The following is a 1,153,433-nucleotide window of genomic DNA, read 5'->3' as shown; positions in this document are numbered from 1 at the left end:
GAGATATTATGTGGTTGCTGGAAGTAGAACTTGGGCCTTCTGAAAGAGTAGCCACTACTCTTAACTGCTGATCTATCTCTCCAAGCCTCACATGATAATTTTATGAGTATTTATAAAGAATTTATTGGAGCTTTTTACTTTGTCAAGACATGTAAAAGGGGTCAGTTTTGTTTATTATCTCTTAATCTGTATGCAACAGTTCTTCAACTTATGGATCTTATAGCCTTTCCTCCCCCCTCCTGTAATTGTCTGTGAGTCTTGGGGTAAGATGGTGATATAAATCACCTCTTTAGGGATAGGGACTCCAATGTCATCAATTCTTTACAGTTTTATCAGTTGTTTCTTTATTACTCATCATCCATAGCCAAAACAAGCCCCTTTGATGAAGGCTGAGAGCAGACTAATACACAAGTACAAAGATAAGTATTTTAAAACCATTTGATACTATGTCCATTTAGCAAAATAATAATAGTAAATTCTCCCTTGTCTTGAATTTTTATCTCTATCCACCCAGTGATGTCCGAATAGTTACATAACCTCAAAAACTGAAATAACCCAGTGTTGCTCAGTTGAAGGAATGGATGTATAAATTATGGTAGGTCAATATAACTCAGTATGTTCTAATACAAAGTAATAAACTACCATTCATATAATAGTAATGATGAATCTCAAGTACCTTACTCCTCATTTCTTTAATCATAAAAGGATATTTATACCACCCCATTTTGATGATATCTGTAATAAGTATATTATAGGACAAGAAATCAGATCAAAGGCTGAAAGTGGATTAGATCATTAATTTCAAAGTAGGATGAAGGGAATTTAGAGAATAATAAAAATGATTTCCTAACTTATTTGAATTAAGGTTACATGGTTACCATGCTCTATATGAACAACAAACATAGTTATATATACTCTAAATAGAATACTATTGTAATTACACCTTAATAAAACTAAGTTTTTAAAGTATATGACTACTTAAAGCATTCCATTTAATGTTAAGAAAATTTATTGATAGTTTTTTTCATTGTTATGTTTTGAGGTTTTTGCATTTATCATGACAAACATCATAAAATGATTTTCCTTTTTTACCTATAATATATTTAATATAATCTTTAAAGTCAGTATTAATATGACAAATATTATTTTAATATATTTTATCTTATTGTTTAGGAAATAATTGGCAAATATTACAATCAATGGTTTTGAAAATCTATTTTAGAAAATTCCATGGAAAAACTACTTATATTATTAGAAAAAAAATGTTAAATTATAACACTGTCAAGCATCAAGAATTACTTCTCACAAATTGTTCTGTTTTGGCTTAATATACATTCCACAATGTCTTGGGACATCTATGTTTTTATCTATACAGAAAGTAAAAACTCACATTGGAATCTGTAGTTTCCTAATAGTTAAAATTATAGCTGTCAAATTATGTACTGACATTCTAGGGTACTAAAATTTATATATTTTAAATTTTTAAATTAAAATATAGTTATATCATTTTTTCCCTCCTCTTTCTTCCCTCACCCCTTCCAATGTTCTCTCTCCTCTCAGATTCCTGGGCTCTTTTTCTTTAATTGTTATTTTATATGGACACACACACACACACACACACACACACACACACTACTAACTGAATATGATCAGTATTTTTCGTACATATATGATTTCAAAGCTGACTGCTTGGTATCGGAAATCTACCCCTCTCTCAGAAGTCATTATGTGCCTATAGTTCTTTGACTAAAATTTGTACCCCATGAGATTAGAGATTTCCCCTTTCTACATTAAATGTCTATTTGCATTGTCTTTGTCCAGATCTTGTGTACAAAAACATATAGTTGAGGTATTATGGGTGAAGCTTCTCTATAATATCTAGGAAAAACATCTCAAAACAGACTTTCTGGTTCTCTGGCTCTTATAGATTTTCAATCCCCTCTTCTATGATGTTCTCTGAGCCTTAGATACAGGAATTGTGTTGTAGATGTGTCTGATGAAGCCAGACAACCCACAATCATTTCTTCACTGCATTTTAACCAGTTGTGGCTTTCTGCAATGGTCTCCATCTGATGCAAAGAGAAGTGTCTTTGATGAAGGATGAGAGCTATACTTGCCTATGGGTATAAGGCTAAGTATTTGAATACAGTTAGAAATAATATTGATAGGAAAAGTGGCAGTGTAGTCAGAGGTTTCTCTAGTCCTGCTTGGCCCTGCATTCTACAGTGGTTTGGCCCCAAATAAATACACAGAGGCTTGTATTATTTACAAACTGTATGGTCTATGGCGGGCTTCTTGAGAGCTAATTCTTTTATCTTAAATTAGCCCACTTCTATTAACTTATGTTTTGCCACATGGTCCATGGCTTTATTGACAGCTGGCATCTCCCTAGACTTTGCCTTTCTCTTTCCTGTCTCTATCCTTGGATTTCCTGCCTCTTTCTAAGCTACCTTGCCATAGGCCAAAGCAGCTTATTTATTAACCAATGAGAACAACATATATTCACAGAGTACAGAAAGACATCCCCCAGCACTTCCCCTTTTTATCTAATCAAAAAGGAAGGTTTAACTTTAATGAAGTAAAATTATATATAACAAACAATTATCAAGCAAGAATTACAGTTACAATATCTATTCTATTTGTATTTGGCAAAATTAAAGAAAATATTTTATCATCTAACCTGTATTTGTGAGTTTAAATTTTCATATCTAATTTATCTTTTGTCATAACCAAGGAAAATTATAATTATAACTCTCTAGTCTTCAACTACATCAAAGACTTCAGAAGGATATAATATTACCTAAGTAAACAGGAAGCGCATTTTAAGCAACTTCCAAACATCTAGAATGACAGAGTGAGCTGGCTGCTGGGACAATCACTCAAAGTTCCTCTGCAACATTGGGGCATCTCTCTTCAGCCTATAGGCCTAGAGTCTCTCAGTCATGTTGCCTTGTGTCTTGTAGAATGTCTGGCAGTCTTCTCTGCGAAACAGGAATGTGAAGGACCATTTTGCCTTGTTTTGACAAAATTTAGTGGTCATTTTTTCATGGGTCCTGCATGTATAGTCAGTACAACATTTTGTCAAGCAGTCCAGACAATAACAGTTTCTTTCCCAAATGGCTAACTTTTGCCATTAGGAAATCAAACTCCAAATGGAGTTTCTTTGATGCCCATCATCTTCTCTGAAGTAGGTTGGTGCTGCCGGGAGCAGACATGTCTCAATATCTAGAAAAGTCAAAGTTCTTAAAACATTTTAAATGCCATATTCTGTAGATCTTTGAAGAGTTTGAAGATGACCTAGGTAATTGAAATACATATAGTAGGTTCTTCTCAAAGTTTCACTACCTCATTAACCTGGGCTAGCATGTTTTGTTTTCAGTACAAGGTTAGGATTTCCCTCCTGATGAGCAGGCCTTAAATCCAATCAGGTGGCTGTTACTAATTGCCAAGTTTTGAGTACAACTAATGCACCATAGGAATATCTTGCCATGCTGGTCATTGATGTGGTTCACCGGCATCATAGCTAGATAGGGCTTCCTTCCCTTTGCAGTTTGCCTAGCATCGTTGTTTGACCTCAGTGAGTAGGCTTTCAGGTTCTATCCAGTTTCAATCCTCTGAGGCCTATGTACAAAATGAATGGTGTCTTCAATAATACTAAGTTACTTTCAACTTCTGTGAGGCAACCAAGGGTAACTGCAATCACCTGTATAGTTTTGGGAGTCTCTTAGTCTTCCCTAACCAACAATTTGAAAAGGATTTTTTTTATGATTGGTACTGGGACTTTTGTTAGATAATCTATGGTTTTTGGGGAGAGCACTGCCAGTTCAAGTGACATAACTTAAATTAAATTATATGTTTATGTATATACATACACTTATATGTATTATATATAATTTTAGGTACATAAAATAATACTGCCAGGCATAAGGGTGCAGGCCTTTAATCCCAGAACTTGGGAGGTGGAGACAGAAGAATCTCTGTAATTTTGAGGCCAGACTGGTCTACATAGTTCCAGGACAGGCAGAGCTCCATAGTGAGGCCCTGTCTTGAAAACAAAAAGATTTTTCATGGCTTTTTCAAATATCTTTAGTGTAACAGAAAAGAGAACTCTCATTTTGAATTGTCATTTGTTTAAGAAGTAGGCACTTGTACATCAGATCACGACAAATGATGTTCTAGCATAGACATTTGAAAGACTCATAAAGTTTTCCCTACTGAGGAGCTATTGGCAATTGATGACTGCTTGTGAGGGAATAGTAAGTTTCCTTTGGGAATGTGGTCACTGAGAGGCTACTGACAATCCCGTAGATGATCCTACACCTGTGTGTATATAAAAATACTCTATGGGTTAAAAAAATAGGATAGGAAATTTAGAGAGGGTATGGTACGGACATTGCAGAAAGTAGGAGGGCAGACTGGGGATGGATGCATTCCAGATACATTGTATGCAGGTGGCCTAGGTCAAACCCATGCAGAATCCCTGATTGTAGCTCTAGTTGCTGCAAGAACCTATGATCCCAGGTTAGCTGATTTTGTGGGTTTTCTTGTGTTTCCTTGACCCTTCTGGCTTCCACAATCCTTTTTCCTCCTTTTCTACAGGATTCCCCCAGCTCCTGTGGGTCTCTGCATCTGCTCCCAGGAGTTGCTGGATGAAGCTTCTCTGATGAGGATTAGGCTTTGGTCTATGAGTTCATCAGTACCATTAGGAATCATTTCATTGATTTTTTTCTGGAAGTGTTTGGTTCTGTCCTTGCGGGACTCCTAACAGTGGGAGCAGAGGCTGTCTCTGACTCTTTTGTTTTCAGTTTCCCTCATACATTCAGCCTTGATATGAGGGAAGGTGCCTATTCTTATTGCAAATTGATATCTCTTGTTTAGTTGCTATCCTTCAGAGGCCTTCCCTTGTCTGAAGGGAAATGGAGGAGGAGTGGATCTTGGGGAGAGGGAAGGGACTAGGAGGACAGGAGGAAGGGAAAACTGTGATATGAGAGAAGACTAAAAATACATTGCATACAGGTACAAAATTCTCAAATAAAAATGAGTTTTAAAAGAAGAAATCTCCATTGGAAGTGAAAACAAATGACTTCTTAAAGAAACAAAATCATCTATTCTCTTTCTAACAGGACTCAATTGACTAAATGGAAAACAATAGGACCAGAAATAAGCTTGATCTCCAAGAGTAAATATTTGGTACTAATTAAGCATCAAATTAAGAATCCTCCACAAATTTTTCTAATAAATGCATCTTTATTTTATGCTGTTAAGAAAATCATAATTGTAAACTATAAATAATCTTGACTAATATCATGATTTTGTTCATTTTTTAATTTATTAAGGTTTAGTTTTATATCTTATATACTTACTTCATTTGATTCCAAATGAATGATGGAAAGATAAAGCAACTTGTATATCATTCTCTGAACTTCTATCATGGGACAACAGCAAAAACAATCAATACAGTGCTGTGGGATGGTCTGTATGTCAAATTGCTCTGATTGGTCAGAGCAATTACCTTTAAAATGTATATTTTAAAGGTACATTGACTTCAAAATTTGGCTATAAGGATATGTTGCTTTGGAAAAGAGGCTCTGCTTTTGTTTCTACAGAAAGCCAGAGGCTATGGATTTGTTCCAGATTAAGATACATCAGGTTTGACCAGCCAAGACCACCTGAAAGGTCTCCGATGACACCATGGCCCAGATGATCCAACATCCAGAATCGTTTCAAGGCAACTGGCTCAGACGATACAGTCTCACGGACTACTCCATGATCCTAAAATTTTCTTTGTGTCCCCATAAGATACAGCGCCCCCCCTCCAGTAGGAAGTAGTAAGAGAAGCTACGCCCAAATTCCCAAATATACCAAGCTGGCTTTGGAGATGTGTAAAAGTTAAAACCTTCCTTTTAAAAAAAAAGTAAAGGGGAAGTGCTGTGGGATGGTCTGTATGTTAAATTGCTCTGATTGGTCAATAAATAAAACACTGATTGGCCAGTGGCCAGGCAGGAAGTAGGTGGGACAAGGAGAGAGGAGAATTCTGGGAAGTGGAAGGCTGAGGCAGAGAGACACTGCCAGCCGCCATGACCAGCAGCATGTGAAGATGCCGGTAAGTCACCAGCCACGTGGCAAGGTATAGATTTATGGAAATGGATTAATTTAAGCTATAAGAACAGTTAGCAAGAAGCCTGCCACGGCCATACAGTTTGTAAGCAATATAAGTCTCTGTGTTTACTTGGTTGGGTCTGAGCGGCTGTGGGACTGGCGGGTGACAGAGATTTGTCCTGACTGTGGGCAAGGCAGGAAAACTCTAGCTACAATACAGGGTCGTTTGCTACTATCTATAATACTGCAATCTGGGTAAACAATTATGGCCTGGTTTTCTAATACACACACACACACACACACACACACACACACACACACACACATGGAAGTAATACATGGTATTCATTGAGAACCAAGTTTTTATACATTGTGCTCACAGAGTAAGGAATTTCAAGTCTGTCTTTATTCTAAGTTATTTCAGGCTTATAAAAATTCATATATTGGAACAAGTCATACATTCTTTAATCAATGAATAGTTATTACAATTGTTTTTTCTTTTACTCTGTTCAATGTTTCAATGTTACCTAGATATAGCACATTATTGTGTTTTTTCCATGGTTCTTACTTAAATATGTAATTGAATTATAAGTCTAGAAAGGATACCAAGGGCCTTTTATCAGCATTATTGGATTACATGCAAGGCATATGCTATTAAAATAATTTCTAATGATTTGTAGATATGGATATCACTAACTCCTAATAAATTGTCTTGAGGTAATTGGAGCATAATATTATTTCAATCAGTTATTTGAACTTCATGTTAAATTTTTACATTCAGTATACATGGATATTGAGTCTTGGCAACTGAATATTATAACTAGTTACTGTAATAAGAATCTTGCCATTTTATTTTAATTTTTAAAATATTTTAAAACTTACTTGTAAAACTCAAGTAGGATTGGAGAGGTGGGTCCTTGTTTAAGAGCTCTTGTTGCTCCTGCAGAGGATCTGGGTTCCAGAACCCATAGGGTAACTCATAACCATCTATAGCCCCACTTTCAGGATATTCATCACTCTCTTATGGCCTTCATAGGCAACAGACATATACATAGTACACTTATATACATAGAGGACAAATACTCATACACATAAAATTAAAAACAAATAAATATTTTAAAAGCATGGATAAAATATTATTTATTTCACAGTTAACAAATAAATCTAAGATTTAATTCCTACTGCACAGAATATCAGTTAGGGGCAAATAATAGGTTGTCCTAAAAGTTTATACTAAAAACACTGTCATACCAAGGTCATGTTAAGAAAATGTAAAAGGGGAAAATATATTGTCAGATCTATCAGGTGAATATACTAGCTTGTCTAGGAGGAAAACATGCTATTTCAAGGTGATACTAGTGAAACAAACAGAGTAAATAAACCTCTACAAAATCTATCTCAAAACAACCAATGAGATACTTGGCAAAACATTGTCATATTACATGTCTCAGGTCTCTGAAAATCAATCAAACATTTAAGGCTATTCTAGTCACTAGAATCTAGTACTTATTCTAGAAAAATAATCAGCTAGAATCTCAGCAACAATAGAAAAGATGTGTGGTATTTGAACTTACTCTATCATAATCTACTCATTTCCAGATTGGCAATAATACCAATATAATCATGCTGAACATAACAGCAGCCTGGAAGGTGTGTGGAAGAACTAGTATTAAGTTGGAGATCCTTCTAAAGTTCATCCCATCCCAAATTATCCTTATTTTGCCCCTTTTCTTCAAAGATGGGACATACAACACACCTTTATGTTAGGAGCACTGTAGGGAAAAGGGGATGGCTAAAGAAACCCACCCTGACCCTGGAGCCCAGAATTAGGGAAGGATGGCTCAGATGAGGCCAGTGAGAGAAACAAGTTAAGCTCAGATCAGAGCCATCTCTGCCCCTGTCCAACTGACTTGTGAAACCAAACAATCATAGAGCAGGATAGTAGAACCCTAGGCCCAGGGTTGACTCCACCCACTAGACTTCCTATAAAAACCCTGCCCTGCCTAGTCAGTTAGAAAAAGGAAGGCTATTCTCTCCACCCTGGTAGAGGCAGCTACTCTCCTGGACTCTTCCTTCCCAAATAAACCTCTTCCTCAAAAGAGTTTTTGGGGTGTGAAGATCTTCATTCACTGGTGTAGAGAAGATCCTTGCTGAGATATCCCCCAGTGGATAAAACAAGAGAGAGAGAGCTGAAAGAGTGCTGCAAGGAGGAGCTGAACAGAAGATCTTTGCTAAGATGTCCCTCAGTGGACAGAGAGAACACTAAGTAACACTTTTCTCCTAGCTGGAGGAGATTGCTACATTTCTGCAGGGGTTTCCTATAGCTGGAGAGTTTTCTCTCCAGGTCCTGCCAAGCCCCGGCAGTCTGACAGCCCACTTATAAAATAAACACACAGACGCTTATATTATTTAAACTGTTCAGCCTAATGGCTCAGGCTTTTTGTTAACCATTTTTATATCTTAAATTAACCCATTTCTATAAATCTGTACCTTTCCACGTGGCTCGTGGCTTGCTGGCATCTTTCAAGAGTCTTGCAGAATAGAGAGAGACAGCAGTCAGCCTGGACAGTCATCCAAAGTTTTTTGTAAAGTTGGGGAATCTGTATTTAGCCCATAGGCCTAGAGTCTCTCTGTCTTTTTTTTTTTTTTTTGTGCAGTCACTTTTTTTTAGTGTCCTCTAGAATGTCTGGCAGTTTCCTTTGAAGGACCATTTTGCCAAGCAAAGTTCAGTGGTTACCTTCTTATGGGTCCTACATGTCTAGTTGATCAAGCAGTCCAGGCAAGAACAGTTTTTTGCCCAAATGGCTATTTTTGCCAAGAAGAAGATAAACTCCATACAGAGTGTCTTCGATGCCCATCCTCCTCTCTGAAGTAAATCTGGTGTTACCAGGAACAGACATGTCTCACTGTTCAGAAAGTCTAAATTTTTAAAACATTTTAAATGCCATATTCTGTAGGTCTTTGAAGTGTTTGAAGACTACCTATCTGAAGTATATCTATGTATATCTAGAAAACTTAACTAACATGGCTACAATTTGACTATCATAGAAGACTAATTATTAATCTGTATTTTTAAATTATCCATTACAATTTAAATGAATTACATAAACATAATATCTCAAACGAGAATAGAAATATATACAGTATAATAAAATTAAATTTAAATTGTATCAATAAACTAAAGCCCAAACCAATGTAAAACATTTAAAATAAGTTGTTCTTTAAAAGTAGGTTCATTAATCTACCCTTTTATCCTATTATATCTATATCATATATATATATATATATATATATATATCATATCCCCCCTTTTTTTAGAAAGAGATTGCATTTATAATCAACCTGTTTTAAATAAAAATATTGATTTTTCTCTGTCCCATACTAGAGGGCTCTTTTGATATGGGATACAATAATCTCTTAACCTTTTATTTTAGCAATATGCCTAGGATTAGAGCAGGAATGAGCCAATTCCATCTCTAAAGCCAGCTTAGTATATTTGGGAATTTGTGCATAGCTTCTCTTACTACTTCCTGTTGGAAGGGGTTGCTGTATCTTATGGGGACACAAAGAAAATTTTAGGATTATGGGGTAGTCTGTGAGGGTGTATTGTCTGAGCCAGTTGCCTTGAAACGGTTCTGGATATTGTATCATCTGGGCCATGGTGTCACTGGAGACCTTTCAGGTGGTCTTGGCTGGTCAAACCTGATGTATCTTAATCCATAGCCTCTGGCTTTCTGTGGAAACAAAAGCAGAGCCTCTTTTCCAAAGTAACATATCCTTAAATTCAAATTTTGAAGTCAAGGTACCTTTAAAGTATTCATTTTGGCATAACTCAACAGCTTTTACAATGAAATATTTTTCTTCAGTTATGAATATCAAAGACAACGTTATCCAGATTCTCTGTGTGGTAGCCATCTTTACGTGGCTTATTAACTTTACTGTTTTTTAAAGACTTTATTTTTAAAAACTATTTGTTTATATAACTGTATATATATATATATTTTTCTCTCTCTCTTTTAAGCCTACATTCATTTTTACATACATTGTTTACTATTCCATCTGAATCAGTCTTATTGTGAACCGATTGCTTTAATGCAGCATTCTAAGACAAAAAAGGCACTGTGGGTGCTGACTCTGCCCATCTCAGCTTCCCAACACGGTGGTGGTACATCTTCCACCAGCTCTAGGAGCCATCAACTCTCAGAAATAGTGGGTCTATGCTTGTATCAAAGCAGCGTGTAGCCCAGAAACTTCTTTTTGTTTTGTACTAGCAAAGGCTAAGTCCACAACACAGCTTAATGTGCCATTTGTAGTGGCCTCAATCCTGTCATACTATAGGTCCAACGCACATGCCAGGAACCCACCACAGTAGATAGCAGCCCAAACACACAAGCTGCCACCAACTTGAAAGAGACAACCAGGAATTGTTCTTAGCTTTGTTCTAGAATCTTTTCACTCAGATTTTAAGTGGAAACTCTTGCCCCACCTTGGGCACCATTTGTAGCTGGAGAGTTTTCTCTCCAGGTCCCACCAAGCCCTGGCAGTCCAACAGCCCACTTACAAAATAAACACACAGACACTTATGTTATTTAAACTGTTTGGTTTAATGGCTCAGGCTTTGTTAACTGTTTTTGTATCTTAAATTAACCCATTTCTATAAATCTGTACCTTGCCACTTGGCTCATGGCTTACTGGCATCTTCACATGCTGCTTGCCATGGCAGCAGCTGGCAGTGTCTCCCTCCTCAGCCTTTCACTTCCCAGAATTCTCCTCTCTCCTTGTCCTGCCTATACTTCCTGCCTGGCCACTGGCCAATCAGTGTTTTATTTATATAGAGTGATATCCACAGCAGTTTCCCCATTAGCAGAGTGAAGCAAAAGAAGCAACATCTTAGGCCAAAGAAGCAGAGCTCTGCTAGGAAGCCCCCTTAAGTGGGGGCTGAGCAAAACTCAGCTATAGAGGCTCTCCAGGAGAAGAGCTAGATTGCTATATCCGATGGGGAGACCATGCCCCATCATACCAGGTATACCTTAAATTTCCCAAAGAGTCAGGATACCCTTCCCTGCTGAAGCAATTCCAGGCCTGACTCCCCTGAGAAGTCAGAAAAATTTCCTTTCTGACATTGGTCTGTTTCTTTGCAGTCCCAGTTGTCAGAGCTGTGCTACACAGCTCCAGGTGTCCCAGACACTTTCAGGGCAGAGCTCTTGTTGTGAGCAGCTTGAGGTGTAGGGGATACTATCTCCTTGCAGTTCAGCCATCAGAGCTATGCTACACAACTCCAGGTGTCTGGGACACCTCACCTTCAGGGCTGAACTGTCTCCTTGCAGTTTCAGCCATCAATTTACTAACATTTTGGTGCTGAAACCTGGACACCAAGCCCAGAGTTTTTGCAGTTTACTAACAAGCACAAACTTATATGAAACAGATTTCCCTGGGGTCTGTGGTCAAAGCAATTGAAGGAATTGTTTGCTGTTGTTACTTCCTAATGCAAAAGATACAACATTATATCAAACACCAGGCTGTCAGAAACAGCCTTAAAATGGCAAGCTTTCAAATGACCTACACATAGTAACTTATAAAGTTTTAATACATTCTTGAGACTGTAGAACACATTTGCTTATGGGTTTGTGTGTGTGTTTTCAGGCCTGTGTGCTCATTCAAGAAAGGTCTCAGAAGGCCCTCATTTCTCAACATTGACTGGAATTGAGGCTATGAACAAGGAAGTAATAAATAGGAAAGAGTTTTCAAAACATGCTTGAGTGTTGATGGTATGTCTCAGTAAAGATTCAGAACGATTTGGCAAATACCAAGGAACTTAAAAGAAGGGACATTTAAGGGACTCCTCATACAATCAGTAATTTGCATAATACTAAGCTGCACTAGATGTAATTTCAATGACCACAAAAAATTTATTTGGAAAAGTCACCAAACAGGCAATTGGAAACAGCCAAAATATTATCTATGAAGAACATTGAAGAGCTGTCATATTGAACTGTTATATTATTTAAAAAGCCCAATTTTCAATAGAAACCACAAACATACAAGGAAATAAGAATTCAAGATTAATGTTCATAACAAAAGCCATTCATAATAACTGTCTTTGTGAAAGCTGAGGCATTGGAGTCATTCAGATAATTAAATATTTTCAATTAACTAAAAGTAACCCACATAAGACTAAAGATGAGACATCATTCTCAGCAAAATGATAATTTACATAATTAGATAGTTAAAAGGAGCCAAATAGAAATTTAAATCCAATAAATGTAATATGTACAATGGAAAATTCACCATAGAAGGCAGAGGAATCAGAAATGTGAAAATAGGCCATGGGACAAGAAGAGTAAAGAAAAATGAAGCTTGCCTGAGAGACCTAAGAAGTACCATCAAGAACACAAACAAAAAGGTGAAGAAAGTCAAAGAAGAGGAGTGTGGAAAAAAACGGAAAAACAATACCGTAAAATTTCCCAATTATGAGGGATAATATGAATTTAATATCAAAAAGTCAAACAAATTCCACGTGGAATAATCTGAAAGAATCCAAACCTAGACCCAAAATATAAGAGTCTAAACACAAAGACAAAATCTTGAGAGAAGAAATAAGGAACTGTTTTATCATATAAGGAATATTCATCATGCTTATCTTATCACATATGAGGTATAGTTGTAACCTGAATCTTTTTGTTTGTTTGTTTGTTTGTCGAGACAGGGTTTCCCTGTGTAGCTTTGCACCTTTCCTGGAACTCACTTGGTAGTCCAGGTTGGCCTTGAACTTATGGAGATCCGTCTGACTCTGCCTCCTGAGTGCTGGCATTAAAGGTGTGTGCCACCACTGTCCGGCCTGTAACATGAATCTTAAAAGGTGTTATAATAATAAATAAAAAAAAACAGAGCCGGATATCAGCGTGAAAGCTGAAAGATGAGAGAATCAGCCAGCCACTAACTTACCTCGAGAAATCCTTAGCCTCAAGAGAGTGAGTTCCCATTTACTTACAACTTATATACCTTTCTGTGTCCTGACATATTACTTCCTGGGATTAAAGGCATGTGTCACCACTTCCTGGTTCTGTTTCTCTCATGTAGCCCAGTGTGGCCTAGAACTCACAGAGATCCAGAGAGATGTCTGCCTCCTGAGTGATAGGATTAAAGGTGTGTGCCACCATTGCCTGACCTCTATATCTAATTTAGTGGGTGGCTCTGTCCTCTGATCACCAGGTAAGCTTTATTGGGGTACAAAATATATCACCATTTATATTCACTATGCTTACAGTCAGTTTATCTTTGGAAATCATAAACATCAAATAGAAATAAAAATTTTACATCCATCAAAACTATACTTCACAAAGGAATAAATATGTAAGATGTTCCTAAACAGATAAAAACTATGAAAAACCATTACCAGAAAACTTGCTGTATAAATAGTACTAAATGGAATGTGTTTAGCAGAAAAGGTAAAACATTGAAAAATTAAATCAAAACAAAATTAAAAGATAAATGTCACTGGAAGCATTAATTCCATTGACCAATATAAAAGTTTATATAAATGGGGGCTGGTGAGATATCTCAGTGTTTAAGAACACTGGCTGTTTTTGCCTAGAACTCAGATTCAATTGTCAGCATTCAAATGCTGCCCCCAACTCCCAGTAGCTTCCCTTGCAGTGAATCCCACATCCTCTTCTGGTCTCTGTAGGCATGGCATGCACGTGGTATAAGAAATACATTCAAACAAGTAAGACGTACATATAAAATAAAAATAAAGAAATATTTTAAATATGATACAAATAGAAATTTGTTTATAATAATTGTTTTGATCTAAGTAGATAGCTTCAAAAATTACAAATATGTTGAAAAGATCCAAAATATCTCTATAGTCTGTATAACAAGACCACAGAAGAGCAGGAATTTAAGTGAGTCAATATAAGAACAATGTTTTGTATAGTACTTATAGTAATTTGATATTAATATGAAATAGACTAGAATAATTTAAAAAGTTAATTTCATTGCATATGGAAACCATTACTAAACATGTGTTATAAGAAATGAAAAGGGAATTAACATAGTAGACTACAAAAGAGTAAAATATAAATGATCAATATTGCAGTTTCTATCAGATGTAGAATCTGGGGTATAGGATATAAAGTAGAAGTAATACTATTTCGGAGATGGAAAATTAGTAGTATGAAGAGAAAAAAGTAAAAGAAAATATAATGGTGAATTGAATATGAGAACATAAATTTTCATGTTGAAACCTGTATTTTGTATGGTTGTTTTTAAAAATAGTATACTAAAACAGAATTTAGATTAAAATATAATTTACTAGAAAAATGTAACGTGTTAATAATAGCCCTAGAATACTAAAGTGGCTTAGTTACATAAATAAACTTTAATAACAACTGGCTAATATAGATTATGAATAAAATTTTTGGTCTATGAGGAAAACAAAAAATTATAAACATCTTTATTCATAACAACAGAACATAAAATAAATAAAGTAAAACCTGACATAACCTAATGAAAAAACAAAACTAATCAGAAATTTTAACATCCCTTATTTATAATTGACAAAACAACTATAGAGATGAGGAAAGATATAATTCATATAGATAAATCACTTTACAAAAATAGCATATAAAGTCAATTTTATGAAGAACATTATCAAGGATAAATCATATATGAGGCAAGAAGGCAAAGCTCAGTAAGTTTAAAAGTACTGAAATTATATGAAGTACATTCTCTGGGAACAGTACAATATGGTTATGATTATTCTTCCTCACACTGTGAGAAAATGGTGCTGGTAAAGATGGTCTTTCAGAAAAGTAGATTATAATACAAAATAGTATATGATTACCCTAGCAAGCATAATATTTGTATATCAATCACAAACTATAATAATTTCTGGCATGAGTGTCAGGTCTCTCCAAGAAATCACAAACCATTGTCATCAAAATAAGTCATTCATTCCTAAATCACATTCTCCATAATACTAGCTCCTTTGTATATTAAAGTATATTATAAATTTATTTATTTATTTTATATCCCAACTGCAATTCCCCTTCCTCCCCATATCCCAGTCCTTCACCCCACCTCCCCGTGCACCTCCCCCACCCCACATTCCCAATCCACTCCTCTTCTGCTTCTGTTCAGAAAGGGGCAAACCTCCCATGGGTATCAACAAAACATGGCATATCCAGTTGTACTAAGACTAAGCACCTCCCCTTGTATTAAGGCTGGGCCAGGCAACCCAGTATAAGGAATAGGGTTACCAGCTATTTTACCAACTATAGGGAACTGGCTAAATAAATTAAAGTAAATATATGAGATGGAAGATGCTACAATTTTAAAATAACAATGAAGAAGTATTTTACACAGTAACATAATATAGTCATGAAATAATGTCAAATTAAAAACCAGCTAAGTAAAGCCCTGCTTGGTGGTACAAAGGTTTAATTCCAGAATTGAAGAGGCTGCAATAAGAAGTCAAGAGTTTGAGGCCAGTGTGAGCCACATACCAATTTCCAGGTTGTCTCAATCTATAGAAAAACAAAATAAAACAAAAGGGGGTATTTTAATTTCCAATTGTATTTCAAATTATTCAAAGTTAAATAGACTGCTTTAAGGTAAGACTTCTTGTAAAACATTAATGGATAGTAGATGCAATGGAGATATAGTTTGTAGAGTTTTCAACAGAAATTTAAACATAGAAAAGGGTTTTCAAATGTTATTCCATAAATCTGACGTTCTACTTAAATACTTTTTAAGGTTCATTAAATTAAAACTCTATAACATGAAACAATAAACTCATTGCCCTTTTGTGATTCACAATTCGAAGTGTTAAAATGAGTTTTGATAGTATTCTCAGAGTTTGAGAAGCAAATTTATTTCAATGTTTTAGGAAAAAGTAATGGCTTTGTTTTATTTATGAGCTTTTGTTTACTTAAGTAATGTATTGGAAAAGAAGATTGGAACCAAGTAAGTTTTGAGTAAAAGAATAGAAAATATAAACTTAGGAATTTGAATCTGATAGAAAAACTAGCTTTTATAAGCTTGAGACATTGGTCAAGTTACATAACACAGCTGTATATATTTTATCATCTCTGAAATGAAATGTAATAATAATGCCCAGTATACCTAGGAGTAATTTTATGGCATCTGACACATAATAAGCACACAAGGATTGTTGATATCAGATTCTCTAAACACCATGAGTAATATATTAAAAGTGATTAAAGAAATGTTTTCTTTAGAATAATCTCAGAGTTATCAGGCATCATTCTCAAAGCATTCTGATTCTTCTTTTCATTGAACTTTCGTGAACTTACTATTAAAATAAGATTACATCAATCATTGAAAATTAAACAACTACTATATAAATAATTGTCTCATATGGATGTTGTGATTTGAGGTCATTCTATCATACTGGAAAGCATAACAGTTGAGCAGAAGTGTCTGAATAGTGATAGGTATTGGGAAAATACAATGTCATGTACAGGCTTACCATGTAAGCATCTACCAAATGCTATGGTCTGAGACTTATATGTCTTCAATATTCATATTTTAAAATCCTAACCCAAAACTGAAGCTATTAGGAGGCAGGGCCTTTGAGAGGATATTGGGCTATTGTGGTGATATTTTATTTGTACTTTAATAAAATTTTCCTGGAGATCAGAGGAAATAAAAAGCCCATTTTTAAGTAAACTTTTAAGTAAATATAGAAGTCAGGCAGTGGTAGCACATGCCCTTAATCCTATCACTTAACAGACAGGGTCTCTGTGTGTTCAAGGCCATACTAGGGAACAGAGCCAAGCCTCGTGACATATGCCTTTAATCCCAGTACCAACCATAGAGACCTGGAGGTCTGTACAGAAAGACAGAAAGTGAAAGAGCTATGTAGGAATAAGAAGTGAGGTAGCTGGGCTAAGATAGCCAAAGAGAGGGAAGAAAAGCAAGGCAATAAAGGCATGGGTAGACAGGAAGGAACTCCCATTTGGAAGCTGCAGAGTTGGCTTTCCCTATTTCCCTGATCTAAGGCTTTCACCCCTATATTTGGCTTCGTGTTTTTTATTTAATAAGACCTTTTAGAAATTTGTCTACAGGGTATGGGTATGGATGCTTTACAGATGCAATTAGGTCCTTAAGGAAAAAGAAGAGTAATAATCTTTAAGACCTCTTTCATATAAGAAGATAGGCAGGCCATGATTCTCTTGAAGAAGTGAGCACTCTTCAAACACCAAATGTTCTGATATCTTCATTTTGGACTATGTAGGCTCCAGAACTCTGAGAAATAAATGTGCACTCTTTATGTGATTTTGCTTCAGCAACCCAAATAGTCTAATACGCCCAGGGAGAATAATCCATGGAATGAAATGATAGCTACGATTTATTGAGAATGTGCCATGTAGTCAAGCTTTACATTACCCAAATCATATTTTATGATCTCATTAGCTTTGTGAGATTTCAAAACTATCTCAACTCTATAGAGTGAATACCAATATCTCTTTCCTACTAATGGTGATATAGAACCTTGGAGAGGGCAATTGCCCTATTGTTCGAGAAATGTATTTAGCAGTTATAAGTATTACACAGAAGTGCATGAAAACTCTTAGAATAATTTTTAGCACATAACAAGTCCTTAATATATGTCAGCTATATTATTTTAAATATAGGGTCATGTGACTATATATACCAATAAAAGTTTTTCTCATATGTGGGAAAGGAATAATTACCCCCATAGAAATGTTGTAAAGATTAAATAAGATTATACATGGATTGGACAGGCACATATAAGTGCTTAATAAATGTTGGCTATTATTTCTCTCCATTCCAAATATAGAAATGAATCCACAAAAACTGCAAGTTGTCTAATGTCATATGAACAATAATAGATCCAGATCTATATCCAATAGCTTCAAAACACAAGCTGGACGATGTCTAACCAGTGAGCAGCACTCATTCCTCATCTGATTAGCAAAATTGGAGAAAGTGTTCTGCAAAATAGAAATGGAAAGGGAAGAGGTCCTGTTTTCTTTTCTCTTTGTCAGATTGGAATGCAAAGAGGGTTGATATAATCAAATCAGTTTTTAAATTAAGTAATCATTCTCTCAAGAGACCCAGAAATACTGTAAGAAGAAAAAAGATGGAATTGTACCATTTAATGAGCGGTAAATGGGAGTAATCAACAGCAGCTATACAGAATGCAAGCACTGTGTCAAGGAAAGAAAGGGGTATCCAGATAAGTGGATACTAAAATTTAATTACTTTGTAGATCAGTTCACTAATTCATTATTTCTGTTAGATGAAGTACTGGACTCATTAATTTATTTTTCAGTTTTGGGACAGAATGCTATATTTATGAGCACTCCCAATCAAAGATTCTACAGTTAGATCAAGGAGAAGATGTCAGTTGTATCCACCTTCACAAATAAACCAGTCATGTCTGGATGGAAAGAGAAAAGTATAGGTAATACCTAAAAGAGTATTATTGTGTGAGGGATTTCAATTGCCCACCAAGTCAACACTTTCATCAAAAACTTCTTACATTTATTAAAATTTTTCTCTTTCTAGTGCCCAATTGTATTTTTTTTCTCCCTTTTCGTATAAGGATTAAATTTATGGGTTGGCATAATGTTCTGCTCTGGCATATATTTGAAATGGTCTGGTCTGACTTCAAGTTTCCCTCCCTAATCATTCACTAAGTTAGGCATTAAAGCTAATCAATCCTTTTTGTCAAAAAACAAAACAAAGCAAAGCAAAACAAAAGAAAACAACAACAAGTATAAGTTCCTGCTTTAGCCCTGAGAAATCAGATCCATTTTGATGACAGACCACAGAACTACTCAAATAAGCGAATCACATTTTCCTGTACAATGGGTCATTTCACCATCTTAATATAAATCTCTATTTCCACAGCCTGTGTTTGTCTAGCCAATTCCCATGAGCAAAGACATGGTATCTCTGAACAGCATGCTATGTTGTCTTCTCTGTGGCCTACTTATGACACCACTGAACTGTCATACAAACCCTTCTGCATAGCTCTGTATATTTGACAATTCAGAAATGCTAGACAGACACAGAAATCTGTTTCTTAAAGAAATAACTAGAAGACAGTTGAAACAATTTTACTCATGAACAAAATGGCCCAAACATGCCCAGAGACACTTATTAAGGACTATTTGATTTTGCAAGTTACCTGACTCTAAAACATGGTGAACACTACCTGCAATGAACCTAACCATTGCTTATGAACTTATATTTTCAAGTGAATGAGTCTGTTGTCTTTGTTGAATGCTGTTGTCTCTTTCTAAACAAAAACGCTTTTATCACAAAATACATTTTACAAGTAACCCAAAAGGACACATGATGTCTTCTACTTTACAATGGACTGGCACAGTCCCCATTGTCATCATGTCTCTGTCACCATTACCATTACCAAAAGGATATTGCATGGAATTATGTACCTCTTAGAGTTACCTAACAAAGACTATCTGTGAGGTTTGTAGAAAACTAGGACCTAATTACTACAAGAGAGAAATAAAAGTGGTATCCAATATGCTCAAAAGAAACTTATTCAGGCAATGTAGGGTAGCCTTCTTAAAGAATTAAGGTACATATTCATGGTAGCCCATGACCAAGTGTTAATTAGAAAGGAGAAAAAGGATAATTAGTTTTCCACAGGTTGATAACTTAATTCTCTTAGTGTGAAACCCCTTGTTGTGGTGGATGGGAGTTCTGAATTGTGCTGGTTAGTTTCATGTCAAATTGACACAAGCTATAGTCATTTGAGAGGAAGGAACCTCAATTGAAAAAAAACGCTGTGTTTTGAGGTAGATCAATTCCCAATTTTCTGAGAAACTGCCATATTGATTCCATAGTGGATGTACAAGTTTGCATTCCTACCAGGAATGGAGGAGTGTTCACTATACTTCTCTTGGGCATATACCCAGAGGATATTCCATCTTACCACAAGGACACTTGTTCAGTTACGTTCATTGTGGCTTTATTTATAATAGCCAAAAACTAGAAACAACCTAGATATCCTTCTACCAAAGAATGGATAAAGAAAAGGTGGTTTATTTACACAATTGAATTGTACTCAGCTTTTAAAAAAATGATACTATGAAATTTGTAAGCAAATGGATGCAACTAAAAAAATCATTCATAGTGAGATAACCAAGACCCCAAAAGACAAATATGATATGTATTGACTTGTAAGCATATTAGCTGTTAAGTAAATGATAATCAAGTCACAATCCATAGACCCAGAGAGGTTAGGCAAAGAGGAGGACTATAGGAAGGACATATGATTCTCCTTGGGAAGGGGAAATAGAATAAATTTTGCAGGAGGACTGGGAGCAGATGGAGCTGGGAGTGGGAGAGATCAGGTGGGGGTGAATAGAGAGAGTGCAGAGAGAGACAGGTGAAATTGGGGGACATTTGGGGGTCAATATGGAAACAGTACAGTGGAAACTTCCTGGAATCTGTGAGAGAGACTCTAGTGAGGATTCCTGTTAAAGGAAAAAACAGAGTTTGAACTGGCCATCTTTTATACCTAGGTAAGACTTCCATTTGTGGAACTGTGCTGCATTCCACTGAGTTGTTGGCCCAGGGGGTCCTGTGGAGATCCCTAAACAACCTAGGGTAATGCTAGGGAAGAGGATCACTTTCCTCAGCTGACAACAGGGTCCTATGGCCAAGGACAACATCCACACAGCCCATTCAACATAGAGAGGTGGGGCTGGGCCTGTAAGGAGCCTTCATTTCTGTATTCCAGTCTCCCTGGTGCAAGAAAGAGAAACCTGGACACCAACCCAGCCACAAAATCTCTAACATACCGTCTGTCCCAACTGCAAAATATGCTGGAGCAATGGTGGTGCAGAACTTGAAGAAGTGGCCAGCCAATATCTGATTTAACTTGAGGTTTACCCCACAAGAAGGAACCCATGTTCTATACTGCCTGGATGGTCAGGAACTAGTATTAGATATACCAGAGACCTAAATAGAACCAGTCATGGCTGGTAAAAGAAAAAAAAATGAAATGATTCCTAATAATATTCTGCTATACTCAGAAATTTTTGCCTTGTCTGGTCATCATCAGAGAGGTTTCCTCCAGCAGCATATAGGAGCAGGTACAGAGAGGCACAGAGACAGGAATTATGCAGAGAAAGAGTCTAAATTAGACGTCTCCATTGGGTCGCTCCCCTCAGAGATCAGGAAACCCTGTGGAAGAGGGGGAGAAATAATTGTAGGAGACACAGGGGATGGAGGACACCAGGAGAACATGGCCCACTGAGTCAAATTAACAGGCCTCATATGGGCTTACAGAGGTTGAAGAGTCAAGTATGGGGGCCTGCATGGGTCTGTACTAGGTCCCCTGCATATCTGTAATGATTGTGAAGCTTGGTGTTTTGTTTTGTGGGACTCCTGACAGTGGGAACAATTGTGTCTCTGACTCTTGTCTGCTCTTGGAACTCTTCCTCCTATATGAGGGCCTTTGCCTTGTCTTACTTTATCTTGTTTGGTCCTGTTTGTTTGTTGTCTCTTGGAGGTCTCCTCTTTTGTTTAAGAGAAATGGAGGGGGAATGAATCTGGGGGAGATGTGAGGTGGGTGGCTACCTGTAAAACAGGACCCCAAGAAAGACACGGGGATCACCCAATGACAGAGAAATGGATGAGATCTACATGAACAGCCTGGACATGAGTGGGAACAATGAAGGGTGAGGGTTGAGGGAAAGAGAGCAGGAGATCCCACCTGGATCAAGAACAGAGAGGGAGAACAAGGAATAGGAGACCATGGTAAATGAAGACCACATGAGAAAAGGAAGAAACAAAGTGCTAAAGAGGCCCACAGAAATCCACAAAGATACCCCCACAAAAGACTGCTGGCAATGGCCAAGAGACAGCCGGGACTGACCTACTCTGGTGATGGGATGGCCAAACACCCTAATAGCTGTGCCAGAAACCCCATCCAAGGACTGAGGAATCTGGATGCAGACATCCACAACTAGACCCCCAGGTGGAGCGCTGGGAGTCTAATTAGCGAGAAAGAGGAGGGTTTATATGAGCGAGAATTGTTGAAACCAAGGTTGGATAAAGCACAGGGACAAATAGCCAATTTAGAGAGTATTGGTATTAACTCTTCTTTGAAGATCTGGTAGAATTCTGCGCTGAAACCATCTGGTCCTGGGCTTTTTTTGGTTGGGAGACTTTTAATGACTATTTCTATTTCCTTAGGGGTTATTAGACTATTTAAATAGTTCATCTGGTCTTGATTTAACTTAGGTATGTGGTACCTATCCAGAAAATTATCCATTTCTTTTAGCTTTTCCAGTTTTGTGGAGTAGAGGTTTTTGAAATATGACCTGATAATTCTCTGGATTTCCTCAGGATTATGTGTTGACTCACCCCAATATCCACTCCAACTGTGATCTGATGGACCACGGGGTTGGGGTTGGTCCTGTGGACCCAGGGCTACAGGATTTCCACCACACAGGGCAGCAAAAAGATGTCCAGAAGAGTTCCAGTGAGGGCCCACCTTTGATGTTGTAGCAGAGACCAGGGTCCTTGAACCAGACCAATGATTCTTTGCAATGAATGCCAGCATGTAAAAATATATGAATAAAGGAGTTCACTGGGTGACACACTGTGTCACACTGCAGCTTCCACGATGAGATTTTCCCCTTTCCCCTCTTTTTTCTCTAAATTTTGTTTTTCATGGTGGTGGGAGGGAGATGGGTGGGATTGGGAGGCATGATGTGAAAGACACAAAGAATAAATACAGAGAAAGTGAAAAACTCAAAAAGTAAAATGATGCTAGTTTGCTTTTCCACCTGTGCAACAAAGAGTTTGCAATATCTTTAGATCTATCCAAATTAATCAATTAGCAAGGTTTCTTAGCCAGAATCAATATTGAGACTCAGAAGATGGACCTTGCTAAATTTAACTCTTACATACCTAAATTTCTGATATTCATGGTGCCCGCTACCCTGCTTTCAGAGAATATTTATAACGGGCATAAATATTTTGACACAATATGCAACATGTTTGCTGCTGCCATCTTTCTCTGACATTTGGCATGGTGTCAATGGATGTGGGGAGATCCCCACTGCCTGTGATGTAGTGTATTTAATTTCATGGCAATATCCTGCTCTACTGGGCATTTTTACCTGCGGATTATTAGGAAGATGATTTCTTCTTAAGCTGTACTATTTAACTGATAATAATAATGTTAGTTTATACAACGTTTTGATGAATAAAAATATATGCAAGGAAATGTCACACAGCTAGGGCACAGGAATTTCACCTAAGGAGCTGCATAGATCACAGTCCAGGTTAATGATTAAAGAAAACAATTGAGTCCCAGGAGCCAGGCTGGCCCAAATTCTTTTAATCTTAATGTTGGGAGATATGTTCACAGGTTTTGGGGTGCATCATAGCTGAATTGAAGTTTTGAAAATAACTTAAAGTTAGACTAAGATGTTCTTGTTAAGTAGCTTTGAGGTTAAAAACCCAAGATGACAATCTAAACTTTTAGAAAGACACATAGTTGAATGAAGAACTTATTAAGGTCAGGGAACAAGAACAAAGCCTAATTATCGTTAGCTGAAATGCCAATCTTGCTAGGGTTGGCTAATGATTAAAGTTGATGATCAATTCCTTGTACCCATTTCTGCCCTCAATGTCCTGATATAAAAAACTACTGATGAGTGGGCATGTACCCTGAAAATTTAAAGTAGAGCTGACTGATTCTTTTTCATATATAAGAGTTTAGATTTGTGATTCCTTATAAGATTATCTTTCAAGATTACTAATAAAGTTATTGGTCCTTTCTTTGTAACTGCAAAATGCAACTTGCTTGCTTACACACTGTTAATCTATAACCAGTTGCTTGGGTATGAATGTACATGGCTTCTTGGGATAATTTGTTTTACACCTATAATATGTAAAATCGTGTACATGTTATGAAAAACAACCTATTGTTTACTTGTATTAATTGTAATAATTCACTTAAAAAACAGAATGTAACCACATTGTAATTTTTATGTTGCCTGAAAGGTTTTGCTGGGGTATATAAGCTCTAAGGGAAAGAATAAAGATAGAGTTAAAATGAGTTAGAAGGAAAACATCAAGAATGAGAGAGAAGGAAAACATCAAAAATGAGAGAAAGAAATCACCAAGAAAATAAAGACTAGAGAATGAAAAAGAAGAATAAAGAAACGATCTAAAGGAAAGCATCAAGAGAGTGTGTGAGTGTCTTTTTCCCTAACCCCTTCAGATAAAAAGTCATAGTACACCCCAAATCTTTGGATTCCCGTTGAGCCCTGCGCTTCTGGAGGCTCACATCCTAGGCAACAGTATCATACAATATTCAAAGGCAGTGTCTTAACCATATTCACTTACCATTCTTGAAGGACACATACATGACATAACATGGATGCCATGCTTTGAGAAGAAAAAAATCCTTTGACAGCCCTATTCAGACTTACGATACAAAAGCACTCAAAGTAGGTGGACCATGGTTCCATATTTAATGTGTGGGTGATCTCTTCCTGGCTAAATACATAAAAATCACTTCACAGACCAAAAGCTACTACTTCTTTATCACTCACAACACACAATTACTAACAATTTTAGCACCACAATATGAAACCAGTCAAGTCAAACATCTTTGCTGCTTATTTGATGGTTCTTGTAAGCAATATATTTCTCTCTTTCAGTCTCATTTATGTTTTTTTTTTTTACTGGTAATTAGTTCAAGGGCAATGACACTTCCTCTAATAAACACATAATAATATGTTAAAATTGCTATTCATTAGGCACTTCTACTAAGGCCCCTAAACCTATTCCATCTATAAAGTTTTAGTGATCTTTCATGCATTCGAAAATCTCTAGACCTGCTGTGATATATGAAAGTTATGAATACTATTTTTCATAAATAATAGAAATATATTTCTCAAAAACGAGGTTAAGAGGAAGAATCATGGCACTGACTTTGTCTATAGCTGGTAAATTTCTTTTTATTTTCTATGTATAGATTCTAAATTCTGTATCAATTTATGGTGATATGTAGTGACATTTTATTTGTGCTCAAACAAATAAAGCTTGCCTGAAAATCAGAAGGGGGAATTAGCCACTAGTTAACCATAAAGGTCTGGAGGTCTGTACAGCAGACAGGAAGTGATAGAGCTGGGCAGAGAGAGGAAGTGATAAGGCAGAGTGGAGAGAGGAGCTTGCTTATTTTCAGCAGAGGATTTCGTAGAGGTAAGAACTAGTGGATGGCTGCTCTGCCTCTCTGATCTTTCAGCTTTTACCCCAATATCTGGCTTTGTTTTTTTTTTAACTAATAAGACCATTTAGCAATTCATGTTACAGTGATAGGAGGGCATAAAGGAGAAACAATTCAACCTCTTTCATGATGTCATACATTTCATTCCTGAAAGTTCTTTTCTAATAGTTTAATAATTAACTGAAGATGAAGTTTTCAAATTTTAACATTTAAGATTTTTATTAATATGTATTAATTATACATAATAATGAGATTTATTGTGATGATGTCTTACAAGAATATAATATATTTTGATGATATTCATTCCCCATTGTCTTCTCTTATCAATTTCCCTGTTTCTGATCTGCTTCTTCTTAGTAACTAGACCCCTTTCTCTCTCTCTCTCTCTCTCTCTCTCTCTCTCTCTCTCTCTCTCTCTCTCTTTCTCTCTCTCTGTGTGTGTGTGTGTGTGTGTGTGTGTGTGTATACCAATGAATGATTTAATGAGGGTTAATTACATGAACATGGATAAAGAAATCAGTTATTTATAGGACCATAGACAACTTGCTAGAGGCCACAATACTGAACAAAATGTTTCCCCTTACTCAAAAATCATTAACTGCATGTAGATCCTCAGAGAGTAATAGGGTGTGTGAATATCGCCTCTTGCAACTATTAACTCAACTATATAACAGAATGCGCACATACCTGGATAAATGGATGTAGATGCAATTTATGAAGAACTGTTTTTTTAATCACTTAATCAGAATATTTCTACAGATGTACCAGGTCCTTAACTATGTTCTCTTGGCTATTAACAAAACTTCATTCAATCACTTTCTCACCAGATGCCTCAGTTTGGGAATAAATAAGTAGTAATCTTGCTGGCTAATAATGCCTTTTGATCATATCCATTCCGCACCATCCTCTCTTATCAGCCTCTTCCTCTTTGTGCTTATCGTTAATTAATGTTATTACTTATTAGTATTACTAATGAGACCTCTTTTGATGCACATGCAATTAATACCTTTAGAGGTTAAGGAAAAGGAGAATCAGAGCTAGTAATTATATTCACATATACATTTTTATATTCTTGGACTATTGTCTAAAAGTTATTATTTCTTACTATGTAAATAAACATGGGAACTTCTTCACATGTGGTTTATATATATATCAATGTAACAGGCATTTCTATGTAAAGTAAGGCCATGATATAAAACCTTAACAGAACATTCTTCTTTACACAGAGATCCAGGAATGGAAATAATGTTCGAGGTATTCATATCAGCTATTGCAACATACAGTGTTTACTTTTGTATAAGGTATTTTTAGTTCAATTCACATTTCCCTTATAGGCCCTCAGCAACAGATTTAATTGTGAAATACATTATTTCTTAAATAATTCCTATTTAAATTACAAAGCGGCAAATGTACAAAATTCTGGGTGTTACTATAGCCATAGGCATTTGTTAGTGTAAATGCATGCCATTTGTGGATATGCATGTTCTTTACCAGTTCTGCACATGTTAACTTCATTAGCCACAGGACAGTACATAATTAAGGTTCACTAGGTTCACTGTCTTTATGGCCATATCATAATTTCATCCTCTCCCTATTTGTTAATGGCATCATTTTCTTGAAAGGAGTCATGCCTTCTACTCTTTTTGTTTTGTCTTGTTTTGTTGTTTGTTGCTTTTTCAAAATAGGGTTTCTCTGTAACTTTGGAGCCTGTCCTGGAACTCTCTTTGTAGACTGGGCTGGCCTCAAACTCATAGAAACCTGTCTCTGCCTTCTGCGTGCTAGAATTAAAGGCGTGTGCCACCACCTCCTAGCATCTCCTACTCTTTGTAAGTCCATCATATTGCCAAGGTTTAAGTTGATGTAAAGGCATCAGTGGCTCTATTTTAATTACATATGCTGTACTTCTTTGATATGTGGGAAAAATGATAAGATAATAGTTTTAATGCAAGTGCTTCTTCCACAGTCTTTCTTGGGTTACTTAGCCAAACAATTCTACTTACTTAGGAGACCAGACATTGTTCTTTATTTTTGAGATTATAAAATACATACATACATATGTATTCTTAAATATAACATGCTCAGTTTGTATAATGTCACTTGCATATATGTTTTTAGGACTGATCATTTGGTATTGGATAACCAATGAATGTGCTTTTCCCTGAGGAAGAATATTTTGATTGTCTCTGAATATCAGGATTTGGTTCCCTATCAACAATGCAGAGCAATTCAATCACCTTCTACAACAGAGATGCCTCATCTTTTTAATACTACAAAACTCATGAATATCCATTCTTTTCTCAACTGCAAAGTTAACATAGTTTTGTATGATGATAACTCACAGGCTATTGGTGTCTATGAATAATTATTGTTTTCATTCTTTTCTGTCCAGTGCTGGGTATTCTGTGTTTGCCCATGTTCATAACAATACTGTAAGAATCATTCCCCACCACAGTGCAAACAAGTAATTAAACACCCTGTTTCATTTAGTCACCAATAAGCCCTAATGAATAACCACCACCTGTCTTTCTAGAAAAGTCTGTTCTCTACCAGACATGAAAAGCAAAAGGGAACAAGAGACACATTTTATTTTAGAAGTACAAGTTGTGTCAGAGTAAATATGGAATATGTAAGGAAATCATGTACAAAAAATGAGTCACATTTAAGAATTGTAGCCTAGATTCTTTTTCTCGTCCCAGACTGAAGTTGTGAGTCATGAGACTTAAAGGCAGTGAAGTAAAAGCAAAGCAAAGTAGGTGAGTTTAAATACCACTTCCCAAAATGTTCCAAAGGAACTTGTGAGACAGGAGGTGAATGATTTAAAAGAGCAAGAAAGCAGGTGGATCATGTACAAACACATTTAAATAGAAATCAACATTTTATTTAAACACAAGGAAGTGTGCATTTATAAGAATGGATCAAGTGAGGAAAAACCCATGACAGGAACCATATCTCTATTATTTTTTACTACACATTCTCAGACTCTGATGGGCAGTCAATACTAGGACTCAGTAAAAGATGCTATAATGAATCTAGGCTATTATCTCTTTGCCTCATTTGTAAATCCATGATTATTTTGTTATTTTTCTCTCCTATGATACTGTAATTAATGTACTTTTCTGTAAATGATTAACCTTCCAGAAAGGAAGGATCTTTACTCACAACTTTAAATCAGGTATTAACTGTATCTACAGACACAGCAATGCTTAGATTTGTCAACTTGACAAGCTGTAATCACCTGGGAATAGATTCTCAATTAAGGTTATCTGTATCAGGTTGGCCAGTGGGAATATCTGTGGGGGATTTTCTTGGTTACATCAATTCAGGTGGGAAGGTTCTCCCACTGTGAATGGCATCATTCTCTAAGCAAGGGATCCTGAATTCTGTTAAGAATGAACAAAGCAATCTGGGAGAAAGGGTGCATTTATTCCCTTTGACTCTTCTCTTTACTGTGAGTGTAATGTCACCAGTTCCTCTGCTACTCCTCCTATAATTCTGAATTTTAACCTGGAACTATGAATCAGGGGATCTTTCCCCGTGGTTTGTACTTGTAACAACACTTGATTACAGCAATATAAACAAAACTAAAGTAGAGTGCAACATCACAATTTTATATTAGGTGAACATGTTTAAGCCTGGATGGAAAAAATAAAAAATATTCATGCAACTCATAAAAACATCACCACATAAAGAAAATAAGATGAGAACTTTTGTGTATTTTTCTGTATATGCTTTCCTGACTTAAATATAACTATTTTGTGCTACTAATACAGACTGAGTATTCTCCAAGGATCTCTCCTAATGAACTAATGATGTTGGATGAGGCTTCCATTGATTTTGCCTACATCTAAGATATATTCACATTGCTTTTATTTGTTCATAGGACTCACACAATCTTGGGCATTTTTAAAAATAACTGTAGGAGAAATATTGGCATCCCATAATAAACAAATGAACAGTGTTATTTTATTTTTTGAATGTAGAATTGAGGGGTCAATAAATATAGGGTCTTGGATTTAATTTGGTTATTTCTTGCTTCTCCTGAAGCAGCTACAGGAAGTCTGAGCCTACTTATTATTTATTATGCACAGTAAATTCCTAATGCTTTCTATTTTTCTATTATTGTACAAATTCAAAACTAAAAAAATTCCCCTATAAATAGGAAAATTTGTTCTTGTTCAGAAACATCTATATCTAATCAGAAAATACATTCTGATGCTGGGGAGCAAATACCTTGGAAAATTCATCTAATTTATCTTCTTAATCTTATTTATAGCATTAATTAATTTTCCTTTGTATTTCCTGTAAAAATGAAGGCTGGTTCTGGTAAATGATTCATGGGATATCCTACTAAACATTTGATTGCAAACCTACAAACTGTAGGCATCTATTTTGGAATGGTTTTATTTTAAATAGTGTTCATCCATAAGTAAAGTTTATTCCCTTGTCTAGATTAAAAATAGTAGAAAATCTGACATGATTCCTTTAACAATTAGTTATAAAACAGATGTCTTAATAATAATTTTTGCTATTTCTTTCTCAATTTCATGCATTTATACATTGTACTTTGATATTTTCCACTTCACCTTCCTTCCTTCCAATTTCCCTGGGACTCCCTAATCCATCTCTATCCTGACTTCATGTCCTCTTTTTATTATTTTATTTATATTACTATTTATTAATAATCATTCATTACTTATTACTATTAATAGCAATAGTAGTAGTTGTTGTTGTAGTAGGTTGTTTGTAAAAGACCTACACAAGATCTGATAGTCACAATGTCAGTATGGATGGGGGAGAAGCTACCAAGACCCTATATCTGGAGGACTTAATGGAAGTTATTTGCTGCTGTAGAAGAGAAGGAGTGATTTCTTTTCTTGGTTGTCACCGTGACTACATCTGGTATTAACTAAAACTCAAATGGCTGGGCACACCTCTGAAGAAAATTTTCTTTATTGAATCAGTTGAAGTGGAAAGGCCTACTTCTAATGTGGATCTTTCAGTGGGAAAATACACCTTTAATCCATATCTTTTGATGTAGGAAATTCCATCTTTTATCTAGACCATAACCTTCTGCTGACAGCCTATATAAAGGACTTGGAACATGGAAGCTTGCTGTCTCTTTGCCAGCTTGCTCTCAATCTAGTTAGCAAGGCCATTGTTTCCCTGTCATTAGAGAGCCTACTTCTTTAAGATTCTGACAAATACTGAAAACCAGCTAAGACATCCAGTTTCCTGTACTGAACAGCTACTAGATTCTTGGAATTTCCGCTGGTTGACAGCTAATGTTGAACTAGTTGGATCACAGTCTGTAGGCCATTCTAATAAATCACCCCCCTCTCTCTCTGTATCTCTGTCTCTCTGTCTCTCTGTCTCCTGTCTCTCTCTCTCTCTCTCTCTCTCTCTATATATATATATATATATATATATATATATATATATATATTTCTATATACATATTCATTCTATAAGTTCTGTTCTTCTAGAGAATCCTGACCAATACAAAGGCTCACTTCCCTTTGGGATTATAGACACTACTAGGTTGTCTATGTGCCAGTCAATGGCACTACACCGATGTGCATATGGCTTGCACTAATTGAACTCAGGAGTTCCTAATAAAATGAATATTGTTTTATAACCTGGAAAAATTCATTTCCAAATCTTAGCTTCTGACAACTTAATCCTTGAAGTTGATTCTTTCTCTAAGTCTCATCCTTTATACTATAATACCATATATAATTAAATCTCAAATTCTATAGATGTTAATGGTGTCTTAAATTTCATTTAAAAATATGGGTAAATGAAAAACAATATACAACATTTTGTATGGATTTTAATTTGACTGTATTGAAGAAGCAGACTGCAGGAAAAAATGCAAGATTATAGATTATTAATATTTTCTTCTTTATTCATTTTTATAATTCCAAAGTTTTTATTCAAGCACAAACATAATTTCAGCAATAATCAAATGTTTTGTAAGGAGTTTTTTGAGAAAAGAATCAAGCAGAATAATATTGTGAAAGTTCTAAAAGGTTTGAAAGTCTCTGTTTTCTCTACTAGGATATACAGCTTTTCTAAAATAACATTTAAGTTTTCCCCCTGGTGTTTAATTTATTTTTTGTTAATATAAGTCAAGAAGAATGGAAAAGCTAAAGTTACCAGAAAGCTTTAAGGAATTATGCATTTGCATCTATTATCTTCTGCTCACATGGGGAAAGTGAAAAGGATTATTGAAGCAGAGTCTGCTGCAAACGTACAAAAACTTTATCAAATCAATTCAATACTTCTCCACAGGATCCCTGAGAACAATATTGGTATCAATTCTACCAAATTCTCTCTATCGGAATCAAGTTTTAATACTTTGTGCTTATGTCTAAGTCTAGCACATTTAACATTCAAGAGTCACATGGTTTCCACTGACTCACCCTGTTTAGTGTCCAGTGACATTCTAAACATTCAACAACAATAAAAGTAAATAGGGAAAAAGTTGAAAATAACATGTCACTGTAGTTTTTGTGTGAATGATGTATTCAATTGACTATTTAAATGATTTATTCTTTTTGGTTTCCAAATTCTTTATTCTTTTTATAATTTTTATAATGTTCATTTATGAAATTAAAATATAATTACAGTATCTCTCCTTCCATTTTTTCTCCCTCCAAGCTATATACTCTTCCTTGCTTTCTTTCAAATCTATGGCCTCTTGTCTCATTAACTGTTACTGTGTGCATGTATGTATATGTACAAACATTCTTCTATTTTTTAACTCTTTATTCTTTGTGGTTTTTTACATCATGCATACCAATCCAACTCATTTCCCCATCCCCTCACCTCTATCCTCTGCCCTTGTGACCACACCCCAAAACAAAATAAAATTTAAAAGTATAGCATAAAACCAAATAAAACATAAACAAAAAGAAAACATAAAAATGAAAGAAAGAAAGAGAGAAAGAAAGAAAGAAAGAAAGAAAGAAAGAAAGAAAGAAAGAAAGAAAGAAAGAAAGAAAGAAAAAAAAAAAAAAGAAAGAAAGAAAGAAAGAAGAGAAAGAAAAATTGGTGTGGAGGCTGTAATGTGGCCCACTAAGTCACATACAAATAGTATACCCCTTAGTCCATACATCTGTTCTTGTAAGTATTCTTTGCAATGGATAATTTGTCTGGCTCTGGCTTCTGCTATTCTATGGATACTGAGACTCCTCCTGGATAACCTGTTGTTGTCCTGTTTCATGGGGATCCTGTAGGCTCAGGAGTTACGAGCATCTATTGCTCTTTCAAAGGTCCTGAGTTCGATTCCCAGCAAACATGTGGTGGCTCACAACCATCTATAGTGACAGCTGATGTCCTCTTCTGGCATAAAGCTGTGTTCTTTTTTTTTCTGAGACAGGTTTTGGGTGTGTGTGTCCTGGAACTAACTCTTTAAATCAGGTTGACCTTTAACTCACAGAGATCCATTTGCCTCTGCCTCCTAAGTACTGGGATTAAAGTAGTATGCCACCACCATCCAACCATGCACTATTCTTTTGAGCACATTGAGAAGAATCAAAATTACTCAAACTTGTGTGAAGTAGAACTCCACAATTTCCTTATTATAGATCTTCAATTTAATTGGAAAGCAGCCAATCTCTTCAACGATATTTCTTTTTAATTCACATCTTTTCAGTCACTAAATATTTGATTTATTATGCATTACAAGACCATTTCTATGTGGAAAAACTTATAAAAGAATTGAATATCATGTATTTACATGTTATCTATTCATTGTATGCATTAGGATTGACTTCAGATATTTTTGTGGCTTATTTCTCACTAGTCCATGATTTTGATGTGCATTTCATAGTGACTAGTGATAATATGCATCTTTTTTTTTTTTTTTTGGTATTTTCGAGACAGGGTTTCTCTGTGTAGCTTTGCACCTCTCCTGGAACTCACTTTGTAGCCCAGGCTGACCTCGAACTCACAGAGATCCTCCTGGCTCTGCCTCCCTGAGTGCTGGGATTAAAGGCTTGCGCCACCACTGCCTGGCGATCATATGCATCTTAATGCACTTGTAATTCATTTGTGTATCTTTGAGAATAAGACTGTACATGTCATTTCACATTACTAAAGTTGAAACTTTTAACTTTTTCTTGTTAAAGTTTTAGTTCATGACATGTTCTAAATACTAGATCTTATAGTTTATGTTTTGCAGTTTTTCTACCATTTTTCACTATCATAATGTTACCTTTTTAAAACAGAAACATTTATATTAGATGAAATCAAATCTGGGATTATTCACACTAGGGCCTCCAGCCCCCAGCAGCTCTATAGGAAGCCAGAGCAGTCCTAAGGACCCAAGGGAAAACACTACCCACCACCCACTAAATTCCTTTAAGCCTGTCCAACAACTCCAGACTGCACCCCCACTCCTGGGCCCCATATCCTGACCTACTCCTTTGGGAGAAGGTTTTGGCTTTACCAGAGACCAGGCAGGATCAAGGAACCCCATGTCTACAACTTCAGTAGAATTCAGCCTTACTAGAGCACAGGACAGATCTAGGGATACCAGCTATCACAGCTGTACTGAAGGCCAGACTGGTCCTAGGGATCCCAGAGGCCAGACTAGATCTAGGGACCCTAGTCTGCATCCTTTCCCCTGGTCTCCATATCCTGACCTATAAATTTGGAAGGGGACTTTGACCTTAGCAAAAGCCAGGTCAAACCTATGGACTCTTAACCCCTAAAAACCCAGAGGGTACACCCTACTGAACGTGAAGACATACTAGTCCCCAGAACCCTTGAACATTTAGGCCAGAACACCAGAGAGGAAAGAGAAACCAAAAACAAAACACCCACCCAACAAAGACAAATGCAAGATTCAACACATAGCCCTAAAATCATCCCAAATGTTGACATCTAAATGCCAGTGTGAGAACACAGTCAGTAACAGAAACAGCAATATGTCATCAGTGGAGCCCAGGTATCCTACAACAACAAGACTTGAACAATCCAACATAGCTGAAGCACAAGAAAATCACCTTAAAAATACTTCATGAAGATAATAGAGGTCCTTAAAGAGGATATGAACAAATCTCTTAAAGATATTGAGGAAAAGACAAATAAAAAATAGTAAGAAATCAATAAATCCCTCAAAGAAAATCAAGGGAAAAAAACAGATAAAAGAAACTGCTCAAGACCTGAAAATGGAAATAAAATCAGTAAAGAAAACACAAATGAAAGTAACCCCAGAGATTACTGGGTAAGCAAACAGAAACTACAGACATAGGTATCACCAAAAGAATACAAGACATGGAAGAGAGAATCTCAGGTGTTGAAGACACAATAGAGGAAACAGACTCATCAGTCATAGAAAATGCTAAATACAAAAAATTCCTAACACAAAACATCCAGAAAATCTGGGAAAATATGAAAAGACAAAATATAAGAATAATGGGAATAGAAAAAGGAAAAGAAACCCAACTAAAACACCCAGATAATATGTTTAACAAAATGATAGAAGAAAAATTTCCCAACCTAAATAAAGATATGCCTATAAAAGTACATGAAGCTTAGAGAACACAAAACAGACTGGATCAGAAAAGGAAGAACCTTGGCCACATAATAATCAAAACAAAATATACATAACAAAGGAAAAATTAAAGGTGGCATTGGGAAAGGGCTAAGTAACACATAAAGTCATACCTATTAGAATCACACCCAACTTCTCACTGGAGACACTAAAATCCAGAAGGGCCTGGACTGTCTTGCAGACTCTAAGAGACCATGGATGCCAGCCCAGACTACTATATCTAGCAAAATTATCAATCATCATAGATGGAGAAAAGAAGATATATCATAGCAAAGTCAAATTTAAATAATATATATCCATAAGCCCAGCACTATGGAAGGCACTAGAAGGAAATCTCCAACCCAAGGAAAGCAACTACACCCACAAAAACAGAAGCAATAGACAATCTCATATCAGCAACCCCAAAGAAGGGATACACAAAGACACACACACACACACACTACCAACACTAACAACAAAATAACAAGAACTAACAATCATTGGTCATTAACATCCCTCAATATCAGTGGACTCAATTTACCAGTAAAAAGACACAGGCTATTGGGTTGGATACAAAAACAGGATCTAATATTTTGCGGCATACAAGAAACCCACCTCAGCATCAAAGATAGATATTACCTCAGAGTAAAAGTTTGGGAAAAGATTTTCCAATAAAATGAACCTAAGAAGCAAGATGGTATAGCCATCCTAATTCTAAAAAATAGACTTCTAACCAGAATTAATCAAAAGAGATGGAGAAGGGCATTATTCATCAAAGGAAAGCTCCACCAAGATGATGTTTCAATTCTGAACATCTATGCCCCAAATGTAAGGGCACCCACATTTGTAAAAGAAACATTACTAAAGTTTAAATTATACCTAGAACCCCACACAATAATAGTGGGAAATTCATCCCACTCTCACTAATGAACAGAACATCCAGACAGAAACTAAACAGAGAAATAATGGAACTAACATCTAACATGTTATGACTCAAATGGACCTGACAAATATCTGCAGAACATTTTACCCTATAGCTAGAAGTTTTCCTGTGTCCCAGCTGACCATCAGTTGGGACAAATCTCTCCTACTCGAGTCCCCCAAGCAAACACACAGAGGCTTATATTAATTATAACTGTTCAGCCATTAGCTCAGGCTTATTACTGACTAGCTCTTACACTTAAATTAACCCATAATTCTTATCTTTGTTTAGCCACATGGCTTGGTTCCTTTTCTCAGTTCTGACTTGTCATCTTGCTTCTTCTGTGTTTGGCTGGCGACTCCTGACTTCCTCTTCCTCAAATTCTCCTTGTCTGTTTGCCCCGCCTATACTTCCTGTCTGGCTAATGGCCAATCAGCACTTAATTAAACCAGTGTACAAGGGCATTATCCCACAGCACAGGGAGGACCCCATCATAGACTCCTAGCATTAGTGGATAAGTAGCCTGATCTGGCCATCTCCTGTGAACACATTGGTGCCTGGCCCAGTTGTCATCAGAGAGGTATCATCCAGCAACTGATAGAGGCAGATGCAGAGACCCACAGCCAAACATTAGGTAGGCAGAACTCAGGAGTCCTGCAGAGGAGGAGGAGAAAGGAGTGTAGGAACCAGAGGAGTCAAGAACACCATGGGAATGCTTACACAAAGAACTAACCTGTGCTCATAGGGACTCACAGATACTGAACCAAAAACCAGGGAGCCTACATGAGACTGACCTAGGCACTCTGCATATATGTTACAGTTGTATGGCTTAATCCTTTTATGGGACTCCTAACAGCAGGAACAGAGTATGGTGATATATTCTGTACCTTAATAAACGTTGCCTGAAGATCAGAGAAGCAGAGCAAGCCACAGCCACCACCTCTTACCTCACCAAATCCTCAGCCTAAAATTGCCTCAGCCAGGGGCCCCCAACTGGATCAGGCCCTCTGAATAGGTGAGACAGTTGATTGGCTTGATCTGTTTGGGAGGCATCTAGGCAGTGGTACCAGGTCCTGGGCTCGCTGCATGAGATAGCTGTTTGAAATCTGGGACTTATACAGGGACGCTTGGCTCAATCTGGGAGGAGGGGACTGGACCTGCCTGGACTGAGTCTATCAGGTCGATCTCAGTCCTCGGGAGTGGCCTTGATCTGGAAGTGATGGGAATGGGGGTGGGCTGGGGGGAAGGGGAGGGGGAAGGAAGGAGGAGAACAAGGGAATCTGTGGCTGTTATGTAGAACTGAATAGTAATGTAGAACTGAATAGTATTGTAAAATAAAAGAAAAAAAATTCTCTAAAAAAAAATTGCCTCAGCCAATAGGAATCTAGACAAATGAGCTTCCTCAGCTGAAAAGGCTTCTAGTTCCTATCTCCTCATGTGTTATATACCGTTCTCTGCCCACCATATCATTTCCTGTCTCAACTCTCTAGTACTGGGAATAAAGGCATGAGACCTCAAGTGCCACCACTACCTGGCTCTGTTTCTCTCCTAGACTGAATCAATCTCATATAGTGCAAGGTGGCTTTTGCCTCCCGAGTCCTAGGATTAAAATGTGTGTCACTCCTGTCTAGCCTCTATGTTTAATCTAGTGGCTTGTTCTGTTCTCTGATCTTCAGCTAAATTTTATTAGGGTACACAATATATCACCACATTTCCCTTTTTTGTCTAAAATAATAAAAGAAGGCTATAACTAATATAAGTAAAACTATATATAATAAGTACAATAAGTATATATAATATATACAGTCAAAAATTACATGAACAATGTCTAGTCCATTAACATTTGACAAATAGAGAAAAAACACTCCATTGTCTATCTTATTTTGGTGAATGCAAAATGTGGTACCTAATTCATTTTCTATCCTAACTTGTATTACCAACTGAAAATTATCTTTTGATGTCTTTCAAGCTTACACACTTTACACCTCTTTAGTGAGCTTCTTTTCTGAATTTGTTAACAAGGAAAACTATAACTACCTAAGCTTCAACTCCCATAGAGACCCAAGAAGGAAATAATATTAGCTGAGTGAGCAGGAAATGCAAACAAGTGACTTCCAAAAATGTGAGAAATGACAGAAACAGCTGGCTGCCTGGACACAAGGTTCTTCTGCAATGTTGAGGCATCCATCTTTGGCCTATAGGCTTAGCATATCTAACAGACTTTTCTGTGAAGCGGGATTTTCTAAAGGGCTATCCTATTTTGTCTTGACAAGGATTGGCAGTCCTTTCTTTTGTGTCCTGCTTGTCAATTTGTACAGCATACTGTAAGCAGTTGAGACAAAGGCACTTTCTTGCCTTTGTGCCACAAAGAAGGTAAACTCCATATGGAGTTTCTTTGATGCCCATCATCTTCTCTGAAATAGATTGGTGTTCCCAGAAGCAGATATGTCTCCCATCCATCAAAAAAGAATCTGTTATTAAAACAGTTTAATTGGCATATTCTGTAGATCTCTGAAGTGTTTGAAGATGATCAAAAATGATTTAGATAGACAGGTGTCTATCTAAAATATATTTCTGTTTGACCTTGAAAACATACCTAATATGACTACAAGTTTGATTGTAATAACAAACTACTTTCATTTCTTTCTATTCTAATTAGTAGTAATAAAAACTTTCAAAGACTAGCAATGTACATTACATTGTTAAATGAACTGTATAGGTACAATATATTGAACAACAATAGAAATACATGTACATTGTGTTCCAACAAAAATAATCTCAACTCTGTGTCAATATACACAATTTGTATACAATATACAAAAATCCAATCCAATATAAAATATTTAAAACTAGTAGTTGCTTTTTAAAAATAGTCAGTAATCTATCTTTTATCTTATCATATCCATATTCTCTCTTTTTTCAGAGTAGATTCAATAATCTACCCTATTATCCTATCATATATATATATATATATTCATATTCAATAATTTTCCTCTATATCACCACAACAGGGACTGTCTATGACTCTTCTACTGGCTTGTGGGACCCGGCTTTTCATACTGGATCACCTTGCCCAGCATTAATACATGGCGAGGTGCTTAGTCTTATTGCAACTTGATATGCCATGTTTTGTTGATACTCGTAAAAGAAGTGGCCTTTCTGGATAGAGACAGAAGAGGGGGGAATTGGGGGATGGGAAGAGTCAATGGTGGAGAGAGCCTAGGAGGGGAGGATGGGGGTGCTGCAGCTGATATATAAAATAAATAAATGAATAAAACTTTTGTGTCATAAATATGCCCAAATGAAAATAGCAAAGATAAATATCTATTTTCTTCTAAAGCCTTTATAGTTTCAGCACTTATATTTAGGCTTTTAATTCATTTCTAATTAATCATCTGATATATGGAAGATAGCCATACGTTTCTCTTTTACATGTAACTATCCTGTTAACAAAGTAGTCTTGTTGTAGATGATATATTTTTCAATATACATTCTTTGATAATTATTTTTAAAAGGGGGGATTTAAATATGTCTCTACTTCTAGACTTTCAATATCTCATTCATGTATGTGTCTACACTTGTGAAAGTATCACTGTTTATTACTGTAGTATTTTTAAAAACTGTAAATGGGAATATGCTGTGAGCTTCATTTAGAGTGTTGTTTTGTTTTTTATCCATCTTTTGACATTACATACCAATTTTAAGATCAAGCTTTCTATTTTGGCTTAAAAATGTAGATACCACATTCATAATTGTATAGGATCATTATAACACTAAGGAATCTATTTCCATCTTCACCACACTGCCTTACATTTATGAACATATGTTGTGTGGCACTATTCCTGGGGAGACATGAACAAAAGTCTACTTACCCAACATGGGGAGCCATGGCAGAATTCAACACAGACACTACAAAATCCAACTTGGTGAACCAATGAGTTTTGTTTCAGTTACGGAAAAAACAGTGAGGGTTTACATAGAGGAACAGGAATTACTCAAAGATGGCTGCATTACCAAAGTCCATCCCAGCATGGGTGACAGATCCCAAGAGCTAGAAACTTGGAGAACACTGCACAATGTGAAGGCAGTTCAACAGGTTGAAGAGTATACTCTACAGACAGTTGTTTCTGTCTGAACATCTTCCAGGTGTCTTACTTTCTCTGAACGTGACTCTCATCAGTCTTTACTGCTATATATGCTGGGGAGTGAGATACCTAGTGAATATGCTCAGGTTCAGGTACTTCTTGAAGCTATTTTAAGATGTTTACTTCCTGAGCTAAAGGAGCTTTTCTATAGGAGTGTTTCACCTGCTCTTAGGACATCATGTTGTTTCACCAACCTGTAAAAATCCTGTATGTTGATATATCATGTTGTTTAACCTCCTCTTTAACATCCCGTGTCATAGAGAATTTCCTTCCAAGATGGTAGGTTTTAGTCTTGGAGGAAAGTGCTACACAACAATATAGGGTGCCTTTCCACTTATTTTTGTCGATATTCCAATAGTCCCTTGCAGCTTTTTGAGACATCTACTTTTCATGGTATAAAATTGCTTAAATTTGTTGCTTAAAATGTCCCTTTTTCTGTCCAATATCAATGTGTGTTCGAGAAACTCTAATTGGACTCAGAGGAGGAGGAAAATGAGTAGTAGGAGGAGGAGAAGGAGGAGGAATAGGAGGAAGGGAGGAGGATGAGGAGAGGGGGAGGAGAAGGAGGGGGAGAAGGAACAGAAACTGTGAAGTTTGGAGGTGACTGGGGAAGTGATCCAGTTTGGATAGAGGAGTTTGTAGGGAGTGTTACAGGGCAAGACAGTGCAGAGGTTCCTCCATCTTGTATTTTTCCTGAGGCCAAACCAGGTTTAAATAGAATTTTATCTCCTCCAAGTTGAATCCTATGAAAAATTACCAAATTCTATCCTAGGACCTGAAGCCAAGATGCCCCAGCTAATTTATTGTAACTTATATTAAACTCCCCCCTTGTACAAACCTGCTTCTGCAGCTGCTAAGCAAGATAAACGCCCCTTGGTCTAAATGCTTGGGGATACATTTAGGTTTGAATACCTGAGTCTATACTCAGCTGGCTGAAATAAAGACTTTCAGTTGACTATAACACATGTCTGAGTAGTCACTTCTGGTGGGCCCCCTGTAACAATCAGGGATGCGTATGATCAAAATATGTTATATGTATTTATGAACTTCTCAAATAAGTATTTTTAAAGTTTACTTTTTGAATTCTATTGTGAATTGAATTGTCTTCTGAAATTTCGTAGGGTTCATTTCTCACGGATATGTTTAAACCTGGCTGTTGTGTATTGTTCTGTCCTTCAGCCTTGTAGAAATCATGTGGAATTTATTCATGAAATATTGTGATTTTCTGCTGGGTGGTAGTGGTGCATGCCTTTAATCCCAGCACTTGGGAGGCAGAGGCAGGCTGATCTCTGTGAGTTTGAGCCCAGCCTGGGAAATAGAGTGAGTTCTAGGAAAGGTGCAAAACTACACAGAGAAACCCTGTCTCAAAAAAAAAGAAAGAAAAGAAATATTGTGATTTTCCATATGTACAATTACAAAACTTGTTTATAGGGAGTTTTATCTCTTTGTTTTCTTTTTGCAGATTATGTTAGCCTGTATTTATTGTACACCATTGTGTATTTCATTAAGATATTTTCATTTGTGCCGGGCAAAAAGGCTCATGCATGTAATTTTGCCACTTAGGAGCTTGAGACAAGATTATTACTATAAGTTCTGTAAATCTAAATACAGTCTCGACTACATGGTGAGTTCCAAGACTTCCTGGGGTAAAAGGTCAGATGTTGTTCAATTAAATAAAACAAAAAAGATAGACATTTCATTCATGTAAAGTGTATTATATAATTTGATCATACCTCTATTGCCATCTCTGTCTCCCCATCCTGCTTCTGAGTTTTATCTTGTCTTGATTTCCCAAATATTATCAAATATCAAATAGTTACACTATTTTCATACATACATAGATACATACATACCACACACCTCTAATTTTCAAGGATCTCTATATGAGAACAAATGTGATATTTTTCCTTCTGCATCTTACATATTTAATACAATATCTAATTGCATACATTTCCTTCAAATGATGATAGAAGTTTATTTTTTATTATGGTTAAATAAAACTTCATTGTATATATGTAACACATTTGTTCATATGCTGATGGCACTCAGGCTTTTTCTATAACTTGGTTATTGGAAATAGTGCTGCAATAAACATGGGTATGCCAGTGTCTCTTGACTTGCAATCATTTTTTCATTTATTTTATCCTTCAAAATTGACGACACTGGAACTTGTCAGTCCAATGTTGAATAGAACTCATGGAAGTAAACATACTTTGGCTTATGACACTTTCTGTAAATTGTCCATTTTTAAATTACTGTTAACTTAGCCTTATAGATATATGAATATTGGTTTTCTATATTCTATATTCTATATTGGATTATTGATATACTTAGAGGTTGAATTGATCAGATTATCAATATATAAAAAAGTTTTGTCTCACTTTTCTAGCTTGAGCTTACAGAAGATTTTGGAGTATGCTCTTGCTGCTTTTTTTGGTTTTACTCCCGTGCAATCTTTTCCAGTTCCTTTATACTTACAGTCTATATATTTATCTTTTAATTTTTATGCTTATTGAAAATTTCATAAATAATATTGTGTTTGAATCATAACTATACTATCCTTTCTCCCTAACCCCTCATACTCCATACTCCCTCTCAAATTTCATGACCTTTTCTTCTTTAATTATAATTGTTACACACACATGCACACACACACAAACACACACACACACACACACACACACACACACACACACACGCACACGCACACACACGTTTGTTTGTATAACCTATCAGAGTGTTCCTCCCTGGAGGAGTTGGATCATCCTTGTCCTAGAAGCAAGCAAATACCTATCTTCATCTATAGGTAGGTCCTTATGAGATTTCCTCTAGCCAAGTTGACATGTCAGCCAGTGTTTACATGATGCAGGTCTTTTTATGTATGTCTATTATATTGGAAAGCATTATCTCATAGAAAATGTTTTGGTACTCATTTTTTTTTACAATCTTTCTGTTCCACTTTTCTTGGAATTTCATGACCCTTAGCTATGGAATAGTGTATCAGTTAGAGATGCTACCTGCTACCAATTTTTCTCTGGTTTGATCAGTTGTGGCTTTCTGATATGACCTCCATCTGTTGCAAAATGAAGCTCCTTTGATGTTGGATGAAAACTACACATATCTGTAGATATAAAGATAGGTATTTAGAATACATTTAGGAAATATACTGCTTTAGGGAAGTACCAGCAGTCACTTCTCTAGGATCCACGACCTCAGCAGCCATGGAGAGTGGATGAGTCTCTTGAAGGAGGTCTTCTGTAACATATATTTGGCCCCTTTCAAACTTAATTCAACCATTCTTTGCTTTGTAAATGGAGAATTTTATTCGTATACATCTATTATCATTATTAATACAGTGGTTTATTTTTATATTTTATTGCCTTTTCTCTATTGGTTTTTGCTTGTTCCTTCTTCTTATCTTCCATTTGCATTTCTGAAAAAATGTTATGTAGCAATGTGTTTTAGTTTTTGTTGTTGTATCTGTCACAGGATTTTTCTTTGTGGTTACCATGAGTCTTCTACGATGCATAATTATATTGATTAAAATTGAAAGCAACATTACACTGATTACAAATGGAAACAGTTCTAAATATTTGTTTAAATCCTCTTCCTTAATTTTGTGTTTATATACTCTAATGTACTCATTTTATGTTGTAAAGATCTTAGTCAATTACCACAGCTATTATAATAAAAATAAAAAAACCCCAATACATCATGGTTACAATGTTTAGGGTATTCTTACCTTTACAATACATTTCATTTACTGTAAATTTTTTTGCCTTCATATGCTTATACATTGCCCATTAATATGCTTTTCTTTATTCCTGAAGAGTTCCCTTCAGCATTTTTATAAAATAGATCTGGTTAACAGAAAGGGAATGGATCCTGATGGGAAGGGATGTGGGAAGGAAATGGGAGGAGCAGATGGAGGGGAAAATATAATCAGGATGTAGTGTATGTGAAAATAATCTATTTTCAATAAAAAGGAAAAAAAATCCTAAAATGAAAAAAAAAATCCCACAGCTTTTATTTCTATAGGAAAGTGTTAGCCTGTCCTTTATTTCTAGGAGATTTCAAAGGTTCTGAATGTGGTAATATTGGGTGTCATTTTATTCCCTTCAGGACTCTGAAAATGTCATTATACTCCATTCTTTAATATATATTTTTCTGTGAAGTGATTTTTCCAGGAATATTATAGCTTAAATATATGTTAAACATTCCATTTTCTTTCTTCATTTAGGATCCCCTCTTTGTGTTGGACCTCTGAAAATTTGGTTATAATAATCTGGGAATCAACAAATTTTTGATGAATGTGATTTGTAAACTTTGACCATTTTTTTAATTGTTACTGTTTTTTGTGAGCCAGTAGGTTTTTTTAATTGTTTCCACTAGTTTAGTTTAGTTTTAACCAAAAGTAAACCAAAGAATACAATAATCACAATTAATTATAATAATATTAAAATTAATGCTAGTTTAGCCTAACTTCAAAGAACTAACATTCTGTAGTCAAGCTTCCTAACTTTCACTCCTTGGTCTGTCTTAAACAGGCTCTGTAAACTGGGTAAATTTACTTTATCTATCTCAAGTTTCCCTTTTGAAAAAGGAGGTAATATAAAATACATTTCCATAGGATAAGTGTGAGGTTTGAAGGAGCAAGGGCATGTAGACTATAGTACTCAACACAAAACAAGTGGTCAGTGCTTATTGTCACTTATTCAGTACTGAACTAATGCTGTTTGACAACAATGCGTGTTTATTATTTATTATATCTACAAGTAGTTTTAGAAAACTATTTGACATTAAAAATAATAGACACAATGTAATTCCAACCCACAGAAAATTTTAAAAAATGTAAGTAAGAAGAAATAATTCAAAGCCACCTGGGATTTCTGATGCTTTTAATTGCCTACAATGATTACCAAAAAAAAAATCTAAACATACATCATCTCTGTACCTTTGACCATATAATAATTACATATTTTGGTATTTCTCCAGGTTTGAAAAATCTTCTGCAATCATTTTGTTAAGTAAGTTTTGTGATTTTTTCTCTTTTTCTGGTCTCTTGAATGCTAATGGCCCAAATATTTGGCCGTTTTATGTTCCATAAATTTCAGGATCTTTCTTATCAATTTCCATTATTTTTCACTTTTATTCTCTGCCAATATACTTTCAAATAACTGGTATCCAAGCTCATTGTTTGCTATTGGTTCTTAATGTTTTGATTAACATTCTCTATTACATATTTTATTTTGTTATCAGTTGAAGAATGTTAGTATCATTTTTAAGTATTTATTTTTACTATTTTAAGTGTGAGTGTGTGTGTGTGTGTGTGTGTGTGTGTGTGTGTATGTGTGTGTGTGAACAAGTGTCCACCAAGACATTGTAACTGGAATCACATAAAGTTATGAGCTGCCTGATGTAGTTGCTGGGAATAGAATATTTGTATTTTAGAAACACAGTACATGATTTTTGAAGTATTATTTCAATATTTTAAATTTCTCTATACATTTCTAAATTGCTTCTCTGTATTTCCTTAATGTGTGTTCTTAGCTTACTTAAAATAATCAACTTCTTTGTCGCCAATTGCTCCTATATTCTTCTCTGTGATTGATTATCCCAATATTCCTACAAATCAATTTAATCTGTGGGTTCAAAAATCTTGGAGTGGAACTGTTCCCCCATTTTGATGGTATCACTCATACAAGTATGCTTTATGGTGTCTCCTCTTGTATTCCTTTTCCTACATTTTGCATAGCCGACTTTGTTCATTAGAGACCTTCTCAGTAGAATATTTGTATTATGCATTTCAGCTCCCAAATTATTTCTCCTTGACTATTTTGGGAAAGTTTTGACATTAGAAAATATCCTTTGGTGAGAAATCATTCTGCTAGTCTCTCTCTCTCTCTCTCTCTCTCTCTCTCTCTCTCTCTCTTCTCTCTCTCTCTCTCTCTCTCTCTTTGGTTTTGTTGAGACAGGATTTCTCCGTGTAGTTTTGGTGCCTGTCTTGGATCTCAATCTGTAGACCAGGCTGGCCTTGAACTCACAGAGGTCTGCCTGGCTCTGCCTCCCAAGTGCTGGGATTCAAGTCCTGCACCACCGCTGCCTGGCTCTGCTAGTCTCTTGTAGTACTTTGCCCATGGTTTTCTTTGACTCACTGAGCATATTTGACATAGCTGCTTCAAAGTTCTTCTTCAGTGAATTCAACTTCTGTGCTTCCTTAGGGACAGTTTTTATTAATTTGCTTTTCTTCCCTGGACATAAGCCAAATATATTTTTTTCTTCACATGTTTTGTAATATTTCACTTAAAACTGGACAATTTTATAAAGGACTAACTGTGAAAATCAGATTCTTCACCCCTTCTAGATTTACTGTTGATGGTTACCATGGATTGTTTATTTAGTGACTTTCCTTATCACTTTTAAGGACTGTTTGTTATTCTGTTTTGTTAGGTTATTGTGAACTAGGAATTTTACAGCGATTTATTTAAACACATGGGGAATAGAAACAGAAGGAACTGAGGCAGGAAGAGAGGGAGGGAAGGAAGGAAAGAAGTTCTCTGGTTATTTTCAGGTTAGTTTGGATTGAACACTCACACAAGGAACCCACCACTTTAAACATTCTACCTTAGTTTTTCCTCTTTAGTAGTTTTGACCCTAAATAGTATTCTTAGATAAAAACTTACTGCCTTCATGGGTCCTCTCAGAATACCTGTCTCGACTTGTATCTATCATGCACATACTGCTTTATATCCTCTGCCATTGTTTTATTTTCAGTGGCCTCATTCCTCAAACTAACTCTCTTATTAGATAATCCCCAAACTATAGTGGAGTCATCGGCAGGTCTGTTTCAATTGAATGTCAATGTTTTGGGCAAATGCCTTAAGCTTCATGCCTTCCCCTGCCCCACTGTGAGAGATTCTGAGTTGGGGAAAACAAAGACAAACACCTTATGCCAGTCCTTCAAGGAAGCCCCAGATAGGATGAAAGGCTAAGCATTGCTTCTCAGCTATGTGGACCCAGACCAAGAACATAGATACCACCTTCAACATAGATACCACTTTCAAGACAGCCATTTCACCAGGGAAGAGAAGACAAGAATTAAATTAAAAACTTCAGAAAATTATCCTTTTATGTCTTTTTTTTTTCAACTCTAAGTATAATGTTATTCATATGGCTATGATTTCAGGGATGATCACTTGATATTGGATAACCAATCTGGAGCTCTCTGGGGGAACACTGCATTTCTTTCAGAAATTATATACATAAGTATATTATAAGACTGTTAACACTAACTGAAGAAATAGAGACCAGGAATTTGAGAAAAGGCAGGGGGCTGCATGGAAAGTTATGGATAGACGAAAAGGAATGGGGGAAATGATGTATTATATGTTATTTTCAAAACACTCAAATATATTAAAATGCATTGACATGTCTAACAGGCATTCATACCTGTTAGAGTAGCTATTGTTAAAGACACAAGAGGTTACAGGTGTTAACAAGAATGTGAAAAAAGGGAAGTATTTTCTGAATCTTTCTTTCAGTTTCTTTGGCATCACTGCCCCATTATCATTTTATGAGGGTAGCACACAGTTGATGGAATTTACTTGCAAAGAAAGATACAGGGAATAATCAAAGACTTGATGAGTAGGTCCCACCTAGAAATTTTTGAATAATTACATAATATTCTAGCCATAGTGTATGTTTCTATAATCTGGTGTGACTTTGCCGTATGTGGTGCCCATGCTTGTTCATGTTATTGAACAGTAAGTAAAATCTAATAATGAAGCATTATTAAATGCCAGTGAGAAGTTCACACTTATATCCTTGGGAATGTAAACATGTACAAAATATTATTGCAGGTTGAAAGTCTTTAGAGATAGGCAGTAAGAATTAGAAAGGAGAGGGAAGCAGGTTTGCTACATGGTGAGGTAATACAAGAAGATGTAACAGAATTTAACAATTTTTAAAAATCAATTAATTCTCCCACTAATTTTGTAACTTATGTGTCCCATCAGACTCACCTCATAATATATTAAAATGTTTGTAGTTGTATACCACACCTAATTTATTAATTGTATAGTAACAACCCTTCAGAAAAAATGACCTTGAGTAAGGTTATTTTCTATTGTTGAGGCACTATGTAGAAGAACTGATGTCTAGGAAAGCATGTCCTTCTTTAAAGAGCTTTATTGATAATTGTTTAAGTCAATCATATGTATTGAATTTCTGTTCTGTATATGGGTACATACAGTGTCTAATACGACTGACACTGTTTCACACAGAGACAGAATTCTTAAGAAAATAAGTAATGCATAGTTTAGATTGATTGTCAAATATTGACCAGGACATACACTATTAAAGACATTGTCATTTCAGAATCCTTCACTAACACTTCTTATGAAAACTGATTTAAGTCAAGTCATGCTTCAGAGGAAAACAAACAAACTAGGTAATGGAAGGATCTAAAATGGAACAAACAAACATATTATTTAGCAACAGTTGCTTTACTTAAAAATTCTTTAGTATTCACACTAGGAGGATGTAGACAAATTTACCTTCATTGTCTTAATTCATAACCCCTTTAAATAATAAAACTATACATTTTTTCTGTTCCCCTGTTAGCCATATGAAATGCCATTAAGAGCATGTAATCTAGATGAAATACTTGAAAGATGGATATTTTTATCTTAATTACTAAGTCAAATCCTATTCTAAATCACAACATATGTTATTTTATTTTCCTGAAATGTCAAAACTCTGATCAGGAGGTTAGAAGAGCATCATATCATAAACATAATGCCTCATCTTCCTGACATGCTATGGAAAAGGTAAAGAAAGATTAATTACGTTACACAGATAATATGCCAGGTTATCAATGAAGTCTAACTTTAAAGTTAGTAGTTCCTTATATGTTTTTCATTTGTTTGTCTTCCAAACTAGTGTTATAATAGTGTGTGTATACTTCATAATTTGGAGATTTACCCTTAGCAAAACATAGAAAACAAGCAAGTTCTCATTTCTAAGATAAAGTGCACCTGAAATCTTTCAGTTTTGAAATAATTAGTATATTGATATATTGCTTTTATAGTTGAAAAAAATAAGAAGGCTTGCAACAATGGTTAATTAACCATTTTTTTCTGATAACTTGAAAAACACACAACAGATTTTTTTCCATCAGTTTGAGTTCTTTATTCATAGTCTTTGTTATGTCCTGTTGGGAGAGTATAAAATTAACCTTTTATATAAGTCATTCAGCTCTATGTCATCCACATTTTGTAATTTGGGAGTCAACTGGTCTTTATTTAACTATATTGTGTGTACCAAAACCTAGATAAAGAATTGGACATAAAAACAAAATGAAATAGTATCTACATAATACTAATCATTATATTCAAACACGAACACCAGGGATGGCAAAAGCATTTCAAGGCTTTGTATAAGAAAATTCCTTTTCCATAGACATGATGCTATCCATAACATATACAAAAACAAAAATTCTTCATATAGGTGGAAAATGAGAACATTTTCTGGCTTTTAAAAGCTTATCAATAAAAGAAGGTGATTCACTTTCACTTAGAGTTTTATAAAAGTCTCCTCTTTCAATATAACTTTGCTCCATATCTAGAAATGCATACTTAAGTACGCATCAAAGAAATGGGGAAGACCTATTGAGTCACTCAGTCAGTCATTCAAAATACTGTTTACTGTATGTGCTATAAAAAGAATATAGAAAAACACATATTTTGCTTAAGAAACTAAAATATTTGTGAACGATATGGAGAAAAATACAACAAGGAAATAGTAATTCGTGTGGAGGGGATTGGTAAGTAGTTTCATAGGTCACAGACCCTCAATAGAAATTGCAGTCAATAGAATCTAAGTTTCAGAACCTTCCCTTCGCTCCTGTTAATGATGTCTTAGGAAGAGAATAATCTTGACTTATTCTCACATATATCTGGGCTCTCTCTTGACTGTTCTTAAATGAGATGTTGAGGACTCTACATGCTAAAATAAATCATATGTTTTAATGCTTTAAGTATATAACAAACTGCTAAGTGAAAATCAAAGTAAACATTTTTACAACTGTGAGTTAAATATCCTCACAAATATTTGAGAGATTGTAGAGGTTTATGGCCTTTTCACAGGTTGTTGATAAACTCGTGTTTTTCTTGCAAAACTAGGCAGACTCACGGGGCAGCAAATGGCCAGGTAAAATTTATTTTGTGTCTTACAGATATTTTGTTAGGTAGAACATCAAGAAAAATACAATCATGTTTGATTCATATTTATTCTTCAGTACCCACAATATTTTACTGTATACCAACCTAAAAAAAGTAACCTGATACATTGGAAAGATTTTATTGTGTCATTCTCCAGTAACTTTTATATACTGTTTCCTTTCATAATTTGAGAAGCAATAATGATTTTTGTTATAAATTTCTTCATAAATATTCTTACTGATGGATGATGCATTTATTTAAGCATCAGTGGACAAATAAAGTTATCCATGGGTGACTAACAACCTTGAATAAATACCCCTTCACTCAGTTGCTATCCATAGCACCTAAGAAATGCAATTACATGCTGGGACCTATTATCCCAATTAATGGACTGTTTTATATTCAATGTGCATTATACTTGAAACACTTTAGAGGCCTGGCCTTCACTTAGCTATGGGCAGAGGAAAAATTTATAACAAATAACCAAGAAAAGCCTTTCATTTACTTACCAAGATATGTAGCGTGTAATTATACTTTAAGCATAACTAGGCAGGGCTCAAAATACCCTTTGATTTAAACCACAATAAAATTATATTTCTTAAAATATAACAAATATAACTTTGTAATGAACAAGTCCTTGTGGATTGCTGCAATACCGGAGGCTTCGTTATCAATTATGTCTAGCTCTCCTTTCTTTTAATGATCTGGTCAAAGGTTATACTTGATTATTATTTATTACATTCAGAGAGATTTTCATTATTCCAAGCATATGAACAAAAAGAGCAGCAATACACAGAGGTCTTTGACTAGCTAGATGCATGAACAAATAAAATAGTCTGCTGAGAAGTACACAGCCCCTTGTTGTGTTGCTACTTTGTAAAATGTCAGCCTGGGGCTATGTTTTATGGCATTGGAATTTGACCACTGAAGTTTAACTTTACTCCCTCTGGTGGTTTCCAAAGCTGTATCACCAAAGCTATAAAATAAAACACAGTTGTAATTCTTCTCCTTATTGTAAGAAGCATTGATTGCCTCTGATTGTATATTATAGCAAAGGGGCAGTCTATTACATAAATTTATTGCATCTTATTCCTGATAATTACTGGAAGTTATTGAACAAGGCAGGGAGTTATAGCCAGCAAGTTCCTGCTCTAGCTGAGGAAGCAAATATACAGATATTTACTGGATCTAAACAGCTGTAAACAACACATCCTACTTTCAGTCTGCTACAAATGTATAATTTACAGTTTGAGTGAGCTTGTTTTAAGAATCATACTCTGACTTCCATGATATTAAATTTGAAATATGAACAATGTCAAAATGCTGTGATAAGAACAACACCTTCGTTTCTTGTAACCTTATCTGACAGCACATAAAATGTCAAAAAAAAAAATCAGACCACATGGGGTTACTACTTACTTTAATAGAATTGTGTGTTTGAGGATTTCAATTTAAATGCTTCATCTATAGTGCAAATGACATCTTTAATCATATTTAATTTTACACTTAAGATTATAATTACTTTATTGATTTAAACTCATTTTTAGTTTAAAAAAAGGCTTCACTAAGCAGAAATATAATGAAGATTAAAACATTACTACTAGTAACTTCTTTTTCTATAAAAATCATAACAAAATAGGAAAAATGCGAGAATTTAGCTTTACTTAAAGTACATGTATGTATTTATATTTTTACAGTTTGTTCTACCTAAAGTCTGGAATAATGTTATATTGGCAAAATAGTCAAGAAAGCACAGCTAGTACCATTCACTATCTTATTTATAGATCATAAAAATCACTTCATTTGAATGCTCTCTGTCTGGTAATGTAAAATTCCTTCTTAGCTTATCAATATCCAAAGAGGCCACAAATCTGGGGAAATGGAGCAATTCAGATCAAGCAGAAGGAAGCAGTTGTTTTATGGAAATTACATTTAAATATAAACAACTATGGCTGGTTTGCATATGTTAGAGCTTTTTGCCTGAGGCAATCTATAATCAATGCAAAATGAGCTTGATAAAACTGAGTAGAAATGGTGAAACCATAATGATCTGAAGAAACATGTAATAGAATTAGGGGCAAGAATATATGTGGCAAAATGGGAAATTATGTCTGGCCTAGCAGAGCTATTGGCCCCATCAACTCACAGCCATTATGTTTATTTACACAAGACCAGCATAAGATGAAGCCTGTAAAAATTCAAGTATGGGGAGGGGAAGGGCCCCTGAGATTCCACCTCTAGTAAAAGAGGAGGAGCTATTAGAAGGGGGCTGAAGGAGGAAGAATCACTCCTTTAGCAGCATGGTCACCTGTTTGTTGCTTATTTCTCAATGGATGGCCCTTATATCACATGGGCAGCATTAATTGCCCTCAATGAATTATTAATAATAAAAAAAGAAGACATGGAATTAGCAGTACAACAGGGTGAGGGTACTACAGAGAAGTAGTGAAGGACAGACATGAAAAAATACATAATATATGTCTGAAAAGTTCAAACAATAATTAAAATATTATTTAAACAACAGAATTCTTTCTTTTTTTTTTTTTTTTTTTTTGGTTTTTTGAGACAGGGTTTCTCTTGTGTAGCTTTGCGCCTTTCCTGGAACTCACTTGGTAGCCCAGGCTGGCCTCGAACTCACAGAGATCCGCCTGCCTCTGCCTCCCGAGTGCTGGGATTAAAGGCGTGTGCCACCACCGCCCGGCAAACAACAGAGTTCTTTAATGTGTGACAAATCCTCCAACATAAATAATGAGCTTTTATACACCAATAATGAACACCAAGAAAAGAATCAGGAAAGCAATTCTTTTCACAACAGCCTAAACAAATAATAATGATAAATTAGGAAGAAACCAAGCTAAGGAAGTATATACCTTCTCCAATCAGAACTTAAAAAATTGTTTTAAAACTACAATTTCATTCAAGATATATCAATAACAACAATATATTAATAAATGAATGTAACAAAATACATTCAAAAGTCTGTAATCTTAATTGCAAATAATTTTGTGAAGAAACTGGAATTTTTAATTTTATTAAAAATATTAGGATGTACCATTTACATGGACTATACCTCATGTCTTTAGTATGCAAATCCCTCCAAGGAGTATTGTGCAGTGTGTGTGTGTGTGTGTGTGTGTGCGCGCGCGTGCTACATGCACGTGTGCACACACGCATACACACAGATTATTGTATACTTCTATGGGCAGACTTAAGAATGTATGTGAAAAGGCAAGTTGACTCAACGTATCTAAAAGAATATTGTAACAGAAAACTATATTTTGAAGATTAGTACTGCAGGATTTTAACTTACTATAAAACCACTAGAATCAAGAAAATATGGCCATGGCTTAAAACTTTAAAATAAATTAAGAAATCTAAGTAGAGAGTCTAGGTAACTTTAAATGATGAGTTGACTATTGAAAAAGTCATCAAAGTTTATAGGGAAAAATAATTTTTCCAATGAATGAAAATGGAAAAGCTGACTACCTTTGTTGGAAAAATAATACTTAACATCTATTTTGTATCATGATTGAAAATAGCTTAAGATAATTCATATTCACAAAATAATACATAAAAGCATGATACATATAAAAGAAACACACAAGAATAATTTTATTAATTGAGGTTGCAATGGGGATTTTATACAAGAAACAAAAAGCAATACTGATGACAGAAAGCTTCTACTTATCCAAAGAACAGATAAATGATTGGATAAACAGAAAATGAAAAATATTTTTAAATTAGAACCAGACTAAATTCATACCCAAGATGTCTAAAGATCGCCTATCGATCAACAATTAAAAAAAAAATGATTACACAGTGAAAAAGACTTTAGCAGTTTTTAAAATGCAGAAAATGAATAGCCAATAAGCCCATTAAAAAAAACACCTTTTACATCATTGCCTGTTAAGAGACTTCAACTTAAAACCACAGTGGAATAGCATACTATTATTACATGTGCTCTGAAATAGCTACAAGTATTAAACTTATAATTGCAAATATTGGCAACGATGTAATAAAATTAGACCCTTCACATGTTTTAACAAATGTAAAATTGCTTATCTACTTTTACAAACATCCATCTGAATGGAAAGATCTTAAAAACAGTTGAGAATTTATAGCACATTTAATATGAATTCCTAGACGAGGCCAAAATATAGCAAAAGACAAATCAGGAAAAAAAGTCCTTCTTGGGGTGCAAGATAGTTATTGAGCTAGAAGTGTAATGAAGAAAATTTCTGGAATCAAACCAATTTTCTATGTCTTCATGTAGTTTTGGATTACACAGGTATATGAGTTTTTCAAATCTCAGCAAATGGTCACTAAAATGTAGATTTTTATTGAATGCAAATTTTTTTTTTAAATATTTATTTATTTATTATGGATACACTGTTCTGCTAGCACGCATGTCTACAGCACAGGAGAGTGTGCCAGATCTTTTTTTTTTTTTTTGTGTGTGTGTGTGTGTTTTTTTTTTAAGTAAATTTATTTTACAACATCATTTAGTTCAACATAATAGCCACAGATTCCCCTGTTCTCCCACTCTCGCCCCCCTCCCCCTCCCCCATCCCACCCCCCATTCCCACCTCCTCCAGATCAAGGTCTCCCCCGAGGACCGGGATCGACCTGGTAGACTCAGTCCAGCCAGGACCAGTCCCCCCCTCCCAGACCGAGCCAAGTGTCCCTGCATATGTCCCAGGATTCAAACAGCCAACTCATGCAACAAGCCCAGGACCCGGCACCAACACACGGCTGCCTCCCAAACAGATCAAGCCAAATGACTGTCTCACCCGTTCAGGGGGCCTGATGCAGTTGGGGGCCCCTCAGCCTTTGGTTCATAGATCCTGTGCTTCCATTCGTTTGGCTATTTGTCCCTGTGCTTTATCCAACCCTGGCTTCCACAATTCTCGCTCATATAAACCCTCTTCTTTCTCACTAATTAGACTCCCAGTGCTCCACCAGGGGCCCAGCCGTGGATGTCTGCATCCAGATTCCTCAGACCTTCCTTGGATGGGGTTTATGGCACAACTAACAGGGTGTCTGGCCATCCCATCACCGGGGTAGGTCAGTTCCTGCCGTCTCTCGACCATTGCCAGCAGTCTTTTCTGGGGTATCTTTGTGGATCTCCGTGGGCCTCCCTAGCTCTCTGCTTCTTCCCCTTCTCATGTGGTCTTCATTTATCATGGTCTCCTATTTGTTGTTCTCCCTCTCTTTTCTTGATCCAGCTAGGATCTCCCACTCTCTTTCCCTCGACCATCGCTCTTCATTGTTCCCACTCATGACCAGGCTGTTCATGTAGATCTCATCCATTTCTCCATGTCTTTTTTGGGGTCCCGTTTTCCAGGTAGCCTCACTGGTGATGTGAGTAGCAGTTCAGTCATCCTTGTTCCACATCTAGTATCTTCCTATGAGTGGGTACATACCATATTTGTCTTTCTGAGTCTGGGTCACCTCACTCAGGATGATTTTTTCTAGATCCATCCATTTGTCTGCAAACCGTATGATGTCATTGTTTTTCTCTGCTGAGTAGTATTCCATTGTGTATATGTGCCACAATTTATTTATCCATTCTTCAGTTGAAGGGCATCTAGGTTGTTTCCAGGTTTTGGCTATTACAAACAATGCTGATATGAACATAGCTGAGCAAGTGCTCTTGTGATATGATTGAGCATTTCTTGGGTATATGCCCAAAAGTGGTATAGCTGGATCTTGGGGGAGATTGATTCCCAATTTTCTAAGAAAGTGCCATATTGATTTCCAAAGTGGTTGTACAAGCTTGCATTCCCACCAGCAGTGGAGGAGAGTTCCTCTAGCTCCACAACCTCTCCAGCATAAAGTGTCTTCAGTGTTTTTGATCTTAGCCATTCTGACAGGCGTAAGGTGGTATCTCAGAGTTGTTTTGATTTGCATTTCCCTGATGATTAGGGATGTTGAGCAATTCCTTAAATGTTTCAGCCATTTGGGTTTCCTCTGTTGAGAATTCTCTGTTTAATTCTAAAGCCCATTTCTCAATTGGACTGTTGGTCGTTTTGATGTCTAATTTCTTGAGTTCCTTATATATTCTGGATATCAGTCCTCTGTCACCTGTGGGGTTGGTGAAGATCTTTTCCCATTCAGTAGGCTGTCGCTTTGCCTTGTTGACTGTATCCTTTGCTCTACAAAAGCTTCTCAGTTTCAGGAGGTCCCATTGATTGATTGATTGTCTCAGTGTCTGCGCTACTGGTGTTATATTTAGGAAGTGATCTCCTATGCCAATGCGTTCAAGATTACTTCCTACTTTCTCTTCTAGCAGGTTTAGAGTAGCTGGATTTATGTTGAGGTCTTTGATCCACTTGGACTTAAGTTTTGTGCACGGTGACAGATATGGATCTATTTGCAGCCTTCTACACGTTGATATCCAGTTATGCCAGCACCATTTGTTGAAGATGCTTTCTTTTTTCCATTGTACAGTTTTGGCTTCTTTGTCAAAAATTATATGTCCATAGGTGTGTGGGTTAATGTCAGGGTCTTCAATTTGATTCCATTGGTCCACATGTCGGTTTTTATGCCAATACCAAGCTGTTTTTATTACTGTAGCTCTATAGTAGAGCTTGAAGTTAGGGATTGTGATGCCTCCAGAAGTTGTTTTATTGTACAGGTTTCTTTTAGCTATTCTGGGTTTTTTGTTTTTCCATATGAAGTTGAGTATTATTCTTTCCAGGTCTGTGAAGAATTGTGTTGGTATTTTGATGGGGATTGCATTGAATCTGTATATTGCTTTTGGTAAGATTGCCATTTTTACTATGTTAACCCAATGCATGTATAATCATAGTCAACTCTAATTAAGGATATCTATGCTGAAGTGTTTTATGAATAAAGTATATTGATGTCAACTTATTTTGAAATAGACCAAAACAAGATTTTTGATAGATCAGCAGAGGGTTGGTCTAATACATAAACATGTGATGAATAAATATGAAAAGGATTAAATTGCAGGTTTAAACAATGAATAAGTTGTTTTACCATATATATATATATATATATATATATATATATATATATATATATAAATGTATTTCTTTTCTTCATTTTATTTTTTCTTACATAATGGTAGAATTTTATATGGTTCTGAAACTTAATTTTAAGCTCTTTCCAATTAATAAACTTTTTTTTTTTTTTTTTTTTGGTTTTTCGAGACAGGGTTTCTCTGTGTAGCTTTGCGCCTCTCATGAAACTCACTTGGTAGTCCAGGCTGACCTCGAACTCACAGAGATCCGCCAGGCTCTGCCTCCCAAGTGCTGGGATTAAAGGTGTGCGCCACCACCACCCGGCTTAATAAACTATTTTTAAAATGTATTACTTAAACAATAGCCACTTTATTTGATATTGTGAGGTTTATTTTCATGAATACAGAGAACATTTTACTTGATAACTCTTTTACTTGATGAATTCATGTTTTCTTACTCAATTAACACTTGTACTAAATGTAGAATAAAGAATAATTTCATTTGTGTCTGATTTCTTGGTAGGGTTGGCTTGAAGGCTGAACATATCTACACCTTTTTATGTTGTTTCAAATCCTCTGTAGTCATGTAGACTTAAAGAACAGTTCAGAGTTTTAAAAGTCCATCACAGAATGTGTTTAAAAGTCAGGTCATCATCGTCTATTAGGTAAGAACATAATAGACAAATCCAAATTAAAGAGATGGATGTAATGTAAGTTGTAACATAATTTGTAGCTCAATTTAAGCTGCCATTATTATTTTTATTTTAAACATTTCAAATGAATCAGTCTTGCTACTGAAATGTTCCATATTGAGTGCATATATGCTGACTCTATATTACCTATGGTTAGATGAGTGACATGTGATTTTAAACATTTCCATCAATGACCTTATAGTTTGTCTTGGTAGGGGGTGACAGCTAATCACACGGGTGTGATAATTACTTGATTGAAAGTACACACAAAGATAGCTAAGGCCAGAGAAGATACAGCAGGGAAGAGTGATGACTTTTTTTTTTTCTGAGAGAAAGAAAAGAAAAGAACTCAAGTGCTGGAATTTCCCCCCACACATGGAGTGACATTTTATCATTTACAGAGAAAGTGGAGAGAAACTCCTCTAATTGGAAATTATGTGCTGTTTCCTCTTTCTCCCAAATAAATGACACATTATATTTCGTTGTGCTCTTTTACATCACCATGTATTTCTCTCATAACAGCATGCATTTTATCTATAATAATGTAGGAAATCTGTTAATATTAGAGATTACTGAGAAAATATATTATCTTAATGAATTTTTTTTATGAAGGAGATAAAGCAAAACAATTTCCTTCCCATACTTCTGAGCTGTAAAGAAATGCCCAATAAGCTAAGAGGAAATGACCTTAGCAAAAAAAGAGTCATTCAAAGACTATATGAACCTTTCAAAGTCTCCTAGTGATTTAATTCCAAGAACAGTGACGTCTTGAAAGAATCTGATTAGATGATTTCATGTTAGCCTTTTCAGATGAATAGGAACAGTCTCATCCACAGTCCAGACAAGTAGGACATTAAAATCCTAGTCTCAGACAACAACCTCTAATGTTTCTTCACATCTACTGACTGATCACAAGTAATTGATGCAAAAAAAATGGAAAAAGTAGAAAAGCAAGAGCAGGAGGAGGAGAAGGAGCAGAAGGAGGAGAAGGAGAAGAAGGAGGAGGAGGCAGAAGAGAAGGAGGAAGAGGAGAAGGAGGAAGAGGAGGAGGAAGAAGAGGAGGAAACAAGTGTACTGGACAAGTAAATATATAAGTGAACCAAAAGGAAAGGAAAGGAAACACAATCAAACCATGTGTCAATAACTACCATCTCTTTTATGAGGGGCCTCAAGTTTTTCTTTAACTTTGAATATTCCATGATTCTCTCCTGAGTGTATAATTTACATGTATATAGCCTCATTTTGAATATTTTTATCATATTAACACATTTTATTTTCATTTTAATGAAGGCATATCTTCTTGGCACACATACTCAGTGACTGCAACTGGAAAGAACAGAAGTGAATATTTATGTTTTTTAAACATCTTTTGCTTCTAACTCAAATGATTAAAACTAATTTTTATTATGCATGGTAATTTTCCCAAAAGGTGTTGGCTAACCAATTATGTTTGTGACTTTTAGTTTTTGTATATTGGTACATCACATTACTTTAGAGATTCATTATTTAACCTTATGACTAAACTACTACTTCCATAATATTTCACAACTGGCTTTCCAATTTCCTTCATTATGATAAAATTCAAATTATCACTGATGTTTATCCAAGTCAGAAGTAAAGACAGAATAAAAGCAATCATACTAAAGAAAAAATTGAAACCATTCATCCTTATCATCATCATCATCATCCAATTTTTGTGTGTATATATCCTACTGACTCCATTTAGTGTTTTTGATATATGTTTAGGACTGACCATTTGAAGTTAGATGACCCATAACCTATTACACAGCTTGTCCCTGGAGAAAACTGATTCTCACTCTCTCAGCAGCTATTATCTAGTTCACACTCTTTAGTCTGGGCTTTACATGATTTCCCCCATCCAGGCTGGCATGTCAACTGGTACTGTATATTTGCAAGTCTATTTTATGGGATGACATTTTGGGGATTTCATGAGGGAAGCTTCCTTGATGTACATAGAAGACACTATCTCACAGTAGATGTCTTGGTCCTCTGCCTCTACAAGCTTTCCAGCTCCTTTTTTTTTTTTTTTTTTTTTCGATATTCCCTCAGCTTTAGGTGTAGAAGTTGTGTTGTAGATGTATCAGTTGGGGCTGGGTACCCCATGCTCAGTTGTTTGCATTTTGACAAGATGTGATTTCTATAATGGTCTCTGTCTGCTGCAAAATGAAGCTTCTTTGATGAGGTGTGAGCACTAGGCTTATCTTTGGGGGTAAGGATAATTACTTGGAATGCATTTAGAAATTATACTGATTTAGTAAAGTGGTAGTAGTAGGTTCTCTTCTTTGATTCATGACTTTACCAGCCATAGGTATTCTGTAAGTCTAAAGTACAAGAAATGAATTCTCTCCTATATAATTCAAGATGGATTAAAATTCAGTTCAATTTTCTTCTACAGCCTCCAAAGCACTAGAATTACAGATGTTTGCAATTGCATATAGAGAGCTACCTGTTCATATGAAGGTTTTTGTACAGATTCCATTGTAAATTCTCCTAGTGAGAAAATTGGTTGGTACATAGATTAAATACTTCTGGACTATGTTGTGTTAAAAGTTCTAAAGGACTTTTGTCTCTCTTTCTTGAAAATTAAGCTCCTGTCACTCATTAAGTCAATACTAAAATGTTATTGAATAAATGAAAAACATCTATATAATGCATTTTGAGGCTAAATACCAAATGTGCTGTGCGTGTATTTTACTGATGAACTGCTGCAAAAGATCTGAGCTTAATTCTCAACACCACCAAAAGTTGCATGAGCAAAGATTGGTTTCTAGAAGTTTGCCATGGCTTCCTTTAAAGTCTACTGCCAATCTCTAATTTCAGAGTGTTTGTTAGTCATCTGTTTCTTAAATAAATCAGGATTCTGGTTATAACAGGGAGTTAACAAAAGAAACACATTGATATATATGTCATGTCAAAAAAATGAAGTGTCACAATGAATGCTGTAATTAAGATGAAAATGGCAACTAAACTATAAGCCTTTTCTTCCTAAGTGAAAAATTAGGGGAGGTAAAAGAAAAATAAAATAAAATTTTCATTGTTCTTCTTTGCCTAACTTCCCACTTTGTTCAGAAAGTTTTGGAAAAATGAGTCACTGTTTCATAGTTAATTTGGCCTAAAATCCATTTCTTCCTCATGCTGAAATTATTTATAGGCTTTTATCTACTGCTGAATGACTAAAAATAATTTGGTTTTAAAATGTCAAGCTTGTCATGTTTATAATACTGAATGGTGAAATATGACGTTGCCATAATAAAGTCAATTTGATTTTCAATTAAAAAAATATGGAAATTTAAGATAGCATATTTGAAATGTTTTTCTTTATGTTGTACCAACATTTGCACACTATAAACATTATTATTCAACATGAAGAATAAGAAAAAATAAAGATCTGTTTCTGTAATTAGTACATTCAAGACAAAATTTGTTTTATTTTGGTAAAAACACATGCCATGAGATTTATCCTCAGTAAATTATAAGTGTACAGTGCAAGAGTGTTAACGATATTCTTATACCAAATGTGTAGAACATTTTATAGTCCGTGACCCATTTGTTAGACATGCCCCCTTACCCCCTTTCTTTACCCATTGGAAATAGCCATTTCTTTTGTTTCTACAAGTATCCCAGATACTCCGTATTACTTGAAAAATGCAATATTTGACACTCTATAACTTTTATATTTCAAGTCTCTTATATGCTCAAGATTCATATATACTGAACATGTGACACACATGACTTTTATTTATTTGTTATATATATATATATCATACTTTTTGGATCCATTTATCACTGATAGATATTTAGTTTGTATTTCTTGATTGCATTGAATAATGTTTTAATAAACATGCTATAAATAATAAGAAAGCATACTCAGGAATGATCACCAAGTATATGGCCAAAATTTTTGATGAGTTAACCTTCATAGAAGAAATTAGCAACTGTTTATTAAGATAGTAAATATATTCATCTAAATAGAATTCAGTATGTGTGGGTAAAATAGTGAAAGACTGACAGTAACATCATTTTAGAAATCTACAGAATTAATCAATCTACTGTCGTAGCCCCAAAGTACGAAAGTCTGGGGTAATGATGGCTTCAACGGAGTCATGGCTGCCCAGCAAGGCTGCACATGCACTCTGTTTTCCCAACTCTGTTACCATGCTGTTGAACATCTCCAGATGTGCCTCCAAAGAATCATCTGCTCAATAAACTTGAGAGGTGTGTCTGACCTCATATATTTTTTTATGGCTACTCCAGAGATCTGTGAGGTCCAGACAAACAGTATCTGGAGGAGGAATGGGGCTGCTGCACAGAGATCCTATTAGAATGGTGTATTCCAGATTTGTATGGGTCCTCTTAACTCCCAAATGTAGACTATTAACATTATTAGCATCCAACACTGGGACAGAGTCAGTCAGACAACTCTAACCTGTAAGAGCGCTGCATGGGCTATGCCTAGCAAAGAAAGCCATTAGAATAATAGCAACCAGAGCCTTAGAGCTCAGCACTTACACAACGAAAGTGCAAGGTGAAGTCCTGGTGTGTCCATTTGCAAGTCTTGTTTAGGGGACGGCAGTTTTAGGATTTCATGAAGGCAGCTTCCTTGTCATATATGAATTGAACTATATTATGAAAATCTTGGGTCTCATTTTTGTAAAATGCCAGATAATCCTTTTGTAGCAGAAATAGAACATGGAACACATTCTTCTGCTGAATTTCAAAGAGCTTCTTTTAGCAATACCCAGAAAGTATGGATTTGGTGTGACAGAAGAAAAGCTTCAAAGAAAAAAATTTATCTTAAAAACTAGTAATTGACTGACTTTTTTTCCTGTATGAGGAGACAATGACCATGGCACCTCTTACAGAGGAAAATATTTTCTTGGAGCTTTCACACAGGTTCAGAACTTGGGGTCCATTATCATCATGGTGGGAAGCATGGCTGCATGCAGGCAGATGTAGTGCTAGAGAAGAAGCTAAGAGTTCTGCATCTGGATCAGCAGGCAGCAGGAAGAGAGAGATAACCTGGTCCTGGTTTGAGTATCTGAAACTTCAAAGCCCACCCCTAGTGACACACTTCCTTAAACAAGGCCACACTTTCTAATAGTGCCACTCCCTATGAGCCTATTATGAGAATTTTCATTCAAATCACCACATTGACTTTTATAAGCCCATTGTACCTTTTACTGTGATAAAGTACTAAGACCAAAGCAACTTTGTAGAAGGAAGTTTATTTGACATTACAATTTGAGAGGGATAAAAGTCCATCTTGAAGCAGAGGCCTGGCAGTAAGTGTCAGACTTGAAAACAGGAGCAAGAAGCTTTAATCGAAAGCATGAAATAGAGAGAACTGGAAGTGAGGCGAAACTATTTACTTTCAAAGCCTGTCTCCAGGGACATGCTTTGTCAAGCAAGATCACATCCCCTAAACCTCCATAAACCATGCCACCAGCTGGGAAACAAGTGCTCAAATATGTGAATCTATATAAACCCCCACATGCACTGTTAAAAGAAAAAGAAAAAAACCTTAATATCTGAAAATAAGTTATATATAGAAGTAACATGTATGAAAACATGGGACTGTTAATCATGGCAATTCAAAAGTAATAGAATGTATGGTGTTCATTTAATTCTTAATTGTGATTATCCTTTATTTTCTTATTCTAGTACTTCAAAAATTTTCAGTTTGAATAGCATGTTACTCAAACTATTCCATGGATACATTTATTATACTATATACATATATATGTGTGTGTATGTGTATTTTATGAGTGACTACAAACAAAAATCCCATTTTTAGTGTATATTTTTCTCCAGAGCTTCAAAAAAACTTCTTGCAGTTGTATTATATTCTTCTTTTAATTCATTTCTGGAAGTGCAGTCATTTTACATAAAGAAACATTTATAAGTAGTAAAATAAAATTTAATCAGTCATGTGTACATTATAAATAGAAGAAATAATATCAATAACCAAAGCAAAATGCTTTTCAAAACTTACTGTAGTGGGAATCATTTGACATGTTTCTCTTTTCCATTTTATGGTTCTCTAGTTAAAAATGTGAGAAAAATGAATTTAATGCTTCTCAAACATTATAAACCGTTTTAGATTTAAAAATAAATATCCAACATTTTAGCTAGAAAGCTAATCATTTTTATTTTTGCTATAATTAATTAGCTCAAAGAATGACTTTGCTTCCATTATTAAAAAATCATAAGTACTGTTAAAAATGGAAAATAAGTATGACACCATTTCAAAATGATGGTCATAATCAATAATCTCCATATCTTATGTATAGTATTTGTGAGCCTGTTCCTTTTACTAAATATAGCTTTTCATGGTGCATTTATAATACACCAATGTTTTAACACCAATATTTTATTACACACGGAACATGCTTGCTACAAAAAATGAGTTTTCTTTTTAAAGATTATTTGTATAGGAGGGGGTTGCTTAAATAAAATTTCTGGCTGCCAATCTTCTCATTTCTCTAGTTACATCAAGGCAACTAGCAGATTCAAGTGATTGTAGGAGTCATTTATATTAAAAATAAAGCTATTTTCATGTTAAATAGTCTGCATGCCTCAGCAGTGATTCTTTTGGAGAGACCAGAAATAGAAATCCTCTGAGGTCATACGTATTTTGCTTCTATTGATTTTAGCTGATTCAGATGTTACATACACAAGTGTTTCCAAACCTGAGTGTATAAAAACTGCTTAACTAACTGGCATGAGAGTAAGGCAAATATGAACTTCTCTCTTTCAATTATTTTAACAAGCCAAGCCTCATTAATCTACCTTAATTGAATTTAACCCATCAAGAAATATTGAAGAAGTATGCTATCTGACACTGTAAAAGAAACTGTACAGATAACATATAAAGATAAAGCAATATGTATTGTTACTGAACTTCAACTTTAGAAAATGTTAAAGAAAAATGTCTAAATAGCTTTAATATAAGATAAGCCATACTACCCTATCATTTGAATGGCAAAGAGTAAAGGAATGTTGTATTGGATTTTAAGTATAACCAAATTGTTATAGAACTAAATATTTAATGTATTTTTTACCTCAGAAAACACTGTTTTGCCCCATGTTTCTTTGAGTTTAAATAATTTAAACATTTCAATGAAGTGAATAATGCACTATTTTTTTATGGTTTGTTGCAGTAGTATTGATGTACTTTGCAAAAAGTTTCTCAAGGTCCCACCCAAGTTTTATACATAGCAGAGTCACCTTCCTGTTCAAGGCTGTTAATTGCCCATTTTTAGCCTATCTACCTCATTTGCTTTATTCAGTCTAGTCAATGGGATTGGAGCTGCTTTTGACCTTGGACTACAGTGGAAAATGCTGCTATGAACATGAATAAACAAGTTTCTCTTTATATCACATTTTCAAATTTTGCTTGTATAACCACGATGGAATTTCTATATTTTTATTGAAATACAAGATTTCTAGAGAAGAAGGCAGAGTAGAAAAGAAGGACTCAAATAAATTTTCATCCCAGTAAATTCATGCAGAAAATTCTGCATCTTCCCAAGCATCATTTTATATTTATCTGAGTTGGATCACATTTTGAAAACAAGAAATCATGTGGCTCAGGGAGGTTTTAATCTCTCCATGTACGTGATGATAATCTTGAAATCTTACTCCAACTTCTTTGACTTCCCAAGTGATGGAATTACAGTCATGTACTACAATGTTTGATCCATTAACCACTTTTTCATTTCAAGCTGCCATAGCTCATTTTTAAAAATAATGTTTTGTTTTGTTTTGTTTTTTTGAGAATTTTTTTTTTTTTGAGACAGGGTTTCTGTGTGTAGCTTTGCGCCTTTCCTGGATCTCGCTCTCGAACTCACAGTGATCCACCTGCCTCTGCCTCCCGAGTGCTGGGATTAAAGGCGTGCGCCACCACCGCCCGGCTCATTTTTGAGAATTTCATGAAACAAATTTTGATCATATAAATCATCTTCTCTCAGTTCTTCCAAGATATTCCTATACCTCTATAACCACCTAAACTCATGTTCTCTCTCCCAAATTAAGTCCAGTTTGTGTTAGCCAACTACCCTTGGGTGTAGGACATGCCCTGGAGTGTGGTTGATATACCAGGTGTCATTCCATTAAAGAAAATTGCCTTCTTTTCCCCCAGCAGCAGTCAAATGCCAATAGCTCCTTAGTAGTGAGACTTTGTATGTACTGGCCCTCCACCATGCTGGGATTTTGTCTGGATTGAGTTTGTACAGATAGAAAGAGACCTTGTAATGGCCAGCCTTAAATGGTGTATATACAATATCCCTCACTGCAAAGCACAAAGATCAATGCGAAAGAGGAGGCAGAAAGATTATAAGAGTTAAATATATGATGGAAAACTTCTACAAATGGTATTTTTCCAGATACAATGGGTCAGACACACATATGAACTCACAATTGTAGTAATAGCATGCAGTAGTTCGTAAATGAAAGCTCGGAACCTTTTATGCAAGAGTTCAACTAAGATATATTGTTTCATGTTTCCTGTACCTCAATCACAAATATACACGCAAAAGTTACCCTTTTGGTTACATGCAGCTTTGAGTCATTCATTTGCTTTACTGTGTATCATTTATTATGTGAATATATAGCACAATCCCTTCCTCCTTTTCTTCCTTGCTTTTTTCTCTCTCCCTCTCTCTCCTTTTCCCCTCCCTCCATTCCTTCCTTCCTTCCTATCTGTCATTTGTAGTTTAGCCATAGTCCTTCCTTCCTTCCTTCCTTCCTTCCTTCCTTCCTTCCTTCCTTCCTTCCTTCCTTCCTTCCTTCCTTCCTTCCTTCCTTCCTTCCTTTCTCCTTTTCTCCTTTCTTCCTTCCTCCCTTTCTTTCCTTCTTCTATGAGATAGGATATTGTTATGTAGTCTGTTCTGAATTTGAACTCATGATCCTCATTTCAGTTTTGAGCCTTGCATCACATATATAGCTCTAATGCAATTTCATTTCATAAATAGAATGTATATTAACATTTACTAATAACTAGTACATAATAAGCAGCCATTTGGCTGTTTTTAATAAAATTATACTCTATGTTTAACTTATGAGTGTTTGTGTAGATGTTCACCTCTCCAAGCATATGTGTATATGTACATATCTCAGAAGTTGACATCTGGTACAATATCTCTATCACTCTACACCTTTAAAAATTTTTTTTGAGAATTTCATACATAAGTCCTATGTTTTCAATTTCACTATTGATAAATGTTTGGATTATTTTGAGTTTGAAGATGTTCCAATTCATGCTGCCATGGATACCTTTGAATAGGCCTACTGGTCCAAATGCACACATAGCATAGGCTAATTTTGTTTTGATTTTCTTTCTTTCATTGAAAATATATTTTTATACAATATATTCTGATGAATTTTTGTTTCTCCAAACTCCTCTGAGATTCTCCTCACTTTCCCCCACCATCAGAATCTACACTCCTTTTGTCTCTTGTTAGAAAACAAACATTATCTAAAAAACAATAACAAAACAAAATAAAACCAAACAGGAATAAGACAAAACAAACAAACATAATAAGAAGATCCAAAGGAAAAGCATGAGATACACATGTAGATGCAGAGACACACGTGTTCACATACACAGTAATCCCTTAAAAATCACAAAACCAGAAGCCATAATATATGTGCAAAAAATGCTCTGTCAAAACCTTATAAGACAAAGAATCTCCCCAAAGATGCCACTGAGTACAATTTGTGTTAGCAATCTATTGCTGGGCATAGGGCCTTGCCTTAAGAGTGGTTTATGCCCCCAATGAGAGAACATATTTTTCATTTAAAAGTGGTTATCAATAGTACATAGTTACTGGATTAGGGAGAGGGGCTTGTGTCCACTTCTCTCAGGGTTAGAACCTTGTGTGGCAGTATGTGAGTGTTAGCTGTTAAGTCTTCAACAAGCAAACTATAATCCATATAACCACTAAGGTTATGTATAGAGTAAGAGACTTGGGGTAGTGGTAGATCTCCCTAGGAAGGGGAAATAAAATAGTTATAAATGCTTCTGCTAAAAGAACAGCCATAAAAGGACTTCTAACAACATTCTGCTGTGCTCATATATTAGTTTTTGCTTAGCCATAATCAAAGCATCCCCCTACAGTAGATGAGAGACCCATAGGAAAACAATGTGCAGAAAATGAGAGACCTTGAAATACTCAGTCCTAAACAGGATGCCTCCATCAAAACCCTCTGCTCAAGACTCAGGAAATCTTGCTGAAGACTAGCCAGGAAGGTTGTAAGATGCAGAAGGGTCCTGGGTGGTGGTGGCGCATGCCTTTAATCCCAGCACTGAAAAGGCAGAGGCAGGCAGATATTTATGAGTTCAAGGCCAGCCTGGTCTACAGAGTGGGATCCAGGAAAGGCACAAAGCTACACAAAGAAACCCTGTCTCAAAAAAAAAAAAAGATGAAGAAGGGATAGGGAACAAGACCCTCTAAACACAGCAGTACCAACACACACAGGAATTCACAAACATTGTGGCAGCATGAACAGTTTAGGGTGCTTTTAAACAAGGAAAGAGCTTGAGTTATTTCAATAATTTTAAACTCATACACACTGCCTAACCTTTTCCAAAGAGTTTGTATCAGTTTACAGTATCATAAGCAGAGTGATAGGTACTCTATATTCCTGACAATATATGACCTTTTTTTCTCTTTAAATTTTAGTTTACTCGTGAAAAATACCTGATTGACCTTAAATTTGCATCTTTTTTGAGGGCCATATCTTTATTGAACATTTGAATATCATTTTGTGATGTTTCAGTTTAAAAGCCATCCTATTTTACTATATTGTCTGCCATTTTATTCCTTTGCACTAATTTTTTGCATATTAGATAAACACATATCTATATGTATATATCATTAGCCTTTTATAGTTATATATAGTAAAAATGATTTCTTCCCTCTGTGTCTTACAGAGATATTCTATGAATGGCATCTATTTTCAAACATTTATTTGTAGGCAGAAGTTTCTCTGTCCCACCTAGCCCCATGGTTCAGATAAATCTTTCCCACCCAAGCTCTCATTGCTGCTTATAAAATAATCAGTCAGAGGTTTATATTAATTACCAACTTGTGGGCTATGGCTCAGGCTTCTTGCTAGCTAGCTCTTTCATTTTAATTAACTCATTTCTATTAATCTATATGTTTCCACATAGCTGGCATCTTGTTGCTCCTTGGCAGGCTGGAGGGTGTCTCTCTGATTCCACCCTTCTTCATCTCTGTCTTCAGTTTGAATGTACCACCTGAATTTATTCTGCATCACCATTGGCCAAACAACTTTATTTATCAACCAACGAGAGCCAAACATATTCACAGCATGCAGAAAGGTCTCCCATGGCATTTATTTTGTTTCTGTTCTTTTTAGTAAACATATTATTACCTGAAAGACATGAGTTTATGGAACCAGTGATTAGAGTTACCTGTGGAGACTTTCATTGATTTGTTTTTGTTATTTTGATGGGTAGTTTCATCCTATTCTGGCTCACTTCTCTATTTATCTAATATAAAATGAAAACTAAACTGTGTTCACTTAAAAATGATACTAACATCCATAATTCAAGTTTAAATACTATTTTATAGTTTGATATTTTTTATTCTTCTCTCTTACAATGAGTTTCAATGTGAAATTTTAGAACTGGGTTTTTCAAGTTCCATTAAAAAGTCTCTTTGTGTTCAATTGAAATTGCATTCACTCATTTTTAATTGCATTTTTATTGAGACATAACTGACATTACATAAAATTTACCCTTTAAATGTGCCCAGTTTTTGATTATTCACAATGTTAATCAACCTTCACCACTATGTAATTTAAGACCATTTCCTTCATCTCAAAGAAAAAAATTCACACTATTAGTAGCCATTTCAAGTGTTCTTTACCTTATTTTTCTTACAATACAAACTTTACTTTGGGAATTTCTAGATTTTCCTATTGTGGAAACTTCATACAAGTGAACCAAAACAATAAGCAATTTGTGTGTCAGGCTTCTTGCACATTGAGTCATAATATGATATAACTCTTTTCTACTTGAGGAACTTCCAGACTGTTTTTCAGAGCACAAATAATATTTCCCTCTTGCATCAACTAATTTGTGCTATGAATCAAATTCTCTTACAATTTTGCCAGTACTTCTTATTTTCCTGTTTTGTTTGTTCTAACATGTTATAGGAATCATAACAGACATGAAGTGGCATTTCATCTGTTTTTGTTTGTGTATTCCTAATGAGTAATGATTTTGTACACTTTAAAATCATTATTGCTAATTTGCACATCTTCACTGGAGAAATATTAACTGGATTCTTCCATTGTTAATTGGGTTGACTATATTTTGTGGTCAGTTGTATGGTTTTCATATTCTGGACACTAATTTTTTTTAGGTAAATATTAAAGACATAAATTCCTTTCAGGTAAATGATAAGTAATGTTCTCTACTGTTCTATAGATTGTCCTTACTTTTTTAAAATCCTCTCATACATTACATCCCAACCACAGTTTCTCTTCTCTCCATTCCTCTAAGTCCCACCACTATCTTCTCTATCTCCCAGATCCACTCCTCCTGTTTTCTTTCAAAAAAAGAAAGAAAGAAAGAAAGAAAGGAAGGAAGGAAGGAAGGAAGGAAGGAAGAAAGAAAGAAAGAAAGAAAGAAAGAAAGAAAGAAAGAAAGAAAGAAAGAAAGAAAGAAAGAAAGAAAGAAAGAAAGCGAGCAGGCCTCCCCAGGATATCAACCAAATATATAACAAATTACAATAAGAGCAGGCACAAACCCTCATATCAAGGTTGGATGAGGCAATCTACTAGGAGGAAATGGGTCCCAAGAGCAAGCAAAAGAGTCAGAGACATCCCCCACTACCACTCTTAAGAGTTCCACAAGAGCACACAGCTACACAACTATAACATCATATATGCAGAGGACCTAGGTCAGACCCATACAGCATCCGTGATTGTCACTTCAGTCTCTGTGATCCCCTATGAACCTTGCTTAGTTGAATCTGTGAACAGTGTTCTCATTGTGTCCTTGACCCCATAGGCTCCTACAATCTTTCCTCCTCCACTTCTGTGGAGTTTCACTGTCTCTACCTATTGTTGGCTGTGGGTCTCTGCATCTGCTCCCTTCAGATGTTGGATGATACTTCTCTGATAAGAATTGGGCTAGGCACTGATCTATAAGTATAACAGAATTTCATTAGGTATCATTACATTGATTTTTTTTTCATTCATGTTTGATTCTATCCTGGGTCTTTGGGCTCTCCAGCCTCTGGTTCCTGGCCATGCAAGCATTGTCAGGTATGAACTCCCTCTCGTGGCATGGGTCTCCAGTTGAACCATTCATTGATTGACTCAAAAGTTCTATGCTACCATTATCCCAGCACATGTTAAAGGCAGGACAGGTTGTAGGTTGATGGTTTTGTGCACGAGTTGGTATCCCAGTTCCACTGTAGGAGCCTTCACTAGGGCCACTCTAATACATTCCAGGGAGTTTCTACTGCACTAGTTTTACACTGTATGAAGCACTGCATGGTAAAAGAGCTATGTAAATGAGATGTATAGATGTGGCTGTGTGGAGATTTGTAACTGTGTAGAGACAAGGAAGATGAAGCTGCATAGAAAAGAGAAGTAGAAGAGAAATAATACATAAAAGAAAGATGTGTAGCCATATGAAAATTGATGTAATGAAAAAGGGGAAATGAAGAACCAAAGCAACCCCATTTCAAACAAGCCCCTCACCCCAGCTTGAAACAGGCCTGAGTTTCAAACTTCTCAGAGCTGCTGACATAAGTCCCAGGACACAGTCAGGATGTTTGAAGAGCCATCTGGTAGCAAGTGATTAACCATAGAATGCCCCAATGCTGGAAATGGTCAAAGTACAAAGTCAAGATGTTTGAAAGACTATCTGGTAACAATTGATTAACCACAGAATGCCTCAATGCCAGAGGTAGTCTATAAAGTTTAACAAACAACCAATTAAAACTACAAAGTAAGATAACACAGAAATTCTGAAAAGCCCCTAAAACTTGAGCCAATCAGAATTGTACCCATACTAGCACCCCTAAATGATGTAACCTTATGGTTTTTGCCTTTAAAACCTGAGCTTGCAGAGGGGTGGGGCACCTCCTCTAGCCTCTGATGTGTCTGGGTGCTCAACCGAGGTTCCTTCCTCAGCTTGAATTGAAATAAACATTGCTTTTGCAAAAAAAGAAAGAAAGAAAGAAAGAAAGAAAGAAAGAAAGAAAGAAAGAAAAAGAAAGAAAGAAAGAAAGAGAGAAAATAGATGTAACTATGTATAGAGATGTATGGCTGTGTTGGAGAGACATGTATGTATGTAAAGATATATATATAGCTGTATGTAAAGACTGTAACTGTGTGAAGACCGAGCTTTTCAGAGAGAAGAATTTTTCATGATGCCATATAAAGTTGTATGCGTTTGTTTGTTTTTTTTTTTTTCTAAAGACCTTTAGACAGGTAAGAGTTTTCTCTAAACCTGGCTATGCTTTTTCTACCTTGGAGCAGTTCTGGGAGCTGGCCTCTGAGGCTGTGTTAGGCTATGTAAGGGGAGCAAGAGATTAATAGGATGTGGAGAATTCTACAATCTACAATACCAAGCTGACAGGCAAGATGGGCCCACTGTTGCTATGGAAGCATGGTTGTTGTGGAGATACCATTAGCTTCTGGATTCTATTTCAGTACCATTCCACAAGAGGGGATTCATACCTGGTATAGTAATCCCAGTCCAAAACCCTTGCTTGAGACCTTGGGCCCAAGAGAAAAACTTTATATTGTTCTTTAGATATTCATCATGGCAACAAGCTGACTTCTAAATATTTGTGCTTATATATATAGACAAATGTGGTATTGTATTTCCCCAAATATTGTGCATGCTTATCTGGGGTCAGAGACAGAACAGCCACAATATTAAACATAAAGGATAGGCAGTGGTAGCACACGTCTTTAATCCTAGCATTCCAGAGGCAGAAATCCTCATGTTCAAGGATACAGCCAGGCATGGTGACACATCACACCTTTAATCCCAGAAAGCAAGCCTTTAATCCCAGGGAGTGGTGGTAGAAAGCAGAACGGTATATAAGGCATGAAGACCAGAAACTAGTGCATTTGGCCTGGTTAAGCATTTGGTTGGTTAAGTTTTCAGGCTTCTAGCAGTATAGTTCAGCTGAGAGCCATTCAGATATGAGGACACAGAGGCTTCCAGTCTGAGGAAACAAGACCAGCTGAGGATCCGTCGAGGTAGCTGTGGCTTGTTCTGGTTCTCTGATCTTCCAGTTCACCCCAATACCTGGCTCAGGTTTGATTTTATTAATAAGACTTTCTAAGATTCATGCTACAGACAAATGTTAGCCCCAGCCTTAATCAGAGAAATCTCTCTTTACAATGACATGCAGAAATTTACGGTTTCTCAATGAGCTGAGAAAAGGTTACTGTTGTGTGTTCAGCGTCAAACAGGACATTCAAACAACCTTCTTTGTTGCTCAAGGAACATAGCAGAAGTGGAAGTAGAAAAAATATAAAAGCCAGAATTTTGGGAGAAAGACTATTAAATGCTTTATACTGGGCATAGTATAGTCAATGGAGTCATAATCTCATAGCCTGCAATAGGCCAGCATTCTACTGGACCTATCAACAGTCATCATGGGTTGAGGAGGTGCTTAATGGGCCCTACCACTCTCTACTGAATTATTGGCTACTGATAGATTCTGGCAGTGGGGAGTCATTGTGTTCATTTGTTTATATATTCTGGAAACCAACAGGCTCAATTAATAGTTACAAACCACAAGCCAAGACCCCAGTTAAAATCATTGAATCAAAAAATACAAACTAAAAACAAACCAAACAACAGCAATGCCAAAAATTTACAAATGTGGGAAAGAAACATGTAAAAATAATGTAGATTACCATGTGTAGGAGAACTAAGAAGGTGGGAGTTTAAAATAATGAGTTTCACTGTATATGTACATGGAGAACAAACTGAATAAAAGTTATGAAAAATCAGGTAGACAAAGAAAATATAATTATCTTATATATGAACTCTGAGAAAGCTAATCTCACAGCAGATGAGAGTAAAATGATGGTTATCAAAAGCCTACTGAGTACTTAAAAGTAAATTTTAAACATCTCGGCAACAGCTTCTAAAAACTTATATTAACACTTTAGTAGGAGAATATAATGAGTATTCCTTAAATGCCAGTTCCTTTGTCTTAACTTATGAGAGTTCTATAGAGCATACAAGGAAAAAGAAATGAAAATATAAATCAGAAATAAACAAAATCAATTCTAGGTGTATATTCAGACCAAATACTAAAACGTATTATCAACATGGCTGACCTTAGGTCATTGTTTTCAGAAAAATAGTAGTCATTTTACACATGAGTCACAAAATATTAAAACCAACTGAAATTCAAAATATCATATTCTTACAAAAATTTAAGGTGAATACTAACAAATAATAACAAATCCAAATAGAGATCTGTAACAACTATTTGGAGGAATTATTTTTACATTTTTATTGAATAACAAAAATAGTGCAGGTTAAGATAAATAAAACATATATAATGGTATAATGCAAAGATTCAATATTGTCTTAATATCAAAGCTTTTCTAGTTTACTTATAAATTGAGTTAAATTTAATTTAAAAAATTTACTGCAAAATGATAAGATTTCCACAGAGCTAATATATGTTATTGGTGTGGAATTATCAAAATGATTTGAAAAGAAAGGACCCATTTTAGCTAATCATTTCCAAAGCATATTATAAATATACAATAAAAACTGTATGATACAAAGGAGAGGGAGAAAAAAAGAAATGAACTAATGGAGTAAAATTGCATACAATGTCTAGATTGAAGTGGATAAAAAATGTAAAACACTGCCTTAGTTAAGGTTACTATTGAAGGGATGAAACACCATGGCTAACCAAAAGCAAATTGGGGAGGAAAGAGCATGTTTGGCTTATACTTCAACCATTACAGTTTATCATTGAAGGAAGCCAGGGAAGGAACTCAAACAGGGCAGGAACGTGGAAGCAGAAGCTGATGCAGAGGTCATGGAGGGGTGCTATTTAATAGCTTGCTTCTAATGACTTCCTCAGCTTTATTATAGAACCCAGAAACACTACCCAGGGTCGTAGCACCCACAATGAGATGGGTCCTCCCACATCAATTGCTAACTAATAGAATGTTCTACAGGTTTGCCTGCCTACAGTAGGATCTTGTGGAGTCATTTCTTAATTGAAATTCCTTTTTTTTTTTCAGATGACTCTGGCATGTGTTAAGCTAACATAAAATTAGCCTACACAAACACACATACAAATAAAGAACATTGGTAAAAAGAAGGAAAACATAACACTTTTGAATATAGTCTCATGCCAATAAGAAATAAAATGAAGCAGAAACTTATGATATGTTCAGAAAGAGTTAATGTTTGAGTACAAAAACAATTAAGTTATTAAAGGCATTTCCCTAAGAAAACATTTAAAAAGTGTGTGTGGCTCCCTCATTAGTCACTGTGACAGTGAATTGCTACAGAAAATCAAGTGGGTCTTGCCATCTACTTGATAGCTTCCATTCTTGCAATGTAGTCTCTCTTTTCCATATGCACTTCCACTTATTGCCTCACCTGCTGTTACATGACAAAACAAGGAGGCACTTGCAATATCAACATTGTGTTATTTGGACTTCTTTACCTTCTAAAGCTATGATCTAATATCCTTTCATATTTATTTTTACATTTAAGTATTTTATCAGTTCTTTCAGAATTTCATGAAACATATTTTAACCATAGTTATTCTTAATCCCACAACTCTTGCTAGATCTAATACCCTTCCTTACCCATCTACATTTGTATCTTTTAAAAATAAAAAGACATCAAGACCAATGTGTGTTGCCCAAATATTCTTGCATGTGTAGCCTTCAACTGAAGCATAGTTGACCTACCTGCCTCTTCCAGTAGCTAAACATTGCAAATATCTCTTTCACTACTTGTGGGACTGTGAGGTTTTTTTTTCTCTTGCTTTGCTGGAAATTGGTCTGGTTTGGCCTTGAACAGGTTTTGTGCATCATTTTCCAACAGCTATAATTTCATATGTGCAGCTGCCATTCGACATCCACAAGATTCTGTTTACTTGTAGTCATCAACTGTTACCGGCTCTTACACTATTTCTATGCCCTCTTCCACAATAATTTTTAACTTTGATGAGAACAGAGTATTGTACATATGTTCCAGCTAGGGCTGTGAATTCTATAGTCTCTTATTCTCTGTGTTAATCACCATCTACTGCAAACAGAATATTTTGATTAGGGTTGAGAGATTCATTAATCTATAAGTATACTGATAAGTCATTAAGAGTTGTTTTAATGTAGAAGAGTGGATGTAGGTTCCTCCCTAGTGGCAATGACATGCCAAGGCATAGGATCTCAGCCTAATAATGGTGCTTGGTATGGACTGCTGTGGCTATCACTCTGTATAAATAAAACACTGATTGGCCAGTAGCCAGACAGGAAGTATAGGTGGGACTAGGAGAGAGGAGAGAGGAAAAGGAGAAGAAGGTAGAGGGAGGAGAGATCTGCTAGCTGCCGTTCAGGGAGCATCATGTAGAGGCAACAGGTAAAGCCATGGAATACATGGCAAAATATAGATTAACAGAAATGGGCTTAGTATAAGAGTAAGAGCTAGACAATGGTAGGCCTGAGCTAATGACTGAGCAGTTTAAGTAATATAAGCATCTGAGTGATTATTTTAAACGTGGGTTGTGGGACTGTGGGGGCTTGGTGGGACCTGGAGAGAAGCTCTCCAGCTACAATGGACTGCATCTTGTGGAGCAGGACTTAAGCCAAACCAGAAAGTGGTTGGTTACTCCTATGATGTTAATTCTACTGTTGGATCAGTGAGCATATCTTGTTAGGACAATTATTACTGTTGCTTTCAGTTTTCACAGACAGGAAAAATTGACAAACACTTTTATCATCCATTAGCATGTGTAACACCTTCTAGTGCTCTGAGAGTTAGAACATATGTTTTGATCATCAAATTTAATACCAACTTGATTTTTCCATGTTCTATGATTTAATTTATAGTGTCTTCAACAATAGGATCTTACTGGAAAGTCCTAGAGGGTAACCAATAGCATTGCCAACAGCATGTATTGTTTGAGAGTCTATAAGACCACACTGGCCAACAACTCCAAAAGAGTTAGCTCTCCTTAGTATTGAACTTTCTATTTGTTAGCCTCCCTACACACAAAAATGGCAGTGCTGATTATGAGATCCTAAACAGAAGCCTAAATGTGGGTTTCTGTTTACCAGGAAAATGACTATCTTCATTAATTTGCCCCTGAATGTCAACCACCTTTTAAAAGAGCATCTAGTTCTTGGTCAATCTGATGAGCCTATATCAACTCAAAGATTCCAACCTGCTGACTGTCATATAAACTCCATTTGCTTTTCTGTAATTTTGCTTCTCTGCTCCTCCTCCTCAAAGAGATATCCTTGACAGTTTGATTCCCTAGCAACCTTTCTTTCTACCCAGGGAGTGGACCAGTTCAGTGGATTCAATGTACCTTTACTTACAACAGAAACACATCAAAACATTATTTAGAAATTAAGTCAAGGCCATAATGCTGTAGTTTATTCACATTTCCTTCCTTACAGTGCTACATAATATTAATCCTGAGTATTATCAGAGATGTAGTTAATAGTATATTAGTACACTGAAATTCCATTGTCATTAGTGTTTCCTCTTGTGAAGAAGTCAAACTCTTACATGAAATGCAACAGTGAATCAGTAGATTAATTTAAATTCACTTATAGTAATGGTGGATCATCTCAGTGTGTGTTTTAATGAGTGTAAATAATTTTTGTTTGTACCATAACAAGTTCATCATAAGAAGATTTTGTGTGTGTGTGTGTGTGTGTGTGTGTGTGTGTGTATAATGGAATGTGTTTGGATGATTTGATTTTTATCATTATTGTGTTGAAATTTAATCAAATTTGTTAATAAAGAACATTTACCATGCAATCATCACTATCTCATGTGACCAAGCCTTAAATAGCTCAGTATACATAAACGTACTTATTTAAATATTTACTCATGCTTTAAAATTGAAATGGTGAATGCTTACAAATGGCTCCTTTTTATTGTTATTGTTCTTATTTTTATTTGAATTGTTAGATTTTAAAATTGAAAATCATCAAATTGATCCCATTCCCCATTCCCTTCCCTATAATTCTTCCATAGTACAACCACATCTATATACCACTATTCCCTCCCAACTTCATGTGCTCTTTCTTTTAAATCACTGAGTCCATTTATTACTGACAGTATGTGAATATATGTAGAACCATCTACTAGGACATAGGTAGCCTCTCAGGGAACACATCCCTGTAGAAAACTTACTTTTCCTTCCCTGGAAGTCAATTGCCAATAGCTCCTCCACTAGCAGTGGGACTTCCTAAGCTACCTCTTCCATCCTTGCTCAGATTTTGGTTGGCTTGTTCTCATTGAGCTCTTCTGTACACCGTGACTGTGGCTGCGAGTTCACATGCGCAGAAGTTTTCTCATGTCTAGAAAACATTGCTTTGTTGCATCCATCCACTTCTGGCTCTTGTAATCTTTCTGCTCTCTCTTCAGTGAAGATCCCTGATCCCTGAGAAGAAGGGATGCACCTTACTTACTTTTATATCACTGTGATAAGACACCATGACCAAGGCAACTTAAAGAAGGAAGATTTTATTTAGGTTTATGTTCCCAGAAGGGTAAGATCTATCACTACTACAGTAAGGAACATGGCACCAAAAGACAGACATGGTACCAGAGCAGCAGGTAAGAGCCTAAATATTTATTCATAAACAGGCCACAGAAAGAGTGCACTGGGGATGGCAAGAGGATTTTGAAAACATCAATCTGCAACCAGTCACACACCTCATCCAACAAGGTCATAGCTCCTAATCCTTGCCAAACAGCAACCAACTGGGGGCCAATTATTTAAACCCCTGATACTTACAGTGGACATTTCATTCAATCCCTGACCCAAATATTCTCTTGAACGTATTGTAATACTAAATCCATTCAGTCTAACTTTGAAAGTCTCCACAGCATTTCACAGTTTCAATACTTCTGAGACTGATAGCAGTATATTAACTGTAACTCTAGTAAAAATAATAAATAGAGCCGGGCGGTGGTGGCACACGCCTTTAATCCCAGCACTTGGGAGGCAGAGCCAGGCGATCTCTGTGAGTTCGAGGCCAGCCTGGGCTACCAAGTGAGTTCCAGGAAAGGCGCAAAGCTACACAGAGAAACCCTGTCTCGAAAAACCAAAAAATAAATAAATAAATAATAATAATAAATAGATAGATAGATAGATAGATAGATAAATAAATAAATAAATAACATGCTTCCAATATACAATGACAGGTAATATATACTACCATTCTGGAAGGACAGAATCAGGGCATAGTGTTGCTGGAGAATTTCTCTCCAGCTCCTGCCAGTCCCGGAGCCCACTTATAAAATAAACACACAGACGCTTAAATTATTTAAACTGCTTGGCCATTAGCTCGGTCCTATCATTGTCTAGCTCTTACTCTTATATTTAGCCCATTTTTATTAATCTTTGCTTTGCCACGTGGCTCGTGGCTTACCGGTACTTTACATCTTCCTTGTCCTGGTGGCGGCTCCAGGCGGTCTCTCTTTCCTTCCTCCTTCCTCAATTCTCTCTCCTTGTCCCACCTATACTTCCTGCCTGGTCACTGGCCAATCAGTGCTTTATTTATATAGAGTGATATCCACTGCAGCATAGTGAGGAAATCTGGACCGAACAAGACTGAAACACATCATGGGAAATTCCAAGTCTTGCAGATTCATGTCCCTTGTCAAAGAGTTTAGATGGTTCTGCCCTTTCAGCCTCACTGTCTACAAGTTACATCTCTCTCATTCTTGGGCTGTTTCCCCTGCCTATATGTATGTCTCCATGACAGCTATCGCATTTCTCTGACTTGTCCAAAACTTATGGTTTCCAATGCAATCCATGATTCACTTTCACAGATATACACAGTGGCCTTTCAGAGCCTCTTGACCACTCAGGGCCTTCATGTATAGACTTCCCTGATATACACTGCCTGGCTTCAGTGGCATCCTTAACCATGGAAGAAAATTCCATAATCCCTTCATTCATATGTATGTTAGGATTCTAAAGCTAGAACCACAAGGATGACACTGCCAAGTTTAGCTGTCTTCTTGGAATGGAGACAGCATCCCTTGAATCACATTAGCTACAGTTCTCACTTATTGTATTTTATGAACAGAAAATTTCTTAGGCCCTTTCCTTTCACAAACTGAAAGTTTAGTTGGGTGGTAACTTGTCCTGATAGCCATACTCCTTTTATTCTATTTTAGATCAGGCCCTTCTCTTAGTCTCCTTATCTTTTTCAACACAAGCCTTGATTCCAGTGATAAATTTTCTGATGCTCTTCAGACAATATATTTTGTATTTATTTCTCCCTCAAGTACTTTTTTCGTTACAGAAATGCATAAAAGTAATTACTAATAACCACATGACAGAATCAAGTTAGCCTGCATTGAAATGGTCTACTAAAGTTATTAGTCAATTACTTTTTTGTAGCATAGTTATCCTTTATTTTACAGCTAATATCCACTTATGAGTGAGTATATACCATGTTGTCTATCTTAGTCTGGGTTACTTCACCCAGGATTATTTTTTTCCTAATTCTATACATTTGCCTTCAAATTTCCTGGTGTCCTTGTTTTTAACAGCTGAGTAATACTCTACTGTGTAAATGTGCCACACTTTATCCATTCTTCAGTTGAGGGGCATCTAGGTTGTTTCCAGGTTCTGGCTATTACAAATAAAGCTGCTATGAATATAGTTGAGCAGGTGTCCTTGTGGTAATTGAGCATCCTTTAGGTATATGACCAAGAGTGGTATGGTTGTGTTTTGTGGGAGATTGATTCCCAGTTCTCTGAGGAACTGACACACTGACTTCCAAAGTGTCTGTACAAATTTGTGCTCCCATCAGCAATGGAGAAGTGTTTCCCATACTCCACATCCTCTCTGCATGAGCTGTCCTTTGTGTTTTTGATGTGAGTCATTCTCACAGCTATAGAATGGAATCTCCGAGGCCTTTTGATTTGCATTTCCCTGCTGGCTAAGTGCCATGGATAATGCTCTTGTACACTGTAAAGATTTGCCATTCCTATTGGTTTAATAAAAGGTTGATTGGCCAGTAGCCAGGCTGGAAGCGTAGGCAGGGTGATCAGACTAGGAGAGGTCTGGGGAGAGGAAAGACAGAGAGGGAGTCACCAGCCAGATGCAGAGGAAGTAAGATGAGAATGTTAGACTGAGAAAAGGTACCAGAGGGCAGGGAGGGGTGAAGAAGTGTAGAATGGGAGGAGGGAGAAGAGGGGAATCTGTGGTTGGTATGTAAAATGAATACAAAAAATTTAAAAAAGAGAGAAAAGGTACCAAGCCATGTGGCTAAACATAGACAAGAATTACGGGTTAGTTTAAGCATAAAAGTTAGATAGCTATAAGCCAGTGCAATATGCCAAACAGTTATATTTAATATAAGTCTCTGTGTGTTTATTTGGGACTGAACGGCTGGTGAACCAGGTGAGACAAAAACTTCCACCTATAGCTAATAACGTTGAACATTTCTTCAGAGTTTCTCTGCCATTTGAGATTCTTCTGTTGAGAATTCTCTGTTTCGATCTTTACCTCATTTTTAATTGGATTATTTGGTTTGTTGCTATCTAGTTTCTCAAGTTCTTTATATGTTTGGAAATCAGTCCTCAGTCAGATGTCAGGTTGGTAAAGATCTTTTCCCATTATGTACACTGCTGTTTTGTCCTATTAATGGTGTCCTTTGCCTTACAGAAACTTCAATTCCAAATGGTCCCATTTATTAATTGTTGATCTTAGTGCCTGTGTTATTGTTATTCTGCTCAGGAAGTTGTGCCCTGTGCCAGTGTGTTCAAGATTATTTCTAATTTTCTCTTCTATCAGGTTCAGTGTAACTGGATTTGTGTTGAGGTTTTTGATCCACTTGGACTTGAGTTTTATGTAGTGTGAGAAATATGGATCAATTTGAATTCTGCTACAAGCTGACACACTGTTATACCAGCACCATTTGTTGAAGGTGCTTTTATCCATTAAATAATTTTGGCATCTTTGTCAAAAATCAGGTGTCCATAGGTGTGTAGACTTACATCCAGGTCTTCTATTTGATTTCAGTGATCCACCTGTCTGTTTTTATGCCAAGGTGATGTGGTTCTTACTACTATAGCTCTCTAGTAGAGCTTAAAATCAGGGATGATGGTAACCTCTGGAGGTTCTTTTATTGTACAGAATTGTTTTAGCTATCCTGGGTTTTTTGTTTTTCCATACAAAGTTGAGTATTGTTCTTTCAAGATCTGTAAAGAACTGCATTGGGATTTTAATGGGGATTGCATTGAATCTGTAGATTGATTTTAGTAAGATGGCTGTTTTATTGTTAATCCTACCTTTTCAAGTGCATGGGAGATCTTTTCAACTTCTGGTATCTTCTTCAATTTCTTTCTGGAAAGATTTGAAGTTCTTATCATACAAGACTTTCATTTGCTTGCCTAGAGCTATGTGAAGATATTTTATATTATTTGAAGCTGTTGTAAAGGTTAATGATTTTTTTATTTCCTTCTCAGCCCATTTATTGTTTGCATATAGGAGGGATACTGAATTTTTAAAGTTAATCTTGTGTCCACGCACCTGACTAAAAGTGTTTATCACCTGTAGGAGTTCCCTGGCAGAGTTTTTGAGGTCCCGTATGTATACTATCATATCATCTATGAATAATGATACTTTGACTTCTTCCTCTCCAATTTGTAACACCTCAATTTCCTTTAGTTGTCTTATTGCTCTAGCTATAACTTCAAGTACTATATTGAATAGGTATGGGGAAAGTGGACAACTGTTTCTTGTGCCTGATTTTAGTGGAATTGCTTTGAGTTTCTCTCCATTTAATTTGATGTTGGCTATAGGCTTGCTGTATATTGTTTTATTATGTTTGGGTAACTCCCCTATATCCTGGACCTCTCCAAGACTTTTATCATGAAGAGTTATTAGATTTTTTCACCATCTAATGAGATGATCATGTGGTTTTTCTCTATTTGTTTATATGGTAGATTACATTGACAAATTTTTGTATGGTGAACCATACCTGCATCTCTGGGATGAACCTACTTGGTTATGGTGTATGATCTTTTTGATGTGTTCTTGGATTTGGTTTGCCAGTATTGTATTGTATTGTGTGTATATATATATACACACACATAATAATTAACTTAATTTCACATATCACCCATTCTCCCTCCTCCATTCCCCCAGCCCTTGCCCCCAATCCACCCCCCAATTCCCACCTCCTTCAAGGTAAGGTCTCCCCTGGGGAGTCAGCCCAGGCTGGAAGAGTCAGCCTAGGCAGGTTCAGTCCCCTCCTCCCTACACCAGGGCTGAGCAAAGTGTCCCAGCATAGGCCTCAGGCTCCAAAAAGCCAGCCCATGCACCAAGGACAGGTCCAGGCTCCACTGCCTGGGGGCCTCCCAAACAGTTCAAGCTAATCAACTGTCCCACTTATGCAGAGAGCCTGGTCCAGTTCCATGGGGGATCTTCAGCTATTGGTTCACAGTTCATGTGTTTCTGCTAGTTTGGCTATTTGTCCCTGTGCTTTTTCAATCATGGTCTTAATATCTTTCACTCATACAATCCCTCCTTTCTCGTGCCGAGCTCCTGGAGCTCCACCTGGGATTCGGCCGTGAATCTCTGCATCTGCTTCCATCAGACACTGGATGAGAATTCTATCATGACAGCCAGGGTAGGGGTGGAATTGTGGATAGATGTTTAAATCTGACTTTGCCATGAAATATCTTGTTTTCTCAATCTGTGGTGAATGATAGCTTTACTGGATATAGTAGTCTGGGATGGCATCCATGGTCTCTTTGAGTCTGAAAGATGTCAGCTGAGGCCCTTCTTGATTTTCACGTTTTCATTGAGAAGTTGGCTGTGAGTCAAATAGGTCTGCCTTTATATGTTACCTGGTCTTTTTCTCTTTCCACTTTTAATATTCTTTTTTTGTTTTATGTGTTTAGTGTTTTAATTATTATATGGCAAGGGATTTTCTTTTCTGATCCAATCTGTTTGGTGTTTTCTAAGCTGCTTATACCTTTATAAACATGTCCTTCTTTAGGTTGTTAAAGTTTTCTTCTATTATTTTGTTAAATATATTCTCTGGGGTTTTGAGATGGATTCCTTCTATCTATTCCTATTATTTTTACGTTTGGACTTTTCACGTTGTTGCAGATTTACAGTATGTTTTCTGTTAGAAATGTTTTTTTTTTTTTAATATTTAACATTTTCTTTGTCTGATGAATCTATTTCCTGAGTTTCTGCCCTCCATATTTTTTATTCTTTTGCTAATGCTTGCATATGTAGTTCCTGTTTCCTTACCCAGATTTTCCATTTCCAGGATTACCACCATTTGTGTTTTCTTTATTGCTTCTATTTCCATTTTCAGGTCTTGAACAGTTTTCTTTATCTGTTTGTTTTTTCTGGGCCTACTTTTGGGGATTTATTGATTTCTTCTAGTTTTTTGTTTGTCTTTCCCTCAATTTCTTTAAGAGATTTATTCATATCCTCTTTAAGGACCTCGATCATCTTTAAATTGATTTTAAGGTCATTTTTTTGTGCTCTTGTGCTTTCAGCTGTGTTAGATTGTTCAGGTCATGCTGTTGTAGGATAGCTGGGCACTGGTAGTTCCATATTGCCCTTTCTTTTACTGATCGAATTCTTATACTGGTACTTGGGCACCTAAATTTGGGATAATTATAGGTCTAGGTGTTGATTCTTGCATTTGTCTTTGTTGGGTTGGTGTATTGTTCCATGGTTTCTCTCTCCTCTCTTATTTTCTGGCTTAAATGGCCAAGGGTTCTTGTGACTAGCTTGCTTTCAGGTCTAATATGGTGTCTGCTCTAGGGCTTTTGGGACTGTCTTTAGGGATCCTACTAGGATCTGATATTCTCTTCTGACCTATGCTGGTACCCGCATTCATACTTGCTTGATACCCCCCCACAGGTGTGTATATATATATATATTATATATATATAGAGAGAGAGAGAGTTAAGTTTTGAAACAGAGGTTTTTGGTGTTATTTATTTATTACTATACTCCTTCCTCTACCCTGCCCTCCTATGCCACTCTTAACCTCTTCCTGTTTTGTTATTCCCCCATTCTTCCTTCTTATTACCTATGGGCTCTATCTATCCTTTGAGTTCTCATGGCCCCTCATTACTTTTCTGACTTATATAGGTACTCTAATTTTAATACACACATACATATTCAAAACTAACATTTACATATGATAAAATAAATTGCCTTTGTCTTTCTGGGTATGGATTACTTCAGTGTGAATGATTACTTCCAGTTCTATTCATTTTGATGAATAATTTAATTTACTTAAAGATTAATAAAATCACACTGTGTATTTGTACTAGATTTTCATTGCACGTTCATCAACTGATGAATATATAGACTATTTCCATTTCCTGGCTACAGTGACTAAGGCAGTGATGATCACAGATGAGGAAGTATCTGTGTGGTAAAGTATGGGGTTATTTGAATGTATTTACAGGAATGGTTCAGCTGGGTCATATAGTAGATATGTATCTGGCTTCTTAAGGAAACTCTACACTGATTTTCACAGTGACTGCATCAGTTTTCTCTCCCATCAAAATGAATAAGTGTTCCTATTTCCAACATTTATGTCATCATTTACAGTCATTAGTTAAAATGTCTCAGTCATTTTGATTTGGGTAAGATAAAAATCTCAAATTTGTTTTATTTCCCATGTCCCCATTAGCTTAGGATGATGAATATTTAAAAAAAATATTTCTCAGTCATTTGTGTTACTTCTGAGGATTCTCTATTTAGTTCTATACCTCAAATTTTAGCTAGATTGTTTTATTTCTTTGTGTTTATGACATTTTAGGTTTTTTGAATATTCTAGATACCAAACTTTTATTGTCTAACTGGTATAAAATTTTCCCTATTCTGCTGCTTCTTCACTTGAATGATGGTGCTCTTTGCTTTATAGAACCTTTTTTTTAAATTTTATTTTACAACACCATTCAGTTCAACATAATAGCCACAGATTCCCCTGTTCTCCCCCTCTCGCCCCCCTTCCCCTCCCCCCAGCCCACCCCCCATTCCCATCTCCTCCAGATCAAGGTCTCCCCCGAGGACCGGGATCGACCTTTTAGACTCAGTCCAGGCAGGTCCAGTCGCCACCTCCCAGACCGAGCCAAGCGTCCCTGCATAAGTCCCAGGATTCAAACAGCCAACTCATGCAACGAGCCCCTGACCCGGCACCAACGCACAGCTGCCTCCCAAAAAGATCAAGCCAAATGACTGTCTCACCCATTCAGGGGGCCTGATCCAGTTGGGGGCCCCTCAGCCTTTGGTTCATAGATCCTGTGCTTCCATTCATTTGGTTATTTGTCCCTGTGCTTTATCCAACCTTGGCTTCAACAATTCTCGCTCATATAAACCCTCTTCTTTCTCACTAAATAGACTCCCAGTGCTCCACCAGGGGCCCAGCCGTGGATGTCTACATCCAGATTCCTCAGTCCTTGGATGGGGTTTATGGCACAACTATCAGGGTGTCTGGCCATCCCATCACCAGAGTAGGTCAGTTCCTGCCGTCTCTCGACCATTGCCAGCAGTCTTTTGCGGGGGTATCTTTGTGGATCTCCGTGGGCCTCCCTAACTCTCTGCTTCCTCCCCTTCTCATGTGGTCTTCATTTACCATGGTCTCCTATTCCTTGTTCTCCCTCTCTTTTCTTGATCCAGCTAGGATCTCCCACTCTCTTTCCCTCGACTGTCGCCCTTCATTGTTCCCACTCATGACCAGGCTGTTCATGTAGATCTCATCCATTTCTCCGTGTCTTTTTTGGGGCCCCGTTTTCCAGGTAGCCTCACTGGTGATGTGAGTAGCAGTCCAGTCATCCTTGTTCCACATCTAGCATCTTCCTATGAGTGAGTACATACCATATTTGTCTTTCTGAGTCTGGGTTACCTCACTCAGGATGATTTTTTCTAGATCCATCCATTTGCCTGCAAACTGTATGATGTCATTGTTTTTCTCTGCTGAGTAGTATTCCATTGTGTATATGTGCCACAATTTATATATCCATTCTTCAGTTGAAGGGCATCTAGGTTGTTTCCAGGATTTGGCTATTACAAACAATGCTGATATGAACATAGCTGAGCAAGTGCTCTTGTGGTATGATTGAGCATTTCTTGGGTATATGCCCAGGAGTGGTATAGCTGGATCTTGGGGGAGATTGATTCCCAATTTTCTAAGAAAGTGCCATATTGATTTCCAAAGTGGTTGTACAAGCTTGCATTCCCACCAGCAGTGGAGGAGAGTTCCCCTAGTTCCACATCCTCTCCAGCATAAAGTGTCTTCAGTGTTTTTGATCTTAGCCACTCTGACAGGCGTAAGGTGGTATCTCAGAGTTGTTTTGATTTGCATTTCCCTGATGATTAGGGATGTTGAACAATTCCTTAAATGTCTTTCAGCCATTTGGGTTTTCTCTGTTGAGAATTCTCTGTTTAGTTCTAAAGCCCATTTCTCAATTGGACTGTTGGTCGTTTTGATGTCTAATTTCTTGAGTTCCTTATATATTCTGGATATCAGTCCTCTGTCAGATGTGGGGTTGGTGGAGATCTTTTCCCATTCTGTAGGCTGTCGCTTTGCCTTGTTGACTGTATCCTTTGCTCTACAAAAGCTTCTCAGTTTCAAGAGGTCCCATTGATTGATTGTTTCTCTCAGTGCCTGTGCTACTGGTGTTATATTTAGGAAGTGATCTCCTATGCCAATGCGTTCAAGACTACTTCCTACTTTCTCTTCTAGCAGGTTCAGAGCAGCTGGATTTATGTTGAGGTCTTTGATCCACTTGGACTTAAGTTTTGTGCACGGTGACAGATATGGATCTAGTTGCAGCCTTCTACACGTTGATATCCAGTTATGCCAGCACCATTTGTTGAAGATGCTTTCTTTTCTATAGAACCATTTTTGTTTCATGAAGTTCAATTTGTAATAAGACCATACTACTATTATTTTGTTCAGGAATCTCTTTTCTGGTCTTATGCTTTCACGTTTTTCTTACAGGTTCAAACACATTTTCCTCTTCAATGATTGCTTTTTAAAAATGATTACATTTTTAAAGCTTATTTTGGTTTCATACAAAAAACCCCTGACTACACACTAAACACAAAACATGTATATGCAGATATGAGAAAAGCAAACAAATTTTCTGTGAAAGATGAAGATTTAAAAAAAATTGTAATATGCACCATTCAAAGTAAGTTATGCTAATAAACTGTCAATCTCGGAGCATATAGATCATCTGTAGCTCAAGTACTTCATAGGAGTCATGTTGATTTTATAGAATAAGTTATTCTCTTACTTTGTTAATCCTCTTTTATTTCTTCCTGTACAAAATATTCCACAAGAGCCGGGCGGTGGTGGCGCACGCCTTTAATCCCAGCACTCGGGAGGCAGAGCCAGGTGGATCTCTGTGAGTTTGAGGCCAGCCTGGGCTACCAAGTGAGTCCCAGGAAAGGCGCAAAGCTACACAGAGAAACCCTGTCTCGAAAAACCAAAAAAAAAAAAAATATTCCACAAGAAATAACACTGATAACCAGACAACAACATTTTGTAAGTGTCTCTGCCATTAATCAACATGCTTGAAACCAAGGATCTATTATTTTAACCACATTTAAATCCTGATTGCATTTTATTCTGCCTTGGCAATGTTCACAATGTAATCTTCATTAGAATGTATTTTAAGCTTTCTCATGCTGACATGGCCATTATTTGTACCCTGCACTGTGAGCAGTAAATCATGTGGAATATGGCTAGATGTAGTGTTCCAGGATCCAAAATTCCCTTCCTTTTGTTTTCATTTTGTTCTTTAGTGTTTCTCAAGGACTGAAAAGAAATTTATAACATGACTACCTCTGGAAAATAAACATATTACCGTGAGAATCCCACATTCATCTATCACTTTCAAGTACATCTAGTGATATCATCCCAGTTCCTTTTACTCCGGTGAGTCACCATAAAGTAGATTGTGTATGTACAGATAGCTTGGTAGAGGTCAGGAGTAAATCTGGAAAATAGTAAAGGAATTTAAAGAAAATAGTAAGTTTATTACTTGTGTCCCATCTCTGGAAGCTCTTATCATTTGCTTATGAAATGGCCTTGATCACTTGTACTTAATGCCTGTCCCTTAGTAGTGTGAAGCACTATTAAAAGTAATCATTTTTAAAATTTCTTTTCCAGTAAAAAAAAAAAAATTAGCAATTTCTGTTGTTTAACATCAAAACATAGGAATGATAGCATGTTCCCTTATCTTCTCCTTGCCAGCCAGAGGCTATGACATATTCTACAGTGCCACATAACATCGAAACTATGTGATTCTAAATCAGATAGGCATGGTTTCAATTCTAGCTTCCCAACTATAGACTTATAGCCTTAGGCAGTGTTTTCAACAGGGACCAGTGTGTTTCTTGTACCATCTTGGAAATATCTGAGATATTTTCAGTTATATTGGCAGGTGAGTACCAGTATTTCTGCAGAGCAGCGTTAGAATTAGTGTAGATCCTACAGGTAGCATGGCACCAGGGCCCTTAAGCTTTGGGGCTTCCAAAGCTGAGATCAAGAACCTTGATGGAGCTTGCACTGAGCCCCTGGGAGTGCTTGCTGATAGACAGGGTATATGTCTATATTGTCTGCAGGGTGTGATCTGGCTGTGATTGAAGTTTCACAGTAATCCATTCAAGTCCAATTTTTCAGTGCCCATACCACAAGGTGTTCTGTAGGATGGAGCCTGAGATGAACTGTTGGGGTACAGGATACAGCACTTCTGGCTGTTTTGCATGTATATCTTCTTAGAATTCCTGGCTATATTAAGGGCCTCAATGACACCCTTCACTATCAGCTCCCAGATTTGTGAGGTTCAATCAGGACCTCTTCTGTCCCTTGGAGAAAGTACAAAGCAATAAAGAAGCATTGCCATGAAGGCCAAAGGGTCCTAGGAACAAGTGGCAGTATAATCACTGCTTCCCTTAGGACTTGGAGGTCCTAGGAATCTTTGATAAAGGGGAATTATGACCTTGGGCAGATTGCTGTGATCCTCACACTTTTTGAAACTAAAATTATCAAATTTGCAAAACTCTTTATCCTTTGAAGTCATACTGATAAAGACAGAATGATACTGATACAAAGGCAGAGATGTAGACCAATCAAATGGAAAAAAATACCTAGAATAAAATCTACACACTTTGGATAATTAGCTGATTTTTATCAAACGTGTTAGTAACAAATATTTTTAAAGAAATACAAATGTCTAGCAAACATAAAGTGCTCAATATCATTAGTCATGAGAGAAATGCAAATGAAAACTATGGTGAGATACTGTTTATTCCACTTATAATGAGGATTATAAAATTTTAAAAATAACACATGCTATCAAAGAAGAGGAGTGAGCAAGAAGAACCCCTGTACAATGTTGGTGATAGTATATCTGTTTGGCTGTAATGGAGAAGTATGAGAAGTTTCCTTCAACTCTAACCTATAACTGGAACTTCTATATGACCCAGATACTTTATCTCAGGCATCTACTTAAAGGAAATTAAAACTGAATACAAAAGAGGCTGTACATTGTCATGTTTATTTCACTATTATTCACAGTAACTGAGGTATGAAACCAGCCTAGATGCCCATTGTCAGATGAACAGATGACATAAATGAGGTAAACATATGATAATGAATTGTTATTTAGCTATAAAGAATGAAAATCCTGTCATTATCTTACATTCTCATTCAATTCACTGGCAAATATAGTGTTGGCCAACTGAGTCTTCATCACATCTGCATTACTCTCAAGCTGACTCTGCTGTCCCCTAGCTCTACTTTAAATATACCTTGTGCTGACAATAGCCCCACTTTGATAAGATAAAGTAATCTCTTTGCTTAAAAATGGTTTTGGTTTGCAATTTAAATCCATCCATAATAATTTTTTGCCATATAGCAACAAATCTACATGTCTATGTACTAGAATATAGATATTTGCAGGGACAGTTACTATTACTACTGCATCTTCTTCTAGTAATCATGTAAGTGACATTGAAAGTTTATCTTTCCAGAGTAGATTCAGATGAACTACCATCATTTGGTAACAAATTCATTTTATAAATATTTTTTAAGGATTTATTAGAATTATTTTTGTTATATGCATGTCAGTGGGCATAAGAGCATGTAACTGTGAATTCCCAAGGAGGGCAGAGGCATTAGATCTTGTAAAGCTGGAATTACAGTCAACTGTGAACCATCAATTATGGGTCTTGGGAACCCCATTTAGAACTTTTGACAGAGCAGTGTACAGTTAACTGCAGAGACTTCTCTGCAGTTTCCAAAATAACAAAGTTCATGTAGTTATATGAAAGAACATCAGACAGAAAAGAACGATCTCAGCCATACTCAGATTTCTGAGCCACTGAACTTGTGCACTGAACTTAAGATATTGTTCATATCTCCCAACTGCTGAATTATGGACAATTTGGTATACAGTAATAGATAACTAATATAGTACTTGAAATTATTGTCCTTATTTAAATTTTTTCCCAAGGTTTCATTTTTTGTATCCATTTCATTAAAAACAGGCACTCTATGGATTTGAAGTCATTCAAATTGCAGATTATGTTCAAGTTATTGAAACCAATAGCTAAAGTAAACTTTTGATAGCTTTTATAATGAAAAACTCTAATGGACTACATTCACAGTATTCCTACTCTTCAACAATATAAAGCCTCTCTTTTTTGAACTATAAACTGATCCTCAAAATAGGATTACAGTATATAAAATTTATTACTCAGAAGAAAAGACATGGTAGTCCAGCTACACCATAATGATTGTGATATATAGAAATTGTGGACATTGAACTGAAATTTTAGTTCTTGGAATCAAATTAATGTGTTGTTGGTTATATTTCTATTTCTTAAAAACTAAGGGAGCTTATTTTGTTTGAAACATGGAATGGCAAGAGATGAAATCACTATAATAAATTAAGAGTTGATTTATCACTTAATGCTTTTGATATAGTCAATGAGATAGTATACATATACATATAATGTATACATATATATATATATACACTAATTGATGTGTATCTCAATTAATTAATTGGTTAAACTGTACAGATAATGAGTGAAGCCAATTGCCCTGGCTAAAACTGAAATCAAGTCTATGAGAACTGTATGTGTATCAACTGAATGAACAGCTTTATACAAACCATTATATATATTAACAGAAGCTTTGTCATTTAATGCTAAAGAATTTGAAATATGTACACTTCAATAAACCTGTATTTTATTCAATGACTCTTCAGGCTAACTTCTTTTTAAATGTTATTCATGTTTTTGTTGTTATATTTGAGGAGAAAATGCTTTGATTAACAAATGGAGACTTAGCCAGGCAGTGGTGGCACATGCCTTTAACCCCAGCACTAGGGAGGCAGAGGCAGGTGGATCTCTGTGAGTTCGAGGCCAGCCTGGTCTCCAAAGCAAGTTCCAGGAAAGGCGAAAAGCTACACAGAGAAACCCTTTCTTGAAAAAAAAAAAAAAAGAAAGAAAAAAATTAAAAAAAAACAAACAAAACAAAACAACAACAACATAAAAACAAATGGAGACTTGTATTCTTTGAGGTGTGTTTTTTTTTTTTTTTTTTTTTTTTTTTTTTTTTTTTTTTTTTTGGTTTTTCGAGACAGGGTTTCTCTGTGTAGCTTTGCGCCTTTCCTGGAACTCACTTGGTAGACCAGGCTGGCCTCGAACTCACAGAGATCCGCCTGCCTCTGCCTCCCGAGTGCTGGGATTAAAGGCGTGCGCCACCACCGCCCGGCATCTTTGAGGTGTGTTTAAACATATTCTTCCATGTAATACTCATAGCATCTATATACCTATACTTTGTATTACTATTGCCACTTTGTAGAAGGAAAAGAGACAAACATTTGGTTATGTAAGACTTCCAGTAATCTCCAGTCCTAGGAATCAAATCCTTTTAGATAAATTTTACAAAGTTTGGTAGTCTTAAATATCCAAAGATTTGCGGGGGTATCTTTGTGGATGTCCGTGGGCCTCTCTAGCACTTTGTTTCTTCCTTTTCTCATGTGGTTTTCATTTACCCTGATTTCCTATTTCTTGTTCTCCCTCTCTGTTCTTGATCCAACTGGAATCTCCCGCTCCCACAGGCTCTCTTTCCCTCAACCCTCGCCCTTCATTACTCCCACTCATGTCCAGGTTGTTCATGTAGATCTCAGCCATTTCTCTGGTCGAGAGACAGCCAGAACTGACCTACTCTGGTGATGGGATGGCCAAACACCCTAATAATCATGCCAGAAACCCCATCCAAAGACTGAGAAATCTGGATGCAGAGATCCACCACTAGGCCCCAGGCGGAGCTCTGGGAGTCCAATTAGCAAGAAAGAGAAGTGTTTATATGAGCGAAAATTGTTGAAACCAAGGTTGGATAAAGCACAGGGACAAATAGTCAAATGAATGGAAACACATGAACTATGAACCAAAGGCTGAGGGGCCCCCAACTGGATCAGGCCCTCTGAATAGATCTCTGAAGTATTCGAAGGCCACCTGGCCAAACATCATAATTATCATGCTAGAAACTCCATCCAATGACTGAGGGAACCGGATGCAGAGATCCACGGAGTCCAATTGGTGAGAAAGAGGAGGGTTTGTATGAGTGAGAATTTTTGAGACCAAGGTTGGAAAAAGCCCAGGGACAAATATACAAACAAAAGAAAACACATGAACTATTAACCAATAGCTGAGGAGCCCCCAACTGGATCAGGCCCTCCGGATAAATAAGACAGTTGATTAGCTTGATCTGCTTGGGAGGCATCCAGACAGTGGGACCAGGTCCTGTCCTCAGTGCATGAACTGGCAGTTTGGAACCTGGGCCTTATACAGGGACACTTGGCCTAGCCTGGTAGGAGGGGACTGGACCTGCCTGTACTGAATCTACCAAGTTGAACTCAATCCTCGGGAAAGTCTTTGCCCTGGAGGTGATGGGAATGGGAGGTGGGATGGGGGGAAGGCAGTTGGTGGGGGGTGGGAGGGGGGAGAACAAGGGAATCTGTGACTGATTTGTAAAATTAAATTTAATAAATAAATTTAAAAAATGAAAAAAAAATCCAAAGATTTAGCGGTCCAAGTAGCAAGTGATAGATAGATAGATAGATAGATAGATAGATAGATAGATAGATGATAGATAGATTGACATACAGATAGATAGGTGATAAATAGATAGAGATGTACATAAATAGATAGACAGGTAGAGAGAGATATACATGGTAGATAAAGATACTTATGAGTGTTACGTGTTGAATTATGTATATATTTTCACCTTAAAGTCCAGAATTCTACTAGATCTGAATTGGATTTTAATTGATTTGTTAGTTATATTTCTCATCTCTGCAACAAAATACATAAAAGAAGCAGTTTAAGAGACACAGGATTCATTTCAGTTTATAATTTGAGAATGCATAGTGTGTCATGGCAGGCAATGAAGAGTGGAGATCATGACAGAACTTTCATCTGTGACTTCTCACATCTCAGTGGGCCATAAGGAACAGAGCTTGGGCCAGAACCATGATAGATTATAACCCCAAAGCTCTCTCCCCATGATAATACCTCTACCACTTAAGCCATACCTCCCTAATGTAGACAATCTTAAAAAACAACACTAACACCTATGGACCAACTATTAAAACAAAAAACCTGTGGGGAATATTTTATGTTGAAACTATAACATCTGGAAGCAGTTATTTCTGGTGTTGCTCATTAGGATGAAGTCATTAGTATGAGTTGAAGTCCAATATCACTGCTGTACTTATAAAGATAGAAAATTCAAAGACAGAAACATAAACCCAGAGAAAAAAATTATGTCAATAAACACAGCAAAAAACAATTATCTGAAAGCCTAAGAAAAAGATCTGGAACAGGTACCTTCCTCTTAGTCACTAGAAAAATAACAGCTCTTCCGACATCTTGATCTTGGACATCAATTCCCGAAAAATACACTAAACTTAAATTATAAAGGTTTTGACCTAATCAGTGATTTGATCCATTTGATAGAATGAAAATTTGAAGAGGCTGATAGGTGCATATATTCAATTCTTCCAGCATCACCCTTCCATTTCTTTACTGCTATAAAGTAAATATCTCTGAGTTATCATGATGTTTGGCCTTATCGTAAACCCAGAACAGTGGTGCCAGCTGAGCATGACCTTAAACAGTTACCACAATAAAGCTTTAAACCTTTGCATTGGTTTTCTCAATACTTTGTCACAAACATATGTGAGAAAAATTAACACAACTGTTTTCCACAGCATAAGAAGAATTAATGGTTCTTAGCATTGCTTATCAAATCCAACGAAAAAGTAATTTAAGTATGCAAATGATTATGCAGTATCTATGTAAACTTGCTCAGATTCAATGAATTTTTCTGACTCAGCATACAAACAAATGCAAAGCAGAAAGTATTACTTCAGAAGAAAATATAAAGGTAATACTAGAGGACCTCCAACATAGTCACACTTATCAAATGTTCTACCCTTTCCTTGATTTATAAACTCATCATTTGAAAATATCTTATAAAGTTATACATATTACAACAGAAGTTTACTTCTATAGTTGCTATTATCACAAACTCATTGGATCTCAAGTATCCATGTGGTGGTATTGTGTTCCCCAAAATATTGTGCACGCTAATCAACTTATCTGGGGTCACAGAAGAGAACAGCCACAATATTAAACATAGAGGATAGGCAGTGGTAGCACATGCCTTTAATCCTAGTATTCCAGAGGCCGAAATTTGTCTGGATCTCTGTGAGTTCAAAGCCACAAGGATACAGCTAAGCATGGTGACACGCCTTTAATCCCAGGGAGTGATGGCAGAAAGCAGAAAGGTATATATAAGGTGTGAAAACCAGGAACTAGAAGCTTTTAGCCTGGTTAAGCTTTTAGGCTCTGAGCAACAGTTCAGCTGAGACCCATTCTGGATGAGGACTGAGAGGCTTCCAGTCTGAGGAAACAGGATCAGCTAAGGAACTGGCAAGATGAGGTGGCTGCGGCTTGTTCTGCTTCTCTGATCTTCTAGCATTCACCCCAATAACTGGCCACAGGTTTGATTTCATTAAGATCTTTTAAGATTCCTGCTACATATCCATTCCAAAGATTCATTTCCTTATTGAGAAAAACCAATTCACCAATGACAATAGCCTTCCACTTTCCACTCTTTGCCCCCTACAGTCTCAGAAAACGATACAACCATCCAGTTTAACATACATTCTTTAATCCATTATTTTTATAATTCTCACGTTTTTGGTTACCCAAGGTGTAGTTGATTCTTTTTTTTTTTTTAACTCTTTGAGGGGCCCAACACCCAGTTCCCAAATGATTACATGGAGATAAATTCTTACTTATGAATGCCCAACCTTAGGTTGGCTTGTTTCTAGCCAGCTTTTCTTAAATTATCCCATCTACCTTTGCCTCTGGGCTTTTACCTTTCTATATGTCTGTATATCTTTTCTTTCTTATTCCATGTCTGGCTGTATGGCTGCGGGGGAGCTGGTCCGTGGAATCCTCCTCCTCTTCTCTGTTTCTCACTCCTCCCTCTTCTCCTTTTCCCTTCTATTTATTCTTTCTGCCTGCCAGGCCCTCCTATCCTTCCCCTGCATAGCTATTGGCCGTTTAGCTCTTTATTAGACCAATCAGATATTTTATACATTGAAAGTAGCACAAATTCACAGAGTTAAACAAATGCAACATAAAAGAATGCAACACATCTTTGCATCATTAAACAAACATTCCACAGTATAAACAAATGTAACACATCTTTAATATTCCATAACACCAAGGTTATCTTCCATCTTTACTGTCTACCTCTTCCTATTGTAATAAATGATCCTATTTAATTTAAAAGCTCAAATATTTTCCAGCCTGAGAGAAAATTCACTTGATTACATATATTTCCTTTTTAGTACAATTGAACTTAACTTCCTACTGTAATCAAATATTTTAGAAATACTTCATATTCAAAGTATGCAACTTCATGTTTCTTATGCTTACTTATTATAGAGTTTAGGTGTTAACTGGGAATAGACATATAAAAACTAAGATATATAGTCTTTTTAGTATTCTACTACTTTCTAGTATTTTGCTGAATTTGGCACTGCCAATCAATACCATTTCCTCCAAAATCTCTACTTTGATATACAGTACAAAGAAAAGTAGGAATTGTCATATTCCAGTGGTGAAAGAAGAAAAATATAAAAACAATTCAAATTTCCATGAGTAGGTATTTGATTGAATAAATATAATTCCCATTGTATAGGGAAAACTAATCATTAGAAGAGAAGCCACGTGTAGCAGAAATAGCACAGTGAAGTTTTGTGCACACCAATATACACAAAAGGCTTTGATTGGCTACCAAAGAGAGAAATCAGAGATGTTTCTTCTACATTGGTGCTGGGATAATTGAAGCTCCTTTTAAATTCACTATTTATTTCAAATTTATCACCCAAGCATTTTCCTAGAAACATATAACATTTGGCCATTTTCTTATGTACATTCCTATAGTGTCTCTCTTTCTGAGAAGATATTAAATTTGATTGTTCTACTTGAACAAATAAATGCTTCTACAATCTTCCCAACTCCTGATGGAGAAGAACACAAAGTCTAGTTTCCAGCACAAGACTGATAGTCAGGTTGGTATAAACAATGCACAGGTCAGAGGAGTCACAAGGCACCTGTCAATGTAAACCAGTTACTCATGTAAAGGATCTCCTCGGGTCAGACTAAATATCCATCTGGGCCATGAATAAGGTACACAGTAAACATGCTCATTTGGGCAGTATTGCTAGTCACAAGGTTGGTGAATCACATTTCAGCTGAAGGTTCTCAAAATATTATGTCCTTAAATAATATTTAAGAATCTAACATATTATTTCAATATGTTAATTAACAATATAGCCACACATAAAACTTGAATAATGTCAGATGACAGAGTTCTAGATATTTGCTGTACATTATGTTTATATTTAGTTATACTGAACTGTGAACTCAAATTTTTTTAAGAGAGTAGTGCTAATGAGTAGTTGAGGTTGTAAAAGATGCAACATTCTATGTAAAGGATACTTGGGAAAGCTACAACACCCTGAAAGTCAAATACTGGTTGTTTTCTCTCATTGAGAAAAATCTACATTTTTAAAACATAGAGAGATGAAAGTATAAAGGGACCAATGAGATGAGGATAAGATAGATAAAGGGGAGAGTGAATATAATCAGTGTACATTATATATACAAGTAATATCATAATGAAATCCATTATTTTTGTATAATTAATATACTAATAAAGTTTTAAAAGTGTGATATTAAAATTATATGCATTATCTGTGCTTATATAAATATATGCATATTATTTAGGAGATAATTTATTCCAAGATGGTAAAAAATGTCATCAGACAATGCTTTATGCATTCATTGTATATATTTCATATATATATATATATATATATATATATATATATATATATATTTCAAATATATCACCCAGGCATTTTCCTAGAAACATATAACACTTGGCCATTTTCTTATGTGTATATATATATATATATATACATACATACATATATATATATATGGATTTAAATGCATGGGAATATAAACAATAGCATTTCTTAAAATTTTGGAAACTCTTACTTATCTTTTACTGTGTTTTCAATTTTTTCTGAAGTAAAATTAAGTCACATTCAAAATAAAAAACAAAATTAATTTCACATCAGAATTTGCACCAGTTCACCTTTATTCTAATGTATATGAAATAAAAAAGACAGTCCTCATCAAAAGACAAAACTTTTACTCCATTTGAGAATCAGACTTTCTTTAAAGCATGGATTTATCAAAAAACTGCACATATTTTAAAACTACTGCCAGTATTATTTCCCATGTTTTTTAAGCACAATTTTCTTGTCTTTAAGGGACTTCAAAGCACAAAGAGCTTTATGTTCTCTGATTTTTGCTCAAAGGCTACTGAGAAATATTTTCCACACCCCATACTTAACAACATGCTAGCTACAGATACTCCACAAAAATGCTCTTATTAATGATGCCTCCTTTGATACTGGTCTTGCTAGAAGTTGAAGTGTAATTAGAAATTATATATTAATGGTTGTAATGGTTGTCAACTTGATAGAATTTAAAAATCAATATGTAAACAAATGTTTGTGCATGTCTGTGAGAGATTATCTCTCTATCTAGGTTAGGTTAATTTCTATGCAAAGAGAATTCTAAATTTGGTTTATGCCATTATACAGGCTAGAGTTCCAATCTAAATCAAAGGGAGAATGTTATTTAAGCACAAGCATTTATCACATTCTGCTTCCTGCTTATAAGTGTACTATAGGCTGACAATTCCTGGTTCTACTTCCATGTCTTCTTTGCCAGGATGGACTGTATCCCTAAAACTGTTATCAAAAGTAGATCTTTAATTACATATTACTTTTATCAGGTATTTTGTCACAGCAATGAGAAAAGCAACTTATGTAAAACATTAACATACCCTTGTTTTGCTAAACCTGACCATGTGATTCTCAGGCGTTTAGAACTGGTTTTCAGCAGAATGTAGAGGAGTTTAAAACATTGGTGTACTAGCTATGGTTAATACTGTTGTGATTAGCTATTGTACCCCAAATCAACTAGGGGAGCCAAGTGTTTATTCTGCTTACACTTGCAGGTAGTACTCCGTCTTAGTTAAAGTTTTCTATTGCTATGAATAGACACCATGACCATGGTAACTCTTTCAAAGTAAAATATCTAATTGGGGCTAACTTACAATTCAGAAGTTTAGTCCGTTATTGTCATGATGGAGAGCACAGTGGCATGTAGGGAGAGATGGTGCTGGAGAGTAGCTGAGAGTTCTGTAGCCCAATCTTCAAGCAGCAAGAAGAGAGATTGAGCCACTGGGCCTGGGTTGAGCTTCTGTAGCCTCAAAGCCCACTTACATTGACACACTTCCTCTAACATGGCCACACCTACTCTAACAAGGTCACATACCCTAATCTTTTCAAATAAGACCACTGTCTATGAGCCTATGGGGGCCATTTTCATTCAACCTATCATCATTGAAGGAAGTTGTGATAGGAACTCAAATAGGGTAGAAATATAAAGGCGGGAGCTGATGTAGAGACCAAGGAGGAATGTTACTTATTGACTTGCTCTCCATGGATTGCTCATTCTGCTTTTTTATAGAACCCAGGACCACTAGCCCATGGGTGGCACCACTCACCTTGGACTAGGCCAACCAACATTAATTACTAATTAAGAAAATGACCTATAGTTTTGCCTAAAGATCCATTTTATGGAGGCATTTTCTCAATTGAGGTTCCCTTCTCTCAGATGATTCTAGCTTGTGTCAAATTGACATTAAAAAATAGCCAGAACCCTCTCTTTATTAAAATCCTAGCATGGTGGAAGCTTATTGGTCTCTTGTGGTGGGAGCTTGGAAAATAGGAATGCTGAAAGAATACCATCAATGAAGCTCAACTCAAGAGGGTTCAGTGAGGAACATGCATTTTTTTTATAACTGGTACAGAAGCCATGTACGTGATATTAGGGCAAACAACCTGGCTACACTCTACCCATGTCCATAGAATTTAAGTGGGGCTGAATATAGGGCAATGGACCTATTTTTGCTATCATAATTTCAAAACAGGATACCACTCCAATTATGGCATGGCTACTGCTTGCTGCTTTCATTTGGATCTACAATAAAAGAAACCAAAATAAGTGAAATAATGGTATTAAAGGTGTTTTGTGTGGTAAAGAAAAGAATGTGAGTGAATGTAAACTAATAGACAAGACCTATATGAAAGCAGTTCCAATTGTAAAACAGACTAATATCATTGAAAACAAGTGCTTTGTGCTGAAAGAAGAGGGAAGGTGTCCTGGGGGGAAGACTGTCTACTTCAGGCTCCATCATATAAAGATGAAAGGAGAGAGCTTAAACAGAGAATGCCACTGCTCCTTAATTCCCGGTTTCTTGAAAGTAACTTAATGAGTAAGTCTTTCCCTGGGATCAGCACCCAGAAACCAATGCAACTGCATCCAAGTGTTGTTCCAACTTAGCAACAAACCCTAGCAGCACATTCTAAATGGTATTAGTTTTGTAGAAAGATGTAGGATTGAATGACTCATGGAATCTTGCCCAATGGTTCCAGAGAGCTTTTAAGGCCAGGCAACAAGTGGTGGGTCAGAGTCCCTGCAATTAGGTCCTGAGATGCCACTATATAAAGTAATGAATGAGATGTCTGTGTTATGATGGAGACTGTAAGATGTGAGAAGTTCTAGAACCATGGTTCATCTTACATGAGAAAAGTTTCAGGAAAGGAGTAGTGCTTTGGGAAAATTTTCTGTATGTTGTGAATATATGTGGCTCCCACTGAATAATAAATAAAGCTGTTTTGATGTATAGCAAGAAAGCTTACAGCCAGGTGGGAAATGCAAGATAGGTACAGAGAGAAGAAGGGCGGGATCGGGAGAGATGTGAGCTGCTGCCCAAGGAGCAACAAGATGTCAGCAGACCGATAATGCCACGACCACGGGGTAACATGTAGATTAATATGGTTTGAAATGTTTTACACTGCTATGGATTTTAGTTTATTGATACAAACTTTGTTATGCTTTATATATATTTCTACTCTTGTTTAAGGTATTATGTTTATGCAATTCATTTAAAATTGTAAAGCATGATTAAGAAATACAAATTAATAGTCACCTATGATAATCAAACTTATAATCCTGTTAGTTAAGTTTTCTAGGTATACATAGATACATTTCAATTAGGTAGGTAATCTTCAAACACTTCAAAGACCTACAAAATATGACATTTAAAATGTTTTAAGAATTTAAACTTTTCTGGACAGTGAGACACATCTGCTCCTGACAGCACCAATTACTTCAAAGAGGGTGATGGGCATAGATGAAACTCATTATGGAGTTTGCTTTATTTGTGGCAAAAGTTAACCACTGGGCAAAAAAAGTACCCTTGCCTCAGCTGATTGACAAGATGCTGTATAAACTGGACATGCAGAAACCATAGGAAGGTGACCACTGAACTTTGCTTGACAAAATGGTCCTTCAGGATCCTGCTTTGCAGAAGATACTGCCAGACATTCTACAGGATATGAAGAGAAGCTACTGACAAATTTTGCCAGAATGAGCAGAACATTCCTTAATATTTTCCTGCTTCACTGAAAGCTATGCCAGAGACTCTAGGCCTGTAGGCTGAAGGTAGATGCCCCAACGTTACAGAACTTTGGATGATTGTCCAGGAAGCCAAATGTCTCTGTCATTTCTAGAATCTTGGAAGTTGCTTACAATGCACTCCTTGTTTACTTAGGTAATATTATATCCTTCTGGGATCTTTGATGGATTTGAAGACTAGATATTTATAATTATAGTTTCCTTAGTTATGATAAAAGATAAATTAGTTATATGATTTTACGCTCACAAAAATAGAATAGATGATAGAGTATTTTCTTTAATTTTGCCAAATACAAATAGACTAGATATTGTAACCATAATTATTGCTTGATAACTGTTTTGTTATACATAATTTTACTATGTTAAAGTTAAAACCTTCCTTTTTGATTAGAAAAAGGGGAAGTGTGGTGATGTTTTTATTCATGCACCCCCAATAAAGCTTTTCTGAGGATTAGAGGAAAAAGCCAGCCACTATACTAAACATAGAAGTCAGACAATGGTACCACATGCCTTTAATCCTAGTATTTGGGAGGCAGAGATTCAGCCAGATCTCTGTGAGTTCAAGGCCACACTGGGAACAGGGCTATGTGTGGTGGCACACACCTTTAATCCTAGCACTAACCATAGAGGTCTGGAGGTCTGTATAGACAGACAGGAAGTGATGTAACTGGGCAGAGAGAGGAAGTAATGGGACCAAACAGAAAGGCAAATAGGCATGGGTATACAGAAAGTAGGTCTCTCTGGATGCTGAGGAGTTGGTGAGGTGAGGTTAGCTCTGGCTTGTCCTGTTCCTCTGATCTCTTGGCTTTCACCCCAATATCTGGCTCTGTTTTTTTTTATTAATAATACCATCTAGCAATTTGTCTTCTAGGGAAGTGCTGTGGGATGCCTTTCTGTATGCTGTGAATATATGTGGTTCCCATTGGATAATAAATAAAACTGTTTTGATCTGTGGCAAGAGAGCTTACAGCCAGGCAGGAAATCTAAGCAGAGATACAGAGAGAAGAAGGTCAAAGTCAGGAGATATGTGAGCCCACTGCCAACGAAGCAGCAAGATGCTAGCAAACTGGTAATGTCAAGGCCACATGGCAACATATACTTTAGTAGAAATGGGTTAATTTAAGATGAGTTATCTAGCCAGAAGCTGAAGCCATAGAACATGTAGTTTGTAATTAATATAAGCCTCTGAGTGATTATTTTATAAGCATCTGTCTGTGGTACCATGGGTGGGAGAGATTTATCTGGACAGCAGAGCTGGACCAGAGTGAGAAACACTCCCTTATAGTGGAGTTGGCTGAAGAAAGAGGCTGCATGTATTATAGGCAGCAGAGCTACAGGGATGGTGTTACCTAAGCTCTTTGCAACCAGATGATTCTATTATTGCTCTGAGGTACTGAACATACAGTTACAAGATTTCATGTTTTCCACACTGTGCTTTGGTCTTGATTTAGTCAAATATTTCCTTGTTCTGGCCTGATTCTTCTTCTTTGGAATAGTAAAGTTACTTGCATCATTGTATAATAGATGTATGTAACTAGCTTTTTGAAGTTATAGTAGATCACAGTTAGGAGATCACCCAAGTCTCAGAAGCTGCTCTATACATACACATTTAACAGTGTCAGAACTGTTAAAGACCATGGGAATTTTTTAAATTGGAGTGAATATGTTTTGTACTATGATATGACAATAAAACTCTGGGTATAAGGGGTGTTAAAATGTTTTGTCTTAAAGATGATTATATTTTCTGTGTCAAGTTGATAGGTGGTGGCATTGTCATGATTAATCTCAGTAGTTAATGTAGCAATATCTAGAATCACCTAGGTGGTGGGTCTTTGGGCATGATTGAGGTAGGATTATTATGATTAGATTAATTTATATGGGAAGAACAGCCCAGTGTGGGTAGTACCATGTCATAAGTTGTGGTCCATACTGAAAAAAAGAAAAGTGAGAAGATCAGCTTAACATGAATAGTAGCATATAGAGAGAATGAAGTCCTCTTGCTCATAGATAGCACTAGAGAAAACAGGAATCATAAACATGCATGCTTTTCTCTTCAATGGAAGGGGTTTATACCTGTTTCTGCCTGGAAAGCTGGGAATGAATGTAGTTAATAACTTTGTTATCTTTGCTACTCACAGGGCCAGGCCTCACCTGAACCCCCTAGCCTGTTCTGTTTGTCTCAGACTCTTCCCAGACTCCTGATCATTGTTTCTCAGTCAACAGAACCCATTCTTAAAGAAGAAGTCATAGGAACTTTGAAAAAGACATGTACATTGCAAAGGAGTTTTGATGTAGTCACTCCTTAAGCTTTATTGTGATAATAGTCACAAGAAACTTTTTTATGATGTTTCATTTTGAAATATGTCAAAAAATAAACTGCTCAGGGCAGACTCTAGAATTTGAACCAAGACCAGCTAACAAAGTCATGTTGAACTGGATTTCCTTCTTGCCTCATGAGGATTATTACTTTGCCAGTGGTGGTGTTTGCAGGGATGCCCTTCCCCAACACAAACACACACACACACACACACACACACACACACAGACACAGAGAGAGAGAGAGAGAGAGAGAGAGACAGAGAGACAGAGAGACAGAGAGACAGAGAGACAGAGAGACAGAGACAGAGACAGAACCATTTCATGAGTTATAGTCGCAGACTGTAAAAAGAAAATAGAAAAAGGAAGAAAACAAGCTGTGTGAAAGACAAGTCACTTGCTGTTTGGGTCACCATGCCTTCCCAAGTATATGTGCTGGAACTGTAGTCTCCTTAGGTTGCTTTGATCAGTTTTTCTTAATCACAGCAATGAGACAAATAGCTAATGTTAAAGGTGGAAATGTAAATGAGAGTTTTAAAGCAATGCTCCCCCTGCCTAGACTGTAGTAGAAGATATTTAGGTGACATGAAAAAGTAAAGAAATGAGTATGAGGGTAGAATAGGGGTGAATGTTGTTCATTTTCTCTATTTTTACCCAGCACAGAATTTTACCTCATTTTTTTCTGAAGCTGCCAAAACTCTCCAACTTGTTTCTGCTCTCTTCTCCCTTACTATCTATCCCTGTCATCTTTCTAAGTGCCTTCAGAGCAACAGTTCCAATTCCTCTCCTGCTGGCAATGATCACTGCCAGAACTAATTCTTCTTCATCTTCCTCTACCACAATTTCTACCCTCTAATCTCCATTTAAATTCGTCAAACTATTATCATATTTAAAAACAATAAAATATGTGCATATGTGGAAATTCAGGAGACATAAATGTGTAAGATATGACAGTATCTACAGCATTGCTTGTTTGTTTCCCATTATACCCTCTCCTTTTCCTCATATTCTTGCCTCAGATGTTAGACATATCTCTGAGAAAACTTAAATTTTTAATCTGACAGGATCATTTTCATTGTTTCTCATCTCATTATACTTATTGGAAGAAGGTAAGTAAATGTTTCCTTTGTGTGGAGTGAGATCTATGCTATCAGCTTACATTTGGCTTTCCATAGTTTTGAAACTATTGAAAGAATGATTATGGAAGTGGAATAGCTTGAGAGAACAGGACAAAAAGATAAATTACTGATCATGATACTTAATATACCCAATACTCCATGCCAGAAACCTAGGAAAAGGCAAGTCTAAGAGATGAATGGCTATTTGACACATATAGGGATGACATCAAGGAAGTCCAGTATTAGCAGGCACTCCCATCTTCCTCTGGCCCAGAAGCAGCAGAGTTTCCCACCTCCAAGTTACTATGATTTGGACAGTGAGACATATCAGGGAAAATAGTTGTCAATTATATTTAAGCATCACAACTCCTCTGATTCTTATGTTACCAAGATAAAGAAGGACTCTCTAATAGTGAGTAAGATTGAAACTAAGCAACTATGAATACCATTTATTAGTAGTTAGCATCAGAAGAATACTTGACAGTAGATCTTAGTAAACTTTGTGGAATCTTTCAGGGAACTCAGGGATACCATTGTTTTAGACTTGGAAATATAAACTCCCATGACCAACTTCATTCTGACTTGAAGTTGCCTGGAAGCCTTTGTCTTGTGGGAGCTAAGAATCTGCAGATGGGACCCAGGAATAATAGTTCTCCACACACCAGTTCTATTTTTCATTCAGTCAATCCTGACCAGAGAGGCACCATCCATGTACAGCACCATGGTGGTCCGATGATGCTTTTCATCCACTGTTAACAGGAGGGAGATTTAAGACAGGGGCAGTCAGGTAACGAGGGCCAGAGTGTATGTCTAAGTACTTTCTTCAGGACAACCCATGCAAACAGGCAAATGAGTAGCCAGGAAAGTATCTATGACTCAAGAGAGGAGAAATGGGCAGAGGGCCAAAAAAGCCCTATCTGCATTTTCATGAGGCCATGTTTCTGATCATGTCCCTGATCATTTGCCCACTTGGGACCAAGAAGAGGAACAGTTAGGTCAAGTAAGTCCATTCATTAAAGATGCCTAAATTTTGCCCCAAGAAATGACTGCAAATATGAATCTGGGCTTTTTTCTATGCAAGAAATAGATGGCAGTCTATTTTTCTAAATACTGCTCTCACCTGTCATCTAAGTAGCTCACCAAAAATTATCTTGATGTACTGACCAGAAAATACCATAAAGTTCCACTTCCTAGCAAACACTAAATGATAGAAAGTGTTTCATGAATTGCATGACAATTATCAAATTTGCTATTAGTAGTATATCTCTGCCACCCATTCCAAGTTAATTCCTTGTCCTAGAAAAATTATTTCATTCTCCAGCACCCCACTCCAATAAGTACCAATGAATTTCCTCTTTCCCAATTGATCATGCTTCTGGACTCAAGTCAATGTGAGTCACATTCCATTATAGTGAAGGTTTTTGGTTTGTTTGCTTGTTTTCTTAGGGATTATTCTAATGGACTATATTCACCTTCATAAGCAACACCAACTTTAGTGGGGCTGAGATCTATTAAACAGGACCTTCCCATTAAATATAGAATGCAAGGATAGGTACTGCAACAGTTTCAAATAACTCCATTTTCAAGGACAAGTGGTGTTGCAAATTTTGTTTTTAATTGTAATATCATGTGGCTGCTTCCAATTAAATGGATGCTTTTAGGAGAAGGAAATTAAGAAGAGAAAAGGAATGAATAGTTTATTAAAAAGCTTCATAACTTGAGCTTCTCAGGGATGTCATACAATTGGGAACAGCCGTACCAACTCCACCATCTGCAAAATAGGGATAAAATGATTAGAAATTCACAATTTAAAAAGTGGATGTGACACTTCAAAATAGTTCTTCTTAGTACAAGTAAGTTAATAAAGTAAGAACATAAACTTTGGCATTTTTGCATGTATGTGTGCCTTCCCACAATGAGGAAAAGTTCATTTGGAAAATAGGAAAATGGGCTTTTGATTTTTCTCTATACATTTCTGCATTTAATTTTTCTGTGAAGTTACTGTTGGAGCGGAAGAGGGGATGAACCTTAAGAAATAGGTTTTCTTTTCGGAGTGTTTCCATTACTTACCTTCCTGAAATCAATAAGTTGGTTTGGGGTCAAAATATTTCCTCTGAAATTGAGCACCTGCTTTTGCACATTTATAGCAGCCTCTGGACCATGACCGATTCACAGCTTTACATGATGGGCACACCCAATTCATTTGGCTACGGTGTGAGAAGGCTTTCTCCTGTTTGGCTTCAGAGAATTTTGCCCTTTGAGGTGGCTTGGATTCGAAGGCCCCTTGAGATGGCTTGGATTCGAAGGCCTTTACCCGTTGAGGTGGCTTGGATTCGAAGGCCTTTACCCCTTGAGGTGGCTTGGATTCGAAGGCCTTTACCCCTTGAGATGACTTGGATTCGAAGGCTTTTACCCCTTGAGGTGACTTGGATTCAAAGGCCTTTAGTCCTTGAGGTGGCTTGGATTCGAAGGCTTTTACCCCTTGAGATGACTTGGATTCTAAGGCCTTTATCCCTTGAGGTGGCTTGGATTCAAAGGTCTTTAGCTCTTGAGGTGAGTTGGATTCAAAGGCCATTACCACTTGAGGTGGCTTGGATTCGAAGGCCTTTACCCCTTGAGGTGGCTTGGATTCAAAGGCCTTCAGCCCTTGAGGTGGCTTGGATTCAAAGGCCTTTACCCCTTGAGGTGGCTTGGATTCAAAGGCCTTTACCCCTTGAGGTGGCTTGGATTCAAAGGCCTTTATCCCTTGAGGTGGTTTAGATTCAAAGGCCTTTGCCTCTTGAGGTGGCTTGCTCTTTTGCTTTGGAGGCAGGTGTTTTGGGGGACATTTATTCACACAATAACTTTTACTTTTTCCTAGAGGGCTTGCTTGGAATCTGTTTGGCTCTTCCTTCTGGTTCTGGCTCTTGCCAGCCACCTGTGGCATCACCTGATCTTTCCTCTCACTAGGGCTTCCACCAGTAGCCTGGGGTATCATCTGCTGAAAAGTGATCATGTCCTCCTGTTTGCAATTTCTGTTATCTTCTCTCAGGGCAGCTGTCTCCTGGGATATCTTTGGATCCTCTTTCTGTTTATAACTAAGGCTGCTTTCCAGGCCAGGCCTCCTCAGGAGAATCCCTGGATATTTTTTCAGGATGGGGCTAGTTTTATTCACCTGGGTAGCTGTTTCCTGGGGAGATACTGAATCTTCTTTGGTGTTATGATTGATGCTATCTCGTGGGCCAACCACCTTCCTGGGAATCCCTGGATATTTCTTCTGGGTGCAGCTGGGATTGTTCTCCTGGGAAGACATCCCTTGGGGCATTACTGATTCTTCCTTTATGCTGTGGTTACTGTCCACCTCCAGTGCAGCTGTTACCTGGTCCTTCCCTGGATTTTTCTTCTCAGTGGCAGCCATCACCTGGGGTATGACATGACTTTCCTTGTGGTTGTTGTTGCTGCTGTCCCCATGGGGAGGTGTTCCTTGGGGTTTCTGTGGACCTTCTTCTTCACTGTGGCTTACACTGTCTCCCAGGTGACTTACATGCTGGAGGAACTCAGAACATTCATTCTGCCTGTGGCAGACTTGGTCGCAAGCAGAAGCCATTGTTTCCTGGGACCCCAACGTAACCCACAAGCCAGGTGGGCAGATTGCTGCAGGAGCCATCTGAGGTATAACTGCAGTCATGGCTGCTGTTGTTGCTCCTGATTCCATCACTACTGGACATGGTACAGGTGTTGAATATGGTAATCCCAAGGGAAGTTGCGAACTGAGCGGTAGTGGATGTGGCACAGGCATTCGAAGAAAGGGATGCACTGCTTGTACCCAAGGACCTGGAAGTCCTGGCAAATAAGACAAAATTGGTGAGATTGGCATCTGGCCTGCCAAATTGGCTATGTTCTGGGCCTCTCTGGATCCTATCTCTTCCTCAAGGGACCACACTGCTGCCCTACACTGTCGCATTCTAGGTTCAGGTACATCAGCCAACGCAGACCTCTCTGCTTGGAGCAGCCTCCCTCGAAGTACTTCACGCTCATCCATTGCCTCTTGTAGGGCAGTCTGTGTAGACACAAGTTGAGCTGCTGCCTGGTCCCTCTCCTCTCGCAACCGCTGTAGTTCAGAGGCTAGAGTCCAGGAAGCTGTCTCACGCTCTCCCACCTGGTCCTGTAACCTCCCAACTCTACGTGTCTGCTGCTCACGCTGCCTGGCGGCCACTCTCACACTCAAAGCCAAAGCGCTCCAGGTACAAGCCCTCTTGAGGGAGCGTGGCACTTTGGGGTCAACAAGAATGGTATGAAGCTGGTCTTCTATCTCATTCCAAGACCGAGAGCGGAAGGTCATATAGAATTCTGGACCCCCTCCATTCATAAGGACTTCATTGTTAATGAATCTGATTACTTCAATATGGCGAAAGCCACTAGAATGGTCCCCAAATTCAACTGCCATGGCTGTTGTAGCTTAGCCAAGTAATACTCTCATAGACCTCCACTAAGGTCACTAACACAGCTGCCACAGAAGTGACCAAATTGTTACCCCCAACCCCTCCAGCCTCAGTCCTACTTCAGTCCTTGTCGAATCCTTGTTTCCTCCTCTACTTCTGTCCTCCTCTCTTTCCTTCTCCAGACAAAAGACAAGCTGATCCTCTCACCAAGCCCTCCATCCTCAACTGTGACTTTGGGGGTAGTTAACCTCACAGGACGAGTCACAAAGGGAAACAATTGAGTCATGCCACAAGGCATGCTGGGAACAACTGTATTCATCCTTAAACTCTCTAAAAGAGGCGCAGGAAAGGTAGATACTGGGTACTGCAGTAAACACAGAAAAGGGTACGTGAAAGAAGGTCATCTTGAAGACTATAAGCTAGGGGATAAAATGAGGTCTTCAACAACATACCTGTCTCTGATGAGCAAGACAGAATTTCTGGGCTGGGTAATGGAGGTGGGAGGAGCAAGAGAAACTGGGCTGCAGACCTAGTTAGGTGAAGGGAAATAGGGTTTCATGGAGATGAAAAGGATTCAAAACCACTTTTCCCTTTCCTTTCCTTTTTTTTTTTTCTTATTTTGTTGTTGTTGTTTTGTTAAACCAAAATTGGGAGAGGAGAGAAGGTGCAGGTGTGCATTGTCAGAGATGTGAAACAGAGAGCTGGGTTTGCAAAGCAGGCATCAAGAAGACTAGAAATTGCAGTAGTAGTGGGAACCAGACTGTTATGTACCTGTACATAAGTAGAATGAGAAGTGAGCAGTTTGGGGACGTTACAAATCCCAAACAAGAGGTAAAACTTTTTAAAGGAAATGATGGTGAACACCATTTCACTGACTGAGTAGGTGAGGAAGAGAAAGCCAGGAGGAGGTCGTCTGGGAAGACTGAAGACCGAAGGCCACAACGCATGCCTCCATTCAGTGAAAGGGGGACAGGAAATTTCAGAACCTCCCCCTCCATATTAGAATTTTCTGATGTAACATTTGCAGCAAAAGTGAAGATTATTGGATGTCAGGGTCTTCTGGGACCTTTTGTGTGCTACTATAAACTGTAGACAAGAGCATTTCCATTTTTTTGAGTGGAAGGATGGAGTCACTCTTCATTCAACTCTTGTATAGTTTATACCTCAGTCCCTTTCACAGACACAAAAAAAGAATCTTCTGTTTTCCAATTTCATACTAATTTCTTCACCTGTTATTTTAATACCAGGCTTTCCCATTTCTTGAGCTCAAACCAGACATTATATCTCTACTGACATATTTTTCAGTTTTTTTCCTTACACCACCTTCTTTCCCAATAACATTTGATCATATTTAAGTTTCTCCCATACTGCATAATAATCTAGGGGTTCATTTTCTGTTCCTTAATTTCCACCTATATGACTAAAGAAAATATCAAAAGGGTAATGTTAGTGTCTCTCCCTGAACAATAATCCAATTCTTCCAATGTAACCTTTCTGTTTTTTTTTTCTAGACTGTTTCCATCTGTAACATTGATAAAGAGAAAGAAAAAAAAGACTAAAAATGAGCTACCAGAAAAAATGAAAATCAATAGATCCTACCACTCACTTATTAAAATCAATGTTCCCTGCTTTTTTCTAAAGCACAGACTCTATTAATTAAAATAAGGGTCATTTGAGCAAATTATTTGATTACTGGACAACTACTAAGTAACTATTAGTCAGATAATATATATTCTGTGCACACTTTAGACAAAGGAATGATTCATGTCCCCAGTAGAATGCAGCAGAGTGGGGTGAGATTTCATCATATTGTTCAGAACAAAATGTAAATTTAATCTTACATTTACAAATTCCCACTTACTTATTTTCAGACCATATGATACTGAAGGAAGTGAAACTACGGAGAGAAAGAGAATATTGTAAAAGTAATTATCATTTTCATATCACCTTGTAACTACCAAGGAAGCCTGTTTTTAGAACTGGAATTTAAGCTGAGATTTAAATGATGTGTAAGATTTACACAAAGAAGTTGCGGAGGAAAGCAAATCTAAAGTTGGTAAATTGGTATTTCTATGTTATTTGCCAAGTGGCTGTTTGAGCAAGATCTGCAATTGGTCATACTGTTCTGTCATATCCAGTTAAATCATTGTACTCCATTTATAGGACAAATATTTCTTTCGTTTTCATACCACTATGTTTTTAGAAGCTTGAATCTGGTCTCCCACCTACCTGCCTTGTGTATTCCAGCTATTTCCATGGATGCTCTTTGCTAGAGATACAAATCTGATACCACCAGGAAGGAACCATGTGTGTACTAGCATTTGTGATATTTTCAGGATCTACATGCCTTCTGGGTATTGAAGGCATCATCTGCTTCTGATCAGAAACAAAACATATTTTGTATATGAAAGCAGAAACAAGAGTCTGCTTTACAAGTGGAATTAGTCTGTAGCATGGAATGTTTAGAAATGTGAAGACCAATATTAAAGGAAATACAGAGTAATATTAAAAACATCATACAAAATTTTTGTATGTTTGCCATGAAAATATAAAAATAAATTGAATATATTAAATATGACCCTTCAATACTACTAATGTAATGTAGTTATCTGTGAAAATGAACATGTATATCTTACCAAAATAAAGACACTTTACTGATTCTACCAGTTTTGAATAACTATTATGAGAACCATTAAAAAACTTCAAATAACTATTATGAGAACCATTAAAAGTGTGTTGCCATACATATTAAAAGGCAGGTGTAAGAGGAACATTTCCCATCTCTTATCATGTATTAGTTATGCAAAACTGTTGAAATTATAAATTATAAATAGTAGCATTTGCAGATTGTCAAAAAATGTCAAGTTACATTGTATATTTCTGGTGACATTACGCTAAAATCTATCATGATAGTCTACTTGAAGAATTCTTTGGGTTTATGTAGTAAATGTTATATCTAATGCTATAGCTAGTGGATTACTACTGCCTTAAAGCCACCTATTTTAATGACCATTGTTCATAGTTCTAGTGTATTGTATTTCCCAAAGAGTCATTTTATAATCTACTTCTTATTCTGTTGTCTCTCAATATTCATTATTAATGAGCTAGAAATATCACAGTCTCCTTCATTAATATGCTTTAATTGACACAAAATTAGGATGCAGTCATGGTTCCTATCTATGGTCTTCTACTTTTTCTTCAGTATGATAAAAATGATGGGTTATGTTGATGCATTTAATTAAATAATATTTTTATTTTGTTATTGATTGATTATTTTAATATTAGTCCATTAATCAACATAGACCATTTTACAAATGGTCATATGAGTGACCATTGGTATAATTACAATGGAAATTATATTCTGTCTGTCTGTCCATTTTATAAATTAGTAATGCCCATAAGAAATCTTCAATTAATAAATGTTACGTATTTACAATTTAAAAAATTATCTAAAAAGTGTTAGTTTTTTTTTCAATTAGGATCAAGTATCAAACTTAGAAATTCTAATGTTCTTCATTCTTCATTCATGCCTTATTACCTCTTGAATTGCTACTCAGTGTTTAGTTTACTGAGTTCTAGATACTTTATCCACTAGTCTATCCTAATTAATTTTGCTACATTCACACAACAGTGCTAATTGTAAGTTCCAAGGAGGATTGTCAACATTTACTACTGGACCTATACACTGCACTTGGTATTGACAATCACACTCCCTTCCCTCAAACTCCCTACTTTTTACTTTCTGATCATTAAATAACTTGACCTCAAGCTTATCTAGTTAATATGTATGCCTCCAACTATTATTTTTGTATTTAAATATGAGCTACATTTCTCGAATTTCTTAAATAGATACTGGTGTTCCCTGGATTTGACATTGTTCAGCTTTTTATTTTACATCTTTTATCAGGTGATCAAATTTACACTAATGCTTCCAAATATTACTCCTGTGATGCTCACTGCTATTCTGTCTCTAAGCACAGTCTCTTATTCAAGTTTAAGACTTGTACTATATAATGAATTTCCTGAATGCCTCACATAAACCTTAATGAGTAAACCTGAACTTACCACATCCTCCTCTGTTCCTGGAGTTATTTATTATCCCTTGTCATCACCTTCTCAGTTATTCAAACTAGAATTTTTAGTCAATGGGATTCCTCTCTCCTTCCTTTCCCCTCTATCACCTTGGGCACAATGTCATTTGTCAGTCTTATTATCCCCTTGACCTTTCATTGATTTTACATTTATTCTACCATTTCCCAAAAGTAACTGTCATAATTTCTTAGTACAATGACTTCATGATTATTCTACTAACTTCATATATTTCCCTTTGAATTTATTTTTCAGACAATGTCTAGAACAATCCGTTGTCAAATTTTTATATAAATACTGTGCTTAAAATATCCATTGCTCCTTATGGAATAATGTCTACACTCTTTACTCTCCTAGGATTTCCTAGTAGTCTTGACAATCTCATTTTTATCCATTCACCTACCTTCATTCAAGGAATACAGAACTATTTCTAGCCCCTCTCACATGTTTTATTGTCTCTAATTTACTTAGCGACCTTTCCACTGTCTCCTTTGCCTGGATCTGAGCACTCTTCACTGAGTTATATTTTAAAGATTTTTTTTTATACACAAAACAAGAGATTTGAAGCTAAGATCTAAATAGGAAAGAGAACATAAGGTGTTTGTCTTGCTGGGCATGAGTTATTTCACTCAGTATAAAGTTTTTCTACTTCCATCCATTTACCTGAAAATGTCATGATTTCATTTTCCTTTAGAACTGAGTAATATTCTATTATGCATATATGCTACGTTTTTCTTATCTCTACATCTTTTGATAGGTATCTAGACAGATTCCATTTTCTAGCTATTATGAATCAAGCAACACTGAACATAGATGTACAAGTGGCTCAGTAGAAGGATGTCAATTCCATTGTGTATATATATACCCAGGAGTGGTCTAGGTGGATCACACAGCAATTCTAATTCTAGTGTTTTGAGAAATACAGACTGATTTTCAAAGTTATTGAGAGTCACTGGTGGTGAAAGTCCATGGGAGAATACAGCAGTGACAACTAGTGTTCAGAAGGTCAACCTATCAGAACTAAGGATTCTGTTAGAGGAAACCATCATGTAAGGCGTTATGGAATTACTGCCTTTTGAATGAACTGGCTGTCTGTTGTTGTAAACTTCTTGTGCAATAACAGCTATGATTCTCCCCACTTACCGTGCATTTCCATGTTATGTGTACATGTAATCTCACGATTGCTTCTCAATCTTGGGCATAACTTTCCCTATACATTTGGGGTAAGTGGACAACTGTCCCCAGCTGCGTTTATTTTTCATTAATATATATCTGACTAGGGCCATTCTCCGGACAAAAGTAATTCAGCAAAGGTAACTTTTTCCAAGGACAAAACTGCACATAGATAAACATTAGCTCATCTCACTCACAGATAGAGAAAAGAACCACTAAAAATTAAATCCTCAACCCCTTACCTTCACCCGGGGTTATTTACACAAGACCCTAATTTAAGAGATTTACTGCTCCCATTCCTGGGTTGAAGTTTTAGCCATTTCTTAGATACTGAGTTAAGGCAGTTACTTCCCACTGACCCAAGGAGATTGCCTACAAGGCCAGACAGGCAATAGGTGCCAAGCTTCTTTCTTGTGCAAATTAAGTTTTTTGTTCCTCCTCAGCCAGGTGCTATTTGTAGCTAGAGTTTTTCTGCCTTGCCCACAGTTAGGACAAATCTCTGTCACCCGCCAGTCCCACAGCTGCTCAGACCCAACCTAGTAAACACAGAGACTTATATTGCTTACAAACTGTATGGCCATGGCAGGCTTCTTGCTAACTGTTCTTTTTTTTTAAAAAAAAGATTTATTTATGTATTATATATACAACATTCTGCCTCCATGTATGCTTGCACACCAGAAGAGGGCACCAGATCTCGTTATAGGTGGTTGTGAGCCACCACCAAGTGGTTGCTGGGAATTGAACTCAGGACTTCTGGAAGAGCAGTCAGTGTTCTTAAACTCTGAGCCATCTCTCCAGTCTCTGCTAACTGTTCTTATAGCTTAAATCAATCCATTTCCATACATCTATATCTTGCCACGTGGCTGGTGGCTTACCGGCGTCTTCACATGCTGCTGGTCATGGCAACGGCTGGCAGTGTCTCTCCTGCCTCAGCCTTCTGCTTCCCAGAATTCTCCTCTCTCCTTGTCCCACCTACTTCCTGCCTGGCCACTGGCCAATCAGTGTTTTATTTATTGACCAATCAGAGCAATTTGACATACAGACTATCCTACAGCACTTCCCCTTTTCTTTTTTTAAAAAAGGAAGGTTTTAACTTTTACACATCTCCAAAGCCAGCTTGGTATATTTGGGAATTTGGGCATAGCTTCTCTTACTACTTCCTGCTGGAGGGGGGCCCTGTATCTTATGGGGACACAAAGAAAAATTTAAGATCATGGAGTAGTCCGTGAGACTGTATCATCTGAGCCAGTTGCCTTGAAACAATTCTGGATGTTGGATCATCTGGGCCATGGTGTCATCAGAGACCTTTCAGGCGGTCTTGGCTGGTCAAATCTGATGTATCTTAATCTGGAACAAATCCATTGTCTCTGGCTTTCTGTAGAAACAAAAGCAGAGTCTCTTTTCCAAAGCAACATATCCTTACAGCCAAATTTTGAAGTCAAGGTACCCTTAAAATATACATTTTGGCATAACTCAATAGCTTTTGCAATCAAATGTTTTTCTTCAGTTATGAATATCAAAGAGAACATAATCCAGATTCTCTGTGTGATAGCCATCTTTATGTGGCTTTTTTTATATTACTTTGAGCCTATTGCTTTAAACTGCAGCCTTTTAAGCCTGAAACAGCGCTGTGGCTGCTGGCTCCACCCACTTCAGCTTCCCAACATGGCGGTGGTACGTTTTCTACCAGCTCTGGGAGCCATCAATTCTCAGAAATAGTGGGTGTATGCTTCTTATCAAAGCAGTATGTAGCCCAGAAACCTCTTTTTGTTTTGTAATAGCAAAGGCTAAATCCACCATGCAGCTTAATGTGCCACTTGCAGAGGCCTCATTCCCGCCATACTGCAGACCGAGCTTGCACGCTAGGAACCCGCCAGTAGCTCAAACCAGCAGGCTGCCGCTCATTTGAGAGAGACAATTAGGAAGCTGTTTTTAGTTCCGTTTTAGAATCTTTTCTCAGGAAACTCTTTCCCCACGTTGGGCGCCATTTGTAGCTAGAGTTTTCCTGCCTTGTCCATCAGAGCAATTTGACATACAGACTATCCCACAGCAGCTATTCCTAGATTTTCTCCTCAGCAATTACTCTGAGAAAAAGTGCTTTTACTAACCAAATACAAATATTACATGCTCTGACAGAGGTTGCTTAGCCGCCTAACACATGTCCCCCTTCCTATCAGAAAGCAGCTGCAGCTAGGACAAGCGTGGAGAGGGGAGTGGCACCAAAGACAGTTTACTTTCTTGTGACTTACTGACCCCTAACATTCTACCTAGCCATTTCTAGATTATAGTTTGAGCACATAAATTCCTTAATTGATCTTAGTCTTTAGTTGACCCTACCAGAGAACTACCCTTTAGTCAGTCCCCTTTTGGGTTGTAATTGGAAGCTGACAATTACCTGCTTTATGAGTGGGTCCTTATCACCTCTCTCTCTCTCTCTCTCTCTCTCTCTCTCTCTCTCTCTCTCTCTCTCTCTCTCTCTCTCTCAGAACCTGAAAACGCCAAGCCTTACATTGCTTTACTAAAAAATTACTGTGTGGGTATATATACTGGTTCTCTGAGAGCACTAGAAGAAGAGGATTGATGAAGAAGAACAAAGATGAGGACAGAGATGGAAAGAACTAGGTAGAATGATGAGAGAACAGCAGAAGGAACTGAGAGCAGGAGGGACTGAGAGCGGGAGGGACTGAGAGGAGCTAAGTAAGAGAGCAGAAAAGAAACTGTGTAGATGGAATTGCCATAGAAGAATATAGTGAATGGACTAAAGAACTCAGTCAGTGTGCTTAGATTCATTGACTATCCCTCAGGTTAGAATCCTCAGCTGGTTGGTAGACTCTTCCACGGACCCTGGGAGCAAGCAATATAGGCAATATAGGCTGGACCTATTATTGTTTGTGTTACAAAGTGACTTATCTACTTTACATTCCAGTAAACAATGCATATATGAGTTCCCTTTCCCCCAATGTCAGCATTTGTGTTATTTGTATTGTTGATTATAGCCATTCTGACTGGAGGGGAGTAGAATCTTAAAGTAGTTTTAGTTTGCATTTTCCTGATAGCTAAGGATATTGAACTCTTTTTAAAGTGTTTCCTAACCATATGCATTTCTTCTTTTGAGAATTTTCCGTCCCATTCTATAACTCAATTTTTAATTTACTTGTATATTTTTTCACTTTTACTAAAAATAGATTGTTCTCTCATATAATATACCATGATTATAGTTTCCCCTCTCTCTAATGCTCTCACTTCCTTCTCACCTTTCTTCCCACCCAGATTCACTCACTTTCTTTCTCTTAGAAAAAAACAAGCTTCTAAGTGATAGCAATCACATATAACAAAATAAAATATAAAATAAAACAAAACCATTACATCGAATTTGGACAAAGTAGACCAACAGAAAGAAAAGAGCCCAAGAGCAGGCACCTGAATCAGAGGCCCACACATTCATACATTCAGGAGTCCCATAAAAATACTAAACTGAAAGCTATTATATATATATATATATATATATATATATATATATATATATAGAGAGAGAGAGAGAGAGAGAGAGAGAGATAGATATAGATATAGATATAGATATAGATATATAGATATAGATATAGTGGACCTGGTGCAGACATGTGTCAGCCCTGTGCTTGCTGCTTCAGTCTCTGTGAGTTCATATGATCCTTGCTTAGTTAATACAGAGGGCATTGTTCTTTTAGTGTCCCCCATCCCCTATGGTTCTTACACTCTTCCTTCCTCCTCTTCAGCAGGGTTCCCTGAGCACTGATGGGACAGATTTGATGGAGACATCTTGCTTAGAGCTGTGTGTTCCAAGTTATCTCTCTCTGCTCAATGTCTGCCTGTGTGTCTCTGTATATGCTCTGCTACAGGAGGAGCTTCTCTAAAGCTGTCTGAGTAAGGCACAGATCTATGAGTATAGCAGTATTTCATTAGGAGTCATTTCTTGTTACTTTTTTTAGACCAGACTTGGTTTTTACCCTAGGTGTCTGGGCTGTTTGGTCTCTGGTTCTTGGTCATCCAAGCAGTATTAAGTATATGTTCCATCTTGTGGAGTGATTCTTAAGTCAAGTTATACATTGGTTGGTTACATCTACAACTTTTCTTCTTCCAATGCCCTAGCATATTTTACAAGCAGGACAGATTATAGATCAAAGGTTTTGCAGTTGGCTTGGAGTTTATATTTCTCTTTTGGTAGCCTGAAGAGTAACTTCCCATACCAAAGACACTAGAACATAGAAGTGAAGGTTCTCTATAGGCACCAGCTTGCCCTCTCCATATTCAATGAGTTGTGTGGATGTTGTCTTCAGAATGGCTAAGATCAATAACACAATTGACAGTTTTTGATGGTGAGGATATGGAATAAGGGAACACTCCTCCATTGCTGGTGGGAGTACAAACTTGTACAGTCAGTATGGAAATGAATATGGCAGTCCTTGGAAAATTGAGAATCAGTCTACCTCAAGACACAGCTATACCTCTCTTGGGCTTATGCCCAAAGGACACTTCATCCTACCACATGTACACTTGCTTGCTCAACCATGTTTATTGCTGTTCTATTCATAATAGCTAGAAACTAGAAATAACCTAGATGTCCCTCAACAGAAGAATAGATGGAAAAAATGTGATACATTTATACAATGGAGTATTAAGCCCCCAAAAATGACCTCATCAAATTCTCAGGCAAATGGATAAAACTAGAACAAAGCAATACTGAATGAGGTAACTCAGACCCTGAGAGGTATATAGTATATATCTGATTATATGTAGATATTACCCATTAAATAAATGATAGCCAAGTTACAATATATAGCCCTAAAGAGGTTAGGTATAGAGGAAAGGACTAACGGGGACACATGGATCTCCCTGGGAGAGGGAAATAGAATAGAGTTTATGGGTGAAATGGGAGTTGGAGGGACACTGGAACCAGAGGATCATGTGGGTAAAGGGAGGGGATATGGGGTTGAGAGAGGGAATGTGTGGTAATTGCAGGGTATTTGAGGTGTGGTGAGGAAACCTAGTTCAGTGTAAACTTGCTGTGGGATGGTCTATATGTCAAATTGCTCTGATTGGTCAATAAATAAAACACTGATTGGCCAGTGGCCAGGCAGGAAGTAGGTGGGACAAGGAGAGAGGAGAATTCTGGAAAGCAGAAGGCTGAGGTAGAGAGACACTGCTAGCTGCCGCCATGATCAGCAGCATGTGAAGACGCTGGTAAGCCACCAGCCACGTGGCAAGGTATAGATTTATAAAGAATGGATTAATTTAAGCTATAAGAACAGTTAGCAAAAAGCCTGCCACGGCCATACAGTTTGTAAGCAATATAAGTGTGTTTACTTGTTTGGGTCTGAGCAGCTGTGGGACTGGCGGGTGACAAAGATTTGTCCTGACTGTGGGCAAGGCAGGAAAACTCTAGCTACATAAACTTCCTAAAATATATGAAGGTGATCCTAATGAAGTCTCCAAATAATGAGGAAAAGAGAGTCCCAACTGGCCTTCTCTTGTCACCAAGTGAAGCTTCCAATACCAGGACTGGGTTATATTCAATTGAGTTGTTGGCCAAAGGGGTCCCATGGAAATGCCCAAACAACCCAAGCTGTTACCAAGACAATAGGTTGTTCTCTGTAAGCTGACTGCAAGGCCCCATTGCTGGAGAGTTGTTTATTTTCTTAAAGATTAGTGTTTTGAGTTCTTTGTTTATTCTAGACACTCTTCTGTCAGGTGAATAGATGATAAAGATTTCCCTCCTCTTCTGTGAACTTTTTACATAATTTAAAAAAAGTAAGTGGAGGTATAGTAGAACACAAATGAAAAGAAAGGAAGGTAGAATACTGAAGGTTAGTGAATTAAGCATGGATGGAGGAGGAGGATGGGGGAGAGGAGGGGGTACTGGCTGGGTTAAACAAAAGTAAGGGTGCATGAAAAAAGACTTATGAAAAATCCACTAGTTTGTCAGCAGATTTCAAAATTTAAAAAAAAAAAAAACTTTAAAAGCTAGAGTTTAAACCGAATTACATTGCACGGATAAACAATGTTATTCACAGGAGACATGAATAATTAAATGAAAAATCACAGTATAAGGCATGTGGTATATCCCTGTGAATTATTGGTCAGGGAGGTTCTAGAATCCTCCAAAATAGCACAAGTTACTGCCTTTGCCCTTGGTTATCCACCATGACTACATGGTAAGTCCCTATTGCTAGAAATATCAAATGCACAGGCTCCAAGACATGGCAAAAACAGTCTCACACCAACCTGGAAATATCATGCCTGCTACTTAACTTTCACAGTTTTGGAAGGTGCTAAGTAGGATACTTGGGTAAAAAAGACATCAATGGGCTTATCTAGTCCTGGATTTTATATGATGTAATATAGATCTTCCTGGAAAAATATACCTAATATAGCAATTGTGGCACAACTCTTATGCACTAAATTACCATTTTCTGATTGGATTTGAGGAACTTCCTGCCTGGTACTGTATACAATCTTGGTCAAAAGCCCTAGGATAATTTCATATATTGCATCTTATTAGATGGTCATGGTATCAAGTTATCTAATGATTTTTTGTTTATGATAATGTTTGTACTCATAGACCTAGAATGACCTAAACCTTGATAAGAGAAGCATCATTTTGCAATAGAAAGCAGTCAATGAAGAGATGCTGCTGAGGATGTCTTTCTGTATGCTGTGAGTATATGTTGTTCCCATTGGTTAATAAATAAGCTGCTTTGCCCTATGGCAAGGCAGCTCAGAGGCAGGTGGGAAATCCAAGGAGAGAGACAGGAAAGAGAAAAGCAGAGTCTAGAGAGAAACAAGCTGCTGCCAAAGTAACAAGATACCAGCAGACTGGTAAAGCCACAGAACATGTGGCAAAACATAGGTTAATAGAAATAGGTTAATTGAAGATATAAGAGCTAGCTAGCAAGAGGGCTGCTATAAGCCATACAGTTTGTAAATAATATTAAGCCTCTGAGTGATTATTCATAAATGGCCATGGTACTTCTGGGCCACACAGACTGGAGAAAACTTCTGGCTACAAGATGCACTACTGGTCAAGTGCTAAGAATAAGAGAAAGAGCTGGGCAGTGGTGGCACATGCCTTTAATCCCAGCACTTAGGAGGCAGAGCATGAGTGGCCATCTCTCTGATCTCTGTGAGTTCGAAGCCATCCTGGTCTACAGAGTAAGTTCCAGGACAGATACCAAAACTACACAGAGAAACCCTGTCTCAAAAAAATAAATAAATAAAGAGAAAGAGTGCTTAGCCCTAAACAGGACAACTATATTAACACCACCAGCAGCAATAACCCACTGAAAATGTCATGTAAGAATAAGCAGAAAGAATGTAAGAGACAGAAATGGTAAGGAATGATGTTTAATATTTAACTCATCTCCCCACATTATAGAAAATTAGGGTGATCATTTTTTTTGTGGCATTGTTCCTTAGTACTTTTAATTTGGCATTTTACTATCATAAAGACTTTAGTATTAACAGCCAACTTGAAAGATGAATCATAAGCTAAATACACTGAACAAATATTTAGCAAACATTCTATGTCAGAGACAATTATTCCCAGTGTTTATCTGTGTGATACACCAAAATTTTCATATGTCTATCCAGAGAAATTTATACTTAACATCAGGATTTTTTCACACGTCCCTCAGAATTCATGTGTTCAAGAATCATTTTGGAAATAACAAAACTTTGATTTCCTTGTGTATTAAAAATTATCCAAAATATATTGCTAGTGTCAGTGAAGCAAAGGAAGAAAGAATGGGAATATACAAGAAAATGATGACTCCTAGACAGTACTATTTATGGTATTCAGAATTTCTATGGTCTCTGGATATATACTTTTTGACATTTAATATTTCTAAAATTGATTAATATGTGACCACATGGTTAGACACACAAAATATAAATTTCCTGGATATCCCATTTGGACAACTATAGTTCAGAGAGTGAAATGAGGCAGGATATCTTTTTTAATTACCATTTTCTTATATGAATATAAAGATATCTTGGAGCTTAGGAAATACTAGTCTATACTACTTTTGTCATAGGATGTAGTACATGTAAAATAGATGATAAAGAGTACCACAAATAAATGGTACTCAATAATACCCTCATTCCTTTACTCAAATTCTGATATCGAATTAGGTTTATGTATATTATTTCTAAAACCCTTCTGTCTATGTGAAATAACATAAATGTTATACCATGATTGTGATCTTATTCCACAAATTTTCTCAGATAATCCTAACACATGAGTCAATTTCTCATGCTGTAGTAACTATGGTACCAAATATTCTTCAAAACTGATTTTTCTTTAGACATTTGGTTTCAGTCCTTCATCAGTATTATTTGGCACTTATCGGTTTTTGTTTCTGATGTCAGGGACAGAACACAGGGATTTGCTCTTGTAAGGGAAAATTTGCACCACACAGCTAAATCTGCACCCCTACCATTTATTTTCCATTTAAGGAGGTTTCAATCTCAAAATTTTTCATAATTAAATAATGAATCTTTTATTCATTTATCCTTTGGTCAGTATAGGTCAATATTTACAGAACAATACTTTCATCTTTGGAGTCATAAAACTAATTAGAGGTAGGAGTAAATGGGGGAAAATCTTATCATTCAGCCTAGAACTTATTTTTTTTATTTATTTTACATAACCATCAGTTTCCCCTCCCTCCCTTCCTCCCATTTTCAACTCCCACCTCCCATCTACCCTCTCCCCATCCAGTCTTCCTCAGTCTCCATTCAGAAAGGGGAAGGCCTCACCAATGCATGGCACATCAAGTTGAGGCAGAAACCACCTCCTCCCCCTGCATCAAGGCTGGGCAAGACAACCCAGCATGAGGAATAGATTCCCCAAAGTCAGCTCAAGGGCCAGGGACAGGTCCTAATCCCGCTGCTAGGAGCCCCACAAACAGACCAAGCTACATAACTGTCACACACATGCAGAGGTCCTAGGTCAGTCTCATTAAGGCTTCCTAGCTATGGGTCCAGAGTCCATGAGCTCCTGGGAGTCCAGGCCAGCTGTCTCTATGGGTTCCTCCTTCATGATCTTGTCCCCCTTGGCTGGTACAGACCCTCCTCCCTTTCTTTAACAGGACTCCCAGAGCTCGGCTCATTTCTTGGCTGTGGATCTCTGCATCTTCTTCCATCAATCACCAGATGAAGGCTCTCCGATGAAAATTAGTGTAGTCACCAATCTGATTATGGGAGAAAGCCAGTCCAGGCACCCTCCCCAATATTTCTAGGAGTCTTAGCTGGGGTCTTTATTGTGGATTCCTGGGAGTTTGACTGGAACCAGCTTTCTCCCTAACTGTGAAATGCACCACCTACCAAAACATCTCTTTCATTACTCTCCTTCTCCATCCAGCCTCCAACCCGACCAACTCAATCCCTCATGTTCCCATGCCTCTCACCCCAGGGAGATCTCTTATATTTCCCATTCCCAGTGAAATCCGTGCATCCTTCTTTGGGCCTCTCTTGTTAACCTCTTATCCTTTACTTTAAACCTAATATCACTTATGAGTGAGTACATACCATATTTGTCTTTCTGGATCTGGGTTACCTCAGTCACCATTCCTTCTCACTTTACATTGAAATAAGCTATTTTAAATGCTGCAGAGCAGTAAACAAATTGCTAGGTGTTGTACCTTTTTTGTTTTGCTGAACATATAAACCATTTGTTCTCAAATGGAATAATATTTAGAATAAATGTTGAGTTTTAGAATTATCAAATCTAATTAGTGGCACTATTATTAATTTTTAAATATTTTATCTCTGATCACCATAGTTGGAGATATTTCAAGTTTAACTGTAAGTGAATATAAGGGAATCTATTCAAAAATTCATTTATTCCCGTGGACTTGAGTTTCTCAGAAGTGAGGTCATTAGGGAATGAATTTCCAGGAACACACCAATTTTTTAAACATGGTACAGTAGTTAACACAACTCAAGAGAAGTTTATGAACTAATCACAAGATAACTATTCTTAGAATATCCTTTATATTTTAATTTTCTCATCTTTGTGTTACTTTCTCCAAATATAGGTAGGCAGTACTCAGAGAGCAGAAACTACACGTTAAATATCCTGTTTTCTGCACATCATTTTATAAATAGCCATTAAATGCTATTTCATTGATTACATTCTCTAAGAATCATGAGATACTGCAGTGCTTCATAGTAGTACTTCAGTGAATGAGACCTTTTCCCAGAATCAGGCAGAAAAGTAAACTACACTTCACAGAAATTGAGCACCCAGGCTGAATCTGCCCTTCAGAAAGGATTTTTTTTTTTTGTCACAGTGTCTATGCAGCATGAATGTGTATTGTCCATGGAGGCCAGAAGATGGCACTAGGTACCCTGGGGCTGGAGATACAGATGTTTGTGAGTTCCCATGTTGGTACTGAGAATTGAACTTACGTCCTCTGAAAGAGCAGTAAGTGCTCTTAACTGTTTAGCCAAACTCTTCAGCCCCATATGCTAAATATTTTTATCATGTAGAATACATAAAATAGAATTAGGGAATACATTACTTTTCTTCTTTTAGTATTCATGATTCTTCTCAATGATAGTTTCTACATTCCTATAATATTAACATTGTATAGAAACAAGATTATCACATCTTTATTTTTCTTCCAACATATATTTCTGATACTAAATTTCTAAACAACTAATGAACATTTCCATCTCAGTGTTCTACAATCATACCAAAGTCAGATTATATTTAAACCAAGGATTAGTTCCTCTCTCTCCAAATTATTATTTTTCTATTTCCTGTTTTTATTGATTACCCAACTTTATAATTTAATTGATTCCTGCTACATTGCCTTCAAACATATATTTCATATTCTATGCTTCTATAGCTTTATTTGAAGCGCTAAAATTATGACAAAATTGCAAGTCTCATAACCAGTTTCTACATATACAATTTTATTTATCTACTATTCATCCTTCAGTCTACTGCCAAAAAATAATTCTAATTGCAAATTAGGTCATGTCATATGTTCTTCTTAAATCTGCCATTTACCACTTAACCCAAGATAAATGGAATGCCTAGGAAATACAGAAACTCCTTGATAAAAACACAACCCTAGCTATCTCTCCACAGACAAAATAGAGACACTTGCTTGCTACTTTGTGTCTCAAGTTTTTGTTTCTAAGTGTTTGTATTTATATTGCTTTGCTTAAAATATCTTTTAGGGATTTTTTGCAAAAGTCAATTCACATTATAATTCCTCTAAAAATCTTTTGATAATAGAAATTTCCTGCAAATTGGTTTGATTACTTGTTAGTTGTTTGCAGAACTTCATGTCCTCTGTTATTTGGATGTAGAGTGTGGTTAGTTATAATATTTGAGTGAACGTATTTGTGTCTGAAGATATGTTCTCAAAAGTCTCCACATTATATAAATTTTATTAGTATTCCAAAGGATGAACTTTGTGTTTTAAGGTTATTTGCACAGAGTATTGTTCAAAAATGCTGCTTTGGTTTTGCATTATGGAGTCTAAGGGTCTATAAATATCAAATAACCACTGAAATTACTTAGTTTCACTACAATTTAAAAAAATTAAGTCTCATAGTTTACATAGTTACCCAAACTAAATAATAATTAGTAGCCCAAGAGGAAATCTAATCAATTACTTCTTTCTCACTTCATATTAAGCTTTTCCTATTACACTAGAAGTTATTAACATATTTTTTGTACCTGGTTTTCAAAAATCATACTTATTAAAGAAAGAAATACTGTTACTTGAGAGATAGCTTAGCAGTTAAAAACATGGATTGCTCTTGCAGAGAAACTGTATTTGTTTACCATTAGACATATTAGGCAAACTCACAACTACTTTTATCTCCAGCTCTAGGGGACTCTCGTGCCCTGTTATGGCCTCTGCAGGCACCTGCTCACACATGCACACATAGACACACACATACACATAAATACAAATTTTAAAAATCTTTAATAATTTTAAAAAACAAAGTACATAGTATTACAAAGAAATTTAAAGGTACTGAAATAATTTCAACAACATATTTTAAAATTATAATAGAGAACAATGTATGTTCACAAAACACTAACTAACTAGAGCTATTGGCACATTAATAACTACTGTAATTTTGAAGTACTGCTGAGCATAAGTGATCTCTTGGGATCTCTACAATGAATATGTGATTTCTCTATTTAAAAAGTTACAGTCACTATTAAATACTCAGCTCCTTTAAGTTTACATGTGATCACTGAACAAACAATAAATTTCAGTTATAGAATAGCATAAATAAAATAAATTATTCATAAAAATTCATAGACTTAATTTATATAAACATACACATCAAAAATTATATAAAAGAAATATACATGTATAAATGTAAATAGAAAATTTAAGTTATCCCTATCTTAAAAGGATCAAAATTATACAGATGCATCATAATTCTGGTAGTATTATTTTGGAGGCTTCCATAAACTCCTATATTTTAATGCTGGATCCCTAGTTGGCTGAACTGCTAGTGGGAGAATAAGGATGTACGGCTTTGTTGGAAGAAGGTATGTCACTGGGAGTTTAGTGAGCTATATCAAATTGAAAACAAATCTGTCATCAAATAAAGCAAAAGCAAAATTTTAAATTATAATGTTTTACAGAATGAAGTAAACAACTTAAAAAAATAGAAAAAAATTAATTATACAAATATATTCACCGTGTCTTTACTCACAAGCACACATATACTCACATTTGAAGAAATTGATACAGGCTTTTTAAATGCTCCTTTTTTATTTTTAAACATTTTTACTAACTATTTGAAAATTTGACACAATGTATGCTAATCATATTCACCTCCTACCCCTGACTCCTCCAGAGTCAACCCCACCTCATTACCCATCCAACTTCATATTTTCTTTCATTCTCTTAAATAGTTTGTGTTGTGCAAATGTGCTAGGTTATAAGGCCTGCCATGGATAGTGCTTTTGCTGTCCAACATTTTGTCAATTCCATACAAGCTGATATCATTTGATACGAAGTAAATTCAGTTGAGAATATCTTTCCATAATATTGAATGATAAGCAAACAAGAGGTGAGGGTGCCATGACCCTTCTATTCCTCTTTCTGTGATGGAACATAAATATCAACAAGCCCAGATGTAAGGGTCTTCAACAAGCAAGCAGAGGTAATGAAAGTGATGGCTGCTTGACTCAGAGAATTATGCTGTGCCACACTAATGACTTGTGAAGTTCTCAGGAAAAAAGACACACACGTTAAAACCTCTACAAAATTTGTTGACATCAACAAACTCAACTCATACAGACATCAGCATGCTTAAACACATTGGGTAAATACGTGATATTCATACAAAAATATTGAATTTTCTGTAACACTAAAGTTCTGTAGTTGTGTACTGTGATATTGAAATCTCTTATCAAATCAAACTAAGGCTACTTGGTTTGTTGAGCATAATGGTTCTCCTGTATCTACCTTAGAGAAAACACATCTGTTAAGTAAATGGTTCGAATAAAATAAGGAACTTACTAAATAAGGAACTAGTTGAATTGACCACCAACATTTAGAAAGCAGTTCAATTTGTGTAGTGTTTCAGAAGGAAGCTAAGGCTATCCAATGTGATTTTCTATCAAAGTGAAGGATTATAGACCATTGGTGCTTAGCTCATTTTTCCAATTCTCATGACAAAAAGTAGTTGTAGATTTAGTGCTTCATTCATCTCTATAATAAATGCTATTGATTACTCATTACATACCTAGCACTGTGTTAGGCACTAAAGGGAAACAGACATAATAAAACACACTGATGTTCCCAAGGGGCTCTTGCCTAATGGGAGAAATAACCTCAGAAGCAGATAATTAAAATACAATGTACTAAATTCTGTACAAGTGATGTCCTTAATATTCTATTGGAGCAGAGATGTAGGATTACTTAATTCTACTCAAGAGTGTCATAAAAAGATTAATGGAGGAAAAATACTAAGCCAGGTTTTCAAAAGTCTCTTAAGACAAAGAAGGGACCCTGTAAGCACAGAATGGATAAGTGAAAATGGGGTCCCTCCCACTTTTCATGAAGTTACTAACTTCCCTGTGTCACAACACTTGACATTAAAAATAAGAAATTAATGTGGAAACAAATCATTGTGTATTTCCTTAAGGAGTTCTAGACCCAGCATTCAGCATTCATATTTCTCTCTCTCTCTCTCTCTCTCTCTCTCTCTCTCTCTCTCTCTCTCTCTCTCTCTCTCTCTCTCTCTCCATTTGTCCCTCCTCATCATCTGTCTCCCTCTGTCCCAATTCCTTCTTTCCCTATCCTTCTCTCCCATTCAAAAGTGCTGGGATACAACCCATACAACCCAAGGTCATGCAAATGCTGAGAAAGTGCTCTGCCACTAGGTTATGTCCCCAACCTGATGCATCATTCCTTAAAAATTATTATTTGTTCCAATTATGCAGACTGGGTGTATATAACTACATACAAATGAAAGATAAATTGAGAAATTTCTCTGGTATGAATTCAACATTCAACGTTTTTGTTGTTGTTTTTTTGTTTTCTTGCTTTTTAACAAATACTTCTTCAAAGAAGAAATAGGGATCTTTTATCCTAAGTGAATATAACTTTTAAATATGACATACTTCAAGGAATTGCTTTACTTCTTGTTCAGTTCTATAAAAAGCCTTTTCATTGTGTTTCTTTAATATTTTTTAATTTAATGATTTTTGCATACAATATATTTTGACCATATTCTTTTTCCTCCTGAAACTATTCAAGTTTGAACCTGCCTGATGCAAGAGTACTTATTTGCTCAAATAAACTCTATAAAATTGTGTTCTTCAGTTTATATTTTTTTCATTCTTGATTTTTTAAAAATGTGGTTTCTTTAATTGCCATACATAGTAACAAGTTTCATTGTGTTGTAGTTGATCATCCTCTCCAGCTCATTTCCCCATGTCCCTGTTGCTACTTCCCTTCACCCTGCCCCTAGTACTACTTCTGCTTTCTAGTCACATGAATTCGCTTTTTAATTGTTCCCATCTCCCTCCTCAACATTCTCCAAAAACATAATTTTCTCCCTTAATAGTCTTTTTTCTAGTTTTATTAATACCCACATACACATATATATGTACATATGTGCATATACATATATATATATATGTATATGAGTAAATGTGTATACACACACACACACACACACACACACACACACACACACAAACAAAAATTAACATCTCAGCTCTGCATTTGAGAGAAAATGTGGTATTTATCCTTTTGAGTTTAGGATGACCTAACTTACTGTTGCCCAGTTCTCTCCATTTTCATAAAAGTACAATGATTTTCTTTTTCTTCAAGGTTATATAAAGTATCATTCATTGTGCATATGCAGTTCATTTCTCTTATCAATTCATAGACATGTAGTCTAGTTCCATGTCTTTGCTTTTTTTTTTTTTTTTTTTTTTTTTTTTTTTTTTTTTTTTTTTTTTTTTGCTTTGTTTGGTTTGGTTTGGTTTGGTTGTTCGAGACAGGGTTTCTCTGTGTAGCTTTTCACCTTTCGTGGAACTCCCTTTGTAGACCAGGTTGGCCTTGAACTCACAGAGATCCACCTGGCTCTGCCTCCCGAGTGCTGGGATTAAAGGTGTGTGCCACCACTGCCGACATGTCTTTGCTTTTGTGAATACTGTAGCCTTAAACAAAGATATCCAAGTATCTCTGTGGCAATATTTAGAATCCTTCAAGTATTCACTCCAGAATGATTTATCTGGATCATCTAGTAAATCTATTTTTAGTTGTTGATTTTTTTTATATGGCTCTTTTATTGAGTTGCAGAGTGGCTGAATCATTTGTGCCAGCAATGAATAAGACTCCAATTTTCTCTATTTCCTTGGCAGAATTTGTTACCTCTTGTTTCCATCTCCTTTGTTAGGACATCAGTTCTAAGTGTAAGGAGATTAAATATCCAAGTAATTTAAATTTAATTTTTTCAGATGGCAAAGGATGTTGTACATTTTTTACAATTGTTTGTTGGACAGTTTTTTTCTTTTAAAAATTTTCTATTCACATCATTAGTTCACTTACCATCTTTTAGATTTGGGGTATTTCATTTTTATTTTTACTTTATTTCGGAGAATTTTGTACTTGCCAATGACAGCTACATCATTTGCACTCTGCACTCTTCCTTCTCCCACCCCAAGTCCTCCATCATCTCCCAATCCCTCTTTAATTAATGAGCCATAAATCTGCATGTAGGACTGACCACTTAGGATTGGGTAATTTATTAGAGGGTTCATCTCTGGAGAAGATTGGTATCCAGTCACTCTTCATCTAGGAGTGGGGACATGTGAAATGTCCTTACTACATGTTGGTAAGCCAACTGGTGTCATCTTTATGCAGGTCTTTATTAGGCAACCATATTGTTGAATTTCATGGATACAGCTTTCCCGTCATGTCTAAGAGACACTATCTTGAAGGAAATCCTCATTATTATCCTCTTGCATTCTTTGTGTCCTCTTCCACAAATTTCCCTGAGCCTTGCATGTAGTGGTTGCATTGTAGAACCATCAATTGAGATTATACACACTACAGGAATCAACAGCTGCACCTCATCAATATGACTTTTTATAAAATAAAATACTGGTATGTCATTTTGATCACTCAGAGCACCATATCATTTTTCTAATATATTGAATATGTATTATTCCAAAGGAAGGAAGTGTCACAAGCTTAATTTTGAATTGATTTTCCATGTTATATTTATTTAGATTTATTACAGATATATTGGCAACAATTAATAACCAAATATCTACTCCATATCTTTCTGTACTCCTTGAGAATACAGAAAACTTCTCTTAAACAATTTTTTATTTTATAATTTAATTTTACATATCAGCCACAGATTCCCCTGTTCTCCCTCCTCCTGCCCCCCTCCCCCCAATCTACCCCCCCATTCCCATCTCCTCCAGGGCAAGGTCTCCCCTGGGGATTCAGCTCAGCCTGGTAGATTCAGTCAGGGCAGGTCCAGTCCCCTCCTCCCTACACCCAGGCTGAGCAACGTGTCCCAGCATAGGCTCCAGGCTCCAAAAAGCCAGCCCATGCACCAAGGACAGGTCCTGGTCCCACTGCCTGGGGGCCTCCCAAACAGTTCAAGCTAATTGACTGTCTCACTTATCCAGAAGGCCTGATCCAGTTGGGGGCTCCTCAGCTATTGGTTCATAGTTCATGTGTTTCCACTAGTTTGGCTATTTATCCCTGTGTTTTTTCCAATCATGGTCGCAACATCTCTCACTCATACAATCCCTCCTCTTTCTCGCTGATTGGACTCCCAGAGATCCAGCCCCAGAAAAGAGAGACCATGATGAATGAAGACCTGATGGGAATAGGAAGAAGCAAAGGGCTAGAGAGGTCCCTAAGATCCACAAAGATACCTCTACAATAGACTACAGGCAATGGTTGAGAGAAAGCCCAAACTGACCTACTATGGTGATGGGATGACCAAACACCCTAAATGTCGTGGTAGAACTCTTAAACAAATTTAAGAATCTCTTAATATTATTTACTCAAAACTTTTCACGCATGAAATCATGGTCACAGATTAAGAAAGAAAATGTCCTTTTTCATTTCATGACTGTGAGATACAATAACATCAGGCTGTTTTTTGAGATGGATCTTTTTCTTTCTTTCTTGATTGTACTCCTTGGCTGTACTCTAGTTGTATATTCATTCACAGATACTTAACTTATTTTCTTCAATGTAACTATCACTTCTGTGACTTCACTCTAAGAAAACACTACCAAATTAACCTGTTGATCAACTAAATCTAGACACATTACTTGAGAGAATGGTGCTAGATAGTGATGCAGTTTGTGGGTTTACTTTAAGAAATGTCTTTAGGGGTTGGGAATTTAGCTCAGTGGTAGAGCGCTTGCCTAGCAAGTGTAAGGCCCTGGGTTTAGTCCTCAGCTCTGAAAAAAAAAAAAGTCTTTAATGCATGCATGTACCTATATGGACATATAAGAGATACACTTGATTTTTATACTGGTGAACATGCTAGGACTATTTTTAATTTGATAAGCAACCAGTTTGTCTACAAGGTGACCCATGATCCTGAACATAAGAATAGTTACACTATTAGTAACTTCTTACCTTTAGAAATACAGCTAGTTGCCGGGCAGTGGTGGCACATGCCTTTAATCCCACCCAGCACTCGGGAGGCAGAGCCAGGTGGATCATTGTGAGTTCAAGGCCAAGTGAGTTCCAGGAAAAGCTCAAAGCTACACAGAGAAACCTTGTCTCGAAAAAACAAAAAAGAAAAGAAATACAGCTAGTTGAGCAGTATATTGTGCAGATAAATAATAATTTTTTTGTAACTTTATTTCCCTAAAAAAGAATTTCCTGGAATAGTAATACTAATAATGACAGTATTAATTCCTGGTCTTTTAAAGCAATTTTCTTAATGTAAAATTGTCCTCACTTAAATTCAAAGAACTTTCACTACCTATTATATACTTTCTTATCATCAATTTATTTTATTAGTACTATTAATATATTTTAGCGATCGGTACCCATGGCAATACTGCTAACTCCTCTTTCAATATGATTCCTTATATCCAGCTAGACTTAGTTACTACCTGTTTGTAAATGACTAAACCTCCCAAAATTGTTAGATTTAATTAAGGAAGACATAATCAAGTAGTAAGGATTATGTTTGAACTTACTGAAGCAAAAGGTCCTGAATAAATGGATACTTGTGAGAATTAAAATAATGGAATAGTTATTTGTTTAGACATAATTCTCAAAAGTACAATATAGAAAGAAAATTTTAAATTGTAAAACAAATAAAGGAAAAGTGAAATAAGAAAACCACTTGAGAGAAGACTGTGGTAAGATGTATTATGTGAGAGAAGAATAAATAAATAAAATACAACACATTAAAATAAATAAAACCACTAATAAAACTTAAATTGAAATCTCCAATAATATGGAATACCATAATTATAATCTGCAACCAGTGTGATATCTTTACAAAGTCAATTTCAACAAGGCAATAGAGTTAAATCATACTTAGGTTAATTGACAAACATCCCCAGTCAGAAAGGATAAATACTGGTTGATTTGAAATGAACACTCATCAATTTTGTGAAACAATGAGGCCAAAGTATTATTGTACAATGAGTCCCTCCAAAGGAAATGCACATAAAAATCATATCCTATCTAATCAAACTCTCTTAATAACATTACATTCATCCTTATTTTTTACTTTCCAACATTTTGGTCATAATTTGCTGTTTGAGAAATCATTGATTCCACATTCCCTTTAGCAATGTATTCCCTATACTAGAAAGATGTCTGTGCAATTTTGATAATTCTTATGTCAGTTTCTTCTGATGGAACAATTATTACCAAGGGTTCTGGAGAGATTGCTGTTGTGAAATGTCATGGCACAGGTATGTGCCTTCACGTGAATCTGTGGAAAGAAAACTCAGAGGCACCTTAAGAATTAATCTAGCCTTTGTGGCTTCAGGAGGATCTGATCTCTATTTTATTAACATTTAGAAAAATGTTAATTTTAATTGTTAAAATTAAATTAAAAATTAAAAAAAGTTAAAGTCAATAAGGCATTATCAGTCTATCTCTGGGGGTCCTCATATCCACCAAGCATCTCTTTTAGGGTGCAGTTAGATAGTTCAGCAATTGCTTGTTCTGCAGGACTGTATGGTATGCCGGTAACATGTTTTATGTTGTATCACGCAAAAAAAAAAAAAAAAAAAAAAAAAAAAATTGTTTCATTTTACTGGAAACATAAGCTGGAGCATTATCAGCCTTAATTTGTGCTTCTATTTCCATTACAGCCATTATTTCTAATAAATGTGTAATTATAGAATCTGCCTTTTCAGAACTTAAGGCAGATGCCCATTGGAAGCCAGAATAAATGTCAATGGTATGATGAATATATTTTAATTTTCCAAAATCTACTAAATTAAATACACCCATTTGCCAAATTTCATTCCTTCATATACCTTTAGGATTATTTCCTGCAGGTAAAGGAACTTGATTATAAAAAGAACAAACAAGGCCAGGCAGTGGTGGCACACACCTTTAATCCCAGCACTTGGGAGGCAGAGGCAGGCGGATCTTGTGAGTTCGAGGCTAGCCTGGTCTACAGAGTGAGATCCAAGAAAGGCACAAAGCTACACAGAGAAACCCTGAAACCCTGTCTCAAAAAAAACAAAACAAAACAAAAGAACAACAGGACAGGTTTTTTTTTTTAAATTATGATTTCCTTAGCCTGTGACTTTAGCTTTTAATTCTTTCCAAAATCTTCCCCTAGGAACATACAACATTTTAAACATTATTTTACAAGCTTTTTTTTTAAAAAAAATGTAGTAATATTAATTTGAGCTCCTCGTTGTTGTAACAAATCTCTCCCCCAATAAATTCATAGCTATATCAGCCACAGATTGCTAAACAAGTAAAGCCTTTTCATCCATGCATGAGAGCCTGGTTTTATATGCCTCACATCTACTTCAAAAGCTGAGGATAGCTGTAGTCTATGTTGCCTGTAATCCCAGTAATGGGCAAGTGGATCTAGGAGGACCCCTGGAACTCATGGGTCAGTCAGGCTCCAAATTCAGTTAGTGACTCTGTCACAATAAATACATAGATAGATAGATAAATAAATAAGGAACAATTGAGGAAGACATGCAGTTTCTGCCTCTGCCTACACAAACACAAAGAGTCACACAAATGCACACATACACATGGAAACACACGCACACACACAGAGGGAGAGAGAGAGAGAGAGAGAGAGAGAGAGAGAGAGAGAGAGAGAGAGAGAGAGAGAGAAGCCTATGATGATCAGAAAACAAATGGATGCTATCTTAAATCCCCAAACTTGACTATCCAGTGAAAATTGTCAAAAAAAAATGACTCATACTGTGAATATTCTCAGTATTTCATTTTTGGATAATGTTCCTCTATAGCACTCAAGCCCAACTTTCATGACATACTCTGCAAAACTTCAACTTTATTTTTCTACACTAAATATCAGGATATGAAAGTCATATAGTCTTATAAATCAATAGAATTCCTAATAAAATGATGGAGAGGCTCAACATGCTGCAAGACTACAAGTGTATTTAGGACACAGATTTCTATGGTTTGCAGATTCTCAAAATCCCTTTCATGTAAAAAGTTGGTCTTCTTGTACTATTCAAAAAATTAAATACTAATATTTTCAGTTAAAACTATTATCATTAATTGTGTAAATTGGAAAACCCTAATGTGATAGTTTCATACAAGATGCCTTACCTGTTAATTATCTAGTTGCTTCAGAGAGACACATTCTATGCTAATTATTAACCCACAAAATTTTAATTAAAATTAGATCATTTCATATTTATCACACCCCTTATTTACAGATTCAAAATGTTTTAAAGTAAATTTCCAAGTAAATTCTCAGCAAGTCTGGTAAGTCCATCACAAAAATCCTCCTCATTCTGTATAATGTGGAAGGAAGAATGTAGGAGACAAGTGGTACAAGAACAACTCTGCTCCTTCATGGGCAAGTGAGTACGTATATGTCTGTTGATCCTACTAGAATTCCAGATACGAAAGAAAGCCTTGTTCTCTTCTCTTGTAATTCTAACTTCGTTTTTTAGATATATTATTAAACTGATGAGGGTAAGGTCCCCTGTGACTTGGTTACTGTCCTATTCATGGCTGACAGAATAGTTACTGATGAATGATAGAATAAATGAATGTATATGTTAATGAATAAAATGAGTCATCCCAGGCTATTATTTAAATCTCAAGGCCCCTAAAATTTCCTTATGTAAAAATGAGAATAATATATACTTCACATTACTAATTTGACATCCTTATCTCAAGTGTACTTTACATGGTGCTACCACATTAATTTTCTAAAGCACACTTTATACAACCCTATCACTGACTACATTTACTTCACTTTTGTATAATTATCTCTTTCCTTGTCTGATTTTTCTCAGTGGATTATGGATTTGTAGAAGGCTGACACTTAACATTTAAATTCTATCCACAGAACAAGTAATGTGAAAAACACATAGCAGGCCTCAGTGAATGCTTAGTGAATGAGTAAATCTCCCTGAGTCATTGAAATAGTTAAAATGAAAGTGGCCATTATTGCTATTAAGTATCTAAGTACCAAATTTGTTATCCTTATGTTCAAGGTTGGCCCACTGAGAAGGTTTCTATTCTATTATTAAACCACATCATGTTAAAAGTTAGCTTTTCATAGGAAATTAATTCTTCAGAGTATGTTAACTGAGCCAGTTGATTTGTGGCTGTGTGTACAAAAGCACATGAAATAAAAAGCTAAGTAACTGCCCTGTCAATTCAGTCAATATTGACAGCTACTCTAGAGCACCCATGCAGTTTACATTTTACTTAAATTGTATAGATAATTGTCTCAAATCTATAAAGAAATAAGGGACCTGCATTTGTTCCCCACGTGACATAAAATTGTTTGTTGTGACATGGAAAATTAGAGCTTATATAAAATACTAGCTCCAAAGTACTAGTTTTTTAAGCATCATAAGGACCTATTTATAAGTCATTTTGCCTATTTAAAAGCTGCATGGCATGAAGCTTGAAGGGAATACTATTGATGGCTATAGATATCAATGAAGGACACTAAAGATTCTAAACTTTATTTTCACCAGTAAACATAATTGACAGGTGCACATCAACAAATAAAAACCCTTTCTGGGTCACATTTATCTTACTAATAAAAAGCCAAAATTATTAGAGCCACCATGTTTACAGTTATTCTGTCATAACTGTAAAGTCTGCAAATAACTATAAATTCAAAATATAAAAAAAATATAAAAGATAAACAAAGTCATTGGGAACAAGCAATATTTCTCATTCTTCCTAGTTCAAGTCAATTTTCTCTATTATTCATGTGTATGTGTTACAGTGTAGATGTGTGTGTAGATGTGCTTATATAATGTGTATGCATGGGTATGAAGGACAGAGGTTGACATAAGGTACTATCTTCAGTAGTCCTTCAATATAATATTTTTTTTTTTTGAGACAGGATTTCTCACTTGACTGGGAGCTCACTTACTCAGCTAGACTGGTTAACCATATCCCAAGTCACCATTTTTTTGTCTATTCTTATCTTCATAATGTTGATATTTAAAATGTAAAAATGATTCCAATGTGGATAACATAGTTTAGCTCATTTTAACTTATGATTGATTGACAATACTGACATTGATTAACTTTAGTTGAATTAGCATAAATATTAAAACATATATGTAGATCACACCATTTCTTAGTAAAAACTAAAATTTTCCAAGAGGACAATGTTTATCTAGTCACAGTTGAGGTATAATTAAATGATAATGTTTATGGAATTAATGGAAAATGGGAAATATGGAGTTATTGTTTCTGTTTTTGTGATGATGAAGATCCAGTGAATTTTCCAGTCTGTCTAAGCACTCTACTACCATAATACATGCCCAGAACTTTCACACTTTCTTTTTTTACATTTATTTTGCATATTAATTTGTGAGTGTATGTTTGTGTTCACATGGCAGAGTGTGAGGTCAGTGCATAATGTTCAGGAGTCAATTCATTTCTATAGCATGGGTTCTTAGGCTCATACTCAGGTCTTTAAACTTAACGTAAAGCACCTTTATCCATTGAGCAATCTTACCTGCCTCCCACCCTAAGTTTTTCAGGAGAATCTCATTATATACCTTTAAGTTGACTAGAGCTCTCTGTATAGCTTGGGTTGAACTTGAATTCATAATCAACTTACATTAGCATTCTGAGTGTTGGAATTACAGATAAGTGACAACATATCTAGATGGTGTCATGCTTTATTTTTAAAACATTTTACTCATTTATTTCACTCTATGAAAAGTTCATAACAGTATACATTGCATCTTGGTCATATTCACTCCTACTCCTTCCCTCCAACTCTTCCTGTCCCTAACACATCTAGCTCCAAATTCATGTCTTCTTTCTTAATAATTAATGGGTTCAGTTAGTGCTTTTCATATTGTTGTGGGTGTGGAGTCATCTACTAAGGCAAGGATAACCTAACAATAGCCACCTTCCAAAAGAAAAGTGTCATTCTTCCTCAGAAGTTACATTCAATAGCTTCTCAGTACAGGATAAAACTTCAAGAGCCCATCCTCCTTCCATGATGGAATTTTAAACTGGCTAGATCTTGTACAGGCAGCAACAGCTCCTGTGACTTCTTATGTACAACAGTCATGTTACATACAAAAGACAGCATTTCACAGTATTCCTCTTTATCTTCTGGCTCTTACATTGTTTACACTCCTTCTTCAGAAATGTTCCCTGAAACTTGGAGCAAGGAGAGTTTGTTTGATACAGATGTTCCATGTATGGCTGAGAACTAAAAGCCTCATTATCTCAGCATTTTTGAACAGTTGTGAGAATATACATTAACCACTATCTTCTGCAAAAAGAAATGTCTCTGACCAAGTTTGGGAGCAGCACACATCTATTATTGTAAACATAAATATATAGACTGCAGTTTAAGAACCTAACTAGCAAAACAACATCAATAAGCTTTCTCCTAGACCCTATGATTTCTATAGCCACGGATTTTAACCATGTTTAAAGGACTAGGCATGCATTTTTCCTGTTGATCTTACCTCAAATACAATAAGAAAGAAATGAGTTGTCCCCATAAACAACCTTGACACTATTGCATCAGTACATACACTTTGCCTAGCAGATCCTTACTGTATCATGCTAGGTCTATCTTAGGGTAAGCTCACTTAAGACTTTTTTTTTTTTTCACCAACAGTCTGCATAGCACTTCTCAGCACTACAAAAGTTAGTCATCAGGGAAGAAGCTTCTAGCTTAGTTCCAGATTGATTTTCTAAGTTCTGCTATTAAAATGTGTGATGCATTTAGGGTCTTATCATATATTTATGGTGGAAACCAAGAGCAATACCAATAGCTTGTATTGTTTCAGGTGTCTCTATGGACAGCTTGGCTAGTAACTAGTCAAGAGGTTACCTGTATTTAACTAAGACTTTTACTTAATAATCTGTATCGGAAAGCAGCATTGTTCAACCACATGAGACACCTCTGTTCAAAGTCTTTTTTAAAAAGGATTTTTTTAAATCACCTTAAAATTAATAAGTTCTCATAATCCTTCTTTATACATCTTTAATTTTGTTTAAGTCAACCTTTACCTTTTTCTTTCTACATCCCTGTAGTGGGTAGCCATTTCAGGTTTGACCTGGAAGTTCCAACCCCCATTGAGGCTTTGGTAATGGTCATGCATACAAGGCGGGGCTGAGGGAGGATGCTGAAGACTTGAGATCAGGATGCGCGGGCTTTCTTGGTTCCTGGACCCTGGACGCTGGAGCTAGACTGAGCAGAGTTCTCCAGAGAACACCGCTGGACTGTGCCACACCTTTCCCAGACCCTGTAGCCTATCCGTTCACTTGTAAGTTACCCCACAAAATAAATCTCCCTTTTACCTATGTGGAGTGACCTTAAGAGTTTCACCAACACATCCTTGTGCTTCCTACCCCACTCAAATTTTTAGATCCCAGTATTCCACTGTTATTTCATGTTATATGGTGTGTTCTACTATCCTTTTATTATATTTTTACTGGGGTTGCAAGCTCATAAGTTCTTTTTTCTTTTTGAGACAGGGTTTCTCTGTGTAGCTTTGCTCCTTTCCTGGGACTCACTTGGTAGTCCAGGCTGGCCTCGAACTCATAGAGATCCACCTGCCTCTGCCTCCCGAGTGCTGGGATTAAAGGCATGCTCCACCACCGCCCGGCCAAGCTCATAAGTTCTTATGTAGCTTCTTCATGGATACTTCCTTGTGATTATGATGGAGCACACTGATAAGATATTCTGAATAGGCAGAGACAAAATAATCAGGAGATTATTTTTTAATCTGATGAAAGGAAAAGAAGTATTTGCTAGTATACACCAATTTTGCCATTGTTAAAATGTTGTATGAGTGCTTTGAGGAACATAAAATAGAGCCTTGAGGAATATGATAGTTATTGACTCCATTCTTTCACAAATGTGGTCATTATGTGTGGCAAAGTTTACAGGTAAAGACTCAAAAGTAAAATTTAGTGGTATGACAGAAAGTTTTGATACAGTAAAGGTATTGCTATTAGGACAAAAATAAAATTGAAAGTTTTCCTCTGTCTCTTAGCCGCTCAGTCTCAAGTAAACACATAGAGGCTTATATTCATTACAAACTGTTTTGTCTATGGTTCAGGCTTCTTGCTAGCTAGTTTTTTCCATCTTAAATTAACCCATTTCTATCAGCCTATACTTTGCCATATGGCTGTGGCATTACCTTTCTGCTGGCATCTTGTTGCTCCTTGAATGGTGGGTTGGCGTCTGCCCCAACTCTGCTCTTTTTCCCTGTATCTTTCTTGGATTTCCCACCTGGCTCTCATCCCACCTTACCATAGGCTAAATAGGCCAAAACAGCTTCCTTATTAACCAATGGTAGCAACATACATTCACATCATACAGAAAGATCATCACATAGCAAAAGTCCATTAGAGAATTTCAATCTCCTTCTGGGATTTAACTGACTACTCAGTAACAACTGATCTATTACATTCTTCTTCAGCCTACAAAGGATGGCAAGATGAGAAGAATGAAACCATCTTTAAAGTTGTTTTCATCATACACTTTTTGTCTTGAACCATTTGAAATAAATTTAATTTGGAGTAGAAGAAAACTACTGGAGTATGATTTGCAAAAAGAAATACCTATTAGGTTTCAGACAACTCTAATGGAAATATACTACTTTGTCAGAAGTGAACATATGTCCCTAGAATTTTATTCATGGTCTGACAATAAGGAGCTTAGAGGTATTCATTCTGTCTTAACAAGTAAAAAATGTCAATAAACTAAAAAATCAATTATTGTTTCACTTGTGAGAAAAGTGGGATCACAGAGGAAATGGAAAATATAAGTAAAAAAATGGAAATCTAGGAAAGAATGAAAAATAAACTACAGATCACAAAGGAAAGAAAAGAAGCATGTTTTTGGTGTGTTCTTTGAATTAACAAGTATCTGAATTTGAGTAATGATGGCAGAGAGTCCTCCTTTTTTAGATAGTCTTACTGTTACCTAGGCTAGCTTTGGATTTCTAGATCAACCAATACCCCTGTCATAGCCCTCCAATAAGAGGGGACACTAAAGAGATACCATGATCCAAGCTGAAGATAGAAACTTCTAAGTCTGAAGAATAAGAAAAATATTATTAGAAAATATAGCTATAAAAAGAAAAAAAAACACTCACATAGTGGAAATACAGAAAAATGAACAAGAAAAAAAGCAGTATTTAAAACAAAAATGAGAGATAATTTTTTCCATTAATATCAGGCATCAAGCTACGGGTGAAGGAAGCAGAGAATATGTCAAGTATTATAAATGGAAAATCTTAAAATACTTTGTATATAATATTCAATTTTCTGAATAGTAAAAGTAATGAAAAATGGATTGAAAGATGCCAGGAGGGAAAATCATCATACTTTTATAGATATAATATTAATAATAATAATTTGATGTCCTTTCTCAGAAACATGCAAACTAGGGGAGGAAAGAAATATTCAAAATGCCAATAGAAGCTTGGCATGGTGGTACACACCTTTAATCCCAGCACTCTGGAGGCAGAAGCAGGTAGATCTCTGTAAGCTCAAGGTCAGCATGGTCTACAGAGAGAGTTCCAGGAAAGCTAGGGTTACACAGGAAAAACCCTGTCTCAAAAACCAAAAGGCAATTAAATAGTTAAAATGCTGATAGGAAAAGTCTACCATATTGGATTTCTATTTGCTTACAAATTATCCCTCATGTGATAAAGACCTCTTAACAAATAAGAACCAGTGACCAGTCTTGTAATAAATGGTTAAAAATACTTCAGAAATAAAGAAATTTATATTTCAAAAACAGTAATAGCAACTGTGTACCCAAACCTTATATACATATAAATTTAACATGACTTTAATCCCAGCACTTGGGAGGCAAAAGTAAGTCGATCTCTGAGTTCAAAGCCATCCTGATCTACAAAGTGAGTTCCAGGTCAGCCAGGGCTACTCAGAGAAACCCTGTATGAAATACTGAAAAAAAATTATACATATATATGTATGTATGTATATATATATATATGTGTGTGTGTGTGTGTGTGTGTGTGTGTGTAAACGATAAAATCATTCAATGACAAGTAAGAACAAGTAAGAAGGACTGAGAAATATTTTGGTATTATATATTGTTTATATTCCTGTGGAAAAGATACCAATATTTGAATGTGTAGTTTTCCTAGATATCTGTATATACTTTCAAACTCTAAGGCAATCACAAGAAGAAAAACAGCAAGATTAAGAGTAGATACACTAAGTAAGGAGAAAAATAAAATCATTGAAATAATCTATTAAATCACAAATGACAAAAGAAGGCAAAATGGAAGAATAGAAGCACTTAGAACCCTTCCTCCTGAACAGATAGAAAATAAGCATCAATTTATGTAGCTCCATGTGAGGGTAGTATCTGACACACAGTAATTTAAATCTACAGCAGATAGATATATCTGTGAGATAATGCCACAGCAAGCAAACTGTCACCTCGATACCCTGACTGAAGGAGGGGAACTGTCCATTCTGAGAGGGTCAAGGTGGAAGAGATAGAATCCAAACATGCTTTATTAGCACAAAATATCTCTGCATGTATTCTATGTTGACTCATTCTGGTGAACCATGACTTATTCCTGCCTAGTCTATTACAAATGAAAAACAAAACAAAAAAGTCAGGTATAAAAGTCCCTGGCCAATGCTCTATCACCAGGGTCATATAGAGCATAGAAAGTGAAGCTCAGTTCAACCATGACCATCAACTCCTGTTGACTCAATCATCAAAGCATATTAGGTGGCAATAATTATAGTCTATTTTTAAATATTTACATTGTATTTCATTTAATTACTTCTTTCCTTTCTTTTTTTTTTTCTCTCCCCCCGCCCCCCTCCCCCTCCCCCCAGCTCACCCCCCATTCCCACCTCCTCCAGATCAAGGTTTCCCCCGAGGACCGGGATTGACCTGATAGACTCAGTCCAGGCAGGTCCAGTCCCCACCTCCCAGATTGAGCCAAGCGTCCCTGCATAAGTCCCAGGATTCAAATAGCCAACTCATGCAACAATGAGCCCAGGACCAGGCACCACTGCCCAGCTGCCTCCCAAACAGATCAAGCCAAATGACTGTCTCACCCATTCAGAGGGCCTGACCCAGTTGGGGGCCCCTCAGCCTTTGGTTCATAGTTCATGTGCTTCCATTCATTTGGTTATTTGTCCCTGTGCTTTATCCAACCTTGGCTTCAACAATTCTCGCTCATATAAACTCTCCTCTTTCTCACTAATTAGACTCCCAGCGCTCCACCAGGGGCCCAGCCGTGGATGTCTGCATCCAGATTCCTCAGTCCTTGGATGGGGTTTTTTCTTCTATAGCATTTTAATCTTTTCTTTTTTGCTTCATTAGTTTCTGTTACGTTAAATAAATTTATTTAAACCAACAAAATCTCTAACAACAGTAAATACTTGTCCTTATACTCACAGATAAGTATAGTCTTCACTCCTCATCAAGGAAACTTCTCTTTGCAGCAGACAGAGACCACTACAGAAAACCACAACCAATCACTATGCTGAGTTGTAGATACCAATTCCAATGGCTATGGATATGTGTATAATACTATATATACAGTAATTACATATATATATATATTATGTATATACACATATATTTAATATACATACATATATATACATACATGCACACATACATACATACATATGTACGTACATAGATACATACATACAAAAAAAAACATACATAAATCTAGGGAACATTGCAGACAGGGTAGAAAGACTGTAAGAGCCAGGGGATTGGGGACTTTGCTGTGAAACTGTGTCTCCTAGTAATGCCAGAAACTACATCCACAGTCACTCCAACATGACTGCCTAACTGTGATCTGAACAAAGAAGACACTAAAGAACATGCCAAAATGGATGGAGAAAAACCCATGAAGCCTCAACCATACATAAAACACTACAGGCAATGGAATAAAGCTCAGAGCAGGGATAGTGACCCTCCCCAGGGGAAAGCACACCAATTGCTTGTCCAGTGCAAAATGATCAGCCCTGAAAATACATATACAAGTAACACTATATAGGCACAATAGGTTGTATTTAGGAATAAATATGTATATGCAAATACATATATGCATTCAATACCAATTGTTAAAAAAAGGTCATGAATTTGAAGGAGGGTAGGAAGGTGTATATGGGAGAGGTTGGAAGGAAAAATGTTTAATTAAAATACAATCTTGGTTTGCTGTAGATTACTTTTATTATATTTAGGTTTGTTTTTGTATCCCTGATCTCAATACTTTTATCATGAAGGGATGTTGGATTTTGTCAAAGGCCTTTTTAGCATCTAATGAGATGATCATGTGATTTTTCTTCTTTCAGACTGATTATATGGTGGGTTACATTGACAGACTTTCATATGTTAAACCATCCCTGCATCCCTGGAACAAAGCCTACTTGATCATGGTGGATGATCTTTTAGATGTGTTCTCGGATTCAGTTTGCCAATATTTTATTGAGTATTTTTGCCTCAATGTTCATGAGGGAAATTAGTCTATAATTCTCTTTCTTTGTTGAATCTTTGTGTGGTTTGGGTATCAGGGTAGCTGTGGCCACATAAAAAGAATTTGGGAATGTTCCTTCCATTTCTATCTTGTACAATAATTTGAGGAGTACTGCCATTAGCTCTTCTTTGAAAGTCTAGTATAATTTTGTGCTGAAACAACTGGGCTCTCAGTTTCCTTGGGGGTTATAAGTCTGTTTAAATTGTTTATCTGATCTTGGTTTAATTTTGGTATGTGGTATCTAAATATAAAAAAAGCAATATACAGCAAGCTGACAAACAATGTCAAATTAAATGTAGAGAAACTCAAAGCAATTGCACTAAAATCAGGAACAAGATAAAGCTGTCCACTCTCTCCTTATCTATTCAATATAGTACTCAAAGTTTTAACCAGAGCAATAAGTAAAAAAATAGAGATCAAGGTGATTCAAATTGGAAAAGAAGAAGACAACATATCACTATTTGCAGACGACATGATAGTATATATAAATGACCCCAAAAATTCTACCTGGAAACTCCTACAACTGATAAACACTTTTAGTAAAGTGGCGAGATATAAGATTAACTAAAAAAAAAAAAAGTAAGTAGCCCTATTAAATACAAAAGATAAAATGGCTGAGGAAAAAAAATCATGGAAACAACACCCTTCACAATAGCCACAAGCAATATAAAATATCTTGGGGTAACAAACCAAGCAAGTGAAAGATCTGTATGACAAGAGCTTCAAGTCTTTGAAGAAATAAATTTGAGTCGATATCAGAAGATGGAAAGATCATCCATGCTCATGAATCAGTAGGATTAACATAGTAAAAATGGCCATCTTACCCTATCAACCTACAGATTCGATGCAATCCGCCAAATTCCAATACAATTCTTTATAGATCTTGAAAGAACAATACTCAACCTCATATGAAAAAAAAAAAAAACAAAAAAACAAAAACAAAAACAGAAAAAACAGGATAGCTAAAACAATCCCGTACAACAAAAGAACTTCTGGTGTATCACCATCTCTGATCTCAAGCTCTATTACAGAGCTATAGTAATAAAAAAATAGCGTGTTATTGGCATAAAAACAGACAAGTGGATCAATGGAATCAAATTAAAGACCCAGACACAAATCCACACACCTATGGACACTTGAGTTTTTACAAAGAAGCCAAAAATATACAATGAAAACAAGCATCTTCAACAAATGGTGCTGTCTAACTGGATGTTAGCATGAGGAAGAATGCAAATAGATCCATATAAATCATACTGCACAAAACTCAAATCCAAATGGGTCAAAGACCTCAACATAAATCTACGTATACTGAACTGGATAGAAGAGAAAGTGGGAAATAATCTCGAACACTTTGGCACAGAGGGGCAACTTCTTGAACAGAACACTGGTAGCACAGACACTAACATAGACAATTAAATAATGGGACCTCGTGGAACTAAAAGGCTTCTGTAAGGCAAAGGACACTGTCAATAGGACAAAATCGAGCCTACAGAATGGTAAAAGTTCTTCATCAACCCCCCACATCCAAGAAAGGACTGATGTATGAAATATGAAAAGAACTCAACAAACTAGACATCAAAGAACCAAGCAATGTAATTAAAAATGAGGTACAAGTCTAAACAGAAAATTCTCAACAGAGTAACCTCAAATGGCTGTGAAGCATTTAAAAAATGTTCAATATCCTTAGCCATCATGGAAATGCAAATCAAAATGATTCTAAGATTCCATCTTACACCTGTCATAATGGCTAGATCAAAAACACAAATGACAGCTTATGCTGGAGATGTGGAATAAGGGGAACACTCCTACACTGTTGGTGGGAATGCAAACTTGTACAGTCACTTTGGAAATCAATATGACAGTTTCTCAGAAAACTGGGAATCTCTCTACCTCAAGACCCAGCAATACTGCTCTAGGGCATATACCCAAAGGATGCTCAATCATATCAAAAGGGCACTTGTTCAACTATGTTCATATCACCTTTATTTGTAAAAGCCAGAGCCTGGAAACAACCTAGATGCTTCTCAGCTGAAGAATGAATAAATAAAATATAGTAAATTTACACAGTGGAGTATTACTCAGCTCCCAAAAATAATGATATAAGAAATTTTGAAGGCAAATGGATGAAATAAAAAAAAAGAAAAGAAAAAAGCCTGAGTGAGGTAACTCAGACCCAGAAAGACAAACATGGTGTATACTCACTCATAATTGGATACTAAAAAATTAAAGGATAGCCATACTACAATTTACAGACCGAGAAAGGCTATATAACAAGGAGGGCCCAAGGGGAGGTAGGCGAAAACACATGAATCTCCCTGGAAAGGGGAAATAGAAAATATCTCCTGGGTGGCTAGGGGTTGGTGGGGATGAGACCTTGAGAGATTGGGGTGGAGGTGGGTGCAGGGGAAGAGTACTGAAAGAGATGACTGGAAAGGAGGGCTTTTCGGGGTCAGGTAGAAGCCTGATGCAAGAGAAACTTCCACAAATCTACAAGGATGATTCAAGATAAGACTCCTAGCAATGCTGGATATGTAGCCTGAACTGGCCATCTCCTGTGAACAGATTGGTGACCACATCAATTGCTATCAAAGAGCCTTCATCCAGTAACTGATGGAACCAGATGCAGAGACACATAACCAAATATTAGGTCTACCTTGGGGAATCCTGCTGAAGAGAGGGAGGAAGGATTGTAGGATCCAGAGTTGTCAAGAACATCACAAGAATACACACAGAAACAACTAACATGGCTCTCTTAGGAACTTAAAGAGTTTTAACCAACAACCAGCCTGCATGGGACTGACCTAAGCACTTACATATATTTGACAGTTGTATAGCTTGATCTATTGGTGGTACTCCTAACAATGGGAGCAGGGGCTGCCCCTAATGTTTTGGCAGACTCTTGAGAACTTATTCCTCATACTGGATTGCCTTGCCCAGTCTAAATAAAAGGGGAGATGCTTAGTCTTACTGCAACTTGATATGCCATGCCTCTTTCTGAACAGAAACAAAGGAGGAGTAGATGGTGATCACAGGGGAGGTAGAGGGAGGGAATGGGAGGAAAGGAGGAAAGGTAAGCTGTGGTCATGATGTAAAATAAACAAAATAATTAAATTAAAAATACAATCTCAAAAATAAACAGTGTTTTCCTTTTTTATGTGGGTCATTTCCTTAGATTTGGACTTATAGGATAGAATAATTGTGATTAATTGTGTCACCAATTTTTTCTCAGACTTCCTTTAGTTGTTGTGGAAGTGGAAGTAGATTTTTAATTCAGACTTTTCTCAAATGATAATGATGGCTTCTAGCTAAATTGATGTAAACATATGATTCAAATAATCATCTACATGAAATTTTGCACCATAAATTATGTATTCTACAATTAAGGAACTCATTATTCTGAAGTTTGAGATACATGTTGTCATTATGTCCCTGAACTTAGGTAAGTGGTTGATTTTTTAAGGCATTGTCTATTCTGAATTGTTCCAAACCAGGTTTTAAATTGTTATGGAGAAGACTGTAACAAAGTAGTGACCTGTCTGTCTGTGAACCTGTGCAGAAACTCTACCAATAATTAAGAAAAAAAATATCATACTTAACTCTTAGAATAGTTCCCTTGTAATAGTCAAAATCATGAGATTATTTTTAACAAAACCATTTTTTCAGATGGAAAAGAGAACAGGTGGCTTAAGGAGAAAAGTTAACTTATGAAAGTGACTAAGTCCCTCTACATCCATAAATAGCATCTTGTCTTCTAGTTGTTCATTTCTGAAAATTTAAACACTTTAAGCTATAAAAATATTATACTTAATAATTTTGAAGTATGTTTTCAGTAATGTATATTTGATTTTAAAATGCCTTAACAATGAGGATATCATTGTGAATCATAAGACTTTTCTATATTTAATTTCATTTGGTGCTGTGGGCTATGAAGAAAAGATTTTAGTGAAATGAAGGTTAATAATAACTTCAATTTAACCTTAATTATTTTTCTTTCCTTTTTCCTTTTACTCATTTTTAAACTGGCTAATTGTACTTGAATGCCCTTTAAATCAGGACACCAATGACACTTTCTTTCCAATTAACAGTAAAAACCTTTTTTGATCCTTTGACTTTTTATGAGATGAATTTATATTTTCCAGACTAACATGCATGACAACATAATTCTCTATACTTATTAATATTCAACTTTGCTGCTTTAATGAGATGAACCAGAAGAGGTGTAATGTCATCTGCTTATCTAAGGCATTAATAACTTTCACTAATATAAAGAGTCCAAAAATAGCTTTGAGACATATACTGGACTCATTACCATTAAATGAGCACTTACTATATGCTTGGCACTTTCAAGTATCAAATATGTATTAATTCATTTAATACTAAAAACAGTTCCATGGTTTGAAAATTATGTATGCAACAATTATTTAAATTATTGATTATTAACAAAAACTTGGGAGTAAGATATGGGGTTAAAACCTAATTGATCAGAGAACCAGTGGAGAAGCAAGCAGTGACATCCCCTCTCTCTCTCTCCTTCCTCCATACAAACTGACAACAAATCTTTCTAACCCCTCCTTACTACTTTGTGTGTTTCTTTACACATGCCCTAGGTACTCTAAGACCTCTATGGCTGCGTCTCATCAGCTAGTAGCTAGCTCTGCCCTCTGATTCAAGGTGTGCTTTCTTAGAAGTCTCAGGAGGGTCAGAATGTGATCAGAATTTCCCACAACATTTCCTCCTTTTTGTCTAAATAAAACATCAAAGTTTTAACTCTAACACAGTAAAACTATTCATGATAAGAACTATTATCAGGTAAGAATTCCAGTCTACCATGTCCAGGCCAAATTAAGAGTAAATATTCCATTATCTATCCTATCTTGATGGATCAAAAGATTTATATCTAATCTACTTTCTATCCTAACTTGTATTACCAAGTCAAAACTATCTTTTTAGACATCAAGACATTTTCTTAGATAAACAACTTAAGCTTTTATATCTCTCACCCTTATACACTTTACACCTCTTTTGTGAGTTTCTTTTTTGAATTTAGTAATAAGGAAAACTGTAATTATAACTATCTAGTCTTCAACCCCATCAGAGACCTGGGAAGGCTATATTACCCAAGTAAACAGGAAGTGCAAAGCAAACAACTTCCAAAACTATAGAAACAACAGAGATATCTGGCTGTCTGGACAGTTATACCAAGGTACCTCTGTAATGTCTGGGTATCTATCCTTGGTCTATAGGCCTAGAACATCTCCCAGATCTTTCTATGAGACAGGGATATTGAAGGACTGTTATGCCTTGTCCTGACAATGTTTGGCAGTCACTTTCCTCCTTTGTGTCTTGCATGTCCTGTTTGGACAGTATACTGTCAGCAGTTGAGGAAAAGGACAGTTTTTTAATGAAATGGCCAGCTTTGAAACAATAACAGCAAACTCCATATGGATGTTTCTCAATGTTCATCATCTTTTTATGAAGTTGATTGGTGCTGCCATGAGCAGACGTGTATCACTGTCATAAAAATTGTATGTTATTAAAGCATTCTTGTGGAGGGCGTGTGAAGAGGGAGACAAAGCTGATCACAGTGGTGGCTGCAAAAAGGTGGCAGGTTAACTGCCTTGGTGTGCTTTAATAATGTCATGTGTTAGACGCCAGAGGTCATGATCATTTAAATTATTCTATTATTAGTAAAAACTCAGGAGTCAAATACAGGGTGAAGAGAGGAGAGCGTGTTTCCCTTACCCATGCCACCACATGGCAGACAAGAGGGGTTCCACCTGTTCTCTCATTTTCACACCCTCAGTACCAGCTCAGCCATGCCCCAAAAAAGGGTCAGCTCTATTGTGCTGTCTCAGCAAGTTGTAGAACCCTCTCTCCTGAGTCCTTCAGCTGGCTCTCCCTAGTTTTGTAGTCAGTAAAGGGCAGGGCCAAATCTGTATAGCCCTATCCTCTCAGCCTTCAGTGGTATCAGGAGCCATGGACATCAATACAGACCTTGGCTGCACCAGGGCCATGAACCCAGACATGGTCCCAGGTAGTGACCCAGGCCCAGATATCACCATAGCCCTGGGTAGCAATCCAACCACCCAGCTTAGCCTGCTTCTCACCGCTTTCACCTCTTCAGATATGCCTCTGTCCACAGGAAGTAAACTGTTCTGTCCATCTCTCTCCCTACCACATCATACATTTGTTCACCATAATAGTACCCTCTGAATGGCACTGCAAGGCACCAGGCTGGACTGTATTTTTTCATCGAGCTCAGGTCAGTCTGCACCAGGTCTGGGTGTGTGTCTCTTTGCACTGCTCAGTCCATCATGGCACTGGGCAGGAACATGCTTTAGCTCATTGTCAAATGTCTAGGAGATAAGTCAAATTTTCTTTTCTTTGAATGAGGCAAATGAGCAGATACACACTCCACTCTTGTTCATTTCTACTCTTTTAAAATAAGTCTGAAATAGTCAAACCAAGTATACAAAAATAGAATCTAACAGCTCTTTTTTACTTTGTCCTACATAAGTCCAAAGATTTTCAATGAATTTTAGTCCATAAGTAAAATAATTTAAATGAATTCAAATGAACTTGAAAAGACATTGTCTCTTAGACAAGATTCATTGAACATATTAATTTAAAATATGATCGTATGTAATAAACAGTGTTTTTAACTTTCATCCTTCTCTCATAGATTACATCCTGATCTCAGTTTCCTCTTCCTTCACTCCTCAAAGACCCTTCCCCACCTCTACTCTCCCCCAGACCCACTCTTCCTCTGTTTCCCTTCTAAAAAAAGAGCAGGTCTTCCAGTGATATCCATAGAACATGGCCTAACAAGATACAATAATACTAGGCACATATAACTTCATGTCAAGGCTCAATGAGGCAACCCAGTAGGAGGAAAATGTCCCAAGCTCAGGTAAAAGAGTCAGAGAGACCACCCACTTCCATTGTTGGGAGTTCCTTGTAATACAAAAAGTATTTTAAATAAAGAAACCCAACAAGGTAATCAAAATCTTCAGGAGCAAGACAATGTACATAATTTTTTTTAACAAGCATTACAGTGATTCTAATTACTGTACTAGCAATAAGATTTGGTCTCTTATGGGTTATATTTCCAATAACACACTCACAGGATATGACTTGAACTAAGTACAGAATTATCTCAGGAGAACAAAGGATATGCCTTTATACATTTTATAGTAACATAGAATAGTGAATTTCAAATGTTTGAATTTCTGAATAAATAAATAAATAAATTCTTTTTATCTTCAGTGTGTATTATTTGTATAAAATAGTGGGCTTCACTGTAAAATTTGTGTGTATAAAATATGTTCTGAACGTGGTCAAACACAGCATTAATTGAACCCCCCATATATCATCTACTAAATCAGAACCTCTGAAGATAGTTTCAAATCTTTTTAAAAGTAATTTCTAAGTGATTCTGATGATCACCAGTGTCAAAACTACTGGTCTAGAGTGCCTGGTAGTTCAAGGGGTTCACTAAGAGCCAGTTATCCCTTTTTAAAAGAAATATTTCTTTTACTTTTTGAAATTATAATATAATTATAACATTTTCCTGTTGCTGGAGGGCTTCTCTCCAGGTTCCCCAAGCCCTGCAGTCCCACAATCCACTTATAAAATAATCACTCAGACGCTTATATCACTTATAAACTGTATGGCCGTGGCAGGCTTCTTGCTAACTGCTCTTTTATCTTAAATTAACCCATTTCTATAAATCTATACCTTGCCACGTGGCTGGTGGCTTACCAGAGTCTCTACATGCTGCTTGTCCTGGCGGTGGCTGCAGTCTCTCCCCTCCTTCTTCCTGTTTCCCCAATTCTCCTCTCTCTTTGTCCCGCCTATACTTCCTGCCTGGTCATTAGCCATCAGTGTTTTATTTATATAGAGTGATATCCACAGCACTTCCCCTTTCTTCTTTTTTTAAAAAGGAAGGTTTTAACTTTAACATGGTAAAATTACATATAACAAAACAATTACCGAGCAAGAATTATAGTTACAATATTAAAGAAGATGTCTTATCTATCTTATATTTGTGAGTTTAAGGTTTTATAGCTAACTTATCTTTTATCATAACTGAGGAAATTACGACTATCTAGTCTTCAACCACATCAAAGACCTGAGAAGGAACATAATGGTACCTGAGAAATGGTAGATGGATGCAAGCAACTTTCGGGAATCTTGCAAGAGTAGACCAAGACAGCTGGCAGCCTGGACAGTCACCTAATGTTTCTCAGCATTGTTGGTGCATTCAAATTGGCTACAGGCCTAGAGTATCTGACAGACCATTTTTAGAAGCAGGAATTTTAAGAGACCATCTTACCCTGTCTTGGCAGAGTACAGTAGTCGCTTTCCTTGTGTCCCGCTTGTCCAGAAAGGACAGCATTGCATTTGTACTGTCAGCCATCAAGGCAAGGGCAGTTCTTTGCCCAGTAGGCCATTTTGTGCCAAAAAGACAAACTTCCAAATGGAAATGTCTTAGAAGCCCAACATTCTCTCGGGATCAAATTGGTGCAGCCAGGAGCAATTGTGTCTCACGTCAACAGAATTCTAAGTTATTTAAATGCCATATTCTCCAGGTCTATGAAGTGTTTGAAGATTACCTATCTATCTGAAATATATCTATGTATACCTAGAAGACTTAACTAACATGGCTACAGATATGATTATCATAGATGACTAATTATTAATCTATTTTTTAATTATCCATTACAATTTTAAATGAGTTATATAAACATAATACCTCAAACAAGAATAGAAATATATATATATATACATATATATATATATATACAGTATAACAAAATTAACTTCAAGTTTGTATCAATGAACTAAAATTTATACCAATGTAAAACATTTTAAACATAAACTAAAATCTATACCAATGTAAAACATTTTTAAACAAGTTGTTCTTTAAAAGTAGGTTCATTAATCTACCCTTTTATCTTATCATCTCCATATCCTCCTATATATCATATCCCCTTTTCTTTTTTAGAAAGAGATCACATTTATAATCAACCTGTTTTAAATAAAAATATTGTTTTTTTTTCTGTCCCACACCAGAGGGCTCTTCTGATTTGGGACACAAGAATCCCTTAATCATTTTTTTTTTTAAAGCAATATGTCTGGGTTTAGAGGGGGAGTGAGCCAATTCCACCTCTAAAGCCAGCTTGGTATATTTGGGAATTTGGGCGTAGCATCTCTTACTACTTCCTGCTGGAGGGGGTCGCTGTATCTTATGGGACGCAAAAAAAATTTTAGACCTATGGGGTAGTCCGTGAGGCTGTATTGTGTGAACCAGTTGCCTTGAAACCGATCTGGATGTTGGATCATCTGGGCCATGGTGTCATCGGAGTCCTTTCAGGGGGTCTTGGCTGGTGAAACCTGATGTATCTTAATCTGGAACAAGTCCACAGCCTCTGGCTTTCTGTGGAAACAAAAGCAGAACCTCTTTTCCAAAGTAACATATCCTTATATCCAAATTTTGAAGTCAAGGTACCTTTAAAATATACATTTTGGCATAACTCAACAGCTTTTGTAATCAAATGTTTTTCTTTAGTTATGAATATCAAAGAGAACATAATCCAGATTCTCTGTGTGGTAGCCATCTTTATGTGGCTTATGTTTTATATTACCTTGAGCCTTGAGCCTATTGCTTTAAACTGCACCATTGTAAGCCTGAAACGGCGCTGTGGCTGCTGGCTCCACCCACTTTAGCTTCCCAACATGGCAGTGGTACGTTTTCCGCCAGCTCTGAGAGTCATCAAGTCTCAGAAATAGTGGGTCTAAGCTTTTATCAAAGCAGCATGTAGCCCAGAAACCTTTTTTTTTTTTTTTTAAATAATAGTAAAGACTAAATCTACCACACAGCTTAATGTGCCGCTGGCAGACGCCTCATTTCCACCATACTGTGGGTCAAACACACGCCAGGAACCCGCCAGTGTTTAAACCCGCGTTTTGCAGCGTCTAGCTGCCCGTATGAGACAAGAAGCAGGAACCTGGTTTTGGCTCTGTTTATAATTGGTTATTAAATATTCTCAGGTTTAAGGTGGAAACTCAAGCCGTTGGGCGCCATTTGTTGCTGGAGGGCTTCTCTCCAGGTTCCCCAAGCCCTGCAGTCCCACAATCCACTTATAAAATAATCACTCAGATGCTTATATCACTTATAAACTGTATGGCCGTGGCAGGCTTCTTGCTAACTGCTCTTTTATCTTAAATTAACCCATTTCTATAAATCTATACCTTGCCACGTGACTGGTGGCTTACCAGAGTCTCTACATGCTGCTTGTCCTGGCGGTGGCTGCAGTCTCTCCCCTCCTTCTTCCTGTTTCCCCAATTCTCCTCTCTCTTTGTCCCGCCTATACTTCCTGCCTGGTCATTAGCCATCAGTGTTTTATTTATATAGAGTGATATCCACAGCATTTTCCCCTTCCCTTTCCCACTCACCCAGCCCTACCCATATGCCACTTGTTACTCTTTCAAAATTATGGTTGATTTTTTTCATTAAGTGTGGCTATATAATATGTGATAGATAGATAGATGATAGAAGATAGACAGATATAAACATGCATATATACATATATTCATATCTGTATATGCAAATACATAAATGAAACCTTCTCCATGTGTATAATTTATAATATACATAATGCATATAATTTAAAATATATATGTATGGTTTTAGAGCTTACCATTTGGTGTTGGATAACCAATTGGTGTGCTCTTCCCTAAGAAAGACTGTTTCTCCTATGCTCAGTATTTATTATTTGCCTATAGTCTTTGTGTGGTGTTGAGGCCTTGTGGTCTTCCCTTGTCCACTTTGGCATGCCTACTGTTGTTGTCCTTGTTGAGCTCATGTTTAGGCAGTCATGTTGATGTTACTTTATGGGATTAGCTTTTGAAAGGAACATAAGTTCACAGCCAAACTCCCTGATACTTATATTATTTGCCAATTAAAATGAAAGATTATAAGAGCCAAAGGATCAGGGTGCTTTGCTGTGAAATTATGTCTTTTAATAAATTCACCTAAATTCTATCCAGTTTTTGTAGAGATTCCAATTTTTTGACAGTTTCATACGTGTGTAATAATGAATTTTAGTTATGTTTCATATCCACTTTCTTACACTGAAACCTTTCATTTAGGTGATTCCCCCATTATATTTTGATTGCTTTTTGTATGTAGTTTCTAAAAACCAGTTAATATTAAAGTGGATCATATTATCTAGGAATATTAAAGAAGTCTGTATAGTAATTTTTAAAAATATGTGATTGATACAATGAAATGAAGCCTTCTGTTTTCCTCTACTGTGTGATGTTACCTCCTTTAAAAGAACCTACTTGTGGTGGCACACACCTTTAATCCCAGCACTAGGTAGGCAGGGGCAGGTGGATCTTTGTGTGAGGCCAGCCTGGTCTACAGAGTGAGTTCCAGGACTGGCAAAGTGGTTATACAGAGAAACTCTGCCTTGAAAAACAAAAACAAAACAAAATAAAAACACACTGAGGTGGACAAACTAAACAGGTTTTATCTGAAGCTAATATGAATGCTGAGCAGTAGCCATGGCACAGCCTGGATGATGTGTTGTCTTGAAATTCCCTCTACCATAGAGATTAGTCCATTAGTCCTGTATTCAGTCTTATTAAAGTTTAGAGGACATGTGATGCATGCAAATTATTGTAATAATAAGCACATAGAAGTGAACTTACTGAAGCATGCATCTTACTCAAAAGTAGCATCATAAAAAATATGAAAACAAAGCTAGATTTCTCTTACAATTTTTTTTCCTGAATTCTTCTCAGTGAAGGATGTCGTAATGTAGCAACTGATTTTCAGAAGACTTTTTACTCTATCCTGTTTACAAATCACCCAAACTAAAATTAAAGGACACAGAATTTTTGTAGTTGCATATTCAGAGTATTAAAATACAGACAATAATAATATTTATATTGGTTATCAATTTGACAAGATCTAGAATCGGCTAGTAGATATACAACTGGACATTCTTTTGTGGTATTATCTAGCATAGGTTAATAGATGTGAGAAGATCACATCCTAACTGCCAGAACAAAGAAAAAGGCAAAAGGGAGCTGAGCAATAGCATTTATCTCCCACTCTTTGAATGGAATCCCGTTGCTCAGTCCGATGCTTGGCTGTGGATCTCTGCATCTACTTCCATCAGTTACTGGCTGAAGGATCTATGATGACAACTAGGGTATTCACCAATCTGATTACAGGGGAAGGCCAGTTCAGGCACCTTCTCCACTATTGCTTAGGGTCTTAGCTGGGGTCATCCTTGTGGATTCTGGGGAATTTCCCTAGCATCAGGTTTCTCCCTAGCTCCATAATGGCTCCCTCTATTGAGATATCTCATATGAGCAAGGGGGATCAAGATCATGATGGGGAAACCCACAGAGACAGAAGACCTGAACTTGTGGGAGCACACAGACAATAGACTGACAGCTGTGGAGCCTGCATGGGACCGATCTGTGACCTCTGTATATGGGCGACAGTTTTGTTGCCTGGTCTGTTAGTGGGACCCCTGGCAGTGGACCAGGATCTATCTCTGGTGCGTGAGCTGGCTTTTTGAAGCCCATTCCTATGGTGGGATGCCTTGCTCAACATTTATGTGGAAGGAGGAGCCTGATCCTGCCTCAACTGAACATGCCAGGCATTGTTGACTCCCCATTGGAGGCCTTATCCTTTCTGAGGAGTGGATGGTGGTGGGTTGAGGAAAGGAGGGAGCAGGAGGAGGGGAGGGAAGGGGAACTGTGGTTGGTATGTAAAATGAATTTTAAAAAATTAAAAAAATAGCATTTATCTCTCATTGCTCCATGACTTGGATACAATGGAACTAGCTGCCTCAAGCTGTTCCCACTGGTATTTCCTTATCATGTTGGAAATATGAAACCCTTCAACTGTAAGCCCAAATAATCATACCTTCCTTAGTTTCTTTTGTCACGTATTTTGACATTGTAGAGGTACAAGTAATTAATACAAGAGCAGATCCAGAAATGGTTGTGCATACCTCCAATTTAGACACTTGGTTTCTAAAGGCCATAGAATCATGAAGACTTCAAGGTTACAGAGTTAATTCAAGGCCAGCTCAAGCTACATATGACTCTGTCAAAAACATAAACAAGTCCATAGATCATAATCTTTTTAAGCAGAGTTTTAGGTAATAATTCGTTTCTCCACCCTAGTTATTCACATTCAAAGACATTTTAAAAAATAGGGCAACCAAACTACCATGATAGTAGTAATCACACAGCAATTCAAAGAACAAAACATCAACCATCAGGGTGGACAAGCTGAAGACAAAGGAAGATCACAATAATGTAAATAAGATGTTCATTCTACTCTCAAGAAGATAGGAGTTTTTTTTTTTTTAACTTCCCAAATGTGGAGGATTTTGGAAAAAAAAAATTGATACTGCCTACTGCATATTTTGTGACACATTTCATGCCACCGCAGACTTATAAACAAGATCAACCTTTCTGTCCCAACAAGGATCCTACTAATAGCATAGGGAGAGGTGCATTGGTAGAATTTGGAAAAGTTCATTCTATTCAAATAAAAGACATATTGGACATTAAAAAATCACTTTAATTATTGAAGAACAAGCAAGACCTTTATCTCATTCTGTTATTATCATTTCTTGCCTCATAATTGTGCAGTAGAGGTTTCCAAATAGAAGGGCTAGATCTTAACAAGAGTTATAAGTGATTTTTAAACTTATCAGCAAATCTTTTCTTGACCAAAGCTGACTTTGTCCAAACCAGATTTTGTTTAGTATTTATGTGTGCCTAGAGGGTAATAAGCACTATAAGTGCAATGAATAAAATAAAATGTACTTGGCCATATACTCTGATGCCTAAGTCTTTCCCAGGAAAGTGAAAAAAAGTTGTTAAGGAGGCGCTTTGATGTTTTCAGTCTACTAACTGCGTAACTGTTAAAACAGGTTAGTACCTTAGTGGGCTCCCTAAGACTCTAATGTACTCAGAAGGAGAAACTTCTTGGGAATATTAACCTCTAAATCACACACAAAGTCTGATCCAGTAGTAAAGAAATAGTAAGATATCATGCTAGAGATAGAATGAATGGTGTAATGTAAAAAATATACCGAGAAACTAGACTAAGCCACATTTCCAAAAACAAGGCACGGAATGCAAGGTATATAAAATAATTAAGGCTATTTTCTTCACAGTAAAAATTAATAGATATAATAAAAATGCATCTCTCTTGCTTTGTTGTATGTCATATGATATCATTGCAGATCAATATTTTTGTTAGGTTTTACATTTACTCATGTTATATGTTTACAGCATTATCACACAATTTTATTTTAAGGGAAATAATAAATTTTTAGATTTTGTTCACTTGCTTTTTGCCATTTTTTTTTTTTTTTGGTTTTTCGAGACAGGGTTTCTCTGCGTAGCTTTGTGCCTTTCCTGGAGCTCACTTGGTAGCCCAGGCTGGCCTCGAACTCACAGAGATCCGCCTGGCTCTGCCTCCCGAGTGCTGGGATTAAAGGCGTGCGCCACCACCGCCTGGCACCAATTTTTATTCTTATAGCAACATGTCTTCTATTTAGTAAAACAAGAGGGAAAATCAACAATTTTGCCAGGTAAAATAATAACCACTGTTGACATTTAATTCAATTCCAGTTCTAGTTAGTTATCAGTATAGAAATTTTCTATTTCAATGCAGGTTTTATTGTTATTAACAAGCATTGATTGGGATGTATTATGATATTTGATACAGACTGTTCCATTTAATAGTTTCACATATTCACCTGTACTCATGTACAAACAAATAATCTCTCTATAGGCATGCATGGAAATCTGCTAATATAAATTTTCCAGTGGATGCTAAAGTATATTTCTCTTCCTGCTGTTGTAAAATCTGGAGTGTGTATTTAAAACTTCTATTAGTTAATAAAGGAATGAACACTAATACACACTCATCTTGTTCAAAATGCATTAGTGTTTAAATTGGGTTTTCATAAGAAATTATTCATTGCTCATCTTCCATAGGCCATTGAGTCAGAATTTTTATTCCCAATGTTTAAATAATTGAATGCTTTATTTAGGGAATAATAAATAGATAAAGGTAAAAGAAAGAAGGAAAGAGGGAAGTGAAGGGAGGGAAGTTTGTTTTATTTTTAACATTAGGAAACATTTATTATTTCTAATTTATTAAAATATTTGTTTCCAACTATACTCTGATTTACTGTGCAAAGATAGTGCGAGAAACAGTCATGACACGTCAGATCAGTGGGGCATTAAAAATATATTTGAGTGGAACTGGCTTTTAATTAAAGGAAGAGCATTGATATTCAGCAGAAAGTACACTTTCAGCTTTGTATTCTATAAATCAAATTTGGGCTATGGTTTAATATGCAGAATTATAGTTTATTTACTATTTTTTTAAAAAATTCTGAAAAATCTATTCTTTCATTGACACATGAGGAAATTATATAGGGACAAAACTCTCAAATGAATCAATGAAAGACCAGGGTATTTAGCATTTCACAGCACTCTTTATTCAGCCATTCCATTTCCCTAATGAATACAGCCCAAACCTCAGAACCAGAATCTATAATAATACAACCTATGATATTTTGTACTTTTCCAGGAAAGGGTTATGTGTGAGCACTTTGTGCATCTAGATCTACTTATCTTTGTGATTTTGGAATTTTAAAAATCCATTATCTTTATGAACTATCCGTTTTGAAATACCCACATTGAAAACTTTTTAAACAATATTTGCACCACAATCTACATTCTTCAGTTATAGGACACACTCTTCTTCCCCAAAGCATTTTTCAGGGCTTTTACTGGCAAAGAATTTCTCACTGCTTTCCTACTTTAGATAGCAATTTACAGGAAATTCATACACCATCAGAATATTCTGGGAAAGAGCAATGCCAATTTATTCAAATGTTTTTGTATGTTACACACACACGCACACACACATACACACATACACACACACACACACACACACACACACACACACACACACATATATATAATGCAATTCTGGATTAACATAAAATATTATATTTCCCAATATATTTTTCTAGCATACTTAGTGTTCTTTATACCCCTACCCTCCCTTGCCTTCTGTTTTATCCTTACTTCTTCTTCCCCAATTTAAACTTTCCCTCTGTTTTTCCCATTTCTCTCCTCCCCCTCATGATCCCTTTTTCCCCCTTGGTTTCTTCATTTATTGCAGATGATATAGTCACATCTTTAGAGCCACAAATGAGAGAAAAAATATTGTGTATGTCTTTCTAGGTGTGGATTACCTCATTCAGTGTAGTATTTTTTACTTCCAGCCATGTACTTTAAAAATTCATAATTTAGTTTTTCTTTACTGATGAATAAAATGTCATTGTGTATACGTACTACATTTTCATTATCTACTCAACAGGTGACATATATTTATTTTCTTTCCTTTTCCTAACTATTATTAGTAGAATAGAAATGAACATGGTTGAGCAAGTATTTGTGGAGCAGCATGCCAAGTCATTTGTGCATATGCCAAAGAATAGTATAGTTGGGTCATGTAGTGGGTAGCCATTCTAGCTTGGATCTGGAAGTTCCAACCCCCATTGAGACTCTGGCAACTGTAACGCCTACGAGGCGGGGCGAGGGGAGGCGCCAGGGGACCCGAGAGCTGGATGGGCCAGCGCTCTCTCTGGGCGCTCTCTCGGTGCCCGGAAGCTGACCGGTGCAGTTTGACTGGGCCCCAACAACAACAACTCTACCCAATCCAGAATGATGCCATGGTAATCATCATCATACTACACTTCTTGCCAGAATTTCAGACAATCTTACCCATTACTCTAAAACTTGCTTCAGAACCTACAGTTAGTCTAACTGAGATTTAACTATCTGAGCTTTCTCACAGTACCCAACAGAGATAACATCACCCCCTAAACGGCAGGAAGCAATTCTAAGAAAACGACGCCCCTTCTCCCTTAGGTTTCATAATTCTCAGGGTTATGGATGACGGTTATAGGGTTGGGGGTGGAAGAAAATATTAACTCAGGATTGTGAAAAAAAAAAGGGGGGGGGGGGGGGGGAAGAAATGGAACGGATAGGTATAAGATATGATGGTAAATCATTGTATATACTAGTAAACAAACTTAGTAAAATAGCAACCTTAGATAATTTGCACTGTAATTTGTACTGTTATAGAATCTTATATGTTGATACAAATGTAAACTATTTTTATACTCCTGTTTAAGATAATTTGTATATTGATACAAATACAGAACTATATTTGTTATAATGTACATATATTTCTACTCTTATTTGGAACATTTTTATATTGATACAAATGTAAATTTATATCTGTCATACTTTATATATGTTCTACTTCTGTTTAGGATATTCGGTATATTGATATATATTTAATATTATTGTCATATTGCATATCGCACTATATATTCATACCTCTGTTATAAATATCTTGTGTATTGTCACAATTTTGAAGTCATCGTTCTTCACCATACATTTGCTTATAGACTGTTTACCTTATTTATGTGAAGCCTTAGTCCTTAGGTTATTTCGATAGATAAGATTTATAGATTTATAGTCGCCTATGCCTGTCATCTCTATAGTTACATTAGTTAGGTTATCCAGATTTACAGATACATAGGTCAGATGGGCAGGTAATCTTAAAACACTTCATAGACCTGGAGAATATGGCATTTAAATAACTTAGAATTCTGTTGACGTGAGACACAATTGCTCCTGGCTGCACCAATTGATCCCGAGAGAATGTTGGGCTTCTAAGACATTTCCATTTGGAAGTTTGTCTTTTGGCACAAAATGGCCTACTGGGCAAAGAACTGCCCTTGCCTTGATGGCTGACAGTACAAATGCAATGCTGTCCTTTCTGGACAAGCGGGACACAAGGAAAGCGACCACTGTACTCTGCCAAGACAGGGTAAGATGGTCTTTCAGAAATCCTGCTTCTGAAAATGGTCTGTCAGATACTCTAGGCCTGTAGCCAATTTGAATGCACCAACAATGCTGAGAAACATTAGGTGACTGTCCAGGCTGCCAGCTGTCTTGGTCTACTCTTGCAAGATTCCCGAAAGTTGCTTGCATCCATCTACCATTTCTCAGGTACCATTATGTTCCTTCTCAGGTCTTTGATGGGATTGAAGACTAGCAGTTATAGTTACAACTTGGTATATATAATATCTTAGATAGAACATATTAAGTATTAGATTCAGGTTCTTTAGGATAGGACACCTTTGAATGATCTTTATAACATGCTGTTTACCTATGCTCTATACTTCTCTGGATTTTAGTATGTGTTTCTTGCTTGATATTGTTTGCATTGGTTGTAGTTACATCTTATCTAGGTCATTATCTCTCATTATTTCTGGACAATATTTGATAACCATTCCTTTGTATATAGTCTTGTATTAGTTTAGAACCTTCTTATTTAGACAAAAAGGGGGAGATGTAGTGGGTAGCCATTCTAGCTTGGATCTGGAAGTTCCAACCCCCATTGAGACTCTGGCAACTGTAACGCCTACGAGGCGGGGCGAGGGGAGGCGCCGGGGGGACCCGAGAGCTGGATGGGCCAGCGCTCTCTCTGGGCGCTCTCTCGGTGCCCGGAAGCTGACCGGTGCAGTTTGACTGGGCAGAGCTCCGGAGAACACCGCTGGACTGCATTACACCTTCCCCAGACCCTGCGACCTATCCATTACTTAATTTGTGAGTTACGCCATTAAATAAATATCCTTTTAACTACGTGGAGTGGCCAAAATAATTTCTCCAATAGGGTCACATATGTTAAATGTGCTTTTGGATTTTTTGAGAATTCTCCATGCTGATTTCTGAAGTAGTTAAACCAGTTTACAATCCTACCATATCTTTGTCAGCATTGTTTTCAGTTGTTTTGTTTAAATATACATAGAAGATTCCTACTACATACAACATAATTTTTATTCAGTATTTTGTTTCTGAGATATCTCAAAAGCTTACCCTTCCGTAAGTGAATCAATAAGATTCTGTTAAAATTATATCAAGGATTTATTAAGGTATAAAATGGGGGGAAATGTACTCACAGATACAGAATAAATTAAACAGCCACTCTAGTCCTCCATTCTGCCTGGGGTAAATGGAACCAGCAGTATTATCTCCAACCACCTCAAGAGAGAGCAAGCACACACTCTCTCTTCAGTTTGAAGCAGTCATGTACCCAGAGAAAAGCATATCTCTATCAAGCCACATGCCTCTAGGTCATTGGCGAAGTGAATGCCCCTAAATTTTTGTTTAAATAGGAAGGTTCTAAACCTAATACAGAACTATATACAATAAAAATGATTATCAAGTATTGTCCAGGAGAAAGAAAAGGTAATAACATAGACCAAAATAGGACTACAACCAACAAGAACAACATCAAGCAAGAAATACATACTAAATGTCCAGACGATAGGTAAATGACAAATTACAAAGATTACTCCAACAGCTGTCCTATCCTGAAGAATCTAAATCAAGAACCTGATATTCTCTTTGCTAAGATGTGAGAGGAAAGTAACTGTAATTATCAAGTCTTCAACACCATCAAAGACCTGAGAAGGATAATATTACCTGCGTGAACAGGAAGAACAAGCAAGCAACTTTCCAAAAAATGCAAGAAATGATTGAGACAGCTGGCTGCCTGGATAGTCACCTGATGTTTCTCTGCAAGGTTGGGGCATCCACTTTTGGCTACAGGCCTATATCTGACAGACAATTTTCAAAAGCAGGAAATTTTGAAAGACTGTCCTACCCTGCCTTGGCATGGATCAACAGTAGCTTTTCCTTGTGTCCTGCTTGTCCAGAAAGGACAGTGTGATTATTTTCAGCAGCAAGGCAAGGGCAGTTCTGTACCCAAAAAGCTATGTTTGCCAAGAAGACAAATTTCATATGGTGTGTCTTCAATGGCCAACATCCTCTTGGGAGTAGATAAGTGCTACCAGGTGCAATCATGTCTCACATCAACAGAATTCTAAGTTATTAAAACATTTAAATATCATATTCTCTAGGTCTATGAAGTGTTTGAATTTTACCTGTGCACCTGACATATGTTCCTATATATCTAGAAAACCTAACTAATATAAGTATGACAAGCATAGGTGACTATTGATTTGTAATTCTTATCAACCTATATAGCTTAAAGACTGTAGTCTCACATTATACAGTAAATAATCTGTAGACAGATGTACAGTACAAGGAAAATGATCTCGAATTTGTGACAATATATAAAATATCTTAGAGGTGGAAATGTATAGTGCAATATGACAATAACATCCTTAATATGTATCAATATACAAAATATCCTAAACAGAAGTATAATATACATGTAGTATGACAAATGCAATTTTACATTTTTATCAGTCTACAAAAATATTTTAAACAGGAGTAGGAACATATGTACAATATGACAAATATAGTTTTGTATTTTTATCAACATACAATTTATATTTAACAAGAATAGAAATATAATTTTACATTTGTATCAATATACAAGAATCCATACCAATGCAAACTATCTAAAGCTGATAGGTGCTAAATGAGTTTACAAGTATATACAATAATCTACCTTATTATTCTATCCTATCTATTCCCCTTTTTCCTTTTCCAAAAGAGATTCCTGAGTCTAAACTTCATTGTTCCACCCTCAACCCTATTCAACTTATAACCTACCCTTTACAGATGACAATTATCCATAGCCCTGAGAAGATAAAAACCTCTAGGGACTGTTTTCTTAGAATTGCTTCCTGCTGTCTAGGGGCAATGGTATCTCTATGAGGTCCTGTAAAAAGCTAAAACAATAGTTAAGTCTCATTAAGACTAGCTGTAGCACTTGTAGTCGGTCTCAGAGTAATGCATAAAACTTGTCTGAAGTTCTGGATAGAGGTGTAAGATGGTATACCATCTCACCTAGCCACTTTGGAACTGTCCTGAATAGATGGTAGTCCAATGTCAATCTTTGAGTGATGTTTATCAACTCAATGGCATCATTATGAACCAGGTAGAATCATTGTTGTGGGGCCCCACCTTCCTACAGGAGACTTCATAGATTGCTGTTAGGAAAATTTATTGTTCATTGTAGAACACTTAAACATTATTAACATCAAAATGGAAGTTTAAATTTTAGGATAGCACTATTCCAAAGAGTCAAGAATAAGAATTGGGAGAGAGATAATTTTGACAACAATAGTTCCTAGATTTTTGATGGTTTTTTTTGTTCCACACCAGGTGGCTCTTTTGATATGAGACAGAAACTTTGTGAAGGGCAACATGATATGCTCTTCTATTTTGCTGAGTATTTATTGGAATACATTCAGTATACACAATAATTCTACAGAAATGTTCATGTGAGATTTCAGTGTTTAATAATTACTCTTAATGAAAATTTAGTGAATTCTTATGAAAGTTTTTCTTTTCCCACTCTCTTAGTGAGTATTATCGTAACAGGCATGATAATGATCCTACAAAGATATCCATATTGTAATTCTTAGAGGCTGTGAATGTATTGCTTTATCTGAAGAACTTTACTGATATAGAAATGTAGGATATAGATAGGATAGGATAAAAGGGTAGATTATTGAATATAACTTTAAAGAGCAGCAACTTGTTTATTATGTTTTACATGGCTATGTATTTTAGTTTCTTGATACAAATTTAAGCTTAATTTTGTTATACTGTATGTATATTTCTACTTTTGTTTAAGGTATTATGTTTGTGCAGCTCCTTTGAAATTGTGATGTATAATTAAGAAACACAAATTAATAATTAGTCCTCCATGATAATTAATCTTATAACCATGTTAGTTAAGTTTTCTAGGTATATGTAGATATATTTCAATTAGGTATATTTCAATCTTCAAACACTTCAAAGATCTACAGAATATGGCATTTAAAATGTTTTAAGAACTTTGACTTTTCTGGACATTGAAATATATCTGCTTCTGGCAGCACCAATCTACTTCAGAGAAGATGATGGGAATCAAAGAAACTCTGTATGGAGTTTGCTTTCCTAATAGCAAAAGTTAGGCATTTGGGAAAGATACTTTTTTTGTCTGGACAGCTTGACAAAATGTTGTGTCAATAAGACATGCAGGACCCATGGAAAAATTACCACTAAATTTTGCCAAAGTTGAGCAAGATGGTCATTCAGATTCCTGCTTCTCAGGGGAGACTGCCAGATATTCTACAAGACACAGAGAGAAGCAACAGAAAAACTGTAGACCTATAGGCTGAAGATGAATGCCCCAACATTGCAGAGGAACTTTGGGTGACTGTTCAGGCAGCCAGTTGTCTCCGTCATTCTAGATTTTTGGAAGTTGCTTACAATGCTCTTTCTATTTACTCAGGTAATATTACATCCTTCTAAAGTCTTTAAGGTACTTGAAGACTATTTAGTTATAATTATAATTTTCCTTGGTTATGATAAAAGATAAATTAGATACGAAAATTCAGACTCACAAATATAGGATAGATGATAAAATATTTTCTTTAATTTTGTCAAATATAAATAGACTAGATATTGTAACTGTAATTCTTACTTAATAACTGTTATATATAATTTTACTATATTAAAGCTAAAACCTTCCTTTTTGATTAGATAGAAAAGAGGAAGTGCTGGGCGATGTCTTTCTATATGCTGTGAAAATCTATTGTTCCCACTAGTTAATAAATAAGCTGCTTTGGCCTATGCCAAGACAGCTTAGAGTCAGGCAAGAAATCCATGGAGAGAGACAGGAAAGAGAAAGGTGGCTGCCAGGAGAAGCAAGATGTGAAAGTTCTGAAGATGAGAAACTCAGGTCTCTGAGGGAGTTGAAGATTAGATAGTTATACTTTTCCTTGTTAACAAATTCAGAAAAGAAACTCACTAAGAGGTGTAAATTGTATAAATTTGAAAGACATCAAAAGATAATTTTGGTAATGCAAATTAGGATAGAAGGTAAATTAGGTACAATCCTTTGGATTCACAAAGAGAGGACAGATAATGAATTTTTTCTGAATTTGTCAAATGCAAATGGACTAGACATTATTAATGTATTTATTGCCTGTGATTATTATATATAATTATTGTACTTATTGTATAATAGTTTTTTATATTAGTTATAATTTTTTAATTTTAGACAAAAAGGGGGAAATGTGATATTTTATTTGTGTACCCTAATAAAGCTTCTCTGGGGATCAAAGGAAAAAGCCACTCATTATATTAAGTATAGTGGTCAGGCAGTGGTAGTACATGCCCTTAATCCTAGCATTTGGGAGGCAGAGATTCATTCAGATCTCTGTGAATTCAAGGCCACAATGGGAACAGAGCCATGTGTGGTGGTACACACCTTTAATCCCAGCATTAGTTAGCCATAGAGGTCTGGAGGTCTGTACAGATAGACAGGAAATGATAGAGCTGGGCAGAAAGAGGAAGTGATGTAGCTGGGCAGAGAGAGAAAGTAAAATGGCAGGGCACAGAAAGTATATAGTCATAAGTATACAAGAAGTAGCTCTCTCTGGACGCTGAGGAGTTGGTAAGGTGAGGTTGGCTGTGGCCTGTTCTAGTCCTCTGATTTCTCAGTTTTCATCCCAATGTCTGGCTCCAGGTTTTTTTATTCATAAGAGAGTTTAGCAATTCGTCTTACAGGAGGATAGAACAAAACAGTGACTTCTAGACTTGATAGCACTGTTAAACTTGTAAACTCACAGCAGTTGTGGTTGTCTGCACAAGACCTGTATGTGATCAAGACAATAATCACTCCAACATTGAAGAAGTGAGAGGATCACAGCCCCTCACAGCTCACTGGAGAGTTAGTGACAATTAATGGTTTGTTGGAGAAAGTCATTTGTCCTTAGGTTGTGACCTCTGGTTGTGGCCATCATGCTCCAGTAGATGCACCCACATCCATGAGTAACACAGATTGGATTCAGTGAGTTAGGGTTATTAATTTAAAAAAAAATGAGTGGGACTGGTGAGATGGCTCAGTGGTTAAGAGCACTGATTGCTCTTCTAGACAACCCAGGTTTGATTCCCAACAGCTACATAGTGGCTCACAAACAATGAGTAACTCCAATTCCACAGAATAGATGTCATCTTCTTATCTCCTTTGGCACTGTATACATGGTGTTCATAGATGTATATGCAAGCAAAGCACTCATACACAAAATTTTAAAATTTAAAATAAAAAAATCTTTTACAAATTTTAAAAGGAGGACGCTGGGTTAGGAGAGACAATGGGAGATGCTTTGGTGTGGAGTTAGCAGAAGTAGGGGTGAATTTATTTTAAAAACATTGTTATGTTCTCTAATAATTAATAGTAATATTAGATGAATCACAGAAAAGGGATTAACCTGGATGATCTCAGCAGACCATTAGCTAGATATGGCACGGTTAATTTTGAAGAGTGAAAAATAGACCATGTGCTCGGGAAAGTAAGTAGTCTCTAGAAGAAACTGTAAATGGAAAGGAAATTGATTCCCCCCAGAACTTTCAGGAAGGAATGTAAATATTACAGTAATTTTAAGTTTAGCACAGAATTACAGGATGACAATGAAGTGTTATGAAAGGATCTTATGTAGAAGATTTATTCCCCCAATGCAGAGTTCAAGGCTAAAGCTTTTGAGAAATTATTAGAAGTTGAGACCTCAAATCTTAATGAATTTAATAAGTGGTTGATACACTAGGGGAATGCCTTTTCACTTTTGAACAGCCTAGCTTGACCTGTAACTTAAGAATCATGGCAATCCTCAAGCTTCAGCCTCCCAAGTACTGGTACTGTAGGAGCCACTATGGCCAGCTTTAGGTAGTTAGATTTGAACAGTATAATTTTTTCTGTATCCTGCTTGCCTGTCTCTTTGATTCCTGTCCACCATAAGTGGAGTACTTTTGTTCAATCTTATGCTTTCTCCGTGATATTCTTCTTCACCTGGGGCCCAAAGTGCCTAATCATTCTAGCCATAAGCCAAAATAGATATTTTCTTATTTTGTATACTGAGGCATTTTGTTAGCTCAGCTCAGCAAAAAAGCTACCTAACACATTTGTTTAAGATCTGTGTTTGACTTCTCTTCTACAAGTCTGTTTAAGTTTTTGTTGCTGTTGTTGTTCAAGCCATTGCCAAAATCTATTATAGCATCTGATATAGCAGCAGTAGGAAACTAATTCTGTTAATCTATTTCTAAATTGTTTATTTCTCTATTGTCTGATTTTTCACTCAAGGACTAAAGTAACACAGAAGCATACAAATTATAAAACAGAAAAATATTAACTAAATATAGATATACTAGGAGAAAAAATCAAGAATAGGAATAGATAATGAAATATAATGGTGAGAGTGATTCAAGCATGCATCCTGTTAGTGTATATGCTACAGTGTGTGTTTAGCTTTCAAGGCCCCAATAAGAAAATGAAATCTCATCACTTATATAATCCATCTGATCATTACTTTCAATGTCTCACAATGCTTTACTTTCTTGGAAGAAATTAAATTTCACTTGAGACTCCCACAACTTGAGAATCGCTCAAAAAAAGTTTATATTATGGAATAACATCCACAGGAAAAGTCCAAAGTGTACACTAAATTATATGATTTGTGCTATATTTCAATGAATGTAGCTTTCTTTATGACTCTCAAAATCAATATACCTGTGACCTAAGTTATAGACCTTCATAAGTACTTTTGAACCATAGGAAACCCACAGATCTTACGTTTGGCATCTTCAAAGCTGACAGTGTTAACTGCGGAATAAAATTTGTTCTTTTAGTAGATTTATGATCTTCCCATAAATAGCTAGATTCTTTTAGTCTCCACAGAATAAATTATTTTCTTCCTGTGTACTATTAGAGGTAGAAAATTCTTCATAGTGCTGTAAAGGAGATTCTAGGTAAGGGAAAATAAAGGTGTGATTAAAACCAAAGAAACTTTATCTACCCATTGCTCATAGACTCCTCCTCTATCTCTTCAATTAGACTCCTGAAGCTCGGACCAGTGCTTGGCTGTGGATCTCTGCATCTGCTCCCGTCAGTTACTGGACGAAGGCTCTGTGAGGACAGTTAGGGTATTCACCGATCTGATTTCTGGGGAACAAGGGGCATCAAGATCATGATGGGGAAACCTACAGAGACAACCAAACCAAACTGGTGGGAACTCATGAACTTTAGACCAACAGCTGTGGAGCCTCCGTGGAACTGAACTAGGCCCTCTGCACACAGGAGACAGTTGTGTAGCTTGATCTGCTTAAGCAGACCCCTGGCAGTAGGATCAGGATCCATCCCTGGTACATGAGCTGGCTATTTGGATCCCACTACCCATGGTGGGACACCTTGCATAGCCCTGATGCAGGGGGAAGGGCTTGGACCTGCCCCAACTGAATGTACCAGGCTCTGCTGACTCCCCATGGGAGGCCTTAAGTTGTCTGAGGAAAGAATGGGAGGTGAGTTGGGGGAGGGGGAGGCTAGGGGGCGGGAGGAGGAAAGAGAGAGGGATCTGTGGTTGGTATGTAAAATGAATAAAAAAATTCCTTAAAGAAAATAAGAAAAAGAAATGTTGTCTGTTTACCATTTACTGGAAAAACTGTTTTTTAGGTCTGAAGAATCATACTGTGTTCTCAGTCAGGTACATAATTATATTTTAAAGTCTTCTATTAAAAGAGTGACAGCAGATTTGATTCAACCAGAATTCAGAAAGATCTTTGACTCTGTCTCACATTTATCTCCCTTTTGAACATGCAAATCCTTACAAAAATAAGATATTAAAACATAGCAGAATAGAAATGCATGATAGTGCAACTGAAAATGATTTAAGTGTTTTCCTTTAATTTATATTACTGGATGTCATTCCTTTGTTTTGATTGTACTGTTTGATGGAAGAAAATGCATCAACTTTATTGAACACTTAAATTGTAGTGGTAGATTGTCTGTTTCAATACTGTAAACCATTTGATATATTTAAATGCTGGAAACTGATAAATGAAAGTTATAAGTAAGTTATTATCTTTTAGAATGTGAAGTTAAAATTTCATACTTACGGAGTTTCTTTTCTCTCTAATTAAACAATATGTTCTATTGTTTAATATTCTGGATGAGAAATTGCTAGGATTTACAATGAGATTTTAAAAGAAAAATCATTTACCAAAGAGCCAAAGGAATGAAGTCACACAGAAGTGACAAAAACTTGCCAGATAAAAATTGAAAGATTGCTAAAATAAAGCTGAACAACAATAATAAAGCAATGTTCATCTTCAATCTTTTTTCAAGTCATATTTGTATTAATAGACAGTGACATGTTTTACATATAATATATATATATATATATATATATATATATATTTCTTCAATTTCTAAGCACATTACATGCCAAGCAATATAGAGAAGTAGAGTTTCATATAGGTTGACCAAGTAAATCCATAGACAAGAAGGGCACTTTGAAAAATTTGAAGATGTCCCATCCACAGCGATGATTTTAGGGGAAAAATTGAAAGAAAAAGCACCATGCAGATTTTGGTAGCCCTGTAGCCTAAGTCTATGCCCTCCACCTTCTAAGGATGCCCTGGGTTGTTTCCACCAGATACAGCAGAATTATTCTACTTCTTTTTGTTTCTAGTCAGTGTTTTTAGTCCTGCCTTAGTAGAATCACATTCTTTTGGTTTGTTTAATATATAAGGAAATTTATATGAGACCTGGAGATTGAAAAAATACATGGTTTGTTTTAAAAGTATGATTCTTAAATTTCCTGAAATGCTCTATAAACATAGGCGACTCTACATTTCTCTTAGTTATTCTTCAAATTTTTTTTATGAATGGATACTTTGTACGGCAATAATATCCACCTCAGCTACACCCATAAAAGTTTTCCCAGAACACCCAGAATATCTCTATCCCAAATTCATTATCTATCTATCTATCTATCTATCTATCTATCTATCTATCTATCTATCTATCTATCATCTATCCATCTATATCTAATGGTTTAAATTAGTCACGACCATACGTGCAAAGCATGTGTGGGGTCATTTACTGCAGAATATGCAACCTACCAGTGGCCATCTACCCCAAGAAAACTGACTCCCTCTCCCCCAGGAGCCCTTCCCTCATCTGTACTGGATATTTGAACTGGCTTGATCATGTGCAGGGCTTAAGCCAGTGATCACAGCTACAATGAGTTCATGTGTGCAAAAGTAATACCATGCCCAGGGTACAGCATTTCAATGCACTCCTCCCCATTCTCTGACTCCTACATTCTTTCTACCCTGCTTTCCCTGTGTTCTCTGAGCCTTAGGTAGGAGATGGGGAGCAGGTTGATAAATACGTTACTTATAATGCTAATTACTCAGAGTCAGTTATTCTCAGAATTTTGAACAGTTACGAGTCTCTGTATTAACCACTACCAACTGCTTTAAGAAGTTTCTCTAACCAAGGTTGAGAGTAGTAAAAAATTATAGATATAAACATAAATATTTAGAAAGCAGTATGACAACACAGCCATTTAGAATATCAACATTAAGTTCCTTCCCTAGCACCTAGGACCTCTGTAGCAATGGGTTTTAAACATGCTTACAGAAATGTGCATCCATTTATTTCTATGGAACAAGCTGTAATCTAATCAAGATTGAAGTGACATTATTTTTACCCCCATAAAGAGTACTGCCAGTATTACCCCAGTGGGCACACCTCACTTATCAGGTCTATACTGTAGCATGTAGTTCCAGTGCTGAATCAAACAATTGGCCTTTTCTACCATCACATTCCGCATAACACCTTCTAGCACTATGAAAGCTGGCCAATAGGGAGAAAGTTTCTTGGTAAGTTCAAGATAGATTTCTCTATGTCCTGCAAGCAAAGTGTGTGATGTTTTCAGAAACAGCTACCATCTTCTTAAAATGAGCAACCCAGAGCAATGTCATTGTCAATGATTTGCTTCAGGTGCCTCAAATGCCTCCCTGACCGATTACAGGTAAGGAGGTTAAACCATTTCCAGCACTGAATTTTTCATTTAATACGTCATGTTTTCTGAGAGCAGCATCATTCATCCATGTGAAGTACCTTTGTTCAAAAACCCTTCTTGAAAATGTATTTTAATTACCTTATAAACTAGTGCGTTTTTGTAGGGATTTTATATATCCATAGTTGTGATTAACCTGTTCCCCTCCTCTTTCTCCCATTCCTGGTCACTGTCTCTCCTAAAACCTTTTACAACCCAATATTCTTCCAGATTCTTTCATATTACAAGGGATCCACTACTCATGTTATTTTGTTATTACTTAAGTAGTAAGATCAAAGGTTTCCACATGGCTTTTCAAACACATGTCAGTGTTCTCTCCTTTCACTTCTCCTATTATCTTCTACTTCCCCTTCCTTAATGCACATCCTCAATGGTCCATTTCTGATTTTGATTAGCTTCTACATGTTACTCCAGATTAAATACACAAAACATTAAATTTTGAACCCACATACAAATGGGGGTATTTGGAATTTATATTTGGTATATTTGGGGGCCTGGGTGACTTCACTAGGTATAACTTTTTAAGTTCCAGACATTCACCCAAAATTTTCATCGTGTTTCAACCCCATTCAAAGTACCAGGACTTTTCTTCAGAGTTAGCAAAAGCAATCTCAAATTTTGTTTTTTATTTAAATTTTTTATTCATTTTACATACCAACCACAGATCTTCCTCTCATCCCTCCTCCAGCTCCCCCTCCATATCTAACCCTGGCCCCTCCCCCGACCAACCCCTCATTTCCTCCTCCCAAAGGGTAAGTTCTCCCATGGGGGGACAGCAAAGCCTGGTACATTCAGTTGAGGCAGGACCCAGGCCCTCACCCCTGCCTCAAGGGTTATCAAGGTGTTCCAAAATAGGTAATGGGATCCAGAAAGCCAGCTCATGCACCAGGGATAGATCCTGATCCCACTATCAGGTGCCCCTCAAACAGACCCAACTACACAATTGTCTCCCATATGCAGAGGGTCTAGTCTGGTACCATGCAGGTTCCACAGCTGTTGGTGTAAAGTTCATGAGTTCCTTTGAGCTTGATTCTGTTGTCTCTGTAGATTTCCCAATCACGATCTTGACCTCTCTTGCTCATATAATCCCTCTTCACTCTCTTTGACTGAACTCCTGGAGCTTGGCCTGGTGCATGGTTGTGGATCTCTGCATCTGATTCCATCAGTTACTGGATGAAGGATCTATTATGATTGTTATGGTCTTCTATTGGAGAAATTATTTTGGCCACTCCACGTAGTTAAAAGGATATTTATTTAATGGCGTAACTCACAAATTAAGTAATGGGTAGGTCGCAGGGTCTGGGGAAGGTGTAATGCAGTCCAGCGGTGTTCTCCGGAGCTCTGCACAGTCAATCTGCACCGGTCAGCGTTCCGGCACCGAGAGAGCGCCCAGCGCGAGCGCTGGCCCATCCAGCTCTCGGGTCCCCAGGCGCCTCCCCTCGCCCCGCCTCGTAGGCGTGACAGTTGCCAGAGTCTCAATGGGGGTTGGAACTTCCAGAACCAAGCTGGAATGGCTACCCACTACAGTCTTCACCTATCTGATTGCCAGGATAGGCCAGTTCAGGCACCCTCACCATTATTGTTGGTAGTCTAATCTGGGGTCATCCTTGTGGATTCCTGGGAATTTTCCTAGCACCAGCTTTCTCCCTTACCCCATAATGTCTTTCTCTATCAAGATATCTCTTTCATTGCTCTCCTACTCTATCACTCCCCCAGCTGGACTATCCTGTTCCCTCATGTTGGGTTCAAATGACCAAGGACAGCCTAAGCAACACTGAACAAAAAGAATGCTGAAGGAGATAACACCATAGAAGATTTTCAAAAGACACTATCATGCTTTAGTAAAAATAACATAGTATGAGTTCAAAACAGACAAAGAGATTAGTGAAATAGAATAGAGGACCTAGATATAACTGTATAACTACTTCTACCTAATCTTTGACAAGTATGCCAAGAGTATACATTGGAGAGAAGACAGCATCTTTCACAAATAGATCTTGGATTTTCACAAACAGAAGCATGGAATTCAGCATGCAGAAAAAAAAACTGGGAAACTAGATCATTGTCTCTCACATAAGATCTAATAATCTCACACTGCTAGAGGAAAATCTAATGAGTACACTTCAATTTATACTTATGAATAAGTACTTTCTGAGTAAGATTCCAATAACACAGAAAATAGGACCAATAATCCACAAACAGGATCTCATAAAGCTAAAAGGCTTCTGTACACAAAGGAAACTGTCAATTGTATGAAGAGACAACTCAAAAAAAATAAATACTAGAAAATAGACCAATTTACGAAAAATGGGCTATGGAACTTAGCAGAAAATTCTCAAAACAAAAAAAAATATATAAATACCTAGTAAACACTTTAAAAAGTTCAATATTCTTAGCTATCAGGGAAATTCAAGTTGAAACAACTTTGAGATTTAACCTTATCCTTGTCAAGAGTCAAGAAAACAGCCAACAACACAAGCTGACAAGGATGTGGAGAAAAGGAAACCCTCATTCCCTGTTGATGGAATTGCAAGCTGGTTGAGGCACTCTAGAAATCAGTGTAGAAAATTCTGGAAAACCTAAAAATAATTCTGCCATATGACCCAGAAAGCCTACTCCTTGATATGTGACCAAAGGACTCACTCTACATCCTACTTCACAGGTACTTGCTCAGCCATGTCTGTTACTACTCTTCTAATATTAACTAGGTAATGGGAACAACCTTAATGTCCATTAGCTGAAGAACAGATAATGAAAATGTGACATATAGACAATGCAATATTACTCAGCTGTCAAGAAATGTGGATACATTTCTAGAATTAAGAGACATACTTCTTTTTTATATTCCTGAAAGAATATGTTACTCTACAATCTTTAGTATTATTAAATACCATATATCCATGAATTTCATTTGGCTTTGACATAGAATGATTATGATTGTGGTACTGGCAAAAAATTGCATGTCATCATTATATATATATATATATATATATATATATATATATATATATATATGCATCTATCCTTGAAAAGTTTACAATTCTCTTGAGACCAAAATACATATAAAAATTATTTATTGAATATTAAGTTTCCACTAAATGAAATGCCTCTTCTACCTACTTGAAATACATAGTAAACAAAACAAGTATCTCTGCCTCCAAAGCTCATCTAACCAAAATGTCAAATGTGAGAACTGGACAACCGTTTAAAGTTATATATGGTAAAAAGTAAACTGACTATAGGCTAGAAAGAAAAAGATTTTCATTTTTACCTTTATTTAAAATGTCAGTCTACACGTGGTGGCACACTCCTTTAATCACAACACTCTTGAGGCAGAGCAGGTAGAAGGCCGCCTGGTCTACAGAGTTTGTTCTAGGATTGCCAGGGCTATATAAAGAGACCGTGTCTCAAAAACAATGACAACAACAACAAACCATCATCATTAACAACAACAATAAACAAAGAAAGAATAATAATACTGGGGAGATGAATATGTGGGTAATAGATGTTGTGCAATCCTTAGGGCCAGAGTTTGGATCCCCAGCACCTAAATGAAAAGCTGGGCATAGCTTCATGTGCCTATAATCCCAACATTAGGAAGGGAAAATGAGTGGATGAAAGCATGATGGCCAAGCTTACATTTCAATGAGAGACTCTGTCTCAAGAAAATAAGGAAGATGAGGAAGGAGGAAGATGCCTAATGCCCTCCTTTGTCTTCTACTTATACATATAGAATATAATACAACACACACACACACACACACACACACACATGCACGCACACACACACGCACACACACACACATTCACATACACACACACACACACATTCACATACACACCTGCATACACACACACTCAGTACTTGAGAGGCAGGCAAGAAAACCTTGAATTCTGTTCAACCTAAGCTACATAGCAAGAGACTGCATTAAAAACATATTAACTTTGATTTTAGTATAGACCCAGTGTCTTCCAAGTTCTTTCTTGGAATCCTTCTCAGCCTTTGCTTTTAGCACATCTCTATTCTTTTGATACATCACCTAACCTGCAGAAATACTCTCTACAAGGTAAATCACAGCTTGAATAAGAATCAGAGCATGCAACAGAAACCAAAGAATGGAACACCCACCCAACAAAAACAAAAGTTATCTATGCCAAGAGACATAGCAAACATCCCAACTCCAGATGCCTGGATCCCATCACAAAACCCAAATTTGAACATCCAAGACAATATGCCTCCTCCAGAAGTCAGAAACCCTGCTATAATAGATCTTGAAAAAAGGAAGTTAAATGAAGCACAAGAAAAGGATTTCAAAACAGCAACCGTGAATATGCTTAAGGATTTTAATGCAGATATGAATAAATGCCTTAATGAAGACAAACAGTTGAATGGAAATACTGCAAACAATCTAAGATGTGAAAGTAGAATTTAACAACAAAATAAAATCGTTAAAGAAAATCCAAAATGAAACAAAACTGAAAATAGAAAAACTAAGATATAATACAAAAACCCCAGAAGTAAACCTCTAAAATCAATTAAAAGACATGGAAGAGAAAAACATACATCCTAAAAACTAGGTAGAAGAAATGGATAGCTCATTTTTTTTCAAAGTTAAGTCTAATTTTTTTTTAATCCAGGCAAAAAAAATAGCCCAGAAAATATGGAACACTAAGAAAATATCAAACCTATGAAGAATAGAGTCAAAGGAAAGAGAAGAAACCCTTCGTATGCACAGATAATAATTTTAACAATATCATACAAGAAAATTCCCCCAATCTAAAGAAAAATATTTGTATCAAGGTACAAGAAGCATACAGAACACCAAATAGAAAGGACTACAAAAGAAAGTCTCCATGTCACATACTATTCAAAATATCAAATGTACAGAACAAAGACATTAAAAAAACTGTAATGGAAAATGACCAAGTCACATATAAAAGCAGACCTTTAGAGTAACACCTGTGTTTTCAATGAAGTCTCTAAAAGCCAGAATGGCCTAAGTGTATGTTCTACTAGAATCACAGATGCCAGCCCAGGTTACTATATGTAGTAGAAACATCAATGACAATCGACAGAAAAAGAAAACTATTCCATGATAAAGCCAAATTTAAGCAATTTCTGTCTACCAATCCAACTCAGAAGAACATACTAGAAGCACAATTTCAGTCTGAAGAGTAGTTTAACACCCCTAAGTGGACACAAGGAATAAATAATCTCAGAAAAACACGTCCAAAGAGAGGAAAACCCACAGCATGACAGCAAAATAACAGCAATTAATAAACACTTGACATTAATAACTATTGAGGTTAATGGTCTCAATTTCCCCAATAAAAAAGATACAGTCTAACAGTTTAGATGATGAGACAGGATCCACCTTTCTGCTGAATCTGAGAAACACACTTTACCATCGAGGACAGATATCACGCTATGGTAAAAGAATAGATAAATGTATTCCAAGCAAATGGACCAAAGAAGCAAGCAGGTATAGCCATTTTTAATACCTGACAAAATAGATTTCAAACCAAAACTAATCAGAACAGAAATGGAAAGGACACTATATACTCATCCAATAAAAAAAAAGGACATCGCAATTCTAAATATTTATGCACCAAAGGCCATCCAAATTCATAAAAGAAACTGTTACAGCTAAAATTGCATATTGACCCTCACACAGTGATAATGGTGCAGTCAGTTGCCACAAAACAAACTTCACATTTTTAGTTTTCTGTGGGCTTTTTGTTTCATTTTGATATTTTCTGTAGTATTGTTTGTTTTGATTTTTCATTTCTTTGTTTTTGGAGAGATAGTGTGAGGGGGAACATGAAGTTGAGTAGATAGGGAGGTGGGATGGATCTTAGAGAATTTGTAAGAAGGGAAAAACAAGATCAAAATTCACTGTTAAAAAAACTGAAATAAAGATTAGTCAATTCATTATTAATCTATAACTGCCTATATAGAAATATGCTTTTAACTTTCAAATAATGATATAAAATGGTATTTGAAACTTGCCTGACCTTGAAACCAGGATTCTTTTTTTTCTAATTTTGTTTTTTTTTTCCTTTTATTTAATGTGTATGGGTGTTTTGCCTGAAGGTATATCTGTGAACCTATTACATCTTTTGTGTTGCAGAGGCCAGAAGAGAGTGTTGGGTCTCCTGGAACTGGAACTACAGACAATTGTGAGCTGCCAAGTAGGTGCCAGGAATGGAACCCAGTCCACACTGACTCATCTATCCATATTCAAGGCATCGATTAGTCTTTTTTTTTTTTTTGTTGTTGTTGTTGTTTTGTTTTGTTTGCTTGTTTGTTTGGTTTTTGTTTTGTTTTTGTTTTTGTTTTTTGAGACAGGGTTTCTCTGTGTAGCTTTGCGCCTTTCCTGGAACTCACTTTGGAGACTAGGTTGGCCTCGAAATCACAGAGATCCGCCTGCCTCTGCCTCCCAAGTGCTGGGATTAAAGGCAAGAACCACCACCGCCCGGCGATTAGTCTTCTTTTGAAAAAAAATATTATCAAATAGAGGTCTTCCTCACTGTAGAAACAACTTGCTCTATTTCAACACGAAAACCTATAGGTTAAATTGATTGTTGACTTTTCTTACTCATCTTTTAAAATATTAGTAGTATAAATATGTCACATGTATGATGCCTACCCTTTCTGCTTTGATTTTATGACTTACTGGCAATGTGTTTCATATAATTAGAAAACAACACACCATCATTTTACTTTCCAAATAAGAATATTAATAACAATCCATTTTCAATAAAAGAAGCAAGAAATGAAATATGAAAATACATAGCAATTTATATTTAGGAGCAATATATATATACATATATATATATATATATTCATATTTATTTGAGTTGTCAATAATACCAAGAAAAAAATCAACATCAAAACCTAAGAAATTTGGATGATGATATATATTAAGCAAAGTATATGTGATTTTAGTCAAACATGTTAAAGTATGTTAGAAAGGACAAAACTTGATAAATTTGATAAATTGAAATTTTATGATGATGTCTAATTATAATTATGTATAAATACATATTCTTTCTGACAGACAGTTAATATTTAAGTCTGGATTTTTCACTGCAACTTATGCAAAGTTTAAAACAAACTGACAGTTTATATCTTTACCAGCCCATTGATAATCATAAAGAAAGTCTTTTGTCCCTTTGCTCAAGCAATACCAGCATGCAAACATAGGTACTTACCAGATTGTGGTGAGTTCAGAGCACAGTATCCTCTGTTCTAAGAGAGAAATAACAGTATGAATAATTAGCATGAGTGACATCTTCACATTAAAAAGGCAGTACACATTTTCTATGGATCATACTCATGCCTTTGGGATTGGCAGAACTTTTCCAGTTTTATTCTTCCTGCCACTCCTCTTGTATATAGAAGATGTAGCCATTTATCTCTTTATTCTTAATTCTTGATATCATGTAAGGTGTTAATCTTTTCTCAAGGGTCAGAATAGTTTCTGGTAAATCATAAAACTGATGTTCTGGGAAGAATTGCTGTAATTGCTGTTCTAACAGATTTCTTTGTGCCTTTGTATCTATGGAGTAAAGAAAGAGAAATTTCCCTTTACTAATTGTCTTTCCTTCTCCTTTGAGTGCCAATTTCATTTTGTGGAACTATTTAAAAACTATTCTTTAGAAAATGATTTCTGCCATTCTTTATAATATCTAATTCTAGTGGGATTCATTATACAGGATTTCTACTGCTGCCTTTTTTATTTGACACACAAATGTTTTCTTTCCCAGTTTTTACATATTTGCAGTGTTTCTACTCTACTGCAGAATACATCTACTTATCTTTTAATCCTCAGTTCTTTATAAACTCACTTTAAATCCAATAAATAAAAACTAATTTTAAACATGCTCCATACTCAGAGAAATGCTATTACTGGGGAGTAGCTATTAGTACCCACCTAACATGACCTTGAGGCACCTCAGCCATCCTACACCAGAAGAGCTAGAGGTAAAAGCACTCCCCCCAACTGAGCACTTGAGATGAGATCACCATCATAATCAATTATGACTTTGGCTCCTCTCCAACTGCTTAGGCTCATGGATTGCGGGCTTATAGTAGTCCCTTCCACTGCCATAACAATATACCACAGACTGGATGGCTTCAGCAGCTTACCTCTTTTTTTTTTTTTTTTTTACATTTCTATAAACTGGAAGTTGAAGTTGAAGGTGCAAATTCTGCTTTGTGATGACAGATTTCTAACACACCAATGATTTTCCTTATATAGTGTCGTTACATAGCTATCCCTCAGCAAAGAGAGAGAGAGAGAGAGAGGGAGAGGGAGAGGAGAGGGAGAGGAGAGGGAGAGGGAGAGGGAGAGGAGAGGGAGAGGGAGAGGGAGAGGGAGAGGGAGAGGGAAGATATTGAGAGAAGAACAATAACAGTGGAAAGCTCTTATCAAAAAGACGCCAGTCAGCCAGTCAAGAGGAGTTGAGGGATGTGAAAAGCATGACCAGAATATTTTGTTATTAATATTTTCTATAAAAATAAATAGGAAAAAATGAAAACAACATCAATAATGTCAGATTATAAGCTTACTCTTATGACCTCTTTTAACCTTTATAACATTGTTCATTGTAAGATTTATTTCTTTTGCCGGGCGGTGGTGGCGCACGCCTTTAATCCCAGCACTCGGAGGCAGAGCCAGGTGGATCTCTGTGAGTTCGAGGCCAGCCTGGACTACCAAGTGAGTCCCAGGAAAGGCGCAAATCTACACAGAGAAACCCTGTCTCGAAAAAAAAAAAAGATTTATTTCTTTTTATTTATGTATATATGTAATATATATGTATATATATATATATATATATAATATATATATATATATATATATATATATATTGTGTGTGTGTGTGTGTTAGTATGGGATATGGATGTCCACAGAGTCCAGAACATGGTACCAGATCTGGTGCTGGAGTTCCAGGGCTTGTTAGCTGCCACATATGCTGGACATTTGAACTCTGGTCCTTGCTGTAAGAGCAGCAAGTACTTTTAACTGCTGAGTCATCTCCCAAGCCACTTTAAAACTCCCTTAAAGCCCATATCTCCAAATTCATTCATTTTAGGGGTTATAACTTGAACATATGAATTTGGGGAAAACTTCATTCAGTCCATAGTAAATAAGTACATTCTAATCCCCACTTCTCTCTACAACCTAATTTATTTATTATGGCTAATGATGGCTATTCATAATTGTCAACTTGATGAGATTTATAAACACCATGGTAACTGTGGTGGTCTAAATGAAAATGGCTCCCATGGGTTCAAAGGAAGTGGCACTATTAAGAAATATTGCCTTGTTGGAGGAAGTGTGTCACTTGGGGTGGGCTTTGAGGTTTCAAGAGCTTAAGCAAGGCCCAGTCTCTGTGTCTCTGTCTTTTCTCTCTCTCTCTCTCTCTCTCTCTCTCTCTCTCTCTCTCTCTCTCTCTCTCTCTCTCTCTCTCTCTCTCTCTCTCCCTGTTGTCTGCCTATGCAGACATAGAACTCTCAGCTCTTTCTCCAGCACCATATCTGCATGGGGGCCACTGATGATGCTTCCTGCCATGACAAGGAACTAAACCTCTGAACCTGTAAGCCATCCTCAATGAAATGTTTTCCTTTATAAGAGATGCCATGGTCACAATCTCTTCACAGGGATAGGAACCCTAACTAAGACAGTAACAAGCTTGTAGACATACCTGTTAGAAATTTCATACTGAGTTGAGGTAGGAAGATCAATCCAAAAAATGAGTGTTACCATTCACAGTGGCATGGGACCCTGAAGTAACAAAACAAAGAGGTGACAAGTTATTGTTACTTTTACATGTGAACTGCTCCCATAGGACCATATTTTGAGCACTTAATCGTGTCTACTAGTGCTTTATGGGGGAAGTAACGGAAACTTTGAGATGCATGACATAACTAGAGGAAATTGAAAGTTATGCCCAGACTTTGGTCCCTTTATCTCTCTGTCTATTTCATGTCTGCCATTAAGTGAGCAGTAACTACCACATGGGCACACTACCACAATGTATTGAGTTCACTACAGGCATAGAAAGATGAATTCAAGTAACCATGGACTGAACCTTCCCAAACCATGAGCTGACTAAATCCTTCCTCCGTTGAAATAATTCTATGAGTTATTATATACCACCACAATGAAAACAATGGCTAAACTTTTATCATTGAAAGTGGGTTAACATGAATCACTCACAAAGTCATCACCAGATTTCTAAAAATTAATTTTCATGACTCTCACTGTTTTAATACATTATTGTTCTAAAGCCATAGCTTAGATTACTTTTAAGGGAACCACATATGTCAGATGGTACATCTTCATGCATTAAACTTTTGTGTAACAAAATAAGCATCTCCCTGGTTTTATGATATACTTTCTTCCATGCTAATATTTGAATTGCTTTAACTATAAAGTTTTATGAAAATTCTAGGTAAATGGCTTAGAATTTTTTTTTAATTTTTTAATTCATTTTACATGCCAACCATAGATCCCCCATCATCCCTCCTCTCATCCCCTCCTCCAACAGGGTAAGTTCTCCAATGAGGCAACAGCTAAGCCTGATACATTCAGTTGAAGCAGGACCAAGCCCCTCCTTGCTGTATCAGGGGTGAGCAAGGTGTCCCACCATAAGTAATGGGATCCAGAAAGCCAGCTCATGCACCAGGATTAGATCCTGATCCCACTGCCAGGGGCAACTCAAACAGACCCAGCTACACAATTGTCTCCCATATGCAGAGGGTCTAGTCCGGTCCCATGCAGGTTCCACAGCTGTTGTTCTAAAGTTCGTGAGTTCCTTTGAGCTTGGTTCAGTTGTCTCTGGCTTAGACTTTTCGAGGGAGAGTGTGTATGTAGACTATGTAAAAAAGAGAATCTATTTGTAGTAGGGATGAAAGAACCCTCCAAAGAATGCTGTATACCAGTGAATACCACAGAGAAATGAAATTGATATCTCTGGGGCAGAACAGCCCACATACCCATAGGCAAAATTCTGTGGATCTATCTGAGCAGATCTGTTTGATGAGCGTGGATGTTGCCTGAGATTTGTCTTTACTTTCAATTGTGCCTAATTTAGATTTCCTTTGTGTTTTCAGTGGAAATTCTCCAGAAATAATAGCAATGATTTAAAAATATATACTGGTCACATTCTGCTTTCCATATTTTGTGGCAATTTACTGTAATTAATAGAAGAACTCAAGTTCCCAAGCATCCTACATTTATATTCAAAACAAACTAAAATCCTTTAGTTTTGTTAGTTTATAACTAATGCACACCTCTTGAAACCCAGAATTTTCTGTCTGTCACAAAATCCGAAGTGAAGTGTTATTGCTGAGTGCTGCAGTCAAATGGTTGTCTAATACTGAAGGATGAAAAGCAATTAATTGCTTTCCAGATATTGTTTCTCATTCTGGACAATTTATTCTGAGACAGGGTCTCAAACATTCCAGACTAGCCCTAGAAACACTATGTAACAGCTGATAACTTTAAACTTCTCATCTTTTTATCTCCTCCCTCCTGGTTTTGGGCTGAGAATTATATGACATTTACATCCAGTTCATGTTATACAGAAAATGGAACTTAAGGCCTTGTGCATACTAAGTGAGCTCTTAACCAACCAATCAAGCTAAATCTCCAGGCCCTGAATCCTTTATTTTATACCTCATTTTTGCATCAAATATATAATTTGTATATGAGATATATATATTATATGTCCATATGTAAAGACTATTATACCAAATGTTTAATATATAAGGTTTTTTCACTTGAATATTTTCAATATTTATTATAAAAATAATGTATATTATAATATTTGTAAAAATTGAAGAAGTAGAAGAAATCATCCCTTCTTAATCCTAAAATTTTAAGATGATTGCTGTTAATATTTTAGGAATTATCTTTTCAAATATTTTGATAAAGTTTATGTAGTTGAAATTATATTTATATGATTTTTTATAATTTTATTTATATACTATAATCACTACTTGTGCTTTTTTAAATGTTTCAAAACAATATCAGATGTCTAAATAATGTCTTATAAACATTATATAAGTTTCTAGTATAGCTTTAGAATTAACTTGGTGTTGGGTCTGTTTAATGTTGATGTGCGATATATAAAATTTTAAGAGAAATAAATAAATTTCAAAAACGAACACCGTTTTTATTTATTACTATAGATAACACTAATAATCATCTTTCTTTGAAAAATAGATACTGTTGATTTTTATATGTAGAAGTGTTTTTCTCACATGTATGTAAGCACACAATGTATGTGCCTGGTATTCTCGAGGTCAAAAAAGGATTTGTGAACCTCCTGAAATTGGAGATACAAATAGTTGTGAGCTATTATGTGGGTACTGGAAACCAAACCTGGGTACTCTGGAAAAGCAACAAGTACTCTGAACCAGTGAGTCATCTTTCCAGCCCCTGGACATCTTTATTTTTAAATTACTGAGCAAATTCCTCATCACTTTAATATACTAGGTTTATGTATGTATAATTTTAGGAGTAATAAATTATTTTCAAAAACAAGAAAACATCCTATGGCACTGGGCAGTGATCTACCATTGAAGTATATCCACAGCTTGCAAACAACAAATTTGTTGGTAAGGCTATTAAATCATCTTGGGTTTGAGAATTTGATACATATTTTCACTTTCAAAACTGGTAATTGTATTTGTCCCTAATATGAGTATAAGATAAAATGTTATTTTTTTAAATGCACTCAAATTGTGGAAATGTCTCCAGAAAGAGAAATTGCAAAAACGATGCACTTTTGAACACTTACAATTTTATATAGTCATGAAATCACATGACTTTTGATGGACACAAATCCAGAAAATGCTCTAAAACATTGAATCTGCACTTCTATAGCTTTGTCAGATAAACTTGTGCCACAGACTTTTCCAATTTTCTTCCAACTGAAATCATGTCACAACATAAATAAAACTATCCTGTCGCAAAATTTCCAGTGCTTCCACTTCAAAATCATGTGAGCAAAAGGAATTCCTTAAAATAACCTAAGTTTCTCTCTGTACAAAAGTGAAATTTTATATATACTTCTTTAGTAATCTGAGAAGTTTATCTAAATTTTGAAAAGTATATTGAGTTGTCATTCTTTATTCTCCTATTCCAAAAAATAAGGTGGGAAAAAAAAACTTTAGTTATATGCCATGCAAGCTTCCAACTAAGAGAAACTCCTACACATCCTAATGACTATGAACTACAACCAAGACCAGCATGGCATAATAGCTCTAAGGATAGAGTAATGACACACATACCTTAGCAGCACTCTAATTGGATTGAAGATGATTCAACAAGAGGGAAAACATGACTAGGACTGGAAACCTAGCCAAATACTCTGTTCTAGTAAAGTCATGGATCTTAGAGGAGAATCTACACATTACTAAACTAGTACAACTCCTAACAACGATCTAAACATGCACCCTTATATCCACAGATAAGTGGAGTCTACTCCTTATAGAAGAAATTTCATTTTGAAGCAGATGGAGACTGTTACAGAAAACCATAACCAAACAAAAGGAGGAGTTGTGGGCCCCAGTCTCAATTGATGCATCTACAAAACACCCCTACACCTACAGCTCAGGGAAGGAACATTGCAGAAAAGGGGAAGGAAAGATTCAAGAGCCACAGGATGAAGGAAGTTTGCTCTGAGAATGTGTCTCCTATGAATATTGGAGACTATGCCCATAAAGTCTCACTAACCTGACTGTCTAAACATGACCTGAACAAAGGTGGCACCTGATAGATATAGCAAACTGGATGGAGAAAAGCCCATGAGGCCTCAGCCTTACACATAGAACTATGGGAAACTAATAAATGCTGGGAGTGGGAGAAATAGTCTTCTCCATGGAAGAGCAAGGCAACTGGTTATCCAATATCAAGTAGGCAACTCTGAAAACATACATAAAAGTAACATTACACAGACTGATCAGGTTGTATTTTGGGATATATGTGAATGTACATATGTATACATATATATATATATGTATATATATAGTACATCTTAAGTATTTCAGTGCATTACCTTTTATTTATATTACTTTCCAACTTATCCTTGAGTAGAAAAGTATAGAATATAACACATTTTAAGCTATCTCTCATTTGAACCTGTTATATACTATATGAAAACTCATAGCAATTTGATATTACTCAATATTAATATTTTATTTTGCCCCTCAGTTAATTAAAGAATCGGGATAAAATATTTTATATTTTATTTTGAAAAATTATCAAAATAAAGAGAAATACTGAGTATATATAATGTACATAAAGTTGTCCAAGCTTATATGTATCTACATTTATATTATACCACATTATATTTGGTCATATTACTTAATATGTTTTCTATATTCAAAGTAGTAGGAAAAGTTTTGAAGCATTGTATATATTGATATTTATGTATATGTAGACATGATATAAGTTTAATAATAATAATTAATAAATATTATATATTTTAATATAACCTATTAGCATGACTATAACAGGTAATATATCATGAGTTTTCATAATGGCAATGAGGACCTAGACTCATTACCAGAATCATAGTTACATTCACAGGATGACTCTATGAACCTATAAAGTCTGGGAATGAGTAATCATTATAAATGATTCCATCTAAAGGAAAGTAATTTTCAAAATGTACAGATCGGTTCCTCCAACTTCCATTAACAGGAACCCTGTCTCATTAAATGTGCCACAGTGTTCATATTAAGTCATGTGCAGTAGTGAAAGGAAATCAATGGATACTTAGACATTACCATGCTTTCTTTCTTTTGAAGTTTTGTAGCTTAACCTCATTCTTATTGTAAATAAAGGGCATTACCCATGGGAAAATGATAGATTTTTATAATATGACAATAAGGGTCACGAATGAAGGTAGAAACAGCCATGTCTTAGTAGATAAAAACAATAGTTTTAATTTTAATGACAAAAACATCTAATATATCTATCTCAAATCTGTAGAATATTTTCCTCTACATAATTAGATTTATGTCATACTTAGAGTAGATTCCTGCAACTGTCTCAATCATCTTAACACAGACTTACACATATGTCAAAGAAAAGACAGATGATCTGAAGAATGTCATAAGTATTGTGGGCAGAGAAGATATAGACCTTATCTGTTCAAACTTTTGTTGAGAAAGAGATGTGTGGCTAAACCTACATGTTAGGGAGACGAAAAGTATAACGTAACAGTTATAAATAAAAGGGAACTTGCGGTTAATTAGAAACAGTATCTACTAAACCATCCTAAACTTAGGATGAAGCAATGCCTTAAAGTTTTCAAAGAAAAGAGAAGGAAATTAAATTCACCAAGGGGTCAATTACTATATTTGTCAAGAGCTCTTGCTTATATTCTGAAAGTTATCTTTTGCTCAGCTGATTCTAGTAAGAAGAATACAATGATTTAACATGAATATTTTGTTCAGCCTTCAGCTCTCCCATTTGATAATTTGGACTAGTGACTTAATCTCTTGGATATTTGATTGCCTCTTCCTTAGAAGAAAAATAATAATGCCAACTTCTATGGTAATATAAAAGAGTAAATTAAATGACCTAAAATTAAAAATACACTTATAAGATAATACCAACATTCATTTTTGGTCCTTAAATGTAGTCTAGACTGGTTTTCAACATGTAATTTTCTGCTTCAATTTGTTGGGATTTTGGCAATACCACAACGTCCAGTTCCACTAGTTTTTTAATAAATAATAGTTCCCTTATTGGTCTCTTCTTTGCTTTTCACACTTCCTTTTACCTTTCTAAGTACTGACACATTCCAGGGAAATTAAACAAACAAACAAAAAAAAAACGTTTTGGAGATTGAGAGATTGAATTCATCCATGAGGGGGATTAATACTGAATTTTCAGATTAGTTCAGTCACTTGCAAGCATGTAATATTTGGAAAATTAATTAAATTGCCCTGAGCTTCAGTGTTCACATTTGTATAATGAGGGTCAAATCATGCCTACCCCATAGGATTTTTAGGAGAATTTGGTTGAATTGCATGTGTTTAATATAATTACCACATTTCTCAAAAAAATGCTAACAATTACTGTTTTCAACAATTCATCTTGCTCATATTTTCAATAATACATCATGCTCATACTTTTATGTTAGAAGTTTGATCTGCTTAATGTAAGCTTTGGAGAATATTTTAATAACTACTGAAAATATGGACCAGCAGAATTGGCATAATCTAGGAACACAATAGAAACAGAGACTCTTATGATGTTGTTTCAAATCTACATAAGTCAGAATCTCTATTTAAAAAATAAATGTATTTATTTACTTTTATCATACATATGTATATGGTGCTGAGTCCATTTAGTATTGTTTGTATTCATATATTTGGGGGGGTTGTAAAACTTGATATTGAATAACCCAAGTAGTGGATTCATCCATGAGGGAGATTGAGTCTCCCTCTCTTAGGAGTCATCTTCCATAACTCTAGGGGTGAGGCCTTGTGAGATTTCCCCCATTGATGCTTATATGTCAGCTGCTCCGATCTTGTTTAGAAAATCATATGGTTCAGCATTCACTTATGCAGCTTTCCTGTCATATCAAGAAGATAGAGACTCAAAGGAGACTTCTATGGTGATATTTTATTTGTGCTGAAATGTGATTTTATTTATATGTTAATAAAACATATGGGAATCAGAGCTAATAGAAAGCCATTTAGCAGAATTCTGGCAGTGGTAGCACATGCCCTTAATCCTATCACATGGCAGGCAGAGTCTCTGTGCTCAAGGACACAGCTAGCATGGTGACACGCCTTTAATCCCAGTAACAAACATAGAGACCTGGATGTCTGTATAGACAGGCAATGACGAGAAAGTCATGTGGTTGGGTTTAGAGCCAATAAGAAGGCAGAACAGAAAGGCAATTAAAAACACAGGACACTGGAAGAAGGTCTGTCTCTCAGGGGAAGGACAGATAAGGTGGTCTTAGCTCTTGGCAACTGCTCTGATCTCTGGACTTTTAACTCTTTATTTGGCTCTGTGTTTCTTATTTAAAAAGACCATTTAGAATTGAATCTACAGACTTCCTGGTCATCCAATTCTTAAATAGTTCTTCCCCTGCTGTGGTGTTTCCTGAGTCTTATGTGTGTTGGATCTTTGTCATAGATGTATCAACTGGAGTTGGGCACCCCATGGTCAATTTTATACTCCATTTTGACCACTTACAGTTTTCTGTAATGGTCTCTCTAGGTTGCAAAAAGAAGCTTCTTTTGTGACAGTTGGGAGCTTGTCTCAGTTATGGTTTCTATTGCTATGATAAAACACTATGACCATAATCATTTGGGAGAGGAAAGGATTTATTTTGCTTATAATTCCACATTATAGTGTGTGATCAAAGGACTCCATGGCAGGAAGTCAGAGGTGGGAGGCATGGAGCAGGAACTGCTCCAGAAGCCATCGGACAATGCTGATTACAAGTTTGTCCCTCATGGCTTGATGGTTTTCTTTTCCCCAATACTACTTACCCAGCACTAGCACCACCTACAATGGTTTTGATTCTCACACATTAATCACTAATTAAGAAAAGACCCCACAGTTTTGCCCACCGGTCAATCTTATAAATGCATTTCACAATTCTGGGTATCTTGTCTTTAGTAACTCTAGCTTGTATTAAGTTGACAAAAACCAAACAAACAAAACAACAACAACAAAAACATTAAAAACAAACAAAGTTATACCTGTCTGTGTATATAAGTCTATTTAGAATACAGTTAGGAATTATGAAGGTTTAGAAAAGTTGCAATAATCGTTTCTCCACTCTTGTCATGCCAGCTAGGCATGATAGCACCTAAGGAGAAGGCCTGAGTACAATTAAGCAGCTGTTGGTTACTACCAAGATATGAGAGCCTCCATTATAGTAGGACTTGATTCAAATTAGACACCTGTATATATGTAAGTACCATGACTGCACCTTTGGCAAAATATTTGTGTGCTGGTCATTATTGTTTTGTGTATATTTTACAGCTGATAAGATTATTGATCAATTTTCTCCCTTGGAAACTTACATAGCACATTTCAGTGCCAAGAAAATTAGTCTTCAGGTAAGGGGCTTCCAGGTGACATTCAGCTTGATTTCACCAAGTCCTGTGCTCAAAATGCCTGGTGTCTTCAGCACTAAGGATTTGCTTTAAACTACCAGGATAAAAACAAGGGCAAAAACAGTAGCTTTTATGGGAGGTACGGCTTAAAGAAAGCATTGGAGGAATCACACTTGTTAAACACAAGGGCCCACTTTTCTAAAAGGATGGGAAAATGATGCCAGGTCACCCGGAAAGCTGGAGTGAAAGTGGTCAAATAACTTGGTGATGCTTTGCTATTCTATTAGGAGTCAGAATTATTTAGGCCCTAATCCTTGGCTTTGTCTCTCAGTGAACAGAACTCATCCTTGTGAAAGAGGCCCCACAACTTTGTGTCCTCCATCAATAGAATCCATTCTTCTGCTCATTACAAATTCTTCCTCTCTAGGCCCCAGGCTAAGCTCTGTTTCCCAGTCAATAGAACTCTTTCTTATGATAAAGGCCTTAGGTACTTTGCTACAGTGATATATTTTGCCAGGAAATTTCAATAAAGCCTTCCCTGGAGCTTTGTTATAAGAATTGTCACTTGGAGATTTTTTTGTCCCCAAAGTTGTACTATGTTTATATGTGTAATAAAATTAAACATGGGATCATCCTTTCTAGAAGTTTTCATCCAGTCTGACTGGCCAAGTCCAGCTGTATCCAGTTTTCACTCTCACATATTTGCAGTTTGTTTCCCTGCTGACTGTAATAACTGCAGGAATGCCCCCCACCCCCAACAAGATTATAGAGCCACAGGGAATTATATTATTTTATGGTTACCTAAATTTAAATTAACCTATGACAGTTGAAGTGATACACCCCAAGAGCTATACACAATTTAACAAAACCCCAGTTTTTCTCATGTACCTCATTAAAACCATCCTTTTGAGACTATTTTTAAAAGTTCATATAACTATTAAAGCTTTCATATAACTATTAAAGCTTTTAAAATCTAAGAAGTTATAGTACATGGAGTGGTTGAGTGTTTTCACTTGATATGCTTACATTATCAAATGCTAAAAATTTAGATAACAATAAAATAGAACAATAATGTGAAAAGATATGGAGTCAATAAATCAGCATTTTGGTGGTATTGTGTTCCCCAAAATATTGTGTAGCCTAATAAACTTATCTGGGGTCAAAGAACAGAACAGCCACTAAATACAAAGGCTAGAAAATGGTGGCATTCACACTTTTAATCCTAGCATTCCAGAGGCAGAAATCCCTCTGGGTCTCTGTGAGTTCAAGGCCACATTGGAAACTGTCAGGCATGGTGATACACGCCTTTAATCCCAAGTGAGCCTTTAATCCCAGGGAGTGATGGCAGAAAGCAGAAAAATATATAAGGCTTGAAGACCAGAAACTAGAAGCTTTTGGCTGGTTAAGCTTGGAAGCTTTTTTTTTTTCTTTTTTGAGTTGGAAAATTATTTTTTTTTAATTTTAAATTTAATATAATTTTCACATATCAGCCACGGATTCCCTTATTCTTCTCCCTCCCTCCCCCTCCCCCCTTTCCCCTTCTCCCAAGCCATCCCCCATTCCCATCTCCTCCAGGGCAAAGAGTCCCCTGAGGATTGAGTTCAACCTGGTAGATTCAGTCCAGGCAGGTCCAGTCCCTTCATCCCAGGATGAGCCAAGTGTCCCTGTATAAGCCCCAGGTTCCAAACAGCCAGCTCATGCACTGAGAACAGGTCCCGGTCCCAGTGCCTGGATGCCTCCCAAGCAGATCAAGCTAATCAGCTGTCTGACCTATTCATCACTGATCCAGTTGGGGGGCCCTCAGCCTTTGGCTAATAGTTCATGTGTTTCCATTCTTTTGGCTATTTGTCCCTGTGCTTTTTCCAATCTTGGTCTCAACAATTCTCATTCATACAAACCCTCCTCTTTCTCGCCAATTGGACTCCTGGAGCTCCACCTGGGGCCTGGCCATGGAGCTCTGCATCTGGTTCCCTGGAAGCTTTTAGCAGCAGTTCAGCTAAGATCCATTTGGATAAGGACTCAGAAGCTTTCAGTCTGAAGAAACAGCATCAGCTGAGGAATTGGCAAGGTGAGGTAGCTGTGGCTTGTTCTGCTTCTGTGATCTTCCAGCATTCACCCCAATAACTGGCCCCGGATTTGTTTTTTATTAATAAGTACCTTTAAGATTCCAGCAACACAGCATTTAAATTCTAATTAACCTCTGACAAGCTAGTGAATTTTATATATATATATATATATATATATATACTTTCATTTCAATCCTTTTCCTCACGCACTGAACAAAATTTTCAAGGTCAATCCAATGAATTTTAGATGGGAAATACAAGTCAAAATGACTAGAGTGATGTTTTGGAAAATATTCTGTCCAGTTTGAGACCTACCCATGATGGCTCTTATTCACCAAGTTCTATGAGAATCAAAACAAGAGGTACTGCCATTTGAAAATCTTTACATGTGGGAGGAATGGTAACCTGGAGAATGGCCATCAGTAAGGTATCTTAAGAATCAAGCATAGAGTGGGCACAGATAATGACAACTGTTCTGGTGGACGGACCCAAACTCCTTGAAATGGCAGGCTACACAACTTCTTAACTCAATATTACTCTGAAATAAATCTCATGTAAATAATCAAATTTTCCCATATTACTCCTTCAGAAAATGATTAAATTCAGAAGAATCTGTTATGAATTATGCACAAGTGGGGAACCCCCAGCTGGCTAAGCCAGGGTCTCCCTCACATGAGCGAAAATTTGCTGGCATGCTGGGCAGATGCAGTGGCAAGCTTCTGTATTCTTGATTTGGCTTGCTATTCCCCCAAGCTCCTGGAACATCACTGCTGCAACCTGCCTTCTTAGCTCCCTCAAGGAACAGATTTCCCGCTGTGTATGACCCCAACTCCTAACTTCCCCCTCCCCACTTCACCCTTCATCAGTATGAAGCAGTCTTAAGGATTCAGCGTCCTCATCTCCCCCTCCACCGCCACTATCAATAACTCACCTTTTTATAATAGTTAAAAGGGAGGAATGTTAGTATTCTGACCTGCCACTTGGAGACTCACCCAGTGACCTGATGTAAAATCCCCTTTTTCTCTCTATTCCCATAAGGTGTTCTCTCTCTCTCTCTCTCTCTCTCTCTCTCTCTCTCTCTCTCTCTCTCTCTCTCTCTCTCCCTCTCCCTCTCCCTCTCCCTCTGCCTCTCCCTCTCCCTCTCCCTCTGCCTCTCCCTCTCCCTCTCCCTCTCTCTCTTTCTCCCTCCCTCCCTCTCCCTCCCTTTCCCTCTCTCCCTCTCCCTCTCTCTCTCTCTTTGCCTCTTTCTATCTCTCTCCCCTTTCTCTCTCAAATAAAAGTTTTCACTGAGCGCTGTCTGCATGGCATCTCTGTCTCTCACCCTCTGCAAGGCGCCTTGGCTCCACCTGCCAGGGCCTCTCATGTGCTGTATTATAACACTAACTGATCTCAAAGTGGCACATCATGCTACAATTCATTTAAATCCAACAAACTTGATGATTTTTAAAGGCAACAAAAGCCTCTGGTAACTAATCCACACACACACACCAAAAAAAAAATCCTAGTAAGTGCAATATATATATATATATATATATATATATATATATATATATATATATATATTTCTCTTTGTGAAGAAATGGAGTTTTTACACGATAATATGAAGACTCCAGAGCAGAAGCATAATTTTCAGAACACCATGAAAAAGAAAGCTATGTAGCCCCTTTTATTAAGGTTAAAATAAGAGCATATGATAGGACATTTCTTGAAAAAGAGGTACAAATGACAATCAAGTATATGAAAACTTTAGAAGAGAGGTTACTAGAAGAAAGTATAAGGTGATGACAAATTCTGCAAATAGGTATAAAGGGTATCAAAATGCAAACATAAGAAAGAATGCAATTCTAATATTTGATAGTACAAGTGGGGTAACTATGGTCTTCAACAGTTAATCACACTTTTCTAACAATTGGAGAAAGCATATGAAATTTTCCTACACACAGAAAAAACATTTGAGTAAATAAAAATGTTATTTATCTTGATTTGTTCATTACACTTTATATTCATGCATTGTATTATCAGACTCTATCCCATCAATAAGTTTGCCTGTTAATTCAAATTATAATTAAAATGTAGACTAAACTATCACATTTTGAAAGGGTGATAGTATAAGTACTTTCCCAGTATGAACTAGGATCTAGGTTCAATTTCCAGTATGAGAAAGAAAGGAGAGAGTGAGAGAGAGAGAGAGAGAGGGGGGGGGGAGAAGCTATATGCAGACACACATATTCACAGACAGACAGACAGACACACAGAGGGGTAGTTGCTTCAAGATAAAATCAAGGCATTAAAAAGAAGTATGTATCTCTTCTGTGCACTGAATCCTATTTGAATGCTTTCACATGTCATGTAATGCTAAAGAAACATTAAACTGGAAACCTGAATGCGTAGATAATATGGCAACATACTAGATCTAAATTCAACCACCTGCCACCTATTTCTCTGTGTCTTAATTTCACAACTGAAAGAAAGAACACTGGCATTCTAAGATTGACCGGCAAATCTCTTAGTTTCTCTGGAACTATGGTGTTTAAATTTTCAAGTCAATGTCGTATTTTGCAGGACATTGATTCCATGAAACAAATTAATTCCGATTCTTGTTTCTTAGTCTCACTTGCCTTTTTTCATGGTTACTATTCATCATAGAAGCAAGGAATGCAAGGCTAGTAAAACTAATAAAATTTTGAAGTATTTTGTACAATATCTAAATTCAGAGAATCCAGGTTTTCAGGTACACATGAGAACAGTCAGAGGTCCCAGGTCTCCACTTAGGGGAGGTGCACAGTTAGATGGAGAAACAGCACAAACACCGTGGTCTGATGATAACAGGTATACAGTTTGGGACTCTCCACATGACATATTTGTTCTCATTAACAGAAATAGCTTATTTCCCATTATATTCAATCCACCATCTATTACAACATGGGTCACTTCAAAGATACAAAGTGATGTGAATGTATCTCTTCTTCCTCATTGTTAAAGACCTCCACTCAACAAACTAATCAAAGAAGGAAGTTTGGAAAAGCACCATTGAGGCACAAGCTTAGCATGTATGGACAAAATTTACTCAAAATTACTACCAGGGAGGCAGGAAAGAAGTAAATTAATCTGTACCCCCTGCAAGAGATAAAAAAAAATGAGCAAAAGGATTGATTACAAAAAGACTATTTGAACAAAAGCAGCACTTGAACAAGATGAAACAGAATACCCCAGGCAGAATAGAAATGCTGATGTTCCCCAAAGAAGGAAACTCCCAAGAAATGTAGAATGAAGATAAAGGCATAAAAATCAAAGTGAACATTAAGAATATTAAATTCTACTAAATGAACAAAGTGTTTGATTCATAAACACGCACAATAAGAAAGCTCTCTATCAAGCAGAGTATTTTCCCTGAAAACACTGGCAATGAGTGCAGTCAAAGAAGCACACATGCCCACTCAGAACTCAACATTTTCCTGTTATGTTATTATTTGGCTATATGTCATGGGACTACATTGCATGCACACACACAATACTGGGATATAGTGGGATGTATTTGAATATTTGTATACAAATATATAATGTATTTTGCATTGGATACCACATACTCATGTCAATATATACATATCTGACTTTATATCTCCTAAACTTCATTACCAATAAAACCCCTACAAATAAATAAAAGCACTACATGCCAAAATTAATCAGATTAAAACTGTATACAATTCAAAGAATTTTTTTTATTCAAGACAGGGTTTCTCTGTGTAGCTTTGTGAATTTCCTGGAATTCACTTTGTAGCCTAGGCTGGCCTTGAACTCACAGAGATCCACCTGCCTCTGCCTCACAAGTGCTGGGATTAAAGGTGTGCACCACCACCGCCTGGCAAAAGAACTTCTATAAAGTTAAAATAGACATTCAGACTAGAAGCTGTGGAGTTTTTATAATTTTCCATGACTATAAAATCAGGCAAACACAAAGGTGATAAAAATATATTACATTGTCTTTCTGACATTGTTTTAATTCACTTGCTATGATTATCTCCATTTGTATTGATTTTCTTGAAATGCCATAACTTTTTTCATTAAGGTAGAATACATACATAATTTTCTTCATTAATTTCTCTATTCCTCTGTCCTCTGTTGCTGGAAACCTAGAGTTTTTTATATGACTCAGCTACTACAAATAGTGATGTAATAAGCAGTGATATGCAAGTATCTTTGCCATATTTTGACATGGAGGTTTTTTTTTTTTTTTTTTTTTGGTTTTTCGAGACAGGGTTTCTCTGTGTAGCTTTGCGCCTTTCCTGGAGCTCACTTGGTAGCCCAGGCTGACCTCGAACTCACAGAGATCTGCCTGGCTCTGCCTCCCGAGTGCTGGGATTAAAGGCATGTGCCACCAACGCCCGGCCTGACATGGAGTTTTTGAAGGAAACATTCAAAAGTGGTAGAGCTAGACCTTGTGGAAGGTCCCTTGTGAATGTTTTAAAGAAACTCCACATTGATTTTCATAGTGACAGGGTAAATTTATATGCAATAAGTGATATATAAAGGCTACCTTTTCTATATATCCCCAAGCTTTTTGTTGTTGGTTTTGTAATGATGTCCAATCTGACCAGTGTGAGATGGAATGTCAATGTGATTTTAATTTGTGTTTCTTGCATGACTGGTAAAGTTGAACATTTTTTTTAACATTTTTTATTAATCACTTGTATTTCATCTTTTGAAACTGTCCATTTTATTAGCCCATTTAGTCATTGGATTGTTTTATTTTTTTCAGTTTATGAGTTATCAATGCATCTATGTATGTATTCTCTACAGGATGTTTGATAAAATCTCCAAACAACCTGGGAATAGAAAGAAAATATGTTTATATATTAAAATGTATATTAAACAAACATTTCACCACCATTATATTATTAAATGGGAAATATGCAAAGCATTTTCACTAAAATCAGGAATAAGGGTGTCCACTAACTCCATTATTATTCAGTAAAGTACTTGGAGTTTTCACAAAAGCAATAAGACAAGAGAAGGAAATAAAATGAATTTAAATACTGAATGAGAAATTAAAAGAATGCTTATTTTCTAGTGATGTGGTCATGTTACATTATGTAAAGCCTAACAGAAAATGCTTGGATTTGATAAGTGTTTTGAGCAAAGTAGTAGAATACAAAATTAACATATAAACATTAGTAATTTTTTGTGTAAAAATAACAAAAAATGTTGAAAAAGAAATTAGATAAACAATGCCACTCACAATTACCTCAAAAAAGAAAAAGTACTTGGATTAAACCTAACAGTATGAAAGATCTTTAAAATAAAAACTTTAAGACACTGAAGAAATACTGAAAAAGATATTTGAAAATGGAAAGAACTCCTATTCCCAAGAACTAGAGAATTAATATTGTGAAAATACCCATTTTCACCTGAAGAAAGATACATATTCGATGTAATTTCAGTCAAAATCCTTGTATCATTATTATAAAATTGAATATATATAGAATATATATTGTATTACTCAGATTCTCTAAGGGGACAAAACTGATTGAATATATATGTATATAATTGGTTAGGAGAAGGAGATGTCAGCAGCAGACAGATTGCAGCAATCAGAATATACTATCATGTATAAAATTTCCAAGAGGAAAAATTCAATAAAACTTATTGTTTAAGATGTAAAATATGCACAAGACAAGCACATACACCAGTAAAATAGAGTAGCCAGATACAAAGCTACACTGGTACAACCACCTGATAGCCAACCAAGATGCCAAAATTTGTGTTACAGAAAATAGCCTCTTCTGCAAATGGTTTTGAGAGAACTGGATATCAGCACATGAAAAAAACAAAATAAAAATTTGTATCTTTCACCCTGTATAAAATCAAATTAATGGTCAAATACATTTATGTAAGACATGAAACTGAATTTGTTAAAGAACTAGTATGGGGAATCACTTCAAAGTATTAACAGAAGAAAAGGATTCCTGAATAGGACTCCAGTCCCTCAAGAAATAATGCTACCAATTGGTAATTGTGATTTCACAAAATTTAAAAAGCTTATATACAACAATGTAAATATTTATTTGAATGATGAGACAAAAATGATTATTTTATTATTCTCAGAAATAACATTTCTCCCAAAGCTGCTATAAAGATATATCTCCAAATTGTGAAGTATGTGTCATATGAGATTCATATATATTAATGAAAAAATTCCTCGAAGATAAATACTCAAATACAATCATGACCATCTCTGGGACACTATGAATCATTGTACTTTTCTAATTTTTAATTATCTTCATTTTTCAGCTTTTCTGCAGTGGATAGATTATTTAATACTTTTAATCGTTTGTTCAAAATTCACATAAATCATATTTTTTAAGAATCATGCTTATGCTTTAAAAATAGATCTAACTTAAGGTAGATTTCTGTAATGTTGGTCTATACCCAAAGGACTCTAAATCTTACTACAGAGAGATTTGCTTACTCATGTTCATTGATACTCTATTTCCAACAGTCAGAAAACAGAAACAACCTAAGTGTTTATCAACAGATGAATAAATAATAAAAACATGGTACATTTCCACAATAGAATGTTATTCAGCTGCTGAAAAATGAAAATATAAAAATTTCAGGTAAATGAATGGAGCTAGCAACAATCATCCTGAGTCAGGTAACCCAGACCCCTTCCCCCCAAAAAGGCAAATATGTCGTGGTATTTGCTCTGCCCATGACCTTGAGCTGGTGCTTCCTGCCATTGTGACCTCTTATAAGTAGTTGCAGAAGGGTCACATGCCCCTTCTCCCTGCTCCTGCCTGCCAGGTAGATTAGCTCCTGGTCAGATCAGAGGATGACTTCTACTGTCTACTCTGTTCTGTATTCGTGAGTGTATTTCCTCAATTTATACCTTAATAAATTCTGTTACCCATTCAATAGACCCGTGGATTGATCATAATACAAACATTGCCTGTTTTGTTTTATATGTGGATTTTAGCTTTTAAGTTTTAGATATGTGTATTTTGATATAAATAACCATAGAGGCTAAGTAGTTAGCAAGTGAACATAGGAAAGGGACCCTCCAAGGAAGGGGAAATAGAACATTGCATTGCAAAGAAAACATAAAGGGGACACTAGAATAGTAGGATTAAATGGGAAGGGGGTGGGGAGAACAGGGTAAAAGAGGGAATATGAGGAGGGACAACTAACACTAAGGCCTTTTGAAAGGAACATAAAAACCTAAGATATGTACATATTTGAAAAGATTTTAAATGGAGTTACCACATAAAGGGTGACACAATGTCCCATTTAGACATCTTTGCAACCAAGTAAAACTTCCAGTGCCATGAATGGGTTACATCTTGTTGAGTCATTAATCAGAAGGGTTCCAAGACACACCCCCAATCATCATAGGCTATTACCAAGGCTATTTATTACTTTCCACAGCTGAAAACAAGGACATATTCCTGAAAAGAATATTGACTGATATCATCAAATATGGAGACATCAAATTGGTACTCAACCAGAGGCTTCACCCTTACTGACAAGCATTCATAGTGCTGAAGGTACTGGAAGAGAAAAGTAATCATCAATTACGCACAAGTACAAACTCTGCAACCTACAACAATATCCTGCCTACAAGATATACTGTTGTAATAATGGCACAAATCTTTGGGAATAGTCAATTACTCTCTAATTCAATGAGATGGAACCCATACCTGACACTGCTAACATGGCCTATGGCCCTAGGATAAACCTGTTTCCGTTATTCTCCTAAAAGTTTATAAAAAAAATGACTCTTAATGACATATCACTATTCACACAGATCAGTATGATTCAACCTTCATCCAAGAAGATTCTTCTTGCAGTAGGTAGGAATTAACACAGAGACTCCAAACTTGACAATGTACTGAGAGTGAAAGACTTTGGAGCACTCAGCCCCAAATTATATGTCTTTGTCCAACCCTTCTCCATAAGGTTCAAGGAAATACACAGAAAAAGAGGTAGGAAGATTTTAAGAGCCAGAAGGTAATGACTCAAAGGAAAGAGTGTCTTTAAGACACAACAGTGGTGATGCACATATGAACTGACAGAAAATATAGCAACATGTACAAGAATTACGAAAATTTAACCAAACTCCCAGTACAGAGAACCAAAGTGGGTACAAGTTCCCACCCCTAACCAAAAAGTTATTTGCAGTTTATGCCTGCTTGAAAAGCCAAAATCAATTTTCTCCAGTGGAGTGGCAACCACACTCCAGGGCAGGCCTGAGGACAGGGGTAGTTAGACAACACTAGATACATGTTATGGTCTTTGTGAATTTGTTTTATTTTGGTATGGGAGGGTGTTTGTTTGGTGTGGTTTACTTTTGTTATTTAGAACTTTGATGTTTTACGTTTTTCTAAAAGGATGGGACAGATGGAAAGAGAGACAGGCAGAGACAGACAGACAGAGAGGCAGACAGACAGACAGAGAACATGAAGTTGTATGGGTATGGAGATGGGGAGGAACTGGAAGGAGTTAGGTCTTGGAAAGAATATGATTTTTTTTTTATTTTTTGAGATATTTTTATGTGTTCTGATTTTGGTTCTCCATATCCCAGATCCTCCCCAATTCCAAACCCACATAAGTCAACATTCTTTCTTGCTCCCTCTCATTAAAAAAAACAAGCAGACATCTTTAAAAAACAGAAAGAAAAGAAGATTAAAATACTGAGTAAGACAAAACAATCATAAAAAAAAGAGCAAAAGAAAAAGAACAAGAAACACTTAAAGACAGACAGACATACACACACACACACAGAAATACTATAAAGACATAAAATGAAAAACCACAGTATACAAGCAAAAGACCTGTAGGGTTAAAAAATGCCCAGACACAGCATTATGGAACCAAAAATAAAAGTTTGTATATCCAGTGAGACTATGTTGGAGAAAACTAAATTTTCACTTGCAAGTGGTTATCAATTAGAGACAGTTATGGGTGAGGGATGGGGGTTTGTGCCCACTTGTCCTTTCAGAAGCCTATCTAGTGCAGACCCACGCAGGCCCTGTGTATGCTGACACAGTCACTGTGAGTTCATATGTGCACCAGTCCTGCTATTTTCAGGACTTGTTTCTTTCATGTTCTCCACCCCCTATGGCTCTTATAATCAATCTTTCCACTATCTTTCTGAAGGGTTTAATGAGCCTAGAGGGCAGGGGATTAATAGAGAAATCCTATTTAGGACCAAGCGTTCTAAGGTCTCTCACACTCTGCACATTGTCCAGTTTGGGTCTGTTGTGGGATATTTGTACACTGTATGAACATGTACTGCTGTGATTGGTGTAATGAAAAGCTGAACGGACAATAGCTAGGCAGGAGGGTATATGTGGGACTTCCAGGCAGAGAGAACTCTGCAAAGAAAAGTAGAATTGCCAGCCCGACATGGAGGAAGCAGGATGAACAGTATGGAGATGAGGTAATGAGTCTCGTGGAAGAACATAGATTAAAAATTATGAATTAATTTAAATTATAAGAACTAGTTAGGAGCAAGTCTAAGCTAAGGGCAAGCTTTTATATTTAATAATAAATCTCCATGATGACATAATAATATTTGCAGGCTTGCAATCCCAATGAGTAAGTACTGCTACGTATGGTGACCAATGTGGGGCTCAAATATCCAAACATAGGGCCTGAGAAACCTATGAGAAGTTCTGGACAAGGAGCCAGATGTGGCGTACAAGTCCCACAGGAAATGAAAACAAACAAATTCCTTCAAAACTAATACAGATCAGATTTGATGAGGGGAGATGTCCTGAAAATCTTAGCCACAAACAAGAAGAAAAAGAAAAAAGAAAAACTAAAAGACAGATGATGTAAATGCTGATCCCTTTACTTGGGAACAGCTCTGAGAGTGGATGAGACTAGATGATAAATTTTGTTGACAATAGAGTCCTCATGACAATTTGGTTATACAATCCAAACAGACTTATAAAGTTGACAGATGCCATTTATCTGCTCAAACATAAAATTATCTTTAACTGACTTGTGCACACTGCATGTTCCATACTTGTGTTAGCGCGAGCACACACACACACACACACACACACACACACACACACACACACACACACACACATTACTGTTAAAAGTTTGTGTGTTTTCAGAATGAAGAAAAAGGACCAAATGCCAATGAAGACAAGGAGCCCAGGTGATCCAGCCTCTCAGAATGTCTGTTTCAGTTTCCTTAAAATTCTGCAACAGAACAACTTCAAAGGTGCTAGCTGAGATGGCCAATCTCACAGACTACTCCAGTCAAGCCTTCAGATAAGCTCTACCCTTTCCCATCACAAGAGACTAAACAAAAAACAACACAACTAGCTCTCCCAGAGTTGACTATTATCTCAAGGTCCCCTAAGAAATGTCATTTCCCCAAGAAAACATGAAGCAGTCTAGAGAACACAATTCCCAAAAGGAAGATGAGTGGATTTTGGTCCTTCAGTGAGTTATGAATATTTTCATCTTTTATGGGGGTTGTTTGCAAGTTGTTACTGGTCATGATCAGGGAAAAAACTAAGCAAAGGAGATTGGATTCAGCAATCTTGTTCAGAAAAGAAAAAGGGGGGCATAGAAAGAATAAGAAAAGGTATAACATTGAACCTACTTTTAGACTAAAAAGCAACTACTAGTCTCAAATATTTTATATTCGTATGGATTTTTGTATATTGACACAAAAATTAAGGTTATTTTTATTATGCATCCTGTATATATGTTTCTTCTCTTGTTTAAAGTATTATACCTATGTAGTTCATTATAAAATGTAGTATAAAATTTTAGTCCTTGCCGGGCTGTGGTGGCACACGCCTTTAATCCCAGCATTCGGGAGGCAGAGCCAGGCGGATCTCTGTGAGTTCAAGGCCAGCCTGGGCTACCAAGTGAGCTCCAGGAAAGGCGCCGCAAAGCTATGCAGAGAAATCCTGTCTCGAAAAACCAAAAAAAAAAAAAAAAAAAAAAAAAAAAAAAAAAAACATTAGTCCTTAAAAGCTTACAAACTGTTTAGGATAATGAAGAAATGTAGGTTTGTAGTCATCTATAACAATCAAACTTGTAGTCATGTTAGGTGTGTTTTCAAGGTGAACAGATATACTTTAGGTAGATATATGGTCTTCAAACACTTCAGCGAGCTACAGAATATGGTATTTAAGATGTTTTTAGTAACATAAGACTTTTCATGACAGCAAGCCACATCTACTCCAGGCAGTGCCAATTTAATTGGTTTCAAAGAATCTCCATATGGAGTTTGCTTTCAATCTGGCAAAACTAGCCATCTAGGCAAGAAACTGCCGTTGCCTTGACTGCTGACAGTATGTTGTCCAAATTGGACTAGCAGGACGTGAAAGAAAGCAACTGTTGAACTTTGCCAAAACTAGGTAGAACAGTCCTTCAAAATTTTCTGCTTCACAAAATGTCTGTCAGATATTCTAGTCCTATAGGCCAAGATAGATGCCCCAGTGTTGCAGAGGATCCTTGGGGTGACTGTCAGACAGACAGATGTCTTTGTCATTTCTTTAGTTGTGGAAGTTGCTTGTTCTGCACTTTATGTTTACTCGGGTAATATATTCTTCTCAGGTCTCTGATGGATGCTAAAAAATAGTTATACCATTTTTTGTTTGAAAATTCAAAAAAGAAACTTACAAAAGAGATATAAAGTTTGTAAGGTTGTGAGACATAAAAGCTTAAGTTGTTTATATAAGACGTTTTAGACATAAAAGATATTCTTAAGATAGTAATACAAGTTACAATAAAAAGTTGTTTAGGTATTTTAGATTCATCAAGATAGAATAGATAATAGAGTATTTTCTCTGAATATGCCAAATACAAATGGACTGGATATTGTAAGTGTAATTCTTACCTCATAATTGTACTTATCATATGTAGTTTTACTATGTTAGAGTTAAAACCTTTCCTTTTTATTTAGACAAAAAAGGGGAAATGCTGTGGGATATTTGTATACCATGAGAAGATGTATTACTGTGATTGGTGTAATAAAAAGCTAAATGGCCAATAGCTAGACAGAACAGTGTATGCGGGACTTCTGGACATGTCTAGAAGTCCAACATTCTCTCAGGATCAGATTGGTGCTGCCAGGAGCAATTGTGTCTCATGTCAACAGAATTCTAAGTTATTAAAACATTTAAATACCATATTCTCTAGGCCTATGAAGTCACCAGCCAGATGTGGAGGAATCAGGATGAACAGTATGGCAATGAAGTAATAAGCCCATGGAAGAATGTAGATTAAAATATATGAGTTACATTATAAGAAGTAGTAAGGAACAAGCCCATGCTAAGCCAGAGCTTATATAATTAATAATAAGTCTCTATGCCATTATTTGCAGGCTGGCAGTCCAAACAAGAAAGTACTACTACCTGGATCTGTATATTTATTCCCATCTACTGCTGAAAAATGCTTCTCTAATGATGGCTGAGCAAGACACTGATATATGAGTATAGCAGAATGTTGTTAGGAGTCATTTTAATGTTATCTTTGTTTAGCAGAATAGTAGTAGCTGGTTTTCCCATAGGTTCACGGCATGTCTAGTCTCAGGTTTGTGGTCACAAGAGCAGTGTCAGAAATGTGTTCCATTTCATGAAGTGGGCCTGAAGTTCAATCAGATACTGGTTGGTTATTCCCACATGCTTTGTGCCACTATTGCACTTACATATCTTGCATGCAAGTCAAAAATGTAGATGGAAAGGATATGTAATTTGCTTGTTTATTTTTCACTTTTGGCAGTATACAGAGTATTCTTCAGTACCCTGAACACTAGTAAGTAGGGATAAAGGCTTGGGAGTTCATCAGCTTGACTTCTATGTTCAATGAGTTGTGTCGTTGTTATCTTTGGCAATAGGGCATTACCATCAGTGTGTAGAGAACAACCAATAGCCTTAGTGATTGCCTGGGTTGTTTAGGGGTTCCATGGGGATCTCTCTGGCCAACAGCTTGATTGGATGTAACACATTCACAGAACTGGAGTTTTCATTTGACAACTAAACTAGAGATGTCCAGGTAGGGCTCTGTCTCTCACATAATTTGGCAATTCTTTTTAGATCATTGTGTGTGTGTGTGTGTGTGTGTTTGTGTCTGTGTGTGTGTGTGTGTGTGTGTGTGTGTTATTTTAGGTTTCAATATCATCCCATGACCTTTAGTTTTAACTGTTTATTCCCATATTGTCTCCTTCATCCCTCTCTTTCATACCCCTTCATGTGTGATCATCCATTTCCAGTCCTCACCCACACACATCTGAAATGTCTATTCTATTTTCCCTTCCTAGGGAGAGCCAATCCTCCACCCATTCATTTAATCTATACCTAACCTCTCTGTTTATATAGATTGCAGCACGCTTATTGAAGACTTAGCAGCTAACATCCACATAAAATTGAACACATAGCATACTTGTATTTTGTGGTCCAAGTTACCTATTCAGATGGGTGTATTCTAGCTCCATCCATTTGTGTGAAATTTTCATGATTTTGTGTTTTTAGCAGCAGAGTAATATTTCAATATGCAAATGTGCGGCGCGCTCCTCGGCCAGCGAGGAAGAACGACCACCATGCGAGGATCCTTCTCAGATCACACTTTATTGGAGCGCCTCTTGATTAAGGGAGAGCGGGAGGTGAGGGGCCCCGAGGACTAAACTGCAGCTGCTTATATAGGGAATCAGGCAAACGTGACGTACTGTGATTGGGTCCCGCCAGAATGCTAGCACGGGGAGCCACGGGATAGGCTGAGGACATAAGGACAATTACCATACTCGTGCATCATAGCCAAATATGGAGTTGTTTACAGCTAGGCTACCAGGAAGCCAGCGCCATCTTTGAATAGCGGCTCCCTACACAAATGTACCATATCTTCTTTATCCATGTATCTGCTGATGGGTATTTAGTCTTTTTTCAACTTCTGGCTATTGAAAATAGAGCATTAATGCACATCACTGAGCAAGTATCTTTGTAGTAGGTTGTAGAGTCTTTTTGGTATATGATCCAGAGTGGTATAGCTGTATCTTGACATAAATTTATTCTCAGTTTATTAAGAAACTGCCACACTTATTTCCACTGTGGCTGTGCAAGTTTGCACTTCCACCGGCAATGGATGAATGTTCCCTTTACTCTACATTCTCACAAGTGTTAGATGTCATTATTTTTGATAGCTAACACTAATATTCCTTTGAAAAACCCACACAGAAAAACTAATATAGAAGTATCCTAAAATAAATAAATAAATAAATAAAATAAAAAGATGCATAATGTAAATACCCTACAATAATGCAGCTAAACAACTTATTCTATCAAATTAAATACCCAGTACCAAAAATGGATTGCCTCTTTTCATGTTTTGGCCATTGAGGTCAAATAGACACGCCAAGCATTAGAGGCTATTCCCAATTCTCTTTGCTGCAATCTAGAACCTTATTGTAGGATTCTATTTTTGAAGAAACTACATAGTTGAGTCATAGAACATGGAGAAATCAAGTTGGTACTCATTTGGAAATTTCCTCCTATTGGAAAGCTTTCATGGTGCTACAATGTGCTTTGAATGCTACCAAAGGAGAAAGGTAATCTACAATCTCACTAAGGTATGAGCCATGCAAGCTACAATAAAAATTTTACTACTGGTGTGTTGTGGGATATTTTTACACTGTGTGAAAATGCATTGCTGTGATTGATGTAATAAAAAGCTGAACATCCAACAGCTAGGCAGCAGGTATAGGTGGTTCTTCCTGGCATAGAGAGAACTCGAAGAAGAAGAAGAAGAAGAAGAAGAAGAAGAAGAAGAAGAAGAAGAAGAAGAAGAAGAAGAAGAAGAAGAAGAAGAAGAACAACAACAACAACAACAACAACAACAACAACAACAACAACAACAAGAAAGGCAGAGTCACCAGCTGGATGAACAGGAAGCCGTATGAGCAGTATGGAGAGATGAGGTAATGACCCATAGTACAAAACTTAGATAAAAAATAAGTGGGTTAGTTTAAGTTATAAGGTCTGGTGGGACAAGCCTAAGCTAAAGCCAAGCTTTCATAATCAAAAATAAGTCTCTGTGTTATTATTTGGGGGCTGGAAGTACAGAGATAGGCTCATTACATTGGTGTGATATGAGCATGAATGTTATGTGACTAACAAACCACTTTCTGAGTTGATCTAAGTCCCCTTTCATGACACAGAATCCATTCCTGCCACTGTGAAGGGAACCAAGAATCTGTGATATGACAGGTTATAGGTTCTAGGGATAAAGACAATCCTATTATTCTACTAAAGGGATTTAGTATTTTAAAGATTCCTAATGATTAATTGTTATACATATAGATCAGAACATTTCTCAACCCTAATCAGAGAAGTTTCTTCTTATAGCAGATTGTAATTAACACAGACACCCTTAGTAGTTCAATATTCATATAATAAGGGACTCAAGATTGCTTATCCTTAATGGGGACATGTATATCAAACATGTTCTCTCTCTCTCTCTCCTCTCTCTCTCTCTCTCTCTCTCTCTCTCTCTCTCTCTCTCTCTCCTCTCTCTCTCTCTCTCTCCTCTCTCTCTCTCTCTCTCTCTCTCTCTCTCTCTCTCCTCTCTCTCTCTCTCTCTCTCTCTCTCTCTCTCTCTCTCTCTCTCTTGTCTTTTGAGACAGGGTTTCTCTGTGTAGCTTTGCGCCTTTCCTGGAACTCACTCTGTAGCCCAGGCTGGCCTCGAACTCACAGAGATCCACCTGCCTCTGCCTCCCGAGTGCTGGAATTAAAGGCGTGCGCCACCACCACCCAGCCAAACCTGTTCTCTTAAGACTAGGAATCTTCAGAAAATATGGAGCAGGATGTAAGAGCTAGAAGTGGTCAATAACATCAAGTAAGCAGTGCCTTCAAGCTATTACACAGAAGTTACAAATATTAACTCACAGTGATTATGGCAGCATATTCAAGATCTGTGTTAGCTATATCCAGATGAAATCCTAGCATGTGGGGCCAGGCACAAAATCCTACCATGTAGCAGAAATCTTAGATGGTCTTACTAATAAAATCAATCCTGAGGCCAGTTATTGGGGTGAAGCTGGAAGATCAGAGAACCAGAACAAGCCACAGCTAGCTCACCTTACCAGATCCTCAGCTGGTCTTGTTTCCTCAGACTGGAAGCTTCTGTGTCCTCATCCCAAAGGCTTTCAGCTGAACTGCTGCTAGAAACCTGAAAGCTTAACCAGCCAAATGCTTAACCAGGCCAAATGCTGCTAGTTTCTGGTCCTCACGCCTTATATACCTTTTCTGCTTTCTACCATCACTCTCTAGGATTAAAGGCTTGCTTCCTGGGATTAAAGGCTTGTATCCTTTAATCCCATCACCATGCCTGTCTGTATCCTTGAACACATGGATTTCTGCCTCTGAAATACTAGGATTAAAGGCGTGTGCTACCACTGCCTATCCTTTATGTTTAATATTGTGGCTGCTCTGTCTCTGACCCCAGATAAGTTTATTAGCATGCACAATATTTGGGGGAATACAATACCACACTACCACTCTCTGAGAAGCAATTAGCATTTGATAATTGGTGGGAGGAGAGTCCATTTTCTTTGACGATAATGACACTTAATAAGTTGATGACACATTGAGACAGTCCCTACTCCCAAGACTAGCTTGACAACAAAAACTGGAGTTAATGAAGAAAGAAAAAAATTAAATATAAAAAAGAAATATAAAGTATGGATGTGAAGGGATGGGAGAGGGGAGGGGATGGTTATTGCAGAAAGGGGAGAGGTGAATATGCTTAAATATATTTTATGTAATTCTCAAAGATGAATAAAAAATTGCCAAAATGAATAAATCACTCATCCTTATTTTTAAATACCTATAAAATTTATGTCCCTATGTCCATTTATATAATTTACATCATTTATGCATGTACATATATTGAACCATCCCTGCATCTCTGGTAAAAGAAAATGCAAATAAATAAAGAAAGAAAAAAATATGGCAATCAAAATGAATAAATTAGATATGTCCCCATAAAGGAATTTAAAATCCAGTCAAAGAGCAACACTATTGCAGTGCAAACATTATGACAGGTGCTTAATATGAGTAACTGAGGTATAAAATCTAACCCCCCAGTTATTCAGATATAACCTCTTCATTTCTGTTAACAGTTTAAATCCTTTAATGTTGGTGATTGTCAGCCTTTCTATGCCATGGCAAAATACCTAATAAGGCCAACTTAAAAGAGGAAAGATTTATTTTGGCTCTGGATTCCAGATGATTCAATGTATGAGTATTCAAGCTCATATCTTTGATTCTGATACAAGGCCAAACATCACTATAAAAACTGAGTAATTGAGCAAAATGTTTTCCTTTTTACCAGCTTGAATGGCTTCCTTATATACCAGCTGGGAAGCTGTGAGAGGAAGGAGCTGAAAACAAGACATGCATCCCCAGAAGACATACCCCCAGTTACTTATTCCTTCTAATCACTTCCATTGGTGAATTTAGTACTTTCAAGAACAAATCATCTTCAATGATTGGCTCCACCAGCAAGGGACCAACCCTTTAATGCCTTGAGCTTTTGAGGGATGTACTTAATATTAAACAACAACTATCTTACCTATGCATAGCTTTTCCTCATGTACCAAGTTTATTCATTGAGTGAACCATCCTGTCTATTTAAACATGAGATATGAATGTGTGTGTATGTGTATGTGTGTGTGTGTGTGTGTGTGTGTGTGTGTGTGTGTGTGTGTTTCCAAAACTGACAACCAAGAAAAGTTACTTAGTTGGTGAAGGTAATAAAATATTGACATTTTGATTAACAGATGGCTATTAATAGATATGCTTGACATCAGGTAATATTCCAAGCCAGTGAAATTTCCTTTAGCACCTTCTTTCTGTTTTAAAATTTGCCCTCTGAGGCTTCCAATGGACATTTGCAGAGCAAAATATTTCTCCAAGAGTAGCCATGTTTTCCTTACCCTGTACTTTTTATAAACAAATACTTTCAGGTGACTGGTAGAGTGATACTTTGAGCTGCTATTTACTGATCCATTAAATATATTAGCATGCTTGACTTTTATATAGTATGTCACTTAATTTTCATACTCTTGAAAAATTGTATTTCCTTCCACCTTTTCAGATAAGGAATATAAAACTCAATGTGATGAACCTGACTAACATGCCTCAGCATGTAAAGGGGAAAGTCTGAATCCAACTCACATTTATCTAATCTTAGATTATGGTAAATCTCAAAGATACTGAGTTCATAGAAAAAAACATCTTGTCATTGTGTACTTAAGAGGGCTTTTGTCTTGTCTAATTCTATCTTGTTTTGTCATGTTTGGCTGTTGCCTCTTGGAGGCATACTCTTTTCAGAAGAGGAAATGGAATGGTAGTGGACCTAGGGGACAGGACAGGGGTGTTGTAGGGGAGCTGGGAGGAGTGGAAGGAGGGAAAACTGTGGTCAGGATATGTGAGAGAAGAATATTTTCAATAAAAAATAAAAAGAGTAAAGTGTTATAAAACATGTTGGCATTTACTTTTTATAGTGGATCACTGGAAAATGTGTACATTTATTCTATTTGTTGGATTGCTAACACTAAAGATGAGTGAGTAGATGCCATTTTCAGGAACATGGAACTTTTAAAAATTATTCTAAAATCACCTTGAGTGGATGACTGTTGTCACTTTCTGTATGTGTATAAAGGATGATGTCCAGATTTCTACTTGTCATAATTTTCACTACAATGTTCTGTTTCTATTATGGTATAGTTGTTGATTGGCTAGTATATTTACTCATTCATATATATTCTTGGACTCAAGAAATATTAAAAGCCAAATTCTATGTAATACACTGGAATGAAATAGTCTAAAAAATATTTTTGACCTTAGTGTTAGAAGACATTTAGAAATGATTTCTCTCAGTCTGAGACAGTAACTGGAAAATACAGAAACAGCTATTCCTTTCACATATAATTATATACAAATCTAGTCATAGCATCTTGCTATAAAAATAATTTAAATCATGTGAGAATCATGCTTTGTTTTCATGAAGACAAATAAACTGATTTTTTTAAAGTCTACAAACAAAGACTGAATTAGAATGTATTCTTCTAGCCGGGCGGTGGTGGCGCACGCTGTATTCTTCGGCAAAGACATGTATTTGGAACTGCAGAAAATGTTCATATCAATATGGTTTATTGGGTTCTGAGCATTTGGAAATAAAAATTGACTAGATTGTATTAGCAAAATAAGGGAACAATTCCCTCACTTCTTCATAAACTCTAAAAGACACATCTCTTTATTTAAAGATGAGCAAAGGGGCAGGTACTTTCCAAGCCATTCACCCTTTAAACAAATCAGTCTCACTGAAAACCATTGAGACTCAAAGATATTGAATGTTAAAACAAAGATAACATTGAATACAGAGTTTACAGTAACAGATTTGCAGCAACACATTAAGATTATTCTTTTGACATGTCACTTTTAGTAAATGCTCTTTTCAGATGATCACTTAACTCTGCCCATTTAGCAATCCATTCCTTGTCTTTGCATTTGAAAGGGCATTGACATCTGCCCTTCTTATTTCTGTAAGCGGTGTCATAAAGCTTCATTTCAATCACAAGGTTCAGCAGCTCAGAAAATTTGTACCCTTTCAATCCTGTAGTGATTAAAAGAAATTTACATATATATATGAATATATTTCCTAACATAGAAAGGGGTGATGAGGTAAGGGTTTATGTACATAATTGTGATTGGTTTGCAAGGTTAATCATCTTTTAAAAATAAGTTGTTTTGGTTACATGTTGTAGGTATAATAGATGGCACAAAACATTTTATATTTTATGTTAATTTTTTATATATATAATCCTGTTATTAGACATTGGCAACATATAAGTTATATACATTCAAGCATAATTCACCTTTATTTCAAGAATAATTTGATATTTTGCTCTCTTTAAATATTATAGTGCTTTAATAGATCCTCAATATACACTATCTAGACCTATAATTTATTTTTAAGTGTAAGCCAGAAAATTATCTTTCATTAACATGACACTCAACTGTGAATACTCTTTGTATTAGGTTAATACGGTGCTATAACAAAATACCACAAGCACATTGACATCAAACAATAAGCTTTTATTTTCTTACAATTCTAGAGAATATTCTGAGATTATCTTCATGGAATTTAAATAAGATTGCTGGAATGGCATGCTCCTTTCAGATTTAAAGCAGAGAATAAATTCCTTGCCTCTTACATCTTTTCCTGGACTCGAATCTTCATTACCCTGATCCCTGTCATTTGCATCTCTGTCTCCATGGTCACAATGGCTTCTGATGATCCATGTGTCAAGTTTTCTTCCTTAACTATTTTAACAACTATGCAGGATTATATTTGGTGCCTCCTCAGGTAAACTCCCATCTCAGGATTTCTTAAGGAAGATAGTCTTTTATTGCCATATTAGGTGATATTCACAGGCACCAGAGACTAGGGCATGAATATCTTTTGACTCCATCATTCAGCCTGACCTACCTTTCTAAGGTACATAGAAGGCTAAATTATGACTTCTGTAAGCCATAAGCACTGTTGCTTTTGTGTCTCTTCCATAAAAATGAATTTACAACTATATTGTATGGGTTGTATAAAAGGTTCAGCAGTTAAGAGCATATATTGCTCTTTTTATTGAATTTTTACTTAAAATACATTCTAATTAGAGTTTCCCTCATTCATCAGCTCTCACATCCTTCTCACCCCCACCACAGTTTCTTTTTCTATCTCTTTATTAAACAAATAGGCTAACAAAACAAAAAAAATGAAATAAAATCCAAGAAACATACACACACACACACAACCATAAAATACATACATACACACACACACACACACACACACACACACACAAACCCATAAAACAAAAAAATTAGAAAACATAATATATAAGCCCAAGACCAATAATGTAAAAAATTGCCCAAACAAAGCATTATGAGGAAAATCATCTTCAAAAACTGTAAGATTAAGTTCATTGTGTGTTGGCCATGTATTGCTGGACAAGGGACCTGCCCTTAAGTGTGGTTTGCATACCCAATGAGATTCCACTGGAGAAAACTGATTTTTCCTTTGTGAGCAGTTGACAGTTGGAGATAACTTCTGAGTTAACGTTAGGTGCTTATGTCTACTTCCCTTTTCAGTGCTGAGACCTGCATCTTGTTCAGGCCCTTTGCATACTGCTACCTTCTCTGTGATTTAATATATGCTTCTTCAGTCCTTTTGTATCTAGAAGGCACACACACACACACACACACACACACACACACACACACACACACAGCTCTTTCAGAGGACATTAGTTCAATTCCCAGGACCTACATTTGTGGACTCAGAACTGCCTATTACTGCATGGCCAGAAGATCCATCATTTTCTTCTGGACTATACAGGTATCTGCATTCGTAATCAATTATCCCCACACAGATCATGTGTTTTTCCCCACACAGACACACATGCATATGCATAACTCAAAAGATAAACCTTTGATTAGAGGTGGGAGCCCATATCCACTTCTCCTTTTCAGTGCTGGCATTTCATTTGCCTTTAGCCTGTGCTGGTTTTGCATGTGACATAATAATCTCTATGAGTTCATATGTGTACAATTCCTTTTTTGTCAGGAAAAGAGTTTCCTTGTAGTCATCTGTGGTAGTTTGGATGTAATTGCCCCCCATAGGTAGTGGTACTATTAGGAGCTGTAGCTTTGTTAGAGTGGGTATGTCCTTGTTGGAAGAAGTGTGTCACTATGGAGGCAGGCTTTGGGGCTTCCTATGCTCAGGGGACATCCTATTACCCAATGTCGCAGTCAACTTCCTATTGCCTGCAAGACATAGGACTCTTAGCTATTCCGCTACCACCTTCATGCTGCCATTCTCCCTGCCTTGATGATAATGGACTGAACCTCTGAAGCTGTAAGTGACTCCCCCCAATTAAATGTTTTCATTTAGAAGAGTTGCCATGATCATGGTATCTTTTCACAGCAATAGAAACCTTCACTAAGACAGAAGTTGGTACTGTGATAGGCCTGTCCATGTTTTTGTTTGGAGTATTATGAACTTTAGGAGTTTGGGTTAGGAAAGCAGTGGAATGCTTTAAGTGCTGTTTAATGGGCCATAAGAATGGAATGTGCATGGAAGACAGTGGTGCTGAATGTGATTTGATGAACTGTGGGACTCAACATGTTTGAGAGAACATTAGTATGTGGCCTAGAGACTGGTCTGGTGACATTTTGGTGAAGAAAGTGGCTGCTTTTTTGCCTTTGTCAGAAGTCTCTGCCTGAGGCTAAAGTGAAGACTTTTGGACTAATTCCTTTGGCGGAAGACATCTCAAAACAGCCTAGTATAGATTCTGGTGTGTAATTATTAGTGTTAACACTAATGAGGATTTATAAAAAAAAAAAAAAAAAAGGAGCAAGCTAAGAAACTAAAAACACTAAGCATATAATTTGAGGAGAAAAAGAGCATCAGGAAGTGGAATGGAACTAAGTCCTGTGTTCAAGGAGATAAACAGATTAAGAAATGAAGTAAAGAGAGTGGTGATCTTAGGGCAAGATCCCACCCAGCTAAGTTTCCAACTTGTGAAAAGGGACAAAAAGAAAGGTTAGAGCCGAGTGTGGTGGTGAATATTTTTAATTCCAGCACTGGGAAGGCAGAGGCCGAAAGGTCTTTGAGTTTGAGATCTGAAGAGTGTTTTAACATCAGATATGGATATGTAGAGTTTGGAGTTTGCCCAACTAGTTTTAAGTCTTGATTTGTCCACTATTTCCTCACTATGCTTGCTTTCCTATGCTTTGGAATGGTAATGTATATCCTGTGCCACTATATGTTGGAAATATGTGAGATATAAATATATAAGTTTTGAATTCACAGGGGATTACAGTTAAGACAATACATAAATCTCAGAAGAGATTTTGTATTTTGGACTTTTAACATTGTGGAGAGTGTTATAGACTACTTTTGAAGTTGGAGTAAATGAACTTTGGATTATGATATTATTACAAGCTTATTGGTGCCAGATAGTGGAATGTGGTAGTTTAAATGTAATTTGCTCCCATAATCTTATAGGGAGTGGTAATATTAGGAAGTGTGGTTTTGTTGGAGTAGGTATGGCCTTGTTGAAGGAAGTATATCACTGTGGGGGCAGGCTTTGAGGTTTCCTGTGCTCAGGATACTGCCCAGTATCTCAGTCGACTTCCTCTTGCTGGCAAAATACAAGACTCTCAGCTACTCTTCCACCACCATGTCTGTCTGTATACCACCATGCTCCCTGCCATGATGATAATGGACTGAACCTCTGAAACTGTAAGTGAGTCCATCCCCCAATTAAATGTTTTCTTTAATGATGTCTTTGCACAACAATAGAAACCCTAAGACATCATTCATCACCTCTGGCTCTTACAATCTTTCTGCCTCCTCTTCTACATAGATCCCCTTAAGCCTTGAAGGAGGGATTTGATGAAAACACCCCATTTAGGACTGAGTGCTTCAAAAGTCTTTTTCTGCACATTGTCTAGTTGTGGATCTCTGTGTTAGTTCCATTCTACATCACGAAGTAGCTTCTCTGATGAGGTTTGAGAAAGATACTGATCTGTGAGTAGGTAAGTACATCATTAGGAGCCATTTTATTGCTGTTATTTTAGCAGAATGGTAGTAATAGATTTTTTCCTAGACCTATGTCCTATCTTGTGTTCTCAGCTCCATGAACAGTATCAGGTATGAGTTCCACCTCACTGAATGAGCCTTAAGTCTAATCTTTTAAAATGTAGTTGATTATACTTCCATAACATTTCTGCCACTATTTCACTCATATATATTTCAGGCAAGTTGCTGTTGTAGGCCAAAGAGTTTGTAGCTTGGTGATATTAATTACCTATCTTTCTACCCTGGCAGTGTGCAGATTACCTTCCAGGACCATGAATCAGTTCTCTCTAGTAGAATATCACTGGATTTATCAACCACACCCCATGGCAGGCCTCCTGCCCAAGAGTATTTGGCCAACACAAAACAAACCCAATGATATTTTTGTGGAGGTTTTGTTTCTTTACTTTATTTTGGCATATTTTGTCTTGTTGATATTTTCCCTATTTTAATTTTCATTTTTGAGGTTTTATGAATTTTTTGTTTCCTGTTTTGTTTGGTTTCTTCTTGTGAGAGAGCAGAGAGAGAGAATATGAAGTTGGGTAGGTAGGGAGGTGTGAAAGATATGAGAAGAATTGGGGGAATAGTAAAAATAAAGTATATGTAAAAAATGTTAAATAAAAATGTAATGAAATTTTTATAAAACTTATATAAAAATAATGAAATGTAAAAAATAAAATCTTAATAATGTGTATCTTTTACTTGCATTTATATCAAATGAATTAGGATATATTCCTTATTATCTGGAATATTTATTCATTGTTATCACATTCATTATTCTTTTGTTTTTAAAATGAAAACACTTTCATGAACTGCAAATTATAGACAACAGCCATTGTGTTTAAGGGATAAGTTAGCCTGTAGCTGGAGAGTTTTCTCCCTGGGTCCCGCCAAGCCCCAGCAGTCTGACAGTCCATTTATAAAATAAACACACAGATGCTTATATTATTTAAACTGTTTGGCCTAATGTCTCAGGCTTCTAGCTATCTAGTTCTTACATCTTAAAATAATCCATTTCTATAAATTTATACCTTGCCACGTGGCTCATGGCTTACTGGCATCTTCACATGCTGCTTGTCATGGCGGGGGCTGTCAGTGTCTCCCTCTGCCTTGCTGTTCTCTCCATTCTCCTCTCTGTTAGTCCCGCCTATACATTCTGCCTAGCCACTGGCCAATCAGTGTTTTATTTATTGACCAATCAGAGCAACACATTTGACATACAGACCATCCCACAGCATTAGTCCTACATACAAAAAATGAATAAAGATTAGGATAAAAGCAGTGGATAAAATTTTGAAATTACACAAGCACAAGAGAGAATTTTAATTTCTACGTGTATTTCTTAATTGCCCTTAGATTTTCAAAATTCTGGGCTTTATGTTTTCCTATACTGGGGCCTTTAAAATTGGAAAGACAAAAATATCTTAAAGATGGTTTATGTCTTCCAAACTTCCTAAAGGATAAATAATTTGCAAGATCCTTTGAAATGTTCTAAAATGGTTGCATTATGTCATTCCCCTGAAGATTCTGTGAGTAGTAATTCACAGTTCATTGTGCACATTTTCTTTTTACTTTTAAAGGTTGGGGCTAAGACATAAGTAACAGTAATAATGTTGAACTAAATCACACAGCTTCTGTGTGGCCTGGTTGGGCATCAATTTATGTATTTCAAATTAAGTTTCTGAACAATAATGTAATTCTACTGTCGAACAGCTTATAATTGTTAGCACAGTCCATTTGCGGTTTATAGAACTATATTTCCGTTGGCAATAGGAGGAGATTGAGAAATCATACAAATTTTTATTGTCAGTGTTATGAAAGATTATAGTAATCGAAAATAAATCACAGCTAGGGTAGCTAAGTGCAAATCAAAGTTTGGTTTTTCTCCTTTAGTAAGAAAATTGTTTTATATTTGTTTACTGCTTTCCAACTAGGTTCTATAGCCATCCATTTTCTGACATGTAAACTTTGTTTCATAAACTCAATTTAATTGTTTTAATAATTTATATTATACAACAGACATTTTGTGTAGCATTTTATTAACTTCAGGACAGTTTTACATGTACATAGACTGAAATGTTTATTTTTATATCATTTTATTTATTTCTCTGAAAGATCAGAATGTGTAACTTTTGAAATGTACAATTAAACAAATGTATTTTAAAGTGTACATAAGATTATTAATATATTATTTTGGAAGTTGAATTAAATGATTCAGTGTTTTAAGATTCACATATTTATGAAACCACAACAACAGTGGTTAAACTATTGAACTTAAATGCATTATTTCATTGATTGCTCATGAGAAAACACTAACATAGGTATTTTTATTATTCCATCTTACAGCTGAAGACACTGATACACACACCATTTGAAATTTTTCTCCATTATAGCAGAGCTAATAATTAATAACCACAATTTAAATCTAAATTGGTTCTATCTAATCAGAGTCCATTTGTGTAAATATTACACAATCTACTCCTCTGTTCTCACATCTACTCTAAAAAGGTTATTTTGAAGGAAATACAAACAAAAGTACAATGCATTTGATGATTGAAATCTATTACTCAAATTCAATTCTTGACAGAAAGGTGGGACATGAATTAAGAACATACAGAAAACACTGGCCAAATTAACTAGTTTTCAGTGTGGGTTCATTTCAGTGGACTGAAGAACATGGTGTAAAATTGTCAATGTGTTGATATCTTTGTGGATAAATCCAGTAGTTTTACTTGGTATGAATCCATACACTTAGCCATTGACCTTAGTTACCTTAAAAATTCATGAAGACATCAGGAGTAGTTGGGTAGAAAGAATGAATAACCTGTAGCAAAACCATTGTGTATACTATGAAGAGAACCAAACATTCTACCTCACTAAAGAGGGGAGAGTGGTGGCCCATTGTAGTCAAAGGATAATATTAACAGGCAAATGAGCTATAATAATTGTAAGCAGCGTGATTTGTGTTGTTTTAAAGAAGCAGATTTATGTTACTACGTCCTGCCTGAACAGCAAATTACCACTGATATTATATCAAAATTAATAATATGTCCGTGGATATTTGAAAAAAGTCAGACATTCATTGACTCACCCTCTTCCACTCTTTAACTGTGCCCAAACTCACAAGTCATATCCATATCTGCTCTGTAAAATCTAGGAATTTGGCTTTGTCCCATTCACAGAAAGAGATGGTTCAGAGAATGCAAGCTCAGGTCCTAGCACCAATGTTGGATGATTGATTGCCCTCTGTAACTGTAGGGGATTCAAAAGCCTCTGGCCTCCATGGCTTTGGCATGTTCACACACACAAACCACATAATTAAAAATAAAATAAATCTTTAAAACAAAAAGAAAGTGGAAAGTGGGCTATTAAACGTGATGATGAAGCCTAAAGAGTGAGAGAAGAGCAATGAAGACAGAGAAATAAAGTACAATGATGAAAATTCCACAATAAAGCCTACTGTTTTCTACACTAAGCAAAAATTAATACTGAAAATAATCTCAGAGTTGGAAGGGACCAAATACAGCTTACAAAGAACCACAGAGGTTTCCTCTACATTAGACCTGGCAGGAGAATAAACAGTATTTGTTTAATGCTCTAGTAACATGTAGCACACACTACTGAATGAAAAGTACTTTATTTCTATTATTATAATATCTTTTACTTGGTTGTCCTTCCAAATTATATGCATACTTATTAGGTTGAGTAAAGAGAAAAATAAGCATAATCCTTTCAACTCATGAGAAAATTGTAAGGTAACAATTATATGTTTTCTCCCTTTTTTTAGGTGGATAATCTCAAGTTCTCCAAAGCAGTCAACATATAAAATTATGTTACTCAGTTTCCATTAATATGATAGAATACCTGAGACAAGTGAGTTTAGGAGAAAAGGTTCTTCTGTTGAAGTTTCAGTTCATTGTCAGTTGGGGTCTCCTAACAAGGCAGTTTAACATAGTGAGGACATGTGGGAGAGAAAACTGCTTATCTAATCTTATCTAGCAGGCAAAGAATAAAGGCTTAGGAACCCAGTAATCATTTCAAAGACATTGGCTCTGTGGCCCAATATTTTCCACTAGCCTCCATCTCCTGGTAGCTTCATCTCCTAGTAGATTTCAGACCAAGCCTGAATTTAACACACGATCTTTGAGCTACACTTAAAAATAATAGCATAAAAGTTTTGTGAAAAGAATAGAAAACCTCTTGCTGGATGTCTTGATACGTGCCTCTGTAATTCTAGCAATCATGAAGCAGAGGTAGTTCACGAGCAGAGCAGTGAGTTCTGTGGTAATCTGGGATATATAGTAAAATTCTATTTAACAGAAAGAGGGGTTGAGTGACAAGTCTGCAGTAAAGCAGTTGCAACAGAAGTTTGAGGACCAGAACTCATATAAACACTATGCAGAGAAAAGCTAGGTGGGCCTGCCATCTCATCCGGAATCCTACTGTACACTAGGTAGAAAAAGGGAATCAATGATCTACCTATTTATCCTATTATTTCTTTATCTTTTTTCTCAGAGTAAATTCAATGATCTATCTCATATCTTTTTTTCCTTACATACTCAAATGAAGGATATCTTTTTTTTATTATTTTATTTTACAATACTATTCAGTTCTACATAACAGCCACAGATTCCCTTGTTCATCCCCTTCCTGCCCCCTCCCCTTCCCCCCAGCCCACCTCCCATTCCCACCTCCTCCAGAACAAGGCCTCCCCCGAGGACTGAGATCGACCTGATAGACTCAGTCCAGGCAGGTCTAGTCCCCTCCTCCCAGATTGAGCCAAGCGTCCCTGCATAAGTCCCAGGTTTCAAACAGCTAACTCATGCAACGAGTCCAGGACCTGGTACCACTGCCTAGATGCCTCCCAAACAGATCAAGCCAATCGACTGTCTCACCTATTCAGAGGGCCTGATCCAGTTGGGGGCCCCTCAGCCTTTGGTTCATAGTTCATGTGTTTCCATTTGTTTGGTTGTTTGTCCCTATGCTTTATCCAACCTTGGTTTCAACAATTCTCACTCATATAAACCCTCCTCTTTCTTACTAATTAGACTCCCAGCACTCCACCAGGGGCCTAGCTGTGGAAGTCTGCATCCAGATTCCTCAGTCCTTGGATGGGGTTTCTGGCACAACTATTAGGGTGTTTGGCCATCCCATCACCAGAGTAGGTCAGTCCCAGCTGTCTCCCAGCCATTGCCAGCAGTCTTTTGTGGAGGTATTTTTGTGGATTTCTGTGGGCCTCTTTAGCACTTTGTTTCTTCCTTTTCTCATGTGGTCTTCATTTACCATGGTCTCCTATTCCTTGTTCTCCCTCTCTGTTCTTGATCCAGCTGGGATCTCCTGCTCTCTTTCCCTCGACCCTCACCCTTCATTGCTCCTACTCATGTCCAAGTTGTTCATGTAGATCTCAGCCATTTCTCCATCATTGGGCTGAATCTACACTGAACAAAAAGGGGAAGATATAAAAATGACAAAAGGTAGACTACTGAATGAATGTATTATGAAAAGAAAAAAGAGAGAATATGGATATGATAAGATAAAAAGGGAGATTATGGAATCTACTTTTAAAAAAGGAACTGCTTGTTTTAAATAAAATAAGTAATAAAAATTTTTTGGTCTGAGTTTATCAGATGTTACTGGACTGGACATTGTTAATATATATAATAGAGTTTTTATCTGAACCTATCAAATGTTAATGGACTAGACATCATTAATATAATCTTGACTGTGTATATTGTATATACTTACAGGATATAACTTTTCTTGTATTAGTTATAAGCTTTTTTAAATTTTAGACAAAAAGAAAGGAAATGTGGTATTGTGTTCCCCCAAATACTGTGCATGCTAATAAACTTATCTGGGGTCAAAGACAAAGCAGCCACAATATTAAACATAAAGGATAGGCAGTGGTAGCACATGCCTTTAATCCTAGCATTCCAGAGGCAGAAATCCATGTATTCAAGGATACAGACAGGCATGGTGATTCATCATGCCTTTAATCCCAAAAAGCAAGCCTTTAATTCCAGGGAGTGGTGGTAGAAAGCAGAAAGGTATATAAGGCGTGAGGACCAGAAACTAGAATCATTTGGCTGGTTAATCATTTGGCTGGTTAAGCATTTTGGCTGGTTAAGCTTTCAGGCTTCTAGCAGCAAGTTCAGGTGAGAGCCATTCGGATATGAGGACACAGAAGCATCCAGTCTGAGAAAATAGGACCAGCTGAGAAGTTGGCCAGGTGAGGTTAGCTGTGGCTTGTTCTGTCTCTCTGATCTTCCAGTATTCACCCCAATAACCGGCCCCGGGTTTGATCTTATTAATAAGAACTGTTAAGATGCATGCATGCTACAGGGAGACAAATAGATCACAGATAAAAGATAGTGTCCAAAGACACAGTCATAAGGACCCAGACCCTACAACTAGATTGTACTTCTTTAGCTCCTATCACTTCTAGTAATGTCTATGATATCAACCAATGAACAGTTTAGTACAATGATGAGATCAGAGATCTCATGAATTGATCTCTGAACACTGATGTACTGGGACTAAGCCTTCAATGCATGAACTTTTAGATGATGTGTAAGGTCTAGGCCATAACAGAAAAATAAAGTTAATAGTGAAAAATAAAAAAGAAAAGAAAAAGGGAATCAAAAAAAAGGGAAGAAGCTGGTTAGCTAGATTAGCCAAGAAGCTAGAATAGCCAATTTGACAACTGCCAGAAATAAGTGAGAGACCTTGCTTCTTCCATCCCCCCATCCCCAGTCTTATCAGAAAAATTTACTCTATTTCCCCTTCTCAGAGACGTCCATACATACCCCCAAGAGCCCTCTTATTTAACTTCTCTGGATCTGTGGATTGTAGCTTAATTATCATTTACTTAATAGCTAATATCCACTTACAAGTGAATACATACCATATTTGTCTTTCTGGGTCTGGGTTACCTCACTGGTTTTTCTAATTCTATTCATTTGCATGAGAGTTTCATGGTGTCATTTTTTTGTTTTATTTTTATTAATTAAATTGTTCCATTTATTTTACACCCTGAATGCAGTTTCCCTTCCCTCCTCTCCTACCATTCCCATCCCCCTCTCCCTACCCCCAATCCACTCCTCCTCTGTTTCTGCTCAGAAAGGGGCAGGCCTCCCATGGGTGTCAACAAAGCATGGCATATCAAGTTGAGGTAGGATTAAGCTTTTCCCTTTGTATTAAGTCTGAACAAGGCAACCCTGTATAAGGACTAGGTTCCTGGAAGCCAGCCAAAACCATGAGGGGCAGGTCCTGCTTCCACCACTAAGAGTCCCACAGGAAGATAAAGTACACAAATGTGTAGAGGACCTAGGTTGGTCCCACACAGGCTCCCTAGTTGTCCATCCCAGGTTAGTTGCTTCTGTGAGTTCCCTTGTGATGACCTTAGCCCCCTGGCTCCTACAGTCCTTCCTCCCTCTCTTAAACAGGAATCCCTGAGCTCAGCTTGGTCAAGTACTTGGCTGTGGCTCTCTTCATCTGCTTCCATCAGTCACTAGATGAAGGCTCTCTGATGGGGTAGTTACCAATCTGATTACAGGAGATTGCCAGTTCAGGCTACCAATCTTTGCTAGGAATCTTAACTTTGGTCATCCTTGTATATTCTTAGGAGTTTCCCTTGCATAGGGTTTCTACCTGTCATAATGTCATTTTTTTAAATAGATGATTAATACTCCATTCTGTAAATTTTTTCCCACATTTTATTTATCCATTCTTCAGTTAAGGGACATCTAGATTGTTTCCAGTTTCTGGCTATTATGAATAAAGACAAAATGAACATAGTTCAGAAACTGTCTTTGTGGTAAGATGGAATGTCTTTGGGTATATGCATTTCCCAATTTTCCGAGGATCTGCCATATTGATGTCCATAGTGGCTGTACAAGTCTTCACTCTCACTAGCAATGGAGGAGTGTTCCCCTTTCCCCACAACCTCACCATCATGAACTGTCACTTGTGTTATTGATCTTAGCCATTTTGACAGCTGTAAGACAGAATTTCAGATTAGTTTTGATTTGCATTTCCCCAATGGTTAAGGATGTTGAACATTTCTGCAATTGTTTCTCAGCCACTGGAAATTACTCTATTTAGAATTCTGTTTTGATCAGTACCCCATTTTTAATAGAAGTAACCATTCTATTAAATAAGAAACACAGAGCCAATGTAAAGATAAAAACCCAAGAGGTCAGAGCTAAGAGCCTTACCCTTCCTGCTTCAGCAATCCTCTTCAGCCAAGAGAGACCTAATTCCTGTGTGTTTGTCTTTATATAGACTTTCTGTTCTGCCTTCTCATTGTTTGTAAACCCAACCACATGACTGCCTTGTCACTGCCTGTCTATACAGACCTCCAGGTCTTCTATGGTTGGTATTGAGATTAAAGGCATGTGTCTCCAATGATGGCTGTATCCTTGACCACACAGAGATCTACCTAGCTCTGCCTACCAAATGCTGGGATTAAAGGTGTGCACCACGAATGCCCAGGTCGACTATGGCTTACTATTAGCTCTGACCCCCAGGCAACTTTATTTATTAACATACAAATAAAATCACATTTCAGTACAAATAGAATATCACCATAGATTATTTTTTTCTAATATTTAATTCCTTGAGTTCTTTATATATTTTTGATATTAGAACTCTATTGGATGTGAAGTCCTTAAAAATATTTTCCCATTCTGTAGGCTGCCATTTTGTGCAATTGACAGTGTCCTTTGCCTTACAGAAGCATTTCAGTTTCATAAGGTCCATTTATCAACTGTCTATCTTAGTGCCTATGCTACCAGTGTTCTGTTCAAATGCTGTGTCCTGTATCAATACATTCAAGGTTGTTTCTCACTCTTCTATCAGGTTCAGTATGTCTGGTTTTATGTTTAGGTCTTTGATCTACTTAGACTTGAGTTTTGTGCAGGGTTTTAAACATGGATCTATTCGCATTCTTCTACGTTCTTCACACATTCATTTTGACAAGCATGATTTCTCAAAGATGAATTATTATTTTTCAGAGGGTATTTCTGACTTATTTATCAAAAATCATATGTCCATAGGTGTGTGGATTTATGTGTGAGTCTTCAATTAGATTCTTGATCAATGTGTCTGTTTCTATGCCAATACAATTCAGTTTTTATTACTATAGCTCTGCAGTATGACTTTAAATCAGGGATGGTGAGACCTCCTTCAGTTCTTTTATTGTTCAGAATTGTTTTAGCCATCCTGTGTTTTTTGTTTGTTTGCTCATTTTTTTCCAGATGAAATTGAGTGTAATGCACCATATAAATAAACAGGAAGAAAAAAAGAACATGATCATCTTATTAGATGCTGAGAGAGCCTTTGACAAATTCCCACACCCCTTTATAATATATAAATATATAAAGTTTATAAACAACAACTCTATAATAATAATTCTGGAGAGACTGGGGGTTTGAGGGACATACTTAAAAATAATAAAGACAATTTACAGTAAGCTGATTACCAACATCAAATTAAATGGAGAGAAGCTCAAAGCAATTCCACTAAGATCAGGAACAAGACAAGGTTGTCCACTCTCTCCATATCTATTCAATATAGTAATCAAAGTTTTACCTAGAGCAACAAGACAACAAAAGGAGATCAAAGGAATACAAACTTGAAAGGGAGAAGTCAAAGTATTGTTATTTACAAATGATAATATACATAAGTGACCCCAAAAATTCTACCAAGTAACTCCTACAACTGATAAACAACTTCCATAATGTGGCAGGATACAAGATTAACTCGAAAATATCAATAACCCTCCTATCTACAAATGACAAATGAATTGAAATAGTAATCAAGGAAATAATACTTTTCAAATGACATCAAATAATATAAACTATCTTGGATTAACTCTAATCAAAGAAGTGAAAGACTTGTATGATTAAAAACTTCAAGTCTTTGAAGAAAGAAATTGAAGAAGATATCAGAAGATGGAAAGATCTGCCATGCTCATGGATTGGTAGGATTAACAGAAAAAGTGGCCATTTTACCAAAAGCAATCTACAGATTCAATACAATCTCCATCAAAATTCCAACACAATTCCTTACAGACCTTGAAAGGACAGATGGGATTTCATTAAATCAAATTTGCCCAACATTATAATTAGCCAACAGAACAAAAAGAAAAAAAAATATTTGTCAACTGTTCATCTGACAGACAGGGGATCAATATCCATAGCATAAAATGTCAGATTATCTCAATTTTTCCTCAATCACAATAGTCAAATGGAAAGAAATGGAAAATTCAGCCTGGGCCTCAATTCCTTATATTTCATATGGAAAATTTCAGAACGAGTAGTGATTTTTCTATTATCCAGTTCTATTAATAAAACATGATCTTCAGTACATCACCATATTTTAATAGCCTTCTCTGTGGACCTTTGTTGAGAGGGGGACTTTAGAATTGTGTGCCTGATTGAAGGAGCATGAATGAGTGGCTACTGATAAAAGCATGAATGACATAAAGGCAGCTACAGCACTGGAAAGTTAACCCTAGTCTGTGGCTGACATATGAACTTGCATCCCTGGAAGTTCTCTAACCTTGAGAGAGTCTCTTGTAGGCAAGTCAAGTGGGGTCTGGGAGAATCTTTTCTTCCCAGCAGTTGTTTATTGCTTATATAACCTTGATGAGAGATCTTATGAATTTTGTAAATTTCAGCTTTCTGGATTCCTACATAACTGCATTGATTTCTTAATAAAATATCAAAATTATAAAATAATCCATGGGAAAAATATTAAAATATCATGAAGTTAGTTTAAGTTTGTTTTAAAGGTAATTAATTTTAAATGCACATGTCATCTAGAAACTTTGTTTTAAAGTCACAAATATCTTCAATTTTTTTCAATTCTAAATGTCCTGTGACATTTGCTGCCTGAGAGAGGATATTTTCTTGCCAAGCCTCTATAGCCTTGAGAGCTGTCCTTGAGTTAATCTGTAGTGATAGAAGCTGCTTACACCTGTCCTGATCTCTTCATCTTCAGGCCTTTTCCCTCCCCCACTTTCTTCCTTACTAATGTTTCAAGTTAATGAAATTGTAGGAGAGAATTCAGCTGAAGGTTTTGAAAAAATAAGTAAGGTAACATCTTTTTATATCAAAATTCTTATGGCTTAGAATCACGATATGGTTTATGATGAAAGTATTAAGAGCTGCAGAACCTCATGGGATGCATATACTTCTAAGGCATCGTTGACAGTAATCTGGGGAGTAGTCTAATCAAAATTATCATATTGAGGGTTAAGAACAGTTTTAAAGTTCTACCCCTACTAAGGAATTCTTCAATATTAGAGATTTTCCATTTTATAAACTTCCTCAATACATGTAAACTTTACTTGCTATATGATTATAGTCTGTATTTATAGTTCATAAAAAGGAGCAAAAAGTTATCTATCTGAGACTCGGGGACATTGTTATTGCTTGGTTTGTGTTTCTATTCTTAGGAAAATAAAATAACAGGACTAGGGCATCATATTTACAAGTAAGGAAAAAACAACGAAATGAAAACCCTTAACTCCAGTGAGGTGAACTTCAAACCTCAGGGTGTGCAGTAATATGAAGCATCATGTATGTCAATGTAATTATTGCAAATGTGAAACATGATCTAGTTTAAATCACATTTAATCAGAATGGGCAATGGTGCAAAAATGTAAAGTTTCCACTTTAACGATGTTAAAATTCATTACTATATTAGATTCATGTTTTTAAAACTTTTTGGACATTGAGTTTAGGCCCAGAGGAATTTTGAAAATCAAAATTGACAGTACATATTTAACTATCATAACCACTCTGCAATTATGCTTAGCTGCTACATTCTCATCCAATAACTCCACAATCTAGGAACTTGTGTGCGTATTGAGATTCCTTATGGAAGTTATAGCATTAATGAAATTGGTTTTTAAATTTCCCTAGGCTCAACCTAGACATTAAGAATATAAATGTAAATTAACAGAGAAGAACTAGCAGCTCTGAATGCTAACACTCAAATCACATCCATATTCATTTACATTTTACATAGACATCAGGGAAACAATTTCTCTTCCTTTCCTCCAAAGAAATTATGTTGATAATTTTGGCATGCTCCCTGTGATGAAACAACATGGAATGCAGTATCCGTACATTACTTAGAGTACAAGTATATTGAAAGTTAATGCTTTATAGTTTGTTTACATGGCAATTTTATAAAATGAACGTAAGTTGTGTATTTCTGAGTTTAAGAAGATTTGAAGGTTTGTATTTATGTATGAACAATCACTTGTTAGTGATACATATGTGCATATCATGTATAACAATGGCTTCAGAAAGTATATAGCTAAAGTATTAACAGTAACTACACATAGTAATGTAGCTAGCAGAGCCCCTGCCATACCAACACTATTCTAGGTTATTCTGCCATGACAAGAAAGAAGGGTTTTGCCCTGCATGGGACCAGACTAGACCCTCTGCGTACGGGAGACAGTTGTGTAGCTGGGTCTGTTTGAGGGGGCCCTGGCAGTGGGATCAGGATCTATCCCTGGTGCATGAGCTGGATTTCTGGATTCCATTACCTCTGATGGTACACCTTGCTCACCCTTGATGCAGAGGGAGGGGCTTGGTCCATCTTCAGCTGAATGTACCAGGCTTTGCTGTCCTTCCATTGGAGGACTTACCCTTTTGGAGGAGGGGATGGGGTGGTGGGTAGGAGGGAAGGTAGCAGGGTTCAGGGGACAAGAGGAGGGATGAGAGGGGGATCTATGGTTGGTATGTAAAATGAATACATTTTTTAAAAAAATAATTGCATAGCCTTGATGCAGGGAGGAGGGGCTTGGATCTGCCTCTACTGAATGTACCAGACTTTGCTGACTCCCCATGGGAGGCCTTACCTTGTTCAAAGAGGGAATGGGGGATTTTTTTTTGCGGGGGGAGAGGTTGGAGAGATGGGAGGAGGGAAGAGGGCGATATGTAATTGGTTTGTAATGAACAAAAAAATTCTTAATAATAAAAAAAGAAAAAGAGAGAGAAAAAAGAATAGAAAACATTAAAAAAAGAAAGGTTATTCATTTCTTACGTGAGCTTACTGTTTTCCTTCCTTCCTTCCTTCCTTCCTTCCTTCCTTCCTTCCTTCCTTCCTTCCTTCCTTCCTTCCTTTCTTTCTTGTGAGTTTCAGAGAAGAAATAATAACAAACTGCCAACTACTTAGTTTGTTATACATACAAACTTTTAAACAAAATATTCCAGTTAACCCCCCCACTACCCCCTTCTTCTCCCTTATCTTCCTACCTCCATCTGTTCTAACCCCTGAAACCTTCATATTTTTCTTATTTTCCTTTCACTTGTGTTCTACTGTCCCTGAATTCTCTTTTTAAAGTTGGGGTGTTAGATAGTAGGTTTCCATAAAAATTTTCGTATTGCCTTTCTTTGGGTTAGCCTTCTCCATCCTCCCTGATTTTCCCCATATCCCCACACCCCTCCCTAATGAAGCACTTTTGCTCTATGTATTCTGCTTCGCTATTTTTATTTTACCTCTAATCTATTATTGCCTCCACACTATTGTGTACTCCATCACCTTCTTTACTGTTTCCCAATTATGTTCTAAGTTAAATAACAAAACAATAGTTTTGAAGCTAGAATCCAAATATGAGATAAAGAGAAAAAATTGTTTTCTTATTTTAATATTAAAATAAGGGATGGAGTTATCTTAGGATCATTTTCCCCATTCTATCATATACCTGCAAATAAGTTTTTTTCTTTCTTTACAGATAGCTAATATTCCATTTTGCATATGTACCATGTATTTTATCCATTTATTAACTGATGGGTATCTAGACAGATTACATTTCCTTGCTATATTGAGTAGAGTTACAACATGAATGAATGAGCAAGTGTATTAGGATATAAATCCTGGTGGCTATGTGCCCATGTGAAAAAGCCTTATTAAAATCCACTAGTTGGTAAGCTAATACCAAAATTCAACCTTTACAAAATAGTTCTAATGTGATTACCCTGTATAGGTAGGCAATATGGCTCGCAGAAGACAAAAGTTGTTAAATGAAATTCACAATAAAAGGTATAGCTCCCAAAAGTTATTGGTCAGGGAAGTCTCTGAAGTTTACTGATCCACACGAAATACTGGCTTTGCCCTTGGCTAACCATCATGACTACACTGTAAGATCTTATTGTTGAAGATATCACTCAATTTGTCTGCAGAGCATTGAAATATCAATCTCAAATCAACTGAGAAATTCCTTCCTGTTAGCTAGTGCTAGAAGGAACTATGTAGGCTGGTAGAGAAGAAATGATATAAATTGTCTTACCCAGAACTGGACCATGCATACTTTAATCCTAACCTACTAGGCAGTAGTGGCATAACTGTTATAAGGTGAGAGCTGTTTACTTATCAGATTTGGTACTTGCTGCTGTGACCCTGATCAAAAGTCCATGGCTAAGGAGATTATAGGAACTAATGTGGAACCTGCTAGTGATTTTGGCTTTTGTTCTAAATGCTCATGCTATAAAATTATGTTTATAGCCATAGAACTCGTTTGTTCTCAATCATGCTCAGAAAAGGTTTTTGCAGTGGATAGCAATCAGTAGAGAAATGCATAACTTGTCAAAATGCTGAGACATGGTGCTCAGCCCTAAATGAAACTAATACTTTAACTTCCACACTACCAATGTTTGGGGAACATCAAGGAAAACAAGGTGGAGAACCTGAGAGTTGGAGGATGGGTAGGACTGCTGTTGAATATTGTCTTCTGGACATGTCTTGGCTAATGAAATCATAAACTCACAGCAGCTCTGGTTATTTGCACAAAACCTACACAAGACCAAACCAGTCAAATCCTGGCAGAGATGATGTATATGATCTCCAGGCCCTAGCCCATACCAAGGAGATATTTAGAGTTGATATATGGGGAGGGAGAATCATCCTTATTGAGGATGTGGCAGGCAATTGGTTTCCAGTGGATGGCCCCACACCTATGCACACATAAGTAGCAATAACTTGAGTTAGTAGTTATCAAAAAGACTGGAAGTTGGGAGTACTTGGAGGGTAAATTACAGCTTGATATGATCATGCTTCATTTTATATATATGTGTGTGTGTGTGTGTGTGTGTGTGTGTGTGTGTGTGTGTGTGTGTGTGTGTATGTATATATGTAATCCCCCCAAATAAGTAAAATTTTTCTATAAAGTGGAAATATTGACTAGAGTACTTTGGGGCTCTTTGGTCAAGAAGAAGGTAATCTGTAGTTGGTTTTTTTTCCCCTATTTGCTCTTTAGGGGCCCACCACCTAGCTCCCAAATAAATACACAGAGACTTATTCTTACTTAAAATGCCTGGCCTTTGCTTGGCTTTTTTCTAGCCAGCTTTTCTTAAATTATCCTATCTACCTTTTGCCTCTGGGCTTTTATCTTTCTTTATTCTATATACCTTTCTTCCCTTCTTACTGCATGTGACTGGGTGACTTACCCCTGGTGTCCTCTTCTCTGTTTCCTTTTCTTCCTCCTCTTTCTTCTCTCCTTTGTTCTCTCTGCATACCAGTCCCATCTATTTCTGTCTCCTGACCCATTATTGGCTGTGCAGTTCTTTATTAGACCAATCAGGTGTTTTAGGCAGGCACAGTAACATGGCTTCACAGAGTTAAACAAACGCAACATAAAAGAATGCAGCACATTTTTGCATCATTAAACAAATATCCATACCATAATCAAATATAACACAATTTAAACTAATATTCCAAAACAGTAATCATTGTATAACTCTAGTGAAAATGAAAGTAAAATTTATCTAGCAATTTATTCATTTGGAAAAGGTTGTGTATGGCAATGAGGAGTAGCATATCACATTTGTCTTAGTTTGTGTTCCTTCACTCAAAATAAGGATATTATTTCCTCATTTACCACATAAAAGTTTCCTACCTAATTTTGCTGTGACATTCCCTTATAGACTCTCTTGCTGCACATAAATTTTAACCCCTGGTATTACACACACACACACACACACACACACACACACACACACACACATCACTTTACTCCGTTAAATGCAAGTGCATTCCCAAATTTTAATTCTCTCATAAAAAACAATCTAAATTCATAAATCATTTTTCTATAGCAGTTTTGAAAGCAAAGCAGAGGCCATTATAAACACTCTAAATGCTAAGACAATTTCATATAAGGTTCATATAGGTAAAAGAATAGCTAAAATATCCTTTTCGATTTTTTTTTAAATGGGAGTGAGAGAAAGAAATCATACCTGAGAAATACAAAAAAAAAAAAAAACCTTATGAATTCTGGTGTTTTATCTTACATCTGCAATCCTAGCACATGAGAAAAGAGGACTTCTGAGAGTCCGTGACCAACCTGGGTTACATAGAAAAATACCATCTCAAAAAGTAACAAGGGTAGGACAATGGGAATCAAAATCATGAAACAATATTATATGGCTTTGTATTACTTCAGAGAAACTCACCCAAAAGAATATAACAGAACTGAGAATATTCTGAACAACAAGATGCATAAAATTATGCTAACTTGGTTCATGAAAATGTGCATGTAACAGAGGAAAGTATGGACTTATCATAAAATAAAATAAGCCAATCAAATGTAGGAAAAAGTAGTCTGAACAGGAAATTGATACAATGAAGAGAAATAGACATTTAGTTATGATTTCCAATATTATTAAAGACAATGGAAGAAACTTAATAATGTAAAGAAATTATGGGGTAGGGAATTATCACTATACAAATTACCAAACCTGTTTTCCATGAAGGAGAACTGCAGCACAAAAGAAGGAGTAATATACCAAACATCAAACTTCTGTGAAATCCATGAAAAAATGATACAATAGTTCCTTAAGTAAAGAAATACTTTAACTATATGAAACATTTCAAAATTATTGGCAATCAAGCAAATGTATACTAAGGCACAAATGAGATTTTTTGTCAGTTCAATTTAGAATGTCTGATGTACTATGTTGTATACGGAGTAAGTAGACAGTTGGATAGCCTCTTAATAAAGTTTATTTGAAGGAATATTTAATAATATGTAGTGGATATTATTTAATCTATGAAATCAAATCTGAAAATGTATTATAAAACTATTCAAATAAATTCAAAAAGATTTATATTGAAAATATTTTTTTTTACTATTTCAAGTTTATTTATGTCACCATTATCTTTAATAGAAATTAAATGAAAATAACTTTTATCTGAAAATACAGTAATTTTAATACAGCCATAGAGTGAATTACTATGCAGCTATAAAGTTATTGGTGTATTATTTTTGTATATATTTAAGTAGAAAAGTAGGGTTTTGAAGTCATATATATATATATCATATATATATCATGATCCATTTTAAACAAGGACATTTGTGAGACTACAACCTACAATAAGTGCATAAAACTGAATTTAAAGAAATATATACTACACTGTTATAAGGACAAAAAACTGAGAATTGTGCCACTATAGGAAAGAGCATGACTAACTATTCTGTTTCCTTTTTTGTCTGAAAAATGGAGGTGATATTACTTCTTTCAAAAACTTATTGTGAGGAATTAATAAAGTAATGAGTGTAAAACACTTAGAATGTAACCTGTCAGGAAGTCTGAGATTACTATGTAACAACTTATTTACAACTTATTTATTGTTATTTCTTTAAATACTTTAATAAGAATGTATTCATTGAATTTCTGTGTAGTAAACAAGAAAAGGGTGAGAAATTAAAATAAGTGGGGAACAAACATGCATCAAAATACAAAATGATGAAAAGGAGGAAAATTTGACTACAGTAGAATTTATATTAAAAGCCACTTAAACAGTAGTTCACAATACACAAATTGTGGCATTGGTAGAAAGGAAAACAACATTGTATTCTTTTGCTGTCCTTCTTACCAAGTATTAAAATAATTTTCTCTTTCTTTTAAATCAGAGTAAGTCCTGTAATTATCTTTCACCAATAAAATGTGGCAGAAGAAACACTGTATTATGAAGCTTAGGCCTCGGAGGCCTTGCAGCTTCTGTATTTGCTCCTTTGTTATGATACCCTGGTGACTCCACATAGGGCAATTTTATGTAACTTACAAAAGAATAAGGGACCATGTGGAGGATAACTCCAAACAAAGAGAACTAATAACTAAAACCTACTTCCAGGCATGACTGCAAGGACACCATGTATCTTCCAATCAGGCTAACCATATAGCATGAATAACTGTATCAAGGAAATAGTGGAATAAATGCTAGGGTGACCCACACAGGCATGAAAACTAATTAAACTGGCATTGTATAAGTCAGGAATGTTCAGAGTTGTTTTATATGTAACGATCAATAACTGATGCAGAGGATATGCAACCTCATGGATAAAGACCACAAGGAGAGAACAGTCTAAGACCTCAGTGTTACAACCACTGCATTTGACACATTGGATACTGTGAGGCTCTGGCAGGAGAGAGAATGCAGATCTGCTTGACCAATAAGCTGAATGTAACTACTTTTGTGAGCCCAGCCAAGAGTCATAGAACGTATTTCCATGTAACCCATAATAATTTGAGAAATGGCAGAATTCTGGTTGAAGCAGCTCACTCATGGAGAAATGTGTTGAGTAGCAGCACATAAATGGTACCACATAAAACAATCCTAGAGACATAAATAAAATCTTGTATGTGGTTTGTACTTCAAAGGTTCATGAATTGTAATCTTGATCTGCAGGGTAGTACTGTTGGGAAGTAATTAGGAACCTTTGTCCAGTGAAATTTAATACATGTATTTAGGTCATTGAGTATATTGCTTTTGGAAGGAAATGCTGCAGTCATCTTGGAACGCTGGTTAGTTCTCAAGCAAGAATGTAATAAAAGAGCAACTCTGCTCTGTGAATGGAATTCAGTTCTCCTGTATTGCCGTTAGATCTCCCCTCTCTTGTATGCACTTCCATTATGATACCATGAGGTTTTCAATGCATATGTTTTTAATGTCCAAAACTGTGGGTCAAGCAAACTTCTTTTCTAAATAATATACTCAACTTTGGGTACTATATTGTTTTTGTAACAATGGTAAAACTGAGTGATACAAAGAGTCTTTTTAAAATTCAGTCTTAACTATTACATAGATTTACCCATGACATTGACTAATACTGTTAAATCAAGGCATACTATTTTAGAGAAAAATTTGCAATGTAGTGCAGGTGTAGCTAGAGTTTTCCTGCCTTGCCCACAGTCAGGACAAATCTTTGTCACCTGCCAGTCCCACAGCTGCTCAGACCCAACCAAATAAACACAGAGACTTATATTGCTTACAAACTGTATGGCCGTGGCAGGCTTCTTACTAACTGTTCTTATAGCTTAAATTAATCCATTTCCATAAATCTATACCTTGCCACGTGGCTTGTGGCTTACTGGCACCTTCACATGCTGCTTGTCCTGGCAGCGGCTGGCAGTAACTCTGACTCAGCCTTCCACTTCCTAGAATTCTTCTACTCCTTGTTCCGCCTATGCTTCCTCCTGCCTGACTACTGGCCAGTGTTTTATTTACTAACCAATCAGTTTTTTTTTTTTTGGTTTTTCGAGACAGGGTTTCTCTGTGTAGCTTTGCGCCTTTCCTGGAGCTCACTTGGTAGCCCAGGCTGGCCTCAAACTCACAGAGATCCACCTGCCTCTGCCTCCCGAGTGCTAGGATTAAAGGCGTGCGCCACCAACGCCCAGCCAATCAGAGTTTTATTTGCTAACCATTCAGAGCAACACATTTGCCATACAGAACATCCCACAGCATGCAGGAGACATGATAAGTTTATTCAATTATAATTAACTCAACTATATATTCATATACATACATGTGTACATATATTACCCAATTCTCATCATTGTTTGCATTATTTGACCTTTTATCTATTAAATAAAGTGCTCCATCAAAAATTTGTCCTCAACAATTTCTACATGGGGCTACCATGTATAACCACAACAGTTATAAGCACATATCTCTGACTTGGTAATAAGGAGAAACAAAGAACTAAGTATGTCACAAAGCAGAATGGAAAATTGCTTTAGCAGTTCAGAGGAGAGTGATTATTTAGATTTAGAGACACCTAAAGGGACTCTAAAAGAGTCTGAAAGATCATATTTTGAGACCACAAAGAGAGGTTGTGAACAAGGATTATAGAAAATATTGTATTGAAATTGAGTATGATTTGATTGACTTGTGGAAAGATAATATCATGCCTACCCTTATTCCCTATTATCATTTGGAAAACTCAAAAATCTTTTTCATAGTCTCCAAAGCTTTAAGTGGGTTACTGTCTTTCTGACTTGCTTGCCTTGTGTTATGTCATTTGTTCTTGTATACTACTTACCCTCATTACACACTAGATATCCAAGCTGTTATTGTAATCCATGGAGTGTCCAAGTATTTTTATATGAATTAAAACTGATTTTACTGTTTCTTTCCAGAATAATTACAATGCATTCTCCAGTTGTCAGATTAATAGCACTGCCTCAGTGAAGTTTAACAATCTCACAATTCCACTGTAAAATGATTCTTCTCTGTTCTCTTGTAGTTATTTTTTTCTATTCTTTCAGGGGAACAACAGTTTAGAATTTACTATGCTGTAGGATTACTTATACCTACCTGTTGCCAGTTGACAACAATATCAACACATGTAGGGGCATATCTGCTTGATTACTACCATCCCTTTCCTAGTACATAGTAATCAATAGGTCCACACTAGGTTTTCTGCTTGGTAAAGATATCAATGAGAGAATGAAGACACATAGGAGACGTCTATTTTCTTAATATGAAAAGGAATTACTCATGTTTATTGTGTTTGTGTGGAAATAGTAAGGGCATAGTTCCAAATTTTCATATAAAATGCCTTTTACATTGCTGGGATTGAATTTAGGGTTCCATATATGTTAGGCAAATGTTCTACACTTGAGTTGTATTTCCAGCCCTAAAATGCCTTTTAAAATTGTGTTTATAATAGGCTATTCCAATAATTGTTAGCATGCAATACCAACTATTAATGTGTATGACTGTAAAATCTTCTTATGGCCAAGATTAAGAATGTGTTTCCGAAGCAGTAAATGCATTAGATACTTCAATATAAATTAATAGTTACCTGTAAGTCAATCATGGTAATAATTTACTTAAAAGGTTATGATGACGAGGTCACAAAGTTAGAGAGAAGTTCAAGTGCATTTAAATGCCAAGAGAACAATCCTAATTGTTCTAAACTCTTTTAACATTCTTTATTTAAGCGTAATTTCATCTCTCGAACAGAAATCATGGTACATTTTGAAATAATTTTTCCCTTTTTCAACAACTATGATAGTTAAAAAGTGCCAGAAAGTAATATTCTTAAAAGTTTTTTCAATATAAAGACAAACACTAGCAGTTCTGCAAGGGAAGGCACTACATTATCTTTATGAGGGAACAAATTACTGTTATTGCCAAATTTGTTTATGTATATCAATATCAAATGCAAGTGAATTTCATATAAAATAAAGACCAGAGAAAATTCTCTCAGCTGTCTATAATTTTTAATTTAAGCTGTTATTTGAATCCATTATAGTAATAATACAAATGAATTGCTATTGCACCCTGTTGGGAAGACTTGGCATCTGAAAGTTATGATTAATTTGCATTAGGGCTACATTTTATTTTGAGAATAAGGTGCAGTGGTATTGATAGATCTCTTCTAATGAATGTTATTTTATATGAATATATACTTCATTGAGAAAGGCTTGTTATGTGGAATATGAAGTAACTTTCCACAGCCCCCTGCTTTTCATGCATTTTGCTTCTCATTGCCATACTGACCAGAAAAGTGGCTACATAGGATCCATTTAGATACTAAGTGGAAATAGGTATGGAGAAGACATTAATTGACTTTCCAATTGTTTTCCTGATACTTCCTACAGTGTGTGAAAAATATTTGACTGATGTGAACAGTTGGATCCAGAATTCTGGCTACCAACTGCAAACTCTACGAACTTCAGACTCTACTGAACTTCCTCCAACCTAGAATGTGGCTGCTTTTCCCAGCAGATATCACACCTGGCCAGAAATGGGCACTCCCTAGCAACAAGCTAGTGCCTTCCAGTTTTACAGACCTGTTTATGGAAGCTGTTTGAGAGAAGCATTAAGTTACCATTTCTGTTTCCAGCCATTTCAGTCATAAGTTAAAATGCTAGCAGCACTCATAACCTCTGGAAACTGATCTGTGCATGGCATGGTTATCACCAGCAGTAGGAAATAATGGTTCACCACAACAAGTATATATTGAAAATATACCTTTGAAAATATCCTCCCATTATCCAAGCAACCAAACAAAACTACTTCATTTCAGATGGCACACATTGATTTTCTTTATGTAATTGTTATTGACTTAAGTCTTCTAATATTATTGTACTTATACTCTTACTTATGAGGGTACTTAGAAACAAGATTGAAATAAGTGAAATTTCCATTGTGCATTCTTTTCACAGAATAAAACCTATGGATTAAATGTACATTTTAAAAATCAAAGCCAGTAGATCCATATATTTTTCTCAAGTACACAATTCTTCTAGGTATATGATAATAGCCACTGAAATATGCTTGTTGATTAGTGAATTGTTTACTTATCTATGAACATCTCTTAGCTTCTTTAAGTCTCAGTGTCTTTGCTATGCATAGTGCTGGCACAGTCCCTGAATTATAGTACATGCTCCATAATCACTAGTTGAATTAAATTTATGTAATTACAATAGTCTCAGGAATAAACAAAAAGGTGAATGAGTGCATGTGTATGTGTCTTTGTTAAAGCTATGAATTTTTTCTTTTAATGAAAATAGACTCTTTTCTCATACAATATATTCTGAATATAGTTTCCCCTCACTCTACACCTCCCAGTTCCTTCCAACCTCCCCTCTCCTCTGAATCTACACAGAAAACCTATATGCCCTTTGATTGCTACTTCAGTTTCTGTGAGCTCATATGCATCTTGCTTAGCTGATTCAGACAGCCTGTGTCCTCCATCCCCTCTGGTTTTTACATTCTGCCTCCCTGCGGTATTCCCTGAGTTCTGAGGGGAGGAATTTGATGGAGACATCCAATTTAGACTCTCTCTGCATAATGTGTGGTGGTGGTTCTCTGCATTTGTTCCCATCTGCTGCAGGAGGAAGCCTCTCTGATGATGACTGGATAAGGCACTAATCTATAAGTAGATCGGACTATCATTAGGAATCTTTTTTTTTAATTATTATTATTTTCAGACAAGTAGTGTTTGGTTTTACCCTAGGTCTCTGGGATATCTAGTCTCTGTCATGTCTAGTGTCATGTATGGGTGCCTTCTCCTGGAGTCAAATAAGGCATTGGTTGGCTACTACCACAAGTTTTGTGCCAACATTGCCTTCACATATTTCACAGAAAGGACAGATTGTAGGTCAAAGGCTTTGTGACTGGATTAGTATTTCTGTTTCTCTTTCAGTAGCCTATAGAGTACCTTCCCACACCAAAGAGACTAAAACAAAGGCGAAGGTTTTGTTTAGGCACCAGCTTGACTTCTCCATGTTCAATGTGTTGTATGGGTATTGTCCTTGGCAATGGGGCTCTGATGTCAGTGTGTGGAGAGCAACCTTTGGCTTAGGCACAGCCTGGGTTCTTCAGGGATTTCCATGAGAGACCCCCAGCCAACAACTGTTGTAGACTATTATTTTAACTATGTGAAGATGTGTTATATTTGTTTATGCTGCAGGATATTACTTTAACTGTGTAAAGGTGTATTACATTTGTTTTTGCTTCATTTGTTTAATGATGTAAAAATGTGTGTTTAATTATGTAAAGATATTTTGCATTTGTTTCACCTTGCCTGCCTAAGACACCTGGTTGATCTAACAAAGAGCTGAATGGTCAATAGCTAGGCAGGAGAAAGGATAGGTGGGGCTGGTAGTGAGAGAGAATGAATAGGAAAAGAAGACAGAACAAGAGAAGAAGGAGGAGGACAGAAAGAGGGAGACGCCTGCAGCCAGAAGTCAGGCAGGTGCCACCAGCCAGAGATAAGGAGCAATGAAAATAAGATATCTAGAAGTAAGAGAAGTAATAAGCTCAAGGTAGATAAAGAGAAACAGATTAATTTAAGTTATAAGAGCTAGCCAGAAATGTACCTAAGCTAGGCTGAACATTCAAAACTATTAAGTTTCTGTGTCATGATTTGGGAGTTTCTTGGTGGCTCAAAAGAAATAGCCTGGTACAAACAACCTAGTCCCACCATGGAAAGCCTTGCCAGGCTACAAAATATAGCAAGTTGGGATTCCATATCCCGCATTACTAGGAGTCCTCATTAGGATCACCTTCATAGATTCCAGGAAGTTTCCACCGCACTAGCTTTCAATAACAAATCCAAATGCTCCTACACACACAATTCCAGCCATCTCTCTCTGCACTCTCTCCTTCTCCCTAACTTGAACCCCAACTTAAGTCCCTGCCTTTCACCAGTCTGACCATAAAATACATTCTATTTCCCTCCTGGGCACCTCTTCTTTACCTAACCTGTCTGGGTCTATGAATTGTATGTTGGTTATCATTTACTTAACGGCTAATATCCCTTTATAAATGAATAGATACCATATTTATCTTTCTGAGTCTGTGTTATCTCACTCAGGATGAATTTTTCTAGTGCCATTGAATGGCGTGCAAATTCCATAATGTCTTTGTTTTTTTTTTTTTTTTTTTGTTTTTTTTGTTTTTTTTTGAACAGCTGAGTAATACCCCATTGTGTACGTGTACCACAATTTGTTTATCCCTTCTGTTGAGGGACATCTAGGTTGTTTCCAGGTTCTGGATATTATGAATCAAGCAACTATGAACATAAATGAGCAACTGTCCTTTTGGTAGGATGAAGAGTCCTTTGGAACCCCCAACAGTGATATGTCTGTGTCTTGAGGTAGGTTGAGTCTCACCTTTCTGAGGAACCACCATCATGATTTCCATAGTGGCTGTACAAGTTTTTTCTCCCACCATCAATGGAGGAGTGTTTCTCTTGCTCTACATCCTCACCAGCATGAGCTGTCACTTGTGTTTTTTATCTTAGCCATTTTGACAGTTATAAGATGGAATTTCAAAATAGTTTTGATTTGCATTTCCCTGATGACCAAGGATGCTGAACATTTCTGTGTTTCTCAGCCAATGGAGATCCCTCTATTAAGAATTTTCTGTTTAGATCTGTACCCTGTTTTTTAATTGGAATATTTGTTTTTCTTATATCTAATATCTTGAGTTATATATATTATATATATATATTTGTTTTTTTGAGACAGGGTTTCTCTGTGTAGCTTTGGAGCTTAGCCTGGATCTCCTCGCTCTGTAGACCAGGCTGGCCTCGAACTCACAGAGATCAGCCCACCTCTGCCTCCCTAGTGCTGGGATTAAAGGTGTGTACCACCACACTCGGCTGAGTTCTTTATATATTTTGGATATAAAACCTCTATTGGGTGCAGAGTTGATAAAATCTTTTCCCATTCTGTAGGCTGCCACTTTGTCTGATTAACAGTGTCCTTTTTCTTACAGAACCTTTTTAGTTTCATGAGGTTCCATTTATTAATTATTGATCTTAGTCTCTACTCTGTCAGTGTTCTGTTCAGAAAGTTGCCTCCTGTGCCAAGGTGGTCAAGGCTGTTTCTCACTATCTCTCATGTCAGGTTCAGTGTATCTAGTTTTATGTTGAGGTCTTTGATCCACTTGAACTTCAGTTTTGTGAGGGTGATAGATATGGACCTATTTGCATTCTTCCACATGCTGAAATACAGTTATACCAGCACAATTTGTTGAAGATGCTTTTTTAAAAATTTCATTTAATTATTTCAGTGTGCATTTCTAGCTTCTTTATCAAAAATCAGGTGTTCATAGGTGTGTGGATTTAAGTCTAGGTCTTCAGTACAATTACATTGATCAACACATCTGTTTTTATGCCAATCCATGCAGGTTTTATTATTATAGCTCTGTAGTATGACTTGAAATTGGGAATGGTAAGACCTTCTGCAATTCTTTTATTGTTCAAGATTGTTTTAGCTATCGGGGTTTTTTTGTTCCTCTATATAAGATTAAGAATTGTCCTTTCAAGGTCTGTTAAGAGTTATGTTGTAAATTTGATGGGGATTGTATTGAATCTGTGGATTGCTTTTGGTAGGATGGCCATTTTTTTCTATGTCAATCCTGTCAATCCATGAGCATGGGTAATCTTTCCATCTTCTGATATCTTCTTCAATTTTTTTTTTCAAAGACTTGAAGTTGTTTTTGTTGTAGTAGACTTTCACTTGCTTGGTTAGAGTTACCCCAAAATATTTTATATTATTTGAGGGTGTTGTGAAGGGTGTTGTTTCTCTGATTTCTTTCTAGGTCCAATTATCATTTGCATATAGGAAGGCTACTGTTTTTTTTTTGTTTGTTTGTTTGTTTGTTTGTTTGTTTGTTTTTAGTTAATCTTGTATCCAGCCATTTTGCTGAAATCGTTTTCAGCTGTAGGAGTTCCCTGGTGGGATTTCTAGGGTCACATATGTATATGATCATATCATCTGAAAATAACAATACTTTCACTTCTCCCTTTCCAATTTGTATCCCCTCAATCTTCTTCATTTGTTGTGTTGTTCTAGCTAAAACTTCGAGTACTATATTGAGAGAGTAGACAACCTTACCTTGTTCCTGATTTTAGTGGAATTGCTTTGAGTTTTTCTCCATTTAATTTGATGTTGGCTATAGGCTTGCTGTAAATTGCCTTTATTATGTTTAGGTATATCCTTTCCATCCTTAAATTTTCCAGGAATTTTATCATGAAAGGGGTGTTGTATTTTGTCAAAGACCTTTTCTGCATATAATGAAATGATCGTGTGTGTGTGTGTGTGTGTGTGTGTGTGTGTGTGTGTGTGTGTGTTCTCTCTGTTTGTTTTAATGGTGCCTTACATTACCGATTTTCATATAATGGGCCATCCCTGAATCTCTGGGATAAAGTTTACTTGATCTTGGTGGATGATCTTTTTAATATTTTCTTGGATTCAGTTTACAAATATTTCATTGAGTATTTTTGCAGTTGTGATCATAAAGTAAATTGGTCTGTAATCCTCTTACTTTGTTGAGTATGTAGTTTAGGTGTCAAGGTAACTGTGGCCTCATAAAATGTATTGAACAATGTTCCTTCTGCTTCTATTTTGTGGAATAATTTGAGGAGTATTGATGTTAACTCTTTTTTACATTTATTTTATTATATTTTATAATTTAATTTTACATATCAGCCATGGATTCCCTTGTTCTCCCCCCTCCCGCTCCCCTGCCTTCCTTCCAGCCCACCCCCAATTCCCATCTCCTCCAGGGCAAAGACTTCCCTGAGGATTGAGTTCAACCTGGTAGACTCAGTCCCCTCCTCCCAGGATGAGTCAAGTGTCCCTGTGTAAGACCCAGGTTTCAAACAGGCAACTCATGCACTGAGTACAGGACCTGGTCCCACTGCCTGGATGCCTCCCAAACAGATCAAGCTAATCAACTGCCTCACTTATCCAGAGGGCCTGATCCAGTTGGGGGCTCCTCAGCTATTGGTTCATAGTTCACGTGTTTCCATTCGTTTGGCTATTTGTCCCTGTGCTTTATCCAACCTTGGTCTCAACAATTCTCACTCATACAAACCCTCTTCTTTGAAACTCTGGTAGAAATCTTCACTAAAACCATCTGACCCTGAGCTCTTTTTAGTTGGAAGACTTAATGACTGTTTCTATTTCGCTAGGGGTTATAGGTCTATTTAAATTGTTTATCTCATCTTGATTTAACTTTGGTAAGTGGTACCTATTGCAAAAATGATCTCTTTCCATTACATTTTACAATTCTATGGAGTACAGACTTTTTAATTTATTTTTTAAATTTACTCTCTCATACAATACATCCGGACCACAGCTTCCCTTCCTTCTATTGCTCCCAAGCCCTGCTTTCCCTCCCTCCCATAGTCACCCTCCACCCCAATCTCTCTGAGAAAATTGTGGGCTTCCCAGCAACATCAACCAAACATGGTATGACAAGGTACAATAAAACAAGGAACAAACCCTCACATCATGGCTAGGCAACCCCATAGGAGTAAAAGGGTCCCAAGACCAGGCAAAAAGCCAGAGACCACCATACTCTCACTGTCAGGAGTTTCCACAAAACACCAATCTAACAACCATATATACGCAGAGGACCTAGTGAAGACCCATGTAGGCTCTGTGGTTGGAATTACCTTTTCGGTCTCTGTGAACCTCCATGAGCCCTGCTTAGTTGATTCTGAGGTTCCTGCTCTCCTGGTGTCCTTGACCCCTCTGGCTCTCATAATTCTTCTTATCCTCTTCTAGTGGGGTTCCCTGAGCTCCAAGGGGACCCAAAGGAGACCTCCACCCTGGGCTCTCTCTCCATCTAATGTTTGTCTGTGGATCTCTGCATCTGCTTCCATCTGCTGCTGGAGAAACCTTCTGTGATGATGACTGGATAAGGCACCAATCTATGAGTAGAGAAGAACATCGTTAGAAATTATTTCATTGATTATTTTCTTTTCTTAAAACTGGTCAGGTTTTGGTTCTACCTAGCCTCTCTGGGCTATCCAGCCTCCTGTTTCTGGTCATCCAGGGTCTAGCATGGGTTCCCTCTTGTGTTGTGGGCCTCAAATTAGACCAGTCATTTGTTGGCTACTTCCACAAGTTCTGTACCACTATTACAGCACATCTTGCAAGCAAGATAGTTTGTAGGTCAGACTACAGTTCACAACCTATGGGTCATGACCCCTTAGGTAAATTTCTTTCTCCAAAAATATTTGCATTATCTTTCATAACAGTAGAAAAATTAAAGTCATGAAGCAGAAAACAAAATAATTTTATGGTTGGGGGGTCACCACAGCATGAGGAAACTGTATTATAGGGTCACAACATTCGGTAGAGTGAGAACCATTGTTGTTCTAAGGTTTTGTGGCTGGGTTGGTTTCCCAGTCTCATCACTGGAAATTGTTTTGGGATATTCCTTTACACTGTGTGAAGATGTGTCACTGTGATTGGTTTAATTAAAGCTAAATGGCCAGTAACTAGGCAGTAGCTATAGCAGGGACTTCTGGACAGAGAGAGGTCCTGGAAGAAGAAAGGCAGAGTAACCAGCCAAGAAGGAGAGGACGCAGGATGGAAGTACAGAGCAAAGGTAACCGAGCCACATAAAAGAATGTAGATGAAAAGATATTGGCTAATTTAAGTTATAAGAACTAGTTAGGAACAAGTCTGAACTATCAGCTGAACTATCATAGTTAATAATAGAACTCCATATCGGTGTGTGTGTGTGTGTGTGTGTGTGTGTGTGTGTGTGTGTCTGTGTGTGTGTGTCTGTGTGTGTGTGAACTGGCAGCCCAAAGAAAAATCTGTTTACAGGAAGTCTTGCTTGGTTACAGAAGATGGGTGGGCACTTCAGACTCCATATCCACCATTACTATGAGTCTTCACTGGGGCCAACCTCATAGATTCCAGAGAGTTTTCACTGCACTGTTTCCACATAGCCCACCCCCAAATGCCCTCTAATTCCAATCATCTCTTGCTATACTTTCTTCCACTATCCCCCTCTCACCTGTTCCCTCCTCTTCTCATTCCAACATGTCTGCAGCCCATCTGCAAAATCTATTCTATTTCCTCTTCCAAGGGAGATCCCTGAATCGAATCTCCCCTTAAGCTCTCCTTACTATTTAGCCTCTCTGGTTCTATGCATTGTAGCATGATTATCCTTTACTTTATGGCTAATATCCATTTGTGAGTACATGCCAGGTTTGTCTTACTTGTTCTCAGTTACCTCACTCAGGATGATGTTTTCTAGTTCCATCCATTTGCCTGAAAATTTATGGTGTTGTTTTTTTAAACTGTTAAGTAATACTCCATTGCATATATATATATCAGATTTCCTTTATCCATTCTTTGGTTGAGGGGCATCTAGGTTGTTTCTAGTTTCTGGATATTATGAATAAAGCCACTATGAACATAGCTGAACAAGTGTCCTGGTGGTAGGATGGATTGTCCTTTGGGTATATGCCCAAGAGTAGTCTCAGTTTTCTGAGAAAGCACCATATTGATTTCCATAGTAGCTGTACAGGTTTGTGCTCCCACCAGCAATGGAGGAGTGTTCCTCTTGTTCTGCATCCTTACCACTAAGAGCCATTACTTGCATTGCTGATCTGAGCCATTCTGGTAGGTATAAGTTAGAATCTCAAAGTAGTTTTGATTTGGGTTTCCTGATAACTAAGGATGTTGAACAATTCTGTAAATGTTTATCAGCCATTGGGGATCCCTGTATTGAGAATTCCTTGTTTATATCTATACTCATATTTAATTCAATTATTTTGTCAGGTATTGTAGTCTGGGCTGCCATCTATGGTCTCTTAGAGTCTGCTCCACATCTCCCCAGACCCCTCTGGCTTTTAGGGTCTCCACTGAGAAATCAAATGCAATTCTAATAGATCTGTCTTTATATGTTACTTGGTCTTTTCCTTTTGCAGCCTTTAATATTCTTTATTCTGTATGTTTAGTGTTTTGATTATTTTGTAAAGCCATGTATTTTTTAAAAATTTCTAGCAAGTTATTTGAATAATACAAACTAAGCAAATAGAGATTATGTGCTTTATTGTGATTGCTTATGTTTACCTTTAGATCGGCTATTCTAAAACTACCCATTTAGTGCTTCCTTATCATGATTTCCACATTTGAAATGAGAATGAATGGTCTTATGTGCAAAACTACATGTATATTCTATAATTTCTTGTGGTATAAATGTATCTAGGGGATCTCTACCATGGAAGAAATGCCTTGTGAAATACACCCACAATATCAAGATATTGAACTATGTAATCAATGTATCAGTTCTTGGGAAAAGGGAGAATTGGGGCACAGCCCTTCATACTCTGTTAGGATAGAAAACAATGCTTTGAAGATACTAAAGGAAGAGACGTATGCACCAAATAAAGGAACAAACTACAATAATGAGAGGAAAATGTGAGAGAGAAAGCAGTAGAGATGAAATACTTTATTGATTAAATACACAGCTGAAAGCCCGGGAACTTGAGTCTTCTTGTATTAAATCTTTAGGTATCCACTGGCTCCTCTTCCATTGTCTTGAAAAAATTAACAGCAGAGAGAGAGTGAGATATTAATGGTTTCAAATCCTATATTCCATTCCCATGGCTAGCAGGGGTTGCCAATTTTCTATTTTGCCATCATTTCCTCTCTGTTAATGGGAAACTCTTTCAAAACTTAATCACTGATTACAGAATTTCTTTAGAATCAAGAATATTTCCAGTCAATAAATTCACTGGCTAGATGTTTCTCTTACCTCTTTCAGAAACACACACATACACACACACACCACACACACACACACACACACACACACACACACACACACCCCAACTCTAATGTGAGGATTGAGCATGTTATCTTATAAGTTTTATGAGAGTTGTTTTCCCCTCCATAGTTATGGGTTTGGGTAGCTCTTAATGTAGAATCTTTACTTTTCTAAGTTTTATAAAATAATTGGTTTTTGTATGAAGAACTTGTTTGTTTTGAAGTAAAGTAGTGGTTTTAAGAAGTACCATTTATTTATTGATGGCAAGACAGGCTTTATATTCACTCTTCCTTAGGTTTTAAACAGCCCAACAGAGAGACCACAGATAAAGCAGTTGCCTCCTGGTTTTGATCTTTTGTTTCTTTGTTGGCAGGGTGATAGGGCGGGACTGGGGGTGCCTGTGTTTTGAGCAGCAAAGATCGAAATGATTGTCTGAAGCTGAAGGTAGCTTTGGAAAGTGGACGATGGGAATAAGTGTGGTCTTGATTCGTTACTCTCCCTATCTCAAAGTGTTCACATGCCTATACTACCTCCCCTCACTGGTGTGATGAGCCTGCAGTGCTCCCTCTTTGCAAATACCTGTATCAAAAGCAGGAAAGATGGTAAGATATGGTGCTAAGATCTCCCCCTGGCGTCACGCTATACTATCTCTTTTTTGGAAACTGAAAGCTGTCCCTTTGCTTTAGAGTGCAAGGATCATACATTCCGGAAGCTGTCCGCTAGCAGCTGTTGCCACCCTGGGAGGAAAACAGCTGGAAGCTTTGATGCGCTGCAAGATCAACTCTTCCGGTTAATTAGCGCCAGTCACAGCTCCAAATGTGCCTTACTGCAACCCCTAGTGGGCTCCCAAGGCAGCAATAGCTTGTCTTTCTGCCAGTGTGTTCTTGCAGAGGAAAATCAAAAAGTATGCGAGCACACAAGCATATTTACACACAACCTTCTTTTGCACTCAAGAAAACCATCAATAAACGCCTTTAGGTCAAAGACATCTCGACTCCTCGCGATAATCTTTTCTTTAGCTAGAGGGTGGAAGTCTCCAGGAACACAGACCTGGCATGCTAGCCCTGATGCCCGCCTAGTGCCTCGATGTTGCTGGGGTTGAGCTGTAGGCTTGGAAGTCTACAAAGACTCGTGTTCTTTTTTCAGTTGATGCTGCTCCCCTGGCTAAGCATTTGGTATTTCCCATGGTCTCTTGCTTTTCGCTTGGAAGCTGGAAGAAGGCAGCTATGGGCGTCGCCAGCGTCCTTCCCGGAACAGTAAAGGCTCCTTGGAGCCGGCGCCAAAGCCTCCCCACTTCAGCCACATCTGGTCCAGCCATGCAGATGTTAGCGGTTGGAGAGTGCCTCCTTGTGAGGCGCCCCAAAGTCTCGAGCATGCCCAGTCAGACTCCTAAAGCTCCCCAAGCGAGTTTCTGGGCGTGCAGATTCCACTTCTCCGCTTTTTCGAGGAAGCTGAGGTGGGTGGGAAGGGAGGGATCCCGGGCTTGGGGCAGTGGAGTAAGGTTCGCTTGGGTTAATGCCCTCTTGCCCAGCTGAGTGAGGGATAGAGCTGTTTGGGGAACCCTGGGTCCAGAGTAGCCAAGCACAGTAGGATTAAGAGCTTTCTCCCACCCCCACCCCCTCTCCCTTGAGGATTTTTTTAGTGCTGACCTGTCCTGTGACCCTTTGGCGCGCTGGGGTCATACTGTCAATGGAAGACAGTTTGGAGTTGCTCTCTGCTCACCCACGAGAGCTTTTGGGAACCCCAGTGCCATATTCACCTGCTTGGCTTTCCTGAAGGGCAGGGAAGAATAGAACATTAAGAGGAACCCATAAACACCCCCTTGGAGTTTATCCCCTCATACACTAAAGTTATACTGGCAAGAGACTTCTCATTTTTTTTTTCTAAGTTGGTCCTGAAGCTTTACACATTGAAGCAGTGATGGAGAGTTTTAGCGCATGTTCATGCGTGTGTGTGTGTGTGTGTGTGTGTGTGTGTGTGTGTGTGTGCACGAGCGCGCGCACGCGCTTGTCTACTTATGCATATCATGAATGGGAAACACTGTCCCGGGTTGATTCTGACATTAACAAATACACCTTCGAAGTCTCCATTCCACCTCATCCTCGAGAGAAAATAATGATAAATGCTGGTCATGTGAGATGAGAAACCGTCCTAGTGTGGTATGAAATCAAAATTTTGTTTTTCCATATTGCCTTTTTCTCTGGTACTGAGCTTTCTCCTGCCCTCTCTCCACCCCTCAAACACTCCTGATCATTCTCAGTTCCACTTCCCTTCCTCAGCTTGTTACCTGCTCCTTTAGCCCTCCTCCTCCTCCAGCTCCTCCCAGCTCAACCCCCCCCTCCCTGGGCTCAGCTGCGGCTAAAACCTGGAGTCTTGGGGAAAAGAAAAAAGAAAAAAAAAAAAAAAAGCCTAGGCTGTGAAGCTGTCAAACCGGGCATGCTCAGTAGACAGGGCAGGTTTTTTGGTCTCGAGTAGCGGAGAAACATTTTTTGCACAACCGCGACCAGCCTTAGAGCGCGGCGGCGGCGGCCACAGCAACATCAGCACAGCCATCCGCGGTGCAGACGCCCGGCACCGGGGGCGCGGCGAGCTCCGGCTCAGCCTGGAGTTCACCTCCCAGTGCCCCGAGGCTTAGCTTACCCCTTCTGATCTCTCTCTCTCTCTCTCTCTCTCTCTCTCTCTCTCTCTCTCTCTCTCTCTCTCTCTCTCTCTCTCTCTCTCTCTCTCACACACACACACACACACACACACAATTTCACGCACACATATGTATACACACTAGCTTGAAGAAAACAATAACAACAAAAATAACAGAAAAAAAACAAACAAACAACAACAACAACAAAAAAAAAAACCCGACTCGGGAGCAAACACCCTCCTGGCAGCGATCGTCCGCTGGCACGATAGTAGCCAGGTTCGGTTCCTGCCCCCAAGCGACCGCGGGCTGAGAGCGCCGCCGCCGCCAGCTGGAGGAGAGCGATGCGGGGGCCCGAGCGGCAGCTCGAACAGTAATGTGGATTTACAGTCATTTCCCGCAGGAACCAGCAAAGACGCCCGAAGTCCAGGGCACTTGCAGCACCCGGCGGAGCTGAGCACCTGGCGAGGAGGCGGGGGACCGCACCTGAGGACACCACTGAAACTTGCGCCTGGACTAGGTAGGTCCGTTTCTTTTGGCTCTTACTTCCTTCCCTCTTGATCCTGCCTACCTTCCGCCCCAAGGACTCTGGGCGAACTTCCCCCCTAGGATGTGGTTGCGGATGGTGACTCCTGGTCGTGAGAAGCTGGTTGCACCCGTTCTGGGACTCCTGATGGAGGAAACGGAGCCTTTGCAACCTTTTCTCCAGATCTCCTTCTGCCCCAGGGATCTGGACCACTCAGGAGAGATGGGAGATTGGCCTTGTTGTCAGTTCAGGCTTCCAGCAGGCCCTAGGGACACTGTCCTTCCAAGGTTTGGTGGGTTTCCTAGGTGGCACTTTTGCCAACCAACTCCTTCAGTACTGTTAAGAGGGCTGTTCTCCTCCGCTTTCGCGCAGACCAAGGCACTCTAACAAGTGGACCAAGATGCTTGGAGTGGCAGGTGGGGAGGCTCTATCCAAAAATAAAGGAGACAATTACCTCCTGCATTCCTTCCACCTGGAGAATCCACCAGCGTTCTTCCACTCCGGGTCACCTCCTACCATCTCTCTAAGAGAAGATAGCCATGGGCTAGAATGTACTATAGAACCTGTTTGCTTCTGAATTGGTATTCCAACCTCACTCAGGGAGTTCGAGTTCTAGGGGAATGCCAGGACCCTCATTGAGGCCCCACCCAATGTGTACTCTTATACCCCAATCTGTGTCAAAGGAAATAATCATTACTGGCCACTCAGTGCTTCAGTAGCCGTCGGTGTTGGCTTTGACCATGCGCTCATCTGTGCGGGATTGTGTGTTTTTGCGTTTCATCCTGAAAACGTGGTGTCTGGAATCCAGCAATGGCCAGTACATCTGCCGAGAGCCAAGCACCCGCTAGGCATGCCTGGGGAAATGTAACCTCAGCTTCTCCCATTCCGGGAACAGGCATATTGCCAATTCAGTTTTAAGACGCTTTGCCTAGAGGTGTAGAAGGGAGCCTTAGCGCTACTTGGTGAGTGGATGAGCTCACAGTCGGTAGCCTATTTAAACATTTCAGCAAACCCGGTGCCTCTGATTGTTTACAATTGCAGAGACAGCCGATCTCACTCAGCTAGTAGATGTCCTCTCCACGTCTGTTTCACCACTGGGAGAGTAGGGGCGGGGGCCTGAGCTGGCTTGCAGCTAGCACTTGCAGCTTTGGGTTTAGCAGATCTGCATCACTGTTACTGGAAATATGCTAATATGGGTAGAAAAACTCTTCCCCTTCTGTACAAAGCAATTGGTCAGAATATGCCTCAAACTTCACAGGCTTTTCTGAGCACAATAATCCAGTTGTGCATTTATAATGGTCCTAAGAAACACGAAGAGAAGTTCCCTGTGTCACAGGAGAGAAATTAGATGTCATTTGAGTGTAGAGACCAAAAGGAAACGAAATGGCCCAGCGAACTTTAATAGGTATTGTTAGATAAGCATTTAATTGATCGTATTTGCAGTAAGGATTATAGGCAGCTTCCTTGAATTTGAGATTGTTATTCTATGATTATAATTAGCAAGCCAGGTATTCTGCACTGAAAGCATCAATTGCTACTTTAGTCTGGTCCATGAAGACATTGCAAATGTCTGCTCTATTGTACCTTTGGCTGAAAGAAAAATCCTATCTACCTTCCTCCTCTGAAATCTTCTGACCTGTATCAGAGGGTACTGGTACATTGTCGAGCAATAGCACAACCTGAAAGGGGAAAGCTCCTTTTTAATGAAAAGACTATCCACAGCATTAACTTCTGCTCAGTAATTATCCTGCACTTGTTTACTTGCTTACATCTGCCCTGTCCATCTCCAAATGTACAGGGGTGGGGATGAGTTTGCATAGGGCTTCATATGACACTTAAAGTTGGTCCTGGAATAGCAAAATCCCAGTTTTGACATTTTTATCCAAATTGTAAGACCTTTAAAATGTTATGTTGAATAATTTACTATTGCAAAGTTCTTAAAGGGTAGTTAAATGGTTTCATGTATGCTAAAATAAGGTTACAAACTTTTGATGCTAATAAAATAAAGTCAAGGTATGCATTTGTAAAGGAGTTCAGGTCATTTCTAACATGAACCCATGGCTCTTAATATTAATTAAAACTTTGCAGGTTGCCCATCATAATTTTAAAAAACAGATATTTCTGCAAAACAACTATATAAAGGAATAATTGACAGTTTTATAATGACAATAACAAAATTCACTTTTTAGAACAATGACATAAATTTGGAAAAAAACATGGGATTAGATGATATGGTGTTTGTTATTACATCTAGATCTCAATTATGGATTAAGAATAGATAAGCATATCATTTGATAATTATAGAGACAGGCTTAAAGGAAAACATTGTTTTGTAGAATCATGGTGCTATAATGATGGTTAACTGTCCAAATATTTAAACATATAGGTGTACTAAAAAGGAAAATTATAGTGTATGGAATTATCAACTCCCTCAGGGACCTAATTCAAAGTTTGGATGTCCTAAAAGTCTCAATGTTTGAGTTCAGTTATCATATGTGTAAATAGCATTGACCTGATCACAGCCTCCCTTGTGGCTCATTTTGTCTTTCTCCTGCCCTTTATACAGCTTCTTGCTGAAACAGAACTATATAGCCGGCACATTTACTCTGTATGATACTATCTTAAATGATCAAACCGAACATTATTATTTGATGTTACTTTTGAAAACAAAAGCCTAATGGAAATTTATTTTCTGTGACAATCTTAAAAACTTGCAAGTGAGAAATTTTAGTGACAATTAAGATAACATTTTTTTTTTTTTACATTCTACATTGGAGATATGCTTTCAGATTTCAGGTGAGAAATTTTAGTGACAATTAACAAAACATTTTTTTTTATATATTCTATATTGAAGATAGGCTTACAGAATTCATGTGATGTTTTCCTGAAGCTCACTTTTGCTGAAAGTCTGTCAGTTTCAGATTTAAGTAAAGCTATTATATCCTCAGCATACATCATGATTGATAATTCCCTAAGGTTTTCTAAACATGATAATCTACTAGTTATTAATATATTTACTTATGGATGACTCGAGGTCAAGATAAGACTGGTACTTTGAGTACTTGACTCAAATATAGTTCTTTTTTATTAAAATATTTTATCATACTGCTCATATTTGTTCCCTACACACACACACACACACACACACACACACACACACACACACACACCACTACAAAAGATGTATACACACACACACACACACACACACACACACACACAGTTCTTTGGAAGGAATCTTGTGTGAACATCATTCACTGGATATAAAATATAGGCTAATTTTATTTAACTTATATGTATATAATTCTTAGTTTTCTGTCAATTTTAAACCCAAGCAATCATTTGTGACTACTTTACAAAGCTTCTCATCATCATTTACCATCCAGAAGAAAATCTGAATTGGATTAGTAGGACAACTACAGGCAGATGAAATGATAAAATCTAATGCATTATGAAGAATTTTACAATTCTGATTACCAGCATATATCCATAACTTCAAATGTGAATGCTACTATAAAAATTAAAATCATTCAGATTTCAGAATTGTTCACATAAACAATAACTGATTTCAATTACCTGCCAATTCTACTAGATTAGATCATTCTTTTTAATGGAGATTGAAAATTTTCCTTCCTTTAAAAAAATAAAATATCCTTTTAACCGAATATAATACTTTGTCATTGTTAATAACATTAAATTAATGCATGAATCACCTGACTTAATGTGTTATTTATATTTCTTTTGTTTCTTTTTTTCTGTTGAATCCTGTTAAAGCTGCAGAAAGTAAATACAACCTGCACTATGCACAGTTAGAATAGGTGGATGCTATTAAAGGCTTTGCATAGCTTTTGGTTATTGTGGACAATCTTGATGGCTCAACCACAGCTGTCTCTTCAGTACCAGTGTTCTATTATGCAGCTTATATTGTGTGTAGTAATATTGTAGTTTGCTGCACATGATGGTAGGATTAAGCAAAGCCAAAGATATTGCTTACATTTAAAACTCGTGGAAAATAGAACTGAATAAATTGGAATATGACGGTATAAACTGAAAATTATTGTAAAACATTCGTGTTAATTTATCTGCTACTATTTCTGCATATAATTTAAACAAACTAGTTTTATTTAGTGAAAGCAAACAAATTTTCAGTTGATGATGATCACTGATATTTTAAAAATACTAACATTTAAGAAAAATTAATACTATTAAATTCTTATGTAACTTCAATACTTATTTCTAGACCAGAAAGTATAATCTTGGATAATTTACAACCTTAAAAATCATTCTGAATTGTACTTCCTGCCCAAGCATTTACTTTTAGTAAACAATAGCATATGGTAAAATGTGCATATATGCCAAATAACCACTACCTCCCGGATGATGTTTTTAATATGATGTAATGATTCTGAAATATTGGGTTTTTCTCTCCTACCCTAGTCTAACTGTAAGAGTGAAGTTAATTAGAAAATCAACACATCAGTATGTGTTTAGAATTTTTTTTTCAGGTTAGTGGATCATCTTTGTGAAGCTATATTTCTGGAGTTTTCTTACTTTTGTTTCTCTGAGGTTTATAACAAAATTAACATGTTTTCTGGATACTTATGGTTTTTATATGGTCCTCTGTGATTGTATCTATGCAACATCCAAACAGTCAACTGTTTGGGACAATTTAAAATAACCTCTGGTTGATTGAGACTGCTTTACTCGGTGTCTGAGTGTTTTGGGATGCATTTAACATGATGATGACCATTAATATTTTTGTAGGAAAAGTAAACAAGTAAAACTAGAAAAAATGTGTAAAATATCTTTAACACCTTTGAATTTCTATAAAATACATAATAAATCAAATTTCATCCTAGAGCCTTCTATGAATTTTATGAGATACCACTGGCATTCCCAAACTATTACAAAATCAAAAATATACCAACTGACCTTTACAAGAAGCCAGAAAATGCAAAACTTTTTCAATCTGCAATTCTTTACTTCCCCCAACTCCAGTGATTTATCAATTTAAAAGTTAACAGGTTTGATATGTTAGCTTCTTATGATTGCCTATACGTCGTTTCCCAACAGTCCTTCTACTGCCAAGAAAACTAGATGGGACAGACAACTGGGAGTCACTCATTCAGGGCAGGAACCTCCTTTTTACTTCATGTCAGCCTGTTGGTCCCTGAAATGACTGTAAATGTTGGAGAATTGAATATGTCAGAAATAAATGATTAAGCAGGACAAAACATCAGCCATTTTTCTTAAGATTTTACTTGCAAACCTCTTCTATCCCTACTCAAGCAGTTCTTTTAAAATAGTCACAGAAATAGAGGTTTGATTTGTACATTCTTTTTGGTATTTATGTAGTTTACAAAGCATTTTTCTTCTAATAGAACATTCACAGCTGTAAAATAGTTTTGTATTAGCTATTATACTGAAAAAAAATGTTCTTTCAAATTATGATTCTGTAGACTTTGAAGAACCCTACTTAGTGATCACGGTAAAACTAAATACAAGTGGTGTTTGAATTTTCCAGTACAATTGGTTATTTTTCCTTTTTAAATAGAAACACAATTCTGTTAAAATATCTATGCCCCACTTTCCTTTATATTAGAGACCAAATGTATTTGAATGCATTTATTTGAGATTTGTAAAGGAGTCATTTTACCCATCACTATAAAGCATACTGATTGTTTTAATTTTAATCAACTAAGTTGTCACTTGATAAGTAGTCAACAATGAGGAAATTGCTTTTTAATGGTTCTCATATTTCGTTGTAGCATTTTTGTGCCTGATTACGACTTATAGAATTTGGAATCACAGTCTCTAATATGAGCTGAACTGAAAGCATGCTGTCTTTTCCAATGCCAGCTATAGTGTATGATAATCTAATGGATTTTCTTGTGAATTATTGTTTCAAACAAATTTTTTTATATTATGACTAAGAAAAAGCAATTTTTACTTGAGGATTTTTGTAATGAAAAGGGAATGTTTGTTTGTCAGAAGTTCTTTTATGTTTTAAATGAAGCTATTTAAAAATATAAATATCCTAGACAAAATTATGAATGATAGAATGGGGCATTTATTTAAAATTTAGAAAAATTTTACATTTCTATATTATAGAGAATATTAGGGATATTAGTGTCCTGTTACTAAATTTTTGAATTGTATGTATTTTGTTACCTGTTTTGTTAGTGTTTGCTTGAGCTACAGCTATATAATTACAAAAATAAAAATTAGATCACTTGTCACTGATGAACATGCAGAGTACCTAACACCTGAATCTTTTGTATCATGTTGATTTCCTCTTACTTTATGTAAACACTTGACATTTAAAGGAATAATGAAATAGTCAGGTATATTGGCTGTTTGACTCAAAATATCTGGTAAGTCACACTTTGTTGTATAGCCAGATGCTCAGGTTTGAAGGACTTATAGCCTTCATTTCTCTTTTCAAAGTATAATCTACTTACTATTCAATTGTTTTCCTATTTAGATGAAATATATTATAAATATTTAGCATGCTAATAAAGATGTAGTCACTCTCAGTAGAATTCAAATATGGTTATATTAAAGGAACTCCATTTTCATTTTTTGGAATTAGTTTAGTGTTTTTAGCTGCCTGTATGAATGAGGATTTGTATATTGGCCAAAAGAAAAGTAAATGATTCTCCATTTGCATACTTCAGAGAAAATCTTATTACTGACTAAGGTCAAAGAGAAAAATTCCCAGTTGCATGGTTTTACATAATTGGTGGATTCTAAGTGTGTCTATTACATCTAATGTCTCTATCTGCTTTAGACACCTGTCAAAGAGATAGTGCCAGATTAGATGGACAATTGGTTTATTAGCTATCACCATCCCTGAATCCCAGCTGCATGCAGACATTTAAAGAAAACTCTTCAGTTGTTCAGCTAATATAGATAAAAGATACTACAGATGGCCCACCTCAATAATCCAGATTTTTTTCAGGTACATTTAAAATTAAATGTCCTAAGAGATGATTAATTCAGGAAAGTTATTGATAATGAACTCATCTTATGCTACACATCCTTTGCACCTATGATGATGCCTTATTAAAGGTGTCTTAATCTTGCTAATTACCACCTGTGTTTAAATATAGAGGTGTATAAATACACTACAACCACACAGTGGCTGGACGCATTCTAAACCTGAAATTTTGCCTCTATTCCTAGCTAACTTAGTACCTAACAACAAAATGTTTCTGATCAACATCTTCAATTTATAGTCTGTGTATTATATCCCCTACTTTTAATGCTAATAATTTCCTTTTCTAGAGTTGCTTTGCTTAATTGCAAATGTTTGAGAGATATTGATGTCAGATGTGCCCTGTTAAGTAGCCCAAAATTGTGTGTGCATTTGTGCATGTATGCATGTATATTGATGTGTAAAGATGAGATTGTTTTCTGTAGAGAATATTTATTAAACATATGTACATTTTCACACCAACTTTGAAAGCATTGTGTACAGACACATATCTTCTCTGTTTGTTTACTGTACACTTTAAATGAATATGCTTCTGTGACTGAGCCTCATTGCATATGTAAAAATTTAAACAACATAGGACAACATTGGAAGAATTGCTAGGCAAGTCAAATAAAGTAATTCATTTTGAGAAAATAGTTTTAATTTTACTAATGATAACTAGTGACCTCTAAGAATGAGGGCTATGCAGTTGGCTAGGAGGAGTTGTAATGACACATAAATTCTTTGGATTCATAATTTTCTTCTTATATTTATTTATATTTATGTATGTGTGGAGATATGAACCAGGAGGCAGGACAAAGAACACAGGAACAGAATCAAAAGCCAGGGAGGAAGGCTTCTTACGGCTTGCTCCCTGGTTCATGATTATGTAGGCTTTTATACAACCCAAGCTTACCTGCACAGGAAATGTGCCAGCCATAGTGGGCTGGGCCCCCTTATACCTATTAGAAATCAAGAAAATGCCACACAGACATTGCCACAAACTAAAATGATTAAAGTATTCTCCCAGTTGGAGTAGCCTCTTCCCAGGTGATTTTTTAAAAAAAGATAATTCCAGTATGGAGGACAGGTTGAATTGGGTTAAGAGTGAGATATTTGAAGAGTCTATATTTCAAGTGTAAAAGGTTATCAGGGTACAGACCAAATGGTCACAGTGACAATAGAGAGAGGAGAAATATATGAAACTTACCCTAAGCCTCATTATGCATTATAAGGACTACAAAAGAAAAAAAAAAATTTGAGTGGATAATGAGATCAGGTTTGCACTTATTTAATGTGCAGTAGCAATTAAAGACACAATAAAGACATACAGATGGAGTTCGATCTTTAAATGATTCAAATTGCAGACTTGAATATCCTTTCTGAAGGTATATATTTGGGAGCCATCAGTCAATCAATGTAGTCATTAAACTTACAAGAATGGGTAGTTAGGATCTCCTACAAACTATAGAGAAAATACAAAGAGAAGTGTGACATTTACCAAAACACTGCACTTCAGAGGTTAGAGATGTAAGAAGAACTATTCCATAGGAAGTTATGACAAGAGTTGAGTTAGGAGAAAAAACCAATAATGTAATAAAAGCTAAGGACAAAAGGTCTCGTAACACCACTCAGGGAAAAGGCATCAAAAATACGATTCACAAGAGAAAGCATGAATGCAAATAAGTGTTCTTTAAAAAAATCTCAAATTTCAACAATCAAAAGAAATTCTATTAATTAGGTATAAATTTTTTAGTTGTGCAAAGTGAAGAATTTCTAACGATCTTCTATATATCACGCCCATTGATGATAGAAACAATACAGAAAATATATGAGGAATTTTTGATAAGATAGTTTAACTGTGAAAGTCCCAATTCTTAGAGTTATACCTGGCAGGTAAAACCTACAATGAAACCAATTAACAAATGGTTAACTCAGTTGATTCCATATGCAAATTCTATTCTTTACCTAAGTCTTTTCTCCCCACTGATCATTAACACTCTAGACCAAGCTATCATTGTTCTTTTTATTGGGACTTGGTAATAGTATTCACAGAGATTGTTATATTGTATGATTTCTAAATTTCAATAAGATCTGTGCTTTGTCTCATCCTTGCCTGTTAGTCAAAGAGCAACCAAATATATCACATATAAATATAATTTAAAGATGGAAGGAAAAATTATCAAGGCCTACAAGACCCTGCATGATTTGAGTATCAGACTATGTACTGTATTTCTTATCCAACCTTGCTCAAATTTTTGTGTACACTTTGACTTCTGCTTTGTTGCTTAAACATACTGTGATGTTTTGTCTCTCAGGACCTTTGTGCATACATTTTCCTCTATTTGTTTGAAGTAATTTTTTTCAGATATGTATTGGTCGATTTTCCTCATTTTATTCATATGTTTAAATAACTATTCTTTCATCAAAGCTACCGACTCTATCTTTTGCATTGATTTCTATTATACTCCTTCATTTTCCTCTCCTCTTTTCTGCTTCTATTTTCTTTCATATTAATTAGAATTATTTGGTATCATACTGTGTTTTTGTTTAGACTTTATCAACTCCTCTAGTGTATGAGCACCATGAGGCCATTAACTACTTGTCTTTTTGTTCAACACTATATCCATATAATCTAGAAAGGTGCTCAACATGTAGTGCTTAATACATATCAGTTTAATAAACAAAGAGTTAATAAAGACCTGCGTTATACACTGTTAATTTGTAGAGATTTGGCATTTTTCACCAAAATCATTAAGAATTCTGTACCCAGTGGTTATGGTTTTAGATTAGTGGTGGAGCATTTGTCTAGCATATAAGACCCTGTGTTTTACCCCTAGTACTACAAAGCCTCATTTATATCATTTGTCCAAGTACCTCTGCTTTCAAGAATTTGTTCTAAGGAAATCACATGAAATGTAAAAGAAAATTCGTTTGCAAAGTTTTTTCACCAATTTTTTTTAATGATAGGACATATGTTCAACAAGGGGATTGCTAAATGATTTGTGATATGTTGAGTAAATAAAATCTCATATGATTACTAAATATGATATTTACAAATAGTTTATGTGAAAGGAAAACATGTATATTATACTGGCAGGTAACTAAGTTAGATAAGAAACTTTATGTACCCCACATACATGCAAGAAAAAACATTGGAAATGGTTGTGCAAAATTACTAAAAGAGAAAAGACCTGTGTGCTGAAGAGGTGGATAGGGGTGGCATTTTTTTCCTTTTTCTTTGCTGTGCTTTTAGATGTTCTCTAATAGATTATATAACTTTCATTATCAGAGTATATACACAAAAGAAAGGAAATAGAGCGCTATACAAAATAATCATTGATACATTATAGTAAGGTTTAGATGACAGATTAGAATAAATCATTCTTGAGAGGTAGAGGTACAGGGAGGTAAATAAATCAGATAGAACTCTTCTCTGCCTGTTTTGAGGTCCACAGGCAAGTGGAATTACTGAAAGTCACTAATGCAATTTAGTCTTCACTCATTAGAGAACCAGGGAGGGCTGGGTTTACCATGTCTGTATTTGAACAGGGTGTTAATGGGACATTAGGCAAGTTAAGACTTCTTCATATTGCTGTGGAAAACACTAGCAATTTGCTTCATGTAAAATAGAAGTGATTACTCACTGTATTTCTTCATGTCATGTAGTAAAAACAATTAAGTAAAGTTAGACTGCAGATTACTTGGCAATTCAGCCACAGTCACCTCTAATGGAAAAGAAGAAAAATAGCATTGACAACTTTTGGCAGTTCTCATCATTAGAAATGTCCATATTGCCAGAAAGAAAAGAAGCTGCAGCCAATATTGTAAACCTAAAAGTTCTTTAGGCCCAGAGGAGAAAAGTGACAATACAGAGTGGAATAGCATTAATTGTCTAAAACACTGATCATTGTAATGGAGAAACTGTCTCTGTTATTAACACAATTATTTTCTACAAGGCCTTTGAGTTAATGTTCCATTAGAAAAATGGAATTTGGGTTTTCAAAGCATAGGAAGCAACACGGAAAGATACAGTCAATAGTAAAAGAAAGTATAGTGACTTATGTGCAACCTGGGGGCCTTGAAAATAGAAATGGTGTTAATATAGCTATTGTAGCTAAATTATTAAGTAATTGAATAATTATTGAAAATAAATAAAAATTGACCATTTCCTAATTTAATAGGAATTACCCTTTTGAAATCCATTGAAGATAGCAATTCTATACACACATCTATATTTCATGTATGCATATCTATATATTCATATTTTATATTCACATTTTGAATCAAACTTTTAAAGTCTCATCTGCTTATCATCAATTCACTCATTTCCTCTCCAATCATGGCTGACAATTATTTAGAGATACTAATTACTACTTTATGATGGTAGTAGAATATTATTCTTTCATAAAATCAAGCAATAGGTACTAGCAGTATGTGAAGTCTGTACTAAATGGTCTCTTAATGAGCTATCTAGATTTGGATTTAGGACTTGGCTGTTGAGATGTAGCCCATTCTTAAAGCATAAGTCAGTTATGTGGGTTGTCTTTTTAATTTTTTTATTAATTAAACAATTAATTTTTCAAACTCAATTACAGTTTCCCCTCCCTCCCTCCTCTCCTCCCATTCACTTTTCTCAATCCCCCTGCTCCATCTCCTTCCTCTTCCTCCACTTCAGAAAAGTGCAGGTCTTTCAAGCACATCAGACAGCCATGGGATATCAAGTTGTAGCAAGACTAGGCACCTTCTTTCCTATTAAGGTTAAATGAGGCAACCTCATAGCAGGAAAGGGTCCCAAGAGCAGGCAACAGAGTCAGAGACAGCCCCCACTCCCTCTGCCAGGCAGGTGGGCTGTCTTTCTGATGTTTATGGCTTCTGGCGTTTTGCCTCTGGTATACAATATATGTCTCATTCCAATGATAATAATCTCAGCATTCTGTCTTCTTTTTGTTAAATGTTGGTTCCCATATAACAGTTTCTTCTGTTTGTAAATGAACTCTTAGGTAAGGTAGAGAGTTGTAAAAGGTAAGGGGAGTGGAACATGTTGGGAGTTGGTAAGCAATGGAAAGTAACCTGGGTTATCTAACATAGATCAACCTATACACTGGCCCTCTATAATCTTAAATGGGGCTATACACTTCTAAAGGCTAAAGCAGGAAAGCAATTCAGAAGTGAGCAGAGAAGAGCTATATCTTTTTAAAGCCAGTTTGCTTCCCATTTCTCTGTGTACCTCACCAAGCCAAAATGCTACATATAGGACAGTTTATTTTTTAAAGTACATTTTTTTGCTAGCTTCCTTGCAGAATCAGCCTTATGGGTATGAAGCCAATTTCTACAGACTTGCTCTGGTGTGTTCAGCAGAAGAGACAGGAATAATTTTTGTAGTCTAGATGTCAGTACTTCTGAAGTGTCTTCCCTTGAAAGATTCTAACTTAGCACTATTATGGAACCACATCAACACTTGAGCAGAACTATGTCTTTTTTGAGCAGCATTAACAGTGTTGAAAATGCACATCCAGCAATTAGATTGCAACTAATCAAGAGCACTACTTCAGTCTATTATGAATGATTTATATATAGTACATTGGGCATGGAAATCATTAGTAATAATATCATACTTTATTATCATTACAAGGTCATTTTAGTGATTTTTTTCCAAAGGTGACGATGTTATTGGCCTACATTTTTTTAAAAAAAAAAATGTATTTAAATATTGTCTTTTGTTTTGATATACTCACAGCATTTTTCTTTATTAAGTAAGCTTTTATTCATTTTACATACCAACCACAGATCTCCCTCTCATCCCTCCTCCTGCTCTCCTCCAGCCTCCCCTGCCCCCAACACACTCTCCCCATCCCCTCCTCTGAAAAGGTTAGGGCTTCCATGGGAAGTCAGCAAAGCCTGATACATTCAGTTAAGGCAGCTCCAAGACCCTCCCTGCTGCATCAAGGCTGTGCAAGGTGTCCCACCATAGGTAATGGGCTCCAAAATACCAGCTCATGCACCAGGGAGGAATCCTAATCCCACTGTCAGGGGCCCCTTAAACAGACACAACTACACAACTGTCTCACTTATGCAAAGGGCCTAGTACAGTCCTCAAAAGACTTTTTTTCACTATTAAGAATTTCCTCCAAATGTAAAAGCATTAGATTTGTGAATTAGTTGATTGATAAATTGGTGCCACAAGATTAATTAAATGTCAATCATAAAATATCAAAATGTTAAAGTTGACATTTTCTTTTTCTTCTGCTTTGATTCACAATACTACCTTTTCTATAATGGGGTTTTGAAGGGATTAAATATATATCTCTTACTACATGACTATATATTCATTACAGAAAAGTTGGTTAATGTAATATGCACAAATGAGAATCACATATTTTAAAGTTTTCTATACTGTTTGCATTATAATTACTTTATCATGTGGTTTTTATTTACCAATATTTTGAGAAAACTTTCTATTAGTAAAATACATCATTCATATAAATACATACACATATATAGAGAGAGAGATGAAATCAATAAAAATATAAAGAAAAATTAATAGTTTCCCCTCTCCCATCTCTTCAGAGCATTATTTAGAAGCATAGGTAAAAATTAGATGGAGAAACAAGTGGATGTCTTAATTGTCCCTATACCATACTTTTGGTCTATTTAGTAATTCATCATGTAATTATGACTTTATCTACTTAACCAAATTCTAATTATTAGATTTTAGGTAGTTTCTATTACTTACCATGAAAATTATTATATGTAGCTCTTTGTAGACAATTCCTATTATTTCTTTATAAATATAAAATTTAGAAAAAATTCAAAAGAACTGAATGTCTTAAAAGGTTAACTTCTATTGAAAAGTTGCTTTCCATAAATCTATCAATTTATATTATTTGTTTTTTAAGTTCATATGTTAACCATCATTATATTATATATTGCATATGATATGAATCACGGGAAGATGTGTATCTTTCAAGTAGAGTATGTTAGTGTGATTTATTTTATTATAGCAAAGCTTTTGTCCTAGTACTAAGCACAGTAATCATTACACACATTTTATGTTCATTTTTATATGTGTTATATAATGATAGCATTGTGAGGCATCAAATCAAAGAATGAAACAAAAAGGAAAAGACATGTATCATGATGCTGGCTGTGTCACGTGTCACAGATGTGACTCAGTGCACTAGTGCTAACCATTGAAACACTCTGAGCTTCAGTTTTCCAAACTTATAACAATTATTTGGAGAAATATATATATATATATATATATATATATATATATATATATATATAGGCTTTTAGTATAGTAAAGTGACTATTATACCTTAATAAACTACAGTTACTATAAACTTTATGTTTTTAATGACTTTGTGATATCATATCATCTCAAAATGTTGAATGGAAATTACAAGAACTCCATACTTTGCTATGTATATACTCTGCAATTAAAAGTCTTCATCCTGGAGTGTGACTCAGTGGTAAAGTATTTGCCTACATGCTTAAGAAGTAAAGTTCCATGCAATGCACAGGAAAACAATAAAAACATAACTCCTTCTATTAGCAGTCTAGTTAATGTAATTGAAGTTTCAGGCAGACCTTTAAACAAGAAAACCACTTCCTTTGTGAATGAGAAAATAAATTGTGCTGTACATATAGTCCCACCTCCAGACTTACCTCTCAGCCTGTAAATATCAACCCTTCTTCCTCATAGTAGTACTACATTGGACCTGTTTGTACATATACCTGAAAGATAATTTGGCCTAATTTATTTACAGGAATTACAAGGGTGACCTTTATTCTGCTTAACTTCTCTTCTGGATCTAATAAGGTATGTTGAATCTCATTTAAAATTTTTGATATAATAGAGTATATTTTTGAACATCTTTTAATTGAAATGTATACTCTAAAAATTTTGCAATATATTTGTTCATTTTATGCATAAACATGTTAATGTACTCTATTGGTGTAAGAATATCTGCAAAATAAAATGTTCAAACTGTTCTACATGTTTGAATTAATTATGTGACCATTTTTTTATACACAGAAACTAAAGCCAGGAGTTTCTATGACTAATCAGACCCTCTGTAGAGTAGGTGGGAATAGTACTTGCCAATGAGGATATTTGCAAAATCATTTAATATTTCTCATGGATTACAATAAATATGTCATTTCTCCCTATCAATGGAACAAATATTTCCATTCAGAATATGTACTACAAAATAAAATTTACCCCCTGAAATACATGTTATGATTCTTTTAAAAGTCACAAGTGAAATATTTAAATATAAATTTTTGAATATAGACTAAATTATTGCATTAATTTGTTTACTTTTCCATTTTTATTCTTTTCATCATCTATCCATCCACATGTCCAATGAACATTCACTAAGAAACTGCCATGAAAAGTCTTAAGTAACTAATGAAGCTATTATTCAACAAGAGTACTAAGTGCTTTTAGAGTCAGTCCTCTGTTTGCTAGAATATATAAGAAAATATGGAAAGATTTGTAGCATACTTTATGGTTCTTAATTTTATTAAAATGTTAGTCATTATTCAGTTCTTAGTAACTGGGGAATAGATACCACTGTTTTGTTTTGTTTTTGTTTGTTTGTTTGTTTTTTTGGTCCCTATCTGCGGCAGTGCTATACACCATTAATCAAATATGAATTCTTAGTCCAAGTGGGAAAAAAAAAGAAAGGATGATCTGAATTTGTGGTTAGCTGGTAAGTTTTTGATATCACTTGATACTTTTAAAACTACATAAATCTAGAAGTATACTAAAAAAAAGAAATCTTCAAAATCTTAGAATTTGTAGTATGCTTTGAAAAATATGCTAAAACTAAAAATATTGTATTAAATATATCATTAATTGGACCTGAACTAGTTATAACAAGCCTATAACATGAACTTAAAATATATTGATCAACTGTGATAATATTACACATAATTCTATTTATCATTTTTCTAGATGTACTATCTTTAGGAGAATAATAATATGAAAAGATTAAGATAATTATACAACAAAAATTATGATCAGAAAATCAAGTGAAAAATATACAAGAAAATTTCCATAGGGAAGAAGTCAAGATTTTCACATATTACATCATTTGTGAAAGTAATTCTCTTAATTTGGAAGGTGCATATGTACCTAATGTGTGATGTTAACATATCTTCCATACTAAGAAAGCTTTATAGTTAATGTGAATAAATAGAGCGTAATTAAGGGAAAATATCCTTGACAGACCTAAAGGATGCACACTTACAAAAAACAATGGCACAGAATAGATGGTTCAGAGAGCATCTACGTTTTTCTTCTTTAGAGAGAAAACATAGCATAGTAGAAAGGTCCTTGCTGTTGACCAGAAAACCTGGACTCTACTTTAGTCTACCATTAATTATACATTTCTACTTGGGTTATTCTCTTTTGTTTTCTCATCTGTGCTAAAAACTTTGAGACAAATAATAACAACTTTCACCCAGCTCAAAAAGCAGGGTGGTGGTGACGCACACCTTTAATCCCAACACTCTAGAGGCAGAAGCAGGTGGATCTCTGTGAGTTTGAGGCCAGCCTGGGCTACAGGGTGAGTTCCACGAAAGGCTCCAAAGCTACACAGAGAAACCCTGTCTCACAAAACCAAAAAAAAAAAAAATCCTATAGTTCAAAGTTGGGATGGGTTGTTGGGTCTAGAGAGATTGATTGGTACCTTTGTAAATTTCTTGTAGCTTAGTTATGAGGTTCTGGGTTTGAATTTCTAAACCCACTTTTAAAAAGCATGGTATATTGTAGTACTTAGAAAGATACTTAGGCCTTGATGGATAATAGATTCACATTGAATCAGTAGGGTTGGAGGAGGTTCAGTGAGTGATCCTATCTGAAAAATTAAGGTTGAAAGTGATTGAGGAAGTGTTGTTTGCATGAGAACGGCCCCCATAGACTCATGTATTTGAATGTTCGATCCCCAGTTGGTAGAACTATGTGTGAAGGATTCGGAGATTTGCTTTGTTGGAGGAGATGAGGCACTGGGCATGGGCTTTGAGGTTTCAAAAAGTCATTCCATTCCCAGTTAGCTCTCTCTCTCTGCCTCTTGCTTGTGGGTCAAATATAAGGTCGCAGCTATTATTCTAGCACCATGCATACTTGCCTGCTACCATACTCATTGCAAGGATGATCATGGACTCACCCTCAGAAACAATAAGCCTTCAAATTAAATGCTTTGTTTTATAAGTTGCACTAGTTTGTCCCAGCAATATAAAAATCATTAAGAGAGGAAGACTCCTGACCTTGACTTTCCCATGCAAATGTGCACACAAGCACATACACTCATCACCAGATACATCCCCACCCCCACAAACATATGCACACACAAAAATAAGCAATCTTCTCAGGTATCCACATGGAATCAAGATTGGTGGTTAAATTTGAAAATATACATACAAAGTAGCTGCCTAAAAACTTTCTTTTAAGTGGTTCAAATGAATTGGTAATAGGATATTTGTTTCTCTTTGAAATAAAGCAGTTGTCTATTCTTAAACCACTAGTACTCACTCACCCTACCCCATACTTGCACTGGTATTATACTAATTAAATGGAGGTCTAAGTTTAGCTAGTAGTTTCAAGTTTTCCTTCTTGATAAAAGGCTTAAATGTGGGATATTTCCATGCTGATTCTCTCTCTGTCTCTTAAAGTTCAGCAAACTATATTTCTTCCCTTTTGCTAGGTGGTCATTCAAGGTCAAGCATTTCTCTGTACCTTGAAATCAGCCGAGTGCATAACCCAATGACTTCAAACTCCAATGCTTTCAATCTGGCACCTTTCATGAGCATTGTGTTCACATTAAAGCATTCAAAATATATTCTCCTTCATCTACATATCATAGCAATAACATCCTGGGCACAGGACAGTGCCTAGGAGCAAATAACCACTTGGAGTTAATGATCTGAGGGGCAGCTGAAGGTCCATTGACTCTTCCTAGTCATTCTTTCATCCCTATAAAATGTCTATTCCTGAGGTGCCAAGCCTTCAATAATATTTTCTGTCTCACATCAGATTAAGTAGTGGCTATAAATAATAGTATTTAATACATAATAATGAGATGTGGCAATGCAATAAAATACCAACAATTCTGGTACTATATAAAGATGGCTATCTGATCAATCCAAAAGAAGGAGCAGTAAATGAAGTTCATGAATCATAATGTTTTAGAAGTGACTTTCACCTTATTGATTTTGAATGAAATACAAGTAAGAATTCATATAGTTTAAAGAAGTAGTCCATTTTCTTTTGTTAAAATAATTTAAAATTGCCTCTGACATCTAGTTTAAATGGATTTTAAGTAGTATATATTTATTTCCCCCATTTAGCACTAGATTAATTTTTTTGAAATAGGTATAGCTGTGACCTAAGTAACAAACACAACTTTACAACTATTCTTTTCCAAAAGGACTTCTATTTATTTATGTATTACTATGACACACATGAAGTTTCCAAAATGTTCTGAGCATTTTGCTAAGTTCTAGTCAAATAAGAATCAGCAAGTGGCATGTTCTATACTCAGAATCACATGGTGTGTAGTTGAGGGCTGATACATATATACATACATATATACATACACATAAATGTATATATCTCAACTATACAAAATAGTCAGTGTTTTGGCATGTGTTATATAAGTGTAAGTTTTGGACATTTTTCTTACACGTGAAAAGAATTCATATATCAAAACCCACAAAGCAATAATATATGTAATATAAAATAGCTCCACATTCAAAAAATTTTCAGGAGTCATAGCTTATGTTAGGCAGAATTACCTGTCCAAATTTATCTTCTAGTCTGTATAGTTTATGATAATTCCATGTTATATGACAGGACAAATTCAGATTGCATACAGAATTAAAGATGCTAATCACATGACTGTAAGTCACACAGATTATCTGGATTATCTGTCTGGAATCAATATAACTACATGCTCCTTAAAAGTAGAAAAAAGGTGACAGAATAGAGACCTAGAAAGGATTGCAGCATGAGAAGAACTTGACCTGACATTAGCACCTTTAAAGACAGAGGAAAAGACCAAGGAATATTGAACAGCCTCTGGAAGATAAAAGAGGCAAGGATGCATATTATACTCTGAAGCCTCAAGGAAGAAATTCACCCTGCTGTTAAACTAATTTTAGCCTATCAAGAACCATTTAAGACTTTTGACTGCAAGGACTCTAAGATAGTTCTGGGTTCTTTCATATCATCAAAATTTCACTAATTTATTAGACTACAGTGAAGTTCTTGAGAAAGCTTGCAAGTGTCTCGTTGTAATCCAGTCATCATTGCTGATAGACACAGTTCATGTTACTTCTGAGATATCTTGTCCAGTGATCATCTCCTACCCCCACCCAAGCCCCAGATATCCTTTAGGACAGTCCTTCAGAACTGTTGTTTTGTTAGGTCTTTGCAAACCCTGACAATTTATATCATTCTCATTCTTAGGTCAATTTAGACCTCTCCCCACTCCTTCCACGTATCATTTGAGAACATTCTTTCCATTTTCTTGCCCTATAATCCTCTCCTTTCATGCTTAGCATACAAGAATTACGGTTCAATGAGAAGTAGTCATTTTTCTTACTCTTTCTGGGGACACCTACAGCAGTGAAAAGGGTGGAGCTAGTTGTTCTGACATGTAGTTTCTGAGAAGGAAAAGGTGGAAATTTGAACATAATGTGAAAAAATTAGTCTTATGTTTTTGGCCTGCTGCTTCCAACAAGGGTTCAGAAATGTGTTTGTAGCCAAGGATCATTCCTCCCCTTCCTGAACTCGGTCTTGCCCCATCCCTTTCGTTTCCTTCCCACCTTTTGAACACTACTGGTAGTTTGAGTGTGTCAGCCTTAATATCATAGTGTTTTCAATACCTATTTTCTTATGCCATATTTATTTTTGGTGTAGAGATTAAGTCTATATGCTTAGGATTTAAGTACAAGCAGTAAATCAATACTGTCATATACTTCACTGTTCAACCTGGGAAAGTAGGTAAAAGAGAAAGTCTCTAAGACTTTGTCTCTTTAGCTCTACAATAAAGGCAATAATTATGCCTAATAAGTCACAGATGTGTGAGATTTATAGTGAAATACACATAGCATATAAAGTAATTTGCACAACAGTGTAGCATATAAAATAGTATATTTCATGCTCAGTGACTATTGGCTATGATTCACACAATTAATATTGATACAGTAAGGAAACAAATTGGAGACAATTTAATCTGTTGGTGAAATCAGCAGCAACTGATTAGAAAGCATTGGAAAGTCTTTACAAATGAGATAATGCTGGCAATAGTAGATCTGTAAATATGGGTGGTTAGAGTATTGAAAGACAATTTAATGTTACCATAAGAACATAATGGTAGGGCTGGGAAAATGTTTAAGTAAAAAAATGACCACAACCCCAAAACACGGTCTTTTTAAAAAACTGCAATAGTTGTATACTACTAAAGTTTATTGTAAAATATGGACACTGGGCAATATAAAGGCCTTTGCTTCAGACAGTTACATAAGTACATATGTAGCATGTTTCCTACTAAGGAACACCTCATTTTGCTAAGGGGCAAATGTTCTAATGTTTGTGAGATTTGAAAAATTGTTTATTAACATTGATCTTTTGTCTTGCAATAAGGTAGCCTTTAAAATAGGCATGCCTGGAAACATAATTTAACATTGATAAGGAGTAACTAGGGCAAGATTATAATAACCACTTTTAGGATATAGAGTTCACCTTTCTGGTAGTATATCATAGAGGAGTCAAAACCAGTCAGAAGACTATTTCCAAACACAAGAAAAAAATGACAAAAATGCAATTAGCTATGTGGATAATGACAGAAGGACATACTTCATCAATGGTTCTCAAACTTGAGTATGCATTACAGTTATTTGGAAGACATGTTAATACAAAATTTTCTGATCCACACATCTGAGTTTCTACTTAATTTGGTCTGAGTAATTGCTAGGATTTTCTATTTCTAACATGTTCTCAGGGGATACTAATGACACAGGTCCATGGAATACATTTTGAAGATGGTGGGCTTTTAAATATGCTATGTGGAACTGACCATCATAGGTCACTTAATAGATACAGGCTTTAAAAGAAAGACTTAAAAGAACTTACAGATGATGCTTATACCCAGTATTTCTAAGAGGCAGTTTAGGCATAAATTAAAGAAAAAAATGTTCATATCCTTAGCAACAAAGGGGCAGGTGAAAATCTTTAAACAGGATTTATGATCAGGTTGTAGTCTGTATTTGTAGACAATTTGGCAATGTATTCTGTGCGGGCTTCTGCTGTTACCACCTGCATTGGTGCTATTCAAAGGCAAGATGGGAGATTGCAGATTTTGTGAATACAAGAAGGATAATGGGCCCCATTTTATATCTGTTGAATTTGGGGAACCTGAGAAACATTTAAGTGAGAGAACTTGAAAAGAGAAATTAGGCTTTAGAATTTTACTTAAAATAAGCTTATCACCTTGTGTCCGTTTGGTCATTAGCTTTTTAGCAAAACTGAAAAGACTGTGTGGAGGTGGGGCAGGGCTTCTCCTAGCTCCATACTGTGTGAAATTGTTGTTACTACTGCTTACTTTCTGAATCCTTTGTTATGCATGATACATACATATGTATCATTAACAAATGATTGCTCTATAAGTATATTAAACTAATACTGTATGTGTGTGTGCATGCATGCTCACACGTGTGTGACAAATGTAGTCAGATTGCGCTATAATCTTCTGACTTTCTGCACATTTACAGTCAAACCATTTATAAGGTTTCCTGAGCACTAAATTTGCTCATAGCTGACAATCATCTTTAATAGTGTAGATCAGTGACAACAAAACATGTTCACTTTTAAGTTCCCCTTGAGTGTTCCTCATAACAATCATATGACCTACCTTTCTCTACACTAATTTTTTTTTTTTAAAAAAAGGAAAATCAAAGAATATACATGCATTAAGGAGAAAATAAGGGAGTTCCATATACGTTGCCCTTTTCATTTTTTTCTTTTTCTATTGTGGCTTATTTTAATAATGGTCAGATTTTTCATAATCTATAAACTGTCTCTTCAAGGTTGAAGATAGTTTGAGAAGAAACTGTCTTAAAACAGGGTAGAACACCTAAGTGTTAAGGGAAATGTTTAAATTAATAGAATTGATTTTGTTGCAAAGGAAAGTTATTATTGGTTAGTTGGTTGCTCATGTATTATTGCCTTTCATGTGTATATGGATAGGCACATTCTGATATACTATATGTCTCAATTCTCTTATAGTTCATTGAATCTATAGAATTTTCTCAATTGGAAGTGGAGGGCAGAAATATTATAATGACAGCTAATTACAACATTTTTATCAAAATTTCAATGAAAAATAATGAACTGTGCCACTTATTCTTTTGTTTCGAGACAGCTCTGATTAGCATATTCTGTAATCACTTTGGCTGGAATCAGATCCGCCTGCTAGAGATACTCGCATGCCACTTTTCAATGATACATCGTAAGGATAGGCATCCACTCATGCATAATGAACCTAACTTGTAGATTGAATTCAGTTTCTTGTAACATTTAGCTATGACCTTTCAAGGAAAATAGAAACATCGCTCAGTTGGTACTCCTCTAGCCCAGAAAACAAAAAGGTAGAAAGACAGAAACACTGGAAAAGCACCCATAAGATTAAATACAAAGCTTGGGGGATTTAATAAATTCCTACAGATAAACTATAATCTGAAAGGCATGCATGTTTACCAACAGGATGCTTAAGTAATGGGGTGAGAGTTGGTGGAGATGAAGCTTTTGGTTTCTAGAAAATCTATCTGAGCAGAAGTTCTTCCATGAAACTATTATTATTTCAACTCCTTGATATTGCTAATCTGACAGATTAATATAACTATGTGCCTTTTCTGTAAACCAAAGACTGTTTCATAGTTCTCCATCTTACCATAATAAATTTAAAACTGTTTCACTATCCTAAACCACTTCCAAGAATTATTGAGAATTGAAGTATTTTCCCTTTAGAAAGAAAGAAAACTAATGACAAAAATTCTGAAATAAGTACAAAAGGGAAATGTAGTCCTATAACATGATACATAATCTGAAGAAGTGATACCATTTTCTACAGAATAGGTGTTAAATTCGAGACCTTCAAATAGCATCCTGTTTCCACTAGGGATGTGACAAATATCAACTGAAACAATATAACTTGGATAATTAAATGATGTTTTCTGAAAACATACCAGCTACGTATTTTTGTTCCAGTTTTATTTGTATATCTGCATGTGTATTTTAATTTTAAAGGATGCATTTTAAATGAAACAGTGGACTAGATCTTTGGAATGGAAATGATACAAGCTATATCATTCAGTCTTTTCAATATAAGCTACTATAAGTCACACAAATTTCCACTGCCCTTAATTTTATCTAATTTTATAACTTTCTTTGTTAAGAAGAACCTGGATCGATGCTGTAATATTTTAACTAAGCTTGCCACAGGATCCTGGAGGATGTGTCATTGTGTCATCTGTTCTTTCTAATTTGTAGCAAGACTATAGTTTTAATCATAAGAGTGCATGAAGTTAATGTTCATTTTACTGCTGACAGTAGTTTGAAGAGGTGGAAGAAAGAGCTGAAAGGAGATCCTTTGGTAATTTTAAGAAAAGCTGATTTTCAGTTAAATACATTTTTGTAAGTCATTTTGTCATTTCGTAAACATGCAATGATTATTCCTTCAGACAGATGAAATATTCATTAGAAAGAGAAGTGAGGAAATCACAGTACTATTAAAGAATAGCAAAGGAGTGGGAGGCCTGTCAAGAATACTCTGACCTGAGGAAAAAGAAATCAGAGTGCCATAGAGAGGAACCATAGAATGAAAACTTTTTTAAAGGTTATTTCCATAAAGTGTGAAGAAATCTTGGCCTCCATTAAGATTTTTGTCCCTGAGAGCCTAAACTGTAAGTATGGTATCTGCTTTGTCTGCAGAATAAAAAAAGAGATCTTCACTTAATCATTATCCTGGGAGCTGAACATCTTGCTATATTTGTATAAAAATGCCTCCTTTATTACTGATGGGAACATTGAGTTCCATGTATCAGTGATTTATGTAGACCTTACTAACAGGGCTAACATAAATGAATGGTCAGTTTAAAGAATAATACTATTTGTTAATGTGTCTAGTATCAGATGAAATACATTATATTTCCAAATTCTAAGAAATATACCAAATAAATGATGTATAGTGAGACATCACATCCCACCATCTCTTTATAAAGTTCGTTTCTATATTTTCCTTTTTTTTTAAACTTTTGGTCCCCCTTACATCTTATACAGTGTTATACCTTATTTATTAATATCTTCCTAAAGCTTGGTGTGTCACTTTGCTCATGGAAGAGACTCAGTGTGTTTTGATTTTGTTGTTTACTGGAGTGAATTTTACTCCTTCCAGTAAGAAGAATCAAGTCACTTTTAAAGCTGACTTACTTTTTTGAGTATATCTTTTCTTCTTTCTGTGTGTATTTTCTCTTTGGGAAGTTGCCGTACATATTTTTAGGAAAGGAGAGCTGGAGAGATGATTCAATAGAGCACTTGTTCTTGCAGAGGACCCAGGTTCTGTTTCAAGCACTCAAACAGTAACCCCAAAGGTTCTGACATCCTCTTCTAGCCTTTGTGGGCATTGCACACATGTGCTTCACATTCAAAACAGCAAACACTCATACAAAGAAGAAGTAAAAATGGATAAATCTTTAACAAACAGAAGGAAATGGATGAAATTGGTACACTTCTAATGGTTTACATTGACAATCAGAACATTTTATCCAATGAGCTCAGATAAAATGCTCCGTGGAGGTGGTATCCATATTGACTTTATCTCTAATAACTAGTCAGTGCCTAGAACTGCATCTCACACTTGTAGATATTTAGCAAAAACATTGAATACATTAATGAATGAATTTCAGAGACAGAACTGTACTAAACAAAAGAGGAGAATGGAAATCTTCTGTTGACTTGCCTTATTCACTTCAATATATTAGAATGTACCTACCATGCTGAGATTTTTCTACATAGTCATATATTTAAGGTAATAATTGAATATCTAAGTGCAATTTATGCCCTTACTAAATTACATCTCTTGTGGGACAGTATAGCAGGATTCTACTCAGTGTACTACAAATTATATTGCAAGGGTGAAATGTGTTTTCAGGTCTGTTCGTAAAATGTGGGATATTATCGAATTACTTTAAATGTCATGTTTGAGAGGAGCTTAGGCTGCTTTCTTTGGGCTTGACACACTTCATTCTGTCATCTTGTCCTTAGAGATGCTAAAAATTAAATGGGGATACTTAAATAATTTAATTTATAAGTTTGCTTACAGCTATGTTGTTTATCATGCCAGATGTCAGTACTCTGAGTTTCTTGCAGCTCAGTTGTTGCTTGAACATAAATTAAAGTTGATGCTGTGTATCAAGGATCAGCATGTAAAACAGAAAGAAATCACTATAATCTGTGCTGGGAAGTATAATTTCTCAAACCATTAGTTAATGTAGAGGAGAAAAAGTGTCTAATTCATTCATAAAATAAGCTCACTTAAATTTCAGGGGAAATCCTGTTCCTTGTATGTATGATGACGTAACTCCAATGTCTGGAACTGGAAGTCTATAATAGATATGTTTCACGCCTTCTTCTCTTCAGAAGACATTTTTCCCAGTTGATTTTCAAATGCAATAGTCCTGGTCAAGGTTTTATGATTATAGCATCAACATTTCCAGTTACTGGTTTAAAAAAAAAAAAGAAAAAAGAAAAAAAAAACTGGTCTAGACGATGTTTTAACAGGGCGTTTTTTCTAGTGAGAAATTATGCATCTGAGCTCATCTTCCCTGACATAAATGGAAAACAAACAACAGCTTCTATGTAATTTAAGCGAGGTTGTGGGAGACGACTCAAAATGATAGAAACAGCAGAATCACTTCCAGCGCTGCACATATGCACAGTGGGACCTTGGGTAAGTCAGCTGCTGTGTCTGGGTTTGTTTTTCATATAAGGTGAGGAATCTAGGATGATCATCTCTCAATTTTCCTGCATGCTCCAGAATTCTTTGAGAAGTACTAAAGTCTTAGCGACCTCTATTTAAATTCTCTTTGTTTTATAAAATTCTACCTATGCTTTAAGACCCATGATGTATTTACAAAACTAAATCTAAAACTAAAATCTTAGTTTTCCCATAGTGTGTATATAGTCAAGAGGCTGTATTTTACATGTTTATACCATCTTGATTATCTATTTTTATCTAGTTATCTGCTACATTTTTCATGTTACAATTGTCTTCCCAAATATACTGCATAAGACTTTTAAATACAGAACTATGTCTTATTCCATTTCCTTCATGGAATCTAGGACATTATGAAAAATGAAAATTGTCATGTACTTAAGATGAGACACTAATCACCTATCATTAGGGCTGAAAGAAGTTGGAGTATTCAAAGATAGCAACTTTTCATAGGAGGCCAACTTACTGGATAGTTAAAAGAGTGTAAAGGCTCATGTCTTAATCAACTTGGATATCTACAAGCAAAAATACCCTATTCTTTGTAGTTTATTGAAAAAAGGAAATCTATTTCTCATAGTTCTGATTGCTAGGAAGTCCATGATCATGCTGCTAGCATATTCAGGGTCATGTAATGACTGGCCATCTGCTTCACAGATGGTACATTCTCACTACGTCTTTACATAATGTAAAGGGTGAAAGATCTCTCTTAGACCTCATTTTAAGGGCATTTGTCAAATTCATGAGAGCAAATCCTAATGGTCTAGTCAGTTTCCAAAGGCCATGTTTCCTGATATCCACCCTCGGATTTAGGATTTCAGCATATTAATTCAGTGTGTCTTGGAAGACACAAACATTTAGATCATATCACTTCCTCTGAAAAATATCGCCCTAGACTCTTACATTGAAATATTGTAATTAATATGACCTTTTCTGTCTACATAGATCTGGAAATGTCATTTGTAAGAAGTAAGTCCATCTTTTTCAGGAAGGTGTTATTTCATTCATTTTTCTCTTCTAGAATTCTAATACCAAAAGTGTCTTAGCTATGATTTCTATTGCTGTGAAACAACACGATGACCAAAAGCATCTTGGGGAAGAAAGGGTTTATTTGTCTCACACTTCCATATCACAGTCCATATTTGAAGGAAGTCAAGGCAGGAACTGTAGCAGAGATTATGACTGAGTGCTGCTTACAGGCTTGCTCCCAGAGACTTGCTCAGCCTGCTTTCTTATTAACCCCAGGGCCACCTTCTCCTATAATGGCCTGCCCTCTCATATTAGTCACTAATTAAAAAAAAAAAAAAAAAAAAAAAGCTTACAGGCTTGCCTACAGGCCTGTTCTCAGAAAACTCTAGCTTGTGTCAAGTTGACAAGCAACTACAACAAGAGAAAGTCAATTGACTAATCCAACCCGCTCCACCTGAAGAAATAACACAATGTGAAGGAGAGGACACTTACTGTGCTTAAAGAATAAATTTTATACTCAGTGTGTTTCCAGTGAAGAAGATAGCATATAATAAACAAGCAAACAAAATAGTAACCTCTATAGTACAGTGTAGTGAAAGCATATTAAAGTATATATGAGCTGATGTAAATTCAGAGACAAAGAGGCCTACTGGCTTTCTTTTGGTTTATATCTGGGAAAGTACTTCCAAAATGTTACAGTTGATTTGAACTTTAGAAAATTAATATATTCAAGGTTGATAGATGAGAATAAGTAGAAACATAAAGACATGCAATTGGTATATCTGACTGACCACTTGGTTTTGTTAGATTAGAGAAACTTTAGGAAAAACATTTCAGAATATGTGACTCAAATGACAGGACAGCTTCCTAACCTCTTACTTGCTTTCCAGGTTCATTTAATTCCCTCAATGGAGTATATTCTTGAGAATTTTCTAACATGAGGAAGTCCATGGTATTGAACAGAAGCTTAGCCCTATATAGAATTGTATTTTAGGTAAGCAAATTAAGATGGGTTATGGATATATAGCTTTGAGATAAGGCTAAAGCTGTTTAAAAATATCTGAGGGTCAGATATAAACTAGATATCCCAGTTCATTTAAAAGCAAAGCCAAAGCCTGACTGTGAAGCAAATTAAGAGAGAGGAAAATAACTCTGATTTATGCCAGCCAAGTGTGGCCACCATAGCCAGTTTGTTAGTCAGTTCATTGTAATTGGATTTCTGAATTATTTTTTCTTCCTACATTATTGCCATCTTTAGAAGGAATGTGGTCATTTTTCAGCTTCATGCATTGATAAGTAGGTACACAACTCCTACTGTTTTTCATGTGTGTCTAATTTTTGCCACTCTGCTGAAAAATATGTGACAAAACAGAAGTCAGTATATTGCATTTTACATCCGTAGTAGGAAACAACTTCAGCAGGAGGTACAGTATAATACCGAATACTCAAGTAGAAGCCATTCATTTAAGCTTGCAAGCATTCCTGTGGTATTGTTGCCCAAGCACTAGCCACACATAGAGGGGCAAAAAATGCAGTTTTTTCCCCCTAAACTGCCTACTCTTAAGGATGACCTGAATATATATACATGATATATTCCTTTTCTCTGGCTAAATAAGGGATTCTTACAATCTGAATGACTGATAATGAAACCAATTTATTATTTCACAAATTTCTCAAGTCAAAAGAATGGGGATGACAAACCATTTTTCTTCTTAGTGCCACACAAGGCTGTAGTTAGAGTATTTGTTGGACTTATCAACCTCCTCTGAAGGTTGATTAGGGAATAATCTACACGCAGTTCCTGCAGAATAAATTTATTTATAACTGCAAGTACATCACAGCTTATTTCTTCAAATCAAGAATAGAAAAAGTTTGTACTGCTTCAAATTTCTAACATCAGGGATGATCTACATACCCTTTGAAAGTGCTTTTCTGATTATACTAGATCTATCCAGAATAAACTGTCCTTTGATTAAGCCAAAGTCAACTAATTGGCACCTTAATTACTCCTGAAAATTCACTTTACCTTTACCATATTCTGTTTTCTACAAATATTTCACAACATCTGCCCATATTTAAGTGAAGTTCTTCACTTAATACAAGGGCATGACTACCACAGCCAACACTAAGTACAAACAATGAAAATAAAAATTCCCTTGTATGAGCACAAATCTCCATGGATATTATATATAATGACAGAGGAAAGACAAAGCAAAAGTATATGTGGGGTAACTTACCCATTAATTAAATACTTATTATACATTTATTCATGTACCCTTGGATCCTATGCTGACCACTGAGGCTGAGGAAAGTGCCAAATACCAAGTGATTAAATAAGTCTTTACAACAAGTACAAACTCAGAAGGTTTCAGAACTCTAAAAGATGCTCTTGTCCCACAAAATTCTATAGACATAGATGGCAATAAGTATATTTATTTCCACAGAGTCTGTATACTTAGTTGCATGTATGACATGCTTTTGTATGACAGATTTTTCCTCAGGAGATGCAATAGACATGTTTAGTCACTTAAGAAAGGGAGCCCTAAACAGACCAAAGTCACAATTATACAAATGGCAAATCTGATGGACCAATGAGGGTTTATTTTGTTTTGTTTTGTTTAATTGGACTTACTAACATATGGCCGAGTGGTTACTTACAAGGAGCATGAATAACTCAAAAGTGGCTGCATCCCAGAAAAAACAACCATAACACTGATGTGTACTCCTGGGAATCTGCAATACTGGAGATCTCTCTCTGCAGTGTGCAGGCAGCTTACAATCTGAATATCTCTTTCTCTCTTTTGGCCGCTCAGAGTCTGTCACTCCAAGCTCCTATTTACTCCATTTTATACTGCTGAGTGGGGGGGCCCTCAAGAAAGTTCCACTTCTGTTCTTCAGGACATGTGACCTTTTGTTTACCTCCTGAGGCTTGAGAGCCTCCCTTTTCCTTCCAGGAGCAAATGTTTCCATTTGGAGGAAATGTTGCAATTCCGAGAAAATGTCTTATAACTACACACAAAACCACACCAACAGAAGTAATGAAAGTGTGTTTGAATAGATAGAATAATCTTAACATATATCCCCTGACACCAGATTATAATGGATTTATTTATCTTCTTTGGCTTCTCTATTTACTTTGGGTAGAACATGGAAAAATTAGAATGCTCAAACCTTGGATTTGGAGATCTTGCTCTCTGGTGTATTCAGGTAATGAACATAGTAAGCAAAACAACTTCTCAGTTAATTCTGTGTAGTCTTAGATTGTTGAAATTTGGTTTGAATCCTTTTTGATTTGTTATGCTATTGGATCTGAGAACCAATCCAATCACACATACAGAGCAAGGTTTATCACTCCCAATTTAGAAAATTACTTAGATAGACCTGAATAGGTAGAATGGTACAGAGCATGACCTTAAATATGGGTCTTCTCACTGCAAACGTAGAGTTTCCTGTACTATGTTGATGAGTTCATGAGGAAGTGTGATAGAAGAACAAACAATATAGAAAACAAAAGCGTCGACCCGCCTTAGTTCTTCATTATCATAAAAGAGTCTATGTTTGGTGGGCTCCTTTCCCATTGTCAATTTTAAGTTACAAATCACAGATGATTATAGGCTCAAAGTATTTATACTGCAAAGTTTATAAAAATATAAGTTATTGACCCTAAAAGGTACCATTAAATTCACATAGAGAGACAACTTAAGTAGGTTCTCTGTGCCCCATTAGTTAATTGATCCCTTTACTGAGAGTGGAATCAGGCATCCTTTTCCTACAGTGATTAAAATGATATGAACATTTGACCACTGAGAATGAGAATGCAATTACAAAATCATTTTATATAGGCTATTGCCCAACAGACAGAACAATGCATTTTAAGGCACTGTTTACTGTTTGTTCAAAACTACTTTGAAATGTTTTTTGTTCATTCAATTTTACCAGAGTTTTTTTTGTTATTTCTTTTACTCAGGCAACTTTAGGCTAAAGGTTAGGCCAGTATATACATTTTTTTCAATGCTTGGTGCCTATGTTTACATTTTACTTTGTATACTGAAAAGACTGTTTAGTCACCACAGATTACTCTATTTTTTGAATGAAATAATATATTAGGCATCCAACCAAAAAAGAATGGACATTGACTCCCAAGTTATTTGCAAATCTCCCTTGAAGATTATACTGCCAGGTTTGTTTTTTGAGAAGGAAATACAAACAGAAAACAACAGTGTTACTTCAGACTGAAAAGTTACCGCTCCAGATGATAGGTCTAGAAATTTCAATATGGCAAAGAAAAAGTTTGTGATTCTTTTTTTTTTTTACATTATCATCTAATATGCAATTTTGTCTACTTTTAACTATAGTTAAGTCATTTCTCAGATATATTAAAGATGTAACAACCTTCATATATAAGCATCCTGTTAACCCATTAATAGAAAAGTCTTATTATAAGGTTATATATTTCTGTGATCTCTGAATTTAATATGCTATACCATGTGTATCACGAGCCTCTTTATTTACACTGTCAGTACATTACACTGACATTCCAGGGCCTTGACTGATAGTTACTGACTTTATTATAGTTAATAGTAGTATAGTGGTGAAAAATTCATATATTGCCTCAGCCTCAGTATTTCAGTTTATTTTTCAAAGGTTTCCTGAGAAAATACAAACAAGATATTCAGATAATCTCTCTCTCTCTCTCTCTCTGTCTCTCTCTCTCTCTCTCTCTCTCTCTCTCACACACACACACACACACACACACACACACACACGCGCACGCACACACACGCATACACACAACCCTATCCCACACACAATGAGCTACAATGATCACAGCTGATACTATGAAGAAATGTTAGCAACTTGGATGAGGTTGATATTTACATTTATCATATGGCAAAACTTTGTGAAAAATATTATTTCTGGAGCTGGGAAGATGACTTAGTGGGTAAAGCACCTGCTGCACAAGCACTAAGATTTGAGTACAGACCCCCCCATTGGGCATCTTTCTAGTTCCAACCTTGAGGAACAATGGGAGATGGAGATAAGAGGAATCCCTGAAGCTCACTGGCCAGCCTATCTAAATAGATGAGCTTCAAGGTCAGTGAGACTGTCTTTGAAAACAAAAGGTGGACAGAAATTCAAGGAAGACACCTGATTTCAATCTCGGGTCTTTACATATGCATGTGTGTAACTGCCTATCTATATCCACTTGCACACATGCTCATGCTGTACACATAACTCACAGAAGAAAGTCGCCTCATAGTGTAAATATGTGCATTATTAAAGTGTTTTATGTGAACTTAAATGTTGTTCTGTAAGGAGGTTGCAATGCTTTTATAATTAAAATGTAAAATTAAAGATAGCCTAGGTTTTAAAAATTCCCAATGTATTTTTATATAAAATGCTGCATGTATTTAGTCTACTCTATAACAAGTAACTTATAGAATATGGAACAGATATTGATGTGTTTTGCCAGAAATGCTATTATATATGTTTATGTATTTTCATGACACATTATTCTACATGTCCCAAACTCAAGTGCTATTGACACAAAATCATTTGAGTTATTACTTATACAAATTGCTTTTCTCTCCAAAGGCAGGAACTGTGGCTTTTAAAAGCATTCAGAAAGTGGCTAGGACAACCATTTTCAGGCATTTGGAATCTAAGTGTCTAAATTTTTCATTTTTCATTATCTTTTTCCATGCTACATAATAAAATTCATTTAGACTTCCTATAGAGAGGGCATCCTATAAGTAAAACAATATCACAGATATCAATTTTCTCTTCTCAGTATTTGTATATTATAATTTTATATGAATTATGGGTATAATAACTATTAATGGAGTCAGAGAAAGTAGCAAAAAATAATCCAGTTTCCTCTACCTTTCTGTTTAACATGCAAAATCAATTCTTGTTCATTCTTTCCTACCTTCTCCTACTGTGTCTTTTCCATCCTGATAATTGTCATAAGAATCGGTATAATTTCATTAAGTAGAGGTTATGCAAATTAATATAGAAGGTTTTTTGTGTGTGATGACCTAGATAAAACGAATGAGGATTACTTCATCCCTGCAAACTAATCTATTGTGATAGATACTCAGTATCACTTGTGTCACTGAAAGCTATTTATGACAGCTTTAGCAACCCTTGTCCTGTTGGATGGAGTTTGTTTTCCAGTCATAATCATGGTATTTCATTATAAATATCTTTTGAACCTGAAGGGAAGAGATGTTTGGTTTGGGAGAGTAAGCACAAAACTTCCTTTCTAGAAACTTTCTGTACTCAGAAATTCAATGAATATTGAATCCACTTTAGTGTTTTTATAACAGTGCCTGCATTAATGGTGGAGGTAGTGTCCAAATTAATGAGTCCTTAGAGAAAGAAAGGGAAGAAGATGAGTATTTCCCTAATATTTAAATAATGGAATATTATTTGGAAGGTATTAGTATACTGAAGATATACTCTCTGAGACATCTTTGGTAAGCCAGAGAAATAGTAAGTGGTATTGATAGGTTAGGAGTCATATGAATATTGGCAGGTGGTACTAAAATAGTTAGACTTGCTATGTATTATCTAACAGACATGCTAAAATAAATCCTTCAGCAAGAATGTGACAAAATTAATATGGTATATTTTATTACATTATTTTCAGTGGTTTAGAATTTACTGACTTATAAATAAAAAACAGAAAATGAATATTATTGAGAAAAAGGTGATAAAGTTATATTTATATAAATAATATTTTAAATGATCTGTATTGAGAAACAAAGCCCTTTTGGAAGACAAAAGTGTTTCTGAAGAGACAGCATGCATTTGTCAAAAAATAATTCAGAAAGGTTAATATTGGGTATAGCATTAAGCAGATCTGAATGTCATTTCAAACTTACATTTCCCCAAAGAATATAGAGTACTTTCTCCTTAATGACCCACCAGGGATACACAGATGATTTTGCTTCTTCAAGCCAACTTAAGTAAAATTTATGCTGGTTCCTTTCGATCATTAGTTACTGACACTTCCTAAATAGTTATTATAGCAACACTAGTGATGCTATGAAGACTCCCTGGTTGTGACAATCTTTAGCTAGGATGGCTCACTAGCCATTGGCATTGATGCCGGAGTGTAGAGGACAATGTGAGACAAGCAATTCACTTTGGGAAAAGAACCACTTTTCGGTGGCAATTCTTGCCCAACAGCCACATACAGCCGCTATTGATTTTTCTTCAGCTTCCAGTTTATAGCTGTAACAGTAACAACATCCAGAGAGACTGGAGGCAGGAATGCCATTTAACAGTCCACTAGCACAGTCCTAGAAAAAGTTGATAATAACTTGAATTAAAGTAATAGCCAAAGGGATTACAAGGCATGGGCACACAGAATAGACAATATGGTAGTTGAAATTTCAAGTGATGGCAACTTTGGAAAGGTGGAATATTAACAGTGAAAAGACAGAAATTCAGGCAGACTCTAAGGTTTCAATTATTTAGACTGAAAGTGTGGGTGCTGATGAATGAAACTGAACTCTCATGAGGTAGGGTAGGTGTTTAATGAGTAAATTCATCCATTCTGTATATATTGTCTAATAGTAACTCCTGGGATGTTCAAATGGGTAAAAAAAAGAGGTAGAGTCTGTGCCTGTTACATTTGGGAGCCATAGGTGTCTTCAAAAGATAGATGTTAATTGAGGTGACAATAATTAATGAAATTGCCCCTGAAGGTAATAAAGAGGACCTAAATAGATAAATAAATAAATCTATGAACATAGACAATGAAGGAGTTACACCAGAGGTAATGAAAGTGATAGAATTAGGGATCAGGAATATAACTCATTCAGTTAAGTACTTATGCAAGCAAAAAAAACCTGATTTTGATATTCCAAACTCACATAAAAAGTTGAGCATGATGATGTCCCCCTACAATTCCAGCACCCACAAAATAGAAACAGGTAAGTTAAATCCCTATGGCTTATTAGCCTGCCAGCCTAGATTTCTTGATGAGTTACAAACCAGTTTTAAAAAAAATGTAGTTAACACCAGAGGAATATATATATATATAATATATATATATAATATATATATATATGGTTTTCCAGTCATAATCATGGTATACCATTATATATATATATATGTCTCTCTATATCTCTCTCTTTCACACACCACACACACACTCATACATGCATATATATATATGTACTTGATACACACAAATATGTACTTAATACACACAAGTCACAGAACGAAAGCAAGGATGGTATAATGCCTTGGAATCTAAAAGAAGAGAGAATCAAAAGGTATGATTTGACATCATACATCAGATCTTGAACAAATATTGAAGAGATTGGAAGAAAAAGACACTTACATTTGGCACATTGGTGAGAATTCTTGTAGAAAAGAGAGCATATGAGATAACTGAGGAAGGAGACCTAGGAAATATATTTGGGGGCACATATTGTTAATGGTAGCAGCCAGAGTGATAAAGCAAAAAATAAACATAAAAATTGCCATATGTTTATTTATTTTAATTCTGACTGTGCACAGATGCTTCGTTTGGTGGGATCTCCAGTTGATGCTGTTTACCCACCATGATTTAAGTGAAGCACTCAAATTCTGTCAACAAACATTAGATGTTTCATAGCTCTTGTTGCATTATCACAATAGCCAAATGATCCAGTCCAGCTAATTTCTTTCAATGCCTTCATGAATTAAGAAAATGAAGTATATACTCCCAATATGATAGTATTCAGCCTTGAATGGGAAAAAATGTTATCATTTGTGACAACATGGGTGGATTTGAAGAGTATTATGCCAAAGGAAATAACAAAAATTAGAGAGATAAAAGTAAACATATACTCTCATTCACATGAAGAATGTAAAATGATTGAAGTTATAAAGTTGGAAAGCAGAATATTGCTATGTGAGAAGTGGGTGAGAAGAATGGAACCATTATAATTAAATATTAAATTAGTTTTCAGAACAATTCAATAGTATCAGGATTTTTGCAAGTAACAACCATGTACATTTCAGTGTTGCCAAGACTAAGGTTTAAATGCTTTCATCCAAAATGCTAAATAATAAGGTAATGGATATATTGGTTTGTTCAGTCACTGCTGATTACATTAATATTTTAATATGAGTTTGCACTACCAAACTAGGACATTCACAGTCACACACACAATTAGAATATTATTATATAATCTGTGGTTATATATTGTGTACCCTAAAAAATTTGCTTGATGACAAGAGAACAGAACAAGCCATTAGATTAAACATAGATGCCAGGCAGTGAATCCTAGCACTCTAGAAACAGTGATCCGTCTGGGACTCTGTGAGTTCAAAGCCACCCTGGACTACAAGAGATTGACTCAGTCTAGGAGAGAAACCAAGCCAGGCAGTGGTGGCACACACCTTTAATCCCAATATTTGGGAGTTGCACACCTTTAATCCCAGCACTTGAGATCTCATAACTTTAATCCCAGTATTTGGGAAGTCATACACTTTTAATCCCAGCAGTAGGAAGGAAGTGAAAAAGCAGGGTGGAGAAAGGTACATAAGGAATGAGGAGAAAGGAAAGGAACTAAGGCATTTTGGCTGGAGAGCTAAGGACTCAGAGGTGTTCAGTCAGAGGATTCATAGAGTTGGCAAGGTGACTTGTTCCTTTGTCTCTCTGACCTTTCAGCATTTAGCCCAATATCTGGCTACAGGATTTTGTATTAAAAGACCAATTTAGCAATCAGTGTTACAATAATCAAAATGGAAGCCACAGACATGAAGTTTAGTAATTCATTCTTATTGAATCCTTTTCTGGGTTTCTCTGAATCTCACAGCACCTAGGATTTTCTAGGCAACCAGCAGCTATTAGTTGATTTGGGTAAAATTCCCAAAGACTCTAGGTTTTAGCACTCTGATTGCCTCAGGATAAACAATTGCTAGCCAGGACTACACATGCTACCATGTGTTTGGGAGAAAAAAGCAGACATTCCAGTTCTTTAGCATCAAACGTCTAATACACGACTAGTAGCAAAACACCACTGGTTTCAAAGCAAGCTTAGAACTAAGAATGTCATGTATGGTAGGAAATGATCCTAATACAGACTTCCAGAAAATGCTTCACTTGGAGAGAGAGAGAGAGAGAAAGAGAGAGAGAGAGAGAGAGAGAGAGAGAGAGAGAGAGAGAGAGAGAGAGAGAGGGAGAGAGAGGAAGCGCCTTAAAGTGTATTGTGAAATCAATGATTTTATGTGCGAAAATGAGGCTGTAGGTTTAGACTATTTTTTCATTAAATATTTGTGACGCTACTGACAAAACATTGATAACATTATTTCACCTAATTGGCTTATCATTTACACTTAAGCACATGCATTCTATCCACTTAAATAGGCTATTATGATTCTAAGTACTAGTAAACTTAAAAATTGTGAGCATTTGTAGTGCATAAACTTCATACTAATGATATTTTTCTCGTGTCCATATCATATTAACATTTCTTGTATCTCAGATTATATAAGAAAATAAACTTTCTGGGAGACATGCTAAACAATGACAAGGTGAGAAGATACAGAAATGAAGAAAACCACATGCTTCATTCCTTGAAGTTTAAATACTATTTAAATAAAAATTTTTCCAATTATTGAGTAAAAAAGATTATGGTTATATCTGGTTGATGAACATGGACTATGACCTAACAAAAGACCTTTCTAGCCACTTAAACTCATTTTGTAATAGAATGTAATACAATAAAATATATTTTATCACCATGGATATGCTTGACTACAAGTTGAAGAAAACAATAGTAAAACAATAAAAGCATTTATTATCTTACATACTATTAGAATGAAAAATACAAAGGTAGAGTTAATCACTTCTATGTCTCATTACATCATTTATTTCCTGCTATTTTAGCTACGGTATTCAGAACATGTTGCCTCTCATATTGCTTATAGTGCTGGAAACATTTCTGACATGACATGTTCGTATAAAAATGTAGAAAGATTCAGAAAAAATAACTGTGTTTTTCCTAACTCTTATAAATGCTAAGAAACAAATACTTTTTAATTCCTTTAGTCCAAGAAGGCTTCTTCCTATGTTCTGTTGGCTAAAAATTAGGTCACATGAATCTTCCTTAGCCAATCTCTGGCCAAAAAGAAACATGAAAAGAAGAAAAACAAAAGAAAATGAAAAAATGTAATTCCTATAATCCCTTTACACTTAAGACCTACTAACACTTCTACTGTGAATAGGGCTGTGAGCGAGTATAGAGTTTTCATATAACTTTATTGAGATGCAATTTATACTAGTAGCACTGGTCTATTCATAAACTTGTGTATCCATTACCAGAGACAATTGTAAATTATTTCATGACTGCTAGAAAATTTTTATACCTGTTAAACACTAATATTACTCTCCTTTATCTTATAACTACTGACCAATACTTCTATAGATTTTGTCTCTGTAGATTTCCCTCTGCTGAATATTTCAAATGAAGGCAATTGTATAATATTTGGCTTTGATGACTGGCCACTTCACCTTAGTATAAGATTCTTCAGCACTGCAACAAATATTTCATTATTTTCTTATGTCTAAATGATATTCCATTTTATGCATGTACCACATTTTAAAATATATTTATCAGTTGATGAGCATTGGAGTTGTATCTACCCTTTGACTATTGTAAAAACGCTACTGCAAACAATTGTGTGCAGTATATTTGTACAAATGTGTTTTCATTTCTTTCGATGCTATAGATACATAGACATGGAATTTTTTCATTATTGGACAACTTTACGGTTAGCATTTTGAGGCACTTCCAAAAGGTTTTCCAGAGTTCATAGAGGATTTTGCATCCTTATAAGCAATTCAGGGAGATCCTATGGCTATCCTACTGGGTAACAACTACTATTTTATTGTTGTTTTACAGTCTTTCTTAAAGTGTGTGGAAAACTAGAAACACAATGAATCCTCAAAAATATACGATGACATTAATAAGAAAGGAGTGGGTTTGGCTCTCAAAAACCAGTAGAACAGTCTTACTACAAGCCAGTGCAAAAGGCATCCTTCCTTATTTCACAAAATTTAACAGCACTGTTTTATTTTAACTTTAATTTTTACGTGGTTCTGACTTCTCAGAATTTATCACTTGCTCACTAGAGAAATATTCAATATTGTGAATAAATATTTCTGGATATAATAATTAAATTTAACATTTAAATATAGTATTATAATATTCCTGTTCAAATTCATTTAAGTCATATTATTTTCATAGACAATATAAATGATAAAATACCTGACCAACAGTATAACATCTGTTCTCAGAAAACTACAGTATTTGTCAATCTAATTTAATCTCAAGCCTGCAAGTTGATTTTAAATTTTTATTTCATATATGCCTTGTACTATGGAGGCCAGAAGAGGCATCATATCCCCTGGGACTGGAGGTATAGACAGTTGTGAACTGCCATGTGAGTGTAGGGAATCAAATCCAGATCCTTTGGAAGAGAAGCAAATGCCCTTAATCACTAACCCATCTCTCTAGTCCAAAGCATGGGAATTAGTTTTGATAAGGAATGACAAAAAATAAAAAAAAAACTTACAAATATATCATAATAAAAACAAAAGACTTACTCCAGAGATGGAGATATATTTATATATATTTGTGTAAATCTAAAACCAAAGCTAAATTTAATATGAAGTCTGGTAGCAAGATTTCACTGCTTCTTTGTAATGACCATTTGAACTCTTACAGAATTTTGGAATCTCTGACCAATTATGGAACACTATACTCACGTTTTCTTTCTTCTGAACTCAATTGTGTATCCACTCAATTCCTGGTCCCACCCAGCCCCACAGTTCTGCAGCCACTTATAAAATAATTGTATTAATTAGAAACTATATGTCCTATGGCAGGCTTCTTGCTAGCTAGTGCATATGACTTAAATTAGCAAATTTCTATTAATCTATATGTTGCCACATGCCTGGGGCATTACCAGTCTGCTGGCATCTTGTTGCTCCTTCAGCAGCAGCTGGCATCTCTCCCTCCTCTTCTTTCTTCTCTCCATATATCTGCTTGGATTTCTCACCTGCCTCCAAGCTGCCCTGCCATAGGCCAATGCAGCTTTATTTGTCGATCAATCAGAGCAACACATATTCACAGCATACAGAAAGACATACCACAGCACTTCCCCTTTTCTGTTTAATCAAAAAGAAAGGTTTTAACTTTAACATAGTAAAATTATATATAACAAAACAGCTATCAAGCAAGAATTAGTTGCAATATGTAGTCTCTTTGTATTTAGCAAAATTAAAAATATATTTTATCATCTATCCTATTTTTGAGAGTCTAAAGTTTTTATATTTAATTTGTCTTTTATCATGACTAAGGAAAACTATAATTATAACTATCTAGTCTTCAACTCTATCAAAGACCCCAGAAGGATAAAGTATTACCTGAGTAAACAGGAAGTGCATTGCAAGGAACTTCCATAACTCTAGAAATGACAGGGACATCTGGCTACCTGGACAGCCATCCAAAGATTCTCTGTAACATTGGGGCATCTATCCTCAGCACACAGGCCTAGAGTCTCTGGCATAGCTTTCAGTGAAGCAAGAAATTTTAAGGAATGTTCTGCTTGTTCTGGCAAAGTTCACCAGTCACTTCTCCCTGTGTCCTGTAGAATGTCTGGCAGTTTCTTCTGCAAAGCAGGAACCTGAAGGACCATTTCGACTTGCAAAATTCAGTGGTCACCTTCCTATGAGTCCTGCATGTCCAGTTCATACAGCATCTTGTCAAGCAGTTGAGGCAAAGGCACTTTTTTCCCCAGTGGCTAACTTTTGCCACAAAGAAAGCAAACTCTATAATGAGTTTTTTTGATGCCCATCATCCTCTTTGAAGTAATTGCTGCTGCCAGGAGCAGATGTGTCTCACTGTCCAGAAAAGTCCAAGTTCTTAAAACATTTTAAATGCCATATTCTGTAGGCCTTTGAAGTGTTTGAAGATTACCTACCTAATTGAAATATACCTTTTATACCTAAACATCTTAACTAACATGACTATAAATTTGATTATCATAGATGATTATTAATCTGTATTTCTTAATTATATTTTACAATTTTAAATGAATTTCATAAACATAGTACCTTAAAAAGAGTAGAAATATACATACAACATAACAAAATTAACTTTAAATTTGTATCAATAAGTTAAAATCTGTAGCAATATATTTCAAATGAGTTGTTACTTTTCAAAATTAGATCCAATAATCTACGCTTTTATCCTATCCTATCTATAGCCTACATTTCTATATCATATCCCCCTTTCTTCTTTTAGAAAGAGATTGACTATGACCAATAGCAGTTTGTTATCAACCAACTAAACAAAGACAAATATCCATAATCCATTTGGGGGGAATGTGATCATAATGTTCTAGGCTACTTCTTGATGACTGGGGGTGCTGTTAATTTTATGGGGATCAGTAGAAAATTCAAGTTAATGGTCAAGTCCTGGGAAGACAAGCTAGCTATAACTTTTGCTGATAGAAACCATCTGTCAAGGATCTAGAGGTCTTACTTGATCAAATCTGATCCATCTTTTTTTTAAGTGATTGACTCTTTTTTTTAAATTTTATATTAGAGATTTTCTAGTCATTTTACATATCAGCTACAGATTCCCCTGTCCTCCCTCCTCCCACCCCCTAGCGTTTCCTCCCAAACCACCCCCCATTCCCACCTCCTCCAAGGCAAGGTCTCTCCTGGGGAGTCAGCCCAGCCTGGTACCTTCAGTTGAGGTAGGTCCAGTCCCCTCCTCCCTGCACCAAGGCTGAGCAAAGTATCTCAGCATAGGCCCCAGGTTCTAAAATGTTGGCTCATACACTAAGGACAGGTCCTGGTCCCACTGCCTCGGGGCCTCCTAAACTGTTCAAGCTAATCAACTGTCTCACTTATCCTGAGGGCCTAGTCCAGTTCCATGGGGGCTCCTCAGCTATTGGTTCACAGTTCATGTGTTTCTGCTAGTTTGGCTATTTGTCTACTATAGACTACTGCCAATGGCTGAGAGAGTGCCTGAACTAATCTACTCTGGTGATCAGATGGCCGAACACTCTAACTGTCATGATAGAACTCTCAGCCAGTGACTGATGGAAGCAGATGCAGAGATCCATGGCCAAACCTCAGGTGGAGCTCCAGGAGTCCAATCGATGAGAGAGAGGAGGGATTATATGAGCAAGAGATATCGAGACCATGATTGGAAAATCTGATCCATCTTAACCTGGAATAATTCCACAGCCTCTTGCTTCCTGTGGAAACAAAAGCAGAGCCTCCTTTCCAGAACAGCATATCCTTAGACCCAAATTTTGTAGTCAAGATACCTTTAAAATATGTATATTCGTTTAACTCAGCAGCCTTTACAATGAAATGTCTCTTTCCAGTTAAAAATCCCAAAGACGATATAATAATATGTAGTATCCAGTCTTTGTGTAATTTTCAACTTTACATAGCTTAACTTTTATATTACTTTTACTGTCTCCTAAAAGAATATTTTTTAAACCTATTTCTTTATATAAGTGACTATTCCTCTTCATTTCTTTTCTAAGCCTACGTACCTTTTTACACACACTGTAAACCATTTAGAGTTTCATTTTATCTGATCTGTCTTATTGTGGATCTATAATCCTTTTCTGGCCAGGAGAGATTTTAAACTGTTAAGCGGTATGGCGAGAGTCCTGGATGCTGACTCCACCCACCTTAGCTTCCCAACATGGTGGAGGTATGTTTGCTGCCAGCCCTGGATTCTGGGAAGCAGTCGATTAAGCAGCATGCAGCCCAGAAACTTTTTTCTGTACTAGAAAAAGCTAAATCCACCATGCAGCATACTGCATGGCTTGGAGATGCCTTTGTGTACCACAATGGGAATCTACCATGCTGCTTAGCTCATGGCAGCTGGTAGCCAGTTCCATCTCCCAGGCAAATATTGGGAGATGAGTTTCTGCACTGCTGCTGGCATGGGACAATGAGACTAAGAAGCCTAGTGTGGCTCTGTTTCTGTGTGTTCAAAATCTGTAAGCTTTCTTATGTCTATGTGGATCAATGCCCAAAGGTGATCTGACTCTTTCATCTTAAATTAAACCAATTCTATTAAACCGTATGTTGTCACGTGGCTGTGGCATCACTAGTCTGCTAGCATGTTGCTCCTTGGGCAGCATGCTGCTGTTTCCCCCTCCTCTCCTTTCTTCTCTCCATATATTTACATGGATTTCCTGCCTACCTCTAAGCTGCCTTACCATAGGCCAGTGCAGCTTTATTTATCAATCAGAGCAACATATATTCACAGCATACAGAAAGACATCCCACAGCACTTCCTTTGTGTCTAATCAGGAAGGAAGGTTTTAATGTCAATATAGTAAAATTACATATAATAAAACAGTTATCAAGCAAGAATTACAGTATCTAATTTATTTTGTAAATGACTCAATTTTCTTTCCTGCTTCTTCAGTTCTGTCCCAATCATTCAAGGCTGCCATTTGGCATAAAACTAGGGTGTGGTCATCATATAAAGATTGTGTTTGTGTATCAGCATCATATAAAGATTGTGTTTGTGTATCAGCGTTCTCCAAGAAGTTGATCATGGGAAATTTCCATACCTCTAGCCCTACATCATTGTTCTATGGTCTTAGCCTCATCTTTCCACCAGGTCCTCCATTGTAACTGGGGTCCAAGCCTCTAAAACAGCAGTAACCAAATCTTTCCAGTCTTGAGGGATAATTCTACTACAAGTTGACCACGAGTTTAACATCTACTTTACAATTGGAGAATGCATACCACATGAGATTATAGCTTCCTTGAATTTCCTCAAATCTAACATTGGTACATCAGCTCATACACAGTCTTGAGCATTTGGCAGTTCCTGTAAAGTTATTGGATAGATTAAATTTGGCTGTTTGAAAGCCTTAGGCTGTTTGTCTGTAACCATATAATGCAATGTTGAGATTGGTTCACCTTTAAATTCTTCTGTCTGGGTCTGAATTTGTCTATGATTTGTTTTAACAAGTTTTCCTGAAATTTTTATTTTGGCACCCACATTAACCAACTTTTTAAATGATAAAATGGAAATGATCAAACAAATAATATTTATAATCGACATTACATCTATCCCATCAACATCAATTATTCTCTCATTTAATTGTTCCATTTTCAGACTGCCTAATATGTTATCAAATATAGACTAAATTCCCTCAATTTTAAACATTTTTTTCCATTTTTTTAATGTGGGAAATTTTTTTTTAACTAATTCCTCCCTCTAAGAAATATGAATTGACTCACCAAATTTGCCAACATTGATGATTCAGATGTGAGGCTGGTTGCTTCTCTGTAGAACAGTACAAGCCTGAGCAGGTTTCAAGGCAGCTACCTAGTGTGGTTGCAGTCTGAGATGAGGATTCAGAGAAAGTCCACAAACCACCTGGAGAGAAGAAGCCAAAGAGACTCCAGTCCACATGGGGTGGAGACTCTAGCCTGCCTGAGCCTCAGGCAAGTGGCTTTTTCATGAATTTGTGCCAAAAACATTGGGTTACTAGATGTAACACTGGTCTGCTGGCATCTTGTTGCTCCTTCAGGGCAGCTGGTGTCCCTCCCTCCTTCTTTCTTATCTCCATAAATCTGCTTGGTTTTCCTGCCTGCTTCTAAGCTGCCTTACCATAGTCCAATGCAGCTTTATTTATCAACCAATCAGAGCAACACATATTCACAGCATATAGAAAGACATCCCACACCACAGTTCCCTGCTTATTTTGCAATTTGGAAGTCTCAAAATCATAATGTTCATGTACTCATAGAGCATTTTTACCACTTTATGTCTATGCAATTTCAACCTCTGAAAGCTCACTCTAATTTTCCTTATTATTATAAGCATACTATATTTATTTTAGATTAGACACCACTATTTCCTTATCAAATCATTTCCATCTCCTTCATTTTAAACACAATACCAGAGTTTTTAGGCTTTCTGGAATCCTAGAGTCATAAGTATTCTCAATTTTATCAATTGAAGGAAATGTAGAACTCATTTCCCTTATTTTCTGGCTGTACAAATTATATTCAAGCATATTCCCTCTCCTAGTACAACCAACCATTAGCACACAAAGTGTACAAAGTTTCTCGGTTGCCTGACACCAGACCAAGCGTCAGTGTGTCTGACTCGACTAGTAATATCACACCAAGTTTTGATATCCCTTGGCAACCTGTTAAATGAGAGTAACTGGTGATGAAACCCAAGAAACGGGACACTGCAAATTTTCTAGCCTAGTTAAAATATGAATGCAGCATTAAGAACCTGTAAGCTAGTTGAACATCCAAAAACACTGTTTTGAGAACCCTAGGTATTAATATTTTGGCTATAACCCTGAATTTCCTAGGTAATATAATTTAAACAACTGTGGCCCATTTATTTTTGGATGCATGGCCTTCCACTGGACTGTGATTAACCCATCAGGGGCTGAACCCTTAAAGAAAATGGACTCTCCCTTTCCAAGCATACATTAGTTGGAAATATCACCTCAGCTAAGTGTGGAATGTCATGTTTACCTACACGCTCCATGCTAGGATTTGTTCTGGCATGAACTTTCACAAATTTTGTGCATTCTCTCTCAATTACTATGAGCTCATATATGCAACTGCCCGATTGTGTTGGAAAACTTGCTTAGCCGGTAATAATCTACCACCTCTGGATCTTATAATGTTTCTTCCCCCTCTTCCACAAAGGACACAATGTGACATTACTCTTTTGTTAAGAAAAACCAAATTATGAATTTCACAGGTAAATGAATGGGACTAGAATCAATTATTCTGTATTAGGTAGCTCAGATGTAGAAAAGCCAATGTTTTCTCTTATTTGTGGATGTTGGATGTGAATCTTCAGATATATGTGTTTCATTTGGAATACCGATAAAGGTCAAGGAATTAGTGAGGGCTAATGGAGGGGGTGGTGTCTGTCAATGGAAGGGAAATTGAACACATGAAGATTTAAAGGGGAAAAATGGAACAGAAAGGGTCAAATTGGTGTGGGCAATGGAAGGGTAAGGGAAAGGAAAAAATATAGAAATTAATAAATAACATTAAAGGCCTTTTTTCAAAGGTTGTATGGAAGTGTACTACTTTAGATGCTTCTGAAATATATATTCATTCAGATGTATAAAAATAGTTAAAATGGAGTTACTCTATAACAGGGTGAAAATGCCCCTACCAGATATCACATGTTACTGAATAAGAGTTTTGGCCTAAAAGCTCCTATGGGCTCTAAAACATTGCATACTGTTTAAAATGTTCTTAGTTTTCCTCCAGAATATTACAGTTAAGAATCTATTCTGAAGACACCACATAATTGAGTCATAAGATACAGAAAAATCAAGATGGTACTCACCTGAAAGTTTCATCCTTACTAGCCAGCTTTCATAGTATTGGAAGGTGCTGTGCACACTATAGGAGGAGAAAGTCATCATCCATCTTACCTACCTGTGAACTCTGAGAACTACAATAATTATTGGCTGGGCATGACATTTCCACTAGCACAATGTAAGACAAATTGCTAAATGACCTTATTAATAAAAAACCCAGAGCCAGATATTGGGGTGAAAACTGAGAGATCAGAGGAATAGGACAAGCCACAGTCAACCTCACCTTAACAACCTTCAGCCTCCAGAGAGACCTGCTTCCTGTATACCCATGCCTATGTGCCTTTCTGTTCTGCCATCTCACTTCCTCTCTCTGCCCAGCTATATCACTTCCTGTCTGTCTGTACAGACCTCTAGACCTCCATGGATCTCTGCCTCCCAAATACAAGGATTAAAAGCTTGTGCTACCATTGCCTGTTTTCTATGTTTACAATAGTGACTGACATTTTCCTCTAATCTTCAGATAAGCTTTAGTGGGGCACACAGATAAAATATCTCCACAGTACAATAGTGGCACAAATGTTGCAGAAGTAACCAACCAGTTTCTGATTCAATTAAGCCATGTCCTCAAGGTGAAACCCATACCTGAAAGCATTGTCTTTGCCAAGAACCTGTGTCTGTATAAGTCATAGGCCCTAAGGAAAACTACTATTATTATTCATCTAAAAATGTAAAATTAAACTAACTTCTAATGATTATCATTATATCCATAGATTAAGGCATCTTTCAACCCTCATCCAAGAAGCTTCTATTTGTAGTAGATGACATTTATATTAATACAAAGACCTTAAACTGGTTAGGGTGCAGAGATATTCCAAAACATCTAATATATGGCAAATGTTTGATGTCTATGTGTATAAGTATGAAATCATTTCCAAGTGATTAAGAAAAAAATGATCAACTAGACCACAAGTTCTTAACTTAGTATACTAGGGTTGCTAGGGAGATTTAAAAAGATTAAGATGAACAGACTCTACCTATATATAATCTTGTGTATTGGTTTTGAATACAGCCCAGACTTCAGTATTTTAAAAACCTTAGATGACCCTAATGTACAATCAAAGTAGAGAATTACTGAACTTGACTCTGTCTTCTGAGGGAGACATGTGCTTTGCTTATTGTTATATTCCTTGTGCCTAAGCCCATGTATAACATATAGTAATTCAATATATAATTGTTTCATTAAAAATTACCAATTGTGCCGGGCGGTGGTGGCGCACGCCTTTAATGCCAGCACTCGGGAGGCACAGGCAGGCGGATCTCTGTGAGTTCGAGGCCAGCCTGGGCTACCAAGTGAGTTCCAGGAAAGGCGCAAAGCTACACAGAGAAACCCTGTCTCGAAAAAAAACCAAAAAAAAAAAAATTACCAATTGTGTAACTGGTGCAGAACTGAGCATTTACACTTAGTTGTTAAGGCATCCAAATAGCAACATTCTCTACTCTTTTAGGTTATTCAGGGGCCTGAGGAGGGTCCCATATAATATTTAACAAAAGCCCTCCTTAAGAGTCTGTAAACCTTCATAACTAGCTGTAAATTATACTTGTTTGATGGTGAAAATGTAAAGGTTTCTGAAATAAAATAATATACATGTTCTGAACTCAAGATGTTTGTAATTTACACATGCTAAATGTTTTTCTTCTGTGATATTTCTTTTGCTTGTCACATTAAGTAGTAATGGAAAGTCACATATCACATGATCATATTCAAATGTAGCACCATAGAAGACTGATCTCTTAAAAGGTGAGAATAAAATGATAGTTGGTAGAAGACTGAGAATGGTAAGAAAATGATTAATGTGTTAAGTCATAGTTACATAGTATGTAGGAGTGATGTTCTATTGCACAGTAAGGTAACTATAGGTAACTGTAATATACTTTATATTAAAAATTAGAAAATAAGCATTTTTATGTGAAAAGAAATTTACTGAGGCTAATGATTCCAGAGGCTGAGTGTCCATGGTCATCATAGTGGAGACCATGGCAGCAGACAAATAGGCTTGGCACAGGAGCAGTAGCTAAGATCCAACATCTGATCCACAAGTAGGAGACAGAGAAAGAAAGCTAACTGCAAATGGAAAGAGAATGGGGGTGATATAATTATAATACCAAAAGTAAAATTAAAAAAACAGTTAATTCACATACACATGCAGGCACACACACACACACACACACACACACACACACACACACACACCACTGAATTCAAGGATTTGCTTACCATTAGCAATGGCACAGACTCATCCTTCGTCACCTACTCTGAGAGGCTTGAGTAGCCACCCGTTTCACTGATCATCCTGTCAAATGCTGAGCCTGCTATTCCATTTCAAGCATCAGGCATGGGAGTTTATTTTAAGTTAAGGAAAATGGATTTCAGGAGAGGTGGAATGATCCATGGAGACAAGTGGGAGAGTTCAGGCAGGTGCCTAGAAACTGGAGCTGGGGAGATGAATCAAAGGTACCCCTGAGGTGACCTCCTTTGCAAGGCCCAGTTCTTAGATAGACCTTCTCTGTTAATACTTTTAATACATAGATGACCCATTGCAATCTGTGTTAAACTTTCCTCCTGAAATCAGTCCAGCTTCTTCTTTTAAATATGCATTTTAAAAGCTTTCACAAAAAAAATCAAGAAATGTATATATATATATATATATATATGTATATATATATATATATATATACACTGTTTTATTTAAATATAAAATGTTTCAGAATATCACATGGGACCACATAAATTTAACTAAAAATTTATGTTTTCACTTATCAATTAAAATACATTTTATTTAAATAAAATAAAATGATAATGTGGACAAATATGACGTCAGGTATGTCTGCTTTTGCTTTTCATGTTATGAAGAAGGAGAAAGCAAAAAATATGTTGCAGAGCAAAAGTCCTTTGTGGAAATTTCAAGAAACTTTCTAAGCCTGTTGGCACAGTGCTGTTTCTCAATTATCCTTCTTGTAGCTTACAATTCTGAGATCCAGTACATCCTTAATTGGGCCTCAAAAACTTTTCCAAACAAAAAAAAAACTGTCATACTAGTTTCTATCACTTACCCTTTGTCATGACTTCAATGACTTCACAGTCTTGTGTTAAACCCCAGGGTTATGACTCCAATTTAAATATGTAAATTTAAGAATTGTAGTGCCAGTGCCCTTTCTTTTTTAGTGTAGATTGGCTCCAAACAGTGGTGTGGCTGGAATTTGATAATTACTTTGGCCTATTGTAAATCTAGTTGGGTAGTGAATCAGGTAACATTTAACTAACTGATTGTATTTTCCTTTTTATTAATTCCATGTTTTCAACTGAGTTGAATTATGGATGAAGCAGTAAAAACATTGAAATGCTTTTAGAAAATGCTGTTATATTTTACCACACAGTGACTTAAGAATGCTAATGTTTAGAGCTGACATGAGAATTAAAATGCAGCTTTAGCTGAAGGAAGAAATACTCCTTGATAACAGTAGATACAACATACATGTAGTGAAAATGACAATCAAGTGTTCTGTTAAGTAAACAAACAGATGTCCTGTATAAAAGATGTCTGTGTCATTGCAAGGGAATGTGTGTGTGCATTATTCATCTCTGCTCAGGCACAACATTCAAATCGTTTCCAAGTGTTCCTACTGAATTACTATCTCTGAGTTTGTACTTCACATTTAACACTCAATTTGACTCTTCACAGAAGCACAGTAGCAAAGTAGCATAGAAACTAAGGGTCAAAGAATAGCTTAATCAGAAAATCCCAGCTTCGTGCAGTGGGTCTAAGAGGGCTGCCATCAGTGCTCTGTGAAAGTGAAAGCTCTACAGATGTTATATGGGGTTATTTTTACTCATGTAAGCTGGGCATTAAAACAGCCTTAGTTTTGCTGATTATTACACTTTCTCTAATTACGTCATCCAAAAATGTCAAAGTAGGAAAAAAATGACAAAAAAAAAAATAATAACTTCTGTTGTATTAGTCTTACCTAAGAAATTCCAGCTAGTTGGGGCTTTTGTTGTTTGCTTGGATTCCTTTTACTTCGGGGGATTAATTCAGTTCACATGTATAAGAGTGAAAGACTCTTTTCTGCAAGGTCTGAACTAGTTGAGAGTGATTTTTCTTTTTTTTTTTCCTTTTATTTTATTTTGCAATACCATTCAGTTCTACATATCAGCCACAGATTCCCTTGTTCTTCCCCCTCCTGCCCCCCTTCCCCCCACCCCACCCCCATTCTCACCTCCTCCAGGACAAAGCCTCCCCCAAGGACTGATACTGACCTGGTAGACTCAGTCCAAGCAGGTCCAGTCCCCTCCTCCCAAACTGAGCCAAGCGTCCCTGCATAAGCCCCAGGTTTCAAACAGCCAACTCATGCAATGAGCACAGGACCCGGTACCACTGCCTAGATGAGAGTGATTTTTCATTAATACAGTAAGTGATTCCAGAAATTTCTTCTGAATAGAATTAGCACATCCCCACTAGCAGTCATCCACACCAAGGGCATTGAGATGGAACAAGATCAAGGAGGGAGCTGCCCTTCTTTCACCTTATTCTATTTTAGAAGAGAACACTGGTGGCAGCCCTCTTTAAGCACTACTTTTTCTTGATTAAGCTATTGGTTGAGGGGGGACAAAAGACCTTCCTGATACTTCTCCCTAGCTCCTGACATATTCCTTTCTCCTTGAAGCAGCAAGTAGATATCACTAAGACATTTGCTCCAGTGAGAAAACAACAGGTAGGGGACAGTGGCCTTCTATTAGATTTTTCTTTGGATGCACAACTTGCTTAGGAAGGAGCTTTATCTTTGGGATTTAAAGACACAACTCATTTGCACTATCATCGATTTAATTGTTTGTTCTCCATCCCCTTTCTCCCTGCTCTCTCTAGCCACTGTGGCAGGCAGCTTGATTTGGATTAAGCTTGTCATACTGCTCTTGTGACTGCATAATACTTCTTGAATGCAGATGGTGTTTTGCATGACTTCTCTTCACAATGAAATAGTTTGTGCAAACTGCTCAGGCAAATCTGGTTTTATGTGTTATGACAATTGCTTTCCTCCTATGGGAGTGTATTAGTTACTTTTCTCTTCATTGTAACTAAATACTAAGTAAGAAGTAACATGTGGGCAGAAGGAATCATTTCAGTTCACCATTGTCATGACAAGTAAAGTATGGTGGTTGGGATCTGACCTTAATTTGGGAATTTGAGACTCCTCACATCTTGATATCAGAAATGGGGGGAGGGATAATACGGATGGTTAAGTGGGAAGAGAGGGAGGGAGGAGTTGGAGTTAAAGAGAAAGTGACTTTAAACACAGAAATGGTCTTTCCCTGTAATTAATATCCTCTTCTTCCATAGTAAATAAGCAGCATTCCATACATGACTTCCCCCCTTCAATTTCACCTATGATGATCATTTCTTCAGTTTAACATACAGGCACTCTCACACATTCTTCTGAACATTCACGCTTTGTAATTCTCACTTCCTCTAACAGACTAGATAAATACATACAGTAATTTTATTATAATGTGTTCCAGGAAAACCCTCAAAATAAAACTAAAGGCAACTTATAGGCAAACAATCTTTTAATATTTTAAAAGTGCTTAACATAAGCTCTAAGATGCTTGGACATGACATCAAAGATGACATTCTTTATGGCTATTGTCAGTTTAGATTGCTCTAAGATTTTAGTAGATTCACTTAGGCCAGAGTTCTTCTACCTCAGCAATACTGTCATTTGAGGTGAGATAAATGTTGCTGTGGAGGGACTGCTCTTTGCCTTACAGAACATTTAGCAACATCCCTGGCCTGTAAGTGCTGCGTGCTAGTTATGCCCCTTTTCTGAAGTCGTGAAAGTCAAAAATTTCCCTAGTGTTGTCAAATATCACAAAATGAAGATGAGACCCAAATTGATCCCTACTGAGAAATATTGATGTAGAATACCTTTGGTTTGGTTTTTCATTGAATGTTTCAATAATTTCTAAAATATACATTATACAGACAACTTGTCAATACTTCAAGATATACTGTCTGTGTTATTCTCATGACCCTTAATATTCTTCTAATACCTAAATTCTTAAAATGAATGTCACCTATTTTCTATTATTATAATCTAATTAGTCAAGAATCTATAATATCCATACCAAAACTCTTTTTTTCATTCATAACCATTATCTTTCACTAGATGGTTACCTATTGGATATCAACAAGATTTTTTATGTTTTCGTATGCATCTATTCCTGCTCTGATCCAACTGTGGCTTGCTGACTAACAATTTTAAAGCTGCTGAAATATTTTGGCTACATTCACTGCCTTGTAACTTTGATGGAAAGACTGAAGACCATTTATTTTAATATTTGGGGTATTTTTTTAAGAATTTTTCCCTAGCCCTGCTTCTAAATATATCATGTTCTATTTATTTATTTATTATGCCTACTCTTTCAACACAGCTGCTGCTATAAGATTGAGATGCAGCACACATTTAAAAACTTATGGGTCCACTAAAATTTTGAACCCCTTGGCTTTCCAGGAATAGGACACAGATACATCTTATATTTAAATACAACTTTGATTTTTATAAACGTCATTGTGCCATTTAAGCAATAAATATTGGAGCATGAACTAGTTTGACTTTCTGCTGAGAAGTGCTTAAATCCTTTTAATAGAAAACAATAGGAATGTCAAACATTGACTCATGATCTCAATGAAGCAATTTCTCTTAGAAAGACTTTCATCACACAGAAAATTTATCCTTGCTCAAATTGGGCCAGAACATATGTCTAGTTAAAATCTCTTATGAAGCTTTATGGAGTTCATTTCTATTTATTTTATGAATAAAAGGCATGTTTTAATGTGCTACTAGCTTCAAACATAGTTTATTTTGCCTACATCTATATTTGAAGGCAAAGTGGAAGATACGTTTCATTTTAGATCAGGTATTCACTAGGCAAGGTACTTTCTTAGGGAAGAGTGTCCATTAGTAAGTTGTCCATGACCCCCCACACACGCTCATTTGGGAGCACTAACTGAAAACTCAGTGGTTTATTTATAAAGAGAGATAAAGAGGAAGGCCATGAAGTTGCTAGGGATATTGAAGAATATTTAGAGGAATCGGGGAGAGCTGAAGAGAGGGAGGAGTATGGATATGATCAAGGTACATTGTATACATTTATATATTTTTAAAAATAGTATATGATAAATTGCTTTGAAGGACAGAAATGAGAATTCTTTCCAATAAGACACTAACGTGCTGTTATGCTACCAGTCTATGCCTTCTACCCCAGGCCAGATGTCTTACAACAGAAATCATGAGAAAGTAGTAGAAACTTGTCAGAGTTCATACAGTGGTATGGAACATTTACAATTATATCAGCCACCAGATTTCTTTCTTGAATATTTTTTAGCCATATTATGCTACTGTCATTGAGTTTGGGCTAAATATTAATTGTTATAATGTGTATAGAACTATTTAGAACAGTTGAGAAGGGAAAATCAAAATCAAAACCAGACAATAACTCATATTGCTCATTCTAGCTTCAGATCAAAACAGTTAGCATGTGTTAAACAGGAAACTACCTTTTACCGGCTAACCACCATTTAAAAAAATCCATCAAACTTCATTTCTTTCCTTTCTTCCATCCATCTTATTGTCTTTCCTTGAATGATTTAGTTGGTGATGATGATCCTCATTTATTATTTTGCCCTTCAATGCTTTGGTTAGATTTTGAAAATACTGGTGTAGCTGCTACAAACATACACTCCTTGCTGATATAATAATCTAGTTAAAATAAAATTATGTCGTCTATGATGGACCACTAAGAAGGTTAGATAAAAGTTGGCATTTACCAGGCAATGGTGGCACACACCTTTAATCCCAGCACTCGGGAGGCAGAGCCAGGTGGATCTCTGTGAGTTTGAGGCCAGTCTGGTCTACAGAGTGAGATCCAGGACAGGTACCAAATCTACACAGAGAAACCCTGTCTTGAAAACACCAAAAAAAAAAAAATAGTTGGCATTTAATTACATTTACTCACTGCACACTTGAATCTGAGTTCACTGCCCAAGTATGGAAGGTGGTTAATTTTCATGTTCCTTTGAGTAGGATATGCTTACAATTGAAGTGAAAAAATGATTTTGTCTTTCCTTATATATAGTTTCCTTAATAGAAACAGTTTCTATGTGTTCCCATGTATGGAAAGAAAATACTTTATAGAATTTCAGTATAGTTTCTTTCTTAATTAAACATTTAACTCAAAAGCACTTACAATGTATTACACTTTATTTTTGTTTAATGGAAATTGCCTTCCTTAATAATTAAATATATTATTAATGCATCTGATCCCTATGTATTCATGTTGAACTAAATATTTACCATGCCTTATGCTGGGCACTATAGGTACAAATGGACTAGATATCAGTTTGGTAGGAGAGAAAAGAACATAAAATGACTGTGGTTGCTAGAACAAGGGCTACAGTATAAATATGTACAATGTGTCACAGCAGACAGAAGGAACTGATTTTGTAAATAAGGACATAAAATGGGCTATAGAAGGAAATGGTGACATTTAATTTGGTCTTTAAAGGATACATGTTTCCCAGTTAAGGAAATAAGAATATACATTGGGGGAGTAGATCAGATTTGTTTCAAGCAGCTGAGAACATAAACTCAAGCATGGAAATGGCAATTATTTTAAGCAGGATTCTGGAATAATTTGATTTCCATATTAATGATAGAATTTTGCTAGCAGTGTTAAGGATGGACTAGAGTGAAAAATACACAATATGTAAAGGAACCATGTATTAGTAAACTACAATTATCCCATTTGGAGTGATGAGTCCCCAGATTAAGACATGGGCATTACGAATTAAGAAATATTTTAAATAGATCATAGTAACCAATTATGGAAAAGGAAGAACAAAAGAAACATGACCCAAGGGGAGAAAGAAGAACAGATTTAGTGGGGTAGGTAATGTTGAGAGGAGGTCATGGGCCATAGGAGAAAACCTACTATTATTCTGCTAAGGAACGCCACAATAGAATGACTCCTAAGGATATATTGTTAAACCTACAGATCAGAGCATCATTCAGTCCTCATCAGAGAATCTTCTTTTATAGTAGATGAGAATTAACAGAGACCTACCACTGGAAAATGTACAGAGACAGAAACTTTGGAGCATTCAGGCAGGCCTAAGTGGGATGTATTTTTCATAACCACTCCTCAAGGTTCAAAGATCTATGCAGAAGAGGAGGTGGAATGATTATAATATCCAGAGGTGACAGATGACTCCAAGGGAACAATAATGTCTAGACACCACAGGGCAGTTGCACATATGAGCTCACAAAGACTTTGAAAATATGTTCAATTCCTGCACAAGTTCAACAGACAAAATTCCAGCAACAAGAAGGAGAAGTGGACCCAAAGTCCAACCCATAACCAAGTAACAATTTAGAATTGATAACTGCTGGGAAAAGGAAAATCAGTTTTTCTTAATAAGTGCCTCTGGATATATCAACCACACTTCAGGGTAGTCCACATGCCCAGGAGTAGTTGGCTAAAACATAGCTGACCTCATAGTTTTGTGTGCATGTGTGTGTGTGTGTGTGTGTGTGTGTGTGTGTGTGTGTGAGAGAGAGAGAGAGAGAGAGAGAGAGAGAGAGAGAGAGAGAGAGAGAGAGAGAGAGAGAGAGAGAGTTTTCTCTTACTGGATTTTTGTATTTGTTTGTTTTGATTTTTGTTTTCAGATAATGACAGAGAAAACCACGAAGCTATGTAGGTAGGAAGGAAGAGAGGACGTAAATGGGTTGCGAGTGAGGAAAATAAAAACTAATAAAAATTAATAAAGAGAAAATTACTATAGGATATCAGGCATTTTGGACTTTGCAGCTTGAGTTCAAGAGAAACTTCAGAGTTACAGGCACAGACTTAAGGGTATTACCATAAATGAAATGATTAAAATTATAGGACCCAAGTAAAGCCACAGAATTAGAGACTATATTCTGAAATCAGAAGAAGAAAGAATATATCAAGTAGAAAGACTTTATGGAGTTGGTAGAAAAAGAGATGCCCACCAGAAGAGTAAGCAGTAGTACCTGGACCAGAGGAAGACCAAGATAAAATGGTGTTGAGGAAATGAAAGAATAGAATGTCCAGATATGGGAAAAAAGTGATGAGAAAAAAAATAATGAAAAGAGAAAGATGGGTAGAAAAGTTAAAAGATTTAGAGATGTTAAGAATGTGATGAGGCAAAATGCTTACATTGCATGCAAGAGGCTTTAGGTTCAATCAGCAGCAGTACATAAACAAAGCATGGTGGTATACATCTGTAGTCCCAGGACTCCACAGGTGGAGGCATAAGAATCAGAAGTTCAAAGTCATCCTTCTTTTGCTATACAGGAAGTTCAAGGCCTGTCCAGGCTATGTAAGATACCCAGTGTCAAAAGAAGACTAAATGGTGGGGTGTGGAGTAGAGGAAGAGGAAGAGGAAAGAGCTTGAATGATGAGAGAGGAAGGGGAAGAAGTAGAAAAGTTCAAAGAAAGAGAACAGAGAGGAGGAAGAGAGAGAGATTTTGATATTCATATTTTCTGATTTTATGCCTATACATTTTTTTTACAGCTGTACTCACAGACACATGCTGTACAGGAGTTCAAAGATTCTTTGCATGTATTACTCAACATTACATTTTATACAAATTAGTTGAGTCATGATAGATTTTCTATTTAAATCCACAAGACTCTGATCTCATAATTATACACTAAAATATATTTCCTCACTTCCACTTAATCTGATCTTCTATTTTAATGGGTTCACTAATCATGTCCCTAATTCTAAATTTGTTGTCCACTTTTTCCTGACTTCTTTCTATTCCTTCCTAATCCTCACCAGTGATCACAAGTTCCTTATGCACTTTATATGTGATATCTGACCTGGCAATCTTGCTTACATATTTCCTCCATGACTTGTTTCTTTTACCAACAAGCAGCTGAAAACAAAGAAAATTCATATCGCCTTACTGATCACCCCCACAGTACATTTACTATGTTTTCACACTCATGGATCTCAAATCCTTATCACTGAAATGTATTTTAATATAAAAAATGTATAATAGCTGGACACCCCTTTGGTGCATGCCTTTAATCACAGCACTCAGGAGGCAGAGGCAGGCAGATCTCTGAGTTCGAGGTCAGCCTTGTCTACAGCGTGAGTTCCAGGACAGACTACAAAGCTATACAGAGACACCCTGTCTTGAAAAAGACAACAAAAAAGTATAATAAACATTTTATTCATTCAATCCATTTAAAATAGTACAAATGTAGAACAATATGGACAAATCTGTGTTTAAGTGAAAAGTGAAAGATTGGACCTATGAGACATTACTGTAAGTTATTTGGTGCTACTCTAAGATTCATTATAAGTGAGCACAGAATTGAAAGTGACTTTATAATATGCAAGTGATGGTTAGTAATAAACCAAATTCAGCTGGATGTGGTGCCTCACACTAATAATGTGAATTTTTTGGTGGGCCAAATTTTAAACAAATATTTTTTCACCCCCCAGTTATGGCAATAATGACGGAACAAAAGAATGGTTCTACTCAGTGCAACTTGGTGACTATGCTAGTTGATTCTGTCAACTTTGCACAGCTGGAATTATCTGAGAAGAGGAAACCACATTGAGAAAATCTTTCCACAAGTTTAACCTGTAGGAAAGCTTGTGGGTCAATTTCATATTGAATGATTGATGTGGGAGGGCCCAGCCCATCATTGACAATGCCACCCCTGGGCAGGGAAACTTGGTACACATAAGAAAGCAGGCTGAGGAAGTCATGTGAAGCAAGCCCATAAGCAGTGTTCCTCCATGGCCTCTGCTTCAGCTCCTGCCTTGAGTTACTGCCCTGACTTCCCTATGTGATAGAACATGACCAGAGAGTTGTAAGATGAAGTAAAGCCTTTCCTCCACTACCTAGTTTTGGTGATGGTGTTTTATCACAGCAATAGAAACCCCAAGACAGTGAATCAATGGTTGAGTTTATTGGAGCTACACAGGAACATGGGTGATCAAAGAGCTGTATTACTGGAAAACTCATTCAACCTTGAGGCCTCTTGACTCATGAGAACTGTATCTCTGTAGGTCCTTGTATAGACTGCAGGCAATATTGAAGAGTCTACTCTTCCCGAGAACTGCTTACTACATTTATGACATGAAGACAGGACATACAAGTTTTGAAACTTTCCAAGCAATCTTTTAAAATTGTCTTTGTTTCTTGAATCTTATTTTCCTCCTTCCATCCTCCAAAAGGGATTATTTAAGTTCAAGGAGAAGAACTACACAAGATCCCAGCACTTGGGAAACTGAAGCAGGAGGACTGTCACTAGTTCACAGCCAGTCATGATTACACAGCCAGTTCTATACCAACCTGGGTTACAATGGGAGACAGAACAACACAGTATATAATTGTGGTCAATTTGGGTATAACTATTAGGGAGTGAAAAAAAAAAGCCACAAGTGAGAGACGTGTAGCTTGATAACCATAGGTTATTTAACTTTTCAATGTCTGACTAAATATGTCATAGTGACATCTAATGTGAATTGGGTCTTTGTTGCTTAAGATATATCTTTATTTTTTATTTAATATATTTTAATTAAAGTATAATATCATTTCCAACTTCCAACCCCTCCTATGCCCCTTCCTTCAAAATCTTCCCATGTTTCCTCCCATCTCCCTCTCAAATTGATGGCCTTTGCCGTTCATTTTTGTTACACACACACATACAATCTGCTGAGTCTGTTTTTGTGATTTGTGCCTGTAATGTACCTATGTGCCTATAAGATTTCAGGAATGAGGACTTTGTGTTGGAAAACCAATTAGAGGGCCCATCATTGAGAAAGGCTAATTCATTCCTTCTCTCTCTCTCTCTCTCTCTCTCTCTCTCTCTCTCTCTCTCTCTCTCTCTCTCTCTCTCTCTCTCTCTCTCTGTGTGTGTGTGTCTCTGTCTCTCTCTGTCTCTCTCTGTCTCTCTCTCCAGTCCTTAGTTGCCTGTAGATCTTTGTCTGGGCATGGATATAATGAGATTTCTCTCCTTTCATCTCTATATTATCATCTCTACTAATATTGTCTTTGTTCAGTGAAGCATGAATTTAATCAATCTTATCAATAAAAAACAGGAGTCAGGTATCAGGGTAAAATTTGAAAGATCGGAGAAGCAGAGGAGCAGCCACCAGTGACTTCTTACCTCTTTGAATCCTTAGACCAAAAGGGCCAAGATACTGTCTCTGTCCTGCATTATCACTCCCTTTCTCCTCCTCTCTGTACAGACCTCCAGACCTCTATGGTTAACTAGTGGCTACCTCTACCTTCTGATCTCCCAGGCAAGCTTTATTTGTCCGAACACATACAAAATATCACTCAACAGTTCAGGTCTTATTTAAGCAGCATTTCTAGGAGACACAGTCTCACAGTTGACTTCCTGGTCTTTCAGAACAAATAGTCTTTCTGGCTCATCTTCTGTGATGTTCCTTTGACTTTAGGTGTGAGAGTTGATTTGAAGATATAGATTAGCTGAGGTTGAGCTCTGCATGTTCTTTCTGTTGAACACTGCATTGTGTCCAGTTGCAGTTTTCTGTAATTATCTGCATTTCTCTGTAAAAAGAAGTTTCTTTGATGAGGGATAGTAACTACAAGTCTCTGTGGGTATAAGAATAAGTTTTAGAATGTAGCTGGCAATTATGCTGGTCAAGTAAAGTGAGAATAGTAAGTTCTAAGATCCATGAACTCACTGTCCCCAGTTATTTGGGTAGGTTTGGAGAAGCCTGCATCATTTCCTTCTTGATGAGTGGTCCTTAAGTTCAACTAAATATCTATTGGTTTTCATGAAGATATGAGTTCCACTATTGTACCTTTAGGGATATCTTGCCATGCTGAGTTTTGTTGTAGTTCATAGGCCTCACAGCTGGGTCAAGTTATATATTGCTTCATCTTGACAGCTTGTGCTATGCCAAGTACCTTTTGGTACCATGGGAGCAAGACTAAGCAAAAATGGCTTCCAGGCTAATAATATTGATGATGATGATTTTTATTATTATGACATAATAATAATAATAATAATAATAATAATAACCATGTATTTTCAACCACTGAGAGGCAACAAAGAACAACAGTAATAACCTATGTTTTGGCAGTCACTTGGACTATCCTGACCAACAACTTGAAAGGAAGTTTCTTATACTTGGTACTGGGGTTTTTGTTAAGTACTCTAGCACTATTGTGAGTACTTTCAGCCCAAGTAGTATGCATGCATGTATACATATATACATACATAATACATATACTATTATATTTATTATATATAATTTAGCTAGATATAAAATAATATGATTCCCATAAGCTTTGTTAAATAACCTTGGTGTTATTTGTCCCTTTTCTCTCCTTCTGTATTGCCCTTCCTTCCTCTTCTCCAATTAATGTCCCCCTCCCTATTTTTCCCATTTCCCACTTCATATTACCTGTATCCTGCTAGTTCCCTCTCAAGCCCACCACCCCTTGTCCTTTGTACATTCCTGGTTTTTGTAGTTACTTCATAATGTATATTTACATCTGAAGATTTGGATGTAGGAACCACAGATAAGAGAAAACATGTGGTGATTGCCTTTCTGAGTCTGGGTTATCCTACTTAATATGATCCAACTATTTACTTGTAGATTTCATTGTTTTCATTACAGCTATATAGTATTCCCTTGTACATATGTATCACATTTTCACTATTCATTCTTAAAGGATATTTAGGTTGTTTCCATTTCCTAGCTATTTTGACTAGGTCAGCTATTAACATGACAGAGCAAGTATCTGTGGAGTAGAATATTGAGTTCTTTGGGCATATGCTAAGGTGTGGAATAACTGGTAGACTTTTTTATCATAGGGTAGATTTACTTTTGTCCTTTTGAAAGTTCTCCATACTGATTTCTGTAGTGGCTGGACCAGTTTGCAATACTCCAACATTGAATGAGGGCTTCCTTCTCTCTTTTCCCCACCTCCCTGCCAGCATTTACTGTCAATTGTTTTCTTGGTATTTGCCATTATGACTGTGGTAAGAAGAAATCACAAAGTTATATTGATTTGCATTTCCTTGATTGCTAGGGATGCTGAACATTCTTTGAGATGGTATTTCTTAGCCATTTTCTTATCTTCTTTTGAGTACTGTCTGTGCAGGTCTCTCAGGACCATTTTGAATAGGACTATTTATTTTTGTGACATTTTAGATTTTTAGTGCTTATATATCTTAGATATTAATCTTTTGTCAAACTGTATAGCTGTATAGTTTTTCCAACTCTGAGAGTCCCACTTGTTGTTTGTTGAACTCAATTCTGGGCAATCAAAGTCATCCTATTCAGAAAGTCATTTCCTATATTTTTTCTAGTAGGAGAGTGCTTATGTTTTCTTTTTTCCCTTTTATTTTATTTTACAATACCATGCAGTTCTACATGGTTTCCCTTGTTTTCCCTCTTCCTGCCGCCCTCCCCTTCCCCCCAGCCCACCCTCCATTCCCACCTCCTCCAGGGCAAAGCCTCCCCCGAGGACTGAGATCGACCTGATAGACTCCATCCAGGCAGGTCCAGTCCCCTCCTCCCAGACTGAGCCAAGGGTCCCTGCATAAGTCCCAGGTTTCAAACAGCCAACTCATGCAATGAGCACAGGACCTGGTACCACTGCCTAGATGCCTCCCAAACAGATGAAGCCAATCAACTGTCTCACCTATTCAGAGGGCCTGGTCCAGTTGGGGGCCCCTCAGCCTTTGGTTCATAGTTCATGTATTTCCATTCATTTGGCTATTTGTCCCTGTGCTTTATCCAACCTTGGTTTCAACAACTCTCGCTCATAGGCCCACAGAAATCCACAAAGATACCCCCACAATAGACTGCTCGCAATGGTCGAGAGACAGCCAGAACTGACCTACTCTGGTGATGGGATGGCCAAACACCCTAATAGTTGTGCCAGAAACCCCATCCAAAGACTGAGGAATCTGGATGCAGAGATCCACAGCTAGGCCCCGAGTGGAGCGCCGGGAGTCTAATTAGAGAGAAAGAGGAGTGCTTATGTTTTCTTCTAGAAGTTTTAGCATTTTAGGTTTCACATTGAAGTGTTTTCTCCACTTTGAGTTTGTTTTTGTATGAGGAGATAGTTAAAATTTTAATTTCACTCTTTTGCATGTGGACACTCAGTTTTCTCAACATCATGTGTCAAAGTTATATTTTTTCCATTAAATATGAAACATTATTCCAATATGGCAAAGTCATGTGAGATAACATGTTGACTTACTAACAGGAGTCTTCTGTGAGATCATTTCAATTAAAATAGATGTTATAAGGGACACAAATATCAGAAATGATGAACATATTGGATAGCAATTGTGTGCCATTTTGGAGGAGACATAAACAAGCATTCATTGTCTTAAGACAACAAAGAAACAATGCTGCTCAAGTCTAACTTGAGTTTACTTCTGAAGGAGGATTTCCTGTGGGAGTGTGAGTAAAGTTTTATTCACAGGAGTCTATGTATTTCTGAAGCCATATTTCAAAACTATTCTGCTCTAGAATTGATAACAATTCAGGGAAACACTATCATTGGAGTTCCCTATATACTTTGTAGGCAGCTACTTCATGGGAAGGGCAACTTCTCCCTAACTACTCCTTTATTATTATTAATAATTTATTAAAAATTTCCAATAGATTTTATTTATTCTGTCTCTCTCCAACTTCTCCCAAATCTTTCCAACTTTCTACTCACCCAACTTTGCTTTTATATCTCTCTTACTTTCAAAAAACCCACAAAATGAAAACCAAATTGCTGTGGGATGTTCCATATGTTAAATGTGTTGCTCTGATTGGTTAATAAATAAAACACTGATTGGCCAATAGCCAGTAAGTATAGGCAGGGCAAGGAGAGAAGAGAATTCTGGGAAGTGGAAGCCTGAGGCAGAGAGACACTGCCAGCCAGCTGCCATAAGAAGATGTTAAGATACCCATAAGCCACGAGCCATGTGGCAACTTACAGATTAATAGAAATGGGTTAATTTAAGATATAAGAACAGCTAGCTAGAAGCCTGCCACGTCCATACAGTTTATAAGTAATATAAGTCTCTGTGTGTTTACTTGGTTGGGTCTGGTCAGCTGAGGGACTGGCGGGTGAGAGACATTTGTCCTGACTATGGGCCAGGCAGGACCAGAAAAACTCTAGCTACACCAAACCAACCAACTAAACAAACAAACAACAAACAAAGCACAATAAAACAAAAAAAAATGCCAAAACAAAAAGCCTACAAAAAAATTCAGTCCTTCTTGTGCTGTCCAATTACTCCTGGGTGGGTATCTGCCCTGAAGTATGAATAATATATCCAGTGACACTCCTTTGGAGAAAATTGTATTTTCATTTGCCAGCTTGTATCAGTTGGAAATAGCTTCTCAGTTAGGGGTGGGACTTTGCGTCCACTTCCTCCTCTCAGTATCACCCAGCAATTGTTTATTACTTTTATAAGAATGAAGGGTTAGTGATCTTGTAAATTTGTGAGCTTCCTCAGTCTTTGTCTTCTTTCTCCTTCCTCCAGGATGGAACTTTCTTTTTTAACATTATATTTTATTTTTGAGACCATAATATAATTAGATTATAATAAAGTCACATCATTTTCCCCTTCCCTTTCCTCCTTCCCAAGTCTACCCTATAGCCTCTTTGTTCTCTTTCAAATTCATGACCTCTTATTTCTATAATTGTTACATACAACAAAAGCTACACAGTCCATCTAACAAAAACCCCAAGCCCATGCATGAGAAGACCTCTGTTCAGTTGTTGGTCAGAATAAAACATTCTAATTCAGGAGACGCAGATATAATAAAATATCTTCTTTGTGCAGACACATTTTCTAATGCCCTCTACTTATAAATGGGACTAACTTTGTGTTTGTACATAATTTGCATATAAGTAAAATTTTGTGGCTACTTTATATCAATTAAAAGCTAATACTCCAGATATAAAAGTTCTCTATATTAGGTCACAATATTTTGTTTAACTATAATCATTTTCTGAATTAATAAGATTTTCATGATTAAAAAAGTTAGAAAACAAATTGTAATATTAACAGTGTCCTATGCTAATGAACCCAATGTGAGTCAAACCTATTTAAAGTTCCAAGAGGATACTTTTTCTTATTATATTTTCTGCTTGATTTCCCTAAGTTGAAGTGAAGTGGGTGAAGAATTTTAATTTATCATTTTTGCATTCAAATATAAAAAGTCATTGGGTGCTAGTTGAAAATTTATGAAGTGGCAGTCTTGTTAATAAAGATAAATGAGAATGCTTGTTTTATTAATATTAATGTTGCACATAATGTAGCTTTGCTAAGTAAATATAGGGTTACATTTTGCAAACTTTGCAAATTAAGTATCTATAGCAATAATGGAGCTTAAGCTCAAGGTGCATTTTTTGGGTGCTATTTTAATTGTAGGCAGTCTTTTTAACAGAAAATAACTATATGCATTTGAAATATTTGTGAGATTTTTAATAGCAACCTTTCTGATTTCTGAGATTTGTAGCTATATCTCAATCACCATACATGTAAAAGTACGAACTTATGTTATTTGAGAAGCCTAACCTTGTCTAGTTTAATATAAGCCAGTACCACCACTGTGAGTTGCAAAACAGAGCCACTTTTGGAGGGCTACACTAAAATGCTTGCTGTCATAAGAAGGAAAGCAGACCGTGCTTTTTTCTGTGGGAGATGAAAATTAAATTGATAGAGAGGAATGGAAAATAAACAAGGAGAAAGACTCAGCCATGCCATCATTTCAATCATTCATTTACTCATTAAGTAGTTACCTACATCTACTATATACCAACCCGTGTGCTAAGTCGTATAAATAATAAAGATGAGACAGGTCAAGTCCTTTTCCCCACAGATAGTCATCACTATTTCTCAGGTATAGAAGCTTCTGTGGTCCTATAGTATTCTCTTATTTGTTGAAGAATGTTGTGCATTTGTGGTCTATGTATTAACTTACTTAAGATGATTAAGATGTTGAGATGGAGAAGAGAGGTTAGTGTTGTAGCTGAACAGGGCTATTAAATAACTCACTTATTCTTGCCTTTCTTCTTTATCTCTTCATCACCTGAACAGTGTTTTCCTTTCTTGATCAAGGTCATCACACTCATTATAATATTTTTAAGTTCCATCCATTTCTCTGAAAATTCCCTAATTTTATTTTTTTATAGCTAAATAAAATTATATATGTGTGTTTGTATATATATATATATATATATATATATATATATATATATTACATTTCTTTATCAGTTCATCACTTGATGGGCTTGTATAATTTCCTATCTATTGTGCATAGAGCATCAATGAGCATAGATGTTAAATACCTTTGTGGTAAGATGTTGAGTCCTTGGGGTGTCTGGCCAGTAGTTCTAATTTTAGCTGTCTAATAACTTTCATACTGAGTTCTGGAGTGTTGCATAAAGTGGTATAGTCATATTTTTTTAAATATAGCATGAGATTTCAATATCTAAAATAATTTAGAAAATGGAGTTTTCTGGTTTAAGAAGTATTGTTGCTCAATCTGTCACCTGATTGGTCTCTTCTACATGTCATTTCTTAGCCCTCTATGAACGTTTGTGAATTCTTAGGGATATGGACAGGATCTAAATTCACTGTGGTGCTAATATCTTCTCAGTGTCTGATCACTCACTGATTATGGCTTTTATTTTATTTTACATTTCAAAACTGTGATATTAGTTATTTTGTAAAAAAAATTAATTTGAATAGAAATCACCTTACCTTACAAAGACAGAATTGGAAAGAGTTAAAAACCTATTCATTTCTATCATGTCAACTGACATTAGATATGCATAAATGGAATTTTAAAGAATTTGAAAGCTCGATTTCATGCTACAACTCCTGGGTTGACTGGAAAAAAACTAACTTTTGATGAGCTGCTACTATTTGTAAGAGGACTAGTTCAACCATTCTAGTCTTTTTATATTTTCCTGAAAGATCTCAAAATGAATCATGAAAGTAAAGGTACCCCTGTTTTGTATATAATGTAAATTTCACTCACTAGTGGAAATAAGGAAAATAGTATCACAAGCTAAGAAGTGGAGGATCTGGAATCTTAATCAGAATTTAATTGTACTCAGTGCATATTTCCTTTCTCCCATGATCTACTATCTTTTTCAGTAATTTATTGTGTGTAGGCAGATATCATCACAGATAATCATGAGGTAATTCTGAGAAATATGTGTAAAGATACATCTGTTCATACATTTAATAGTATGACTAGGGTTCTCTATCTAATTGTCTGAGTCCTGAGATTCCTCAGAATATTTCCTTTGGCATCTGTATACCACCATAGTTCTTCATCTTCTTTCTTTCCCTCACCCACAATCACTCATGCTTCTATCTCTTCTTCTTTCCCCTTTCTCTCTGTTGTCATCTTCACAGTTGTATTTTCTTAGTGATCAGAGTCCTCCCACCTATAATAAATAAAAATTCAGTTAAGGTAGTAAATTAGAAGGTTATTAAAAGAATATAGAGACTCCTTACAAGATGCAAATGCAGACTATAACTGTCATGGCAGGAAGTAAGGTGGCTTTTTTTCAAGTCTCTGGGAATACATAGATTTTTCTGTCTGCTGCTCTATCACGGCTTCTCTGCACATCTGCTCTGTATTCCTCTTATTTTCTCCTCTTCTATCTCTGCTTCACTTTGAATTGCGCTTAGTTACCTCAACATTACTCAATATGGATTTCCAAGTTCTAATTCTAAATGAACCTTCCTTCAGACTTAATACTCAAATATTTCTCCAGATATCTAGCTTCATATTACTGTGTGCCTATAATTGGCTCATCCCAATTCATTATGTTTTTTTTGGTTTACAACATCATCTCTGATTCAGTCAACTGTGCTGCTCTGTCAGGTCACAGGTTCAAACACTGTTACCTGAAGGTTAAATTGAAATATAGCCCATAACCTAAAACACACGCAATATCCTTTCTGTTACACTGGTCTCTGTTTTTATGTAGACTCTCCTTTCTTTTACCCAAGTAACTTTTTATAAATAAGAGACCCCTGAACCTATAAGGATTTATCAAAAAGGAAGGAAAGAAAAGCAAAAGAACAGATTGCTCCACTCAAGACTTGTAAGAAATGTGTTTAGCTCAAGCATACTTGGGTATCATCCCAGACTGTGGCAAAAGCTTCAGAAATGTTCATATAGAAGTAAGTAGGATTTTGTTCCTTAGAAATTACATTTAAATGAACTTGATCCTTATGGAAAAATTACATTTGAATTGAAATCAACAACATGAATTGTCTTTACTATGAGGCACAACTGTTTGAGATATTGCTAGATTGCCTGATGTTGCTAACCTATTCAAATAGTGCAAATAAGGATCTGTGAGCAAGATTTTCTAACTAAGCTATCTTCAGAACTGAGGAATCTACACTGCTGCTGACGGTGAAGGCACAGCAATATATTACAAAGATTTTAAAATTGTTTGAAACGTCATTCTCAAACAATAGTGTGGCTAGCGTAATGCTTTTATCATAGACTAATGAGGTCATAATCTCAGAGGTTAAGGACAACATTCATGTCATTGACCATTTGTATTCCCAGTGCCTAATACAGTGACCACCATATATAAAAGTTCTCAATAAGTATTTGAAAGCTGGATGAGTAAAGAAAATAGTAGAAGACTATTATCTGTTTTTTTAAAAGCCACCTCAGCCATTTTTTTATCCTAAGAAAACATGTAAGAAACCTATTAGAGTGTTGTATGTGTCTCTTACATTTACTTGGTTGTTATACGAATGGTTCATGGAGAAAAATAAGGGATTTGAATAAAGTATATAATAAGGAAAAGCCCTCAACCAACCTTTTGTGAAGAAAAGTTACCAATGTTCAATATAGTTAAGTTATCCTTGACATTAGCATACAATATGATCATTTTCATATACTGAACTTATATAAGTAGCCTGAAGCCATATCAAGGAACTAAAATTGTCCAATATTCTGGAAGTGCCTGCCATGCCTGCTTCTTATTGTCAGTTTGAGATTATCACTATCCCGTCTTCTAACATTATCATTAGGTTTGCCCATTTATTCTTTATATTACTGGAGTCATGTACTGTAAAGCAGAGAGCTTTTCCAACTCCATGACTTTAAGCATCAACAATTGGCCAGGTGGCTACAAGTATCACCTTTCATTATTTTAAACATGAACAAATGAGTAACAAAAGATAATGAGAGGGCAAATGAGTAGGAAAATGAACTTCAGTGATTATATGGAGTGAAGATTCAGGATTTATGTGTTGAAGTTAGCCATGTTCTACTCAATTCACTGTGCCTTTTGTGCCTTCTCTATCATTGTCTCTCAAATCCTAATGGTGCAGCTTCTAAATATCTGGCCCTGGAAACATTACTTACTGAACTTACAGATCATCTATCTCTTCTACTGAGAAAAATAATCTTTTGAACCTGTGTTCTCTCCCTGAGGTGTGTCAGTAGTGCTATTTCTTTTTACCACAGGCAGCATTTAATTATTGATTCTCCATGCATATGTCCTGAAAGTGTTTATTAAACTGAGGTTAGGGACATAGTTCTTTCCACCTCAATGCACGAAGTTATGAGACGACCTACCAGGGAGGGGTAATGAAAAAAGTGATTAAGTTTCTAGACTGTTACATAGAATTAGATAAAAATAGTATGGTATGCATGATTTAAAATTGGCAAGGGCAGGCATTCAGTATGAAGGAATCTTTTAAAGTGATTAATCATATTTTTGTGACAGTGAAAGTGAAAGGCTTTAATTAAACACACCTTAATAATGTTCCCTTAGAAAACTCTAAAATAAATCTGGCATCAAATAATCTATGGAAGATATGGGGTTGCTCTTCTATATCCCTCCATCCTAAGAAAGCACTTGCTGACAGAGAAGGTTGCCAGGTACTTGCAGAAATTACTAAAGAAGACTTGGGAATCAATGGCCATCTGTTCAACATGGTTCTCATGCAAGTGTGCTTGAAGCCAACAGGCTAGATGACATGAACTTTTAGAAGGAAAAACATTTTTTTCTTTTTCATTTGATGATTATGAAATTTGTTTACACCAAAAAAAACAAACAAAACCAAAAACAGCAAAACCAAAACCAAAATAAACCAAACCCATCAAAAACAAACAAACAAAAAAACAGTTCAAAACTTAAGAAATAAAATGAAGTGTTCCTTTGCTTGAAGGAATCTATTTGTCTCTTTCTAAAACATTTCAGACTATATGCCAAAACACACTCAGAGTTAAAAGGCACCCTTTATTTCACGGCTTCTACTTCTAGCACCACGCATTTCAAGAAAAGAGAAAATAAAATGGATATTACACTGCTGCTTGGGTAAAGAGCTATTATTTACTGGTGCTCGTTTGAAAATGTTTTTATTGCTTTTTTAAAGTGGTCAAGATGACACTTTTAAAACCCACAATTCTGTTTGACCTGAATATTGAACCACTCCAGACACTACTTGAAAGGTCTCTGTAGGCCACTGTGGCTCCATGCACAATAATAATCAATACCACTTAGACAATGTATTGGGTGCATACTAGGTGCCAGGAACTGCTAGGCAATTTATATATGTTATCTCATTTAATTTTCTCAATAACCTGCACTTGTGAATGAGAAGGCACTGACTTAAAGAAAAGTATATAATCCTTAGTCCCATGACTAATTCTTCCCAACACTGAATTATGAATTTGGGTCTGTCAACATTGCTTCTCTGCACTATACTTCTCTAATTTTTGAGAAGGTTGACTAATTTCAAATACGACTATGAAACTTACATGTCTTTGACAGAAATACATTTCTCTTTTCATCTATTGGTAAATTTTGACATAGTGGAAAGTTTAGGGTTCAGAATTGCTTAGACCTATATTTGGTTCTTACCTTTGTAACATAAGAGCTATGTGACCAAGTCAAGTTACCAACTATCTCTGAATTTCATATTTGAGTTAGTCCAAATTTGTACTGCTGTGACAAATACGTGAGAAGAACAATTTGAATTTTTAAACAAGTTATGGTTCTGAGTTTCAGACGTTTCAACCTGTTTGGTTGCTTCCATTGTTTCTGATTCTGTAGTGAAAACAGAATATCATAGTAGAAGAGTATAAAGTAGGAATATTAGTTACCTGTGGTGCCTAACAAACAGAGAGAAAGAGAAAAGAACTAAGGGCAAAATTCAGTTTCCAAGAACATTCTCCCAGTGACCTACTTCCTTGTAAAGTGATTACCACCTCCAAAAAGAGTAATACCACCTCTGTACCAATTCTTCCACACATGAACACTAAAGGGTATAATAATATCAAAGTCCCTCTTCCATGAAGTAGTTGAATAATAAAGCTAGTTTTAGATGTGTTGTAAAGATAAAGGATATCAAGTGAGTTAAAACATATATCAAGGAGCTGGAGAGATAGTCAAGAGTTAAAAATACTTGTAGATCTTTCAGCAGGCCTACGTGTGGTTATCAGTACCCACACAGTGTCTTGTAACTATTTGTAACTCTAGTTCCAAGTGTTCCAACACTCAAATGGCCTCATTGTATACAGCATATATATGGTGCACAGAGATATATGCAAACAAAATACCCATATATAAAAATTGTATAAGGTTAAAAAATTATCAAAATGATAAATAATGTGTAGTAGACATTCAAGAAACATTAACATCATTACTAATAGGGCTTTTGAAAAATTATTCAAAAGATATATATAGATATAGATATATAGATACAGATATGACTCTTGATTACATCTCTCCATACCCATAGATTAGAATATCTCTAAATCCTTATCAAAGAATCATCTCTATTCAGGAGATTGTATTTAAACACACAGACCCACAACTGACCAAGGTATAGAAAATAAGTGATTCTGGAATGTACAGCCCTAAATGGAACATCTATATCATACCCTTTGCTTTCAAGGCTCAGATATCATTGCAGAAGGCGCGTAAGAAAGATTGTAAGAGTCAAAGGCAGTAGACAACTATAAGGAAATAGTGTCTTTTAGACACACAGGGAAGTTATAATGTATGAACCCACAGAAGTTGCAACAGAATGTATAAAACTTGTCCAAAGTCAAGCCAGACAAAATCAAAGAATAGAGAAGGGAAGTAGGCATGAATTCTACCTCACAGCCAAAGATCTATTGGAAGTGGAGAATATGTTTCCTTTAATAGTATAACACATGATAAGCCAACCACACTCCAGGGGAAGGCCACACAGTCAAGAATATATGAGCACTGCAAAACAGAATTGATAGGTTAAAAATTATAGCAATGGGTGAGTAGGGAAGTGGGAGTGTGTCTGGGATGAGTAGGGTGATGAAGGATGAATATAATATTATATATATATATATATGTGTGTGTGTGTGTGTGTGTGTGTAGTAAAAAGCCCTAAAACAAACATATATATATATATATATATATATATATATATATATATAATTATTATCAAAACTAAATTTTAATTCCAGCAAACCTCAATCCGATGTATGATAGAATCTCAAATTAATGGGATATTATGGTAGAATAATTCAGTCTATTGGTCTATGCATATAATTCTTATATATTCCAAACCAAAATTGGAGCACATCATCCAGAAAAGAACTTACTTTTATTTGTAATCTGATACATGTGGTAGTGAATATGGAGACTTCCCAACACAGTTCTTTACAGACCTTCAAAGAACAATACTCAATGTCATATGGAAAAACAAAACAAACAATAAGCAGAGACAGTGAAAACAATCCTGTACACTAAAAGAACTTCCAGAGGTATCACAGTCTCTGATTTCAAGTTAATCCCAGCACTTGGGAGGCAAAGGTAGGTGGATCTTTGTGAGTTCGAGGCCAGCCTGGTCTACAGAGTGAGGTCCAGGAAAGGCGCAAAGCTACACAGAGAAACCCTGTCTTGAAAAACCAAAAAAAAAATAAAAAAAATAAAAATAAAAAATAAAAAAAAATAAAAAAGCTAGTGGGACAAGCATAACATAAGGCAAAACATTCATAACTAATGATAAGGCTTTTTTTACCCTCCTTTCATTCTGTATGTCCTACTTTGTGTCTGGCTGGCTAGTGACTGCCAGTCTGTCTGGCCCCTGACTTCTCCCTTTCTTTCTCCCTCATTATCTCTTCTCTCATTCTCTTCTCCTACTTTTTCTTTCTGCCCGCATCCCTTATATCTCTTTACTGCCTAGCTATTTACCATTTAGCTTTTTATTAGACTAATCAGGTGCCTTATGCAGGCAAAGCAACAGATCTTGACATTGTTAAACAGATGCAGCATAAACAAATACAACATAACTTTATATAGTTAAAGTAATATTCCATAACATAAACAAATGTAATACATCTTTACATAGTTAAAGTAATTACTCCACAATATTTCCCCCTTCTTGTCTAAATAAAAGGAAAGGTTTTAGCTTCAGCATAGTAAGGCTATAAAAAATTAGAAAAATTATCAAGTAAGAATTACATTTACAGTATCTAGTCCATTTGATTTGGCAAATTTGGAGAAATAACTATAGTTTCTCTCTTATATTGATGAGTCCAAAGCTCTGTACCTAATTTACCTTCTATCATAACTAAGAAAAACTGTAACTGTAACTATTTAGTCTTCAACTGCATCAAAGACCCTAAAAGGATATTATATTATCTAAGAAAACAAAAATTACAGAGAAAGCAGCTTCCAAAATTATAGAAATGATAGAGACATCTGGCTGCCTAGACAGTCACCCAAAATTCCTCTGCAATGTTGGGGCATACATTCATTACCTATAGGCCTAGAATATCTGGTAAACTTTTCTATGAAGCAGGAATTTGAAGGATTGTCCCACCGTAGCAAATTTTGGCAGTCTCTTTCCTTTGTGTCCTGCAAAATATCTGATACTTTTTTTTATGAAGCAGAAATTTTGAAGGACTGTCCAGCTTTGTTTGGCAAAGTTCAGCAGTTGCTTTCCTTTGTGTCCTGCACGTTCAGTTTGGATAGTACACTGTCAGCAGTCGAGGCGAAGACAGTTTTTTGCCCAAATGTCTAGCTTTGCCACATTGAAGCAAACTCCATATGGAGGTTCTTCAATGCTCATCATTATTCTACAAAGGAGATTGGTGTTACCAGGAGTAAATTATGTATTACTGTTACAAAAAGCCCAATATTAATGAAGCATTTTAAATGCAATATTCTGTATGTCTTTGAAGTGTTTGAAGATCATGTGTCTGCCTAAAATACATCGCTGTATGATCTTGAAAACATACCTAACATAACTACAAGTTTGATTGTTATAGTTGGCTATTAACATGCATATCTTAATTGTCCTATATGATTTATAATAATAGCTTTCAAGGACTAGAACTTTACCTTACATTTTAAATGAAGTGCTTATGTATAATACCTTAAGAGTAGAAACATATGCAGTATGTTGTAACAAAAATAACCTCAAATTTGGATCAATATATAAAAATCCCACAGATAATAGTAGAAACATATATGCAGCATGTTATAACAAAAATAACCTTAAATTTGCATTAATATACAAAAGTCAACACAAGTGTAAAATATTTTAAATTAGTAGTTGCTTTTTAGTTTAAAATCAATTCAATAATCTATTATTTTATTCTATCATCCCTATATCGCCCTATTTCTTTTAAGAAAAAGATACTTGAATCTAACCACCCTTGCTTAGTCTCTTCCCTTACCATGGCCAATAACAACTTGTAACCAACACTACTAAATAATGACAAACACTCACAAACTACCAAATTACCAAAAACCATCCACTCCACCTCTTGGAAATGTGGGCATCATGTTCTCTAGATTGCTTCCTTGTGGGGGGTGGCAGTATCTTTAGGGAAACCTGAAAAATTGAAATAATTGTCAAGTCCTGAGAAAATCAGTTGTAACATTTGTTGTCTAGTCTCAGAACTCTTCCCAAGCAGAGAACTGTCTTGTAGTTTTTCTTGGTTTATTTCTTTATGTCTGTGGCCAAGATTTTCAGGAGGTATCCCCTGATCAAAACCTGATCTCTGTTAACCTTGAAGGAATCCACAACCTTTCATTTACTTTGGAAACAAAAATCATAACCTCTTCTTCAATGCAATACATTTTCTGAGTTCTGTTTTAAAGATAAGACATCCCTGAAGTATCAAGGCTGGTTTAATTCAACAGTCCCTTTTACAAACGAATGTCTCTCATTAGCTGTCATTCACTCATCAGCATTCAAAAATAAAAGTCAACACAACACCATACAGGATTCAAGCTCCCTGTGTATTTCTCATCTTCACATGACTTCTTTTTCTTTCTGTTACTTTACTCTCTCTTTAAAGGCTTTACTTTATTATTTTTAAACTGTTTATTTTTTCCTATGATTGTTTATAATCATTTTCTTTTCTTTCTTAAGCCTACACACATTTTTAAACACACTGTAACCTGTTTAGTATTTTTTCCCATCTGGACCTGTCGTTACTGCATGTCTCTAGACTTTTCTGACCACGTGAGCCAAACCTTAAAATGCTAAGTGGCTTTGCAATGGCAGCTGGCTCTGTTATTCTTGGGTCTGTGAGAGCCAAGCCTTAAACCCATTTAAGTGTTTAACTAGGAGCTGCATTTATCCACCCTGCTCTAATAAACTGATGCCTACCCATACTATAGAAGGCATTTTTTACATAGCTTGCTGTTTCTGCTTAATGTACTGGCTACTCAAGTGCTCGCTATATGCCAGAGCCTCTTAAAGGAGCCTTTTTCTTTTTCAGGCGTTATATGGAAATTCGGACCCCCATTGGAATGCCAAATGTACAATCTTTCCTTTTAGACACCAACCAGCTCACAAATCATGACACAGATATTTATTAGTTATGAATGCTCAGTCTTACTTTTTGCTTGTCCCACTAGCACTTATAACTTATTTTAACCTGTTTCTCTTTATCTATGTTTTGCCTCAGGGCTTTTTACTTTTCTATCATTCTGTATGTCTTACTCCATGCCTGGCTGTCTGGCAATTGCCTGGCTGGCTGGCCACTGGTGTCTCCCTCTCTTCCATCCTCATTCTCTCTTCTCTAGTTCTATTCTCCTACTTATTTTCTCTGCCTCCCTTCCTGGCATATCCCTCTACTGCCTAGCTATTGGCTGCTCAACTTTTTATTGGACCAACTAGGTGCCTTGGGCGGGCAAAGCAACATATCTTTACATCCTTAAACAAATAGTTAAAGTAATATTCTGCAATATAAACAAATGCAATATATCTTTGCATAGTTAAACTAATATTCTACAATATCCCAAGACACAGCTATTATATCACTCTTGGGCATATACTTAAAGGATGCAACAATCATACCATAAGGATACTTGCTCCACTCTCTTCATAGCAGCTTTATTCTTAAAAGCCAGAACCTGGAAACAAGATATACATCCTTCAACTAATGAATGGATAAAAATGTTTGGTACATTTACACAATGGAGTATTATTCAGCTGTTAAAAACAATGATATCATAAAATTTGCAGCCAAACAGATCAAACTAGAAAAATTATCCTGAGTGACATAACACAGCCCCCAAAATGCAAGCATAATATATACTCACTTATAAGTGGATATTAGCTGTAAAGTAAAGATAACCTTCTACAATTAACAGACCTAGAAAGTCTATGTAACAATCAAGTCTCAAGGATGGATACTTTGTTCCCCTTTATGTGTGGACTGGGGCAGGTGGGGATGGGAACATGAGGGATCAGGTGGGGGAGTGATGGATGGGGAGAGTACTGAAAAAGATGACTAGAAATGGGGGGAGCATTACAGGGTGAGGGAAATTCCCATGAATCTACAAGGAAGACCACAGCTAAGACTTCAAGCAATAGGGTATACACAGCCTGAATTGGCAATTCCCCATGACGAGGCAAGTCTTCCAGTGGAGAGATTGGGACACCAACCCAGTCACATAATCTTTGACCTACAGTCTACCCTGCCTATGGGATGTGCTGTGGTAAGTGTGGCATACAGATTGTGTGAGTGGCCAACCAATGACTATTCCAGCCTGAGACCCATGCCATGAGATTGAGCCTATCCTTGATACTGCCTGAAGTACCAGGACCCAGAGGCTGGATGGCCAAGAGACCTAGGATAAAACCAAACATGACTAGAGAAAAAAATGTCAATGTTATGATGCCTAATGATATTCTGCTATCCTCATAGATTGGTGTCAAGCCTAATTGTCATCAGAGAGGCTTCATCTAGCAACTGATGGAAACAGATACAGAGACCCACTGCCAAACATTATGTTGATCTTGGGAAACCCCGCTAAACAGGGGGAGAAGGGATTGTAGGAGTCACAGGGATCAAGGACATTGCAAGGAAACCCACATAATCGACTAACCTTGGCTCATGAGAGCTCATAGAGACAGAAGCGACAACCAGGGAGCCTGCATGGGACTGACCTAGGCCCACTGCTTATAGGTGACAGTTGTGTAGCTTGTCTTCTTGTGGGATTCCTAACAGTGGAAACAGGGGCTGTCTCTGACTCTTTTCCTAGCTTTTGAGACCCCACTACTCATATTGGGTCACCTTGCCCAGCTTTAAAACATGGGGGAGGTGCCTAGTCTTACTACAACTTGATATGCCATATTTGGTGATATCCATGAGAGGCCTGTTCTTTGCTGAATAGAAATGGAGGAGGAGAGGATTTGAGGAAGAGACAGAGAAGAGGTAGGGGGAGAGACTTGGAGGAGAGAAGGGAAGCTGAGGTCAGGATATAAAATTAATTAATTAAAAAAAAATTAACAAAAAAATTAAATTGTACTTATTTGTACATCTTATGGATTACTTTTATTTGAGAACATCATTCCTCATATTATTTAATTCTCTTTAATAATCAGGGACATGTATTAGTTAACAATAACTTTTTACATAAAAGCATATCAATCCAAAGTTTTCCTTGAAAAGTACAAAGGTTAAAATTCTTTAATATCCATTGAATTGCTCCTAACTTAAAACCACAATTTTCCTTGGTTTCTGTTGCTTAACATCACATATGGATATCCTGTAAGTGCAAAGCTAAGTCAACAGAAGCATATGCTTTATATATTTCTGATGTCAGTAAAAATGATGCATATTTAGAAGTGGGGGAAGATTATTAGGCCCATGTTTGGTCGACATCATTTGACAATAATTCTCTTAATATGAAATTCTACACATAACAACCAACAATTGTAATGAGAAATCTAACTTTTAAGCTTCCTATACATTTATTTCAATCTTTGCCACACAATGTTTGAAAGCTAGTACTGAAAAATATGCTTCATAGTTTTGTTAGAAATAGTTACATTCCTAGTAAGATTGCAGATCACACACACACACACACACACACACACACACACACACACACGATTTTCTTATTTTATCATATTTTTTTATTTATTTTACAATACTATTCAGTTCTACATAATAGCCACAGATTCCCTTGTTGTCTCCCTTCCTGCCCCCCTCCCCTTCCCCCTCCCCCCCAGCCTACCCCCCATTCCCACCTCCTCCAGATCAAGGTCTCCCTTGAGGACTCAGTCCAGGCAGGTCTAGTCCCCTCCTCCCAGACCGAGCCAAGCATCCCTGCATAAGCCCCAGGTTTCAAACAGCTAACATATGCAACGAGCCCAGGACCTGGTACCACTGCCTAGATGCCTCCCAAACAGATCAAGCCAATCGACTCTCTCACCTATTCAGAGGGCCTGATCCAGTTGGGGCCCCCTCAGCCTTTGGTTCATAGATCATGTGTTTCCATTCATTTGGTTATTTGTCCCTGTGCTTTATCCAACCTTGGTTTCAACAATTCTTGCTCATATACACCCTCCTCTTTCTCACTAATTAGAGTCCCAGCGCTCCACCAGGGGCCTAGCCGTGGACGTCTGCATCCAGATTCCTCAGTCCTTGGATGGGGTTTATGGCACAACTATTAGGGTGTTTGGCCATCCCATCACCAGAGTAGGTCAGTCCCGGCTGTCTCTCGACCATTGCCAGCAGTCTTTTGTGGGGGTATCTTTGTGGATTTCTGTGGGCCTCTTTAGCTCTTTGTTTCTTCCTTTTCTCATGTGGTCTTCATTTACCATGGTCTCCTATTCCTTGTACTCCCTCTCTTTTCTTGATCCAACTAGGATCTCCCACTCTCTTTCCCTCGACCCTTGCCCTTCATTGCTCCCACTCATGTCCAGGCTGTTCATGTAGATCTCATCCATTTCTCCGTGTCTTTCTTGGGGTCCCGTTTTCCAGGTAGCCTCACTGGTGATGTGAGTAACAGTCCAGTCATCCTTGTTCCACATCTAGCATCTTCCTATGAGTAAGTACGGCTGAAAGACATTTAAGGAATTGCTCAACATCCCTAATCATCAGGGAAATGCAAATCCAAACAACTCTGAGATACCACCTTATGCCTGTCAGAATGGCTAAGATCAAGAACACTGAAGACACTTTATGCTGGAGAGGATGTGGAACTAGGAGAACTATCCTCCACTGCTGGTGGGAATGCAAGCTTGTACAACCACTTTGGAAATCAATATGGTGCTTTCTTAGAAAATTGGGAATCAATCTCCCCCAAGATCCAGCTATACCACTCCTGGGCATATACCCAAGAAATGCTCAATCATATCACAAGAGCACTTGCTCAGCTATGTTCATATCAGCATTGTTTGTAATAGCCAAAACCTGGAAACAACCTAGATGCCCTTCAACTGAAGAATGGATAAATAAATTGTGGCACATATACACAATGGAATACTACTCAGCAGAGAAAAACAATGACATCATGAGGTTTGCAGACAAATGGATGGATCTAGAAAAAATCATCCTGAGTGAGGTAACCCAGACTCGGAAAGACAAATATGGTATGACTTTCTTTTATTTTAGGTGTAAGGTTAGTTTTTGGTCAGGAATTGGGGTTAGGAGGAATATCAGTAACTTGTAGTGATATAAAAAATACATTTTAAACCACTGTTCACAGAATAGCCACATGAAACTATTTTCCTCTGTTGTTTACAAATAATCCTACTAGATATTAATTTAGATAAAGGAATTTGAAGTTAGTAAATGTTAATATTATTCCTTTTAAGATTATCCAATCATTTGAGTGCTTTATTCTGTTTACTGTCTTGTCAGTTTTTCCTTTCCTTTCTACTTCCTTCTACCTGTTCTTAAAGACATCACCCTGTTAGTTGAAAGTGATTTATTTCTAATTGTGGCAAAAAATTCAATCCACCACTATGTGGTAGGATTAATTTGCTAAGCTTTCATAAATTTCATTGTGAAAGAACTTAATTTGTTTCCATTATGAGAACTTTTGATCACATTAAGTTATCATAATCAAAAAGCACTTAACTGCTTGTGTGCTATTCCAAGAGAATTACAGGGAGTTATTTTCTGCCATCTGTGTGTTCACATTTAAAGGGTACATATGTGGATTGCTGCAAATGATAGGATGGTTGATGATCCCAGACAATGATGTTAGGGTCTGAGTATCAGGCTAAAGTAAAAACACCTTTGTCACACTGGAAGACTTTATAGGAGTTATGAACAAGTCTATGTCTAGGGGAAAGGCATATGTACCCCAAGGAACTGTATGCAGGTGATCAATGACAAAAAGAGGGCCTAGGTCAGAGTGGCATTCACATACCAGAAAACTGGTCAGGATTCATAGTAGGCAAGACAAACTGGATTACAATGGGTCCAGATCCAAAGCAAATAGAACATATTTCCATAGCGGTGATGACAAAACTATATTCCTTTGTGATCTCCAATTTTCAACAGCTTTTCTCACATATTTTACTCAGGAATGCATTTACTCTCCCTAATTGATTGATGCACATGACTACAGTTGCTGGGCACTGTAGCAGTTACTGAGATTCAGGAGTAGTCTCTTGTAATCTTGCCTTAAGACATTAACATAAATAAAACGTTAGTTTGAATGTCAAATTCTACTAGTGTCTCAAGATAGAAGTATATCTAGATCTTGTTTGAGGAATGTTTTTGCCTTGACAATAAAATATAAAATCCAGACAGATTTCCATAAAAGTCTTAATATTTACAATTGAGGAAACCAATTCCTCCCTGTATAGAAAAATTGTAGTCTCTCAGCCCCTAAGACAATAGATTTCCAGAAAGAGGTCTTAGTATGTGGCGAATTCCAGTAATTAGTGATTATTTTCTGTGGTACCAAACTAGTCCTAGCTTATCTTCAAATAACTTTCCTTAAAGGTGATTTTTACTATTATTTTTAGAACTTTATTTATTATTATTAGTCTTTTAGAGCTTCCTATAATATATTTTGTCATATTCTTTCTCCTTCATAAACTCCTCCCTAATCCTTCCCAACCTCTCTACCCACTCAACTTCTGTTCTTTTTCTCTGCCTAAAAGCAAAACACAAAAAAGGACAACAACAAAAGAAAGGAATTCAATTTGTTTTGTACAATTACTCCTGAGGATGAGGCCTGCTCTGGAGTGTGGGACACTGCATTTGAAGAAAACTATCTTTTTTCTTCTCACAGCAGCTATCAATTGAAGATAAGTTCTTGGATAAGTATGGGACTTTGTGAACACTTCCCCTCTTATCTGTTGGGGCTTTTTCTGACTTGAGCCAATAAAGACCTTGTGCATGCTATTGAAGTCCCTGGAAATTTGTATGTGCATTTGTTTTGTTGTGTCTGGAAAGCACTGTTTCCTTGGATTCATCTGTTGCCTCTCACTCTTTTAATCCTTCCACCCCTTTTTTCACATAGATCTATGAGCATTGAGGGGGAGGGATATAATCTAGACATCCAGTTTGTGGATGAGATTTTCAAAGTCTCTCAATCTCTACCCATTTTTTGTGAATTGTTGTATTAATTATCATCTACTGCAAGAAGATTATGAGAGTTGTGTAGCTAGAGTTTTTTCCAGTCCTGCCTGGGCCCACAGCCACTCAGTCCCAAATAAACACAAAGAGACTTATATTACTTATAAACTGTATGGCCGTGGCAGGCTTCTTCCTAGCTAGATCTTACATCTTAAATTAACCCATTTCTATTAATCTTTAAGTTGCTATGTGGCTTGTGGCTTACCAGTACTTTACATCTTACTTCTCATGGTGGTGGTGGCTGGCAGCATCTCCTGACTCAGCCTTCTACTTACCAGAATTTTCCTCTCTCTTTGTCTGGCATATAGTTCCTGCCTGGCTACTGGCCAATCAGCACTTTATTTATTAACAAATCAGAGAAACACATTCAAAGCATACAGATATCTACAGCAAGGTTCACTGTTGCACTGATTTATGAGTATAGTAATATACCATTGCTATGATCTGTCAATGTGATAAGAGCAGTAGGTTTTCCCCTAGGGTCTCAGGTTCTTGACTTTATTAACAGTGTCAGATATGAGTTCTATCTCAGGAAGTATGCCTCAGATCCATTTTTAAAAAGTGGTTAGTTACTCCCATAGCACCCATGTGACTATTGTACCATTGGGCATACCTTGTAGACAGATCTTTATTATAGCTCATAGGTTTCATGGTTGGGTGAGGTTGATGATTACTTTTCTCCTCTGGTAGTATGTATAACACCTTTCAGCACTATGAATGCTACCCAATAAGGGTAACACTACCAGTTGAGTATCAGCTAGATTTCTCCACATTTAGTGAAGTAAGTATGTGGTGTCTTCAGAAATAGGCTCTTACCAATAAGTTATAGAGGGTAATTAATGGCAATGACAATGACCTATAATTTTAGGGGGGACTATGGACTCTTTTGGCCAATGACTCAAAAAGATGTAAGTAACCTGATATTGATTTTTTTTTATTTGGTAGGATATGATGCCTAGTTGAGTTTTTATTCCTCTCATTATGTGGTAACTTCATTTAAATACTTTTAATATACATATATATTTTAAAAAGCTTCTACAGTAGTAGATTGTCATATAGCTTTTATAAAACCTTTATTTTTAGTTACTACTCCTCACATCCCCTCCTCTACCCTGTACTCCCATTCTAATTTGCCCTGTATCCTATGGTAACACTATATTTTATTTCTCTTTGCTTGGAAAATTATTTATTTTTAATTTTCTGCAGTAAATATATCTATATACATAGCTATGGAAATTTTCTTGGACCAATGGCATTGACCACTATACTGATCTTGGCTAGGACAAGGACAATATTTCTGCAAAGTATTAAGAGTAATCTAATAAGCAATATTTACTTATCTCTGAAACAAAGTCAAATATAAACCCTGAGTGTGTGAAGGTGAGGAGATAGATAGACTTTAAAGTGTAATAAGAATGCTGCTAATTACTGTTGATGGTATTATGACTTTTTTATATGTATTTTAAAGATTATTTTGATAGATAAGAGAGTAAGGACCAAGAGTATCAGCTACAATCTTTGGATGAGGAGGGATATATAGCACAGTGATTCTTCTTAGTAACTCTGGAGCAATTAGTTCAAGAAAAAAGGGAAAATATATGCAAATAATAATTGAGTACAATATTAAGTGTTTTATGGACATTTCCAAAGATACTGTACATAAATTATTTACTAGTATTCTAGAATCTTGGTAATTGCTCAAAAGAGTATCTGTTTTGAAATTATCACTATCGTCATCCCTACCATCCTAGAAGTTTCAAATACCAAAGCCCATACTGTTAAAATAAAGGATAAAAGAAACTTTCTGTTTTGTATGATCATGAGAAGGCCATTGGTCAGCAGTTGTCTCAGATACTCTGCTTTGTATGTTTTACAGTAGAAAACCATTTCCTTTATGAACCCTAAAGTATTTAGGTTATGTAGAAAAGAATCTCATCTATAATCAATAAAATTCTTGGATAAACTTTCATTAAGCTCTGCTAGAAAATACAAATACATGGATTTTGTCTAGTAGATTTGGACCTGAAGTCAAAGCCGCTTAACGATGAGTTTTAGGCCATGCTCATGAAAAAGAAAAAATGGCCAACCTAGCATGTTTACCTGACTTAATTTCTGTGACTTACAGAACATTAAGAATGATTGATCATAAATGTATTCATTAACTTAAATGAATCTCTAAATAATCCTGACAATCAAGTATGGCATGTCCTGTGGATTTCCTGTGTGCCCAAAGTTGCCCAAGACAGGAAAATGCTGCATGAAAGCATTATGTTGGGCTACTTAAAGTTATTTGAACGTTGATGTTTCATAAGTATAGTCTACTTAGGAACACTCAAAATGCTCAATTGTGTGCAACTTTTAGAAAAAGAATGACTGCAACACATCCACATATATACAAAAGCTAACTTCAAGCTAGGTGGAGGTAAATTAGCCTCGTGGATTCATCTTCCCTATGACTGTTAATTCATCTTTTATTTAAAAATAGATAAAACGATAGTAAAACACTGCTTCTCTAATAATTGCTCACCATTTGTACTGATTCATTCTCAGCCCCTCATTTATTTTCCAGTGGGAACTAGTCAGATACCTTCTACATGGTCCCAAGTTTTAGAAACCTTCATGTTTATTGAAGCCCATATCAACAAAAATAGTTGAAAATCATTAATCAGTATTTTAACCCTTTGAAACCTGGTAGAACTTTCAATTTCAAAACAAAAAAAATTCACAATTCTGAGACAGACTTTTGACCTACAGGACAGCTAAATTAGTAATAAAAATATCAACCTTTTGCTTTTACTAGATGCCAGGAACTCCATAATATAAACATAAGCATATATAATATATAATATAAGCATATATAATATTATATAAGCATATAAATACTGCAACAAGCACATGTTTAGTCCAGTATATCAGTATATCAGTCTTTTAGAGAAAGGTGAATGCATGACAACAGGAGCCATGAAATGCTAAAACAGAACTTATGAGGAAAGAAATCATTTGTGTTAAGCACAGCAATTTAGGATTTAATGGTAGCAGAGCAAGATAATTGTTTCTTTAAATAATGACATTTAGAAGAAATGCCAATATTAGGTTAGCCAAAATGGATTAAATTAATAAAATACTTTTCCAATTTTAAATTATTGATTAAAATTAATTTTAAATAAGTACAATATCAATCAAATACATTCAAAGTAAATAATTTTATAGTATACATGTTCTAATCTTATTTTTTTTTTGCAAAAATATTAGGTATTATCTCTTAAGACAGTGGTTCTCAACTTATGTGTCACAACCCTCACAGGGACATATATCAGATATCTTTCATATCAAATATTTACATTTGATTCATAACAGTAGTAAAATTTACAGTTATGAAGTAGCAATGAAATAATTTTATGTTGACTATCAGCATAACATGAGGAACTGTGTTAAAGGGTCACAGCATTAGGAAGGTTGAGAACCATTGTCCTAATGGACTAAGTCTTTATGTTAACATTTAATGATATCTAAGATAATTAATTTTTAAGTAATAATGCCAGATTTACTTCTCCTCCTCATATCATTAATCAAGATAATGAAGCCTGTCATTGATAACACTACAACTTACAGTATTTTGGTAGTTAATTTCCATTTTGTTTCTCTTTTGAGAAGTTGTATAATACTTTGAAGGAAGGAGGGTTGAAATAGATCAGTGCTTCCCTCAGCCATCAAGGGATGGGAACTAATATGGAGACCCACAAGTGAGTAACTTCAGACAGTGATAGATTTTTGAGCACTTAATCCTAAATAAGATGTCTATATCAAGCCACACTTCCTCAGGGTTCAGGGAATTATGCAAAAAGGAGGTAGAAAGATTGTAAGAGATAGAGGGGATAGAGGATACCAAGGACACAGTGTGTTCTAGACCCAACAGAGTAATGCACATATAAACTCGCAGAGACTGTGGCAGCTATTACATAGCCTACTCAGGTTCCAACCAGTCAAGTCCCTGTACTGAGACTGGGAAATGGATATGAGCTCCCACTCCTAATCAAGAACTATCTGCAGTTGACATCCACTCAAAAAGTTAATTTTCCCCAATGGAGTCTAACTCGATATATTAACCACACTTAAAGATAGGCCCCATACTCAGAATTTTAAAATCCTGGTTTGTTTGTTTGTTTGTTTGTTTGTTTGTTTTTACCTGTTTGTTTCCTAAAGAGAGAGAAAGAAAGTGGGTACAGTTGATTTGGTGGGGAGGTGAAGAGGATCTGAGAGGAGATGAGAGAAGGGAAATGTGATTTTTTTTCAATAAAAACTAAAATAAAATAATGATAAAATTGGACAAGTGAATTTAGAGCATGAATATTGCAGACATTTTTAAATATCCAAACTGCCTCTGCAAGTACATCGTAAAAATTTATTTGAGATATGATAGAATGTTACTCGAGATGACTTTTTATCAAACCTTTATTTCCTAATATATAATATCATGATAACATTTTCTGTCCTCTTCATTCCCAGGGTTACTGTTACATATCAGAAATTCTTTGTCAAATGCAAAGTATAATTGAAATACAAGGAGTCATATGATACCAGTAAATAGTTTCACTTGTCTAATGAATTTTGCTTTTAGATCTTGAAGTTTTGCTTGAAAATGTACAGTATTATCAAGTAATTCCTAAGATGGAAAAAATTAGTGAACATTACTGTTAGAAGAAATTTTGGAGCAATGTAGGTCCCTGTATATTGGTCATGCTTTCTAAGGATGTGATCATCAATGTCAGCTTCTTCTGAGAGAAGTAAAGAAACATGATCATTAAAAAGACACTGGACTTGCTTCTTTTGGAGGTTATTGATTTCATTATTGTAAAAGGGAAAACATTTCAAAAGGTCAAAGATAAGGAGAAATCATGAAGCAAATGTAAAATGTTTTATTGTGAGCATGGTAGAAGTTGATATTCACCCTAGAAGCTGAGACAAACTTCCCAGTCTTAAGCAGGCTGATTGAGATGAGTTATCATGCTTTTGAATCTGCCTGCAGAAAAATAGTGTGATGTGACAGGTCAAGTTGCTGTTATCTTAAAATTCATTATGCATCTGGGAAAACCTTTAAGGTAGAGTGGAAAAGGATAACAGAAGTTTATAATACCAACCAAAATCAGAGATTTTAAAACCAGACTTCAGTCAAAACAGAACATGGCTAAGTTATGCACAAAACTAAGAAACTAAACCCTAGCATATACATAGTGATGTCATATACTTCCAAAATGCACATTAACTTGGTGTAGTCTCCTAGTCGTTTTTGAAGCTTACTGTATTTAGACTATCTATGGATATCTTTTCAGTGGGATTTGACTTCAAGATATGAATTTTAAGGATCACGACCTTTCAATCTATAACAAACACCAAGAGTTCCACCATGACAACATTTATAGTAGTTAACTTTTCTTTGAACTGGTTTGTATATATGGCAGATCCAGTGATACATATCTTAAATGAACATTTTGTTGTAGTATACAAGTCAAATGTTCCATGAATTTAATTCATCATATTCCCATTAGTGTCACTAACAGAAGTTTTTTTTTTTAATGTAATTATTTAAGGCCCAGATCCTTTGCATCTCATGGCACTAGCCACCTATGAGTCTTTATATACTTTCATTTAACAATTAACTAGGTAAGTAAAGTGAGGACTGCATATGCAAACATTTTATATTCCATCACTAAACATGATATTAATTTTTATTAGTAATTAACATAATCTCATGACTATACCTAATTACTGAGAAGCACAGCCAGACACTGTGTACATTGAACAAGAGATACATAAATAGGGAAAGACAACCACTAATGAGAATTACCAGTTTTCTACCACATCCTTGCAATCATCACAGTAACCAAATGAGGTAGATGTCATAATTATCCATATTCTACCAGTGAAAAGTAGGTACTATGTTCAACAAAATTTTACTACTAAGTTGGGTTTGAACTCAGCATAGCTTTAGAGCTATAAATAACTATACTGTTATTTATGAGCCATGATATTATTTCACTAAGTATTAATGTTTGGAAATGTTTGACTGTTTTTCAAAAATGCCTTAACAAAGTGCGTTTATCTAAGTAATAGATCAAATTTTTTTTCTTTTACCTTTGTTTTTATGCTAAAGGAAAAAGAGAAAAGAGAAAGGAAGGAAGGGAGACAGGGGAGAGAGGGAAGGCAAAATAAAAGTTGTGAGTTTTTTATGAAGGATTGAATGGTGTTTATAATACCATGTGATAGCTTGCATATACTTTCTAATAGAAGTTTGCTCACCATTAGGTCCTTTTCTTCATTGGTAGAATTATACAGTACCTTTGAATGAGTTTAGGGTACAGTTATGTTATCAATGGTGGGGAGTCTTAATATAACAGCCTCTTCATGCTGGGAGTTGTACATCTTCTGAGAGAGCATATAAAGCCATCTTAGGATTCAAAGAAGTATGTCCATATTGGATGCATGTTGGAAGAACAGAGACTGTAACACTGCTTCCCTTTGAGCTACTAGGCTTCTGATGTGATCCAACACAAGAAAGATGGCCAAAATACCTTCTCACCTGGCTAAATTATTACAGAGCTGAATATTAATTATTATAGTCTTCTACTTATTTCTTGTATCCTATACAACTTTAATGACACCTAGACCATATTGCTTTTCCATTGTACCCCATTAAATTGTATATTGATAGATTTAAACTTTCAACAAACATCTGTTTTCATTATCCTACATCATTTGAAAATTTATTTTCTTTGGATAGATAGCACAACAGTATCGTATTATAGCTAAGTTTTCCTAACAAACTACAGTATATGAAAATATGAGCTTCTAAAACTTTCCTTCCCTCATTCACACCTGTGACTCATCAAATGTGAACATTTCACAGAGATAATTTAATTCAGGATTCATAAAGTACAAGAAGGATTTGTTTGTCTACTCAAAACTTCTAATTTATTAAGCCAAAAGTCTCCAATACTATAATGATGCTGATAGGTTTTCAAGGTAATGGCTGGATGGAGTGTTTAGACAGAGTGTGAAAGAGTTTAAATGATTTCTTCCTATATTAAGCAGCGCAGCATTCTGAGATGATAGCAGTACACTGCATCTTGAAACTGAGGATGAAGGGAGAGAGAAGAACAGTTGAATGACTTGTTCCTTGTAAGAAGTCAAGTCAGGATTGTAATGTGTTCATAAATATGAGGATAAACAAGAGTTTCTGACCGATGGTTTTATAAGTCTTTGTTGATAACAATAATTATATAAAAGCTAAATAAAACTAATTTACAGATAAAACCTGCTTAACCAAACCAAAACATCATATAATCTGAGAAAGCACTGAAATCAGACTTGTAGAACTGAATTAGAGATGTGTGGATATTAAAATATCCCCATCCAATCCATTTCCACATGTACCATCTGTTGTTTCCAGATGTACTGCTTCCTAGAGGCGGTATTCATGACCATGGTATTATAGCACCAACAAAATGGCATTCCTAGTTATGGGACTTAATTTCCAGAAATACAAGTTTTCATTGACTACACTTACGGGAATTAGACTCCTCTGTGGCTAGGGACATGCTATTACAACCATGGTAACAGAAATAGACCAATATAGAGCTTAAAAGGCTTCAGGGATCCTTCAAATTGGGAGCAGCACAAAGTTTCTCTGATGTGTCTGTAACTTAAGATAAGTTGAGAAGCACTATTAATGCTCTTCCCTTGGTGGTTAGATATGCCCAGTTTATTGCAGATAAGGTGTTAGAGGTACCTGTTCTATGTAACTTGTGATAAGGGAAGTTAGAAAACGCTCCAAAGACTCTTGAGTATATGCTTAAAGCCACATATATAGTCCAGCACCTTAATCTGGTGCTGTCTGTAAAGCAATGGGCTGTCACCTCCCTCAAGACCACTGCTTGCCTCATTAATACCACTGGAACAAATTATCACTTCACAGCCCAGAAATCTTCTATAGCAGTTGTGGTGATTGATGTAACAAGGCTAAAAAATAATGATGAAATGCATGTTCCAGAAGACAGATTCAAATGGCAGGAGCTTCAAAGGCAATTAAATGTGACACAGAAGGAGTCTTCCTAGAATAAAGTATTTTCAAATAAATGGTAAGATAAGTGTGATAATCTCCTAGACTCACATTATACATAAATTAGTTTTCTATGAATAATTATTTCTGAAGGCTTGGTATGTATTGAAGTCAAAGCTTAGAAACAGCCACTTTGATCCATCTACATATACTGTTTTAAGCTGGGGTGGGGAGCAATGCTGTGGAGCTAAGAAATTTGGCTGGGTTTGAATTTATTTGTAGCCAGACTGCTTGAAAGACATCTTTTGATATGCTTTAAGGTATCTTGTTTGTTGGAAAGTAAAAAATCATGACTATGGGTGTCAAGTTTAACTGCCTTCCTCCAAAGTGCATCAAGTGATTCTTATGCTGTACTCATTCTTCACCACTGTTTCTATGTTGTGGGAGGAACCTTCCTAATCAAGACAGCGCTTCCGCACATGAGATGGGCACATAAAGGTTAATGCAACAGAGGAATTTAAGACATAGAAGTAACTGAAACAACTTGGCAAGGTTAAAAAGTTCTGGTACACATTGGCAAAGGCAGGGGAGAGACTATACAACTATATGTATCCAGTAGAATTTAAAAAATTAAAGTCACCTGTAGAAAAGGTGAAGCTCAAACTGGCATGATGAACCTGTAAATATTATTTGCTTCGTGTCTTGAAATTGGAACACATGGCAGGTAAGAAGATGATTGGCTCAGTACAAGAAAGTTGTAGCAAGACAGGTTCTTTTAAAGGATTCTGGAGAATAATTTTTATAAATCATGTCTGAGTTACATATAACCTGAGCAGAGGTTTTACTGTTTATTTTTTTTTTTAAGATTTTCTCTTTGGCAGGCTATTTGGCAGTATATTATAACCACATCTGATAAATTTATGTGTTATATTTGGCAGGACCAAAGGAACACACTTATTTAAGGTAGAAATATGTATTATTCTAATCATGAATTCTCTTGATACCAGTTAATAAAATTCAACAACCATTACACTTGGCTAACTGTTTAACATCTATCTTTTTAATAAAATATCAAATTATCCGAATCTGTTTCTAATTATACAGACCATCATTAACACACTTGTTTACTTGGACACGGTTGAAGCGTCCTTTTAAAATAAAAATTAAAGGCTATCTTGTCCTAGTTTTCAAAACAAGCAACAAACACTTGGTTAAATTTTAGGATGCAGACAGAAATATTCACTGTCAAAAAAATGAGACATGTCTATTTGAATATGTCTCCAATTCACTAGGTTAGTAATTGAATCCAGTGACTTGTCTTTATTATTATTATGTTTTACTTAACCTCTTAAAAATTGAATTACAACTTAAGAAATTCTGCAGTTTACTTCTCTGTCTTTTAAATTGGTTGGAAATACTGAAAATGCAATGCACATCTTACACTTATGGCTAGTATGACAGCTGCTTAAAATAGAAAAGCAATAAAATGACTGTACTTTTATGACACATTTATAGTTTGGCAATAAAGCTCCTTCCTAATCTCATTCTCTCATCACAGCACCCCAGTGATTTGTGTAATTATTATTTTATCTACCTTTTTAAGCAATGGAAAAGACAAAATATGAACCAATGACCCAGTACTCATTTTTATTGTTAGCATCATTCAACAACATGTATACTCGTAGTCATTTTTGTTTGTTTGTTTGTTTTTCGGGACAGGGTTTCTCTGTGTAGCTTTGTGCCTCTCCTGGAACTCACTTGGTAGCCCACACTGGCCTTGAACTCACAGAGATCCACCTGGCTCTGCCTCCCGAGTGCTGGGATTAAAGGTGTGCACCACCACCGCCCGGCTCATAGTCATTTTTAAAGAAAAACTCCGATTTTTTTGGTCCAATCCAAACATTATGTTACTAAATTCTTGAATCCTGTACCAACCGATAAATAATAAAGTGAATTTTTACAAATATAGTTTTAAGCAACATTGATAATTGTTGCCATATATTGGGCCATTAAAACATCTAGAAAAGCCTTTTTAACTGAATACCTGGAATAATCTAATAATATGTGACTTACGTGATTTTAAGAAGGAAAAGACACTTGCATATACTGAGTGTGCCTCCTTGGAACAAACCCCATCACAAGCATAAACTTGTTTAACCTCAGCTTCACAAAAAAACATTGTGCAGTCTTTATTTTTGTCTCCAATTTTAGTAGAAAAGATACTCAATCTCAGAAGTAATATGTATCTCCTCCACTGTCACACTAGCTTTACAATATCAGAACCAATATTCAAATGTGCATCTGCATAGTTCTAACTACTATATTACATAGCTTTTTAATAAATGTGAAAAGATATTTGAAAATAATTGCTATTTCAAAATATATGGGAATAACTCATCAGGGCAAATGTGAGCATTCGCTTTCATAAATTGTATCCAAGACACTTGAATACATTAAATGCATAATGATATGAAAATTTAAAGAGTTATATTTATTCCATTAATTCTGTTTGATATATTTTCAGAGGGATTTTATCTAGGAATACTTTACACATTATTTAGTAGAAATGTGAGGTAAAGCAAGGTTAGTTGAATCTACACATTCAAAAATATATGACCTTTAAAGCTGAGGTTTCTACTTTTAAAAACCTCATACATAAAACAAGCCACTGCTAAAATAGAAAAATGATACAGATTCATAACTAAACTATCTGTTACTAGATATGAGGGCTATTAAATAATTCTAGCATGTAAAAGAGGGCTTAAATTAAGTATCAAAAGTTGTGATATTTACTTTTGACTTTAAGTTATAATGTAATCGATTATTTTTCTGATTCAATATTGACCTATTTCTGCTGCAGCAAAAGCCCAATCACTATGGTAAGCTACTGAATGATTCTATTCTTCATGTGTAGAAATACTGCAGCACAATTACATTCCTGTTATTTTTAAGCTAATCATTTATGAACACTAAGATATTTTAAGATTTTTATTTTCAATCAAATCTTCCTTGCAGAATACAGGAAAAATAACCCCAGAAGTTACCGAATTATTTACTATAAACTGTAATTACCTCAGAAAGTTGAGATAGATATATAAGGTCCTATTTTGACACCATCAATTCTCTAGTAGCTAGTTAAGTAATATATGGCCTGATTGTACTGGACTCTTTTTGAGTCCATTATTTTACAATCTATAAAGTGAGTTATGATTTCCCTGGGCTTCTATGATTAATAAATAAATATAAAATATAGAAAGAGTAATAATACTAGTAGCAGTATTATTATCATAATTACATATAAAGTATAGAAAGAGTCATAATTATAATAGTAGTATTTTACTAGTCAATAGTATCAACCTGCTCTTAAAGTAGACCACTGTAAATATAATTCAACTGTTTATTTATTGAATATTTCATACACATATTCAGTGTGTCTTGGTCATATCCACCCCTCACTCTGTTTATCTCCCCTTACTCACCCCCTTCCAACATCATGTCATTTAAAAAACAGACTTCTTTTCATGTAAGCTGCCTGTGATGTTCATTTTTAAAATGAGTCAAATATAAGTTTCTGGATTCATTGAACAGTCCTTCACCTTTGCTTCAAAACTAAAACTGTAAATAATATAATCGTTTCCCAGAAATTATACTTTAAGTTTCACTTGGGTCTATATCAGTTCTGTTTGACAGCAATGATATTATTATGGTAGCACTATGCCTTATGCTAAATTATCAAGACTATTAATTACAATTAAAGTATATCAAGCATTCATTTCCCTTTTAATTATCTTCATTTTTTCATGATATTTATAGCTTATAAAATAGAATAACCTGATTAAATTTATTCATTCAAATCACAAGGAATTCTAGATTATTTCCTTTTCAATTCTGGGAGAACTTAAGCCATCTGTTGCCTTGAAGCAGAGAGATTTAGTAATCAGGCACAGCAGTAAGAAGATATTTGTCTAGGGATGCTATTAATTAACAAACTTGGAAAGCCTTCTGCATTTCTTACCTTAAAGTCAAACACCCTTCACAAGTACATTGGACTTTTAGATTAGAAAACCTGGCTTGGGTCAGATACTCTTTATGCTCTGCATGAAAATTACTGAATGGAAAGGGCTAAATCCATAACCATACCATAAAAAAGCAGTAAATGGTGAGAACTGTGAGGATAAAAATATGTATATATTTAGAAATCACCAGTAATTCTAACTGATTATGTTTCTCCATAATCCTTTTTTCACTTAGAAAGACCTATTCTAGTATTCTTTGTACTTAACACTAAACTTTTAAATTGGAAAATCTGAACAAGAAATGTTGAGGAACTTGAACATTAAAAAACAACTCCTTTAAACGCAATTTTATTTTGGTATCATTATTGCACAACAAATGCACTAAATTTTAAGTGTATGTACTAAAGTGACTTCACAATACATATGCCTATAGAAACATTACAACATATGACATAGAATATTTCATCACTACTTCAGATGCTCCTGGGCTCTTTGGATTCAACTGTCACCATCCTCTGACTGGAGGATCTGATTTCTGCCACCCCAAATGTTACATTTGTCTTTTCTGACATTCCATTCCAGTGGAGAAATAAAATTCTTCTTTTATATATGACTTATTTAACTAAGAATATGGAATTGTGTTTGTTTAAGTTTCTGTGTCATTTTAATTATTGATAATATCAATCTTTTTGTTTGTTTTGTTTTTCCTTGTTTTTTTTCAAAACAGGGTTTCAGTAGATAGCTCTGGCTGTCCTAGAATTCACGCTGTAGACAAAGCTGGCCTTAAACTCACAGAGATATGCATGTCTCTGCCTCCTAAGTACTAGGAACAAATGTGTGCATCATTACTGCTGCCTGATAATATCAATTTTAATGTGGAATTTCTAAAGAACATGTGTTGGCATTTTTGTCCCTTTAATCTTCATTTTACAAATGACTAATGATATCAGCATTATCTCATTGAGACAAAGTCTTGATATGGAGCTTAGGCTAGCTTTGAAACTACTATCATTTTTCCTCAACTTCCTGAGTGCTGTTTTTGATGGCATGGTTCATATGTTTTCTTATGTATATCGGCTATTCATTTTCCCTTTTAGTTACATATTGGTTCTTCAACTTTTCTGCCTAGTTTTAATACTCAATCCTCTCTCTTATTATTATTGGCTACAAGGATCCTTTATATATTCTAGATACAAAAGTCTTTAGCATGCTACTTGTATATGAAAGCCTTCTTCCTATTTTGTAGCTTTCCCTTTACATTTTCTGGATAAATGCTTTGGAAGAGTTAAAATCATTTGATCTTGAAGTTTAGCTTAATACTTTATTACTGATGGTTGACAGATTTTCTTTTTCCATACTATTTTTGTATCTGCCAATGTCATGGCAGTTTTCTCCTGTATTTTCCTCAAGGAGTTTTACATTTTGTTCTGTAGTATATTTTGAGGTATTTTTGCATATTATGTGAGGTAAGTGCTGAATTGAAATTTGGCCATATGGTTATCCAGTTGTGCTGGCATCATTTACATAAAAATACATTCTGTGTTGAGTTTTACCTTCGATTTTTATTTTAAAAGCATATATGAATCTATTTTAGGATTCTCTGTTTTGTTCCATTGATCTATATGCCTGTATAATTATGCCAATGCTGTACTACCTTGTCTACTGTAGCTTTACAGTAAGTTCGGAAATCAGTCCCAAAGTCTAGTATTGTGGTTCATATCTGTAATCATAGCATTGAGGGGAGAAGTAACAGAAAGATTGCCATGATTTGGGGACAGACTGATCTACAATGTGAATCCCTGTCTAAAAACACAAGGTAAAATCTAACCAACAATAAGGCCTCTAAGTACATTCATTTTCAAAAGCATTTAAGCTATTTGAAATTATTTACATTTTTATATGATTTTTAGAAATCAGTTTCTGAGATCTCAACTAGCTTTACTTAGATCTCATGAATCATTTTAAGCAGAATTGGTATAGTAACATCTTGACCATTATAATCCACTATCATGGCATTGTTCTCCATTTGTTAGATCTTTTATTTTGTTTAACAACGATTTTTCTTTTTGGTTTTTTGAGACAGGGTTTCTCTGTGTAGCTTTGCGCCTTTCCTGGAACTCACTTGGTAGCCCAGGCTGGCCTCGAACTCACAGAGATCCGCCTGGCTCTGCCTCCCGGGTGCTGAGATTAAAGGCGTGCGCCACCACCGCCAGGCTTCAACAACGATTTGTGTTTTACAGTGTCCACATCATTTTCTTTTGCTAAATGTATACCTATGTGTTAGAATAAACTTTGAAAAGAGTTAAAAAGGGAGAGAGAAGAATTCATCTACAAATTGTATTAAGTAATTATGCTACTAGTACCTGGTATACAAGATATGATTTTACAGCCTCATAAAATACACAAATGTAAGCAAATTCCCCTCTATAAACAACACACTGTATAATAGAGCTAAAGCTTATAGAAGTATATAATTGTGGTGGATATGTTTAGGCATTTCCTTGAGTTATATCTAAACTTGAGCCACTCAAATTCACTCTGTACAATAGGTGGTATACATAATAAAATAAATCTTTTTTTTTAGACAGGGTTTCTCTGTGTAGCTTTGCGCTTTTCCTGGAACTCACTTGGTAGCCCAGGCCGGCCTCGAACTCACAGAGATCCGCCTGCCTCTGCCTCCTGAGTGCTGGGATTAAAGGCGTGCACCACCACCGCCCGGCTAAAATAAATCTTTTAATGACAGCTGTTTACTTATTTATGTGGGATGTGGACACAAAGGGCAACTTGCAGGAATGGGTCCTCTCTTTCTTCTATGTAGGTTCCAGGAGTTGAACTCAGGTTATCAAGTTGGCAACAAGAAACTTTACTCACTGAACTATCATGCTAGTCCCAAATAAATATTTTATAATTGAGTTTTATTGGCACAATCATTGTTAAAAATTTGTGAAATCATAAAGCCCTTCTTTAAAAAAATTTTCTTGCTGTGGAAGATATTTGATCCAAGGCCTTGTGCATACTAGAAAACACCCTGTCGATATTCCAAGCAAACAGGGTCATTTTTGTTTCCTTTCTTTCTCTTAAACCTGAATTTAGTGGATACATACCAACTTGTATAATATAGCTCAGTCATTAATAGTACTGACTCCAGACCTATCTCCTTGGATTTAAAATGAGACACCTTCCTTTACTGATTGTGTCTTTTGAATGTCATTTAACATCTCTAAACACCAGTTTTCTGATCTGTAGAATGCAGATAATAGTGACACTCAACTTGTAGGGTTATTACAAAGAGAAAGCAATGCAGTGAATATTAACCACATCAGTACTAAGCACACAGTGAAGAATTTAATTATTTGCAATAGTCACTGTTATCCTTATATCACAGATATTTTCCTCTCTCTCTGGACTCTTTTTGCCATCATTAATGCATTATTGAAACATATTCTCTCTCTCTCTCTCTCTCTCTCTCTCTCTCTCTCTCTCTCTCTCTCTCTCTGTTTCTGTGTATATGTAAAGAATATATGCTCTCAAGACCATGTTTTAAATCCAAACTTATTCATTTACCTCCTTTTGACTTTTGACAAGTTATTCAACAATTCTAAATTTTTGCTTCTACAAGTCAGAGTTAATAAAAGCATTAATACAGTTATTTTTAGCAACAGATGAAATGATGAATGTAAATTCCTTACTAGAGGATGTACACAAAAGTTTTTTTTCTATATATTATTCCTTTTTTTTTTTAGGGTTCCTAAAATTAACTTGATTCTCACCGGGGCCATGGTGGCACACGCCTTTAATCCCAGCACTCAGGAGGCAGAAGCAGGCAGATCTTTGTGAGTTCTAGGCCAGCCTTGATTCTCAATAAATACTTATGTACATTGTCCTTTCAAAGTCAGAACTACAGTACATACTGTAACTATAAGTATCTCCCTAAAACACCTTCTTGTATCATGCTGTACTCTGTCATACAATATTCAGTGGCTCCTTCTCACCTACTAGGAAACATTTATGAAATAGAATAATGCTAGTGGTCCCTAATAATCAGCCTACTTCTTCTCAGCCATCCAACAAAAATATTTCACCAATTACTCAATATTAGTGTTTCTTTTGTAGGTCTGAGAATGAGTTTTTTAAGGAGAGAAGGATTTGACATTGACAGTGACAGTGGCTGGGGAGGCTATTGGTAGGAGTGTCAATAAATAGCATTTCAGATCACTGGAAATGTTTCTATTTTTCTCCTTAATCTCCTTCCCATTAAAATACATTTCCATGAATACATTATATTAGCACAGAAATGTTTATTTAATCAATCAGTTAGTTACTGGGTACTGACTCTGTACAGGAGTGAGAACCATAATGATCTTCTTGTTAAAGACAAGAAAAAAGTGAAGACAGTGTGAATGCAAATACTTGTAACAAGCTGTGATGTGTTATGATTCTTCCTTTCTAGGCATAAATGCGTATGTATATGTATATATTTTTGTTTGTATAGGATGTGGTGTGTGTTTGTCCCAGATGAAAGTGTGACAGATTAATATGTTATTATTTACTGTGAAGGTGACAATCAAGTGTGATCTTGAAATATTTGGCATTTTACAGAGAGCATGAATATTAAATAATAGAGAGGAAGACATTTTAAATAGGTGAAGTAGAAGATGCAAAGGGATGGAGTGGAGAAAGTTTGATTTATTCAGGGAAACACAAAAAATCTGAGGATGTTTCAGCACAGGGTATGAATAGTGAGAGAATGAAGAACAATGAAAAATAAAGTCCAGAGAGTGAATTAAAATCAATTTGTAGATTATACTATGATAAATTGTAGTTTTCATTTATTGAATACCTACAATATGTAAGGGACTATGTAAACTGCTGCATGTGCCTAACTTTTAAAAAGCTGTCTACCAACCATGTGAGATGTATGTATACACACACACACCACACATACACACATACACACACACACACACACACACACACACACACACACACGACAAAATTAAGTCAAAAGGTTAATTGTCCATATCATCACTTGAAAATGGCAGAGATGCAAGCAAGATCTACAGGATCACAGGTTTAACAAATGATTAAATGATTCATGGTCAGTAGTAACACTGAGACAGAGCATAGGGCTAGACTTGGATGCGTCCTCTGCTGTGTATAGTATTAAGGTGGCTTATGCTTACTTATTAACTTGTTGAAAGAGAGCAAGGGATCATGACTAATATTTTAGCTTAGGAAATGTGAGTGGGTGACATAGTAATCCACATGCAAATATGGAGAATTTCAGGAAGAAAGAGTGACAGATGTTTCATGACCTTCTAGGTTGATAGGAATAACTGCATTTGCTGGGCAGGTACAGATACAAGACAAAAGTACTGAATTGGATGTAGAGAACAGGAATCATTAGCATACAGGCAATAGTTGAGTGTATGGTTATAGGCAAATATGTAAAGATAAAAGAAAAGAGCACCAAGGACTGACTACAGCTTCCACTAAGAATTTCTAGAACTTTTCCTGCTAAATTTTCCCGCTCCCTAGAGTTACATGAAGAACTTTTAGCCCTTTTTGTTTTTTATTGGATTATTAGCTACTTGAGGACAGACATCACTAATTAATTTCTACAAGTTGGCCACATTTAGCAGAGATTCCTCCAAATAGTGTAAATTAATTTTTTTTTTGGTTTTTCGAGACAGGGTTTCTCTGTGTAGCTGTGAGCCTTTCCTGGGACTCACTTGGTAGCCCAGGCTGGCCTCGAACTCACAGAGATCCGCCTGCCTCTGCCTCCCGAGTGCTGGGATTAAAGTTGTGCGCCACCACCGCCCGGCAGTAAATTCACTTTTAACTTTCTCAATTACATTTATTAATTTGTGGAGTGTATTGGTGAATGTGGAGGTCAAAGAACAACTTGCCAGAGTTTGTTTTCTCCTTTTACCATGATCATTTCAGGGCTCAAACTCAGGCCATTAGGATTGAAGTCAAATGTCTTTACCCTCTGAGCTATTTCATATATCCTCAATTCATTCTGATTTATTTCCCTACCGAATGTATAGAACTGTGTTAGAGATAGAACTATGGGGGCGCCTATAAGTAGAGTCTGTGTTTGTTTCTTCTAGAAGCTAGGTTTTGAACTATGTACCAGAGCCAATGAAGACTCAAAGAAAGTGCCTACTCTGCTCCAGTATAACCAAAAGCTGGGATGTTTTATCCCATGTAAACATGAAACAATAATTATATCAAAAGTTCAAAGATATTTTATTCTCAACTTGGTGTTTCATAAAATTTGATGTAGGACAAGATAATTCCTTCAATTTGAACTTCCTAATTCTGAATCAAATTTCCTTTCATAGTGAATCATAAACCAGTTTTCATTCATTTTAAAATTTAAGAATATTTTCAATATATATTACAACTGTTTAAACAAACCATTTTTAAAATTATTCTAGGATTTGAGAAGATACAGAGCTCTGAATAAAACCTAAGTATTATTTTATTGTTGCAAAAAGACAAAATCAATACTTGATTACACTGAATTAGTATACCCAGTCATGCAAATCTTTAACCTCAGATTAACTAAATGTAAGATCATGACCCAACCCACAACAGGAACATTTAGAAATAGAGAATTAGCTGGTTCAGAGCCTATTTGTAATGTGTGGGATTGCACTGCTACCCAAGCTAGTTTTCCCACCACTATTCTCTCTAGAGTAGCTGCAGAATGATGCCAGCAGAATTTTAACTAATTGGAATTTCTGTGATCCTTCCCTGTATCCTACTTCTATTGCTCATTTCACAATACACTTATAAATGAGGCCACTCTATCCACAGTTGTACTATGTCACACTAAATGTGCTTTCCCTTGCTCATGTTCTATATAGCTTTTGTTAAAGGCACCAAGTTAGCCTATCCATACACTTTATGAAGGAGAAAACATATATAAGTAAATCAGATCATTTCAAATAGTTGCAAAGACAACAAAATACTGTAATAAGATGATTTGTATGGAATGATCATGGGTAGCTGGCGAAAATATTAAAATTCTCACAAAGGAAAGATTCTTTGAAGTGGCATTTGAGCTGAAACATATTATGGGAAATACTTGACCAAGCAAGGATAAGGAAGAAGATGATCTCAGACCAGATGAACAACAAGTGTAAAATCTAACCTTGGAATAAGTTGGTAGGTCAAGGAAATAAGCAAAGGGAGACTACAAAATACAATAAAGTTTGTAAGGAGGAGTACATGATTTGAAATTGGAGAAGTGTAACTAGAGCTCAGGGGGAAAGCCTGGCCTCTGGAAGCCCCAACAAGCTAAGCTCCTGACAGGACATTTAAATAGACAACAATGGTAAAACTCAGACAAAGATGATTAATTGTATGGGGCCATGTGGGTAAGAGGAACAAATGAAGGGTTATAATAACATCACATTCATTTTTGGTTTCTAATATGAACTTTAGGTTTCAACAGTGAAAGAACTGAGTCAAGAGACAAGATGTATGCATAATTTAAAGGTTCTGATTTAGATGTGGCCTCAATAATCATTTTTTAAACTCTAATCCTACACTATGAACTGAAGAAGGAACAGGTGGTTCTTATTAGATCATTACCTCTGCACCTAGTTGTAGTCTCACCCCCATGGAAAGTGCCCTCCTCTGGAATGGGAATGCTATATCTTGTAACATTTTGTTGTTCCTGGAATTCAATGTTACTTAAGAGGAAATGGAAATCACAATGGCTTATCTCTGTGCCTGCACACAAAATAAAGACAGAGATTCAGACTTTTATCCTGTTCTTAGTTGTTGTGTGGACCCAAGTGAGGACTCAATGCTTCTTAGAAAAAGTGGTTTCTTGATTCTTGTATAAACATGGGGGAAATCAGTTCCTTAGAGCCTCATGGATCATGCCATTAAAGATAGTGGTAAGTTAGATTTACTATTCCAGCTTCTGAAATTTCCCTGGGAGCACTACTGTTTCACCAGTTTTACTTCCTCCTATAATGAATGCTGTGTGGTTTTTATACTCCTAGAGGACTGATTGGATGTGCATTGGTTTAGAACAGTCATTCTCATGTTCTTGTTGCTCCTCCCCAATTTTACATTTCTCTCTCACAGCTTTTTATCACAAATTCCTTATAGTTCTCAACAGAGAAACAAATCTAGAATTTGGGAATTGGGTCAAAACAGTATGACCCCTAGAATGAAAAGCAACACTAATTTCCTGGTGACTATTACAGTTTTTTTTACAGCAGTCTAGATTGGTAAGAACAACGAAGGTGTAGCTGTAAATGTGGAGAAGTGTTCCCTGAAAGATATCCTTCTCAGAGGTAATCATGGAAGATACCTGCAGCATCATTAATTTCAACATATACTTCATGAGTAACTGTCAAAATGATGGAAGCTTTTGATGTCTAAAAAGCTGAGCTAGTGATCATGATTTGAGAGAAAGGATGGAAGGAAGGAGGGAAGAGAGAGAAAGACACAAAAAGAGGTACAAGGATAGAGAGAGAAGGAAAGGGAAAGAGAAGGATATAGAGAGAAACTGTTAGGTACCTTTCATTCTTTAGAAGGCAATTCCTGACCCTTGGGATTCTCTGAGTGTGATATAGAACTATCTAGTTCTCCTTTATTCAATCCTGTGTCTACCAGATATTTTTGTGATCAAAATAACTCTATACTATGCCCTTCAGTTTTTAAACATTTTCACATATGGAATCTAATGTCATGAAGCCAATCCTACATGGTATGTTTTATCCTGTTAAAAATTATTAAGCTGACTCTTGTAGCAAAAGATTCCAGGAAAATAGCAGTCTTTATATAAAACATAGGGAAATCCAAATATGTGAACATCTTGGAAAGAAAGCCAATAGAATTTTTATAATTTATCTATAAAAGATGAATAATGTAGCATTTTCCATTACTGCAGACAGAGGTTGAATTAGGTTAAGGTTTCTTGTTTTAAAAAAAAAAATTACAAATCTTTTTTTAATGTTCTAGATCTCCAGGTTTTCTTTTTTAAAATGAAATTTATTCATTTATTTTACATCCCGACCACTTATAAGAGAGAAATTCAAATTGAGACTCTTTTTCTATCTTGTTTCCATAAATATAGTGGCAGAGAATACTGAGCATTTTTTAAAGATGAGAAAATACCAATGACTCTAAAATAAATTAAGTAGCATTCTTTTTTTTTTTTTTTTTTTTTTTTTTTTTGGTTTTCCGAGACAGGGTTTCCCTGTGTAGCTTTGCGCCTTTCCTGGAGCTCACTTGGTAGCCCAGGCTGGCCTCGAACTCACAGAGATCCGCCTGGCTCTGCCTCCCGAGTGCTGGGATTAAAGGCGTGCGCCACAACCGCCCGGCTAAGTAGCATTCTTAATGAACAAAGTTAGTGAGCAACAAAATCACTTGTCACACCCATATTATTCTAAAGTTTGTCTTCAGTTTATATAGCTCTTGTGTTGAAATGAATGCATTTTATAAATTTTAATTATTAAGTAATATACATTTTCCCAAATATATGAGGAATTAGCTTTTGTTAAAAATGTCTTAATCTTATATAATAAAAGTATAATTGTCAGCCCTCAATCTAGGAATCAAATATTTTATTTTTCAAAAGATGCATTATTGACTACTTTATATTCTTATTCTTTCCTATAATATATTTAGTAGATTACCCCTTAATATCATCTACTCTGTGTAGCTAGAGTTTTCCTGCCTTGCCCACAGTCAGGGCAAATCTCTGTCACCTGACAGTCCCACATCCGCTCAGACCCAACCAAGTAAACACAGAGACTTTTATTGCTTACAAACTGTATGACTGTGGCAGGCTTCTTGCTAACTGTTCTTATAGCTTAAATTAATCCATTTCTATAAATCTATACCCTGCCACGTGGCACATGGCTTACTGGCATCTTCATATGCTGTTTGTCATGGCAGCAGCTGGCAGTGACTCCCTTTCCCTTCCTGTTCTCTTAATTCTCCTCTCTGTTAGTCCCGCCTATACTTCCTGCCTGGCCACTGGCCAATTAGTGTTTTATTTATTGACCAATCAGAGCAATTTGACCTACAGACAATCCCACAGCAACTCTGAATAGTTAATTAGCTTTCAAATGGATTGTGCAAACATCCTATGTTACTTACTTTTACTATAATATTAGTATATTATATAACATATAATACAATATTACTATTATATTACTTACCTTTCTGTTGCTGTTATAAGATGCAGTGATCAAAAGTAACATAAAGAAAAGTTTATTTTGCATTATGATTCCAGACTTATGTCATGCTAGAGAAGCATGGTAGTGAGGAGAAGGCATGGTGATAAGTGCAGGAGGCTGAGAGCTCACATCCTCAACAGTAAGCCAGAAGCAGACAAACAGAGAGAATACTGGGAATGACACATGGTTTTTGAAACCCAAAGCCTGCCCCCAGTGACATATTTCCTCCAACAAGGTTTACCTCCAAACCTCATCAAGGAGCTCCACCATATGTTCAAATATTCAGAGCCTATGGCGACATTCTCAATGAAACCACTATTCACTCATGGGATTTTAGTGAATCAGAACCTTTAAAATGAGAAAAATCATACCATGAGCCAAAGAGAACTCCAACCACTGATGACCTCTAACTATATCCATTAACATTTGCACAATAGCTCCAAATGCAAACAAAATATAACCAGAAATATGTCAACCATTCATGATAAAACTATAACATTAAAAAACTACATTTATGATATTATTAGTAAGAAATGAAAAGAAAAAAATATTTATATGGCTATATGGCTATGATTTAAAAAGTTATTTTGTAATGTTATATTTGCTAACTCTTGAGCATATGTTATTAAGAGTCAAAATTGGGACTTAAAAATAATTTGAAATTTGAATTATTTTCATTATTGGCATGTGTTTCTTATATTTCAAAAGATTTTTCTTCATAATTTTAACTTCACTTTTTATTTCCAGGAAATAATCTTGCAAGGTCACCTCTCACCTTTATTTTTTGGCAACTGGGTACAGAGATAGGATACTATGAACTTGATCTGACAACTTAATAAGATGTAATATGACCTGAAATAGGGATAGTGCCCTTTCAACTATGAAGATCTAGATAGGTACAGAATCTTTTCAAGGATCTGTCTAACTGAATTCCATTTAAGTTTCCCTTTGAAACATTAAACATCTTTTTCTGTTTCAAACTAGAGTGTGATCAGTTGGAATATTGGCGAGGAACAGGTCATTAGCGAAAACTCCAATGAAGACAATTGGCTTTGGGTTTGATTTTCCTGTTTTTGCGGTTAGCTTAGCACCAGATGGTGCCCTAGTGAGTTCTGTATAAATAATACAATCATAGGGTTGAGTGATTCTCTACCAGTCACAAACTCAAGCAGAAAATAGCACTTGTCTTTCCACACATGTTCATGTAGATTTTCTTATTGAGGAATTGTTCTTATACAGCTCTAACTGTTAAACTGTTGTTATGGTTGGTGTTTTCTTACTGTTTGTTTATTGGATAGGCAAGCAGCCAAATCCTCATTCCAACTCAGAGGGAAGGGCTACAGGATTTGAGGATCATTGCTAGATTTACCCACCCATTGCAAAAGTAGAAGGAAAGCAGCAAAAATCTCTGCATTCCCTGTATTGTCCCTGAAAGAGAAGGGTGGCTCTGTCACTCCCTTGACAGTTGGTGCACGTTAGGGGGTGATGAAACAGGCTTTGCTTACAGAAACCCTGGGGCAACCTCTTACACACTTTCAAGGTCTAGCTCAAATGCCAGATTCTGCCCATGATGTTTGATGATCTTTCACAGTTTGTACTTTAAATCTAACTCGCTTCTTTCACATTTCACCTACCATAGACCTCTCACTTTCATTTCTCAAATCGACTTTCTTCCAATCTGTACCACCTAACATATAATTGGCATTTAATATATATTTGCTTGCTTGGCCACACAAATGTAGGTCACAGGTACCACACAGAGGACCATAGACTTAATGACAAGTATTCTATTGAGTGAACAAAGACCATACATTATAATGTAAGATATTCTAGATTTTTTGAAAAAGAAAATGAACAGACTCCATATTCTTTCTTTTCTCATTATTGTTCTGAAGATTTGACCCACATAGTAGCAAGCCAAAAACTGTTGCTGTGGTACACTGATAGAAAATAGCTAGAATCATTAACAATGGTTCCCTTATGGAGAAAAGCCCATATTTTTAGTTTGAAATAAAAAAATAACCATACATTGTGTCCAACTGTCACATGACTCTGCAATAAAATTAATCCATGTCAGTGTCTTTGTAGAAGACAACTTGATGTTATGTTTTCAAACTATTATTTTTGCATATTAGATTTTTTGGGTGATCTCAATATTGTCATTAGGTCATTACTCAGACTAAGTTATTTAAACTAATGATTTATCCATCATAGACAAATGAGCCATTATACACTTTACCCAAAATATCCTGTGGTCATCATCATAATTCTATGACATAAAATATGAAGCAATACCTGTGATGGTTTAAATGAGAAGCGTCCCCGATGAGCTCATGTATTTGGACACTTGGTACTCAGTTTGTAGTGTTGTTTGAGGAGGCAGTGCAGCATGCTAGAGGAAGTACTGTACTACGGGTGGGCTTTGAGAATTCATAGTCGCACCCTGCTTCTTGTTTTCTCTCTCTGCTCCTTGTTTGCATTTGAAAATTTCATCATTCACTCTCCTGCTCCTGAGACTAGGCATGTCACTTGTTGCCATGCTTTTCTGCCATCCTGGATCCATATTCCTTTGGGACTGTAAGCTCAAAGAAACTCTTCCTTCTATAAGTTGCCTTGATCATGATATTTTATCACAGCAACATAAAATTAACTAATATGACATTTCTTGGAAAATAATTGGTTCAGTTGTTCAGAGAAGTCATATATTTTTAATGCCTCTGGAGTCAAAGTGGAGTATATTCAAGTTTCCATCAAGTCCTGTATCAAGAACTTCTGTTGAATTTGTTCAACATGGTTTTTAAAGCATTACCATAGAAAAAAGACATACTGTTACCGACTCTCCTGTGTCACTGTTGCTGTGATAAAATTGTATGACCAAAGCAAGTTGAGGGCTCATAGGTTATAGTTGATCATTGAGGGAAGTCAGGGCAGGAAATCAAAGAGGAAGCCAAAGATAGGAATTAAAACAGAGACCATGAAGAATTACTTACTAGTTTACTCAGCTATCTTTCTTATATAGTATAGGATCTGTTTAGGGACAACCCTCATCCATTACCTAGAAATCCAAAAGAAGTCCGCAGACATGTCCTCAGCTCAGTCTGATGATCAATTTTCAACTAAGGTTTCCTCTTCCCAAGTGTGTCAAGTGGACAACAGAACCATGCCATTCCACTTCTTTTAAATTTCGTCACAGTAACACATCACTTTAAGCCATAGTCTTCTTGCCCCCAAGATCCTATGTTAATATCACAGTGTGAAATAGTACAATCTTAAAAGCCAGTCAATTTGTCCTTGACAAATTCCAATGATTTAATCATCTAAATTCTCTTTAAAATTCAAAAGTGTGTGACGCATGGGCTCCTGTCAAAAATATTTTTTAAGTTATATACTTTCTTTTTCCATGAAGGACGAACCAGGGAACAGTCACAATCAGATCAAAGCAAAACCAACATTTAAAACCATAAAAACTTTTATGTCCAACGTGATCTTCTAGACTCCCAAGGGTTTTGGTTGTCCCCCTTTTTTGAGTCATCAGCAGCACACAGAGCTTGTCTGGTAGATTGAGAATATACTTCTGTCTCCTGCTTGCTACTGTCCTTGCCCACTGTCCTGTGCTGGAGTCTGCAGTGCAACTGAGGCTGCACTTGCACAAACTGCGTCCTGGCCTTTCTGCAGGGCCACAACCCTTTTTCATGGCGCCAAGCCTTGATTTCTTTCCGTGACCACTTCAATCCTGGAGTTTCCACTACCACTGAGGATAAAGCTTTATTAGTGGCCTCTCCTAGAACTCTTACACTGCCAGGTCTCAGCTTCTTCATATGTCCCCTTTATACCTTCAAAATCAATATCATGTAGGAGACTCTTATAGGTTACAAAGTTCAACATCAGTTAGATTTGCAGCCTTGGTCTCCCACTGGACCATGGCTCTGTGTGCTGATCTGAGGGAAAACACCCCAGAAGATTTCCTGTCAATGATCCCAGTCACTTATTAATCCTCGTTGATTTTTCAGTTCTAGCTAACCAATATTGATTTTTTTCCAGTAAAACAGAAGCTTCACTGAAATGGTGCTGGCCCCTTGTTAATCACAAGCTGATCTTTCAGCCTCACCTCACCACAAAGTACAGATTCTTAATTCAAAATATTACATAAATGACCCTGATAGAGTCTTTGAGGGATTCTGGAATTTCACAATACAAGTCTAAGTCTCCATTGACTGCCTATTTTTCAGTACCCAATACCTTTCAAGCTCCCACCAAATATCATACTAAGCTCTGAGCATTCAATGACTTTCTCAGTCCAAAGTTCCATAATGTTCCACAACCCTCTAAAAACAGCACAGTCAGGTTCATCAAAGCAAAAACCTGTTCTCTGTGACCAAGTTTTGTTCTAGGTGAAAGCTAGAGTAGGAACTCAAGAAGCAATCTAGATGCCGGGACTTAAGAAGAAACCATGGAGGAGTTCTGTTTACTAGCTTTCTCAACTAGTTTTCTTAAACATCGCGTGCTTACCTGGCAAAGAATAGCACTACCCACAGTGCGATAGGCCCTTATCCATCAATTAGGAACTAAGAAAATGCCCTTGAGACATGACCAAAGGCAAATACAATAGAGGCAATTCTTCAATTAATGTTTCTTCTCCCAACATGTGTCAAGTTGACAACAAAGCTATGACTTCCATAGATACTTAGCTTCCAGAATCTTCATATTATGTGAATAATTTGATTATATTGTCATCTGTATTTAAAGATGAGTAATTGAGGTCCTCCTGTGTTAAAAGTCACACATCAGACCATAGAGTGACAGAATATTGTACTGAGAGTTTTTATCATGAGTCTACCCATAATTATCTAATTTAACAATTTTAGACTCAGAAGTCAAATATGTCTTAATTTCTTTCTGTTTTAGTCATATTTGTCTGAATCTATATGTATGTGTTTGTATGTGTGTGCTTGTTTCTGAGTTCATCTGTATATGGATGTGTGGTAGCCAAAGGTTTACATCAGGTGTTTTCATATATTTCTCTCATCTTATTTTTAAGACAAGGTCTGTCACTAAACCTGAAACTCACCAATTTAACAATATTAGCCAACTATCAAGCACCGGGGATCCGCTTGTTTCTACCTCCCTAGTGCTAGGATTACAGACACATTCATCATGCACAGATTTTCACTTGGGTATTTGAAATCTGACTCATGTACTTATGTTTGTATGACAAGCACTTTTCTATGTTAGTAACATTAGGTAAGAAGGCTGCTTTAAATTTATATTACTGCACTTTTAAGGGAAAAGTACTATCAAATGTACCATCTGTCCAGGCAGGTCCAGTCCCCTCCTCCCAAGCTGAGCAAAGTGTCCCTGCATAGTCCCCAATCTACCAGGCTGAGCTGAATCCCCAGGGGAGTCCTTGCCCTGGAGGAGATGGGAATGGGGGGTAGGCTGGGGGGAGGGCAGGGGGGCAGGAGGAGGGAGGACAGGGGAATCTGTGGCTGATATGTAAAATTAAATTAAATTATAAAATTAAAAAAAGAAACCTAAAAAAAGTACCATCTGTATTTAATGATATGAGGAAGAGGAGAAAGATGAGGAGGGCAAAAATTAATCAAATCAAACAGTATATTTGCTCAAAACTTGTTATGATAACCCTTGAGATTTTCATAACAAAATCAAGTAAACAAAGAAATAACTGGTGATATTCTGAATGGTCATCAGAAACACATTTTTATTTATAAAATTTGGGTACTTTTATATTACATTTAGACTCTCAGATTCATGAAATGACGAAACTGGGTAGTCTTAAGGCCCCCAATAGTGCCATTGTGAAGTGTTAAGAGAAGATGAGAAATGTCTTATGACTAGATATTAACTATAACTTCCCTTGTTTTGTAGAAATAAGCCAGATTTTTTGCGTTTCTGCATTTTCCTTTTAAATCACTCATTAAGTAGGCCCTGACATAAATCACTTGATTCTGACTCCCTATCCATCCCACCATTTATTACCCAATTCTTCAAACTCTATTGTCTTTCTTGCCACATCACATTCATCATATCAGGTAAACACCCCCGCCCCCCCCACACACTTCTAGTTGCTACTTTATTACCTTAATCTTTATTACCTTAATTTTAATGATGTTTACATACATACTTTCCCCCCCTAATTTTCAGAAGCTTTAAAGTTGCCCCACTTATAAAGTCTATAAGTAAATAAATGACACAAAATATATCACATACTAATTAGAGCTCTCTGTAGGGCTTCTACAGATACACCTGAATATGATTATGGGTTTATGATAAAGGGGAAGAGGACTGCTAATTACAACTCTACCTTGCCAAATTATAAACTTATTTTCTTATTATCCAAGTTGAACTGAACCCTGCATTGAATCTAGAAATAATTACCTAGGCAGTGCACAACTGAACCAAGGCAGACTACATTTTGCATTCTGCATCCATGAACTGTCATTAACTGATATCATAAATATTGATATACAGTATAATACTTGACCAAGTTTATTAAAAGAACAATTTAGAAGTCCGTAGTGGTTTTATCATCCAGGGTTCCACCATCCTCAGAAGTACGATGAGTGTTTCCACGGTTTTCCTAGATTTTGTATTTATGAGTTCTGTATGGCACTGACATTATTTTATGCCTGAATTCATTAACATTTAAAAAGTTTCCGATATGGTACCACACTATTGTCACCTCTGGTTTCTAGAACCACAGAATGCATCCTAAAAAGAGGAGATGTAATGGATAGCATTCATATTCACTGCAAGGTGCTTTCTTTGGCCACTTGGTCTCTAAGGATCAATGTTTGATGTGCTAGAGGGGGCATAACTGCCCCTGATGTGATGACATTCTGATTCTTTTGTTAGACCACAAATTACAAGTTTTATTCTTTGATGACTGTGATTTCATGAGAAGTCTGTGTCCATGGATTTACTTTAAGGACTAGAGAAATAATGCCACTATTTAAAGAATGGTTTTAATATATAGGAAAAGGTAACCATAATGTAATCTGGGCGTAACTTAAATGAGCATATTCTCTGACAAAAGCATTTCTCTAATGGCAATTCCTTGGATAGATTAATGCTTCTGTATAGGTTCTGTTAAACAGAGCTTAGACGACTGAATGGAATAGAAGCACATAGCATGCACGCGCGCGCACACACACACACACACACACACACACACACACACACACACACCTCTTTTCAAAAACCCTGTGCTCTTTTTTTGCAGCTCAAAGGGTGAAGTAAATACTGAGGCTTCTGGTGCTAAGCAATGCCTTTGGAACAAATGGAGCTGAAACTAGATCTATTTTAATATTGATTCTGGCCTGGAATAAATGTTTATGTCCTTGAAATAATTTGTTGGTGGTTGTTCATTCATTATTGTCCTTATATATTAAATGGAAAGTCCTTTGGTCTCCTTCAAGTTTTGGATGGACTAATTAGCCATTTTGTAACCAATATACTACAGTATTTCATCTGGATTAATTAATTTATAGTCCTACATTGAAATGTAATTAAAATGTTGTTACAACTAGGTTTTAGTCCCTAATCAGCAATTGCTGTTGCTCTGTATATGAACTGGATAGTAAATTTCATTAGGTTGTTTTTCTGGGCAAAGATTTTCTCCAATGAAAGTCTCTGATCCACAAAGTTGCAGAACAAATATGCAAAAGTTACCCCTTCCTTATCTTTGAGAATAAAAGATGAAGATGCTCCATTTTGCTTTGATAATATGGTTTTCATTTCCTTAACATTGTATTTATGCTTGACAATTTCTACCTTAAACACTTAAAAAGCAATAAAGCTAGTGGGGGGGGGTGTTATAACTGAAACTAACATTCTCTTATTTTGTTTTTCATCCATCACAGCCAAATACAATCACAATCAATCCACCAATTTGTATCCCAATGCTACTTAAAAGTAAATGCATTCATTCCTTTACTCTGTCACACAATGCATGTTTATGTATGCCTGCAATGCTCAAGTTATTGTGCTAAATAGACCTTATGGTGTTATTTGAGAGCACAGCAAGACATAGACAATCTGAAATTAGTTGGATTAAAATTTTTAAGTATAAGCTTTTGAACAGAAGGAAGCCATACTGATACTGAATATCAGTAAGTATGGAAAATTTCCACAACTATAACAGTAAATAATAGTGAAGACAGAAACATATTTTCTGAATTAGTGGCTTTATTAGAAATTTGAATTGCTTTGCAGACGGCCTTTTGAAAACACTGACAGACTTTTCTGAAAATATCTGTGCAACCATGTGATTCATATTGCTAAGGTTTTTCTTTTTCCCCTAGGAATCATATTACCTCAGAATCAAAATAAGAAATACTGTACACTGTTTGTGACACATATCTCAATTTTAACTCATTTAGTAAATCAAATTGAAGGAATTAAAAATCAGTGGTATTTGGATTCCTTGAAGGTTATAAAAAAGGTTTGGTAATAGCTAAACTCCTTATAGTTCATATGAGATTTAATAAAATGCTTTGTGTTTTTATAAATATTCTTAAATTTGTAGAAATTTTCTTTTCAATCTATTTATATATGTCCATATGTCCACATTGCACATGTCTGTGTGCACACATACTTGTACACACATGTTAAAATAAAAAAATTAGTTATACACACACACATATATATATATATTGAAAGTCATAATGGTTCTATTGAAAACCTGTAGAAATAATGAACTTGATAAATCCATGTATCTAATTCAAATATTATTTTCTGATTGCTTAAAGGGTAGCCTAGTGAAATACTCTAGAATTGTTACTTCACATTGTTTTGAAAGGGAAAAAGAAAGAACAAAACATCCTTGATTTCTTTAACTTCTTTTTAGAATGTCACACTAGACACTCAGGATCAAACTCCTACACTTTATTACGTGATACTAGATCAAACTCCTACACTTTATTACGTGGGACTAACAAGGATAGGGAAGTTATGAGTAGTGATTTTAGAAGCCGACCAACCAGCTACCATACCCTACAGTCATACTAGAAAGCTGGCTATAGTATCAGGGCACACAAAACAGAGTACACTGACTAATTTCATTTTCTTATCAAGATCTTGTTTACACATTTGTGTGTATCTGTGACGGGATATTTTTAAATGTAGCTCAGACTGGATTAAAACTCATGACTGCTCTGTGTCTCTTCAGTTTGGGGACTGTAGAATTGTACCTCCATGTCAGCTTCTCTAAATATTTTATCAAGGATTAAATTAATTAAGTAGCAAGCATTCTTGTATGGCCTTTCCTGGTGAGACATGAACAAATGTCTGTTCATCCATATGAAAGATCAAAAAATGATGTCAGAAAAATCTAGCTTACGGTACCACTGAATTTATTGGTGTTGTTTATAGAAGCATGGATGAGGAGTTCCTTTCAAGAAAATGTATGACTTGAAGATAGCTCTATCACCAAAATGTCCACCCCAGCATAGATGATGATGAGTCAGAAACAGCTGCATCCCTGAAGCTCTCTGAACAACTTTTACGTCGCTCAGTTGGTCACAATGGCTCCTGTCCCCAGAATTTGTTATAAAACCTAGGGAGGGACCTTGCACATCATGTAAGTTTTAGGAACTTCTTGATACTTAAGTATTGTGTACTTTCTGAGCCTTGTAAGTTTTGTTCACTTTGTGACTCTTAGCAAGCCTCCTTTGAGGATGAAATGCTCCCATTCAGATATAATTGATGTACATAGGCTGTGTAAGTGAGTAGTCACTGGAGGAACCATTTACTTCCATCATTTAATTATCACTGTGGTAATTATTTGATCACCAAAAATCTTGTCTTGGTTGTATTAACAGGAATCTGGGACTAGGAGATGAAGTATTTATTAAGTCTAGGTAAGCATGTATTACAGACTTTCAGGGGAGGAGGAATCCTGATCATAAACCAGTATACATCTGATTATATAAACCAGTATATATCTGATGTTTTGATATTGTCTGTTTTTAAAATAAGTCCCATTTATACATAACTAATTCATTTCTTCCACCATCAGCCCTTGTTTAGTGTTTCTTCAAGGGCATTCTCTTAAATATCAGGTTCCAAGGGCACTCTACTAAAAGAAGTGTTTCAATGGCTAATGTCAAATCAATTTAAAAAGTAATAGTTAGCAAATATGTTCTGATTATTTCTATAAATATAAACCTTTATAAAAGAACCTTGAGTTTTCCTTACTGATCAGGTTGTGAAATTTTTATCCCACATACCAGGTTTTAATGTCTTATTGCATAGAAATCTCCTCAGTATATTTTTCAAGATAATACATATTTATTAAAGTAATTTTAAAACTGTGTCCTATTATTTAGGAGAACTTGCTGTTTAACCAAACCTTCCTGATTTCCTTGGCTTATCTTCTCAAAATTAACTATCAGTCTTTCTTCATCTTTTTCTTCGTCCTCCTCTTTTTCCTCATTTGCATTTTATCTTATGGCTCTCTCCTACTACTCCACTTTGAGGTTTTTGAATCCTGGTTATGTTGTATTATGCATTCATCATCAGTTTGAGAGCTGTTGTAGTTTATATCTACATAAATTGCTGAATGCAAATGAGAAACAAGAACAGGCAAGATTGGTATCATTTATAAAGCATCACACTTCAGTTCTTACTGCTAATCTCTTTAATCAGAAACAAATAGACAATGCAGCTAGTCCTTGTGATTTGAAAACCTTTGATCAAGAGGCACTTTTTCCTACAATCCTTCCTCACCCTCTTCTGTAGGGTTTCCTGAGCTCTGCCTAATGTTTGGCTGTGGGTCTCTGCATCTGCTCTCTTCCCCATATCCACTGTTCTTCCATTTCCCTTCAGAAAAGAACAGACTTTCAAGAGATATCGACCCAAACCCAGTATAACAAAACAAAGTAAGACCATGCACAAATGTCATATCGAGGCTGGTGGAGGCAACCCATTGGAGGAAAAGAGTCCAATGAGCACAAAAGAGCCAGAGATACCCTCACTCCCATTGTAAGGAGTCCCACACAAACCCCAAGCTAAACAACCACAACATATATGCAAAGGACCTAGCACAGACCCATGCAGGCTCTATGCTTGCTTCCATCCCTCTTAGCCCTGCTTAGATGATTATGTGGACTGTGTTTTCCTGGTGTCCTCAACCCCTCTGCTCTTTTCTGAAGGAAAACAGAGAAACAGTGAATCTTGGAGAGATGGGAAGTTGCGGGGCCTGGGAGGAGTGGAAGGAGGGGGACTGCAGTCAGGATGTATTGTATGAGAGAAAAATAAATAAAAAGGATGCAATTTCCCTTCTTTTATTTACCCCTTTTTCCTTTACAAAAAATTCACAATAATCTGGTTTCTAAATATAGCAGCTCATCAACTTTTCTTAAAATTGTTGCCCTCTCATTTGCAGAAAAAGTATTGATTAAAAGCCTGCCTTATATTTTGCAGAAAATAATTTTGGGATATTATATACCCATATTGTCTGCAATAACAATAATTGATTTTTCATGGTTTCAGTTTATTTGTATTATAATTTATATCTAAAAGCATAGTTACATGAAATTGCATATATTAATTAGTATAGTTTATAAAATAACAGATATATTTAAATGTGTGGGAGTAAGGCTTTCAAGTGAACTGTTTAAGTATAATTGCTGTTTAAACATCATTTCACTTTAAATATATGTATTAACTAATTATCCTTATAATCAAAAACTTAAAAGTGGTCTATTGTTAATTAATCTCTCTGCAAAGAAAAAAACAGCAACATGTTTTGCATTTACCATAAATATCCTAGTTTAATAATCATTTGTTCACATTTATATACTTGCTAAAGTTTAGCCCACTCTGAATGTCCTCTCAATTGAATTTTCAAGGAGAAATTTTTGCTTTATTTGTGAAAAATTAGGGTATTCGTATTAGCATTTTGAATCTACTTTTCAATATCAGAACACCTTTCAAATTTCATTGCTAACATCAACTTAGAAAGAAGTGTGTCAGAAGTAGTGAGAGCTTAGTTTCTAAAACCAAGAAGACCTGAGTTGATGATTGACACCATGCCATTTACTAGCTGAGGTGCCTTGAATAAGTTATTTCATGTGTCTAAATCTCTCTTCTTCACTTATAAAATGGACATCAAGATGATGATGGATACGTACTTCATAGGACTTCTTTAAAGCTTACGTGAAGAATATTCAAATCAAGCACTTACCAAGATACCTTACATACATTAAAAGTTGGGCAAGTGATTATCAAACTCTTAAGATTTATTTATAAGTAAAATCTCTAAAATTTCCACAAAAGTTTGCATTTTAAAAATCAAAATTTTATTCACCCAGGTATCTAGAGATCAATATCATCATATTTTTAAATGTTCTCTATTTGTGAGGACTATGAATTACATTATCTTATCCATACAAAAGGGCAGTATATTTTAAATTCAAACTATTCCAGAAAACTATTTCACTTAGGTACCATACCAATAGTACCCAAAGCATTTTCTTCATGGAAGTTAGCATAGCGGGCTGAAATGCTTTTTGTAAGTAGGATGACAGGGTCTACTGCTTTTATATGACCAAGATGTGGCCTATAAATTTTGAGCGAAAACTGAATAAAAGAAAACAATGGTGTGCTCCCACTGGACACGTAACTACTCTGAATTTTGCAATATAAAATTGCATGTCTGTACAATAATTAAAGTTTATGGCATGACACTGAATGTTTTGTTCTCTTATCAAAGCAAGATAGTTTAAATCAGTTTTTGGCTGATCATTTTTGTTTTTTAAGTATAACCAAAATTCAAAAAACACAACAGGTTATAGCATAGCTCTTAATAAAAATGTTAGTAAAGTATGGTCCTATTTAATGCTAAAAGAACAATGGGATTTAACGATGACCAATATGGTAAATGTAGAGATAAAGAGAGCATATTGCTTCCTATGTGCTCTAAAGAGACTATCTCAGAGAAAAAAATCAGCAAAGGACTGGATAGTCATTTGGACCTCAGAGCTGAAAGAACAAATTACTTGCAGTATCAGGAGACAGGAGTCTCCTTATACTTAATTCTGTACTCTATTTATTACCTGTACACTATTGTGGGCCCTTTGTAGATGTCCTATCAGACAATGGCATCTTGTGGTAATTCATTCATCCAAAGGAGGTGTCTTACTCTATTTCTTTGTGAAGGTACATCATGGAGAATGCAGAGCTGACAATCAGTCTCTACTTAACATTTAGTTCTATTGCCATGCACCTTTCAACTGTACTTCAAGGAACAAGCCTCTTTAATAAAGAACTTCTACAGTAAGGGCTGAGAAAGGAAGAACTTGTCTTTCTGAGAATGCTCTCATTTCCATAATTTGCAATGATTTGCAGACAATTTGCAAAGATTATCAAAGTAGTGGTGTGATGGAAATAATTAACACTCTATAGTTAGAACAAAAACAGTGTTTTAATTCTAATTCCAACACTTACAAGCTTTCTGATCTTGAACACATTAATGGAAAATTTAGATTGCATAAATAATCCCCACACATAGAGTATAACATTTTAAATGGTAATATATACTATACATGTTGCAAAATTAAATGAAATTTACTACATGAGTAGAAATAAATTTGTTTTATTTTAAAGCAGTATAGTCATCCTACATATAATATTCACATAAGGTAAAAATCATCTCTGGTCCATATTCACTGACAGAATTTGCACATGATTTTTTGTAATTATTTGGTCAAGAATTAGAGAATCACTTATTATATAATGACTACCTCTGGGACCTAGAGGAAGTGAGTTATGTTATACATTCTGACCTATTGAGTGTTTAAGCTGAGAGAGGCAATATTCAACCCTGCTACATTTTGAACACCTTGAGACAAGAGACTAGCAAGTTTGCAAATACCAGTTGATATTATTTCCATTTTTAAAACACATTTCAGAAACTGATTGGCAGCCTACATGGAACCTATTTGTGTTAATGTTTCATATAAAAATAGTTCTGGGGGAAAATTCCATTGCATATTGAATATATTTCTCATTAATGTTATTCACACAGAAATGGGGAGAACAAAACATTCTAAGTAGTTTTTGTTGTAACAATATGGAATACACTAATAGATTGTACAGTGGTTATTCCTGCATAAGCTATGTGGCAGAAATCATGAAATGTAGGCAAAGACTAAGTAATAACAAAATCAAACTCCAGTAATGCTTTTATAATTTAAATTGGCTCCAGAATTATGCCAATAATCAGCCTGGACAATGAATCCCTTTCATTATATGCAATTTTAGTAAAGAACAATGAATTTTATATTTGGTTTATAGTTCACATTTTTAGTTTCAGTCTGTATCTGTTCATTAGTATTTCCTGGTAGAGCTTTGGTCAGAACTCATATTAGTATAAGACTGTCCTGGTTCACAAATTCCTACTTTGTCAAGCAATTTGTTCCTGTATTAAACAATCGACTTAAGCTTCATCCATATATATATATATATATATATATATATATATATATGTGTGTGTGTGTGTGTGTGTGTGCGCTGTGTGTGTGTGTGTTCCCAATATATATATTCCCAAATTTATATATTGCTGTGGAATTTTATTTCCCTAGGGATTGCTGTTTTTCATTTGTTTTTTTTATTTTATAATTTAATTTAATTTTACATATCAGCCATGGATTCCCTTGTTCTCCCCCCTCCTAATAAGTATCCACAATCTAGAATATCTTGATGTACCTCTATTGCCTAACTCTCCTAATACGTATTTTTTGAGAACAACATTCTCAATACTTGAATATATTCTTGAATGTCTATCTCTGTGCTCCTCCCATGGGAGAAACACCCAAAGGAAGATGGCTAAACTAAATCTTTCCCAGAGCTACTACTCCTCTGAATATCCTCCCATTTGACTTTATCTTTTATAGCATCTTCAAATATTTTCTCAAATTCTATTTACCTCAAAAGTTTTAAAGTGGATTCAGTGACAAAATATGAACCATGGCATATGATTTAATTATGAGCTTGTAAACCAAACACAGTAAATGATTGCCCACTTAATATTTCTTTCTTTCTTTATGTGATAATTAAATTATGATTGCTTACCATGTGCCAAGTATTATAGCACAGAGAAATATGTCCATTATGCCTCCATGGATTAATGTATTCTAATATTAAATGAAACTATTCATACCTTCTATATTTAATTTTAAGCAACTCTTTTGGAGTAACTATGGATTATAACAATAAACATTAAGTGTTCCTAAATCAATAATTTTTGTTGTTAGTTTGCGCATGTATGTATGGTATATGTGGGTCGATGTGTTCTGTGTATATGGGGGGCTGTATGTGCACATGCTTGTGAAGGCGAGATGTCAATGTTGGGTGTCTTTTTATATCACTCTTCACCTTTTTTTTTTTTTTTTGAGACATGATCTCCTCAATCAATCCAAAGTTCATTGATTCAGGGACTCTTCAAGATTAACTGTAAAGAAGTGCAAGGGGGTCCTTTCACTTCTACCTTCTTAGAGCCAGGATTAAAACACACTCACAGTTCACATGTTTTTATGGGAGTTCTGGGATCTAAATTCAGGTCCTCATATTTATACAACAACCATTCTACTGACTGATCCAAACCACTAAGTAATGATAATAATAATATGAATGGCAGAAATTTTAACATATGAGTGCAGGTATCTCCAAGAAATTTGGGAAAGTGGAGTTTTACAAAATAATTGGTTTAAATTGCTAACTGGGAGAAAACACGAGAGTAACTCAACCCTTATCTTGAAAGCTTATGGATGCAGTCTTTAAATTCTTTTTATACCCACACCAGCAAATTTTCAATGCTTTTCTCCTAGATATATTCTATGAGCATTAAAATTCTATAGATAAGGGCTGAGATTTAGTTCAGTTGGTAAGCTCTGAGACTGTTTCCTTGCCATTAGAAGGAAAACAGAAGAGGATGAGACATTCAAGGTCATCTTCAGATATACAATAAGTATAGTGAATTCAAGGCTAAGACAGATACACCACAGATACAGATATATGTATCTATGTTTGTATGTATCTATCTGTATATATATGTTAAAATTTAAATCCTATGATTATCATCTATATTTCATATCACAAATTGTAAATCAACATCTCTATTCAGCACTGTGATCCTTTTTAAGCATCTTATTTTTAAAAATACCTGAAGTAAGATATTTTTATGTTAATTTATAATATTATTGAGGCCTTGTTATGTCATTAATGATGGGAAAACTGTATTTAATAAGTGTTTTTCTGTATGCAGGTATTTAAAGCTATGATTTCACTTGAGATGTTTCACTTCCTGTTATAATGAGATATGTTATAGTATTGACATTTAGATAGAGTTGATTTTATGTTAGGAAAGTTTGTCTGGTGTTGTACACTTACATATTTCGAGCAAGAGTTTAAATTTTCCTTTTCTTTCCCTGCAACATCTAAATTTACTACCTTTGCAAAATAAATTTAAAAAATAATACTTCATTGGTATTTTAATGAACATAGAATTAAAATGATTCCTAATTACAGATTGCTGTACCCACTGATAAGTATATAAATCAATCATTAGCATAGAAACTTCTTTTTGTAATAGATGATAATAAATCATGAAACAAATATTTTAAGACACAGAGGTAGTGATGACTTCAAGAAAACAATGTTTTCCAAATACAACAGAGCAGATACACCTATGAACTCACAAAGACTATAACAGCATGCACAAGAGTTGTCCACACTCCAGTAAGACAATCTCAGAACTCAGGAGTAGCTGCCAACACACGTTAGACTCCCTGTTTCTTTTTTTTCTTCTTTTTAATAGAGTATAAAGTTGGGTGGGTAGTGAAGTGGGGATGGATCTGGGAGGAATTGGGGAAAAGGAGTGAATATGATAGTAATTTTTCATGTGAACTTCTCAAAGAATACATTAAATATTTTAATTAAACAGTAAAGAGATTAGCTATACTCCTTTGTACTGATTTCTTCATTATTGGGATCTTGGATGATTATGATACATTGGTCTCAATGAATTAATATTGATATGTCCTTTTTTGTTAATCCATAGTTTATGAAGTTTTCCATATTCACTGTCATTTTTCTATGGTATAGTATCCTGTCCAGGATATCACATTGTAGTTGTTTGTTATATATCCTGAGGCTTTTCTTAAATACAATACTATTTTCATTTTAGTGACTTTGGCAGTTTAATTATTTTGGAGGAATAATAGCTAGAACTTTGGAAGAATGTTCCTCAGTTACATTTGTCTTGTGTTCTCTTTTGATTAAGTTGTTAAAATTTTGGGGAGAAAGGTCACAGGAAGTCATAAAATGTCTTTTGTATATTATCCTATTAAGAGGCAATAATATCAGCATGACATCATCATTCATGTTGTCCTTCCATCACCTGGTTGAAGCAGGATTTTCCTGATTTCTCCACAATGCAGCGATTCCTTCTTTTCCTCCTTTTCTTTAATGAACTCTTTGGAAGGAAGTACTCTATGTACTTTATACTTAAAGAGAAGGGTGTTCCTCTTCACCTTCTTAAAGGAATTGTATTTGCATGCATTATTTGGACTACTCCATGGAAGATTTGTCTGTTCTCCATTCATATATTTCTTCCTCATTCACTTATATCAGTATAGACCAATGAGTATTTAAAACATTGGGTTATAATCCAACATGTATTCCTTTTTGTTTCAGCTTTGGTCAGTGGGAACTTTTTCACCTAGTTCTTGTGTTCCTTGGATGTATCTTTATCAGTGTAGGACTTTCAGGTTTTATTTGAATATTTACAAAGGGATGCTCCAGGCTTATTTTCTATTTCCACTTCTTTATTTTAATCTCCATAATCTTCATAGAAGCTACTAGAAGATTACAAATGACCAGGAAAAGCTGATTAATGGCTTAGAAAAGTGGTATAACATCATGTTTTGGCTAGTCTCTCATCTATAACTTCAGATCGTACTTAATAAGGTTTTTCTAGTGTTTTGCATTGATGATTATCTAAATGTGACGGTTTTCTAGACTAAAATTTTTAAATTTGTTGCTGATCATGTTTTTAAATTTATAAAGCTTTCAATGTATTTTAGATGAACTGAATCAACAGTGTTCTTCTGTAGAAACTAACTGGTATGTTTGTTCCTAGATAACATAATTATTGAAGAGTTATGACTATATCATCTTATTATCCATATTTTGTTTCCTATATGAGATATTGAAAATATGATTTACATAATTTGAATTTTATGAAAATTATATCTTCTAAGGTAAAGGAAATAATGGATATTGAATTTGATAACTAGCGCAATGAGTTTTAGTAAAACAGTTATCCATTTGTAGGCTCTGCCTGTGTATACCCACTTTCTGTTATTTTACTCATAAGTGACATTAGAAGCATTTGTGATATTACATTTTCTCTTCTGACTTCTGTCAGCATTTTCATTATAAACGTGCTTTTGAAGGACATATAATGTCTCCTCTGAAATTTCATTTGGGATTTAGGCTTCCCAAACACAATTGAAGACTGAAAATTTTCTTTTGAAAATTTAATCGGAATCATTGTTTTGTCCCCGTGCTTTGGCTTGAATGATCACTGCTTTCTTTCTTCCAGGGTCTTGATAAATGGTTTCTCTATCATATGAGAATGATGACTTTTGAATGAGAACATGGCCTTAAATTTCTCTGAGTATGATGAGTAGTGTGTAATGTTGTAACTCTTTTTTTTTAAATATTATTTTATTTTATTTTACAATACTATTCAGTTCTACATAATAGCCACAGATTCCCTTGTTCTCTCCCTCCCCCCTCCCCTTCCCGCCAGCCCACCCCCATTCCCACTTCCTCCAGATCAAGGCCTCCCCCAGGACTGGGATCGACCTGATAGACTCAGTCCAGTCAGGTCCAGTCCTCTCCTCCCAGATTGAGCCAAGCATCCCTGCATAAGTCCCAGGTTTCAAACAGCTAAACATGCAATGAGCCCAGGACCTGGTACCACTGCCCAGATGCCTCCCAAACAGATCAAGCCAATCGACTGTCTCACCTATTCAGAGGGCCTGTTCCAGTTGGGGGCCCCTCAGCCTTTGGTTCATAGTTCATATGTTTCCATTCATTTGGTTATTTGTCCCTGTGCTTTATCCAACCTTGGCTTTAACAATTCTCGCTCATATACACCCTCCTCTTTCTCACTAATTAGACTCCCAGCACTCCACCTGGGGCCTAGCCTTGGATGTCTGCATCCAGATTCCTCAGTCCTTGGATGGGGTTTATGGCACAACTATTAGGGTGTTTGGCCATCCCATCACCAGAGTAGGTCAGTCCCAGCTATCTCTCCACCATTGCCAGCAGTCTTTTGTGGGGGTATCTTTGTGGATTTCTATACCACTCCTGGGCATATACCCAAGAAATGCTCAATCATACCACAAGAGCACTTGCTCAGCTATGTTCATATCAGCATTGTTTGTAATAGCCAAAACCTGGAAACAACCTAGATGCCCTTCAACTGAAGAATGGATAAATAAATTGTGGCACATATACACAATGGAATACTACTCAGCAGAGAAAAAAAATGACATCATGAGGTTTGCAGGTAAATGGATGGATCTAGAAAAAATCATCCTGAGTGAGGTAACCCAGACTCAGAAAGACAAATATGGTATGTACTCACTCATAGGAGGATGCTAGAGGTGGAACAAGGATGACTGGACTGCTACTCACATCAACAGGGAGGCTACCTGGAAAACGGGACCCCAAGAAAGACACGGAGAAATGGATGAGATCTACATGAACAGCCTGGACATGAGTGGAAGCAATGAAGGGCAAGGGTCGAGGGAAAGAGAGTGGGAGATCCTAGCTGAGCAAGTGCTCTTGTGATATGATTGAGCATTTCTTGGGTATATGCCCAGGAGTGGTATAGCTGGATCTTGGGGGAGATTGATTCCCAATTTTCTAAGAAAGCACCATATTGATTTCCAAAGTGGTTGTACAAGCTTGCATTCCCACCAGCAGTGGAGGATAGTTCTCCTAGTTCCACATCCTCTCCAGCATAAAGTGTCTTCAGTGTTCTTGATCTTAGCCATTCTGACAGGCGTAAGGTGGTATCTCAGAGTTGTTTGGATTTGCATTTCCCTGATGATTAGGGATGTTGAGCAATTCCTTAAATGTCTTTCAGCCGTACTTACTCATAGGAAGATGCTAGATGTGGAACAAGGATGACTGGACTGTTACTCACATCACCAGTGAGGCTACCTGGAAAACAGGACCCCAAGAAAGACACGGAGAAATGGATGAGATCTACATGAACAGCCTGGACATGAGTGGGAGCAATAAAGGGCAAGGGTCGAGGGAAAGAGAGTGGGAGATCCTAGCTGGATCAAGAAAAGAGAGGGAGAACAAGGAATAGGAGACCATGGTAAAAGAAGACCACATGAGAAAAGGAAGAAACAAAGAGCTAAAGAGGCCCACAGAAATCCACAAAGATACCCCCACAAATGTTGTAACTCTTTGGTTCTATGGCAGGCAAGTTCCAGCATAGATGTTTCCTAAATGACAATAGATGTTTCTGCTTGCTGTTTTGTTTTAAAGCCTGTTAATATTGTCCCTATGGATTATGTTTCATTTCTCTGTTGATGCTCCAGCAATAACAAGCTAGAAACTATAAATGAGAAAATATTGATACCATATTAAACAAATAGCTTTAAAATATAAGAGAAATTTTAACGAAAAAATACATAGCTTATATTTTCTGGAAAAATACTTTCTTCAAGGAGCAACAATTAAAATTTTAAATAGAGATGTACAGTATTCTTTGTAGACTGTGTGAATCTTTTAAAATATGTCACTTTTTCAGTTTACCTGGCTTATAAGCAAATAACATCCCTAATTAATTAATTAATTTTGTTTGGGTTCCTGCCACCTAAGTATTGCTGGAATTACAGACATGTGCCTCTTTACCTTGCTTAATTGGTCTTCATTTGTTAGACAGAATATTGAGTTTGAGGTCCCTTCTGCCTTGTAAAGTTAAATTTTCCTCTTTTTAAGTTATATATATATATATATTATTAAAGTATACTATCAACCAATTTTTTGTTTTTAAAATTTTTTTATTCATTTTTCATACCAACCGCAGATCCCCCTCTCAACCCTCCTCCCACTCATTCCTAACCTTCCCCCCAACCCACCCCCCATCCCAGCCTCTGAAAAGGTAAAGCCTCCCATGGGGATTCAACAAAGCATGGTACATTCAGTTGAGGCAGGTCCAAGATCCTCCCCCTGCATCAAGGCTGTGCAAGGTGTCCCACCATTTAACAAATACAAATTAAAAGCTGTTTAGTTTGGGGTAAACATATTCATAGATATTAGAAGTAAATTTCTTCTGAAGGTGTTATGAAACTGGCCCTATCACAGTTAGGTTTTTGAAGGGGCATAAATTAGAATAATCTCACTGGAGAGTAAATAATTATATGTATAAAGACCCATTAATGTCATTAAAGTTTACCAAATGAAAAAATAACCAGATTGTGGATAAACACTTTACCGAATTAGTATTATAAGTGTTAAAATTGACATTTACGGACATATAAAATCTCTGACGGCATTGTGACAAATCCATTATGATACAAGGATGTATGTATATTCATAATCATATTGCATATGTGATTTCAGCTATTTGAGTAACACTTTTTTATTCTGAGTATTTCATCTTTCAGTCTGTTCAAATTAAAAAATAAATGATACATTAATCAAAGAAAGTTCATAGACCTTCCAAAACTCCAGAGTCACTATTTCTCATTCCCAATTGGTAATTTTAGGTTGGGACTTTTAAACAGATATCAAGTCACATTTGCCTAGCTCTTAGAGAACTTAAAGGTGCAAAGAACTCAGAAAGTACATCCAATAAAGAATTTGGGTTCCACTTGTGTATGGGCATATCAAAAGATTGATTCACAGTTCTGAAATTCTCTCCCCTTGACAAATGTGTTGAAACTTGCTCTTGATTGCTTATCCATTTTTAATTTCTTCTCTGCTGTCCTCATAGTTTTCATTTAGGTAATGGAACAATCCTCAGCCATTTAAAATGGCTTCCATTTCAAGTTATGACACAATCTATAATTAGACAAGGAACATGTAACTTGGGGTCAGACACTTCATTGCTGCTACTAGATAACTGGCCTTAGCCAAGTACTCCACCACTCTGAGACTTAGTTGTTAATAAGAGGCAAAACATTATAAAATACTTCATTCATTGCCTAGTATATAGTTAACTAGAAATTATAGCTATTATTATTATTATTACTATTATGTATTGGAAACATAGGAAAACAAAGAAATTCTAAAGAAATACTGTTGCTTTCAATAAAAGGGAATTGTAAAAGTTTTAAAATTTAAATAAAAAAAATTAATGCTACCAGAGGGAAAGACAAAATATAGAGTATCAGCTGAGCTGGTGGTCTAAGTACATAAGATAGATAGAAAACAATTAGTTCTCAGGAGACACTGAGCATGTCACACTTAGGGACCAAGTTTTATGTACTGGAGCCTAGCACAGATCAATAAAGAATTTTTGAATTGACAAGTGGACAGCTTCAGCGTGAGAAGTCCAAGGACCGGGTAGCCAGAGTGTATAAAGCAATTGAGTACATGTGTTTCTGATGAAAGAATGCTAATATGGGGAAAGGGACGGGAGGTGAGATGAAGAGAGAAGGACCAACTTTGAGGAACAGTCCTTCCTGTTTTCCATATTGTTTGAACTTTTGGTTTCCCATCCATCTAAAGCAGCTGTGAACATTATAAGAACATTATAAGAATTCTTCACCTTTCTCCCATTCTTTTAAAGAAATTTAGTGACAAGATGGCAAAGAAAAGATTCCTTCAGAGAGCTCATTCTGAAGTCTGTGTAGAGCCAGAATCTAGGCTAGCAGCACAATAGAGAAATGGCTGTTGTGACCTGTTTACTGAGCCTTAAATAGGGACACATGATCTGACTAGTGTTATTTTTTAATAGCATGAGTATGATTCATGCAAATAGTCTCAAGAGATATATACACTATACCCTCTTTAAATGGATGGTGTCCCATTATCAGAAATTTTGTTTTTCCAAAGTTAGGTTTGTTCCAAATACATTGGAAAAATATGGTTGCCATGGTCTGGGAAATCTTTTTAAATATAATGATATTTTAACTTTATTATATGAGAGAAGAATCTATTTTAAATTTAAACAAATAAATAGAAAAATTTACACATAAAAATCAGTAATATCATTGACTACAGATACCAATATTTGAATCATTTGCACTCATAGGCATACATAGTTTTGGGGCAAGTCCTGTCACAATGGAAGATTAGTAATGTTTTTCTTTTCTTCTTTTAAATAATCATTACCAGTGTACAGAAGCTCAGGAACACAGATAAAGTGACCTGTGCAGCCTTGGTGATGGTATGTGATGGATGAGGATGTGGTCTTAAGTAGACATGATTAATAAGGTCTCAAAATCAAATATAGATTCCAGAAATTTAGAAATAAAAACAGGACTATAAAGGAGGATTTTAATTAAACTTTGTGTTTAAAGTATGACAGCTATTTATAATATATAAATAAGACCAGAACTTTATTGCAATTACTAAATGGGAGATGAATTCTCACAGAAAGATTTTTAAGGATTTATGGAATTTATAGTCAATTGGCTTGAATAGAAATAGAATGAGAACTTTTCCAAAAATGAAGGTGCTGTCCATCACTATTGATTTACTCAATAAATATTTTTAATATACTTACAATATATTCCAGATTATGTTCTAGATAAAAACAGAGATATAATAGTGAGGTAGATTGTTCGAGTTTCTGTTGTAGAAATTGGATTTTTAATGGGAAAGAAACAAGGAATGATTAAAAGCACAAATCTGTGTTCAATAGAGATAAAATCAGTAAGGAAAAACTGAACAAAACCAGGAAGATAATGGTATTATGTGTATGAGACAATATATTAGCTACAGTTTTGAAGTGTTTTCTCTATGATGAGGTAATCGAAATATAAAGTACAAGAGCCAGCTGGTGAATAAGGGAGAACATTCATGTTTGATTAATAAATGAACATTCCCTGGGATGATAGTAAACATAGAGTATTAGAACAGATAGGGAGCTAGTATGGATGGATGTTAGCAGATCGAGAAGTATAGGAGTCAGTCCCCTTAAGTGGGTGGGGAATAAGCATAGGCATTGTGAGACGTTTATTTAGACTGAAATGCCACCAGAGACTTTTTAGCAGAGGAGTCAGGTGATATGAATTATGCTTTAGAAAGATTAACCCAACTGGTAACTAAAAAGATATTTTATAGAAGGAATTGAAATTGTAAGGACAGTTAAAAGGTTCTTGTCAAAGTCCATATGCTATATGATAGTCTTGCGGAAGAGGGAAGGAATATTAGATATGAGGAGGAGTCAGTATATTCAGAATTTACCATGAAAGTAAACTCAAAATAACTTTCTCGATTGGGGGTGAGTGGTACAGCAAAATGAGAGTATAAACTAGGGATTTGGGTTTTAGTAACTGGGTGAATAATGGTAGCACTTCCATGTGTACAGAATAGTTGAAACAGGGAGGAATGAAGAAACACATTTTCAACATATTTAATTTCAGATGTCTATGCTATAGAAAAGTAGAAATTAAGAGTAAGTAGCTATGATTCTATGGTTATAGTATCTAAGACAGTGTCAGAACTAAATTCACGTTTTGAGAAGGATGCTTACTATTGAAGTTATTGAGAAGAACAGATTTGATGACAGGAGAGTATAGGGTCAAAGTATATTATATCTTTGTAATGAGATAATCTAAACAATGAGTATAGATAGAGAAGAGGCCAACAAATATTCCATCAAAGATTCTGTTGCCAAGACATGTTTTTCTTTCAAAAAGTATTTTTGGAAGTGCTTATGGTATGCTTGGAATTTTCAAAGTTCTGAAGATTCAGTGGAGAATCATATCAGTTAAAGCTCTTGTCTTTAAATTATTTGCTGATAAGAGAATCAGGACAAAAGTATGACAAAGAAAAGCAGCTTAAAATGTTCATTTCTATAAATAATGACATAAACTGAACAGTAAATAAGTCAGTACATTCAACTATAGCCAAGAGAATAGAAGAAATGAGCATCAGTTTAAGAAAAGAAATACGGACAATTTTAGCAGTAGGATAGTAACCTCTGGAGTTGATACAAGCAAAATGAAAACTTGGATAGAAAATTATTAGCCTACCAGGCAAATGCCTTTATCTGAACAGATACAGAAATGGAAGCAAAGAAAAGCCAAGGAAAAAAGCATATGGTTATGTACTCATGTGCCAAAAGCAGATAAATATATATGGCTTTATATTTGACACCTCTAGCTCTATGACTTAAGTGATTTGTTCATTATTAATCTTGATTTTTCCCTATTGTAAGATGGGGGACAAAGTATTACCAGTCCATAACAAGATACCAGGTATAAATATACTAAATAAATAATAGCATATAAGAATAATACTGATTCTGATTACAGTAATTTTTTTTCAGCTGAGCTAGTACAGATCTCTTTAAATTTTATATTTTATCTGAAGGGACATATGAAATATGTGTAGTGAATGAAGGATATAGGTAAGCGGGATCCATCACAAAACAATTGATACGTGGCACTGAATGCATAGTAGTTATTTGCTGTGAGATAATGCTTTTGTACACTGGTTTAATAAAACACTGATTGGCCAGTTGCAAGGCAGGAAGTATAGGCGGAATAAGCAGACAGAGAATTCTGGGAAGAGGAAGGCTGAGTCAGGAGACACCAGCCTGCAGTCTAGGGAGCAACATGTAATGGCATACAGGTAAGGCCACAGAAAATGTGGTGACATATAGATTAACAGAAATGGGCTGAATTTAAGTGTAAGAGCTAGTCAGTAGTAAGCCCGAACTAATGGCTGAGCAGTTTAATTAATATAAGCCTCTGTGTGTTTACTTGGGTCTTAGTGGCTGCAGACCAGACAGGACACAGAAAAACTTCTGACTACAGTCATCTATGCTTTATAACTATATATGGCTTCATATTTTTGAATATTTTATTAATTTTACCATTTTCCTGTTAATGGTTTCTTGGTGTCTTTTGTATATTCTTATCACCTGTCAAAGAGAAAAAATGAAATAAAATGGTTTCTTTAGCTCTTGTCATTTCTAGAGCAGTGTTTTGCCAACTTTAATGAACAAAGGAATCAACATCTAAATGATCTTGTTATCATTTAGATGTTGATTCTCTACATCTTGGGGGGGATTTCAGATTCTTTATTTCCACATGATGTTGATGTAAGTGTTCCTTTCCATGACTTCAACTTTGACTAGTATGACACTAGAGAGCCTATCTGGAAAACATTATAGAACAACAGATCTAAGGCATTCAGTTATCTGAATTTCAAATGTGTGAGACAAGATAGTGGTAATGAACTTTGTTTTCATTTCACCACAGGCTATTGTCACACATTACATCATGTATAAACATAATATTTGACAGTAGGTTGGTGGATTTTAAAAGCAGTAATATAACAAATACGTGATTCCTTCCATGTTGTCCTGAAACAGATGTGAATGCACAGCTGCCTACTACAGAGAGAGCTTTTGGGGGAAAGTCTCCAATGATCAATCTATCTTGTTTTTATCATTTCTTCTTTATGATGTTTTCTTTTCTGCATCCTATGAAAATGACATACCGGAATTTTATTGTAGCCTGTTTGAATGGATAGGACAATGGAGAAATAATGTAATCAAGAAATTATTCTCACAACAAGAAGTTTATCTGAGAAATGTTGGTGGCAGAGCATAAGTAACCATTAGAAATGAAATTTGAACAAGGTGTAAAATAATTCATTATAAAGTATTTATTGTTTATCAAATATACTTGTAATACAGAGATAGATTTCATTACAAATTCTAAGACAAAATATGTCCTTCAAATATATTGCTCTAATATGTCCAACATATTATATTGAAGAAACTTCTTTCTCAAGACTTTGGTGAATGAAAATGAAAAAGCAAACTCAGAGACTACTGAAAAATTAATAAATTCATCTGTTCTTCCTTTGCTTTTTCACTGTGATTCCCTTTTTATGAATGAAGCACAGAATTTAATTTTTTAGATGAATTTATTATCTATTTTATTCACATTTTTTCTTGGTAAGCTCATTTAGTATTCCATCCACAGCATATTAAGCATGTTTTCTGTACTTTATTGATTGATTGATTGATTGATTGATTGATTCACATGAGAGATAGAATAGTAAGGTGTTTTAAGAGCATAGGGTTTAGAGACAGATTTCAATCCTGATGCTGACTTTATTAATTGTGTAACATTAACGTTTCATTTAAGGACTTTTTATTCACCAGCAAAATGGGAAAAAAGTCTGCTACTTATATTGTGGGTAATAAATATATTAACAGGCCTTAAACAGACAAAATCGTTGCAGTCATAGGTACAAATATTTATTAAGCATTTAGATCACATTGGCTAATTTATTAACAATATATGGTAAACTATTTAATGTCAAGGCTCATATCCTTAGACACAATGCTAACATATTTTGTGTATGGAACAAATACATTTTGTTGCTGGAGAATTTCTCTCCAGCTCCCGCCGCCAAGTCCTGCCAGTCCCAGAGCCCACTTATAAAATAAACACACAGACTCTTACATTATTTAAACTGCTTGGTCATTAGCTCAGGCCTATCATTGTCTAGCTCTTACTCTTATATTTAGCCCATTTTTATTAATCTTTACTTTGCCACATGGCTCGTGGCTTACTGGTACTTTACATCTTCCTTGTCCTAGCAGCGGCTCCAGGTGGTCCCCTCTTTCCTTCCTCCTTCCTCAATTCTCCTCTCTCCTTGTCCTGCCTATACTTCCTGCCTGGTCACTGGCCAATCAGTGCTTTATTTATATAGAGTGATATCCATAGCACATTTCTTTTTTGTGCCTTTCCAATCATATACTATTTCTGTAATATTTGCCACCATTACAATAGATTTCATTTATAGCTGTAACTACCAAGAGATACATAATAAATTTAAAAAATAAATGCTACAAATAAGATAAATTCCTACAAATGAGCAGTAAGTAATGAGGTATGGTGTATGAAAAGTACATATTTTCTTACTAAATAATTAATTCTAATTATAGTAACTCCTGTTTATTAAGGATCTATTTTTACTATGTTAAACACTGTACAATGCCTGGAATTCTCCACAGTAATTATGAATTAAGCAACTGAAATTCAGAGGCTTAGTAACAAGTTTCAAAGCATTGTTATAAGATTCAGCCTGATGACTCTATGAGAAAACTTTGCCTTTGTTTTATGTAGTTTACAAATGTTAAAATGAAATTCCTACTTAAAATAAGTGAATTGGCTTCACATTACAGTTCTGCTTCCTCCTAACTCTGTAACAATTTGGAATTTTGAAAGCTTGTTAGGACAGACTGATATTAAGTGGACATCTGAAACTTCTTTGTGAAGTACTTCCACTTCTGCCATTCCTCTGAGGTACTGCTTCTTCTCCCTCCAGAATTACAAGTTGACCATCTGCTTCAAATTATGTCCAGGTTCTCCCCTCATTGCCACTTTCCTTCATTGGTATGAGTTATGAAAATACATTCTGATATTCCATTCGATGAGAGTAATCCAAATATGAAAACATTGTCTCTCTCCATCTGTTTCTACACTTAGGCTAGCTATCACATTTTAATTAGTAAGTACTACTCGGAAGCAGTCGTCCAGAACACAAAGAAAATGATCAATACTGCTGGTTCAAGTCCAGATGTACTATAATGAGAGTCCTGGGCACAAACAATATCACTGAAGTTGATTTATAGTCATAGTATTGGCAGATTATTAAACCACTAATAATGTCCTTGTTCTATTTGCCCAGGGAAAAATAATTTCAAAGGATTTACCCCATCCCTGCTCATTAATACATTTTACTGTTCCTATGAAGCATTTATTGGGTGGAACTTTAGTCAAAGATAGAAGGCAGAGATAGTATTAGGTTGGAGGATCTGTTAGCATACTGTTTTAGTCCCAAGTGTTCTTGCAGTTGAGAAAACATTTTGTCTGATATTGATTCAGTCACCTGAATCATATTCTATCTTTAAGGTTTTGATTACAGTTCCTTCGTCCTTTGCTTTCCTTCCAAATCAAGTGTCATTTACAACTAGGGAATGTTTTCAATATTCTCATCCAAATAATTACATTCATATAAAAACCTGTTAATGAAACATTAGAGCTAAAGGCTTAATTGCTGAAAAATCAATGCTTGAAGCTAAAAAAAATCAGTTATGGGTCCATGGTAACAGGATCTATTATTAACTGTATAAATGTTATCTAAAAACATTTTGAAATTAACATACTACTTTAGGTACTTTCAAGACTATAAATAAGATAAAATGCTATTTTAAAAAATAAAATAATTGTTTAAATAGATTTTCTAGATGAAAATTATAGGGAACTTCCCATTTTTCAATTATTTTCTTCTTTATCAAATTTCATGCTCATGTTTCCTATCAGTTTAATGGAGAAAACTCTCCATTGCTTTTGAAATATGACAGTATTTAATGTCCACAAGTTATATTTGTATTGTGTTTTTTTCTAATTAAGAAAATGCCTAGTAGAAAATGAAAGTATATACTTAATGACATAAAAGAACTTATATGGGGTATATAAAAGGAGGGAACCCAGAGCAGCAGATTGTCCTATAAAGCAAGTTTTTATAGATAAAGAATACAAAGGTATCATCCACTTATATCAAGAATACTGACATTTTCTTGTACCAACCTTGTCTATGTTGCAAAAAAGAAAATAGAAATGTAAACTGGACAGTAGTATTTCCAAAGACACATAAGACTAAATACAGATGCCACTCTCCTAGAACAAGAACACATCACTGTGAAAGACTCTATGGTGCTTCAAATATTGGAAGAAGTGTATAACTAAAATGTACTTTTTTTTTTTTTCACGATGTTGGTCAACACAATCCAAAATAAAGGCACACGCCATTTTCCCTCAATAAGTAGTTGCTAAGCAATCTGGAAAGAATAGGTCTAATGTATATATCTTAAAATGTATAGGGAAATTCCAAATTCAGGCACACTATGAAGATCTAAATGACTACGACATAAAATTCAGACACGTATACAATTCCAGATAAAGGACAAGTTGTTATGGGGAGATCTGACTGTAGATCTTGATGGAGCTTCAATGGAGATTCTAGTGCTTTGCTGACACTAAAAAGAAAAGACTAAACACACATACACACACACACACACACACACACACACACACACACACACACAAAACCTTACAATGGATTTAGAATAGTCATAATAAATAACTTTCTTTTTAAAAACAGCAATTACATTCTTTTGCTACAGTACATTTTGGGACTACGATTTCAAAATATGTATAATATGTAGTCATTAATTTTCAATAGCTTATATTCTAGTTATAGAACAAGAATATATACCTACACACAGTACTTCATATATTCCAGACTGGATTCAATTACTTATTTAGCAAAAGGCAACCATCAACTTCTTATCTTGCCTCTACCATCCAAGTTTTGAGATTAAAGGTGTGCTAAACCTGATTATGCATTACTTAACATAATATTGAGTGGCCTAACACATTCTAACATTTTGGAGCTATCTCTCCAGCAGATATTCATTTTTAAATACTATGATATAGACCAGAAACTTAATGGTCATGTGGCAAATTACAAATTTTAGCAAAAAAAAATTAAATGAGAACCTTAGATGGTCTTAAAGCAATAGGACTTTAAGGATTATTTAATGTGTGGGCATGTGGGGATACTGTAAACTATGGAGTCAAGGAGGTTGGATTTTATTGTAAACACTGATATTTCTTAGGTGTGCTATTTTGATATGATAGAAATTTCAACAAAAAATTACCATGTGAAAAAATGATCTAATGAAGTACTTCTAGGTATATACATAAAAGTAACAAAAGCATGTTCGTACCAAAACTTATATCCAAATGTTTATAACATTATTCCTAATACCTAAAACATCTGGGGTTATTTTTGTTGCTATGACTAATACCTAACAAAACAACTTAATGGAAGGAAGATTTCTTTTGATTGATGATTTCATTTTTTTTCTGGGGATTTGACTTTGTAGTGCATCATGTTAGAAGTGTGCGGTTTAATAGAATTACTACATATGACATGACAGACAGGAAGCAAGAAGGCGGGACAAGGACAAGATATAACCTCCAAAGATGTCATCCCCAGGATACATAGTCTGCACCTAGGATCCACCTCCTATGACCCACATTCCTGCATTTCCCCAAATAGTGTGATATTGGAAACAGTCCTTCAACATATATTCAAATGTGTTTGTTTTACCCCAGGCAAATAATCATTCAAAAAAAAACTTATGCTAAGTGAAAAATATCTAGATACAAAAGGGATTCTGTGATCCCACTCATGTGAACTATTCTGGGGAAAAAAAAAAAAAAAAAAAAAAAAAAAAAAAAAAAAAAAAAACCTCTAAATACAGAAATCAGGTTGCTGGTTTCCTGCAATGAAGACAGGGATAGAAAATTATACAAATGAGCACAAGAGATGTTTTGGGGGTAACACAAAGGTTCCAAAATTGATTTGTGGTGATTGTGTAACAATTCAATAAATTATGTAAAATATAACTAACTTAAGTATATATTTCAAGTGAATAAATTTTATCTTATGTCAATTCTTTCTCAAGAGCATAACAATTGGTTATCCAATGCCAGTCAGTGGTCAGACCTGAAAACATGCATATAAGTAACATTATATGTACTAAACAGGTTATATTTAGGAATATATATGTCTACACAAATGTATATATGCATGCAATAACAATGAAAATAGAGGCCATAAATTTGAAGAAGAGCAGGGAAGGGTATTTGGCAGGGTTTGGGAGGAGAAATTTTAAAACTTAAATATAATCTCAAAAATAAAGGAAACGTATAATGAATTTTTCTTAGTTTCCTTTGTTGTTGTGAAAAATGCTTTGACATAAGAAACTTAATGGTCTCAACAATTCTCGCTCATACAATCCCTCCTCTTTCTCACCAATTGGATTCCTGGAGCTCCACCTGGGGCCTAGCCATAGATCTCTGCATCCGCTTCCATCAGTCATTGGATGAGATTTCTAGCACAACAGTTAGGGTGTTTGGCCATCCTATCACCAGAGTAGGTCATTTCGGGCTTTCTCTCAACTATTTCCAGTAGTCTATTGTGGGGGTATCTTTGTGGATTTCTGGGGACCTCTCTAGCACTTGAGACCAAGATTGGAAAAAACACAGGGACAAGTAGCCCAACTAGTGGAAACAAATGAACTATGAACCAATAGCTGAGGATCCCCCAACTGGATCAGGCCCTCTGGATAAGTGAGACAGTTGATTAGCTTGAGCTGTTTAGGAGGCACCCAGGCAGTGGGACCGGGACCTGTCCTCAGTGCATGAGTTGGCTGTTTGGAACCTGGGGCCTATGCAGGGACACTTTACTCAGCCTGGGAGGAAGGGACTGGACCTGCCTGGACTGAATCTACCAGGCTGAGCTGAATCCCCAGGGGAGTCCTTCTCCTGGAGGAGAAGGGAATTGGGGGGTGGGCTGGAGGAAGGGTGGGGGCGGAAAGGGAGGACAGGGGAATCTGTGGCTGATATGTAAAATTAAATCAAATTATATATATATATATATATACATATATATATATATATATATATATACAAACTTAAGGGAAAATGAGCTTCCTATATCTCACAGTTCTTGGTTATAGTCCATTATAGTGGCAAAGTCAAGGCTTCAAGGACTTGAGGCAGCTAGTCTCACTTCATCCACAGTTCTTCCAATATAGTTGTATCCTATGAAATGGTGCTGTCCACAGACAGGGTGGCTCTTCCTGTTGCAATTAACCCAGTTAGAATAATGCTTTATAAGACAAGACCACAAGTCAACCTAATCTAGACAATCCCTCCTTGAGATTTCATTCCCAAGTGATTCTTGGTTTTCTCAAGTTGATAAGTAAGTGAAGCATGATGGAATTAAAAGTTTCAAGTGCTGTATATTGGCAATCTTATAGTACCAAAATGTAAGCGCTATCTTCCATCAATTTTGAAGAAATAAATAATTGTCTTCTAAACAAATTTGGCCTTTATTGGGAGATGATGTGTTGTGTTTGCCTACGTGGTGAGGAAATGTGAAAAAGAAGAGGGAATGCTACTGAAATAATAATACTGAAGTGGAGTGTAAAATAAGTCTGATGAAAAATTGTTTTATTATAGAGCTAACTAGTGTAAGGAATCTATATATTGGAATGTGGAAAATTAGAAACTGATAAAATCAGAACCAATGCAGGAAAGGGACTGGGAGAATATGAGTGACAAGTTCCATGAAGCAGTAAGAAGAAATGAAGAGGTTCATGTGATAGAGGCATCAATGATATATAGAGAACAGTGGAGTACACCAGTACACTGGTGCCAGTAATAGAGCTAATCTGGCTGTAGCTGTCTAGTGCTGCAACAAGCCATTATGAAACTGGATTTCCTTTCCCATTGCTCTGATAATATACTGTCACAAAAAGCAGCTTAAGAAGAGTTTACTTTGGCTCTCATTTCAAGGTTATAATCCATCATGATAGGAAGTTAAGAGGGCAGGCATCTCAAGCAGCTGGTCAGATTGTAACCACAATCAGAAAGCAGAACGTGATGAATACTTGTGCTCAGCTCACGTTCACCTTTTATGTAATCCAGGATTCCAGCCTAGAAAATGGTGCTGCTGACTCATAGAATGGTCTTCCTCACCACAAGGAACTTATTGTACTTCTTTAAAATCATGACCAGGAGTTGAATAGTCACTCACAAGTGTATCTGGAGGTGTATCTTCTAGGTCATTCCAAATCCTATCAAATTGAAAACATTCCCCATTATAGAGGCCAATTTGGGAAGAGTTTAGGTCATAGAATATTGATGTAGTATCATTTGAATTGGTGTGATGTGGCAGGTGCCTAAGTAAGAATAATTTTTCATTTAAGATAAGATAGGGAAATGACCATACTGAAAGTGTGTAGGGTAAAGATGGTATTGTGAAACCATGTGTATAAAATAGATGGTGATCCACTTACCGATATTTTTCTGACTACTCAGTGTATCATATAAGCACTAAGTTGTCTTCCAATCCAATCTTATTTAAGTAAGCAGCCATGTCAACATTATGTCCTCTAGCTCTTCAACAAATTCAAGGATGTACTGTGGTGGGAGGACCTCTGAGTGTCATACCCAAGTTTTCTACAATTGTAAAGATTTCTCAACCATCTTGAAACAAATACAGTGCTTGATCTAAGTGATGTGATAAGATCATGACCTTTTCAGAAATGCCTTTGATGTCAATTCTAATTCCACTAAACATCACCTGACAGGGAAAGAATGAAACGTTATACACTTGTTTGTCAAGCATCCCAGTAATCTCTTGTGGCATAATCTGCTCCAACTCAGCCCTGCAGTGATGGGGTGTGAGAGTGATTTACCCTGACTTGGAAGGAACTTGCTAAGTTGGTTCAACCATTGATTAATGAGGTAAAAATGCACTAGGTAGACCTTGAAGTGATAAACTGGACAGGAACCCTGGCAAACACTAATGTTTTCTGCCCACTTGCATCCTATGATTTATTTTGAGAATGATCATTTTCTTTCCCACATACCTACAATACCATGGAAACAATCAGTATTGACAGTTAAGATACAAATATGAAAAATATTACATATCACTTCTATTTAAGTTTTAATCACTTTTATAAAAGTGAAGAAATATTCATAATGAAATTTGTGAAAGTCCATTATTCCTCAGCTGACCTTACTGATGTAAAATTTTAAAACTGCTCTATCATTTTTTGATAATATAAACATAAAAGATCAAGGAAATTGAAATTGCATTTTTATTTTTGCAGGTACATTTTATGACTGGCCATTACAGCAAAGTAAGTATGTGATATTTTTAGTTTATTATTCATTAAGTTTTACAAAGCCTTTAATCTCTTCTTCCTCAATTTATCTCATTCCCCCCCCCAAACAGTGGCACTATAGTTAGCAAACTAAAACAGGAGGGAGAGGATGTATTTCTCTTTATTGTTATTCTCATAGTTTAGATGAAAATATTTGGTTCTTTTGAAAACTAGTGGCCCACGAGTGTTTGCTGTTGTGTCTTCATCTTGAGTATCTATCGAGGATGGAAGGGAATCGAGAGTCAATTTTATATATTGTTATTTCAGACTGTTAATTTTGAAGTTGCTTTTTAAAATGATCTTGTTTGTTTCAGTTATTTTGAGACAAGGACTCTTTCATTATGTATCCCAGGCAGCCCTTAAACTCACAGTGATCCTCCTGCCTGAGCCTCCAATTTCTTAATATGATAAGGCAAAAGTCAGTCACCACCACATTATACAAAGCACATGACTTGATATTATTATGTAAACATGAGTCAAAGGATTTAAAACCAAATGACATCTGAAACGTGAGAGCTGTGACAAATCCTATTAAACCTAAAAGGTTCAACAATCTTTCACTATAGTTTCTTCTTCAAACTTCTGAAGGGTTCGTGTTCATTACATCCCTCATATCTTGCCTGATGATAGTCCCTGACTAAGCAATTAACTTACCAAGAATTATACATCCTTTAAAATGGAGACGTTATTAGTTTGATAATACAAAGAAACTCCGTTTTTTCTTGGCCTCCAGCTAACACTCTTATAAATTACTGACAAATTACAGTAAATGCCTCTTTTGCAATGCTGTCATTGATAGATAAATCTATGCTGTATAGTTCTGGCTTTTATTGTCTCTTAAAACATCATCAGATTGATTCTAGAGTAGCAATGATATAAAATAAACACACAAGATATACTCCCAATAAAACAGAAGAAAAGCATCCTTCCTTGTTTCTGAGAATTAGAGTATGAAATAGTAAAACTATTTCTGAGCACCTTCTGGTTTCAGAAAAAAATAGTCTATTTCTAACTTGTAAAATATAGAATCAGTTTTTTGTACAAAAATTATAGAACTCTTTCTGAGTCTGAATTACCTCACTCGGGATGATTTTGTTCTAGTCCCATCCATTTACCTTCAAATTTCATAATGTCATTGTTTTTTATAGCTGAGTAATACTCCATTCTGTAAATGTACCTCATTGTAGCTGAAGTTTTCTGACTCCCGCAGCCTCAAGGTCCCATAGCCAAATTAAAAAAGGAGGGAGAGGATGTATTTCTCTTTATTGTTATTCTCATAGTTTAGATGAAAATATTTGGTTTATATTAACCCAAATTAACACACAGAGGCTTATATTAATTATGAACTGTATGGCCTACTTGCTCAGGCTAGCTAGCTCTTACATCTTAAATTAACCCATTTCTATAAATCTATACTTTGCCACATGGCTCATGGCTTACCAGTATCTTTACATCTTGCTTCTCTTTGCAGCAGCTAGCAGTGTCTCCTCTACTCTTTTTCCTTCCTCTCTCTCTCTATGTAGAATGTCCTGCCTAACCTTATTCTGCCTCACCATTGGCCAAACAGCTTTATTTATCAACCAATCAGAGCAACACATTTTCACAGCATACAGAACAATATCACCCATCATTTCCCCTTTTCTTTCTATTCAAAAGGAAGGTTTTTAACTTCAACATAGTAAAATTACATAGAACAAAACAGTTATCAAGCATGAATTATAGTTATAATATCTAGTCTATTTGCATTTGGCAAAATTAAAGAAGATATCTTATCTATCCTATATTTTTGACTCTAAGGTTTAATATCTATCTTATCTCTTATCATAACCAAGGAAAACCATAATTATAGCTATCTAGTCTTCAACTACATCAAAGACTCCAGAAGGATATAATATTTACCTAAATAAACAGGAAGTGCATTATAATCAACTTCCAAAAATCTAGAATGACAGAGACAGCTGTCTGCCTGGAGAGTCACCCAAAGTTCTTCTGTAATGTTGGGGCATCCATCTTCAGCCCACAGGCCTAGAGACTCTCAGTCACTATTCTCTGTGTCCTTTAGAATATCTGGCAGTTTCTTCTGAAAAGCAGAAACATGAAGGACCATTTTGCCTTGAAAAGTTCAGTGGTCATCTTCCTATGGGACCTGCATGTTCAGTTGATACAACATTTTGTCAAACATCCAGGCAAGAACAGTTTCTTGCCCAAATGGCTATTTTTGCGAAGAAGAAGATAAACTCCATATGGAGTGTCTTCAATGCCCATCCTCCTCTCTGAAGTAAATCGGTGCTGCCAAGAGCAGATGTGTCTCATTGTCCAGGAAATTCTAAGTTTTTAAAACATTTCAAATGTCATATTCTGTAAGTCTTTGAAGTGTTTGAAGATTATCTACCTAATTGAATTATATCTATGTATACCTAGAAAACTTAACATGACTATAAGTTTGACTATCATAGAAGACTAATTATTAATCTGTATTTCTTAATTATCCATTACAATTCAAATGAGTTACATAACATAATAACTTAAACAAGAGTATAACAAAATCAACTCTAAATTTGTATCAATAAACTAAAATCTATACCAATGTAAAGCATTTTAAACAAGTTGCTCTTTAAAAGTAGGGTCAACAATCCACCCTTTTGTCCTATCATATCTATATCATATATTTCCATATCACCTAATTTTCTTTATCCATTCTTCAGTTGAGAGTCATCTAGGCTGTTTCAAAGTTCTATATATTACACAAAAAAAAAAACTAACTAACAAAATGCTGCTATGAACATAGTTGAACAAGAAAGAGAAGGAGGGATTGTACAAGCAGGGGGTTCATGGTCATGACTGGGGAAAACACAGAGACAGCAGACCTGGGAACCTGGGAGCTCACAGACTCTGGAACGACATCTACGGAGTCTGAATGAGACTGAACTAGGCCCTCTGCATGTATGTGACAGTTGTGTAGCTTGGTCTGTTGGTGGGACTCCTAGCAGTCGGTTCAGGGCCTGTCCTTGGTGCTTGAACCAGCTTTTGGGAACCTTTTCCCCAAGCTGAGTTGCCTAGCCCAACCTTGATACAGGGGGAGGAACTTGGTTCTGCCTCAACTTTATGTGCCATGCTTGTTGAAGTCCATGGGAGGCCCTCCCCTTTCTGAATGGAGACAGAGGAGGAGTAGATGAGGAGAGCAGAGAAGAGGAAGGGGGAAGGAATGGGAAGAAAGGTGGTCGGTATGTAAAATAAATTAAAAAATAATTAATTAAATCTTACAGAACTTATAGAAAGGAAACCCTATATTTTCATTGTATATTTGTCGCTAAAAAATAATATGACATTGTGTGGTCCTTGATGATCTTTAAGATAAATTTTAGTTTTCTATGGCTTCATAAGATATATTTACACAATATGTTTGTATCTCACTTAAATTCCTTGAAAGCAATATTTAAATACAGAGATAGCAATTCTTTGAACATGAAAAGTCTAGTATGCTCCAGCAGGTTAGTGGTAGCAATTATTTGTGTATTAATTTACTCAAAATTATTTATAAATACCTAGGTACCATACAATGATAGTTATAGAGATAAACTATTTCTTTTTCCTTCACACATAATAGTAACAAACATATATTTGTCACATGGAAAAGTCTTAATTAACTATAACACATAGAGAGGCAAATGTTAATTACTGCATTTTAAAATTAAGTAGCACATATATTTTTATTTCAGCCTTTGTAGTTGAAATGTATTGTAAAACTCTAGTCCATTTAATTATCTTGGTAAGTACACTTTAGTGAAGATAATTGTGTTTTACTTTAGTATTTGTATTATTTTCTCGGAGTCTTGTGTTCTTTATTTTGAAACTGGTTCTTATTGTGCAGGTAAAGTAGGATACTAGGATGAATCCTTATGACAGCATATCATATCCTGAGAGACAAAACTGTCTCTCTTTTACTAAATCCAAGATATCTGCTTGTGCAGTCATCAGGCTTCTTTTTCTCATAAACATTTGAGTATAGAACATGAAATTAAATGTTTCATTAGTTGAGCTTCATTTAATTAAGGCTTTACTGTACATAAAATGCTAATTAGTAAAGGCGAGATCTGGCTGCTTTGGGGAAGAAAGTAGTCTGTTCACTTTGTGATATGAGATTTTGGTTGGAAATGTAGGCTGACTCCATGATGGTACCCAGAAGGGATCAGCCAAACAAGTGAAGGTAAATGATGTAGTAAACAAAAGGGTAAGGTAAACTTAAAATGTTTATGATGAATCAAAATGCTAAAAAGGAGATAGTGGTGAGATTTGTATGGAAGACTGACTAGAATCTCCAGTTTAGAATGAACTCAAATGTTTGTCTTCTCCAAATACTCTCCTTTTGTAACACTTATGAAAATATTGCTTTAGACAATAAGGAAGTTATGGGAAATATCTGAAACAGCTATTCTCTGACGATCTCAGTTAGTCTTTATTCTTTTTTGTTTATTTGCTTGTTTTTGTTTTTCAAGACAGGGTATCTCCATGTAGTTTTGGTGCCTGTCCTGGATCTTGATCTTTAGACCAAGCTGGCCTCGAACTCACAGAGACCCACCTGGCTCTGCCTCCCAAGTGCTGGGATTAAAGGCATGCACCACCGCCGCCCGGCCCTAATCTTTATTTTTAGGAGAATCAAGTCCATCACACAACCAGTTGATACATCTAACACTTTCAACATGATAATCCTTCATGCCTTTGAAAACAGTTAATCATATTCCTTTTGGACAGAATATTAACAAGTAGTCACATTGTTCAGAAAATGAGGTAAATATTAAGAAAACTCTCCTACTCCAAAGTTATGTTTGACTATTGTTCACGAGATTTTGTACAAGTTATTTTCCATAACATAAACTGCCCTGCCTAACTTTAGCCTTGACATTTCTTATTGCTTGCATAGAGGGTATTGTACTGTTATCTTGAAGATTTCTGCCTCATAAATAAGTCATTCGTGCTGTCTACCTTCAGGTCTTTGCTAATGCTTTCTCTCCTCTTCAATACCCCATTTTTCCTTCTGAGACAAGGAAACTTTCATGGACTATGTCTTCAAGATCTAGCTCTAATATTTTCTCTTTTTAAAACTCTTCATAGACATTTTTTTCTTCATAGTCACCTCCTCCTGTCAGTAAACAATTTCCTAATATGTTTCATACTCTGGGTTACAATCTATGTTTCCATTAAATAATTTATATTATCATATTTAGTCAGTACATATTCTTCTCATATATAATATGAACTTCTTATTAAACACTAAGCTGATTACATAGTTTTCCTTAGATTTAACTTAATTAGAAGACATCTATGCTCACCACTATACCTCCAATGACATACCTAGATTAAACTTATTTATATATTTTCTTTTTATTGTTCATGAACCCCATTCATCAATTTCCTGAGGTGATACATAATTTAAAAAAAAAACATGATGACTTCATATTTGTAAAATCCATAACCTGATTGTTAAACTTCCATCATATATCTTTCTTTTCACTCTTTAACATTCTGGGATTTAAAAAAAAAAAAACCCTTAAATCTTCATGCTATTTTTGTTCCTCTCTATTTATTAATTAGCTTTCTGAACTTTTTCTATATCAACCAAAAAGGCAGTCATTGAGAAGATCTAACAAAAATGTCTTTTGGCAACTGATACAGCACAATTCATCACAAATGGAAACTCATCAAATTGTCACATCATCACCTCTTTTCATTCAAGCCGGCTTCTTCCAGGACAGTTTGTAATTCTCAGTGAATCATAATAATAGTTTTGATTATTTCCAAGTCAATGACTTGTTATAACTTCATATTTCATTGTTCAGCAATGCAAATCAGAGTGTTTTATTTTAAATTATATGTACTTCAGTGTACGGTACAAAAAATGTTAGTTATTACTCTTGTTTTGAACATGTGTCTTTCAAAACAGTACAGGTCAATTCTAAATCAACTTTAACTGAAATTTTAGAAAATCGCAGGCTATTTCAAAGCCAACTTTTATTCTCTCAACAAAGGATGGGATGGAAAAATAGGGGAGTTTAAAGGTTTAGATGGGAGCCTGAAGTAATTTTCTCTAGGTAAAGATTCGAAATCACAAACAAGTCCCTTTTGAAACAAACAAACAAATAAAAAAACCCACAAAAATCCAAACAGAAGAAGTAACTACTTAGGAAAGCTCCTTCAAGTTTAACCACCATTATAACAGCCACAGTTCTACCATGTTCTACCTCACCAACTGTCTTTGAAAGAACATTGCCTTTTATGAATGAGCATGAGTTACTAAAGGCCTGGGAAAGTGAGACAATGGATAAACTAAAATTTTTAAATGAGAAATAGATAATAATGCCCTTTAAATAGAGAGGACTGGGCAGGGGGAAAACTTCACTGGATTAATAGCATACTCCTCTTTGTGTCAACAAATAACATTTAAAATTCTTTCCCTTGGACTATCTGACAAAACTTCTTTCATCCAGAAGGTTGCAATATGACAAAGTAAAATTTATGAGAAGGCTAATATTACCTTTAGGAATAAATGGTCTAAAATGTTTGGAAAGACACTCTTATCATTTGATGGGGTTGGATTTTCCCATATGACTTTACTCAGAGTCTAAGAAATGTTAAGTCATTCCTTGGGAGTAGTATGATGAGACTAAGTAGTTAATATGTTTCATGCACTTCTGAAAACTGCTGTTCCAATGCCGTGAAAGAAAACATTCATGATCTGAGCTGCCATTTCTGTTTCTCAAAAAAATACATCTGAAAATAAGGTATTTGTGCCTGAAAACATACATCTATAAACAATATATGTTTGGGACTTTTACTTTTCCTTTATGCCAAGCATTTCTACATTTAAATAAATGACTTATTTTGGCAAAAATATGTAAATTGAAATGAAAACGAAAATAGGTTATTGTAATTTGAAGACAGCCTGCCTAGAAAAAATCATTCCAGTGGGTTTAGCAGCACAGGCTTTTATAGTCAGAAGGAGAAATCAAACTACAAACTATGTAGGCCTACATTCCAAGCCTTTTCTGAATAAAATATGTAGTTTGGCAATATATCGTTCAGTTTAATTGACTATATGAAATAATAGTTGATTTTCATTGCTTTTTCAGTTGCTTGAATAAGTATTATAAACTATTCTTCAAAAGTCTCCATAGTATTGATAGACTTACAATATATTTTTAGTCTGAATGTGACCTCTGACCAATTAATGTGCTGCCACCTTTTTTTAGATGACAAAATTAAGACCCAGGGAAAATGAACTAGCAAAGTTATTACATAACCTTGAAATTACCTCAGTTCAGTGAGCCTTCTAATGCTGCAAGTTGTCCCTTATGCAGTCTACTCTTTGGGGATTGTAAAGAAGGCAACAACAATGAAGGAGGTTTAAAACAGCTACTAATTCTCAGCTTCTGTTCATTAACATAAGTAGCTCTGCTCAGAAACATGCTTATTGCTGAGAGAGACTCTGGGCTAGAAGCCAGTAGGAAATGGAACTGGAGAACAAATCACAGACATCTGAGTTTTAGTCAAAACCTGACTTAGGCAGAAGTTGTGTATGGAGTGTTCTTAATGTTATGACAATCCTGAATTCATTGCTTTAAGCTTTTTGACCATTTGTCCCTTGTAGCTACTAGCTTCCTACCAGTTTGCCCAATTTAAATGGAATTCTGGGCTTAGGAAAAGGTTTAGAATTCAACTATTCCAGCTACTTGAGTTCTCCATACCACTTGCATGATATGTGGCATAAAGCATGCAAACATGGAACATTTAGTTATCCGAGTCAAAGTCTTTTACATGCATTGTATTAGACCTAATGGCCTTTTGAAGATGATTTAAAAAATTAGGTACAGGATGCAGGTGTTAGGGGGTGCTGGAATCCAACTGGGACTCAGTCTTTTACTTTCCAGAGCTGACCTTTACTGTCATGTGGGCTGTGCTCAACTCATCTTCATCATTCTGTCAGGTCACCATACATACATAAAAATAAAACCTCCTAGTCTCTCTGCACAAAAAAACGATGATTAATCAATCTCTTGTTTCCTTTGGTATTATTGTTAATGAATTTATGTTCCAATCTAATTGTGTCAATATTTAACACACACACACACACACACACACACACACACTTCGAGTGTGTGTAATTATGTAGTAGCATACTCTGAAGGACTTTATATGATGCCTTACTGAATATACTGATATAAGGTATGTATAACCCATTTCCTTCTCCTACCAACTTATTAATCCTGCATTAAGATGAAGCAACCTAATTCACTGTAAATATTAGACCCAGTGGCTTCCTAGAATAAAGATAAGCCAATATACTTAGATGTCTTTCATACGGGCCAGGAAACATAAATGTTTTTAACACCCACTCCTCATGAATCTTGGCCTTCAATTTATTATTACTGAGCCTCCAATGTTTTTATTTTAAAAAATAACTCTTTTTACTAGAAAGATATATATATCATAAGGGTTAGCTAGTTATTTATCCCAGGATTTGTTTGAAAATTGTTGTTATATCACTGACACTAGCAGTATTGTTATTCATCTATCTTTAACTTTTTCCTAAATAAAATGTCTCTACTTCTTCATTTTTCCAGTCTGTATCATCCATATAATAGTATTAGGTTTAGGTAGTCAAGCTCTTGTCTTGAATATATGAAATTATTTTTATCTCTTAGCATCCCCTTTAAAATATGACAGTATAAATGGCTTCTAGCCACAAGTGATTCATTAGCTTATGGGAATCTCCCTTCTTTTTCCTTTAATATTACCAAGATAATGATGATGATGATGATGACAATGATGACGATGATGATAGAGAAGGTAAAAACAAGTATATTATAATAGCTAACTTGCTAAGTACTTTCAATGTACCACAAACTACTCAAAGCATTTAGCCCATATCATTTTTCTCAAAGCTTTCACAAAAACCTTTTCAGATAAATTCTATTATTATCTCTATCTTACATATGAACACATGGAGGAATAAAGAGGTCAAGTAATTTTTCTAAAATTTTATAGTTAGTGTCAGAGCTGGAAGCCCTACATTATAACTTCATACCCTAGGATCTCAGTCTTTCATTCTATTATTTGAGGACATAGGTTAGACATGGAAAAGATGAATTATTAGAACAAACATGATACAGTCTTATAATATCTCAGAGGCAAACATGGAGAGTATGCATAATTTGCAGTATGCTCTGTCTCTGTATCTTCACACTTAACTACCCTCACTGGCTCTCATTATCAACTCCTGGGTTTCCTTTTTAAGCTATCATTAACTCTTCAGCTACAATGTAAGATTTGCTTTAGTACAGTCTGTTATGAATATCCTTTGTTTCCCAAATATCTAACCAAGCACAATGCTAAACACAGTGAAGATGTGAAATCCTTGTAGACTTAAAAAAGGTGCAGACTTTCAATTCATTGTTTAAAATATGATAATTAGATAACCTCCTAGAAGAGGGAGGTATGTGTGTGTGTGTGTGTGTGCGCGCGCGCGCGCGTGCATGCTCATGAGGTCAAATGCATTTCCAAAAGAACTTGTGCAGTGAAGAAAAGCATGATGCCAGACACAGAGCAAGTGTTCTGTGACTATCTGGCAAATGAATAAATGAATGAGGCAGAGAGGGAGAGCAAGTTTCCAAAGAAGGAGATCAATATCAATTGTCTTCATGACTTATTCTGCAAAATACATAGTATTTTGGACCGTTAATGAATTGACATTATATACTTCTCTGTTTTTAGCTTCAAGGCACAGTTATTGTACAAATAATTTTAAATACTATTTTATTGTCATGTTCATTAAAAAGATGAATGTGTTGGTGTGTCCTGAGTGTTTTACATATCTGATGTACATGAAAGTAGAAGTGAAATGATCTTTGAAGGAAAGGGGCATAACTGGAGAGGAAGGTGAAAAATGGAAGGATAGTGGGATGTGGGTGTCCATGAAATGTACAATTGTATGAAAAGACCTCATGCAACTCTACATGGTAATAAAAAATAAATTCAGTAATTGAAAACAAGTATATATACTTGCAGTTCAAACATACACACACACATACACAAATACATAAATCCTCACTTTTAGATACCAAAACACCAAACCCTTCATGTATTCAAACTACTTATATAAAATTACATGTAATTTTCATATTACCTGTATATATCTACCCATATATTTTACATTTTCTTTAGATCACTGATACTTACTAAAATGTAAATGCTTGCTATTCTATACTTTAGAAAATAATCTCCCAAAATTTTATTTCAAAAATATCTGCCATGTTTTAGAATATTTTATATGCAGTTTATTGAGTCTACTCATGTGGACAGTGATGATTGTATATATGCATGAAGGTTAATGTATAAATGTGTGTCTATGTGCATGTGCATGTATGTGTGTTCAGAGAAATATATACATATTTTACATTATTTTTGTTTGGGTAAATTAATTTATTCCTAGTATCTTACACCTGGATGAATATGCTTTATTGTGTTAGTATCTGGGTAAATCTTGAGGTTCAAAGTGACTCGTACCTATTCAAATTTAATATAAGATTTTAGACAAATCCTTTCATAACAAAAAATAATTGGAGAACACATGATGGCTTAGGTCTTTTATATATAATTATATGGTTCCCAGAGGGGAGTTATAATTGAATTATAAGCTGCCTCATGAGTATTCTAGCAGGCGTTTAGAGAACCGCAAAGCAGAGCTGAGCAATTTTTTTCTCCAGCTAGGCTGTGAATAAGACACCCTATAATTCAATTATAACTAGCCTCCAGGAACCATATAATTATACTATAAAGTAGTTTAAGGAAACTAGGAAACTGAATGTTTTTCAACACATTGTATATGTTAAAATGATAATTTTATAATTTTACTTTACCCTTCAACTTTCTGAAGCTCACTGGTTTGGGAAATCATTTCATAATCATATTCTTTCATGCTTTTTAAAATTTTTTATTGCAAATCATCATCCTAAATGATTCTTAGATTACCATTTTCCATTGTGGTCTGTGTGCATATTCATACATATCACTTAAATTCTTGTCAATTTTTCCAACTCTATAATGATTAGATTTGACAGAAATGACCTGAGAAGCATTCCCCAATATCAATAGACTGATTCTTTTGTGAAGCAGGGTGCTCTAGATAAACAGTTTATTACTTGACTTTATTGCACTTTTACCAAATACCTGACAAGAAACTACTTAAGGAAGGAATGGCTTGAGTGTACAGTTGATCACAGTGAACAAGGGACATTATAGACCCATGAGGCAAACAGGCACATTGTATCCAAAGTCAAGAAATGGGGAGATACAGCTACCACTGCCTATAGGCATCCTTCTTTTCCATTTGTATTAATTGTAGTACTCAGGTTTAATGCCATTCTCTTCCAGAGTTAGTTATCTCTCCCCATTTAAACCTCCCTGGAAACACCCTCAGATATGGCCAGTGGTGTGTCTCCTAGGTGAATACAAATCCAGTAAAATTAACAATGAAGATTAGTCATCATAAAGAACCAGTATAAACTCTGTGTTTCTGTATAACTGTCTAGAATATGTTAACAAGTCATAGAGAGAGAATGGCTATGAGACTCCTAAGAAACTGGCGTATGCTGTTGTGGGGCTATCAGTCTTCATGGCAGCTTTGCAAGGAACCATAGAGAATAGGAATGTTGCAGCATGAGTCTGAAGGTAGTCTATCAGCAAAAATTCTTTCTTTCAAGGACCTCAGACATTTTGCTTAAGCTATCAACTGCCTGGATGAACCTTACCCACATTTTAGAGGATAATGAGCTTTACTTAGTGTCTACTGGCTTAAATTTTAATACTACTTAAAATATTCCCTCACAGTACCATCTAGACCGATGTTTGAGCTGAAAATGAACATTAAAGCATAGCCAAGTTTACACATACAGGAACCATCATAAGTTTATACAGTGAAAGTGTGTTATATTATTCAGGTCCCAATTCTTCAGATTTCAGATTACCTTATAGGGACATAAATGGAAAATAGAAAGGTAAACTTGACCTTTGAAGCCTTGGAATAATATAATATTGTTATTTGTACTTTATAGTGAAAGTAGATGGTTTTTTAGGAGGAAAGGATGTCTTAGTTAACATTTATCTTGCTATGAACAGATACCAAGGTAACTTATAATAGAAAGCATTTAATTGTGGGCTTGCTACAAGTTTCAGAAGGTGAGGCCACGATGGTCTTGGAAGGAAACATGACAACAGGCAAGAAGACATGTCCCTGGAGTAATAGTTGATACCTTACCTCTGATCCATAAGCAAGAGGCAGAGAGAGAGAGAGCCAACTTGAAAGGCATGGGCTTTTGAAACCTCAAAGCACACCCTCAGTAACATGCCTACTCCCATAAGGCTACACCTCCTAATCCTTCCTAAAAGTTCTACCAACTGGGAACAAAATACGCAAGTATATGAGCCTATGGGTTTCATTCTCATTCAAACCCCGACAGGGTATATAAAGAATGTAAGAGTCAGAGGATGAGGAAGAGGGCTGTGCAATGCAATCTTTCGGACATGCTAAGTCTGTTGCATACATGAACTAACAGCAGCTGTTACCTAGATAAGACCTGTGCAAGATCAAGCCAGTTTTTCCCAGCTAGGAGAAGATGCTGAGGACACACCTTTAGCTGAAACCCTGTTGGCAGTTAATGGCTGCTGAGGAAAGAAGAGTCCCTTTTCATTGGATTTGTATCCATGCTCCAGTGGATCACTCCATACTCAGGACCATATGAACAGCAGTAATTTGACTCAGTGAATTATAGTTGAGAGAAAAGGACATGAAATAGAGAATCAGATGTGATGGGATGGTGCCATGGAAACATAGGAGGGACATATTATCAAGTTATATTCCATGCATGAAATTTGCAAAGAATGAATAAAATGTAAGTTAAAGCAAAGGATAAATGAGAATAGACATTTTATTTTTATACTTGATTTAAGATATAAAAAATCTCATTTTGTTCTGTTTTATAAAGTGACACAATGATTTTATAATAAAAATAAAGCTAATAACAAACTTTTCAAAAGAACTAGTATATTGAAACTTATTTCCCATTAAAAACGTCTTCAAAATTTCCATCCTAAAAGTAATGTTGTATAATGACTTGCTATAAAGAAATTTTATTTTTCACATACATTATCCTTATCAGTATGTTTTTCCAAGCAAATATTATAATTTTTGTACTGATTATATTAATTTTTAAACTTAAGCTACTCATTTGAAAAGTAATTCATGCATATGTGATTTGATGATCATATCACTATTTCTTCTAGTGTAAAAATAGATGTGACTAAAACTCTAGGAAGTGTTAAATGGATAAAGATAAATATGTTTTTATTTATATATAAAATGTATGTATATATGAATAGGAAGCATAATGAGAATTTCTTATGCATGCTACAACATGAGTTAAAGTTAAAAAAGTTATTTTCAGTCAAAGAGTCCAGTTACAATGACAACATCTTATATTACACCATTTATGTAAAGTGTCAAGAATATAAATAAGCAAGACACAAAGTAGTAAATATCTGTTGCTCTCATTCTATATAGAATCTGAAAAGTTGCTCTGATATAAGTTGAGAGTTACAGTAATGGTTACTAGTGACTGAATCAGTTCAGGTTGTTTGGGAAGATGTTGGGCAAATGTCAAAATCATCAGAGAACCACAAATTTAAAAGGTCTGTTATTGTGTAATATAGTATAATGACCACTGTGCAAAAAATATTGTACTTTTTTAAAGATACCAAAAAGTGGACATGAGGTGTTCTCATGAACAAGGTAGTATCTATGAGAAATAGTGCATATTAATTAGCCTAATACATAATAAAATAGGCTAGTTTAACAAAATTGTAATGCTTCAAAGCATCATGTACATGATAAATACTGATGATTTTACTTACCAGTTTTCCAAAATAGTAAGTTAGAAAACCTAACTGTATCTGTAGATGAAAAATTAATTGTGTTGGAACATGGAGTAACAGTCTAAGATGAAAAAAGGAAATGAGGAATGAGTGCTAATGGGTACATTTTTCTTCCTGAGATGATGAAAAAGATTTTCTTCATTTTATGATGATAGCAACAAAATTCTATTGATATGTGAAAAAGATATGACTGTACATGTTAAATGTATTAATTGTAATGAAGGAAGTACATATAAATAAGTTTAATAAATATACAGGAAAAGATTCCCATAATGTTGAAAAGAACATATAATAATTTTGTCTCCTTTTCATCCCCAACCTCATCTAGAATCACCCTGCCCTTTCTGATTGCCTATTAGTAGCCACTATCAATATTTCATATCCTTTCCCAACACTCCACAGTCTCTTGATTTGTATTTTTAATACTCAACAATGTTTTCAGAATTTTCCTGTATCAGCATAAATCCATTTTCTACCTTTCTTATGAGTAGCTACCCAGTGTTCCTTTATGTGGATGCATCAAGATCTATTTAAACATTTCCCTCCTGAGGAATTTGTTCTTTCAAGTGCTTGCAAAAATGCTGCATGGACATTCTTTGATATCTGCCTACAAGAAAGTACAAAATATATCTGGAGGATAAATTCTTACTCATAAAATTTTCTAGTAAAAAGAGTGTGCATTTTAGGATTTGATAAATGTGTAGTAGATGGAGCAATTTATTTTCTTGATGATTTTACTTGACGATGCTTGTTAATATCAGATACTATGAAACCCCAATCTTTGTCAGCATGATAGATAAAAAAACAATTCCACATTTCAGTTTCTAATTATGCTTTCAATTATGGACGAGACTTAAAACATTTGCAATTTATGTTAATTGACTATGTGCTTTGTTCATATTTCTGTTAAGATTTAGTACTTAAAATATTACAATTTCCCACTAAGATTCCTGTTTTTTGTTTGTCTTTTTACTATTTTCAAGCTACTTTGGGGGTGGAATGCTTCTTGGAAATATTCATTTCACTACTTACAAATGGATCATGCTATACAGTGGGGAAAGTTGTCGACACAGAAATAATGTTTTAAGTGTTTTGCGTTTGGATGAGTCTATAATGTTTCTTCTTGTGAAACCTTCAAATTACCACCGATGTCAATCTTCCAATATATTAACCTATAACTTCATGAAAATAAGATATACTTTAACTTCATATCTTCAGGTTCTTCTTATATAAAATGATCTTTGTTTATTTTTAATTGTTCACAGATTGATCAATAAAACCTGATAACATTAAACAGATTTCATATATATTTCCTTTGCCAAGGTAATCTCACTTCACTTAATGTAACAGCTGCCATAGTACTTACTTGTTTTGCTAATTTAATTCCATTACTTCGTTTTCATATAACACAAAAGGACCTTTATAACATAGAATTTTACATAGCGACAACACACTGTTAATATTTTAATGTAGAAAATGAAATTACAAGCATAAAAGGTCTGACAATGCAATATTAGCTACCTGAACTACTGTACTTTTACCCTCTCTCCACCCTTTTTCTTTTTTTGTTCTTTTCGTTTGTTTGTTTTTGATTTTTTGCTAAGGAGAGCAAGTGGTTCTTAGGTATGAGCATCTTTTTCTTTTTTTGAGACAGGGGTTCTCTGTGTAGTTTTGGTGCCTGTCCTGGATCTCACTCTGTAGATCAGGCTGACCTTGAACTCACAGAGATCTGCCTGGCTCTGCCTCCAAAGTGCTGGGATTAAAGGTGTGTGCCACCGCCACCTGGCTCTTCTGTTCTTAATATCTGTTTCCCTCTCTTGTTACTGTGAAGGCAATGCATATTCATGGCTACCTAATAGAATATTTATACCTGTATCTATATGGATATTAATATTGATTTGTTATTATTATAAATAGGATAAATAAAATAATGTAGCTCTAATCACCTACTCTCTCGACTTTCCATTCATCTGCCTCAGAATACATACCTTTTTGCACATGTTTTGTATCTTCTTCAATGGAAATAAAGAGGTATGCATATTAAATATTCCCTTACAAAATATATACATACAAATAAATAAATACATTTTCCTTAGTAACAATTGCCTCAGACTATATACTAATTCCAATGCTATATTTGCTAATGACTTCATTGGATACTTTTTAGGCTATTGTTTTTGGACCTTGGGAATTAGTAAATGCTTACACTGGTATATTTTTGTTTTCATTGAGGATAGGTTTGATTTCAGGGAGCAATCAAATTTTACTTGGAATTATGTATATGTATGCATTTAACCTATTTAAATGGTCTTTGGTCAAAAACACCAGGGCAGTAAAGATCATTGTCACAAGCAACTTATGAACAAACATTATAGATTATTGTCAACAATGAATCCCAAGAATATTTGGAAGACTGGCAGTATGTATACCTGTTTATCCCATCACAAGATGATATACAGAATCAATTAAGAATCTAAAGTTCATACAGATTTTGATTGCTAATTTTTAGATATCAAGATTCTGCTGTTCTTCTATAGCCTACTTCTCATCCCTAAATGCCTAAGAAGCATCATTGTAGGTCAGCACACAGTGCATGCAGGGCTAGCTTTGGCTTCTAACAACTCTGACTGGGAATAATGATAGTCCTAGATGGAAGGAAGAAGAGCCAGGGATTTTTTTTTCTGTAGGTTTTTAAATACCCATTTTACAATAGCTCTTCATTCATTTCCCTCTTTTACTTCTCTTCTTCTCCCCTTTATCACTTTTTTCTCTCTGTTTCCCCTTTCTTTCTCCTTCCCTCTCCCCTCTCTCTTTAATTAAAAAGGGTGTGATAAGTCTGTTTCTGGAACAAATGTTTGAATTTAGCTTAATTTATCTCTTCAGAGAAGGAAGATACATATCTCAAGACATTCAGTATCTCTATTGTCATCACAAGGAAATGATTTTTCAAATTTTTCATAAGATATTACTTAATTAAATAATTCTTACATACTAAATTTCTAAAAATTTCATTCTTGAAATCAGCTTTTATTTTCACTAGATTTGATGTCCAATATAGGAATTTGTAATTAAAATCAACAAATCACCATAATATTTTATAATAAATACTGCCTGGTTTAAGTAAGAATTCTGGCAAATAATTGCTTTTCTTTTAAAAAATTCATCAATATATGCAAATACTAAACAGTAGGGAAGTGTTGCACTTAAATATTATTAAGATAATTTGTGATTGGGATACTATATATGGCATGAAAGACAGAAATTGTAAAAGCCATTCATAAGAAGTCAACTTGGATTTCTAAGCATCAAGATGATAGGAGGAATCTAATACTCTAAAACACCTGCACGTTTCTTCCAACATTTTTTTTTCCAGGTGAGATACAATAGCGCCACCTGATTATTGATTAACTTTTAATTTAGATCTCTAATGAGAGCCTTTGTTAGACAGCCTAAGCTTCATTTATTAAGTTATCAGTGATCTTTTACACTAATCATTCCCTTTTGGAATGTGTTATCATTGCAAGGATAAGGGTAATGTGGGTAGGATGGGCATCTTCAAATGGTTTTATTGAATTTCCACTGACAAAAAAAGTCTTTTCTTGCTGAGTCTGTTGATTGCTGCCTTTAATAGCAACACTTGGGAAGCAGTAGCAGGTAGATCTCTATGAATTTGACCCCAGCCTAGTCTACACAGTGAGTTCCATGTTAGCCAAGGCTAGATGAGACCCTTTCTAAGATAAAAATGCATTTTTCTTCAGTCACAAAACATGGGTTTAATATCTAGTGGGTATCAATCACCATGTCCACTAGCAATAATATAGAAATATATAAGGGGCTATCTGTCCTTGAAGAATTCCAAATTTGAGCATGGAAGTTGAAGTAAGGGAGGGATGTAATCAAGACAATAAAATAAAGAATTGCTCTAAAAGAAGTATCTCATGATATTGACTGTGTGTTCTAAAAGTTTCCAAGTTTCGTATTTTGATAGAAGAATAAGTTAAGGGCAAACATGTAATTAAATCTAGAGCCTAGCTACTTACTAGCTGCAAGTTATCCTTCAAGTTGCCTAAATTCTGTAGACCTAACTTTACTCTTTGTAAATTTGGGGTAATAATTAATTTAGAGTTTGAGTAGGCTTAATGGTTTATAAATATAATATGGCTTTCTTTTTTAAATAGTCAATACAGGACAGTTAGAATGTTGCATGTTAATATAAATATACATGAATATATATTTGCTTATATAGATGTCATGATGTTTGTATAAGTATTTTTTTCTGGAAATGAGATCTTCACAATTTTAAAAGTGACAGGCACTGGAGAAGAAAATGACTGTATTTTTCCAAAGCCTTACAACTACTTGTAGAACACAGCAAACATGTTTTTATGGTGATGCATTTTGTGTCTTTCCAGCATGGCATGCATATTATGCTTGCCTTAAACACAATAATTTCACTTGCCACTTAACTTGAGTCTCACACATTTTCCTTTCAGATTTCCCTAGCAAGGGTCATATCAAGAAAGGCAGTGTACAGAAAAATGGTACCCTCCCCTCCTACATGTGTCTCCTTTCTATTCTCTGATATCATCCCTGTCAATTTGAAGTCTTAAAATTGGATTCACTTTAAGACATCAAAATCTGGAATGTAATAAAGAAACAAAAATACTTCAAGCAGACTTCTGGAAGAAACTTATTTTTTTGGTTTTCTTTGTCCTCCAAGTTGTTCATTTAAAAGTTTCTCTAATCAATGTCTGAATATTGAGTTATTTAGAAAAAATCTAATTTGGTTAACCATTTATAGATTTAAAAAAACTAAGTAAACATCTGGAACTTTCTGACTTAATGATATTCTGGTACACAGCTAAATATGGCTCTCAAATAAAAGATAGTATTTGTCTTGGGGCTAAATTTTCAACTTCATCACATTTTTTGCTTAACTGAATATTATCCTTAAATTTGGTCTATTTATCACTAATTAAAGGTTCAGTGGGTAATTTTACTTATTTAGCATTTTTTACAAAGACTGCTTGAACAGAGTATGTATATTTTAAGAAACATGACTATCATATGCCAGCTACTGTTTAGTTACTGAGTCAATTAATAAGATATCATCTTTTTCCCAATCCTAACAGAAGATTGGGTTGTATATAGAAGTTTCTATAGACATTTGATGATAATTATAAATAATAACAAATAGAATGGAACAGGTAGATATTATTTATTAATTTATGAAACATTTCCAAACAGATGGGGAGAAGACTCAGTCAAGTGCTTGTTGGATATGCAAGAGAATCTAAATTCAGATCCTCGGCCACTACTTGAAAAGCTGTGAATGGTGGTATGTGCCTCTAATCCTAGTGATGCAGAGGCACAGAATGAACTCCTGGATCTCTCTGGCCAGCTCTTTTTGCCAAGCTGGTGAGCTCCAAGTTCACTGAAATCAGATATTTTGTCTCAAAATCTAAGGTGAAGAGTAATAGATGTCGACACCTGACATCAGCCTCAGCCCTCCAAATGCATTGTCACTCACATATAAATGTGTGCATTTATACATAACACACACACACACATGTACACATACACACACACATACACACACGTACACACACACATGGACATATTTCTAAGCACTTAACATTTGTCATTTAGAAGATAAAGGAATAGGATTCTACCAATAAAACTGATGAAGTCAGGTTCTTCCTTTATAGAATGTGAATACACAGAGGAAAGAGAGCTGTAAAATTAAAACAGTAGCATGATGAAGTATACTCGAATGGATTGAAAGAATGTGAATCAGAATATATATCTCTGGAATTTCTGGAATGATTAGTCCCAAGAAGTACAGGTATTAAAGATTTAAAATGGAGTAGGGAACCAAAACCAAGGCTAAAATATGATATGTGAGAAAAATCCAACTTATTCTAGTGGGCAGATCCTTTTCTTTGCCATTAGAGGTTGCAGCATAGCCTGGGCAGTGGGAAAGAATAGGTTTGATATGTGGATGTTGCCTAGACTCTGAAATTCTAATTCAATTAACAGAGGAGTGTCTGTGTAAAAGTCAACTAGGTTTCCCTAATTACAAGGAAATGCTGTCATCAGTGAAGACTGAGAAGGTCTGAAGACACATGAGTTAAAACACAGCACATAAAGCAGAAGTCCTCTGGCTTCAGGGTAATTTCAGGACAGTATATATGAGACATTGCTTAAATGGTGTCTTCATCATGAGGCTAAACCTCTGAAGACCTGATTCAACCCAACCTGCCTTGTATTTCTTCTATTAGCAAAGGCACTAATGGAACAAAATAAGCCAATAAATGAGCATGCCTTCAATACAATTCTAGATTTGGAGTATGTAATATGTATCTTTCTTAAACTTTTTTATCTTTCTGAATATGATTGTAGTTATTAGTGGTATAGGAGTTTTTACTGAGTTTTGACCTACACTACAAAAGAACTGAAATTAATTTAGACACCTCATGGAAGAACTATGGACTTTTTAAATCCAAGGACTTATATAATTGAATGTCATTCACAACGTTAAATTTTTTATTTTTGAAGGAACAGGAATTGTTGAAGTAGTGATGTAGTATAGTAATGAATGTGTGAATGGTGGAGTCAGAAAGTCTGAGTTAAATTCAACCTTTATTTACTAGCCTCGAGAAGTTGGATAAATTTCCAAACCTCTCTGAGCCTCAAATCTTTCATCTGATGAAATGGTAGTCATATTAACATCAATTCCCTGCAATTTCTGTAAAGATGTCATCACCTGTTATATACACTGCTCAGCACTAAAATAGGACCACTTAAATATTTGACATGTTTCCAAAAAAAGTAATATTTTATAGAACTCAAGCATATGCAGCAGGCAACAAAAGAGTTACTGTGATTGAAACAGAGTTGTAGAGTTGGAATTGCAGGCTAGTCACAAGATACACTCCACCTTAGAGCCATGACCACTGGGGTTCTGTCTTTCTTTCTTGGTAGCCTGGAGATTGGAAACTTGAAACTGCAGTGGGGAAGTGAGAGGATTCAGTATTTAATCCAGTAAGTTTTCCACACAAATTCAAAAATTGCTGCAAGTATATTAACTCAATTTAGTCTTTAAAATATTTATCCTTTACTTTTTGGTTAAGTTCAAGAATTTTTTAGGATCTCCCAGCAAAATGAAGAGGAGGAAGTTGAAACATCTCAGAAAAACTAATCAATTGCTAGAAAAGTGTTTTCCAAGTGTTTTTGCACATTTACCAAAAGCAAAGAATGTAAGAACTAGGCCAGAGTAAAGGTTGATCTATTATTCTCTTATAATTTCACAGTAACCTGCTGTCATTTTGACATGTAATCTTAGAAATCCTGCAAAAATACTACCTCAGAATTTCAACTTAACATAGGTAGCTAGGTCAAGTACTAGATATGTAAATTATCTTGATCTTAGTTATCCTCTCACAATATGCACATGTAACAAAGCATTAGTGTTATTACACATACACTTTGAATAGGCACAGTTTCATTTGTCAATCAAACCTCAGCAAAACACAAGAATATAAAAAAAAGTCTTAATTAAAATCTTGCCAATTTTAGAATATTTGCTTGAGGGAATAAACATTTCTCTGTTTCTGCTTTAGTTTTGTTTGTTTGTTTGTTTCTGGCAAAGCCTGAAACATTTGTTCTTGTAAAAGTACTTAGAAGTTAGGTGTGGTGATGCATGCCTGTAAACACAGCACTCAGGAGGATAAGAGAATTGCAAGTTCCAGAACAACCTGGGTTATGTAATGAGACTCTTGTCTCAAAGAGTACTTGGAGCTCTAGACAAAGGAGTTGAGGTTATATTATCTGCTTTCTTTAAGAGGTCTGTCCATTATAGTGGAGCAATTTAGAAAATATTGTAATATTGCCAACCCACATATGAGTAATGAACAAAATGTTCTTTGCACATTGTAAGGAATTGTTTCACTGTACTCCTGTATGAAATTCTCAAAATATAAAAAGTTAAAATAGAAAAAATAAAGTCATTTCACTTAATTGGCTTTTTAAATTGTATAGCACTATGTGGGGAGTTCTGTCTGCTCCTGCAAGAGAGTATGAAAGGTTTCGGTGATTTGGGTTTGTCCCCGCCCAGGATGAGTGTCTTCAGTTAAAATCAAATGCATTAAATTTCTTCACTGCATCCAATTACTTCGTTAATTGAAAAGGACAGCATTCCACTTTAATTATATGTTCTTGTTTTCTACATTTCTTTTAATTTATGGAACGATAAAAACTAAAGTGTTGCAAAAACCAACCATTTGAAGAGCCATTTGGTACAGTCACTGTTTGACCTTATTTATTTGAATTTTCCAGCCTTCCTGTGATTTTTGTTCTTCTCCCAAAGCATGGTTTGTTAGCTTCATTGGGTATTTTCAACAGCACATTAGAAGTCCCCTGAGATCTTGCTTTCTAGCTGACATTTGGTGCTGTTTCTGCTGTCACTTTTAAGATTTTGTACTGCTCCAGCTGTCACGTTCTAGAGTAATCTGTTGTGTTGTCTGCATTAGAGATGCTGAGAAGAGATTAGGAAATATGAATAAAAGTGTCATTACATTGACGCTTCTAATGAGAATTTGTTTTTGCTTTCTCTAATTAATAATAAATGGAGAAGAGAAAGCAGTTAAAAAACATCAAGGAAATAATAACAACCCATAGAATGGGAGACAATATTTGCAAACTGTATAAGAATTGTGGGCAAATTACATGAATAATGATTGCAAATCAATAATGAAAAAAATAAATAAGATAAAAGGGGCAAAAGTTCTCTAAAGAAGACACCTAAATGACCAGTAAGCAAATGAGATCAATATCATTAGCCATCAAGGAAATGAAAATCGAAACAAAGAGATGCCATGTTCCATTCCCTAGCATGGCTACAAGAAAAAAGAATAACAATGATAGTAAGGAGTAGAGACATTGAAAACTCATGCAAATTGCTACCCAAAATGTTCAATGGTGTAGTCACTGAAAAAATAGCAGCTTTTCTTTATATTTTCTTTTTCATTTTTTGTTTTTGTGAGACAGGGTATCTTTGTGTAACACTGGCTACCCTAGAACTAGCTCTGTAGATGAGGCTGGCCTTGAACTCACAGAGATCTGCCTGCCCCTGTCTCCTGAGTGCTGTTATTAAAAGTGTATATCACCACAACCCACAACAATAATATATTATATATTATATTATGTTATACTATATTTTTATATTATATATTATTCTTTATATATATATATATATATATATATATATATATATATATATATATTTGTTTTTCAAGATAGATTTTCACTCTATAATGGCCCTGGCTGTCCTGGAACTGGCTCTGTGCACCAAACTGGCCTCGAACTCACAAAGATCCATTTGCCTTTAATCTCAGGGCTAAGGAGGCAAATGCAGGTGGATCTCTGTGAGTTTGAGGTCAGCCTGGTCTACAGAGCCAGTTCCAGGACAGCCATCCCTGTTATACAAAGAAACCCCCTCTCAAAATCCAAAAAAAAGAAGAAAGAAAAATAACTTTCCAGTTGCTCACAAGCAAGAAAATAAACATAGTTAATATATGACCCAGTGATTCCATTCATATTATGTATATACAAAATTAAAAACATGTTCATAGACTTGTACTCAGTATGTTCATAGGAGCATTAGTGATAAAACTCAAAGTGGAAATCCACAACATATTCATATAATAGAGAATTATTTAGCGATAAAAAGAGGGGCTTATTTTAAATGCTACAACTTCTAAATAAAACCTTGAAACATTATCTAATTGACAAATATAACAGACAAAAGAGCAAATATTGTGTGGTTCCATTCTATGAAATGCATTGAATGGCTAGGTTCCTAGAGATATAATACAGTTTAGCAGTTGTGACTATAGGGGAAAAGAAAAGGGGAATGACTAATGAGTAGACTTAGAATTAAAAACTAGTTATAGTTACATTATTCTAGGAGAATAATAAAAGTCATTAAATTATACATGTTAAAGGGTCAATTTTATGAGAATTATATCCCAATAAAGATTGGATTAAAACAAAGGAGGAAGAGAAAATAGCCTATATTGTGGCAATGTTACAGATATCCCCATGTAAATTTCATGTGTGATTATATTTGATGTTTACAATAGCTGCAAATGCACATGTCCTTTTATCATTCTGCCTTCACATATGAATAAACTGAAATATAGCAAAGTTACACAAAGCATTATCCAAGATATTAGGGGCTAAAATTCAAAAACCCTCATAGCAATCCAGAACTAAGCTTACTTCTTTCTGTATTTTAATGGCAGTTTTATTGATATAATTACCACACCATACGATCACTAATGTGAATGGACCATACATTCAGTGGTTTTTAGTGTATTCACATTTAGGAAAACATCTCCACTGTTTCAGATCATTTGAATCATCATCAAAACAATCCCCACTTTAGATGGATGAATTGTGTATGAACTATAGCTTAGTAAAGTTGTTTAAAAGACACTTAGTAGACTTTAGCTACTATCTCTCTCCTCCCTCATCTTCCACGTCCTTAAGGCATCAGGAATTTTTCTTTCTTATGATAGCATAATACTGCTGCCTATATCACTTGGATCACTGCATTCTCTCTTCACACTCTTAGCATATATAGAACCGAGGGATTATAAATCAGACTTCTTTTTTAATAGATGGCTTGGAAACTTATCATTCCTGTATATACCTAAAAGGCTAAAGAGTAACATTCTAGGGTTTGATTTGTCCTGCATTGGAGTCCCCTGCTCTGTTATAATGAAGAGCTAAGTATCCTCAAGATGTAAAAAGGATGTTTCACTTCTGGAAAAGATTACAAAAACTGTCAGGAACGCTTCTGGGACTTTAAAATTGACACAATGCCCTCTAGCTAAATGGTTTTACTAAGTGGCTTTGCCAGCAACCTTTCCTATCGTCCTCGTCCTGAAGCTACCGCTTTTTCTCCTGACCCTCTTGACTTCAGTTTGAGTCTGTGTCTTCCAGTTAACAAGTAATTTGAGGGAGTGTCAAAAGGTAACTAGTGTCTCCTGGGTTACAATTAACCTAAAAATTAAAAGGTGGAGTTTAAAATCCTCATTAAGTATAAGGAAAACATAAAAGTGAGCTTCTGAATTGGAGTTGGATTTAGAAAGTCACCTTTGAATTAATGAAACTGACTGTACTTCGCCATGCAGCAAGCAAGTTATGTGTGTGTGTGTGTGTGTGAGAGAGAGAGAGAGAGAGAGAGAGAGAGAGAGAGAGAGAAGAGAGAGAGAGAGAGAGAGAGAGAGAGAGAGAAGAGAGAATAATTTCATGTGTATTACTGGCTAATTAAAAATTAGTAGAGGAAAAATCTTTCTAGGAGCTGTTTTCTGTGATACCACTCATTCGCCATGCACATAATGTCCTTCAGTTTTAATTAGCACTAATTTCTGAAATATGCTTGTGAGTGTTACATTATTTGAATTATGAATTAGTGCTTTCTCATTAAACATGGTCAGATATTGGGCAGCATCATATTTCCATAAAAATTTTGATGATTTATTTTTAAGTGTGGAATAATAAGAGCAGTTGAGGTCTTTAAAATGATTTACAGTGAACACTTACACTTTAATAATAAATTCTAACGAATACATACTTCTTATAATGGATACCTGCAGATTACCAATTCTGAGCTAAAAATGAGAAACAATATGGATATGGTTACTATATAAACCTTAAGCAACCATGTTGAGCTGGGTGTTTACAATGCACGGTAGATGCTTAAAATATTTAATTATTCAGATTTGCTAATGCTTATTTTAAAATGTCTTTGTAAGCTATTTATGCAAGTATCTTTCCTATAATATAAAAATTTAAACCACATTTGATAAAAGTCATTTTGTGGACCTCTACAAGCAGAGTTATATAAATATAACAGATATTTTTCAAATAGAAAAAATTCAAGAGAGATCCAAAATCATTACTATTTTAAACAATATTCAATTGTGAATTTGAATACCTACTTTCCCAGAATTTGTATCCAATGGCTTGGGAAGTAATAAGCCTTGTTTTCTTATTTCAGTAGGTTCTTTTTATTAGATCCTAAACACACACACACACACACACACACACACACACACACACACACACACACACTCACACAGATGCATTTAACTGTTCATTTGTTTATGTTCACCTTTTCATACATCTTTGTCTCACTATTACGGAAGTTAGTTCATTGAGAAAATGAAAGGGTTTAAGTGTGAAATAGTGATGACCACACTTACCCACAAAAAGTATGTCTCTTGAGTTTAGAAATGTAAATGGTTTTGACAATTCTTTTGTGACTTGAGGTATACGTTTCTATATCCAGCAGCTGGAGTTAGGCTTTCCTCATTTTTCATGGATCAGATAAAAAATTAATAAATTCAGATATTACTGATCAGATATTACTGATCACTACACCATGGAGACAAGAAATCAGGCAAAAGATAACTGGCCTGTTTGAGGATTGATCCCAAACCTTGGTGGTCATGAGATCTTGGTTTAGCAAACACATGGCAAAGGGCAACCAAGAATTTTTTGGCTATTGACAGTCATAGGCTAGGTATCAATTAATAGCATGTTTTTCTTCTCATTGAAAAATATATGAAGAGCCAAATTCATCAGGTCATATCAATATATCTATGGTAGCTTGGGGTCTAAATAACTGAGAAGAGGTCCATGTGACAGCAAGTCTGTTTCCTTTTATAGAGAAAATACTGAAAAATATATCCAAGTGGATTTATTTGCAGGATTTTTTAGTGAGGTAGGAGAGGTGATCACCTCTTATTAATAGGTGAGCAACCTTGAGCATTTTTAAAATCCATTTATATTGGTAAAATAACAGCTTAATAATATAAAACTTTTAACCTATTCTTTTCATTCTTTAACACATTTGTGAAAAGCAGAAAAAATCTTTTCTTACATAGTGGCTCTTCTCAGATTATTTTATATCACTGGAAACTGATCAGAAATGTTTAAATTTCTTTTTTATATTTTAATGTTGCTTTTTCAGTATTTTGATTTTTTCTCAAATACCTCCTACTCTAAGAATGCCAGAGAGGGAACTGGTAGGCCTGCTTCTTCCAGATTAAAAACTGGTGGCATATGTTTTAGTGTTTAGTAAATGAGAAATAGTTTACCAATACATACATAGGGGGTCTTTTAATTAAAATTAATTAATGAATGTTGTTGACTTAATCTGAATGAGTCACTGATGTGCTTTAAACTTTTGCAATACAGACTTAGATGCAGGTTTTCTGAACCACAATGGCAGATTTCATAATTTTAATGCTACTTAATACAGATGAGCTAGAACTACAGTTGTAAGGCATATAAGAGAAACAAAAAGTAAGAGCACATAAACATGCTACCAACTTCCCCATAGATTAATAACAGGGATAGACATATTTTAATAAAAACAAAGCCATACTGTAGCTATGGGAGTTTGTAACATATTATTAATTTAGGTATATTTCATAAAGTAAATAAACTAATAATTATTAAGTAGTGTATCACTAATGAGACATTAACAATGTTAAAAGTATAAAAGACAATCACGTCTTTTAACAAATTTGAAATTGTTTATCAGAATGCAGTGTTTGGTAGAATATTAGAGTGTTATTCTCACATACAGTTCATTTGCCATTCTTAGAACACACTAGCATAGCACTTGAATTTAATAGAAACATATCAATGTTTTCTAGACTGACAGTATCTCACAATGATGAACTCATGGACATTGATAAAGAATACTTTTGATGCACTTTTATTTTAATTTGGTTTTATTAAAATGATTCCATAGAGTTCCATGATTTTATAATTTTTAAGACATCTATACTTCCATAGATACCTATCTCACATTTAAAGGTCAAAATCCAAGAAACATGTAAATTTTCTACCCATATAAAACTTTCTTACTGGCAAATTTTCTAACTCACCCAGTGCTCTGGCCAGCTCATTGTTTAATTCTAGGCTTGAATCTGACTTTTGATATCTATTAATATCTGTTTATTTAGTATTTCCTAAGGTTTTGAACTTTATTACCTAAAATTGTCTGTTCTTTCCCCAATGTTAAGCTCTACTTAACATAGTGGGCAGTCATGTTCCTTTTACTGGGCTCACTTAGCATCTACTGCATTCTAAGAGTTTAATGTCAATGCCCTTGTTCTTGTCTTTGGTGTCCACATAGAGTCTTGTTTTCTTTTTCCTCCACAAATAGCTTCTACCTCACCAGTCACAGTGCCTAATTTATTCCTTTAAACCCATGACATTATTGCAATAATATATCATTCTGAACCGGGCGGTGGTGGCGCACGCCTTTAATCCCAGCACTCGGGAGGCAGAGCCAGGCAGATCTCTGTGAGTTTCAGGCTAGCCTGGGCTACCAAGTGAGCTCCAGGAAAGGCACAAAGCTACGCAGAGAAACCCTGCCTCGAAAAACCAAAAAAAAAAAAAATCATTCTGATATAAAATTACTTCTACTGATACATTTTCTCAGATTATTTATAGAGTATTTTCAGGGTTTTTGTTTTTGATTTTTGTTTGCTTGTTTTTTGCTTTAAAACAGATTTAAAAATAGAAGATAAGAGGCCAGGACGGTGTTGGCACACGCCTTTAATCCCAGCACTAGGGAGGCAGAGCCAGGCGGATCTCTGTAAATTCGAGGCCAGCCTGGACTACCAAGTGAGTTCCAGGAAAGGCACAAAGCTACACAGAGAAACCCTGTCTCAAAAAAAAAAAAAATAGAAGATAAGTATGGATATGACTCAAAAATTAGAGAGAGGACAAGATATGAGTATCATATTTTGGATAGTCCTGCTATTCACCTGCTGAGATAAACAATGGATAGGATAAGGAAATTAGGAAGGAAGATATAGAAAGGAAGATATAGAAAGTACTTGTATATATACAAGTACTGAAGTTACCTACTTAACTGCTCATCTTAAGCACACAGAGAAAATTAGTCTTGTTCGCTTTAAGGTATATTGCTGCTTTTAAACTTAAATTCTAAGTACACGATGAAGAAAAATTGATGATCAATTGCAGTTCTCATGTAGGGTTTTTTTCTCTAAGAATGTTGAAGTCATACATTAAGTTGTTGAATTAAAAAGTGCCTATTATTTGAAGCATAAGATATATCCAGAGTTCAGAAGATTTGTTATCCAGTGAAAAGTAAATAATAATGTAATCTTTAAAAGTAATTAAAGCATATGTATTCTGCATGACCAGTTTTATCTACATAAGCTGTACAGCATTTACCCTTGTGGTTATGCCCTCTTCAGGTATAGTTTTCTATTTTATCTCCTCTTCATCCTCTTTACTGTTTATCCACACATCTTCAACATCACTATGCAAAGAGAATATATATCATCTCATGCATAGTATGATTCAATATGTGTCCCAAGACCTATTTCTAAGGAGTACTTTTCCTCTAGTATTGTGTTTTTTATTATCATAGTTTATGCATTAGACTAAAAAGAAATAAGAAAAAAAAACATGATGCTGGTGTCTAAAGCAAGTATACTCAACATAATTGCTTAGAAGGTACAGAGAATGTAAAATGTTTCATTTTTAAAGGTCAATATAGCCTTGCCTATAAGAGTTAGAATGGATGTTTGAGGCCATCTCCACTTGTTAACTAAAGTTGGATTGTTTTGTTTTGTTTCAAAGTCCTTTCTTTAAATATTTGACATGAAAGTTCAGTGTGAATGGGAGAACATTAGGGCTCATAGTCTCTGCTCATTATTGGCTCTGTGAAGACTCAGAGGTTCCATGGACTTTGAAATGAACTGATAGTCTCAGGGCTATTTTGCAAAGAACATGTGAACAGAAGCCCAATTTTATGATCCCCAATAGTTGCATTCGTGTGTTTTTAAAAATTTACCAGAATTTCTTCTGTTTTCAAAATAGCCAGGTTAACATGGCTGTTATAATACTGCTTGCAGTGCCAAATAGTGAGCCGGTGACCATAAAGATAATAATGCAAAGGGATCGGTGGGAGAGCAATTCTGAAACAAAGCCTCTTTGTACATTGTAAGCTTCAAGAGAATCTCGGAAGCAGGGCTGAGTATGAAGATTGGGTAGGGGTGTTTTATTATTGGTAATTCATGTTTAATGACTCCCTGATTGATATTAAAACAGTATCAAAGTAAAGTGCCCTTTAATAGAAAGGAGAATGAATTGTAGGTCAGGTTGTCCCAATAGCAGAAGATTACTTTCTGAAAACAAATAGCAATATCTGGTGAAAACCAGTTTACTGTGGTCATGAGCCTAAATTTTATTGCAAAACTCCAAATGATGAATAGTATCAATTTTTCCCTTCAGATCAGATATTTAAGATCCACAAGAAGAATATTGCATATGGCAAAATAGATGTACTTAGTACTAAGCGAATACAAACATAACTATGGACACTGAAATACTGGATCCAAATAGAACCTTATTCATCAGGATGCATTATATTAATTATGAGGAGAATTAATAGCATGACATATATTTAGTGATATTTTAAAATACTATAACTGACAACGGTTGCATATCCCAGGCTTATATAAATGTGTTTTTGTAAGAGATGCACTTTTTCAGCTTGTAAGAACTGTGTATGTTTGTTAGAGAGAGATTGAAAATAAAGCAGAAAAACAAACACATAGCATCAAATTATAAGGTCCTTACTTTTATTGACTTCCTTTTTTTCATTTTTTAAATTTTTTGAAATTAAAGTATAATTACATATATATATATATTCCTAATAGGTAAATGCAACCTGTTCAGTTTCTATACATATCCTTCAGAAAAACTTCCCCTCTGGAATTTACAGAAACAGGTGAATATCCACGTTTATACATCTTGGAAGTACCTACTTATGAAAAGACTATAAGATTGTACATGTCCAGTTAGGTATGGAAATAATTATATAGAAGGGTACAGTGAAAGTGACAGGTCCTGAGGTTTAAGCATTAAGGTAAAACTACTGCTGCATACAAAACACCCTGGGAAATAACTTAGTAGTTGATCGTTGAAGGAGAGGGACATTTTTTCAAAAACTACAACCCTTTGATTTTGGAAGGGATTGATATGCTAATGACATGTATAAAAACAAGATTGCTATCATTTGGTCAAAGAAAGGCAGACTTATAATGCACAGTTTGATAAGCTGAGCTCTAAATTAGATCAATTAAACTTTGATAGTACTGTGACAATCTGGTATGTCATTATGTGGTGCATCTTGAGAAATACAGTTACAATTATTTTAAATCACTGATAGTACATTTTATACCAATTAAATAAGAATTACCAAGAAATATATTAAATCTGAGCAAGGTTAATAAGAAAAAGCTCAACATTTTTATAAATGCTCTCCAAACAGATGGTCTTCTGTAGCATGTAAGATGAAAGTTAGGATCAAAGTAATGTTTCATTATTTCAATGTGTGTTATAAACTGCATTACATTCTGGAATTCCTATACTTTGAGGCAGTAGGAATTTTCTTTTGTTTTGATTGATCACTAGATAGTAGCATCTGACTACCTTCATTTCTCATTAAGATTCTTTGTATACATACATAAGTTCTGTTAGACTAAAGTTTACCCAATCTATAATTTTTCTTTATTATATGATTATGGCCTACCCATATAAATACTAAGAGGTAATTAGAATATGTACTAATGGTTTGCTAATGACAGATGAATACAGTTGATTTTTTCCAAAATATTTTTGTGGCCCTGATTTGAGGGAGGGATATATAGTAGAGATTCCAGCTCAAAATGGACTATGTTATGTGCCTATAAGAGCTGTTATTATCAGTAAAGTCACTTCATTAATCAAATAAATAAATACCATGTTGTGGAATAGAATATTTGTTTGTTTAACTATGTAAAGATGTTTTGCACTTGTTGCAGAATAATTGTTTAACTATGTCAGATATATTGCATTTGCTTATGCTGCATTTGTTTAACTGTGTAAAGACATGTTGCTGTTGCACCTTGCCTGCCTAAGGCATGTGATTGGTCTAATAAAAAGCTGAACAGCCAACAGCTAGGCAGAGGAGAGATAGGTGGGTCTGTTAGGAAGAGGGAAAAGGGGAGTCATCCAGTCAAGAAGCAAGAAAGTGGGACATACAGAAAGGTAAAAATCCCCAAGGTAAAGCATAAATGAAGAAGAACAAATTAATATAAGAGCTAGTAAGACGAGTCTAAACTAAAGACAAGCATTCATAACTAATAATAAGCCTCTGTGTCATGATTTGGGGGCTGGCCATCCAAGAAAGCCCACTACACTTGGTATTCCAACAGGGAGCCCAAATTTCCACATAGGGTCTGAGAAAGCTGGAAGAAAATAGCAACAAATGGTTGCAGCTCCTTTAAGAGGTGCTGCTGTGCAGCAGAGAACTTGAGTAACCAGCAGGTTAAGTAGAAGCAGCAAGGTAATTAAAACTGCCTGCCCCAGTGTGGGCACCAGCTTTCTAGAGATGGGGAAGTTAAATACAGCTTTTGGCCAAATGTTAAAGGGGCTTAAAGCTCTGCTATCATGGAGTCAGCCACCAGATCCACAAGGTAGAGGATCTAGCTGCTGTTTAGCAGTTTAAGGTTTGCCCCATGATGTCAGAGCAAGCTACAGGTGCAAAGACTGAGGAAAAACTCTAAACAGGTTACAGGGTATTTAAAAATGTGCACAGGCACTTAAGAAAGAAAAGAACATGGATATCGATAGTCATGGGAAGAAAGAAAGTTTAAAAATAATAAAGTCTTTAAATAGAGAGGGGAACAAGGGAGGAACAGAGTGTGATGCCCAGAGCCAGTTAGCCAGGCAGCTGCCAGACAGACATGGAGGAAGCAGGAAAGTAGGGCATACAGAATGAAAGAAAAGTAAAAAGACCCAAGCAAGGCAAACTTTAGATGAAGAGAAACAAGTTATATTAAGTTATAAGAACTAGTGGGACAAGCATAAGATAAGCCTGAACATTCATAACTAATGAGTCTCCGTGTCATGATTTGGGGGAAGGCAGTCCAAGAGAAAACATACTACAATATCACTAGTTTTTAATAAGGCAGTGTGGTAATCAATTTAATACTTACGATGTATTGACAGCATTTGGGAATAATGCTATCCCCCTTTCATAGATAATGAAAGAGAGTCACAGGCTACCTTTCCAAATATACAAAGCTTAAAGTAGAAGGTGGGAGAGCGGGTCTGCCTGAAAAGCCCTAATGGACATAGGTTTAATCTGGCAAATGGAAGGATACTAAACTATTAAACATCATTGAAACATCACAGTGAGTAGCCTAGCCAAGTATTTTACATAGAGAAAGATGTATGCTAATGACTAGAACTCCTTAAAGTTGTAACTTGCTAGAGTTTCTTAAGTAAGCTAAAAAAGTAAATATGAAACAAATACAGATGAGCCAATGTAGAGAAAGGATAAAAGTTGACCAAGTTTTCTCATTTGTGATGATATGAGGAGAACTGAAGAAATGGAGCTGAGTGAAATAAAGCAGAAAAAATATTGGACATTCTTGCTCATATGAAGAAACTAAAATATGATCTCATAAAAGAAAAAATAATAATCCTAGAAGACAGAAATTATAAGGAGAAGGGAAGTTCTGGTATGTTACTACACAATAGAGTGTTTACAGTTCCAAGAGAGGAATTTGTTAAGTTTTTTAAACAAATGGATGGTATTTGTTTTATACATCACCTGTATGCACCAAATTATCACATTTTGATTCTTAATTAAGAGCACTTATTATATGTCAAAAAGAAAAACTGTTTGGCCTAGGAATGCAAGTAGGTGATAGAGTGATTGCCTAATATGTGTTACAACCTGCATTATATCCTCAAAACTTCAAAATAAAATAAAGTTAAAAGAACAAGTTATGGAAAATGAAAGCACAACCATGAGGCCCTGCAATTTTGCTGACTATATATCTTAGAATAACTATTACAGTCCTTGCAGAAGTACACCTGTGACTGTAGTTTCATGTGTCAATGCAAATGACACAAGGTTCTTTCTCATTTGATTCAATTAGAATGCTGTATAGAATATAAGGCAACAAATAACTCGTGTCTAGAAGAAACTAAGGAAGTGTAGTACACAGGACTGAAATCATGCCAAGAGTCCAGAGGGACTAATTTATAAGATTAAAAGGATTAACTATGTTCAACTTGGCTAAGTAATGACTAATGAGAAACATGAGAACTGTCTACAAGTTTTTCCGAAGAACAAATATTCCAAACAAGAAGAGATTTACTTAACAGGCACAGGTGAAAACAAAAACTATGACTAGAATTACAAGGCTCCCTTTTACACACTAGCATATGAAACTACTTGAATGATTATATATATTAAACTGAAAAGTAGTCAAAACATAAAACAAAATAAAAATAGGAGGTCCGTTGTCGGCTTTAGACTATCAGCAGCACTTACTGAAGGTGTGCTTCATATATAGTAAGAAGGCATATAGTTTAGAATAAATACTGTGCTTCCAGATGCCAATACTCCTTCCAAATGATAATGCATCAGCACAGGCACAACTAATATTAGTGTCATAGTGCAAGCTGTATTCAGTCTATTTGTTTTTATTTATTTATTTATTTATTTATTTTACAATTTAATTTAATTTTACATATCAGCCACGGATTCCCCTGTCCTCCCTCCTCCTGGCACCCTTCCCCCGCCCTCCTCCCCATTCCCATCTGACTCCCTACTGAGTTATCTGATTGTTCAGAGAGGGATCACCAGTGAGAAACAAAATCTGTTCTCCTGAGAAAGGAAATATTTCAAGCAAAGCCCATATACTAGAAACCAGGAGTTTGAAAAGGCTAATTGGATATTTTGCTAAATCTAGTTGATGTTCATTTATAGAATAAAATAATGAAATAATGAACTATGCTTATGTGGAGGAGAAATAGATACAAACCCCCAAGCCTAAACCAGGTGCTATCTCAAACTGATAATCTCTCACAAATGAAAAATTATTTTTCCCCAATGGAGGCTCATACTTAAGGACAAACCATACTTCAGTCAGGTCCCATGCTCAGCAGTAAATGGCCAACATAAAATGAACTCAATGACATCTTTGGAGATTCTTCATCTCATAATGTTTTGTCTTGTCAGGGCTTCCCCCCTACCCCAATCTCACAAGTCCTTTGCATATGTATTATGGCTTCCATTTCTTTGTTTTTATAGGATTACTATATGCACAAATGTCTGTGTCTCTGAATCTCTATGTGTTTCTTGTGCTTTTTCTTTGCTTCATTTTCTTCCACTTTTATGTCCTATTCCAGTTTGTTTGTTTTTGTCTTATTTCATTTTTTCTTATGATTTTTCTAATGAGATATACAAAGGGTATGGATTTGCATGGAAGAGGAGGTGGGGAGGATCTCAGAGGAGCTGGGGAGGGCAACCATAAGCAGAATATATTTTGTATAAAAAATCTAATTTAACTAGAGATAAACATGTTCATATATAAAATATAATATGTAAAACCTGCATGCCCATAATTAAATTTTTTATTTAAGTAATGGAGGTGAAGCCTGACAAGTACATATATTAAATAAGTGCTCACTGCACAAGTACAGAATATGGAAGTTTTTTCTTTTCATTGTTCCTTGGCCTTACATGTCTTTCTACGGCCAACTCTTCAGAAGAGTGATAGCAGGAATAGTTTAAGGGAGTAACCCAGACTGAGAAACTGTAGAAGCATTCTCCTTTAGATTCAAATTAAGTCATTTTTCACATAGTGGAAGCTTGATGGTGCTGTTGAAAGGAGAAATAAATCATCATGTTTCCCAGCATTGATCTAGTGGCAGATATAAAGATTATCTGATGCCATAGAGTGCCAGAATGGTTTCCTATCCTTTCGGTTCTCTACCAGTAGAAAACATCCATCACTATAAAGCCAAAAGTACCAGGTAGCCTTTAGAATAATCTTATTGATGTTTAAGGTTTTGGAGGATGTTACCACATATTTCAATGTAAATGTATTATGTCCTAACTTTTTCCCAACACCCTGTATTATAATTGAGTGCCATGTAATCTTTGTCTTTATATTTACCCTTAGAAATTCTCCACATATCTTGACACATGAACTTACTAACATTTAAAATTTAAATGTGTTTTTAATTTTTAGCTGTTAAAATCAAGACAAATATGCTAACATGCTTTGACACTATTCATAATGAAAAACAATTCATTTTAAAGGTATGGTGCTCTAGCCTGCTACAAATGAATCCTAAAATGATTATAACAATGGCAATGCAAAACCTAAATAACGTTCACATAAATCAGCTAGAAATAGAAACTTTTGACTAAGTGCCAATTGGTGTATAATATTACAATGACTTAAAGAATATATTAATGTTTATTTAGTGAAGATTAAAGACATCTCTGTAAAGTGTCATAAGGACCTGCAGTTTTGTTGGAAATAGCATAAATTTTAATTGTTTTTGTGAAATTTTAATAGTGATTTGATTATTCGTAACCAGACTACTAACCTCCAGTCTCCAGAGTAGCATGAGAGATAGCACATAGAACAGTTCTGTAGTATTTTGTTATGAACTTTGCACTAAGAGCAACATGCTACTGATTCTAACAGAGTGCCATAATGGGAAATGAGCCCACCTTCTCCATTCACAAGGGAAAGGCTCTGTGACCTTCTTGGCTCCTCACATACTTAAATATCACTCTAGCATATAATTTCCCTCATAAAATTCAGCAAAGTATAACTGAAAAATTTAACAGACCCTTTTCAGACCATTAATGATTCTATAAATACAAGACAAAAGTCATTTACAAAGCCATTTTCTGGCTAAAATCTAGCACTTTTTTTCACTGTCAACATTAGCGCTCGTGGATGTTTTTCTTTTCAGAGCCATTTTCACATAAAAATAAAGTTAATTGTAATGACTTAGTAGAATTGCAGCATATATCCCAACAAGTGCAAGAGGGAGTAGAGGTTCGATGAAGCCAAAACTTCACCAAATATTTGGGTAGGAGGCCAATGCACCCCCTTATTATCCCAACTCAAGTATAGTAAGTACCCTCTCAACATCAAATATTTCAATTCACGTGTCAATATCATTATAAGTCAACACAGCCCATGGACTCCTAGAGTTACTTCATGAATAGTCAGAAAGCTGGTGTTAAATTCATCAATTCCAATGATATGTTATATTTACTATCTTCATAAAATTGGAAGTTGTCTTTCACATGTGGTTATAGTGCAGTATCAAGGCCACTTGATGCTTACTGTACTCTTGGTATGCTCCTCACATCTACAAAGAGTCCTGAGAAATTAAATTTGAATTAGAATTGAAAATCAGAACAAGCATTATTTTTTTCTGTATTCACTTTTGGATACCGGCAAATGCATGCCTAAGGATGTCTAACAAATTTTACTTATTTTAATTTTACGAATTTAAATATTCTTCTCTGAAAATCAGATTTCAAATAGCGCTATGTATAAGCAATTACCCCCTGCTATACAGAATCCTTGGCTTTCACGATAATGACAATATTAATATAGAAACATCCATTTGTTGATGATTTTTCCTATGTCAGGCAGTTGGTAATGACTTTACATGCATTATCTCATTATTTGTAATGATGGGCCTATGAGGAATTCTTGTCTTTAAAAAGCCTTCAGTTTACTTGAAGTGACAAATCATGAAGGTTTGAATTGTTTGGTTCCTTGGGATGATCTGAAAATCAGTGTTTTACTTACAATTTGTATTAGTCATTTTTCAAAGTAACTGTGTTTACATTTTTCTAAAAAAACTGATTAATTTAAAATATCTGTTAATTCAGCTAGTTGTCACTTTAATTCAGGCAGATACCTCTGAAGGTAACATTTACAGTATCTAAATTTTAAGGATTTATAAATAATGTCAATAGTAAGATGTGAGTGAAATTTTCATCATCATTAGATCAATTTGCCTTTATGCTTTTATATGAAAAGCTATTCTATTTCAGGTAGCAAGATCTTTTCTGTTTATTAAAGAGGATCCCACAGCCCTGTTGAAGTGGCACTCATTTGTGAGTCTGCTGTTATCCTAGCAGTAATCTTTGATCAAATTTTTCATTATTTCCCCTGGGAGTTGCAGAATTGCAGCAGTGTCAAACTTGTTTCTTTATGGCAAACTCAACTTACTGAGAAAGAATTCGTTCCACAGTGCAGATTGATGCCAACTTTTGCAAATGACAATTTTTTTGCTCTCTCGCCTCCTCTGGTGTATAGTTAACTTAGAGCTGTGTAACACAGAAAAATCGTGCAAAACCAAACAGATTGCAGAAGTCTAGCATCTCGGATGGTATGCAGATTTGTTGCTTTTCCTGAAGGAGTCATCTTTACTGGGAAGCAATAAAGGCAGTCTCCAGAGTAATATATTGTCTAGGGAGTCAAGAGCCTTGGCATCTAGTCCAGGCCTTGACACGAGCAATGTGACTTTCTGGCAAACAACTTTATCTCTGGGGGCTATGATTTCTACAGGTATAGAAGGAATGATGATGTCTCTTGCAAACCCGTTGTAAGGAAGAATCTAAAAAGGTTATATTCCCATCGTAAATGCATACCATGCATCCAAAGTAGTATTCTGAGATGCGCATGTGTATGTTCTCTTCCCAGTGACATATAATGATAAACATTTCTCATTTTATTTAATTGTTGCATCCCAACAAGAGGCATAAATGAAAATAAATTGTTTTCAAATATGTACATGAGCTGAGTAATTTTTTCTATAATGTATGCATTTTATGATTGTTATAGTTGGGAAGAGGATATGAAGAAAAGCAAATTCCTACTATCCAGCACTGGTCATTGCAATGCAAAATGATCCTTCACAAACTCATGGTTAAAGAAAAGGATTGCAGCTTGCAACTAATATGTTAGCAACCATTTCTTGGTCCATTTCTCCTGTTTCTTGCTTTCAGAAACTTTATGTTTTTCTTTTCCAAGAATTTGACAGCTGCCTACTCAGAAAGTTAAACTGTTCCTATTGTCAGAGTTTGAACTTCTCCTTTGATTTCTAATATCGTGTGCATGCCATGATTATCTATAAGACCATCCTCCTCTGAATGATATATGAAACAATGAGATTGATTGATGATCTCGTTCATGGGGTTTAAATTAGTATTTTTTTTTTTGCATTTTATCTACCATGTTCCCAGAAAAACAGTAAACTTGATGAGGAGATGGAAGAAAATAACCAATTGTACTTCAAATCTCATCATGGCCAATATTCTCTTGTTTATAGAAGCATATTGTCCTTAATTCTGATAAGAACTGCATCCTGGTTAACTGATTTGGATCATCATCATTAAGTACCTTTTTTGCCTGGTTCCATTGCAGAAAATGTATCTTAATGCAGCTGGTCACATCACCCTGACAAGCAGAAAATTGAGTTCCATAAACACCTGCTGTCATTCAGCTCTCATTCCCGCTTATATAGTCAAGAATCCTAGCCTGAGAATGGTATTATCCCACAATGGTCAGGACTTGTCACCTCTGTTAATCCTTCAAGATAATCCTTCACAGGTATTGCCAGGAATCCATCTCCTAGGCGACTTTAAAATCTGTCAATTAACACTAACCATCACAATAAATCTTGTACTCCATGTTGGCTTTGAAAACAGTTGAATCCATAACTCAAAACAACCACAAAAAAGCTAAAAGAATTAGAATTTCTTATGCTTTCTGGAAAAAGTTGGTCTAATATAAACTGGTTCCAAGAAAGGACTTTTAGTTCCTCCTGTTGGGATTTACCCTAGGGATAAATTCAAACTCTTCTGAACAACTAGCTTGCAATTAAACACAAGAAAAAGAACATAAAACTTAGACTGAACTAAGTAAATATTGAAGGGTCTAGGACTAAAGAGTTCCTCAGAAAAAGGGCCAAACAACTACCTGGAAAGACATTAAACAATCTGCAAGCCAACCTAAAGGAAGCAAATTATTATTATCTAAATACTGGGATAAATCATTTTTTTATTTTAATAAAGATATGTCTCAAGTGTTTGGAGATTTCATAAAGCAAATTCTCAAATATTTGTCACCATTGATACTCAGATCTTTTAAAACCTACCATGTTATCACAGATCTTTTAGATTTATTTGCAGAAATAAAACATAACAGACAAATTTAAAATATTTTATGGTCCCCCATTACACTGCCCTCCTTTAGCTAGAGTCTTAGAAAAAAATATATAAAAATATGTATGTATCACAGCACATTACTACAGATAATATATATATATATATATATATATATATATATATATATATATATATTACAGCATCCATATAGTTTTCATTAAATGCATATCCACCTTCAATTTTATTTTGTCTGTTATCATGGTTTCTGTCATATAACCTTGATATGTGAGATTCTGTTCCACTGTTAATTTCTAACTGTGTTGGATAAAATCCTGATATTCCATTATTGCTGGACATTTAGACTGTTTCTAAAATTCAATTTTCCAAACATTTATTAATTAAACATTTTTGTGGGAATTTGTTGTGTGTACTAGACAGACATTTTTTAAGTACACATGTGGAAGAGGTACTTACAGGTCAAGCAGCATAATTTCCCCAAATTTGCAAGACATTGTTAAATTGCTTTCTAGAGAGCACAATATTATACTCCTAGTGAAATATGAAATTCCTAATTCTTCTTATTAACATTTGGTAAAATTTTGCCAATATGTACATTTATAGGTCCTGTTGATTTAATTTATATTCTACTGATTGCTTGTAAAGCCAAGTACTTTCTCCTACATCAAATATATTAAAATAGATAACTACCTATTCAGAGCATTTGTTCATTTTCTGACTTTCTGTTTCATTATAGATATTTTTAAAATATCTTTTCATCAATGATCTTTGCAGTTGTCTTTTTCACATTTTCTGCATGTGTTTTAAGTGTCTCTTATATCTTTGTCATTGCATCAGATTAAATTGAGTAAAAGTCATATCTTCATGATATTGAGTCTTCCAGATCATGAACATATTTTACCTCTACTTACATGCAAATCTTATGTTTTTCAATAGTTTCCTTATCCTATAACTGTTTGCCTAGCTTTGGTAAGAATTATTTATAGTTTTTCTTTCAACTTTTTAGTACTGTAGATATAATCTTTGGGCTGTTTTCTTATTGAATTATCTTATTAGTTATTATTTATATAAGGTTTCATTATTGGTTCTAGTACATTAATTCTTGTTCCCAGAGACCTTGCTAAAATTCCTTATAAGTTGTAATAGCTTGTATTAATTCTAGAATTTCTCTGTATATAAATATGACATTTGAAATTGGTGATAAATTTGTCTAATTTTTCCCATTTTATACCTGATTTACTTTACTTATTCTGATGTATTATCTAGAACATTCATTAAACATGATTAATAAAAAGATTTGTTGAAATTTTTCAATGATAAATAGCCATATAACTCCTAATTTGACATTTTTCCGGGGTGGGAAAAGTGGTTTGCAGATGTTCTTTTGTACAGATGAAACATAGGTTAGGAAAACAGCATGTCACTTCTAAAGCCATCCAGAAGGGGAATGCTGAAAGCATTCACTAGGAAGAACCTAAGTCACCTCAGAGTCCTACTAGGTAAGAAAATACAAACTTGTGTTGCTTTTCCATGTTCCAATGTATGGGAGAAGAAAAAAAAATGAACAAAAAGAAACCCAGTAGACATGCAGCAAACCTCTAGTGCTTAGATTTGTAAAAAGTGTTCTAAGCTAGAGTACCTACAATGAGTTCTCCAGTCATTTCTGCCCAACAGATTGCTCTAGTATTCTCCAGGACAAGATAGGATAGGTTATTTTTTTTTTTTCAAGAAGTTGAAAATCTAAGGTTCTTTGTTTCTTCCATTATGGCTACCAAATCCATTTCACTCACTATCTCCCAAGCCTGCTGCTCCAGAGACAAAAGTTCTCTTGGCAAAAGCAAAGTCCACTGTCATCTGTGAAGGGGGAAATGGGGTAAAGAATGGGGAATGCCTCCAAACCAGTGCCCAAATAAATCCTATAGTTGCTATGTTTACAAAGCAGGGTGATGAATGCCTCTAGATAAGATCATAAGGACCAGAACAAGAGTTATTGAGGACAGGGGCTGGGTACAGTGACTCCTGGACTGTGAACAAATTGACAGAGGCCAGCTATGTCCTCCTGACCAACTCGGGATGTGGGACAAACCATTCTCTCTGACAGAAAGAACAAATGCTTGCTAGGTGTGTACTAACCTACTGCATTGACAAAGACAATCCAGGTGCCAGAAAAAAAGGAGGGGAAATAAAGAGTGGCAATAAAAATAATATTTTATTCCTCCCCCTCCTGCCCTTCCTTCTCCACACAACCCCCAGTACACTTTTCCTCTTTCTTTCCCTACAATCAGAAAAAAAAAAAAGAAACTTTGAAGGACAGGAATTGAAAGGGGGAAGATATAGGTAAAAACAAATCACAATAGGAATTTCATAGAATTGGTTAATTCTCCTTAGTCTTCCTCTTCGTCCTCATTTTCCAGTTCTCATTTACCTTCTGACCTTTTTCTTCTTCGCTGGCATCTTCCTCTTCCTCATCATTGACATCCCCATCTTTATAACCTTTGTCATCCTCCTCTCCACTCATGTCCTCTTCCTCCCCTTCTTTTCCTCATTGTCTTCTTCCTCCTTTTTCATTACCTGGGTATAGTCATACTCCTCATCCTCATCTTCCTCACTGTAATCCGTTACTTAGCCCTCAATGTCAGAATCAGGGACATCTTTGTTATTTCTGTTTAGCCTCTGAGGTACATGACCTTGGGCAGGAGCTTGAACAACTCTTCCCTGTAGTCATTCAGGCTGATCACCTCTCAGTTAAACAGATCTAGGCTCTTGAAATTCTCTAACTTCTCCAAGGACTCTCTTGTGCTGAAGTCTTTATTTTGTTGCCACTTAAATTTTAATTCTTAAAGTTCAGACATTTTTTTCTTCTGCCACTACTTCCAGGCCCTCTGAGATTCTGGTATCACTTAGTTCAAGCTTCTCAAGTTTAATTTTGGTTAAGTTCGCAATGAGGAGGGGGAAGGGGGAAGATCTATGTTGATTGTACCTAAGAATTCCAGTTTTTCAAACTCCTCTCTTGAGGCCTTGGATTTGGCCTTCAGCTGACCAACAGTTGTCAGGACAAATGCTTTCACTGCAGAGGGCGTCTTCTTCCGCTGTTCAAAATGAATTGCTTGTCCACTTCCATTTCTCACTCTTTGTCTCTGAAGAGGATCCTGTGCCAGCAGAATTAAATCAATAAACCCACAGCTATGCCTTTTAGGATTTGGAAGACTCAACCAGCTTCACTGGGTCCTTCTCCACTAAATTTTTATGTAGAAGTCCTAAGAGCAGATATCTCCATCCTTATTTTAATGGTGAAAAAGGTATAATATAACACCACTAACATGTTTGTTTACTGTAGATTTTATTAAATATTCTTTAAAATATCCCTAATAGTCTATTAAAGTGTTTTGAAACATCAATGGATGTTTACTGTTTTGAAAGTTATTTCTGAATTTATTCAAATAACATATGTTTATAGTTTTGTTATTTGGATAATTGAGTTAATTACATTGGTTAATAATATTACTGATAGATAAGTATTTCGTTTCTAGGAGAAAATCAACTTGCCCATGATATTTATACATTTTTAAGAATTCATAGAACTGGTTCACTATTTCTTCTTTTACTTATTTTAGTTTTTAAGATTATAATACAATTATAACATTTCCTCCTTCCATTTCCTCCCTCTAAACCCTCCCATATAACCCTGCTTTCTCTCTTTCAAATGCATAGGCACTTTTAAAATTTTGTTGCACAGATATAGACATATGCACATGTGCATGTATGTACATATGTATCCCTCAATATAACCTGCTTAGTCTGTGTAATGTTACATGCATATTTATATAATGTTTGTGTTTTCAAGGCTGTCCATTTGGTATTGGATAGCCAACTGGTGTACTCTTCTTCAGGGAAGTCTATTTCTCCTATTTTTCAGCAATCCTTAGTTACTTGTAGTTCTTTGTGTAGGATTGAGGCCCTATGACTTTCCCCTGTCCACGTTAGCATGTTTATTGTTTTATCCTAGTTCAACCCATATTTAGAGAGACTGGTAATGCCACGGCCACATGGCAACTTACAGATTAATAGAAATGGGTTCAGTTATAAGAGCTAGCTAGCAAGACATCTGCCATAAGTTATATAATTGATTATTTTATAAGTGGCTGTGTTACTGCGGGGCTGGGCAGGACCAGAGAAACACAGACCAGGGGACCGGGTGGGACTGGAGAAAATTCTGGCTACAGGCATAGTGTTTTCAGGAATAGGTATTAACCGTCCACCTCTTCAAGACAACTAAAGTCAATAGTAATAGCCTGTAATGCTTTGGAAGTCTCTTAGACAATATTGGCCTACAACCATATTGTAGCAGGAATCTTAAAAGTTCTTATTAATAAAATCAAACCTGAGGAGAGTTATTGGGGTCAATGCTGGTAGATCAGAGAGACAGAACAAGCCACAGCTATCTCACCTTGCCCGATCCTCAGCTGGTCTTGTCTCCTCAGACTGGAGGCCTCTGAGTCCTCATCCGGAATGAATCTCAGCTGAACTGAACCAGCCAAATGCTTGTAGTTTCTGGTCGTCACGCCTTATATATCTTTGTTTCTACCACCACTCCCTGGGATTAAAGGCTGGCTTTCTGGGATTAAAGGCGTGTCACCATGCTTGGCTGTTTCCAATGTGGCCTTGAACTCACAGAGATCCAGAGGGATTTCTATCTCTGGAATGCTAGGATTAAAGGTGTGAGTGCCACCATTTTCTAGCCTTTGTATCTAGTGGCTGTCTGTTCTCTGAGCCCAGATAAATTTATTAGAGTACACAATATTTTGGGGAACACAATACCACCACACCATATTGACCTACAACACAAAGGAAGGCTTCTCATGCCTGGTACTTGGATTTTTGTTAGATCTAAAATGAAATTTTCCCACCTGGGTTTGCAGTGCTCTTTCCATGAGGCTCACTATGTCTTTTAAGAATTATTGCATGAAATTAATGTGCAATTTTCTTCTTTCAAGTTGCCCTTGTCAAATTTTTGAAGCATGATTACAAGTGTCACTAAATAAGCAGGTAGGTTTCCTTATTTTAATCTTGAATTTTGTTCATTCAGAGCAAAATGTATTGAAAGTCTGACAAATTTTATATAAATTACATATTATATACATTCATGCACATGTGCACATACATGTGTATGTGCTATATCATTTTAGACATTTCTATGTATTTAATGAAAAGGTGAATCATTTTGAATTTTGATGTCATTCATAGCTCAACTCCTCTGTAAATAAAGAAGTGCAATTCAAACTAACAGCACTTTATGTACTTGCATAATCTCAAACCTTCTTTATGACACTACGTTTCTACACAAACTATATTAATCCACTTTATACAAAAAATACAGGAATAGTTAATTTTATTTTGTCAGGATTTCCAGAAATGATTATTGCAAAATAAATTTTGTACCTTTGCTTTATATTGAATATTCCTGATATAATATACTTATATTAACTCTCAAGTGTAAATCTGAAGGTCTCACTGATTATTGGTAAGTAGCTCACAAAGAAAGAAATAAGAAGGCCAAATAGAATTGATTGGCAATTAATACGTTACTCTGTATTCTCAGGGAAAATCCAGAGATTTAGAGAAAACTAATACCTTTGCATTAAAAACAGTGGAAATATAAATAGCTCCTTTGCGTTTTGCTAAATCATATTGGTAGTAATTAGGTTAGAGGAGAAAGGCTAACTTGCTTTATTCTAATTACATTGTAATGGATAATAAGAATGTGTTTTGATTGGTAGGAGGGTCCATGACTGAACATAGTGGGTCCTGATCCATCCTAGACCACAGTCTATACCACTGACCAAATGACAGAAGTGTTTAGGCAATCATGTTCTTATTCATGAAGCACAGGGAATTCATGAAATTTTATACATGTCATATGTCATCATCTAGTTTCTCAAAATGCTTTCCCTTGTTGTCTCTAGAACCTTACCTTCCTGGTGGATGATGAGCAATAAGGTATTTTCTGGATCTAAATTTAAAGTTACCACATGTCAGTGATGAAACTCTGCCAAATACTGTGTTCCACGGATTTGCACTTGTAGCTTTCAGAACTTATGAGCACTTCTTAATGATTTAACTTGTTTTGAGCCTATAATTCTGCAGCTCAATATGCAAGATATTTTATGATAATAAATCTGCACCTTAAAAGATTATTACTGAACACAAGAAAAGTGAAAATAAATAATTACAAAAGAAAATTATATTCCTTGGTGATTCACAGGAGGATTTGTCTACAAATAAGATAGCCCTAGGTTTCTCTAATAGAAAAGCAATTGTATAGTAAGTAACTCTGAGGCATAAATGTTCTCATTTAGTGTGAAATGATTTGCTCTAAATTAATTAGGTCCCTTGGTGCCTAGGGTGCTAAAGAAAAATTTTAAAAGAAATGTAATTGTACAAATGGTTTAAAATTGATCATTATATATCATATTTGAGAATAGATATTTGGAGTACTAGGTTTTAAAATTCTTAAAATCAAAGATTCTACTATATATCACAATAGTAGTAATTTCCTCACTTTGTCACAATTTCAAAATACCCCTTAGCCATTGAGGAACAAACCTGAAACTACATCTAATACTTCATAAATTTTCACCAGGATGCTTCCCTGTTGCTTCCAGCCTCATTTTACTGGGCACTAAGCAATTTTTCTCATTGTTGATTAGCATACTCTTTGCATAGTGACAGGATATGAGATAAATAAGACTGAGCCCTCTAAATTTCCAGTTGTATGCCAACTAGAATTTGAGTCTCATCAAAGAAGCCATACATGTGGAACTTTCATTTGGTGAGTAGAGTCTGCATGGTTTAAAGCAAGGCCATCTTGCTTGTGTAAAATCTTATTATTTGACCTGTTAGAGTAAGGAACACATTAATACTTGAATGTTCAAGAAGGCCCTTTGTGTTATATGTAAGGATCTAGCAACAGACATTTCTGGCCAAATAAACATACAACAAGTATTTGCTGGATTAGCAAATGGCTATAAATTCTTCCTGATATTGGTAGCAGTTCCTCAATTCATCCAGGACTTACTTGTCACCATCAGAGTGAACAATAATGTTTTCATTCACCTCTAAGTGGCATAAGGCAACATAGAACAGGGGTTGACAGACCACAACCCTCAGCTAAATGTGGCCTAATCTTTGTTTCTGAATGGTTCAGAAGCTAAGGATTGTTTTTGATCTTTTAAAATTGTTAAAATAAAAATAAATCAGAAGAAAGTCTTTTGTAAAATGTGAAAATTATATACAGTTTCTGTACCCATGAAAAACAAATTTACTACAGCATGGTATACACATTCATACACTTAAATGAGGTTTTTGTAATGCAAAGATATAAAACATTTACTAACTGACTTGTAGCAGGAATCTTAAAGATTCTTATTAATAAAATCAAACCCGAGGCGAGTTATTGGGGTCCATGCTGGAAAATCAGAGAGACAGAACAAGCCACCACTATCTCACCTTGCCTGTTCCCCAGCTGGTCCGTTTCCTTAGACTGGAAGCCTCTGAGTCCTCATCCAGAATGAATCTCAGCTGAACTGTGTTGCTCCAAAGCCTGAAAGCTTAACCAGCCCAATGCTTAACCAGCCAAATGCTTCTAGTTTCTGGTCCTCATGCCTTATATATCTTTTTGCTTTCTACCACCACTCCCTGGGATTAAAGGCTGGCTTTCTGGGATTAAAGGCGTGTCACCATGCTTGGCTGTTTCCAATGTGGCCTTGAACTCACAGAGATCCAGAGGAATTTCTATCTCTGGAATGCTAGGATTAAAGGTGTGAGTGCCACCATTTCCTAGCCTTTGTATCTAGTGGCTGTCTGTTCTCTGACCCCAGATAAATTTATTAGAGTACACAATATTTTGGGGAACACAATACCACCACATTTCCTCTCTTTTTGTCTAAAATTAAAAAAACTTGTAACTAATACAAGAAAAACTATCCAATAAGTATATACAATATATACAGCCCAAACTTACATTAATGATGTCTAGTCCATTAACATTTGACAGATTCAGATGAAAACTCCATTATATATATTAACAATGTCCAGTCCAGTAACATCTGATAAACTCAAACCAAAAAATTTTCATTACTTATCTTATGTAAAACAAGTAGTTCCTTTTTAAAAGTAGATTCCATAATCTCCCTTTTTATCTTATCATATCCATATTCTCTCTTTTTTCTTTTCATAATAGATTCAGTAGTCTACCTTTTGTCATTTTTATATCTTCCCCTTTTTCTTCAGCGTAGATTCAATGATCTACCTATTTATCCTATTATTTCTTTATCCTTTTTTTTTTTTCCGAGACAGGGTTTCTCTGTGTAGCTTTGTGCCTTTCCTGGAACTCACTTGGTAGCCCAGGCTGGCCTCAAACTCACAGAGATCCACCTGGCTCTGCCTCCCAAATGCTGGGATTAAAGGCGTGCGCCACCACCGCCCGGCTCTTTATCTTTTTTCTCAGAGTAGATTCGATGATCTATCTCATATCTATATTCTCTTTTTCTTTTTGCTTTCTAGGGGTAAAGATATATTTAGGGAATCTTGAAAAGAAAATTTTTGGGTTAATCATCAAGTCCTGTATCATTTGTCCAGTCTCTGCATAATAGGAAAGTTCAGGGCTTGTTTCAAGTCTTTGTTCAAGTAGTCTGTCAGGCTGGATCATCTCAACTAGTCCTCTCGAAAATGTCCTGACCAGTTTGTAGTCCAAAGTCGATTTTTCCATGGGGTTAATCGGCTTAATGGCTTTACCATAGTCCATGTGGAATCATCATTGTAGGATCCTGTCATCTTTTTGAAGATTTCAAAGTCACTGTTAGGCATGGTCATGGTTTCCTGCAGACTTTTTTTTTTTTTTTTTTTTGCCTCCTCTGTGGTTTGGAGCAATCACAGTCTGATAAATGTCTCTCTCTCGGAACCATGAAAATTCTTCCCTAGTACAGGAAATCTTCACAGCAATTTCTCCCCACCATTTTTCTTGCCAAACTTTTCCAAACTGACCTTTGCCGATGCTTTCTTGTAACACGATGGTCCTGGCAATTCTTCTCTGAACCAGCAGCAGTAAACCCTTCGTTCCAGGTAGCAGCATCACCGCAGTCACCAACACGATGAGAAGGAGCTGGCAACGTGGAGGAGTAGCCACTGCTTCCATGGTCCCACCACTGTTTGTGGCTCAGTCCGGGCCAAAGCTTCTCCCAAGCCTCCTAGGCCAGCCTCAAACTCGGGATCCTCCTGCCTCTGTCTCCTTCAGCAAATCCAACCAGCGTGTGCCACCACAACCGGCTGAGTGTAACTTGGGCCTGAGCTGGGGCTCACAAGGCCACAGGCAAACAGCTTTTTCATGAATTCGTAACACGAACGTTGGGCACCAGATGTAGCAGGAATCTTAAAGGTTCTTATTAATAAAATCAAACCCGAGGCAAGTTATTGGGGTCCATGCTGGAAGATCAGAGAGACAGAACAAGCCACCGCTATCTCACCTTGCCTGTTCCCCAGCTGGTCCGTTTCCTTAGACTGGAAGCCTCTGAGTCCTCATCCAGAATGAATCTCAGCTGAACTGTGTTGCTCCAAAGCCTGAAAGCTTAACCAGCCCAATGCTTAACCAGCCAAATGCTTCTAGTTTCTGGTCCTCATGCCTTATATATCTTTTTGCTTTCTACCACCACTCCCTGGGATTAAAGGCTGGCTTTCTGGGATTAAAGGCGTGTGTCACCATGCTTGGCTTTTTCCAATGTGGCCTTGAACTCACAGAGATCCAGAGGGATTTCTATCTCTGGAATGCTAGGATTAAAGGTGTGAGTGCCACCATTTCCTAGCCTTTGTATCTAGTGGCTGTCTGTTCTCTGACCCCAGATAAATTTATTAGAGTACACAATATTTTGGGGAACACAATACCACCACACTGACTCTTTACAGAAAAAAGAATATTTTCCAACCCTTAACCTATGAGATTGATGAAATGGTTTTCATAAAGATATCTACTAGAGGAAACTGTGACTACTTCATTCTACCTGAGCTTATAGGCCTTATAATATTAACAGGTGCTGATGCACAAGAATAGAACAGTGACTCCTGCCATAATTGTCCACATTCAGAGAAAACTGCAGCTATAGCTGATGCCAGATGTTTAAGGAATGAGACCTGAAATGAAACTACAGAAGTCTTTATAGAGAAATTATATAAGAGCCACACCAAGGATTTGGCACAAAGCTCAAGCAAAAGAACGATTTGTTTTTAATTTAGTATATAATTCCTGGGATGGGTTTTTAACAGACACATACACAGAAACTCAGTTCCCATAAGACAATTTTCTACTCTAGGGCAAAAACTTTCACTTCCTTAAAATCAACATAGTGTCAAACAGTGAAAGGACAAACTACATCTTATTTTATCAACACTAAGTCATATAGAAAATGTTGACAATATATTTACAATTATATTAGGAAGTTGTGGGGTGATATTTCCATCCAGATGAGGTAAGTATGTAAGTTAGGGATAGAGGAAGGCAATATCAGATTTTGAATCAAAGAAAATAGAGATTTCAGTACCATGGTCATTTTTAGGTTTAAAAGCTTCCAATGTGGTCTGTGTTAAAATAATACAAATGAAAGTGAAGTTTAACTAATAGAGTTCATTTAACTAACGAAGACAATGAAACCAGATATTTCACTCCCTGAATGGGATTACATTTGGCGGTTATCTAGTTAATTTGATTCATTGGGATTTGTAAATTGGATCATTCAGAGTCCAAAGTGAAATGGTGATTTAAATGCAGCCCAATGGCCTCTAGAGAAATAATCAATTCCTTAGAATTCATCTGAAGAATTAAGTTTTATCCTAATTACTCACCTGGAGAATTAACTAGAATTTTGAAGCAGTTGACTGGGGAAAAAATAAACCTGGTCCTTCCATTTAGACAAAACCTCCAGGGAAAACCTTTGGGAACATTTGAGCCATTAACAACAAGCCTGAAGCCTATTTTCATGATAAAAAATGTATTCAATTATGTAGCTTGGTGGAGTTAGAAGATCTATTCACTTGTAACTTAGTATTTATGAGACTCTACCATCTATCAAATACTTGTGAAATAATTAAGTACAACAATGTAACATGCAAACAACAAAATAGGTTGTATGCCTTCCTAGAATTTATGTTATTTATTGAAGTGTGATTATCTGTGTGTGGGGGACAGTGCCTGGACATGTTTATGAATGCTTGCATTTGTGTGGTTCATGTTGGTGAGGGTGGGTATGTATATGGGAATGGGCACATAGGAAGGTACAAAGTTGGTCTCAGATGTCTTCTTTAGTCACTCTACATTTATTTATTTATTTATTTATTTATTTATTTATCTATCTATCTATCAATCTATCTATTTATTTACTTGTTTTTTTTTTTTTTGAGGCAGAACCTATCTCTGAAACTGAAGCTCATGAACATTGGCTAATATAGGTAGTCTGGTTGCCTTGAGAATTTCCTGACTCTGCTTCTGGAGTACAAGGATTACAGGCAGACACCTTGCCCATTCAGCTTTTATGTAAGTCCTGCAGAACCAAACGCTGGTGTCCATAGTTGCTGTCAAGTGCTTTATCCACTGAGCAATCTTGGAGCCTGGACTGTGAAATATTTTTATAACTTGATGTGGTGGTACACACATTTAATCCCAGCACTCCGGAGGAAGAGGTAGGTGGATCTCTGTGAGCTCAAAGTCATCCCAGTATACATCATGAAATAATTTCATTGCTTTATTTTTAACTATTTTAAACTTATATATATAATATATATATAAAAATATATATATATAATAATATATATATATATATATGAAAAGCAATCAGTGAGGTATCATGGTATATTTCAATACATATATATAATCGTATAATTTATAAACCATAATATATATTACATCCTCACATATATCTCATTTCTTTATTGTTAAAATTTTCAGTATCATTTTCCATACTCTTTAAAATATATACAATATTGTTTTCTTCCTTTTCTTGGCTTTTTGAGACAGGGTTTCTTTGTGTAGTTTTGGTACCTGTCCTGGATCTCACTCTGTAGACCAGACTGGCCTCAAACTCAGAGATCCACCTGGTTCTGCCTCCCAAGTGCTGGGATTAAAGGCTTGCACCACCGCCACCCAGCACAATATTGTTTTCTATAGTTATTGCATAACATAATACTAAAATGTCTTCATTTCAGTGGGAATGGAACTCTGTACCTACTAATCAGCCTTTCCCCATCCTCTCCTACTCCTCCTAGCATCTATTCTTCTTGCAAATTCTAGGACATCAACTTCATAATCAGCAGATCACGGAGACTTGTCTTTCATGGGTGGCCTATTTTATTTAACATAAAATCTCTACTTCATACTATTGCTGTCACAAATGACAGGATTTCATCTTTTTTTAGCTAAATAGTAATCTGTTCGGCAACAGCTGATAGACACAGGTTGCTACAGCTCACAGTTTTATGAAATAGGCACAAATAGTAATTAGCACAGAAATAATTTCAGGCAGGGGCACATATATATAACAAAACAAAGTAGTCTAAAAGAACCTAGGATGAGTGACACTGCTTGGATACTATGGAAACATCAGGGGTTCAGAAGTTACTGGCTCTGGGTTGAAAACCAAAGGCCTGGAAGAAGCTGGCATGGGAATATGTTTGAGGAGTACACCCAAATACATAAAATCAATCCTGATATACAAGCAGATTTCATTTACAAGACTATATTGTCATGCTCATCATCCAATCTCAATCAATACTCTGAAAAAAATGTGAAGGGTAACTATGATGCCTAATTATTATCATTATTTTAATATACTTATGTGAGTTACTTCATTTTTTAATAAAAATCATAACATTTCAATCTCATAGATTATGGGTATGTTATTTTATAAGAACAAAGGTCAAAGGCTCAGGAAGACCTAACAGTGAATATAAATCCACCTAGAGAATAGTCTCATGATTAGAGACAGAGAACCTGGAAGCCAGAGTTTTCATGCTGAATATGCAAACTCCGTTCTATCTTAAGTCATATCTGAAATTAATAAGAGTCTTTGGATTAATTATTATTAGCCACAGACAATATATAACATTTAGTATTTGCCACTTTAGTTTTCCTCTGAGCATTGATAATGCTTATGAACAAAGTAGAGAACATGACTAACTTCATACAGTGTTATACAAGATTACCCAGGTATTGTTTCTATACCTCTCTTCTCTCCAGGAATTGAAGCCTGGCAGATAAGATACTAAGCATGCATTTGGACCACTTTGTACATGTTCATTTCTCTTATTGGTTTATTTATTAAGTCAAGATAATTCTTTGAACATAAAAATTGTCATAGTATAAAATTTGAAGTAGAGATTTGTTTCATTAGCTTTGGTTTGGATTTGGATTCAGCTGCCCTAGCATCAATGTTAACATCCGCATCTGCACTGGATCAAGCTTGTGGGATATCCATTGACTTTATGTCCATAGTAAAGTAGTCTACATCATTTTGTTTGTGCAAAATGCACTGGGCTATGGTTGATAGGTTTTTCATTTTCAACTCACATATGTAAAGCATTTTCAATATCAACAAGCTTTAGCTAACAAAGTCAGCAATTTATGACAAGCAAACAGCTCTGCTTACCTTTCATTTGTCAAAGGTTGATGAAAAACATCTATATTGCTTGTTCAGTCTGTTAATTTGTACATTTTCATCCCAGCCATACTGACAAGTTATGTCCTGTCCACTCATATTAATCTGGAGGAATGTGTTACCAATAAGAAGTTTCAACTCCTTTACATGTGACATAGAATACAAAAAAAGTTCTTTATAAAACAATATTTGAAATGTTAACTATGTTTAACATTATATATGTGGCATAATTTAGATGAACTTATTGAGCACAAAGTTCAAAGACACTGGTTTCATGCTCTCAGGATTGTAATTTGTTTATTTCAAAATGAGTGAATATTAAGTATCTCCAAGGAACATTTCCCTCCCTCCTTTGAGGGAGACCTCAAACTTATGATCATCTTGAGATAAAATGAGAGGTAGCAAGAAAGAAAGAAGGATGGATGAAGAAAGGGAGCGAAGCAGAGAGAGGGAGTGAGGAAGGAGAGAGATCAATTGTAGGCTTTTCAGTGGTTAATAGTGATAAGAAGAAATGATATGGAAATAAGGACAGACTTGAAAGGTTACCAGCATCATGTTCATTATAAAAAGCAATCATAAAGTATGCTTAACATGTATTAAATTTAAAATTATTATAAGAAAACTCAAAAATTTCCAAAGGACCTAGATAATATAAAGTTATTCATATTTGTTTTCTATGCTTAAGCCATAAGCGAATGAATCATGGCAATTTATTATCCTGAAGACATTCAAGTTACAAATATTACTAGAACAGTGAATTTTATCATGGATAACAGGCTAATGACTATGGACTTCTTATAAAAGGATATGAGCAGCTCAGCTCTAGGTCTAGTGTATAGTAGATGCTCAGCTATCGATTGGTTAATAAGCTATTAGTTCTGCATATGTAATTTGATTTTTTAATCCAAAGATGATCTGAACAAGTGAAATAGTATATATATATATATATATATATATATATATATATATATATATATGAAATAGAATAGTATATAATACACAAGTTAATGGCAGAAGAGGAATGAGATCTCTGATAATTTGAATTCAAATCCAGTCATAGAATTTTCTTCCATATTACTGTTCTTATAATTTATAGTTCTTCCTCCTTCTGTTCTAACTTATTACTTGTATTGAGAAGATATAAGAATTTTATGATTTTTTTATCATCATAAAACTTTATTGTAAGAACAAAGCATCAATACTATACCAAAATATAAATACCTACCTTTCAAGCTTATCACTTATCCCTCCCCAAACAGGTCAGTATGCATTTACTGTCCCTTTTGTAGGTCAAATTCCCCAATTGAGGTTTGGAGCTACTGCCAAGCACTAAGCCTTTGCTCATTAAGCAGCTTTTGGACATCATATTCTCTCAATAAGTTATCAAGTCAAGTTCCTTCCCCTATATTAATTTTCTGCTCTTATGAGATATTACATAGTACTTCTGGAAGTGTTATTTTCTTCATGTGCTGGCAATAAGATTTCATTAAAGTTTGCTGGGTAAAATACAGTATTCTTATTTGAATTTTGACTTCACATGAGCAAGTATTTTTTCAGTATACATATATTTGATTATAGTAAACGTTTGCTAAATTACATAGCTCAAAATTATCTGTTATGGCCTCAGAAAATGGCTCAGTGAATAAAGTGGTCATTGCAAAAATCATGAGGAGTACAGTTCAGATCCCCAAAACACATATAAATGTTGAGTAAGCATGGCAGACCTACCAATAATTCCAGCACTCAGAATGTGGAGATAAAGGATTTCTGGAGCAAACTGAATAGCCAGACTCACTATCTTAAATGCCTGAGTTCAAGTAAAAGACTACTTCAATACTTCAATATAATATAAAAGATGGAGAGCCTGGGACCTTCACAGACATGCATGCGTATACACATACATTCATATACATGCACACACACACACACACACACACACACACACACACACGAATTAAAAAATAAATAAATATATGAATAAAGTTAGTATGTCATATAAAACACTAGAAGATATCTGTTTGTTTCCCAAGAACCTGTTCTTCACTGTTTTACTTTAGTAGTCATGTTTAGTGTACTTACCAACCTTCATGGAGTGCTAGTAAATCTTCAATACATTACTGTGGACAAATCGGTGATTTACTTGGCCTGAAAGCAGATTAGTGCTCCAGGAATAACAAGAACCTTCCTCAGAGCTTTTCAGGAGCTAGGTTGAAATTTCCACTCTACTTTTCAGTCTATTCAAATATATCTGTCCTTTTGATACACATAAAAACATGTGTCCCTGAAAGCTAAGGAGTATTATTTTCTGTAGATTCTTTATGAAAATATTTATCTTTACCATTTTTCAAATGTAAAATTATATTGTGATAGAAAGCATGCATTTCCAAGATATATACCCTATAATACTACTGTACAGATTTTAAAATCATTCTTTCCAATCCAACTACTATGGTTGGGAATGAGTCATTGATCTATACCATGCCAAAACAAACTAGAGAAAAATAAAATAATCAATTCACTATTTAATAAAAAATATTTGTGGGTACTGCAAATATGTGGTATACAAGTCTATATGTAGTCAAAGTACCTATACATATAAAATTAAAATAAATAATAAAATCTTGAAAAACCATTTGGCTAAATCAGTTTTTCTCAAATAATTGTTTCAACAAAAGTTAAATAAAAAATGTTTAAAGATTTAAATTCTTATTAGAGAACACAGAATTCTATTTGTAGCTAGAGTTTTCCTGCCTTGCACACAGTCAGGACAAATCTTTGTCACCCGCCAGTCCCACAGCCGCTCAGACCCAACCAAGTAAACACAGAGACTTATATTGCTTACAAACTGTATGGCCGTGACAGGCTTCTAGCTAACTGTTCTTATAGCTTAAATTAATCCATTTCCATAAATCTATACCATGCCACGTGGCTTGTGGCTTACCAGCATCTTCACATGCTGCTTGTCCTGGTGGTGGCTGGCAGTGACTTCTTCTGCCTTCCTGTTCTTTCTTTTCTCCTCTCTGTTAGTCCCGCCTATACTTCCTGCCTAGCCACTGGCCAATCAGTATTTTATTTATTGACCAATCAGAGCAACACATTTGCCATACAGAACATCCCACAGCATCTATTTTTTTTGTGATAATAAAATGTTTCTGTTTGCCAAAATTTGTTTTTGTGGAAATGAAAGAATTTGGCTCTTAAAGTGCAAAGGAAAAAATCATATTACCTCCCAACTTTCTCCTCTAAACTGGCCTGCTGTTTGTGTTTTCTAACTAAACAGACTGCTGTCCTTATGACTATCTACAAATCTGAAAATACTTTGACTCCGGTTGATAATTGTACTATTATAATGTCTTATATTCATTCTCATTTACCCTTTCAATATGGATATGCAATATCAGTATTCCCATTGTGCTGTTGGAGATTCAGAAACAGTGAAGACACATTTGATTTTACTATTGAGACAGATTATAAACTTTGTTGTAAATCACGTATTTTAATTCTTATTGAATTATTCTTAAAATCTGCATTGCTGCACAATTCTTGGCCCCACATATCTATTGATAGATGAATTATTAGATGTAAAGGCATAAGGCTTTATTAGAAGATGAATAGGTAGGCAATTATAGCAGTAGGAAAGAAGTGTTGGTATATGTACTAATTCTTATAGATATGTGCTTTATTTTCAAACAAATAATGTGTTGAGCAAAGAAAGATTTAACAAAAATATTTTGTGTTATATTGTCCACTTCTGGATTAAGTTAGCTAAGCTGTTGGAGCTGGCTAAGGGTCACACACTTAATCTGGTTATAGTGTTTGCCTGCCCATTAACTAGGATGTATTGATTTTTTTCTAAAGTTGGAGAATACAGTGACTCAGAATCTTTAGCCTCTGATTTAATCAACCTCAAATAAACACCAAACTGAAATGATTTCTCAGTTTATCAAATAATATCACTCAAGTACAGACTATCATTTATCACTGTGGCATATCCAGGCCTCTAAATGAAGGTAAGTACAAATTATCTAGTCAAAGTTTTTGGTGGAAATGTATAAAAACACCAATTTGCCATTCTACTAAACACCCAATATTAGTCCTACTTGTTATTAAAGGGCAGAAATAGTTAAGCAAAATCTTTCTTGGTGGTTGTATTATATATTATGTTTATGGTTATTGCAGAATAAAATATTAAGTGGTGATTACTATTAAAAATAAGTAGTAACATATATATCAATCTGACTTTAAAATGCATAGTCTGTTTTAAAACAAAATTTCTGCAATAAAATTTGGACAAAATGTCAAAAACCTTCACCCAAAGCAATCATTTAATACTCAATCCTCTCATGTGAGTACCCATTCCTATTTGTCTCAAGTTCTGAAATTTTAAGACCATCAGTTTAATTGCTAATAGAACAGCTAAAGTGGATGCTAGCTACTTTTGAGATGAGGCTGTTGCAATGCAGAAAATATAAAGTGCATTTATGAAGACTTTCTCTCAATTGCTCTGGTTAGACCTGGAGATGCTGAAAGTTTTGGAGCTCTGTCTTCCTAATGATAAAACAATTTATACAAAATTAAAACATTGCATGTTGACTAATCAGTTGATCTACACCAATGCCCTGAAATCTGTGGTTCTAACCATAGTATTAGACCTATTGTTCTTGAAATTGCACCACTAAAACACTTCGAAAAATGCCCAATAAGTACTTTGAAAACAGTTATTAGATTATTTTAATCCACCAATCAGATATCTAAAAATGTATAGATGTAAAGCAAAGGATGACCAGACTGCAACTCACAACTCCAGGGAGGCTACCTAGTAAACAGGACCCAAGAAAGACACAGGGATCGCACAATGACAGAGAAATGGAGATCTACATGAGCAAACTGGACATGAGGGTAGGTAATGAAGGGCAAGGATCAGAGGGAAGAGAGTTAGGGGAGCAGGAGGTCCCAGCTGGATCAGGAACAGAGTGGGAGAACAAGGAAAGAGATATCATGATAAATGAAGACCCCATGGGAATAGGAAGAAGCAAAGTGCTAGAAAGGTCTCCAGAAATCCACAAAGATACCTCCACAATAGACTACTGGCAATGGTCAAGAGAAAGCCTAAAATGACCTACTCTGGTGATTGGATGGCTGAACACCCTAACTGTAGTGATAGAACTCTTATCTAGTGACTGATGGAAGCAGATTCAGAGATCCATGGCCAAACCCCAGGTGGAGCTCCAGGAGTCCAATTGGCGAGAGAGGAGGGATTATATGAGCAAGAGATATTGAAACCATGATTGGAAAAAGCACAGGGACAAATAGCCAAACTAGTGGAAACACAGGAACTATAAACTAATAGCTGAAGATCCACCATGGAAGTGGATCAGGCCCTCTGGATAAGTGAGACGGTTGATTAGCTTGAACTATTTAGGAGGCCCCCAGGCAGTGGGACCAGGACCTCTCCTTAGTTCATGAGCTGGCTGTTTGGAACCTAGGGCCTATGCTAGGACACTTTGCTCAGCCTTGGTGAAGGGAGAAGGGGACAGGACCTGCCTCAACTGAATCTACCAGGCTGAGCTGAATCCCCAGGGGAGTCCTTGCCTTGGAGGAGGTGGGAAGGGGGGGTGGATTGGGGAGAGGGCAGGGCAGTGTGGGAGGAGGGAGGACAGGGGAATCCGTGGCTGATATGTAATATTAAATTTTTTATAAAATAAAAAAATCAAAAAACAAAAATGTTATAGCCTTGCCTATATTTACATAGAATGAAAAATGTTGTGTTATACAATCAACTACTTATTGCATGATCTCAGTTATTACATTTGAGTTGGTTTCACCATGTTTGCATGTTCATTCTTGGTCACATACTATCAATGTTCACCTGTTTTCTGCCTTTGGACTTCATGCAAATTGATCTTGATGATAAGGAAGGATAATTCACATTAAATGTAGTGTTTTCTTGATATAGAGTGGTTTTCTGGAAATAGAGGTATATTATTCTGTAAATATCTAACTCACTTCCAATTATATAATGAATTTTGTGGAGATTTATTAAAGAAATGATTTGAATTTAATTATTTCAACTTGCAGAACTCTCTCTAGGTATGGTAGTATAATTTAATTATTGCTGCTCGATGTTGTTTTTATATTACATAAGATTGATAAATATGTTTAATTGGATTGCCCCTTTTAGCATATTAAAGTTATTAAGGAGCTCATTCATTTCTAAATGTGTAGTTTTACATTTGAAAGTGAGCATGGATATATTTCTCACTTTGTTATACTGCATTATTGTTTCTGAAAAGTTTTTTTTAGTCTATATAAAGCAAATCTGAGGTGCCTACAGTAGAGCACTCCAAAATGAGTTTGGAGTATTTTCTAGAAATTTTCACTACACATATATCTATAGACACAAACACACAGACATACTCAGAGCCACACACATACACACATACACACACACACACATACACACACACGCACACACACATGCACGCACGCACGCACATGCACATGCACACTCATGGAGTGGGTGGCTGCCAGCTGGAAAAATAAAAACAACACACTTACATATATTGTTTTTAACTCAGAAAAATAATTACCATTGGATGTATTATTGATGTTCATTCCATAAAAGTTGCACACATTCTTTAATAAGGAAATCTGTTTTAATGTACATTCTCCTAAAATGATTTGAACATAGGTATTTGTGTGCATATGTCTCTACTATTATCACAAGCAACTGGTAGTGTATGGAACCTATTTTAGGTAATACATGTCTAGTCTTATGACCTTCAGTATTATGTTAAATTGAAATTTGAATAGTAGTAGCTATACTTTTGGAAGTATCATGAGCAAGAGGAAGAAACATTTCATTTTATATTTCTAGTGGCTAACATAATGTCTGACAGAAAAAGGCATATATTAAGCTAAAGAATCAGTAAATAACTGAATTAACAATCTTAGTTTCTCTGCTGTCAATACTTTGCTTCTGAATCTTGAGACAGTCTTTTAAGAACTGTGTTCAATACTTAAATTGCTTCATCTTAAAAATATTTATGAGAAAGCAGAGGTAGATCAATGGTTAAGAGTAGGTGCTGTTCTTCCATGAGATCTAAGTTCTGCTCACAGCACCCAAAGCAGGCAACTCACAACCACCTCCAGGTCCTTCAATGCCCTCTTCAGCCTTTATGGTCACTTTACATTTACACACAAGTAAAAAATGAATTATTACTAATATTAAAATCCTTGAGACCATTTGTCTGAACTATTTCACAGACATTGATAAAAACAAATAGAAATTAAAATGTTTTGCTGAGAAGGTAGCTTACCCAGTATATACATGCACAGTCTTCAGTGTAATCCCCAGTGCAATAAAATAGATAAATAAATAAATAAATAAATAAATAAATAAATAAATAAAATGCCTCTTTTTATATGCACAAGTATCTGGGTAATAACTTCAGGATATCCAGGAATTACTTTAAAATATGCCACCTTAAAAAATAGGTGAAATTATGTACATGTCCCATTCCTAAGCTCTGCAAAAGGAAGCTTTTTTTTTAATGAGGTCTGAGAAGGATATTAATCTATAACTGTAGAAATATGAATGCAGGAGGCACTTTAATAATATGTCCACTTAACAAAGTAGAAGTAGTAGGTTCACTGCTGGAGCCTATGATCACCCCAGCCTTAGGTTCTTGGCCAGATTTACATTACTAGGCACATGTTTCTTCCTGTGGAGTAGACTTTATATCCATGCAGAAATCAGTTGGTCACCCCTATAGCATTCATGTACTACTACAGTCATGGATGTATCTTGTCATGTCAGTCATTATTGTAGCTCACAGTGTTCATTGCTGTATAACAGTCTTGATGACCTCCCTACCCCCACATCTAAGTGGCTGCATAGCACCTTCTGGTACTGTGAAAGCTAGCCAGCAGGAAGATTCCTTCTAACTATCAGTTTGATTTCTCTGTGTCCTGAGACCAAAGTGATGTGTGTTGTCTTCAACAATGGGATTTTACCATGAACTTTTGATTGGTAACCAAGAGCAATGACAATAACTTGGGTGTTTTGGTGGCAGGTGTAGGGGGCTTCTGTGACACTCCTGACCAACAACTGGAGGAGAGGTAGGCCATACCTGATCATGTGTTTTTCAATGAATCTATATTATACTCCTCTCCACAAGGCTTAGAGAACATGGGGCAGAAAGACTGTAAGAGTCAAAGGGCAGAGAGGACTGTGCAAAAAAGTGTCTTCTGAACAATGAAGGACCATTGCACTCATGAATACACAACAGCCATGGCTGCCTGCCCAAGGCCTGTACAAGATCAAGCCAATCAACCTTCCAATCAATTGATGTACAAGGGGCTCTCTCACAAGTCCCTAGTCCTAGGTAGGGAACTATTGAGAGTTAATGGCTTTGGAAGGACAGAGAAGCAGTTTTCTTCAAGGGTGTGGTCTCAGGAGGTCACAATGGTCCATTAGATAGCTCCACATCCATGAGTATAGAGTACATGGCAGCGCAAATTGAATGTGGTATGTAATATTTATTTTAAAATGGAGTACAAACTTGGAAGAAAGAAGGATGTGGGGAAAGGATCTGGGCAGACTTAGGGAAAGGTTAGGAGGTTAACATGATCAAAATCTATTGTATGCATGTATGAAATTCTTAAAGAATTAATAAAAATATTATATTTTAAAATAATTAAAGCATTTAAGCAAAACTAAGTATTGTTTTAGGTGATCAGTATATAGGCATTTATTATACTGTTCTTTTCAATTTTATTCAGGTTTGAGATTTTAAATAAACTTCATAAAATTTAAAACATACAAGACACATAAGTCTGCAACTATGGGCTCTGTTTTATTCCACATCCATTTTATAAAATAACATTGTAACTTCATATAAGTTCTAATTTATGTACTTTTCTAAAAGTTCACGGAGTTGTATAGAGTTTGTGGCTGGCAAATATTTCAGTGGCTTCCTTAAACTAGCTATGTGATGTTTTTATTCATGGGTTACTTAAAATAATGTTATTTACTAACATGATTGAAAGACAGAATATATGATTACAAAGAAATATGAATATTTTGCCCTTCCATATTCTGTATGAACACAATCAGATATTTGATGAAAGGTCATATTGGACTTGGGAAGCTAGTTCACAAATTTCCTCTATAAGAGCATCTGGATAAAATGAAATTTAACTTCAATCCAAAGGTCAATTAATACCATGTTATAACATGATAATTCTCAATGTGTTTTCTATGGATCACTAACAACAGTATTCCTGGGAATTTATTAAAAGTACAATTCCATAGTCTTTACCACAAATTTACTGAATCAGAAACTCTGGAGGTGGGATGCCACATTTTCTGTATTTGTACCAAATTTACCAAATGATTATGATAGGTCCCCAAGGGTAAGAATATGCTTTCACTTGTTGAGCTATAAGAGAGGACTGAAATGCAATGTGAAAATTTTCTGTTCTTAGGGGAAATCTAAGAGTCTGCAGCCATCCTAGACACTATAGTGATTTCAAGACCAGTCAGGGGTACAGAGTAAGAACTTGTCGCAAAAAATCTTTCATTACCATTATGATGTCATATGAGATGTAAATTCTCCTCTAACTGTGTAGTAGGAATCACTTAAAAGATATCCCAACACTGATGTCTCCATATTTAGAGCATTGTTTATGATTGTTGAGTTGGTTGTTAAGGTTTGAGAACATATTTTAATAAACTGAGAGACCTAATGCTTGCACCAGTGACCCAATCCACACAAAATATGTTTACTGAATAGAATGAGAACTTTCACTGTGCTGATATATGTACATACATTATTCCAATTGTATTTGATGGCTTATTACCTATTATATCCTTTACAACAAAGATATTCTCTAACTATGCTTCAATAATGTTTGGAAGGTGGGTGGCAGCAATGTGTAAAAGTACACAACTTACTACACTGCAATATTTCATCCAGATATCACTTAACTTGGAGCTAGTCACTGATGCACTTCAATTTTGGCAAAAAAAAAAAAAAAAAAAAAAAAAAACCAAACCATAACCTTTAGATTTAAATTCCCAAAAGGTATATAATAGCTCACACAATTTTATCTTCATATTTTAAGATAAAGAAAAACGTGTGATATCTTTAAATTAAAACTATTAACTGTAGCTAGAGTTTTCCTGCCTTGCCCACAGTCAGGACAAATCTTTGTCACCCACCAGTCCCACAGCCGCTCAGACCCAACCAAGTAAACACAGAGACTTATATTGCTTACAAACTGTATGGCCGTGGAAGCCTTCTTGCTAACTGTTCTTATAGCTTAAATTAACCCATTTCTATAAATCTATGCCTTGCCACGTGGTTCATGGCTTACCGGCGTCTTCACATACTGCTTGTCATGGTGGCAGCTGGCAGTGAATCCTTCTGCCTTCCTGTTCTTTATTTTCTCCTCTCTGTTAGTCCCGCCTATACTTCCTGCCTACCCACTGGCCAATCAGTGTTTTATTTATTGACAAGTCAGAGTAATTTGACATACAGACCATCCCACAGCAATTAACCAAGGTTATTCAGAGCAATCCATAAAACTTTTCACTCCACTATTAACTTATCAATTTACAAAAGATGATATTTCTATACAAGTACAGAAATAAAAATTTGGAAACCTTTTTTCCAATTGAATACTTGGTATTATATATGCATTCTAAATTAAAGATCATATAACCTTCTCTTCATACACTTTAAATGAACATGGCCATTTTTCAATGATAGGTCGTTCATGTCTTATGCTATCACATTGCAAGTGTTCCTAATATTCATTGAAACACAGTTTCAAACTTAGCATCACAGATAGCTTCTTTACCTGCTTTCCATATTATTTGTTACCCCACCAAAATAAAAATGACTGTTTCCAATCCAGACAACTAATATGTGAAATTCGCTGGCACTATCATGCTGGCAAATAGAGGATATATCCTCAGTGTTGCCAACTGTGGTAGATTTTACATTTCCAATGCTTTATATCATGTTTGCCTTGAATTTATCAAATTCCAGATCAATTATGAACTGAAAAATTCCCAATGTCATTAAAATGGATTTTTTATATTATTGGGTTTTAGGAAATTTTTCAAAAAGCAAGGAGTAAAATCCTGAGAGCCCTTGTGTGTTGTGAAGATGTTTCACATCCTAGTATCTTTAACTGGCATTTGCACCTATGGATTTAGTGAGGAATCAAATCTTATGGAAATGGACCACTTTATTATCTTGCTTTATTTTTTCCTAAATCTCTATGAAACATTTTAACTGAAACCCACCTGTGAAGGGCTTGATTGTCAAATATAGAGCATTTTATATGTTGGAGCTATTTTGATTTGGGGACTCTGAGTAGAAAACTTCGCTGTCAGTGTGGAGACAGGTTAAAATCAAGTTTGTGATAAAGGTAAGGTTCAGGAAATTCAGAGGTACCATGATACTTTTGAGCTTTGAATGGCATAGGAAGTAACCTCAGATAAGTCAGGAGGAGATAAAGTGACTCTGAAGACAGGGGATATTGATAAATTTGATATAAATAATCCAAGGACTCTTCCATTAGCCCCTGATATTAACAATATACGATATTAAAACTGGTAAATTCAGACATTCTAATTAAACAAATACTTCTGAAGTATTTTGTTCACTAGAAGAGACAGGCATTATATAGTAATTAGAATAGAAAGTGATAGAGATAGATACAGTTTGCAATGACTTATTTTGTACCTTTTGTTTGTGTGTACATGTTCATGTATGCATGTTTATGCACGTGTGCTCATGCAAATGAGAGGAGAGGTCAACATTGGTTGACTTTTCTTTTTTATTTATTTAAGAAAATTTTTATTCATTTTACATTCCAACCACAGGTCCCCCTCTCATTCCCCCTCCCACTCCCCATCCCAGCCTTCTTCACCCCTGACCCACACCCATCTCCTTCTCCAAAAGGGTAAGGCCTCTCATGGGGGGTCAGCAAAGCCTGGTAAATTCAGTTGAGACAGGACCAAACCCCTGGTCCCTGCATTAAGGGTGAGCAAGGAGTCCCAACATAGGTAATAGGCTTCAGAAAGTCAGTTCATGCACCTGAGATAGATCCTGATTACACTGCCAGGGGCACCTCAAACAGACGAAGCCACACAACTGTCTTCTGTATGCAGAGGGCCTTGTCTGGGCCCATGCATGTTCCACAGCTGTTGGTCTAAAGTTGGTAGATTTCTCCACCATGATCTTGAAATCCGTTTCTCATATAATCCCTCTTCCCTCTCTTCCACTGGAGTCCCGGAGCTCTGCCTGATGCTTGGCAGTGGATCTCTGTATCTGCTTCCATCAGTTACTGGATGAAGTTTCTAGCTTCTCTGGAGCTATGGGTTGTAGTCTGGCTATCCTTTGCTTTACATCTAATATCCACTTATTAGTGAATACATACCATGTTTGTCTTTCTAAGTCTGTGTTACCTCACTGAGGATGGTATTTTCTAGTTCCATGTATCTGCCTGCAAATTTCAGGATATCATTTTTTTCACTGCTGAGTAATACCCCTTGTGTATATATACCACATTTTCTCTATCTACTCTTTGGTAGAGGGGCATCTAGGTTGTTTCCAGGTTCTGGCTATTGCAAATAATGCTGCTATGAACATAGTTGAGCAAGTGTCCTTGTGGCATGTTTGGGCATCCTTTGGGTATATATGCCCAAGAGTGGTTTCATTGGGTCTTGAAGTAGATTGATTCCCAATTTTCTGAGAAACCGCCATTCTGATTTCCAAAGTGGCTGTACAAGTTTACACTCACTCCTACCAACAGTGGAGGAGTGTTCCCCTTTCTCCAAATCCTCTCAACATAAGTTGTCATCAGTGTTTTTTATCTTAGCCATTCTGACATGTGTAAGATGGTATCTCAGAACTGTTTTGATTTGCATTTCCCTGGTGACTAAGGATGTTGAGCAATTCCTTGAATGTCTTTTGGCCATTTGAGATTCTTCTGTTGAGAATTCTCTGTTGGGATCTGCAGCCTATTTTTTAATTGAATTATTTGTTATTTTGATGTCTAGTTTCTTGAGTTCTTTATGTATTTTGGAGATCAGTTCTCTGTCAGATGTGAGGATGGTGAAGATTTTTCCCATTCTGTAGGCTGTCATTTTGTCTTATTTACCATGTCTTTTGACCTATAAAAGCTTCTCAGTTTCAGGAGGTCCCATTTATTAATTGTTGCTCTCAGTTTCTGTACTACTGGTGTTCTATTTAGGAAGTAATCTCTTGTGCCAATGCGTTCAAGACTACTTCATACTTACTCTTCTGTCAGGTTCAGTGTTGCTGGATTTATGTTGAGGTCTTCGATCCATTTGGACTTTTTGGTTTTGTGCAGGACGATATATTTGGATCTATTTACAATCTTCTACATTTTGACATCCAGTTATGTAGTTGGCTTTTTCCAAACACTCCTCACCCTGTTTTTTGAGAAACAATCTCTCACAGAACCTGGAACTTGCTAAGATTTTTAAACTAGCTTGCCAGTAAACCCCTGTGCACACACTCTCTCCTACCTTAACTTCTTGAATGTTGAAAGAGTACAGGTTTGTCTCAATGCTCTTAACTATGAATAGGTACAAGGTTCTATAGGAACTGAGGTCATATTCACTAGACAACTAAAACCCATGTTTACTCATTAAACAAACATTTATTGTACACCTCCTATTTCTCAGGCCTAAGTAAAAAAATGCAATGGTACACAACAAAAAATTAACTCTAGCTTCCTGAAAGCTTACAGTCTGAGGGAGGAGGAAAATTGAGCTCCCTGGTTGTGATCAATTTAATCACTGAGAAACTCTGTTGACTGGGGATAGGGCCTCATCTTTTACCTGATTTGTTCATGTATATATATATGTGCTTATATGTTCTTCTATGTATTCATGCTGTGTATTCTATGTGTTCATGTTGTAAATATGGGGCAGGTAATGTTAACTACTACAAAAAAAAGCACAAATCACAGTGAAATCTCATTGTGTAAAGAGACAGCTGTGTGGAGAGCTGTTGACAGATTCTGGACCCTTCCTCTATGCCTTTCATTTTGGCACATAGCCTTTTCCTACAATGCATTCTCCTATGTAATTTTAAGGATTATATTTCATCTCCATAAAAAGGTTTCTATCATCCTTAAGATATTAAATATCTTTGTCACCTTAGTACCTATCATATGTCTGTTCAATATAATTTTCTATGCTTATAAATTATTAAATAATGGAGCACATTCAAAGTGAGCTGAATCACAGGTTTTCCAAAATGTCCTGTATTCGGTTTTATTACTGTTATAAAAAAACCTAGAGTGGCATAACTTTAAAAAGAAAAGGGGTTTATTTACGTGATAGGTCTTGAGCTTGAAGGCCATGGTTTCAAGATCAGGTTAGCTCTTATGAGGGCTTCATGGCAGCAAGAGCTCTCAAAACCCTGAGAGATCACAGCCATACAGAAGGCAAGCATGGAGGAACTGCTCTAGTGTCTTCCCTATGAAGAGACTTCTTCCCTGCCTACTAATGTGCAGACGTAATGCCTTTCCATACTACAAATTTGTGGAGAATGCTCTCAAGACCTGTATCTTTGGTCATCACGCAGAACATATTCCAAGGCACAGGAAAAGAGAAGCGCTCAATGATCATATAGCCTTAGCTACCTCATTTTTCAAATGAGAGAACTGACAAAATAGTTCTGAACACTAGCATCTCTTTCAGAAAATCTCATCTGACATAGTGAGCCAAACAGGAACACTATGTCATATGCAAAGGGTATTGTTAGATCCCAAAAGATGACATTGATTTCTCTTCACTTCTAAGGTACAAGTGGAAGGCATTTAATTCATTTTTTTTTCCTCTCTGTATCTCTGCTTGGTCACTAGAATCCTTCACCTCATTGGCTTATCTGTAAAATGATCCTTTCAAATAAATAGCATAATTTAAAAAATGAAGTCAGGCAAAGATACATAAACACTCAAAGCAAAATTACACATTTACTTATAGGGTGTCTGTAGTCCAGAGTCTTACTATACAGGATAAGTCCTTGACAGGCTTGTTATTAGCACAGTTGCCTCTAGATTTAATCAAGACACTAATTTCAACTGAAAAAAGTAGGAGAAAAGAAAGCACATTCAACTATAGTAAATTGAATTCTAGAAGAATAAGCCTCTGGAGGCCTCAAAAGTGAGAAACAAGAAGCTCAGCCTCGTGGAGTCTGCTGCTCACAATATATTTGGTAAATGTCTTATTTTAAAAGATAGTTTGCAAGTGGCTGGGCTCACAGGCCAGGGAAAAAGCATTTGGTTGCAACAAGTATAACATATGCATGATCATTTCTCTTTTTAGGTAAAAAACTAGACTGGCACAAAGCTTAGGATTTTCAAAGTAGTTAGCACTCAACACAGGAAGAAAAAAGTAACTTCACTGTTTTACTGTTAAAAGGAGCATCTATCTCTCATGCCTGAATCTAGCTCATATTAGATAAATATGTCACCTCTCATATTTGTAATGCATGCATTTTGGAAATATGATGCTTTTAAAGGAATTCTGGAAAGATGACTCTTACAAAACAACCTAATCTTCTTTTGTTTATTTACTAGTTTTACTTCTTGGTGTAAATAAAAAGATGGCTCCAGTGTTCTCAACTGTAAGCTTCAGGTGAACTTTCAAGTTTCAACAATTTTCCTTGCTCTAGGTCAGATAGTATTTTCAATTATTAAATCCATAATCTTGAAGACAAGCATAATTTTTGTAGCTTATTTGTAAATTTGTAATTTTAATGACTTAGTTTATGCTGAACATGAATAATAAACCATCACCTATTAAATTTGGAGAGCACCAGAAGTGAGTAATATGATTTACAGTGTGCTGTGAAAAAGAGACTCATTATAATCTCATATTTTACAAATTTACAGTAAAGTAGTGCAAACACATATTTACTTTAATTAATAAAATAGCACAGATTTTTGTCGGGAAGTATTTTATGTACAAAATAATTCTCTACCTGCTAGTAAGTGCATATGTTGCAAAAAGAAATCTCAGCATTTCCTGACTTGAACCAGCAAACTTGTTCATCCGTTTGAAAGACAATAAGGCATTCCTAAAAGCTCATCTACACACTGCTGATGGCCCTTTTCTGTTCTTGCCAACTTGCCCTGTCTTTAATGCAAGGTCAGTGGGAGGGCCTTTAACTCAAGGGAGAGAGAATTTGAAGTATCCATGTTCCTTTCCTTTTCTTTTCTTAAATTGCCTTTGTAGAGCAAGACATTTATTAGTGAGTCTTGACAGATCCTTGAGACTTACAAAATCACCCGTGGAGGGATAATAGGCTAACTTTAGATCATGTTTGAACTTCTCAGCTGGTAGTCATTCAGCAATACCCTCCCCTGGAATCTGGACCCACCAGCCTGTCTATGTTCCCTTCAACTTGCTCTATTTTATTAACAACTGTTTTTGGTTGATGCTTAGTTTAAAAGGTGGTGTAGGAGGGCTATTGTTTCATTCAAATTAAAATACTTTTCAAGTTGAATTATATTAGCAAATGGAATCCAATTCCTCTAACGTGCATAGCAAGTATTTAACTTGAATTTGTAGTTCAAGCCTAGTTCATCTCTCCTTTGTTGTTAACTAATCTAGTCAACTAATTTCTGCACATGTGAATATCCATAGAATTTAAAATTTATTTGTGCTTGTATATCCTATATGCAGGAGTATTGTTCTCTAATTACTTACATAAAACATGCAACTTAAAATGTGTAACCTCTCAATTTTTGAATAAATATTTATATTTAAATATAAATATACTGTTATAAACATATACTAGAACCTAATTAACAAAATTAAGTTTTCATGTAGCTGTGCTTTAGTTAAATTGAATGATCTTACCACTGCTTTAGAATCTGGTGGGTGTAAGGAGGTGCTTTCACAAGAAAATTTCCATCTCATTTCTTCATATCACATTAGGCTTTTAGTCTCAAATGAAATTTTCTAGCATGATAACTCTCTTCAGTTGACCAACTTAATTACAACTTTGTTTCTCTCATTGCAAAATTTAAATTCAACCTGAAACATTCCCTATTGGTGAATAGGATAAGGTTATATTTCTGGTTTAGAAAACAATTACTAAAGGATTCTGGAAATGTCTCCATTCATGTAATAAATTTATGGTCACTTATGGGAGCCACTTTAAAGATAATAACCCTTTTTGTACAAATTCTGCTGTATCACTCTAGTAAGTCCATTATTATTTTTAACTGAATGAACATGTTAACGTATATATGCAAGTCTGACTGTTTCAACCAGAATATAAACTCATGCTTTAGCTTACCATGTAACCTCAATACACAAATTACCTCTCAATGCTTTCTCTATGATTCAGTTTTCTCACAAACCAAATGAAGCTTGTCTAAAGAATACTATGTAGCCTAACACGGTGGTGCATGCCTTTAATCCCAGCACTCTGGGAGGCAGAGGCAGATGGATTTCTAAGTTTGAGGCCAGCCTGTATATAGAATGAGTTCCAGGACAGCCAAAGCTACACAGCAAAACCCTGCCTCAAAAACAAAAACAAAACAAAAATGGATGCTATGTATACTAAAATATGTACATATAAATGTAGTAGCAGGTTTCCTTATGGCTTTTTCACATGTGCTTAGTTTTGATTGATATACATCCTATATGATTGTTCTTACTGCTGTTTTTAGTTCCTTGGAAATATCTATTCATATCAAATAACTTTTCTCAAAAACTATGGTTGAAATCTAGTTTTAGACCGCAGCCTTGTAGTTCAGTGACTACAGAAGCATTTTTGCTAAATCAACATTACTCATTTCTAAGCATACTCTTCTTTTTAAATTTAATTTTATTTTTATTGAAAATTAATTTTTTCATACAATATATTCTGGTCATGGTTTCCTTTCTCCCAATTCCTCCCAGATTTTCCCTACCTTTCCACTACTTAAATCCACATTTCCATACTTTTTCTCTTTCTTTCTTTCTTTCTTTTCTTTCTTTCTTTCTTTCTTTCTTTCTTTCTTTCTTTCTTTCTTTCTTTCTTTCTTTCTTTCTTTCCTTCCTTCCTTCCTTCCTTCCTTCCTTCCTTCCTTCTTTCTTTCTTTCTTTCTTTCTTTCTCTCTCTCTCTGTCTCTGTCTCTCTCTCTGTCTGTCTCTGTCTCTCTGTCTCTCTCTCTCTCATATTAGAAAACAGACAGATAAAACAAACACACAGAAAAAAAGAACCAAAGAAAAGGCACAAGAAACACATGCAGACACAGAGACACGTATATCTGCAGATTCAGAAGTCCATTCCATAAAAACACAAAATTAGAAACTTATATAACATATAAGCAAAAGATCTGTAGGGTAAAAAATTGCCCAGACAAACCATTATGAGACAAAAGAACTCTCCAAAAATATCGCCGAGTTTGTTTCATGATGGCCATCTACTGCTAGGCCTGTGGCCTGCCCTTGATGTGATTTGTATAGCCAATGAAATCCACTGAAGAAAAATAATTTATCTTTTTCAAATAGTTGTTAAAATTTGGAGATAGCTTCTGAGTTAGGGATGAGTCTTAAGGATAACCACTTCCCCTCTCAGTTCTGGAACTGAATGCAGGCCTTGTACATGCTGCCATAGTCTCTGTGCATCAGTCCTGCTGTGTTCTCTATCTATGGTTCTTACCACTCTCCAGTTTCCTCTTCTATAGAGCTCCCTGATCCCTGAGGGGAGGGATTTAATGGAGTCATCCCATTTAGGACATGGTATTCAACAATCTCTTACTCTCTGCCCATTGTCTAGTTATAGGTCTCTGCATTTGTTCCCATCTACTGCTGGTGGGAGCTTCTCTGATCATGACTGAGCAAGACATTTATCTATAAGTATAGCACAATGTCATTATGGGTCAATTTGTGGAAAACAACCAATAACTTTATAATAGCCTAGGTTTGGGTAGGGTTTTCATGGATTCCCTTTGGCCAACAACTCTTCTTAAATCCTGTTAGTAGCTTCTTAATCAGTTCTTTTACAACAAACTTCTTAATGTCAATTTCAAATCTTTTATCCTACTATGTTCTTTAAAGTAAGAGACTGAACTATGCTAGTCTATTAAATACAGGTAAATTACATTGATAAATAATAATGATACTATACCAAGTTATATCAAGAAACTTAAAGATAGGGAAAATCCTTTCTTTTTGTTTTAAGTTGAAACTATTTTAAAGCAACATGATGATTGGCCACAGTGCAGAATTATATGTAAAGCAATTGGAAAACTCACCTCTTCTAATATGAACACAGACAACCTATATTGTTAGTAAACAAATTCAAAGTCATGATTGTGACATTGTACATAGATGAAAGCAATAGTTTAGCAGATGGAGACTTCCTAGTGGCTTAACAGAGTTGTTTTACTAGCACATTACCATCTTGTGTTGAAGATGGGACAAGGGGGCAATCAGTGTAGAAAATTACAGCCCAAAATGTTTTCTCCTCTGAATCTCCCTTTGGTGTTCAGAGGCATTGTTTCACAGAAGCACAAAATGTGCCCAGGAATAAGTCTTTGGTATTTGACAGAAAATATTGTACAATTTCTTATCATTCACTTGAGCTAAATTAATAGCACCATTTATGAAGGGTGTATCAGTGGTGTTAAAGCACATTAAACTTAGAGCTTTAGTCTCTGCAAAGTAATGTTCTGTTTTGAGATCTTTTTCATTACACAAAAGTAATGAAACATGCAAATACCTCAGTACATCTGTATTTGTTGATACTTGAAATTTTATTATAACATGAGATTTAGAAGAAAGCTTATTTAATCAGGGTTTCACTCTCCTATGATTTACTTTATTTACTGGATTTCATTTCTGTAACTGAGTGTCCAGTTGTCCCAGCCTCAAATTAAAAGGCCCTCTTCCTTTGATTAATGATGTTTACCACATTCTCTACCTTTATTTGCCTCATTCACTTTTTGGAGTTGAAATTAGAGGTTTCTTGTGAGTGGGGATCATAGACAAATGGCAGTTTCAACTGAAGTTGTGCTTTTGATGAGTTCTAGAACAATTTCAATCATCAGGGGCTCAAATTCCCTCATTTTTTCTATCATTTATGCCTTTTACAAATTGTCCCAAATTTGTCTTGTCATTACATAAAATCCCAAACACATTTTCTTTACATGAGAGCAGCTTCATAAATAAAACCTGTTCTTCCTTCTCATTAACCACATTTCTTGTATTTCAGTCAAGCTAGGCTCTCCAACCATTTTTTAAAACCACAAACACCCCACATCTTCTTTGAAAGTCTTTCATGTACCTTTGTTTCCTTTGTACTTTCTCTTTTTGCTTTGATTATTTTTACAATAGGCCCTTAATTCTGGTGGAAGTTGACATATGTTTATCTTGGCTAGATCTTTTTAGCAAGATTATCATGATAATATGAGCAAAGACTATGTCCTATTATAGAAATACTTCCTGCAGAGTACCCAGACTAGTGCTAAGCTTATAATCAGGAGTTAATGGTCTTTAATTAAGGATTGATTCGCCTACTGTAACTTTAATATTGTTTCCTCAATGATCATAGATGTATTACTGAGTTAAGATAGATGACATATGAATTTGAATTTCAATTGAAATTGGAATTATATTATTCTGTGAAGGGAAAGGTTTGTATTGGGTTATTTGCCTTTTAGCTGTAGTGAAATCAGTAAATCCTTTTCTGGCTTAATATGGAATCTGTTTGTAAATGGTTGTTGAATTTCTAATCCTGAAATTCAGAAAACAAAATTAGACTTTTAGCTGTAGAATCTATTTTTGGAGTGCTGTATTAGACATATGCTTTCCAATGACTTACTTGGAACCCAGCAATATATGTATGGCCATTTCTAGCACAAGACAACTTCAAGAAATAATGGTTTTGTGCCATAAGGATATGTTCAGGAACTTAAGAGTATTTTGGCAAAAGCTAGGTCAGAAAGTTAATGTGGAGAAGGATTAAAGAATTTGAAAGGCAACTATTTGATGATTATAGCACTTCAGGATTATAACTTGCATTTTCTAAATACTGTGCACAATTCTCAGATTTCACCATTAAAATTCCACTTACTAGTTTAAAATAAAAGCCTATAGCTCTTCCAGGAGAAACATTTATTTTTTTTTAAATTATTTCACTTAGCTATTAACATATAAAGATAAATATATTTAATCTTTTCAAGAAATAAAAAGTTATTTATGGTTTTTTCATTCACCAAAATAAGTAAGTAAAACTTTTGCATGTAGATAGATAATTCTGATATGTCTGTAGAAACATTAAGTATTTTGAAAATAATGAAATCCTGAAACTCAAGTCAGCAAACAAAAATGTTAGTTTTTTTTTTTTTGAAAGTACCTTAAAAATTCTTGTAACAGCATGACTTATTTTTTTCTTGTATCGTTAATGCTCCAATATACTTCCCTTAGGAATTGACATACATAGTATTGTGATGACAGCAACCTTCTATGTGTACGTCCTTTAATGCTTGTAATTTATTGTCCTAGTAGTGGGAGAGGTATTGATGCATTCAGACATTCCCTTTCATGAAAGTGCAGTCCAATGTGTAGCAAATGGCAGAAGGTAGGAGGTTAGTTTGTAGGTATGAACTACAAAATGCCAAATGTTCCAATCTTGTGTTGTTAACCTAAATAGAAGCAGCATTGTACTATGAAGAGTTCTTCACTAGATGTGGGAAACTCGAATGCCTGTTATGTGAGCTTCTGAAAATCCATTTATCACTTATTAAATTATTATTTATTGGGATATAGGTAAGGCACAGGACTTGGAATTGGAAGCAGTATAGAATAAACTCTATGGGTACCTGACCTAATGGAACATAGAGTCTTGTAAAAAAGTGATGTTGTATATATAATGGCAATATTGCAACTGTGATAAATATGAATTAGGACAAATACAGCATTATATGTAAATTTGTAATAGGAGAATTTGTTCAATTCAGAGAGCTCAGAATGCATTTCCCTGAGGAAGTGAGAATTAGCCAGCATCGAAGACACAATTAATCAAAGTGGGATCACAACATTCCAAGGATAGAATATATACAGAGAAGGCCTATCGTATGAAAGAGCATGCTTACCTTCTTAAAGACTAAAATCAGGTCAGAGTGGTAGGAAGAGATGGAGCAAATACCACCACTCTGCTTCCTGAGTGTGGATGTGATGTGACCATATGTCTCAAGTGCCAGCCTCCGTAACTTCCCCACCCTCAAACTGTTGTTTTTACTCAATATTTTGTTGCAGCAGAAAGAAAAGTAACTAACAAAGTAATATAGGATTTTTAGGTCATATTGGTGGATTTTTTTATGATGACCTTAAAACCTAATAAGGATGCCTTTTTAAAAGATTTGGTCAGCAATACAAAGTGTCAAGTGACAATTTGCATTCAGAAAAGATCACTGGGACAAATTGTGAAGAGTGAATCAGAAAGCGACTGGACAAAAAGGGTGGGAATCAGTCAGAAGACAAGCAGTGGGCCCGGAGGCTGACAATGTTAACAGTGGAAGGGACAGTAAAGAGGAAAACATGTGAAGTTCAGATTTTAGACTAGATAGAATGGCACTGATGAAGGAAGGAACTGTCAATGCTAACTTATACATTTGAGGCTTAAGTAGGTGGACAATGGATCATACCTGGAAATATAGAAGACTGTAGAAAAACAATTACTTGTTTTGGTGGGGTAAAGGATACAAGAAAATAATATAGATGTGATAAATTTTATCATATTTGTTGGGTTTGTGTTACTATGAATTTTTTGACTCATTAATTTCTAAAGGTTTAAGATAAGGGTGATGAATCACTGATATCTTCTATATAGGATTTGAAAACTTTATATATAAAAAGCCATGGAGAAGTTTGGGCATGTGGAGTCTCAGTTGTAATCATTCCCATCAGATATTATAGCAGTATTAATCCATCATACCTCAATTATCAAGTATAACAATTTTTATATCATGTCAATACAAACCTGCCAATTAATTTGGTCAATTACATGAAATGATCAGTTACATGAATAATTGATTGTATCATGAGTTAGTAAATTAAATCACTAAAATTAGTTGCCACAATATACTAAAAAAGATACAACTACACACAAATACACACACACACACACACACACACACACACATATATATATATATATATATATATATATATATATATATATATATACATACATACATACATACATACATAATGCTAACTGCTGCAGAAGGCACTGTCTTTCCAAACAGAAGTTATTGTAGGGTATAACATGAAATATAATAGGTCTTTTAATAAAAAACCTGGGGTCTGATATTGGTATAAATGCTGAATGATCAGAGAGACAATGGAACAAGTCACAGCCACTACCTCTTACCTCACCAACTCCTCAGCCTGAAAAACCTCTAGTTCCTGTCTCCTCATGCCTTATATACCTTTCTCTGCCCACCATATCACTTTCTTTCTCAACCTCTCCAGTGCAAGGATTAAAGGTGTATGCCACCACTGTCTGGCCTCTATGTTTAATCTAGTGGCTGGTTCTGTTCTCTAATCTCCAGTCAAAGTTTATTAGGGTACACAATATATCACCACAGTAGGGAGGATTTTCTCTCCTGTTTCCATAATAGATATTGCCATTGATGCTGTCTTGGGGCATCAACTGTGAGTAGAGAACATACTGAAATAAAAGTATATAGTAAAAATTACAATAGAGTCTATTTGTTCACCCCAAGGTTTTAACTTTGTTGAAAGTATTTAGTCACAAATTTCTGGGTTCCCTGTAATTAATTTTCATTTCACGTTGTTTGGCCTTGCTAGTCAGTATTTTTCTAAAATACCATTCTCTCATCTTCAGTTAGTATATATTTTGTGTATCTTTCTTTTTCAAATAAATACATGTGTGTAAGTAAGGTTTAATCATCCTATAATTTGTTCTCATACCTAATTTTATTTATGTTTTGAATAGCATGTCATTTTGGAAAAATAATTTCCAACAGTTTAGTATTAAGAAGGATGATAAAGGGTTAACAATATCTGAACATTACTTATGTAATAAGTGTGGAAAATGAGGTTTCTTAGTACATGGACTATGTATGGCAACTAAATAAATTACTGACAACCTCAAGAAAAAAGGTAAAAATTTCAATCAAATCATACCTATAATTAATCTTAATGAAATACTAGTTCATTTTGTTTTTTACAGCTTGTTATGCATGAATATGTAAAAGCAAGGCCTAAAGCCAAATATATTTTTCATGAAATTCTTTCAAATTGAGCTAGATGAGTTGGCATGATTTATGTAATGAGAGATTATTTCCCATGCAATATGATGATTTGGTATTTATTAAACATTATAGTGTAAGAGGGCATAAACAGAGGGTTATTCAAGTTTATTTTTTCTATTAAAAAGCAAAACTTATTTGTACCACTGATTCAAAGCTACCGGCCCTATACAACATGACTAGAACATAGCCAGAAGCAGAGGTTCACATGTTAGCCAACTGCCCATTACTATGACAAAATACCCAAGAAAATCACTTTCAAAGAAGGTAAAGTTTATTTTGGTTCATAATTACAGTGTTTCACTGGCTCTATTGCTTGTTGGCAAGGCAAAAACATCATATAAAAAGCACATGACAGAGAAAAGCTTCAAACTTGATACTAGCCAGGAAATGCAAAGACAGACTGAGCCTAAGATAAACCTTTCAAAGTTATACTTCCTCAGTGGTGACCTTCCTCCAACCAAGTGTCATCCACTGATAACCCATTTGGCTATTAATGTTTTAGTAAATGGTGCAATTACCTCTCAGTAGATCCACTAGCTGGGGATGAGTTTTTTGATATGGCTTGAGATAACATTTTATATCCAAATCATGACAAAGCTCAAAGTAAAAGTGGCCAAAATCTAGAAGCCATGTTAACAGAAGGCCTTAGCCATAGAGAATAAAGGATGTACTTGTTGTTAGAGAAGGTAAGCAGTAAGCTCAAAACATAATGTTTAGGTTAAACATGCATGTAGTGGGTAGCAAAACCAGTAGCAGTATTTATTCTGAGAGTCAATGTCTGACCTAGCTCTGTTATAAGTTTTATATGAAGCAATGTATGACATTTTGCATGCATTTTTATGTTTGTGCTTATGGATTCCATGAAGGTGGTCTTACCAGTTATTCCATTCTACAAATATGAAATCTGAGTTATAGGATTCTGAGCTCTCTCTCTTTCTCTCTCTCCTGCCTCCCACTCTGCATCATCTAAACTTTCTCTATGTCTATGTCTATAAGAAAAGTTAAAACTTAATTTGCTTGCTTAGAGACCATCATAGTACCTGCCATATCAAAATTACTAAGACACTCAGGAAATTTGCTGGTTGGATGAGTAAATGCTGCTGAAAGCCCCCAGCAATGGTGTGTTATCTAGCCATGAACACAAGAGCTCATTCATATCCACTGCCATAATAAATTGTATTTTGCTATATTAGACAACCTCTGGGCCTTATTTCTGGTGGACAATTGATAAATTAATCCTGATAGGATGATAGCAGTAGATAATTACTGTATGTTAACGTGTCACCACACCTACAATACTTACTTGCATTTTAATAGAGCAGTTGTAGATGTAATCCCTTCAGGCAAAAGGGAATGAATATTGGGGGTAATAACGTGCTAATCTGGGCTGTGGGGTGGGGAAAGGTGGTAATATGCAAATCTCATCTCTTTATGTGTTATGTCAGTTGTAATCTTTCCTTAAGTTTGTAGTAACTGTTGATTCTTTGGAGCAAAATCTCAAGCCCTGTTGGGCAAAGGCAAATGGTTAAATCTAATAAGATGCATGGTACTGTGAAATTAGATTAATTAGCTAGGATTTGAATTAAGGTTGTTTGCCAATAAAATGTATCCAAAATCTACTTATATGAAACTTTTGTTTGAGATGCCTACACTGAACTATACTGAATATAATTTTTCTCTTGAAGCTCACAAGTAGATAAAATGATGATACATCCCATGAAAAGATTGAACATATCTCATTTTATAGATGTGCATATGCAGACCTCAGTTTAACTTACCATAATGAAATCCAATTTGGTCAATTATTTCTTTAGACAACTACAATAAATATATTACCCTAGGTTTTTTTTTTCATTTTTCTCTATTAAGAAATTTTCTACTCACTCTACATACCACCCACAAATCCCACCTTCTCCTCCTCCTCCCACCCCCAGCCCTCTTTCCCAAGCTACCCCACATCCCCACATCCCCAAAATCAAGGTCTCCCATGGGGAGTCAGCAGAGCCCGGCACACTCATTAAGTTCAACTTTCTGAGACATGTGCACAGTTCACATAAATGATGCACTTTTTGATCAATGAAACAATAGTGAGGTTATTATGTGTTATTATTTATCACAAACTATCAAAAAGAGCTGACAAATGATTGACTGACTTAGTATGAATGTTTAAGATGGTCATTTATTCACTAAATATTTGATGAGCACAATCTCTGTATCAGGAACTATGAAAAGAATACTGGGAATAGGAAACATTAATACATAAATGTTTCATCAAGTTATATCTTGGAGTTTACATATTTTTTTCCTGTGGAAGATTTTAGAAACTACTTAATTTGAATTAATACTTTTATCCATTATTGCATTAATTTCATATTTTCTCAACTACTATCATTTTGTAATAAGTTTTAAATTAGTTAGCATTATTCCTTTAGCATTGTTTCTTTTAAATACTGTTATGGCTGTTCTGAATTCTTTGTTTTCCTTTAAAAAACATCATATTGAGATAAAATTGGAGAGAGATGTGATATCACTTTAGGATTTAATACACAAGTACCATATTTACATAATTTCCTTCCCCCTCTCTTCTGTCAACTCCTCCTGTGTCCATGTACCTATCCCTTCTCAAATTCATGACCTCTTTAATTATCATTGTTGTTGTTGTTGTTGTTGTTAGTGGTGGTGGTGGTAGTGGTGGTATTGTATGTGGGTGCGTGCGTGCGTGCGTGTATGCACATGTCTGTGTGTGTGTGTGTGTGTGTGTGTGTGTGTGTGTGTGTGTGTAAATATATAAATTCACTCCATTCAATGAGCTTATTTAGTCTTTCTCACATATGTGTATTTTTAAAACTGAACACTTGGGATTGAATCATCTATCAGGGACCTCATCCCTGGATCAGACTGATTATCACTCTCTCAGAAGCCATGAATTGCATGTAGGTCTTCATTTAGGGTTGAGACCTTATGCTATATACCTCATCTCTATTGGTATGTCAACTGGTATTGTTTTTGTCATAGTCTTGTTTATGCAATCATATTGTTGAGATTTCATGAGTACAACTTCCCTGCCCTATATAGAAGACACAATCTTGCAGTAGACATCTTGGTCTTCTGGCTCTTGTAATCTTTCTGACCCCTCTTTAGTGATGTCCCCTGAGCTTTAGATTAACAGGTGTGTTGTAGATGTGTCATTAATGGGTATTGAACACAGTCATTTGTTATTTGCATTTTGACCAGTTGTCGCTTTCTGGAATGGTTTCTATCTGTTGCAAAGAGAAGTTTCTTTGATGACGGTTGAGAGCTGCACTTATGTGTAGGTACAAGAAGAATTTAAAACAAGTAATTAGAAATTATACTGGCTCATGGAAGTAGCAATACTAAGTTCTCCTCTAGGGTCTTTGGCCTCACCAGCCTTGAGCAGCTGACTAGGTTTACAGTACTAGTCATGAATACCCTCCTATTGAATGGGGCCTTAAGTCCAATTAGATGGTTTTTGGAACATTAAGGCAAGATATTCCAAGAGAATTGGTTCTCGCAGTCCATGAACAGTAATACATTTCCCTCATTTAATTGTAATGTAATTTCTCTCACTAATGTTTTTATACCTTTGCCTATCATATTTTAGTTTCAATGGTTGAGCTCTTTATTGTATGTAGAAATAAAACTGACTTTCAAATCTTGATGAATCTTGGTGGAGCATTGCTACATGCACTCATTGTTTCTAATAGCTTGCTTTTTATGCCTTAGGATTTTTTATGTAGACAATCAAGTCATTTTGACATGAAGGCAGCTTTGCTTCTGTCTTTAAAATCTTCATTTCTTTTGTACCTTTTGCTTATCTTATTCTGTGGTCACAGATCTCCAGTGCAATATTTAATTAAAACCATGAGCCCAGATATCCTGTGTTGCTAGAGTTTTCCTGCCTGGCCCACAGTCAGGACAAATCTTTGTCACCCACCAGTCCCACAGCTGCTCAGACCCAACCAAGTAAACACAGAGACTTATATTGCTTCAGACTGTATGGCTGTGGCAGGCTTCTTGCTAACTGTTCTTATAGCTTAAATTAATCCATTTCCACAAATCTATACCCTGCCACGTGGCTCATGGCTTACCGGCATTTTCACATGCTGCTTGTTCTGGCAGGCAGCTCCAGGCAGTGACTCCTGCCTTCCTGTTCTTTTATTTCTCCTCTCTGTTAGTCCCGCCTATACTTCCTGCCTAGCCACAGCCAATCAGGTTTTACTCATTGACCAGTCAGAGCAACTTGACATACAGACCATCCCACAGCACAGCCAAGTACAGACCATCTCAAACACCTGCACTCAGGCCAGTGATCCTAATCATCCTCTATGCGGACCTGCTGGGTAAAGCCATGAGGAACCCAAGAACAGGCTCCCACAGCACATATAGAACATCCCACAGCAATCCTGTCTGCTTCTGATCAAGAAAAATTAAATAATATTTTAATATAAATAATGATAGTAATTAGAATATTTTTTGAGACAAGGTCTCACCCTGCAGCCTGGACTGGCCTGAAGCTTACTTTGTAGACCAGGTTTTATATGTTACTTGGTCTGTTTCCCTTGCAGCCTCACATAGATGTAGCTCTCACACTTCATCAGGCAACCTTTAATATTCTTTCTTTGTTCTGTACATTTAATATTTTGATTATTATGTGCCAAGGGGGCTTTCTTTTCAGGTTCAGTCTATTTGGTGTTCTGTAAGCTTCTTCTATCATGATAGGCACCACATTCTTTAAGTTAGGCAATTTTTCTTCTATGATTTTATTGAAAATATTTTCCGTGCTTTAGACCTGAGTTCCTTCCCCTGCCTCTATTCTTATTATTCATAGACTTGGTCTTCTTACAGTTATCCATTTCTTCTGTCTTGCCTTCAATGCCTGCTATTCTTTCTTCTGTATCTTGCATTTCCTTGGTAAAGCTTGCCTTTGATATACTGAGCAAGTTACTAAAGCTTTAGTTTCCAGTTTTCCCTCTGTTTGTTCTTTCTTTGTTGATTCTATTTCAATTTTCATATCTTGAACAATTCTCTGTATTTTATTCTGCTGTTTCTTTGCATTTTCATAGATTTCATTGATAGATTTAATCACATTCTCTTTAAGATCCTCAAGCAAATTCACAATAGCTATTTTATAGTTTTTGTCTTATGCTTTAGCCGTATTGCATTTTCAGGGCAATTTTACTAATTTTAATTTGGATAGGGTTGCTGGACTATAGTGAACACAGGATGCCCTTGCTGTAATTGATTATGTTTTTATGCTGGCATCTGGGCATCTGAGTGTAATTCTAGCTATTGATATCTTGTTGTTGGGTGGATTTTCTGGGCCTTGGTTTCTATAGCCCTCTCTGGATCTTAGGAGCATATGGTGGCTGTTGGTTGCTTGAAGGAAGTGCTTCTGAGTCCCTGCCGGTTGTGATCACTAGGGTTCCCAGATAGAACTTGTTTCTAAGTATTGGGAACTAACAAGCTGTAATGGAGATGGGCTAGAAGGGTAGGGTAAGAGAAGGTTCACAGGAAGGAAAAAAGTTGTATCTACCAAGATCTGTAGAGTCCACAGGGAATGGAGGAAGAGAAGGAAGAACCACTAGTCTGACACCCTATCAGCAAAAGTGTAAGTGAAAGAACTTTATAATATGTACACCCAAACACATATATATATTGCAGAACATGTAGACAGCATATGAGATCCATAGATCTGTCAGCTTAACTGCATTCATTTTCATGTACTTCCATTACTGTTTTTAATACATGTATTTCTTTTGAATTAGTTATAAACTATAGGATATGTCATTTTTAGTTTACTAAAATTTGTGGTAACATATTCTTAAGTTTTGTATGATGTTCTTTGCTTCCACATTATGTCATGACATGGTATTTAATCAAGTGACTATTGTAACTTATAACTATTACCTTATTTTAACCCAATTTATTTTTCCACTTTTCAATGATGAGTATTTTCAATATTTAATCTTCCTCCATATTTTATATTATTTAATTAAAATATATTCATAAAATACAATTTTAGTCTAGCATTAAATTGGAAAGGCATGTGATTTTTTTTTTCAATTTAAATGAACAAGGAGATTTTGTCTTCTGCAAATAGTACCAGAACTTTTCAAGCTGATTATTAGTATTTTTCTTATGGGATATTAAATTTTGCATACTGAAAAAAAGTTTTACACTAAGGGAGAAGCAAATTGCAGCAGAAATAGGAAGATGTTAAGTCCCTCAAAACCTTGAATTTATAAGTAATCTAAGGCTAGGGAAAGGATTTGCTAAAAGAGTGTTAGAACATTAATGTCCACTAAGACCACATTAGGTCATGTTCTGTGAGAAGTAGTTTGTAAAAAATGAAAATCAATAATACCAGGTCAAGATATTATAGTTCTGTGATGTCTGGTGCACCACTACTGAAGACCTATGTTTACACTTTAGTAAAAAATAAATAAATAAATAAATAAAAAATAAAAGCTGAAAATAATTTTATTGTTTCTAAGGTTGTTGAGCAACATGTTTTCTTACAATCATGAGAAAATTTCTGAAAGAGAGTTTAGGATAACCAGGTAAACCCTAAAGCAGCACCTTCTATGCTTGAAATAGTTAAGAGTCCTTTCAACTTATTGAATATAAAGTTTAGGTGTTATATGATAGTGACAATTCCATTTTCATTTTTTTAATGAGAGGAGAAAGATCACCTTGACTATGATTCTCAGAAAGATTTGTGTAAAAGTTCAAATGCATATACTATGATAACACTGTGACAGACCTGCTCAAACTAGTTTCATAAACTAATATTTCATTTTCTCACACTGAAAGGTCTTGAGGTCATGGGGAAAATAAATTCAAGAGAAAGAAAGGCAAATACTTCCTTTTGAATGATTCATCTTATTTTGATTAGAAGTAGTGTTATTATCATTTCAAGTAACTCACAGTGAATCTCTTTCCTTATGTTCTCTCATATTTTAGTTTCTACACCATTCCTTGCAACTTATATTCTGGCTATCAGTTAGATTGCAATTTTTAGCAATCAGATACTCTCTCTCTCTCTCTCTCTCTCTCTCTCTCTCTCTCTCTCTCTCTCTCACACACACACACACACACACACACACACACACACACACATACACACACACATTCTCATGTGCATGCACATACATGCACACATGCACACACACATGCACACAAACACACACACACACACACACACACACACACACACACACACACACACCATGGTACCTGATATCTGATACCACATTATGCTATACTTGGCATATCACATTAATTTTTATTTTGTTTTAAAATAATGTATGAATGGTAATTTTGAGTGGCTATGTCAAAGGTATTGACTTGTCAACCTCATTATTCTTTGCTTCAGTGACTTCTTCCTAAATATTGATTACATTGCAGAGAGATCATGTCTGATGTCTTTAGAATTTCCCTTTAACTATGAACTTTATATTGCTTCAAAAATCAAATGCACCTAATTAATTAGTGTTTGTATTATTTACTCTTCAGTGACCAAGCTACATATTATACAAAACACTGAAAGCATTGCTAAAATGTAGTCCATACTCACTTCATTTTCTGTAACAATCAGTTTGTAAATTATTATACTTCATACAACATTTGTCAACCTATACGTATTCTGATGTCAAGATGCTGTGGATATTGCTCTATACAAATAAAACACTGATGGCCAGTGACCAGGCAGGAAGTAGGTTGCCAGGCAGGAAGTAGGTGAGACAAGGAGATAGGAGAATTCTGGGAAGCGGAAGGCTGAAGGGGGAGACACTGCAGCCACCGCCAGGACAAGCAGCATGTAAAGACTCTGGTAAGCCACCAACCACATAGCAAGGTATAGATTTATAAAAATGGGTTAATTTAAGATAAAAGAACAGTTAGCAAGAAGCCTGCCACGGCCATACAGTTTATAAGTGATATAAGCGTCTGAGTGATTATTTTATACGTGGATTGTGGGACTGCGGGGCTTGGGGAACCTGGAGAGAAGCCCTCCAGCAACATCAAGATACATCAGACATATAAATGACTATGAGGCACTAAGGACAGTGGATGTCACCTATGTGATAGTCAAGAAATTTATAGTGGCCTTAGAGGGTGATTCAAAGCTCTATGCCTTGATGTTGGTATTTTTAATGTACACAAATTTAGTATTATTGGTGGATTATAATAATCCTTATATAACCAAAGAACATGCTTTGTATTGCTTCTAGAGAATGAAAATTCAGTAAAGCATATTTACCAATAAACTACAATGAATGAGTTACAGTCTTTCTTTGTAATATTAGAAGTCATTTCTAGTTTATGCTGTGCTTTGGGATCATCATTAGTAATATCTATTATGAACAAAAAGAAATGAAAGAAAAAATCTATTATGATAATGACTTAATTAACAAATGATACACATTTCCTGATGAGAGAATAGCAGAGCATGGAATGTTGCCTGTTTTTTATATGCTTTGTTAAGTAAGAGGGGATAAGAGCCAGTTACTGTAGACAATTTTACCTTTGATGTTTGAAATAAGAACACAAATAAGACTCTGGGAAAAGAAAATTCTAGAAATACCAATTCCCTTTAAGCAACTGGAAGCCTGAAGCTATTAACTTCCATAAAAAGACAAATAAGTGTACTCACTGAATATTAAGTCCACAAAGGATATTTCATAAGCACTTGGATTATTTTTACTTCAGGAATACAAAGAAAAGAATTATCCAATCACAAAATATTTCCCTTAAATAGTCAGCTATGGGGCATAAAATTATAAGCTAATAATTAGTATCTTTAGTCAAATGCTGAATTTCCAGATGATCTCCATAGCAATTAAGTTCTTCTCAGATAACCAATTTAGTTCCAATTAGTTATTCATCACTTTGAATAAGTTCTTGAGAGATATCTGGCAATCCTAGGAGAAAGGAGCAAATGGAGGTAGATCAAGTGACCTGTGTTGGGAGAGGAACAAATATGGAAGAAGGATGGCAAGAAGGTGATATATAGAATCTTGGGAAGGTGCGACAGTAGAAATCTGTATTATTTGGCATCAGCAGAAAACCACTAGGACTGAAGAAATTAAAGAAGTGGATGTCATTGTGTGCATGAACAAACTCAAAAGCATATAATGCATGTTTTAGGAAAATGTACTTGAGTTAAAAAGCTTCCACCCTGGTTATTGATAATAATCTATGACAAATTATAAAATATTATTGAAGAACATTGCTATTTACATTGTAATTTTTTATTTATTTATTTATTTTTATTTATTTATTTTTTATTTTACAATACTATTCAGTTCTACATAACAGCCACAGACTCCCCCGTTCTCTCCCCTCCTGGCCCCTACCCCTCCCCACAGCCCACCCCCCACTCCCACCTCCTCCAGATCAAGGTCTCCCCCAAGGACTGGGATCAACCCAATAGACTCAGTCCAGGCAGGTCCAGTTCTCTCCTCCCAGATTGAGCCAAGCGTCCCTGCACAAGTCCCAGGCCTCAGACAGCTAACTCATGCAATGAGCCCAGGACCTGGTACCACTGCCCAGATGCCTCCCAAACAAATCAAGCCAATCGACTGTCTCACCTATTCAGAGGGCCTGATCCAGTCGGGGTCCCCTCAGCCTTTGGTTCAGAGTTCATGTGTTTCCATTCATTTGGTTATTTGTCCCTGTGCTTTATCCAACCTTGGCTTCAACAATTCTCGCTCATATAAACCCTCCTCTTTCTCACTAACTAGACTTCCAACGCTCCACCAGGGGCCTAGTCATGGATGTCTGCATCCAGATTCCTCAGTCCTTGGATGGGGTTTCTGGCACAACTATTAGGGTGTTTGGCCCGGCTCTCTCTCTACCATTGCTAGCAGCCTTTTTTGGGGGTATCTTTGTGGATTTCCACGGACCTCTCTAGCTCTTTGTTTCTTCCTTTTCTCATGTGGTCTTCATTTACCATGGTCTCCTATTCCTTGTTCTCCCTCTCTTTTCTTGATCCAGCTAGGATCTCCCACTCTCTTTCCCTCGCCCCTCGCCCCTCATTGCTCCCACTCATGTCCAGGCTGTTCAGGCAGATCTCACCCATTTCTCCGTGTCTTTTTGGGGTCCCGTTTTCAAGGTAGCCTCACTGGTGAGGTGAGTAGCAGTCCAGTCATCCTTGTTCCACATCCAGCATCTTCCTATGAGTGAGTACATACCATATTTGTCTTTCTGAGTCTGGGTTACCTCACTCAGGATGATTTTTTCTAGATCCATCCATTTGTCTGCAAACCTCATGATGTCATTGTTTTTCTCTGCTGAGTAGTATTCCATTGTGTATATGTGTCACAATTTATTTATCCATTCTTCAGTTGAAGGGCATCTAGGTTGTTTCCAGGTTTTGGCTATTACAAACAATGCTGATATGAACATAGCTGAGCAAGTGCTCTTGTGATATGATTGAGCATTTCTTGGGTATATGCCCAGGAGTGGTATAGCTGGATCTTGGGGGAGATTGATTCCCAATTTTCTAAGAAAGCGCCATATTGCTTTCCAAAGTGGTTGTACAAGCTTGCATTCCCACCAGCAGTGGAGGAGAGTTCCCCTAGTTCCACATCCTCTCCAGCATAAAGTGTCTTCAGTGTTTTTGATCTTAGCCATTCTGACAGGCATAAGGTGGTATATCAGAGTTGTTTTGATTTGCATTTCCCTGATGATTAGGGATGTTGAGCAATTCCTTAAATGTCTTTCTGCCATTTGAGTTTCCTCTGTTGAGAATTCTCTGTTTAGTTCTATAGCCCATTTCTTAATTGGACTGTGGTCGTTTTGATGTCTAATTTCTTGAGTTCCTTATATATTCTGGATATCAGTCCTCTGTCACATGTGGGGTTGGTGAAGATCTTTTCCCATTCTGTAGGCTGTTGCTTTGCCTTGTTGACCATATCCTTTGCTCTACAAAAGCTTCTCAGTTTCAAGAGGTCCCATTGATTGATTGTCTCAGTGTGTGTGCTACTGGTGTTATATTTAGGAAGTGATCTCCTATGCCAATGCGTTCAAGACTACTTCCTACTTGCTCTTCTAGCAGGTTCAGAGTAGCTGGATTTATGTTGAGGTCCTTGGTCCACTTGGACTTAAGTTTTGTGCACGGTGACAGATATGGATCTATTTGCAGCCTTTTACACGTTGATATCCAGTTATGCCAGCACCATTTGTTGAAGATGCTTTCTTTTTTCCATTGTACACTTTTGGCTTATTTGTCAAAAATTATATGTTCATAGGTGTGTGGGTTAATGTCAGGGTCTTCAATTCGATTCCATTGGTCCACATGTCGGTTTTTATGCCAATACCAAGCTGTTTTTATTACTGTAGCTCTATAGTAGAGCTTGAAGTCAGGGATTGTGATGCCTCCAGAGGTTGTTTTATTGTACAGGATCCTTTTGGCTGTCCTGGATTTTTTGTTTTTCCATATGAAGTTGAGTATTATTCTTTCCAGGTCTGTGAAGAATTGTGTTGGTATTTTGATGGGGATTGCATCGAATCTGTAGATTGCTTTTGGTAAGATTGCCATTTTTACTATGTTAACCCTGCCTATCCATGAGCATGGGAGATCTTTCCATTTTCTGACATCTTCTTCAATTTCTTTTTTCAGGGATTTAAAGTTCTTGTCATATAGGTCTTTCACTTGCTTGGTTAGTGTTATCCCAAGGTATTTTATGCCATTTGTGGCTATTGTAAAGTGTGATGTATCTCTAATTGCCTTCTCAGCTTCTTTGTCCATTGTATATAGGAGGGCTACTGATTTTTTTGAGTTGATCTTGTATCCTGCTATGTTTCTGAAGGTGTTTATAAGCTTTATCAGTTCCTGGGTGGAATCTTTGGGGTCACTCAAGTATACTATCATGTCATCTGCAAATAGAAAAAGCTTGACTTCTTTCTTTCCAATTTGTATCCCCTTAATCTCCTTATGTTGTCTTATTGCTCTGGCTAGAACTTCAAGTAATATATTGAATAAGTATTGGGAGAGTGGACAGCCTTGCCTTGTTCCTGATTTTAGTGGAATTGCTTTGAGTTTCTCTCCATTTAATTTGATGTTGGCTGTTGGCTTGCTGTAAATTGCATTTATCATGTTTAGGTATGTTCCCTGTATTCCTGATCGTTCCAAGACTTTTATGATGAAGGGGTGTTGGATTTTGTCAAATGCCTTTGCTGTATCTAGTGAGATGATCATGTGGTTTTTTTTCTTTGAGTTTGTTTATATGGTATATTACATTGATGGACTTTCGTATGTTGAACCACCCTTGCATCCCTGGGATGAAGCCTACTTGATCATGGTGGATAATTGTTCTGATGTGTTCTTAGAGTCTGTTTGCCAGTATTTTATTGAGTATTTTTGCATCAATGTTCATGAGGGAGATCGGTTTGTAGTTCTCTTTCTTTGTGGCATCCTTGTTTGGTTTAGGAATCAGTGTAATTGTAGCCTCATAGAAGGAGTTTGGTAATGTACCTTCTGTTTCTATTATGTGGAACAATTTAGAGAGTATTGGTATTAACTCTTCTTTGAAGATCTGGTAGAATTCTGCGCTGAAACCATCTGGTCCTGGGCTTTATTTTTGGTAGGGAGACTTTTAATGACTGTTTCTATTTCCTTAGGGGTTATTGGACTATTTAAATAGTTTATCTGGTCTTGATTTAACTTAGGTATGTGGTACCTATCCAGAAAAATGTCCATTTCTTTTAGGTTTTACAGTTTTGTGGAGTAGATGTTTTTGAAATATGACCTGATAATTCTCTGGATTTCCTCAATGTCTGTTGTTATGTCCCCCTTTTCATTTCTGATTTTGTTGATTTGGATTCTCTCTCTCTGTCTTTTGGTTAGTTTGGATAAGGGCTTGTCTATCTTGTTGATTTTCTCAAAGAACCAACTCTTTGTTTCATTATTTTTTTTGTATTATTCTCTTAGTTTCTAATTTATTAATTTCACCTCTCACTTTGATAATTTTCTGGCGTCTATTCTTCCTGGGAGACTTTGCTTCTTCTTGTTCTAGAGCTTTCAGGTGTGCTGTTAAGTCACTAGTGTGGGATTTATCCAACTTCTTTATGAGGGCATTTAGTGCTATGATTTTCCCTCTTAGCACTGCTTTCATAGTGTCCTATAAGTTTGCGTATGTGGTGTCTTCATTTTCATTGATCTCTAGGAAGTCTTTAATTTCTTTCTTTATTTCTTCCTTAACCCATTGGTGATTCAGTTGAGCATTATTCAGCTTCCATGAGATTGTAGGTTTTCTGTAGTTTTTGTTGTTGTTGAAATCTTACTTTAAACCATGGTGGTCTGATAGAACACAGGAGGTTATTCCAATTGTTTTGTATCTGTTGAGATTTGCTTTGTGGCCAAGTATGTGGTCGATTTTAGAGAAAGTTCCATGGGGTGCTGAGAAGAAGGTATACTCTTTCTTGTTAGGATGGAATGTTCTGTAGATATCTATTAGGTCCAATTTGGTCATGACATCAGTTAAGTCCTTTATTTCTCTGTTAAGTTTCTATTTGGGAGATCTGTCCAGTGGTGAAAGTGGGGTGTTGAGATCTCCCACTATTAATGTGTGGGGTTTTATATTTGGTTTAGCTTTAGTAATGTTTCTTTTACATATGTGGGTGCCCTTGTGTTTGGGGCATAAATGTTCAGAATTGAAACTTCATCTTGGTGGATCTTTCCTGTGATGAGGATGTAATGCCCTTCTTGATCTCTTTTGATTGATTTTAGTTTGAAGTCTATTTTGTTGGATATCAGGATGGCTACACCCGCTTGTTTCTTAAGACTATTCGATTGGAAAGTCTTTTCCCAGCCTTTTATTCTTAGGTAGTGTCTGTCTTTGAATTTGAAATGTGTTTCTTGTATGCAGCAGAACAATGGGTCCTGCTTTCGTATCCATTCTGTAAGCCTATGTCTTTTTATAAGTGAATTAAGTTCGTTGATATTAAGGGATATATAAAGACCAGTGATTGTTCATCCCTGTTATTTTTGGTGGTAGTGTGTGTGTACTTCTCTTCTTTGGGGTTTACTGTTGTGGCTTTATCTATTGCCTGTGTTTTTGAGTGTATATCTGACTTCCTTTGGTTGGAATTTTCTTTCTAGTGCTTTCTGTAGGGCTGGGTTTGTGGATAGGTATTGTTTAAATCTGGCTTTGTCTTCAAATGTCTTGTTCCTTCTGTCTATGATGATTGAAAGTTTTGCTGGGTATATTAGTCTGGGCTGACATCCATGGTCTCTTAGTGTCTGCATTACATCTGTCCAGGTCCTTCTGGCTTTCAAAGTCTCCATTGAGAAATCCGGTGTTATTCTGATGGGTTTACCTTTATAGGTCACTTGACCTTTTTCCTTTGGTGCTCTTAATATTCTTTCTTTATTCTGTACATTTAGTTGTTTAATGATTATGTGTCGAGGGGACTTTTTTGGGGGGTCTAGTCTGTTTGGTGTTCTATAGGCTTCTTGTATCTTCATAGGCATTTCTTTCTTTAAGTTGGGAAAGTTTTCTTCTATAATTTTGTTGAATATATTTTCTGTGCATTTGAGTTGGTATTCTTCACCTTCTATCCCTATAATTCGTAGGTTTGGTCTTTTCATGGTGTCCCAAATTTTTTGGACATTTTGGTTCATGACTTTGTTGGCTTTAGTGTTTCCTTCGACTGATGAAACTATTTCTTCTACTGTATCGTCAATGACAGAGATCCTCTCTTCATCTCTTGCATTCTGTTGGTTATACTTGCATCTGAAGTTCCCAATCTTTTACTCAGGTTTTCTATTTCCAGCATTCCCTCTGTTTGTGTCTTCTTTATTTTTTCAATTTCCCTTTTCAGGTCTTGGACTGTTTCCTTTATTTGTTTCATTGCTTTTTCATGATTTTCTTTCAGTACTTTATTGTTTTCTTCCAGTACTTTATTGTTTTCTCCCAGAACTTTATTTTTTTCTTGCAGGACTTTATTGTTTCTTGCAGGACTTTATTGTTTTCTTCTAATTTGTTTGCCCTTTCCTCTAGTTGTTTACAGTGTTCTTCCAATTTTTTTTGTCTTTTCCTCTACACAAGCCTCTACCTTCTTCATGATGTTACTCATAAGGCTATTTTCTTCTGCTTCTTCCAATTTTTGATGTTCAGGTCTAGATGTTGGAGGTGGGCTAGGTTCTGGTGAAGCTGTATTGCTCTTCATTTTGTTGTATGTACTTCTGCCTTGACGTCTGCCCATCTCCTTGTGGTTCCTTCTTGGTCTTATCAGTGTACTTGGTTCAGAAAGAGCTGACAGATTCAGGAAGTCTCTCTCTCTTGTCCAGATGGGAGTTCTCTTGTCCAAATGGGAACTCCGGGGCAGGATGGAACCTCTTATCTGGACCAGAAGTCTCTGGTCCAGAAGCTTAATTTTTTATTTTTAAGGTTATAATTTCATCATTTCCTGATTCCTCTTCTACCCTCGAAGCACTGTAATGTACTCCCTTGCTCTTTTTCAAACCCATAGCCTGAAGTTTTGTTACTATTTATTCCTTTTCTTGTGATGATTATATGTATCTCCTCCAAATATGCCTATTACTTTTTGATTTCATTTGTCCGCGTTAAAGTTTTTTTTTTTCCTATTGATGACAGACCTATGTGTGATCAAGTTTAGATTGGTTACTTGCCCAAACACATCCATTTGTTCATCCTATGTGAAAGTTGTCTACATGTACACATTTTAAGCAGTGTACTGGAACATTTTAAAATTGCTTCTGAGATTTATGGACTTAAGACACTTCAGCTCTATAAGGCTCAGTGTTCCTACTCATATTAACGTTGATGCTAATGACAACCATAGGGGCCAACAGTGAGTCAGTATGTGATTATTCAATATACCACATTAAACTAGGAGCTTTGTATAAATTGTTTTATATACTACACATTGTTTATTTTTCATTATATTCTTAAAATATTTTCATTTTTAAAAATACAAGAAAAAATAGCAAATTTCTATTAGTACTATAACCTAACATTCTATGTAAAAATCTGTCATCTATCCATTGGTATACATATTTTATGACACACATATTTTCCATTAGCTATAAAACATATATGACTCATGTTCTAGTCAATTGTCACATCAAAACTGTGATTAAGATATTATTTTAATTTTATAAATATGGAAACAGGAACTGGGGAAATGGCTCAGATGGTGAATCATGCAAGCAGGGTGACCTGAGTTGTAAAACCATCATAGTAGTGATCTCATCATTTCTACACCAAAATAACAGGCACAGGGAACCTCCAGAAACTCATAGGACAGCTAGAATGATAAATACAGCTGCTAATTACTAGAGACCCTGTCTCAAACAAGAGGTAATACAAGCAAAGACTAGTACCCAAATTTGTCTCCTGACCATTATACATATAGCAAGGCACATGTGTACCTAGACTTACTTTCGCACATAAAGGGAGGAGGGAGAGAGAGAGAGTGGGAAGCAGTTATATGTATAGAGTAATAGAGTAGTGGTTAGTAGGCCACACCTCTTTCTAACACACAAAAGTTTTCCACTATACACTGTGACTCCTTCTTGGTAGCAGAATATTTTAAGAGCTCATATCCTTCCTTTAGATATCTGGATTAGAGTGAACTTTGAGAAGCAGTATTGGCAATTCAGGGTTAGGGAGAAAGCTGGTACTAGGGAAATTTCCAAGAATCCACAAGGATGACTCCAGCTAAGACTCCTAGAAATAGTGAAGAAAGTGCCTGAACTGGCCTTCTCCAGATTTGTCATCATAGAACCTCCATGTAGTAACTGATGGAAGCTGTTGCGGAGACCCATAGCCAGATACTGGGCCAAGCTCTGGAAGTCCAGTTGAAGAGAGGGAAGAGAGTTTACATGAACAAGGGGGGTTAAGATCATGATGGGAAGCCCCAAGAGACAGCTGACCTGAGCTCATGAGACCTCATGAACTCTGGACCAAGTGCTGGGGAGCCTGCATGGGACTGAACTAGACCCTCTGCATTTGGGTAACAGTTGTGTGGCTTGGTCTGTTTGTGGGGCCCCTGGTAGTTGGACCCAGATCCTATCCCCGGTGCATTAGCTGTCTTTTTGGAGCCCATTCACTATGGTGGGATGCCTTGCTCAGCCTTGATACAGGAGGGAGGGGTTTGGTGCTACCTCAACATGATGTACCAGGCTTTGTTGATGCCCCATGGGAAGACTTACCCTTTCTGGGAAGTGGATGGGGAAGAAAGGGGAGATGGGGGGAAATAGGGTGAGGGGGAGAGAGGGAACTGTGGTTGGTACATAAAATGAGTAAAAAATATAGAATAAATAAATAATAAAATAAAATAAAAATTAATCAGCTCCAAAAATGTAATGTATAATTAAGAAATACAGATTAATAGTAAGTCATTTATAATAGGCCATATTTTACTCAGTGAACCTCTCCTTAAATATGAGCCATTTATTCCTAGTTAATAGTTTTACCCTGAGAGTTTATGTTGAGATAGTTTTAAAAGAAAGTGTGTTTTCAGTACTAAAATTAAAATGATGCGTCCAAAAATTCCATAGAAATAATTTCTTCTAAAGTGCTTTGTTTCCCTACTAACCAGAAGCCACTTTCCCTGACCCAGAAGTGGTAGACTCAGTTTCAAAGACTTAATTCTTTGGCCTAACCTAGGATCCATTTGAACAGTTTACACCTCTGAAGGCAATGATCCAATTTACAAAACTAGTCAAATTGCTGCTTTTCTGTGCTTTTAGTACATGTGATTGTTTCCTCTTGATCTTTTATTTTCTTTTCCTGGGTTATTTTAATTTACTGTTTCTTTTTTTAAAGTATTTTCTGTTGACAAGGGTTAACCTAAGACTTATTTCTGTGCCCCTGACCTGATAGAAACCCAGATGATGACTTACAGTCCTTTGGTATGTGGATAATATGGATAGTTTGTACCCACAAATGGGTCAAGCATATTGCATTCAATGTTCCATCAAGTCATGCCAAGTCTATCCTCTCATGGGTTTAGGTTTCAAAAGGAAAGGCTATGAGGTTGCACATTTCTTGGCATGGGGTATACCTCTTAGTGAAATGAAAGACACTTTGCAGACAAAAAGCTGGCAGGAAACATACCTTTGATTTCACCAGCAAGCATGCCATATGTCACAAAATTTTACTGCTTCCTCCCTGTTATTTCATCTGAGTGCCTCTTTCCTTCACATGGCTTTTGGGTACAATTAAGTAAATAAAATGGATGCTACATTTAATTGATGTAAAGAATTTGAATTCACGTGATCTTAAGTAAGTTGTTTGATAAACAAATGGTATGGCCAGTTTGATACCCTTTGTGGTAGGATATATGTAGCAAAAATAGCATCAGGTGATGAATATGTCCTCTGCCATGTTCTGCTACTATCTTGCTAGGTGATCTTAGGCAAATATCTGAACCTCTGTATTTTCTTTTGAACATTAAGAGTGATAACAAATTGTTACATCAGAAAGATGTCAGCCATATAAACTATAATACTATTTGTAAATGTTGATAGTTTGAAAAAAACTAAAGTTCCTTGGAAACAGAATATTTTTAATATATACCAGTCTGCACATTTACACAGCTATATGGATATAATATAAATATGAAAAGGAAAGTGAAATAATAAAATTTTCCATTAAAACTTATAATTGACATTTTGATGAAAATATAATATAACCTGAATGTAGAGAATGAGAAAAATATAAAATATTTAAAAATAACTCATAATCACAAAACACAAAGGTATTCTCATGTGTTCCAATTCAGTCTGTTAATTTTTTTCAAAGAAATAATCCTCTCTTTGTGTGTTAATGGATACTGTTTTCCATGGAGATACTTGGAGAGATATTCACTGTAGAAAATTAAGTAAATAAAAAGCTATTCCTCTCTTTTCATGAAAATAGTATCAATAACTTTAATTATTATTTTCTGTTCTGATTTTCCATTTAATATTGCATTCTATTATCTTCTCTCAATATTAAAAGACTCCCAACTTATTTTAACAATTTATTATATAAATAATCATATACAAAATTGAAACATTATTAATTGAACTCAACACTTAGATATTATATATTATGTAACCAGTGATTTTCTCTGTACAGATCTATTCTTTCTTCATCTTCATGTTACTGAATTCTTATCTTTTATCCATAGATCTTTAAAAAGTAAATTCAAGAAATGTTATTTATTCTTATTTAATTTTACGTAAATTTTAGTATATGATTGCAAGATATAAGAGTTATTCTATATGTCATATTACATTTTAAAAATAAAAATGGTTTTAAATACTTTACTTCCAAATTTACCAGAATATATATCACACATATATATGTGTGTGTGTGTGTGTGTGTGTATTTACTTACAATTATTTGTCCACATGAGAATATAAAAACAACAAATTTATATGATTTTGATTTAGTCCTATGTATGTTCACCACTTCTTTCTAACAGATAAGTTACTAGCAAGACTTGGTTATGGTGAAAATGGTTATAAGAACTGTAACTGCACTCCCACAGCTTGAAATTGCTCTTCTGATATGGCAAAGTACATGATGCTCTTCTACAATGGCATCATTCTTAAAAGTGTTAATCTTGGAATCAAGCTAATGGAGCTGCCCAACCTGTTTCTGGTTTTGTGATTTGTGGTTCCCGGCAAGATATTCATGATTGAAGCTCTGATTTAATGCAGTTGATATTGAAGACCTTGGAAGCTCCATGACCAGTTATGCTCTCCTGGCTAACTGTGGAAAAATGAACAGAGTATTCATGGGAAAGCCTAATACAATATAAAAACCAAAGAAAATATCATGAACTTTGAATGAACTCCCTGTCTACACATAGACTCATTGACAGAAAATAGAACTCATATAGTTTCAAGGTGATAAGCACAACCTTTCTGTAATTGACAAAACACAAATCTACAAGAAAACAGTGGTGACAAAACAAGCTTGCATAAAATTGTAACAGTACAAATGATATCAATAGTTATATATCACAGGATCACAGGATGACATAGTTTAGCATGTAAGAAAGAGTCTTATGAAGGTATTGTGTAAGATAGCAGGTGCAAAAGACAATTAATTCTAGACCTTTAGGTCCAGAGAGATAGATCTGGTGGTAAAGTGCTTGTCAGTAAAGCTTAAGGAATTGAGTTCAAATCCTACAGCACGTGTCAAAACAGGGTGAATATCTGTGAATAAAAGGTAAGATGTTAGTAGATTATTGTTAAGGATTTCTGGTTTAGTAAATTAGTAGTTGTAGATTCTCCTCCAATCAACATGGCTTCACTAACCCCAAGTAGTTGGCTAGATTTCCAGTACCAGACATGGTATCTGTCTTGCTGAGCTCCTGGTCAAGGAAACTCACAAGGTTGAAAATTACAGTTCTCTCTACACTGAGTTCTTATTTATAAGTGTTGGTAGAAAGTGTAGTATATTTCTTTTTTTAATCTGAAACAATACACAGATGTATGTCAAACTGATCATACATTGACCTAAAAGTCCTTTGTCCTCTGACTTCTACATGCACGTGTACACATGCACAAGTACACCCATGTACATGCATGCACATGCACAAATTTATGCATACAAATGCCACACATTATATGACTATGTATAGAAAATATTCAAAATAAATAAGCCCATAGAATCTAGCCCTCATTTATGTGGGCAGTTAGTCTAGGTGTAGAAATTGGTAAGCAGGAAGTGTTATTGTGGACTGATACGTCATAACTTTAAAAAACATGGATTTTTTTTGTCTTTCTCTGATTTTACTCTCATTGTCTTAAAATGCTATTGATTTAAAGTTTTGTTTAGAGTCACTATTTCTGGTTACCATTATATCATTTTGTCTAAAAAAGTGTTATATCATTGTTTCATGTAGGCATTCAAGGCCAAATATCTTTCACCTTTAACAGTTTCCAGAAGCTAATTGGTCATTTTAAGTTGCAGCTGAAAATCTTGCCTATGTTCCATTGTGGTTCCAATGTCTAAGAATACTCCAGAGCGAGACCAGTTGGATTTGAATTCTAACTTCACTAGCTGTATCACATTGAAAACATGACTGTGCTTTAGTATCTTTCTTTATAAAATGAGAAAAGTTATTTTATGAAATTTTTGAGGATTAAATACAATCATGTATGTTAATTGCTTTTTAAAAAACTGCATGTTCTTTCTAGTCCTTCCAATTTAAAAATGATTTATTAGCTATCATTAATATTATTAACTATTTGCAGTAATATATAATGTTAATTAGTAGACAATGATATATAAAAAGCTGAAAATGTAAACTTATTAGGGTCTTTTCCTTTGTACCTTTTAAAGAAAACCACTAATTTACAATTTTCATGTTAAAAATAATTGTGTATTAGGTTCATGATAACAACAAAATTTGATATTAACCCCACATTACAGCTATGAAATAGAAGCACAATACTTTATTGTAAAGCCATATCTAGAACCTCTATTTTAAGGTTATTTTACAGGGGATTAGTAGCCTATTAGTAGCCAGCTATGACTTAGTTATCATTTGGCCACAGCAGTAAACTCCTTACTATAAATCCCAGAGATCAGAATTAACCTCTGTATCCACCTCTGCAATCAAATCACTAAAGGGTCTATATTTTGGAGCATATGTTATGTTAATTTGATTAGATTCTTTACAGTCTAATGTTTAGCATAATTGCAAATGAGATTCGAGTAGCAGACAGTGAACATGCTACTGCTTCCAATTGTTACACATGAAATTCAAGAGGGTTACTAATAAAGTACCAATTTTGCTAAACTAATGCCGAAGATTGACAGCAATAAAAGAGTGTTGATTAATACTTGTTATTTGTAAACTACGGATGGAAGTGGTATCTCCAATTACATAACACCACATTTAAATCCTATTACTTTTGAAGATGCTATATTGAGTTTGATGCTACATTTTGGATAAGTATGTTAATGCTAAAATTACTATGAAATTTACAAAACCCCAATGGATTTCATTGTAAGAAAATGAATTGAATATGATTGTTTACTTAGGGAAATAAACAGCTATTGTTTTTCTCCAAAGAGTAAAAAGAAGCTTTTACATATCGAGTTACCTTCAATTTTCTTGAAGATTGTTCTCCCTATTAAGCGTTTAGATGATCTGCATTATCCACCACAGAGGATGTAAGAAAGTAATAAGAGACAGATAATTTGGAATTACTTTAGGGCATTGTTAAAGTTCCAAAAGACATGAAGTAATAGAGATAGATGTCACTGCAACTCAAAGATGAATTATCACTTGCAAATTACTAAGAAATAGAAATCTCCAAGTTATTTACACAATTACCACAAAAGATCTTCCTTAATGATATTCTTGGAGCTTATTTTGAGATGCATGACATTCTTGCCTTTCCTCTAATGGTGTATCATGAAGTAGGAAATTTTCAAAATCATAATATAGTATTACCCCATAGAAATTTTGTTTGAATTTGTGGTATGTGTATGCAAATTCAAGGTCAAGATTGCCTTAACTACAATGGAGAACATTAAATTGTATTAAGCCTTCTGTTTCCAAAATAGTTGTTTAGAAAGTCTTTGTGGAGTCCTTTGTATTCACTGAGTTTTTTTCTCTCCTATTGTCTCATGTGAAGCATATTAGTGCCTTTCCAAATGGTGTGTGTTTTAATAAAAATTAAGAGAGCAAATAAAACATACAATACACATAGCAAGAAAGACCAAGAATATCCGAAAAGAGATGCAACATCACTATTTAGTTGTAAAATGGCATAACGTCTGGTTTTCTCTTTCAAAATGACCTAGAGACCTAGCCTGTAAAGGCACCATGACAATATCAACTGCATCTGTTCTCACAAATGATATCAATTTTTGAGGACTAGTTTCCCAGGTGTTAATGAGACTTCTTCCATTATAAGATTTTTAAAATTCTAATATAATAATTAACTGAATACGTGTGAACCGATTTAGTAAACAGAGTCCATATCAAAACTATAATATCATCTCCTTGATATAATAAAATGACTACATACCATAAAAGTAGCTTCCATCAAAACCCCTCAATTTTTAGATAAGTCCCACTTAAAATGATCATCCTGAATCCTAAAACCTTCATCGTTATTTCTCTATTATTTGCTGAAACAATTTATTGTGTCCATTTGACGAGAAAAAAAACTGGTCAATTCTGTAACAATAGCAAAATAATTTGTTGGCTTTCCGTATGTATTTTGGCCATCACCACACTGAAGTTGGTCATTTTTATGACAGAGTTCAGCCAAAATGCAATTCGTTTTCTAAATAACTGAATGAAGTCAATTAAACAGCCACTTAGCAATCATATATTAGCAAATTGGTTTTGGAAATGTTCTTGGTTTTATCAAGCTTGTCATATTTTTTTAGAAGTAATGTATGTCTAATCATTGCTCATGTTTTCCTCCTGTCATGCTTACCAAAACACCATAAAATTAAAATGGCAGAGAGTACACTATGAAAGTTAACTGCATCAAATATTCAGGATAGAAGGTCATGCTACTTGTTGCCTAGCATGAGTAAAGGTTAATATTTTTTAAATATAGGAAAGTTTCCCAATAGATAAATGTACAATGGTGTAAATAGTTCACAGGAGAGGAAATAGAATTAGCAAATGTGCAGAAATTGAAATATTCAGCCTCACTTATCATCAAACAAATGCAAATTAAAATATGGCACCATTAATTTATTTATTTAAACAGACATTAAAAACAATACTCAAAATTGACCAGAGTACAATGAAAGAAATGTTTCATATATTGCTAATGGCAGTGTATATTATTATTATTATTTTCCAATCAACAAAATGTTCGACTCTTGTCTCATTAATTTACGTTCTTAGACAAAAAAAAAAACATAAAAAATAATCATAATAAAATATTCATTGTGTGTTAATAATATTTCAGCTATAATATTCATAAGTGGGGAGGGAGAAATGTAAATATTTAACAATAGGAGAATGTACATGCAAATCATTATACATCATCCACTTTGCAGAGATATATAGTTATTGTCATAGAAATTGTGTAAAAATATGCAAAAATGAGTCAGAATGGAAGAAAAACCATTGCAGTCAAGAAAGTCAAACAGAAAGACTATAGTCACCTTTCTAGATAGTAAAATTATGGGGGGATTTTTCTTCCAATTTTTTTTTAAAGAATGGGTGACTATGTTACTGTCACAGACAGCATCCAAAACTGTCTCCCATTTCAATGATTCCTTAAGAAAAAGAAAGGCAGAGAAGAATTAGTCAGCATTTCACAATCTAAATTGGTCAAACTAAAATAATGTAAAAGGACTTTATTGAGGGAAAAGTGTTGTAACATTTCCAAAGACTTAAATATCACTTGCTAGCTTTTCCTTCAGCACTTTATAGCTTCTTTCCCTGTATTTGCTATGCTATGAGGGCTTTCTAACCTTAAGTAATGTTGTATGTATCTTTTACTTCTTCTCAATGAGAGTTTGACTTCTCGGTTAAGGATTCAACTTATAAAGAGATACTATGAGCAGAATCAGACAATCTGTGTTGTGGATAAACAATGAACAAGTTTCCATCTTGAGAGGCCAATGTATGTAAAAACATAGCTATGATTAACATAATAGAGATTGAGAAGGTTATATTTAGATATTTATGAATATATATGTATATGCACATCTACATATATATGCATGTAATAATGATTAATGAAGAAAGAGGTTATCAATTTCAAAGAGAGCTAGAAGGGTTTATGGAAAGGTTTGGAGGGAGAGAGACAAGGGAAGGGGGAAATCATATAGTGATATTATAATATCAAAGATAAGAGAAATAATTTTAAAAGAAATGAGACCTAGAAACAAAATAAAATAATAGAAAAATAAGTAATTATTAACGCATTCATATGTGCAGAGATACATGGATTCAAAAGCAGTATCTTTATTCCAATATCTATTGAAGTAGATTGGAGTATGTAATAGCAGTTCTGAGAGTAGAAGGGAACAGAAGGGAGAAGAGAGAGAATGATTACCAATGCAAACATAGACTTGAATATATTCTTTTTTTTGGCAAATCAACCACAGCTTTTCTTTCATTTTAAATACAACCAGGGAAATTTAGAATTAGAAGAAATTTCTGAGATAGCCTAATGTCTTCCCTTTACATTTAGAGAAAGAAGCCTCTTAAAGGGGGATACTTCTGTTTATTGAAGATCCCTGCCAGTTGTTCCACTGAAAGAAAATACATACTAGTGATTAGAATTTCTAATTTCTCCATCATGTCTAAATAACACTGACTTGACATTGGACATAATGAATTGTATACTGGTCACTGAATGAAAAAGTCAGTGAAGCAATTAAGAATCCCTTTTCAATGATGTATTTCTAACAATGTCTTTCTGGAATTACTCTGCTTTCAAACTTAGTTGCATTTCAAATGCCAGTCTTTTTCCAAATGTTAAATTTGGAGCTTTTAAATTTTTCATAAAGGTGTTATTTGCCAATGAATTCAAGATCTGATTTTCGAGTTTTGATAAATACCACGATTACGTATTTTCTAAGCTCTGGCCTACACAATTGTGTGTATTCATCTTATATCCCTAAAAAAAAAAGCATGGACTATTTCTCTCATCTCTCCTGGATTAACTGACACAAATTTTAGGACAGAAAATTCTTGTGATGGAGGGATCACAGAGCTTTTGCTAGTGTTCTACTTTAAAGAATGATTGGTTGCAAGGACTGTCAAAAACATTGAATAGGTGTGACATGCCTTATTCCTAGCTGATTTGTAGGTGGGAATTGCTGTGATTTGAACTTTGAAAATGGTTCATAACAGCTATATAAAACCTGTGTATTTGTGTCCCTTTCTCTCTGTCTCTCATTTCATATATATATATATATGTATATATATATATATATATGTCATGAACATGTTTCAAATAAACACACTGAAAGAAAAGAGAATGTCTATATTTATGTACATAAAATTAAAGATAATTATAGCTCAATAAATCATAGTTGCTAAAACATTAGACAATAGAAATAAGACATAGTTTTTTTTTAATTTCCTGCATTATATTTGAATGTCATGATGATAAGTCTAAATTTCTAATCAATGCATGATTAATGCGAAACATTATTCTCTTATAAGTTCTTTTTTTCTACAAAGTACTTGATAGTTTTCCCACAGTCAGTGGTCTTATGTGGAAAATAGTGGTCCACCTACTAATTGTTGAAGTCTCATTCTATAATGAACAAAATAATTGTATATGGCAATTTATGTTGGTAGACATCACATTAAATGAATTTCATGGATGTGTTTGTTGTTGTTGTTTTTTGTGAAAGTCCAATCCATTCTTTAAAAAAATATGTCTCTGTGTATTATGGTTTCTTTTTTTCTTTATTAATAATTTTTTTATTCATTGTACATACCAACCACCGATCCCCTTCTCTTCCCTTTTTCCTCTCCTCCACCAGCCTTCTCCCCCCAACCCACCCCCTAATTCCCTCCTCTGAAAAGGTAAGGCCTCTTATGGGGAGTCAGCAAAGACTGGTACATTCAGTTGAGGCCAGTCTAAGTCCCTCCCCTGAATCAAGGGTATGCAAGTTATCCCACCATAGGTATTATGGTTTCTATGGCTGTGATGAAGCATTGTGACAAAAGGCAACTTAGATATCACAGTTAATCATCAATGGAGGTATTCAAGACAGGAATGCAAATAGAGCAGGAGCCTTCAGGCAGGAAATAATAAAGAAGCCAATAAGGCTTACTTGATTGCTCCTCATGGCTTACTCAATGTTTTTTTTCCTATACAACCCAGGACCACCAACTAATAGGTATTCCCACTGAGAATGGGCTGGGCCCTGCCCAATCAATCACTCATTTAAAAAATGTCCCACAGGCTTCCTGCCTACAGTCTGATCTTATGGAGGAATTTTTTTTTTTTCAATTGGGATTCCCTCCTTTCGTATTGCTCTAGGTTGTGTCAAGTTGACATAAAACTAGCCAGCACATTCTGAAATTCTCCTTTTGGTACAGCTCTCACTTTGCACTATTCATAGCAAATCAAGGCATGAAAATTATACAACTTCTAAAAATAGGCCATAGGAACAAAAGAAGAAAGAAATTAAAATATGCTTGATAGCATAGGTTGCAACAGACTTTCATTAGTGGTGGTAGTAACAGTTTTGTTGAAGAAATAAGCTAAATTAAGCCCAATCTTTTCACAATATCTTCCTCTTTTTGTACAATAACTCCACTGTCATAGAGTCATTTCCTTCTACTTTTTTCTAGAGTTCTCTATTTATTACCTGCTTTGGGTTATAAGTTCCCTTGGGACAGAGTCCATGCCTTATTCATTCCTGCATTCTCTCCAATAACTCTTGAACATATTCAACAATCAGTCATTCACTAATGCAAAAATGTGATGATCAGTTGTTTAATACATACCATTATTCAAAGACACACAACAACAAATCCAATAGACAATGCCAACACATGCAGAGCAGACAGTGAAAAGATAAACAGTGTTCACCATGCCATTTGTTGATGAATTCTTTGCAAGACAAAAAGGAGAATAGGTAGTGTCATCTTGGGTAGTCTTTCAATGGCAGGTTGCCCTGAGGAGGGACTATGCCTGGTGCTTTCAGAAACAGCTACAGTTCATGAACAAGTGGAAAACGTGAGGAGATGAGGGTGACAAGTTGAAACTAAGGCCCTTATAGGCTACTATAGGCTTCTGACTTTCACTTTAGAGAATATGGCTTCAGAACAGAAGAGAAGATGAAATCCTTATTGTTTTAGTCAATATTCTATTGCTGTGTAGAGACACCGTGACCACAGCAGCACCTATAAAGGAAAACACTTAATTGGGGCTGACTTACACTTCCAGAGGTTTAGGCCATTATTGTCATGGTGGAGAACATGGTGGCATGCAGTGAGACATGGTGCTAGAGAGTAACTGAGAGTTCTACATCTGGATTGCCAGGTAGCAGGAAGAGTGCGTGGGCTTGGCTTGAGCTACTGAAACTTCAAAGCCCACCCCCAGGGACACATTTCCACCAACAAGGCCACATCTACTCAAACTAGGATATACCTCCTAATAGTGCCATTCCCTGATAATCAAGTATTCAAATCTATGAGCCTATTGGGGCCATTTCTATTCAAACAACCACACTTATATATTAAAACTTCTACTCTGACTACCGTGAGGAAAAAATGCCATCATACTGCAATGATATAAACAGGACAATGATTAGGAGAAAAGTCACAATACTCTAGCTTGACTACCGTGTGATCAAAAGAAGTAGTGAGGAAGTGGATAAATGTTTAGATTCTATATTTTTCTCAAAGATGACACAAATGCACTAACTAATGGAATGCATGATAGGAATCAAGGGTGACTTTAACTTCTTTGGCACTTCTGGAGAAGTGATGGTAGTCCAGTTTTGAACATACCGAATTTCAGATAAGTTTATAGATACCTATGTGGAAATATTCAGCAACAAGTTAAATATTCAAACCTGTAGCATAGAGGAAAGACTCATGTGGGTCTTAAAAATTGAAAACATACAACTGTGTAGACAATGCATGTAGACAGTTATATAGACAATGGATTCATGAGATGAACTTAGATTTAAGCACTGCTGAACCAACAGTGTATATATGTATGTAGCAACAATTAATGGAGAAAGGAGACCATAAATTTAAAAGGAGTAAGGATTATATGGGAAGACTTGGAAGGAGGAAAAGGAAGAGAGACATGATATACTAATCTCAAAGAATAAAAGAAGTAATAAAAATACTGTATCTGTCTTCTTTCTCAGTATACTTATCTCTAATATTAATCCAACGAAACCTAGTTATATCCCTAGAATGTTTATAGAATTTGTGTATTTGGATATTAAGTACTCTCTAATATGTATGTGTCTAGAATAGTACTAGGTAGGACTGCAACTATGAAGTTTCTAAGATTAAAGTCTTACCTTCCAGAATCTTAACATTTGCTTAAATAAGTCTTCAACATGTAAAGCTTTGTTCATATTACGAAGTAGAATGAACCATTTAGTATCAGTCACCCATGAACTTACTGTTTTCTGTGTGCTTAACATAAATGAAATAGGGATTTCAAGCTATGAGATGCTATATGATACAGGAGCCCTAATTACATGACAATACATGTCTTGGTGGCTCAGTAGAAGTAATCTCAGCCTTTGTGTTGCTGAGGTAGGAGGATCATAAATTTGAGATGAGCTTGGGCTGCACAATAACGCCATGCCTCAAAATTTGCTTCTGGAAACCAAGCCTGGTGTATCACACTTAGAATCTTAGTATTTGAGAGGCTAGGGTACAGGATTGGTACAATTGAGGCCAGCCTGGACTATATAGTGAGTTCCAGGCCATCTTAAAATACAAAGTGAAATCCTGTCTGAAAAATACAAATAAACAAACTGGGTGAAATGATGAAGAAAATGAAGGAATCAATACATGATTTCAAACTAAATATTTAAGCATTATATGAAAGAAGCAAGTTGCAGACATATTGCAGTGGACAAAAATAGTGATAAAATAAATGTTAAAAAGTAAGGGTTTTTTTTAACAGGACTTTTAATATTCCAGAGGACTTTGGCATCTTAAATGGCACTTGATCTCAAACTGCCTGAGATAAGTAGGGCAGCTAATGTCTTTACTAGCCCTAAGAGCATCAGAGCTCCTAGCTCAGCATTATGGGGATGGGGGTGGAGGGCTCTTTCAGTGATTTATCATGAAACTCAATATTGCTGTTTCTAAACCCAATTTAGATCCTGCTGTTTCTATACCAGTATAGTCACTAGAAATGTAGTTTACATCCTCTCAGTACTATGACAAACAAAAATTTACCAGCACCTAGGTCATTAAAAATGCTCTGCAGGCCTGAGTCACAATATGAACACAAGCTCAGTCCCCTCAAGCACACTTTATTTCATGAGCTTTGGTAGCTGCCTTTCTACATTCAGAAACCTTCCCATCCTCAGAGTCTAGTCTTAAATGTAATATAAAACCAGAGGCAAAGAAATGTTCTTTGTGAATGCCGTTTTCTCACTAGTTTCATTTTAAATGTGAATTGTGCTAGGTTAATATTTATACTCCTGACCACTTTCATATCTCATAATGTTTTCTAATCTAACCACTGTCTTTAACATTAAAAACACACTCTAATACTATAGAAGCATTGCCCTTTGTTTGCATTCCAATGCAAATATTTTGTAAGCTGCCCTTCTTTTACTTTGAGCATTTTCAGATGCTACAACCCCTAGCTTCATCCTAAATGCTTGACAACGTATGCATGCAGCACAGAGTGTTATTATTGCCTCCGGCTAGCTTCATGTCATCTACTTTGTCTTTTGCGTCACTCCTTTGATAGTATTAGCAGACCAATTGTGAATCTGCCAGATGTGTTTCCTTGCAAAAGGACAAATCTAAAAAGGCTCATGTTTTTCTCTCTCTTCCAGGACTGCTTTCATTAAAAAACTTCCTTATCCTTTTTTCATGAAACTGAGCTTGCTTAATCAGAGATGGAGCAAACCGACTGCAAACCTTATCAGCCTCTGTCCAAAGTCAAGCATGAAATGGATCTAGCTTATACCAGTTCTTCTGATGAAAGTGAAGATGGGAGAAAACCAAGACAGTCATTCAACTCCAGGGAAACTCTGCATGAGTATAACCAAGAGCTGAGGAGGAATTACAATAGCCAGAGCAGAAAGAGGAAAGAAGTGGAGAAATCTACTCAAGGTAGGGTTTTATTGGATTTTTATTACTAATATTATTTCTCATTAGAGAATGTTTATATGCATAAACCTATGTGTCAAAGACAAATTTTCTGATGTTAACTAGTTAATAATTCCTGCTGCACACATATGCTTAGTGAATCTGTTCCACATGAGAACCCAGCTGAGGTTGTAGGTAACATGTGCTTTTTACGGATTATGCATGAATTTGGATGCAACAATCTTCTTATCAGAGCTTTCAGAAATTGTCTAATCCTACAAATAGCCATTTACAGACTGAAGGATTAAATAATTTATAGTAAGACATAAAGTAAACAGCTAAGTGCTTTTCAAGCCATTTCCCATTTGGGACAGGAGTCTCAAATAAATATTTGGTTGTTAAAAAAGTGAACCAGACTAGTAGAGACCACCAAATAAGGGGCTAGAAAGTCTATGAAAAGAATGTAGAAACATTTTGCAAGGTAGCTTTTAGGGAAGTGAAGAATACTGACAGTTCCTTTTAAGAAACACAGATGTATTTTGCAGTCTATTCTTCAGCTACTCTGGTCTCTCAATTATGGAAAGGCATAATAGTGTTTAACAAAATCAGAGAGCTAGAAATACAATTCCTTTTATTTCAATTAACTACATAGAAAAATAGACTGACATGGCTAGAGATTATTTGTAGGGGTAAGACACACAGACATTATTTTTAAACAGGTATATCTGGGAGAGTGGTCCTCAAAATGTGTACCCCTAACTCAGTAGCATTAGTATTAACTGAGAATTTACAAAAGATTGAAATTCTCAGCCTACCTTAGATAACCTGGATACAGGACCTATCAATTCACACTTTTAAAAGGCCCACTGGAGAATTCTCATGCTCATATCATTCCTTTGAATTCTTTTGTTCAAATACTTCAGTGATCACATGTATTTTGGGGGTTCCCATTCATTCTCATTCAGTATTAATATCCTTTGTAAATTACAGTCAGAAATGTGCAATTACCTGCAGGATATTTCTCAATTAATAACATATCAGTGACTCTAAATTCATTATAACTAAACGAAGAGAGTCATTCCGATACCCTCAATTACAAATCTGTTTACATTGTTGAACATCAGCTAGCTCATACTTGCCTTTCTTCTAGCCATCCACCAAAAATTCTCTGTGTAACATGTTGCATGATCCAGCAGAATTGATCCTTACATCTGCAATGCACTCAGAGTATTTAAAAAAACATATCTAACTGATCGTCTTGTACTTCCCTACATCCCCCTTTAGCCTTTTGTTATGTTGTTTACTATTTCTTGGCAGCAGAAGATTTTGGGGATAGAAGAAATGCAAAAGATAAGTGGGGTGTCTTGTCCATGCTGAGTAAGCACTCTACCACCCAGCTACATCTCCAGATGCCTGTCCAAACTCTTAGAATGACTATTCTAGCTGTGTTCACCTGTCACTCACAGCCTGACTTAAAAGAATCCTTCACTCTCAACTCTCTTTCACTATCACTTTACTAACAAACTTTTGCTTTGTGTAAAAAATCTCTTCTTCCATGAAGTTTAAGGATATTTTATTAGTATTTCTCACTCTCATTATGGACATTTCTTTCTAAAATGTTTACCCAATGAGGATGAGGATAAGGATTTCTTTACTGATCTTGTTTTCCTGTAAAACTCACATATAATATATGATCTATGATTGTCTTATTAGTGAATGCATGTGATAGCATAATTTGTAAGCTGCACTACATCAAATACAATATTACAAATTAAACTGACTGCACTCTAAAATCTTTCATTTACAAAAAATCTAAAGTGAGTAAATGATTTGATATATACTAACATATAAATGTACGTTCACATTTGTAATATTAACTGCATTATTCATTTATGATTCAATATAATTCAAAAAGTGTTGTAAATGTCTTTTCAAATAATTTATTTTATTCTGCCATGTCTTGAGCTAATGACTTATATTTGTGCAAACTAAATCCAACTCACTATTGATAAATTTTATTCTTATCATTATTTGGAGTCTCTATTATTCTTTAAGAATTGGATAGTTCCATTAAAATATTTCTCTATAAATTTGTCTTTACAGAAGACAAACTCATAATTGTAAGTTGTGGGTCGTGGAATAAAATGGTTGGTTCTGTGAGTTTAAATAAGAATACACTCAGCCAGTCTGTGGTGGCACTTGCCTTTAATCCCAGTGTTCGGGAGGCAGAGGCAGGCGGATCTCTGTGAGTTCAAGGCCAACCTGGGATACAGAGTGAGTTCCAGGAAAGCGCAAAGCTACACAGAGAAACTCTGTCTTGAAAAAAAACAAGCAAACAAACAAACAAAAGAACACTCAGTTATGTCTCTAAAAGTATGAATAATCTTATGCTGAGTCTGTATTGAAATGGTCAGCCTCACACTGTGCAGTGTGATCAAAATAAATTTAGGATGAGTACAGTTTTTCTTCTCTAATGTCATGCTAACTTCCTTTCAGTAGAGTATTTTAAGCAACTAGCTTTTGTTTAGCATTTAATGTTAGCCAGACCTTGGGTCCTATGTTGGAGGTGAAAATTTACTGCTTGTTGGAAACTCATAAATGGTGGATAAAATGGCTATACAAACAAATCAGTACAATTTTGTGATAAGTGCTTCTGAAATAGCCTCCCAAGGCATAGCTTGACTTTCCAATGGATTTTAGTTACATAACCCAGGTACAAAAAATAACAAAAGAAAACTTTTATAAATAAACCATTTATATGTTTTCCAATATAAATCATTCCAACTAGCCTAATTAAGTTTGCTAACAACCATCTGTGTCCCACTTCAAGTAGAAATCATCACTTTGTCCAATACAATTGTATTATATATGATATCTTCCCTTTAGCTATGTATAATTCTAGTTAAAGGTACAACTGTGTGACATTATGGGGCTTGTATTCAGGTAATTTACTTAATAAATACTCCAAAGTATAAGAGTAGAATGCTGTCAACTATATATGCCACACCCAAATCATAAAGGATATCCTTTAAATGAATAGGTAAGAGGTCTTGATTTTTAAATTTTTAAGGAAAAAAATCATAAGCTGAGGTTGCTAAGAACAAATCTATCTATGAAATTATAGAATAAGAAATTCACACTAGTTTTGAAGTTACACATGAAATTGCTTAAGTTACAGCCAAGATGCATGATAAGTGCTTAGTAAAGAGAAAAAATGCATCAAATTTGTGAGTAAAAGACATGAACAGAAAATTTGTTCTGACTCTTGGGAACATGTTGTGCCAGAAAGTATTGAACCTACAGGAAGACTTACTTTAAGAAATAAGTAATACAAGGTTATTTGCTAAAAGTTAGGAGTGAGGATATGGATTCAGGAATAGTTTTGGACTGAAAAGTATACAAATTGATGGAGAGGGTTGCTTCAGCTGACAACAATCACTGCAGCATTTATAGCAGACATGAAAGCAGGTCCACCCAAAACAGGCTTTGGTTGCAACTGAGCTTTCTCTAAGATGATGCTCAAAGGAAACAGTGTTCATAAACATGCTGGTGAAGCACTAAGATATAAAACATGCTACAACATATTAACTCAGTTCTATACCATAACACTACAGAGGGCATGATAAAGCCAGACATAGAATGCATAGTAAAGACCACTTACTCTCTCTCTAAAACAAAAACAAATTCATCTTCCAATGATCTGGCAACATAATCAAAATGTGTGGGTAACAGCCATCTTGTTTCTGGAATGGTTCTATAAATGTTTATCCCAGAAATGAAAACAGTATTTAGAAGCAGAAGGGTTGGAAGTTAAAACCCTATTAACAATGTAATAGGACTTGGCCATCCTAAATTTGTTCATTATAAAAATTAAAATGTCAAGGTTTTAGTTTTACTTTAGTTCCTTGACCAGGGCATTATTTGGTACATCAAAGCTACATATTCTAACCTGGCACTTAGTCAACTTGGCTTAGCTTTAAAAAAAATCTTTCTTTTTAAAAAAATTATCCAGTGGTGCTGGAGACATGCATGTAGTAGGTATGCTCTGTACCACTGAGCTATGTTCCCAGCCCTGGATCATCTTTCAGTGGTAATCTTAATGTATACATAATGCAATGTTGGAAGTTATTGACTATTTCTGGTGCAATAACATTTCCTTAAACTCTGTTTGAGAAATTATAAACAGAATATCCTAGAGAAAGTTGGAGGGAGAGAATGAGGGGTAAATATGATCAGGATAAATTGCATGTATGTGTAATTTTTTACAAAGAACAAAAAATTAAAATTAAAAATAAAACTTTAGATGATTGAAATACAAGAACCTGCATTCACCTCAGCTGGCCTAAGAAGGCAGACAAGGTACAATGACAACTTGCTATTATTGAAACTGCTAAACCTTTTGAAATTATTTTTATTTAATAAATTTTGACTTGTGGAAAGAAAAAAAAGTGAAATGATTCTTTTTTTAATTTTATTTTACAATACAATTTAGTTCTACATATCAGCAACGGATTCCCTTGTTCTCCCCCCTCCAGTCCCCCTCCCCTTCCCCCCAGCCCACACCCCATTCCCACCTCCTCCAGGGCAAAGACTCCCCCAAGGACTGAGATCAACCTGGTAGAATCAGTCCAGGCAGGTCCAGTCCCCTCCTCCCAGATTGAGCCAAGCGTCCCTGCATAAGCCCCAGATTTCAAACAGCCAACTCATGCAATAAGCACAGGACCCAGTCCCACTGCCTAGATGCCTCCCAAACAGATCAAGCCAATCAACTGTCTCACTTATTCAGAGGGCCTGATCCAGTTGGGGGCCCCTCAGCCATTGGTTCATAGTTCATGTGTTTCCATTCGTTTCGCTATTTGTCCCTGTACTTTATCCAACCTTGGTCTCAACAATTCTCACTCATATAAACCCTCCTCTTTCTCGCTAATTGGACTCCTGGAGCTCCACCCGGGACCTAGCCGTGGATCTCTGCATCAGATCCCTCAGTCATTGGATGGGGTTTCTAGCACGACAATTAGGGTGTTTGGCCATCCCATCACCAAAGTAGGTCAGTTCAGGCTGTATCAATCTTCCCCAAGATCCAGCTATACCACTCTTGGGCATTTACCCAAGGAATGCTCAGTCATACCACACAGAACACTTGCTCAGCTATGTTCATATCAGCATTGTTCATAATAGCCAGTACCTGGAAACAACCTAGATGCCCTTAAACTGAAGAATGGATGAAAAAAAATGTGGTACATATACACAGTGGAGTACTACTCAGCAGAGAAAAACAATGAAAGCATGAAATTTGCAGGCAAATGGATGGATCTAGAAAAAATCATCCTGAGTGAGGTAACCCAGACTCAGAAAGACAAACATGGTATGTACTCACTCATAGGAGGATACTAGATGTGGAACAAGGATGACTGGACTGCTATTCACATCACCAGGGAGGCTACCTGGAAAACAGGACCCCAAGAAAGACACGGGGAATCACCCAATGACGTCGAAATGGATGAGATCTACATGAAATGATTCTTAATATAATAACCGAAGTGGATAATTTATAATTACACTTGATAAGTTTCTAGATGGTATGTTTCTATACCCTGACAATAGGTTTCTTCCCCTATGCAATAAGCCAAATCAAGCTGAATTAAAAGTAAAAGATCAGGTTTATTGGGGCAAAGCATTCCTAGGTGACCCTTCAGCCCCCAGAGATCAAGGCAAAGGAAGGGGGTAGGAGAAAAATCGCATGGCCAGTCTAAAGAAGGGAGCTTAAATACTCTGTATTTAAGGGATGGTGATGTGTCTTCCACAGACTCCGTTCGTACCCAAGTATGGTATGCTTTTAGGCAGGGTCTTGAGCAGCTTCAGGGGTAGAGCCTCTGCCTCAGAAGTGGACTTTGAACGGGCAGGGTTTGGAAAGGGAAGAATGGTTGGATCAAGCAAGAGTGAGGTGGAGATTCCAACCAAACAACACTTTTCTTCTGAATGAATCCTGCAGGAAAAAACAAAACAACTTTCATATACCATGCATTCCAAACCATGAAGATTGTCTATTGCCTGACATCAAACCATTGAATCTATCATGGCTCAGTGGCTCCTTCTGACCTAGCACCACACATCTGGCCCTTGTCTAGCATTTTTCACAGTGTCAATGCCATTTACTTCATTTCATGTCATCATTCATAGCATCACAAGAAGTATAAACATAATATACACGGAGAAATTTTCAGCCAGAGAGACCACATCAAGACATCTATTATAGAATTTTTCAGTTTACTGTTAGTTATAGTTGTTGGTCTCTTATTTTTATAAATCCAACTCTATTATATGCCTGTATACATAGAAAATTATATATGTATATAATATGCTGTGTCATTATTTATAGTTCTAGTCTTTCAATGGTGGTCTTACGATATCACTATGGATAACAATGAATTATTGGAGAATGGAATCTTGGATTATAGGTTTTATAATGAGAAATGTACAAGAGAATTGTAAATGTCTAGATAGCTTAAGAAAAGAGTGTAACTAGAGTTTTCCTGCCTTGCCCACAGTCAGGACAAATCTTTGTCACCTGCCAGTCCCACAGCCGCTCAGACCCAACCAAGTAAACACAGAGACTTATATTGCTTACAAACTGTATGGCTGTGGCAGGCTTCTTGCTAACTGTTCTTATAGCTTAAATTAATCTATTTCCATAAGTCTATACCTTGCCACGTGGCTGGTGACTTACTGGCATCTTCACTTGCTGCTTGTCATGGCAGTGGCTGGCAGTGTCTCCTTCCACCTTCCTGTTCTTTCTTTTCTCCTCTCTCTTAGTCCCGCCTATACTTCCTGACTAGCCACTGGCCAATCAGTGTTTTATTTATTGACCAATCAGAGTAATTTGACATACAGACCATCCCACAGCAGAAGAGTAGCTGTAACTGAAAATAACTGAATATGGCGGGAGGAGGTGGAATCTATGAAGTCACAAAAATTACCACAAAGCAAAGAATGTCATGAAGAGAAGGACTCATAGCTACAATGAAAAGAAACACTTAAGAAATGTTTGTGTAATGGAAGTGATATGCTTTGGGCAACTGATTGCTGTTTTTTTTTTTTTTTTTTTTTTTTTTTAAACACAGCATAGTCAAGATCTGTCTGAAGTTTCAAGTTTTAGAAATTGTGAGAATGATGATCAATTTGATAAGAAATGCACTGGGTTTGGAAGGGAAGATGATAATCTTAATTTTGACCATGTTACATTTAAGATTCTTGTGTGACAGCAGGTGGATCTTCCAAGAGGTAGTTGGAGATGCATGTTTTTGAGTTCAAGATAGATTGAGGCTAGGGATAAATGTAGGCTTGATCATATTAGTGTTTTAGAGCAAAATATGCCTGGGGATAGATGAGATTACTCAGGGAAATTTTGTAGGGTAAGGCTAGAAGGGCCAGGGACAAAAACCTGAATCTATCATCTGTGAACTGACATAAACACAGTTTAAATGTACTTATATTTTCACCTAGCACCATTCTTCAGTGAATTGATTTCTCTAAGATAAAATATAAAGGATCAGAAAGCTAAAAGTCTGAAAACTTGAGATCTCATGTGCCATTGTTTTTATCTTTCTTACTGATCTGTAGAGGCACCTATGAAGAGAAATGGATTATCCTATATTAAACAAAAAGTTAAATTTTCTTTTCTGTAAAGATTAGAATCTATGCCATTATTTTATTTCAGTACCACCTTTAAATCAGAGAAAACATTATTAACTGTCAAAATGCATGTCAGTATTTGTAACTTGTACTAATCTAGGTAAAGCTGAGACCAACTTATTTTTTTTAGAATGACAGATAGAATTGTATGTATTCATCACATATGTTTTATAGATCTTATGGATATGGATCATAGATTCTCAGACAGTCATTTCCTTTTAGGTTGGAAATGGATAAAACAAACCACATTCTTCATACACTACACACCTACATCAGGGGGTCAAATGTGAAAATACTGCCACACTAAAACTACTTAGATTCTCTTCATTTCTGTCTTTATGTTCTAATGGCCTGTGGTTGGCAAGGAATTTAAAAGCCTTTTCACTCTGAATAGCATTAGAAAAGGATAAATACAATGGTATATAATTTATCATGAATGGTTTCTTTGTTTTAAGCTGTCAGGGAAATCAATGGTTTTTGTTGTTGTTTGTTTGTTTGACTGTTTCTAATTCAGGACTAACTTTTGGTAAATACTGAAGAAATACTTTATTTCATCTTTATTTGCCGAGTCAGCAGCTGTCACATCCTAGTCCAAGTGCATGTGGATTGCTGGATTCTAATGATATTTGTTGTTTTGTTTTAATCTTCCAAAAGGCTTTAAATGAAAAGATTGGCAATATTTTACTATTATTAGTCCTTTATTAACAGGATGAACATCTATAAAAAGGTTTAGTGTATGATGTGTGGCAGGGTGGACAAAAGGGATAGATTTTTCTAGAGGTAGATAGGTTGGCAATTGTTTCCAAGTAACCTCACTTCCAAAGGTAGCATCAAGTATCTAAGAAATCCACTTAAAAAATAAGCATATGGAAATGTAGGAAAGTATTTTACTTATGCTAATTTCCCTATTGTTTCTGTATGGCTAAGATTAGTTTGGAGTATAGCAATTTCACTCCAAGATAATAATGAAGGAAAAATGATCAATGCAGAAAAAGGAGTTATGGCGAATACCAGTTACAGCTAAAACAGTACTACACACTCGTAAAACAGTAAATTTGACACAAATATGCATTCTGTCTTTGTAACCTATTATTTTCTAGTTTATTGCTGTCCTAATAGAATGATTGGTTGCTTGGTTGTTTGTTTTACCCTTATCTCACACCATCGCCATCTGGTGGAAAGCATTTAAACTGCCAATTTGTACTTGTGATTACAAAGCAAATTGTCTATTTTCTGCTGCTGGCCTTTAATTTATTTACTTATATGTGAACACTAATTTAGTATCGGGTATGTCCCAGGGGTACATACTGTTCTGAGTGGATGATATTCTACTTGGAATAAATGTATTCTCATGACAGTTTTTCCCAATTCCTTGACCCAGGTTAATGAAACACTTCACCCTACCCCAGAAGCTCTTCAAACCATGTTGCTGCACATTATCTACAAGGGGTAGATAAAATCCCAAAATTGCAAAGCACATTTTTCCGTTCTTATTTCAAGAACATATTCATAGCTTAAGCTATTGTTTGTATATATGTAGATGACATGGATTATAGTTCCTACAAAAATCTTGAAAGAACCCTTAATCTCAGGATCCATATTTATGGGATAGAGATCACAGATGGCAAGAGTAATATAATGCTAACAAGACCCATAAAATGAGATTTTCAACTTCATTTGATCACACATAATGAATTTTCTGTTGTGAGCATGTTATGCTTATAGTTGTCCTGAGTTTCTGCCATAAAGAGTTATAATGACTGCTCTGAAAGAACTTAGACTCTAAAAGAAAATTAGCCAAACTATTTAATAACAATTCCAATTTGATCATATTTTTTATGTAGTGACATTGCCCATGATAGTTTATTCACTTTTTTCTATGGAGCATCTAAAATTGGAACAGAGTATTCTTGTCACATGTGCCATGGCTCCCTCTACCTGTTCCATGGCAGGGCAGATACCCATAATTAATCATTGCATCCTTGCCTACTGAGCCCAACTGTAACTTCACTAATTCAACCACACACCATATGCCAATCAATTAGAATTGGTAAACAATGGAACCTATTTCTAGTCTGTGTTCTGACTTTAGCAAGTCCTCTGTGAAATTCTGAAGTTTCACTGATGAGCAAGCAATAGTCCTTGGTGAAAACAAAAGGTTGATACGCACAGTATATACTGTAAGAGGGTCTGGAAGCTAGAAATGGGTACTTACTTGACTTGGTGAATTATGACAATAATTACAGGAGAGACATCAAACATTTAAGTTTCAGGCATTGAATGAGAACCTAGCATGATAGCCTGATGATGCATGCATACAAGAAAATGAGCAGGAAAAAAGTGATCTTGAGATGTCAGAGGAGAATATAAATAGGAAATATTATATGAACTGACTGCGGAGATTTCCTAACAAGAAGGGGTGACATACTTTTTTAAAATTCAGAATTAACAAAGTACGATGAAAATTTGACAAAGGGTGGTTAAGCAAATCATCGCTAACTTTAGACCAGAAATTTTCCATTTTGCCTGGATATTAGAAGCTCTTGTGCCAGGTGGTGGTGGTACATGCCTTTAATCCCAGCACTCAGGAGGCAGAGACAGGTGAATCTCTGTGAGTTTGAGGCCAGCCTGGTCTACAGAGCAAGTTTCAGGACAGGCTCCAAAGCTACACAGAGAAGCCCTGTCTGGAAAAAAAAAAGCACTTGGGAGAAATTTAGGCATATGAAATCGTCCAATCAATATTGAGATTACACTGCCAATCAGTTCTAGTGATTTTAGGGAAAGCCTAGATAGAAGAAGTAGAAGAATAAGTGCAACAGAATGTCTTTTATAATAATGCTGTATAAGAGAATATGTCAGGAACCTTGGTAGAAGGAATTTTTATATTTTTCTCCTTTTAAAATTCCACACATTCATAAAATGCATTTTGGTTAAATTCACCCTATATTCCTTGTGTTCTAATTCCACCCCCCATCCCTCTCACCACTACTGACTCCCAACTTCATGACTTCTTTTGTTTTGTTCCTGCTGAATCCACTCAGCAATGTCAGTCAGTATGTGTATGTGTGTAGGGTTATCTTCTTGAAGATGGATAACCTTTCAAGGACCACAACCCTGAAGAAAATTGACTTCCCCTAAGGGGAACATTCACTGCATCTTCTGTAATAGAAAGTGGGTTCCAAACTAGGATGGCAAAAAGTTAAGGAAGGTCAAAATTTTATTGTTCCCATTTCACTGGATAAAAAAAGAGTCAAGGTTGTCTACTGAATATGTAGACTGAAGCATGAGCTGAAGATGAATAATGAAAAGGTTATAAGATTAAGCAAAGTGCATGAACATATGGAGCCTAAATGAGATCAGATAGAAGATGAGTGTGGGTGAATGTTAATGACCATTGATGTTAGATACTCTACTATATGGATTTATATATAATTTACCTTTAATCCTTATCAAAGTCCTATGATGTGGAAGTAGTCATTATGACTTCTATTTTTATTTTGAAATTTTATTTAATTCCAAATGCTGAGAATTATTCTTAAAAAATATCTAAGATTGAATTTTACTGATAGCTCCTGTTTTGATAGTCTAACAGCTTGTGAACCTATCAGAGCTGAGGCACACAACATGGTTCACTAACAAAAACTTACCTTTTTCTAACTATACTACTAGGTTCATCTATAGGAGATTATGTCCACATTATGTTAAGAGGTTTAAACAGAATACTTTCATTAAATTTTTTTCCAAACAGAATTTAGTGCCAAAGTAAAATTCGAAATTTTATGATTATTTTTGGAGTGTTTTTCTATGACAGTGAATTAAGAGATTATCAACTTCATTTATTGTATGTTAAATTTATTCTAATGACTGGAGAGCCCAAGTTCTCTTTCTTATTGTTGCCAATGGGCTTTTTAGATTACAAATTTGATAACATTTTTGTAAGATCTTTCATTAGCTCCCAAAACCTAGAGTAATATTTCTTCAGTGTGGTGGGGGTAGGTGGGATACAACTGCCTATTGGTAAAATTATTAAGGCCACTGCACTTAGTTAAAAGGAAGATTTATTTAGTGGGTAACTTACAAAAAGGGAAAGGTAGGTTGCAGGGTCTGGGGAAGGTGTATTGCACGCAGTCCAGCGGTGTTCTCTGGAGCTCTGCTTGGTCCACCTCCACCGTTCAGGGTCCCGGCACAGAGAGCGCTCGCCCATCCAGATCTCGGGTCTCCAGGCGCCTCCCCTGGCCCTGCCTCTTAGGCGTGACAGTTGCCAGAGTCTCAATGGGGGTAGGAGCTTCCAGATCCAAGTTGGAATGGCTACCCACTACAACTGCCTTCGGAACCTGATTAAATTCCTGAAACTATTCAGGAAAATGCACATAGACACAATATTTGCCTGAAAATCCACCAGGTTTGGGAAGCCCTTCCAGAATTTCTAAATCTATGGTCCTCTAAACTTTACTGATAGTAGGAGAAGGTACAGGTCTGCAGAGATAGAAAGCTACCAAGCAAGGAACTCTATCTCTGAGGCTCACCTTTCATTGACCTTATGTCATCATGATATACTACTGTTATCCTCAACTGGGAAGTTTTTCCACCAGGATCAAATCTACAATAAGGACGGGTGATAATTTGTGTCTAAGCAACAAAGCAGTATGACATGAGTCATATTGATGACTGCAAATTTTAACAGTATATTTGCAACTCAGTTTTGGGGAAAAAAGCATGCAAATAGAAAATGAAAGAGATATGTTTGTAGTGGCATGGTGTGGATACTATACCTTCAGACATCTTTTTGAAGGGCATTATCTCTATAACACCCTCATTTTCCTCTTTATGATTCATGTAGGAATTCAATAAGTAGTCACAACTTATGACCTGGATGCCAATTTAGCAGCAAATGACATGGACCAACTAATTGAGCTAAGTTTGACTGAAGTATTTCTCTACATAAACAATTTAACTAACTTTATAAAACAACAAAAAACAAACAATTCATTGTAGATATATTATATAATATTATACATTTTGCCATCAAAGCAGGGAAGAACCAAGTCAGTTTTTCATGTCTGGCTTGCTTTTTGCTCTCAACCTGAAGGTAACTCTTCTGTATTCTCTAGCCATCAACCTACTTTGCTTAATGCTATGTCTTCAATTTTAATGTTTTTTTACTAAATCTAGATTGAAAACTACTCACCAATATTGGAAATAATGCTGGTGTTCTCTTCTTAAGTAACTTTGTTCAAGGGAATTGTGTATTTTCCTTGAGGATGCACATAATTTGAGGAAATAAAAACTGATTCCCTGGCTAAGTGTCACATAAATGGTTGTTCCCTGGTCAGCAAAACCACTCTCTTTGTGGGGAATGTTATTTGGTTTCTACTGAAATGCTTTAGCTACAGTGAAGGTGCAAAGTTGGTGTTTGTCTCTGGGACTGTGAAGATTGAGGAAAATCTTTGTTTCCACCCTGACACCCACTTTGGGGCCTGTTTACCATATAGTTTGCACAAAGACCCAGAGATAAGGGCAAGACAGAATATTTTAATGAAAAACAGATACTAACTGGGTGATGGAGGTGCATGCTTTTAATCCAGTACTCAGGAGGCAGAGGCAAGCAGAACTTTGTGAGATTGAGGCCAGCCTGGTCTACAAAGTGAGTTCCAGGACAGCCAGGGCTGTTACACAGAGAAACCCTGTCTTGAAAAACCAAAAAAATAAAAGAAAGGAAAGATGGAAGGAAGGAAGGAAGGAAGGAAGGAAGGAAGGAAGGAAGGAAGGAAGGAAGGAAGGAAGGAAGGACGGAAGGAAGGAAGGAAAAACAGAAACACCACAGAAGATGAAAAAGAAAGGACAGTGGAATGTGGAAGGAAGCCATTACCAAACCTAAAATGTGACGTGAAAAGGCATGGATGTGGTTCTAGATATAACAGGAGCCTCTATAATGTCCTGGGTTTTAGCCTATAGTGTGGACTGAAATTACATCCCTGTGTCATGCTGCTTTGCTTCTATTATAAAGGTTTGTGGAAGGTTAGGAATTGGCAGTTTGAAATCTAGCCTTCTATTCATTGGAACAGTCAAAAATGGTTTTAGATATCTGTGACAGCATAAGTATGAAGTAAGCTAACATGTCCTGTCAGGAAATCATCCTGTCAGAAAACTGTTATTCATCTCTTTTGGTCATCTGTGATGCAGAACCGGCGCCAACACAAATAATTTCTATTTAGTTTCAGCACTTTTCATTCTCATTATAATTCTGAATGGGTAAAAGGTGACAGAAGATAAATCCTGAGTCCCCTGAAACCTTGTACATATTCTCATTTGAAGCCTTTATAAGGAAATCTGAGGATTCTGCCGGCCCGTCAGTCTAAACTCGAGCATATGTGCTGCTATTTTGGCACCACTCCTTCCTGTAACACATGAAATATTTAATTTTATTACTCTGGAGTCTATTTGAGCAGATGACCCTTTGTGTCTTTTATGTCATGGAATAAAAGACAGTTAGAAATGAGCTCAAAGACAAAAAATTTAACAGTGACACACTCAAACCTTAAGAATCATTTTCTAAGCTGCAGCTTAGACATTTACAAAGATTCACTACCAGAGTCCAATTATGTCTTCTCACGAATGGTTCAAGTTCAATGTCTCATGAGCACTTAAAAAATTATCACATTGACATCTAGCCCAGCTAAATGCTAATGGTGCCTCAGATTAATCAATAAATATGATCTAAAATCACCTTCACTCATTGGAAAAATGTAATATGTGACTTTGATAAAGAGAATGGCCACAAGCTATTCCTAAGTGTATTGTGCATTTTATATGTATGGATACATGTATATCTATCATCTATTCACTAATTGTGTATGAATGTATGAAGCAACAAGGTTGATCAATTTATAATAGAATTGCAGTCTAATTTATTCTATTGATTGTGTTTTCTTAAGCAAGACATACTTGTATATCATAATGAAAGACAAAACAAAAGAGAACCCTTATAGAGCAGCATGTGAAAATCTGACAGGAATACTAATGCCTCCTGTTAGTGCTGTTGCTTTCCTTCTAAAGTTCTCTAAGCTCTGGCTAAGCTTGCCAAGCACTAGTGGCTGGCAAACTCTGTTTCTCTATGGTTTTCTTCACACTACCTTTTGGAAAGAAGGCAATAAATCTGCTTCCTGGAGCACTGTAATTCTAACAGACAGCCAAGATACTCAGTCTGTGTATTCTTTCCAATCCACACTTGGGATTGGCAGAGCCAGTACATTGTGCCAATGGACCATAGCACATATCTGATCAATTTCACTTAAAAATACAAGTAGAGTGGTAGTGCTATGTTTCTCCTATCGTGCTTTTTGAATTTATTTTTGATATTGGAATAGTATTTGGCAAAAAATACACATTCAGTAAATATTTATTAAATTATAAGAGTGGCTATTTAGAGAAGTTCAAAGAGAAACTCTCAAGTATGATCACTATGTACATTTATTTTCATACTTCATAAAAACATTGCAGCATGTTAAATGTTTTGTCCACATGGCCTAAGAATAATATTTGATAGTCTTATTATATGATCCATTCTAAGATAATAAAACCGATTTAAATATAGTAATTGTATAACTGAAATGTAAGTTGATAATTTTGCAATTAATAAAATTTAGTTTAAAACAGACTAACAAAGCTGTTCTATGTATTCTCTTTCTATCATGCCTTTAGCATATGAAGATGTATCTGGATGTGAAATTTAAGACTACATGTGTGGAAGGAAGTTGTTCTAGTCTTTTTTTTCTATTTTATAAGACTATAGACCTAGAAACTATTGAAGAATCAACTTAGTATAAAAGTAAAGATAACCTGAAGGCTCACAAGTGGCTTTATATTTGGTTTTATTCTTATTTGTTCTAGCTGCCAAGGGTAAGTGGGAAGGAATTTATCACAATTAAATGACCTTCTCTAGTGTTTGGGGTTTTGTGTGTTATACATACATTATCTACTAACATGATTATCTTGTATGTATATTTACAGTTCTTGTTGCATGTTTTTATGAGTATGAGATTACAATTGACTTTTGAACATAAAATTTGAAGCCTGTTTTGTTAGAAGTGTGCTTCCATAAGTACATTGGAAGGCAATCACAGAAGAATCTGGATTCAATACAATCCAGGATTTTATGGCATCTAGATGCAGTAAGAGGGCCATCAGAAAGATACTTCAACAAACTAAACAGATTTCTCATAAGTCTTCAAACAACACTTGAGCCTTTGCTAAAATAAATATTAAAAACACAGAATCTATAAAAGAGTCACAGATAAATAGTTCTCTTGTTCATATTCAAAACTACTGTGGGATGGGCTGTATGTCAAATTGCTCTGATTGGTCAATAAATAAAACACTGATTGGCCAGTGGCCAGGCAGGAAGTAGGTGGGACAAGGAGAGAGGAGAATTCTGGGAAGTGGAAGGCTGAGTGAGGGAGACTCTGCCAACTGCCAACATGACCAGCAGCATGTGAAGACACAGGTAAGCCACCAGCCACGTGGCAAGGTATAGATTTATGAAAATGGGTTAATTTAAGCTATGAGAACAGTTAGCAAGAAGCCTGCCACGGCCATACAGTTTGTAAGCAGTATAAGTCTCTGTGTTTACTTGGTTGGGTCTGAGTGGCTGTGGGACTGGCGGGTGACAAAGATTTGTCCTGACTGTGGGCAAAGCAGAAAAACTATAGCTACACAAAACCAATGTTCAAAGCACTTAAAAGTTAATTACAATGAGGTCAAGGATCTTTGTAAAACCATACTAAATCTGCTCCTCTAAAAACGGTACAAAAAATTTGATTCTATTTTAGTGACATCACCAAACATTTGTCATAATATGTTGTGTTAAAATTTCACCTTCCCACCATATCAGAACAATTCTATATTTTCATCGCCTATACAATTTCCACCAGAATTCAGTTTTGCAATTAGTGTTTTGAGGAGTATCATGTGAGAGTATTGTTTAATTCTGAGGTAACCAAGATATTTCTTGGTATGGAGAGATGCCACAGCAGGTATGCATACTTACCATATGAGCCTCATGAACAATTTTACTTCGACATGCACTTTGTGGCACATGCACACCTGCACACACACACACACACACACACACACACACACACACACACACTTTGCATATTCACATACTTACACAGAAGAAAAAACAATTGTCTTCCATTTTCTAGTATGTTTTCCAAGCACTTCAAGCCAATTTTCCATGCCATGTCCTTAAAAGGCATAAAATATAACCAACACTAACAAGTAACTAGACGCTCCAATATAGGTCAATATTTCACATGTCAGAGATTTTTAAAATATTTAGTAAATTGGATCAAAATGTTAAAACATTGGCTTTCATGTATTTTATGGTGAATTATTCAGCGTTGTGTAATATAAGGAATATTGAACTAGCATGAATTTGGGTGGAAATTGCTCTTTTCTTTACTAGCTTAGCACAGTGTCATCTAAGAAGCAACACTTAGTAAGATTTCCTGAATAAATTGAATTTAATTGAAATTGAAGTTGGATTGAATTGAATTGAGTAATGCCTCATGATCTCCTCCTACAACCTATTTAGTTGGTTCCTCTTGCTCTCCAATCTGCCTCAGGCATTGTCCTTTGAGGTCACCATTTCTCCATCAATCATTCCTTGGGAGCCAACATTTCTTTGGAACAAAAATTTCTTTGGAACAAAAATTCCTACTAGAGCACTGAAATCATTGTGTCTTTATGTTAAAATTAACACACCTCAATTAAAATAATATGCATATCCCCATGCAGTGCATGCCATACAGTCACATAATTATCAGTCTTCCAGCTATGATCACTTGTAGCTCTTTAATATTTCTGGAACTGATGATTGTAGTGGGTAGCCATTCCAGCTTTGATCTGGAAGTTCCAACCCCCCATTGAGGCTTCAGTTGCTGTCATGCCTACAAGGCAGGGCTGAGAAAGGACCCTGAAGGCCAGAGATCCAGATGTGCCAGCTCTCTTGTTTCCTGGACCCTGGACGCAGGAGGTAGACAGAGCAGAGTTCTCCAGAGAACACCGCTGGACTGTGTAGATGTAACCAACCGTCTTATTAAATAAGAAACACAGAACCAATGTAAAAGAGAAAGTCAAGAGGTCAGAGCTAAGAGCTAAAATCTCACCCTTCCTCCTGCGTGGTCCTAGCTTCCCGAAAGAGAGCTATTTTCTGTGTGTAAGTCATTTCAAGTCTTTTGTTCTGCCTTCTCATTGGTTGTAAACCCAAACACGTGACTGCCTCGTCATTGTCTGTATGTACAGCCCCCCAGGTCTTAAAGGCGTATGACTCCAATGCTGACTGTATCCCTGAACACACAGAGATCTATTGGGATTAAAGGCATGTGCCACCACCGCCATGCTCTTTCTATGGCTCTAATAGCTCTGACCCCCGGGCAACTTCATTTATTAACATACAATCAAAATCACATTTCAGTACAATTAGAATACCACCACATTTCTCCTTTTCTATTTTAATAAAAAGAAAAAAAGTAAAAGGTTATAACTAACAAAAGAAAAACTATATACAAAAGTACAATAACTATATACAATATATACAAGTAATAAATACCTAAACAGGTATTTGACAAATCAAAGAAAATAATTCCATTATCTATCCTATTTTGGTAAATCCAAGATGTATCTAATGCACTTTCTATCCTAATTAATTTTCAACTATAACTAACTAATCTTCAACCATAACTAACTAATCTTCAACTCCCACAGAGACCCAAGAAGGGGATAATATTAGCTAACAAAAATAAAAACAGGAAGTGCATGCAAGCAACTTCCAAAAAATTTGTGAGTTGACAGAAACAGCCTGGGCAGTCACCTGAGGTTTCTCCGCAGTGTTGGGGCATCATCTTCAGCCTATAGGACTGTGCTACACCTTTCCCAGACCCAGTTACTTATCCCTTCATTTGTGAATTACATCACAAAATAAACCTCCCTTTTAACTACATAGAGTTGCCTTAATAACTTCACCAATAGATGAATAGACCCATTTTTCCCTCTTTTTACATGGCTACGTCTTTCTTAGACTTTATTTGATTCTCTATGTGCTCTGAAATGTCTTCCGTCTTCCTTCTTCCCATGCAATTTTGGTTTAATACCCCTCCAATGTGGTAGTATAGTTCTTTAGAATTACCACCATAATTGCTTGTTTGGTTAACTACCCTATAAAGTTATTGAGGGCAAAAACTGTCTTATTGCCTCTTTATACACCATGTTGTATAGTGAGCATTCAATTATTTTTCTCTTTTAGTCATGGCTTATATAGTCTTTTGTTTCCATTATGTAAATATGGTGACTGCTTGATGTCACATTGAAAATTATCTGATAGTGAGTACATAATTCATTCTCAAATTTTCTAGGAAATAATATTATTCCTGATCATCAAGTCATATACATATCACACATATCTTTAATTCACAAACTGTCAAACATATTTCTTTTCAAAGAGTTATTTTCCCATTCTTAGCATCTAGGAATGTGTATTGTTGGTCATGTCAAAAGAAATAAGAGTTTTATACAGGGTAATAAAAGATCCTCCTATCTCCTCATCAGCTGGTATAATTTCAGGGTGGATCCAGGAAATTGGCCTATAATTGATAAGCAATAGTGAAAACAAATTTAACCAGAACGTGAGTTCTGGTATAATGACTATAGTTATAACACAGTGATTACATATGTGTGAAACACTAAAGAAAAGTCTTCAGTTCAAATTTTCTTTAGAATGCCTCTACTAAAAATGATATGAGTGACATCAAAAATGAATTTTGTAATCCTCAGAGAGTACTGAAAGTCAAGTCAATAGCATCTATCTTTTCCAGTACTGTAGTCATGTACACTAGCCAATCAGGCTAGAAAACTGTTCTGTTACTTGCAAAAAGCATTGTAGTTCTGTACCTTCTGTAAAATCTGTGCATGGTGGATTTCAGGTCAAGTGATGTTTCCTTCTAATATGTACTAATCATATTTACCCCAATAACAGGGTTTTAGTATTTCAAATGACATAAGAATGTTCCCTTGTTAAAACAATTTATTACCTGTTTCCTTTGCTGCAAACCTGATTGAGAAAGTATAGCCTCATTTTGTTGCTATCATTGAAACTCATGTGTGAGAATTTTCTTTAATCTTATTGTATTTTATTTTGTTATGTGTGGTTGTTATTTTTTAGAAGCCTATCCTTTTCCAATGAGAAACAGAAAGGGAGTAGATCCAGATGTGAAGGGAGATGAGTAGGAACTGGGAGGAGTAGAGAGAGAAAGGAAACTATAATCAGAATGTAGAGAATAAAGACAAAAAGTTTATATTTGAATGAGTCAGTTGATATTTTGAAGGATAAGGAACTGATCAAAGTAATGTAAACACTTACTTCTTTGGTTCACCATAGCAGCACACTCTTTTGATATAGTTTTAATACAAGAAAATATTTTAGTTTATTATCATGATGGTATTCCTAACTATGCTTCCACTGGATTATTTTACAAATCTATTCAGAGTAATAATAGGAGAGTTTCTAATCTTCTAGGGCATATATTCTCTTCCTTGAAAGGTTATGATAACTAGAATTGGTAGCTCATGAAATGCCCAAATCAATATTGTCATTGACTTAATCCACATAAGAGGCTTAACTTCATAGGTGACTTCTGAGCAGCTGAAACAAAAGGAAACAAAAAAAATCAGTCACTAGTGATTTTCCAAGTTTAAAATGGAAAAAAAAAGCTGTGACAGGAAAACACTCCTAGACTTACACAGACAACCAAGAAGGACATTATAAGAAACTGTATTTTGGTAAATATATCCTAATAGTTACCCTTTTTGAAGAATAAAAATGGGCACTATTTATCATGGATCACACACTAAGTGTGTCCTTATTCAGTATTTTATTTAACCTTGGATCACTTAGGCATATTTCTAATCTTCACTTTACCAGCCCCAAAGTTGAAACATGGAGAAAGTTAACTTTCACAAGATGACAAACTTAATTTGTGGTCCAATTAGGACTTGAGCATGTGTTCTGAAAATTAAATGTCATGCATTTTTTTCTTTAGAGGTTCAGAGAGAGTTTTATTTTTTATTTTTTTTTACAGAGAGAGTTTTATTGGGAGACATGTTAACATATGGCAAGTTGCACAAAAAAATACCTAGTATTTGCATATGAATCTCTATAATTTTAAATTAATTTTTTTGAAAATTTCATGTAAGAGTTTTTTTTTACATCATTTCCACCCCTCGACCCAATTTCTACAGTACCCCACCTCTGTCTCAAACTTATGACCTCTTCTTTAATTAATGTTACATACATATTGTTAAGTATTATATGTATATCCTGTTGAGTCCCTTAATGTTACATAAATGCATACACCCACACACATACTTACACAAATACAATCTAGTGTGCTCATTTAGTGTTGCTCCTATAAGCATGCGTTTAGGGCTGACCACTGAAACAAGATAACCCATTCTGGGTATCAGTCTTAGAGAATCTTGATTCTCTCAACCTCTATTAGAGGTTGGCTATGTGTCAGGCCTTGTGAAATTCTCTCCATCCATGTTGGCATGTCTCTAGTGTTTTTATTGTACAGGTCTCATCTAGGCAGTCATACTGTTGAGACTTTATGAGACTCTGTTATGTCTAGAAAATACTATCTCATCTTTCATCCCATTCTTCTGCAATGGGACTTGGGCTTTGGGTGTAGAGGTTGCATTGGAGGTGGATCAACTGAGGCTGGGCACCCTGTGTCCATTGGATCTCTGCATTTTCATCAGTTGTGTCTTTCTCTAGTGTTCTCTGTCTCCTGCCAAAATAGATAAATAGATAGATAGATAGATAGATAGATAGATAGATAGATAGATAGATAGATAGATAGATGATAGATAGATGGTAGATAAATGAAAAATAAATAAATAAATAAATAAATAAATAAATAAATAAATAAATAGCCTTCTTTGATGAAGGGTGACAGTTACACTTGTTTATCTCCATTCTTATTTTGGCAACTGCTCAGAATAAACTCACTGCATAAGCTTCCTCTCTGGTATTGATTTTGGGGTTACCCAGGCTTAAATCTACTCAAAACTCTGAAATATGCCCATAGAACCTCCTCCTCCAAACTCGACCTCAGATTCTTGCAACTCTTTCAGTTCTTAAACCTTGACAAGACCCCTAATCTTACTTATTTTATCAGCACATTTTCATCTCTGCTTTCAAAGAAGACTCAGAATGTGACTAATTCTCAACACTTCCTTGCCACTGCCCTTGTCTAAAGCACCATCATTTCTCATATTGATTTTGCAGGGGATTTCCAACTACTTCTGTTCTACGTTATACCCCTTACACTTTACTCAAAGCACAATGACCAGACTGGTAATTTTAAAACATATAGCAGATGACAACCTGTAGTAGTTCCATAGTTCCCTCGGAATACAACTACATGAGGGTAGTTTCTTTTTCCATTTGTGACTCCATTTCCTGCTATTTATCAATCTATTCTGTAACACCTATTAAATTTCTCAAAAATGCAAGAATATTGCTTCCTGTGCAGTTACTGGTCCCTATGCCTGAGCTATGGTTCCTCTTGACACTTACTTCTTACCTGACACAGATATTTATGCATATATTTCCTTCCTGGACACTTCTGGCCATGCTATTTCAATGTATCATCCTTTGCTGTGCACTGCTCTCCTTCATCTTGCTTTCTTTACAGGTACATATTACTTAGCTAACCATATAATTTATTCTTAAAAGCAGGAATGTTTGTATGTTGATTGTTTGTGTTTGTGTGTGTGTGTGTGTGTGTGTGTGTGTGTGTGTGTGTGTGTTTTACTGGAGACACAACACATGACTTCAAAAACAAGCACCTTAACAATGACCTATATCCAAGCACTAAACTGAAAGCATTTTGGAAGTAAAAGAGTGCACTAAGAATAATAACACTAGGATCGTAGATAAGAACCAAAAGCACCCAGGAAAATTAAGACATCACAGTCAGTCCTAATTATCACCATTTGACATTCTATCCTAGTTATTCTCATTTATGCTTTATATATTTACTAATATTTGCTATATATGTATATATGTGTGTCTTTCAACTATATATTTATATTTATTAATGAACTTATAATTTGTTCATTTGGTTGCTGTCTTTCCCACTAATATTAAGTTTTGTGTGAGCAATGATTTTTGTCTGTTTTCTTTCCTGCTGAGTCACAGTCTGAGAACAATGCTTGGAACAGTCATGGAAGTAGTAAATCTATAATTAATGCAAACCAGTAGAATACAAAAGTATTGTCTAGAGTATTATGAGCTCTTAACCACTGTTGATTATTCTTATCAACAGGTATTATTACTATTCTTTGTCATCCATAAAAGTGATTTTTCTTAGCTCTATAATTTCTGGGTGGCATTGTTCAATTTTATTTAGTCTTCCATAATGTCTTTATTGGTTACCTGTATATAGGTGCTTGAAACCATCAAGTCATTTTTATTGAAATAGTTTGCTTTTCTATAGATTTTTAAATCATAATGCCTTGTATTCAGGTATTTATAAATCTTTATCATTGATGACATCACTTGCTTATATATCAGTGTCGATAACAAATTAGATAAGTACATAGTATTGTTTTGTATATTAAAATACACTGAATTAATTTATTTACAGTTCACTTGTGAATATTTTGTAAAATTCTTGGAATTCTTATCATGATAATAAAGCAACGTATCTCTTATATATGTTACCCAGCTGGAAACTGTGGCTAAAAATATCTTAAAAGAGGGATTTTGAGCTCTTCACTAGAATTCTAGAAATGCAAATTTAGATAATTGTAATGATCAATCATTTGCTGGTATGTTAATTTCTTAATGCATTCAATTTATCAGCAGCAGGTTTTTCCTAATTCTAAAGAAGCAACGCTTAATTCTCTTTTTACTGATTAATTGTGGAGAATTATACTTCTGGCAGTTGACAAAGGGACTTACATGGCTTGCTTCAATACCATTCAAGGCATAGGTAAATAATAAAAGTAAACAATTCATGAGAAGTGGAAACATAATTAACAGCATTCTATGAACATTTGTCTCCTCTTGGAAAAATCCTAGTAAGCTATGACACAGGCTTCCAGTTTTCTTTTGATGAGAGCACTTGTTAGCTAATCAATTTATAATCCCAAGTGATCCTTAAACATTAAAAAATTGACATCAGCCAATTAGCTAATTCAATTGGACGAGCATTTATGGAACATTTACTATTCAAGCAATTGTCTTTTGGTCACAGGCACAAATCGAATATAGCAGTACCCTTTTATAAAGCTTGTGTTAGAAAGCTTAACTGATAGCTTCATTTTTTTTTCTTTTTGCTTTTGATTTACTGACTTTTATATTTCAAGACTCAGGATTTTCTTTATAGTACATCTGTAGTCTTATAATCGTGGGCTATGTTATAATAGAATTGTGCTTTATTGAGACAGAATGGATGAATTGAAAGTTCACTTCGTAAGTCTTTTCATTTAATGCTGAATTCCATGCTGAGGAACCTTGTCTTCTAACCTTTTGTGTAGATAGTGTCTCTTATTCCCATTTGCCCCCTTTTGTATTGCCTCCACCATATGGTCTTCTAGAAAGATCACATCACTGTGTCAAGATTCATGCTTTCAATTTTGCTTCATTCACTCACTGGATGACCTTAGGTCTTCTTTTAACTGCCTTTACTAGTATATTAATAGTCACCTGGGGTCTGGCAGCACAGTTAATCAAAGTCCTAAAAATAATTTGAAATGTACAGCCCTCCTTTCTGCCCCTGGAGAGAATCTTTGAACCAAAGAAAAAAGTAGGATGGAAAGGGAGATTTGCTAGGATAATCAACAATATCTCTGTGTGATGATTTCCCTTTCAGCACTGTCTCCTACCTGGTCCTCCTTAGTCTCCTAAGACTGAAACAAACATTTCTGAAATACTTCTGCATAATTCCTCATTTGAAGAGCAGAGTGACAAAACTGACATCTATTTGAAATAAAAATAATAAAGTTGCTCATCTTTTTCATGACACTTGTGCTGAGATTTAATAAAAAGAGCTGTAATATTTATATTTTTGCATCTCTCTCTGTATGTATGTGTATATATAGAGAGATAGATAGATAGATAGATAGATAGATAGATAGATAGATAGATAGATAGATAGACAGATAGATATATGTGTGTGTAATAATTTTAAAAGACACCATAAATTTAAGAAGAAGTAAAGGAGCATGGGAGGGCTTGGGGTTGGAGGGAGGAAAATAAAGCGAGAATAGTGCAATTATGTTTAATAAAAAATATGATTAAAGAAATGTAAAATAACTGAAAAAAGAGAAAAAGCAAGCAAAAATGCCATCCAGGTCATATTCTAACCACACAATGTCAAACATGAACTGTAGCAACACAGAAATTGCAGCCAGGGTCTAGTAAGAATTTCATTCTCCTTTATATTTATACTTTTGTCTCTCTACAGTGTGCATTTTCAACTCTCTGATAATGTTATTACTGGTATTTCTTAGCTTCCTGTTGCTGTTAGTAGACTGTTACTTTAGTTAATTATATTCCTATCTAAATGACTATGAAAATATTCAGAGATAGTTTTAATTAAAAATATTTATTTGCTCATTTATTATTGTGTGCTTACATGGTGTGTAGATGTATATACCACAGTGGAAGCCAGATGAAAATATTTGTGTAGTTGTTTGGGATTGAACCCATGTTACCAGGATTGCATAGCATGTACCTTAACCTGCTGAGTGATTTTGCCTCCCTCAAAGGTAGTTTTGAAATTATTCATATTGAGCCTCATAGAAAATTATGTTCAAGGTGATAAACTAAATAATAGGAGACATTATGAGAGATATTAGAATTGTCAGGGCTTAGCAGCTGTGTCTGAAAGGTAGAAAAGAATCAAGATTTTAATTTTTTATTAATCAATTACATAAGAGAGACCTAGACATCATGGGAGAGAAGAAATAAAAGCAAAAAATTTTAGAAAAAAAAAAACTATTCTCTTTAGAACACTATCTTTAGGGACTGTATATTTCAAAATCCAAATATGTAGTATGGATTAAGGTATGTTTGAATTGGACCTATAGTCACTTAAATAATTGAAAGAAAGAGGATCCCACAAAAATTACTGAGATAAAATTAAACAGTAAAATATGAATAGAAGCAATACAATATTATTGAAGTATAGAGAAAAAAGGAGGAATAAAGTCTCATATCTGTAGCTAGAGTTTTCCTGCTTTGCCCACAGTCAGGACAAATCTCTGTCACCCACCAGTCCCACAGCCGCTCAGACCCATCCAAGTAAACACAGAGACTTATATTGCTTACAAACTGTATGGCCGTGGCAGGCTTCTTGCTAACTGTTTTTATAGCTTAAATTAATCCATTTCCATAAATCTATACCTTGCCACATGGCTTGTGGCTTACCGGTGTCTTCACATGCGGCTTGTCATGGTGGCGGCTGGCAGTTTCTCTGACTCAGCCTTCCACTTCCCAAAATTCTTCTCCTCCTTGTCCCACCTATACTTCCTCCTGCCCGGCTACTGGCCAATCAGTGTTTTATTTATTGACCAATCAGAGCAACATATTTGATATACAGACCATCCCACAGAACATATCCTTACCAAATGGCATTTTTGTTACATTTTAAGTTAAAATATAATTATATCCCTTTGTGGTGTGTGTGTATGATTTCAGGGCTGACCATTTTGATTTGGACAATCAGTTATGGTACTCATCCCTGAAAGAGGCTAAGTCTCTCTCTCTTACCAGTAGTTAGTTGTTTGTATGTCTAGAGGTGAGACCCCATGAGGGTTTCCCCTTCCACATTTGCATGTCTATCGATATTGCTCTTTTTCAAGTATCATATGTATAGATTCCCTGCCATTCCTAGGAGACACAACCACACAGCCTTCTTCCTTGTCCTCTGCTTGTCACAATCTTTCTGTTTACTCTTCTACCATGTTTCCCAAAACTTATGTACAAGAATTATGTTGTAGACATAACCACAGGGCCTGGGATCTACACAATCTTTAATCTTTGCATTATGAACAGTTGGGTTTTCTGCAATGATCTCCAGTTGACAAAGAGCAAAGTTTCTTTAAACAAAATGCAGTTTAGACACAGAGCTCAAAAGCCCCTGAGCTGGAACTGACCTGAAAGTCTACTCTCTAAGGACTACCTTTCATGCAAAAAGAAGGCACCATGCAAGCTTCTAAAGGATGGAAGAAACCAATAGTTTTACCCAGTTATGATGCCTTTGTCCCCCCAAAATGACCAGCATGTCAGTAGTGACACTCATTCATTGGAGGTAACCAAGAGCTCTCTAATTGTACTTAAAACCTGTTTAACAAGAGAAAAATTATAACTGGTTCTGGAAACCTAGATAGCTACTCAGGGCTAGTAAAGGCATAGATCTTGAAGGAGAACCTGCAACCACCAATTTACTAAATCAGCATAATCCCTAACTACATTCTCTATATCTCTCCTTATAGCTAGAAATAAGTGTCATCCTTATTCCTCATCATGAAAATGTTTTGCAGCGCCGGGCGGTGGTGGCGCATGCCTTTAATCCCAGCACTCGGGAGGCAGAGCCAGGCAGATCTCTGTGAGTTCGAGGCCAGCCTGGGCTACCAAATGAGTTCCAGGAAAGGCGCAAAGCTACACAGAGAAACCCTGTCTCGAAACACAAAAACAACAACAAAAACAAAAAAAAATGTTTTGCAGCAGACATAGACCATTACAGAACACTACAACTGATCAAAATGCAGTTATGTAGCCCAGTCCCAACTGATACATTTCATGAACCTAAAGCTCAGGGACCATTGTAGAAGAGGGGACAGAACAATTGTAAAATCCCGAGAACCAAAGAGTTTGGTATGTTTGTGTCTTCTAGAAATGTTAGAAGCTATATCTATAAAGTCTCACTAGCATGGCTGCCTAAACATGATCTGAACTAGGGCAATACCAATAAATATAGTAATATAGAAGAGGGAAAGATAATGAGGCTTCAACCCTAAGAGCTATAGGCAACTAAGAATGCTGAGAGTGGGAAAAATAATCTTCCTCACGGAAGAACACACCAATTGGTTTTCGAATACAAAGATTATCACTCCTGAAAATATGAACACAAGTAATATTATACAGATTGAGCAGGATGTATGTATATATTTAAGAATGTGTGTGTGTGTGTATGTGTGTGTGTGTGTTTGTGTGTGTGTGTGTGTGTGTGTGTGTGTGTGTGTGTGTGTGTTAATGACAAAGTTGTAAGAATCCAGGAATTGGAAAAAGAGAGCAAAAGAGTACATGAGGGAGTTTGGAAAGATGAAATGAAAGGGAATGGAAAAATAAGTAATTGTGTTATAATCTCCAAATAATTTTAAAAATATTTTTAAAACAGAAGCTTCTTTAATGAGGGATGAAAACTACACTTATCTGTAAGTTTTAGAATTTATTTAGGAATTATGCTGGTCTAATAATTTTAGGTAAATATAATTTGTTCATCATCTCCCTCTTTCTTTATTGATAAAAGTCCATTCAGATTTGACACTTAAGAATCCATTGCCCACTTTAACAACACTTAGTGTAACAATAATGATACAAATCAGCTTTGGGTATTTGAGGAATGAACAGAAAGGAAAGAAGTGTAGACTGTTGAGATGGCTGTGTGAAAAGAGATTAGATGCCTTAGGATAGATGTCATAACTAAAGGGTTTCAGCAAAGGATTTTTACAATCTCATGAGTTTCTAGATTGAAAATTAAAATTTGAACATATAAGCTGTCCTATTTTTTACTTTATACAGTGGTAACAAGTAAATATTTGCAGGATAAATAAATGAATACTTATGAAATGTTGGGAAAGAAGTAATGTACACAAAATAAGTGATAGGAAACAGAAGTGGATCTAATTTGGCAAACATTTTCAAAGAAACTAAAGTAATAGAATACAGATGCGAGCCTTAGTCTCTAAACTTCAAGGAGAAATATAATAGAAGTTTATATTATTTCACAGCATCAATTTTAATATGTTAAGTAGATTACAATGATATCTGCCACGTTTTAGAAGCAGAAGTACAAGGTCATGATTAGATTACCAAACATTAGACGATTGAAAGACTAAACTAGGTACAAATAAAGTAATGAGAATAGGATTACAAAGAAGATTAACATCTAAGTTAGGATTTTGGTTATAATATTAGAGAAAAACTTCATACTAGCTTAAGCAAAGTGGATTTGGATAAGAGAACTTTAGAAAAATGAATATTAAACTACAGAAATGACATGGATGTGACTGACATAAATAACTTGACCAAATGAATCAAAAGCTAGCAACATATTTCTTAAGTGGTTTTAGTGCTTTTAGTATTTAAGTTTCATTTTCTTTTACACACAAGGTTTCTCCACAAAATAAAAAGTATGACTGGGAAAAAGTTTTCAAGATTTTTCTCTCAAAGTAGTTCATTCTCTAGTAGAAAAGCATTCTGTTCTGTCTGCTCCAAAATCATGAACAAGGACACTAGCCATGTTTGGTTTAGCTGTGACTCCTGGGTCAAACAGTCATGGCCAGTGTTAGTATCTATGGAGTGTACATTAATGGATAAAACTCATGTCAGGCTTCATACATGAAATGATTACTGATTATGGGAGCCCATAGAAGTTTCCTAGTGAGAACTGAACTAGCTTTCCTCAGCAGGGCTGCATAAGTGAATGGATTGACCACATGCATGGTTAGCAGGTGTTTGGAAGGGTCTGCACTTGGTTGTGCTAGGGGGAGGTCGTTTGCTCCACCCCTTGGCATTTCTATAAATAGCCCTTTAGCAGAGACAGAAGGGGCTGGTAGGTTTTGACCCAGGTCCACCCGAGTCTATCCTGTGTCTCTGACTCCATTCTATATTTCTATCTAAATCTCTTATCCCTCATTCCTCAAGAATACTCTGGGGGTAAAAAGTAGGAGCTGGTCTCCCACAAGTGATGACTATTCCTTTTATTGTTCAACAGAGTTTCAAGTCTTAATGTAGGTATTGGGAAGACAATGATATGAAAAATAGTTACTGTCCCTACTTTTGAGTTTTCTCTCTTTTAAAGAGAGATTAATAATAAACTATTTCCTGTTGTTAATATTCTCTCCGAATAAAATACATTTATAATAGGGGGTAAGTGATGGAGGTGAACTTTGGGACGGATGGTCTGGTAAGTCTGTAGGGAATTATCACTAAAAGGAGGCAGCTATTTGAAGATTTGAATAAAGATCACTGATGCAAAGAGAAAAGCAATTGCATGATCATAGGGTAGGAAATGAACTTGGCATAATTAATTAACAGAGAGAAGATTGTTGTGAATGGATTTTAGTGAGAAAATGGGTGAATGCTGTGAGATGGAATGAGGAAAGTGAGCAGAAGCTAAATCTCATATACTCCTCTATCTACTAAGTTCTTACACTTGGATGAAAGGAAGTATAGTAATATAGGTTTCCTTGCTAGCCCAGATAAAAGAGAAAAAAGAAAGAAAGTGAAGCTAAGTCTTAGTAGAGTGTTGACAGGTTGAGTAGAAAGATTATCAGGAAATGCAGAAGTAATGTTCAGTGACTACTTAGAACAAGCTGATCCAGGATTCAAGATCACCATAGGAAACAGCTGAATTTTAGCAGGGAGGATGATAGACTAAGAGACTAAATGAAAGGTCATTGATCTGTGGTATTTGACAAGGTTGAAAAGTACGTTTGAAGTCCAGGAGAAAGTCAATGGGTAAAAGAGTGAGAGTGGCAGAGAGATTTTCTAATCACAGTTGTTGAATGCCCTTTTACTCAGATGAATATTTGTTTTTATGTTTATTACGTTCAACCAGCCTATGAATATCTTGTTAGTGTACCTAGTTTCCAGGAACTTGCTGATTTGAGTTCAAAACACTCTCTCATCCCCATTTCCTTTTAAAATTGTGATCTTTTCCATTATTAAACATTGGCTATTTTCCCAGGGATGGCACTGAAGAAGAAAATCAATGACATATCTAGCCAGCCGGCTTGGACTGAATGGGCATTCAAATAGACTCCAAGGGCCAAGTACAGATGGTGATTTATTGTGCATACAACTTCTACAGAATGCCTTCATTTGAACATTGATGTATATACAATTACTCACCAGAATGCTTCAGTTTTACAATTCAGCCAGGAATCTGTGGAGAGAGATCATGTTCACCAAGAAATCCACAAATATAGTTTCTACCCTTTCAGCATTTCTAAAAACACTCAGTCGTCTTCTATATAAAAAAAAGAGATTTCAAAAACCACTTCTTCCATTTCACCATATTTGTCATTATTCTTGGGCTTCCACAATTATCATTTGCTAATAAATTCAGACATATTAAGCCATATTCCTCTCCCCACATGTAAGTAGAAGGAGTTGGTGGAGGCAAAGTATTTACTGTGGCTTTTGTGAAACCTAATATGCAGTGGTGATCCATTCATACCAGAGGCTTGATCAGTGGAAAAATCATTTTATGCATTGTTTCTATGATAGGAAAACAACCAGTTGAATGGTAAACAGTTTAAATCAGCCAAATACTTCACATTGCATAGACAGAAAAATAGTGAGGAGACTTCTAAATTCCTTTCTTATTGAAAATTCTTTGAGTGATCATTTTGTTCATATAATTTGAATGGCAATCGAAATGATGAGGAAACTTCCACCTTTAGCAGAATAACTTTATCTCTTGCCACATATCACTTGATTGCTATGCTATTACGGGAATAACAGCATGACCAGGAATTTATAGGTTTATATTTTAGTTCTATTTTCTGTTATTGATAATGTGTTGTTCTGGTTTATAACTAAAATTATATTGTGTTTTTCTTTGCACTGCCATATTTAGAATTACAACAAAAATGCATTGTCTTTAATATTTTGGCTAAAATTCAATGAAAATGTTTACAGAAACACTTCAGACTTCTCTTTAAGGAACACAATACACAGTCAAGATTAATAGTAGCTATAAATAAAAAGAAGCTGTAATGTATTGATAAAAATCAGCTCAGCAAATGAAAATGAGGAAGTTCGATAACAAATAATATACTGCAATGACATAGCCCATCGAGTTGCTAGATGAGGCAGCATGAATAATAATCCTTCATGTTATTAAAGTGCTATAATCAGCATTTTGGAGAGTAAGCCACTGGAAGGAATAGTCAAACAATGTGTATGGTGCTAAGCTCAGTACTACCCTATGATTAAACTGAATGTATGCATTTTGATATTGTATGATTGTGCCTTTCCAAAAAGAAATTCTTCCTACCAGTAACAGAACTTTCTGCTCTCATTAGCTTTATCTTATCATAACTATACTTTTATACCTGGGAGTTTTTCTGTAGTAGTCTCTTTTTCTTATGATAATACCTAAAGCAGGCTGCTTTACAAAGAAAACAAGCTTAGTTTTGGCTCATGAGTCTGAAAGTGGAGATAAAATGCCTATGATCCTAATTTGGAGATGATTTTCTTGTTTACAAAGTCCCTAGGCAGTGCCTAACATTGCAGCAATAGCTAGGAAACACACTTGTGTTTCTTTCCTTCTTTTTCTCTCCCTATCTTTTATAAAACTACCAGGATTCAATTATATGGACTCCAGTCAAATGAACTTGTCTTCTCCTAACTGTACTCCAAAGGCTCAATTCCTGAATGAGTTAGAAGGAAGATGGACATATTATAGCCATCTACTTTTATATTTTAGTATTGTTCTCATATCCAGTGCAATCAAAATCAGTGTTGATACAAGGAGGGTCACTTTTAAAGGAATACCTTCTATTAATTGAGACTTACAATAGTTTCTCTTCAAGTAATAAAAGTAAAACTTATGGAAATTTCCCTTCATATACAGACATGAAACAGGAGAAAAAGAACATGAAAAATCCAAGAAGTGTCAGCGTTGTGACTAAGAGACTAGTATTAGGAAAATTGAAAAGAAATATTTTTCAGGCTAAATATGAGTTCAATTTTAAACATGTTCATTTTGAGAAAACCATTCAATGACTAAAAATATAAATCATTGTTTTTACCGTGCAATGATGTGGAAAGTTCAAAATTTTCTACATGAGAACAATAGACAGGAGAGGTTTCATGGTCATGCTTTAATTAAATCAACAAATGTTTGTTGAATCTCTACTGTGTGGCAGCTATTGTACTAAGCAGTAGGAATACAAAGGCACAATGTCAATAAAACAGTTTATTACAATCGAGTTTGAAAGCAAATGCAGTTAGTTTGCAATACATTATGAAGAGAAGAACAAAAAAGAGTAACTAAGTCAAATGGGTGGTTGGAACAGTCAGGAAAGGAAGGATTCCTGGAAAATGTACATCTGAATTAAGTTCTAAACTCGCTCCAGGCAGAGAGGAAAAAAGGAATACCAGAGTTATTATTTTTTTTCAAAAATGTTGTGACAATAATCGCTATTGGACAAGATTGAAAGTTTGACGAATGGAAACACATGAACTATGAACCAATGGCTGAGGAGCCCCCAACTGGATCAGGCCCTCTGAATGGGTGAGACAGTTGATTGGCTTGATCTGTTTGGGAGGCATCCAGGCAGTGGGACTTGGTCCTCTGCTCATTGCATGAGTTGGCTGTTTGAAACCTGGGGCTTATGCAGGGATGCTTGGCTCAGCCTGGGAGGAGGGGACTGGACCTGCCTGGACTGAGTCTACCAGGTTGATCTCAATCCTTGGGGGAGTCTTTGCCCTGGAGGAGGTGGGAATGGGGGTTGGGCTGGGAGGAAGGGGAGGAGGGCAGGAGGAGGAGAACAAGGGAATCCATGGCTGATATGTAGAATTAAATTATATTGTAAAATAAAATGTAATAAAATTTTTAAAAAGTGATGATTTAGAGTTGGAAGACGGAAGAGAAATATTGTCTGTCAGAGAAAAATCACCACACGTAGTATTGTCGTGATACAACCTAAAACATACCAGTATGTATAAATTAAATTGTCAAAAAAAAATAAAAAAAGATTGAAAGTTTGAAAATACTAATATTTATGAATACAAGATGGTTTAATATTATTAAATATGGATGTGAGATTTATAGAAGTGAAAGAACTATTACAACTATCTAAGATAGCCAGGATTTTACAGGTGGCCAATTGGACCCAAAATAAAGTTACATGTTCAAATTTTCAATTCTGTAACTTTATTTCCAAATATTGCAATATAGTAAATTACTAAATGATCCGCCAAAGCAATTATTTGATCCTCCATATGATCTACCTCTTTCCAGCTATTTTTTTATTCCCAGAAAAAATGTCATTATCTCCTATTCTCCTCAGTTAATCTTTTTTTAAATTTTACACCCCAAATGCAGTTTCCCCTCCCTCTTCTCCTCCAATTGCTTTTCCCCATCTCCCCTCTCTCCCCACCCCCAATTCACTCCTCTGTTTCTGTTCAAAAAAAGCAGAACTCCCACCAACAAAACACGGCCTATCAAGTTGCAGTAAGTCTAAGCACCTCCCCATAAATAAAGGCTGGACAAGGCAACCCAGTATAAAGAGTAGGGTCCCAAAAACCAGCAAGAGTCGGAGACAGTCCCTGCTCTCACTGTTAGGAATCCCAAAAGAAGACCAAGGTACATAACTACTTTAATTCACAATGAACAATGTGAAGTGACCCATTAGTAAGCGGTATTGGCATCTGGAATTAAGCAGCCTTGTGTAACATGGAAGGAGGCATTAGAAGTGATCAACAGAATGGTTACAGTTACACTCTTTTTACTCCGTTAACTATTTCTGTCTCTATTTTCTTCCATTGGATATGGCAATGTTTGGAGACAGACATGAAAGAGTTTACAACTCAAATTTCAATTATATTGCGTTTTCTCCTAGCCCATTGTTTGTACTGTTCTTATCCTTTGTCAGACTGAATTTCATCCTCCGCAGTAATGATGTCATACCTATTCTGTCCCATTTGTTTCTAGCCCTACTCATTTTAGGAAGTGCATCTACTTGCAAGCTATATACATGCTAGTCAAAACTAGCACCAAAAATGGAAAACAAACCACTTCTTTTCCCTCTTCTCCTTCCAAACATCAGAAAAGTGAAAACTTTAGAAAATATCATGAATTATGCCTTAGCAATAACAACAGCATCTTCAAAAGAATGAGACAGGATTGTAAAGTAGGAACTAATTTAGATCACTTAAAAAGAGACTCATCTGAATGTCAGAATAAATTCATAAGAATTGCAAATTTATTTCTTAAAAGTCTATACAGTCAGGCATTTGCATGTGGTTCAAGACCATACAGTCTCTTTGGAGGACAATTGTGTTGATATCTGACAAAAGCACTATAGTAATACCTTAAATCTCTCTTCGTAGGGACTGATTGAAAGTGATATAAAAGTCCATCGTGTATGTACCACATTTTCTTTGTCCATTCTTCAGTTGAGGGGCATCTAGTTTGTTTCCAGCTTCTGGCTGTTATGAATAATGCTGCTATTAACATAGTTGAGCATGTGTCCTTGTGGTAAGATTGAGCATTCCTTGGGTATATGCCCAAGAGTGGTATAGCTTGGTCTTGAAGTAGATTGATTCCCAATTTTCTGAGAAACTGCCATACTGATTTCCAGAGTGGCTATACAAGTTTGCACTCCCAACAACAGTGGAGGAGTGCTCCCCTTGATCCACATTCTCTCCAACATAAGCTGTTATCCGTGTTTTTTTTTTTTTTTTTTTTTTTTTGGTTTTTCGAGACAGGGTTTCTCTGTGTAGCTTTGCACCTTTCATAGGACTCACTTGGTAGCCCAGGCTGGCCTCGAACTCACAGAGATCCACCTGGCTCTGCCTACTGAGTGCTGGGATTAAAGGCGTGCTCCACCACCACCCGGCCGTTATCTGTGTTTTTTATCTTAGCCATTCTGACAAGTGTAAGATGGTATCTCAGAGTCATTTTGAATTGCATTTCCCTGATAAATAAGGATGTTGAGCAATTCCTTGAATGTCTTTTGGCCATTTGAGATTCTTTTGTTTAGAATTCTCAGTTGTGGAGCCTGCATGGGACTGAACTAGGCCCTCTGTAAAAGCATGACAGTTTGTGTAGCTTGATCTGCTTAAGGGGCCCCTGGCAGTAGGATCAGGATCCCTCCCTGGTGTGTGAGCTGGCCTTTGGGAGCCCATTACCTATGGTGGGACACCTTGCACACCCTTGATGCAGGGGACAGGGGTTTGGTCCTGTGTCAACTGAATGTACCAGGCTCTGCTGACTTCCCATGGGAGGCCATACCTTTTCAGAGGATAGAATGGACGATGGGTTTGGGAAGGAAGGCTGGTGGGGGGGTAGGAGGAGGGAAGAGAGGGAGATCTGTGGTTGGTGTATAACATGAAAATAAAGTGATGTAGAGGCTACAAGTTTAAAACATTAATTTGTTTCATTGAAAACGTTTACCTACATAAATATGAACACCTTACAGCTAACATATGTATACAAAGACACATGCATTCACCTACATAGATATATTTTGGTTGTATATATAGAAGAAATAGACTGATATTTTAATTGTTAATTCTAGATTGTAAGCACTTAGAGGCAGAGACAGAAGGAAGAGTCACTTTTAACACACACACACATATATATAAAATGTGTGTGTATATATATATGATATATATATATATATATATATGTTATTTTTGAAATGCTTGCCACATGCAAATCTTCCCTTTATAATGGAAAACTGTCTGGGATAGTTTAAAAATGTTTATGTGGAAAATAAACTCTGCAAAATAGTATATGTGCTATTACATAGCTATAAAATTTATAGAATAAAATATGTAAATATAGTTCTAAAATCTACTTGAAATTTAACTGGATAAATAAAATGATAGACAATTATGGAATGCAAATCTGTGTCTTTAGAGGACTTTTTAAAAGCTTCTTTTAAATTGCTTAAGCAGTTCTTTTCCAAAATTAATTTGTTTTGCTCACTTTTTTAACCAATAGTATATTTATAAGAAAGCCTTTCAAAATTTAACAAATTCTGGGCTTTCAGTACCTTAATGAGGATTCTAAACAGCCTTTCATATTAGAAATAGATGATGTCTTATCTTTCTTTAAAAGTACCTTTTAAAATACTGTAATATTGCCTATAAGTTTCAAATCACTCAAATTGTTCTGCAACCTCTCTTTGCATCTTTAGATTTATTTTCCTGTTTAAACTCATCAGCAACTCTTTTTAAAAGATTTCCCTTTTATGTATATGTGTGCGTGTATCTCTCTGTTTCTCTCTCTGTGGTGTGTGTATGTGTGTGTTTGTGTGTGTGTGTGTGTGTGTGTGTGTGTGTGTGTGTGTGTGTGTGTGTGAAGTTACAGGAAGTTGTGAGTCACCAGATGGGTGCTAGGAACTGAACTCTGGTCCTCAAAAACATCAGTATGTTCCTATAACCACTGAGTCATCTCTTCAGCTCCGACATGCTCTAGTTCATGGTGCTAAATAAGATGTTCACCATATTGAGTTGTTAAAAGAGGGCTTTTCTGATTGTGTTCTCTCTGCTTTTTGTTGTCTTTAGGCTAACTTTTGTAGGCTTTATACTTCTTAACACCATCATGAGGGTGTGGGTAGCTGAAAAGAAAAACAAAAAGCAGATTAATCTTGCTTCTTTGGGGCAATGTGAAACTAGAAGTTCTTTCTTTCTACTTCAACCACTAGAATAATCAGGACTTGGAATTATGGGATCGGGGGATTTGTTTTAAGATTACTCCTGGGATTATTTTTAAAAAGATTTTATGACTGGTTTGAATGTGAATTTATCAAGTGTAGGAACTTTAGTATGGAATCCATTCAGAGTAATCTCTTGGGATTTTTTTTAATTCTAGTATTGACTGTGATCTAAATCCTAAGTAGTCAGAGATGCCATGCTTGAAATTTAATTAAGGTAAAAAGTTTAAAATTAAACTTCTATATGTACAATATGTGTTCTTAGACAAAGCCCATGTGAATTGTAGTGATTTTATTCTGTTTAATCCCTAAAGAGTTCAGTTTCCATGTTAATAAGAATACCTACACTGATTCTTAAACTCAGAAATAAATGTAGTGAGGTGACTCAGACTAAAATCATGTTTGATATCCCATACTCTCCTTAAGTCTTAGTTACAATTTTTTTCTGTAGTTCACTGTAGCATATACAAATCTTGTCTACCCCAAGGCCTAACTCAAGTATTTCCTCTTTGATCAATTCTTCCTTCACAGCTTCTGGCTTTTACATATATTGCTCACTGCCGTCTGTGAGCTGTTGCAGTCTTCATTGTCTGACATTCACAATCCTACAGTTGACAATTTACTAGCTTAAGCACTGGTTGTAAAAGGTGTCTCCTAATGGAATAGTAAGTTCTTTTTAATTGTACTGAAATAGAGGTCTCTTGAATTCCTTGAAACCCCTAGTACCTAGTCGGTACTCAAAATGATTGGACTTGTAAAGTCCATTTTTTGGCCAATATACAATTTACTTTTAAAATCTCTCTATTGCCACAGCCTCAATTAGTTCCATCCTTTACTATATCATTTTTTTTACAAGGCAGGACGAAATACTGCCACTGCTCTTGAACTCTAGCTTTGCTTATCTCCTGGTGGCAGGCTTTCCTGTAGGGCATTGTAAGTTTTTACAAAGCTAGTATACCTAATCTGTTACAGAGCTATCTTGCCCTTTTGGTCTGATTTATTTTCACAGGATTGCAGTATTCTCTAGGTTACTGTGGAAGCCCAGATTTCAACTTCTGAAAGCATTAATGACCAGGCAGCAAAGTCGTAGAACATAAAATAAAGGTGCATTCATGAGTGACCATCTATACTTAAACCCAAATAATTCCTGTGGAAAGGACCTGCTGACCTGCTGACAATCATACGTGATTGCCCCAAACTTTTATATATCCTACCAGCCCCAGAAAGTTTTATGCCTCTTGAGATCCAAAACATTTAGTATTTTAGCATAGCACATGGTAGTTTCTCAACTATTTTGAGGTCGACCTTAGAAAATGTTTGCCTCCCTTCTCCATTTTCTAGCCTTTAAGGAATTTTGTTCTATCTGCCAGAAAATCAATTTGAGAGACTATGAAATTTGAATATCTCAAGTGGAAACTTACATGTCTACGGTGCAGTCTTTCACACACAGAAAATAACTGAAGAGGAGTCAGGGACAATATCTAAGGATTACAAGAGGCATTCTACCCTGCTCTTGGGCATTTTCTGCTGTTTCAGCCTCATGGTTCCTCTCCCTGCACAGAACAGGTGTTCCTGACAGCAGGTGTGTTTGTTCTACTTTTCCTATGGCAGCTGTCACTCCCCAGGTAACTCTATTTTCCAGGTGGTGAATTCTTACAACCCATCATCTTCTTTCCTGGCCACCATTACTTTTGAAAAAAAGGTTTGGCTGTCAAACCTCCCTGGTTGGACTGTAGATTTTGTTGAAATATGTAGATTTTGTTGAAATAGTATAGATCTTCTTCTTCTTCTTCTTCTTCTTCTTCTTCTTCTTCTTCTTCTTCTTCTTCTTCTTCTTCTTCTTCTTCTTCTTCTTCTCCTCCTCCTCCTCCTCCTCCTCCTCCTCCTCCTCCTCCTCCTTCTCCTCCTACCCCTCCTACCCTCCTCCTCCTCCTCCTCCTCCTCCTCCTCCTCCTCCTCCTCCTCCTCCTCCTCCTCCATCTTTTCCATGTTTTGGGACATTCTTAAGGAAAAACAGTATCTTCAGTAGGGTTTTATTTACAATTCGGACAATGTTTTCCTCTTGAATTCATGTCTAAAAGTCAGGAACAGATTTTGATTTGAATGGGATTTTGGAGCTTTATTCTGGGGTTTCTCCATCTTCACATTTTCTAGTACGTCTTGAGGTCCATCCTCAATCAAGGCACCTGCTGCTGGGACTGCCAGTCACCACAGGCTTGGCTTTTATCCTCCTTTGTTTCTATTCATAGTGTGTATTTCTCATAACTCTAAAAAACTGTTTGATGCCCCATGTTGTTTAATATCTATTTGATTAAAGCAGCTGAGAGAATTAGCTCATGTCCTAAGCCTAAGGAAAAATCCAGTCTAAAGGAAATTGTACTGCAGGCTCAGATCATTTTTAATAAGCTCTGCTGCTCACTCTAACCAATTCCTCTTTGGGGATCACTTAGATATATTGTAAGTATTTGAGAGATAAGTTGAAAAAGGTTATTTCAGGTATGTAGTTGACTATTACAATAACATTTACTGAACCCCAATATTGTACAGCTACTTGACAGTAGTCCTGAAATAAAGTACAAAACAAACAAACATGCCTTTCTTACGTTTAAGGAATCAAGTGATCTGGATTAGTAATCTAGACAAAATGCACATATTTAAAATTCTTGGATATAGGCTACATTGAAATCCTCAGATGAATAGGTATCATATAACAATGAAACTCGTAGATGATGGGGAAGCCCAGAAATAATTGAAAAATAATATTGTTAACTACTTAACATACCTTGGTTGAATTTTTTTTTGTGTGTGTAGGTGTGTGTGTGTATGTAGGTGTGTGTGTGTGTATGTGTGTGTGTGTGTGAGAGAGAGAGAGAGAGAGAGGAGAGAGAGAGAGAGAGAGAGAGAGAGAGAGAGAGGAGGGAGGGAGGGAGGGAGGGAGGGAGGGAGGGAGGGAGGGAGGGAGCACAGTTTAGGAATTCAAGTTTGTAGATAAGTTTCAGAGTAATCTAAGTGAATAAAAGAACTCAAGAAGAGAATCTTATTGCAAAGTGAAAAGAGGTTGAGATCACAAAATATAATTCTTTACCTTACAAATGCATTTTTAACTGTAACTTTGGGTTGATTTTACTTACTTAAAATAGAAGAGACCACTTAATATGGAAAATAAGAGTTTTCACAGAAAGAATTATTTCTCCCAAATGCTCCTTTCCCCCAGAGTTCTGTAGTCTGAAACCCACAGTAAGATGATGAACATAATGGCTTATCCCTATGATAGGGTGTTTGGGAGGTTAGAGTAGAAGGAAGGAGAATTGAAGTCCACCTAGTCTATGTAGTGAATTCAAGAGCATCCTGAGATACCCCATAAGACTCTATCTTATAACCTAATGACTGTGGATATGGCTCTGTGGTGGAATACTTGTCTACTATGGACAAGGCTCTGGTTTCAAGCTCTAGCCCCCGAAATAAAACCCTTCATGTTAAAGTTAAATTACAGTAAGAGATGGAATCATTAAGCCCTTATAAGGACCCAAGAGTTTAGTCTTCATGAATGAGTAGAGTAATGAAATTACCATGGAAGTCATTTCTAGACAACAGCAAATTTTTCCCTCTTTGTTTCATGTGATCACTTGATCTTCTACATTCCACCATGGAATGAAGCCACAGAGAGACACTCTCCTCAGGCTTCCTTCCCTCTAGAACAATGTGGGTAGTAGATTTCTATTGTTCAAAAACAACCTAGTCTGTGTATGCTGTCATAACAACATAAAATGCATACACACAGTATGTCTGCTTTTCCACAAATATGTAAACTTTGGTGGTTCTGATATATGGCTTTGGAAGTTAACATGCTAAAACCATGTTGGAAAACTAAATAGGTAGGGAAAGATTGAAAACTAAGTCTCTGAGAGACTCACATCATCATATTATCATATGGCTTAGCTGAATTGTGATGGAAAATATGGAGTGAGAGCCTCCTTGAGCACAAGTAATTTGCCTGAGGTCCCTTTCCTGCAGATGAATTCTCTAGTGGCAGTTATCACAATTATGCCAGAGGCTTATTTTCATGCAGATATAATCTCTGGTATTTTCAAAAGCCTCTATCAACGAAACTGATAGTATATACAGACCCAGTTTACTAGGGAACACTAGCAATCACTTAACAGTCAGCACATATTTAATATACTTTTACCATATGGCTACTGCATATTAGAAACCAGGTGGATGTAAAAGTCATAGGCAATCCATTGGGTAATTTGTGGGACTATAGTACTTACAGCAATACAATAGTAAAATGTCCATCATTTATTTTTTACTTTATTGAAAAGTTTTTTTCTCATATAATGTATCTTGATTACAGTTTCCCCCTCTACTTCTACCAGCTCCTCCCCAACACCCTTCCCATTCTGATCCACCCCTTTCTGTCTCTCATTAGAAAACAAACAGGTTCCTATGAGATAATAATTTTTAAAAATAAAATATAATATGAGGTAAAACATATATTAATACATCAGAATAAAACAAAATAAACCAACAGAAGGAAAAAAGTCGAAGAAGTGGCACAAAAATAAACAGAGATTCGCTCATTTTCACACTCGGGAATCCTATAAAAACACTAAACTGTAAGCCGTAATATATACCCAAAGTACTTGTAGTGTAAAAAGAGAGAAAGTATATAAATAAAATAAACATAAAAATATGGTAATTAAAAAAATGCCCTGACAAGACACAAGACATTATGAGACAAGGAACATCCAGAGAGCTATTGAATTCATATTCTGTTGAAGGCAATTTTTTTTTTAAATCAAATTCCATTTTGACAGGAAAATGAGTATTTTAGGATGTAAAAAAAGGAAGAGATCAATTAAAGCAATACATTGAAAAAAAAGCCTTCATAAAAGAATTAGAACTTACCCTATAACTCAAAAAGACCTCAAAATTTAAAGAGGCTGAATGAAGAAAGAAATATAGTCAAATTCAGAACAAACCAAACAAAACTGGTATTTTATTTTATTTCTATTTATTTATTTGTTTATTCGCTTTTGACAAAATGGGTGTGTTACCTGGGAACTCGTAAGCTATTTTGGGGGGATTGCTGATCTTTTTTTTAATTATTGATATTGGTGTCTTCTCTCATCCATATATCCTAACCACAGTTTGCCCTCTCTCTACTCATTGCAGCTCCCCCTTCCCCTCTCCCCCAGATAAACACTTCCTCTTCTGTCTCCCTTCAGAAAAGAGCAGGCTTCATGGAGACAACAGCCAAACACAATAAAGGAAGATCCCTTAAGACTCCCACCGTAGGGCGTCTCCCCAAAGCACAAAGCTAACAGCCATAACATATAGACAGAGGACCTGGTACAGATCCATGTGGGCCCTGTGCTTACAAATTCAGTCTCTATGAGCCCATTTGAGTCCTGTTTAGTTGATTCAGCAGGCTATGTTCCCCAAGCTCCAAGGGAAGAGACCAGATGGAAATCTCTAATTTAGACACTCTCTCTTCATAATGTCTGGCTGTGGGTCTCTGCACCCACTCCTATTTCTTGCCTGAGGAAGCCTCTCCAGTGACCACTGGGAAAGGCACCCATCTATGAGTTTAGCAGGATATCATTAGGAATCCTAAATTCTAGTCCTGGTGTGGGTAGGTACTCTGCAGGCTACCAAAAGAGAAACCTGGTCCCCAACCCAGTCACAAAACCTTCAAACTATGATCTATCCTGCCTGCAAGATGTGCTGGGGCAATGGTGACCCAGAACTTGTGGCAGTGGCCAACTAATGTTTGGTTTAACTTGAGGCCCCTGCCATGAGAGGGAACCCAAGCTTGACACTACTTGGATGGCCAAGAACCAGAAACTGGATAACCCAAAGTCACAGGCTGTTACAAAGGACCTTAAAAGTAGAGCAAATGGTTTGAATTCAATATGTTAAGAAATTAGTTGCCATTGATACATGTCATATAAAAGCATGGCACAGTGTGGTCATTAAGGGGTATTTTAAGAAGAGGAACATGATAAGATATTCCAGATAGGTAAAGAAGGGGGGGAAAGATACAGTAATATATAAGGATGAGATGAGTACATAGCTAACATCATCCTTATCATTCCAATTCATAATGGCCAGCCGGGCGGTGGTGGCGCACGCCTTTAATCCCAGCACTCGGGAGGCAGAGCCAGGCGGATCTCTATGAGTTCGAGGCCAGCCTGGGCTACCAAGTGAGTCCCAGGAAAGGCACAAAGCTACACAGAGAAACCCTGTCTCGAAAAAAAAAAAAATTAATAATGGCCATTGCCCCAAATGGGAAAAAATAATCAGCCACACCTACTTCATAGGCCTGAAGTGAGACTCATTTAAAATCTGTAAATATGAATGTATATTTGATAGTGTTTTAAATAAAATATTCTGAACACATATAAAATGTTATAATTAATAAAAATAATAGGTAATTTTTGTCAAGATTTAAAACCTAGAATAATCAAAAGAATATTTCAATTGCCTTTGACAATTGAATTCCTTACTGCAGAAGTGTAAATAGTAGTTATATTTCCTCTAAATAGCCTATCAGGCTATTCCTACAAAGATTATAGATTGTATCTTTACTATAAACAGCATAACACGTGTTTATATTAATTTTGAACATCCTAAAATTTTGTTATACTTCGATTACATGATAAAATGATCATACAAAAGGGATTTTGTGTAATCATAAATTTTATGTACAAAATTACTTTGGTTTATGAATGTTGACAACATTTAAATACAGAGATAGCTATAAATAAAATGAGATGGTAGATTTTTATTAGAGTAGAAGTATTATCATTTGTTAAATTCATTAATCTATGCATCACATATTTATTAGAATGTATTTTGTTCCAGGTAATGGGTTTAGAACTGGGAATACACCAATGAAAAGATATAGGCACATTTTCTGCCCTCACAAAATTTAAATTGCAGTAGGAACTGGGGTATAATGTGGGTCCATGGAAGGAGTACTCCTGTTGAAAAATAATAGTTAAGCAAAGTAGGGACACAAAATGAAAGGAGCAAATCTTAGCATATTCTTATTTTCAGACTCCACCACAGACACATCTGATGTTTAACTTTTAATTAACTTTCACAAGTATGTTATTATTCTCATTTTTAAGAAAGAAATATAGGCTCTGAGACTGTAGATTTCTTGCCAAAGGTTACCAGGCACTTAGTTAGCAAAGTTAATCTTAAAACTCTGAATTCAGATCTGTGGATTTAAAAGTAAGAGTTTCACATTAAATGTTGATTTCAGACTTCTCTTAAATATGGGAAAGCTAGAGCCTATGTTCGCACATGGCAGTAGCCAGTTGGAACTAGGCATCATCACCCCAGTTAGAGATCTAACTAACTATGATGATGCTTCTCATTTCTGTGGCCTCTAGAGCCTAGTCCTACCAATGATTCTTGTCGTATGTGATTGATTTGACTAATTTCTTTATATACCTCTCCACTGTATATATAGAATTTGTAAATCAGTAGAGCAGATAGTGTGAAATTCCCCTGAGAAATTTAAAGCTATAGCAGAATGCTGAAGATTCTGAATGGGATATAACCTTTTTAACTACTAATTTGACAATTTAGGAACATTTAAATGAATGTTTATCCTCATTTCTTCCTCATTTTATTTTTTAAGGGGGTTAGTAACCATATATAGGATGATGAAACCTTCACACTAACTCTTTTCCCATTTATAAAATATTACACATGACAACACAGATAAATACACACACTTTATGTCTTTATGCAGGAAAAAGTAAAACATGCTAAACATGTTATAATTTCAAGTATGCATATAAAACACACACTCTATAATTAAGAAGTAATTCATGATAGCAATTAAAATTTTCCAATATGGAGATATGCAAGCTACTTTAAAAGTCTATACTTTAGTTAAGTCTGTAATTCACTATAGCCTTTAAAATCCAACTAATTTATTAATTTAATATAGGTTAGGAAAGAAAAACCAGTCATAATACTGAGGGGGTATAGAAAAAGATTTCTCTCATGGAAATCACTCAAAGAATAATTACTCTTAGCACATTATTAAAATGTATTTCCATAATATAAAAAATTTTATTAGTATTTTGTGATATAAGATGTTTTAGCCAGCACTGTTAAATTCTTTTTCTCTCTCCATATTTATAAGTTTTATAGAGTTTATTTTATAACAATAAACAGTGGAATTTCTGCTAGACTCACAGTGAATTAGAGCTGTTTAACAGCACAGGTACAAATTGTTTTCTCAGCTCACAGGCCCAATTATCTGTTCATGCGGCTGCCCTAGAGCTTCCCTGAGGCACTATCGCCTCTATAGCCAGGATATCTAGTTTGTTTGGTGGCTTATATTTTATTGTTCCTGGTTGATTTCACGCAGGTGCAGTAAGAACCCACGTGCATAGTGGACAGTGAAGAAAGACATGGAGCCCTCTTCCTTGCCCTGCCTCCCTATGGAGTCTGCCATAATGTTTATGAGTCCCATTACTAAAGAAATGTTTCTTTGTGTTAAGTTATTGTCTCCTCCTGAAAAGCTAGACCACTTAGAAGTGTTTTTTGCTTGGCTGTTTCATTGGTTTGGTTTGGTTTGGTTTTTTGAGACAGGGATTCTTTGTATAGCCTTGGTTGTTTTAGAACTCACTCTGTAGATCAGGCTGGCCTCAAACGCATAGAGATCTGCCTGCCTCTGCCTCTCAAATCCTGGTATTAAAGGTGTGCACCATCACTGTCTGGCTACAAGTGTTTAAGGCATTGTCCAACATATAAATATTATTGACTTTATTGCACTACGAATTTGTTCGTTGATTTCTGTATCAATATCTCATGGATCCTAGAAGCATAACACAAAGCAGACAGGCAACTGCAGAGGAGGACTGGAGCATTGTAACTGAAAGATTTGTTACATTAGATTGGAAAACATTATCAAATAAATAAACCACTGAATTTTCAAATGGAAGAGGGAAAAGAGAAGAAGGAGAAGAGTCCATTTCAAAACCCAAGGGTATGGGAATAAGGCTAAATACAGGAAAATATTAATTTCCTCCCTTGGTTTCAGAATTAACTTTGCCCTGAAATAAGTTTCAGAAGACCATAATCAAAGTTCCAGAAAGGTTGCATTCATCTTTAAAAGCTTTAAGGAGGAATCTGTGCTCTTGTGTTTTCCAGCTTCTACAGTCATTGCTCAGGTCATGACTTCTTTATCTACAAACCTAGTAACTGTGTATCTCTGACTCTTCCTCCAAATATAAATCTCTATTAATTTTTCTCTTCTGCTTCACTCATCTACTGAAAGGGAATCATGTGGTTATAGTAGGAATAGTCAAATAATCCAGCATAGTCTCTTAATCTTATCTTAAAGCTGTTTAGCAACCATGATACCATCTGAAACCTTGATTTACCTCTACCATTTCTCATAACAGGCACATATATGGGAATTACAGCACAGATAATTTTCAGACAATATTATGTTTACCATAAATAAATTAGTACAAAACTTTACCCTGTGATTAAGAGAATGTATTTGTCACAACAAAGAAAATGGGTTGACATTTTTATCCCCAGATAAAAGCACCCGACTTTACAAAATTTAGTTGAGTATACATATCAAACATCAAATAAAATGATGTAGATGTTTCAAAACAAAAGAAAGAGACAGAAGTATGCCAGGAATTTCCATTTAATAGAGGCTTAGAAAAGGAGAACAACTTCAGATAAAGTAGAATTCAAGGTTGAAAGCAACTAAATAAACCCTAAAGTAAATTCCCAATTAAACATATGTACTGTTAGAAGTGATGTGTAAGACATAAAACTATGGTGATCTTTGGAGAATACAGTTCTATTAAAATTTGAAGAGTACATTGACCAAAATATAGCAATACAACTATTTTCAATATTATAATTTTGAAGCTTAAACTAATATTTTTATCCTTAAGATTGTGTTTTAATTACATTTCTCCCTTCTCCTTTCTCCCTCCAAAATCTTTGATATACCCAACACACTCTCCTTCTAATTAACAACCTCTTCTTTTCAATCATTTTTATTGCATGCATATCTGTATTTGGATATGCATATATATTCCCAGATAGAATCTGTTGAGTCCATATAATGTTACTTGTTTATATCTGTTCAGGGCTGATCATTGAACACTGGACAACCAACTGGTGTGTTCCTCCCTGGGGAGAGCCACATTTCAAACCTGTAGTTTTTGTGTAGACTTGAGACCTCATGGACTGTCTCTCTAAGGTTTGTCATCATTATTGGTGGCCTCTTTATTCAGCTCTTATTTGGGCAGTCATGTTGGTGTGGTTTTGTGGGTGAATTTTTAATTATTTATTTTTATTTTTTGAGATTATAATATAATTACATCATTTACACTTTCTTTTTCTTCCCACAAGCACTCTCATATATGCCTCCCTTTGCTTCCTCTCAAATTTTTAGTCTTATTTTTTAAATACATAAAATTACACTAGTGTACAATAACACATATTCCTGTTTTTTAAGTGTACTAAAATTGAAATATAGGTTTCATTTTTTTTCCTTTTATTGAAAACAGATTTTTTTCCTCAAATAATATATCCTGATTATTGTTTTCCCTCCCTCTACTCCTCCCTGGTCCTCTCCACTTTCTCTCCCATCTGGAGTCACCCTCTGCTGTGGGATGTTCTGTATGTCCTGTGGGAGCCCTTCTTGGGTTCTTTGTGGCGTTACCCAGCAGGTCCGCATAGAGGATGATTAGGACCATGGGCCTGAGTGCAGGTGTCTGAGATGGTCTGCACTTGGCTGTGCTGGGGGATGGTCTGTATGTCAAGTTGCTCTGATTGGTCAATAAATAAAACCTGATTGGTTGTGGCTAGGCAGGATGTATAGGCGGGACTAACAGAGAGGAGAAATAAAAGAACAGGAAAGCAGAAGGCTGAGGCGGAGAGACACTGCAGCCGCCGCCATGACCAGCAGCATGTGAAGATGCCGGTATGCCACCAGCCACGTGGCAAGGTATAGATTTATGGAAATGGACTAATTTAAGCTATAAGCACAGTTATCAAGAAGCCTGCCACAGCCATACAGTTTGTAAGCTATATAAGTCTCTGTGTTTACTTGGTTGGGTCTGAGCGGCTGTGGGACTGGCGGGTGACAAAGATTTGTCCTGACTGTGGGCAAGGCGGAAAACTCTAGCAACAACCCTCTTTCTGTCTGTCATTAAAAAGCAAACAGGTTTCTAAGGGATAATAGTAAAATAAGATAAAACAAAAACAAATGCATTGGAATAAGAAAAAAATGAATAGACATAAGGAAAAGAGCCCAAGAAAAGGTGAAAGAAACAGGTATCAACTCAGAAACTCACTCATTACACACTCAAGAGTTCCATTGCATATTCAAGAAACAACTAAACTGGAAGCCATAATATATATGCAAAGGACTTGTGGTTAAAAAAAGAGAAGAAAAATATATAAATAACATAAAATTAAAATTAAAATTGAGATAATTTTTTAAAAAGAAAAGCCTTGACACAACATTATGAGAAAAGGAACCTCCAAATACACCATTGACTTTCATTTTCTGTTGACCATATACTGTAATCAGAGGTTTCTGTCCCACCAGCAACTCCCAAATACCCAGTAGCTGAGTCCCAAATAATTGACTTGGAGCCTTAGTATTTCTTATAAATGCTCAGCCAGTAGCTCAGGTGTATTACTAACTAGCTCTTACACTTAAATTAACCCATATTTCTTATCTACGTTTAGCCATGTGGCTTGGTACCTTTTCTCAGTACAGCATTCTCATCTTGCTTCCTTTTTGTCTGGCTGTCAATCCCTGACTCCGCCCTTCTTCTTCCCATAATTCTCAGTTTGGTTTTTCCACCTAACTTCCTGCCCAGCTACCAGACTGTTGGGCATGTAACCTACTCTTAAGAGTAGGTTTTTTTTTTTTAATTTTATTTATTTTTTTTTCCCAATGAAACTCCCTTGGAGAAAACTACTCATTAGCAGGTGGTTATAAATTGCAGGTTGCTTCTCGGTTAGTGATGGGGGCATTATGTCCACTTCCCTTTCCACTCTAGGACCCAATCTGGTATGGATGCTTGTTTGCCCTGTGCATGGTACCTTAGTCCCTGTGAGTTCATATAAGCTTTGTTCATGTTCATAATCAGGACCATGTTTTCTTGGTGTTCTCCATCCCCTCTGGCTCTTATACTCTTTTGACTTCCTCTTCTGTGGGCTTTGATGGAGACATCCCATTTAGGGCTGAGTGTTCCAAGTTCTCTCACTCTCTGCATAATGTCTAACTATAGGACTCAGTATTTTTTCCAACCTGCTTCAAGAAGAAGCTTCTCTGATGATGGCTGATTTACTTCCTTGGCTGGAGTAGCCTGAGGGTTAGGGGAGAATTCATACTTTTAGTTTTTTTACTCAGAACCATTTTCAAAAGCTGAATATATGCTTTGCCACAATGAAAGCTTAAATAAACTCTCATGTAGAGAACTGACACACAATATTTTCTAACACATTCCTGTGAAGCTAGAAGTCAACAAGTAGAAAATGACAAAACTGGCCAAGCATGGTAGTATACATCATTGATCTTAGTGCTCAGAAGACAGAGGCAGGAAGAGCTCTAAGAGTTCAAGGCCAGCATGACATATATAGCTAATAAAATACAAATTTAGACAAAATAATAAATTTTGATTTGTGGAATTAGCATAGACAAAATGTGGGCCTACAAAATATATATATAGAAGAGGAGTGATTTATATACACTGAAACAGACACTGAAAAACTTCTTGACATGAAAGAATAAAGGGAAAAATCTTATAGGCTTTCTACAAAGAAAAATAATCAAAATTAATAGTTTCATGATCTATATCATGGAATGTAAAAAGGAAAAAATGGAAGAGCTACTAGAACTTTCCAGGGGAAAAGAATAAAAACCAAGGATACTGTTCCCCAGTGAAGGTATCATTCACAGGGTCAGATAAAGATGTGTGAAGATATGCAAAACTTCAAAAAGCATGAGGCGCTCATGTACTAGTGAAAACAATATTTGATGAAAAAATCAAATATAACCAAAATGACTAGGAATACAGAACCAAAGATGAGAAAAGAAATGAGTGATAAACTTGATGCTCTCAAAACAATTAAATTTAAATGGAAATACACTTTGCTTAGGATAAAATGCCAAGTTAGAATTCTTTAAACAAGTATATTTCATAATATTCTAGAGTAGCATCATCCATTAGAAAAACAGTTAAGGACTTATATGAATACTTGGCTTAGCTTTCTATAGCTTTCAATAGTTAACTATGGTTCAATAAGTAATAAGTTTCAATATCTATGTAGCATGATAGAATCTCATTCCATTTTTCTTCATCTTTTCATGACATAATTAACTTTTTTCAATCATGTATATGTATTATATACTATGATGTATATAATAGCCACATGTTGGTAATATAGTACCAAACTTACTCATAATATCAGCTGTCATGGTTTTGCAAAACTTGTATTCAGATAATTTATAGTTTACTTAATAATGACCCCAAAGTACAAGAGCAGTGAGTGATACTTTCAATTTAAATATGCCAAAGAGAAGCTGTAAGATTCTTCCTCTAAGCAAACATAATGGTTTCTTTTTTATTATGGAATATTACTACTTTGTCCCTATTTAATTATTGATAAATTTTCTCTTATGCTTAATTTATATATATTTAACTTTCTCATAATTATGCATATGTAGGTAAAATCTATTGTGTATTTATATGACTGTATTGTCTATGGGTTGGGGTATTAATTGCAGTTCTTAGAACATGTAGCCCACAGACGAGAAAGACTGCTGTTGCATGTGACATTTTAGATTTTTCTAGTAGGCACACATTAAAAAGTAATAATAAATGAAAGAAATTAATTGGATGCCTTATTTTTAATTATATAAAATATCTTTTCATGAAATAAATTATTATAAATTAGATATTGTACGTTATCTTTCTCTGTTAAGATTTAGAAATCCATTATATATTAGTATTTGTAGCACATTTCAGTTCAGAATGAATACATTTACTATATTCACATGTGGCCAGTAGCTACTATATTGAATAAAAAACAGGCCTATCACTAAATGTATTAAACTTGCCAATAAAACATAGAACTGGCGGTGAGAAGAAAGTGAGTAAGTAGCAGCATTCAGAAGATCACAAGGGATAAGAAAGAGAAGTGAGAAATATGATGAAAATAACTTTGAAGAGTTAACAATGATAGAAAAAGGAAATCACCTGAAAGTCTAGAAATAGAGCACTACTTAAATAGTGACTTATTTATAATATAGAGTGTTTCTAAATAGTACAATAATGATATAGAGACATACCATCCTGTAGTAGCATCCTTGTTATACTGGTATGTATTAAAATCAATGGAGAATCTTCTTTATATGTGTTTATATGTCTGTATATCTTTTATGGGTCTATATAAATGGACATAAAAATATTCTATAATGTGTATTAGTATCTTTTTATTTCTGTTTTTTTTTCCAAGACAGAGTTTCTCTGTGTAACAGCCCTGACTGTCCTGGGACCCACTCTGTAGACTAGGCTGGCCTCAAACTCACAGAGATCTGCCTGTCTCTGTCTCTCAAGTGTTTGTATTAAAGGCATGTGCCACTATCACCTGCCTGCATATTAGTATCTTAATAACAAGACTGGAGGAGGCAAAGAGGGAGTTATCCATAAAATTCTTCTTTAAAAGTACCTGTTTTGCTTAAATTGAAATAATGAGAACTTTTTTGGTAATTTCTGAAACAACTTATATAACATAAAGTGAATAAAAAATAGCAGTAGATTTTAATGTTTGAAAAGAACTTGATCCTTCTAGAAGTCAGACAAAATCTCAGTTCATAGCATTGTTTGATCATTAAAAAGGAGAACAGAATTAAGGAACATTAAAAGTGAGGTACTTCTTGAAATAATATTGCTATGTTAAAACTTAATGTGAAGCATGCATCCCACAACACATAAAGGAGAAAAAATATGAAAAACTTGACAACATTAATATTGAACACCCATAAAAAATAGTAAGAGAAATGCAACAAGTTGGGAAGCAATATTTGGTTCATAAAAATACTATGATATATGTAACACCTTTCATATAAAAATATTAAATATATATTAGTAATAAAATAAACATATAGAAAAGTGTTACAACAAAAAGAATATAGATGCATATAAATAAAATGCACAAACATAAAAACTTCATTTTTATTTTTCTAATTCTTCTCTCATACAATACATCCCGACTACAGCCTTCTTTCCCTCCACTCCAAACTCCCTCCTCTCCCTCCACTCCTCCAAACTCTCCAAACTCCCCTCTCCCCAGATCCATTCCTCCTCCATTTCTGCTCAGAAAAAAAAAAAAAAACAGGCCTCCAGGGATATCAACTGAAAATAGCACAGCAAGATCCAATAAGAGTAGGCAAAAACCCTCATATCAGAGCTGTACAAGGCAATCCAGCAGGGAGCAAAGGGTCCAAAGAGCAAGCAAAAGAGTCAGAGTCACCACCTCTCCTACTGTTAGAGGTCTCACAGAAACACCAAGCTCCACAACCATAGCCTGTATGCAGAGGATCTAAGTCAGACCCATGCAAGCAATGTGATTGTCACTTCAGTCTCTGTGAGTCCCTGTGAGCCTTTTTTAGTTGGTTCTTTGTGTTCTCCTAGTGTTCTCAAACATTTTAATTTGGTAAATAGAAAAATGGATGATTGATAGATGAGAATGCTCATATCCATATATACCATGATTGAGTATGATAGTTTGAACTAACTCTCTTTCCTTTAAAAGCATGCACACTTTGACCCAGCAACCAGACATTGAGGAATTTATATTATAGAAATAATAACAAGAATACAGAAAGATATATGTGTGTATTATTAAGCATTGTATTTCTTTTTTTTTATTTTACAATACTATTCAGTTCTACATAATAGCCACAGATTCCCTTGTTCTCTCCCTTCCTGCCCCCTCCCCTTCCCCCTACCTTACCCCCCATTCCCACCTCCTCCAGATCAAGGTCTCCCCAGAGGACTGGGATCGACCTGATAGACTCAGTCCAGGCAGGTCCAGTCCCCGCATTGTATTTCTTAAAATAGTAAAAAATTGCAAACAAGCAAAACATATGAAATTTGTTAATGCCTTAGATAATGGTATTCCTTACAAATATTGGAAAATAATATAGATCTATATATGCCAATATGAAACAATATTCATAGCAGCATGGACAATAAATATATAACATATATCTGTGTATATATATATATACATATATATATGTTTATATATAATAGCCATCTTGTAAAAATAGTGTGCTTATTTGTATATGTATTTATGTATTTTATAAATTTTTAAATTAAAAAAGTAGAAGTGTAGTAAGATCTTGGTGGAATTATTTGGGAGTAAGAAATTCAAATTAATTCATATATTTAATTGATTCAGACTTAATGACTTTTTTAATTTTAGTTTTTGATTGTTAAAGGTCCTTTTCAAATCATTTCTCTGCTACCTGTGTCCCATCTAGGAGACTGTTTCAGACCTCAATTTTATGTCATTAATCTTGAGTGACTTATGTTCATCAGGCTGAATATGCATTCTCTTTGCTCAAAATCCTAAAAACAGTGAAAATTTTCCCAGCAGTAAAAACAGGATTCTAACACAGTTCTCCCTTGCCAGGGGTATTTGTTTTTGTATTGTCTTTTTGCTGTAGCAAATCTTTAATGTGAAACATTCATTTCTTATTCTTTTCCTCAGTCTATTGAAAATTTGAATCTATTGAGTAACAATAATTAACATACTATTTATTCACAATCAGATAAAAAAATAGAATATGACTAAAATATTTTTATTTCCCTCCTTGGACCTTCCTTATTCCAACCTTCTCTTACTCCTCTGCTAAGTTAAGCAGCATCCTGAAATGTATTTATTGTGGTCTTCCTGCCCTTTATAATTTTATTATGTTCACATGTATGCTAAAACAATATACTGTTTACTTTTACATGTTGACAAATCTTTGCAAATATAAAATTTGTTTTACTGACAATGCTTGTGTGAAATTCATCCACATATATGTAATTCATATATTTTCAATATATACATATATATTCCATTGTACCATAATTAATTTTATGTTTTTCAAGAAAATAATGGCATAGCATTAAACATATGGTAATTTAATAGATATTACAACATAATGAATGTCTACACAGGCCTTGTGATCTATTATCTCAGAATAGTATTTCAAGAAACAAAAGTATACAATCCAAAGCTACTAAAACTCACTCAATACTGAGTTTCAGTGAAAATCTAAATGGAGTATGAGGAAGAGCCAAATAATTCTAGTTATAGTAAGCCTATAAAATGAATCAAAAATGAATAATTTAAAGTTAGGCTTAGAGAATGTATAGGGTTCTCCAGAGGTAGATATAGTGTAGCCAAGTTTTTTGTGCATAGAAACACATAAACAATAAAATGCTAGATCATATTTAGACACTCATTAACATAGATATGTCTGGAATGGAAGGCCTAGTAAACATTTAGCCAATCCATCCTCAATAAAGACAAATCCGATCAAAATCCCAGATGTACTTGTTTTTGTCAATTTTGTATAAGCTGACAGTTTACTTGAGCCTCTTCAATTATTTATAATTTGAATAATACCCATCTTTCTGAAGCCATTATGATAATTATATTTTACAATGGGAAATAGATGTAAAAGATCTAACACACATTACATGTTAACTGGAATGTTGACTCCCCTTTTTAACAGTAATTTTAATAAATCCTCTTACTGTTTTATTTGTAGGGAATTTTGTAGGTAATAAACAGTATATTTTTCTTAAAGCTTCATTTTAAGCCCCAATCCCTAATGTAATGCTTTTCCTCCCTTGTCTTGGAAAATTGACTACTGTCTGTTTCAACTTCTGGCTACCCAGTTATGTAGTGTATAAGATTTAGACTCAGCTCTAGCCCCATTCTTGATGCTGATTTCATAGAGGAGGTTAATCAGAGACTATGTATATGTTCTTTGTTCATTGTACACAGAATCTCAGAAGTTTTCCTGTGTCTCATAGCCACTCAGCCCCAAGTAAACACACAGAGGATTAAATTAACTAAAAACGGTTTGGCCTATTGCTCAGGCTTATCATTAACTAGCTCTTACAACTTAGTTCAACCCATTTATATTAATCTATGTTTTGCTATGCGGCTTTGTGGAATTACTTGTGTTCCATTACATCCTGCTCCCCCCAAAGTGCTCAGTGTCTCCTCTGGATCCACCTTCTTCTCCTTGTCTCTCTGTTTGGATTCCCCGCCAGGCTCTATTATGCCTTGCCATAGGCCACAGCAGCTTCTTTATTAACCAATTTTATCAACACATATTCACAGCATACAGAAAGACCATTCCACAGCAATACTGTCTTCTCTTTCATTCTTAAGAACAGAGCTGATGTCAGAATACTGAGATCTCGGCCTCTATATTACCTGTCTACTATGAAAGGCTATGAGAAAATCTTGGCAAAGGGATTCTTTTTCTGTTTATAATCATGCTAAAGCCAGATGAGTCAGTAAATAAGTTAAAATGAATGGAGAAACTCACTGTCTTATATAGGCTGGGAAGAAACTTGGATCATCATATTGTCAAAGGCTTAACATGGTAAAAATAAATGTACCAAGGTGGCAGAGAGAGAAAGAGAAACAAAAAAGAGGGAGCACAAAAGGGGCCAAATTTGACATTTTATAATAGGCCTACTTTTGTAATAATTTCAATAAAATCTCTCTTAAGATAATGACACTAATCAGTTCTTGAGGCCCTAATGATCTCTTGATCAAATATTTTTACAGAAAATTGCATATCAGCATGGGTTTTCTAGGGAAACATTTGAGCCATAGCATATGTGCTAGTAAAATTGACCCCAACAAAGTCAGGTAACCACCACTTGGACAAGCACTGTGGCTCAGACTTCAGCATTAACTTAGGAGCTTCTTTGCAGAACACAAAATAAACATGTGAGGAAAAAAAAATCACTTGGAGCATTTTATCCCACAAGTTGGCAGTTTGTAGGGCAGTTATCTCCCAAACAGGTGATTATCTAAAGATAGTTAAAATAGAAACAGATATTTGGAAGCACCAGGATGAACTGGAGAATACAATGGCCACTGGAAAATCTGCAGGATTTCATAATTGTTCTGAACCATCTTGATAGTTATTCTCTTTTGCAGTTCACTAAATTCTAAAATACTCATCTTACTATTTTAGATCCAGCACAATCTTCCTTTCTAATACTATTTGCATTTGTGTCCTTTGTATGACCCCTGTAAACCAGCCAGCCTAAGGAAAATGTCTTGTCCTATAGCTACTCTCACCCTGGAATCAGTCCTCCAGCTATGGCACACTCACTCCTATGATTTTATCTTTGTTTGAAATACTTTTACAAAACATTCCTTCATATACCACATATTAATCTCTTCTTCAATGTATAAAGTGCTGTTTTGCAGACTATACATATAATAATAGGATACAATTATATAAGTGATCTTAATATAATTGTGATTATAGCTTTGGACAATGAATAACTTAATCTGATCTAGAAGATCAAGGATGTGAACTGAAATGTGAAAAATAAGATTATACAAATAAATTTATGGAAAGGACAAAACAGAGAGGAAATACTATGCACAAATAACATAAAATGAAAAGGAGGGTGGCACATTTGAGAATATGGAAGAGGTAATCAGAATTTATACAAGGGATCCATGGAAAAGCTGATTATCTAGACTAGCCTATTCAATGATCTCCAGATTCAGCAAGAAATTCATTCATTGAAGAATGGAATGCAGTCCACGAAGACACCCAATGTCAACATCTGGCCTCCAGAAGACATATGCGCGCGTGCACGCGCACACACACACACACACACCTGCATGCATACAGATATGTGCATCTCACACATATGTACACACACCTGAAAGAAATATGTGATTTAGTGTCATGTTGAATGTGAAAATATTAATGCCTGAAATGCTAGCATCTACCAATGCATGTATGCTAATTAGCTCTATTCACTGAAAGTCAATACCAAGAGGATTATCAGATTTGGAAGAAATAATTATATTAGCCTACAGTTTGAAAAATGAGAACCTTTAAATAGCTATGTTAAATAACAAATGAATACATAAAAACCCAAAGCATACTAACAGAAGTTAGAATCTTCTCTAGGCCCATTTAAACATTTCCAATCATCCACTCCTACCTTAAATCTACCACCTCAACTATATGCCACCATGCTGTTCTTCCTCTCCCAAAAGCTTATTGTCTGGATCACATACCCTATCCTTTGTATTAAATATGTTTTATTTCCATGATTAGAAATTATGTTCCTCAAATGTAGAGATCCTATTAGATCAATGTAACTTTTACTAACACCACAGAACTACACGTAGTAAGAACTAATTTTTTAGTATTTTTAAATTATAATTGCATCATTTTTTCCTGCTCTTTTCTTCCTCAAAATCCTCCCATTTATATTCCTCTGCTCTCTTTCAAATTTATGGCCTCTTACTCTTTCTTGTTACATATGTATGCATATGTTTTTAAGGCTGACCATTTGGTATTAGGTAATCAATTGGTGTGTTCTTCCCTGAGGAATACTATTTCTCCCAATTTCAAAATTCCTTAGTTGCTTATAGTTCTTTGTGTTAGGCTGAGGCTATGTGGGCTTTCTGATGTCCGCTTTAGTGTGTCTAGTGGTGTCATCAATGTTGAGAACATTTTTCTTGTTATGAAGTGAAAGCATAGCACCCCTGCTATTAAATTGGTATAAGAACATGGCCAAGTGTTCTAACCTGTTCAGAATCAGTTCTTCACCCAGCAAGTGCCAGCCTAATATAATGATATTTCAGAAGTTCATTGTAAGGAATGCAAAATACATGGTGCATAGCAAACACTAGAATCACTGATAGTTGGCGTGGTGTCCATTATTATTATTAATTTTGTGATGATATGAAGGCATCATAATTTCATATAATAGCTAACTCTTTGAGTGATGTGACAAGTAGTAAAAATATGTCTCCTTTTCTATACTTTTTACTACAGTGAAATTTCCTTCTCTACTTCTCAATATGTTCTTTTTTCCCTGGCTGGAGCTTAGCCTCTAGTTTTAGACAACATTACATTTACATTAGAGTCAGCCTCTCTCCCATATTTCACAAATAATAAATTAAGATATAGTCAAAGCTCACAATAGAGTTGGTACATATATGTTTCTGTGTGTGTGTTAAACATGTTTACTAAGAAGACTAATTTCTCTTGGCCTGTACCATATATTAGCCATTATGTGAATGGAACATTTAAAGGAAATTATCTACTTTGAGTCACAGGCACAAAGTTCATACTAGTAAGGGATGCTTTTAGTAAAAATCATCTTTCAATTGTTTTAATGGTGCTCTAATCATCCATCAGTAATGCATCTCTGATCTCTGTGTGGTTTTCTGTCACCTCATCAAAAGAACACGAATATTTAATTTATATTCACAGTTCTCCAAACCCATGTTGGCCATCTCATAATCTCCTTTATCTCCAACTCTGGCGTATCTGATACCTCTGGTCTCTGCAGGCACCAACACATTGTGTATACATACACACACACACACACACACACACACAAATGTATAAACTACTAAAAATAAAGAGAGGAGCATATGTGAAGGATTTTTATTTATGTACGTTTATGAAATATTTACTTACAGAATCAAGCTGATAATGTTTATAAGCATGTGGTGGCAGTAAGTGGCTACTTATAAAATCCCAACATCTCTTTTGAATGTATGATAATAAAATTATGATAATTATTTTCCAAATTTTATATACCAATTCATTTATTTTTTAGTCTTTCTTACTAAGTTTTATAGCCAAACCTTTTTATTTCTTAAATATATTCATACAATCTCATTATCATATAATAGTCTAGTAGATGATAGGTATTTCAATTGCATATATGAAAAGTAGAATTCAAAATGGCTGTTCTAGTTAGTTTTCTTTTCATAACTCTCTTAAGGCTCATTTGAACTTTATGTGGGCTAAGAAAAATTGATTTCCTAGATGAATTAAAGTTAACCTTATATTATTTTACCCTTATGGTAAAACTAAACTGTTAACAAGAGCACTGTTTTAGAAAATGTTGCTCAGATTTGGTATTTTGATATCAAATATTCAGCATTTATATAGGACAATGTAACCCCACTTATCTTTTATTTATTGATTATACACCATGAAGTGAAACTGTGATATGCTGATTATTTTTTCAGATAAGCTGTAGTGTCTCTGTTTATTTTTCTCTCTATACCCTCTCCTTCAACTTCCCCAGGAACCAATCTCTGAAGAATCTATTATTTGATATGGGATCTGGTTTGGGAAGAATGGTTCTGCCTTTCACTCCCATCACACTATCCCTCCTCCCTTCAAGATATTGAATTCCAAACTATTCAGCCAAAAAAAAATCTTTCAAGATATAAAGTAAATGTGCCATGCAGGGATAAATACAGCCTGTCTCAGTACTGCCTCTCAAGGTCCTCAGTTCCTCCTAATGGAGAATACACAAAAGACATGGCATGTCTTTTATCCAGTAAATGTTCACTTTTGTGGAAAGAGCCAAATAACTGTGTATTGCTGATTGAATATAGTGCTTTTGTCCTGACCTCTGAATGAATTCTGAATTAATATCCATATGATAATTTAGAGACAAGTATAAAACTGTGTGTGGTTATGAGAATTAATTTAATATATTCACATTAGAATATGAGTTCTGTGATAGCCTAAATATTTGTGTATTTTTTCTTTAGATTCTGAAAAAAGGGTCACTGTATTAGAGGTTGAATAAATATTTTCTGATTTAGTAGATTTTTCTTACATTCGGGATTAGATTTCATGACCTTAGAATTCTAAGACTGCTCTGTAGATTTACAAGAAATTCTTTTGCAATTTTAAGAATTAAACCCTGGATCTTGTGTACACTAGGCAAATATTATACTTTGAGCTATATTGCAATGCTGGACTTTTGTTGCTTTTTGTTGTTGCTTTGGTTTGGTTTTGAGATGTTCAAATGGCTTCTCAGTATGTTACCCAGGCTAACTTCAGCCTCTTGGGTATCTGGGATTTAAGGCACCTGCCACTATGTCAAGCTCTTGAAAAATAGCTTCATAATTTAGTCATCTTTGTTAGATTTATAATTCTGGAGTCCTTGTATACAAGAACAGTAAGCATCTTGGACTAACTTTGGAAACAGTGGCAGTGCCAAGTAACTGTTGAAAATTAAAATCCAGCCAAGCAGGTGTTGTCTGACTATAATATCAAATCACTATTTGGTTGTCTGTGAATCTTTTCCTCACAAGATACTGACTGAGCACCAAATAGAGTCAACCATTTAGGCTTTGTATATACTTATATTCTACCTATCATGTACACTCTTCATCAGTCTTTGTAGACTATTTAACATGTTTACATTCCCTATGTTTGCAAGATGATTATGCAATCATGTGCATAGTTTGTCCATTTTTAACTATCCAAAATATCAATTTGATTGCTTGGGTTAAATTCTTCAGACTGTGTCAATAAGACTTTGGGCTCTATAAGTTTCCCACTCAAAAGTATAATGTTATTATTGCTTCTGTATTTAATTTGTAGCAATAAGAGGTTTTAGAAGATTCATTTTTGTTAAAATTGCCTGTAGAGTTAGCACTAAGTGAGACATGGCTTTATGCAATTTCATATTTCTTTGATAAATTTAAAATAAATAAAAATGGTTCTCCTGGGAGGAGGGAACTGGACCTGCCTAGACTGAATCTACCAGGTTGAACTCAATCCTCAGGGGAGTCTTTGCCATGGAGGAGATGGGAATGGGGGGGCAGCTGGGGGGAAGGCAGAGGGGGGCAGGAGGGGGGAGAACAAGGGAATCCATGGCTGATATGTAAAATTAAATTAAATTATAAAATAAAATTTAAAAAAATATATAAAAGCATCAATAAAAAATGGTTCTAAACATGTAATTGAGAAGTTGATAATATTTTAAAAGCAAAGCACTTCTCTTAATACTAGGATACATATAAAACTCATAAAGTATTTCACAGATTCAGGCCCAATCTATTTATCCTGTAATTATAATGCTACTCCGTATATGAAACATGCTCCCAAATTTTGAACTGATTGTCTCTTGTGGCTGAGCAATAATATGCTAAAGTTATCCCCCCAACACAGAAGTTCCAGTGAATAATATTCCTTTCGTCATTGTTTAACATTGTTAAATAACTCCAAAACTCTCCTCAAGGCAGCTGCTTTGTGCTCTGGAGCTAAACACAGGAGAGGCCAACATTTTCTTTTATTGGTCCGCCTGCAGACACAGATGTTGTTTGTGTTGTCTAGAAGCACAAAATATGCTCTAAAATATCACTGCTGTTTTCAGTGAGTCAAAGTGACATGATGATAGTGAAGGGAATCCGTAAGAATTAGTACAAAGTGGAATAATATTTCAGGAGGAGATATAAAAATACATTAAACTTGCATAACAACAATAAGCTAATATATGTAGAGTTTAAGGGTCCCTTTTCAGGTTGTCATTGATGGAGGAAATGCCCATTGTCTTCTGGCTGCCATATTCCTCAAAGTATTTTGGCTACTGGCTGTGAAAATCCAGATGGAAACAGCAGTGAACTGAATGAAACCTGGGAAGCAAGGAGCAGGAAGTTCTCGCCTCAGCCACATGCACATTGCATAAATAAGAGCTAGGCTGTGAATTTGAATGGGCTACTTATAACTTAATATGCTCTGCGAGGTGATTAGGACTCAGTGTTAAAACTGTTCTGAGTTAGCTCTGCCATTTAGCATTAATGCAGCCTTAGACAATTTATTTTATTTCTCTTAGAGCCTCAGTTTCTTTCTTTGGAAAATAGGAATAATAATAACAACTTTTCTCAGAGAGCATACTGTGAGGATTAAATGAAATAACATATGCTGCAAGGCCTGGTGCAGGAAGATCCTGAATACACATTTGGATTTATTTTCTTGTTATCTTAATATGTGACACTGTGTGTTCTTTTGTAGTTTGACCTCCAATTATGTGTAGCCAAGGACTATGGAATCTGTACTTAACTGAGATAATACTGCAAGTGGTTAGATGTAAAACCTTGTGTTCATTCATTTACTCATGAATTTCTTGGTAAGCAAGGTAAATTAATTTCTCATTTTCCACAGTTAATAGTGACCTTTCTTTCTAAATACACATTTTAATGGTAAGCATATAACGTAAAGAACCACTATCAGAAACATTTTTTTTCTGTTCTTATCTATTATATTCTAAAATGAAGTCAACACTAGCCTGGATTACAAAAATATTTGGCTGCTATGAGAATCTTTTATGTATTATTTCTCCTTGGCAAATATTGAATGGTGCGATAACTAAGTCATACTGTAGGCTTATGTTTAATTATGTCATTTAATACATATGCACATCTGTATACAATTGCAAACCTTGTAGAGATTAATAGTATACAAAGGAAACATTACTAAGCCTCGCATAGTGACACACACTTTAAATCTCCACACTCAGGAGACAGAGGCAGGCAGATCTCTGAGAGTTTGAACCCAACCTGGTCTATCTATGTAGTGAGTTCCAGGACAGCCAGAGGTACACAGTGAAACCCTTAAAAAAATCTTAAAAAAATATATAACATTAGTAACACCCCATTTTAAAAGGTATGTTTTTTAATAGTAGGGTCTCCATTTTTTACTGAATTAACACTAAAATCTCTTTCAGTCTTCTTTGCAAGATTTCTGCATATAAAACCATTGTGAAAAACCAGTATTGTGAGAGAAATCTGTATTTACATAATAAAACAAAAGTGACTAGCATATTGAAGTAGATGAAGTCACTGATATTATTAAATCCCCATGGTCTTTCATGGTATTGTATCACTGGGGGTCTGTAAATCCTTTTTGTGATGGACAGGATCCAACTGAAGTTGTTGGCCATTGTAGCGTCAGTCTAAGATTTCAGCCTACAGCATTTAAGCTGTCCTGATTCCACTGGAGGGAGTGAAAGCAAATGACAGAAACTGACAAAAAAATCTGCCAATTCTCTCATTCAAGGCAGTTTGTGAATTCGTTACCAAATTCATTATCCTGTCCTATAAACTTTGTTACTTTGTTTTGTAGCTCCCAGTGTTTTGCTAGAACATTTACATTAGATAAGCAGAAAATATTTTATCATCCTCTTGTCTTTTCCAAATCATTTTTGTTAAAGTATAATTAGCATGTAATAAATTATATACAATTAAATATGAAATTTGGTGAACTTGATATATGTACATAATCTTGAAAATACTATGTATATAATCTTGAAAATATTATGAAATCATCATAGTGAGCCTAGATATTCCCTCTAAATTTTGTTGTCTTTCTGTATTGTCTTTTTGCCCTTCACTTTCTATCTACATGCCACCAAGCAATCTACTCTTCTGTCACCATGGATTAGTTCTCATCTTCCAGAATTTTACATAAGCAGAGTCCTGCATCACTTAGACTTTTTGTCTGTCTTTTTTTCTTTGACATTCTTGTTTTGTTGTATTTTCGATATGGTTCCCCTACATAGGTGAAGGTGGCCTCAAACTTACCCCCCTATGTATTAGTTACCTTCTTTGATGTAGCAACAAAATACTTAACCAAACCCTGTGAGCTATAAGCTACCTTCCTGAGAAGATATACTCATTGGTGCAATGGTGGCATAAAAGTTAGGAAAGGAACCAGCCACTATCTGATTGAATCTAAAACCCACTCCATGAAATGGAGCCCATACTTGACACTGTTAATGGGGACAAGAACCTGTAGCTAGATAGGTTGTTGGCCCTGGGGGAAACATACTACTACTATTCTCCTAACTAGACATAACATTAAAACTACTGATGATTATTGTAATACATCTCTCAACCAAGAAAATTCTTACAGTAGATAGCATTTAACACAGAGATCCACAAGGGTTGAACATGCAGAGAAAAAATAGTGTCCAGCCATAAATGGTATATATCACATCCCTCTACCAAAAGCTCATGGAAGAGGAGACAGAACGGTTGTATGAGCCAGAGGTAATAGATAACACCAAAGAACGAGAGTTTTCCAGATACAAGAGAGCAGATGTATATATGAACTCACAGAAATTGTGGCCACTTGCGGATCAGAACAAATACCAGCCAGACATGGAATAGGAGAAGTGGGCATGGATTCCCATCCATAGTTGAACAGCATTTGGTTCTTACTAGGAGATGGAAATTCAGTATCTTACAATGGTGTGACACTTTGTATATTGACCATATTCCATGGCAGGCCCAATGACAAACTGTATTTACTACATTTATAACACACACACACACACACACACACACACACACACACACACACACACACATGTATGGGTGGGGCAACAACATAACCTTGTGTCCTTATGTAAATAGTGATATAGGGGAGGATCTGGGAAGAATTGGGAGAGGGGAATGAATATGATCCAATACAGTGTATGAAATTCTCAGAGAATTTATAAAAGCATTGCTTAAAGAAATACCTGACCAAAGAATTTTAAGGAAGGCTTTATTTTGTCTAAAACTTGACACACTCCATCGTGTTTGAAAAGTCTTGGCAGCTTGAGTATCAGGAGATAGCTGGCACACTGTATTCATAATCAAGAAGTAGAGGGAGATGAATGCTGTCACTCAGTGAGATTCTTCCACTTTGTACAGAACAAGACACAAGCCAGGAGAATGGTGCAGCCCTTCATTAGGGTAGGTCTTCCCATTTCACTTAACCTCGTGTAGGAGATACCTCACGGGAGTGTCGAGATCCTATCCTAATCTAAGTACTTCCTCACAGCTGTGCCTGAAACTTTGCCTCTTGGGTCATTCTGAAGTCTGTCAGGTTGACAAACAATGTTAACTATCACAGATACAGTCTCATTTTGTAGCTTAGGTTGGCTTCAAATTTATGATCCTATTGCTTCCACATATATAGTGTGAGAATTGTAGCCTTGTGCCATGTCAGACTTTGGCTTCTTTAACTCAGGATAATTACTTTCATATTTATCCACTATAAATATTTAATATTATTTGCTGTTGTATGTCTAAATAAATTTTCTTCCCCTTTTAATGTCTCAGTACTATCCAACTATGTGGATGTATGTAGTTTGAATTTCTTCTGTTGGTGGCCTTATGAGTTGTTTCTAACTTTCAGCTCTTCCAAGCAAAACTGCAATAAGCATTGAAATATGCATTTCTAATTAGTATGCAATTTCATTTCTCTATGGTAAATATTGATGGGTAGAACATTCTATCTTATAGCAAGCAAACATTCAATTTTGTACAATATGAAGTTCTAGCTAGTCCTAAAACCAAATTTGCTCTCAAACTACCTAAAAAACCATAGTCACAAGATTGAAATGGAAACAGCTGTTGCTACCCAACCTGGGGTCACACTCAGTGCAACCAGAAGCTATGATTGCCTATTTGTCATCTATAAGCCAGTTGGAACAGCCAAAGCAATTAGTAAAAAGGCAAAAATGAGAATTAGTCAGTGTGGCACCCTAGGAAATAGTGACAAAGAGATGCCAGGACTCCCTCAAGTCCTTCAGGTCCTGTCATGAAGGTAAAGTATACAGAGAGGGCTTGGGACATTTACATCTTAGCAGTCTAGGTCAAAGTGTCTTCCCATGTACCACTGACCCAGCACAGTCTCTGCATCATTGTAAAGCTCTTTCCATTCTGGCTGTCCTAGGCTATTCTTCTCAGGGCATGAGATTTTCTAAGAAATTCCAGTTTCTTGTGTCCATTGGTTTAGTACTCTGGTAGATTAGATAAAAAGTCTCTTTAAAATAGTCACTTAGACTAGGCCAGTTGCATCATTGCCAAGTTATTTAAACAAGTGTTGGAACAAACATAAGAGCACACTCTCTGTCAGCTTTTGCTGTCTGTAAGTTGAAGTACTAGAGATAATTTAATGTAAAACTTCCTGATAAATGTCCAGATAGTTATTTACTCAACTTTTGTCCACGTAGAGGGATAAAAAGCTGATCAGAAGCACTCAAAAGGATACTTTCTCAACTGTCTATCGTGGTGATCTCTGCATTGTGTATCTTACAAACTGATGAGTGAGAAAGACAAAAGAAGTTTCTATTAACAAAAGCTTAAATGTCTTTTACTAATATCTTTTAAATGATTCCAGTAAATCCCTCCATTCCTATACTCTAGAGTGTATTTCTGAAGAATTTTCCTAAGAAGTTATTTTGTAACTCATTATGACAAATGGTATTCTTTTGAGAGACTATTTCCATCAGAGTACCCAGAAGGATTATTCTATGTTAGTCTTATATTGTTGTAAATAGTTTATTCCCCTGAATTTATAGATAGGAGCCTGCTGTCCTTTCCTTCTTGCCAAATTTGCAGAGCACCAGTTATTGAAGATTCATAGACAATTTAATGAAACAACATCTACCAAATTGAATTACTAAGCATTTTTGTTAAACAAAACCATTTTGTATGTGGCACAATAATAATCATGATTTTAACCCTTTTAAGAGTACTTTCATATTTACATTTGATTTTAAAATTTTGGTATGTAATAATTCTTTGGTTAGAATTTGTCTGAGATGTGAAGTTATCTCATTTTATTTAATTCTGCATAGATCACACAAAAGTTTATAATTAACTTTTTTATTTATTATACATATATTTAAGTATACACATCAAGAGGTCTTGACATACTTGTCTTGATATTTATATTCATAGCAAAATAATTCTTATAGGTAAGCAAATTAAAATATCCATAAACCTATATAGTTCCCATTTTTTTTTTGTTTTTTTTTTGTTTTGTTTGTTTGTTTTTGTTTTTCGAGACAGGGTTTCTCTGTGTAGCTTTGCGCCTTTCCTGGAACTCGCTTTGGAGACCAGGCTGGCCTCGAACTCACAGAGATCCGCCTGGCTCTGCCTCCCGAGTGCTGGGATTAAAGGCGTGCGCCACCACCACCCGGCAGTTCCCATTTTTATATATGTAATATTGATACCTCAACCCCTGGCCATAAAGCCCTGTTCTGGTTCCAAAAGCTCACACTTACTAAGAGAAAATGACAAGATATATAAAGAGAAAATTTAAATTATTTATTTACAGTTTGGCTAAAACTAGGGAGATAAATTCTTCTTAATCTGTGTTTACTTTGCCTGTAACAGTGTTATAGTTTATAGAAAAGATGAAATAAAGCCAGGAAGTATGTATACGTCGATTTCTCTATGCACCCTAGTTATGAGGGCTGGGAGATAATCTTTCTTCTAAATGATATGTCACATTTTCTGACATCTGGAATCTTGTAGGAAACCCCTTTTCAGACTCAATTTTGCATTTATTGAAATAATTCTAATTCCTAGGTCCCTTATTACAGTATGAGTACCTAAAATCGACATTTTTTGATGACCCAGCAGTATACAGCTTTTAATATTGAAAAATATCAAAAACTTTAGAAGATACTATACTGTATAGGAGGCAATAGTCTAATTCAAGAGACAATATTTATGATATAAATAATGAAAAAAAATATACAGTCATGTATAAGAGTATAAAATAAGGTTCAATGTGTTATTGTGAAAGGTAAAATCACTAGACTGGAAGAAATTTAGAGAAAACTTTCTGAGGATGCTGAGACAGATTGTATCAGATTAAAGATCAAAGAGAAGTATCTTAGATGCTTGGCACGATACATTCAGTGCCACAGAGGCAAACGTAAGTAGAGTGTCTTTGAAAGGTGTTAATAAGCACAATAAAGTGGAATGTAGTTTATTCAGTAGCTCTTTATGAGCATTCACTCAGGTTCTATCTTGACATCTTACTCACTCATCACAAAACAAATGCTATCAGAGAGCTGTGGAATGTTTCAGAATTCATATTGTTTGCCTTTGTGAGTATATGTGTGAAGCACTCACAAGTATCTTTAATGGTGTCAATCCTCTTCATGGAATTGTACAGTAGATTAACGTAGTTTAAAATTTCAGACACACACAAACACAACACACTGAGCAAACAGCTTCACGTGCTTAGTGAGCATAATGGAAATACACAACAATACCTGGAAGACCACACTGGGCAATAAGGATGCAGGTCCCAAAGTGTTATGAATAGCCAGAAAATTGGACCAACACAGGTAAGAAATGAGAAATTTTTAGGGCCATTGAACACCACGTACTTGCAGTGTTCAGTAGCCCTGAAAATTTCTCATTTAGGCCAGGAAGTCCCTGTCTTGTTCAAAATGTTGAAATAAAGCCAGCATGTGCAAGTTCTCACTGATCAAATTTCTGCTGTTGTCCAGGACATCCCACTATATTTTATGGTCCCTGATTTCCTTTCCAGGTTCTTGTCACAAAGACTGGACAGCAGGCATTCCTTCTTTTCACTCTCTCAGTAACTGTTACATTAGCTTCTATGCAAGTTCCCTTACCTTATGTGAATACAGTCAAAAGGAACAGATCTCTAAGGTGAAAATTAGTTGAGGAAATAGCATTTGCTCACTCCCAGATTAAATTTCTTTCCTCTGTTTAGATTGACGACTGTTTTGGTCTATCTCTAAGTGAGATCAGAGTTTGTGTAGACTTCCTCTAGGTTCCTATCTCATCACTCTTTTTTGACTTTGTACAGTTATTTGTTGGGCTTCCCTGATAAGAGCTATTATTTTACAGATTAGTGTTACAATGTACTTCTGAGAGCATTCTTCTTGGCATCACACTGGTTTTTTAACTATGTCCTGGGATGTTTCCAGGTAGGCAGTAGCAGTTTATTACAGATAATCAATATTTATACTTCCGGGTTTAAACCCTGTAGGGATTTGTTGTGTTTTTTTCAGTATAACAAACAGATGCAGAAACCTTGAAAGTGAAATAAGACACCGTCAGCACTTGGAAATGCAAAAAGAAGATCGAGCTTCAGGAAGCATGGTTATTTTATTTATGTTCTCTGATAAGCACAAGCCCCAATCCTACACATTAGGAGCACTCCCCTTCTCAGTCCTATGTCTCCGAAAAGGCTGATGAGCCCCCCAGCCTGAAACTAAAGGTCAGGTTTGGATGGCACGCCTTTATTACTTTGTTATCACTGGGGCCTTTCAAAAGACTCTCTGTGGGACTTTGCAAAGGACATGACACAGTCTTGCAAACTCACTCTGCTCAATGCCTCATGCAGCAGCAAACAATTGATAAAGGTTTTTCATAAAGAGAAAAGGAAATTAAACATTGGACATATCCTTTAAGAAAAGCCAATGAAGGCTGCTTGTTTTTGTTTTCTTGACTTGAAATTGCATGGGTTTTCAGTGAAACTGTAGTGGAGTACCCTCAGATGAACTGATTTGTTTGAAAATGTGACATCATTTTCTTTTGAAAGCCTCCAAACTGAGAAACAAAAAATGGTATCCAGTAGTGAAAATTATTTGTCTCATATCAAGATTGCTAATTACTTTCTTTGTATTTCTTACTAGAGACTGTAATAAACCATTGCATATTCCCTAGAACCAGTAATGGATTATTAAGTGGTCAATAATATTTTTCCATTGTGTAAATTTATTATAACAGAGTCCTATTTGTGATAGCCTGTTTGTAAAGTGTAAATTATATGTTTACTGAGTAAGCATTTACACAGTTGTTTTTTACATTTAATATTTTAAATATTCTGTATATTAATAAATGTGTAGTTCACCCAGGCTGCATTAATACTTTAATGCACTGAGTTTTCTAATGATACAACAAGAACTTATTTACCTTCTATGTGTACTTATTTATAACAAAACTTTATTTAATTGTTGACCATTCACATTTTGTCCTGAGAGTCTCAGGTTATGACTACAGAAGCTTAGAACAAGTTGCCCTTTAGATTTTTATTTTGAGATGTTGCTATGTATTTTACAACTGAAGAATCTGAATTTCCTCAAGTGACTTATTTTTAAAACTATATAAGTAATTAATATCTTTCATTTCTGTATATCATGAGTTGTCATGACACAGAAATTAAAAACAATATTTTCATCTTCTATTATTTTGAAAATAGTCTATATTATTTACATATTAAATGCCCAAAATTTCAAGTCAGAGCTAAAATAACCATACTCCTTAACCTCACAATATTCATCTGAATAATGATGCCTTGAAAATTCTTGGAATGACAATGGGTAGAATTTTAAGGATAATCAATTTTTGATCTTTTCAAATGTTTAGAAATAGTACTTCTATAAAAATGGTGATGTAGATAATATTACTTTCCTGTTCTAGTTTTGATAAATGACTTGTCCACACTTGCCACCTAAAAATCAACATCAGCATTCAGAAAGAAAATTCAGTACCTCATTTTATGCAGCACCTCAATATTCACATAATTAATCTCTTTCATCAATACAGGTAGTCTAGGGTGATTTAATGTGTCAGAATGTTCCAAGCTGTTCTCATGATCCCCTACTGTTGGATGCTCATGTAGCTGTACAAGTCTCAGTAGTAATCAGTTTCATCCTACTTTCTATCTAAATGTGATTTTCATTTGTTAGTATCCCTATGAAAATATCGAGCCCTGGAGGATCACTAAAATATCATGCACCCACTAACCTTGACCCTCTCTTGGTTTAGATATAAGTAAAAGAATATTTCTGTTCATGTTCCTTGTACTTTCAACTGAGGTGAAAGGAGCAGAATCTGCTTCCAGATCTGAGACTCTTGGCTCCAACTGTGAAGATGGACTGACTTCAAACCCCTTCGGTGTCTTCAGAACTTTTGATATACAATCCCATCAGAAAAAAAGTGTGTGTGTGTGTGTGTGTGTGCACAGTAGAAATATAATAAATCACCTTCGCCAAAAGTACCCTTTGGTATTTGTGAAATTGTTATCACAATGATGATAATAGATATCTGTCCTGGTAAATTTTTAATTATCAGTTTGAAACAAATAAGAGTCATCTCAGAAGAGGGAATCTCAATTAAAGGATTGCCCAGATCAGATTGCCCTATGGCCCTGCCTATAGGGAATTATTGTTGATTAATGTGGGAGGGCCCAAGTCACTGCAGGAGACACCACCCCTAGTCTGTATAAGGAAGCTATCTAAGCATAATCCTGATAATCAGTGAGCCAGCAAGCTGCATCCTCTGCCACAGTTTCTGTATCCAGGTTCCTTCTTTAAATTCTTGCCCTGCCTTCCTGCAATGATGGATTGTGATTGGAAGTGTAATTTAAAATAATTCCTTTCCTTCTGAAGTTGTTTTGGGTCACAGTATCTGAATCATTGACTGTACATTCATTTACATTTTTAAGATATTTAATAAGTGGAAACATAGGATATAGATGTATTATCCATTGTCTTTTAATTGATGTGCTTATTTGGATTGTTAATCCTGTTGTTGTACATCAACAATTCCATTCTTTATTAGGAGTGACTAATATTTCAGTGTGTAGATATATTTTTCTTGGCTTATTCACTTACTTCTAAATATATCATTTCTACTTTTTACCTATTATAAATAAAGCGCCAATAAACAAATATATACAAAAGGTTTATGTGAGCCAAAGTTTTAATTTCTCTACGATTAGTGTCCAGGAACACATCTGCTCTCCTGGTAAATACAAATCTAACCTTTTAGGGAACTGCTAGACTATTTTCCAAAGTGGTGTACCAGTTTATTTCTGCCATCAGTGTGTGAGACTTGTAATTACTCTCCACCCTTATTAGCACCTGATAAGTGTGGTTATTTGAGTAAGAATTGCCCCCATAGACTCATACATTTGAATGTTTAGTCATGAGAGAGTGGAACTATTTGAAGGGATTAGAAAAATGAACAAGTGTGACATTGTTGGAGTAGGCATGTCACTGTTGGTGGGCTTTGAGGTTTCATGAGCACAGGCTAGATCCACTGTTCTCTATCCTCCCTCCCGCTCTGCACTCTCTGCTTGTGGATCAGGATGTATCTCTCAGCTACTCCAACTCCATGCCTGCAGGCCACCATACTCCCTGCCATAAAGATAATGGGCTAAACCTCTGAAACAGAAAGTAAGGCCTTGGTCAAGTTGCCTCTTCACAGCAATAGAACAGTGACTAAGAGAGTAAGGGATTTCTGGGTTTTGTTTGTATTCTGTGCTAGACCATATGTTGTATTACGTTGTAGTTTTAGTTTGTATTTTTCTGAGAAATGTGTTAAACATATTTTATTCATTTATTAGCCACTCCTATATCATTCATTGTGAAATGGCTCCTATTATCCATTTTAAAAGTTGCACTTTCACTTTTCTAATCCCCCCTAAGTAATCTCTTGAAATATGGTGAAACACTTTTTTTTTCTTAGAATAAAAATCAGAAACATATCCATGAAACTGCAGATACACTTACGTGAACATATCTGTCCTATTTTATTCTTAGGATGTAGTTCCCCATGTTATCAGTCTAGCCATTTAAACCTTAGGTGTTCTAAGAGTGTACATTTATTTCTCATGTGGATAGCTTTTTGGTAAGAACAGGTCTATAATAAACCCAGTTGAACTTTATCTCCTCTAGGGAATAGGTAGCATTTTAGGTAACAAAGTTATATGTGTAAGGCTAAAAACAACCACTAAGGGTACATTGAAGTGCTTGCTAAATAATGCATCCTATGGGGATTTAAAGCAGAATTCAGACTTTTGTATATTTAAGAAAATATTTTGCAATGATAACACTGACTTCAAGAAATGGAAAATAAAGCAGTTCGATGAACATCACTTATGGTGATAAATAAAATGTTTCTCTCTTTCTCTGAGATTTCACACTCATTCTAGCTTTCTCTCCTTTACCACTTCATAAAAAGAACAAGCCATACCTTGCAAAGATCTTTTTGACTATAGTTTGTTGAAGAAAGAATAGATTTGTCTAACTTACTTAATTAGAATATTTGTGATTTAGTCTTTGTTTTCAAGTGATATATAATTCCAATAGAAAACAAATTGGTTATCCTGTGCAATTTTTGATAATATTAAATGAAATTTACTTTGAAGGGGACAAATCAATGCTTGAATTTCCTTTTGAGTCACAAAATAAATCTGTTTAACAAAAATGGAGTCTGTCTACATCTGTCAGGGCTCCCTTAAAAAACATCTTATCCCAGTGTTTTATTAATCTAGAATGGCAAGTGATTGTCTATTTGTATTTACACATTTTTTTCAACAAATGTCATGACTCAGATGCTCATATTAAAAACTGTTGGAAAGTCACATCTCTTATGCCATCACCTGAGTAAAACTAAATATAAGTCACTGTTTGGGGAACTGAGTTTTCTAATTAGTTCCCTGAACCTATGAAAAATAAACAGAGGCAATTCACAGCCATTCAGAGCCAATAATTTCTTTCTTTGTCCTCAGAATTCAAGCTGGCATGACAAAATCTGTGATAATGCCATGATAAGGTTGGAACTCCACTGCTCTCCTTTCCCATTGACTTCAGAGAACTCTCTAGGACCAAAGTTTACAAACTACATTTCCTGTAATGACTATAGGCCTCACCTTAAAGTTCTTTTAAATGCAAATTATGTAGTTCAACTGCATACCTGCTGTATTAGACACTGAACTGGAGGGTAGGGTGAAAGTAAGGGTAAGGTACAACAATCTGTTTTAACAAGCCTTCCCGTGATTCCAAGGAAAGCAAATTCGAGAACCAGTGTTCTAGGGGATGGAAAGGAGTTGTATTTAAAAGATTATATAGCATTTTTGACATGTTCATTAGCAATATTGTAGTGTTCAATAAAGAGTCATGGTGAAATTAGCATGAATATTCCACATTTCCTAAGATTTACATTGAGCAAAATGGACTTTGCTTTCTAACCTTATGGCAGAAAAAGTATGACTTAGTAAGGTTTTGTGTTTGATAAGTGAAACCATACCTATCTTCAAAACATCATTTCTTGAAACTTGACATAAATCCTAGTAGAAATGTACACGTATTTTTGAAAGAAACTAATCCGTGAATTCACAAAGTAGCATTCTGAGCAGTGACTTCCAACCCTTAAAGGGTTAATTGTTATTGAATTTCCTAATACTTTATAGTAGATTTATTAGTCTGCAATATCTGTTTCACAAAGCACAGTACTAGGAGCATAACAGCTATTAAACAGGCATTATGCACTGGCTTCTAAAACCCTTATTTACTAATTTTTCACATCCCATAAATAGTTACTATAACAAATAAAATTGCATTCTAAGTTTTCTCTAGTACATGGTCTAAGATCAAACATTTTCTGTATTCAAAGAATTGAATTCATGTTAGAGTTTGCATTTTATTGATACTCGCTATGGATTAGACTCAGTCAGTTAAGCCTTTTCCAGGCCAATTGACATACCCTGTCTCCGATGTCAGTCTGAGAAAATCTCATATAGTGTACAACATCCCCGGATTACCTTATCTAAGTATTACATGGACATTTCAGATGATATGTCTTGGCATGTGGTCATTTTTCATTAACTTATTAGGGATTGTTAAAGCGTCTTCCCCTCTCTTTTGACACCTTGCTGTAATTGAATATAAATTCACTATAAAACAGAATGCCAGATATTCATGCAGTAGGTTGACGGGCCTTCACTGGCGAATAGCAGAAATGATGCTCACAGTGGATATTGTAGCAATAAATAAATAAATAATAAATAGATAGATAGATAGATAGATAGATAGATAGATAGATAGATGGATAGATGGATAAAATACAGAAATAGAAGTGTTTGCTGTTTGGTGTAGGCTAATGGAAAAATACCATCAGCATACTGGATTTTCTTTTCTCACATATTAAATGACATGGTTACTGATTCTAAAATTTGGAAGGAAAGGGAAAAAATTCAAACCATGAAGCATTGCTATGTTGCAATATTGCAATAACTATTTTTATGTTTTTGTTGTTTTTTGTTTGTTGAAAGAGCAAAGAAATAATTATCCCCCCACCTACCTAACCAGTCTCTTCCAGAACTGCAGCCATCCAGCTTCTTAAGTCTTCACTCTTTGAATTATCCAAAAGGCTTAACATTTTTTCCTTCTTAAGATCTCTGTTCTGTTTTCCCTAACACTTTGGGCTTCCTTACCCTTTCCCTAAAGGCCCCTCCCTATCTTGTGGTGCTCCTTGCGGGATTAAGTCAAGGGTATTTTTTTTCCTCTTTTCCTCTCTCCTCCTCCTGGCAGCTGTTTGGTATTACAGACTGCCCACCCTGGGATTTTTCTTTGAAGCTCAAATACAGCCATCCTCCAGCTTAAAAAAAAAAAAAAGAATTGGCAAAAAGTATGCCTTAAACTCATTTGGAGAGAGCAGAAAACAATATTAGTTGCTCATAATTTTAAAGTTTAACATATTTGAATAAACTATTTGAATGTAATGTTTTTTTATCTCCATTTTATCTTACTTACTAGATTATATATAATATATGGCATACTGAGAAAAGCAAATAATTTTGCTATTTTAAGCATAGGTGTGCTGTATAGATCACACATATTCATTCTATAAGAGAAATTGCTTTAGAGGGCATCTCTCTATACTTTATACTTATTGTACTCATTTATTTCATTATATTTTGTGCAACCAAAATATTGTAGCTATAAGTTATTTTGAGGATGCCTTTTTTTTTAACCAGAACCTCGTAAGAATCAAAGGGAGCATAATTTTAAGTATGAAAAGTGCAAAATAAGCACAGAATTCTAGCTACCATAAATAAAAGGCCAGAATTCTAACTTTGCAAAAACTCATTGCTAGCAATGGAGCAGGGGAAACATGAGGACAGAAAAGTGAAAGTTAGTGGTTTTGTTAATACTTACATACTCTCTCTTTTTTGTCTGAACTTTGTTGCTTTCCAGAGATAGAATTCTGTGAAACACCTCCTACTTTGTGCTCTGGCTACCAGACAGACATGCACAGTGTTTCCCGGCATGGATACCAGCTAGAGATGGGGTCTGATGTGGACACAGAGACAGAAGGTGCTGCGTCACCCGACCATGCACTGAGAATGTGGATAAGAGGCATGAAGTCAGAACACAGTTCCTGTCTGTCCAGCAGGGCCAACTCTGCACTGTCCTTGACTGACACTGACCATGAACGGAAGTCTGATGGGGAAAATGGTAAGAAAGCTACATCTGCAATTTAGATGAAACTCGGGGAGAATGGCTTTCCCTCTTTGCTTTGTTATCACTTTCTGTATCTGCCCATCTTACATTTGGCATGCAGAATACAAATACACATTAGGAGGTTCCCAAGAACAAGGAGTATACTTAAGATTCTGGCAAATAGACACATTTACTTATAACGACACAAAATAGTCTTCATTTCTGAGGAACCCCCTAGAGAAATTATCTCATGTAGTCAGCAATACTGTGAATGTCTAATTCATTACTCACCTTTTATTTTCATTTTTATTTTCCAGTGCTACCCCAGTGGGATTTATTATAGGAAGTATTCATTTCGTGTGTTTTGGCTTTATATCAGTGTATGAACAAGGAGATGAACAATTATATAACATGCATATTCTCTGTAGGGACTCTCTATTTTGATCCAAATTAACTTGCTGAGTGTATAAACAGATTCACATTAACCACATTAGAATGAAATTATTTCACAAACACCATTATTTTAAAGACACCAGTCATTTGCCAGACAATAACTACTAACAGCAATATCATTATGTTGTAATTATATATGGTTTCCTTATACATTTTAGAAAATGAAATGTTTTCGCTTTTTAAGTTTTGAGGAAGTGTTTAACTTATATAATGAATGTGCTCTGCCTCTATCAAAAAAGTAATTTCATAATAAGCACATTAAATGATTATTAATCAAATTAATCTACCCATCATACTCTTTGCCAAATTTTTATATAAGTTCCCTTTTATCCACATTCATGCCGGCATAATAAGTGAATTAAACCATTTTAGAATGACAAATTCTGTATGTTTTCTCTCATCTGAGGTTCCTAGATTTTATACAACCACATAAAATCATTTATATATTTTAAATAGAAACAGAAATATTTTTTTCTAGGAGAACAAAGGGACAGGGAGAGCTGAGAAAAGAGGACAGTAGAAAAATATACTCATTATTCAATATACACCTGTAAGAACAGAATTTTAATGAAAACAAATAGTAACACAAAAAATATAATTTTCTATGCTTCAGTCAAATCCTCAGAACTGTTTGAAACCTCATTCTGGGAGACAAGTTCCTCTTCTGGCTGATGCCCTTTCCTTTTTCCAGCATGAAGTTCCTTGGGAATTCTTTGGGATCCATTGTTTCAGTAGTCTGGTAGTCAGGTTGAAAGAGAAAACTCTTCAATATCTTCCTCTCTGCCAGGCTGGTTATAGCCCCTCACATAAACAATTGCATTAAGTTCAATCACTTGAAACATACACGGAGAACGGAGTTTCCCCCTAGACTATATCTTTCCATCTCTACTTGATTCTCGAATGGAGGTTTCTTTAAAGGGGGGAGGAAAATTGTAGAATTAAGTAGGATTGATGTTTCCACAACTCTGAAAACAATAAGCACTACTGAATACTAACCTTTAATGGGGGAATCTTATGAAACATACATAATTATTTTTCATTAATGTTATGTTTAAAAAACACTTGATGCAATGTTCATGATGAAATTTGAGGAATCTCAGACAACTTGGACAAAGATTAATTAGTAAAATATTTAATATTACAGGTTTTAAATTCTCTCCTGTTTGTTGTGACATGGAGGCTCCAGCTGGTTCCACTCAAGGCAAGTGTTTCAAAATATTTGACTACAAGTTATTTTTACCTCAACCAATCATGACACTTACCTAGTCCACAAAAAGAACATTGATCAACTAACAAATAACACACAAGGCTAAACAAAATCAAATTATCAGAGATTAGCCTAGTGACCACATACTGGCTTGCTTTTCTACTTTAATTGTATGTATTATGCTTATGAAGAGAAGCTGAAGGGAGGTGGGTATAAGGACAAGACATGCTTTCAGGGAAAATAATCATTTGTCTTGGGGTTCTGCCCTAACTAGAATAGCTACCTTTTGTTCTTGTTTTTGTTTTGTTATTTTGTTTTGAATTTAGAATGGCTTTAAATTTCACATGGTATAAATCTGATGCTGTCATAAGTTTCCAATTGGCCTTGGTCCTTTTCTTAAGATGCTACTATATTGGCCTCACAATCACATTTTGTTCATGTCATCAATTACAAATAACTCATAAAAAAAAGGAAAAGAAAAAAAGGAAAGCTAAAGGCAGGCCACCATTTAATGGGGGTTTTATTTTTGCAATACTTCAAGATTGGGGCATTGATGATTGTTTACTTTTTCCTTATTGTACTCACTGCCTTTGCTCCTTTGCAAAATGATATGAAAAAAATATTTGTAAATGATTTGCATGACTCATGTTGAACCTTATGGTAGGTCCTTGCATCAACTTTTTAAAAATTTTGAGGTGGTTGAAATATAAAGACATAGAATAGTAATGATAACATATACAATATTAAAATTTACTATTATTGTTGGATCAACATTTCTAAATCCCCAAACATATCGTCATATGCTTATCTCATTTCAGTCTCAGACCTATTATCCATATGTCATTATTTCTTTTATTATATTATAATTATTATGTAATCGCATCATTTCCTCCTGCCTCTTTTGCAAGAAGAAAGGTTAAACAACAATTTGTAAGCCCATTTATAGTAGAATATTCTCCACTCCTGTCCTCTCTCTTAGACCATGTTTTTATGTGATGTGAACTGAACAGCTCTACTTAGAGTTCTGTATGTCTTACTCTGACTCCTACTATTTCCAACAAGGACTTTTTTGAGACCCCAATTATAACCTACAGTAAGTTTTTTGAGATCTCATTTATAACCTATAGTAAGATTCCACTAGTGTAGAAACTGTAAGCTTCAACTGATAATAACCAGGGCTGGCCTGTATTTAATATTTTCTTAGAGAAAACTTGAAAGTGTAAATGCTTTTCTTTTCTCAAAAGCATGTTAATTTAAATGAAAAAAATTCAACTCATTTAATTTGGTGTTTGCATGCAAATGGAGCTATTTATTTCCCACTGATATCATCCATTCATGAAAGCGTGCCTAGCAGGATATCTATCTCATTAACTCATTAACTTGAATTTATATATTCTATATTTGAAACATAAAATCCTTAAAATATTATTGATTTATAGGTTTCAGCAGCTCAGATTCCATGCCATCCTATCTCTGTGGTTCAATTAGTCTCAGTGACATTTTATTTTCTCTCTGCCTTCCTATATTTCCTGTTTTTTTTTTCAATTATTGATGACAATAAGGAAACAATATTATGAAACACTTCAGGATGATTTAAACCTCACTACTGTGAATGAAAGATACGAACTTAGATAAGGTAGATCATTAATTTGAGTGAGTTATCCAACCACAATGATTGAAATCAAAGATGCTTACAATTCTGTCCATCACATGTATACTGTATAACCTAGTGGTACTTAGTGGTTCTACTTGCATTTCTGGAATTTTGCCTAAACAGATTGATTTCTTTCATTTCATTAATAGACCAAGTGTTTAAAAAATATGTTTTACCATTTTATCAACCCTGTTTTGTTGGTTTAAGTTTAATTTAAATCTGTAACTTATTATAACTTCTAAAGAATTATACTAAAACTCAACCTCACTATTGGACTATTTAAATAAGGGAGGGAAAATAACAAGTAACAAAAATGGATACTTTTTTCTAGGGTTTTACAGAACTACCAGAATATTATTATATTTTTGAGTCCTGCCCACTTGTCCTAAGACAATCCTTTAACATCTATCAATACTTAATTTTCTATTTAAAAAAATGAATATTCATTATTTAGCATAACCCTGGGACCTGAGTTTGATATCAAACTTCTTTCATTATAACCTTCTCACACTCGCATTTCAACGATTTGTCATAGACTAGATTTTCACACCTCACAAAAGTTGTTATCAAGCATTAGACTACTTAGACAAGGGGCCTGCTTTATTCACTGTTCTAGCTCCAATAATGAGCCACAGCATCTAGAGCATAATTACAGAGTAGATAAATAAGAATTATGTCATGTTCTGAGGCTGGGGAGTTTAAAGTAAGAGATAATATTTTTTTCATGAATTATCTATTATCTTGTGATTCTCTTTAAAGAATGGAAATGCTACATCGAATCAGGCCTATGGTTATCTAACAAGCAACTTTGCTCCTGACAAATGAACAAATGATCACCTCATCATTTCTTAGAAGTACATGACAATACTACTTTGTATTAGTCAATGTTCTCTAAGAACAGGGCTTTCATAATGAATATCCATATATTAAACAGGGGATTTATTAGAGTGGTGGCTATCTCATTAGGCCAAAAATGATTGTTTCATGACTGAAAGGCCAAGAATCTAGTAGTTGTTGAGTCCTTGAGACTGTATGTCTCAGCAGTCCCAATCTGGTGCTGGAGTCCTGGAGGACTCTTAGAGAGCTGCTGGTCTTCAGTGTATGTTAGAATCCTGAAGAAGTAGGTACTGATACCAAGGAAGGGATGCCTCAGCAACAGAATGGATGAACTTACCAGTGAGAGTGAGGGCAAGCTGACCAAAATCAAAAGCTTCCTTTCCATGTCATTTTATTTGCCCTGCCATTAGAAGACATGACTCATATTTAAGGTTTATCTTCCCAACTCAAATGACCCAAGCAAGAAAGTACCTCACAAGTGTGCCCAGCTGTTTGGGTTATAGTTGATTCTGGATATTATCAAGTTGAAAACTATGATTAAACATCTAAGTCCACCCCTTGCCAATTTGAATACAAGCACATCTTAAATCATGCTTGATTTCCAAGTGGAAATAAAAACCCAGCCATTGTTATCATTTCTGCAACTGGTCACATGGCATTAGCTTGTATTTATAACTTTTTTCTACTACCCATTCTGTATTTCTCCCACTCATAGCAACCACCTCAGCTAGTCTTAGTTCTTTTCCAGGAGGAGTGAACCTATGCTTTTATTGCTGAAGGGTCTGTGCCCTTGTCACCCTGCCTGAATCAAATGGTTGTAATTTCACATTATCATTAACCATAGGATGTGGTAGCAACAAGAGATGCCCTAATGGGTCTCCTGCACCCCAAGCAGTATCTTTCTTATCTCTATTATGAAGAAGTGAATCAATTTCCCCCTAGAAGTCTGAACTAATCACCCGGTTTTAATGTTGTTATTCCTATTTCAGTCAGTTGACTTACGGGCATCAGAAGTCCAAAGGGGCCAGTTAGAAATCTGACCTCCTAGCTCAATGGAATGTTGTCTACTGGCAGGAGCACTGCACCATCTGGAACCAACACTTTCTGGGCCAGCAGAACTTAAAGTTATAGGAACAGAAAGCAAAAATTTCCCTACTGGGTAACTAGGGGTGATAGTACGTAGAACCATTCCCACTTATACAACTTCATTCCTGGACCTGTAGATTCTTGCTATGGGAGAAACATTACCATATATTCAGGTTAATGCCATCTAATTGTAACTACGTCTTCAAATGCCATTCTACCTTTCTGTGAAGTCAACTGTTTCAGAATGGTGGGCAACATAATATGACAGTGACTTCCTTGTGAGTAGACCAGTTACACACTTCTCTGCCTATAAATTGAGTTTCTTTGTCAGGGGCAATTCTGTGTAGAACGCCATAAGAGTGGATAAGGCACTCTGTGGGTCATGTATGTTAGGTTTGTCAGAAGCATCACGTGTAAGAAAGGCAAATCCATAAAAAAATAAGTATAAATTCCAATAAGTTCAATGCACTGTCATTTCCACATAGGAAGTGGGCCAATGTAGTCAACCTGCCACCTGGAAGCTGGCCGGTCACCCCTGGGAATGTTATCATATAAGAAGGTCAGTGTTAGTCTCTGGTCTCTGTTGCTGGTAGATCTGGCACTCAGCAGAAGCTGTAGCCAGTTCACCTTGGTGAGTGAAAAGTCTATTTGTTGAGCCCATGCACAACCTCTATTTCTGCCACTCTGTTCATGAGTTTATTGACAGTAACAGGGAATGCTGTTGAAAGATGCTGACTCTCTACAGAATAAGTCATCCTATCCTGTTTTTTAATGACCTCTACTAAAGTCACCTTTTAATGAACACTTACATAATATGCAAGTCTCTTCACATACTTTGAGCATTTGGAAAGATCTATTCAAATACTTATTCCCCAATTTTCTTTCTCACAAATTTTCCAATCATATTCTTTCCAAATCCCTGACCATCCAGCCAACCCATGGGCTACAGCACATGAACCAACAAACAACTGGACATATGGCCATTTCTCCATCTAAGAAAGATGCACAACTTTGTGTACTGCCCAAAGTTCTACCCACTATGAAGATTTCACTTCACTGGTATCTTTCAGGGTTTTCTCAGAAAGGAGTTACGATGACGCAGCTGTCCACTTCTGGGTAGTGTTTGTGCAGCATGCAGAAACAGAACCATCAGTAAAAAGGCCCTGATCATCTCTTCCTCAGTCAATTGCTAATAAGGCATACTACATGAGGCTATAGGTGCATAGTTGGAAGCAGAAATTATTTTAAAGAAGTAGAAACCATAGACATTAAGGCAACTTCATTCTGTAAATTGGTTGTATCCTCAGGACCTGCTCAAGCCCAACCACATGCATATTACTTCCATTTGATAATAGATTATTGCTGTGCACATCCCAATTTATTTCTTGGACAGATCAGACAATTTCTAGATTATTATAAGCAGCTCAAGTTGACTGACAATTTAGTGGCCCATTGTCAAATGTTCGTTTTCCACTAAGGCCCAATTACAGACCAAGAGTTGTCTCTTAAAATGAGAATAGTTGTTTGCAAATGGTGATAGAGTTTTGCTCCAAAATTCTAGGGTTTCCTTTGTGATTTGTCTATATGGGAGTGCCAATGGGTCCAGGCAACATCCTTATCTGCCACTAATGCCTCAAGTACCATCAGGTCTTTTGGATTACATCATCCAAGTAGTAGAGCAGCCTACACAGCAATTTGAGCCTGCTGAAGGGTATTTTCCTATTCCAGTCCCCATTCAAAGCTAGCAGTTTTCTGTAGCTGGAATGTTTCTCAGTCCTGTCCAGCCCCGTGGTCCTGCAGATGCTTATAAAATAATTAATCAGAGGCTTATATTAATTACAAACTGTATGGCCTATAGCTTCAGCTTCTTGCTAGGTAGCTCTTTAATCATAAATTAACCCCATTCCTATTAATCTATATGTTGCCACATGGCCGTGGTGTTACCAGTCTGCTGGCATCTTGTTGCTCCTTTGGCAGCAGCCTGGCTCCTTTCTTCCTCTCTATCTCTTTCCTGTCTCTCTGCTTGCATTTCCTGCCTGCCTCTAAGCTGCCTTGCCATAGACCAAAGCAGCTTATTAACCAATGGGAACAGCATATATTCACAGCACACAGAAAGACATTCCACAGCAGCTAAGTTACTTGATGTATAAGATGGGATAATATACTCTAGTAATGAATGTGCTGCCTCTAGAGTCCAAACAAGGCTTCTTGGTGGTGGAAAGGTCCAGGAACAACAAATTTCACTTCACTTTAGAAGGAGTATCTGTGCCCCACACCAGTGGACTCCAAGAAATTTCACGGAGGCAGAAGGTCCTTGAATTTGTTTGGATTTTTTTTTTCCCATCCTCAGATTCCCATATGTTTTACCAACAAATTCAAAGTGTTTTCTATTTCCTGCTTACTTGGTCTAATCAGAATAATGCTATCAGCATTGTGGATCAGTGTGATATTTTGCAGAAGAGACAGATGATCAAGATCCTTTCAAACTAAGTTATGACACAGAGATGGAGAGTTAATATACCCTTGAGGTAAACTTGTAAAAGGATACTGCTGGCCTTGCCAGCTGAAAGCAAATTGCTTCTTGTGATCCTTATGGACAGGTATCAAGAAAAAGGCATTTGCTAGAGCAGTAGCTGTATACCATGTACCAGGAGATGTGTTAATCTGCTCAAGTAAGGATATCACATCTGGTACATCAGCTGCAATTGGTGTCACTACTTGATTAATTTTGCAATAGTCAACTGCCATTCTCCATGATCCATCTGTCTTCTGTGCAATGAAAATAGGAGTGTTAAAAGTAGATGTGGTACAAACCACCACCTCTGCATCTCTCAAGTCCTTGATGGTGGCAGTAGTTTCTGTAATTCTTCTTGGAATATAATATTGTCTTTGGTTCATTATTTTCCCCAGTAGAGGCAACTCCAGTGACTTCCATTGGCTTTTACAATCATAATAGCCCTCACAAAACCAATATGGGAGTTCTGCCAACTTCTATGTACATGTATCCCAATTAAGCATTCAGGTAGTAGGGAAATAATCACAGAATGAGTTTGGGGACCCACTGGGGCTACTATGAATAAGAATTCATTCAAAACTTCATTAGTAATCTGACCTCCATAGGCCCCTACTTTAACAAAAGGTCCACATTTGTACATGCTCCCAGAATCAGTATCCTATAGATTCTTAAAATTCTGATTATTTCCTTCCCCAAGTATACAGTTTTCCTGGTAAAAGGACATGTGCCACTCTGTGGAAGTATTGGATGAAGCTAACAGTAAGTATTTTATCAAGGCCCTTCCTCAGGGAACCCTGACCATTTTTTCATTCAAATAGTTCATGGTTTGCAAATATGTTCAAGTCTAGAAATTGTTTCAGGGCCAAGATTGCCTCTTGCCACGGTCTAATATAGCCTTTCTTGGATTTGTCCAATAATTTTCCTGCTTATACAGATCAAGTAAAACATAGTAGGCTTCTTAATTATTACATAGTTCAAAGATAAACATAATCTGTTCGTCAGTGTCAAAATTCCATATAAGACTTGCTACCCTAAAATATCACTTTGCCTATGCTGCCTATTACGTGTCAGGCTACTATTAACATTGCTTCATCTGTGCTTCCCATTGCCATAACAATGCTTACCTTTGTCTTTGATGACTCAGTGTTGCCACTTGGCTCCTTCTACTCCAGGGCCCAATCATAAACCATCCAATTGAGCCACATTATCTAGAACCCTAAGGTCTGGCACAAGAAAGGTACAACCACAGAGTTCTTCAAATGCACTGTTACCTTTCCCATCATTTTGAATGTTATAATATTAGTGAATGGTACTTCTGGAGGATCAGATTTTGCACAGTGTACCCACTCTAGCCTTGCGGGTTCCGTGAACTTTAAAATCCTTTTGTCAACACAGCAAAGAGATACCAAACATTTTCATCTTCTTTTCAATAGACCATCTTATGACAAATTTTGACTATGCAAGCTTCTGTACTAAATCTAGAATCACCACTCCGTGGGCCCATATCAGAAAACTCAGTCTAATCCAGTTTTACATTCCTTCTACCATTATTGCATGGCCTTAAAATCCACTCCCACATATATTACTCAGTTTTCTGCTTGAATGAATTACCAAATTCATTAAGATCTTTAGTGGTGTATTGCACATCCTCATGGACTATACTTCTTATCTCTCTAAAAGCAGGTTTAGCTTCGAGTCTGGTTAAAGTTCTAAAAGCACTATAGGTGGACACAGAGTAACATCACTATTGTTTTATCTGACATCTCCTTCAGGCAAGATCACTACTAGTCTAGCAGACAATGAAGGCTTAATTCCTCAAGCAAAGGTGGAGAGGTCAACACTGCCGTAGATGGGAGTGGAGAAACAGCCTCTGTTAAGGGTGAAAAGACTATTTCCTCAGGTTAGCTAAATCCTTCAGAATCTGAGGGTTTAAAGGCCTCAGTCTCAGTGGAAGCCTCATACACATCTCCATCACCAGTTACAGGATTCTTACCAATACAATCAGTGTACTTATTTAATCACTTACATCTTCTGTGGCTGGGATTTGACTTTTCACTGAAATACAAATAATCGTATACTAAAAGCATGGGTTTGACTTCCCATAACATGAAATCTATGGCTACTGAGGAGAATATTCTCTTCCATGGCACACTTACAAACTCTTAGACTCTTTGTATGCACCTGGAGCTCATTCTTTCCTTTTGTCACTGTATCCTAAGATATAAGTTGGTTAGTTTTATCCATTTTTTTTTATTTTTAAGGAGTTCATTCTTATCCTTCACTAATTTATCCAGAGATGCTAGAAGTAACCAGGCAGAATCATTATTTTACTTTATTTTACTTATTTTTCCACAAATTGTCAAAAGTTTTATGTATAAAGTCACTAAATTTCCTGTTCCTTATTATAGGTAAATCAGGACAATCAAATGAATCTATCCTAATAAGTTCTTTAACTAGTTCATACCATAGATATTTAATGCTCTCCACACTACCAAGAGAGGCCTCAGTAATTGTAGGTTAAAAAAAAAATTAGAAAGCTAGCTCCAGATATTTAAAAAAGAGGTAGGTGGATCTCTATAACAAGGTGAGTTCCAGGCCAGGTAAGACTACATAGTAAATCCCTGTCTCAAAATTAACAAACAAAAAAACTCAGCCCAACAACAGCAACAAAAATCCTTACAATTTCTTTCTCTAGAACCCATCCTGATATCACAATTTATATTAGTCAGGTTTACATAAAGGTACAGAAATGATAGAATGAATATCCATATATTAAAAGGTGATTTATGAGAATTGTGTACAGGCTGTGGTCTGTCTAGTTCAATAGTTGCTGTCTCTCAACTGAAAGACCAAGCCTGGTTGTCTCAGCAGTCCAATCTGTTGCCAGAGTACCAGAGGATTCTTAGAGAACTTGTGGTCTTCAGTCTACATTGGAATCCCAAAGAAGTAGGTTCTAACACCAGTGAAGGAATCCCTCAGCAACAGGACAGATGAACTTGGCAGTGAGAGTGAAGGCAAGCAGGCAAAAAGCAAAAGCTTCCTTCCTCCATATCTTTTTATGTGGGCTGCCACCAGAAAGTATGACCCAAATTTAGAGTGGGTCTTCATATCTTTAATGGCCCAGTCAAGGAAGTTTCTCACAGGTGTGCTCAGCTGCTTGGGTTAGCCATCACACTACTTAACTGTCAACCTCAAAGATTAGTGTAGCTCTCAGTTGTTAATTCTGAATAAACACTGAGTTGAAGAGAGGAACCTTGATCAGCAACCAATTTGGAATAATCAATTTCAAAAATGTGGTTTTTCTATGTGTCCTTAATGAAAAAAAATGGACTATGTGAAAAGAAAACTGTTTGTTAAAAGACCAAATAGAAAGAAATAGGAAGAAACTGAACTTGCTAATTTTAATAAGGTATGAATTACAAGAAATTTTATTTATCTATAGGTATTATGATACTGATAACTCAATTCAAAAAAGGTTCATTGAAAACTGCTTGTTTCCAAGCTTTGTATTAAGTATTAGAGATGCCTGAAAAATGAATGTTATATATAATCACCAACCTCAAGGCATTTCTAGACTGGTGGGAAATGTTAATGCCAAATTAATTAAGAAGATTTATTATAAGTGACAAAAACAATTTGAGCTACATTAAGCAAAAACTAAATATATTAAATGGTCATGGGGATTCCTCATGAGATTCGGAGCAACAAAAAGGCAAGACCACAAGAAATGACCACATAGAAAGAATTATTCAGACATTTCCTTTCATGTGTGGATCCACTTTATTTAGGAGCTTTACAGACAAGGGTATATCTGACACAATTCCATCAGAGCTAAGAAATCCATTACTGCTCCCTGTTGCTTCTCTACTTCATACCCAGAACCCTGACAACATAGCACACACTACCAATAAATACCATACTATCGTAGCCTTGCATATGCCATTTTCAGACCCTAAATTGTTTCCCAAGAGCATCTGGAGTTGTGAGACAAAATGCATAAATGAACACCTGGAGGTTTTTGAATGACATGTAGTACTTATGCCCAAATGAGGAGTTACCCTTCTGATATGTGACCATGAGGGACCATTCATGCACATTTACTGGAAGGGATTTGTTTCCCTTACATTTCTTTCCTCTGCTTTCTATGTTTTCCCCTGGTGATATAAGTTATACAGGACACTTCTATAGCATTGAAAACAGTTCCTTAGGAGCTATCTAAAAGTCAAAGGAAGTATGTGAAACAATGCAATGATTTGGTAATAGCTTTGGCACCAACCCTGCCATATAAGTGACACTCTAATGGCTCTGTTGGAACCATTATGCATGTATAAGGCAGTGCAGTTGACTTTTGTAACAGCTCTTTTGGAGAATTACATGGTCAGAGGAAGTGTATAAGTCATTTGGATTACTTTATGTGTGAGCCACACATTTCTGTGATGACTGTGATACTTTTAAAATTGAAAACCAGTCTGATACCGAACTTTAAGCTATTGTTAAGGTACATAGAAAAATACATATTTTTAGTAGATAAAACTTTATTAATATGTTTTAGTGATAAATTACCATCAGCTGGTGGTTTAAAGTTGATATAGTAAAAAAAAAAAAAAAAAGAAAAAGGTTTAAGTAAAAGCATGGGCCAGTCTCCTCATCTTTACCTTTCAGATGCCACTCCTGGGTGATGGTTATTTCTACATTGTCAGTGCATGTACAGATGGAATTACATGATACGCAAAATCTAGTAATATTTTCTAGTTATTCAGATATTGCATATTCCCCCGTGTTTGTTGTAGAAATCCATCTCATCCTCAGTGATAGGCCTGAGATCCATTCAGGTATGTGTCACTTTTTTATTTAGCTATTCCATAGATACAAATCAAAGTGTCCATCAAATTGTTCTTTAAAAAATGTGCTGTTACTCATCTCCTACACTCAAATCTTTTCCCATACATATTGACTAATTTCTTATAAGTGGAAATGATAAGCTGGAGTAATAGTCATTTAATATTTCCTATAGCTATCACCAAGTTTGTCCCCTAAAAAAGAACTGTCAGTTTATATTTCTGCTAATGCTTTATAAAGAGTATCTGTTTTCTCATACCATCATCAAGACTGAATGATGAAAATATGTCTAATACATGTTTCACCAAAATAAAATAATGTCTTTATGCTATTATCTATATTTATGAGTGAGCTTAGGAATCTTTGTATATGTTAATGGACCATTTGCATCTCCTATTCTCTCAATTTTTTGATAGCATTCTCTGTTCATTTTTCTACTTGTAATTAGTAAGGAAAATTTCTTTTATTATTATTATTATTATTATTATTATTATTATTATTATTAAGAAATGTTTTATTCATTTTACATACCAACCACAGATCCTCTCCATCCTTCCACCACCACAGCATCCCCTCCCCATCACAACCCCCATTCCCACCTACTCCATGGGGAGTCAGCAGAAACTGATACACTCAGTAGAAGCAAGCCCCTCTTCTTGAACCAAGGCTGTGTAAGGTGTCCCACCATAGGCATTGGGCTGCACAAAACCCACTCATGCCCTAGGGATGGATGCTGATCCCACTGCCAGGGGGCCCCTTCAGGAGATCAAGCTATATAACTGTCTCGCCTATGCAGAGGGCCTACTCCAGGCCCATGGAGCCTCTAGAGCTAATGGTCCACAGTTCATGAGTTACCAATAGTTTGGTTTGGTTGTCTCTATTCATTTCCCCATCATGATCTTGATGACACTTGCTCATAGAATCCCTCTTCTCTTTCTTCAACTGGACTCCTAGAGCTCAGCCTTGCACTTGACTGTGGATCCCTGCATCAAGTAAGCTTTATCCCAGAGATACAAGGATGGTTCAACATAAAAAAAAAAAAAAACTGTCAATGTAATATACCATAAACAAACAGAAAGAAAAAAAAACACATGATCATCTCATTAGATACTGAAAAAGCCTTTGACAAAATCCAACACCATTCATGATAAAAGTCTTGAAGAGATCAGGAATACAAGGAACATGCCTAAACATGATAGGCATTTTACAGCAAGCTGGCAGCCCACATCAAATTAAATGCAGAAAAACTCAAAGAGATTCCACTAAAATCAGGAACAAGACAAGGCTGTCTACTCCCCCATATCTATTATATATAGTACTTGAAGTTCTAGCTAGAGCAATAAGACAGCAAAAGGAGATCAAGGGGATACAAATTAGAAAAGAAGTCAAACTTTCCCTATTTGCAGAAGATATGATAGTGTACATAAGTGGCCCCAAAAACTCTACCAGGGAACTCCTACAGCTGATAAACAACTTCAGTAATATGGCAGGATACAAGATTAACTAAAAAAAAAAATGAGTATCCCTGGTATATACAAATGATAAACGGACTGAGAAAGAAATGAAAGAAACATCACCCTTTACAATAGCCACAAATAATAGAAAATACCTTTGGGTAACACTAAGCAAGTGAAAGACCTGTATGATAAGAATTTTAAGTCTCTGAAGAAAGAAATTGAAGATGTCAGAAAATGGAAAGATCTCCCATGCTCATGGATAGATAGGATTAACATAGTAAAAATGGCAATCTTACCAAAAACAATCTACAGATTCAATGCAATCCCCATCAAAATCCCAACACAATTTTTCACAGACCTGTAAAGAACAATACTCAATGTCATATGGAAAATATGCAATGTGAAATTATTGCTTAGAGTATTAGGAGTAACAAACATTTGATAGAATATATGTCTTGAAAAATGAATATCAAATATTGCTTATAGGATTATAACAAAATACAATCTTTATGAAAGAAAATTTGACAATATCTCACAAAATATGAACCTATATCTCCACTGACTTAATAATTTCAGTTAATGAAATTTAGCTATTGAGTGATCATACAGTGATATGTATTAGGATGTTCCAACAACTGAAGCATTGTTGAAATAGTAAAAAATCGGGGATATTAATCAAAATATTTATCAATAAGAAGCCACCTGTATAGACTATTCATGCTCTGGAATACTCTCCAGCCTTAGAAAGAATGAGACACATGATAAGAGAAATGAGGGGTCTCAGAAGGATTTGGACAGAGATATTCAACTATTTTCAGACTGTGTACCTATATATAATTATTAAACATTTTAAGCTACCCTATGTGATCAATCAGTGATTATAACATTACTCTTTATAACCTTTTATGTTTATATATCAGGAATATATTTGGCTCATTTGACACAAGCAAAATGGGATAACTTTGTATGTGTTAATGTGGAACAATTTTTACAAAACATCATTAAACAAAACCACAGTCTTTGAAACATGGTGTGTTTTAATGTATTTTTGCCTGTAATTCCATGTAAGTAATATATTTAATGTAACCTAGTTCAATATGAATTTAAAGATAGAATTTAGGAACAATTATTTTATAAAAGTACCTACCTTTACTATGATCAGCATACTCTTGACATATTTTATTCTGTTCTTTTCTATTTATTTGTACTGTTCATTGTGATCTGGTAGATTCATTTCCTACTTTACTAATAGATCACAATCTATAATGTAAAAATCACAATATTCAGTAAAGGATATTTTATATGTGACTTTGATGGAAATATACAATTATATGTCTGTATATGCATAGATTGCTTTGGAACTATTAAGAGTAAATAAATAATTATTATTACATTTGTGGTGAGCTATTTATTTGACTAGAAGGTAGATTCTGGAGGCAGTTGGTTTTTCCTATGTACTTTATCCTCTTTGAACTTCCTTTCATATGCTGTTAAAGTCTATTTTACAACATTTTAACTGAATGAAATTAATATTAATATGATATCACAGAGGAAATAATACAATTTATCTCTTCTCTGGAATGCTTTAAAACAGTCAATAATGGCTGCTTACAGAGGATTTTTGAATGTCTTAAAATAAAGTGTATAAATAAATACTCTGGGAGGGAAAAGCTGTAAATATTCCCTTTATGACATTTTCCGGTTTTAGCTCTTGATTTCTTTTTCTATTTTTATTAATTAATTTTTCCCAGATTGATCAATTTCCCCTCTATCTTCTCCCCCCAGTCCCTTCCCCAACCTCCCCTCTTCTCCCCTATCCACTCCTCCTCTTTTTAGAAAAGAGCAGGCCTCCCACAGATATCACCCAGCTATTTTCTATCAAGTTGCAGTGAGACTAGGCACCTCTTCTCCTATTAATTGTGGACAAGGCAACCCAGTAGAAGGAAAGGGTCCCAAAAACAGGTTAACAGAGTCAGAGACAGCCCCTGCTCCCACTGTTAGGAGTCCCACAAGAAGACAAAGCTATACAACTGTACCATGTGCAGAGGGCCCAGGTCAGTCCCATGTAAGCTTTTGTGATTGGCAGTTGAATCTCTGTGAGACCCCATGAACTCAGGTTAGTTGATTCTGTGGGTTTTATTGTGGTGTCCTTGATCCCTCTGGCTCCTACAATCCTTCCTCCCCCTCTTCTGAAGGATTTCCCAAGCTCTGCCTAATGTTTGGCTGTGGGTCTTTGCATCTGTTTCCATCAGTTGCTGGATGAAGCTGCTCTGATGACAATTGGGCTAGGCAACGATATATGAGTATAGCAGAATATCATTAAGAATCATTTCATTGACCTTTGCCAGTCATGTTTGGCTCTATGCTAGGCCATCTAAACTCTGTGTCCTGGCCTGTGGTGATATATTGTGTACCCTAATAAACTTTGCCTGAGGATCAGAGAACAGAACAAGACACAAGATTAAACACAGAGACCAGGCAGTAGTGACATACACCTTTAATCTTAACACTCAGACAGAGATCCATCTGGACCTCTCTGAGTTTAAAGCCACCCTGGACTACATGAGATTGACTCAGTCTAGGAGAAAAACAGAGCGAGGCAGTGGTGGCACACACCTTTAATCCCAATACTTGGGAGTCATACACCATTAATCCCAGGAGTAGGAAGGAAGTGATGCCTGGGCAGAGAAAAATATAAATATATATAGAGAGAGACAGGAACTAAAGGGCTTTTCAGGCTGAGGAGTCCTAGAGGTAAGAGGTGGCTTGTTCCTTTGTCTCTCTGATCTTTCAGCATTTACACCAATATTTGACTCTGGGGGTTTTTATTATTAAAAGACAGTTTAGAAATTCTAGCAACACTAGCCCTCAGGGGTGTGCTCCCTCTCATGGTATGGATCTCAAGCTGGACCAGTCATTAGTTGGCCACTCCCATAATCTTTGCACCTCCTTTACTCCAGCATATCTTGTAGGCAGGGCAAATTGTAGGTCAAGCGTTATATGACTGGGTTGGAGTCCCAATCCCTCCAATGGAAGTCTTGCCTGGTTAGAGGAGATGGCCTATTCAGGCTCCATATCCCACACTGATTAGGAGTCTTAGCTAGGGTCACCCTCACAGATTCCTGGGAATTTCCATTGCAATAGGTTTCTAGCTTATCCTAGAGATGCACCTCTGATTCCAGTTGTCTCTCCCTGTATGTTCTCCCTCTATCCTCCCCTCCACCTGATCCCTCCTCTTCACATACCCACTCTCACCCCCATCCAGACCTCTCCCTGACACCCCACCCCTGTCCACCTGTGACTTCTATTCTATTTCCCCTTCCCTCTTGAGCCTTCCTTGTTATCTAGCTTCTCTGATTCTGTGGATTGTAGCATGGTTATCCTTTGATTTACATCTAATATCCACATTAAGTGAGTACATACTGTGTTTGTCTTTCTGAGTCTTGGTTACCTCAACCAGGATGATCTTTTCTAGTTCCATCCATTTCCTGGCAAATTTCATGTCATTGTTTTAAACAGTTGAATAATATTCCATTATGTAAATATATCACATTTTCTTATCCATTCTTCAATTGAGGGGCATCTAGATTGTTTCAAGTCTGGCTATTACAAATAAAGCTGCTGTGAATATACCTGAGCAAGTGTCCTTGTGATATGGTGGAGCATCCTTTGGGTATATGCCCAATAGTGCTATAGCTGGATCTTGATGTAGGTCAATTTCTAATTTTCTGAGAAACCACCATATTGGTGGCTGTACAAGTACGCACTCCCACCATCAGTGGAGGAGTGTTCACCTTCCTCCACATCCTTGCCAACAAGAGCTGTCACTTGTGTTTTTGATCTTAGCCATTCTGACAGGTTTAAGATGGTATCTTAGAGACGTTTTGATTTGCATTTCCCTGATGGCTAATGATGTTGAACAATTATCTTAATGTTTCTTGACCATTTGAGATTCTTCTGTTGAGAATTCTCTGTTTAGATCTGCCCCAGACTGCACTCCTTCCCTTGATTTATTTGTTTAACTTACTCTCTGTCTCTTTATCTGTCTCTTTGTCTCTCTCTGTGTGTGTTTATGTGATATGTGCATGTATGTTTGAAAATAATGTGGAAACAAATGTATAAAATAATATCTTCATTAATGTTCTGTTCTTTGGTTTACTGTTAAGTCACCACTTATTTTGATTTTGTTCATGAAATTAGAGCCATTCTAATTTGTTTGCGTGAAAAAGCTGTGTCTGAAGATAAGTTTCTACCTCACATAGGAAGCAGGGCCTGGGAGCATTGTAATCCAGAGGACAAGCAATTTTATATTCCTAAATTGTCTGCCAAAATTAGCAGTCACAAAAAAAAAGACAGTTGTAAATTTCAAAACTTTCATGTAATATATACCATACCATTTTCCTTTGAGACCTACAACATGAATTTGTCATTTTACAATTTTAGTAATGTATACATAATCATGTTTCCATGAAGAAACACCTATTATGCTAAGTGGCATATTTTAAGTATAATTCCTATCATACACACAGTTGATACCTTCAATTTTTGTGTTCTATTTTATGACCACCAACAACCAGAAATTTGTACATAAATACTTTTCATTTATTTTAATGTTTGTAAATGCAAACCTAGTTTTTCTAATGCAATTTACCCTCTATTTTTATTGTTTCTGGGAAATGCTGCATGTGCTGAAATAAATAGTTTCCCTCTATGTTTATGTGGGTCCTGAGGATCAAACTCTGATCATCTGTCTTGCCTAGTAGAAATCTTCACCAACTGGCCATCTTGCTGACCTTCACATAAGCAGAGCTTAAAATTAACAAACAAGAAATATAAATTGATTGTTCATAAATAAGTACATGCATTTTTATGTGATTTATGAAATAAGCAAATCAATCAAAATTGTCAAACAAGTTGATTCATTTAAGATACTTTCTAAAATGATGAGTTGTCTGACTAAATTGTCTGCTAATCCCAGTGCAAACTATTGAATGTTTTGTTTATGAATATGTAGTCGTATTTTACCCAATTGATTACTTACACTAAGATGCAGTTAGAATTGATCATTCCAGTCAATGTTGTCAAGAAATGATCATTTCTTGGACAAAATCTAGGATAATACACACTAAAAATGTGTTATCATGAGATTTAATGATCCCAAATCATGTCAGAATTTGAGGAAACTTCCATAAAAGTTATAAAGTGTGGTAAATGAAATGCCAGCCTTTCAGTTTACAGGAATTATAAACATATCAAATTATGACTTTCTTACCCATCTTCCCATAGTTATTTGAAGTCAAAACAATAATGACACTGAACTATCTCAAGAAGGAAATCCATAAAAACAAGATGAAATAAAACAGCCTCAGAGAAGTAAAAGGCAAGGGAAAGAAAAGAAATAGACAATGGTAGTTCCCTGGATTAAGTACTTGATATAAGCAATTACTTCCCTCAGGATATACACATAAATTATTTTTAACACTTCACTGTTTTCATTGCATTTTTGATCTGTAGACTACTTCTTGTTCATTTACAACCTTTACATAAGGAACAGGAAGAATTTGGAAAATCATTTCTCTTTTGATTCAGGTGTGATTGTAGTCCTAAGTTTTGACAGTTGTATAACCAACTGAATGCTGTCATCTTTAGTCAGCTTCAACCACAATAAGGTTTATCAAGATGTTTCTGCCTTACGCCTCATTTCCAAGCAGCTGCCTAGATATACAGTCACGAGTCTGCTAAATTGGGCAGGCATTTGGAACACTTTTTATCATGTTCTCCTTAATATATATAATATATATTATATGCATGATGTGGGATGATGCTTTTGTACTGGTTTAATAAAACTCTGATTAGCCAGTAGCCAGGCAGGAAGTATAAGCAGGATAAGCAGACAAGGAGAATTCTAGGAAGAGGAAGACTGAGTCAGGAGATGCCAGCCCACCATCCAGGGAGCAGCATGTAATGGCACATAGGTAAAGCCATGGAATACATGGTGGCATATAAATTAACATAAATGTGCTAAGTTTAAGTGTAAGAGCTAGTCAGTAGTAAACCTGAGCTAATGGCCGAGCAGTTTTAATTAATATAAGCTTCTGTGTGTTTACTTGGGTCTGAGCAGCTGCATACCTGGTGGAACACAGGAAAACTTTCATATATATATTAGCCCAAGGTAAATGTTTTTCTGATAACAGTTTCCCTCCAAAGAAGGGATTAATCTTTACTCACAAGTACTAGAAAGAATAATGTGGACATATTTTCTTGGACCTTATTCCTTCTGACTCATGAGACTTAAAATAAAGAAATATCTTGCTTTCCAACAAGTTGAGTTTCAGTTGTTCCAGATTGAATTAGTGTAAATAAAATAGAAAGAAGGGCTCTAGCGAATCAATATTGCATTGGTAGTAAACTGGAAAATACTGATAAATTATCCTTTTAGGCCTTAGCGAGGTTTAATCTAAACATCGTTTTCTTCTGACAAGATGAGAGAGAAGAGAGTAATTTATTACACAAGCCTGATATGGATCAGAAAAGACTGCTGCTTGTTCTTTACTGTTCTGGCTCTTTTCCTTTTTTGTGCCAGTTTAATTTTTGTCTTGCTCCAGAAAATCATCCTCCAATAATGTTTATGAGTCTTAGATTTTCAATGCTACACCTTAGCATGCTATATATGGCTACTTTCCAGCTTGTTTAAGAAGGACATATATTGAAGAGTACCCTGTTGAGATTCAAAGGTCTCTTATATGCATGGAGAACCTTCCTAAGTTAATGCATGCATGCAATTTCACAGTTTCAGATAATAGGAAAGAGCATTAAACACAGGAATATTTTATAAAATCTGGCTATATTTAACATAAATAATTACCCTGCCCCTAAATTGATAATGGCCAAAACATGAGATTGAGTCTAGTTCTGATTACATTCAAGCTTGATACTTATTTGTAGGAAAGGGACAATATTTTGAATGAAATGTATTTTCACCTTGTTTCTTTCCTAATTTCTTATCATTTTATTTTCCCCCATTCTGCTCTTATTCATTGTTATAGACATTAAGCACAAATATGTGAAAGATGTAGCAGAAATATTGGGCCAGCTATTTGTTCATCTTGTCTGTTAAATAAAGTAGTTGTGTTCAATGTCACATCTTCCCACATGGATATGATAAAATAGCATTTTTAATTAACCCAAGAGGGACATGGACATAAGAAAACCAAGTATTTGCTTCAGGCAGGATTATTTCTCAAGACATTGTAATATGAACAATATGTAAATTACTAGCTATATTTATCCCTCATATTTTTTAAATCTAAGGTTTCATAATATTACAATTACATCTCAACAGTTATTATCATAGTAATAAAGATATCAACCTAAAACACTTTTGTACTTGCAGAATGTAAGCATATTTAATAGTAAGAAACAGTTCCTATTTATTACACTTCATACCAAATTGGAGCCTCAATAGGTTTAGTTCCTCATTCAAACTAAAGAAATATTTACATTCCCAGGAACCTCTAACTAGAAGGTAAAATTAAGGTAGAATTAGTAAATATATTTACAGAAAGAGTATTTTTTTTCACCAAGAAATTCAGTTATACACAGTTTATTGTCTCACAGGAAAAAAGAATTTCTTCTACAAAACACTATCTAAAAGTGCAAAATTTATTACAAGTGTACAATTGTTACTATTAAATGTAAGTGTTTCAACCTTATCCTACTGTGCTCCTAGTCATGATAGCACAATTGTCCTGTATAAATTAGTGGCATGCTGCATATGTCTATGAATTAAGAAAAAAGAACCTTTTGAAAACTTAAAACAAAAATTTGCTTTATTTCAAATATCATATAAAGTACTATTTTCCTTTTGTTGTGTCTCTTATGATACTAAACACCTTAAAACTCTCAAAACCAATAAAGTTTTGTGTGGTAGGGATGGGGAGAAATGAGAGAGATAAAAGTGAAAACCACACATGGTTATAAGCTACCTACTTAGAAGCTTGATTGCTTAGATTTAATGGTGCTTTAAAACTAATGTATGAATTTTCCCCAAATTCAAATTTAAAAAATAAGAATTCTGTTGTCATTTTTGTCTGTGTCTGCACAATTAGGTCAGTTAGCCAGAATAATATCAATACTTTTCCCCAATTGTCCAGACAGTCACTTTTTATTGAATCACTGAGTCACAATCCAGTTGACTAGTTAAGATTAATAAAAGGAACTACACTTGGAGAGATACAAAAGTAAGTTAGTGGAGCATGTTAGACAGTGGAAGAGTTCGATGAATAAGAGCAAGCTCTTCTAATGATCTCTGGGAGACATTTATTTATTCTAGAAATTGATTCAGTGAGTAAAGTCATTTGAAAAGTTTTTAAGATATAAAGTATAAAAGGTACATTTAAAAATTAATGTAACAAAGTTTATTAGAATCTGTTTCAGACACTGGGATTTATTCAACAAACAAGTCAAGTACCTACCATGGACAAGGGACTGGTGACCTAGAAATAAATCATTAGGCATATTTCCTTGACTAACTTTGAAGAATTGTAGAGAGTAACTGAACTTTGAGCAACTTGAAGTAAATGAAACTGAAACAGCTCTCCCTCTCTCCCTCCCCCACTCCAAAATACATCATTTCAAAAGAAGCTTCATTTTCACTCATAAAAGAATCTAAGTTATTTTGAAAAAATGCCTTGGCCTGTGTCTCCTGCATGAATCTGTTGGGAAGAACTGATTAAATGAGAGATATAAACCTAACTAACCATTTATTTAACTATCTATCCATCTAGCTAGCTAGCTATCATCTATCTTCCCCATGTGGATATGGGTCATATGTATGTGTCCTACTAAATCAATCTCTCTCTCTCTCTCTCTCTCTCTCTCTCTCTCTCTCTCTCTCTCTCTCTCTCTCTCCCCTCTCTGCATCTGTGTGTCTGTCTTTCTGTCTCTCTCTCTTGTGCCCCTACACACATTTCATATCAAAAAATCCTTTAAGAGTTTGTTAGTCAGGAAAAATGCTTTGGCCTAGTCTCTACATGTAGCTACAAGTTAATACATGTCCTAAGAAGAACCACACTCATTAAAAAATGACTGGTAATTTCAAAAGAAAATTATTGTAAACTGTACAGAAGTAAAGAAATAGAAATATGAATGGCATATGAGCATTCATCAAAGAAATACTGTCCCAAGGCAATAAATAAAATAGAATAAAACAAGGGTGATTAGTTTTCATAGAAATTATAATTAGAGAGCATAATGGTTTAAAGTAAATGAATAACAACCATGCAAATATCTGTAAAACAGGATTCTAAAATGATCTCTCCTTTGCCACTTATCCTCTGGGACCGTATTAGGTAGGTTATGTGGTAAAATGAGATTTTTTTTTAAGATATGGTTAGGACTGATAATCAGTTAGGTTTAAGATGAAAAATGTGTCCATGTGGGCACAAGCAAATTGTGTGTGCACTTCCAAAGCACAGAGGAGATGCTAACAAAGGAAAAAGTCTGAGAGATTTGAAGAGTGAGAAGTATTCAATATGGAAAAGATTCTGTATTGCTGAGATGGAAGAGGCCATTGCTACACAGCGCATGCATTTCAAGTATACAGATAACAAAGAAAAATTTCACAAAATGGTACTGGTTTACTAAATGCAAGACACTGATAATCTTTTCTAGTCTAGTCTTGTCGAGCCTAACCTGTTCTACACCCTTATAATTTATTCTATGCTATGGTGCCTTAATAGTCTATGCTATTACTTTAAACATGCCTTATTTGATACCATACATTAATTTTATGATGACATATTGGGTTACTTGTGGAAAATTAAATAACACAAACAAAACTATATATACTATATCCCTGTATTTCCTTTATAATTTTTTGAGATGATGAATAAATAGTGTTTCATTATTGGCCGATTGCCATTAAATGCTGTTGAACAGATGCAGAAAAGAAATAATAGATCTTGTTCATCACATTATGAACAGCTAGATTAACCCTAGCTCTGTACATCATCCCTTTCTTTTGGAAATTGACTTCCATGTTATAATCTAGAATACTTCATTTGTTCTAGAAAACTGATGTTTTGCCACTTCAGTGTAAGGCATGTTCTGACATCCTCTCAAATTCATAGAGGACTCTTATAAGTTTTGCCATTTATAGTTTAAATAAAGTCTCGGGTAATAAAGTTTCTTTGGCATGACAAATTAAAAAAGAAGAGAAGGAAAAAGTGCCTGTTGGGGAGAGGTGGAATATCCTGAAACACCATTTCCCATATGTCCCTACTTACTAAATTATTCTGTAAAAAGTGAATGGCATTCAAACTTAGGAATGATAGGAAGACGGGTCTACATGATACAATATGATATATGTAGTGGTAATCTGTTAAGAGAAACCAACAACTCACACTACCTTCTACAACAACTCTTTATAGTTCCTAAATAGGAAGACACCTCCCCCAGCTCTCTTCCTATGATGACTTCATTGTCTTTGTCCATTTGTCCTTCCCCACATTCCACACACACAAAAGGCAGGAAAACTACTCCAAAATAAACTCCACTCCTAATCACAAACCTTCTTTTTTTCCTTGACTCCATTCATTCATTCATTTCCTCATCTCACAGTCTGCCTTTCATGATCTCTTGCTAACTAATCCTACTAATAATCCAAAAGGTAAATTTTACAGAATATAGGAATTAGAGGTAAGGATAGAAACTTCAACTTCCTTCTGCCCTAGCCCTCTTCATCTAGCTCCCTGGACTTTTAAAGTACTCAGCTGTGGATTATAAAATTAAGATCATGACACAGTCACTTGCAATGAAGGGAATCCTCAAACAGAAAGAAAGTAACGATAGCTGAACCCTTCAGGTTGTTACAGTTCCCCACTCTATTTATTCAAACATTTAGCATTTTTTAAGACTGTATTTCAAACATGGTTTATCAGAACAAACCCATCAAGCCTTTGATTTTGGTCTTTTTGTGTGAGGAGTTGTTATTTCCATTGGAAGAAAACTTCACAGAAAAAGCAGTATATTTAATTCATGCCACATTAATATCTCAATATATGTATTATTCTCTCCAATTCACAGGTAATTAAAAATTCATATGATAAAAACCATAAAAAGTGTCTTTGAAAGTTTAGCATGTCTTTCTATAATGATGGCTTATTTTGGTTTCAGTTAGAGCATTATGATGTCATAATAGGAAGGTGAAATGGCTATGATGATTACCAGAGGCTGGGAAATGGCATAAGGGGAGTAGAATAAAGATAATTTAGGTGTAAAGGCAGAGAATTGGTGAGATGAAAAAAATTAATATTCTATAGTACAGTATTATTAGTTATGACTGATAACCTGGAATTGTGTACTATGAAACTGCTGGTCAAGAGCACTTTGAAAGTTCTAAACATAAAGGAATGATGTGTTTTGGCTGATATATACGGTAATTATCTTAACCTTATTACTACACATTTTATATTTGTAAGCTGAAATAACACACTGTCTCATACATGTGTGATTATTGTGTTGATTACTTTTTAAAACTCATGGGAATAAAATGTTAAGTTATAATTGAAAAATGCTAAGTACAAATGTTTGGATTATAGTTTTCAAATTAAAATACCAAGCCTGTGAAATAGCAAATACATTTAAACCTATTTGTGGGCTTTATCAATTTTAATTAATCAAGAACACCTCCAAATTCTAATAATGAAAATTATATTAAACACTATAAGATATTGAATTAATGAATTTGTTTTCTTTATGATTGCTGACTAATATTTAGTTTTTAATTTAAAATATTATTTAAATTCCCATCTGTCAAAATAATAATTTTAGTCTGAGTCCATCTACACAGAGCATAAAGTAGTGTAGCTGAAATATTTTTACCTTTCCTTGAGTTGGTTTATCCTATTTGTTCGGAGTTAATGTTTTTTTTTATTACTTTGACAATCATTATTTAAAATATTTTTCACCGTTTTTCCTAATAACAACTTTATCATCTATTAAGTTAAATTGTGCCTTTATATTTTGAGACTCTTTCCCCTCATAGTACTTGTAAAATGTACTTAATTTTACAACAGACTTTACAGTTAGAAGCATCATTTTCCCTTTTCAATGGAACCTCTTCCATGCTGGTCCCTCCTCCTTTGAACCTTACATTTTCACTGTTCTGTTATTTGCCTAGAATTGAGCCTTCCATTGTGTTATAAATACTTCCTCCATTATCATTCCATTCCCATTCTTCATGAATTGCTCCCTTTCACTTCTTTATTTACATGTGACTTAAATACAAGGATTCCTACAACCATACTATTGAACATTACAACCTCATTTACTCTAGCTATACAATTACTAGCAGCTCTGCTTTCTTGCTTTCATGTTTCAGTTTGGTCCTAGTCACAGTCTAACATTGCTGGCTTATTTTTCATAGTCATTATTTCCCTTCCCTACTAGAATAAAAATTTCAAAAGGCAGGGATTTGTTTATGATTTTTATCAACTAGAACCATATTTGACATAATATAAAAGAAATATATTTACCAAAGAAAATTAATGAATGGACTATAATTTGTCGGCTATTTTCTGTTACTTGAATGCAGGTATAAAGAGCATGTACATCAGGGCTACATTCTGGATTCAACTTACCTTCAATACTAGTTAGTGTGATTGGTTAACTGCTCCATTGAGAAAAACAAGATTTTTTTCTGAGCTCTCAAGTTTTTTCAGACTCCTTCCTTAGTGTCTCTTTATCAGTCTACTTTTAAAAAATGTATTAGTTTTCTCAAGGGAACTGACTGACCTTAGGTCATTTTTCTTCCATTTATAAATATTTTTTTCTGAGAATTGTATCAATATTATATTTCTAAGCACTTCATTGAATTCATAATGTAGAGCTTAACTGACCACTTTCTGCCAGAATAGCTTCTAACTGATCATTGCTCACCTATTGGAGAGTGCATATGTTCTTCAACATAACACCAATTCAATGCCTTCCTTTCTTCAGAATGTCTTATATTAGTGGCACCAGCATCTATGATAATTTCCATAACACAGATATTTTTAAGATGTTCTAGGCTTTTTCTTCTCTTCTGCTTCCACTTGTCTGCTAAGTTCTAACAAATTTATTTCCAAATTCCATTTTGATGCATTCATTTTTTCCTCCATTACTCTCACCTTTCTCTTACATCTGCCCATCTTGATTTTTTCACATAAAGTATAACAGTAGTACCCTAAGTGGTTTACATACCTTCATGCCTTCTCAAATTCAAATTTTAATATTTAATATTGTTGTACCAGGCTTTTGCTTTTGGGCCACCAACCAGCTCCCAAATCATGGCACGGAGACTTACTAGTTATGAATGCTCAGCCTAGCTTAGGTACATTTCTGGCTAGCTCTTTTAACGTAAATTAACCTGTTTCTCATTATCTACCTCTTGCCTTAGGGCTTTTTACTTTTCTTTCCTTCTGTATATCTTACTTTCACTGCTTTTCCTGTCTGTCTATACGTCTGACAACTGCCTGGCTTCTTGTCCCAGGCATGTTCCTCCTTCTCTCCTCCTTCTCTTATTCTTCCTCTTCTTGAGCTTAGATTTCTCCTCCTATTTGTTCTTTCTGCCTGCCAGCCTCACCTATCCTGTCTCTGTCTAGCTATTGGCCATTCAGCTTTTTATTAGACCAAACAGGTGCTTTAGGCAGGCAAGGTGAAACACATGCAACACATCTATACATAATTTAACAAGTACAGCATAAACAAAAGTAATACAGTTTTACACAGTTAATGTAATATTCTGAGGCATAAACAAATGTAACACACTTTGCCTAATTAAAATAATATTCCCCAATATAATGTAACCAGAAAATTAATACAGATAGCTCTCTTGGCAGTTCCCATGACTATTACACTACTTATTAAATTCCATCCAACAAGCTATCAAATCTAGCCTATACCTGCCTTTATCCTCTTAAACTTCACAGGCACATTCACTTACTTATTTTTCTTCCAAGTACACCAAACAATTTCTCAACATGAAAAAAATGCATGTCATTTTCCAAAATGATATTTTCCTTCCTCATACTTCTTGGAAAACTTCTACGAACTTTTCAAGCCATTTCAATACCAGTTCTTCTACACTCTTTAAGTCTCACACAGTAGGCCACCATCTTCTTTGATCATCAAGCATTTTGTGTCATACATCTCTACTAAACTATGTTTACATTATGCCTTAGACATGTTGTTAGCTATCTGTCTTTTTCAACAAATTATGAACCCACAGCTTACAAATAAGAATTGCTGAGCTGAGGAAACAAGGCACATATTTAAAAGAATAAGTAGTATCAGTGGTGGGTATGTTAGGCTAGCTATCATACGACTGAAGTTAACTAAAAATAATAAAAGCAAACTACATTTGCTTCTTGTGTATGGATAGTTAAGATTTAAAGAGAATGTGGCTATGAAAGATGAATTTATATTTGATTAAAATAGCAGCAAGAAACAGTTATTTCAGTGGAGAATTATGGTTTGGGGGGGGCTAATAACTTTAAAAAATAGAGTGGACTTCATAGTGTGCATTGATACAGGGAGATCTGGACTTGATTGCCGATTTTCTGCTTGTTATGAAGTTATTATTGTGTTGTATATATATGTGCATATATAAACACACCCAATAGATATTTTTTATCCATCAAAATGTCTATTTGAGATAGACAAAATGAGAATGTGACTATTCTCATCCTAAAGTTACCAGTAAAAGTTCTCTGAGGTACACAGAAAATGTATTTAATTTTATTGCTTGGTGGTGGTGGTGATGCACACTTTTAATCCCTTTACTTGGGAGGCAGAGGCAGGTGGATCTCTGTGAGTTCCAGGCCAGCCTAGTCTACAAAGCGAGTTCTAGGACAACCAGAGCTGTTACACAGAGAAAACGGTGTCAAAAAACTAAAACAAAAAATAAAATAAAATTTTAAAAGGATGTATCTAGTTTACTCTTCTTCTTAAATTGTTTAAAATATTGCTCCCAGAATGTACTCAGTTCAGATCATAAGGTCCAGTTAAGGGAAGGTACTACTTCTGATGGTAAACCAGACAGAAGACAAGAGAATATAATTTGCATCACAGAGTTCATTTTTGAAATGTGGCAACAAGTTTTTCCTACTGAGGTGAAGGGGAATGAAAACAGTGTGCTTTTGCTTCTGCAGTTTGAGCAGTTACTAGAAGTCCTTTTTCTCTCTGGTTGTCTCTTTATTCAGAAGTTTACATTAATTAAACTTGATTCTCCTAGTGTTTGAATGGCAATTCTAAATGCCTGTGGTAAGAAAAATCACGAACTATAAAATCAGCCGAAATGAACATTCTAGAAGAGTCAACACAGTTGGTAGTGATATTTCCTGATGTTCCTTTATCCTACTGATCTTGCTCTTTCTGTACTGACTTTTTTTCCTAATTATTATCTGTTGAGATTAGTGGTTTGCCCTTTGCTTTCTGGCATGGCACATTGTACAAATGTTTTGTGGTGGGACTTTAATTTGTTCATGATGACACTGTTTCTGCCTTTGCCCATGGGAAAAATAAAATTGAATCATTCTTCCTCAGGCCTTCTTCAGCTACATATCCTGTCAGTATGATGTTTATCTCAACTTGCGTATTGATGATCACATTGATTGTGGTGTATTCTAGTGTGCATCTCTATGCTTCTGGCTCTTTAGTTTTGTAGAGTTCATGTCCATTAAAAGAAAGTCTATATGAACTTTAAAACGTCACTGAGAGATACTAAAGGATAGGCCTGCCTCCAACATTGGTTAGAATCACTAATGTATTAGGATGCAGTTCAGAAGAAGTTGTGAGAATGTCAGACTACAAAAGCTGTGTGATAATCAGCCATATGCTAGCCAAGCCTAGACTACATTAATGAGTTTGTGCATTTGTTTGTTTGTGTGTTGTTTGTTTGTTTGTTTGTTTATATCTCTGAAAAGTGAGTGCTGAAAAATGTAATATATTTGCCAAGAAGAAAGGTGACTTTAAAACCAATACCTTTGCATGGATGGCCAGTCTGCAAACTATTTTTTATCTGTGATTTTTAACATGTTTTCTGAAACAGAAGTGAGACTTCAAACATAGATTTATTATTTTTCAGTCTTACAACCTTTTAAGCATGGGCTCTGACTATGAATCCTGACTTATCTGGCTTGCCAACTTTATCATATTTTATAACCCATTACATTTACAGTAAATTTTTATAAGGCTAGTGCCCAAGAGTTTAGTGACAGTTGTGTGAGATGAGAGATAGTTCCTTGAATATTTGGTGATGTTACAGTATGAGGTCAGTGACACAGAGGGCTGATTACATGTTTTCTCTTTTCTTCCAGGAAAGTGTAAAACATTAGTTCAATTGAGATAAATATATAGAATATGAAATTTTATCGCTATGTAGCAAATTACTACTTATTTAAGAAATAAAAAAAATCAATAATTTGTTATTCTCCAGTTACTCTGAGTTCAGTGTCTGAATACATAAAACTGAGTTCCCTGTTTGGAGTCTCAACTAGGCTGACATCATGATAAGAACTTGGACTGGGCTCTTTTCTGATGACTCTCTTCAGTGTGTATATGGATGTTGACAGAAGTCACTTCCTTTGATTATAAAACTGAATTCCTATTTTTGTTCTGGCCAATTGTCAAAGGACACTGTCACGTACTAGAACCAAAGGCTGAGGGGCCCCCAACTGGATCAGGCCCTCTGAATAGGTGAGACAGTCGATTGGCTTGATCTGTTTGGGAGGCATCTAGGCAGTGGTACCAGGTCCTGGGCTCGCTGCATGAGTTAACTGTTTGAAACCTGTTGCAGGAATCTTAAAAGTTCTTATTAATAAAATCAAACCCGAGGCGAGTTATTGGGGTCCATGCTGGTAGATCAGAGAGACAGAACAAGCCACAGCTATCTCACCTCGCCGGATCCTCAGCTGGTCTTGTCTCCTCAGACTGGATGCTTCTGTGTCCTCATCCCAATGGCTCTCAGCTGAACTGCTGCTGGAAAGCCTGAAGCTTAACCAGCCACATGCTTAACCAGCCAAAAGCCTAACCAGCCAAATGCCTCTAGTTTCTGGTCCTCACGCCTTATATATCTTTTTGCTTTCTACCACCACTCCCTGGGATTAAAGGCTGGCTTTCTGGGATTAAAGGTGTGTGTCACCATGCTTGGCTGTTTCCAATGTGGCCTTGAACTCACAGAGATCCAGAGGGATTTCTGTCTCTGGAATGCTAGGATTAAAGGTGTGAGTGCCTCCATTTTCTAGCCTTTGTATCTAGTGGCTGTCTGTTCTCTGACCCCAGATAAATTTATTAGAGTACACAATATTTTGGGGAACACAATACCACCACAGAAACCTGGGAATTATGCAGGGACACTTGGCTCAATCTGGGAGGAGGGGACTGGACCTGCCTGGACTGAGTCTATCAGGTCGATCTCAGTCCTCGGGGGAGACCTTGATCTGGAGGAGGTGGGAATGGGGGGTGTGCTGGAGGGAAGGGGAGGGGGCAGGAAGGGAGAGAACAAGGGAATCTGTGGCTATTATGTAAAACTGAATAGTATTGTAAAATAAAAAAAATAAAAAGAAGTAGTTCTCTAATCTTTGCTATATGGTATGCCGAATAGGCTCACTCGTAGCATGGCATCTTCTTCAAAGTCAGCATTCCTGACACAGAGAGGAACAGAGACAAAGAAAGACAGACACAGAGAGACAAATGCAGACAGATATGCAGAGACAGGAAACACGAGGAGAGAGAGACAAAGCAGGGTGAGAAAGAGAAAAAAGATGAGAAAGGACAGAAGGAGAGAGAGGGCTAGAATTAATTACATGCTAATAGAATTAATCATATAGATGTGTAGAATAATATGCAGGAATAATGACTTTGCCATATACTATTTATTATGAGGAAGTCACAAATTACTCCATGCACATAGTGACAAAATTATATAATGGCATAAACATGGGACCATCCTAGGACCCATGTGTTACAGTACTCAAAAAAATAAGATACAACTCACTAGACTAAAGCCTAAATGAAATAGAGTATTATCCTTTGATAATTATTTAAGATGCCTAATGTAAACAAAATATCAAGTGTTTCATATTTTATTTCCCTGAATGTATACTTTAGAAAGTAATTTTAGAGATTATTGAGGGAGTCTTTTACTTGAAAATTATCAGGTGCCCAAGTAATTCATGATCATATGCTTATTATATAAATAATTATATCATAGAATTGTATAAAAGAAAACTGTCCTTTCTTCTCCACTCCAGTGATAACAATTTGTTATTTATCTTTCTGTAATATTTTAATAATGAAAATGAGATTATGCTCTATGTGTTATGTAGCTATGCTTTTCATAACAGTACCTTTGGAGGCTATTTTTACATCACTTTTTGGTGCTCTAGATCTGTTACTTGATAGTTCTCTATTTGTATGGACTGTTAGATGATTCTTAATTTATTTTTACATTATTAAATTCAATGTACATATGTATTTATGTTATCCTGTACAAATACTTTCCCTTAAAGTGGAACTGACAAGAGGAATTTATTATATTGATAGATAGGTAAATGAAATGTACCGGATATTTAGATACTATTACAACATCCTCCAAAAATGATTTGTATTTGGAAATCTCCTGGAAGTATGTGTGAATGAGTGCTTTCTCTATCCATATTTTCTTCTCTAAAATGCTTTACTGTTAGAAACCCAGTAGGGAGACACAAAAGAAGTTAGTAAACATGGGCATGAAAGAGAGAGAGAGTGAAAGAATGAGACATAGAAAGACATGGGGAGAGAGAGACACGGAGGGTCACAGAGAATAAAAGCGCAAACACACTGAAAAGTATGGACACGGGCAGTGTCCATTTAGTTAACCACAGAAAATTTATGTTCATTAAGAGTTTGAAAAAAAAAAACTACTCCTGAGAAGATACCATTTCTCATGATGTATAAAATTAGAGCACTCTTTGTAATTCAGCCCATATTATTTACTTACATGTAAGTAGAGGATGGAGATAAGTGTGAGAAAGAGATAGCTTGTTTAGAGAATAACATTCTGGAACTCTAAAAAAATATCATGGAATGTGAGTAATGCATGTTATTAACTCAATGACTCTAAGAGTCCTGCTTCCAAAGCCATTTCTAAGTCACCTATCATTACATAATTAGAGGTCTCTTAAAACAAGTAAAATAGATGTATAAACTAGGTTGTCTACTAGAGGGCTAAAAAGCCTGCTGAGGGCTATCACATAAAAAACATGTCACAATTTGTAGCTACCCTACCCCCAAAAGAAATAGAATTGCTTTGATAATATATAATAATGTCAAATGATATTTTTAGATGGCGTTGCTGGAGCTCCATGGAGATTTTTTTAGATTACAAAATTTACTCCAAATTTCAAGGCTGATATCTAAACATCATGATTTGTTCAGACTTGCATTTCTTACTCATCCTTGTGAAACTAAATATGAATTCTATGGAAATACTCAATTTTCTCCAATTTTTGATACCTACATTCTTTCTAGTTTTTTTCCCCTCTTTTGAATGAGAATATATAGGAAGAAGACAGCAAGCAAATAAATCATACTCCATACCTCCTGTATTGCACACACACTTTCAATTAATTATGTTTACAATTTGTGGGTCGATCATGTAAAGTAGAAATCGTGGCTTAGTCCAATTGGTTTAATCACCTAAATTACAACTCCAGTGCAGAAATTACCACCACACTGTTCTTCTAATTCTTAAAGCTGCTGATTACACAACATTGTCCAATGGTATTTTGAAGGACTATTTTTTTTTGTGCATAAGCAACATTCAAAGTAATAGTTAAATAAAATGTATACCATTTCTCAAGTTTAAAGTAAATTATTATTTGAAATATATTTTCATCTCTCCAAGTTATTTTACAGTGAAGAGCTAGTTTTAGACTATATTCTTCAAACAAATAAACAAAAACAGAACAATTAATGTGTTAAGAAGCTGCATCTAACCATTTCTCTTCTTGGTGACTGATAACATCAATCACTACTGATCAGCATTTTTATTTAATAGTGAGACATCTATACAAATATGTTTAATACAAAGCTCCCCAAATTAATTTGTACAGTGAATTATTTTATATAAAAACACTATCCTTCTGTCATACTAGGAAATATTGGTTTAGATAGGTCATCCTTAGCTGTAGTATTATTGAACTGTACATTATTTATTTCAGCATTTAACATGGCAATTTCACATCATCACTTTTAATTCATTTCTTGAAATTAATTTCTTCTACAATTCAATTATATTTCAAAAAATTTAAATATGTCTATCTAATGACAAACTAAGAGCAGATTTACTTAAAAGAATATACCATGAAAGGTTTAATAATTTAAAGACAGTATAATTAATTATGCAGTGAGGGGAGTAATCTCAATAACCACACCTCTCTTTTCAAAGGATTATTTTATTCATGTTTAATAAAAATGCAGCACTCAGAAGATGGCATTTGATAAACCCTCTTCTTTGAATTAATTTATTTTCCTGTTATCATTGTTAACTATGCTATGAAAGATAATCTAAGGACATCACAGGAATTAGATAACGAAATACTGTAGGGTCACCTTCATAGAGGTGATGAACTGATAACTGTGATTGAAAATTGTAGGCAACTTAAAGAAAAACAAAATAAAAAAAGAAAATCACTGTCATATAGAAGTATAGTTTTGGAAGCTGAATCCTTATAAATTGTATTGATAGGAAACCTGCACCTGAGCCACAGTGAATCACGTCACTTGAATTATATTTAATGGCAATTGGAAATATCCTTGTTCCTTATGCTTTTATTGTATGGCACGTTTTTGTGGCTCAGCTCAGAAAGTCAAGTTTATTGGGAAATAAATTTTCAGTGTTTCATATGTTGTCTTTAAAGAAACAGTAGTCACCACCTGCCGCTTGTCACCCACCAATGTCATTTTTCTTCCCAATCAAAAAAGCAGGTCAGCAATTTCCTAGTAGGACAAAAGTACTAAAGGACACTTTTTACATCTGCATTGTATCATAGGTAAGACTTACACCTAGTAGACACAGGGCATATATTTTCTAATGTCCTTGGCTACTTCCAACAAGAAAGAAAAAAAAACAAATATATTACTTGTACAAGGTCTGAAATACATAGTACCTTTTCCTTTAGCTATGCATATATATTCTGTGAAGGCTGTAGACTAGCTGAGTTATATATTTACAAAAAAAAAAACTTTTGTTACTTGCAAGAATATGTATAGTAATTTTACTTTACCTGGAACATTCTATTCTCTCTTTTTTCCTTCTTCTACTCACCCATATCCTCCCATCCTATTAAACTATGATGAATCCTTTAGATTGTAATTCCATTCTTCTTTCTACAGGATCTTGACCACACCTGCTTCCATACACATCCAAACATGCCTTGTAAGCAGCATACATTAAACAAATGCCATATGTCCCAGGGTATTGTCCTTGCTCAACTCTAAGGTCCCAAATCAATCATGTGATCAATAAGATCGTCACTCAGGCTATTTAAGACACAGTAAACTACTCTGTTTCTTGTGTCAAACTAAAGAATTAGTGTGATGCCCTCTATATAGCTCTCTACATAGCTCTACTTTCTCGTATAGCTGAGAACGTAATGTTACAATTCTATATAATGCAAAATTCCTGAAAATAAACACAACCTAAAAGTCAAAGAAGTCTAGCTGCTCCTTGTTTTTTAAAAGGTGATCACAAGCAAGTACCTGTAGCATCTTGGAAATACAAAATCAGACTGTCAAGATGATTAAATGAGGGAAACACGTACTTTATAAGCATCCAGACCTGAGTTCAAATGCTCAGAATTTGTGTAAAGCTGGTGTAACACATATCTGTAATCTCAGAGCTTCTGTGATAAGATGGGAAGTAGGCACACAAGAATGCCCCAAAGCTGGTAGGCCAGCTATTCTAGTGTACACAGAGGAGCAAAGAGATTCTGAACCAAAAGGAAGAAAGTGAAAACAACACCCAGGCTTGTCTTCTGACCCTCACACATGCACAATGGTATGTGCATAACCTCATTTACGCGCGCACGCGCGCGCACACACACACACACACACACACACGAGTTGGGAGAGATGGATGGAGAGACAGACAAACAGACACAGGAATTCCAAGCCTATGCCCACCCAAGATACTGAGTTCAAATATGACTCTATCATGATTCCCAGATGATCCAGGAGCATATTAAACTTGACTAAGCAGTGCTCCAGGTGAAATACTGGTTGTAATCTACCTCTGTGGAGTAGTTAAAAACATGAAAGATGCGATCCTGTCAAAATTTCTCCCATCTGCATTAATGTATCTACTGATACTGTCATCTTTCCAGTCCTTTTGATGCAACCATTTCTAGAAGAGACTGGTTTGTAACAGACTTTCTAGTATTCTGGCTTTTACAATCTCCCTACCCCCTTTTGCAATGTTCCCTGAACCAGAGATGCAGGATCTGTGATATAGATGCATCTATTGGGATTCAGCTCCCCACAATCTATTCATTTCTGCATTGTATCCAGTTGTCATTCTCTGATGGTCTTCAAATGCTGTAAAGAGAATCTTCTATGATGAGGGGTGGTCACTACACTTATCCGTGGATATAATGCTAAGATTTGGAATGTAGTGACAAATTATACTTGTCTACTGAAGTAATACTAGTAGATTCTCTTCCAAGATTCTCACTAGTCCTGGAAAGCTAATTAGGATTTTAGTAATGACTTCTGGGAGAAGAACTGGCCTTTCCCAGGGATGAGACCCCTGAGAGTTGTCCAATACAGAGTGGTCAGCCCTGAAACCACATACACACAAACAGCAAAAATGGGCTAAGCAGATTGTATTTATATATTCACGCATACAGATAAATATCTACATATCTATGTATGTATATGTGTAGCAATAATAATCAGAGAAAATGAGGCTATTACCTTGAGAGTGGGGAATGACATTGGAGGGTTTGGAGGCAGGGCATTTGGAAGAGCCTAGAGGGAAGAAGGGGGGTGATATAATACTATTTTGATTAAAAACCTATTTTCTTTAAAAACAATGAAAAATGGAGAGGGACTGCCTTGCATTTACTTGGCATATTACTATTTTAGAATCTCAAGTCCAAAATGAACCACAGTGCTGAGGGTTTTTTTTTAAGATTTTATGTTTATTTATGTTTATAAGCAATTTTCCTGCATTAAGGTATCTGCACCACATGCATGCCTGATGCCTTTGGAGGTCAGAAGACAGCATCAAATGACATGCAGCTGGAGTTACAGATGGTTGTGAACTACCATGTGGGTTCTGGAAACCAAACATTGGCCCTCTGCATGAGAGGCAAGTGCTGCTAATCAGTGTCCTATCTCACTAGCACCCAGAGTGTTATTTGTAAATTAAGAGAAAATGTACATTTTAAGCTTTAGACTAAATGACTTTGATTCTATTTTTATTGCACCTCTTCAAGTATACAGTGACTCTATAATAGTGATGGGTCTACCAGTCTGTCATACACAGAATTTTTTCAGAGCACAGCCTCGGAGATTCTAGATTCTAATGATATCTTCTGCTGGGTCCATGCCTCTGCCATTTTAACGAGCTGCATAGCTGATCTTGACACAGGTTGCTCATGAACCTTATGTTAACAAACAGTGGTAGTTGACAAGAATACAAGAAAACAATTCAATAAAAATATGTTAAAATGAGCACCATCTGTATCAAATCTGTAGCTTTTTTTTTTTTTTGGTTTTTCGAGACAGGGTTTCTCTGTGTAGCTTTGTGCCTTTCCTGGGACTCACTTGGTAGTTCAGGCTGGCCTTGAACTCACAGAGATCCGCCTGCCTCTGCCTCCCAAGTGCTGGGATTAAGGGCGTGTGCCACCACTGCCCGGCTCTGTAGTCATTTTGCTAAATATGCCAAACCAACTGGCAGATAACCTATGCACCCTGATGAAGAACATTGTTTGCCCTAAGCAAAATTTTATATGTATTTAGCAAAGTTTTACTCTTGGTGACATATTGTTTATCAACATGAAATATTTGTTTTATAAATGGACCTGTGGTTAAAAGCCTTAGCTATCATACAGTCTTTTAAGGATGTACTCAAAACATAACACAAAAATGATCACCCCTTTCCCTCCACCACTCCCATCATATTCAACCACATAGTCCATCAAAATCAAGATAAGGGTAATTTTCTCTTCATAATCCAACATAGAATGTTGGCTATCTATCCCATGTATTTATAAAAGCATGAGAATGAATTGGGTCCATTTTTGTTCCTATTTATATGGGCAACAGATATTGGGGTTAAGTAATTAGGTACATTGGAAATACACATTGAAAATCATTAAGGTGCTACAAATATAAAAATATTTATTTTTGTGCCTTGAAGAGTTACTTTCTAACATGACTTAGAAAACACTTTATAACAGTAAAAGAGATTTCCCCTATTTCTATGTAAAGATTCCACAGAGCACTGCACAGGAACAAGATTTTTCCTTATGAGTTCTATATCTAGAGGGGAAGGTGTGAGATCTACTGGGTGCATATTGTGTTTTCCTAAGAACAGAACAAGAAATCTGAGTTGACAAAGATGAAATTATTGATTCTACTCTGATTGCTAATAGTAATGAATGATTGAATTCTTCTATTCCTTGCATTACTATGGCATCACAGGAGGAGGGAAACATAAAATATAAATCCTCAAAGAAGTCAAACATCCCCACAAAACAGAAGTCACACTAAGCAAGGTAGACGTCTTAATGAATAGACCCATAAGAATCAAGTGGAGGGAAAGATAGCCCACTAAGAACTGTTAAATCAACTGATATGTCGATTTATAAGCAAGAAATAGAATCAAGTTGAGTGATTTTTGCTGAAAATGCTAAAAATATCTGAATTTCATCCTTATGAACTGCTACAATATTTCATGATATTTGGGAAAATAAATTCAGTGTTTCAGTCAAAGTGATGCATTTTAAAAGCTGAAGAACCATCAAAAATTGTGAAATGAGGCAAAGATCTCAGAAATGGTAGACTTGGTGAAATGAATACAGGGATCGAGGAAGAAACAGCAATAAGCTGTAGATAATATACCTGTAGACTCCAAATGGAGTGGAAAACCACCTTCTTTATCTTCTTCAGGACTGAAAGCTTCGCAAAGGGTGGTTCTAAACAAGCGAACTGTTTAGCAAACCTGCTTAAGAAGTAATGAACTTGTCCTGGGCCTGGAAATGGAGATGGCAACACACTTGGGATTAAAAGCCTTATCTTGTTTGGAGGGTAAAACAGTGCTTAAATTAAGAAAAAAAATATTAAAGTGTGCTGTTTGAATATAATTCTAGGGTGGCAATTAAAATGCCTAGTATAATATACTTCTTTAAGGTCTGAGGAGGTGATATCTGAATGAAACAATCACTACTTTTTAGGCTTTCCTTGCTATGAGGACAAAAATTATTGTTTTCACAAGAAAAGTGACACAATTCCAGAAAATCTTAATGGAATGACTAGAAGTGATAGTGCCAAGATTCTATACAGCTCCTTTTTTCACTTACGTTCTGACATTTGGCCTAGAAAGCTTTGATTAAACAGATGAGTAAAAAGAGCATGGTGTGGACTAAGTTGTGTCCTTTTCAAAACTCTTGTGTAGAAACCCTATTCCTTGATAGATAAATATGGGACATGTTGTGGATAATTTAGTTTAGGTGAGGTCTTTGAGATGGATTATTTGCATTTATGAGAAGAGGAGATACCAGAATTCTCTTTCTCTCTACTACATGTGGAGTAAGTTTTTTGTTTGATTTTGTTTTGTTTACTAAGATGTGGAAAAGCCATCTGCAAGCAAAGAAATCCATCTCGTGAAACCTGGTCATTGATAATATCCAGATCTCACAATTTAAATGTTCAAAGCTGAGAACTAACTCTTGTTTGATCCACCCACTCTATGGGACTTTGCTGTTGCAGTCTGAGCTTATAATACATATAACTGTGACACAACTAGAAATTTGACTTCCTTTTTTAATAAACAAAGAATCTACTGCTTATGAGTAAAAATGAACTACATTTTCATGTTGATCTTGATTATTTCAAGGACATGAGTTCATCTGACTTCCCCAGCTTCTGTGGAGAGCGCTGAGAACTTGTCTCTAGCCTTCAATGATTTTCATTAGAACACATACTGGTTTCATAAAAATTGAGCATACAGTTTGCATTAGAAGGTATTCTAGACATTGGATCATAATAATATGTAGTTTATCAACAGTAGATCAAGACTCAAACAATTTCAAATGATGAGAAACAAATATCAGACTTACATTAAACTGAGGCAGGACACAGGGAAACCGTCATCACAATTTTAACCATGTCCATCCCTCATGATATAAGTATGAAATTGAATGCTACAAATTTGTAAATATTCTCTAGGAAATAATTGGAAAATATTTTATTATAAATGTGGCAAAAAAATGGATAGCAAAAAAAAGATAAGACAAAGACACTCAATATGTTTTTTTATTTGTCCTCATAGGCTTTTGTTAATCAGTTTTACCATATTCTGAGGACAAACACCTGAAAGCAAATTAAAATGAGAAAGTTTCATTTTGGATCATGGTTTTAGAAGTTTCAGTGGAAACTTGGCTGGCTCTGCCTTTTCTGAGCTGTTGGGATGAAAACATCTTAGTGAAAGAGTGTGGTGGAGAAAAGTTATTCACCTCATGCCAAGACAAAGAAAAAAATGTCTATATTCACATTCTCCTTCCTCCCTCTTTTCATCATGTCTGGATCCAGAGTCTATACAATGGTTCAAACCACAATGAGAATAGGTCTCCCCTGTTTGCTTAATTTTGGTTAGGTAATAATGTGTTATGGCAAAATTAATATGGCATTTTACATTTTCATTTCAGTTTCTCTAGCAGAACAGTAGAGAAGTTGTGATTTGATGTATTTATTTCAAGGTGATTTACACTTTTGTTGATCAAAATAGCAACATAGTTAACATGTGAAACCTACTACTATACTCAAAGTCATCTCTCGTTACACCCCTACAGATGTCCATAAATGCACCTTATTAATCTTCTAGCTGTCTGTCAATCCAATCAAACTTTAAGAATCATAGCAATGGTTACAGATGTTCTAGAAGTTTACATAATCTCTGGCAGGTCTTATTATCAAGATAATGTTAGCATCATATTATGATTTATTCCATAAATAGACAACAGTTTGGGAGCCTCCATGGTAAATGAAATATGTAGTGAATCTTGACCAAACTTGAACAAAGGCAAAAGGAACAGTAGGTAGCATGTTGATTTGATTCTATGTGTATAGAATTATTCTTTCCCTTTCTCTTTCTCTTTCTCTCTCTCTCTCTCTCTCTCTCTCTCTCTCTCTCTCTCTCTCTCTCTCTCCTCTCTCTCTCTCTCTCTCTCATGCACATTTGTACACACACACACACACACACACACACACACAGAGAGAGAGAGAGAGAGAGAGAGAGAGAGAGAGAGAGAGAGAGAGAGAGGTGGAAGGCAGCTAGATTACTCACCCGCATGGCAACAGAGGTCATAACCTATGCTCTGCATGCATAGCTTTTGAGAAACCCCAGGTTACCAGGAATGGTGCAAAAAGCAATTGTTCATGATTGGTACTCCTCTGTGCTGAGTTTTGTCCACTCTTTCTTAATAACAGGGAACACATGTTACTTGCTGAGGAAGCCTTTTTACTTTACAGGAGTCCTTGCTTTCAATTACAGAATCCAAGTTCCCTCAATATTGTAGCTGAATTTAGTTTTAGTTTGAATTCTATTCCTTACTTATTTGCTTCTCTATTTCTGCATTTCTTTAACCAAAAGAACAAAATATGCTTTCCTCATGTAAATGTGTGTGTGTGTGTGTGTGTGTGTGTGTGTGTGTGTGTGTGTGTGTGTTTTCCATCAACAGAGAAACACGTGGTGGGGGAATATATTCTCCTCCCAACTGAGGTAATGTTTAGATAAAGCTAACTATTTCTATTTTCTTATTATTTTTCTTGCTGCCATTTTGCTAAGAAAGTATTCTTACTTGAGAGGGTTTTACTCTTCTGAACCCTCAAGTACAAAAATCTCTGGAGGTAATTCTGAGCATATAAATATCTTTTCCATGGTAACTATATTCTTATTTTGATCAACAAAAGTGTAAATCACCTTGAAATAAGTACCGCAAATCATATTCTAACATCACTCCTGTTCTGCTCTAGAAATTGAAAATGAAATGTAAAAGTAAAGTGGCATATTCACTTTGCCATAACATATTATTACCTAACCAAAATTATGATCTATAACCATGCATTATAAATCTATAATAAGGATAATTATTTATTAGAAAATTGCATGCATGTTTGTGCATATATAAATAAACAGCCAAGTATTTTTGCTCTCCTTTGTCAAATTGTATTATTATTAAGCCACTAGAGTTTCACTTGGGGTCATCAAATAGGCAATTATGTTCTGATTAGCACTTGTTATGACTTTTTAGAATACAGAGCATTTTAGAAAAATTATATTATGTGTACTTGCTGAATTAAGTAATTTTTAATCTTGTGCAGTTATATACAAATGTGAACTTAAAGAGTTTAGTCCTATTAACCATGGTTAATTTTCATTGTCAGTTTGAATTGGTTTAGAATCTCCATGGAAATACTCATTTGAGTATAATTGTGAGGATGTTTCCAGAAATATTTAACAGAGGACATAAGACCCATCCTGAATGTGAGTGGCATCTTCCCCTGCTCAAATGTTCTGCACTGAATAAAAGAAAAGGGCAAGCTGAACAACAGCATCCCTCCATTAATTCCTTCACTCCTTTTCTTCTTCCTGACTGTGGAGGCCAAGTGACTAACATTCTCACATTCCCGCGTCCATGATTTTCCCTGTCACCATGGGCTTTCAAACAGTGAGCAAAATAATCCCTCCTTCCCATAAGTTGTTTGAAAGTATTTTTTGACAAATACAATTTTTTATTTTTATTTGTCACAGCAACAAGAAAAAACTAATGTTCCATCTGAAATAATGTTTACTCCTAATTTTTATTGAGACCTTCTTATTTTGTTGTTTGAGACAGAGTCTTACCCAACTAGCTTCTAATTTGTATTCCTCCCCTTTCAGCGTCCCATGTAGCTGGGTTTACATACTACCATGCCAGGCTGAAGCAGATTGTTTTACTATTTTTATAATTTTCTTTTTCTGTGGTACTGAGAGTTGAAGCTAGAGCCTTGTGCATGCTACAACACTGTTCCACTGAGCTACATACTCAGCCACCCATCATTTATTCTGGGGTTAAATGGCTGATTGTTTTCCAAAGTTCCGTTAATGTTTATCACTGAGTATCGTTGTGAATTATAATACATAATAATCACATTATAGACTCAACATTACAATACTATCAAATCATTCTTGCATCTTTCCCCAAATAATTTTTTGATGGGAATCTCAAAGGGATACACAGGTGGCATCATTATTATACAGGTGTTCTGTAGTGCCTCATATTTAGTATGCATCTAAGAACAGAAGTATATTTTAAAAGTAGTATCTGGTGGATGATATTATTACCCTCATTTGAAAGATGAAAGGAAAGAGGTCCCGAGAGGTCAAGCCACTGTGCAACTTATGAGAAGTCATCGCTAAATACTGAATTCTCAAGGCTGCAATCCTGTACTCTATCCATTCCTGTCACTCAGCTCTCAACCATCAAGGATTGACCATAATCAGAAGTCAAAACAACAGGACCTCCTTCACTTGTGATGTATCAAAGAGATAAGGTTCAATCATTTGACACAATAGATTGAGGTGAATTGCATCTAAATGCATAGGCCAGATGATTCCAAAGACTGTTTTATTTTGTCCATACCTGAAGTGGTCACCGAAGTACTTCACTTAGAAAAAAGGTTGTAAAGATGTCCCATTAATTTCTCTGTTTCAAATATGGTGATTTTATGTTTAGCTGATAAAATTTTCATTAGATGAACAGAGCTAAAAATGACACTAATCAACAACTTTCCATTATAATTTTGTGTATTGAGATACTCTGCTACACACACACACATACCTTCATTTTTTTCTGTATAAAACCTTTCAAACATAGATCCCAAAGTGCAGAAAGCATGACATTTTTTTCCTGTAACTAGAATTAAAGCTATAAAGCCATCTTGCCATGTTTGCATCATGTAACTATTTTTTTCTTTTATTGTTCAAAGTTTAGCATTTTTCATATTAATGAAACAAAATTTTTAAAAACTGATTTTTGCCACCCCTAACATTTTATTCAAAAAATTACTTCATGATTATTGGCCCAAGTGTTTCTTTGCTATCATACAGATGTGAGCTACATTTCTTTTTCTCTTTAGCTTCAACACAAAACTTAATATTTATTTACTTTTTAGTTGCATTACTATGCCCATCTTTCCATCTAATGGGTAAAATCTTTCTGTCCAGCCAGATGACTGGTATTTTCTCCAGTGTCACACGTTAAACAGCTTTGAGACATGTCTGGAGCATCCTTGCTCATGCATTATCCTGTTTTATTTCATTGTCTATAAGTGTGAGTTATATATTGTCTGTCTGTGAAGAAGATCATAAAATATACTATTCCAATATATATTTAAAAAATGAAAGTATTTGGTCATGCACTTTCAGGGTTTGACACCTAACTGGGTAGCAGTTAGTATCTACGTTTGTAAAGTTTTAAAAACCTTTTGGACCTCTTGTTCCTGCCTAACCTGTAACTAAACTGCTATATTTAATAGATTTTTCCATTGTCCACATTCTCTTAAATGTGGTTACTTAGGATTTTTGGATGAATGCTCTTCTAATATGTTTAGTGGCAGCATTTCTATGGTTTGAGTGTAACCCATTTGACACTTCACTGATTTTTACCAGAGAACATTTTTCATTTACTCCTCCTGCCCATAAAACCATATTCATCCTTTACATACAAGTGTCTTATAGTGAAGCAAGTAGTATTTTCTAACCAGTTGACCTGATAATAATACAGAAAATAAGGTGTATGTGTCATATTTGTTTGGCAAAACTTAGAGCTCAGCCGAGAATTTAGCTAGTGAAAAGTTCAGGAGCGTAATCTAATTAACCTCACAATTCATAGGATTAGCAAGCTGGAGTCAATAGAGGAAGAATTACAACTCACAATAAATCCAAAACAAATGAAGTAAGTACTTATGAACAACCTCAGAAATCTAAACCAAGAAGAAAACAATGATCAAACTGTAATTAACCAGAAGGGCACATGATGCTCTTGGTTTCCTTAAGGAAGTCATTTCATTTATTGGAGCTTCAATATCTCCATCTATTAGCACAAAGATTTGTTTATCAGCAAAGGCTGTTTCATAGGTTTTGTTGTTATTCGTGATATTTTAATTCTCAGTCTGGGATGCAAAATAACACAGAGAACTCTTAAATCCAGATATCAGGGAACTGGTTGACTTCTATGAATGTGTAAGGCAACAACCAGGAAAAAAAAAACTAACAGGATATCTAGGTAATTAGGCTACATTTTCAAACTTCATAGATTATAGTTTTGTTTTGCTCTATGGGGGCCCACTGCCCAGCTGCCAAAAAATACACAGAGATTTATTCTTACTTATGAATGCCCAGCCTTATCTTAGCTTATTTTAGCAATCTTTTCTTAACTTGAACTATCCCATCTACCTTTTGCTTCTGGGCTTTTACCTTTCTCTGTTCTTTACTTCTTACTCCATTGCTGGCTGTGACTGGGTAGCTGGACCCTGGAATTCTCTTCTCTTCCTTTTCTCATCCCTCCCTCTTTCTTCTCTTCCTTCTCTTATTTATTCTGTGTATCTTCTCTTTCCTTCTTATTCAGTGTGTAGTTGTGTGGCTGGTGACTGACCCCCAGCATCCTCCTCTCCTCATTTTCTTGCTACTCTCTCTTCTCTTTTTCTCATTCTATTTATTCTCTCTGTCTGACAGCCCCACCTATCCCTCTCCTGCCTAGCTATTGGCCATTCAGCTCTTTATTAGATCAAAAAGGTGTTCTAGACAAGCAAAGTAACACAGCTTTACAGAGTTAAAGAAATGCAATGGAAAAGAATACAACACATCTTTGCATCATTAAACACATATTCCACAACATAAAAGAATATAACACAAATTTAACTAATATTCCACAACAATAGATTTTCCTGAGTTTGGGTACATAGGTTTAGAAAAAAAACAAGGAAACTATTTTCCTACTAAGAAAGAACCAAGACTTTATTGTGCTCATTATATAAATGGTGATGGCCCAAGTAGTGAAGAGTTCTCAAATGAAGAGTATGAGGAGTAGGGAAATGGTAGAAGAAAGAAAAAGCAACTATAAAATTTTGAGTCAAGGAGTTTAAGGAGGTTGGAGACAGGTTCAGAAATTAATGGCAATAAGTATTGTGCTGGAACAGGAAATAAATGACAGTCAGAACATTATTAAAAGCGATGTAATTATTTTCCTGATTGATCACAAATGTATATGTAATCCATGCAATTATTTGCTATGGAAAACATTTATGTGGGGGTATATGGAATAGCAAAGCATAGCTTAAGAAAAAAATGTTAATGTAAAATTACTTTGTACATCAATATTATACCATAGGTTTATTAAAAAAATGTTCATCTGATTGCCTTTATTCCAATGTCACAAGGTTATCTATGATCCTGATAAAATTGCTGCATGGAAAGTCACCACGACCATTTACACATATATTTTTGTATTTTAAGCCCAACTCTGCCTCCATCCCCAAAATCCCTATTGGATACTCAACAACTGTGCCCTTGAAGCTACTTTTAATGAATGGTTAAATGGGATGATTCTCCTGAGGAAAGATATTCCAATGATCATTTCTCACTTGTAGGGCACAGATTTTGCTGTTATTTCTTTAATTTTAATATTTCTCATTAACTTGAATCATTTATGAAGGTAACTCTGTGCCAAGTCTCAGTGACCAGACTAACTGGAAACAAATCAGTGACCTCCTAGAAGCTAATGTGGGGAATGTGTCCTGTTGCTCCCAAAAGGATGGAAAAGATTAACACTTAGGCTAAGAGGTTAATAAAAACTAGGGGAGAATATGGTAATGAATTCATTCATAGGGCAGAAATGTATTTGAACATTTTGTAATATATATAAAACATTTATAAATATCAACTAATGTATATTTAATGAGCATGGCAAGGATTACACTACCTAATATATAAACATTATATTTCATAATTATGATCTGCTCACTGGGCAACATTTCATAGATGAAAGGTCAAGGCTCAAAAAACAATTTTTAGAAGCATAAGCCCCAAATGTATCCTTTATAGCATTTTTAGCATACCAGATTACTGTATTTATTCATGTTTACCTGAATTCTCTAATTTTACAAAGAAAATATTATTTATCCTTGTTGTTTCAGTCAGAAGATATTTAATAAGTAACTCCTATGGGCTGAGAAGTCTGACAGGACACATAGGATATTTCAGAGAATAGGATTTACTTAAGGAAAAAATCAGAAGTATAACAGACTATGGAATTATTGGAGAAACTAAGGCTTGTTCAGGTTAACCAAAGAGAAAGGTGTCTGGGTAGGGGTGGGAATAAGGCTAGAGAAGACAAGGGCTTCTTTACAATGGACCTTCTGTATCATATTTTATTTAGTGGCGAGTGTGCAGTTGAATTGATTACATTTACATAAAAAAAGCTCAGTCTAGCAACTAGGAAGTAATGATTGAGGGAGCTGTGGTTACATCTGGAGACAAGGTAGTAATACTTGGTAGTAATTATTTAGTCCAAATAAAGATTTGGACTAAAACTATGAAGGAAGATGTGTTTGAGGATACATGAAGTGATAAGACTGAAGCAGCATGATAGAATAGACTTTGGATTCCCCAGAAATCATTTAAATTTGATTTACTGGCTTTTAGTGCTATTAGCTTTCCTAGGCTTACAAATATGTGACTCAGTACCTGGTGTGAGTGCTCAATGAGATCATACTATTTTACTATGTATATTAATATTCATGTCTATATAAGACATGGTAGTTGGTGATATATAGGAGTTGAGAGAAAAGCATATTCTATATTGACTCTCATAAAATCCTATAAGATAAAATCACCAGTTGCTGTCAAAGCTCCTAGAGAATTGAAGTGGTTGTCCATAGGAGAATATGCAATCTCATTTGTACATTTATATTCGAGCATATGATCTAAAAATAGGAATACTGGCTATAACTGTAGGTATGGATATAGAGGGGAAAAGAGCTAAGCGAATAGGATTTAGGGTATGGTTCATTGCTAGAACGCTTACCTAGTACATAAGGTGGTAGATTCTGCTGTGGATATTGCTCTATATAAATAAAACACTGATGGCCAGTGACCAGGCAGGAAGTAGGTTGCCAGGCAGGAAGTAGGTGGGACAAGGAGAGAGGAGAATTCTGGGAAGCAGAAGGCTGAGGAGGGAGACACTGCAGGCACCACCAGGATAAGCAACATGTAAAGATGCCGGTAAGCCACCAGCCATGTGGCAAGGTATAGATTTATAAAAATGGGTTAATTTAAGATAAAAGAACAGTTAGCAAGAAGCCTGCCATGGCCATACAGTTTATAAGTATTATAAGCGTCTGAGTGATTATTTTATACATGGATTGTGGGACTGCGGGGCTTGGTAGAGCCTGGAGAGAAGCCCACCAGCAACAAATGGCACCCAACGGCTCGAGTTTCCACCTTAAACCTGAGAATATTTAATAACCAATTCTAAACAGAGCCAAAACCAGGTTCCTGCTTCTTGTCTCATACAGGCAGCTAGATGCTGCAAAACGCAGCATCTTTGAACACTGGCGGGTTCCTGGCGTGTGCGTTTGACCGGCAGTATGGCAGAAATGAGGCGTCTGCCAGCGACACATTACGCTGTGTGGTAGATTTAATCTTTACTAGTATATTTTTTTTTTTTTAAATTTCTGGGCTACACGGTGCTTTGATAAAAGCTTAGACCCACTATTTCTGAGACTTGATGACTCACAGAACTGGCAGAAAACGCCATGTTGGTAAACTGAAGTGGGCGGAGCCAGCAGCCACAGCACCTTATCAGTCTTAGAATGGTGCAGTTTAAAGCAATAGGCTCAAGGTAATATAAAAAAATAAGCCACATAAAGATGGCTACCACACGGAGAATCTGGATTATGTTGTCTTTGATATTCGTAACTGAAGAAAAACATTTGATTGCAAAAGCTGTTGAGTTATGCCAAAATGTATATTTTAAAGGTACCTTGACTTCAAAATTTGGATTTAAGGATATGTTGCTTTGGAAAAGAGGTTCTGCTTTTGTTTCCACAGAAAGCCAGAGGCTGTGGATTTGTTCCAGATTAAGATACATCAGGTTTCACCAGCCAAGACCCCCCTGAAAGGTCTCCGGTGACACCATGGCCCAGATGATCCAACATCCAGAGCAGTTTCAAGGCAACTGGTTCACACAATACAGCCTCACGGACTACCCCATAGGCCTAAAATTTTCTTTGCGTCCCCATAAGATACAGCGCCCCCTCCAGCAGGAAGTAGTAAGAGATGCTACGCCCAAATTCCCAAATATACCAAGCTGGCTTTAGAGGTGGAATTGGCTCACTCCCCCTCTAAACCCAGACATATTGCTTTAAAAAAATGGTTAAGAGATTCTTGTGTCCCAAATCAGAAGAGCCCTCTGGTGTGGGACAGAGAAAAACCAATATTTTTATTTAAAACAGGTTGATTATAAATGTGATCTCTTTCTAAAAAAGAAAAGGGGATATGATATAGATATATAGGAGGATATGGAGATGATAAGATAAAAGGGTAGATTAATGAACCTACTTTTAAAGAACAACTTGTTTAAAATGTTTTACATTGGTATAGATTTTAGTTTATGTTTAAAATGTTTTACATTGGTATAAATTTTAGTTTATTGATACAAACTTGAAGTTAATTTTGTTATACTGTATATATATATATATATATATATATATATATACATATTCTTGTTTGAGGTATTATGTTTATGTAACTCATTTAAAATTGTAATGGATAATTAAAAAATAGATTAATAATTAGTCATCTATGATAATCATATCTGTAGCCATGTTAGTTAAGTCTAGGTATACATAGATATATTTCAGATAGATAGGTAATCTTCAAACACTTCATAGACCTAGAGAATATGGCATTTAAATAACTTAAAATTCTGTTAACGTGAGACACAATTGCTCCTGGCTGCACCAATTGATCCCGAGAGAATGTTGGGCTTCTAAGACATTTCCATTTGGAAGTTTGTCTTTTTGGCACAAAATGGCCTACTGGGCAAAGAACTGCCATTGCCTTGATGGCTGACAGTACAAATATAATGCTGTCCTTTCTGGACAAACGGAACACAAGAAAGCGACCACTGTACTCTGCCAAGACAGGGTAAGATGGTCTCTCAGAATTCCTGCTTCTAAAAATGGTCTGTCAGATACTCTAGGCCTGTAGCCAATTTGAATGCACCAACAATGCTGAGAAACATTAGGTGACTGTCCAGGCTGCCAGCTGTCTTGGTCTATTTTTGCAAGATTCCCGAAAGTTGCTTACATCCATCTACCATTTCTCAGGTACCATTATGTTCATTCTCAGGTCTTTGATGTGGTTGAAGACTAGATAGTTGTAATTTCCTCAGTTATGATAAAAGATAAGTTAGATATAAAACCTTAAACTCACAAATATAAGATAGATAGGTCATCTTCTTTAATATTGTAACTATAATTCTTGCTCGGTAATTGTTTTGTTATATGTAATTTTACCATGTTAAAGTTAAAACCTTCCTTTTTAAAAAAAGAAAAAAGGGAAGTGCTGTGGATATTGCTCTATATAAATAAAACACTGATGGCCAGTGTTATAGTACATAAGGTGGTAGATTCCATCACCATTGTCACAAAAAAAAAAAAATCAAAATAATATTCTGTAAGTAAGGGGTTACTCTTCATAGATTTTAACTGAATGATAACATATTTGAATATACAAATGATATCATAAAATATGAAAAATACTGTTAAATCAAATAATAATTATATAGCTGAAATGGCCTACAGAGTCCATTGGTTTCATCGCCATCACTGTTGATTCAAGATCCTGGTAACATAACCTAATCAATCCTGCCCCAAGGTCATTCAATGGTTCATTCAACTCACTACCCTCCTGGGCAGAGCATGATGACAATTTTCCATGGAACAATTCTCCAGACACCCATGGATCATTTATGAACTGCTCATAAATCAATCTGTCACTGAAAATAGTTGATAACTCTTCATGAGCTGATTTGGCCTTTTTATTATGTTCAGCATGTAATGTTTAAGTGACTTTTGGTGTTGATCTTACTATTTTCAGTCTGTCATACAAGACATATAATTTCCTTTGAACTTGTTTGTGGCCTTTATCAATTTTTGGCTATTTTATGTGCATTTTTAATTTTTGTCAGTCTCATATGCATATACAACACATTGTAATCACATTCAGCCATAATGTGCTGTGAATCAAACTCAGTTCAACCATTTTTGTTATATTTAAGCAGCAATAATAATAATGACATGTAATATTCATTGCAATAAATCTGATAGACACTGTTTCCCAAGTTTTCCATATGTGAGTATCTATAATCTTTAAATGAGATAGGTACTATCACCATTCCCATTTTATGGTAAAGGAAACTAAAGATACAAAACCTAAGCAGCAAAGCCTGTAAGTGGCAGCGTCTGTGTTCAAATACAGGCAGTGGCAGTCAGACTCCAGAGCTCATTCTTAACCACCTCATCATTTTGACTAATAATTTTTTGCACCTAAGAAACTGTTGCTATGTTGAGCATTACACAGCACTGCTATTCAGGTGTAATTTTGTCTCCCTTAACAATATTTGTTTCTCTTGTTTTGCCTCTGATGAAATCCTCATCCAGGCAGCTATTTCTGTTTTGACAATTGCCTTGAGATGCATATGTTTTCATTTGTCCTAATTTTGTTTAAGTTTATTATTATGAAAATGCACCCAGGGCAATGGCAAAGAATGCATTATAAAAGGCGGGGAGGAGAGTAAATAAGCAAATAAATAAGACCACACTCTTGCATCTTGAGGAACTAAGAGATGTGATAAAGCAAAACACTGTTAAAAATTCATACTAGTAACTTGTGTTGTATATTATGCATGGAGACTAAACTTTTTAGTGTCTTGGCAAAGCCCTGGGGCAGCAGAGAGGTACCTGAGAGCAGAGAAAGTGCATTTGAAATGGTAATGAGAAGTGAGCCCCATGACAAAGTGCTAGTCACTGAAATATTTCTCTGAGACAAACATATATTTAGAGAGGGCAGAGAGTCATTGACTGCTGCCAGATGACCTATTTTAAGTTTTCTTTTTTCCCCTGAGTGTACTCAGATGACTTCACAGAGGGTACAATTTTAATAATGCAGTAGATGCCCATCTATTTGAAGTTTGATGCTAACATGTTCACTTCTTAGTTCTTGGGATACCAACTTTGAGTGTCATTGTTTTAAAACATCAGTTGCACCTGCATGAAAGACCTCCCAAGTTTTAGGGTACTTGTTTTCAATCAAATTCCAACAATTTTCTTTATTATCCTTTAATAGAGTGGAAAATTTATTTTCCTCTAGACTGTAGGGTGAACAGCAAATAAAATTCCTTAAGTGACACATTTTTGTTGCTTCAAAATTTGTTAAAGTCTCAACCTTCTGTTTCCTGGTAAATAAAATATAATAATGCAAAAGAAGCTCTTCCAAATTTGCAAGAGTCATTGACTACCATTTCTTATCCATACTTACATGCTTGGATATTCAGTGGAATATGTGTGATAATGATACAATGAGATCCCTCAACTCAACTAGGAAGTCCTAATGCTTTAAATGTAGCTAAGAGTCTTGGAGTAAGATAATGGGGGAGAGAAGGTGTGTAGGGAACTTTTCCAGCATCAGGCCTTAAGAAGAAATTTGGATAAGGGAGTTAGGAATGCTGTTATGGATTATGTAACTGAAAAAAGTCATCAGAGGTAGGACTCAGAAAACAGAATGAAGACGTGAGAATGTTTTCTTGGAACAGCGCAAGATTGCAAGGGCCATATAGATCCATACAAAAAAAAAATATCTTTTGCTAAACTAAGGTGAAACCTAACTTTGAACTAGCTATTCAGTTATTTACCTCCTAACATTCAAAATCAAAGCACCTGAAAACTTGTAATGCAAGTGTCTTTTGATAAAACATGAGAAAGTTTGGGGAGTTCTTTTTTTAAAAAATGTATGTGTGCCTGAAGTGAGCACTAATGGATAAGGTCAGCAGCCTGTTTATGAACTTCTTGGATTTTTTCTTCATTATATGAATGCCTGAAACCTTCTCCCATATGAGAACAAATTTGGATACACAAAGATTAGCGTAGAGACTGAAAACAGTTTTCAGAAAATATTTCTGAAATTTCAGAACATATTTTCCTTACAACATTGTAGGATCAAAGCTTCTCCCAGCCCGACACTCCCAATTATTTCTTGGGTTCCCAAGTATCTCACTTGCCCAAAGCCAATCCTTTCATGATTTTCTGCTTTAAAATTTGTGCTGGTGGCAAAAAAAAAAAAAAAAAAAAAAAAAATGAGGTTGCCTTATCACTGCTATTGTCATATTTAACAATACTATCCGGAGTGGACTCCTTCCTTCTCCATCAGTCTTCACAAAACTATTCTCCAAATTATCTTACTGGTTCTCAGAAAAACTGTGCTTCATGAAGAAGTGGGGAAACTGCCACTTTATCCAGTTCTGTATCATATTTTGTAAACTGGTCTCTGAAACAGACCACTTATACAAAGTTCGTCCAACTAGTACTGATAGAACTCATAAAGGTAAAGAGTCAGAGCCAAGCAGAAAATTGGTGTGAGGTAAGGCCACTCTCAGTTCCCCAGTTCTGGCTCTAGACATTACCACTATTGTTTTCCTTAAAATGTATATAAAAATTTTGCCATCCTACTTCACATCCAACTGACTAATGTAGATAATGCCCTGGAAGTTCTTTCATCTCTCATACTTATTTTGAATTCTAAACCAGGACCACCTAGTTCCATAGATAGCCTAAGCCTCAGATACTTCTATAATCAGCATGTTGGGGAAAATACCCCAGTACACAGGTTTAATGTACAATATGAAGACACATAACAAATGGTTGTTTTACAGAATACTTAATATATTATATGATTGTAAGTGTGATGGAAATAGATGAGTTTGTGATATATTTTCCCATAGATTATGACATAATTAAGTGCCTTTTAAGCGCAAGCACCAGAATTCTGAACTTTGGGTTTACAGAGCAAGAACACTTTCAAGAAACAGTAAGGTTGTCCAAACCAAATGCATATTTTGTCCTCCTTTTGAAATCTCTCACCTTTCAGCTTTTGTTGACTGATTCCTTTTAAAGCGGAGGCTACCAGTCTTGTGTATTATGTCCCTGAGACATAACACCTAGGAATATGGTGGTTTAAAAATGTAATATCTAGAGGACACTGAGTATGTCTCATATGTATCTTTCCATCATCCAGCATGTGTGTACTCTCAATGAATATTAAGCAATAAGGTTTGACCCTTTTAACCATACAAGGTGATTTCTTGTTTTGAGATGACATGCCCTGTGAATAGACAATGCTTCCTTCATTTTCCATGACTGTCAAGCTGACATCTTTCATCTGCACTAAATTCACTTTAAGTAGTTGAAGCTAACAGTTTTAACAGGAAATCTCTCAGCACATCTATCTATTCATTGAAAAGAAAACAACTTTTCTTCCAAATATGCGTTGCAGAAAACCATTTTCCAAATAAAAAATTTAAAAGATGGTGTCATATTTAGAGGGAAAGAAATAACCCCCTGAATTATAATGTCAGGTCCATGTTTTCCTTAATGTTGCAAAGGTGATTATTTTTACTATAATCTTATGGATGTTAGCCCAGGGTGGCAAACTACGTAGCTGCTTTGTTAAATAAATAACAGGGGAGACTTTCTTGAAGTCATTTTTTCCAGAGGATCTGTACATATGTGCGGGGGGGAAGAGTGTGGCTGTAATCCTCAGGACAGAAATTTCCAATCTATTACTTTCATAATAATTCATGAAAAACTCAACTTCTATTACTTGTTATTAATTCAAGCCCCAGAAATATTCTCTAATCCTCAATATTGTTTTCAAACACCATATAATACTATGGTATGTTTAAAAGCACAAAACAACTTAAACTCATGATGTATTTTGTGGGGCTCCTTCATTCGCATTTTTTTCTTTTTTAGTCCAAAGTCTATTTTGCCTCAAAAAACAAGGAGAGAGAGAGAGAGAGAGAGAGAGAGAGAGAGAGAGAGAGAGAGAGAGAGAGAGAGAGAGAGAGGTGGTACATACAGAATGAATTCCTTCCTTACCTTTGGTCTTTGTGATAATCATCCTTTACTGTTTTTGTCTATTCAAATATATACAGTTCTAAAAATAACAGCTTCTTTGAAAGAGGTTTAATTGGCATGAGCTGCTGTTGCAGTCATGCTGAAGTCCTGCTGACAAGGTGAAGGTTAGCAGAAAAACAAATAAAAGCTACTGATAAATGTCAGAAGTAAGTTGTAGTAAAAACATACTGTTCAGTTAATGTTGATAAAAGGGCAGGTGCAATGTACATCAAATTCTTTCCTCAGAGAGTTCTTGGAAATCCTCAGTGAGAATTAAGTTTATGTCTTATTTGGTTATAGCTAAAAGCATATAATATACATGGCAGAGTATATCTCAGGCACTGCAATTTTTAACATATTGAAGAATTATTTTTAAAAATGTGTTTCCAAAGGATAATATTCCAACATGTCATTTCACCACTATTCACATTTATGACTGGAATATTATAGAAAATAAGACTAGTGTGGGATAACTCAAGACTAAAAGTAAAACTTCATTGGAAAATATACATAAATGGTTATTAATTAAAGCCTAGTTTAAAATTGGTTTTATTAGATTCACTTTCAAGTTCTGCTGCATTCCTTTCTGATCACTCTTAAATTAACCACGACTCCTATTGTTTTATCCTTCATCTTAACTTCCTGTTCTTTCTCTCATCAGTCTATTCTACCATTGGGGCTCTTTATATTTTAAAAGTACCTTTCTGTTGAAGTATGTGAATTTAAAAGTTTAATCAGCAATGTGGTTTAGTTTACTTCTTTTGATCATTGTTTTACATTATTTTAAATAAATGATTTTTCTTGAAATGGTGAAAAGATACTTGAAGTTACATGATGGTTTGTTTTAATATGATAAGGCCATTAGCTTCTAAGTTAGCACTGGCACTATGCTCTTCTTGTAATAAGAGTGCAAGCTGCTTTCCCAATTGACATTCCTTTCAGGACCAGGAGATATTTTTTATTGACTTTGGCGTAAATCCTATAGTCAGTGCTTTCTTTATATAAAAAACAATAATGTGAAAGTCGGTTTCTGGGAAGGTCACAGACCTTGGATCTAAGCCAAAGATCTGTTTTATTTAGGGCTCCCAAGCCAAATTTTTATAAAGAATCTGCTCAGATTCACATGTCTTCCAAATGAAGGTATGTTCACTCCCTCTCGGGTTCAGTTTAAGAAGCTCCTTTGTTAGACAACATTCACAGTTCTACGGCGGCGAGTACCTGCAAATTTCTCATTGAAAAGCAAAAATAACCCAGAAGAGTTTGACAAAAATGAATAAATCTACCTATCATTTTAACAGATTCACCCTTTATGGCTTCATTTATTCTTGTAAAGAATCCACAGTTCAAAGAGAATACACAGATTTGTTTTGCTTTGTTCGTAATAGCAGTAATGTAAGAGACAACTAAAGGATACGGCAGTGAGCAAAATGTATGACTTTTACAAACATTGGTTCTATTAATAAAACTTAAGCTATAAAATACCATTAAAGGGTGGGTGACTTTGCAGAAAATAATCATTTTGGAAGTTAGAAAGCACAAATTAGTAAATTTTGAAAGTACAGAAGCATATGAAAATTCAAGGAGGTAAACCATTATCCTACAATTAGAATAAAAGCTATTAATGGTTTGGACCTTCTTTCCATTAAGTAGCTACTAGAAAAAATTAATGTTACATTTACCTTTGTGACTATCCATGAAATGCATGGTAAGTTGTCTGAAGTTAATACGGTATCTATTAGAAAGAAAAATGCTTACAGGTATGGAGGTTGATAGGCCCATGACATTCTCATCCTTACCTTTAAGAAGCTGAGATAAATAGAAATTCTCTTTCAAAGTTTTGGAAAGATTTGCCAAAAATAAAAACACCAATTTCTCATCAAATATTTTATCAAGTAATTGATAAATACATTGCTAGACATTACACAAGTAGCCATAAATGAAATAAGTACAAAGATATGAAAATATATAGAAGGGAAGGCAATAATGTCAATCTATGTGATGATCATTTCTTTAAAAATGTATGTTTTAAATCAATCAGAAGGACGACCACTATACTGTCTACTATGGCTAACTATAATATTGATTCTTTTTAATTTATTATGTTCATTTATCTGTATAAAGAGAGCATTTTGAGATTTTTCTGTCCTTTCCACATACACTGGCAAGATCAATGCATCTCTCAACCCTCACCCGAGAAGTTTCTATTTTCAGTAGATGTTGATTAACACAGAGATCCACAACTTGCCAAAGTGCAGAGAATAAGAGACTCGGAATATTCAGCCTTAAAAGGAAACTATATACTGCATCGCCCTCTCCCAAAGCTCAGGGATCATTGTGGAGGAGGTGGTAGGAACAATGTGAGAACCAGAGACAATTGATGATTCCAATAAAGCATCTTCTGGACACAGTAGCAGCATGGCAGCCACACGAATGAACCCATGGTGATTTTAACACCATGCACAAAACCAGTGCAAGCCCAGATTGCACCAAATCCCAACATGGAGAGGGAAGTTATGCACTGAATCTCACCCCTAGCTGTAGAGCTAATGGAAATTGTTAGCTGCTGGGAAAGGGGTAGACAAATTTCTCTAAGAATGTAGGCCCTAGTAAGCTGACCACACTTCAGTATAAGACCACATATTCAAGAATACTGGGTCAGCACAAATTGACCTTGAAGAGTTTTACAATAACAAAGTTGGGTGGGTAGGGAATGAAGGGTAGATCTTGGAAGAATTAGAGGAGCAGTGGTTCCATATGATCAAAACACTGTACATAACTTAAAACTCTCAAAGCACTGACTTTTTTATAAGTTTGTACATAAAACTCCGATATATGAAATATTGATTGTCGACTTGATGGAACCTAGAATCAACTAAGAGACAAACCTCCTGGCATATCAATGAAGGTCGTTTTTTTATACGATCAACTGAGGTGGAAAACCCCACCTTAAATGTGGGAAGCACCATTCCACGGTTTGGTGTCCTCAACTGAATAAGAATGACAAAGTGACCTAAGCACCAGCATTCATCATTCCCTACCTCCTGGTTGTCAATAGAGTGTGAACAGCTGCTGTGACTTCCACTGTCATGATGTCCTATAACTGAAATGAAAAACAAAGGAACCCATTCTTTGAAATGGTTTGGACACAGCAATGAGAAAGGCAACTAATAAATAAAACTATGTTACTGTTATAAATTTAAAATGTTTCCAGAAGATGAAGGAAAAATTACTGTAAATAAGAATAATATATTTGCATACTTCTCTTTGAGGCTACAGATAAAACACCACCTCTGAGTGTCTGATTTTTTTCTCTTAAGGTTCTACTTTGATTAGCACAATTAATTAAGTTGAATTAATGGATGATGATACAAAGAAGAAAAATACTTAATAGATCACTGTGCCCCAACCTCTCTATCTTTCATTGATTTATATTGACAGGAAAACTATCTCAGCCAAAGATCCTATGTGCAAATTTGTAAGATTTGCTTTAAATAGTATCATAGAGGTCACTATTACTTAAAACAACTATTTTTTTCATGCTGATTGCCCATCTAAGTAATTTCTTTGAAAATTTCAGGCAAACGTCCAAGTTTGAGTACTAGTGCTCTTTATTCTAAAATACATCATTATAGATCTATACCACATTGTAGAATTGTAGTGAGATATAAAGTAAAAGAGAAATATGTAGCAGTGTGGTTATTGTATTCAAGTGGTGCTTTGACCATTAGTACTTGACTCTATTAAACCTTTATAATAGGACAAAAGCTATTGACAATGAGCACTTTCTCACAGTCAAGTTATGAATATAAATTCTTTTAGGTTAACTGCCATCCATTACTTGCCTGTATCTTCTTTTGTGCTATGGAATTTTAGAAACAGAAAGCAGCAGAGAGTGTAAGACAGCAGATTATAGGGAATAGCTATTGTGAGTTCAATTTGTTACATCAATCCTGAGACCTACACTCTTTTCAGTCTCTGTTGCCTATGACAAATGTGTACTTGCTCCAGGCTCATATGGTTACAGCAGCAGATTATAGACAAGCATGCAGCTCAAATGTTTCAGTTCTTCATTCAGTCCAAAAACAATTCAGGAGAGAGATCCTACTTTGGAGCTGTAGAAAGTACACAGGAGAATAAGATATGAACTCAAACTCATGAAGCTTGTTTTGCTCAAAGAGGTAAGACATATACAAACAAAACTCTGGTATGATTCTGAAAAACAAGAAGTCCCGTGAGGAAGAAGCAAACAAGGTGTAACCTCAAAGAAATTTGGAGGCGTACCAGAAAGTGTTATGTGGGAAAGTTATGTGCCAGTCGTAAACTAAAATATGAACAGTGCTTTGCCATGAGCACGTGTTAAACAGTCATAAGTATATAAGTATTGGCTCCATTTATTATGTTGTAAAAAGACTTATTCACTGTAACAACATGATCAAAATAGAGAATATTAGTGCACTATCATGTAATAGTCTATAGAAGGTGAACAAACACATCCACTGCATACAGTCCATGACTATGTAGAGACATAGATTCATCTCTTTCATATTATTTCATCGGCAGTTAAGTGATGAGTATGTGACCCCACACCTGAACCATGGCTCAGGAACATGAAATCTGCAAGAGCAGTCATATTCCTGTAAATCTGTGAGTATGGAATAATAGAGGAATACATTTCATTGGGTAGTTAACAGTCTCTCCTAGAGTTTACATTGTTATTATCATTAAACCATGTTTTATCATCATGCCATAGGTACATCCTAGTAATCTGAGATGGAAATTCTCCATTGCACAAGTAGTTTTTACCCAACAAATTGTATTTGTTTAGGTTTCTGAGAAAGTCTTTTGTCACCAGGATAGTTTCTAACTCATGAGGTAGCTGTGAGTCACCTTGAATTCTTGATTCTCCAGCCTCGACTTTCCAAGTACTGAGATTATAAGTATGTGCTGCTCTGCCAAATCAAAGAGAGTACTATGACTATTCTGTAAAATAGGAAAATCATTCCCAAGGCCCACCACAATGAATATCTAAGTAAAGTTCCTTAACTAAGAAGAGTTCACATATTGGTCCTTAGCTATTCCAGACTATGAAGAGATAGGTCATAAAAGAATGAGTAGGCAAAGCAGTACATGCTCTGGAACTGAATTCTCATTGATAAATATCTTTGAAAATAAAATGACAAGGGAAGACCAGTTGAACTATTTTCATTTTATATTTAAAAGGCCTATGGACAAAAATACTGTGAAAAAATGTGTATACCTAGTTTTCAATAGCTCTTAAGTTTCCTAAACAATCTGAAGGCTATTTTTTGATAGGGGATTTTTTGGGCTGACCTCAAACTTGCCATACACTACCTCTGGAATTACAGAGATGCATGCATACCAGCCTCATCTAGTGTCATGATTGTAGTGGGTAGCCATTCCAGCTTGGATCTGGAAGTTCCAACCCCCATTGAGACTCTGGCAACTGTCACGCCTACAAGGCGGGGCTAGGGGAGGCGCCTGGAGAGCTGGATTGGCCAGTGCTCTCTCTGTGCGCTCTCTCTGTGCCGGGAATCTGAACGGTGGAGGTGAACTGTGCAGAACTCCAGAGAACACCGCTGGATTGCGATACACCTTTCCTAGACCCTGCAACCTACCTATCAGTTAATTTGTGAGTTACACCATTAAATAAATATCCTTTTAACTACGTGGAGTGGCCAAAATAATTTCACCAATACATGATATCAATGCTAAAGATTTGCACCACTTAGAAAATTTCAATATCAGGCAGAAAGCTCTATTTTAACAAAATTTTCATTCTATATTGTATTGTAATACGATTTATTTGTGACTCGGACATGGAAAGACAAAGTCTCTATCCTATGAATGCTGAATTACATTGCTAATCCAGAAGAGGAGTTAGTTATACCATGAAATAACTGCTATTACAGATACTGACACATGAGATAGAAGGAGAGTATTTAGTAAGCTATTTCAAGGTCTTTTTCAGTAGGTGTGTGATTTCTGTTTTCCTATGATGGCAGTCACTGGCTTCTTCATTGGAAGGTGGAAGAACTATACTTCAGCTAGTGCTTCTTGCCTATTCCTGGAAGGAAAGTGACTTCCTGGTGGAAACAGAAACCCAAAGCAACCACTTGCTGCCTATGTTCTGTGTGCAAAGCCAAGGTCTTTACACAGCAAGGGCTCTATAATTATATACATGTAGAACACATACCTGTGAGTGCATGGTTATTTACCCAGTATTCATGTTTAATTCCTTCACCACCATTGTCCTTTACAGGAAACTTCTGTGTAGTCACATTGGAGCTGAGGATGCTGCTGTAGAGACTCAAGTTGATACAGGATCAAACAGGGCTATCAAAGGATACAGTTGCGTTAAATTACTAAAAATTAGTTGTGCACACTTAGCTAAAGGATAACCTACTAGCTACCGGGCAAGTTACCAATCTGCCCATGGAACCCACATGGACCAACTCATGCATGGTGTGATGAGACTTGTTGCTGGAGGGCTTCTCTCCAGGTTCCACCAAGCCCCGCAGTCCCACAATCCACGTATAAAATAATCACTCAGACACTTATATTACTTACAAACTGTATGGCCGTGGCAGGCTTCTTGCTAACTGTTCTTATATCTTAAATCAACCCATTTTTATAAATCTATACTTTGCCACATCACTTGTGGCTTACCGGCTCTTCACATGTTGCTTGTCCTGGCGGTGGCTGCAGTGTCTCTCCCTCCTTCTTCCTGTTTCCCCAATTCTCCTCTCTCCTTGTCCCGCCTATACTTCCTGTCTGGTCACTGGCCATCAGTGTTTATTTATATAGAGCGATATCCACAGCAGAGACTGATGTGGGAATAGAGCTTCATAGTCCAAGTGGTTGCTCCTCCTCCTCTGTGAGTGTGCTTGAGATAGCAGCGCTCAATTTTAATCTGGGGGATTGCATTAAATCTGTAAATTGCTTTTGCCATTTTTACTATGTTAATTCTACCATCCATGAGCATGGGTGATCTTTCAGTTTTCTGATATCTTCTTCAATTTCTTTCTTCAGAGATTTAAATTTCTTATCATACAGGTCTTTCACTTGCTCAGTTAGAGTTACCCCAAGGTATTTTATATCATTTGTGGTGATTGATATTTTAATAGGTTGACAAATTTAAAAATTAAAAATAAAGTTATGAAACTTCATAAATGAATTAGCTGTTGTACCCCAGATTTTTTCTAGATGATGGGAAGATTGCATAAAAAGGAAAATTTTGACTCAGCCTGTCATGATCTTTGCCCTTATTTAATAGACAGAGTGAATTCACAAAAGGAGGTATAATAATTACAAGGTAATATGCTATAAGATGTGGTTCTCAGTCCAGCCAGCAAAAGAATATAAGACCCTGAGCAAGCTTATCCTTTCTAGACTTTAATTTCCACCCATACCAAAAGAGATTGAATTAAATTAATTTTAGTTCCTAACACATCATGTGGCTATTTCATCATGTAACTACATGCACAGCACAGGCTTTTGTATTGTGAGAATGTTGAATACAGAGTAGACAGTACAGTATTAGGTGCAAACAAGTGTGAGAAGCTCATACTTCCAGGGATGACATGTTTAGTGGACAAAAAATCTACAGTCTTTGAGTGATGCTTTCACTGATCTTTCAAAACTGTTTTAACAGTGGAACTTTATGATTCTTCATGGTAAAACAGTGAGATTGGCTGGTCTTTCTCTAAAACCCATACAAGATGGAAGTTGAATGCTGTGTGCACACCTGTGTCTCTGCTCAGAAAAGAGATTAGAGAGAACTCAAATGAGGAAAATATGAATGTCTGCTTGTGTGTATGTAAAGAGGAGATGGTTCCATTTTTTGGATGTGATTAAAAACAATTGTCAAAATCTATATAAGGAAATAAATTTAATGTATGACTTACTTAAAAGTTGACAGGAAGAGAAATACATTTGCTGGTACAGGAAAGAATTTGAAATAAGTTGATAGACTACATGTCAGAGGGGTAAAAATCAAGGTAAGACATAAGAAAAGAACACAATAAACCAATATATAGAAAGGGAATGGAACTAGAATGTTTTAAAGTCATATGGCCCAAAATTATTTGAATTAATGAAGAAACTTAAGGCATGAAAATTTGTAGAGTTTATTATGATTGATACAGTGCTAAGATTAGCAATTATTAAAGAAAAGGGATATTATCCTTATACTTATATATGCCAGAAACATTTTCCCCAAGACCTCATTCCTTATGTGCCCTTGCCTGTTGCCTACTTTAGAGACTGTATGGGCAAAGATCTATTTGTATTGCTTAGAAGTTATCATCCTAAGTACCAAATCTCTGAGATTGTATGATGTCGTATCATCTCTAGAGACTGGCCAATATCTTGCCAATGGCATGTCAAGTAACTTTAGTTATTATTTACCAATACACAAAAGACATAATTGTTTTGGAAGATAAAATCAGTTAGACATTTTAAAAGTACCATAGAAAAATAATAATTTAATAATTTTCATTACCATCTTCTTTGCTGTCCTGGTTTTTATTTCAGAATTTTTTGGGGGGTGGGTGGTTAGTTTTAGACAGGTTCTTTGTAGCTCTGGATGTCCTGAAACTCACTCTGTAGACCAGACTGGCCTCAAACTCAGAGATCCACCTGCTTCTGCCTCCTGAGTTATGGGATTAAAGGTGTGTGCCACCATGTCCGGCTCCTGGTTTGTGTTTTAAATTACTTGCTTTATAAGACTGTCAGATTTGAATAGTTTTAATTTGAGGCTGTACTGAAGTAGCAGACGGTTTGAAATTCTGGTGAATTTCTAGCATTACTTTAATATCAGCCCTTCTTTTTTCTCCTATTTTTTTCTGTTATTGAAAATATATTATTTTCATGCAATATATTCTGATTATGGCTTTCCATCCCCCAGCTTCTCCCTGACCTTCACTGCCTCCCTTTCTATCTGTCTTTCCCTATAAAAGGAACAGGCACCTAAGGAATAATAATAAAGTAAAATAAGATAAAATAAAAACAAACAAGTTACAATCAGATAAAAACAAAAAAACAAGTAGAAGGAAAAGAACTGAAGAAAAAACATGAGAAAAGCAAATGAACATAGACACACAATTCACACACACACACACACACAGGAATCCACAAAAAAACCCACAAAACTGAAAGCAACAACACATATGCATAGGACCTGTAAGGTAAAGGGAAAAAATGCCTTGGACCACCCCCCAAAAAATGAATGAGACAAAGAACCCACAAAGATACCACTAAGTCCATACTGTGTTGGCCATCTACATACTGAGCATGGGGCCTGCGCTTAAAAGCAGTTTGTATCCCCAGTAAGGCTCTGCTGGAGAAAGTTAGTCTCATTTGTGAGTGGTTATCGATTAGAGATAGCTTCGGGGTTAAAGATAGGGTCTTGTGTCTACTTCCCCTCTCAGAACTGGGACCCCATCTGCCTTAGATTTATGCAGGCCCTGTGCATGGTGGCACAGTCTCTGTGAGCTCATATGGACATCAGCCCTGTTGTGCATAAAAGGCCTTGTTTCCTCCATCCTCTCTGGCTCTTACAATCATTCGGCCTCCTCTTCAACAGGGTTCCCTGAGCTCTGAGTGGAAGGACTTGACAAAGACATCCCAGTTAGGATGGAGTGTCTGGAGGTCTCTCATTCTCTGTACATTGTCTGGCTGTGGGTCTCTGTATGTGTTTCCATCTACTGCAGGTGGAAGATTCTCTGAAGATGGCTGAGCAAGGCACTGATAACTGAGCACAGCAGAATGTTGTTAGGAATTATTTAATCCCTGCCTTTCTTTAGCAGAACAGCAGTATTTGGTTTTCCTCTAGGTTCCATGGCATGACTAGTCTCAGATTAATGGCTATCTGAGAAGAGTCACAGATGGACTCATATTAATGAAGTGGGCCTTACAGACAGTCAGATATTAATTGGTTACTCTCACAAGATTTGTGTCTGTATTGCACCAGAACATCTTTCATGTTGGTCACAATTGTAGACTTAAGGGTTTGTAGCTAGTTTGAACTTTGCCTTTCTCCTTTGGTAGTGTGCAGAGTACCATGAACACTGGCCCATAGGGATGAAAGTTCTAGTTAGGCATCAGCTTGACTTCTCTGTGTTCAAAGAGTCATGCAGCTGTTGTCTTTAGCAATAGGGCCTTACCATCAGTTTGGGGAGAGCAACCAATAGACCTGGCAATACCCAAGGATTTTGGGGGATTCCCATGGGGCCACTTTGGCCAACAACTCATATAACCCATTCCCAGTACAGGGAGCTTGTAGCTAGAGTTTTCCTGCCTTGCCCACAGTCAGGACAAATCTCTGTCACCCGCCAGTCCCACAGCCGCTCAGACCCAACCAAGTAAACACAGAGACTTATATTGCTTACAAACTGTATGGCCGTGGCAAGCTTCTTTCTAACTGTTCTTATAGCTTAAATTAATCCATTTCCATAAATCTATACCTTGCCACGTGGCTTGTGGCTTACAGGCATCTTCTCATGCTGCTTGTCATGGCGGTGGCTGGCAGCGTCTCCCTTCTCTGCCTTCCACTTCCCAGAATTCTCTCAATTCTCCTCTCTGTTAGTCCCGCCTATACTTTCTGCCTGGCCACTGGCCAATCAGTGTTTTATTTATTGACCAATCAGAGCAATTTAACATACAGACCATCCCACAACAGGAGCTCATTTGGCAATGAGTGATATGTAGCTGGAACTGTCTCCCCCATTATTCAGTGATTTCATTTAGATCACCTTCATGTATACTTTAGGAAGCTTCTACTATATTAGGCTTCATACAACCCAATAAATCTACCTTAGTTTTAGCTGTCCCACCCCATATTCCCTCCTTCACCCCCTCCTTCATCCCCCCTCCCTATTTGATCCTCCCATTCCAGCCTCTCCCCTCTTCCATCCATAACTATCTATTCTACTTCCCCTTACCTGGGGAGAGCCATCCTTCTGCCCTAATTCCTTACTCTATACTTAACTTCTGTGGTAATATGGATTGTAACTTGCTTACTGAAGATATAACCACTAGCATCCACATATAATTGAATAGGTACTGTACTTATATTTCTGGTTCTGGGTTACCTCACTCAGGATGATTTTTTTTTTCTAGCTCTGTCCATTCACCTGTGTACTTCATGATTTCATTTTTAATGGCTTAGTAGTATTCCATTGTGTAAATGTACCAAATTCTCTCTATACATTCATCTGCTGATAGACATCTGAGATTTTTCCAATCTGGCTATTATGAATAGAGCAGTTATACCTGGATCTTGTGGTAGATCAGTTTCCATCTTCCTGAGGAACTGCTAGACTGATTTCCATAGTAGCTGTGCAAGTGCACTCCCACCAGCAATGAATGAGGGTTCCCCTTTCTCCACATCCAATGAGATTAATCCATGGTGTCTATTTAATGAGCAAAGGAATTTGTTTCGGGGTTAACTCACAACCACGGGAGATTTATCATAGGGTCCAAGAAAGTTCAGCTATGTACCGCACTGATCTATCTGTTTGGTCCAAGATCTCAGCATCCAAAACCATGAGGCATTGAAGAGAGAACTCGTAAGTGCATCCCAGGTCTTAAGGGTCCCCCACTCCCACCCCAAGCCAGCAGCCACACCCTAGGGGCATGTACCTCAAGTTAATAAGCAGGTCTGTAACAGTTACCAGCTGCTAACTCACTAGGAGTGGTGCTTCAGGGCATGGCTCAAACAACTACCCACTACACACATCCTCACCATCATGAGCTGTAACTTGTTTTATTGACCTTAGCCATTCTGAAAGGTATAAGATGAAATCTCAATGTAGTGTTGATTTGCATTTCCCTACTGACTAAGGATGTTGAACATTTAATAAGTGCTTCTCAGCCATTTGTGTTTCATCTTTTGATAATATTCTGTTTAGATCTGCACCCTATTTTAATTGGGTTGTTTGTTTTCTTAATGTCCAGGTTTTTTAATTTCTTCATATATTTTAGATATTAGCCCTCTATTGGATGTGTGGTTTCTAAAAATCTTTTCCTATTTTGTAGCCTGCTGCTTTGTTAGAATGATGATGTCCATCTTATACAAAATGCTAGCCTTTTTGGACTTTACTGTTGGTAAAAATACAGAGTCTGGTTAATCTAAAGGCAGACAATATAAAAAATTTTGTTGAACTGTTTAATATTTTCTGGATCATATGAAATTTATATTGTTTGTCAAGGGTGATATAATTGCTCTATATGTCTGACACTGTCCTGGGGTATATACCCTTGCAATTATTTTACTCTAGTTTTCATGCATTTGCACTTATGCAAACTACTTTTTTATCTTTCAAATGATTGTATTTAATTTTATATTAATTCAACCATGTCCTATATGTATGTTATGCATTTGATTGCATTCACCCATGTACTCTCTGATCACCCATCTGATCACATTTGCCCTGCTTTCCTCCCTACGTGCCCCCTACTGCTTTCATATCATTTTGTTTTGTGCCCCATTGAATTTAACTAGGACTTTCCATATGCATATGGGTGTGAATTTATCTAGTGTAGCCTGATTACTTGAAGTGTTTATTCTTACACAACTCTATGGCTTCCTTTCGTGGACTGAGATGGCTCATTCTATCATGCAGAATTCTCAGGAGAAATATTAAGATATTGGGAATAATTCTCTCCAAAACCTCATTATTGAGTTATGTGAAAATACAAAATCTTTTCATAAATCTCTTATTTAAACATTTTCCACAATGAGATGTGGTAAGATAGCATAGCCTACCTATTCTGTGAATTCATAAAAATATCAGATCATTATGGTTTTAGATATTTTAGGCATTCAGAGAAACCACATCCTGAAAGGAGAACTATAGTATAAGTTCTAATCTTATCACATCATAAGTAGTCCTAATACTGAAAGAAGACATATGGAGCCATCACAGTATGTTTGGAGATGGTGAATTCTTGAACACTGATAGGTTGATAAATGATATTTGATGAAGATGTTGATGAAAATGATAAAAATAATAAAAATAACCACTATAAAAACACATCATTTATCATAAACCAAAAAGATAAATTTGACAAAGGTAGAAATTTTTTCACATCTCTCTCTCTCTCTCTCTCTCTCTCTCTCTCTCTCTCTCTCTCTCTCTCTCTCTGTCCATTCCTACCTCCCTTCTTCTCTCTGTCATAGAGAGTCATGCCTAGACCACAGTTGTATAAAGCCATGAAAAACTGTTACAACATACAATCTGAGGAAGCACTGTTCTAAGCTCTTTATATATGTTGTAAAATTTACTTATCTTGCACATCTAAGAGAAAGACAGGCTAAATAAAGTAATTCTCTCATTAATATAAATAATAAGAAAATAGTTATTTCATTCATTGGTTTCTAATTAATAGAAAATTCTACTTCAGTTCCTTTTTATTTTAAACTCTTTTTGTATGGCTTGTAACACAAACCTTAAAAGGTCTTATAATAAAAAACCCAGAGCCAAATATTGGGTGGAAGCCTGAAAGGTCAGAGAAGCAGTACAGCCAGCCACTAGCTAACCTCTACAAAATCCTCAGCCTCAAGAGAATGAGTTCCTGTTTCTTCATTCCTTATATACCTTTCTGTGTCCTGACATATTACTTCCTGGGATTAAAAGTATGTGTTACCACTGCCTGGTTATCTTTCTCTCATGTAGCCCAATGTGGCCTTGAACTCAGAAATCAAGACAGATCTCTGCCTCACCAATGATAGGATTAAAGGTGTGTGCCACCACTGCCTGGCCTCTATGTCTAATTAGGTGGCAGGCTCTGTTCTCTGATCCCCAGGTAAGCTTTATAAAGGTACACAACATATCACCACAATGGCTGGCTTTTAAAGCCAGGACTTTGCCCTATGCTAGGCAAGCACTCTACCAGTAAGCTGCATTGCTGGCCTAATTTTAACCTTTTCAAACTGCATTTAAAGAATAAAACAAGCTGGCCAGTGGTGGTGCATGCCTTTAATCCCAGCACTCGGGAGGCAGAGCCAGGTGGATCATTGTGAGTTCGAGGCCAGCCTGGACTACCAAGTGAGTTCCAGGAAAGGTGCAAAGCTACACAGAGAAACCCTGTCGCGGAAGAAAAAAAAAAAAAAAGAATAAAACAAAAACATCACATGCTTCCCTGACCGTTAGCAGAACCCATAGGACATTATTAAGCTCTGTCATACATTAGATAAAATACACAAATAATTCTATAACATTCTCTAGATTTTTTACTTTGTTCTTTCTTCAGGGTATAGATGGAGTTATATTGTTGTAGTCTTAGGACATGTAATCTTGTTTTCCCCTTCCAATTCTCCCATTTGCTTGTAGATAGTCCACAGAGTGACAATAAGGTGATTATAAAGGAGAAAGCACAGGCTTTAAATTGCTGTGTGCTTTGGGCAAGTTTCTTAAAATCTCGGAGTTTTGTTTAGCTTTAATACTTCTTTTATAAAAAGAAACCAAAAACCAAGTAACCTTTCTTTTGACAATTGAATAAGGTAGTAAATGTAAAGTTTCTCTAAAATAGTGCTACATGTGTAATAATTCTATAATGTACACTGCCTTAGTTACTTTTCTATTACCAAAACAAAACACTCTGATCAAGGAAACATAGAAAGAGTTTAATGGGGGCTTATAGTTTCAGAGGGTGAGTTCATGATCATCATGGCAGGAAGCGCAGCAGCATGCAGGCAGACAGGCACACAGGCATAGCACTGGATAAGTGGCTGAGAGCTTGCATCTTGAGACACAACCACACAAAAATTTCTGCCTTTGTCAAATTTATCTTTTAGGTTTATGAAAAATGATGGGGTTTTATAGTGGTTATTTCTTTTATTTTATCACTTTCATCAATATCTTCATCAAATATCATTTATCAACCTATCAGTATTCAAGAATTCACTATCTCAGAACATACTACGAAAGAGAGAGAGAAAGAAGAAACAGGGAACGGTATGGGCTTTTGAAACCTCAAAGCCCACCCTCAGTGACACATCTCCTCCAAAAAGGCCTCTCTGCCTAATCTTTCCCAAACAGTTGTACCAGCTAGGGACCAAGCATATTATATGAGCCCATGAAGGCAATTCTCATTCAAACCACCATATATAGTCTAAAAGTAACTGAAATATATGACTTGTCTCTGAAATACAGGAAGTAAATACATAGGTTAAGGGCATATTTTTTGAAATTTGACAGAGTCTATAAAAGATATATAAACATAATTAGGAAGTATTTTGTTCTTTTTACAACCAATGATAATGATAAACATGAATCCAAAATAAACTGTTTTTAGTTTAAGACCAAATGAGCCATTTTATGCATTTATACATTTTACATTTTCTATAGTTAAATGTCTTCATTCTAAAACAATGCATGATTGTAAATATGGAGCTGAGCTATATCCCCTTGCTCTGTAGACTGAAAGCAAATGTAGGGAAGTAGAAAGACATACCTCTACCTCCTTTTTCTTTTTCTTTTTTCTTTCTTTTTTTTTTTTTGGTTTTTTCAAGACAGGGTTACCTCTACCTCCTTAACTGAATCATCCCTTGTTTTTCCCATTTTTGCCTTCAAATCACTTGGTACCCGGCTATTGCCCTCTCTGTTACTTGTCCCTTTTCCCACAACGGCCCCTTCACTTTCCTGATTTCTGTGCTTACTTCAGGTTATATACTAACATCTGAAGAGTTGGGGTTAGAAGCCACAGATAAAAGAGAACATGTGCTGTTTGTATTTCTGAGTCTGAGTTACCCACTCTTATAATCTTTTCTATTCCCTCCATTTACATGCAGATTTCATGATTTCGTTTTCTTTACCACTACATAGTATTCCATAGTGTACATGAACCATATATTATCCATTTGTCACTTGAAGGACGTTTCCATTTGCTGGATATTGTGAATAGACCTGCAATGAACATGGCTGAGCTAGTATATGTGGACTAGAAAGTTGCATCCTTTGTACATAAACAAAGGAGTGATACAGCTATTTCTTATGGTAGATTTACTCTGAGATTTTTGGGGGTTCTCCACAGTGATTTCCAGAGTGGCTAGACCAGTTTGCAATGCCACTAACATTGAATGAGGCTTCCACTTTCCCAGCATTTGCTCTAGGCTGTTTTGTTGATTTTTGACATTCTGCCTGGGGTGAAATGAAAGGGAAGCTACATCCATAAAGTCTCATCAACATGACTGCCTAAACAAAACCTGAACAGGGAAAACACCAATAGATATGCTAACATGGGAGGGGTAAACCCATAGGGCCTCAACTTTCTACAAAGAACTACAGGCAACTAAGGAATGCCTATAGAAGGAGAAATAGTCTTTGGGAGAAGAACATCCCAATTGGTTATCCAATACCAAGTGGTCATCCTTGAAATCATATGCATACAATTAACATAATATTAACAGACAGAGAAGGTTGTACTTACATATTTAGGAACAGATCAACAATTAAAGGAAATAAAAGGCCAGATTCAGAAAGAAGTAGAGATACTACATGAGTTGGAAAGAGAAAAGAGAAAGGAGGAAATGATATAACTACATTTTAATTTCAAAAATTTTTGTAAAGCAAATTTATTCATGAAGAATGTAGAAAGCATAAAATACTCCAAAGAGACCAAACTTCTTGCACTTTATAAGCATTCATGGACACCTAAATACATTCATGTGCAAATTAACACTCATCCTATATTCCAAAAGCAAATGCTTTTAGAGACAGTACATTAGTCTATCTGTTGAACTATTGTATATTTGGAAATTGGTATGCATGTTATACTTTTTAAAATGAACTATAACTACATTCATAAGAAATTATCTGTCAGTCAGGCTGCAGTGGCACATGCTTTTAATCCCAGCACTTGGGAGGCAGAGCCAGGCATAGCTCTGTGAGTTCAAGGCCATCCTGGTCTACAGAGCGAGATCCAGGACAGGCACCAAAACTACACAGAGAAACCCTGTCTCGAAAAACAAAAACAAAAAAAAAATTATCTGTCTACAAAGATTTTGTATATGATTTATCTTTATTATTTAGATTTTTCTGTATGTGAATATGTTCATGTGTATGTGAGTGAGAGTATGTGCACATGCGTGAAGAGGCTAGAGGTAGATTCCTAGATGTTTTTTCCTGTAAATTTTGTAGGCAAGGGCTCTCATTGAACCTCCAAACGTGGCAGTTTGGCTAATTTGTGCTGCTTGTGCCTCGCTAGTGCTGGGGTTACATATTCACACCACCATGTTCAGCATTTCATTTTTCCTACGTGGGAGCTGAGGATCAAACTGAGGTTTTTATGCTTGAGTGGCAAATCTTTGCTGACTGAGCTGTCTCCCCAGCCCCAATCTGTAATTCTTACACTTTGGGGGCAACTTTGTCAGAAGTGGTATTTCTGTGTGTTTTATCAACATCTGTTTGATAATCTCCCCTCTTTACATTATTGTTGACACACTGACTTCCTACACCTAATAACTGATTTGGCCATTATGATAGCTACTTCATGATTATGATTACTCTTGAATCTATTCACAAATAGGAAGATTTTAAAACATTTGGTAAAAAAAAAAAAAAAATGCCCGTTTTTTGAAAACTTTAAACCTAATTCTTCACCAATGCTTTTACAATATGAGAGAATACTTTTCATTTTCAGATTAGCTTAACCTCAAAATAAACTAAGTATTCACAATGCCTTAAATCAGTTTTATTTCCCAGAGTACAGTGTTCATATAAAATTTTCTTTATGTACCTAAAGTACTTTTTTTAATTAACAAAGATTCTTTTATTACTGAAAATTATACCTAAAACACTGATGCTATTTTAAAGAAAGAATCTATTTAGTTTCTGCCCATAACTTTCTTGGCAACTATTTCAAAGGACAATAGTCATTTAAAATTTAATATCTAGATTTTTGGAAAGTCCCAATTAGAACATTATCTTTTGCAGTATAATGAAATCAGTGTTGGAATAAAAAAAAAAAAAACAGCTTTCACAGAGCTCTTTAGGTTTTAGGAAAGTTTCTTCAATATTTTTGTTCATAATACCAAACAGAATATTTTCATTATGAATTTTGAAGAACACTTTCACAGTTTTGTTCCATAATATATTTGCAGCCTGTCTGTAGGATGTGATGTGATGGATGACACAGAGCAAACACTTTCTTCTATTCATACTGGCTTCATGAAGTGTACAAATAAGCATCACTAAAACCCTGAGCTCACTCTGACAGACCCAATGTATTGATGTAGTAGCCTGCCAGATATCTACAGCCATGCATAGCTTCTAGAACTCCTCATTAGGAAATAATGAGGAAACAGTCATAAATACATTCAATTGATTATGCATTACTACTGATGCTTGCATTTACTTTCAGTACTGGTTAGGCCTACTTTAGACATTTAATTAATAGTTTGGAGCACTTGCTGATGGAAACATTGAGTATATACCATCAAGACAGAAATAATTTATTTCCTTGCTTGATTTAGTGAAAATGTTAAATCCTTTTAAGGCTTGTTTACCACAGTCCTGGCCTTAGAAGTTACTTTTAGTTTCAGCTCATGGCCCACAGGATTTAGTTAAGGTCCAAAACTGGAATTATTCCTGACAATCATTGCCAATCAGACCTTTCCTCTCCTCCACCCTTAATCACAGTTCTTTATGTTGCTTTCCTATGTCATTTGGAGTCTAAACAGAAAAGGTATAATGGAAATTAAAACGAATATGTTTAACATTGGAACTTAGTCATACAGATTATGGAAGGACAGAGCAGCTGAACATTGGAGATGGTAACCACCTGGCTAAAGCAAAAGCAGGAAGCCATCGCTGTTGCTATGGAGAAGGACAAGGGCAGAATCCTCTGGCATGGTAACCTAAGAATGAGGGAAGGACAAGGGAGGACAAATAGAATGATGAATCTAAAAACAACAAAGCAACACCAAGTGGGTGTGGTTGGCATGACAGTTTAGAAGAAAAATGAAGAGAGAGAGAGAGAGAGAGAGAGAGAGAGAGAGAGAGAGAGAGAGAGAGAGAGAACAAAAGCACAGGAGTCACTAGGCCATTGATAAAATGTAGACCAAAGTTTAACCACAATGCAATATGTATAACTGATACTCAGTTCATCTAAAGATGATCAGAGTGTTTACTGTCCAGATTTTATTAGCATACTGGCCTGAGATCCCACCAGATTTGCCCTCCAAATCTCTAAGTATAGCATTCTAGGGCTTCTCTGGTTTGTTTTTCTACACTTTTCCAAATCCCTCCCACAAAACATTTCTAAAAGTTTTTTTTAACTAAGTCCTCGGGTAATCAAAGTAATCAGTGGCTCTGTTTCTGTTATATCCAGTTTTTTTATGTATATTTTATTTTTTTTTATTTTACAATACTATTCAGTTCTACATAATAGCCACAGATTCCCTTGTTCTCTCCCTTCCTGTCCCCCTCCCCTTCCCCCCAGCCCACCCCCTATTCCCACCTCCTCCAGATCAAGGTCTCCCCCGAGGACTGGGATATTTCATCACTTTGAGAAACATTTCTGTGGTGGTATTGTGTTCACCAAAATATTGTGTACTCTAATAAATTTATCTGGGGTCAGAGAACAGACAGCCACTAGATGCAAAGGCTAGAAAATGGTGACACTCACACCTTTAATCCTAGCATTCCAGAGATAGAAATCCCTCTGGATCTCTGTGAGTTCAAGGCCACATTGGAAATAGCCAAGCATGGTGACACGCCTTTAATCCCAGAAAGCCAGCCTTTAATCCCAGGAAGTGGTGGTAGAAAGCAGGAAGATATATAAGGCGTGAGAACCAGAAACTAGAAGCATTTGGCTGGTGGCTGGTTAAGCATTCAGGCTTCTAGCAGCAGTTCAGCTGAGAGCCATTGGGATGAAGACATAGAAGCTTCCAGTCTGAGGAAACAGGACCAGCTGAGGAACTGGCAAGGTGAGATAGCTGTGGCTCGTTTTGTCTCTCTGATCTACCAGCATTGACCCCAATAACTCGCCTCGGGATTGATTTTATTAATAAGAACCTTTAAGATTCCTGCTACATCTGGCGCCCAACGTTCGTGTTACGAATTCATGAAAAAGCTGTTTGCCTGTGGCCTTGTGAGCCCCAGCTCAGACCCAAGCTACACTCAGGCGGTTGTGGTGTCGCACACCGGTAGGATTTGCTGAAGGAGACAGAGGCAGGAGGATCCCGAGTTTGAGGCTGGCCTAGGAGGCTTGGGAGAAGCTTTGGCCCGGACTGAGCCACAAACAGTGGTGGGACCATGGAAGCAGTGGCTACTGCTCCACGTTGCCAGCTCCTTCTCATCATGTTGGTGACTGAAGTGATGCTGCTACCTGGGACGAAGGATTTACTGCTGCTGGTTCAGAGAAGAATTGCCAGGACCATCGTGTTACAAGAAAGCATTGGCAAAGGTCAGTTTGGAAAATTTTGGCAAGACAAATGGTGGGGAGAAATTGTTGTGAAGATTTTCTATTCTAGGGAAGAATGTTCATGGTTCCGAGAGACAGACATTTATCAGACTATGATTGCTCCAAACCACAGAGGAGGCAAAAAAAAAAAAAAAAAAAAAAGTCTGCAGGAAACCATGACCATGCCTAACAGTGACTTTGAAATCTTTAAAAAGATGACAGGATCCTACAACAATGATTCCACATGGACTATGATAAAGCCATTAAGCCGATTAACACCATTGAAAAATCGACTTTGGACTACAAACTGTTCAGGACAATTTCGAGAGAGGACTAGCTGAGATGATCCAGCCTGACAGACTACTTGAACAAGGACTTGAAACAAGCCCTGAACTTTCCTATTATGCAGAGACTGGACAAATGATACAGGACTTGATGATTAACCCAAAAATTTTCTTTTCAAGATTCCCTAAAGATATTTTCACCCCTAGAAGGCAAAAAGAAAAAGAGAATATAGATATGAGATAGATCATCGAATCTACTCTGAGAAAAAAGATAAAGAAATAATAGGATAAATAGGTAGATCACTGAATCTACACTGAACAAAAGGGGAAGATATAAAAATGACAAAAGGTAGACTAATGAATCTATTATGAAAAGAAAAAAGAGAAAATATGGATATGATAAGATAAAAAGGGAGATTATGGAATCTACTTTTAAAAAGGAACTACTTGTTTTAAATAAGATAAGTAATGAAAATTTTTTGGTCTGAGTTTATCAGATGTTACTGGACTGTACATTGTTAATATATATAATGGAGTTTTTTGTCTGGATCTGTCAAATGTTAATGGACTAGACATTGTTAATGTAATCTTGACTGTATATTGCATATACTTATTGAAGATAGTTTTTTCTTGTATTAGTTATAAGCTTTTTTAATTTTAGACAAAAAGAGAGTAAATGTGGTGGTATTGTGTTCACCAAAATATTGTGTACTCTAATAAATTTATCTGGGGTCAGAGAACAGACAGCCACTAGATACAAAGGCTAGAAAATGGTGACACTCACACCTTTAATCCTAGCATTCCAGAGATAGAAATCCCTCTGGATCTCTGTGAGTTCAAGGCCACATTGGAAATAGCCAAGCATGGTGACACGCCTTTAATCCCAGAAAGCCAGCCTTTAATCCCAGGGAGTGGTGGTAGAAAGCAGGAAGATATATAAGGCGTGAGAACCAGAAACTAGAAGCATTTTGGCCTGGTTAAGCATTTTGCTGGTTAGGCATTTGGCTGGTTAGGATTTTGGCTGGTTAAGCATGTGGCTGGTTAAGCATTTGGCTGGTTAAGCATTCAGGATTTTGAGCAGTAATTCAGCTGAGACCCATTCTGGATGAGGACTCAGAGGCCTCCAGTCTGAGGAAACAAGACCAGCTGAAGAATTGGCAAGGTGAGATAGCTGTGGCTTGTTCTGTCTCTCTGATCTACCAGCATGGACCCCAATAACTCGCCTCGGGTTTGATTTTATTAATAAGAACTTTTAAGATTCATGCTACACATTTCTGAGGAAAAGTTTAAATAAATAAAAACAGCTTGGCTCATGGTTTCTGAGGTATCAGTAGCACTGCAGTTCTGGGCCTGCAACAATGCTGAACATCCTGGAACAAAGCATACAATGGAGTAAAGCAAATCACGGATGCAGGACAGGGAGCAAAGTGATGGAAAGGAAACCTCAGAGGCCTTTCCCCCCAGGGACCTGGACCTGCTTCTTCTAGCCAAGTACCTCCTAACCTGTCTATCACCTCCCAATAATACCATTGATTTCTGCAACCATCTATGTGCTAAATCGTCAATGACTTCAGAGCCCTCATGATCCTATCACTTCTCTGTTTCTGAGCACTGCTTGGATACAGGACAAAGCTTTTATTTATTTATTTATTTATTTATTTATTTATTTATTTATTTATTTATTTTAGTGTTTTTGAGATAGGGTTTCTCTGTGAAGTTTTTGTGCTTGTCCTGGAGCTCACTCTCTAGACCAGGCTGGCCTCGAACTCAGACATCAGCCTGGCTCTGCCTCCCCAGTGCTAGGATTAAAGGTGTGCACCACTACCACCCAGTCTCAGGACGAAGCTTTTAACACATAAGATTTTTAGTACTCTATGACCTAAATATAAGAAACTTAAAGTTTGACATGGAGGTGGGGCTTTTAAGGCTCTACCCCTTATCTGAAGAGCTATTGGCTGTTGATAGCTTCAGGGAGAGGATGAGTCTGCTTTCTTAAGGAGTGTAGCCGTGGATAGGATTCCCATGCCCTACTTGATGACTCTGTTCCATGTACACATGGACAGTAGTGATTGGACTCAGTAGGTTAAAACTAAATAAATAGAAAAGTCTTTTTTAAGAAATTTTATTTTTTAAAAGTCACAATTTGTGTATTTGGTGGAGCATACATGCACACACATACATGCACATGTGAAGGCTAGAAGACAACTGTGGGACTCAGTTTGCTCTCTCCATTATTGGTGAAACTATTAAGGCCACTCCACATAGTTAAAAGGGAGGTTTATTTTGTGGGGTAACTTACAAGTGAATGGATAGTTTACAGAGTCTGGGAAAGGCGGCGTGCAGTCTGGCGGTGTTCTCTGGAGAACTCTGCTCGGTCTACCTCCAGCGTCCAGGGTCCAGGAACCAAGAGAGCTGGCGCATCCGGATCTCGGGTCTTCAGGTCCTCTCTTGGCCCTGCCTGAGTGACAGTTACCGAAACCTCAATGGGAGTTGGAACTTCCAGATCAAGGATGGAATGGCTACCCACTACACTCCATCCTATGTGTAACTCAGGTCTCAGACTTGGCAGCAGGATCCATTACAGGCATTACCATAATGCCTGCCTCTAAGTAGAAGGGTCTTAGAGGCCATTATGTCAACAGCTGCTGAGTTACCAAATGCTTAAATATATGTTTACAGTATCCCAGTGCCACTCTAGTAGTTAGCTTCTGCTCACCATAACAAAATATCTGTCAATAAACTTATGAAGAGAACAAGTTTGCTTTAACTGACACTTCTAGAGGCTCCACCCTCGGATTGATTGGCATTGTTTGTTTTGGACCCATGACAGAACACACATCAGGATAGCAATGCCTGACAGAAAGAATCTGCTCACTTTGTAGTTGGAGAGAACAGAGAGAAAGAGTCAGTTTCTTAATACTTCCTTCATGGGCACAACCCAGTGAGCCCAAAGACCCAATCTCTTAAAATTTTCACCACCTCCTAACCAAGTCCTTCCAACACATGGTTGAGGGGGGTGGGCATTTAAGATCCAAACTCTTGCCAGGCAGTGGTGGCACACGCCTTTAATCCCAGCACTCGGGAGGCAGAGCCAGGAGGATCTCTGTGAGTTCGAGGCCAGCCTGGGCTACCAAGTGAGTTCCAGGAAAGGCGCAAAGCTACACAGAGAAACCCTGTCTCCAAAAACCAAAAAAAAAAAAAAAGACCCAAACTCCAAACTCTTATAGCTTCTTGATGAACACTACAGTAAGTTTAATTCATTTAGTATTTTTGAAAGTACCAAAGTTTTTATGTGTATCCCACTATTCAGTTCAGTTGTTAGAAGTAAAATTTATTCTAAAGCATCTATGCATTTTTAATTTCGATAAATCTTGACAAGGTTTGACAAATAATGTCAAATTAACTTCCTCGAAAGCTGGACTGATTCTGTTCCCCACTACAAATGTGTGAGAGTTCTGTTTCCTTAAAAATGTGCAAATACAGTATATTTGTAAGCATGATGTTATTGAGTAGTTAATACAGAGATACTCTGCCTGGGGATGGAGATACATATCCGTTAAAGAGACGGTCTTCTGACCCAGTTGAGGAAGTTGTCATTTCCTCACCATACTCTGCTTATATCACTGACCTCATTCTTGGCTCACCTCCTTTTATCCTGTTGGTCTCTGAAAAGCTAATATGTCCATTTAACCTGGAAACTCATTTGACTTAAATTTCTACCCTTTCTAGCTCTTTTGAAAGATATTTCCTGACTGGAAATATCACCTGTCACTTCCTTTAGTGTTCATTTGATGCTACTTGGCATATCTTCTCAACATACTCATTACTGTAGTAATATCAGCAGAGTACACTTTAAAGAAAGTCTTCTCATTACTCATATTCTTCTTCTCTCATTATCTTTTTGCTTTTCTTCTTTCAGGTTAGGATGTAGCTGAAACAGAAAATTGCATGTTGGCACATCAACGGTCTATATCTATGTGGCTTTGAATAAGTTAAATAAGATAAAGTAGATATCATGTTTCCTGGCACATAGTGGTTGCTAGCCATCTTTTCTCACATCTTCCCTTCACATGGTTTTCTAGAGATCTTCCTGACCATATACTCTCTCCTCTCTTCTGAACTAATCTCTCTTTTGATACCTCTCAATGCAGTTATTAGCATTTTTCCTTCCTAGCTTGACTATAAACACAATTATGTAAAAGTGTGATCCTTGAGCATTCTTTGTCCACCTCAGCAAAGTGTTTGCTATTTAATGCTGAGAAGACTGAGCAACATTATATACATAATGGTTGGTTTGTCTGTGTTTAGAAATAAAATAACAGCAGCGAATTCCTTATATCAACTGGTAAAATATAATTCTATGAACAAATATAAGTCAAGACTTGTTCTCCCTTTTTTTCACCTTGCATTAATAACAGCTATTGGGTCACAGATAATGATATGCCAAAATCTAGCAAGAATCGCTTTGTGACTCAAAAATCTTTGTTACTGGAAATCACTTTTCAATACCTCTTAATTGGTTTTGGGCTTGTAGGGGGAAATCCAATCAAAACCATAGTGATTCAAAATATCATAGGATAGAGGAAGCAGGAATTACCATATTTAATTATAGATTTTGAATGACTTCAAAGGAAACTCTGATTTTTCAAGGGATTAATGCAGGAACTGGTCTCTTATTACAGGAGACTACTTGGGCTTCTATTTAGCTGGTTTTTGGCACATTCATTGACAGGAATAATTTAATGATTGTGAATAATCACCAAGTGTAGGAAATAAGGTCCTCTTTGAGTCATAAAGCTTTTAAACATGAATAATATTATGCATTTGTTGGAGAATGGTGAAACGTGTGAACTAATTTCACATTGTCCTACCAATTATGAATGTGTTATTTCTGGCAAGCAGGTCTCTTTAAAATTGCATATGCTTAGTTGCTTGCCAGGGAGGTGAGAGAAAAACATTGTCAGCCTCTTTATACCCAGCTGGGGCCAGGTGTTGATCATTAACATGTAAATAGTGCAATTACTGCCAATTAAGATTTTTTAAAACATTAAAATTTGTGGGAACACGATTATATCTTTTATAAAATTTAAAAAATATCTATATCTTAGTGCTTTAGGTTCCTATGCAGCATACAGTGCAACTTGTAGTCTTAATTACACATGGTTTTAAGTTGTTTTCCTTTGCCGAATGCCACATGTATAGTTTGAATGGAAAATGAAAATATGTTGCTAGAATTATGTTCACAGACAAATTGCATTACAGGTACTATTACTTGTCAAATTATAGTTATTTTTTTTCTTCCACAAATACTTATTGAGCTTGCTATATATAAAGAACCAGGTTAAGTTATGAATTAGGCAAATGTGGTCTCTAACCCCATGGAGCCTAGTCTGTCTGAATTCCACCAATAAACACATAAGCAGCACAGGATACATACACAAACTGATCAGCAGTGTTCCAGGAATTCTCATATAAAATGACTTAACCAAAATGATGAAGGTGGATGCAGTTTGCTTTGGGAGATCTTGAGTGCTTTCTGTGAATAAACAGTGAAACTTAAGGGAAGAACTGATGATATCCAGGTGAAGAAATGGACAAGAGAATACAAGGGAGAGATAACAACTGGAAAACAAGAAAAAGTGGAATGTCATTAAGAAGCTGAAAAATGAAACGCATACCTGTCACCGAGATCTCAGTGTAGCCTCTCCTTAACTCCCTAGTTCTTGTGATCTCTGTCTAAAGAATTAAAGAAACCCACAAAGCTCAGCGTTTGTTACAATGGAAAGCAGAAGCGCTCTCAAGGGATGAGAGTGAACAATGACTGAAGAGACTGTGTATAAGGTACATACTCAAGGGGAGAGAATGGACAATGGGCTAAGAGAAGATTGTGCAGAGTTCCATTTGAAATAGGCTTTATACTGTTTTTAACATCTCTGGAACAGACAACTTTCCTGAGGGACGTTTTCATGTCCAGGTGACTGGCAAGCACTGCTTGCATCGACTCTTATAGAAAGGGGCAATGGTATGTCCTTGTTCTTTGTCAGAAAGTCTCTTGTTAGATAATGATCTTGTAAGTTTCTGGACTCCTGGACCCAGGTTTAGAGAATCGTCAACTAATAACCTTCCAGGCAGTTTAGGATGCTGTATCTCCTCCCAGGACGAGAGATGTCCCTTAGATCTCATTCCTCTGACCAGGCTTTTGTTTTACAAACTGTTTACTATGATGGAGAGGTCCTACATTAAAGCCTTCTGATCCTGCTAATATTGAACTTGCAATTTAACATATGTATTTCAAGATAGTACTCTAGGGGACAAGAACAATGAAAAAGAAATATTAACCCTGATATATATATATATATATATATAGACAGATAGATATAGATATAGATATAGATTCATTTTATTAACAACTTGTCCATTCACAAATAACTTAGCCATAAAGACCTCTTTATTTCCACCCATCCTGGGGATACAATACTTTGTTTGTAGGGTAATTGGGGCATTTAGACTCACGATCTTATATCTCACTTTATAGGGTACTCAGATCCCTTTATTAAAAACAACTAAATAATCCTATGTTGCATTGAACACTATCTAGCTCGGTTGTGATGTTTTATGAACACTTAGTTTTAAAGGGTAAAGTTAGTTACACCACTGTCTCTTAAACCACAACTGAGGAACTCCAGGGATTTACATAGGAATTTCTGGAATTTCAGTCCCTTAAGCCCTCCTAGCTTATTAAGGTAATGTATCTGAATTAACAACTTTCTACAAATAGCCAGTGAATAAAAAGTCAAGGGTTAAAGAAACCCAGAAATGGTCATGGGCAAGTCCAAGGAACCATCATAATATGAGAAAACACTAGAAGAATAACCAGTCCTTATCTGTCTATGGAGCTGATGAGAGAAATCCAGATCTACAGAACCAATTCAGTCACTTTAACCTTAATGTCAGTTCAAAAAATGCTTGTTTGAGTACCATATGTAGGATACCATGAGCAACAAAACTTAGCTGAAACTTGATTGTTGAAAGAGTTTAATGTCCCCTTTGGGCAATAAAACAAATATATATGTCTTACACATTTCTGAGTGAGTCTATGAATGGAAGTCATTTCAGGATCCAGTAGGTAGAGAATAAGAAATGTCTGTTTCTTTCAATTCAGAGATGAATTGAGTAAAATTAAACCATGAAATGAGCAAAAATCTAGAAGTTTTAAACATCATTATGAAATTCAGTTATTTATTGTGATTATCATTCACAATTCATGAAAATTCCTTCTTTTAATGAAAAAGTCCTGATCATAAATATCAATGTTCCTAATATTTAAACCTTACAGTTGATATTGAAATAACTAACGTTTATTTGGCACTCCAGAAAATATAGATTGATAGGTTGTGTAGACATATCACTATCTTATAGACCATACCATTTATATTAGGTAGGATGATTGGGCTTTTCTCAGAGAGTATAATATTCTTAAAATTTAATGTCTGATGCTGGTCTCTATATACCCATGGTTGGGGTGCTTGGGGTTTTGTTTGTTTGTTTGTTTGCTCATTTGTTTTCTTTTTTAAGAAATAGAGCCATTGTCCTGTATTTTAACATTGAGATGTCCAGGCTTTATAAATTGACATGGATAGAGAAGTGCATAAAACATCAGGAAAAGGGCAATAGGGTCAATGAGCCATTCCCAAATAGTGACCCCTGGTGGAAAAATCAATGTAGTGCATATCACCGTGTGCTGCAAATTGAAAATGTGTTCATGAACAGGATCTGCTGCACTAAATAAGCACAAACATACTTCAAATTAATATTTAATCTGAGATGAAAAGCACTTAAAGGAGCTAGGGATATGAGTTACTCAGAAGAAATTACTTCTTTCTCACACCAAGCAATTACAGCATTGCAAAGATAACAAAAATAAGATTGTCATAGTCTCCTTGGGCTTCAACGGGAAGTCTGGAGGTGAAGCGGCTTTTTTTTTTTTTCTTGTAAAAAGATAAATAATTCTCTTGGACTGTGACTAGCTAAGTCCTTGAGGGTAGATGAGAGTGACTTTTAATTGACATCATTAGAGCGTTATTAGAATGAAATAGAACCAAGAAACCATTGTTAATCTTTAAAAAGAAAATGCCCACAATCAAGTTACAATTTTTGAATTCTTCCTGTAAGACCATCTTTAGAATCACGTTCCAAGAGCAGACTCGAGTCTGGAGATAGTGTTCAGGCCTTCCATTTTAAACTTTGTCATATGGCTTGAGAGAAATTTTGACATTACATTACAGAATGAGTACACAGAAACTACCACCTCAAATGAGAAAAGAAGAGAAAAATACAGTGCCACCTACTTAATCTCTGAGAGTATTTTTTCTAATTATCTACAAGGGAAATGACTAAACCATCTACATTGAGAGAAGGCTTAAAGTAAAGGCATTTTATGATAATGATAGGTATTGTGTAGGCTGATGTACCATCAAAATGCCACACACACAAAAAAAGTTTTACTGTTGCTACTTTTACAGGATGGGTTAGTCATGTACGTTGTGGCAATTAGAAGTTCCTCTAGCTTTTAAGTTGATGAGATAAAAGGTTTCCTTTGAGAGAAACCCATTCATCAACTATTGAAATTAATCTTTATTCATGCATCCATATATATTTATTGAGTACCTACTTTATGCCAAACCCTGGAAGTAATACTAAAGGAAAGTCAAGGCAACAGGAATTTGAAGGAGCTGGTCACACATCTGCGAATAGGAAGCAGGAATGAATGCGTGCATGCTACCCACTACAAACTCCAAAATCCCATCTCAGGAAAGTGGTATTGCTCACAGTGAATAAGTCTTCCCACCCCAATTAATGAAATCTCGTAAATATGCCCAAAAGGCTCATCTCTCAGGTAATCTTAGATTCTTTCTGGTTGTTAATACTAACTGATAAAATATTGCAGAGGCATGACGAGTTTAAATTTTTTCCTAACCATGGAATGAGCTTGAAATTTTATTTTACAAAACTGAGAAATGAGCCCTCATGGTTTGTGGGTGGGGGGGAAGCATTTTAGCACTTGAATACATCCTGACCCCTTTGTGTTGTTATGTTAATCCATTTGTACTTTTTGTTTTGAGACAGAAGCTTAATAAATTTACCAAGACTCACCTTGACATTTTCGTCTTCCTTCCTCTCCTTACCAGTTCTGAGTTACTGGAATTAGATGATTATACCACCCAGTGTACCTTTTTTTATTTAACTTTTGGATTTTCACCCAATAATTGTGGATATTTATGAGACACAATTTGCTATTTACATGTATGTTCAAAATATATACTGATAAAATGAGTCATTTCATTCTCCTTGATTAGCTTTGGAGACATTGAGCTCCTTTTTTCTACTTTTAGGATTTCGTTTGGTTTTTAAATTACACATATTTTATTTATCCACTCATACATTGCAAGTACATATATTGATCTTCTCTCTTGATAAATGCTACAACTAACCTTGAAGATGAAGGGTGTATCAGTGGTTTGCTAATTTCATTTCATTGGACATACACTCAAAAGAGTGATTTACAAATCCCTTAATCTCATCTATCTGTTGTTGTTGCTGCTGCTTTGTGGGGTCTTCTAAAAATCACTGCCTATATTTATATCTTGAAGTATTTTCTTTATATTTTCTTCTAGCCGTTTTATGATTTGAAGTCTAACACTTACATCATTAATCCATTTACATAATTAATCCAAATCTGTAAATTGCTTTAGGTATTAATATACATTTTTAATTATTTAGTTAGTTAGTGTATATGGGTGTTTTGCCTGCATGTGTGTCTGTGCACCATGTGCATAACTATTACCCATAGAGGCCAGAATATAGGTAGGGCATGATTCATTAAACTCTTCCTTCTCCAATGTGTGGGTTTTTTTTTTTTTTTTTTTTTTTTTTTTTTTTTTTTTTGCTGAGAATTAGTTAGCTATAAATATGTGTTTATTTCTCCTGTCTCAATTGTGCTCCATGGGTCAATGTCAGTTTTAATATCACTCCCATGCTGCCTTGGATACTATGGTGCCATAACATGTGTTGATATCATATATTGGGATATTTCCATCTTTGTGCTGATTTTGATATTGGTATTTCTGTGGCTATTTGGTGTATTTTATGATTGTTTTTGTAGTTATGTGAAGAATGTCATTGCTTTTTTAATGGGGACTACCTCAAATCTATAAATTGCTTTAGGTATTAATATATATTTTGAATTAATTAGTTAGTTAATGTATATGGGTGTTTTGCCTGCATGTATGGCTGTCCACCATGCGCATGAATAGTGTCCATGGAGGCCAGAAGAGAGTAACAGATCGCGTGGGACTGGAGTTACAGATGGTTAAGGGCCATCATGTGGGTTTGGGGAATCAACCCTGGGTCCTCCACAAGAGTAGCCAGTGCACTTAACCAGAGATCACTCTCTCCAGCCCTCACTAGATAGTTTAATATTAATAATATTAATTATTCTAATTAATAAATATTGGAATTCCTTCAATTATTCTGTCTTCTATTTGTTGCATCAGAGTTTTGTAATTTTCATTATAATGGTCATTTATCTCCTAGCTTACTTTTTTATTTTTATCTGTTGTGAGTGGGCTTGATTTCATGGCTTCCTTCTGAGCAAGTATATTGCTAATATATAAAAAATGCTGACAATTTTTGGATATTTTAATCTTTCATATTTCCTGAATTTATTTATCAGTCCTCAGTCTTTTGATGTAGTACTTAAGTTTTTCTATGCATAGAAAATGGGAATAATTTGACTTCTTTCTTTTTTATTTCTGTGCCTTACATCAGTTGCTGTGGCCTAATTACTATGTAAGAATGCCAACACTGTGTTCAGAGTATATGGTGAGAGTTAATGTCCTTGACTTCTTCCTGATCTTAGCAGAAAAACATTCAGGTTTACCGCATTCTGTACATGATGTCAAACATGATTGTCATAAATTGCCTTTATTATGTAATACTTAATTTATACAGACATTTTATTATTAAGGGGTTTTGTTGAATTTTACAGAATGTTTTTCTGCACCTACTGAGATTATCATTTAATTTTTTAAATTTATTCTTTCATACAATATATCAGGACTGCAGTATTCCCTCCCTCCACTCCTCCCAGTCCTCTTCCTCACCTCTCCTCTCCCCCAAATCTACTCCTCTTCCATTTCTCTTCAGAAAAGTGTAGGCCTCCCAGGGATATCATATAATTTTGACCCTTTGTTCTATTGATGTGATTTATTGATTTCAGTATGTTGACTTATCCTTGGTTAACCTGAAATAAATCTTATGTGAACATGCTAAAAGAATGATATGAATAATCTATTTTTGTTATTTTATGAGAATGGGTCTCCTGTAGCTCAGGCTGGCCTTAAACTCACTATGTAGCTAAAAATGATCCTCTTGTCTCCATCTTTGGAGTTCTAGAATTATAAGTATGGGCCTTCATCCCTGGTTCTGAATGATCTTTTTAATGTGCTACTAGGCTTGATTATTAAGATTTTGTTGAAAATATTTGCATCTTTATTCATAAGGATTATTATTTTATAGCATTTGTTTGTTGTTTATTTTATGTGTGTGCTGTGTGTTAGCATATGTATGGGTGTAGTTACACATATGCATACATTCACATGTGGAGGTCCAAGGTTGGCATTGAGAATCTTCCTCCCTCACTCTCCACATTATTCACTGATGCATACAGGGTATCTCATTTGAATCGAGAACTTGCTAATATGGGTAGTCTGAGTAACCAGCTCCAGGAATTGCTGGTCAACCACTGGACCAAATGAGTATTAACCTGGTTTTCAGGGATCTGAACTCTGACACTCATATTTTCTGTTTCTGTCCTTTTCTGATCTGAGTATTCAGTGATACTGACCAAAAAGGCTGTATTAAAATGGATTCCTCATTTTAATTTTAGTGGTTTGAGAATTGATATTAGTTCTCCTCTGATAGGTTAGTAGAATTCACTTTTGTTAGATTATGTGTGTCCTGACTTCCTCATCAGTTGATTTGTAGTTTCTCAAATATCTTTTCATTCTCTGGATTATAATGCCTCCTTTTCCATCTTAGATTTCCTGCATTTAGGTCTTCAGTCTTTTTGTGGTTAGACTTGAAAGTGTTTGTTTTTATTTTGTTTTAAAAATATCCATTGTTCAGCCGGGCAGTGGTGGCGCACGCCTTTAATCCCAGCACTCGGGAGGCAGAGCCAGGTGGATCTCTGTGAGTTCGAGGCCAGCCTGGGCTACCAAGTGAGTTCCAGGAAAGGCGCAAAGCTACACAGAGAAACCCTGTCTCAAAAAAAAAAAAAATAAATAAATAAATAAATAAATAAATAAATAAAAATCCATTGTTCATTTCATTGGCTTTTAGTTTCTATTTCATTTACTTCTTTGAATAATTTTGGATTTTGTTTGTTATTACTTTTCCAGTTTCTTGGGCTATAATAATTTGAGTCAGATTATTTATTTGAAAACATTCTTTTTTGCAATTGCTTACTGCTATAAACTTCTCTCAGTACTGTGGTGCTTACCTTTAGAATGCTGTATATCTATTTTCATGTGTTTTTGAGATTTTCATTTTATTTTTTTTTATTTCTTTTGTTACCTGGTACTCAAGAACATTTTGTTTCAGTTCTAAGAACTTCTGCAACTTCAAAAGATCCTTTTTGTATACTATCTAGCTTTTTCCACTGTGGTCATATCTTGCATTATATATATAATATATATAATTTTAAAAAATTGTTTTTTGAATTAATATATGATCCATCCTAGAGACCATATATTATGTCATCTTGTTCATGTTTCATGTTTTAATGAGATGAATGTATATTCTGAAGGATTTGGGTAAAATATTCTGATAAAATATTATATGTATGATGAGAATTATGTGTGTTCCATGTTTCTCAAGGTCAAAGTTATCTAGACTGGAACAAGGAGGAGTCAATACAAAACACTTCTTCCTCTGTCCAATCATTTGGAATCTCTTGTTATATAATTTTTCAGTTTTATTTGTACTGTGTTTCAGGATGCTAATCTGAATAAACTTACTGAATAGCAGCCATTTGGTTTTTGGTTTTGATCTTTTTGTGTAGGGATGTTTCAAACCATGTTATGTCTATAGACTTCCATCTTGACACAAACAATTTTTGAAACCTTGTGCCTCTTTTTATTATATAGGAAACAGATTATAAGGCTAATATTGGAATTAAGGAGACCAGGAAATAAACTATTGCAGGTATACACATAAGTCATGAAAGGGGAAATAGAGTGAATTGGATAGGGACACGATATATGTCAGGAGATATTCAATAGAATTCGATGGTGGATCTAATGTAAGTGATAAGGAGAAGAAAAAACTTCATTTTTCTGCTGAGCCAAATGAATACCTCATTGTACCCCCCACTGGGTTTACAAGAGGGGAAACGCATGGTGAAAATAGTGGAATTAAGAGTTATGTCTTATGACCCACTGAGTTTAACTAGGAGAAGCTGTGTGATCATGGATGGATTTGGAACTATCATTGGAACTTAGTGGGCTCACAAATAGATATATAATTCCCCTTTCTAAGAATCTTTCAGTAGTCTGTAATTCAACCAGGAAAAATACATTCCCATGAGCTCTCCCCATCTATAAAAGACATGTCAATCTTGTGTAGGCTCAATGCAGGTAGCTGCAACTGCTTTCACCATGTCCAGAGGGATCTGAGGGGAGAAAGTGTAGTTTGTCAGGGTTAAAAGGCAAAAATAATTACAATGCCTTTTATACAGGTATGAAAATGTCGGAGAACAAATGCAGTTGATAAGAAAGGAATTGTGTTTTAATGCTGAATGTATGTCTATCCACTACCTTCACTACTACATGTTGAATTCCAGCTGGATATGTGAACCTGTGCACAAGAAGCAGTAATCTTCAAGAAACTGAAAGAAATCAGCAAACAGCAGCATGTAAGGTCATCGTAGATCTTGATATTCCCAAGAAACTTATTTCTTTGGCTTCAGGCATTGACGGTTCTTTTCAAAATGTCTACCTCCATGATGTTCCATCATTATCAGATGCTGTCTCCTGATAGTTCTTTGAAAGATTGCACCAGAGGATAAGTCATCATTGCTGGGATATACATGTCTAATTAAGGAAGCAGAATCAGAACTAGAGAGATTACCCAATGGTTAAGAGCAACAACTGCTATTGCAAAGGACACAGGTTAGGTTTCCAGCACCCACTTGGCAGCTCACAACCATCCATAACTCCAATCCAAGTGCATCTGATGCTCTTTTCTAAACTTTATGGGTCTCAATCCTGTCTGTGGAACACATACACACATGGAAGAAAAACACTCACATACATAAAATAAAATAAATCTTTTTTTTTAACAAAAGAAGAAAGAAAGCAGATTCACATGGAATTTCACAGTCCAAAGGGACCACTTGGAAAAAGAGAAAACTAAACAAGGAGGGAGAAATGTACTATGAAAGAAACTAAGTCATTTTTTAAATTTTGCGGAGAACCAGGGCTACTAGTGTGTTCATCTGTAGATTTTTCTGAGTATACTTTCATTAATAATAATTATTTAACAATCATCTAGTATGAGTGAGTCACAGCTTTAAATATATGAAATGTATTGATTAATTTGGTTGTTGGCAGAAAGCTATAAAATGTTTGTTATGGGTCTTTTTCTGCTAGTGAGGAAACAGGCACATGGAGCTTCAGCAATTCCTAAATTAGCCAAGGTATTATATGGTGTATTTCAATTTTAGCTTGAGCAGTCATTTTCCAATATCTTTGTTAGTACAGTCCTACAATCGTGTCTTAAACAGTATCTACATATATTAATATGATGTAATATAACATGATCATAAGTGCATTGTTATATATTTCTAATAAAAAGGGTTTTGCCACAGGTGCTACAGTAAGGTTAATATTCATTATTTTTCTTTTTTCCATAAGCTTTGTATATTTTGTGGTTTGGAGAATAATTACAGTGGTGGATCTATAATATGAACACAACAACTTCCACTCAATATATTCTTTTATTTTCTTCCATTTAATTTTATTTTCGCTTTGTTTTTTATAACTTTGTCCTTAAAAATTGTTTCAGGAACAGTATTTATCAATCATTATAGAAACCACTACCTACTCCTAAGCCCGTGATATTGAACATAACTTATTGATGAAACTTTCCATTTCAAAGCCTTCATCTATATTTTCTCCCATGAGTAAAATGCAATAAAATTATTTTCTTGCTGGACACATTAAGCTCCAGAAACTTGTATCTAACTGCTATAATAAAACTCTGACAGGCATTCTAGGTTCAGAGCCTATTTATATCACAGAGAAAAATGAAGTGTCTTAATTGACTAATCCATGTACTATATTTCTTAATGATACGGCCTTAAACTAGCTTAGCCATACATTAAAAACAATGTTTAGAAACTAACCTATTTTATAACAAGGCCAGAAGTGTATCCTTAATTTACCAGAATTGGTAAAACAAACCAAAATTATCCTTTATGAGGTTTCAAATAATGATTGGTTATTTTGTAACCTCAAAATACTTAAAATGTCTTTAAATTTTGTACCAACAAATGTTTTTTAAATCACTAATTTGAAAGTGCTTTGCCATTTGAAATGACTTTCTTTTTAAATCAAGGGAAGTATTTTTATTTTCACGACTAGGTCCCATCTGTCATTGTGCATATGGCTTGCCCTTTTTCTTTTGCAAATGGTCTATTTTCCCTCCCTTTTAACAAATATGTTCAAAATCTTCATAGCAATAAGGAAAAATATTTGCTCTTATTATTTGGCTGAGAAGTGGCCTAATCTTATGACTCTAAAAATTTCCTTACTGAAAATGCCTGTCTTTTCAGGACTTATAAGTATACACTTGCAAAATAAAACCAAAACATTTTCTTTACTTCCACTATGAGCAGTACTTCAATTAAAGATGGTATTAAGAGTATTGGTTCCTGTGTCATTGGTATATTTTTCTAACGTACTACTCAAGTAAAAGACAAAATTTCAGAACAATATTCAGGCTCCAGGAATTGAATATGGAATACCTAACATATAATTTATATTCAACATTTGACATAAAAACAAAATGCAAATTATGCCACAGAGAAATGCTTCAGGGAAGATTTTTGAAAAGGGAAGGTGGAGAAGACAGGAATAATCGTGGAAATGCTGTTACTTGAGTTATTGAAATGATTCGGGTTGGCAAGTTTCTAGTATACTCCCAGGTTCCATCTGAGATAATTCAGTGTCCCCCCCCCCAAAGATAGGTTGGGTGTTCCCTAGACAGAGGAAATATTGGACTATCTGAAAGAAATAAAACCTTTTTCCTTGATCCATCCTTCATATTGAGGTTAATATCTCCCTGACGGTTTTCTATCAGCTCTGAAACCGAAATCATAAGCCTGGTGTGTATATTTTTGTAGGCATGTGAATGTGTGCATGAATGCATACACACACACACACACAAACACACACACACACCTACTCACATCTATTCAAACCACTAAAGTAAAATCGAATAATATTAACTCTACTTATCATCAGCTTCCAACTAAAATGTGCCAATCACATCATTCTTATAATGGAGAAAATTAATATATCCCATCAGGACCACATGATATGAAATGCTGTGAAGTGACTGCATATAGAAAAGTCGGGAAATCCACTCTGATCTGCATTTTTGATGTTTGATAATTGTGCCTATTATCAGGTCCTCTCTGCTCTTTTACTTTGACACAAGATCCATTATCAGTGACAGCATGAGTGTGAGTATGGAGTTTGATTTGAAAAAAACTGCTTAAGATGAGATAATGGAAAGAAGCTTTTTGTCTGTTAATATTAATAGAGTAGAAGAAAATTAAATTTCATCATACAGTGCCTCGCGTGAATTTTCCTCTTTCATATATAGCATTGTCTAGCATCTTATGTACTTATTTTTAAAGAAATTGATCCATAGTGAAATGTTTTCTGAATAAAGCCTTTTGCTTTGAAGCTTTCATTTCATGATCAAGCATCGAGTGAAGAAATAAACAAATAATAGCCACAAAGAATAAAACAGGATATGTTGTTCACCTTTGCAACTTATTAGAAATTATTATAATTAGAATGTATAGACATATGTTGATAGACTAAGACAAGAATCAGAATACAAACTCATATTTGATGAGAGGGAACATATACAAGCTCACATTTATATGAAATCACTGGTAAATTTATTACTTGGGATTTTTCAATTATTTAGAACAAAACAGATTAACTAGAAGCAAGTCATGATGGCATTTATATGTGTTAATGTAGCTGAATTTTTCTGGTTGCCTAAATTTTACAACAAGGACCAATGCTAATTTAGAATTTTAATGTAGTTCTACACACATTAACAAATTAGTATCCTCATGGTGGACACCTAAATAAAATGGCTGATTTACTTATTCACTTATGCTTTATTTCTGTTATGCGCATTGCTTATTATTTGCATAGACACACACATGCACGCGCGCACACGCACACAAATGATGAAATCATGAAAATCTTTCAGCTCAAATTAAATATTTTCTTATGTTTATTTATGAGTTTTAATTATTTATTGAGGGACGTGGAAAAGTAAATTTACCTGTACTCAACCAAGTTATCTTGTGTTCAGTTCAATTCAAAAGCAATCATGTTTGATTCTGCTCTTTTCCATTGACTTTTCTTTTTTTCTCAAGTAAGTGCTTACTACAATGTAACTGGAGAAATTACTGGAGAAGTTACTCATAGCTTTTGAGAATATGGTAGTGTATTTGGAAATGGTTTATGAAGCAGCTTCATTTTAAAACTCTAACTATTTTACATATGTTTGCTGAGTTTGGAGAATTTTGATTAACTCACTTTCTCATCTTCTGGAATTTTTCTCCCAAAAAGCCTATGCCAGTGTCTTTCTTTTTTGCCCACTGATATACTTAAAATCACTCAAACATGAGTGGCACGTTATTTACCAGAATGTAGGCAACATACTAATTGTCACATCACTGAGACAAATTCCAGGTAGTCCCTGAGTACTCTTTAACTGCCCAGACCCTCAGTGAAGAGTGGGACTTAAGCAACCCCCCCCCCCCCCCGTGCAGGATGAAATAGTAAAGGTCCCAGTCTCATGTAGATGGCCACAGCCTCAGTAGAAAAGAGAAGGATTCTGAAATAACTTGTCCAAAAAACCCACTGGCTTTAATACAAAATTATTAACTTGTTAAACCATAGAAATTAGCCGCTGCAGCACCAATCCTCCATTGATCTATTGATCTTTTCAGTCTTTCAATTCTGCTTTATAATATCTTAATATTCCTATTAATTCCTCTTAATCTTTCATATGAAGAGGTTGGTTTTCCAGAAATGTTCAATTTGTGCATAGTACTAGTTTAAGAATTTTACAAATGTTTGAGAAAATAATAACTTAAATGCTGACTTAATTAGTACCTCAATGAGGTTTACTTTTAGTCCTTTTGTATGCTATAAACATATATTGGTGTGGCTCTGTATTTGGAGGCATAGCATAGAAAAAGAGCTTACAATAAATTGTGGCGTTTTTGTGTGTGTTTTCTTGGTTAAAATACAATGTGATAAAACACTAATTAGTTGATTACACTTGCTAGAGCACACATCTGATGACACAGTGGCAGAATCAAATTCTTATTCATCCATTTGAATTCCTTTGCAAATATCAACGCTATCAGTACCAAACAGGGTTAAGGTAGAGCACATAGAACATCTTTTTCTTCCTGTCTCAAAATAAATACATACTTAATTATTATGCTTTAAATTGAAAATTATTCTAATGTCTATTCTTCTGCTTCCCTTGGAAAGGTTCAAATATATTTATGCATGTGTGTTTTGTAACTTTGACTTGTTATATTCTTAAGAAAATTCAAGACTTGTATATAGTTGCTACCTAAAACAAATATATTAATCATAAGAATGTATTATAAAATATTCCCACTATTCATTGACGATTCAAATTAACAGTAAGCACTGTTGAGCAAGCTTTGTTATTTACATTTAATCTGAAATGCCACCATCTGAGATATTTATCACATAGAATGACAAAACAGATTCATTGTCTAGAAGAATGGTTGGGAACTCAGTGTCTCTCTGGAAAGGTGTTATCCTGTGTTTTACTAAAGCATTATCCTGTCCTATCTGATGCTTCATTCTGTTTTATAGCATAAGGAGTTCATTGATGGAAAAGGGTCTACCTTATCTTGAACTCATAAGACATTCATTAATTTATAATGTGAAATATAGTTGACCTGTAAGCAACACAGCTTTAAACTATGAAATTCTAATTATGCTGAAATTTTTTTGAGATTTAAAATAACTTGTAAAAACTTTTAGGTGAACCACATATTCTAGAAATAGTGACAAAAAGGAAATGTTAGGTATGCCTCTAACATGCAAAAATGTACATAATATTCTATTTTATCAAACACTACCATAAAATGTACAGAAATATAGAAAGTTAAAATTTCATAAAGTTGACATAGATGCTCACAGACCATATTTGCAATAATTTAAAGTCCATAGAAGAATAAAGAAATGTAAAGATGTTTTAAATTACAAATTTCAAAATGTGCATAATATAGCTTACTGTTGTAATAATTTCATAGCTGCTTCCCATTGCTTTGAGCAAAAGTGTTGTAATTATCCATTTAAAATGCAGTATCAATCTTCTCCAGGTGAACTGTTTGTATCTCCAATAAATGTTATATCCTAGTATAAAGTGATCTCTTGGGGTTCTCATCTACTTTAACTATATATAGTACCGATAACATACAAAATCTGCCTTGACTGACTGCTTATATTATCAGGAAGCTACATGGGAAATCAAATGATAAACAGCAGTCTCCTTGACAAGAATAGATATGAGTACAAAGGTGCTAGTTGGAAGATTGAATTCTGATAACCTGATATGAGCTATGCCTGGCACTGTGTCAGATACGTTAGTTCTTTAGTCAGGAGAATCCTTTTAACTAGACAAAATGAGGAACTACAATATTAGTAACCCTCTTTTCTGTGACCTATATTTTTATGGTAGGACATTCTTTCTTCAAACTTTCCAGAACTATTAGAAAGCCAATTCAATCACATCTGGCTGTTTTTTCCCTAAAATATGCCATTATAGAATATTATATAGAATATAATATAGAATGTCATTATAGATTAGGTCCCTTGCACGGATGTTTATTGTATTGTCCTTAATTTCATTCTGAATCCATGGCCTTTACTTTTTAAAATTAAAATCTTGTTTGAGAATTTTATATGTAAGTACTGTATTTACATCATTTCAGTCCCTCCACCCCCCCTCCTCTAACTCATCCCATGACCTTTACTTTGTATCTGCAAGAATATTTCTTTTCAATTCCATATTGCTTCTAACATTTAGCCTTCAAACTATTACCCTATCCCAAAAGTTCTAAATAGGCCAAAAATATAAATATAGATTGTGATGTAAATAAGACTTCGGATGGTAAGTTACCAAAATCACAAGGAACCAAATTAATTCTAAAGATCTAGCAAGAGGCTGGAGAGATGGCTCCACAGTGAAAGACAGGTTCAGTTCCTAGCACACATAAGGCAGCTCAAAACCTGCTTCTAGGGGATCTGGCACCTTCTGCTGCTCTCTGTGTCACATGCAAAAACATACAGAGAGCTAAAGAGAAAACAAGTTTTAAAAAAGAACTAAGGAACTATAAAGAGCTCAGTAATTCCCACAGTCTCTATTACTTTGTCTATTTCTTCGTGTATATTTGTCTATTTACCCCTACAGATGAGCTGTTTGACTCTCACTTTGCATGGTCAGAAAGAGCCACACTTCTGATTTTGTGCAGGCATGTCATTTAATTTTAAAGCATGACTCAGTCTGACGATGGCTTGACCCTGATTCTCAAATCCCAAGAAAGATCATTTTATCAGTAATGTTTTGATCAAGAACCTAATGCCATCATATTTGCATCTCAGAATAGGAAAGGAACAATCATGTAGCTGCCACAGAAGCTTTAACTCTGTGGGTGGCAGGCAATCATCAAGAAAAGGAGAAAGTAGACTTAGCCAAACTGCCTAAAGTGGGATGCCCTTGATTTGTTTTATTACAATTGATTTTCATTTTAGAAATTCTACTAACCATGTTTAATGCCATTTCTCTACTAACATGTCCTTTCTTCTCATATAAGTATATTTTACTTCATATCAACGCACATATTTATAGTCTTTAAAGTCCTGGTGGTCTAATTCTTATATCTGGGTTATTGTTGGATTCATCTCTATAGATTGCCTATTTTTTCTCAATTTTTGTATGCTGGATAATTTAGGATTACAGTTGAGACACTGATTGGTATTTCTGAAGATTCTAGGGACTATTTTACAAATATATACAGTTCTGCTTTTTTTCTTATGGTTTTGAAAGTGGTTAGGTGTTTTGTTTTGTTTTCCTTGAATGTCAGACTTTGGCTCAAATTTCCATTTTTTTTTATTTCTCAGCCAGAGATTTGGAATGAATTATACACGATGCACAAGGTATCTTCTCTATTGATGTACTTTTGAGGATAAGTCCTTGGCATTCTCTTGGCTGTAGTTCCCTACACCCTGTTCTATGACTAAGCTAGAGATGTAGAGATGCTGTATTTTTCTCTCAATATATTTGCCACCCTGATGAATCTCTGACTGCTTTATACGTCATATTAAAAAAAAGAAACCTATAAACTTGAAACTCATCCTTTCTTGTCCCCTTACAAGTTTTGATTCCTACCAAAATCTACTTGTTTTGTTCATTCTCGAGTGCCTGTGGCTCATTGTTAGTGTTGTTATTGAGTTTTTTCTTGAGATTATTATCTACAGGTGGATACAGTATGGTAGAATGCAATTAAACTCTTCTCATCACTTGGAATTTTCTCATTATTCTTTACAAGCTTCTCAAGAAATTAATCCAATAAATAGTCATTGTAACATTAATATAACCCAAATACCTATTGTGTATAGAATGGTTTACATGCTCTAAGCCTGTCTTTAGCAATTTATCTATAATAACTTGTTCATGGAACCAAATAACACCTGTAAAGTGCTATTGAAAGTTCTATTTCTGTCACTCTTATACTCCTTGAGAGATGTGTTCCTTCTGACATTTCTTAGGAAAATGAGAATATTGCTACATATGCACTTTCTGCATTTTCTATACATATATTTCCAAATCACTTTGAATATTTAATTAACTGCAATAAATTTGTAATTACAACCATTTCATTGCTCACACATATGCAAACATTAACAGACTAGGTACTTCCATATAAAAATTAAATAATCATTTCTATGAATAGATTTTTGTATTTAAGGTAGATTTGCATAATCAGTTTTATTTACCTTCTCCTTAAAAGTCTAGACTAACTGTTTTGGATTAAAAGTTGCACAATGAAATGCAATCCTTTTCTCCCAAATGGAGACAATTGAGTTTAAAAACAGATGTATGGACAACTGAACTATGATTTTCTTTAGAGATACAATTAATTCCATGATGTTACAATATGTTTGCTTGACAGGATAAGAATTTTATAAGGAGAATTAGCAAAATTGTGGCAGTAATGATATAAATTTCTCCATAAATTATGAAAAGAATATGAAACAAATGAAAAAATGATTCTAGGATGACAATACAACATGAATGCTGAGATGAAATTTTCTTTTTGCTAATATCAACTAGTGCATTGAGATTGAAGCATAAGACATAGCTTATAAGGATGTGAGAGACTTAATGAGGCTAAAATGAGTCACATTTAGATAGTACATAGGCTTATGTGTATCATTTTAAGGAAATTGCTTAGAATATGATAGTCAGTGGGCAAAGAATTTCAATTGTAGCAACAGCATGATGCATTAGTTACAATTCTACATTCTATTACACAATAACCTAAAAATGTTTAGAGGCTCAAAAAGAGTGGTTCATTTTTCATTCATCTAAATACTACTTAAAATTTTCTGATTAGTGAGCAGTTCTCTGGAGATTAACTCGGGGTCCATACTTCTTTCCAATCTAACCCCTTCACTGCCTTCAGTATGAGGCATTAGATGTTACCATGCTGATTTGCATCAAACAGATGAAGTGAGAGAAGCAAAGAAAACCATGAATGGAACTTTTATCAGACCCATAAGTAGTGCTAAATTGTTCTACTTTTTGGCATCAGACATATGCCATCATCTTTCCATGAGAAAGAGTGGTAGGCACTGGATATGTTTCACAGAATAAATGGAAAACAGCTTAGTGAAGAGTTGTGTAGTCTCTATCATGGATTGTCAGATTTCGTTGCTAGAAAGTACATTCTAGTTATAGTATTGACCATGGAGTAGACAGAATGTGCTAAAGGTGGGATAAATTACTGATAAAATTACATTTTAACTGAGAGATAATGAAGTCTTGATGTATAAGGTATTTGGGTGGTAATGCAAAGACACCTCTCAGTAATAGGATCTGGTGACTGAGTTTAGAGATGGTAAGGTGGCCAAAATGAACAATAGTGATTTGCCTAGTCCACAGGCTAATAATGCTTTAGTGTTTAATGAATAATCCAGGCCTGTATTGGGAACTACAGAACTGAGAATGTACCTCATTACACTGAAGTGCTTGCCTGGCAAATAAAACACCCTGAATTTGATCCTTTCACATGAAAAAGGAGGAGTAAGAAGAAAGTGAAAAGGAGTGAGACAAGGAGGTGGGCAGAGGGAAAAAGTAAAGGAAAGAGTGAGAGAGGGAGAAATAGAAAAGGGAAAAGGGTAGAAATAATATGTTTACCTTCAAAATGTTTGCTGTGAGAGAAAATACATATATAGGACAGCTTGAATGCATAGGCTTTGTGTGTGTGTGTGTGTGTGTGTGTGTGTGTTTATTTTGTGTGTGTGTGTGTGTGTGTGCAAATTAAAAAGAAGCAAATAAGAAAATATGAGAGATTTTCTAGATTAAAAAGAGCAAGGGTGTACCAGCTCTAATATACTTGAGCCATAAGCACACAAATCTTCTGATTCTTCCTGTTTTCTATTGTTTTGAAATGTCAGGATGAGTTAGCCTAGGTATTATATTCAATAGAAAAAAACCCACATTTTCAAATAAGAGAATCAAGCAAAGAATGATGGAAATAAATAAAAGATTGGCAAGAAGTAAATTTTACTTTTAAAGTTCAACAGTTACCAGACAATTCATTTTTAATGTGCTATGAATTTTCTGCTTTTTCAATGAGATGGAATAATGAAAAAACAAAATAAAGCATTTTATACATGGAAATTGGCTTAAATAATAAAACGTATCTATGAACAAAAAGTGTAACTAGAGTTTTCCTGCCTTGCCCACAATCAGGACAAATCTCTGTCACCCACCAGTCCCACAGCCGTTCAGACCCAACCAAGTAAACACAGAGACTTATATTCCTTACAAACTGTATGGCCATGGCAGGCTTCTTGCTAACTGTTCTTACAGCTTAAGTTAATCCATTTCTAAAAATCTATACCTTGCCATGTGGCTCGTGGCTTACTGGCGTCTTCACATGCTGCGTGTCATGGTGGTGGCTGGCAGTGACTCCCTCCAACTTCCTGTTCTTTCTTTTCTCCTCTCTGCTAGTCCCGCCTATACTTCCTGCCTGGCCACTGGCCAATCAGTGTTTTATTTATTGACCAATCAAAATAATTTGACATACAGACCATCCCATAGCAAAAAAGTACAAATAAATAAAGAGATTTAGGAGGGGGACAGTTATCAGGATGATATAGGTTATTTAAGCATAGGCTGAAGTTTGGAATTTATTCCTTCATTTGACAAATATATATTAAGGTAATATAGTATGGTAAATAACTAGTACCTGGCCCACAAAAAATGTTCAACTGTCATTTTTAAATTTAGTTTTATTTATTTTATGAGGAATATAAAATATTCATTACTTTTGAAAGACTTATTGGGAATAAGTAAAATGGTTTAGTCAGACTCTCATAAAGGTAAACAAATAATGAGATGATATGATAGAGTGGTCTGGTACAGTAGAAACAAACCAAAAGATGTTCAGAAGTCACAAAGCAAAGGATATTGATGACAGGAGAGACCTCTGAGATTTCATAGAATAAGAATACAAGTACCACATATCTAGAGATGAAATGTTATATCTAAAAGTTCTTTCCAATGGAGAGGCAAAGAGTAAGAAGTGATAAGAGAGAATAGCTAATGTCATCTTAGTACCTGGACCTACATGTATAGTGCTTAGCCCTTTAAAGCCCATTAATGATGCTCAGAAAATATTCAATCCGTGTATGTCTTCCCACAGCCCTTGGTACTGTGTCTAGTTTACTTCTCTCCAGCTTCAGACATCTAGCTAATTAACAGAGGTGGTAAAATAATGATTTTCCATCAGTAGTTGAAGGCTCTGCTTGTCCCTGCTGATGACCTCACTTTGCATTCCCCCAAGGCTACAGAGTCATTTGCAAATGTGTGTGATTGCTTTAAATCACAGTTGCTAACCACCACTGGTAGAAGTCATCTAAGTTCTGTTCAAAGTGAGATACTTAACTGAAGTAATAGTATCGCAAATACCATTCTGACTTCAAATTCAGATTGAGGCCACAAATAAAGTTTTATGTGATGTAAATCATCAAGAGCTTGAATTTTTCTTACTGTAGCAGAACAATATTTCTTAGAAGCTAACAACCATATTTTTTAGTAAAATTTACTGTTTGAAGTATATAGGCACACATTGGTCCTTGGAGGGTAGTAATTTTAACCTGAAACATTTCAGAACAAAATAATAAGTTAATAAATGAGTGTTTGGGCAAGAAGTGTGAAAATGCAATTTTATTGGCACTACTGTGCCTCACCTCGTCTGTATGTTTATGTACAAATTCAGTATCTGTATGTTTATGTACAAATTCAGTATACCTCAGACCTTGTTGTCTAATTTTTCATGAGTTTGCTTCCAAATCCACACTAGTCAGGATAACACTCTTTTAAAATAAAAGATAGTCTAGAGCTTCTTTTGTGCTTTTGTGCTAATAATTATCTTCCATCAAAATAAAAGTAGGGCAGGATAGATATTTGAGGGCAGGCAAACAGAAGTTCATTGTGCAGGTTTGCCACTTTCTAACAGTATGGTCAGGTGGCTCTATAGCACAATGATCTTCTAACAGAGTAGCCTCAAACCAATCACTGAACTCTCTGTGCCTTGGTATTTTCCTCTATATAATGGGAGTAGTACCAGCTACCCTCTGTAGTATATCCATGAGAATCAGAGGTTATATTGTGGATTTATCAAGTGTGAGATGTTTAAAGATGTGTAACTCATATTACTAAGTAAAGTAAGTCACTTCCAGTTGGAACTGTTCTCTCTCTCTCTCTCTCTCTCTCTCTCTCTCTCTCTATATATATATATATATATATATATATATATATATATATATATATATATATTCCTGCTCACATTCCTCAGATGATACATTCCAAGACCTTTACTGGAGGCCTTATATAAACATATGTGGGCTCTCACATACACATGCATCTGTAATTAAGTTTAATCTATAAATTAGGCACCATAAATCCATTATCCTTGTACTTTATTTATGCTTTATATTATTTTGTTAAAGAAGGGTTGCTTAATTGCAAACACTAGGATGCTAAGACAGCTGATTTGAGGACTGAAATGTGCTAACTAGTGGGAAGATTGCATGTTTAGTGCAGATATGTTAGACAAAGCTATGATTTACATGCCAGACATGACCACATGAGATTTTTCTCATGCTTCTCACAATGAAATACAGTTTAAAATTTTACATATCCTTTATTTCAAGAACTTGCTCTTTAATATTTTCAGACCCCTGCTAACCATCATGCCAAAAACATGAAAACCTCAAAATAAATGTAAGAGAGGTCTACTGTAATGTTTTTTTTAATTTCCACTCTTTTCACCATACTATTATGTTAGACTCCAAAGTACATACAGAATAAAATTACAATGATATACCTAGGCCTCTAGCACCATCCCATTCCCTAAAGCATAAACCTGAAAGATAATTTGAGAGCCATTCTCTCAGTGACACCCATTTCAAAGCATTGGGGAAACTGAGAATATGATTAGATTAGGGAAGCACTATATAGCTTCTCTTATACGCTTAAATGACCCAAATGTGTATTCTATTATTTTAATAAAAGCACAACAGATGCAGGGAGTGCAGCTCAAAGCTAAGCCATCTGCCTAGCATGTCCAGCACCCTACTTACAATCCTACTTCCACACAAAAGTTTTGCAGTAGAGACACATGAAAAAAAATTGTATGCAATGAGTACTGACCTACAATTTACAAAAGAAACATACAAGAAATTGATTTTCTTTGAATAATATAAACTTTTTATGCTTTCTTCAATTTCCAGCAGTCTTCCTAAGGAAATGAGCTACAACCTGTGCTTGCAACTGTTGAATGATAAGTTGTTCTCAAAATCCTTCGTGGCAATCCATCAGAAAATTACTATAAAATACTGGTTGTTAGAATAAGACTGCATGCAGTCATTTTCCAGAAATTTATTTTAATCTGTCAGCTTTCAGTCTCTGATGTGAATGGAACACTCACATACAATGTGCAAACTCAATCCATTACATCAGAACCCTGCAACTGTCCATGGTTGTCAATGGAGATGATGTATCTGGGTAATTATAACTGGCAGCTATTTAAATATATAATTGTTTCTTAAAAGGTTGGGCAGATACACTGGAATGTGTGTTTTAAAAACGCAGTAAATCAATTAGAGATTTATGAGTTTCAAGGGTTATTTTACATGTAGGTAAGTAAGGTAGCAGAAATTCAAGTCTCAATAACATTATAAATCCAATTAGATGCAAAATGTATAAATTATCTTCCTCAAGCTGAATTGATTTACTCTCATTGACACATGGAACTTCTCCTGCACTTTTTCTGACTTAGAATTTATTGGAAATATAATACATCCCCCTGACTACTAAGCTGAAGGAATTTAAAATGTTAAAAATCAAACAATATCATGTTCGTTTATTTCAGTCTTCAAAAGCAAATTTTGTTTTAAAAATACCACTTAAATAACCATTTAGTTAAACAATACTGATAGTAGGCTATGTGTTATGAAATTCCCTAGATCATGAAAACCAGTCAAGTCCAGCGCAAATGAATGAGATAGTGGCTATATGACCCACAAAAAGTAAAGCATTCAATATCCACTTGAAAATTTGAAAAACCCATGTTAATCAAATTCTTCTTACATGGAAAATGAAGTGTTACATAGTTTGTGTGAATGACTTCAGAAATGCAGAGAATTCCACTCTTAATGTTTCACTCTTGATGTTATTATCTAGAAATATATTGGGTAATAAATAGAATATTTCCCCTATGTTATGTTCATACCTCAAGAAAATAGAATAAACAAAAGTTGGATAAAATCTGAATTTAAATTAAATGAAACAAAGTAAGGGACCCTTTTATCAGAGATTTTAAAAGTCGAGTAAAGATTTTACAAAAAGCCAATGATATGGTGAACACCAATAACTTACTAAGATACCCTTCCCAAAAAAACAATTTAAAATTATAAGGACAAGGGGTTGCCATAGAAAGGAATCCTTGCCTTCCAACTGAGATTGTTAATGGCATTAACTGGGGCAAGAAGTTACACAAAGAACCACTCAGTGACATTTTTTAAAAAGGGAAAAGAACAGTAGGGAATGCAGACATGAGGGAGAAGTTTGGATGATTAATATATATATATATATATATATATATATATATATATATATATATATGAATCTTATAAGGGAAAAAAAAACAAAACCAAACAAATAAACAAAACCCCCACCAGCCCTGATCTCCAGCCATCCCACAAAAGGAGCCATTGTGATAGAATTTGAAGCTAGTAAGAAAGTTTTGGTTTGCTAAAGCTCATTGTCCACGAGACTGAAAGAAACAGGATAAAAAGGAGTGACTAATTCACACTGTTGAACTGAACACTGATTTTCTACTTTATACAGGCTATTGAATAGCTTTTATCATGTAGTTGGAAATCTATAGTCATTATAATTACATCCCCATTGTAATTGATCTGTACTACCCAGTTGCATTATGGTTTTTATATTTATTTTGGTCTGTGTCATTTCACATCATCATCAAAAAGAAGAGCCAAGATAGGATAAAATGAACAAAGTTTGGAGGGGGTGGTCTTTGAAGTATAATGGAGAGAACAGGAGAAGAAAGCAAGAACCTTCAGAACACAATGTAGAATTTGTTACTTGTGGAAAAGGAGAAAGACTGAGTAAAACCACTCCAAACTGCAGTAAAATAAAATCCAGAAAAATTTTGAATGGGTCTATAGAGAATGCTAGAAAAAAATTACCTGTATTAACACCCTAACCATGATCAGTCATTGGCTTGAAATAACATCTAAGAAGAGGGAACTCAACAGACATAATTATTGGCTTCAGAAGGTTGAGAACCAGGCTTCCTGTCAATGATGCCTTTATAGTGGAATGGAATGGTGTGTTTTTTCTGCTATTGATCTTAGCCATGCTTATAGATGTAAAATGGAATCTCAAAATCATTTTGATTTGTATTTCTTTGATGGCTCAGGATGTTAAACATTTCTTAAAGTGTTTTTCAGCCATTTGAGATTTCTTTACTGGGAATTCTCTGTTTAGATCTGTATCCCATTTTTAATTGGCTTATTTGTTTTTTGGTATCTAATTTTTTTGAGTTCCTTATATATTTTGGAGATTGGGATTCTATCAGATGTGGGGTTGGTGAAGATCTTTTCCCATTCTGTAGGCTGCTGTTTTTTCCTATTGATGGTGTCCTTTGCATTACAGAAGCTTTTCAGTTCATGTGGTCCCATTTATTAATTGTTGATCTTAGTGACTGTGCTATATGTGTTCTGGTCAGGAAGTTGTCTCCTGTGCTGTGCATTCAAGACTGTTCCCCACCTTCTCTTCTATCAGGTTTAGTATATTAATCTTGTTTTAGGTTGAGGTCTTTGATAAACTTGGACTTGAGTTTTGTATGGGATGTTAAATATGGGTCTATTTTCATTCTTCTACATGAGACATTCAGTTTGACTAGCACCATTTGTTGAAGATGCTTTCTTTTTTCCAGTGTGTATTTCTGGCTTCTTACTCAAAAATCAGGTGTCTATTGATATGTGGATTTATGTCTGGGTCTTCAATTCTATTCCACTGATCAATATGTCTGTTTTTATGTCAATACCATGTGGTTTTCATTACTATAACCCTGTAGTATAACTTAAAATCAGGGATGGTAAGACCTCCAAGAAGTTCTTTTATTGTTCAGGATTGTTTTCACTCTGCTAGGCTTTTGTTCTTCTTTTTCCATATAAAATTTAGAATTGTCCTTTTGCGATAACTCTGTAAATTGCTTTTGGTGGCCATTTTTATTTTGTTAATCCTACCAATACTTGAGAACAGGGGATCTTTCCATCTTCTGATATCTTCTTCAACTTCTTTCTTCAAAGACTTGAAGTTTTTATCATACAAGTCTTTCACTATCTTGACTAGAGTTACCCCAAAGAATGTTTTATATTATTTTAGGCTACTGTGAAGGGTGTTGTTTCCCTGATTTCTTTCTCAGTCTATTTGTCTGTATTAGGGCTTCTATTTTTTTTAATTAAACTTGTATCCAGAATCTAAGAACACATCAAGAAGCTCATCAACCATGATCAAGTAGGCTTTATCTCAAAGATGCATATATGGTTCAACATATGAAAATCAGTAAATATAATCTACCATATCAATAAACTAAAAGAAAAAAAAAACATGGTCATCTCATTAGAAGCTAGAAAGCATTCAACAAAACCCAACACTCCTTCATCTTAAAACTTCTGGAGAGATCAGGAATACAGGGATATACCCAAACATAATAAAGACAATATACAGCAAGCCAACAGCCAGCATCAAAGTAAATGGAGAGAAACTCAAAGTGATTCCACTAAAATCAGGAACAAGACAAGGCTGTCCACTCTTTCCATATCTATTCAATATAGCACTTAAATTTCTAGCTAGAGCAACAAGACAACTAATGGAGATCAATGGGAGATCAAATTGGAAATGAGGAAGTCAAAGTACAGTTATTTGCAAATGATATGATAGTATACACAAGTGACCCTAAAAATTCTCCTAGGAAATTCCATTGTATTTTACATTTTGGTACTATATTATTTTTAGAATTTCTGTTAATTCTTTTAAATATAAGGCTATGTTCTTATGTTTTCCATTATTTCTTTTGCTATTTTAAATATATGCATTCTATAAATTCTGAACAAATACATTATCTGAAATTCTAGGAACTTACTTTGCAGCCCTTTTAATCTTTTATTTAAGTGGATTTTCTCATCTAATTTTCAACTGCAGATGATGATCTCATTTGCATTTGTCTCAGCTTGGATGTCTTAATACTTTTATATTAATTTCTCATATTGATAGTAGTTAGAATATACACATAGGACAGACTCAGTTCTAAATTTGTCCTTAATATATGTCCATATTTATAAATACTCGAGAATATTTTTCATTATTTTCACACAAAGCCAAGGTCATAGCAGACAATCTTCTCTGTCATTCCCTTGTACAAATGAGGATAATTTCTAGAGTATCCTTTTGACTGTAGCATAATAAGGGTCCATATACCTGGACAACATATAGCCCAACTACAATACCAAGCCTTTTAAAGACTACATATCTGTTCTGATGAATCTTAAAACTCATGTCATTCACTCAGTCCTAGCACAAGGGCTGCAGCATAGATACAAGAACATACAACTCTAGTTTATAATGCCTACAATTGTGGGTATGACTCTTTAGCGTGTTTGGTCTGTCTTTTGTCTTTTTACTTCTTATGCCTCTGTTCTCCACACTGTGTGTTATTAATCCAGCTTTTCTAGGTTTCTTGGAGTATGGTATGAAAGTTGGATTTTGTGGAGTTTTTGCTGTTGTTGTGTTTCATTTTGGTTTTGTTTGTTTTTTGGGGGGGTTGTTTTATTTTGGCCTTCTGGCATAACATTATTGACAGAAATTAAATGCCTAATTTTTACTTTGTACAACCTCTTTGTAGCTTGATTTTAAAATGACAAATTTTATCTTCATAGCATAATAAATCATGATGTTAGAAAAAGCCCTGATGCATCTAACTTCAGAAAAAAAATTACATTGCTTCCAGGGCAACCAGAGGAGGTCATTCTAGGCAGGGGTACTAGAAAATGATTTGACAGAAAGAGGATCAAAGATCTTGTTTGAGAGAGCACTAGAAAGACATATTGCTCTGTGTTTAGTGTAGGTCATTGCCTGTTTCAAGGAAATTGCTCTAAATGTTATCTGTTTTCTATCATTTTTACAAAGAACAGTAAGGAAATAATCCCATTATGACCCACTTGAATAGTTGTGCACATTGTAAAGTTTTATTTCATCAATAAAGACTTACTTTTCTTAAGAAAGTTTGAGTTCTTGAGTCCTATAAAAACTGGATACAAGAATTCAACTGCAGGCTTATTACCACAGATATAAGGTCCCATATTGTGATAAATACCATGCAAACCTAGGTCAATGTCATTCTTGAAAAATTTTAAAGGTTAAATTTTATAAAAATGTTAAAGAATGGTATATGCTATTTTATAATCAGCCCCTTTATAATCAGTTTTACTATGAAAATTTCCTTTTCCTTTACTGTATGTTTTAATATTTCTTTATTCTTCCTATTAACTTAATTTTGAATTATCATCTACCAAGCATACATTTAAAATTGGAGATTGGATTTGTAAAATTTTACCACCTTTTATAAGGCACTTAAGTTATGGATTTTTAGGTAATTTAACATAACAGAATCTCATATCTTAAAACATCATTTTATCGGAGCTAAAGTGAAAAGTGCTCTGAGCTATCACATGGAAATGACACTATGAAGAAAGTAAGCAATTCATTTTACCTTTTCAAGGCAATCAGCTATTTTATTACCAGAAAGCAATAATGATACAATTTTTGTAATTATTGTGTGTCTTTAAATCAGTGAGCATAAAGACTGTAGAACATTAGTATATTATATATATTAACATTATATATATTAAATATATATATAACATTATATATATTAAATGTTATTTGCACCTAATTAGTAAAATTTACTCCTTCCATATTAAACTAAAATTAATATTTCTACTGATTTTATTAAATATAAATCCTTTCTGTGATGATGGAAAGTACAATTTTCTTTTCTTAAGCTATTTTTGAGACAGTGTTACATTTTTTATGATTCACATATTTGTATTTCATCTTTACTTACACTTGCAATTCGAACTGTTCATGTCTTTTCTCCATTTCAAGTAATTTTTTGCTCTACTCATTGTGAATGTGCGGTCAGAGACAAGAGAGGTGTAGATCATATCCAATCTGAACAACATTCCCACACATAATTGAAGGCACTCACTGAATTCTAAAGGATTGCTCTGGACTAATTTATCCTTCCCTCTTCAGCCTGCATATTTCTTTCGTGCATAATTCCTTCTTGAAGTTAATGGGAATTTGGCATGTGACATGAGTATGTATTTCATGAAATGGGAATCTGGGATCCATCATTTAATAAAGAATCTGCTTTTTCCCTTAATTGGTCTGTCTTCCTAATGTCTTTCATTATACTGTAGCACCATAGGCAGGCTTTCCATCCTAATGTGAAATAGAACTGTTTTAAAATGCAGGTTATATATGGGTTACAGAAAGCAGGTGCATGATCTATTGGACTGAAGATGGATTTTGAAATCTTATACTTTGGATAGAAAATAAAAGTTAAATATTCTGTGTGCATGCTGCATTGTAAACATTCTAAGAATAACACACAATATCACTTGTCCATACTAGTGAACTCTGGGAAACACCTTACTTAGGCAATGAGCTTTAAAGCTGAAAGAAAGTCCAGTTGTTTCTTTCTTTTTCTCATTGTTCCTGATGGCTATGTATACTGTGCTGAAGTTTAGCTTTCAGTTTGGTGTCATTAATATCAGCATTTCTGCTTTGCAAATAAGAACTTCCATTTATATGTAGCGTGAAATTACACTAGTATCTAAACCATTTTCAAGTAGTTGTTGATAGCGTCACAACACGTTGAATAAATAGGCTACAGTGTCAATGCAAAACACTGCCATGCAGATTAAAAGAAAAAAAAATGACAAGAAAGATGTCTGTGCACTTATGTAGAAGGATCTCAATATGCACAAATTGAGAAAAATTGAGGTTGCAAAATGTATATGTGATGTATTATGATATATATATATATATACATATATATCTCAACAATTTTAAAAAGAGGTCATTCATTTAAGGGAATATTAGGGGTACATGGAAGGATTTAGAGGGAGGAAAGGGGAGGAAGAAAGATGTGATTATATTATAATCTCAAAAAATAAGGAAATCATTTAAAGAAAAATATTCTGATGTTTGTAGTTGCATGAAAACTGACTGGAATTATTAATAGAGAATAGTGAATAGAGTCGATTCCCTAGAAGAAGAAGAATTGAATGAATAGAAAGAAAATAAAAAATATGAAGCTCTGCAGTGCACCTTTCTACCCACAATTGTTTTTGAAACTCTTTGACTTAGTACACAGAGATTATTTACTTACTGACTTTCCCTAACATGGACTTTTTATCACACTCTCAGTAGTTAGATATATGAGACCTTGTATAAGTCACCATACCTATCTAGACTTTAGTAGTTGTAACTTATGGAAATTAGAATAAATGGTTTCAAAAACACTTCTTTGTTCTTGCATCTTGTGAGATAGAAAATGTATTGCAATATAGTATGGTATATATAGAACAGTATATATGAAACAATGTCTTAGGGAATAAGATTGTGAGTGACTAACAATTTTTGCCTACTGTATGATTTATGTGTTTTGATTATTTATTTATTTATTTATTTATTCCCTGAAATTATAGTTAAACTAGGCATACAGATAGGGACATATAGGTCTTAGCCATGCATTAGATATAATTTACCTTTTGAAAATCCATACGACCACCATTCTAAAAAGAATTTCTATGTTTTAACTTCAGGCTAAAACTTTGCACAAATATGTGCTGAAATATCCTAAGTATAGTAACAAGAGATGAACTCAAAACATTGACTTTTAACTGCTAATCAGCATTTTGATAAGCTTCTGAGTCTTTATTAAATATGTGTTCCTGTTTGATATCCATTCTGTTTAGGCTTCAATTATTTAATTACAGGTCTTGATATGAAACTAATCATGCACATATCCATATGAAGCTTGCATACTGACAGGATAAAATCATTAAACAGTCATTACTGTAAACTGACGTTGGCCTCAAATTTTTGCAGTTAACGGGGGAGTTGATGCTTGATGAACAATCCAATTAAAATTGGCAACAAAAGACCTAAAATGTCAGCCAAATTGCTTTTTAATAGTCAATGCAGCCGTCACAAAACATAAACATTAAAGTCCCCATAGAAGCATAAAGCTTCATGGTGAAACAATTCTAGAAAATGAATAATAATTACAGCATCTTGAGGATTCTTTTAATAGATGTGCACTCATTAAAATTATTTTGTTGGTTAGAATCAGATGACAAAGTTTGTTTCTCTGAATATTTCCTTATATTTGTTATAATAATGGTTTGATTTAGAGAGGTGTGGTTTCTATTATTAACCAAAGAAGTAATTTTCAACAAGTTTTAAAATCCTTAAAATAAAGTTTTGACAAAAGGGAATACAAGCCGTGCAATGGTGGCACACGCCTTTAATTCCAGCACTTGGGAGGCAGAGCCAGGCAGATCTCTGAGTTTGAGGTCAGCCTGGTCTCGAGAGTAAGATCCAGGACAGGCACCAAAACTACACAGAGAAACCCTGTCTCGAAAAAAAAAAATAAGGGAATACAAAAAAATAAAATATCATTATACAGCATGCCATGCTGCACCTTAAAATAATAATAATGAATTATCTACTACACTGACTTTTTTCTTTTATTAAAAATATTTTTTCTCATAAAATATATATTGATTATGGTTTTCCATCCCTCTACAGCCTCCCAGTTCCTCCCACATTCCCTTCCATCTAGATCCACCCCCTTTCTGTCACTCATTGGCAAACAAACAGGCTTCTAAGGAATAATAATAACATAAAATATAACAAAATAAAACAAACACAAACTGTAGACGAATTGTTAAATGGTCTTATAATTGAAATACATGGAGAAGTCAGATATTGGGGTGAATTCTGAAAGATCAGAGAAGCAGAACAAGCCACAGCTTACCTCACCTCGCCAATTTCTCAGCCAATCCTGTTTCCTCAAACTGTAAGCCTCTGAGTCCTTATCCGAATTTATCTCAGCTGAACTGCTCCTAAAAGCCTAAAAGCCTAAAAGCCTCTAGGTCCTGGTTTTCACACCTTATGTACCTTTCTGCTTCCTGCCATTACTTCCTGGGATTAAAGGTGTGTCTTTCCCAAACAAGACATGAGATCTCAAGTGATGGGATTAAAGGTGTGTGTCACTATGCCAGTCTGTTTCCAGTGTGGCCTTGAACTCACAGAGATCCAGATGGATCTCTGCCTCCAGAATGCTAAGATTAAAGACATGTGTGCCATCATTTTCTGGCCTCTGTCTATCTAGTGGTTGTTCTGTTCTGTTCTCTGACCCCAGATAAGTTTAATTAGGATGCACAATATATTGGGGGACACGCTATCACCACAACAAACACATTGAAAAAACAAAACCAACACATAGAAGGAAGGGAGCTCAAGAAAAGGCACAATAATCATATATAGACACAGAGACCTATTCATTCACACACTAAAGTCTCCCATAAAAACACAAAACCTGAAATGTGTGTGTGTGTGTGTGTGTGTGTGTGTGTAGGCACAAAGGACCTGTAGGTTAAAAAATACATAAATAAAAGTAAAGATAAAATTTAAATAAAAGAAGAAGAAGAAAACAAAAATCCCTGACACAATGTTACAAGACAAGAAAACTCCAAAGATGCCATTGAGGGTTTTTTTTATTGTCTATCCATCTGCTACTGGGCATGTCCCTGCCCTGAAGAGTAGTTTGTTTCCCCTGGAGACTTCCCTGGAGAAAACTAAATTTTCATTTACAAGTACTTATCAACTGGGGATAACCTCTGGGTTAGGGATGGTTCCATGCATCCACTTCTCCTTTCAGCTCTAGGACCCCATGTGGTCCATGTATGTGCATGCTGCCTTGGTCTATGTGAGTTCATATGTGCATTGATCATTTTGATTTAGAGGGCCTTGTTTTCTTGGTGTGTTCCATCTCTTCTGGCTATACTCTTTCTGTCTCCTATTCTGCAGGGTTCCCTGAGCCCTGAGAGGAGGGATTTAATGGAGACACCTCATTTAGGGCTGAGTGTTCCAAGGTCTCTCTCTGCATGTTGTCTGACTGTGGGGCTCTGTGTTTGTGCCTGATTTTGCACTGACTTTAAAAACACTTTACTGTGTATTTCATAGATATATAACATGCCATTATAAAATACATAAAACTGATAAGATAGAAAACCAGTCATGATTGGGCTCAATAATCTCTAAGTAGCAATTATCATTCTGATTCTTTAGTCTTTGGGTGAACAATATCAAATGCATAAGAGGATTCATCAAATAGATATGTACTACTATGTAGCAGTTTTACTTTTAGTTGATGCTGCAAATTCAAAGGTTATGGTACATTTTTTTAAACTTTGGTTCAGATGTTTTGTACATGAAGACCAAAATAGTAGATTTTTAGGAAAGGTTATTTTATGTGCCATGAATAATCCAGCTTCTCCATCATTACTGGCATGTAGTTCAATAGGCAGAGAAAGAAACTGGGTTTTTTCATCTCTGTAACATGGCCACAGACAAGAAAACATCAAATGGTTCCCGAGGAAAATGTTTTGAAAATTGGGATTTTTAAAAATACATGCATTTATTTCCTCAATGAATTATAGAAAAATATATATAATATTCCAACAGAGTGTTGACCACTCTGATAATAAAATTGAGTAATATTTGTATGGGATTCCAAACTTGCAGTTTACTTGATGTTTAGACGTATAAACAGTTCATGACAATACTGGAAAGTATTCAAATAAGGAAAATACGAAACACATGTTATGTGTTTCTCACAAGAATCTTCTTAGCCCACAAGGATATACACAGTAAAGCCCTCACTTATATGGTGCCCTAATATATTTATGTATTGAAATATCTGTCAATTAAGTACAGCCTTCCTCTACAATCATAGAGTTTAATTTAATGTGCTATAAAGGGTAAATTGATGCTTACACTTCTCCAACTGCAGTTCTTCTGTTTTGTATGTTGGATAAGTTAATGCTATGTTTTCAGAACAAATTTTTAAATCCCTCAAAGGGGTGATGGATACATTGGGACTTCAAACTCTGATAGCTGAAACAGTGAGGAGAAAAGCCTATATGAATATAAATTAAACTTCAATGGCTCCATATCAGAAAAATATTAAATGATCCACCTATCCATAAAAATTGCTTATCTTTTCTGTTCTTTTTTCATCATATAATGATGACTAAGTATGTACATACATATATATCATAACATATATCTCTAGATAGATATAACAAAGAAAGAGGTGATATTTAGGCTCTATTTCTAAACCACTATTACATCCTGTGGGGAAATCAAAATGCCTCACTCTCTCTTCTGTACACAACCATATAAAATCCTGTCAGTAATTTGGTTAAGTTGGTTTTTAACATACCACGTCAGTCAGCTCTTTTGTCGCTGCATGAACTATAGCATAAGAGAGTTAAACATAATGTGTATCCCCAAAATAATATTTAGGTATTTACAAAGAATTTATAGACGTACAGCTTGCAAAATAAAAGGAGAGAGAAAGAAAGAAAGTATGTGTGTGTGTGAAAGAGAGATCTAAACCTTCTTCTGGCCAAAATTACTTTTGAATGTTTCTTATTTGCCAATGTGAATTCAAAGTAAATACTATTTATTACCTTATCAAACAAAAACTAAATTTGAGTCCTGTTATGACCTAAGTATTTGATGGACTTGAGAATTTAAAGATGAATATTATACAGAATGACTCAAGCACCAGGCTGCCTACCTAAAAAAACAAAAATAAAAAACAAAAACCACGAAAGTATTACAATGTAGTCAGGTTTCTGATAAGTAACTGTAATGTATGATATGAAAATACAAAGTATTGTGGAATAAAGCATTACAGTTGAAGTAGCATTGCTAAGAAGAGTAGGTCACAAGAGCATCAAAGCAAAAGCATTGTGTATAGTACTATGGAGATATGTAAGTGCAAGGCTTAGGAGTAATGGAAGCTATCAGGGCTTACATGTTCTACTAATGATTTTGAACTATTTCTCATGGACAATGAAGATCCATTTCATTCATCATAGATAATAAAATGATAATGAATTAATTTATTTCAATTACGTATTGGAAACACAGATAATTAAACAAGCTGCTGGTGATTTCTAGAAATAGTGCTTACTTTTTTGATGAGAATCTGACAGGCTAATCCAAGGATCGTACGTACAATCAATGTTTCTAGCATTTTCCTGAATATATTTAATTAATATAAATATTTTATAGCATGTTTTCTTTATAAAGCACAACTAGCAAATTTTCACATAGAAATAGCAAAAACAGTATCATAACCATTTTAAAATCTTCATTTTTAAATTACAATATTCAGATATAAGCACCCCTCATCAAGGAAACTTTACTTTGCAAAAGGCAAAGACCACTATAGAAAACCAAATATAATCAAAATACAGTTGGGGAGTCCAATACCAACTTATACATATACAATAAAACTCTCTCAGTTAGGCTTGGAGAAAACTGAGGAAGAAGTGTTGGAAAGATTGTAGGAGGGTCAGGGAGTTTGGTATAAGATTGTGTCTTCTAGTAGTTTCTGAAACTATACCCATAAAGTCTCATCAACATGACCACTCAAACATGAACTGAACAAGAATAACTCCAATGTACATTCCAAAGTGGACAGAAAAAGGTCAATGAGTTCTTAATCCTACACAAAGAACTACAGGAAACTAAGGACTGCTGAGAGTGGGAGAAACAGTCTTCCCCAGGAAGAGCACACCAACTAGTTGTCCAATACCATATGGTCAGCCCTGAAAATATACACACAAGTAACATTATTCAGACTGGCCAGGTTATATTTATGAATATATATGTATACATATGCATATATATATACATATATTCATGTCACAACAATTAAAAAAGATGCCTCAAATTTGGAATGTAGTAAGAAGGGGTACTTGGAAGAGTTGGAAGGAGGAAAGATAAGGGAGAAATGATGTAATTATAACTTCAAACATAAAATTATAAAATAAAAAAGTATTTAAAGAAACTCCCAACATAATGATCACTTAAGGATAAGCAAAATATATCATATTCATTATCCACAATTATTTTTAAGTTAAAACCAATAACATGTAAATTTTACCTTGATAAACAACTTTTGAATAAATTAGTCATTTGAACAGGTTGTAGATCAATGATTTCCATATATTTGTCTCACTATATTCCACATTTAGAAATAGATTTTAAATCATACTATACAAAATTGAAGCCAAAGTTTCATGGAACAATTAATTCCTTTACTGATTGTGATGCTTTAAATATATTCTATTATTTTTTCATTTTAAAAAATGTTGGTTTCATAACACATCAATTGATCATAACTAGACTCCTGGAAACAACATTAGAAATAGAAAGATTGAGGGCAAAATGTAGATACAATATCAAAAGAATAGTGGTTTAGAGGCTGAGCAACTGGGCTGTGTGTGGTGGTGCACACCTTTAGTATCAGCACTTAGGGGGTAGAGGTAGGCAGATCTCTGTGAGTTCAAGGCCAGCTTGGTCTACATAGTGAATTCCCGGATAGCTAAGGCTATGTAAAGAGACTCTGTCTCAAAATCTTCTGTTGGAAAAAAAAAAAAAGAAAAGAAAGACTTTGGAACTTTTCCCGCTTTCTTTTCACTACTTATTGTCTCTGTGACCTTGTAAAGTTGGTTAACTTCATTGGTTTTTATATACAAATTGGAATGGTGCCTTCCATGTCTATCTCACAGAATCCTGTTGTAGGGAACAAACTAGATAATATATTTCAAAGTGCTTTGCAAACCATAAAACACTATGTAAGTGTAAGGAGGTGATAGCCATAAAATGAGACTATACTTCATAGTTATGTATTTTGTGTGACTTTGGTGAACCTTTTAATCCTTCAAATTCATTCATGAAAAATAATTTCCTTGAGGGCATCTAGTCACACCAGATATATATGAAAATGAGTTTGACAAAGTGCTTCCCATTCTGAATAAAAGACATCAGTGACATCAATTCAAGTACAGTTTACATTTTTAGCCTCCTAGAAAAGAGTTGATACAGATCACCACACTTTAAACTAAAAAGACACTTACTAAAATAATGGCAAGAATGCATGGCTTTATATTATATAATTTGCTTATATGACACATTCTTTTTGATACATGGTACTGCTGCTAAAGTTAGCCTTTGGCAAAAATATGTCATAAACAGGTTTGCAGAACTCTAATAGAAAGAAATCCATAACAGTGAAGAGGAAGGCAAGCAAGCTATTTATTTAAAAAAGCAATGTTTAGTAAAACATCATTATGAAATACCTGTGTTCAGCTGTGGTTTTGTTAAAAATTGACCTGAAATCCAATGATTTGGGGGAGGAGTTGTCCAGCTTTCTCCACCAAAAGTTTGCTGGATACTGACTGTGTGCCTTTCCAAGAGCTTTCTCTTCTGTTAGCAAAAATAAAAGAGACTTAAAACATAGCCACAGAGCTTAAGAGATGGCTAAGTGGGTAAAGACACTTGCTGCCAAACCAGATGACCTGAGTTCAAGTTCCATAATTAACATTGTGGAAGGAGACATCTGAACTGACTCCAATAAGTTGTCCTCTGACCTTCACACACACGCAATGGTGCACACACGTATGCACAGACATGATACATGAATAAAATGTTTTTTTAAAAGAATCTACATTAAAATTCATAGGCACATAGCCATACTGAAACTTGCTCAAGTGATGAGGATTTATTATACGTGTGTGTGTGTGTGTGTGTGTGTGTGTGTGTGTGTGTGTGTGTGTGTTCAGAAGTGAAACTAAATCTCATTCTAAAAACTTCAGTAGCAAGAGAGTCTGTATCACCTGGTATCTATATGGTACAGCGTCTGGGTTTGAACCTGCTATTTATTTTCTGTATCTGTTCTCTCCCTGCTACCATATGGTTTAGATGGATCAAGAAATCTATAGATATATCTAAAATACTGTGCTCTTGGAGATCACAATAAGAAATAGTGGCCTATATTTTAATTTAATTTCTTTTTTAAAATTAGAATATAGCATATTAGACATCATGATGGCATTTTTGAACAAATGTGTTTTAGTATATTCTCCTTCCCCTTCATTTGTTTTTCATTTAGATTTCAATGAACAAGACAGGATTGGTCCATGGAGATAAAGAATATAGATAATGTCAAGGTTTAGATATGGAAATAACTAATGGTCTGTTGAATGGTAAGCATTGGATTTTGACAGGAAAAGAAGTATGGAATGGGCTGAAATTATGTCTTTTTAATCTTTAAAACTTTATTAAAAATTAAATTGCAATGTAATTATTCTTATTGCATTTTAAAATACAGTTGGCATTTTCTAATAAAAACATTTATTTTAAACAAGGCATTCTTCAAGAAATGAATTCCATTGGCCTTTGCTTCAATTTATTTGAAGAAATTAACCCAGTTTTCACCCTACCATCAAGCTTAACTAGTGAGGCATAGCATTAGGTCATACATGGATTGATAACATAAGAAGCTCCCTATCCTTAATATTTGCTGTTTATTTGAAGGACAAGAACAGACACATATATAAAAGGTTCACAGATGACCACTCATAAAGAATTGTCACCAAGTGCTGTCTTACATAATCCCAATGCGCTGTACACCATTACTTCTACCCAGTATCTCCCATTAGATTTCTTTCTCTCTCATTTTTTTCACATGCCTTAGTCTTCCTTATACTCCACAGCTGCAGAGACACCTAATTGGTTATGAAATTGAAATGTCAAGTCAAAGATTTATGGTCTTCTATCAATTGTACAACCTACCCCTATACTTGCCCATGTTCATTTCCCATGTTCCTCTTTCCAGGAGCACAGAATAGTTTCCCATAGGAATATATTATCTTTATAGAAGTCAGAAATGTGAACAGATAAAATTGCATTACCTTAGATAAAGTCATATTAATAAACACTTGCAATATAAATTCCTAAATAATTCCTGGGCCAAAACTTAGTCAAACCTTGCAAATAAGAGTTGTATGTAGTCATCCATACCAGCAAAAGACTAGATAGTTACAATTGTATTAAACAAGATCTCAGCCATTTGAGTTTCCTCTGTTGAGAATTCTCTGTTTAGCTCTATAGCCCATTTCTTAATTGGACTGTTGGTCGTTTTGATGTCTAATTTCTTGAGTTCCTTATATATTCTGGATATCAGTCCTCTGTCAGATGTGGGGTTGGTGAAGATCTTTTCCCATTCTGTAGGCTGTCGCTTTGCCTTGTTGACCGTATCCTTTGTTCTACAAAAGCTTCTCAGTTTCAAGAGGTCCCATTGATTGATTGTTTCTCTCAGTGCCTGTGCCACTGGTGTTATATTTAGGAAGTGATCTCCTATGCCAATGCGTTCAAGACTACTTCCTACTTTCTCTTCTAGCAGGTTCAGAGTAGCTGGATTTATGTTGAGGTCCTTGATCCACTTGGACTTAAGTTTTGTGCACGGTGACAGATATGGATCTATTTGCAGCCTTCTACATGTTGATATCCAGTTATGCCAGCACCATTTGTTGAAGATGCTTTCTTTTTTCCATTGTACACTTTTGGCTTTTTTGTCAAAAATTATATGTTCATAGGTGTGTGGGTTAATATCAGGGACTTCAATTCGATTCCATTGGTCCACATGTCGGTTTTTATGCCAATACCAAGCTGTTTTTATTACTGTAGCTCTATAGTAGAGGTGGTGGGAATGGGGGGGGGCTGGGGGAAGGGGAGGGGGGCAGGAAGGGGGAGAACAAGGGAATCTGTGGCTGTTATATAGAACTGAATAGTATTGTAAAATAAAAAAAAAGCTCTCAACAGCTTTGGGATAAAAAAAAAAACAATAACAAAGTATCTTCTTAATATTTTTGAATGTCCTCCAGAAAGAAAAGAGTGCAAGTCTAAGAAGACTATTTCAGTTTAATGCCAGACCCAGGCTATATTGCTAAATGCATTGAGTACTCAAATTGGATGACTCATCTACTGGAATAGCACTGATCATACATATAAATGGGTCTAAAACAAAGAAACTACCTTCATATGAAACTGACAATATTTATAAAATGAGTATTTACCAATAAATTATATGACAGTAGGGGTAACAACACAAAGGCTTCTGGAAAGCTTCATATCTCAGGACTTCCCACTGATTTCAAGCATATATATATATATATATATATATATATATATATATATATATATGTGTGTGTGTGTGTGTGTGTGTGTGTGTGTGTGTGTGTGTGCTTACATTTGTGCATATTCATAATAGACTTTAGTATTTTATGTAACCTAATGGACTAGTTATTTCACTGTAGTCATCCATTACCTCTGGCTCTTACATTCTTTCTTCCGCTTCTTCCATGATTTTCCATGAGCCTTGGGGAAAGGAATGATACAGATGTCACATTTAGGGCTGAAATCCCCCAGTCTCACAGTCTCTGCACATTGACCAGTTGAGTGACTCTGTATTAATAACTATTTAATGCAAAATAAAGCTTCTAGCCAGGCGGTGGTGGCTCACACCTTTAATCCCAGCACTCGGGAGGCAGAGCCAGGCGGATCTCTGTGAGTTCGTGGCCAGCCTGGGCTACTAAGTGAGTTCCAGGAAAGGCTCAAAGCTACACAGAGAAAACCTGTCTAAAAAAACCAAAAAAAAAAAAAAGGTTCTGGACATGAGAGAACTGCTGTACACATAACTCACAGCAACTGGGTTTTTATGCACAAAACCCATATAATATCAAGCCAGCCAAAATCTCAGCATGGAAGAGGGTGAAATGCATTCATAACTGGCTAGAAAGCTGTTGGCAGGTAGTGACTGCTAAAAGAGAGAGTCAGTTTTCTTCAGGGATGTTGCCCCTGACTGACATGCTACCTGTGCTCCAGTATATAGCCCTATACTCAGGCACATATTGGCAGTGTGTAGGTGGATACAGTTGATTAAACAAAATTGGGACAGAATTTCTGTGGGAAGACATAGGATAGAGGATGGGGTAGTTTTAATAATTTTCTTTTTCAAAACATAATTAAATTCTAAGTGATTCAAAACTAAAAATAAGCATATAATTTTCTGTTGAACATTTTTCCTGGAACCTTGGGTTAAGAATACTTACAATGGAGGCAAACAATACACTTTTAGTTCAAAACAATGCAATGTAGTACATTCATAGCAGGAAACCTTTCACAACAGCAGACAAAAATTCTAAAGTAACAAAATTGGCAACTGAAAAATATTGCTGAAACTAAGGTCATGTTGAATGCTCAGTTGTTTATATGACTTCTCTTAGGGCCATTTTTTTAACTTTTGAGATCTTTTTCATTTGAAAGTAATCTTAATGCTATTAAATTCACAAATATGCTAATTTTTATTTCCCAATCCTAATTATCTAAAACACACATTGCAAACATGCAGATATCTATTCTGTCCACATATCAGCACCCATTCATCATGGTTTTGGAAATGGGGAGAAGAATAGATTCCCCTTAAATTGCAAGTCATCAGGTGTTTCTTTACAGTTAACGTTAGCAAAATTCATACAAAATAGTAATTAACAATGATCTTCTTTACTTGTTAACTCACAAGGAAACACCTTCAAAACTGCATTTTTGTTAAAGTGGTACCAGAAATAAAAAATTAAGGAATTTTTAACTTTTCAATCTATGTGTAGTTCAGTTTTTCTACATTTTAGTACAGAAACTAAGTCTTATGGCCTTTTGACATTCACTTTTAACATTATGTCTTGAGCATATAACAAACCCAACAATAACCAGTATAAAAGTTCTTGTTTAGATAACTAAATAGCCAGTTTGGGGGTCAGAAAATTATTAAATCAACATTAAAACATCTGTCATTTTTGTTCTCTGTCCTTATCCCTTTGTTTACATCTGCTTCTCTTCTTTGATATCCACATATGTCATTCATTGCTCAAGTCACCAAGCTATTTCATTCCTTCACAAGAGATCCATTTCCTTTCTCTGTATAACATTCAGCTTTTCTTTAAAACCTTGTAGGGTTTCCTTTGCAACTCTGGCACTGTTTGCTAGGCCCTGCTCTTTCAATCCCCTGTGCTTATGTATATGCATGTATCTTCTCCTCATGTTAGTTGTATGACCTCCTTTTTGATGACCACTCACTGTTTCTTGTGGTCATTTCTCAGATAGACACATCTATTAGGCAAAATGGAAGAATATATTTAATAACACATTTATTTGTGTAATTTTAGAATAAAGATAGCAAAGGAAGCCTAAATGTGTCTTGCTCTTCTAGCCCCAATATGCACTGTATTTTCTGAAAGACATGTGCTGGTAACCATTTTTTAAAGGTAAAAAGCCATTAAAACTTGGAGTAAAGGAAGGCATGTTCCTCTCAAATGCCTCTATTGGTTAACCATGTGATCTTAGGAAAATAATATAAATTTTTCATGCCTCATTTTTCCTCATCTTGTATTTAAATGTATTTATTTATTGCACCCGCAATTTTATAATAGCAATAACTTACCATGTCTTATAACAAGAACGATGATGGGGATGATAAATAAATGGAATGATATTTGCACCTCTCTCTGTCAAAGAACTGAAAGTAATTAAACGCTGTAGAAACCATTTACTCAGAATGTCTGAAACATGATCTGTTCTAGATTAATTATATTAAAATTCAGATATCTTAATTTCAAGTGAACATAGCAATTTTTAAAGGCATGTTAGCTCATAAATTATTCTACATAGTGTGGGATGCAAAGAACAGTAAGACGTAAGTTTTTAAAATGTCCTGTGCCTTAGGAAGTATGATGCATAATATAAAATTATGATAAGCATAAAACCAACACATTCTAAAAACCTGTCATAAAAGCATTTATCTTATGCTAGTATGCTGTCCAGATTAGTTGCTGCTATGTAGTGAGCTATGTTCCCCACAAATTCTTATGTTGAAATCCTAGCAGGGAAGAGAGCATGATCCCTAAATGCCAATATGATTGTAGTTGGAGATGGGGTTTATGGGAATAATTAGGTCTAGATAATGCCATGACAGTTCACCCTCATGGGAGAGTAATGCACTTATGAGAAGAGATTCATTCTCCCTTCACCATATGAGGACATGGCAAGAAACCTGTCATCTGCAAGCTAGGAAAAAAGCCCTCCTGAGAAACCAAATATGTCAGCATGTTGAAATTTAGACTTCTAGTCTCCAAACTGTAGGAACATAATGTTCTGTTATTTAAGCCACGTGGTCTATGGTTTTTTGTTACAGTAATGTGACTGAGATAGTTTATCTATTTACTTACTTACTTTTTATTTATTTAAATATCTAGCTCTGTACCCCCAGTTTTTTGGATATTTAGTAAGATTATGCTTTTTAGCTTTATGTTTTCCTTTTATTTTATTTTACAATACCATTCAGTTCTACATATCAGCCATGGATTCCCTTGTTCTCACCCCTCCTGCCCCTCTCCCCTTCCCCCCAGCCCAATCCCCATTCCCACCTCCTCCAGGGCAAAGCCTCCGCCAAGGACTGAGATCAACCTGGTAGACTTAGTACAGGCAGGTCCAGTCCCCTCCTCCCAGACTGAGCCAAGTGTTCTTGCATAAGTCCCAGGTTTCAAACAGCCAACTCATGCAATGAGCACAAGTCCCGGTCCCACTGCCTAGATGCCTCCCAAACAGATCAAGCCAATCAACTGTCTCATCTATTCAGAGGGCCTGCTCCAGTTGGGGGCCCCTCAGCCTTTGGTTCATAGTTCATGTGTTTCCATTCGTTTGGCTATTTGTCCCTGTGCTTTATCCAACCTTGGTCTCAACAATTCTCGCTCATATAAACCATCCTCTTTCTCGCTAATTAGACTTCCGGAGCTCCACCCGGGGCCTAGCCGTGGATCTCTGCATCCAGATCCCTCAGTCCTTGGATGAGGTTTCTGGCACGACTATTAGGGTGTTTTGCCATCCCATCACCAGAGTAGGTCAGTTCCAGCTGTCTCTTGACCATTGACAGCAGTCTATTGTGGGAGTATCTTTGTGGATTTCTGTGGGCCTCTCTAGCACTTTGTTTCTTCCTTTTCTCATGTGGTCTTCATTTACCATGGTCTTCTATTCCTTGTTCTCCCTCTCTGTTCTCGAAGGAAGGAGAGCCTGTGGGAGCGGGAGATTCCAGCTTTTTAGCTTTATTGTCACAACTGTCCAAAGTATCTATATACTATTACTTATTTGGTCTTTCTATTATGCAAATTAATGACTAGACCATATATTATAGTTTTATACAATTTAATACATTAAAACTTTTAATGTCCATTAAAGCTATTAGTAATTAAGAATACCACAATACCACAATCCTTGTGTTAACCAATAAATCCCTGTTTATAACCATGTAATTACCAGTCATAACTTGTTTCCTCTATAATGTTTTCATTTGATCAAAGAACCTTAATACTGCTCACTCTCACTCCATCACCATATGCCTGAAGTAAAATAAGCATTCCAACTACTGATGAAACTGTGAATTTTTATTGTTGTAAGATATATGTAGCATAAAATGGGTGATACTGACTAACCAATTATAAGCATACAGTAGCGTAAATTGTGTTTATGCTGTTTTGCAACAGATGGCTAGAACTTTTTATCTCATCTATACATGTTTATCAACCCTGTTTTCCCCATCCACCAGCTCCAGGAAGCTACCAAATTCTCTTATTACAAAGCTCTACAACTTTAAATTCTTCATATAACTGCTATTAGTACTGTTTGTCTTTCTGTGTCTGACTCATTTCTCCTGGTAAAATGCCTTTCGGGTCTATCTGCACCATTGCAAATAGTAGTATTTTCTTCATGGTTAAATAATATTCCGTTGTTTCTATATATCACATTCTGTTTATACATTCATTTGTGAATGGATGTTTGGGTTAACATCTCTTTGCTACGTTGACTATGGGTGTGCAAATACATTTTGAAAAATGCTGTTTTCAGCTACTTTATATAAATTCCCTCCCTTAAGTGAGATTGCTGGATCATATAGCAACTGTATTTTTATTGTTTGGGAACTTTAATACTGTTTTCCATAGCATCTGTACCAATTTACATTCTAACAGCATTCTTCAATGTTTCTTGTTTTCTGAATATTTACAATGTACCTCTTACTGGGATAAAGTGACAGCTCACTGTGGTTTTGTTTGCTTTTCCTTGAAGAGTCATATTGAATATCCATATATATATCTTTTGGCCATCTAAATCTTCTTTGGAAAAATGTTTATTCAGCATATTTTATCTATTTCTTCATCAAATTATTCATTTTTATTGTTGTCTTGAGTGTGGTTTGTATGAAAAAGGCCCCTATAGGCTCATATATTTGAATACTTGGCCTCTAGCTTTTGGAACTCTTTTGGGAAGGCTTGAGAGGTGTGACCCTGTCAGAGGAGGTGTGTCACTAAGGACGGATGGGCTTTGAGGTTTCAAAAGCCCATGCCAGGGCCAGTCTCTATCTCTGTCTCTGTCTCTGTCTTTCTGTCTTTCTCTCCATCTCTCTGTTTCACTGTCTCTCTCTCTGTCTCTCCCTCCCTTCTTTCCTCCCTCCCTCCCTCCCTCCAGCTTGCAGACCTGTCTTAGTTAGCTACTGCTCCAGTGCTATGCCTGTGTTCCCCACCATCATGGTCATGGAATCACCCTCTGAACTATAAGCAAGGCCACAACGAAATAATTTCCTCTATAAGCTTCCTTGGTCATGGTGTCTCCTCACAGCAACAGAACAGTGACTAACACAATTTGTATGCATTCCATATACATTATGGATGAGAATTCCTCATTAAATATGTACTTTGCAAATATCCCATTCCATAGGAATTTTCAAGGTGTTCAGTGTTTCCCTTTGCTACATGAAATGAACAATAATTTTAATGTCATTTCAGAAAAAAATCATTGTTCATATATTTCAACTCATTAGACCTCTATATAAACTTTTGTTGTATTTTTCAGGACTCTAAGATATATTGGTCTGTTATAAATGTTTCTTAATTTTCATAAATAGAAATATTGTCTAAATTGATTACATCTGCATGTTGTATTTTGAAGAACATATGTATATAGGTATACCAGATACGAAAATATAAAATAACAATTACTATTTTTGAAGAATGTAATTAATTTTAATTTTTAATGGGCAAGGCACATCCAGGAATATATAGTTCATGGTCACAAAAGCTCACTCATGGCCTAGACAATACACTTATGTCATTGTACCAAAATAGAAATGCATTATAAAACACATTGTTCTTTCTATACATGTTTAATATGCTTTTTTGTTTTATGAAATATCATGAATATTTCTATATGTATAAATATCAGTATAATTCCTTCATTTTGGATAATTAGAGTATGATTGGAAAGCACGAAAGTAAATACATTTAACATATACAACACTATTTTTTATCTTATTTAGTGGTTCTTATAATGTTGTATAATATATTCATTTTTCATGCATAGACTTATTTTAAACTGACCCTCAAGTAGCCCAAGCTGGCCTTGAATTCACTATGTAGTTGAGGATGACTTTGAACTTTTGATGTTCATGTCCCTACAACCTGAGTGCTGGTGTTATAGGTGAATACAGTTAAACACAGTTGATACAGGTCTGAGGATCAAACCCAAACCTTTATATATACTAGGCAAATATTGTGCCAACTGAACTACATCCCTCACCATTTATGCACAGTTTTGAAGGCAATTTTAGTATTCATAAGACTGTTAGACATTAGATGTTGGCATATATATGGAGCATTACACTGTGGATTTATTTAGTATAACCAAACATTACAGCTAATTTACTGTGTAACATATGCACTGTTACTATTTGTATAATTACTAAGTCCCTAATCTCTCCTCATAATTATATATTGTTTTAACTCTAAAGTACATTTTGGGAAGAAAAATCCCTACATATAATTCATAGCTTAAATAGATCTATTTTATTTTGATAACATTTATTTTAAACTAACTTGGCATTCCCAATATAGGAAAAGATGAACATCATTAATGACAATTGCCATATAAAATAAGAATTTATTTCTACACATAATATTCCATTAGTAAATATGGCTAGATGCTCACAGTTGTAAATTGCTCACTTGTCTTCTTTGAGTCATTAACTTTTATGGTACTTTCTAGATTGACTTAGGATAAAAATTGCACTCCAAATAAGCTCAAGTGGCTATGAGTTGTATATACTACACAGGTACTAATGAGCTTTAGGATATTTGCTACAGAAAATCAGAAAGAGAGATTTAATTATTTGTGTTGAGCAAATTAAATTTACAATTTACAAATAAAGTAACCTATTAATAGATTTCAGTATAAGTTACTACATGTAGGAATCAAAGTCATTTTATCTCCATTGGTTACAATAAAGATGAATGGCAATTGCAATATAAGCACAATTAATGTGGTTTCCTTAGAAGCTCAAACGAGATGGCTGAGTGCCAGAATGGAGCTAGTTTAATGCCAAGGTACCTAAGGCCTTGACCTAGCTAGCTGCTTCTTCCTTACTCTGAGACTCCTGTTTTTAAATCTCATGATACATACAATCCATAATTATAAAATGTTGTATTGTCTTCAAAGAGATGAGAATTATTCATACCCCAGAAGACTTAAAATGTTCAAATTATTGATAATAATTGCTATTTTTCAAATAGTGTAATTCCATAGCATAATATTTATGTAAGAAAGTACAGTGTGAAGATAGAAAAACAATAAAAATAGTAATACTATAAAGATATAGTAAATGAAGCTACTGGTTTCTCCATTGAAAACATATATAGATTAATGCTATGTTTTCTTGGCTCTGGTAGAATTTAAGATTTTTGTGTCAATTTTTTCTCATCTGGGTTATAGAAAATAGACTGTTTTACACAACCCACAAATGATTTGCCTTCCTTACATTACCATAGCCAATCTCCACAATAACAAAGTGTGAAGGACAGAAATCAAAGATGAGAAGAAGGCTAGCTAGATGACTCAATGTAAAGATCCACTTGCCACCAATCCAGTTAACCTGAGTTTGATCCCCAGGACACATGGTAAAATGATAGAACTGACTGCCAGAGGATACACTCTAACTTACTCCCACCTCCACATGTACACCATGACATGCGTGAGCACATCAGTGAGTGTGCACTCTTTATAGGGACAGATAGAGGGAATTTTTTCTTTTCTTTCTATTTTTTTGCAAGTATATATTTTAACAGACAATAGACAAAAAAGTAGTAGCAGAAACAACAAATGTGATTATATGTCAGTCTTCTCTTAAAATTAATATATTTTAATTGAAATATAACTGCATTACTTTCCTTTCCTCCAACCAACCCCTGCCAACTATCCTCCCTCAAACCCCCCATGTCCCCCCTATTCTCAAGCTGATAGCCTCTTTTCGTTCACTATTATTGTTATATACATATATGTGTGTGCATGTATGTGTATTTACCCATACATATATAAATACAACCTGCTAAGTCCATTTTTGTTATTTGTATGTGTGGTGCCTTGAATGAAAATGACTCGGAGTAGCACCATTAGGAGGTGTGGCCCTTTTTGAGTAGGTATGACCTTGGAGGTAATGTATCACTGAGGGTTGGCTTTGAGGTTTCAAATGCTCAAGCCAGGCCCAATGTCACTCTCTCTTCCTGCTGCCTACTGATCCAGATGTAGAACTCTCAACTACTTCTCCAGTACCATGTCTGCCTGTGTGTTGCCATGCTTCTTGCTATGATGATAATGGACTAAACCTTTGAACTGTAAGCCAGCCCCAATTAAATGTTTTCCTTTAAAAGTGTTGCTGTGTTTTACTAATAAATGGCTTACATGAAAAAAAAAGTGTTGCTGTGTTTCTTCCACTTGAAATTCTTCTGTTGAGAATTCTCTGTTTAGATCTGTACCCCATTTTTAATTGGATTATTTGGTGTTTTGATGTCTAGTTTCTTGAGTTCTTTATATATTTTGGAGATCAGCCCACTGTCAGATGTGGAGTTGGTAAGGAGCTTTTCCCATTCTGTAAGCTGTTGTTTTTTTCCTACTGATAATGTCCTTTGCCTTACAGAAGCTTTTCAGTTTCAGGAGGTCCCATTTATTAACTGTCTATCTCAGTGTCTGTGCTATTAGTGTTTTATTCAGGAAGTAGTCTCCTGTGCCAATGAGTTCAAGGCTACTTCTCACTTTCTCTTCTGTCAGGTTCAGTGTAACTGGATTTATTTTGAGATATTTGATCCACTTGGACTTGAGTTTTGTGCAGGAAGATTAGATATAGATCTATTTGCATTCTTCTACATGCCAATATCTAGTTATGCCAACATCATTTGTTGAAGATACTTTCTTTTCTCTATGGTACAGTTTTGGCTTCTTTGTCTAAAATCAGGTGCATGGATTTATATCACAGTTTGACTTGATTCCATTGACCCATGTGTCAGTTTTTATGCCAATACCAAGCTGTCTTTATTACTATAGCTTTAAAGTAGAGCTTTGAAGTCAGGGATGGTAATGCCTCCAGGAGTTCCTTTATTGTACAGGATTATTTTAGCTATCTTGGGTTTTTCATTTTTCCATATGGAGTTGAGTATTGTTCTTTTGAGGTTTGTGAAGAATTATGTTGAGATTTTTATGGGGATTGCATTGAATCTGTAGATTCCTTTTGGTAAGATTGTCATTTTTACTATGTTAATCCCACATATCCAAGAGCATGGGAGATCTTTCCATTTTCTGGGAATCCACAAGGATGACCCCAGCTAAGACTCTTAACAATAGTGGAGAGGGTGCCTGAACTGGCCTTCTCCTGTGATTAGACAGGTGACTACTCTAATTGTCATCATAGAACTTCCATCCAGTAACTGATAGAAGAAGATGCAGAGATCCACAGCCAAGCATTAGGCTGAGCTCTGGGAGTCCTGTTGAAAAGAAGTAGGAAGGATTGTAGGAGCCAGAGGGTCAAGATTGTGTCAGGGAACCTCATGGAGACAGCTGACCTGAACTCGTGGGAGCTCATGGACTCTAGACCAACAGCTAGGAAGCAAGCTTACATGGGACTGACCTAGGCCCTCTGCATATGAGTGACAGCCGTGTAGCTTGGTCTTTTTGAGGGGGCCCTACCAGTGGGACTAGAATCTCTCCCTGGCACATGAGCTGGTTTTTGGAACTTATTCCCTATGGTGGGATGCCTTGCTCAGCCTTGATGCAGTGGGGAGGAGCTTGGTCCTGCCTCAAATTGATATGCCATGCTTTGTTGACGCCCATGGGAGGCCTTACCCTTTCTGAGGAGAGGATGGGGGAGATAGAAAGGAGGTGGGGGTAGGGAACAGGAGGAGCGGAATAGGAAAATTGTGGTTGGTATGTAAATTAATTTTTTTTTAATTAATAAAAAAGAAAAGAAAGAGTTGTGGTCATGGTATCTGTTCACAACAATAAAAACCCTAGCTAAGACAGTATGTACATAGTTTCAGGGATCACCAGTCTGCATTGGTTAACCAGTAAGGGGTTCATCCATGGGAGGGACTAATTCCCCTTTTCCCCATAGTCATTAGTTACCTGTATTTCTTTGTCTAGGGCTGGGACTCTGTGAAAATTTCCCCTTTTCACATTAACATATCCATTGATATTGCCATTGTTCTAGTCTTGTTCATGCCGTTTCTAGCACACTGTTTCACCACATGCTTGCTGGTTCTCTGGCTCTTATACTATTTCTGGCCCCTCTTCTTTTTTCCCTTGAGCCATATATGCAGGAGCTGTTATGTCGAGGTACATTCATTATGTCCAGGTTCTTTTTTTTTTCAGTTTTCACTGACTATTCTTTTTTGTAAGAAAACTGGATTCCAGATCCAAGTGCATAGTTTTAAGAATTATAATATTAATTATATAAGCAACTATCAATAACTAAGTTTGCCACACGTCATAGGTACTATGTTTAGCATTTGAAATGCAAACTTGGCTGATGCCTGTGCTTTTTACATGTAACATAAAATGTCATCAATATGTCATATTTTAAAATTACATTCGGGTACATGGTAAAGCAAAAACTATTACATGATGACAAAATTGCTCAGATATTATTAGCTCATAATATAGCTATTGGTCTTTATGTCAATATGATAAACTTTCTACTTATGTATCTACTATGAAAGCTCTGCCTATGGGCCATTATACTTCTAAGTCTCAGTCATGGTTTGCTACTTTGTGTTTTATATATAATTTTTAGATGTTTTTAGATGTTTCTGAACATTCTGACACTTTGACCAGATATCCAAACTCCTACCTTCATGGGGTCTATTATACTTTGAGAAAACTCTTTGAAAGGCAGTTTTGCTTGAAGCTTTGCCCTGTGAATAAAGCATCAGATAATATTTGTGGAAGTCTTTGAAGGATATAGATGAAGGTGCCTCCTAAATGCAAAGCACTGCTGTTGTATTCATGGAAATATTCTCTTCACATCTTCATTCTAATAGGTAAGTTTTGAGATATTGTTGAAATGTGTGCTTTCAAGAAAGATGCATACCCCAAATTATTAAGTATGTGTAGATAGGCAAGATAATACATCCAGAGCCCTCAAATGAGAAACATGAAGCAAACTTGTTATCTGAAGTAAAAAGAGCTTAGAATTTAAAAAAAAAAAAACTCTAATCAATAGAGGGTCTTCAGAGTGATTAGAGGAATTTTAAAAGATAGACATCAGCAATTCTTATATTTATTCATTACTTCAATAATAGCTTTGTAGAATTATTAGAAGAAAAGGAGAAAGTAAAAACTGTAGAAAGAATTTTTACTATAATGGAGAAATTGTTAATAACCAAGTATCTTGGAACAAGTAGATTGCATTTGCTTGGTAGATAGCACCGAAATTTTATACAATTCATGGTATTCAGTGATTCATCATCCATTTAGTAATAGTATGTACTCTTCACACATCCTACCAAGTGTTATGCACATGCCCACATTTAATTCTCACAAATTTTAGAAGATGCCAATACTGTCTCAGTTTCACAGATGAGAAAATAGAAGCATGAATGATGTATTTGCTCTTTGCCAAACTCATAATAAATGGCACAGCTATCATGAAAAGCCATGTTGATTTGATTCTAATTACTGTAACTGACTACAGCATCACTTATAAATGTCACAGTGTACCCACTAACCTAAAGTTGTGTAAAGATGGTATATTTTATGTGTGTTTTCATTAATTCTTTGGAGATTTAATACATAGTATATTGATCATGTCCACTTCACTCCCAAAAGTCCTCCCAGATCTGCCACTGATTCTGTAACTACCTGTCTTTGTGTTCTCATTTCAAAAATTCAGTCCATAGCCGGGCGGTGGTGACGCACGCCTTTAATCCCAGCACTTGGGAGGCAGAGGCAGACGGATCTCTGTGAGTTCGAGGCCAGCCTGGGCTACCAAGTGAGTTCCAGGAAAGGTGCAAAACTACACAGAGAAACCCTGTCTCGAAAAACCAAAAAAAAAAAAAAAATCAGTCCATTAGTGCTGGCTATAGGTGTGGCCATACTGGAGTGTGTTCCACATACATAGAGGCTCACCTTTAAAGAAAATTAATTCCTCCCCTCACGCAGCTATTAATCATCAACAGTTCCTCAGCTAGGCATGGAACTTCATGGAACTTCATGACTATTTCCCAACTGTGATTTTGTCTGGCTTCCACTTGCTCAGGTCTTGTGCATGTCATCACAGTTTCAGGGAGTTCATATATGCAACTTCCCGGACATGTCTGGAAATCACTGTCTCACTGTTGTCATCCATTGCCTCTGGCTATTACAATCTTCTCTAAGTAAGTAATCATCTCTAGAGTAGTAATAGAGAATGTGTAGTATAGTTGATCCCTTTACCTTAAAGAACTGAAACCAGTATGTTCATTTCTTCATTCTGCAACAGTGTACAAATGTTCAATAACCGATTAGGTTAGTTCCTGTTTTCTTTTGCTTTTCCACAATTTGCATTAATGGTCATAAGCAATAATAGCACTCTTTTAAGGTTTTAATCCTACTTTTAAAGATAGGTATTAGTCAATAATATATTACACTTGAATTTGTACTCTGTATATTTATAGGTCTTGACCTGTAGGCAACTTGATAACTACTAGGAGACCTAGTTGTAGGCTTTGATCAAGCTTGCCAATAGAAATCTTTAACTAGAAATAAATGGGACATACTTGGACTCTATATTGTTTCTTGATGAGACAAGGTCCTTTAACACTGCCATAGTTAGAATTTGAAGATCAAGAAGCTGAACAATAAGCTTGAGTGACATGACCTCCTAAAAAATAGAATTATGTTTTATATTGCAGTTTCCAAACACTAATGAGGCTGGGAGTACACACAACATCAGTTCCATAATTTTATGTTATTTTATGCTGATGGAAAAACATATCAATGCGTAAGTGAAAGCTTGACTTTATAAAGTACAAGGAAGGTAAAAATGGATCCATATGCACACCTGAATCCTGATTTGATTTCTATTCTCTACAATGCTTTTTTGACACTCAGGAATAAACAAACATAAAAGCAAAGTTGAATCAAACCCAGGTTGTCATCAGGACCATCCATGAATTTAAATCACTTTGTGATCTATGCAGGTTTGGACCTTCAAGAAGGAGCTTTGTGTACACTCAGCCACTGAATTAAGACTCTGGAAGAACTTTCTTTTGCAAACTGCTTCATATAAGCATTGTGTTTAATGCTGTGTCCCTCTTAGCATCTCATAAATCATAAGCACAAATGGTTTCCTTGAGTACTTTCTGAAATTATATTTAAATTAACTTAATTGAAAATTAACTTGTTCAACAGACTTGCTAAAACGAAACTTATACCTATTACTACTATGAATTTTTTCTTAATTTATAGGATTATCACCAGTATTTTTACCAGCATAACATATATTCATAACGTTTTCAAATCACATTCTCATTTATTCTTATGTTTATATAATCTAATTTTCATCCCCTTGAGATGAGTTCTTTTTTTCACTTTTTCAAAGATATCTGTACATTCTATTAATCTCAATGGTGGGAGCTGTCCAAGATTTCAACTGTTCAATATACATTGAATATTACTTTGGTGTGTTTCACCAATTTGCATTTATATATTCTGGATGATGTTCATCTAGAACATTGTATCTCTTTGGAGAATCATAAACATCATCTGTGGAGATGAGCAGTAATATAACTGAAGGGAAGAAATGCCAAGTGAAGGAAAAATAAAACAAGTTAGAAATGCGTAGCTTACCATTAACAATGTTTATAAGGTAGGCTTAGTAATAGAACTTCATAGCTCCTCAAGTTGAAATCTCAGAAAATAGCTCTATTTAATTTCTCACTAAAAATGTTGAAAAGAGAAAATAAAAAGTTGTAATGAGATAATTAATCAAAGGACTTTTCAGGGAAAAAATCTTTGAGATACAAACTATGTCTACACAACGTAACAACAGCTAGGAAGAAGTGAATAATGCAACGAAATAAGTCATCAGGCGTCAGAAAACATGCTACAACAGTAATCGCTATTTTCTGAGCAAATGAAACTCTAAATAATTTCATTTTAAATAAAAAATAGTTCAAACTTTAAATATTTAAGCTAGTTCAAATTAATTAGATTTGAAAATAAAGTAATAACCCTATTGAGTATAGAAGCTAGACCAAAGAAACATAAAGATTCAAAACCAAGTCATAATCTATGCATTCCTTTAGTTCATGATAGGAAAGCGAGGCTTTATTCTTTATATATAAGTGTTGCTTTCTTGCTCATACTTCTTTAAAAGACTCCTTCAATAACACATAATATGTCATCCAGAAAGATTAGTGGCAGCCAGAAATATACTACTATCAGAATCACAAATCTTAACAATATTTTAGTCCCAGTACATTTTAGTAGTATGTATGTGTGTGCCATACTACCGTGAAAATACCAGGACTTCTTTTCACAATTCTTTATATTATCTTCTGAAGAAGAATAAGAAATAAACAAACCTTCACTAAGCCCATTGTATATGTATAATCATTTTATGAGTGTATGGATAAGGAAATCATCTATTGAAATGGTTTATAAGTTCAGTGTTTTGCCTATATCCCTTCACTAGTCTATCCAATCCTTTCCCATTCAAGAAGACAAATTTAAATGTATCTGTGTGTGTCTGTGTGTTTCAGTTAAGCAATGAGACAAATCATCCTTTCAGAACTTGTGGCTCTGCTTCTTCCTCGAGATCGTTGGCTGCATTGGCCCACAAGGAAGGAGCAGAAGCAGGAAACTGTTTTCAGATGGCTGTGGGTACAATGGAGACAGCTCTCCACGAGACAGCTTCAGTGAATCTGCTCAGGTTTATTCCAGAGTATGGGAAATATATAGGATACGGGGCCTGAGGACAAATCCTAATTTGCATTAAATGGCACAAGCCTATCATAAGGCTTTACATGTAGCAGTAGGGTCCTATAGCAAAGCTCCTAGTATAAGTCTTTGTTACCATATGTGCAGCAAGGGAGACTTCTAGCAGGGATCTGTGCCAAGGTTCCATCTATTGATAAATTATTCATCCAGGCTTAGAGACAGCTTTTAGATAAGGTCAGTCCTCTGGACCCAGGGATATTTTCCAGATATGAGCAGGTAGAGAGCAGGAAGTCTCACTGGGGAGGGGTTTCCCATGTTGTAGAGCTTTGGAAAAAGCTGCCATGATAGACTGTGACCTCTGTCCAGCAAGGCCTTCCAACAAGACCATATATATATATATATATATATATATATATATATATATATATATATATATATATTGCTATAACAGTGCCCTATGTGCCCATTAGGCAAGATGAGAACCTATTCAACGGCTCCCCCAAATAATTCCATGCCAGAATTCCTCTACAGAACTTCACTTACTCCTGTTAACAGGTTCTCTTTGTCCCTAAAATTGTGTTTAAGGTAGAACTGTAGAGTACAGCAATACTTTTATCACCAAATAGACAGTCATTGATGGTTGGGAGTGGTATTTCTAACCAGAAACTTTGCCTTCAGCTTTTGAGGAGTTTAAGGCTAACATCTTCTCTAGGCTTTCCTGCTCTCTGTGTTTTGTTTATATTCTTGAAGCTCATCTTTTTGTTATTGTAGCTGATGTTGTTTTTCTTTCTGCTGCTATTAATATACAATGTTCTCATTAATTATCATATGATAACTTAAAAATATTTTTCTTAAAACTTTAGAAATGGGGCACATGGGAGGTAAGATGGAGTCCCAGACACAGCTGCACCCTGAATTCATTTCTTCCCTTTGCATTGTTTATTTGACACTCAGGGGTTAGGCAAAGTAAAAGCAAAGTTCTTGATTTGTGCTTCAGTGTTCTAAATTCCATTTTAGCAAATAACATTGCAGTAATTTTTATGCATTGCTTTTTGAGCAAATATAAGATGACCATTTATAACAATGCAATATAAATGAAGCTCTGAAAATGAAAACCATAAAATTCTAGAATATCTGTTATTAATGTATTAAATGATTCACTGACAAGTAATCCAGGACTTTCCATTAATTGCTTTTCAATAAATAATGATCCTGGGTATTGAAAATAACTTATATACCTACATGTAACTTTAGCTTCAGTGTAAAGTAAATATTAAACATCCAGAGATTTTTTTTTTAATTTTCTTTATGGTACACGTCACTAGCTAAAAGTAGAAGCAAAAGAATTAATGTCATCATAAGACAAAAACCTGACAATTGTCTACTTCATGTTTTATGATATATACTGGATGATAGAGTTTCTGTTAAGACCACTCGACCACTTATTTTAATTGATAATATCATATGTTAATATATAGAAACATTTGAAATCCAAAATTATACAATAAACCATGGTTCTTTACAGTTCTACTTGCATGAGGGATAATTCCCTAAAGGAAGAAATACTTTGGCTCCAGTAGACATGATGGAATAGATAGGGGAACCCCAAGAGGCTTCAACCCTGCACATAAGAAACTAAAGAATACAGAGAGTGGGAGAAATAGTCTTCTCCAGGGAAAATCAAACCAATTGGGTATCCAATACTAAGTGGTCATCCCTGAGAACGTACATACAAGTAACATTACATAGACTGGGCAGAATATATATATATATATATATATATATATATATATATATATATATTATATATATATATATGCAAGTAGCAACAATTAAAAGAAATGGATGGCATGAATTTGAAAGTGAGAAAGAATAGGAAGGTTTGGAAGAAGAGAAGAAATTTTATAATTATAAACAAAAGAATAGAAAACTATATAGAATTGCCAGTTTAGGGGAATGGGGAGAAGGGTCATACGCACACACTAAAGTTATCAAATTAGTCAGAAAACATAAGCAAAGCTGTGCTCTATATTTTCAAAACCAAGAAAATCATGTAATTTCACTACTTCAATAATTCATGCAAAATAATCTTTACTAGAGCTCTCTCTCTTCTCTTGCTCATAATGTCCTAGTAAACTCATCTTAATCTGAATTGGAGAGTTGATTGACTTAGCAAACAAACCACTTAAAGGCAGCACTATTGACTGTTATGCCTAGGGTTGGGCAATTTCACCATGTAAAGGCAATCCAGTGCACATCATAGCAAAGGCAGGGAAAATCGGACTGAGGGCATGCTGCTTTGTGAATTTTTCACTGGTGTTTGCCTTATAAAGCCCGTCAGACAACAGGAAAGGAGATAAAGTCTAGAAACTAGACTTGCTAGAGGCTGATCTCTTGTGTTGAAAGCAAGCACAAAAAAGCCTAAAGTACAACTATGAGTTTCACCATAATCATTTCAAATGATGGGAGGTATATCAACTTTGACCTTCCCATCTGATGGTTTTGACAAAGACCAACACACACTAACAAAAATTATCAATGAATACTATCTTACTTGATTGCTTGACTGAGAGAATCATCCAAAGTCTTCAAAGAGATATGCTTTACCATCTCAAAGACAGTGAATGGTATCAGAGAGCTGTGGGAGCATGTGGAGTTAGCTAATCCAGAACCAAATTGAACTCATTTAGAACACTAATTTATTAGCCTACTCCAAGAGGTTCTGTGACGCTTCTCTAGTCATCTGCTCAATTGTGAATTCTTCTCTTTCTCCCTGCGGGCTCTTTCTGTTGATATATGCACCTGCATCATACACATATATAAACATTAGCACTTTTCTCTCTCTAAACTATTCCATATACCCTCTCTTTCAAATTAATGGCCTGTTGTTTCCTTTAATTATTTTGTGTGCATCTCCACACTTGTTAAGTTATAGCTTCCTGGACTTTTATTCATCCACTTTGGCACTAGGTTAGTTCTTAAATAGATTTTATTTTTCTTTTCAAAAACCTGGTTTATTTAGCAGGTGAATCTAATTTTATTAAAAGCTACAGGTGCAATGAGGGCTGGAGAGATGGCTTGGCAGTTAAGATCAGTTGATACTCTTGTAGAAGACCCAGGTTTAGTTTCTAATGCCCATGGTGACTCACAACTATCTGTCACTCCAGTTCCCGGGGATCTCACACTCTCATCTTTCTGCTGTAGGTAGCAGGCACACAAGTGGTGCCCAGACAAACATTCAAGCAAAACATCCATATATAAAAAATAAAAATAATTAATTTTTAAAGAAAGATTTTTTTTTTGTTTTTCAAGACAGGGTTTCTCTGTGTAGCTTTGAGCCTTTCCTGGAACTCACTTGGTAGCCCAGGCTGGCCTCGAACTCACAAAGATCCGCCTGCCTCTGCCTCCCGAGTGCTGGGTAAAGAAAGAATTATAGTTGCATTAGTGTTAAAGTATTGTTTAATCCAGAGAAGTGATAAACTTTGCTTGTTTACTCTTGTTTCTTCAGAAAACTGAATTTCTTAGCTTTTCAATCTTTGATCCACTAATAGTAAATTGTAAGTTTGAAACCACAAATGTCCATAGGAAGACATAATTAAGATTAACTTGTTGATCACTGAGCACTCTAAAGTTAATAGATATTAGCTCTAACATTCAAATTGTGAACTACCTCCTCACAGGTTATACCAACTCATTATGATAAGTAAATGATTGAATACTATAAAGTAGAAATATATGTTTAGAATTGGAACTAATGGTTAACACTAATAATAAACATTGCCTTCCTTGAAGCCCATTTCCTTTCATTTCATCCCCAACCTAGAAGAAAAGCTCAGAAAGGAACACCAAGAAGCACAGCCTTATAATTATCCTTGAGAGACCTGACAAAGAAGTTATGACAATAGCCCTTAGAGTGATGTTCCTTGCACATGGACATTATGGTGATCTTTATAGGAATTCATCAATACTGTCTCAAAAGAATTCAGTAAGGTGGTTATATGTTAAATATGAAAACATGCCAATAATCCATTATTTAAACAGGTCTTCCTGTTTCTGAATTTCAATATTTTTTATCTGATCTTCCAAAAGTAATTTCAAACACACTGTGCATTGCATAATATCATATGTTGGATTGCAGGCCAATATCCCTTAGTCAAATTCCCTGATACTTTCCCCATCAAATGTATGAAAACCTATTTAGTAAAAGATAACATGCATGCTCAAACCATACCACTTTGGCCCATGTTTTACCACCAAAAAAAAAGTGGAAGGAAAACCAACAGTGCTAATGGATTTATTTTCTTTTACATCAGCATTGCAGGTAAAACATTGTGTAACCCATTGAAACACAGTCTCAACCCAGGAAATAGAAACACAGTTTCTGACTCTTTATGACATTGTCTAAAACTATAGGAGTATGCCCCCTTTTGCAACATACACAGCATGATATCTTTGGGTAAAAACATATTTGAGAGATCATTATCACATTATCACTAAAGTGAAGAGCGATCAGTTTGGTACATAAATATTATAAAAAGAATGATCATGTATCTATCTACTTTGGTTAAATTTTTCAAGAGCAACAATATAGTTGACACAATTTTAATACTGGTAATACTTGTTTTAACATCTGAAGAAAGTTATTTTTTCGTGTACAACATTTGTTTTGAAAATGTTATTTTTTTCCCTTGCTATTGAGAGGCTTTAGAACAATTAAAATGTAAGACAAAATTTGTGTTTCCCACCTGTTAGAAACAAGCACTAGATGAATGAGGAAAACTGCATATAGCTAAATATCACATGCAAATACATTAAATGGGCATATGAATACTTGCAAACCAACTCACTATGTGTGTCAGGAGCCTTGTCTATGCACATCTGGCATTAGAACTACTGTCCTAGTCAAATAATCTTCCTATTTTTTTTTTTTTAGTAACTCATTGCTTGTGACCTTCCAACACCCACTTTCACAAGCAGATTTCAAATAGTTTTGAAAGTAAAATGTCATACTTGGTTTGACATTAATGTATTTGTAAGTATAAAAAGGATGAGAGCACTGACTGCTCTTCCAGACGAACGGTATTTTTGTAGGTCAAGAATAAAGTTGAGGGGCTGGAGAGATGGCTCAGCAGTTAAGAGCACTGGCTGTTCTTCCAGAGGACCTGGGTTCAATCCCCAAAACCCACATGGCAGCACACAACGGTCTGTAACTCCAAGATCTGACACCTCACACAGACATACATGCAGGTAAACACAAATACACATAAAATAAAAATAAATAAATTATTTTATAAAACCATACTACTACTTACTAAGTCCCTTTCTTTAAATATAACACTGATAGTTTGTGGGGTGGTGTACTCTGTATTAGTTCTTCTGTTGCCATGGCAAAATACAGGACAGAAATAATTTAGGACGGGATTGTTCTGTTTTACAGGTCCAGGGGACACAGTCTGTTAACATGACAAGAAAGGCAGAGCAGTGTAAGGAGAAGGTGGCTGGGCACATTGCTTCCACAGTCAGGAACTGTACAACAACGAATAATTTAGCTCGGCCCCCTTCCCCCTTTTCATTCCGAACAGGGTCCCAGCCTAGGAAATGGTGCCACTTACAGTTGGGGTGGTCCTTGGTTCAATAATTAATAGAGAGAACTCTTCTCCGATTGTCCACTGGCTTGTCTTGTCAAGCTGACAATCATCATTAACCATCACATTTTCCAACATAATTTTTAAAGTATTATCACATATGTCATTTTCATAAAGTAATGAATTTTAGAAATGAATGCAATACCTTGTAGCAGAACTCACTGTGTATGTTAATGAAATATTAGAGGCAAGCCATCCTAGCAGAGACACATTTCTGCTGAAAGTTTTATCTAACAATAATCTATATTAAACATCATCTACAAAATGTGTAGGGGAAGATGCATACTGCCTTCTTTCTCACTTACCTTTTGGAGAAAAAGGAAGTATTATTTCAAAAGCATGTATTCCTACCAATAACTCTGCCAAACCTAAAATACCTTAGATCTACAGTTTGGAAAAATTTCCCCACTGAGAGATTATTTTACCAAGTTATTTTAGGACCTTGGATCTGAAATTGGTTCATTTCCAAGTATATTATGTGAATTAGACCTTGCCTCCAAAATCTTAATTTACTTTCAGAAAGCTTTAGAAGTATGTCTAGACACTAATATTTGAGTAATCATCCCCTCATCCCACCTCACCCCGCTTTACTTCTTTCTCTTGGGCACTGGACTATATATGGAAGCCAGAAACATTTGGAAGTGAGTGCAGGCAACTCCAAACTTGATGGAATTAGTGCTCTAGAGCTCCTGACACTGAACACTAATGTATTTTTCATTACTGTTTAATGTTGGGAAATCCCATTTCACAGAGCCCAAGGATTAAATTGCTTCATTTGGAGGTAACAAGTGCATTCCCGAGGTGAAAAAGAAAAAAAGAAGAAGAAGAACGAATTTGAGATCATTTGCATTTCATAAGTGTTAAGGTCCGCATGTAGTCTACCAAGAACAACATTCCAATACTGTAAAAGCATTTAAAGAAAGTATTAACAATAAAAAAGCCTCTGCATATGAAATATGATAATAAATGCATACTAAAATTGATTAATATATACACATATATCACTATAATATGCATATTTAATCATAAATGTATGTGCATGTATCAATATATACATATATTTTAAAGGTGATTGTGCATAGCAGTTCTACCTGCAACAGAAGTACATGATTGTACTTTTGAATTAAATACAGTTTTACCACTATTCATAATAGGTTACTTACAAGCATTTGAAGGAAATTCAGCAAACAATAAAACTAAATACTCTTGAGTGATTTTTCCTTTTAACAATACTACTGATGGGAACTTTTTTTTGAATAACTTCCTTAAAAAATAGCTGTCGATATCATGTGTTTGTTTGGAGACGTTCTAGCCATGAGCTCTAAAATAGACCTTCCTCTGACTGTGGACAAACACCATGCCTTCTTTTTCTTTACATCATTAAATACTTTCTTATATGTAATTTTGGATGCCAAATCTGTGCTGTGTCAGTATTACTCTTGACACATTGTGGGAGCATTGCTTAATATGCCTCCTTTCAGATAGTATTGTTCTTACCCAGAGTCCTAAAAAAATACTTTCAAGGCACAAACATGCCTATCTATGAACATACCTATCTATGAACAGTCAACTAGATATTCAGTAGATGAATTAGGATGATACCCAAATTAAACGCCAAAGGAAATTCTTTGGGTCCAATGAATGAATCAAAATCGCTTCTATCAGTAAATATTTTGGGACCTTGCTTTATACCAGCACTGTACTCAATGCTTTATGACATATAAGAGAAATAGAAAATGACACTTCACTAAGAAATACATTTTCTATTATGAGAGAAAAGACAAAACACATGGTCTATCAAATGAATGCCATGCTATAGAAACCTCAAAGGCTAGACTTATATTAAGAGCAGTAAATGTTAAAATTAGAGAAAAGAGTCACATTTAAAAAGTCATCAGCATATTATCTTCATTCCTATTTTATATCAGTCAACTCAGACAAAAGCGAGATTATATTAAGTAGAATATCCATATTTTAAGTGAATGGGTCAAGTTTCAGCATGAAAGAAACAGAACCCCAAGCCAAGTTTGCCAGTCCTACAAATGCTGTGCTCTTTTATAGCATTATGCCACACACTACCTTCCAGTCAGTGTTTTAGGAGGTACAAACATTTAAGAGAGAAGCAGACACATAAACATAAATGAAAATTCAGAAAATGCAGAAGATTCTGTGCTGAGAATCAGAAGAAGCGGGGAAATGTATTACAAGTATCTGTACTAGGGCACTGGCTAGAGAGTCATATGTGAGTTCTATTCATGGTTAAACTATGAGTTTGCTTTGGTTCCTAGACAAATTTCTCATCTGTAAAATGGTCTTTTGTGCCCTAGCACTTTATACTTCTGTCTATGATTGTGAGTATGAATACAAGAATTTAAAAATAGTAATGAAATGTTAAGTACTAGTGATGACATTTTAGGGGTTATGAAATTTGGGTTGAACATGGAGCACAGGGGTGATTTAGGAAATTAATGGAGTGTTTAAAATACACAAAGACAGCTAAACACCTAACCGAATCTGTAAATTAAATAATCACCATTCTTTATTTTGTCTGTCTTTCTACAATTCATACTTTTATAAATTTAGTTTATTTAAAGGGGGAACCACCTGTACTAGGAAATCCAGCCAAGAATTTGTCAGACTCTTGCTCCTGGGATAGTAATGTGGTTTTTTTTTTTGGTTTTGTTTTTTGTTTTTTGTTTTTTAATTTGAAAACCAAGCCAGTGTCTTTAAAATTCATGTCTGAGGTGGAAAGATTGATTTTTTTTCTCTGATCAGTAACTGCAAAGTAGGCTTCAGAACACACCAGCTGAGCCCTCTGTTAGACATCGAAAGCCTCTGGCATTTTTCTGCTTTTCAACTCTCATTGGGGAGGTGGGACAAAGCTGTGCCGTCTACAAAGTTTATCCAGAACGTGCTGGTGTTGCAAGCCATCACTTGACATCTATTATTATCTTTCTCCTGTGGAAGAGAGGTGGCTGGCTGCTACAATAGTGATTTCTTTTCAAAGGGCTTTAATTGGGGGATTTCTCCTGGGCCAGATTCTAACTAACTGTCTTGATATGTGCCTGCAAGGACAACAGTGGAAAAATACAAAACAATAGCAACATCAGGAGTCTCAGGACTGCTGTCCCTATTTGCCTTGTCTGCAAACAAGCAGGGAAAAAAGTTTTCCCACTGTTACCTAACTTGGCAGAGCTCCTAAAATGGTATCAAAAGGCAAGGTGTGCAGACTTTGCTCTTCTTTTCATAAGCAGCATTCTGAGGTGTGGGCTGGTGGAGAGATTAGTTTTGTGCAGTTGAGTTACGCACTTGTGAGCTATTTTTCTAAAGTATAGATTTACTCTTGTGTAGGTAGGGCTAGCATCCTTTCCTGAGGTAAGTCAGAAGGTGGCCTTACATTTTTATTTGAAGTGCCAAATGATTTTCCTCGCAATGAATTTGTGCCTCTCACTGGTCTTTTCTGAAGTGAGGTTTTTTTACAACTGATGGAAATCAGCTCACTTCTGTTCTGTAGTCTTATATCTCGTTGATGATTTATTTGTTCAGTAGCAGAAACTATGACAAATTGTGTGAGGCGGCCTCATTACTTTTAGCTGGTATATTCCTGAAGAATTTACATGTAAATGCAACTGTGAATGTTTTACATTTCATAAGCTTGCTGCACATGCTTTTGTAAGTTAAGTGACATTTTTACAGATAGACTGAACTTCAAATCCCCTACACACACACACAGAGGTTGTATTATTTGAAATCCTAGTAAGTCTGTCATGCTGTGTTCTCAAAATAGGAGACTAAGTCTTTATTTGCTGTTTTTGTTCTCTCCATTTTAGACATGCAAAGCAGCCCACACAACCAGTTCACCTTCAGACCCCTCCCCCCACCACCACCTCCTCCGCATGCCTGTACCTGTGCCAGGAAGCCACCTCCCACAGTGGACTCTCTTCAAAGAAGATCAATGACTACCCGCAGTCAGCCCAGTCCAGCTGCACCTGCTCCTCCAACCAGCACCCAGGATTCAGTTCATCTGCATAACAGCTGGGTCCTGAACAGCAACATACCACTGGAGACCAGGTACTTAAGCTATTACTCACCCCACTGAACTTGAATATTGAAGGAGGATAACTCCACTAATAGTGGGAACTCTTTTCACCATAGTTATCTGCAGAAAAACACAAATGTGCACCACTATACACAACTAAGTGTATCAGTAACAGGGCAGATCCCATCACAGGCACACAGGAAACAGTGATTCAGGCACACTCACAGACATGAACCAAAGCAGATGCACTTGTAAACATGAAATCACAGATGCATAAATACTTCACTTTCAGACACCCATCAAAAATTAAATGAAGCAGTTATCTGAGCTGTTACTGTAGCCTCGACATGAAAATCAATTGTGTTGTATTTCAAGAAAGTACAAGGATATAGAAAGAGACAGGGGGGAGAAGAAAGAGAGAAAAAAGAAAGAAAGAAAGAACAAACAGTTGGAGAAATAGTGGTCATTGCATTGTTATTTACTATAAAATAGATTGAAAAGGAGGATATCTTCTAATAGTTCAGAAAGATTTTGCCTTATGAGGGGAAATGCACATGTAACTTGGAAAGTGTATTCTAGTATCATAAGATTTTGAAGGAAAATAAGACACTGTTTTTCTGTCATGTCACACATTTAGGTTTCTGAATTCATTCCCTAAGTATTTTATTTTAAGGAAAGTTCTACTCCTCTACAATTATAAGCCCTTTGACCACGAAAGAATCAGTACTGGGTAGGATTAATTGAGAAATCACTCACCATTTCCCATCATTTTTTAAATAAAATTGGTTTTTAGAGATGACAGTATAGCTGAGTGATAGAGCACTTGCCTGGCATTCAGAAGACCATGAATTCAATCCTCATCACCACATGCCCAAATGCTACTTTCTATTAACACAGGAAAACATAAACTAGTAAAACATTGCATTCTGTTGTCAAATTCCTGGAGTTCCTGCTGACTTCTTTATGTCTTAATCATTTTAGAAAGACAATTTTATGTAAACAATGTTCAGAATATATCAGTCAATAAACAATGTCTGGCATGAACTTCTATTCTGATATCCTCTGGGAATCATAACTGAAAGGGAGTGACAAATAAACTCACATTATGAAGCTTTCCTCCTTAGTAGCATATTAAATTAGTGAGCATCAGCAAGTATCACCACTTCCACTGAAAGTGCTATGGCCCAAATCCAGAAAACTGTATCATTCATCACATACTGGATTAAAAAGGTTTATAAACCACGTTTTTCTGCTACTGGAACATTCAGCAGTAGTAGTCAGCACCTATGGTGAAGACAGCACATTTAGAACAGTACTAATGATAAGGTTGGTGTATTGTTCTTCTTTATTGAAAATTTCATACAGACATATAATGTGTTTTGATAAAATCAACCCTTTATTCCATCCTCATTCCTGTCTTTATCCCCATACCTCCTGTTCTTCTTTTTTATTGTAATGGAAGGGAGGAAATGTATAAAGTGAGAAAAGCAATGAATAATGGAAATCTAAAGGGGCAAGAGAGATAGTTCCACAGTTAAGCTCCAATCTTCCAGGCTGTTCTTCCAGTAGATCTGGGTTCAACTCCCAGCACCTACATGGCTGCCCACAACCATCTAACACTAGCACCAGGGGATCTGACACCATCTTCTGCCCTTCTTGGGCACCAGACATGTGGTACACACACACACACACACACACACACACACACACACACACACACATATATATATATATATACATATATATATATATATATATATATACACAATATATGCTCAAGGCAAAACACCCATACACCTAAGAGAAAAATAGTAAATTTTTTTTAAAAATTGAAGAAAAATATAAATAATGTAAATATACATAATTTTCAAAGAGAGGTAACTCCCTCATTGTTGCTAGAGAGTTTTCTCTCAGGGTCCCACCAAGCCCCAGCAGTCCCTTAGCCCACTTATAAAATAAACATACAGATGCTTACATTATTTAAACTGCTTGGCCATTAGCTCAGGCCTATCATTGTCTAGCTCTTACTCTTATATTTAGCCCATTTCTATTAATCTATACTTTGCCACGTGGCTCGTGGCTTATTGGTACCTTACATCTTCTTTATCCTGGCAGTGGCTGCAGTCTCTCCCTCTGCCTTCCTGTTTCCTCAAATCTCCTCTCTGTTAGTCCTGCCTATATTTCCTGTCTGGCTACTGGCTAATCAGTGTTTTATTTATAAAAAGTGATATCCACAACACCTCATTTTTCCTTTGACTCCTCTATGGGGCTTGGTCATAGCTAAGGAAACAGTATGGTAAACTAGCTATTCTGCCAAACAAACTGAGTCCCTTCTTCTAGTAAGACAAATAACAGGAAATCTGGAAAGAGGGTGAAGATAGGCTCAGGAAAAACCAAGAGAGAAAACTATTCTTATTTGAAATGTACATCTAGGCATGTTTGTACAAATTGCACCCACGGACCTTCTGTATCTGAGCAGGAATGTATTAATTGGTCTCAGCTTCCTACGATGTAGAGACAAACATAAGTTTTCATGTGAGACTGAGGAGAGAGCCTTTTTAGTCTATTCAAAAATATATTCAGCATCAGAAAAATGAAATTAAAAATACCTAGAAGCCTGATTATTCTTTGCTTTGCATCTAATATTCACTTATGAGTGAATACATGCCGTGTTTGTCTTTCTGGTCTGGATTACCTCACTCAGAATGATTTTTTTCTAGTTCCATTCTTTTGCCTACAAATTTCATGATGACATTGTTCCACAACCCCAGAGAAGCTAGGTAAAGAGGAGGACACTAAGAGGGGCACACATGGATCACCCCAGGAAGGGGAAAGAGTTAAGATCTCCTAGGTAAACTGGGAGGAGGGAGTAGAGGGGGATGGGATGGGATGTAATAACATGAGATAGCCAAGTTGAGGGAAAGACAGGGAGGGAGATCAATGACAGAGATATCTTGACAGAGTGTACCAGTAAGGGGATGGGGAGAAATCTGCAGCTAGGTAAAACCCCAGGAACTCATAGCAATAGTGGTGAAAATGCTTGAATTAGCATTCCCCTGCATTTGGATTGGTGTCTACCCTAATTGTCATCATAGAACCTACATCCAGTGACTGAGGGAACCAGATGCAGACACCCACAGTCACTTGGCCAAGATTCTGGAGTTCAGTTGAAGAGAGGAACAAAGTATATCAGAGCAAGGCGGGTCAGAAACATAATGTGAAAAACCAGAGACAGCTGACCCAAGTTAGTGGGATCTCATGGACTCTGGACTGACAGCTGGGGAGCCTGCATGGGACCAAACTAGGCCCTCTGAATGTGGGTGAAAGTTGTGTGGCTTGATGTGTTTGTGGGTCCCCTGGAAATAGGACCAGGACTTATCCTGGGTACACGAACTGGCTTTTTAGACCATTCCCTATGGTGCGATGCCTTCCTTACTCAGCCTTAATGCAATGAGAGGCTAGGTCTAGCCCCAGCTTGATAAGCCCACCTGTGTTGACTACCCAAGGGAGGCCTTACCCTCTGTGAAAAGGGGATGAGGGTGGGAGGGGGGTAGGTATGGGGAAGTAGGAGAAGGGGAAGGAGGCAGAACAGAGGTTGGTATGTAAAAGGAAAGAAAATAAAGTGGGAGCAATGAAGGGCGAGGGTCGAGGGAAAGAGAGCGGGAGATCCCACCTGGATCAAGAAAAGAGAGGGAGAACAAGAAATAGGAGACCATGATAAATGAAGACCACACACGAGAAAAGGAAGAAACAAAGTGCTAAAGAGGCCCACAGAAATCCACAAAGATACCCCCATAAAAGACTGCTGGCAATGGCCAAGAGACAGCTGGGACTGATCTACTCTGGTGATGGGATGGCAAAACACCCTAATAGTTGTGCCAGAAACCCCATCCAAGGACTGAGGAATCTGGATGCAGACATCCACAGCTAGGCCCTGGGTGGAGCACTGGGAGTCTAATTAGTGAGAAAGAGGAGGGTTTATATGAGCGAGAATTGTTGAAACCAAGGTTGGATAAAGCACAGGGACAAACAGCCAAACGAATGGAAACACATGAACTATGAACCAAAGGCTGAGGGGCCCCCAACTGGATCAGGCCCTCTGAATAGGTGAGACAGTTGACTGGCTTGATCTGTTTGGGAGGCATCTAGGCAGTGGTACCAAGTCCTGGGCTCATTGCATGAGTTAGCTGTTTGAAACCAGGGACTTATGCAGGGACACTTGGCTCAATCTGGGAGGAGGGGACTGGACCTGCCTGTACTGAGTCTATTAGTTTGATCTCAGTCCTCAGGGGAGGCCTTGCTCTAGAGGAGGTGGGAATGGGGGGGTAGGCTGGGGGGAAGGGGAGGGGGGCAGAAAGGGGGAGAACAAGGGAATCTGTGGCTATTATGTAGAACTGAATAGTATTGTAAAATAAAATTTTAAAAAAATTAATAAAAAAAGAATGTAAAAATATATACCTAGTTTGGAACCTGGGGCCTATGCAAGGACGCTTTGCTCAGCCTGGGTGAAGGGAGGAAGGAACTGGACCTGTCTGGACTGAATCTACCAGGCTGAGCTGAATCCCCAGGGGAGTCCTTGTCCTGGAGAGGATGGGAATGGGGGGTAGACTGGGGGAAGGGTGGGAGGAGGGAGGACAGGGGAATCCGTGACTGATATGTAAAATTAAATTAAATTATAAAAGAAATAAAAAAATACCTAGAAGCCTCATTGGTCTAATTAACTAGAGTTTTTCAAAATTATCCTTGAAAAATATTCATTTCACATTTAGTCAATAAAAGGTAAGAGTGAGTGCATAGTAACTTATAAACGAGCTAGAGAATAGGACCTCTTAGAGCCTTAGCTTCCTCATTTGTAAAAATAAATATAAAATGCCTTCCAGACCTTGGAGCAAGCACTTAGGTCCTGGCTTCCATTCGAGGATGCCCCCAAAATTGCCTATCATGATCATGTGTTAAAAAGAACAAACACGTATAATATAAATAGCTTCATACACTATGAAACGCTTTACAAATTTGAAAGGTGACATTATTATCTCTACTAAGTGGTCACCTGCCTCTGTTTATGTACTTCCAATAAAGGAATTGACTAATAACTGAAATATTCCATTCTACCTCAAACAACTGCTTGAAGATTCTTTTTGAACCCAAATTTACCACTTTTAATATGCCTATTATTATCCCCTAAGTTTAGTGCTTAACCAAATAAAGCCCCTCTATCACTTTTCACTACTTATGAGTCTGATGTGTTTAGCTAAACACTTCCCCAATTACTTCACATGTTCCTCACATTTCTGGGTTCCAACCTCCATTCCTGATAACTTTCTTTAAAACACAAGCCACTTTGCCCAAACTGCTCTTGGAATGTAGTGTAAGGCTCACTGTAGCCTGAGTCTTATTAGCTTCTCTAGCTTCAAGGATCAGAGATCAGTCAGGTTTTGCTGAAAAGCACACAATTTCAGTTTGATATTAGTTCCTGGAAACTCAGGAAACATTGGTCAACACCCAAAGAATGCAAAGTTTGTAGACATATAGATCTCAGGCATTAAAAGACAGAGGAATGTTCTGTGTTGTTTTCCCTTTCTTTGCCCAGTAGCTTGCTCTTGCCATTGGTTCAATGTTGCTTTGTCTACCACAGTATCTGCTTCTCTACAAGATTCCATATGTACCTGTTACTACCTCTCACCTTATTCCATTAGCTGTTTGTCCCATTGCTAGCTTCATTCCATTCTGGCACTAGCTTTCAAAGCCTGTAGAGGGGAATTTGATTAGATCCGTTCATCTCTTATGTACTATGGTAAGCATTTGAGCAAACCATGCCAGTTATTCTCTCATTCCACTGAGATGAGGCCAAGAAGAAAGCCATGTGGTTAAAAGAGACATAACTTGTTGGATACCAGCGTGGCATTTGACACACTCTCTCAAGATTTTCCTCCAAAGACTGCTCGTTAGGAAAGATCTGGGAGCATATCAGATGTCTCTTACATAGGACTCTTAACAGTCACCTTGACTCACGTATCCAGGCCTATATGCTATGGCCAACAATCAGTTATCTCTCTTGTTTAACTATTATTTCTGCTAATACTGTCTACTCCAATATCACCCATTTTAATGGGTATGTGACACTGCTGATACATGCCGATTCACCAGTAACTATGACTCTAAGTCTTTTTAATAAAGTCTAACATTAGGCCATATTTTGTATATTCTATAATTGAAACCTCTTAAATTATACATTTGAAAAGTAGAGCATTGGTAGATTAGGTTTAGACTCTTGAACTGTCATAATTTGATTTTATCCTGCTAGAATATGGAGTTGTAGCAGAAGTCTAATCCCACCGTACAAAGTTGATATTTTGCTGTCATGTCAGTGTAAATCTGCAAGATGAGATATTCATCCTCATTTTCATGTAAGTTGCTGATAAAATGTATATAGGACCAGAATGTGGTCAGAGTTATCTGACATGCCACTGGAAACCCCTCTGCAAGTCTACCTCTGCTATCAGGTGGCATACTATTACTAACATGCAATCCATATTTCTGCATCTTATTCAGAGACATATGATGAGAGATCTTGTCAGATGTCTTGGTGAGATCTAGATACAATGTGCCTACATTTTTTCTGACTTGCAAATCTAATAACGGCTCAAAAAACGGGAAGTATTTACCTAACATGAATTTGTTGTGGGATGGTCTTTCTGTATGCTGTGAATATGTGTTGCTATCGTAGGTTAATAAAGAAGCTGCTCTGATCTGTGGAACGACAGGTTATAGCCAGGCAGGAAATCCAAGAGAGATACAGGGAGAAGAAAGGGGGAGTCAGGGCAGATGCCATCCAGCCACCCAAGGAACAAGAAGATGCCAGCAGATTGGTATTGCCATGACCACGTGGCAAAATTTAGATTAATAGAAATGTGTTAATTTAAGATGAGAGCTAGTTAATAATAAGCCTGAGCCACAGATCAAACAGTTTGTAATTAATATTAAACTTCTGAGTGATTATTTTATAAAAATGACTGTTGCCCAGGTGTGACAGGGCATGACCAGGCAGGACCAAGACACTTCAATCTACATGAATTATTTTAGGTAATTAATACTCTCTTCTCATAGTTTCTATCCTTATTATTTTTACTAGCTGCTCAAAATCCTTTTTAATAGTTTGTTCTACTGTAATCCCATGATGTTTTGTACTGTGCCCTAAGAAGTCTATATGTCTCTTGCCCATTTTCAAAACTTAAGTCTATGTTTACCATCTCCAGTTTTCTGCCACATTTTCCTATGCCACAGTCCCTGAAATGGGTATACAATCAAATCCGCAGAAATTCTCTCTCCTCTGGTTTAGAATATTAATGTGTTTAGAATAGACAAATGCTAAAATCCAGCTTCAGTGGGGTTCAGGTCCCAAAAAGGAAGTATGGATCTGCAGGGGAAGAAAGGGACGAATGCCCATCTGAGGGCTCAGCAGCTTGCTCTCTTTCAGCCAGAGAGACTTTATTTATATAGATATTGACTACATAAGTCAGTTGGCAAGCGTCAGAGCCCCGGATCTCTTTTTCTCTTCCCCATCAAATGTCCAGAGTGAAAAGCAAAGTATAAAACAGACAGTCTTACCTGAAACATCATCTTTGGACAGTGTCTGTCAAATCAAGAAATTACAAGTTTCTCAGGGTCTCCAAAGCATAGGACCTTCTATTTTTACAGCTTGGGCTTAGGCTGGCTGCTCATATGGTCACAATATGTTAGACAGTCTGATATTATTCTTACCTTAACCAAGTTACATGTAGAATTTTTTGATGTTTTCTAAAATGCAAGCTTTACAAACTATCTCATGATAAGCATTTAACTGGCTAATTACAGCATTTTTCTATTCCTCAGTTCTACACTAGGGTCCTGTTGTTTTCAATGCTCCCAGAAAGGAAGATCCTGGCATCTCATTCTTTTTCCATCAACCTATACCATCCTTATGCCCTCTATATAGGCTTCAGTATAGAGCAATGGATATACTTGTGACATCTTGTATCCAGGGCTGAGCAAGAAATTTCCTAGAATCTACTCTATTGGTACTACAATCCTTGTGCATGTGTCACTGTGTGTACAGAGTTATATATGTATAGTATATGTGTGTAAGCATATGTGTGGCTGTAGATGTGTGTGTGTGTGTGTGTGTGTGTGTGTGTGTGTGTGTGTGTGTACGTGCATGTGTATGCCTGAAGTCAAATTCAAGCATCATTTCTCAGGTACCATATGCCTTGTTTTATGAAACAGGTTCTTCATTGACCTTGAGTTTGTCAATTTACCTAATCTGATTGGTCAGCATATACCAGGCATCCGCCTGTCTCTGCCTTCCCAGAACTGGAGTAAAAATGCACACCAAGTTGCTTGGCTTTTATTTTATATATATATATAATTTTCATACAATATATTTTGATCATATTCTTTCCCCTCCCCTAATTCCTATCATGTCCCACCACCCAAATTTAAGCTCTTTCTCATAAAACGAAAAAAAAACATAACAAAGCAAAGCAAGTCAACAAAAACAGCACACAAGAATACATGGATTCAGTTTTATGTAGACCAACTACTCCTGAGCATGAAGTCTGCCCTGGAGTGGGGTTGATATCCCTAGTGTCAGTTCATCAAAGAAAACTGAGTTTTGTTCTCCCAGCAGCTATCAAGTGTAAAGAGCTGGCTTTTCTTTTAAACCTGAGTCCTGGAGATGGAACTCAGGTCATTAGATTTGCATAGAAAGCACTTTATTAACTGATCTGTCTCCTCAGCCTCAAATGCTTTTAATGAACCCTTGCCTAGCTTATGTTTTAATGTATATTTATTGATGCTTGTTTGCCATATATAGCGTATAGGTCTTTTTAGTAAAGAGTGCTAGAAATGAAAAAAAGGACTCCCTGATTTTTCATTCCAATAATGATTGCATACATATCTTTTTATCTTTATTCTTCTTACTCTACACACATTTTGAAAACAAACTTTGCTACAATCCTTTAGTGTTTACACAAGTCTCAGACTCAGTTTAGACAACAGTGTTCTTGGCATTATTTTCATTATAAATTCTTATAAATTTGTATCTCTGGTTTTCATGCCTTTACTTAGGTATATGTCCTTCACATGTGGAAACTAAATGGGGACACATAGATTTCCACTATTAACAAACTTTCTAATCTCCATTTTAAAGATTCTTAGGATATGAACCCTACATACTGCACTTTAAAGACCTATTTTCCTGAAGGCTGGGATTTTAGCTTTATAATATGCTTATTACCCCCAACATAAAATAATTTCTTTCTCAAGGACTTGCTATCACCTATAACCCAAAAATTCCTCTGTATTTTAGCTACTTAATTACATTTCATTTTCACTACCTTCTGAGATATGCAGTCTTCAGGAAGACAAGGTGGATTTGCTATATATTTGTGTTTACGTAAATAATACAACTAATACATGACTATAGAATAATAACCACTTCTGTTCACTGTACCTTTTTCTTATGGCACTTCTCTGTCAGTATTGAAAATTAACAGGCATTTTTTATTATCTGGACAAATGGCTCATTGTAGACTTTTTGATCTGCTACATATAAGGTATGTGTCCTTGTATATGTTACTCAGCATCACCATGTTCCAGGTTTATCACCTGCACAATAAGAATGATAGTAAAACCTATTTCATGAGATTCATGAAGGTGTTGTGATAATTAAATAAATTAAATTTGCAATGTTATTAGAGCAGCCATGAACCCAGGAAGCACTTGATAAATAGTAGTAATAATAACCCCAATAATAATAACACAAGGACAAATTCTCCTTCTTATTCCTTTTCAATTTCTTTCTTCACCCAATTAAAAGTGTTTCTCTCTTTATGCTCATGATCCTCCCCAAGTAAACACATACATTATTGGACAGCCTTTCTTGGCATGCTTTTGTTTGAAACATAGGCTTTCATCACTGTATTCCAATTCTTAGAGCCACACCCCCTCTTTTGTATTTTTATGACTTGGTGAGACTGTCTTGTAATCAATCTCCAGAGCAGCTTTAGGATTGCTACCTGCCTTCTGTCATTCAGAGAAACAATGTCCTAAGTACCTACTACATTCACAATTGTAGCCTCCCATGAACCTTTCCTTTCTCAGCTCTCAGCCTTTTTACCTCCTCTTTTAGCCCTTTTCTTGGTAGTGATAGTACCAAAATATATTTGGATGGCCTATCTTTTTCAACCAAAGGATGGGCACATTACCAAAGCCAAAGGGTTTAATGATGTATTTAAGCATATGTGATTCAACATCCCTAGACTAAGCCACTTATTTTGTCATGAGCCTGGATATATTGCCAACCTCCACCAGGCTCAATTTCTCTAAGTGATATATAGAGAAAATTACAGGCCTTACCTTGTGGGTTTGTCTCAAGTACTGAATGAAAATATATATGTAAAATACCTGCTCAGAGTGAGGGACATCATTTTCAATTCAGTTTAAGATTCTGGCAGGAATCAGATGACAAGGAGAGGAATTCAGAGTCACTACAGTTCAGAGAGCCACATTAGCTTCAATCTGTTCTAAAAATGTCACCTATTCACATATATCTCTGAGTCTAAGCCTTACTGGGCATGTCTTGCAGAGTAAGGCATTCCCTGAGCACTTACTGATCCTGGTTCTCTGTGGATACTCCAAGGATCCCTATATTTTAGAACCTCATAGTCTAGTATTAGCTACAACAACATTAGCTAAAAGTGAAGCACTGCTACCTGTAATACTGTTCTTGATCCTTATGAGTACTCATAGAGTAGGTACTTTTAGTATCATCATCCTCAATTAAGAAATCAAGAGATTAATAAACATAAAAGTTAAAGAATTTTGTGAAACACCATCAGGGTAGGCACTAACAAGCCTATGTAAGGTTTTTAATCCAAGCTATAGGTTTAGGATCTGCATGTTTCACTGTGCATTACTTCCTTTCTGTGATAGTAAAAGTAGAGCAAAATGAATAAAAAAATCCATAATAATTTGTCATATTTATGTAATCCAAAAGTCGATATACTTGGAAGCAGGAGACCTAACCAAGGTGGCAATAGCAATGGCTAAAGAAGCATCGAGGTAGATAGAAAAGGAAAGATGAGAGCTTCTGTAAGGTAAAAAATAAAATAGCACAAAATCACCGTGTTCTCATATCACAGGGTCTTTGATGAAAGCTGGAGGAAAAGGCATTCTAGAAGGAACACATCATACAAATACATCTGCACATTAATCAGTCACCTATACATAAGTTATAGTAGCTGCTACTCTTCCTGTTATCCTTATCCTTTCCCCTTCATAGGCATTCAAACCCATTTGACCAGGTTGTCAGTTAGGACAACTGACATATTTTCCTGTATGTAGGAAAATATGTTCCTTCTGATACTAATAAAAGATAATCATTATGAAACCCAAAAGATAGGACTTTTAGGCTATGAACAAGAAATGCAAGTTTTAGGCTGAAGCCCTGCTGTTAAACTACTGTATTTTATTTCTTTATCAGAGGGCCAATACATAGGTAGACTATAGACTACATAATCTTTGGTGATTTAATTCTTCTGCACAAAGTCTATTTACATCCTGTCAAATTAACCTCCATCTCAGTGTCATCATATGGCTTTGACCCTTTGCCATTTTGATAAAAGGAGATTGTAGAAGTCACTAGATATGGAGTTGAATTGCACTTTCTTTTCCATAGTATGGCCAAGGGCAAATTGTGGAATTCTAAACCTCAGTTTTCTCATCTTAAAAATAGGTTCCTAGCACTCACATCAGCTGTGACAAGGTTTATTTTAGAACTCATATCTGATTTGCACTCTCCTTTTAGTTTTCTGTAGCTTTTCAAAAATCCCACACCCCTTTTTGCTTCCCTTTCTGTATGTTTCTCAGTTCTGTCCAAACACTTTTTGAGTGTATGTGGCCCAGCCAGATATACTGGTTAAGCAGTCCTTCCTTCTGTGTAGACGTCAAAAAGCTACCCCACAACCCACAAAGCACTGGGACATCACCTTCAGTTTCTCAACCTTTTCATATAGCTTCTTCTTTAAGGAAAATTTTCAGTATTATTGTTCCCTTTAACAATGTTCTTTCATGTCTCTCAAATCAATTTCCTAACTCAGAGTTTACAGTCTTTACTCACTAGAATATACAGTCAAGTACTAGTTCAAAACCATCGAAGTTTGTCTGACCTGCTTCTGGAAAGGTAATTTATATATTTCAAATGATTGTGATAGACATTAACCTTGGTCTTTCACCAAAATAATTCCTACTTAGAGATTTGCTGTTAATTTGGAGCATGAATTTAAAAGAAGAATGGCCACATCAGCTAACAAAAGCAAACCAGAATTATGTGAAGGAGTCAAAAGAGGAGGGGAAAAGTCTATTCATTTATTTTTATCATATTCTGACAGATGGCTGTAGCTTGCTATAACACTAACTGCCTTTATTGGATTTGGGCCCATATGACACTTAAGTAGCCTGGACAGGGTTTTTGTTTTGTTTTGTTTTGTTTTGTTTTGTTTTGTTTTGTTTTGTTTTTGTTTGTTTTTTAAAAAAGACCAAAAACAATTGGTGGACAAGACATTGTCTGGCAAAGACTAAAACGAAAAATGAAATCCATATGATTAATGCTTGTTATACTTCTAGGCCTAGTGTCTGTCTTAGGGAAATAAGAATATTTGAAAGAAATGTTCATTAATGGTGATGATAGTACTATAAATATCTATGAAATAATACCTTTTACATATTAACACATAAAAATAAGCTATCTAGTGGTAATTATATTTCTGTATTATATAGTAGTACTAAAATGTACCTAAGATTTATAAGTAGTTTCTTTCTTACAATATTTGCAATAGAAAAATAGATTTACAGGCATAATTTTTTCCTCCAATAATGACTACAGGAAAAAAAACTTGGAATGTACATATTCAGTGCTTAAATTCAACAATACCTCATGTTTTAAATGCTGAATAGCACTGGGGTTAGCCAAATCTATCTTCAGCCACAGATTTAAAGATTCATTTTAGACAGGAAAATACTTCTGAGAACTAAAATATGACCTATAAATCCTGTTTACTATACATAAACAGGAATCAACCAATCTTTTCAGACTATAATAAATGATAAATATAGAATACATTTAAATAAAGATAATTCTGTACTCCCAATTTATTTAGATGTTGAAAACAAAACTTTAGAAATAAAAAACTACACATTGGAGTTCATTGTCATAACAATTTGTAGTCACTTTGGTGATAGTATTTTTAAGCATACTTTTTAATAAAACATTCTCAGGTTCATCTCAAAATAAAACCGTAGGTAAACATAATTTGTTATATTTTATAAGGAAAGGAAATTTCTTCCAAGATGAGAGGAAATCCAATTTTATATGGAGATTTATTTAGCAATCCAAATGTGAATGTAAACAGGTGTTTTAGTGAATTTAAAAGAAGTTAACTGGTTGATGTAATATATGAGCAAAACAACTAAAATTAGAATGTAGAGAAATCACTGTCTCTGACTTTTTGCCTTCCCTAACCATACACCTACACATTTCTAAAGAATTCAATATTTAACACAGAAATACATGATTTTGAACAAGAGAGAAACAGCTTTTAACAATTTTTCAACTCCAAAGTCATTTGATTATCATAATAAATATTTTCATTGTCATGTCAATAGACACATGTCTGATATATGTTACTAAAAGTATAAAATATATTTGAATTGCTAGAAACTCATTGTTCTTTTGATTCTTTTTTCTACAGACGTGTGTGTGTGTGTGTCTGTGTGTGTGTGTGTCTGTGTGTCTGTGTGTTTGTGTGTGTGTGCATGAATATATGTGTTTGTGTCTGTATATGTATCACAGATATTCCACTCAATATCACCCATTGGGAGAAACCAGCTGGTTCTTTATTAATTCCACAACAGAAAAATGTTTGTACTCTCAAAGCAAAAGATAAAATCAGGTTTAGTTGTCAGATCTTTGAACCATCTCTGTAACAACTGTGAAGCTTGATACTGAGTATTTCATTTAAGAGCTGGAAAGCTCAAAAAGAATTGCCCCCTTTGGCAAACAGATACACAAATAAACAGTAACATCTGCTTCTCCATTCTATTAAAAAAACACTTTGGTGTGAGGGTATAAGACTGTGCATAACAAAAGTACTTTAAATGGAAAACAGCAGTTCATTATAAATACTATGATGGATTAAATGCAGCGTAGATGCCTTACAACAAATTTCATCAGATAATTATGGTTTGTCTACCATCTTCCAACACTGTTCTGGTAGTTAGGATTTCAACAAAGAATAAAATGGAAGAAAGCCCTACCTTCAGTGATCTTATTTTCTTGTTGTGAATACTGTCTTTTCTCTTAGAGTGCAAATAATAATACAGGACTTGTGAACTAACTAGACAAAAATCAAAGAAATATTTTAACTTTGTTTTTCTTTACTTGCTTTCACATTTGTCTTAGTTCAAACTGTTAAGAAAAGCTCTTAGACTAGGTAATTTGTAAAAAGCCCAGATGCATTACTTATAATTGTGGAAGTTTGGAGATCTAGGATCAAGGCACAAGTGAGTATTGTCTTGTGATGGTATGTCCTTCATAGATGGCACATGTTGCTATGTCCTTCCACAGTAACAGTGGTTTATCAGGTTCTCTTGACTCTCTTTTGTAAAGACACTAATGCTATTTATGACCCAACAATTGTCCAAACATTCCACCTTTTAATCCAAACACATTGGACATTAAAATTTCACATACAAATATAGGGGGATTAACACATTCAGACCATACCAAATTTCGCACCTCAACTTTCATATAAAAATTCTTTATCTGTGCTTTTATAGCACATACCTTTAATCCCAGAACATAAGGGACATAGACAGGTGGATCTCTGTGAGCTAAAGTCTAGCTTGGTCTACATAGTAAATTCCAGTCTGCCCAAGATTGCCCAAATAGTCCCTGATTCAACCCACACACCAAACTTTTGCAGGGTATATGGAAAAATAGAATAAGTGAGAGTGAACAATAGAAAATATCTAAAATCAGGAAGATATTTTGTTAGAAACAGATAACAGTTTTATTCTGAAATGTTAAGATACCTATACAGGAGATTTTTGAATTTTTCATTATTTAATTAATAATTGAAAATATTAATCTAGGTCTAGAAGAAGAGAGAAAAGGGCCTATACTGTCACTTTCTTTTTTCATCTCTCTATGTGTACATGTGCACATGCTTGTTCAAGTGTATGCACGTACTTGTGCATGAGTGTGGATGTCAGAGGACAATCACAGGTTTCAGTCGCCACCTGTTTGAAACCATATCTTTTTGTTTGCTAGTGTATATGCCAAGATAGCTGGCCTGCAATCTTCCAGGAATTTTCTTGTCTCCACCTCATAACTTGCCATAATGTCTATCCTTGTTATGTGAGTTCTTGGTTTTGAACTGAGCCACTCATGCTACCATAGCAAGTGCTTTTCTTACTGAGCCATCTCTCCAACCCCTATTCTATCATTTTCTAAATGCTTACTATGTAGGAAAAACTGTATCATATTTATTTTAACTTGTGCTTTTAACACCAGTAGTTAGAAAAGTATAACAATATTCCACTACATCACTAGGTAGTATATAATAAATCTAGTTCAAACCTAAGTATTTCTGGGCTAGGTGTTGTAGCATATATCTGTAATTTCAGAACCCAGGAATTGAAGCAGGAGGATTTTCATGAGTTGAAGCTAGCTTTATGCGAAAAATGTGTTCCAAGCTATTATGTGCTACAGAGTGAGAATGCCTCTGTCTCAATTCAAGAACACAAGCAACAACAACCAAAGAAACCCATAACAACATAGCCTCAGAAAGCAAACAAGCAAAATCTGATTCTAGAGCTTACCCATGATAGGTATGGGTAATTAAGAGTTTCACCAATAGACTTAAAGATGAATTTCTGTGAATGATGAATGAAGTCTTGAACAATTTAAAGTAGTTTAATACAAGAATGAGAAAACTAAATTGTGAGAAACCTGTTATAGGAATCTAAAGAAAAAGACAAAATTACTGAAAAGTAATAATCTAAGAGCACCAAGTAGAAAGGAATTTTTTTCAAGGCAGAGGTAATCATAATTTTCAGATGCTAAAGATGAGTCAAATAAAATATGGATGAGAAAAGACCTTTGACTCACACTCTTAAGAGTTTTAAGCAGCCACTTTTAGTAAAATGTTGAGTATGAAGCAACATGGCTTTGGTTTTGAAGTATTAGGACATAAGATTACAGAGGCAACAAATAAATTAAGTGGGATGGTAGACTGAAACAAAACTAAATCAAGGTAACTCATTCATATACATTGAAAATGGAAATAAAAGGAGAATTACATTCCATAAGTTATTCAGTAGTCAGGATAATGCTATCATTCAGAGGTAGAAATTGACATATCAGGTCAGAGAGCAAAAGCATGGAAAAGTACAAAATGATGCCAAAGGAAGCAGCAGGATTCCATACAACAGTTCAGGCTTCTTTCTGGGCCTCCAACAGGGCCGATGTGGTGACAACACAGTTTAAGAATCCCTACACTGCCCATCTACAAAAAGTTGCTTTTGTCAGTATCATGGCAGAAGGTGGTATTATAATCCCCCACCCTTACTTAAAGTCGGCTGTCAAACTTAAATCATATATTCCCAAAGGCAAGCAGCTACCTTGCCAAGTCATGATTATAAGTCATATTTCTTTCCTCCATCTGACATACATACACAGAACTCTAGGCAGTCCCACATTACTGACAAAAATACTCAATAGTGACATATGTACACCTCAGGGCTTACATTGATAAAGCAGCTGCTAACTTATGACTACTTCTAATTCATCTATGGAATTATCAACTGCAACATGATATTAGCCCCCTTAGAAAATTTAATTTCTTTTGGCATAAAATATTCACAATCTTCTGTGTCTCCCGAATTCAATTAAAATAATTGTCTTTCATGCATGACAGTCCAATCTTTCAAATTTTGTCATTTACCATAGTGAACTCTGTCAAGAACCTAGGTAACTATGCAGCAACACATTACTGGTTGCTTTTCAACAGCTAAACATTAACAAAGTCAAAACCTTGGATTCTAGATAGTATGTTGGATTTATGTACAAATAAGTGTTTTGTGCATGTGCACATATAGGCATGAGTGCATCTATGTATCAATAGTTTTTGATTTTCCAAAATACTTTCACTTGGTATGTTATTTCAGACTGTACAATTTATATGCAAGTAACAGACCCTTGGGGAAATCTTATTAACAGACAGTTGGTATAAGAATTGGAGCTAGAAGCCGGGCAGTGGTGGTGCAAGCCTTTAATCCCAGCACTCGGGAGGCAGAGGCAGGCGGATCTTTGTGAGAAAGGCGCAAAGCTACACAGAAAAACCAAAAAAAAAAAAAAAAGAATTGGAGCTAGAATTCAAGTGTACACAACCAGCACAATAATCTTTGAATATGACAATGTTTCTGCTATATGGATAACTCCAAATTATTCCCTTTTGTCTATTGGTGAATTGTCTGATGGTTCAGTTAATCTTCCATTCCTAAAAACATAACTCAGTTTTTATTCTATTCATATGCCTAAAAACATAACCTAGTTTTTATTCTATTCATATAAAAATCTTGATGAGTCTAAATGTTCAAAAGATGGAGGGGTTCTGGGTAATTGGATTTGGTGATTAGCTTAAGGTTAAATAGAACTTTTCAAAAAAAATGTCATTCTTGTTGAAAACCATTCTTAAATATAAATCCACTTTCCTTTAAATCCAAATGATAATAATGTACTCTTTCACAGTAACATCAGAATTGTCAGTTTAGACGTGAATTTCTATTATGTAGTGCTCTAAACAGAAAAGAGATTGCAGAGTGAATAAAATGTCTAGTGGCCATGGAGATTTGTTGCAAATTTTAATGGTCTCCAGTGAGTAGTGGAAAAGCACACGATTCAAAGTTAGAAATCTTGAGCCCAAGTCCAATTCTGCCACTAAATATGTGTATGACATTGATGACATCTCTTTCTTCAACACAACCTCATTTTCTTCAACTGTCAGATGGGAGAATGAGGCTAAATATTTAAGATCATTTATGGTTTCAATTTCTGTCATTCTGTGGCTTATCTTCCTGTGACTTGCATCTCCACTGAAAGAATTCTGATAATTTAAGCTTTCTGATAATTTACGTTGAATTGTAATTAACTGCAAATTTTAGTGGATTACTGAGATACCTTCGGAATTTCTAATAGGTAAGAGGGAAATACAAAGAAGCTGCATCTCCCAGTCAGGAGGGAGTGGTGATGGCAGCCAAGTATACTCAAATAAGCAATCCTAGTTCATTGTAAAGCTAGCCTAAAAGATCTCTCTGATCCACGAATGCTCAGTAAACTTGGTTTGCTAATTTTTAAACATTCTCTCTCTCTTCCTCTCTCTCTCTCTCCCTCTCCATCTCTCTCTGTGTGTGTATGTGTGTGTGATTCTCAGTCTCGCTCTGTCTCTCTGTTTCTGTCACTTTGTGTGTGTGTGTGTGTGTGTGTGTGTGTGTGTGTGTGTGTGTTTTAAAATGCAAAACTTTTCGCTTTATATAGAAATTTGTCTCACATGGGTCCATATTTTGAAGCTGAAGTAGAATTTCAATGTCTCTCCCCATATCTTAGTTTTCTAATTATGAAGTAAATAGAATAGTATTTCATATAGTCAGAGTGAGATTCCAGTTCCAACCAGCCATTTTTATGCTGCATCTTATCAGTTTTTGGTGGGAGTTTTTTCCAAGTGTTGACAATGACACAGAGAAAATACAGATTTCTCATTCTATTTATCGTATAGATCATAACAGTGCATGGAATCACTGTACTCTTGAAGTTGACCTTCTCTTGTTTGTGTCCCTGTGCTCTATTGGAGTGGTTAATTGGAACCAATGCTTCTCTTTATGTTCTCGAATCCACGCAGCAAGGGCAGACAATTTCAGAGGAAAGGCATGATTTTTCAAAAATTTCCTGTGCTCTAGGGGAAGTATACTTATTGAGCTTTAAATCACAGCACAGATCCCCATTTGACTGTTTCTTGGGTTTTCAAATTGTGAGGGAAGTTAATGTTGTTTCAATTGATGTGATTATTATGTATTCTACATGTTTTAATCAGCAATTGAAGATTTGGATTTGTGCTTTGTGACAAGTTCATGAAAGCTACAATTTGAAAAGCAATTTTTAAAATTGAAGTAGCGAATGTCTTCCATTCTACATAACTTACAATGATTTCCTTGTTTGATCAGCAAGGGTAAATATTTAAGGTAGTTATGAATGAGTTGTATATGCTTGTATATGCTCTCTGGCCCTAAAGTTCAGGGTATTTTTTTTAGATAATAGAGCAATAGCATGTGAAAATAGTCTCAAGTAGTATATAGTACTACCTGTGAGATTGGAGAGGAAGATAAAATCATGAATTTTTTACAAGACATTTCCCTGAAAATTTTTCAAGAGTGCTCAATCACCTCTCATAGAGATAGTGGGACTGAAAACTACATGTTCCAATCAAATGAATAGTTTTAGACCATGTTATCTCAACACTATCATTGACATTTCAAGATGAACAATTAATTGGTGTGTACATCTTGAGGAGCCAACTGTCCATTATAGGATATTTAACAGCCTCTCCCACTGCATGTCAGTAACAAGAATTATCCTCCCCCGAATACTGACAGCATAAAATGTCTCCAAACATCTCCATATGTTAGTTCCTATCACCCAATTAATCCCCAGTTGAAAACACTTTCAACCTCACTTAAATCCTTTCCCGTCATTGTTTCCCAGCCTATTCTCAGTACTTGGGAGACAGAATCTATTATTTGCTCATTCTTCCTTTGTGTGTTTTCTTTTATTTATTAAGAAATTTTTTATTTGTTTTACAGATCCTCCTCTCTTCTCTCCTCCTGCCTTCCCCAAGTCTCCCCCGTCCACCCATCCTCCATTCCCTCCTCCAAAAAAGATATGGCCGCCCATGGGTAGTCAGCAGAGCCTGGTACATTCAGTTGAGGCACTAATTATACAAACTCTCTTCTGGGTCTTCCCTCTTTCTTTTCTCTTTTTCCAAGGCTCATGATGGAGGATTTAGATAGTCTCTAATTTATAGTGTGACTCACATTGGGAACCATCTAACCACATGCATTTAGCTCTGAACCTCCCCCAAGTTTTCCTTTTAATACAATGACAACTCCTGACACAGTTTTATCTCCAAATAACTTGTCAAGGCTCTCATTTCTTTGTGAGTCTTAAGTAAAGGGAGTATATTTTGATACATTGGATAGGTATACATTTGGTACTATCTAATGGGTCTGTGTTCTGGGAATGCAGAAGGGGGAAGATTATTGTATATTGTTGCTGACTTCTAACATGAGACACATAACAAGTGATGCCTGAGTCCTAAAGCAACAAACAAATCACACACACCTCATTTGCAAATGTAACCAGTTTGTTTGTCTGTCTGTCTGTCTGTCTGTCTATAATTGAGCCACCCATCCATCATCTACTTATATCCAAGATTTCCTTTCTTTTTCACCTGTACTTCATTCTCCACATATTTACTCTTTAATATTCTCTTCTGCCTTACATAATCACTATACTGCTTTTAGGAATCTGTAAGCTCTTCTGATATTTTTCTTTGCTAAAAAGTTTTAAAAGAAACAGAAGCTTGGAAAAGTGACATATTTGGTAAGATGCACCCAATATAGATTGTCCAGAAACATAGAGGGCACTGGGGACAAGAGCAGTGGTAAAGCTGACAGGTTCAGAAAGGAGAGATCATGAAGGGTCATATAAAAGTAGCACACCTTCACTTTAAAAATATGAAGAACACAGATAGCCATGAAGAAAAATGATGACAAATCAAATCACCAGAAGACAACCACTATGAAGATTTCTATGTTGACTTCTGAATAGGATATCTTTGGAGTGAAAATATGAAGTTATGCGTGGTTTGGTTGACAGATGGGAGAGGATCATACATGTAGATGTGTATGTACACTCTAATTCCTATGTCCCATATATTATTATATGTACATACATATTCTATATTATGTACATGTGAATTAATATATATATATATATAATCCTGTATATTTTTCTAGCATGAAAACTACTGTTATATTAATATTTTATGGCAACTAAGAATAAAAATTATGTAAAATAAGTAAAGCTTAAAGAAAAGTTTTAAGATACTGAATATCATTTCACAGTGAAACAAATAAAATGTGCATAGACAGAACTCTGCCCATCATTCTCTTTGTGGGACTGTATAACTATTGCATCTCTACTTTCATTTCAAATTACACTCTACATGAGATTTTTCCCCATTATATATGACCCTTTTGTTGGCTCAGCGTAACTTGGTATATTAGATTCCCTAGCTTTTAATTGTTTTTCTATGTGGATTTCAGAGAAACAAAGTAAGATTGCCTCTGAGATTGTATGATCTGATTCTGGTTCAACTAATTGTAGTTACAGACCATTATGAATATAGGATTTTGGTGGGAAATTATAGATATGGATATCTTGTTAACAGCTGAGAGATAATCAGCATTCCTAATATGCTTATCCAATTGCTAATTCTTTATACTTTCTGTGATACTGTAACATTCCATAACATAAATTATTGGATCCCTCCCAGTTCTTTCAGTATGTTCTTTTATAGCCAGTGAATGAGCAAGGGCATTGATGATCAAAGATGGCAAGTTTTTAGGGACCAAATCTTAAAGTATTAAATGTAACTTTTCTTAAACTAGTATTTCATTAACCAGAACTCAGCCATATGACCACATGCAAGTGACCTAATGCATGGTAAATACAGTGTATCTGTGTGCATAGGAAGAGTGGATGGAATGTTGATTGAAGGGCATGAAGTCTCTGCCACAGGCTACCACTTTGATTTTGAAGTTAATATTTCAGGTGATGCTAACATCCATTGGGAGCTTGCTTCTAAAGATATGTTATGTGGGATAGGGTAGAGGACTAATGTAAGTAGAATTTCTTACTTTTTGTGGAATTATAAAAATAATATTTACCTTTAATATACTTGTATGAGTAAGACTTTCAAAAGTGAAAGATGATATGTGGCAGAGGGTGATCAATATCCCTTAAAATTTGCATTAGAATAATAATCTAGATTCTCAACCTGAAAAGTTTGATGAGAAATTCTTGGGCTCTGCACTTCTTGTATTCCTTTGTAACTAATTGGAAACATTGTTTCTTTAAAATAAGATGCCCTTTCTGATGTAGATTGCAGTTCAATAAAAATAAATGACACAGAAAAGTATACTGTGTCAACTAGCTCATAAAATAAATGAGAAAATGCATGTTTGTAGAAAATGAGGGTAAATAAAAAGGCAATCAATGTATATAATACTGCTTAACAACCCCTCCTTTAACAATATATAAATGAATGAACGAATGAATAAATAAAAATAAATAAATAAATAAATAAATAAATAAGATCCCAAGCAACCAATGAAGACAATTTTGCTCTAATTATGGAAATTAGAAACTAACTTCCTTGCCTTTGTGAATAGGAATGCAAAAGCTTATTTATAAATAGAAATTTTTTTTTTTTTTTTTTTTTTTTTTTTTTTTGGTTTTTCGAGACAGGGTTTCTCTGCGTAGTTTTGCGCCTTTCCTGGAGCTCACTTGGTAGCCCAGGCTGGCCTCGAACTCACAGCGATCCGCCTGGCTCTGTCTCCCGAGTGCTGGGACTAAAGGCGTGCGCCACCACCGCCCGGCCTAAACAGAAAATTTTTACAATTATCAGAAAATGTGGTGTCTGATTTAATGTGAAAGGCACACTCACAGAGTTTTCCATGGCTACCTATTCTGTCCCTGTTTCAAGTATTCCCTGAAGGGGACTGAGCTATTGAATACCATTGAGTAGTAGTTTTTAATTATTCCCTCATGAGAAAAATGTATAAATTGCAAAGAACATTGGTAAGGTTGCTTACCAATGTCTTTCTAATTTTTATCAAATTTGAAAAGATTATACCCTCTAAATCATGTCTCAAGACCCAATTACTATTAAATATAAAGTTAATTAAAATACACTAAGCTTACTTATCTAAAATAGTTTTATGTATTGACCTGAGACTTTTTATCCAACATTTGCATTAATAGAAAATATTTATTTCATATTTACCTTTCAGCTGATATAGCTTTTAAAATATTTTATGTGTATGAATGTTCTGCCTACATGCATGTATGTGCCCACAGAGGTCAGAAGAAGGCATTGGATCCCCTGGAACTAGAGTTAATGAAAATTATGTGCCACCATGTAGGTGCTGGGAACCAAACCCCAGTTATCTGCGATAACAAGTACCTTAGCTACTACACAATCTCTCTAGCCCTTTAACATCAATTTCTAAATTAAAATTAGATATACAAAGTGTAGGTATAACTTAAAGAATGAGATGTTTACTAGGAAAAATAACATTATTATCATGTTAGTACACACTTCATAAATGTATTTGAGGGTCTACTAGAGCAGCTTGATCAAATATTACAGAATTCACGGTATTTTTGTTCTCTGTACAAATCTGTACCAGCACCACAGTTGTTTTACCTTTAAGTATCCTATATCAGAAATGTTTGACTTATATGAAAAGTCTGATACACTGTTATTTGACAATTCCTTAACATTCCCCACATTCTAAACAAAGAGACAACAGCTTTACTCTTCTAATAGTTTTCAATATGTATTACATTCTTAATATCATCTTCCCTTTTATAATTTTTATTTGATAGAAATATTTCTATTAAAACATTCAACTGAGTGTTTTGTATACATAAACATTCATCTTTGAAAGGAGAAATAACAGATGACCATATGAATTAAGATTATATTGCCCCACCATGGCTGAGAGTTGCACTAATCTATGGGTGTAACAATAAGGCATTAGGGATAGTTTTATATTATGCCTGTTTAGCAGAGTAATAATAGTAATACGTTGTCTCCTATGACCTATTACTTGTCTAACCACTATTTCCTTGCACTGATAAGCCAGATTCTTTTTGAAGTAGATTTCAGTTAGCACAGATACACACACCAGTCAAGGTGCAAAGAATAAGAGACTAGAATGCTCAGCCCTAAATGAGACATTTCTAACACACTCTGTCCTCCCAAGGCTCAAATATCATTGCAGGAGAGGAAGTAGAAAGATTGTAAGAGCCAGAGGTGGTGGGTGACTTCAAGGAAACAATGATTTCTGCACATAGCAGGAAAGCTGCACATATGAAATCACAGAATTTTGACAACGTTCACAGGACCTGTACAAGCTCATGACAGACGGAATCCCAGCATGTAGAGGGGAGGTAGGCACAAAGTACCACTCTTAGATAAGGAGCTATTGACGATTGACAGCTTCTTGGAGGAGGAGAGTCAGTAAATATGATTACTGTCTTGCTCAGCCATCATCATAGAAGATTCCTCCTGCAGTAGATGGGAATAATTCAGAGACCCATAACTGGACAATGTACAGAGAGTGAAAGACCTTGGAACATTCAGTCCTAAATGGGATGTCTACATGAAATCCATCACCCCGCCCCCAAGTCTCAGGGAATTTAACAAAAGAGGTTAAGAGTCAGTGATGATGAAAGACACCAAGGAACAAGGCCTTCTAGACACAACAAGGCTGACGCTTATATGAATTCGCAGGCACTGTGGTAGCATGCACAACGCCTGCACAGACAAAAGTAAGACGAGTTCCCAGTGTTGACAAGAGAAGTGAACCCAATTCCCCATCCCCAAGGCAGAATCTATCTCCAACTGACAGCTGCTCATCTGGAAAAATCTGTTTTCTCCAATGCAGTCTCATTGGGTATACAAACCACACTTAAGGGCAGGCCCTATGCCAAAGACTAGATGGCCAACACAAAACAAACTCAATGGTATTTTTGGAAGATTTTTGTCTCATAGTGCTTTGTCTGGGCATTTTTCTAACCTTACATGTCTTTTACTTACATATTATATTATCCAATTTTGTATTTTATGGTAGGTGTGTGGGTGTTATGTGTTTCTCATGCTTTTATTTTGGCTTTAATTTTTCCATTTGTTTTGTCCTATTCTGATTTGCTTATTTATTTCCTTGTTTAGTTACTTCAGTTTTCTAATAAAAGAGATAAAGAAAGGGTGGGAATTGGGTGTGTGGGGACATGGGGATGATCTGAGAAGAATTGGGGGAGGAGAAACTATGATCTGAATATATTATATAAAAATCTGTTTTCAATAAAAAAAATTAATGAAAGAATTTAGCTCCTGGTATTTTGACCATGCTTCAGTGGAAGGCTACACGTCCCGAAGCATGTGGACAGTACAAACTGGTACTAGATTGGTCTAATAGAAGACACAAAATTGGGAGAGTAGGAGACAGGGCTCCAATAAGGGGGGGAGTGAAGGAAAGGTTAATATGAGCAGAATATAGGGTACAAAATTCTCAGAGCAGCATTATGATTTATATTGAGAGCTAAAATATTCACAGTAATTGATTACATCCCTCATGCATGAATTTTAAAATATTCATTGAACACATATTTTTGTTATATTTTCAAATGCTAAGAATTGGATACAATGTAAAACAAAGACATATCTACTGTCATGTAGGTCATATTGTAGTAATCAACCAAACTGAAATTAATTTTCAAGTCAATCACTTACCAGTTGTGTGATATTAGGTAATTTATAAAGTCAATATCTGATCTTTGGTCACCTCACCTAAAAAATTTTTCTTACATATTATTGGGATATCATGAGAATGTAGTGAAAAGAAACATACAAAGTAAAATACCAGAATATCTATCATGTAATAAAATATTCACCAAATGCCTTTGCCTTACTATTATTATTAACAGTGAGTATTTGAAAATCATTAGCATTTTTATTTGGAATAATCCTTTGTTGCCAAAGTATCCCACAAGAGTTCAAATATGAATGAACTTTTGATTACATTTATTTATTTACTTAATATGTGTGCATATGTGTGTGCTATAGTACACATGTGGAGGACAGAGGTCAACTTGCAAGAGGTGGTTCTTTACCAATTAAGATATTTCATCAGCTTGTGAATTAATTTTTTCTTTGTCTGCCAGGTTTACATTACATGAAAAGAGATGCAAACATTTAATTATCATTTCAATCTGATAAACCAAAATATTCTTTTTACATTTACATTAGGATCTTTAAGCTTCATTCTATACAGTAAATCAAGAGCATTATTTTAATTTTTTATACTTTTAAGTTAAAATATAATTACATCATTCCCTTGTGCTTCCTATTCTCTCTGGAATTGATAGCCTCTTTTTATTGTTACTGATAATGCTGCGTGTGTGTGTGTGTGTGTGTGTGTGTGTGTGTGTGTGTGTCTGTGTCTGTGTCTGTGTATATGTGTGTGTGTGTAAATATATAAATACAACCTGCTCAGTCCATTTGTGTTGCTTGTATATATATGAATTCAGGGCTGACGAGTTGGTATCAAATAACCCATTAATGGGCTCATCCCTGGGGAAGACGGTTTCTCCTGCTCTCAGCCTTCCTTGACTGCCTGTAGTCCTTTGTCTAGAGGTTGGACCTTTTGAGATTTCCCGTTCTACCCTAGCATGTCTATTGTTGCTGTCCTTGTTCAGGTGTTGTTTAAGAAGCCATATTTTTTTGAAGTATCATGGGTGAAGCTTCTCTGTGACTTCTGGAAAACATAATGAAAGCATTGTAAAAAGAAGCAAAGATATATAAACTAATGTATGTATAATTTCTTGTTTACCTCTGAAATAAAAGACCTAAAAACTGGTTTATGCTCTCTATGTTCAGCTAATATGTAATCCAGAGACATATTAAAATGTAGGAAAGATATTTCTTGTTACAGATGATTCATTTTTTAAAAAAATCACAGTACCAATGGAGATAATAGAATATTCCCGTTTGAGAATAGATTACTGAGCTAAGGTTTAAACTTCACAAAATTAAGACTTCTATAGGCATGCAGAAATATTGTTATGAACTATTAAAATTATGAATGACACAGCATAGATGTTGTACCAACATTTGGTAGGTGAGGCTTGCAGGACATGTTGACAGAGGTTATCAAAATATTTGGAAGTAAGAATAAGAAACAAAAATGAAATCCTCCTTTATGTAGCTATTAGTAGATGAATAAAATTATTTACCCTGTTTCATTTTCAAACTTTAATCCAGAAAATTTATATAATTACCCTCTAAGGGTATTGATTATAAATTGTAGTATTTGATGAGGATAACTAATGGAAAACAGAATATTGAGACTGATACATTTTTCCACAAACAGTTCCAGATATTTTTGTCAGAGAAGAAAATGGGGCTGATTCAAAATGCTGTTTTCTTTCATTTTCATATTTGTTTTTTGGAAACATTAGATTGAATACCTATGAATACCTATTTCTCCAAAGACAGTACACAAAAGCTCAAAATACATATAGAAAAATATGCAACATAACTTATCAAAGAAATTCAAGCAAAAAAAAAAGCACAGTAGTAAGACTATTATCAAACAGAAGCCCAAGGGCTAGAGAGTTAGCTCAGCAGTTAAGAGCACTTGATACTCTTCCAGAGGACCCGCGTTCAGTTCCCAGCACCCACATCAGGAAGCTCACAACCACCTGTAACTCCAGTTCTAGGACATGGGAAGCTCTCTTTTGACCTCTGCAAGCACCAGACATGTGCATGGTGCATACACACACACATAAAATAAGTAAATCAAAAAAAAAAAAACAAAAAGAAACCTAAGACATAATATTTATTGAAGAGGGAAATACGTGAAGAACCTTTGTACATTGTTGAAGGGACTTAAAAATACAAGCTTCTATGGGAAAATTACATGACAGTTTCTTAGAAAAATTAAAATGTAACTACAATAGATCCTATAATGCTTCTTTTGGGTGTGTATCCAAATCAATTAAAACAAGACCTTAAAGAAATACTTCTTTTCTTGTATGCACAGAAGCACTCATCCCAATAACTGATCAGCATGCCCTAAGTATTGATAAGGGAGTGAACCAATAAGTAAAATATGATTTTTACATACAGTAGAATATTATTTGGCCTTAAAAAGAAAGGAAATGCTGTCACCTACTGCAACATGGATGCATCTTGTTAAGTGAAATGAGCCAGCCATGAAATATAAATACTACATGTTTCCTCTTATGTAAAGCAGTCAGAATCATAGAAACATTTTTAAGCAGTGGAATGGCGGGTGCTGGGGGAAAGACCGAGTTGTTGAGTGGGCAAATAGTGTTTTAAATTTCCTAGAAAAGTAATTATAGAGACTTCTCACAAGGTACTTAACACTACTGAATTGCATAATAAAATACTTAAGATGACAAATTTATGTTATATTATTTAGATTTTTATCACCAAACTACTTTTAATAACTTTAAAAATAAGTAACTAAATTCCATTATCCCATACAAATGTAATTTGGGCCTACTCATAATCTTTTTTTAAAAAAAATCCACCTCGTTTCTATAGAAGCAAGTTGAACCACTTTCTCTGGGAAAAAATAATCCAAATGCTTATAGCTACAGTAATACAGGCTTAGATGTGTTTCATAAGAATGTTTACAAGATGTAAAAGAGAAAAATCATTGGTTATTTATGTATCTGTTGTGAAAAAGCTGTAGATTTCTGTCTGTTTCCTGTAGAATTTTAAGTGCCATATTAAATCACATTATTTAATGCTAACAGATACATTCAGAATTATGTAGTATAGGGGCTTAAAAGAGCAAGTACATTTCCTCCTTTTATAGATGATTTTAAAATCCTTACAGGAGCATTTATTATACTCCCATTTACCACCACTGAGTATCATCAGTCTTGAAGATTTTTTTTTTACAATTTCCTTATGTGCACATTTCCTTTGGTAATATCTTACTTTCCATTTTTAAATTTGAACTTGAATATTAAAACAGATGCAAAAAGAGGCACTACCTACACATAAACTCTTGAACTGCATTTTCATCATTTGCTCTGTAGGAAAAAAAAAAACCCAATTGTGTGAAATTGATAACAACATTTTAGTATATCCTCAGGTCCTGAGGGAAAAGGCAATGTGCTTAGACAGATGATCTGATTTTATGAGCACATAGCTGAAATCTAGCACTGTGCATTTGTCTTTATGCTCCTAGTTTTTTCAAGGACTATGAAAACACATTAGGCTCTAGTTTCACTTTCCACAATGACCTGCAAAGCTTGTGACAATACATAGCATTTATATTGCTGTTTCTCAGGATACACTTCAAAGTATATATCGCTTTCAGCATAGACTCTTAGTGTGGGCTTGTTAATAAGAAAACAAGAACCATAGTATATGAACTTATTTTATTATCTACTCTCACTGAGGACTATGATTTGGATTCCACTCAAACATGAATTAGTTTAAATGCTGCTCTGCTGTGACTGTTGAATTTATTCATTAATCTGTAATATTTTACTTGTGAAACTGCATTTGGAAATCCTTTGGTGTACATCAGATGAAATTACAGTGCTCAGGGATATTGATTATTGCTTGTAATTGCCATCATAATAGCCAACAATTCTCTGTCATTCTTCTACCTCTTAATGATATACCAAACCAAATCAATATCCAACATATAGGGCCACTTACATTGTCTTGAAAATCCAATTGTTCTTCTTCATAAATATGCAAAAGATTGAAGAATTTTTTATCTTCAAACATTAGGTAGAAGAGTCCATGCTCCTAGGTTTTCGCTTTGTCCCATAGAAATGTATCAGGGTGAGGCTGTATAGGATTACTTACATGTCTGTGACATTTTGCCACCTCAAAATAATCACAGGGTAAGAGTAGAAAGCTAAGACAGCTACGCTACTCTGCTCTTTGTGAACTGCTACATTTCTTGCTCATTAGTAAATTCAGTGGCCAGTCAGGAAAACTCTGGCTAGGAGAGCTCTCCAGGCAATAAAGAAGAGATCTGCATTTTTAAATTCAGGTTATTTTAAAACCTAAAAAAGAAGCACAATTACATGAAATCAACACAATGCTATAGCTCACTTATCCAATAAAATACATTTTTCTCTTACTGCTACTTATATACCATGTCTCCATTCTTCCATTATTGGGATAAATTAGATGCCTTTTAGAAACAATAATATTTTATCTACTGAAGAGTAGTTTGTCCTGTGATGCTTGTCCGTTGATTCAAAACAGTTCATCAGTCTTTAAAAGTTGCTATACAAACATATGGCTTACAAAAGAAGGCTCAAGCGATGGCTCAGTGGATACAAGTACTTACCACACAAGTATAAGTACCAGAATTCAGATCCTTGGTGTCTTAGTTAGAGTCCCTATTGCTGTGCTAAAATACTATGACCAGGAAGTAACTTGGAGAGGAGAGGGTTTATGTCATCCTATACTTCCACCTCACAGTCCATCATGGAGGGAAGTCAGGGCAGGAACTGAAGCAGAAGCATAGAGGAATGCTGCTTACAGGCTTGCTCACCCATGGCTTGCTCATCCTGCTTTCTTTTACCTTCCAGGACCACCTGCCCAGGGCTGCCACAGCTCACAATGGCCTGGGCACTCCTGTATCAATCACTGCTTAAGAAATTATTGTACAGGCTTGCCTACAGGCCAGTCTTCTGGAGGCATTTTCTCAACTGTGCTTCCCTCTTCTCAGATAACTCTGTCTTGTGTCATGTGGACAAAAAAGGGAGCAGTACAATTGACCCCTTGTCAACTTGACATGCAAATGCATCACTCATTAATCCATAGCCTTTCTTTTCTTATTCATCTCTAAGATCTCATATTAATATCAATATCGCAATATAAAACATTCCAAAGTCCCAGAGTCTTTAAAAATTCAGTTACTATAAAATATCCAAAAGTCTCTTAAAACTCCAGTCTCTCTAAAACTCCCAAGTTTCTCTACAAATTCTGTCTCTCAACTGTGAGCACCTGTGAAATCAAAAAGCAAGTTACTCGCTTTTTACTCCTAGAGGGTAATCAGGCCACAGTTACAATCAAAGCAAAGCAAAAGCAAAGTCCAACAGTGCAAAGCTCAGCCTTCTGGGACTCATGATCTTCTGGGCCCCAAGGGGATTCATTTCTCCACTCTGCTGCTGGCCGCTTGTCTGAGGCTTAGGCTGGCTCCACTCCACAGCTGCTCCTGTCCTTGGTAGTCATTCCATGGTATTGGCATCTCCAATATTCTAGGACCTTCACCAAACTGAGACTTCACCTTCACCAATGGCCTCCCACAGTGCCCAGCCTCAGCTGCTTTCTGGGAACCTTTCGTGCCGCCAAAACCAGTAAGACCTGGGAAACTTACAAATTGCCAAGCTCAGCTGCCAGCACAATCTCTACATCACAGCTTTCATGTGCTCACCCTGAAGAAGAAACACTTCCCAGAGAAATGTGCTGGTCTCCTCTTAATCACATCAGACTCTTGTGCCCCATCTGACAAGCATCAGTTGTCCCAACAAAACAAATATTTCACTGTGGTGCTTGTAGTCTCTTGTTAATCAATCTATTCTTCAGCTCCAGCAGACCAGAATCACAGAGTATTAATTCGAAATAGCATGTGAAAGCTCCAGACCGAGTTTTTCTGCCCTCTGCAACCTCACAAGACAGGCCTCTATTATCTGTGTTGCTCAAAGCTCTTACCTTCCAAGCCTCCCCAGCGGAGCCCACTGAGCTCGAAGTATCCAGTGTCTTTTCTATCCTAACGTTCAAATGCTACCACAATCTTCCACAAAACACATGTCCAGAATCTGTCATGGCAATACCTCTCAACTTTGTATCAATTTCTGCCTTAATTAGGATTTCTATTGTGGTAAAATACCATGACCAAATGCAACTTTCACCTTATTCTTTTATCAGTGAGGGAGCTCATGATAGGGACTTTGTGGCAATACATTGTGTACCCTAATAAAATTTACCTGAATATCAGAAAAGCAGAGAAAGCCACAGCCACCACTTCTTACCTCACCAACTCCTCAGCCTGAAAGAGCCTCTAGCTGATAGGGACAATTCTGCCAAAAAGCATTTAGTTCCTGTCTCCTCACATCTTATATACCTTTGTCCCCTCAGCCATCACTTCCTGGGATTAAAAGCATGTGTGCTTCCCAGTACTGGGATTAAAGGTGTGTGTCACCATTGCCTGGCTCTGTTTCCTCTCCTAGACTGAGTCAATCTCATGTAGTCCTTGGTAGCTTTGAACTCACAGAGATCCAGATGGATCTCTGCCTCCCAAGTGCTAGGATTAAAGGTGTGTACCACACCTGCTTGACCTCTATTTAATCTAGTGGCTTGTTCTGTCCTCTGATCTTTAGGCAAATTTTATTAGGGTACACAATATATCACCACACAACCTGAGGGAGAACTGAAGCAGAGGCCATGGAGGAAACAGCTTACTGCTTAATACACTTGGCTTGCTCATGCTGCTTTCTTATACCATCTAAGACCACCTGCTCACAGATGACAAACCCCATAGTAGACTAGGCACTCCCACATCAATCATCAATTAAGAAAATACCCCCATAGACTTGTCTACAGGCCAGTCTGATAGAGGCAATTCCTCAACCGAGGCTCCCTCTTTCCAGATGACTTCAGCTTGTGCCAAGTTAACAAAAGAACAAACCAGCACAAAGGCAAACAAAAAAATACACATACATTATGTAATATGGTTTGAACAGATAATGATTGTTGATTTTGAGTCAGTTAACATAAGTTATTAGAAAATGATGCTTATCTGATGAAGATTAGGTTACAGATAATGTCAGAAAATGGAAATATAAGTAAATAGGAAATACCTGATTCTAGCTTCATCCATAATATTAACTAGCTGTTACTTAAGTAAATCACTTTCATTCTTTTTCTTATTGAAAAATGAGGGCATTTTGCTACTAGAAGATTTATAAGGAAGTTCCTCCCAACTTTGTGATTCTGTAGCTGTCATTCTCATATTCTTCTCATTAAGCCCAAAGGAAACAGTATAAAACCTCAGTTGAATGTCTACATGCCAAGTTCAGCATAAAATGTGTTTCTGTGGGGGTATCTTTGTGGATTTCTGTGGGCCTCTTTAGCTCTTTGTTTCTTCCTTTTCTCATGTGGTCTTCATTTGCCATGGTCTCCTATTCCTTGTTCTCCCTCTCTTTTCTTGATCCAGCTAGGATCTCCCGCTTAACTGTTTGAAATCTGGGACTTATGCAGGGACGCTTGGCTCAATCTGGGAGGAGGGGACTGGACCTGCCTGGACTGAGTCTATCAGGTCGATCCCAGTCCTCGGGGGAGACCTTGATCTGGAGGAGGTGGGAATGGGGGGTGGGCTGGGGGGAAGGGGAGGGGGGCAGGAAGGGAGAGAACAAGGGAATCTGTGGCTATGTAGAACTGAATAGTATTATAAAATAAAAATAAAAAAAATGTGTTTCAGTGCTTTAACAGATCAATATTAAAATTTTAATGTTTTCAGTAGTTGCATAAGGCTACTATGTATATGGTCTGATAGCAAGGGCTCTGGAGCCAATATACCGGAGTTTGGCAATTGTACATCACCAGTTATTAGTAATGGGACCATGGACCAGTTTCTGCATCTCTTTGTGTTTTGTTGTTCTCATCTGTAAATATCATAATAAGCTTGCTATAAGTGCAAAGTGATATAATGCTTTTTGAAATGGAACCATGAATGATGCAACTCAACACTCAAATGTTATCTCTTGTTAGTATTAAAAAATTACCAGTTACCAATTTTCACCAAAATTCTGTGGGTCTTGATTTTGTCATCTAGAGAGTAAGGTAATAGTACCAACCTCAAACACACATAAGGATCAAAATAATACATTTATAGAAACTGACTTGGTTCCTAATAACCCCTCTAGATAGGGAGGAGATTAGTAAATTCACCAGATACCAATCTTTTAATCCTATTAAAAACTGATATGAGATTAAGTGCATTTTTCTTAATAAAATACCCCTAAATTTTAAACATTACACAAATTATTCTTTTATCCACAAATACTATGCCTGCCTTTTTTGTCCTTTAAAAAATATATCATATTGCCTCTTTTGAGGCCTGGCTACTTATCCTTAGTACTATGTGTAAATGCTTTTCCTAGTGAACAAATATGTTTATATCACAATTTGTAATAATTGTGTATCATGTGTTTTAAAAATCACTTAATGAAATATCAAGTATTAGGGATATGAGTAGGTTATTTTGGCTATTATAGGTATCGTTGTAACAAATGACTTCTTAAATAAATTGTCATAGACAATATTTCCTAAAGATAAACTCCTGAAAGCGTAATTGTTATGTAAATAATATGTGTATTTAAAATCTTTTGGTATATAATGTTAAGTTGCCCTCTAAAAAGATGCAGGAATCTCAATTTCATTCAATAACTCAGCCCTTTAGCAAACAGTTAACCTCCATGATACTCAAGCCAAATTCTCTATTATCAGCATTTTTCATCACCTGGTACATGGAGTTGTTGGGGCTCTTCCCTTTAAACATGCTTCTTTTCCTTTAAATGTGGAAGCTAGAAATGAATCTTCTGCATTTGGGCATATGTTGCAAGGTGATGTTGACTTTTCACTTACTGAGAGGTTTTATACTGTACATTAAAATGCAATACTAGAATGTGCTTTGTTTAGCAGTGCATTTTACTGCCATAGAGGGCACAGTAGAGTGGTTAAGATTCAGGACTTTGAAGCCTGAATGACCTATATGCTGATTCTAGCTCTGTCACTTGCCTACCAGGTGAATTTGGACAAGTTGTGTAACCTATTTTTGCTTTCCCATTCTTAAAAGCCCAATGAGGAAAACATCATAGCCTGTTTCACATGAGTAAAGAATAAATGCGATGATGGGCACATAATAGAACACATGGCACTTAGCACCCAGTAAGGATAGAGTACAGGGACAAAAATATATATATATATATATATGTTTGTTTTTCTCAAGTCCTTACTTATGAATATATCACTACTATTTATGAAATGTCCAGTTATACTAGTAATGAGCTATAGGAATATACTATAATATAATACATCATTACTCCACAGGTACAAAGTTCCACAGCAGGCATAATGAATGTATGGTAACAAAGTACAGAGTTGAGTTTGTCTCTGGAAATTAAAGTAGAAATTTGATTGGAAAAAATGAGGGAGTTCCTGGAGTTATGGGACTGTTCTACATTGAGATAGGGGTTTGAGTTGCGCAAGTAATTGCATGTTATCAAATCTCAACAATGATATATGTTAACAGTATATATTTTCACATATAATTTTTATATTGAAAACAAACTATAAAATATCAACTCTATATAATAATATTGGATTCTGAAATATTTTAAGAAATTTTCTAATATATGCCAGTTATCAAAAACTAGCACCAGTTAGTAGATAAATGAAGAGATGAACTGAACAGATAAAATGGGGTACAATCAAATGTGAACTGTTAAAGCTTATTGATGATTAAATGGGGTAACTTACCTCAAGTGAGCCATATGTTTGATATTTTTAAATTAAAAATTAATGAATATCTGTCAAAAATCTTGTCTTTAAGGTTTGATAGTGAGGAAATGCCCAAACACTGGTATCTAGGAAGCTCTAATTATCAAAATCTGATGGTACAATACAGTCATCTCTTCAGAATCATGATTAAGGAATGAGAAAAGCATAGGGAATATCAACTATGGAATGGCAACATTTGCTAGTCAGCAAGAAAGCAAGGAAAGGAGGGACTGAGGAAAGAAGGGACAGAGTGACAGAGGTGATGAGGATGAGGAGCAGAAGAAATGACAGAGATACCGAAGACAACTCAGTTACTTGTGGGTTACCTGAAATCTCTGTCTAGCCCTTCCAGGGCTGGTGAGATTAGACATTGTATAATGGCTTAAAATTTGTAGAGCTTGTGAGGTTTGTAGAAATTGGCTTTGGTATTTACAGGGAAACTTTTCTGTTTTCCCCCATTAGGCATTTCCTGTTCAAACATGGATCTGGTTCCTCTGCTATCTTCAGTGCAGCCAGTCAGAACTACCCTCTGACATCTAATACTGTCTACTCACCACCTCCCAGGCCGCTGCCTCGGAGCACCTTTTCCCGACCTGCCTTCACTTTTAACAAACCTTATAGATGCTGCAATTGGAAGTGCACAGCCTTGAGCGCCACTGCAATCACAGTGACTTTGGCCTTGTTACTAGCCTACGTAATTGGTAAGCCCTTCATTCTATGCATGAGTTTTCTTTTTAACATAAGTTTGTTTTGTTTGTAATGGGACAGGAATTCATTCTCAGTGCTAAGATGAACAGATTTGTACCATAGCTAAGTGCTGTAATAACAAATGAATTTCTAGTTCTTTTTTTCATCCCCAACCTTAAATACTGCTGTTGGGAGTGGAAGGAGCACTCTTTGAGAAGAAATATTTATTCTACTAACACAGTCTTATTGATTGCAATTGCTGTAGTTAGCCATGTTCCTTTCAATTAAAAGGTTGTTATGGTTTTCTCATTAGAGGTCCTAAATACTAATCTACAATAGCTTCTTAAATGATAGGTACACAGTAATATGGCTACTGAGTTTTCCAGGTAGCGATTTCATTAAAGCACTTGGGAGCTTACAGTGCACAATTTCTTCCCAAGGATTCATAGGAACCAAAACAGATAACCTTATTTTTACAAGAAGTTGAAAAATGTGTGTTTCTTGAGTTTTGGAGGGTAATTTTAAGCAATCTTTCTACTTTTAAAGGAAAATGTTGTTCTTCAGTCACTCTGATTAAAGTCACCCACACTTAATAGAAAATTGTATTGATTTTTCTGGATGGCATTTTATTTTGACTGAATATTAATTTCCTTGCTTGAGTGGTTCTGCCAGTTTAAAATGTAAATAGTTTAAGAAACATGTGTTTTTTGAAAGCCTTATTCCAGCAATGAATGTAATATCCTATAGTTGGAGTTTTCTCCAGTCCTGCCTGGCCCACAGTCAGGAAAAATCTCTCTCACCCGCCAGTCCCGCAGCCGCTCAGACCCAGCCAAGTAAACACACAGAGACTTATATTGCTTACAAACTGTATGGCCATGGCAGGCTTCTTGCTGTCTAGTTCTTATATCTTAAATTAACCCATTTCTATAAATCTATACCTTGCCACGTGGCTCGTGGCTTACCAGTATCTTATATGTTGTTACTCATGGAAGCAGCTCGTAGCATCTCTAATTCAGCCTTCCTGTTCCCAGAATTCTCTTCTCTGCTTGTCCTGCCTATACTTCCTGCCTGGCTACTGGCCAATCAGCATTTTATTTATACAGAGTGATATCCATAGCAATATCCTGATTAAAAAAGAAAACTATCTAAATATGTCACTAACAACTTCTTTTCAGATTTAACCTGAAATTCCATTTCCCAACTGAATCAGAATTATTCACTAAGATATAATGAATATGATTCTGAGAAGTGGTTAAAAAAGAATATTTAGATTTTCTCATACTTATAAATAACTGTTTGATTGGTTCCCATTTTTCTAAAGCATTAACAGATAGTCTTCACATAACCAGTTTCTAAAGAAGCCATGACACAGGATGAGGTATGAAAATAAACAAATTGCTTCTGCAGAGATGTACTGGAGTCTCTGCTGATATCCATGATTCCTGCTTGGTAATTTCCATCAAGCAATTTCTACTCTAGTAAACATGGATGATGCTTTCCTGTGTCAAAAATATTTCCTTTATATCAGGTTTCATGAAATATAATGACCTGTAATGAGAAATTTGATGAACGAAAGGATAAAGAAGAATTGAAGTTCCAGTATGATTTTAACATGAAATCATTCAAAATAAGGAACAAGGGCCAGCAAGATGGCTTAGCATGAAAAGACAGTTGCCATCAAGCCTAAGTATCAGAGTTCAATCCCTTGAACCCATTTTATGGAAGTAGAGAACTTTACCCTGCAAGTTGTCTTGTGACCTCCACACAACTTCATACACATGCACATAAACATGATAAAAAAAGTGTTAAGAATAAAATATTCAAAATAAGGAGTAATCTGAGATGTTCCAGTATCATCAAGACCCCTCAAAGTGTTCTTGGTCTATCACTGCCCAGGGGTGGGGAAAGTCCCCAAGCAGCACAGGGTCAGAGGAAATCCACTGGGTCGGTGCATACTAGACTTTTCTATCTGAGGGGTTAGGGGAAAAGACACTCACACTCTCTCTTGATGGTTTCCTTCTCTGTTCTCTATTCTATGTTCTTCCTGTGTTCTCTCTACTGTATACTTTTTTCTCTACAGCTTATATACCCCAACAAAGTTTTTCAGGCAATATAGGAATTACAACGTGGTTATATTCTACTTTTCAAGTGAATGATTACAATGAATACAAAACAAACAGTAAACAAAACCAGCATGTTTTCCATATCTCTTACATTATTAAACATTTTACATATTACAGGTTAATAGCAAATTATCCCAAGAACCCACACACATTCATACTCAAGCAACTTCTTATAGATTAACAGTGTTGGCAAGTAAGATATTCCTCTCAGTCAGGTCTTTCCTGGCAGGCTGCATTTTGCAGTTACAAGACATGGTCAATTACCTTATTACTTATCTTGAAAGGTAATCTTATAAGGAATCACAAACCTAAACTTTTGTATTTGAAAAAAATCAGTCAGCTGTACTTTAAATCTTTAGAGTAATTACCCACTCATCAATAGTTGTTTTGTTGTTTGTTTTTTAATCAGGAGATTGAGGGCAAAAATGAGTATAAGGAGTTAATCATCACCTCTGATCATCAACCAACCCTATCAAGGAAAGTATGTCACCTAGTAACCGTTGGGTGGTTTTGTATTTTTTACCTCAGCTATGTGTCCTTGTGAACTTTACATTTTTTTTCCTGAGGTTTTTCATCTCAATGCTATCATCAAAACATCTGATATAACTTGAAGTTATTTTAAAGCTTTGTTTCAGCTAATGATGCACACCAAAACCTGTGAACACATCTCCCAACATTAAGATTAGAAGAATTTAGACTAGCTGGGCTACTGGAACTCAACTGTTTTTCTTAATCATTAACCTAAGCTACAGTCTATATGGCTCCTCAATGGAAACTCTTGTGTTCTAGCTGTGTGACATTTCCTTGTTTCTATTTTTATCATCAAAACTCTATTTAAAGCTGGGTGGCAGTGGTGCACGCCTTTAATCCCAGCACTCAGGAGGCAGAGCCAGGCAGATCTCTCTGAGTTCGAGGCCAGCCTGGTCTACAGGGTGAGATCCAGGACAGGCATCAAAACTGCACAGAGAAACCCTGTCTCGGGGAAAAACAAAAAACAAAAAAAAACCCTCTATTTAAACTAACATTATTATTAACAATTAGACAGTACAGCATAAGAAGAAATCATCTTCATAATAATCCACAGGTAAGAATGCCCAGTAAAATAGAGGTTTCAATAAGATAAACACACTACATCACAGTCAGTGGGGATCTCCCCACACCCATTCACACCATGACAGATACCAGAGAAAGATGGCAGCATCAAGCATGTAAAGACACCGCAGAAGCAAAAGATATTCCAGGGTCTGTGGTCTCGGAGCCTTGCCTGTCTGTGATTCACCCATCAGGGATTTTCTTCATCGTGTGCTGACACCTTGAACTTCAATTACCACCAACTGCTCATCTGACATGGCCAACAGCATTGCTCAATTATAAAATCAGTTTAGTGTTATATGTGTTAGTTTCTGTTCAGTTTACTATATAGAAGTAATGTCTTATATATAAGATATAACAAATAAATTCAGGTAATATGAGAATGTGTGTTAATAATAAGTTTACATTATGTTTAAATCTGTATTTCTATGTAAATTTATTATGATGTGATAGCTATGTCAGAAATTTTATTTTATAATCTGAGATTTGTTTATTTTCTTTATTTTGTTAATGAGTGCATGCTTTTTAGACATTACAGGGAATGATGTTTTATATGGAATATCAAAATGACATGATAGTAAGGTAACATTCTACAATAGTTATGAACATAGATTTTCAAATCTCTACTTACTAGCACATTACCTTGAGTGAATCATTTAATATGTTTAGACCTCCATTTACTCACATGAAAAACATACTTAAAATAGTACTTATAATAGGATTATGAGTAGAAATAAATTAATTGGTAAGAATTAAAGTACTTGAAATAGGATATAAACATAGAAAGTAGTTTATAATGGTTAAATATAAATATAATTCTAATATTCATTTGTTATTGTTGTTCATGGATTCTATTAATTAAGCATATTGCTTGTGATTCTTTTACTTTTTAATGACAGAGCAAACTCCATAAAACATACTTTTTAGCATTAGACCTCACTTCCTTTTCTTGTACCAGTAAATACTCTACTTTACTTGGCTATTTTAAAATCTAACTAGATGTACCAGGTAATCTATTACAATGGTAAGGGGAATGAAGTAGTTTGATTGGATAAGAGATGTCTTTTGAAAATATTTACTGTGAGATTTTCTAATTGCAAAACATTTCATCCAAGATGCTTACATGGTACATTGAGTGGGCTCAAAAGAAGATTTCTTATAGCAAACACTGTGAATTTCTTATTTTCTCTCTTATGACCTGGGTATTATATGGCTTTAGACAAATCAGTAAAACCCTCTTCCTGAAGCTGAGTGTTATATAGCTCAGTGGTAGAGTGCTTGCTTAGCATGCTTGAGACCTTAGGTTCAAAACCAAGTACTGAAAAGAAGCCATCTTCCTGGATTTATCTTATTACCGCCCTATTGCTGACCATCTCAGAAAAGTAACATAAGAATTCATAAATACACATTCAGGTGAAAGATGCCACATAAGAACTATATTATATAAAATTATTTTTAAATGGCTTTCTGTGGTTGAAATAAAACAGTATTATACTTCAAAATATGAAATCATTTCACCCTCCACCCTTTTTGAGTCTGTAAGAGTCATCTTTTTTTTCAATCCCCTTTGCATTTGCTGTATAACCAAAGAAAATCTTTCACTGAAACTATTTACTGCTTCTGTTTCCTGTGCAAATTCCTTTATGCTATTTTATTTTCCTCTATTATCCATTATACATAACCTTTACATACTAATGACTATATGCTGGGTTGCCCTGAATCCTCCAGGGAAAATCACATCAATATCAGTGGGACATCAATAGGTGTTCTGCGCATAATGCCTCTGTAAGTGGTCATTGGAAAGCAGTAGAAATCGAGTATGTGAAAAGCCAGAGCTGAGGTGTTCAGCCAAGCAGTTCCAGCTTCACATCTACCCACTATACTTTTAAGGTCAGCAAGAAAATAATTCCTTTGAATAAGTTTTGAAGTCATAAAATTTGGTAAGGAGAGGTATGGAGAGATACTGATTATATGAAGATATCATGGAACGGCTATTGTCAGGACTTGCTCATAAATCTGAAATATTTTCCATCTGAATCAAAAAAATATGTCCTTATGCTTCATCCTCTCTGATATTTTGGCATCAGCGATGTATCAGTGCCAGTCAGAAGCACATTTGCTTGAATTTACAAATAAGCCATATGAAGTAATAGTCAGGAAGACAGATGACCATATGCAAGGCATGAAGAGAAGGCGAGGTTAAGGTACTCCATCAATGGTTTGAAGGGCACAAACAGCTTCTCTGCAATCTTTGATGTTTTGATCAAATTTCTACAGAGTCAGCAATTTCTATAAGCAGCAATAGAAACTCACAAGCAATAGGAACTCATGAATACATTGTATCTGGGGTCAAATAGGCTGTTGCATTGAACAAATCAGAAAGAATTTTCTAGCTCTCAGACCCAATATCATCAGTTAATGACGTGGATGATCCTTTGATTTTTCCATGAAATTAATAATGATTCATGCCACCTTCAGGAGATGCTGCTGTCCAAACTGTAGAGATTAAAACATTAAATTCTGTAAACCTCACCATGACACATTATGTGTTCTGCATGTGAAAAGTTAATCAGATGGATATTAACAATAGAGAATTGGGAAAAGGTAAAATATTCATTTCTCTGAACTATAGTTTATGAATAAAACTGTTCAAGAGAGCAAAAGACCTACCTCACATTTTTTTACTACATCAAAATTTGAGTAACACTTATTTTAGTGCTTTCTTCTGCTTCTATTATACTTGCCCAAACTGCCCTAATCTCTACTGCTATTATTATAATAGAGTAACAAAGTGATGAAAATGATAGCTCCAAGGAAAGTGAGGTGTGTTCCTTTAGCCCCCCCCACACACACACACACAAATACCTCACTGTAAGGAAGCAATTAAACAGGACATGTCCTGTTTTTGGAAAAATCCAATATCATACATTGTTTTAATGTAGAAGATAAAAATGGAGAAAATTTCCCATGAAGTCTAAATATACAATGACCCCTCACATAATATTTTCTAACATTTTATGTTTACCAAAATCTCCTTTAATACTTGCCTTTTCATTGATATCTCTGCCTATGTTTATCTGAAAAATGGAAACATTAATAATACATACATAAGAATTTCCTTTATAATCAAATGAGTGATAGCATGTAAAAAACACCCATGATAATACTTAGAAGGTCTAAATAAAGGTTGATGGTTATTATTAGTAGAACTGGATTATTATGAACATCATTAATTTGAACTGAGGTCAGCATAAGGAGCATTAATTTATTCTAACCTGGCATGACCTTGTTTTCTTTTTTAACCAAGTCTTCTAAAACAGTGTCTGGATATGTGTCACGTAAGATTCATTTTATTCATGTATATATGTTTTTGTGTGTGTTTGTGTTCTTGTGTGTGGATGCACATGTGTGCAACTGAATGTGGAAGCCAAATAACATGTCAAAAACTGTGTCTACCACTATTGGCTTGGAGTTCAGCAATTAGTCTAGGTTGGCAGGCTAGTAAACCCCAGGGATCCTTCTGTCTCAACTTCCCTAGTGCTGAGATTACAATCATTTTCAACCACACTCAGCCTTTTTACTTGGGTGCCAGAGATTGAACTCAGGTCCTCATGCTTACAAGGCAAGTGCTCTCCCCACTGAACTATCTTATTTAGCCCCTCACAAGAGTTTTTTCATGAGTTTGTTACCTCTTCTGTGGTGTTTTGTATTTCTACCTAAAGGCTATATGTAGGTTGATCACATTTAGGTATTATGTATTTTATCTTATAACATTCAACAACTGATTCTGCACAGTTCTAAAAAGTGTTTATGTTATCCTCTAGGCCATTATCTAATAATGCCTATTTTTAATAATTATTTCTTCTCCTTCACTGTCATGAACCAAATCATGATGATAATAGCACATTCGGTGTGTACATTGACTTTCTCTCATATTCCTGTCTTTCTAACAATCTCTTTGAGCAAGGATCTGGTAAATAGTAGTGTAAGTTCAGCCTAATATATGTTTCATCCATGTATTTATCACAATCTTTATTTTAAAAAATGTTTCTGCACATATCCTTATTTCACCTTTTGTTCTGTGAGTTTCATCTCCATCATGTTAAGTGGTGTTGTTTTACATGGAAGGATACACAGACATCCTGTTAAGTACTTCTTAGGCTGAATAGAAAATTAAAATTGGATTCTGTAACAAAGATAAGTATCCACTAGAAGATATAATAAAAGTGGTGCAGACAGTAGTTTGGCAATTTAAGGATTTTATGGGCTTAAGAAATTTTATAATGGCAAAAGTCAATTTTGCAAATTCAGGCAAAATATTTCTCAAGAAATACATGATTTTAAAGTAGGTCATTTTATTTCATGAAGATGTGATCTTGCTCCTATTTAATACAAATTCATCACATCCAAATTACATATAATGTATATAGAGAGATGTCATGTGGTTGTTTTTAGACATATATTACATGAGTTGCGAAGTTATCTTTCTCTGAAGTGAATAAGAATAAACTAAATTAGAGCAATGGCTTTTAAACAGATGACATGCTAAAGCATTTTATACTTCAAAAATAGGACATTTTCATATAGAGCAGTCAGAATGGGAAGGGCCAGCATTACCAAGCAAATGTCAGATTTGTTGAAGTTATCATTAAGAGGTGGCATCATAGAATTTGAGAGATTATCCGTTTGGACTTCAGCTCTATTCCTTTTATAGAAAGTGAATAAATATGTGAAATCAGTGAAGGCAAATACATAATGCCTCAAACAGCAGGAAAAAGAAAGGCTACAGGAGTCGTATAGGAAATAAGAGTGATAAATAGGGGCAGATTGTGAGAGGCATTTTAAGTCCTGGTAAGGAAATGAAGTTTATTCCAAGAACAAATGGGGGTTTACATGTTTTTAACTAAGGCAGGAAAGTTATTTGATTAGATTTACACTTAGAAAACAAACCTTAAGACACTACTGAACTTGGGTTTAGCAGGCAAGAGGGTGGCAGTTTTAAAGTTGAGGTCGTGAAGACAAATTAGAAGACTACAATATTAATGCATGTGAGTGACAGTGAGAGCATAAACTTCTGGGAATAAAGGCTGTGGAATTAAGAAGCATTTAGAAGATAAAACATATTTGACTTCATAACTTATTTATTACGACAGGGAAGAGAATCATTGCTGTTCTCTGGATTAGATTTGCTTGTGATGCTTTTACAGCCTAAGGTAAAATATGAAAGGAAGAGATAAAAGATAAATACAAATGATCATAAAAGACTATTATGAAAAATTATGTACCAATAAATTGAACAATCTAAAAGAAGGGGAGAAGTTCCTTGATGAATGCTACCTACCAGTACTGAATTATGAATCACAGAAGTATCTGGACAGACCAATGATGAATAAGAAGGCTATGTTAGTAGCAATCTCCCACCAGAGTGAAGGCCAGGACAAGATAGCTTTACAGCTAAATTCTACCAAACATTTAAAGAAGAGGTAACACCCTCTTCTTACAGCATTTTAAAAAATTATGAGGAAAAAATACTTAGAAACTCATGCCAGCATCGTGTCACTACAAAAGTCAAACATTGAAACTAAAAAGAAAAGAAAAATTATTCTTTGGGACAGGCAGATAAAAATCAAAATGACAATACCAAGCTGTTTTTATTACTATAGCTCTATAGTAGAGCTTAATGTCAGGGATGTTGATGCCTCCAGAGGTGGCTTTGTTGTACAGGATTCTTTTACCTATCCTGGAGCTATAGTAATAAAAACAGCTTGGTATTGGCATAAAAACCGACATGTGGACCAATGGAATTAAATTGAAGACCCTGGCATTAACCCACACACTTATGAACACCTGATTTTTGACAAAGAAGCCAAAACTACAATGGAAAAAAGAAAGTATCGTCAACAAATGGTGCTGGCATAGCTAGACATCAACATGTAGAAGATTGCAAATAGATCCATATCTATCACTACACTCAAAACTCAAGTCCAAGTGGATCAAAGACCTCAATATAAAACCAGTTACACTGAATCTGATAGAAAGAGAAAGTAGGAAGTAGTCTTGAATACATTGGCACAGGAGACCACTTCGTAAATATAACACCAGTAGCACAGATACTGAGAGAAACGATTAATAAATGGGACCACCTGAAACTGAGAAGCTTTTGTAGAGCAAAGGACATGGTCAATAAGACAATACAACAGCCTACAGAATGGGAAAAGATTTTCACCAACTCCACATCTGACAGAGGGCTGATCTCCAAAATATATAAAGAACTCAAGAAACTAGACATCAAAGTAACAAACAATCCAATTAAAAAATGGGCTATAGAGCTAAACAGAGAATTCTCAAAGGAAGAATTTCAAATGGCCGAAAGACATTTAAGGAATTGATCAAAATCCTTAGTCATCAAGGAGATGCAAATCAAAATGACTCTGAGATACCATCTTACATCTGACAGAATGGCTAAGATCAAAAACGCTGATGACAGCTTATGTTGGAAAGGATGTGGAGCAAAGGGAACACTCCTCCACTGTTGGTGGGAGTGCAAACTTGTACAGCCACTTTGGAAATCAGTGTGGTGGTTTCTCAGAAAATTGGGAATTAATCTTCCTCAAGACCCAGCTATACCACTCTTGGGCATATACCCAAGGAATGCTCAATCATACCACATGGACATATGCTCAACTGTGTTCATAGCAGCATTATTTGTAATAGCCATAGCCTGGAAACAACTTAGATGCTCCTCAACTGAAGAATGGATTAATAAAATGTGATACATATACACAATGGAGTACTACTCAGCAGAGAAAAACAATGACATCACGAAATATGCAGACAAATGGATGGAACTAGAAAATATCATCCTGAGTGAAGTAACCCAGACTCAGAAGGACAAACACGGTATGTACCCACTCATAAGTAGATACTAGAAGTAAAGCAAAAGATAATCCAACAATAACCCACAACTTCAGAGAAGCTAGCTAACAAGGAAGACGCAAAGAGGGGTGCATGGATTGCCATGAGAAGGGGAAATAGATGAGATCTCCATGAGTGAACTGGGGGTGAGGGGTGGGCAAAGGAGAGTAGGGGATGGAGGATGAGAACATAAGGGATTGGGATGGTCAAGCTGGAACAGGGATGGAGTGGGATAACAATGAGAAAGATACCATGATGGAGGGGGTATCATGGGGATAGAGAGAAACCTGATGCTAGGGAAGTTGCCAGGAATCCCCAAGGATGACCCCAGCTTAGACTTCTAGAAATAATGGAGAGGGTACCTGAACTGAACCTTGCCCCAGTGATCAGAAGGTGAATACCCTATCATCACAGAGCTTTTTGCCCCAGGAGTTCAGTCAGAGAGAGAGAGGAGGGATTCTATGAGCAAGTGTATCAGGATCATGATGGGGAAACCAGAAGAGACAACTAAACCAAACTAGTGGGAACTCAGGAAAGTTGGATCAAAGGCTGTGGAATCTACATGGGACTGGACTAGGCCCTTTGAATGGCAAGATAATTGTGTAGCTTGATCTGCTTGGGGGGGCCCCCTGGCGGTAGAATCAGAATCCATCCCTGGTGCATGAAGGGCTTTTTGGAGCCCACTACCTATGATGGGACACCTCGTGAAACCTTGAGGCTGGGCGAAGGGACTTGGACTTACTTGCCTCTAGAGGATGTGCCTCCCCATGGAAGGCCTTGCCTTTTTGTGAGGAGGGAGTGAGGGGTGGGTTGAGAGGAAGACTGGGGGGCTGGAGGAGGGAAAAGGGGGATCTTTGGTGTACAAAATGAAAGAAAAAATTTTCTTAATATAAATAAATAAATTACCCTTTAACAAAAAAAATCACAATGAGATATCACCTTACTGCAATTAGGGTTACTGCTATCAAAGACTGAAGAAAACAAGTGATTCTGAGGATGAAAAAAAAGAAAAGAAAATCTTACACATTGTTAATTGGAAAGGAAATTAGTACAGCCATTATGGAAATTGGTGTGGAGGTTCCTCAAAATCCTTAAAAGTGATATCCAGCCTCACTACTCCTGGGTATATAATAGAAGAAATCAAATCAGTTTCTTAAAGAAACATTTGTTCTCTCCCTTCCTGCCCCCCTCCCCTTCCCCCCAGCCTACCCCCCCATTCCCACCTCCTCCAGATCAAGGTCTCCCCCGAGGACTGAGATCGATCTGATAGACTCAGTCCAGGCAGGTCCAGTCCCCTCCTCCCAGATTGAGCCAAGCATCCCTGCACAAGTCCGAGGTTTCAAACAGCTAACTCATGCAATGAGCCCAGGACCTGGTACCACTGCCTAGATGCCTCCCAAACAGATCAAGCCAATCAACTGTCTCACCTATTCAGAGGGCCTGATCCAGTTGGGGGCCCCTCAGCCTTTGGTTCATAGTTCATGTGTTTCCATTCGTTTGGCTATTTGTCCCTGTGCTTTATCCAACCTTGGTTTCAACAATTCTCGCTCATATAAACCCTCCTTTCTCTCACTAATTAGACTTCTGGAGCTCCACCCGGGGCCTAGTCATGGATGTCTGCATCCAGATTCCTCAGTCCTTGGATGAGGTTTCTGGCACAACTATTAGGGTGTTTGGCCATCCCATCACCAGAGTAGGTCAGTCCTGGCTGTCTCTGAGCCATTGCCAGCAGTCTTTTGTGGGGGTATCTTTGTGGATTTCTGTGGGCCTCTTTAGCACTTTGTTTCTTCCTTTTCTCATGTGGTCTTCATTTACCATGGTCTCCTATTCCTTGTTCTCCCTCTCTGTTCTTGATCCAGCTGGGATCTCCCGCTCTCTTTCCCTCGACCCTTGCCCTTCATTTCTCCCACTCATGTCCAGGCTGTTCATGTAGATCTCATCCATTTCTCCGTCATTGGGTGATCCCCGTGTCCAAACTGGTAACAATTGTAACCATTTTTAGCAATGTAGAAAGTAAAAACTGATTGTAAAACTGTTCATGCAAACCATTGAAACTGTATAAATAAAGATGGCTGAAGCTATCCAGGGGCCACTTGTTTGAACAAAATCAGGTAGTCACAGTCTCTTCTTGGCACTGACTTTACACATCCATCCGAGGTCATCAAACTCATCTGAAGCAAGGCTTCCAGTAGAAAACTGATCAGTTTGTCTTCAAGGAAAGAAGATGGTAATATTGTGATTACAAAATATTGTCATCTGTAGTAAATCTTACTTTTGTCTGAAAGGCTTATTAGCTATGTGTCTTGATTTATAATCAAAAATAATAAAATCACCTTGTTTTATAATAAAAAAAGAAACATTTGTTCTCCCAAGTTTAATGTAACACTATTCACAATGGCCAACACATTGAATCCACCTAAGTGTCAATGGATAACTGAATGGATAAAATGTTACATGTAGAAAATGAAGTGATATTCAGCTATATAAAAGGAATAAATTATATCATTTGCAAAAAATGGATGATCCTAGAGATTATCTTGTTAAACAAAATAAGCCACATTCAGAAAGATGAATACTGCATGAACTCATTCATGTGGAATGGTGTTACCAAGGCCTGCACTGATTGAAAAAAGGCTTGTAACTGGACTAGGCCCTCTGGATACAGAAGATAGTTGTTTGGCTCGAACTGTTTAGGGAGCACCCAGGCAGGGGGATCGGGATCTGTCCCTGGTGCATGGGCAGGCTTCTGGAATCAGGTGCCCGTGGTGTGAAACCTTGCACAGCCTTGGTACAGTGAGAAGGGGCTTGGACCTGCCTAGTCTCAGTGTGCCGGGCTCTGCTGACACCCCATGGAAGACCTTGATTTGGGGGATGTGGGGATGTGGGGTGGCTTGGGAGAGAGGGCTGGGGGATGGGAGGAGGGAGGAGGTGGGATCTGTGGGTGGTATAAATAAAAGTGAAAAAAGAAAAGGGGGTTGTAGATATGTTGGCCAAAGTATACAAAATTTTATGTGTAATAAATTTGGCAGATCTATTATACAACAATGGACATTATAGTTAAAAACATATTGTATGCCTAAAAATGCTAATATGCCAAGTTCTCACCATAAAAAAAAGATAACTATGTGAGATAATGTATATGCTAATTAGCTGCAGAGTCATTCTAGGGGAAAATTTTAGCATTTTTTTTTTTGTCAAAAAGAAGACAACATAAGGAAGAACTTTCTAGGTAAAAATAGACACAAAGATAAAGACATCTAATATATATCATTTAATTACCTGATACTGAGAGTTGGGAAATATCTACTTTAAGAGATGCCAAGATTGTAGGAGAAGAATGAGAGGGAAAAGAGCACATTGATACTCAAGAGATCTTTAAAAATTAATCTAATAAGTTGACTAAGAAGAAGCAACCTTTGGCCGGGTGGTGGTGGCGCACGCCTTTAATCCCAGCACTCGGGAGGCAGAGGCAGGCGGATCCCTGTGAGTTCGAGGCCAGCCTGGGCTACCAAGTGAGTTCCAGGAAAGGTGCAAAGCTACACAAGAGAAACCCTGTCTCAAAAAAGAAGAAGAAGAAGAAGAAGAAGAAGAAGAAGAAGAAGAAGAAGAAGAAGAAGAAGAAGAAGAAGAAGAAGAAGAAGAAGAAGAAGAAACCTGAAAGATTGCAACAAAGTCATTAAATATTATACATGGGTAGAATTTGATTCACCAGGGATTCTGAGACCTTGTCAGAAGTCCATAAACTAAGATCATTTGCAGCATGCCAAAATCAGATATGTACCCTCCTCAGGACCATTTTCTCAGTAGGTAGTGTCATTTTCCAGAAGCCATCTAACATGTAACAGTATAATAGACTATGTGGAAAATTGAACATGAGAATACAACTTTCTTTTCTTATGTCAACCGCTGAAATGATTTTCAAAAATATAGAGCAATTACAGTCTTCTCATTAAATGTATAAATTTTCTAAATGTAATTATCATAAAATATGACCTTCTTGTTAAATGTAATAGTTTATAGCTATTGTTCAATAAGTCAATAAACGTTTTTAAATTATTAGTTCAGGTTTCTAATACAATAAACATCTACAGGCGTAATACATCAGTGAAAGTTCCTTAGCATTCTCCGTAAGTTTTAGGAACAAAAATTGCTTCTGAGACTAAAATATCTGTAAAAAGTCGAAGTAAATAAAAGGAAGTTTCAGAAGTGTAATTAAGGGACATAATGACTACTTGTTGTTTGCACCAATATAGAGGCTTACAAGGCAAATACAACAAGAAGAACAAAGGCTTAATAATATGATAGATGCCAGTGATAAAGTTTTTGAAGCAATCAGACTAAGAGCAAAATTTAGTAGGAAGAAAAATATAAAAAGAGGAATATATCAGAGTATTAAGTATAAGAGAGTGCCAAATGTGGTTCCCTGATTTATTTTGGACTTAATTAAGGCACTTTCCATATGAGTCATTTGTTTTGAAAAGGCTTGAATTTTTTGCTCCATATGATCCCACAATGTAGTCTTTCAAGAATGCAGAGTTAAATATTGTTATACTGATTATCACAGAGCAGTTAAATACCAGTACTACCTGGAAATCCATATCATAGTATGGAGTCTCAAGAAGTCTTCTTTTGGTTCTTTTATTTCTGTCTATGGGACAATAATGAATAAATTAAGGGGGTGCCAGATGACCCACTGGGATTTTCTTCTGATTAAAAATCTCATCAGAGTATTGCCAATCTAGTTATTGCAGACATTATAAAACATGTTGTAGCTGACTTTTAAAGAAATCAACTGCCGTGAGAGTTTCTAATGATTGACTTCATAGTTGCCTGATACTGGGTTGAATGTGACAAAAGGAAAAATTTAACTGCTAGCAAATGTACTTCATAAAGAACATTTGATTCTTTTTTCATTTCTTTCTCATTAAAGGAGCCTAATGTTCAGATCAAATAATCTATACACTACAGATTAGTGTGTGTGCATAGAACCTAGAAGGAGGTAGTTTCATATAAACTCTCATATAAACTAGTTGCATATCTGCCAGAAATCAATAGAAAGGTGATTTTTGACAGCAAGCAGTCTGTGCTACCCTGCCACCTGCTTCAGAAGAGGTAGATTCTGTACTTCAATAGTCTTTTTGTCAAATCAAGTAGCTTGGCTGTTGCTACTCCAGACAAAGCTCTTATTTCACCTACTTCATTTAAGGAATAATCTAGATAACCTTTAATCTTAAAAGTTTAATTTCAATTTAACATACATATTAGCATGACAAATAACATCACATAGTTACTTGTTTTTATTTTTTTCTATACACATTATACCTAGAAACACCTCACAGAATTAAATCATAAAATGTTGGGATTAGGTGAAAAAGGTATCAAACAGAGGAGCAGATAAAAGATTTTGTATTTTTTTACTCAAAGCAAGAAACCGAGTTAACATGAATTTTATAATGTATAAAAGTGGGTGATGAAGAGATGCTGGCTGTCAAGAAACCAGAATCAATTAGAATGCTGTCCTTCTGTATGCAAGGAATTAGTCCTGAGATTCCCCTGCAGATACCAAAATCGGCTGATACACAAGTTCATTTTATAAAGTGGCATAGTGTTTTCATATAAACTACTTCTGTCCTCCAGTATTTCTTTAATGTAATATAAATGGAATCCACTAGGTTGTTACCATGTACTGTTTAGAGTGCAATAAGAAGAAAGTCTATACAGGTTTAGAACAATTAAAATTTTTGCAAAAATTTTCTACCCATAATTAATTGTATCCACAGATACCAAACCTGTGGATGAGGAGGATGAGCTTTATTGTACTAGGAATAAAAATGGAAATTTTTAAATAGAGTGGTTTTTTAAAAAGTAGACAATGTGCTACTTCCAGACATAGGATCCTCATGAACCAAATGTTTTCAAGCTGACAGAGTTTGTGAATTTCTCCACCAACTAGCATAGAGCCAAATCATTTTTTCCATTTATTAATTTTGTTTTACACACACACACACACATACACACACACACACACACACACACACACACACACACACACACACACTTAATCATTGTACCAAGGCTTGGCTTCAGAAAGTTTAAGTAAGCAGAGTTAGATGATTTTTTGAACACAGTTGAACTATTTGGTGTTTCTGGGGTTCAATTTTTTTTATGCTGGGAGCTATACAGTAAAAGCATGTCATGCACTCAGTATTCCTTTAGGGTCTATAGTAACACTTGCTTAAACACCAGCATATAGGCTATTGTAGAGATCGCATTCATTAAGGTTTACCAACATATGAGGTTGTGGCAGTATCTGGAAGCCAAATGGAACAAATAGATCCTTTCTTTGTCGTGCCTAAAATACAGGCTGTTTCAAGATTGCACAAACCCCAAACAGGCCATTAGTATCTTTGGTTTCTCTTTTTGTCTGCTGTACATTTTTAGTTTAGTTTCCCAGTCCAAGCCTTGTCTGTGAATTAGTCAGCATATATCTCATAGCTGATCAGTGAAATAGTAAGCATAAAAGACCCATCAGCAAAGATACGGTGGAGACTGAATGATTAAATGCATTTTCAAAAACTGATAAAAATGACAATAAAATCCAATGGTAGTGATATATTTTTTTTTCTAAAAAAAAAGCATAACTAATTATCAGCATGCATGAAAAGCTGAACATTATAGTCATGTTTTATAAATAGCTATAGTATACATAACTTTTAGGATTTGAATAATTAGAAAAAATATTTAAATTGATCACAGACTATCTTAGTAGCAGTACTGCTAATGAGACTAAGGTAATATTCAGCTATTATTTCAGTCTGTTTTCTCTCTTCTGTCTCTATATTGAAACCCACAGTCTCAGTCCTCAAATTTAGAACCTACTCTTTCTTGCCTTCCTGTTCTTAAGAACAATGAAATTCAGAAAGAAACCTCCAGAACAAACTAAGCAGGTTGCAACTTTCACATTGCAGACCTTTGTCAAATTCTGTCAAAAATAAATTTTAAAGTTAAGCCAAAAGCTGTTACAATAATGTTGTAATTTACATGAAATTTCTGGTTTCTCTTGGAAAAAATGGAAATATCTGTCACACCAAGACCTGCATTAACCCATTTGTCCATATATTTACTGAGTACTTTCTATGTGTCAAGTATTATTCTCTTCTTTATTGTACCAGAGATAAAGTGATAATCATTGAAATCCAATAGGGATTTCTCTAAAAGAAAATGATATTGCTAGTCATACTCACTTCACCTCTTCACTCTTGTTCTTACCTATTTCTTCCTAAGTACACATTTAAGCTTAGTTGTGTGTGCATGTGTGTGTGTGAGTGTGTGTGTGTGTGTGTGTGTGTGTTTATACATTTACAAACTATATTATAAAACCTAAAGTTTTGCTCAATCCATTGACAGGAATACTAATCACACATTAATAGTAATAAGCATGCCTCATACACAAACTTTGGTTTCTAAACACAAAACTACTGAGATGTTCATGGGCAATCATCTATTTCTAGGCCTCTGGAAGGGAAAGGAAGCAAGGAAGTATTTAAAGGGCTTTACACTAGCCAAAGTTGGACATCAGAAAATAACACTTTGTCCCTTTCTCCCATGGCTCAGGCATCATCTCCAAAGGAGGGGTCCAGAAAGCTTGTAAGAAAGGTAGTGAACGACTACAGCAAAAAAAAAAAAAAAAAAAAAAAATTGCGTACATGAACTCATAGCAGCTCTAATTGCATTCACATGACATGCACAAGATCAAGCCAGCCAAAATACCAGCATGGAGAGAAGGGGGATTTATGAAGTTCCAAATGTAGCTAAGGAATGTAACTGTTTGAGATCCATGGCCGCTGGGAGAAGGATGGCCAGTTTTGTTTTCTTTTCAGAAATATGGCCCCTGAGAGGCTACAATTGATCTAGTTGATGGCCCTACACCCATACATGTTGGTAGTTCTACGTGGACTCAGTAGTTTTAAAAAAAAGAACATAGGAAATTGGGAGAGTATAGTATGAGATGATAGAGGAGGAATTTTATACTACTAGCATTATATGAGAGTTCTCTGAACCCTTGAAACCTTTGATATCATCATTTATTTATTTTTATGATTTTAAAAAAGAAGGAACTGAAATGTTTTGATAAATGAATTGGTATTTTCATGTTTGGGTATGCATTCACATCAGATATATTGAACTAGAAGTGACAAAAAGTTTGCATTTAAGGTACATAGCATAATGTTTTGATACATGTGTACCTTTTGAAATAATAACCCAAATCAAATTAGGTTACATATCCATCACTTCATATGGTTAAATTTTGGTGGGAAGAGACTTTAAAATCTTCATGTAGGAAGCCAGAGTCGGCTGAATGGGTAAAAAGCACTCGCTACCCAAGCCTGACAACCCAAGTTCTGCCCTACCCTTGGTAGAAAGAGAGAACTAACATACCAAGAACATGCACCCACAAACACATGCAACACACATTCACACACAATTTTTTGTTCTTGCTAATAAACAAACTTGGCAATACCATAAACAACAACTCTAACTCATTATATTGCTTGGACAGTTTGAGAATTTAGGGAGAATGTTTCCCCTTTCAGTGCTTTGAATGTATATTAACTCTTTCAGACCCTGAAATGATTTTACTGAGAAATCCCCTGATGACCTTATAGATGTTGTCATTATGTGATCAGTTTTCCCTTGCTGCCTTCAAAATTCTGTTAGCTATAGCTCTCAGAATTTTCTAGTTTCTTTAAAGTTGGAATTCTTTGACTTTGTTAATCTAAATGTTTCTCTCTTAAGATTTGATGAGTCTTGTCATTATTACTTTAAATAAGATTTTTAACTCTTCAACATCCATCATTTCCCCAGGAACTCCCATGCTGCATATGTTGGTTTACTTGATACTGTTGATACATCCTATGGCCTTTTTTATCCTTTCTCTTTATATATATATATATTTTCAAATGATATGCTTTTGAGTTCATCAATATACTTTGCATGACAAATTCTTCATTGAAGCTTCTGGTGGAAATTTTCCATTTAATCTTTAAATTTTCCAACCCCAGAGCACCCATTTGGCAATTTTTAGTAGGTTTTAATCATCAGTTAATCATCACACAGTGTTCTTATTTTATTCTCATCATGGCTTTATTTAGTCATATGTTCACTTATTGTTAACTGTTCTTCAAGTTTGATTATTTTCAGTTCTTTGTCAAAGGGGCATATATACCTGTTCTGTATTGCTGCTTACAAATGGTTTTTGTTTTGTTGGGGTTTTTTTTGACCTTTCATGCCTCCCTGACTATTTGTAGTCAGTTTGGCATTGTCACATGCTCTAGTATGTACAGACTATCGCAGGCCTTCACTGATCTGTTTTTTTTTTTTTTTTTTTTGAAGATTATTCACAGATAGTTTTGGAGGTTCTGCAGGCAAGCTTATTCCAGGAATGTTTGAAGAGTTGGGCTTAGTACTTGACTCAGTAGAGAGACTGAGTGTAGATGCCATGATAGCCTGGAATGGGAGCTTGGGACATAGGGCAAGACTGGAACTTGAGATTATGAGTTCCAAGGGCCAAAACAGTGCTGATATGGAAATTGAGCTTGTTTCAATAGTAGTCAGGATGGACAATGGATTTTTAAGAGTCCAAATGTTAATGAAGCAGGTCTGGAACCTGAGTTTGGAGATGCTGACCTTAAGCCTAGAACCACAAAGGTCATCAAATTAGAAGGAATGGCTTGGTGCCTGGGTCACTTAGCATCAACCTCAGATCACAGGTACTTATCTGGCACTGCAGGATGCCAAGAGCCTTGAGCTATTGTAACAAGCCTGGCAATAGGACTTTCTTGAGTGTATCTTGTTCTGGATTCCAGAAAGAATGTACTCACATCCTTCTTTTTCTTCCAAAACAGAAAGTAGCTCTATCCACAGTGAATATCAAGGGCTTAAAGAAGGGGTGGTGCAGATGATGTGAAACTGTCCTTCGAATATTCTTTTATGGATCTTTTAAAAAGGAAAATTCTGTGTACCTCTCAAGTGCTTTAATCCTTCACTTAAATTCATTAGTTCTTTGAAAGGAATTTTTGAACATGGATACTCATTCAAATTAATGTTTCTGTTCCTACCTCACCATTTAGCTAAAATCACTCCCTTTGGTTATATTATCAAATTATCACTGTGGTTGAACACTTTAAGTTACCACTATTAAATTACTTTTCTTCCATTTTTGAATTACCTCTTGATATCCTTTGCCTATTTCTATTGAAGGATTCATCTGCTGTTTATTGATGAATAAAGAGTTTTATAGCTATGTTATATATTTAACATATGCTGCTTATCTTAATATTATATAATCAAAATTACAGTTTTAAGTCATAAAAAATAATAAAATCCAGGTACTGTTATATTCATTTCCCATATCTACTGATATCATGGAAAAATCACTTCAGAAAATGCTAAGAATAATTTTATATTTATTTTCACACATTATATGAACTTTAGAAAACTCTTCACCACCTACCTATGTTTGAAGAGAAGCTTATATCTTTTTTAGTATACCAAGACTGGATAATAGTGATCAGTTTTAACAGAAATGCTAAGATTTATATAAAAAGAATAAGAAACTATAAATCCAATTGAATATATATACATCTATATGTATATATATATTCTTGTGTATATGAATGTGTGTGTGTGTGTGTGTGTGTGTGTGTGTGTGTGTGTGTGTGTGTGACATGCAGGACTTTAGTTTAAATGACCAAGTAATGTAGTACAATTATCAATGTCTTTATACAAGTTATTATTTTACTGACATACATTTATTTGGATTAGAAGGCTTTCATAGAGTTTCTAGTTGTGTCCCTTATACTTGCCTGAGATGGATGGACAAAATTAGCTTTGAAAAATCAGTCTGAAGAAAAGATCAGAGACTTTCTCCATGCAAAAGCAACTGGTTGCCACAAAATTTAACCTATAGCATGGACCTCATTAGTCCAATATTTCAGCTAAATTACTTCTATATCAAATGCTATTGAATAGAAGAGATGGATCACATCTTCTTTTGTACTGAATAATATAAAAGCATTGTGGCTTGGTAGAATGAGATTATGATAGAAAACTAAGGTGCTCTAGTATCTAAGTTTTCTTATTTGATAAAATGAAGAGACTGAATCATTTTGTTTTCCCATGGTATTTCATTTCCAAAATAAGTGGTTACTTTTAAATTACTTTAAGTTTATGGGAAATTTGCAAAGTTAGTACAGAGAATTTTTATAAACTTTTCTTCTGGTTCCTTCTGTTGTGAACATCTTCTCACCCAGACATGTTGTACACCTATGATACTAGTGCTAGTGATGCTGAGGCAAAGCAATCACAAGTCCAAGGCAAGGTAAGACCAAGGCCAACCTAGATTACATGATATCTTAGTTACTTTTCTATTGATTGCTATGGTAAAACACTGTGAGCAAAACAATTTAGAAAAGAAAGAGGTTAATTGGACTTAAGGTTCCAGACGCAAAGAATACTAACTCAGAATGGTCTTAGTCTTTTGACATTTCAAAGCCCATCCCCAGTTTCATGCCTCCTCCAATGAGACCTACTAATCCTTCCCAACAGTTCCAACTGGGGACAAGTATTCAGATGCCTGACACTTTTGTGGGACATTTCATTCAAACCACCACACATGGTGATATCTTCTCTTAAAAAACAAAATTAATCCTAGGTAACAATGACACATTTGTAACAAATGGGAAAAAAACATGGATAATTACTATTAATTGAATTTCACACTTAATTTGGAGATTGACACTTCTCCCCAGTGTCTTTTTCTCTATTACGTGTCGTTCATTCATTCATTTCCTTCTGTATTCTGTGTCAATGTACAATATTAGATGAGCTTGACACTTTTGGAAAATATTGGCCTATCTTATGGCAGAATGTCCTTCAACTTGGATTTTGATGATGTTTTTCTCATGTTTAGACTGGATGTATGAAGGATGGGGAAGAAGACCACAGAAGTATCATTATCACCATATGTTGAGGATACTTGTTATCACATGCATGCAATGACTTGTCATAGTACCCTTGATCACTCTGTTAACACAGCGTTAGTCAAGTTTATTTTTTAATTACTTAACTACTTTCCAAACTCTACTCAATGAATATGTGGTCTTTTTGAGATATAACATAATCATGATTTTGCTGATTCCTGTACCTAAGAAGATCAATTTTTAGATTGCATATATTACACAGAATTCCATATATCTGATGGGTAACTCAGATGACTTGTGACTCATTCTTTTATGAGGCTTTGCAAAGATTCCATTGAGACTTTAATTTCTTGTTGTTGACCCTTGTACAATATGTGTTTTAGTAAGAAATAATGACAACTTTAAAAACCTTAGTTGCTCTAATTTCTAAAAATATTTTTAGCAAGAGAATCCAAAATCTACAACTTCCAAACCCAGTGATGATGATGACATAGAAATGGAAATTACTAGTTTTAAAGAATGTTGGTGAGAGAAGATAAAAGGATTTCTGTCTTAACTTGGAATTGGAAAGTTAGGTAGAGGTTTGTTTGTTTGTTTGTTTGTTTTAGCTCGGCTATACTGCCATGTAAAGATTATTTCTGAAGTTCTCTTGAAAACTGAAGTACTTATATTAAAATAAAAAAATGAAGCCAGATTTGATAACACATACCTATAATTCCAGCACTTGTGTGGCAGAGGGAGGAGAATCCCCTATGAGTTACTGAACAACAAGGTCTATGTATAGTGAAACCCTCTCTCAAAAAACAAAAAGTAGAGTGACATGCAACATGTTACTTAATCAAAAAGCTATTTCAAAGTATCCAGTACCAAAGATTGTAAACATAAATCAATGAAGAAATTTCTACTTTTAAATATAAAAATATGTAGGACAAATCAATAAGAAGGAGATAGAACTGTATAAGTCTATTGAAAAGAAAAATTCATTGAGCTAAAGATGAGTTAAAATGAGAAATGAATGGAAAATTTTAACAATCAAAGCTGCTGGTTCCTGACTAAAATGAAATTTATGCTTCATTATTCAGGAAATTAAAAAAATGTCTATCATTACACTACGTATTCCTCCCAAATTCACAAAGCAAACAACAATAGACAATAAATAAGATTTGAGTTCTCGAGAACACTTATTAGTGCTGTGACTTGAGATGAAAGCACTAAATAACTGTGTCTGTCTGATAAGGGCTACACAGATGGGCCTGTTATGCAACTGCAAATGGAGATCATATATTAAACTTGTGATAAGGTACCCAAATAGACGTGTTATTTATAAATATTGCTGCAGCTTTGAATGGGAAAATATAAAATACATAGTAAATGAAAGTTTTAAGATAATATAACATAGAACTGGGATATTAAAATGATTTATTACTTTGATAGAATCTTTTCTAGCCTGGGTATTGGATATAAGGACCATACTAAGGGGGAATAAAAAAGCAACCATGCTGCAATAGAGAATAATTCATTTCATTTAAGAGAGGAAAGGGGAGAATTCCAAACACATGGAACAACAAGAAAGGTATCCTCATTGCCTCTGTTGTACTGTCTTGGAATTAACTAGCATTTAATTGCATTATTTCATTAGGGAAGACATTAAAAAATACTATAAAATGGTTCAAGTTAAAATGATTTCCTTGTCTCTCTTAAAAAAATAGTGATGTCCTTTCTATACTACCCATACCTAGAACAACAGATGTTTAGGCTTAAAAAAAATGTTTGAATGGGATCTCAAAGCCATATTGGCTACATCGAAATTGCTTTTAAAAAGGACAGTTAAGTAGGCTTAAGTCAATTTTGTTTATTTTCATTATGTAGTAAGGCACAGATAATATTTTCAGTAAAAAGGAATATGTGCATAACCCTTGGAAAAGAAGAATTTAAATGAAATTGCTGAGGCAAAATAAGATAGCCATAAATAAACATGCATTATTTCCCTTACTTAGTTCCTGAAAAATGCTTCACTGAAAACTAATGGTTTTCAAGCCTGCATATAATCTGGTTATTACCAAGATAAAACTGAGATGGGAAGGTAATTTATCAAAGGCTATAGGTCACTCATATACCAATTTGATGTTTAACGTTATAAAAATGGGATTTGTTTTAAGATGCAAACATAACCTGCCTTCTATAGTGCTTGCAATCACTGTGTTTAATTCAAGTATCATTTGTATTTACAGTGATATTCCATATCACAGAAGATGTTAGTCTCAAAAATGTCCACTTACGCAATAGTCTGAAGAGACTGTTTCCCGGAAGAGTTAAGCTAAAAGCCCTCAGTCATCAGTGGGTCACCATCTGGGTAATGTACTTGGTGTATTTTTCAGGAAAGAAACATGCAAGTATCCCTGTAGCTTTAAAAAGCTCTGGAAGTAAAGTACAAAAACTGGAGGATTCCCTAGCCTGAAGTAATGTGAAGCAAGATATATAAGAGAACCGGAAAGGGGTAAATGCTGACAAAATGGGAAAATAAATAATTTTGAGAAAGTGTCACATTCTATTATTTTGTGACATCAACCATGATGATCAGACTTATTGGTGAGACAGATTTCAAATAGTCTAAGCATATTTATTTCACAGAATTAGAAAACTGTACCCAGATATCTTGCAGCAAATAAAGATACCATCCTGAGCTGAATGTGTATGAACTTCAAGACTCAAGACTGGTTTCTTGTTTCGGTGGATACTACTCACTAGTAGAATGCTTACCTAGCATGCATGAAGCCTGGTGTTCAATCCACAGTACCTCCAAATGATGGCTTTCTTGAAAGCAATGTCATATTTGCCTTTCAAAAAAAATTTCTAATTCCAAGATTCTTTTATAAATATATGATAAAAAGATTATTCCCTTTGCTTTTAAATGGATTCCAGTGTCATCTATAAGAAAATCAGCACAACACATGAAAAGACAGATGACATGGGAAATAGTCCTATATCTTGATACAAATGTTATAAATGCAATTCAGTAAAGTTAAATATCTAAAAATAATACTTGCCACACAACTTTCTTCATTCAGATATTTTGAAGATTTTTTCAGATATTTTAAACTTTATTTTCTGAACTCTAGGACAAGACTTTTGGATCCTCAATCCATTTTCAACCAAGAGTTCTGTATTTATGTGTTTTCTATTATTCACATTTAATTATTGAATATTTTTGCTCCTTTAAAATGCTTGAGTTCTGGAGCAGGAGAGATGATTAGGAGTAAAGAATACTTACTGCTCCTGCAGAGGACCTGAGTTCAGTTCTCAGCATTTACGTCAAGTGGTTCACAATCACTAGTAACTCCAGGTCCAGGGTTCTACCACCCACTTCTGTCCTCCATGGACACCTGCGCTCACAGGCACAGATATACAGACAGAAACATATACCTAACTTTAGTAAATAAAATAAACTATTATACTTTCATTGTTGAGGTATTGTTAGGCAACCATAATATTGAGATGGCACAGAGGCAGCTTCCCTATCATACATAAAAGATAATAATCTTGCAGCAGACTTCTTGGTCCTCTGGTGTTCACAATCTTTCCACTCCCTTTTCCACAATCTTTCTTGAGCCTTGGGTGCAGGAGTTTTGTTGTAGATATATGAACTGAGGTTTGGCACCCCATGGTTAGTTGTTCATGAGTGGATAGGCCAATGTGGATAGGGGAAATCTCACAGGGCCCCATCCTAGATGAAGAAACAAGGGCTATTAACAGCTTCAGAGAGGGAGAGGTAATTGGTCTTCCCCAGAGGTGAGTGCCCTAAATTGTTTATGCAAAACCAAGTAATCAGCCCTAAAGATATACACATATGAGCAACACTGACTAGAACCACCAAATTGTATTTAGGTTTTTAGTGACAGTGTTGAAATATATTTATTTATTTCTATAGTAATATTCATTTGCATTTCCTTGTTATTTATATTTTATTGAAAGGAATTTTTCATACAATATATATATTTTTTTGGTTTTTTGAGACAGGGTTTCTCTGTGTAGCTTTGCGCCTTTCCTGGAACTCACTTGGTAGCCCAGGTTGGCCTCGAACTCACAGAGATCCGCCTGGCTCTGCCTCCTGAATCCTGGGATTAAAGGCCTGCGCCACCACCGCCGGCCATACAATATATTCTAATCATGCTTTTCCTTCCCCCCAACTCCTCACAGATCCTCCCCACCACCCCACCTACCAAACTCCATGTCCTTTCCTTATCTCTTTAAAAAAAAAAAAAACAGGAAACTCATACAAAACTCACAGGCAGGCACACACGCACACATACATAAACATACACACAGAGAGAAACCAAAATATACAAGCAAAAGACCAAAAAATGTTCAAACAAAGCAGTTTGAGACAAAATATCTATAAAACATACCAAATATTATTAAGTTTGTTTTGTGTTGGCCATCTACTGCAAGGCTGGGTTCCTTCTCTGAAGCATGGTTAATATGTCCAGAAAGACTCCACTGTAGAAAACTTTTTTTCTTGGATAACAGGAGCCAACTGGAAATGGCTCCTTGTTTAGGTGTGGAAGCCCAAGTCCACTACCCCATCTGGGACCTAGTCTGACTTAAACCTGTACAGGTCATGTGCCTCCTGCCACATTCTCTGTGAATTCATATATGTATCAATACTGTTGTGTCTGGTGGATACTATTTCTTTGGAGTCATCAGCCACCTCTAGTTCTTTTCCATTTTCTCTTCTGAATAGCTCTTTGAACACTGAGGAAAGCGATATGATTAAGATGAAGGGGAAATAGATGAGATCTCCATGAGTAAACTGGGGAGGAGGAGCAATGGAGGGTAGGGGATGGGGGGATGATAACATAAGAGAGAATAGGATGGTCAAGCTGAAATGGGGATGGAGTGGGAGAGCAATGAAAGAGATGCCATGATAGAGGGAGACATCATGGGGATAGGAAGAAACTGGGTGCTAGGGAAGTTCCCAGGAATCCACAAGGATGACCCCAGCTTAAATTACTGGCAAAAGTGGAGAGGGTGCCTGAACTGGCCTACCCCAGTAATCAGACCTGTGAATACCCTAACTGTCATCATAGAGCCTTCATCCAGTAACTGATGGAAGCAGATGCAGAGATCCATAGCCAAGCACCAGGCTGAGCTCCAGGAGTCCAGTCAAAGAGAGAGAGAAGAAGTCTCTGAGCAAGGGGCATCATGATGGGGAAACCCACAAAGACAACCAAACCAAACTAGTGGGAACTCATGAAATTTAGACCAACAGCTGTAGAACCTCGATGGGACTGGATAGGCCATCTGCATAAGCAAGACAGTTGTGTAGCTTGATCTGCTTAAGCGGCCCCTGGCAGTAGGATCAGGTTCCATCCCTGGTGCATGAGCTGGCTTTTTGGAGCCCACTACCTATGATGGGACAACTTGCACAGCCTTGATGCAGTGGGAGGGACTTAGACCTGCATCTACTAAATGTATCAGGTTCTGCTGACTCTTTTTGGGAGTCCTTGCCTTGTTGGAGGAGGGAATGGGGAGTGGGTTGGGGGATAGCTGGAAAGGCAGGAGGAGAGAAGACAGGGGGATCTGTGGTTGGTATTTAAAATGAATAAAACAAATTCCTTTATATATATATATATGACATGACAGTCTTGAAGCAATTCCAAAAAAAAGAAAAAGAGAAAGAAAAAGACATCCCATTTAGGACTGAGTTCTCCAAAATCTCTCATTCTGCACATTGTCTAGTTATGGGTCTCTATGTAAGTTCCCATTTACTGTAAGAAGTAGCTTCTCTGATGTTGGCTGAGTGAGGCATTGATCTGAGTCCAAGGCAGGTGTGGGCACTGGAAGTTCCTGGTAGAAAGTGTTTCTAGGTATCAGCAAACGACACAAAATAATGGAGATGAGCTAGAAGAGAAGGATGAGAGGATCCATGGGCCAAGTTGTGTTTAAATTTTTATTCATATATTTCTGTGATAAGAATTAAAGAAAAATAGTTCATAAATTTTAAAGGGAGTGAGGAGGAACATGAGAGAACTTGAAGGAAATAGAAGAATTGGGAACATTATATAAATTCAGTACATACCTAAAATTTTAAAATTTAATTTTTAATTTTGACCTGCTCCGTTTCCGACCTGGGCCGGTTCACCCCTCCTTAGGCAACCTGGTGGTCCCCCGCTCCCGGGAGGTCACCATATTGATGCCGAACTTAGTGCAGACACCCGATCGGCATAGCGCACTACAGCCCAGAACTCCTGGACTGAAGAGATCCTCCTGTCTCAGCCTCCCGAGTAGCTGGAACTACAGGCGTGCGCCACCGCGCCCGGCTTAAAATTTAATTTTAAAATACTTGAAATGTATATTTTATACATAAACAACTACAAAAAAAGATAAATAAAATAATTCCTGGATCCATTCAACTTCACAAAGGTATTCATGAACATAAAAGTATTTTTACTTAGAGGTATATGAATACATATCATTGTAAAAAGATTGTAACAATAATACTAAAAGGTTAAAGTGCCTTTGGGTTTCTCCAGCTCCCCATTCTGAAGAACCATTGTTTAGCATTCCTTGTTTCAATATGTTCCTGTGCATTTACCTATGTAGAAATATGTGTTTTCTATTTAAACAGATTCACGGGATATGCACTGTTCTGCAACATTTGGCACATAAATCTTATCTTGTCAGCACATAAAGGTCATTCAGTGGTTTGTTCATGCATATTTGATGCCCAGATCTTTAGGAAATGATTTGATTATTTCTAGCATGTAATTATACCCAACCCACCATAGGCTGATTTTAACCACTATCATGAAATCATTGAAGATAGAACTGAGAAAAGATGTACATAGTATGTTCTTGTAAGCCAGCCAGGAAAATTTGGTGCTAGCACATCGCTTAATGTCTCTCTCTCTCTCTCTCTCTCTCTCTCTCTCTCTCTCTCTCTCTCTCTCTCTCTCTCTTCTCTCTCTCTTCTCTCCCTTCTTCCTTCCCTCCTCTCACACTACTTGTCTTTCTCCCTTCCTCTCTTAATTCTAGGCTCACAGAAATGGCAAAAAATGTGTGAAATTCTTGTATACATGCTACAGAGCTTCTTCCAATGTTAGCAGTTTGCATCAGCATAATACAATCACTAAAACAAATAAATTAACAAGGGTATGATGCTATTAGCTATTATGATATTACCTGAGTTCAGGGTTTAATACAGATATCTCCAGTTTTCCACAGTCATTCTTCCTATTTCAAAATGTCCTATCTAAGATCCCATATTGCATTGAATTGCCTTGTCTCCTTAGTTTCTTCCAGTCTACTTTCATTTTACTGAGGAGATGGATCTAAAAGCAATAATACTTATTGAATGAATAAGAGAACTTTACACTGGATTTCCAGTCTCCCATTAAAAAGCTTAGCATTCAGCTGGGCGATGGTGGTGCACACCTTTGATCCCAGCACTCAGGAGGCAGAGCCAGGTGGATCTCTGTGAGTTCAAGGCCAGCCTGGTCTACAGAGTGAGATCCAGGAAAGGCACCAAAACCACACAGAGAAACCCTGTTTCTAAAAAAAAAAAAAAAAAAAAAAAAAAAAAAAAAAAAAAAAAAAAAAAAAAAAAAAAAAAAAAACTTAGCATTGCCATATGTGCCTAAAATACCAGTTCAGGTTATTGGTGGATGAAGGATGAAGACAGAAGTATTGCTGAGGCTTATTAGCTAGCCAGCCTAGCCCAAAACTAGCGAACTCAATATTCTGTTAGAGACTCTGCCTCATGGGAATAAAGCAAAGACTGATAGTACAGGATATATAATGCCCTCCTCTGGTTGCTGTTTTTGTACACATTGGAGACTATACCCATATACACACATGCATACAATTACTATACACATATCACAAACAAAACCACAAAACTGTTAGACAGCAAGCAATGTGCATATTATATATATGATATTATAAATAATAAATATATATAATTAACATATAATTATATATATTATCACAATAAGTATATTGTAATCGTTAAATTGGGCTTACAAAGGATTGATTCCAAAATAAGGGTACATCACACTTTCATGCAGATAGCTATGTTGGTTCTAAATTTTATGTATTTAAAAATCTGTATAAAATTTTACATAATACATATAAGTGTCCGTGCATGCATGTGCATACATAGTTTATATGAAGTTATGCCACTTGAGCTGACAATGATCACTCCAAGAGCTATAAACTAAAAACACCAGCACTGAGAGAGAGAAATCCCCTTTTAAGTTGTTGGATAAGGAAGTACAAGAGACTCCCAAAACAATATAGGCTATGCTCCTGTCTTTAGGTGCCTCCCAGAGGCTAAAGGTATGTACATATTGCTGAAGACATCATGTACTTTGGACACAGGACTCAGAGAATCTAAGCTGGATTTGATCTGAAAGCCTCCTCCCTGAGAACTAGCTTTAATAGAACCAGAAGGTGCTCTGCAAGATTCCAAAAGCAACCAGTAGTCATACCCATCTGTGTTACCTATGAACCACAACAATGACCAGTACAGCAAGATATTCCTAAGGATATCATAATGGTACCCATATCTTGACCTTAACCAACAGCTGTCTAATTGGACATATAGCCCACTCAACATGGGGGAAACCATGCCTGCTACAGGAAACCTAGCCAGGTACTTGGGGTTAGTGAGGTCATTGATCTTAGAATAGAACCTACTGCCACCAATTTACAAAACCAGTAGAATTTCTAACTGCATTCTAAAAACTTCTAAGTGCAGCTCTCAACTCTCGGAAAAGAAACTTCTTTTGCAACAGAAAGAAACCATCACAGAAAAGCACAGTTGGTTAAACTGCAGATAATAATTCACTGTGGAGTTCCTAGTCCTAGTTGATATACCTCAACTCAATTCCTATACCTAAGGCTCAGAGAACATCACAGAAAAGGAGGTAGATAGATTGTTAAGAACTGGGGGACCAGTAGATCTGTGAGATTTTGTTTCCTAGAAATGACAGGGATGATTCATCTATGATACTTTGAAAATACGGCTTGCTTAAACAAGGCATGAACAAAGACATACCAAAAGACATGCAAACATGGACAAAGGAAAGTTCAAGAGGCCTCAACCCTAGACCAAGAACTACAGACAACTAAAAAATGCTGACAGTTGCAGAAATTAATCTTCCCCACGGATAAGCCTGTATCAGGCTTTCTTTGGGCCCCAACCAGCTCTCAAATCATGACACGGAGACTTATTATCAGTTATGAGTGCTTAGCCTTAGCTTAAACTCATCTCTTGCTAATTCTTTTAACTTAATTTAACCTTTTTCTCATCATCTATATTTATAGTATTTTTATTTTATAATTAACTTAATTTCACATATCAGCCACGGATTCCCCCATCCTCCCTTCTCCCCCCCCCCAGCACTCCCTCCCCAATCCACCCCCACTCCCACAAGGCAAGGTCTCCCCTGGGGAGTCAGTCCAGTCTGGCAGACTCAGCCAAGGCAGGTCTAGTCCTCTCCTCCCTACACCAAGGCTGAGCAAAGTGTCCCAGCATAGGCCCCAGGCTCCAAAAAGTCAGCCCATTTACCAAGGACATGTCCTGGCTCTACTAATCAACTGTATCACTTATCCAGAGGGCCTGGTCCAGTTCCATGGGGGTTCCTCCACAATTGGTTCACAGTTCATGTGCTTCTACTAGTTTGAGTATTTGTCCCTGTGCTCCTTCCAACCATGGTCTCAACATCTCTTGCTTGTACAATCCCTCCTCTCTCGTGCCAATTGGACTCCTGGAGCTCTACCTTGGGCTTGGCCGTGGATCTCTGCATCAGCTTCCATCAGATACTGGATGAGAGTTCTATCATGACAGCTAGGGTGTTCGGCCATCCAATCACTGGAGCAGGTCAGAGGACATGGTCAATAAGACAAAGTGACAGCCTACAGAATGGGAAAAGATCTTCACCAACCCCACATCTAACAGAGGGCTGATATCCAGAACATATCTCAAGAAACTCAAGAAATTAGACATCAAAATACCCAACAGTTCAATTAAAAAATGGGCTATAGAGCTAAACAGAGAATTCTCAACAGAAGCTCAAATGGCTGAAAGACATTTAAGGAATTGATCAACATACTTAATCATCAGGGAAATGCAAATCAAAATGACTCGGAGATACCATCTTATACCCATCAGAATGGCTAAGATCAAAAACACTGAAGACAGCTTATGTTGGAGAGGATGTGGAACAAGGGGAACTCTCCTCCACTGTTGATGGGAATGCAAGCTTGTACAGCCACTTTGGAAATCAATATGGTGCTTTCTTAGAGAATTGGGAATCAACCTCCCTCAAGACCCAGCTATTCCACTCTTGGGCATATACCCAAGGAATGCTAAATCATACCACAAGGGCACATGCTCAACTATGTTTATAGCAGCATTATTTGTAATAGCCAGAACCCGGAAACAACCTAGATGCCCTTCAACTGAAGAATGGATAAATAAAATGTGGTACATATACACAATGGAGTACTACTCAGCAGAGAAAAGCAATGGCATCATGACGTTTGTGGGCAAATGGATGGAACTAGAAAAAATCATCCTGAGTGAGGTAACCCAGACTCAGAAAGACAAACATGGTAAGTACTCACTCATAAGTGGATACTAGATGTACCAGACTGCAACTCACAACTCCAGGGAGGCTACCTAGTAAAGATGACTCTGAGAAAGACACAGGGATCGCCCAATTTGACAGAGAAATAGATGATGAGATCTACGTGAGCAAACTGGGGGTGGGAGTAGTAATGGAGGGCAAGGGTCTGGGGAAAGAGAGCTTAGGGGAGAGGGAGATCCCAGCTGGATCAGGAGCAGTGTGGGAGAATGGAGAGAGGGATACCATGATGAATGAAGACTCCCGGGGAATAGGAAGAAGCAGAGTGCTAGAGAGGTCTCTAGAAATCCACAAAGATACCTCCACTCTAAACTACTCATCATCTGTTTTTCTCAAGGGTTTTTATCTTGCTTTCATTCTGTATGCCCTACTTTCACTACCTGGCTGGCCCCAGGCATCTCGTTCTCTTTCTTCCTCATTTTCTTCTATAGAGCCTAAATTTCTCCTCCTATTTATTCTCTCGGTCTGCCAGCCCTGCCTATCCCTCTACTGCTTAGCTATTGGCTCTTCAGCTTTTTATTAGGCCAACCAGGTGCCTTAGGCAGGCAAGGTGAAACAGTAACACATCTTTACATAATGAAACAAATATAGCATAAACAAAAGCAGCACACCTTTACATAATTAAACAAATGCAGCATAAACAAACGTAACACATCTTTACATATTTAAAGCAATATTTCACAACATGAACTCCCAGTCAGTTATCTAATACTAATTGGATAGCCCTAAAATCAAATGCATACAAGTAAAACCAAACAGACTGGCCAAGTTGTATTTATATATTTATGATTTATGTAAATGTAACAGTAGCAAAGAGAAAAGAGGCCATAAATTCATGAGGAAGCTAGAGGGCATGGGTATGGCAGGGACTGAATGGAGGGAAGAAAATGGAGAAATTATATAATTGTATTTTAATCAAAACTAAAGTCACTTTATTTACAAAGCTATAGTGAATTTTCATATATATCTTCTTTATGCACATATATGCTCAATTTGTTATTATAGACTCTTAGATGTAGAATTCCTTGATCAAGAATTATTAGAAAGTTTGGTTTGTGGGAGATATCAAAGTTGTATTCAAAAATCACTTTACTATATTGATTTTTCCTTTTAATTTTTTCACCTGCTTCAGAATTACTTGGTTTTTGTTTTTACATATAAGGTTTTATTAATTATTTGAGAATTTTATATAATGTGTTTTGTTTACTCACTCCCACACCTATTCCAATTCTGGTCAGACCTACCCCCACCTCCCTAATGTACAAATTCCTATCTTTTTTTATAATTGATCAAGTCAGTCTTGTACTTCCTGACTATTTATGAATGAAGAACCATCCATCATAATGTAGTCAACCTACCAATGGCAGTATCCTTAAAGAAATTTGATTCTCCATCCCCAGGAAGCCATCAATTGTCCCACGCTCCTTTTTTAAGTAAACTTGTAAACTGCTCTTTCCTTCATGGTAGAATCTTGCCTAGCTTGATCTTGTATAGCTCTTGTGTGGGCAGTCCCAGGTGCCAGAAGCTGTAGACAGGTCATTCCTAGAAAAAAATGTTTCTTCAAGGAACAATGGCAACAGAATGCCCCTCCCCTCTGGGAGTTTCCCGAAGACTGAGGCAAAGGATTACCCTGTCTGTCCTTTGTTGATCTACATTCGTTGGTCCAGTGTTTTCCCTTACCACACCTTCTGCATACTCCAGAAGGAAGGGGCATCCCTGACCTCTGACCTCTGACTCTTACAGTCTTCCATAATGGTTCCTGAGCTTTGGGATGTGAGGAAATGTGGATTTCCCAGTTGTGTCTGGTGACCCCTATAATTCACTTCACTATTTCACACTTGGCCATATCTTGCCATTCCAGTTATTATTGTATTTCATAATACAATAATGGAATGCATGCTAACAACTGAGTGCTGAATTGGGAACCAGAAACAGAAAAAATGATGGTGACACAATTACTACCCTTTAAGGCAAATATGTCAACATATATTTTCAAAATACTTTGGTGGACTCAATGATATAGTGCTAAAAAGAAACATATCTTTGTAAACTATTCTAGATCGTAGATGTTCCCACTGTTAAACAGAAATATAATGTGAAATGCATATGTGATTTAGGATTTTATGGTGGCCATATTTAAAACATAAGAAGAAATAAGTAAAATAAATTTTAATAAAATTACTACTGGATCTAAATATATCCAAACTATTATTTCAATATGTAATTGATATATGATTATTAATGTGGTGTTTTACATTCTCTTTCATATTGCCTTTGACCTTGACTAGTCAAATTTTAAGTGCTCAATAAATGCATACAGCAAGTGGCTACCCTATTGGACAACACAAACCTAACTTATCCAGTTTGCATTTCTCACATCTCTTTCTAGAATATTTCTGTAGTGTGATCATTGTAAATAAGTATGCATCTCTTGAAAAGGAGTAGTAGAATGAGGGAGCATTGTTGTTTATGTTACTAGATACTACCAGGCTCACTTAAGGGAGACAAAACCCAATATCCTAACAGACATTGCAAAAATATATATGCAGCAACTTGGAACATTCTATAGAATTACGCAAGGTAAAAAGAATTTCTGCTTATGGAGTCAGCCCTCTTGAGATTCAAGATTACAGGAATGTTTTAAACTTAGATATGGGATATACAACCTGAATAGCTTAGGCTTGTGCTGTCCAATAGACTGCATTTACCAACAAGAAATAGCATGATGTTCCACTTGTTACCTTCACTTTGTAATGAGCTTGTGATTTCAGGGCATACCTCTTTACAATTGGATTATAGAAGTCTAATAATTACAAATTGTATAGCGCTGAGCAGCAGAGAACATTTGTTAAAGGACCATTAGGAACTGTCATTCTTAATCTGGTGAAAAGACATTACTCTAAGGCGATCTGAATTGGCATACACATTCTGTCTAGTCAGTGGATTTCAGTAAAATACAAAGAAACTGGTACCCTACATTAAGCTGGATAGTGTCTGTCCCTTCCCTGAGTATATACATTTATGTATACATCATTAGGAATTACCATGCTAATCTTGCTTTGAATCAAGTACTATATTCATATCTACTTTAACTCATTTGGAGTACTACTTGTAAAATTCAAATGTTATCAGTTTCTCTTCACTTCTTGTTTATTGATGACCAGCTGCGAAGTGGATTAGACTACTGAGATAACAGGATTATGGGACCCGTAATTATGTGCATGAATTTTTCTACCACTCTTCCCGACTGGCCTTACATTTAGCTACTTAATGCTCCTCGCAGGCTCCGTGTAATCCTTCAAAGATTTTTATACTTCTACTCTATCTATCTGGAAGGATTTGTACTACATAGGTGATTCTCAACCTTCCTAAATTTGAGACACTTTAATACAGTACTTCATGTTATGGTGACCCCCAAACATAAAATCATTTCATTGCTACTTCAGAACTTTAATTTTGCTACTGTTGTTAATCACAATGCAAATATCTGGTATGCAGGATATTTGATATGCAACCGCATGGGGGTCATGACCCACAGGTTGAGAACCACTGCTCTAGATATTCAGTATACTTTATCTGGTCCATCTTATTCAAATGTACCTTCCTCTGAGAGGCCTTTTCTGACTGCCCTACATTAGTTGCTTTTCCTATTGCTATGATAAAACAAACTGGTAGAAACAATATAAGGTAGAAATGTTGACTGTTAAATGGTGACAGAGTAGCAAAAGTGGGAGGCCAGCCACATTGCATCTGCAGTAAGGAAGCAAAGGGACATGAATATTAGGTCTCAGATTTTGTTCTTTTTTTTTTAATTCAGAACTTGTAATGATGTCAGCCATAGTTAAACTGTGTCTCCTTACCTCAATTAACCTAATCTAGTTAATCCCTTCAAGTATACCTTGGGGCTAATTTAGAAAGTAATTCCTCACAGTCATTATCTTGTCTCTTAGGTGATTCTGGATCCTGTAACATTGAAAATATTAACTGTCCACACCTTTACCTATATCTTTCCTCACAGAACTTATAACTTCCTAAAAATATCTCATCTGTGCTTCGTTTCCATAAAAATTCAACTTTATAACTTATATTATACCATATATTTTCCCTGGTCTATATTAACCCATCACTTAAATTCTGGACACTAAAATAAAAAAAAAAAACTTCCTTGAACAAAAGAGTTATTGAATTAACATATGAATATAACTTAAAATTGCTGTTTATTCATTGCCTTATTCTATATAGTTGATTCAAATGACAATGCCTGGGTTTAAGGGAGTCAAAAGGGATTTAATTCATCTTCTTTCTAAAGATGTCAGTCAGCTAGTACATACTGATTAGACTATATGAATTGTTTATGTCTAGTGTCCATATTAGCTGTATGTGTGTGAGTGTGTGTGTGTGTATATGTGTGTGTGTATGTATGAGTCTATGTATGTGTGCACATATGCACATGCATGGGCTAAAGCCTGAAATCCATATATAAGAAAAAACATGAACTCTTTCAATTCTGAGTGTAGGTGACATCACTTAATATCATGATATTCAATTCCATCCATTTTCTGTCTGTATCCCCAACATTCTCAGTGTACTTGGCACATATTTTGAAAATATTTCTTTAATCAAAAGATAATCTCTACATGTAAACTACTACCAAATCTTTCTAACGGTATATTGATATATAGCACAAGTCAACGTACATTTATTGATTGCTTTAATATGGGCAAGCTATGATTGTTTCTAATAAAATTCTGGAATTCTTTAGAGAGCACAGTCTATTCTTCACATAAACGCACTGTTTGGATTCCTTTCATAACTCAGCATATAGGAATTCAATTTGGAAGAGAGAAAAGGTCAGTCACCTTGCCATGGTACCCTTGATCGGTAGCAAGTAATTAGCTCTCATTATATATTTACACAAATATGTGTTCTAATCAGCTTGCTCCCTGGGAAACATATAATATACATAAAAATTATAAAACTTCATTGCTGTCACAGAATGTTCTATTAAATGTGCCCTTACCTCTGTATCTTCCTATTTCTTCTGACAGTAAAAGATAAATCCCTCCTTACATATTTTAAAATGACGGTCTCATCACATACATTTTTTCTCATTTTCTCATGCCCTCAGGAAACTGGTTGAACTTAAATAAAGTACATAAAATAGCTCTCTTGATCTTCAAAATGACACTCATTATGCCTTCTGTTATAAATGGTCAATCTAATTTCACAAAAAAAAATAATTGAACCAAGGAAGTGAAACAAGTTTCAATGTGATTTGTAATATCAATAATATTAAAATTATTTTGGGAGCCTGAACACAACAAACTTTCTAAGATACTGATAAATACCTTGAACTAGGACAATAATAGTAACCAAATTTCGCTTCCTTTAGCTAGAAATCTCAGCAATGGCACTAATACAGTGTTTTTAATATACCATATATTCCTCAAAACTATTGTCCTTTGGTTTCAGTGGTTTCCATTAATTGCAAGAGAAAATCATCGAGCTACACTGGTTTTAACCCAAAGAAAGGGGGAAAACGAATTAAATGCTTAAAACTTTTAAAGATAAATTAGAAATAAGATGTTAGAAATCTCTGTAGCTCCAACTAAAAGTAGACAGACGGTTTTTAAATGGGCACTTTGGCTAGTGTCTCTCTTTTCAGCCACCATCTCCTATGATATATGTATATATCATATGTGTGTGTGTGTGTGTGAGAGAGAGAGAGAGAGAGAGAGAGAGAGAGAGAGAGAGAGAGAGAGAGAGAGAGAGAGAGAGAGAGAAAGGGAGAGAATTAAGTCTTTCTTGCCTTTTGATAGTATTTGAGAAAACAGATTCTGCCCCAGGCACTATTTTAACAGTCTCTCTCTTCAGTGGCCTCATTCTCTCTCATAACTTCAATTGTTGACTCTGTGCATGCATGTTTTTACAATCTTGTTACAGCTTTAATATTCCTTCATAATTTTAAACCTCTTGCAGTAAGCATTATATCTAGATGCCACATCAGTCCCTGGAAACCCATGTCTCTAGAGAAGGATTCATTTAATTCCTCCAATCTCACCTCAGACCATCTGTTCAATCAGTCATCTATAGAATACAGATCCAGCTCCAACTGCTTGTAAGCTAAGTAAAGAATCCCCTAAATATTTTAATACGTCCACCATTCTTTCAGTTATTGCACCTCTAAATTGTAACCACTTTGAATTAATCTTAGAATTAGTCCATCTATTTGTCTGTGATCTCTTATTGCACCAATGTACATGCATGATATTATGAGAGTACAATCTCACAGCAAACTCCTTGGTCCTCTGGCCCTTAGAGTCTTTCTGCTCCCTCTGCAACAATCTTTCCTTAGCCTTCAGTATACGAGTTGTTGCTAAATCAACAATTTCTTCTTCTTTATTATTTTATTGTCATCTTTTTTTTTTTCTTTTTGGTCTTTTGAGACAGGGTTTCTCTGTGTAGCCTTGGTTGTCCTAGAACTCACTCTGTAGACCAGGTTGGCCTCTAATTCACAGAGTTCCACCTACAGTGTGCTGGGATTAAAGGAGTGTGCTACCACCACCCTACAATTTCTTCTTGTGAAACCTCTATTGACTTCTCACTGGAAATAATTTAGACACTCTTATGACACTATCTTAATTGAGAAACTATTTATCATCAACATTATTACAAGTTCACACCATTTGTTTCTTTGATACATGTTTTATGGTTTCAATCCATTTTTTGCACTGTTATTAGATTTATCTTTTTGAGAAATGTATTTTGATGATAACATTTACTTCCCTAAAAACACCCAATAATCCAATTTTCTATCTAATTTAACTCCCTAAAGAATACTGACTATGTCATCTGTTAAGGAAATAATAATGTTTCTGTTGCTTAATAAATTGAATGCAAATATTTAAAAGTGGCACCCAAAGTTTTCTAAAATACAGCCTTAATGCTACCATTCTGTATTTACCATCCATTACCAACCATAGCTAACTTCCAATGAACCCAAACAATTTCCTTTGCTTCAAACAAATTCTGTACATTACGAAGTAATACTTTGTCCAGGCCTCCCCTCATCCTTGCTTATCTCTGTCACCCTTCAAAGCACTACACAAATCTAAACATCTATTTCCAATAGTAATTCCTTTGTAAAAACCATTCTTTATAAGATATATCTAGCCAAAGATAGCTTATTTTTTCTTTAATCCGTTTATTTTAAAATAGAAAATATAGAAATCATAAAAAGGAAATTAAAATCCTCCATAAGCTTCCAAACCATTAACATGTTGCTTCCACACATTCTTTCTCTAAGATATGAATGCTTGCATACAGTCACAACATTCACACAATTCAGATTATATAATTAATACTTTTGGGAAGCCTGGTATTTTCATTTGATAATTCATGAATATTTCCTAGGTTGCTGTATGACATCTTCAATGTGATTTTAATAACTATATAATTTTGTGTTATTAATACATCACCAGGTAATTACACACATAAATATTTAGATTGATTTTAACTTTTGAATATTTTTCAGATATTATCTTGGACAATCTTAAGTACATTCATAATCATTTCTTACAAACTAAATTATTGAACCAAAGGAAAAGTCAAAATTTAAGGTTTTGTTATGTTCATTTCTTACTTTTATAAATAATGCGACATTACCTTGCACAAAACTCATATTTTAATATTTTAATCCAAATTGATGTGGGATCATATTCTTGCACAATGATATTAGCAAATATCTCTTAGTCTTCTGATATAAAATTAAACTTACATTATGTCAATGCTTCTACATAGTATTATTGCTATTTTACATTTGTAATACTATAAAATTCTACGCTAACAGGCATCTAGGTTTTAACACCTGTAGCAGTTATGAAGGGCCTATGAACACTAGGCAGTCAGTAAATATTTGTTGAATTGAATTGGATCAGTCATAACAAAGTTCTCCTGGGTTAATAATTTCTTATTCACATTATTCTGTAGGGGTTTCCATATGCAAACTAGCGTTACATGACTATGGAAAAATGGAAACATATGAGATCACAACCCTGAGGAGCCAAGAACAATCCCATTGTAATTGGTCAACTAATTCTCCAATTTCTTAAACTATCTCTTGAATAGCTTTCATCTCAGTGTTTTAACACCAGCTACTTGAGAAAAGAGCTATATCTGCTGATATAGATATAAAACTCCTAGTCCATTGGCTTACTTAAAAGACCACTAATTATGACATTTTCAGGTACAAAAGGCTAGCTGGTTTAGCAGCCTTCTAAATGAGTCAGAATAAGTTAATATACCCTTGTTTTCTTGCAGCAGTACACTTGTTTGGCCTGACGTGGCAGTTGCAACCAGTTGGACAGATCTATGCGAATGGAATTAGCAATGGGAACACAGGGACCGAGTCCATGGATACTACTTACTCTCCCATTGGAGGAAAAGTTTCTGACAAATCAGAGAAAAAAGGTACAGTGACCAAAATGATTGATGGATTCTTGATTAATTTTTCCTAATTAAGTTATTAGGACCATATCTGGGAATAGCTTCACTTCACATTAAATTTCATTATCACTTGAGAGAACTCTACTACGTGAACAGAATAAGTCCATGCCAGTGTCTTGTGAAGCAAAATCTCTTTTTTGCCAGTGCTTTGAGTATAAACCAATTAAACTTTTCAAATATGTTGACAATTTTGAAAATAAATAAATATTTATAGAATGGAACTTTCAATACAATAAAAAATTTCATTGCACATATAACTACCCTGAAGCAACACGGGATTTTGATTAAGTTCCCTTATGTCCTAGCCCAGCATTTATTTATATATAACATTTTACAAAGGGTATATAGAAATTTCTTCTGTTTATAAGTAAAGACAGTTTCTGCCTCATGTAAAGGTGAATGTTTATAACAAAATGGGAAAACATGAATTATTTTCTAGTTGGGAAACATGAATTCTTCCTAGTTGAAAGAAAATTACCCCAAGTCCTGAATTGTTCAAAGTAACCAACATGGACATGAACTAGGAGACATATTTAAATAAATGCCACAATACTAGTACTCCTAACTTCTAAGACTTTAGTCTTAATAAGCAAAGAAAAATAACTAGAACTTGGTGTTATGACTTCACTTGAAATAGGTTTAAGTACAGACGTATTTGTGCTATGTAAATTTTTAGTACGTCCAATTTTAAAGTAGAAATTGAGAACAAAACTGTCCTCTATTTTTATAAGATAAAATTAAGCAAATAAATAAATTAAGCAAACATTTACCCCTAAGAAAGTCACAATTTTATAGAGGTGATAAGTTTTATTTTGCTTCATTAGTTCTAAATACAGAATCAATTTGTTTTACACTTTTTTTGAGTTAGTAGTCTCTGCATGTCTGTTTCATAGATTTGGATGGGTGTTTATGAGGGTTTTTTTTGTCTGCTTTTGGAACAATAACTTTGCTTTGCCCTATGCTTCAGTAAAAGTGAATACTTGTGGTTAAGAAAAGATAAGACTTTTGTTATAACTTTCAATCCACAGTGACTTTGATTTGCATCTCATTTCAGAACACTTAATCTATTCAGGATTGACCATTCCTGGAAGTTTCACTGTTACTGTTGCAAGGGGGTAGGGCTGAAGGGATAGGGTCAGAAGTGGAAAAGGAAAGGACTAGACTAGACACTCTCTTTTATCTACTTTTCCTTTTTTCTTTCTTCTTATTTGATTCCTTCACATCTGAAGACATAAAAGCCACCATCTGGCATTATCTTCCTAAGGACTTTCTTGTCTGTCATTCATGGTGAACATCAGAAGCACCTGTTTAAAGAAAATGCAAAATGCAGGACAGCAAAAGATGAGCACATGGTTGTCATAAGTTTATATTCAATTTTGGATTTGAATTCAAATGTCTCCTCACTCCTGTCCAGAAAATAAGTTGAAAACGCAGTCTAAAACTTACTAATTATTCTATATCCAAGACTGTTCCAGATACTTTCCATGGATTAAATCATGAATGTACCATTATGCTTCCCATTTTAAGAGGTAAACAGGCATCATGACTGATCCCAGAACCTATTATCTTAACTTTTTTTTGCAGCATCTTACTGTGTCAGCATCTTAAAAAAAAAATTCCCATTGAAATGAACCCATTGAAAATTGTTTTATATTTCTGTTCAATTATAAAAACAAACTTGGAAAATTATTTCAATTTAATAATTTAATAAGAAATATGATTATATGTGACCTCTTGTAGGTCAACCATATTCCAGGACTGGCCCCACCCCTAAAGGTGATAGGGCAGCACACATTGGACTGGATGAAAATAAAGAAAAACTCATAAAGTTGCATTTGTGGGAAGGTGAATGTATGGAGGATAGATATGGGAGGATAATGGAGGAGGGAAGTGAGTATGATAAAAATATATTAAACTGTCAAAGAATTCCTAAAAATATTATGTTAAAAGAAATGTAATTATGTATTCATATATCATAAATGCAGAAGTGAAGCTATTTGAAGCTATTTAAAGAGAAGAAACAGAGCAGCAAAAGCAAGGAGTGGAGGGTGCAATGAGAGAGAAAGATAAATTAGAACAAAAGTCTATAATATATATAGTTAGATAGATACATACATATAACAATAAAATCCATTACTTTGTATGCTAACTTAAAATTCACTAAATATAAGAAGGAAAAGAAAAGTTTTTATGGACTTTTTTACTAGTTCTTTGAGAATTTTGTAAATGCGTCTTGATCATTTTCACCCACCCACCCCCATTTCCTCCCAGATCCACCCCCTTCTCTGCCACCCAATTTTCTGTCCTTATTGTTAGCACTCATAGAGTTCCACTTAGTGCAGCCCATATATTCATGGATGTATGATCTTCTGCTGGAACATGGTCAACTTAACAGCCTACACTCTTAAAGAAATTTGACTTTCAACAAGTATCATTTGCCAATAGCTGCTCAGCTAGGGATAGAACTTGATCCCTGCTTTCCCTTTCATTTTGGGATTTAGTCTGACTGGAGCTTGTACTGGTCTTGTGTGTTGTCACAACTGCCATGAGTTCATATGTGCAGCTGCCCTGTTGTGTCTGGAAAACAGGTTCCATGTAATCATCCACTGCCTCTGGCTCTTCTACTCTTTCCATCCCCTCTTCTGCAATGATCCCTGAGCCCTGGAGGAGGCGATGTAATATAGATGCCCCATTTAGTGCTGAACATTCTGTAATTTCTAATCCCCTGTACCTTGACCAGTTGTGGGTCTCACTGTTAATCATTATCTACTGCAAATAGAAGCATCTCTGTTGAGGGCTAAGAAATCCCTTAATCTATGCATATAACAATAAATCTCAGGAGTCAGGACAGCTGATGCCATGAATACCAAGTTGCGAGTTTCAAGTAACTTTACGGCAGCCTTAACTATAACCTAATATCATGGATTGTTATATTTTTGATGTATATTATAAGCAAAATCATAGTTCCTTTTTTAATGCTACATCTATATGAAATGGAACCACACAGAAGAAATAATAAAGTATAAGGATATTTTCAAATGATCAAATGATTCCTTCAAGAATACAGTTCTAGAAGCTTGTATTAATTTTGTATGCTCTAATGTATGAAACTAACTAAATCATTGTTTTTACATTAGCCCCCTTAATCTTCAAGAATATCAAACATTATAGAACTTCAGTTAAGAACCTGGGCTCTCTAAGCAGATAGACCAGCTTTGTATTGTACATTGGTGCTCCAAACTCAAGGAACTGAAACCTGAATTAAGGATAAGGATGATAATGAATCGAATCTCTCATTTGTTTTAGTGAGAACTAAGTCGGATTAGGAATAGAATGTATGTGTATCACAGTTCCTAGAACATTATTTAAACTAGCTGTAATATTTGTTGGGTCAAAATGTGGGAAAATACTTGAGGCTATATAATTTCTTTAACACTTTAGTAAGTACTACAGATCCTGTTTTCCAACTGGTATTAACTTTTCTTCTTGGAAATAGTGTTTACTTTACTTAACATTTAGACTCCATTTACTTCCAATTTATCACCTATTGTTTTAAAATTAACACCATTGTAAAAGATCATGGATAAATAAAATATTTGTTTTTTTTTAATTGAATTCTAGTAGAATCCATTTCATAGTTGTATTTGTCTGTATGTTTCATCAAGAGATAGGAGTTTTTACCACTTGGTAAGCTGAATGAAAAAGGGGAACTCGTCACCCACATTTAGTGTGGTAAGATTTCTAAGAATATGCTAGGACTTGTGGCATATCTCAAAAACAAACTAGAATCTATCAGATTATCTACCAAATACCTAAATTGCAATCGTTCAATATATACAACCTACAATTGAAAGAATTGTATTTGAACAGATACTAACTACATTAAAACCTTACTAATTAGTCTTAACTTTTACCATTTAACTAGAAACATTATGAAACAACTAGGTTAAACAAAGCAGAGGAGATAAGAACAAATAAAGTGCTTACACTTAGACCTTGGTATGTAACATCCACAAATAAAACTAGCAATAACTCTGATACATAGTTTTCAAATCTTAAAGAAGATAAAATTAAACATTGTTATTTAAAGGTGGAGAAAATGAGGGTGTGAAAGATGGAGATGACAGAAGAGAACTGGTACTGGAACCAAGGATACTTAATTCCATATTCCATGTTTTCTTGTGTTATGTTGTAACAACATAACACAAAAATAAACATTTGAATTGCTGAAGACCTTCTCAGCATGAAAGTATCAAAGACAAAGAACAGCACAACTAAAGAAATGAATTGTACTCAGGCTAAATCACAGTGAGATTTTTCCTTAGACTTTTACAGGAAATGGAAAAGTTACATGTGGGATGATTTACATGGAGGAATTGATTTGCAACCCAGGGAAGACTCGGTCACTCAGTCAGCAGTACAGGGAACATTTGTGACTATGACTGCCTTTTTTCAAATGAACAAACTATTTTAATCTCAGCTATTTATTCATGAACAATGAACAGAAAATGGATGCCTTGAATATGCTCTTTCAGTAGTCAGACAATAGAGGAAAGGTCTTTTCTCAGGTGAACAAGAGACTCACAGGCAAATCTTCACTTCTATATTTAATTAAAATATATTACATCATTTGCCCCCTCATTCTACCCACTCCCACAATGCCCATTCCTACCAACTCAAGCCTGCTGCCAAATTCACAGCCTTCTCTTATTTAATCTTTGTTGTTACATATACATATAAATGAATCAACATATGAATATACTGATTCTGTTCAGTGGTACATGCATGTATATTTCTAGAGTTGGCCACTTGGTGTTAGATAACCAATCAGGTGGTACATCCTTGGTTGTTAATTGCTTTTAGCTCTTCATCTACTGGTAGGCCCTTGATATTTCCCCCAACTAAACTGAACTGTTAAATGGTGTCGATATTGTTGAGGTTTGTTTAAGCAGTCATTTTGTTCAGAATTCATAGACATAGCTTCCCTGTCATAGTTAGAAAGCACAGTCTCACAGCAGACTTCCTGATGATCTGGCTCTTAAAATCTGTCTACACCTTCTTCTGTAATGTTCCCTGAGCCTTAGATTATGGTGTAGATGTATCAGTTGTTGCTGGACACTCCAAAGTCAAATGTTCTCTGCATGTTGACCATGTGTGAATTTCTGTAATGCTCTTCATCTCCTGCAAAGAGAAAATTCTTTGATTAGAAGTGAGAGCTACAATTACATGTGGGCATAAAGATAAGTATGTAGAATGTAGCTAAGAATAAGGCCATGGGTCTTAGAGGGAAACATACTACTGTTATTTTCATGGGCATATCTTATGAGAAGGAATAGACAGAGGGTTTTACCTCACATGCTGTATAAGGAGGAGGGGTGTGATGTGTTTGTGGTGTGTGTGTGTGTGTGTGTGTGTGTGTGTCTGTGTGTCTGTGTGTATGTATGTGTGTGTGTGTGTGTGTGTGTGTGTGTGTGTGTGTGTGTGTGTGGTTATAGTAAGCAGTTTCTCAGAACACTAAAAGGTTAGAGATATTTCTTAACTATTATTTCTCTAGCATCAGGATCAAGTAAAAACCTAACATTTTTAGTAGCCATCTGACTGAGGATAAAATTTATTGAGAAGTTCAACAGTGAATTCTTCCAAGTTGGACATCAAAATAGAACACCAGGAACAAAGAAAAGTGGTAAGGAAAAAGAACTGAAATATACTAAAGGCAGCTATAGCATTTTTACAGTTTTGCGAAAAGCTGGCCTTGGTGGGACGAGTGGCATTTCTTTGAAATTCATCCCACAAGATCTATCCTTGCAACACCAAAGGAGAAAAATGATGCTTTCTAGTCAGTTTCTGCTGAATATATGACCATGTAAACAACACTGCATTGATTGATATGACACAATTTATAGTTTGTTCTGAAGATGCTTTAGCCAAGACCAGATAGAGACCGTACCTTCACTTCTCAAGAATCCAGTTTCTCATTTAAAGATGGGAAGTTTGCTTTCAGCCCCTTCAAAGGTCCAGGAGGAAAAATCTTTATGCAAATTAAATATTACCCAGAAATTACTAATGGAAATATAAAACAGAGAAACTAGTTCTGTAGACCAAATAAGGGAGGGGAATACATCCCTGCCAATTCTTTTCTTCTTTTCCCTTTCTCTTAACAGCTATTAAGGCTTTGACAAACATACAGGTACTTACTAGGAACTTCTCATCTCTAAAGTTGCCTCCAACTGTATCTGTTAAGAGATTATGAATTCAAATCTCCAGTTAAGGGATAACAGTTAGCCAATCCAAGTAACAACGGACTTATCTTTGAAAGGGGCATATGTTCTTGAAAAAATGGTTGAAAAGTAGGTTCGCTACTTAGGTACTTTCTGACAATTCTGTTAAATTGAAATAATTGATTCCTCATTTTTCACCTTCTAACTTTGGATTTTTTTGACATGTGTATAACAATAGCAGCCTGCACTTACAGAGCATTTATGATCTTAAAATACCATAATGTATTTTATCTATGTAAGAGTTTTATACTGTGGCAACCTATTGTTGCCTCTGTCTTGCAGTTAAAGATGAAAACAAGAAAAGGTTAAGTAAGTTGCCTTGTATAATAGTCACAACCATGGACAGAACTGAGTTTGGAGTCCAGTTTTTTTTTTTCTTTCTCTTATCTCGATGTACTTTAAGCCCCTTTCTCTTCTGTTTAGGGAAATTCCTTTCTCCCAGCCTGTTTTTTAACTAATAGCTATCTTGATTATAGATCTTTGTGCATGCAATCCGAATATATAGTCCTTGAAGAATAGTTTGCAAATTTGAAATTTCACACCAAACATCTCTACTTACTGAGTACATTTACTGCACCACACACACACACACTCACACATACACACTATCATCACCACCATTATGAAATGGAAAATTAACAACAGTATCAAATGTACCTTTTGAATTGCCTTTCAACTGTGTACTTTTTCTTTGCTGTATCTTACCTGAGTCGTAGATACAGTAAAGACATTTATGCAGTGATAAGTTTGAAACTTAAATACCAGGTTATTTTTCTATATTTATTTGGTGTTTTGCAGATATTTATTTCATGAACACAACCGGTAGTTAAAAGTCATCAGAGAGGCTTCATCCAGCAGCAAATGAGAGTGGGTGCAGAGACCCACAGCCAGACATGAGGAGAGAGAGTCAGAATTGGAAGTCTCCATTGGGTCCCTCCCCTTGGAGTTCAGGGAACCCCATGGAGAAGGGGAAGGATTATAGGAGTTAGAGGGGATAGAGGACAAAAGGAGAACCCAGCCCATAGAACCAACTAACCAGGGTGCATATGGACTCACAGAGACTGAAGCAGCAACCACAGGGCTTATATGGATTTGTACAAGGTCCTCTGTGTATATGTTATGGCTGTTAACTTAGTATTCTTGTGGGACTTTTAATAGTGGGAGTGGGTATGTCTCTGACTCTTTTGCTTGCTCTTGGGACTCCTATTGGATTGCATTGTCTAGCCTTGACGAGAGAGCTTTTGCCTTATCCTTTTGTACCTTGTTTTGTCCTGTTCAGTTGTTGTCTCTTAGAGGCTTGCTCTTTTTCTGAAGGAAAATGGAGGGGGAGTAGATCTGGGGGAGAAGAGAGGTAGCAGGGAGCTGAGAGGAGTGTAGCAAGGGAAAAGAATATGGTCAGGATGTAGTGTATGAGAGAAGAATCTATTTTCAATAAAAAATTAAATACAATAGTTTGAAAAAATTCACTCTGTAGCACCAAATGAAGGGACTGTACCACTCACACACAGGTAATCACTGTTCATTCAGATGGAAAACAGTTTCACAGTATAATGCTGAGCTTCCTCAATATTGGTTCATAGGACATATGGATATTAACATGCACTCAGCTGCTCTTTGAGTAAACCCATTGTTGCAGTGCCTTTACTTTAAAGGATATCAGAGTCCAGGACACTGTGGTAGAATTGGGAATAATTCATATAAACACAGTAAACCACATGAATAAAATAGTAGTAATGTGCTAACAAAGAAAATATTGTTGGGAGCTTAACATTATTATTTTTAAAGATTGATGTCAAATTACAGTAAATGCTACCTATAATGATATATAGATGTTTCTCCAACACAAGGTTTCAAAGGGCCCAGCTAGAGTGCTGCAGCTTGTTTTCAACTATATTAAATCACTTTATCAATATATTTCAGTTTTAACAAAAGCTTTTCTAAAGCATAGTGGAGACTCGACTTCTAAAGCAGATTTATAAAATGGGTTCTCTATGCTAAAAGGCAAACATTGTATAAAAAATTCATGCTAAATATTCTTTGTCATATATGTTTAATGTGTGATTCTCATTTCAATTTAATTATTATCTTACTTATTTTCATTCAGTATGTAACTTTCCTGTGATGGCATAATAAACAAGTCTGTCTTATGGGCTCTTGAGTTCAATATTCTACTTTAACAAAGGTACTACGTAGATTACTATAGAATAGCATAGTTATCATTCCAGGCTAGTCCTTTCAAAATTAGGTAACTGTCCTATACCATCCTCATAATTTCATAGGCTTTTAGAGAAAGTAGCTCATTGTAGAATTTATCATATATATATATATATATATATATATATATATATATATACTGATTATCCACTTATATCTGTATTTTAACCTGTGTTATGTCTATAGAAAGATCAACTATATACCAGCAATTTCATGAAGTCAAAATGTATTCAAGTTATTTGAAATTTACTTTTTAAACTGAAGTCTTGTAATTTCAGAATTAAAACACAAGGTTGGCCACATGTTACTGAATAACCAAGTAGGGGCTCTTTCCTGAGGAAGACTCTTTCTCCCACGCTCACCTGTTGTTGAACAGGTGTGGGTTCACTTGGGTCCATGGGAAGAAGACACAGTGCACCTTAAGAATGATTTTAGCCTTTCCAGCTGCAGGGATACTCAGCCTCTGGACTGAGACACCCTCCCTTAGCCAAGGAACTTTTTTATTGTTCTCCAATTTACACCTTTAGCAAGTTGATTTCCATATCCCCAAAACATCCTAACTAAGCTTCCAATGGGACAATGCCAAATGCAAATTCTCAATTAAGGAATATCACAGTGTGCCGGATTTTTCCTAGCCAAGTCTTTGCATAGGCTTTGTACCCTTGGGAAACTCTCAGATAAGATTCACAAGAGAAACAAAAGGTAACCAAGAAGCAAAGGGTGGATTAAGGCTAGTTGCTAGTACTCTGGAGCCAGACCAGGTGTGCTCAGTGGGAATTCTCTCCACACTGACCATTCCCATAGCTGACTGTAGTTCTTTTCAAAGAATGAGGCCCCATAAGATTTCCCCTTTCCATGTTATCATGTGTATCAGTGTCATCCTTGTCCAGGTCTTTTTTAGTCAGCCTCGTTTATAGGGCTTCATGGGTATAGCTTCTCTAATATTTCAAGTATATGAATTTTCACAGCAAACTTTCTGTTTCTCTGGCTCTTCCAATAAATCTCAACCCTACTCTACTATGATCTTTGATACTAATGGTGACTCCTGAAATAATACACAATATACACACATGTAACATTATATGAACTGAGCAGATTGTGTTTATATATTTAGGAATATGTCTGTGTGTGTGTGTGTGTGTGTGTGTGTGTGTGTGTGTGTGTGTTATACACATGACATTGTAATACCAATTAAAGAAATGGAGGCCTTGAATATGAGTGAGAACAAGGCACATAGCAGGTTGGAGAGAGGAAAGGGGGATATGATTTAACTATATTTTAACTTCAAAAATTAAAAAATATATTTAAAAAATGTACTTCTCACATGTGACTTAGTAATTGCATAAGAAAAAAATCCTATACACTTGCTTTGCCTCTATATTTCAGTAATAGGTATTTGTGTTTACTTCTTTATCGTTCCTGTACTACCCATCTTCCCTTAGTCCTTTGACTTGCCTTTTCCTGTTTTCATTATATATCCTACTGAAGTTGTCTTGATCAGATTCACACACAAGTACCTTCTTCCCTACTTGTACCTGGGAGAAGGAAGAATAAATAAAAATGTTGGGTTGGCAGAAAAATTACACCTGACCACATCAGTTCTCCCATTAACATAATCGGAAGGCAACTAAAATGAAAATCTTAGTATTCAGAAACACAGAAATCGTTGGTTTTAAATGTTATGTCAAATAAGTTTATATTTAGTGGTGCTAAGTACTGTAGAGAGTTAACAAATGAAGCAGAAAACATGGTTGTTGCCCCTAAGGAGTCTGATTAAACTGGAGAGCTGAAAGAACATACATACAAGTACCTGCAATGCAAAATAGCGTACAGCCAGCTGTTATACAGAAATAGAAGTAAGATGATTAAGTATTTAAAAGCTTAAAATGAAAACAAAATGTGAAAGGGTAACACATTTGAAGTGGTCTGAGCTAGACCATGGAAAAGGAGATGAGTCAATCCTGATAAACTTTAGGAGAATGGAATAGTAAGTAGAGTCATAAGGGGAAATGCAGATGGTAAAAGTCTACATGATAAGTATGTAATGAAGCAATGGGGTACTGGATGGAGATGGTTTGGCAAGAAAATGAAGAGATAGATAGTATAAGTAGATAAAGGGCCCTGAGAGTTACTGTTTTCAAAGGGAGAAAGATTTATGATTTGAAGACAAAGAATAAGTAGCCAAGAGAGGGAGAGATTGAAAATGCTGGTAAGAAGAGATCGTGAAGGGACTAAAGTCTGAGAGGCAGCACATGAGGGAGAAGCCTCAGGGATAAACTAGTATATCAAATTGTATACTGTACTGCTAAAGAATAGACATGATATATTTTTTAAAAATATGAAATGGGAGCTCAAGAAAGAAGGCACTATAAATGTTCAATAAATGCTATCATTTATTTTTATTATTCTTATTATTGCTATTCTCAGAAATGAGTTTTGTCTGTGAAAAATGTTAATTTCATATTATTGAATTTCTTCTGGGTTCCTAAATCGTACATATCAAAGGTTATAGCAACATGGCAACCAATGAAAATCGATGCCTATGCAAGCTGCCTCTCTGTCTGGAGGCCAGGTATTAGAATTTATAAAACTCCCTCAATTACTCTCAACTATGTGGTAGATAATCATCTAATTGTTATTAAATATCCAGTTAGCAGACATCAAGAATTTAGACAGATGTAAGTGTTCTGAATGTTCTGCAGACATATTCTACATTAAAAAGTAAACTAGACTGAACTCCTGCACCACATCAAAGTCCAGAAAGATATGATTTTGATACCTTACAATTCTATATAACAATATCTAACATTACATATAAAATGTAGAAAATAAACATCTCTCTGGTTACTCCTTCCCATTCATACTTTATATAAGTATTAGAAAAAGTATATGTAGTTCAGCTTCTAGGTATCAGATGGCATACCAACCACTTAGAAACACATAAAAACTCTTGAGATATTATATCATGTTTGTACATATATGTGCAAACATTCCGTGTCAATTATACCTCTGAATCATATTTCTATAACAGCTATATTGGCATATAATTTATATACCACTCACTTTAAATTCACAATGCAATTAATTTTAGTATATTCAAAGTTATTCTGCCATCACTACTGTTTTGTACTTGAACACTTCTATCATTCTAAAAAATTATAAGTATTGTGCTAAACTCTCATATAACAATTGTCCCTTTACCTCAACAGCTACTAATATACTTTAGTCTGTATATATTCACAAATTTCTGCATTTTATATAAATATAATGATATGATATGTATCCTTTAGAGTACAAACATTCTTACTGCAATACTCTGATAATTAATGCAGGTCATACATAGCATGTCTTTTTATGGACAAATAGTATTCCATCAAATGGATGTGCCAGATTTGATTCATACATTCATTATTTGAGAGACCTTTTATAGGTTTTCACTTTTGGACTTCTATGAACAATTCTGCAATAAATGTTAATGCACATGTTTTTAAAAATGGTTTTACCACTTGAGAATTTTGTTTATGCATATAATGTGCCTTGATCAAGGCTACTCTCCATTCCTTCTTCTCCAATACCTTCCTTAACCCATCCATCACTTTTATATCCTGACTTCATGTTCTGTTTTGTTAAACCCAATAAGTCTACTTAGTGCCTCCTTTATGTGCAAGAGTGTAGGACCAGTCTATTGGAGCACTGATAGCCTCTCAGCGGCCTCATCCCTACTGAAAACTGGTTCTTTCTCTCCTAGCAGCCATAAATTCTTATAGCTCCTCAAATGGGGATGGTACTTCATCAACCCCAAACATGCTAGGATTTTATCTATCTTGATGGTATATAGGTCTTATGCATGCAGTCACTGCTGGAGTGAGTTCATGTGTGTGAAGACCCTGTCATGTCCAGCAAGCACTGTCTTGCCCTTATAATATTTCCACCACCATACCTTCACCAATAATCCCAAGCCTTGATGATCTGGTATGATAGAGATACTATATAGAGAGGAGAGTACCCCATAATCTAATATTTTCTGTAGGTTGACCTGTTGTGAGGTTCTGTATTAATTTTCATTTATTGTGGAAAGAACCCTCTCTGATAAAAATTGACAAATGTTGTAATTTATGGGAATAAAGATAAGAACTTAGGGGGTCATTTATTACCACATCAGTTTAGTAGAATAATAGTATTATGTTCTACCCCTAGGACCTAGGATCTAGCCAGCTGTCAGCTTGGGGCCCAATTAAGGATATAAAGCATGAGTTTCATCTTTTGTAATGGGCTTTAAATCAGATGATAAAGTGGTTGCTTACTTCCATAACATTCATACCACTGTTGCACCAGTGAAGAAAGCTATTTATTACTTTTCTACTTCAGTAACATGTATACAACTTCCCAGTACTATAAAAGCAAACCCAAATCTAATTATTTACAAAACACTTAAACAATTTTTAAAAGAATTACGCATGTTATTTTACACGTTACCAATAAACAAATATACAATCAAAATATCATTCCAACTAAGTTCTTCAATTAAAGACATTTTAGCAATACCATTTTATCATAGACCATATACATATATACTGAAAACATATGTACTTTATAAGCTATTATAGATTATAAGAATTTCTACTTATGGACCTAATCTTTTCTACATGTACAGTAATATATTTGTCAGGCATAAAATTTATTAATGGATTTTAAACATAGTAATCTATTATGCATCTATCAGCATCATAAAGACAAAGGGGTTTTATTTACAAACATAACATTCATTTTGGTTTCTCAAATGTATAAGTTTTTAAATATTTATTTATTTTTACACCCCAGTGGCAGTTTCCCCCTCTTCTCCTCCCAGTCCTTCCCCCAACCTCCCCCCTGCCACCTCCTCCTCCATTTCTATTCAAAAAAAGGACAGGCCTCCCATAGATATCAACACAATGTGGCATATCAAGTATCAGTGAGACTAAGCACATCCTCTTGGGGAAGGCAACCCTATATGAGGAATAGGGTCCCAAAAGTCGGCAAAAGAGTCAGAGACAGCCCCTGCTCCCACTGTTAGGAGTCCCATAAGAGGACCAAGCTATACAACTGTAACATATATGCAGAGTGCCTAGGTCAGTCTCACGAAGACTCCCTCGTTATTGGTTCAGTCTCTGTGAGCCCCTGTGAGCCCGGGTTAGTTGATTCTATGGGTTTTCTTGTAAGGTCTTTGGCCCCTCTGGCTCCTATAATCCTTCCACACCCTCTTCAGCAGGATTCTCTGAGCTCTGCCTAATGTTTGGCTGTGGGTATCTGCATCTGTTTCCATCAGTTGCTGGGTGAAGCCTCACATGACAATTGGGTTACTGATCTATGAATATAGCAGAATACTGTTAGGAATCATTTCATTGATTTGTTGTTGTTGTTGCTGTTGTTTTTGCCAGTCGTGTTTGGATCTATCCTACGTCTCTGGGCCATTCAGCTTCTCTCAGTCCTGGCATTCCAGGCAGTGTCAGGGGTGGGTTCACTCTTGTGGTATGGATCTCAGGCTGGACCAGTCATTGGTTGGCCACTCCCCAAATCTCTGTGCCACTCTTAACCCAGCACATTCCACAGGCAGGACAGACTGTAGGTCAAAGTTTGTGTGGCTGGGTTGGTATCTCAATCTGGAAGTCTTGCCTGGTCATGGGAGATAGCCAGTTCAGGCTATGTGTCCTAGGCTGCTAGGAGTCTTAGCTGGGGTCATCCTTGTAGATTCCTGGGAGTTTCCCTTGTTCCAGGTTTTCTGTGTGACCTTAGAATGACCCCTTTTCATCTCTTTTAGTACTCTCTTCCTCTACACACCCTACTTGATCCTTCATGTTCCCATCTTCACCCACCACCCCCAGGCCACCCACAAAATCTCTTCTATTTTCCCTTCCCAGGGAGATCCATACTTCCCACCTTGAGCCCTCTTTGTTACCTAGCCTCTCTGAGTCTATGAATTGTAACATTGTTATCTTTTGCTTTATATCTAATATCCACTTATAAGTGAGTACATAACATATTTGTCTTTCTGGGTCTAGGTTATCTCACTCAGGATAATTTTTTCTAGTTCTACCCATTTGCCTGCAAATTTCATGATGTGATTGCTGGGTAATACTCCATTGTGTGAATGTACCACGTTTTCTTTATTCATTTATTCCTTTCTTCAAACCTTGGAATAAAAGGTCAAAATAGCCTATTATTAGCAACAAATTTTCACATTACTATTTGTTAGAGGCAGGCGAATCTCTGTGAATTCAAGGTCAGCCTGGTCTACAGAAAGAGATCCAGGACAGGCACCAAAACTACACTGAGAAACCCTGTCTCAAAAAAAAAAAAAAAAACTATTTGTTTTATTTTTAAAAGTGTAACTATAACATTTCCCCCTTCCCTTTCCTCCTTCAAACCCTCCCATATACCCCTTTTTGCTATCTTTCCAATTCATGACCTCTTTTTCCTTAATTAGCATGTGTATATATGTTTCCAAATATAACTTACTCAATCTGTTTAATGTTATTTGTATGTATGTTTTCACAGCTGACCATTTGGTATTGGATAACCAACTAGTATGATTTTTCATTCAGTGTTCACAGTGCTTACTATGTGTGAGGTTCATTTATTTACTTCTTTGTCCTGCCTGTTTGGGAAATATATAATGTATGGCAAAATATGTTTGATAGAGAATCTGGACAACCTCTTTTGATGAATTGAGAGTTCATCAAAAATTAAGATATGTGGGTCCTTAGGATCAGTGTCAATGGTTTCAAAAACAAAGAAATATAATAATTTTATAGTATTCTATTTCAATAGATGATATAAGAAAAATTAAATGAAGCTACATAAATAGAAATGGTAGATTTTGGTCATTCCATTTAATATCTTCATAGTTTCACATTATGGGAAATAAAGATTATTCTACCTCCATTTTTTCTCTAAGAACTAATATTCTAAATTTTACAAGGACTTATTAATGTGAGGTTATATTATATATAAAGTACCATAAATATACTAGTTAAATTATGTCACACATAATATGAGGAATTAAGCTCCTTTCAAGATGTTGAATATGCAATAGTATGAAATAGAGAATAAATATATTCTTAGTATGTGATTCTTTTTATTGGAGAAATTATTTTGGCCACTCCACGTAGTTAAAAGGATATATATTTAATGGCGTAACTCACAAATTAAGTGAAAGGTAGGTCGCAGGGTCTGGGGAAGGTGTATCGCAATCCAGCGGTGTTCTCCGGAGCTCTGCACAGTCCACCTTCACCATTCAGCGTCCTGGCACAGAGAGAACGCACAGAGAGAGCGCTGGCCCATCCAGCTCTCGGTCTCCAGGCGCCTCCCCTGGCCCCGCCTTGTAGGCGTGACAGTTGCCAGAGTCTCAATGGGGGTTGGAACTTCCAGATCCAAGCTGGAATGGCTACCCACTACACTTTTCCTTGAGCTACAGTCCTTAGATACTTTTTACGGAATTCTTAAATGCCTTTATAAAATGTTCATGTTTCTGCTAATACAAATACAATACCTAGTCATTTTTATATGAAGACCTTATATGAAGGCTCTTTTTAGTGAAAATATGTCTGATCGTGTGCCAGTGTCTGACTGGGTTTTGATTTTCATATATTGAGTCATAATAGAATTAAAATATATCATGGCATATTAAGTAAAAACATATTAAGTAAAAACATTATTTCCAGAATGTAGTTATTACCCTGAATTCAGAAAAACAATTTTCATAATGACCATATTGTTAATGTTCAGGTATGAGTCTAAGTATTTAAAACCTTGGTTTAAATGGCACAGTCACTGCCAACCTTGTCCATCATAAATTTTGCTTTCGAGGTAGCTTGACCTTTTCTTGCTGAATGAAACTACTTTCACTTAGTGTACCATCCTTCAACATAGCTTCTCTGCCTTTGGTTTTTCCTGCTCAGCAGTTGATGCCTGTGTTGCAACCTATAAAGAGAGTGTTTAGCTCAAACTAAATTGGTAGATATTGGTAAGACTGTGATAACTACAGTACTGCACAGTATGATATGATTTGTGGTTCTCTGCATTTCATTCCCCATGTGTACAATGAAGAGCATTGTGTTACTAGAGAGCATGCTATTCTTGAGCCTTTTCATGTGCTTCAGCAAAAAAAAAGTTATTAAATGATCATTGAAACACAAACATTGCAAGAGCAGAGCTTATCATTCTGCTGTTTGTAATGTGTGTGGAATCAGAGTCAGTGCTAAGTTTGCTCAGTGCTTTCTTTTCCCTTCATTTAATCAAGCACACTTTTCACAAAAACCACAGTTTGAGATGTTTTGATGTTTTTTAGTTTCCCCTTCTTTTGAGTTACACCATTAAAAATGAAATAATATGTAACCTCATAATCAGTGGATTGCAATCCATAACCAATTTTGAGAGATAATAAAATGGAGAAGGTTATTTAATGGTATAAGTTGTCAACAAGAAGATACTTCTTTTTCTGATGCACAAAGTTCTAAAAGTTTAGAGGCTGGGAAATTTCCCATCTGTAAATTATGAGAATTTCTCTTCTCTAATACCAAACCACTACCACTAGATCATTTTCTCACTTTTTATTTAAATTGTTTGTTCATGTATTTTTATCTCTATTCACTTACCTTATATTAACGTTAAACTTTTAAAGGGGAGGAACATCTTCTTGTAAAATTATTTTCATAAATTATTGATATATATGTACTTTAGATGTACAATGATGTTAATAACCAGCAAATTCCAACAACAGAAATTCATGAGCCTCTTTTCATTTAATAAATAACATTAAAGTAGCATTATTATGTAACGCATGATGCCATACAGTGCAAAAAAAGAAGCTGTAATATTAGGTAAGGCTTCCAAATAAAACTTAATACCCCCAACCAGTTTTTCACAGTTTTAAAAACAAGTGCATTTATTAATTAAAGAGCATTCATGCCACCTAAAAATTTTATTTGTGGACCCTAGAACATTTTGAATTGTTTTATATTTATAATATTGTTTTCATGACCAAATGGTGCATTTTAAGAAGTGATAAAAACTTCTAATGAAGGCAGCTGTTGGATAAACTGAATATTTAGTAAGGTCAGAGCAAAAATGTCCACATAAATATGGTCAATTAATCTCCTACCCATTTAAGATATTTATTGGTTCTAAAACAGTAAGAGTTAAATTTATAATCAACCCTTTGGGAACCAAATTGTTCTGCCTTACAAAGAAGAAAAGTAACTTTCAGTGAAAAATAAGGTACTCAGTTGGTCATTTATTATCTCAAAGGGTGTGTTTTATTAGAAATGTCAATTTCACAAAATTATGTGTCCTGTAATACATAATTACATTCAAAATTGCATTTGAAATCTATTATTAACAGTTAACAGTGAACATTCTTAAAATAGTTATTACTCTTGGCCTTAACACAAAAAGAAATAATGTGGGTATTTTAGGGAGTTAAAAGCTGCAAGGCATTGGCCTCGGAATAAAGTCACTGCAGGTGTGCATCTTAATGGGCTGTTAATTTCATGTCAGGTGAACACAAAGGACAAGGACCATGTGTGTTTTTAAACTGTTTGGTATGGATACAGATTTGACGGCTGAAAAATACAAAGATGGAATGAAATGAGGCCAAATTCAATTTTCCCTCCTGAAGTATAATCCTCCTTGCTTAAAATGGAAGCAAGCCAATTCCCTTTCCTCCTTTTGTGTTCCTTCCCCTCCCCACTACCAGATGACGTAGTATTCCATAAAACGATACACTAAGCCAGCACATCAAAGTTATTCTTGTGCAAACTAAACATCTGCCCTTACAGACCAGGTACTTTTAGATGTCATATATTTGGCTATTAATACTATCCAAATTATCCAAACTCACAATCATGGTGTCAGTTTAATGCTCCCTTTGTCCTCACAAGTATTTCCATCACTTCTCAGGTATTAAAAAGTGAACAATGCAACACAGGCATCATTTGCAATCCTATAAAAGTGTCTCACTTCAAACCTACTCATTCAACATTTGTATCTGAAGACTGGTCGGTCACATTAAAATTTGACGAGCTTTGCTTTGGAATAGTCTTCTGTATTGTTCTCATATATTTCTCCTACTTTCCATCTATACTAAATTACTTTTCACTGAAATATACTTTTTCTACAGAAGTTATTTGTGTTTCCCCTAAATTCAAGTATTTGTGTCATTTCACCTGAATCAATTATCTGTACTCCCAATGTTGTTCTTGTGTCTCCCTCTAATTCATTCCTACATTCTGCCTCAAGATTAGAATATCTAATACACCCAAAGCTTTCCAGTTTGGGCGGTGGGTGCATCTTTGCTGGAGCTTGTGCATTATGGGAAATTATTATACCTCTGGGCTACACTAGCCTTTCCCATAATTAAATAATTTTAATGATACATGTGAAAGGCTTAAATTCGCATTTAATAAATTGGCATTTAAGTTGGCAACCTACACAGAGAATAATGATCCTTTCAAAAGACACATGTTACCAAATAAAAATCCCAAAGCAAGATATGAGATATCCCCTTCCAGTTGTTGGTCAGAGGTAACTTGGAGAACCCTAAAGTAATACAGGCTACTGCCATTGTTTGTAATTGCCCACCAAAACTTGATAATAAGACCTTATTGCTAAAGCCACCATAAACTTTGCTCATATGATGTGGAGAAATTAAGCTGGTGCTGACCTGAAAGATTCCTTGCTATTTTTATTGTACCAGAAAGTTGTATATAATCTATTTGGAGAGAAGAATCAACTATCTTACCCAGCTGTCAACCTTGTGAGCTACAGTAACGACCAGCCTAACAATATATGGGAACAATAGTGGAAAGGCATGCCTGGTGCTATAAATATGATCAAGAGCAAAAAGATGAAGAGTTCATAGGCCCTATGAGTGACCCTAATACAATTATTTTCCTAAATGGACGTAGTATCAAAATTCCATTTAAATATATATCTCAAGACCTATAGACAATTGCAACTGTAACTCTCAGGCCTCATCAGAGAAGCATCTTTGTATAGTGCATAGTAATTAACACAGAAATTTGCAACTGATCAAAATCCAAAGAACAAAAAAAGGAAACAACATGGAAGAAAGGTCAGAACGAGTGTAAGAACCAGACTTTGGTGATACCAGTGATGAAACAGTGTTCTTTAGGAAATGCAGAACTTAGGTACTCATGAACTCAGAGCAGCTGTGATTGTCTGCTCAAGAACTGCACAAGGTCAAGCTAGTCTTTCCAGTGTAGACAGGAAGGGGCTCACAAACCTCTAACGCTACCTGAGGAGTTAGTGATAGTTGATGGCCTCTGGAGTAGGGCGAGCCAGTTATCTTAATGGTATGGTCCCTGAAAGGATAACCATGCTCTGATGATAGACCCACAGCAATCTGTATGTGGCAGCATAATATGGACTTAGTTGAAAGATTTCGGGGGAAGGTGGGGAGTAAATATGATTAAAATAAAATGTATGCTCATATAATTATTAAACAATTAATAAAATATATCCTATTTTTTTCTTTTATTTTTGAGATTATAATATAATCATTTATTCCTCCCCTTTCTTCCCTCCAAACCTTCCCATATGTCCCCTCTTTGCTCTGATTCAAATTCATGGCCTCTTTTTCATTAATTGTTATTACATTCTTATTTGTATACACACACACACACACACACACACACACACACACACACACACACAAGTATATGTATATATACATATATTCCAAGTTTAACTGGCTAAGTCTGTTTAACGTTACTTGTATGTATGTCTTTAGGGCTGACCATTTGGTATTAGATAACCAATTAGTATGTTCTTCCCTGGAGAAGAATATTTCTCTTCCTCTCAAATTTCCTTAGTTGCCTATAGTTTTATAGTTTTAATTTTTTGTTTGTTTTTGGGGGGGAAGTTTGGGGTTTTTTTTGGGGGGGGCGATGGAATTGAGATCTCATGGGTTTTCTTCCATCTACACTGTTATGTCTATTATTTAACAACCTTGTTGATCTCATGTTTAGGCAGTTGTATTTGTGAAACTTTATGGGTGTAGATTCTGACATTACTAAGAGACACAATCTCATAGCAAACTCCCTGATCCTCTGGCTCTTTGAATCATTCTACACCCTCTTCTGCAGTGTTCCCTGAGGCTTAGGTGCGGGAGTGTTTTGTAGATGTATCTGTTAGGACAACTGTGCATTTTGAATGGTTGTAGTTTGCTGTAATGGCCTCTGTCTGTTGCAAAGAGAAGTTTCCATGATGAGAGCGAAGGACTACACTTTTCTGTGTATAATGTAGTTAGGGATAATGCTGGTTTAGTGAAGTGGTGTTTGGGATTCTCCTCAAAGATCTATGAGATCACTAGCCATGGGTAGTTAGCTAGATTGTCAGTACCAGGTATTGTATCCCTGTTGTTGAACAAATTGTAAGGCCTGTTGGTTACTACCAAGATATATACGTCACTACTGCACGCTTAGGGTTATTGTGCCATGCACATTATTGTTGTGGTTGATAGGTGTCATTGCTGTGTAGGACTGCCAGTTGCCACCTTTCTTTGGAAGTTTGAATGGCACCTTATGGTTCCATGGAAGCTAGTTTTCAGGGAGGAGATATTCAGGTCATTTCCAGCCCAGGGGCCTTTGAGCCTTGTATATAAAGTGCATGGTGTCTTTACAACAAAGATTTAAGTATCACCTCTAGGGGGCAGCCAAGGTCAGTATCAACAAGCTGTATGGGACTCTCTTGTACAACCCCACCCAAGTCAAAAAGAGGGCTTCCCATACTTCATATTGGGGTTTTTGTTAGATCGTCTTTTGTACTTGTGGGGAGCATTGTTAGCTCAGATGAGAAATTTGATTTAAGCTATATTGCATAGTTATGCAAAGGATTACATGTATAGTAGATTTCATTTAGATAAAGAGTTAATAATATGATTCCTTGTGACTTTCCCAGATATTCTTTCTATTCTGTGCTAGCTTTACTAATCAAATCCTTTTGACTGGCTCTCAAGACAATATAGAAAATGTGTCATTATTTCTATCCAACTCTACTTAGAACTCTTCTTTATATATGCATATCTCACAACCTTAAGATAGCAATTTTATAGCACTGATTAGTGCAAGCTTCCCTTCCCATGTTCTAGCATCTTTTCTGAAGCTATGCTGAAGTCTTCTGTTTCTTTTATGGTTCATGTTCAATGTCATGTCCCATAATTACCGTTTTATGACTTATCCACCCATTCATTAAATAATTATAAACTGATCATTCATATACATATATGTAATCTTTACATACATTCACATATATTTTCTACATACTGAGGATGAAGCAAAGAACAAAGCAGGCATAGATAGCCCTTGTACTCAGAATGCCTAACTTATATCCTAGGAAATGGGTAATATGTAATACATAAATAAAATACGCAGTGTATTGGAATGTAATTACAATGAGAAAATAAAAAAAAGAGCATGAAAAGAGGAATATAAAACATTACTTAAACAAATACTTTTCCTTCCTTTGGATACCCATAGCAGTTAATTTCCTTTACAATATAGTTGCTTTTATACTTGTCCCATTCCCTCAGTGATTTCCAAAACCCAATAAGAGCAACAACTACATCTTACTCATCTTTGTAACTCCTACGGTTATCAAGATAATGTTCAGTAAATACTTATTTGTGTTAAACAAAATAAACACAATAGGAGTTTAACAGAGGGCATGGCATAATGTTTGGCCACAAAAGGCCCCTTAGAAGGTATTTAATTTGAGCAAGAGCTTGAAAGATGGAGGGAGGAAGAAAAGCTGAGTAAGTTGTTTTGATACATCCGTTCTTGAAAAGCTCAAAAGCCTTGCTTTATAAATTCAGATTCATTGTATGTATAATTCTCTCTTTTTAAAACCAGTGTTTCAGAAGGGACGAGCAATTGACACTGGCGAAGTTGACATTGGAGCACAAGTCATGCAGACCATTCCACCGGGCTTATTCTGGCGTTTCCAGATTACTATCCACCATCCTATATATCTGAAATTCAATATTTCTTTAGCCAAGGACTCTCTGCTGGGAATTTATGGCAGAAGAAATATTCCACCTACACACACTCAGGTATTTGATATAATAGGTATTTTCTTAAATCTTTTTAGAGGGTACTATATCAAGCACTTCAAATGTTGTGATTTGTGAATACTATAGGAGTCAAAGATGAAGGCAGAAAAATCTTTGTAACAAAGAACTATCCAGACTAATCACACTTTAATGAAAACACAGCATGTAGAAATAAAGAATAGCATTTAGCAGAACATATTTGGAAAAAGATAATTGAAGGAAACATTCTTTAAAATTGACCTCCTGATTCCTAGGAAAAGATCACTGTGAGTGTCACAGCCCTCTCATCTTAGTTAGCTCTAGAGTTGGTTCCTTCCTCACTGGTTTTGTCTATCCTTTTACCATTGTCCCAGTCCCAGAAAGCACATCAGCCACAAGATTTTTTTAAAAGCAGACTATATCTTACATACAGATTTTTTTCTATAAGCAATCATTTATAAGAATTCAAATATGTAAAACCTCTGCAGTTTCCATGGCTCATTCATAAACTTTAGATAACATACTTCTCATGTTTTTATTAAGCTTATTTCTTTTCTGCATTAACCCATTAGGAATGATGCTCTATCTAAAATGTAATTTAAAAGAACTAAATTCTCACTCCATACTTCCCCTAACAGTGATGGCTAGCATCAAACTTGATATTCTGGCCAAGTCAGGAAGAATCAAAATGCCATTCAAATGTGAATCGCAAAACAGGAAAGTGTAAAACAACGTGCTCACCAAATGATTGGGGGAAAGAGTGGCCTTTGAATATTTAAATATATACCCACAAAGAAAGTAAATTGTGATAAATGTTGTCATTTATAATGTTTCATTTATTTGTGGTTTAAAAACTGTAAAACCTTTTAAATTTGTTAACAAGGTCACATTTCTGAGCAGAATATGCTATTAAGTGTCTACTCTTAGATAGATGCTTTGGTAAAATGTCAGCTCTCATACACATAATACTCAAAATTGTTTCTATTTCTTAGGGGTTTGCTTTTAATCAATTTTTACTTTGAGCAGTTCCAAACTGAGAAGTTCATAAAACTAACAAATGCCTTTGATTTCAAATATACTTAAGAATTAACTATCAAAGCAAAGGAATATATGTTGAATAGGTCAGTGAGAAGTTAAAGATGGTTATATGTCCAGAAGTAAAAAATAGTTCAGGCTTATATATGTGTCTGTATTTGTTCCAGTTTGATTTTGTGAAATTAATGGATGGCAAACAACTGGTAAAACAGGACTCTAAGAGCTCTGATGACATCCAGCACTCCCCAAGGAATCTGATCTTAACATCCCTTCAGGAGACAGGTTTCATAGAGTATATGGACCAAGGACCTTGGTATCTGGCATTTTACAATGACGGAAAAAAGATGGAGCAAGTATTTGTGCTAACTACAGCAATTGGTAAGCTGCCCTGGCTGTTATTTAAATTTACAGTATATCTCTAGAAAGGCACTGGTGGAAAAGGTATTTCATTATTCAGACATACTGTTCCTTCCATCTTAAAGTCACTATTCACTAAAGGTCACTGTGAGTAACATTTTATTTTTTGTTCTTGTTGTTAAAATATTGGTTAAATTTTTTTTAAAGCTCTCCAGTATTTGCTGATATTCTAGGATACTTGTCATGCAGCCCTTTATATGTTCTTAACAAAAATATTTCCTGGATAATACTGTTTTAAAAAACTATATAGATGAACAACTTCAGAGAGAAAGCTTATAAGTAAAAGTATCCCTGTTAAGCTGAGCAGGATAACTCACTCCTGTAATGCCAGTAAAGTAGGTTTGTGAGTTTAGGGTCAGCATAAGCTAAAAAGGGAATTCAAAGTCAATTATGGCAAACCAGTGAGTACCTACCTTAAGACAGAAAATAGGTTAGGGATGTAGTTTGGTGACAGAGTAATTACCTAACATGTATGATTCCCAAGGTTCTACCCCCAGTGAGAGAAAGATAGTTAGGAAATAAAGGCTCTGTTAATTGGTTTGATTATAAAATAACAGCAAATAAATACCTCTTAAAATAGAAAGACTGACATCACTATATATCTTTAGAACAATTGATTCTAGAGCCACTAAAACTTCAAAATACAAATTAAGAAGACTTAGAGAATACTGAGAACAATAACTTGAGTCATTCCAAGCCCTTTCTTCAGATTTCTTTGGGTCTGATAATCAAATGGCCCTTTAAAGTGTGATCTTTCTAAATGCAATGCCTATGTCCACTCTTATTCACCATCACCCTTCTTAGTCTGAAGCAACTCAGTATTTGTCATGTTTTCTCAGTAAACTCACCCCCCTGACCCTTTGTGTGAAGAAAGTGGAGCTCTTTAGCAATTTGGGAGTCCTCAGGGTAAACAACTTGTAGACAGAGCATCAGATTGTTTGAATTTTCATAAAACACATGCCTTTTAAAAGAAGGGAAAATCTTTTACAGCTGTCAGTTTTCTCTACAGCTCTCAACCACTTTATCCTTTAGTTAACCTGTTCAGCCATATGTTTAGGAAGATGTGTTGACTGGTAATAGATAGACCATCTGCTCTTGATAACAATTAGGTTCTATTTTTACTCGATGCTGAAGACCTTGAGAGAGTAGAAAGCAGTAATTAGAAAAGCAATAAAAATCATACTGAGACAAACTCCATTGATCTTACATCTTCACAATACATAATATTTTTGTTAACTTAGGAAAATGATACATTTTCAGTAACATCATTACTTTGTCACTAACAGTATATTCTTAGAATTCACTGCAATGAAAAAAATCAGAACACAATTTTAATAATATGATTGTCATTAAATTATGAAGATTGATTTAGAGAAATTAGAAGACATAAAATATTTGTGAATATTTTCTCTCTTCTTTTTAATTTAACCCCTCATCTCAAATTATAAATACTAACCAAGCTATTAACCTGTCAAAAACTAGTCAACCAAGAACCATGCTTGGGACATTTTACCTTCACTTTATTTCAAAGGAATTTCACCTTTTAGATATTTTCTTATCATTCAAATATCAAGCCATCAGTTTCATATGAAACAGTGTATTTGCCTTTTGCACATGCAAGTCAATATCTTTACTTTTCTACTTGTTTAATATTAGAATGAACAGATACATTTCCATCCCTGTTCCACAAAGAAAGTTGAAAGGAGCTGAAGAGATGTTTCAATGATTAGAAGCACTTGTTGTTCTTGCAGAGGAAATGGGTTCAATTCCCAGCACCCACATGGTATTTCACAACCACTCATAACTCCAGTTCTAGAATATGCCCTCTTTTAGCCTCAAAACACCAATACACACATGACACATATGTATATAGATGCAGGTAAAACACTCATACATAAAATAAAATTGATAAAATAACAAAAAATTAAACTCAAGTAAATTTTCCCCAAATAATCAAAAATATATACATCATTTACCCTATAGCATACCCATTATGTTTTATACTTTTATGCCTTGTCTTAATGACAGTGAACGGAGGCTTATATATTTCCTAAACAAACTAAGGATTGTGTCTTCATAATCCATGCAGCCTCTAAATCCTTTCCAAACTCTTTAAAAATTATCTAAAATAGGCTCATACCATTTTTATTTCTTTATTCTGCTCAGGGGAAAAACTCCAACGCATAACCACGGCTCTCTAACTATATAGTAAACTAGTTAAAGTACATTGCTCTCAATGATTTAATGTGGGAGTACCTACATATTTGCCCAGGGTGCTTGGTAGATTATAGTTTGCTGGACAAGATCCCTCAGACCAGATTCAGGAGCTTCAGAACAAAAGTCCAGGAATCTGTCTTATATGTGCCACACAATGTTTCTCCTGATGCAAGGGACTCACAGGCCACCTCATACAAGTGCCACTTCTCAAACTTCATTGCAATTATTCATTCTCATCATTCAAGCAAAGATACCAAGTGGAGGAGGTTTTCTTTAATTAAAATTAGAAAAGTCAGTGGAATGATTTTAATAGGCGAGAATTTAAAAAGAAAACAAGAAGGAAGAAAGGAAAGAAGGAAGGAAGAGAGAGAGAAAGAAAGAAAGGAAGGAAGGAAGGAAGGAAGGAAGGAAGGAAGGAAGGAAGGAAGGAAGGAAGGAAGCTATTTTGTAAGAATGGATTGAAAAAATTAGTGGCAGAGAACTGATAAGCATTTACAGTCAAGAAGGCATTTCTCAGCAAAATACTTAGGTTCAAATGCTTTTACAGGTGGTGAATTTAATATGAACAGTTACTTTAAAAGCATGCCATTGTCACTTATTAATGGAAATGAACTACTGATTATCATATTTAACCTGTCAAGATGGTATAGTATATTAAATAGTCCACATTGCTAGAGAGAAACTTTATTTGCTACAATGTAAGTATAAAAAATACAGTAGTCTTTGTCTTATGGGTTGCATTTTAAAGTCTGTTCTGCTTTTGAGAAATGTCTTATACTTCTGATACCTTTTTAGCTTTATAATGAATGCTTCTTAAGAATACAATTTATACAGACCCTTTATGCACTTTAGAGAGAAGTTGGATTTTGTTCTCTTAAAATTCACCAAATTGATAACCATGTTTAATAATCTACTGCATATGACACCATGCAGAAGTCTTTGCCATCTAATTTTGAGCAATAAGGGCTTTGCAGACAGCAGAGGACAAGATTACTATAGACAACTAATTCCTGAAACTTTTAAAACATCATATCTCTAACCTAAACATGGATTCATTTTTCTCTTCTTTTGTATTACTAGAAATAATGGATGACTGTTCAACCAACTGTAATGGAAATGGAGAGTGTATCTCTGGACACTGTCATTGTTTCCCAGGATTCCTTGGACCTGACTGTGCTAGAGGTAATGTTGTGCTATGATTCTGATTGTTTTAGAACAGTGGTTCTCAACCTTCATAATGCTGTGACCCTTTAATACAGTTCTTCATGTTGTGGTGACCCCCAACCATAAAATTATTTCATTGCTACTTCATAACTATAATTCTGCTACTGTTATGAGTTGCAGTGTAAATATCTGATATGCAGGTTATATATGTGACTCCCCCTGTGTGGTCATGACCCACAAGTTGAAAAACACTGTTTCAGAGAACTGCTGTGGATATTGCTCTATATAAATAAAACACTGATGGCCAGTAACCAGGCAGGAAGTAGGTTGCCAGGCAGGAATTAGGTGGGACAAGGAGAGAGGAGAATTCTGGGAAGTGGAAGGCTGAGGAGGGAGACACTGCAGCCACCGCCAGGACAAGCAGCATGTAAAGACTCTGGTAAGCCACCAGCCACGTGGCAAGGTAGAGATTTATAAAAATGGGTTAATTTAAGATATAAGAACAGTTAGCAAGAAGCCTGCCACGGCCATACAGTTTATAAGTGATATAAGCGTCTGAGTGATTATTTTATATGTGGATTGTGGGACTGCGGGGCTTGGGGAACCTGGAGAGAAGCTCTCCAACAACAGAGAACTGTCATTGAAGAACCCATAGTGGTGATAGTAACAATAGTTATAGCAGCAACATCAGTGGCAGTGCTCTACAACAGCTGTCGCTGAAATCTGAGCACTTAGTATGCCAGCTGCATTCCAAACATTTCTCCTCGCCTCTTTTTATTCCTCTTTCCTATACTATTGCTATGAAGTAGATCTGCTATTAACCCCATTTTTTGAGCGAAGAAAGAACCTCAGAAGGAACAGTTAAGGAAATGCCTAACATTAAATACCAGCTGAGATTTGAACCTAGATTATCTGAGTCAATACTGCTTATATTTCTTTTATAAAGTAATTCATGACAGTCTGAGTTTAAAAGGAAAAGTCAGTATTCGAAAACACCATCATAACTGGAAGTAGTGATGAATCACTAAATGGATATGTGGTTTACAATATAAGAGATGGAAGCTCAAAAGTTAAACTTAACAATGTTTATTGTTTCATTCACTTGCACATAGTTTAATTAATTCTTAAAAATCTTTTTGATAAATTGGACCATGCATTACTCTAGAATTGGAATTAATATTTTGCAGATACTTCCTTTTCATTTTCAATGTAGTCTTAAAGTTTCTGGTCTGCTTGGTTAATCTCAGATTTCTTAGGAGGAAAAAAAAAACAACTCTGTTCATGTAGATTAAATTCCATTGAATAGAGAATTCTAAAGCAGTTGCTAGGTTCCCTGTACCATAACAGATCTTGTGAAATGGAGAAGGGTTTTGTATTTTAAAAGATATATAAGAAAAACCAAAGATGTGGGCACTGCCCTCAAAAACCTTATGGATTTAAAATGAACACACACAGTGACAAACTAGAAGAGGTATTCTAATAAAAGTCTGTCTATTGATAGGAAGGTCCACTGTGAATCTGTTTGCACAACCTTTACAAGATGTTTTTCATTTGAATAATACCCTATTTATTAGTATTTAATACACACTTAGCTTCCAAAATGTAGTATATATGTATTTGATGAAATAAAAACCATCTAAGGAAAAATTTAAAAAAATAAAAAAAATCTAAGAGACAAAACCCTTAGCTTAAAATAGTAGCAGTGATAATAGTTTTGACATTGCAATAAGATCAAAAGCAAGTATTTATTCTCCACTTCAGAAATCTTCATAATTTATCTTTATCCCACTTCTATACGAAGAAAATTCTGTCTTTAATCATGATTATAAGGTGATTTAATAAAGAGTAAGATGAAAATATTACTTTTTTCCAAAAATGATTTACTAGAACCAATATAGAATTGTTCTTGTGAGATTTTTGAAATAAAAACATTACAACATTATTTGTCAACCTTTAGATTCATGCCCAGTACTGTGCGGCGGAAATGGAGAGTATGAGAAAGGCCACTGCGTTTGCAGGAATGGCTGGAAGGGACCTGAGTGTGATGTTCCAGAAGAACAATGCATCGACCCAACGTGCTTTGGCCACGGCACCTGTATCATGGGAGTCTGCATCTGTGTTCCTGGATACAAAGGAGAAATATGTGAGGAAGGTCAGAGCCCCATTTCAATATATTGCTTCAGGCTTTTCTCTCACTGACTTGCCCAAAGTATCATTTTGTAATACTACTAGAAATACAAGCAATCTTTGCAAACAGCAGATGTTCAACATGCCTTTGGTACATACAGCAAAGGTTTAAGGTTGGGGGACTTCATGTCTCTTTTGCAAGCCTCACAGAATACATGAGACTGTTTCTATGACACCTGTAAATTGGAAATGCAAAATTGATATCTTTTCTCCCAATTTCTAGTACTGTTTAATAACATGAGAATTTCCATATTGATTATTTTAGGTATTAATTCATATGTTTTCATTATTACAGAGGGCGTTATGCTGCATAATGAAGCTTGGCATTTAAAGAATGAAATAAAAATAATGATATAGAGACATTTGGAGTCATCTTGCAAATGTTTTCTTTGGGAGTGATTTGTAATTACCACTATTATTATTGCTTTATATTTTTTATTTATTCTCACATGCCTCATGCTGAAACTTGATCTCCATGCCTAAAAAATCAGGCTTACTGCTAATGAGTTTCAAAGCAGAGCCTTCATATTAAATTCATCCCAAAGGAGTCTTTAGAAAAAAAATATTTTGAAATGGCTATAGTTTTATCACTTAAACAGACATATTGGAAAATAAGTTTACTAGTAATCAGACCATTTTCATGCCACATTCCTCAAATAAGACTGATTTCAGAAATAATATTAAACCATTACCATGGGAAATGGTCTCATCACAACTGTTGTTCAGGAAAGAGGCTGCTGAAAATGCACTGTAATTGCTTTTTAAAGATCGCTCATTAAGACTATTACACAGCATTCTAAAGGGTTTAATCTCATTCCACTCCATGAACAAGCAAGACTTTAGCTTTCCACCTCCCATCAGTGGCAGTGGAATATGGGTGTAAATACTTTGTTCCAGTGAATTACATTGGGTCTGTACAAGGCACTGGCATTCCTAAGACATCTTTGAAATACTTATTTTATGAAAATCAAACTATCATTATATGTAAGTATAAATTCAGATTCTGTATAGACCCAGACACAGTTAACAATGAGTGATATTGCTATCATATCTACAATTTTCCCATGAAAATCATGTAACCTAATTTATTAGACTCTTCTGATTTGAATTTCATAAGAAGCTGAAAAAGGAATTCAGCTTAAATTAGCCTTTTACTTGGTCTCTAAGTAAATATGTAAAACATCCAAAATAACATGAAAGAATGCTCACCATAATTAATGGCATAAGCTTGACAAATACAATAGAAAAATATTTTAACTCATATCACATATGAAGACTCTGTAAGCTGGGTCAGGCTATAGATAGATTTTGTTTTAAGACATGGTGTTCTAATTGTTTTTATTGACTGATTTAGTTGCCAAATTTTCAAGATAGAGAAGGGTCACATTGAATATCCCTATTTCTAGCCTCTCTTGAATACTAGAATGTCTGGAGACTGGGCCCACATCATCTGGAGCCAAGTAGCAGCAGTTGCTTCAAAACAGAACACATGGTTTCACAGTGTGCTCCCAATCAGCAATGTCCTCACAAAACCCCATTTCCTCCACACCTGCCTTCTCTAGGCCTATGGTTTTCATTACTCTGATTTAAGTATGACTTTTATGATGCAAACATCTTTATAACAAGAATTTCTACTCATGAAGAAAGAAGCTGATAACAATTACCCTTCAGAGTGAACTTTATTAGGAGAGAGAACCTCCCTGGAAACCATGGGGGAGCCATGATTGGGCATTTGGTGGGAAAAGGCATTATGAGAACCTTAAGAGGGACAGCTTGAAAGAGTAAGAAACATAGCTATCATTACATCATTGAGTTAGGGGGCCTACAGAGAGAGCCTTTGGAGGAATCCTCTAAAAAAACATTTCTGGCTTTTACAACTTTCCAGACAATACCTAGTTGAGCCTGGTCTGTATGACAGGAAACATGGGGAAAGCAGGTACTAACAAGCTAGGGCTATAAAATTATATTGCAATGGCAAGGGGAGAACCTGGGTTTGTTTCCTTCCCTACCTTGGACAAGGTCTGCAAGTTCTAATTTTCTGCTGTGAAGGGTGTGGCCTGATTTCTAGGAGAGGTGTGGTGATATTATATTTGAGCTGAAATGTGGTGATATTTTATTTCTGCTTTAATAAATAAAACTTGCCTGGGGATGAAAGGAACAGTAACAGCCATTGTAAGTAAACAAAGAAGTCAGGCAATGGTAGCACATGCCCTCAATACTGTCACTTGGCAGGCAGAGAGCTGTCTGGATCTCTGTGAGTTCAAGGCCACATTGGATACAGAGCCAGGTGTGGTGGCACATGCCTTAAATTCCAATATGAGTTTTCCATGGAGGTTTGGAGATCTGTACAGACAGACAGGAAGTGACAGAGCTGGGCAGGAAAAGGAAGTGATGTAGCTGGACAGAGAGAGCAAATCAGATGGCAGAACAGCAAGGTATATAGGCATGGGTAGACAGAAGTAACTCACATTTTGGAAACTGTGGAGTTGGTGAGGTGAGATTATCTGTGGCTTTTCTTATTTCCCTGATCTTTCAGGCTTTCACCCCTCTATCTGGCTCCATGTTTGTTTGTTTTTTTATTTAATAAGACTGTTTAGAAATTCATCTACAATTTGTAAAGCAGATGTTAAACATGTGGTCAACTTCTAATAGAATTATCCCTCGGGACTGGAAAGAGTTAATTAAAGCTGTCCTAGAGGATGGTCCACAGTTACAATTTAGAACATGGTTTAAAGAGGAGGCTAGCCGGGCTGTGATGATGCACGCCTTTAATCCCAGCACTCTGGAGGCAGAGGCAGGCGGATCTCTGTGAGTTTGAGGCCAGCCTGGTCCACAGAGTGAGTTCCAGGAAAGGCACAAAGCTACACAGAGAAACCCTGTCTTGAAAAACCAAAAAAGAAAAAAGAGGAGGCTAAAACAATAGAACAACAATGTAGGACTAGAGGTGTGGAAATTTCCCAGGAACAGCCTCTTGGAGAAGGCGATTAAGCAGATATACAAAGACAAAGTTTATATGATAACCAAACCCTAATTCTATGATGCATGGCAGCCATGAATGCATGGGACAGAATTCAGGAAACAGAAAAAAAACAGTCATTTACAAAAGTTATAGAAGGCCCCAGAGAATCCTTCACAGATTTCTTACAAAGGCTGTCTTCAGCAGTAAATATAATGATACCAAATTCAGAAGCTAGACATATACCAACTGAATCTTTGGCTTTTGAGAATGTAAATGCAGCATGCAAAAGAATAATCAGGCCATTAAAGGCAAGATCAGCACCATTGGAGGATTGGATCAAGGACACAATATTGAGCCTCATAACCATGATATGTGGATAGGAGAGGTGATGTCAAAAGATTTGAGAAAAAAATAATGTCAGATGTTTTAATTGTGGTAATCAAGATCATTTGAAAAGGGAATGTAAACAGAGTGTTCCTGGAAACAATGTTTATTCAAGGAACAATGGTAATATAATGCCCCTCCCTTCTGTATTATGCAGAAGGTGTGGTAAGGGTAAACATTGGACTAACAAATGTAGATCAACAAGGGACAGACAAGGTAATCCTTTGCCTCTATCATCAGGAATCTCCCTGAGGAGCCTCATGCAGGCCCCCAAAGCAAATTCTGTTCAGACCATTCCTGCCACCATAGAAGAAACCCCTTCTCAGAGCAATTAAATAACCAAATGCCTATTGGAATAAGCCAGGCTGCTTGGGGTGATAGAACAGCTGTAGCAGACAGAACAGGAAATTCAGGAGAAACCATAAAGCAATTTTTTTGGCAAACTTCTATAAAAGAACAAAGACCAAAATTAAAAATACAAATAAATGGTGTTCTCTTGGAAGGTTTGGTAGACACGGGTGTGGACATTACAATAATTGTACCAGAATTTTGGCATTCAAATTGGCCTCTTCAGGAGGTAAATGTTCAGCTATTAGGGATTGGAACAATATCTCAAGTGAAACAGAGTGCAAGATGGCTCGAATGTATAGGTCCAGAAAGACAGAGAGGAAAGTTAAAACCATATGTGGCTAATATAGCTATGAATTTATTGGGCTGTGATCTATTATAACAATAGAATACCCAGATTAACATTCCTCCAACCTCAGAAACAAACCATAAACCAATACATGTTTCTGTGAGAAATATTAGGAGATATTATAAAGGACAGTCACCAGCCATCCAGATTGTACAAGAACAGGGCACAACAAGATAGGCAGCTAGACATAACAAATGTGATTCAATATAGCAAATCTCTTAAGAAAGAAGTCAGAATAAATTAATGGAATTTTGTTTATTGTTCTTGTTGTATTTTGTCATTACAAAATAGAGTTCTTCTAAAAATAATCTATATCTTGGGCTTTATCACTTATGCCAAATCATGAAACAAATTAGATATACATTTGGATATTTTATTAGGTGATTAGCACAGTTATTAGAATATTGTTTTAATGACCTTCAAGTCTTGGGGTAATTATACTAGCAATAGCACCAATTATAACAGTGTTAATAGTAGACCTTCTGTGGTAACAATCCACACCCAAAAAGTAAGTCAGTCTTGCAAATTCACAGAGGTTGTATCATTGTATTCCCATTGCTGCAAAAAATATTTCAAAGCATAATTAATATTAGGACAAAGTATTACAGTCTTCTTTGTATAGGAAGACAAATAATTTGGAAGTCAACCTTCCCATACCAAATAGAATAGTCAGGGGAAAGCACAAAACAATTTTCTACAAGGCAAAAATTTCTAGAAATCATCGAATCAGAGACAAATAGAATTATATCTATTCTAAGATGATTGCCACAGATAAAAGAATGGGGAATAAAGAAACAAATTTTGAAAATGAATTAAAAATGTCGCATTTTTGGTGCTTCTGAAGAATAAATGTGAAGTTATAACAAATTTATATAAATTTTATTATTTCATATAACAGCAGTCACTTCACCAAATAGCTTGTCATCCAAATTAAAAACTATTTAAAAACCCCTAGACACATTAAGTAAAATTTTGATTCTAATTTGAGAAAGGATAAAGAATGGCTTATCAAAAAATGCTCAGGCATTTTTGTAAAGCTGAGAAATTCATACTGAGGGTTCATACAGGTCCACCTACTCATTTGTGTGGGGGGTATCACATACTTTTCAGAATTGCATGCAGCATATGTGTGATTTTCTTCTTCCAAATTTAGGTTACAACCTTTATCATACCCTACCATATTTTTAAGTGTTAATAATCTTCTGGTTTAAACACAATGTTTGCATGAGTCATTTTATTGCCTAATTAAAGCAACATTAACGATACAATACTAGGAAATCAATGTATCTCAGTTCCATTATTCCACACCTGTTCTCTACCAACCTTCCCTCTCACCCCCACCTTTTCTGTTTTGTTTTTTTGGGAATTCAGAGGACTGCTTAGACCCAATGTGTTCCAGCCATGGCATCTGTGTCAAAGGAGAATGTCATTGTTCTACTGGCTGGGGAGGAGTCAACTGTGAAACTCCGCTTCCTATATGTCAAGAGCAGTGCTCAGGACATGGAACTTTTCTTCTGGACACTGGCATTTGCAGCTGTGATCCCAAGTGGACAGGATCGGACTGCTCTACAGGTACATTGGGTTATCTCTCTCACTTCCTCTATTCACAAGGTATAACTGATCATTTCCTTAAAGTACTATATTTCAAGATCTGGAGTGCAGTAAGTTTCCAGGTATTTACTATGTCAGGGTTTTTGTTTGTTTTGTTTTGTTTTCGAGACAGGGTTTCTCTGTGTAGTTTTGGTGCCTATCTTGGATCTCACTCTGTAGACCAGGCTGGCCTTGAACTCACAAAGATCCGCATAACTCTGCCTCCTAAATGCTAAGATTAAAGGCATGTGCCACCACAATCCGGCAACTAGGTCAGTATTTTACTGTCATTTATTTACATTATTTCAACAGTATTTTTCTTTGCGATAGGTGCATGTGATTTACCTTTTGTTCCCTTTGTGTATTTTACTATAATTATTTCAATATTTTTCACATTTCCTACAATCTATTTTCAGATTCTTTCAAATCTCTATTGCCACAAACTTGAATAGTCAGCATCTCCACTGAGGAACTCATCAAGTAAAAACAGGACTGATATATAGAATTAAATTATATTGTAAAATAAAATAAAATTAAATTGTATAAAAAAAACAGAACCACAGTACTCTACCCCATTTAATATATTATTACCATATAATTATTTCTACAACATTGTTTCTTTTCCCCATTTCTTATCCTAACATCTTTTATAGTTCTCTCCTGTCTACAGATAAGCTCCTTATCAAAGGATCACCACAAACTATTAAAACTGCCTACCACCTACTTCTGCTTAATGAGTAAATCCCTCCCTCTGCTTGCACAATCTGTAAGATCTACTTATCCTACATTCATTGAATGTTCACACTTTCCATGTCTTTTGTTCATCATAAAATGTTATTAACTTTTAAGCTAGAAAAATCCAACCTACCCACCAAGACCAACTATGACTTTATTCATTTTGTTAAACCTTTTCTAACTAGGTCAATATGAATCCTACAAAATCCATCCCATGTGCATTGCAAGAGAGCACAGAAGCCATTGTGATTTAAGTGTTTGTACACATGGCTTCTTCTTTTCTTCTGAAATGCAAGTGTTGGAAAGAATAGGTCATTCTTTATATTTTGTGTCTTCAGATTATACTCTTGTTAAATGAATAGAGTTAACCAATGAAAACTCTTGGAAAGCTTCTGCCTGTGGATTTTGTGGAGTATATAAAATGGCATATGGTGAGCAGAAAATTTCAGTGAACTGTGGGATTTTGTTACCAGTGAGTTAACTGAACTGAACATATGAACTGAAGTCTGTGATTCTACACCAAGGAAGCATGATGATCCCTCTGTTAAGATAAATAATTCTAACATAACTCTTAACCACAATTATAGCCAAACTTCACTAAAATTTTGTTTTTTCACATTGAAATAATATGGAAAATAGGAGTGGATTTTAAAATATCAGAAAATTAGAGCTCAGAATGGTGATGTATGCCTATAACCCCAGCTCTTGGAAGGCTGCGGAAGGTGGATCCGAATTTCCAGGCCAGCGTGGGCTATGTAGTGACTTCTAGGATAGTCTGTCTATAAAGTGAGATCTTGTCTCAAAGAAGCAGGAAAAAATTTAAATGATAAAGGTTATTTAATTGCCACTAAATGCAGTTCTTAAAATTCATTTATTTATATATGTACAAAATATATACTAACATCTATGTGCTGGGCATGATTATTGGAGCCAAGGATACAGATGTGCCAAAATGGGTGTCATCTTTGCAGAAGAAGATATTATAATCTAGTAGGAAAGAAACATTTACAAAGTTAGACAGGAATGACAAAATCAAAGTGACTAGACTTATGGAGATGTATCACAGCAATCAAGCCTGATTATTAACTCATTTTCAACATATTATTGAACACCTTTCCTAATTCAACATGCTAAATGTAATAGTATGGGCTGCAGCTCCAATTTTAAAATAATATTGATGCTAGTATTCTTATTGTAGAAAACACATAATGACTTTGTATTGTCTCTATTCTAAGTGTTGCACATGTATCAGTTCAACTCACTCTAAGTATAATTGTGACTACTTTAAAGCTGAAGAAACTGAGGCACAGAGACAGGCGATAACATACCCAAATCACCAATATAACACATGTTGAGACAGAAGTTTGACCTTGAACACTTCATGTATTTAATTACCGCCATCTAAGAGTCCATTACCTACTTTATCATATACAAAAAGTGTTATTACTAGACCATGTCCAGGGCCATGGGGCACAGAGTATGAAGAGTAGGCAATATTATTTCCCTAAGATGAGGGATGGCATTGAAGAAAGCTTCACACTTGAATTCATGCAGAAAGATGGTGAGTGTTTATTGGGTGCACAATGAAAAACAAGGCAGAAGGGATAGCTTTAAAAAGAAAGACACAAATCTAAATGGCACACCTGGTGGTCATTGGGTTAGTTGCAGTGCAGGAATGCTAAAGAAGATAAAACTGTCACCAATGAGAAGAACACTGGGCCAGACTATAAAGAATTTTATTTACAGGCCATGCTCAGGAATTTGCATTTCCTTGTGATCCAATAGGAATGAACTGAGTGGTTTGAAAGAAACTACAAGGTTTTTTTAAATTTTACCATTCTGACAAACACTGAAAGGACTAATTCAAGAAAGGATGGCACAGGGAAGTAAGTGGCAGTTGAGTGTGGTGACTGAGAGAAATGGAAGCCTGGTATAACCAGTTCAGGTCACTGATAGGGGAAAAAAGCAGATGGGTACAAATGCAGGTTTCATGTAGACGGGCCAGACATAGTGATTGATCATGACTTCATGTTGGAGAAGTTTGCATAAGATGTAGATAGATATGTGTAGCCAAATTTCCAAACGGTCTTATTAAATAAAGAACAAGGAATCAAATATAGGGGTAGCCTTAGAGATCAGGGAAATAGTGAGAGCCACCAACCATCTTACCTCACCAGATCTGTAGCTTCCAAAATGCCATGATTTCCTGTCTACCCAGGCTTTCATTGCCTTGCTGTTCTGCCCTCTCATTGGCTCTTAGCCCAACTACTTCACTTCCTTGTCATTGCCTGTCTGTACAGACCTCCAGGTCTCTATGATTGGTACTGGGATTAAAGATGTGTTACCACGCTTGGCTCTATCCCCTACTATGGCCTTAAACACACAGAGACCCTGCCTGCCAAGTGATCAGATTATGGGCATGTGCTACCACTGCCTGACTTTTTTGTTTCCTTAAAACAGCTTTCTATTTCCTCTGATACCCAGGCAAACTTTATTTATTAACATACAAATAAAATATCACCACATTTCAGCACATGTAAAATATCACCACAGACATGTCAATCAAGGGGTTGAAATTCAAGGGTGGAATTATTAAAGAATCCTTTTTGCTATATAGCTCTGTCAACACCCAACATGGATGGGGGAAGGTCCATGTGTTTTGGGGAGAGTCATTTTCTTCAGTGGTGTAGTCACTAATAAGATGTTCTTGCTCAAGTAAATAATTCTCCAACCCACACCTAGGCAAGAAACTCTAATTAAACTCAGGGGGCTGCATAACAAGAGAATATATAAAAGTAGGACTTTCATTTGTTGAGAAGAGTGCTTCCAGCAGGACGGAAGCAGATGAGAAAGGAGAATAGGTAGTAAAAATGACTAAAATTTATTATATAAATATACAAAACTTCCAAACAATAAATCTTAAACTGCAGGCAAATGCTCCCTGAGGAGTTCAGCAGACCAAGAGTGCACATGATTGTGTAGGAAGAATATAAAAAATGGTATTTTTACCCAAATAGGATCCTTAATATTGAGTCAACACTTGACTTCTAGAATTGGGGATGTGGCTCTGAATTCAATCCCCAGAAGTGCAAAGAAATCAACAAGAAATGACAAAAGGCACTTGTTTGTTTATATAGAACTAGCTAACATGAATTAAGTAAAAAAGAGTGATTCTGTATCAAATATTTGTTCCCTCAGACCTCATATATCCCACACATGTTCTTCCTAATTCCTCACACTTAGATAAACTTCCTCCCAATATACCAATTACTAGTGGCAGGAATTAAAATGTTTCTATTTCAAATGAATCAATATTAAATTCAATATACAGTTCCTCCTTCTAGTCTTACCTGCTGTATGAGTTACTTTTTGTTGTTGTGATAAAACACTATGACCAAAGGCAATTTAAGAAAGAGACAGTTTATTTTGGCTTATGGTTCCATGGGGATAAGATTCTGGCAAGAGAGCAGAGCTACACAACAAGCTGTAGGCATAGCAGCAGGAACACAAAGCTGAGAGCTCACAGCTTGCATCACAAGCAAACAGAGTGCAAACAGGAAGTAGGTGAGAGTTTTTTACTCTTTTTTTCCTTCCTTTTTTATTAAGAGATTTTCCATTCATTTTACATATCAACTACAGATTCCCCCGTCCTGCCTCTTCTCCCCCAGCCCTGCCCCCAACCCACCCCCCACTCCCACCCTCTCCAAGGCAAGGTTTCCCATGGGGAGTCAGCAGAGCCTGGTATATTCAGTTGAGGCAGGTCCAAGCCCCTCCTCCCTGAACCTTTGTGCAGCCTTGGTGCAGTGATTTTTTTACTCTTAAAACCTACTTCCAGTGACATACTTCCTCCAACCAGGCTATACCTCCAAACCTTTTTTATATAGCTATAAGCTGTGGACTAGTGTTCAAGTACTCCAGACTGTGGGGGCACATTTGTTAACCAAACCACCATGCCTGCATTCCCTAACATGCAATGCTATGTTCCAGTCCTTTAGGCAAAGAAGAAAATGTACATGAGAGGAAAGGCCTTAACAAAAGGCACTTAAGGAAAGAAAGAAACATTTTTGGCTCACATCTTGAGGTTGCAGTCCATCATGGTAGAGAAGACTTGGTGGCAGCAGTATGAGAAAGGTCAGCAGTGAGGAGAAAGAGGAATGCTGAAATTCTGCTCACCTTCTTTTTATTTAGTCTAGGACTCTAACCAGTAAAAAAAAAAAAAAAAATGGTGCCACCCACTACATTCATGGTCTGTCTTCTCTGTTCAGTTAAACCTTTCTAGAAACACCATCATAGACATGCCCAAAGGTGTATTTCTAGCTAAATCCAGTCAAGCTAATGATGAAGATTAACCATCACAAAGGAGTTCAAGCAGGGTAGTGTCATGACCATGTCTGCATTTGAAGGAATTTAAGATCAGATGAAAAAGATCGAACATAGGTAATACAGGTTGTGAAATAGGACTTGGTAACCACATGTGTTATCTTATGCTATAACCTACAGAGAGAAAAGAAGATTGACATGAAACCAAGAACAGTCTGGGCTATTTAAAGAATTCAAAACCAGCTAAAACTGTAGGATGAGACTTTGTCTCAAAATAATAGGACTTTAAGACAATGAGTATAAATGAAGACTGGGATTTTACTAGTGATGATTTGCATATTATTAACATGCTACATAAATGGTAACACCACTCAGTGAGGTAAGTTTTCACCTAGTAAAGAATGTTTATTAACTACCTACTCTGTGCTATTTGCTATGGTCTTGGGATATGCCATCACATAAATAAAGATTTCTGCATTGCAGTCTGGAATGGCTAGACAAATGATAAACAATGAACAAGAAAGACATGGGATTTTTTTTTCATCACAAGGAAACTGATCACCAGAAACAATAAGTGACTTTACCAAGGCCATAGTCCTAGAAAGTTTCAAACCTATGAGTAGAAATCATAGCTACTAATATTATGATGCATATGGTATTTTTATTTTCAGCCCCATACCACCATAGCTACCCAAATAAGACAGGAGTTAGGCAAAGAGACAGAGCTCAAGTGAATAAGTTAGCTTAGTGAAAAGCAGATGAGGATCAAAAACACCAAGTGTGTGAATGGAATGTGTTTGTCCAGAAAACCTGAACCAAAGTCACATTCATTCAGTTCAGACCCAATAACAAAACCTCTCTAGAAACATCTCTTATTAACACAAACACAAGGGTAGATAGATATGATCCTAAATTCAATAGCCTCTCAGGCAAAAGGCTCCCTAATAAAACTACCAAACTGAAAAACAGGGAAAGGAAACGCTTTCCAAATCTCTAGTGTCATGGTAGGAATAGTCCTTCTGTGATTTTTAAGCTCTATAAAGGTTGTTCCCAAAGAGCATATTTAACCATGGAGATGATCTCACTGTGCAGACTTTTAATTGAGTGTTCTCAGTACAGGAAGCAATTTAGCATCTGATTCTGATAATGGATCATGTCATTTCGAAGGTGGTTATGCTCTTTGCCATTGATCATCTTCCTCCTCCAAGTACATGAAGCTGCTTAGCTTTTACCATGTTAACTATGCTGCTTTGATGTCAAGGGGACTGCAGCAAATCATCTGCTGATCATTTTTAGTCTGTTTTTCTACCTACAGTATTGTTTGCAACCTTAAATTGATACTTGACAGAGACTTCTTTAGCCTGATAGTCTCGTGACACTTCACAAAGGTTAACTCATTAGTCTTTAAAATACCTCAAGAGGAATATAATAGAAGCTTGTTATATCGTGGGTTAGATTTGGATATACCACAGGTCACATTGTGCTCTCTTAAAACATAACTCCTTGCTGTAAAATCTTAGTAATACATTTAGCCTGTTGTAAGGGTATTGGCCCTGGCCTCTGAGATCAGCATCGTAAAATGTGTCTACTATATTTCTTTGGTAAAAATCTGACTTCTTCTAGTCGCAGTCTCTTTGGGGAGCATAAAGGTAGAATATAGAGTCCTGTATCTCTTTTTTCTTAATGAAATTGATCTGAGCCACTCTGTCTTTACTCACAAATAATAGATAGCACATTTGATGGAAGTAAGCCTTTATACAAAGAGGACAACTCTTGCCCTTGTTCTGCTACAGTCACCCTTGTAATAGTTATGTCTTAGAAGCAGATTAACCATCTAGAAATATACAGAGTAATAACAATTGAGGCATTTCTGAACATACTATTGAAGTGTATCATCATCTGTCTCATCCAAAGAGAGTATTAGATCCTAAAGATATCAGAAGACTTTGTATGGAAATACTTGTTTTTAAACTATCCTTTGATGTGTGTCCCTCTTTGCACTAGAGAAATGGCAGTGCCAATGTAGTTGTGGATGTAGGTGTCTGTGTGTATGAATATATTCACAGCACAGTGACTTTGAGTAATATACTTAATTTAGTTGTGTCTCAACTGCTTCATGTGTGAAATGGTAGATTAGCCAAAAGGCCCTTGAGGTACATTCTAATACTAAAATCTATGATTCTTGATCCTGAATATTAGACTATTGACATCGATTATGAATTGTTTGTGGATATAGTCCATTAACTCTCTTAACTCTCATAATGTTTGTGGTGAGACTATATTAAGTGAAAATAGTTCTTATTATAAGAACATTCTCATGCCCTGACATACAGAACATGCTTTTAAACATTTACATCTGCACAAGACAATGCACACAATCAGAGAAATGTATGTACATATGTACCTATATATTCTTTTCATTACAGCAATGTTTCACTATGTTTTTAAGTGTTCTCTAATGAATAGTTATATGAATCTACTAATAAAAAGATAATTATCAGAGAAAGTCGTAAGGGATTCATATAATAATTGTTGCCAAGGAAACTTTCCTTGATTATGCAAGCAACATATGCTTCAAAACATTGTCAGTTTCTCTTTTTATTGAAAACGCTAATGATGAAAAGATTTTCATCTGACTATCTCCAAGACGCATAACATATCACTTCCTGCAATTTCCAGGAATTGATTAGACCTTTTAAAGTGAGTCATGCGTACACAGAATTTTCCTTCTAATATTATAGTTAAAACAGGGTCATAGATACCATTTGACAAAGAAGCTTTATCAAAAATCTAATGCACATTCTATGAGGATGACATATAGCCATTCATCATGCTGCCGAAGAGAAAAATCCATTCACATATAAGGTAACTAGGATATAGCATTTTCAATAAAAGGAAATCAGTAAGGTAAGCAGAAGAGAAACCTAAGATTGCAAATACTTTTCTCTCTGCAGTTCTAGACACACCTTGATTTCGTAGTAGTAGAGATTAATTTCTCACAAAAGGAAATATGATTTCGCTAGTGAGCAGCAGCATTAATGCATCCTAACTCTACAGATATCTGGACTTAAAGAAAAGCTCAGTTAAGGGCCAAAGGTCACTGAAACATGATGGAGAAAAGGATGGACATAGTGTTTTTAACAATAAAAAGGGAGGAAAGGTTTTGAATTAATTCATGCCAGCTTATTTTATTTTAACCTGATGCTCAAGATATATCACCTATGCTGAAATTTCTTTTAATTCACTTTTATACTCACTAAAAATAAAAGACAAACTTGGAGGTGATTTTGATCATATTAATTAGAATTCTTAACCTACACTTGTGACATTGTAGCATTAACTAAAGTCAGGTCAAAACATTAACAATAGATTGTTGAAATAAGTGTAGCTCATTGGTGACACTAGAAATGAAAATGAAGAGCATCTTTAAAAGCATCCCAAGCCAAATTAAGTGTGTGAAACTGCATGTGCAGAAATATCTTTGGGAGGTAGATATGAAATGGGAAAAAAATCACACTATTATAATGATTTCCTAGCAACACATCCTACTCAGACATGGTTTGTCACCCCCAAGCCTTTTTTTTTTTGCTCAAGTGAAAATAGAAACTGAACCCAAAAATATTCTCCAATTTTAAGTTTTCTCATTTATTAAAAAAAATCCAGTAAAAGCACCTTAATATTATACATACAAATAGATAAATGTGATTTAAAATACATTAAATATCTGATATTTTCAAAGCACACTTTTTTTTTAATTTGTTCTGAGACAGTAAAATAGCACACCTGTTATGCCATCATTAGCAGGCAGCAACGCAAAAATACAGTGACACTTTGACAATTTGACAAGTCTAAAGTGAGAGGTAAATTTCCAAAGGCCTCTGTAAATCTGAGATAATTTTACTATTTGAGGACATTGTACCTTAAAATTTGTTTTTCAACCCAGGGACTCTTAAAACAATCATGAAGGCAGGAAAATGAAGTTTTGTATGAGTGTGAGAAAGGATGCTTATTTATATGGTTAAAGTATCATATAAGAGATTTACTGGGATAGACGTACACTTACATCAAAAGCAAACAAGTAGAATTTGGTTTTCACTGCTGAATACATCCTTCTCATATACTCAATTATTCTGAATTTTGTGCTCATTTACTATTTGCCATTTGTTTCATTTCATATTTAACTACATAAGATAAAAGTAGACCTGGAAATAGATAACTATAAAGTATGTCTATTCTTATGTGTAAGATCCTATAAAGAAAGTAGTCACTGCACACTCACCTTCACATTTCACCCTGTAGCCACAGTAGTCTTCTCAAAGAGGAGATAGAACGGTTTGATGCTTTGATAGTGAGATAGCGGAGAGAGACAGAAAAAAGGTAGGCTTCAACTGGATGCTGTGGGATGTTCTGTATGTTAAATGTGTTGCTCTGATTGGTTAATAAATAAAATACTGATTGGCCAGTAGCAAGACAGGAAATATAGGCGGGACAAGGAGAAAAGAGAATTCTGGGAACAGGAAGGCTGAGTCAGGAGATACTGCCAGCCACCACTGTGAGAAGATGTTAAGATACTGGTAAGCCACAAACCACATGGCAACTTATAGATTAATAGAAATAGATTAATTGAAGATATAAAAAAAAACTAGATAACACAAAGCCTGCCGTGGCCATACAGTTTATAAGTAATATAAGTCTTTGTGTGTTTACTTGGCTGGGTCTGTGCAGCTGTGGGACCTGGGGGTGAGAGAGATTTGTCTTGACTGTGGACCAGGCAAGACTGGTGAAAACTTCAGCTACAACTGGACAAAATCAAAGACAAGAACATGGTGGTAGATTAGAGAGAACACATTATCCCAATCCTGCATATGAGAATCAGGTGATTAGAGATGAAAATATGCATCCCATGTGTCCTAGTTTCCTTTCTATTGCTGTGATAAATTCTATGACCAAAGCTACATAAAGAAGAAATGCTTATGAATCTCCATCATATTCTAGCATGGAGAGAAGTCAGGGTAGGTACTCAAGGCAGGAATCTAGAAACAGTAACTAAAGCAGAGGAAATGGAGGAATGCTAGCTTGCTTTTATGACTCGCTCAGCTTACGTGTTTATACAATCCGGGACTACCTACCCAGAGGGGACATCATTCACAGTTGGCTGTGCCCTCTTACATCAATCAATAATTGGTTGATTATAGGCCTACAAGCCAATTTGATGAAGGAATTTTCTCAACTGACATTCCTTTTTATCATATGACTCTAACTTGAGTCAAGTTCATAAAAAAACTAACTAGTATACTATGTATGCCCACACCATAAACTAAAATCATTCTTATAATTAAAGTAGCCTACATTCACAGGACCATTTTCTTCATTCCATTATATGGCCATATTCATGTTATTCAAACGAAGATCACAAACTAAACATTGATTATATCATTATATATATATATATATATATATATATATATATATATATATATATATATGATGGCTCCAGAGATCTGATTTATGTTCATATTCTTCTGAGTCACTGAAGAGAATGAAAAAAGGATTTTGAAGTACCTATATATACAAACAACAAAAATAGAAATGATAGATTGTATTCATGTATTTGTGAATAGACATTATATATAGATGCTAGATAGATAGATAGATATTGAGATATATATATGTAATGATAATAATCTAAGAAAATGAGGCTATCATTTTGAGCAGTTAGGGAGAACATGGGAGATACTTCAGGGATAAAAGAGGCAGGGAAAATGTTACAATTCTATTTCAATGAAGATATATTTTTTAAAAGTATGAAGTAAGGTTTTTTTCACTTAAAAACCTGAAAGATTCAAACTCAGAACAACTCTGAGTAGCTGCTTGTGTCTACTGCAAACAACTTCATTTGGCTTTGCTACTAAAACTAGTAACATTTTCTTACTTTTCTTTAAGGTCTATGAACTATATAGGCAAGGAGGAAAATAATTTAATTTACTATGCATGATTAAGAGTTGAAACCAAGAGTATAATTCATTGCCCAATGTCCTTTAGTAACCATCTGTGTGGATTAGTTCTGTTATTTTTCTTGATTATTTAGCATATTTGGGAATTGTTGACCTTTTGACTCTAAAAATCTTTATCTTCTATAAATAATTTTTTCTGGCATTATCTTTTTTAAGCTTTATTTCTTTTTATTTGATAGTATCTCCAATTAGAAATTCACTTTGATTCTCCTTTCTAGTCCTCATGCTATTACTTCTCTCCTGTTTTCCATATCTTTTTCTTATCTGTGTTATTGCATGGATAATTTCTTCATGTTGGTTGTCTAGCTCATTAAGCCTCTATTTGGCTGTGGTTGTTATGCTATTAAACCCTTCAATTGAATTTTTAATTTCTGTGTGTTTTAGTTACTTTTTAACTGTGAAGAGACACCATGACCAAGGCAACTTATAAAAGAAAGCATTTAATTGGAGCTCACAGTTTCAAAAGGTTGAGTCCATGACAAATCATGTTTAGACAACAACCACAAGGAAGAGAGAGCTAACTAAAAATGGCATGAGCATTTGTAACCACAAAGACCTCCCCCAGTGACACAACTTCTCCAACAAGGTCACATCTAGTCTACCCAAACAGTTCAACTAATGAGAGACTAAACATCCACATTTATGAGCTTATGGGGGCCATTATCATTAAAACCCTCACATTCCATCCCTCTCCCCTATAATCTTGTAGCCATATCATAGCGCAAAATATATTTATTCCAACTTCAAAGGTTACTTAGTGTTCCACCATCTCAACACTGTTTCAGTGTCCAAAGTCTATTCTGAGACTCAAAGCAATTTCTTAATTTTAAACCCTTAATATACAATGGCACAGAATATACATTACTATTAAAATGTGTATGAAAGTGGACATAGTGAGGAAATACTGGACCATAGCAAAACCAAAATTCAGCAGAACAAACACAAAATCTACTTCAGATATCAAAGGACTTAGATGGATCTTTTGTCATGCTTTGCTAACTACAACACACTTCTCTCTTGAGCTGGTTACACTTCCTCTTTGAAGCTCTCTATAGCAGATATACCACAACTCCAACTATTCCAACAGTTCAGAGTCTCCAACACAGTCCAGGCTTTGGTTTCACAACTTCACATAATGACTCTCCAGGCCTCCAGTCAGTAACTGCCTTTCAACGTGCCTAGACTTAGTAGATTTCCTTAACCATGGAGGGCAGTTCCTCAACCCCTTTACTCCTGTACCCTTCATGATTTTAAAGCCAGAATCATGTGGCCAGTAATGCCAATATCTGCAGCCTTCTTGGAATGGAACCTAGACACATTCGTGAATCGCATTTGAAAGATCTGATTTTTTTTGTTGATATTTAGAAACATAATTCTCTAAGACTTTTCTTTTCACCTGTTGCAGAATTAGCTGGGTAGGGTCTCAGCCTGAGGGCATCACTCCCTTATTCCATTTCAAATCAGACCTTTCTTTTTTATTTAATATTTTTTATTTTATAATTAACTTGATTTCACATATCAGCCACTGATTCCCCCCGTCCCTCCTCCCACTCTCCAGCCCTCCCCCCCAATCCAACCCCCATTCCCACCTCCTCCAAGGCAAGGTCTCCCCTTGGGAGTCAGCCCAGCCTGGTAGACTCAGCCAAGGCAGGAAGACTTTTCTTTAAACTTCTCATCTCTTTGAGCACAATATTTGTCTCCACCATTAAGTTTCCTGGTAGTCTTTTTCTTCTCAAACAGTACATTTTGTATTTTTTTTGCCCTGCTTTTCTTTTTCATTGTAAATCTACATAAGTGTGACCACTAATAACCACACAACAAAATAAATATTAGCTACCATGAAATATCATCAGCCAAGGAAATTACTACAAAATTATTCAATTTGACCTCTGGCAGACGCTTTGCACATGGGCAAAAAGCAGCCACATTAATTGTCAAACTATCACAAGAATAGTTTCTGGTATAATTGTTAATATTGTTCCCTTCTAAAACCTCTTGAGCTGGAACCCCATTGTCCACATTGTTCTTGTAACAATTGTCTTCCAAGGTGCTACTAGGATGGCCCATTATTAAGCACTGCTGATGGCATTTGGCCATTTTTCTAGTACAATGTCCCCAAATCTTCCATATTTCCCCCCAAATTAGCATGGTCAGGCATGTCACATCAAAAGTCACTCCTGGTACCAACTTCTGTCTTAGTTACTTTCCTATGGCTGTAAAAAGACACCATAACCAAGGAAACATATAAAAGAAATCACTTAATTAGGGTTCGTGATTTCAAAGGGCTAGAGTCCAAGACCATCATGTTGGGGAATATGGCAGCAAGAAAGCTTGGCAATGGAAAGGTAGCTAAGAACTTGCATGATTAGACATATAACATAAGAGAGCTAACTGGAAATGGCATAAGATTTTAGACCTCAAATTTCATTGCTAGTGACACACTTTCTTCAATAAGGTAATATGCCCTAATCCTTCCCAAACAATTCCACCACCTGAAGACCAATGATTCAAATATATGAGCCTATTGGGACCATTCTGTATCAAACCACCACACTGTGATTATTTTTTTCTTTTTCAACATTTATTCTTGAAAATTTCATATATACACACAATGAAATATAATCATGTCAATATCCAGTTACCTTACTGTCTTCTGGGTCTCCACTGTAACACTTTTCCCTCCCAAATTCTTATTTTTGTAATATTGCACTAAGTCCAATTATTGCTACCAATATGTGCATATGTGAGGGACCATCCACTATAGCATAGGAATTCTACCAAGGCCATGCCTTGAAAGAAGAGTGATTCTCCACTCACCATACATTATCAACAGCGAGTTCCTACTTAGTTGGGGTGGAAGATTGTGAGCTCCTCCCTTCCCCATGTTGGAAATTTGGTTGGCTTGACCTTGTCTAGGTCTCGTATAGGTAACCATGGCTGCTTTGAGTTAATGAATGTGATAGCCATGTCATGTCCAAAGGACAGCATTTTACAGCACTCCTCTCCACCATTTGGTTCTTACATCTTTCTACCACTACTATGACAGTATTTGAGACTTGCAGGGGGTGACATGTAATATAGATATGTGATTTTGGGCTGAGCACTCAATAGTCATTTATTTTCTGCTCTTATTGTGGCTCAACATGGTGGCATGCTGGAGAAGTAGACAAGTGTCCTACATCTTGACTTGCAGGCAACAGGAAGTGAACTGAGACACTGGGTGTGGCTTGAGCACGTATGAGACCTCAAAGCCCACCTCCACAGTGCCACACTTCCTCCAACAAGGTCACACCCACTCCAACAAAGCCACATCTCCTAATGGTGCCACTCCTTTTGGGGGCCATTTTCTTTCAAACTACCACATTAGGGTTTCTATTACTGTGAAAAACACCATGACCACGGGAACTCTTGTAAAGGAAAACATTTAATTGGGGCTAGCTTATAGTTTCAGAGGTAGAGTCTATTATTTTCCTGGTGTGAAGCATGATAGCACCCAGGCTGACATGGTGCTGGAGAAGGACCTGAAAGTTCTACATCCTGATCCACAGGCAACAGAAAATACACTGTCACACTGGGCATTGCTTGAGCATATATGAGACCTCAAAGTCCACCTCCACAGTGACACACTTCCACCAACAAGGCCACACCCATTCCAATAAGACCATACCTCCTAATAATGCCACTCTCTATGGGCCAAACATTCAAACTCATGAGTCTATGGGGGCCATACCTATTCAAACCACTACAGTACCCACACTGGATCCTTATTGACCTTTAGGTCAATCAGATTAGCAGATGACCACAAGTATCTTAAAAGAGCAAGACTTATCAAAAAAAAAAAAAAAAAAACGTGGGTTTATTATAACTATGAAACCCAGCTAAAAACCTACAAGCTGAAGTTTTAGACTAAATTCAATTTTTAATTTTTTTTTCAGCAATTAGAACTTTTAATCTCCAAGTTAAAAAAAAGAACATATAAGTTTCACTTAAATTAAGAAATTATTCTACTAAAGTATAAGTAAACATATTAGAGTCCAACAAACCTTGAAAAGCTCATTCCATGCTAGCGAAATGGTTCTGATAATGTGCATTAAAAAAGAATTCTCAGATGTATTGTTCAAAAGATAGTTTTGAAACCATAGCTGTCAAAAACAGTGAGGTTAACAGTGGAGTCAAGAGTAGGCAGTTTCAACAATCAAAGCAATCCTCCCACACGTCTATGCTAGGTTCATTCAGCTTTTAATTGAATTCTTCATGTCAGGCAATGAAAATTCCAACTCTGTAAATACAATTGCTTACTAACTGTCCTTTTTTGTTCCTTTATTTTTTTGATAAACTTATAGATATAACCATGGAGTAATAGAACTATAGGAGATTATAGACATTGCCTAGCAATGCCTTCTGGTTTATAAAAGAAGAACTGAGTCACCAAAAATGCTGAATGATTGCCATGTGGTCATACAACTCACTGAGTCCATAGTTAATATGAGAAACAAGCTCCATGATTTTTAATTTAGACATTTTATCCAAAATATCATTCACAGAAGCTTGTTTGAATGCAGTAGATAAAGCTCCATTTTTCATTGTCAACACTACCACTGAATCTCTAGAAAGGTGGCAGTGAACACACCTGGGGCAATATACTCAAAACTTTCTATTTTCTAGCAAACAGGGTGTTAAGGAAATTGTCGGAGTTTCAGCATAAAAATATTCAGGCAGAAATAAAACCAAATCTTGGCTCCTTTTCTCAGCTATTGGGTGACCTTGAAGAAGTTACTTGACTCTCTGAGCCTCTTCTGTAGACTGCAGAATGGGAAATAATTCCCAGCTTCCAGGGTAGTTGTAAGGGTTAAATGACATAATATGAGAACATCACCCAGCATAGTGCTTCTCACATAGAAGATACTAAATTATGATAATACATGGTTGCTATTATTGTCATTATATTTCAATTCTCATTGTAAAGACACATTTCAGAGACAAATCTTTTGTAAGAAGGATATAAATTAGTAGCTGTCTCAAAGAAATTCATTTTCAGACACTGTAAGGCTGAATTAATTTAAAGGAATATGAAAATTCTTTCTGCTCCAACGTCATTTCATTCCTTTGTCCCTACCCAAATGGTGTTGTTTCCTGTCTTTCTTGAACACAGATAGATATTTTATTTGAAAAGGTGGCTAAAAGTAGTTGTTCCATCTCTTCATTCCCTTTTCTGTGAGCTCTGTTATTCATTATAAAACATCATTCAAGGAAAATTTCTATTCTTTGTGTGTCGGCTAAGATTAGAGTTCAGCAACAGGAATTACCACTCAAAAGGAAAACAAAAAGTGGCTTAAACAAGACAGAATTATGATTTTTCTCTCAGGCTAAAAAATCTAGAGGCAGACAACACAGAGGTTTTTGGGAGTCTGAAAGAAAGCTGCTTTCAGTTCGCTACTCTTTTATCCCTGTGAGGACCCTTGTACTCAGATTACACAATGATAGTCAGTACTCTAGCTAAAATGCCCTCATTTTAGGCAAGATGATAGTGTGCTAAGGGTCCTTTTTACATTCACTTAACAAGACTTCAATGAAACTACACCTAGAAACATTCACTTATATCTCATTGACCAATAGCAGTCATATATACACACTCAGTTGCAAGGAAGAATAGGAAATATAGTCTTTATTTAAAGAAACATAGGAACAATTAAATAAAAAAATTCTACCCATGTTTTAAGCTCCCTTCAAACCAACACAGAATGACAATGTGATCAATTAAGATTCATTCACTAAGTACTCAAGATAAGACAGATGACAGAAATTTGAATTTGTGTTGAAGTCTATTATATACTTTTACTAAGGACCTTCTTCAAGATCTATACAGGAAATAAGTTGAAGTACCTGGCTATTAACTTTTATATTGGTTGCATTTTGAAATATCTTGAATAGATTGACTTAAATAAAAATGTAATATGAAGAAAATTAACACCTGTATTCTTTACTTCTTAATGTGGCTACTGAAAAAATAAATATAATAATCCCTTTACTTTGAGCTCTGCTATTTGTTACAAATTATCATTGAAGGAAAATTCATATTATTTTCCTGGTAGCTAAGATCAGACAGTTTATAACCTACTGAGTCCATTTAGTGTTTGTGACGATTTGAGTAAGATGCCCCCCATAAATCTCAGGCCTTTGACTATATGGTCTCCAGTTGCTTGTTTAGGGAGGATTAGGTCTCACTGCTGAAGGAAGTATGTAGCTTTGAGGTTTCAAAAGATGTGTACTATTTAAAGTTATCACTCTCTGCCTCCTGCTTGTAATTCAAGGCATAAGCTATTCCTGCCACCATGCCCTGCCATTATGGATTCTCACCTTTGTGAATCCTACGCACAATTATACATTCTTTTTTAAGTTGATTTGGTCATAGTGTTCTATCATAGCAATAGAAAAATAATTAATAGTGCTTCCCATATGTGCATGTGTTTAGAGATAACCACTTGGGATTGGATGTCAGGGAGTACATCCCAAGGGAAAATTCACTCTCCCTCTCTCAGTAGCCATTGATGGCCTATAATTTCTCACAGGGTGTGGGGCCTTGGGAAATTTTGCCATACACATTGACATGTCAACTCAAACCAGATACTAAGAGGAGGGGACAGAGGAAGCCTATTCGTTTGAATTGTTATCAGTCCATCTATAATGAACAAGCCTTTTTCTCCTGCTTGCGGGACGTGGATGAAATGGTCTTTGAGAATCTATGGCCTGTCAGTGCAATATAAAGGTCTCTCAGTCCATACTGAGGCACAGCCCCCTTTTGTTGTTGATCTAAAAATAAATGCAAAAGAAAATCTGGACTAGCTAGTACAAAACTTGAAATAGTGAATACATAGTTCAGTTTGAGTTTTTAGAGCGCCTATCTTAAAGATGTTAGTTTAAAAATGTGAAGCTAATCCTAGTCAATAATCATATACAGCAAATAAGGTCTATAATGATTACCCCTAGGCTGGATATAGGCAATTTTCACAGATTTATCCTTCAGTAAAGCACATATGGAAATACATGATATATTTGTGTGAGAAGTTTTTCTTTTGAGTTATTATTTCCCTCACTAAACTATTGGTTTCTGTGGAAAACTACCCACGTAGTTCCTTAAAATTTCTGGTAAAAGGAAACGGAATTCACCACATACCTAGAATTTGCCTCTTAGATATGATTAATAAAGAAGAGAGCATGGATAAAAGTTTTAAAATGGTTTTAAAATGACCCTACATCTAAGAAAACTGTATGCCCCTTGACAAGAGATATAGGAGGGCAGAGGCAAATTATTTCCAGATCACTGGGAAACTCAATCAGGAACCAAGGAAGATAGTCTAGTTATATAAATCATAAATTCAACAGAATTCTACCTAATATCTTCAGTAATTTTAGTTATTTTTATTCCCAGATACATGGAAAAAGGAAAGATGCAAAGCTCTCATTTATGGGAAGATAGCTATACTAAAAAAAGATTTATGATTATATTATAGTGAACCAGAAAGTATAATGCAAATAACTGGGGGTTTATCTGTGGAATTCCAATTGCCAATATTTCAGACAAAAATCAGTTGTCAAAAAGATCTTTGGTGATTCTAAGAAACCCATTTAATCTAAATATACATAAACTGAAGATAATTAATATTAGCATGTTGTCTGCAAAAACATGTAACAACCATGCCTGTAATTGGCCCAATCTGGGAAACAAAATCCTCTGGTTTCAGAGTTTACAGATTTCTAATTCTCTGCCTTCGGAACCAGACCATCTGCATTATAATAGGGCTTATTTTTTAATTAATTGATTATACTTAATTAGTAAAAGGTTATATATATATATATATATATATGTACATATAAATATTATGGTACATAATATGCTGCTTTGGTATGTGCACACATCATGCAATGGCCAAACTGAGCTATTTGACATATCATTACCTCACACAGAAATCAATTTTTATGATGAGAAAATTTAAAATATCTTAGTAATTTTCAATTAATCTTATTGTTATTAACTATCATCACTATGATATATTTATAGGCCTCTTGAATCTATTCATTATATCTTATTCCATTTTAATTGCAATGATGATTATGGTAATGATAATAGCAATACTATTACATTTCTTGAGCTCTTACTATATACAAGCTTTACAAATATTATCCATTTAATCTTTATGACAAGTTAGTATTTCCAATGTACTTTCTATACAACAATTTTACTGCATGGAGAAATGGAAAATATTCTTTCAGGGAAAAAATATGAGAAATACTACATGTGTTAGCTTCCATTAAGAAATTTACAAAATGCATTCCCATATTATAGATTTTTAAACATCTCTGTATAAGGAAATACGTCTATGAGAGTTTCCCACAAATCTTTGATTAGGAAACTCAGTTGTTGCCTCACATTTCTTCATATCTTATTGAAGTACTAGTGTTCTCAGAAACATACTTTGGGACAAGATACTATAAAATGCTACCAGTAGTTTTCAAAAGAGGCAATAAAAACTTGGAGGCATACAGCAGGCTTGAATCACACAACCAGTAAGTGACAGAATTTTTTTAAACTAAAATAAAGCTAAATTTAATGCCCAAACACATACCCCATCATTAACAATACAGGGCCAGATACTACCTATCATGTATTACTTAGCAGTTGTGGTTAAAATGTTCTATGTATACTGTTTTTAGTTCTAAAAACCCCAGAAATATAAATATGTTTATCCCCATTTTGTAAATGAAGAAGCTGAGGCTCAATTAAATATTCTGACTTCCTGACGTCTTAACAAAGAATCATATAAAGGACTATCAGCATGGGTGAGAAATTGGTTGTTTCTGGTTATTTTTAAACATAAGCAAATCCTCTTAAAATATCAATGTTTATATGCCTATAAAAAGGTTATGATATGGATAAAAACTTCTGGTTCTTGATATTTACTAAAGAAACTGTATTTCACAATTAATAATGAATATTGTCAAGCCAGTATCTTCTAAAGTAAATGCACAGGGGTTCTTAACATTAGAAGTAAGGGTCAAGAATTCATTTATTGCTTTGGAAGTACATACGAGCTTAGTATCAGTCAAGTTTTAGCCTTCATCAGACAAGGCAATTGAGGGGCAGAGAATCAGACAGGCAACTAAAACGCACTCCAAGTGAAGGAAGTTAGAAGTTCTAGGAAGGGCATCCCTCCATATTTTTTTTCTAAAAATAATTATCATAGTGTATCATAAAGTTACACAGTGAGACAGACCTGAATTTTTGCTCAACTTTTCACCAATTAGCCACATGGCCTTTGATAACTCATTTAACTTAAACTAAAAAAAAAAATGTATCTAACACTACTCTAAAGGGTTGTAGTGAAAAATCAAATAAGATAATGTATGTAAAGTTTGTGACCCTGAACCAGGTACTCATTACACAGTAACTTTTTCCTATGGGGCTTTCCATTATATCTTATAAAGCAGCAGGTTTTAACCAACAAAAGAGAAGTCTACCAATGATCAAGCATCAACATGATTGCAGAAATGTGCCTGATGCTCTCTGCATCTTCAAGGGAGGTATGAGGTAAAGAAGAAGATAATTATAGAAGATAATTTTAGGAATTAGTCCCAAAGTATACCCAAATGCTGCAAAAGTGGCATGTGCCACTGTGAATGAAAAACCCTGAGAGACTGATGTGGTTAAAAAAAATGATGAGATGAAAGTAACTAGGCTTTTTCTGTCCCACCAGCCAGCTCCCAAGTAATGACACAGAGAATTCCTATCAATTATAAAAGCTTAGCCTTACCTTAGGCGTGTTCCCTACTAGCTCTTATAACCTAAATTGACCCATTTATATTGACCGATATCTGTTGCATGGCTTGGTTACCTATGATCTGTACCATATGTCTGATTTCTTTAGAGTCCCACTGGCATCTCTCTCATGCCTAGATTTGTTTGCTACCTCCTCTCTATCTGCCTGGAAGTTCCACCTATACCTCCTGCCTAGCTATTGGTCATTCAGCTTTTTATTACACCAATCAAAGCAATTCATTTTCACACAGTGTACAAATATCCCACAACATTTCCCCCTTTTCATCTAAATGAAAAAGAAAGGTTTTAATCCTAATATAGTAAAATTATATACAATAAGAATAATTATCAGGTAAGAATTGTATTCACAATGTCCAGTCCATTTGTATTTGGCATGTTCAGAGAAAATACTCTATTATCTATACTATCTTAGTGTGTACAAAGTTTTATACCCTAACAATTTTCTATTACACCTTGTATAACAATCCTAAAGATATTTTTTAGACTTAAAATAATCTTCTTAGATAAACAACTTAAGCATTTTTTGTTTCTCTTATAAACTTTATATCTCTCATGTAAGTTTTTTTTTAATTTTGTAACAAGGAAAGCTATAAAACTATATATAACTATTGAGTCTGTAACCTAATCAAAGACTTAAGAAGTATATAATATTACCTGAGTAAACAGGAAGTCCTGAGCAAGCAACTTCCAAAATTATAGAAATGACAGAGACATATGGCTTCCTGAACAGTCTAAGGTTCCTTTGTAAGATTGGGGCATCCATCTTTGGCCTACAGGCCTAAAATATCTGACAGACTTTTCTGTGAAGCAGGAATTTTGAAAGACTGTTCTTCTTGTCTTGGCAAAGTTTGCCGGTTGCCTTCTTCTGTGTCCTGCTTGTCAAACTTGGACAGCATACTGTCAGCAGTTAGTCGAGGCAAGAGCAGTTTATTTGCCCAGTGACTAACTTTGCCATAAAGAAAGCAACTCCATGTGGATGTTCTGCCTTTCATTTTCTTTTGAAATAGATTGGTGCTTCCAGGAGCAGACATGTCTCACTGGCATGAGAAGCTTTATGTTATTAAAACATCTTAAATGCCATATTCTGTAGGTCTCTGAAGTGTTTGAAGAACATCTATCTATCTAAAATATATCTCTGTATGACCTTGAAAACATACTTAACATGACTACAAGTTTGATTGTTATAGATGACTAACTACTAACCTACATTTCTTAATTATCCTAAATGGTTTATGATAATAACTTTCAAAGACTAGAACTTTACATTATGTTTTTAAATAAGCTGCATATGTACAATACCTTAAACAAGAATAGAAACATATACACAGTATAACAAAAATAACCTTAAGTTTGTATTGATATACAAAAATCCATACCAATGTAAAATATTTGAGACTAGTGGTTGTTTAAAAGTAGACTCAACAATCCATCCTCTTATCCCATCATTTCTATTCTATATCCCCTCTTTTTCTTTCAGAAAGAGATCCCTGTATCTAATCTCCTGTGTTTAGCTTTTTTTCTAATCATTACCAATAACAACTTGTAACCAAACCCCCTAAATGATGACAAACATCCACAACCCACCAAATAATCAAAAACCATCCACTTCACCTCTTGGGAATGTGGGCATTGTATTCTCTAGACTGCTTCCTATTGTCTGTCTGGGGACAACAGCATCTTAGGGGACTCAGAAAATTGGGATAATGGTCAAGTTCTGAGAGATCTAGCTGTATCGTCTGTTGGACAGCCTCTGTGTAGGGCTTATCTGAAGTCTGGCTGGAATAGTCTGTGAGGCTGGACCATCTCAGTTAGCAACTTTGAATTTGTTCTGGATGCAGAATTTTGAGGAACTGCAATGGAGGCATTTTTAAAGACTATTATTTTTAAATTATTTATTTTTTATGACTATACCCATTTTCTTTTTTTTTCTTTAGCATCAAAGTACATTTTTAAGTATACTCTACCTGTTCAGAGGTTTTCTTGGTCTGGACCTGCCTTTCTGTGTATCTGTAGTATTCTCTGATACTGAAACAAACCTTAAATGACTATGCCAGCTGCCAGGCAGTTCTAGTGGCTGGCTCCACCCACCTCAGTTCCCTAAGAGCCTAGCCCATGCCAGCGCATTTCCTGTCCCAGCTCTGGGAAGCTGCTGTGTCCAAGATGAGTCAGGCATTTTTACATAGTACATTGGCTGCTCAAGAGCTCTGCTGAACAACAGGATCTCTTAAAAGAGCCTCATCCGTGGTTGGCGCACGCCTTAAATCCCAGCACTCGGGAGGCAGAGGCAGGCGGATCTCTGTGAGTTCAAGGCCAGCCTTGTGTTCAAAGTGAATTCCAGGAAAGGCGCAAAGCTACACAGAGAAACCCTGTCTCGAAAATACCAAAAAAAGAGCCTCATCTCTGTATAGGCAGCCTACCCAAGAGACTGCTTTCTCTGGCCCTGTGTGGATATTCAAGCCTCCACATTGGATGCCATAAGTAATCAGTCTTTTTCTGTCCCACCAGCCAGCTGCCAAAATATGACGCAGACATTATTAATTATGAAAGCTCACCCTTAGCTTAGGCTTGTCCCAGTAACTCTTATAATTTAAATTAATCTGCTTTTATTAATATGCATTTTTCCATGTTGCTTTTACCTTTCTGTTATTCTGTATGTCCTACTTCCTCTCCATAGTGTCTCCTGTGCACCTCAATTCATCTCCTCTTTCTCTCCCCATAAATCCCACATACACCTCCATTCAACTTTTTATTATACCAATCACAGCAATACACCTTCATACAGTGTACAAATAGCCTATAAAAGATGAAGAAGGAAGAGTTCCCAATCTGGGAAGCTGATTTGTATTTATGAAACTGACATAACCAGGTACAAAATTTGAATAGACTTATTTTTCATTATCAATTTTAAAAAGGTATAAGTTAAGTATATGCCAAATGTAAACAACTTATATATATTTAGATGCAGTTTGATGGAAATTTCCCAATTCCATACTGAATGTTAGTAAAATCATTTCAAGAGTGCATTCAACTATGAGTAACATGTATTTTCTAAGCACATACTTAAATCACAGAGACATTCCGCTTTTGCACATGTAAACTCATTACAACAATAACAAGACAAGAGTACACATATATGAAAACACATCCCTGCATACACTCATAAGCACACTCATGGGCATATACATAATCAAACTTCAGTCATTCCTATGCAAACATGCTCTCAGAATCTTCATATATTCATGCTGTCATACTACCCTTCACATGATTCTCTACCCATACTCAGAAACATATGCTTGCCTATTCATACACATCCATGGACATGCATGCACAATGGTGTGTGTGTGTGTGTGTGTGTATGTGTGTGTGTGTGTGTGTGTGTGTGTGTGTGTGTGTGGTTTATATAGATTTATAAAGAATGTTAGCATTAGTTTGAAAAAAGGAAAATTACTGTGTAGTAATTTCTTCATCCTATACTAATTTTGTGTGCTCACAGAATATGTGAGTTTTTATTTACTTAACTTAAATCAGATAATTTTAAGGCTCTAAATTGTATTCATGCTCTTTTAAAAGTTAACTCTCATTCCATCATGAAAAACAGTGTATCTTTAAAACTGAAGTGCTTTGGGAAAAAATATAAAAATTTGTAATAGTTGTAAATTGGTATGTACACTGTAGGGTAATCTAAAATCATTAGAAGGATGCATTTTTTAAAGTAAGTGCTTTGCTAGAAAATGAGGTAAGCAGTATCACACTGTATTAATGGAGCTCGAGACATCTTAAATTGATTTTGAAATTAAACGCCAGAAATTGCAACTTGAAAAAAAATAATTAGGTAAACCATTATATAGCAATCAAAAAGAAAAAAAACCTCTTGAAATTTAGGAAATTGCAAATTAAGGGTGTCAGTCATCCTGATTTGGCAAGGGCAAAGATTGTCAATGGAGAAAAAATATACACTACTTAAAATATTCTTGAAAACTGAATTATGCCTAAGGTTTGTTATTCTATTTTGATTTCTTTTATATTCTTATTGCATATCAACATAAGAGTTTCATTTAGCAAAGGTCTTCAAAATTTTTCATCATATAAGGATTTGATAATGGGAGACTTTTACAGAGGATATTGGATCACTAGACAAGAAAAATGGTCAAAATATTCATCTCCTAGTTATGTAACTGATTATAGTTCATAATTTGAAAGACAGGATAATCTCAAACTACCATATACAAACCCACAGTTATATATCCTTGGGTCTTTCATTTATCCCAACCCTTTTTAAGTCTAAACAAACACCTTGAACAAAATCAACTTCATTTTTAGTATTAGAGCCAAATACTTCCAATGGAAATATCTCCAAACTAAAAACATTCACGTCCAACTACCCCTGCAAGAAAGAGATTCTTGTAATCTTTACAACATTGCATGGATTTATCTATGACATGACTGAACCTGATCTCAGTCAATGCAGGTGCTTACGACTATTCTATTATTTCTTTTGTCCTATTGCATCTCTGACAAGTACTTGTCAAATGGAGTGACAAGAGCTAATCTACCTCTTCCTTCTAGGTCACCCTTCTATTATTCTTCAGCAACATAGTGATGACATTTCATTCCTTGGGTATAGCATTAATTGTAGTTAATAATTACCTCCAAAAGACAAGCCCTGGAGAGACCTTGACTCAGGATCTATATGTAAAAACAAGCTCATATTGAGCACCCACATTATGAATCCTGTGCCTTGTGGGAACAAGATATCCAAATATAAGCATAGTCCATGTAGTGTTTCTAAACAGCTACTTAGAAATTTGGCTAGTCACATCAGTTACTCAGAACTGGAAAAAACAGTCACAACTTAAATGTGTAACAATATCACAACAGTAAGTTAAATTATGATGCATTTTGAAATGTTATGTACCAATTACTAGTGTTTGTGTATCATTTATAATTTATGTATGAAAAGTCTTAAGCTATGTGGTGGTCAAAAATAGGTTAAAATATATAACTAGTATCACAACAAAGTTTATAGAGTACATAATGGAAAGAAATTTGCCAACATTTAAGTAGCTTTTGCTAAATTGGGAAAAAATCCTTTTTATTCTTGTTTTTTATTAAGGACTCAGAAGATTTAGAAGTGACCAAGCAGCCAAATTTAAAATCCTAGACAAAAAGATCCTTGAGGACAGGTTATTCATTTATAGAAAAGAGGGTTCTGAAGATACTAGATAATGTTGTTCAAGTACTTCAAGAGCTCACAAATAGGACATAGTGACCAAGCCTTCTCCAGTCACATAGAAAACAGAATAAAAAGAAATAAAGTCAAAAAGTCAAGTTTGGCTACATAGAAGAATTGTCCTGGGGAAGAAAACAATGTAGACTGAGGAGCATCCAGGCAGTCTTCTTAATGCCTAAGTATCGGCTGACTGCACTCTTCAAGTCATTCCAAGCCCTTTGCATGATTTATTTTTACTTACAGAGTACAAAGTGCAACTCCAGCTTCAGAACATTATATTCTGACATTACTATCAGCTATTGTGAAATCTGTAATTCTGAAATCTGTTCAAACTTATTTTGATAGTATTTTGAAAGCAGCAGAAAAAGATGTTTGATTAGCTATTTATCTGAAAAATATAAGTTTAAATGAAGATTTTTTTTAACTCCACACTGGCCAAGGATATGGAGAAACAGCGATGTTTTTACTTTATGCTTGTATCAAATGGTATGTTATTTTGCCAGTATCTATCAAATTTTTAATTGTATGTAGTCTGCCCATTAACTGCATTTCTAACATATAGCCTAGAGAAATGCTATCACGATGAAACAACAACATGCACACACACACACAAACAAACAGAGAGAGCAAGAGAGAGAGATACACAGATGTCTAGGAAAAATATTTATAATATAGATTATTAGTGGTTAGTCTGAAAAATGAAAAATAATTGATAACTAAAAATGTACTACTATTCCATCTTTAAAGTTAAATTTTACTATATAAATGTTTTTTAGTTACTTACAATAGTATGTGATCAAAGAAAAGTAAATTAAAATTAGGAAGCAAATACATGATATAGAAAAGAGACAAGTAACCCAAATAGGTATTTGTGACATTTGACAAGGAAACAGACTAAGGTTGAAAGGAAAAGCTGGTAGTAACATGATTACAGGAGACAGAAAACATAATGGGGAAAAACCCACACTTACAAAAATAAAAAATAAATAAACATAAGATTATATAACATAAAATGTGCAAAAGTTAGAAAATATGTGTATGTAACTTTGGGGCAGTAATAAAGAAACGCTCTATCAGTGCCAAAATGTGCTATAAAGCTTAAGTAAATTAAACAAGTTGGTATTGGTGCCTGAAAATCTACATCATGGAATAAAATAGACAACCTAGAAAGCAACCCAAAGTAGATAAGAATTTTGAATAAGAGAATTCAGTACAGATAGAATGGATGATACAATATTCTAAAATTCTTTTTCTTAGCCACTACATCTTGAAAACCTTACATATTTCCCTGAATAAGTTGTAAAGTGATAAGGGGAATGGGAAAATTACAGAATTAGAAAAATAGGAGTAAATATTGTAGGGGAAATTATCAGTGCTACTGACTGATTTAAATATGCTGTGAGTTCATACGTCTTTGGATTCATGTTTTTACTTAAAGATGTCATTTTCCTGTGATGACACAAAGAAGGAGGGCAAGTTCTAAGGATGGTTATGGTCATGAATGGAGTCCAGGTATTCTTTCTCTGAATTAGCGAAGGCTTTCTCATTTCCTTAACAATGGCTTTTGTCTCTCCCAGCAAAGTATATAGGGTACCTGTCATTTTGTTTGACCAGGAATCAGAATTTCTTATAGATTTTGAAAGAACCTAGGGTTAAAACTAACTTGTGAACTAGTTTCCTTTCTGGGGAAAAAAAAGAAAAGAAAAAGGAACATCATCATTGTAACAGGAAGAGAAGCTTAATTCAAGTCCCAGAAGAGTTAAAGAAAAACTTATAGGCCAGCAGGATGGAAAGCCCAAGGTTTCTGGACTTAGTCCAAGCTGTACCAGAAGGGCCTAATGCAGTCATTCATTGATTTGAGAGATAAGATACGTCAAATGTATTAGAGTCACAACGAGGCAACCTACAAGGTAGGGGCTAAGCGTGCCAACCTTTACTTGATCATTTGCTGCTAGATATTACTGGCAAGAGGTTCAGAAATATTACCTCTTCCCTGCCCCCTTTCCTCTCTGTTACAGCTAGTCAATTCGCAATTCCCTCTGCTTCAGCTACAGTTACCTCAAAAATAAACCTCCGGGAAAAAAAAAATCTCCCTTTATTACACGTACATCATTTTCCTTATCCTTGCCACTCACTCATCAACCTAGATAGCTATGAAAATTAGAGAATGATGATTAGAAATCTATTAGTACCCTTTGTACAGCTTTGTCATCTGGATTTGGTATTACCTATTAAGAAATACCTTTTATGAAATATGGCAAGACTGCAGCCACCTTAATTTTTACTAAACATAAAATCAAATTAATGACATCAGCACAAACAACTCGAAGTTGGTGCTGTCAAGAATAAATTTAAATTTATAATACCAGTGAAATTTCATATACAGGAACCTTCCATGGTTGTACACCATTCTAAACACCATTTCCGCCTGGTAGATGTTTTCTAAAAATAAGGGTGGTTCTTAATATATTAGTGCCTTTCCCCTTCAGATAGGAGCACATTAGGCAGGTAGTTTTCATTCTTTTTGCTTTTTCTTTGAATTTCTGTAGTTTTCTAGTGTCCGTAGACAAGAAGTCAATTATTTGTGCAAGATTTTTCGCTGACCTATCTCCCAAATGCTAGCTGTCAGGCACTGTGCTTAGAGCTGCAAATATAATACTGAACACTCCAAACTGTTTCCTATCTTTATAGAATTCAGACTCTAGAACAGTACAGTACATAGAGACTCTGTGGTCTCTTTCTACTCGAACATTCTCACAAAAGAAAACATTCAAACATGTTTCTTAAAGCTATATAATATGATAGATTTGGCCTCAGAATTTCTTAAATTGGAATATACATTAGAAATAACTACAGGCCAGGTGGCGGTGGCGGCGGTGCACACCTTCAATCCCAGCACTGGGGAGGCAGAGGCAGGTGGATCTCTGTGAGTTCGAGGCCAGCCTGGGATACAGAGTGAGTTCCAGGACAGGCTCCAAAGCTACACAGAAAACCCTGTCTCGAAAAAACAAAAAGAACAATAAAAGAAAAAAGAAATAACTATGATGCTTATTGAATATTTTGTGTCCATCCTTACCTGATTCAAATACATGGAAGTCTGAGATTAGGATCAGATATCACCATGTTTAGCATACTTCCCAGATGATTATAATATATAGGTAATCTAATAAGTTATTTTACATATTTTAAGTCTTTTGTCTCTGGACACAGAAAGTAGGTGCTCAACATCTTATAAGATTTCTGGGCATCGTCTGAAGTTGAATAATTTGTGGTTAATTTGGGGCTTTGGGTTTTATTAATAGGCAGGCGTTTTACAATAAATCAGAATAGATTTGTGGACAATCCCACCATTCAAATGTCAAGTAAAATATCTGAGCTGGTGACACCGTGTTAACAACACTTAGGCAAGACCAAATCTGGGAAGTCAACTTTTTCCATTCTTTTCTTGTTATGTTGGTGAAGATTAAATAATGTCCAGATAAATGTTTTGTTTGCATGCCCTACTAAAACTGGTTTATATTTCAATGTTGGTAGTTAATCACTGCAAGGAACTTCTATGCCCCATACTTAAAGGATCATAATAGTACTTAAGGATAAAAATATATAGTATGTAAATATTACACTTGATGTCTCTAGTAAAATGTTCAACTCATATCATTGCCTTACAGAATTCAGTCAGACTTGATAGTATTTAATATACATTTAAAAATCATCAAGTAGCCATCATAGTAGTAACTTGTGAGTAATAAAAGACAAAAATATGTCTAGAGTGGATAAAAATGCATTCTATACATGGACTTGAGGTTGAATCTGCAGCACCCAAGTAAAAGCCGGGCATTGTCATGAGTTCCTATAACACCAGCAGAGTGGGCCAGAGACAGGCAGATCCTTAGAGTTCACTAGCCAACCCAGACTAGCCCAAATGGGGCAAGCTCCAGGTTCAGTGAGAGATCCTGTCTCACAGGAATAAAAAAGAACAATTAGTGTAGAACTCCCAATATCCTCCTCAGGCTTCTACATGAACATGTTCACCAGCACACACATATTCAGGCACATAAAACACATATACACCCATGTAGAGAGACACACAAATAAAAAGATAGTAAGTCTACAACACAGGCGATTCCTGCTGCATCATCATTATTTTCACCATTTAGTTGTTAGGAACTGTTAGGTTTTTGTTGTTCTGTTTTCTTTTTAAATAATTTCTCTAAGGAGTGGAGAGATGGCTCAGCAGTTAAGAACACTTATTGATATTGCAAAGAGCCTGTGTTCTTATAATCATCTGTAACTCCAGTTCAAGGGGATCCTATGTCCTCCTCTGACATCCTTGGGCACTAGGCATGTATGTGGTACAAATATATGTCACACAAGCAAAACACTCAAACACATAAAATAAAATAAGTAAACCTAGGAAAAAACTTAAAATGATCATTTTTATTATCATAATCATCGTGTGTGTGTGTGTGTGTGTGTGTGTGTGTGTGTGTGTGTGTGTGTACACAGACACAATCATGTGCCGATATGCTTCAATGTGTGCACAAAGGACATTTTGTAGAATCATGTCTCTCCTTTTGCTTTTGAAAGAGGATCAGGGATCAAAGTCAGGTCTCTAGGCTTGAAGATCAAGCATATGGTGGTTTGAACAAGATTGGCCACCATAGGTTCATATATTTGAATGTTTAGGGAGTGGCATTAAGAGGTACAGCCTTGTTGGAATGGGTGTGGCCTTGTTCAAGCAACTGTGTCACTGGGGGTGGTCTTTGAGGTTTCAGAAACTCAAGCCAAGCCCAGTGTCATTCTCTCTTCTTGCTGCCTACTGATCCAGATGTAGAACTCTCAGCCTCCTCTCCAACATCATGTCTGCCTGCAAGCTGCCATGCTTCCCCCCATGACAATAATGGACTAAACCTCTGAATGGGAACCCAGACCCAGTTAAATGTTTTCCATTATAAGAGTTGCTGTGGTCATGGTGTGTCTTCACAGCAATAGAAACCCTAACCAAGACAAAGTGCCTTTAACTGCTGAGCCATATTGCTGCCCTACATTGTTAGTTTTTGAAAATTGTTCCTGCTAACTACAGTGCAGCTTGAACTTTTATGGTGTTGTACTTCTTAAAGCTCTTCCTAATCATTATTGCAGGTAATTTCAACAGCCCCATGAGAAAGTATTACCATTTTACAGAGGAAAAAATCCAGGTACACTTAGGATAAATGGTTTGCTCAAGTCCAAGATACATCTTAGGTTTCTTCAATTAGCACATTTCTCCATGTGCAGGCTGTTCAATGGCTAAGACCATGCTTGAGTGTCAATAAGTGAATCAATTTCAGCAGCTTTCAGGTCAAGGTTTATAACCAAAAATATTATATGAAAAAACACCACAGATCTATGCACTCAAAGCTACCTCAGCCAATAAATATTTCCTTAGCTGTTTTGCCTATCCTATACCTAAATCTACATTTTTGTATATAAATAGTAGACATTGATCGTTGTACTGCCATTAAAGACTCATCTCCCTCTTCCTTCTGTGGGAGGAATAAAAACTAAGAATGCTGTTGAGAGGGTGCCTTTTAGACACAGCATTGGATAGTTTCCAGACTGATACTTATTTTCAGAACTTTTCTAGCAATAGCACCATTCTGCTCTTGAAAATGCCTTTATCATAACTTTTTACATTGGGACATTAAACCTAATATATTAAGATACTAAGGCACCCAAAGTATCCAGTCTTTGCTCACATTTTATAGGCTTAGATTGTGCATCATGTGGCTTCAGTCATCTCCTACCTCAATTATTGTTTCCTTCCTCTCAGCTTCTTTAATTATATTTATATGCCTTCTGTATATACAGCGTTAACCAAAGCCTGTCTATTTTAAGATAGGATCAATTCTTCTTACTGTCTCCTGTTGGTTATGTCTTCTAGTTACTTCTCTGTATGTCTAAAATTATTTCTAGGTATCCTTGCTTCTAGCGTGAATACCCTGCAGCTCCTTCTTCCTAAATGCCATCCAACTAAGTTTAGTCTTATGTATTTGGCATATGACTAGAAGAATGGACTTTGCTTTCATTGGCCAGTAAGCATAGCCTGGAGCTTCTTGGGAGTCAGACATGTTATCTTCTTAGATACATCCTGGCTAATTTTCCAGATCATATTGATTTTGTTGGCTTTTTTCGTTTTTAATTTTTAAATTTATTCTCTCATATATTATATTCCAACCACAGTATTTGCTCTTTCCTCCCCCCACCTCCACTCCTCCTATATTATCTGCTCTTTCTCTGTTTCTCTTCAGAAAAGGGAAGGCCTCCCAGGGATATCACCCAAACATGTCATATCAAGTTGGAAAAGACTAGGCACCTCCCCTCATATTAAGGCTGGAAAAGGCAATACAGTAGGAGGAATGGGGTCTGAAAAGCAACAGAGTCATAGACAGCCACCATTCCTACTATTAGGAGGCCTACAAGAAAACCAAGCTAAACCAGCATAACATATATGCAGAGAGCTGACACATGCAGGTTCCCTGATCATCGGGTCAGTCTCTGTGAGCCCCTATGGGCCCAGCTTAGTTGATTCTGTGTTTTTTCTTGTGGTGTCTTTGACCCCTCTGGCTCCTACAATCCAAATTAGATTGAGATTCCACATATTGCTGTGTTACAGAAGACTTCTGATAGGACTGCATTTTTTTCTATATTTAATAAGGTTATAAAGGGCTACACCTAGCATTTGCAGATCCTGATCCAAGGATTCAAATGGAAAGTGGTTGTAGCCCCATTCTCCTCATAGTATTACTTTGTTCTACATATTTCTATAGCAGTTTTCTTTCAAATAAGACCTGTTACTCAACACTGAAGGGAAATTTGAACAGGGACTTTTACTTGGTACAGACTGTAGAAGACAAAGACCAATAACATCCACGTAATTGAATGGAAAGTAGATTTTATTTCTGTTCAGGCTGTAGGAAAATTATGTTATAGAACCAGTTAATTTATTTGCTATCCTCCAGGAAAAGAGAACACTTCAAAAGTTTTATCATCCATATCTAAACATGGAATTGCTTTGCCTTATCTCCAATGAGAAGCTGTTAGATAGACATTAACATATATGAAGAGATGAATAACGGGATAGTGGATATGTGGGAGGGAATATAGTAGGATGGAAGGGAGGAAGGGCCATCAAGTTAATAGGTCTTCCTATTGTCTCTACTTCCCATCATAGAAACAAAAACATTTTTATTCTCTCTGTAGTTATGTATCCTGATGTAATATATAACCAAATACATCACACAATAACAGATCTCTTCTTTCTTGGGAATTTGTTGGATAGAAAAAGCTTAACATACTTTACAATCACAGTTGGAATGAATGATATTGTTAGACGCAAAAGACTTTGGGTTTTGTTATAAGAAATACAGTGTTGCCACTGATGTTTGCTTCAAAATACTACCTAACCAATGGATTCCAAACTATCTGAAGTCTTTAATGGGCTCCTTCTATCAGTGAGGTTGACTATTTTCAGAAATGTCTAGATTCTCATTTAAGGTGATTGTAACGAAAGTAAACGGCATGTAAATACTTTGAAAATTTCCCATAAGTGATTTAGATTGTACATGCCTATACCGGCTAACACACTTTAACGTTGCTGTTCAAATAAATTTTAGTTTGTGCCTTAAAAGTTTATCTCAGCAAGGCATACAAATTTATTCTTTTATCCTCATTAAAAAATGTTTTTGGAAAGTCTAGTGACACTGAATGACCTTTGTCACATTCAAAATGATCATTTTCCTTCTGGCCATAATAGAAAAACAGTATTTTTGTTTTCTGAACAAATCATATTTTAAAACTCAGCAAGGCTGAAAACTTAAAGGCACATTATATTAAAACATTTACTTTTGCATGCAAGTCAAGTTGCTTAGCAGTAAAGAGGCAGCTGTGGAGTTCAAAATGAATCTAAAAATGTGTACCTACTTTAGAAATTAGTTTCTAAAGCTTGCTGTGCACCTGAGACTTGGTATTCATTATGGGAAACATTATGTGCACTTAATACATTGTGACATGAAAAGTCACAATATTCTTGAGAATTTTTCTGTATCACAGTGGGCGAACCAAAGCCTGGTTAGTAGAACAAGAAACAAAGAAAGGATCTTTCTGTGATGTGTTCCCATTTCAGATTCTATTTTCCTTCATGACCCTGAAAGACATTATCAGTCTTCTTATCTTTAATATAACAAAGATTCTTATGCTGAATCCCTACTTTACATGTATATCGGAGACACTGGAATTTGAATGGTGTTCTCTAAATCCTGACGTTCTTTAAAGATGCCTTTGGCACTTCCAAGGAAACAAAAAGCAAGTTAAAGAATCTTGAACCTCGTTTTGTAATTGGATAAAATTATGATTTTATGTTAACAAATATTTTATGGAATATATACTAAGATTCTAATTGTTTGCACCTTTGAAATACAATCCTCTTTTGTACTTAGGAAGATTGTTAGATGACTTGTTTTGTCAATGGAACATGAAATGTTATGTGTAGCATCTGAGTAGAAGCATTTTAAGCATTGAAGAATTATTCATGTTCCTCTAGACTGCTTTGACACATACTACAAATCTCATGTTGAGCATTTCCTTTGGAGCCAGAATAGTCATGTAGCTAAAGGACAAATAAAGGTCTAATGTATACAGCTACTACCATTAAGAGGTATTTTTTTAACCTAATCTAACCTATATTGACTAGGGCGGTAGCCTTTCAAAGCTGCTGATATATTGGAGCATCTGAAACTGAGCCGGGAGCCTTGTGTATATCTGTGGCTCTGCTATGAACAAGGCTAGGGACTTTTATGAGTTTTGTTTCCCTCTTTCTCAATGCAGGAATAAACAATATGTATCCATCCTAGAAAATGACAATTTTATATTTGAGATGAAGGTAAAGATTTGTTTTATATTGATGTAGAAATGATAACCAATATAAATGCTTGAATAAACATAGCCCTAAAACTTTCTAAGAAGAGGAAGAAAAACAAGCAAATTTCTAAATTTTTTTCACAAGTACCTAAGTACCTCCTTGGCAGCAAAGACTTTGTGCCTAAATCCAGCTGATTCTTTTCCTTTTTCAGCATTTGTGTATTTATTCTCCCTCTCTCTCTCTCTCTCTCCTTTCCCCTCTCCGTCTATCTGTGTGCGTACGTGTGTGTGTGTGTGTGTGTGTGTGTGTGTGTGTGTGTGTGTGTGTGTGTGTGTGTGAATGTGTGAGTGTAAAGACCACAGCATGGGCACATGGAGTGAGAAGACAATTTCTATGAGTCAGTTATCTACTTCTACCATGTGATTCTGGCGATCAAAATTAGGTCATCAGGCTATCTGACACATATCTACAAGCTGGCCCATCTTGACAGCCTGGCTTTTACCCTTTTACTGAGTAAATATTCACCAAGATATTGTTCTTATGAAAATCTGATTACAAACATTTGTTAGAAAAAGTGTCACATTCAATTGAAGAGTTTAAATAACAAGAATTTTGCATTGCACATTAAAGATTCGAAAAACAAAATAGAAGTCATAACTTTCTGTATTTTGACACAATTTATTCAAAAAACAATGAAATTTTGACATTTGAAACACATGTCCCTCTTACAATAACTTTAGAAGAGTTAATGCATGCTCTCTAAACTATATTAATTTATATCTCATGGAAGATAGTCATTTCTGCAGTCCTACCTCATGCTATTGAGAGCCTATGCATTGTCAGCTTTCTGAGGGAGTTTGAAGTAATACAACCAGAATGCTATATGATTTGGAGACAAACAATTCTTCCCTCTGATTCTCAATTATCAAAACAAGTCTAGTTACCTGTCTTTTCCATGTTCACTGGAGTGATTTTTTTTTTCTCTGTAAGCAAGCCAGTTCATTAGAAAACAGTGTGACTTATTGTGAGAAAGGACTGATTATAGGAAATATTAATTAGTGATCTCAGAATAGAGCATGCTGGTGTTATCTTTATTGCCTACACTGTCCTTGAATTATGCCAAGATAAATGTATACCTCAAGTTTTAGGAGCTACCTCAAAGACTATATATTTATAGCAATAGCCATATGTTTCATGCTTCCCTGACTCTAAACTTCAAACTTATATTCAAGGGTCATAATCCTTAGGGACGGCGCTGCTTTTTTTTCTTTGAGAATCTGAAATCTGTCTTCTCCAAATGCTTCACTTTTAATGACATGATCTTACAGACTTTTATTTCTTAAAAAACTATGCCAGTCTAATTTTCTAGCCTATCAGATTAAGCTGGTTTTCATTTGTTGTAAACGATTTCCCACAATATCCTTATTTGATCTGCCAACATGTACAATCTATGGGCCTTAAGGGGAATTGGGAAGGCAAGTTCTACTGTTCAAAAACCCCTTGTGTGTTGGCCACAGCATAATTGTATTTCTGCTTTACACCTATATCATGGTTGGGTAAACAAAGTTATACCCAATGGTGAATGAGTAATCCTTTTCTGTAGTATCAATTTCCAGAGCTTTGGCCCCATGAAATGAAATATCTGTTAGTATGTTTACCATTACCGGTCCAACTCATAAGATTGTATTGATTAAATTTTTGTACTGCAAAAATACCATTTTAAACCAGGGTGAAATCAATATGGGTGTATATTTTTTATATACAAATTGGATTGAGCTCAAAAAGAATATTCTTTGTTGAAGCAAAAATAAATCTGGAAAGAAAATCTTATAAAGCATCCTAAAGTGAAGGGAAAAGAGTTTACCCTTCCCGGTGCTTCAGTCTTTCCCCCTGACTATCAATCTGAGCCCAGCCCTCACTGTCTAAGTGGAGATTTCTTTTCTGCTCCAAGCAGATCAATGTTTGCACAAATTAGGACGTCAGATAACATCATCAGCGTGCAAATGCCTTCCTCAGATTGAAATGACACAATAGCATTCCATTCAGCTCTTTGGGAAACAGCACAAAACAGCCAGTGAGGCTCCTGAAGGCTGTGTGCTTACTGTAAAGCACAGAAGCTCTTTTTCCTGGAGCACTTAATGCTTTAGAACCATCCCACCAGATGGGGTAGGATTATTTCCAGAAAGCAATTAAGGCAGTTACTGGAGCGGTGGTAAGGCATTGCTGTGAGTAAGCAAATAGCAAAGTTGCAGCCCCTCGACTTGTACTAGTTTCATTTGATTTGGTTAAAGCTGAAGTTCAGAGATAATGAATGTGGCTTTGGAAAGCTGAAAAGTGATGTATATTAACTCTGAATATGGACTTCCCATGCATGAGGAAGACCACAACTTATTCCCAAAAATAATTGTATAAGCACTTGACTAAAACGAAGACAGGATTCTTTGGCTTCCTTGTAATACTAACAAAAGCATGTAAGTAGATAGTCTCAGGGCACCTGTTACAGGGTACCTCACACAGAAAGTACTCACTCAATGCTGCTTAATGGTGCCTTCCTATTGTCTCAGCTGGATTACACATGTCTATTACCCTCCCTGTATCAGCTACAGCCATAGTCTTCCCATCTCAGAAAATACAACTCCATTCTTCCACTTCTTCAGACCAAAAACCACAGGATCATCATTATCTCTCATACATATATCTGATCAGCGAACAAATCAAACTGACTAAGTCTTCAAAATATACCCCAAACCTGAGGATCATCTATACTGGTATCATTGCAATCCCTGTCTCCCAGCACCTTTTGCTTTGATTATCATTACACCAGCCTCCTATCTAGTGACTGTTTTTGTTTTTTGTTTGCTTTTGTTTTTGATTTCTTGTCCCTCTAGAGTCTTCTTTCAACATAGTAGCAAAAGTGATCCTTTGAAAGTCAGATGTTGTCCCTCCCATGTTCAGAACCTCTCATGATTTTCTCATTTCTCTCAGAGTAAAAGATGGCATCTTATGCTCCACAAGGCCCTCTCTAGTCTGCTCTTTCCTACCCCTCAGAACCCCCTCACACTCAATTTTCTATTCCTATCAACTTCTCTGATCTAGCTATGTACTCTAAACTCCTTTTTTATTTTTAAATGCAAATACTGTCAGTTCAGAACATTTCAACTTACTATTCTTTTTGCTTTCCTCTCAAATTTCTGTAAGTCCCCCCTGCTCCCTTTGAGTCTCAGATATATTAATCTATTATCAGGGAGGCTTTCTCTAACCCTAGTACAAAGTAGCACTTTGCTAGTCTCCGTACTAAATATTCTAATTTTCCTTATACTCATTCTCACCAACAAAGAACCCAAGTTTATGTGACACTCAAACCACATCTGCATACACACATAGAATATAAATACCTCTTAAGAAGACAACCACTGTATCTTCCATGCCAGAACAGTATCTAGAACATGATAGCTCCCACATCCAATTGTCTTCAAATCTAGTATACTGAATGCCCAGGATTTTGTCCCATACCTTGCTGTTTCCTCCTTCCCCGTTTTTCCTGTGTCTTTTATTTTTGATATTAAAATATAATTATATCATTTTCCCCTTCTTATTCCATTCTCCAAACCCTCCCATGCTGGCCTTCCCACTCATGGCATCTATTTTCATTGTTATTACATGCATAAATATATATGTATAAATATGTATATTTCTAAATATTATCTGCTCAATCTGTATAATGTTACTTGTATGTGTGTCTTCTGTTGTGAAGCTCAGTCTCAATAGGTACATCTACAAATCAACTACCTCACAGAAGACTCAGGGTACACAGTGGAAGAAAGGGCAAGAAGATTGTAAGAGCAAACGAATTGGGGCGTTGCTGTTAGTCTGTATTTCCTAATAATGTCAGAAGCTACACCTATAAAGTCTCGCCAACATGGCTGCCTAGACTTGACCTGAACAAGGATGACACTGATAGACATGACAAAGTAGATGGGAAAAGCCCATGAGGCTTCAACCCTCTTCTTATTCTTCCTTTTACTCTTCTTTATCATGTATATTATTTAGCACCTGCTATTAGCTGTTTATATACAATCTGTACATCTGTCTTAAATTTTTATTCCTTAGTGTGTGTGTGGGGGGGGCGTTTTGCCTATGGGTGTATCTGCATACCATGTGCATGCCAGGTACCCAGGAGGCCGGAAGAGGGCATCAGATCCCCTAAGACTGGAGTTACAGACAATTGGGAGATCTCACAAGGATCCTGAAAGTTGAATCAGGGTCCTTTGGAAGAAAAACTAGTGCTCTTAAATGCTAAGCCATCTCTCCAGTCCCTGTACATCTCTTTTAATAAAAACTAAAAAGAGCTCTTTAAGGTATATATTCTCAAACTGCATCTTAAAAGTGTTTAAATTGTTCAAGATGGCATAATTAGTATCAGAGCCATGCTCTAACCCCTAGACTTATTCTATTCTTCCAAACCTAGAGATTTCTTCAATTAGTCTTCTACTTTTCCTTTGCCTATCTGCTACTCTCCATACAGCAGATGGGCCATTGATAAAATCCAAAAATGCTAGGACTAGACAAAATCTTAAGATTTAATAATTGTGTTGCTTCCTCTGTCTTCATTCATACTGTTTGCATTGCAGTTTATAAAATATAGCTCTGCAATCTTAATACTCATCCACCGTCATATAAATGTAAGTGGCAAAATGAAAACTAGAAACTTCTTTTCAGTTCTTTGCCCTAAGTAGAACAACTACTGCTCCCTAGTCAACAAGATAGTCTTGGGTTACTGAGAAAGACTTTGGATTAAGAGAGTGACAAAGGTTATTAATGAAGAGAGGAGAAATAAAGGAGTATCTACTCTCCTGTAACCATTTTCTGTGAGTTTAAAGATCCAGAACATAAAAATTACCTAGACACTATTTACACATTTTTACTTAATAGGCCTGGGGTGTGACCCAAGAATTTATATCAGGTAGTTTGTGGGCCCTAAATTGCAAACCTCTGTATCATGCAAACATGCTAAGTTTTGATTAATAGAATGAGATTTTGTGAAGGTGCCAAAGACATTATTTTAAAGGAGAAAAACATCATGTCATTTTACTTAAAAAGCTTGGAGAAAATTGGATTTTCATTTAGATACTGAAAATCATTTGGAATGCCTTGCAAAGTTCACAATTTAGTATATAGGGCTACAGTAAGAGTTCAGCTTCTCAAGTCAGCAGAAGCAACACAAGATGAGAAAAAGTCAGCTTAGTTTGATATATGATGACAAAAATATGTATGCTAATTAAAAGCCTCACACTTAATGGGAACAGTGCATTTATTAATGATGCATGACATTGGCATTCCAGTAAAACAATAGATCATGTTCTATATTATCCAAAGCATGGCATAGTAGTAAATACCCCAAGGATTAATAATGTTTCATTATGAAAAACATCAAGTTTAAAATCATTGCTAGGTTACTGGACCAGTAGCATCAGTTCTCAGATGCTGAAAATACAGACAGTGCTGAAAAGCAAACAATACTGAAAAAGAAACTAGCAAAGCCAAGCCAGAAATATACTTACATATTTTAGTAATGGTGCTTTCAATACTCTGGGAAAATACTAGAGATTAGAGCATGAAACTCACTCCAAAAGATGGCCTACAATGCTCTTGTCCCACAACTCCATGTGTAACAAAAGGTCCTGGAGTCAGTGGAGGGAACTGACCAAAGGAGAATTTTTTTATTTTTATTTTTAAGGTAAAATTTTATGCTGGATCTAGAAAAGTACAAAACTCTTCTTACATACGGACAAGAGTAGTAAAATGTTTCCCTTTTATCATTGCTGAAAGAAAAGCCCATCTAGTAGGGTGAAAGTGGCATTGAACTTCAGAGAATACCTTGAAAACTTGTATTCTAGATATTAAACTCCTTTGGGCTGAACTCAAATTGATTTCTCTAAGAAAATTTGGAGCCTGACACTTTGACTTCACAACAATCCTTGGGGCTTTGTCCTTGGAGCATTTTTAAGTGTCCCCATGTATGAGAAGCACACTGTTGGTCTTAAGTAATCTCTGTTTTCTCTAGACCTAAAGAGATTCTTCAGAAACTGAAAAGACATGAGAGAGATGAATAGTGAAAGGTAATAACCTGCCAGCTAGAGTAGTAAGTACTTTCATGGATGTCACCTATTAAAAGGGCCTCTCCTAAGTAGCTACCTCATTTGATAGTTTAGGGAACACAGTTACTTGTTTGACAGATTGAGAAGTTAGATTTAAAATATCCCCCCATGTCCACACAGCTGTAGATTACAGATCCACAATTGAAATCTGTTTATATCTGCATTACTTATTTTCTCATCTACAAAATCAACTTTGGGAAGGAAAGAGTTCTTTTGGCTTACCACCTGGAGAGTCCATCCATCATGGCAGAGAAGGCATGGTTTCAGGTGAAATGGAATTGAAGGTATCTATAATGAAGAGCTCCTTATGATGATCAAGCAATACAAATGTCAAAGCAGAGCAAAGTTCATTCATTTATGAAGAAGAGTTTGCTAATTTTTAGGTGTACTATTTTACTGTTTCATATTTGCTGCTTAATTTATATAAAACAACTAAATTTAGAATAGAATTTAGTACAGAGATATTAGAGTAGAGTATTTAATCAAATTAAAGGGTAAACTGTCTTACTCTGATAAGAAAAAAAAAACAGTTCATGAAGTGTAATGACTTTAGTATCCTCTGCACATAAGCAAATAACTGAAACATTAGGAAGAAATCTTCATATTTTTCTGAGAGCAGCATCACAAGTTAAGGTATTAGATGAACTAATCAACTTTATTCAGTTCTAGTTACTATAAGAGACAATACATGACTGGAAATAGCTTCATTGGTATTGATGGGGTGGATAAAAGATGGTAGAATGGAGAAAACAGTCAGAATATACTATATACATGTACGAAATCATCAAATAGCAAAATCACTATATTAAAAAAGGAATGTGAATTTAGACTGAACTTAAAAACAAAGTCCCCTTGATTGACCAGACAATCAGATTTACTCAGTATATAAACTCTTTCCATAACTATAGTGCATCCAAAATACTCCTGACAGTGTGATGTTAAAAGGATGGGCTTTGGAGGTAGGCTGTATGAATTCAAACCCCTGTTCTATTGCCTACTATGAGCTGTTAAGCAATTTGTTGAATGTTGATATCGTCATCTGTAAAGTAAGGTTCATAATAATAATGTATCCTAGATTTATTGTTAGGCCTAGGGACAATAACTTATTCACATTACTGTGTATAGAGCATAGTGTCTACAATTTCCATGAAACATTAGCCATGTCCTGTTGTTGGCTCTTTTTTCTTGATCTTTACACTTTGGGGACCACCTAGCTCCCAAATAAATCACACATGGAGGCTTATTATTACTTAAAAATGCCCAGCCTTACCTTGGCTTATTTCTTGCCAGCTTTTCTTAACTTTAAATTATCCCATTTATCTTTTGCCTCTGGGCTTTTTCGTTTTCTTACTTCTGTATATCTTTCTTTCACTCTTACTCCATGGCTGGCTGGGTGGCTGGGTGGCTGGCCCCTAGCATCCTCCTCTCCTTGTTCTCTTGCACTTTCTCTTCTTTTCCTTCCAGATTTCTCCTTCTATTTATTCTCTCTGCCTGCCCGCCCCACCAATCCTTTCTGCTGCCCATTCAGCTCTTTATTAGACCACCAGGTGGTTTAGACAGGCACAGTAACACAGCTTTACAGAGTTAAATAAATGGAACATAAAAGAATGCAACACATCTTTGCAGCATGAAAACAAAGGTTCCATAGCATAAACAAATGTAACACATCTTAAAATAATATTCTACAACAATGTCCACTGTCCTGATTGCTCAATGCCAAGAGATCTACAGGCTTGGAATTCAGCATACATTCTTGCTTACAGCAGTAGAATCACCATTTGTGTAAATCATGTGTTTAGGATATCTGATTTCTAGAGTAACTAACAAATTATGCCAAAATGAGTGGCTTAACATTACTGTAATTCCTTCTCCCACCATTCTTCATATTAGAAATATAAAACCCAGCTTCAAAGGTGGCTGGTGGTTTCTCTTGACTTGGAACTATATGACTCCAGTTTTCATGTGGTTTTCTCTAAAAAAGACACATGTAGTTGGATTTAATGTGTATTAAGTTAATGAAAGATGATCTCATCTCAAGATGTTCATCTTAATTACATCTACAAATATTGTTGTTTCAAAGTAAGGCCTCATACACAGGTTCCAAGGATTGTGACATGGACATATTATTTGACCCATTAACACTTGGTAAAGTATACATAATTTCAATTCTTTTGTCTTTCTTATTTCCTTGATAAAACCCTGGGAACGAGTTATATCATTTTATCTCAAATCTCATCAGGAATAATCAGATACTCTCAGCATTATGAAAATTATAAAGTCTATATCTTCTTTTCCCTTGTTACCCACCCCTGTATTCCTAGTTTCTCCAGAATTTCCTTGCACGTAGCACCCTTGTTCTGTGTAGAAAACCTCCCTACATCCACTGCATCCACATCAAATTTATCTTGAAAAGTACCTCAAACTTTAGGCCTGTATTTAACTTTCCAATAATCCTGTCTATTTTAATGGTGTCACATTATTAGCTCATTGTGCCAAAAAGCTGGTAAGTAAATTTTCTTAAAAGACATTATAGTTGAAATCTGAAGGGAAAGCCTGACACACTGGCTAAGTATAGTATTGGTTTTCAATAGACCATCCAGTAGTTTTGCACTTCATTTTTGACAGCAGAGAGTTCCAGTTAAATCTTCTAATGTTCAGTGAAAATATATAAAAACAGAACTTCTCATATGGATGTGCAGGTGTCTGGATTGTAATGAAATAATATCTTAGTTGTTAAGATTTTAGACACTATGCCCTATCTATATTTTTAGCACAAAATCTATATATTTATCCTACTTTTACTGACACTGAGCTAAAATCTGTAATTAAGTGCCAGTATTTTAAAGTTCTGATTAATGATTCCAAATGATGAGAAAACTCGAGAGCACCCTTGCAATTTGTTATGAAGAGTGATATTTTCAGCTTGGAGAGTATTCAGCTTCAGATTTATTCTGACACCTCACAAGTTTACTAAGCTATAAGTTCATTGATTTTCCAATTGCTGAAAGGTTATAGAATTTCTACATATATAAGAATTGCTGTAAGAGGTAATTTTTAGGAAAACTTACATTTCCCAAGTTCTAATGTGAGTAATCTATTATTTCAATCTCTCTTCCAAGCATTCTAAAATCCCTTATCTCCCCAGCAGAACTCAAACATTGAATCATTCGAACTGTCAGAATTGCCCATGCCTGTTGGAGAATAAAAGTGACAAAGCCCTGTTGTAGAATAATCATGTTCTGTTACCCTGTTCTTTATAGGCCTGTGTCAAGGCAGCATATCATGGAAAGAGCTTGCAACATAGGAAGCTGCTTCCCTCATAGTCAGAACAAAACAGGAGAGGCCAGAATCACAATATGTCATTCAATGGCTTGCCCCAATATGACCATGATATTTCTAATTAGTCCCTACCTAAGTATTTCACCACTCCTAGGATTGCCATGGGCTGATGACAAAACCTTAAACATCTGTACCTGTGATGGACAGTTATCCTAACCATAGCAGTCACAAAGCTAACCTGAACATTGCCCTCAACATTGCCCAGCCATACTACTGTATCCCTTGTGTTGCTTCATTCAGTCATCCTCACTACTTTTTCAGAACTATTGTATTTCTCAATGTTATGATTCATTTTCATTGGATCATAACATTTCATGATTGTGTGTTTTTTATAATCATCACATGGGAAGTCTCCAATGTTCTGTCATGAAATATAAAATTAGAATGTGTGTGTACTGATAAGGTCTTTCAAAAAGAATGCATGAGCAGGCCTGTTAAATTTCACTTCCCTTACACAGGCTCTGGAACATACCCTTGTCCCATTTTCTCTCTCATTTGTGTCTAACAACAGTGTAGCTATTAGATCTTTATAAATGGCTTTTCAGTAAGATTTTGACTCTTCTACTGGAAAACATATACCTTATTGAACTTCACATTGTTGTCTCATTATCTAAATATCTCTTGCCCTTACTTAATGATTGAACTTCAGTTCTTCACTTTTTTCTCTTCAGTCTCTGTCATTCCAAAAACAATCACAGGCTTAATAAAAAGTATAAATAATAAATAGCTAACAATAAATTGTTGGCTCATTTCTTCCCAATCCCTTGTTTATCTACTAAAGGAAAGAGCACTGTTCTCTAACAATCAAAGTCAAGAAGTTAGTGTGCATAAAGCACTCCTAATGCTCAGATTCCATTCATACTTTTCTATATGGACCAATAATGTCCATTGTAACAAAAATATCTGTTGTAGAATCAACCACTGTCTTCTTTACTATGTGCCATTCGATGGTTTTTTTCAGTTTATAATATTGTTTTCATCTTTCTATAGTTCTCATGACCAGTTGTCCTAAATATTGTATACAACCTATTTTATAGAGCACTCCTCAATCTAAAGTTTCTTCAGATTTTGATTCATATTATCCATCTTTGACAAGAATATAACAAAGTTAATACTTTATTCTTCCCATTGTTTCCTATCAAGGGGTGCCATTATTGACTTGTTCTATAGCTAATGTCAACTTTGATCCTTTAAGATGGCATCTTAAGGGCTACTTATTTTATTCTTCTTTTGACTTATAATTAACAAGTTTGTGTGAGGAGAAACATTGAAGTTACACAACTTCCATGAATCACTGAAAATTCAATTTATCCATTCACTTCTTTTTTTTCATGTTTTATATTTGTTTGCATTTGCTTTTTTCAATTTTATTTTATTTTACAATACTATTCAGTTCTACATAACAGCCACAGATTCCCTTGTTCTCCCCCTTCCTGCTCCCCTCCCCTTCATCCCAGCCCACCCCCCATTCCCACCTCTTCCAGATCAAGGTTTCCCCTGAGGACTGAGATCGACCTGATAGACTCAGGGAGGAGGGGACTGGACCTACCTGGTCCATTCACTTCTTTATGTAATAGCTCATGGTTCCCTATATTATACACAATGTTCTATTTTCTCTATTTGTTTCACCCCTCAGATTTAGTTTTAGCCATTGATGATCCTCTCAAAATAAATTTTCCCTCCATTTGACATAACTTCATCAATCTGTATTTCCTTCCTTTCTGTCATATTAAGATGTCCACTCCATGCAACTAGCAATTTCTCCAATATGCCTGATACTTTTCGATGAAATGGAATTTAGAAGCCAAGTTCATAGCACAGATGTTTTGTTTATTTGCTTATTTATTGCTTTTGTTTTTTAAATTATTTTAATTTTATTTTGCTACTAAGGTATAACTTTTTCCAGGTACTATTGTTAACATACATAGGGACATTTACATACATATTTCAATGTTTGTATATCTGTGTATCTATAGAAAACCATGAATATCCATTGTTACTTCCAATTCAACACCCCAAGTTTCTATTTTATTTTCTGATTGTTTTCTTATTTCCAACTTTATTCTCTGGCAGTGTGAAACCTGGATCTCTCATCCTTCACATATTACTCCAGTCATTTCTCAACCTTTTTTTATGCTGGATTTTATTCCCCATCATTCTACCAAAAGAGATGTCATTAAGATACCAGTAATCACCATTTTACTAAATATAATGAATACTTTTTATTCTTCATTCTACTTGATTTTAGTAGCATTGGGGATCACCAAATACTCATGATTTACAGAAAACTCTTTGCCATTCATTTCTATAATACTATACTCTCTTGATTTTCTTCATATCCATGGCAAATCTCACCCTCCTTTGCTTGATCTTCCTTCTTAGCTTAATTTTAAATGTTAAAGTCCTCAATCTTAGGAGCTGTATGTGTATCTGCTTAGTTAACAATCATCTCTTGGTTTTATTTATGATTCTCAATGAAGACAAATAAATTTGAGCTCTACCCCTGATGCCTTCACTTCATTTTCAATCCATTGACAATCTGCCTACTTGACAGCCCTACTTAGATTTCTCATGGGCACTTCAGATTAACGTATCTAAAACTGAACTCATAATCTTCCACATAAAACCTGCTATTCCTTCAACAGTCACTATTTGATTTTTTAAAGTGGCATAACCTTTTACACAGTTGTACATGCCAAATTTAGTCATGATTCATGACATCTCCATCTGTTTTACCTCTGCTGTTGTAATCAGCCATAAGGTCTTATAAGTCTACTTCCTAAAATATTTTGAATACATTCATTTTTCTCAGTCTGCCTAGCCATAGCAACCATTTTTCTCTTACCTGGATTCTTAAAATTAGTCTAGGCATACCTATCCTGAGCATATGATCTTGATCAAGACTAAAGTTTGCCTTGTCCAGACACTTCAAAAAAAGGAGTCTCATCAATGATATCTTTGAAAGTCCCCCTCTACCCTGTTCTCTATATTATGTCCAAATATATTTATAATGCAAATCAGATTTTGTGAATCTTTACTGCCTTTCAATGTTTTTTCCATGAGCCCAAAAATTTTCATTAAGTTATACAAATGAATATTCTATACTCTGTCTATTTCTCCAACCTCATACAAATCTACCACTCTCTCTCTCTCTGGCACTGATTCAAACATGTAGTATTCATTTAATTTCCCCCATCACTATACATGTATGTTTATCTGTCCACTCATCATACAGGTTTCATTTTAAATGCCAATTTCTAAAAGAAGTCACTCTGCATTTTCCTTTAGAGCACTTTTCACAATTTGTAGTTACATATTATTTTATTTATTTATGCTACAAAATTCATACTCTAGGAAGGCACATACATGCTCTCTCTCTCTCTCTCTCTCTCTCTCTCTCTCTCTCTCTCTCTGCAGTGTGTGTGTGTGTGTGTGTGTGTGTGTGTGTGTGTGTGTGTGTTATAATATTTCTACCATTTAAATCAGTGTTTAACTAATGGAAAACACTTCATAACAATAAGATGTACAAATTGACATAAAGGGAATAAAAGAGCATGCTAATCCTTACAATAATAAATATTTGGATTAAAGATAAAAATTTTAGCCAAAAATTAAGGTCTGCATATGTACTCACATATTTTATTTAACATCAGTATAAACAAACTATTTTCCTTGAAGTCAGGCATCAGAGCAATATGATTGGCTGGCTTATAATCATTTCACTTTGTGCCATTCAGAAATTGCTTTTGAGATTTTTTTCAACCATTTCTTAACTTGGTTGCTCAAAACTGAAATTGGATTGTATCCTGGACACAGCAGGAAGGCAATTTGCAGAGCCCATGAACATTGTTGAAATTATCATGCAAGCTTATTAAATGCAATGTATATTTAAATTGAAAAAACTTCCTTTATTAAACCCAGATAGGTGAATTTTTATAGCTTCCAGCACTAAAGTGTATTAAGTTTGAGGGTCAGGTTAGATTAATTTCTAATCTTTATGGAAATCATTTTTATTAAAAAGTGGAAAGTTAAGATTTTGACAGTTACAGGGTTTGGAAAATTCTAAAAGGATCATCATTTAAATATGCAGGGGACATAAAATCAGAGTGCTTTCATGATAAAGATGATTTGTTTATTTTATATGCTCATTTTTAAAAGCTGTTTTTAATATTTAAGCTTGTTAAGGAAAATCTGAAATGTGGTTGAATACATTAAAGCCTAAATAAGAGTTTTGACTTTCATTACTTTTCGTGAGAGCCAACAAAATAAAACTTAGCCTGAACTTAGAAGCTAAAATGAAAAAGATTAAAGGGATATTTTTATTTCTAAAAGAAGTGATCAACATATTTGAAGTTTTATTGTGAACACATTCCATGATTTTTAAGGAAGCCTGCTGCATGACTGGAGTTTCTTATTTGAAAATTTACATTTCAAATTGTTTCTTTTTCAGTTTCTTTAGCTCCAGTTACATTGAGAAGCAATTTGAAAATAATGTAATGTGCACAACCAGATGATTTACTATACATATACACTATGAAATTATCACAATCGAATTATTTAGCATCTCATTGCATCATATCTTTGGTTGTGCATGGAATGAGAGCACTAAAGATTTACTCAGGATATTTCAAGTCCACTTGCACTAATTTTATTTCATTTAAAGAATTCTTGTGGCAATTGGCTTAGAGGTGCATACAAATCCTAAAGCAAATTAGAGGCTATAATTTAGTGGTGGAATGCGCCTCTGTGCTACATATCCCACCTCTGCAAGTTAAACAAGACAATGCTCCAGAAAACACCCATGGAAAATTTTCCAACGGAGATAAATGGCAATCAAGTGGGAAGAAACTGCTCTACCCTTTGAATTTAAATATGCAATAGAGTGCATCTCTGATTCTTGTGCCTTCTCTTGGACTCTTTTCCTTCTGTTTATTTTGTCCAATTCTGATGTGTTAGTTTACTATATTATTATCATCATTCTTAGGGGCCTATTTCTGTTGAGAGACAGAAAGGGAGTGGATGTGGATGGGAGGGGAGATGGAGAGAAACTGGGAGGAATAGACGGAGGGGAATCCATAATCAGGTTATAGTATGTGAGAAAAAATATATTTTCAATAAAAGGAAGGAAAAAACACTCTTGTGTTTGTATTTTAAAAGTTGAAAATAAAACATCAAAGAACACACCACATTTATATTTCAGAAGAGTAGGGCTATTTGCCTAGCATGTTCATTGGTAATATACAAGTAGTCAAGAGTTATAATTTATGGTAACTGATCTTGGAATATTAAGAAAGAATTAATTACTACCCTTTTTACCCATTTTACACCTTTCAAAACAATAATACTATAGAACAAATTCCTTATTGAATAAAGATATTAATGAAAAACGAAACTCAGATGTTTATTCTTGAGTATCAAACATAGATACTCAAAAGGGAACTTTTCCAAAATTACATGAGAAAGGATATTGCTTTTCATAGACATTAGTTCATTTGTTTGTTGTTTTTTTTAATCAACAGTGCTACTATTGCTTCAACTCTTGAGGTGTACAACATAAAGCAATGGTTGTATCTTAGTAACAATATGGTCACTATAGTGAAACAAAGTAAAACATATTTGTCATTTCACATAATTGCTTTTTTTTAGGTTTTTTCGAGACAGGGTTTCTCTGTGTAGCTTTGCGCCTCTCCTGGAACTCACTTGGTAGCCCATGCTGGCCTCGAACTCACAGAGATCCGCCTGCCTCTGCCTCCCAAGTGCTGGGATTAAAGGCGTGTGCCACCACCGCCCGGTTCGTAATTGCATTTTTATTCCAAGAACAATTAAAATCTAGTTATATAACAAAAGTCAGTAATACGATTCAATTAGCTATAATCTTCATCTTTTATATGAAATCTTTACATTTGTTCATCCTACATGTCTGCTACTTTTGAGTTTTTTAACCTATTGCTACGTTTCTTCCTCTGTCTTGGCTTTAGCAACCACTATTTTACACTGTCTCTGTATGTGTATGTTAGATTTCACTATCAGTGAGATCATGTAGTACTATTTCTGTGATAGCCTTTTTCATTTAGCATACTGTCTGCCAGCTCATACTAAAGAAACTCGCTCTGTAGACCAGACTGGCCTTGGACTCAGAGATCCACCTGCCTCTACACCCCAGGTACTGGGATTAAATGCATGTACCACCACCACCAGCTTTTGCTATAGACTAATATTCCACTATATAAAACAAATATATTTTCACTTTATACACTCATCATCTATATTAGCTGGTTTCCATATTTTCATCTTGTTACCTTGACTTTGTATTAATGTCTCTACCCATTTACCTGCCTTCCTTTTTTAACCAGCACATAAAATTGTACATATATGATGTGAACAGCATAAACATCTATCTTCTCAGATATCTTTTTTACCACTGTTTTATGGTGAAAACATTTAAAAAATACCTTCTAGTAAACTATTTAGTACACTATTTGCCATCACTCTTCTGTGCAACATTAGAGCAGAGCATCCTTCCTTCTGCTAACTATAAACCAGCCCTCAATGTGCAATGAGTTCCTACTTCTCCTCATATCTGCTAACCACTATTCTATTTTCAGTGTCTATTAAGTCAATTTTACATTACAGTAATGAGTAAGATCATGTAGTATTTTTATTTATTCTAGAATTTTTTTCTTAACATATTGACATGTAATCCTATCCATAATTTCATAAATGGCAGGACTTCATTTTGTGGCTTGATTGTACATGCACCACATTTTCTTTTATTGGCTTTTAATATTTATTTGGTTGTTTGTATTTGCATATGTAGGTTAGAGGATGACTCTTGAGAGTCAGTTCTCTCTTCCCTCTATGTGGATTCCTGGGATCCAACTCAGGCCATCAGGCTTAGAGGCACATACCTTTACCCACTGAGACATCTCACTAGCACATCCCATTTTCTTCATCCTTTCATCAGTTGTTAAATAATTTTGTTAAATATTCAATGGTTGTTTCAGTTTCTTGGCTATTGTCAATAATGCTATAATAAATGTGAGAGTACAGATGTCTCATCAACATGTTGACTTCATTTCTCTTGGGTATAGACCCAGCAGTAATATAGCTGGATCATATGAAACTTCTGTTTTTAGATTTTTGAGAAACATCCGTAGTATTTTTCACAAGGTCTATATTAATATACATTCTTATCAATAATGTACTGGCTTCCCTTTTCACAGTAGTCTTTTCAGCACTTATCAATTCAGTATTTTTGATATCTTTCTCATTGTAGTATACGTCATTTGATTAGTCATACTGAGCATTTTTCATATATTTATTGGCCATTTATATGTCTTCTTTTGATAAACATCTGTTGATATCATCAGCTAATTTTGATAGGATTATTTGCTGTTTTTTATTAGTTATCTATTTGAGGGCTCTACACAATACTGTGTTACACAGTGGTGAGCCTAGTACTGGTGTGAAGTCTAAAGCCTGAGGTTACTTCCTTCCTCCTCCCCCAAACATGAATTGTCTCTCTATACAATGAATTGCTTAGAATTGAGCCAAGAGTGGAACACATACAACTCTTTCTTTCCTGTCTGTCTACAGTCTTTTTTTTTTTTAAATGTATCTACCCTTATTATGCTACAATTGGGTACTGTGGTCCCTCACCTGATTTCTGTAGCTCTTATGAAAATGGTTCAGTGCATGAATAGATGTTCAAATTGATATTTTGGGGGGAATAGCGATTTTTGGAGAGTTTTTCTTTGCTACCAGTTTGCTCCAACTCACTCCTGCCTTGTTTTTGTATCTATGACAGGAACTAGAAAGAAGCTTTCTCACTAAAATAACAGAATATTAGCCCAAATGTCAACCACTGAGTCTCCTAGACCTCTTGATTTCCTTCAACGATGGCAAAATTTTCCAATTGCAAGTTTGAAATTTTGGGGCACTTTTATGTTTATCAATAATTTATATAATCAACATATATTAGATACTATTTTCCCTGAGGAAATTGGAAGCCTGAATGCAGGAAAGGGAGTAGAATACATGAGAATACATGGGTTACTCAATAAATGTTTGTTAAATGTATTAATGAAATAATTTTACAAATAATTATTGGCTGTTTATCATGTAGAAGAAATGTATGAAAAGAGGAAAAAGATTGTAATGCAATGTTTCCTTTCCCAATGTATACTAAGGTATGTAATTCATATGTGTAGAACACTATAGTGAAAGATTGTATGACAGTTATGATAGGTATATATATATATATATATATATATATATATATATATATATATATATATATTTCTAGAAGACTACAGAAGAGGAACTGCAATTTTTTCCTTACAGTATCATAGTACATGGACTTCTCAGACTGAAAGCTGAATTACCATTTAGACAAACAGAAACAGACTGCAGGAAAGGCATTGGAAACAGAAGGGGAAAGATGAAGGAGCCTTGCATGCACATAAAAGAAGATGATTCCTATATAAGACAGGTAGTCAAGTTGTCTGTATGAAGAATACAAATATGGCAATAATGAAAGCCCAAGTCAGAAAGCTAATAATTAGAAGTTGCATCAGAAGTGATTAGAGTTCCAAGATATGAGAGTTTAGACTATAGTATGCTTTAGGAGACTATGACGTATTTTTATAGCGATGTGTAGCCAAAGGTATGCTTTATCAACAAGGGAGTAAACAAGTTGTCAACTGAAAGCGAACCATGCAACATAGAGGTAATATATACAACACTGGAAGGGTTCAGTGATACAAGATAAATCATAACTGAATTCAAATGGCTATTTTCAAAAATCTGAGGTCATGGCTGTTGTGTAATAGTTTTCCTGCCAGACTGAAACACTCCATCCTATAGGGAAGCTCATTAACAGCTTCAGGAAGTCCCAGAAACTGACATGATTCTCTAGGACATCTCCCTTCACAAGAGTATATAAGCAATAAGAACTGATGATAATCAGTCTCAGACAAATCAATCTGTAAAGATTCAAACATGCCCAGCAGCCTGGAAGAAGCAGAAACCAGCCAACAGCAGCGAACATAATCTGGGGATCTTGCAGATGCTAGGAAGAGACAGATAAAAAGTGAAAAGAGAGAAATTTATGTTTTCAGAATTAGACAGCAAGAAAGAAGGCAGGCCCAGCAATAAGAGTCTGTTAGTCGCTTCCAGAGAAGATATGTGGGGTGGAGGCTGTGTGTCTGCAGAGTAATGGTGGCCAAAATGTCATGGTATACAGGCTTAGGGTTTTGGCACTTATCTGGATAAAGGAGATGGAACAGGGAGGAAGCAAAAACATTATGCTTTCTGAGTTAGAACTCAGAAAGCTGACATGAAGGTAGCTCAACAGTTTATAAGCACTGAGAGAAGGGCTTTGGAAGTTGATAATGTATCTCAAGGCTAGAAATATAGCTCAGTGGTAGTGTTTGACTATAATGCATAAGATTCTGGATTCAATCACCAGCAAATCACACACACATACACACACACACACACACACACACACACACACACACAATTCCTCATTGAGAGGACAATTTTTCTTTCTATTTTCTTGTTATATCTTCAGGTTTACCATATTTCTTTTCACCTATGACTTTTCGCACCAGTCTTTCTAAGTTAGATTTTCTCCTTATTACTGGAAGCATACAAGAAAAATCACATGTTTTCTATATCAAAGGCTATTACTACCTACTGACCAAGCTGTCCTTAGAAGGGTTACTGATGGTTAGCCACACTATTTGTGTCAGAACATGTCAGGATACTACCATGCATATGTCATAAAGTGGTATGTATTCAGGACATGAATACAAGGATGCATCTGTTATCTCCATCAGAATAAGTGTTATTGACTATGAATCATACCATTTATACCAGGGGAGGTCAACACAATATTCATATTTTCTAATGGTATCTAGGAAGCAGATGACTTAAGATGGCACATTTCATTTTTTTTATTATTATTTAATTGAAAATGGATTCTTCTCTCATAAAATACACCCCAAGCACAGTTTCTCCTCCCTCCACCCCTCCCAGCCTACACTAAATCCAGGTTTAGATAATAATCAATTAATGACCCTCCAGACAGTTGAGGTTGTCATGTCTCCTCCCAGGGCCAGAGATATGAGCTGGCTACCATTCTCTGACCAGTATTAGAGTCCAGAAATTTTGATCCTTTCTTTTTACTAGAGGTAGAGAATATTTTACTTAAAAATCACAGAATCACAAATCACTCCAAAGGAAATTTCCATAGATGGACTATTTTATTATTGACTTCAGTGTTCCAAATTAGGCTTGCATTTTTCTGTCATCAAATTTTCTACCAAAGAACATTTAACCACCTTATAAGAGAAATCCATGGGTATCTGTAATAAACAAGATCTATGAAACTTTAAGCCAAACATCATTAGAATTGTTGTTGTTTGAGGCAAAGCCTCTCTATGTAGCCCTGGCTGACATGGAACTTGCTGTGGAGACCAAGTTTGATTCAAACTCACAGGGATCCACCTGCATCTGCTTCCCAAGTGCTGAAATTAAATCCCAACCTGTCATTATAACTCTTAAAAATACTTCTAAAATTAAACATTTTAAGAATCAAGGCTGTGTTCAGATTAGAATTGTGATGTTGTCATTGCCACTTGTGTGTTGTCATTGTACATGTCGTTATACAGCCTCTTCAGTCAGATTGTACTGATGTAAAATGAAATTGAGACTGACAAAATGTGTTGATGTGCAATTGCAATATGGAGACAGAGGGACAAGTATTATTCATGTACCATAGATTTTCTGGGTTAAAAGGAGATGTGCTTTGATGCTCCAAGCCCAGTGTCTTAGTCAGCTTTCCACACTGTAATAAATACCAGAAACAGTCAACTTGTAAAAAAATGAAAAGGCTTATTTTGGCTCACAGTTTAGAAAGTTTCCATCTGTGATTGATTGTCCTCACTGCTTTGGGGCTGCATGGTAGAGTACTTGCTTGATTCATGGGGACAATGGCAACCCAAGTAGCTTAAGAGCCAGTAAAGTTTTTTTTGTAAACAATATATAGACCAAGTTCCTTTCCAGAATCAATTAATCAAGCAAAACAATACATATTATTAAGAAAAAACTTTGTGTAGTCCATCCTTACTTGCCAAATGTTTTCACCTACAGTTTCCTGCATCATTGACACAAATCATTGAGAAAATTCCCATAGCTTCTGTAATAAAAATTGTAGTAAAGTTGAACAAAGAGTAATTATCTATTCAGGTTTCTTCATTCCCATTTTTAGTTCTTCATTTCTTTTTTCCACGTCCAGCTTCATACCCTTAGATCTTTAACAGATTCTACTAGATACTGGGCAATTTATTAATGTTTACAAATCTTTATATCAGAAATATTCTTTCCTTATTTAGGATGCTATGCTGTAGCATTCAGTTTTTTACATAAATATATGTTATACAACAAGATAACAAGATTTAATATTTGGGGGTGCCTGATAGTATCATTACAGAATATTAGGCACAGTTGAGGTGGCAAGAATAACAGAGTTTAGTTTACTGGGAACTTCTATCTAAAAAGTAAATCTGAGAAACTGTTTGGAGAGCTGCTCTGAAGGATTTACTATTTAATCAAGTCGTTCTTTGTCAGCATGTAACAAAGATGTGTTCCGGCTGTATCCTAGTCCAATTTATCCAAATGGTGTTCATTGTTGACATGCATAAAGAAACTTATTAAAAATGAAATGTCTCAATAGAATTTTAAAGTGTCTGCCTATATTTTTCATGTTGTTTGCCAATACATTTGCACAGAAGCATGTTTGTATTTTAGCATTCTTTTGTCATCTTTTGCAGCCTATAATGTTAATATATTTTCAACCAGATGAAAATATTGCTCACGGAATAGAAGTCTGTGCGACAAATATATTAGATCAGATATCATTTCTATCATGTTTATAAGTTACACAATTTCCAGAATCTATTTTGTGTTTGTTTCCCCCCACCCTTCGCACTGATTATAAGTAGATGGGGATTGAAGAACATCTCAGAATCCATCGAGAAACCCCATTTAAACTCGATACAACTGCAGAAACGTTGATGCACTTCAAAATGAGGAATGTTTATTGTTTAAGATCTGCTGCTCCATTTGTAGTAATTTATTTCTTAGATGATTCCCTTACTCATGAGGATATTGCTTCCCACTTGGATACTTGTGGTACTGAAACTGTAAATCATACGGGTAGTTGTGGCTTCTGTCTGGCAAGTGCTGAGTGTTAAGGACTGCACAAGAAAGTGAGACATGGTTTTGCTTCTTTAATTCAAGGGAACAGTTCCCAAAGAATTTTTTCCATTTTTTGTTTGAAAATTATTATTAAATATTTAGGGTATGTGAAATAGCATAAAACAGCTATTATACTGTTTTAATAAGTAATATAAGTGAGTGTCTCTATGTATAATTTTTTCAATAAAGTGTTTAATCATTATTTTTACTGGCATATTGTGGAGCACTTTGAAATAATTTGGTACATGTATAGAATGTAAAATGTTCAAAGTAGTTAGTACATGAGCCCCTCTACTAACTTTCCCTGCATCAGAAACCACGTTTCCTAATTTTCTGAGAAACTGCCATATCAATTTCCAAAGTGGCTGTACAAGTTTTCACTCCCACCAGCAGTGGAGGAGTGTTCCCCTTGCTCCATATCCTCTTCAACATAAACTGTCATGGATGTTTTTGATCTTCACCATTTTTATAGGTATAGATGATGTCTCAGAGTAGTTTTGATTTGCATTTCCCTGGTGGCTAAGGATGTTGAACAATTCTTTAAGTTTCTCTCAGCCATTTGAGATTCTTCTGTTGAGAATTCTCTGTTTAGATCTGTACTCCATTTTTCATTTGGATGATTCCAGCTAGGATTCCTACCAATAGTGGAGAGGGTACCTGAACTGGCCATCTCCAGTAAAACACCTTAATTGTCATCAGAGAGCCTTCATCCAGTAACTGGTATAAGCAGATGAAGAGATTCACAGAATAGTATTGTAAAATAAAATAAAATAAAATAATAATAATAATAATAATAATAATAATAATGAGAGATTCACAGCCAAGCACTGGGCTGAGCTCCAGGAGTCCTGTTGAAGAGAGGGAGGAGGGATTGTACAGCCAGGGGTCAAGGTCATCACAAGGGAACCCAGAGAAACAACTAGCCTGGGCTCTTGGTAGCTCATGTACTCTGGACCAACAGCTAGGGAGCCTGCATGGGACTGACCTAGGCCCTCTGCATGTGTGTGACAGTTGTGTAGCTTGGTCTATTTGTGGGGCTTCTAGCAGTGGGATTAGAACCTGTCCCTGGCATATGAGCTGGCTTTTTGGAACCTATTCCCCATGCTAGCTTGCCTAGCCAGGCCTTGATGCAGGAGGAGGAGCTTGGTCCTGCCTCAACTTGATGTGCCATGCTTTGTTGTTGCCCATAGGAGGAAAGGGTAGAGGAGATGTGGATGTGGGAGGGAACAAGAAAAAAGAAGGTAGAGGAAACTGTGGTTGGGATGGAAAATGAATGAAAAACTTCAATTAATAAATTTAAAAATGTGATACATACATAAAAAGAAACCACTATGTTAAACTTAGCCATTTTTTACAGAGTTCTAGCCTTTGCAAATATGTGTAGATTATTTTTGCACTATCCTGTGTTTGAGTTCTACCTTCTTTTTTCAGGATTTGAAGGCTTCCCTATGGTGATATTTTATTTTGTATTAAAATGTTAATTGTATGTTAATAAATAAAGTTGCCCGGGGGTCAGAGCTATTAGAGCCATAGCAAGAGTGTGGTGGTGGTGACGCACACCATTAATCTCAATACCACAGAAGACCTGGAAGTCTCTACAGACAGGCAGTGATGAGGCAGTCATGTGTTTGGGTTTACAGCCAATGAGAAGGCAGAACAGAAAGTCTATATAAAGCCAAACAGACAGGGAGTAGCTCTCTTTCAAAGAGGTCTCTTGGCGGAAGAGCTAGCTGCAACAGGAAGGGTAAGGCTCTTAGTTCTGATCTCTTGGCTTTCTTCTTTGCATTGATTCTGTGTTTATTATTTAACAAGACAGTTGGTTACATCTACACTTGCCCATATTGAGTCATGTATCTTTACATTATTCAAGTTAACTTGAATAGTTTTGTGCTAAAATGTCTTATCCATTTTCCTACTGATGAAAATTTAAGTTGAGGCCTAAACTCACCTATTAACATACTGAAAAATGATTTGGCTTATTCTTGGTTATTCCTTTTCCATCAGGATGACAAGGGTTTTATTTTTTTGAAGGGAGTTGGTGTTTTGAGACAGGGTTTCATGTATCACATGCTGGCCTAAAACTCTTTACACCATCCAGAGTGGCTTTGAAACTTTGAATCTCCCACAGCTACCTTGTACCTTCATGTTAGGATTACAGGCATTTGTCACCATGCTGAGAATTCTTTCTGGATTTTAAGATCAGATTTTCACATGCTACAAAAAAAAATTTGGCATGTTGACAAGAATTACATGGATTTATACAACTAAGCAGACAAATATTGATACCCTAAAGATAGTGAAGCTTTTAACTTATGAACACAGAACATATATTTCTCAATTGGTTGATTGGGTACTTGTAGTTGATCATCAAAAAATATTACGTAAAGTGATGATATTTTTTACATTTGTTATTATTGTGAATGGGCATCTTTTTTTTTTTTTTTACAAATTGCAGGTTTATTAGCTATCTCTGATATAAAGACATGCGGAATTTTTATTTGACTTCGCATCTAGAATCTATTATATTGTCTTCTACTTTTCAGTTTTCATTTCTATTTAGCGCTATCTCCCTTTGCAACCATTACTTCTTTCACACATTGGATTATTTTATTGTGCTATTTAAGATCTCTAGTACAATACTGAAAGGTTCATTGTCACTTTTCAAATCCAGCAGAGTACATACTACCCTCCACTATGAAAGCTAGCCAGTAGAGATGAAGCTTCTAGATCAGTACCAACTTTATTTTTCCACTTTTCATGACTCAAGTATTTATGTGTTCAATAATAGGGTCATACTGTCAAGCTCTAGAGAGCAATCAACAGTTGGCAACATCCTGTACTGCTTAGGGGTCTGTGGGATCTCACTGGCCAACAACTGGAAATGGGCTTTTTATTTGTTAGTTTTTGGTATCTAGTAGGGATATTAGTACCCTGTTATATAGTCACTCCATTTTAACTTTGTGTGTGTGTGTGTGTGTGTGTGTGTGTGTGTGTGTGTGTGTGTGTGTGTTAGGAAACATCTACAGTAGTAGGTTTCCATGTGATCTTTTCACAAGGTCTTTAGTGTTATTTATTCTGCCCTATATTCCTTCCTCCAGCCTGATCTTCCTTCTCCAACCCCAATTTAACTCTATCCATTATTCCCTTCTCACCCTTTATATTAGTGCAATCCCTCTCCACTCTCTTGGAAGCCATTCCCTGTGGCCCCTTAGTAATTTCCTGACCTCTATGGGTATTCCAAATGAAACACATCTGAGGATTTAAAGCTAAAATTCACAAGAAAGAAAAAATATATGATGTTTGTCTTTCTGAGTCTGGGTTACCTCAGTCAGGATTATTGTTTCTAGATATACTCATTTACATGCACATTTCATAATTTCATTTAACAACTGATTAATATGTCATTCTATAAATGCATGACATATCCTCTATCTATTCATCAGTTTATGAACATCTAAGCTGTTTCAAATTTCTGGCTATTATAAATAGAACAACAACAAACCTGGATGAGCAGGAATCTTCACAGTAATATTTAGAGTCCTTTGAGCATATGCCCAAGAATGGTATAGCTGGGTCATGTGGGATATCTATTTTCAGCTTCTTTGTTTTATTTTTGAGATTAAAATATAATTACAACATTTCTCTCTTCCCTTTCCTCCCCCCAAATCCTCCCATATTTCTTCAAATTCAGGTCTCCACACTGATTTCCATAGTGGCTGTACTCCCACCAGTAATGAATAAATGCTCCCTCTTCCCTGCTTCCTTGCTAGCATCTTTGATGATTTGTTGTATTAATCTCGGCCATTCTAACTGGGGTAAGATGAAATCTCAAAGTAGTTATAATTTGTGCTTCCCTGATTGCTAAGGAGGTTGAACTTTTAAAAAAAATGTTTCTCATCCATTTGCATTCCTTCTTGTGAGAATTTTGTTTAGTTCCACAGCCCAATTTTAGTTGGGTTATTTGTTTTCTTGTCTTTTAGCTCTTTTATATATTCTAGAGCCTAACCCTCTGTCATATGTAAAAACTTTTTTCCTGTTCTATGGGTTGTCTCCACACCCAAGTGGTGATGTTCTTTGCTGTACAGAAACTTTTTTTGGTTTCTGGAGGTCTCATTTATCCATTGTTAGTTTTAATGCTTACACTACCAGGGTCCTGTTCAGAAATTCTTTTCCTGTGCCAATAAGTATAAGTGTATTGCCTGCTTTCTCTACTTCCCACCCCCACTAAGGCTCTCTATTTATGTGTTTTACATTTATTTAAAAAAAAAAAAAAACAGAATCCCAGAATTTTCCCTCCTGTGTGTTTTCATATGGCTTTTTTTGTGGTCCATGATACCAACTCAGGTTGTCAGTACAATGAAACCAAACTAACAAGTTGGAAGCAGATTATTCTGTCATTTTTCTAGGTCTTTGAGCTTCACACCAAATCTAAAGCTAATTGCTCCACATTTGTTTGACCTGCCTGTAAGGTTCACAGGAATTTTCTCAACTCTGTAGTCATGAACAATTTCACAGTTTCCAGTGTAACCACACTTTATTATCACAGTTAGGAACCCAGTAATGACTTTGGAGCCTGCCCTGATGAGGACCTGGTGTTTGCCTCTCTTGTCAGCACTGTCAATGCTCTTGACAGCATATGCTAGGACATTCATGCACACTGTGGGGAAGACATGGAAGGATGATGGAAAGCGCCAAGGGAGGTGGAAATGAGCACACAAAGTTATCTGCTTTCTATTCTTGAGACAAGCATTTTGTATACTGTATTTTAATTGTTCTTCTTTTATACTAAATGTATTGAATCTATAAATTTCCTCAAAGTTCCTAATTTGCATTTCACGAAGGTTTTATTTGCTTTCACTATAACTTTTATTTTCTTTTTTGATAATTTCATATATGTACATCATGAACTCTGGTTACTCTCTCTTCCCACCTTTTCCTAGCTCTCTCCTACCCCTGACAACTCCTCATTCCTTACAAATCCCTTTCAAACATCTATTTTTATCTTGTTTTTTTGACTCACTGTTTTAAGCAAGGTTGTCTGCGTGACTAGGTGTTTCAAACTACCTATTAGAGTCAGTAGGCTCACATACAAGATACACAAGTGAAAACAATGACTGCATCTCCCTCAGAATCGACCAGCAGGCAATTAGTCAGTAAGATGGGGTGTGGTCTCATAAGTCCCTCCTCAACTCATGATTAACTAATCACATACCCAGTCTTGGGCAGGCCTAGTCTAGTCAACTTCAGCTGCTGTGAGATCATGATTGCAATGGTTATATCCAGAAGATAGCATTTTGAACACCTTCCCTCTGTCTCCCAACTTTTACATTCTTTCTGCCCCATTTCCTAAAATGTTCCCTGAGGGTAGAGAGGGTGACATGAGTGCCCTGTCTTGGATTGAGCATTTCAGTGTCACTCATTTGCAACAGCTTGAATAGCCATGATTCTTTGTATTTGCTGCAGTTTATTGCAAAGAGAAGACTCTCTGGTTAAGGTTTAGTGTACCATTTGTTTATGGATATAATTATAAATATTTAAAGGGGTGCTGTGGTATCGTGTCTTTACCCAAATAACTATAGTACAATCCAGACTAGTGTCTAAAGCCTCCTCAGCCATGAGCTTTTGACTGAATTTACAGTACACAGAAGGAATTTCCTCTTGCAGAGTAGGCTTAAAATCCAATCAGAGAGTGGTTTGTTTCCACCATAATAACTGTGGCACCGCATCACCAGTGGGCACAACTTGCCATGTGGGCTGGTATTAGACTTTTTTGTAGGGGGAGATGGGAGTTGGTTTTTTGAGACAGAGTTTCTCTGTGTAACTTTGGAACCTGTCCTGGAATTTGCTCTGTAGAGCATTCTGGCCTTTAAACTCACCGAGATCCACATGCCTCTGCTTCCTGAGTGCTAGGATTAAAGGTGTGCACCACCACCACCACCACCACCACCACCATGTGAACTCTTAAGTTTCATAGCTAGGTAAGTACATTAATGCCTTTTTACCCCAAAAGCTTCCAAAGCACCTTTCAGGAAAAAGGAAAGCTAGCCAGGTGGGAAGAAGTTTTTAACTCAGTTACAGCTTGATTTCTATCTTCATAAGGTTTAAAAAATATGATTTTCATTGTATTACTTCTAATTTCCAATGTAATTTTGGATATAACCCATGACTTATTTTAAAGTGTTTAAGGAAATCTTTTCTGAAATGTTAGTTTTGTAATACATTTTTGTTATCTATTTCTAAATTTCTTGCATTCTGCTGAAATAGTACATGAGACTTGGCTTTGTGGACAAATGTTTTTGTAGCCTTTATGGGCATTCTTCTTCATGTGCTTAAAACAACACTTATTTTATAGTTATAGACTCAGGGTTCCAATTATGTTTGGTAATTTAAAGATATTTGTTGGTCTATTCAAATTTTCTACATCCTCATCGATTTTCAATTTCTTGTGACTGATTTCAAAATTGTCCATTTGCCTTGCTCCAACTCTATAAAGCTTTACATGGTTTATCTTATGTATTTTGAATCTGTATTTTCAGAGTCTGGATTGCTATACCTTCCTGGTGAATTATACTTTTGTCATTAGATAATAACTGGATTTATCCATGATAATGCTTTATGCTTTGAAGTCTACATCATCTGACAATATTATACTCAATTTTTCGTTGGTTGCTGTCTACTATGCTTCTTCCTTTTATTTATGACTTCTCTTTATTAGTATGTTTTAGCAATCTATTCTTGACTGAAAGAAAATACTAGATTTTCCTTTTCATTCAGTTACAAAAACTCTTTTGTTCAAATTCAAGTTCAATTCCTTTTTCATTTACTAGGATTGCTGATGTATTTGGATTTACATCCTATAATCTTCTTTTGTGTCTCCTATTTATAATTGTCTCTTTGATTTTTTTCTCCTTTCTGTCTTTTCTTTGAAGGAGTTCTTTTTTCCCACTCTACAGTTAGAAAGATATGTTCTCTTGCTGTTTTTAGAGGCTACCTTTAATTTTAAACATATTAAAATGTGCCACCCAGAGAAAAGTATACAAAACTCACAACATACAGTTCTATGATTTATCAAACTATGGAATGTCTTGTAACTCCCATGCAAGTCAAAAATACAGACTGGAACTTGAGTGCCCTTTTGTAACCACCCATTCCCAGTTTCCACCATCTTTCTCTCTTTGTCTAGGTAAGAACATTGGTGCTCTTCTTCCTTTTCTTTTTTCTTTTTTTCCACAGTGTCGCAACCCATAGCCCAAGCTAGTTGGTCTTAAACTTGCAACATTCCTCTTGTCTCAACCTCACTAGACCTAATGAGCCACAAGACTCAACAATCCTGTCTTCTATTACTTGCCCGCTTTTGAAATCTTACAATATGTATGATTTTTTAAAATTTCTTTCATTCAACATTGCTTTTGCAGATTTACCCATATTGTGGCATTTTGCTATCAATTATTTTCTTACAGTTTATCATTTCTTCATACAATTGCTACAACTAATTATTCATTCTATTGCTGATGAGTGTTTGAAATGTGTCCACATTTTGTCTAGCACCAATAATTCTTCTGTGAACACTTTTATACATACCTTTTGAAAAGCATGTGCTTGTTTTTAGTCTGCCAAGAAAATCCTAAGTGGTGTGACTGTGGCATAACAGAATATATATATTCAACTTTGGCGGATAATGTCAAATACTTCTCCAAAGTGATCACACCGATCTACAGAGCCTTCTGTGGTGCATGAGACTTTCTTTTGCTCAAGTTATCTGTAACACATTACTATTTGTGTTGTTCATTTTACTTTTAACTGTTATTGTGTTTTTGTAAAGGTATTTCCTCTTTATTTTCATGTTTATGTCCCTGATATGTGGTAACATTTGAATTTGGCCATCTAGTTATGCTTTTATATAATGCCCATACTTCTGGTCTTTTTACTATTAATTTGAAATTTTTAAAGTATTCTAAATGTATGATCTTTTTAGTGATATATACTACCCACTCAAATATCTTTTCTCTGTCTTTTAGTAGGTAACTATTAATTTTGATGGACACAAAATTATTGGATTTTACTCTCATTGTTGTATTTTGATGACTCCTTTAAAAATTATTTTCTACCATAAAATCTAGAAATGATTTCCTAGTGTTGTGTTCCAGCAGCATTCTTAAATAGTGCTTTGTACGTATGATTTGAAATTAATTTAGTGTACATGATAATGTAGTTTTTCTGCTGGATATTCAGTCTTCCATACCATTTAATTTAACATAATACTCTCTCTGCATGTCTGTAGGGTCGCCTTCACCATAAATTGCATGTTCTTTATGTGTGAATTTTGGTGTGTGTAGCTCGGTAATAGAAAGTTCTAAGTTAGTAGAGCGTTGTATCTTGATACTTGGTCCTGCTGTCAACTGCACTGCACAGTCTCCTCACAAACATGCAAACACCTACACAATGTACACGGAGACAAAGATACTAAGATGCTCATTCGTCTCATTGTGAAATGAAAGCTGTTCAGGAAAATTGGTGTCTTTCAAAATTGGGTTTTCCGGTCCATGAACACCATATAGCTTTCCATTTATTCATGTTATATCTCATTTCACTTCAAACATTTTTTGGTTTCAATAGAGGGCTTGAACATATTTTGTGAGATGTTTTCGATTTAATTACATTACATTAGTTTTGATAAGTGATAATTACATTTTCATGCATTTCATTCATTTGATTTCATGTGAATTTTTCTTTTCCCATACTGTCTTCTGAAGTGTGTCACATTGTCCTACATTTTTCTATATATTAACTTTGCTAGAATTTTACATGTAGTTTATAGTGACTTCATAGGACACATTTTATAGAATCTCCTCTTTTTCTATTTTTTGGGAAATTTGATTCAGGATTATAAATCTTTCATCCTTCAAACTTTGATATATTTACAAGTACAGTCATCTGAGACTAGAGTTTTCCTTATGAGGATATTGTTTGCTGTGGGATAGAGATCTTTAAACACTATCCAGTTTCTTTTGATTTGTGTTGTTATAAATACATGTTGTGGTTTTATGGTAATTGCCTACTTCACAACATGTTCAAATGCAATGACAAAAAGCCAACTCATTTGTACTAATTTCCTACTTTATATTACTGATATTACTTAATAGAGTCCTCCCTCTGTATTTGGGGCTTGATCCACTCACCACAAAGGAATTATCAACTTTATTGATCTAGGCAAATAAAGTATTGTTTTTCTTTAAAGTTTCTACAGTCATCTGCCACTGTTTTATTACTCTCAGTTCTTGTAATTATCATTTTCTTTCTTCCACTTTCTTTGAAATTACTTTGCTATAATAATGGAAATTCCTTGGCCATTTTTCCTTTCAGGTGTTTTTGTTGTCATTTTTTTTTATTATTAAGACATTTTTTATTCATTTTACATACCAATCACAGATCCCCCTTTTCCTTCCTCCTGCCCCTCCAGCCTTCTACCCCAACCCACCCTCCATTCGCTCCTACAAGAAGGTAAGGCCTCCGATGGGGAGTCAGCAGAGTCATCTTTTTTATTGAAAAAATTCATACAATATGTTTTCATTATGCTTTTTCCCTCCTCCAACTCCTCCTAGATCTTCTCTACCTCCATACCTATCCAACTTTGTGTTCTCTCTGTGTATTCCTCTGTCCCTCTCTAAAAAACAAAATGAGAACAGAAAAGAAGAAAAATCCACACAATAGAAACCAAAACCAACAGAAGACTAAAAAGACAAAACAAAGCAAAGTGAAATAAAAAGTCTATAAAAAATGCATTGTCTTTGTTTTGTGTGGGCCTAGGCATATAGCCTACGCTAAAATATGGTTTATATACGCAGTGAGACTCAGTTGGAGAAAAGGTGATTTTCTATTTGCCAATGGGTATCAATTGCAGATAGCTTCTAGGTTAAAGACGGGAGCACATGTCTACTTCCCTCTGTCTTTGCTGAGACCCTGTCTGTACTGAACTTGGGCAGGACTTTTGCGTGCTTTCACAGTCTCTGTGAGCTCATATGTATATCAGTCTTGTTGTGTCTGGAGTCATCTCTCATCTCTGTGTCTTACAATCTTTTCACCTTTACTTCTGGCTCTCATAATCTATCCATCTTCTCCTCCTTCCTTTACCATAGAATTGTGGAGAGTAACAAATGCCTATCCATTTTTTCAAGGTATGTTCTGCCCCCACAAGACTAGCAAAGCTTAACCCAGCTTCTAGGCCTCTCTATCTTCCTCTACTATATCTACCAAACACTGCTACTGGAAAAAGCATCCATAAATGTCAGAATCATCTCACTGAGGTTTTTTTTTGTTTTTGTTTTTGTTTTTGGTTTTTTTGCCTAGAGATTGATACAGTAATTCTTTATTACCTTGGGAAATCTACTATCTTCTAAAATATTTAAATATATATTTTATCTATATGTTCTAGCTTTTATTAGAAAGAAATAGTAAAAAATATTGGATTCTATTATTAGAAACCAGGTCTTATAATTAAATTTTTATATACTATCTTGATAAAGTATTTCTTGCCTATCTCATCAATAATACAGAACTTTACAAGTATTTCACTTAGGACATTCCATTTCATATTACTATACAATAATATTTCCTTTCTACATTATGTCCTAGCTCTCAAGTTTTTAGTTATCAATTTCTGTCATTTAATCAATGCTTCTTTCTTTGTATGCTTTGAATTGTTTCTTCAGTCTTGCATTGATGTGGTTTATCTAATCAGGCCTCTCATCTTAATAAGGTCTTTCACTTTTTAATGTCATGGGGAACTATGAAAGGGAGCAGATCATGATTTCAGATTCATAAGAACTGCTGTTGCAAGATCAAATTATCTATCAGAAATGTGGAATCAAGATGTATGGATCTCATGCTAGGTCAAGATAATTCTATCTAAGCCACCACTTAGAAAAATGCTCACCTTTTAAAATATATTTTTCAGTGTTCTAGACTTTTTGTATGACCTGGTGAACCTGCAAATGGCTTTCCATTTATTTTTACTTAGTCCAATCTGGCCCTACAGCTACTACTTTATCAGTACAGCTCTTTCTAGACTCATTGAGAGTTTCTTGTTGGGTAAATCTAGTGGGCACTTCTCATACTGTGTCTGACAAAAGTAAACCATAGTCCCATTGGATTTCTTCTGAAATCGCATTGCCTTTTTCCCAGTATCCTTCAATAGTGCTTTCTTTTCTTCATGATATTTTTGCATATTTTTATTAGCAAATAATAAATTGTGTCAATTTCATAACAGCTTACTTAGTTTATAAATCACTGAACATTTCAGAGTACATTTCAGAGGTTCTGCTATCATATATCTCTTTCAGTGTTCCAACTATTTCTATTGCCTATATATTAAGATTGCCAAATTTACATCTCCAGACCTAGCCTGTCAAATAAATATATTCTTGTAATTAACTGATATTTTCATGTAACTCAGTATACATAACATAAAGCTAATGTTTGGTGTTCTCTTTGTGAGTCCCCAGACATTTTTCATTTCATACATAGCAGCATTATCCATTCATTTATTGCTATTTTTATTAACTTAAACTTTCCTTTAACCAGCATATTGAAACTTGAGAAACTCCCATTGATTATACCTCTAAAATATATCTCCAATCAGTCCACGAGCCACTAGAGATATACATATTATTCCTTCTGGTATATACTTAACACAAGTCAGATAGAGCATGTTAACAAATTGTTTAAAGATATTAACCAGAGATATCAGACATTCTTTTGTTTTGTTTTTTGTTTTTTGTTTTTTGTTTTTTTTTGAGACTGGGTTTCTCTGTGTGTAGCTTTGGAGCCTATCCTGAATCTCAATCTGTAGACCAGGCTGGCCTCGAACTCACAGAGATCCGCCTGGCTCTGCCTCCCAAGTGCTGGGATTAAAGGCATGTGCCACCACCGCCTGGCTCAGACATTCTTATTTCATATTTCAAACCCATTACTTTCCATCAATCCCAAGCCTGCAAAAAATAATCAGAGGCTTGAAAGATAGCTCAGTGGATAAACTGCATGTTCTGCAAGACTCAGGACTAGAGTTTCTATCTTCAATACCACATAACAAAGCAGGGAGTCCACTTGTAACCACAGCACTCAGGAAGCAGAGCCAGGGGATCCTAGGGGCAAAGTGGATCGCTACATTAGCCAAAATGGTGAGCTGGGGGTTCAGCAAGAGACTCTTCCTAAGTGAATAAAGTGGCAAGCCATCAACAATGTTATGTAACATCAAACTCTGACCTCCACACATAGATATACACATGTGCATGGATACCTGCATATATGCAGTCACATACATGTGAACACACATACTACATATACATACAAAACATATTAATAAATTAGTGACCAAATCAATCCAGGTTTAAAAATCTCTACAGGTAGTGCTTTATCATAAAGGTATTGTCCCATCCTGAAAATTATCATGATCTCTATAGAATTTATTAATATTATTGTAACTGAATAATTCTTAATATCAAAATTAATTTCAAAATTTAGACTATAAAAATGACAACTCAACTTCCAGAATACCCTTTTTTCCTTTCAAGGATGTATGACCATTAAAAACCAAACATATTGGATTCCTTCAATAAGCTTTTGTCCATTTTCCTCTAGCAGAAGAATTAGATAAGAAAGAAGCTTGCCAAGCTCTTATCTTTGGTTTATCTACTGTCAGGATTTTATTAATATTCAACATTTCTCATCAAAAAGTCAAGGAGACAAAGCAGACAACTTCAGCAAAGACAGCACACACCATCATTATATTGGCTAAACACTGAATAGCATTTCAAGAAAAGAAGGCTGTGTACTTTAATCAACCAGGAGTCATTTCATATGCTTAAAATAAATACAAATATTGATTGTGTGATCAGAGAAACCAGTTGATTAATGTCATTGGGAGCTTTTCCTTTTGTGTATTATAAATTTTATTATGTTAGTTTTTTTCAATGTTGTCTTCCTGAGTAAGCTTAGAATACTATTTTACTGTGTAATCATCCACTGTGAATACATATAGTATCATAAAATAACTCAATATTATCTGTGATTCTAATGAACTTTTAAGGAATCCTCTCAGATGTTTGTTGGACAAACACTTCCTTTCTAAGTCTTGATGACATCATCATTTTATAGACTTCTTCAAATCAATTTGCCCTAAAATTTATTTTACACATAGAATCTTAACTACCTTCTTTGGAAAGTCCCTTGTATGTTTATTCAGATACAAGAAATGTAAGTGATATTTTGTTATCAGTGTAGCCTGTGATGTGTTGTTCATTCTGATACCTTTAGAAAGGAATGGTTGTTGGCTTTAATTAAATGTTAACATGCCTTCTTTGAATTTCCACAGAGCTCTGTACCATGGATTGTGGTAGCCATGGGGTCTGCTCAAGGGGAATATGCCAATGTGAAGAAGGCTGGGTAGGACCAACATGTGAAGAACGTTCCTGTCACTCTCACTGTGCTGAGCATGGTCAATGCAAAGATGGAAAATGTGAGTGTAGCCCTGGATGGGAGGGCGACCACTGCACAATCGGTAAGTATCAACATACTTTGACTAAAGTAAGTTGGGATAATTGAACAAGTAAGAGAATTCTAGTGAGTCAGTTGCCATGATATTCATAGAATTTGAAGTTGGAGAAAAGGGGAAAAGGAAACACTGGCTACAATTGTTTTGTGAACTGGGAGGTTTCTTCTTTAATAGTATTTTACTGATTTCTTCTGTCATTTCTTTTCTCATTACTTCAGTGCTCCTTATATTGTCTGCTTTCAACCACTTTGAGTTACTCAAATGAAAGATGACACATTGGAATAAAGTGTCATTAGTTAATAAGATAAGTGCTTTTGTTGACAGTAACATTCACTGTCCATTTTTCCTTTTGAAAAGTATAGGTTATTTTTGTTGAAAGCACCTACGGACAATTTCATTAAATGGGACTACTTTATCAGAACCCATTTGATATCATTAGAGGCTGCCTTTAATGTATATGAAAAAGGCACTCCTGACCTATTATCAATAGAACATCTGTATTCAATTGTCTATCTTTGTTTAGTAGTACAGAGTTTATGCTGAAGTATTGACCCTTTCTCACAGCCTTGTCATCAATTTACAAATTTTCAAGCTGTGCCCAGACAGAACACTCTGTAGACAGGGGGATACCTATGTGATAGTTAACATATCATGCAATATTCACAATATAAAAGATATTACTAATAATTAAGACTTCTAATGTAAAATAGTTTTTTAATAAAAACCTTCTATTTATGTACATATCTGCCAAAAAGTTTTCTTGTATTTTGCCTTAATTGTATTTATGGTTTCTGTGATAAAATACCTTGAGAAAAGCAGCTTAGGAGAGAAAGAGTTTATTTTTGCTCACAGTTCCAGATTAAAATTTATCATACTAAGGAAGTCACATTAGCAGGAGCTCTTAGAAGTTAGGGATATCATATCCATATTCAGAAACAGAACACAGTGAATGTATGTATGCTTGTGCTCAGCTCACTTTTTCCTTTCTTATACAGTTCAGGGTCCCTGCATAGGGAATGATACCACCCATATTAGGTCGATCTTCCCATTTCAATTAATCTCATCAAGATAATCTCCCATAGGCATTCCCACAGACGAACATGATTCAAGCAATGTTATTGAGACTCTCTTCCCAGATAATTCTAAGATGTGTCAAGTCACATTCAAAACTAACCATTGTACATGTACAATGGAATAAATACAATTGTACAATTCCCATTGTTCTACTAAAGAAATGGGTCACAGTGTCCCATTGGCATTTCCATGACTAGAAAAAATGTACACAACCAAAGGCTACAGTTATCTTTTGGTTTTGGTAATTTCTTTTTATTTTTAAATTATTTGTGTAATATGTTTTAGTATATCCTTTCTCCTCTCCTAACTCTTCAAAAACCTCCCATCTTCCTACTCAGCAAACTTCATGGTTTTCTCTCTTAAAAGAAAAGAGACAAACCCAAATATATATACATAAAATTACACACAAAGTTATTATTTGGGTTTGTGTTAATGTACTCCTGAACATTAGCCTGCCTTGAGTAAGGTTTTTGATATGCAGTTCATTGTCAGCATTTTTCTCCTAGTATACTGTATTATGGCTTTCACTTTTAGGTGATATGATTTTGATGCAATGGTTGGATCAGTCAAAGCAATGCATAATATATATGTATATGTAATATATACATACATATGATTTAAATAAATTGCATTACTATTCTATTACAGGTACAGTAAGTCTTGTTCTATGACTGTGGAAATATTTAAGATTCATTAAAAAGGTGGTGAGGGGTGATTCAGATGAAACTTAAGTAATTACATTCTGCACTATAGTAAGTTTATTGCCTTCACATGAGACTAAATATTATGATAATTACCAAAGGTGGTTGCTCCAAAACTCCCTTCTAAAGACATTCCTAATAAGAAGATAAAGCTAGTCCTCTTTCATAGAAGTTATTACTGAAATGTGAAAAATGAAGTTCTTATACTTTTAGTGAAATATGACACTTTTTAAGGAAGCCTAATAGTGTTTCTTACAGAAAAGACATTAATAACTTTCCCACAGAAAATATTATTCACAAAATACACAGGGCAGTGTACCAATTTTTGAGCTTCAGGCATTTCAGCAAGGCATAGTTTGCCATTCTCTTTGCAGACAACAGATGGTAAACCATTAGTGTATGTTGTATAATTTTGGTCTCCCAGAAATTTATTCAATCATTCTTTTTCCTCCCCCTTTAGCTCACTACTTAGATGCTGTTCGAGGTAAGACTTTTTCTTAATAGCAGAAATGTGCTTTCAAAGAAATGTGCATGTGGGAGAACAAGGGTGGTGTCTTGGTTTTGTTTCTTTGTTTCATTTGGTTGCTTGGTTAGTTTCTCTCTGGTTTTACTTTGGATAACTTTATTTAAATGTAATACTGCTGTGTTTATACTAATGAGACTGGATGATAACTTGTTTTTCTAACACCCAAGTCACTGTTGCTACAGCATACAATAGACTGGCAATTTTAAGGACTCCTTTTCTGCGTTCTTTTGTAAAAAGAAAAATGTGGGGGAGGTTGCACATATACACATACATGTCTACAGACAATTATTAAATAAAGTATGTTGAGGTACACAAGTGAAGTATTCTTCAAAACAATATATTTCTCTGTCCACATATAACATTCTTCTGTCCTTCTAAGGGCAGAATTTTCCCCTATAAGTACCTTATCCTTTGTCCCTCCAGGGATTTGCCTTTGACAGAAACAACAAGGGATTTTCTGTCAAATACGTGGTGTTTTTCTGTCCCAAATCACCTTGAGTTTTATTTTCTCCATTGAGTACCCATTAGAAGAGAAGTAGAGAAATTCCTTTTTCCAGGCTACGTATACTCACTCTGTGTCATGACTTGGAGATATGATACTCATAAAACTTATCATTCTTTCTGTCTGACATCTGCTATTTTAGTTCCTTTCTCTGTGCTATTGATAATTACTTGCAAAACCATTTGGAAAGAAGATGAGGTTACTTCTATAATATTTTTAAACCTACATTTATACTTATCCTTCTGAAATTTTCTTTTGAAGACATACAGTAAAAAGAATGTTGATTGGACTACCCCTAGTAAAAGCCAGGAGGTCTGGCCGTGTATGACTATTGGGAAAATATTCAATATATGTATATCATTATTATTATTGTTATTATTGTGTCCATATATCTACCACTGATCACTTAGAACATGCATAGTTTCCTTTTGATAGAGCCTACCTCTGAACTATTCATAGAAAGAGTAAGACACATTTCAAACAGGTACTAAAAAAAAAGAAGCCTAATTCTAAAGTATCATTGCCTGTGTTTGTGCTTTAGTAATTAACTAAAAATATTCAAATACTATACTTTCTCTTGACTATATTTTTCCAGTTATTCTCTAGAATTAAGAAAGTCTATGTATAGCATATTTTAATCCCATAATAATTTTCTGAGTACTTAATGTTATTATTATAAACACAGTAATATGCTGGCTTTTACAAGAGATACTATAGAAGTAAAATTCCCAGTGCTTAGCCCTCAGATCAATAATAATCTTGAAAATCTGAGTAGACACAAAACAAGTGCAGCACATTTCTAAGGAATAAGCAAATACACCATGGTGTGGTCTGAATTACAAACCAGCATACCTATGTCCTGAAGCACTAGATCACAGGGGGGAAATCATCACAGGCTAGTAGTTGAAAAAAGTTTCTCTTCATAGAAACTGCTGTCTTTCTACAACTTACTGGTCATAACTAGATACAGCATCATCTATCCAGTTTTGATAGAGATGAGGAGATACGTTTTTCAAAAAGAAACAAAAAAACATTTCTTGTCCCCACCACAGTTTTCCTCCTATATGAACCAGAGATTGGGAATTGGGGTTAGCATTAATAACACTTAATTGGCTCTCTAAGGAAAAACACTGCAAAGTCAGGGATAACAAGTTCCCTGGGAAGGTGTTGCAAGTAAGCAAGCTCCTCTTGCATTTATTCAGCACCTCATCTGAACGGAGCCCAGATGATTAAGTTCTTCCCTGTGGGCAGATACATCATTGTTGGCCAATCCCATTCTGATATCTCTGATTGTTACTCCCTGCTGTCTTTTCAGATGGCTGTCCAGGGCTCTGCTTTGGAAATGGTCGATGTACCCTGGATCAAAATGGTTGGCACTGTGTGTGTCAGGTTGGTTGGAGTGGGACAGGCTGCAACATTGTCATGGAAATGCTTTGTGGAGACAACTTGGACAATGATGGAGGTGAGTTACTTACAAAACATTCATGTAAGAAAGCAACAAACTTGCCTCTAGCACAGCAGTGACCAATCTGGCCAAGGACAAAATTAAGAATCCTAAGTATCTATATTGTTGAGATATATGGGGTTATACTATTTTAAATTTCAATAATATTTTAAAGATATTGTTTATGGAAAAATACTATGGCTGGGCAATGTTCCAAATGTTTTTCAAGTATTGTATCTCATTTAATTGTAAACCACAAATAGATACAGAGTGTGTCTCAAAAACTAATAAATAAAATATCATGTTCCGTTCTTAAATACAAAAATTTATTACAAATTGTATGTGTCCTCTGAAAGTTATCAAGTATTACTAAGAGACATGAGACGGAGCTCTAAATAATTAAATAATTAAGAACAAAGAAAATATTTCATTGTGTGTACATTAGCACCTGACAACTCAAGGTCATTGTGATAATTCAGTTTAACATAACTTTTGTATAGTTTCTAGGCAAGAAAACAAGAAATTAACAAACTGCTTTTCTAATTACAGTACCTTGGGTTAAAATGAAGTAGATTATTAAATGTGGGTCCTATTTTCTGTATTTGTGAGACAATTAAATTTCTTATCATTTCTATCCAAATAATGAGCTTAAACCCATAAGACAGCAGTTAGTGTTTAGGCAAAGATAGGAATCCCTGTAGCAATCTCCCTAACTAAGCTAAATCAAATTGGTCAACTCTGGATTGTTTGAGAGACTCTGCTTCAATAAAAAAAAGTGAAAAGTAATTAAGGCAGACATACAAAGTCAGCTTCAGTCCTCTACATATATGCTTAAACACACATACACAGAGACACACATACACACACACACACGTATACATACACATGCACATCATATACACAAACACAAGCAAAAGAAGTTTCTTCCTTTATATGTTATGTATGGGAAATTAGAATTAAGTGCATAGAATGTGGTTATATGTATTAAATGAGATAGTTAAAGTAACCACAATAAATATAATGGAGGACAACAGAGAGAGGGAGGGGGAGAGATTGGGGGAATACACCACTTTATTTCTAAAAATACTAATTCCTACCTATATAAACTAAAAACCTCATTTGGGATGCAGAGTAAGTTTTTCTTTTTCAAATGAATGGTATATAGATCAACTGCTTGGCCAAGGTTTATGGCCCTCTAAGACTCATGTTTATTTCCCTGTTTTTATTATATGCATCTTTTCTGGGATGCCTTCTCTTCACTCATATTTCTCTGTCCACATCTCCCATGAAGTCTCTGACTTTTGCTTCCTCCATCTCTACTGGTGCTTATAGTATACACCATACAGTCACATACTTAATTACATATCTTTCTGTTTTACTTGATATGTGTCAGGCATGACACATGTGCCATAGCTATTTGCCAAATATAATTGATAACGACAGTAAGCTACTTGTATGCAAATTTACTATGAACCAGGCACTGTGCTAAGAATCTTATGTGAGGTATCTAATGTAACCTCTTTGGTGTAGGAACCTCAATTGATGATATTTACAAATTATCAAACTAGGCACAGAAAAATAAATTAAGTTTATAAAGATTATATAGCAAGGAACCGAGAGATTTTGAGTGTAAGGCCAGGTAATGCACCTCATTGGTATATACTATAGAGATTTACTATCTGATGTGTTGGTTGAAGAGATATATTCACAAAATATGTTAATAACCTATGCATTTATAATTTCTGGATCAATTAAAGTCAGGCCAAAATAAGTTTCCTGACGTTATCAAGTAATAAAAATAATGGAATATTTAATTATCAAGCATCTTTATGGCTTCAAGGTCACATGAAGGCAGCCAAAAATGTTTAATGAATGGATCAATTAAACATTAATGAATTATTGAATCACCAATTCTCAATGTCTATGGAATATGTGGCTACAAAAAAAATAGAAGATTTTACTGAATGTGTGTTGACCTCTGAACATTCCTTCAAACTGTGTATCTATATGCAAATTGAAAATCAAAAGCCTGATAAGAGCTAAGCATAGCTTATGAGTGTCTCTTTAGGGACTAGGGTTAGAAAGCTCCATGAGAGTTTCAATTACCATTTTTCTTTTAGTGAAACTAAGATAATATTGATGACAAATATAGATTGGTCTCTGCTTTAAGAAAGAAAGATAAATTGAATAACCACTAAAAGTCCCATGACTAGGACTTTAAACCAATAATTCCATTTCTACATTATTTATATACTAACCCAAAGAATACATTAGAGGTCCTTAGTTTGGTGATCTCAGCTTTCCAGATTCTCAAAATGGCAGAGTTCGTTTAGCTGACTATGATAAATGATTAGTATCTTTGTTTGTATATTTGCATGTGTTTTAATTAAATCAAAAAGTGCCAATTGAGCATTCCTGAAAAAAGTATTCCTAATTTTTAAAATGCAATTCTTAAGAAATCTTCCAATCAAAAATATATCACTTTCAAGCAGTTGTTTCAAGTAGCTGCTACCTGATTACTCCATATTACACCTGATACTTAAAACTGTTTGGGATTTTTCTTGCATCCTAATCACCATTGAATATTCATTAGAACCACTGTTACATCCTGCAGCTTTGACTTTAGTTACACTCTGATCTCAATGTATTGTGACTCTTAGTAATTGGGCTACACTGAATATGTAGGTGACACAGCTTCCCTGTAAGCTACCTAGGAGGTCCTCGAAGAGTAAAAGCTGTGAACAAATAAACTTGGGATTTTTTTCCTATATAAAAAAAGAAAGGTCTCTTATTCTAAGTACTAATTACTATAAAAGTCACACCTCTTTCAAATACTGTGACCAAAGTTATCCCTTTAAGCACTTATCATCTGCAGAATCCTAAGCATGCAGGAGACATACATCATGGGACCACCTTATGATTTGTTAGTCATGTGTCTTGAATTGAAATTTTGAGAATATGATCATCAACTTTTACAAGCCCAGGGAGAAAAAAAATAAGCAAAGTATTAGCTTCATCCAAATAGCTAAAACAAATAGTAAGAGAAGCTATCAACAATGAAGTCTATTACAAAGTACCCATAATAAAAAAAAAATTAAAAAACCCGTTGTTGATATAAGAATAGACAGATCAACACAACCAAATAAAAGCCCAGGAACATGCCCAGGCACAAATTTAAATTTATTATATCATTAAACCAGCATCAAAAAGTCAGTGTGAAGGAGCTGGAGATATAGCTCAGTAAAGTGCTCACCAAAGAAGCCTGAAGACCTGAGTCTGATCTCCAATACCCATGCTAAAGCATAAAGGCCTAGAGTAGCAACACACACCTGAAATCTCACTGTTGGGGGAATAGAGAAAGGACAGTCCTTAGCACTTGCTAGCCAGCTAGCCTAGCCAAATTGCTCCATGAACTCCAGGTTCAGTGACACACCTTGTCTCAAAAAATGAAAACAAAACAAACAAACAAAAAAGAGGATATCCAATAAGATGGCTCAGCACATGAAGAACCTGAGTTCAATGTCCAAATCCCCAGAACCGATGCCACAAAGTTGTCCTCTGACCTCCACGTTAACAGCGTAGTGTGCATGTCCCCCACACGTACAACATACGTGCACGAGCATGCACAAATACACACACGTGCACACACACACTCACCCACACATTAAAAAGTAACAAATAATTTTTAAATGAGGTAGGGAGCGATTGAGGAAGGCAGCCAATATCAACCTGTAGACTCTACAATCATACCCATACATATGTACACATAGACACATGAATACATACAAACATATGCACACCACATACACAAACCAAAAAAATGTCAGCAGGAAAAAGAATTATTATGAATTATATGGTGTTGGGACAACTATTAAGAAACAAATTTAGATTTTTAATTTATACCATGTACCTAAAAAAGCAAGAAGAGTGAATATACCCCAGCTGGATTAATGAATTAAATGCAAAAGAAAACACAAATTACAAATGTTACAATGGAAAATGAATTTTTAACTATAAAAATCAATGATAGAACATACAATGGGCAAAATAGTAATAAATCTGATGGTAAAAAATTTAAACCATTTTATAATGTCTGGGTTAATTTAAACATCATCCAATATCTAAAGATTTGGAAACATCAAATTTTCACTGTCTATTCAGTAGCCATGTGTATTTTAACATAAAATCCAGCTGTTTTCAGTCCCACTAGTAACATCTCAAATGTACAATAGCCATATCAGGCTACTCACTGGAGAACACAGAACTAGAGACTCCCAGCTTTGAATTAAAGTTTAATTGGTTAGCATGGATCCATGTGTTATATCAAATGTCTACCTTTCAGTCAAAAGTTCCATGCTGAGTACCCAGATTTTTTCATTCATTCATTACTGCCTTTTTTTCAAGTGTTTTCTTAGCATTCGAGAGCAAACAATAAACAAGGTAAGTTTCTGCTTCCTTGAAGCTTGTGCTCCAACAACAGAAACAGATACTAAACAAAGATCCTGACAAATGCTTACATATTTTATTCTATAGTCCAGAACTTGTCGTAATAATAATAGCTAGCCAGGAGGTGGTGGCACACACCTTTAATCCTAGCACTTGGGAGGCAGAGCCACGTGGATCTCTGTGAGTTCGAGGCAAGCCTGGTCTACAGAGAGAGATCCAGGACAGGCACCAAAACTACACAGAGAAACCCTGTCTCAAAAAAATAAAACCTAACATTTATCAACTAGCTACAAACTAGACAGTGTGCAAATTCTTCGTGATTATCTTTCCAACTTTACTGGATTTCAAATGGCATAAAAAACAAAATAATAATTTTAAAAGTCTTAATGATTTTATATATACTTCAGTTACTTTGACCATTATCAAAGCTACAATATATCTAGCACCCCCAAAGTTACCTTCTGAATCCTTGTAATTTTTAAGATCTACCATGTAATGAAATTTTGAGTGCATATTATTATACACATGAGACTGCTCATCATCGATAACTTTATAGCATTGAATGAATGACTCCACATAGCCACATGTCACATCTTCTGGAAAATACTGTTATGTCATTTACTTTTATGTTTGATTACATTCCTTATATAAGAGGAATCATGAAGTATTTGTCCTTCTTTCTTATAACTTTAGTATGAGATCCTTCAGTCTATGTTCATATTACTCTGAAAGCATACAGTGTTGTATTTAGAATCATTACAACATATGAACCTTGCAACTCTTTATGGAACATGTTGTTCCCCACAACTGATAGGTAAGGAAACTGAGAGTCCAGGAGTATAATTGCTTTGTCCAGAGTCATATAGATTATAGGTGCCAAAGTATACTTTGGAAACAAACTTGTCTGAGTTTTTTTTTTTTTTACCTTAGTTGGTTCACATGCTCTGAATACCTTTATATAGTCAGGGACTTAGAAATCCTGCAGCCTATGTCAATTCTAGTAATACTCAGTGCTTAGATGGTGACATTAAACTAAGATTTCTAAACAGAACACTATATGTTAATGTGACTCCCACATAACCTAAAACTATGGAATAACAGCCTCTTTTCCTCTATTTGTAAAATGAACTTGAGAATATCTATGTAAAAATGTGTTGCAGAAGCTAGCCGAGATGATACATTTGGAAGTAACTAATATTTAGAAAATATTCACTAGTTCACACAGGGTTGAAAATTCTTTGGGATACTCTACCAAAACTTAATTGTTCATTACTATCAAAACAATAGTATGGGCCGGGCGGTGGTGGCGCACGCCTTTAATCCCAGCACTCGGGAGGCAGAGGCAGGCGGATCTCTGTGAGTTCGAGGCCAGCCTGGGCTACCAAGTGAGTTCCAGGAAAGGCGCAAAGCTACACAGAGAAACCCTGTCTCGAAAAACCAAAAAAAAAAAAAAAAAAAAAAAAAAAAAAAAAAAAAAACAATAGTATGGGTACTGTGAGTAAGTTAGAGTTTAGCCCAATATGAGTTTCTCCCATTTTGTTCATGTCTCCTTTTCTATTCTCTTTTCCAATCAAGGGTACACATCTGATAGGCAAACATTTACTAGTGATTACTTGATCACATAGAAACAAATAGTATCCTTGCTTTTCATCAGCATGAATTGAGCCAATTGAAATAGACCCAAACTGGTTAGCAAACCTAGGGTCAATGAACACCATGTTTAGTCTTCCAAGACAATGTGACATCCAATTTTTGCTCTCTTTTATTTTTATTCCAGTAAAGAAAACAATCTCTGAAAATAAAATAAGCTAACATATGATATGTTTGTACCTGACACCCTGAGCTTGGTTGTCAGTAGGGTGCCACAGCTTCCAATTCAGAACAATAAAAGAACTGTTAATAGCCAAAAGAAAAAAAATACACACATCCAGTGTGACTGTCATTTGCACTTCTTTGTAACAGTCTAGACATACTGTTTGGGGTGTTATCCAATGTGATAATTGGTAAGTAGATCTTTGCTCGGGTGCTGGGTTTGCCTGCAAATTATAATTTAGGGTTTCATGCCATTGTTGGTCTGTTTTCCTGCTACCTTTCTAAATTCAACAGTGCCTTACTATTGTTTTCAGAAAAGGAAATCTCATAGGGTCAGCTCTCTATATAACAGGCAATTACTAAATATAAGAGATTACCTTGAATTCTATATCACATAACTAGATGAAAATGTGGTTACCAATTTTAAATTAGTTCAATGCTTAGTTTCAGAATCCAATTTTGAAGATTACTATGACATTACTATTATTTAAAATCAATTTATTTTCCATAATAAGTCTGAATCATAGTTGATAGGATCAGGCCTGTCACTGTGCAAAACTATTAGTGCATTTGTTAATATTTAACAAGCACAACACTAGGTGATTCCATGTACGTTATGCCAATAATTTAAAAAAAATCACTATTCAATAAAATGTAAGATAAAGATGAATTTGTGTTTGGACTCATATTTTTCATTGTTTGGAGTATGAAACACCAATAGAAAACACTAGAAAAACGCTTTTAATCCATCTGATGTTTTTGCCAACTTCTCTATACATTCAGATGTTTAATTAGCAGAAGAGTGAAGAGATAATGTGCCAATAAGCGACTGAAAACATCTTATCAGAGGAAGAGGTAGTAATGTCATCTAAAATCCAGGGAATGTCTGCTAATAGATTTTGATGAATGGTGGAAGAACAGGACTTATTTTTTAAACAAAGCCACATGTTAGTCATAAGTGAAAAAGAAATGTGTTCATGGAGAAACAGAAAGAAAGCATGTCAAAAGTTGACTAAAGGGGGGGGGAAAGGCAAACTCATTTTAAATCAAAGTATTGTCTATGGTCCAGGGAATTTGAAAAGACTACATGTAGGGTAAAATATCTTCCAAGGTGCCCCAAGGCTACTCTTCCAAATGCCTTCTCTCTATGTGTTGCCCCCAGCTATGGGACGTCTTCCTGTAGCTCAACTGGAGCAGCCAAGTGAGGGAGGGGGAGAAAACCAAATTGCTTTAGGGAATCAGTACCTGTAACTTTAATCATCAGTCTTAAGGAGCCAGTAATCCACCTGAACCTCTCTGTTCCACTGCAAGCTAAGATTAGCGTCTTTATATTTACCCTTGTTAAACAACTGAATTAGAGTCACTTGCCTGCCCTCAGGACCTTGGGAAGACTTTAATTTTTCCCTTATTAGATATGGAGTGAAGTGTCCATATGCTCAATTAATCACTCCAACCACTTTTTTTTTTCGTTGATTAGAACTAGAGTTCTCATATTTGTCTGGTATAAGAGTCAGCTGTTTAAATACCTATTTTATTCTACTAAGTCCAGAATCCCTAGAGGAATAAGGTTCCTTTTCTTTCATTACCTCCCCAATAAACTAACAAAGCATTTTCTACCTATCATAATTCTAAATAGTCAGTCCTCCCTTCCATAGGTCTTATGTTCTTTATCACTCCTTTCCAAAGAGTGAAACTCTTATGTGACTCCTTTTTCCTTCATACAACAGTGGATTCAGGAGTCCAGTGAAAATGGCGAAGGCCCCAAAAGGGAAAAAAAAGTGACTTGTTATGTTGGTAGATATTAGGTTTAGCAATAATTGCATAAATTCTCATTGTTGTATAAATTCCTAAAATGAAATAAAAAGATAATCTGCTACTCTAGAATGCTTCAGAAGCACCCATATTAAGTGTGTACAATCTTGGAACAAGGAGAAATTCCAGTTCAGTAGGTAGAATTTAGGTATATGGATACTTAATAAACTCCACTGTTAATTGGCTGCACATTTGAAAATCACTGTCCTATCTACTTTTTCACCACAAAAATCTCAACCTCTATTCTAAGAATTATCAGTAGACAACCATATTGAAAGGATTTTTTAAGTGCAAATAAAATCAGGTTGTCAGGTACTAGGTAATTGTATATTCACAGAACTTTTAAAGGAACAAAAATAGTTATCATTCTGACTCAGTGTTCTTGTTGAATATGGAAAAGTATAACAAATTATACCTAACAGAATACTTTAACTGAAAGCTACATTGTAGCTATATAAACTATAGTCTCTAGTTAAATGTTAGAGAATTCAAAACCGGAAGATTTATGAAAATAAATGGAATTTCCTTAAGGTACTCTATAAACTCAGTAACAACTGCTGAGAAATATGCAAATATAACAGGCTCTAGTCTCAGATATGACTGGTTAACTGCATTTACTATCTTTCTGCATATTTTTGACTATATTGTTTTCCTTGAAGATAAATATCACTATTGATTTGTTTTGTTTTCTAGATGGTTTAACTGACTGTGTGGACCCAGATTGTTGTCAACAAAGCAACTGTTATGTAAGCCCACTCTGCCAGGGCTCACCAGACCCTCTTGACCTCATTCAACAAAGCCAGCCCCTCTTCTCTCAGCACACTTCAAGACTCTTCTATGATCGAATCAAATTTCTTATTGGCAAGGACAGTACTCATGTTGTCCCTCAAGAGATCTCATTTGACAGCAGGTACATAGAAATTTATTTTGTCCTTACTAAAGTGCTCATGATTTTCCTTCTGAAATTGTCTTCTGAAGTTCAAGTGGTTTCTCACTCCTTCCAACAGTATTGCTATCTTTCTTATGACTTCTCGGGAATGCCTACACCATTACCCATTTGATTCTAAAAGCCAATTAGTTAGATTCTATATCATAAAAGTTATAGGACATGTCTATATCTGTATGGAAATGAGTATTTGATGACAAAAAGGAAGTATAATTTGCAAAATTGCTATTTGATTTCTGATTTAAAAAAAAACTTGCATTTCAATAGCTAAATTTTAGGTTCTGTTTCATGATAAAAAGTGTTACCAGATCAGAGTTGAATGATTTAATATGTTAATGAGAAATATCTGTCTTTTCAGAAGGCTTGAATGCATGAGTTAGCTCTTAAGGTCTGACAAAAAGGCCCAATCCATTTAAATCAATTCACTTATTTAAAATATAATAACAAACTTGATTATAAAGGAAAAACTTCAATAATTAGTACTAGGTGTAGGTAAGTCTGTAGGTCTAATTATTTAAGATCATAAAAATGTCCTCCTTGGAGCAGGAGAGATGGTTCAGTGATTAAGAGCACTTACTGCTCTTTCAGGTAACCCAAGTTCAGCTCCCAGAACCCACATGGTGGTTCACCACTGTCTATAACTCCAGTTCCAGGAGATCAAATTCTGACCTCCACAGGCTCCTGCATACACTTTTTGTACAAACATACACACACACACACACACACACACACACACACACACACATATGCCCACATAAATACTACATCCTGAAGATGCAGTATTTCAAGAATTTGAGACTCATGACAATCTAAGAAAATTACAATTCAATGTTAACCTTTATACAGTAGAAGGGGGGAAAATAAAGATGTACATAAAAACTTTACTCAATTCCCTTCTCTTCAGCTGAATACTAGGACTCTCATTGAAGCCATTTTTTTCTTTATTTTATTACTGTGTCATTCTGACTTTTGAGCTTCCAACATAACCTAAAACCAATGCCAACATTTCTCAAGAAAGTGTTTTTCTTCTAGGGACTCTAGACAAAGGTTGTCTTCCACTAAAAGATTTGAAACTTTTTCCTAGATTAATAATAACTCTGGTCCTTCTTTCATATGGATGTAATCAACGGAATTATTTAGATATTGGAGAATTATTTCTGGAACACAAAAGAACAAAAGGAATTGAAAGCAGTCATTATTTCCATTTTCCTATTTAAGGTACAGGGCAAGTCAACTCTATATCTTTCTCCATACTTGCAGAGAATTCAGTTCAAAAAAGGGGGTGAGAATTGAAAGAAAAATCACCTTCATGACTTGAGATGTGTTGAAAAACATGTTGGATTCAATAAGGGGACAAAGTCAAGACCTGAGAGAGACAGCAGACGAGTGACCCAGAGCAGGGCATTTGAGCAATAAACTTAGAAAAGTCAAACAAACTTAAACCCCTGCGGTTCAGCTTCATGCTTCAGCGGTGCTTGCTAGGCGCTCACACAGTGAACAAAACTATTACTTTTGATGGTTAATGCCCTTGTCCTCCTCCTGGTTTGACTGGGTTTTCCCATTCTTTTGTAAAATGCTCCAAGTTATCATTTGGCTCTGCAAGTCGCATTTAAATTCAAAATGATGGGTCTCCATCCAGTGGTCTCTGCTATTAGAGTCCTGGCTGTCAGAAAAGATGTCCAGGGAGAGTACATGAATACAAGCCATCCAACTGTCTTTTATCTGACAAAAAAAAAGTGCATTCACTTTTCCTTGGTTTACCTTTGGGTGAAATAAGTTCCTTTTTGATCACCTATGTAAATGACAATTACAATCTCTCTGGTACACCCATATAATACTTTTTAGTTTGCAAAACACCCAAACTCATACTATTTCATTTTATTTTCACAGTATCCCTTGAAATGGGGTAGTTGTATTTGGTAGATTTCATATATGAGGAAACTGAGATTCTAAGGGACTAAATCACCCAGACAGTAAGTTTGTATTGTAGCAACTCCTGTAACCTTTCCATTACACTGCAGCTGCCCCATTTTCACTTGTCCTTAAATTTGTGTAGTGACATGAACCAAATTTATCTTGAATAACAGCATAAGAACCTTTGAAACAAGCAGTTCTTAAAAACAAGTTTAGTTTATAATATTTTAATAGCATGAGTTACAAACTTTTTATCAGTGCTAATGAAGTACTTTTGAGATGAACACAGTTGAATGTCATGAAATGGACATTTTGTTACACAGCAACAGTTATTGTGTACCTATTGTGTATTTGAAGTCTGCTAGCCTTTGATCTGTTATTTCATCTAATTCTCATAAACCTGTTCATGGGGTGACTTGTTAAAAGTTTTATTTTTAAATGAAAAAACTAAGGTGTTAAGGAAGAGACTTCAATGAAGTCATAATAAATGTCAGAACCTGGATTTGAACCCAGGGACACTAGTACTGAAAGCCTGATCTTTAAATCACTGCACTGAGCCATGGTTGTTTAGTTAGAAAACTGGAGTATGTGGCTCTAAAATAACTCATAGCTCTTACACAACCTTTACTTTAACCTAGCTTCTCTCAGATTAATATGTAAGATATTATAAGATATGCAAATGCCATAATTAGCCAAATCACATTTTTTTTCCTTTTGCCACATAACTCAGAGACAGCTGGGTAGACAGGTAAAGAAAGCATTGGTAATGGCCTCACTTCCCTACTGGCAAAACATGACCCAACAGCTGACTTCCTGCTGCACATTGTGCCATAATCAGAAGACTTGGTAGAGCTACAGAGAGCAATATGTAGCTTTCTAAGGGTTGCAAGAGCACACCCCCTTGTGTATCATAAGGAGAGTAGTTTTTGCGGTACTCAATTGGCTATACTGGCTCAAAGAAGCATGTGGGATATGTACTTTCTGTGCCCTGTGATGTGTTGGGGGGATATTTGATCACACTATGAACCCCTAATTTGCATTTATGTTAATTAAATAAAATTAACCTTGGGGCAGGAGGCTGCATTAGAAACTAGTTGAAAGAAAGTAATCATAGAGCCTCAGAGAGATAGAGAAACATATGAAGTAGTTAGTGTGGCACCGGTTTGTCTGGTTTGGCAAAGCGGAAGCACAGGTCTGCTGTGGACACCAACAAGGAGAGAAAGTTAGCTACTCAGCTCTTTGAGCTGGCAGGTTTTCACCCCAGCCTTTGAATCTCGAGTCTTATTCTTAATTAGAATGATAGAGATTTAGTTATAGTTACCTTTAGCGGTAGTGACAGGGCCAGTGCCTACAGGGGCAGAATTCTCTCCAGGCTGTTTCCAGAGCCTCCAGGGCACTGCTAGAAGCAAGCCGGTAAAGTGGAGTTGCAATTGCTGGCTGAGATAGCAGATTAGGACACAGCCACTGTGCTAAGGTAAAATAACATTTGCATTGGCCACCAAATGTAGCAGGTTTTCTCATACCACCAGTCCCCAGATCATGACACAGAGACTTATTAGTTATGAATGCTCAGCCTTTGTTAAGGCTTGTTTCTGGATAGCTTTTTAAATTAAATTAACCTGTTTCTCTTCATCTATATTTTGCCTCAGGGCTTTTTACCTTTCTTTCATTCTATATGTCCTACTTCCCTGCTTCCTCCATGTCTGTCTGTCTGGCATCTCCCTGTCTTTCTCCCTCTTTCACTCTCTCAAGCCTAGATTCCTACTACTATTTATTCTCTCTGCCAGCCAGCCCCTCCTATCCTTCCTCTGTCTACCTATTAACAGTTTAGCTTTTTATTAGAACTATCAGGTGTCTTAGGCAGGCAAGATGAAGCAGCAACACATCTTTACAGAGTTATACAAATGCAGCATAAACAAAAGCAACACATCTTTACATAATTAAACAATTACTCTGCAACACAAACAAATGCACATCTTTACATAGTTAAACAAATATTCTATTCTACACAGTGATGATGTAATGTCTGTGAAGACACAAGTTGTCCACAGAAAAGTCTCTAGGAAACCCAACTCGATTGCCCTTTTTTTTCCCCTAAATACAACTGACCCTGTAGCTCAAGTTTCGTTTCTTCAATCTGCTCCAAACATGACTACAAAGTGAACCACATAGTCTATGTGCCCTATATTACTTATTACTTTTTAATAATGTAAATAGGTGAACAGAAGCATTATTGATCTTTAGTGTCTAAGCATTTAATCACTATTAATAATGTAAAAGGTTTTTATAAATATGTAAAAACAAGAGTACATTAAACTAAATGACAGCAGTAATTTGCAAAGCCAGACATTTCACTCACCATCACTAATGGAGAAGTACATTTCAAAACAACATCTGATCAGGGTTAGTGCAACCACTGACAGTAGGTCTGGCCAAACTCATTTATCTAGTTAATAACTAGGAGAGGTTGATCCCCACATTAGTCTTCGTCAAGTGTCTGTATCAGATGTTGTTCAAAATTATGCCACAGATGTATTTTGTTTAGCCTGACATTTATGAAGTGAAAGACCAAATGTAAAAGTTAGAATACAAAATGCTTAAATTCACAAAGCTAAGCACTGTCAGGCAAATAGTTACAGCATAGATGGTCTGGAGCTGAGGGACAGTGGTTCCTCAGGATAGGACATGAAATGTCTGTCTAGTTCATCACTGTTTCCCTTATACCTGGGCCATTTCCCACTTTCTTGGTGACATGTGTTTCCCTGTTGGCCTCTGAGTTTTTCACCTCTCATCAACAGAATTTCTGTGTCTTTCCTTGAAAAGATTTGAAGACTATGTGGCTGATCATTTTGTCCAATTGTCTTTATATATTGGTTATCATTTTACTTAATTTCTGAACTTTTATTTTGGCTTTAAAATAGAGAAAAGATAAAAATGAAATAGAAACTGGGTGGTAGTGGCACACACCTTTAATCCCAGCACTCAGGAGGCAGAGCCAAGCAGATCTCTGAATTTGAGGCCAGCCTGGTCTACGGAACACAACACCGAGCTCTTCTTTCAGCAGTTTATTCAGGAACCTTTAACAATCTTCTGACCCCGGGGAGAACCCTCCCTCAGCCTAAATAGCTTTTGGGTAGCTAATCCTAGCTCACCACATGGGCATCACGAATAGGTCCAGGTATGCGGAAGCAAGCCAGATCCAAGAGCCAAGCCAAATATGGAGTTGTTTACAACAGAGAGCACTCACCGTCAGGAAGGTGGAGAGCAGAAGCCAGCACCATCTTAGGGTGCAGCACGCAGCTCTCTACAGGAGGCAGCTCCAGGACACTGTCTCGAAGAGAAAAAAAATGCATTAACAGGAGAAAAAATATTTCTAACCCTTAGTTTACTGAGTACCTATATATACTTTATGGCTAAAGTAATACATACTTTTCCTCAAATGTTAAGCTAATGAACTCTTATAAAGAGAGGTACCCTGATTTATGGTGTCTTATGTACCACCAAACATGATATCAGAGAATTCAGGTCCCACCAAGGTGACAAAAGGTCTACTTTTATGATGAGTGTATATTGTTATTGTATTTCTCACCTAGCATAAATTTCAAATAGTTTCAAAATGTGTAATTTTGGCCTAGAAGATACCTCAGCAGATTACAGCACTTGCAGGGTGAGCCTGATGACCTGAGTTTCATCTCTGACACCCATGGAAAAATTCAGATGGGATCACTTGCATCTGTAATACTAACACAGCTGTGGTCCGAAGCTTGTGTACACAGAGCAGCAACAGACACTAGAGGAACCCTGACAAAAAAGTGGAAAGAAAGAAACAACATCCAAAATGTTATCCTCTGACCTACATACATGTGCTGTGGCAAATGCTCCTACCTACATATCTATCACACACACACACACACACACACACACACACACACATACACACACACACACACAGAGAGAGAGAGAGAGACTAAATTTATAAAAAGTTAAAAAACAAAAATAAATTTTGCCTGACTTTAATAAAGTTCTTTTTAACTCTCAAATATATATATATTAAGAATCTAAAATTTCACATCAGTGCTGCTGAAGATAATTGGAGAAGTCTCTTGCAATATCTACACTTAGTTGAAAAGTTCTAGGACTGGGACAAAACAGTAGAGCACTAAGCACATAATGCTCTTAATGAACTACAAAGAAAAATGAAGTTAAACAAGATGATAGGTTTCCTCTACCTCTTTTTCTGGAGTAGCTGCTTCATTGAAGGGTTTTTGTTGTTGTTGTTGTTTTTTGTTTGTTTGTTTGTTTGTTTGGTTGGTTGGTTGGTTCATACTGGGATGTATATTGTTATATCTGATTTATCACATTCCTTAATCAAGTTCTACAAGGGTTATGATCAAGACAAATTTCCTCTCTCCATGTTTTGAATACCTGTTGTTATCTGGCAAACTACTTCTAGTAATGGATTAAAATATTTTCTTATTATTATCTCATGACTCTATGGGTTAGAAATTCAGATATCATATGGCCAAGATGGCTTTTTCTCTCTGCTCCATTATGTTTGGAGCCTCAGCTAGAAAGCATCAAATAGCTGGATGCTGAAAGAATAGGACAACAATTGGGAATCTTTCTGTGTACCTTCAGCATCCCTATAAGCTATTTGAGTTTCCTGCTAGCATGGTGAGTAACCAGCATTGTCTTTGTTAAAACTCTTATAATATGTCTCTGCACTCTAAGAATGAGTGTCCCAAGAGACAAAAATGGAAGATGCCAGTCTCTTAATGAATGAGCAGAGAAATTTTCCAAATGTCATTTGTGTTATATGTTACTGGACAAGGCCATCAAAAAGCTCACCCAGATTCAAAGGGGAGTGTATGGGTCCCATTTCTTGATGAGTGAAATATGAAAGAATATTTAACTCTCTTTTATCTATCATGCCACTATGTTCCCAGATCCTAACATATTGCCTCACAAGCAAGTTCAAAATTGAGTGTTCCATTGAGTGGCTTAGCTGCGATGATTTTCCTTTTGAAACATAATCTCACATAGCCAAGAATGTTTCTAACTCCTGATGCCTTGGACTCTATCTCATGATTGCTGGGTTTAAAAACATGCAGTACTATTCCTGGCCTCGTTGCAGTGATCTTGAAATACAGGTGTTCTTTTCTCATTTACCAATGAAATCAGCCAATACTGGTTGTATAGAATGCACAGATATTATTTAGTACTTAAGTAAACCAATTCTCAAATGTAAAACCAGCCTAAAGGTAAGGTTCCAAATCTCCAAACAGCACAGAAGCAAAACTCATAAAGGATGAAGTGATTATGTAGCAGTACCAAAGTAATCACTCATTTTTATCTTATAATCTCTTCTACCACTGTCACAGGCTGCCAATAATTGACATCATTCATAACTCTATATAAGCATCAAAAATTCTTTCTACCTTCAGTGGGCTAGATAATCAAGATTTAGTACCAAGAAAAAAAAAGCTAAAAAATAAAGAGCAACATCAAGTAGTCCACAGGAATATTACTGTTAACCTACTCACTTTAGCATGCATTATTTTTTCTGACTCACTAGAAAACAAAAGACATACCCCCAAGAATTTAACATCCTTAAATAGGAAATTCCAGAAAGCTCTTCTTACCCTAGCTGTCTTCCTCTTTTACTGTATCCCATTCAATAATAAAATCTTGATTAGTCACAATACCTGGTAATAGCCATAATTACTAACCATGGCTTATTTAATAAAACATGCTTTTCTGCACTTGCTGAGCTGAAGATACATGCCATTTGAAATTTTTATTAATGGCAAAACAAGTTATTGACTGAAGACGGAGGTTAAAGGAAGGTTGCAGGAAGATGAACACTGTTAGTGAAGTGGCCGACTGTTAAAGGAGACTGAACACTAACAGGAACCACATTTGGCATGTACTCATTATTTTTAAGTATATGTTCTATGAAAACTAATATTTTCAGAGTAATTTATGACTTCATTCTTCTTCAGAAAGAGATAGCAATGATATCATATTCCTCTGACATTCTTTTTTTGAATATAGAATTATATTTTAATTAAAAGATGCATTTATTTTTTCAACAATCCTGATTTTAATCTTTTTTATTATATTTTATTTTATTTTACAATACAATTCAGTTCTACATATCAGCCACAGATTCTGACATTCTTAATACAATGCAATGTCCTGATATTGATTCATTTTTTAAGACTGGCAAAGGTTTGTATTCATTCATTCCTTCTACAAATATTTCTTGAGAAACTTCTGCAACAAAAATTGTATAGATGGTCATAAACATAAATAACATAGTATTTTCAATCACAGAGTTTGTATTATAGAGGCAGAAGTAGTCAAATGTCAAGATTTGATCATTACACATTATATACATATATAATATATAAGTATCATGTTGTATCCCACAAATATACAAAAATATTATGTTCCATTTAAAAATAAAAAATAATGATCTGGGCATATAGATCTGTGATAGAGTACTTTACTAGCATGTTAAAATCCCCAGATTTTATCCTTGCCTCTGCAAAAAGTATCTAAGAAATACATACTTACTTAAAATAATTATACATTGCAATAAGTTTGGTGGATCTGGAATATGAGGTTTTTCAAAGAACCTGTTGTTCATCAACTCGATGTTCTCAAGTTCAAATTATTTAGTGGAAGAGACAGGTAACCTAGCTTGATATAAGACAAGAGGTGTCCAAGCAGATCTGACAAAGTCATTAAACCAGAACAGAAATGAGATTAACCAACAGGTCTTCAGCAATAACCCAGAGATGGGACTAAATGGTTCTGATAAACACAAAGAATTGCTAAAATTGACACAGCTAAGAAACTATTGATGGCTTGCAAGAAAAATGCAAAGAATATTTAGACAGACAATGGCTTGCCTATACACTAGCAGTTTCGTCCTTTGGTGATTAGGGCTATAAATTTTACTACAACTTCAAGTTTTTGTACTAAGTAAATGAATTCAAAGAAAAAATCAATCATGAAAAAAATCCCATTTCCCATAATAAAAAATCCCACTAACTACACTTTGGAGTCATTTTATCATGATAGATCCTACAGTTTCTTTCAAGGTAACCCGAATTTCAGAGGATTAATAACCATCTCAGTTTCGATTTATGAACATTACAGCATTTACGTGGTTCATTTGTTCATCCAGTGATAGACACTCTTCTAGGTTCTAGGCTATAGGGGACAATATCTCTTCAGCATGGCAAGGAACACAGACTGTAATAAAAAAAGAAATTGAGGAAGGAATAAGTACTGTCAAGTGAGATTTAAGAAAAAAAGTCAGGGACCAAGAATGATCACTTTTGACAGAGTGGTCCAGAGAAGCATCCCTAAGGAGCCAACACTAGATCAGAGCCTTCACAATACTCATCTGTATGCCAGATGATTTGGACATGAATATTTCTTATCACCTGGACTCTTATACAATAGATTTCCACACAAGCTGAGCCTGCTATTGACTTTTAGGTGCCTTTGAAGTAAGATTCTGTGACATTATGTGCAATGAGAAGGTAAAACAAAGCTATCTCAAGGAATTACTACCTAGCAGTTATTATACTAGGTTTTACTAATAAATGCTTAAAGGCACTACCCAGGAGTACATTGAGAAAATCTGAATCCCTCAGACAAACTGAATAGGCTTTACAGAAAGAAAATAAGCTGTAGCCCTACACCATTTAATCAGGAAAACTATAGCCAGTCTTCATCAATTAGTTAACTAGTTGAACTCAAAAGGAATCCAATATATAGCAAACATTTACTGATTTAGAATTATTTTTAAAAAGAAGAGATAAGGAAAGCCAGTACTTTAGAGTTTTTTAAATGAGATACAATGTTATTACACCATTCAAGCATCCATGGAATTGCCATTCAGTTTTAAGATTTCACAAGTAACTTTCTCCCGGAATGTCCACAATATAGTTATTTGTAATTTTGCTGAAGTATAAATTTGAATCCATATGCTTTCTGTTTAACTTTTTAAGGAGTTAGTTGTGAAAGAACTCTATTTCTTCATGGCAGGGTTTCATATATTTTTCATCTAGGAACACAAAAAGCATCCGACTGTATATGCAAGTAGTGATTGATAAACACACAAGACAGTTACTGAATATACTGAGCAGACTAAGAACGTGAGGTATTGGCATCCTCAAATTTATCATCTGTTCACCCTCATTTCTTTAAGAAAAAAAAAAGGCACTACCTAAGACCTCCCCACATCTGGGGAAGATCTCCAAGTATGCTTGTGCTGGGGCATGGTTCCTTGTAACCTTGTCTTTTTGTCTTCATTTTCCTGAGCCACCTAATTTGTTTATCTTCATAAGTGGGAAGTCAGGTTGTTGATGGTTGCAAATAAAGCACTTTGATCTCATTTGTGTGGAAGGTGTTACGTATGTGAAGGCAGGATCTCCTGATTTTCAAAAAGGAAACACATGTTTAAGACAGATTTATAAAATTATAAAGTGCTGAAGGTTCCCAGATTTACAGTGCTGACTAGCTACTGAAATCAGCAGTCGACACCTAAAAGTACCAAAAAGAAAAAAAAATGTGTGAGTTTCACTTCTTTGAGAGTGTTCTTGGACAAGGAAGGATGAAAAGAAATCAGAGCAGAAGTTTTCAATATGGTATTTAACGGATTATTATGACAATCTGAAACTCAAATGTTCTGAGATACTTAATTTTTTAATTAGGAATATCAATAACTATAACTCATCTGAGTACAAATTTTTTTTTTTATTTTATCTGACTGAAATCCAAAGGCTCCAATCTTTATTGCGATGTCTGAGTCAGACTATGTGCTTTTGGTCACACTCTAGCTGATTTAATATGTCATTTTGTCCTTAGAGAGGGTAGTCAGTGAAAGAATATTCTATAGCTGCACAGTTAAGATGGATAAGTAGATAAAGGTGCTTGCTGCCAAGCCTTATGACATAAGTTCGATCCCTGGGACCTAGATATTGATAACCCTAACTTTGCTCACACCTCTGTATGCACACTATGACATTCACCCTCACCCCCCTCACACACAATAAATAAATATGTGTAATTTAATTTATTTATTCTTCTCTTGTACAATACATCCCAATGGCAGGTTCCCCTCCCTCCACTCCTGCCACTCTTCCTACTTCCCCTCCCCCAGATCCACTGCTGCTCCATTTCCCTTCAAAAAAAGAGCAGCCCTCCCAGGGATATCAACCAAGCATGGCCTAACAAGTTACAATAGAACTAGGCACAAACCCTCATATCAAGGCTGAACAAGGCAACCCAGTAGGAGGATAAGGGTCCCAAGAGCAGACCAAAGAGTCAGAGACACTCCCAAATTAATTTAAAATCTTTGAAGAATGTTCTGTAATTAATTTCCACTACATGAACCACACATAGAAAGTGATCAGTAGTTGGCTTATTTATACAGGTAATGATTTCCTGAGGATTATGCCACTTGCACAGGCGAGCACTTTCATTTTCAAGCCCCATTATTTACACCTTGGCTCAGAAAGATCTGTGCTACAGCCAAAGGCTCTTTTGGATCCATATCAAGAGGTTGTCACTGCTTTATCACTGTCTGTGCTATCTAGAATGAGTTTTTTTTTTATTCTAGACAAGCTGGCCTCAAACTCACAAACTTGCACCTGCCTCTGCTCCCAAAGTTCTGGCATTAAAGGTGTGTGTCACCACAAGTGAGTTCCTATATAGCACGAATCTTAAAAGATCTTATTAATAAAAACAAACCTGGAACCAGGTATTGGGGTGAATGCTGAAAGATCAGAGAGACAGAACAGGCCACAGCTAACCTCCCCTCACCAACTTCTCAGCCAATCCTGTTTCCTCAGACTGAAAGCCTCTGAGTCCTCATCCAGAATGAATCTCAGCTGAACTGCTGCTAAAAGCCTAAAAGCTTAACCAGCTCTAGTTCCTGGTTTTCACACCTTATATACCTTTCTGCTTTCTGCTATCACTTCCTGGGATTAAAGGCGTGAGTCACCAAGCCTGGCTGTTTCCAGTATGGCTTTGAACTCACAGAGATCCGGATGGATCTCTGCCTTTGGAATGCTAGGATTAAAGGTGTGTGTGTGCCAACATTTTCTGGCCTCTGTATCTAGTGGCTGTTCTGTTCTCTGGCCTCAGATAAGTTTATTAGAGTGCACAATATTTTGGGGAACACAATATCACCACATTCCTACATTTTTATAATAAAATTAAGAGTCAAAATTTCTCAAGGTTATATGGATATTAAATGAAATGAGATGAGGAAAATGTCTGACATAGTACTTGCTTCATAGTAAGTGCTTAGTGTTTTATTTATATAAAATGCATATTTATATCAGACCATATGAGCTCAAATTTTCCTGGGCAACACTGTTGTTCTAAAAATCTCTGTGAGGTAGTAGGGAAGAATACAAGAAAGAAGTGCAATTGCCATTTTACAAAACCACTAAATGAAACCAAGAATAATTCTGTTTCTTAGGAAAATTTGCGGTGGCAATTACTAGGGAGCCAGAGCTAGAGCATAGCTCAGCCATGCTTTCCTCACACTAGAAAAAGAATCCATGCCCACGAGATGACCAACAAGAAGGGCCTGCCCTATGTTTAATGACTATCCATTAAATGAAAGGCAAGTCCACAGAGAATGACAGGAGAGGTTAATGAGGTTAACAAAACCTCTTAAGGCTGATTACAAAGGTAGACCATTTGAGTAATGTTTAGAATAGGCAAAATGCAAGCAAACCAAAAACCAAAAAAATATAAAATAAGTGCACTTCAGACTATTCAAGACTTGCTGCAAGGGCTTACAGGACAAATATTTCAGGATTCAAATTCTAGACAAAAATAATCATGTGTCTAAATGAAGCAAACTGGCACACAGTACTGAAAATGTAACTGTGTCGTCAGTGTTATTGCTTCAAAACACTTGATCTTTTTTCCCATTACTTTGGGGATCTCAGGCCTCCAAAACAAGCCTACTTTTGACAAGCAATTACCAGGGCAGATGGGAAAATAGCCACCCTACCTCAGGGTGAGTGCCCCCATTTTGTTTTACTTGAAACATCACTAGCCAAGAGGAAAATAATTCTGCTTAAAAAGCTATCTGCATTTTCAATAGTACCACCTTTCCCACTGCCCTAGATTGTTGATGGGTAATACTCCCAGCTGCTTTTAATGTTACCCACTTGGTAAGTATTATTTATTTGGGCTAGTGATCAATGGAGTAGGAGTAAATCATCTTGCTCTATTTAAGCAAAAACTAACGAAATTTTATTGGGCTCTCATATTAATATGCACGGCTGTCGCAGTTTTTGAACATGAACATAGGTTTATGCTTCATCATTAAGTGATTTTATAATGCTGTATTGACCTAGATAACTTATCAAAAACATCATGTATTCTGTTGAAATACTCCTCCCACTAAAAAAGCTGTATTTTAAAAACCTCAAATGTATTTAAATTAGGAAATATCAAATAGTAATTATATGATAGTATATAAATGAATAATGGGGTTAGTGTGCATAAATTAAGCATTTGAGAAGGTCTATTCATTCATTTTGCCTAATGGCGCAGATATTGTTTAATTCCCTTAAGCAGTCAATTATCAAACAAAATCCCCGTGATGAGGATGTTGGCTTCTAACAAATGAACTGTAAGGCATCTGTCACATAGGAACCTCGAAGTATCTCTGAAATTCTTGACATGGTGCCATGATGATATGATGCAAGCACCTTACAACTTTAGATTTTTTTTTTAAAAAAAAAAAAAAAAGCTGAAATTCTATTAATTGTTCCTGAGTACATGCTGTGTACTCCAGGAACACAGAAGGGCACAGCAGATAAAATCACATAGTTCTTGGCCTCAGTGTGGCTCTCTAATAGGAAAGAGCAAGCAATCTAGAACTGTTATTCCAGGCAGGCTATGACAAGTGCAATGACATGAGAATGAAGACTATAATGTGAACAATAGTCCAGGAAACATTTGCACTTATCTGGAGCAGATAAATTGGGTTAAAATATATTTCTCTTTTACAATCTCTGGTTTTGAAGGTACCCCACAGTTCATGTGATGGTTCACCCATCATTTTGTCATGACAGTTTCAACATGACTTGCCAAATGCTAATTGTCCCAGAAGCTTTTATGGAAGAGTTAAAATTCAAGGATTTCATAGTAGTAAGATTGTGAATTGTTTGTTTATTTTCCTGCCTTTTTATGGTTTATGCTTCCTGTCTTCTTCCCCAGAAGTTCATACATCTTAATTGGCTGATTAGGTGACAGTCTTGCTTTCACTAAAGTTTGGCCTTTACGCATGCAGGATCAGCAGCACTTGGGAACTTGTTAAATCTGTAAGCTTTCGGGTCCCACATCAGACTTACCAAATCAGAAAGTCTGTGGACATGCCCACTGAAGTTCAATCTTTCCTTCAACAAACCCTCCAGGGGATTTAGGTATACATCCCATCAAGTTTGAGAATCACTGGCTTATGGAGAGAAAGATTACCACAGAGGCGTTAGGACTGACATCTCAAATTGCACCCTGAAGACCTTCCTATTTATTTTGAGATGGCAATGAATAATGGAAACCTTATGAAATCTTTGTTACAACCACTCAAAGGTGTTTATATTCCAATAAGGCCCCAGAAGCAGTGTTTTGCCCTGAATGACACAGTTTCCAACTGCAGGATTTATGCTATGATTAACCCCTATATAAGATGTTGTAAGAATGCTCAAAACATACCTTATTATGCAGTCTATCTCTGTTCCATAAAGACTTGAACAAAGTGACAATCAATTCAGGAATTTACAGGGCAAAATTCAAACACTAGTGAGCAAAAAAGCCATGTGACCTCTTCCAGCCCAGGTGCTCTCAATGCTTTTTCTTCTGCAGTGCTCAGCTTGTGGAAAGGACTCTGTTTGTCTGTTTCAATTGAGAAAGTCACCTAACCTATCCACCTGCTGCTTCATCCCCAGAAGGAGAGGTCCTTGATTTGGAATGTTATACTTCAAGGACTGCTTATGCTCATGTTAGCAACAAAAGCAAATAGCTGTAACTTCTCTGGCCCTAAACCTCATTTTCCTTGTGAAAGATTTTAATCAGAAATACAATGCAGTAAATTACATCTTCTTTCAGCAATTTAGTTTTCAACCTTGCTGTTCAAACCAACTTCTGTACTTGAGGTTAATGTTGTTGCCAGAGGTGTTGAATGGATATTGGAAATTTGACAGAGAAGACAAAAGACAACAAATAAGGACAGAGAAGAATGGAACCTAGGGTTGATTGAAGGCTAGAGATAATTTGACTGTGCCATGAAAATAACAAATACAAAATGAATTAGACCTTTTGCATCAGAGCTGTCTAACAAGCAGCTTGTTAGTTAAATAAGGCTCTCAGTAAAGTATGTTCTTCAAATATAACTCCAAACACTTAGAAGAGTCACCATTTAGTTAAAGTGAAGAAAGAAATCCCTTGGGGTTGCTGCTTTAGCATAGTAACAGCAGATAGATAGCTTGGAAGCAGGCGATATTCTCCAGAGAATAAGAAAAGAGATATTTGTGAGGGATGGTCTTCCCCACATATGTTTTTAAAGTCACAGTGGACATGCCATCTAAGTTCAACTTACCTTATTCTAAGCAGGCACAGCACGGAGATGTTCTTGTTGAAGATTTAAGGAAGCTTAAAGAATCTGAAGATTTCTTTATGGTATTGAATGGCCAAGGTTTTGGGGCAAAGGATGGATCATTAAAGGACCAGGATTTGAGGTTTAGATATTTTGGGTTTTTATTTTGTTTCATTTTGCTTTGTTGTGGTACTAGGTATTAAACCCAGAGCCTTGTACATGCTACCACTGATGTATACCCAAATCTCATTTAATATTTTTCATTTTGAGATAAGACCACACTGTATTGACCAGGCTGACCTTAAACGAAATGTGTAGCCCAAACAGGTCTTGTATTTTGTGATCTTCCTGCTTCAACATCCTGGGTAGCTGGAATTAGAGGCTTATGCTAATGACTCTGATGGGAATTTTGATATGACAAGTCTAATGTGCCAAGGGCAAGTCAAGTGATTTTTGCCTATATTAGATACAATTGAAGAAATCTGGGTACTCTCTGGGATACAAAATTGGGTAATACCACAATGGGAATAAACAAATGTACATAAAATAACATTGACCATATCAAAGATACATCATGACTGTGCGCACCTCACTCCTCAACCAGAGTCTTGAAAAATACATGGATTACACAGGTTGCTAAAAACAATGCTCCAAACAAGTAATATAAATGGTACAGAAATTAAATGTCCTGAGTGGATCAGTAAAAGAGGGACATATATAAGGATAACATCTAGGATTAGGAAGCAAATTGAGTTTAGAAACTGAAGTTCACAAAATGGCAGCTGAAGAGCATAATCCACTCTACTGGCCATTGAAAGCTGGGTTACCCTAGGGGAGAGTTTGGGATCAACAATTTTTGTTTTGAAACAGTGTACCTGAGAAGATTTTCCTCTGGGTTTCTCTATGTAATATCAGTCAAAATTGCTGCAAATTAAAAAGAATACTTTAATATTGTCCCAAAATTTAGATAATTTACACTGACACTGAATGGCTGATGTTGGTCAGTGATTAGAGTGAGTACTGACAACTCAGGGGAAAAGGTGGATGACTTGTAGTGTGTAAATAATGAGGACAAATGCAACAATATACAGGGGAGCGTAGAGAATTTAAAGTCTAATCCATTACTAAAAAAAATCTCAATACTGACAAATATAGAATAATACATTTTATGGAGCTTCATCATATTCTGTAAGTTGATGTGGATCATAAAGTATGAGGAATAAAAAAAAGTAAGGGAGTTGAAAGATATATGTGCACACATTATTTATGGAGGATGGAGATTGAAATGAATGAGAAGAACAGGTAGACAATGTCTTGAATAATGATGACTTTGATGAGTAGTTATCACACAAATCTGTGTGTGTCAAAAATATGAGGAATATTAAGGAGCAGAAGAGTCAAAAGACAAGTCTCCTCAGACTGAGATACAGAATGAAGGAAGAGAGAAATCCAGGGAAATGTGCAGAATAATGATGGCTTTTATGAGTTCTTTACTCACTGCCCTGGATCCTTCATAAATATAAGCCATATAGAAAATAAAAGAGCAACAAAAAAGAAGGGACAGATCCATGTCTGTCATAAAATATGAGACAATAATGCCAACCAGGCTTGACAAAATAAAAACAAAAATAATTGAGTCTAGTATAACTGTAGAAAGACACAATATCTAGATATGTGTCTTTAATGTGGGCAAATAAAATGAGTGAGTGTAGAATTGTTTTACCTAAATAGAGTCAGCAAGCACTATCTCAGCATTACTATGGCGTAGCCCTCAACAAAGTTAACTGACAGAACCTTGGCAAGTTCACAAGTAACCCACACATGCCCCAAAAGTGACCAACAATATTTGGGGTGTAGGAAGGAATATGCAACCAATTTCTAAATGACTTGTCCCTATAGAGTCTCTCCTCAGGCTCCTAACTCCAATTTGTAAGTAGTTTGTTGGAGAGTTTTCACAACTCTCTTCAGCATAACCCCTATTTATCTTATTGAATATTAAGGACTGGAGAAATGGCTCAGCAGTTCAGATCACTCACTGCTCTCATAGAGCACAAAGAGCACAGTGTTCCCAGTACTCACATGGCAGCTTTCAACTGTCTATGACCCCAGTTCCAGAGGCCCTATTGCTGTGTTTTGGCTTCCATGGGCACTGTGCTCATGTGGTACATTTATATACATGTAGGCAAAACACTGATATACATAAAATAAAAAAATTATAAATCTTAAAATAAGCTGTTTTTACAGAAATGAAGAGATTTTCTTTATTTTTCCTTTTTGTTACATTGGGCTTAGAACCAGATTTGTCTGATTGGTCAATCATAGTTCAAAATATAGAACACAAGGACTGTAGGGTTTTTTTTTTCTATGTTAGAACCAATAGGATTGTAATGTGAGAGTGATTGAGAAAAATCAGACATGGCAAAGCAGGTGTCAGTGTTCAATGTGCAGGCCAATGATCTGTATCACAGAACTGGGAATATTGGTCTGAGAGCTCAGAATATACAGAAATGCTGGTAGCTCTAATTATACTATTTCCATTTTGTGATACTTAATGTCTTGTAATTCATGTTAAGTACTGTCTGTAGGGAACTCCAAATAAGTCCTATCAGCTTAACTTAGAACCAGTTTCTCAAACTGCAATAGAATTTAGTAATTAGGTTAACTGAAGTTGCTACCTGTCTTCATCTGGAGATGGTTTTGTTGTGTAGTTTCTGCTCTCAGATTCACTTATGTTACTATTAGCATTCAGATACTTGCCCTGAATGTTGATTATGTTGAAAGAATATAAAATCCCAGGGTAAAATTATTAGAGTTAATCAGAAAATTTGTTGGTCCAAAAATCATAGCCCATCTGAATCTGAGATTTATCTTCCCAGCACACCACGATCCCTATGTAATTAAAAGAAAAACAAACCATAATATTCAATGCTTTAGCAAAATTATTTACATTATTTCATTTCCTTGGCCTTGTCTGTTTGAACAACAAAATTCATAAACAAGAGCTCAGAACTGCCAAAGGTAGGACTAGAGTCTGATGAAAACTCTCCCCTCCCTGTCCACACCTCCAATCAATGATAAGCCAGTGGAAAATTCTTTCTTTGATTCTATTCTGTGGCCCTTTTTTTAAGGTACATACTCCTAAAATGTGTTACAATTTGTCAGACAATTTAGAGCTGAAAGCAGTGGGCACTTTTATGGACTGTGTCCTTCAGCAACAGTCTTGTTTAGGATCTGAAATGAAATCGTTTTGGCAAAGATGAAATTTATGTATTTAAAATGGAAGTATCCATAAGTGTTTTACTTAAATTAGAGAAGGAAAGCATAATATCATTATGGAATACCATATATTCACTGTAGACTTCAAGATCACCCTACTAGGAGGTAGAGAGATGGATGAATAGATAAAGCACTTAGTTTGCAAGCTGAGTTCAAATCCACAGAATCCATGCAAAGCCAGACAACATAGCACACGTCTATAATCCCAGTTCCCTTATAACAAGAGGACAGGTGGAGATAGAGGAATTCACAAAAGCTAGCATGCTAGCTAGTCTTATATATGTAGCAGTCAACTAGAGACACCGTCTCAAAAAAAGGTAGAAGACCAATGCCCAAGATTATCCTTGGACATCCACATGCAAACATAACGCACACCATACCTATATACAGTATACGCAAGCACCGTGTCACCCAACTAAGTTTGCTTGCTTGGTTCTATTTTCTAGACACAGTAATTTGGCAGTGTGTTTCATGAGTTTTAAAATATTCATTCTTAGCTGGGCGGTAGTGGTGCATGCCTTTAATCCCAGCACTCAGGAGGCAGAGGCAGGTGGATCTCTGTGAATTTGAGGCCAGCCTGGGCTACCAAGTGAGTTCCGGGAAAGGCACAAAGCTACACAAAGAAACCCTGTCTTGAAAAACCAAAAAAAAATTCATTCTTTTATGAGTTGATGCATAGAAAATATACACAAAAATTGATACTGCTGATTACCTGTGATGAAAAATACCAGAAAGAAGAGGGTCAACAGGGACTTCAGTCATAGCTAGAAGGTATTTGTATTATTAATTAATGCCATTCATTTTAATTTTGACAAGCCAAAAAGTATAATTGCACAAATAGAACACTCTCCTAAGGAGATAAGAAGTTAAGTATAGAAAAAAAATGGAGAAACAGCATGTCTTCAAATAAAAGGTGAATTAAATAAGTCATGGAATATTGCTTTAAGGATAAATTATGTAATAACATAAATACATGTTCTCAATGCATCAGATAATATTAATAACATAATATTAACTTTAAAATGTCAGAATTGTAAATGATAACTAATATGATCTATTAGTTTAAATATTAAGGCCACTCCATGTAGTTAAAAGGGGGGTTCATTTTGTGGGGTAACTTACAAGTGAAGGGATAGGTTACAGGGTCTTGGAAAGGTGTAGCACAGTCCAGTGGTGTTCTCTGGAGAACTCTGCTCAGTCTAGCTCCAGCGTCCAGGATCCAGGAACCAAGAGAGTCGGCCCATCCAGATCCCAGGTCTTCAGGGGTCCTCTCTCAGCTCTGCCTTGTAGGTGTGACAGTTACTGAAGCCTCAAAGGGCGTGGTACTTCCAGGACAAAGCTGGACCGGCTACCCACTGCAATGATCCCAATGTTGATGCATAAAAAGTATACTATCCACAAAATATTAGTAGTACTTGTTTCTGGTTGGTGAAATTATTGTTTTCTTCTCTAGGCTTGAGTGTTTTCCAAAGTTTCTACAACTTGACATCTAGATTCTTATTTTATCATGCTTTTTTGATTTCCTTTCATCTTTTGTTGCAGGCGCGCCTGTGTGATTCGAGGCCAAGTGGTGGCTGTGGATGGAACCCCTCTTGTGGGAGTCAATGTCAGTTTCTTGCATCACAGTGATTATGGCTTTACCATCAGTCGGCAAGATGGAAGGTATGCCTTTTGCTTCTAATGATTGTAGGAGCAGAGTACTGACATTTGGCCATAGGTAAAGCCAGGACTCACTATGACAGCAATAGTAAGCACATCTTCCTTTTAGTTGTATGGAGAAAAGTAAATAGTGACATTTATTTCCTCTATTACCAATTTAAGTAAAACCAAATTTCTACCATTCTACTATTATTTTCAAGCCTTCTTGAAACACTGGGCATGTGGTCATCTAATTCCATTTATAAATTTAACCTCAAAGTTTAGTGAGATGACGCTAATAATAAATGATGAAGTATGGAATACATAAGCTGTTCTTCCCCAATAGGCCTAAAAATATTTCAGATATTTTAGAATTGACCATGTAAAAAGATTTCCTCTAAAAGTTCAAAATTAGGGACTTTTTAAATGTATCTTCCCTGCTATTTGAAGTATAGCTGAGGAATAGAATGGTAGAGTTGCACATACAGGGCCTGAGTTTGATCCCCAGCATCACAAAAAGAAAGCTCCCTTCAGAGTTACCTGTTTCTGTAGTGACTTCAACTTATTTATTGGCAAGCATGGCCAACCCATGTAACTATACTGAGTTAGTGTCAAGTATCAACTACCAAGGTTCTCTGAGACCTGGGAAATATGACCTCAAAGTTAAGCCTTTTCACTCTAGAAAAGGATTTTCTCCCCAAAAACATTTTTGCTGCTGTCACATAAATAGACACTTATTCAGAATCCTTGAGTCAATAGACCCATGTGTCCATCTTGAAGGTAGCTATTTATGACACTTGGGAACACTATAATAATAGCCTTGGGGTACCCTAGTCTCCAGGTGGTTACCCTTAACATGTCCTACTCATAACAAACCACTTCAGTACTCACAAAAAGAACTGTTGGCTCAGAGCTTTATCACAGTATGAGAGACTATCTTATTTCAAGAACCTACAATCAACCCTTATTAGTCCTACCCACTTCAGAAATGCTAATTGTTCAACTTGAGCTGTGCTGAATTTATTTTTTTCCAACTGCCTGTCAAGAAAATGTGTGTAAAAATTAAAGACCATAAAGAGGTTTTTAACCTACTTAAGACAAGAAACTGGTTTTAGAGATTTTAGAAATTATTTATATGTAAATTACATTACTAACCAGCCATCAAGTTATTATAACAAGCTTCACAAAGCTGTTAGGGAAACAATATTTCCTGTCAAATATTCCATAATTAGAACTCTCTGTTACTTCAAGTGGACCTTTCTCTCATTTGGATTGAATGACAGAATTTTGCACATTCACTCATCAGTAACTGATACACAAAACTACCTTCTGCCATGCCAGTATCTGAAACCATGTGTATTAATCGAGAAAAGAATTGATTCTTTAACTTCTTATGACCTGTCATGGAGGTGTGATGGAGGCTTCAATTTCAATCACTGCTTCATTGTATATTTATAAAAAAAAATGTAAAAGAATCTTGATGTCTAAAATGTCTAAAAGCTTCTATTTCCTGATTACAGAAAACATTAAAGAGAATAATTTTGTTGACATTTGTACACTTTGTGTTTAAAATGTCAAGACCCTCCTCTGATGAGCTTTCTGTGAAAAACAGATTTATGTAAATGGAAGATAGTAGCATGAGTTGCCTCTAGCAATGACATTCTTCTTGGGATCCATAAAGAGTATATATGTTCAAAATATGTACCCTAAATACCATCCAGACTGTCCCATTAGCATTTCTTAGACATAACATGACTGTGAAAGATTTTCCTTTTATATGTCTACTTGTTGCTACCCCAGACTAAGTACATTTCTAAAGTACAATATCATATGGAAAATACATCCAAAAATAAGGACTATAGCAAGACAGTGGTGGCACACACCTTTAATCCCAGCACTCAGGAGGCAGAGCCAGGTGGATCTCTATCAGTTCGAGACCCGCCTGGGCTACAGAGTGAGTTCCAGGAAAAGCTCAAAGCTACACAGAAAAACCTTGTCTCAAAACAAAAAATAAGGACTATAGAGAAGCCAATATTAACATGTAGATACCAAGTAGACAGAGTGGGAGATGCCAGGTGCCGAGAAGGCCTCCTGTCTCCATGTGTCCATCCCAAGAATCTGCTGCAGTGCTTACAATTCCCACCATCACTATCTTAGGCTAACTTACCTCTGGGCAAGCTTATGCCAAATAAAATTTGTATGTGTACTATAGATTATTTTTCTCCATTATGAACAAATTTCTAATTGACAAAACCATCTCTAGAGACACAGAGAAGATACAGGATATGAGACAAAAGCACTTATAAAACAAAGCAAAGGGAAGGATGATGATAGACGACTGAGCACTCTATGAAGTTGAAGTCTACATACTCAGATAGAAAAGGACAAGAGTAGCACAAAATAAAAGTCAAGTCTAAAGAAAGCACAAATATGTATTAGAATTTCCTGTATGCCAAATATGTTTATTAATGTCATTATCTTTCTCTTCCTAATAACCCTATGAGGTCAACATTATTTATATCTTCCTTTTTCAGCAGAAGGTAAAACTTACTGAGATTGACACTGGTGGTAAGAACAGAGCACAAGATTTCAACTCAAGTAATCTTGCTCTTTGCTTCAATGGTTTACCACCTTCAGTACAGATATGTAACTCACAGTCAGTACAGAGTTGAAATAACTTTTACAAGTAGGTTCCTGAGAAATACTAGGTGTTTCAGGAACCTTCTCTCAAGATTGGAAGATATAGACAGTTTCTCTGATCTGTCCCAATTAATGAATATCATAAGGCACCATAGAGGTTTCAATAATTGTCCACCTATGTACTGGACTGGCTTGACATCTTATAGATTGGTGAAAATCTAGAAACGACCCTTCTTGGAGCTTTATACTCCCTGTCATATAACATGAGAACATATTCTTAATGATATATAAATGGAGGAGTTTTGTGACAGGAAAAATGTCAAAGAACAAGTCAATCTGAGGACATTCTGTTTGGCATTGCAATGGTTGACACTAGTTTTAGGGCATAAATCTGCCTTCTACTTCCATGTCAATGAGTAAGCCAGGCAATATTTCCTATGTATAACCAGGTGGGAAGAAAAGAAGCATGAGTCAATGCTCTCCAAGAAGATAGAAAAACCAGAACATTTATATGTTAAGTGTAGGTATTTAGACAGAGAGATCTACCTTCATTCATATATATATGAATATATATATATATATATATATATATATATATATTCCTTGTTTTATTTACAGAAGTAATGTGTTCATTTATAGCAGTTGCTGTAAATATAAATACATAATAGTAGATCTCTTATTAATAATATGTAACTATAGCTCACAGAGATTTAAAATCTAATTCAGACACAAAGTTAATAAGATAGAAATGAGACTCAAGCTGCGATGTGTTTAAAGTCAAACTCATTCTTCCCACACAAAAATAGTGACTGCTCTGTCTGCTTAATCTTTGTAGAAATATGATAATTCCTAGATAGATATGTTATTATTTGGATTATTTATTTACCTTTTGTGTCTTTATATTTGTTACTGTCATTGTTTGTTTCTTTTTTCAAAAAATAAGCACTCTAGTTTTAAGGACTCAAGGCTTAATGTTCATACAAAGCAAATGCATTTGGCAAAGTACATGAGGTCATGTCTTTGTAAAAGGTGATCAAAAGGAAAGATTCTTGACACATAGTATTGGACTTTCCCCCCATGACATTTGTCTTAAACTGTCCCTATGCTATCATGAATTCAACCACTCTGTTTAAAAGTACAAGCTGTTTGGATTTACTTTTTAGTTCAAACCAAGATTATTTCCTAATTCAGTTCATAAAATTCCCCTTTTGGGATCCATCTTAATATTACTGCTACTTCACTAAAAAGGCAACAAGAACAATATAGTATTATCCATCCTTTGCTACTATTCATTATCTTTACCTGGAAAATTTCTTCAACAAGAGATGAATGATAATACTTGACTTACCCTAATAAATGTCATATAAAGGAAGTGTGTAAGATGTCTGTTGCTGGAGGGCTTCTCTCCAGGTTCCACCAATCCCACAGTCCCACAATCCACGCATAAAATAATCACTCAGATGCTTATATTACTTATAAACTGTATGGCCGTGGCAGGCTTCTTGCTAACTGTTTTTATCTTAAATTAACCCATTTCTATACATCTATACCTTGCCATGTGGCTGGTGGCTTACCGGCATCTTTACATGCTGCTTGTCCTGGCGGTGCCTGCAGTGTCTCTCCCTCCCTTCTTCCTGTTTCCCCAATTCTCCTCTCTCTTTGTCCCGCCTATACTTCCTGCCTGGACACTGGCCATCAGTGTTTTATTTATATAGAGTGATATCCACAGCAGATGTCCATAGTTTGGTCAGTTTCCATATCAGGCTTTTTAGCATTGAAAAAGTGTTTTTACTGAAGGAGAATTTCTAATGCCGGGATATGCTTATATTGTTCTCTTATGGACTTGCACTGCTTTGAATATTAAGGAGCATCATATTGTCTTTTATCCATTTTTAAGATATGATAATGATTTATCATTATGTTACGTTTTATCATATTCTATTTTTCTGAGTGTTTTCAATTACATTACCTCAAAGACATCGTTGTACTTAAAAAAGAAGTGAGGTGGAACCATCAGTGCAGAATGAAATGAAATCTGAGGCTTTTATGCTCCAACACAATAGTCTTGTCAGAGAACACTTCTGTTGCAGGACATAGTTGGCTTACAGAAGAGTAGTCTTCTTTTGTCAGAGATACAGAAGAGCTGGAGGCAGAGATGAGTAGGAAGAGTTACCAATTGTCTTTCAGTAAGAAGCCAGAATCAGAAATCCTAAATATGGAATTCAAGCATAATCAGTAGCTGAAGATGGTCGTTAGATGCAGGAGGTTCATGCATGGTTTAGTTCTAATTTCCCTGATCACTTTTCCTGTGCTGGTGTGTTTCTCCCAAAGTTTTCTTAGAGACACTGTATTATTTCTGACACTGTGTCTGTGGCCCTGAACAAGACATTTAACCTTTGGCTCTTTCCTTTTACACATATGTATAAAGAGTATATATACATATTTATAAATATATATACTATATATAGTTACTCATAGAGTTTATCAGGATGAATATGCTTATTTAAAATCCTGAAAAATAAACTAGTCATCATTGTGTGATGCTTAATACAGGGGGAAGCAGTATTGTCAGATTTGGCTTTACAAAAAAATGCATGTAATGATTTTGTTTAAGACAATATTAAAATTGGTATATCAACTACTTGTACAAAATCCCATATCAAAAGTCTACTGAATGATAAAAAGAAATCATCCATGAAATGAACACCAAGTTAGTGGATATTTGTAAAACAGAAAATAAAATAGATATTATTTCCCAAAAGTAATAAAAAAGCTATAATTGACCTATTTTTATTTTAAAATTTGTTTTTTTGACTGCTCATGTAATTCATGATGTTTCTCCTTCTCCTCCCCCTCCTTCTCCTCCTGCTACCTCCCTGTCCTCCTCTTCTTCTTTCTCTTCCTCATTCTTCTCTCCTTTTTTTTTTCTTCTTAGCTTTGACCTTGTAGCCATTGGTGGTATCTCTGTCATCTTACTCTTTGACCGTTCACCTTTCCTGTCTGAAAAGAGAACACTCTGGTTGCCCTGGAATCAGTTTATTGTGGTGGAGAAAGTAATCATGCAGAGAATTGTAGCAGACACACCATCCTGTGATATTTCCAACTTCATCAGCCCAAACCCTATAGTGCTTCCTTCACCACTTACATCATTTGGAGGATCCTGTCCAGAAAGGGGAACTATTGTTCCTGAGCTGCAGGTAAGCATATTGGGCTTCACATGTATAAAGTTATAGTCATTAGGATGTTTGGCAGTGTATTATGGTTGGGGCTTTTTTCTGTCATTCTTGTTGTCCCTATAATATGGATGCCTCAATTTTTCAAGTGAAGCATTTAAATGAAGTCTTTCTAGTACATTATTGACAAGGATATTAGGGCACTATCTGTGGCCCTCAAATAGCAGGATAAACTAGCTGTCAAGAGAAGTGCTCAACTTTGACCTAATTAACACAGTGCCCTAAAAAGCACGATGAGCTAGCTTAATAGTGATAACAGTAAATCAATGAGCTTGGAGTGTTTGTGGTTCTGAAATTGAAGATGCTTTAAAAATCTATTTTTCTTCCATTGTGAAGGTTGTATTTACTGTTGTTCTCAGAAGGTATGGAAGTTCTTGTTTAGCTATATTTAGTAAAGATGGTTTTCGAGCCTAGAGGGGGTGTGCTTTACACAACATTACTTCTAAGTATTTGTGCTTTATAATTCAGCATTCCTGAGAATTATTATTTATTGGACATTCAGTTTTAAGCCACTCTGATAGTCATAGTACCATTCCTAACAACATTAAAGAAACATTCTATGATATTTAAAAGTGGATGCCACATAAATGGACTTATAAGTCTTACATATCCAAAAATCAAGAAGTGTACTCCTAAAAGAGCTCAATAGACACTCCAAGACTGAGTTGACTTTACTTCCATCACAACAGCCCCAAAGCTCTCAGAACTCCCTACTAAAGAAGACCTCACACAAAAATAACCCTTTCTGGCTATTCTAACACTTTTCCTTAGGAAATAAGAAAAGCAGGAAAGTAATGAATATATCTAATTCTTCCACAGATATCACTAGAAAGTATAGGTCTTTGTTTAACACAAAGGTTTTCAAAGTTAGAATTATGTATTTCCTTATGGAAATGAAATACTAAGGAAACAAATGTGCTATCACTAAATACAGATAGAATACGAAAAAAGGCAGTAGACAATTTTAATATGAAACATATAGTGTAGAGATGAAAGTACTGGACAAAGAGTATAAAAGAGGGGCTGGAGTGATGACTCAGCAGTTAAGTGTACTTGTTATTCTTCCTGAGAATCCAAGTCTCATTCCAAGCTTCATAGGATCAGATGCCCTCTTCTGGCCCTCGTGGGCACCTGCACTCATATGTACATACACACAGACACACAGATACACACACAAAAATTATCATTAAAAATAAACAAATCTTTTTTAAAAAGGGTTTACAAGAGAGATTGGGTGATTAGAAATAACAAAAATATCCAAACGTGGAAAAGTATGTGTTGCTTTGTGTTTAACAGTCAATTCTGTGGACCAATTTACATGTTAATAATGAAACAAGACAAAAAATATTTACACACTCCACATTATGTTAAATATACTGAATAAAATGGCCTCTTCGGCTATTTTGTTTTGAAAAATGAAAATAATGAAATATAAGATTCAGTTTTAGTTACCAGTTTTTGATATTTAACTCCATCTGCAGTAATAAACAAATAATAGCAATTAATTTACAAAGCCAAATGGCATTTTCACTCTGAAACCAATGTTTACTACAAGATTTACAGAGGAATTAGTGGGAATTTTCGTTTTTCTCATTGGTGCCAAGTTGGAGAACTTATATCTAGCCATTTGTACATACAGTCACAAAGAAAAATGTGAAAAAAAAAACTGTGATTAAAAATTTGACCTGCCAGATCATTCCAAAGCTCAAAAGTAAACAAACTTGATGACTTCAGTGAAGATTAATTCCAGGGATCCCACAATCTTTGTCATTAAATATCACTTGCTGAGCCTGCATCTGCGATCTTTCCTCTTAGAAAGCCCAGCCTAAATAAGCAATGAATTTGAGATATGTGACATATCAGCAAGCAAAGGTGTGTGTGTGTGTGTGTGTGTGTGTGTGTGTGTGTGTGTGTGTGTGTGTTTATAAAAAAGAAAACCCCTTAATAGAGCCCAGAGCACTGAATTGCTTGACATTCAGCAATGTGATCTTTCCCGACTCTTGCTAAGCAATTTTTTGGAACACTGTTGAAAGAATAAAATTGTTCTTTACAATCATTCCTGGTAGCAGAAGATGAGAGCAATCTGTAGCATTGGCTATATTTCTCATTCTCATTCAGATTTGATAGAAAATTCAAAACCTTTGGTTGCCCAGTCTCATAAAAATCTGAGAACACATGACTTGACATCAGTAGTTCCCAGTATTCACTGTCCTTTAGTCTGTTTCTCAGACAATAAAACATGGCTTCTCCTACCTGTGACCACTGGAGAGCTAATTTTTGTTTTGTTTTGTTTTGTGTGTGTGTGTATTTCAATTTTAGGTTGTACAGGAGGAAATACCCATTCCTTCCAGCTTTGTGAGGCTGAGTTACCTGAGCAGTCGAACACCCGGATATCAAACTTTGCTACGGATCATTTTGACACATTCAACGATTCCTGTGGGCATGATTAAAGTACACCTTACAGTAGCTGTGGAAGGACGACTCACACAGAAGTGGTTTCCGGCTGCAATTAATCTTGTCTACACATTTGCTTGGAACAAGACAGACATCTATGGACAGAAGGTTTGGGGCCTGGCAGAAGCTTTGGGTATGTTGAAGTATTTCTATTTAAATAACAATATTTTGCTTACAAAACAATATAATAGATTGTATCTATTTGAATTTGGAATATTTATTGATTTCTTTTTAATGTATACACCCACGTTGGACCTGCTTGGAATTCCTCTTCGATATATTTTTGCTTAAAAATTATTTTAATTTCATGAAAGTAGCATACCACAGGAATCACACAATATCCAACTTATAACTGTCTCCAGAACTGAATGTTGCCTTCTAACAGTGACCTTTGGTGTGCTGTTCTGCAGGCCTTGTTTTTGAATTTGACATTTAGACTGTCATTTCCACTTAGAATCTACAAAATTCTAACATATAGGCATCTCTACTTATTATCATTTATGTCTAAGATGGTTAGACTCCATTAACTTATTACTTCTTTAGGTTAAATAAAAAACATCATCCTAATTTCTTATTACTTTTGATTTTTCTTATAAGCTTGACTCAAAATATTACCATATTGCCCAGAAGTCTAAGGACAGATTAGAAGCTGAATTTCTGGAGGAGCTATTTCCACATCTTTCCTTGGAAGTGTTTGCTATGTTATAGCCCCACATAGCTAAGCAATACTTTTTAGACTATAGTGTATCAAATTCTTCTCCTTTTCCAGTGGAAAATGAAAGATCTGGTGTCTTTTCTCTGCCTAGTTAAGATTCATATATTTGACTAACAATATAATCTATGTTGAACTTTAGTAGAATACAAGGAACACGGGCATGTTTGGATCACCTCAGTCCCTTCTTCAACAAGAGTTCACTGATTCCTCCAGTAGGGACTGGATCTTACTTATTAGTGAGTGTACCTCTACTATTATGCTAACGACATTCCCTTTCTCTCAGGTCTTCACCTACTATTCTGCTGACTTAATTTATCTTGTATCCAGATTCCAATTAGAAGGAATATCAAATTATGTAAGCCAGTCAATGTACAGCATAGAAAAACCCTGTAACTCAGAACTCTACCATGAGGCTAACTTCTAATATGCTACTGGCCAGCCAGTACTCCCTCTTGAGTGGAGCAGTTATAAGAAAGTTCTAGAGTCAGACTCCTTCTCTAGGTTCAGACTATCTTCCTTTTGAGTAGTCACATGTTACAAAGCTCTCTCTGATCTCTGTGTCATCATTCTCTCCCTTGCTCCTCTAAGGCAAGAAGGCCTCCCAATACTGCCCAGTGCCACCAATCTGAGATTCTTCCACTTCTTTTCCTTTAGCTTTGCCCACACTTTCATTCAAACTCTTAGTAAGCAGTGCCCGATTCCTGCTGTGATCATGACTGATATATATCCAAAGCCTCATATTTTTCAACCCCAGATATTAGTGTGTTTTGCTAGGCAGAACACCCCAAAACTTCTTACATTTCTCTCTAGCTCTTTATCTTCCAATTCTTTAGGAACTTCCTTAGTCCTCTGCTAGATTTAGAGATTAGTTTAATTGTTGATGTTGCCATTGGTTATTATTTCCTTTTTTTTTTCTTTTTTGAGACAGGGTTTTTCTGTGTAGTTTTGGTGCCTGTCCTGGATCTCGCTCTGTAGACCAGGCTGGCCTCAAACTCACAGAGATCCAACTGGTTCTGCCTCCTGAGGTTATTATTTTCTTAAGCTATAACATGTACAAATTTATCCAACAGCCTAATGAAGAGCTAACTATTATAATTTCTAATATCATTTCACAAGATTTATACATGAAGCTGAACCTGTTTTAAAAAAAATAACAGCTTTGGTTGGGACATAATTTACACACCATAAAACCTTCCCTACATTTAGAGAAGACAATTAGCACAATTCAAAATGTTATTCAACTATCACCAATACATAAATCCAGAATATTTTTTGTCATTACCCCAACAATGCCACTCCACACATATTGGCAGTTGCTCTTCACACCTCTCTCTCCCCTGGACCTGAAATCTATCCATCACCTTTCTTTCTTCCCATGTTTCCCTAATTTGTATTTTTCAAGCTAATAGCACCATACACTAAGTGGTCTTTTGAGTTTGGCTTCTTTCACTGGACATAACATTGCCAATGCTCATCTATGTAATCACATATAGCTGTGCTTTCTCCCATTTTATGACTGAATAATATTCTATTATATGCATATACCACGCGTTTGTCCATTTATCAACTCAAGGACGTTGGTACTGTTTTCACTTTTTGTCTGTTTTGAGTAGTGCTCCTAGAAATATTTGTATACAAGTATTTATTTCAATACTTGATTTTAATTCTTTTGCATATATACATAGATTTATGGATAGTGTGGATACAATGTTTAAATTCCTGAGAAACACCCCAACTATTTTCTTCAGTGACTGCACAATTTGTTTGCATGTGTACATGTGTGCGCTGATATTCATGTGTACAAATGTATGTGGAGATTGATGTCAAGTGTCTTCTTCAATAACTCCCTGTCTGTCTTTTTGTGAGATAGTATGTGTCAATCAACCTAGAACTCAAGGATCTGGCTAGTTTGGCTGTCTAGTAAGCCCTAGGTATCCTCCTATCTCTGCTTCCCAACATTATGATTATAGCACCAGACTTTGTATATGGAGTTAGAGGATTGGACTCAGATCCTTGTGCTTACACAGTAAGCATTTTACTGAATGAAGTATCACTCTAGCTTCTGACCGTACCATATCACCAACCTCATTTTATACATGAATTGCATCTCTTCTTTTTAAATATCTCCATTACTAAATATTCTAACCCTTCTTTGTTCTAGTTAGTCATCTTCAATGAGGGAACCGCTAATACATTCATCTATAATTAAGGAAACATGTAAGCCACATATATAAGCAAAAAAATAATGTGTATATTCTAATATTGACTTCTTCATTCCTACTGTTTGCCTGTGTTTGTCATTCTGACTGTAAAACAGCATTAATTAAAATGCCATCTGGGAGGTTTGGGAAGGAGGAAAGGGGAGGGCAGAAATTTGTAAATATAATCTCGATTTTTTTAAGTAAAATAATGTTAATGTATGTTATTGGTCCTTTGTAAGGATTGGATAATAATAAAAGCAATAGGTAATGAAATACTTTAGAAACATCCAAAGTGTAAGGTTAAACAATGGTTCTTTATACACTTAAGGGAAAATTTTAGAGTGGAGCAAGAAAGCTGGCAAAGCTTCCCCCCCCCAAAAAAAAAGGCTAAAATAATTGCACAAACAGTACCTAAGCTAAAATATGGATTATCTGCCTTGTAGGGAATGTCCCTGTCAGCCATGATTTAAGGGACTGGTGGCTAAAGAGACTTTATTTACTACATATTCTTTATCTCCATCTTCTTTTTCTTAGCTTGAGAAGGAAAACGGTTGATTGTTTATTTTTAGTGTTCACCACATTTTTAACACATTTTAAAAGTATTTGGTTTAGAAAAAGGTTAGTAAATAAGTAAAAAGAAAACATCAATCTTTATTAAAGGAAAACCCTAGTTTGTCTTATATTTATAGGTCTCATCTATAATATACGTTAGCATTTATCTATAACTTACATATGTTCATGACTTATACTAACCTGTTATTTGTGTTTTCTTTTCCTTACAATAATTTTAATATGTTTAAATAAAATATAATTAGATCACTTTCTTTTCTCTCTTTCCTCCCTCTAGCCCCTCCTAGCTACCCACTCTCAAACCCCTCCTGTGCCCCCCACACTCAAGTTAATAGCCTCTTTTTCTTTAATTACTACTGTGCAATCAAACAATACAAATAAATACAATTTCCTAAGTCAATTTTTTTTGTTTTTGTGTGTATATGGTTTCAGGTCTGACCAGTCTGCATTGGACAAACAATGGGGGTAGCCTTACCCCTAGAACAAGTAAATTCTCCTTCCATCATAGAGACTAAGATAATTTTCTAATAATGGTAAAACACCTAAATAAGTGATATAATTAAATAGGGGAATCAACTACTCTGAAGAAGGATTGTGAACCCCTAAAAAATTCAAGTGATAAATGTATGAAGGCATTGGTAATAAATGTATGATTATTGGAATGATATGTTCACATCTAGAACATACTCTGCACAAACATGGCAGCATTTTATAATTAGTATACTGATGAATGGAAATTGACAAAGTTTTCTACCAAATAGTAACAATGGTGTTATATATGACATTGCTCAGATTGTTTTTAAATTCAGAACTCTTAATGTAGCTATTTGGTAACATAAAAATAACAAACCTTCTCTAAAATGGCCACCTGTCACCTTTAAGTATGTCATCCTGCATAACAAAAGACAATTAAGGTTACAAACAAATTTCAGTTTGCTGATTAGTTTGGAATATGTGATTAGAGATTGCACTACTTTGTCTAGACTCCATAGTATCAGAAAGGCCTTGAAAGTGTCAGAGAGATACAGAGGGAGAGATTGGAGTTATAGAAAGATACAATTATGTAAATGACACTGAGAGACAGATAAACAGTGCCAATTTTGAAGAATGGGGAATGGAAACCACAAAACAAGGAATATGAGTGGACTCTTGTAGCTAGTGGCAAACATAAATATGGGATGTACCCTTAAAGTCTGTGGATGTTAGCTTAGTTCTGCTAATACCTTGGATTTTGTTCATTCAGAACCATTTGAGACTCATGACTGTTTCTACTGTAAGGTGACAAAATTATTTTATTTGAATTCTTTTAGTGTGTAACATTTTTTTCACAGCAGCAATAAGAAATGATGGCCTTAGCCATCATTCTTAATGGTCTACTTATAGCAAAGAGTTTAAGACTATGGCCAAGAAGGCCTTAACTCTTGTTCCTTCTCATACCAATTAACTGTCAATCTCTGGCCCACCTATTTCAGGATGATGGACTAAGAGGAGTCCAAATTTAAATAAGCTGAATTTGAAGTGATGGAGAATATCTAAATTGAAATGCTGCTTAGTTTGAAATGTGGCAATCTTGCTTCCCATGTAACTAAGCTGTGGGTAATTGGTGTGATATCTAAGTACCAGAATGTCACGAAAGAAGACTGAAGTGTTGAAAGACAACCATAATGGAAACGTAGGAGGTGTTTAAAATCCTAGGCTATCCCATCATTTTCTGCAATGAAAGAGACTTTGCAACTGGTATAACACAAGAGTGAATAAATTACCAATAGGGATTATTTGGACTCCTTACTAAAAGAAGTGTTGATGACAACTGATAAGATTTATTAATCCAAGTACTTTATTGATCAAGCAGAAGAAGAGTAAAACTCACCCTAAGGTTCACTACAAAAGCTGCAATCAGTAGTTCACCCAGCTTAAAGAATTTGTTGTCTGATTCATGGACAAGACTGCCCTGCTGAAAACTCCATGTGAGCATTTGAAATGATTTGGCCTTAGTGCTTCATTCCCTGGCTCTAAATAAAGTATAATGTCTGGGAATCATTGTATTTTATTTAGTTAGTTTCCTTCCCAACTCTATGGCTTGCAAAACAATATAAAAAAAATCACTATTGTTAAGCTCATGATGCCGTTAAAATTCTAGAGACGGCATATTTAATTTGATGAACTGGCTTGTTCAGGGCCTCTGATCTGCATCCATTATGTGAATTTTGTCAAAATAATTCCCTATGTCCGCCTGTGTCTGCATACATTATCAATGTATAATAATGCATTCTGCCTGATCTTCATTTTAATTAAATTAAATTGCAGCGGTTTAGAGTCCTGGAAGTTCAGGAAATCAGCCATCTGCCTTTAGTAGCACTGCTATAAACAATCCTATTTTTCTTCAAGGTTATTGGCAACAATGATTGCAAAATTATTTAGTACAGTAGTTTGGCAAGAAAGAGTGGTGTTTCTGCAAGAACTAGACTTCCTAAAGGTTCCGAATGCATAGGAGTCTGTCTAAATTGTGTTAGAAAGAAACAGGGGAACATTAATAGTAATAGGTGCTAAGCTATGGCTGCTTTGTGCACACAAAACATTCCTGAGAATGATGCTTTAGTGTTCATAAATTTTCTTTCAGTAAAACCTAAGCAAGCTGGGCAGCCACAAGAACAGTACCCACTGAATATTTTAATAATAAATGGGGAGTGCTTTACAATTTGCAAGGTACTTTCACATACATTATTTCATTTTAATCCATATAGCACTCCTGCTTGGTAGGCATGGCACAATTAATAAGACCTCCAATATCCAGAGGAAAAAACTGAGGTTCAAAAAGAGCCTAAAAGCCTGTATAGAGCAGGAATTCCAACTCAGCTCTCCTAACCCTGTGTGTCTTTTTCTGCTGTCACTCTTGACCCAATGAGGGAACACCCCACCTTAACAAGCACCCAATTCTATGCCCCAGTGGCTTTCTGTCTGGAAAGCTAACAGAGATAATAATCTTTCATCATTTCTTTCCACTGATGAATTCATAATTGTTAACTGAGAGCAGAACTGTATTAGACTGTCAACTTTATAGGCACAGTGCCTAGGCTTTCAATTTCTTAAGGAACAATTACATGCTTGCAACCTTAAAGCAAAGTATGAAAAGAAAAGCAGAGAAACCACCACAAATGAATGTTAAGTGAGTGTCTGCAAAGCCAAGCATCATGTCAGCTTCTCAGCTTCTCTTCAGTTTTCAAACTTAAATATGAAATGTTTAGTGTGGGATAGCAGTTGTGTTCATTTTAAAATGATATGGAATCTCTAAAGTAAGGAAGCCTAGGACTTCCTGAGGCTTTTAAATGACCTAATACTCTGGTAAGCAAGTACTATGTGTCCATTTCAGTCTGGTCACACTCATAGTTAGATTGTAAAACTCATTTCATAAGTCTAGCAGCATTTTTGGAATAATAGAATATGATTTAGTTGCTAATAATAGGACAAAAGTGACAGAACACAATAGAAAGTATCTATAAGAGAATATTTCAGAGGAACACTTTATTTCAGTTTGTGTGTGTGTGTGTGCGTGCGTGCGTGCGTTTTACCATATGTATATATGTATGGTGGGTCACAATCAACAAACTCTTTCATGTGGCATTCAGGAATAAAATTTTGAAAACCATTTGTAAGATGATAGAATCTAGAGACAAAAATACCATGATTTATCAAAACATACAACTTACGGATCAAGTCAGCCTTTACAACTATTCTTGCCTTCCACTCCTTTCTACCAACTCATCCCAAGATATTACAATAATAGTTCTTCAAGATTTGGTGAGAATATAATTTATCAATCAAAACTAGGTGCTTTTGAGAGTAAAAGGACATTTCTTGTCTTTGCAACATTCCGTCCTTTTTACTCAAGCCCGTTTTTAAAAGCCCATTTCCAAGGTGAGGCTCTTTCTTGAAACTCCTACCCAAACAAAATTGTCTAAATGATAATAAAGGAGAGCAATCTTTTGTTTTACTTTTTACTAGATGAGATTGAGAATAATTGAGGTTCTTTATTTTTGATGCATTGGAGAGAAAGTGACTCCAACCAATCTGACCTTCTTTAAATTTCATATAAATGCCAAGTATCAACATATTCAACACATGTTACTCTTTCTGCCTAAAATGGTTTTCCCTATGAAGACAGTTCCCCTGTAGCTCGTGAGAGGTTAACTTACAATTTTTCTATTTCATGATCTTGCAGTAGCATAAAAGCAATGTGGATTTAGTAAGAGCTATACTTTGAATTTTGATGTTTCCCCTGGCTAGTGATGTGCAGTACTACATTCTATGGTGTTGCTGGGAAGCAGCAGAAAGCTGTAGTTCCCAGTCAGTCACTGAATTACAAGAGTAAATAACTTATCTTATACAGAGAGCTGTCATGCTAAGTTCTGATGTACAGAGGGTTAAGTGTATTAAGTGCATTTTTACTCCAAATATTTTCAGCTTGCAAACACAAGCCCATTGTTAGTCAAGGTGATTCTATACAGTAGTCCCTCTCCTCTTCTCTGTGGTTTCACTTTTCTTGGTTTCAGTTACTCAGTGAACTGAAGTCTGAAAATATTAAATGAAATTTTCTAGAAATAAATACTCCATGCAGTTTTAGGCTGCATGCCATTCTGAGCAGCATAATGATATCTCTCACCATTCCATCTTGCCGAGACAAGAATAATTTCAGGCCAGTGAGATGGCTCAGCTAAGTAAACTACTTGACATGCAAGTCTGATGACCTGAGTTCTAACCTTAGAACCCATGCAGAGGGAAAAGGAAAGAGATGACTCCACAAAGTTGTCCTCTAACCTCCCTGTGTTCAATATGGCACATGCACACACACACACACACACACACACACACACACACACACACACACTCACACACAGAGAGAGAGGGGGGGAGCATGAACACATAGCAATAATAATCTCAAAAGCAAGGAAAGAATTATCTCTTTGTCCAGCATATCCATAGTATATATGCTAATGGCCTATTAGTATCCCATAGTAGTGTCAGTTATCAAACCAACTGCCAAGCTATTGAAGTGCTTGTGTTCAGTTAACGCTTAATTTACTTAATGACTCCAAAGCACAAGAATAGTTGTGTGAAGGAGACACCACAGCATGAAACATGGAAGGATAGATTAACTCTGACTACTGTGTGACAATGCTGCAGGGCACATAGACAAAAATATCAGCATAGAGGTTTAATACTATCCACAGTCTCAGGCATCCAGTAAAAGGTCTTAAAATGTGTCTCCCACAAGGGAGGGAAGGCTCGTTAGGTAAACCTCTTCTCTTTGTCTTTCCCATCCAACATAAATTCCCTTGTTAGAATCATTCCTAATATTACACATTTTCTTCTTTGTAACCTTTACCAAAACGTATGTATGTGTGTGAGTGTGCTGTTAATTTTTCTTTCATATTTTTTCTTTCACTAGAATATAAGCTGAGCCAGGAGGAATTCTGTCTTATTCTGTTTTATTCATCCTCATATCCCAAGTGCCCCCCATACAGTTCCTGTCAATAAGAGGTACTCAATAAATATTACATATTTGTTGAATGATTGAACAAACAAATGAATAAAGTCAAAAGTGACCCCTTAGCCTTGCCTGTGTAGTGGAATGATATGGCTCCAAAGTAAAAGAAGTACAAAGGCACACAAAGGTACTCAGAAATTTGTATATGATCCCAGAGCATCTTTCTGGTCTTTATGCAACTAGACTTGAACAAATCACCCAGAAAACAATCTTACAACATTGGATTTCAGTAGACAGACTCATATGAAACATTTGAATAGCTATTCACACTCCTAGATGCCTTTTTTCTAACTGTCCAACTACATATCTCTTAATATTATCTTGCATAACCCTTTCTTGTGAATGTTTAGGGTACATATACTAAGTAAAGTATTAGTGCTGCTCAGGTCAAATCCAGTGACTGGCAAAAGGGATACTGTATCATGATCAGGTTGGATTTAATTCAGGACCACAGTGGTGGTTCAACATTGGGGAATCTATTGCTATAACTCACTATCATAGATTAAAGTTGAAAACTATATGACTATTTCCATAAATGCTGAAAAGTCACTCAATACAAAACCCACCACCTGATGTAGACAGTCCTAATAAACTAGGAATTATAGATAAACAAAGTATTTCAGGCAATCAGGCAGCATGTCAAACCAAGGAACCTCTGATGCCAAGCTATCCTATGATAAATTACTCAAGAATAGGAAAAGATACACCTGTGAGAGCACTCACTTGTTTACAATAGATAACATATTATCAACATAATTTTGATCTGTCATTATGGCCTTCTTTGGTTCTTCAGGTATTTTGTTTTCTGTCATTTTCTGGTTTTGCATTAATATAGATGTAATGGAAAATATTTATTGTTCTATTGAATGGCTTCTTTTGAAGAAAAAAATTTTCATTTTCTCAGTTATTCTTTAAATGTCTTCAAATTATTTCTAGATGCATGCTGAGTTCATGAAGTAACACAAATTTTTCTACTGACTATCAGACCACTTTTAATTATATATTACTTTCATAAATGCAAGCATTATGAATTCTGAAGCCTTGGCCTGAAGCTATTGAAAATCTTCTGCTTAATCTTGTCATATTTTACACAGCAGCTTTGTTACATTGTATTTTTACCTTGGCTACTTAATGTCAATCCCTTATTCTAGTCATTATAGATGAATGATATAGTCATTAAACTGGATGTCATGGACAGTGTGGCCCCTTAGCCTTCTTATAGTCCACATGTGGTAAAAAATAATAATAATAATGCTTCCCACATAAGTAAAATAAACATTAAGAGGGTGTTCTTTTCAAAACCCTCAGAGAGAACAAGCTAGTTTTTTGCATTCAGTCTTCTTAATATGCCAGTGTAAGATTTGCAGGAAGACTAACAATGAAGTCAGAGATATGCACCTGTGATCAGAAGACACAGCCCTCTGCAAAAAGTAGTGACTCGTGCTTAACAAATATTCACTTGTTATCTCTGCATAGATTCTGAAACAAAAAATACAAAAAGACAGAACTCTAGGTGGAATTAAGGTTGTCACAAAGGAGTATGCCACATGACTCAAAGAACGTATTCTTCCATATTGACTTTTTCCCAATTGCCTTTTCAATATATTTACACCATCATGAGGCACTGTGCCAGCCCCTGTGCAGTATAGCCCATGACTGTTTGCCTACCTATCCCTACTCACTGCCAGTCTAAACCACTTCTACAGTCTGCAATACTGTTGAATTATTGTTTGCTTTCTTATTATACTAGTTTTTCTAGCTCTGCTCCAGAGTGCCACAGGCTGAATCTGTGACTTATACAATGCTGTGTTAATGATCAAATGCTATAGGGAACAGGCCAGAAACTGGTCATGGTCCACTCTGCTTACTTAGCATGGCAGCTGTCATGGTATTGAGCAGAATGTTGTGTCAAGGCTTAGCATTTTTAGCACTGGATCCAATATAACTCTCCTTTTGCTGTATTTAATTATACAAAACACTAGGGCTTTAGTGCATTGCAGTCTGCTTCCATGAGAAGAAGTTGAAGATTGGGCTGCTATTACATTTGCCAGTCCCCTTGCATTTGGAGAGCAGTTCAGCATCATGGAGAGAAACTTTTCCTTCTCAGAAGCCAATTCTAAGTTCCAGGATTAAGCTAAAGTGGGCTGCTGTCAGAAAGAAACCTTGCCTTGTTACTCTGAGTAAGGAGTTGCACACAAAAATACACCAACCCACAGCCATTCTCATTAAAGTCAGTTGGAATTTTGGACAAGTCTTAAGTATAAATTATAACTTTATTAGCTCATAGAGCTTTCTCAGGAGAAAGTAAATCTAATAAAAATTAGAGGGAACTTATTAAGTAGTTGCCTTGTTGCTATTTGCTGTGACTGGGGAGAAAAAAGTAATATAATTGTGGGGTTTGCAGCCAATGCACTTTTTTGTTGCGGACTGGAGAGCAATTCACAGAGCAGATAGAAGGAGGTGAAAAGAGTATGTGTGTCTCATTAACATTGCATTGAGAACTATTTAATTGATGCTTTATGTAAGCATTTCCTGCTGCCGAGTTTGGATGATCTTTAACTGTTACTAAGAGGGAAAAAGCAGGCTCCACACCATCATCAGAGGTCACCAAGGCACACTATTTATTTGCAAAACTACACAATCACCTTCCGGAAAAAGGATTCTACAGGAGCTTACCAGGCTTCCAATGTACAGAAGGCAGATCCCATAATTGCCAGGCATACTATGGGGAATGAGATGATGGCGTTGAAGGAACTGGTAATTACTGGTGTTGTGATTATTTATTAATCAAGACTTTAAACATTGGCAAAAGAAGCAGAAATCATGTCATTCTACACAGCAATATGTTCTTTAATGTGTTTTCTAACCACCTGATCTTTCCAACATGAGATACATTGCACTATTTGGCTTGTTGGTTTAATCCTAAACTTGAACTTACCAAACACCATGTAAAAGGAGTGTAATATAGAATCATATAGAGTTAATGATAAAGGGGAAGTAAAAATAATTATTTAATACATGTGTCTTCAATCCAGAAGTATTATTTGGACAGCAAGACAACAAACCTCCTAGGTTGGTACACAAAATTTTGTGTATATTTTCACTTTTCTAGGAAGACTATCCATGAAATTGTTCACAAGAGTCACAAGTAAATACTTCATAACCCATAATAGCAGAAGGACCAATTTTACTGCCCTTCTCCCAACTTGGAGATGAAGAAGAATTTGCCTGAGACCCAAAATTTACTTAATGGCAGATATGAAAGTCAAAGTTTTTCCTCTCTTGGCCTAAAATCAACTGTTTTGAGTGATTTTAGCCAGCAGAACAGCTATGATGAGATATCAGGAAGATTGTAGACTGCATTGATTAATGACATGAGTACAACAGGGATTACCTTTGAGATTTCTTTTAGCTGAGAGATCCTATTCACTCTCATCTTCAGAGAACAGCATTAGACAGAGAAGCCTCTAACAATTTCCATTTCGAGATTACTTTCATTTTATGACTGGTAATTGTCCTTGTCCACTGATCTCTCTTGATAATGTTGCCTAGTAGAGACTAAAATTAAAAATGAGTTTGCAGAAATGGGGAGATGGCTCATAGATAAAGGGCAAGGAGGCCTGACTTCAGTCCCCCAAACCCATAGAAAAGCCAGTTGTGATAGCATGCATTTGTAATCCCAGAACTGAGAAGGCATGAAAAAGAGGATCACTGGGTTATCTAGTCAGCCAGTCTTGCTGAACTGACGAGCTCTCATTCACCAATAGACTGCTCCCATCATCAAAAATAAGGGTCGGGCCAACAAGATGGCTCAGCTGGTAATGGTACTTTATAGGCAAGCCTGATGATCTGGGTTAGAGGATTGGAAACCACATGTCGGAAAGAGAGAGCTGACTCACATATGCTGTCCTCTAACATCCACATGCACATCTGGAACAGGTACATGTACACACAAACAAACAAAGAATTGATTAAAATTTAAAATTTAAAAACAATAAGGTAGAGAGCTACTGATAAAGGCACACTAGATGTCAACCTCTAGACTCCACACACATGCAAACATACACAAACATGTATCCAAACCAAAAAAAAAAAAAATAAGTTCCCATGAGTCTTCACCAGCTGATAGCTGATAGAACTGTAGTGACATCTGAACTGGTTATACAATTTGTAAGGCCCAGTGAAACAAAAATGAAAATACACACTCCTTCCCTAAAACTATTAAGGATTTCAAAACAATAACAGCAAACTTAATGTCAACTGTATGACCCTTCTAATCATAAGCTACACCCAGTGAGAACTATTGTGATTTCTTACTCCTGAGCATTATTGGCTTGAGGGTCCAGAAGAAATGTAACTTTCAACTTCAAATTGGCCATACATTTATAAAACTAGAGAAAGTAGTATACTCATAATCTTAGGAATATTTTGACTTACCTGCATATGGACTTTTACATACACATACACAAGCAAATCAGTTTAATTATTTTTCTGATCATATAATAATGCCAGTAACCCAAAATAGTTTGTTTTCATTTTTCATTTTTGACCCATTATGTTGACATTGCTTAAGCACCTGTTTTCTTTACCAGTTCATAAACGAACAGCAAAGGAGGAAATGAGCTCTCCAAGGACATCTAAAGATCTGGTAGAGACTGGTACCAGAAAGCAGTATTAGAAGACAGACCAACTGGGTCTATTTTAAGCTGCCAGAGAGGCAAGAGCACCTTTGGGATTTGCAGTGTAATGAGTCAGTTCTCTAAGCCAGGCTTAGAACATTTTGAAGATAGAAAGCATTTTGAAATTCATAAGACAGAAATCTGGGGTACTGACAGGTAAGCAGGTTCACCAACTGAGAAAATGACTATGACTTGGTATGTTTGGGCTATACATATTTCAGTAGGACAGAGACATCCAAGATACCACATTCTGCACTTCCCATTTTAGAGGCATACTAGAGTTCTACATTTAATGCACAACATCTGTGCTTCATAGGAGCATAGGAGTTGAAGCCAAATTCTTGGGTGATGTCCCATTGGTACACTATATGCAGAAACAAAAGCATAGTATACACAAAGTATAATTTACAGTTGCAGCACTCTAAGCAAACTCAGACATCACAGTAAAGTAAAGGCTGTTGGTACAGAAAATATATGAATTGACTAAACCAATTTTATTAGTTTCATACATATTTAAGTGTTACATAAGTGATTTGGTACTCCAAAGTCCGTGTCCTGGATGCATTTTATACTCTAGAGAAGTGAGAAACCAGCTTTATCCTATACTTCTCCCATAAAAGCACTGAGAGGAATTACACTGTGTGCACTTAATTCTAAGAGAGCATCTCTCTTCAGGTTTACAGAGCAGAATCTAATCAGAAAGCCCAGAATGAAGTTGAATGTTCATGTGTATATGTTACCTATGTACAACAGCTTCCATTCACTTAATGCTTCACAAATGTACCCAGCATTCACTAATTGGTCATTTGGGAGTAACCAATACCTATTCTAAGTACAGTTCTAGACTATACCAAATGAAAGGCATTTGTTATTAAATTTCACCCCAAATCAGAAATCAATATCAAATACAACAACCACATAATTATCAACCAGTGTGAACATGGAGTAAATACTCTACAATTATCTAACATGCTATTAACTCTTTTTTTTGCAGTGTCTGTGGGATATGAATATGAGATGTGCCCTGACATTATTCTCTGGGAACAAAGGACAGTCGTTTTACAGGGCTTTGAGATGGATGCATCTAACCTAGGAGGCTGGTCCTTGAATAAACATCATATTTTTAATCCTCAAAGTGGTGAGCTACTTTTAAAAAAACTTGTATTGATACCAGTTTCCTAATACTGCTTAATACACATTTGTTGTTGAAAATTTTGTCAAGTGTAAGAGAAGTCACCTACAAGGATAACACTTAGAGATGTCCAAGTTAATACATCTGCATATGGGTACTATAATTTGATGCTGAGTTCGTTGTAGCATTTCAGAATCAGAATACTCTCACTAACTGTTATCACTTCTCTTTAGTTTGTAGTTGAATCCTTGAGTCAATAAGAAAATCAGTCATGAGAAAGGATCACATGTATCCCTTGAGTTCATGCTGGTTGTTCTACTCTGGCCATGACAGCTTCATTCCAACTCCTCCACTTACTTTTGCATTCAGCTTAGAAACTGGTCCTTAGAATTTTCATCCTGATTTTCCGCAAACATCTTCTACTTGTAACTTTTCACCACAAAAACAGTATTGCTTTTTGTCAAAAGAGGCTGTTTCTAAGAACCTGGACTGGTTTATATACTTCAGGGTGCATTTTCAAAAAACAAAAATGAAGGTGTCATTAGTTCAGCCACCGTTCTATCCACCCTACATTTATGGAATAAATCTGAGTTATTTTGTGAAACCAAGAGCTCCATGTTATAATTCTGCCCATGATCTTATTTCATTCATACACATAGTGAAAAACAGCCATGCAGAAATTTTGATAAGCAAAGATAGCCAGATTTGCTCTACCAATGGAATGGCAAACCCTCTCCTAGCCCCATTGTGAGACAGAGGGGAACAAGTCCATGGCTGTATGTCACCAATGTACCTCCCCTTCCCCCTTGAAGGAAGATGCTAAGTTCTATTTCAAATTTGTTTGTTTGTTTGTTTTAACAGTAAAGCTTCAAGCACAGACATAAAATGTCAACTTTTTTTCAGTAGTCAAAAGGAGAGCCACAGTTTTCAGAATACAAAAATGAAAGGGCAGATGCCACTTATTAAATTATTAGAGTTTTTTTTGCTGTTGTTGTTGTTTTGATTTGAAAGAGTTTGACATTTAAAGCAGCCGTTACTTTTCCACTCACTTTTATTGGCGTATATGGATTGTCTCTTTCAAACGCCTGTCATTGACATTAAGCACCAACTGGGAAATGACCTCAATGGAACCAGCCCCCAGCTGTGCGCTCCGGGTTTTGTATCTTCTTATCATTTGCTTCACACAGACTCTGAAACAGAGAGGAGCTATTCAGAAAGCTGGCTCTGGGAACCACACATTCCTTACATCTCTAATTCACCCATAATTACTTTTTAGGTAATTAGGTATGAAGTTACTTCTGAGAATTTTGAACTGTTTTATTGAAGTATAATTTATACACCATAAAACTTACCCATTTGAAGTGCACACTTAAATGATGCTTAGTAAATTTGTACTTGTCCTGTGATCACCAAAACCCACATTTGGGATATTTTCTCACAACAAAAATATCTCTTACATTACCTGAAGCCTCACTAAATCTGCTTTCGGTTTCTACCTTTCTCATCATTTTATTCTGAGAAGGAAACCTTACTATTTTGGATAGCTTCTCACCCCACAAGGGGCATTTGCACATTTAGCATCTCATTTGTGGAAGCATTGTGTTTCTCACCAAGAACTGGTCCCACTTGCCAGGAAATAGATCTGAAGCCAGCTTTACCGATGCCTTTCAGTTTGACCTTGAATGCAAACGCCTGTCTTAAGGTGTTTCTGAGGTCAAAATCCCACCCACAAAGACAGTTTTAGAAGAAAGAATGATAAATGTAAGGGAGCAGGGTTGGGAACACCAATTTAGAAAGCAATGCTCTTCCCCCTCAGGTCAGATGGTCTTTTCTGACTGATTAAGGCAGGAACAATGTCATTCTGAATTCCTCCATTCCACTTCTCTCATGAAAAAGCCTAACTCTTTAGGCACCCAGCCTTTTTGATCTGAGACAGATAGTAGATTAGAAACAAGAATCTATCTTCCTGCAATTTCCTCTCACTGGTTAAAAAGACATCTATAATTAGATTGGATGTCTGCTGCCATTCTATTCTCAGTTTTACTCTAGCTCCCAAATCATTATGCAGTGGGTAGTTTCCAATAGGCACTGTATTCAGACCATTTGTCATTTCAGTTACCATCACTATATTTACCTGACAATTAGCATTGCTTGTGGAAAAATGTTTCTAAATATTCACCCTGATGGACATACACAGTTTCTACTATCACTGTGATAAAAACACTAGAAATGCATGTTTTTCAACATTGTTTCCTCCAAATACACCCTTTGATGATTACAGAGTGCATATTCATTCCTTTTAATTCTTTAAAATTCTTATTCATTACAGAGATTAATCTTTCTAACATCCTCTAGTGTTTCCTAGGAACTAATTGTTAAACAGTATTAGAACAGTCCAGGGTACTAATTGTACATTGTTATCTATCTGAAATAGCAAATTTCCTTAGACTCCCAGATAGGCCAGTAGTTTGACGACAAATGGTTTTACTGGGAGAAGATGTAAACTGCCATTGATCATGCTGGCATGTCCCCCACTTTGTGTTTATACCCTCTCAGTCAAATAGTAAGAGAAATATGTATTGCGTCCCTTGTTGGTCATAAGTCTGAAAAATGGTTTCTTCTTTGAAATCAGCATAAAGCACCACCCACTGGCTTCCAGGGGGAATTTTATTTTGAACTTGTTTATAAGCTTCAGAAGAACTTTTGAGCAAGGTAGCAGAAAGGTAGGAATAGTATGTTATAAAATGTGCTTACTTTATTACAGTGCAAACTTGGCTCTCACGTTGTAGCAGAGAAAAGGGAAACGTGGGTTTCTGGCATCCCATTCAGTGAGATATCATTGTTGAGTATATACAAGACACCTAATCCTTAGCAAGAAGTTGGCCTTCATATAAATAGTATATGTTGTCCTGTTTCAAAATGCGCTTCATGGCAGAATAAACCGGCAAAGAAGCAGCAGTAATTGATCAAGATTTCCAGAAACATAAACAAAATATTTTCAGAGCAACCTCTTGCAGAAGAATTGGTGTTAAATCATTGTTGCTAGATGGTATGGCCTGGTTCTGTGTAATAGAAGGTTAAACAGATTCTTGAAACAACAAAAACACCCTTCAGAATGATCTATTTTTCCAGGGCAATACAAAAGGGGTTTGCCCATTTGTGTTCTGATTGCTTCAGCTTTTAACAGAAATGGTAATTTCAGTACATGGGCACTTTAGTACCTTGCATGAAAGCAAGACATCAATTGTAGAGATGTAATCAGAAAGTACATTGCCTTATGTTTTATTTCCTTTAATCATTCTTCTTTTTTGATGGAGTACTGGGCTTTCTAATCGAAAAGGGGAGTTGTGGAATTGCAGGCTTAGAAGAATGGGTTAGAATAGCCATCTTTAGTTTTTAAATTGCCAGGAGCCTGGTAATAACATGTCATTTTAAGGGCAGTTGTTAACTATACCATTATATTGATATAAAAAATGGAGATCTACCTGTGAAAATAGATGTTAATAGCAAATCTGGTATTTCCAAGCCAATAATTGGAAAGATTTTTGAATAGTATACCCTACCGTGAATTGCTGAAGTACTGACATGCTAAACAGTGGTTTCCTCAATTACTAAAGAATGTATCATACTCTCATCGGCCAGATATTGGGCATTTTCTGATGTCTAATGAACAGACATCAGGCAGTTTCTTTTCAATGATGTTGTATAACTGTCACTCCAGTTTCCTCCACTTCTTCCCATTTCATTAAAATTGAAGTATTGATCACACTTAAATGTTTTGAGAGGGAAATGAAATTCAGGCCTATTAGTCATATTGAATTAGTTATTCTAAATCATAAAAAAATGTCCTTATGGGCTAATATAGTTATCAACAGAGTAATAAGTAAGTAGTGACCCTAAAGTTATCTCATACTCTTGTAATAAAAGATCAATTTGCTGGAGTATAAACTTATAGCTACTCTTGCAAATCATGTGTAGAAAAGCTGTGTGCAATCATTCTGAGGGGGAACATAAAAAATACTTAAATTTGAAATCCAAAAACCATATGATGGATGGAATTTCTAGTTCCTGGAAGACCATCTATAAGTATATATCGGTGCCTTGGCATGCATATTTTATGTTGTTGTTTATTTTTACCAGCAATATTCCTATCTCAGAATGATCAATAGTTTCTTTTGTAGAGCTGAAAGTTGGAAGAGAACTGAGGAAGACATTTCAGGAAGCATTTAGGGAGAATATGAGATAGTGTGAGGAGATAGATAGCAAGAAACAAGGGAGGATAAAGAAGGGCAGACAATATAACTGTATTCATTCATATGCTGTCAGTTACTTCGGTCTGACACATTGGCATGCCTTCTCACAACATGGATGTTTTACCTGCCCTGGCTCATTCTGGACTGACTTGTGTGTGCCATTTAGCACAGCAGTGCTTGTTGCTTGGATTTTCTGCCCAGGCACAGCAGGTTTGCAAAATCGTTGAAATTTGGAATAGGAAACTACAAGAGACACAAAGCCTATTTTCAGCATTTACTGAGCACTTATAAAGACTTGGCCATGGGGATTGGCACTAAAAATACAGAAAGGAGTAAGACAGAAGATATGCCTTCAAGGAGTTCATTCATGTTACAATGGGGAAGACAGAAAAGTGAGGAAAACTGTGTCACACAATGTGGTAAGTGTTACAATAGAGCTATGGGAAATGGGCACATGCCAAAGAGCATGACTAATTCTGCCTGGATGGAGTATTAGGGAAGACATGAGACTCTTTGCATTTCCTTACTTCACAGAAAGACAAACTGGGGAAAAGTGCCATGTCTATACACTTGAACAAAATTAATAGTAATGCAATTCACCCTCAGATTCTCCTGTTAGGCCAAAGCTCCCTTCTGTTTTGAACTCTGAGAGAAAACTTCACTTTTGGCAAATACTTTTCTAATTCCTGTTCTCTTTCTTGATTGTGTCTAGGAATCATACATAAAGGAAATGGGGAAAACATGTTCATTTCCCAGCAGCCTCCAGTCATATCCACCATAATGGGTAATGGACACCAAAGGAGTGTAGCCTGCACTAACTGCAATGGCCCAGCCCACAACAACAAACTCTTTGCACCTGTTGCTTTAGCTTCTGGCCCTGATGGTAGTGTGTATGTTGGTGACTTCAATTTTGTAAGGCGAATATTTCCTTCGGGAAATTCTGTTAGCATTTTGGAATTAAGGTAAGTTTCTTCTTATCTCTGTATTTGCTTGACTGATAAAGGAAAAAAAAACAGAATAAGATCACGTGAAGAGAAAAATAATTGCCAACAAAAGCATAAAATGCACTTTCCCATGTTAAAGCACTAACTGATTATGGGGGAATCTCTCCCCTATTTGTTGTCCTGTTACCCCCAAACCACATGCACACAAATAAAAAAAAGGACTCAGAAAGTTGTATTGCATATATGTATGCATAGACATACATGAACACATATGTACTATATACACTATAATATACACATATATGCATACACACTATATACAATATAATATATATGTATATATGTATACATATGTGTGTGTATGTATATATATGACAGAGGCTGTTAGCTTGAGAGTGGAAGGGAATATAAGAGGGGTTCCAGGGACGGCAGCAGGGAAGAGCTGGACAAAGGGAAGAGGGAAAATGATGTAATTCTATTTCAATTAAAAACCCCAAAATATATTTAAATTCAAAAACTGTTTTAAATAGTGAAAATATTATTTAAAAACATAATTTTCAAAATGTGAAGGCATAGGAGTAATGGTCACAAGCCCACTTCAACTGTTTAAAGGAACCTTTAATCAGTAATTGAAGAGTCTGGAAGTATTGCCATTCCTGAACGTGAGGCTCCCCCTGTCTGCATGGCTATTAAGTGGATCTCAGTACTTCCAAGTGCTGACATAAGTTACTTAGTACTGGCCACTGTCAAGCTAATAAAAGCTACCTGTTCCATTGTTGCTGGTAGCAGTATCACCAGATTTAAAAGGGCTTTTCAGTCTTTTGAAGTCATTTAATATAGAAGAACATTGAAGTCTGTTTTCTCATGGCATCACAAGGAAGTAAGAAGACACTTTCTATCATTGAAAGAGCAATTCAGTGATGATTAAAGCATCCATCTTTAGATTTTCTTCCTCTGTTCTAAGTATTTTCTTGAGAGTATAAAGAATGTTAATACCTTTTGTAAAGAATTCATACCTTTTTGCTCTGCTATATCCTGAAGTTACATAAATATTACAACTAAATCAACCATGGCTTAAACAGCTTATTACTTCCCTTTCTGTGGCTATAAGACAAACTATATGTCCTCTGGAGTTCACGAAAAAGACAGCATCCATTCCTGTCCCATCAGGGATTAAAACTGCTGCTTCATCCCTGAGGAAATTGGCAAGGCTTTCCTTCTAACCAGTTATGGAAGATTTATCCATAACACATGACTCTGGAAATCGAGGCTAAAATTTCTAGATTCCAAAGGATTTTGTTGTCATCTTTTGAATATTTCATACAATAATTTTTGCTTCGGGCATCCCCTCAGTGACATCAAAAATAGTGACTGACAGAGCCAACACATCATGAAGTGATGGACTGTACATAGGACTATTGAGATGCTTTGCATCATTTTCATTCATCACTTACGTTCACTATGATGAAAGCTTGACTTTACATGGGCATTCCTCGAATGTTTTCACATTTTTATTCTTGCTTTGGAATCCGCCTCCCTTTTCTCAAACTGAGTTATTCTTTCACACCTAGTTTGGGAAATGTAGTCCCAAGCCACCATCCATTTTCCACATTAATTCACTCTAGTTTTAATACATTTCTTAATTATAATTGCAAATGCTGTCATATGGAAGAAAGCTGCTAAATCCCTTGGCTAATAAAAAATAGACTATGAAGTTAAGACTTTGTAAAGACAAAGCACATCCAAAAATGTCTAGAGGGGCACTAATTCATACCACCCTAACCTAATCAAGTATTCATGGGCCTCACAATGTCAGACCTCATGGAGATTTGTCATTTCTAGTAGTATATCTCTTTAGGCGTCAGTAGAAAGTCAACAAGAAATCTAAGTTAGGTGCATACCTGGATTTGAAAGCTATTTATACAACATCCTACATATGTTTTCATAATCCTAGGGGTGTTCTATCAACATGATGCCAAACATGAATGGAAGCACTGAGCGATTCATTCAACATATAGGCTGTCAGGTAGTAAAAAGTCCTGGTCTTACTGAGCTAGTCTAGTTAACCCCATAAAAGCCCACATATGTAATACCTACATGGCTTCCTCATTAAAGGAAAGGTAGTAAAGTCTATAAAAACAAAACAAAAAATATATTAATAGAAGGAAACCCTTACTGAATTCAGTCCTTTCCTTTGTAAATTGAGTGTAAATTTACCTACAGTGGAACAATTGCCTTTCATTGATGAAATTCACAGTTAAAGATTCTCAACAATTCACAAATTTACATTTTAGTACAAAATACCCTGTGGCCTTCAACACAAAGTCATTTCACATATAAATTAAAATAACTTGACCTCAAATTACAAAGTGATTTCTATTGGCATAAAATACGTTTCATTTCTGCTCATTTAAAGTACTGTCCAAAGCCTGTAATTACTCTTCATTCCTGTATTCACCCCACAACACCTTGTCATGCACCTTCAAGTACAGAGGCATGCACATATGTGAAGTCACACACTCAAGTTTTCTCACTTAGCCTATCACTCTATTTGGCTTTTCTGAGATATGATCCTTCAGGGTTTCTTAACAGTTTTTGTCTGACTCAGATTTCTCAGAAAACCTATTTCAAGCTAAGTACTCTCTCCACAGAAAGAATACCCCACCCAAAATTTTCCCATATTTTAACAGGTCATATTTTCCCCTCCTTTAACCTCCATGCTGCCAGCAGCCTGCCAGCAACCATTTCTATAATGAAGCCATGTCATAGAGTCATGGTTAATAGCTCCATCTAAATTAAGTTCAAGGAGACAGATTTTTGTGTACTTCTCAATTCTAACACTCCTCAGAGTGTTGGCCATCATAGAAACAGGATAGTTAAGTATATAATATGGAATAACTCCCTATTTGACTATAACCAAAACCATGAAATCAGTTCATGTCAGCACACATTAAATGTCGTATTTACACAGAAACCAATGCAGTTCTTATAAGATTCACTTTTTGTTAAAAATAGATTCTCTTCTCTCATATAACACATCCCAACCATAATTTTCTTTCCCTCTACTCCTAGCCCCCCCACCACACACATACACACCTCATCTCTCCACTAGATCCACTTGTGGTCCATATCCTCTTCAGAAAAGAGCAGGCCTCCAAGAGACAATCACCAAACAGAACAAAACAGGATACAAGAAAATAAGTCCAAGGCAAACCAACAGGAGGAAAAAAGTCTCAAGATCAGACAAAAGAATCAGAGAAACACCTACTCCCCACTATTAGGAGTCTCACAAAACACCACTTTTTTAAAAATCTATACTGATCAGTAGCATATATATATATATATATATATATATATATATATATATATATATATAAATCAAATCATCTGCATACAATTGGTGGCTTTATATATTTGCTATAACTTTCCATGATGTAAACTTTCTGGGAAGAAATAAATTTATTTAGTGAGGCCTACAGGCCTACCTATCTTTAGAACAAAAATACTTATTGAATTCTACTGTGTTTAAATAGAAACTTCATTTTGTACCAGTTTTGTTGTGGTTGTTATGGTCAGTCTAATTCAGTTATTTTATCTCATTGAGTAATTTGTTTCCTTAGAAATACAGACTGATACAATCATTTTGTTTGTTATATTCAAAGTTGTGAGTGCAGGAGCAATGCTGTGAATGGGTTATTACAGAAAAGGGCAGAGAACCCTCCTAAATGATGATTCTTTCAGATTATACATTATATAATTTACTCTTGTCCTAAAGCCGGAAGGTTATCCGGTCATGCCCGGTCCTGTGGTTGGAAAAAAGCCTCTCCTACCTGTGTCCTATAGCCACTTGGTCTGAAGTAAACACACAGAGGCTTATATTATTTACAAAGTGTATGGTCTATGGGTCAGGCTTCTTTCTAGCTAGCTCTTATATCTTAAATTAACCCATTTCTATTAATCTCTGTTTCACCACATGTTCCATGTCTTACTGGTCTGCTGGCATGTTGTTCCTTGGGCAGCAGGCTGGCATTTCCCCAGACCCCACCTTTCTCTTTCCTGTCTCTCTCCTTGAATTTCCTGCCTGCCTCTAAGCTGCCTTGCTATAAGCCAAAGCAGTTTATTTATTAACCAATGGGAAAAGCATATATTCACAGCATACAGAAAGATATTCCACAGCACTTCTCCTTTTCTATATAATCAAAAAGGAAAGTTTTAGCTTTAATGTACTAAAATTATATATTACAAACAGTTATTAAGCAAGAATTACAGTTACAATATCTAGTCTATTTGTATTTGGAAAAATTAAAGAAAATATACTATCATCTATCCTAGAGTTGTGAGTCTAAAGTTTCATATCTAATTTATCTTTCATTGTAACTAAGGAAAACTATAATATAACTATCTAGTCTTCAACTCCATCAAAGACCCCAGAAGGATCAAATATTACCTAAGTAAACAGGAAGTGCTTTGTAAGCAACTTCCAAAATTCTGGAAATGACAGAAACAGCTGTCTACCTGGACAGTCACCCAAAGTTCCTCTGCAATGTTGGAGCATCCATTTTTAGCCTATAGGCCTAGTCTCTCAATCACTTTTCCCTATGTCCTGTAGAATGTCATGCAATCTCCTCTGTGAAGAATGAAACTGAAGGACCATTTCACCTTATTTTGGCAAATTCAGTGGTCATTTTCCTATGGGTACTGTATTTCCAGTTTATAGAACATACTGTCAAGCAGTCCAGGCAAAAGCAGTTTTTTGTTCAAATGGCTAACTTTTGCCATAAAGAAAGCAAATTCCATATGGAGTGTCTTCGATGCCCATCATATTCCTTGAAGTAATTGGTGCTGCCAGGAGCAGACGTGTTTCACTGTCCAGAAAAGTCTTTTTAAAGCATTTTAAATGCCATATTCTGTAGGTCTTTGAAGTGTTTGAAGATGACCTACCTAACTGAAATATATCGATGTATACCTAGAAAACTTAACTAATGACTATAAGTTTGATTATCATGGATGACTAATTATTAATCTGTATTTCCTAATTATACATTATAATTTTAAATGAGCTGCACAAACATAATACCTTAAACAAGAGTAAAATACACATACAGTATACCAAAATTACCTTTAAATTTGTAATAACTAAAATTTATTGCAATATAAGACATTTTAAACAAGTTGTTACTCTTTAAAAGTAGATTCAATAATCTACCCTTCCATCCTATCATATTTCTATCACTGTCCTCTACCTCCTTATCTGTAAAATTGAATTCAACTTTATTAAAATATTCGCTTATGTGTCTCATACAGAGATCCACATATGGATCATTCTTGGCTCAGTGTTTGATAACATTTTGTGAGGACATAAGACTTGTCCCAAGTGGATAACTTCCTATATTTCCCACTTTTCCATCCTTTTATTCCACACTTGACTATATTGAGTAATTTCAGATTCCACTTGACAATTCAAAGACTGGTAGTCTTCCAACCTTACCCCAGTCAATCCAAACCATCTTTATCTAAGCTTTCTTTTCTCTGATCTCAATAACCACTTCACTTCATTGGTTGCCAGTCATCCCCATCCCTGACCTGGTCATTATTCATTGACTGAACAGAACCAGAAACAAAAGTTCAATGATATTGTTGTTGTTTCAAATATACAAAGAGAAACATTATTTCTTGTTATTTAAGTCTATAGTACCCCTTCCCAGTTTCCTGTAGCTTTTGTCTACAAATACGATTCTTAATGCTTTCTTCCAGTCACAGTCTCAAGGAAGATAATAAAGAAGTGAAACTTACAAGCTTCTGTAACACAAGTGTTTCAAAATTACATTTTCTGAAGACCTTTAAAGATATATTCATTTCTACGACAGTTTGAGTCTTTATTTCCCTGTGGATTTGCTTGTCATGTTAAAATGTATACATATATAGGTACATACATGTACATAAATATGTATGTGCATATTTTAATAGTAGAAAAGTGATATCACAGATTTGTGAATTTAATGTTTATTAGAAGAATCTATGACAACATTGTGTCCAGTACATGCCTGACACTTTTTCATTTATAATTTGCCTTATTGTTTTCAGTAACCAGAAAGTTAAATACCTCTCAAGAAAATTCCACTACAGCTTTAGACATATTTGTGATAGGAAGAGAGAGAAGAAAAAAGAATTTCTTCTTTAAGATCAACTTAAATCTGCCCTCATGCAGTGTCTCTTTATTAGTAGCAAATTTTAGAATCTGAAGAATCACAGAAATTACTTCCTTCTTCTATTGGAAAGATGTTCACAAATATGAAAACAGCTGTCAGATTTCTGAGCTTTTTTTCTTCAGGTCCAATATGTTCAGGTTCAGCTATTTCTCATCAATTATGACTGCTTCTTTTCTCCTTTGATCTTGGTTAGCCTTGGGTCACTTTTGGTTTTGTAAAACTAATAAGGATAATTATATAAGTAAAAAGAGAAGACACCCTACCAAGTACTTTGTACGAATTCAAATATGTAATGTACCCTTGCTCACATCTCATCTTCTAATTTTACAGTTCCATTAGAAAACTCATTAAGCATGACTCGAAGTGATTTATTCTTTATAAAAGCCCTCATGCTTCTATTTTTTTCAAAATTCAGTTATTCTCAAGGTATTTATTTTGTCCTTCCCTTAAAAATGAAAGAGAAAAGAAAATAAGAGGCTAGAAAATATATCTTGGTACCTTGAGCAATTTGGACTTGATAAATGTCAACATGACATGAAAATTTCTCTAGAGATCTTACCATTTCTTTTCCAGTGACTGGTTAATATTTCTTTCATTACTTATAGGACTTGACTCCTGTCATTGGTTGGAAATGGAGGAGACTTGGTATAGAACCTATTTAGGAGTAGTTAACATGCCAAGGGGTGTTGAAACTTATAGAAACTCTTAAAAAGGATCAAATGGAACCTTAGCTTTGAAGAATTCTATGAATAGCTGAGAAATTGCCACAAACCATCATTTTGTTCACAGAACTGGAACTACAAAACCAGAAATATTGCCTATAGATAAAATAGATGGGCATGCCCCACCTGAGTTTCGACTCATATGTTAGCAGTGGCTTTAAAATATAAGACAAGATCTGATAGTAGTCAGAGACAGAGACAGCATGGGAGAAGTTAGTCTGAGATGGCATTCGTTGGAGTTGGAAGCTCTAAGAAGTCAGTCATACACAGGACAACATGATATCAAGAGGACCCCCTGTGAGAGCCCAGTATCAGCAATGTAGCAGAAGCCAGACCAATGACTCGTGGCAACAAACACTTGCAAGTAAAGCTGAATGGACTAAAGAGTAAACTGTGTGATTCAATGGGTCACACTACAGCTTTCATGATAAGATTTGTCTCCTTTTTTGTTTGTTTATTATATTTGCTGTTTCTTTTAAATCTTGTTTTGTTTTGGGGGGGTTGCAAGGGCAGAGAGCAGATGTGCAGGGACAGGGAGATGAGTGGGATCAGGACGCATGATGTGAAATCCACAAAGAATCAATAAAAAGTTATAATTTTTTTTAAAAATTGAAACAAGAAGTCAGTCACAAACAAGTGTGAATTCAAAACCATCAAGAGAAGAACATAGAAAGATGAACAAGGTAGGAAGTTCGTTACTTCTGGTCAGGAATAAGGAACGACACTCATGCTCCCCTGAAACTAAGTCTGAACAGCTGCTCTAAGGTTGGCTTGGCCCCTATTTCCCATCTTTAACCACACCAAAAAAAATCTCAAAAAACAGCAAGAAAAATACAAGAAGACAGCCATAAAAGTACAAATACAATATGATCATATTATGTGAAATTACAGAATAAGCAAATCCATACAAACAAAATCCAGACTTTTGGTTGCCTGGGACAAAGTAGAGGAGGAGGAATGATAATTGTCAAATAGGTACAGAATTTCTTCTTGAATTGGCTAACCATAAGGGTTGCATAACTGAATGTGTTAGAAAATGCTGAAATGTACATTTTACAGGGGTAAGTTTATAGCATAAAAATCATATCTCAATACTTTTCTTTCAAATCCAAAAAGACGAGTAGATGACCCTTTTATAATATTTGTCCTGGAAAAAAAATCAAGGGTTAATTCACAGATCCTCTCATTAGGAATAGCCCTTGCTCTCAAAGGAGTTGTGACTCCACTCTTTTCTCCTCTTAACTCATGGCAAGGCTCGAGACTGTCAGTTACTGGGTAGTAATGCCCACTGATGGGTCTCGGCACTTGTGAAGAATTCACACACTGGCAGCTCAGTATGTAGTCAGTTGATAGCTAGACAGCAGGTTCACTTTGGTGGTAGTTCAATCCTAAATCCTTAACTAAAAGTAATTCCAAGACAGAACAAGGTCACACACTAGAAATAAATTCCATCATTTTCACTTCCTCCCTCTGAGATGTTAATGAGAGAAGCTGCTCTGCATAATATGGGACATCTTCCAAATTCACAATGACATTATTGGCAGGATCAGAAGCAACTGCGAGAGAATCAAACCATCTCCCTCTCTGCTCCTTGCCATCACCTAAGAATTTGAAAATACTTTGTAGACACACAAATGGTTCTTGCTATACCATGTAAATACAAAATGTTGTGGATGAAATCATATTTTAATGAGATCCATCTAATGTTTTCACAACTAGACTCCCTTAGAAGAATTGACATTGTTCCAGTGATTAGAGCCCAACCGGTTCCAACAGCCATCTCATAGGGACCACAAAAACAATGTCTAAGGGACAAAGAAAAAGGCACAAAGCCTGAGACCAGGTTTCTAATCAGAGCTCTTCTTCCTTACTGGTTGACCTTTGTGGCAACTCACAGAATACCTACCCTTTTGAGATGGGCCAAGGAAACAGAAGAGCCAATGGGGTGTGACCTGTGGCAGGGCTAGTATCTTGGAAAGATGATTTTTCAAGAGAGTTGAGTCCATTTTTGCAGAAAAAATAATTCTGTGTCTTTTCTTCTTCCTGGACATTCAAAGAAAAAGAACACTTCCTGGTTTTTATAAAAAGGTTTATTATCTTGATGTCTTCAAAGTGACCCAAGGGCCAGATTTAAAAGGATTTTCAAATTAAAATGACTATATTTCACAGATGATTATAGCATTTTACTTCCAGGCAAACTTGACCTAAAGTCAGGCCTGCACACAGACTGAGCCCCTCATGTGAGAAACATCATACCACGTCACCCAGTGAAACATCCAAGGCAATCCCCTGTGTCAAGAAGCTATTAGATGAAGTGCTTACTGAGTGTTCTGCTTCTCTGTGGCTGACAATTCTGTTTTGTCTACCCCAGTTGCCCTTTGGAACACAGATGGCTAGAAGACATAAGGCTTTAATAGTTGATGGGCATGATGTTTTATTGAAGCTGTTTTGATGCAGCAGTTTCAATGCTAAGGACATTCTTTTGTGGTCTAAGGGAAAGTCATCATTTTTTAAATTCTTTGAAGATTTCATCCATTTGTACAGTTTATTTTGGTCATGCCCATCTACCATTACTTCCTTACAACCTTACAACTTCCACTAGTGTTCCCAATCCTGTCTCCCAACTTAATGCTCCCCCTTTTGTTGTTGTTGTTGTTAATAATCCCTGAGTCAAATTAGTGCTGCTCATATGTGTATATATATGAGGCCATCCACTGGTATACGGGCAACCCATTAGCAACCATGTCCCCAGAAAAGAGTGACTCTCCCTCAACCAGAAACCATTAACTGGAAATAGACCTTCTGTCAAAGTCTAGGCCTCAGGGGGCCCTCTCCAAATTTTACTGGAAGTATGTCTGGCTGGATATTATACAGGTCTTGTGCATGTAACCACAGGTGTTATGAGTTGATGTGTACAGGAGCCACATCATGTCAAAAGTCTGCATTTCACAGTTCTCCTCATCCATAAGCTCTGTCCTTCTTTGTCCATTCTTCTGTGATGTTTCCTAAACCTTGGATATAGCGAGATTAGTATAAATAACTCATCCATAGCTGATCACTAACAATCACTTATTCTTGGTACTTTGACCAGATATGAGTCTTTGCATTATCTACTACCCACTGCAGAAAGATCCTTCTCTAACCAAAATTCACAGCAGAAAATCCTGTGTAATAAACATAAATCTTTAGAAGGCAGTTTGATGATATGACCATTTAATATAACAACCGTAGGTTCCCCACTAGGACCTATGATCCCCTAGTCAGGGGCCTTTGACCAAGTTTACTTTATCAGGCATAACATCCTTCCTGTGGAACAGGTCTTGTATCTGATCAGAATGTGATTGGTTAGGCCCATAATTGTCATAGCACTATGACAGCAATGGGCACATCCTGCCAGGCAGCTCAGTATTGTAGCATGCAGAGAAAACTCCCATACTTTTAAGTTCAGAGACCTTTTTAAAATGTTGTCAATGACTATGCATACAGATGTCTCTACCTTATCCCTGAGGTTCAATAACTGGCTTAGGGTTGAGGTTGGGGGTGTGTGGCCAATACATACCTTAATAGGAAGATGCAATGGTTTTCTATTTCTGTGTTATAGTCAGAGATATATAACTAAAATTTAGAATGTTCCTTTGCAGCAGCTGATTTTTCAGCTCCAAGTCCAATGGTTCTTAAATCTTAACTCTGTATCAGAATTGACAGCTGAATTTATTAAAAATAAAGATCCCCAATCACTACTTCCCTGTGTCAGAATTCTAGTTTAGTAGGACAAAGGAGAGCTCCCAGAATACTGCACATGGGCTAGAATCCTATAGTCCTGATTCATATGGCCAGGAAGATACTTTTTTTGTTGTCTTAGAACTTTACCTACCCATCAAAGCAAGACATGTAACCACCTTGACACCATCTTATCAGGAGAACCATGGAAGGGAGCGAGTCAACTTTGGCTTCCCACTGACTAAATGATCCCAGTGTAGTCTCTCTAATTGCCACAAGCTGAGTCAGGAATGAATGTGTCTGCTGAGATGTCTCTTGTTGAATGATACTGATGACTCTCTATTTGTTTTTACTTGCTACTCGTGGATACCTTGTGCACCATAGAAACAGAGATACCAGACATAGGTAAGCAAATAACACAGGAAGCGGCCTAATGACTCTCTTACCTAAGAAACCACCCTCAAATTATGTGCAAATAGGGAATGTTTGCTTCTTAAATAAAGTTAAAGAAATAGTATAAAAGTGAATTTGGAAATTATGTGCAAGTAAGTGTATTCCAAAAACAGAAGGTCAGTACATTCAGTAGGAATTTAGTGGAGGAAAAGAACCCTCAGAAAAGAAAATAAGATAAATGAGAGATGACAGTTCAGTATGTCAGGAGGAAGTAAGGCCAAAAGTCTCATTATGTTTCCCTAAGGTGATATCACAAGTAAGTCCATAAGTTCAAATCAGTTTAGTGTTTTTAAGTTGCAAACATTTTTCTCCCAGGACTCAAAAATATAGTTGTCAATTATATTACAAGACAATAACCATAATGTCCTTCCTTTTTTAACTGAGAGTTGCTTTTTTGCATTTGATAACTTTTTTATTTTATTTTTCAAGACAGGGTTTCCCTGGGTAGCTTTGGAGCCTGTCCTGGAACTTGCTCAGTAGATCAGGCTGGCCTCCAACTCACAAAGATCCACCTGTCTCTGCCTCCTGAGTGCTGGGAATAAAGGCATGTACTACCACTACCTGGCTTTGATAACTTTCTTTAATAACATCTTTTTCCTTTGATATAACTAAATGGGTTCTATTTCCTCTCACCAAAGAAAGTAATTGAAAATCTCCAAATTGACCATTTACTGACAATGCCATGTAGCACTGAAATTAGTGAGGAGGATTTCTACTCACTTATGCATTAGCCTTGTCATAACTGTTCAAAATTTCTGAAATTTCAAAGGATAAAATTGAATTTGTCCATTCCCAATTGTCAACTGTCATCAGAATAGCACTAGTAAGGTTTGGAATATGGACTGTGTTTGGGAGATGCCTCTTCCCAAATGCTGATGCCCAAAATCAGCCTTGCAACTTTGGCATACTTGATTCAGTTGACTGCCATTTTGCTTACTGGTTAGCTATTGCATATTAATAATTATAACAATCTATGTGATTTTAAGTAGTATGAATGAAGTGATCACTGTTAACTTGAACATCAATGGCTTGAGTATAAAACTAACCAGAAGGTCACACAGTAGGTCTAACACCTAGATTGCAAAATGAAATCCTCACATCTGACAAACTGATATACATTTAGTCATGATGGAGTTAAGCAAAGAGGAATATAGTGCTGCAAGTTTGCATATTTTCAGAAAGCACAAAGAAAACACTGTCAATGGAGCAGAAGTGTACTTGTGAAATGGTAAGAAATTGCATATCAATACAGGGTATATTTCTGTCAAGAAAATAACATTAATCAAATTTGAATTTGGTATGTTGGACTATTATTCCCTTTTCTAAAAGCCAGTACACAAAGTTGAAAAACAGCCTTGATGACCAAATACAACAAGTTACACATGAAAAAATTGGAACATTGGTTGTCTTTTCCACTTTCAGATCAAGAGTGTTCTGTTGACATTTCACATACACAATCATATGTGATCTAATCTAATCTTAGTAAGGGCACAGAACTGTTAGTGACCTTGGGCAAGCCCCTTATGTTTCTGGGTTTCCCCAGCTGAAATTTGAGGTGAATATTAATTCTAACTTAGCTTACAGGCACATTGGAGATATTCAATAATGAATGAATGTAATGCATTCCAAAGTACTTTTGTGCGAATAACATTTCTCTTGGAAAAATAGCCCATGGACCCTACCTAAGCAAAGCATGATTAATCTGGCTCATTTGAAACTGCATGAATTGGCTACCTAAGTATTAAAGGTTATTTTCAGGAAAGGTTGCAACCCATCCTTTACTCTAGGAAAATCTATATATGTTGGAGAAATATTATTTTGAAAGTAAAAAAAATGAACTAAACACATAAAAAGTTTTACTCAATCACCTATTTGAGAAGTCTTTGCTACAGAGATGCTTTGCTGGTAAAACTGCCGAATCAATTTTAGAATCTGGTGGTGTCCTTTACAATTTATGTACAGTACCTGCCATGGTGGTTCCAGGGTTGAAGAAATCCCTGGAATCTACTGGCTTGTCTTACTCAAAGAAGGTAAGTAGAAAAAATCAAATATTCCAATTGAATCAAATTTTCTTCTAGTATAAAACTATAAACTAAGTTTCAAGTTACCATTTGCCAACTTTATAATTATTACTCAAAGAAGGTAAGTAGAAAAAATCAACTATTCCAATTGAATCAAATTTTCTTCTAGTATAAAACTATAAACTAAGTTTCAAGTTACCATTTGCCAACTTTATAATTATTAATATACATAAATATGCTTAGAGGGCAATTGCAATTAAGAGAATGTCAATCCTTAAAAGATCTCATTCTTCTGACAGAACTCTCCCCTCCATTTTGGCCAAGTACCCAAAGCCTGAACTCTTTTCGTGCCTTACTTTCACATCATACAGTCCAGTTCTTGTTCAGCACTTAGTGAATGAACATTGACCTTTTCAGGCACTATTTGACATTAAGGACAGAGAGATGGATATAATCTTTCTCTGCAAACAGCTCACAATATATTCAGGAAGAGAATTACATGCAAACATAGTTCTTAGAACCATCAATCCATTCTTGCTTTTTAATCCCATTCCCAAGTAATAGGAGCCATTGTTCTTCGAGAAATAGCTGGATGTGGTATAAGGGTAGGGAACATTTAAGATGAGTATAGAACAGCCTTGCAGTGCCAGAAGTAATTAAGTCTTAACATCATCATCATAATCATAATAATAAACATTTATGGATGCATGACAAAGATGCATATAATCCAACAGAAAGATTTCTTAGTGGTAGCAACTGGGACAACGTACTCAACATAAAATGGCATTGGATTTCATTTGCTGCAAGCATAAAATAAATATCTATGGAGCCCATACTAATATAAAATCTCATACCTTTCTTAAATTAAAAAGATAAATCACCCTTCTAAAAATTATAATTTATAATTTATATGATGCTCCACTCTCAAGTGGGTGGGATGTAATTCCTAATACCTTAAGTCATGTCTATGGATAGTTACTTCCCTTCAGGAAGGACAACATGGAATGTTTTTTGTAGTAAGGAAAAATGGCTCTGCCAGAAGATTGAGGTCAAGTCTATCAGTGATAAATTCTGTTGATTGTTTACAACCTAGGTGTGATTTGATCAAAATGACACTTTTCTACCAAATCTCTACAATTCCTATCTGAGAAAAATATTGGACAAATTCTGCTAAAGGGGTACCCTGTAGAGTAGTCTTACAACTGTTATGGTCATCAAAGCAAGAAAAGTCCAAGAAGATGTCATGGACAGAAGAGCCTAAGAAAATATGATGACTAAATGTAATTTGTTGTCTTAGAATGGGAAAATGATCTTAGATTAATAAAAAAATAATAAATAACAAACTAAGGGAATCTAAATAAAGCATAGAGTTCAGTCAATAATTAAAAATACTAACACAGTATGATAAATGTTCATACATCATTAATCCCTCTTCTCTGATCGTTTCTCTCCCTTCTCACATATCCTATACTAATACTTGACTTATGAGAGTCATGCCTTGCTTACTTAGTCTATGTGACAAACATGTTGAGTTTCATGAAGACAATGATTGTATCTTATACATAAGTTGGTCTTTATACTGTAGCACAATTCTTGAGCACATCTCAGGTATATGAAGATATATTTTAATGGATTAAGAAATAAACGCACAACATACAAATGGCACCAATGAATACTCAAGTAAGAGAGGATGTACATTTGGACTAACGACAGCAGAGATAAAGGGAACATACTGGAGAAGAATTTAGAAGGTAGAAAGAAACAAGAACATGATGTTCCATACATATGAGAAATGGTAGAAAGGAGTTGGAAAAGAATGGCATCTTGCTTCTAGCATAGACAAGTAGGTCTAAGCAGAGTTCTTAGCACTAAACATGAGAAATAAACAGAAAATGGAATATCTCCTGCTTAATTCTCATAGTTTATTAGACTGGGGGACACTGATACCTAAACAAGTCATTTAATTTGTATATATTCTCCCTAAGCATTATGCAAATAATCCAATGCAGATGTTTAGGGAAAGCTTCCTTCATGAGAAGCTACCTGGTTAAAGACACTAAAAACATGTGAGAAAAGATGAACTAAATTTTTTCACTGCATGAAAAAAATTTAGAATGTCTCTAATTATGGGAGTGAGTATTCAGAATAATTATGAAGACACACTATGGATAAAAAGGATACAACTTCAACAACACCTTCTATGTGACAAACAGCAGAGGTGAATTTATGTACACAACCATGTGACTATGTATGCTGGTTAATTTTTGCCAACACGACACAAACTATAGTCACTTGGGTAGAGGTAACCTCAACTGAGAAACTGTCTCCATCAGATTGGTCTGTGAGGATATCTGTGGGGCATTGTCGTGATTACTGATTGATGTGGGTGGGCCCAGCCCACTATGGGCAGTCTCAACCCTAGGCAGGTCATCCTGAGTAGTATAAGAAGCCAAACCTAGTAATCCAGAGGAAGCAAGCCAGTAAGCAGCATTCGTCCATGGTCTTTGATTCAGTTCCTGCTGCTAGATTCCTGCCTTGAATTCTCACCTTGGCTTCCCTAAATGGTGGACTCTAACCTATAAGTGGTACTAAACCCATTCTTGCCCAGATGTGCTTTGCTCATGGTATTTATCACGGCAACAAAAAAAAAAAAAGCTAGAATGCCATGATTCTACCTGAGAAATGTTAAATTTCATCAGTGTCTGACAGAAGGAAAGGTGTGTTAGAGAAATGTTGGTCAGTGCAAAGGAGGAATTTGAAAATTTAACAGTGTATCTCTGAAAGAGCCCTCCAAGATCAACAGTCCTCTAGCTTGAAACATGCTTTATAATCGACAACAGGCACCTAGAAACATGGCAATGTCCCCAAGGAAGGCAAAAAGTCCAAAAGAAGAGTAAGTTTATGAGAGATGGGAAAGGAAGCGAAAAAGAATGGTTGTGTTAAATTTGGTGAGTTTGAAGTAACAGTGAAACAAGCCATCATCCAGCTGGTAATTGGATAATGGAATAGAAAAACTATCTCCTGGGGTATTTCTATTTTTGTTTTTTCTACTCTAAATGGACAGTATCAAAATGTCAGCATCATAGGTTAGCTGGATGCACTGGATTCTCTCATGCATAGACCCATTAATAGAAAAAAATTACATGTCTAGACCCTTGGTACATAAGCAGGAAGATACATAAATTCTTTCATCTATTAAAATATTTTTGCATTCGTGACAAAAAGAAAGACTCCTGGGGTAGTTGTTGAACAAACTGCTTTTAATAACTTATTTTTTCATCTTTCCTAGCACAAGCCCTGCGCACAAATACTATCTGGCTATGGACCCTATGTCTGAATCACTCTACCTATCAGACACCAATACTCGAAAAGTCTACAAACTGAAATCTCTTGTGGAAACAAAAGATCTGTCTAAGAATTTTGAGGTGGTGGCGGGAACAGGTGATCAGTGCCTTCCCTTTGACCAGAGTCATTGCGGAGATGGTGGGAAAGCCTCAGAAGCATCATTGAACAGCCCTCGAGGTAAAATGAACAAAACTCCATTTTTCAGTTGACTACAGGTTTTGTTGGACTTCACTGAATCTGAAAGCTATTGTCATACTGTACTCTATCTCCGCATTCTGCCTCTTGTAGACAGCTTTTCCAGAGTCTATCACAGAAGGCAGGTACATCAAGACAAAATTTTAGATGATATACCTTAGTGTGACCATAATTGTTATCAAAAGATTGATATGCTTTTATTGTGGTTAACAAATAACTATTACCCAGGGCCATTGAAATGCCTTTCAGGATCCCTAACCTGTCCTGGGTGCTGTTTTCTGAGAACTCCACACAATCCAGCACTTAAAGAGTTAACTGGTCCAAGCCTAGAGCCTCCAGTCCCCTGCTTCTGCTCTGTGGCCTGCATTGGCTCTAATGAGATCTGTTCCCAACTTCTTCTACCACTATCAAAAATGCTGACTATCTTACAGCATCCCTATCTTTTGCTTAACAACCATTAATGAACCTTTCTTCTTTTAAAGTTTCTAGATTATTTTTAAGCTATTTTTACTTACATCAACTCTAGGATAAAAGATTCTATTTATTTTGCCTTTAGTGGGAGCTTAACCTTATTTTAAAACTCACTTCGCTATCTTGTATGGCCAACCTTTACCTCAATTGCCTGGAATTTAATGAACAAATCTTTGTCTCCCAATTAACTTCATAATTTTACAGTATTCGATCATATGTCCAACTTAGACTACTAAAGTTACAGATGGTCTGTCATCATATATCATCTATCTCATCTGCTTACTTTTTCAGACATTCCTCTTTGTTCTTTCTCCCAGGTCTTTATGCATGCATGTGTGCATATCTATTTTCATGAGTTTTTAAAAGTATTCATTTCATTGGGTTTCATAAAGCCAGTATTAGGTATTACACATAATACACCTTTGTTTGAGAAAAATACAAAAGGAAGAATGAGAATGATTTTAGTTAAAATCAGCATACACTTACCACATATAGAAAATTGCCATTAACATAGTATTTATTCTTTTAGAATTTTTTCATGTGTAACATATGTTTTAATTCTCTAAGAGTAGATTGATAGTATGTATTGTCATTCTTTAATGTTAGTATAAGTATCTTTCCATGTCAATAAATACTGTGAGGCCGTGAGGCCAGTGTATTTAATTTGTTAGAAAGCCACTTACTATTTCAAATATTAAGAGGTTATTCTATAGCCATTTGACATTTGCCATTCTGGAATTAAATTCCAACTACTATGATAGTTTAAAGTCTTCCGGTTCTTCAACTGCTGTGTCTCTATTAAAACCCTCCTGGCCAACCCCAGCCCATTAAACCTGAATTTCTTAAACAGTCTACACTATTCAGTTAACACTGGATTATGTATTTGCCTTCTTTTGCTTCCCAGTTCCTTCATGGATAGAAATATTTTTCTATAAAACATTGCAAAGTGAAAATACATCTAATATTTTATAACTTTACTCATCCCCCTACTAATTCTGAACATGATGTAGAATCCATCAAATGTGTTTATTTTATAATTGATCAATTAAATAACTCTTACTTATGCCAGGTATTCCCTAAGGGAATTTAAATCTCCCAAGTATTATAGTAGAGTGTTTCTTCTTCTCTGTGCCAACTCCTATTGCATCCACATAGTGGGCCCACAATAAATATTCAAAGAGTAAATGAATAACTCAGGTGCAACACATAATCAGCTCATCTTTCAAGAAAATATATCAGGTTGGGTCTTACATTTTATACAGATTTAAAACTCTTGTGGGTATTATAAAGATTTCTGCATAAGATATAAGGAGGAATCAGGCTTGTATTGTGCCTGAAATTGACATCCTCCTGAGTTGCTGCTAGTCTGAAAACCACTCATCTCACCTACCACATTCAACCTGCCACATAGAGAATGACTATTTCTGCTTTTCCAAATAAAGCAAAGAATTTGTTCGGGATAGTTTTTCTGCTTAGAAAGTGGCAATAAGAGCCCTGATGAGCAGGATTTGCCGGAACTCTTGAAGTATCAGTAATTAGAGTGGCAAAATTTATGCATCTATTAAAGCTAATATCAAACTTAGTTTTTCCTCTTGTCATATCTGGTAGTGTGTTTTCTTTCATCTTGATTTACTCATCTTTTTTAACACAAGTGGCCCTTTAGCATAGTCTAATACTCTTTCAAAGCAGCCCTGAGTACATCAGGCTCAGAGAGACAGCTGATTGTCTGAACTCATCTGAACAACTTTCACATACTATTCCTGAAGCTGATGTTTTCAATACTTGTCCAGATCCAATAAGTGAACTAGAATACTTAAAGAAGTGAAAGTCATGGTATATACTGTGTAGGTATGTACCACATCCCCTTTGACAATGGAAACAATGTTTGATACCAAATAGTGATTTTTAAAATCACTCAGATTGTAGGACCTCAATACACACATCAGTCACCTTAAACATACTGGTGAAAAACTCAAGTGCCCAGCTGCAGCTCCTATCTCTATGCTGAACCTAGACAGTACCCGCCTTGCTCAATGAATCAGAAGTGAGAGTTGTATGGAATGCTGTAGGGCAATTTCATAGACTTCTGTAGAAGGAAAATTCATGCAAGAAGTTATTAAATTACAGTGTGAAAATTGAGAAAAGAGTATGACTAATTGGTAATTTCATCTTTGAAGTTTTCCTGCAGATTCTTTGTCTCTCAAGAAAGTGTAATTTGTTTGTAGTTTTGCTTTACAATTGTCTGTCATGCGCACCAGCTCCTTCTTGCCACTCCTTTGGAAGACAGCAACTGTTTAATGGATTGCTTTAAGTAAAGGCTTGATTTTTCTCCCCTTACATATAAGCTTATATAGAAAAGCTGTATATCAGTATAAAATGGAAATGTACATCTGGAGAGTACCATTTCTAAGTTAGGAAAGAAAGCTTGCTCTAAGACAGAAGTTCTCGACATGTGGGTCGCAACCCCATAGAGTTTGCATATCAGATATTCACATTACAATTCTTAACAGTAGCAAAATTATAGTTATGATGAAGCAGTGAAATAATTTTATGGTTGAGGATCACCACAGCATGAACTGTATTAAAGGGTCACAGCATAAGGAAGGTTGAGAACCACTGCGCTGACTATAACAAGCAACATATAGCAATTTTAGGTAGACTTTCCAACTTGTCTTTAAATACTCAAGGTAAGGCTAGGAAATGTTAATCAGCAAGGCAGTTCATTAATTTTCTGAACCTATTCTAAAGCTGAGCTGAAATACGTATTTTGTGATCCTTTGTCCTAAAGTTGGAGTAAATTATCAAATCCCATCCAAAGCCTACCAGTTGAAGTTCAGAAATCAGAAGATGTATTGCATTTCACTTTGTTTGGTTCATTTGTTTGTGTTTGTGAGAAATGGCAGCCAATGGAGAACTCCAGACTAGAGAGCCTGAATTTTCTTGATTTATCCATATAATGTCCATGTTTTCCTTGAATGGCTGTACAAGTCACTACCCCTTACCATGGTTTCCTTTTCCTCAGCACTAAAATAGGCAATAACTACATTAACTACTTTTGAGACAGCATGAATTTTAACACAGGATCATGAAATTTCTCAGATGTAAGTTGACGAGCTCAGGATGGTCTCCTTTCAGATTCTAACGGATTACAGTAAGCATTGCTATAGCATGTCGAGTGCCTACTATGTGCTATTCAGTCTAGTTGACATTTTCTACACACTATCTCTGATCTTCACAGTAATGCACTTGTTTGTACAGCGCTATGATTCCCATTGTACAAGAGGGAACAGAAGAAACTCTGATAGGGCAAGAGATTTATCCAGGATCACATGGTATACAGGTAATAATCCAGAACTCAAACCAAGTTAGCCTCATTTACAAAACATCGTCTATGAAAAATACAGAAACCTAGAATAGCACTATCCCACACTCCACACCTTTGGACTAAAATTCAGGATCTCTGGGGAGGATATGAATTTTGTAAAGTACTTTGTCATCTAGTGACATGTGCTCAGCAGGAAAAAGATCTTTATAAGGCAAGTAGTTTCCAGTGAAGTTTCCCTTTCCTATTACAATATTTTCTCTGATTTTTTTCCAAACTAAGTGTGTACTGACAGTGCCCTATATAGCATTTACATAGTCTGTAAATGTAATTATTCAAATAAATCTCCAGGAAAACTTGTCACTTCTCTTTGAAAGATTCTGCAACTAGGAAGGAAGTTCACCAAATTTTCCTTATGGGACCAAGGCAGGAAACCTTCATTTTATTAAATGTCCTGACTGCAGTAGTAACTACAAATTTTGTTTGAAGAAAAAATGGGAGCATCCTCAAATAGAATTTCATACGGTAGTCCCTGGGTTCTTCACCTGGGAAGAAACCTTTATCTCTTCCAATGTGATATACTTTGATTTGAATTCCAATAAAAAGAAACATTTCTCATTTTACTCATCAATACTTCAGAGGCTTTAGCAAGGGAGTTAAAGGCGCACCATTCCCTAGCATTGTATATGAGTTTGAGTTGACTTTGAAAGATGCTTTTAAAACATGCACAGATGATGTCGTTGAAACTTAGGTTCCATTTATTATTTTTACAGCAACTTTCTTTAATTCTACAGAGAACTCAAACTAATGAGTCATGTAATAGATGACCAAGTACTTAAGAAGAATGTGAAATGGTACTAGGTGGGGTTATAAAACAAAATTTGTGACAAGCTGAAAGCACTTAGGTTTTTCAAAGTAGATACAAAGGGTGAAGGATTGACAGGACAGGCTAAAATTAATCAATGCATTAATACGTTTTTCTTAGGCCTCACCACAAATTATATCTCTATTTTGAAGTGTGTCTTTAAGTAAATTGACCTCAGAAGCCAGCAGGGCTTAGGCAATATCCAGTTGAGTTCTAATAGTTTTTCCATGAAGAGAAATAATTAAGTCTTTAAAAGGTGGCTTTAGGATATTCATGTCACTAGCTGCATGATTGCTTTTAACTTTATGAGAAATTATGAAATCTAAATAATCTAAAATGTAGAGACAATCATTTTTGTCCCTTCCTAATTCTAGCCAAGGAACTTTCCTAAACTCTACTCTATCCTTGGGCATCTGCATACTATTCCCAAATGCTGTATTTGTGATAAGACAAGAATTAGTGATTCTTGATAGCATCAGTGGTATCTATAAGGAAGAGAGCATAGTAAAGAAACAGGAAATTATTTTGGTTCTCCAGTGCAGTGAGGGCAGTAATGATTTTCCTACATTCCTTTTTGTATATTATATGGCTTCTTGGTGGCAACCATTTGGAGATATAAGAAGGATATTCCTGAATAAAATTACAGACAAACCACAGCATTCATAAAACAAATGCTGTATTTAGGACTCTTAAAAATAATCAGTATTTTATAGTTAAAAAATATTCAGGGTAATAGCAGAAGCAAGAGAGGGAATAAGAAGTTACAATCTTATCCTATAGTCAAAAGATTTGAGTCCAGCACTGGTGGCATACGCCTTTAATCCCAGCATTCAGGAAACAGAGGCAGGAATATCTCTGTGAGTCCAAGGCCAGCCTGGTCTACAGAGGGAGTTCCAGGACAGCCAGAGCTACACAGAGGAACCCTGTCTGGAAAAAAAAAGATATGAAACATGAATGGCCTTGAATAAGGGGGGAAACAACAGGACCAATGCCCATATGAACTCACAGAGACTGTTCAAACTAGACAAAATCCCAGCACTGAGAAGGGGAAGTAGATGCAAAATACCACTCTTAACCAGGGAACTATTTGCAGCTGATACCTGCTGGGAGAGGGGAAATCAGTTTTCACTAATGATGTGCCACTGGGTATGTCAACCACACTCCAGACCGACACAAAAGGGATTTCATAAGGGGTTTTGTGTAGGTAGTTTTTGTCTTGCTGGGAGTTTTTGTTTGTTTGTTTTGAGAGAGAACATAAAATAGGATGGGTGAGAAGGTGGGGAGGATCTGGGAGGAGTTGGGGAAGGGGAAAAATCAGATCAAAATACATTGTATGAAAAAATATTTTAAATAAAATGGGAGTAGGAGGGAGAACAAAGACATTGCCCTAAGATCGGAATGAGGATAAGAGGTACAAGATTCATGAATCTCAGGACTTTCAAAGAAATAGATATTTTCTGCTAAATATGAAAGAATTAAAATCAGTCATTGGGGTGAGAAGGATTTGAGAGAATCACTTAAATAAAATCTGCTTTCTAGGTAATATCAACAGTCAGTCGCCCAGCTGACTTGCAAGGTTCTTCCCATGCAATTTTTTTTTTTTATCCAACATCCTTGTTAAGATTGGAAGCAACTTACGAAAAATGTGTTTGACAGTCTTAAACTTTAGGCAAAATACTTTTTGAACCCCTTAGTAATACTGTGATCTTTTTTTAGCCACATGGTATTCTTCAATGTTGTTCATTGGTGAACATCTATAAACCTAATAATTAAACAGTAATTTGATAGCATGTGGTACACATGAAGAAATATCATGCAGCCATTAAAAATGTATAGAAATCCATTATATTAATGGAGATTTCTTTTATAAACTAATTTCTTAGTGTCTTAGAATTTACAGAGCTACTTCGAGGACATTCCATATCTATTATCTGACCAGAACGAGGTTTAACCTGTTTCTGTATACACTTGCTCTAATGTGTCTGCTAACAATGACCAAAAGAATAGAACCTTAATTTGTGTGAGCAGCTGTAACTTGAGGACTTTTCTGACTTTTCTGTTACAATTCAAAAGGCATAAGCTGTTGTGAGAAAAAAGAAGACAAGGAAGACAGACTTGGCCTTGGCTAACTGCCTTTTTCATATCATCTGTGCTTGAACTCTCTATTTAAGAGTTCGTGTTTTATAAAGCCATGGAAGCTTTAGTAAATGATCCCTCCCACATTTATTTTAACTGCCACACATTTATCAGATTCTGTGAGCATTGTAATATTTTAGAGGTCAGATATACTGATAACCACCCAGATTCTAGAATCAAACTGAACTAGATACGAACCCCAGATCCTTCACTCTTGGGAAAGTTGTCTAACTTTTCAGAGCTACAGCCTCCTCATCCCTAAAGTGAAAGCACAACTGATCTGTTTAATAAAGCACATAAGAAAATAAAATATAAAAGCACCTAATAAAAAAGCTGCCTAATGAAATATCTAAGAATGGAGTGTGTACACAGTAAATATTACCTATAGTTCTGATCAGTGTTGTTGTGTTGTTACTAATATTGATTACAGTAGCTGTCAGAACACTGGATAGGTGACTTTGGAAAGAGGTTTTCTCTGTATCCTAGAAAAGGATGGGGCCACAAGAGAATCAAGAGTCAAGACAGATTAGGATACAGCTGTTGTGTGTGATTTGACTAAGTTCTGGTTCTCATTTGTATTAGGTAGTGCCCCACAAGTCACCTATAACCAAAATAAATTCCCCTTTTATTCACCATAAAATTCATTCTGCAAGAATTCTGTTCAGATGTGAACTTAATGTCTAGAGAATGGAATGGTCTGGGACAGCAGCACATTACTTCATCATTAAAACTCTTCATAGGAACCTTGAGAGCCTGGAATATGGATATGTTTAAATAGAAAAGATCACCCAAAGACAGCAATATGGAAAAGCCTGATGCTAGATACCTGGTAGAATAACAGGAAAGTGGGGAAAGGTAGGGGAATAACAATGAAATAAAATCGTTCATTGGTATCCGTGGAAGATGTTCAAGTCTCATATAAAATAGCATAGTATTTGCATGTGATCTATGCACATTCTTTCTCATCCCTTAACTCATCTCTTACAATATCTAATACCATAATATCTTACAACATCTTACAATATCTAATACCAAATGCCATGTAAATGGTTGTTATGTTGTATTGTTTAGGGAATAACAAACTAATTTTACATCTTTATCACACAGCCCCTCAGTGTCATACATTTCCCATCTGTCCACTTAAGAATCACCTCAAATGATTTCAAAGAAAACTCCCTGGCCAAAAAATAAAATAATGACAGAGATTACACACTAACAGGCTGCAAATCATTTAAATCATATTTTGAGTGGTGTATTATGGTAACCTATAAATAACTAATTGCGTAAAATTGCTTTAGTAGTTTCTAGGTGGCAGCTTTAATTAAAAGCACCAGAGACATTTAGAAGTTTAGAAATGGATGGCATGTAATTTGCCCTTTTACCAACCATAAAATGGTAATTAAGGAATTTGATTCACTTCTTCCTATTAAAAGTTTTATGAGAATAGCAAGTTCCTTCTAAATACAGTTTCTCTTCAGCAGAAGGTAGTAAGTTTGCTTTATCTATCTTCTCCAGCAGGGTAAGATGTTTAAATGTACAAATTCTTCAGATGTTAATTAGGACATTTCCTTCCATGTAAAGTATTTGTTTTTAAGGCTTTAAAACACGAAAAGTATTAGAGTTAAAACTTTGATCATAGCCCTATATTCTTCCAAGATCAGTACAAGATGACTCTGTAATTCCACATTTGCCAAATGTATGGGGTTGAGCATGAAATCAAAGAAATAGAAAGTCATTTCCTTATGAGTCTAGCACAGCTTGGTGATTTCTGGAGGAATCTTCTGTCTATAGTACACTGACATTCCAGGTAATCTGAAATCTTAACTCAGTAGCAGAGAAATTGATCATCAGATGGTTTTAGGTTCATTAATCCTCTAGAAATACTAAATAAATGAGCAGGCATGCAGAGTAAAACTCCAACAACATAAAGTCAACCAAGACATCTTTCAAAATGTGTGACTTTAACATCACCTTGGGCTAAATCACATCTGAATATGGAGTCATAAAGCTTATTTTTATTTTTTAATTGAACAATTGATTGCATTTTGGGGCCACTTCATCCAAGGATTACAGATGGCACACACAAGAAAGACAGCTGCCATTTTGGTTTTAAATAAAAGAAAAGCGGGTTTTTACAAGTTATCTGTGCAAGCCACAAACTGGTAAAATGGGGGATGGTTAGATGGCTCCTCTTGTGCAGCCCACAGTTTATCTCCCCTGGATAGAAAGCTAACTCTTCCTCTTCCTTCACCCCAATCAGAAACAAATAAGCATTTAGTAGTTTTGCTTTACAGTAGTACCTCCTTCAGTATACTAAAGGAGAATGGTATCACAAGCAGAGTATTTTCTCACCAATATTCTTCAGAATTTCTAGCAAATTGTGATAGAAAAGAAAAACAGACCTACTATTTGTATTATTTATCATTTTAAATAGTTCTATAGAATGTGTGTGTCCCCTTACTATCTGCATCTAAAGGCTGTTTATTTTCCCATATGTCCCCATGCCTTACTAACCTCTGAGGCATAATGAAAATATGAAATAACATCCAATGAAAAGTTCAGAACATGAAGTGGCATTGAGTATGTGCTGCTAAATCTGCAAAGGTAGGAATTCACTGTGTACCTATGACTGGAAAAGCTTGGAAAGAAGCATGTCTAAATATCTATGATCACTGCTACACAAGGAATTGTACATCATTTTGATTTTATTCTCTTTAAGTTTCTGAGTAGGGATGGAGATGTAGCACCTTTTCTTTGCATGTACAGAGCTTCAGGGTCCAGCTACAGCACCACAAAATAACAGAATTTACTATATTTTATAAGTCACCAGAACACAAAGTATTATATTAATAGTTATTAAGTAAAATGCAACTGTTGAGTGCACACACACACACACACACACACACACACACATATATATATATATATTTTAACACACACATACACTATCCTGTCCTATACCCTGATCCCTGGAGACACAGGTCTTTGTTTTCATGGATGACAGCTCTTCAAGAAAGAATATCACACTATAAAAAATTGACAATGTGTTATTCTTATCTGAGCATTTGAAAGAACACCCAATGAAGGTGTCACACCATAAACCAAAGAAGAAATGTTTAAAAAAAAACATTGCACTCCTATCAGCCTGATAGTAAAAATGTTTAATTACATGTATTTCTAAAAAGTTTTATAGAGAACAAAAATTTTAAGTAATCCATAATCTAATCATCGATCTAGGTAAGCCTAATGGTCTTGAAAAATATAAATGCAATAAGTCTCTATTGCTTGAAAGTTTGAACTGTAGAGAAAGGTATGAGGAGAAACCTCCAGGCTTCTTTCCCATAAACACAATTCTCTAAAAGAAATCCATTTTAGCAAATTGTTGCGAGTCCAACCACACCCATACACTTTTTTTTTTTTTTTTTTTTTGGTTTTTGGAGACAGGGTTTCTCTGTGTAGCTTTGCGCCTTTCCTGGAGCTCACTTGGTAGCCCAGGCTGGCCTCGAACTCACAGAGATCTGCCTGGCTCTGCCTCCCGAGTGCTGGGATTAAAGGCGTGCGCCACCAACGCCCGGCCACTTTTTTTCTTATAGAAAAGAATGTATACTATTATGATTATTTTCTACCTAACATAAGATATTATGGTACATAACATAATATTTACCAATTATTTTGTATGTGTATTTCTCAAGCAATACATACAGTCACATTCATGTAAAAGCAGCACACTTACCTATTTCTTATGGTGTCATATATCAAACCCAGGGGGTCTCAGACATGCCAGGCACAAACTCTGCTATGGAGTCCAATTACATGAAAAATCTTTCTATTGTTTGGGGATTTCATGTGTGTGTGTGTGTGTGTGTGTGTGTGTGTGTATTACATTTTTATCAAATCTGTCCCCCTACATAAATTTTGAACATAAAAATCTAATACTACCTGTTATTTGTAGATACATAAATATGCAAAAATGTATTTTAAAATATATAAGAATGCTATACACTAACTTCAGAATAGCAATACTTCTAAGTAAATAAGGAAAGTGAGTGGAAGTCTGAAGTAGTAGTGGAGATTCGACTGTATCTATGGTATTTTCTGTTTTCTGAGGCAGGAACAAAATAGTACCGTGTGTTAAATTTGAGTGATGGGTGCATGAGTGTTAGTATTATTGTGTTCTGACTTGTCTACCACTTGAAATGCTGCATAGTTTTAAAACATTTTGAATCAGAAATGGGTTAAAGAACAACTTGAAAATTTATACCTGACAATCCCATTTCAAAAAGTTTTGTTTTAAATAAGGCTTTTTTTTCTCTCAGTAGAGATGGTAGTCAAAATATTTAACAACATATGAGGCACAGGTAACAATACATGAGAGAATTTAAGAATGTTGGCCTTGAAATGGAGTCTTTAGAGCACAATCTGGTTACTAATATTCATCTCTTATTTCCTCAACTTACTGGATTTAAGCCTCTCCTGTTAGCTTCAGGCTTACCAGCACTTTTCATACATACCCATACTCAGAGCTGCCTAAATGGCTGACTGTGAACTTCCTGAAAAAAGCATCAATGTAATGAGTCAACTTTATCATTAACCAAAGTCACTGTTTCCTTGGGAGTGGGTTCTGGCCCGTTTACAGTGTCTCCCTGAGGAATCACAGGATTAACCACTCAAATGTGAGGTTATCTTCCAGCCTCAAATATCAAAGCCTAGCCAAGAAGCTCCAATGTTATTTGCTCTATTTTTCTTCCACTTTCATTTACTAGCTGTTCCATTTGGTTTTTCAAAATCTTGTTAAAGTGTGTAATGGATTTGGGGGAAAGGAAGGTGGGTAGGTGGCCCAATTTTACCAGTATTTACTCAGGAAAGGCAGCTGATTATAACAGTAATTTCCCTGAGTGGCCAAGAACCATTTCTCATTTTGGAAGGCATCTCTAACCCAAGAAAATTAAAGCCATACTAACAGATTGACAAGTCTACTTTGTCCCTCCCCAAGCTAAAATCTATCAGAATGGACTTTTCTAACAGGATTGCCACTGCTTTCTTCTATAGTCCTTTATCTATCGTCTTGAACAAAGTAAAATCAGAACTGCAGAAAATCTACTGCTCTGGCCCTACTTTAGGACTTAGTCTCACCAGGTGCCTTTTCACCTTTTCCAAAATAGTAAACTGAGAGTAGGGGACATGTCTAGGGAGAGGTAACTGAAGAGGGGCTGTGGTAGATGATATAAAAGCTAAAGCTCATGAAGCAAGAAAATGTTGGTGAAATCTCAGGTTTCACAAATAAAACAAAATAAGAATACCTTCTTTTTTATTTTTCATGCTGGGTGGTATTTTATTTCCCAAGTATATCGGGTCCAGTTTTGACATTAAGACTTTAGTCCAAGAATCAGTTTAAATGTTTACAGGATGCTATTCAGATGTCACAGATGGCCCAAACCACCAGCATGTGAGCTGTACATAATCTTCTCTTGTTCCTAAAAAAGTTAGAGATGTTTGGACAATTGAATTATGGAACCACTGAAGCTTCAAAATATCATGTGGAAAATATTTCATTATGCCTCTGTTTGATTTTGTTATTTATAAGGCTCACTGTTATTAATTACTTTCTAATTGCTTATATTGTTCAATTTCTAATAAAGACCTGAGTCATTTATTATATACACAAATAAAATCCTCCTTTATGCAGGAACTATGCTAATGCCAGTTGCACAAAAGCTTCCTTGTTATCAGACCAATATCCAGAGATGCCATCATCTTAATTAATACTTTCAATATATTTAACTGATATTAATAAAACACTGGTGCCAATAGTACCACATTGCAATTCATAAGGCTCCCACTGATTTTAGCTACTTTGCCAAATCAGCATCATCATACCAGTATATCATATTAGGAAAAGAAGCATGTTATCTGAGTTCCACTATTTAGTTGAGCTTTTCAAACAGTAAATTCAAAATTCTTCAAGGAAGTAAAAAGCCATGGACCTGCCTTTCAGTAGAATATAATCTGTTTGGGAAGACAAGAGATGGATCATTAGGTTATATGATATCAACATTAAATATTGTAAGGGCCCAAGAAATCATTAATATCTTTGGATTGAAAGAAAGGAGGTAGGGAAAATGATCAGAAGAGTAAAGGGCAAAGTAATCTGAAAAGGGGGCTAGACACAGGGACAAAGTAAAACTGAGAACTAGAGTCAAACCTTTATCCAAAATAGGTTAAGTCAACTCTAAAAGGAAAAGGAATTCAAAGAACAAAGTAACTGTAAATGAGACATGAATGGTTTATTTCTTCCTGTGAGGAAATGGATTCATTACAAAGGTCCTAATAATTATACAAGTACAAATGTATTGTTGTGCTCATTTCTTTGTTTATTTGAATTGAAGTTTTGTGTATCCCAGGCTGGCCTTGATTTTGCTATGGAAGTGAGCCTAGCCTTATAAACTACCTCATCCTCCTGCCTTTACATCCAAGTGCTGGGGATTACAGGTATGTGCTATTAGGCTCAGTGTAGAATATGTTCTTGGTCCATTGTAGCAGGAATCTTAAAAGTTCTTATTAATAAAATCAAACCCAAGGCGAGTTATTGGGGTCCATGCTGGTAGATCAGAGAGACAGAACAAGCCACAGCTAACCTCACCTGGTCAACTTCTTAGCTGGGTCTTGTTTCCTCAGACTGGAAGCTTCTGTGTCCTCATCCCAATGGCTCTCAGCTGAACTGCTGCTGGAAAGCCTGAAGCTTAACCAGCCACATGCTTAACCAGCCAAATGCTTCTAGTTTCTGGTCCTCACGCCTTATATATCTTTCTGCTTTCTACCACCACTCCCTGGGATTAAAGGCTGGCTTTCTGGGATTAAAGGCGTGTGTCACCATGCTTGGCTTTTTCCAATGTGGCCTTGAACTCACAGAGATCCAGAGGGATTTCTATCTCTGGAATGCTAGGATTAAAGGTGTGTGCTATCACTGCCTAACTAGTGGCTTTTCTGTTCTCTGACCCCAGATAAGTTTATTAAGGTACACGATATTTTGGGGAACACAATATCACCACAGTCCAGTTCGAAACCTATCACATTCTTAGTAGCAATGCAGGCTTTAGATGAGCAACTTCATGTCATGTTATACCTCAACCTTACCCACTTGGAACTGCATCCCATACCTCTTCTAATAGAATCAGAAAATTTCTACCATCCAAGGAAACCAATAAAATCGCCAAGGAAATACCTCCATCAAGACATTTGCAAATATTAAAGTCAGTTTGTATATTGTGAATCTTGTGGCTAGATGGGTACTGCACCTTGAAAGAACCGTATTAGAACACTAGATAGAAGAAAGGGCATTGCAGGCAGAGACAATGGTGCAGGCAACACCATGGGGATTAAAAGGTGGTGTGTTTCAGAGCTAACTAGACTGATTTGACTGGAAAAAGAATACTGGATGCCATGCAGACTGATCACCACTGTCAGCATGGAGCAGATGCTGACAGAATTACACACGGCGCTTCTGCCATCAAAGTCAAGCTATGTTGAAGTAGGTAATCATCTACTAGATAAACCACAGCACGATACCAGAAAACTAACTGTTAATCACAACCATGAATAAATATTAACATCACTCGTGTTCACCTTTCGGAAGGCTCTCACAGACAAGACAGCTGTTATTTTATTTGGCCTTTACAGTAATCTGCTGACATGGGCAGCTCAGCTGTTATTCCTATCATTAGACAAAGATGAAAAGCTGAGCACTAGGAGCTTAGGTACATTGGTTCAAGCTACAGCCTCACAGCCTGAATTTCCTCTTCCTCTCATATCACTCATGAGCATATCTGTGTGGTTCAATTTAGAAAATGAAAGGTATAGAAATGGCATGGGGGTGACCAACCAAGATGAGACATGGGAAATGACAAGCATCTAGCTTTTTTCAATTCCTTTTTGCATAACCTTCTCATGCCCAAGATTATCAAACTTGTAGATCAACTTGGGGAGGAGGGGAGGTGCACAGAGTTCTTTGCTTCATGAAACTGAATATCCTGAATATCTTACTTTAACTCAGTTGTCATATTTTATTGTTGTTTGTTTAAATTTTTACTATTTGTGTGTACGTGTGTGTGTGTGTGTGTGTGTGTGTGTGTGTGTGTGTGTGTGTGTTTGCAAACAGATTTCAGAGAGCACAGCAAATTATGGGAGTCAGTTCTCTCTTTCCACCATATGGGCCCCAGGGATCTGTGTCAGATCATCATGACTGGCAGCAACTGCCTTAAGCAATGGAGCCATCTTGCTGGTCCTCAGCTGTCATGTATGTTTGCATATGTGTGAGAGAATGAGAAAGAGCCTACACATGCATGTTGTTGTCGTAGTTGCACATTATTGATTGACCTCAAATTGATCTTCCTTAATGTCTCTTGAACTTTATTTAAAGGGTTGAAAAATTGTATGCACATGGTGCTCATTACCTTGCCTTACCTTTCACAAATGTCTGTCTACTGCTTCTGAGTAGTGATCTCTTCTGCCATTAGCTTCATTCATCAAGATGCATGGATGCTGAAGGAATTTTGTATGGACATTCTGTGTTGTTTTTGAAAGTGCTCTAACATGCAAATAATTATCCTTAAAAATATTCACTCTTCTTTAGTTAACCTACTTTTCTGAATAGTAAGCACGGCAGCTCCATATCCTGCTTTTACTGATCATTTGGGCCAAGGTATTCTACTTAGTTTGCTTTTTTATTAGAACATCTTGGTCATTCCCATACCTTGAGACTCATTTTCCCCAGAGTGAAACAACTGCAATTAGCTCTTTGCTGGTCCATTGGCAATAAATGAACTTTTCTACCTAAGGCTAATTGTTCATATAAGGATCTTGGGAGGTACTTGTTTTCTTAGGATGGCAGAAGCATTTCTTTTAAAGTATATCTGAGTCATGTCCTATATCTTAGCTTGCATAGACCAAGCCCTTTTAAATCATACCCCAGATGCATCTTTCGGGCAAGAATTTTATCATAAAAAAAGCAAGAAATGCACATCTCAATTTGGGCTAGAATCATCTACTTACCCAAATCTCTCTTGCTTATACACACAACATACACACAAACTTCTATAAAGCAATGCAAAATAATTACATCAGTATTGGTGTCAAGTTTCATAGCAAAATGTTGATATACCAGTCCTGAGGGTGCTACTTCCTTAACCAATTGCACATCATACAGCTTCACTTGTTTGATTATCTGTATGAAAACTTTAACCAGCTTTTAAAATTGTGAAGGCTTTTGCCTCAATAGTTCCATGGTACAGAATTTCTCCCAAGCTAACAAAATTGTTTTCAAGCACTACCTTGTCTCTGTGGTGAGTCTAACACAGGGCACTCTGTTGACAAAGGTTACATAAGATTTTATAGACTCCCGTCTTCTACTATTTGTCAGTCCACTATATGAAGACCTAAAATGTTGAAATATTGCCTGGATGGAAACCATTGTCTATGATTATAAGTTTGGAAACGTCACTTTCACAAGGAATAATAGCAATGATTGTGTGATTTATGATGCCACTTAGCAATACCATAATACTTTATCCTCTTCATAACCTTTCATTTCCATGGCTCTTGTGATCTTCAGAACATTTTACTTTGTGTAATTCAGAATGTACAGGCAAAGAAAACAAGACACCAAATGATAAAATGCCATACACTATGTCCTATGAGAAATATGGAGCAGATACACCCTGGAAAACTTATCTCTAACCTTGGATCCAATGTTCTCTCTGCTCTCTCACATGCAGTGAGGCAAATTAGTGAGAAATCTTGAGCCATCTGTGTTTCTTCATATCTCCTGACACAGTAAGTTAGAACAAGATTATAAGAACCGAATACAAAGCTGTGCCGACAGAGCAGAGTGGATTTGTTGTGGGGGAGCATGAGGCTATTTGGGATTGCAATCTCCACAGATCAAATTCACTTTCAGTTAATTTGATCTATGGTCTTTCATCTCTCTCTTCTTGCTTGTCAAACCCCCTTTTTTCCATACTCAAACCATCACTAATTGATAAGACTACCTTCCTCTTAATGCTCTTTAGAAAAAAGAGATTATCATTGCAGCCTTCCTCAACTCATTTTAGAGACATTGATGTGTAGCTTTTGACCTCTTGGCATGCTTTATTTTACTTCAAGTTTAGACGTGCACCAATAAAAACACGTGTAAATTTAGCCTATAAATGTGCAGTATTTCTTGATCACTTATGCTCAAGTATCCCAGATTTTTTTAAAATATTTAAAAAAAAAAACAGAAAAATACATTTTTATCCTCAAGAAGCTTATTATATAAGCAGATCATTTTTGGAGAATTCACATTAAAAACACATAAATAAAATGATAGCTTCTGCAGTTTAGGAAACAGAGAGCTTATAGTGAATTAAAAGTTTGCAGAGAAAGCTTCAAGAAATAGAAGTGGCTTAGTTTCTTCATCTAAAAATGATATTAATATCTGCTACACATGGTTATTATTAGTATTAAGTGAGAATATATGTGTAAAGACTCCAGCACTGGACGTAGAAAAACATAATATACGCAGCAAGTCCACATGATCATTGTATACTGGACATCCTGTGTGGGTTTTCAATGATGTTAACCCAGATTTCATCCTGAATTCATCGGGAATTCAAAATATATCTTCAGATTCCAGGTGATACCTACTCTAATAAGATACCTTACGACCATAATTTCCCCACTCCTGTGACATCCTGACTTGCCCCAAACTAGTGCTTATATAATGGCACTGTGTTACTTGATTTTTCTCCATAAACCCACCAGTTTCTGAACCTCTCAAGGGCAATGTTATTTCTTTTTTTTTTTTTTAACCATGCTATGCTTTTTACCATACCATACTTAGCACAATGCCTAACAGATAACAGGTGTAAAGTAAATGGTGAACAAATCAGTAAAAGGGAAAACAGATTCTTCAATCAGATTTTACAAAAAAAATACTACTTGGTGGACACAGGAGAGCTGTTCCTTCACTTTGCCTTGCAACAAAGCTGAGGCTTAAGCTTTACAAGCTGAAGAGAAAACAAAGTGCTCCAAACTGGAACTGTCTGTCTTTCTCAAAATCCAAATTCTTGGTCAAGTCGTTTACCAATCTATTGTTCCTTGTGATAACTCTGAAGCACTTTAAAGAAGGTTCTCATTCATCTAATATAGAGGACATTGCAGTCAGTAGAACATTCGTTTGAGTGTTTGTCATTTTAAATGTCTATTTATATACCTTGGGAATGACCTTTACTGGTTAGAACTTACTATAACTTTTTATTAAGCAGAATATCCAATTAAGTACCTCACACCATTCACTAGCCATGCAGTACTAGAATGAGTTTATTAGTGTCTCCTATTGGAGAAATTCTGATTGCATTGTTAACCACGCAGAGAAATCATCTCAACTGTTCATTAAAGTCTGCCTTCTTCTAACTGATAGTGACACGCAGGCATCTAAAGTCCTCCGAGTTCTAGAAGCTTCATTAGTAGCTACCTAGCAAGAGAAATTAATGGGTTCGTTGTGCAGAAGAATCTTGGTCCTTTCTGATCCCAGTAGGTAATTAAGTGGACAATAGTTAGATCTGCTGGAGAAAATATGCTTCTGCCTAGATGTGTTTGCATATGCACCATACATATGATATCAATTTTACGAGAATTTGAATGCACATAAACAAAGTAAAATGTTTATCTCTCTTTGACTTAAAAAAAAAAAACTTTAGGATCAACTGGTTAGAGTTGACTGACTACACAATTCAGCACTTACTACTGGGGATTAAGCTGGTACCATATTAAATTTAGGGTATTACCTAGAAGTTGATTTTAGCAATGTATTGCTGTCTCACAAAAACGAGCATATTGAAGAGGGAAAAAACTCAGTATTTCAGTTTTCTGGTTGGTGGAGCTATAGATGGAGAGGACTTTATGACTACTTTTCAAACCTTATATTCTGGGAAAAAAAACTTTCATTTCTTCATATAGAAATAATAAAAATTTAGCTTCAACAGCTGTAATTTTTAAATGATATTCAGAGATACCTTCTGCCAACATTTGAAATTGGCATTGTATACAACCAAAGCCTCTGATTTTTCTGTTATCTAATTTGGGATTTTAGCTGCTATTTTTGGGCTATCTAGCTCTACATCTGGACTCCCAGTGATCACATCAGCGTGCCCCCTTTCCTTCAGTATTGATCAGTAGCATCCTGTTCCCCAATAGGTGATAAATTTATTAGTAACTATCTAGGCTGTTTCAGCTTTAAGCAGTTGTCTTCCTAAGAATTATAGTATTTATTCATTGGAGGATAATAAGACAAGAGAAGAAGTCAAACAATTTCACCTGTAATTTGCAGCCATTTCATACAGAGTGATGCTTCACTGAGAAAAGAGCCTGCGGTTCAGATATTATATAATGCCCCCTATTTTGCATATGACGTTGTGAATAATTTCTTTTACAAGATGCACTTTATTTATGAGCAGGTCCCTTCACAGAAGCTGCTTGTTGGGGCTTAATGCTGATGAATGGAGACAGCACTATTCACACTTGCAGGTTATGGTCTGTCAGTACTTTCATTATGTGCACTAATTTACAGGGATTTATTTATTTTCTCACAAATGTAAAAATGTGCTCCAAGCTAAACATGCTGTACAGGCATCTGAGCCCAATGTTTTCCTTGGTGGGGGTGGGTGAGTATGAGGACTCAAGCTGTTGTGTGTGTTGTTCTTCCCACTTCTATCCCCACCCACTTGGCATTAACTGTCTGAACTCATGCTAAGTCAGAGATTCTTATTTTCTTGGGTTGTTTAAGAATCAACACTGGTTACATTTTTAAATCCTGGAAGTGATTTTTCTGAATGCTATTTAAATCTTTTCTTATCCAAAGACTGTGCAATAGTGTATTGTAAGTGCTAATGAAAACACTGACAATTAGCACATCAAAGGGCATGACTGTTAAAATAAATTATGCATACAACATTGGACATCAAGGTTTGGAAAGCAGAGTAAAACAACGTAAATATACGAAACTAAATTGAATCTGCAGATCCTGCTAGCCCCAGATGGCTTTATGTGATCTGAAATCACCGACTTTCACATCTCTGAAGAATAAAGCTTGAAATATACTGGGTATGTGTCACATTCTCCTACTAAGTCTAACAAGCACTAATACATCATACTGAGCATCACTATCACAATTCTCATGATAGGATGGAAAACCTTCAAAATAATGAACAAAAATAATTCTCTATGTTCTGCATGAAACTTCTAATTTGAATTTTACCTCTATTGAAAACTGAATATATCTTCATATATAATATATCTTAAATCCTCTCACAAGGGAAGAATTGGTGAAACTGTTGTTTGGAGAATTGTTGTGTTTGGTTAGATTGTTGACTAATATGCAAAATAAAATATACCTAGGTGCATTTACAAAACACCAATCAGGCAGGTCCCTCAAAGCCCATTCTACTATTTCTTTATCAACACCAAGCTTAAATGTGATATGACTCAATAAATGTTAATTAAAGAGTCCCAAGAAAAAATAAGTATGTTTGTGACTTGGACCTTGATAAAAAAAAAAAAAAAGAGGTTGGCTTACAAACATAAAAAGGAAAATGTTCTACAAACTGTCAGCAAAATACACCCTGGAGTGAGTATTTAATAAGCCCAGACTTATTTCAAGGGACACTCATCTGTGGAAGCCAGCTGACGTTAACAGACAAAGAGAAAAAGATAGGTTCACAATGGTTACCGCTTCACCAAACGCAAAAGTGGAAAAAGGATGTAAAGCCCAAGATTATCCTCCCTGGATTAGCCCAAAATTCTCTACCCTGGTAGATATAGGGAATCTGGTATTCAAGACTCAAAATTGTCCTTCCAAGTTATCAGCATAAAGGTGCAAATGTTGGCTGCCATTAGAATCTAAAATGGACCTCAAATACACAAGGATTAAAGGCCCAGTGTGCAAGATGGCACTACTGGGATGTAGTAGAAACTTTAAGGCCCAGTGCAATGTCTTCCAGTCATTGAAGGTGTGATCTTGAAGGGAATAATAGGACCTTGCCCCTTCTTCCTCTTTTTCCAGTTGTAAAGTCTTCTACTGCCATGCATTCCCATTGTGAACTGTCTGTAGAGGTCTCAATCAGTGAAACCAACCCACAGTACTTATAAATTCCAAAGTTATAAATTAAAATCACTTGTTCCTCTTTTCAAGTTGATTGCTTATACTTTTGTTCCGGTAACAGAAAGCTGATGAACACATTTGCCCTAGATTACTTAGAGAACAATTTATTTTTCTGCATCAGTGGGGAACCTACTCTCACTTTCAGAGGATCTGATTCTCTCTTTCCTACCTCTTAGTAAAAGCAACACTTAGCTTTATTTTTAGCACTCTTACTAAAGTTTTGATTGTTTCTCTTAATCCCCACTTCAGTACACAAAGAATCCTTATCCTTTGGTCCTCCAAGAGTCTAGCATAGTGCCATTCAGTACCTACTTAGTAAATGACTCATGATTTCCCACAGTTTGAGCACACCTAATCTTAGAAGTGTTCTCTCCAGGATTAATCTTTGCCCTCCTTTGTCTCTGGGCTTCAGTCTTGGTCTTTTATTCAACCCTCTCATGAGTGTGAAATCTTAAATTCTATATTTGGTGATATTTAATATAGAGACCTTAGAAGGAGGTCTTAAATCAGAGGCCTCTAAATGCAAACCAGATAAAAATTTTGGCAGTTAAAAAAATGATTTTGCCAAAACAGATACAGAAACAAAGAGCAGATATTCCCCTTGGCTCATCATCAACCAGAATGTTCTTTGGGGGAGGAATAAATGTTCCTGTGCTATCATCATTTGACTTACACCAATTTTATGAGTCTGTTTATTGACTTCATTAAAGGTACATATACTTCTAAAAATGATAAAGGGATTTGTTGACATGAAATGTTCTTTTTTGGATATAGTATTATCCTTGGAGGACTGACAAAAAAACATAAAACATTTTAAGAGTATTTTTACGGAGAATTAAAATGAATCTAAGTTTTATAAATGTTAAGAATACTTTATAAGGAACATAGAGATTTATCAATTATATCCCTGGGCCAAATCTGAATATTAACCTCATGCCAATGCATTAGCTCATCTACGAGCAAGCAGCTTAATAGGTTGGATTTCTTTTTTGCAGTTATAGTGAATGAACATATGGCTTTTCACATGTTATTAAAGTTCTCTATCACTGAGATATATCCTCAGCCATTTTTCCTGTGTCTGGGGTTTGTGTGTGTGTGTACATGTAATGTGAGGGGTACAGTCACCCATGTGGGCATGTGTAGAAGCCAGAGGTTGACATTCAGATGTCTTTCTCAATAATTTCTCCATCTTTTATTTTGACAAAGAGTCTCTTCCCTGAATTTGGAGATCTACAATTTGATTAGTGTGACTGGACAGTGATCCCCTTCCCCTTTCCATGGCCTGCCTGTTTCCACACCTACTACATTGGGGTCACAGCCATATACAGCAATTTATACAGGTTCTTGGGGTCTGAACTCAGATCTACATGTGCTTTAGGATTGACCAATAGAGCTTTAGGTTTGCCCTCCCTGGGGTGACAGGGAATGAAGACACTGCAAACACTCTTACAGAAAAGCTTGGCTTGGATAGGTCAATGCACTCTGATAGAGATGCAGCAACAGTAGCCTCAAACGTCAGCTCATTTATTATACACAGCGTAAATGAGGAGGCATGTAGAAGATCTCTGTAGGAAATCTCTGTAAGGGAGCAGTGTCAAGTTGGGGTCATCCCAGAGGATAATAGTTTCAGCATAAAATGTCAACATTCATACTTACACCAGGGGAAAACTTCATTCCTCTGAACCTGACCTAGGGATGGCTTTACCATTTCCATGGGTCTGACACAATGGGATCCTTGACATGGCCATGCTCATTTCAATAATACTCGTTCACTCAAGACTTCCTTCACTCCTAACATTTATACTTACATAGCAAGTACTTTAGCAGCTGAGCCATCTCTCCAGCTTCCATTTTGCTCATTTAAAAATAGACTTTTACTAAGTTGCCCAAGACGGTCTAGAAGTTGCAGTCATCCTGCCTCAGCCTCTTGAATAGCTGAGGTTACAGGCTTGTGACACCAAGTCCAGCTTACATTAGATGTACAAATTGTCTTTACATGATTATCTTTAGTTAATTTTATTATTGTTGTTGTTGTTGTGATAAAAAAAAATGCCATGATAAAAACCACTTAAAAATTCACTTTGGATTAAAGGTCTGGAGTTCTACATTCCATTGTGGTGGGAATACATGGAAGTAGGCCGAGAAGGTGACAAGAACGTGAGACTGGCTGGTCACAGTGCATTGTAGCTAGAGTTTTCCTGCCTTGCCCACAGTCAGGACAAATCTCTGTCACCCACCAGTCCCACAGCCGCTCAGACCCAACCAAGTAAGCACAGACTTGTATTGCTTACAAACTGTATGGCCGTGGCAGGCTTCTTGCTAACTGTTCTTATAGCTTAAATTAATCCATTTCTATAAATCTATACCTTGCCACGTGGCTCGTGGCTTACCAGCATCTTCACATGCTGCTTGTCCTGGCGGCAGCTGGCAGTGACTCCTTCCGCCTTCCTGTTCTTTTATTTCTCCTCTCTGTTAGTCCCGCCTATACTTCCTGCCTAGCCACTGGCCAATCAGTGTTTTATTTATTGACCAATCAGAGTAATTTGACATACAGACCATCCCACAGCAGTGCATCCACACTCAGGAAGCAGAGAGTGAGTAAGCAGGACCAGGGTATTAAATCAGCAGGCCTCCCGGGAACCTACTTCCTCCAGGGAGGCTCTAGTTTGTAAGCATTCTACAACTTTCTCAAATAACATCACAAGCTAGGACAGTGTCGTCTAAACCTATAGGAGACATTCTGCATTCAAATCACAGCAGTGACTTTATATTTTGCCCCCATATTTTTAATTGTGTGTGTGTCTGTGTCTGTGTCTTGTTGTGCTTTATTAAAATAGTGTATTTATTATTTCAGAATTTTCCAACTTTCACATATGCTTGGTAGATTTCATTGAGTCTGAATAAAAGGGAAATGAGAAAAATTTAGGTGCACAATTTTTAAAAAACAGAGTAGTTTCCTCTTTATGTGAAACTTCAGTTTGCACAAATTTAGTTATCTGAAAAATGTTAAGTGAAAATATTAATAATTAGTAAGTTTTAAATTACATAGTATTCTGAGTGCCATGATAAAATTCTCACACCATATTGCCTCATCTTTCTGTAATATGAAACACCCAGACTATCAATGCTATATTTACTACCTGCTTATAAACCACTTAGCCATCTCAGTTCTCAGATCAACTGTTGTAGTCTCACAGTGCTTGTGTTCAAGTAACCTGAATATAGTAGCATAATGTATACATCACTCACCTTATTTAATCTCAATATATAGGTATTTTGTCATCTTGCATGGTCACAAGAATAAAGAGGTTGATGTGCTGGGCAGAAGACTCAGCTGGTAAAGTGCTTGCCTTGCAAACACAAAGACCTGAATTCAATCCTCAAAACTCACATTTAAAAAGACATGCATGATGACATACGCTCGTACTCCCAGTGCTGGGGAGGCAGAGACTGCTTAGTCTCTAAGTCTTATTGTCAGTCAGCCTAGTCTATTTGACAAGTTCTAGGCAGTAAGCATCCCTGTCTAAAAAAACAAAGTAGATAATGACTGAGGAGTAACGTTCAGAATTTGCCTCTGGCTTCCACACACATATGCACCTTTGTACACTGGGATACACATAAACACACACAGGCATGCAAATATACCTAAACCTAAAAATAAGAGGTTTTTTACTATTAGGTTATAGTAGTTAATCTCTTACTGTGCCTAACTTATAAATTGTACTTCATCATATGTATCACAGCGATATATTCAAATAAGGATTTATATGAAAAATTTGGTATTTGTAGGATTCAATATTATCCACCCACGACTGTATGTCCTCACATGAAGGGCCTGCTCACGTGAAGGAGTCTTACTGTAATCCCACACAGGTATTTCAAGAACATTCTGAAAAATGCCGAAGAAAATGGGAAGTGAACGATATGCTCCTTGTATAGGTTAGATGATTTTCCATCTATTATTTCATATGATTTTTAAATAGTAACCTAGGCATATAATTGCCTGCTCGGCCCAGTTTATCAAAGAAAGGGTTATAAAACTGAACCCTGCCCCAGTTCTCAGCAAAAAAGTGGAGGGGGAGTCAGTTGGTGACCATAGATAAGGCAGATAATTTTTTCTTATTTTACTACAGATAAAGCTGAAATATGAAATTTGAGGGCAAATATTTCAGAGTGCAATATCAGTTATAATTCACACATTCATTACTATATGGCAACCTTTCTAACTACTATTATAATACACATTTCAAGAAACCAGGCTGGAATTAACACTACACAAAAGCTTCCTTCGGCTGTCCCTCACACACTGGCAGCATTAAGTAGACTCTGTAGGTTTAAAAAAAAAAAAAAGAGTACATAAAGTTGGGAGGGAACGTGATGGGAGAATATAGAGGGGAGGGATTTGATCCAAATATGTAGTATACATGCATGACATTTAAAACAATAAATGAAAAAGAAGAAAAATCAGAATCAATTCATTTATTTTTCTCAAAGCTTAGCCTTTGTACAATGCCATAACTTTCCTCTCCAACCATCTTTTAAAAAGGTAATACAGAGAAATGTGTTCAGTCGAATTCATATTACAAATTCACTTTAAACTAAATAAAATTTTTTGAAAATAACACTAATCTTTTCCAAGTCAATTATTTCCTACTGCAACCATGAAAATAAGCAGTGGTCTGAGTACCAACATCGTTAAAAAAAAATGTGACAAACACTACCTCCTCTGATTTTTCTTATTTTACCTCAAAGATACTTTCTGACTGCACAGAGGGGTAAGCAAACAGCAAAAGAGCGGATAAAGGAGGATAAATAAAACAATTAAACCCAGCTTTATCTTTGTATGTCACTTTTTGTCATTTCTTTTCCAAACACTGCAGAAATGAGTATGTGTCCCAACCCTCGTCTCCCATTTCTGTCTGTGCTGAGCTAAACTAAATCCGTTTCTGTGGCTCTTTCAAGATACAGAACTTAGTGTAAATGTGGTCCACTAGATTATTAATGCTAATTTCCTTTTTCCCAACAGGCATCACAGTTGATAGGAATGGATTCATTTACTTTGTGGATGGGACTATGATCCGAAGAATTGATGAGAATACTGTCATCACAACTGTAATTGGCTCAAACGGTCTGACTTCCACACAGCCATTGAGCTGTGACTCAGGAATGGACATCACTCAGGTAGGCACTGCTGCTTTTTAAGCATTATCACCATTTGGCATCGGTGAAATGGATAACAATTTTCTCATGCAGAAATTACATAAAAAGGAAGCCTGGTGCATCTGCTGTAATGTCAGATAGCAGAATCTCCTTTTTATGTAAGTTACTTTTTTTTTTCCTCCTCAGAAAGCTTTGGGGAAAATGGTAAGCTAGGACGGGAGAAATATTAAGAAGAATGTTGATATAACAACACCTCCTAAATTTGAACCAATTAAAATTGGATTTGTTCAATATTTCCTAAAATATATAATGTTGCTATTTTAAATTAGTGTATTTCGTTTATTTATATATTGGAGGAGTAGAAAGGTGGGCAATGCAAGTGGAGACCAAAGGACAACTTGCAGAAATTGGTTCTCTCCTTCCACCATATGAATGCTGGGAATAAATTCAGGTCACCAAGCCTGGTAGCACAGGCCTTTACTCGCTGATCTTTTTCCAGCACAATTTTATTATTTTTGCAAACAACAGCAAATGAACTTTAGCAAAGACGTGATGATCAAGATCTTTACAAATCTATTTAATAAACATGTGAGTGTGGCATGTTATTTATGTACATATAAACAGCCATTTCTGAGATGTTTTCTTAAATAAAAGCAATGCCTTTTTCAGATTTGTTTTATACATATTTAACAAAACTCTGTGAGACTGGCCTCGTGTTCAGGAGTGTTTGGGCAATACAAATCAAACCCCATGGGTTTTAGTGGCTTTTGGTGTGGGAGAGAAAGAGAGAGTGTGAATATGGGTGGGTAGGAAGTAGGGAGGACTTAGGAGGAATTGGGGAATGAGAAAGAATATGATAAAAAATATACTGAACTAAATTCTCAAAGAACAAATAAAATATTTTTTAAAAATACTTTCTCACCAGAGAATAAAGAGGAAAAATTAGTATAGGATTTGTGTGCACACAAAATTCTGATTTTAACACAATTCTACCAAATCAGTACATGGCATGTAGAGAGATTTTAGGGCATACAACATGATTCCAGCACTGTTTGGATGCTCTTCTTAGTCTGTAGATACAGAAGTTTGGTGTGTATAATAAGGTAAGTAGGCTAGGCAATCCTTGAAGCAGCTTTATGCTCTGACATTTTACAAACTTGTAGCTCTGACAATGTAATATTTTCAAAGTAATTAGAGTAATATTGAGAATTTCAACATTGATCAATGCATCAGGGAGGGTGGTTTCTGTTGAAAGTAATAAAAACACGTGTCTAAAAATATTTTAAGAAATAAGGGTTAATCATCTCATATTGTGAAATGTCCCAAAATAAACAAAAATGCCAAGAGACTTCTTTCTTCAGTCACACTGTCCAGAAATGAGTAGTATATTTGAATGCCTTTATTCATTAGCAAAGGAGAAATGGAATTTTCTAAATGGATTAAGACCCTCTGGAAATGCATTGTTTTCCTTGAGCATATTGCTACCTGAGCCTCACATGGAAATCGGGACTACTTCAGAATGTAAGAATTAGGTTCACTGCTGCAAAGGCAACTGGTGACATCATTTATTATTAGGATATCCCAGTAGCTTCATTTTTCATTGCATCTGAGTCTGAGAATAACATGGAAAATTAAAGTGTTTAATTTTCTTTATCCAGTGTTTCTTTAGTCATTGGTTCTAATACCACTTCCCACCTCCGTTAGTGTTCTATAAAATGCTGGAGATGCACCTATTTGAGTTCACTCTATTTCTGTCCCTGCTTCACTCCAGAAATTGAAACCATCTGAGTCAAATACAAAAATAAAATGAGGAGTGGGAAAGCCAGGAAAATGGGCAAAATTAACAAACTTCTTATTAGATATCTGATTAGATCAGATGTTCAAGTTCTAGAACAGTTTAACTTTCTATGATTCAAGATCTTGCAGAAGCCAAAGAAAAGGAGCATTATTTATGGAAATGTGGAAGGGTGTGAATGTATTTATATAGGGGGGAACAGAAAAGATGAATATATATGATTCACTTGTCGGGTATTTTTAACTGAAAATAGAACACTTAGTACTGTCATCAGTCAACTCTAAACAACTGGTATGATTCTGTAGAAAAGTTATTCGGAAAAGAGAGCTCTTCATCTCAGTAGAGGGAATATATAAAGTTCATCACCATAAGAAGGATTCTTTCTCACATGACACTTTTCAACCACAATTGATACTGTAATAGCTCCTTCACCACTTTTGGTTTAGGATTTACAGTAGATAGTATGCTCCATGCTCGCTCAGCAGATAGTTATGGTGAAAATGGTATGAAGGACTGGGTAGAGCTAAAGCAGATAAGTAGTTAGGGGTGAAATGGTGGAAGAATTTATAAGCACAATGGAGCTTTCGTTTCATCCAGTGTAAAATGGAGAGAGTGGAATAGCATTAAGAGAAGAAATGCACCGTGAGTGGTGGCACATGCCTTTAATCTCAGTGCTGGGAATGCAGAGGCATGCAGACTTCCATGAGTTCAAGGCAAGCCTGATCTACATAGTGAGTCCCAAGTCAGCCAGGGCTACATAGTGAGACCCAGTCTCTATAATAAAAATGAAAAAAATAAATAAATAAATCCAAGCCCAGGCATAGTGGTGCATGCCTTTAATCCCAGCACTTGAAAGGTAGAGAGGCAGGGAGATCTCTGAGTTCAGGGCTACATTCATCTACATAGTAAGTTCTAGAACAGTCAGAGCTACACAGTGAGACTATTTTGAGGGGAAAAAAAGAAGAGAGAGAGAGAGAAGAAAGAAAGAAAGAAAGAAAGAGAGAAAGAGAAGGAAGAAGGAAGGAAGGAAGGAAGGAAGGAAGGAAGGAAGGAAGGAAGGAAGGAAGGAAGGAAGAAAAGAAAGAAAGAAAACTGCTATACAAAGTAAACTGCTTTGGGGGTGATGTCTTAGTTACTGTTCTATTGAAAAGACACCATGACCAATGCAGCTTATTGAAGAAAGTATCTAATTGGGATCTTGCTTACAGTTTCAGAGGGTTAGACTATAATCGTCATGGTGCGGAGCATGGTAGCCGGCAGGCAGGCATGGCATGGCACTGTGGAGCGGTAGCGAAGGACTTATATCCTGATCTGCAGACAGGAGGGAAATAGAGCAAGACTAGGCTTAGCATGGGTTCTGAAACCTCAAAACACACCCCCAGTGACATACTTCCTCCAACAAGGCCACACTTCCTAATTCTTTCTAAATAAAGTCCACCAACCATAGACCATTCAAATACATGAGCTTATGGGGGCATTTTCATTCAAACCACCACAGGTGATGAGCTGTTATTTCCTTGTAACACATCCATGTGGTAATCCTAGTCATGATGCTGCCCAGTTTCATGAAACTGCATAAGCAGGCACTATTTGCAGCTGAATGTAAAATATCAAAATATGAACTGAGGAAATAGATTTGTCAAATCTTGGAACTCAAATCAAAGAAGTACCTCATTGACTAGTAGAGAATACAAGGAGAGGAGAAGCAGATTTGAGCAAGAGTTGGATGAAAGTTCAGTGTGGGGCATGCTTGAGCCTGAGATGCCTGTGTGTAGAATCTAGCCCAGTGGGTCTCAACCTGTGTGTGAGTCATGACCCTTTAGGGGTCACCTAAGACCATCAGAAAACACAGATATTTGCATTATTATTATTAGTAACAGTAACAAAATTACAGTTATGAAGTAATTTCATGGTTAGGGGTCAGCACACCATGAGGAACTGTATTAAAGGGTCAGAACATTAGGAAGGTTGAGAACCACTCATCTAGACAAAGAGGACTGGAAGAAAATTGAATATGAGTCTAAAGCTCAAAGTCCGAAATGAAGACTGGATTCATGATTGTCTATTTATTGTTCTCTATAGTGATAGCAAATGGGGAATCAGTGAGAACTCTTGATAAGAATACATACAGTAAAAAGGGGAGGAGAGAAAGGCTTAAAACAAACTCTATGGAACAGCAAAGTTCAAATAGAAGAAGATAGAATGGATGTGCACAAAGAAGGCTAAGAAGTGCCAGGCGGTGGTGGCACACGCCTTTAATCCCAGCACTCGGGAGGCAGAGGCAGGCGGATCTCTGTGAGTTCGAGGCCAGCCTGGTCTACAAAGCGAGTTCCAGGAAAGGCACAAAGCTACACAGAGAAACTCTGTCTCGGGGAAAGAAAAAAAAAAAAAGAAGAAGGCTAAGAAGAAAAGATCAAGTAAGATGAAAATCAAGAAGGTATGAGAAGAAGAAAAAAAAACCCAGGAAACAAGATTTTCAAGATCAGTGTCTCAGGTTGAGTAGATGTTATGCAATAAAAGAAGCTTTTTTGTTTTTGTTTTTTGGTTTCTGTTTTGGTTTTGGTTTTAAGCCATTTATTTGATCTTACAATGTTAGTGACTCTGGTAAGTGGGATGCTAATTGGCGAGAGCTGGAGTGCTATACTAGAGTAGACAATGAAGAACAGAAATGAAAATAGATAGTTCTTTCAGATGTTTGGCTGAATAGAAGATGATAAGCTGATTTGAGCAAGGGTTGAATTGATGGGAGGCTTTGGCTTTGAAACATATCAGGTATAATTTATACATCCCCTTAGGTATGAGGAAATCATCAAGGTAAAAGAGAAATACAATAACTGCATTACAATGGGTGAGTGGAGAGAATGATTCCAACAAGGACCCTGTGTGGCACAGCTACCTAGATCCTCGGTGATTATTCCCAGAGCTCCCTGCCTGTTAAGACAACTGTGACCCATGTTTCTCTTGGCTGTCCTTAAGAACATAGGCAGTCTTAACTTAGAAAGAAGACAGCTGAGTAAGGAGCTTCATATCACCTTCCAAGAGCAAAGGCTCAGTTGTTCATAACAGTAGTGATCTATCTGGGCTTACACACTGCTCAGCTTCGTATTTCAATAAAGCAAAATATATTGATGGATGAAGGCAGAAACAAATATATAAACAAGACTGCACAGTTTGTGCTGATAGGAATGTACAGAAGAGGGTGTAGCTACAGCATGAAGATTTGACTCAATCCTTAAGAGCTTACTGTTTCTAAGACTAAACTACAAGACAGCAACATACATGACCAAAGAATTTTATAGAGTTGCTGCCTTTTGAAGTTTTTCAAGTAAATGCTGGATAGAAACCATCCAGACCTTGTGGTGTGAGAAAGACGAGCAAAGTGTTCACATAAAGATATCTCTACAAAAATATAAGAACATTGTGAAATTTATATCTTTTCTACCCTATATTTCAAAACTTACATGCCTCTAATAAGGCAAGTCCTGTCCATGCTACCTAGTTAGAGAAATGATGCAACGGAAGGTTCTTTTTCTGTTACTTAGTCTTCAGCACTTTCTTAGAAAAATGGACCTCAGAAATAAAGTCCTTAATATCAGATCATAATACTCTTCAGTAAAATTCTAAGAATAACTGCTACCCCTTACTGAGAATTTCAATATTGTTGAATTTTCACTGTAAATGATAACTGGGGTACATAAAGATGCTTTTTATATATATTTATATTATACATATTCACTCATACTCTCTATGCTCCTCTCCCTACTCATTAGTCCTCTTTGCTCCTTGGCTTCACTATATTCCTTTTATACACACATACATACATACATGATCTTATATGTCTATAGAAAATATAGAAAACATACATACATTTGTCTTTCTGATACTAGCTTAGTTTGATTGATATGAGTATATCCTAATGAGTATATCAGTTTTCTGCAAATGCCATAACTTCATTCTTCTTTATGACTAAAAAATTCCATTTTGTGTGTGTGTGTGTGTGTGTGTGTGTGTGTGTGTGTGTGTGTGGAGAGAGAGAGAGAGAGAGAGAGAGAGAGAGAGAGAGAGAGAAATACATATATGTGTATACATACAGTCTCATTGTTGTACACTCTTCCATTTTATCTCCACAATCCAAGCATACTTAAAAGGATATTCTGGGTTTTTTTTTGTTGTTGTTCACATCAATGGAGAAGAAAACTGGCAGTGAGAAGGATACATAGTATGCTGTGACCATTGAGTTATAAAGTGATAAAAATCAAGCTCTGAGCATAAACTTTCAGGCCTCAGGTGTGCATTCTTCCAACTTACACATTTTCAAAATTGGAGCTGATCAAATATCATTCTATTTAGCCAAGAAATGAATGCCACTTGGTTGAGGGCTATGCTGTTTAGTCACAGAACATGTGTTTAGTGACAGTTAGGAAATAGTTTAATAAAATCTAATCATCTCGAGAAATGAAATTTGCTTTGGCAATAAAATCAGCCATTTGCTCAAAATCAATATATTTTTAACTAAAATGTGAGCTCGACAACTCTCAGTACAAACTCTGAAGTATTACATCCCTTTCTACGTAACCAGGTTTTTCACTTCAGGGAATGAATTGATTCTGAAAGGAGTCAGATCTTTATTTTCATTGCTTTATTTCAGTCTTTCTGCTCTGCCCTGCCTCTCATGCTTAGATACAAACAATGGAATTGGGAGTTAGACCAACAGTAACTCTGAGAGCTTGATCTACTACTTGGAGAAAGCCTAATGCTACAACAAAATTCAACCTGACAACAGACACACAAGCACAGATAATACTAATTCCCAATTGCCTATAAGGCACATACTTCGATTTGTTGCCTTTTTCTAGTTGTTTTTAAACATACAACATTTACTTCAAAGTAAGTTTCCATTTATAAAATAATAGATTTTTAAATTCCCAGCAAATCTATCCCTGCTCAATAATAGTTCAACAAGGCAGTTTAGAAATACATTAATGAGCAAAAAACACACATTAAGAAACCACAGGTAAGGTTGGATTGATGTTTTTTCATAGTGAGGCTATACTTTCAAAGACTTATTTATACATTTATTTTTATGTGCATGTATATATGTCTGTATGAGTTTATGTGTGTCATATGTGTGCAAGTACCCACAGAGGCCAGAAAAGTTTTGGATCCCCTGGAACTGGAGTTATGGGTGTCTTTTGTCTGGCCAGTATGGGTGCTAGGAACCAATCTCAGGTCCTCTGCAAGAGCAGTAAGAGCAGGAGCCATCCCTTCAGCCCCTAATGTCATCTTGGACACATGATGTGATGGCAGAGTACTAAAAAAACCCTACCTCTATCTCTTCATCTAATGTTACACAACTGTTTATTTGAATCATACTACAGTTTTGTATTAGTCTACATCTATACCTTGTCATTTGATTCAGTAAACTTTTTTATATTCTGCTAAAATCTAATATCTTCACTATATTTCCCATCCTTGCATCAGCTATGGATTTTAATGACTGTCTTTCATGTCTTCATCCATAAAAAAACCAAAGATGCAGGATAACTAGTTCAGTTATTAGTTAGATTATGGGCCACCCATTTGATCTATCATCTATGGGCTGTGATTCACACTAGACAAGAAAATCAATACAACAACCTATTATAAACTTTTTTTCCAACAATGAAACTCAAAGGAAAATTCAGACTCTATTATATTTGGTAAGGCTAAGTATTATTTCAGGAAAATATTATTTCAACAGACTAATGGTGCAAAAATAGTTCTGTGTGTAGGTCATATGCAAAATAGGTATGAAGCCATTCATCTCGTCAATGTTTGCCCAACATATCCACAAAGGGATCGTGTAACTCAAAGATTCCATGAAGTGTTTGGAGCTGTTTAAAGGAAATAAGAATTGCTTTACAAAATCTGTTTGCCCTCATATGATCCATAAACACTACTTCCGGATCACAGAATAAGTAGATAACTGTTTTATAAAAATGCATTGGAGAGTACCTTTTTCCTGAACCAAGCACCTTCCAAGAAGTTTATGGGACACAATCTAGTTCTTCTTGAAGTCTGATCTATGTTTAACCCTGATTGTCAATCATCCACTAGTTTTAAATAATAATGTACTCTTAAAAAAAGAAAAAGGAAAAAAAATGATTCCCAAAGCCCATTTGCAAGTTCTTTCTAAGAGGTAATTCTTCCCAGCCACAGGGAGTGGGGGGGGGGATAAAAACCTTGAATTCAGTTTAAAAAGTTAAGTTTTCTTTTAAAATCCTTTCGCCCATCTTGGGCTTTAGTAACTTTGAATCGATATTCTTTGTGGCCATTTTCCTTAACAGAAAAAAAAAAAAAAAAAAAAAAAAAAAAAACTTCCCATCTCTCTCATCCATCAGCATTATACCACCTGCCCCAAGCAACAGACCTCTGGCTTTCCTGGCTGTCTTCCACTCTCTACATAACTGAAAAAGCCATTTTCTCTTGTCCTTAAAATTTTTTGCAAGCGTCAAATAAACTACAACTGGATAGACGGAGAAATATAAAGCATCCTTTTCAAAAATCTACATGCCAATTCTTTTATACAGTAGATTCAGCATTTTCTGTTGTTTTTTAAAATGCATATGTAATAAGAGTCAAGCATAAAAAGTTACAGCAATCTTGGGAGAAAACAATAAAAAGAAATAGCAATTTAAGAGGGGAAAGGCGCCTCTATTTTCCTTTCTTCAACTCTCACCTCATGTCTCTCATTGTCTCTCTCGGCCGTGCAAACCCTTTCACATGTATAGAATGTCCTCCTTCACCCTGAGTGATGCAGATGATACGGAAACGCCAGTTTTTCAGGGGTTCCTTGCCTTTCTTTGTGCACACTGAATGAGAACAGAATTAGATCTCTCGAATAAAGGCCATTATAAGTGAAATTCCCTGCAGGGACTGACTTCCGAATTTGTGAAACTCTGTAGGGAATCAAGAAAATCTGAATTATAATAAGTTTGCTTGAATAAAGGGATCTCCCAGGGAAAAAAAGAAAGTTTATTTTAAAAGTTCCTGCTACTAGAGATGAAAATCCCACCACCTCAACTCCCACCACACCCTCTCAATGCTCCAGTAAATGTGAAGTCTGTCTCACTGTCAATGCAAAGAAAATGTCCATGGTGACCCTATATAATTCAAATAGAGATATATGTGCTAGAAGGAGGGGGTAGGTTGCAGGCTAACAGCAAGATATAGAAGATAAAGCTAACATACCTGAAATATATATCTTAGCTAGCAATATGGTGGGCAACAGGCACAGAAAGAAATGATGGCAAAACAAACAAGGGACACTTGAGGGTGGCAAGATGATGTAATGACAGATGACTACGGCCCAGAGAGTGCACAGAAAGTCCTTTTATAGCTCCAGGGTCAGTTGCTTATACCCTCCACATTAGGAGTGGTAACCTTAACCAACTGAAATAACCATTTACATAATAATTGCCAAGTAATGGATTGGTTGCCAACAAAAATCCTACCAGCCAACCCTCCACTGGAATTTTGTGTCTTCTTTCATTTTTTTCCGTGCCTGGACCACAATAGAACAGCAATGTAGCGGCTCAGCAATTAGTTATTTCAGGAGCTCAAACATGCACTCAATCAAATCACCAGCTAGATGGGCATGTAGAAAGAAAGAGATACCTACTTCAATCCACATAACAACCATATTTTGCTGCCACAGAATATAGTAGTAATCAGAGTCGTTTAAATGTCTTATTTTGCAGCCCTACTAACACCATTTTTTACATTAATTCCTTAGGAGTTCCTAATGGCTTTCCATGCTACTCACTTGTAAATGAAAGTTATGTTCAACTTTCATTTTAAGGCAATAAATTGTATTAAAAGTGCTAAATAGCCACTATTTTAGTTGCCATTTAGTCATTTTAAAAACCTTTCTTAATCATTAGTTCTGCTCTCCTCTGAAATAGTAATATAGAGAAGTTCACTTTTGTCTAGTTCTTGACCCAAGAGAAGGTTCTCTATAATTTCAGTTTTAGCACTACGTTGTTCTTTTTTTAACTGACACTAGAATTCTAGAGCTGGTTAATTATTCCTCCTTATGTCCACTAATTCAATAAATTACCCAATTGTTGATTAAGTGGCCTCTCTTTTTTAATGGGAAAGCACTTGCTAAAGTATGAAGTGCTTTACAAATATAGAGGGTGATGTAAGATGGTAATTGGCATCTTCAGGAAATGTTTTCTGCCGATTCATCATATGCTTGCTAATATGGGAGGACACAAGAAAAAAATAAGTTTGCAAGGTGGTTATTCTGATTTTGTAATATGTGTTGTTGTCAGTGTCTAATTTAAATGTAATTCTGGATAATGTTATTTATTGCTTATGCAGCCAAAACCCAATCTTCTATCTCTGTCACATGCAGGAAAAAAAAATAAAAATAAAAACACCCTATGGAACTGGGAAGGCCAGCCAGACTTTTCTTTCTGCCTTTAATAGGAGATTCAAGAGACAAATTCAGGTCTTTTAGGTAGCTTTTCCTTCACAGTAATACCAATATAGAGTCAATAAAGCACAGTGGTTAGGAACACAGAGTGCTTAATTTCAAATCCTAGATCTATGCATGATGGATGTCCTTGGAAAAAATTGTTTACCTATAAATGGGAATGATAATGTACCTGCCTTGTATGGAGGTTGTAAAGATTCAGTGAGGTCAATATGTATAAATCATTTAACAGAGTGTTTGGCTTACAAGTGCTCAATGAAATACTATGCTAGTAATAGGAATAATAGTAGCAGTATTTGACCTTGCTTTCTCAATATAGAGAATTGAACTGATAATTGAAAGGATTAGAGTAAAAAGAACTAGAGAGTAAGTTTAGAATTCATAAAGAAATTAGACAAAACTTCTAACCATTGCATGAAAGTGTACCTTTTTCAGAGAGGCAAATATTGGTGGGTGTAGTAACCACATGTTCCAGAAACTGATCATAGCTTGCTTTGACCTTCATAGAGGATGTCTTTGGCATAATGCTGATGTGAAGTTCTATATAGATCACTTAGTGGATGACTGTGATAGTCTTTGAATGGTGCCCCAAATCCTTCATTTTCTTTCTATTTTCAAGAACTGATATGCTGATTGTGGAGCTAAGGCTGGAATATACTGGAACTGCATACACCTGTGTATTTGAAAATTTTAGATCATCTCCCATCTCTTTAAACATGAGAGGTGAAGGCAGTTTATTCAGTGAGTAGCCTGCAGTCACTCTAGATGGGCCAGTTTCGCCAAAAAATCAAATAAATATTAGAGTAGATAACAAAGAAGAGTTTATCTAGGTCAATATGAGAATACTATCATGCTCAAACCAAAACAAAATGAAACAGAAAGGCTCCAAGCTAAGTAAAAAATCAAACGAAGTTTTGAAGCTGCTTTCAGAAGAAAGCAGTGCCCCATGGATTTTTTTGAATCAAGTTTAGTCTGTGAGCCCTTTCACCTACCCAATGACTCTCATTTGCTATTGTTGTTTGTTTTAATTTTGGCTTTTTGGGGGTTTGTTGGTTTGTTTCAAGACATTCAAGTACTAAGCATGTCTATCAGGGTTTTTAGTCTAATATAAAAGATTTACCAAAATGATAAACTGGGAGAAATGTGGCAACAAGATTATTTACAGGCTTCCTTTACATATGTTTGTTCTCCAAATTCACTTAAATAGTTTTAACTACACTTGGGCCTACATCTCTCAAGTAAATATATTATCAGTAAACTCTAATACAATAACCTGTTATTGCAAATATTTGCATTGATGTCTCCAAGTTGACAGTACAAGCCACTTGTATACAAAGCAGAAAATAGCAGTCCCAAACCTTCAACTTTTTTAGCATATCCAAATTCTGCTGAAATGTCTGCACAGAAGCAAATAGGCAGAGTTTTCAGGTGCCTTAAAATAAAAGTCAAGTACCGTGTTCAATGCTATATCGAAACCGTAATTTATCACATAAATAAAACTCCCTCAGCAATGTCCTCTTTCCACACAAAGGACAATGGCACGTTAGCTCTTATTAAAACTATTAAGCACCCGAGGAAAAGCATCTCCAAAGTTCAGGAAGAGTCACAAAATGCAGAGCTGGCAAACTACTTTTGAACCATGCATTCTACTCGTTTTGCGTGGCATGCTCCATGACCTGAGGTGACCCTGAAGCTAACTAAGACACAGAAATACCTGGCTGATAAACTCAGTGGCTGGTTTCTACATGTTTTAGGACAGTATTCCAGCATAAGCCAGCTGGCCTCTTTATATTTATGGCCATCCCTTTAAGTATAGCCCCAAATCCCTCTTAATTGTAGGAAGGGGAAATAAAAATCAACACCAACCCTTCTTTATTGATGAAAACACAATTTAAAGATGGTGTTCTATATAACAAAAGGGTCATCTAGTCATGTAAAAGTCAGCATATTTGACAATGTAAACAAAGGAGCATGCAAAGCATTTACCAACAGAGTATATTTGTTGATAGGACTTATCCTGTGACACATTCTCTCTTTTTAGGCACAGAATTCATTTGATAAATAAATATTTTGAGTCCAAAACATTTGGAAAGTTTGATAATCAAGTATGTGGTATGGTTTATTCCAGTAAATGTTGTAAAATTCCAATTTTTAAGGACAAAAGTTAGTCAAGCCTACAAAATACAGCTTTCTCTCTTAGTGTCTACAATGTCCATGTGAAAATAAACTGAAGTACATTCTCATATCAGTCTAGTTCACCTCTCACTACACTTCCATTGCCCAAATCCAGGGGAAGACCATTATGAAGGAATGATCCCAATCTAACAAGGTAACTATTAAGTGGGAATATAAAAGAAATGCAGTAGTATATACTCAACACATTACTGTTTCAAAACAAAATTCTGCACACATAGAAAATATTGTCATAGGTCAACCTCATAAACATTAAGTACAGAGCTATAACTCCAAAGGCATGTGGGTAAATCATATAGCCTAATATAAAACTGTCCTCAAATATCACAAGAATGAGACGGTTGTACAGAATAATAGCATTTCAACAATGTCAGAAAAGTTCTAGTTAAAGTCATTCACAATAGAATTCCTAGCATACAAGTTTATTTTACGTGGATCTTTTTTATCTTAATGGCAGTTTTAATACCTATTACTTCAGCGCATCCCAGAACAGTTAGTGTATGGAGGAAGTCATCAACTATTAATAGTGTGGCCCTTGATAGTTTTTGTTCATCTTTACTATTTCACATTTACCAGCATCTTCGCTTAATTTATGTTGATGTGATAAAATACTCTAATATAAACAATTTAAAGGGTAAAGGTGCTTAATCTTAGTTGACAGTGTAAGACTCAGTACATCATGTCAGGGAAGTCAAGGCAATAGCATAGTTGAGCAGCTAGTTAGTTGTGTTATGTCCACATTCAGAAGAACCTAACAAATGCATGCATGCTCTCCCCAGTTAACTTTCTCTTTTCTTCCAGTCCTGGACCCCAAATCCAGAGAAGGGTTCCACCCAACAATGGGACAGGTCTTACCACATCAATTAACATAATTAAGATAATCCCTCACAGATGTTCTTAGAGACCTTTCTCTCCGGATGATTCTAGATTGTGTGAAGTTGACAATTGAGACTAAACATCATAATTGCATAATGGCCTACAGCAATGTATTCCTCTTCCTTTATTCTTGTATTTGGATTCATTCTGTAAATATTAGTTGAGACCCAGTGAGAAAATAGAAAGTACATAATTATTATAGCACTATTTAATACATGGGATGGACTGCACAGGTACTAAACAGATTACAAAAACTACAAATACCTTCAGGAAATGGCTACCACCTCTTTGCCTGGGAAACAAAAAGAAGGGTTTGAGATTGTTAGAACCTAGAAACTTGGGAGTTTTCTTCCATGGAGGTAGGACATAGTCTGTTGAGAAAAGGATGCTAGCATTCTCACATTAAGAATGTACTAATAGCAAAATTTGATGTTGGTGCCTATAAGCCTCAGACTATGCAAATTAGCTGGAAAGTGCAGCCAGCTATTGCTGCCAGAATGAAGGACTACTATTGAGGTGATGTTGACAGGAACAGAAAGCAAGCAGGAAAGAACAAGTCCCTTCTCACTGTTTGAGCCTCCCAGCATACCTTATTTTCTGTATTGTCAGAATCTATCAGAAATCCAGCTGGCAAAATAGAACATGTAGATAGCATAGTCTCAACCCCAGCATCACAAAGCAATGTCTTTAAAGGGGTGAGTTTGGAGCTGTGAGACAGTAACTTAATAACTATCGTACTGTGCAATGAGGTGTTAGATTTTCATGTCATTGTTGCTGCTGGAGTCACTCAGATATGCTTACAGTTTGAATGAAACATTAATTAGAGTGGACTGTTTGCCACAGAGGATTTCATCATTACTGAATCTGTAAGAAGCTGTTATTTAAAGACTTCAACCAGCGCTGTTCGATGTGTTGTGAGGGTGATTTTTGATTCCCCACTCATTAAAACGCAGGTATTCAATATTCATCACCTGTTTTTTTGTTGTTGTTGTTGTTTTGTTCAGACTCAAGTCTATAATCTGAATGCTTCCTTAAATTATTCTGTGTATGTGCTAAGTGGTCAGATGGTCAATCTCCAGAGTTCTGGAAGCATAAGCTTGGGCTGGACCATCTGTTGAGTATGTGTGATTTTGTCTTTCACACAGGGAAGTAGTGGGCAAAACCCGGAAGCGCATTGAAGCCCTAATGAAAATATAACCAGTTAAATCCTCCTTCTAAATATTCATTAGGCCATCTGCTGTTATTAATATCCTTATCACGTGGAAACATTACAGAGTTAAAATGAGAGAATTGTGGAATTCTAGTCTAACTTGAAAAGAACTTCAGAGAAGAGCAATCATGAGTTGTAATGTTTTCTCTTCCCATTCAAAGCCATGCCCACTTATATCTTCACATCTCCATGGTGAAATTTTTTAATAGTTTCTTCCTGAAATATTACATCAGCAAGAAGGGTTAGCAGTAGCTACAGAAATGAAAACATAATCTCAGAGTGGCTGATCAATGAAATCAGACCATTTCATAAAAGCCATGCACTCATACTTCTGGCCTGTAAATTGCTCTAGGTACCAAAGGGAATTGGAAGCTTGGCCTATCTTTTTGAGCCAATGCTATAATATTAACAACCTGCAACAGACAAGTTTCTGCAACTTCTCAGCAGAAAGCAACCTAAGGATGATTTGGGGGACTTCTCTTTAAGCCCCAGGCTTTTCTGTTCAAGCAAAAACTTGGCTCTGGGGAGGGCAAGAGTTCCATTTCCTGCACAAAGACACAGAGTCATCTCCTCACTGAACTATCACAGAACTCACTCTCGTCACCTGGCCTAAGGGAATTTTATATTTCCCTAGACAGTTGACTGCTTGACCCTCCTTCAGCCAGTCAGTCCCCCACAGTGATGAACATGCAATAAGTATGTACTAAATACATGTAAAATTAAAATAGAGACTCGAAAGAGAAAAGAGTAAAGCTTGCATGTTCCTCTCCCCACTTCTACAAGCACTGAAAGGGTTAATTTCTTTGACTGCAATGATAAAACCCAAGATACAACAGACACAAATAGTAAATTGGCAAGTAGCATCATGTAAGTAGCATCATGTACAATATGTTCTTCTTACAATAACAATCGAATTTACAAACAAATTAGCTGTGGAGTCTGAAGGACATTCGGTAGTTTTCACACTGGGCCTTCATCTCCTGCTGATAGATGACTTTGACTGTAAATTGAAAAGTGGAAGTGGTTCAACATTCTGTGTATTCACAAGTGCCATTTCCAAAATTGAGGCTTCAGAAAGGAGATGCCAGAAAGGGTCGACGGAAACTCAGAGCAATTATGCCTGTTATTAAGATGAGCTACTGGCAATTACACAGCACACTCATAGGGAATATGTACGTGCTGATTGTTCTTAGGGAGCCTGTATGAACAAACTTTTAGAGCACCCATCAGACTTTGGGTCTCTAGCGGAAGTGAGAATTTCCAGGCTCTCCAAAAGTATGCTTTTGGACAGGGATTATGGACCCAGGAGCCATCTTAGAAGAGATACGTGCTTTTTCTCTTAATGAGCCTAAATGAAACCCCTATATTAACAGAAGGGCTTCTCTCGCTGTTTCTTTCCTCTAGAATAATCATCCCCAAGATTTTTTGTCTCTGGACCCCTTTGCAGTCCTGAAAACTGTTGACATATTCAAAGATATGCTCCCTGAGCCTTAATTGCATTGTAGGTCTATCATTTGGAACTGGGCTCCAGAATGTCTGAATGTTTTATTGGTTGAAGTTTTCTGTAAATGGCCTTTGTCTGTTGCAATAAGATTCTTTGATGAAGGATGAGAACTATACTTCTCTAGGGAATGGGAAAAATATTTAGAATGTTAGGGATTGTGCTGGTTTAGTAAAGTGGCAACTGTAGATTGTTATCCAAGATCTATGACTTCGTAAGTCCTGAAGAGTTTACTAGGTTTGCAGTACCAGGAATGATTTCCCTCTTATTCAATAGGTCTTAAGTCAATTAGACAGCACTTGGTTACCACTAGGGTTATTGTGCCATACCAGTCATTGTGATTCATTGTTACCATAGCTGGGTAGGACTTTGAGTTGCTTCTCTCTTTGGAAGATTACATGACACATTTTGATATCATGAAAGCTAGTCATCAGGGAAGAGGCTTTCAGGTCAGTTCCAGCTTCAGAGGCCTCTGGGCCCTGTGTCTAAAGTGCATGATGTCTTCAGCAATTGAAACTTACCTTCCAACTCTGGGGGTGCAATTAAGGGCAATAGTAATAGCCAGAATGTTTTAGGATTCTCTACAACTCTGACCAACAACTCAAAAAAGGACTTTTCATACCTAGTGTTTTGTTTTGTTCTTTCTTTTAATGGTCTTTGGTCCTTGGAGGGAACATTGCTAGCCTAAATGGGAAATTTTCATTTAAACTGTAAATGTATATTTGTACAATTAGTTACATGTATTATAGGTATTTTTAGGTAGACTGTTAATAGTATGATTCCTCATAACTTTCAGACATCCTTACTGTTTTTTTAACCCTCCTTTCTTGATCTTCTGTATTTATTTCTCTCCTTCTCCCTGAATCAATCCCCTTCCATTTTTCCTACTTCTCTTATTGGATCACTCATACCCTGCTAGTCCCCTCACCATTGCAAAGAGCTTTTCTTTGTATAAGTTTTATCATGTCAGTATTTACCTCATTTGAAGCTAAGAGCATGGTTATTGCTTGCTGTTTTTGTTTGCCAAAGGTTAGATTTAGGGATTTGTTGGTTTTGCTTTTGTTGTATAATGCATGCTGGCCTCAACTCTCATTTACTCTATGTTTCTGTGTGCTGAGAATACAGATGCATGCCATCACACCTGGATTTTAGCATGACTTTTTAAACTAAAGGCATACAAGCTTCAGGTATCCTTTAGAAAACTCAACTCTAAACTCATGAACAAGTATATAGTAGCAAATTGCTTTATTAATAATTTTGATCTCAAAGACTTCCTAAAAGAGTTCCAATCTCCTAAGTCCCTAAATCAAACTTGGAATCCCATATTTCATTAATTCTAAGATATAATGGACATAAGTTTGATAGCTTTGGGAGTTGTTCATAACTCTTCAATTAAACATGCATTGATTGTAGGACATGATTACCAGAAAAGTGAAAATATGAAAGGAGTAGCAAATGGTCTTGAAAATGGTAGAAACATAGCAACTTTCACTAACATCAGTCAGCATCTGTGAAGCAGATTAGTGACAAAAACATATTGATGAAACAGTACTTTTTAGTGTCTACTTGCATGTTATAATATATATATATACTTTTGTGGACTGAAATGATTACAGGCGATAAAGCACTGGTGTTTTCACTCAACAAACATTTGACAAGTGTAACTCTAGATGTATTATAAACTAAATGGGTCTTCATCCTTACCCTTTTGCACTCATAGACCTGGTAGAAGATGTAGGCATCCAAACAAGTATTCCTAACACAAAAACACTAAATATAATTGAGAGTCATATGGATCTAGAAAAACTGCTTAAACTGCTTGAAGATGGAGCCACAGGTATTCAATAATGCTTGAAGTTTATCATTAAGTTGGAGCAATTTTCCATCCTTTCAATGAAGGGCTGTCCTACATAATGGCTAGAATTGGAGCTTACTGTGTTAATTAAAATAAGAGAACCCCAAAAAGACAGATACTGCATGGTCTTACTCATATAAAAATGTTGATCTCACACAAGTTGAAGTAGAATGGAGTTTACCAGAGGCTGAGGAAAACAGTGGGGGAATGAGGGATAGCAAAAGGCTGATCAATGGGGAGGGATTAAGGAACAGTTGAAAAGGAACAAATTATTCTGGTGTGCTAGTTACAGTTCAGTAACTATAGGCAATAATTAAGCAACCGTATGTTTCAAAAGGCTAAAAGTCAGGGTTTTGAAAGTTTATACCACAGAAAAAGTTCTTGAGGAGATAAATATATTTAATCTGATTTAAACATTATAGAATATATACATATATCAAAACTTTACATAGTACTTTACTAATATGAACAACCTTTAGGATTTTTTTAAAGATCTATTTATTTATTTATTTATTTATTTATTTATTTATTTATTTATTATGTATACAGTGTTCTGCCTACATGCCAGAAATAGGCACCAGATTGAAATATAGATGTTTGTAAGCCACCATGAGGATGCTGTGAATTGAACTCAGGTCCTCTGGAAGTGCAGCCAATGTCTTTAACCTCTGAGTCATCTCTCCAGCCCCCTAGAGTTTTTTATATACCAGTTAAAAGAAACAATTCTAAAAGACTGCCATTGTTGTATTTCCCACATTGACCAAAATATTAATTTACTTCAATTCAATTTACCTTAATTTTGTAAATACAGGTGATTTCTCCAAAGAGGAAACACTAGAAATTTGTTAGACCAGTGTATCTATAAAGGTATAATCAGTAGCTCCAGTCAAAATGAGAATCTAACAACTAGAGCATCATATTCATTTTTATTATATTCCATTGAGAATAACAGAAATCCTCAATAAAACACAGGTGCAAACAAGATAGCAGGCAGAATAGATGCATTTTTCAGGATTGAGGTGGAAGATTCACAAATTCATCCAGGATCCAAGCTCCTGCAATTACTATTGCCTGAGCACATAACTTCCATTTCTGAGGTGGGTAAGCACTGGGCCATGCCTTAAGCAAAGAGCTGTGACATGTACAGAGAGCATTCTCGCCAGAGGAAAACTGACCCATAAGCTCCAAACCAAAAGATGACGACATGCAGCCCAGAGCCAACCAATTAACGCCACAGCAGCTAGGAGCAAAGCTGGCCAAAAAGCCACATATATAAACCTCAGCCCTTTGTTTAATAAATGAGATTGCTTGCAACCTCCCAGAGTCTGTGTCATTGACTCTGCATCTACACACCCCCTGCCCCTGGGATCAGAGACAGTGAGACCCCAGCTGCAGAGCCAGCAACACATTTCTAAGCCATGTCATGGTCCAAATTGTCTGGCAAAACTTTCACCATTCATGTATCCCAAGATACAGCTGAGATCATAGAAAGCTTCTTCCAGATCAGTTGACTCTCTGTTGAGCAATCTTTATTACATACACTTGTAGCTCTGGATGATTCCACACTTCTTCTTATATCATACTACCTGGAACTTTATCATATGGACACAGCTAACTGCAAACAATGTTTTGTTCTAAATTGTAAAGTGTATTATATAATAATGGAGATTGGCCATTAAGGAGGAAAAATTGAATCAGTTATGGGGTAGGCCTACAACTGGAGGTTTCTGACACAGGAATATCAATAGGCACCCATTTGAGATTTCATACTGACCTAATCTGAGCATCTTCAAATTAAAAAAGGGAGAAATGCTACCTAGATAAATTTTGGTTTTCCCATATTGCTAAAAAGATGGCACTTAAAAGAATAATGTCTCTAAATGAGCTTGCTTATAAAGGTGTAAATTATTAGAAAATGAAATATGCCAAGACTACTTGGGAGATCTTGTTCCTTTTGTGTAGGGTCTAGGGAACACTTTGTTTTGCTTTCTTTCCCTCACTTCAAAATTAACTTAAGAACATTGAGGCATATACAGTTTAGTCTATGTGCTCTGTAGTAGACTAATTCTAAAGATCAGCCTAATTGTAAGTTAGGATTAGATTGACCCTACCTATTCATTTTTAATGAATGCTGCAACTTAAACTTCCATTTTCTCAGGGGCTCTCATTGGACAGCTGTGGAGACAGACTATGTGGATGCTTTTGAGCAAATGTTAAAAGGTTCTTCAAAGTGTCCAGCCATTATGAGGAGCTAAAGAGTGTGGATCTGAGATAACGTGAAATAGTTTACTTGTTGACAAGGCTATGGAATCTTGATAAATTTCACCTTCTAATAACTTCTACTCTTTAAAAGCACAATCAATAGGGGCAGTCACTCTCAAAGGTGTCATAATGATTTCCAAGTGAAAAAGAAAAAAATACTTTCTCCAGGCAGCATTTCCCTTCTTTTATAAATTTGAAGATGCTTAGACACTATCAGTGTCAAGAAATGAGAATGCCATTTGAAAACTGACAAAAAGTGATTCTAACAATCTGGGGTTGTCAGCTTTTAGAAGCATGGGGACATCTAACATGGTGCTGGCAGAACACCTGGTACAGAGCATTCAGTCCCATCATTCCATTGTCCCCAAGGCTGGCATACCTCAAAGGAGATAATCATACACTTCCTGAAAAGTCCTACTGAAGAAGCCTCAGAGCTCAAAGTCAAGCAGCCACTTGTTAAATGAAGCATAAAGCTCTGAGTAGACTAAAGGAGGGATATCAGAAGTTATGTCTAGGATGCAAGGCAGGATCTTCTGCAAAATAGCTAGTCTCTAACCCAGTGTAACTTTGGGGAAAGAACTTGTTAGCCAATTGGTGGTGATTGCAGAATACTGAAATAATCATATTTTATCTTTGAGGCATTTCTACCATAGTTAATTTCTTAAAGTGACTGCAGTGGGGAAAGTAATAATTGATTGCTCTATGCCACTAGCAACCCCTTGTACTTACAGAAAAATAAAGCAAATGATGTCAGCAAGAGACTATAACCTCAATGAGGGGGGTAATCCACTCTCTTCATTAGAACTGGTTTCTTAATATGTGGCATAGTGTGGAAGGTGGAACTAATAGACTTTTAATTGACAGAGAAAGGAAATCAATTTAACATGTTCTGTGCTTGATACTGGGCCAAGAGTCCTGTTATAAATAACAAGTAATAAACCAAACTATTAGCCAGGGAATTGGCTGACAAATGTATGTGAGATAATATATCCCAATATAAGTTAAAGATTTCTTGGAGGTTTTGTTATTTAGAAAGATCCCTAAGGAATAGAGCACACAAGCAAGTGTCTGGTGACATAGAATCACTAGAAATCTTTAAAGAGTATGACCATGTTCTTAAACTTAAGAGTCCATAGCATGTCCAGGGAAGAGAGTATTGCAATAGTTGGATAGAGACAAGATTCACGGACAGGGGTGGGTTTCTGTAACCAGCGTACAACTTGTCCTCAGATCTAGATTAGCTATTCTTTTCAGACCTTTTTCTATGTATTGGACACTCTGGTGATTAAAAAAAAATGTTTGTTTTCATTAAATTCTTACAATTTTTGGAAGGTATCATTTGACTTAATTTTTATGTGAGGAGACTGAAATATTTATATGTTAGTTGATTCTCTGAAGTCACAGCAATAGCAAATCCTAGCATTTAAATTTTTGATCCAGGAGCAGAGACTGAGCTCCTAGTCACTTCACTCTACTACATCTGAGCATTTCTTCCAAGGAGAAAGTACATGACTTTTGCCAAATTCTCATACATTTTTCTGAATCTGAATGAGAAGCAATATCCCAGACTCCAAGTGCCAGGAGATAGGGTCTCTTTATGGTTGGATGGGAGAACAAATTAATGAATGAATGGAATGATGAATGTGTGGTCTCTGGATTGATTGTTCTGTAACTAGTCTTCTTTACCCCCATCTGTCCCTCAAACTTCACCCTAAATAATGTTTCTGAAATAGTAAACTGACCTTGTCAGCTATCCACTTTAAAGATTGCCATTGTCTCTTCGCCATCTACAACTTAAGGCTAAAAGTCTTAGAATATATATCCTTCTAAAGCTTAGTCCAATAGTTCACAACAAAAGATGATTTTGTTCTTTAGGGAACATACATTTTTGCTGTTATTAATGGCAGTAAAGATGCTACTGACATCTATGGAACAATGATGCTAAATACCCTACCAATGCATGGTGCTGACCCCAACTAAAAAAAAAGTCTCTCATTAGAAACCTGGACCTATCCCTTTGCAAACATATAGAGTGCCGTTTACCAATAATAGCTGCCCTGTATTATAGCTGAGAAACCCCAGTCCATAGTCCCCACACTCCCTATGATTTCATGCTTCTTTATTTTATTCGTCTTCCCTCTGCTGAGATCATTCTTCGTCCTTGGTACCTTTGTTCCTTCTTTCAAGTTAATTCTAATTTTCACTTCTAAGAATCTTGTTTGAACTCCCACTTCTGTGGACCCATATCATTCCCAGCATGCATTTATAAGGGCATTTACCTGTGCTATACTGAATGACATATTTCTATATCCACCTTCCATCTCTTAACTATGAGCTGAAGAAGGGCAGAAACATAGGAAATTGAGAATAGAAATCATTGTTCTCAGATAATTATTTTCTGAAGTATATAAAGTGCTAATCCATACTAACTACCTGATACCTATGAAGGACTCAATAAATAGCACTTCTATTAATGACCCAGATTAGTGCTTCTCCAGTTTTGTAAGTACTATAGATCAAGACCAATTCAAAGAAATGGGTAGCACATATTCATATTTAAAGAAATAGGTCAATTTAAGGAAAAATATTAAGCCAACTGTAGTATAGTTGGCACAGGGGTGAATCAAAATTCATGAAAAATCTGATACAGAAAACTGAAGTTTGAGAAAGTATTGAAAGGGAACTGCATTGACTGGACTGTGTTTCTCTAGCTTTAAAAATCCATGCCCATGCAATCATTAATACCACCTAGCACCCCTATCATGTACCAGACACTAGGTTGAACACCACGGTCACCACATATCATTTAAACTATATGATAAGTAAAAATTGAATATTTCATGTATATGCACATGTCCACGTACACACACACACACACACACACACACACACACGATCACTAACCTACTTCCCTGGCTACAGATGAGAGCTTACATCAGAGCTGCGTAAATATAACCTTATTTTCCTAATATTACACAGAACTAAGGGAGAGAACCCTGAGTCAAACTGTTAGAGGGAAGCCAAGTGTACATAACTGATGCTCTATGTCCCCTTCACTGTTCAGTGAGTCCTGTAACTGAGGGCATTTTCAACTTCATATAATCAAAGGGCTCATGTTTAGAATTTGCTTTTACACACAGGTTTTTCTCTACAGGATCCTGCTGTCTTCTACACTGATACTGAGGTCAAAATTAGCTAGAACTTTAAGCCAACCATGGGACTGGTTGACCTGAGAGTCAACTTCCTTCAAGGCAAGTTTTCAATTAGCAGAGGAAGACGGTGCTGTCACGTGCAGACATCCCAGCCAAGGGCTCCTTTCTGCTCAGGGTTATTTCCCAGGGAAGGTTGTTGAGGGATGGGTACATTCCACCAGCTGGAGGCTATGCCAGTGACCTTTAATGCTAGTTTAGCTTAAACACATTTTGACATTTAGAAAAAATTAGTATATTTTTACAAGGTGGGGCAAGCACTGCACATTAGACCTAATGGTTTGCCTGTAGGCCGGGTCAGTAAGCAGAGTCGACAGGGCCTTTGCTGCTGCTCTTGGGTCTCTTTTGACTCCCACTCTGAGAAAATACTTTTTTCTACCACCACATGCAACCCCCCACTTAAAAAAAAAAACAGTTGTACAAATGCCAGCAGCTTCTGGAAGTTAGCCTTAGATCCATCTCAGTAGCATAGAGTTCTAGGATCTCTCCACAAGTAATAGATGCTTATTCCAGCAGCCAGAACAGCTCAAAAACATCACTACATATGTTTGGTTGGGGTGGAAATGCTGTGCTTCTACTGTGTGAGTATAAAGCTCTAGTTCCTTGAAAAATTTACCTGGAAATGGACCTATTTACCATAAGAATGACATAAAAGGAGCTGACAACCTAAAAGCAGTGAAAAGGGCTGTCCTCTAAAACGACGGCCCCCTCGACTACTAAGTAGGCACACATCTTTCATCTGAGCAGATCTCATAGACAAGCTGCCCTGCTGAATCAAATGGGAATTAAAGGGATTCTGTGTAGTTGGCATAGAAAGTGTCTCAAAAGCACAAAGGCCACTTTAGTCACAGAAAACTGCCAGAGGGTAGCTCATTTGATGGGAAAGAAAACAAACAGACACAACGTCTGGTGTATTTTTGAAGCAATATTAAATCTAATAAACATGACACCAATAGTATCGGCTTAAATTGGGTTGAGAGAGTTGGAGAATTTCACAGCTTGTTTTCTCACCACTAGCCTTTCTCTCAGAGGCAGCCTTGATAGCTGAGAACAGAGTCTAAAATATGTTCCTTCCCTAGCTTCTGCCAGGTGTGTGCCATTCCCAGGCCTCTGCCCTGGCTTTGGCTCCCAGAGTGGGGATAATTAGAACGTCATTTCAGCCAGCTTTGTTTTTTCTGGGTCACTGACTTCAGACTCGATCAAAATAGGAGTGTTGTACTGAAATAAATTCAATTCCTCTTCCTCAGCCGGCCCTGACTTATTTCCTAAGGGACCGTGTTCCATAGGACTAGAGCACAAAGACAGATTCTGTACAAGTTTGCTAGTGTATATAGAGGTCCAAGGTGGGGACACGGGGTGAAGGAAGAGTCACCCCTCCACAGTAGCAGCAACAGCAGTGGCAGCAGGAGCTCACTGTCTCTCTGTGGCAGCACACTGACATGCAAAGGCCTCAGACAGACATGCTGAGGAACACATCGACACAAACTGTTCTGGGAGCTGTTGATGCTGGTGTTTAATGTTTATCCAATGGCCTCAGTCTGAAAGGCTTTGTAGAACATGCATAATACAAGCTGAGCTTTATACCCCATTAGCACTCAAATTCCTAGCTGCCCAGAGGCATATGGTACTGACCAGAGAAGGCCAGCATTTGTAGAGGTGGAAGTAGAGGGCACACAGAGATGTGGGAACACGGTGAGGTTGCAAGGCATTTGGGAGACGCTCAGACATGGGGACAGAGGGCCTCCTGTGGTAAAATAAGGGGAAGCCAAAGGCAACCTTTGTTTTCCTCACAGCACCAGTTGCCCACCCTTATAGTGCACAAGTTAAAATAAAGTCCTCATCTCAGACATCAGATTGGGCCTTTTCCCGCATCACTGATCACTGTCCATAAGGTCTCTTTCAGCTGAGGAAGTAGTGGGTCTCAAACTGCAGTGATAGCCCATATCTACTTTACAAACTTCCAGATTCCATGAGAAAGATACAGACATCCATTGGCTTTCACTCAAAGCTAAAAAGAATAGTTACATTACTTTCACTATTTTAGTACTGAATAGGACTTTTTTTTCTGCCTTTGGATAGTAATGACTGGTGATGTAAGAAGTGCAACATGGAGCACAGTTCTCTGAGAAGGGTCTAGGGATGAATAGTCACTATTGGGAAATGTCAGGGCAGGCAGTGAGCCAACTCACATCTAGAAAGTAACTACAATGAAATCATGTTGAGTTTGTGCATCCCCAGCATCTAGCACAGCACTTGGACATGGCACACTAGACACATGCACACATGTGTGCATTGTTTTGTTTTGTTTTGTTTTGTTTTTTCGTCTCTCTGTATTCCCAATACCTTCCATTGCCTTCCTAGTTTATATATCATAATTCCTTACCTGGCCCATCCCAGAAGCCTCCTAACTGGCTACCTGATCCCACCTCTGCCTCCCACATTGTCTAAACAGCGGCCAATACAAACCAAAATATGACCATGCCGTACTCCTACTTAAAGCCCCTCAGTGGCTACCCCCAGCCACAAGAACAAAACTGACTGTGTGCTTCCTTTCATTACCTGATAATATTTGTTTGGCAGAGGTGCCATAACAAAATAGAAAAGATTAGGTGTCTTCAATAAAAAAAAAAATTATTTTCTGAAATCTTTGGCCTCTGGAAAGCAAAGACACAGATGTTGGTTTCTCCTGAGAGCTCTCATTTTTACATTCAGATGGCCATCTTCTTGCTATATCCACATATAAACAACCTCTAAGTGTGTGCAGTCCTAACATCTCCATTATAACCACACTTACAGTTTGGATTAAGGATCCACCCTTACAATCTTAACTACCATAATTTATTCTTTTTTTTGGGGGGGGGTCGAGACAGGCTTTCTCTGTGTAGCTTTGCGCCTTTCCTGGAACTCAATCTGTAAGCCTAGGCTGGCCTCGAACTCACAGAGATTTGTCTGCTTCTGCCTCCTGAGTGCTGGGATTAAAGGCGTGCGCCACCACCGCCTGGCTCCATAATTTATTCTTTAAATGCCCAAGCTCCAAACACAGTCACATTGAAGGTTAGGACCACAAGATATAAATTTGAAAAGGACAAGATTTACTCTGTAATATCTAGTCACTCTCTACCTCCTGATTGGTCTCACTTATTATTTCCACACACTGGAACTATATTAACTTTACTGAAATGTTTATTGTACCCAAGATGAGTCATGCCATCTCTGATGTTTAGGCTTTTACCCAGCCATTTGCTCGGACTCAGACCACTCTTCTCTTACTGGTCACTTCACCCTTGGCTTACATAGCATCTTGTCTGTTAATATACTGACTCCACATTGATGTGAAATTCCCTCAAACCCTTTCTATTGCTTCCTCCTCACAACATGGAGAACAATTGCTAAGAGTTCTTTCAAGGAATCTACTACACCGAAAAGTTGCTTGAGGGCATAGGTTTATGCCATGGAAAAAAATTGCTTTAATCCTTAAAGTTTAGCATAAGACTTAGTCCAGAGAATGTTCTCAGCAAACATTCAGGGAAATCACAAAACAACCTGCTTCTTTGCCAAGGTGGAGGACCAAAGAAGTAAACGAGACCCAGCTAAGTGAGAAGTATGTTCCCACCTAGGACTCCAAATCAAAAGCTATAGGGCTATACCTGCATAATAGACAAGATGGATATTAACTCTATGCTAATGGCAGGCCCGGTCCAAAAAAGCTGTTGATTGAGTAAAATCTGGTTTCCACATCATTTTATTGCCCCAAAAATCTTTAGTATTTTGCTTTTCTAAGCATATACAAGAAAATAAAAGGTGTGTGTGTGTGTGTGTGTGTGTGTGTGTGTGTGTGTGTGTGTTTTGATCCAGAAGTCCTACAGCAAAAGCCTTCAGAATCATCTAGCAGATCTGTAAAAAGACAGATGGTTGGGTTCCCATTCTCTGGGATTATGATACAATGAGTCTAGGATGGAGCCTCAAAATTTGCATTTCTAATCATTTCCCAAGTGATGCTATGGTTGTTGGTCCAGAGACCACGCTGTGAAAACCACTTATCTAGAAGATAGTTCTGGGATTATGGAAAACAATTTATATTGTGTTGAAAATAGCATAGATGATAAATATGCTTAGCAGGCTGTGTGATTATCTATCCATTCCTCATTACCAGACAGCATCAATGTTAGTGAAATCAGTAATAGTACAGAAACAATAAGCTATTTATTACTTTTAAGGTAAAATTGTCTCTAGAAAGATGTAGTAACTTAGTGATGTGTGTTCTGTTCTTTTTATAGGTGCGATTAGAGTGGCCAACAGACCTTACAGTCAATCCCATGGACAACTCATTGTATGTCCTGGATAACAACATCGTGCTGCAAATTTCTGAGAACAGGCGTGTGCGGATCATTGCAGGGCGTCCCATTCACTGCCAGGTGCCCGGCATCGATCATTTCTTGGTCAGCAAAGTAGCAATTCACTCCACTCTGGAGTCAGCTAGGGCCATCAGCGTCTCCCACAGCGGGCTGCTCTTCATCGCTGAAACAGACGAAAGGAAAGTGAACCGCATTCAGCAAGTGACCACCAATGGGGAGATCTCCATCATAGCCGGTGCCCCCACTGACTGCGACTGCAAAATTGATCCCAACTGTGACTGTTTTTCAGGTATGACCTTTTTAGCAATTCACCAGCTCCCCCTCTCTGTTTTCAAAAGCAAAACCTGAATCAGAAAAGCCTAAAGGAAAACAAAAGGAATTCGTATAAACAATTGTGTAAGCTAGTGGAGAAAGCAATGTCTTGGGAGTTAGCTCTGACAGCTGACTGAGTGACCCAGAAAAGCCACAAAAACCTTTGCACTGTTCATCTGCCTTTCTTGTTACATAGAGATGAGTATGTTTCTCCATCATGTCACCTTGCTGTTCTTGCGATAAACAGATGTAATAACTTTTCAGATTCTCAAAAAGTTAACATCATACAAATTTGTGCTTTAGAGAAAGGAAAATAAGTTTAAAACATATTTACTGATTTTATTAAGGAAAAAATACTCACCCTAAGTGACTGCTTTCCAGATTAAAAGCATGCTCTATTAAACATTTGAAAGGACCCCAAGTAGACTGCTTTGAGAATGCACAGGCAAAATTAAATTCCACATTGGCAAATTCTTATGGCATCAGTCTCCTGCATTACTTGATTTTAAAAGCTCTGAAATTCCATAAACAGTGCCCTTTTAGCTGAAATGGGAGAGGAAAAGAAGAGACTTTTCCACAAACACAGAATAGTTATTCTGGATATCAGACAGAATTCTAAATGTCAACCATTCTGTTCATGTCTGAGAAATGGAAATCCTTCCATGCTACATGCAAACCTATTAAGCTACTAATCCAGGACTGAATAGCCCTCATAAGGTTTGTGTTTTGTTGAGCCAGGGGAATCCAGAATCAGCAAGTTGCTCAATATGACTTTGTTCAATAGTTCCAGTTTTTTCCTGGACAGTGAGATTTATTGGTGTTTTAGTAATTCATGTCTTTCATTCAAGGAAGATCTAATGGTTATCCCAGTTAGCAGCTTTGATACTTGGAGTCATTGTTACACTTACAGACTTGGTATATTTTGACAGTGGAACAATGGAAATGAATAGAAGAAATGACCTCTAAACAAGTAGGACTGGCGGAGTCGAAAACAGATCCTTCAAGCAGCAGTAGGAATTAGACTTCTGGCCTGGCAGGCAAATTTTGTGTGGCTATCGTTATGTGCTGTTCTTGTATCTTGCAATACAATAGATTCTGAACAGCAGGATTTATGAATTCACAAAACCGGTGTAACTGAGATAATTATATCTTACTGTTCATCTTTAGTGCTACTGACTCAAGAATTACAATCTTTTGTGTAATGGGTTTCAAAATCGTCAGGGAGTATGCAAGAAAGATGGCTCCCTGGTTGTTTTGTTTTGTTTTGTCTTAATGATTTTTGATGTGTGTTGCTTTAAATCTAAGGTATGCACACTCAAATTCTTTTGGGGCCAATCATTAAAATTGGGTATTCTCCCATAGGTGATGGTGGCTATGCCAAAGATGCAAAGATGAAGGCCCCTTCCTCATTAGCAGTGTCACCTGATGGTACCCTCTATGTAGCAGACCTTGGCAACGTTCGAATTCGTACCATCAGCAGGAACCAAGCCCACCTGAATGATATGAACCTCTACGAGATTGCCTCACCTGCTGACCAAGAACTCTACCAGTTCACTGTCAATGGAACCCACCTACATACCATGAACTTGATAACAAGGGACTATGTCTATAACTTCACCTACAATGCTGAAGGTGATTTGGGCGCAATCACGAGCAGCAATGGCAATTCAGTGCATATTCGCCGAGATGCAGGTGGGATGCCCCTGTGGCTTGTGGTGCCCGGTGGGCAAGTCTACTGGCTGACCATAAGCAGCAATGGAGTCCTGAAAAGAGTGTCAGCCCAAGGCTACAATTTGGCCTTGATGACCTACCCAGGAAACACAGGACTTCTGGCAACAAAAAGTAATGAAAATGGATGGACGACGGTTTATGAGTAAGTTTCTAATTTCTAACTCAGCCTTTGTTAGGTTTTTAGTTGAAACAGAATTACAGTAAGAACATAGTTTAGAAATGGATGGCTGTTGCATGCTATTTTCTTCTAACAATCACAGTGTAAAAAAAAAATAAAAAGTAAGTAGTCAAGAAGAAAATTTTATCCAACTCCTAGGGTGGGACCCATTCTGCCTAAGCAGTTTGTAGAGCATAATGCTTAAAGTATAGTGTACCACTGCAGGAAACAGAAAAGAGGTGTAAGTCCACACACACACACACACACACACACACACACACACACACACAAATGTACAGCATCCCTGGGAAGACAAGGTAAAATTGCATCTAAATAACAAAGCTAAAGGATGCTGCTAAAGCAATAAAGAAGTGGTTTGATTTAACAAGTATTTACTGATCTCTGTGGGGTTTAATGGATGAATAAACAAGTCTGTGCCCAGCTCAACTCAGTATTCGTTGCTGTGAGAGATAAGGGTGAAGTTAGAATGGAAGAAGTGGACCTTGAAAGGCAAATGTAAAATTCCACGGAGCACATGCTGACTAGCAGCTCTGAGGCCCTGACTGCTTCTGTGAAATGTGGAGCCAAGGGCTTCAGTGCAACCTCAGGCTTCCTTGGTGTCCTAACACAAGTGGAACCTAGCATGCAGTGGCAGTTACAGACTAGTTAATTCTGTTATAACTTCATTTCAGTGGGAACCAGCACAAAGTATGGCTGACAGCAAGCTACTAGGAAGTGCCAAGGTAAAGACCATTGCCCTTACCTTGTTTCCAAGTCAATCCACTCAACACACCAGACTGTCAGCCCTCGGGAAGCACTTTCTCCACAAAGGAAACTGCTTAGTTTCTAACAGTATACTGAGTGAGGAAAATCCCTAGAGTCAGAACTCAGAACCTGGGATGACAGTCAAGTTGAAGGCTTTAAGCCATGAAAAAGTGGAGCTACTAAGTGTGATGAGTTTCAGCTGTGACTATTCTTGCGCAGCTGTAGAAAATATGAAAAGAATATGTCCAGGCCCACAAAAGCCTAAGGAAAGGACAAAGCAACTGTCCTTCAAATTTTGGAGCGTTTCCCAAAGAAATGCCATTTATACAAAAGACCTGCACAGCTACTCCGATTTCACTTGGAGAAATGAATTCAGTAGTCTCTAATGCAGGCCGTCCTCTGTTTTGTTTTTTTGTTTGTTTTTTGAAGTTCTCTTGCACCTTAATAAGAGTAACAAAAGGTACTGTCCTCTAAGGATCTACTTAGTGCTAGATATTGTACTAGGTAATTATTATACATTATTTTATTTGATTCTCTTTGTAACAATGTGACATAGGTGATCCTACCACTCCCACTTTATATATAAGTAACTAAGCTACAAATATAGTTCAGTGGTCCTGATTTACCCAGCCGTCCAGAACTCAAATACTAATAAACTATGTCAAGAAGCCAAAGTTTCAAATAGTCTTCCTTTAGGAAAATTCATTCTTAATGAGAAACTTTCAATGTCTTTGAAAGCAAGGCTCACTCCAATTCACAATGCTGTTAAAATTAGGCAAGGAAATCTTGAAACTTGCCTGCTGAATTCAGTCCTCCCAAAATAAATAGTTGAAAGGTTAGCTAGGTTTCAAAACAACCAGGTAAACTGTTCCCTTCTCCTTTGTTCGCTTCCTATTTGTTGAGTATTTGCTATGTACTACAAATGTTCCAGGCATGTCTAACCTTTGACCCTGAGGCAGAAGGATGTCAACTACTAAGTTCACACAAGAAGTATAAAATAAACTTACAAAACAAGTCACAAAAAAATGGCATAATGGGTTAAAGCATTTCATGATTTTGTATTGGCCTTCATTCATAACTATCCTGAGTTGAACATGTTGAACACAGGCTGCACATGCCCACTAGGTGTGGTGATATAACCATTTAAAAAAAGATCAAGTTTCATAGATCTTACATTGTACTGGAGGACAATTAGTTGCATAGAATTTCAAATAGTGATGTTAAATGAAGAATATATATGTATACATATATGTGAATATGGTATGACATGTCTTAATAATCTTGAGCTAGTAAGATGGCTCAGCAGGTAATGGTGCTTGCCTCCAAGTCTGATAACTTGAGTTTGATCCCAGAGACCCACATGTGGAAGAAGAGAACTGACTTCCACAAGTTGTAAGTTGTTCTCTGACTTCCCCCTTTGTGCTATGGCACATACAATATAGACATATAGATAGATATGTGGTGATATTATGTTCCCCAAAATATTGTGCACCCTAATAAACTTATCTGGAGTCAGAGAACAGAACAGCCACTTGATAAACATAGAGGCCAAAAAATGGTTGCACACACACCTTTAATCTTAGCATTCTGGAGGCAGAGATCCATCCGGATCTCTGTGAGTTCAAAGCCACACTGGAAACAGCCAGGCATGGTGACACACACCTTTAATCCCAGGAAGTGATGGCAGGAAGCAGAAAGGTATATAAGGTGTGAGGATCAGGAACTAGAGCCTGGTTAAGCTTTTAGGCTTTTGAGCAGCAGTTCAGCTGAGATCCATTTGGATGAGGACACAGAGGCTTCCAGTCTGAGAAAACGAGATCAGCTGAGGAATTGACTAGGCAAGGTTAGCTGTGGCTGGTTCTGTTTCTCTGATCTTTCAGTGATCACCTCAATACCCTGTTCCTGGGTTTGTTCTTTATTAATAAGACCTTTTAAGATTTGTGATAGATGATTGATAGATAGATAGATAGATAGATAGATAGATAGATAGATAGATGGTAGATAGATAGATGGTGGATAGATAGATGGTAGATAGATAGATGGTAGATAGATAATTTATTAATAAAAAGATGTATCAAAAAATCTGTATACATTTTGAAAATAAGGATGATCAATACTTAATGACAAAGCATATGTAGGATTTTTAGAAAAGATGAGTCAAAGATAACTTCAAACTATTTGGCCTAAGCAACAGAATATAGGGGTTTCTATTTTTTGAAAGAAACATTATGCAAGAAATATTGTAAGGTAAGAGACTAGAAATTCAATTTCTGACAATTAGTTAAACATTTAAATAAATGAGTCTGGAATTGAAGAGAAGCTAGGAATCCACATTTGGAATCAACCAATGTTTAAAATATATTTAAATCCATGAAACAGATGAGATCTCCAGAAAAGGAAGTATAGACTAAGGAAAGATAGCAACAGAATGATCCTGAAGCACTTCAGAGTTTAGCTTAAGAAAAGTGGCAAAAGAGACTGATAAAAGAGGGTCAGTGAACTAGGGAAGCAGCAGCACATCCTGGAAGCCAACTGTGTTAGGCCGGCCCATTTGCACTCTTAAACAAACTGCCTGAGACCAGCTTATTTCTAAAGAGTGGGAATTCACTCTGTGTGTGTGTGTGTGTGTGTGTGTGTGTGTGTGTGTGTGTGTGTGTGTGTGTCAGAGGACAGCTTTGTGGAGTTGATACTCTCCTTCCACATTTTCAGGGGTTCTAGGGATCAAACATCAAACTCAGGCCACCAGGCCTGTGCAGCAAGTGTTTCTACCCACTAAGATACCTTGCCAGGGGCTAGAAAGTCTTAAGATCAAGGTGCCAGCAGAATCAGTGTGTGGTATGGGGTACTCTCTGCTTGCACGATGCTACCTCTTACTGTGTGTCTTCACATGGCAGAAGTAGGGAGGGTAAAAGTAGACTATTTGCCTAGAACTCTTTCATAAAATCAGAAATATCATTATGGAGGCAGAACCCTCATGACCTAGTCATCTCCTAAAGACCCCAACTCTTGAAGTTGGAGACATGACTGAATGGTTACAATCACTGGCTGCCTTTTTAGAGAACTTGGGCTTAATTCCCAACACTTCATGGCAGCTCACAACTATCCTTTACTTCAGTTCACAACTATCCTTTACTTCAGTTCCAAGGTATCCGATGCCCTCTTCCAGTCTCCAGGTGTATCAGGTATGCAAATAATACACAGATATACATACAGGATAAAAAAACACATATACACATAAAATTTGAAAACATTACAATAACAGTTCAAATGAAAGCCTGCTTATAATATTTCAATTTACAAAATTGGGGGAAGCATTCATGCTCCATCACTATGTAAAACAGGTAATTCAAGAAGGAAAAGGGGGCTGAGTAACAGTTCAATGGTAGGTGACCTGCTTAACATACACATGACCCTGGGGACAAGGTCTGGCATCCCCAGAAAAAAAAATGAAAGGGCATCAGACATTAATAAGTAAGTTGGTCCTGAGAATCGACCATTCTATTTTGGATTGTAAAGGTCATTATTTACCTGAAAGGGGGAAGAATCTGCAACACAGTGGAGGACTCAAGCCTGGATAGAACAGGTTGAAGAAAGACTAGATAGTTACACAAATGTTTATAATAACCAAGAAGTGTCCATCAAGTAATGAGTGGACATGCATAAGGCAATCTATCAACATCATGAAAAAAATACTCAAAAGTAGAAATGAAGTTTTGATATGTAGCTTAAGTTTTCCTGCCTTGCCCACAGTCAGGACAAATCTTTGTCTCCTGCCAGTCCCACAGCCACTCAGACCCAACCAAGTAAACACAGAGACTTATATTGCCTACAAACTGTATGGCCGTGGCAGGTTTCTTACTAACTGTTCTTATAGCTTAAATTAATCCATTTCCACAAATCTATACCCTGCCACATGGCTTGTGGCTTACCGGCATTTTCACATGCCGCTTGTTGTGGTGGGCAGCTGCAGGCAGTGACTCCTGCCTTCCTGTTCTTTTATTTCTCCTCTCTGTTAGTCCCACCTATACTTCCTGACTAGCCACGGCCAATCAGGTTTTATTTATTGACCAATCAGAGCAACACATTTGCCATACAGACCATCCCCCAGCACAGCCAAGTGCAGACCATCTCAGACACCTGCACTCAGGCCCATGGTCCTAATCATCCTCTATGTGGACCTGCTGGGTAAAGCCACGAGGAACCCAAGAACAGGCTCCCACAGGACATACAGAACATCCCACAGCATTGATAAGTGCAAAAACATGGATCAACCTCACATGCATTAAGTGAAAAATGCTAAACACAAGAGGGAAAATATCATATGGTTACATTGACAGAAAATGCCCAGAAGAGGCAAAATCCATATAGATATAGATTAATAGTTATCCAGAGCTGAATGAATTGGGGATGTGGTCAGGGATAATGAATATAGGGTTTGTTTGGAGATGGTAGAAATATCCTAGAAGTGGTGGTGATGGTTATATAACATGACCAGTGAAACATTAGAAGCTTGTACCCTTTAAAATGATAAATTTTATGGTATGTGAATTATCTCTCAATAACAATAAAAAGTAAGTAGGAGAAAGATTGGACACAGTGGATGAAAAATTACTTCGAGGACCTTTACTCTAAGGAGTAGAGAAATTAGAGCACATGGAGCAGGGTGAGAGATGAAGTCACCAGAAGGAATTTTTTGTTGTTGTTCATTTTTGTTTGATTTGGGTTTGGGTTGGGTTTGAGGCAGGGTTTCACTATGTAGCCTTGGCTGGCCTGAAACTCACTATTGTAGACCAGGCTAGCCTCGAAATTACAGAAGTTTTTAGTGAAATATATTTGTTTGCTAATGGAAAATGTACAGTATAGAGATAAAAAAATATGATGCCCAGTGGAGAAGAGAGTGTTACTGAAAGATCAATTTGTATGCCAGCTCTCTGCTGTTGGCATCTTGAAGTAGGTACAATATGATAAGCAGGATCCCCCAGACCTGTCACCAAGACTCAGTCCACGATCAGTAAGGGGAAGCTACAAACATCAGTGGCATAACCAACATTGAGACTCTAAGGAATAGGAAACACAAGCATCCACATGGGAGGAATCTTGGAATTTTATGGCCACAAAGAAAAATTAAAAGTCATTTTATAAATGAGGGAGAAGAGTCCCAGAGCAAGGAAGTAACTTGCCCATTCAGAACTAGAGTTAGACTTATTCTTCCTGTCCTACCACACTGTGTTCCATAAAAGGGTGGCTATCTGAGATCACAAGCATGCCAGTGCAGAATATGGAGAGCTAGAGCAGGAAATGAATAGGGAAACATCATTAGATAACGAAGAAGGCTCTTCTTTCCTCACCTCCTTAACCCCAGCAAGAAATATGCTGAAACACTCATGAACAAATTAGATGTATTGAGAGAGCATGCCTCTTCCCTTGGAAGCTATCTGTTCTCAGGCTGAACAGCAGCGGTCCCTAACAAAGAGCCCCTATCCTATCTTGCCTGGCCATGTAAGAATGCATGGTTTCTGTCCCTAATAATGGGCTTAAATCATCTACCTTCTGCATGTGGCTTGTTCCACTTACACCTTCCTGTACTTTAATCCAGGCGTGGATAGTCCCACAAAATGTCCTTGTCCACCTGAAGTTTGGGGACACACAATTGGACCTACTATCTCAATTAGGGTCAAAATAAGGCTAAGCATGGCAGAAACTGAAAGGCTCTCCTGAAACCTCAAATGTTTTTCTAAAGTGAGAAAGTGGCCTCTTTCTTTGGTTAAAGGGGACAAATAGTTTTCCAAGTTAAAAACAGAAATTCTGTTGTGAGATGAGAAGCAATGTTGGACAGGATGGATATTTGATGTGCAGAGAGACCCGTGAGAGTCATCTGTTCAGCTTTCGATTATCTGCAGCTATTGAGAGGAAAAATGACACGATGACCCTGAGCAGTAGGAAACGCAAATGGGACTTAAAACAGCCTCTTGTGCAGAAGTAGTGTGGGGGCTTTTATTGTATGATGGGATATTGTTTAAATAGTTCATTGATTTCCATAATTCTGTTTGATTTGGACCAAGATCAAAATTATACACCCCGAGTATTAGTACTTGAAGCCTCACTGCCCATAAGCATCCTGAGTGTCAGAGAAGGGGTGGGCAAGAGGGAGAAGCTGACCACAGAGAAATGGCTAACAAGGAGGTGACTGTCAACACAAGAGTACTGGAACAATGAGAAATGCATTCTGCCCTGACAAGCTAATGGGCCCCTAATTGTAATGACCCTGCCACAGTGGAGATCCAAGGGAAAGGCCTTGCACCTCACATAACAAGCAAATCCTCTTCATCCTCAGAACTGAAACAGAAACCATGATGCTTTTGCTTATTTTTTCTGGCATTTTCCTAGCAAAAATCTTCTGCTACATTAAATGGAAAAGGCCTCAGGCTGAGGCCAGAGCATCAGTTGTGTCTGCTGTCAGATTAGGCCAAGTTAATGGCTCCTCAGTCCCTTTGCCCTTTATAGGAAATCCTTGCACTTGTGAGGACCTCTGTATTTCCATGTGTTATTGATCTTTCGGTCCTCTGCATTCTCTGTTTCTAGACTCTTGTTAGTATATTTTTTTCCACACACACACACACAAAAAAAAAAAAGTCACTTACTGACAAGTGAGAAAAGCTTTTATATTTCTTGATGCCTTCTAGACTATTTCTTTAAATGCTGAGTTTTTGTCAAGGGTGACCCCCTTCCTCCCAGATCAGATTAGAAGGGGCCCAGGTACATAAGCCATGTGTCCATGCAGAAAGTTTTACATGATAGTTACTCCTTCAAATACTTGAATGGGGCTGGAGAGGTGGCTCATTCATTAACAGCTAAGACTCATAACCAAACACAAGAAAGATTCTCGTGTCTTTTAGAGCCATGGGATAGAAAAAACTAAGGTGCTATAGGGCAGCTCTTGCCTCTAGGTAGATAAATGACTACAATCTAATAAAAAAAAATAGGAGCTGAAGACGTAGTTCAATTGGTAGAATGCTTGCATAAGGTGTGTAAGGCCAGGAGTTCTGTCTACAGCCTGATCAAACCATCATCTCATTTACCTAAAAGGTTCTAATTCAGCCTTGGGTACATGAGACTCTCTCAAAAACAAAAATAAAACCACGCATAAACAAGAATGTAATAATATGATTGTTCCTTCAGGTATCAAAAGACAAACTCAACATCTTTGTTCAAATATCTCTCTTTGTACCGAGCTCAATAATGAGGCAAACAGAATTTTGGTGATGCTATAGAGAGCCACACAAAGATTGGGAGCACATAGAGGCAGAAAAGGTTTTCAGAGGCTGACAAGCAGTGTAGCTGCATTTTCACAGGACATCTATGTGAACTGGGTTAGTCTTCCTAGTCTGGTTTGCTTTCTGTTGCTGAGCTAAAACACTGAATAAAAGAAACTTGAGGAGGGAAGGGTTGATTTTACCTTGAAGTTACAGTCCATCAATGAGAGAAGTCAGGAGAGGAACTCAAAGCAGGGACCCAGAGGCCGGAACTGAAGCTGATACCGTGGTGCTCACTGGCCTATCCCCCATTCCTTCCTAAGCCTGCTTTCTTATAGTACCTAGGGCCGCCTACCCAGGGATAGTACCATCCACAATGAGCTGAAATCTCCCACATCAATCATCAGTCAAGAAAATGTGCCACAGGCTTGACTACAGGCCAATCTAATGGAATAATTTACTCAATTAAGGTTCCTCTTCCCAGATGACTCTAGCTTGTGTCAAGAGCTGATAAAACTAAGCAGCAAACCTCCCAACACTACTAGAGATGGCTCTGGCTCCTCTCTATCTGTTATTATAGCCAGCCCTCCTTTCCACTGTCACTGGCAACATCTAATCACCACTCTTGGCCAGACTCTGAGAATGCAGAGATGGCTCAGAGGCCAAAAGATGTGAACTTAGAGTTGAGTGAGGGAGTCAAGTCCCTAGGACATGTGATCATAATGCATTTGATGAAAACAAGCGCTCAGCATCTTCCTTTACAGGAACTAAGACTAGAGCCTCATGGTAGTTCCTACTGCTCCCAGTCTCGACATCCACAACTCAGTGTCATCATAGCATTGATCAGGTCCCACCCCCAAAACAATTCTATCCCATGCCTCGACATTACCTAGTAACTTCATGTTTACCTCCAGAGCCTGGTATACCTCCCTGCACCCTGCTCAGGCCTGAGCTTGATTCTCCAGCCTTCTCTCCCACTTCCTTCCTAAAGAAACCTTGTGCTCAAACAGCATTTTCCCAATGTACATGCCACATAGGTCTGTGCTGGTCTCCATGTTCCTGCTTTATTTAAAATGTTTTCTTTCCCTTCCCAGTCTCTGTACACCTTCCAGGATTGAAACACTACCACACCATGATCTTTCTCCCTCTCTTATGCTCAGCTCAGGAAGAATTGACCTCTGTCTTTACTGGGCTTCTACAGTTCTTCTTTTATGTATGTGCTGGCAGTGTCCTGGGACTAGAATGATTTCTGTGCATGTTTCATCTGCTATACTAGAGACTGTGGGTTTTGCTCAGCACCATTTTTCCAGGACCTAGCACATGACTCTATTAGCTGAATGAACGACAAATGGGAGCTGAAGTGCATTGTGGACTTGAACAGGCATCATGAAAAGGAAAGTACTATTGCTGGTGGGAAAGATGGGGTCCCCTATTTCCTAAAGAACGCTTATTAGATTGGTCAGTTTTGACCTGAGGTAGTAAAAAAGGTCTGACTCCTCTGTCTATCCTTTTAAAAATGTAAATAATGAATCACACATTTATTAATCTGAATATTTTCTTGTAAGCAAAGGTAGGGAAACTTCTAGTTTCTATTCAGTGCAGTTTAGATCTAGTTTAGATGCTCCTCTGGGGAAAGATTACACTATCTTTTATGAGAAAAGATTAGGCCAAATATATTTTTAATAATGTATAAATATAACTTCCCCCAACTAAAGTATATCCCCCTCAAGGATAATGAATTCTAAGAGGATGAAGAGATGGCTCAGCAGTTAAGAGCACTGGCTGATCTTCGAGAGGATCCAGGTTCAATTTCCAGCACATATAGGCTCAAAACTGCCTGTTACTCCAGTTCCAGAGAATCTGATACCATCTTCTGGCCTCCACAGGCACTAGGCATTCAATCGGTAGACAGACATATACGCTGAGGAAACACCCATACACAAAATTTAAATTTAAAAATGATTACTTTCCTTTTCATGCTACACCAGAGCACACACAGGTGCTCATGAACACAAATGCACGCAAATGCTCATCCCTACAGTCTGTCACGGTGCTGAACTAAACTAAGTGTTCAATGCTAGTGTGTGATATGCCTTCACTGTAGGAACACTGCAAAATCAGTCTAGGAGTAAATCATTGGATGCCAAATCTCCTCTCACCAAACCCACTTCTAATGACCAGGAAGGCAATACTCATTGCCTAATGGCACAATTCCCTTGGCAGAAGTCTTGTGCCTTGTTAAATGAGCTCTCTATATTGCCCAGAGAAGGGAGGGAATTGTTCCCATGTTGTGGCCTGAGGGGACCAGTTGAAGCATATTGGCTTGTACTCTCTGCACCAAAGGATGAAAGCTCCAAAGAGGGGGAAAAAAACACAACATGAAAGATTTTGATTAAACTTGTTTCTTTGACACTCAGCCTGGACAGATGCATTCCCCGGTGATGGGAGTTTTTTTGGGGGAGGGCCGGGTGCTCAAGCAAGCCCTGGGAAATCAAAGGCTCTCTTTCTTTCTTGTCCACTTTGAGCAATCTTTCCAAACTTGAGGGAATTACCCACTGATGTTTACATCTGCCTGTAGCTCTTCCTTTGGTAATGACCCTACAGAAGAGAGGTGGGTCTCTTATGTTTTGATCCAGAGCCATATAAATGATTGAGCATATGAGAGGCACCACACTACAAACACTACCAAATGTAACTGCTTTGACTGGGATGAGCAGAATGCGGCTGTGTAAATGGGTTGGGGGCTGGGCTCCTTTGTTTGGAGCTACATACAAATGTACACTTTGAAATAAGAATTCCTATCTAGCCACAGAAAGGAAATGAGGCAAGATGACTTTCTGGCTACTCAGAGACTAGACAAGCCTGTGGGAAATGTTACTTTATTCCCTAAAACATTGCCTCCCTCATGAGAAAAGGACCAAGCAGCAGCCTCCCACCTGAATCTGTTTGGGTAATTCTAGTCTTATCCAGAACTAGCTCCCTTCTCCCAATGTACTTCTGTAGCTTTGGAAAGCAATAGCAGGAACAGAATATGGAAAACTATGTTTGTGATATGGAGAATAAACATTAAAATGCAAAAAGTACCTGAGTTCATTTTAAAGGTATTAAGTAGATTGGTTACTGTGGTTTACTAGAACTTTGGATTCTTACTTCTATATGCATAGATGACTCTCGGTTGTGTCTGAACTTGTCTTTCTCTCACAAATGGGCACAATCACTGAACTCTTTCGTATGGAATGTTGCCCTATAACAAGGAGACGGCTGGCGTAGAGCTCAGATGTAGAGCTTTTGCTCCAGGTTCAATTCCAAGCAGAGTAAAGAAAATACAACATAGGTCTGTGTGACTGGGGGGAAAAAGTAGCTGCCCACAAAGTGAAAAGTCAGTTGACAACCTGTACCTACAGCCGATTTCCTGCAGGAATGAAGAACAGTGGCATTGACCAAGATTGGAGGCAAGTCCCTAGAATCCAGGAAAGGGAAAACAATGAGGCGGTTGCCTATGCTGAATGGGGACCAGAAAGGAATTTCTTTTCTTTTTTTTGTGATATATATTTTTTATTTTACAATACCATTCAGTTCTACATATCAGCCATGGGTTCCCCTATTCTCCCCCCTCCCACGCCCTCCCCTTACCCCCAGCCCACCCTCCATTCCCACCTCCTCCAGGACAAGTCCTCCCCCGAGAACTGTGATCAACTTGGTAGACTCAGTCCAGGGAGGTCCAGTCCCTTCCTCCCAGACTAAGCCAAGTGTCCCTGCATAAGTTCCTGGTTTCAAACAGCCAATTCATGCAATGAGCACAGGACTTGGTCCCACTGCCTAGATGCCTCCCAAACTGATCAAGCCAATCAACTGTCTCACCTATTCAGAGGGCCTGATCCATCTGGGAGCCCCTCAGCCTTTGGTTCATAGTTCATGTGTTTCCATTCATTTGGCTATTTTTGCAGAAAGGAATTTCTGCATAACCCAAACTGCTGGACAGGCACACTCTCTACTGAGGAAAGTTTGCAACAGCTGTCCTCTGTCTGCGAATTAGAAACTTCTCCTATGGGGAGTAGCAGGTTGATTCCTTTTGATGATAGAAGCTGGACATTGTTTTCTTCCTCTGGAAGGACCAGCTGGCAGACAAAGGCTGGGACTATACCTATATCTGTTTCTATCTCTACCCCATTACCTATCCCTACCCCAACCCTACCTCTACCCCTAACATAGCCTTTCTTTGCTGCTTTCTGACTAGAGGCCTGATGCTTACAGGTGCAGAGCCCCAGAGCAGGCTGTGAGTAAACAGGTTGGGCAAAGGAAAGATTTTTACCATTAACCCCAGGCACAAATAGCAGCTCTGTTTGGGCTTGACAATGAGTCCTTTGCTGCATAGTAACAGCACACCACACATTTTTGAGTGAAGCCCATTTGAAAAAGGGGGGGATCCAATTAAGCAACATAACAGAGTGGCTGTGATATCACATGACCCATTTGATTGATTTCCTGCACAACTGTTTTCGCTGATAATCTATGTGTGCCCATAGCCACAACATGTGCATGGGAAACTGAACTTGAAACAGCATTATGTATACCCTCAAGTGCAGCTCCATCCGCTAAAACCTGGCCTACCCAAAAGTTGGTCTAGATTTTCAAATTTCAGCAACTGCCTAGGTTCCTTACAACCTGGCAGATTCACCCTGAACTACTCCTCTCGTTACACAGAATTGCTAGAGAAGAGTGAGGAAGAGCCAGACTCGTCCCTGTGTCTTTGCTATATCCTATGCACTTGGGCTAAAAAGAATATAACTGTTTAACATTTTAAAGGCAAATAAAAGTGCTTAAATATTTTGCAATTTGCAACTTGAAAAGAAAACAGTAATGGGTTTCCAAGTGCGTGTCTTTACTTTTAATGAACTGTTTATTTTTCATGGTTCCATTGGCAATAAAAGACTAGCTCCACATCAAAAGCCTTCAGGGAGGCAGTTTCCATTTGGAGGACAGTGAGATTGCCAATAATTTTGATTTTTTTTTAAAGTAAACTCAGTAGACTATATTTCCAGATATGGGTTATTGCCTATTATCCCAGGTAATTATTATTTTTTGTATGTGTCTCCCTCATATAGGCAAATTACAAAACATTTATGCACTATACTCCAGGAAGATAAAAAGAATTTAAGTGATACCAAGATCAGGGGCCTCCAGAATGTTTTAATGAACATGTCTCCATTATCCTCTATGCTTGTTCATTTTGTTGGAAGAATGATTCATTCATTTCAAAATTGGCAACTTAAACAGCAGCAAATTCTAATTTTCCCATCACAATGCAGAGTCAGTTTATTGGGCGGCTTGGGCTTTGAGAGCTCATTTGTGGCTTCTTTACCTTTGACAACAGCACCCTCTGCTGGTTTTTATAATTCATCACCAGTAATGGGATCGACCTGCAACATTGCACCAGCAGGACATGATTCATAAATCAGTTTTCCATCCTGGTGATTCATTACCAGGTATATTTTTTCTGTAAAATAGCACAGCTCAAGGAAGTCATCAGGAATTCAGACTCTTCAAAAACTACCTTCTTTTGATTAATCATCTCTTTGACCTTTTTCTTCTTAGTGAACAAGGTTAATGATATTTGTTATCACAAAAGTTAAACTGTGTTAGCTTCCAATTGATTTTTAGTGATCACTGCCAAGAGGCTTCAAATTGATATTTGTTACATTCCTCAGGTATGACCCCGAGGGACATCTGACCAATGCAACGTTTCCTACTGGAGAGGTCAGCAGCTTCCACAGTGACCTGGAGAAGCTGACAAAAGTGGAGCTAGACACTTCCAACCGTGAAAATGTCCTCATGTCAACCAACCTGACAGCAACTAGTACTATATACATTTTAAAACAAGGTAAGTGGTCTTCACAACTCACCTGCTTTAACGTCTCCAATCAAACCTAGCTTCTCTATTAAGGAAGTGAATTTCCCCCCTGATTGAAAACGTGGGTTCTTCCTCCTATTTTCCAGCTGAAACGCAGACAAATTTGGACTTTTCACATGTTCACGTATCCACTTTGGGCCACAATCTCTGTGGGAGTAATGAGGTTACATCCTGCCAAGTCTGATCTCCCATCAAGTCATTTCCCAACAGCTAGCCATTTGTAAAGTTCTTTTAGGGTTTCCTGGATTGGAGGGCAATAATAGAGTCGGCGCCCCATCTGAGCTTAGCATTCTAGATCAGATCTGACATGGATGAGTAAAAGGGCAAGTTAGGCAATGCACCCAAGGAAGAATACAAGAGGTATGAGAGAATTAAAAACCCATTCTACACAGAGAGGAGCGTAGAAAGGATTGAAGAAAAAATATTATTTCGAAGGAATGTGTTAAAGGCTATGGGGAAGTGGACAGAGAAATAGTTTTCACTGCCTAGCCATTAGGACTCACTCTGTTGCTAGGCTGTGGGGCAATTCACCCCAAAAGGAACAACACCAACTTTTATCTTGTGGGCTACAGTGGCTGTGATGCCATCCCCAGATGGCAAGATGCTGAGTTGAGTTTCATTCTCTTCTCATTCTAGCTGCCAGCATACCAAACTAAGATAGCAAATACAGCAAGTGAGAGGGAGTCTGTGAGGGAATGCTTGTTAAAGGAAACAGATAACAAAAAGGAGACCAACCTACAACAGTCTTTTATCCTGTTCACAAGATGTACCCGAGCCTTGAAAATAACAAGACCCAAATGGGTAGAGAATGTAGATATCTATGAGAGTGGTAGTCTAGCCCAGAGTGCAGTTAGAGCCCAGCGCCCCAAGTTCTCAGCCCTTCCCAAATGTATCTCCTGAAGCTAAACTTCCTTTTCTTCTCCTTCTTTTTCTTTTCCTCCTCCTCCTCATCCTCTTCTTCCTCCTTCTCTTCCTCATCTTCCTTCTCTTCCTCCTCCCCTACCATCCCCCTCTCCCCTCTCTCTCCTTTGTTCATGTGTCCACAGAAAATACTCAGAGTACCTATCGGGTGAGTCCTGATGGTTCTCTCCGTGTCACCTTTGCCAGTGGGATGGAGGTCAGCCTCAGCTCAGAACCCCACATCCTGGCAGGGGCTGTGAATCCCACTCTGGGCAAATGCAATATTTCATTGCCTGGAGAGCACAATGCAAACCTCATTGAGTGGAGACAGAGGAAGGAGCAAAACAAAGGCAACGTTTCGGCTTTTGAGAGAAGACTGAGGGTGAGTCCTTCCCTTTTAACCAAGGACAAATATGCATGGGTTCCCTCAGAAACTGAAGAGCCTTCCAAAATTCAAGTCTCACTTCTCCAAAGCTTTTCTGGGTGACCGGCTAGCTTATATGATATACTAATTCAAGAGAGAGTGCTAATAGCTGATAATGCTTCAGTATCCTTAAATGTGCATTCTAATAGCAGCTTTCTTTGTCATTAGCCAGCTAAAGTGCTCTAATAGTAGCAATTTCAGGCACCAAACAAGTCTGGCTGGAGAAATATGGTTAGTCAAGAAGCCCTTCAGTACCCATCCCAGTCTGCCCTGGAGATGCTTATTAGATTTCCCAAGTTGAGCCAGGTGTCCACTTTTGGGTAGAGAAAGAGAAGGATGTAAGACATAAGGCACCATTTAGACATAGGCAAGATGGGAGGGCAAAGTCAGTGAATGATGCCATTGCCATAAATAGAGCCATAGGAACAAAGAACTGGAAGTAAGACTGAGCTGGAGGACTCAGACAATCTTGTCTGAGGGAACTGAGAGCTTTTGGAGTTTCCAAGTCTTTACCAAACATGGTTCCCTACAGTTAAGCCAAGATCTCTGTCAAAAGCACTGCCCTGAAGCATAGGAAGACTGCGAACACCATAGCACCCTCTCTACCTGTCCTTTCTTGAACATTAACCTGTGTTAGGATGACATGACCACATTTCCAAATAGAGTAGCCTTCAGTGTCAGCATCAGAGTAACTGCTAATCTGCAGGAAGTATTCATTATTGATACCAGGCTTCAGAACACCGGTATCACACCCAGGATGCAGAGAATGCTTGCATTCTCTCTTCACTTACTGTAAAAGAACGATGGTAAATTGAATGCTGTAGAATACAACTACCAACCAACCATCGGGCCAAAGAGTGAAGCAGGCAAACCAACCAGTCATAGGGCTTGATGCAGAAAAGAAAATCTACAAGTGTGCTTGCTTTTTAATCAGTTCTACTGATGGTGCATAAAAACAGTCTTTAGTAGGGTTTTTTTTGTCTTTTTAATAATAGCTACTGAAGTTGTTTAGATGAACAAATCAATCTGTATGTTTCAGTTCTATTGATCAGTCTGTAATAGAACATTTGCCAGATAGGCCACTGAATTGAGACGTGAATCCAGTCTAAATACTCAAAGCTCTAGATGTGCATAAAAGTCAGCATTTGTGCATGAGTTCCTCAAGAAATGGGACTACTGCAGAGACATTTGGATGGGAAAGTCAGATGACCTGCCCTTGATACCAGTTTTATACCTTGTTTTAAAATGGTGTTTCGTTTCAAGTGGCAGTGGTGATGGTGGCAGTGGTCTGGTTTGGTTTTTGCTTTTGCTTTTGTTTTCAGACAGGGTCCTTTTCTATATCCCAGGTGGGGCTCAAACTCATGATTACCCTGCCTCGACATGAGTACTGGGATTAAAGGCATAGGCTACCCGCCAGCTTATTTTTATGCTGTGAAATAAAAATGAAAAGGTAGGAATTATCTACAAATGGCTTTAATGGTTGATTACAGAAAAATTGAACTTTAAATTCCTCCCCCAGCTTATGGTCCCAATAAAATATTACGAACCAAATCTGAAAGAGTGGAATTTCAGGATTATTTTATTCTTTTAGTATAAGCCAGTCTCTCTTATGTGACCGTGGGATGTAATTTATATCTTATGTCCCAAAATTTTCTTACTTTTGAAAAGCTGATAGCCATAAAACACTTAGGGTTCAGTAAATGCTAATTATAAGTTGACCTAAATTCCATCCTATGGTAGAGTTAAATAGATTTGAAGACTGGATTGTGAGTGCAACAAATTCCAGGCCTTTTTCTCTATGTAACTTCTAATGTACTCCCTGAGGTCTTGGAAATGAAGGATTGGATCCCTTATTGGCTAGGTGATATGACTGTACAGGTCCCTAGAAATCTAATAACAGTCTTTTACCTAGATTTAATGCCTCGGAGTTAACAAAATGCTTTCACAGCCAGAATTTTATTTGATCACCACAGCCATCAATCGTAGTTATTCCCAATTTACAGATAAAGACACCAAGGCCCAGAGAGGTCAAGTGATTTGCCCAAAGTCAAACAGCTATTAAGGCTCCGAGCCAGAGCTAAAATGTGGGTCTTCTCCTAGTATGGCACTATTTCCACTGCATCGTGCCGTGCTGCCATGTTCCTTAAAATAATTAATCTATAAATCATCGCCACACTCAGTCCAGCCACCTTGGCAGAGCCTGACTCCTCATTTCAATGCTGACAAAAAGAGACAAATAATCGACTCTAATGTACTGGCAAGTGTGGGTGGTTCAGGACAACTGGCTGGCCTCCAGGCAAAGAGCATGAAGGAGACAAAAGCAGGAGAAAGGCTGGTTAACTGGTTAACCCTTACCTGCCCTCCCCATTCACAGAATTTGGTACAATGCTGCCTTGGTTTCCCCAGATCAGACATGGAATGGAATGCCTGGTGGGATGAATTCGTTCCCAAAAGACAGGTGTAGATGCAAGCTGGAAAAGCAAGTACTCTTTGCCCACTGGTATTCTTAGTTCAGTGATGATAACCCTTCACTTCTAATAGGTTTGCAAGGGGCCAGCTGATGACAATGTTCTCTTTTTCTAACTAAATATGCAGTGAGCCATTGGTGCTCTCCAGTACCAGAATGTCATAACTGAATCATGTGTTTCTCCTGTTGAAGCTGCTGCTCCAGAGCATGAGCAGGTGGGCTGACAAGAGAAGTGGAGACTGTACTTTACATAGCCACAGGACGGAGACACCCTTGCCATGCTGTGAGCAATGGAACACCCCTGAAAAGCCACTCTCACAATTTGTAAATGTGTGCAGGCAGCAGATCTGGCCCAGGCACAGAGTGACAGGTCCATTTAAAGGTCCATTTGGTAAAATGGTGGACATCACATCTTCCAACCCCTACCTATTATAGCCCCAGACTATCTAGCTGGAAAGAAAATCAGGAGAAACACACCCTTTTTTTTTTTTAGATGAAAATCAGAATTCTTTTCCTCCAATGATCAGTGGTGATATTTCCCCCTATGCACACAAAGTCAAAGTGAGAGAAGCTTGTGGGGAAACATGATATTGTGCGCAGCCTACACGGGCCAGGGATCTGTTAGCTCTGCCATCCTTCACAAGCACCATAAAGTGAAATAAATCACATTAATATCCTGAAATTTCATTTATTTTAAAAAAATCTATTTCCCCTAACTTCAGTTGTGTCTGAATCATCTTCCTCATAAAGTGCTTTTGCATCCAACCCATGTATCTTCTCATCTGCTGTATCAATCTGTCCCCATAAATGCATTTCCCTGGACAATAGAGGAATTAGAGTACAGATAACAATAGAGCCAATTGTCAAAGAATTGGACATTCACCAAAAGCAAACTGCTTTAGGAGCTACAACCAGATTGCACCTAGCTGTGTCTGTGGATAATCATGTCATATGAGACTTATCCCAGTATTGGATCCCAGAGTTCTTTATAAGATTTCATAGAGTGAGCAACAAAATCCTGGAACCAAAGCCTCCTTTATTTTCTTTAGAAAAATAAATAATGGAAACACCATTTAAAACCAAACATAAAATCCAATAGAATGGTCATATATTGACAAACAAAATGAAGCAAAGACTAACACCCTCACTGGTGATGTTTACTCTATTTAAAGATAACTGAAAGGGGTAGACATTGTGCGTGTGTGTGTGTGTGTGTGTGTGTGTGTGTGTGTGTGTGTGTGGTGAGTGTATATTGAGGTTTGTTTGCTTGTGCATGTACATGTAGCGATGAGAGATCAGTCTCCGGTGTTATTCTCAGAAGTCATCTACCTCGTTTTTGAGGCAGAGTCTCTCACTGGGACCCAGAGTGCACCAGTTTGGCTAGGCTTGCTAGATAGCAAGCAGAAGAAAACAACGTGTCTCCATTTCCCCAGCCCTAAGATTGTAGGTGCACACTACTTTTACAGGGGTGCTAGGGATCAAACATATGTCCTCATGCTTTTGTAGCAGGCAATTTACTATCTTCTAGCCTCCAAAATATGGTTTTTAAATACAACATGTGAATATTCATATGTGTTCTAAAATCTCAAAGGGGAGAAAACTCTTGCTAAAACACTGGGTCCCAAGCTGGCAAATGGTAGAAAATTGGAAACTAAGCCAAAAGCATAGTAGAATTCACTTCTGTCCTCAGAAAAGGCCTGGTGGAGCCATCAGCTACAGGGTTACAGTTCTCATTTCTCACTGGTTTAACTTCCTTCTCACCAGGTTTGGCAGAGACACTCATTTTCCGAAAAGTTATGTAAGGAGCTGCTTAGAGATATATTAACCCACTTTAAAAATGCACCTGCAGTCCTCTGTGTTTTTATCCCCCAACTCCAAAGAGAAACCTGAAGACAAGAAATTTCAAGCAGTAGGACTGATGGATAGTACTGTGTTTTGGAATGAGGGCTTTCTTGGAGTGTTCAAATCATAAAAACTACTGCTTCTTGGTCTTGAAATCGCTATATTAAAATAATTAGAATGAAAGTATTGTTTCATGTCATGTATGACTATTATACAAGCATTAATGAAATGCTATAACTTTTTAATATGTGTTAGAAGACTACACAGATGAACTAATCAACAAGAAAGTCCTTAAATAAGAACAAGTTAATATAGAGTAAAATGGATACAGTTTGAACAATATGATTAAGTTCAGGTGAGAAGAATAAGAGAGATTGTGAGAAAAGTACTGGTATGCCATGATTTCGCAATTTCCCATCTCTAAATGAGGCATAGGCACTGTGCAATCTCTTTTAGTAGTAGTAATATTACCATTAACCATAATGACAATAGCATTTGAGGGGCCCTTTCTAGGTATATCTCCATACATTAACTTCTTCACTATTCACAACATCTCATCAGGTCAGGGTTTGGTTTTTTCCATTTTACAGATATGAAACAGAGCTTGCGTAGTTACTAAGTGGTGGTCTCAGGATTTGAAACCAAGAAGGCTGGCTCCATGTATGTGCGCATCTCCTAAGTTCTCTTCCAGCACTAAGACTTTCTGGAATGGCAAGACAAAGAGAGTACCTTGGAAACCAAAATGAAAAAAAAAAAGAAAGAAAGAAAAAGGGAATTGTAAATGGCTATCCTGGGCTATGCTGGTACTAACACTGAAGACATGCTCTTTCATTTATAGGCAACTCTAAAAGGAAAGCAGACTTAGGGAACCTTTTGATTGTTAAACTGGAGATATGACAAAAACATAAAATCTGTTGAATTAATGTACTGATTGATCTTTAAGAGTCCAATATTAATCACCTCAAACCTAGTGAGAGTAGAATAGTGTGTGCTACTTTAAAAATCAGCTGTGAATTTTCTGCCCATTCCTGTGACTTCATAAAAATGCAATGCAGTACACTTTCCCAGCGTTGATGCTGTTTGGCCTGTCTCTTATTCACCTTCTGTCTTCAGCAAAATTTAGCAGGTAATTAGGTTGTATTATGACCTGAAATGCTAGTCTCCTTGACAGCCTTCTCCTCCTTATATAGGAAAGAAAAATCAACTGCCATGATTGTAGCTCTGGTGTGTGTGTGTGTGTGTGTGTGTGTGTGTGTGTGTGTGTGTGTGTGTGTGATGAGTTAAAACAGATTTCCTTTTGTGTAGAGCACAACTATTAAATATCTCCACTTATCCATAGATCAGTCTAGTATAGCATTATCCTACTATCTGAATCAGTTGTATATGGAGGGTGGGGGGAAGGTTTTCTCTTAACTAATTAAAACACAAACTCTTAAGCAAAGAACAGTTGCCTCTGGAGCCCCTCCTCCCACCGTTCCACATACCCATGCCCTTCTTAAGCACTTTCAGTTCTGCTGGCAATGCCATGCACCACTCACCAGAGTGTGTTCTCCCTTCTTTCCTCTCTGGCTCAACTTCTTAGTATAGCTGGGAAAAGAAAGCCCTGATGGAGACCAGGGGGAACATATGCATATCTTCCTCTATAAAATTAAGCATGCCCATCTTTCTTACCACAAAATACTGCTCAACAGTGGCCAAATTCAAAGGTCTCAGTCAGTGTTCAACTGTCCAAAGGTGTCCTTTATAACTTGGGGCTATTCTCGCCCTCTCTTTTCCAAGAGAGGGATCAATATAGATTGTTTGGAAATACAATAGAAATAAGAATCATTGGCCCATGCTTAAATCAAGAGCTGTTGTCACAGAGAAGAGCAAGCATGTGTATGAATATGGATTGTTCCAACCTTACCCATGACCTGAGCAGTCAGTGGCATTCAGCCTAGTTCAGATGCCCACCTTAGAGGCTGGCAGCACGTAGGTACCTCACAGCTTTCTTGTGTGTGGTTTCTATGGACCATGAGTAGGGGAAACCTATGGCATCTTTTTTCCCTCATCCCTTTCAGCCCTTGCTGAACTTTATTTTAACTTCCAAACTCAACTTCGAAACTAGTGTTTCAGGAGCATGGCTATAGCAGCATTGGAATATCGGGGTGCATTATTCTGAAACAGAGCACTGTTGTAGAAGTCCCAGTAAGCACGGAAAAGGTATTAGACAGAGTCATCCCCCAATTGACTTAATGGTGAATTTTCAACATTGATCATTACTTGTGTAGTTACGACGACTTGATTAAGAAATGTGTTCTTGAGTAGTAAGCTTCATCGCTCAAACAAATAAAGCCACAAATTTAGTTGAACTGAAACTCGTTTGTTACTTTGGCTCTTTAACTATCATTATAACATAAATTGTAATAGTTACAACTATCTCTGGGAGTACAAGCATATTTTGCAGCTGTTGTAAATAAACGGTATTACAGTTGAAGACATGTGTCTATAAAACCACAGGAAAGGTAGTTGAAGAAACAACACCTGGTTTCCTGTAGACTTCCAAGCCCTGAGTATCACAAGACAGGGACTATGTGCTTTTAGGTGGTCACAGCAGGCTAGTATATATTTTTGCAATACAACACTGCACACATTTACTGCAGACAGTTTAAAAAAACTCAAGTCCCAAATCTACCCCTATAGTAGTTTAATTATACCTACCCTCTGAAACGAAGAAAACGTCTACAAAATAATTTGAGTATTACAAAATAATTTGGTCTTCTGGATAGAATTCATGGCATGTAACATATGGGTCCTTTTTTGCAGAAGTTTAAAATTAAGGGCAAATATTATTAGCCTTGACTGAGAGATGATGAAACTGAGACCAAAGCAGGTTTTCAAAAACCAGCTTCCACATTCTGGTAGAAAAAATGGCAAATATCATGAACAGATGATCCATGGAAGATGTACAAGTGGTCAATAACTTTTTTAAAAAGTTCAACCTCATGGCCATTACCAATTGAATAAATACAAATTTCACAGTAAAGTGCCATTTTCTCACTCTCATATTTGGAAAACTTTACTACCAGTGTTACTAAGGATAGAATGAGATTGGCTCTATTAATCAAGTGGGATATGAATTTTGTACAGTCTTGTGCACAATCCAGTAATCTCTCAGATCACATCTGGAGTCTTTTATTCTTGTCATTCGATACAAAATTTTACTTATAAAGACCTACGTTGTAGAAATATTTATTTATGAAATTGTTCAACAAAGCATAAGGCACAAGAGAAAATGAAACAAGAATCCTAATTTCCAACTATTTATCATGTAGTAAAATATTATGCTATCATTAAAATCCATATTTCAAGAATATATATTAATGTGGGAATGGTGTCAATAAAACATTGGTGGAAAAAGGAGGACACAAGGCTAACCACTATCCTAATTATATATATAAATGTATGAAAAACTATGACCCCCAGAGAAAGATAAATGGGAAGAAATGCAGTAAAGTATTGATGGAAATTCTCCTATCATGATTTCCCCTATACATTTCTATATTTTCCAATGGAGGGAAACTTTGAAAACCAAATTCTCCCTTTATACTCAGGGAATATGGATGGAGCTGATAATTTTTGAGAAACAAAGTATATCATGTTACTGAGAAAGGAAGACAAGATTCTGATATAAGAGTGGGCACTAAGATAAAAAGTCTATCTGAAATTGAAACTTTTATTCTTGAGAACCCATAGAAATTTCATGTTTGGGTGTCAATTGGGTGTGGTAGCCAACTAAGATTATATCCCAGTGTCTCTGTATGTGTTTATAAAATTTTTGTGGGAGGCTGGAGAGATGGCTCAGAGGTTAAGAGCACTGGCTGTTCTTCCTGAGGACCTGAGTACAATTCCCAGCAACCACATGGTAGCTCACAACCATCTGTAATGAGATCTGGTGCCCTCTTCTGGTGTGTAGGCAGAATACTGTATACATAATAAATAAATCTTTTTAAAAAATTTTGTGGGGGCATAATTCATAAATTTCAGGTAAAGAGATTCTTGACCACCAAAGTTAAATGTTAACATAGGGCTGAACAGATGGCTCAATGATTAAGAAAACATACTCCTCTTGCAGAGGACCTGAGATCATTTCTCAACACTCAACTGGTGACTCATAACCATCTAGAACTCTCAGGCACTCAGGTAGTTCACATTCGTACACACAAAGTTTAGTTGAATGAACTAATGGATCAGTTTAGTCTGACTATATTTAATAGAATCAAATTCTAATGAAGAATTCTTGTTGTTTTATTTTTATTTTTACTCATATCTCATTAACCTATAATTTAACATTCTGCATGGGCTCCTGCTGACAATTCTTGCCCATATAAAGGTTTTACACCAAGCTGGAATGCCTTTGGCATTTGACATATGGGCCTATTCACAGGCCTAAATAAAATGAGAAAAGTGATCATCGTATTATGTATTTTTAAAATAGTGATTACTGATGTTTTACAGTTTCCTAAGAGACTGTATATGTGAACTCACTTACATTTTAGCAAAACTCTGTTATATGAAGTGATAATATCACTCCCATTTCACAGATAGTAAAATTAAGAGTCAGGCAGGAAAAACTGACTGTTATATAGACCTGTAACTGAATCTCCTGACTCCCATTCATTCTTTCTTATACTTCTCAAACTCTTTCCCTTTTTGTTCTTACCTTCAATTCTCCCAGACACACTTGGACCTTCTCCACCCAAATCATAGCATTTCCCCTGAAAGTTGGATGAAGAGTACATATGACTCTAGCATTTTTCAACTTCATATGGTAAACTAGGTCAAAATAAAGTTATATTTATAATGAAACAAAAGACCTACTAAAACTCAAAGTTAATCACACAAAACTAAAATTAAGTCTGTTTTAAAAGCTCTTCCCCAAGTTCTACCCACCCTTCTTTGAAAGTTCCCCTTTTCTTCATGGACTAAACTCTCTTAATGATTAAAATCAAGAGCTACTTTCTCCTGGAACACACACAAAGTTTCAGTGCTTGGTTTTCTGAGTGATTGTGCCATAATCAGCAAGTCATAGCAGAAGTCGTGTGGGTCTGCCAAGCACTGACATTCCTGGATGGAAAGCGGAGATGTGGGTCACTTGTCCAGATGCTTTGAAAAGCCACCAAGTCATTTTGCTTAGTTTGAATTGTTTGAGTAAGTCATTTCATTATCTGGATCTCTCAGGTGGACCTAGCTGGATTTCATCAAAGCCAAGCACCACTGAGTATTGTCACTGATAAAGTTCTAGTCAGGGTCCCTTGAATGGAGTTCACTCTGAGTCAACTGTAAGGTTTCAAGGTGTCTGCAGAGAATACTAGGAAATGCCTATGACCAGAACTAAGCCAAACTGCAGTTGTTTTTGAACTTGAATCCAAATTTATCTTTCTTTAACCGGTAAAGCAGTACTATACTTGCTATCAATGCCACCATGTTTACCTGCAAGCCTCACTGGGAAATGTGGTTGTGTCTGGTTCCCTCACTAGACCTTCGGAGTTCCCTTTACAATGTGAAGTTTACCAGATAAACATGAAAATCCAAAGCAGCAAACCCTTCCTAAGTCTAATGGAACCCATTGTGTTCTTTTTGGCTGAATTGTTAACTCCGGATTTTCTAGCCACTTGATTAGTTACAAAATGTGAAACAAGCCAGGAAATCCCATTCTAACTCATATCTAACTCACAGAAAATAAGAAAATAATTATGCCATTATTGAAAACTGTGGTTGAAGAAAGACATTCATGAGCCATATGATGAGGGCCAAGATTATATCAGGTACTTTCCCAGATAATAAAACATCCAGAACTGTACACTCTGGTGAGGAACCAAAGATAACCGTGAGGAATCTGAGATGAGGGAGTCTTCAGAATTGTGAATGCCCTAGATTAAGAATCAAGGCAGTACATAAACTGTATTTCATCTTCCTTTTTGTAGGCCCATAACAGAAACCTACTCTCCATTGATTTTGATCATATGACCCGCACGGGAAAGATCTACGATGACCATCGAAAATTTACCCTTCGCATTCTTTATGACCAAACTGGGAGACCTATTCTGTGGTCTCCTGTAAGCAGATATAATGAAGTGAACATCACATATTCACCTTCAGGGTTAGTCACATTTATTCAAAGAGGAACCTGGAATGAAAAGATGGAATATGACCAGAGTGGAAAAATAATATCAAGAACTTGGGCTGATGGGAAAATTTGGAGCTATACCTACTTAGAAAAAGTAAGTATGTGGAAGTGTAAATGAATAAGAATATTGAAAGTGACCCTAAGTAACCAACTTTATGAGGACCTACAGGAGAAAAGTCTGTGTTCTCATTGTATAAATAACAAAAATCCACCGTGAACCTGTAAGGATGGGCTGTTTTTCAACTGAAAACATCCCCATCCCAACCCTCTGCCAAGTACTTTTTCAAACTGAAGTCAGGATAATGGCTTAGCTTTCTACTCATTTGAGCATATTTGTTCATCCCCTTGAAAAGGTATCTGTATTATTAGGAAAGCTCATACCGAGAGAAAATAGCTAGTAAATTCCAACACTGTGTTAATGTATCTCAGCTCTGGTAAAAGGCCTCTTACTTAACAAATAAGGATTTTTTTTTTGCCTAGCCAGGGAAATTTTTATTGTATACATTTGAGGACTAGTTCTCAAAAGTAATTAGCCTGAGGGAACAGTGGCAGAGAGTACTAATTGGTAATGGTCTTTTGTGTGTGCTAAGCCTCCAACAGCATCCATAATGGGAGCCTGTGCCCTCTGTCTGGAATAAAAGGATTATAATCCCACCACAGGAACCATTGGTGAAACACTAGCCCCTACACAGCAGAATGGTTTCTGTTCAGATCACTAACAGTAGACAATAAGAACAATTAACCTTGATCTGCCATTGCCATGTCTGATCTCCTCCTAAGAAGTCTTTTCTTCCAAATGAAGTCATTTCAACTGAACTTGTCATTCCTGAATTCATTCCTAGAGAAATTAAAGGACACTTTCCCCAGAAAAACTCAAAGGTAATCGGTTGCAAGGTTACCCACAGGATCTCTTAGAGGGAGCTCCAGAGCTTACGGCACACATGATGAAAAGGGAACAATTTAGGAGCTTCTGATACAACTCTCAAAGTTTCGCTCCATGCCGTTGTACAGCCAGTTTACTACTTCCCAGAGTCAGTTGCTCAAGAACTTCCCATGTCAGGATTACCTAAGAGACAAAGCAAGGTTTGCTTGGGTGCAAAAGTAAGAGGTAGTCCTCTGATATATCCCCCCACCCACGGGTCCTTCCCTTCTGGGAAAGCTTCTGGAATGTGTAATCTATATCCTACACAGGGGAAATTTGCATCTCATGGAGCTGATCTTTCTTCTTTTGAATTTCAACAAAGAATGACTTCGAAAATCCTGTGGCTAAGGTCTACAGAGTGTCTAATGCATTCAAACATTAATTGAATCCAAGTATTTGGTAGCATCTATACACATTAAAAATGTTTCAGAAGATATTTGCTGATAACTTTGCTATATATGTACATTTTAAGAGATGTATATGTATATTTAAAAAAAATATGCCAGTGACTTAACAGATTTCCTTCCACAGCTCCTCCATGTGACTTGAGAAGTAGCCAACAGTCCTTAGGGGCATTATAGGGGGTTATTAGCCTCCAGAGCATCAGAGTGTGACAATCTGAGCTAATTGCCTGAAGACAGTAACATCTAGGCCTCCCTCCTAAGATTCTTCCTGTGATGCTGTCTATATAATAACAAAAGCATCTATTGAAAACTTAAAATTCAACCCCACATGCAGTTTTCTCTGATACCAGTGAGGAGATGTGGCCTCTCTTTTTCAGAATAACTGTTTATTTCATCCAATTTACTTCTGGAATCACATAAAACAAACTTTATATCAGTTCTCTTTCTATAAAATAAAATATTTAGTGGGCAACAGTTCTTCCAACAAAACAACAACAACAAAAATGCAGCATGGGAGTAGGTACCTGTATGCCTATCCCTACTGAGGTAGAGGCAAAGAGAATCACAAATTCAAGGCCCCTATGACCCTTTCTCAAAAACCAACAAAGGGAACAAAAAACCCACCGGATGTAAGTGGTGTGTTCCTCGTCTAGAATAATATGTTAAGAGAACTTCAATGACTTGGAATTGTTTACTGAGCAGTGAAACAAGCCTTTTAGTTATTGTGCCTTTATTTCCTGTGTAACTTATTCTTTAAATAGAAGGATCACCACTTGTTTAAGCAATCCTATTGTACAAAAGTCCAAACCTATAAAATACACAATTACGGAATGGTTTCTTACTTACAAAATGGTAGCATTCCTAGGACTTCTAATCATATCATCTATATGATTGCCATAATTTCCTAATTCATTCTGAAATTGATTTTAGTATATTATTATCACCAGTGATAAACAACTAATTCACTGAATAAATGCAGGACTTCAATGAAATAACTCAATCTTAAAAAGTAGATAATTGAAAATAGCTAGCACTTACTTCAACTTGATGGTAATTCAAAACAGGAACAAAGAAAAGGAAAGGAGGAAAGGAAGAAAATAAAAGCATCTTTGAAACTGAGATTTAAAGAAAACTAAAGAAAGATAGTTGTATTTTTAAGTACTTTTTCAGGGATTCCTTTTGGTCTTTCTAATCCTGTATTTTAACATGGAATTTGCTACCACATTCCTTCAACGAGACAGGAAAAAGGCAGGGATGATGGTATTACTACTTCTTGTAGTATGTAGTAAGAAGGATCAAACTTTAAAATTTATTTTTTTTACCCCCAAAATACTCTGGCATTATGTCTGCAAAGCTTCTTGCCAGGCTGACACCATGATATATATTGAAAATCAGCATCATACTTTTTTTTACCTTAGCATGCAATGGTTTTGTAAAAAAAAAAAATAGTTTGGCTTTCTCTAGAGTAGGTGAAAGTTAAACATATCATTTTGTACTCATGAGGAGAAAAAAAATAATTATTTGGCTAATGGATGTGGTTGCTTAAATAGTCTCTTCTCTATTAAGAAAATCAATTATTATTTCTTAGTTTTTCTGTATGTAGTCATTAATTTTCAGCCTAGATTTATGACACATCTCTAAGTTAATTATATTTTGAAGACCTGTGCAGCTAAGTTTGTATTATATATAATGTAAATCTTTCAGTTTCTTAAAAATCACTATTACAAGCTCCATTTTTAAATGCACTTAAATATATTTTATAATCATTTAATAAGATGGTTTAGTTTTGCACATTTCACAAAATTGCCTATTTGGGGTTGTTTTCAACGGCTCACTGCAGAGACAGCATGCAATCTTTGGCTTGCGTTCCCAGGTAGCCCCACACTGCCATCTGGTGGTCATGTGAATACTATACCTTTTCAAATTTCTACTTTCATTTTAGTCTTTTCCAATTAAGTATACAGCCATGATTGTTCTCTTTTATTTTCCTTCACAAAGATTTCTTTTACAGTATAATAATCTATTAAAAGAACACAAGCTTCCCAGTCTATTTTTCAGACTAATAAGGACTGGCTTTTTATCCGACAGTAGCACAGTGGACATTGGATAGACTCATAAGCATTGTTTTGGAACAAACTGATAATAATACCAATCCAGAGTGAAAAAGCAGCCAAATAGGGCTAAGTGGTATTGTGACAACAAAACAATTGCATTCAGGAGATTTCTAATCATGTCTTCCACGTTTTTTTGCCATTAGCAGGAAGTTTTAAAGCAGACTTGGGGGGTAGGAGGCTTTGGAAGCAGCTGAGAGTCAGCACAATAGAGGCACAGGGGTCATGCACTGGTTCGCTATAGACTAGAGGAAGCAAACAGATGAAAGAATACAATAGCAACACAGTGTAAATTTTTGGCAAAGCTAGTATAGTGACTGGAATAGGCAGGGTAGTACTGGATAATGTGTGGCAGCCATATGGTGATTGTCCCTGGCCCACACCACAAGTGACAGATGTCATTTGTTTTTGGCAAACTGACAGGAAAGGGTGGAAAGGAGCTGGAAAATCAGACTTTTGGAGTGGAAATAATACAAAGGTATTTTCACCAATTACTGCATCTACCCACCCACCTCAATGTTCTACCACCTGCTGTTCCATTCATAGGAACAATTCCTTCCGGTTCTATGGAGTTTTGCATTGATGGAGGAGAGCGGGCCTCTCTTCATGACCCCAGGGCTGCACAGGATTGTGCCTTTTATTCAGGAGGGTTTGCAGATCACAATGATAGAACTACACGATGTGGCAAGCTGCAGGTGTTCCATTTGACAGGATTTGTGCATCTACTTCTGAATCTCCAGGCATAACGTTGGTAGAAAAGGAATAACGACTAAATGAGCAAATAATCACTGACTTCATGGCATTGACATGGAAGTGCAGATCACTAATTCTCAGAATTAGTGTAAGAGGGATGTGCCATTGCATAACACACATGAAATGTTACATCATAATTCTGTCATTTTTTTAAAATTCATGTTTCAGATGCTTAAGTAATTAACATTCATAATTATTTGTGTGCTTTGCATGTAGAAAATGAAAAGATGCCTATTGTTTTCACAACATAAAGTTCAGAAGTCGAGCTTAATATTTTTGTTTGGTAAGGTAATTCTCAAGAGAGTTAAATGCCCTTAAAGAGTTATATTAGGGGGCCTGGGGTGAATACTTTTTATTTTTTTAAAGCATAGAAGTGTATACACTTTTGAATGAACGTGCTTGCTACACAAGCATAAGGACTTAATTCAAATGCCCAGCACACACATCAAAAGCTAGGCATGCATAGCTTCCCATTCGCCTCTAACTCCAATGCTGTAGGGGACAGAGACAGGAGGGTTGTTGGGGCTTGCTGACCACCAGGATAGCTCCAGATTCATTGAAAGGCAATTTCTTTGGAGAATAGGAGAGAGGGTTATAGAATAGGGTACCCAATGTCCTTCTCTGGCCCATAAAAGTGCATATACAGATGTATATGCCCACATACATACATGCACACACACCACACACAAACAAATGAAATGAATTCTCTCTTAAAATGAATTTTAATTGCCAGTGAATTAGAGTCTTCCTGAAAATAGTGCTTTTGTATGTTTTTATAAACTGATACTGATTTTTTTTTATTCTGTGGTACTGGGGATTCAATTTACAACCTCATATGTGCTAGGCATGTACTCTTATCTGTGAGCTATATTCTCAAGCTGTTAAAAATAATTTATTTGCCTTTAATCCCAGCACTTGGGAGGCAAAGCCAGGTGGATCTCTGTGAGTTCGAGGCCAGCCTAGGCTACAAAGTGAGTTCCAGGAAAGGTGCAAAGCTACACAGAGAAATCCTGTCTTGAGAAAAATAATAATAATTTAATTTGAGTCAGAGTCTTTCTAAGTAGCTTAGGCTGACCTTAAACTCACTCTGTATCCCAGGTAAGGCTTGACCTTGTGACTTTCTGCCCTCTGCCTCCTGAGTATCTGGATTACAGGCTTGTGCCATCAGACCTAGCTTATGTTTCTATTTAAAATTATAACAATATCAACCAATTTTATTAACATTTATATTTATTATAGACAAGGTATTATACTATGACAAATAAGTGATCATAAACTACAAGTCTATTGTGTGTTGGGGGGGTTACATAACCAGAGAATTGTTCACTTTTAATGCCTTGCTCCCTTAATATTAAAACATGAATCAGATTGAAACATGAAGAATATATTACAAAGCATGTATAACAATATTCAATGTGTATCTTTTCAGGAAGACGTCAACTGTACGTAATCAATACATTTCATGGCTCAAAGTTAATATCTGATATACTCTGTCCTCACTTTACCTCTGTCCAATCCTTCTCCACATAGAAGCAGCAGTGACCTTTCTAAAATATCAACCTCACTGTTTTTCCCACCTCCTCAAGTGTGTACTTCAACTTGCTTAAAACTTTACAATGGTTCCCCTATTCCAAATAGGCTTAAGTCCAAATGCCTCAAAAATTCACAGCATGTTCTAGATTCAGCTGCATTTTTACCATTCACTGTCACTATCCCCAAACCACACATGTTCTGGCCACACAGAATTCCTCTCATTCTATAAGAAAATGGCCATTTTCATAGGTTTCCTTAATACTCAGCCCCTCCTAACACTATACCCTTTGCCAGAAGTATTCTTTCCTTCTGCCTGATACATCTCCCTGTCTTTACCTGGCCAAGCTTTAGTCATCATTTATGTCTCAACTTGAATGTTCTGTCCCTAGGAAATTTACTCTGGCCTCATAAGTCTGGGATAACTGTTCTAACTCCACTTTCCAGAGGTACTTTGTACATCTTGTGTCTTAATTCATTTCATGCTGTATTATAATTGCTTGGTTATTGCAAATACCATGAAGGTAGATAGCATTATTGTGTGCTACTGAATCCACCAAGATCTGCCACAGTCTCTGGTACATAGTAATTGTTCAATAAATTTGTGTTAAATGGCTAAACATGTATTTCTTTTAGTCTCTTCAATGTTAGTGATATAAATTATAGTATTTTGGTTTTGTCTCGTTTCAGTCTGTAATGCTTCTCTTACACAGTCAGCGGCGTTACATCTTTGAGTATGACCAATCAGATTGTCTGCTGTCAGTCACCATGCCTAGCATGGTGCGCCACAGCTTACAAACCATGCTTTCAGTGGGCTACTACCGTAACATCTACACTCCGCCAGACAGCAGCACTTCTTTCATCCAAGACTACAGTCGAGATGGCCGACTTCTACAGACGCTGCATCTAGGGACTGGGCGCAGAGTTTTATACAAGTACACAAAGCAAGCAAGACTGTCTGAGATTCTCTATGACACCACTCAGGTTACACTGACTTATGAAGAGTCTTCTGGGGTGATTAAGACAATACACCTGATGCATGATGGATTCATCTGCACAATCAGATACAGGCAAACAGGTTTGTTTTTATACATCATCAGCCATATTCTTTTATAATTTTTATGATCACATTCATAAAAAGAAATGTTAGCTTCTGTGCTCATGTTTGACTGAACAAATTTGTTTACTTCTTATACTATCCTCCACTCTAAATTTAAAACATGTTATAGTCTACCTGAAAGTTGATTCCTTAATAGCATACAGTAAATTTCTCTCTCTCTCGGCTTTCAAAACAATTGCAACTTCAGTACTTATCTTAACTCTCTACTTGTTCATATACATCCCTGCATCTTCCCCAAGGTCTATGTACAAGACCTGAAGCTCAGGAACCAGCTCAAGGCCAGGGTAACCTCTATAAGCCTCAGTTGATGACAAAAGTCAGAACTCTGGGATTAATTTCAGCCTTTGGATTCATAACATGCCCGAAGCCAGTTACTTGAATGTTGGACATTGTGAAAACCTGACCATCTGACTTTGTAGCAAAGGTTAAATAAAACGAACACATTTTGCCAGTGATGAGAGCAAGAAAGCATGTGCATAATATCAGTCAGTTTTTTCCCTCTGGGCTACTGGATAGGTTATTACTTCAATAGTCCCTATAATTAAATTGTTCTGTAACTATGCTATACAATATTTTCCATGTCTAGTGACTAATATTATAAACACACACATAAACAGACACACACACACACACTGATATGCACAGGCATCAGACATTAGAGACAAATCTATAATATGATACAATTTTGAATATAAAAGTATCAATACTTAATCAAAAATATGTGATTGTTCCTGGTTTAACAGGTGGCTCTTTTCTCATTTTTATTTTGATTTTTACAGGACCACTTATTGGACGTCAGATTTTCCGATTCAGTGAGGAAGGTCTTGTAAATGCACGGTTTGACTACAGTTACAACAACTTCCGTGTCACCAGCATGCAAGCTGTGATCAATGAGACCCCTTTGCCCATAGATCTATACCGATATGTTGATGTTTCTGGTAGAACAGAACAGTTTGGAAAATTCAGTGTAATTAATTATGATTTAAATCAGGTTATTACCACTACAGTGATGAAGCACACCAAGATCTTCAGTGCCAATGGACAAGTCATTGAAGTCCAATATGAGATCCTAAAGGCGATTGCCTACTGGATGACTATTCAATATGATACCATGGGCCGGATGGTCATATGTGATATAAGGGTAGGAGTAGATGCCAATATCACGAGGTACTTCTATGAATACGATGCTGACGGGCAACTTCAAACTGTTTCTGTGAATGACAAAACCCAGTGGCGTTACAGTTATGATTTGAATGGAAACATCAACCTCTTAAGCCATGGGAATAGTGCTCGTCTCACGCCTCTCCGATATGACCTCCGAGACCGCATTACTAGACTAGGAGAAATTCAGTACAAAATGGATGAAGATGGTTTTCTGAGGCAGAGAGGAAATGACATATTTGAGTATAATTCTAATGGTCTGCTGCAGAAAGCCTACAATAGGGTTTCTGGCTGGACTGTACAGTATTACTATGATGGGCTTGGGCGACGTGTTGCCAGTAAATCTAGCCTAGGACAACACCTCCAATTCTTTTATGCAGACCTTGCCAATCCTATAAGAGTCACTCATCTGTACAACCACACGAGCTCAGAGATTACATCTCTTTATTATGATCTCCAAGGTCACCTTATTGCCATGGAGTTAAGCAGTGGTGAAGAATATTATGTAGCCTGTGATAATACAGGCACTCCACTAGCTGTGTTCAGCAGTCGGGGTCAGGTCATAAAGGAAATTCTGTATACACCTTATGGTGACATCTACCACGATACTTACCCTGACTTTCAGGTCATAATTGGTTTTCATGGAGGACTCTATGATTTTCTTACTAAATTAGTGCATCTAGGGCAAAGGGATTATGATGTTGTTGCTGGCAGATGGACAACGCCTAATCATCACATATGGAAACAGTTGAACCTTCTTCCTAAACCATTCAACCTCTACTCCTTTGAGAATAACTATCCAGTTGGCAAAATTCAAGATGTTGCAAAGTATACCACAGGTATTAAATTGACTACAATTAAGCTGAACTTGAACTAACTTAATGTTGGTCATCTTATTACATAATCTCAGTGCCTTTGTTAGAGATGTTCCTTCTTTATACCGCATTTTCCAGAGTAAGAAAAGCATGTAACTTTTCATCAGATATAGTGCTTTTGCATCCTAGTTTATTATTATTTCCCTTTAAGCTGTTGCTATGGTTTATCCTTAGTAGCTTGCCAATGTATTCTCATAAAACAATCAGGATTAAATCAATCAGAAATAAATCCAGTTTCACAATCCATGTGATCTTAAAACCAGTACCATATTATGAGTTTCCCTACAGTAAACTGAGCCTATTCCTAGAATTGCCCACAGGCCAATAGATTTCCTTCCCCACATAGGGGAAAGGAAATTCTTTGAGAGTGAATCAAATGAGGGGAAGGTTACTTTACTTTCCCACTGTCTAAACATTTACAGCAGAAGCATATCTTTCAAGTTTGGAAATGCTTTTTGAATGTCTTTTTTTTTTCTTTTAAATTTTGTGTCTCACAGATATTGGCAGTTGGTTGGAGCTATTTGGTTTCCAGTTACATAATGTACTGCCTGGATTTCCCAAACCAGAACTAGAAAACTTGGAATTAACCTACGAGCTTCTTCAGCTTCAGACAAAAACTCAAGAGTGGGACCCTGGCAAGGTTAGTACAAATTTTAGCTAAAGAAAGAAAAAAACAGGAGAGCATCTAATAAAAAAATGATAGTCTATACTTTTGATTATTTCTTTGAGGAACTTTTTTTAATGATTAATGAGGAGGCTTCCATAAGGAAAAGATCAGGAAAGTAGAGCTTTGAGAAAAGAAAAAACTGGTAGATTACTTGGTGACTGCTGCAATAGATACATAAGAAGAAAGAGGATTTGAACTTCTTAAGTTCGGAAATCAGCTAGCAACAGTAATGATGGATTCTATAAAGAGAAAAACTGTGTATTAAGATATGAAAGTGTCAGATTTCAAACTGTCAATTTCAAGGATGATGCCTTAAAACATGAAAAATAACATAATAAAACTGTTTAGATAAAGGAAACCATATTCAGGCATAATAAGCAAAGATACTACATTTGGTAGGGATAAAGTCTTGAAAAACTATGAATACTGAAACAAACAGGAGGAGGCAGGTGATTTCATGAAGACTGTGGGTATACGAACAGAAAGGAAAAGGAAGGAAGAAAAGAAAACTGAAAGTTGGGTAGGAAATGACATTTAGGTCAAAAATTATAGGGGAAAGAAAATTCTAAATAGACATATATTGTAGAGTTATGTCTTTTATAAGCATATGTAATATATACATGCTTTTATAACTAAAAACCATTTTTAAAAAGACTGTCAAAATGTTAAAAAAATTATTGAATAATAGGAGGGTTATTAGTCTTTTCTCTTTGTTTCTTAGCAAGTCTAAAAGTTGCCCAAGTAATGAAAAATTTTAAGTATATGTAAAATTATCAGCATGTCTTTCATAGTTTTCATAGTTTTTTCAGTTATTTATAATGCCATGAATGACTGAAAGCATGAACTATGCCTTACACCCTTTTCCCAATCTCACTATGCTTAATGTATCACTCTACATGCAGTAATAACATCGAGATGGTGTCAGTTAAATTGCTGAATATAAGATCTGTGTTTTGAGCGAGCTAGCTAGCCTATTTAATGTTCCTTCTATGCCCCTCCCTCTAAGGGGCAAGGAATATCACAGAAGAAGGGACATGAAGAGCATAAGGAGCAGAGGTTGGAGGAACTGCAGCAGAAACAGTATATTAGGGACATGACAAGCAGTTACATTCACAAACTCTCAACAGCTCTGGTTGTCTACACCAGACCAAAGCAAGATGAACCTGGTCAGTATTCCAGCATTAAAGTGGGGCTCACAAGGCCTCACTACTAGTTGAGAAGTTATAGGCACTCAATGACCTCCAGAGGAAAGGAAGTCAGTGATAGCCCTGTATCTTCATGCATCTGGGCAGCACCAATTGAACTAACTGGGCTCAGTAGGATATACAAATATAAGAGGATGTAAGTTGGGAATGTGATGTGGAGTGAAATACCTGAAAGAAGTTGGAAGTGAGGAGTAAGGAATGGATTTGATCAAAATAAAATATATTCATGTTGAATGGGAAAATTTTGCAGAAACTGGTTGCCACAAGTACATGCTGAAAATAGTAAAACCAAAACACAAAGTTTCTTGTAGCTCTGAAATTGTGGGATACCATGTTTGAATGTATTTTCTTACACTCAACTAAAGCAAGATGCAAGACAACTGAGAAATTAGTACCTGTAAGCCTTCTGTTTTCCCAATCTTTGATGTAGATATTCCAGTTTGGGCTTTTTTTTAAAAAAATAATAACTAAGTGAAAACTTAGAGAGGGAATCACCCTTGCCAGCCTTTCCTTCCCAATAATCACCAGGCATACAACAGGTATCTAACCCTGGGCTGCATTTGTCCTGTGCCTTCTTTCCTAGATGATCCTGGGCATTCAGTGTGAGCTCCAGAAACAGCTCAGGAATTTCATTTCCTTGGATCAGCTTCCTATGACTCTTCAGTACAATGAGGGGCGGTGCCTTGAAGGAGGGAAACAGCCGAGGTTTGCTGCTGTCCCTTCTGTCTTTGGCAAAGGTATAAAATTTGCCATCAAGGAGGGCTTAGTAACAGCTGATATTATAGGAGTAGCCAATGAAGATAGCAGGCGCCTTGCTGCCATTCTCAACAATGCTCATTACCTGGAAAACCTGCATTTTACCATAGAAGGGAGGGACACTCACTACTTCATTAAGCTCGGGTCTCTGGAGGAAGACCTGGTGCTCATTGGTAACACTGGGGGGAGGCGGATTCTAGAGAATGGTGTCAATGTCACTGTGTCTCAGATGACTTCAGTGTTGAATGGGAGGACTAGACGGTTTGCAGATATTCAACTGCAGCACGGAGCTCTGTGCTTCAATATCCGGTATGGAACAACTGTCGAAGAGGAAAAGAACCACGTATTGGAGATGGCCAGACAGCGCGCGGTGGCCCAGGCCTGGACTCAGGAGCAGAGGAGGCTACAGGAAGGGGAAGAAGGGATTCGGGCATGGACAGAGGGGGAAAAACAGCAGCTTTTGAGCACTGGGAGGGTGCAAGGGTATGATGGGTATTTTGTCTTGTCTGTTGAGCAGTATTTAGAACTTTCAGACAGTGCCAACAATATTCACTTTATGAGACAGAGCGAAATAGGCAGGAGGTAACAAAAGAAATCTCTGCCTTTGCGTCACCAAAGACTGCCTGTTTTTAAAACAAAATAAAATGGTTTATTGTATTGGTTTTCTAGATCAGAACTCTGTATATGTAAATATGGAGGAAAAACATATCCAACTGCCTTTCAATGTGACAGAAGATGGTATTTTAATATTGTTTGTTTAAACTCTTTAAGAAATGATGGAGATTTTTAGTTCTTGTGTGGCAGTATTCAAAAGAACACAAGCTGAACTCAAACAGCTCACACAAATGTTTTCAGAAAGCACCACTTTCGATTTGTTGAGCCATGCATATGTTCAACTACATAAAAAGAATAGGCTCTCAATTTCTATTGTGACACCAAGTTTCACATCTAACTGTTGGCAGAACTTACAGGCTACTTGAAAATGTGGTGCAATAGTATCTGAACCTTGCATCTCAAAAGACTGCCAGCCCCTTCACATTGTCCAGATCTGTTAGAGGAAACTTAAAAGGAAATCTAAAATGTCTTCAAGCACCATCTCCTGGAGTCAGAAACTGTTTTCCCTCCTTCCCTGATTTTTCCTCCTTGCTTGTTAAAAAGTAAATGCCATGTTGTTGTGCTGTGTTTTGGCGTGTGGTGGCTGGCTTCGGTCTACCATGCCTTGCTGCAGGTGCGGTAAGCAGGCTGAAGAACCACTGTTTTGCTTGTGTGTACATGATACCAAAGCAGCTGGTCAATGTGACCTCTCTCATACAACCTGTTTTGACTCAATTTTTTAGCCATTTGCCCAGCTGTATTGGCGTCATGTAAACATAGCTTTTATTAATCTGGGTAAGAATTTCTCGTTTATATATAGGGTGTGCTTTGGTCATAGTTTCACATTAGTAATCCAGTATTTATATACTAATCCAATGGTTTGTGCACATGAAAGATAATATACTAAAAAGTATCTGGTACAATAGAAGAGGTTTTAACAGGTGTACATGCCTGTGATGCTGATAAACATATTTAACTACTGCAGAAATTCCCAAGAGCCCAAATCTCAGAAACAATAGACCTTGTATTAAAGTGAAAAAGAGACGAAAGCCAACATAATAAGAGTTGCTGCCTCATCATTTCTTCCCACTTAGATTTTCATCTTTCAAATGGAAATTTTGTATTGAATCTCTCCCAGCCATAAGCAGAAAATTGAATTAAGTGAATCCTTTCCAACTTAAAGCATTTCAACTAATTATAGAAGGGCAGACTAGTTTTTTTTTTAACCAACATAATTTATGTGACTATTTTAGTTCTCTGTCTTTAATCCATTTGTTTTTATTTAATCATCTATTACACCTAGGAAAACAACTATTTTCAAGAGGGGTTGTTTTTTCCATAATTGCTCAAAATTTAGAGAAAGGTCAGGGTTAATGTTAATATCTGCTGCAGTTTCTCAATCTCTTATGAATCCTGCAGCTAAAGAAGCAACTTGGTGAGCTGAAAGATTTGTGCCCATTGACAAAGAGGCAGTTTATAAAATGCTGTGTAATTGCAAGTTGCCACAAATGAAAATTCATGGCAGCACAATGTGCCCAGTAGAAAAGTCCCATGAGATAGCTTCTACCCTCACATCACCAGGTGAACATTCTCTATGTCTAGAGGAGAATCTATGATGGACTGTTCATTGAGATTCTTTCCAATATGGGCTTTGTGATGACAGTTTCATTGGAAATATGCAAAGTCAAAATCCAGGCTCATGTTAAGATTTTTTTAAAGAATCTGACTCTCATTATACAAAGAAGAATGAGGGAGAGGAAAAGGACCCCAGCAAATAGTAGAGGAGGGTGTATTAAAATATTTCATTATAAAAACCTTTAGGTTCAGCTCATCACATACTTATACATGCACTGAGGATGAAGGGAGGAAGAAAGAGAGAATTCATAATAAACTCATCATTTATCTTTGTAATTGGATGCACATCAGCTCAAGATATTGCTAATCCAGATTAAAATCCCAGTGTAGGATTTTTCCTGAATCAGGCTTGTGTCATCAGTGCAGTATTTCTTCACAATGAAATTCTGAAAAGTTTCACAAACTTGTTGAAAATTTGAATACCTCCACACCAACCTAAAAATAGACCTTAAGTTTCTAGAACCTCGGACGTTCTTTTAAGTCAATGGGACAATAATTTGTTAACTGTATATAAAAGTGCATTCTTAAATGTGGTGTATTTTTATCAGTAACCCAATGTGTCAATATTGGAGTCTATTTTGCTTCTATTTTAAGTGATTGCACTCTTTTGCAACTCACTAATGATGTATCATTTTCAAACTGTTTTAAATAACCATTAGAAACAAATATTTGGAGATATTCCTTCATAGTAATTACCTTGAACTGTGCGATTCTAGTTTGTAATACGTATTTAGTTAGTTTGTGCCTTTGGTTACCTAAAGTTATATTTGTATTATATTCAGGAAATGCACTTTTTATCACTTATAGCTGTGGTTTTAATACTGCCTTGAACTATTAATGTTCTCTTTACAACTCCTAAAGTTTTGAGGAGGAAAAGAAAAACCAAAAGGTTAGCCCTAAAAAGTCGCAAATCTAAGAGAAACATTTTGGCATTTCTTAATAAGAACAAGGAAATATTAAGTATATTGCTTCCTGTTAGCAGAATAGAAAGGATGCTTTCACTGAGTTTTAGTTCTGAAGTTTAAATGAAAGAACAATTAATTTGTGTTTTCTGATGACAGTGCAGCTTTGAAGAGAAAATACGTGCAATTTCTCACATACAAAAGACAGGTGGTTCACACAACACAGCTACACATACCACTCAAGTAAGTTAAAGTGAGAAAATAGTATTTGGATGCTCCCGTGAGGAACATTCTGGGAGGGATGCAGGAAATACTCTGTGACTGCTTCTTTTCCTTAGGCCCATTTCATTTGTGCTCTTTGGTTTGAATTTGTTTTACTGTTACACTACAGTCTAGGGATCCAAATGAGCTGAAAAGTTCTAAGTTTAAGAGATTTTTAAATACATCTATTTTTAGTTGTCATTCTAATCATTATTGATTGGAAGCACGTTTCTGGAAGGAAAGAACAATAAAGCTCAATTCATTCTTTCAGCAAAACACTTGTCATAGAAATAAGTATATGTTTTATATTTAACCCAACAAAATAATGTATAAAATAAGTCTGTCATTTATTATCAATTCATCTAGGAGATCTATAATATATAGACTGCATATATAAAATATAATATATACAACATATCCAAATATATGGAAAATTGATGATGTATAATTTGGAATTCATATACTACCTACACAGAGAGATTTAAAATTCCATTATAATTTCAATCAGGTTTTTAGTTTTCATTACTATTGACACAGTTTCAGGCATCCCATCACTTACTTCTGCATTTTCTTTCTTTCCCGCTAGACCTGTTCCCAGAGTAACTTTACCTGAGAGTCCAGGCAAAGTTTTTGCATTTCTGCAGATTTGTGTTAAGAGCAATTTAGTTCAATTGCAGTGAAAGCAGAAGTAGAATAATCAAGTATTTAAAGAAAAATTGGAGGGAATGGAGTGTATTATATCTTGTAGGGAAACATATGCCTACAGATTCAATGCACCATTCTTGTTTTCTTGGAGGAACTCACATATATACATAGCTGACCTGACTAATACTTCAGATCTCAGACTGCTCTTCCACAGCCTTCTGTAAGGTTCTTTATTAAGCAAAGAAAACAAAAAAAAAAAAAAAACAAAAAAAAGAGCAAAAGAACAAATAAACAAAAAAAAGCAAAACAAATTTAAAAAAAGCAGAAACAATTCAACCACAAAAACGTGACTTATTTCAGTGTGTCCTTCATGTGAAAGCTGTTAAGGACCAAATATACTACTGTGTGTAAGAAGAAATTGCTTCCTAAACAGTAATTGAACATACTTAGAGTTAAACTTGCTGTGGATTTTGTCTTGGCAGTTGTCATCTTACATTATTTGTCAAAGGAAATGTGTTTGGCAGTTAAAAATCTTTCCTTAGATTTAGTGGTGGACTTTAACCTCTTAAATAAATGTTAGTATATCAGATTGTGTCCTTGAAAAATATTTTACGTGTATGAATCATGACAGTGTCTAAATCTTTACTGTTCTTCTGGCAAAAGCATCAGTAAGAAAAAGGGTGAAAAGGAGAAGTACAGCCTTTATGTCAGAAAAGTATTCTTTTTAGCTGCTTACTTTCTCATGAAAAGTAAAGATGTTTACAGTGTATGCCAAGATTTTCAGTTTCTATGTAACAACAGTTAGAGGTTCTAATCATACTGAAAATTGTGTTCTAATGGCCTGAGCCATGTTGCTAAGAAACAATAGGTTCCAATTTTGTATTCCTGCGCTCCTGTGCTGAAAAGTGACTGGATACTGTACAGGTACATGTTCTCTGGCTGCAGGTCAATTGTCTTTTGCATTTTGCTCTGGCTTTCAAGCCAGAAGCATGCGTTTTTCTACAAGAACATCAACAACGTGCTGTAAATATTTAAAGTTAAACAGTATGTGTCAATATTTGAAAGAAAAGTACTTTGAATATTTCATTTTTAAAAAATAAAATTGCAAATGACCATTGTGTCCCATTTTTTTCATGCGCCAAACTGCATCCCCAACTCAGTCTGGTCAACTGAGATAGGAAAAGTGGCTCCTTGGCACATTATTTTTGAAAATGTAGGTGCAGAAATCAAAAAGGCACTAATTCTAGGCAGAAGTCTCTTCATTTTTATTTCTCATACAAATAGGATCTATGACACAAATGACCACCTAATAAACAAAGAAGAATGGCTTCAGTGAATTCAAATGCCTCCAGGTTATGACTTCTTAAAAGGCTTGCTCTGTCTTCTTGGTGCCTTCGTCAGCAATAAAGAAAAATTCAATTGAATAAATACCTGGTGATGGAGAGCTAGAAGAGCAGGGTGTCTAAATGCATTGCCAAAAGGATGTTTGGACGGAGGAGTGGCAGTCATGACAGACCATAAAAAGAAACAACAGCTCCACATAGGCCCTTCACCACAAGCTATGACAATTAGCGTTTGTCACTTATTTCTCCCACAAAGACATTTCTAAATGAGACTACAACATCTGGCCACTAAGTCTTCAAATATTTGACTTGATACTAATGGTATCCATCTACTGCATAAGACTCCTTACTGAAATTTGACATTTGCAGCACTTCAGAATGCCCTGCCACTTTTTCTACTAATTGTATATGATCTATCACTGGCATATAAGACATAAGACATATATGCACACATATAGAAATATATATATATATATCTTACATATACATATATAGGACATCATATGTACAATACATACTATAAGCAAGAGAGAGTACAGTGAAACCACCAAACTGGACCCTTCCATAGGTGGAAATGAAGGTTTCTTTGGGAAAATTCAAAGCTGCCATAGCTGTCAGAGAGAATAGCAAAGGGCAGAGAAAGGCCTCCAGGTGTTAAAGAGATGGGTATTGCGGCAGGAGGGAGCCTGTAAACCAGAACAGCCTAGAAGTTAGAATAGTGGTTTAGGAGGTTTGTGGACCAAAAGATTGGGGTTGGGGAGGGGGGTGCATAGAAATTAGCTACACCATTGCCAGAGGTAGTCAGCTATAAGAGCAAATAAGGAAAATAGTGGGTCTTTCAGACAAACAGCCACTTTACTAGTTTCTGAGGAATGCTGATTTTAGGCTTTTGTTTCTCTGCCATCAATCCTTCTGTTTACCCAGTCATCAATCCTTCTGTTTATCCAGCCTGAGCTGAGCCTAGACTGTCATTTAGACATTGATAGTGCCACAGCCATTTGGGGCCCGCTTTGGACCTAACATACACATGTACAGAAAATGACTTAGAAAGTAGAAGATACCCTTGTCTCAACACATACCATCAATACAAAAGAGGGAATTTATTAGTTTCTCCTGTGGATTTTTTTAAATTGTGCATTCTACCTGACTCTTGTATTTAAAAAAAAAAAATACCAAGAGCCCCTACTTTAACAGAAGCTTTATAGGAAATAAGAACTTTGCCTGTATTCCTTCACTGATCACCTTGACTTTTAATATTTGAATATGTATGCAAATATTTTGTACTGTTGCTACCTTAAAATCATGTAATTCTAGTACTTCCATAACCCAGTGAGATGAATAAGATTGAAATATTCCTACTTGGTAAGTGCTGCAAAAGTATCAGATTGACTTAGCTAAGGTCACATGGACTCTTGTGAGTGGCCAAAATGCAAAGAAAATACAGGTCTCATGAATTTCTGCTTTAATTCCAATGCCAAATGTGGCATCACCACGTAACTTCTTGTGAGAAGGCAAATGAATTTCAGGGGTGGGAGAGGGGCATGGGGGGAGTTCTGTGTGTTTTCAATGGGTTCTATCCATCCCGTTTGTCGCCTTTGTTACATCAAAATATGTCCTTTTAAAAAGCAAGAGAAGAGCAAATGAGGGGCAAGAACACAAATGCAGGGAAGCGTTTGCTGCATAAGCAGGAGGTTCTGGATTTGACCCTACAACACATACAGCACAAAACAGCCGGGACCTTAAGGCACAGCCCACCCTCGAGACTAGATGGGCAACACACACTGGACTAGATGCAGAAAGAGAAAAGGATGAAAAAACTCTCATAGGTGGCTAGGAAGGAATGGGAGAGTGGAAAGGCTGGTTATGGAAGGAGGTGGAGAAGGAAAGAGGAATATGTTCAAAATACATTAAATGAAATTTTCAAAGAATTCATAAAAATACTGGGTTGTTTGTTTTGTTTTGTTTTGTTCCATATTTTTTGTTTTGAACCTAGCATGGTAGCACATAATTATAACCCAGCACTGGGAAAGCAAAGACAAGCAAATTCCTGGGGGCTTCCTGGCCAGCCAGTGTAGTCTGTTTGATGAGACCCAGCCCAGAAAGAGAACCTGTCTCCATTAAAAAAAAAAAAAAATAGGTGGACAGAGCCTGAGGAATGACACTTGAGGTTGTCCTGTGGCCTTCACTAGCATGCACACAAGAGCAGGAACACACATTCACATACACATAAAACTCAAATGACCTACTAATAATTCAGCCTTTTACTAGATATTTGGCCAGTGACCCCAAAGTATGAAAGTCTCCAAACTAGAATAGTTTAACTTCACCCCTAGCTGCAAACTGAGAACTAGGAAGATCCCATTCCATGCAAGGGCAAACACAGGTGACACATTTGAATTTATGGCACCCTAACAAGAAAGCCCGTTTTCATGTAACCTTGAAACACTCAAGGACAAATCTGGCTTTTATTATTAATAGACTTGGGATTCTGAGCTCAATAAAGTGAATCAAATAAAACATAGTCTAATGTCATAACATTCATAACAGATTTTCAAATGTTTCTCACATTTTCAAATTATCCATTCTATCTAAAGGAAGAATGTCTGACATCCAGCCCTTTATTTATACCCGGTGGCTTCATCAGACACATCCGTTGTAGATTGATTCTACCTGTGAACTGCCACAAGGCCCCTTGCCTGTCATAGTCAAACAGACAATTACCTAAGCTTGTCTCCCTACTGACCTTATGCTTCTAATAACAAATTTCTGAAGAAATGGACTAGTATTTGATAAGCTGTCATACGCACTGTGGGCTTGCTGACACACTTTTCAAAGGAGGTATATTCTTGGAAATGCATGTGTCAGGTTCCAAAGAAACTGGGAACAAGTCTCATTTAGTACCTGTGCCTCCTCCCGTAAACCAGTCCAGGGGCTGGGCTTTGCTTCCCTTCCCCCAGCTTCTTTTTTCTATATAACCTCAACAATTTTAGCCATGATTTCTCTTGGTTCTTCTCTCTTGGTCACTTGGCTCCTAGCTGGCTTGCTCTTGGCCTCTTTGTCTTCTTGGCTCTTTCCTCAATCTTCTTCCTCTTCTTCCTCTCTTCCTCTCTCCATATCTCTCTCTCTCCTCCCATGGCCCTGTTCAGTCTGGACCCTTCCAGATGCCTCTGGGTGACCTCTCTCATATCTACAATAAACCCTTCTCCTCAACCATACCCAGGATCGGTCATGTACTCATTTTCATTCAGCATGTGCTTTTTTTTCTACCTTGACTTGGCATATTACAGGTATACCTGACTCCCACTGTAAAAAATGCACCTATTACACACTGGGAAATAACAGTCACTCATGTTAGGGAAGAAAAGAAATGGAATCAACTTGATGGGTAAAGTCCAGCAAGAGAAGAGGCTCATGAACTGGAAAGTTTGACAATAGTAATCATTCCAATACAGGAAGGTAGTCTTCATCAATGCTTTAGTTTATTAGCAGCATCTGTCTCTATATTTTATTTATTTGTTTGGTTATTTTTGAGACAGAGACAGGGTTTCTCCATGTAGCTCTGGCTGACCTGAAACTCACTGTGTAGACCAGACTGTCTCTGTATTTAAATGAATTAGGTAAATTCAAATTTACCTAAAACGAATTAAGTAAATAAACTTTCAAATATTTTATTAAAATGTGAAAGATCTAAAAACCAATTATGTAAATAAAACGTTCAAATACTTTATTAAAAGGTGAAAGACCACTAATGATTTCAGGAAGCATTTTTCAAAAGAGACTCTTATAAAGGAACACACAAATATCATTCACATATTTAGTTATTCCAAATTAAACAGATTTCAGAGAGTTAAAAACATGAATTGAAAGAAAAGATGAAAGGACTGGAGGGTATACTGTGTGGCACACAGGACCACTCTATAGCTTCCACTACGAGATTCTTTTGATTTTGTTTATTTGCTTTGGTTTTTTGTTTTGTTTCGTTTTCATTTTTGTTGTGTTTGTTTTCTTTCTTTGGTTTTTGGTTTTTCTTTTAAATTTTGTTTTGTTTTGGAAGGGAAGGTGGATGTGAGGACAGGGAAATGGGTGAGGATGAGGATACATGATGTGAAATCCACAAAGAGTCAATAAAGTTTGAAGAATTAAATAAAAACATGCATTAAAATCTAAATTCAAACTAAAGAACTTTTAAATATTTTTAGGGACTGAGGGTGTCATTTGATTGGTAGAGTGCTTATCTAGTACACAGAAAGCCCTGGGTTAAAACCATTGTGCTGCAGAAGTCAGGTTGGTGGCTCCTGACTCTAATACAAGGCTTCAGGAGGTGGAGACAGAAGGATCAGAACTTCAAGGTTATCCTCAGCTACACAATAAGCTGGAGATCAGCCTGGACTACATGACACCCTATCTAAAAAAAGTATTTAAACATATGTGTTTTGTTTTATCTTGAAAGTAGGCTTTTTAATTTACTTAAAGTTAGTGATGCTGTTATTTCAACAAATAGCGAGCTGCCCATAATGCATTGCCGTCACCATACTCCATCCTTGCATGCTCAAAGCATCCATGTTAAATGTTAAGTACACACAAAGTAGCTCTGTCAGCAGCTCACTCATTATTAACCAAGCTCACAACACGAGACTTCTAATGTATTAGTATGGACCAGAGTATTTGTGCTGATTTATCGTACCACTAAGTACAAATCTACCTACATATTGGGAACTCCACTTACATATTTATCAACTTTTATAGTCATTGTTGTCTCTAAAATTCTTTTTATTGTTTTTACTGTTACTGTTTTCCTGTCCAAATGTACACTGAACTGCCTGAAGGCAAGAAACAGGTGTTTTTACTTCTCTGCCCTATTATGTTGGTTGAGTGAATGAATTCTGTGAGCCCTGAAGCAACCTGGCATGCTATCAATCACAAAAGCCATGAAAATACAAATGTGAGAAGAAAACACTGCCCACAATCCAACTCTGACTTAGGTTTCAATGACTCAGAATTGCTGAAAATTAATGAAACCACAAGCCTTTGTAGGGTTCCCTAATTACAAATCAGTTGATCATGAGATGCAGCTACTGAAGGTCCCCTTCCAAATAAATTTCTGTGTGTAGTAAAAACAACTAGGGCAGCAATACATGAAAATAAAAATCTATCTTATTTCATCATTTCATCGAATCTCTAACATAATCTCAAAACCTGTAGCATCAAATACAATAAACTTACAGAGCCTATTTGAAATCATAGGCTTGTAAACTGGTTTGGCCTCTGGGTTTTGTTTAGATTTTGAAGCAGTGTGTCCTGTAGCCAAATGATATTAAGCTCTTGATCGCCCTGCCCCAACCTCTCAAGTGTTGGAATGAAAAGTATGCACTACCACACCCCACTGGTCCAAAGATTTAACTGTCTTGACAGAAGAACTCTAGGCAAGAAGGTCGATTTCAAATTTCAACAAATATGCTTTTCTCTTTATCTAGTACTTCTTTTCATACACAACTTCATAAATCCCAAAGAAGCCTAAGGCACCACAATTACTTGAGATCTGTACACCAACCTTCCTACCATGAAATCAAGCAAGACACTTGAAAATCAGTAGCTATCAAATACTTTACAGAAATGCTGCTTTTGACAAAAAAAAATGATTATTTTTATTTACATGTGGCAAGAATTGACATTAATCTTTTGTAAGGTCTTCACTGTGCTTTAAACTGTTTCCTATTTGTAAATACAGGAAGTAAAAATACTCTAAGGGATTCTGTTTCCCAATCCTCACTTTAAAGCACTTGTTATCTACAACGTCTGCTTTCAGCTTTGACGTGGGCGAGATGCTCCTATTACAGGACTAGAGTGGTGGTTAAAAGGCATTTGCAGTTCACTGAACTGTATTATCTACAATATACAAGACTTGGCATGTACTTAAATTATTGAAAATAACGGACAGGGTGTGTTATTCTTCTTCATGGTGCTTTCAGGCAGACATCAGAATCACTTCTCCCTAAAGAAAAAGATTAGCAAAAGTCAAGAGAAATTCATACAGTATTAAAATGATAGTTTAACTCAAATTTATAATATTCGACAAATGCTATGCCTCATGCAGCTATTATTTAAAATGCCACCATAAAGAATAGGACAGGAAGGAAAGTTGGATGCTTCCTAAATTGGAGGTCTATTTACATTTCTATGTCAAAGGCTAACTGTTCATTAATTTAATTCACATTTGAGTCTAATTATCAATTTATGTCTGAGCCTGGTTCCCTGTCTACCAAATTATAAAAACTCATTTTATCATACATACTAAGTGTATCAATAAAGGTACATTTTCTCACTCAAAACAAAATATTAACCTGACTTGATAAAAGAACAATGGATAGAATCATCAAGTGGTTAGTGGACACTCTTCAGCTCAATACATTCACTAATAACAGCTTTGCTCAAGAGAATCATGAATGCCAGTAAAACAAGCAAGAGTGCTAATCTTATTTCCTTTGCTACTGTAAAATTTCATTCATCCAAACATCATCAGTTCCGAAATCAGAAGCACAGGAACTAGGCTAACATTAGCCTTTCTGTGCCAGAAGGGAAAAGAAGGTTGTTTAGTAAGCAAAAGTGAACGAACAGCCCACGTGCTCCCTGAACTGTCTCATCTTTCAAATCATATGTGCATAGATTACTGAAGTAAAATGATACTTACTATCTACAAAAGGGACAAGGAAGAATAAGATGGAAATAAAGAGATTAAAATATCTTGGCCTCATAGACTTTCTATGGCTTTGCGGTTTTATTAAAAGTATATATTAGAGCATATTATGGCCCCTTCGCATAGTTTCCTCTCATCTGATTTGCTGGCTACTTCCCTGTTGAATTTTTCTTGTGAGTCTTCCTGCTTGTTTTGTGGTTATGAATAGGTTGACCCCCTAACTCTAAACTTCCCAACTATTTCAAAACTGAGCAGGAAGCCACACTTGTGGTACCTTGTGTACTCCTAGCCGAGGACTTCTCAACTGGATACTGCAGAGGTATTACAATGCCTTGATCTGGCTTCTGAAATGCTGAAATGAGATTTTTTATTTTCCGGAAAAATCTTTTATGTACCCCGGGTGCTGTCTGGAAAATAAAAGACCAAAAAAATTTATTTGCCTCATAATGCTAAAAAAAAAAAAAAAAAGACCTATAAGATGTGAGAGGAGGCTTATAGAGGTAACATTTGTGTAACTTGCTCAAATATTTGAAAACATAAGGAAGAATAGAAAACAACATCCAGAAGAGCTTCCTTTGCTTGGCTGAATTTCCCTGCAAGAGGAGCTAATGAGCTGTCATTGCGGTTCTCCCAAGGGTAGTACTAGTTTATACAAGCTCTTGCTCACAGTCCTGCCCTTCCTGACTGCCACCCATCATACATCCTGAACCTCTAAGGGTGTACAGGCCATTACCCACAATAAATTCAACAACAGAGGGGATGCAATTAAACATAAAAAAAAGTAGATATCCTACAGATCATTAATAAAAAGCCCGCGGAACCAAAACAAAAGCAACCAACAACCTGTCCCCCACCATCATTTTACAATATAAAATACTACACAGAAAAAATTAAAAAGTGACTGTTAGGATACATACAACTGCACGGCTGGCTAATGCTTACACGCTTTTACCCCGTAATACAATACTGACTCATCCTTCATGTGAGTTTTGTGTTCTTTTCCCAAGCTATTCTCACCGTCAGCACTGCGCCATGACAAGGTTTTCTATGGCATGAAAATGAAAGACTATAGAAGGTTATCTTTATTTATATATTTGTTAGTTTTTAAAGAGATTGCATTTGCAGGTGGCTGTTAAGAATGTCTTCTTTTCCTGACATCTGTGCTCTCACAAAGACACTGCCTGAAATCAACATTCCCCACAAAGCTTATGAGCCATGCTTTAGGCAGCAGCTCAAAACTGTCATTTTGCATAAAATAAAATAGTATTGTTACGAGCAATTGAACAATGACTAGTTTTGTTTCTTTCTTTTTATTTTTTTTAGGAAGTTGTTTTTCAGCTATTCCATCTGGAAGATTTTTGAGATGAGAACTGCTTGGTTTTTAGCATTTAATGAGAAAACATGAAGGCTGGCGCACAGACTTCTGTCAACTATACTTTAAACTCTAGATAACAGGCTATCCAAAGTTACTCTTGGTCATTGCCTACTTTGGAGTAGGTAGTTTTCCTGTACAAACACTATAGTTGTTCTCTTTAGCTGTAAATTAGTGTCCACCTGTACAGTTTCAACAGATAGACAGCTCTCCTGCCCATTTCTATCCTTGTGATCAGAAGACATCCTAAATTTCTGTTGCTGCCTTATCTAAAAATAGCATAGCCATTCTCGTAGAAACCCAGATAGCTCTTTGGCTCCAAGACAGACTCTGCAAATTACAAAGGCGTGCAATGGGTACAAAATACCTCCTTAGTTCTTCCTTAGGGCATTTTTTGATTTTTCAAAACACTTTCCTATCTCTTGCCTTCACTATTTCCTCATGGATTGGTAGATATTCCTTCAGTTATTCTCATTTCACAGATACAAACATATAACCTAATCATCTGGCATGATGTAAACTAATAAGCAGGTGTGAGGTCACATATGCAATCAGAAGCAGAATTGTCTGCGTTCTTTACAGATTAGGACTAGACCAAGAGGTTTCAAGTGATGCTGAAGTCGCCAGCCAGAGGAGAAACCGCATATTTCCCCAGAGGGGAATCATTTCAAATCACACTTCATTTAGGCTAGTTCTTGTGGCTTATAAAAGCATTTTCAACATAGGCGTTATTTCTATGGGGACTGATAGTTAACACTTGATTATTCATGCTGACAAAGAGGACAAATACCACTGGACATATAGAAGCAATTTGAACTTGAGATGCAGCATTTCTTTAGCAAATGACTCACCTAATTTATAATGCTTTGCTTAGGCTAATAAGTAATTTGCTAAGGATTTCCTGGTGACCAACTACCCAGAAAAGCCCAAAGGCACAGAAATTGGCAGAGAGAGAGCAGTACACTTTTGACAATGCACTGCTAACAATCTATACATTAATAAATGATAATCAACAACTCATCATAACTTTAGCCTCCAAGGACTAAGTTAATATTCCCAGTAGTGCTCTACCTAAAATGAAAAAGATACATACTTGTCTTTCATAATTCAATAGATTCAAGGTTCAATTTAATATCACATCTTAAAACATACCTTATACTTACTAGGGACACAGGATAGAATGTTCCTGACATGACCTTTTCTTATAGTGTGGCAAACTAAAATAGTTTTCCTGAAAGTAGTACAAATGCCACTTACCCATTTTGGAAAGACATTTATCACACACAAAAGGAGAATTACTGCCACTATCCTGTCAGTGAATTCAGTTCTTGTTCAAATTTGTGTATTTCTCACACTGCCACCTCTTAGCTATCCATGGAAATATGTTTTGACTCACAGTTGATCTTCAATATACTCTGGAGAAATTTCTTCGAGCCAGCTGGTATGAGCTCTGAGAATTATGCACTAGTTTAATATTCACCTTAACAAGAAGGCAAATTTTGTAGACAGAACAAAATGCAATATGCACTTCATGAAACAAAGATGTTTTTACCTCTTTCCCATTTGGGGATAATCCATGACAATCTTCTGCTCTCAAGGTGCAAATAATTACAATATTATTATAGAAGGAGGGTCAAATCAGACAATAGGATAAGGGATATTTATGTTCAACAAACATTCTCCTTCTTAAAATGATTACAAATATGTAACGATGTGATATGATGTTATACGTGAAATGGAAGAACACAAATTATAAAATATGTCTAAGAATCCATATCACATCCCTCAGGGATCATTGAGGAAAGGAAGTGAAAATGGTGTAAAGTGATAGATAATTGCAAGAAAACAGTGTCTTCCAGACACAGCAGGACAGCTTCACATATGAACTCATGGTGGTTATGACAGTATGCACAAGACCTGTGCAAGCCCAAACCAGATCAAATCCCAGCATGAAGAGAGGAGGTGGGCACAAAGTCCCGCTCCTAGGCAAGGAGCTATTGGCAATTGATAGCTACCAGGAGAAGAAGAGCCAGCTTTCTTTAAAAGAATAGCCCCTGGTAAATCGATCATGCTTCTGTGGAAGGCCACACATCCAAGAATATTTGGGCAGACTAAATTGAGTTGAGAGATTTAGCAAAACAAAGAGTACACAAAATTGGGTGGATAGGGAGGGAGGAATGGATTTTGAAGGAACTGGAGGACAACGGTAAATATGATCAAAACATATTGCACAAAATTCTCAAGGAACTGATTTTTTAAATTATAAGAATATCACAGATTCTTTCCATAAAAATATTTTTAGTGCTCAACTGAAGGGTATTTCTTGAGGGAAAAGGATTATTTGTGGCCAACCCATACACAAACTCACATATATCAGCTACAGTTTTGATTAGAAATGATACTGATTTTTCCTTATATAGTATCACAGTATTAATTATCTGGACATAAAGTAACAATGTGACCAGAGAGGGATATAGTATCGTATAGAGGAACATAATCAAAGAACATTATATATCAGTCGTATAAAACACATTACTATGTTCAGTGAATATATGGCAATTAAAAAAATAAAATTAGTTGGGGATATTGCTCAGTGCTATAGCACTTGCCTGGTAGGCATGAGACTCTGGGTTTCATCCCTAATCCTATTTAAAAAAAAAACTAAATTATAAAATTAACCTATTAATAAGATAACAAGGTCTTTGAATCTATTCTAATTCATTTCCACAAATTAAATGCTTGTAGTTTGTATTTTTCTTTTTACTGATAAATTTGTAAGACATTTAAAATTTTTGTCTAGACTTTATGATGTCATAAATGCACAGATTAATTAAGCTACTAATAAAAGTTGAATTAATATCTATGCTTCCAAAAGATCATAGTGAAGTACTTCCACTATCAGAATGGACTATTATAAAGTCAGAAACTAACTAAAGCATATGAGTTTAAAAACTACAGTTTTGGAATCATTAAGTGATACATAAGATGGGCTGTTCTATGCTACTTCCTACTATGCCTTATAGAAAGATTTCCCTCATTTCTTGGACTGGCACAGTGGCACTCAAATATTTTCAAAGCCACAAGAAACCTTCATTCTGAATAAATCTTATTCCAACTCTCCGTTCATAAGGAAAACTAAAGAGTATTTCACAACTGAAGTGAGATAGGTACCCAGAAAAACCCCACTCACATCTTCCTCTCCTGCAACCCCCTTGCCAGGGAGACCTAAGGTAGAGGATAATTGTAATTTGGAAAACAAATCCCTTTAAAATACTGCAATAGCAGGTAGGAATTTGTTGTGCATATGTTTATGAAATTCTCAAAGAAAATGTTTATTAAATAAAAATTGCAATGTTCTCTCTTCTCTATCCCCACTACCCAGAGGCCTCCAACATGGCTCTTTCAAGAGTCTTGCTGATGCACACAGAGCAGCATCAATTGCCTGGATGCTTGGAAATGCCTCTGTCTTGGTAACTTAGCACTGGACTATATATAATCATATTGTTGAGCAGTTTTCAGTAGTTCACATTTTTGAATGCTCACTTTATGCTAGACTCTGCACCTAAAAGCTTCTTTACTTGCATTATCTTATGCTCCTTGAAATGAGTCCTCTGAGAAAATGTTTGTAGGCTCATTTTATGAATTGCTTCAATCAAAAGTAACTATAGGAAGAACCACATGGAGTCTGGATGCATTGGACATGACCCAGGATCTCATGCTGCACTTTAATTGCCTGTTATATCTCGTAAAGGCTACTAGTGACTAGTAGAAAATAGAATACACAGTTTGTTTGTTTTTATCCACAACAGCACCAATGTACACGTAAGTATTATTCAGTATATGCATTCTAAAAGTTCGTAAAGGCACTGTAAGTAAATTAGACATGATTCTTCAGACTTCTTCATTCTTTAAAGTAATCCCTTTCCACACAGGTCTGGAACCAAAATTTTCTAAAGGCTTCTAAATGAACCACCAACGAATATGGAATTGAGCATTCATGATTTAAATATGACAAATATTTTGGTAATATATGATATAACTTCTCTTTTATATACAAACCTAAATTTCATGCACTTTGTTGGTACCCAAAGAAGCAAAAATAAATGAGATGTACCTCAGCACTCCAAGAACCTGTTTCTGTCTGCGACACTCGATATGTATAGATGTAACCTTGATACCTACAAAAGAGTACATTTCCATTACTAATAGTTTCCAGAAGAACAATGGATGTTCTAAACTTGAACTTACTTTTACCTATAAAAGTTACATACACTGGATGTAAATGGACAGCTTCCTGGCAGTCACAGGAAGCAAAGCCATTGGATTTATTTTGCTTGCTTTTTATTTCAACCCAATCAAAGTTCCCCATGATTATTTTTTGTTAATTGTGTGAATTAATACACTTAAAGATTTATCTAGTAGAGAGACTTGACAAAAAGAAATTATAGACTTCCTGTCACTGACAAAAAAATCATCAATTATGAAACACCTTTAACCAACAGTCTTACTCTTTTTTAAATGTACATAGTCTTATGTTAAAACTGGTTGACAGAAATAAGACCCAATTAAATTAACAGTAATACTGATAGTATTAATTATTAAAGTAATGTAAGTATATCACGCTATGAAATATAATTATTCTTGTGATATTACTGTTATAATAAATAGTAATATTCTATTACTCTACAACACTGCAATTTAGTAGTAATAGTAATTGAATTTTAAAAAGGAGTACTGTAGTACAGAATGTTATCCAGCCTTTGAAATAATTAATTCTTTTATTTTCAGCAATACAAATGGAACTAGAGAACAGGATGTTAAATAATTCAAGCAAAGGGAAACAAAAAGTATATATTTTCCCTTATATGAAGAAGTCAAAATGTTGACCTCAAAGAAGTAAAGAATAGAACAGTGGTTACCATGTGGCTAGAGAAATGGGTGAAAAGTAAACATACTTATTTGTAGAATATTAGTTAAACATGTGTTACATTTGTTTATGCTGTGGAACATTTGTTTAATGATGCAAAGATGTGTTGTATTCTTTCATGTTGCATTTGTTTAACTCTGTGAAGCTGTGTTACTTTGCCTGCCTAAAATACCTGACTAGTCTAATAAAGAGCTGAATGGTCAATAGGTAGGCAGGAGAAAGGATAGGCAGGGCTGGCAGGCAGAGAGAATAAGTAGAAGGAGAAATCTTGGAAGAGAAGGTTGAGGAGCAAATGGAAAAAGAGAGAGGACACCAGGGGCCAGCCACCCAGCTACACAGCAAACCACAGAGTAAGAAGTAATAGAGAAAGATAAAAGCCCAGAAGCAAAAGATAAACAGGATAATTTAAGAAAAGCTGGCTAGAAACAAGCCAAGCTAAGCCCAGGCATTCATAAAAAAGAATAAGCTTCTGTGTTATTTATTTGGCAGCTGGGTGGCAGGTTCCCCAAAGAGTAAAGAGCCAAAAAAGTTTTTTTTAAAAAACATTTTAGCACCCAACATAGGGCTCTCGAATATCCCTAGGAAGAAGCTGGGGGAAAAAATGATATGGCTCCTTTAAGAAACTCTGCCTTACAGCAGAGCACTTAAACAGACTTTTTCATGCTAAATAGAAACAAAAACAAAACCTAAGTAAAAAATGCCTGCCACAGTTCAAGGCACTGGCATTCCATAGCTGGAAGGTTGAATGCAATTCCTGGTCAAAGGTATCTCCAAGTGGGCCACAAGCTTTAGGCTGGGCTCTCATGAACCTAGAAGTGAGTGGAGCAAGCCAATAGAGCCATGCAGAGGACCCAGCTGTAGCTTAGTAGTTTAGTTTGTTCACATGGTCAAAAAAGAGTAGAGATACACAGTTAAAAGAGGTCCAGATGGAAACAAAAACTCTAAACAGGTTCTAGTATGTTTTACAATGGCAGAAATTTAAAAAAGAAAAGAAAATGAGTATACACAGCCATAGAAATAAATAATAGTTTAAAAATAATAAAGTCTTTAAAGAGAAAGCGAAAGTAATATAAATGAAAAAAGTCATGTAAGATGGGAAATACACAAGGAGTTTGGACCCTATGTGGTATTGTGTTGATTTTGAATTTTTTGATTGCTGATAAGCAAAGGAGAGCTTTTAAAAGACCTGGAATTGAAAGAGGGATTGTTTAAATAAACAACCCTATATACTTTAGGAATGCATTAACTTTAAAATGAAAGTTTACAAAATGTATTTGTAAAATGGAACTTAAAAGATGTATTGCTTTGGAGAAGATGTTTTGCATTTGCTCCCACAGGAAACAGTCTAGAGAAAACAATGCCCATATTCATGAGAGTTGAGGTGGGTGGTCTTTGGTTATTTGGTAAGTTATAAATGTTTATTATCATTTAGGGGAATATAGGATAAAAAGAACTATTAATCTCAGATATTTTGCATTGGCATGGATTTTTGGTATATTGATGCAAATTTAAAGTTATTTTTGTTATACTGTATATATGTTTCTACTCTTGTTTGGGTATTGTGCTTATGCAGCTCATTTAAAAATGCAAGTACAATTAAGAAATGAGGTTAGTAGTTAGTCTATAGTAATCAAACTTGTAGTCACATTAGGTATGTTTTCAAGGTTAAATAGATATATTTATACAGTATGCTGTATAAACTGGACATGCAGGACACACAGGAAAATGACTGCTGAACTTCACCAAAACAAGTCAGGACAGTTCTTCAAATTTCCTGCTTCACTGAAAAGTCTGCCAGAGACTAAGCCTGTAGACTGAAGATGGATGCCCCAATGTTGCAGAGGAACTTTGGGTGACTGTCCAGGGAGTCAGATGTCTCTGTTGTTAGATAATATTATTTCCTTCTGGTGTCTTTGATGGAGTTTAAGACTAAATAATTGGAGTTACAGTTTTCCTTAGTTATTATAGAAAGAAAATTAGGCATAAAACTTTGGAATCACTAAGATAGGGTAGATAATGGAGTATTTTCTCTAAATTTGCCATACACAAATGGACTGGATGTTGCAAATGTAATCCTTATTAGATAACTGTTCTTATTATATATATATATGTATATATATATATTATATATATATATATATATATATATATATATATATATATATATAGTATTACTATGTTAAAGTTAAAACCTTTCATTTTTATTTAGACAAAAAGGAGAACTTATTACTCTTGCAGAGGACTCAGAACCCACACGATAGTTCACAACCATCTGCAACTCCACTTCCAGGGTATCTGATGCCCCTTTTTTTCCACTATGAATACCAAGAAAGTGCATGGTGCACATACATACATGCAGGCAAAATACTCACGCATAAAATAAGATGAATAATTTAATAAAAAATTAAAAGAATGGTTGTTAGCAGATTCTGGGAAGTGTAGAGGATTAGGATTGTTCATTGAAATGGAATGCTTATGGACAGGAGGAGTCAATTGTAATGTTCTACATGGCAATGGGATAATATGGTTAACAGCTATAATTGTGTATCTCAAAATTGCTAGTGAGGAGCATTCAGAGCATTACCAACACAAAGAAGTGATAAACGTATGAGGCGATTAAAATGGCAATTACCCTAATCTGATCATTAAACATTGTATACATGTGCTGAAATATCACACCATATGCCATAACTATGGACAATTATACGTAAATTAAAATTATAAAATTAATGAAAGAAAAAATAGCCAATAATTCAATGTAGTTTGTCCTTTCAAATGTGGTAAATACTGTCCCCATTATTTGAATCATTGATATTGCGTGCCTGTTTAGATGAATTCTACTCTATAACAAGGCTTTTAAATGTGGTATTTTTCTGTTTAGCTGCCATAACAATACCATAGACTGAATGTCTTAAACAAAAAGAGGATATTTCTTACATTTCTGGAAGCTAACTCCAAGGGCAAGGTACAAGCAGCAAAGGTTTTATTCTTAGGTCTTGACTCATGAGTACCAGAAAAGTTCTCTCTTGAATTGTTGTTAAGCCATCAATCATATTAGATTTGGCTCTACTTATTTTTATTTACTTATTTATTTGAAACAAGCTTTATGTAACCCCAAGCTAGTTTGGAACCTATGATCATCCTGCTTCAACTTCGTGAGGTTAAGGATTATAGGCACGCATCACCACATATGAATGCAGACCCCTCTTTTATGACATAATTTAACCTTACTTACACTCTAGAGAGCTTATATGCAAATATAATCATATTGGGGATAAGATTTAAACTTATTTGGGGGGCACACAGTCCAGACAACACCATTCTATTACTGGACCCTAATGTTTTTGCATTATAGGTAAGCTGAAATTTTCTGCATTTTTAACTTATTCTTCATTCAATTCATTTCTCTCCTTTTGTGTTTTACTGTAAGCAATGTTGAATAATCAAGCCATTCCTTCAAATCTTAGCTTAGAAATCTCCAGAGTTGGGTTAGAGTTGGAGACACAGCTTTGTGGCAGATTGCTTGCCTAGCAAGGGTCAAGTCATCAACATTATAACAGAAAAAGGAAAGGAAAAAAGATTATAATGTTTCTTGTTTGTGTATGTTTTCAGGGATGACCAATTGACATTGGATAACCAACTGTTGTGCTCTTCCCTGCAGAAGATAATTTCTCTCACTTATTATACAGAATAAGCAGGTTATATATATGTATTTAAGGATATAAATTTATATATTTATGTATATATATGTAACAACAATTAATGGGAAAGGCTATAAATTTGAAAGAGAGCAAGAAGGAGTGTAAGGGAAGGTTTGGAGGAAAGGAAAGGGGGAAAGGTGTAATTATAATGTAATTTCTAAAAATAAAAAATATTTTTAAAAGAGGTATAAACTAGATAACCACTTTCATTGTTCACAGATTCTGTCTTCCACAAAACCATAATATAGCTTAGTCAGAAGTTCTTTGCTATTTAGAACAATGATCATATTTCTTCCAACTGCCAATAACTTTCTCCTCATCTCCCATCTGAGACTTCACACGAATGACCTTTAACATCCATAATTTTTTATTTTTTATTTTGATTATAATATAATTACATAATTTATCCCCTTCTTTTCCTAATTGCAGCCCCCCATAGACCCCTCCTTACTCTCTTTCAAATTCATGGCCTCTTTTTTCATTAATTGTTATTGCAAACATATATGTATGTATAGTCTGTTCAGTTCATATAAGGTCACTTGTATGTATGTTTTCAGGGCTGACCACTTGGTATTAGATAATGAATTAGTGTGATCTTCCCTGTGGAAGACTATTTCTCCTGTTCTCAGCATTCCTTAGTTGCCTACAGTTCTTTGTGTAATTTTACCAACATTCTCTTCATGACAATATGGAGAGCAAGGATAATATAAACCTCAAAATTTCTTCACTTTCTCCCCATTACCCAGTTCCAAAGTATTTTCACAGGTTTTTTTAAACTATGTTACAGCAGCACCTGACTTCTCAGTCTGTGTCTTAGTTTACTAAGGTTATAACAACATGCCACAATTGGGTGGTTTAAAGAGCAGACATTTGTTTCTCACAATTATACAGGCTGAGTCCAAGTTCAAAACGCCACCATTGTAAATTTCATTCTGAGGCCTCTTTTCTTGGCTTATAGGCAACCACCTTCATTGTGCTTACATGGCCTTTTGTTTGTACATGTGTCCTTCCTCTTCTTATAGAGTACCAAATCTATCAGATTATTGCTGAAGGATGTCTTTCTATATGCTGTGAATATATGTTATTCCCATTGGTTAATAAATAAGCTGCCTTGGCCTATGGCAAGGCAGCTCAGAGGCAGGCGGGAAATCCAAGAGACAAACAGGAAAGAGAAAGGCGGAGTGGGGAGGAGACACCAGACTGCCATCCTGGGAGCAACATGTAATGGGATGCAGGTAAAACCATGGAACACATGGCGATACATAGATTAATAGTTATGGGTCGAGTTAAACTATAAGAGCTAGCTAGCAAGAGGCCTGTCATAGGCCAGACCTTTTGTAAATAATATTAAGCCTCTGAGTGATTATTTTATAAGCAGCTGCCTGACCAAGGGGCCGGGTGGGGCCAGAGGAGTTCAGGACCGTGGGGCCAGGCAGGACCTGAGAAAACTTACAGCTACAGATTATGGTTCCATCCTTATGAACTCATTTAATTTTAAATGCTTCCTTAGGCCCTATTGCCAAATAGAAACACATTAAGGTAAGGGTTTTAACATGAATTTTAGAGATACAATTTTACTCCATAGTGCATGAACTCTATCCTTTGGACACTTTAAAACTTCTATTATTTTTATATGATAAAATTAATTTTATAAATGAGGAAACTGAAATGTTGAGAAATAAAATAAACAAAGCAGACCAAAGATCAAGCAGTAAAATGTTATTTGGATTATGTTTATTTGATTCTCACACTGTAATGGATATAGATTTATTATACTTCAGTGTTCTTAATAATAATACTTAATTTGCTTAATAAACTTGTAAAGTGTGTGATCAACTAAATTTATTTAACTAGCATATAAAAAATGAAGTAATGCATATTCAGTTACTTTGGTGCTGTGGATATCACTCTATATAAATAAACACTGATGGCCAGTGACCAGGCAGGAAGTATAGGCGGGACAAAGAGAGAGGAGAATTGGGGAAACAGGAAGAAGGAAGGGAGACACTGCAGCCACCGCCAGGAGAAGAGCATGTAGAGACGCCGGTAAGCCACCAGCCACGTGGCAAGCTATAGATTTATAAAAATGGGTTAATTTAAGATAAAAGAACAGTTAGCAAGAAGCCTGCCACGGCCATACAGTTTATAAGTGATATAAGCGTCTGAGTGATTATTTTATAAGTGGATTGTGGGACTGCAGGGCTTGGGGAACCTGGAGAGAAGCCCTCCAGCTACAAATGGCGCCCAACGGCTCGAGTTTCCACCTTAAACCTGAGAATATTTAATAACCAATTCTAAACAGAGCCAAAACCAGGCTCCTGCTTCTTGTCTCATACGGGCAGCTAGATGTGGCAAACGCAAGTTTGGACACTGGCGGTTCCTGGCGGGTGCGTTTGACCGGCAGTATGGCTGAAATGAGGCATCTGCCAGCGGCAAATTAAGCTGTGTGGTAGATTTAGTCTTTACTAGTATTTAAAAAAAAAAGAGGTTTCTGGGCTACACGCTGCTTTGATAAAAGCTTGGACCCACTATTTCTGAGACTTGATGACTCCCAGAGCTGGCAGAAAACGTACCACTGCCATGTTGGGAAGCTGAAGTGGGCGGAGCCAGCAGCCACAGCGCCGTTTCAGGCTTACAATGGTACAGTTTAAAGCAATAGGCTCAAGGCTCAAGGTAATATAAAACATAAGCCACATAAAGATGGCTACCACACAGAGAATCTGGATTATGTTCTCTTTGATATTCATAACTAAAGAAAAACATTTGATTACAAAACCTGTTGAGTTATGCCAAAATGTATATTTTAAAGGTACCTTGACTTCAAAATTTGGATATAAGGATATGTTACTTTGGAAAAGAGGTTCTGCTTTTATTTCCACAGAAAGCCAGAGGCTGTGGACTTGTTCCAGATTAAGATACATCAGGTTTCACCAGCCAAGACCCCCTGAAAGGACTCCGATGACACCATGGCCCAGATGATCCAACATCCAGATCGGTTTCAAGGCAACTGGTTCACACAATACAGCCTCACGGACTACCCATAGGTCTAAAATTTTCTTTGCGTCCCATAAGATACAGCGCCCCCCTCCAGCAGGAAGTAGTAAGAGATGCTACGCCAAAATTCCCAAATATACCAAGCTGGCTTTAGAGGTGGAATTGGCTCACTCCCCCTCTAAACCCAGACATATTGCTTTAAAAAAAAAATGGTTAAGGGTTTCTTGTGTCCCAAATCAGAAGAGCCCTCTGGTGTGGGACAGAGAAAAACCAATATTTTTATTTAAAACAGGTTGATTATAAATGTGATCTCTTTCTAAAAAAGAAAAGGGGATATGATATATAGGAGGATATGGAGATGATAAGATATAGGAGGATATGGAGATGATAAGATAAAAGGGTAGATTAATGAACCTACTTTTAAAGAATAACTTGTTTAAAATGTTTTACATTGGTATAGATTTTAGTTTATGTTTAAAATGTTTTACATTGGTATAAATTTTGGTTCATTGATACAAACTTGAAGTTAATTTTGTTATACTCTTCTCTATATGTATATATTTCTATTCTTGTTTGAGGTGTTGTGTTTATATAACTCATTTAAAATTGTAATGGATAATTAAAAAATAGATTAATAATTAGTCATCTATGATAATCATATCTGTAGCCATGTTAGTTAAGTCTTCTAGGTATACATAGATATATTTCAGATAGATAGGTAATCTTCAAACACTTCATAGACCTGGAGAATATGGCATTTAAATAACTTAGAATTCTGTTGACGTGAGACACAATTGCTCCTGGCTGCACCAATTTGATCCCGAGAGAATGTTGGGCTTCTAAGACATTTCCATTTGGAAGTTTGTCTTTTTGGCACAAAATGGCCTACTGGCAAAGAACTGCCCTTGCCTTGATGGCTGACAGTACAAATGCAATGCTGTCCTTTCTGGACAAGCGGGACACAAGAAAAGCGACCACTGTACTCTGCCAAGACAGGGTAAGATGGTCTCTTAAAATTCCTGCTTCTAAAAATGGTCTGTCAGATACTCTAGGCCTGTAGCCAATTTGAATGCACCAACAATGCTGAAAAACATTAGGTGACTGTCCAGGCTGCCAGCTGTCTTGGTCTACTTTTGCAAGATTCCCGAAAGTTGCTTGCATCCATCTACCATTTCTCAGGTACCATTATGTTCCTTCTCAGGTCTTTGATGTGGTTGAAGACTAGATAGTCGTAACTTCCTCAGTTATGATAAAAGATAAGTTAGCTATAAAACCTTAAACTCACAAATATAAGATAGATAGGACATCTTCTTTAATATTGTAACTATAATTCTTGCTCGGTAATTGTTTTGTTATATGTAATTTTACCATGTTAAAGTTAAAACCTTCCTTTTTAAAAAAAGAAGAAAGGGGAAGTGCTGTGGATATCACTCTATATAAATAAACACTGATGGCCAGTGACCAGGCAGGAAGTATAGGCGGGACAAAGAGAGAGGAGAATTGGGGAAACAGGAAGAAGGAAGGGAGACACTGCAGCCACCGCCAGGAGAAGAGCATGTAGAGACGCCGGTAAGCCACCAGCCACGTGGCAAGCTATAGATTTATAAAAATGGGTTAATTTAAGATAAAAGAACAGTTAGCAAGAAGCCTGCCATGGCCATACAGTTTATAAGTGATATAAGCGTCTGAGTGATTATTTTATAAGTGGATTGTGGGACTGCAGGGCTTGGGGAACCTGGAGAGAAGCCCTCCAGCTACACTTTGGTATTTTAATTCATGTATGTATTGTTTAAATCAGGACAAATGTATTTATCCAAACATTTGTCATTTCTTTGTGATATAAACATAGAATCCTGCCTAGTTTTTTTAGTGTACAATCTATTATTATTATCTAACATCATCCAATTGTGTATAAGCAAATCAGAAATTCTTGTTCCTACTTTATAATGCTCGTTATTTTTTTGTCAATTTGATACAAGCTAGAGTCCTGACTATCAGCCTGGCCTGTAGTCAAGTCTGTGTGGGCATTTTCTTGATTGATGATTGATGTGGGAGGCCTAGCCAGTGCAGGTGCCGCTACCCCAGTACAGGTTATTTAAGAAAGCAAGCTGAGCAAGTCATGGGGAACAAGCTAGTGAGCAGTATTCCTGCATGGTTTCTGCTTCAGTTCCTGCCTCCCTCTGCCCTGATCACTTGTCCTGACTTCCCTCAATGATGAACTTTTTGCTGGAGATGAAATAAATTTTGTCCTTCACAAACTTCTTTTGATCATTGTGTTTATCACAGCAACAGAAAGCAAACTATAACAATTAGAGCATACTGATTATTCATTCCCTATCCTACACCCCTCCTACTTTCCCTAGCCACAGGCAACCCCATACTACTCTCAATCTCCTTGGGAACAATTTTTTTATACTCCACATATGAATGAAAATATGTAGTACATGTCTTTCTGTGTCTATCTTATTTCATTTAACAAAATGATTTCTAGTTATATATACATTTTGCAAAGGATAGGATTTCATTCCCTTTATGGTTGAACAGAATTCCATTCTGTTTACATCTCCATTTTCTTTATTCATTCCTCAATTGATGAATTCTCATGTTATTTCCATTTCTTGGCTATTGTAAGTGGTGTTGAAATGAATCTGAGAGTTCATATATCTCTTCAATATACTGATTTCATTTTCTTTGAATATATTCAGGAGTGGATAACTGAATAATGTGGTAGTTCTAGTTTTTTGAGGATCCTCTATACTGTTTTCCATAACAATTATCCTAATTTACATTTCTCTAAATAGTGTGCAATATTTCTCCTTTCCCACATCATTAGCATTGCTATCTTTGCTTTCTTTGATAATAGCTTTTATTATTCACTTATTTATTTTTACTGGACTGATGGAATAATCTTGTGATTTTGTTTTATTTCCCTGTAGATCAGTATACTGAATATTTTTTCATGACTTTCTTTTTATAAAGATGTTTTTTAATTTTATGTGTTTGATTATTGTGCATGCATGTGTCTGTGGACTGTGTGTGTACAATGCCAGAAGATGCCAGAAGAGAGCATTGGCTCCCCTGGAACTGGAGTTACAGACAGTTATGAGCCACCATGTGGGTGCTGGGAACCAAGCCCAGCTCCTCTACAAGAACAGCCAGTGCTCTTAACCACTTATCTCTCCAACCTTTCATAATTTTATTAATATTTTCTTAAGAGAAAAGTAAGGTTGTGGTGATATATTGTTTGTAATCTAAGAAATAAAGGTTGCCTGAAGATCAGAGGGCAGAACAAGCCACTAGATTAAACATAGAGGCCATGCAGTGGTGGTGGCACACACCTTTAATCCTAGCACTTGGGAGGCAGAGGCAGAGGTCCATCTGGATTTCAGTGAGTTCAAGGCCGCCCTGGGCTACATAAGATTAATTCAGTCTAAAAGAGAAACAGAGCCAGGCAGTGGTGGCACACACCTTTAATTCCAGCACTTGGGATCACACACCTTTAATCCCAGCACTAGGAAGGTTGAGACAGGAAGTGATATGGCTGGGCAGAGAGAGGAACATAAGTTGGGAGGAGACAGAAACTCTCACTTTTTCAGAGTGAGGAGTCGGTGAGCTATGAGGTAAGCTGTGGCTTGCTCTGCTTCTCTGATCTTTCAACTTTCACTCTGATATCTGGCTCCAGGTTTTTATTAAGACCAATTAGGATTCATGCAACATAAGGTAATTTTATGCTGAATTTTCAAACAAATTTTGAATTTGGATATAAATAAATCATCATAGTCTCATTTACTATATTTACTGTTGCTGTTCTTAGGCACAGGATTAGGTCAATAGGAATCCTTGATTAGGAAACATACTAAAGTCTGTTTAAATCACTACATTTAAACTTAAAAGAGCTGATGATACTAAATTCTTACAAGGAGAGGGCTATGCTTAGTTCATTGGCCACATTTGGCATTAAGTCCCTTTAGAATTAAAAAGTCTTTAAATATTTGAATTAAATTGTTACACCTTTAATCAATACCCATCAGTACTAATTACCTAATGAACTACAAAAGACATTTAAAACACTCTAATCGGGTTCATTTGACTTGGGAAATTGAACAAAAGGTCAATTTAAATGTTGGTAAGATCACAAAACAAATGTTTTATTTTTGTAATGTAGCTTTTCCAGAATATTTGATTCATATATAAAAATAGCTTACAATGTGCTTACACATAATAAAAATATAATATACATACTTCACTCTTAAGATCTTATTTTTAAGTAATTTAAATCTACCTTAAAGCACACTAATTTCAGTAAGTGCTCTACAGGGAACAAGACAAGAACTTTGATTTCTGTGTTTCACCATGGGAACTTGAAACATGGGCTTTAAGAGACTTTCTTGAAGCCACCCAGCAAAATGGAGATGGAGGAGGGCCCTGAGTTCTATTTTTCCCTCTGGAAAGCAATTAATAAGAATGATTCACAGTCAATTTAAGGGTGGTGTGGAAATAACAGTGTTTCAAATCTCAACAATAGAGCTGGGAGATAACTCACTTGGCAAAGTGCTTGCCTGCAGGCAGGAAGACCCGAGTTCAATCCCATCAAACCCCGCATGATGTCATGCACTTGTAGTCCCAGCATTGGAGAGGCAGACATAGGCTCACTGGCCAGCTAGCCTACTCAGATTGGTGAACTCCAGAAAAGTGAGAATCCCTGTCTCAAAAAGTCAAGATGGGCAACTCCTGAGGAATGGCACCAGAAATTGTCCTCTAGCTTCTACACAGGTGCCCACATACCTGTAAGCAATTATTCACAAACACATACACACATATACATATGTACACACAAAAATAAAAAAACAAATCTCAATAGATTAAGCAAAATGGTAAGCAACCTGTTTTCCAGAATCTAGACAATGGACTTCAGAATATACAATGGATATATCTCCTTACCATCATTCAGCTTCATTTAGTCAAAATAAATGAGTATGTTTTGAAAATTGTTTCCTAACGAATGTGATCTTATCTCACTTTCGGTTAAGCAGCAGGAACCTGAGTACCACTTCAAAAGCTCTTACCTTCTTCAGTCTCCAAACAAGCTGGTGTCAATGGCACATCCATTTTCTCATGATTAAGGTATCTAATATTAACAATCTCCCCCACCCCAAGTCCTTGAATTCTGAATGAACAAACTTTGTCTCTTCTCAAATGAATCAACTATGTGATCTGCTTTTCAGTCATAGAACTTACTAATAATCAGTGATCCTCTGCAGATGACTCTCATAAGAATGTGCCATGGGTGGGAAAACCCTAGAGCAGAACAACTCAAATTGCATTCTTAAGGTCCCAACATTTGTGAGCCACCTGATATGGGTACTGGTAACCAAACTCAGATCCTCGGGAAGAGCAGCATTGCTTTTAACCAATGAGGCGGCTCCCTAGCCATGGAATATGCTTTTTGTAAAAGGAATATATATGCTCTGTCTGTAGAAAATCACTGCTATAGGAAAAAGTGTCCATATCTTTTACCAAATAATCTCATTTATCTTCATGCACTCCAGGCAAATAAGTCAAAAGAAAAAGTAAAGTAAAATTAAGCTAACTACCCCCAAACAAGTAACAATTACTCAAAATAAGGGAATAGATTTTACATATATCCTCAAAAATTTATATGATTAAAGTAGAAATAAGCCAGGCAGTGATGGTACTTTAATCCCAGCACTCAGGAGGCAGAGGCAGGCAGATCTCTGAGTTCGAGGCCAACCTGGTCTGCAGTGTGAGTTCCAGGACAGCCAGGGCTACTCAGAGAAACCCTGTCTCAAAAAAAAAAGCAAAAATAAAAATTACACCAAAATAAAACAATTCTTCACAGACAGGGAAATAATCAATAGAGTTAGGAGCATACCTGCTGAATGGGAAAAGCAACTGCAAACCTTCAACCTAATAAGTATTGGTACCAAGAATACCTAAGATTTGAAAAAACTCAGTAAGAAAATAAATTGATTGAAAATTGGCAAAGGATGTGAACAGATTTTTTACAAAAATAATACATACAAAATGGCCAACAAATGTATGAAAAACTTTTTCAACATCATTAATCATTGGAGAAATGGAAATTGAAATCACACCTGTTCAAGTAGCTCTTACTAAAATGATGAAAGATAAGTATTGTGAGAACACTTGTACACTCTTGGTGGGCATGTAAATTAGTAGAGTGATTATGGAAAACAGGAAGGAGGTTCCTCAAAAAGTAAGAATAAAAAAGTATTGCATGACTCAGCAGTAGGATGACTGGGTGTATATCGAAATGAACTCGTATGAAACCAAGAGGCTGCTCTCTAATGTTCAATGTAGCAGCACTATTTGTACACTATTTGTAGTGTAAAGGATGAGGAATCAACATTAGAGGGCAAGAATGGATGAAGAAAATGTGATCTACACCCCCCAGGCTCTGTCCCTTCTATGAGGAATCTAGATTTTAAACCAAACAAACATGGAAATAGAAAATAAACTAGTTGAGGAAAGGAAGGAGACTAGAAGGAGAGGAGACAAGAAAGGGTGATGGGGGAAATACGATCAAAATATACTATATATGTAAGAAAACATCATAACAAACCCATCATTGTGCACTAATTATGATATTCATTAATTATAAATGATTGAAAAAAACAAAATCTGAAATATAATACAATGGAATACAATTCAACCTTAATAAAAATGTTGGTATCTATTTTTGCCGACAGCAATGAACCTGGAGGCCAAACATTATGTTGCGTGAAATAACCTGGGCACAAAAAAGACAAATAATGCAAGATCTCACATGTAGAATTTGAAAATATTGACTTCACAGAAGCAGAGAATGTTGCAGCTTTGTAAATCACAAAGAAAGGGAAAAAACGTAATTCATTTTTAAAAGTTGCTACACGCTTCTGACGTCCTCTATGAATATAGACAAATCAAGAAATGGATCAATTTCCTTTTTTTGAGACAGGGTTTCTCTGTGTAGCTTTGGAGCCTTTCCTAGAATTCACTCTGTAGACCAGGCTGGCCTCGAACTCACAGAGATCCGCCTGGCTCTGCCTCCCGGGATTAAAGGTGTGCGCCACCACCCCCCCAGCGAAACAGATCAATTTTCACTTCTTTCTCCAATTGAGATGCTTTTTGGAATTGATGACAAGCTCAGCATTTAGAATTTAAAACAGAGGAGTGTTTTAAATTGTTGCTGTTAATTTCTTTTCATAAGTAACACACACAAAGCGTGTTTTTAGTCATTGCTGATACTAAAATTTGTCTTTACTTCATCTAAAGCTGTCCTCTATGCCTCTAGAATTTTTTTTAATTTTATGTGCGCTGGTGTTTTGCCTGCATGTATGTCTGTGTGAGGGTGTCGGGTCCCCTGGAACTGGAGATACACACTGTTGCTGTGCTGCCATCTGAATGCTGGGAATTGAACCCGGGTCCTCTGGAAGAGCAGCCAGTGCTCTTAACCACTGAACCATCTCTCCAGCCACTGTACCCTAAGCCTTTAAAAGGGGTTCAGACTAGCAATGGGCAAGTACAAAGCCACTCAGCTTATTTTTTTTTCTTTTCTTGATGGGTATGTGTGGTGGACAGAACTTCGCTTCAAATCAACAAAACCACATTAACTTTCTTTATGCCAATTAAAAGACTTCTCAAAAGAAAAACTGTAAGCATAATGCTCTACATAGCATTTAAAACACAATTATGCAACAGATTTTGAGGGCCATTGATACTTTTTTCAGGCTGATCTGGAACTCATTGTACGGGCCAGACTGACCTCAAACTCATGGTGATCCTCCTGACTCACCTCCCAAGTGCTGGGGTTGTAAGCAGGAGTCATCATGCCTGCTGTAGCTACATTTTTAACAAATATTTTCTATCTGTAGTAACTGTCCTATGTATAAAAAGTCTTCATTATTAAACCTTTGTTTTCCTTCAAGAGGTTTTGGAACTTTCTGTTGTCCAAACTTCATTCTTTTGGAGTGGATATAAATTTCCAATACAATCTAAAGTCATTCAGTACCAAGACTAATGATAATGATGGTAGCTATGTGATGATCCTATTCTTACCACCATCACCATTGTTAACCCAGGGCAAAAGAAAGTTTCAGAAACTTGACCAATGTAAAATTACTAGATAAGAGGCAGAGTTGACTGTGTACTCAGAGGGTCTTGCAAGAAGATATTCACTCTTAATCCCCATTGTGTGGTGCATTTCTGAGATTAGTGGAAATGAATTAACAGTTCGATCTTAAAGTATAATTTTTTTTTTTGGTTTTTTCGAGACAGGGTTTCTCTGTGTAGCTTTGCGCCTTTCCTGGAACTCACTTGGTATCCCAGGCTGGCCTCGAACTCACAGAGATCCGCCTGGCTCTGCCTCCCGAGTGCTGGGATTAAAGGCGTGCACCACCAACGCCCGGCTTAAAGTATAATTCTTAACAAAAGGGATGAGTCTGTTAGGACCCAGGGCTAGAAGTGTCTGCTGAAGGAGAGGATAGGAGAGGTAGCTGAAGGGAAAATAGCTGAGGAGAGTCAAGAGGGGGCAAGGGAGGGGCAAGGAGGGAGTGGGTTTACAGGTTAACACAGACTTCCTCTATGTTCAGACTAAATGGCAGCTGCAAACTAATCTTGAAGCTTCAATTTTACATTGTTAACCAGAGTCAAATTTTAACATATTTGTCTGTGAACTGCCCATTTTGTAGTTGATGTGTAACAAATATTACTCGGATGGCTTTTGGGCTCACTGCCCTATTAGTAAATTCTACATGGAAAATCCAAAATCATTTTAGTGGCCCAAGTTATTATGAAGATATGACACACCCAGTAGAATCTCAAAAGCAGATATCTGGGTGAGCAATATGGCTCAGTGTGTAAAGACGCTTGCTGCAAAGCCTAAGACCCAGATGCTATAAGGAGAGCATCATCTTCAGCAAGCTGTCCTCTGACTTACGCTGTAGCATGCATGTACTCACACGCAAACATAACACACACACACACATACACACACACACACACACACACACACACAAATAAATAAGTAAATGAATGAGAAATCTAAAATTATGTAAACCTAAGTATGGTTTCTCATTCAATTTTATAATCTTAAATTTATTGCCATACTCTTCTTTGCCACACTGTTCCCTGCTATTACAACCAATAAGCTAGAATTTTATTGTACAATATCTCCTCTATTTCTTGAACACAGTTGTGTGGCGGGCACTTTATTTCTAGTCCAAAGGACTCCGTATCTACTATTAGAGATATTTACTCATCAATTTTCATTTCTGCTCTATTCACAAGAGCTAGAAAACAGAAAGAGCCTAGACATCCATCAACTGATGAATGGATAATAAAAGTGTGATATGTTTACCAATGGAATGATATTCAGCTATTGATAAAAATGAAATTTGCAGCTAAATAGATGGAGCTGGATATAGCCATTCTGAGTGAGCTAACCCAGACCCAGAAAGACAAACATCACAAGTTTTCTCCCATTTGTGATTGTTAGCTTTGAATCTTGAGATATGTGTGTTTCATTTGGAATACCCATACAGGTCGGGGAATTACTAAAAGACCATGGGTAGCAACTTTCAAGGGAAGAGACACAGGTATAAATAATCAAAAGGGAATACTGGAACAGGAAAGGTTAAATTCAAGTAACGGTGGGAAGGCAGAGTAGAAGACAAGAAGGGATAAATAACACTAAGGACCACTCAAAAAAGTCATGTGTAAACCTACTAATGTAGATAATTCTTAAAATATATACCTATACACATATATAAAAAGAGTTAAAATGGAGTTACTCTATAACAGGGCAATAACTAGACGTCATATATTACCAAATGAAATGCCTAATATTAGGAATGAATTGTGTCTTTTTGAGTTGTTGGCTAGTGAGCTCCCATAGACCACCAGACATTACAGGCTAGTGACAATGCTCTTGGCTACCCTTCAGAACTTAACAGTAAGACCCTATTACTGACAACACCACATACTTGAAGCATAAAACATGGAGAAGTCAAGCTGGTACAAACCTGGAAGCTTCATCTCTATGGGCTAGCTCATAGTGCTGGAAGGGAATATGCACACTACCAGAGGAGAAAAGTAATCATCAGTTTCACCCCTTGAAAAAGGACAAAAAGATAACTCTTTCATCAAAAGACATATGTGAAAAATTACATCAGTATGTGTCTGTGAGACTAAAGAACTATAAATGTGTTTCTTCTTCCAAATCTTTCAACAGAGAAGTATAAAGTCAGCTATGTAATTGTGGAAATGTGCTATTTTTCAAACTTATTTTTAAAATATTTTAATTAGTTTTCCTCTTATGAGGCAATCCCAGGGGATGATGAGGTATTATCTAGTACCTCTCTATATTAGAGTGAAAATTAAAAATTGTGAGGTTATAATATGTACTTCAATGAAAAAAACTTGAGATGCCTTGAAAATGGAAGAGAATAAAATCTTATACCATATCTTTGAAAAGAGTAAATTCTTTAAAGACGACAATTTCTCCTTAATTTATTACTGATACTAATTTAATCCAATTTAACAGAATTATTTTATATTTCATCATAGATAACCAGTAGATGAAACTACCTAATAACTTTCTAATATGTTTGGAAATAATCGTATACTGATTTGATTAAGATAAGCACAAATAGATCAACTGAAACAAATAGTCCAGAAACAATAGCAAGATTATAAATAGTCAGTTCTTTAGTACTTGGTAAAGTAGCCTAACAAATGAAGAATGGAAATTCAGTTTAGTAAACTATGTTGGACAACTGATAACCACCTGGAAACAAATCAAATTACATCTTTTATGCACATAAAACTCAAATGAAATGAAAGGATAGAATAAAAATTAATAAAACCACATATTTAAAACAAAACAGTGAAATTTTATGTGTCTCTGGAGGAGAAAAGATTTTCTAAGCTGGGAAGCAAAGAGAGAAATCAAACATGAAGAAGCTGAGTGGTACATTTCAGTACTAAAAATATGAAATAGCAAACATCAAACTGAGAAAGGACATCTGCAACATAACGTATTTGTGCATGTATGTGTATGCATGTATGAAAAGCAGTAATATCTAAATCATAGAAGTATGCAAATAATCAGTTCATATATAGGGAAAAGTAGTTTAACAACCACATCAAAAACACTCAGCGCCATTAATAAAATCTAAAGTATAAAAACGAGTGCAAATATAATAAAAATTAGACATCAAATTTCAAAGAAAATTGTTTTTAACAAGAATACTCATTGCAAAGGACAATTATACACATAAGCTAGAATACACATTTATGGTAATCATTTATATATAGAATTTATAATTTAAAACTATTGAATGATTCAGGTGTCAAGGCTGGTGTAAATGTATGAAACTGTCAAAAAAACAAAATTAGTTAATAAGAAATAAAATGAGAGATTGGTCAAGAAAAATATGGTTCATTTACAACTTAGCTGAATGAAAATACAGCCCTTAAAAAATAATGTCTTGAATTTATTAGTGAAAATACTATATATGGATCAGCTTTTATTTCATACTACACGGAAATTACAGCAAAATTTAATAAAAGATGTATATATTCAAAATGAATACATCTTATTAAAATATAAAAGAATTTTTACTTGATAGTAGTTGCCTTTAAGTCATAAGATTATAGATGATTTTTCCTTTGATTCAATTATCTATGTTTTAAAATTTTATATCACAAATAAGTGTAAAAGACTATTTTTACAGATTGTTTTAATTCTAATTTTATTTAGAGAAAATAATTGGAAGATAATCTTCATATTATAAATGAAGAGCAACGACTCTATAAGTGGAAAACTTTTACAATGTTTGAAACATTCTATTTCCTAAAACCTAACAGGAGAAAAGGTCCTGTCTCAGAGCCACAACTGGGATTTACTTTGGGAAAGAGGAATGTATTGTCTGAAAGTACAATTTGAAGCATGCAATAAAAATAAACTGAAGTTCAAGCAAACCTTCTTGGTTATTGGGAATAAATAATAGATATAATAAAGTAGCACTGAGTAAACTACAATTATTATATGTTTGTTCATGCATATATGATTCTATTTCTTTCTACTCTGTATCATACAAATCAGTATTTTGAATTAACAGTGTATCGTTTGTTCCAAAATAACGTTTTGCAAGTACCACGTAGTTCCAGTAAGAGAGAATGAAATGTTTATGTGTATCTAAAGGGACACTCAGCTCCACAATAATTGAAGAATTGATCAAAGGCAAAGCATCTTGTCTTTTCCCCTCACAGTAATCTGGTCATAACTCCAAAAACCCATATGACAGGAGAAGAATTCTCTACTTGTCTCTTTTCATGGAGAAATTAGTCAACAACAACAAAAACCTTACATTCATGCAGCATTCACCTTTAGTGACAACTAAAATTATGAGAATTTCCTTGCATGGTTCTGACCATCTGCCTAAAAAACTAAGGATTCCTCTCTTCAAGATTTTACTTAGAGCAAACTTTTTTAAAAAATTTTAAAAAAACATATTTTTGTTTTTCATATATGGAAGATGAAGTCCCCAGAGAATTTGAGTGACTCCCTAGAGTCCATACCCTGGCCTCTTGTCAGCCCAAGGCTCTTTGTAGTAAAGAGTACAATATGCCTTAACAGTTCATTCATTTAATTTCAAATTGTTTGCTGAGTGCCTAGTATGTACCAGGATAATTTTCTGGTCCTAGAGACAATATTTGTTCCTTCATGAAGATATATTTGTGGTAGAACCCATGTATAAGTAAACAAGCTAATAGAAAGTTTAAAGCTCCTTGAATAACAACACAGAAAGGTCCCTTACATTTGTTAGAATGATCAAGGGATGTATATTGAACAGAAGGTATAAAATTCTAAGTGGGGAGCAGGTATGGTAACCTGCAGGAACGAAGTAGAAGTCTTAGGTATACTGTCTGCGGCTCTCTCTCCCCTATACAGGCTTCATTTGAACCTTCATTTTCCCCTTTAGGTTAAGGAGCACGCTACTTAACCCACTACTAACTAACCCAAAGCAGCTCATTTCACTTACCTTCCTCCATCTTTTGACAAGAAAAAAAAAGCCTAAGGATCCTCATTGACTTTCCTTACGCTTCCTGGGGTTCCACTTGGGAACTTAAAGGTCCAAGCCCAGGGTTAGATGTCTAGTTCAGTGGAAAAGCCATTTTTGAGCATATACAAAATCCTGGGTGCTGTCTCCAACACTGAAAAATTATTTTTCCATATATTTAACTTTAAGCACTTATGATAAATGTATTTATCATGATCTGAAAACTGCCACAAATAAGGCTTGCCATTTTTAAAAATCAATGTACAATGACAGTCCTCCCTCACCATCCTCAATTTAATCTTTATTTTCTGACCCAGAAAGTACTTCAAATTTTTGTAGTGTATCATCATGTCCAGAACTCACCACAAAGCATTTTTCTTTGTTTTGTTTTTATGTGGGCTCTACTGTGCTAGAGTGATGAGTTTGTGAGGTGTTTTTTTTTTTTTTTTAATCCTGCTTACGGTAATTCTTGAACTAGGTACTTCTGTAGAAATGTCTCCATGAGTACTGAAACAAATTGTCCAAAAAGAGAATAACAATAAACTGAAGTCAATAGCTTACTGAACATTTGCTCCGTGTCAAGCCCAGTGCTCATTTGTTTTTAAAAGCATGGAGGTATTTAATCTTCACAGTCCCTTGGAATATGAATCCCATTTAATACATGAGAAAACTCAAGGGCTAAGATATTGATTTGCTGAGATTACAAGCTTAGAGTCTGACTATGGTAGGACTTGATCTCATATCTACTTGGCCTGGAAGGCAGGGAGCCGAGATGCAGCTGCACCTAGTTCAAAATGGAGCAAGAAGCTGGCAACAGTCTAGGCAAAGAGCAAATGGAATCATTACAATGGTGTTTTCTTTCGGTATTCTTTAAAACCATTGTCAGCCCGATCTTTTATCAGACATCCCACATTTTTTTATCTCCTGGCCTCTCTTATAAAGGAAGATAACTCAGCAGCTCCAGAAAATCCTCACTCTAGTACAATAGAGGCTGCCACAAATGCAATGGAGAGCCCCAGTAGATTAAATCCCCAATGAGCAACCTATACCCAAGTACTAACCACAACAGCCCTGGGCTGACTCTGGGGAAGCCTTGGGACTAGGCATAAGAGATGAAGAGAACTCCTGCTGCTTGTGTCTCTGACAACCTTTACTAAAAGCTGTAAGCTCCAGCCCTTCCTTCCAGGCCTCCCCAGCAAGGTCAGGACACATGTGCTACCAAGCTCCCACTACCACAATGTACTCACAAAACACACAGGCAGTACACGCCAGGAACACTCTCGCTGTCTCTTAGCAGATAGCTTCCATCCAGCCCGGTAGCGAGCAAGAGCTTCTCCCCGGTCTCCCTGCTGATTTTGCCATGGTACACAGTCACTGCATCCATGCCTGGTGAACTCTTGAATGGGCCCAGAAGGAAGATGGTAAACGGGAAATGTTGCTTCTGCTTTTGCTACTACGGTGGCTACCAGTCACAATCAGCCACCTGACTCCCAGGGCAGTTAGTATGAAAAAAAAGAGATGAGCGCCCCAACAACAGGATGTTGTCTACCTGCCTTTAAACCTCTTCTCACACTTCAATTAAGGCCAGCTCAGCAGTTTAGCAGCTTCAAACTTGTCATGGGGTTTGATCACCTGCTCTCCAACAGAGGGTTCCTGGTGGGGGAGGGGGAACATTGGAAAGGTGAACACTTGTAATATTTGAGCTGTGCTAGCAATGCAGACAGACCTTGCACAAAGATGAGAAATTTGATAATGCTTTTGTGCCTGTGTAGTCCCTGCAACCTGCAGAGCCATCAGCGATGACTGGGTTTAACTAGTATACAAAAGAATTGGAGATAGCGGCAAGAGGCCCATGTCATCATGAGGGGCAGAAACAGACAAAACAAATGCGTCAAAGCACTGGAACTACAAAATTATGGAAGAACTCAGTCATGAGACTTCCACAGCATCACCAAGTATTCGAGAACTATGGACTTTGGGACTAGATCTTCCTGAACAAGCTTTCTCTTCTTCAATGCTGATGATGGAATCAGAGCCTCACAGGTGAAGCTGTATGCCTAATCTTTGAACAAGCATAGGCTCAAGCAAATATTTTTTTTTTTTTTTTTTTTTTTTTTTTTGTTTTTCGAGACAGGTTTCTCCGTGTAGCTTTGCGCTTTCTGGAATCACTTGTAGCCAGGCTGGCTCGAACACAGAGATCCGCCTTCTCGCTCCCGAGTGCTGGATTAAGGCGTGCGCCACCACCGCCCGGCTGCAAATATTAATTTTTAACTTAATATTTTGTACATGATCCAAAAGTATCAAATTAGTCACAAAAAACATAATTGTGCTTAAAAATATTCTAACTGAAGGGTTTAAGAAGAGCACATCTAGCCGAGCGGTGGTGGCGCACGCCTTTAATCCCAGCACTCGGGAGGCAGAGCCAGGCGGATCTCTGTGAGTTTGAGGCCAGCCTGGGCTATCAAGTGAGTCCCAGGAAAGGCACAAAGCTAAACAGAGAAACCCTGTCTCGAAAAACCAAAAAAAAAAAAAAAAAAAAAAAAAAAAGAAGAAGAAGAAGAGCACATCTTTTTACTGGTGCTTCTTAGTTTTTTTTTTTTTTTTAATTCTTGAGATTATAATTACAACATTTCTTCCTTCCCATTTCATCTTTGAAACCCTCCCAAATACCGCTCCCTGCTCCCCTAACATATTTTATTGCATGCGTATACGTATATACCTATAATTCCTAATTACAACTTGTTGAATTTGTATAATGCTATTTGTATGTACGTTTTCAGGGCTGGCCATTTGGCACTAGACAACCAATTAGTGTACTCTTCTCTGGGAGAAACCAGTTCCTCCTCTTCCAGCTTTACTCGGTTGCCTGTAGTTCTTTGAATAGGACTACAGACTTGTACCCTTTTTCTGTCCAGTTTGGCACGCCCATTGGTGGTGCATGTGAACTTCTATTTGCCCTTTGGTATATGGGCTAGGCCCAAGTTATTTTTGGATATAAAACCCATTTTATATTCTTGTGCCAGTGTTGATATTGTAACTTCTAGTCTCTGTTGCTGTAGTGAACTTTTTGTCTACAACTGATGCTAAACTGTCATTAATTTTTTAATCCCTCTCCACTTTCATTCTTTGTAATCAAGTGATGACTCTATTTCAATATATGCTAAGTAATGTTTCCCAAAAGCTTTCTCCTGTTTCCTCCCAAATAATACCATTTAATGCCTCAAGCTGAAGAGTCTCATCCATATCTTTAGATAATGCATGATGCTTTTTAAATTGGAGTGGAAACAGCTAAAGCTATACAGTCTGCTGTATTTCTTCCACAGCTTCAACACTCAGTACCTTGTGAACATGACATGGGTAGAAAGAATCTCATTAAGGAAAATGATATTAAATGCTCGATGAATTGGGTGCATAGAGCTATCCTGCACCAAGGTAAAGATTTGCTCTCTACCTCCTGGGCTTCTGAACAATTCTCTAAGTCTTTGGTGGTAGACAGTAACAACTTTCTTTCTTTATTGAAAAGCAGTGCCCAAACTTTGTATCTAAAATATAAAGCCACATTTCCTACAGTCATTTTTAAGAATAGCTCTAGGGACTAGGTCAAGATCATCTCATTATCTTCCTACCTCATGTGTTTTTTACCAACTCCTAATTTTTCCCATGGTTTTGCTTAAGGAAGAAATTAAAATTGATCTGATACATAAATGCCTACCTCAATGTTCAGGACTTCAGAAGTTCACCTAACTAGGACTCTGTATTTCAAAAAAGCTAATACGTTAGAAATTAATTACAATGATGACATTTCAAACATGAAAAGAAAAGGAAGGGCATCCTCTTTTATTGGGTCATATGGACAGCACCCCATCTATCATGTAACTTCTGGAACATTCAGAGTTACATAGGTTAAAAACAAAACTTAACTTTTTTTTTCAGTCTCTGCACAACTCTGAACAAATCATCTGCAAACTTAGGAAGAGAGCAACCTGGATCTGACAGCACAAGCATACCGTGCATTCTTTTCTTTCTGGTTTATTCTGCATTGCTAAAATAGCACACTTGTCAAAGCAGCCAGGTACAGTGGGGTTCAGCACAACTAAAATCGTATCAAAAAAAAGAACAGTTAAATTATAAGGTAATAGTACAACTCTCACATCCAGTACCTTATTGTCATCTCACAAGCAAGCTGACAGGTGAGCCAGCCCACCAGTACAGTGTTGATGAAAAATACTGACATCTTCACTCGGCTGCTACACACACACTAAACCTGACTTTGGCAAATTCAAACTTCATGCAGAGCTTGAAGTGTAGAGAACAGAGGAACTGAAACAGTTTTCTTCCTTCTCTGTCCCTGTGCCCACAATACAGGAAGACAAAGATCATACAGCAGAGCAGGGGAGATAATAGAGACACCAAGAGACAAAGAGCTAAGTAATGGGCCCCATTTATGAACAGAAGAATCTGCTTGTTTGCTGCCTGTCTCTTCCACTTGACCTTAAGGTCCATAACAACAGGATTTTATATACTTTGTTCATCACTGTATCCTCAGTGACTGGCACACAGTGGGTGCTAAATATATGTACATATATTTTAGTGAACAAATAAATGGCTGGAAATAAGGCTGTCAAGAAAACAATCTGAAATTTTCTGTCTGTGTTTTTGTCTCTCTGTCTCTGTCTGTCTCTGTCTCTGTCTCTGTCTCTCTCTCTCTCACACACACACACACACACACACACACACACACACACACACACGAATGCATGTACATATGCACAAAATGCTTTTACATACCTTTGGCCCACCTTAAATACTACAGTGTGAAATGGAAGGAGGGTTAGTACAATAATTATGAGGTCTGATTTGAACTCCATCTTTTACCACTAAATGGCTTCCTTTCTCTAAGTCTAAGTCTTATTTTCTCCATCTGTCAAACAGAATTGAGCTAGGGGACGCCCTCCCCCACCAAACTAGTCATTTCCAGCCTTAACGTTCATTACTCTAAATAAAAGCCTAAAATAAATAAATAACGAATAGATGATAGATAGATAGATAGATAGATAGATAGATAGATAGATAGATAGATAGAAAGAAAGAGATAGAAGCTCCTTTGAAGTAAAGCAGAGCTCATTTTTGTGAAAGAAGGAAGATCTTGAAGTCTCGATAGGAGGAGTATTTGTTCTTACTATTTTTAAAATAATCTCCAAAATAAAAATCGTAGTAGAGAAAGAGAGCTTTATATTTTAGGGAAAACTTTTTGAATATAGATGCCATTTAAATCAAACACAAAAACATTGAAAGCTAGGAAAACTGTCAGCCAAGGTTGAAAGGGTCTTCTTTTCTAAACTTGTCACCTCCTGAGATCTCTGAAAAGTGACAGGATTTTGCATGTGGATGCCCTGTCTGAGGTGCTAATTGTCTGCATTCCAAATGCCCCAGGCTATTCTGGAGCCCAGGTAGATTAAAAGAATGATGCCAAGGGTGGTCAGTTCTGTAGAGCAGATGTGACATTTCAGAATCTTTTTCTCTAACCTTTCAAAACTCTCTTTGTTCTTCCACTAGCTTATCTAAGAAGTGTGAATTCTCCTGTGACCATGTTATGATGTGGTGGGTTTACACATTCTCTTAGCACTAAAATTTACTTCCTTTACAAAAATAAGAAAAAAAAAACCACTCTTTCAGAACGAGAAAGAGAAAGAGAGAGAACCTCCTTTCGCTAACAGGTACCTAAGTTTATTTATGAGGCTATTTTTTCTAAATGCCCTCTTCAACAAGGGAAACAGACACAAGGTTGCTGTGGGTATTTGTTTAAACCTATTGAGTAGATATATTATTCTTCCAGCTACTCATGACCTTCTAGTGTATATCAGATACAATAGTTGGTACTTGGTTAGAGAGAAGAAAAACATAGTACCTGTCCTCAAATAGGTCACAGAAGGATGCAAACAGACAGTTACATTCAGGTTCCTGTGTTGAGTGATTGATGCCCAGCTGGTGGCACTATCTTGGTAGAGGGTAGAAATGTTAAGAGGTGGGACCTACCTGGAGGAAGTAAATCATTGGGCATATACTTCTGAAAGGTACATATAAGTCCAAGGCACATATTTTCATTCTATCTCCCTCACCCTCTCCCTCCCCCTTTCTTCTTCCACCTCTCCATTTTCCTCACCATCTCACTCCCTATTCCAGGTCTTCATAAAGTATATTACTCCTCCACACCCTCTCCTTTTCCATGATACTGTGTCCCACTGAGTCCTCTGAAACCATAAGACAAATTATTCCTGACTTAAATTGTTTGTCAAGTATTTTGTCATAGCAATACAAAAGTAACTAATACAAGTTATGATAAAGGAGAGGGTGGAGTTCTCAAAGCACAGCAGTACTACACCTAGTTCAAATTTTATTCTGAATGAATACAACCTACTTGACATGGCAATGTCTTTATCATTCCATCTGCTATGTATATTTACTTGTCTGCTTTGCCTGATTTTGCCTCCATCTTGAATTCAAAGCACCCTAATTCTAGCTGAAATAGCATGTTCCTGGGCTGCTGGGTTTTATTTGTCAGTATGTCTTGGAAAGGTCTCGTTGGATGGTCTGCTGTTTAGGTTTCCAGACCCAGAATCTAGATCACCAGTTATCCACCCATCTATCCAAACTAACAGCACTCTTGAGTAATCTGTTGCTAAAGTGATCTAGACAGGTTCAATGGCATATAACTGTAGTCCAGCAATTTTGGAAAATTCATCAAGCCCAGAAATGTAGATCCAGCCTGGGCAACCATAGAAGAATTCTTTAAAAATGGAAACTAGATAATCTAGGTTCTCTTCTATCCAAGTAAGAAATTGCTACACAGATAAAGTTTTATTGACCAGTCTCCTTTTCTAGATCAAATGAAGGCAAGCCTTTGGCACTTTTGCTTACCTTTTTCTGTGAATATAAACGAGATAGTTTGTACAATTTGCCTGGAACCTAACAGATGCTTAAGAGAGTTTTGCTATGAGCTTGTGAAACCCTAGGAGACAGGGTTGATGCCATTTTCTTCTTAGTGCATATAGATCCAAACACAGTACCTAACATCTGGTTAGCATTATTCTTTCCTTCCCTATATACAGAGAACCTTCTACAGAGTGTGACATCTGATTTGATTCCAAGGGCATGACATTTTTGTCATTGACATCTTTAACATGATCATTTAACATGATGTTTATCAAATGGTCTGCCTCATTCTTGTTTTCAGAAACAACTCCTCACACATCATTCCTTAGCTACTCACAAATAAATCTTCTTGTATATTTTCTTGCCTCATTAGCCTACTTACTTTCAGATAGTAACTAATTGAGCTATCTTTCTGCACCCCTTATTTCCGGGTGAGATATCATTTTTTTCCTTATGAATGTTTCTTTTTTTTTTTACCCCCAAGGTATTTTATATTATTTTACAACACCATTAAGTTCAACATAATAGCCACAGATTCCCCTGTTCTCCCCCTCTCGCCTCCCTCCCCCTCCCCCCAGCCCACCCCCCATTCCCACCTCCTCCAGATCAAGGTCTCCCCCGAGGACCGGGATCGACCTGGTAGACTCAGTCCAGGCAGGTCCAGTCCCCCCCGCCCCCAGACCGAGCCGAGCGTCCCTGCATAATTCCCAGGATTCAAACAGCCAACTCATGCAACGAGCCCAGGACCCGGCACCAACGATATCATTTTTTTAATGAAACTCTAACTTCCCATCTGAAAAGCTGACATATCTCTCTCTCTCTCTCTCTCTCTCTCTCTCTCTCTCTCTCTCTCTCTCTCTCTCTCTCTCTCTCTCTCACACACACACACACACACACACACACACACACACACACACACACCCCTCAGCTCTACTCTTGGCTTAGTTTCTCTCATTATGTTCTCTCTATTCTCTCTCCCCTGCTGTCCTCTCCTCTCTTGCAGACAGCCCTGGCCATAACCAAGCTGCTTGCCGTGTTCACTTTCTCTCTCTGCTCTGGACTATTTCAGATGCCTCTGACTGTCTTTCTTATATCTGCAATAAAAACCTTCTCCTTTACCATATCAAGGAGCAGTCATGTCGTCAGTTTATACTCTTTAATCAATCAATAATTAAGAAAATGCCTTAGAGGCTTGCCTATAACCCAAGCTTATAAAGGCATTTTCTTAATTGAGATTTCCTCCTCTCAGATGACTCTAGCCCATGTCAAGGTGACATAACATTAGCCAGTGCAATGGGGATCAGAGAAATTCAGTAATTTCTGTGACAGAACATGGCTAGAAATAGAGCAAGTATCTCAACTCATGTCTGTCTGATTCTAAAGCCCAGGTGTGGTGATATATTGTGTCCCCCAATATATTGTGTACCCTAGTAAAACTTAACTGGGGTCAGAGAATAGAATAGCCACTAGATTAGACACAGAGGCCAGACAGTGGTGGCACATACCCTTAATCCTAGCATTCCGGAGGCAGAGATCCATATGGATCTCTGTGAGTTCAAGGCCACACTGGAAACAGAGCCAGACATAAAGGCCAGACAGTGGTGGCACACACCTTTAATCCTAGAACTTGAGATCTCATGTCTTGCTTGGGAAAGCACGGCTTTAATGCCAGAAAAGTATATAAGGCATGAGGACCAGGAACCGGAGGCTTTTAAGTTTAGAAGCTTTTTAGTGGCAGTTTGAGAACCCCAGGGGTGAGGAATCAGAGACTTTCAGTCTGAGAATTTGTGGAAACAGAATTGGATGAGGAATTGTCAAGGTGAGGTTGGCTGTGGCTTGTTCTGCTTCTCTGTTCTTTCAGAATTTAACAAAATATCTGGCTCCAGGTTTTTTATTAATAAGAACGTTTAGCAATTTGTTTTATACCCAGGTTCTTTCCCAAGAAACCAGTTACTTTCTGTTGTATGATATTTTGTTTGTGTTCTGACAAATAAAGCTAAACTATCAGAGAATCAGAGCAGGCAGCCACCAGGAACTTACTTCTAGGAATCCTTAAACCGAATCAGGGCGGGGGAGACCCTGTCTCTATGAATCCTCAGACTGAATGGGGTGCCAAGATCCTGTCTCCACCTCCCTAGTGCTGAGATTAAAGGTGTGATCCACCACCGCCTGGCTCTGGTTCTCTTTTAGACTGATTCAGTCTCGTATAGCACAGGGTGGCTTTGAACTCCTGATCTTCCTGCTTCCTCCTCCCAAGTACTGGGATTAATGGTGTGTGCCACCACTGCCTGGCCTCTATGGTTAACTAGTGGCTAGCTCTGCCCTCTGATCTCCAGGCAAGCTTTATTTGTCAGAGCACAAACAAAATATACAACTCTCTTTTATGTACCTATCCAAGAAGAAGGTAGTAATTTGAAGGCCTCAGTGGTTCAAGTTGCTTTGAAAGTTAGACTTCAAACACCATACAAATAAATAAAAATATACAAAAAGTATGCATAGAGTAATTGTTTTTATAGAGGTCAAAATGCTTGATAATGAACAGCAATCTCTTTTGAAGCCATAAAAAACAATTATACTTAGATCTAGAAAGAACTACTGATCTATAAAACCCTGCTGGTACATTCCCAAGTCCCATTTGTGCCAATATTCCTAAAATTCCAAGGTGCTATAAGCACAAATGGTTATGATAAAAATTGCCTGTACTAGTTGAGTGTCAACTTGAAGTCTTCAAGGAAGTATTTCCTCCATGTCAGCACTCTGAAGTTTATAGTCCAAAGAGAGCCAAAACTACATATCAAATTGTCAACAGAACTTGGCAAATAATGTGTCAGTTCCCCACATGGTACTGGTTTTGTGGGCATGAAGAGATTGTGGAGTGCAGTAGAGGCACCTTTATAGGATTATGGGTAGGAGACTAGTGACAATGCCTTGAAGAGCAGAAAGGCAATGTCTTAGGGTTTCTATTGCTATGAAGAGACACCATGATCATGACAACTCTTATAATGGAAACATTTAATTAAGGTGGCAGCTTACAGTTTCAGAGGTTTAGTCCATTATCATTATGATGGGGAGCATAAGGGCTGGGAATATGGTAGTGTGCGGGCAGACATGGTGCTGGAGAAGTAGCTGAGATTTCTACATCTTGTGCAGGCAACATGAATTGGCCTGAAACACTGGGTGGTATCTTGAGCATATATGAAACCTCAAAGCCTGCCTCCACAGTGACACACTTCCTCCAACAAGGCCACACCTACTCTAACAAAGCCACACCTCGTAATAGATCCACTCCCTTGGGGGCCATTATCTTTCAAACCACCACAGGCAGAAAGAGAATTTCTGTTTATGGGATATTAGGGAACCCCAAGGAAATAACACTACAGAGATTCTTGGTACAGAGCAGGACCAGACTCCCTGTACCAGGTGTCCAACTTAGGCAGAACCACCCACTCCACCTTTTCACCATTTGTCCCTTCCACTCACCATCCCACCCCCAAAAGCTTCACAGAAGTGCCTCGAATTCCTGGATCTTCACCAGAAGAGGAAGGGTCCTCCAATAGTAGCTAACATTGACTATCCTACACTTCAATAGGATGGAAGATGATGATTTGAGATGCTACCATCTGAGCCAACCCTCCCCAAAATACAAACCACACAAAAGACACATCATGAAAGTTGACACTCTTTATTGTTTGTTAGTAGCAGCAAAAGAAAAGGAAAATCGGAAAAGGTAGAATGTGGTTAATGCAGAATAATTCAAAGAACTAAGTGACTGCTTTAGTTCAGACTGGAGACAAAGCTAAACACCCACCCCTGGCTCCTTCCTGGTAGTTTATCTCACTTGGCATGAGAGCATGTAAATGAATGGTTTGTTTACTCAGATTCACTTATGAAAGTCTCTAAATGACTGTTTCATGAAATATATCCAATTTATCATATAGAATTTAACATCACACTCTCCAAAAGTCTTTTAAGCTAGCCCATCACCCCAGTGAAGAAGTAAATTCCAACAAAACTAGTTTGTTCTTCAGTGACCCCACAATGGATGTCAGTAATCTTTTCTTCTCTTACGTTTAACTTGTCTTTGCTTTAGCTAGTGGGGGTCTCACTGAACTACAGGGCCCGTGAGAATTAAGATGTTTCTTTCAGCTCTTGGGTGGTATTAGAATTGAGCAAGTTCAGCTTCCTCAGCAACAAGCAAATTTGTGGAGATGTGATGTCTAAACACTGCTTTAACCTATAAACTTTAGAGAAGCAAACAAAAGAAAAACAGTATTTTCAAGAAAGAGTTCTATTTCCAAAATTCAATGCAGATTATAATTTTGAGTGTTCCTAGTCAATATGTGGTGTTTTCAGAAAAAGGGAATTAAGAAGGAAACAGAAGCCGAGAATTAAAAAAAAAAAAAAGGTTTTATAATTTCATCTTCTTTACTTCAGAGTGTCATTTCATCGGGAACAGCAATCAGGAATTCACCCCCTGAAAAAATGCAAAGTGGAAATGCTATTAGGAAGAAATCCTGGCTTAAGGAATGCAGTATTGAAAGGGAGCCCTTCTCTGTCCAAATAAATGAAAAAATAATATACATATTTTAAATGTTATAGTTGTTATTTAAACAAAGCAACACCAACCTATATAAAGCATTGACTTTCTTTTCCTTACTGAACAGTATAATCAAGATAGCTTTTAATGTTAAAAAAAAAAAAACAGGCCAGGCCATGATGGTGCATCCCTTTAATTCCAGCACTTGGGTTCCAGGACAGCCAGAGCTGTTACACAGAGAAACTCTGTCTCAAAAATAAATAAATAAATAAATAAATAAATAAATAAATAAATAAATAAATAAATAAATAAAAATAAATAAATAAATATTTTTGTAGAGCACTAAAAGGTTATTTTATTTGTCTGTAAAGCACATTATTTTTGATGGGGAAGGAGTTGTTAGGAGACTGGTTTCCTTTACTTACCTTCTGCAATCAGTGTGTTTGTCCTCCACCCTCAGCTGCCACATAAATTCTGCACTTAGAGCAGACTTGGAGCAAGGAAAAATTCACAGCTTTAGACCTTGGCCAGACCTCGATGCTGAGGCAGGCTGGGATTCGGAAGCTGCTCCCATTTGTGGTTTCCTGTCCTTCTTCCGCAGCTGAGGCTGTTGTTTCTTTGGACTGTCTCTCACCACTTGGCTCCAGCTCTCCCACACATGGGTTGGCTGGACCTCCTTCACACCTTTTTTGATTTGACTTCTCCTCGAGCCCAAGGGAGGCAGAGGTGTTGCCTGGGGACATTTTTCACTTTGGCTATGGAGCTCCCCTTCCTCAGGAAGATGTAGGTCCTGGAGACTCTGCAGGCTGTCTACAGTATTACTGTATGCTGCTGCTGCGGCAGCGGCTGCTGCTACTGCTGTTTTTTCTTCTCCTTTTTCTTCTGCACCATCTGCTGCTGCTGCTGTTACTACTTCTGCTGGTACTGCAGGTGTTACTTCCTTCTCTCTGTTCTCTTCTTTCTTTCCATTTTCTTCTTTTTCTTCATTATCATTTCCAGTATCCAGTAAGGCAGCCCTCTCCTGGGTTCTTCGTGGACCTTGCCCTTGAATGTGGCTTCTATTGTCTCCCCTGGTATCTATCCCCTGCGTCTTCTCTGGGCGTCCCTCCTGTCTGAAGTCTCTGATGTTCCCTGGAGGAAAAGAACGCTGGATAACTGCAGGAGCTTCAGTAGCCATGTAGCTCCTCTGGTCCCGTAGACCAGCTGGATCCTGGGAGCATGGTGCAGCAAATGGGCTTGATTGATGATACACAGAAGGCATCTGAACTGGAACTACAACACCTTCTGTTTCCATGACTACTGGAGGTGAAATGGGCACCATGAATGGAGATCCCATTAGGATTTGTGGATGTGGTGGGAATTGGTATGGAATTGGAACTGGCACAGAGGGTTGCATGGCCAGGGGCCAGGAACTTGTGCTTCCCGGCATGTAAAAAACATTTGTTGCAGCTGATGCCTGTGCCTCCAAATAGTGCCTGTCGTACCCACCCATTGCACCCATAACTCTTGCATGATCTGGATTCAGGGGCACCACTGAAGCACCAAGCTGTTGGGTTTGAGCTCTCGGCACCATATCTTGACCCATCATAGCCATCTGGGCAGACCTTTCAGCATGGTACAGCCTCCTGCGCAACGTATCACATTCCCTCATGGCCTGCTGTAGGGCAGCTTGAGTGGAAAGCAATTGGGTGACTGCCTCCTCTCGCTGTTGACGCAGCTGCCACAGCTCTGAGACTGGGGCTCTTGGAGCCAAGGGGTACTGCCCCATTGTATTTTGTGGCAACCCTACCATATAAGCCTGCTGCTCACGCTGCCTCTCACCTACTCGCACGCTCAGGGCCAAGGCACTCCAGGTGCAGGCCCTTTTGAAAGAACGTGGCACCTGAGGGTCAATCAGAATGGCGCAAAGCTGGTCTTCTATTTCATTCCAGGGCCTCATGCGGAAAGCCGAGTAGAATTCAGGTCCACCTCCATTCATGAAGATTTCATTGTTAATAAATCTAATCACTTCACTGTGGCGAAAGCCACTGGAGTGGTCCCCCAAGTCCACCGCCATGGTCAATGAGACCTATTCACTCTAGTGCCTGACACACTTCTGTCGCTGTCAAACAAAGGTCACAGATACAGGCTGTGCCATCAATCTGTTCCCCTCTTCCCACTGACTCAGTCCTAGACTGGTCTTTGCCCAGTCTCACAAAAATCAAAGCCAATCCTCTCACCACCTCAGCCTCCCGACAACATCGAGGACGAGGACGAGGACAACGGCAAACGCAGTAATGGCGGCAAGGCAGCAACGCTGACAGAGCAGCACTGACGTAGGACAGAACGCGTGAACATCACAGAGAGGGGCAGGTGCCTAGAAGACACGCCCCCTAGAAGACACGCCCCCTAGAAGACACGCCCCCTAGAAGACACGCCCCCTAGAAGACACGCCCCTTGGTACAGCGCCACATACTGGGAGCGCAAGTAAGGTAGCATTTGCAGGGACAGCAATGAGCCACCAGCCAGTGGCTTGGTTAACAGAAGCTTGGGAAAGAAAACAGCCAAAATGATGGAAAGAATTCATAGCCAAGAGTTAGAGTTGAATATGAGTGCATAAGGGCTGCTCACATCTCAGCTCCGACTCTTTCGCTGTTTTATTATGGTTTGGGTTTTGCTGTTCTGAGTCCTGTAGTGGAGAGCTTGCCCTTGATTAGATAGCTCAAGGCTCTGGGTTCTATACCCAGTGTGGTAAGAATATTGAAAGCTTCTGGTCCGACACATAGTTGATACTTGGTATGCTTTTAAATTGGGCTTTGTGACTGACATCTGCAATCCCAGCATTCTAGAGGTTTAGGCAGAAAGTACAAAGGGTTCTAGGGCAGCTTGAGCTATTTAGAGTGAAACCCTACATCAAAAACAATTCCCAGAGATAATTATAGTTAGTGAATGAAGTAAGCTGGTCTCACATAGATACATTTTGTTGTTGTTGTTGTTGTTTCTGTTGTTTAATTTTTGATATTATAATGCAATTACATTTCTCCATTCCTCTCTCCAAAGCCTCCCATATACTGCCTCAGTCCTACTCTCTTTCAAATTCATGGCCTCTTTTTTCATTAGTTATTAGAGCATGCATATCTGTATATATATTCCTAAATATAACCTTCTTGGTCCATATATTGTTACTTATATGCATGTTTTCAGATATGATTTTTATTTTTTCTAATTTTATTAGTAGTACTTGTGTGCCTACACGTGTGATGTGTACGAGTGGGCACACACGGCGGTCAAAAAACAATTTGGTGGGGTTGGTTCTCTCCTTCCACTTTTACATGGGTTCTCAAGCCCAGATTCAGGCCATAGGCTTGCATGGTGAGTGCCTTTATTTGGTGAGCCAGCTTTCTAGCCCCATACAAATATGTTAATAACAATTTTTCTCTCATTTGTAGGTCCTAACTTCTATATATCCACGAGATGACATATATAATACAGATGACATGAAAGTAAAAGCAAAACTGGAGAACAAAGAGAACTAATAAGAGAGGGAAAGTGAAGAGTGTAGTCAGTGGTAAAGAAGGAAGACGTTCCAAGTACATTATCTACTTTCATGAACATGGCCTTATGGTAACCCTGTAGAATAATAATTTTTTAATTCACCTCTTACACTCTTTTTTAGATGTGTGTGTGTTTAGACACTTGTGGAGGTCACGGGACAACTTGCTGTCGTCAGTTCTCTTTCTACCATGTGAATCCTGAGGGTGGAACTCAGGTCATCAGTCTTGGCAGCAACAGCTTTACCGCTAGCCAGCACTTCAGTCCCATCTTAGACTCTTTACTAAGTTACTGCTTCAATCCTTCCAAAAGGTCAGCCCTGACAGCTGCGAATTTCCTTCTTCATCCTGAGCAGACAAACTCAGAATGTCTGTCAGGAAGAATATCAAGTCACTGAGCCATGAAACCCCTGAACGCTCATTTGTTATGCCCTTCCACCAAGCCAAAGGTGGTGGTGCACAGCTGTAATCCCAACATCTGGTCCTTCCTGGAGCCTCTCTCATGTGCTTCTGAGAAAAATATTTGTTTTATGTTGTCTGTTGGGCCTATTTTTAAATGGCTATTTTTAAAGCATGTTTGAGACTACTTTATATTATTTCAGTGTTGTTCTTTTTTTTTAAATAAACATGAAAATTTTCTTTTTCTATAAAAATATAATGATCAAATTGTGGAAAACTAAGAATTTTAATATTTTCCTTACATCATTGCTCAACATGTATTAAATTATCATAGAATTATATTGTGTTACAATGTTTGCTTTTTCAAATTGCTGTTTGAGTTTCTGAGTTTCATAAAAATAATTACTCTTTGAATTTTGGCTTGAGATTAGGATAAAATTTCCAATAATTTTTTAAATAACCCTAAATATATTTCTGTCATTTTATACTCTATTTATGTGCAGTTGTGGTCTCAGCATTGATGGTTATAAAATAAAACTACTGATTAACTCTGAAAAATGTTGAAGATGTTCTATATTCTACAGTATCAACTATTCAACAAAGATTTAACTCTTCATGTAAAAATAATCAAGTATATGCATTTCATTACTATGTACATTTGTCTTCACCTTTAATAAACGATCAATCTATATGTCTACCAAAGGAGTGTTTTTAAACACATTTCTCTATAATTTATTATCAGTAAATGTTTGATTTTTGTATAACTATTTTATATATCTACCCAGGTTGTGAAAAAATGCTTGAGGAAAAAAATGAGTTGGTAATGGAAAAGGTTTAGGAAATCTGGCTTTCAATTAAGCCTTTTAACATACTACAAACTCCAAAGGACTTCTTGGGAAGTCCCACCAGTGTGGCTTTGACAGTTGCAGTCCACTAGCATATCTCTGACACTGGTTCCATGTTCTGCCTGCAGTTTTCCTTGGCAGATATTCCACATGGCCAGCATTTCTTTTTGAGACGCCCATGTCAGCTAATGTTTCACTCTCACAGTTTCACACATAATATCTTCGAGGTCTGCTTGTAGGGCCCATGCCTTTGCACATATTGCCTGGCCTCCCAGAATTTCTTTTGAATTGTAGGTAGAAGCTGCTATGATCCTATAACACTGAATTGTGCGTGCTTGCCAAACCACTATCACATGGATGGGGCCAAGATTATTGCCCACTTAATCACTAGCCATGCATCTTTCAACCACAGCTACAAGGGCCTCTGAATATGTAGGATGCTGAGTATGTTGAAACAAATTCTGGTGCAACAACTTCATAGGTAGCCCAGTATAACCTTAACTCATTTTAACTTCATAGTTTATTCTACATCACATTTGCCCTATTTGTATCTATGTTTGTAGGTGATAGAGAAGTTATCTCTTTTTTATTGTTTCTATATGTGGTATGTTTGAGTGTTATTATTTACTCTTCTCTGAGTGGTATTGGTGATTTAGCCCTCAAGAACAGGGTGCTCATTAAGAAGACTTCCATATAAAACTGAAAGAGGTATGTATCCTGACAGACAAAAATCTTAAACACAAAAGAAGTATGAAAAGAAAAACATATGACTCCTCTTAAGATTCACAACCCTTCAAAAAGCAAATCCAAATTTATTGAAATGACTAAAATAGCAGACAACGAATTCAGAAAGTTTATACTAAAAAGTGATCAAAGGGAACCCAGACGCTGAATGACAAAAATCACATGTTCTCACTCATATGCAGATCAGAACGTCTAATGTTTATATGTATGCAAATATGGTGGCATGAAATGGCTATGAAACTAGATAGGAGACTACTGGAGGGAAACAAGAGATAGTAAGAAAATGGAAAGAGGACAAAAGATCACCCTGGCATGAAAGCAGAGAGGAGTGTCTATTGGAGCTGGAAAATAACAAGGGAGGGAAAAGGATGAGGAGGACAAGAAACAATTAAAACAAACTTTGTTTGAAAAATGCCACAATGAAACCTAATTCCATGTAAACTAATATATTTTCAATGTAAAAAAAAAGATTTAAATAAACATGATGAAATAAAGAGGTTAGTTCAAGGAGGTTAGTTCAAGACATAAATTTTTAAAAAGCAACTTAGGTAAGATATTCAGCAAGGAGATACAGGTTCTAAAACAATGGAAACCTTAGAAGACAAAGCCCAGTGAAACAAAAAACTCAGTGGAAATATCACCAACAAAATACAGGGAGATGAAAAAATGACGATCTACTATACTGAGACAAAGAAACAAACTGCAGGGAGTGAGTGAAGTCCTGAGTGAATGTGCATTTTTTCACATCTCAAGAACCAAGGCCTCAGCCCCATGGGCGTGGAAAAGCTTTCCTTGGGTCTGAGTGCATAGTTACTTTTCTATTGCTATGAACAAAACAACATGTAAAAGAAAGCATTAACATTGGACTTGCTGTTTCAAAGGGTTAGAGTCCATGATAATAGAGCAACGATATGGTGGCAGGAACAGCTAAGAGCTCACATCTTGATCCACCACCATTAGGCAGAGAGGGTAACATTGGAAATAGCATGAATCTTTTGAACCCTCAAGCTAATCCCGGTGACACACCTCCTCCAACAAGGCCATACCTCCCAATCTTTCCCAATTGTTCCACAAACCAAGCATTCAAATACCTGAGCCTATGGGAGCCATTCTCATTCAAACCACCACACCCATCTCATTAATCATACTGTCTTTACTTTTACTTCCTGCATCTTGGGACATGAGAGTCAAAGAAGAGTAGCCTAGTGCCAGCCTTTCCTGAGCATGTGTACAGTATAGGGCACGTGTGTGGCCCTTTCAAATATGTGCTTTATGCATGGGCTTTTAAAAGCCTCACTCCTGTAGGATGCTCCCTTGACCCTGAGAATGCTCTGAGTTGGACAGGCAAAGTAAAGACAATTTTTTAAAAAAATCTTCCAGGGACCTACCATCCAGACATAACAAAAAACTATGATTCTCTGAAGCTAAGGTCCATGTTGCTCCCTCTCTCGCTTGGCAACTTATGCCAGGAGCAGAGGCTGGCGGCATCATAGATACTGTCCATTTGGTGTTGGTGAAGAGTAGTATAAGCATGCAATTTCAAACACCAGAGAGATCATTTACTGCATTGCAGCCCTTTCTTTCCTTTTTATCCACCCTCCATCCCCAATTGTGGAGTTCTTTATATGCTTTCAGACTTATACAAAGACCACTTCTATTCTGACTAGCTTATTTATAGATGTGGCTAAACTATCTGGCCAGTGAGCCCAAAAGGTCATCCTGTCTCTGCATTTTACAAGTACTGAGTTACACACCGAGACATTACATGGGGCTAGGGGTTCAAACTTAGGTATTCAAGAAAGCACAGCAGACCCGTAATTAGTTTTTTTTTTACTTCTATCTCACCAACTAATCTTAATCCTTTGAGAGTGGAAATCGGTATTGTTTCATCTTTTTATTCTCAACACCTAACAAGGTTCCAGTTCCATGCAGTGCTTACAAATGCCAAAGAGGTCAGCATGAAAGTAACACAGAAGTCAGGAAAAGGGAAGAAAGGACATGGAACAAAAACTGTTGCAAGATATCTATAATCCTGGTTGAAAGGCAGACCCAAAATGCAAAGACAAATCCATGTCATGGCTTTAATCCAGATAAAAATAGTTTTTAGAAGATATACATGTTTCTTTAAAAAAAAAAAACTATCAATAACAACAACAACAACAACAAAAAAAAAACACCTTACCATATCCAACCAAGCTGGTAAAACTTTCTTTAGATAAAGTGATTTCATATATTATTAAGTCTTATAACATCTTCAAACTGTTCACAAATTAAGGTAACCATGTTTCACAAATGGCAATGAGCTTTATATTTTTTTCAGCTTCAAAAATAGGGTCTTATAACTGAAGACATCACACATCTTCCTCTCAATATTTAGAGGAATCAAGCCAGAACTGAGCTGGAAGCTTCTACCCTGCTAGCTACCACTCATAATCCCAGAAAGTACTCTGTAGGCTACTGGGGGAGAAAGGGCATCAATGGTCTTAACCGTCTGGGAACACTATGAACTCCACACTAACCTGCTAGGCATGATATACCAAGTGATGGGCTGAACAGATGGCTCGGGGGTTTAAGAACAGGTACAGCTCCTGCAGAGGACTGGAGCTCTGTTCACAGCAGCTGCATCAAGTTGTTCACAACTTCCTGTAACCTCAGTTCCAGGAATCTGCTGTGGGCACCTGCACAAGTTTTATATACCCACACACAGACACACATATACATAAGTGAAAATAAAAATATTAATTTGGAAACAGACAGTGTGCAACTTGTACAATAATGACATGACTTATGGAGGAAAATGATCTCCACATTCCATAGGGTATTTGTGACTGATATGGCAAACTCAGTCAAAAGTCCATGACTGAAGATGTCCTTGGGGAGGAACTTCTTGCTGTTGTTTAGGTGAATTGTCATGCCCCAAACTTCTCTCTAATATTTAGGTTCATACCCATAGATGAATACAACTCTCAGCCTTAATCAGAGAAGCCTCTTTGCACTGAATGATGATGAATACAGAGATCCACAGCTGCTCAAGGTACTAAGAATAAGTGACAGTTGAATACTGAGTCCTAAACAGGATAGTCATACCACCTTCCTGTAAGACGAGGGAATATCATGAAAAAGGAACGGAAAAAAAAATGTAAAAGCCAGAAGACAGGGAGAAGGGCTATGAAATGCTATATTCTGAGCATGACATAGCCATCGGAATCATATCTCTCAGCAGCTGTGGTTGCCTCCACTGGGCCAGAAGAATACTAGGACTATCATCAGTAAAACATGAACCAGGGAGGGGCTCATGGGCCCTACTCCCTGCTTAACTACTGGCTACTGGTATACTCTGGGGCAGAGACAGTCATTGTCTTCAGTTGTGTTCCCACAAGTGAGTGCATCAGGCACCTATGGACAGTTCCAAAACATAGTCACTCAGCCCTGGCTAAATCCAATGGATAATAAAACAAAACAAAAGCCATAAATGCGAGAAAGGGACTTATAGGGAAGGGGATGTAGGAGGGAAATTGAGTAAGAGTAACTAGAATTCATTAAATGCATGTATAAAAATGTCTAAGAACAACTTAATTTAAAATATTTTAAATAGAATATGAATTTTTTAATTATTAAGATTTAAATACTTTTGGCCTTTGAGATTGTTGTGGAACCAATTTCCACTGTTTTTAAACAGGAAGGTGATATACAACGGCCTGTAAAAAAATGGAGCTTAAAAGGCAAATTTACTGAGATCATTCTTATTAAAACCTTTATAACATAAAATACTAGCACCCTTCACTTTGCAGGTGAGCAAGTCTGCAAAGTGTGAATGTATGTTTACAAGAAAGTAGAACAATTCAATTGCATAAATTAATCAATCTGAGAAACCACATTAAAAACATAGCTTATTTGTACATGATTTTCAGTAAGTTCATATACTTTCAATTTTACTAAAACCTCTGTCACTAGGCCTTCATAACAACTTTAAATGATAATCATTGGTGATAAAGAAAGGAAAATAACATTTTAAAGTTCATCATATTAGTATGTAGCTACGCTTGTGGAGATTTAATCTCCCAGCAATCAAAGGTGATAAATTGAATCAAGAAAAGGCATATATAGTAAATAGAAGCTACATATGCTGAGTTGGGAGGAACAGGTTTCGTGCTGCTTTGGGGAAATTGACTCCTTTTACTACATAAGCTTTCTTTTCTCATACTTTGCACCCACAGTGACCTTTTCAATACAGCAGCACAGCCAATGCCAATGAAAGAGAGGGAGCTTAGCAGTTCATCTCAGAAATACCAGAATGATGCTCCCTGAATTTTTTTTTCATGTAAGCAGAATGCATGGCTAGATGATAGTGGCACAATGTCACATTATAAGCAAAGAAAAAATTATAATCAATTTTATCTGACCACTTTGATAACCAGTTATCATTGTAAATATGGTATAAAAAAGAAAGAAAGAAAAAGAAAAGAAAGAAATGAGCTGTAGAGAGTAAAGCATACAAATGCATTTCATCTTTGCTGTTTATTTCCCCCTCTCCTTATTAGATATTCCATACCTCTGTAATATCACTCAAACATTTTCACTAAATCTACTCATGAATTTAAGTCTTCTTACTTCAACTGCTACAACAACCATGCTCTTGCATACAGTGTTTTATGTCTGTTCCCATTCTAAGATGTCCTAGAGGACTCGAGGAGGCTAAGACTCTGGAACATGAAGCTCTAGCCAACTGATTGTGGTACAACTTCATTCTATTAAGAGTTAGGACTGACTAGAGCTTTGATGAGTGCAGACAGCAACTCATTATGCATCACCCCAATAAACATAAGCTCACATATGCCCTGCAGAGCAGACAGATCTCACTCTTAAAAGGGCAGCACAATAACAAAGCAACTTTCAGTTCTGCTCTTTCTACCCAAAGGCACACTCAGAATCCTGTACCCTCACCAGAGGTGCATCTGCTCTGAAGTGCCAGATGTCATCTCTCTCTGAAATGTACCTTTTCTCATTTTAACTTACTGGGTTACAACTGAATAAATACTTTGGGTACTTTTCCTGTTTGTCATCATAAGTAGGATTTAGAGGCTGCTTACTAAGTGGTTACTATACAAAAAAAAAAAAAGACATATCATTTGATCATCAAAACAACTCAGTGAAATAAAAGTATACTTATCCTATTTTATAGATGGAGATACTGGGGACTCATAAAATTTAAATAACTTGCTCAACATCATACATTGAGGTGTGGTAAGCTGGATTTTGTGAATGCTTTTGATTCTTTTCTTTAAAAACTATCTAGTGTTGTTAATATCACTAAAGTCGCCTTTTAACTTTTTCTTTCTTCTACAGATGTGACACAAGTTGGGACATACCGTCTCATATATATTTTTATAGATATGTCTCTAACTATAAGCAATATGCAATATTAGCACCATAATGAATAGTAGCACTTTTTACTTTGCATAGACCTTCCTATGTGAAAACCTGTGGGTTATTTCACTTGTTGCTTTTTTAAATTATTTTTTAATTTACACACTATCTATCTTGATCATATTATTTCCCCTCCTCCAACTCTTCCCCACCTCCCTACCCACCCAACTTCTTGTCCTCACTCTCAAAATAAACAAACAAATGTCAAACAAATAATCAAATAAAAACAGTAGACAAAAAATTCCTAGAAAAAAATCAGTTTTCTCCAATGGAGCAACACTGGGTACATGAACCAAACTCCAGGCAGGCCCCATGAAAGAGATTGCACATTTCATTCATTTTAACTACTGCTTAAGACCTGACACTTTAAATAATCATCTAGACTATTAACAGATTTGTTTTGCCATTAGCCACAGTTGCAATTAACAATATTTTACATTTCTTATGTTATACATGTAATTAAAAGTAGATTTCTGCATCTATGCATTTATAGTTGTAAATTTGCAATTTATAAATTACTAAGTTGTTTTCCACAATAGCCTTACAAGGATACACTTCAGTTTCTTTACCAATACAATTTCTGTACCCTAGGAAGGTACTGAAGATGACCATATTGAAAATCACAGCACATTTAAGACAACTAATGCTTAAGAAAGATAACACAAGACTGTGGTTCTTGCAAGATGAAGCAGTGCATACCTGCAATTGCAGTACTCAGAGAAAGTAGAATGGTGACTTTGAGGTGAGACTTTCTAATAATAATAATAATAATAATAATAATTGGGGGGGAGACAGAGTTTCTCTGTGTAGCTTTGAACCTTTCCTGGAACTCACTCTGTAGTCCAGGCTGGCCTCGAACTCACAGAGATCCATCTGCCTCTGCCTCCTGAGTGTTGGGATTAAAGACGTGCACCACCACCGCCCAGCCGATAATAAAAAAATTTAAAAAAAAAAAAAAAACGAGAATGGTCCCTATATGATCATATATTTAGATGTTTGATCCCCAACTGGTTGAACTATTTGTGAAGGAATAGGAGGTGTGGCCTTGTTGGAGGTGTGTCCCTGGGAGTAGGCTTGAGGTTTTAAAAGCCCTGGTTATTCTTATTTAGCTCTTTCTGCTTCCTACTTGAGGATAAGAATATAAGCTCTCAGCTATTTTTCTAGTGTCATGGTCACCTGTCTGCTGCCATGCTCCACACCATGATAGCCATGGACTCTAACCCTCTAAAACCATGAGACCCAAATTAAAATCTTTATTCTATAAATTGCTTTGGTCATGGAGCTTTGTCACTACAATAGAAGAGTCACTAAGATAATCGTGGTTCCTAAGCTTAAATGTGCATTAGAATCACCCAGTGACCTAATAGACTACAGATTTTTCAGGCCCAGTCTCAGCTCTATGCAGTAAGATGCTCTAATAATGACACCACAAAAGGTTCACCCAGTGCAATTGATCTGTGAACCAGCATTTGTAGGACACTAGTCTGAGCTATGTTCTAATGATATGTTATGCTAGTTTTGTCTCAGTTCTACCCACAACACATTTGGGAAACTTCCAGGCAGCTGTACCAAAAAGAGCCTCTCTGCCCCAGCAATTCTTAGTCACTCATATATCCTTGGGTAGAATAACACCTTGTAAGCCTAGCAATAATAAAATAATGTTGTTTTAGGCTACTAAATGAAGTGTGTGATAATTTGTTACAGCAACAGTAAGATACAAACAAACTGGGTCATTGTTGCAAAGAAACAGATCTCAATACATCTTGTTACCATTTCATGACCCCAAATTCTGATTCATACCTAACTACTTCCTCAGGACTTAAGCAGCTCTAGATAAGCCCAAGTCAAAATATGTATTTTGTACACAACCTCAAACACCTAAGACCACAGTCTAGGACTGACTACAAGGGTGTAAACACATATAGTCACACTCGGTTTTACATTCTACTGCTGCATCTCTCAAACTCCTAATAATTCAATAAAAGAGGCCTATTTTCACTAGATACTACACATTATATAGTACGTACCACCATCATGTTTCTTCCTCTTAAGTGAGCACCAGTCTACCTAACAAAAGAAATTTTTTGAGGTGGCAGAGCAGGAGCTGTTGAGACAAGCTTAAACTGGCCTCAAGTGCTCTATGTAGTTGAGGCTAGGTTTGAAATGGTGGTCCTTTGCCTCTATCTACTAAATGCCAGGATAAGCGGAGTGCACTACTACTACCAGAATCTTTATAGTTGGTAATTCCATGTGCCTTATTGCTGTTTTCTGACACTATTCTACCTTGATCAATTCTCCTAACTCAAAATCTCAGAACCAAGGAGGTACAAGTCTGTTCCATGGCCTCCTACAGTGAGTGGATTATTCTTTCTCAATACCTCTTGCATATCTGATTGGTGACATCTGCATAAATGGGATTGTTTCTCAAAGATTGCTCCATGATGCCCTTCTAATTCTTGTTTTTACCAGGAATAACTGGCAGCTCCTTTTCACTGAAGAAGGGAAAAATAATTATCTCTGATAGGCCCGCCTACTGAACACAGAACACTAATGCCTAAGAACAATCAGAAGTTTAGAAGAAAAAAAGGAATCATATAGTCAAGGAATTTTGTCAAACCAACTGGTTTTTTTATAAAATTCTCTCTCTCTCTCTCTCTCTCTCTCTCTCTCTCTCTCTCTCTCTCTCTCTCTCTCTCTCTCTCTGTGTGTGTGTGTGTGTGTGTGTGTGTGTGTGTGTGCGTGTGTGCATTTGTGTAAGTAGAGGCTCACATGTGCCATATTGTGGGTATGTGTCAGAGTCCTTGTCTTCAATCCTGTTTTTATAGAGAATCTCTTTATTATTCACTATGGTATATGCCAGGCTAGCTGGCCCACTGGTTTACAAGGACTCTCATGTCTCTGCCTCACATTTCACAATAGAAATACTATATACTATCATATCCAGCTTCTTGTATGTATTCTGGGAATTCAAACTCATGTCCCTACCATGCTTACATGGCAGGAACTTTGCTCACAGAGCCATCACTCTAGCCCACAAACTGATATTTACAAGGTAAATTACTTTGTTTGATACTACTCACCTTGCTTAATGTATTTAGTGTTCATATGAACCTATAAGATGTTGTAGAAGAACTTCATAAACTTATTTGACAAAAATAACTGCCCCTGTTTTATCTAGTGGCCTTAAGAACTAATATTCCACCAAAAAAAATTTGAAGGAATGTCCTCCTAAACAAAGTCCTTATCAAACTGTGATTTTAGTTAATCTCCTTTTACACTGAAATTTACATGAAACCATAAAAGCCTGCACACACCCAGGTAGAGAGCTTAGAGAGATTTTCTTTATCTAATAATTCCCTTGGTCTCCCCTTTGGTACACACACACACACACACACACACACACACACACACACACACACTCCATATAGAACAACCACTTCAGGTAGAAATTCAGGATAAGGTAATAAGCATAGCTAACATTTATCAAGTACTATGTGCCAAAAAGCATTGAGCATTTTGTTTGATATCACAATGTACAGAGTAATCTGCATTTGTAATGCAAGGAACTTCATTCAATTCATGGCTGGTAAATCTTTTTGGGCAAAGTTGACAGCAAAACTCAGTATTTTTTCTTTGCCATGGGGTAATAGCATTTCTAGTGGCACATTTGCACCCAAAGAATAATAGAATTACTTTTTTTTCTGCAAATAAAACAAAAAAGCAAACCAATTTATTTTCCTAAATCAATACCAAACTACTGATAGTGTAATTGTAAACTTGTAGAAGATAAATTGAAACATCTGACACTTTTTTAATTCAAATGGACATCAAAGAGATGACCACTGAGATACTGCTGTAAAGAAAAGTAAGGTTTGTTCTGTAGGCTGGGCACTAATTATTCAAGTAATTTCCAAAATAAATGCTGAAGTATTATGTCAGTCACTGAAATTATTCTCAGATCACAAAATATTTCTTTAAATGTATATAGAGAATATTTAAAGAAATACTAACTATTCAAAGGAGAACTTACTTGGCTTTTTTCCTCTTTCATATAGAAAATAATTACCCAGCATTCAGGAGGCCAAAAGCACTAGGATCTCAAGTTTAAAGGTAGTATAGATTACATAGCAAATGCAAATTCAGCCTGAGCTGCACAGAGACCTATCTTCCTTTCCAAAGCCCTTCATGCTTCTTCAGCATATTCACACTGTAGAACTTCTATTAGTCATAATCACCAAGTTTTACCAGTCTTTGTATTCAATACACCAATGCCCTAGTGTCTCCAATTAGAAATGCTATTAAGTGTTTCTAGGCATTCTTGGAGAGTGTCTATTTCCTATGAGCACAAACTGAACTAACCAGTTATTCAATTCATTGCCCTGTGGTTTACAATGTTTCTTTCTTTTGCTTTCACTGCCCAACTTCACTTTCTGTAATTGTTTGTTTTTAACATTTTTATTTATTCACTTTATTTTTCATACAATGTAATTTGATCATTTTTCCCTTCCCTCCAGATTCTTCCCATCTCTTTACCTACTGTGCTGGCTAGTTTTATGTCAATTTGACAGAAACTTAAGCAACTTGAAAGGAGGGAACCTCCATTAAGAAAATGAGATGGCAGGCATGTTGATACAGGAGGCAGAGGCAGGTGGATCTCTGTGAATTCGAGGCCAGCCTGGCCTACAAAGTGAGTTCCAGGACAGCCACGACTGTTATACAAGAGAGAGATGAGAGAGAGAGAGAGAGAGAGAGAGAGAGAGAGAGAGAGAGAGAGAGAGAGAGAGAAGAAGAAGAAGAAGAAGAAGAAGAAGAAGAAGAAGAAGAAGAAGAAGAAGAAGAAGAAGAAGAAGAAGAAGAAGAAGAGAAAAAGAAGAGAGAGAAGAGAAAAGAAAAGAAAAATGAGATGGGGATGTAGGCAAGCCTGCAGGGCATTTTCTTAATTAGTGATTAATGGGAGAGGGCCCATTCCATTATAGGTGGTACCAACCCTGGGCAGGTGGTCCTGGGTTCTATAAGAAAGCAGGCTGAGCAAAACAGGATGAACTAGTCAGTAAGCAGTAGCACTCCTTCATGGCCTCTGCATCAGCTCCTGCATCCAGGTTCCTGTCCTGTTTGAGTTCCTGTCTTGACCTCCTTCAATGATGAGCTATAATGTGGAAGACAAATAAACTCTTTCCTCCCCAACTTGATTTTGGTCATGTTTCTTCACAGCAACAGAAACCCTAACTAGGATACCTACCCAATTTATGCTCTTTCTATCTCTAAAAAAAGAGAGATAAGAAAGAAAAAATAAAGAAAAGATGAGAGAAAGAAAGAAAGAAAGAAAGAAAGAAAGAAAGAAAGAAAGAAAGAAAGAAAGAGGAAAACAAAATAAAAACCCAAAGACAAAAACTACCAAAACAAAAAATTCATACACACACACACACACACAAAAAAAAAAAAAAAACAGAGTTCACTGTGTGCTAGACATAGGGTCTAACCTGGAGTGTGATTGATAATCCAGTGGTACTCCATTAGAGAAAACTGGTTTTCCTTCTCCCAGGCTATATCAGTTACAAAAATTTCTTTATCTGGAGTGGGACTTTTTACCCACTCCCCCTTCTCCATGTTAGGATTTTTGTAGGCCTTTAACTTGGGCAGGTCATGAGCACACTGTCACAGTCTCTATAAGTTTATATGTACATCAGCCTGTAGTAGAAGTTTTCCTGTATCCAGCAGCTACTCAGACCCAAATAAACACACAGAGGCTTATATCAATTACGAATTGTATGGCATATGACAGGCTTCTTGCTCGCTAGCACTTATAACTTAAATTAACCCATTTCTATTAAACTATGTTTTGCTGCATGTTCCAAGGCTTACTGGTCTGCTGGCATGTTGTTCCTTGAGTGCCAGGCTGGTGTCTCCCTGCCTTTCCTTTCTCTTCCTCCTATCTCTCTTGGATTTTACCATCTGGCTCCATCCTGCCCTGCCATAGGCCAATGTAGCTTTATTTATCAACCAATCAGAGCAACACATATTCACAGCATACAGAAAGACATCCCACAGCAAATTCTCCTTTTCTGTTTAATCAGAAAGGAAGGTTTTTAATTTATCCTAGTAAAATTACATATAACAAAACAGTTATCAAGCAAGAATTATAGTTACAATATCTTGTCTATTTATATTTGGCAAATTCAAAGAAAATATTCTATTTATACTATATTTGTGAGTCTATAGTTTCATATCTAATTTATCTCTTATCATAACCAAGGAAAATTATAACTATGTAGTCTTCAGCTACATCAAAGACCTCAGAAGGATATAATATTACCTAAGTGAACAGGAAATGCATTGTAAGCAATTTCCAAAATTCTGGAAATGACAGAGACAGCTGCCTGCCTGGACAGTCATTCAAAGTTCCTCTGTAATGTTGGGGCATCCATCTTCAGCCAATAGGCCTAGAGTTTTTTAGTCACTTTTCCCTATGTCCTGTAGAATATTTGGAAATCTCCTTTGCGAAGCAGGAACCTGAAGAACCATTGTGCCTTGCAAAGTTTAGTAATCACCTTCTTATGGGTCCTGCTTGTTCAGTTTATATAACATATTATCAGCAGTCCAAGCAAGAGCAGTTTCTTGCCCAATGACTATTTTTGCCAAGAAAAAGATAAACCCCATATGGAGTGTCTTCGGTGCCCATCTTCCTCTTTGAAGTAAATTGGTACTTCCAGTAGCAGATGTGTCTCATTGTCCAAAAAGTCTAAGTTTTTAAAACATTTTAAATGCCATATTCTGTAGGTCTTTGAAGTGTTTGAAGATTACCTACCTAATTGAAATATATATACCTAGAAAACTTAACTAACATGACTATAAATTTGATTATCATGGATGACTAATTATTAATCTGTATTTATTAATTATACATTACAATTTTAAATGAGTTGCACAAATATAATACCTTAAACAAGAGTAGAAATATACATACAGTATAACAAAATTAACTTTAAGTTTGTATCAATAAGCTAAAATCCATATCAATGTGAACATTTCAAATAAGTTGTTGCTCTTTAAAAGTGATTCAATAATCTACCCTTTCATCCTATATCTATATCATCCCTTTTCTTCTTTAGAAAGAGATTGCATTTATAATCAACCCCCTTTAAATAAAAATAAACATTTATAAACAATAATTTGGGAATCTGGCCATAGCTTCTCATACCACTTCTTGCTGGATGAGGGTACTGGCAATCTTATGGGGATCCTGAGAAAAGTAAGAATTATTGTCAAGTCCTGACTGGAATAGTCTGTGAGGCAGCATTGTCTGAGCCAGTTGCCTTGAAGCTGATCTGGATGTTGGAACATCTGGAGACCTCTCAGGGGGTCTTCCTTGATCAAACAAGCTTCGCTTGGAAGCAATCCAGGTTTTCATATTCTGTGGAAACAAAAGCAGAACCTCTTTTCCAAAGCAACAATTTCTTAGACACAAATTTTGAAGCCAAGATACCTTTAATATATATATATATATATATATATATATATATATATATATATATATTGATTTAACTCAGCAGTCTTTACAATCAAATGTCTTTCTGCACTTAAAAATCCCAAAGACAACACAATCCAGATTATCTGTGTAATATCCATCTTTACATGGCTTATTTTTATATTGTTTTTACTGTCTCTTTAAAGATTTTATTTTTTTTAAACTATTTCTTTATGTGACTGTCTATCCTCCTTTTCCTCTCTCTTCCAAGCCTATGCGCATTTTTACACATACTGTAAACCATTTAAAGTCTTACTCCATTTGAATCTGCCTTATTGTGAAACTATTGCTTTAAACTGCAGTGGCTAGTACTGAAGCAGCAGCTTTGTCTGCTGACTCTGCTCACTTCAGCTTCCAAATATGGCAGTAGTACATTTACTGCCAGCTCTGGGAGTCATGCTCACCACCAACTCTTGGAAGCAATGGGTCTATGCCGCCACCAAAGCAGTGTGTAGCCCAGAAACCATTTTTTCTGTAATAGCAAAAGCTAAATCCACCATGCAGCATACTGCACAGCTTAGAGATGCCTCTGTGTACTGTGGTAGGAATCTGCCATGCTGCACTCAAGCCTACACACTGCTGTGATCCCACCATACTGTAGCTCAGGGCTTGCCTGAGAGACACAACTAGGAAGCTGTTTTTAGCTCTGTTTTACAATCTTTTTTTTTTAAAGCTTTCTCAGATTTTAGGTGGAAACTCTTGCTCCACGTTGGGCAGCCAAATGTAGCCAGAGGTTTTCTCCAGTCCCACCAAGCCCCAGGAGTCCCACGGCCTACTTATAAAATAATCATTCAAAAGCTTAATATTATTTATAACTGCTTGGCCATTAGCTCAGGCTTATTACTAACTAGCTCTTACACTTAATTTAACCCATAATTCTTATCTATGTTTAGTCACATGGCTTGTTACTTTTTCTCAGTTCTGCCTTGTCATCTTGCTTCATCTGTGTCTGGCTGATGACTCCTGAGTCTGTCCTTCCTCTTCCCAGAATTCTCCTTGTCTGCTTGCTTGCCTATACTTCCTGACTGGCTACTAACCAATCAGTGTTGTATTTATCAACCAATCAGAGCAACACATATTCACATGTAGCATGAATCTTTTTTTTTTTTTGTGATATATATTTTTTATTTTACAATACCATTCAGTTCTACATATCAGCCATGGGTTCCCCTATTCTCCCCCCTCCCACGCCCTCCCCTTACCCCCAGCCCACCCTCCATTCCCACCTCCTCCAGGACAAGTCCTCCCCCGAGGACTGTGATCAACTTGGTAGACTCAGTCCAGGCAGGTCCAGTCCCTTCCTCCCAGACTAAGCCAAGTGTCCCTGCATAAGTTCCTGGTTTCAAACAGCCAATTCATGCAATGAGCACAGGACTTGGTCCCACTGCCTAGATGCCTCCCAAACTGATCAAGCCAATCAACTGTCTCACCTATTCAGAGGGCCTGATCCAGCTGGGAGCCCCTCAGCCTTTGGTTCATAGTTCATGTGTTTCCATTCATTTGGCTATTTTTTTTCAATAATTGAGTAAAACTGAAATTTATTATATGCCACAGTCGTCCTAGGGACCTCCATGCTATATATATATAGCCTTTATGGTTCTATGGGTTGTGGTCTGATTGTTCATTTTATATCTAGAATCCACCAATGAGTGAGTACATACCATAACTGTCTTTCTGGGTTTGGGTTACCTCACTCAGGATGATTTTTTCTAGTTCCATCCATTTGCCTGCAAATTTCATGCTTTCATTGTTTTTCTCTGCTGAGTAGAACTCCATTGTGTATATGTACCACATTTTTTTCATCCATTCTTCCGTTGATGGGCATCTAGGTTGTTTCCAGGTTCTGGCTATTACAAATAGTGCTGCTATGAACATAGCTGAGCATGTATCTTTATGGTATGTATCAGCATTCTTTGGGTATATGCCCAAGAGTGGTATGGCTGGGTCTTGAGGTAGTTCGATTCCTAATTTTCTGAGAAACCGCCATACTGATTTCCACAGTGGTTGTACAAGTTTACATTCCCACCAACAGTGGAGGAGTGTTCCCTTTGCTCCACATCCTCTCCAACATTGGTTGTCATTGGTGTTTTTGATCTTAGCCATTCTAACGGGTGTAAGGTGGTATCTCAGAGTCGTTTTGATTTGCATTTCTCTGATGATTAAGGATGTTGAGCATTTCTTTAAATGTCTTTCAGCCATTTGTAGTTCTTGTTTTGTGAATTCTCTGTTTAGCTCTTTAGCCCATTTTTTAATTGGACTGTTCAGTGCTTTGATGTCTAGTTTCTTGAGTTCTTTATATACTGTGGAGATCAATCCTCTGTCAGATGTGGGGTTGGTGAAGATCTTTTCCCAATCTGTTGGCTGTCTTTTTGTCTTATTGACTGTGTCTTTTGCCCTGCAAAAGCTTCTCAGTTTTGAGAGGTCCCATTTATTAATGGTTGTGCTCAGGGTCTGTGCTGTCGGTGTTTTATTTAGGAAATGGTCTCCAGTGCCAATGCGTTCAAGAGTGCTTCCTATTTTCTTTTCTATTAAGTTTAGTGTAACTGGATTTATGTTTAGGTCTTTGATCCACTTGGACTTGAGTTTTGTGCATGGTGACAGATATGGATCTATTTGTAATCTTTTACATATTGACATCCAGTTATGCCAGCACCATTTGTTGAAGATACTTTCTTTGTTCCATTGTATAGTTTTGGCTCCTTTGTCAAAAACCAGGTGTTCATATGTGCATGGATTAATGTCAGGGTCTTCAATTCGATTCCATTGGTCCGTATGTCGGTTTTTGTACCAGTACCAAGCTGTTTTTATTACTATAGCTCTATAGTAGAGTTTGAGGTCCGGGATGGTGATGCCTCCAAGGGTTGCTTTATCGTATAGGATTCTTTTAGCTATCCTGGGTCTTTTGTTTTTCCATATAAAGTTGAGTATTTTTCTTTCCAAGTCTGTGAAGAATTGTGTTGGGATTTTGATGGGGATTGCATTGAATCTGTAGATTGCTTTTGGTAAGATTGCCATTTTTACTATGTTAATCCTACCTATCCATGAGCATGGGAGATCCTTCCATTTTCTGATATCTTCTTCAATTTCTTTCTTTAGAGATTTAAAGTTCTTATCAAAAAGGTCTTTCACTTGTTTAGTTAGTGTTATCCCAAGGTATTTTATATTATTTGTGGCTATTGTAAAGGGTGATGTTTCTCTGACTTCTTTCTCAGCCCTTTTATCATTTGTGTATAGGAGGGCTACTGATTTTTTTGAGTTGATCTTGTATCCTGCCACTTTACTGAAGGAGTTTATCAGCTGTAGAAGTTCCCTGGTAGAGTTTTTGGGGTCACTTATGTATACTATCATATCATCTGCAAATAGTGAAAGTTTGACTTCTTCCTTGCCAATTTGTATCCCTTTGATCTCCTTTTGTTGTCTTATTGCTCTAGCTAGAACTTCTAGTACTATATTGAATAAATATGGGGAGAGTGGACAGCCTTGTCTTGTTCCTGAATTTAGTGGTATCGCTTTGAGTTTCTCTCCATTTAATTTGATGTTTGCTGTTGGCTTGCTATAAATTGCTTTTATTATGTTTAGAAATGTTCCTTGTATTCCTATTCTTTCTAAGACCTTTATCATGAAGGGGTGTTGGATTTTGTCAAAGGCTTTTTCAGCATCTAGGGAGATGATCATGTGGTTTTTTTCTTTCAGTTTGTTTATATGGTGTATTACATTGACTGATTTCCGTATGTTGAACCATCCTTGCATCCCTGGGATGAATCCTACTTGGTCGTGAAGGATGATTGTTTTGATGTATTCTTGGATTCGGTTTGCCAATATTTTGTTGAGTATTTTTGCATCAATGTTCATGAGGGAGATTGGTCTGTAGTTCTCTTTCTTTGTTGCATCTTTGTGTGGTTTGGGTATCAGGGTAATTGTAGCCTCATAAAAAGAGTTTGGTAGTGTTCCTTCTGTTTCTATTGTGTGGAACACTTTGAAGAGGATTGGTATTAGTTCTTCTTTGAAAGTCTGGTAGAATTCTGCACTGAAACCATCTGGTCCTGGGCTTTTTTTAGTTGGGAGACTTTTGATGACTGTTTCTATTTCTTTAGGGGTTATTGGTCTATTTAAATGGTTTATCTGGTCTTGATTTAATTTTGGTATTTGGTATTTATCCAGAAAATTGTCCATTTCTTCCTGGTTTTCCATTTTTGTGGAGTACAGGTTTTTGAAGTATGATCTGATGATTCTCTGGATTTCCTCATTGTCTGTTGTTATGTCTCCCTTTTCATTTCTGATTTTGTGAATTTGGGTGCTCTCTCTTTGCCTTTTGGTTAATTTGGCTAGTGGTTTGTCTATCTTGTTGATTTTTTCAAAGAACCAACTCTTTGTTTCATTGATTTTTTGTATTGTTCTCTTGTTTTCTATTTCGTTGATTTCAGCCCTCAATTTGATTATTTCCTGGCGTCTATTTCTCCTGGGTGAGTTTGTTTCTTTTTGTTCTAGAGCTTTCAGTTGTGCTGTTAATTCATTGGTATGGGATTGCTCCATCTTCTTTATGTGTGCATTTAGAGCTATGAATTTTCCTCTTAGCACTGCTTTCATAGTGTCCCATAAGTTTGGGTATGTTGTACTTTCATTTTCATTGAATTCTATGAACTCTTTAATTTCTGTCTTTATTTCTTCCTTGACCCATTGATGTTTCAGGTGGGCATTATTCAGTTTCCATGAGTTTGTGGGTTTTCTATAATTTTTGTTGTTATTGAGTTCTAACTTTAAGGCATGGTGGTCTGATAAGATACAGGAGGTTATTCCAATTTTTTTGTATCTGTTGAGATTTGTTTTGTGTCCAAGCATGTGGTCAATTTTTGAGAAGGTTCCATGGGGTGCTGAGAAGAAGGTATATTCTTTTGTGTTAGGATGGAATATTCTGTAGATATCTATTAGGTCCATTTGAGTCATAACATCTGTTAGGTCCTTTATTTCTTTGTTAAGTTTCAGTCTGGTAGATCTATCTTTTGGTGAGAGTGGTGTGTTAAAATCTCCCACTACTAATGTGTGGGGTTTGATGTGCGTTTTAAACTTTAGTAGTGTTTCTTTTATGAATGTGGGTGCTTTTGTATTTGGAGCATAAATGTTTAGAATCGAGACTTCATCTTGGTGGATTTTTCCCGTGATGAATATGTAATGTCCATCCTGGTCTCTTTTGATTGATTTTAGTTTGAAGTCTATTTTATTAGATATTAGGATAGCTACACCAGCTTGTTTCTTAGGTCCATTTGCTTGGAAAACCTTTTCCCAGCCCTTTACTCGGAGGTAGTGTCTGTCTTTGGAGTTAAGGTGTGTTTCTTGTATGCAGCATATGGATGGGTCCTGTTTTCTTATCCATTCTGTTAGCCTGTGTCTTTTTATAGGTGAGTTGAGACCATTGATATTGATGGATATTAATGACCAGTGATTGTTAATTCCTGTTATTTTTTTGGTTGTGTTGTGTTGTCCTTTTGTGGTGTATGTTGGTGTAGGATTATCTATTGCTTGATTTTTCATGGATGTGTTTAGCTTCTTTGGGTTGAATTTTCCCTTCTAGTGCTTTCTGTAGGGCTGGGTTTGTGGACAGGTATTGATTAAATCTGGTTTTATCCTGGAATATTTTGTTTACTCCGCCTATGGTGATTGAGAGTTTTGCTGGGTATAATAGTCTGGGTTGGCATCCGTGGTCTCTTAGTGTCTGCATGAGGTTTGTCCATGATCTTCTAGCTTTCATAGTCTCTATTGAGTAGTCTGGTGTTATTCTGATGGGTTTGCCTTTATATGTTACTTGGTCCTTTTCCTTTGCAGCTCTTAATATTTTTTCTTTATTCTGTGTGTTTAGTGTTTTGATTATTATGTGGCGAGGGGACTTTTTTTTTGGATCCAGCCTATTCGGTGTTCTGTAAGCTTCTTGTATCTTCATAGGTATTTCTTTCTTTAGGTTAGGAAAGTTTTCTTCTATGATTTTGTTGAATATATTTTCTGTGCCTTTGAGTTGGTATTCTTCTCCTTCTTCTATCCCTATTATTCTTAGGTTTGGTCTTTTCATGGTGTCCCAAATTTCCTGGACGTTTTGTGTTAGGACTTTTTTGTCTTTATTGTTTTCTTTGACTGACGAATCTATTTTCTCTATTGTGTCTTCAGCGTCAGAGATTCTCTGTTCCATCTCTTGCAATCGGTTGGTTATGCTTGTTTCTGTAGTTCCTGTTCGTTTTGTCAGGATTTCTATTTCCAGCATTCCCTCAGCATGTGTTTTCTTTATTGTCTCAAATTCATTTTTCAGATCTAGGAATGTTTCTTTCATCTGTTTAATTGCTTTTTCTTGGCTTGATTTGATTTCTTCCCATTTTTTGTTAGTTTTTTCTTCCATTTCTTTAAGGGAGTTTTTTATTTCCTCTTTAATGGAGTTTTTCATTTCCTCTTTAAGGGAAGTTTTTATTTCCTCTTTAAGGGAGTTTTTTATTTCCTCTTTAAGGAAAGTTTTTATTTCCTCTTTAAGGTAGTTTTTCAATTCCTCTTTAAGGAAAGTTTTTATTTCCTCATTGAGGGAATGTTTTATTTCTTCTTTAAGGGCC

At 36.1% G+C, this 1,153,433-nt stretch overlaps 4 protein-coding genes and 2 pseudogenes across 7 annotated transcripts; 1 reads left to right on the top strand and 5 right to left on the bottom strand.

Annotated features, from left to right (window-relative positions):
- Window positions 1-107,390: 107,390 nt before the first annotated feature.
- Window positions 107,391-110,321, bottom strand: Tex13c (TEX13 family member C). The gene is made up of 2 exons (XM_037199073.1): window positions 107,868-110,321; window positions 107,391-107,568 (listed from the first exon to the last, which is right to left on the bottom strand). Exon 1 carries the CDS (start codon window positions 110,221-110,223, stop codon window positions 107,878-107,880), a length of 2,346 nt encoding a protein of 781 aa, XP_037054968.1. The 5' UTR covers window positions 110,224-110,321; the 3' UTR covers window positions 107,391-107,568; window positions 107,868-107,877.
- Window positions 110,322-253,194: 142,873 nt separating this feature from the next.
- On the top strand, window positions 253,195-1,083,091 carry Tenm1 (teneurin transmembrane protein 1). 4 transcript variants are annotated; one of them, XM_028881638.2, is made up of 35 exons: window positions 253,195-253,566; window positions 268,321-268,373; window positions 392,232-392,261; window positions 500,927-501,206; window positions 577,562-577,822; window positions 579,405-579,461; window positions 723,370-723,610; window positions 759,611-759,849; window positions 800,918-801,064; window positions 823,500-823,699; window positions 824,881-825,091; window positions 828,428-828,529; window positions 830,469-830,663; window positions 836,110-836,310; window positions 906,492-906,677; window positions 908,907-908,930; window positions 910,790-910,936; window positions 919,682-919,898; window positions 940,309-940,428; window positions 945,980-946,241; window positions 948,597-948,864; window positions 963,436-963,579; window positions 968,539-968,788; window positions 979,806-979,826; window positions 985,185-985,417; window positions 1,011,450-1,011,604; window positions 1,039,241-1,039,607; window positions 1,040,993-1,041,503; window positions 1,055,245-1,055,417; window positions 1,056,494-1,056,729; window positions 1,067,047-1,067,343; window positions 1,073,660-1,074,047; window positions 1,074,869-1,076,089; window positions 1,076,623-1,076,765; window positions 1,078,581-1,083,091. In XM_028881638.2, the coding sequence occupies exons 4-35, from the start codon at window positions 500,990-500,992 to the stop codon at window positions 1,079,337-1,079,339; spliced, it is 8,193 nt and encodes a 2,730-aa protein (XP_028737471.1). In that variant the 5' UTR covers window positions 253,195-253,566; window positions 268,321-268,373; window positions 392,232-392,261; window positions 500,927-500,989; the 3' UTR covers window positions 1,079,340-1,083,091. The 4 variants fall into 4 exon arrangements, with proteins under 4 accessions (XP_028737471.1, XP_028737469.1, XP_028737472.1 ...); XM_028881636.2 differs by having other exon boundaries at window positions 800,915-801,064; XM_028881639.1 differs by lacking the exon at window positions 800,918-801,064.
- Window positions 434,633-438,993, bottom strand: LOC114701503 (annotated as a pseudogene).
- Window positions 897,037-898,938, bottom strand: LOC114701522 (annotated as a pseudogene).
- Window positions 1,083,092-1,088,529: 5,438 nt separating the features above from the next.
- Sh2d1a (SH2 domain containing 1A) lies at window positions 1,088,530-1,118,442 on the bottom strand. The gene is made up of 4 exons (XM_028881633.2): window positions 1,118,154-1,118,442; window positions 1,096,314-1,096,377; window positions 1,091,102-1,091,234; window positions 1,088,530-1,090,125 (listed from the first exon to the last, which is right to left on the bottom strand). Exons 1-4 carry the CDS (start codon window positions 1,118,288-1,118,290, stop codon window positions 1,090,088-1,090,090), a joined length of 372 nt encoding a protein of 123 aa, XP_028737466.1. The 5' UTR covers window positions 1,118,291-1,118,442; the 3' UTR covers window positions 1,088,530-1,090,087.
- Window positions 1,118,443-1,127,505: 9,063 nt separating this feature from the next.
- On the bottom strand, window positions 1,127,506-1,130,673 carry LOC119086698 (testis-expressed protein 13D-like). Its single transcript, XM_037199333.1, has 2 exons — window positions 1,128,802-1,130,673; window positions 1,127,506-1,128,313 (listed from the first exon to the last, which is right to left on the bottom strand). The coding sequence occupies exon 1, from the start codon at window positions 1,130,430-1,130,432 to the stop codon at window positions 1,128,885-1,128,887; it is 1,548 nt and encodes a 515-aa protein (XP_037055228.1). The 5' UTR covers window positions 1,130,433-1,130,673; the 3' UTR covers window positions 1,127,506-1,128,313; window positions 1,128,802-1,128,884.
- Between the last annotated feature and the right edge of the window lie 22,760 nt (window positions 1,130,674-1,153,433).

Source organism: Peromyscus leucopus, chromosome X (assembly GCF_004664715.2).
Source record: "Peromyscus leucopus breed LL Stock chromosome X, UCI_PerLeu_2.1, whole genome shotgun sequence".
NCBI lineage: Eukaryota > Metazoa > Chordata > Mammalia > Rodentia > Cricetidae > Peromyscus > Peromyscus leucopus.
This window is presented reverse-complemented; position numbering and strand designations above follow the sequence as displayed.

Excerpts from the sequence above, each read along its gene's own strand:
- Tex13c (XM_037199073.1), bottom strand. The coding sequence starts at position 110,223 with ATGGCAGTTGAATTTGGGGACCATTCTAGTGGCTTTCGCCATATTGAA.
- Tenm1 (XM_028881636.2), top strand. The coding sequence starts at position 500,990 with ATGGAGCAAACCGACTGCAAACCTTATCAGCCTCTGTCCAAAGTCAAG. Across the intron at positions 501,207-577,561 it reads AGTGGAGAAATCTACTCAAG|AGATAGAATTCTGTGAAACA; the intron begins GTAGGGTTTTAT and ends GTTGCTTTCCAG. Across the intron at positions 1,074,048-1,074,868 it reads AATCAGATACAGGCAAACAG|GACCACTTATTGGACGTCAG; the intron begins GTTTGTTTTTAT and ends TGATTTTTACAG.
- Sh2d1a (XM_028881633.2), bottom strand. The coding sequence starts at position 1,118,290 with ATGGATGCAGTGACTGTGTACCATGGCAAAATCAGCAGGGAGACCGGG. Across the intron at positions 1,096,378-1,118,153 it reads GTGTACTGCCTGTGTGTTTT|GTATCAAGGTTACATCTATA; the intron begins GTGAGTACATTG and ends ACTCTTTTGTAG. Across the intron at positions 1,091,235-1,096,313 it reads CAGGTTCTTGGAGTGCTGAG|ACAGCACCCGGGGTACATAA; the intron begins GTACATCTCATT and ends TTTATTTTCCAG.
- LOC119086698 (XM_037199333.1), bottom strand. The coding sequence starts at position 1,130,432 with ATGGCGGTGGACTTGGGGGACCACTCCAGTGGCTTTCGCCACAGTGAA.